Here is a 1009533-nt window from a genome sequence, read left to right on the forward strand (position 1 = left end):
CTACTAGCGCTGCTACTAGCGCCGAGTACTTTTTAAAACTTCCTGTTTTGCATTTGGGTTCGTTTTTCTGTTTCATTCTTCCCTGATTTTAGCCTGCCTGCTTGCTGCCAGCGCCCCCTTCTCCCCTTACCTGCACCTTAAAAACGGCATTTTCTGCCTGCCAAGCACCACCACTTTGGTGGGTCCGGGTCCTGGGGGTCATTTTGGGCGCCATCTTTGTTTGGGCTACTTCAGCCAGCGGCGGCCGCCATCTTGGAGCGGACTCGCACGCTCAGGCTTGATTGGAGCGCCTACTGAAGGCGGGCTCTAGCGTGGTGCTGGTTAGACCATCTACCACTTCGCCGCGCTCGCGCTGCTACTAGCGCCGAGTACTTTTTAAAACTTCCTGTTTTGCATTTGGGTTCGTTTTTCTGTTTCATTCTTCCCTGATTTTAGCCTGCCTGCTTGCTGCCAGCGCCCCCTTCTCCCCTTACCTGCACCTTAAAAACGGCATTTTCTGCCTGCCAAGCACCACCACTTTGGTGGGTCCGGGTCCTGGGGGTCATTTTGGGCGCCATATTTGTTTGGGCTACTTCAGCCAGCGGCGGCCGCCATCTTGGAGCGGACTCGCACGCTCAGGCTTGATTGGAGCGCCTACTTAAGGCGGGCTCTAGCGTGGTGCTGGTTAGACCATCTACCACTTCGCCGCGCTCGCGCTGCTACTAGCGCCGAGTACTTTTTAAAACTTCCTGTTTTGCATTTGGGTTCGTTTTTCTGTTTCATTCTTCCCTGATTTTAGCCTGCCTGCTTGCTGCCAGCGCCCCCTTCTCCCCTTACCTGCACCTTAAAAACGGCATTTTCTGCCTGCCAAGCACCACCACTTTGGTGGGTCCGGGTCCTGGGGGTCATTTTGGGCGCCATCTTTGTTTGGGCTACTTCAGCCAGCGGCGGCCGCCATCTTGGAGCGGACTCGCACGCTCAGGCTTGATTGGAGCGCCTACTTAAAGTCGCTCCCTCACGCGCAGCGTGACGCGCAGGTGGACGCCCTCGCTTAGCCTGAGTCGTGCCGGAGTCCTGCCCGTCTGCGCCCGTCAGCGTCCCGGAGGCGTCGGGGCGGCGGGGGACCCCGGTCCGGCAATACTCTGGCTGAGATGATTTGCTATTCCTCTGCGTCATTGCGGGACATGCGGGGCCATTCTAGCTCTTGCCGCTCCATTTTCCCGGGGCGGTTTAGGGGCAAACGACGCTGTCCGGGCTGTGGTTGGACGCCTTCCTGGATTTGTGCTACGGTTCCTCACCCGGCAACAGCTGGAGTGAAGCATCTTTGCCTGCTGCTGAACACGAGGTCGGTAGGGCGCCACGCCCTGCACATTTACGATCTTCTGGTCAGGGAAAATCCCCTGTGCTTGCTACTGACCGAAACTTGGCTGGGAGAGGCTTCCAATCCGGACGTCTTCTCAGCCATTCCTCCTGCGTACAATATCTTCCGGCAGGACAGAGTTAAGGGCAGGGGAGGGGGAGTGGCGGTTGTGGTGAAAAAGAGCGTCTCCTGCTCGGTGCTTCCCCTGAACTCCATTGGGAATGCCGAGTCGCTCGCCTTCACGCTCAGACTGTCCCCAGGTCAGGCCTTGAAGGGGTTGTTGGTTTATAGACCACCAGGCCCGGTGGGTTCCTTTTTGGAGGATCTGCAGACAGCCGTCTCTGAGCTGGCGCTGACCACACAGCATTGTGTTGTGGCCGGTGATTTCAACTTCCACCTTGACACGGCGGACGACCCTGTTGCGGCCAAATTGCTGGATGTAGCCGTACGCTATATAAAAGCTACTTAACATAACAACATAACATAACATAACAGCACACGTACAGCCATGTCTAGAAGTGGTACTTCCCCACTAGACACTGTAGGAAGGTGGCTACCTGACTATGGTTACCCCAGATTTGTTGCCTGTGTTTAGCTGGTTTTTTGACTTAGTTGACCTGGTTCCCTGCTAATCAGGGCCCCAGGCCATCTGCTCTCTCTGTAAAATGGATTCCATGTACCCTAGGTACATACCACAATTGAAAATGGACTCCTTGTCAGCCCCTGTATAATGCACTATAGGTGCCCAGGGCATAGGAGCCACCAAGGCCTACCAGGGGCTGCAGCATATCTTTTGCCACCCCTGGCTGGTTCTTAAATTTACAAAACTGGCTGATCACTCAGCTGGGGTAAGGTGGTGTAATCACCCCTTACTTAGATATAGTATACCTATATCTAAACCTATATCTGGACACATATAAACCTGTGAGCCACTCCTATGGAAGGCCTCATCAATCCTGGAGGCAGAGTGCGTGGTTTAATGTGAGATGGAGCTCTAGCATGAGCTGAGCCTGTCTGCAGCTGTCGGGAACAACTCCCTAAGCTGTTTCAGGATAATGCCATACCATATACTCTTAAGTGCCTTATAATCCTCGCGGTTATATAGCAACTCTGGTTTGGCTTTATCAAAACATGTTGTGTAAGGTGTTCTGGCGACGGGGATAGCATTCCACCCCTCTAGAGGGGTAAGACATGTTACTTTACTTAAATGCGGTTAATTTCTAAAAGGACCTTAGATCCACAAAATGGATGCCTCTGCCACAGACAAGAGTCTGACCCCCTGCAGCTGACCGAAACTCAGCCAAATGGGGCCTGGACAAAGGGTTTCCTGTCGCAGGGGGGTGTTACCACCCTCCAGACAGGAGATAGTGGATTGTAGCAGGGAGGTTTGAAAGAAACCAGACACTGCTTGGGGCGCACAAGGCTGCCCCTTGCATAATCCGGTCAAACCAGTTCTGGGGCACTCCAGCCCTCGTGCCAGGGCGGCCTGGATCAAAGGAAGGGGGTGTATCCACCCACTTCCTGGGTCCCACCCATAGGAGGGGACCTAGCAGGTAATCCAGCCCCCCAAATTAGTATAAGACTGGGAGCAGTGCCAATGCACTTTAGATTTCCTGATGAAACATAAGAAACGAAACTCTGGACCCTTCGACATCCTACTCAACGTAGAAGACTGAAGAATCTCCCTTGTGGTCAAGGAGTGACCACCCTGTGCAAACAGGCACCATCCAGCCATCGACATCTGCTTTGTCGCAGTTCCCGCCGGAACCCGAGCGACAGAGATCGACGAGATCAAGCTTGCCTGCCTTCCAACAGCCCGATCCACAGTCCCTGCAGAGCAGAGACCCGTGGAGGCGACCGGAAGCGTGGGGCACGCCATCTTTAATTGACCACGAGACGCTGACCGTGCAGCCCGTGAGTGACCCTCGAAGCTGTACACCGGGGTTTGAGAAGCCCCAACCCTGAGCCACTCTTGCACTGAAGTACAGCCCTCCACACTCGACGAGTGCTGCGTGGGGCCCTTCTGCTCCATTTGGCTCAACGCGTTGGCCCGGTCACTTGCCAGCCGGCTAGTGGCCCCTGTACTGACGAACTTTGAAATGCGACCTGCAAATCTGGTTGCTCCAGATCTGCACCAGCTCCCCTGAAAAGGAGCCCCCACTCTGACCCTCCTGGTTCGAGTGAGAAGCAATCTCCCGGTTCCGCATGGATTGCTCTTGCCAAGTGTTGTTTGCTCCAAACTTGAAGCCGACTGCGCCGACGGTGAGAGCCCTTGTGGGACAGATCGTGACCCGCTCCTGGACGTCGCAGATGCCCCAGAGCCCACGTGACAGCGGAGAGAAGCTCCTCGACGACCACCTGATTGCGCCCGACATTGCCTGGTTCCGTCCTGGTTCCACCCTGGTCACTGCTGAGTGACCCAGACTCTGTCCCCTCTGCTTTCAGGTACTTTTCGACTCGAGTCCACCCTTGGACTCCACCGGACACTTCTCTTTCACCCCGCCTGCAGCCCTTTCAGCTCCAAGCACCAAGAGCCTGCGTGACGAAACCCGACTCAACTTCGACCCTGTGCACCCGCTTCCTGTGGGTGAGGTAACTTTGCTCCGCCGGTGTTCCCACACTGGTACACATCTCTAGGGTCTGTGTCTTAAGTTTTGTTCCTCTAGGTTCAGCGGAAGTGTCCTTAAACTTTAACTTTACAACTTTTACGCACCATTGGTTAACATTGGTGCACGCGTGCGCTTTCCGCACTGCTCCCGAATCCCGTGGGCCTCTCCCGACTTCAGCATTGCTTGTCTCGACTGCTCCCAGCGATTCCCTAGGCCCTAGGCCTAACCACTGTTCGATTGGTATCTCTTATACCACTTGTTTAGTATATGGTTAGAGTGGCCCCCCGCCCTCATCCATAATTGTGCAACTTTGTATGTTTAAACTGTGCTTTTGATTTAACGCTTGTGCCCCTTTATTCATAAAGAATACTGGGGATTGTTTTTAGTAATAAATACATATATTTTTATAATATATACTTGTGTGGTGTCCTTTCATTTGATATTACAGGATTGTATGTGGTAAAACAGCTCGCTTAACACGACCTCTTAAGTTAAGCCTTTAGGCTGCTTAGTCCATGCTACCCCTAGGATAGCTTGTCTAACAAGGTTGACTTACAACCAGACACCATAAGGGATTGTTTGGTCTGATAACCGGTGGTTCCAGAATTGGAAACATCACCTATCAGGCCAACTTCTCACATTGGTGGCAGCGGTGGGATTTGAGCTTGCTGTTGTTTTACCATTGCAATCTTTTATCAAATTGAAAGATCACATCAAGTACCTCAAGGTACATATAAATCAAAAGCTTAGCATATTTAAGTTCTACTGAACTTAGTAGTTGTAGATTAAAGGGATTAGCACACCCTGACTACAACTCACTAGCAATGTACAGTAGGAAAACACTTAGTGTAGGTAAGTGCACCACTTACACCTCACTAGTAGTCATGTCTGACACAGGAAAAGCCTCAGGGTCTGCTCCTGTGACAGTTGACCTTACCAAGGCAACTTCCAGCTATGACAAATTAACCCGAAAGGACTTGATTGCCTTGTGCATATCAAGAGGGTTAAAAAGGGGCAGAAGTCCCACATGTCCTATCCTGATAGCCATTCTAGAACAGGATGACTTAGAGAAGGCGAATGAAGTTCCCTTAGAGTCAGGAGATGGAGTGAACCCCCCTGTAACTGATACCCCTCCAGAGGAAGGAGAAGAGGAGGAAGAAGAGGAGGAGGAGGACTCAGATGTAGAGGACCCAGAAGATCAGGATCAGAGGGGTAGCCAGGTCCTAGTTGCCAGGCTTAACCAGGCCAACTTAGACCTACTGGGAAATGGAGAGGGCCAGCACCTCCCCAGATCCCACCATATCATTCTCCCAGGCAACAGAAGAGTGAGATCTCCCTCAGGGGACTCTCATATTTCTAGTGCCTCAAGAGAATCTCAGAGAGGTATGACTGCCTCTCAGAAGATAGAGCATAGGTCCAGAATGAGGGCTGTCAAACTCCAAATAGAGAGGGAGGAGGTAGCCTTGGCTCAAGCTAGACTTGCCTTGGCAAGAGAGCAAAAATTGTGTGGCTTAGATGCCACTGGTGGCAGCAATATTCCTAAAGAGAAACCCAGGTCCTATGATAGTAGAAACCTGACAAAGATTGTGCCCCCCTACAAGGAAGAGGATGACATCCACAAGTGGATAACTGCTCTTGAGAGAGCCTGCATGGTACAGCAGGTTCCTGAGGAACAGTGGGCAGCAATCTTATGGTACTCCTTTTCAGAGAAAGGGAGAGATAAGCTCCTCACTGTTAGACATGAGGATGCAAACAATTACAAAGTCCTTGTAGGAAGGTGGCTACCTGACTATGGTTACCCCAGATTTTTTGCCTGTGTTTAGCTGGTTTTTTGACTTAGTTGACCTGGTTCCCTGCTAATCAGGGCCCCAGGCCATCTGCTATCTCTGTAAAATGGATTCCATGTACCCTAGGTACATACCACAATTGGAAATGGACTCCTTGTCAGCCCCTGTATAATGCACTATAGGTGCCCAGGGCATAGGGGCCACCAAGGCCTACCAGGGGCTGCAGCATATATTTTGCCACCCCTGGCTGGTTCTTAAATTGACACAACTGGCTGATCACTCAGCTGGGGTAATGTGGTGTAATCACCCCTTACTTAGATATAGCATACCTATATCTAAACCTATATCTGGACACATATAAACCTGTGAGCCACTCCTATGGAAGGCCTCATCAATCCTGGAGGCAGAGTGCGTGGTTTAATGTGAGATGGAGCTCTAGCATGAGCTGAGCCTGTCTGCAGCTGTCGGGAACAACTCCCTAAGCTGTTTCAGGATAATGCCATACCATATACTCTTAAGTGCATTATAATCCTTGCGGTTATATAGCAACTCTGGTTTGGCTTTATCAAAACATGTCGTGTAAGGTGTAATACGATTTGGAATACTATCCCCTCGCCAGTTCTGGCGATGGGGATAGCATTCCACCCCTCTAGAGGGGTAAGACATGTTACTTTACTTAAATGCGGTTAATTTCTAAAAGGACCTTAGATCCACAAAATGGATGCCTCTGCCACAGACAAGAGTCTGACCCCCTGAAGCTGACCGAAACTCAGCCAAATGGGGCCTGGACAAAGGGTTTCCTGTCGCAGGGGGGTGTTACCACCCTCCAGACAGGAGATAGTGGATTGTAGCAGGGAGGTCTGAAAGAAACCAGACACTGCCTGGGGCGCACAAGGCTGCCCCTTGTATAATCAGGCCAAACCGGTTCTGGGGCACTCCAGCCCTCATGCCAGGGCGGCCTGGATCAAAGGAAGGGGGTGTATCCACCCACTTCCTGGGTCCCACCCATAGGAGGGGACCTAGCAGGTAATCCAGCCCCCAAAATTAGTATAAGACTGGGAGCAGTGCCAATGCACTTCAGATTTCCTGATGAAACATAAGAAACGAAACTCTGGACCCTTCGACATCCTACTCAACGTAGAAGACTGAAGAATCTCCCTTGTGGTCAAGGAGTGACCACCCTGTGCAAACAGGCACCATCCAGCCATCGACGTCTGCTTTGTCGCAGTTCCTGCCGGAACTCAAGCGACAGAGATCGACGAGATCAAGCTTGCCTGCCTTCCAACAGCCCGATCCACAGTCCCTGCAGAGCTGAGACCCGTGGAGGCGACCAGAAGCGTGGGGCATGCCATCTTGAATTGACCACAAGATGCTGACCGTGCAGCCCACGAGTGACCCTCGAAGCTGTACACCGGGGTTTGAGAAGCCCCAACCCTGAGCCACTTTTGCACCGAAGTTCAGCCCTCCACACTCGACGAGTGCTGCGTGGGGCCCTTCTGCTCCATTTGGCTCAACAAGTTGGCCCGGTCACTTGCCAGCCGGCTAGTGGCCCCTGTACCGACGAACTTTGAAATTCGACCTGCAACTCTGGTTGCTCCAGATCTGCACCAGCTCCCCTGAAAAGGAGCCCCCACTCTGACCCTCCTGGTTCGAGTGAGAAGCAATCTCCCGGTTCCGCGTGGATTGCTCTTGCCAAGTGTTGTTTGCTCCAAACTTGAAGCCGACTGCGCCGACGGTGAGAGCCCTCGTGGGACAGATCGTGACCCGCTCCTGGACGTCGCAGATGCCCCAGAGCCCACGTGACAGCGGAGAGAAGCTCCTCGACGACCACCTGATTGCGCCCGACATTGCCTGGTTCCGTCCTGGTTCCACCCTGGTCACTGCTGAGTGACCCAGACTCTGTCCCCTCTGCTTTAAGGTACTTTTCGACTCGAGTCCACCCTTGGACTCCACCGGACACTTCTCTTTCACCCCGCCTGCAGCCCTTTCAGCTTCAAGCACCAAGAGCCTGCGTGACGAAACCCGACTCAACTTCGACCCTGTGCACCCGCTTCCTGTGGGTGAGGTAACTTTGCTCCGCCGGTGTTCCCACACTGGTACACATCTCTAGGGTCTGTGTCTTAAGTTTTGTTCCTCTAGGTTCAGCGGAAGTGTCCTTAAACTTTAACTCTACAACTTTTACGCACCATTGGTTAACATTGGTGCATGCGTGCGCTTTCCGCACTGCACCCGAATCCCGCGGGCTTTTCCCGACTTCAGCACTGCTTGTCCCGACTGCTCCCAGCGATTCCCTAGGCCCTAGGCCTAACCACTGTTCGATTGGTATCTCTTATACCACTTGTTTAGTATATGGTTTGAGTGGCCCCCCGCCCTCACCCATAATTGTCAACTTTGTATGTTTAAACTGTGCTTTTGATTTAACGCTTGTGCCCCTTTATTCATAAAGAATACTGGGGATTGTTTTTAGTAATAAATACATATATTTTTATAATATATACTTGTGTGGTGTCCTTTCATTTGATATTACAGGATTGTATGTGGTAAAACAGCTCGCTTAACACGACCTCTTAAGTTAAGCCTTTAGGCTGCTTAGTCCATGCTACCCCTAGGATAGCTTGTCTAATAAGGTTGACTTGCAACCAGACACCATAAGGGATTGTTTGGTCTGATAACCGGTGGTTCCAGAATTGGAAACATCACCTATCAGGCCAACTTCTCACAGTCCTGAAGAGTGTCCTAATAGATGGGTTTGGCTTAACCACTGAACAGTACAGGTTGAAGTTCAGAGACACCCAGAAGACACAGACTCAGGACTGGACTGATTTTGTTGATTGTGCAACTAAGGCTCTGGAGGGTTGGCTACATGGCAGCAAAGAACATGACTTTACAGGATTGTATAATTTGATTATGAGGGAGCAGATCCTAAGTAATTGTCAGAACCAGCTCTTACACCAGCACCTGGTGGACTCTGATCTGACCTCTCCCCAAGAATTGGGAAAGAAGGCAGACAAGTGGGTCAGAACCAGGATTAGGAATAAGAATCAGGACAGTAACCAGAAGAAGGAGTCTACCAAGCCTCAAGATAAGGGTGGGGATAAAAATAAAGAAAAGACTTCCACAGGGCCCCAAAACTCCAAGAATGGGGGTGGGTCCCAAGACACTTCTTCAACAGAGAAAAAGCCTTATTGTCATGTCTGTAAACAGGTTCAACAAGTTCAAAAGGGCTGTAGCCAACCCCCTTCTGTGGGACCTCTCTGTAAGCAAAGAGCAGGCAGGGTAAAAGAATGTCCCATTTCCGCCTGAGCTTCTCTGGTAATCCTTTTATCATGCCTTTTAGGGTCTTGTTAAATCTCTCCACAAGCCCATTGCATTGGGGATGATATGGGGTGGTAAACTTATAGTTTACTCCACATTCCTTCCACATTGCTTTCAGATAGCTAGACATAAAATTCGTGCCTCTATCTGATAGTACCTCCTTAGGAAAGCCCACTCTTGAGAAAACTGCAATGAGGGCCTTTGCCACCACAGGGGCTGTGGTGGTCCTTAGGGGAATAGCCTCTGGATACCTGGTGGCATGATCCACTACCACCAGTATGAATCTGTTCCCAGATGCTGTTTGGGGGTCCATTGGACCCACAATATCAATTCCAACTCTTTCAAAGGGAACTCCCACCACAGGTAGTGGTATTAGGGGGGCCTTTGTTGTGCCACCTGACTTACCACTGGCTTGGCAAGTGACACAGGAGCGACAAAACTCCTTGACATCCTCTGACATGTGAGGCCAGTGAAAGTGTGAAACAAGCCTGTCCCACGTCTTGTTCTGGCCTAAGTGTCCTGCAAGGGGAATATCATGGGCCAAGGTAAGGAGGAACCCCCTAAACTGCAGAGGTATAACCAACCTCCTGGTCATGCCAGGCTTGGGGGCTCTAGCCTCTGAGTAAAGGAGTCCATCATCCCAATACACAGTATGGGTACCTTGGGCATCCCCAGCAGCCTCAGCAGCAGCCTGCTGTCTGAGGGGTTCAAGGGAAGGGCAATCTAATTGAGCCTGCCTCAGGTCTGCCCTTGAGGGTCCCTCTGTCCCCAGAAACTCAACCTGGTCAGGTTCAAGCTCCTCAGAGACAGTCTCCTCTTGGACTGCAGAATCAGTTTCCTCTGAAACCTGATCCTCAACCTGGGGCAAGGTGGAAGGCTGAGCCTTTCCTCTCTTGCTCCTTCTCTTGGGTTGTGGCTGGTCTATTGTTTCAAGATCCACCACTGGTTCAGGAAGGCACTTCTTAGCCTGAGCCCTTGTCATGGCAAGGACATGCTCTGAAATCCCTAGCATTTCTGCATGAGTCCTGTACTCCACTTCTGACCATGCTGAGCTTTCAAGGTCATTGCCTAACAGACAGTCTACTGGTAGGTCTGCACTCACCACAACCTTCTTTAGGCCATCAACCCCTCCCCAGGAGAAGTTCACAACTGCCACACTATGGGAAGTAGTGGAGTTGCTTGCATTGGTTACTAGGTAGCTCTCACCTAGTACAATCTGTCCAGGGTCCACAAAGTCAGGTGTCACCATTGTGACACTGGCACATGTGTCCCTGTAAGCTTGAGCCAGTTTCTCATTAATTAAGGGAGTCTGTCTGTATTTGCCCAGGTTACTGGGGCTTACTGCAGTGGGCAACTCAATGTCCACATCATACAGGAGAACTGCCTGTGTAGCATTGCTTGTCCTGACTGCTCCCAGCGATTCCCTAGGCCCTAGGCCTAACCACTGCTCGAGTGGCATCTCTTATACCACTTGTTTAGTATATGGTTTGAGTGGCCACCCGCCCTCATCCATAATTGTGCAACTTGTATGTTTAAACAGTGCTTTTGATTTAACGCTTGTGCCCCTTTATTCATAAAGAATACTGGGGATTGTTTTTAGTAATAAACACATATATTTTTATAATATATACTTGTGTGGTGTCCTTTCATTTGATATTACAGGATTGTATGTGGTAAAACAGCTCGCTTAACACGACCTCTTAAGTTAAGCCTTTAGGCTGCTTAGTCCATGCTACCCCTAGGATAGCTTGTCTAATAAGGTTGACTTACAACCAGACACCATAAGGGATTGTTTGGTCTGATAATAGGTGGTTCCAGAATTGGAAACATCACTGTAGGAGAGTAGGGTCTGCTATCCTATGGTCACCCCAAATTTTTGCTTTTTGCTTCACTGGTTTTCGACTACTGAGGCTGTGGGCCTGCTGATCAGACCCCCAGCCTGCTGTTCTCTCACTAAATTAATGACACATGTGCTATAGGCACATACCAATTGGAAATGGACTCCTTGTCAGCCCCTGTAGAATGCACTATAGGTGCACAGGGCACAGGAGCCACTAAGGCCTACCAGGGGCTGCAGCATATCTTTTGCCACCCCTGGCTGGTTCTTAAATTGACACAACTGGCTGATCACTCAGCTGGGGTAAGGTGGTGTACACACCCCTTGCTTAGATATAGTATACCTATGTCTAAACCTATATCTGGACACATGTAAACCTGTGAGCCACTCCTATAGACAGGCCTCACCAATCCTGGAGGCTGGGTGCATGGTTTTTATGTGAGATGGAGCTCTAGCATGAGCTGAGCCTGTCTGCAGCCGTCGGGAACAAATCCCTAAGCTGTTTCAGGATAATGCCATACCATATACTATTAAGTGCCTTATAATCCTCGCGGTTATTTAGCAACTCTGGTTTGGCTTTATCAAAACATGTCGTGTAAGGTGTCATACGCTTTGGAATACCATCCCCTCGCCAGTTCTGGTGACGGGGATGGCATTCCACCCCTCTAGAGGGGTAAGACATGTTACTTCACTTTAATGCGGTTGATTTCTCCAAAGGCCTTAAGATCCACAAAATGGATGCCTCTGCCACAGACAAATGTCTGGACCCCTGGAGCTGACCGAAACCCAGTCAAGGGGGTCCTGGACAAAGGGTTTCCTGTCACAGGAGGGTGTCACCGCCCTCCAGACAGGAGATAGTGTATTGTAGCAGGGAGGTTTGAAAGAAACCAGACACTGCCTGGGGCGCACAAGGCTGCCCCTTGCATAATCCGGCCAAACCGGTTCTGGGGCACTCCAGCCCTCGTGCCAGGGCGGCCTGGATCAAAGGAAGGGGGTGTATCCACCCACTTCCTGGGTCCCACCCATAGGAGGGGACCTAGCAGGTAATCACGCCCACCAGATTCGAATAAGAGTGGGAGCAGTGCCAATGCACATCAGATTTCCTGGAAGAAACATTTGAAACGATATTCTGGACCCTTCGCCCTCCATCTCAACGTGGAAGCCCGAAGAATCTCCCTTGTGGTCAAGGAGTGACCACCCTGCAGCAGCAGGCACCATCCAGCCCTCGACGTCTACTTAGTTGCAGTTCCCGCCGGAACTCGAGCGACTGAGATCGACGAGATCAAGCCTGCCCAGCTTCTAACAGCCCGATCCACAGTCCCTGCAAAGCTGAGACCCGTGGAGGCGACCGGAAGCGTGGGGCACGCCATCTTGAAGTGACCACGAGACGCTGACCGTGCAGCCCACGAGTGACCCTCGAAGCTGTACACCGGGGTTTGAGAAGCCCCCACCCTGAGCTACTCCTGAGCCGAAGTTCAGCCCTCCACACTCGACGAGTGCTGCGTGGGGCCCTTTGGCACAATTTGGCTCAACGCGTTGGCCCGGTCACTTGCCAGCTGGCTTGTGGTCCCTGTGCCGACGAACTACCTAAGAAGACTCGTGAATCTGGTTGCTCCAGATCCACACCAGCTCCCCTGAAAAGGAGCCCCGACTCTGACCTTCCTGGTCCGAGTGAGAAGCAATCTTCCGATCCTGCGTGGATTGCTCTTACCAAGGCTTGTTTGCTCCAAACCTGAAGCCGACTGCACCGACGGTGAGAGCCTGCGTGGGACAGATCGTGACCTGCTCCTGGACGTCGCAGATGCCCCAGAGCCCACGTGACAGCGGAGAGAAGCTCCTCGACGACCACCTGATTGCGCCCGACATTGCCTGGTTCCGTCCTGGTTCCACCCTGGTCACTGCTGAGTGACCCAGACTCTGTCCCCTCTGCTTTCAGGTACTCTACAACTTGAGTCCACCCTTGGACTCCAACGGACACTTCGTCTTCACCCTGCCTGCAGCCCTTTCAGCTTCAAGCACCAAGAGCCTGCGTGTCAAAACCCGACGCCACTTCGACCCTGTGCACCCACTTCCTGTGGGTGAGGTAACTTTGCTCCGCCGGTGTTCCCACACTGGTGCACACCTCTAGGGTCTGTGTGTTAAGTTTTGTTCCTCTAGGTTCAGCGGAAGTGTCCTTAAACTTTAACTCTTTGACTTTTACGCACCATTGGTTAACATTGGTGCATGCGTGCGCTTTCCGCACATCTCCCGAGTCCCGAGGGCCATTCCCGACTTCAGCATTGCTTGTCCTGACTGCTCCCAGCGATTCCCTAGGCCCTAGGCCTAACCACTGTTCGAGTGGCCTCTCTTATACCACTTGTTTAGTATATGGTTTGAGTGGCCCCCCGCCCTCATCCATAATTGTGCAACTTGTATGTTTAAACAGTGCTTTTGATTTAACGCTTGTGCCCCTTTATTCATAAAGAATACTGGGGATTGTTTTTAGTAATAAACACATATATTTTTATAATATATACTTGTGTGGTGTCCTTTCATTTGGTATTACAGGATTGTATGTGGTAAAACAGCTCGCTTAACACGACCTCTTAAGTTAAGCCTTTAGGCTGCTTAGTCCATGCTACCCCTAGGATAGCTTGTCTAATAAGGTTGACTTACAACCAGACACCATAAGGGATTGTTTGGTCAGGTAGTAGGTGGTTCCAGAATTGGAAACATCCCCTACCAGGCCAACTTCTCACATTGGTGAGCAGCGGTGCGGATTTGAGCTTGCTGTTGTTTTACCATTGCAATCTTTATATCAAATTGAAAGATCACATCAAGTACCTCTAGGTACATATAAAATCAAAAGCTTAGCATATTAAGTTCTACTGAACTTAGTAGTTGTAGGTTGAAGGGAGTAGCACACCGCTGACTACAACTCACTAGCAAGGTCCAGTAGGAAAACACTTAGTGTAGGTAAGTGCACCACTTACACCTCACTAGTAACCATGTCTGACACAGGAAAGGCCTCAGGGTCTAGTCCTGTGACAGTTGACCCTACCCAGGCAACTTTTGGATATGACAAACTAACCCGCAGAGACTTGATTGCCTTGTGCAAAGCAAGAGGGTTAAAAAGGGGCAGAAGCCCCACCTGCCTAATCCTGGTAGAAATCCTAGAACAGGATGACTTAGAGAAGGCAAAAGCAGCTTCCCTAGATACAGGAACTGGAGGGAACCCCCCTGCAGTTGATCCCCTTGAAGAAGAGGATGATGATGACTTGGATGAGGACTCAGATGCTGAGGACTTAGGAGTACAGGATCAGGGTAGCCAGGTTCCAGTTGGTAGGCTTAGCCAGGCCAACTTGGACCTACTGGGGAATGGAGAGGGCCAGCACCTCCCCAGAACCCAACATATGATTCCCCCAGGCAACAGAAGAGTGAGATCTCCCTCAGGGGACTCTCATCTTTCTAGTGCCTCCAGGGAATCACAGAGAGGCATGAATGCTTCTCAAAAGTTAGAGCATAGGGCCAGAATGAGGGCTGTCAAACTCCAGATAGAGAGGGAGGAGGTAGCCTTGGCTCAAGCTAGACTTGCCTTGGCAAGAGAGCAGAAATTAAGTGGCTTAGATGTCACTGGTGGCAGCAATTTTCCAAGAGAAAAAGACAGGGCCTATGATAATAGAAACCTGACCAAAATTGTGCCCCCCTTTAAAGAAGGGGATGACATCCACAAATGGATGACTGCTCTTGAGAGAGCCTGCATGGTACAGCAGGTTCCTGAGAATCAGTGGGCTGCAATTTTGTGGTACTCCTTTTCTGAGAAAGGGAGGGACAGGCTCCTCACAGTTAGACCTGAGGATGCCAAAAACTACTCTGTTTTGAAGAGTGCTCTCATTGAAGGGTATGGCCTAACCACTGAGCAATACAGGTTGTTGTTCAGAGACACCCAGAAAGCACAGACTCAAGACTGGACTGATTTTGTGGAGTGTGCCACTAAGGCTTTGGAGGGTTGGTTACAGGGAAGTAAAGTTTCAGACTATACAGGATTGTACAATCTTATGATGAGAGAACAGATCCTTAATAACTGTACAAACCAGCTGTTGCATCAATACCTTATTGACTCTGATCTGACCTCTCCCCAAGAATTGGGAAAGAAGGCAGACAAATGGGTCAGAACAAGGATTAAGCAGAAACCCCAGAACCAAGGTGGTGACCAGAAGAAAACAGACCAGAAGGGTGGTAATCAGAATCAGAAAGATAAAGAAAAAGACCAGAAGTCTTCAGGCCCCCAAACTAATAGTAAGGAGGGTGGTTCCCAAACTGGTAACAAGAAGAAGAAGAATAAAGGTCCAAAGACACCTTGGTGCAATACCTGCAAATCAGTTTCACACTGGGGCAGTGAGTGCACCAAGGCAAATCCAGTTCCCACCACTACAGCTCCTAAAGCAACTGCAACCCCAAGTACAGTAAGCAGTGGTGGAACACAGTCCAAGGGTGTAGCTGGGTTGACCCTGGGTATTGAAGTAGGTTCTGGCCTAGTCAGAGTCCCTACACAGGCAGTTCTCCTGTATGATGTGGACATTGAGTTGCCCACTGCAGTAAGCCCCACTAACCTGGGCAAATACAGGCAGACTCCCTTAATAAATGAGAAACTGGCTCAAGCTTACAGGGACACATGTGCTAGTGTCACCATGGTGACCCCTGGCTTTGTGGACCCTGGACAGATTGTACTAGGAGAGAGCTACCTAGTAACCAATGCAAGCAACTCCACTACCTCCCATAGTGTGGCAGTTGTGAACTTCTCCTGGGGAGGGGTTGATGGCCTAAAGAAGGTTGTGGTGAGTGCAGACCTACCAGTAGACTGTCTGTTAGGCAATGACCTTGAAAGCTCAGCATGGTCAGAAGTGGAGTACAGGACTCATGCAGAAATGCTAGGGATTTCAGAGCATGTCCTTGCCATGACAAGGGCTCAGGCTAAGAAGTGCCTTCCTGAACCAGTGGTGGATCTTGAGACAATAGACCAGCCACAACCCAAGAGAAGGAGCAAGAGAGGAAAGGCCTCGCCTTCCACCTTGCCCCAGGTTGAGGATCAGGTTTCAGAGGAAACTGATTCTGCAGTCCAAGAGGAGACTGTCTCTGAGGAGCTTGAACCTGACCAGGTTGAGTTTCTGGGGACAGGGGGACCCTCAAGGGCAGACCTGAGGCAGGCTCAATTAGATTGCCCTTCCCTTGAACCCCTCAGACAGCAGGCTGCTGCTGGGGCTGCTGGGGATGCCCAAGGTACCCATACTGTGTATTGGGATGAGGGACTCCTTTACTCAGAGGCTAGAGCCCCCAAGCCTGGCATGACCAGGAGGTTGGTGATACCTCTGCAGTTTAGGGGATTCCTCCTTACCTTGGCCCATGATATTCCCCTTGCAGGACACTTAGGCCAGAACAAGACGTGGGACAGGCTTGTTCCACACTTTCACTGGCCTCACATGTCAGAGGATGTCAAGGAGTTTTGTCGCTCCTGTGTCACTTGCCAAGCCAGTGGTAAGTCAGGTGGCACAACAAAGGCCCCCCTAATACCACTACCTGTGGTGGGGGTCCCCTTTGAGAGAGTTGGAATTGATATTGTGGGTCCAATGGACCCCCAAACAGCATCTGGGAACAGATTCATACTGGTGGTAGTGGATCATGCCACCAGGTACCCAGAGGCTATTCCCCTAAGGACCACCACAGCACCTGTGGTGGCAAAAGCCCTCATTGCAGTTTTCTCAAGAGTGGGCTTTCCTAAGGAGGTACTATCAGATAGAGGGACAAATTTTATGTCCAGCTATCTAAAAGCAATGTGGAAGGAATGTGGAGTAAACTATAAGTTTACCACCCCATATCATCCACAATGCAATGGGCTTGTGGAGAGATTTAACAAGACCCTTAAAGGCATGATAAGAGGATTACCAGAGAAGCTCAGGCGGAAATGGGACATTCTTTTACCCTGCCTGCTCTTTGCTTACAGAGAGGTCCCACAGAAGGGGGTTGGCTACAGCCCTTTTGAACTTTTGTTTGGCCACCCTGTGAGAGGTCCATTGTGTTTGGTGAAGGAAGGATGGGAGTTACCTCTCAAAAAGCCCAAACTAGACATAGTGGACTATGTACTTGGTCTCCGCTCCAGGATGGCTGAGTACATGGAAAGAGCATCCAAAAACCTGGAGGCCAGCCAAGAATTGCAGAAAGCTTGGCATGACCAAAAGGCTGTACTGGTAGAGTTCCAACCAGGACAGAAGGTATGGGTACTGGAGCCAGTGGCTCCAGCAGCACTCCAAGACAAATGGAGTGGACCCTATCCTATTATTGAAAAGAAAGGGGAAGTCACCTACTTGGTAGACTTTGGAACACCCAGGAGCCCTCACAGGGTAATCCATGTGAATCGCTTGAAAGCATTTGTAGACAGGGAGGACATGAGCTTGCTCATGGCCACAGATGGGGAACAGGAGGAAGAGAGTGACCCTCTCCCAGACCTGCTTTCTCAGAACCCTGATGATGGTTCAGTTGATGGAGTAGCCTTGGCAGGCAGCCTCACTGACCAGCAACAGAGGGACTGCAGACAAGTTTTGCAGGCTCACAGGCAAATGTTTTCACTCACACCCAGCCAAACTGACTGGTGTACCCATGTTGTGGACACTGGTGACAGTCTGCCTGTCAAGAATAAGATCTACAGGCAACCTGATCATGTCAGGGATTGCATCAAGGCTGAGGTGCAAAAGATGTTGGAGCTTGGAGTGATTGAGCCATCAGAGAGCCCATGGGCCAGCCCAGTAGTCCTGGTGCCAAAACCTCATACCCAAGATGGTAAGAGAGAAATGAGGTTTTGCGTGGATTACAGGGGTCTCAATGCTGTCACTAGGACAGATGCTCACCCCATTCCAAGAGCAGATGAGCTCATTGACAGATTGGCTTCTGCCAAGTTTCTGAGCACATTTGATCTGACAGCTGGCTACTGGCAAATCAGACTAGCTGAGGAGTCAAAAGCCAAAACAGCATTCTCTACCCCTAGTGGACATTATCAGTTTGTGGTAATGCCCTTTGGTTTGAAGAATGCACCTGCCACTTTCCAAAGGTTGGTGAACCAAGTCCTTACTGGGTTGGATGACTTTTGTGCAGCTTATCTGGATGATATTGCTGTCTTTAGCTCCACCTGGGAGGATCACCTGATCCACCTGAAGAAAGTTTTGGAGGCCCTGCAAAAGGCAGGCCTAACTATCAAGGCCACAAAGTGCCAGATAGGGCAGAGTAAGGTTGTATACCTGGGCCACCTAGTAGGTGGAGGCCAGGTTCAGCCACTGGAAAGCAAAATCCAGGCCATACAGGACTGGGCTCCTCCAGTTACCCAGACACAAGTCAGAGCCTTCTTGGGCCTGACTGGGTATTACAGAAAGTTTGTGAAAAACTATGGGTCTATAGTGACACCATTAAATGACTTGACATCCAAGAAGATGCCAAAAAAGGTTCAGTGGACAGTTAGCTGTCAGAAGGCATTTGAAGACCTGAAGAAGGCCATGTGCTCTGCACCTATCCTAAAGAGTCCTGACTACTCCAAACAGTTCATTGTTCAGACAGATGCTTCTGAGTTGGGGGTGGGAGCTGTACTCTCACAACTTAATCAAGATGGTCAAGACCAGCCAATTGCTTTCATTAGCAGGAGGCTAACCCCAAGAGAAAAACGTTGGTCAGCCATTGAGAGGGAGGCCTTTGCTGTGGTTTGGGCATTAAAGAAGTTGAGGTCCTACTTGTTTGGAACTCACTTCCTGGTGCAGACAGACCATAAGCCCCTCTTATGGCTTAATCAGATGAAGGGTGAAAATCCCAAACTGCTCAGGTGGTCCATTTCCCTACAGGGGATGGACTTTACAGTGGAGCACCGCCCAGGGACTGACCATGGTAATGCAGATGGTCTCTCCAGGTACTTCCACTTAGAACATGAAGACTTATCTGGTCAAGGTTAGTTTAATGTCCCTGCGTTTGGGGGGGGGTTGTGTAGGAGAGTAGGGTCTGCTATCCTATGGTCACCCCAAATTTTTGCTTTTTGCTTCACTGGTTTTCGACTACTGAGGCTGTGGGCCTGCTGATCAGACCCCCAGCCTGCTGTTCTCTCACTAAATAAATGACACATGTGCTATAGGCACATACCAATTGGAAATGGACTCCTTGTCAGCCCCTGTAGAATGCACTATAGGTGCACAGGGCACAGGAGCCACTAAGGCCTACCAGGGGCTGCAGCATATCTTTTGCCACCCCTGGCTGGTTCTTAAATTGACACAACTGGCTGATCACTCAGCTGGGGTAAGGTGGTGTACACACCCCTTGCTTAGATATAGTATACCTATGTCTAAACCTATATCTGGACACATGTAAACCTGTGAGCCACTCCTTTAGACAGGCCTCACCAATCCTGGAGGCTGGGTGCATGGTTTTTATGTGAGATGGAGCTCTAGCATGAGCTGAGCCTGTCTGCAGCCGTCGGGAACAAATCCCTAAGCTGTTTCAGGATAATGCCATACCATATACTATTAAGTGCCTTATAATCCTCGCGGTTATTTAGCAACTCTGGTTTGGCTTTATCAAAACATGTCGTGTAAGGTGTCATACGCTTTGGAATACCATCCCCTCGCCAGTTCTGGCGACGGGGATGGCATTCCACCCCTCTAGAGGGGTAAGACATGTTACTTCACTTTAATGCGGTTGATTTCTCCAAAGGCCTTAAGATCCACAAAATGGATGCCTCTGCCACAGACAAATGTCTGGACCCCTGGAGCTAACCGAAACCCAGTCAAGGGGGTCCTGGACAAAGGGTTTCCTGTCACAGGAGGGTGTCACCGCCCTCCAGACAGGAGATAGTGTATTGTAGCAGGGAGGTTTGAAAGAAACCAGACACTGCCTGGGGCGCACAAGGCTGCCCCTTGCATAATCCGGCCAAACCGGTTCTGGGGCACTCCAGCCCTCGTGCCAGGGCGGCCTGGATCAAAGGAAGGGGGTGTATCCACCCACTTCCTGGGTCCCACGCATAGGAGGGGACCTAGCAGGTAATCACGCCCACCAGATTCGAATAAGAGTGGGAGCAGTGCCAATGCACATCAGATTTCCTGGAAGAAACATTTGAAACGATATTCTGGACCCTTCGCCCTCCATCTCAACGTGGAAGCCCGAAGAATCTCCCTTGTGGTCAAGGAGTGACCACCCTGCAGCAGCAGGCACCATCCAGCCCTCGACGTCTACTTAGTTGCAGTTCCCGCCGGAACTCGAGCGACTGAGATCGACGAGATCAAGCCTGCCCAGCTTCTAACAGCCCGATCCACAGTCTCTGCAAAGCTGAGACCCGTGGAGGCGACCGGAAGCGTGGGGCACGCCATCTTGAAGTGACCACGAGACGCTGACCGTGCATCCCACGAGTGACCCTCGAAGCTGTACACCGGGGTTTGAGAAGCCCCCACCCTGAGCTACTCCTGAGCCGAAGTTCAGCCCTCCACACTCGACGAGTGCTGCGTGGGGCCCTTTGGCACGATTTGGCTCAACGCGTTGGCCCGGTCACTTGCCAGCTGGCTTGTGGTCCCTGTGCCGACGAACTACCTAAGAAGACTCGTGAATCTGGTTGCTCCAGATCCACACCAGCTCCCCTGAAAAGGAGCCCCGACTCTGACCTTCCTGGTCCGAGTGAGAAGCAATCTTCCGATCCTGCGTGGATTTCTCTTACCAAGGCTTGTTTGCTCCAAACCTGAAGCCGACTGCACCGACGGTGAGAGCCTGCATGGGACAGATCGTGACCTGCTCCTGGACGTCGCAGATGCCCCAGAGCCCACGTGACAGCGGAGAGAAGCTCCTCGACGACCACCTGATTGCGCCCGACATTGCCTGGTTCCGTCCTGGTTCCACCCTGGTCACTGCTGAGTGACCCAGACTCTGTCCCCTCTGCTTTCAGGTACTCTACAACTTGAGTCCACCCTTGGACTCCACCGGACACTTCGTCTTCACCCTGCCTGCAGCCCTTTCAGCTTCAAGCACCAAGAGCCTGCGTGTCAAAACCCGACGCCACTTCGACCCTGTGCACCCACTTCCTGTGGGTGAGGTAACTTTGCTCCGCCGGTGTTCCCACACTGGTGCACACCTCTAGGGTCTGTGTGTTAAGTTTTGTTCCTCTAGGTTCAGCGGAAGTGTCCTTAAACTTTAACTCTTTGACTTTTACGCACCATTGGTTAACATTGGTGCATGCGTGCGCTTTCCGCACATCTCCCGAGTCCCGAGGGCCATTCCCGACTTCAGCATTGCTTGTCCTGACTGCTCCCAGCGATTCCCTAGGCCCTAGGCCTAACCACTGTTCGAGTGGCCTCTCTTATACCACTTGTTTAGTATATGGTTTGAGTGGCCCCCCGCCCTCATCCATAATTGTGCAACTTGTATGTTTAAACAGTGCTTTTGATTTAACGCTTGTGCCCCTTTATTCATAAAGAATACTGGGGATTGTTTTTAGTAATAAACACATATATTTTTATAATATATACTTGTGTGGTGTCCTTTCATTTGGTATTACAGGATTGTATGTGGTAAAACAGCTCGCTTAACACGACCTCTTAAGTTAAGCCTTTAGGCTGCTTAGTCCATGCTACCCCTAGGATAGCTTGTCTAATAAGGTTGACTTACAACCAGACACCATAAGGGATTGTTTGGTCAGGTAGTAGGTGGTTCCAGAATTGGAAACATCCCCTACCAGGCCAACTTCTCACAATCACCTATCAGGCCAACTTCTCACACACAGCCTGGGGGACCAAGAGCAACCAGGGGGACCAAGCACAGCCTGGGGGACCAAGCACAGCCTGGTGGACCAAGAGCAACCAGGGGGACTGTAGGAGAGTAGGGTCTGCTATCCTATGGTCACCCCAAATTTTTGCTTTTTGCTTCACTGGTTTTCGACTACTGAGGCTGTGGGCCTGCTGATCAGACCCCCAGCCTGCTGTTCTCTCACTAAATTAATGACACATGTGCTATAGGCACATACCAATTGGAAATGGACTCCTTGTCAGCCCCTGTAGAATGCACTATAGGTGCACAGGGCACAGGAGCCACTAAGGCCTACCAGGGGCTGCAGCATAACTTTTGCCACCCCTGGCTGGTTCTTAAATTGACACAACTGGCTGATCACTCAGCTGGGGTAAGGTGGTGTACACACCCCTTGCTTAGACATAGTATACCTATGTCTAAACCTATATCTGGACACATGTAAACCTGTGAGCCACTCCTATAGTCAGGCCTCACCAATCCTGGAGGCTGGGTGCATGGTTTTATGTGAGATGGAGCTCTAGCATGAGCTGAGCCTGTCTGCAGCCGTCGGGAACAAATCCCTAAGCTGTTTCAGGATAAGGCCATACCATATACTATTAAGTGCCTTATAATCCTCGCGGTTATTTAGCAACTTTGGTTTGGCTTTATCAAAACATGTCGTGTAAGGTGTCATACGCTTTGGAATACCATCCCCTCGCCAGTTCTGGCGACGGGGATGGCATTCCACCCCTCTAGAGGGGTAAGACATGTTACTTCACTTTAATGCGGTTGATTTCTCCAAAGGCCTTAAGATCCACAAAATGGATGCCTCTGCCACAGACAAATGTCTGGACCCCTGGAGCTGACCGAAACCCAGTCAAGGGGGTCCTGGACAAAGGGTTTCCTGTCACAGGAGGGTGTCACCGCCCTCCAGACAGGAGATAGTGTATTGTAGCAGGGAGGTTTGAAAGAAACCAGACACTGCCTGGGGCGCACAAGGCTGCCCCTTGCATAATCCGGCCAAAGCGGTTCTGGGGCACTCCAGCCCTCGTGCCAGGGCGGCCTGGATCAAAGGAAGGGGGTGTATCCACCCACTTCCTGGGTCCCACCCATAGGAGGGGACCTAGCAGGTAATCACGCCCACCAGATTCGAATAAGAGTGGGAGCAGTGCCAATGCACATCAGATTTCCTGGAAGAAACATTTGAAACGATATTCTGGACCCTTCGCCCTCCATCTCAACGTGGAAGCCCGAAGAATCTCCCTTGTGGTCAAGGAGTGACCACCCTGCAGCAGCAGGCACCATCCAGCCCTCGACGTCTACTTAGTTGCAGTTCCCGCCGGAACTCGAGCGACTGAGATTGACGAGATCAAGCCTGCCCAGCTTCTAACAGCCCGATCCACAGTCCATGCAAAGCTGAGACCCGTGGAGGCGACCGGAAGCGTGGGGCACGCCATCTTGAAGTGACCACGAGACGCTGACCGTGCAGCCCACGAGTGACCCTCGAAGCTGTACACCGGGGTTTGAGAAGCCCCCACCCTGAGCTACTCCTGAGCCGAAGTTCAGCCCTCCACACTCGACGAGTGCTGCGTGGGGCCCTTTGGCACGATTTGGCTCAACGCGTTGGCCCGGTCACTTGCCAGCTGGCTTGTGGTCCCTGTGCCGACGAACTACCGAAGAAGACTCGTGAATCTGGTTGCTCCAGATCCACACCAGCTCCCCTGAAAAGGAGCCCCGACTCTGACCTTCCTGGTCCGAGTGAGAAGCAATCTTCCGATCCTGCGTGGATTGCTCTTACCAAGGCTTGTTTGCTCCAAACCTGAAGCCGACTGCACCGACGGTGAGAGCCTGCGTGGGACAGATCGTGACCTGCTCCTGGACGTCGCAGATGCCCCAGAGCCCACGTGACAGCGGAGAGAAGCTCCTCGACGACCACCTGATTGCGCCCGACATTGCCTGGTTCCGTCCTGGTTCCACCCTGGTCACTGCTGAGTGACCCAGACTCTGTCCCCTCTGCTTTCAGGTACTCTACAACTTGAGTCCACCCTTGGACTCCACCGGACACTTCGTCTTCACCCTGCCTGCAGCCCTTTCAGCTTCAAGCACCAAGAGCCTGCGTGTCAAAACCCGACGCCACTTCGACCCTGTGCACCCACTTCCTGTGGGTGAGGTAACTTTGCTCCGCCGGTGTTCCCACACTGGTGCACACCTCTAGGGTCTGTGTGTTAAGTTTTGTTCCTCTAGGTTCAGCGGAAGTGTCCTTAAACTTTAACTCTTTGACTTTTACGCACCATTGGTTAACATTGGTGCATGCGTGCGCTTTCCGCACATCTCCCGAATCCCGAGGGCCATTCCCGACTTCAGCATTGCTTGTCCTGACTGCTCCCAGCGATTCCCTAGGCCCTAGGCCTAACCACTGTTCGAGTGGCCTCTCTTATACCACTTGTTTAGTATATGGTTTGAGTGGCCCCCTGCCCTCATCCATAATTGTGCAACTTGTATGTTTAAACAGTGCTTTTGATTTAACGCTTGTGCCCCTTTATTCATAAAGAATACTGGGGATTGTTTTTAGTAATAAACACATATATTTTTATAATATATACTTGTGTGGTGTCCTTTCATTTGGTATTACAGGATTGTATGTGGTAAAACAGCTCGCTTAACACGACCTCTTAAGTTAAGCCTTTAGGCTGCTTAGTCCATGCTACCCCTAGGATAGCTTGTCTAATAAGGTTGACTTACAACCAGACACCATAAGGGGATTGTTTGGTCAGGTAGTAGGTGGTTCCAGAATTGGAAACATCCCCTACCAGGCCAACTTCTCACATTGGTGAGCAGCGGTGCGGATTTGAGCTTGCTGTTGTTTTACCATTGCAATCTTTATATCAAATTGAAAGATCACATCAAGTACCTCTAGGTACATATAAAATCAAAAGCTTAGCATATTAAGTTCTACTGAACTTAGTAGTTGTAGGTTGAAGGGAGTAGCACACCCCTGACTACAACTCACTAGCAAGGTCCAGTAGGAAAACACTTAGTGTAGGTAAGTGCACCACTTACACCTCACTAGTAACCATGTCTGACACAGGAAAGGCCTCAGGGTCTAGTCCTGTGACAGTTGACCCTACCCAGGCAACTTTTGGATATGACAAACTAACCCGCAGAGACTTGATTGCCTTGTGCAAAGCAAGAGGGTTAAAAAGGGGCAGAAGCCCCACCTGCCTAACCCTGGTAGAAATCCTAGAACAGGATGACTTAGAGAAGGCTAAAGCAGCTTCCCTAGACACAGGAAATGGAGAGAACCCCCCTGTAGTTGATCCCCCTGAAGAGGAGGATGATGATGACTTGGATGAGGACTCAGATGTTGGGGACTTAGAAGTACAGGATCAGGGTAGCCAGGTTCCAGTTGGTAGGCTTAGCCAGGCCAACTTGGACCTACTGGGGAATGGGGAGGGCCAGCACCTCCCCAGAACCCAACATGTGATTCTCCCAGGCAACAGAAGAGTGAGATCTCCCTCAGGGGACTCTCATCTTTCTAGTGCCTCCAGAGAATCAGAGAGAGGCATGAGTGCTTCTCAGAAAGCTGAGCATAGGGCTAGAATGAGGGCTGTCAGACTCCAGATAGAGAGAGAGGAGGTAGCCCTGAGTCAAGCTAAGCTTACCTTAGCTCAAGCTAAACTTGCCTTGGCAAGAGAGCAGAAATTAAGTGGCTTAGATGTCACTGGTGGCAGCAATTTTCCAAGAGAAAAAGACAGGGCCTATGATAATAGAAACCTGACCAAAATTGTGCCCCCCTTTAAAGAAGGGGATGACATCCACAAATGGATGACTGCTCTTGAGAGAGCCTGCATGGTACAGCAGGTTCCTGAGAATCAGTGGGCTGCAATTTTGTGGTACTCCTTTTCTGAGAAAGGGAGGGGCAGGCTCCTCACAGTTAGACCTGAGGATGCCAAAAACTACTCTGTTTTGAAGAGTGCTCTCATTGAAGGGTATGGCCTAACCACTGAGCAATACAGGTTGTTGTTCAGAGACACCCAGAAAGCACAGACTCAAGACTGGACTGATTTTGTGGAGTGTGCCACTAAGGCTTTGGAGGGTTGGTTACAGGGAAGTAAAGTTTCAGACTATACAGGATTGTACAATCTTATGATGAGAGAACAGATCCTTAATAACTGTACAAACCAGCTGTTGCATCAATACCTTATTGACTCTGATCTGACCTCTCCCCAAGAATTGGGAAAGAAGGCAGACAAATGGGTCAGAACAAGGATTAAGCAGAAACCCCAGAACCAAGGTGGTGACCAGAAGAAAACAGACCAGAAGGGTGGTAATCAGAATCAGAAAGATAAAGAAAAAGACCAGAAGTCTTCAGGCCCCCAAACTAATAGTAAGGAGGGTGGTTCCCAAAATGGTAACAAGAAGAAGAAGAACAAAGGTCCAAAGACACCTTGGTGTAATACCTGCAAATCAGTTTCACACTGGGGCAGTGAGTGCACCAAGGCAAATCCAGTTCCCACCACTACAGCTCCTAAAGCAACTGCAACCCCAAGTACAGTAAGCAGTGGTGGAACACAGTCCAAGGGTGTAGCTGGGTTGACCCTGGGTATTGAAGTAGGATCTGGCCTAGTCAGAGTCCTTACACAGGCAGTTCTCCTGTATGATGTGGACATTGAGTTGCCCACTGCAGTAAGCCCCACTAACCTGGGCAAATACAGGCAGACTCCCTTAATAAATGAGAAACTGGCTCAAGCTTACAGGGACACATGTGCTAGTGTCACCATGGTGACCCCTGGCTTTGTGGACCCTGGACAGATTGTACTAGGAGAGAGCTACCTAGTAACCAATGCAAGCAACTCCACTACCTCCCATAGTGTGGCAGTTGTGAACTTCTCCTGGGGAGGGGTTGATGGCCTAAAGAAAGTTGTGGTGAGTGCAGACCTACCAGTAGACTGTCTGTTAGGCAATGACCTTGAAAGCTCAGCATGGTCAGAAGTGGAGTACAGGACTCATGCAGAAATGCTAGGGATTTCAGAGCATGTCCTTGCCATGACAAGGGCTCAGGCTAAGAAGTGCCTTCCTGAACCAGTGGTGGATCTTGAGACAATAGACCAGCCACAACCCACGAGAAGGAGCAAGAGAGGAAAGGCCTCGCCTTCCACCTTGCCCCAGGTTGAGGATCAGGTTTCAGAGGAAACTGATTCTGCAGTCCAAGAGGAGACTGTCTCTGAGGAGCTTGAACCTGACCAGGTTGAGTTTCTGGGGACAGGGGGACCCTCAAGGGCAGACCTGAGGCAGGCTCAATTAGATTGTCCTTCCCTTGAACCCCTCAGACAGCAGGCTGCTGCTGAGGCTGCTGGGGATGCCCAAGGTACCCATACTGTGTATTGGGATGAGGGACTCCTTTACTCAGAGGCTAGAGCCCCCAAGCCTGGCATGACCAGGAGGTTGGTGATACCTCTGCAGTTTAGGGGATTCCTCCTTACCTTGGCCCATGATATTCCCCTTGCAGGACACTTAGGCCAGAACAAGACGTGGGACAGGCTTGTTCCACACTTTCACTGGCCTCACATGTCAGAGGATGTCAAGGAGTTTTGTCGCTCCTGTGTCACTTGCCAAGCCAGTGGTAAGTCAGGTGGCACAACAAAGGCCCCCCTAATACCACTACCTGTGGTGGGGGTCCCCTTTGAGAGAGTTGGAATTGATATTGTGGGTCCAATGGACCCCCAAACAGCATCTGGGAACAGATTCATACTGGTGGTAGTGGATCATGCCACCAGGTACCCAGAGGCTATTCCCCTAAGGACCACCACAGCACCTGTGGTGGCAAAAGCCCTCATTGCAGTTTTCTCAAGAGTGGGCTTTCCTAAGGAGGTACTATCAGATAGAGGGACAAATTTTATGTCCAGCTATCTAAAAGCAATGTGGAAGGAATGTGGAGTAAACTATAAGTTTACCACCCCATATCATCCACAATGCAATGGGCTTGTGGAGAGATTTAACAAGACCCTTAAAGGCATGATAAAAGGATTACCAGAGAAGCTCAGGCGGAAATGGGACATTCTTTTACCCTGCCTGCTCTTTGCTTACAGAGAGGTCCCACAGAAGGGGGTTGGCTACAGCCCTTTTGAACTTTTGTTTGGCCACCCTGTGAGAGGTCCATTGTGTTTGGTGAAGGAAGGATGGGAGTTACCTCTCAAAAAGCCCAAACTAGACATAGTGGACTATGTACTTGGTCTCCGCTCCAGGATGGCTGAGTACATGGAAAGAGCATCCAAAAACCTGGAGGCCAGCCAAGAATTGCAGAAAGCTTGGCATGACCAAAAGGCTGTACTGGTAGAGTTCCAACCAGGACAGAAGGTATGGGTACTGGAGCCAGTGGCTCCAGCAGCACTCCAAGACAAATGGAGTGGACCCTATCCTATTATTGAGAAGAAAGGGGAAGTCACCTACTTGGTAGACTTTGGAACACCCAGGAGCCCTCACAGGGTAATCCATGTGAATCGCTTGAAAGCATTTGTAGACAGGGAGGACATGAGCTTGCTCATGGCCACAGATGGGGAACAGGAGGAAGAGAGTGACCCTCTCCCAGACCTGCTTTCCCAGAACCCTGATGATGGTTCAGTTGATGGAGTAGCCTTGGCAGGCAGCCTCACTGACCAGCAACAGAGGGACTGCAGACAAGTTTTGCAGGCTCACAGGCAAATGTTTTCACTCACACCCAGCCAAACTGACTGGTGTACCCATGTTGTGGACACTGGTGACAGTCTGCCTGTCAAGAATAAGATCTACAGGCAACCTGATCATGTCAGGGATTGCATCAAGGCTGAGGTGCAAAAGATGTTGGAGCTTGGAGTGATTGAGCCATCAGAGAGCCCATGGGCCAGCCCAGTAGTCCTGGTGCCAAAACCTCATACCCAAGATGGTAAGAGAGAAATGAGGTTTTGCGTGGATTACAGGGGTCTCAATGCTGTCACTAGGACAGATGCTCACCCCATTCCAAGAGCAGATGAGCTCATTGACAGATTGGCTTCTGCCAAGTTTCTGAGCACATTTGATCTGACAGCTGGCTACTGGCAAATCAGACTAGCTGAGGAGTCAAAGGCCAAGACAGCATTCTCTACCCCTAGTGGGCATTATCAGTTTGTGGTAATGCCCTTTGGTTTGAAGAATGCACCTGCCACTTTCCAAAGGTTGGTGAACCAAGTCCTTACTGGGTTGGATGACTTTTGTGCAGCTTATCTGGATGATATTGCTGTCTTTAGCTCCACCTGGGAGGATCACCTGATCCACCTGAAGAAAGTTTTGGAGGCCCTGCAAAAGGCAGGCCCAACTATCAAGGCCACAAAGTGCCAGATAGGGCAGAGTAAGGTTGTATACCTGGGCCACCTAGTAGGTGGAGGCCAGGTTCAGCCACTGGAAAGCAAAATCCAGGCCATACAGGACTGGGCTCCTCCAGTTACCCAGACACAAGTCAGAGCCTTCTTGGGCCTGACTGGGTATTACAGAAAGTTTGTGAAAAACTATGGGTCTATAGTGACACCATTAAATGACTTGACATCCAAGAAGATGCCAAAAAAGGTTCAGTGGACAGTTAGCTGTCAGAAGGCATTTGAAGACCTGAAGAAGGCCATGTGCTCTGCACCTATCCTAAAGAGTCCTGACTACTCCAAACAGTTCATTGTTCAGACAGATGCTTCTGAGTTGGGGGTGGGAGCTGTACTCTCACAACTTAATCAAGATGGTCAAGACCAGCCAATTGCTTTCATTAGCAGGAGGCTAACCCCAAGAGAAAAACGTTGGTCAGCCATTGAGAGGGAGGCCTTTGCTGTGGTTTGGGCATTAAAGAAGTTGAGGTCCTACTTGTTTGGAACTCACTTCCTGGTGCAAACAGACCATAAGCCCCTCTTATGGCTTAATCAGATGAAGGGTGAAAATCCCAAACTGCTCAGGTGGTCCATTTCCCTACAGGGGATGGACTTTACAGTGGAGCACCGCCCAGGGACTGACCATGGTAATGCAGATGGTCTCTCCAGGTACTTCCACTTAGAACATGAAGACTTATCTGGTCAAGGTTAGTTTAATGTCCCTGCGTTTGGGGGGGGGGTTGTGTAGGAGAGTAGGGTCTGCTATCCTATGGTCACCCCAAATTTTTGCTTTTTGCTTCACTGGTTTTCGACTACTGAGGCTGTGGGCCTGCTGATCAGACCCCCAGCCTGCTGTTCTCTCACTAAATTAATGACACATGTGCTATAGGCACATACCAATTGGAAATGGACTCCTTGTCAGCCCCTGTAGAATGCACTATAGGTGCACAGGGCACAGGAGCCACTAAGGCCTACCAGGGGCTGCAGCATAACTTTTGCCACCCCTGGCTGGTTCTTAAATTGACACAACTGGCTGATCACTCAGCTGGGGTAAGGTGGTGTACACACCCCTTGCTTAGACATAGTATACCTGTAGGAGAGTAGGGTCTGCTATCCTATGGTCACCCCAAATTTTTGCTTTTTGCTTCACTGGTTTTCGACTACTGAGGCTGTGGGCCTGCTGATCAGACCCCCAGCCTGCTGTTCTCTCACTAAATTAATGACACATGTGCTATAGGCACATACCAATTGGAAATGGACTCCTTGTCAGCCCCTGTAGAATGCACTATAGGTGCACAGGGCACAGGAGCCACTAAGGCCTACCAGGGGCTGCAGCATATCTTTTGCCACCCCTGGCTGGTTCTTAAATTGACACAACTGGCTGATCACTCAGCTGGGGTAAGGTGGTGTACACACCCCTTACTTAGATATAGTATACCTATGTCTAAACCTATATCTGGACACATGTAAACCTGTGAGCCACTCCTATAGTCAGGCCTCACCAATCCTGGAGGCTGGGTGCATGGTTTTATGTGAGATGGAGCTCTAGCATGAGCTGAGCCTGTCTGCAGCCGTCGGGAACAAATCCCTAAGCTGTTTCAGGATAATGCCATACCATATACTATTAAGTGCCTTATAATCCTCGCGGTTATTTAGCAACTTTGGTTTGGCTTTATCAAAACATGTCGTGTAAGGTGTCATACGCTTTGGAATACCATCCCCTCGCCAGTTCTGGCGACGGGGATGGCATTCCACCCCTCTAGAGGGGTAAGACATGTTACTTCACTTTAATGCGGTTGATTTCTCCAAAGGCCTTAAGATCCACAAAATGGATGCCTCTGCCACAGACAAATGTCTGGACCCCTGGAGCTGACCGAAACTCAGTCAAGGGGGTCCTGGACAAAGGGTTTCCTGTCACAGGAGGGTGTCACCGCCCTCCAGACAGGAGATAGTGTATTGTAGCAGGGATGTTTGAAAGAAACCAGACACTGCCTGGGGCGCACAAGGCTGCCCCTTGCATAATCCGGCCAAACCGGTTCTGGGGCACTCCAGCCCTCGTGCCAGGGCGGCCTGGATCAAAGGAAGGGGGTGTATCCACCCACTTCCTGGGTCCCACCCCTAGGAGGGGACCTAGCAGGTAATCACGCCCACCAGATTCGAATAAGAGTGGGAGCAGTGCCAATGCACATCAGATTTCCTGGAAGAAACATTTGAAACGATATTCTGGACCCTTCGCCCTCCATCTCAACGTGGAAGCCCGAAGAATCTCCCTTGTGGTCAAGGAGTGACCACCCTGCAGCAGCAGGCACCATCCAGCCCTCGACGTCTACTTAGTTGCAGTTCCCGCCGGAACTCGAGCGACTGAGATCGACGAGATCAAGCCTGCCCAGCTTCTAACAGCCCGATCCACAGTCCCTGCAAAGCTGAGACCCGTGGAGGCGACCGGAAGCGTGGGGCACGCCATCTTGAAGTGACCACGAGACGCTGACCGTGCAGCCCACGAGTGACCCTCGAAGCTGTACACCGGGGTTTGAGAAGCCCCCACCCTGAGCTACTCCTGAGCCGAAGTTCAGCCCTCCACACTCGACGAGTGCTGCGTGGGGCCCTTTGGCACGATTTGGCTCAACACGTTGGCCCGGTCACTTGCCAGCTAGCTTGTGGTCCCTGTGCCGACGAACTACCTACGAAGACTCGTGAATCTGGTTGCTCCAGATCCACACCAGCTCCCATGAAAAGGAGCCCCGACTCTGACCTTCCTGGTCCGAGTGAGAAGCAATCGTCCGATCCTGCGTGGATTGCTCTTACCAAGGCTTGTTTGCTCCAAACTTGAAGCCGACTGCACCGACGGTGAGAGCCTGCGTGGGACAGATCGTGACCTGCTCCTGGACGTCGCAGATGCCCCAGAGCCCACGTGATAGCGGAGAGAAGCTCCTCGACGACCACCTGATTGCGCCCGACATTGCCTGGTTCCGTCCTGGTTCCACCCTGGTCACTGCTGAGTGACCCAGACTCTGTCCCCTCTGCTTTCAGGTACTCTACAACTTGAGTCCACCCTTGGACTCCACCGGACACTTCGTCTTCACCCTGCCTGCAGCCCTTTCAGCTCCAAGCACCAAGAGCCTGCGTGTCAAAACCCGACGCCACTTCGACCCTGTGCACCCACTTCCTGTGGGTGAGGTAACTTTGCTCCGCCGGTGTTCCCACACTGGTGCACACCTCTAGGGTCTGTGTGTTAAGTTTTGTTCCTCTAGGTTCAGCGGAAGTGTCCTTAAACTTTAACTCTTTGACTTTTACGCACCATTGGTTAACATTGGTGCATGCGTGCGCTTTCCGCACATCTCCCGAATCCCGAGGGCCATTCCCGACTTCAGCATTGCTTGTCCTGACTGCTCCCAGCGATTCCCTAGGCCCTAGGCCTAACCACTGCTCGAGTGGCATCTCTTATACCACTTGTTTAGTATATGGTTTGAGTGGCCACCCGCCCTCATCCATAATTGTGCAACTTGTATGTTTAAACAGTGCTTTTGATTTAACGCTTGTGCCCCTTTATTCATAAAGAATACTGGGGATTGTTTTTAGTAATAAACACATATATTTTTATAATATATACTTGTGTGGTGTCCTTTCATTTGGTATTACAGGATTGTATGTGGTAAAACAGCTCGCTTAACACGACCTCTTAAGTTAAGCCTTTAGGCTGCTTAGTCCATGCTACCCCTAGGATAGCTTGTCTAATAAGGTTGACTTACAACCAGACACCATAAGGGATTGTTTGGTCAGGTAGTAGGTGGTTCCAGAATTGGAAACATCCCCTACCAGGCCAACTTCTCACATTGGTGAGCAGCGGTGCGGATTTGAGCTTGCTGTTGTTTTACCATTGCAATCTTTATATCAAATTGAAAGATCACATCAAGTACCTCTAGGTACATATAAAATCAAAAGCTTAGCATATTAAGTTCTACTGAACTTAGTAGTTGTAGGTTGAAGGGATTAGCACACCCTGACTACAACTAACTAGCAAGGTACAGTAGGAAAACACTTAGTGTAGGTAAGTGCACCACTTACACCTCACTAGTAACCATGTCTGACACAGGAAAAGCCTCAGGGTCTGCTCCTGTGACAGTTGACCCTACCCAGGCAACTTTTGGATATGACAAACTAACCCGCAGAGACTTGATTGCCTTGTGCAAAGCAAGAGGGTTAAAAAGGGGCAGAAGCCCCACCTGCCTAACCCTGGTAGAAATCCTAGAACAGGATGACTTAGAGAAGGCTAAAGCAGCTTCCCTAGACACAGGAAATGGAGAGAACCCCCCTGTAGTTGATCCCCCTGAAGAGGAGGATGATGATGACTTGGATGAGGACTCAGATGTTGGGGACTTAGAAGTACAGGATCAGGGTAGCCAGGTTCCAGTTGGTAGGCTTAGCCAGGCCAACTTGGACCTACTGGGGAATGGAGAGGGCCAGCACCTCCCCAGAACCCAACATGTGATTCTCCCAGGCAACAGAAGAGTGAGATCTCCCTCAGGGGACTCTCATCTTTCTAGTGCCTCCAGAGAATCAGAGAGAGGCATGAGTGCTTCTCAGAAAGCTGAGCATAGGGCTAGAATGAGGGCTGTCAGACTCCAGATAGAGAGAGAGGAGGTAGCCCTGAGTCAAGCTAAGCTTACCTTAGCTCAAGCTAAACTTGCCTTGGCAAGAGAGCAGAAATTAAGTGGCTTAGATGTCACTGGTGGCAGCAATTTTCCAAGAGAAAAAGACAGGGCCTATGATAATAGAAACCTGACCAAAATTGTGCCCCCCTTTAAAGAAGGGGATGACATCCACAAATGGATGACTGCTCTTGAGAGAGCCTGCATGGTACAGCAGGTTCCTGAGAATCAGTGGGCTGCAATTTTGTGGTACTCCTTTTCTGAGAAAGGGAGGGACAGGCTCCTCACAGTTAGACCTGAGGATGCCAAAAACTACTCTGTTTTGAAGAGTGCTCTCATTGAAGGGTATGGCCTAACCACTGAGCAATACAGGTTGTTGTTCAGAGACACCCAGAAAGCACAGACTCAAGACTGGACTGATTTTGTGGAGTGTGCCACTAAGGCTTTGGAGGGTTGGTTACAGGGAAGTAAAGTTTCAGACTATACAGGATTGTACAATCTTATGATGAGAGAACAGATCCTTAATAACTGTACAAACCAGCTGTTGCATCAATACCTTATTGACTCTGATCTGACCTCTCCCCAAGAATTGGGAAAGAAGGCAGACAAATGGGTCAGAACAAGGATTAAGCAGAAACCCCAGAACCAAGGTGGTGACCAGAAGAAAACAGACCAGAAGGGTGGTAATCAGAATCAGAAAGATAAAGAAAAAGACCAGAAGTCTTCAGGCCCCCAAACTAATAGTAAGGAGGGTGGTTCCCAAAATGGTAACAAGAAGAAGAAGAACAAAGGTCCAAAGACACCTTGGTGTAATACCTGCAAATCAGTTTCACACTGGGGCAGTAAGTGCACCAAGGCAAATCCAGTTCCCACCACTACAGCTCCTAAAGCAACTGCAACCCCAAGTACAGTAAGCAGTGGTGGAACACAGTCCAAGGGTGTAGCTGGGTTGACCCTGGGTATTGAAGTAGGATCTGGCCTAGTCAGAGTCCCTACACAGGCAGTTCTCCTGTATGATGTGGACATTGAGTTGCCCACTGCAGTAAGCCCCACTAACCTGGGCAAATACAGGCAGACTCCCTTAATAAATGAGAAACTGGCTCAAGCTTACAGGGACACATGTGCTAGTGTCACCATGGTGACCCCTGGCTTTGTGGACCCTGGACAAATTGTACTAGGAGAGAGCTACCTAGTAACCAATGCAAGCAACTCCACTACCTCCCATAGTGTGGCAGTTGTGAACTTCTCCTGGGGAGGGGTTGATGGCCTAAAGAAAGTTGTGGTGAGTGCAGACCTACCAGTAGACTGTCTGTTAGGCAATGACCTTGAAAGCTCAGCATGGTCAGAAGTGGAGTACAGGACTCATGCAGAAATGCTAGGGATTTCAGAGCATGTCCTTGCCATGACAAGGGCTCAGGCTAAGAAGTGCCTTCCTGAACCAGTGGTGGATCTTGAGACAATAGACCAGCCACAGCCCAAGAGAAGGAGCAAGAGAGGAAAGGCCTCGCCTTCCACCTTGCCCCAGGTTGAGGATCAGGTTTCAGAGGAAACTGATTCTGCAGTCCAAGAGGAGACTGTCTCTGAGGAGCTTGAACCTGACCAGGTTGAGTTTCTGGGGACAGGGGGACCCTCAAGGGCAGACCTGAGGCAGGCTCAATTAGATTGCCCTTCCCTTGAACCCCTCAGACAGCAGGCTGCTGCTGAGGCTGCTGGGGATGCCCAAGGTACCCATACTGTGTATTGGGATGAGGGACTCCTTTACTCAGAGGCTAGAGCCCCCAAGCCTGGCATGACCAGGAGGTTGGTGATACCTCTGCAGTTTAGGGGATTCCTCCTTACCTTGGCCCATGATATTCCCCTTGCAGGACACTTAGGCCAGAACAAGACGTGGGACAGGCTTGTTCCACACTTTCACTGGCCTCACATGTCAGAGGATGTCAAGGAGTTTTGTCGCTCCTGTGTCACTTGCCAAGCCAGTGGTAAGTCAGGTGGCACAACAAAGGCCCCCCTAATACCACTACCTGTGGTGGGGGTCCCCTTTGAGAGAGTTGGAATTGATATTGTGGGTCCAATGGACCCCCAAACAGCATCTGGGAACAGATTCATACTGGTGGTAGTGGATCATGCCACCAGGTACCCAGAGGCTATTCCCCTAAGGACCACCACAGCACCTGTGGTGGCAAAAGCCCTCATTGCAGTTTTCTCAAGAGTGGGCTTTCCTAAGGAGGTACTATCAGATAGAGGGACACATTTTATGTCCAGCTATCTAAAAGCAATGTGGAAGGAATGTGGAGTAAACTATAAGTTTACCACCCCATATCATCCACAATGCAATGGGCTTGTGGAGAGATTTAACAAGACCCTTAAAGGCATGATAAAAGGCTTACCAGAGAAGCTCAGGCGGAAATGGGACATTCTTTTACCCTGCCTGCTCTTTGCTTACAGAGAGGTCCCACAGAAGGGGGTTGGCTACAGCCCTTTTGAACTTTTGTTTGGCCACCCTGTGAGAGGTCCATTGTGTTTGGTGAAGGAAGGATGGGAGTTACCTCTCAAAAAGCCCAAACTAGACATAGTGGACTATGTACTTGGTCTCCGCTCCAGGATGGCTGAGTACATGGAAAGAGCATCCAAAAACCTGGAGGCCAGCCAAGAATTGCAGAAAGCTTGGCATGACCAAAAGGCTGTGCTGGTAGAGTTCCAACCAGGACAGAAGGTATGGGTACTGGAGCCAGTGGCTCCAGCAGCACTCCAAGACAAGTGGAGTGGACCCTATCCTATTATTGAGAAGAAAGGGGAAGTCACCTACTTGGTAGACTTTGGAACACCCAGGAGCCCTCACAGGGTAATCCATGTGAATCGCTTGAAAGCATTTGTAGACAGGGAGGACATGAGCTTGCTCATGGCCACAGATGGGGAACAGGAGGAAGAGAGTGACCCTCTCCCAGACCTGCTTTCTCAGAACCCTGATGATGGTTCAGTTGATGGAGTAGCCTTGGCAGGCAGCCTCACTGACCAGCAACAGAGGGACTGCAGACAAGTTTTGCAGGCTCACAGGCAAATGTTTTCACTCACACCCAGCCAAACTGACTGGTGTACCCATGTTGTGGACACTGGTGACAGTCTGCCTGTCAAGAATAAGATCTACAGGCAACCTGATCATGTCAGGGATTGCATCAGGGCTGAGGTGCAAAAGATGTTGGAGCTTGGAGTGATTGAGCCATCAGAGAGCCCATGGGCCAGCCCAGTAGTCCTGGTGCCAAAACCTCATACCCAAGATGGTAAGAGAGAAATGAGGTTTTGCGTGGATTACAGGGGTCTCAATGCTGTCACTAGGACAGATGCTCACCCCATTCCAAGAGCAGATGAGCTCATTGACAGATTGGCTTCTGCCAAGTTTCTGAGCACATTTGATCTGACAGCTGGCTACTGGCAAATCAGACTAGCTGAGGAGTCAAAAGCCAAGACAGCATTCTCTACCCCTAGTGGACATTATCAGTTTGTGGTAATGCCCTTTGGTTTAAAGAATGCACCTGCCACTTTCCAAAGGTTGGTGAACCAAGTCCTTACTGGGTTGGATGACTTTTGTGCAGCTTATCTGGATGATATTGCTGTCTTTAGCTCCACCTGGGAGGATCACCTGATCCACCTGAAGAAAGTTTTGGAGGCCCTGCAAAAGGCAGGCCTAACTATCAAGGCCACAAAGTGCCAGATAGGGCAGAGTAAGGTTGTATACCTGGGCCACCTAGTAGGTGGAGGCCAGGTTCAGCCACTGGAAAGCAAAATCCAGGCCATACAGGACTGGGCTCCTCCAGTTACCCAGACACAAGTCAGAGCCTTCTTGGGCCTGACTGGGTATTACAGAAAGTTTGTGAAAAACTATGGGTCTATAGTGACACCATTAAATGACTTGACATCCAAGAAGATGCCAAAAAAGGTTCAGTGGACAGTTAGCTGTCAGAAGGCATTTGAAGACCTGAAGAAGGCCATGTGCTCTGCACCTATCCTAAAGAGTCCTGACTACTCCAAACAGTTCATTGTTCAGACAGATGCTTCTGAGTTGGGGGTGGGAGCTGTACTCTCACAACTTAATCAAGATGGTCAAGACCAGCCAATTGCTTTCATTAGCAGGAGGCTAACCCCAAGAGAAAAACGTTGGTCAGCCATTGAGAGGGAGGCCTTTGCCGTGGTTTGGGCATTAAAGAAGTTGAGGTCCTACTTGTTTGGAACTCACTTCCTGGTGCAAACAGACCATAAGCCCCTCTTATGGCTTAATCAGATGAAGGGTGAAAATCCCAAACTGCTCAGGTGGTCCATTTCCCTACAGGGGATGGACTTTACAGTGGAGCACCGCCCAGGGACTGACCATGGTAATGCAGATGGTCTCTCCAGGTACTTCCACTTAGAACATGAAGACTTATCTGGTCAAGGTTAGTTTAATGTCCCTGCGTTTGGGGGGGGGGTTGTGTAGGAGAGTAGGGTCTGCTATCCTATGGTCACCCCAAATTTTTGCTTTTTGCTTCACTGGTTTTCGACTACTGAGGCTGTGGGCCTGCTGATCAGACCCCCAGCCTGCTGTTCTCTCACTAAATTAATGACACATGTGCTATAGGCACATACCAATTGGAAATGGACTCCTTGTCAGCCCCTGTAGAATGCACTATAGGTGCACAGGGCACAGGAGCCACTAAGGCCTACCAGGGGCTGCAGCATATCTTTTGCCACCCCTGGCTGGTTCTTAAATTGACACAACTGGCTGATCACTCAGCTGGGGTAAGGTGGTGTACACACCCCTTACTTAGATATAGTATACCTATGTCTAAACCTATATCTGGACACATGTAAACCTGTGAGCCACTCCTATAGTCAGGCCTCACCAATCCTGGAGGCTGGGTGCATGGTTTTATGTGAGATGGAGCTCTAGCATGAGCTGAGCCTGTCTGCAGCCGTCGGGAACAAATCCCTAAGCTGTTTCAGGATAATGCCATACCATATACTATTAAGTGCCTTATAATCCTCGCGGTTATTTAGCAACTTTGGTTTGGCTTTATCAAAACATGTCGTGTAAGGTGTCATACGCTTTGGAATACCATCCCCTCGCCAGTTCTGGCGACGGGGATGGCATTCCACCCCTCTAGAGGGGTAAGACATGTTACTTCACTTTAATGCGGTTGATTTCTCCAAAGGCCTTAAGATCCACAAAATGGATGCCTCTGCCACAGACAAATGTCTGGACCCCTGGAGCTGACCGAAACTCAGTCAAGGGGGTCCTGGACAAAGGGTTTCCTGTCACAGGAGGGTGTCACCGCCCTCCAGACAGGAGATAGTGTATTGTAGCAGGGATGTTTGAAAGAAACCAGACACTGCCTGGGGCGCACAAGGCTGCCCCTTGCATAATCCGGCCAAACCGGTTCTGGGGCACTCCAGCCCTCGTGCCAGGGCGGCCTGGATCAAAGGAAGGGGGTGTATCCACCCACTTCCTGGGTCCCACCCCTAGGAGGGGACCTAGCAGGTAATCACGCCCACCAGATTCGAATAAGAGTGGGAGCAGTGCCAATGCACATCAGATTTCCTGGAAGAAACATTTGAAACGATATTCTGGACCCTTCGCCCTCCATCTCAACGTGGAAGCCCGAAGAATCTCCCTTGTGGTCAAGGAGTGACCACCCTGCAGCAGCAGGCACCATCCAGCCCTCGACGTCTACTTAGTTGCAGTTCCCGCCGGAACTCGAGCGACTGAGATCGACGAGATCAAGCCTGCCCAGCTTCTAACAGCCTGTGAGAAGTTGGCCTGGTAGGGGATGTTTCCAATTCTGGAACCACCTACTACCTGACCAAACAATCCCCTTATGGTGTCTGGTTGTAAGTCAACCTTATTAGACAAGCTATCCTAGGGGTAGCATGGACTAAGCAGCCTAAAGGCTTAACTTAAGAGGTCGTGTTAAGCGAGCTGTTTTACCACATACAATCCTGTAATACCAAATGAAAGGACACCACACAAGTATATATTATAAAAATATATGTGTTTATTACTAAAAACAATCCCCAGTATTCTTTATGAATAAAGGGGCACAAGCGTTAAATCAAAAGCACTGTTTAAACATACAAGTTGCACAATTATGGATGAGGGCGGGGGGCCACTCAAACCATATACTAAACAAGTGGTATAAGAGAGGCCACTCGAACAGTGGTTAGGCCTAGGGCCTAGGGAATCGCTGGGAGCAGTCAGGACAAGCAATGCTGAAGTCGGGAATGGCCCTCGGGATTCGGGAGATGTGCGGAAAGCGCACGCATGCACCAATGTTAACCAATGGTGCGTAAAAGTCAAATAGTTAAAGTTTAAGGACACTTCCGCTGAACCTAGAGGAACAAAACTTAACACACAGACCCTAGAGGTGTGCACCAGTGTGGGAACACCGGCGGAGCAAAGTTACCTCACCCACAGGAAGTGGGTGCACAGGGTCGAAGTGGCGTCGGGTTTTGACACGCAGGCTCTTGGTGCTTGAAGCTGAAAGGGCTGCAGGCAGGGTGAAGACGAAGTGTCCGGTGGAGTCCAAGGGTGGACTCAAGTTGTAGAGTACCTGAAAGCAGAGGGGACAGAGTCTGGGTCACTCAGCAGTGACCAGGGTGGAACCAGGACGGAACCAGGCAATGTCGGGCGCAATCAGGTGGTCGTCGAGGCGCTTCTCTTCGCTGTCACGTGGGCTCTGGGGCATCTGCGACGTCCAGGAGCAGGTCACGATCTGTCCCACGCAGGCTCTCACCGTCGGTGCAGTCGGCTTCCGGTTTGGAGCAAACAAGCCTTGGTAAGAGCAATCCACGCGGGATTGGAAGATGGCGTCTCACTCGGACCAGGAAGGTCAGAGTCGGGGCTCCCTTTCAGGGGAGCTGGTGTGGATCTGGAGCAACCAGAATCACGAGTCTTCTTTTGTAGTTCGTCGGCACAGGGACCACAAGCCAGCTGGCAAGTGACCGGGCCAACGCGTTGAGCCAAATCGTGCCAAAGGGCCCCACGCAGCACTCGTCGAGTGTGGAGGGCTGAACTTCGGCTCAGGAGTAGCTCAGGGTGGGGGCTTCTCAAACCCCGGTGTACAGCTTCGAGGGTCACTCGTGGGCTGCACGGTCAGCGTCTCGTGGTCACTTCAAGATGGCGTGCCCCACGCTTCCGGTCGCCTCCACGGGTCTCAGCTTTGCAGGGACTGTGGATCGGGCTGTTAGAAGCTGGGCAGGCTTGATCTCGTCGATCTCAGTCGCTCGAGTTCCGGCGGGAACTGCAACTAAGTAGACGTCGAGGGCTGGATGGTGCCTGCTGCTGCAGGGTGGTCACTCCTTGACCACAAGGGAGATTCTTCGGGCTTCCACGTTGAGATGGAGGGCGAAGGGTCCAGAATATCGTTTCAAATGTTTCTTCCAGGAAATCTGATGTGCATGGGCACTGCTCCCACTCTTATTCGAATCTGGTGGGCGTGATTACCTGCTAGGTCCCCTCCTATGGGTGGGACCCAGGAAGTGGGTGGATACACCCCCTTCCTTTGATCCAGGCCGCCCTGGCACGAGGGCTGGAGTGCCCCAGAACCGGTTTGGCCGGATTATGCAAGGGGCAGCCTTGTGCGCCCCAGGCAGTGTCTGGTTTCTTTCAAACCTCCCTGCTACAATACACTATCTCCTGTCTGGAGGGCGGTGACACCCTCCTGTGACAGGAAACCCTTTGTCCAGGACCCCCTTGACTGGGTTTCGGTCAGCTCCAGGGGTCCAGACATTTGTCTGTGGCAGAGGCATCCATTTTGTGGATCTTAAGGTCTTTGGAGAAATCAACCGCATTAAAGCAAAGTAACATGTCTTACCCCTCTAGAGGGGTGGAATGCCATCCCCGTCGCCAGAACTGGCGAGGGGATGGTATTCCAAAGCGTATGACACCTTACACGACATGTTTTGATAAAGCCAAACCAAAGTTGCTAAATAACCGCGAGGATTATAAGGCACTTAATAGTATATGGTATGGCATTATCCTGAAACAGCTTAGGGATTTGTTCCCGACGGCTGCAGACAGGCTCAGCTCATGCTAGAGCTCCATCTCACATAAAAACCATGCACCCAGCCTCCAGGATTGGTGAGGCCTGTCTATAGGAGTGGCTCACAGGTTTACATGTGTCCAGATATAGGTTTAGACATAGGTATACTATATCTAAGCAAGGGGTGTGTACACCACCTTACCCCAGCTGAGTGATCAGCCAGTTGTGTCAATTTAAGAACCAGCCAGGGGTGGCAAAAGATATGCTGCAGCCCCTGGTAGGCCTTAGTGGCTCCTGTGCCCTGTGCACCTATAGTGCATTCTACAGGGGCTGACAAGGAGTCCATTTCCAATTGGTATGTACCTAGGGTACATGGAATCCATTTTACAGAGAGAGCAGATGGCCTGGGGCCCTGATTAGCAGGGAACCAGGTCAACTAAGTCAAAAAACCAGCTAAACACAGGCAAAAAATCTGGGGTAACCATAGTCAGGTAGCCACCTTCCTACATAACCCCCCCCCAAACGAAAGGAGATAAGGCTATCCTTGGCCAGGTAAGCCTATATTGCCTGAGTGGCCATATAAGGAAGTACCTGCACTAGCATGGGTACCCCCTGTCTCATGGTCCACTAAGCAGTCCCTCACCCTTTGGGTATTAGAGGGTCTCCACCATAGGGAATCACTACCTTGGGTGTGTTTATGCAAAGTTAAAGGCTGGTTTGGATATGGAGTATTGAAGTGAGGCTCTACTAATTTAGGGCTTAGCTTCCTCCAATTATCTTCCACCATGTGTGCCTTTCTTTCTTTAACTGAGTTGCACTGTGCTCTCAGGGTCAACCTCTGGCTACCTAAAGCTGGAGGCTGGGTCCCTCTGTTTGGCTTGCTGGAGGGACAGTTCAGGTTTGGGCCCTTTGGGTCCCAGGTTTGGCTGTGCCCAACAGAATCCATCTGGGGGAGGTCCCTAACTGTTTTTAAGGGGGCTCCCTCAGGAGTTTTTAAAGTTTTCACCTTACTAGGGCTACTAGTTTTGGTGCACCTAATCTTTTGATGGGGGTGCTTTATTTGACAGGGGGCCCTCTGGGTCTCACTGTCCTTCTTGTCCTCTGCAGCCCTGGGCTGGCTAAGGCAAGGGAGAGAGGGGCAGGTTACCTGCTCCAGACTGGGTCCCACCTGAGAAGGGTCCACTGACATCAGAGGTTCTGTCAGGCTAGGCCCAACCACCTCTGGGGCAGCTCCTTCATCAGGGGTAAGATCAGTTCCCTGAGGAGGCTGATCCTGTCCTAAAGTCTGGTGAGGGGGAGATTTCTCTTCCTCCTCCATGCTCTCAGTTTGTGTGGAGTTGTCCATCATTTCAGGTTTCACAACACACATGTCAGTTTGAGTTCGGGCTGTGGCCATCACAGCCCCACCAACCTTTTCAGGAGGAGACTCAGTTTGGGTTTCTGCTGTTATCATAACAGCTTTGCTATTCTGTTCAGGAAGAGCTTTTGCTAAAGATGGGGCAGAGAGTTTCTCAGCCCTACCAACCTTTTCAGGAAGGACATCTTGAATTGGGGCTGTAGCCATTACAGCCTTACTAACCTTTCCATTGGAATTTACCATTCTAGAATGGGTTTCCTGTTCAACCTCAGCCCAGGCTGAGATCTCCAAATCATTACCAAGTAGGCAGTCTACAGGCAAGTTTGGTGACACTGCCACTCTCTTTGGGCCAATGACACCTCCCCAGCTGAGACTTACTACTGCCATGGGATGATTTGTTTGGATGCCATCAATGTTTATTACCTGGTATGTGGCACCAGGTAAAAGTTGCTTAGAGGGGACTATGCCATCAGCCACCATGGTGATGCTAGCCCCTGTGTCTCTAAAAGCTTCAACTCTTAAACCATTGATGATGGGTTCTTGTCTATACTTGCTCAAAGTATTTGGGCAAGCAGAGAAGTTGGCAAACCCCATGCCAGCCTCATAAACAAGATCATTGGGTGATGGGGACCTGGATAGGCCAGGGTCCACCTGATTTCCAAAAGTAAACCCACCCAGATTCCTGGGTGTGCTTCCACTTCCTGGGGGATTACTGCTGACAGTAACAGGAGGTGTTGAAGCTGGCTTTGGAGGTATATTTTCTTTATTGTTATTCTTGGGACAACAGCTGTCTGTTTTGTAATGCCCCACCTGTTTACAGGGATAACAATAGGGTTTTTTCTCAGTTGAAGAAGTGTCTTGGGACCCACCCCCATCCTTGGAGTTTTGGGGCCCTGGGGAAGTCTTTTCTTTACTTTTATCCCCACCCTTATCTTGAGGCTTGGTAGACTCCTTCTTCTGGTTACTGTCCTGATTCTTAGGCCTAATCCTGGTTCTGACCCATTTGTCTGCCTTCTTTCCCAATTCTTGGGGAGAGGTCAGATCAGAGTCTACCAGGTGCTGGTGTAAGAGCTGGTTCTGACAATTACTTAGGATCTGCTCCCTCATAATCAAATTATACAATCCTGTAAAGTCATGTACTTTGCTGCCATGTAGCCAACCCTCCAGAGCCTTAGTAGCACAATCTACAAAATCAGTCCAGTCCTGAGTCTGTGTCTTCTGGGTGTCTCTGAACTTGAACCTGTACTGTTCAGTGGTTAAGCCAAACCCATCTATTAGGACACTCTTCAGGACTTTGTAATTGTTTGCATCCTCATGTCTGACAGTGAGGAGCTTATCTCTCCCTTTCTCTGAAAAGGAGTACCATAAGATTGCTGCCCACTGTTCCTCAGGAACCTGCTGTACCATGCAGGCTCTCTCAAGAGCAGTTATCCATTTGTGGATATCATCCCCTTCCTTGTAGGGGGGCACAATCTTTGTCAGGTTTCTACTATCATAGGACCTGGGTTTCTCTTTAGGAATATTGCTGCCACCAGTGGCATCTAAGCCACACAATTTTTGCTCTCTTGCCAAGGCAAGTCTAGCTTGAGCCAAGGCTACCTCCTCCCTCTCTATCTGGAGTTTGACAGCCCTCATTCTGGCCCTATGCTCTAACTTTTGAGAAGCATTCATGCCTCTCTGTGATTCCCTGGAGGCACTAGAAAGATGAGAGTCTCCTGAGGGAGATCTCACTCTTCTGTTGCCTGGGGGAATCATATGTTGGGTTCTGGGGAGGTGCTGGCCCTCTCCATTCCCCAGTAGGTCCAAGTTGGCCTGGCTAAGCCTACCAACTGGAACCTGGCTACCCTGATCCTGTACTTCTAAGTCCTCAACCTCTGAGTCCTCATCCAAGTCATCATCATCCTCCTCTTCAGGGGGATCAACTGCAGGGGGGTTCCCTCCAGTTCCTGTATCTAGGGAAGCTGCTTTTGCCTTCTCTAAGTCATCCTGTTCTAGGAGTTCTATCAGGATTAGGCAGGTGGGGCTTCTGCCCCTTTTTAACCCTCTTGCTTTGCACAAGACAATCAAGTCTCTGCGGGTTAGTTTGTCATATCCAGAAGTTGCCTGGGTAGGGTCAACTGTCACAGGACTAGACCCTGAGGCCTTTCCTGTGTCGGACATGGTTACTAGTGAGGTGTAAGTGGTGCACTTACCTACACTAAGTGTTTTCCTACTGGACCTTGCTAGTGAGTTGTAGTCAGGGGTGTGCTACTCCCTTCAACCTACAACTACTAAGTTCAGTAGAACTTAATATGCTAAGCTTTTGATTTTATATGTACCTAGAGGTACTTGATGTGATCTTTCAATTTGATATAAAGATTGCAATGGTAAAACAACAGCAAGCTCAAATCCGCACCGCTGCTCACCAATGTGAGAAGTTGGCCTGGTAGGGGATGTTTCCAATTCTGGAACCACCTACTACCTGACCAAACAATCCCCTTATGGTGTCTGGTTGTAAGTCAACCTTATTAGACAAGCTATCCTAGGGGTAGCATGGACTAAGCAGCCTAAAGGCTTAACTTAAGAGGTCGTGTTAAGCGAGCTGTTTTACCACATACAATCCTGTAATACCAAATGAAAGGACACCACACAAGTATATATTATAAAAATATATGTGTTTATTACTAAAAACAATCCCCAGTATTCTTTATGAATAAAGGGGCACAAGCGTTAAATCAAAAGCACTGTTTAAACATACAAGTTGCACAATTATGGATGAGGGCGGGGGGCCACTCAAACCATATACTAAACAAGTGGTATAAGAGAGGCCACTCGAACAGTGGTTAGGCCTAGGGCCTAGGGAATCGCTGGGAGCAGTCAGGACAAGCAATGCTGAAGTCGGGAATGGCCCTCGGGATTCGGGAGATGTGCGGAAAGCGCACGCATGCACCAATGTTAACCAATGGTGCGTAAAAGTCAAATAGTTAAAGTTTAAGGACACTTCCGCTGAACCTAGAGGAACAAAACTTAACACACAGACCCTAGAGGTGTGCACCAGTGTGGGAACACCGGCGGAGCAAAGTTACCTCACCCACAGGAAGTGGGTGCACAGGGTCGAAGTGGCGTCGGGTTTTGACACGCAGGCTCTTGGTGCTTGAAGCTGAAAGGGCTGCAGGCAGGGTGAAGACGAAGTGTCCGGTGGAGTCCAAGGGTGGACTCAAGTTGTAGAGTACCTGAAAGCAGAGGGGACAGAGTCTGGGTCACTCAGCAGTGACCAGGGTGGAACCAGGACGGAACCAGGCAATGTCGGGCGCAATCAGGTGGTCGTCGAGGCGCTTCTCTTCGCTGTCACGTGGGCTCTGGGGCATCTGCGACGTCCAGGAGCAGGTCACGATCTGTCCCACGCAGGCTCTCACCGTCGGTGCAGTCGGCTTCCGGTTTGGAGCAAACAAGCCTTGGTAAGAGCAATCCACGCGGGATTGGAAGATGGCGTCTCACTCGGACCAGGAAGGTCAGAGTCGGGGCTCCCTTTCAGGGGAGCTGGTGTGGATCTGGAGCAACCAGAATCACGAGTCTTCTTTTGTAGTTCGTCGGCACAGGGACCACAAGCCAGCTGGCAAGTGACCGGGCCAACGCGTTGAGCCAAATCGTGCCAAAGGGCCCCACGCAGCACTCGTCGAGTGTGGAGGGCTGAACTTCGGCTCAGGAGTAGCTCAGGGTGGGGGCTTCTCAAACCCCGGTGTACAGCTTCGAGGGTCACTCGTGGGCTGCACGGTCAGCGTCTCGTGGTCACTTCAAGATGGCGTGCCCCACGCTTCCGGTCGCCTCCACGGGTCTCAGCTTTGCAGGGACTGTGGATCGGGCTGTTAGAAGCTGGGCAGGCTTGATCTCGTCGATCTCAGTCGCTCGAGTTCCGGCGGGAACTGCAACTAAGTAGACGTCGAGGGCTGGATGGTGCCTGCTGCTGCAGGGTGGTCACTCCTTGACCACAAGGGAGATTCTTCGGGCTTCCACGTTGAGATGGAGGGCGAAGGGTCCAGAATATCATTTCAAATGTTTCTTCCAGGAAATCTGATGTGCATTGGCACTGCTCCCACTCTTATTCGAATCTGGTGGGCGTGATTACCTGCTAGGTCCCCTCCTATGGGTGGGACCCAGGAAGTGGGTGGATACACCCCCTTCCTTTGATCCAGGCCGCCCTGGCACGAGGGCTGGAGTGCCCCAGAACCGGTTTGGCCGGATTATGCAAGGGGCAGCCTTGTGCGCCCCAGGCAGTGTCTGGTTTCTTTCAAACCTCCCTGCTACAATACACTATCTCCTGTCTGGAGGGCGGTGACACCCTCCTGTGACAGGAAACCCTTTGTCCAGGACCCCCTTGACTGGGTTTCGGTCAGCTCCAGGGGTCCAGACATTTGTCTGTGGCAGAGGCATCCATTTTGTGGATCTTAAGGTCTTTGGAGAAATCAACCGCATTAAAGCAAAGTAACATGTCTTACCCCTCTAGAGGGGTGGAATGCCATCCCCGTCGCCAGAACTGGCGAGGGGATGGTATTCCAAAGCGTATGACACCTTACACGACATGTTTTGATAAAGCCAAACCAAAGTTGCTAAATAACCGCGAGGATTATAAGGCACTTAATAGTATATGGTATGGCATTATCCTGAAACAGCTTAGGGATTTGTTCCCGACGGCTGCAGACAGGCTCAGCTCATGCTAGAGCTCCATCTCACATAAAAACCATGCACCCAGCCTCCAGGATTGGTGAGGCCTGTCTATAGGAGTGGCTCACAGGTTTACATGTGTCCAGATATAGGTTTAGACATAGGTATACTATATCTAAGCAAGGGGTGTGTACACCACCTTACCCCAGCTGAGTGATCAGCCAGTTGTGTCAATTTAAGAACCAGCCAGGGGTGGCAAAAGATATGCTGCAGCCCCTGGTAGGCCTTAGTGGCTCCTGTGCCCTGTGCACCTATAGTGCATTCTACAGGGGCTGACAAGGAGTCCATTTCCAATTGGTATGTACCTAGGGTACATGGAATCCATTTTACAGAGAGAGCAGATGGCCTGGGGCCCTGATTAGCAGGGAACCAGGTCAACTAAGTCAAAAAACCAGCTAAACACAGGCAAAAAATCTGGGGTAACCATAGTCAGGTAGCCACCTTCCTACACAGCCCGATCCACAGTCCCTGCAAAGCTGAGACCCGTGGAGGCGACCGGAAGCGTGGGGCACGCCATCTTGAAGTGACCACGAGACGCTGACCGTGCAGCCCACGAGTGACCCTCGAAGCTGTACACCGGGGTTTGAGAAGCCCCCACCCTGAGCTACTCCTGAGCCGAAGTTCAGCCCTCCACACTCGACGAGTGCTGCGTGGGGCCCTTTGGCACGATTTGGCTCAACGCGTTGGCCCGGTCACTTGCCAGCTAGCTTGTGGTCCCTGTGCCGACGAACTACCTACGAAGACTCGTGAATCTGGTTGCTCCAGATCCACACCAGCTCCCCTGAAAAGGAGCCCCGACTCTGACCTTCCTGGTCCGAGTGAGAAGCAATCGTCCGATCCTGCGTGGATTGCTCTTACCAAGGCTTGTTTGCTCCAAACTTGAAGCCGACTGCACCGACGGTGAGAGCCTGCGTGGGACAGATCGTGACCTGCTCCTGGACGTCGCAGATGCCCCAGAGCCCACGTGATAGCGGAGAGAAGCTCCTCGACGACCACCTGATTGCGCCCGACATTGCCTGGTTCCGTCCTGGTTCCACCCTGGTCACTGCTGAGTGACCCAGACTCTGTCCCCTCTGCTTTCAGGTACTCTACAACTTGAGTCCACCCTTGGACTCCACCGGACACTTCGTCTTCACCCTGCCTGCAGCCCTTTCAGCTCCAAGCACCAAGAGCCTGCGTGTCAAAACCCGACGCCACTTCGACCCTGTGCACCCACTTCCTGTGGGTGAGGTAACTTTGCTCCGCCGGTGTTCCCACACTGGTGCACACCTCTAGGGTCTGTGTGTTAAGTTTTGTTCCTCTAGGTTCAGCGGAAGTGTCCTTAAACTTTAACTCTTTGACTTTTACGCACCATTGGTTAACATTGGTGCATGCGTGCGCTTTCCGCACATCTCCCGAATCCCGAGGGCCATTCCCGACTTCAGCATTGCTTGTCCTGACTGCTCCCAGCGATTCCCTAGGCCCTAGGCCTAACCACTGCTCGAGTGGCATCTCTTATACCACTTGTTTAGTATATGGTTTGAGTGGCCACCCGCCCTCATCCATAATTGTGCAACTTGTATGTTTAAACAGTGCTTTTGATTTAACGCTTGTGCCCCTTTATTCATAAAGAATACTGGGGATTGTTTTTAGTAATAAACACATATATTTTTATAATATATACTTGTGTGGTGTCCTTTCATTTGGTATTACAGGATTGTATGTGGTAAAACAGCTCGCTTAACACGACCTCTTAAGTTAAGCCTTTAGGCTGCTTAGTCCATGCTACCCCTAGGATAGCTTGTCTAATAAGGTTGACTTACAACCAGACACCATAAGGGATTGTTTGGTCAGGTAGTAGGTGGTTCCAGAATTGGAAACATCCCCTACCAGGCCAACTTCTCACAATACCTATGTCTAAACCTATATCTGGACACATGTAAACCTGTGAGCCACTCCTATAGTCAGGCCTCACCAATCCTGGAGGCTGGGTGCATGGTTTTATGTGAGATGGAGCTCTAGCATGAGCTGAGCCTGTCTGCAGCCGTCGGGAACAAATCCCTAAGCTGTTTCAGGATAAGGCCATACCATATACTATTAAGTGCCTTATAATCCTCGCGGTTATTTAGCAACTTTGGTTTGGCTTTATCAAAACATGTCGTGTAAGGTGTCATACGCTTTGGAATACCATCCCCTCGCCAGTTCTGGCGACGGGGATGGCATTCCACCCCTCTAGAGGGGTAAGACATGTTACTTCACTTTAATGCGGTTGATTTCTCCAAAGGCCTTAAGATCCACAAAATGGATGCCTCTGCCACAGACAAATGTCTGGACCCCTGGAGCTGACCGAAACCCAGTCAAGGGGGTCCTGGACAAAGGGTTTCCTGTCACAGGAGGGTGTCACCGCCCTCCAGACAGGAGATAGTGTATTGTAGCAGGGAGGTTTGAAAGAAACCAGACACTGCCTGGGGCGCACAAGGCTGCCCCTTGCATAATCCGGCCAAACCGGTTCTGGGGCACTCCAGCCCTCGTGCCAGGGCGGCCTGGATCAAAGGAAGGGGGTGTATCCACCCACTTCCTGGGTCCCACCCATAGGAGGGGACCTAGCAGGTAATCACGCCCACCAGATTCGAATAAGAGTGGGAGCAGTGCCAATGCACATCAGATTTCCTGGAAGAAACATTTGAAACGATATTCTGGACCCTTCGCCCTCCATCTCAACGTGGAAGCCCGAAGAATCTCCCTTGTGGTCAAGGAGTGACCACCCTGCAGCAGCAGGCACCATCCAGCCCTCGACGTCTACTTAGTTGCAGTTCCCGCCGGAACTCGAGCGACTGAGATCGACGAGATCAAGCCTGCCCAGCTTCTAACAGCCCGATCCACAGTCCATGCAAAGCTGAGACCCGTGGAGGCGACCGGAAGCGTGGGGCACGCCATCTTGAAGTGACCACGAGACGCTGACCGTGCAGCCCACGAGTGACCCTCGAAGCTGTACACCGGGGTTTGAGAAGCCCCCACCCTGAGCTACTCCTGAGCCGAAGTTCAGCCCTCCACACTCGACGAGTGCTGCGTGGGGCCCTTTGGCACGATTTGGCTCAACGCGTTGGCCCGGTCACTTGCCAGCTAGCTTGTGGTCCCTGTGCCGACGAACTACCTACGAAGACTCGTGAATCTGGTTGCTCCAGATCCACACCAGCTCCCCTGAAAAGGAGCCCCGACTCTGACCTTCCTGGTCCGAGTGAGAAGCAATCGTCCGATCCTGCGTGGATTGCTCTTACCAAGGCTTGTTTGCTCCAAACTTGAAGCCGACTGCACCGACGGTGAGAGCCTGCGTGGGACAGATCGTGACCTGCTCCTGGACGTCGCAGATGCCCCAGAGCCCACGTGATAGCGGAGAGAAGCTCCTCGACGACCACCTGATTGCGCCCGACATTGCCTGGTTCCGTCCTGGTTCCACCCTGGTCACTGCTGAGTGACCCAGACTCTGTCCCCTCTGCTTTCAGGTACTCTACAACTTGAGTCCACCCTTGGACTCCACCGGACACTTCGTCTTCACCCTGCCTGCAGCCCTTTCAGCTCCAAGCACCAAGAGCCTGCGTGTCAAAACCCGACGCCACTTCGACCCTGTGCACCCACTTCCTGTGGGTGAGGTAACTTTGCTCCGCCGGTGTTCCCACACTGGTGCACACCTCTAGGGTCTGTGTGTTAAGTTTTGTTCCTCTAGGTTCAGCGGAAGTGTCCTTAAACTTTAACTCTTTGACTTTTACGCACCATTGGTTAACATTGGTGCATGCGTGCGCTTTCCGCACATCTCCCGAATCCCGAGGGCCATTCCCGACTTCAGCATTGCTTGTCCTGACTGCTCCCAGCGATTCCCTAGGCCCTAGGCCTAACCACTGCTCGAGTGGCATCTCTTATACCACTTGTTTAGTATATGGTTTGAGTGGCCACCCGCCCTCATCCATAATTGTGCAACTTGTATGTTTAAACAGTGCTTTTGATTTAACGCTTGTGCCCCTTTATTCATAAAGAATACTGGGGATTGTTTTTAGTAATAAACACATATATTTTTATAATATATACTTGTGTGGTGTCCTTTCATTTGGTATTACAGGATTGTATGTGGTAAAACAGCTCGCTTAACACGACCTCTTAAGTTAAGCCTTTAGGCTGCTTAGTCCATGCTACCCCTAGGATAGCTTGTCTAATAAGGTTGACTTACAACCAGACACCATAAGGGATTGTTTGGTCAGGTAGTAGGTGGTTCCAGAATTGGAAACATCCCCTACCAGGCCAACTTCTCACAATACCTATGTCTAAACCTATATCTGGACACATGTAAACCTGTGAGCCACTCCTATAGTCAGGCCTCACCAATCCTGGAGGCTGGGTGCATGGTTTTATGTGAGATGGAGCTCTAGCATGAGCTGAGCCTGTCTGCAGCCGTCGGGAACAAATCCCTAAGCTGTTTCAGGATAAGGCCATACCATATACTATTAAGTGCCTTATAATCCTCGCGGTTATTTAGCAACTTTGGTTTGGCTTTATCAAAACATGTCGTGTAAGGTGTCATACGCTTTGGAATACCATCCCCTCGCCAGTTCTGGCGACGGGGATGGCATTCCACCCCTCTAGAGGGGTAAGACATGTTACTTCACTTTAATGCGGTTGATTTCTCCAAAGGCCTTAAGATCCACAAAATGGATGCCTCTGCCACAGACAAATGTCTGGACCCCTGGAGCTGACCGAAACCCAGTCAAGGGGGTCCTGGACAAAGGGTTTCCTGTCACAGGAGGGTGTCACCGCCCTCCAGACAGGAGATAGTGTATTGTAGCAGGGAGGTTTGAAAGAAACCAGACACTGCCTGGGGCGCACAAGGCTGCCCCTTGCATAATCCGGCCAAACCGGTTCTGGGGCACTCCAGCCCTCGTGCCAGGGCGGCCTGGATCAAAGGAAGGGGGTGTATCCACCCACTTCCTGGGTCCCACCCATAGGAGGGGACCTAGCAGGTAATCACGCCCACCAGATTCGAATAAGAGTGGGAGCAGTGCCAATGCACATCAGATTTCCTGGAAGAAACATTTGAAACGATATTCTGGACCCTTCGCCCTCCATCTCAACGTGGAAGCCCGAAGAATCTCCCTTGTGGTCAAGGAGTGACCACCCTGCAGCAGCAGGCACCATCCAGCCCTCGACGTCTACTTAGTTGCAGTTCCCGCCGGAACTCGAGCGACTGAGATCGACGAGATCAAGCCTGCCCAGCTTCTAACAGCCCGATCCACAGTCCATGCAAAGCTGAGACCCGTGGAGGCGACCGGAAGCGTGGGGCACGCCATCTTGAAGTGACCACGAGACGCTGACCGTGCAGCCCACGAGTGACCCTCGAAGCTGTACACCGGGGTTTGAGAAGCCCCCACCCTGAGCTACTCCTGAGCCGAAGTTCAGCCCTCCACACTCGACGAGTGCTGCGTGGGGCCCTTTGGCACGATTTGGCTCAACGCGTTGGCCCGGTCACTTGCCAGCTGGCTTGTGGTCCCTGTGCCGACGAACTACCGAAGAAGACTCGTGAATCTGGTTGCTCCAGATCCACACCAGCTCCCCTGAAAAGGAGCCCCGACTCTGACCTTCCTGGTCCGAGTGAGAAGCAATCTTCCGATCCTGCGTGGATTGCTCTTACCAAGGCTTGTTTGCTCCAAACCTGAAGCCGACTGCACCGACGGTGAGAGCCTGCGTGGGACAGATCGTGACCTGCTCCTGGACGTCGCAGATGCCCCAGAGCCCACGTGACAGCGGAGAGAAGCTCCTCGACGACCACCTGATTGCGCCCGACATTGCCTGGTTCCGTCCTGGTTCCACCCTGGTCACTGCTGAGTGACCCAGACTCTGTCCCCTCTGCTTTCAGGTACTCTACAACTTGAGTCCACCCTTGGACTCCACCGGACACTTCGTCTTCACCCTGCCTGCAGCCCTTTCAGCTTCAAGCACCAAGAGCCTGCGTGTCAAAACCCGACGCCACTTCGACCCTGTGCACCCACTTCCTGTGGGTGAGGTAACTTTGCTCCGCCGGTGTTCCCACACTGGTGCACACCTCTAGGGTCTGTGTGTTAAGTTTTGTTCCTCTAGGTTCAGCGGAAGTGTCCTTAAACTTTAACTCTTTGACTTTTACGCACCATTGGTTAACATTGGTGCATGCGTGCGCTTTCCGCACATCTCCCGAATCCCGAGGGCCATTCCCGACTTCAGCATTGCTTGTCCTGACTGCTCCCAGCGATTCCCTAGGCCCTAGGCCTAACCACTGTTCGAGTGGCCTCTCTTATACCACTTGTTTAGTATATGGTTTGAGTGGCCCCCTGCCCTCATCCATAATTGTGCAACTTGTATGTTTAAACAGTGCTTTTGATTTAACGCTTGTGCCCCTTTATTCATAAAGAATACTGGGGATTGTTTTTAGTAATAAACACATATATTTTTATAATATATACTTGTGTGGTGTCCTTTCATTTGGTATTACAGGATTGTATGTGGTAAAACAGCTCGCTTAACACGACCTCTTAAGTTAAGCCTTTAGGCTGCTTAGTCCATGCTACCCCTAGGATAGCTTGTCTAATAAGGTTGACTTACAACCAGACACCATAAGGGGATTGTTTGGTCAGGTAGTAGGTGGTTCCAGAATTGGAAACATCCCCTACCAGGCCAACTTCTCACAGGGACCAAGCACAGCCAGGGGTACCATGCACAGCCAGGGGGACCAAGAGCAACCAGGGGGACCAAGCACAGCCTGGGGGACCAAGCACAGCCCGGGGGACCAAGCACAGCCTGGGGGACCAAGCACAGCCTGAGGGACCAAGAGCAACCAGGGGGACCAAGCAGAGCCTGGGGGACCAAGCAGAGCCTGGGGGACAAAGCACAGCCTGGGGTACCAAGCACAGCCTGGGGGACCAAGAGCAACCAGGGGGACCAAGCACAGCCTGGGGGACCAAGCACAGCCGGGGGTACCAAGAGCAACCAGGGGGACCAAGCACAGCCAGGGGTACCAAGCACAGCCAGGGGGACCAAGAGCAACCAGGGGGACCAAGCACAGCCTGGGGGACCAAGAGCAACCAGGGGGACCAAGCACAGCCTGGGGGACCAAGCACAGCCTGGGGGACCAAGCACAGCCTGGGGGACCAAGCACAGCCTGGGGGACCAAGAGCAACTGGAGGGACCAAGCACAGCCTGGGGGACCAAGCACAGCCTGGGGGACTGTAGGAGAGTAGGGTCTGCTATCCTATGGTCACCCCAAATTTTTGCTTTTTGCTTCACTGGTTTTCGACTACTGAGGCTGTGGGCCTGCTGATCAGACCCCCAGCCTGCTGTTCTCTCACTAAATTAATGACACATGTGCTATAGGCACATACCAATTGGAAATGGACTCCTTGTCAGCCCCTGTAGAATGCACTATAGGTGCACAGGGCACAGGAGCCACTAAGGCCTACCAGGGGCTGCAGCATATCTTTTGCCACCCTGGCTGGTTCTTAAATTGACACAACTGGCTGATCACTCAGCTGGGGTAAGGTGGTGTACACACCCCTTGCTTAGATATAGTATACCTATGTCTAAACCTATATCTGGACACATGTAAACCTGTGAGCCACTCCTATAGACAGGCCTCACCAATCCTGGAGGCTGGGTGCATGGTTTTTATGTGAGATGGAGCTCTAGCATGAGCTGAGCCTGTCTGCAGCCGTCGGGAACAAATCCCTAAGCTGTTTCAGGATAATGCCATACCATATACTATTAAGTGCCTTATAATCCTCGCGGTTATTTAGCAACTCTGGTTTGGCTTTATCAAAACATGTCGTGTAAGGTGTCATACGCTTTGGAATACCATCCCCTCGCCAGTTCTGGCGACGGGGATGGCATTCCACCCCTCTAGAGGGGTAAGACATGTTACTTCACTTTAATGCGGTTGATTTCTCCAAAGGCCTTAAGATCCACAAAATGGATGCCTCTGCCACAGACAAATGTCTGGACCCCTGGAGCTGACCGAAACCCAGTCAAGGGGGTCCTGGACAAAGGGTTTCCTGTCACAGGAGGGTGTCACCGCCCTCCAGACAGGAGATAGTGTATTGTAGCAGGGAGGTTTGAAAGAAACCAGACACTGCCTGGGGCGCACAAGGCTGCCCCTTGCATAATCCGGCCAAACCGGTTCTGGGGCACTCCAGCCCTCGTGCCAGGGCGGCCTGGATCAAAGGAAGGGGGTGTATCCACCCACTTCCTGGGTCCCACCCATAGGAGGGGACCTAGCAGGTAATCACGCCCACCAGATTCGAATAAGAGTGGGAGCAGTGCCAATGCACATCAGATTTCCTGGAAGAAACATTTGAAACGATATTCTGGACCCTTCGCCCTCCATCTCAACGTGGAAGCCCGAAGAATCTCCCTTGTGGTCAAGGAGTGACCACCCTGCAGCAGCAGGCACCATCCAGCCCTCGACGTCTGTGAGAAGTTGGCCTGGTAGGGGATGTTTCCAATTCTGGAACCACCTACTACCTGACCAAACAATCCCCTTATGGTGTCTGGTTGTAAGTCAACCTTATTAGACAAGCTATCCTAGTGGTAGCATGGACTAAGCAGCCTAAAGGCTTAACTTAAGAGGTCGTGTTAAGCGAGCTGTTTTACCACATACAATCCTGTAATACCAAATGAAAGGACACCACACAAGTATATATTATAAAAATATATGTGTTTATTACTAAAAACAATCCCCAGTATTCTTTATGAATAAAGGGGCACAAGCGTTAAATCAAAAGCACTGTTTAAACATACAAAGTTGCACAATTATGGATGAGGGCAGGGGGCCACTCAAACCATATACTAAACAAGTGGTATAAGAGAGGCCACTCGAACAGTGGTTAGGCCTAGGGCCTAGGGAATCGCTGGGAGCAGTCAGGACAAGCAATGCTGAAGTCGGGAATGGCCCTCGGGATTCGGGAGATGTGCGGAAAGCGCACGCATGCACCAATGTTAACCAATGGTGCGTAAAAGTCAAATAGTTAAAGTTTAAGGACACTTCCGCTGAACCTAGAGGAACAAAACTTAACACACAGACCCTAGAGGTGTGCACCAGTGTGGGAACACCGGCGGAGCAAAGTTACCTCACCCACAGGAAGTGGGTGCACAGGGTCGAAGTGGCGTCGGGTTTTGACACGCAGGCTCTTGGTGCTTGAAGCTGAAAGGGCTGCAGGCAGGGTGAAGGCGAAGTGTCCGGTGGAGTCCAAGGGTGGACTCAAGTTGTAGAGTACCTGAAAGCAGAGGGGACAGAGTCTGGGTCACTCAGCAGTGACCAGGGTGGAACCAGGACGGAACCAGGCAATGTCGGGCGCAATCAGGTGGTCGTCGAGGCGCTTCTCTTCGCTGTCACGTGGGCTCTGGGGCATCTGCGACGTCCAGGAGCAGGTCACGATCTGTCCCACGCAGGCTCTCACCGTCGGTGCAGTCGGCTTCCGGTTTGGAGCAAACAAGCCTTGGTAAGAGCAATCCACGCGGGATTGGAAGATGGCGTCTTACTCGGACCAGGAAGGTCAGAGTCGGGGCTCCCTTTCAGGGGAGCTGGTGTGGATCTGGAGCAACCAGAATCACGAGTCTTCTTTTGTAGTTCGTCGGCACAGGGACCACAAGCCAGCTGGCAAGTGACCGGGCCAACGCGTTGAGCCAAATCGTGCCAAAGGGCCCCACGCAGCACTCGTCGAGTGTGGAGGGCTGAACTTCGGCTCAGGAGTAGCTCAGGGTGGGGGCTTCTCAAACCCCGGTGTACAGCTTCGAGGGTCACTCGTGGGCTGCACGGTCAGCGTCTCGTGGTCACTTCAAGATGGCGTGCCCCACGCTTCCGGTCGCCTCCACGGGTCTCAGCTTTGCAGGGACTGTGGATCGGGCTGTTAGAAGCTGGGCAGGCTTGATCTCGTCGATCTCAGTCGCTCGAGTTCCGGCGGGAACTGCAACTAAGTAGACGTCGAGGGCTGGATGGTGCCTGCTGCTGCAGGGTGGTCACTCCTTGACCACAAGGGAGATTCTTCGGGCTTCCACGTTGAGATGGAGGGCGAAGGGTCCAGAATATCGTTTCAAATGTTTCTTCCAGGAAATCTGATGTGCATTGGCACTGCTCCCACTCTTATTCGAATCTGGTGGGCGTGATTACCTGCTAGGTCCCCTCCTATGGGTGGGACCCAGGAAGTGGGTGGATACACCCCCTTCCTTTGATCCAGGCCGCCCTGGCACGAGGGCTGGAGTGCCCCAGAACCGGTTTGGCCGGATTATGCAAGGGGCAGCCTTGTGCGCCCCAGGCAGTGTCTGGTTTCTTTCAACCCTCCCTGCTACAATACACTATCTCCTGTCTGGAGGGCGGTGACACCCTCCTGTGACAGGAAACCCTTTGTCCAGGACCCCCTTGACTGGGTTTCGGTCAGCTCCAGGGGTCCAGACATTTGTCTGTGGCAGAGGCATCCATTTTGTGGATCTTAAGGCCTTTGGAGAAATCAACCGCATTAAAGTGAAGTAACATGTCTTACCCCTCTAGAGGGGTGGAATGCCATCCCCGTCGCCAGAACTGGCGAGGGGATGGTATTCCAAAGCGTATGACACCTTACACGACATGTTTTGATAAAGCCAAACCAGAGTTGCTAAATAACCGCGAGGATTATAAGGCACTTAATAGTATATGGTATGGCATTATCCTGAAACAGCTTAGGGATTTGTTCCCGACGGCTGCAGACAGGCTCAGCTCATGCTAGAGCTCCATCTCACATAAAAACCATGCACCCAGCCTCCAGGATTGGGGAGGCCTGTCTATAGGAGTGGCTCACAGGTTTACATGTGTCCAGATATAGGTTTAGACATAGGTATACTATATCTAAGCAAGGGGTGTGTACACCACCTTACCCCAGCTGAGTGATCAGCCAGTTGTGTCAATTTAAGAACCAGCCAGGGGTGGCAAAAGATATGCTGCAGCCCCTGGTAGGCCTTAGTGGCTCCTGTGCCCTGTGCACCTATAGTGCATTCTACAGGGGCTGACAAGGAGTCCATTTCCAATTGGTATGTACCTAGGGTACATGGAATCCATTTTACAGAGAGAGCAGATGGCCTGGGGCCCTGATTAGCAGGGAACCAGGTCAACTAAGTCAAAAAACCAGCTAAACACAGGCAAAAAATCTGGGGTAACCATAGTCAGGTAGCCACCTTCCTACATAACCCCCCCCCAAACGAAAGGAGATAAGGCTATCCTTGGCCAGGTAAGCCTATATTGCCTGAGTGGCCATATAAGGAAGTACCTGCACTAGCATGGGTACCCCCTGTCTCATGGTCCACTAAGCAGTCCCTCACCCTTTGGGTATTAGAGGGTCTCCACCATAGGGAATCACTACCTTGGGTGTGTTTATGCAAAGTTAAAGGCTGGTTTGGATATGGAGTATTGAAGTGAGGCTCTACTAATTTAGGGCTTAGCTTCCTCCAATTATCTTCCACCATGTGTGCCTTTCTTTCTTTAACTGAGTTGCACTGTGCTCTCAGGGTCAACCTCTGGCTACCTAAAGCTGGAGGCTGGGTCCCTCTGTTTGGCTTGCTGGAGGGACAGTTCAGGTTTGGGCCCTTTGGGTCCCAGGTTTGGCTGTGCCCAACAGAATCCATCTGGGGGAGGTCCCTAACTGTTTTTAAGGGGGCTCCCTCAGGAGTTTTTAAAGTTTTCACCTTACTAGGGCTACTAGTTTTGGTGCACCTAATCTTTTGATGGGGGTGCTTTATTTGACAGGGGGCCCTCTGGGTCTCACTGTCCTTCTTGTCCTCTGCAGCCCTGGGCTGGCTAAGGCAAGGGAGAGAGGGGCAGGTTACCTGCTCCAGACTGGGTCCCACCTGAGAAGGGTCCACTGACATCAGAGGTTCTGTCAGGCTAGGCCCAACCACCTCTGGGGCAGTTCCTTCATCAGGGGTAAGATCAGTTCCCTGAGGAGGCTGATCCTGTCCTAAAGTCTGGTGAGGGGGAGATTTCTCTTCCTCCTCCATGCTCTCAGTTTGTGTGGAGTTATCCATCATTTCAGGTTTCACAACACACGTGTCAGTTTGAGTTTGGGCTGTGGCCATCACAGCCCCACCAACCTTTTCAGGAGGAGACTCAGTTTGGGTTTCTGCTGTTATCATAACAGCTTTGCTATTCTGTTCAGGAAGAGCTTTTGCTAAAGATGGGGCAGGGAGTATCTCTGCCCTACCAACCTTTTCAGGAAGGACATCTTGAATTGGGGCTGTATCCATTACAGCCCCACTAACCTTTCCATTGGAATTTACCATTCTAGAATGGATTTCCTGTTCAACCCCAGCCCAGGCTGAGATCTCCAAATCATTACCAAGTAGGCAGTCTACAGGCAAGTTTGGTGACACTGCCACTCTCTTTGGGCCAATGACACCTCCCCAGCTGAGACTTACTACTGCCATGGGATGATTTGTTTGGATGCCATCAATGTTTATTACCTGGTATGTGGCACCAGGTAAAAGTTGCTTAGAGGGGACTATGCCATCAGCCACCATGGTGATGCTAGCCCCTGTGTCTCTAAAAGCTTCAACTCTTAAACCATTGATGATGGGTTCTTGTCTATACTTGCTCAAAGTATTTGGGCAAGCAGAGAAGTTGGCAAACCCCATGCCAGCCTCATAAACAAGATCATTGGGTGATGGGGACCTGGATAGGCCAGGGTCCACCTGATTTCCAAAAGTAAACCCACCCAGATTCCTGGGTGTGCTTCCACTTCCTGGGGGATTACTGCTGACAGTAACAGGAGGTGTTGAAGCTGGCTTTGGAGGTATATTTTCTTTATTGTTATTCTTGGGACAACAGCTGTCTGTTTTGTAATGCCCCACCTGTTTACAGGGATAACAATAGGGTTTTTTCTCAGTTGAAGAAGTGTCTTGGGACCCACCCCCATCCTTGGAGTTTTGGGGCCCTGGGGAAGTCTTTTCTTTACTTTTATCCCCACCCTTATCTTGAGGCTTGGTAGACTCCTTCTTCTGGTTACTGTCCTGATTCTTAGGCCTAATCCTGGTTCTGACCCATTTGTCTGCCTTCTTTCCCAATTCTTGGGGAGAGGTCAGATCAGAGTCGACCAGGTGCTGGTGTAAGAGCTGGTTCTGACAATTACTTAGGATCTGCTCCCTCATAATCAAATTATACAATCCTGTAAAGTCATGTACTTTGCTGCCATGTAGCCAACCCTCCAGAGCCTTAGTAGCACAATCTACAAAATCAGTCCAGTCCTGAGTCTGTGTCTTCTGGGTGTCTCTGAACTTCAACCTGTACTGTTCAGTGGTTAAGCCAAACCCATCTATCAGAACACTCTTCAGGACTTTGTAATTGTTTGCATCCTCATGTCTAACAGTGAGGAGCTTGTCTCTCCCTTTCTCTGAAAAGGAGTACCATAAGATCGCTGCCCACTGTTCCTCAGGAACCTGCTGTACCATGCAGGCTCTCTCAAGAGCAGTCATCCATTTGTGGATGTCATCCCCTTCCCTGTAGGGGGGCACAATCTTTGTCAGGTTTCTACTATCATAGGACCTGGGTTTCTCTTTAGGAATATTGCTGCCACCAGTGGCATCTAAGCCACACAACTTCTGCTCTCTTGCCAAGGCAAGTTTAGCTTGAGCCAAGGCTACCTCCTCCCTCTCTATCTGGAGTTTGACAGCCCTCATTCTGGCCCTATGTTCTAACTTTTGAGAAGCATTCATGCCTCTCTGTGATTCCCTGGAGGCACTAGAAAGATGAGAGTCTCCTGAGGGAGATCTCACTCTTCTGTTGCCTGGGGGAATCATATGTTGGGTTCTGGGGAGGTGCTGGCCCTCTCCATTCCCCAGTAGGTCCAAGTTGGCCTGGCTAAGCCTACCAACTGGAACCTGGCTACCCTGATCCTGTACTTCTAAGTCCTCAACTTCTGAGTCCTCATCCAAGTCATCATCATCCTCCTCTTCAGGGGGATCAACTGCAGGGGGGTTCATGTGAGAAGTTGGCCTGGTAGGGGATGTTTCCAATTCTGGAACCACCTACTACCTGACCAAACAATCCCCTTATGGTGTCTGGTTGTAAGTCAACCTTATTAGACAAGCTATCCTAGTGGTAGCATGGACTAAGCAGCCTAAAGGCTTAACTTAAGAGGTCGTGTTAAGCGAGCTGTTTTACCACATACAATCCTGTAATACCAAATGAAAGGACACCACACAAGTATATATTATAAAAATATATGTGTTTATTACTAAAAACAATCCCCAGTATTCTTTATGAATAAAGGGGCACAAGCGTTAAATCAAAAGCACTGTTTAAACATACAAAGTTGCACAATTATGGATGAGGGCAGGGGGCCACTCAAACCATATACTAAACAAGTGGTATAAGAGAGGCCACTCGAACAGTGGTTAGGCCTAGGGCCTAGGGAATCGCTGGGAGCAGTCAGGACAAGCAATGCTGAAGTCGGGAATGGCCCTCGGGATTCGGGAGATGTGCGGAAAGCGCACGCATGCACCAATGTTAACCAATGGTGCGTAAAAGTCAAATAGTTAAAGTTTAAGGACACTTCCGCTGAACCTAGAGGAACAAAACTTAACACACAGACCCTAGAGGTGTGCACCAGTGTGGGAACACCGGCGGAGCAAAGTTACCTCACCCACAGGAAGTGGGTGCACAGGGTCGAAGTGGCGTCGGGTTTTGACACGCAGGCTCTTGGTGCTTGAAGCTGAAAGGGCTGCAGGCAGGGTGAAGACGAAGTGTCCGGTGGAGTCCAAGGGTGGACTCAAGTTGTAGAGTACCTGAAAGCAGAGGGGACAGAGTCTGGGTCACTCAGCAGTGACCAGGGTGGAACCAGGACGGAACCAGGCAATGTCGGGCGCAATCAGGTGGTCGTCGAGGCGCTTCTCTTCGCTGTCACGTGGGCTCTGGGGCATCTGCGACGTCCAGGAGCAGGTCACGATCTGTCCCACGCAGGCTCTCACCGTCGGTGCAGTCGGCTTCCGGTTTGGAGCAAACAAGCCTTGGTAAGAGCAATCCACGCGGGATTGGAAGATGGCGTCTTACTCAGACCAGGAAGGTCAGAGTCGGGGCTCCCTTTCAGGGGAGCTGGTGTGGATCTGGAGCAACCAGAATCACGAGTCTTCTTTTGTAGTTCGTCGGCACAGGGACCACAAGCCAGCTGGCAAGTGACCGGGCCAACGCGTTGAGCCAAATCGTGCCAAAGGGCCCCACGCAGCACTCGTCGAGTGTGGAGGGCTGAACTTCGGCTCAGGAGTAGCTCAGGGTGGGGGCTTCTCAAACCCCGGTGTACAGCTTCGAGGGTCACTCGTGGGCTGCACGGTCAGCGTCTCGTGGTCACTTCAAGATGGCGTGCCCCACGCTTCCGGTCGCCTCCACGGGTCTCAGCTTTGCAGGGACTGTGGATCGGGCTGTTAGAAGCTGGGCAGGCTTGATCTCGTCGATCTCAGTCGCTCGAGTTCCGGCGGGAACTGCAACTAAGTAGACGTCGAGGGCTGGATGGTGCCTGCTGCTGCAGGGTGGTCACTCCTTGACCACAAGGGAGATTCTTCGGGCTTCCACGTTGAGATGGAGGGCGAAGGGTGCAGAATATCGTTTCAAATGTTTCTTCCAGGAAAATCTGAAGTGCATTGGCACTGCTCCCACTCTTATTCGAATCTGGTGGGCGTGATTACCTGCTAGGTCCCCTCCTATGGGTGGGACCCAGGAAGTGGGTGGATACACCCCCTTCCTTTGATCCAGGCCGCCCTGGCACGAGGGCTGGAGTGCCCCAGAACCGGTTTGGCCGGATTATGCAAGGGGCAGCCTTGTGCGCCCCAAGCAGTGTCTGGTTTCTTTCAAACCTCCCTGCTACAATACACTATCTCCTGTCTGGAGGGCGGTGACACCCTCCTGTGACAGGAAACCCTTTGTCCAGGACCCCCTTGACTGGGTTTCGGTCAGCTCCAGGGGTCCAGACAAAGGGTTTCCTGTCACAGGAGGGTGTCACCGCCCTCCAGACAGGAGATAGTGTATTGTAGCAGGGAGGTTTGAAAGAAACCAGACACTGCTTGGGGCGCACAAGGCTGCCCCTTGCATAATCCGGCCAAACCGGTTCTGGGGCACTCCAGCCCTCGTGCCAGGGCGGCCTGGATCAAAGGAAGGGGGTGTATCCACCCACTTCCTGGGTCCCACCCATAGGAGGGGACCTAGCAGGTAATCACGCCCACCAGATTCGAATAAGAGTGGGAGCAGTGCCAATGCACTTCAGATTTTCCTGGAAGAAACATTTGAAACGATATTCTGGACCCTTCGCCCTCCATCTCAACGTGGAAGCCCGAAGAATCTCCCTTGTGGTCAAGGAGTGACCACCCTGCAGCAGCAGGCACCATCCAGCCCTCGACGTCTACTTAGTTGCAGTTCCCGCCGGAACTCGAGCGACTGAGATCGACGAGATCAAGCCTGCCCAGCTTCTAACAGCCCGATCCACAGTCCCTGCAAAGCTGAGACCCGTGGAGGCGACCGGAAGCGTGGGGCACGCCATCTTGAAGTGACCACGAGACGCTGACCGTGCAGCCCACGAGTGACCCTCGAAGCTGTACACCGGGGTTTGAGAAGCCCCCACCCTGAGCTACTCCTGAGCCGAAGTTCAGCCCTCCACACTCGACGAGTGCTGCGTGGGGCCCTTTGGCACGATTTGGCTCAACGCGTTGGCCCGGTCACTTGCCAGCTGGCTTGTGGTCCCTGTGCCGACGAACTACAAAAGAAGACTCGTGATTCTGGTTGCTCCAGATCCACACCAGCTCCCCTGAAAGGGAGCCCCGACTCTGACCTTCCTGGTCCGAGTAAGACGCCATCTTCCAATCCCGCGTGGATTGCTCTTACCAAGGCTTGTTTGCTCCAAACCGGAAGCCGACTGCACCGACGGTGAGAGCCTGCGTGGGACAGATCGTGACCTGCTCCTGGACGTCGCAGATGCCCCAGAGCCCACGTGACAGCGAAGAGAAGCGCCTCGACGACCACCTGATTGCGCCCGACATTGCCTGGTTCCGTCCTGGTTCCACCCTGGTCACTGCTGAGTGACCCAGACTCTGTCCCCTCTGCTTTCAGGTACTCTACAACTTGAGTCCACCCTTGGACTCCACCGGACACTTCGTCTTCACCCTGCCTGCAGCCCTTTCAGCTTCAAGCACCAAGAGCCTGCGTGTCAAAACCCGACGCCACTTCGACCCTGTGCACCCACTTCCTGTGGGTGAGGTAACTTTGCTCCGCCGGTGTTCCCACACTGGTGCACACCTCTAGGGTCTGTGTGTTAAGTTTTGTTCCTCTAGGTTCAGCGGAAGTGTCCTTAAACTTTAACTATTTGACTTTTACGCACCATTGGTTAACATTGGTGCATGCGTGCGCTTTCCGCACATCTCCCGAATCCCGAGGGCCATTCCCGACTTCAGCATTGCTTGTCCTGACTGCTCCCAGCGATTCCCTAGGCCCTAGGCCTAACCACTGTTCGAGTGGCCTCTCTTATACCACTTGTTTAGTATATGGTTTGAGTGGCCCCCTGCCCTCATCCATAATTGTGCAACTTTGTATGTTTAAACAGTGCTTTTGATTTAACGCTTGTGCCCCTTTATTCATAAAGAATACTGGGGATTGTTTTTAGTAATAAACACATATATTTTTATAATATATACTTGTGTGGTGTCCTTTCATTTGGTATTACAGGATTGTATGTGGTAAAACAGCTCGCTTAACACGACCTCTTAAGTTAAGCCTTTAGGCTGCTTAGTCCATGCTACCACTAGGATAGCTTGTCTAATAAGGTTGACTTACAACCAGACACCATAAGGGGATTGTTTGGTCAGGTAGTAGGTGGTTCCAGAATTGGAAACATCCCCTACCAGGCCAACTTCTCACATTGGTGGCAGCGGGGGGATCCCACCGCTGCCACCAATGTGAGAAGTTGGCCTGGTAGGGGATGTTTCCAATTCTGGAACCACCTACTACCTGACCAAACAATCCCCTTATGGTGTCTGGTTGTAAGTCAACCTTATTAGACAAGCTATCCTAGTGGTAGCATGGACTAAGCAGCCTAAAGGCTTAACTTAAGAGGTCGTGTTAAGCGAGCTGTTTTACCACATACAATCCTGTAATACCAAATGAAAGGACACCACACAAGTATATATTATAAAAATATATGTGTTTATTACTAAAAACAATCCCCAGTATTCTTTATGAATAAAGGGGCACAAGCGTTAAATCAAAAGCACTGTTTAAACATACAAAGTTGCACAATTATGGATGAGGGCAGGGGGCCACTCAAACCATATACTAAACAAGTGGTATAAGAGAGGCCACTCGAACAGTGGTTAGGCCTAGGGCCTAGGGAATCGCTGGGAGCAGTCAGGACAAGCAATGCTGAAGTCGGGAATGGCCCTCGGGATTCGGGAGATGTGCGGAAAGCGCACGCATGCACCAATGTTAACCAATGGTGCGTAAAAGTCAAATAGTTAAAGTTTAAGGACACTTCCGCTGAACCTAGAGGAACAAAACTTAACACACAGACCCTAGAGGTGTGCACCAGTGTGGGAACACCGGCGGAGCAAAGTTACCTCACCCACAGGAAGTGGGTGCACAGGGTCGAAGTGGCGTCGGGTTTTGACACGCAGGCTCTTGGTGCTTGAAGCTGAAAGGGCTGCAGGCAGGGTGAAGGCGAAGTGTCCGGTGGAGTCCAAGGGTGGACTCAAGTTGTAGAGTACCTGAAAGCAGAGGGGACAGAGTCTGGGTCACTCAGCAGTGACCAGGGTGGAACCAGGACGGAACCAGGCAATGTCGGGCGCAATCAGGTGGTCGTCGAGGCGCTTCTCTTCGCTGTCACGTGGGCTCTGGGGCATCTGCGACGTCCAGGAGCAGGTCACGATCTGTCCCACGCAGGCTCTCACCGTCGGTGCAGTCGGCTTCCGGTTTGGAGCAAACAAGCCTTGGTAAGAGCAATCCACGCGGGATTGGAAGATGGCGTCTTACTCGGACCAGGAAGGTCAGAGTCGGGGCTCCCTTTCAGGGGAGCTGGTGTGGATCTGGAGCAACCAGAATCACGAGTCTTCTTTTGTAGTTCGTCGGCACAGGGACCACAAGCCAGCTGGCAAGTGACCGGGCCAACGCGTTGAGCCAAATCGTGCCAAAGGGCCCCACGCAGCACTCGTCGAGTGTGGAGGGCTGAACTTCGGCTCAGGAGTAGCTCAGGGTGGGGGCTTCTCAAACCCCGGTGTACAGCTTCGAGGGTCACTCGTGGGCTGCACGGTCAGCGTCTCGTGGTCACTTCAAGATGGCGTGCCCCACGCTTCCGGTCGCCTCCACGGGTCTCAGCTTTGCAGGGACTGTGGATCGGGCTGTTAGAAGCTGGGCAGGCTTGATCTCGTCGATCTCAGTCGCTCGAGTTCCGGCGGGAACTGCAACTAAGTAGACGTCGAGGGCTGGATGGTGCCTGCTGCTGCAGGGTGGTCACTCCTTGACCACAAGGGAGATTCTTCGGGCTTCCACGTTGAGATGGAGGGCGAAGGGTCCAGAATATCGTTTCAAATGTTTCTTCCAGGAAATCTGATGTGCATTGGCACTGCTCCCACTCTTATTCGAATCTGGTGGGCGTGATTACCTGCTAGGTCCCCTCCTATGGGTGGGACCCAGGAAGTGGGTGGATACACCCCCTTCCTTTGATCCAGGCCGCCCTGGCACGAGGGCTGGAGTGCCCCAGAACCGGTTTGGCCGGATTATGCAAGGGGCAGCCTTGTGCGCCCCAGGCAGTGTCTGGTTTCTTTCAACCCTCCCTGCTACAATACACTATCTCCTGTCTGGAGGGCGGTGACACCCTCCTGTGACAGGAAACCCTTTGTCCAGGACCCCCTTGACTGGGTTTCGGTCAGCTCCAGGGGTCCAGACATTTGTCTGTGGCAGAGGCATCCATTTTGTGGATCTTAAGGCCTTTGGAGAAATCAACCGCATTAAAGTGAAGTAACATGTCTTACCCCTCTAGAGGGGTGGAATGCCATCCCCGTCGCCAGAACTGGCGAGGGGATGGTATTCCAAAGCGTATGACACCTTACACGACATGTTTTGATAAAGCCAAACCAGAGTTGCTAAATAACCGCGAGGATTATAAGGCACTTAATAGTATATGGTATGGCATTATCCTGAAACAGCTTAGGGATTTGTTCCCGACGGCTGCAGACAGGCTCAGCTCATGCTAGAGCTCCATCTCACATAAAAACCATGCACCCAGCCTCCAGGATTGGGGAGGCCTGTCTATAGGAGTGGCTCACAGGTTTACATGTGTCCAGATATAGGTTTAGACATAGGTATACTATATCTAAGCAAGGGGTGTGTACACCACCTTACCCCAGCTGAGTGATCAGCCAGTTGTGTCAATTTAAGAACCAGCCAGGGGTGGCAAAAGATATGCTGCAGCCCCTGGTAGGCCTTAGTGGCTCCTGTGCCCTGTGCACCTATAGTGCATTCTACAGGGGCTGACAAGGAGTCCATTTCCAATTGGTATGTACCTAGGGTACATGGAATCCATTTTACAGAGAGAGCAGATGGCCTGGGGCCCTGATTAGCAGGGAACCAGGTCAACTAAGTCAAAAAACCAGCTAAACACAGGCAAAAAATCTGGGGTAACCATAGTCAGGTAGCCACCTTCCTACAACGTCTACTTAGTTGCAGTTCCCGCCGGAACTCGAGCGACTGAGATCGACGAGATCAAGCCTGCCCAGCTTCTAACAGCCCGATCCACAGTCCCTGCAAAGCTGAGACCCGTGGAGGCGACCGGAAGCGTGGGGCACGCCATCTTGAAGTGACCACGAGACGCTGACCGTGCAGCCCACGAGTGACCCTCGAAGCTGTACACCGGGGTTTGAGAAGCCCCCACCCTGAGCTACTCCTGAGCCGAAGTTCAGCCCTCCACACTCGACGAGTGCTGCGTGGGGCCCTTTGGCACGATTTGGCTCAACGCGTTGGCCCGGTCACTTGCCAGCTGGCTTGTGGTCCCTGTGCCGACGAACTACAAAAGAAGACTCGTGATTCTGGTTGCTCCAGATCCACACCAGCTCCCCTGAAAGGGAGCCCCGACTCTGACCTTCCTGGTCCGAGTAAGACGCCATCTTCCAATCCCGCGTGGATTGCTCTTACCAAGGCTTGTTTGCTCCAAACCGGAAGCCGACTGCACCGACGGTGAGAGCCTGCGTGGGACAGATCGTGACCTGCTCCTGGACGTCGCAGATGCCCCAGAGCCCACGTGACAGCGAAGAGAAGCGCCTCGACGACCACCTGATTGCGCCCGACATTGCCTGGTTCCGTCCTGGTTCCACCCTGGTCACTGCTGAGTGACCCAGACTCTGTCCCCTCTGCTTTCAGGTACTCTACAACTTGAGTCCACCCTTGGACTCCACCGGACACTTCGTCTTCACCCTGCCTGCAGCCCTTTCAGCTTCAAGCACCAAGAGCCTGCGTGTCAAAACCCGACGCCACTTCGACCCTGTGCACCCACTTCCTGTGGGTGAGGTAACTTTGCTCCGCCGGTGTTCCCACACTGGTGCACACCTCTAGGGTCTGTGTGTTAAGTTTTGTTCCTCTAGGTTCAGCGGAAGTGTCCTTAAACTTTAACTATTTGACTTTTACGCACCATTGGTTAACATTGGTGCATGCGTGCGCTTTCCGCACATCTCCCGAATCCCGAGGGCCATTCCCGACTTCAGCATTGCTTGTCCTGACTGCTCCCAGCGATTCCCTAGGCCCTAGGCCTAACCACTGTTCGAGTGGCCTCTCTTATACCACTTGTTTAGTATATGGTTTGAGTGGCCCCCTGCCCTCATCCATAATTGTGCAACTTTGTATGTTTAAACAGTGCTTTTGATTTAACGCTTGTGCCCCTTTATTCATAAAGAATACTGGGGATTGTTTTTAGTAATAAACACATATATTTTTATAATATATACTTGTGTGGTGTCCTTTCATTTGGTATTACAGGATTGTATGTGGTAAAACAGCTCGCTTAACACGACCTCTTAAGTTAAGCCTTTAGGCTGCTTAGTCCATGCTACCACTAGGATAGCTTGTCTAATAAGGTTGACTTACAACCAGACACCATAAGGGGATTGTTTGGTCAGGTAGTAGGTGGTTCCAGAATTGGAAACATCCCCTACCAGGCCAACTTCTCACATTGGTGAGCAGCGGTGCGGATTTGAGCTTGCTGTTGTTTTACCATTGCAATCTTTATATCAAATTGAAAGATCACATCAAGTACCTCTAGGTACATATAAAATCAAAAGCTTAGCATATTAAGTTCTACTGAACTTAGTAGTTGTAGGTTGAAGGGAGTAGCACACCCCTGACTACAACTCACTAGCAAGGTCCAGTAGGAAAACACTTAGTGTAGGTAAGTGCACCACTTACACCTCACTAGTAACCATGTCCGACACAGGAAAGGCCTCAGGGTCTAGTCCTGTGACAGTTGACCCTACCCAGGCAACTTCTGGATATGACAAACTAACCCGCAGAGACTTGATTGTCTTGTGCAAAGCAAGAGGGTTAAAAAGGGGCAGAAGCCCCACCTGCCTAATCCTGATAGGACTCCTAGAACAGGATGACTTAGAGAGGGCAAAAGCAGCTTCCCTAGATACAGGAACTGAAGGGAACCCCCCTGCAGTTGATCCCCCTGAAGAGGAGGATGATGATGACTTGGATGAGGACTCAGAAGTTGAGGACTTAGAAGTACAGGATCAGGGTAGCCAGGTTCCAGTTGGTAGGCTTAGCCAGGCCAACTTGGACCTACTGGGGAATGGAGAGGGCCAGCACCTCCCCAGAACCCAACATATGATTCCCCCAGGCAACAGAAGAGTGAGATCTCCCTCAGGAGACTCTCATCTTTCTAGTGCCTCCAGGGAATCACAGAGAGGCATGAATGCTTCTCAAAAGTTAGAGCATAGGGCCAGAATGAGGGCTGTCAAACTCCAGATAGAGAGGGAGGAGGTAGCCTTGGCTCAAGCTAGACTTGCCTTGGCAAGAGAGCAGAAATTAAGTGGCTTAGATGTCACTGGTGGCAGCAATTTTCCAAGAGAAAAAGACAGGGCCTATGATAATAGAAACCTGACCAAAATTGTGCCCCCCTTTAAAGAAGGGGATGACATCCACAAATGGATGACTGCTCTTGAGAGAGCCTGCATGGTACAGCAGGTTCCTGAGAACCAGTGGGCTGCAATTTTGTGGTACTCCTTTTCTGAGAAAGGGAGAGACAGGCTCCTCACAGTTAGACCTGAGGATGCCAAAAACTACTCTGTTTTGAAGAGTGCTCTCATTGAAGGGTATGGCCTAACCACTGAGCAATACAGGTTGTTGTTCAGAGACACCCAGAAAGCACAGACTCAAGACTGGACTGATTTTGTGGAGTGTGCCACTAAGGCTTTGGAGGGTTGGTTACAGGGAAGTAAAGTTTCAGACTATACAGGATTGTACAATCTTATGATGAGAGAACAGATCCTTAATAACTGTACAAACCAGCTGTTGCATCAATACCTTATTGACTCTGATCTGACCTCTCCCCGCGAATTGGGAAAGAAGGCAGACAAATGGGTCAGAACAAGGATTAAGCAGAAACCCCAGAACCAAGGTGGTGACCAGAAGAAAACAGACCAGAAGGGTGGTAATCAGAATCAGAAAGATAAAGAAAAAGACCAGAAGTCTTCAGGCCCCCAAACTAATAGTAAGGAGGGTGGTTCCCAAAATGGTAACAAGAAGAAGAAGAACAAAGGTCCAAAGACACCTTGGTGTAATACCTGCAAATCAGTTTCACACTGGGGCAGTGAGTGCACCAAGGCAAATCCAGTTCCCACCACTACAGCTCCTAAAGCAACTGCAACCCCAAGTACAGTAAGCAGTGGTGGAACACAGTCCAAGGGTGTAGCTGGGTTGACCCTGGGTATTGAAGTAGGATCTGGCCTAGTCAGAGTCCCTACACAGGCAGTTCTCCTGTATGATGTGGACATTGAGTTGCCCACTGCAGTAAGCCCCACTAACCTGGGCAAATACAGGCAGACTCCCTTAATAAATGAGAAACTGGCTCAAGCTTACAGGGACACATGTGCTAGTGTCACCATGGTGACCCCTGGCTTTGTGGACCCTGGACAGATTGTACTAGGAGAGAGCTACCTAGTAACCAATGCAAGCAACTCCACTACCTCCCATAGTGTGGCAGTTGTGAACTTCTCCTGGGGAGGGGTTGATGGCCTAAAGAAAGTTGTGGTGAGTGCAGACCTACCAGTAGACTGTCTGTTAGGCAATGACCTTGAAAGCTCAGCATGGTCAGAAGTGGAGTACAGGACTCATGCAGAAATGCTAGGGATTTCAGAGCATGTCCTTGCCATGACAAGGGCTCAGGCTAAGAAGTGCCTTCCTGAACCAGTGGTGGATCTTGAGACAATAGACCAGCCACAACCCAAGAGAAGGAGCAAGAGAGGAAAGGCCTCGCCTTCCACCTTGCCCCAGGTTGAGGATCAGGTTTCAGAGGAAACTGATTCTGCAGTCCAAGAGGAGACTGTCTCTGAGGAGCTTGAACCTGACCAGGTTGAGTTTCTGGGGACAGGGGGACCCTCAAGGGCAGACCTGAGGCAGGCTCAATTAGATTGCCCTTCCCTTGAACCCCTCAGACAGCAGGCTGCTGCTGAGGCTGCTGGGGATGCCCAAGGTACCCATACTTTGTATTGGGATGAGGGACTCCTTTACTCAGAGGCTAGAGCCCCCAAGCCTGGCATGACCAGGAGGTTGGTGATACCTCTGCAGTTTAGGGGATTCCTCCTTACCTTGGCCCATGATATTCCCCTTGCAGGACACTTAGGCCAGAACAAGACGTGGGACAGGCTTGTTCCACACTTTCACTGGCCTCACATGTCAGAGGATGTCAAGGAGTTTTGTCGCTCCTGTGTCACTTGCCAAGCCAGTGGTAAGTCAGGTGGCACAACAAAGGCCCCCCTAATACCACTACCTGTGGTGGGGGTCCCCTTTGAGAGAGTTGGAATTGATATTGTGGGTCCAATGGACCCCCAAACAGCATCTGGGAACAGATTCATACTGGTGGTAGTGGATCATGCCACCAGGTACCCAGAGGCTATTCCCCTAAGGACCACCACAGCACCTGTGGTGGCAAAAGCCCTCATTGCAGTTTTCTCAAGAGTGGGCTTTCCTAAGGAGGTACTATCAGATAGAGGGACAAATTTTATGTCCAGCTATCTAAAAGCAATGTGGAAGGAATGTGGAGTAAACTATAAGTTTACCACCCCATATCATCCACAATGCAATGGGCTTGTGGAGAGATTTAACAAGACCCTTAAAGGCATGATAAAGGGATTACCAGAGAAGCTCAGGCGGAAATGGGACATTCTTTTACCCTGCCTGCTCTTTGCTTACAGAGAGGTCCCACAGAAGGGGGTTGGCTACAGCCCTTTTGAACTTTTGTTTGGCCACCCTGTGAGAGGTCCATTGTGTTTGGTGAAGGAAGGATGGGAGTTACCTCTCAAAAAGCCCAAACTAGACATAGTGGACTATGTACTTGGTCTCCGCTCCAGGATGGCTGAGTACATGGAAAGAGCATCCAAAAACCTGGAGGCCAGCCAAGAATTGCAGAAAGCTTGGCATGACCAAAAGGCTGTACTGGTAGAGTTCCAACCAGGACAGAAGGTATGGGTACTGGAGCCAGTGGCTCCAGCAGCACTCCAAGACAAATGGAGTGGACCCTATCCTATTATTGAGAAGAAAGGGGAAGTCACCTACTTGGTAGACTTTGGAACACCCAGGAGCCCTCACAGGGTAATCCATGTGAATCGCTTGAAAGCATTTGTAGACAGGGAGGACATGAGCTTGCTCATGGCCACAGATGGGGAACAGGAGGAAGAGAGTGACCCTCTCCCAGACCTGCTTTCCCAGAACCCTGATGATGGTTCAGTTGATGGAGTAGCCTTGGCAGGCAGCCTCACTGACCAGCAACAGAGGGACTGCAGACAAGTTTTGCAGGCTCACAGGCAAATGTTTTCACTCACACCCAGCCAAACTGACTGGTGTACCCATGTTGTGGACACTGGTGACAGTCTGCCTGTCAAGAATAAGATCTACAGGCAACCTGATCATGTCAGGGATTGCATCAAGGCTGAGGTGCAAAAGATGTTGGAGCTTGGAGTGATTGAGCCATCAGAGAGCCCATGGGCCAGCCCAGTAGTCCTGGTGCCAAAACCTCATACCCAAGATGGTAAGAGAGAAATGAGGTTTTGCGTGGATTACAGGGGTCTCAATGCTGTCACTAGGACAGATGCTCACCCCATTCCAAGAGCAGATGAGCTCATTGACAGATTGGCTTCTGCCAAGTTTCTGAGCACATTTGATCTGACAGCTGGCTACTGGCAAATCAGACTAGCTGAGGAGTCAAAAGCCAAAACAGCATTCTCTACCCCTAGTGGACATTATCAGTTTGTGGTAATGCCCTTTGGTTTGAAGAATGCACCTGCCACTTTTCAAAGGTTGGTGAACCAAGTCCTTACTGGGTTGGATGACTTTTGTGCAGCTTATCTGGATGATATTGCTGTCTTTAGCTCCACCTGGGAGGATCACCTGATCCACCTGAAGAAAGTTTTGGAGGCCCTGCAAAAGGCAGGCCTAACTATCAAGGCCACAAAGTGCCAGATAGGGCAGAGTAAGGTTGTATACCTGGGCCACCTAGTAGGTGGAGGCCAGGTTCAGCCACTGGAAAGCAAAATCCAGGCCATACAGGACTGGGCTCCTCCAGTTACCCAGACACAAGTCAGAGCCTTCTTGGGCCTGACTGGGTATTACAGAAAGTTTGTGAAAAACTATGGGTCTATAGTGACACCATTAAATGACTTGACATCCAAGAAGATGCCAAAAAAGGTTCAGTGGACAGTTAGCTGTCAGAAGGCATTTGAAGACCTGAAGAAGGCCATGTGCTCTGCACCTATCCTAAAGAGTCCTGACTACTCCAAACAGTTCATTGTTCAGACAGATGCTTCTGAGTTGGGGGTGGGAGCTGTACTCTCACAACTTAATCAAGATGGTCAAGACCAGCCAATTGCTTTCATTAGCAGGAGGCTAACCCCAAGAGAAAAACGTTGGTCAGCCATTGAGAGGGAGGCCTTTGCTGTGGTTTGGGCATTAAAGAAGTTGAGGTCCTACTTGTTTGGAACTCACTTCCTGGTGCAAACAGACCATAAGCCCCTCTTATGGCTTAATCAGATGAAGGGTGAAAATCCCAAACTGCTCAGGTGGTCCATTTCCCTACAGGGGATGGTCTTTACAGTGGAGCACCGCCCAGGGACTGACCATGGTAATGCAGATGGTCTCTCCAGGTACTTCCACTTAGAACATGAAGACTTATCTGGTCAAGGTTAGTTTAATGTCCCTGCGTTTGGGGGGGGGTTGTGTAGGAGAGTAGGGTCTGCTATCCTATGGTCACCCCAAATTTTTGCTTTTTGCTTCACTGGTTTTCGACTACTGAGGCTGTGGGCCTGCTGATCAGACCCCCAGCCTGCTGTTCTCTCACTAAATTAATGACACATGTGCTATAGGCACATACCAATTGGAAATGGACTCCTTGTCAGCCCCTGTAGAATGCACTATAGGTGCACAGGGCACAGGAGCCACTAAGGCCTACCAGGGGCTGCAGCATATCTTTTGCCACCCCTGGCTGGTTCTTAAATTGACACAACTGGCTGATCACTCAGCTGGGGTAAGGTGGTGTACACACCCCTTGCTTAGATATAGTATACCTATGTCTAAACCTATATCTGGACACATGTAAACCTGTGAGCCACTCCTATAGACAGGCCTCACCAATCCTGGAGGCTGGGTGCATGGTTTTTATGTGAGATGGAGCTCTAGCATGAGCTGAGCCTGTCTGCAGCCGTCGGGAACAAATCCCTAAGCTGTTTCAGGATAATGCCATACCATATACTATTAAGTGCCTTATAATCCTCGCGGTTATTTAGCAACTCTGGTTTGGCTTTATCAAAACATGTCGTGTAAGGTGTCATACGCTTTGGAATACCATCCCCTCGCCAGTTCTGGCGACGGGGATGGCATTCCACCCCTCTAGAGGGGTAAGACATGTTACTTCACTTTAATGCGGTTGATTTCTCCAAAGGCCTTAAGATCCACAAAATGGATGCCTCTGCCACAGACAAATGTCTGGACCCCTGGAGCTGACCGAAACCCAGTCAAGGGGGTCCTGGACAAAGGGTTTCCTGTCACAGGAGGGTGTCACCGCCCTCCAGACAGGAGATAGTGTATTGTAGCAGGGAGGTTTGAAAGAAACCAGACACTGCCTGGGGCGCACAAGGCTGCCCCTTGCATAATCCGGCCAAACCGGTTCTGGGGCACTCCAGCCCTCGTGCCAGGGCGGCCTGGATCAAAGGAAGGGGGTGTATCCACCCACTTCCTGGGTCCCACCCATAGGAGGGGACCTAGCAGGTAATCACGCCCACCAGATTCGAATAAGAGTGGGAGCAGTGCCAATGCACATCAGATTTCCTGGAAGAAACATTTGAAACGATATTCTGGACCCTTCGCCCTCCATCTCAACGTGGAAGCCCGAAGAATCTCCCTTGTGGTCAAGGAGTGACCACCCTGCAGCAGCAGGCACCATCCAGCCCTCGACGTCTACTTAGTTGCAGTTCCCGCCGGAACTCGAGCGACTGAGATCGACGAGATCAAGCCTGCCCAGCTTCTAACAGCCCGATCCACAGTCCCTGCAAAGCTGAGACCCGTGGAGGCGACCGGAAGCGTGGGGCACGCCATCTTGAAGTGACCACGAGACGCTGACCGTGCAGCCCACGAGTGACCCTCGAAGCTGTACACCGGGGTTTGAGAAGCCCCCACCCTGAGCTACTCCTGAGCCGAAGTTCAGCCCTCCACACTCGACGAGTGCTGCGTGGGGCCCTTTGGCACGATTTGGCTCAACGCGTTGGCCCGGTCACTTGCCAGCTGGCTTGTGGTCCCTGTGCCGACGAACTACAAAAGAAGACTCGTGATTCTGGTTGCTCCAGATCCACACCAGCTCCCCTGAAAGGGAGCCCCGACTCTGACCTTCCTGGTCCGAGTAAGACGCCATCTTCCAATCCCGCGTGGATTGCTCTTACCAAGGCTTGTTTGCTCCAAACCGGAAGCCGACTGCACCGACGGTGAGAGCCTGCGTGGGACAGATCGTGACCTGCTCCTGGACGTCGCAGATGCCCCAGAGCCCACGTGACAGCGAAGAGAAGCGCCTCGACGACCACCTGATTGCGCCCGACATTGCCTGGTTCCGTCCTGGTTCCACCCTGGTCACTGCTGAGTGACCCAGACTCTGTCCCCTCTGCTTTCAGGTACTCTACAACTTGAGTCCACCCTTGGACTCCACCGGACACTTCGTCTTCACCCTGCCTGCAGCCCTTTCAGCTTCAAGCACCAAGAGCCTGCGTGTCAAAACCCGACGCCACTTCGACCCTGTGCACCCACTTCCTGTGGGTGAGGTAACTTTGCTCCGCCGGTGTTCCCACACTGGTGCACACCTCTAGGGTCTGTGTGTTAAGTTTTGTTCCTCTAGGTTCAGCGGAAGTGTCCTTAAACTTTAACTATTTGACTTTTACGCACCATTGGTTAACATTGGTGCATGCGTGCGCTTTCCGCACATCTCCCGAATCCCGAGGGCCATTCCCGACTTCAGCATTGCTTGTCCTGACTGCTCCCAGCGATTCCCTAGGCCCTAGGCCTAACCACTGTTCGAGTGGCCTCTCTTATACCACTTGTTTAGTATATGGTTTGAGTGGCCCCCTGCCCTCATCCATAATTGTGCAACTTTGTATGTTTAAACAGTGCTTTTGATTTAACGCTTGTGCCCCTTTATTCATAAAGAATACTGGGGATTGTTTTTAGTAATAAACACATATATTTTTATAATATATACTTGTGTGGTGTCCTTTCATTTGGTATTACAGGATTGTATGTGGTAAAACAGCTCGCTTAACACGACCTCTTAAGTTAAGCCTTTAGGCTGCTTAGTCCATGCTACCACTAGGATAGCTTGTCTAATAAGGTTGACTTACAACCAGACACCATAAGGGGATTGTTTGGTCAGGTAGTAGGTGGTTCCAGAATTGGAAACATCCCCTACCAGGCCAACTTCTCACAGGGACCAAGCACAGCCTGGGGACCAAGAACAGCCTGGGGGACCAAGCACAGCCTGGGGGACCAAGAGCAACCAGGAGGACCAAGCACAGCCTGGGGTACCAAGCACAGCCTGGGGGACCAAGCACAGCCTGGGGGGCCAAGAGCAACCAGGGGGACCAAGCACAGCCTGGGGGACCAAGCACAGCCTGGGGGACCAAGCACAGCATGGGGGACCAAGCACAGCCTGGGGGACCAAAAGCAACCAGGGGGACCAAGCACAGCCTGGGGGACCAAGCACAGCCAGGGGGACCAAGCACAGCCTAGGGGACCAAGAGCAACCAGGGGGACCAAGCACAGCCTGGGGGACCAAGCACAGCCTGGGGGACCAAGAGCAACCAGGGGGACCAAGCACAGCCTGGGGGACCAAGCACAGCCTGAAGGACCAAGAGCAACCAGGGGGACCAAGCAGAGCCTGGGGGACCAAGCAGAGCCTGGGGGTCCAAGCACAGCCTGGGGGACCTAGCACAGCCTGGGGGACCAAGAGCAACCAGGGGGACCAAGCACAGCCTGGGGGACCAAGCACAGCCTGGGGGACCAAGAGCAACCAGGGGGACCAAGCACAGCCAGGGGGACCAAGAGCAACCAGGGGGACCAAACACAGCCTGGGGGACCAAGCACAGGCTGGGGGACCAAGAGCAACCAGGGGGACCAAGCACTGCCGGGGTACCAAGCACAGCCTGGGGGACCAAGAGCAACCAGTGGGACCAAGCACAGCCTGGGGGACCAAGCACAGCCTGGGGGACCAAGCACAGCCTGGGGGACCAAGAGCAACCAGGGGGACCAAGCACAGCCTGGGGGACCAAGCACAGCCTGGGGGACCAAGAGCAACCAGGGGGACCAAGCACAGCCAGGGGTATCACGCACAGCCAGGGGGACCAAGAGCAACCAGGGGGACCAAGCACAGCCTGGGGGACCAAGCACAGCCTGGGGGACCAAGAGCAACAAGGGGGACCAAGCACAGCCTGGGGGACCAAGCACAGTCTGGGGGACCAAGCACAGCCTGGGGGACCAAGAGCAACCAGGGGGACCAAGCAGAGCCTGGGGGACCAAGCACAGCCTGGGGTACCAAGCACAGCCTGGGGGACTAAGAGCAACTAGGGGGACCAAGCACAGCCTGGGGGACCAAGCACAGCCTGGGGGACCAAGAGCAACCAGGGGGACCAAGCACAGCCAGGGGTACCAAGCACAGCCAGGGGGACCAAGAGCAACCAGGGGGACCAAGCACAGCCTGGGGACCAAGCACAGCCTGGGGGACCAAGCACAGCCTGGGGGACAAAGCACAGCCTGGGGGACCAAGAGCAACCAGGGGGACCAAGCACAGCCTGGGGGACCAAGCACAAGCCTGGGGGACCAAGAGCAACCAGGGGGACCAAGCACAGCCTGGGGGACCAAGCACAAGCCTGGGGGACCAAGAGCAACCAGGGGGACCAAGCACAGCCTGGGGGACCAAGCACAGCCTGGGGGACCAAGCACAGCCTGGGGGACCATGAGCAACCAGGGGGACCAAGCACAGCTGGGGGACCAAGCACAGCCTGGGGGACCAAGCACAGCCTGGGGGACCAGGAGCAACCATGGGGACCCAAGCACAGCCTGGGGGACCAAGAGCAACCAGGGGGACCAAGCACAGCCAGGGGTACCAAGCACAGCCTGGGGGACCAAAAGCAACCAGGGGGACCAAGCACAGCCTGGGGGACCAAGCACAGCCTGGGGGACCAAGCACAGCCTGGGGGACCAAGAGCAACCAGGGGGACCAAGCACAGCCTGGGGGACCAAGCACAGCCTGGTGGACCAAGAGCAACCAGGGGGACCAAGCACAGCCAGGGGTACCATGCACAGCCAGGGGGACCAAGAGCAACCAGGGGGACCAAGCACAGCCTGGGGGACCAAGCACAGCCCGGGGATCAAGCACAGCCTGGGGGACCAAGCACAGCCTGAGGGACCAAGAGCAACCATGGGGACCAAGCAGAGCCTGGGGGACCAAGCAGAGCCTGGGGTACCAAGCACAGCCTGGGGGACCAAGAGCAACCAGGGGGACCAAGCACAGCCTGGGGGACCAAGCACAGCCTGGGGGACCAAGAGCAACCGGAGGGACCAAGCACAGCCTGGGGGACCAAGCACAGCCTGGGGGACCAAGCACAGTCTGGGGGACCAAGAACAGCCTGGGGGACCAAGCACAGCCTGGGGGACCAAGAGCAACCAGGAGGACCAAGCACAGCCTGGGGTACCAAGCACAGCCTGGGGGACCAAGCACAGCCTGGGGGACCAAGCACAGCCTGGGGGACCAAGCACAGCCTGGGGGACCAAGCACAGCCTGGGGGACCAAGCACAGCATGGGGGACCAAGCACAGCCTGGGGGACCAAGAGCAACCAGGGGGACCAAGCACAGCCTGGGGGACCAAGCACAGCCTGGGGGACCAAGCACAGCCTGGGGGACCAAGAGCAACCAGGGGGACCAAGGACAGCCTGGGGGACAAAGCACAGCCTGGGGGACCAAGAGCAACCAGGGGGACCAAGCAGAGCCTGGGGGACCAAGCACAGCCTGAAGGACCAAGAGCAACCAGGGGGACCAAGCAGAGCCTGGGGGGCCAAGCAGAGCCTGGGGGACCAAGCACAGCCTGGGGGACCAAGCACAGCCTGGGGGACCAAGCACAGCCTGGGGGACCAAGAGCAACCAGGGGGACCAAGCACAGCCAGGGGGACCAAGAGCAACCAGGGGGACCAAGCACAGCCTGGGGGACCAAGCACAGCCTGGGGGACCAAGAGCAACCAGGGGGACCAAGCACAGCCTGGGGGACCAAGCACAGCCTGGGGGACCAAGAGCAACCAGGGGGACCAAGCACAGCCAGGGGTATCACGCACAGCCAGGGGGACCAAGAGCAACCAGGGGGACCAAGCACAGCCTGGGGGACCAAGCACAGCCTGGGGGACCAAGAGCAACCAGGGGGACCAAGCACAGCCTGGGGGACCAAGTACAGTCTGGGGGACCAAGCACAGTCTGGGGGACCAAGAGCAACCAGGGGGACCAAGCAGAGCCTGGGGGACCAAGCACAGCCTGGGGTACCAAGCACAGCCTGGGGGACTAAGAGCAACTAGGGGGACCAAGCACAGCCTGGGGGACCAAGCACAGCCTTGGGGACCAAGAGCAACCAGGGGGGCCAAGCACAGCCAGGGGTACCAAGCACAGCCAGGGGGACCAAGAGCAACCAGGGGGACCAAGCACAGCCTGGGGACCAAGCACAGCCTGGGGGACCAAGCACAGCCTTGGGGACCAAGAGCAACCAGGGGGACCAAGCACAGCCTGGGGGACCAAGCACAGCCTGGGGGACCAAGAGCAACCAGGGGGACCAAGCACAGCCTGGGGGAGCAAGCACAGCCTGTGGGACCAAGCACAGCCTGGGGGACCAAGAGCAACCAGGGGGACCAAGCACAGCCTGGGGGACCAAGCACAGCCTGGGGGACCAAGAGCAACCAGGGGGACCAAGCACAGCCTGGGGGACCAAGCACAGCCTGGGGGACCAAGAGCAACCAGGGGGACCAAGCACAGCCAGGGGGACCAAGCACAGCCAGGGGGACCAGGAGCAACCAGGGGGACCAAGCACAGCCTGGGGAACCAAGCACAGCCTGGGGGACCAAGCACAGCCTGGGGGGACCAAGAGCAACCAGGGGGTCCAAGCACAGCCTGGGGGACCAAGCACAGCCTGGGGGACCAAGAGCAACCAGGGGGACCAAGCACAGCCTGGGGGACCAAGCACAGCCTGGGGGACCAAGCACAGCCTGGGGGACCAAGAGCAACCAGGGGGGCCAAGCACAGCCTGGGGGACCAAGCACAGCCTGGGGGACCAAGAGCAACCAGGGGGAACAAGCACAGCCTGGGGGACCAAGCACAGCCTGGGGGACCAAGAGCAACCAGAGGGACCAAGCACAGCCTGGGGGACCAAGAGCAACCAGGGGGACCAAGCACAGCCAGGGGTACCAAGCACAGCCAGGAGGACCAAGAGCAACCAGGGGGACCAAGCACAGCCTGGGGGACCAAGCACAGCCTGGGGGACCAAGCACAGCCTGGAGGACCAAGAGCAACCAGGGGGTCCAAGCACAGCCTGGGGGACCAAGCACAGCCTGGGGGACCAAGAGCAACCAGGGGGACCAAGCACAGCCTGGGGGACCAAGCACAGCCTGGGGGACCAAGAGCAACCAGGGGGACCAAGCACAGCCTGGGGGACCAAGCACAGCCTGGGGGACCAAGAGCAACCAGGGGGACCAAGCACAGCCAGGGGGACCAAGAGCAACCAGGGGGACCAAGCACAGCCAGGGGGACCAAGAGCACCAGGGGGACCAAGCACAGCCTGGGGGACCAAGAGCAACCAGGGGGACCAAGCACAGCCTGGGGGACCAAGCACAGCCTGGGGACCAAGCACAGCCAGGTGTACCAAGCACAGCCAGGGGGACCAAGAGCAACCAGGGAGACCAAGCACAGCCTGGGGGACCAAGCACAGCCAGGGGGACCAAGAGGAACCAGGGAGACTAAGCATAGCCAGGGGGACCAAGAGCATCCAGGGGGACCAAGCACAGCCTGGGGGACCAAGCACAGCCTGGGGGACCAAGAGCAACCAGGGGGACCAAGCACAGCCAGGGGTACCAAGCACAGCCTGGGGGACCAAGAGCAACCAGGTGGACCAAGCACAGCCTGGGGGACCAAGCACAGCCTGGGGGACCAAGAGCAACCAGGGGGACCAAGCACAGCCTGGGGGACCAAGCACAGCCTGGGGGACTGTGAGAAGTTGGCCTGGTAGGGGATGTTTCCAATTCTGGAACCACCTACTACCTGACCAAACAATCCCCTTATGGTGTCTGGTTGTAAGTCAACCTTATTAGACAAGCTATCCTAGTGGTAGCATGGACTAAGCAGCCTAAAGGCTTAACTTAAGAGGTCGTGTTAAGCGAGCTGTTTTACCACATACAATCCTGTAATACCAAATGAAAGGACACCACACAAGTATATATTATAAAAATATATGTGTTTATTACTAAAAACAATCCCCAGTATTCTTTATGAATAAAGGGGCACAAGCGTTAAATCAAAAGCACTGTTTAAACATACAAGTTGCACAATTATGGATGAGGGCAGGGGGCCACTCAAACCATATACTAAACAAGTGGTATAAGAGAGGCCACTCGAACAGTGGTTAGGCCTAGGGCCTAGGGAATCGCTGGGAGCAGTCAGGACACGCAATGCTGAAGTCGGGAATGGCCCTCGGGATTCGGGAGATGTGCGGAAAGCGCACGCATGCACCAATGTTAACCAATGGTGCGTAAAAGTCAAATAGTTAAAGTTTAAGGACACTTCCGCTGAACCTAGAGGAACAAAACTTAACACACAGACCCTAGAGGTGTGCACCAGTGTGGGAACACCGGCGGAGCAAGGTTACCTCACCCACAGGAAGTGGGTGCACAGGGTCGAAGTGGCGTCGGGTTTTGACACGCAGGCTCTTGGTGCTTGAAGCTGAAAGGGCTGCAGGCAGGGTGAAGACGAAGTGTCCGGTGGAGTCCAAGGGTGGACTCAAGTTGTAGAGTACCTGAAAGCAGAGGGGACAGAGTCTGGGTCACTCAGCAGTGACCAGGGTTGAACCAGGACGGAACCAGGCAATGTCGGGCGCAATCAGGTGGTCGTCGAGGCGCTTCTCTTCGCTGTCACGTGGGCTCTGGGGCATCTGCGACGTCCAGGAGCAGGTCACGATCTGTCCCACGCAGGCTCTCACCGTCGGTGCAGTCGGCTTCCGGTTTGGAGCAAGCAAGCCTTGGTAAGAGCAATCCACGCGGGATTGGAAGATGGCGTCTCACTCGGACCAGGAAGGTCAGAGTCGGGGCTCCCTTTCAGGGGAGCTGGTGTGGATCTGGAGCAACCAGAATCACGAGTCTTCTTTTGTAGTTCGTCGGCACAGGGACCACAAGCCAGCTGGCAAGTGACCGGGCCAACGCGTTGAGCCAAATCGTGCCAAAGGGCCCCACGCAGCACTCGTCGATTGTGGAGGGCTGAACTTCGGCTCAGGAGTAGCTCAGGGTGGGGGCTTCTCAAACCCCGGTGTACAGCTTCGAGGGTCACTCGTGGGCTGCACGGTCAGCGTCTCGTGGTCACTTCAAGATGGCGTGCCCCACGCTTCCAGGCGCCTCCACGGGTCTCAGCTTTGCAGGGACTGTGGATCGGGCTGTTAGAAGCTGGGCAGGCTTGATCTCGTCGATCTCAGTCGCTCGAGTTCCGGCGGGAACTGCAACTAAGTAGACGTCGAGGGCTGGATGGTGCCTGCTGCTGCAGGGTGGTCACTCCTTGACCACAAGGGAGATTCTTCGGGCTTCCACGTTGAGATGGAGGGCGAAGGGTCCAGAATATCGTTTCAAATGTTTCTTCCAGGAAATCTGATGTGCATTGGCACTGCTCCCACTCTTATTCGAATCTGGTGGGCGTGATTACCTGCTAGGTCCCCTCCTATGGGTGGGACCCAGGAAGTGGGTGGATACACCCCCTTCCTTTGATCCAGGCCGCCCTGGCACGAGGGCTGGAGTGCCCCAGAACCGGTTTGGCCGGATTATGCAAGGGGCAGCCTTGTGCGCCCCAGGCAGTGTCTGGTTTCTTTCAAACCTCCCTGCTACAATACACTATCTCCTGTCTGGAGGGCGGTGACACCCTCCTGTGACAGGAAACCCTTTGTCCAGGACCCCCTTGACTGGGTTTCGGTCAGCTCCAGGGGTCCAGACATTTGTCTGTGGCAGAGGCATCCATTTTGTGGATCTTAAGGCCTTTGGAGAAATCAACCGCATTAAAGTAAAGTAACATGTCTTACCCCTCTAGAGGGGTGGAATGCCATCCCCGTCGCCAGAACTGGCGAGGGGATGGTATTCCAAAGCGTATGACACCTTACACGACATGTTTTGATAAAGCCAAACCAGAGTTGCTAAATAACCGCGAGGATTATAAGGCACTTAATAGTATATGGTATGGCATTATCCTGAAACAGCTTAGGGATTTGTTCCCGACGGCTGCAGACAGGCTCAGCTCATGCTAGAGCTCCATCTCACATAAAAACCAAGCACCCAGCCTCCAGGATTGGTGAGGCCTGTCTATAGGAGTGGCTCACAGGTTTACATGTGTCCAGATATAGGTTTAGACATAGGTATACTATATCTAAGCAAGGGGTGTGTACACCACCTTACCCCAGCTGAGTGATCAGCCAGTTGTGTCAATTTAAGAACCAGCCTGGGGTGGCAAAAGATATGCTGCAGCCCCTGGTAGGCCTTAGTGGCTCCTGTGCCCTGTGCACCTATAGTGCATTCTACAGGGGCTGACAAGGAGTCCATTTCCAATTGGTATGTGCCTATAGCACATGTGGCATTAATTTAGTGAGAGAACAGCAGGCTGGGGGTCTGATCAGCAGGCCCACAGCCTCAGTAGTCGAAAACCAGTGAAGCAAAAAGCAAAAATTTGGGGTGACCATAGGATAGCAGACCCTACTCTCCTACACAACCCCCCCCCAAACGCAGGGACATTAAACTAACCTTGACCAGATAAGTCTTCATGTTCTAAGTGGAAGTACCTGGAGAGACCATCTGCATTACCATGGTCAGTCCCTGGGCGGTGCTCCACTGTAAAGTCCATCCCCTGTAGGGAAATGGACCACCTGAGCAGTTTGGGATTTTCACCCTTCATCTGATTAAGCCATAAGAGGGGCTTATGGTCTGTTTGCACCAGGAAGTGAGTTCCAAACAAGTAGGACCTCAACTTCTTTAATGCCCAAACCACAGCAAAGGCCTCCCTCTCAATGGCTGACCAACGTTTTTCTCTTGGGGTTAGCCTCCTGCTAATGAAAGCAATTGGCTGGTCTTGACCATCTTGATTAAGTTGTGAGAGTACAGCTCCCACCCCCAACTCAGAAGCATCTGTCTGAACAATGAACTGTTTGGAGTAGTCAGGACTCTTTAGGATAGGTGCAGAGCACATGGCCTTCTTCAGGTCTTCAAATGCCTTCTGACAGCTAACTGTCCACTGAACCTTTTTTGGCATCTTCTTGGATGTCAAGTCATTTAATGGTGTCACTATAGACCCATAGTTTTTCACAAACTTTCTGTAATACCCAGTCAGGCCCAAGAAGGCTCTGACTTGTGTCTGGGTAACTGGAGGAGCCCAGTCCTGTATGGCCTGGATTTTGCTTTCCAGTGGCTGAACCTGGCCTCCACCTACTAGGTGGCCCAGGTATACAACCTTACTCTGCCCTATCTGGCACTTTGTGGCCTTGATAGTTAGGCCTGCCTTTTGCAGGGCCTCCAAAACTTTCTTCAGGTGGATCAGGTGATCCTCCCAGGTGGAGCTAAAGACAGCAATATCATCTAGATAAGCTGCACAAAAGTCATCCAACCCAGTAAGGACTTGGTTCACCAACCTTTGGAAAGTGGCAGGTGCATTCTTCAACCCAAAGGGCATTACCACAAACTGATAATGTCCACTAGGGGTAGAGAATGCTGTTTTGGCTTTTGACTCCTCAGCTAGTCTGATTTGCCAGTAGCCAGCTGTCAGATCAAATGTGCTCAGAAACTTGGCAGAAGCCAATCTGTCAATGAGCTCATCTGCTCTTGGAATGGGGTGAGCATCTGTCCTAGTGACAGCATTGAGACCCCTGTAATCCACGCAAAACCTCATTTCTCTCTTACCATCTTGGGTATGAGGTTTTGGCACCAGGACTACTGGGCTGGCCCATGGGCTCTCTGATGGCTCAATCACTCCAAGCTCCAACATCTTTTGCACCTCAGCCTTGATGCAATCCCTGACATGATCAGGTTGCCTGTAGATCTTATTCTTGACAGGCAGACTGTCACCAGTGTCCACAACATGGGTACACCAGTCAGTTTGGCTGGGTGTGAGTGAAAACATTTGCCTGTGAGCCTGCAAAACTTGTCTGCAGTCCCTCTGTTGCTGGTCAGTGAGGCTGCCTGCCAAGGCTACTCCATCAACTGAACCATCATCAGGGTTCTGGGAAAGCAGGTCTGGGAGAGGGTCACTCTCTTCCTCCTGTTCCCCATCTGTGGCCATGAGCAAGCTCATGTCCTCCCTGTCTACAAATGCTTTCAAGCGATTCACATGGATTACCCTGTGAGGGCTCCTGGGTGTTCCAAAGTCTACCAAGTAGGTGACTTCCCCTTTCTTCTCAATAATAGGATAGGGTCCACTCCATTTGTCTTGGAGTGCTGCTGGAGCCACTGGCTCCAGTACCCATACCTTCTGTCCTGGTTGGAACTCTACCAGCACAGCCTTTTGGTCATGCCAAGCTTTCTGCAATTCTTGGCTGGCCTCCAGGTTTTTGGATGCTCTTTCCATGTACTCAGCCATCCTGGAGCGGAGACCAAGTACATAGTCCACTATGTCTAGTTTGGGCTTTTTGAGAGGTAACTCCCATCCTTCCTTCACCAAACACAATGGACCTCTCACAGGGTGGCCAAACAAAAGTTCAAAAGGGCTGTAGCCAACCCCCTTCTGTGGGACCTCTCTGTAAGCAAAGAGCAGGCAGGGTAAAAGAATGTCCCATTTCCGCCTGAGCTTCTCTGGTAATCCCTTTATCATGCCTTTAAGGGTCTTGTTAAATCTCTCCACAAGCCCATTGCATTGTGGATGATATGGGGTGGTAAACTTATAGTTTACTCCACATTCCTTCCACATTGCTTTTAGATAGCTGGACATAAAATTTGTCCCTCTATCTGATAGTACCTCCTTAGGAAAGCCCACTCTTGAGAAAACTGCAATGAGGGCTTTTGCCACCACAGGTGCTGTGGTGGTCCTTAGGGGAATAGCCTCTGGGTACCTGGTGGCATGATCCACTACCACCAGTATGAATCTGTTCCCAGATGCTGTTTGGGGGTCCATTGGACCCACAATATCAATTCCAACTCTCTCAAAGGGGACCCCCACCACAGGTAGTGGTATTAGGGGGGCCTTTGTTGTGCCACCTGACTTACCACTGGCTTGGCAAGTGACACAGGAGCGACAAAACTCCTTGACATCCTCTGACATGTGAGGCCAGTGAAAGTGTGGAACAAGCCTGTCCCACGTCTTGTTCTGGCCTAAGTGTCCTGCAAGGGGAATATCATGGGCCAAGGTAAGGAGGAATCCCCTAAACTGCAAAGGTATCACCAACCTCCTGGTCATGCCAGGCTTGGGGGCTCTAGCCTCTGAGTAAAGGAGTCCCTCATCCCAATACACAGTATGGGTACCTTGGGCATCCCCAGCAGCCTCAGCAGCAGCCTGCTGTCTGAGGGGTTCAAGGGAAGGGCAATCTAATTGAGCCTGCCTCAGGTCTGCCCTTGAGGGTCCCCCTGTCCCCAGAAACTCAACCTGGTCAGGTTCAAGCTCCTCAGAGACAGTCTCCTCTTGGACTGCAGAATCAGTTTCCTCTGAAACCTGATCCTCAACCTGGGGCAAGGTGGAAGGCGAGGCCTTTTGTGAGAAGTTGGCCTGGTAGGGGATGTTTCCAATTCTGGAACCACCTACTACCTGACCAAACAATCCCCTTATGGTGTCTGGTTGTAAGTCAACCTTATTAGACAAGCTATCCTAGTGGTAGCATGGACTAAGCAGCCTAAAGGCTTAACTTAAGAGGTCGTGTTAAGCGAGCTGTTTTACCACATACAATCCTGTAATACCAAATGAAAGGACACCACACAAGTATATATTATAAAAATATATGTGTTTATTACTAAAAACAATCCCCAGTATTCTTTATGAATAAAGGGGCACAAGCGTTAAATCAAAAGCACTGTTTAAACATACAAAGTTGCACAATTATGGATGAGGGCAGGGGGCCACTCAAACCATATACTAAACAAGTGGTATAAGAGAGGCCACTCGAACAGTGGTTAGGCCTAGGGCCTAGGGAATCGCTGGGAGCAGTCAGGACAAGCAATGCTGAAGTCGGGAATGGCCCTCGGGATTCGGGAGATGTGCGGGAAGCGCACGCATGCACCAATGTTAACCAATGGTGCGTAAAAGTCAAATAGTTAAAGTTTAAGGACACTTCCGCTGAACCTAGAGGAACAAAACTTAACACACAGACCCTAGAGGTGTGCACCAGTGTGGGAACACCGGCGGAGCAAAGTTACCTCACCCACAGGAAGTGGGTGCACAGGGTCGAAGTGGCGTCGGGTTTTGACACGCAGGCTCTTGGTGCTTGGAGCTGAAAGGGCTGCAGGCAGGGTGAAGACGAAGTGTCCGGTGGAGTCCAAGGGTGGACTCAAGTTGTAGAGTACCTGAAAGCAGAGGGGACAGAGTCTGGGTCACTCAGCAGTGACCAGGGTGGAACCAGGACGGAACCAGGCAATGTCGGGCGCAATCAGGTGGTCGTCGAGGCGCTTCTCTTCGCTGTCACGTGGGCTCTGGGGCATCTGCGACGTCCAGGAGCAGGTCACGATCTGTCCCACGCAGGCTCTCACCGTCGGTGCAGTCGGCTTCCGGTTTGGAGCAAACAAGCCTTGGTAAGAGCAATCCACGCGGGATTGGAAGATGGCGTCTCACTCGGACCAGGAAGGTCAGAGTCGGGGCTCCCTTTCAGGGGAGCTGGTGTGGATCTGGAGCAACCAGAATCACGAGTCTTCTTTTGTAGTTCGTCGGCACAGGGACCACAAGCCAGCTGGCAAGTGACCGGGCCAACGCGTTGAGCCAAATCGTGCCAAAGGGCCCCACGCAGCACTCGTCGAGTGTGGAGGGCTGAACCTCGGCTCAGGAGTAGCTCAGGGTGGGGGCTTCTCAAACCCCGGTGTACAGCTTCGAGGGTCACTCGTGGGCTGCACGGTCAGCGTCTCGTGGTCACTTCAAGATGGCGTGCCCCACGCTTCCGGTCGCCTCCACGGGTCTCAGCTTTGCAGGGACTGTGGATCGGGCTGTTAGAAGCTGGGCAGGCTTGATCTCGTCGATCTCAGTCGCTCGAGTTCCGGCGGGAACTGCAACTAAGTAGACGTCGAGGGCTGGATGGTGCCTGCTGCTGCAGGGTGGTCACTCCTTGACCACAAGGGAGATTCTTCGGGCTTCCACGTTGAGATGGAGGGCGAAGGGTCCAGAATATCGTTTCAAATGTTTCTTCCAGGAAATCTGATGTGCATTGGCACTGCTCCCACTCTTATTCGAATCTGGTGGGCGTGATTACCTGCTAGGTCCCCTCCTATGGGTGGGACCCAGGAAGTGGGTGGATACACCCCCTTCCTTTGATCCAGGCCGCCCTGGCACGAGGGCTGGAGTGCCCCAGAACCGGTTTGGCCGGATTATGCAAGGGGCAGCCTTGTGCGCCCCAGGCAGTGTCTGGTTTCTTTCAAACCTCCCTGCTACAATACACTATCTCCTGTCTGGAGGGCGGTGACACCCTCCTGTGACAGGAAACCCTTTGTCCAGGACCCCCTTGACTGGGTTTCGGTCAGCTCCAGGGGTCCAGACATTTGTCTGTGGCAGAGGCATCCACTTTGTGGATCTTAAGGCCTTTGGAGAAATCAACCGCATTAAAGTGAAGTAACATGTCTTACCCCTCTAGAGGGGTGGAATGCCATCCCCGTCGCCAGAACTGGCGAGGGGATGGTATTCCAAAGCGTATGACACCTTACACGACATGTTTTGATAAAGCCAAACCAGAGTTGCTAAATAACCGCGAGGATTATAAGGCACTTAATAGTATATGGTATGGCATTATCCTGAAACAGCTTAGGGATTTGTTCCCGACGGCTGCAGACAGGCTCAGCTCATGCTAGAGCTCCATCTCACATAAAAACCATGCACCCAGCCTCCAGGATTGGTGAGGCCTGTCTATAGGAGTGGCTCACAGGTTTACATGTGTCCAGATATAGGTTTAGACATAGGTATACTATATCTAAGCAAGGGGTGTGTACACCACCTTACCCCAGCTGAGTGATCAGCCAGTTGTGTCAATTTAAGAACCAGCCAGGGGTGGCAAAAGATATGCTGCAGCCCCTGGCAGGCCTTAGTGGCTCCTGTGCCCTGTGCACCTATAGTGCATTCTACAGGGGCTGACAAGGAGTCCATTTCCAATTGTGGTATGTACCTAGGGTACATGGAATCCATTTTACAGAGAGAGCAGATGGCCTGGGGCCCTGATTAGCAGGGAACCAGGTCAACTAAGTCAAAAAACCAGCTAAACACAGGCAAAAAATCTGGGGTAACCATAGTCAGGTAGCCACCTTCCTACATAACCCCCCCCCAAACGAAAGGAGATAAGGCTATCCTTGGCCAGGTAAGCCTATATTGCCTGAGTGGCCATATAAGGAAGTACCTGCACTAGCATGGGTACCCCCTGTCTCATTGTAGGAAGGTGGCTACCTGACTATGGTTACCCCAGATTTTTTGCCTGTGTTTAGCTGGTTTTTTGACTTAGTTGACCTGGTTCCCTGCTAATCAGGGCCCCAGGCCATCTGCTCTCTCTGTAAAATGGATTCCATGTACCCTAGGTACATACCAATTGGAAATGGACTCCTTGTCAGCCCCTGTAGAATGCACTATAGGTGCACAGGGCACAGGAGCCACTAAGGCCTACCAGGGGCTGCAGCATATCTTTTGCCACCCCTGGCTGGTTCTTAAATTGACACAACTGGCTGATCACTCAGCTGGGGTAAGGTGGTGTACACACCCCTTGCTTAGATATAGTATACCTATGTCTAAACCTATATCTGGACACATGTAAACCTGTGAGCCACTCCTATAGACAGGCCTCACCAATCCTGGAGGCTGGGTGCATGGTTTTTATGTGAGATGGAGCTCTAGCATGAGCTGAGCCTGTCTGCAGCCGTCGGGAACAAATCCCTAAGCTGTTTCAGGATAATGCCATACCATATACTATTAAGTGCCTTATAATCCTCGCGGTTATTTAGCAACTCTGGTTTGGCTTTATCAAAACATGTCGTGTAAGGTGTCATACGCTTTGGAATACCATCCCCTCGCCAGTTCTGGCGACGGGGATGGCATTCCACCCCTCTAGAGGGGTAAGACATGTTACTTCACTTTAATGCGGTTGATTTCTCCAAAGGCCTTAAGATCCACAAAATGGATGCCTCTGCCACAGACAAATGTCTGGACCCCTGGAGCTGACCGAAACCCAGTCAAGGGGGTCCTGGACAAAGGGTTTCCTGTCACAGGAGGGTGTCACCGCCCTCCAGACAGGAGATAGTGTATTGTAGCAGGGAGGTTTGAAAGAAACCAGACACTGCCTGGGGCGCACAAGGCTGCCCCTTGCATAATCCGGCCAAACCGGTTCTGGGGCACTCCAGCCCTCGTGCCAGGGCGGCCTGGATCAAAGGAAGGGGGTGTATCCACCCACTTCCTGGGTCCCACCCATAGGAGGGGACCTAGCAGGTAATCACGCCCCCCAGATTGGAATAAGAGTGGGAGCAGTGCCAATGCACATCAGATTTCCTGGAAGAAACATTTGAAACGATATTCTGGACCCTTCGCCCTCCATCTCAACGTGGAAGCCCGAAGAATCTCCCTTGTGGTCAAGGAGTGACCACCCTGCAGCAGCAGGCACCATCCAGCCCTCGACGTCTACTTAGTTGCAGTTCCCGCCGGAACTCGAGCGACTGAGATCAACGAGATCAAGCCTGCCCAGCTTCTAACAGCCCGATCCACAGTCCCTGCAAAGCTGAGACCCGTGGAGGCGACCGGAAGCGTGGGGCACGCCATCTTGGAGTGACCACGAGACGCTGACCGTGCAGCCCACGAGTGACCCTCGAAGCTGTACACCGGGGTTTGAGAAGCCCCCACCCTGAGCTACTCCTGAGCCGAAGTTCAGCCCTCCACACTCGACGAGTGCTGCGTGGGGCCCTTTGGCACGATTTGGCTCAACGCGTTGGCCCGGTCACTTGCCAGCTGGCTTGTGGTCCCTGTGCCGACGAACTACAAAAGAAGACTCGTGATTCTGGTTGCTCCAGATCCACACCAGCTCCCCTGAAAGGGAGCCCCGACTCTGACCTTCCTGGTCCGAGTAAGACGCCATCTTCCAATCCCGCGTGGATTGCTCTTACCAAGGCTTGTTTGCTCCAAACCGGAAGCCGACTGCACCGACGGTGAGAGCCTGCGTGGGACAGATCGTGACCTGCTCCTGGACGTCGCAGATGCCCCAGAGCCCACGTGACAGCGAAGAGAAGCGCCTCGACGACCACCTGATTGCGCCCGACATTGCCTGGTTCCGTCCTGGTTCCACCCTGGTCACTGCTGAGTGACCCAGACTCTGTCCCCTCTGCTTTCAGGTACTCTACAACTTGAGTCCACCCTTGGACTCCACCGGACACTTCGTCTTCACCCTGCCTGCAGCCCTTTCAGCTTCAAGCACCAAGAGCCTGCGTGTCAAAACCCGACGCCACTTCGACCCTGTGCACCCACTTCCTGTGGGTGAGGTAACTTTGCTCCGCCGGTGTTCCCACACTGGTGCACACCTCTAGGGTCTGTGTGTTAAGTTTTGTTCCTCTAGGTTCAGCGGAAGTGTCCTTAAACTTTAACTATTTGACTTTTACGCACCATTGGTTAACATTGGTGCATGCGTGCGCTTTCCGCACATCTCCCGAATCCCGAGGGCCATTCCCGACTTCAGCATTGCTTGTCCTGACTGCTCCCAGCGATTCCCTAGGCCCTAGGCCTAACCACTGTTCGAGTGGCCTCTCTTATACCACTTGTTTAGTATATGGTTTGAGTGGCCCCCTGCCCTCATCCATAATTGTGCAACTTTGTATGTTTAAACAGTGCTTTTGATTTAACGCTTGTGCCCCTTTATTCATAAAGAATACTGGGGATTGTTTTTAGTAATAAACACATATATTTTTATAATATATACTTGTGTGGTGTCCTTTCATTTGGTATTACAGGATTGTATGTGGTAAAACAGCTCGCTTAACACGACCTCTTAAGTTAAGCCTTTAGGCTGCTTAGTCCATGCTACCCCTAGGATAGCTTGTCTAATAAGGTTGACTTACAACCAGACACCATAAGGGGATTGTTTGGTCAGGTAGTAGGTGGTTCCAGAATTGGAAACATCCCCTACCAGGCCAACTTCTCACATTGGTGAGCAGCGGTGCGGATTTGAGCTTGCTGTTGTTTTACCATTGCAATCTTTATATCAAATTGAAAGATCACATCAAGTACCTCTAGGTACATATAAAATCAAAAGCTTAGCATATTAAGTTCTACTGAACTTAGTAGTTGTAGGTTGAAGGGAGTAGCACACCCCTGACTACAACTCACTAGCAAGGTCCAGTAGGAAAACACTTAGTGTAGGTAAGTGCACCACTTACACCTCACTAGTAACCATGTCCGACACAGGAAAGGCCTCAGGGTCTAGTCCTGTGACAGTTGACCCTACCCAGGCAACTTCTGGATATGACAAACTAACCCGCAGAGACTTGATTGTCTTGTGCAAAGCAAGAGGGTTAAAAAGGGGCAGAAGCCCCACCTGCCTAATCCTGATAGGACTCCTAGAACAGGATGACTTAGAGAGGGCAAAAGCAGCTTCCCTAGATACAGGAACTGAAGGGAACCCCCCTGCAGTTGATCCCCCTGAAGAGGAGGATGATGATGACTTGGATGAGGACTCAGAAGTTGAGGACTTAGAAGTACAGGATCAGGGTAGCCAGGTTCCAGTTGGTAGGCTTAGCCAGGCCAACTTGGACCTACTGGGGAATGGAGAGGGCCAGCACCTCCCCAGAACCCAACATGTGATTCTCCCAGGCAACAGAAGAGTGAGATCTCCCTCAGGGGACTCTCATCTTTCTAGTGCCTCCAGAGAATCAGAGAGAGGCATGAGTGCTTCTCAGAAAGCTGAGCATAGGGCTAGAATGAGGGCTGTCAGACTCCAGATAGAGAGAGAGGAGGTAGCCCTGAGTCAAGCTAAGCTTACCTTAGCTCAAGCTAAACTTGCCTTGGCAAGAGAGCAGAAATTGTGTGGCTTAGATGCCACTGGTGGCAGCAATATTCCAAAAGAGAAACCCAGGTCCTATGATAGTAGAAACCTGACAAAGATTGTGCCCCCCTTCAAAGAAGGGGATGACATCCACAAATGGATGACTGCTCTTGAGAGAGCCTGCATGGTACAGCAGGTTCCTGAGGAACAGTGGGCAGCAATCTTATGGTACTCCTTTTCAGAGAAAGGGAGAGATAAGCTCCTCACTGTTAGACATGAGGATGCAAACAATTACAAAGTCCTGAAGAGTGTTCTGATAGATGGGTTTGGCTTAACCACTGAACAGTACAGGTTGAAGTTCAGAGATACCCAGAAGACACAGACTCAGGACTGGACTGATTTTGTAGATTGTGCTACTAAGGCTCTGGAGGGTTGGCTACATGGCAGCAAAGTACATGACTTTACAGGATTGTATAATTTGATTATGAGGGAGCAGATCCTAAGTAATTGTCAGAACCAGCTCTTACACCAGCACCTGGTAGACTCTGATCTGACCTCTCCCCAAGAATTGGGAAAGAAGGCAGACAAATGGGTCAGAACCAGGATTAGGCCTAAGAATCAGGACAGTAACCAGAAGAAGGAGTCTACCAAGCCTCAAGATAAGGGTGGGGATAAAAGTAAAGAAAAGACTTCCCCAGGGCCCCAAAACTCCAAGGATGGGGGTGGGTCCCAAGACACTTCTTCAACTGAGAAAAAACCCTATTGTTATCCCTGTAAACAGGTGGGGCATTACAAAACAGACAGCTGTTGTCCCAAGAATAACAATAAAGAAAATATACCTCCAAAGCCAGCTTCAACACCTCCTGTTACTGTCAGCAGTAATCCCCCAGGAAGTGGAAGCACACCCAGGAATCTGGGTGGGTTTACTTTTGGAAATCAGGCGGACCCTGGCCTATCCAGGTCCCCATCACCCAATGATCTTGTTTATGAGGCTGGCATGGGGTTTGCCAACTTCTCTGCTTGCCCAAATACTTTGAGCAAGTATAGACAAGAACCCATCATCAATGGTTTAAGAGTTGAAGCTTTTAGAGACACAGGGGCTAGCATCACCATGGTGGCTGATGGCATAGTCCCCTCTAAGCAACTTTTACCTGGTGCCACATACCAGGTAATAAACATTGATGGCATCCAAACAAATCATCCCATGGCAGTAGTAAGTCTCAGCTGGGGAGGTGTCACTGGCCCAAAGAGAGTGGCAGTGTCCCCAAACTTGCCTGTAGACTGTCTACTGGGTAATGATTTAGAAATCTCAGCCTGGGCTGGGGTTGAACAGGAAATCCATTCTAGAATGGTAAATTCCAATGGAAAGGTTAGTGGGGCTGTAATGGCTACAGCCCCAATTCAAGATGTCCTTCCTGAAAAGGTTGGTAGGGCGGAGATACTCCCTGCCCCATCTTTAGCAAAAGCTCTTCCTGAACAGAATAGCAAAGCTGTTATGATAACAGCAGAAACCCAAACTGAGTCTCCTCCTGAAAAGGTTGGTGGGGCTGTGATGGCCACAGCCCAAACTCAAACTGACATGTGTGTTGTGAAACCTGAAATGATGGATAACTCCACACAAACTGAGAGCATGGAGGAGGAAGAGAAATCTCCCCCTCACCAGACTTTAGGACAGGATCAGCCTCCTCAGGGAACTGATCTTACCCCTGATGAAGGAGCTGCCCCAGAGGTGGTTGGGCCTAGCCTGACAGAACCTCTGATGTCAGTGGACCCTTCTCAGGTGGGACCCAGTCTGGAGCAGGTAACCTGCCCCTCTCTACCTTGCCTTAGCCAGCCCAGGGCTGCAGAGGACAAGAAGGACAGTGAGACCCAGAGGGCCCCCTGTCAAATAAAGCACCCCCATCAAGAGATTAGGTGCACCAAAACTAGTAGCCCTAGTAAGGTGAAAACTTTAAAAACTCCTGAGGGAGCCCCCTTAAAAACAGTTAGGGACCTCCCACAGATGGATTCTGTTGGGCACAGCCAAACCTGGGACCCAAGGGGCCCAAACCTGAACTGTCCCTCCAGCAAGCCAAACAGAGGGACCCAGCCTCCAGCTTTAGGTAGCCAGAGGTTGACCCTGAGAGCACAGTGCAACTCAGTTAAAGAGAGAAAGGCACACATGGTGGAAGATAATTGGAGGAAGCTAAGCCCTAAATTAGTAGAGCCTCGCTTCAATACTCCATATCCAAACCAGCCTTTAACTTTGCATAAACACACCCAAGGTAGTGATTCCCTATGGTGGAGACCCTCTAATACCCAAAGGGTGAGGGACTGCTTAGTGGACCATGAGACAGGGGGTACCCATGCTAGTGCAGGTACTTCCTTATATGGCCACTCAGGCAATATAGGCTTACCTGGCCAAGGATAGCCTTATCTCCTTTCGTTTGGGGGGGGGTTATGTAGGAAGGTGGCTACCTGACTATGGTTACCCCAGATTTTTTGCCTGTGTTTAGCTGGTTTTTTGACTTAGTTGACCTGGTTCCCTGCTAATCAGGGCCCCAGGCCATCTGCTCTCTCTGTAAAATGGATTCCATGTACCCTAGGTACATACCAATTGGAAATGGACTCCTTGTCAGCCCCTGTAGAATGCACTATAGGTGCACAGGGCACAGGAGCCACTAAGGCCTACCAGGGGCTGCAGCATATCTTTTGCCACCCCTGGCTGGTTCTTAAATTGACACAACTGGCTGATCACTCAGCTGGGGTAAGGTGGTGTACACACCCCTTGCTTAGATATAGTATACCTATGTCTAAACCTATATCTGGACACATGTAAACCTGTGAGCCACTCCTATAGACAGGCCTCACCAATCCTGGAGGCTGGGTGCATGGTTTTTATGTGAGATGGAGCTCTAGCATGAGCTGAGCCTGTCTGCAGCCGTCGGGAACAAATCCCTAAGCTGTTTCAGGATAATGCCATACCATATACTATTAAGTGCCTTATAATCCTCGCGGTTATTTAGCAACTCTGGTTTGGCTTTATCAAAACATGTCGTGTAAGGTGTCATACGCTTTGGAATACCATCCCCTCGCCAGTTCTGGCGACGGGGATGGCATTCCACCCCTCTAGAGGGGTAAGACATGTTACTTCACTTTAATGCGGTTGATTTCTCCAAAGGCCTTAAGATCCACAAAATGGATGCCTCTGCCACAGACAAATGTCTGGACCCCTGGAGCTGACCGAAACCCAGTCAAGGGGGTCCTGGACAAAGGGTTTCCTGTCACAGGAGGGTGTCACCGCCCTCCAGACAGGAGATAGTGTATTGTAGCAGGGAGGTTTGAAAGAAACCAGACACTGCCTGGGGCGCACAAGGCTGCCCCTTGCATAATCCGGCCAAACCGGTTCTGGGGCACTCCAGCCCTCGTGCCAGGGCGGCCTGGATCAAAGGAAGGGGGTGTATCCACCCACTTCCTGGGTCCCACCCATAGGAGGGGACCTAGCAGGTAATCACGCCCCCCAGATTGGAATAAGAGTGGGAGCAGTGCCAATGCACATCAGATTTCCTGGAAGAAACATTTGAAACGATATTCTGGACCCTTCGCCCTCCATCTCAACGTGGAAGCCCGAAGAATCTCCCTTGTGGTCAAGGAGTGACCACCCTGCAGCAGCAGGCACCATCCAGCCCTCGACGTCTACTTAGTTGCAGTTCCCGCCGGAACTCGAGCGACTGAGATCAACGAGATCAAGCCTGCCCAGCTTCTAACAGCCCGATCCACAGTCCCTGCAAAGCTGAGACCCGTGGAGGCGACCGGAAGCGTGGGGCACGCCATCTTGGAGTGACCACGAGACGCTGACCGTGCAGCCCACGAGTGACCCTCGAAGCTGTACACCGGGGTTTGAGAAGCCCCCACCCTGAGCTACTCCTGAGCCGAAGTTCAGCCCTCCACACTCGACGAGTGCTGCGTGGGGCCCTTTGGCACGATTTGGCTCAACGCGTTGGCCCGGTCACTTGCCAGCTGGCTTGTGGTCCCTGTGCCGACGAACTACAAAAGAAGACTCGTGATTCTGGTTGCTCCAGATCCACACCAGCTCCCCTGAAAGGGAGCCCCGACTCTGACCTTCCTGGTCCGAGTAAGACGCCATCTTCCAATCCCGCGTGGATTGCTCTTACCAAGGCTTGTTTGCTCCAAACCGGAAGCCGACTGCACCGACGGTGAGAGCCTGCGTGGGACAGATCGTGACCTGCTCCTGGACGTCGCAGATGCCCCAGAGCCCACGTGACAGCGAAGAGAAGCGCCTCGACGACCACCTGATTGCGCCCGACATTGCCTGGTTCCGTCCTGGTTCCACCCTGGTCACTGCTGAGTGACCCAGACTCTGTCCCCTCTGCTTTCAGGTACTCTACAACTTGAGTCCACCCTTGGACTCCACCGGACACTTCGTCTTCACCCTGCCTGCAGCCCTTTCAGCTTCAAGCACCAAGAGCCTGCGTGTCAAAACCCGACGCCACTTCGACCCTGTGCACCCACTTCCTGTGGGTGAGGTAACTTTGCTCCGCCGGTGTTCCCACACTGGTGCACACCTCTAGGGTCTGTGTGTTAAGTTTTGTTCCTCTAGGTTCAGCGGAAGTGTCCTTAAACTTTAACTATTTGACTTTTACGCACCATTGGTTAACATTGGTGCATGCGTGCGCTTTCCGCACATCTCCCGAATCCCGAGGGCCATTCCCGACTTCAGCATTGCTTGTCCTGACTGCTCCCAGCGATTCCCTAGGCCCTAGGCCTAACCACTGTTCGAGTGGCCTCTCTTATACCACTTGTTTAGTATATGGTTTGAGTGGCCCCCTGCCCTCATCCATAATTGTGCAACTTTGTATGTTTAAACAGTGCTTTTGATTTAACGCTTGTGCCCCTTTATTCATAAAGAATACTGGGGATTGTTTTTAGTAATAAACACATATATTTTTATAATATATACTTGTGTGGTGTCCTTTCATTTGGTATTACAGGATTGTATGTGGTAAAACAGCTCGCTTAACACGACCTCTTAAGTTAAGCCTTTAGGCTGCTTAGTCCATGCTACCCCTAGGATAGCTTGTCTAATAAGGTTGACTTACAACCAGACACCATAAGGGGATTGTTTGGTCAGGTAGTAGGTGGTTCCAGAATTGGAAACATCCCCTACCAGGCCAACTTCTCACACTCATGGTCCACTAAGCAGTCCCTCACCCTTTGGGTATTAGAGGGTCTCCACCATAGGGAATCACTACCTTGGGTGTGTTTATGCAAAGTTAAAGGCTGGTTTGGATATGGAGTATTGAAGTGAGGCTCTACTAATTTAGGGCTTAGCTTCCTCCAATTATCTTCCACCATGTGTGCCTTTCTTTCTTTAACTGAGTTGCACTGTGCTCTCAGGGTCAACCTCTGGCTACCTAAAGCTGGAGGCTGGGTCCCTCTGTTTGGCTTGCTGGAGGGACAGTTCAGGTTTGGGCCCCTTGGGTCCCAGGTTTGGCTGTGCCCAACAGAATCCATCTGTGGGAGGTCCCTAACTGTTTTTAAGGGGGCTCCCTTAGGAGTTTTTAAAGTTTTCACCTTACTAGGGCTACTAGTTTTGGTGCACCTAATCTTTTGATGGGGGTGCTTTATTTGACAGGGGGCCCTCTGGGTCTCACTGTCCTTCTTGTCCTCTGCAGCCCTGGGCTGGCTAAGGCAAGGTAGAGAGGGGCAGGTTACCTGCTCCAGACTGGGTCCCACCTGAGAAGGGTCCACTGACATCAGAGGTTCTGTCAGGCTAGGCCCAACCACCTCTGGGGCAGTTCCTTCATCAGGGGTAAGATCAGTTCCCTGAGGAGGCTGATCCTGTCCTAAAGTCTGGTGAGGGGGAGATTTCTCTTCCTCCTCCATGCTCTCAGTTTGTGTGGAGTTATCCATCATTTCAGGTTTCACAACACACGTGTCAGTTTGAGTTTGGGCTGTGGCCATCACAGCCCCACCAACCTTTTCAGGAGGAGACTCAGTTTGGGTTTCTGCTGTTATCATAACAGCTTTGCTATTCTGTTCAGGAAGAGCTTTTGCTAAAGATGGGGCAGGGAGTATCTCCGCCCTACCAACCTTTTCAGGAAGGACATCTTGAATTGGGGCTGTAGCCATTACAGCCCCACTAACCTTTCCATTGGAATTTACCATTCTAGAATGGATTTCCTGTTCAACCCCAGCCCAGGCTGAGATTTCTAAATCATTACCCAGTAGACAGTCTACAGGCAAGTTTGGGGACACTGCCACTCTCTTTGGGCCAGTGACACCTCCCCAGCTGAGACTTACTACTGCCATGGGATGATTTGTTTGGATGCCATCAATGTTTATTACCTGGTATGTGGCACCAGGTAAAAGTTGCTTAGAGGGGACTATGCCATCAGCCACCATGGTGATGCTAGCCCCTGTGTCTCTAAAAGCTTCAACTCTTAAACCATTGATGATGGGTTCTTGTCTATACTTGCTCAAAGTATTTGGGCAAGCAGAGAAGTTGGCAAACCCCATGCCAGCCTCATAAACAAGATCATTGGGTGATGGGGACCTGGATAGGCCAGGGTCCACCTGATTTCCAAAAGTAAACCCACCCAGATTCCTGGGTGTGCTTCCACTTCCTGGGGGATTACTGCTGACAGTAACAGGAGGTGTTGAAGCTGGCTTTGGAGGTATATTTTCTTTATTGTTATTCTTGGGACAACAGCTGTCTGTTTTGTAATGCCCCACCTGTTTACAGGGATAACAATAGGGTTTTTTCTCAGTTGAAGAAGTGTCTTGGGACCCACCCCCATCCTTGGAGTTTTGGGGCCCTGGGGAAGTCTTTTCTTTACTTTTATCCCCACCCTTATCTTGAGGCTTGGTAGACTCCTTCTTCTGGTTACTGTCCTGATTCTTAGGCCTAATCCTGGTTCTGACCCATTTGTCTGCCTTCTTTCCCAATTCTTGGGGAGAGGTCAGATCAGAGTCTACCAGGTGCTGGTGTAAGAGCTGGTTCTGACAATTACTTAGGATCTGCTCCCTCATAATCAAATTATACAATCCTGTAAAGTCATGTACTTTGCTGCCATGTAGCCAACCCTCCAGAGCCTTAGTAGCACAATCTACAAAATCAGTCCAGTCCTGAGTCTGTGTCTTCTGGGTGTCTCTGAACTTGAACCTGTACTGTTCAGTGGTTAAGCCAAACCCATCTATCAGAACACTCTTCAGGACTTTGTAATTGTTTGCATCCTCATGTCTGACAGTGAGGAGCTTGTCCCTCCCTTTCTCTGAAAAGGAGTACCATAAGATTGCTGCCCACTGTTCCTCAGGAACCTGCTGTACCATGCAGGCTCTCTCAAGAGCAGTCATCCATTTGTGGATGTCATCCCCTTCTTTGAAGGGGGGCACAATCTTTGTCAGGTTTCTACTATCATAGGACCTGGGTTTCTCTTTAGGAATATTGCTGCCACCAGTGGCATCTAAGCCACACAATTTCTGCTCTCTTGCCAAGGCAAGTTTAGCTTGAGCTAAGGTAAGCTTAGCTTGACTCAGGGCTACCTCCTCTCTCTCTATCTGGAGTCTGACAGCCCTCATTCTAGCCCTATGCTCAGCTTTCTGAGAAGCACTCATGCCTCTCTCTGATTCTCTGGAGGCACTAGAAAGATGAGAGTCCCCTGAGGGAGATCTCACTCTTCTGTTGCCTGGGAGAATCACATGTTGGGTTCTGGGGAGGTGCTGGCCCTCTCCATTCCCCAGTAGGTCCAAGTTGGCCTGGCTAAGCCTACCAACTGGAACCTGGCTACCCTGATCCTGTACTTCTAAGTCCTCAACCTCTGAGTCCTCATCCAAGTCATCATCATCCTCCTCTTCAGGGGGATCAACTGCAGGGGGGTTCCCTTCAGTTCCTGTATCTAGGGAAGCTGCTTTTGCCCTCTCTAAGTCATCCTGTTCTAGGAGTTCTATCAGGGTTAGGCAGGTGGGGCTTCTGCCCCTTTTTAACCCTCTTGCTTTGCACAAGACAATCAAGTCTCTGCGGGTTAGTTTGTCATATCCAGAAGTTGCCTGGGTAGGGTCAACTGTCACAGGACTAGACCCTGAGGCCTTTCCTGTGTCGGACATGGTTACTAGTGAGGTGTAAGTGGTGCACTTACCTACACTAAGTGTTTTCCTACTGGACCTTGCTAGTGAGTTGTAGTCAGGGGTGTGCTACTCCCTTCAACCTACAACTACTAAGTTCAGTAGAACTTAATATGCTAAGCTTTTGATTTTATATGTACCTAGAGGTACTTGATGTGATCTTTCAATTTGATATAAAGATTGCAATGGTAAAACAACAGCAAGCTCAAATCCGCACCGCTGCTCACCAATGTGAGAAGTTGGCCTGGTAGGGGATGTTTCCAATTCTGGAACCACCTACTACCTGACCAAACAATCCCCTTATGGTGTCTGGTTGTAAGTCAACCTTATTAGACAAGCTATCCTAGTGGTAGCATGGACTAAGCAGCCTAAAGGCTTAACTTAAGAGATCGTGTTAAGCGAGCTGTTTTACCACATACAATCCTGTAATACCAAATGAAAGGACACCACACAAGTATATATTATAAAAATATATGTGTTTATTACTAAAAACAATCCCCAGTATTCTTTATGAATAAAGGGGCACAAGCGTTAAATCAAAAGCACTGTTTAAACATACAAAGTTGCACAATTATGGATGAGGGCAGGGGGCCACTCAAACCATATACTAAACAAGTGGTATAAGAGAGGCCACTCGAACAGTGGTTAGGCCTAGGGCCTAGGGAATCGCTGGGAGCAGTCAGGACAAGCAATGCTGAAGTCGGGAATGGCCCTCGGGATTCGGGAGATGTGCGGGAAGCGCACGCATGCACCAATGTTAACCAATGGTGCGTAAAAGTCAAATAGTTAAAGTTTAAGGACACTTCCGCTGAACCTAGAGGAACAAAACTTAACACACAGACCCTAGAGGTGTGCACCAGTGTGGGAACACCGGCGGAGCAAAGTTACCTCACCCACAGGAAGTGGGTGCACAGGGTCGAAGTGGCGTCGGGTTTTGACACGCAGGCTCTTGGTGCTTGGAGCTGAAAGGGCTGCAGGCAGGGTGAAGACGAAGTGTCCGGTGGAGTCCAAGGGTGGACTCAAGTTGTAGAGTACCTGAAAGCAGAGGGGACAGAGTCTGGGTCACTCAGCAGTGACCAGGGTGGAACCAGGACGGAACCAGGCAATGTCGGGCGCAATCAGGTGGTCGTCGAGGCGCTTCTCTTCGCTGTCACGTGGGCTCTGGGGCATCTGCGACGTCCAGGAGCAGGTCACGATCTGTCCCACGCAGGCTCTCACCGTCGGTGCAGTCGGCTTCCGGTTTGGAGCAAACAAGCCTTGGTAAGAGCAATCCACGCGGGATTGGAAGATGGCGTCTCACTCGGACCAGGAAGGTCAGAGTCGGGGCTCCCTTTCAGGGGAGCTGGTGTGGATCTGGAGCAACCAGAATCACGAGTCTTCTTTTGTAGTTCGTCGGCACAGGGACCACAAGCCAGCTGGCAAGTGACCGGGCCAACGCGTTGAGCCAAATCGTGCCAAAGGGCCCCACGCAGCACTCGTCGAGTGTGGAGGGCTGAACTTCGGCTCAGCAGTAGCTCAGGGTGGGGGCTTCTCAAACCCCGGTGTACAGCTTCGAGGGTCACTCGTGGGCTGCACGGTCAGCGTCTCGTGGTCACTTCAAGATGGCGTGCCCCACGCTTCCGGTCGCCTCCACGGGTCTCAGCTTTGCAGGGACTGTGGATCGGGCTGTTAGAAGCTGGGCAGGCTTGATCTCGTCGATCTCAGTCGCTCGAGTTCCGGCGGGAACTGCAACTAAGTAGACGTCGAGGGCTGGATGGTGCCTGCTGCTGCAGGGTGGTCACTCCTTGACCACAAGGGAGATTCTTCGGGCTTCCACGTTGAGATGGAGGGCGAAGGGTCCAGAATATCGTTTCAAATGTTTCTTCCAGGAAATCTGATGTGCATTGGCACTGCTCCCACTCTTATTCGAATCTGGTGGGCGTGATTACCTGCTAGGTCCCCTCCTATGGGTGGGACCCAGGAAGTGGGTGGATACACCCCCTTCCTTTGATCCAGGCCGCCCTGGCACGAGGGCTGGAGTGCCCCAGAACCGGTTTGGCCGGATTATGCAAGGGGCAGCCTTGTGCGCCCCAGGCAGTGTCTGGTTTCTTTCAAACCTCCCTGCTACAATACACTATCTCCTGTCTGGAGGGCGGTGACACCCTCCTGTGACAGGAAACCCTTTGTCCAGGACCCCCTTGACTGGGTTTCGGTCAGCTCCAGGGGTCCAGACATTTGTCTGTGGCAGAGGCATCCACTTTGTGGATCTTAAGGCCTTTGGAGAAATCAACCGCATTAAAGTGAAGTAACATGTCTTACCCCTCTAGAGGGGTGGAATGCCATCCCCGTCGCCAGAACTGGCGAGGGGATGGTATTCCAAAGCGTATGACACCTTACACGACATGTTTTGATAAAGCCAAACCAGAGTTGCTAAATAACCGCGAGGATTATAAGGCACTTAATAGTATATGGTATGGCATTATCCTGAAACAGCTTAGGGATTTGTTCCCGACGGCTGCAGACAGGCTCAGCTCATGCTAGAGCTCCATCTCACATAAAAACCATGCACCCAGCCTCCAGGATTGGTGAGGCCTGTCTATAGGAGTGGCTCACAGGTTTACATGTGTCCAGATATAGGTTTAGACATAGGTATACTATATCTAAGCAAGGGGTGTGTACACCACCTTACCCCAGCTGAGTGATCAGCCAGTTGTGTCAATTTAAGAACCAGCCAGGGGTGGCAAAAGATATGCTGCAGCCCCTGGCAGGCCTTAGTGGCTCCTGTGCCCTGTGCACCTATAGTGCATTCTACAGGGGCTGACAAGGAGTCCATTTCCAATTGTGGTATGTACCTAGGGTACATGGAATCCATTTTACAGAGAGAGCAGATGGCCTGGGGCCCTGATTAGCAGGGAACCAGGTCAACTAAGTCAAAAAACCAGCTAAACACAGGCAAAAAATCTGGGGTAACCATAGTCAGGTAGCCACCTTCCTACACCTTTCCTCTCTTGCTCCTTCTCTTGGGTTGTGGCTGGTCTATTGTCTCAAGATCCACCACTGGTTCAGGAAGGCACTTCTTAGCCTGAGCCCTTGTCATGGCAAGGACATGCTCTGAAATCCCTAGCATTTCTGCATGAGTCCTGTACTCCACTTCTGACCATGCTGAGCTTTCAAGGTCATTGCCTAACAGACAGTCTACTGGTAGGTCTGCACTCACCACAACTTTCTTTAGGCCATCAACCCCTCCCCAGGAGAAGTTCACAACTGCCACACTATGGGAGGTAGTGGAGTTGCTTGCATTGGTTACTAGGTAGCTCTCTCCTAGTACAATCTGTCCAGGGTCCACAAAGCCAGGGGTCACCATGGTGACACTAGCACATGTGTCCCTGTAAGCTTGAGCCAGTTTCTCATTTATTAAGGGAGTCTGCCTGTATTTGCCCAGGTTAGTGGGGCTTACTGCAGTGGGCAACTCAATGTCCACATCATACAGGAGAACTGCCTGTGTAGGGACTCTGACTAGGCCAGATCCTACTTCAATACCCAGGGTCAACCCAGCTACACCCTTGGACTGTGTTCCACCACTGCTTACTGTACTTGGGGTTGCAGTTGCTTTAGGAGCTGTAGTGGTGGGAACTGGATTTGCCTTGGTGCACTCACTGCCCCAGTGTGAAACTGATTTGCAGGTATTGCACCAAGGTGTCTTTGGACCTTTGTTCTTCTTCTTCTTGTTACCAGTTTGGGAACCACCCTCCTTACTATTAGTTTGGGGGCCTGAAGACTTCTGGTCTTTTTCTTTATCTTTCTGATTCTGATTACCACCCTTCTGGTCTGTTTTCTTCTGGTCACCACCTTGGTTCTGGGGTTTCTGCTTAATCCTTGTTCTGACCCATTTGTCTGCCTTCTTTCCCAATTCTTGGGGAGAGGTCAGATCAGAGTCAATAAGGTATTGATGCAACAGCTGGTTTGTACAGTTATTAAGGATCTGTTCTCTCATCATAAGATTGTACAATCCTGTATAGTCTGAAACTTTACTTCCCTGTAACCAACCCTCCAAAGCCTTAGTGGCACACTCCACAAAATCAGTCCAGTCTTGAGTCTGTGCTTTCTGGGTGTCTCTGAACAACAACCTGTATTGCTCAGTGGTTAGGCCATACCCTTCAATGAGAGCACTCTTCAAAACAGAGTAGTTTTTGGCATCCTCAGGTCTAACTGTGAGGAGCCTGTCTCTCCCTTTCTCAGAAAAGGAGTACCACAAAATTGCAGCCCACTGATTCTCAGGAACCTGCTGTACCATGCAGGCTCTCTCAAGAGCAGTCATCCATTTGTGGATGTCATCCCCTTCTTTAAAGGGGGGCACAATTTTGGTCAGGTTTCTATTATCATAGGCCCTGTCTTTTTCTCTTGGAAAATTGCTGCCACCAGTGACATCTAAGCCACTTAATTTCTGCTCTCTTGCCAAGGCAAGTTTAGCTTGAGCTAAGGTAAGCTTAGCTTGACTCAGGGCTACCTCCTCTCTCTCTATCTGGAGTCTGACAGCCCTCATTCTAGCCCTATGCTCAGCTTTCTGAGAAGCACTCATGCCTCTCTCTGATTCTCTGGAGGCACTAGAAAGATGAGAGTCCCCTGAGGGAGATCTCACTCTTCTGTTGCCTGGGAGAATCACATGTTGGGTTCTGGGGAGGTGCTGGCCCTCTCCATTCCCCAGTAGGTCCAAGTTGGCCTGGCTAAGTCTACCAACTGGAACCTGGCTACCCTGATCCTGTACTTGTGAGTCCCCACCATCTGAGTCCTCATCCAAGTCATCATCATCCTCCTCTTCAGGGGGATCAACTACAGGGGGGTTCCCTCCAGTTCCTGTATCTAGGGAAGCTGCTTTTGCCTTCTCTAAGTCATCCTGTTCTAGGATTTCTACCAGGATTAGGCAGGTGGGGCTTCTGCCCCTTTTTAACCCTCTTGCTTTGCACAAGGCAATCAAGTCTCTGCGGGTTAGTTTGTCATATCCAAAAGTTGCCTGGGTAGGGTCAACTGTCACAGGAGCAGACCCTGAGGCTTTTCCTGTGTCAGACATGGTTACTAGTGAGGTGTAAGTGGTGCACTTACCTACACTAAGTGTTTTCCTACTGGACCTTGCTAGTGAGTTGTAGTCAGGGGTGTGCTACTCCCTTCAACCTACAACTACTAAGTTCAGTAGAACTTAATATGCTAAGCTTTTGATTTTATATGTACCTAGAGGTACTTGATGTGATCTTTCAATTTGATATAAAGATTGCAATGGTAAAACAACAGCAAGCTCAAATCCGCACCGCTGCTCACCAATGTGAGAAGTTGGCCTGGTAGGGGATGTTTCCAATTCTGGAACCACCTACTACCTGACCAAACAATCCCCTTATGGTGTCTGGTTGTAAGTCAACCTTATTAGACAAGCTATCCTAGTGGTAGCATGGACTAAGCAGCCTAAAGGCTTAACTTAAGAGGTCGTGTTAAGCGAGCTGTTTTACCACATACAATCCTGTAATACCAAATGAAAGGACACCACACAAGTATATATTATAAAAATATATGTGTTTATTACTAAAAACAATCCCCAGTATTCTTTATGAATAAAGGGGCACAAGCGTTAAATCAAAAGCACTGTTTAAACATACAAGTTGCACAATTATGGATGAGGGCAGGGGGCCACTCAAACCATATACTAAACAAGTGGTATAAGAGAGGCCACTCGAACAGTGGTTAGGCCTAGGGCCTAGGGAATCGCTGGGAGCAGTCAGGACACGCAATGCTGAAGTCGGGAATGGCCCTCGGGATTCGGGAGCTGTGCGGAAAGCGCACGCATGCACCAATGTTAACCAATGGTGCGTAAAAGTCAAATAGTTAAAGTTTAAGGACACTTCCGCTGAACCTAGAGGAACAAAACTTAACACACAGACCCTAGAGGTGTGCACCAGTGTGGGAACACCGGCGGAGCAAGGTTACCTCACCCACAGGAAGTGGGTGCACAGGGTCGAAGTGGCGTCGGGTTTTGACACGCAGGCTCTTGGTGCTTGAAGCTGAAAGGGCTGCAGGCAGGGTGAAGACGAAGTGTCCGGTGGAGTCCAAGGGTGGACTCAAGTTGTAGAGTACCTGAAAGCAGAGGGGACAGAGTCTGGGTCACTCAGCAGTGACCAGGGTGGAACCAGGACGGAACCAGGCAATGTCGGGCGCAATCAGGTGGTCGTCGAGGCGCTTCTCTTCGCTGTCACGTGGGCTCTGGGGCATCTGCGACGTCCAGGAGCAGGTCACGATCTGTCCCACGCAGGCTCTCACCGTCGGTGCAGTCGGCTTCCGGTTTGGAGCAAACAAGCCTTGGTAAGAGCAATCCACACGGGATTGGAAGATGGCGTCTCACTCGGACCAGGAAGGTCAGAGTCGGGGCTCCCTTTCAGGGGAGCTGGTGTGGATCTGGAGCAACCAGAATCACGAGTCTTCTTTTGTAGTTCGTCGGCACAGGGACCACAAGCCAGCTGGCAAGTGACCGGGCCAACGCGTTGAGCCAAATCGTGCCAAAGGGCCCCACGCAGCACTCGTCGAGTGTGGAGGGCTGAACTTCGGCTCAGGAGTAGCTCAGGGTGGGGGCTTCTCAAACCCCGGTGTACAGCTTCGAGGGTCACTCGTGGGCTGCACGGTCAGCGTCTCGTGGTCACTTCAAGATGGCGTGCCCCACGCTTCCGGTCGCCTCCACTGGTCTCAGCTTTGCAGGGACTGTGGATCGGGCTGTTAGAAGCTGGGCAGGCTTGATCTCGTCGATCTCAGTCGCTCGAGTTCCGGCGGGAACTGCAACTAAGTAGATGTCGAGGGCTGGATGGTGCCTGCTGCTGCAGGGTGGTCACTCCTTGACCACAAGGGAGATTCTTCGGGCTTCCACGTTGAGATGGAGGGCGAAGGGTCCAGAATATCGTTTCAAATGTTTCTTCCAGGAAATCTGATGTGCATTGGCACTGCTCCCACTCTTATTCGAATCTGGTGGGCGTGATTACCTGCTAGGTCCCCTCCTATGGGTGGGACCCAGGAAGTGGGTGGATACACCCCCTTCCTTTGATCCAGGCCGCCCTGGCACGAGGGCTGGAGTGCCCCAGAACCGGTTTGGCCGGATTATGCAAGGGGCAGCCTTGTGCGCCCCAGGCAGTGTCTGGTTTCTTTCAAACCTCCCTGCTACAATACACTATCTCCTGTCTGGAGGGCGGTGACACCCTCCTGTGACAGGAAACCCTTTGTCCAGGACCCCCTTGACTGGGTTTCGGTCAGCTCCAGGGGTCCAGACATTTGTCTGTGGCAGAGGCATCCATTTTGTGGATCTTAAGGCCTTTGGAGAAATCAACCGCATTAAAGTAAAGTAACATGTCTTACCCCTCTAGAGGGGTGGAATGCCATCCCCGTCGCCAGAACTGGCGAGGGGATGGTATTCCAAAGCGTATGACACCTTACACGACATGTTTTGATAAAGCCAAACCAGAGTTGCTAAATAACCGCGAGGATTATAAGGCACTTAATAGTATATGGTATGGCATTATCCTGAAACAGCTTAGGGATTTGTTACCGACGGCTGCAGACAGGCTCAGCTCATGCTAGAGCTCCATCTCACATAAAAACCAAGCACCCAGCCTCCAGGATTGGTGAGGCCTGTCTATAGGAGTGGCTCACAGGTTTACATGTGTCCAGATATAGGTTTAGACATAGGTATACTATATCTAAGCAAGGGGTGTGTACACCACCTTACCCCAGCTGAGTGATCAGCCAGTTGTGTCAATTTAAGAACCAGCCAGGGGTGGCAAAAGATATGCTGCAGCCCCTGGTAGGCCTTAGTGGCTCCTGTGCCCTGTGCACCTATAGTGCATTCTACAGGGGCTGACAAGGAGTCCATTTCCAATTGGTATGTGCCTATAGCACATGTGGCATTAATTTAGTGAGAGAACAGCAGGCTGGGGGTCTGATCAGCAGGCCCACAGCCTCAGTAGTCGAAAACCAGTGAAGCAAAAAGCAAAAATTTGGGGTGACCATAGGATAGCAGACCCTACTCTCCTACAGGGACCAAACACAGCCTGGGGGACCAAGAGCAACCAGGGGGAGCAAGCACAGCCTGGGGGACCAAGCACAGCTTGGGGACCAAGAGCAACCAGGGGGACCAAGCACAGCCTGGGGGACCAAGCAGCCTGGGGGACCAAGCACAGCCAGGGGTACCAAGCACAGCCAGGGGGACCAAGAGCAACCAGGGGGACCAAGCACAGCCTGGGGGACCAAGCACAGCCTGGGGGACCAAGAGCAACCAGGGGGACCAAGCACAGCCTGGGGGACCAAGCACAGCCTGGGGGACTGTAGGAAGGTGGCTACCTGACTATGGTTACCCCAGATTTTTTGCCTGTGTTTAGCTGGTTTTTTGACTTAGTTGACCTGGTTCCCTGCTAATCAGGGCCCCAGGCCATCTGCTCTCTCTGTAAAATGGATTCCATGTACCCTAGTGTGAGAAGTTGGCCTGGTAGGGGATGTTTCCAATTCTGGAACCACCTACTACCTGACCAAACAATCCCCTTATGGTGTCTGGTTGTAAGTCAACCTTATTAGACAAGCTATCCTAGGGGTAGCATGGACTAAGCAGCCTAAAGGCTTAACTTAAGAGGTCGTGTTAAGCGAGCTGTTTTACCACATACAATCCTGTAATACCAAATGAAAGGACACCACACAAGTATATATTATAAAAATATATGTGTTTATTACTAAAAACAATCCCCAGTATTCTTTATGAATAAAGGGGCACAAGCGTTAAATCAAAAGCACTGTTTAAACATACAAGTTGCACAATTATGGATGAGGGCAGGGGGCCACTCAAACCATATACTAAACAAGTGGTATAAGAGAGGCCACTCGAACAGTGGTTAGGCCTAGGGCCTAGGGAATCGCTGGGAGCAGTCAGGACAAGCAATGCTGCAGTCGGGAATGGCCCTCGGGATTCGGGAGATGTGCGGAAAGCGCACGCATGCACCAATGTTAACCAATGGTGCGTAAAAGTCAAATAGTTAAAGTTTAAGGACACTTCCGCTGAACCTAGAGGAACAAAACTTAACACACAGACCCTAGAGGTGTGCACCAGTGTGGGAACACCGGCGGAGCAAAGTTACCTCACCCACAGGAAGTGGGTGCACAGGGTCGAAGTGGCGTCGGGTTTTGACACGCAGGCTCTTGGTGCTTGAAGCTGAAAGGGCTGCAGGCAGGGTGAAGACGAAGTGTCCGGTGGAGTCCAAGGGTGGACTCAAGTTGTAGAGTACCTGAAAGCAGAGGGGACAGAGTCTGGGTCACTCAGCAGTGACCAGGGTGGAACCAGGACGGAACCAGGCAATGTCGGGCGCAATCAGGTGGTCGTTGAGGCGCTTCTCTTCGCTGTCACGTGGGCTCTGGGGCATCTGCGACGTCCAGGAGCAGGTCACGATCTGTCCCACGCAGGCTCTCACCGTCGGTGCAGTCGGCTTCCGGTTTGGAGCAAACAAGCCTTGGTAAGAGCAATCCACGCGGGATTGGAAGATGGCGTCTCCCTCGGACCAGGAAGGTCAGAGTCGGGGCTCCCTTTCAGGGGAGCTGGTGTGGATCTGGAGCAACCAGAATCACGAGTCTTCTTTTGTAGTTCGTCGGCACAGGGACCACAAGCCAGCTGGCAAGTGACCGGGCCAACGCGTTGAGCCAAATCGTGCCAAAGGGCCCCACGCAGCACTCGTCGAGTGTGGAGGGCTGAACTTCGGCTCAGGAGTAGCTCAGGGTAGGGGCTTCTCAAACCCCGGTGTACAGCTTCGAGGGTCACTCGTGGGCTGCACGGTCAGCGTCTCGTGGTCACTTCAAGATGGCGTGCCCCACGCTTCCGGTCGCCTCCACGGGTCTCAGCTTTGCAGGGACTGTGGATCGGGCTGTTAGAAGCTGGGCAGGCTTGATCTCGTCGATCTCAGTCGCTCGAGTTCCGGCGGGAACTGCAACCAAGTAGACGTCGAGGGCTGGATGGTGCCTGCTGCTGCAGGGTGGTCACTCCTTGACCACAAGGGAGATTCTTCAGGCTTCCACGTTGAGATGGAGGGCGAAGGGTCCAGAATATCGTTTCAAATGTTTCTTCCAGGAAATCTGATGTGCATTGGCACTGCTCCCACTCTTATTCGAATCTGGTGGGCGTGATTACCTGCTAGGTCCCCTCCTATGGGTGGGACCCAGGAAGTGGGTGGATACACCCCCTTCCTTTGATCCAGGCCGCCCTGGCACGAGGGCTGGAGTGCCCCAGAACCGGTTTGGCCGGATTATGCAAGGGGCAGCCTTGTGCGCCCCAGGCAGTGTCTGGTTTCTTTCAAACCTCCCTGCTACAATACACTATCTCCTGTCTGGAGGGCGGTGACACCCTCCTGTGACAGGAAACCCTTTGTCCAGGACCCCCTTGACTGGGTTTCGGTCAGCTCCAGGGGTCCAGACATTTGTCTGTGGCAGAGGCATCCATTTTGTGGATCTTAAGGCCTTTGGAGAAATCAACCGCATTAAAGTGAAGTAACATGTCTTACCCCTCTAGAGGGGTGGAATGCCATCCCCGTCGCCAGAACTGGCGAGGGGATGGTATTCCAAAGCGTATGACACCTTACACGACATGTTTTGATAAAGCCAAACCAGAGTTGCTAAATAACCGCGAGGATTATAAGGCACTTAATAGTATATGGTATGGCATTATCCTGAAACAGCTTAGGGATTTGTTCCCGACGGCTGCAGACAGGCTCAGCTCATGCTAGAGCTCCATCTCACATAAAAACCATGCACCCAGCCTCCAGGATTGGTGAGGCCTGTCTATAGGAGTGGCTCACAGGTTTACATGTGTCCAGATATAGGTTTAGACATAGGTATACTATATCTAAGCAAGGGGTGTGTACACCACCTTACCCCAGCTGAGTGATCAGCCAGTTGTGTCAATTTAAGAACCAGCCAGGGGTGGCAAAAGATATGCTGCAGCCCCTGGTAGGCCTTAGTGGCTCCTGTGCCCTGTGCACCTATAGTGCATTCTACAGGGGCTGACAAGGAGTCCATTTCCAATTGGTATGTGCCTATAGCACATGTGTCATTAATTTAGTGAGAGAACAGCAGGCTGGGGGTCTGATCAGCAGGCCCACAGCCTCAGTAGTCGAAAACCAGTGAAGCAAAAAGCAAAAATTTGGGGTGACCATAGGATAGCAGACCCTACTCTCCTACACAACCCCCCCCCCAAACGCAGGGACATTAAACTAACCTTGACCAGATAAGTCTTCATGTTCTAAGTGGAAGTACCTGGAGAGACCATCTGCATTACCATGGTCAGTCCCTGGGCGGTGCTCCACTGTAAAGTCCATCCCCTGTAGGGAAATGGACCACCTGAGCAGTTTGGGATTTTCACCCTTCATCTGATTAAGCCATAAGAGGGGCTTATGGTCTGTTTGCACCAGGAAGTGAGTTCCAAACAAGTAGGACCTCAACTTCTTTAATGCCCAAACCACAGCAAAGGCCTCCCTCTCAATGGCTGACCAACGTTTTTCTCTTGGGGTTAGCCTCCTGCTAATGAAAGCAATTGGCTGGTCTTGACCATCTTGATTAAGTTGTGAGAGTACAGCTCCCACCCCCAACTCAGAAGCATCTGTCTGAACAATGAACTGTTTGGAGTAGTCAGGACTCTTTAGGATAGGTGCAGAGCACATGGCCTTCTTCAGGTCTTCAAATGCCTTCTGACAGCTAACTGTCCACTGAACCTTTTTTGGCATCTTCTTGGATGTCAAGTCATTTAATGGTGTCACTATAGACCCATAGTTTTTCACAAACTTTCTGTAATACCCAGTCAGGCCCAAGAAGGCTCTGACTTGTGTCTGGGTAACTGGAGGAGCCCAGTCCTGTATGGCCTGGATTTTGCTTTCCAGTGGCTGAACCTGGCCTCCACCTACTAGGTGGCCCAGGTATACAACCTTACTCTGCCCTATCTGGCACTTTGTGGCCTTGATAGTTAGGCCTGCCTTTTGCAGGGCCTCCAAAACTTTCTTCAGGTGGATCAGGTGATCCTCCCAGGTGGAGCTAAAGACAGCAATATCATCCAGATAAGCTGCACAAAAGTCATCCAACCCAGTAAGGACTTGGTTCACCAACCTTTGAAAAGTGGCAGGTGCATTCTTCAAACCAAAGGGCATTACCACAAACTGATAATGCCCACTAGGGGTAGAGAATGCTGTCTTGGCCTTTGACTCCTCAGCTAGTCTGATTTGCCAGTAGCCAGCTGTCAGATCAAATGTGCTCAGAAACTTGGCAGAAGCCAATCTGTCAATGAGCTCATCTGCTCTTGGAATGGGGTGAGCATCTGTCCTAGTGACAGCATTGAGACCCCTGTAATCCACGCAAAACCTCATTTCTCTCTTACCATCTTGGGTATGAGGTTTTGGCACCAGGACTACTGGGCTGGCCCATGGGCTCTCTGATGGCTCAATCACTCCAAGCTCCAACATCTTTTGCACCTCAGCCTTGATGCAATCCCTGACATGATCAGGTTGCCTGTAGATCTTATTCTTGACAGGCAGACTGTCACCAGTGTCCACAACATGGGTACACCAGTCAGTCTGGCTGGGTGTGAGTGAAAACAAATGCCTGTGGGCCTGCAAAACTTGTCTGCAGTCCATCTGTTGCTGGTCAGTGAGGCTGCCTGCCAAGGCTACTCCATCAACTGAACCATCATCAGGGTTCTGGGAAAGCAGGTCTGGGAGAGGGTCACTCTCTTCCTCCTGTTCCCCATCTGTGGCCATGAGCAAGCTCATGTCCTCCCTGTCTACAAATGCTTTCAAGCGATTCACATGGATTACCCTGTGAGGGCTCCTGGGTGTTCCAAAGTCTACCAAGTAGGTGACTTCCCCTTTCTTCTCAATAATAGGATAGGGTCCACTCCATTTGTCTTGGAGTGCTGCTGGAGCCACTGGCTCCAGTACCCATACCTTCTGTCCTGGTTGGAACTCTACCAGCACAGCCTTTTGGTCATGCCAAGCTTTCTGCAATTCTTGGCTGGCCTCCAGGTTTTTGGATGCTCTTTCCATGTACTCAGCCATCCTGGAGCGGAGACCAAGTACATAGTCCACTATGTCTAGTTTGGGCTTTTTGAGAGGTAACTCCCATCCTTCCTTCACCAAACACAATGGACCTCTCACAGGGTGGCCAAACAAAAGTTCAAAAGGGCTGTAGCCAACCCCCTTCTGTGGGACCTCTCTGTAAGCAAAGAGCAGGCAGGGTAAAAGAATGTCCCATTTCCGCCTGAGCTTCTCTGGTAATCCTTTTATCATGCCTTTAAGGGTCTTGTTAAATCTCTCCACAAGCCCATTGCATTGTGGATGATATGGGGTGGTAAACTTATAGTTTACTCCACATTCCTTCCACATTGCTTTTAGATAGCTGGACATAAAATTTGTCCCTCTATCTGATAGTACCTCCTTAGGAAAGCCCACTCTTGAGAAAACTGCAATGAGGGCCTTTGCCACCACAGGTGCTGTGGTGGTCCTTAGGGGAATAGCCTCTGGGTACCTGGTGGCATGATCCACTACCACCAGTATGAATCTGTTCCCAGATGCTGTTTGGGGGTCCATTGGACCCACAATATCAATTCCAACTCTCTCAAAGGGGACCCCCACCACAGGTAGTGGTATTAGGGGGGCCTTTGTTGTGCCACCTGACTTACCACTGGCTTGGCAAGTGACACAGGAGCGACAAAACTCCTTGACATCCTCTGACATGTGAGGCCAGTGAAAGTGTGGAACAAGCCTGTCCCACGTCTTGTTCTGGCCTAAGTGTCCTGCAAGGGGAATATCATGGGCCAAGGTAAGGAGGAATCCCCTAAACTGCAGAGGTATCACCAACCTCCTGGTCATGCCAGGCTTGGGGGCTCTAGCCTCTGAGTAAAGGAGTCCCTCATCCCAATACACAGTATGGGTACCTTGGGCATCCCCAGCAGCCTCAGCAGCAGCTTGCTGTCTGAGGGGTTCAAGGGAAGGGCAATCTAATTGAGCCTGCCTCAGGTCTGCCCTTGAGGGTCCCCCTGTCCCCAGAAACTCAACCTGGTCAGGTTCAAGCTCCTCAGAGACAGTCTCCTCTTGGACTGCAGAATCAGTTTCCTCTGAAACCTGATCCTCAACCTGGGGCAAGGTGGAAGGCGAGGCCTTTCCTCTCTTGCTCCTTCTCTTGGGTTGTGGCTGGTCTATTGTCTCAAGATCCACCACTGGTTCAGGAAGGCACTTCTTAGCCTGAGCCCTTGTCATGGCAAGGACATGCTCTGAAATCCCTAGCATTTCTGCATGAGTCCTGTACTCCACTTCTGACCATGCTGAGCTTTCAAGGTCATTGCCTAACAGACAGTCTACTGGTAGGTCTGCACTCACCACAACTTTCTTTAGGCCATCAACCCCTCCCCAGGAGAAGTTCACAACTGCCACACTATGGGAGGTAGTGGAGTTGCTTGCATTGGTTACTAGGTAGCTCTCTCCTAGTACAATCTGTCCAGGGTCCACAAAGCCAGGGGTCACCATGGTGACACTAGCACATGTGTCCCTGTAAGCTTGAGCCAGTTTCTCATTTATTAAGGGAGTCTGCCTGTATTTGCCCAGGTTAGTGGGGCTTACTGCAGTGGGCAACTCAATGTCCACATCATACAGGAGAACTGCCTGTGTAGGGACTCTGACTAGGCCAGATCCTACTTCAATACCCAGGGTCAACCCAGCTACACCCTTGGACTGTGTTCCACCACTGCTTACTGTACTTGGGGTTGCAGTTGCTTTAGGAGCTGTAGTGGTGGGAACTGGATTTGCCTTGGTGCACTCACTGCCCCAGTGTGAAACTGATTTGCAGGTATTACACCAAGGTGTCTTTGGACCTTTGTTCTTCTTCTTCTTGTTACCATTTTGGGAACCACCCTCCTTACTATTAGTTTGGGGGCCTGAAGACTTCTGGTCTTTTTCTTTATCTTTCTGATTCTGATTACCACCCTTCTGGTCTGTTTTCTTCTGGTCACCACCTTGGTTCTGGGGTTTCTGCTTAATCCTTGTTCTGACCCATTTGTCTGCCTTCTTTCCCAATTCTTGGGGAGAGGTCAGATCAGAGTCAATAAGGTATTGATGCAACAGCTGGTTTGTACAGTTATTAAGGATCTGTTCTCTCATCATAAGATTGTACAATCCTGTATAGTCTGAAACTTTACTTCCCTGTAACCAACCCTCCAAAGCCTTAGTGGCACACTCCACAAAATCAGTCCAGTCTTGAGTCTGTGCTTTCTGGGTGTCTCTGAACAACAACCTGTATTGCTCAGTGGTTAGGCCATACCCTTCAATGAGAGCACTCTTCAAAACAGAGTAGTTTTTGGCATCCTCAGGTCTAACTGTGAGGAGCCTGTCCCTCCCTTTCTCAGAAAAGGAGTACCACAAAATTGCAGCCCACTGATTCTCAGGAACCTGCTGTACCATGCAGGCTCTCTCAAGAGCAGTCATCCATTTGTGGATGTCATCCCCTTCTTTAAAGGGGGGCACAATTTTGGTCAGGTTTCTATTATCATAGGCCCTGTCTTTTTCTCTTGGAAAATTGCTGCCACCAGTGACATCTAAGCCACTTAATTTCTGCTCTCTTGCCAAGGCAAGTTTAGCTTGAGCTAAGGTAAGCTTAGCTTGACTCAGGGCTACCTCCTCTCTCTCTATCTGGAGTCTGACAGCCCTCATTCTAGCCCTATGCTCAGCTTTCTGAGAAGCACTCATGCCTCTCTCTGATTCTCTGGAGGCACTAGAAAGATGAGAGTCCCCTGAGGGAGATCTCACTCTTCTGTTGCCTGGGAGAATCACATGTTGGGTTCTGGGGAGGTGCTGGCCCTCTCCATTCCCCAGTAGGTCCAAGTTGGCCTGGCTAAGCCTACCAACTGGAACCTGGCTACCCTGATCCTGTACTTCTAAGTCCCCAGCATCTGAGTCCTCATCCAAGTCATCATCATCCTCCTCTTCAGGGGGATCAACTACAGGGGGGTTCTCTCCATTTCCTGTGTCTAGGGAAGCTGTTTTAGCCTTCTCTAAGTCATCCTGTTCTAGGATTTCTACCAGGGTTAGGCAGGTGGGGCTTCTGCCCCTTTTTAACCCTCTTGCTTTGCACAAGGCAATCAAGTCTCTGCGGGTTAGTTTGTCATATCCAAAAGTTGCCTGGGTAGGGTCAACTGTCACAGGACTAGACCCTGAGGCCTTTCCTGTGTCAGACATGGTTACTAGTGAGGTGTAAGTGGTGCACTTACCTACACTAAGTGTTTTCCTACTGGACCTTGCTAGTGAGTTGTAGTCAGGGGTGTGCTACTCCCTTCAACCTACAACTACTAAGTTCAGTAGAACTTAATATGCTAAGCTTTTGATTTTATATGTACATAGAGGTACTTGATGTGATCTTTCAATTTGATATAAAGATTGCAATGGTAAAACAACAGCAAGCTCAAATCCGCACCGCTGCTCACCAATGTGAGAAGTTGGCCTGGTAGGGGATGTTTCCAATTCTGGAACCACCTACTACCTGACCAAACAATCCCCTTATGGTGTCTGGTTGTAAGTCAACCTTATTAGACAAGCTATCCTAGGGGTAGCATGGACTAAGCAGCCTAAAGGCTTAACTTAAGAGGTCGTGTTAAGCGAGCTGTTTTACCACATACAATCCTGTAATACCAAATGAAAGGACACCACACAAGTATATATTATAAAAATATATGTGTTTATTACTAAAAACAATCCCCAGTATTCTTTATGAATAAAGGGGCACAAGCGTTAAATCAAAAGCACTGTTTAAACATACAAGTTGCACAATTATGGATGAGGGCAGGGGGCCACTCAAACCATATACTAAACAAGTGGTATAAGAGAGGCCACTCGAACAGTGGTTAGGCCTAGGGCCTAGGGAATCGCTGGGAGCAGTCAGGACAAGCAATGCTGCAGTCGGGAATGGCCCTCGGGATTCGGGAGATGTGCGGAAAGCGCACGCATGCACCAATGTTAACCAATGGTGCGTAAAAGTCAAATAGTTAAAGTTTAAGGACACTTCCGCTGAACCTAGAGGAACAAAACTTAACACACAGACCCTAGAGGTGTGCACCAGTGTGGGAACACCGGCGGAGCAAAGTTACCTCACCCACAGGAAGTGGGTGCACAGGGTCGAAGTGGCGTCGGGTTTTGACACGCAGGCTCTTGGTGCTTGAAGCTGAAAGGGCTGCAGGCAGGGTGAAGACGAAGTGTCCGGTGGAGTCCAAGGGTGGACTCAAGTTGTAGAGTACCTGAAAGCAGAGGGGACAGAGTCTGGGTCACTCAGCAGTGACCAGGGTGGAACCAGGACGGAACCAGGCAATGTCGGGCGCAATCAGGTGGTCGTCGAGGCGCTTCTCTTCGCTGTCACGTGGGCTCTGGGGCATCTGCGACGTCCAGGAGCAGGTCACGATCTGTCCCACGCAGGCTCTCACCGTCGGTGCAGTCGGCTTCCGGTTTGGAGCAAACAAGCCTTGGTAAGAGCAATCCACGCGGGATTGGAAGATGGCGTCTCCCTCGGACCAGGAAGGTCAGAGTCGGGGCTCCCTTTCAGGGGAGCTGGTGTGGATCTGGAGCAACCAGAATCACGAGTCTTCTTTTGTAGTTCGTCGGCACAGGGACCACAAGCCAGCTGGCAAGTGACCGGGCCAACGCGTTGAGCCAAATCGTGCCAAAGGGCCCCACGCAGCACTCGTCGAGTGTGGAGGGCTGAACTTCGGCTCAGGAGTAGCTCAGGGTGGGGGCTTCTCAAACCCCGGTGTACAGCTTCGAGGGTCACTCGTGGGCTGCACGGTCAGCGTCTCGTGGTCACTTCAAGATGGCGTGCCCCACGCTTCCGGTCGCCTCCACGGGTCTCAGCTTTGCAGGGACTGTGGATCGGGCTGTTAGAAGCTGGGCAGGCTTGATCTCGTCGATCTCAGTCGCTCGAGTTCCGGCGGGAACTGCAACCAAGTAGACGTCGAGGGCTGGATGGTGCCTGCTGCTGCAGGGTGGTCACTCCTTGACCACAAGGGAGATTCTTCGGGCTTCCACGTTGAGATGGAGGGCGAAGGGTCCAGAATATCGTTTCAAATGTTTCTTCCAGGAAATCTGATGTGCATTGGCACTGCTCCCACTCTTATTCGAATCTGGTGGGCGTGATTACCTGCTAGGTCCCCTCCTATGGGTGGGACCCAGGAAGTGGGTGGATACACCCCCTTCCTTTGATCCAGGCCGCCCTGGCACGAGGGCTGGAGTGCCCCAGAACCGGTTTGGCCGGATTATGCAAGGGGCAGCCTTGTGCGCCCCAGGCAGTGTCTGGTTTCTTTCAAACCTCCCTGCTACAATACACTATCTCCTGTCTGGAGGGCGGTGACACCCTCCTGTGACAGGAAACCCTTTGTCCAGGACCCCCTTGACTGGGTTTCGGTCAGCTCCAGGGGTCCAGACATTTGTCTGTGGCAGAGGCATCCATTTTGTGGATCTTAAGGCCTTTGGAGAAATCAACCGCATTAAAGTGAAGTAACATGTCTTACCCCTCTAGAGGGGTGGAATGCCATCCCCGTCGCCAGAACTGGCGAGGGGATGGTATTCCAAAGCGTATGACACCTTACACGACATGTTTTGATAAAGACAAACCAGAGTTGCTAAATAACCGCGAGGATTATAAGGCACTTAATAGTATATGGTATGGCATTATCCTGAAACAGCTTAGGGATTTGTTCCCGACGGCTGCAGACAGGCTCAGCTCATGCTAGAGCTCCATCTCACATAAAAACCATGCACCCAGCCTCCAGGATTGGTGAGGCCTGTCTATAGGAGTGGCTCACAGGTTTACATGTGTCCAGATATAGGTTTAGACATAGGTATACTATATCTAAGCAAGGGGTGTGTACACCACCTTACCCCAGCTGAGTGATCAGCCAGTTGTGTCAATTTAAGAACCAGCCAGGGGTGGCAAAAGATATGCTGCAGCCCCTGGTAGGCCTTAGTGGCTCCTGTGCCCTGTGCACCTATAGTGCATTCTACAGGGGCTGACAAGGAGTCCATTTCCAATTGGTATGTGCCTATAGCACATGTGTCATTAATTTAGTGAGAGAACAGCAGGCTGGGGGTCTGATCAGCAGGCCCACAGCCTCAGTAGTCGAAAACCAGTGAAGCAAAAAGCAAAAATTTGGGGTGACCATAGGATAGCAGACCCTACTCTCCTACACCTAGGTACATACCACAATTGGAAATGGACTCCTTGTCAGCCCCTGTATAATGCACTATAGGTGCCAAGGGCATAGGAGCCACCAAGGCCTACCAGGGGCTGCAGCATATCTTTTGCCACCCCTGGCTGGTTCTTAAATTGACACAACTGGCTGATCACTCAGCTGGGGTAAGGTGGTGTAACCACCCCTTACTTAGATATAGTATACCTATATCTAAACCTATATCTGGACACATATCAACCTGTGAGCCACTCCTATGGAAGGCCTAATGTGAGAAGTTGGCCTGATAGGTGATGTTTCCAATTCTGGAACCACCTATTATCAGACCAAACAATCCCTTATGGTGTCTGGTTGTAAGTCAACCTTATTAGACAAGCTATCCTAGGGGTAGCATGGACTAAGCAGCCTAAAGGCTTAACTTAAGAGGTCGTGTTAAGCGAGCTGTTTTACCACATACAATCCTGTAATATCAAATGAAAGGACACCACACAAGTATATATTATAAAAATATATGTGTTTATTACTAAAAACAATCCCCAGTATTCTTTATGAATAAAGGGGCACAAGCGTTAAATCAAAAGCACTGTTTAAACATACAAGTTGCACAATTATGGATGAGGGCGGGTGGCCACTCAAACCATATACTAAACAAGTGGTATAAGAGATGCCACTCGAGCAGTGGTTAGGCCTAGGGCCTAGGGAATCGCTGGGAGCAGTCAGGACAAGCAATGCTGAAGTCGGGAATGGCCCTCGGGCTTCGGCTGCACCAGTGCTGCTTCGGCTGCACTGGTGCAGCTTCTCAGACTTGAGGCGTTGCACCAGTGCAGCATAGAAAAGAAACTTTTTAATAAAAGGATTTAAAACTAATTCAAGATATACATTATCTAAGGAATGTTATAAAAACTCAGATATGGAGAATATTTTTCATTTTCGTCCATTTTTGACCGTTTTGGAGCACTTTGAAGCACTGATGCAGCTTTCGGATTTTTATGGTTATTTTGATCAGAGATGCTCCTAATGTGTTTAAAATTCATGTGGGATGTATCCAAGACACTGCCATCACACCTATATAGTTTTTAAATGATTTTGATGTATTAAAATTTTGACCTCCATAAGGGGGGAAAGGTTGAACTTTTACCCCGCTCGGAGTTCCATGACTTTCGTGACCTTGTCCCCCTGAAATTTAAAATTGCATTTTCAAAGTAATGTGTACAACTATTCATTCTGTGTCATTCATTGTGTGTTTAGCATGCTATTGGGCCACTGTAGCACTTGTTTTTTTTTCGTTTTTATGCATTTTTGACCGTTTTTGAACACTTTGATGCTCCAAATGGTCTTTGGACTTTTTGCTTCATGGAGATTTCAAAAGTGTTAGAAATTCATTTTGGAGGCACACAGAACAGTGCAAATGCAGTTACATAGCATTCAGGAGACTGCAATTACACCTATATAGTTTTTAAAAGATTTTGATGTAATAACATTTTTGACCTCCATGGGGAGGGCCCTTAAGCTGAACTTTTACCCAGCTCGGAGTTCCATGACCTTGTCCCCCTGAAATTGAAAATCGAATTTTCAAAGTGTTTAGTAAAACTGTTCATTCTGTGTCATTCATTATGTCTTTAGCCTGCTATTGGACCACTGCAGCACTATGTTTTGTTAATTTTAACCCAATGTTGACCTTTTTTGACCACTTTGATGCACCAGTGAAGTTTTTGGACTTAGTCATTTTTCACTTTATGGTGACTTCAAAAGTGTTAGAAATTCATTTTGTAAATACCTAGAACGGTGCAAATGCAGCCATATAGCATTCAGGGCACAACAATTACACCTATATAGTTTTTAAATGATTTTGATGCAATAACATTTTTGACCTCCATGGGGAGGGCACTCAAGCTAAACTTTTACCTAGCTCCGAGTTCCACGACCTCGGGTGGAAAAAGTGACTTTGCCCCCTTAAACCCAAAAACTTCAAAAAGTCACCCCTGGAGGCCAGAAATGGGTCTTAGACACTCTTGGTATGTCATCTGAGGTATACTATGGTGTTCTTGGGTCCAGAACTAGAAATGTGATGTGACTCTGATATCTAGGGCCTATAATGGAAAAAATGAATTTGACACCAAACACCTCAAAATGTCTGAAATAGGACTCAGACATGTACCTGGAGCCTGGAAATGAGCCCTAGACACTCTTGCTATATCACCTGAGATATAATATAGGGTCCTGGTGGCTACAGGGACCCAAAAACAGTCAGGTGGGTTGATACTGAAAATTAGCAAAAATCGTCCCAAAAATGTTTTTGACAAGATTTGCTAATTTTCCAAATAGCTCAGAATGGATATCAGAGACACTGTCTGAGTGCGCAAGATATGAATACACCTGTCAGAAAGGTCAGCTCTGATGCTTTCATGTGATATATATAACTTTGATATTATATAAAGTTTTTTTTCCGCTACCAACCAAGGGAAACACCTGATATCGTACCCGATTTTGAGAACATTGGGCTGGGTGGAAAAAGTCACTTTGCCCCCTTAAACCCAAAAACTTCAAAAGGTCACCCCTGGAGGCCAGAAATGGGTCTTAGACACTCTTGGTATGTCATCTGAGGTATACTATGGTCTTCTTGGGTCCAGAACTAGAAATCTGATGTGACTCTGATATCTAGGAGCTATAATGGAAAAAAATGAATTTGACACCAAACACCTCAAAATGTCACAAATAGGAGTCAGACATGTACCTGGAGGCTGGAAATGAGCCCTAGCCACTCTTGTTATATAATCTGAGATATATTATGGGGTCCTGGTGGCTACAGGGACCTGAAAACAGTCATGAGGGTTGATACCGAAAATTAGCAAAAATCGTCAAAAAAAGTTTTTTTGACAAGATTTGCTAATTTTCCAAATAGCTCAGAATGGATATCACAGTCACTTTGTGAGTACCCAGGACCTAAATATACTTGTAAGAAAGCTCAGATCTGATGCTTTCATTTGATCTATCTACCTTTGCTATTATCTGAAGTTTTTTTTTCAGCTTCCAGCCATGGGAAAAACCTGACATTGTACCCGATTTTGAGCACCTTAGGCTGGATGGAAGAAGTGACTTTGCCCCCTTAAACCCCAAAACTTCAAAAAGTCATCCCTGTAGGCCAGAAATGGGTCTTAGACACTCCTGGTATGTCATCTGAGGTATACTAAGGGGTCCTTAGGTCCAGAACTAGAAATTTGATGTGACTCTGAGCTCAATGTGATGTGACTCTGAGCTATATGGCCTATAATGGAAAAAATGAGTTTGACCCCAAACACCTCGAAATGTCACAAATAGGAGTCAGACATGTACCTGGAGGCTGGAAATGAGCCCTAGCCACTCTTGTTATATCATCTGAGATATATTATGGGGTCCTGGTGGCTACAGGGACCCGAAAACAGTCATGAGGGTTGATACCGAAAATTAGCAAAAATCGTCAAAAAAAGTTTTTTTGACAAGATTTGCTAATTTTCCAAATAGCTCAGAATGGATATCACAGTCACTTTGTGAGTACCCATGACCTAAATATACTTGTTAGAAAGCTCAGATCTGATGCTTTCATTTGATCTATCTACCTTTGCTATTATCTGAAGGTTTTTTTTCAGCTTCCAGCCAAGGGAAGAACCTGACATCGTACCCGATTTTGAGCAACGTAGCCTGGATGGAAGAAGTGACTATGCCCCCTTAAACCCCAAAACTTCAAAAAGTCATCCCTGGAGGCCAGAAATGGGTCTTAGACACTCCTGGTATGTCATCTGAGGTATACTAAGGGGTCCTTAGGTCCAGAACTAGAAATTTGATGTGACTCTGAGCTCAATGTGATGTGACTCTGAGCTCTATGGCCTATATTGGGAAAAATGAGTTTGATCCCAAACACCTCGAAATGTCACAAATAGGAGTCAGACATGTACCTGGAGGCTGGAAATGAGCCCTAGCCACTCTTGTTATATCATCTGAGATATATTATGGGGTCCTGGTGGCTACAGGGACCTGAAAACAGTCATACAAAGCAATTTGAATCCATACGAGGCAATTTTTAATTTGCGGCCATCTGGTCACCCTTTGAAATGGATAGGATATACTACAGAGGATGTAGTGCACTCTATTTCTTGAAGCATATGATGTACTGACTTAATTTCAATTGCAGTATGTAGCTAAGACATTTACAATTCATAGTGGTAACTCTCATGGTTGTGGCTTATAGGGACAAGGTACAAATCAAGTGTAACCTTCAGGTAAGTTTTTATTTTTCACTTTCATGTGTGTTGTAGAACACTTTATACTTTTGGCTATAATTCATAGTCTGTACATTATAGAGACATAATTTAAACAGCACTTTGTTCCTAGTGATGTGCATCTTACCCATGTGAATTATTATGTGTGTGGCGTATTGTAAAGTTGTCAAAATTTGAGGTTGAATGTATGACGTTTTTCAATACCGTCGCATGTACGAAAAAGTATGCCTTACATTTTGTCCCATACTTCTAAAACCATACAATCTGGATCCATAATTGGAAGTGCAGCATTAAGCTAACATGATGCCACTGTCCTGTGTTCATTTTCATGCATGTGGAAAGCTTCAAAGTGGTGTGAATCTTTCAGCGATTAAACACATATTTTTAAAAAAATTCCTCCAGCTTTTGCAAAATGTGTCACGTATGTTATGTCATCAGTCAAGATCCATATTAGATAGAGCTTGATTTCCAACTGCAACACATTCTATAACATAGCCTACTACAGTGTGCCATTTTATATGCATGTGGCTCACACACAAGGTGCATACAAAGCAATTTGAATCCATACGAGGCGATTTTTAATTTGCGGCCATCTGGTCACCCATTGAAATGGATAGGATATATTACATAGTATGTGGTGCACTATAAATCTTGAACCATATGAGGTACTGACCTAATTTCAATCACAGTATGTAGCTAAGACATCTACACTTTATAGTGGTAACTCTCATATTTGTGGCTTATAGGGACAAGGTACAAATCAAGTGTAATCTTCAGGAAAAGTTTTTATTTTTCACTTTCATGTGTGTTGAAGAACACTTTATGCTTTTGGCTACAAAATGTGAAGTTGAATGTATGATGTTTTTCAATAACGTCACATGTGTGAAAAAATATGCCTTACGTTGTGGCCCATAATTCTAAAACCATACAATCTGGATCCATAATTCTGAGTGCAGCATACAGTTACCATCATGCCACTGCCCTGTGGTCATTGTCATGCCTGTGCCATGCTTAGAAGTGGTGAGAATCATTCAGTGATTAAACGCATGTTTTATAAAATTTGCCTCCATTTTTTGCAAAATGAGTCACGTATATTGTGTCATCAGTCATGATCCATACTAGATAGAGCTTGATTTCCAACTGCAACACATTCTATAGCATACCCTACTACATTGTGTCATTTTAAATGCATGTGGCTTACACGTAAGGTACATACAACGCAATATGAATCCATACGACGCGATTTTCAATTTGCGGCCATCTGGTCGTCCCATTGAAATGGATAGGATATTATACATAGCAGAATGTGCCCTATAATTCTTGAAGCATATAAGTTAAAGACTTAATTTCAATTGCAGATTCTAGCTAAGATTCGTATGCATTATTGTACCAATTCTTATGCATGTGGCCCACATAGAAAGTGCACGAAATGGAAGTTGAATCCATACGAGGCGATTTTCGATTTCCGGCCATCTGGTCACCCAAATCTCAAAGATTATTGTTAATAATTCAGTGTGTTTTTATGCTATTTAGCTAATAATGCATGAACCTGTTTATTAACATGTGCATAATGAGATACCAAAGAGAAAATAATGAAAATGTATTGGTAAACCGTATTTTGGTAGACTTTAAAAAACCCCATTGAAAAACACATGCATCACCAATGCTGCTTTTTGCTTGTGCCTAAAACGAAAATGTGTTATTAAAAAGTGAATATAACACATAGAGATGTTTTTTCTTTTGTTTATGAAGCCTAATGTGAAGGCAGGTCACACCTATGTTTTACTTTGAAAAAATCTCTTTTCTAAAATTTACGGCGTTACCTTGTTTTTTAATACAGCTAAAAAAACAATTGTTAAAGTCGCTTATAAAAAAGTGATCGTAAATGCTATTTTGTTTTTTTTTTCAGCTTGAGGTTCAGTTTAATATGAGTCTTAATTTGATGTATCACTTGCCCTAGTAAACAATCCCCAAAGTCTATTTTTTTTCAATTTTCCCAAGCTCAATGTTAAACACATGCATCACCAATGATGCAAAAAGTGAAGTCAGAAATTTCAAACAGCAATAAAAAAGTGAGAAAAACAGATATTTGAAAAATTCCTTTTGTTTATGCGGCCTTATGTCCAAAGCCATCCAACAAGAGCATTTTTTTTTTATTCGGTCGATTTAAAAAAAATCTGCGAACTATTTTATTTCTCTCAAAAAAGTGCCAAAAAGTGACTTTTTGTGCAAAAAAGTGCCCGTACAATATTTTTTCATCTAATAAACTTTTTATGACTCAGAATACACTTAGGCTTCAGGTCAATGTGTTTTCGTTTGGGGGAGGGGCCCAGGGAAAAAAACACCTTTTTTTCTCGGATTGGTCAAAGGTCTGCTTCGGCTGCACCAGTGCTGCTTCGGCTGCACTGGTGCAGCTTCTCAGACTTGAGGCGTTGCACCAGTGCAGCATAGAAAATAAACTTTTTAATAAAAGGATTTAAAACTAATTCAAGATATACATTATCTAAGGAATGTTATAAAAACTCAGATATGGAGAATATTTTTCATTTTCGTCCATTTTTGACCGTTTTGGAGCACTTTGAAGCACTGATGCAGCTTTGGGATTTTTATGGTTATTTTGATCAGAGATGCTCCTAATGTGTTTAAAATTCATGTGGGATGTATCCAAGACACTGCCATCACACCTATATAGTTTTTAAATGATTTTGATGTATTAAAATTTTGACCTCCATAAGGGGGGAAAGGTTGAACTTTTACCCCGCTCGGAGTTCCATGACTTTCGTGACCTTGTCCCCCTGAAATTTAAAATTGCATTTTCAAAGTAATGTGTACAACTATTCATTCTGTGTCATTCATTGTGTGTTTAGCATGCTATTGGGCCACTGTAGCACTTGTTTTTTTTTCGTTTTTATGCATTTTTGACCGTTTTTGAACACTTTGATGCTCCAAATGGTCTTTGGACTTAGTCACTTTTTGCTTCATGGAGATTTCAAAAGTGTTAAAAAGTCACTTTGGAGGCACACAGGACAGTGCAAATGCACCTATATAGCAATCAGGACACTCCAATCACACCTATATGGTTTTTAAATGATTTTGATGAATTAAACATTTTGACCTCCATGAGGGGTGGAAAGTTTGAACTTTTACCCCGCTCGGAGTTCCATGACTTCTGTGACCTCGTCCCCCTGAAATTTAAAATAGCATTTTCCAAGTAATTTGTAAATATATTCATTCTGGGTCATTCATTGTGTGTTTAGCTTGCTATTGGGCCAGTGTAGCACTTTGTTTTTTTCATTTTTATGCATTTGTGACCGTTTTTAAACACTTTCATGCACCAATGATGTCTTTGTACTTCGTCATTTTTCACTTCATGGGGACTTCAAAAGTGTTAGAAATTCATTTTGGAGGCACACAGAACAGTGCAAATGCAGTTACATAGCATTCAGGAGACTGCAATTACACCTATATAGTTTTTAAAAGATTTTGATGTAATAACATTTTTGACCTCCATGGGGAGGGCCCTTAAGCTGAACTTTTACCCAGCTCGGAGTTCCATGACCTTGTCCCCCTGAAATTGAAAATCGAATTTTCAAAGTGTTTAGTAAAACTGTTCATTCTGTGTCATTCATTATGTCTTTAGCCTGCTATTGGACCACTGCAGCACTATGTTTTGTTAATTTTAACCCAATGTTGACCTTTTTTGACCACTTTGATGCACCAGTGAAGTTTTTGGACTTAGTCATTTTCACTTCATGGAGACTTCAAAAGTGTTAGAAATTCATTTTGTAAATACCTAGAACGGTGCAAATGCAGCCATATAGCATTCAGGGCACTACAATTACACCTATATAGTTTTTAAATGATTTTGATGCAATAACATTTTTGACCTCCATGGGGAGGGCACTCAAGCTAAACTTTTACCCAGCTCCGAGTTCCACGACCTCGGGTGGAAAAAGTGACTTTGCCCCCTTAAACCCCAAAACTTCAAAAAGTCACCCCTGGAGGCCAGAAACGGGTCTTAGACACTCTTGGTATGTCATCTGAGGTATACTATGGTGTTCTTGGGTCCAGAACTAGAAATGTGATGTGACTCTGATATCTAGGGCCTATAATGGAAAAAATGAATTTGACACCAAACACCTCAAAATGTCTGAAATAGGACTCAGACATGTACCTGGAGGCTGGAAATGAGCCCTAGACACTCTTGCTATATCACCTGAGATATAATATAGGGTCCTGGTGGCCACAGGGACCCAAAAACAGTCAGGTGGGTTGATACTGAAAATTAGCAAAAATCGTCCCAAAAATTTTTTTGACAAGATTTGCTAATTTTCCAAATAGCTCAGAATGGATATCAGAGACACTGTTTGAGTGCGCAAGATATGAATACACTTGTTAGAAAGGTCAGCTCTGATGCTTTCATGTGATATATATAACTTTGATATTATATAAAGTTTTTTTTCCGCTACCAACCAAGGGAAACACCTGATATCGTACCCGATTTTGAGAACATTGGGCTGGGTGGAAAAAGTCACTTTGCCCCCTTAAACCCAAAAACTTCAAAAAGTCACCCCTGGAGGCCAGAAATGGGTCTTAGACACTCTTGGTATGTCATCTGAGGTATACTATGGTCTTCTTGGGTCCAGAACTAGAAATCTGATGTGACTCTGATATCTAGGAGCTATAATGGAAAAAAATGAATTTGACACCAAACACCTCAAAATGTCACAAATAGGAGTCAGACATGTACCTGGAGGCTGGAAATGAGCCCTAGCCACTCTTGTTATATAATCTGAGATATATTATGGGGTCCTGGTGGCTACAGGGACCTGAAAACAGTCATGAGGGTTGATACCGAAAATTAGCAAAAATCGTCAAAAAAAGTTTTTTTGACAAGATTTGCTAATTTTCCAAATAGCTCAGAATGGATATCACAGTCACTTTGTGAGTACCCAGGACCTAAATATACTTGTTAGAAAGCTCAGATCTGATGCTTTCATTTGATCTATCTACCTTTGCTATTATCTGAAGTTTTTTTTTCAGCTTCCAGCCATGGGAAAAACCTGACATTGTACCCGATTTTGAGCACCTTAGGCTGGATGGAAGAAGTGACTTTGCCCCCTTAAACCCCAAAACTTCAAAAAGTCATCCCTGGAGGCCAGAAATGGGTCTTAGACACTCCTGGTATGTCATCTGAGGTATACTAAGGGGTCCTTAGGTCCAGAACTAGAAATTTGATTTGACTCTGAGCTCAATGTGATGTGACTCTGAGCTATATGGCCTATAATGGAAAAAATGAGTTTGACCCCAAACACCTCGAAATGTCACAAATAGGAGTCAGACATGTACCTGGAGGCTGGAAATGAGCCCTAGCCACTCTTGTTATATCATCTGAGATATATTATGGGGTCCTGGTGGCTACAGGGACCCGAAAACAGTCATGAGGGTTGATACCGAAAATTAGCAAAAATCGTCAAAAAAAGTTTTTTTGACAAGATTTGCTAATTTTCCAAATAGCTCAGAATGGATATCACAGTCACTTTGTGAGTACCCATGACCTAAATATACTTGTTAGAAAGCTCAGATCTGATGCTTTCATTTGATCTATCTACCTTTGCTATTATCTGAAGGTTTTTTTTCAGCTTCCAGCCAAGGGAAGAACCTGACATCGTACCCGATTTTGAGCAACGTAGCCTGGATGGAAGAAGTGACTATGCCCCCTTAAACCCCAAAACTTCAAAAAGTCATCCCAGGAGGCCAGAAGTCATCCCTGGACTGCGGCCTTATGTCCAAAGCCATCCAACAAGAGCATTTTTTTTTTAATTCGGTCGATTTAAAAAAAATCTGCGAACTATTTTATTTCTCTCAAAAAAGTGCCAAAAAGTGACTTTTTGTGCAAAAAAGTGCCCGTACAATATTTTTTCATCTAATAAACTTTTTATGACTCAGAATACACTTAGGCTTCAGGTCAATGTGTTTTCGTTTGGGGGAGGGGCCCAGGGAAAAAAAACACCTTTTTTTTCTCGGATTGGTCAAACCTCGTTTTTACTACCTTTAAAAAATATCAAAACCATAAACCAGGAGCCCTAATTATATTCTTGATACTGAGCGGCAGGCAGGCAACTAGAGCTACATTTCAGGGGGGGGGCTGTGAGAAGTTGGCCTGGTAGGGGATGTTTCCAATTCTGGAACCACCTACTACCTGACCAAACAATCCCCTTATGGTGTCTGGTTGTAAGTCAACCTTATTAGACAAGCTATCCTAGGGGTAGCATGGACTAAGCAGCCTAAAGGCTTAACTTAAGAGGTCGTGTTAAGCGAGCTGTTTTACCACATACAATCCTGTAATACCAAATGAAAGGACACCACACAAGTATATATTATAAAAATATATGTGTTTATTACTAAAACCAATCCCCAGTATTCTTTATGAATAAAGGGGCACAAGCGTTAAATCAAAAAGCACTGTTTAAACATACAAGTTGCACAATTATGGATGAGGGCGGGGGGCCACTCAAACCATATACTAAACAAGTGGTATAAGAGAGGCCACTCGAACAGTGGTTAGGCCTAGGGCCTAGGGAATCGCTGGGAGCAGTCAGGACAAGCAATGCTGAAGTCGGGAATGGCCCTCGGGATTCGGGAGATGTGCGGAAAGCGCACGCATGCACCAATGTTAACCAATGGTGCGTAAAAGTCAAATAGTTAAAGTTTAAGGACACTTCCGCTGAACCTAGAGGAACAAAACTTAACACACAGACCCTAGAGGTGTGCACCAGTGTGGGAACACCGGCGGAGCAAAGTTACCTCACCCACAGGAAGTGGGTGCACAGGGTCGAAGTGGCGTCGGGTTTTGACACGCAGGCTCTTGGTGCTTGAAGCTGAAAGGGCTGCAGGCAGGGTGAATACGAAGTGTCCGGTGGAGTCCAAGGGTGGACTCAAGTTGTAGAGTACCTGAAAGCAGAGGGGACAGAGTCTGGGTCACTCAGCAGTGACCAGGGTGGAACCAGGACGGAACCAGGCAATGTCGGGCGCAATCAGGTGGTCGTCGAGGCGCTTCTCTTCGCTGTCACGTGGGCTCTGGGGCATCTGCGATGTCCAGGAGCAGGTCACGATCTGTCCCACGCAGGCTCTCACCGTCGGTGCAGTCGGCTTCCGGTTTGGAGCAAACAAGCCTTGGTAAGAGCAATCCACGCGGGATTGGAAGATGGCGTCTCACTCGGACCAGGAAGGTCAGAGTCGGGGCTCCCTTTCAGGGGAGCTGGTGTGGATCTGGAGCAACCAGAATCACGAGTCTTCTTTTGTAGTTCGTCGGCACAGGGACCACAAGCCAGCTGGCAAGTGACCGGGCCAACGCGTTGAGCCAAATCGTGCCAAAGGGCCCCACGCAGCACTCGTCGAGTGTGGAGGGCTGAACTTCGGCTCAGGAGTAGCTCAGGGTGGGGGCTTCTCAAACCCCGGTGTACAGCTTCGAGGGTCACTCGTGGGCTGCACGGTCAGCGTCTCGTGGTCACTTCAAGATGGCGTGCCCCACGCTTCCGGTCGCCTCCACGGGTCTCAGCTTTGCAGGGACTGTGGATCGGGCTGTTAGAAGCTGGGCAGGCTTGATCTCGTCGATCTCAGTCGCTCGAGTTCCGGCAGGAACTGCAACTAAGTAGACGTCGAGGGCTGGATGGTGCCTGCTGCTGCAGGGTGGTCACTCCTTGACCACAAGGGAGATTCTTCGGGCTTCCACGTTGAGATGGAGGGCGAAGGGTCCAGAATATCGTTTCAAATGTTTCTTCCAGGAAATCTGATGTGCATTGGCACTGCTCCCACTCTTATTCGAATCTGGTGGGCGTGATTACCTGCTAGGTCCCCTCCTATGGGTGGGACCCAGGAAGTGGGTGGATACACCCCCTTCCTTTGATCCAGGCCGCCCTGGCACGAGGGCTGGAGTGCCCCAGAACCGGTTTGGCCGGATTATGCAAGGGGCAGCCTTGTGCGCCCCAGGCAGTGTCTGGTTTCTTTCAAACCTCCCTGCTACAATACACTATCTCCTGTCTGGAGGGCGGTGACACCCTCCTGTGACAGGAAACCCTTTGTCCAGGACCCCCTTGACTGGGTTTCGGTCCGCTCCAGGGGTCCAGACATTTGTCTGTGGCAGAGGCATCCATTTTGTGGATCTTAAGGCCTTTGGAGAAATCAACCGCATTAAAGTGAAGTAACATGTCTTACCCCTCTAGAGGGGTGGAATGCCATCCCCGTCGCCAGAACTGGCGAGGGGATGGTATTCCAAAGCGTATGACACCTTACACGACATGTTTTGATAAAGCCAAACCAAAGTTGCTAAATAACCGCGAGGATTATAAGGCACTTAATAGTATATGGTATGGCCTTATCCTGAAACAGCTTAGGGATTTGTTCCCGACGGCTGCAGACAGGCTCAGCTCATGCTAGAGCTCCATCTCACATAAAAACCATGCACCCAGCCTCCAGGATTGGTGAGGCCTGTCTATAGGAGTGGCTCACAGGTTTACATGTGTCCAGATATAGGTTTAGACATAGGTATACTATATCTAAGCAAGGGGTGTGTACACCACCTTACCCCAGCTGAGTGATCAGCCAGTTGTGTCAATTTAAGAACCAGCCAGGGGTGGCAAAAGATATGCTGCAGCCCCTGGCAGGCCTTAGTGGCTCCTGTGCCCTGTGCACCTATAGTGCATTCTACAGGGGCTGACAAGGAGTCCATTTCCAATTGGTATGTGCCTATAGCACATGTGTCATTAATTTAGTGAGAGAACAGCAGGCTGGGGGTCTGATCAGCAGGCCCACAGCCTCAGTAGTCGAAAACCAGTGAAGCAAAAAGCAAAAATTTGGGGTGACCATAGGATAGCAGACCCTACTCTCCTACAGGGGCTAATTCTTCCAACCATAGACAGAGTGACTGAAAGAAGGGGCGAAAACACAACAAAAGCCTCATTTACAAGTAAATGGTCTTTTAAAGACCTGTTAAGTCCTCGGGTGCGGCTGCAACGAGATGGTCACCAGCCCCCGAAGCTGTCTCTGCCCGGGCTGACAGACACGACGGGGGGGGGCTGAAGCCCCGTGAGCCCAATGGATGTTGCATAGACCCTAAACCTTATCTGCAGATGAACAGTACCACTCAGTGAGGGGTCCCGTTCATCTGCAGATAAGGTTTAGGGTCTATGAAATACTGCTGTTGTCTTGCGTACATTCTGAGTTCCATTGCAGGGGCCTCATTTATGAGAAATGACGCAACGCTGCGTGAAAGCAGCGATGCGTCACTTTTCAGTGCGCACTCCTTGCGACATTCCTGATGCGTCATATTTAATGTATGATGCATCATGTCGCAAGGAGTTACAGATACGTCAGTATTTCTGACGTATCTGTAAGCGCAAAAGTGAAGCATTGCTAGAGTGTGTCACAAAAGTGACGCAACTCCAGCAATGCGTCCTTTCACATGGGGCAAACCCCATGTGAAAGGGCCTGCGTCAGTCTTACGCCTGCTGTGAGGCAGGCTCAAGAATTTGACGCAACGGTGTCCTAAAAGTGACGCAGTGAAATCTCATAATTTCACTGCGTCACTTTTACGACCCTTCCTTGCGTCAATACACCACCCTTGCATACATATACCTGGCGCAGGTATAATGTGGCGCAGGGGTTTACAAAGAGACGATTCTACCTAGATGCGTCTCTTTGTAAATATGACTCAACAAGGCGCATTTTTTATGCCACTGGTGCGTCACAAAAAGTGACGCATCGGTGGCGTAAAAGTGAGGCATAGCCTTATAAATGAGACCCCAAGTACTTGCCTTCTCGTGGAGTCAAGTGAGCTGAAACCTTTGGCCAGACCAATTTTAAGATCTTCGAGAACAGTACTTGCCAGGAGCATCTTTGAATAATAAAACAACTTCTTTGAAGTCAGCCTTCTCATCCAGATTACCACATACCCTTTTGAGCGAGGATCGCTAAGACTAAAACACAACACGACTGTGTGAAACATTACGCGTTCCTTATTATTTTGTATTAATATGTCTATATCACAAAAGACGGGGACTGCGTAGCTGTGCCCTCAGCTGATAAAGTGACAAACTTGAACACTGTTTTTTTCTAAGACTTCAACCACAGACATTCAAAAGCAAATTATACATACACAGTGCAAGTTTATAAAATATTACAATTGATTGCGTTAATTGACTCGTTCACAAATAATGTCTTATTCAATCAGGTGAGGAGTTCTGATGGAGGGAGTATCATGCAACCCTTTCCCTACCCCTTATCCGAAATCCCACGTGTGCAGTACTGTCCCTGTGTTTCACAGTCTCTCTGCCTGAAGAGGAAGCTTCCATCTTTCCTTATGTCATTAAAGCTTGCAGGTTTAATGACGTTAGACTTCGCAAAGTATAAACTTGTATGTTTGCTTTTGAGGAAGACTTAGACCATGCAACACAGGAACATATTTTACAAAAGTTTGGATTGAATTCCATTATATCCGTTGGCAAGATGTCTAAAATCCCAAAAAATATATTAATATATTTTTACATCCTTGACTTCCGGTGATCAGTTACATCTGCTGACCAGTTTAATCACCAATGCCCCCAAATAAAATCTTAGATATTCTCTCTGCTTTAGTCGCTTCTGGACAGGTTCATTGAACATATTATTTTGTCAAACATTCTAGCCTCTAACATGTGTTTGGCAAGACTGCTTTGCATATGTGTGGTCTCTGTCTGGAATGGCATAGTGTGTGAAAAACAATGACCTGGAATGCAGTCTAAGCAAAGGCAAGAAACTGGAATTAATAATATCATTCCCTTCATCGTATTGTCCCTTTGAAGGTTTGACCTGTGCGTGTTTTGTAAAGAAGTCTTCCCTTTAAAAACTTAGGCCCCCATTTCTGAAAGTCTGTGGTGTGCAGAACACTTCGTGCTGGAACAGTTACTGCTGGTGGTAGCAAACTCCACTTGGCTTGTGAAATACATTAGCATCGTTTTGCTTTTTGTGTAATAATGAAATGGAGCAAACATATTTTTTTGTTTCAGTCCATGCTACAGCAAGATTGTTGCACAATTGCAAAAATGAACAAGCTGGCTCCGTGGAGCCGACAGGGGGAGGGAACAGGAGATGTGCATGCGTACAGAGTGCACATCTCCTGTCCGTACACGTGCACATCTCCTGTCCGCGGAATTCAAGCTTTATTTCAGCAAGTAGGAAGAATCTTGCACAGGCCACCAGCCCCATGATTGTGGCCAGTCAGAGTGCGTCACAATGTGAAACTAATCTCATAAATATTAATGAGGTAGGCAGGATTGGGACCTACTCCAAATTAGCATTTTGTGAACTAACCTATTAGTATGTAAACAAGATGATATAAATCAACACTGGTATCAAACTGCAAGCAGTTTTTACTGCCAGTGTTACTGCATCGCTGGCCCGTAGTCACATACTCTGTAGCACCTCTTTTTCGGATGAGTCCCCCCACTTCTTTTTTTAGGACTTGAGCCCTGGTGAAGGGTCTCAAAATCCAGCAATAAAGGGAATGTGTGAAGCTAATTTAATAGTGACAAAAAGTAATCCTGCTGAAATAAACAAAACAAGCATTGGCATAGCCAATAGGTCTTGCCTTTGGGAACTAATAAGTGTTAAGGCAGAGATATTGAGTTTGTGTTTGTTTTTAAGCTGTGTTGTGCAGAAGTCTGCAGTATGCTGAAATGTTATAATAAAGAAGTGTGAGAAGCATTTTTGTTACTTATGATGTATAATGTACAACAAAATGACGATGATAAAAAACTATTAATTAGAAGTAATGATTTGTGTTTTTTTATGTTTGAATGCTGGCACCTTGTATCTGCCTGTTCTAATCGTTGCCTTTTTATGGTGTTTATTGTTAAAGGTGTGGTAAATAAATAATTAATTACCGGTTCTATTTTTCGGGATACTCATACAAACAGATAGCTCAATAAATAAGAGTCAAGATTCGAGGTAGCTAGAGTGTACAGGCTTTAATCAGGCATAAAAGGACAGGAACAGGACAGCCTGCATGGGAATGGGATGGCAGGGCCCGACAGCTGCCGGGGGCAGGATCTGGGAATGATGCGCATAACTTTTAATAACAGAACATTAGTATATATAGTTAAACAAAATACATTGCATTCAATACAGTAGGCGTAGCAGTAGGCGGAGTTTGTAGCAGTCGCGAAAGATAAGGGCAAAATGAGGTAACAAGAAGGCGTGTACAGGGCGTATACACAGACATGTGATGTAAACGTAACAGAATATGTCATAAACGGGGCGGAAACATGGAGGGGGCTACCTGAGCAGCTGGGACCTCTAACCTAGTGGTGCGCGCAAACTGACAATGACGTGTTACCAGGGAGAACTGGGGGGCTATGACTTCTGCGCTAGAAGAGGAGACTAAAGTCTGGAGTGTCAGAGCGACATGTACCCAGGCATATCTAGTATCTGGTGTTTAGAGTACATGTTGATAGAATCCAAAAGTTATCAGAGTAAAGGCTAACAGACATTAAGACTGGTGCATGCATAATTCTACATGTAGTGCATGTGCGGGGAATATTCTATAAATATTAATACAGTATTTCTCTTACATGGAGACATAAAGGCTAGACCATGACGGAAACTATTGATGCGATTCAGTAGCTTAGGAATGCAGAGAAGGAGGGCTGGACTGATAACTAGAAACATAACATATTCTTGGCAGACTGGGAGGCAGAGCCAGGCCGAGCCGGGCACTGCGAGGCATGAAAGTAAGCTAAGAGTCAGGGATACAGGTGGGGGCTGTATCGCTCCTTGGAGAGGGTTCAGAAAACAGGAGCTGAATCTAAGTCCGGGCCCTTTTGAGGCCTAGAAACGGGGATAATTCAATGAATTAACGTGCACACTGTAAAACGTGGCAATGTAGCTTTACATAGGCCCGATATTCGTTGTATTCACGAAAACTGGAAACTGGCATACTAGAGATGGACACAACTATAATTGCGTCTTTAATCGATCATAGGGGAATACATGCATATCGATCATGCACATATAACATAACATAGGGAACACGTAGGCACATACAACATGGCAAAATTTACTTTTCCACATTCCCTCCTTGTGCCCTACGTTTCCATCAGGAAACATCTATATTCATGATACCATCTATCATTTCATACAGCATCATTTGCTCGTCTCGAATTGTCCTGGAACGGGACTTAGGACTAGGAATACAAGAGGTAGCACAAATGCCGCAAATCGCAGGGCCACATTGTATACAGAGGCAGCAACTGAATATGATCATTACTGCAATACCTAGGAATGACAATACTTTCCATCCCCAGGCAGATATGATACTCCAGAGCCAACCGGACCATGTCCAGGAGCCTGGATTCTGGTGTAACTGATGGGCACTTTTATGAAGTCTGGTTATAGCTGAATAAACAGACGGCGCGTTATTAGGAATGAAAATGCAGCAACTAGATCCGATGACTCTACATGCTCCTCCTCTATCGGCCAGTATGACGTCAAGAACGAGACGATTTTGGAGCACGACAAATCTCATAGCAGATTGCTCTTCGGTTAAGTTACCTAGAGCAGAAGTAGTCTCATTCACTACTGCTTCAAGGGTTCTGGTTAACCTACGGATTGACTTACTATTCTGGACAGGTCCTATAAAGAAAAAGAAACCTCTATTGAAATCTGTATACTGTTCTAGAGCAGTTTCAGTTTGATCGACAATTGGGGACTCAATCTCCCGTCTATTTCTGACGTGTACTAGATGTGTGTTTCTGTGATAATCAGATGGGGCTAGAAAAACTGGTGGCAGTAGGAAGGCAATATAACATGTTCCATCCCAATCGAGGGGCAGACGAACATATGCGGTCTGACCACAAACAAAATAAGAATGACGTGAAGCTTTGAAAATAGATTTCCCACTGTCACTATACTCGACAGTAGTAGTACAATCACTATGTCCTACATGTGCGGAACCATTCTTTCGGACACATAATTCGCCTTTGACTGGTAGTACTGAAATAGCAGGTAAGTCTGGAGTAGTATCAGACTGAACATTCAGGACCATAAAATTCGAAGAATAATTACCTAAATTGTAAACTTCATTTTCTAGATCTAACCCTGTTCTATGGGGGAGACCTTGCTTGTCTGGAAAACATGTTCTATTCAGAAGGGACACATCATTTGAAGATGACGTTAACATGGACCATGCTCCACACGAACCATTATGTGAAAACGGATAAGGAAAGAGTGGCAGAACTCCCTTCGGTGTCTGGAAAGGGGGGAGTCGACCACACACCCAACAATTAGTAGCATTGCTGGTCTGGTGTGAATAGTGCAACATTCTTACAAATGTGTTATTTCTCATAGCAAGACGATAGGATAACTCGTGAGGAGGCAGATCACTAAATGTGTGCTCTACTGTAGCATTAGAAAACTTATTTACATGAGAAATTGGAAAACATAAATGCAATGCATAACTTGTGCAGGTAACCATCAAACTTAGAAACAATAGAAAACTTAGAAAAACGATACATCGGATAGAGTTTTGACTAACTCTCTCACTATGGGGGTCTATCTCATACATGTCAGATACCTGTCTAACCGTTTCACCCGAGAGGGACTTAGACAATTAAACTGGCTGACTTATTTTACTAGACCGGAGCTTTAACTTATACTCCTGTTGCGGAGTTTTCTCTAACAGAGGAACTTTCAGTTCAGGATTCAGATCAATGTCTGGTTTCAGGCAGTCTTTCAGACAGTCTTTAGAAATGTCCTTTAAAAATGTCTTTTTCCGGACTCCATGGAACTTCTTGATATGGGACAGATGGACCCAACCCTTGCGGCCCTCCAACTTCACGGCCGTACGGGTGGTCAGAAGGACAAGTCGTGGCTCCTTCCAACGAGGCTCCAGCGGACTTGAACGATCAAAATTCCTTACAAGGACGAGGTCGCCTGGAATGACCTCATGCGGTTTCACTTCAGTATTGTCTGGGAATGTAGCGGCAACCTGTGAACGACAAGAGTGTAGGGCAGACATCAAGGAAGCTAGGTAATCTGTCAACATATTACTGGAAACATCTGTAATACTGCGGGGTCTAGGTGTACCCCACATGTTTGGGGGGCGGCCGAATACGACCTCATAAGGGGACAGACCTGATCTGGAGTGTGCGACCATTCGCATAAAGAATAAAGCAACTGGCAGGGCAACTAGCCAGTCTACACCTTTCTCTTTACATGTCTTGGCAATACGGATTTTCAGGGTCTGATTATGTCTCTCTACGAGACCGGCTGCTTCAGGATGGCGCACACAATGGAACTTCCACTGGTACCCTAACAAGAGGGAAACATGTTTCATTAACTCGGATGAGAATGGCTGGCCGTTATCAGAATACACGACCCTAGGGAGTCCATAACGGGGGAAGAATTCACGAACCAACTGCTTGGCAGTGGTCGCTGCTGTGTAATCTGGAACTGGATATGCTTCTGTCCACCTGGACAAAGCGCATACAACTACAAGGACATACTTGAAACCTCGACATCGCTCCATCTGAATATAATCCATCTGGAGGACTTCGAAAGGGTGGTCAGGAGGTTGGAATCCACCTTGTTCCACCGGGACACTTTTACCTGGATTGAATTGACAACATATCATACAAGTACGGACTTTCTGCTTGGCTGCAGCTCGTAAGTGCTTGTTAAACCAAAGGTTCTGAATACTGTCTAACATGGCTTTTTCTCCTAGGTGTGCTGGACTATGTGCGGTATTGATAATGACTTGAACCATAGAGTCGGGGAGAAACCATGTGGCTTTTCCCTTCGTCAACCATCCCTGATCTGTCTGGACCCCTCCTTGTTCGGACCATTTCTTGATTTCTTCAGGAGTAGCATGTAACTGTATGTCTATGACATCTTGTGTAGGGTCCTTAACTGTCATACAAGTAATCTGTTCTGGAGTGGATGTCTGTGTCTTGTTAACTGGAATGTCTGGTGTCTGAGCTGTAAGCTTGGCTGTTCGGTCTGCTAGATCATTACCTTGGGAAATGATGTCAGTAACTTTCGTATGTGCCTTGCACTTCATGATAGCGATAGCTGTCGGTAAATGTATTGCATCTAACAGAGCTTGAATGAGGAGACCATGCTGAATCTTGGTTCCATGAGAAGTCATGAAACCTCTCTCCTGCCAGAGCACTCCGAAGTCGTGTACAACTCCGAATGCGTAACGTGAATCTGTATATATGTTTACTTTCAGGTTCTTGGCACGTATGCAGGCTTGGGTCAGAGCAACTAGCTCTGCTGCTTGAGCAGACAGTGTGTCAATACGGTGTGTTTCAATAACTTCAGTGTCAGTAGTCACTGCATACGCGGCTACTAGTTCTCCTGTACTCGTTCTCATACATGAACCATCCACATAAAGTGTCAGGTCGGGATCAGGTAATGCAATGTCTGTCAGGTCTTGTCTTGGCTTAGTCATAGTGTTAATGACTTCCACACAGTCATGTGTGGCAGGATTTTAAGTAACTGACGGTAACAGAGTAGCAGGATTTAGAACGTTGCAGCGTCTGATTTCTATGTGTGGCTGGAACAGTGTCAGTTCATAACCTGTTAAACGTGCAATGGTCAAGTGCTGAGTCTGTGTTCGGTTTAAAAGAACTTCCACGGAGTGTGGAACTTGTACTGTCAGGGAGTGTCCTAATACTATGGAATCACTTTGTCTGATTGCTAGAGCTGTGGCTGCAACTGACTTGAGGCACGCAGGCAAAGTCTGGGCTACTGGATCTAATGTGCTCGAAAAAAAAGCACAAGGCTTGTACTGTCCGGCTTGATCTTGTGTGAGAACAGATAATGCAGTACCATCACGTTCTGTGACAAAAAGTGTAAAAGGCTTACTGTAGTTCGGTGTAGCTAGAACAGGTGCTTGGCATAAAGCTTTCTTTAACTCATTAAAACTAAGTGTATGTTCAGATGTCCAAGGGAGGACAGTCGATATGGCTGCCTCCTGTGTCGTTAACTGTATCAGTGGCTTTGCTAGAAATGCATACTGAGGAATCCATTGTCTGCAATAAGAAGTGAGGCCAATAAAAGCACGTACCTCCTTCTGTGTCTTGGGCTGTGGAAGACTCGCTATTAACTGGATACGGTCTGGTGTCAACTGCCTACCCCACTTGGACAGTAAGTGGCCTAAGTAGATCACTTGCTGGACACAGAATTGAAGCTTCGAAGGGGACACCTTGTGCCCCATCTCGGCTAGGAAATACAGAACTGTAAGTGACGCTCGCTCGCAGTCACGTTCAGAACGGGCTGTGATCAGTAGATCATCTACATACTGGAGCAGGGCAGTGTCAGTTGGCATGTGAATATTGTCTAGTTGTCTTTTAAGTGCTTGACTGTAAATACTAGGGCTTTCTGTGAAACCTTGAGGAGCTCGTGTGAATTTATAGCTCCTTCCATTTAAACAAAAACCGAAAAGGTACTGGCTGTCTGGATGAATCGGGACACTGAAAAATGCATTCTTGAGGTCTATAACAGTAAAAAATGTAGCTTCAGAATCAATAGCTGTCAATAGAGATGAAATATCTGGGACTACTGGATACTGGGGTATGATACATTTATTAAGTTCTCGAAGGTCAATCACTAATCGATATACTGGAGGTGCATTTGGATCAGTACGTTTCATGACTGGAATGATAGGATAATTACATACATTGGAGTCAGTTTCTACGACTACTCCTTGAGCAATGAGCTCGTCAATAATTTTGGATAAGGCTGCTACAGCCTCAGGTGGCAATCTGTACTGTCTGATCCGTGGCAAGACTATACCTTGCTTGAGGGTCACACGATGGGGTGTGATTCGCATAAAACCTACATCAGTTGGACCTTGCGCCCATAAATGCTGTGGAACATTGGACAATCTTGGATCAAAATCACGTAATACATAATGACCTTTAAAGTCTCTTAAAAACAATCATATTCCTTCTGGAGAGCAGCAAATAACTGCACCTAATTCTTTTAATGTTTTAATGCCTAACAAATTTTCTGGACATGACTTCGTAAGTAACAAATCAGTAGTTCGGGACAATGGACCAACTTCTAGAGTAACTGGCTTTGAAATCTCGTTAACAATAGGCTTTCCTGAAAATCCAAGGGAAACATTTCTAGAGCCTGAGAGCGGAGCCCCTGGAACCTCGTCATGACTGATAGTAGTCCTACTTGCCCCTGTATCAATCAAAAACTTTCTGTCTTTCCCCAATACTTGACTATGTACATAGGGACCCTCTTGATCTACAGGTATCTCGATGAGAGGCAAGCCTACCTCCCTCTCTAGGCTGTTTCATGAATACGGTTGATATTCTGGATACTCTGTCTGGGCATACTGGTACATCTGCTGTGTAACATGCTGTGTTGCAGCAATAGGCTGCGGTGCTGGAACTGTCTGTTGTGCATTCTGTGGTGTCTGGGAAGTCTGTGAAACTTGTTCTTGTCTAGGCGGACGTGGTCTTTCTTTAGTCTTACCAGTTGCTATGTTGTGTTTCAGAACTGCACACTCGTTTATAAAATGACCTGGTTGTTTACAATAATTGCATGTCCCTTTAACGGGAGCTGCAGGATGACTGGCTTGATTCGGACCCCTCTTCTGACTGTCTTGTGGAACAGATTGTGCAACTAGTACTTTCATTTTCGTGTCTTTCATACGTCTCCTTTCGTGTTCTTGCTCTTCCCTGATTCTATTCTGGTGATACTGGAGCATCTGTAACATTTGTGACGGGGTACTAGCTTGCCAGGTACTTTCGACTTTCAAAACTCGATTTTTAACTTGTGGGCTTGAATTCTCGACTAGTTTAGTAACAAAAAGATGAGGGTATGACTCGCTACCTGTCTTCAAACCACTGTTAATAATAAAACATTTTTCAAATCTAGAATAAAAATCACTAGTATCTTCATCCTGTTTCTGTTTACATGCTGAGATTGCATCCCAATCTTCCTTTTTCGTGGCTAATAACCTTGGCAAAACTTGTATCAATAACTCGGGCAATTCTTTACATTTGTCCCCAAGACCGGTACCTGGTACTCGTATTTTATCTTCAGCTTCTAGAGCTGTCCAATCAATCTTTTTCTCTCCCACCTCCCATTCCTTTTCCTTGAGTTTTTCATATACCCCTGCGGGCAACAGGACCTTTAACATTTTAATGATATCTGGATACGTGTATTCTCCCATACGGAGCATGTCTTTTAATTCTCGATGGAACCCTGCTGGATCTTTGTCGTGACAGGGAATTAATTTCTTCATCTCTAAGAGTTCCATCTATGTGATAGGGGTGTAAACAAATACTCGTTGCATTTCACCACCCGGTGTCCTAACTGGGTGTACTTCTCGTAACGGATGCTGTCTATCTATGTAAAATGGTTTACTTTCTGGAGGTGAGACGTGAACAAAATGCGGGTTCAGAAACGTTCTATATTTGTGGCGCTGTTCTAGAATGACACTACTTAAATCGGTACCTAAACCTTTCCATTTATACTGGAGTAACTCGTTCAGAATATCATGTAACGGATCTGGATCAGAATGTTGTCCTTCATATAGTGTAATGAGGTGCTGGATCATATACATACCCACCAGTCGTTGCTCGGCTGGGGGCAGTTTCAGAAACATTTGTGCCACTATTTCGTCTGGAAAAGTGGTAGAATCAGTAATCCATCGGACTGCTGATCGGGCTAGTTCTTGTTCATGCATGGTACTAAGTTCACTATAACCGATTCGTGATTTCAGAATGTGATCGGTAGCTTGAAATACTTGTTCTAGAGAATATTGTTCTGGTGCTGGAAGATGAAAGACTTTCTTGTGTTCTAGGCGTGAATGTCGGTCTGGAAATCTAGATTTACCTACATACGCTATTCTGGCAGTATTCTCGTCTTCTACTTCTTCAGTATCAGAGTTATCTTCTTTCTCGCTTACTTGTGCTGTTTTGCGTTTCTCGTGTAACCTTATTATTTCCTTACGAATTTTCTTGTACATACTGTCTATACTACTGAGTGTCTTGTGTCTTCCCTCGGCTATATGATCACTCCACTTTGTCAGGACTTTCATTTCGATTGGATCTTTGTCTGGATAATCTTGTTCCCTTATTAAACAATTGATTAGAAACTTTAATAGCATGAGCTGAGTCTCAGCTTTCCTTAGAGACATGATTTCGCCAATACTTTCTGGATCTTCTCCTGTACGGATGAAACGATATATTCTGTCTAGATCTTCTTTCATATTCGGTAGGGTGTCCAAATACTCGGTCACCCGTCTTGCGCGCAATGAATATATAACCATATTATCATCGCCTGGGACTGGATCATAACGGCATTCGGTGAGAGCTCGCCTGATATCTGCAACGGACTGATGTTTGGGCGTACGCTGTAACGCACGTTCATGTAACTCGACTAACGTTATACGTTTGTGTGGCGGCGGGGTACCCGGAGGACCTCCTCCCGCGGCCCCTAAACTGGAATCGTCGACTGATACTCTTCGTGCTGGCAGAGTGACCGATGTAGCGGGAACTTGTACTATGGACTGGACCGGGGGTACCGTAACAGGTGCTGTAACAGGTGCCCCGGTGGCTGGAGGAACAGGAATTACATTATTTACCGGAGCTGGCGGAGCAGGATTCGCATATTCTGGGACTGTGTCGTCCAAATAGGACGAGAGAAAAATATCAGCTGCGGTCGGTTTGTGACGTAGCTTAATCGGAACTAATGGCGGCGGAAAATTACATGGTGCTTCCGGGGTTGCTTTTGGCAAACCCTCGGCAAGAAGAGGATACATACCCTTAATGAGGGCATTTCTCTGTCTGTCTGACTGTTCGGCTTTAACTCGTTCACCTACTTCAATTAATTCCCTTTCTTGGGCTCTTTCTGAGGATTCTCTACTTAATTCAGACTTTATGATTTCTTTTTCTGTTCTTTTATGAGATTCTTTGCGCCATAACTCGATGGCGTCTCTCTGTGACTGTCTGGCTTTCTTTTTCCATAATGCTTCTTCTACTCGCATGATGCACTCGGCATCCCACGTACCTGATACGGGCCATCTATACTTTTCCTCTAATTCCTTGGTGTACTCCACCCATAAATCTAGATATAATATGGCACTTATGCCATGCTTTTGATACATAAAATGACCTGGACTGTCCCTAGGCGGGACAGGAACTGCTTCCTCGAGCAGACCTTTTCTAGTTTTTAACTGACGTAACTTTGAGAACAGAGGCATAACTAGGCTGGAGTCTGGACACAATACAATACACGATAAACACAATAATAACTGAAAAACGAATCATTCATACCACGACATTGAAAACACATGAAATAACATTTTGGACAGAATATTACCTGAAATACTGAAAACAGAATACATGAATTTCTCAAAAACAGAACTTACTGGAACAGAAACTTACTAGAATGACTAGATGCACTGCTAAAACAGTACGAAACTTACCGGTCCCATAAAGAGACACGTCAGGACCCGCATCCACCTAAGTGGACACTTCGTGTTGGATCTGTGTACCCAAACCCACGGACCAGAGGCAAATCAATTGACCCTGTCTAGATACTACCCCAGCAATGGTACTCACCGGGCAGCAAGAACGGAAGGCCTCGGACTGGACTGGACTGCTACGACGACGGACGGACGAACCTCGGACTTTAGTTACAGGTGGGCCTCCGGATACCTCGGACCTTGGACTCTCGGCTTGGGCTCTGGTCGGGACTCGCCGCGTTCCTCCACCACCTCGTCTGGACGCTGGACCGCAACCTCCGTCTCCTCCGTGGGCCTGAGGGATACTTGAAGCAGAAATATCTGCACGTGCACGGTATGGTTCCGTCACGGCTGCAGAGGATCAGGGGGCCTGCGTGGCTTCTCCGGCGCGTGGGGAAAGGGCAAGTCCCTATTCGGGCGCCATTATGTGGTAAATAAATAATTAATTACCGGTTCTATTTTTCGGGATACTCATACAAACAGATAGCTCAATAAATAAGAGTCAAGATTCGAGGTAGCTAGAGTGTACAGGCTTTAATCAGGCATAAAAGGACAGGAACAGGACAGCCTGCATGGGAATGGGATGGCAGGGCCCGACAGCTGCCGGGGGCAGGATCTGGGAATGATGCGCATAACTTTTAATAACAGAACATTAGTATATATAGTTAAACAAAATACATTGCATTCAATACAGTAGGCGTAGCAGTAGGCGGAGTTTGTAGCAGTCGCGAAAGATAAGGGCAAAATGAGGTAACAAGAAGGCGTGTACAGGGCGTATACACAGACATGTGATGTAAACGTAACAGAATATGTCATAAACGGGGCGGAAACATGGAGGGGGCTACCTGAGCAGCTGGGACCTCTAACCTAGTGGTGCGCGCAAACTGACAATGACGTGTTACCAGGGAGAACTGGGGGGCTATGACTTCTGCGCTAGAAGAGGAGACTAAAGTCTGGAGTGTCAGAGCGACATGTACCCAGGCATATCTAGTATCTGGTGTTTAGAGTACATGTTGATAGAATCCAAAAGTTATCAGAGTAAAGGCTAACAGACATTAAGACTGGTGCATGCATAATTCTACATGTAGTGCGTGTGCGGGGAATATTCTATAAATATTAATACAGTATTTCTCTTACATGGAGACATAAAGGCTAGACCATGACGGAAACTATTGATGCGATTCAGTAGCTTAGGAATGCAGAGAAGGAGGGCTGGACTGATAACTAGAAACATAACATATTCTTGGCAGACTGGGAGGCAGAGCCAGGCCGAGCCGGGCACTGCGAGGCATGAAAGTAAGCTAAGAGTCAGGGATACAGGTGGGGGCTGTATCGCTCCTTGGAGAGGGTTCAGAAAACAGGCGCTGAATCTAAGTCCGGGCCCTTTTGAGGCCTAGAAACGGGGATAATTCAATGAATTAACGTGCACACTGTAAAACGTGGCAACGTAGCTTTACATAGGCCCGATATTCGTTGTATTCACGAAAACTGGAAACTGGCATACTAGAGATGGACACAACTATAATTGCGTCTTTAATCGATCATAGGGGAATACATGCATATCGATCATGCACATATAACATAACATAGGGAACACGTAGGCACATACAACATGGCAAAATTTACTTTTCCACAAAGGGGTGGGTATAAATAACAGGAGAGTGAAGGTTACTTACTTTGTTATTGAGAGTGATAGATTTAGTGAGTTAATTAGTGGGAGATAGTTAGTGAGAGATTGAGAGAGTTAGTAAGAGTGATGAAATTAGTGAGAGAGTTAGTGAGAGTGAGAGAGTTAGCGAGTGAGTTAGTTAGTGAGAGAGAGTTATTGAGTTAGTGAGAGTGAGTGAGATTTAGTTAGTGAGAGTGAGAGAGTTAGCGAGTGAGTTATTGAGAGTGAGTTAGTTATGATCACCAATTATAAGTGAAATGGGAATGTCAGAATTTCATTGCTCCGGTTTACTCCACCCAGGAGTAAAGAAAAAACAACAACTCCACTAACCCATGTCATACACTAACTACAGACAGCCAGTAAAGCTGTACCGGGGCCACACCGGCGTGACGGTGAAGCACCCTCTACAGGGACAGGCTACAGACGGTAAATTCTCTACTCTGTCCACCCAACGGCAAGGACAGGATACAGCATCCAAGGCCGAGTCTACTCAGGACAGAGGTGAGGGACCCGAAGGCATGCACAAAATACAGCAATTTGTTAACATGCTTTGTAAGGTCCACCCCGGAGCAACAGGAGCTCCCCTAGCAGGGGTGGATAGCAGACCCTGCTCTGGGAGGAGTAAAGTTTAATAGATGACTGACTTGGAAGAGGGGTGCAGAGAAGGATCTGCATTATTCCAAGCCCCATCCAGCGAAGATGTAATGGCAAGAAGAGGAATTTGCCTTTCTGCCATTCAACAGACACCAGAGCTCAACGCCCTGGCAGTGGCGGGCAGGTAGGGGCAGTGCAAGGATTTCAGTGGTGCAGGCGCGTAGTGCAAACAGTATGCATGGGAGGGGTGGGCCAGGTGGATAGAAGGGACACCAGCAGGTAGCTACAAGGCCTTCAACACCCACTCCACTCAAAAACAGCCGGTGTGGAAGGAAAAAGCAGGATGCACCGCACAGCACACACGGACTACAACTCCCACTCCACTCAAAAGCAGCCGGTGTGGAAGGAAAAAGCAGGATGCACTGCACAGTACACACGGACTACAACTCCCCCTCTACTCAAAAGCAGCCGGTGTGGAAGGAAAAAGCAGGATGCACTGCACAGCACACACGGACTACAACTCCCACTCCACTCAAAAACAGCCGGTGTGGAAGGAAAAAGCAGGATGCACTGCACAGCACACACAGACTACAACTCCCACTCCACTGAAAAGCAGCGGGTGTGGAAGGACAAAGCAGGATGCACCGTACAATACACACAGACTACAACTCCCAATCCACTCAAAAAGAGCCGGTGTGGAAGGAAAAAGCAGGATGCACTGCACAGCACACACGGCCTACAACTCCCACTCCACTCAAAACAGCCAGTGGGGAAGGAAAAAGCAGGATGCACCGCACAGCACACACGGCCTACAACTCCCACTCCACTCAAAAACAGCCGGTGGGGAAGGAAAAAGCAGGATGCACCGTACAGCACGCACGGCCTACAACTCCCACTCCTTTCAAAAACAGCCAGTGTGAAAGGAAAAAGCAGGATGCACCGCACAGCACACATGGACTACAACTCCCACTCCACTCAAAAACAGCCGGTGTGGAAGGAAAAAGCAGGATGCACCGCACAGCAAACACGGACTACAACTCCAACTCCACTCAAAAACAGCCGGTGTGGAAGGAAAAAGCAGGATGCACCGCACAGCACACACGGACTACAACTCCACTGTACATGTCGAAGTGACCGGTCACCTGTGGACTGCGGCAGCGCAAGCAAGCAGCATCTCGCCAACCTCTTAAGACACAGCAGAAGCCTTTCATGATCGTGGCCTCCACATAGCATGCACCTCACCCGATGAACAGCGCCTAGACGCCGGCGTAGCACTTCATAAAGGTTATTATTGTAGCAGACGAGACAGCTCTCGTGGTCTCACTTCACCAGATGGTGAATAGTGAGACTAGTACAATATAAGGCAAGGGAGACACTTTTAGGCATGGCTGGTCCCAAACAGATACTCTTGATGTTGAGGTTCAGTCTGCTGCCGGTGCTCGCCAGGTAGAGAGCGAGAGGTGCAGGACGAGACATTCGTGTCACAGGTTCATGCAATCGTGGTCAAGTGGGGAAGCCAAGGTTACGATCACACCCTTCAGACATCATCTCATCAACATCGCCTTTTACTGATCACCTTGAATGATGTACATTTAGGGGTCACCTGGGGTGGGGATTACCATCCACAGTGCCCCCTGAGAGCCCCCCCATGCAGGCCGAAGCAACAAACTCTGAGTTCCAGAAACAAAGTGGGGACTATAGGAAAAGCGCCACCTCGAGTCTGCATACACATGCCACAGGCTGGCCAGCACAGACTTCATTGCACGTCTACAAATAACAAATCCCTCGATTCATGCCGCCCTTCGAGGCTCTAGCTTGCTGCAGGAGTTCTTACCAACAGTAGCTAATAACAAGATCAAGCAAGCATTTGCAAAACCAATGGTGCTAGTGTAGAAACTAAGGTCGGGGACAATTGGTATTTGCCCGGCGGTATCGCCTCTTTAACCCACGAAACATTAATCAATGAAGAGGCAGGCGCTGGAGACTGGAAGGCAGGAAACAAGGTTTATTCTCTCCGGAGGAGAACACGACAAATCAGACAGCAGGTATCGTCATGAGGTGCTCTAACTTATTTCTGAGGCCTGGCCCCTTATATACAGGTTTTTGTGGCTTTATTACAGTTTACATATTCATGGCAATGCTTTGATGTACGGAAAGACATTCCCGGAATCTCCCCTTCGGGCCCGTTCCCACACACATTTACAGTAGAAGTCCCCACCCCGGTCACAACAGGTGATGGTTATCGCGCAGCTGGATATTCCGCCGATTCATGGAGTGTGGGGGGTTCGATCGGATCTCGTGGGGTGGGGGCTCTGATCAACTCGGGGGTCCTTTGATGAGGGAAGCTTTCAACTGTACGGGGAGGGGCAAGGAATAGTATCGGCAGAGCTAGGTGTCGGCCTGGGAACAAGGAAGACAAACGGGCACAGGAAAAGGGGTTTTTTTTGTATCAAAGGGCCGGGGACTATGAAAAGAATGAAGGGAGGGGTCGCGCTGGGAACAGGATGGGGCTTTGAGGCAGAACTGCGCTGAAGAGGGGTTTATGACTCAAAGCATGTGCGAGCGAGGGGGGGTTGGTCAGCGTGCAGGCTTGGCGAGGGCGAAGGGCTATGTTGGGGGCCAGTGGCGTGCAAAAGGGATGGTCCTGATCGAGGCACCTAAAAAAATGGCGGGCGCGCACGACAAAAGTGTGGCATCAGGGGAAAAGGCAAGATGGCGCAGATAATGTTTACCAAACCGTACTAATTTTCCACAGTCCTCCCTTTAACATATTCAAGACATCTTGCTGATCTATTTCCTATTCAAGTCTATTATGGTGGGCATAAGAAAAAGCAGTAGGACCCCAGGTGAAGGAGTCGTAAACACTACATTTAAGATCTCTAGTTTTAGGAGGCGGGCCTATTGATAAACTTTGATAAACTTGTTAGCAGGAAAGTCATAGTAAGGTAATACAAAAAATGATTCTGTAGCGAGCAGTCAGTACATTGCATACAGGTTATTATATACAGGCTCCGTATATATTTGGTTGGAGCATAATCAATACAATGGTGGCTGGGAGAGAAACGAGACGTAGCAGAAATGATGATTGAGGGTGTCAATGTTCGAAGTTACTGAGTTCTCAGTCCTTTGTTGGCGCTGTGGAGCACCGGCGGTGGAGCTAAGGGTCCAGCTCTATTCTAGGTCCTGTGTTGCAGGGCACGACCTTTTCCTCGCGTTTCTGGTCGAAAAGGTCTTTTTCGCCCTGTGTCTTTCGGAGTCGATAGTCAAAAAGTTCAGGTGGAAGAAGAGTGTACAAATAGTCCATAGGGTAGGTCGGAGAAAAAGGGGGGTGGAGCAATGGCCAGGTCGGGAACAAACTAGGGGAACGAGAGATTTCAGGTAGGCGGGCTTATGACCGAGTTTAGGGAGCGGGGACCTTTCGGCACACATTTGAACATTGGACAGGGGCATCAGGTCAGCCCTCTCCTCTTGTTTTGTCGGAAATAGTGCCTCGTCCTGCAGCTCCGTTCTGTCGCGGTCTCGCCTTGGCCCATGCCGCAGACGTTCCATAGTCTGTAGTCAGGCCACGTGCTCCCACATCCGGTCCTTCTTTCCTCCGACAGCTGTACCCTTGAAGGAGTTTGAAAAGACAGTCTTTAGAGAATGGGCAGAGGAAGGTAATCACACAAGTCTATTTCTCTCCCAGCTCCAGGTAAATGACAATAGAAACGTCCGTTATATTAGGGTTCACAACTGACATATAAATGATCGATGGTGGGCCTGCTGGATTTACTATGACTTTCCTTCACAACTGTTTACTATAGTCACGACAGTTCATCTGATGGAGACCCACCTTCGTAATACAAGCCTGACAAAGCTATACCGTTCTCTAGGGGTTTATATTTACAAAAGGGTGTTGTGAGCTATCAACATGGTACTAATAGGTATCTCGCTGAGGGACGAACATAGGCTAAACATCTTTCATTTTATCAATGCATCCTGCCTTTTAACTAAACATTTTCGCTTTCGACAAGGTTCATTGTAATGGTTTTCTTCGCTTCGGTCTAATCTTTAACTTTGTAAAACATCATTCTGGTTCCTATGCAGCCTCTCGCGGCCTGATTACTAAATTAGAAAAGACAGGGGTCTCATGGGAAAATAACTAGGGACATAGAAAACTGTGATGGGGGGGCATCATCTTACTTTGGGTTATAAGGGTACTATCGGCAGAAGGCCACAGTTCAGTTGGTGAGCGTTCAGTGGCATTTCTCGAATTCCAAACTCTGAAATTTGCCTATCGAAAAAATCATTTCTAGGGACCACAGCTGGCCTGCGTTAGTCGCAAGTCGACCCATCTCTTACGATCGGGGGGTGAAGGATAGTTAAAAACTCTTATCGGGGGCAACTGAACGCAATACTGGGTGCGTCCTGGGAAGATGGGGAGGTTTCGATTACCTTTACGGTTTGGGTATTGCGACAATTCGGAACGGGGAAGGTCGCGTCATCTGAGGCATTTTATCTCATAATAGGAGCCGCTGACATGTAGTTCCCTCATTACGGGTCAGATTAGGTAACCTCAGTCGTCTTACCTGTCCTTTCCCTTATGGCCAATTCTCGGTTTCGTCAATTTAGCAGAAAGGAGAGGTAGTGACACGGTCTCATGGTGATTTTATTAAAGACAAGTTTTGTGCAAATACTGGCGGTATTTGGAGCCAATTGGGTGGTGCGCTAGGGGTGGCAGTCTGCCAATTTCGGAGCTAATCGCTCGGAAGAGTGGGAGTGTGAAGGAGAGAGAGAGCGAGAGAGAGAGAGAGAGAGAGAGAGAGAGAGAGAGAGAGAGAGAGAGAGAGAGAGAGAGAGAGAGTGCAACAGCAGGCTAAATAGTACACGTGCGACATGGAGAGTGGCAGTGTATTTAAGAAAGGCTATTTAGTGCATTACACAGCAAAGGACATTTACGGGTCTGCGTTAGAATCTTGAAAGCATGCAGTTTGAGGTGGACGAGCATTAGACAGGGTAGAGGGGACATGCTTTGAGAAAAAGGAAAACGGGTACCACTGTGTCGCACTTTCTTGCATTCTTGGTCCTTCGACCAGTTGAGTCAACGCTTCAGTCACACACACACATTCTCTCATAGTTTCGAATCATACGTGACATGGGTTCATTCGTGCAGCATGGGTTAAGGGTGATCATTTTTCATCAGATCATACTAAATTTATGGGCTCGTTTGCTACGTGAGTAGTTTGTGGGCGTGCTTAGGCGCCACCTTGCAGCGTTGGTCCGCTTCGCGTATCAGACGGGGCAAGGCTTCAGATCTTCGCCATACCTCGGTTGCGGCCCCTGATGTAACCTGTAGAGGGAGGGAAAAGAGGGGAAGGGAGGGGGACAACATTCGCGCATATCAAATACATGGATTCGAGAGTCCTTTACTTACCTCATACTCGTCTTTCCTCCTCGGGGTAGAATCCCTGGGGTATGGTTTCTGGAGTCGGGGGGGGCAGTGTGTCCTTATAGGTCGTGTGCAGGGAAACGTAAAAAGGAAACCAGAGGTACCTAGTGCGAGGTATCTAGTTAGTAGATGTATCTCACTATCGGGATCCTTAAATCTCCTTCAATGCTGTGACGTTCTAAGGTTCTTCAGTTCTTTGGTCAGCTCTGTTCCCTAATACCTTTGAGCGTCGTACTTTATAACATTTACATCGTTTTATTTTACCCTTCTTTTACATTCCATTATTTATACCGTTTCGTTTTACCCATCCTCAGAAGTCGAGGTCTTTTCTCCACGCGAGAGTTCATGAGTCAGTCGCGTACCTTGAAGGCAGAGTATCGTGTCGTAGATCCGATCCTTCCTCCGGGGCTGGGCAACCATCTTCTAATAACCTTAAAGAGAGAGCAGGGTAGGGTGCACAGAAAAGAACTCTCCCGCCGATCCCATATTTCAAATAAAGCATGCAATACCCGTTCATAATTTCGAAAACCTTTATTTTTGCAAAATCATAGTACGTGGATTTATGAGGGTGCAGTTGTATTTGGCCGGACACGGCAATGGCTAAAGTGCGTACAGTGGGGGGTGTTGTTTTGCAGCAATAAAAAACATTAGAAAGTTTTATCAATTCATTTGTAGCAAACTAAAACGTCTATCAACTGGCTGGGGGGGTTCGGGGGCATTTATTTCATAATTTAGAAGCATAGTCAGACTAGTTGCAATCAGATTTCCTACATGCATACCGTGTGCGTGCGTCATAAGCGAGGTTATACATCAGCTATATATATATAAAAAATATAATACATTGTACATTTGTAATCATCATTTTTAACGGGATCCTTTTTACATGTTCATCGAGTGAGCTCTCCTTTCTTCTTGTCAAGTGTACAAAGGATCATATACATGTCTCAGAACATCAAGTTTTTTTTTATTTAGCAAAAAGAAACACCACGAGGTGTTCGTAAGTTCCTATTGATACCGGCGCCATTTTGGGCGGGGCCGGGTCAGTCCGGAAGTAGCATCAGGAAAAAGTTTCCTACAACCGGCAGTTGGACCAGAGTCCTTTTCGGCAGTTCAAGAATTCATGCTAACAGAAGGAGTGGCAATGTCATGTTTATTTTGTTGGCGATCAAGGCAGTTGTCCCTTACCGGAAGCCTGCAGGGGCCGAGGGCTCCGCCGGGTACCTTTGCAGACTCTTCAAGGCTGTGGAGATGTTGTCGGAGGTGGGGGCTCGTGTCCCGGTGGGCAAGCGACCGAGTTACATTGCTGTTCAAAGTTACTCTAGCGGCCGAGACCCGCCTTCCAGTGGACCCAGACGCCATTTTGAGGCCCTGCAGCAGTCCCCTCTCATCGAGTCTGCAAGAGTGGAAGAGACCTTTCTGAGGACAAAATAGGGAGTGGAACTCTGTGTTGTGGAAGCGGGACATTCGGCTGGGGTGCGGCTGTGATGCCCCCGCCTGGGGGGGGCAAGGGAGACTCGTTCGCGCCGTCTCCTTCTCCCGGTGCACTCTAGGCCGTTCTCTTTCATGGGCATGCACGATGGTCTCTCCACACCCTGTGCTCCACAAGGCCCATGCCCAGTGCTACGGAGGTATGGCCACCTGCGGCGCACGTTCGGTGCTGCGCAAGTATCGGTGCAGTCATTGCATATTCGGTGCTCCGAAAATATGGGCACCGTTGCACGTTCGGTGCTGCGCAAGTACTGGGGCACCACCATGGTATGTTCGATTTAAAAAAAATCTGCAAACTATTTTATTTCTCTCAAAAAAGTGCCAAAAAGTGACTTTTTGTGCAAAAAAGTGCCCGTACAATATTTTTTCATCTAATAAACTTTTTATGACTCAGAATACACTTAGGCTTCAGGTCAATGTGTTTTCGTTTGGGGGAGGGGCCCAGGGAAAAAAACACCTTTTTTTTCTCGGATTGGTCAAAGGTCAGGCTACCAGCTTGACTCTTGTTGCACCAGTGCTCCTTCGGCTGCACCAGTGCTGCTTCGGCTGCACTGGTGCAGCTTCTCAGACTTGAGGCGTTGCACCAGTGCAGCATAGAAAAGAAACTTTTTAATAAAAGGATTTAAAACTAATTCAAGATATACATTATCTAAGGAATGTTATAAAAACTCAGATATGGAGAATATTTTTCATTTTCGTCCATTTTTGACCGTTTTGGAGCACTTTGAAGCACTGATGCAGCTTTGGGATTTTTATGGTTATTTTGATCAGAGATGCTCCTAATGTGTTTAAAATTCATGTGGGATGTATCCAAGACACTGCCATCACACCTATATAGTTTTTAAATGATTTTGATGTATTAAAATTTTGACCTCCATAAGGGGGGAAAGGTTGAACTTTTACCACGCTCAGAGTTCCATGACTTTCGTGACCTTGTCCCCCTGAAATTTAAAATTGCATTTTCAAAGTAATGTGTACAACTATTCATTCTGTGTCATTCATTGTGTGTTTAGCATGCTATTGGGCCACTGTAGCACTTGTTTTTTTTCGTTTTTATGCATTTTTGACCGTTTTTGAACACTTTGATGCTCCAAATGGTCTTTGGACTTAGTCACTTTTTGCTTCATGGAGATTTCAAAAGTGTTAGAAAGTCACTTTGGAGGCACACAGGACAGTGCAAATGCACCTATATAGCAATCAGGACACTCCAATCACACCTATATAGTTTTTAAATGATTTTGATGAATTAAACATTTTGACCTCCATGAGGGGTGGAAAGTTTGAACTTTTACCCCGCTCGGAGTTCCATGACTTCTGTGACCTCGTCCCCCTGAAATTTAAAATAGCATTTTCCAAGTAATTTGTAAATATATTCATTCTGGGTCATTCATTGTGTGTTTAGCTTGCTATTGGGCCAGTGTAGCACTTTGTTTTTATCATTTTTATGCATTTGTGACCGTTTTTAAACACTTTCATGCACCAATGATGTCTTTGTACTTCGTCATTTTTCACTTCATGGGGACTTCAAAAGTGTTAGAAATTCAATTTGGAGGCACACAGAACAGTGCAAATGCAGTTACATAGCATTCAGGACACTGCAATTACACCTATATAGTTTTTAAAAGATTTTGATGTAATAACATTTTTGACCTCCATGGGGAGGGCCCTTAAGCTGAACTTTTACCCAGCTCGGAGTTCCATGACCTTGTCCCCCTGAAATTGAAAATCGAATTTTCAAAGTGTTTAGTAAAACTGTTCATTCTGTGTCATTCATTATGTCTTTAGCCTGCTATTGGACCACTGCAGCACTATGTTTTGTTAATTTTAACCCAATGTTGACCTTTTTTGACCACTTTGATGCACCAGTGAAGTTTTTGGACTTAGTCATTTTTCACTTCATGGAGACTTCAAAAGTGTTAGAAATTCATTTTGTAAATACCTAGAACGGTGCAAATGCAGCCATATAGCATTCAGGGCACTACAATTACACCTATATAGTTTTTAAATGATTTTGATGCAATAACATTTTTGACCTCCATGGGGAGGGCACTCAAGCTAAACTTTTACCCAGCTCCGAGTTCCACGACCTCGGGTGGAAAAAGTGACTTTGCCCCCTTAAACCCAAAAACTTCAAAAAGTCACCCCTGGAGGCCAGAAATGGGTCTTAGACACTCTTGGTATGTCATCTGAGGTATACTATGGTGTTCTTGGGTCCAGAACTAGAAATGTGATGTGACTCTGATATCTAGGGCCTATAATGGAAAAAATGAATTTGACACCAAACACCTCAAAATGTCTGAAATAGGACTCAGACATGTACCTGGAGGCTGGAAATGAGCCCTAGACACTCTTGCTATATCACCTGAGATATAATATAGGGTCCTGGTGGCCACAGGGACCCAAAAACAGTCAGGTGGGTTGATACTGAAAATTAGCAAAAATCGTCCCAAAATTTTTTTTGACAAGATTTGCTAATTTTCCAAATAGCTCAGAATGGATATCAGAGACACTGTTTGAGTGCGCAAGATATGAATACACTTGTTAGAAAGGTCAGCTCTGATGCTTTCATGTGATATATATAACTTTGATATTATATAAAGTTTTTTTTCCGCTACCAACCAAGGGAAACACCTGATATCGTACCCGATTTTGAGAACATTGGGCTGGGTGGAAAAAGTCACTTTGCCCCCTTAAACCCAAAAACTTCAAAAAGTCACCCCTGGAGGCCAGAAATGGGTCTTAGACACTCTTGGTATGTCATCTGAGGTATACTATGGTCTTCTTGGGTCCAGAACTAGAAATCTGATGTGACTCTGATATCTAGGAGCTATAATGGAAAAAAATGAATTTGACACCAAACACCTCAAAATGTCACAAATAAGAGTCAGACATGTACCTGGAGGCTGGAAATGAGCCCTAGCCACTCTTGTTATATAATCTGAGATATATTATGGGGTCCTGGTGGCTACAGGGACCCGAAAACAGTCATGAGGGTTGATACCGAAAATTAGCAAAAATCGTCAAAAAAAAATGTTTTTTTGACAAGATTTGCTAATTTTCCAAATAGCTCAGAATGGATATCACAGTCACTTTGTGAGTACCCATGACCTAAATATACTTGTTAGAAAGCTCAGATCTGATGCTTTCATTTGATCTATCTACCTTTGCTATTATCTGAAGTTTTTTTTTCAGCTTCCAGCCAAGGGAAGAACCTGACATCGTACCCGATTTTGAGCAACGTAGCCTGGATGGAAGAAGTGACTATGCCCCCTTAAACCCCAAAACTTCAAAAAGTCATCCCTGGAGGCCAGAAATGGGTCTTAGACACTCCTGGTATGTCATCTGAGGTATACTAAGGGGTCCTTAGGTCCAGAACTAGAAATTTGATGTGACTCTGAGCTCAATGTGATGTGACTCTGAGCTCTATGGCCTATATTGGGAAAAATGAGTTTGATCCCAAACACCTCGAAATGTCACAAATAGGAGTCAGACATGTACCTGGAGGCTGGAAATGAGCCCTAGCCACTCTTGTTATATCATCTGAGATATATTATGGGGTCCTGGTGGCTACAGGGACCTGAAAACAGTCATACAAAGCAATTTGAATCCATACGAGGCAATTTTTAATTTGCGGCCATCTGGTCACCCTTTGAAATGGATAGGATATACTACAGAGGATGTAGTGCACTCTATTTCTTGAAGCATATGATGTACTGACTTAATTTCAATTGCAGTATGTAGCTAAGACATTTACAATTCATAGTGGTAACTCTCATGGTTGTGGCTTATAGGGACAAGGTACAAATCAAGTGTAACCTTCAGGTAAGTTTTTATTTTTCACTTTCATGTGTGTTGTAGAACACTTTATACTTTTGGCTATAATTCATAGTCTGTACATTATAGAGACATAATTTAAACAGCACTTTGTTCCTAGTGATGTGCATCTTACCCATGTGAATTATTATGTGTGTGGCGTATTGTAAAGTTGTCAAAATTTGAGGTTGAATGTATGACGTTTTTCAATACCGTCGCATGTACGAAAAAGTATGCCTTACATTTTGTCCCATACTTCTAAAACCATACAATCTGGATCCATAATTGGAAGTGCAGCATTAAGCTAACATGATGCCACTGTCCTGTGTTCATTTTCATGCATGTGGAAAGCTTCAAAGTGGTGTGAATCTTTCAGCGATTAAACACATATTTTTAAAAAAATTCCTCCAGCTTTTGCAAAATGTGTCACGTATGTTATGTCATCAGTCAAGATCCATATTAGATAGAGCTTGATTTCCAACTGCAACACATTCTATAACATAGCCTACTACAGTGTGCCATTTTATATGCATGTGGCTCACACACAAGGTGCATACAAAGCAATTTGAATCCATACGAGGCGATTTTTAATTTGCGGCCATCTGGTCACCCATTGAAATGGATAGGATATATTACATAGTATGTGGTGCACTATAAATCTTGAACCATATGAGGTACTGACCTAATTTCAATCACAGTATGTAGCTAAGACATCTACACTTTATAGTGGTAACTCTCATATTTGTGGCTTATAGGGACAAGGTACAAATCAAGTGTAATCTTCAGGAAAAGTTTTTATTTTTCACTTTCATGTGTGTTGAAGAACACTTTATGCTTTTGGCTACAAAATGTGAAGTTGAATGTATGATGTTTTTCAATAACGTCACATGTGTGAAAAAATATGCCTTACGTTGTGGCCCATAATTCTAAAACCATACAATCTGGATCCATAATTCTGAGTGCAGCATACAGTTACCATCATGCCACTGCCCTGTGGTCATTGTCATGCCTGTGCCATGCTTAGAAGTGGTGAGAATCATTCAGTGATTAAACGCATGTTTTATAAAATTTGCCTCCATTTTTTGCAAAATGAGTCACGTATATTGTGTCATCAGTCATGATCCATACTAGATAGAGCTTGATTTCCAACTGCAACACATTCTATAGCATACCCTACTACATTGTGTCATTTTAAATGCATGTGGCTTACACGTAAGGTACATACAACGCAATATGAATCCATACGACGCGATTTTCAATTTGCGGCCATCTGGTCGTCCCATTGAAATGGATAGGATATTATACATAGCAGAATGTGCCCTATAATTCTTGAAGCATATAAGTTAAAGACTTAATTTCAATTGCAGATTCTAGCTAAGATTCGTATGCATTATTGTACCAATTCTTATGCATGTGGCCCACATAGAAAGTGCACGAAATGGAAGTTGAATCCATAGGAGGCGATTTTCGATTTCCGGCCATCTGGTCACCCAAATCTCAAAGATTATTGTTAATAATTCAGTGTGTTTTTATGCTATTTAGCTAATAATGCATGAACCTGTTTATTAACATGTGCATAATGAGATACCAAAGAGAAAATAATGAAAATGTATTGGTAAACCGTATTTTGGTAGACTTTAAAAAACAGAGAAACAGAAGGTTAAGGGGGGGTCCGAGGGGAGAAATTATTATAGACCTACTGGTACCTAGTCCCCCAACTAGTCACTAAAACACACGGAAGGTACAGAAGGTCTGAGAAATATAGAGGGAGAGAAAAGAAAATAGCAAATCTCTCTATTGGGACCTAATAGTGTCCTCTTTTCATACCCAGACTACACTGTTGATCTGGAAAAAACCAAGAAAACAGAAAAAAGAAAAAAGAGAAGATACACAAAAAGAGGAAAAGAATACCCATCAGCCCACTCATAAGTGGAATCTCGTCATCTGGGTATGTGTTGGTAAATGGTGTCCTCTAGGATCTGCCTCAGAAACAATCCATAGGACTGCCTAGTGATGGACCCAGAACATTACACCAACAAATGACAGTATATGAGCGGGAGGGGCTAAGGTTGCAGTGCTCAAAGAAAAAGAAAAGGAAAAATGATCCAAGTGATTCTAAAAATACCTACAGTGATGTCATAAAACACTTTATTGGGGCTGACCATCAAAGTGGTATGGTTAAAAACAGTATGCTGATAGCATGTAAAGAATTGCTACCCACCAGTGTTGTTACTCGGTCAACATGTTTCAGCCTAAACGGCTTTCGTCAGGACCTATGGTGCTACTGCAACACTTACTTAAGTGATGTGAAGTAGAATCTACACCTGCTTTCCAAACTGAAAAGAGTGTATCTTCTCCTGCATAGACAAAATACAAAAAAGAAAGAAACAGAGACATGGACACATAATGTCAACAGAACAAGTGCAAAGACTACAAGCTCATGTTTCTATAGTCTGTATGATATGACTATGAACACTAGAAAGACACTCACCCTTATTGTGGGGAGAGAAAACCTCACCTCACCTGGCCACTGCTCAGGAAAAAAGGAGGCCACGCACTGGAAACAAACAGAACACTTTGAAAATTATAACCAGTGGTAGTAAAACAAAGTAAACAAACAAGAAACTGGATTCAAAACACATAAATCAGAGATACACATGGTGATACAATATGGCCAGACTGGTTTCTTATAGCATCAGGAAAGTCTACCACAAAGCCTCTCTGACTGCACTTGCTGATGGGTATTCTTTTCCTCTTTTTGTGTATCTTCTCTTTTTTCTTTTTTCTGTTTTCTTGGTTTTTTCCAGATCAACAGTGTAGTCTGGGTATGAAAAGAGGACACTATTAGGTCCCAATAGAGAGATTTGCTATTTTCTTTTCTCTCCCTCTATATTTCTCAGACTTTAAAAAACCCCATTGAAAAACACATGCATCACCAATGCTGCTTTTTGCTTGTGCCTAAAACGAAAATGTGTTATTAAAAAGTGAATATAACACATAGAGATGTTTTTTCTTTTGTTTATGAAGCCTAATGTGAAGGCAGGTCACACCTATGTTTTACTTTAAAAAAATCTCTTTTCTAAAATTTACGGCGTTACCTTGTTTTTTAATACAGCTAAAAAAACAATTGTTAAAGTCGCTTATAAAAAAGTGATCGTAAATGCTATTTTGTTGTTTTTTTCAGCTTGAGGTTCAGTTTAATATGAGTCTTAATTTGATGTATCACTTGCCCTAGTAAACAATCCCCAAAGTCTATTTTTTTTCAATTTTCCCAAGCTCAATGTTAAACACATGCATCACCAATGATGCAAAAAGTGAAGTCAGAAATTTCAAACAGCAATAAAAAAGTGAGAAAAACAGATATTTGAAAAATTCCTTTTGTTTATGCGGCCTTATGTCCAAAGCCATCCAACAAGAGCATTTTTTTTTTTTATTCGGTCGATTTAAAAAAAATCTGCGAACTATTTTATTTCTCTTGTGAGAAGTTGGCCTGGTAGGGGATGTTTCCAATTCTGGAACCACCTACTACCTGACCAAACAATCCCTTATGGTGTCTGGTTGTAAGTCAACCTTATTAGACAAGCTATCCTAGGGGTAGCATGGACTAAGCAGCCTAAAGGCTTAACTTAAGAGGTCGTGTTAAGCGAGCTGTTTTACCACATACAATCCTGTAATACCAAATGAAAGGACACCACACAAGTATATATTATAAAAATATATGTGTTTATTACTAAAAACAATCCCCAGTATTCTTTATGAATAAAGGGGCACAAGCGTTAAATCAAAAGCACTGTTTAAACATACAAGTTGCACAATTATGGATGAGGGCGGGTGGCCACTCAAACCATATACTAAACAAGTGGTATAAGAGATGCCACTCGAGCAGTGGTTAGGCCTAGGGCCTAGGGAATCGCTGGGAGCAGTCAGGACAAGCAATGCTGAAGTCGGGAATGGCCCTCGGGATTCGGGAGATGTGCGGAAAGCGCACGCATGCACCAATGTTAACCAATGGTGCGTAAAAGTCAAAGAGTTAAAGTTTAAGGACACTTCCGCTGAACCTAGAGGAACAAAACTTAACACACAGACCCTAGAGGTGTGCACCAGTGTGGGAACACCGGCGGAGCAAAGTTACCTCACCCACAGGAAGTGGGTGCACAGGGTCGAAGTGGCGTCGGGTTTTGACACGCAGGCTCTTGGTGCTTGAAGCTGAAAGGGCTGCAGGCAGGGTGAAGACGAAGTGTCCGGTGGAGTCCAAGGGTGGACTCAAGTTGTAGAGTACCTGAAAGCAGAGGGGACAGAGTCTGGGTCACTCAGCAGTGACCAGGGTGGAACCAGGACGGAACCAGGCAATGTCGGGCGCAATCAGGTGGTCGTCGAGGAGCTTCTCTCCGCTGTCACGTGGGCTCTGGGGCATCTGCGACGTCCAGGAGCAGGTCACGATCTGTCCCACGCAGGCTCTCACCGTCGGTGCAGTCGGCTTCAGGTTTGGAGCAAACAAGCCTTGGTAAGAGCAATCCACGCAGGATCGGAAGATGGCTTCTCACTCGGACCAGGAAGGTCAGAGTCGGGGCTCCTTTTCAGGGGAGCTGGTGTGGATCTGGAGCAACCAGAATCACAAGTCTTTTTAGGTAGTTCGTCGGCACAGGGACCACAAGCCAGCTGGCAAGTGACCGGGCCAACGCGTTGAGCCAAATCGTGCCAAAGGGCCCCACGCAGCACTCGTCGAGTGTGGAGGGCTGAACTTCGGCTCAGGAGTAGCTCAGGGTGAGGGCTTCTCAAACCCCGGTGTACAGCTTCGAGGGTCACTCGTGGGCTGCACGGTCAGCGTCTCGTGGTCACTTCAAGATGGCGTGCCCCACGCTTCCGGTCGCCTCCACGGGTCTCAGCTTTGCAGGGACTGTGGATCGGGCTGTTAGAAGCTGGGCAGGCTTGATCTCGTCAATCTCAGTCGCTCGAGTTCCGGCGGGAACTGCAACTAAGTAGACGTCGAGGGCTGGATGGTGCCTGCTGCTGCAGGGTGGTCACTCCTTGACCACAAGGGAGATTCTTCGGGCTTCCACGTTGAGATGGAGGGCGAAGGGTCCAGAATATCGTTTCAAATGTTTCTTCCAGGAAATCTGATGTGCATTGGCACTGCTCCCACTCTTATTCGAATCTGGTGGGCGTGATTACCTGCTAGGTCCCCTCCTATGGGTGGGACCCAGGAAGTGGGTGGATACACCCCCTTCCTTTGATCCAGGCCGCCCTGGCACGAGGGCTGGAGTGCCCCAGAACCGGTTTGGCCGGATTATGCAAGGGGCAGCCTTGTGCGCCCCAGGCAGTGTCTGGTTTCTTTCAAACCTCCCTGCTACAATACACTATCTCCTGTCTGAAGGGCGGTGACACCCTCCTGTGACAGGAAACCCTTTGTCCAGGATCCCCTTGACTGAGTTTCGGTCAGCTCCAGGGGTCCAGACATTTGTCTGTGGCAGAGGCATCCATTTTGTGGATCTTAAGGCCTTTGGAGAAATCAACCGCATTAAAGTGAAGTAACATGTCTTACCCCTCTAGAGGGGTGGAATGCCATCCCCGTCGCCAGAACTGGCGAGGGGATGGTATTCCAAAGCGTATGACACCTTACACGACATGTTTTGATAAAGCCAAACCAAAGTTGCTAAATAACCGCGAGGATTATAAGGCACTTAATAGTATATGGTATGGCATTATCCTGAAACAGCTTAGGGATTTGTTCCCGATGGCTGCAGACAGGCTCAGCTCATGCTAGAGCTCCATCTCACATAAAAACCATGCACCCAGCCTCCAGGATTGGGGAGGCCTGCCTATAGGAGTGGCTCACAGGTTTACATGTGTCCAGATATAGGTTTAGACATAGGTATACTATATCTAAGCAAGGGGTGTGTACACCACCTTACCCCAGCTGAGTGATCAGCCAGTTGTGTCAATTTAAGAACCAGCCAGGGGTGGCAAAAGATATGCTGCAGCCCCTGGTAGGCCTTAGTGGCTCCTGTGCCCTGTGCACCTATAGTGCATTCTACAGGGGCTGACAAGGAGTCCATTTCCAATTGGTATGTGCCTATAGCACATGTGTCATTAATTTAGTGAGAGAACAGCAGGCTGGGGGTCTGATCAGCAGGCCCACAGCCTCAGTAGTCGAAAACCAGTGAAGCAAAAAGCAAAAATTTGGGGTGACCATAGGATAGCAGACCCTACTCTCCTACATCTCTCAAAAAAAAAGGCCAAAAAGTGACTTTTTGTGCAAAAAAGTGCCCGTACAATATTTTTTCATCTAATAAACTTTTTATGACTCAGAATACACTTAGGCTTCAGGTCAATGTGTTTTCGTTTGGGGGAGGGGCCCAGGGAAAAAAACACCTTTTTTTTTCTCGGATTGGTCAAAGGTCAGGCTACCAGCTTGACTCTTGTTGCACCAGTGCTGCTTCGGCTGCACCAGTGCTGCTTCGGCTGCACTGGTGCAGCTTCTCAGACTTGAGGCGTTGCACCAGTGCAGCATAGAAAAGAAACTTTTTAATAAAAGGATTTAAAACTAATTCAAGATATACATTATCTAAGGAATGTTATAAAAACTCAGATATGGAGAATATTTTTCATTTTCGTCCATTTTTGACCGTTTTGGATCACTTTGAAGCACTGATGCAGCTTTGGGGTTTTTATGGTTATTTTGATCAGAGATGCTCCTAATGTGTTTAAAATTCATGTGGGATGTATCCAAGACACTGCCATCACACCTATATAGTTTTTAAATGATTTTGATGTATTAACATTTTGACCTCCATAAGGGGGGAAAGGTTGAACTTTTACCCCGCTCGGAGTTCCATGACTTTCGTGACCTTGTCCCCCTGAAATTTAAAATTGCATTTTCAAAGTAATGTGTACAACTATTCATTCTGTGTCATTCATTGTGTGTTTAGCATGCTATTGGGCCACTGTAGCACTTGTTTTTTTCGTTTTTATGCATTTTTGACCGTTTTTGAACACTTTGATGCTCCAAATGGTCTTTGGACTTAGTCACTTTTTGCTTCATGGAGACTTCAAAAGTGTTAGAAAGTCACTTTGGAGGCACACAGGACAGTGCAAATGCACCTATATAGCAATCAGGACACTCCAATCACACCTATATAGTTTTTAAATGATTTTGATGAATTAAAAATTTTGACCTCCATGAGGGGTGGAAAGTTTGAACTTTTACCCCGCTCGGAGTTCCATGACTTCTGTGACCTCGTCCCCCTGAAATTTAAAATAGCATTTTCCAAGTAATGTGTAAATATATTCATTCTGGGTCATTCATTGTGTGTTTAGCTTGCTATTGGGCCAGTGTAGCACTTAGTTTTTTTCATTTTTATGCATTTGTGACCGTTTTTAAACACTTTCATGCACCAATGATGTCTTTGTACTTGATCATTTTTCTCTTCATGGAGACTTCAAAAGTGTTAGAAATTCATTTTGGAGGCACACAGAACAGTGCAAATGCAGTTACATAGCATTCAGGACACTGCAATTACACCTATATAGTTTTTAAAAGATTTTGATGTAATAACATTTTTGACCTCCATGGGGAGGGCCCTTAAGCTGAACTTTTACCCAGCTCGGAGTTCCATGACTTCCATGACCTTGTCCCCCTGAAATTGAAAATCGAATTTTCAAAGTGTTTAGTAAAACTGTTCATTCTGTGTCATTCATTATGTCTTTAGCCTGCTATTGGACCACTGCAGCACTATGTTTTGTTAATTTTAACCCAATGTTGACCTTTTTTGACCACTTTGATGCACCAGTGAAGTTTTTGGACTTAGTCATTTTTCACTTCATGGAGACTTCAAAAGTGTTAGAAATTCATTTTGTAAATACCTAGAACGGTGCAAATGCAGCCATATAGCATTCAGGGCACTACAATTACACCTATATAGTTTTTAAATTATTTTGATGCAATAACATTTTTGACCTCCATGGGGAGGGCACTTAAGCTAAACTTTTACCCAGCTCCGAGTTCCACGACCTCGGGTGGAAAAAGTGACTTTGCCCCCTTAAACCCAAAAACTTCAAAAAGTCACCCCTGGAGGCCAGAAATGGGTCTTAGACACTCTTGGTATGTCATCTGAGGTATACTATTGTGTTCTTGGGTCCAGAACTAGAAATGTGATGTGACTCTGATATCTAGGGCCTATAATGGAAAAAATGAATTTGACACCAAACACCTCAAAATTTCTGAAATAGGACTCAGACATGTACCTGGAGGCTGGAAATGAGCCCTAGACACTCTTGCTATATCACCTGAGATATAATATAGGGTCCTGGTGGCCACAGGGACCCAAAAACAGTCAGGTGGGTTGATACTGAAAATTAGCAAAAATCGTCCCAAAAATTTTTTTGACAAGATTTGCTAATTTTCCAAATAGCTCAGAATGGATATCAGAGACACTGAGTGCGCAAGATATGAATACACTTGTTAGAAAGGTGAGCTCTGATGCTTTCATGTGATATATATAACTTTGATATTATATAAAGTTTTTTTTCCGCTACCAACCAAGGGAAACACCTGATATCGTACCCAGGTAGGAGAAGGAGGAAGATCCTTCTCCTACCTGGCCGCCAAGACCTGGAACTCACTCCCGACCAACCTGCGCCTGACCCAGGACCACCTCTCCATCAGGAAGAAGCTCAAGACCTGGCTGTTCGAGCAGTGGCGGCACCCCCCCCCCCCCCCACCCAGCGCCTTGAGACCCTACGGGTGAGTAGTGCGCTCTATAAATGACCTGATTGATTGATTGATTGATTGATTTTGAGAACATTGGGCTGGGTGGAAAAAGTCACTTTGCCCCCTTAAACCCAAAAACTTCAAAAAGTCACCCCTGGAGGCCAGAAATGGGTCTTAGACACTCTTGGTATGTCATCTGAGGTATACTATGGTCTTCTTGGGTCCAGAACTAGAAATCTGATGTGACTCTGATATCTAGGAGCTATAATGGAAAAAAATGAATTTGACACCAAACACCTCAAAATGTCACAAATAGGAGTCAGACATGTACCTGGAGGCTGGAAATGAGCCCTAGCCACTCTTGTTATATAATCTGAGATATATTATGGGGTCCTGGTGGCTACAGGGACCTGAAAACAGTCATGAGGGTTGATACCGAAAATTAGCAAAAATCGTCAAAAAAAGTTTTTTTGACAAGATTTGGTAATTTTCCAAATAGCTCAGAATGGATATCACAGTCACTTTGTGAGTACCCATGACCTAAATATACTTGTTAGAAAGCTCAGATCTGATGCTTTCATTTGATCTATCTACCTTTGCTATTATCTGAAGTTTTTTTTTCAGCTTCCAGCCAAGGGAAGAACCTGACATCGTACCCGATTTTGAGCAACGTAGCCTGGATGGAAGAAGTGACTATGCCCCCTTAAACCCCAAAACTTCAAAAAGTCATCCCTGGAGGCCAGAAATGGATCTTAGACACTCCTGGTATGTCATCTGAGGTATACTAAGGGGTCCTTAGGTCCAGAACTAGAAATTTGATGTGACTCTGAGCTCAATGTGATGTGACTCTGAGCTCTATGGCCTATATTGGGAAAAATGAGTTTGATCCCAAACACCTCGAAATGTCACAAATAGGAGTCAGACATGTACCTGGAGGCTGGAAATGAGCCCTAGCCACTCTTGTTATATCATCTGAGATATATTATGGGGTCCTGGTGGCTACAGGGACCCGAAAACAGTCATGAGGGTTGATACCGAAAATAAGCAAAAATCATCAAAAAAAGTTTGACAAGATTTGCTAATTTTCCAAATAGCTCAGAATGGATATCACAGTCACTTTGTGAGTACCCATGACCTAAATATACTTGTTAGAAAGCTCAGATCTGATGCTTTCATTTGATCTATCTACCTTTGCTATTATCTGAAGTTTTTTTTTCAGCTTCCAGCCAAGGGAAGAACCTGACATCGTACCCGATTTTGAGCAACGTAGCCTGGATGGAAGAAGTGACTATGCCCCCTTAAACCCCAAAACTTCAAAAAGTCATCCCTGGAGGCCAGAAATGGGTCTTAGACACTCCTGGTATGTCATCTGAGGTATACTAAGGGGTCCTTAGGTCCAGAACTAGAAATTTGATGTGACTCTGAGCTCAATGTGATGTGACTCTGAGCTCTATGGCCTATATTGGGAAAAATGAATTTGTTCCCAAACACCTCGAAATGTCACAAATAGGAGTCAGACATGTACCTGGAGGCTGGAAATGAGCCCTAGCCACTCTTGTTATATCATCTGAGATATATTATGGGGTCCTGGTGGCTACAGGGACCTGAAAACAGTCATACAAAGCAATTTGAATCCATACGAGGCAATTTTTAATTTGCGGCCATCTGGTCACCCTTTGAAATGGATAGGATATACTACAGAGGATGTAGTGCACTCTATTTCTTGAAGCATATGATGTACTGACTTAATTTCAATTGCAGTATGTAGCTAAGACATTTACAATTCATAGTGGTAACTCTCATGGTTGTGGCTTATAGGGACAAGGTACAAATCAAGTGTAACCTTCAGGTAAGTTTTTATTTTTCACTTTCATGTGTGTTGTAGAACACTTTATACTTTTGGCTATAATTCATAGTCTGTACATTATAGAGACATAATTTAAACAGCACTTTGTTCCTAGTGATGTGCATCTTACCCATGTGAATTATTATGTGTGTGGCGTATTGTAAAGTTGTCAAAATTTGAGGTTGAATGTATGACGTTTTTCAATACCGTCGCATGTACGAAAAAGTATGCCTTACATTTTGTCCCATACTTCTAAAACCATACAATCTGGATCCATAATTGGAAGTGCAGCATTAAGCTAACACGATGCCACTGTCCTGTGTTCATTTTCATGCATGTGGAAAGCTTCAAAGTGGTGTGAATCTTTCAGCGATTAAACACATATTTTTAAAAAAATTCCTCCAGCTTTTGCAAAATGTGTCACGTATGTTATGTCATCAGTCAAGATCCATATTAGATAGAGCTTGATTTCCAACTGCAACACATTCTATAACATAGCCTACTACAGTGTGCCATTTTATATGCATGTGGCTCACACACAAGGTGCATACAAAGCAGTTTGAATCCATACGAGGCGATTTTTAATTTGCGGCCATCTGGTCACCCATTGAAATGGATAGGATATATTACATAGTATGTGGTGCACTATAAATCTTGAACCATATGAGGTACTGACCTAATTTCAATCACAGTATGTAGCTAAGACATCTACACTTTATAGTGGTAACTCTCATATTTGTGGCTTATAGGGACAAGGTACAAATCAAGTGTAATCTTCAGGAAAAGTTTTTATTTTTCACTTTCATGTGTGTTGAAGAACACTTTATGCTTTTGGCTACAAAATGTGAAGTTGAATGTATGATGTTTTTCAATAACGTCACATGTGTGAAAAAATATGCCTTACGTTGTGGCCCATAATTCTAAAACCATACAATCTGGATCCATAATTCTGAGTGCAGCATACAGTTACCATCATGCCACTGCCCTGTGGTCATTGTCATGCCTGTGCCATGCTTAGAAGTGGTGAGAATCATTCAGTGATTAAACGCATGTTTTATAAAAATTTGCCTCCATTTTTTGCAAAATGAGTCACGTATATTGTGTCATCAGTCATGATCCATACTAGATAGAGCTTGATTTCCAACTGCAACACATTCTATAGCATACCCTACTACATTGTGTCATTTTAAATGCATGTGGCTTACACGTAAGGTACATACAACGCAATATGAATCCATACGACGCGATTTTCAATTTGCAGCCATCTGGTCGTCCCATTGAAATGGATAGGATATTATACATAGCAGAATGTGCCCTATAATTCTTGAAGCATATAAGTTAAAGACTTAATTTCAATTGCAGATTCTAGCTAAGATTCGTATGCATTATTGTACCAATTCTTATGCATGTGGCCCACATAGAAAGTGCACGAAATGGAAGTTGAATCCATAGGAGGCGATTTTCGATTTCCGGCCATCTGGTCACCCAAATCTCAAAGATTATTGTTAATAATTCAGTGTGTTTTTATGCTATTTAGCTAATAATGCATGAACCTGTTTATTAACATGTGCATAATTAGATACCAAAGAGAAAATAATGAAAATGTATTGGTAAACCGTATTTTGGTAGACTTTAAAAAACCCCATTGAAAAACACATGCATCACCAATGCTGCTTTTTGCTTGTGCCTAAAACGAAAATGTGTTATTAAAAAGTGAATATAACACATAGAGATGTTTTTTCTTTTGTTTATGAAGCCTAATGTGAAGGCAGGTCACACCTATGTTTTACTTTGAAAAAATCTCTTTTCTAAAATTTACGGCGTTACCTTGTTTTTTAATATAGCTAAAAAAACAATTGTTAAAGTTGCTTATAAAAAAGTGATCGTAAATGCTATTTTGTTTTTTTTTTCAGCTTGAGGTTCAGTTTAATATGAGTCTTAATTTGATGTATCACTTGCCCTAGTAAACAATCCCCAAAGTCTATTTTTTTTCAATTTTCCCAAGCTCAATGTTAAACACATGCATCACCAATGATGCAAAAAGTCAAGTCAGAAATTTCAAACAGCAATAAAAAAGTGAGAAAAACAGATATTTGAAAAATTCCTTTTGTTTATGCGGCCTTATGTCAAAGCCATCCAACAAGAGCATTTTTTTTTTATTCGGTCGATTTAAAAAAAATCTGCGAACTATTTTATTTCTCTCAAAAAAGTGCCAAAAAGTGACTTTTTGTGCAAAAAAGTGCCCGTACAATATTTTTTCATCTAATAAACTTTTTATGACTCAGAATACACTTAGGCTTCAGGTCAATGTGTTTTCGTTTGGGGGAGGGGCCCAGGGAAAAAAACACCTTTTTTTTTCTCGGATTGGTCAAAGGTCAGGCTACCAGCTTGACTCTTGTTGCACCAGTGCTGCTTCGGCTGCACCAGTGCTGCTTCGGCTGCACTGGTGCAGCTTCTCAGACTTGAGGCGTTGCACCAGTGCTCTTCAATCTGGAACACGGTGTTAAATCAACAAATCCGGATAGGAATCCCACGTCATTAGACGTTGTTACATCTAACAATCTCCGACACATTAAATGGACAACTTTGGTAGACAAACCTGGGGATATGCAGGCCTTAGAGGGGATAGTTACTGAAGAGGTAACCAGACTACAGACACTCATAAATGAAAAAAAATTTAAACAATTGATTGAAGAGTCACAGCCAAAGTTCTTTACTAATATACAGAAGCTGTTTTTAAAAAAAACTAAGCAGAGCAAGGGAGTTAGACTACCAATAAAAAGAGGATGGTATGACCATTCTTGTAGATTAGCGCGACAAAATCTCAGTGTAGCACTGAGATCTAAAATAGGAGTTTTAAAGGCTAGGGATGAATATAGAAAAACGCAAACAAAGGCAAAAAAATTGTGGGATGAAAATGTATGGTTAGATTTGAAGAAAGCATGTGCTGATAAACATCAGAAAGAGTTCTGGGCCATTTTAAAATGGGGCTCTGGGGGAGTAGCCGATTGTCCAAAAAATCATGTACCTAAGGAGGCTTGGGTGGACTTTTTTAAACCACAATATGCAGACAATTTGGCATCACTAACTGAACCCCTCCTAGTAAGGGTATTTTATACCCATGTACTATTTACATTGAAAGAGGTGAATGAGCCAATGGATGGAGTAACTAGAGGAAGGGCGCCAGGAATCGATGGAATACCAGCGGATGTGTTCTTATCGGACAGGGCTAACTGGTGTAAATACTTTGCATGGCTTGGTAATGCCATTGCACAAGGAGCAAAGATTCCAGCAACATGGAAAGGAGCGGAAATAATACCTGTTTACAAAAAAGGGGACAAGGCTTTACCAAGCAATTATAGGCCCATTAGCCTCATTGACTGTGCACAAAAACTAATGGGCAGGATGGTACAAAACAAAATACAAGCCGGGATAGACGATGAGGATATCCTCTCCCCGTATCAAGCTGGTTTCCGCCCTCTAACCAGCTCTGTCGACCAGGTATTCCATTTTTTAACTATGTACTGGAAAAATGTAACCTTGCTAAATGGCCCATTATTTGCTGTCTTCGTTGACCTTAAATCAGCGTTTGATTTAGTCCCCCGACAAAAGTTATGGATTGTCTTGCGGGATCTTGGAATAAGCCCCGAACTATTGACTTTGCTTGTAAGGATGCATGAGAACAACTACGCCCGGATTAGATGGGGTGCACAGGGAGATGTTACGGAACCCTTCCCTGTGGACAGAGGAGTGAGGCAGGGTTGCGTTCTGGCCCCCACTTTATTCTCCCTCTATATTAATGGCATAGTTGATTTTCTGAAGCAATTTCCAACAGATGCCCCATTACTAGATGGGGAGCGAGTTCAAGTGTTAATGTTTGCAGATGATACCTTGTTGGTCTCGCGAACCCCTAGCGGATTACAAAAGTTAATAATCGCTTTTGGTGACTTCTGCGGGTTCGGGGCCTGGAAATAAATACATCAAAGACTAAATTTATGAACTTGAACCCAGCAAAGAAATTCAAGGGGAAAATGAACTACAATGGGTCCTCACTGGAGGAAGTGAATGCTTTTACTTACCTAGGCATTTCCTTAAATGCCACCATGAATTGGAAATCCCACATGGACTCTGTGGTGCTAAAATTTAATCAGCTGGCAGGGGCAATAGCCCAAAAACATAAATCTTCATTTACAGGACCTATCCAGCCAATAATGGAGATTTACAGTATGAAAGTGTTGGGCGCCTGTCTTTATGGATCAGAATTATGGGGTTTCACCAATTTGAATCCATTAGTAGTTGCAGAAAATAAGTTTCTTCGCAGATTAATTGGTGTCCCCCAGAGCACCCCCTCGACCCCGCTTCAATATGATCTCGGGAGGAAAAAGATCGAGGATACGGTCAGACTGCGTCCCCTCCTATATTGGAGGCGTGTAAAAACTACTCCTGAACTGAGTCATTACGCAGCTGCCCTTTTGGATGTTGTTAATTCTGATAGGTTCCATAAAGTACTGTGGCTCAAAGAAGTAAGGAAATTACTCCAAAAATTGCACCTTGAGCACCTGTGGACAGCAGTAGACCCAAATGTTTTTCCATCCAAGATTTCATTGAAAAAAATGTATTGGGACATGATAAATAATACTGTACTGATTTCCAATCAATCATCCGTGCTGACATCCCAGTTTCTGGAATTTAAAACTGCTCCAAAATTTGAACAGTACTGGGATTTGATTGTTAAGCCTTTAGACAGGAAATTGTACTTTCAGCTTAGAATTGGCTCTCTGCCCCTTAATGCTTTTACGGCCAAATGGTCCCCCGGTAATGTAAATACTTGCTCTTACTGCAAAGCACATGTAGAGGACATCCCACATTTTTTGTTTGCTTGCCCATTATACGCTGCCCCAAGAAGTAGATGGCTAAAGCCGGTTTGCAGGAATTTGGGGACCAGGAAACATCTAGAGGCGCTAAGGATTTTGAAATCAAATTGTGCCCCCAATCTTGCAATTGCTGTAGCCAAATATATGGGGTGGGCCTGGCTAATACGCACGCGCACTTTAAAACTGTAAATAATTATCTACAATGACAAATTAATTCCCCTAAGATCTTGTGATGTGACTCGATTTTATAAATGTATAACTTTACTGAGTTATTCGTCAACAAAGTATAAAATTTAATATGTATTTTAATTGTTCTTAAAATTTCTAGAGTAGTATTTATTCTGTTTAGCTTAGGGATATATGCTTTTATGACAAATGTTGTCGAATAAAGTATTTAAACTGGAAAAACTGGTACTGCCTTTGTGCAGTTGGTTGATTTTTTAACTGGATTTTGTGAGGAGGAGAGTCCTCATCCCATCCAACATGGTTTTTATATAATACAGGAGCTTGGGCTACTGCCCACTTTCTTGCAAGTGTATATTTCTTATGTATTGGAATGTGATTTGAGAAGGCAGGCATAATCATTTCTTCGCCATGAGGGCACTCCCTGACAAACTCCGGTGGCCAGTCTTTTTCAGCTAAAAGGATGTCATAGCCTTTGGAGAGGTTATCCCAAAATAGACCCCTAATTTTCCTAGTCTTATCACCCTCTATACGTAATGGTTTTTCATATATTTTATGAGGTTTGCTAACTCTGGTGTCTGCAGTTTCCACCTGAATGTATTCATTCGTGTCCACTGTCTCCAGATGATTCATTAGGATCTTGCAAGCTATGCTCACTTCTGCTCCGCTGTCTAGCATTGTCTGAGCCCACTCTCCGTTTTTCAACTGTGTCCTCAGGATCCTCGGCATGTTTGATTATTTTAATGCTGTCTACCTTCTTTTTTGGAAATTGTAGTTTTTTACTTTGATGAGCAGGTTCCTTGTCTTTGGACTTGACGTGCTCTTCCCTGTGTTCTGACCGTTTTCTTCTTTCCGATTTCTGCGAGGAAGTCTGAAAAGATCGAGAGGGACGTGTATCAATATCTTGATATCTATCAGGTTTCTTTAAATTATCCCTATTTCTAAGGTTGTATATTTTTTCAGAGGGCTCCCTCTGGGGAGACCTGAGTCCTTGGTCCGGAGATCTTTCTCTCCGCCGAGGAGACTTTCCTCTGGACTGGAATCTTTTTTCTTTGGGAGTGGATTGTTTATTTCCATCCCAGCTCTTCTTTGGAGTGTTTAGATTATTTTTAATAAATATCTTTTCAGGATTTTCAGTTAGTTGGGGTTTTACAGGTTTCCCACCCAAACTATCTCTTCCTAGTTCTTCATAGGATTTTTCTATGATTCTGACAAGTTCAAATGGCTGTTCTGCTATATCTGTTTCTTTCAATTTCTGGCGGATCGCCACAGATGCTGCTTCTCCTTTTATGTTAGATAATAATAAAGCTGAGACCTGCTTGAAGTCTTTCAGTAATTTCATACCCAGAGTTAAAGCAGGTTCTGGACCGTATTCATTTTGAATCTGTCTTAGCACATCTGGTATTACCGCCATGGACGGAACACCATGTGTTTTTGTGTAAATGGAAGCAAAGACTGTGCCCCAAGTGTCACAGTCCTCCATATGTGGTACGATCCCCATTGGAAGGCAGATAGTCAGAATTCTGTGTTTCTCAGTAGGGGTAGTATCCGGAAATACTGCCTCTATTTGAGTGATTTTTTGTGCTAACCAGAATGGAATTTGTTCCCGTTTTGCGGGTACTTTACCCAGACATGACTGTATGTTCTGTGGTGTTATTTTATTTGTGTTCCCCTGATGAGGGGTCAGCTGTGGAATGTTAATAGCTGTTTGGACTGTTGAAGTCCGCATTACATATTGGACTAATTGTCTATGTATTTTAATCAGTTGTTTTAACTGTACCAAAAGTTCTGGTATTGACATTTTTTCAATGTCTGGATGTGGTGTGTAGCTGGCTAGAACCGGCCACGTTGCTCCTGGTCTACCTAGTGGACCGAGCCTGGTGATGTGATTATTATGTTTTAGGGCGCCTTTAAACCAGAGCAGGTGCTCTTGGTATTTTAATGGTATTTCCACCTCCTCGAAAGGAGCGTACTCTTCCGGTGGTTCCTCTATTTTGTAATAGTGGAACTCATGTGTGACAGCGTTTGCTGCTGGAAAGTTTATCCATGAATAGAATACCTCTGTCTGCCAATATTCATGTGCCTCTCTTACGAATATGACTGTACCACCTCTCGATGTCAGTCCATTTTCTATTAGTTTAATAGTTATGGTTTTTCTTATGCTGACCGGGATGAGTATTGCATCCGGGTCTTGCTGTAGGAGACTTGTGTCTTCCGCTAGGAGTTGAGCTGCTATTCTAGCTGTCTCCTTATCTCCTTCACCGTCTGACATTTTACTGACAGGAAGGTTTTTGTTGCAGATCAAGTTTTCAAGGAAACAAAGATTAGGTGCACAATATTTTGGAACACTGTATCCTTCAACGTTGAATAAACCAAAAACTATACATAGAAATCTCTTTCTACTAAGTTCCGGCGGATTTTAACCTTTGACCCACTCCAGACGTCTTTGGAGTATTTACGGGAAAAAGGGTCTGTGTGAAAAAGCACGACTGAGTTACTCTAACGTCTTGCGTTAGATTTATCGCCTTATCAAACGTTGGGCGCCATGTAGTGTAGTTCCTATAGTCCCAATAGGCTCTGTGCATTGGAATAATATATTCAGTAGTGTAGACGTAGGACTGAGGTTATCTAGGTCTTTACTGACTATATTAGACGTAAGTTTTTTGCCAGCTAGCTCAGAGTTCACTAGAAACTTTCTCGAATAAGCGAGGAGGAGTTTAACCTCCCTGGATAGACAAGAAGGGATTTAGTTTCTGACAACCATAAAACATGACAACTTTGCTCTCCCTGAAAAAGAGTATATCTCTAGAGTCGTGTGAAAACAAAAGACATCTATTTCACTCAGTCAAAGGTGCGTACTTAGTTTCACCAGATTGCAGAGAAAAAGAGAGACGGGCGTTTTCAATAAAAGGTGTTATTTATTGAGCAGTCTCTTTCCTCATACAAGAGAAATGAATTGCTACAATTGCAATACTTATAGTTAAGTAAAGTGCATACAGTAAAAGCAGGATTATGAAATAATACTGTAAAAGCATTGATATGGTTTCTTAGCCATATGATACTTTAAAATGGATGAAATAGATACATACATATATACATTGACTAATCGTACTCAACTGGTGCTTCTAACTACGCCTACCCCGGTGTACCTGACCTAAGCCTAATACATGGGAGGGAGTAAGTAAGTAGCAGTTTAAGTTAAGTTTGTTTTGCCAAGAATCTGACTCAAGAATTCTCTGTAAGGGTTTAGTCAGTTCAGTACCTGGGTATTAGAAGGCAGGAGGGCTGGTATCTCTCTCTCAGGACTCGGTATCCCAGTCACCCGCAAGGGTAGGCTGGAAACGCCGGAGGCTGGATTTCTCAGCAAGAGAAAAGACAGCGTCTTTCTCAGCGCGTCAAAAGGGAGGGCAGCGTCCGTGGCCTCTCGCATCAGCTGGGCTCTTCGGAAGTAGATAGCTGCTCTGCTCCAGGATTACCACTGTGTGTTTGCTTAAGGCAGCATCGGTATATTTATACCTGAAAGGTGCCGGGGTTTACGTAAGGATGGACATAAGACATCAATAAAGATGTCACTAAGAACTAGTCGTTCTTACAGTGCTTTACAGGAGTTCTCGGATGAAATCAAAACAATAGCAGCGGGAATTTCCCAGGTTGCTGGAGGCTTATATTTGTTTAAGAACTCGGTGTGCTTTCTAGGGGGCTGGAGGAATAGGCTTGCTTAATGTGACAGCATGCGCTATGACCGAATTATGAAAAAGGGTTTCTATGCCGTTGCAGGGATATTATTGATTTATAACCGGACAAGGGCAAAGAATAGAATATTGATTCAGGTACCTAGATAAAACACACTACAGTGTGGTTATGTGTGGATGTGGTTGTGTGTGTGTAGTTGTTTGTGTGGTTGTGTGTGTGGTTGTGGTTATGGGTGTGGTTGTATGTGTGTGAGTGTGGTTGGGTGTGAGATGTGGTTGTGTGTGTGGTTGTGTCTGTGTGGTTGTGTGTGTGTGGTTGTCGTTATGTAAGGTTGTGGGTGTGGTTATCTGTGGGTGTGGTTGTGTGTGGGTATGGTTTTGTGTGGGTGTGGTTGTGTGTGTGGTTGTGTGTGTGAGTGTGTGTGTGGTTGTGTGTGTGTGGTTGTGTGGTTGCGGGTGTGCGTGGTTGTGTGTTTGTGTGGCTGTGTGTGTGGGTATGTGGGTGTGTGTTGTGTGTTTATGTGTTGGTTGTGACAAAAGGTTAGGCAGGGAAGGGGGTTCGAACAGAGGAGGAGGGCTGCGTGGGAGTGAGTGGAGGAGCATGCTGTAAGGCTTACTGAGCCATGAAAGAAAGGAACAAGCTACTTAATGACCCGTGACTGAGGAGACAGATAGTGGCTGCAGCGTGTGCACGCTCGCCAGTCTGTAGCATTTTCAAAACTCACTTACTTAAGTCTCTCCGAGCAGCGCATGTGCGCTGACTCAGCGAGACCTTAAAACACACTGACATTTTTAATTGGACCATTCCAGTTTGGACCCAGCCATATGCAAATCAATCTTGACCCTGCACCCAATGGGAACAGTCCAGGCCGAACTGCCAGGCCAGGCCCTCCCTGAACTGGAAACAAGCATCCTAGGACCGGTTTCGGCCTTTCAGCCCTCATCAGCCAGGATAGCTTAACTCCAGTGGCATGGATAGTGTGGGACCCAGGTCTGGGTATACCTGGCCCACTCGAGGTGACAAATGCAAAACAAGCCTTGGCATAGCCAATAGGTGTCGCTTTTTGGACCTTATAACTATTTAGTTATGCAGCACAATATCCTTGGTGCAACAACATCAAGGTCCCAAAGGCGAGACCTATTGGCTATGCCAATGCTTGTTAATGTATGTTGAATATCTAATTAACTGTAGTACAATGTAAACAAGCATTGGTAAATGCATTAGGTTTCTCCTATCTGATTAGTAATTTTTTTAAGTTTTAGCCTGGTGAGCAGTTCTGCAATATAATTTAAAGGAACTTTGAAAAAGCGTTATGACTTGTTTGAGAAAGGCAAATAATGAAAGGTAACGTGTGCAGTTCTATGCAGGGAAGAACACTAGTTATCAGTGGTGTAAGTTACAAAGAAGAGACCACGAGCAGATGAATGTGAAACTACTAAGTGTCTGTATGTCTTGTGTGACGTAATTCATTTCTGGCAGGCTTCACTTTCCCAGATCATCGAGAGTGCACTATGGCGCTGCGGGGACTGTACGGATCCGATTTGAATGCACTTTCTTTTCCTAAGTCACAAATGTATGGAAACCACTATACAGCCCATTGCCCTGAATGTTTACTCTCAGTGTCCTGAAAATGCACCCATGCTAGTTACTCACCCTAGTTGCATAAGAGAAAAAAGCAACGACTATGGCTTCGTTGTGTAGAATATTGAAAATGCTTCACTTCTCGAATGATGAGACTGTGAAAGAACTATAAGGAGTCTCTTTGAATTGACATACATAGTGAAGCCTATGGACCAATGAACAGCCACAGTATACAATGGACAATAACACAAGCCAATGAAAAATATGGGTGGAGTGTGGGCAGAGCTTCAAGAATCTACCCTAATACAGTGTGCCTCACAGAGCAGCGCATGCGCTGCCCAAGCTAGACCTTAAAAGGGCATGACCTGGCCCACTACCAATGGGAGCAGGAGGGCTTTATTCCAAAGAAGAGTAATGGCCATCTCTTGGCCAAAACATTCCTCTTGCCTCTGCAAGAAAGGGGTGCCTCTTGTGTGTGCCACAACTTCTACAGAGTCCTGCAGAGCCATCCCTAGACATGGAATGCTTGAGCTGAGGAAAGGACACTGTTCGGGCTCGGAGGGTCACCCCATACCTCCCTTCCCAGTAGCAGTCACAGTTTTCATGGATACATCTAATCGACTCATTAGTGTCACCAATGTTTTCGCATCTTGCAATGCCTAGGTTATTTGCTCTTTCCAGATGGTGTGTTCCTGTAATTTTCTCATGCAATATATGACTCATTTGTAGTGCATACTGTGATGTGAGTCTGACTCATGTGTAGTGCATACTGTGATGTGGGTCACCTCCCAGTGTCTGGGTGAGTTCAGTTTGTGGGTTAGTGCTCACAACGAGACACAAATGGAGAGGTCCTGGGTTCAGGCTGAAGAAGGGGAAGGTTTCTCACAGTGCCTGTCAGTGGTTCATAAAGATTTTCCGAGTGCATGCTCATCCAATCCTTGGCCTCTGCAGAGCACACAGGCTTATGTTCACATGTGCCAACTGCACTTTCACTTTTACAAGAAAATGTGTGAATGATGTGCACAGAGTTGTTGAAATACTGAGAGCTCTGAAGGTGAGGTGAGAGAGTGAGAGTGTGAGAGACAGAGGAGAGAGGAGAGAGAGGGTGAGTGGTGGGGAGAGAGACAGAGAGAGAGAGGGTGAAAGAGAAAGAGGAGAGAGGGAGGGGAGAGAGATAGCGCAAGAGAGGGGCGAGAGAGGGGGAGGGGAGAGAGAGAGGAGAGAGAGAGAGAGAGAGAGAGAGAGAGAGAGAGGGAGACAGAGAGCGAGAGCGGGAGAGAGAGAGGGAGATGAGAGAGAAGGGAGAGAGGGTTGAGAGAGGAGGGAGAGAAAAAGGGAAGAAGGGAGAGAGTCCGATGAGTAAGCAGATCATGTGTCTGGGTGAGGACAACTCGTGTTTTTTACAGAGTAGACCGCTTGTTCATGCAAGGGTCCCTGTGTAATATATGGGATTTTTGTCTAATTCTGTTGTGGTAACAGTCAGTTCTAGAAGCCTGTTGGTTTTCCATACTTTGTGTTGGCGTGCACATTTGTGAAGCTGCAAATGTTGTGTGGCTGAGTAATGAACTTACATATGTAATTATGTTTGGCAGCTTCAGGAAGATCCCTTTTTGTACCATTCAGGATGTTGTGTGGGCTAATTATGTGGGGTGGTGAGCCAGATTTGTTGTTTTGTGGACCAGTTTTATGTTTTATGTTGTGGTGGTGGGCTAGTTTTGTGACTGTGTGTTGGCTGGTTTTGTGATGGGATGGGTCAGTTTTGTGAGGTGATGAGCCAGTTTTGTGGCTGTGTGGGGGAAGTTGTGTGGCTGTGTGGGGGTCAATGTTGTGGCGTGGTGGGTCAGTTTTGAGACCATGTGGCGGGCAGTTTTGTGGGGTGGTGGACCAGTTTTGTGGCTGTGTGTGGATAGGTTGTAGTGTGGGTCACATTTGTGGCTATGCGGTGACCATTTTTGTGGCGGTGTGTACTGGTGTTGTAAACATCCTTAATAAAGACTTGGGGGCAGTAGCAAGCAGCACTATGCAGGGGTGAATGCTGTCACCTCGTCACAAGCAGTGTGCATGGCCCAATCACAGTTTGTGTGTAGCAGTGCCGGGATGTGTACAATATTTGTAGAACATTACCAAACGCTGAAACTTTAGCACGGGTAAACACACCTGGTCATAAAAAGTCAAGAATTGCTCTATTTACCAAAGTGGGTCACTGTTTTTTCAAACCACCAAGTTCATAAATGTGGGCCACTTTTATTTTAATGCTGGGCATGTTTTGCCCCCAATCCGATCCTGACATGATGGTGGTGGTAGATGTGGTGGTGGTGGATATGGTGGTGGATGTGGTGGTGTTGGTGGTGGACATGGTAGTGGTGGATGCAGTGGTGGAGGATATGGATGTGGTGGTGGTGGACGTGGTGGTAGTGGACGTGATGATGGTGGACATGGTGGTGGTGGATGTGGTGGACATGGCGGTGGTGGACTTGGTGGTAGTGGTAGTGGTAGTAGTGGGGGTGGTAGACATGGTGGTGGTGGAGGGTGGTGGTAGTGGACGTGGTGGTGGTGGACATGGTGGTGGTGGACGTAGTGGTGGTAGATGTGGTGGTGGACGTGGTGGACATGGTAGTGGTGGACATGGTGGTAGTGGATGTGGTGGACATGGTGGTGGTGGATGTAGTGGTGGTGCATGTGGTGGTGGTGGAGGAGGTGGTGGACATGGTGGTGGATGTGGTGGACATGGTGGTGGTGGATGTGGTGGTGGTGGATGTGGTGGTGGACGTGGTGGTGATGGACGCGGTGGTGTTGGACGCAGTGGTGGTGGACGCGGTGGTGTATGATGCGGTGGTGTACGTGGTGGTGGTGGATGTGGTGGATGTGGGGGTGGTGGACCTGGTGGTGGTGGTGGTGGTAGTGGTGATGGTGGTGGACGTGGTGGTGGTGGAGGTGGAGAGTGGTGGTGGTGGATGCGGTGGTGGTGGACATGGTGGTGGTGGATATAGTGGTGGTGGATGTGGTGGTGGGTGTGGTGGTGGTGGACGTGGTGGTGGACATGGTGGACGTGGTGGTAGTGGACGTGGTGGTGATGGACGTGATGGTGATGGACATGGTGGTGGTGGTTGTGGTGGTGGTGGACGTGGTGATGGTGGTGGAAATGGTGGTGAATGTGGTGCACATGGTGGTGGTGGACATGGTGGTGGTGGATGTGGTGGTGGTGGTGGACGTGGTGTTGGTGGATGTGGTGGTGGTGGGGGATGTGGTGGTGGACGTGGTGGTGGTGAACGTGGTGGTGGTGGACATGGTGGTGGGTGACGCGTTAGTGGTGGACATGGTGGTGGTGGAGGTGCTGGTGGACGTGGTGGTGGGGGTGCTGGTGGACGTGGTGGTGGTGGATGTGGTGGTGGTAGTATTTGTGATGGTAGTGGTGGTGGTGGTAGTGGTAGTGGATGTGGTGTTGGTGGATGTGGTGGCAGTGGTGGACATGGTGGTGGACATGGTGGTGGTGGTGGATGTGGTGGTGGTGGTGGACATGCTTATTGGTGGACGTGGTGGGGGTGGTGGTGGACATGGTGGGGGTGGTGGTAGACGTGGTGGTGGATGTGGTGGTGGATGTATTGGTGGATGTGGTGATGGACGTGGTGGTGGATGTGGTGGTGGTGGATGTGCTGGTGGTGGACATGCTAGTGGTGGATGTGGGGGTGGTGGTGGACATGGTGGTGGTGGTTTACAGTGGTGGTGGTGGTGGACCTGGTGGTGGATGCAACAAGGGACAGAGGCTGGACCTGGCAGCTATTTTACCTTTCAAAAAAGAGGGTAAAAGAGGACAAAAGTTTGGCTGAGGGGGACATTATTTCGCAATAAAATAACAGTTATTTCAAAATGCAAACAAACTTTGCCAAGGCAAGGGAAACAAGGACATTGCAAGCTTTTCAAAGGACACAAATAAGGAGCTTTGCATCACCCCACCAGTATAAACAAGCCAAGCCACGAAAGCGAAAGTTAAAGTGATCGGACGGAGGCAGAGAGGAAAGCTATTTAATGACCCGTGACAAAGGAGACAGATGGCTATTCTGCGCGTGCATGCGCACGTGCACTCAAGCTTGTAGCCAGCCATGAAATCCTGGGTAGCACTTTCGAGATGCCCTTTACTATAAGTCGAGCAAACAGCGCATGCGCTTTTCTAGGCTTGACCTAAAAATGAAATGTGATGTGTTTTCACTAGAATAATAAGGCTAATTGTTGGTGTCTCATCAGTTGGTGATTTTTAGGTCTCGCCTAGGCAGCGTGCATGCGCTGTCTCTCCAAGATATCTAATAATCTATATGCTTGGATATACTCCGCCTATTGCGGGATAATTTCTCCCCGCTTGCCATTAGTTAACTTTCCCTTTTTAGGTCTTGCCTGAGCCAGCGCATGCATTGCTCTGTGAGATATTTTGTTAGGGCTTTTAAAAGTGCTGCCACACAGCCTAGCGCTTGCGTTCACGCGCGCAGCCACCAGCTTTCAGCGCCTTGGCCTCTCCTTCTTTCGTGCGCACTACTCGCGTGTTTTTTTTTGCACAAGTGCGCGCACAACTCCTGGGCTTGTTGCTCGCGCTTCTTGTTTTAATTATAATGTTGGTATGTGCTGTACTTAACATGCCTCCTGACGAGATCCCTGGCACTTAAGTTTTTAACAAATTATTCAATGGGTGTAATATCTTTTCACAAGCCCTGTCACCACCCACTGCACGCGTGTACATGTAGCACAGAATTTCCGGGAGCTATAATTACACCCTGAAGTCAAAATCCTTGCTATATATCAATTTTACGAGTGGACGATCCCATCCCACGCGGTGGAAACTCCGTGCGCAGCGAGTATTTCCTGTGCGACTGGCCATTCAGCGCTACTTGCATCTCGGAGTGTGCCAAATATTTACTACCAGATTTAACAGGACATGCTTCACCTCCTCTGCACCCCGGACAGGCCTCGCCTCCTCTGCTCCCCCTGGAGAAGGCATCTCCCCTGCACCCCTCAGGACAGGCCTCACCTCCTCTGCATCCCTAGACAGGCTTCACCTCCCCTGCACCCCTGGACAGACCTCCCCTCCTCTGCACCCCTGGACAGGCCTCTCCACCTCTGCACCTCTGGACGGGCCTCACCTACTCTGCACTCCTGGACAGGCCTCACCTGCACCTAACCCCATGGACAGGACATGCTTCACCACCTCTGAACCCCGGACAGGCCTCGCCTCCTCTGCTCCCCCTGGACAGGCATCTGCCCTGCACCCCTCAGGACAGGCCCCTCCTCCTCTGCACCCCTGGACAGGCTTCCCCTCTCCTACACCCCTGGACAGACCTCTCCTACTCTGCACCTCTGAATAGGCCTCTCCTCCTCTGCCCCCCTGGACAGGCCTCTCCTCCTCTGCACCGCCACGGAACAGGCCTCACCTCTTCTGCACCAGCTTCGCAGGCCTCATCACCTCTGCACCCAAGGACAGGCCTCACCTCCTCTCCTCCCCCTGGGGAGGCATCACCTCCTCTGCACTTCTTGACTTGCGTCACCTTCTTTGCAAACCCCCCCTGAAAAGGACATGCCTCACCTCCTTTGCACCCTTTGGACAAGCCTCACCTCCTCTGTACCCCCCTGGAAGGCCTCTCCTCCTCTGCACCCCTGGACAGGCCTCACCTCCTCTGCACCCCTGGACAGGCCTCTCCTCCTCTGCACCCCAGGACAGGCTTCACCTTCTCTGCTCCCCTGGACAGGCCTCACCTCCTCTATACCCCTGGAGAGGCCTCACCTCCTCTGCACCCCTGGACAGGCCTCGCCTCCTCTGCACCCCTGGACAGGCCACTCTTCCTCTGCACCCCTGGACAGGCCTCACCTCCTCTGCACCATTGGACAGACCTCACTTCCTCTGCACCCCTGGACAGGCCTCACCTCCTCTGCACCCCTGGACAGGCCTCACCTCATCTGCACACCCCAGGACAGGCCTCACCTCATCTGCACACCCCAGGACAGGCCTCACCTTCTCTCACCCCTGGACAGGCCTCTCCTCTGCATCCCTCAGGACAGGCATCACCTCTTCTGCTCCCCCCTGGACAAGCATCTCCTCTGCACCCCTCAGGACAGGCCTCATCACCTCTGCACACATGGACAGGCCTCACCTCCTCTCCTCCCCCTGGGGAGGCATCACCTCCTCTGCACCCAGGGACAGTCCTCACCTCCTCTGCACCCAGGGACAGGCCTCACTTGCTCTTAACCCCATGGACAGGACATGCTTCACCTCCTCTTCACCCCGGAAAGGACTCGCCTCCTCTGCTCCCCCTGGACAGGCATCTCCCCTGCACCCCTCAGGACAGGCCTCACCTCCTCTGCACCCCGGGACAGGCCTCTCCTCTGCACCCCCTAGACAGGCCTCACCTCCTCTGCACCCTTAGACAGGCCTCTACTCTGCACCCCCTGGACAGGCCTCACCTTCTCCGCTCTCCTGGACAGGCCTCACCTCCTCTGCTCCTCTGGACAGACATCACCTCTTCTGCACCCCTGGACAGGCCTCACATCCTCTGCACCCCTACACAAGCATCTCCACTGCTGCACCCCTGGACAGGCCTCACCCCCTCTGCTCCCCTGGACAGCCATCACATCCTCTATACCCCTCGACAGGTCTCTCCTCCTCTGCACCCCTGGACAGGTCTCACCTCCTCTGCACTCCTGGACAGGCTTCACCTCCTCTGCACTCCCGGACAGGCCTCACATCCTCTGCACCGCTAGACAGGCATCTCCACTGCTGCACCCCTGGACAGGCCTCACCCCCTCTGCTCCCCTGGACAGGCATCACCTCCTTTATACCACTGGACAGGTCTCACCTCCTCTATACCCCTGGACAGGCCTCACCTCTTCTGCACTCCCGGACAGGCCTCACATCCTCTGCACCCCTAGACAGGCATCTCCACTGCTGCACCCCTGGACAGGCCTCACCCCCTCTGCTCCCCTGGACAGGTCTCACCTCCTCTGCTCCCCCTGTACAGGAATCTCCCCTGCACCCCTCAGGACAGGCCTCACCTCCTCTATACCCCTGGGCAGGCCTCACCTCTCTATACCCCTGGACAGGCCTCACCTCCTCTGTACCCCTAGACAGGCCTCTACTCTGCACCCCCTGGACAGGCCTCACCTTCTCTGCTCTCTTGGACAGGCCTCACCTCCTCTGCTCCTCTGGACAGACCTCACCTCTTCTGCAACCATGGACAGGCCTCACATCCTATGCACCCCTAAACAGGCATCTCCTCTGCTGCACCCCTGGACAGGCCTCACCCCCTCTGCTCCCCTGGACAGGTCTCACCTCCTCTTTACCCCTGGACAGGCCTCACCTCCTCTATACCCCTGGGCAGGCCTCACCTCTCTATACCCCTGGACAGGCTTCACCTCCTCTATACGCCTGGACAGGCCTCACCTCCTCTGCACCCCCTGGACAGGCCTCACCTCCTCTGAACCCCTGGACAGGCCCCTAATCCTCTGCACCCCTGGACAGGCCTCAGTCCCCCTGCACCCCTGGACAGGCCTCACCTCCTCTGCACCCCTCTGGATATGCCTCACCTCCTCTGCACCCCTGGACAGGCCCCTCCTCTTCTGCACCCCTGGACAGGCCTCACCTCCTCTGCAAGCCTGGACAGGCCTCACCTCCTCAGCACCCCTGGACAGGCCCCTCCTCCCCTGCACCCCTGGACAGGCCTTACTCCCCCGCCTGCACCCCTGGGCAGGCCTCACCTCCTCTGCACCCCTGGACAGGCCCCTCCTCCTCTGCACCCCTGGACAAGCCTCTCCTCCTCTGCACCCCCTGGACAGGCCTCACCTCCTCTGACCCATGGACAAGCCTCACCTCCTCTGCACCCCTGGACAGGCCCCTCCTCCTCTGCACCCCTGGACAGGCCTCACCCCCCCCACCCCCTGCATCCCTGGACAGGCTTCACCTCCTCTACACCCCTGGACAGGCCTCACCTCCTCTGCACCCCTCTGGATATGCCTCAGCTCCTCTGTACCCCTGGACAGGCCCCTCCTCCTCTGCACCCCTGGACAGGCCTCACCCCCCCCCCTGCATCCCGGGACAGGCTTCACCTCCTCTGCACCCCTGGACAGTCCTCACCTCCCCTGCACCCCTCTGGATATGCCTCACCTCCTCTGCACCCCTGGACAGGCCTCGCCTTCTCTGCACCCCTGGACATGCCCCTCCTCCTCTGCACCCCTGGACAGGCCTCTCCTCCTCTGCACCCCCTGGACAGGCCTCACCTCCTCTGACCCCTGGACAGGCCTCACCTCCTCTGCACCCCTGGACATGCCTCACCTCCTCTGCACCCCTGGACAGGCCCCTCCTCCTCTACACTCCTGGACAGGCCTCACCTCCTCTGCACCCCTGGACAGGCCTCACCTCCCCTCACCCCTGGACAGGCCTCACCTCCTCTGCACCCCTGGACAGGCCTCACCTCCTCTGCACCCCTGGACAGGCCTCACCTCCTCTCCACCCCTGGACAGGCCCCTCCTCCTCTACACTCCTGGACAGGCCTCACCTCCTCCTCTGCACCCCTGGACAGGCCTCACCTCCTCTGACCCCTGGCCAGGGCTCTCCTCCTCTGCCCCTCCCCTGGACAGGTCTCACCTCCTCTGCAATCAGGCTCAGCAGGAGAAAGATCCATGTATTAATAAATTGCAGCCAAGTGAGTCGGCAGCTCTCCTACCTGAGCAGAAACCTGTCTAGGCTCTCTCCTCCTCCTGGTGGGGCAGATCTGGGGTCTGGGGGGGGGCAGATCTGGGGTCTGTGAGGGTCTGAAGATGAAGGTAACTGCCCACCAGACAGGGCTCGTTCCTCCTCTGCAGCAAGCTGGACACACCAGGAGAGACAGGAAGTGATGTCAACAACGCTGCTGGTGCTGTCTCTGCCGCCGCTGACCCGGAAGAGGAAACCCTTCTCTCTTCCATCCCATGTACAGCTCAGTGGTTTCATCAGCAGGCGAGGAGCGCCCTCTGGTGGCCGCTGACGGAACCACCGCCTCCAGGCTCACACAAAAAAGCATTGGTGCCTGTAAAGACCTGGGATTTCAGATGTGACAGATGCTAATGTTTTTAAGGGTCAGACAGTTCAAGTACAGGGCCTCACACTTTGCTGCTGTAAAAAAGTATTTATAGCTTCTCTTCAGATTGCATCTTCCAAACACTGACGTAAAGGACTTAAGAGTATTTACAGAAAGGTGACAACTGGAAGTGGCAGTCTGTATTTCAATGAATATATCTGTATTTTAAAGAATATATCAGAATATCAGTCAGTTTTCCAATTAAACTGGGCAGCCTATTTATTCTTTTAAATAATTTATTTGCAGTTTTTCAAATCCACAACGTGCTAGATAGCAAAGTAAAAAGAGGTAAATACCATGGAGTTTTAAACACCAGATCAGTGACAATGCGGCATAGGTCATGTGTCAAAGCGACAATTGATGGAACAGCTTATTTATAATTTTCCTGTGTCTGTGGCTTATTCCTTATATTTAATTCGGTTTTATATCCTCAAACAAGACTGAATTGTAGGTTCTAATTAGGTTTTGAGTTTCTGGTTTAAGAGCACAACTGTCTTCTAAAATATTAACCCCTTCGACGCTCATGACGAGCTGGGCTCGTCATGGCGTAGCCTCCTCGCACGCTCATGACGAGCCCAGCTCGTCACGTAAAGTGCGTTTCCGCAAAACCCAGCGTACGGGCGGAATTCCGCCCGCACGCATGCGGTTAAGATAGCAGCCTCTTCCAGGCTTTGTTGTTTTGTTTACAGTAACCACCATCCTCTCTCAACAAAGATTCACTGACAAAAAATAAAGCAATTTATCTTTGAAACAATTAATTCCTAAGATAGGGCAACCAAGTATGAACACAATTTGCATTGTATCATAAAAATGAGTGGGTGTTACTGGTCTGAGGAACAGCGGAGGGGCATTTCAATACTATAAAATATTCTACTCCTTCGCATAGGCCCCTATATCATAGTACACTCGTCATCAATACGCCATTGATTAGTGAGTGTGTCAACTCTTTTTAGCATTGTCATGCAAGCAGCCTTGAATGCCTCGACAGCAACATGAATTCAGACGTGCATACATCAGAGCCCTCAAGTCTCACTCTTCACGAGTGACACTAACACATTTGGAGGTCGGTCTCAAGTCTCACTCAAACCTGGCCCATTCTTTCAAACTATGGGGATTGACTAGAACTTCACACATGACTATTCATCACAGAGCAGACCCTGTGTCCCACATTTTGTTGGAAAAACCTTCCTCATATTTCACCATGAGTACTGCCCACAGTTCAGTAGAATGTTAAATTGAATGTCTATTTTAGTGAGACTTGGTTGTCAATCGTATCACTTTACATGTGTTCTCATCATGTCTATAAATTCAGTAATGTTTCTTCCTTTGGTACTGTCAAAGTCAAATGACAACACTGCCTGTGTCCTTGTTTAATACCTCATTTCTCTATTGATTTTTCATATACAATGAGCATATAACAGGTATGAAAGTTTATCAATTCAGCAGAGTCCAAGATACTGTGTAAACTAGAACTTGTCAGAAGACATTGATAACCGGAAAAACAATAAATAACATAACCCGTCCAGATAGAGGTGATGTAGCCCAGAAGATCAGGCAGATTATCAGGGAAGGAGGACAAAGGGGAACACGAGGGGAAGGGACGTGGGAACAGGAGAGAAAAGTCAGGGTGCCAGGCACCATGGTCACCCCCCAAAAAGCCAACTCCCACTACGAAGGCCGTAGCCAGAAAACTCTTACCATGGTGTGTTAAATCCTGGAATATTGACATTTTGTGAAGCAAGGTCAGACGGTCCATTAATTGCGGTGCCAGCCCTAGGTTGGTCATCAAGGTATCCCAAATGGAGCCGTAGCAGCACAAAGTGCTATACAGTCCGCGGGAAATGCAAAATGTCACAGGCAACTGCGCCACACCGTCTGCACCTCCAGCATGTGAAATAGTCTGCCGTATGTGCTTTATAGACACACTCCAACGTCCAGTGCCAGTGGTGTAGGGACTTGAAATAACTGAATTTCAACCTGACCTCCTGGAGGACACTGCCATGGTCTTTCCAAAGGTCATGCCCGTCCTGCTCAGACAGTAAGAGGCACAGCCTCTGCTCCCACAAACAGCATAAAGTGTGGGCAGTGGTGCTCAAAAAAAGGCTGTCCGCAGCTGTAACATACAATCCCACCATAGTGTCCTTGAATCCTTTCCACATCAGGATATAATGCAACATTGGGTCAGTCTCTAGATCGTAAGGGGGAGCACCCAGAATGTGTGGCAGGCTCTGCATGAGCTGTCGGTACTGTCAGTGATGCGATTGTGGCATCCCATAATCACGCATGAGAGTAGCAAAGGGGGTCAACTCACCGTCCCCTACTATATCATCCACAGAGCGTATCCTCCGGTCCTCCACTGTGTAATGAGACGTGAGACGTCAAATCACACTTGGCTCCAAGCAGCTCCTTGAGAAGAGCAGGTGTCAGCAATGGGTTATACGTCTGAGCCAGGTGAAACGTGAAGTCAGTCAACCAACGCTGTTATGTCTAACAGTGGCACTTATAGGCAGCCAAATCATTCATCAAATTGCCTCTCAGAGGCCTTCCTGCCCTCCCATAGCACCTATGCAGAGGAGATGGACCCAGCGGTCTCCTCCAAGTACTGGCTCAGATATTGGCACCACCTGTGCTTGTCTTCAGGGGCTTTATACCGTGCTGTATACATACGCCAAAGGGCCTGAGGGGTTTGCAACAGTCGAAGATTATGGTTGAGTAGCACAGGATCATGATCAGAGGTACTGTTTGGGAGGATCAAGGTATAAACGTTAACAATGGACGCAGGAGGTGAAAGTATGGTCCATGTCCCTCAGGTGCGTCAACCACCATGGATCCATCAATGCATGATCATCAATAATGTCAGAGAGGATGAAACGGTCTCGGGCTGCCTGGTCGTTTGGTTTCTGGACGTCTCAAGGTGCCATATTCCAGCACCCCCCCTCATGAATACCTTGGCTGTCCCAAAAAAGAGCAGGAGTTTGGTCAGCCACCGGGGCATAGATAGAGGCCACACACAAAGACTCATTGAGAATCGGAACCTTGGCAAAAATATATCCGCCCAGGGGGTCCGGCTATGTCCGGCAGTATGCAAACCCGCAGGGATTTGTGAAAACAGATGTCCAACCCACTCTCCCCCTGTTCCAAAGGAGTAGATGAGTGTGTAAGGGTAGTCTGAATCCTGCTAGCATGTGGTACCGTACTCATCCAAACCCTTCTGAGTTCATCATGTTCACTAGGTGACAGGTGTGTTTTCTGGAGCAATGCTACATCATGAGAGGATTTTCTGTCTCTTTTTAAAATAGGTCAGGCTGTTGAAATTAAGGGGCATATTTACAAGGAAGTGGTGGAGCACGGTGTTGCCTCCTTGGCTTAACGCCACGCTCTCCACTTCTGAAATGCAGGGCTACACCATATTAACAAGAATACGGTGCAGCCCTGCGTTTCTCCCTGTGATGGTGCTAAATTTAGCTGCCTAGCACCAATTCAGGCAGCCTTGCACCATAGTGCAAGGGTGCCTGCGATGAGGGGAACAGCCCTGAACAGTCCCACGCATCAGGGGTTAGACGCGATTCAATGTGGTGGTCCTCATTACCGTAATGAAATGCAAAGTCACACATTTCTGAGCTGTCAAGTGCTGGAGCGCTGTTAACATAATTAGAAGTCAAACTGAGCAAAGCTTGCAGCGCACATTTAGGGGTTCTGGTTTAGCTACATTCAGGCATGGCACTCCGATCCGTCACGTGAGACATCCTGTGATTCTGGGCAACTCATTCAATATCCCTGTGCCTACCAAAAGTGGATATGTGCATCTGTAACGCAACTGGGGCTCATATAAAGCACTATGATCCCCGATACCTTCGGGTCGAGTGCGAGCTTAATAAAACTCCCCAAAAAATGCAGGGGACATTCCTATTCCAACTCTAATGCTAACCCTATGAAGCACCCTACAACTTAAGGGCTCCTTACACAAAGACGGACGGTAATCCAAGTCACAGGGTTTCAAACCCACTACTTATTGAAGTAAGCCTAAAGGAGGTTCCCGCGGTGCCCGACCAAAAGAACAAGTGGAGGCCAAGTTGCGTGAAGTTTGGGTGGTTTCCTACGGTCAGCTCTAACTGCAGTGATTTAGGGAACACGACTCTTCCCCCTTCAAGCGTTTGATACCAGCCGCTGTACTAGTAGTGTATGAACTGTCTATAAATTATTTTAAAGGACTGTGCACCCCCCGGTCATAAGCACTTAATGCCCATGATCTTCCAGAACAAGGGCTGCCTGTCCCCTGTGGACACTCAGCATTTCTGGACAGGAACCGGTTACATTTCAGCTCCACGCGGGACCAAACTAGTCCTCGTGGATCTCTAGGACCAAACACTCTGGTCCTGTGATCGGGGTCGATCAGCAGCCCTAGGTTTGTTGTTTATGCCTAAAGTGCTCCCCCTCATGTCTGCTAAAGGTGGGTTTATGAGAGAGAGTGTATTGTTCACTCGCCATTCTTTTTTTGCAGAGTTTTATATAGCGCGAACTTGACCCGAATCAGGTATCAGAGCGCTTTACATAGCACCAGTCACGTTACATGTGGACACACATTCATTTTTGTTAGGCATAGGGAGATTAGGTGATTTGCCCAGAATTACAGGATGTTGGGCGTCGTTACCGAGACTCGAACCCAGATCCCCAGGTCTGAGGTTGAGCGCCCTAGCCGTTAGTCCAACTCCGGTCCCCCACACCCTCTCCATTCACCTACAGATGATGCGGGAGAGGGTGTAGAATAGGTTGGGTTTGACAGGTATGAGGAATGGCTGACCTTTTCCATGGAGCAGCACTGTTAGCTGATAAATGTACACACTCTTGCTAGCAGTACTAACACTGCCACACAGGGCTTGGCATCCCTTTCACCGTCACCATTCCTTTGTAAAGTTTACATGTTTCCATTACTACAATGTTTTACATCTCAAACCTTGATTTCCAAACCTGTGCTGAACATACTCAGCCAGCAGCCCATCTGGACATGGGAGGAGGGGGCCCGATCCAGTCACTTATTGCAATTGTGAGGATGATTAAGTGGTGATAAACAGGTTCGACATTGAAATCCATTGGCTTTGAGTCGCTGTGCCCTCCCCTTTAAGATTTGACTAACCAACAGTGTTACATCAGGCCCCTCACACCTCTCCCATGAGGAACACCCTAGACCAGTGGTCTTAAAACCTTTTAATGCCACGCTCCCAACTCCACAGCGATCGTCGGGCTCCCCTCAGAATTTTTCAAAATTATTCTATTCAATTGACAATGTTTAAATATGTCTAGACTCATTTAAACATTGCAGTTAAGTACTGTTTTAAGAATGCAATCAAACACATGATTGACAAACATACTATTCTGGTCAGGCAGGCTTTAATATAGCCTTATGGCGCACTGACGAGGGCATGCGTCTCAGGCCTGTAACAGGGTCAGGGCCTTTAACGACCGGTGTATCCAGAGGCAGAAGGGCTATAAGGCAATTAGAAGATTACACCCACTAAGGGTAGAATGTTCTAAATTAAAAAGAGAAAAACATGAAGACAAACATTGGGATGATGGTGCTCCGGACTTATACCAGCCATTACAAGCCCGGCGCTGCTTTAACGGAGCTCCCAACATTCCAATGTTCTAATAATGGGTACAAATACCCACAGTGTGTTTATTCGAAGTGGGGGTGGGGGTTTTGAAAAAAATTTGGAGTCCCGTCCCTTTTGACACATACTCCTAGCTAGGATATAAACAACAAAACAGCTTAAAACATAGCACTCTTAGCAATATAATGCTTCTTTTGACCAGAGCCTAGAGCCCCACCTGGGATCATCTCAGCACCACCTAGGAGGGCCCACCCCCCAGTTTGAGGCCTCCTGCCCAAGACATACATTTCAAGCATTCTCAGATCCTAACAAAAGTGGATGTGTGCATCTGTAACGCAACTGGGGCTCATATAAAGCACTATGATCCCCGATACCTTCGGGTCGAGTGCGAGGTTAATAAAACTCCCCCAAAAATGCAGGGGACATTCCTATTCCAACTCTAATGCTAACCCTATGAAGCACCCTACAACTTAAGGGCTCCTTACACAAAGACGGACGGTAATCCAAGTCACAGGGTTTCAAACCCACTACTTACTGAAGTAAGCCTAAAGGAGGTTCCCGCGGTGCCCGACCAAAAGAACAAGTGGAGGCCAAGTTGCGTGAAGTTTGGGCGGTTTCCTACGGTCAGCTCTAAATGCAGTGATTTAGGGAACATGACTCTTCCCCCTTCAAGCGTTTGATACCAGCCGCTGTACTAGTAGTGTATGAACTGTCTATAAATTATTTTAAGGGACTGTGCAACCCCCGGTCATAAGCACTTAATGCCCATGCTCTTCCAGAACAAGGGCTGCCTGTCCCCTGTGGACACTCAGCATTTCTGGACAGGAACCGGTTACATTTCAGCTCCACGCGGGACCAAACTAGTCCTCGTGGATCTCTAGGACCAAACACTCTGGTCCTGTGATCGGGGTCGATCAGCAGCCCTAGGTTTGTTGTTTATGCCTGAAGTGCTCCCCCCATGTCTGCTAAAGGTGGGTTTATGAGAGAGAGTGTATTGTTCACTCGCCATTCTTTTTTTGCAGAGTTTTATATAGCGCGAACTTGACCCGAATCAGGTATCAGAGCGCTTTACATAGCACCAGTCACGTTACATGTGGACACACATTCATTTTTGTTAGGCATAGGGAGATTAGGTGATTTGCCCAGAATTACAGGATGTTGGGCGTCGTTACCGAGACTCGAACCCAGATCCCCAGGTCTGAGGTTGAGCGCCCTAGCCGTTAGTCCAACTCCGGTCCCCCACACCCTCTCCATTCACCTACAGATGATGCGGGAGAGGGTGTAGAATAGGTTTGGTTTGCAGGTATGAGGAATGGCTGACCTTTTCCATGGAGCAGCACTGTTAGCTGATAAATGTACACACTCTTGCTAGCAGTACTAACACTGCCACACAGGGCTTGGCATCCCTTTCACCGTCACCATTCCTTTGTAAAGTTTACATGTTTCCATTACTACAATGTTTTACATCTCAAACCTTGATTTCCAAACCTGTGCTGAACATACTCAGCCAGCAGCCCATCTGGACATGGGAGGAGGGGGCCTGATCCAGTCACTTATTGCAATTGTGAGGATGATTAAGTGGTGATAAACAGGTTCGACATTGAAATCCATTGGCTTTGAGTCGCTGTGCCCTCCCCTTTAAGATTTGACTAACCAACAGTGTTACATCAGGCCCCTCACACCTCTCCCATGAGGAACACCCTAGACCAGTGGTCTTAAAACCTTTTAATGCCACGCTCCCAACTCCACAGCGATCGTCGGGCTCCCCTCAAAATTTTTCAAAATTATTCTATTCAATTAAAATGTTTAAATATGTCTAGACTCATTTAAACATTGCAGTTAAGTACTGTTTTAAGAATGCAATCAAACACATGATTGACAAACATACTATTCTGGTCAGGCAGGCTTTAATATAGCCTTATGGCGCACTGACGAGGGCATGCGTCTCAGGCCTGTAAGAGGGTCAGGGCCTTTAACGACCGGTGTATCCAGAGGCAGAAGGGCTATAAGGCAATTAGAAGATTACACCCACTAAGGGTAGAATGTTCTAAATTAAAAAGAGAAAAACATGAAGACAAACATTGGGATGATGGTGCTCCGGACTTATACCAGCCATTACAAGCCCGGCGCTGCTTTAACGGAGCTCCCAACATTCCAATGTTCTAATAATGGGTACAAATACCCACAGTGTGTTTATTCAAAGTGGGGGTGGGGGTTTTGAAAAAAATTTGGAGTCCCGTCCCTTTTGACACATACTCCTAGCTAGGATATAAACAACAAAACAGCTTAAAACATAGCACAGTTATCAATATAATGCTTCTTTTGACCAGAGCCTAGAGCCCCACCTGGGATCATCTCAGGACCCCCTAGGAGGGCCCACCCCCCAGTTGGAGGCCCACTGCCCTGGGCATACATTTCAAGCATTCTCAGATCCTAAAAAACAAATCACATAAGAGCTGACAGAATGTGAGTGAATGAATGAATCAAGATTTATTCAGGAATTAATTAATATTTCACGAAATTGATATAGCAATAGTACAGAAGAACAAGTAAACAACTGAAATGCAGTTTAACAACAACTAATCAATTCATAAGCACTGGTAGGAAACAAGGAACTGGTGGATCAAAGGATAAGATACGTCCAACGTCTAAAACTCATTAAAAGTTTGATTAAACATTCAAAAATACATAAACTGACTAAATAGATTCCATGGTTAATCATGCCGATAGTTAAATCAAACTTGCGGAAATAGGCTACCAGCAACATCCTCCAACTTATGGGTGATAGGAATTTTTAGGCTAATGAAGTCACTTTTTGACCTAAAACTCTATAGTTTGTAGTTGTGTCATACTGTTGGCCATTTACTACAGAACGTCCAGATCATCTGAGGTTAGGAGGAAAGTTAGAGTCTCACAGTAGCTTTCTTAAAAAAATAATTTTCATTTTAAGGGCTTTAATACAGTGAAAATGTATCTCAATACATAACTGTTGGCAAATTGCTGCTTTGTTATCATTTTATCCTCCCCTCCGGAGTCAACAACTAGGTGTTTCAGAAATGTATGACCTTTTTATTCTGTACACTGCAGTAAAAGCTAGGGACAGTTGTCGTGTTTATCAACCAAACTACCTTTTAAATTAGTTTGAGCATACCGAGTGCCCTCCGCCTAGATTGAGAAACCAGTTCTCGGTGAACACCCACCATGTCCTACAGGACAGGTAGCCAAGTTGATAGGGAGTCATCTTTCTTTACTTGAATATCATTGGTTCGCAAAGCCTTCCATACCAAAAGTGCCATGATGGATGGAACTCTGGCTCTGTGGCCGTGCTATGCTCTTTGTAGCATTTTACAGTAACTAAAGGTTTAATTTCCAAGTTCTGAAAGTGACCTCGTCCTAGTCTACCGGACATTGACCTTGTGTGCTAGCCTGTATCTCAAACCAGCTTTGTAGGTATATCAGCTAGCACCTGTTTTAAAGAGAACCAGGGGTAGAAAAAGGTTTATACAATCAAAAGAACCAAATACAATCAATTTCATATCACAATTTTTTGTGTCAAATGTTTTGGTTCTCTAAAATTTCAAAATGACTCGGCCTCACTAGTAATTATATTCAATTGTATGAATATTTAGATATGGTGTCCTGGCTTTAGAAGTACTGGAGTGAATATGTGCACAAAATGAGGACATTTTAACACAATTCCTTACACAGATTTGAGCTGGATAAACTGTGTGATGACAGCGATCCTTGTGCCAATCATCCACACTCGAGCTCATCTGGTAACAAAGTCAATCATCAGTACAGACTACTTACTTATCCCTATCGTGGCTCAGTCCAGGAGGGCTTTCAGTTCCATTTTAGTCAATTATACATTTAAAGTTAAGCTTCCGTAGGACTATGGAATGATTATTCCCCAGAGGAACCCACAGAATTCTCTTTTACAAGTTACATACGACAACAGTTCAAGCAGGTGCTGCTCAGTAACACCAGCGGAGGGCGCCATAGATTGCTTTTGCTCGAACTTTAGCACCGTATGTTCTTATAGGGGCTTTGAGGAACAGCCTTCCTTCCATACTATGGAAAAAGCTTGAAACAATCGGTTAGTCCTGGACACAGGAAGACCGACATTCTGGATATGATTGTGGCATAAAGATTTCGACAAAAAGCCAACCCTTAAATAACCATAGCTTTATAACTGTTCACCCTTACAAGGTGCTCACAGCTTTCTGAGAAACTCTTTGCACTTTGGCTCCTTTATTCCACGTCCATCACAGATACGGTGGTCTAGATATAACACAATCTAACACCCAGTATATAAAGTTGCACTAAATAAGACCCTTAAAAAAAGTCTCTTTGGAATATGACAAATCTATGTCTACATTCCTCTTGTAGCAGAATACTTACAAGTACTGAACATTTTATGACATTTTTATGAATTGTTAACAAGGGGAGTGCCAAGCCACAGACATATTTTTAACTTTCCTAAGAAATGATACATTGGTTGGACAAAAATGACCCAATTAAAAGAAGTGCATCCCAGGTCTTCATATCACAAGTAGCACTTCTCTTTCCATCAACACAGGAGAGCTAGTCCCATCTCAAAGAAACCTTGTCACTCATATGAATGCCGAAAGCAGAGCCATTCTGAGAGAAGTCACACTGTCGAGACAGGACCCCCTTCTAATGCCACCTCTAACAGACTCCAAGCTGACTGCAGTCACACTGTCGAGACAGGACCTCCTTCTAATGCCAACTCTGCCAGACTCCCTGCTGACAGCAGTCACACTGTCGAGACAGGACCTCCTTCTAATGCCACCTCTGCCAGACTCCCTGCTGACAGCGGTCACACTGTCGAGATAGGACCCCCCTCTAATGCCACCTCTGCCAGACTCCCTGCTTACAGCGGTCACACTGTCGAGATAGGACCTCCTTCTAATGCCACCTCTGCCAGACTCCCTGCTGACAGCAGTCACACTGTCGAGACAGGACCTCCTTCTAATGCCACCTCTGCCAGACTCCCTGCTGACAGCAGTCACACTGTCGAGATAGGACCCCCCTCTAATGCCACCTCTGCCAGACTCCCTGCTTACAGCGGTCACACTGTCGAGATAGGACCCCCCTCTAATGCCACCTCTGCCAGACTCCCTGCTTACAGCGGTCACACTGTCAAGATAGGACCCCCTTCTAATGCCACCTGTGCCAGACTACCTGCTGACAGCAGTCACACTGTCGAGACAGGACCCCCTTCAAATGTCACCTCTGCCAGACTACCTGCTGACAGCAGTCACACTGTCGAGACAGGACCCCCTCTAATGCCACCTCTGCCAGACTCTCTGCTGACAGAGCAGTCACACTGTTGAGAGAGGACCCCCTTCTAATGCCACCTGTGCCAGACTACCTGCTGACAGCAGTCACACTGTCGAGACAGGACCCCCTTCAAATGTCACCTCTGCCAGACTACCTGCTGACAGCAGTCACACTGTTGAGTGAGGACCCCCTTCTAATGCCACCTCTGCCAGACTACCTGCTGACAGCAGTCACACTGTCGAGACAGGACCCCCTTCAAATGTCACCTCTGCCAGACTACCTGCTGACAGCAGTCACACTGTCGAGACAGGACCCCCTTCTAATGCCACCTGTGCCAGACTCCCTGATGACAGCAGTCACACTGTTGAGACAGGTCCCCTTTTTGATGCCACCTGTGCCAGACTCCCTGCTGACAGGAGTCACACTATCGAGACAGGACCCCCTTCTAATGCCACCTCTGGCAGACTCCCTGCTGACAGCAGTCACTCTGCCGAGACAGGACCCCCTTCTAATGCCACCTCCGCCAGACTCCCTGCTGACAGCAGTCACACTGTCGAGACAGGACCCCTTCTAACGCCACCTCTGCCAGACTACCTGCTGAGGGCAGTCACACTGTCGAGACAGGACCCTTTCTAATGCCATCTGTGCCAGACTCCCTGATGACAGCAGTCACACTGTCGAGACATGACCCCCTTCTAATGCCACCTCTGCCAGACCACCTGCTGACAGCAGTCACACTGAGGAGACAGGACGCCCTTCTAATGCCACCTCTGCCAAACCACCTGCTGATAGCAGTCACACTGTCGAGACGGGACCCCCTTCTAATGCCACCTCTGCCAGACTCCCTGCTGACAGCAGTCACACTGTCGAGACAGACCCCCTTCTAATGCCACCTCTGCCAGACCACCTGCTGACAGCAGTCACACTGTCGAGACGGGACCCCCTTCTAATGCCACCTCTGCCAGACCACCTGCTGACAGCAGTCACACTGTCAAGACAGGACCCCTTCTAATGCCACCTCTGCCAGACCACCTGCTGACAGCAGTCACACTGTCCAGACAGGACCCCCATCTACTGCCAAATGTGCTAGACCTTCATTATTGATCCTGCACTCTTCTGAAGTGTGCTCGGCCTGGCTATCACACAGCTGCAGCTCTGAGACCTTCATTATTGATCCTGCACTCTTCTGAAGTGAAGACTCGTGCTCGGCCTGGCTATCACACAGCTGCAGCTCTGAGACCTTTATTATTGATCCTGCACTCTTCTGAAGTGAAGACTCGTGCTCGGCCTGGCTATCACACAGCTGCAGCTCTGAGACCTTCATTATTGATCCTGCACTCTTCTGAAGTGAAGACTCGTGCTCGGCCTGGCTATCACACAGCTGCAGCTATGCAACCTTCATTATTGATCCTGCACTCTTCTTAAGTGTGCTCGGCCTGGCTATCACACAGCTGCAGCTCTGAGACCTTCATTATTGATCCTGCACTCTTCTGAAGTGTGCTCGGCCTGGCTATCACACAGCTGCAGCTCTGTGACCTTCATTATTGACCCTGCACTCGTCTGAAGTGATACCTTGTGCTCCGCCTGGCTTTCACACAGCTGCAGCTCTGTGACCTTCATTATTGATCCCGCACCCTCCAGAAGTGTGCTCGGCCTGTCTATCACACGGCTGCAGCTCCGTGACCTTCATTATTGATCCTGCACTCTTCTAAAGTAAAGTACGCGTCCTGGCTATCACACAGCTGCAGCTCTGTGACCTTTATTATTCATCCTGCACTCTTCTAAAGTAAAGTACACGTCCTGGCTATCACACAGCTGCAGCTCTGCGACCTTCATTTTTGATCCTGCACTCTTCTGAAGTGAAGTACGCGGCCTGCTTATCACACAGCTGCAGTTCTGAGACCTTCATTACTGGCCCTGCACTCTTCTGAAGTGAAGTACTCGGCCTGGCTATCACACAGCTGCAGCTCTGCGACCTTCATTATTGATCCTGCACTCTTCTTAAGTGTGCTCGGCCTGGCTATCACACAGCTGCAGCTCTGTGACCTTCATTATTGATCCTGCACTCTTCTGAAGTGTTCTCAGCCTGGCTATCACACAGCTGCAGCTCTGCGACCTTCATTATTGATCTCACACTCTTCTGAAGTGTACTCGGCTAGGCTATCACACGGCTGCAGCTTTGTGACCTTCATTATTGATCCTGCACTCTTCTGAAGTGTACTCGGCCTGGCTATCTCACAGCTGCAGCTCTGAGACCTTCATTATTGATCCTGCTCTCTTCTGAAGTGTGCTCGGCCTGGCTATCTCACAGCTGCAGCTCTGAGACCTTCATTATTGATCCTGCTCTCTTCTGAAGTGTGCTCGGCCTGGCTATCACACAGCTGCAGCTCTGTGACCATCATTATTGATCCTGCACTCTTCTGAAGTGAAGTGCTCGGCCAGGCAATCACTCAGCTGCAGCTCTGAGACCATCATTATTGATCCTGCTCTCTTCTGAAGTGTGCTCGGCCTGGCTATCACACAGCTGCAGCTCTGTGACCATCATTATTGATCCTGCACTCTTCTGAAGTGAAGTGCTCGGCCAGGCTATCACACAGCTGCAGCTCTGTGACCATCATTATTGATCCTGCACTCTTCTGAAGTGAAGTGCTCGGCCAGGCAATCACTCAGCTGCAGCTCTGAGACCTTCATTATTGATCCTGCTCTCTTCTGAAGTGTGCTCGGCCTGGCTGTCACACAGCTGCAGCTCTGTGGCCTTCATTATTGATCCTGCACTCTTCTGAAGTGAAGCCTTGTGCTGGGCCTGGCTATCACACAGCTGCAGCTCTGAGACCTTCATTATTGATCCTGCACTCTTCTGAAGTGTGCTCGGCCTGGCTATCACACAGCTGCAGCTCTGCGACCTTCATTATTGATCCTGCTCTCTTCTGAAGTGTTCTCAGCATGGCTATCACACAGCTGCAGCTCTGTGACCTTCATTATTGATCCTGCTCTCTTCTGAAGTGTTCTCAGCATGGCTATCACACAGCTGCAGCTCTGTGACCTTCATTATTGATCCTGCACTTTTCTGAAGTGTGCTCGGCCTGGCTATCACACAGCTGCAGCTCTGTGACCTTCATTATTGATCCTGCATTCTTCTGAAGTGTGCTCAGCCTGGCTATCACACAGCTGCAGCTCTGTGACCTTCATTATTGATCCTGCACTTTTCTGAAGTGTGCTCGGCCTGGCTATCACACGGCTGCAGCTTTGTGACCTTCATTATTGATCCTGCACTCTTCTGAAGTGTACTCGGCCTGGCTATCACACAAGTGTGATGGAGTAGAGACCTGGAGAGACAATCTTCGCAATCAGTGTGATGGAGGGGAGACTCAGGCTATAAACCCAGAGTACTGTGGGAGAGAGAGTTGGAGAGGCCAAGCTCTTCACTCTGTTCGATGGCAGAGGGGTCCCTGGAGGCCAGGCCCAACTCTACATCCACTCTGAGAGTGACCAGGCTCTTTACCAGGAAGAAAAATTGTGACAGACAGAACTTAGTATTAGGAGATCATCACAGACACATAGGTTGTGTATGGGGAAGAAAGTCCCTTCACCAATGTCCATGTGACAGCTTGTACCTCATCTTATCATTCTGGCAGACCAAGAAAGTTTTCTTCTGCGTGCGATCAGAGTCACACATATCCTGACAAGTGCACAATATGATAATAGTGTGCTGTTCACCTGTAGCGTTTTAGACTCTGGAAGGTAGTTTGGGTCCACCCAAAGTAGAACTTTTGTTAAACATTAGTGACTATTAAACAACAGTGACTACTGTACCCATGACCAGGCCACAACACAGCTGATGGCTGCTGACAGTCATTTATAGCAGTGGGTACAAACCTTTGTACTTGAGCCACAGTGGGGAGACTGACAGATGACTTATAAATCTGTGTAGGATCTCATACATAGGTGCTTGCTAAGGTAACATGAGACGGTTGGGTCTCCCACTTAGATGTATGTAGCCTCTAAAGTTGTAGAGCGTTTTGAAGAGTTGGTGGTGATCAGAGTTGGTTGTCTCAGCTCTCCTTGAATGTCGTTCAGCACTGCTCGAGACTGCTCCTTAGATTTCCTACTCCCTCTCTACTGCTCGATACTGCTCCTTAGATTCCCTACTCCCTCTGTACTGCTCGATACTGTTCCTTAGATTCCCTACTCCCTCTGTACTGCTCGATATGTAAATGTAATGTAAATGTATTTGAGCTTTTAAAGCGCACTGCTACCCGTCCATAGGTCTCCTGGCGCTGTATAACTCTGGGGAACCCGTCCTGGCTTTCCCTGTGGGATGGTCCCTGCTGGGAGTCCCCAAGGTGGAGCCAGGCATCCCTGGAATTGATGGGGCCGTTGTGGAGATTAGGCAAGCTAATGCCCAGAGTTGCCGAGTGGAACCCCAGATTAGAGTAAGCACCGAAGCGAGAATTATCGAGTCCACTGACCCAGGTCCACGACCCTGCCGCGTCGGGAATTGAACCCTGGTCCCGGGCCAACTTCTGCTCTCGGGCGTGCCGCCTCTAACCAGCGATCCACACTACTCCACGATACTGCTCCTTAGATTCCCTACTCCCTCTGTACTGCTCAATGCTGCTACTTAGATTCCCTACTCCCTCTGTACTGCTCGATACTGTTCCTTAGATTCCCTACTCCCTCTGTACTGCTCGATACTGCTCCTTAGATTCCCTACTCCCTCTGTACTGCTCGACGCAGCACCTTGCATTCTATAATCCTTCAACACTGCTCAATGCTGCTTCTTGGATTCCCTACTCCAGCTGCTCTATTCAATGCCACTCCTTTTATTTCCTACTCCCTCTGCACTGCTCAATACCGCTCCTTGGATTCCCTACTCCCTCTGTACTGCTTGAGACTGCTCCTTAGATTCCCTACTCCCTCTGTACTGCTTGATACTGCTCCTTAGATTCCCTACTCCCTCTGTACTGCTCGATACTGTTCCTTAGATTCCCTACTCCCTCTGTACTGCTCGATACTGCTCCTTAGATTCCCTACTCCCTCTGTACTGCTCAATGCTGCTACTTAGATTCCCTACTCCCTCTGTACTGCTAGACACAGCACCTTGCATTCTATAATCCTTCAACACTGCTCGATACTGCTCCTTAGATTCCCTACTCCCTCTGTACTGCTCAATGCTGCTACTTAGATTCCCTACTCCCTCTGTACTGCTAGACGCAGCACCTTGCATTCTATAATCCTTCAACACTGCTCAATACCGCTCCTTGGATTCCCTACTCCCTCTGTACTGCTCGATACTGCTCCTTAGATTCCCTACTCCCTCTGTACTGCTCTACGCAGCTCCTTAGATTCCCTACTCCCTCTGTACTGTTCGAAGCTGCTCCGTGGATTCCCTACTCCCTCTGCACTACTCGATACTTCTCCTTAGAATCCATTCTCCCTCTGTACTACTCAATGCCCCTCCTTGGATACCCAACCCCCTGTTAGAATAGAAATGATTTTTTGTATGTATTGTTATATGTAAGTTAGCATTTGGTGCACCATTTTCTATTTGGACGCCATTTTGAATCATGACTGAAACTAATCCTTTGCTTTTTCCGAGAAATGACCGTTTCTGAGTTGTTTTTCTCCAGGGTTGAGTTTTTGCTTCACTAATGAATACCCTGTTCTTATTAACGCATACCTTTGCCACCAGATATAGGCCTTCTCCCACTTGTCTAGTGGCAGGGACGGGCAGAACGACCTTGAATAGCAGATAATGTGTGCCCGCTCTCAGAATGGACACTTACTTCTTGTATTTCGCTGTTTAGCTACATCTGCTTGGAAAATTCCATGATGGCCGTGCCTTCACTGGTTCTGAAATCTACATAATGTACCTTTATTCTTGCTGATGTCAGTCCCTCTGCAGCACTCCTAGTGACTGGGCAGACCGGGCTCCACTCTAAGTGTAATTTGAATAAACAGTTATTGGTGTGTATTCTCTAATGTCTGAGCGACTCTTCATTTTGTGTGGTAGGCTGAGAGGTGGTCATTAGTGACCCGGGTGACCCTAAACGGGTAACTTCCTTCACCCCTCTACGCTGCCTGATTACACTCCTTGGATTCCCCACTCACTCTACGCTGCTCAATGCTGCTCCTAGGATTCCATGCTCCCTCTGCGCTGCTCAATGCTGCTCCTAGGATTCCATGCTCCCTCTGCGCTGCTCGATGCCTTTCTTTTATTCCCCACTCCCTCTGCGCTGCTCGATGCTGCTCCCAGGATTCCATGCTTCCTCTGCACTGCTCACTGCTGCTCCTAGGATTCCCTGCTCCCTCTGCGCTGCTCGATGCCTTTCTTGGATTCGCTGGTGGTTCATGGGAAATGTAGTTCAGGCTGTTTTTTATTAAGATGTTCTTTGAATGCTGCTGGATTAATAAAGTGATGAAAGATATGCATAATCATCGACTCTTTGTCCTTAATAGACTCTAAACTTTCCTTTTCGTTAGCTAGAAATTGTTTACCTTACTGCAGTATCCTCAGTCGAAAGTGCTTTCAGTTTTCCACTTCAATTCCATCAAGGTGAATTTCAGCTGTGCCACACTTTTGGAATAATTTCAGAAAGTTAGTACTCTAGTTGCTCATTAGAACACTGAGGTACAGCTGCTGATCACCAGGGAGTCAACTGGCAGTCTGCTGCTGGCGTTGAAAGTGCATGTTTCAGTCTGCATGCCAAAACGTTTTAATGAAATAGAAGAAGATATTTGAGCACTCATTTAAAAGGATTTCTAATTTTGCTTTCTACAGCACTAACCATAATTTCTATGACAAATTGAACTGCCTCTTTTTGTTCCTTTTTTAAATGAAATGTTTTTAGGTTTATCAGTTTGATTCAATCAAGATGGCTTCAGGTGTGCCATAGTTTTATCATAAGGAACACTGTTAGCTCTCTAGTTGTTCTTTAGAACACTCTGGGAGGCTACAGTAGAACACTGGGTATCAGCTGACATTTGCTGCTCCTGCTGGAAGTACATGATTTACTGAAAATGTCAGACTTTATTGTCACATTGCTAAGAAAGACAGTGTGGATTTACAGGAAGCATGCTCTCATTTTAGCTTTTGGAGCACCTTCTATAACCCCGGCCAGAAAATCATGAAAAAACAGTTTTCTCTTAAACATGATTTATGAAATCTCATAAGCGGGTCAGCATTTTTCACAGGGTAAAATCAGCTTAGAACAGACAACAAATGATTTATATTGTAACAGTTAGCATCCTTTAATTTCACAGGGTAAAATCACCTTAAAACAGACCATTCCTAAATTAGTATGGTACCATCCACAAATAATTCATATTGTAACTGTTACCATCTTTTCATTTCAATTGGCTCCATGTCCAAGAGACCTGTAACGGCTGCCACAGCATGTTGTCCATGTATGGGGGGTTTCCTTTTGGTTGTGCCCACTCTGCCCCCTTACATATTTTATAGGTTGAGCATCAGCGCATGCGCTGTCTGCAAGACCTGCTGTAATCATTACAAGGAGTGTGATCCCACCTGGCTGCTTGCCATTGGTTACTCCTCCATCACTCTTCTTTTTTGGCTTCTGATTGGTTAGCATTCCTGTAACATCTCTTCCGGTTTTCTCTCAGGAGCACCGGCCAACTACAGTTTTGTTACGCTGTAGTTGTATATATGCTCCTTTGGGGACTACTGCTTTTATATCCACACCCGTATTACTTTTCTCCACACGGGCCCAGCGCTTCATGTTTCAGCAGGGCGCCCGTTTCTACTTATTTAGTTTATTGTTATGGTCCAGATGTTTCCTCCGTGCAAGGCAGTCATTCCTGTTCCTAATCTCATCAAATGGTAACTTGATGTTTCAGCGATAAATAACAGTGTTATATAAGCTAAACAAAGCCATTTTCCACAAGAAAACAGTTTGTTTGGGTGCTACCTGGCAACATTAAATTTGATTTTAGTGATAATAAAGCATTTTGGAAAATGTGCTTATTTGTTTTGTACTATTCTTAGTCACCACCTCTTCACAGGTCATAGAGGCTGGTGGTGCCAGTGTAGGATGGGAGAGGTGAGCAGGAGCCTGCTGCCAGTGCTGAAGCATTCACGGCACAGGGCTGTACGAAGCTGACCAAGACAAAGGCAGTGCAAAGCCAGCATTCTGGCATTTTCAGCACAAGTAAAGTATGAAAAGCAAAATGATAATCCATATGCCACGCCCAATATGCCCAATGGCAGTACTCCATAGTGTTCAAGCTTTCGATTATGAAGCTGCGTGAGCTTGGGTCGGCTGTCTCTTGACACAGACAGTGCAGCCATTTTGGAGCAAGCAAATCAATAGCAGCACACTGTCAGCCAAGGTGAGAATTAGAGGGAAGCCGCCAAAGACGCTGGAAAAAATAGAATGAAAAAATGCCGGTATCACACCAAATATAGTTTGGAATGAGGTCACAAGGCTCGAGCTAACAGTTTTAAAAAAGTGGGCCAGGCCTGTAGTGGTTGAGGCATTAAAGATAGTGTGGATTAAAGCACCAAAATGAAGTGGGAGATCCATATTTAAAAGCAAGTGTACTTCTGTACGCGTTTTAGTAACATGAAGAACAAATGTTTCATGAGAAGAAGTGAGAGCGACTTCTTTTTGAGACAATAAAGCTCTTATTCTGATCAACTTGTTGAACTCTGCTTTCAGGGGCGGAATGAAGGCCAAATCGAGATATCAAGCCTCCCTACTCGCTGTGAAACAGTGACAATGTACGGAATTCCAGCCAACATCCCGCAGCAAGCTTCATTATTTAAAAGCAAATAGCTACCGTTAGCTATTAGTGTGAATGTTGGTACGATAGCTGGCACAGGAATTCCATTCATGATGCAAGCTAAATTCGGAGCCTCCACATTATACGTGTCGTGCAATTAAGCATTCTTGCATACGAGTGAATGATCAGGTGTGGAAGTGCACTCCTCCCCTTTTAAGTAAACCTCTTAGCCATCCCTTTTGATTGAGTAAGTCTCACTTTCGAATTCGATTTGTAATTTAATTTAAAATAAAATGAGCTCGGGTTAGACCGATCAAAGTCAGTAAAATATGTGAATTTATTCAAAAGGGTATTTGAGCTGCCTTTTATGGGAATAGGACAATGTTCCCATTGGGTGTAATTTTTTTTTTGTAATTCTTTTTATTTGCAGGATATCATTGCAAAAACATCACAGTACAGTGCAGCTCAAGAAGGCACATATTCCAGGTATACTGTATTAGCTCCAATCACCTTTTCTTCTTTTCAAATTTCCACCCAACCCCAACTTTTCCCGCCCAACTCCCCCCACCCAGCATCCCTCCCCAGGCACATCAAAGTAAGCATATTGTGTCAACTATCCATGGTGGTAGAATCCGTATCCGTCTCTTAGTTTCTCCAAAGGTTTGTCGCAATGCCCTCTGTGTCCCATAAGCCACAACGCAGCCATGGCCAAATGTCTACTCTTTTCTTCTTTCGTGCACCTGTGTCTGTGTATGAGCTACTGTCCCTTGCCATACAGAAGCGCACGTGAGTCCAAGGAAACGTTATCCCCATGGCATTCTACCCATTTCAGTCATCCACAGACGCACTCCCGGTGGTAGAGTCCACTTCAGCCGTTTCAAAGGATATCATCACAGCATTCCACTCAAGAGATATAGGAACCCTTCTCAAGCCTTTGCGCTCTTCGGTCTGTAATGCCATACCCTCAGCCTTACCCCACCTCACTACTTCCGCTTTCCATACGTCTGGGTCAGGTGGCCTGCTCGATTTCCACCTCATGGTAATAGCACGCTTGGCCATTAGTAGTGCGAGGTCAATGAACCTCGTGACCACACTTCTTTTACGTTCAGCGGTCCCTAGTCCCAGCAAGCTAAAGGATATAGTGTTGTACTGTCTGGTGGGGGACACTCTGTGTAGTGCAGTGTGTATTGTACCCCAAAAATATCCCAATTTCGGGCAATCCCATAGCATGTGTATTAACCTTGCATCCGCCAGTCCACACTGAGGGCAGGAATCTGGCGCGGTGGGAAACATTAAATGCAGGCGGTGAGGCGTGAGGTACGCGCGGTGTAAGATCATAAGTTGTATAAATTTAAATTCTGGTTTCTCGAGACTCTCTTGGGGAATTTAAGAACACGCTCCCATTCCTTATCTTGAAACGCTCGGCCTGCATCCCTCCCCCACACTTCACGCAGCGGCTGCAGCGAAATCGCCCTCCCCGCACGAATACCACTCGCAATCCATTTCGTTAAATGGCTCCCTGAACCCATCAGGTATAGCATCGTGTGTAATGGGTTGACAAGTGGTTCGTCGCCTGCCGGTGCCCAATTCCGTGTGATGTAGCTGCGCACCCCTCCGTGGAGTAATAACATTCCCCCAGGCATGTGGTGTGCTGTGCAAAAGTCATCGAATGTCATCATCAATAAGCAATAATCGCGCCTCGGTTAGACCTCATTGGCTATGATACTGCCACTGCGCAAAGCTATCGAATGTCATCATGTGTCCATCATTGAAAAAATCGCCCACTTGCGACACCCCGGCATCCGTCCATGTGGTGAGCGCCCGTGTAGACAAAATTCCCGTCCCCAATGGGATCCCCAGTAATGGTATTGTGGGAGCGTAGGAGGAGGTGGGGGACGTGTATCGCACAGCTCTCCTCCAGCAGGAGATGGCCATCTTGAGTAAGGGAGGAGCTTGCCCACAGATCGCCGCGTTGGGCAGCAACAGTGTGTGGACGGCACCCCTTCTCCTGTCTTCTTCAGACATGCCTATTTCGTGCAGGTTGCGTCCCGCTAGCCAATAGGCCAGCCACTGTAATTGGCACACATAGTAATACGCCAGTAAGTCAGGAACTCCCATCCCTCCAGCCGCCGTGGGTAGCTGTAGCTTCGCCAAACTTATGCGGCGTCTGCCCCGTCCCCAGACCAGCTCCGTTAGTATGGTATTCAAGGTTCGAAATACCGCAGCTGGGACCATAAAGGGCAAGTTCGTAAAGTAGTAAAGGAACCTCGGGAGGACTACCATCTTAGAGACGGCCACCCTGCCCGCCACTGACAATGGTAGTGCGGTCCAAAATTGTACCTGCGACCTCAGTGCTGCCACAGCCCGACCCAGATTGCCCTCAAGCATATTTGTCGCCCCTCTGTAAATCTGTATCCCCAGATAGCGGAAAGTAGTCTCCGCCATTTGGAAGCTGTGAGGTGGGAAAAACAAGGGATCACTTGCCTCCAGAGCAGCAAAACAGTATCCATGGGATTTAGACTCGCTGATCGTAAGGCCCAAGAGTGCACTAAAGTCTTCAAAAAGCTCGGGGATGGGATCCAGTTCCCCCTTTAAATCCCTCAAGTAAAGGATGATGTCATCGGCGTATGCCGACACCACATGTGTTACACCTCCCCTCTTGATACCTCTGTGCCGTGCTTGAAGCCGGAGTTTACACAGGAGCGGTTCCAGTGCCATAATAAACAACAGCGGGGATAGTGGGCAACCTTGCCTCGTGCCCCTCGCTATAGCCAATTGAGGTGAGATACATCTGTTCGTGCGGACCCTAGCAGTGCGGCGGGTGTATAGTAATCGGATCCAAGCAATGAAGTCAGCCGGGACCCCGAACCGTTCCAACGCCGCAAACATATAATCCCAACGAAGGGAATCAAATGCCTGCCGCAGGTCCAACGATATACAGCCCTCAGTTGTCACGGGTGAATGCTCGTGAAGCATGAGTTGGCTAAGCCTCCGCAGGTTCATCGCCGTGCTTCTGCCAGTCACGAAACCACATTGGTCCGGGTGGATCAGGCCCGGGACATATTGCGCCAGTCTTGTCGCCAACACCTTGCTCAGTACCTTGTGATCGGTGTTCAACAAGGACAACGGTCTATAGTTAGCTAAACGTAAACTGTCCCTACCCGGCTTAGGCAATGAAACAATCAGGGCCTGCAGCGTAGACTGCGGTAACCCACCCGCTTTCTTCGCTACGTTGAACACCTCGTGTAGTCGCGGGGCCAGCAAATCTACATACGCCCCATAAAACTCAGCTGGGAGGCCATCGGTTCCCGGGGTCTTGTTCCTTGGGAGTGCTTTTATTGCCTGTCGTATTTCCGCGACCGATATAGGTCGTGCCAAGTCGTCACTCTGGGTCCTACCTAGGCGCGGCAGCTCGATTCCCGACATGAACTCTTCAAATGCCTCATCAGACATACTTCGATGTGGGCCGTACAACGACTCATAGTATTCACGAAAGGCAACGTTTACACCGAACTGTGTCGCCACCAGCCTCTCAGATTGATCCATAACCTCCAACACAGGAGTAGGGTCCGGGGCATCTCGCAATATCTGGGCCAATAGAGGTCCGGATTTGTCTGCGTGGGCATGTTGTCTACATGTATATTCCCTGTAATCCAGGACACGCAGTTCCTCCAACAGCTCGGCGTGTTGAATGTGTGCCTCCTGCAATGGCGTAAAAGGCAAGTTCGTGCCCGCAGCCTCCCTCTCCAGCATGGCCAGTCGGCCCTCCACATCACTAAGCTTCTCCATGACCATACGCCTTATACCTGTTCGTGTGTTCAATGCCTCCCCTCTTATATACACCTTGAAGGCATCCCACTCTATTTGGCGTGTACTAGCCGAGCCATCATTTATGTGTAAATGTTGTGCGATGTGTTCCGCCATGGTAGCTTTAAAAACGGTGTCCTCGAGCAGGTCCGGGGACATACGCCACGTCGGTATCGGCGTGGGTATCTTGCCCCATCTCAGCGTGACCTCAACTGGATTGTGGTCCGAGAAGGTCTTACCCATGTGTTCTGAGCCTACCATCTCCCCCAGTAATGTCATGTTGCAAAACATGTGGTCTATTCTCGTGTGTAGGCCATGGGGGGGGGGAAAGAAGGTATACTCTCTGTCCGTCAAATGCATGCATCTCCAAATATCTGCTAGCCCCCAACCCGCCGCCCACTGAGAAAGCGCTTCCGCCTGTCGCCTGCTTTCAGTAGCCTGCAGTGGCGGGTGGGACCTGTCCAGCGATATGTCCAGGACTGCATTAAAGTCCCCTCCAATAATCCACACATTCTCCGACCAGTCAGCTATCACTCTGTTAAGCGAGGTCAAGAAACCCCCCTGTCCCACATTCGGTGCATACACACAGCCAAGCACAACAGGGGAGCCATCCAACAATCCCCTGACAAGCACATACCGGCCCTCAGGGTCTAACCTCTCCTCCATCACCTTGAAGGGGACTGAGTTCCTAATCCATATCGCCGTTCCCCGGGAGAACACAGAATAAGTAGTAGCAAATAGTTGCCCCTTCCACTTCTTGAGCAGTTTCGCACCTTCATCCCTATTCAGATGTGTTTCCTGTAAGTATGCCACTGCAATACGTCTCCTATTCAGTTGCGCAAGCACCCTATACCTTTTATGGATTGAGCTCATACCTCTCACATTCCAGGTGCACATTTTGTATTCGCTAAGTGACCCCATGGCCGTTTGCGACAATTAGGTTCGGTGTATCCAACCATGTTACCAACTTCCCAGTAATTGCTGCCGTGTGTGCCCCAGTTACTAACAACCCCAAAACATCAAGGTCCCCATTCAAAGAACTATGAGGTCCAAACACTAGCACCCAACTGGGGTGACAAGCAAACAGTACCATTGCTGCGCCCTGGGGGTGTGGTCCCGCTCTCCCTCGCCTGGGCCTCGCCGGAGTCCTTACGGCGTGCCCCAGCGAGTGTCCGTAACCCCGGCCCCGGTTAGCCCGCCCAAGGTCTTTCATGCAGGCTATACATTACCAAGCGGTGTCTTCCGAAGTCCCGTTAAAGTTCATTCGCCTCTTGTGCAGTTATTTTCGGAAAAAGTTGCAGGCTGTCCGCAGAACCAGATACCTCCGTCCTGGCATCAGAGGCGCTATCTAGGACCACCGCGTCGCCCACGTTGTGTGCAGCCAGTGCGGCCTCCGTCAGCCGAGCCCTCTCCTGTGTCCCCCTCAGTCCCGTCAGGCCGTCTGGTCCGCTCGTTATCTCCACCTCCTTGTGTGCTGCACCCTCTTCAGGCCTCTCCTCCCTCCCGCGCGGCGGGTCGTCCCTCAGCTGTCCCTCCGCAAGAGGGTCTTGCGAGCTGGGCGGCGTCAGCGTCACCTCCATCCACTCCGCCGCCTCCTCAGCCGTGTCAAAGAAAAGTGATTTGTTGTTGTGAATTATTTTCAGGCGGGCTGGGAACAGTAAGGCATATTTCAGGTTCTTGTCCCGCAAGCGTCTCTTCACATGCAGGAACGTAGACCTGGCCCTTTGCACCGTGGGGGTGAAGTCTGGGTAAATCGAGATAGTCTTGTCCTCAAAGCGTATAGGCGCCTTCTCTCTTGCCACTCGCAGGACTATATCCCTATCCTTGTAGTTGAGCAGGCGAGCTATTAAAGGACGAGGTGCCGCACCCGGCCTTGGCGGTTTACCTGGTATCCTATGCGCCCTCTCCACGCTGTATAGGGGCGTAAGCACCTGCGGCCCTGCAAGGTTCCTCAACCAATCCTCTACGAACTGCGTCGGGTTCCTCCCCTCACTCCGCTCCGGAATTCCTAGTATTCGCACATTGTTGCGGCGCGCCCGCCCTTCCGCATCGTCCATCCTCGCCCATATTAGTTTCAGCTGCTTCTCCATGTTTTCCATTTTTGTGGAATGCTCCGTCTGTTGCGGGATCAGATCGTCCAGGGCCAGTTTATGTTCCGTGACCCTCTCCGCCAGCTTGTTGTGATCAGCGCGTAGTAGGGACATGCCAGTCGCCATTTGGTCCATGCGCGATTCCATCGCTTCCCTGGAAGCCCGTATCTCTGACAGGATAAGGTCCAGTTTGGCCTCCTGCGATGTCTGGCCCGTTGGAGGCACCATCTCTACATTAGACGAGGCCAGTGGATCTTCTGAGCCAGTAGACTGTTGCGTTAGATCAGCGCCCCTCTCAGGCATCTTGGCCCTGTTCCTGCCCATGTTTCTCAGCAACTGGATGGCGGCGTGTGCGCCCCCGGGGGGCAGCGTTCCAGCGGACAGCAGGTCGTGCCTCAGGCGTCCCACCTGCACCGTTCCCGACTCTTCTACCGCCTGTGTTCCGTGTGCTGGCGGAGTGGTGTGGTATCGACAAGTCGCTCACGTGGCGCGCCTTCGGTGATATTAAGCCTATAACAATAGGCCTGGCCTGCGTCCCAGTGGTGGTTGGTCACACCGCGCCCAGGCGAGAGTGGCACACAAGTACTGATCCCTTGTCCTGGCGCCGTCCGGGGCAAAATCGGCCGGCCACGCGCCTCCCCACCGGCACCTCAATGCACGTAATCGTGTGTGACCACTGCACTTCAATGGGGTCCACCCCTCACAAGCAGGAAAGCCAATGTCCCTCCGTCCGGCTCCCGGGGGGATCCCGTGGTGGCGTGTCCTCTCCTCCCACAGACCCTGCAGTGCTCCGCAGGTGCGATGAAAGCCTCCTCTACACCAGTCCCAATGTATGTCAGCGGTCGCAGCCGCTCGGCCTCCGGTACCGCTAGTATCAACCAGGTGGCGGGGGGGTGTTCTCCCAGACGCTATGTCTCAAAGACGGTCTCCAGGCAGTGAACAGCACGGCCGCCTCTCCGCCCCTCACCTCCGCAAGAACCGGGCCCTCCTCCAATGTCGTAGTGTCTTATCCGCTATGGCAGACCTGCCCCTTATGTGCGTCTAGGAACGTCCTGTTCTGCTTGCCCCGGCAGCTCCTCTAGTCCGCCATCATGGTTCACCGGCGTTAGTGCGCACCCCCGCATCGGCCCGCAGTCCTCACCTCCTGAACCGCCGTGAGCCGTCGGGGGGCTGTGAAAAGAGCGGGTCCCAGAAGTCGTGGCCTCCGCTATGCTCCGATGCTCCTCCGCTCGCCGTCTCCGACTAGGCACTTCCCAATCCGTCGCACAGCAGTCAAGGCCGTCGCCTCCCCGTCTCCACCAGGCTCTGCCCGGCAGGGCGGCTCCACGCTCTGCAAGTGTCTCTCCGGCTGATTGCGCAGGGAGTGCACTCCAAGTGTCCTGACAGGGTCCGAGGTAACAGCAGTGTCACCACCCCACCTCCGCCACCGATGTCCCGACAGCTCCGCCTATCGTCCGCTCAGTGTTTCCGGCAGGTCGCTCACTCTGCGGCCCCACAGTTCACTCGAGGCCGCGGCTTCTGGGCTGGTAGCAGGCCTCTTCCGCCTCGGGTGCTTCGGCGCCTGGTAAGTTGTTGTGCCTGGTGCTGGACCCCGACCAGGCTGCCCACCGACACCTCCGTCTCATGCAGACCCGGGCGGGTCGTCGGGGCCATCAGGGTAGCAGGATATTAAGCTTGTATTACCGGGCAGAGGACGGACCTAATTCAGCAAGCGTCCGCCATGCTCGGCTCTCGGCCACGCCCCTCCCATTGGGTGTAATTAACCACATTTCTAAATGTATTAGCATTATGCAGAAAGTGATAGCCATAGTGTTGGTAACAGAACAAGTCAGCGTAGTTTGCTGAATCTAAATATAAATCCTCAGCATGAAAGGTAGCATAATATTTCAAATCAGAAAAGAGAGATTCAATGGCTTGGACATCCCAATCATCAGATTGTATGTTTTGTTTCACAACATCTCCCATTGAAACACAAAGTACATTAGGAACATTAATCACCTCTGTGAGTCCATGAGTTTGAAATTTTACAGCATCTCATACAATAACATCTAGCACGGGCTAGGCTGTGATGTTGACAAAAGTCTTGTCTCTTTTCATGATGTGTGATGAGGAGTGTGGGGCCAAAGTTCCATCAATGAATCAGATTTTTGATCGTTCAGTTATATAGTGTCCATTTACCAGACGAAAAAATACCATCACAAATCCAATCGACATGAACAAAAAAATGGAGATGAGAACCAACCAGATGTAAGTCCAAGGGGGAACCAAAAAATTTCTTTTAAACCAAGTAACAAAAATAGAAAACTTCAATGGTACACTCGATGTTATAGTGTCAGAGTCAAAGGAAAAATGTGACTGGTCAGCTAGACTTGTTTACAGATCAGGCAATGACACATCCGTGGGATATGTATACTCAGTAACTTCATGTGGATCGCCAGCTGGCGAATTTAATAATGGATTAGTGACTGTGGGCATCTCTATAGCAAGGTCAGGGATGTTGGTGTCAGCAGAGGCCAAAACAGAATTTCTCAGCAGTACTGGACAAGAGACAGCAGGAGTCATACTAAGAAGAATCGGCCGCTCGTTGTAGTTTGACATTGTCAATGGAGTCGTACCTGTTTCCCTTGCGACTCGGAAGTGGTGGTAAAATGACTGTTCTTGTGCCCTGCATGCCAAGCACTGGAATGGGTGCATGATACGAGCGGCTGAACTCCTTCTTGTTCTCCACCTTCTCACAGACCAGGTCACTGACTCGGGGTAGCCAGCTAACTACAGGAATCTACCGGAATCTGTAGAGCAGCTTCAGCTCCATATGTGGAGGGCAAGTGTTCCTTTGCAAGACTGTCTCGAGTCTCTTGTAGGTTCTGTAACACAGCAGAATGATTATCTAAGTCAAAGGGTACGGCTGTCGCCGCCATGTCTAGACCATCAAGGTCCAGGACAAAAATGTTTATGCCAAAGAGCATTTCGTAAGGGGTCTGCCCACCCAGAGATCTTCTAGGAAGCTTATTTAGTGCACGTAGTACCTAAAACCCTAGCTGTCAAAGATTGCTTTAAGTCACGGTTCATTCACTCCACAACAGAATTGCCCTCAGGCTGGTATGGAGACAAAAATTTTACCTGCACCCCCAAAGACCCAATGGCTTTCTTGTACACCTTAGAGGTGAACGCTGGACCTGATCAGAATGGAAGGTGCCACATGCAAAAATTCCCACAAAGACATGCAAATCTGTGATGACAGTTCAAGCACCAGCACTCCTTTGTGGCCAAACGCAGAGAAAACGTGTGCATGAATCCACTGCAACTAAGATATATTTATAAGCAGTATCAGCAGAAAAAGGTCAGCAGTGATCTAAATAAACACAACCAAGTGGTCTATTAGATATGTACAGCTGAGTTTGTGGCGGCCGTGCAGCAGTTGAAGGTTTAATCTGCTGACATACATAACAAGAAAGGACATATTCACAAGTTTATTTATACAATTCACGCCGCCAGTAACGCTGCTGTAAGATCGAGACATACGCTGGAACGTCGGCATGAACCGAGGCTATGCCTTAGTGAGCGACTGTTATCAAGGGTAGCCTGCGGTCCGAGTCGGAAATCAGCCTGTCACCAACGTTGTTAATTCTCACATAGGGAACTTTATCAGGACTTAAATGATAAAAGTATTTAGAAGGGAAACCCTTAGGGTAATTATCACCGATCTCTGTAGCAGCTATAGCTGCCAAGATGTCATCATCATTCTTACTGTTGGACCTTGTAACTGCTGCTACTACATATGTTGCTACTGCGGTCTTTGCTGCTTCACCAGCAAGACTGTTGCCAACAGCGTGTACTCCTACATGCTGGTGACCAAGAGTATGAATTACATTTACGAGAGGCAGACGTTCTTTATTTCTGCGACTCAAACCCATAGTATCTTGTGCTTAATTGTGCCACCTTTGGAATCACAATAGTCATTCTGAGTCCAAAAGAATACATTTTTATTGAAGGACTGAACACAGTAATAAGAGTCACTCCCAATTAAAGTAGTCACACGAGGGTCAGCAAACTTCAATGCAAACACTAGAGCACAGTTTGAGAAAGGTGCGACAGGGCGAGCTTTGTTTTTTATAGTCTATTATGGAAAAATTCCAATCACACGATGGTTAATTTTTTGGTTTTAATAAAGGTGTTACTATATTCGTGATAGTACGTAGGAGAACAGCCAACACTTGTTTCACCCCTTACATGGCCATCCCGCCTGGGGCTTCCTCAGGGCTTTACGAATCAGGTTGAAGAAGTATATCTGGTCGTTCTTTTCTGTGGATAAATAGAGATTCCCTGATTTTGGTGTAATGCCGGCACGAGTCGTCTCGTGCGATTGGAATTTTTCCATAATAGACTATAAAAAACAAAGCTTGCCCTGACACACCTTTCTCAAACTTTGCTATAATAGGGGGTTAGGGGTTTCCCCATGCCGAGGGTAAGCTTGACAAAAAAGAGGGACCATTGCTCAATAAACGGCTAGTAAGGGACTCAGACCTTTTACCCCTCATTCTCACTAACCCAAGCACTAGAGCACGTAGCTCTGCCAACTGGGCGGTACAGTCACCTAATATCTGCGTGTGCACGACATCGGACTTCAATTCTCCATTCACCATGGTACCAGCCACGATTGGGCAGACCACTGAATAAGAATGCTTAGATCCTATCGCCGGTTGCGCCGAACCGTCAGTGTTATAGATACAATGCTAATTCTCAAGCGTGCGCATGAACAGAGGAGCAGTATGAACAAACTCATACTGTAAGAACTCCTGAGTTTGCAATGAGGGGTCAAAGATAAATGTGACATCCGGAGATGTCAACGAAGTTGCCCATTGTATCCGATTAGGATATAAAACTTTAGAATTTGGCACACTGGCTTTCATCACTGCTTCAAATGCAGTATAAGGTGTAACAACAAACATGTGTTTTCCTTGTGACTGCGCTCTCTCTTTTAGAATTGCCATATGTACAGCTGTCAAGACTTTCTCGACAGAAGAAAATCGCTTTTCAGCCGAAGTGTACAAGTGTGACTTGTAAGCGATAGGCACTGTGTCTCTTTCATTAAACGTCAAGTACATGAAACCCACGGCACCAGGCACAATTCTTATTACCAGGTTAGTGTGGTCATCATGAGTCAATAAGTACTTAGATTCAAGAAGATCTGTCTGCAAAAATTGCAGAATAGCTGAACGTTCAGGCAGCCAGCATGACTTGGTAAAAGTTGGTTGTATCAAAGCATAAAGAGGTTTGATACGCTGGGCATAATAGGGAATATAAGTACGCCCGAAATTCAAAAATCCCAGCAAGGATTGTAGTTTTTTCAGAGTTGTAGGAGACCATAAACATGCGCATTTCTCCAGGAAGTGAGGTGCAAGACCTCTACCTTCATTGTTGAGCCCAGGAACAACACTGTGAACTCCGCAATGTTTGACTTTGCAAAGATAAATTTATAACCGAAGTCCGCAAACATAACTATAATGCGGTCAAAGATGTGGCCATAATTCGTCGTCCATTAGATAAATATCATCAATGTACGAGTACGCATCAGGATCAATGCCATCTAAGAAAGAGACGACATGTGCAGCAAAGACACCTGGGCTGTTTTGATAGCCCATGGCCAATCTTTTAAATTGTTTTTGTTTGCCACCACAAGTGAACGCTGTCCATTGACTACTAACGGAGGCAGGTTATGACTAAAAATGCCATTTGAAATATCTCGTGTGACCTTAAATCTTTTTCGCATCAGACTGTTAACGAGAGCTGAGCTGAACTGTGGGTGTTCTGTACCGCACATGTACGACAATGTGAATTTAAATGTCGATAATCCAAAACCAGAAAACACAAGAATATGTCTACACCCAATTAATTTCCAAAAACCTATTTCAGATCATAGGAGAAACAAAAACTTATTGAGTTTGACCCGGTATTTTTATTTATACCTGTCTATTTCGGAAAAAAAAGTCATTCTTCTTTTGAAAGTTTCGCAAAAAAGGAAAAAACTGAACATTCAATACATTTAAATTGCAACATCTAACTATTTACAAACAAAATATTTACAATTCATATACACAATTACCATACATTCCACAAAAAATTCACTATACAAACACAAACAATTGACATTTTCAAAAAAGTTAATTTGTTTTTAGTTTTTTTTAGTTTTTAATCTTTATTTCGTTGACTTGCAACATAAAAGATACAGTAAAATATAACAAACTAAGTAACATTCACCACATATAGAACTTACAATTCATTGTAGTTGAGCACCCTGTTATAAATCTATGTTTCATCATATTTGATCATCTTTGGACACACAAGATTACAGTTTATGTTTGGCTCAGAAAATGAATAAATATATTAAAATGTTAAAAATCTAATAAAAAACATTAAATTGATTATAACAACCGAAAGTTTGAGAAGACACAATAGCTAGACACAATTCATGATTTACAGATTTCAGGATGACAGTTTTTCCTTAATTAAAATGTAAGGTTTAGTTTCCGTCTGATAAAATAAACGGACAACACAAATTTACTAATTCCGAACACAATTACTTGACTGGTGTCCGTACTTAGGATCCTACCAGCTTCCCTATGGGAGGTGGAACCAATATTCCGGCACAGAGGGACTATCCATCTTTCCCTTGCCTTAGCATAGCTAAGGCAGAAAAACAGTATGTGATAAATGTCCTCCCTTTGATTGTTGGTGCATAGACTGCAGTAATCGTTGTCTATTTTCCCCCATCTTTTCTCTGTTGCCTTGGACCTCAATGTACCATATCTGAATTTTATATACAGAGATTTGGCCAGTGGTGGCTCGATTTCATCAAAAAATTGTTCAAAGGATGCCTCATTTTTTACCATAAGGAATTTTTCTGTAAGAGGACCGTGCGTTCTTGTATACACGGAATCGTGACTCACATATGACCAAAAAGACAGTTTAAGAATTTTCTTAGAAGCTGGGTTTAAAGAACCAGGCTCGTTCCAAAAATGTATTAATCCGAGCTTCATTAACCAGGTTTTAACATGCTTAAACCAAAAGATTTTCCTGTCGCTATCGAGCTCAAGGACTTCTTTCAAGCCATTTTTATAATCAGATAGTTCAATAGTTGTCCATAGTCTAACCCACAACAGTACTGGTCTCAATATTGTGTGATGGTCTGTGTGTTTGATATTTAGATCAAGAAATAAGGGTACCAGTGGGGTATTCCTGGGAACTTTTAAGAGACCCCTAATGAATTTATTCTCAAGTGCTTCAAAGGTTTTCTTACACAGTGGCCCCCAGATTTCCGCCCCATACAGTGAGGCTGATTGAACCTTATATCTAAAAAGCTCTACTGCTGGGGTAACCGCCTTATTCACACTTTTGCTGTGTCTCTGCAATATTGGAAAACAATTTTGTTGAAACACCAGTTTTGATTTCTCTAGTTGTGGACCCCAACCCATTGAAGAATCTATCAGGACTCCCAGATATGTAAAACTGTGTTCGTAGTCTAATTTGTGTCCATTTAACATTAAATTCCTTTTAAAAGTTTTGTGCGGGTTTAGTGCCATATATTTGGTTTTTTTTATATTGATTTCTAGTCCTTTTGAGGTACAATACTGTTGGAATCTGTCTAGAAGGGTCTGTAGGCCGCGTGGTGTTTGCGAGATCAAAATTGTGTCATCCGCGAAAAGGAGGGACGCAACACGTTCCCCTCCCAATCGGGGCGCATCATTATCACAATTTTCCATGTAGGCTGCAATATCATTTACGTAAAGGGAGAAAAGTGTGGGTGCCAGTACGCATCCCTGTCGTACTCCCCTTTTTATCGGGATTGGGTCTGTGAGTTCCCCATTTGGGCCCCACCTGACCTTGGCATAATTCTCCAGATGCAAGCCCATCACAAGTTTTAGTAATTCGCCTGGCAGCCCTTGCCTATTCAAGGTTTTCCAGAGTAGATCACGAGGAATTAGGTCAAATGCTGCTCGCAGATCTACAAAGGTCACATATAAGTGACCTTTGCGGATGATAACGTATTTCCAATACAAGCAGCATAGCCTAAGTACCTGGTCTATTGTACCTGTTTTGTTCCTAAATCCCGCCTGGTATTTAAATAAAACTGACTCATCCTCCAACCATGAATTTATCCGATTTAAAATATGCCTAGCATAGATCTTCTGTGTTATGTCTAAAAGACTAATGGGGCGATAATTGGCTGGATCGCCACGATCCCCTTTTTTAAAAATGGTAATGATTTCTGCGCCATTCCATGTGTCCGGAATATGGTCGGTAGCTGCAACTATATTAAATAGATGATTCAGGTAGGGTGCCCAGACATCAATGTTAGACAAATAAAGATCGCCCGGGATTTTATCTAGGCCAGGTGCCTTCCCTTTCTTTACCATAGCAATCGCTATCTCTGTTTCATGTATACTGAATACTACCGGGTGGGCGTTTACTCGTGTAGTGACAGTGGGTACATCTGATGCAGCAACATCGATTGAAGATTTGGCTGCATATAGTGATGTAAAATGTTTGACCCAAGTATCCTCATCTAAGTAGACCTCCCTAGAACCTGACTGACGATTGTTTCCCTTAGCTGCTAATTCCCAAAATTGTCTCTGGTTCTTGTTTTTGGCGGCTGTTAGCATACTGAGCCATATTTCCTCATCCCAGGAGGATTTCGCTCTTACTATAATTTTGTTATAAGCCTTCCTTTTAACTCTAATTTCTAATGCACTTTCCCTTTTAACAGCATTAATCAGTGCAGTTTTGGCAAGGCGGCATTCCTTGTTGTACCAAGGTTTGCCGGTAGCTTTTACATTAGTCATACCTGCACCTTTTTTAGGGATTTTTGTAAGAAGTTCTAATAGTTTGCTGAAGAGGGATTTGTGCAGATTAATAAATTCTTTGGGGTCGCAGCTATAGGGGCAGTATGAGTTTAGGGTGTCTGCAAAGGTACTGTATATATTGGCCAATAAGTCCTCTTTATCCAGTACATAAGCCCATTTAACCGCCCTGCGATTGTTACTAAGGACAATGTTGTCTTTTATGGGTGAGGATGCTTGATTACGGCCTCCCTCCGTGGCTTCCATCCCCTTTAGCATGCTTTGTTGGAAGCTTGTTTCCAGGGGGAAGTGGTCACTTTCAAATCTCTCTTTGACTTTTAGGTCTTCTGTGAGTGGCCATAGATCTAGAGAGACTATGCCATAATCTAGTTTGCTTCCATAGTCACGTCTCTTAAAAGTCGGGGCTTTCGGGCTGTCGGATGGCATACGCCCGTTACATGCTCTCAGGCCATGAGATGTCAGCAACCTTGTGATCTGCAGAGCCAATGCAGTACCAGCCACCATTCTATTTTCATTCAGGGCTGGTATTCCATTGGCAGTATCCTCGTCTTCGAACAGATGCACTATATCTGTGATTGGTTCGACGTTACAGTTCAAATCCCCACATAAGATAATACTTGCACCAATTTTTTATGAATCCATAAGTAACTCTAGCTTCCCTATACATGTTGATTCCTTATGGGAAGACTGGGGGCTGTTATACACATTAAAAAGGTAAATCACCCTATTGTCTGCTGTGGTTACTTCCAGACCAAGTATGTCAGGAGAATCAGTGTTAAGCATTTTTATGCCTATTTTAATAGAAACACTGATCCATATTAACAGACCTCCAGATGCGCGACCTCTTATTGAAGGCACAGCCTCTATATGGTAAGTTTTATAACCAACCCTATGCGTCTGTACTGTGGCCCATGTTTCCTGTAATACACAGATATCAAAAGAGTTCATATATTCATTCCAAACGGGATCACATAGTTTTGCGCGCACCCCTGCTATATTCCATGAAACAAGTGTTAACAAGGGGGGACCCTCGTTGGAACCATGAGTCACTACAGGTGGCGCAACAGACTGACTACTATTGACTTCATCGTTACTTGAAACAACAGCGCGTAAGCCCATCATGGGACCACTTGTCCCCTTTCCTTCATTGTATCTCACTAGACATGCAGCATTTACATTTCCCCTGGCGTCATCACTACTTCCTTGCCTTATGGCTGGTGTAAACAATGGGGATCCCTCATTTATCCCAAAAGACACTACAGGAGGAACAACAGGCAAACTACTATTCACATCATCACTTGTTACACCTGTACATGGCACTATCTTTGAGTAACTGGTTCCTTTTTCTTCGTAAAGCCCCATTATACATGGGACACTTTCAATCCCCCCAACATCCTCAATTCTCTTTAAGCATCAATCACATTCCTCCAACCCACTAAATACGTCAAACCTGTTTGTTAACTCTAAGGGAGTAAATGGCACCAAGTGAGTCATGTTTTCATTTCCACCCAAATTACGGCTTGCCGGTATGGTATTCCACCCATGCATCACAGAAGGAGGAACTAATTGATGCATGTAAGCGGGGTTCATGGCAGCCTCCATGTTGGAAAAGCGGTTGGTGAAATGGATGTTGTTGGTTAAGTGTTGGGGGGGAAATACTGTAGACCTTGGGTAGAAATAAGTCAAGGGACGGGGTACAATACAATTATTTTCATTGCCGAAGGGCCAATTCAGAATGTATTGGACTGCTTTTCTATCCCTGAAATTTACAACTACAACATCACCCCCTATATCCTTTGTTCTTCCACCCAGCCAAGACAAGCGTCGAACATGGACTATTTCACCATTTACCTGGTTAATTTTCGGTCTATACAATGATAGCCAGTGCATTATTTTGTTTTTTAATTGAGAATAACCTTCCCGTTTACCACTTGACAATTCAGGACCCCGGTAAGTACAACCACATACGGTAGAGCTTCCGGCGGGAGTTCCATAGGTGGTCTCCTGTCCTGTCCCCCTCTTGCATGACTGTTCTCGTTCGCTTCTGATCTTGGGGGTCCGTTAGGGGGGATGCTTGATTCCCTTACCTGTATATTGGCTGGGATATCAGTATTACCGATTGGTGTTATATTTGGTCTACCCGTAGATATTGTTAACTGTTTTGGCTTGGGTTTGTTAGAAGGTTTGCTGACAGATGATAATACACCAGTATGCGAATGATTAGGGACAGCTGGAATAGCTACTATCTGATTGTTACCAATATTAGAGGTAGGAGGTATTACAACTACCGCATCTTTTAGGGGGGTGGGCTGTGGAATTAAGGTTTTTTGAGGATGTAGCGCTTGCAGAGGCCCTAATGACCCTAATGACCTGATAGAATTCCCAAGTAATGTCAGGTCCCCCTCTATTTTCCCCAGCCTTGATTCCATTCCCCTAAATCTTTCAGCTAAGGCAAGCATATAACTTCGGACAATCAGTTCTATATTATCCAAGAGAGTCTTAGGAGAGGCTGGTTGCAGACCTTCTTCCATTGGGGTATAGATGATGTCAGGTTCTATAGCCACTTGGGAAGATGGTATCACGAGTATTGGGGTAGTTGAAGCAGGCGCTATTGCATGCTTAGTAGCAGGTTCTCCCATGGTCGTGTAAGTAACTGGATTCACCTTCTTCCCAAAATCGGTGTAACTTAGTTTGGGCTTATTTGTGTCAGTTTTCTTCCGTCTCCTTTTGGCGGGTGGGGGTCCATGTATTTTATATGGCAATGATCTCATGTTTTTGCCTCTTACTACCTTGCCAGGCCTAATGGTAGGCGAGATCATAATGCTAGAAATTTTAGATGTACTAGGAAGGTCATGTGTCACGGTTGGTTGATCTGGTTGGATTTGCGTAGGTGACACAGCAGGGGCTAAACATTCTTTAAGTAATAGGGGCACGCTAGCAGTTGGTGATATATTGCCTGACAAACAAATGTTGAAATCATCATCCAAGGTGACAGACATGATCGGTTCAGACAGGGTCCTGTTTTTAATTCGTTCAATTGAACGGCGTCGATCTGCCCGCCGCTCAGCTAGCAACAGTTCTTTATCCCCTTCAGGAACAATTTTGGGAAAATAATCATCCAGGGTCCGGTTTAACATGCCCCCATTTTTGTCCAATCCGACAGTAGCAGTACTATTAACAGCTGTAGCCATAGCGCAAAAATAACTGTGGTAGAAACTATGGTAATGGATGGATCACTACTTACTCAGGCAAAGACCAAGATCTGGGGCCCAGCCCAGCCTCCTCTGGCCGATGAGGGCCGTAGAGGGCCCGCTCTTTGCCCGGTCTTCGCCCGCGCGCGTCCCGCGTTTGCGCGGGTGAGCGAGATTAAGTAGGAGGAGGAGCGAGCGGGAAGAGGCAGCAGGTGTGCGCGCTGGTCCGGCGCAATTACCTGTGGGCCTCGCAGTCCCGCTCGCGCTGTGGGAGTCCTCTGGTCACACCGGATTCCAAAAACCAGGAATGGAGCACGCCGGCTCCCGCTGATGCCCACAGTTAGCAAGGCGATTGGGTCACAAGAGTGAATGAATAGAGCACGCCGGCTCCCGCTAATGCCCACAATTAACAGAGCGATTAAGTTACTTGAGTGAAGGGCACGTCCCACTTTGCAGCAACGACTTCGAGCGGCACCCCAATCTGAATTCATAAAGAATGAAGAGACAAAGTCAAAAGGAAGGAGCACGTCCTAAAATAAGGATGACTTTTACAACCAGCCAGAGCTAGTTCAAACGCTTAGTGATATTGATTGCTCCCTCAGATGTGCCGACATGTTTCTAGTCCGAGGTAAACACTTCCCAGACTGTCATCAGGGCTTTGTCACTTTTCTGTGTAAAATGCAGAAAAACAATAAAGTTTTAATTATCTAGCTTGAAGCCTCTATTCTTTCTGGTATTGTACTAAATGATCTAAAATATGTACCTGTGTGTCTCTGATGTCCTGGCCTCTCACGGTATCGTCAGGCTCAGGGAAAACCTTTTTATGAATCTTTGTATTCAAGGAAGTGGCTCAAGCTGTGAAACAGGACATTTTATGTTGACTGCCTGTGATAGAAGGAAAAAGTCAGAGTTTCTCCACTCATTTATGTACACGAAGCGGGGAGGAGGAAGAAGATACAATCTTACTCATTCCTACCTTTGTTTCAGGGTCAGAGTCTTAATAGCGGCAAGTGGTTCGCCTGTGCTTCTGTTTTCAAAAGCAGGTTCTGATAAAAGAAATTGTAACAATATTGGACCCATAATCTTGTGTACCCACCAGTTTGCTATATAACGTACCTTTGTCAATGTGTGAGCAGGACGGGTGCTCTCTCTATTGCGCTTGACCGGTGGCCATCTTGGAAACGTCTGCACTTCAAACTCTTTTTTTATTAGGCTGGGGGTTATGGGACACGTAGTTTCTAGCAACTGAAGGGGCCGTTCCTAATACGTGTTTTGATGCAATTTGTAAATAAAGCGACATTTGTAGTCGGAATGAGTAAGACATCAGAGACCAACAGGTACATATTATAGATAGTTTAGTGCAATACCAGAAAGAATAGAGGCTTCAAGCTAGATAATTAAAACTTTATTGTTTTTCTGCATTTTACACAGAAAAGTGACAAAGCCCTGATGACTATCTGGGAACTGGTTTCCTCGGACTAGAAACGCGTCAGCACATCTGAGGGAGCAATCAATATCACTAAGTGTTTGAACTAGCTCTGGCTGGTTGTAAAAGTCATCCTTATTTTAGGACGTGCTCCTTCCTTTTGACTTTGTCTCTTCATTCTATATGAATTCAGATTAACTTCATTGAAAATTTCAATTGTTTGTGTTTGTATAGTGAATTTTTTGTGGAATGTATGATAATTGTGTATATGAATTGTAAATATTTTGTTTGTAAATAGTTAGACGTTGGAATTTAAATGTGTTGGATGTACAGTTTTCTCCTTTTTTGCGAAACGTTCAAAAGAAGAATGATTTTTTTTTCAAAATAGACAGGTATAAATGAAAATACTGGGTCAAACTCAATACATTTGTGTTTCTCCTATGATCTGAAATAAGTTTTTGGAAATTAATTGGGTGTAGACATATTCTTGTGTTTTCTAGTTTATTATGACCCAGTCTACCCCATACTCTACATTGACCTAACTCCTTTGTTTCACAAAGATAATCCAAAACCAGGCAGTACGACCCATCAGGTTTGGTAACAGTGAAATGAGGATTATTTATGGGTGACATACATGTCTCAATCACACCTTGATATTCTAATTGTTCAAGGATTTCCGCAACGGGGGCTTTAGCCAATCGCCGCATGGGATAGCGGGGTGGTGGCTGTGGCATAAACCGCAATGGAATCTCGTGTCTGGGAGAAAGTTTATCCCACCGACTTGAGTATGGTACAACACAGGTGCAAGCACCAGAGCACACTCTTCTGCAAAGTTCTGCGGACTGCTCCTTGGGCACGGTGTGCGGAAAGCTGGGGAGGGTGACCTCCTCCCCTCTTGGAGCGGCAAAAATGAAAAGCAGGGCCCAGTCTGACTCAACTAACCTAACAGAATGTCAGATGTAGAGGTCAGATGTTCCCAAAAAATCCCTTTTATTACACGTTGGATGTCACCTTCTATTAAAAGAACTATATCATATAGTCTGTCAGGGGGAGCCACCCTACTGGCAGCAGTTTCCATTGTGATAAAAGTGTCAGTTGCTGTCGCCTTCAGATATGGACGCAGTGCTTGCCGCACTATTGTAACCTCCGCTGCGCTGTCGAGCAGCGTTAATGCCCATGTCAGGATCCAAACCTGTGTTCTCACTATCCGTGGCATACCTTACGGTTAACGCAGCAACTTTCTTTTTCTGAAAATGAGGGCGTTAACGTGGCAAGTCTTCCTGCTTGCCTTTACCATCAGACGGGCGGGGCTGCTCACGTCCTTGTGGGGCACCTTGACCCCTGCCGTGTTCTCCTCCACCAGCTTGTGCGCGATGTTTCCTGTGAAGAACAAGGAGAACGTTGCTGAGGAACCTGTAATCTATCAGGAGCCCTAATTCTTGCGTGGTTGCACAAATCATAAATGCGCTCAGTAGACGCTGGTATCGGCGACGCCGGACGCGACCCCTGTTTCTATTGCTGCTTCCCCTGATTTTATTCTTCCAATTCTGTTTTGGAAAATTTGGATGATCCTCTTTAGTAGACTTTGCTATCTGAGTCTGCGGTTGAGTTGCGGTTTTAGCAAAAGGCTTAACACCCAAACTATTGCGGCCAATGGTCTTATAAGCCTCCGCAATAATTCAAGGTAACGCTCGGGTTTGTCAACGTCTTGGACAAGGCGCAAAGCATTCGACACCTGAAAGTTAACCGCATCTCCCTTTACATTACAAAAGATGAGATCAGCAACTACGTCAAACACTCCAACGAGCCTCATTCTCAACTCGACAGCCGCCTCCGCACTGTGCTCATCCGGAACATGCTTGATCACAGAGGGCAAGACATTTATAGACGGCGTGCAGAAACACTTCGCATATTCTGCTGCAAATACTTTACCCCAAATCTCACAATCTATTACCTCTGGCAATAGGTCTTTCTGCAAACTAATTGAGAGAATCCTGTGTTTTTCCACAGGAGTGTTATTAGGAAACACTGCTTCCAGTGGGTCAAATTTCTCGGCAAGCCAATAAGGCATATCGTACTTAGTTTGAGGGTGCTTGCCCATTACTAAATTAACCGTACTAACCATGACTGGACCAATCTACATCCCGGCCGGTCCAACTTGTTCCGCTGCAAGAAACATATTGAACTAAAGCCCTATGTACCCCAACAAAAGAGGTATAAAGTTGACACAAGTCATCAATCGGGGCATTGAGATAACGTGGATATGGTGTGAACCCGGCTAAGACTGGCCAAGTGGCCCCAGGAATTGACAAGGGACCTAACCGAACCGGAGTTACTGTGTGGGGCAGGGTGCCATTAAACCAAACACGATGCTGCCATGCCGAAATTGGAATCTCTTGTGTCCTATATGGAGTATAGTTCACAGGAATCGCAGTGTGAGTGTATGTATGAAACGTATCCTCATCCACATTTATTGCAGGAAACGTGACCCAATAGTAGAAAAGCTCAAAGGGGAACGCCGAATCAGCACTCACTACAAATATTACAGACATATCATCGTCTGGTACTCCAAACTGCGTCTGATGACGCCGGAGCGCTGCCCAACTATGCTGAGCTATGTCAATATCACCCATGAGGACATAGAGAAGAAAAACAATTTATATAAATTGCAGTACAACAAAGGGTAGTAATTCAAAATGTGTACCTTTTTATAAATCTTATGCTTGAATTAACCTATAACACATTCGTATAGGTAGGTTAATCCGTCACGCCTGTTAACCGGAAAAGGTGTTGAGGGTATTGGGGACAGATACGAGCACTAATCAAGACTTTGGGTGCCATGTTACGGGAATTCAGCTCATGCACAGAACTATGCGCAGGAAACCAGGACTTCAGTGTATTGTGGTGTACCAAAAATGCACCTCAGTGCCCAGAACCCCTATCCGACTAGCAACAGTGTCTCATTCATTCTCCGTACTAAAGTGAAGCTACCAATGAACAAGCGACTTTGGGACCTCTCAGGAATAGTGGGAATCAAGAACACTCTTTTGTTTTTATTCTCATAAATGTCCACAACGTGAGCAATCAGAGACACTGTATAGTTTAAAATGTTTATTTCAACTACGTGCTCTAAGATGCAGTATCTTTGCTAACATAAGTAAAAAGATGCATAAAATCAATACAATCAACATTGTTACAATTCCATAAAATACAAAGGGAGAAATCATATTATAATGGTCTATAGCGCCTTGTGTACCACCCTCCCCTTGATAGGAGCTAGGTATTATAATAATAGAAGATCTCTAGGTTAAAACCGGGAAACCCATACCTCCAAAGTCAGGTGAAGTGAATCACATCCCAGATCAGCACAGCTCTTTGTCGATTGAAAGGTTTTTTCCAAGTGCTAGACTCATGCATGCAGTGCAATATTAAAAGCACCTGAGTTTTAGAAATGAGCAGCTGTGTTTGTGTTGTGTCTAGAGCGTGGGCCGATCAACCTGCATCAACAGCATACATTGTTATTTTAACCTTGAACACTTTGTGTAGACTTGAGGTCGCAGTGTGAGTCTAGAGATATGAAAAACAGACCGTTCTCATGTGAAGGAAAAGCAAGCAGTTTGTCTTTATAAAAACAGAGATGTTGTGTCATGTGCAAAAGCAGCAAAATGGCGTTTTCACAACTAACTCACTTATGCTAATATAGCAATATGTGCAGGCAGAATCATTGTGATGTATTCCTATAGGTTCTGTATCGATCCCCCTATTCCTGACCCTATTCTGGTTAACAAGTTAACTAGCAGCCATCCCATGAGGCAGAAAACCCCCATGATGCAGGAACCGTTATCTGATAAAGCCACACTACGGCACAGGAACGTGTTATCTGATTAGGTCATAACGCTTGCCATCTAATTAGACAAGCGATATTCCTCCAGCCCCTGATAAGGCATACGGAGTTCTCAAAAAATCAAACCTATGACAGACCTGGGAAAAACCCTGCGGCCATTGTTTTGATTTCACAGAGAACTTCAGCAAAAGAATGTGCTAACGACCAGGTCGTATGACATCCTTATTGACGTATCTATGTCCATCCTTACGTCAATCTCGGCACCTTAAAGGTATAAATATTACCGATATTGCCCTATGCAAACACACGCGGTGGTGACGAGATCGGAGCAGCCAGACTTGCCGAAGCCCAGAGCAGAGCAGACCCCGCTGGCGCAGCCCCGCCTTCCTGACGCGCTGAGAACGAGAAGCTGCCTTTTCTCCTGCCGAGAAATCCAGCTCCTTGAGACCCTACGGGTGAGTAGTGCGCTCTAGAAATGTCTTGATTGATTGATTGATTGAGCTCTGGCGCTTCCGGGTAGCCCTCGCAGGCAGCCTGGAATATCGAGACCAGAGACGAGAGATACCATCCCTCATTCATCCTAGATTCCAGGTACAGAACTGAATAACCCCTTGCAGAGAATTCTTTAGTCAGTCACTTGGCAAAACAAACTTAACTTAAACTGTAACTTTCTATTCCCGCCCACGTATTAGGCTTAGGTCAGGTACACGGGGTAGGCGTAGTTAGAAACACCAGTTGAGTACGATTAGTCAAATGTATATGTGTATGTATTCATTTTATTCATTTTAAACCTTCATATGGCTCAGAAACCATATCAATGTTTTTACAGTATTATTTTATACTTCTGCTTTTAATGTATGCACTTTACTTAACCATAAGTATTGCAATAAAATCGATCCATTTCTCTTGTATGAGAAAAGAGACTGATCAATAAATAACATCTTTTATTGAACACGCCCGTCTCTTCCTTTTCTCTACAATCTGGTGAGACTAAGAATGCACGTACTGACTGAGTAAAATAAATTGCCTTTTGTTCACACGACTCTAGAGATACACTCTTGATTAGGGGAGAGCAAAGTTGTCATGTTCTATGGTTGTCAGAAACTAAATCCCTTCTTGTCTATCCAGGGAGGCTCAACTCCTCCTTGCCTATTCGAGAAAGTTTCTAGTGAACTCTGAGCTAGCTGGCAAACCCAAAACTTTAAGTCTAATATCGACAGTAGTAGACCTAGTTAACGTCTGGTCTAGGCCTATACTATTGAAGGTATTATTCCAATGCGCAGAGCCTATTGGGATAATAGGAACTACACTACATCATATTCATCCCTACACTTTCATAGGTGGCATGAACTGGAACACTTGGATGTTTTTCTTTGTAACTCTTCATTGCCAAATAAAAACTACCAGTGTTTCTTTTCTTTTATTCCTCATTGTGCTAGTCTCCCAGTGGATTTCCTGTTATATCACGTTGTTTTTTCTATGTGTACCGAAGTGAACAATCACTGGGAACAGACACTTTCAATATTCTACAAATCTTTGGTTTTCTTCATTTCTTCTAGTCGAGTCTTCATTCATCTGGTATTTGAATAACTAACATAATTATATACTTGTTCCTGTAATTCCTTCATCTCACAATAACTGCACTGTTCTGCCCCTGTCTATGTCCTCAGATGAGTCAATATTATTGTTAATGTTCTTAAGTTCTTTTTGAATTCACTGCATCTCTGGGATTATTTCTAAGTGAGTTAAATGAAGGTGTGTTTACGCTGAGGCTATGTAGGATCAGAAATTGACAAAAGCTCGTCACACTTTTAGAGCAATTGTAAGGTTTACCCCAGGTGTGTTTGCAATTGACAAAATCACTTCTGACATTCATTGCAATGCTCTTTTTTACTCTGTGTATGTTAGTTGATGTATCCGTAGGTTTAATAACTGACAGAAGATATTCACACATTCGCTGCACCTGAATGGATTTTTCTCTGTGAGCATTAACTGATGAATCCTTAGTGCGGAAGATGCACTAAAGGTACTTCTACACTCACTACAGTCGTACGGTATTTACAGAGTGAGTGCAAGCTGATGTCTACATAGGCTTGACAATTGACTACATTTGTTCACACATTTATTGCACTTGAAGGCTTTTCTTCTGCGTGTGTTCGCTGATGCCTGTTTAGGATTGATAATGGACTTCAGCTTTTCAAGCATTCATGGCATTTAAACGATTTGTTTCCCCTTTGTGAGCTCGCTGATGATTTCTTAATGCTGAAGAGTAAGTAAAACTACTTCCACATTCACTGCAATTGTATGGTTTTTCCCCTGTGTGTGTTCGCTGATGTCTCCGGAGGCTTGTTAACTGACTGAAGCTCTTTACACATTCACTGCAATGGTATGGTTTTTCCCCTGTGTGTGTTCGCTGATGTGTTTGGAGATGTGCTAACCGACTGAAGCTCTGCACACATTCACTGCAATGGTATGGTTTTTCCCCAGTGTGTATTCGCTGATGTCTCCGGAGGCCTGTTAACAGACTGAAGCTCTTTACACATTCACCGCACTGGTATGGTTTTTCCCCTGTGTGTGTTCGCTGATGTGATTGGAGTTCTGCTAACGTACTGAAACTCTTCACACATTCACTGCAATGGTATAGTTTTCCCCCTGTGTGTATTCTCTGATGTCTGTGGAGCTGTGAAATTTGATTGAAGCTCTTTACACATTCCTTACAATGGTATGGTTTTTCTCCCGTGTGTGTGCGCTGATGTGTATGGAGGCTTGATAATTGACTGAAGCTCTTCACACATTCACTGCAATGGTAAGGTTTTTCCCCTGTGTGTGTTCGCTGATGTGTTTGGAGTTTTGCTAACGTACTGAAACTCTTCACACATTCACTGCAATGGTATGGTTTTTCCCCAGTGTGTATTCGCTGATGTATCTGGAGGTTTGATAATTGACTGAAGCTCTTTACACATTCACTGCACTGGTATGGTTTTTCCCCTGTGTGTATTCTCTGATGTGTGCGGAGACATGTAATTTGACTGAAGCTCTTCACACATTCACTGCAATGGTATGGTTTTTCCCCTCTGTGTGTTCGCTGATGTGTTTGGAGTTTTGCTAGCGTACTGAAACTCTTCACACATCCCTTGCAATGGTATGATTTTTCCCCTGTGTGTATTCTCTGATGTGTTTGGAGTTCTGCTAACATACTGAAACTCTTCACACATTTCTTGCAATGATATGGTTTTTCCCCTGTGTGTATTTTCTGATGTCTATGGAGGTTTGATAATTGACTGAAACTCTTCACACATTTCTTGCAATGGTATGGTTTTTCCCCTGTGTGTATTTTCTGATGTCTATGGAGGTCTGATAGATGACTGAAGCTCTTTACACATTCAGTGCAATGGTATGGTTTTTCCCCTGTGTGTATTCTTTGATGTCTTTGGAGGAGTGATAACCAACTGAAGCTCTGCACACATTCATTGCAATGGTATGGTTTTTCCCCTGTGTGTATTTGCTGATGCTCTTTTATGGTTTCTAATTGGCTAAAGTTCTTGACATATTCAGTGGAATTGCACGATTTTTCTCCTGACCGTGTTTCCTGAAGGGTCAGCATAGTTCATAAACTACTTGCGTTATTTTCACATTCCCTGTATGCGTGTTATATTTTGGACGCGTGATTTCCGATTTAAAAATAAAAATACAAGACTCACTAAATACCTGCCACATTCATAATATCAGTAAGGCTTCCTTGAGGGTGATTGCATCTTTAGATTGGATAATGGCTTTGCATGCTTGCGGGTAAAGCCTAATCTTCCTTCCGGCAGGTGCAAATTGGGACAATACTCTGTACTTCAGAGAGGAGAACTCCGCTTTCCTTTAGCCTTCAGTGGTTAGGCTCCACTTCGTTGTGCTTTTCCCTGGTGCCTGAGGTTTGGCTAGAAAGAGTTAACAATACACCTAGAGCACTGAATGGTGGTCTGTTGCCAATTTAGATAGCGAAGCACTGCTCTAGCCATATCATGATGGTGAAGCGACTCGTAATGTGTACAGCTACTCCAAAGAGTGTCCCGCGGCAAAGCACAGGTCAGAAAAGAAAGTAAATCAGTTTGTTTCAAACATGGACAAAAAGCCAAGATTTCAACCTTTTTTAAACATTATCATGATACTAACAGCTCAAAGCTGAGGAGGGAGTTTGTTCCAAGCTATGGATCCCAAATAGACACAAGACCTTCCTCCAACTCTCATACCGGCCTCATGATCAAAGCTGGTGTTGGACGCTTGTTTATACAGCAGGTGGTTTGTCAGTTTTGTTGTCTTGGTTTTGTTGTGGTCATTTCTTCGTCTTGGGGTGTCGAGGTGCAGATCTCAGACTCGGACACTCACTGAATTGCCTTTGACTTCGTCTTCCTGGATCTGTCCTCTGCCTCTGATTGCACTGATGTTTTTGGAGCTCCTTATTTTTGATAATTTTTGCAGGTTTGATGTGTTATCTTCATTATTCATAATCAATCCTTGCATTTAAGGCTTATTCTCTGTTGGATGTAAAGAAATGTAATATTACTAAATGCAAATGTAATAGAATGTGAATACACAATATTTAACCAGCTGGATAAGACATCTCTTCTCTACCATATTTGAAATTTAGTGAGGAACATTTTACCATACATGGATATTTCATTAAAACTGTGGTTGAACATGTCACATTGTATTTACTTCTGAAAAGATAGTGATTTACCATTATTCACTGAGTAACTTACTAAAGAAAGGGCAGCCACAGAGCACTCGTGCTACAGGTAGAGTTTTAGGCAGATATACATGGACAAGATTTCATTTAAACAGAACAGATTGTGGAAAAAGAGAGGAATCAGGAAGCGCTGCCGTTAATTCAGTTTCAGGAAGTATCTACCTTAGGTAGCTCTTCAGGAAGTGTATAACAAAGGTAACTCTTCAGGAAGTGTATAGCAAAGGTAACTCTTCAGGAAGTATACATGACAAAGGTAACTCTTCAGGAATTATTTAACCAAGGTAACTCTTCAGGAAGTGTACAACAAAGGTAACTCTTCAGGAAGTGTATAACAAAGGTAACTCTTCAGGAATTATTTAACCAAGGTAACTCTTCAGGAAGTGTACAACAAAGGTAACTCTTCAGGAAGTATTTAACCAAGGTAACTCTTCAGGAAGTGAATAACAAAGGTAACTCTTCAGGAAGTGTATAGCAAAGGTAACTCTTCAGGAAGTATACATGACAAAGGTAACTCTTCAGGAATTATTTAAGCAAGGTAACTCTTCAGGAAGTGTATAACAAAGGTAACTCTTCAGGAATTATTTAACCAAGGTAACTCTTCAGGAAGTGTATAACAAAGGTAACTCTTCAGGAAGTGTATAGCAAAGGTAACTCTTCAGGAAGTATACATGACAAAGGTAACTCTTCAGGAATTATTTAACCAAGGTAACTCTTCAGGAAGTGTACAACAAAGGTAACTCTTCAGGAAGTGTATAACAAAGGTAACTCTTCAGGAATTATTTAATCAAGGTAACTCTTCAGGAAGTGTACAACAAAGGTAACTCTTCAGGAAGTATTTAACCAAGGTAACTCTTCAGGAAGTGAATAACAAAGGTAACTCTTCAGGAAGTGTATAGCAAAGGTAACTCTTCAGGAAGTATACATGACAAAGGTAGCTCTTTAGGAAGTATATATGACAAAGGTAACTCCAGACACCTTTTTCCACAATGCTTTCCTGTTCACACTGGATCAGTTCAAATGCCAACTCCCGCCTTTACCTTGCAGCTTATTAAGAGTCTTTCTATGAGTGCGACTGCCCTCATGATCGCCGTACTCACGGTTGCGGTCAAACTGCCACCATCCAGGCGGACTGACTGCCGTATTATGAGTGTGGTGGTGAGACCGCCCCCCCCCCACCAGGATCAAGGATCCCGCTGTGGAGGCGGTCTGCAAACACCCTGAATATGTTGGCAGTGCCGATGCCGTCATCGCCGAGCATATTACAGTCTGCATATCCACCGCCCTTTTCATGGCGGGGACTCTACCATGAAAAGGATAAAGGACATGCAGGTAAGGGGGCCCTCACAGGGCCCTGGCCGATTCTGCTCCTGGGGTTGCATGCAGGGGGCACATGCTGTGCCATCCCATGGAATGGCACCCTTGTTCCTGCACAGTGTGGCATGCATGACATGGTACAGGAACGTACTGCAGGCACTTTTAAGGTGGTGGTATGCTGTTAAGGCTCTCAAATGAGCCTAATACAGCCGCCGCGAGACCGCTGCTGCACCGCCCACCCACCATGGATTAGGTCATAATCCGGCGGCGGGCTCTCAATGGGCTTGGCAGTCTGCCTGGTACCTCCGCTGTGGTAGTCCCATTGGAAGACCGCCACACTCGTAATAAAGCCCTACGTCACCTTCAACACATTTTACAGCCCTCCGGGCTCAAGCATTTCTGGATCCTTCTAACCTGGAAGACTGGAGCATTATCCCGAGTTGAGGTGGATTTTCTATCAGCGTAATATATATCCATCTCCCTTGAACTATTGACTGATTCTGCCCTGAAAGACAACTTAAAAAATTAGTCTTTAGTTCTTCCTAAAGTAGATAAAGTTAAGATCCTGTTGTATTTCAATCAGCAGCTCCTTCCAGAGCTTTCTGTGAAACAGAATGAGGGGTTAATTCTAATGGCCCGTCTTTATATTGCGCACACAGATATGGCAAACAAACATTAAATCATGACATTTATTATTCAACGATATCAGTCATTTAATCCTTATATAGAATCCATCACAACCAATAAATTATCTGAAATATCAAGCATCCAACAGATGTGTGCATATTAATAATTGCTTTCAATGTTCCTGTTTTCCATGATATTTGACTTATTGTGGTCTGTCTGAAGGCCAGGATGCTACTTTGAAACTCAACAGGGCTTTGGTAGAGCGAAAGGGGATGTCGATTGTTCACAGGTGAAGTCACATTCCTCCATTCCCATATTTCTTTTATCCAGGTTTACCTCATTCCATGTCCTTCAGCTCCCCTACTCCCCTCGGTCTGTGTACTCACTCTTCAGGGTTCCTTGTTAGCTGTGGCAGGGGGGCACGCTTGAAGCATGCACACAGCAGATGGAGATAATGGCCTGATAGTGAAGAGGCCGTGGTTGTCAGTACACTGATCACAAGCTTCATTTAAGAAGCTCACCTGGGAGGTACTAACTGAGAAGGTGCACAGGAAGGGGCCTATTAGCTATAAACAGAGAGAGTGCACAGGTGGGTGCTAGTGAGGTATAAACAGATGAGGTACACATATAGGTGCTTATGAGGTATAAACAGATGAGGTGCACATATAGGTACCTGTGAGGTACAAACAGAGCAGGTGCACAGGAAGGTGCTAATGAGGTATAAGCAGAGGAAGTGAACAGGTAGGTGCTTCAGTGACTCTGGGACTATATCTGCTTCTAGACCCTCTTCCTATAACGCTGGCTCCTGCTCCTTTTACAACACTTGCTGCAGACAAGGGGCCTGATTTAGAGTTTATCCGACAGGTTATTGCCTCAAACATGACAGATCATGATCGCTTTATTACAATTGCCACAGAATATAATGCATTTTTAATAGGGTAGACAGGACACCTGCCTCATTTATGACAGAATAAACCATCCACCTGAATATAAATCGGGCCCTTGGCGGACATTGTGTCCAGTGTCTTCTCAGTGTTGGAAAGAATGCATTGCATCAACGGCACAGTATTATCTCACCACTGCTGTGACTCGCAGTCATAAGGCCATTATGAATGGCCTAAGATGTGTGCCAGAATGCCTGTGAATAGTTAAGCATGAGCGTTTAGGAGGGAGATGGGTCTGTATGATGAGCAGGACTAGGGGGTTTTCCAGGGCCTGTGAATAACCATCTTTACTGTCTCTATCTTGGTGTCAGTGGGCTTGTCTGTGTCCCCAGATGAGTTGTTTTGCAGCTTATCTTATTTATGCTCAAAGAGTTGGAGCTTTTAGGACTAAGCAGCTCTTTCAACAATGTTTGAAAACAAAACTAGTCAGATGATCGCCACCAGGTGTACATGTTTTGCATGTGTAGAATCACACACTAGTAAATGCAGCGCACGCATGCTTCACCTCGTCAGTTTGTGAATGAACCCTAACTTGTGAGTAAGTGAAAATTCACAGACGCCAATCTGACTCTTTCTGACACTTAGAGTTTCACTTCAACAAAATGCTGCAGTAACTCTCCATCCAGGGTAGGAAGAGAAATGGATCACCCTCTAAAAGTGGTGGCGAGTAGTGCTATACGGTACATTGCACCATTTATGCGAGAAAAACTGGGGAAATGGTACAAGGCACTGGGAAAATGGCATGTGATGACAATGTGGCATGACCTTCCCAATACACGTGCTTTTACACTTTTTTTGGGCTCTCTGTGTCCAGTTTATCAAGGCTCAGGGTCTAGTTTCAAGTCAAGAGATAGTGCAGGATTAGACTAATTATAATGTCATACATTCCAACAAATGCCTTTACCACGTATGCCTTTACCACGTAACACCTTTACCACGCAAGTCTTTACCATGCATATGCCTTAACCACGTAACACCTTTACCACGCAAGTCTTTACCATGCATATGCCTTGACCACGCATAATGATTTACAACAATGGCCCTGCCATAAACCACCTCAAAATGACTTTATCCAAAGGACGATCAGCCGTACTCTCACTCGGTGTGCCACGAATACGACAAATCATTGTCCAAGTGCTCACTACTGTTTTATTCATTCTATAATGCAGCAAAACCCAACACATGATGCCTACGCATTTCGGCTCACGCCTTCAACCGAGCAACCCAGTGTACCACAACCACAGTGTTATTAAAACAAACATCACATGAACACTACACATTTACGGTCTCCACCTAATCACCTATTACACGTTTAGTGATATACTGCTCCAATTCCCCTTCTAATTCCTCATTTCGCCCACATTGTCACACAGAAATGTTGGCAGTTTTCAGTGTTAAAGTAAAAAGATTCTCTATATTTCCAGATTTCATATTTATGGTGGGGCAGATATCTGCTTTTACCAGCCCCATTTGAACTAAAGAGATTATACGTAATGAGGCTTACACGCTGGCTGACCTCCAGACTGTCCTGGGGCTTGTCTTTATGGCTGCTCCACCTTCAATTCTCTGTGGTTCGCAAGTAACGTTCCCCAACGAACAGGGCTCTTAACACCTTAATATCTCGGTGGGATGGTGTACTTGCTTGCAGCACATACAGGAGATCACCATATCTAATTAAGTTGGCCAAACTTTATGACAAGGCCTAGAACACAAGCAAAGGTAATGCGCTGGGCAGCTTCCCGTACTTAGCTGTGTTCACATTCAGCCCTGTTAGGCACTGCCATGCTCCCCGATGGAACTTCCCGCCACTGACGGGCTGATAATCATTTCCAACTCTAAAGCAGATGTATTTCACGAATAGAACAATATCCAACGAGTCGTCACTCTTTCATACAGCATCCCTCTCGCAAATAACATTTGTTCTCCAGCAAGGCTAGGTTACAGCAGTAGCCAGTGTGTCAGGGGCTCTAGTCCAAGAAAGACATTCCCTCTTTGACCCATGTGAAACTGTGAAATACAGCAATAATTAGGAGTTCAGTGGGCCCTGGTGCCACTGCGCCTGCTGCGCAAATGGAAGCTACGCCTCTAGTTTGAAAGTAGGAATGGAGGAAAAACAATCCGTGTTTGGGATAAATGTCATTACATAGAAAATTGCGGGTGTGCTCATGTCATTTAATATGTTTTTTAAATTGTAAGGCAGGCTTGTGGAATACCTCATTAAAAGAGGCTTTCATTCTTCTACGGCAGAAAAGGGTGTACCTACAAAGAAATACACATACAAAGGTGGAGAAGTGTGGCTCACTGGTTAGAGGAGGCAGACCCTGATGCAGAGGTCGGACCCGGGACCAGGGTTCAATTCCCGATGCGGCAGGGTCTTGAGCTCAAAATATCCACGGACTCGATAATTCTCGCCTCAGTGCCTACTCGAATCATGGGTTCACACTCTGCAACTCTGGGCAATAGCTTGCTTAATCTCCACTAAGGCCCCAGTGCGATGGGATGCCTGGTCTTCACCTTGGGGATGCCCAGTAGGGGTTATCTCGCAGGGAAAGCCAGGACGGGTTCCCAAAGCAAGCGCTAAGAGACCTGTCGGTGATTTGGCGCTATATAAATCGAAATTAACATAACATAACATAACAAACACACACACAAAATATGAACACACAGATAAGTACCACTATACCGAATTCTGTGGAATTGATCAAAAACTCTGTGAATTCTGCTCCGCAACTCCATTCCATCTCACCACAATTAAGAAAACAGAATCCTCACATACCCTTGGGAAAACGACAAGTAACATTATCACATGCTAAAATGCATATAATCATCTAACAAAAGTGAAAATAAAAATACAGCAAGCAGTGAGAGACGTGATGATTCTGGGGTCCTTCCTAACCTAGGGAAAGGACCAAGAAGAATCCTTGAACACAAACAGCACACAATGCTGACATGATTTGGTGGTGGTCCCATCCTCCTAGGACCACCCCAAGCACAGGTATGGGCAAAAATACAATCCCAACCAAAGGCCCTGCAAAGCATTATGGGACGAAATTCTAGAGTGCAGTGATTATTATAGTATCCAATAGCAAAACCCTCCTCAGGGGTAGGCTCTCCGGCTCAGCTGAGAGCTAATACAATAATATTCACTAAACTCTAGAATCTTGCCCCAGAATGCGCCGCTTTCGGCAAGCAAGAGCATTTTTTTCTGCTCTCGCTTGCTAGAACTGGAACACAGTTTTCTGTGGCTTGGCCGGAGCGGTATAGCTCCCGCCAAGCCACAACAAACAGCTATGTCCCACGGGTGGCCAGGGAAATAGCAGGGGTCTGCCCTAGGGGTGCCCAGGGCCATTATTGGCTGAAGGTTCTTCATATTTTCCCCAGGGCTGCGGAGGGGCCATGTGACCCCCGCAATACATTTAACAAAAAAGAGGTGGCAGTCCCTCGGGGTGCAGGGGGGTCTGTGTGGCCCCCACACATCAATTAAAATTAGACCCCTGGAGAGGTGGTCCCTGGGTCTCCGGGAAGATCATGCAGGCCCCCCCTTCCAAATTGACAAAAGGCCGAGGGAGTTGGCATTCCCCGGGGTCGCAGGGGTTTTTTGTGCCCCCGCATTATTTAAAATTAAAGCCCTGAGAAGGTGGCAGCCCACAGGGTGGAGGAAGGGGGGTCCGCGCAACCCATGCTTTGTGTAAAGAGAAAGCCCCAGGGAGGTGGCGGACACCGGGGCACGTGGGGAGTCAAAGAGCCCCCCCAATTATAATTAAATAAGCACCGGGGAGGTGGTGATTCCTGGGCAGTGGAAGAGGCTGTACAGGGCTCGACAAATTCACTCGCCTGCTCGCATTTGCGAGGGAGAATTGATTAGGACAAGCTATTTTTAGGTCCCACTCTCCCTTTCTGGCGAGTAGGAAGACAAACTAACTTTTGTACTCTGTCTTTGAAAACGGAGCAAAAGTGCCAAGATAACATGATTTAAAGGCATTTTTATTGCTGACAAAGGGAATGAGCAATAAAGATGACTTTAAATCTTGTTATCTTGTCACTTTTGCTCTGTTTTCAGAGATGGAGGTCAAGTAGGTTAAAGTTAGGTCGAGGGGATTTTCCAAGGTACTAGATCTGCAGGACTAGTACAACTTTTCAGATTTTTCGAGCCCTGCTGTGCGAGCCTCTCCCACTTTCATTTTTAAAGAAGCCCCGGGTAGGTGATGGCCCCTAGGGCAATATTCAGCTTCATGGGGGGGACCTGTGTTCGCCTCACTCTATTATTTTTAGAAATGCCCTCAGGACCTGGCCCACTTGGGGCCAACACAGGAGACCACGCTAGGTTTAACAACAAAAAAGTTGGCAGGCATCGAATCCTGCCGAAATTATTTTTTTTTGCATGCTTTTTTTGGCCATGCAAGGTCTTTGTGGGACTCCCCCGAAGAGACCCAGTGGGGTCAGGGTGTTTCTACCCAACCCCCTTTTCTTTTTTTAATGGTTTTTTCTGTGAGTTGATTCAAACAGAGTCACAAGACGGCTTCCAACACTTCCTCGTTTGAAGTGTTGGTAGCCAATCAGATCAAGGTATGAGATTGGGAGGGGTTGCGGGTGCTCCGTGTCCCAAGGTATTTCTGTAAATAACTCTGCAACTACTGTACAGATTTAAAGAAATCACAAAAAGGCACTTCCCAGAATCAACATCCATTTTCCTGACAAATCTGGTGTCATTCTGTTAAGCAGGTCAGGGCTGTAGACATGCCAACATTTCCTATGGAAATTAACATGGGGAAAAAGCGTTTTGGGACCCCCCTTTTTTCTAAGACAGATCACCCCGAAAAAAGACAGCAGCTAAAGTGAGTTGCAAACTACTTTTAGAAATTTCACGAGTATTCGTCAAGTGACACCAAAGTTATTGGCAAATGAAAAAACGCTCTTCCTATGTAAACTACATCCTAACTAAAACTGATGTAGCTGATATTTTATGATACCAAAAGCCTTTTGCTTTAAGGCCTGTAGCTTTCTTTAATCTACTTAAAATTGACACCAGCAAGAATGCATAAAAGGTCACACGTTCCATATTCTGTGTCAGCCAGCTGCAACGTGCAAAGCAACACAAGGCTTTCCGAGAAATACGTGTGCCAGCTTCCAGCCAGCTATTGCAGAAACAGCACATTTCCTATCTGTGTCAACGTGACCTGACCGGTCACGTCCGTGCCATGCCCACATATACCAGAAACAGATATTTCACCTCTATGGAAATACCCCAAATCTGCTTTTGTTGATGACACGTGCCGATGACACGAGGGCAGCAACACCAGATCATAGACGTATTTCGGTCCTTAGAAGGTATCACACCAGAATTAGCCTTCACTGATTGGTCCAGCAGGACCTAGTCTGATCGGTGTTACGTATTTTGTGATGCCCATCCTCGAGGGCTTGTATCTATAAAATGTCTCTGCACTGTCATACCAATTGGGCACTCAGTAAGCTTTGCTGAGGTCTCCGTGCTGCATGTTTATTTTGCATTCTGATTGGGTTCCAAATAAATCTTGCAAACGTGTGTGCTGAGAGAGAATTATTTCTGTGTCATTTTATTATCCTTTATTATTTCAGCTTCAACATTTGGTGAAGAATGCGGTCCCATCACAACTGACTGGCTCCATTGACGGACACTGGTGCTTGGCCTCTTCTGCACCCTCTGAGAGAGGGGATTTGAGGTGATAACGTTCTGTTTATTTATCTCTCTCCGATCTCTCTGGTTGCTGGAGCGTCGATACCGGTGGATGCTCTCGTTGTTGCCTCTCTGTTGTCTTTGGGGTGATTCTGCTCTTTTCCCTCTCAGCACGCTTGTGTTGTTTCTGCCTCTTGTTCTTGGCTTCCTATGTCTGGGCCAGTGTGTTTATGTCCTGGGGATATTTACACTGCTTGTTTTCCCGACTCCATGTCTTTCATGGTCCCTTTTATGGTCACGTTCTTCGTTCTCCTGTTATTGGTTTTCATGGTCTATTTTTGCTTCTGCCATCACAAGGCCCAGGAAGTCAATACTGTTTAGCCATTTATCTCGCTTTCTGTAATATTGACTTTTCTTCGATTCTGCGCCACGGGCGTGTGTTCACCTTTGTCATTGCTGCCTACTGTCCGCTGCCTTTTCTCACGTACAATTTTTTTCTTGTCCTGGAGGGTCTGGCCCAGGTCTCAGACATTCCCTGGCTGGTGACGGCAAGTTCAGCAGGATTCCTGGCCGGCAGTAACTCTTTGCCACACTGACATTACTTATGCCAGATCCCCTGTTGCTCAGTGAACTAATAAGACTGATTTTTCATGACATTTCCTCTCCAACGCGTTTGGCACAAGTACCTGAGCAAGAATTAACAAATGTATGTTTTGACTTTCAACTTTCTGCCATTTTTGCTATGGAGGACACTGGTTCTAGCCTTATCCAAGACCTGGAACATTCCCCATTGTGCCGTTTTTGCAATAGAGAACATTGGTCCTAGACCTATCCGAGACATTGAATAGAACAGGAAAACAGTGGGTAAAATACCTGGCTCTAAGGGTTAGTTAGCATAGCGCCAAGAGGAAGAAGAACAAAATTAGGGCCTATTCACCAGCCCGAGTGGACCATTGAATAAACTTAGGGCTCCTTCACAAGAAGATTAAAAAGCATAGGGAAGGGACAGGTTTGTTCTGGAGCCATGCCATCCACTGAACCACACACATGTAACTGGAAAGCAGTGGTCCTTGCAATATTATTACCGGCACCAGCAATACTAGTGACAACGATGATTATAGTCTATTCTGCAGATCTTGAGATACCGCATCTTAATGGAAGAGTGGGAAATGAACCAACGAAATCCCCAAAGGATTATGAACTGAATATGACTGACTATGACCACAAAGAATGCTGAAATGGGGGTGGATGTGAATAAAGGGGATCAAGGAGGATTGTGGGAAACATATGAAGGAAATCAATACATTGAAATGCTAAAGCCATATGTAACAATTTTAAATATATCTGATTGCTATGTTTGCACACATCTGCCCACAGATGCCACACATAGTTTAAAGTACCACGTACAGCCAGTATCCAAGTATGTAGGCTGTGTCTTAATGCGCGACATGCTACTAAGCCAACACAGCATGTCTGTGTAGGTGTCGGTAGGTGTGACTGTATTTGAAGTACTGGCCCCTCCTAGCGATAGCAAGCAAGCAACAGACTCTCCTCTCATACCTAAAAGGGTCCCTTGCACAAATATGCAGCCGACTGGCTCAGGGTCATCAGGGATTGTTCGACTGTGAAGACAGGATAAACAGGATAAAAGGTATACAACCAGCAAAGACAGTTCAACAGATATATATGGGCACCAGCAGCTGTAACCACACCATGAGACTGACACGAGTCAGGAGCCGTGACAAGTCATCTCCAGGTCTGGTAGGTTACAGGGGCCTTTTCTTTGTCTGTGGCCCATGGGCATACTTCTATCTGCCTCCAGGATGGTATGCAAGTTGCTACCGAGCATCCATCATTCCGCAGATGACCCACTTCACCAAGTTAGTTCCAGCAGAAAAGCAAGTGTTGGCGCTGGTTAGGGCAGAGAGAACGGCAGCATGGGTAGACAACATATTAACAGGTTTTGGGGCGATGATCCCAGTGGTAGGCGGTGCCTATACCTCAGTAAGGATACACCAGTTATCCAGAATGATTGAGGATCTAGCGGACTCTACCACTGGCGCCTTAGGGAATATAACAGAAGAACTCACCTCCATGAGGACTGTAATAATCCAGAATAGGATTACTCTAGACATCATTCTGGCCAAAGAAGGCGGAGTCTGCAACATCATTCATCAATTACCTTCTCAGTGCTGCATATTCATAGATAACAGTGGGAATATAAATATAGCAATAGATAAGATCAAGGAAATTAGAGATGAGGCTCATGGTATACACACAGGGGGCCTGTGGGAAGACATGATGAACTGGTTTGCAGACTGGGGTTCTTGGATACTACAGGCCATTATAATAGTGGTAGCAGTCCTTTTGACACTATGCCTCCTGGTCAAAATCTGCCCGGCCTGTTGTACAGTCATTTCCAACTCCTGTGCCCGCTGCATATCCAGGGATGGTATTACATACCACCACACCCATCAGCATGAGGGACAAGAGATGATGAACAAAGCTGATTTCTGATTAGCATGTGATTTGGTATCAGATGTGGCGATGATGTAGCTGATATTTTATGATACCAAATGCCTTTTGCTTTAAGGCCTGTAGCTTTCTTTAATCTACTTAAAATTGACACCAGCAAGAATGCACAAAATGGTCACGCGTTTCATTTTCTGTGTCAGCCAGCTGCAACGTGCAAAGCAACGCAAGGCTTTCCGATAAATACGCGTGCCAGCTTCCAGCTAGCTATTGCAGAAACAGCACATTTCCTATCTGTGTCAACGTGACCTGACCGGTCACGCCCGTGCCATTCCCACATATATCAGAAACACATATTTCACCTCTATGGAAATATCCCAAATCTGCTTTTGCCGATGACACGTGGGCAGCAACACTAGATCGTAGACGTATTTCGGTCATTAGAAGGTATCACACCAGTATTAGCCTTCACTGATTGGTCCAGCAGGACATAGTCTGATCTGTGTTATGTATTTTGTGATGCCCATCCTCTAGGGCTTGTATCTATAAAATATCTCTGCACTGTCATACCAATTGGGCACTCAGTAAGCTTTGCTGAGGTCTCCGTGCTGCACGCTGATAGGGTTCCCAATAAATCTTGCAAACTTGTGTGCTGAGAGAGAATTGCTTCTACTACCTATTGGCAACCGCCTGTAGGTGATATATACACACACATCGGATATATATACTTGGCATTTTGTTGTAAAGGCATGCGTGGAAAAGGCATGCATGATAAATGGTGCATTGTAAATGCTATTTCACTCTATGTCCAGTTTATCAAGGCCTAGGGTTTAGTATCACATCAAGAGATAGTGCAGATTAGACTAATTAAGACCCCAATTGGTCTCATAGCGTCATGGTACTCAATGGGACATGGACCTAAACTGAGTCAATGCCGTCTACGGAGTCCACTTCAAAGGGCCTTTGCTACCAGTGTCTTGAAAGCTTCCAGTAGCACTTACGCTTCTTTTAGTGCTGAGGCAGTTTTGGTATTTGGTTCACCACCGAACAAAAGGCCTGACTAGTCCAGTTGAAACTTCAAATTTTAATTTGTAGAAAACTGTTGACTCAGTCGTCACCTTTGTACATTGACAGGGGTTCTTTTCAGAGCATAAAAATGTGGTGGACGCCCACATTCAATTTTGATGTCAATCCACCAAATGTTGTTTCAGAAAAACACACTGGGAGCTTTTTCACGGGAAGTATGGATCATTATTTTCTTTTCTGTCCATCGCTACCAGGTTTTACCTGGAGGTGACTAACAAAAACAAGCATTTGCAATGCAATAGGTCTCGCATTTTCAAGAGTTAGAGCTATGCGCATTGCAAATAGCAAAGTATTTTACCTAACTATAAAATGTGAGGTTTGGTTTGATTATGTGTTTTAAAAAATAATACATGTAAACTTGAGCTTATTTAAGGTAAAATAAAAAGTAAATGTTAAATGAAAATAGAATCAAAAGGTATTTAACTATTAAGCACATGTAAGATAAGGAACAAGTCCAAAGTGAATATATTATAATATGTTATCAGATGATCCTGTGCCAGTTACTTTGTCTTTACCGACCGCTGTTCTTCCTGTAAGATAGCGTTTGTGACCGGGAGGTAGGTGAGAAAAGCTCTTTGTGGCGAGCCCGGCAGGATAAAAAAAAAACATGGCCGCTAACTTCAATATGAAGCGGTGTGCAGAAAAGGAAGGCGTGGCCGCTACTACGAAAGAATGTGAAAAAGTGAATGAGAGGTGTGGCACACACAAGTCATATATCATAATTAACCACCACATGTTAAACATACCTACAGATGGTATATGCATGTATATATACTCAAATGTACACAATAAAATTAAACAAATGAATATATGTATGCACTCTACTAATCTATTATAGAATACCGGGAGGGCAAGGGTGATAAAGCGGGCATTCCTGTTCAGAACACTGCTGGCTGGTGACTGCCTGTCTGCATCCTTCTGTGTACCTGCTTCTACCTGGGGGTGAGGTGCCTGTTCTGCAGCACTAAACACACACTGTGTACCACACACACATCTGTGTTGCACAGTTTACTCCGTGTTCAACATTGCGTCGTTTGGGTTTCTTGTTATATATGCTTTTATTGTTTTAAGTTTTACTGGTATTATGACCTTCTGTCCTGCACAACACTTCTTTTAGCAAAGGAAATCCTAGGTTCGAGACAGGGAACATGAGAGCAAGTCCTCTCCCAGGGGCAGGGGAAGTAATCAAAAGAAGACAAACATCTGCACCCAATACACTTACTGCGTCCTCAGTAGGCACATAATATGGTGTTACTTTCACTATTAGATTAGTTTTGTACCAGTTTTTAACTGCACCGTGTTCTTCCCTTTTAAGGCGCTGCCTCGCATCTAAGTCAGTCCTAAATCAGTTTTTAAAAAACTGCATCGGTTTTGTTTGTTCTGCAAATGTCCTGTGTACCAGCATTAGTGGGCAGGAGGGCAGGATACCAACATGTAGCTTCAGCTGTAAACTGGAAGCTACGAGCAGCGGCGTGGGGAAGGAGCTATAATCCTAACCACGCCACACTACAACAAGCAGCGACAAATGGAATGCTGCCCGTTCACAAGCTGGTAAATGGAAGCTGCTGACGTAGGCGCGCCATGCCGACACACCATACGCGTGCACATGTCCTGTCCGGGCGCATGCATATCTCCTGTACCTCGACGACAATAGATCTTGCCAAGTGAGCAACAAATGCGCTGCATCGCTAGGCGAGACCTAAAAAGGACAGTACATCACCCACCCTAAATAAAGTGGGCAGTGTAATGCCCCTCCTTTGACGATACCTACTCTATTGGCTGTCAGAGGAAGCTTGAAACCCTTAAGGTCTGCCATCCAGGCAGTTTATTCTTTTGTGTTTGCAAAGGAGTACCCAAACTCTAAATCATGTCATAAAAGTCTAGTGGACTATGCTCTTGTTTGGGTAACACCCAGGATTCCAGCCCGGCCCCTGCACAGGAACAGTTCTGTTACCCTTCCGGGAGGAGCTTCAAATGAGCCAAGATGATAACCTTCAGGCCAGCCTAAACCTTCTAGAGCCGATGGCCACTTTAGACACTGTTGAACAATTACTTCTCGTTTTGAATGTCCTTCGGTGGGAGGCACCAAGGGCAGCTCTACAATCGTTCTGCTTCTTCAGCGTGGGCGTTCCAACACTGTTGTTCTTCTGCTCGTCTGCTCAGCAATGGTGGCAATAGTTTATGGAGGAACCCAATGGATGTGATATCTCACCCTTTCTCCGTAATCCGGATGTGGCACCACTGAGAGGTTAGTCCACTCCTTTGGTCTGAAAGTATTATCCTTTGATGGTGACAAACAGCTGATCCTTAGGCTGGACAGGGATTCTGACAATTCCATCAGCGGTCTGAGGGTGTGCTTGACAGCCATTTACTTCCTGATGACTACTAAATGTATAAATATGAATAGAGTTCAAACTGAAGTTCTTCTCATAGCTAGAGGACTCTCAACAGGAAAGCCAGAGCTTTGTCCCACACAAGCTGAGCCTGTATAGGTTAAAAACATTGGAAGTTCATTTGCCCGCGATGTCTGATTTCTTCCTCAAATTCAAAAACGTTTGGTCTTCTTGAGTTTTACAACAGGATTACTGGAATGATTCAACAAAACTACTAACCTCTCCTAACAGAGTTGAGGGGGTAAGAGCTTATTTTTCTCTTTTGGCTGGACTATCTACCTCAACTTGTGGAAGGCTGCACGGGGAAGACAGCTACACTTTCACAATATGCTGATCTGAATATGCTGAAAATGATAGAGTTAGAGTGCAGAACTATCATCATGTGCTTTCACTGCCGCCTTGATGAAAAACAGCGGTACAAAAGGGGGTGGTGATGGACGGAGCATCTGAATCAATCAAACATTCACACCCAGTCAAAAGATCTGGGTTTAATCCATCACCATTGATGAAAAACAGGTCAGCTTCAAACTCCTCTGTCTCATTCATCAGACGTCTTACAAAGTACAAAGGTGGTCCAACCTCCTGGCCTGACGTGTTAGTGCCCGCACACTACTCCTACATGACTTCTAAGACCCATCGCCTGGGTCCTAAATCACATTCCTCACTTCCAGAGGGCTAGATAGGGGTGGAAACCTTCAGTGAACTGAGGCATTACATATTGCCCTCGCTTACAGAGGGTTGGATGAGGGTGGAGGACCTTCAGTGACCTGAGGCATTACCTACTGCCCTCGCTTCCAGAGGGCTGGATGAGGGTGGAGGACCTTCAGTGAGTGCAGGTATCACAAACTGAAATTCTTCTTTTTGTTCCTCGACTCAACCCTTCCCTCAGTAAAGTCATAGTGGCTTCAGGAACGACTTGACAACATACTTATTCCGCTGATGTGATGTTCTGTTAGCTTGGACTTTGTCTGCCTGTTATAATCCTATCAGTCAATTCTTGGTCCCCCAGGCCCCTGACCACTGTGGCAAAGATACGCTCTGCTAGTAACGTGTTACTACAGCTCCAGGGCCCCGGATCAAGCTTCCTGTTGCTTTGCTTACTGTGGCCAGCTGGGCTTGAAGGATCGTGTGGTTTGTGGTTCACTCACTGCTTTGAGGCCACCGCCAGCTGGGTCTTCTGTTAGCTGTGCCTTGTGCAGATCTTCCTTCCAGGCAGGGGCTTCTTTCCTCAATGATCAGTTCAAAGGTCGGGTGCGGTACAACTGGTCTAGGTCAACTTCTTTATTGCAATTCTACTGGTCAAGTCACAGGTGTCAAGCTGTGAGATGAAGGACAATCTGGATTTTCTAAGCTCCGTGGAAAATTGAGACAGTTCTACCACATCCACCACATACTGCAAGACTCCAAGAGCTGAAGCTAGAAATACAATTCTAAGGATGAATTCAACTACTCTTACTAAACATCCCCTTGAAAATGGCAACTAGTGAACATACCCACTGTACCAGCACAGTGCAGAGAGCTTTTCAAGAACCTCGAGGTACATTGATCTTTTCTATCTGTTGTAACAGAAGATGGTGATCCTTGGTCACATCAATGCTCTTTGTACAAGGTCATACATTTTGCTATCAGAATCCAATTAATCTTGCCCAAACACACACCTTCAAGTCCATATTGCATGAAGCTGGGCGGTCTTAGTCCTCAGCAAGCCCTTTGTAAATTGCTGACATTTTCTTAGGCCTCCTGGACAGCTGTGCCAACACACAGACCAACTAAACACCCTCCGGGAGCTACCAATCGATCCACCAGCACTTGGTAGCCCAATCCAGACTCCAATCTTTAAAACCATCTACCAGCATCCAGAATCCAATCTTTCAACATTCTCTGTTACCATCTTTGGAACTGCCTGTCTCTGAGATTCGTGGAAGCTCCACGCGCAAAGTTAGTTCGTAAAATCACAATAGACTGGAAGACAAGAACAAATAATGACACACCGCACAGAACTGTATATTAATCAACCATTTTTTCATAACATGTACCATTGTCTTACTTCTGTTGTTTCAACATGGACGTGTTGCTGTCCTTCATTTAAAACTTCACTCACCAGTTTGTTTTACATCATACCTACCTAGCTGTTTACTATTTCTGACCTAAAGAAATCTCTGGAAGAAATGTTGTGCTGCCTTTTTCTACGTAAATAGTTAATGGATTACTGCTGCAGGAAGCGTGCACTAAGATACACTTTATTGGGACTAAAGGTACTTTGTTAGAAAAGCTGCAACTTCTAGAATAATAACATAACCAATGCAGAGCACACAGTGCAACAACACAGACCAGGTACTAGGAGAATCTGATGCAAATAATGCAATAATACAGGTCACACACAAGGAGAATCTAAAGCACAGGCCAGGCACTAGGATTGATGCAAACAATGCAATAACACAGGCCAGGCACTAGGAGAATGTGAAGCAAACAATGCAATAATACAGGCCAGGCACTAGGAGAATCTGATGTATACCATGCAGTAACACAGGTCATGCAGTAGGAGAATCTGATGCAAACAATGCAATCAATCAATCAGACATTTGTTAAGCACATTAGATACCCGGGAGGGGCTCAAGGCGCTGGGGGGGAGGGGCCGTTACTGATCGAACAGCCAGGTCTTCAGTATCCTCCTGAAGATCAGCAGGTCTTGGGTCTGTCGTAGGTTCAGTGGGAGGGTGTTCCATGTCTTGGCGGCGAGGTGGGAGAAGGATCTCCCTCTGGTGGTTGTTCTTCGGATGCGCGGGACGGTGGCGAATGAGAGGTCAGCGGAGCGTTGCTGGTGTTTGGGAGTGTAGAAGAAGAGCTGTCTGTTGAGGTGGGCTGGGCCGGTCTTGTTGAGTGCCGTGTGTGCGTGGATGAGAAGCTTGAAGGATATCCTCTCGTTGACAGGGAACCAGTGCAGGTTTCTCAGGTGGGGGGTGATGTGGCCGTGTCATGGTACATCGAGGATCAGTTGTGGCAGGCGTTTTGGATACGTTGTAGTCGATTGATGAGCTTGGTTGGGGTGCCCGCGTAGAGGGTGTTTCCGTAGTCAAGTCTGCTGCTGACGAGGGCCTGGGTGATTGTCTTTCTTGTATCTGTCGGGATCCATCTGTAGATCTTGCGGAGCATGCGGAGGGTGTTGAAGCAGGAGGAGGAGACGGCGTTGACTTGCTTGGTCATTGAGAGCATTGAGTCGAGGATGATTCCCAGGTTGCGTGTGTGGTCGGTGTGGGTCTGGGGTGATCCCAGTACCGTTGGCCACCAGGACTCGTCGCAGGCTGACAGGTTGGAGCCGAGGATGAGGACCTCTGTCTTTTCCGAGTTCAGCTTTAGATGGCTGTTCTTCATCCAGTCTGCCACGGCCTTCATTCCTTCATGGAGGTTGGCTTTGGCGGTGATGGGGTCCTTGGTGAGGGAGAGGATCAGTTGAGTGTTGTCGGCGTAGGAGATTATGTTGAGGTCGTACTGTCGGTCAATGTGTGCGAGCGGGGTCATGTAAATGTTGAACAGTGACGGGCTGAGGGAGGATCCCTGGGGTACGCCGCAGATGATCTCGGAGGCTTTGGAACAGAATGTGGGGAGGCGGATGCTCTGGGTTCTGCTGGAGAGGAAGGAGGTGGTCCATACCAGAACCTTGTCTCGAATCCCTGCGGTGTGGAGGCGTGCATGTAGTGTGCGGTGGCAGACGCTGTCAAAGGCGGCGGAGAGGTATATGAGGATGAGTGCCGCGATCTTCCCGTTGTTTAGCAGGGTCCTGATGTCTTCGGTGGCGGCGAAGAGGGCGGTCTTGGTGCTGTGGTTGCTGCGGAACCCTGACTGGGAAGGGTCCAGGATTCTGTTCCTTCGAGGTATCGGGTTAGCTGTCTGTAAATGATTTTCTCAAAGACCTTGGCCGGGAAGGGGAGCACAGAGATGGGCCGGACGTTCTTGAGGTCTCTTGGGTCTGCCTTGGGTTTTTTGAGTAGGGTGTTGATCTCGGCGTGTTTGCAGCTCTCTGGGATGGTCGCGGTCTCGAGGGAGAGATTGATGACGTTGCTCAGGTGAGGTGCGATGGAGCTGCTTGCTTTGTTGAAGACGTGGTACGGGACTGGGTCTGACGGAGAGCCGGAGTGGACTGTGCTCATGGTCATGATGGTGTCATCGACGCTCACGCTGGTCCAGGCTAGCAAGGGGACGTGTTCGATGGTGTGCGGAGTGTCTGTTGGGGCTGTCTGGGTGTTGAAGCTGTCGTGGATGTCTGCTATCTTGCGGTGGAAGGAGGTGGCGAGGGATTCGCACAGGGCTTGCGACAGCGGGATGTCGTTGGTGTTGGAGCTGGGGTTGGAGAGTTCCTTCAGGATATTGAAGAGCTCCTTGCTGTTGTGTGCATTGTTGTTGAGGCGGTCTTTGAAGGATGTCTTCTTGGCAGCCCTGATGAGGTGGTGGTGGTTGCCGACGGCTTCCTTGTGTGCTGAGTGGCTGTCTGGAGTTTGTTCACTGTGCCATTTCTTCTTTAGTTTCCGGCAGGCTTGCTTGGAGGCTAGGAGTTCTGGAGTGAACCAGCTGGCCCTCTTGCTGGTTTCTCTGTGGGGAGGTTACTTCAGCGGGCGAGGGTGTTGGCACAGTCCTCGATCCAGCGTCTGAGGTTGTGTGCAGCGGCATTGGTGTTGGAGGGTTTGGTGGGTGGGCTGAGAGTGAGGTTTGCATGTAGTTGGTCTTCGGTGATTTTGCTCCAGCGGCGGCGGGGGATCTGTTGGGTACGGTGGTGTGTGGTGGGTTTCTGGAAGGTGAAGTGGATGCAGCTTTGGTCGGTCCAGAGGTGTTCGGTGGTGTGGCTGACGGAGACGTGCGGTCTTGAGGAGAAGACGGGCTCGACCGTGTGGCCGGCGGAGTGGGTGGGCTTTGTGATGAGATGTCTCAGTCAGAGGTTGGTGAGGTAATCGATCAGGGTTGTGTAATTGTTGTCGTTGTTGTTCTCAAGGTGAAAGTTCAGGTCTCCAAGGAGGATGTAGTCGGTGGAGGTCAGGGGGTGCGTGCTGATGAAGTCGGCGATGGAGTCCCTGAACTGGGGGCAGGGTCCGGGGGCTGGGGGGTCAGTGCAATAACAAGGGTCAGGCACTAGGAGACTGTGATGCAAACAATGCTGTTAGAACCCGGAGTCTCTAATTGGCAACAGTATGGACCTTTGTCAAGTAGGGACCCTTTGTCTACATCAGGGCAAGGGAGTTGCATGCTGTAGATAACCCCTGCTCACCCGGTTGGTAGCTTGGCATGAGCAGACAGGCATATCTCAGATGCAGTGTGTTAAGCGTTTACTCAAAAATAGGTTCTTAGTTTCAAGTGTCTCTGGCAACAGATAATCCCAACAGGAGTTATCGTTTCAACGCACAAAAGAGTTCTCAGGGGACAGTCTGCCTGCGAGGAGCACAGCGTCGGGCCCGGAGTCACAACTAGACTCTCAAGGGACAGTACCATTAAGAAAACAAACAAAGGCTGTTCTCAGCGTCAGGGAGCTGTGAGGTCGTGTGGCATGTTGGTTGCGTCGGTTCCTTGCTTTGGGGGAAAGCGATGTGGCGGTACCCCAGCTGGGGATGCAGGCAGGAGGTGGCTTCGGTCCTTATGGGAGAGGAGGTGGCAATACGGCAGCGCTGGCGCAACAGGTCATTGCTGATGTCATTGAGTCAGTGAGTGCTTGCTCACTCTGGTCGATGATGGCGATCTCGGAGCCGGTTGCAGCCCAGCGGCAGGTGTTAGTCTACGGTGCGAGTCAGAGCAGCACTCACGGTCTCGTGGCAGATGGTGGCGAAGTTAGCTGGCTTGAGTTGCAGAGTTCCTCTGTAGTGGCTGAAACAGCACTTCCAGCTTTGCTCAAACAGAAGAGGTGAAGCTGTTGGTAGCCCTGCGCCTTCAAACACCTGCGCCTTCAAACAGGAGACTAGCACAACTCTAGCCCTCGGGGAATAATCGGCAGGATGATGAAAGTATCTTCCTTGGTCCTTTCTACCTCTCCTTGGCACGAGAGACACCACCACAGGCCAACCCACTACAGCGCTCTGGCAGAGGGGCAGTACAACTCCTCCTGTCTCCAGGTGATCTTCCTCGGCAGAGGGACGTCTTGTTCGTTCCAGAGTGATTCCAAAGATCTGGGGTCTGGGCCCCAGTATTTATACCCATAAATCCGTTGTTCTCTGAAGGCAGAGGGTATTTGCCTGGTCAAACCCAGTTTTTGGTGCATTCTACCAGTGTGTGTTTTCTTCCTTTGTCGGGGTAGGCCAGTGTCTTCAGACTCACTACAGGGAGTGGAGCCGATGTTGTGGGAGATGGCCCAGCTCTATGCAGATTTTATGAGAAAATAACACACCCAGGCAAAACAAAATACTGGCGCGGTTCAAGTAGCAAAAACATTTTTTTAGTAAGAGATAATCAGGCACAAAATTAGCATTTACGGATTTGGTTTAATAAAATTGATAAAAGATGTCATGAGGATAACTAAACAATAACAGTAAAAAATTCTTTCGTTAGAAATTCGATATATATAAATTGTTGTGTATACAGATATTTCCAATGATCTGAATGGAAGATGGTTTTCGTCTACGCGTTTCAACACATGGAAAGTGTCTTCCTCAGGACGCTACCATCTTGTAGCATATAAAGGTGCTTTAGGATGTTGAAAGAAAAAACAAGGGAGGTATAAATCCAGCCGAAAAGTCATGACAGCATGAGTTGCGGCGAATAAAGTAAAAAGTTGACGAAAACTCGATGGCTTGGTGGAAGTGATCTTGCGTTCCCAAACGGCAGGCACTGTACTGTGCAGGTGAATAAGGTCAGTGGATAGCTGTTGATTAAGAAGGCCGGGGCTTCAGAAATCCTCAGTTGCTGATATGGCATATGTAGTGCTTCATATATTGATGAAAAATCAGATGATAAAACCATAAAACCCAGGTTGGATACCTGTGGGCAGCTTAGCGTTGTAATTGCTGTAGCGGTGTGGCGTCTACTGCCTCGTGGAATAAAACGAATCTGATATGAGGCAGTGGAGGCCTCATATGTTATCGAGCCGATAAAAGCATAAAAATGCAATTTGGATATCTGTGGGAAGCTGAGCGTGGTGATAACCGCATCGGCGTGGCGTCTGCTGTCTTGTGAGATAAGTCGAAAATCTCTATGCAGACCCAGGTGCCTACTCCTCCCATCACTCTCAGGACTATCAGCCTAGTGCCGTCACGCCCAACCTCCTGGAGTCCCTCCAGCCCTGTCACTCGCAAACTCAGACACACAATACACACGCTAGCAGAAGCAGGCTGGATGGTCAGGCAAGAAAATACTGTCTTTCGAAAAGTGGTATTTCCAAACACAGAATGGTAAAACAAACTTTACTAAAAGAAGCATCTTATCATTCTGAGTTCAGGCATAATAAACTCGACTCTCTACCTGGTTCCCTGAGTCAGGTAGGATTATAGGATGCTATAACCAAACTGCTCATTCTGGCCTAAGGGGGAACAGGCTGCCTTACAATAGTGAAAAATGCGCTCTGGGTTGATTCAGTACCAGGTCATGCCTCACACTCCAGGGCATGATCAGCCTCCCACATACAACACACCCTGCCCGCAGGGCCTTCTGTAGGGGTGACCAACAGGCAGTAAAGGGAAGGTTCACAGACCGGCAAGTGGTTGCACTTATTGAGTCACACAGCAGCCCCAGGCTGCATACGGCGCTCTGCGGTGGCAGGCCCAAGTCATACTTTACGAGCTGCTCCGGCGAGTGGCACAATTGGTGCTGCAAGCCCACCAGCAGCATTTGATTTACAAGCCCTGGGCACCCCTGTGAACAATACTAAGGCCTGACAGGCCTGACAGTAAATCAAATACGGCAATCATGGAATCTCGAATTAAACACCATTTTAATCCAATGAGTACTTGCACTGCGGCACTGATTGGCAGTGGCGAGGTGCCCAAAGCGTCTAAACCAGCAAACATCAAAAACAGAGGAGGCAATCCATCAAAAAGTGGATGGGAGACCCACGCCATTGGTACTAGGTCCTACAAATGCAATAAGACAGGCCGTGTCATAGAAGAATCTGATGCAAACAATGCAATAACACAGGCCAAGCACTGGGAGAATTTCATGCGAACAATGCAAAAACAGAGACCAGGTACTGAGGAATCTGACACAAACAATGCCATAACACAGGCCAGGCACTACGAGAATCTGATGCAAACAATGCAATAACACAGTCCAGGCACCAGAAGAATCTGATGCAAACAATGCAATAACACAGGCCAGGCACCAGAAGAATCTGATGCAAACAATGCAATAACACAGGCCAAGCACTAGGAATGATGCAAACAATGCAGTAACACAGGCCAGGCACCAGAAGAATCTAATGCAAACAATGCAATAACACAGGCCAGGCACTAGGAGAATCTGATGCAACAATGCAATAACACAGGCCAGGCACCAGAAGAATCTGATGCATGCAATGCAATAACACAAGCCAGGCACTAGAAGAATCTGATGCAAACAATGCAATAACACAAGCCAGGCACTAGGAGAATCTGATGCAAACAATGAAATAACACAGGCCAGGCACCAGAAAAAAAACTGATGCATGTAATGCAATAACACAAGCCAGCACTAGGAGAATCTGATGCAAACAATGCAATAACGCAGGCCAAGCACGAGGAGAATCTGACACAAACAATACAATAACAAAGGCCAGGCGCTAGGAGAATCTGAGGGAAACAATGCAATAACACAGGCCAGGCACCAGAAGAATCTTATGCAAACAATGCAATAACACAGGCCAGGCGCTAGGAGAATCTGAGGGAAACAATGCAATAACATAGGCCAGGCACCAGAAGAATCTTATGCAAACAATGCAATAACACAAGCCAGGCACTAGTTGCCAGGGCTTGTGAATGCCAATACTGCTAGTGGGCCTGCAGCGCTGGTTGCGCCACCCACAGAAGCAGCCTTAAAATGTGTCTAGGGTCTGCCACTGCAGAACCTGCGTGCAGTCTGGTACTGTCATGCTGGCTGGGCAAATGCACACACTTGCCAGCCCCTAAACCTTCCCTTAACTTCATATTAGTCACCCCTATGGTAGGCCTGAGGGCAGGGTGCATTGTAAGTATAAGGTAGACCATGCCCTGATGTGTGTGGCATGTTCTAATAGTGAATTACTGCCAAATTCGTTTTTCACTATTGTAAGGCTACCAGTTCCCTCTAGGCCAGATGGGCTGCTGGAATTATTACACTCTATAATCCCAGCAGGCTCAGGGAACATGGTAGAAATTAATGTTTAGTATGCCTGAACTCAGAATAATAAAATACTTCTTTTAGTAAAGTTTATTTTAATATCCTGGGTTTGCAAATGCTACTTTTAGAAAGTTAGCATTTGCTGGCCTAACCATTTCAGCCCGCCTCTGCTTGGATGTGGATCTGACTGTCTGGTGTGTGTGAGTGACAGGGCTGGGAGTTGACAGGTAGTGAATAGCAGGATGACACCTTAGTGGGTGGTGGGAGTTTCCCCTGAATGATGCATCAGGCTGTGCTCTGCCTCCACAATGCTGGCTCCGCCCTCCTGGGGAGCGACTGATGACTCAGCCTGCACCTGGCCCAGGAAGGACCGAAGCTTGTCAACAAAGTGCTCAGGCTGCCCCTGTCCTCACAATGCCGGCTCCGCCCCCCTGGGGAGCGGCTGATGTGCCTGCCCTCACACTGCATGCAGAAGCCAGAAGTACCCACAACAAGTGCTCAGAGACTGGAGCAGTTATGCAGAGGCCCCCCTGGCCTGCTAGAACAAAAGAATCTGGGTATAAAAGTAGGAGCCCTGCTCCTTGTAAATTAGATCCTGTTTGTGCTACAGAAGAAACTCTGCCCGAAGAGAAGGACCTGGAAGAAGACTACAAGGAGGAGTGCTGTCTCTGGCCTGTGTCTGGTGCCTTGCTGCAGAAGGAGAGGAAAGAAAAGACTACAAGAGACTTTTGCTTTATTGAACTTTGTGCCAAACTCTGCTGAAAGATCTCCAAGGGCTTGCCTGTGAACTTGCCCCCTGACCAGCGCCCCAGGAACAGTGGGCGCTATCCCCCTGAAGAAAGCTATTGTGTGTGCTGCTTATCGCTGCAGCGCTGACTGAGGAGTCTGGGAGCGTTGTGCATCCCTGCCACGCTCCCCGTGATCCAGGGCATCGATATCCCCCCAAGCACCGTGACAGGGGCCCAAAGCGACAGCAAGAGCAACGTGAGGCCCAGCCGCCGCTGGCCCGAGCACCGTGACTGCCTCTGCCTGGGAGCCCCGAGAGCAACGTGAAGGAGGACGCGTCCGGTCCAAGCGCCCGAGTTGACTGCGCCTCGCGCCGTCAACCCCTCTGCAAAGACGGACTGCCGCCCTGTGATAACCCCCCTCTGGTCGGCATCCTGCCCGACAGCTCAGCTGTGAGCGCACAGCTGCAACCGGCACTTTGGCTGGGTACGTCCCGCACTTGGGGACCGTACTGCCACTTGCTGCCACCACACAGCCGCCGCCTTCAGGGTCGGAGCAAACTCCAAAGGAAGGACCCTGCCGCCACCAAGCACTGCCGCCCCGGGTGACCCGTGACCTGCCCGGCTGAGAGCCGCAGCGCGCATCGACCCCAGAGAAGCAACGCGACGTGGGACAGGCCCCCCCTTCCAGCCGTCCGCTCCACAAGAATCTTAAGGTACTGTGTCTTTGCCCCTCGCGGTGCGAGCGTCCTGCCAGCTGAGCTCGCACCGCGCTGTGTGACCTCGGGCGCCCCGGGAGCCTCGCAGCTGCTGTCTGCCTCACAGCGCGAGCCGCCCCTGAGACAGAGGCTCGCACTGCTCCTGGCCCCCGAGGCCCCGCCTGACGCTCCCTGTGGCCCGCGGCCCCCTCTCCTCGAGTCGAGCCCCGAAGGGTGACTCATTTCCAGAGCGGACCCGGTCGTGCCTTTCGCGGCTCACGCGGGAAGCGTGAGCTTTGGCAGGCCGGGCCCGATTTTCTCCGAGGAAGCGAGCGGAGACAGCGGAAAGCGCATTGAGGCGCTGTAAAGCACTGAACCTTTCCAAACCTGGGCAGAAGGCCCAAAAGAGTGCATTTGCTTAAGAACTGTGACTTTTTACCAAGAATAACTGGAACCTGCATTTTCAAAGTAATCCAAGACTGTATTTACAAGCCTGCTTTTAACGATATATAAAGAGAATACATTTTTACAAAATACAGTTTGGTGTCATTGTGTGGTGGGTTGGTGGTGATGGTATGATATTGCAAATGTTTAACCCTATGTGCCCCAGAGATTAGTCTAGACTGCTTGCGCCACACTACCTAGAGGGTAAGCAGAGGTTGTTCTTGAAGGTAACCCTTAGCCCTGACGAGGAAGAGAGGGTCGCTGCTTGTCGCCAGTGTTGCACTGCGCCAACCAGAGACTCCCCCTTCCAACATTGGACGCAGCGGTGAGGATCGCGAATTTACATTTGCAGTGTTCATACATTTACTATTGACCATTGCACAGTGATGACAGTCCAGTAACTAAGCCACAGACTTTTTTTTTATGTTTTACTGAGAGAATCCCCATTTGTTGTGAAGTCATGCCTGGATCAGCAGGAAGCATCATGGATTTTGGTAGAGCCCTGTCGCCAGAGGAGTTGACGGACAGGAAGGAGGCCAGAATACATGAAATGAAGTTGGCGGAGCTGAAATTGAATTGCCAACTGGAGTTAGAATCTAGGAAGTTAGCCCTGGAAGAAATGAAAATGGAGCTTGCGCATGACTTAAGAATGAGGAAACTTGACTTGGAGCTCGAGGGGCGTGAGGCCAGGAGGGCGTCAGCCCAGCAACAAGAAATGTGTGTAGCTCAGAGATTGAGCTTTGCTGAGTTGGAGGTGGAGTCCAGCTCAGATGGTGGCAGCAACATTAAGGTATCTAGTGCTGACAGCATAGCGCGCGCACCTAGAGGTATGGCACCTGACTTGGAGGGGGTTAACATACACCAGGAGGTTCAAGGGCATGAGGTAGCTCCAGTAGTGCGCAGCGTCCCTGAAGGGAATAGGGTTGCTGGCGTAGGAGTTCATGGTCCTAGTGGTGGGAGGGATTCCCCCATGGTTGAGGTCCTGGTGGGTGAGTGTAAGGACCGCCCAGAAGAGTGTGGGTTGTGTGACAGAGACAGTTCGCTACTGTCTGGCCAGTCTCAGAAGAATGGTGTGGAGTATGTGTGTGAGGCACTGGATGGAGAGGTGAAGGATGGTTTGGTTAACCCTGCTAGGGGGCTGTGTAATCCAATTGTGGAAGAGCATACTTTAAGTCCCAGTTTTCCAGAGCTATGCCAACACCTGTTTGAGAGTGAGTTCTCTGACCCCAGGGAGCTCACGTTGGAGGCAGACCTTGTGGTGGATTCCAGAGGTTCTGGAGAGGCATTGGGGTGTGATCCTGTGGGGAGTGGCTCAGGTATCTTCCAGCCCAGAGTGGTGGAAGTGGCGCAGAGTAGCCCAGCTAGGTCCTGTAGTAGTGAGAGGGGTGTAGGGCCTCACGTCCTGTCCTTAAGGGGAAGGAGTGAGAATAGGTTTTGTCCCGGTAGTGCCCAACCTCAGTCTCAGAGGCTGGATGGTTCTCTGAGGGAACACCAGGTGGGGAGCCTAGGCTGTCCGGATGAGTCACCCGCTGAGGGGGATCCCCCAGTGGCTAGAGAACGTGGAGGCTCTGTAAACAGGGCTCCAGTAGTTCTGGTGTCTGGCAGTACCGCTCCAGTTGGGAGGGTACAGAAGTCCAGAAAGAGGGGCGAGAGGGGGAAAGAGTCCCCAGTGGAAGAACCAGTGGGTCAGGGGCCAGCCAGCAGGGCTGCGTCCCCAGTGAATGACCAGGGGGACACCACTTCTGTCCTGGGGGATCTTCCCACACTGTCAGAGGGACAGGGGTTGGGAGATCTGCGCCAGGCAGACTGTCGCACGGCACATGAGCTATGTGCCACCCTCAGGGGGGGCAGGCGTGCCCCCCGGAAAGTCCTGGTGCGCCAGGCAAGTGTTCAACTGCAGGGTTGGGTCCCTGAGTTGGAGAGCCAGGTTCAGGTGTTGTCTGACCTGGAGGGTGGGACCACTGTAATCAGTGTCCTGACCCATGTCTCTTCTAGGGGTACCACTCCAGTTGGGAGTGGGCAGTACTCTGGAAGGGGGTGCAGAGGGAGGGAGTCCTTGCCTCTGACCCCGGTACAGTTTGAGGGTTTAGACCCTAGGTTTAAGGGCCAGGTGCAGGGTGTCCCCCCTGACCTGGTGCCCCAGTTGCAGGATAGCACCCCTGAACTGGTGGGCGAATTGTGCAGGTCACCTGCCACAGGTGCCCTGACAATTCTGGAAGGGGGTAACACTCCAGGTAGGAGGGTACAGAGCCCCGAGGTGGAGGACCGGGTATGGGAGAGCCCACCCCAGTCTTTGGTCCAGCCGCCAGGTACAGGCCTGGGGCTGGTGGGTCAGTGCCAGGATGTCATACCTACCCTGACAGGAGGGAGAGTGGACAAAGGGTGCCAAGCACCTGGGGCTACCGCCCCCCGCTCTCTGAGGCCACAGAGGTTTGAGAGCCCTGAGAGGCATGAGGCCTGGGTCTCAGCCCTGACTACTGTCAGTGGCCACTGTGATTTGATGTCTGTCTGTTGGGACACACCTGTGAGCAAGTTAAGGTTAGAGGCTGCACAGGTGGTGTCCACAGAGGAAGAGAAGGGTGCCCCATGGATTAGCTGGGTGGACCCTGAGAGTATGGACAGAGGATTTGAAATAGGTTCAGATTGGCATAGAACTGGAGTGTGCCCCTGCTGTTGCGGGCCAGGTCCATGTTCTATCGCCCTAAGCAGTGAAGCCCATCACAGTGGTGATTGGTCTACCCTGCGTTTTGGCTGGAAGGGGGTTGTGTTGGACCTGGGCCTCTTGGCAGGGTCATCCCTAAACTTTTTGCCTTCCTCCAATACTCTCTCTGACCTGTTTTTGTTGGTTTAATGACTCTGGGCACTTTGCCACTGCTGACCAGTGCCAAAGTGCATATGCTCTCCCTACTGTAAAGTGTACATATGATTGATGTCCATGATTGGTTCATTGGATTTACTGTTAGTCCCCAGTAAAGTGCACCAGGAGTGCCAGGGCTTGTGAATGCCAATACTGCTAGTGGGCCTGCAGCGCTGGTTGCGCCACCCACAGAAGCAGCCTTAAAATGTGTCTAGGGTCTGCCACTGCAGAACCTGCGTGCAGTCTGGTACTGTCATGCTGGCTGGGCAAGTGCACACACTTGCCAGCCCCTAAACCTTCCCTTAACTTCATATTAGTCACCCCTATGGTAGGCCTGAGGGCAGGGTGCATTGTAAGTGTAAGGTAGGACATGCTCTGGTGTGTGTGGCATGTTCTAATAGTGAATTACTGCCAAATTCGTTTTTCACTATTGTAAGGCTACCAGTTCCCCTCTAGGCCAGATGGGCTGCTGGAATTATTACACTCTATAATCCCAGCAGGCTCAGGGAACATGGTAGAAATTAATGTTTAGTATGCCTGAACTCAGAATAATAAAATACTTCTTTTAGTAAAGTTTATTTTAATATCCTGGGTTTGCAAATGCTACTTTTAGAAAGTTAGCATTTGCTGGCCTAACCATTTCAGCCCGCCTCTGCTTGGATGTGGATCTGACTGTCTGGTGTGTGTGAGTGACAGGGCTGGGAGTTGACAGGTAGTGAATAGCAGGATGACACCTTAGTGGGTGGTGGGAGTTTCCCCTGAATGATGCATCAGGCTGTGCTCTGCCTCCACAATGCTGGCTCCGCCCTCCTGGGGAGCGACTGATGACTCAGCCTGCACCTGGCCCAGGAAGGACCGAAGCTTGTCAACAAAGTGCTCAGGCTGCCCCTGTCCTCACAATGCCGGCTCCGCCCCCCTGGGGAGCGGCTGATGTGCCTGCCCTCACACTGCATGCAGAAGCCAGAAGTACCCACAACAAGTGCTCAGAGACTGGAGCAGTTATGCAGAGGCCCCCCTGGCCTGCTAGAACAAAAGAATCTGGGTATAAAAGTAGGAGCCCTGCTCCTTGTAAATTAGATCCTGTTTGTGCTACAGAAGAAACTCTGCCCGAAGAGAAGGACCTGGAAGAAGACTACAAGGAGGAGTGCTGTCTCTGGCCTGTGTCTGGTGCCTTGCTGCAGAAGGAGAGGAAAGAAAAGACTACAAGAGACTTTTGCTTTATTGAACTTTGTGCCAAACTCTGCTGAAAGATCTCCAAGGGCTTGCCTGTGAACTTGCCCCCTGACCAGCGCCCCAGGAACAGTGGGCGCTATCCCCCTGAAGAAAGCTACTGTGTGTGCTGCTTATCGCTGCAGCGCTGACTGAGGAGTCTGGGAGCGTTGTGCATCCCTGCCACGCTCCCCGTGATCCAGGGCATCGATATCCCCCCAAGCACCGTGACAGGGGCCCAAAGCGACAGCAAGAGCAACGTGAGGCCCAGCCGCCGCTGGCCCGAGCACCGTGACTGCCTCTGCCTGGGAGCCCCGAGAGCAACGTGAAGGAGGACCCGTCCGGTCCAAGCGCCCGAGTTGACTGCGCCTCGCGCCGTCAACCCCTCTGCAAAGACGGACTGCCGCCCTGTGATAACCCCCCTCTGGTCGGCATCCTGCCCGACAGCTCAGCTGTGAGCGCACAGCTGCAACCGGCACTTTGGCTGGGTACGTCTAGCACTTGGGGACCGTACTGCCACTTGCCGCCACCACACAGCCGCCGCCTTCAGGGTCGGAGCGAACTCCAAAGGAAGGACCCTGCCGCCACCAAGCACCGCCGCCCCGGGTGACCCGTGACCTGCCTGGCTGAGAGCCGCAGCGCGCATCTACCCCAGAGAAGCAACGCGACGTGGGACAGGCCCCCCCTTCCAGCCGTCCGCTCCACAAGAATCTTAAGGTACTGTGTCTTTGCCCCTCGCGGTGCGAGCGTCCTGCCAGCTGAGCTCGCACCGCGCTGTGTGACCTCAGGCGCCCCGGGAGCCTCGCAGCTGCTGTCAGCCTCACAGCGCGAGCCGCCCCTGAGACAGAGGCTCGCACTGCTCCTGGCCCCCGAGGCCCCGCCTGACGCTCCCTGTGGCCCGCGGCCCCCTCTCCTCGAGTCGAGCCCCGAAGGGTGACTCATTTCCAGAGCGGACCCGGTCGTGCCTTTCGCGGCTCACGCGGGAAGCGTGAGCTTTGGCAGGCCGGGCCCGATTTTCTCCGAGGAAGCGAGCGGAGGCAGCGGAAAGCGCATTGAGGCGCTGTAACGCACTGAACCTTTCCAAACCTGGGCAGAAGGCCCAAAAGAGTGCATTTGCTTAAGAACTGTGACTTTTTACCAAGAATAACTGGAACCTGCATTTTCAAAGTAATCCAAGACTGTATTTACAAGCCTGCTTTTAACGATATATAAAGAGAATATATTTTTACAAAATACAGTTTGGTGTCATTGTGTGGTGGGTTGGTGGTGATGGTATGATATTGCAAATGTTTAACCCTATGTGCCCCAGAGATTAGCCTAGACTGCTTGCGCCACACTACCTAGAGGGTAAGCAGAGGTTGTTCTTGAAGGTAACCCTTAGCCCTGACGAGGAAGAGAGGGTCGCTGCTTGTCGCCAGTGTTGCACTGCGCCAACCAGAGACTCCCCCTTCCAACAAGAGCCTTGTGTGCGTGGGTGAGGAGTCTAAATGTGATCCTCTTGTTGACGGGGAGCCAGTGCAGGTCTTTCAGATGGGGAGAGATGTGGCTGTGACGGGGGATGTCCAGGATGAGTCGTGCAGAGGCGTTCTGTATGCGCTGGAGTCTTTTCTGGAGTTTGGCTGTGGTTCCAGTGTAGAGGGTGTTCCCGTAGTCCAGTCGGCTGGTGACGAGGGCCTGGGTGACCGTCCTCCTGGTTTCGGTGGGGATACACCGGAAGATTTTTCGAAGCATGCGCAGGGTGTTGCAACAGGATGACGAGACGGCGTTGACTTGCTTGGTCATCTTGAGGGAGGAGTCCAAGAAGAAGCCCAGATTGCGTGCATGGTCCTTTGGCTTGGGGGCGGTGCCCAGGGCAGGGGGCCACCAGGAATCGTCCCAGGCAGAGGGGGATGGTCCCAGGATGAAGACTTCCGTCTTGTCTGAGTTCAGTTTCAGACGGCTGAGCTCCATCCATTCCGCGACGTCTTTCATTCCTTCCTGGAGGCTGGCTTTGGCGGTGGCGGGGTCGTTGGTGAGGGAGAGGATCAGCTGGGTGTCGTCAGCGTAGATGATGTTTAGGTTGTGTTGATGTGCGATGGCTGCGAGGGGGCTCATGTAGACGTTGAAGAGGGTGGGGCTGAGCGAGGATCCTTGCGGTACGCCGCAGATGACTTCGGTGGACGCGGATCGGAACGGGGGGAGGCGGACTCTCTGGGTTCTTCCGGCGAGGAACGAGATGATCCACTCCAAGGCCTTTCCTTGGATTCCGGTGTTGCTGAGGCGCTGTATTAGGGTGCGGTGGCACACAGTGTCGAAGGCTGCTGAGAGGTCCAGGAGGATGAGGGCAGCTGTTTCCCTATTGTCGAGCAAGGACCTGATGTCGTCGGTAGCTGCGATTAGGGCGGTCTCGGTGCTGTGGTTTGCTCGGAAACCGGACTGCAGAGGTCGAGGGATCCGTTTGTCTCGAGGAAGGCGGAGAGTTGTTTGTTGACGATCTTCTCGGTGACTTTGGCCGGAAACGGGAGGAGCGAGATGGGGCAAAAGTTCTTGAGGTCCGTGGGGTCCGCGGTGGGTTTCTTCAGGAGGGCGCTGAGCTCGGCATGTTTCCAGCTCTCCGGGAAGGTGGCGGATGCGAAGGAGCTGTTGATGATGTCCCGGAGTTGGGGTGCGAAGATGGAGTCGGCTTTCTTGAAGATGTGGTGTGGCCAGGGGTCGGTTGGGGAGCCGGAGTGGATGGTGTTAATCGTTCGGGTGGTATCTTCGGTGCTAACCGAGGTCCAGGTGCATAGGGTGGTGGTGGCGGGGGGCGATGGTTCGGTGGTAGGGTGCCTGGTCTGTGCGCCGAAGCTGTTTTGTATGTCGGCGATCTTGCGGTGAAAGAACGAGGCGAGTGAGTCGCAGAGGTCTTGCGATGGTTTAATGTTGTTGTTGCAGGTGCTGGGGTTGGATAGCTCTTTAACGATGCTGAAGAGTTCCTTGCTGTTGTGGGTGTTGTTGTCCAGTCGTTCTTTGAATGTTGTCCTTTTGGTGGTGCGGATCAGCTAGTGGTGGTTGCGGGTGGCGTACTTGAGGGCTGTTCTGTTGTCTGGTTGTGGCGCCAGGCTATCTCGAGGGTGCGGAAGGTTTTCTTGGAGTTTTTGAGGTCGTTGGTAAACCACAAGGCTTTCTTGCTGCCGGGTCTGCTGGGTGGGTTCTTCAATAGTGCGAGTTCATCGGCGCAGTTGGTAAGCCACTGTGCGAGGTTGCGGGCTGCTTCGTTGGGGTCCGTCGTGTTGGTGGGAGAGTTCTGGCTGAGGGAGGTGGTGAGCTGGTCAGTGGTGATCTTACGCCAGCTTCTGCGAGGAACCTATTGCGGGTGGTGGTGGGTCGTGGTTCTCCTGAAGTTGAAGTGGACGCAGCTGTGATCTGTCCAGAGTAGTCCGGTGGAATGGCTGAAGGAGATGTGCTTGCTGGAGGAGATGATGGGGTCAAGCGTGTGGCCGGCGTAGTGGGTGGGGGTGTTCACCAGTTGCTTGAGTCCGAGGTTGGTGAGGTTGTCCAGCAGGGCGGCGGTGTTGCTATCATTGTTGTTCTCCAGGTGGAAGTTGAGGTTCCCTAGGAGGATGTAGTCTGAGGAGGTTAGGGCGTGCGGGCTGACGAAGTCTGCGATGGCTTCGCTGAATTGTGTGCGTGGTCCCGGGGGTCTGTAGATGAGAGTGCCCCTGAGGGTGGTCTTGGGGTCGGTGTGTATCTGGAAGTGAAGGTGCTCGGCGGCAGTGAGGGTGTCGTCGGAGTTGGTTGTGATTTGGATGGTGTTTCTGTGGACGATGGCGATGCCTCCTCTGGTTTGGTTGACGCGGTCCCTCCGGGTGATTTTGTAGCCATCCGGGATGGCTATGGCGATGTCGGGGGCTGAGAAGGCGTTCATCCAGGTTTCTGTGAGGAAGGCAACGTCTGGTGATGTGTCCAGGAGGTTCCAGAGTTCCAGAGTTCGACTGTGTGCCTGTGGACGGAGCGGGTGTTGAGCAGGATGCACTTGAGGTGATTGTTGCTGGTAGCTGACTTGGCCGGTGCTGTTCAAGTTTGGAGGCAGGTGAATTTGCAGGCTTGGCAGGTGAAGGGTCCGTGGGTGCGTTTCGGGATGGCTCGGTAGCAGGCGGGGTTCCGGCCGGCGTTGAGTGTGTGGATGGTGGCGGCGTCGTAAGTCCGTCGGGTGGGCAGGCATCATTGAGGGCCAGGGGTCCTGGCGGTGGGCGTGGTCCAGGCGCAGACGGGCTTGCCTTTGGCATGCCTTCTGCGCGCGGCCGCCTTGCGGCCTCCATATGAGACGAAGTGGGAGGGAGGAGCAGCTGGGAGGCGGGAGCGGGGCGGCCAATGAGCAGGGGGTATAAAAGAAAAGGGGCGGGCCGCGGGGGAGCTGCGGCGGGAAGCGGGGAGCGGGGGGGCACACACAGAGTGCAGGGATACAACAGCAACTACGAAAAATACAGAAAAATGCAGAAGTCCTGAAAAAAAAGCACAATTCACAAGTGAGGGCAGCAGCAGAAAGGAGAAGGTAGCAGCAGGGGGACACCGAGGTCAGGGGCGAACCTGCGGCGCCAGGGTCAAAGACGCGGTCACAGCGGAGGAGCCGTGCGGCATGGGGGGTGGCCTGGGGTCAGGTTGTTGTGTTGTCCATTCGGATCAACACTGAAGCTCCTTGAATGAGGGTGCAAAAGGACTTCAGAGCCGGAAATATTGCTAGTAACTCCAAAAGGTTTATGTGCCAAGTTCATAGGTGGTTGTCCCATTTCCCCTTGACTGTGAGGGCTTGAAGATGACTTTCCCACCATTCGAGGGAGGCATCTGTCGTGAGGATGAAACTTGAAGTGTCCACTACAAACGAACTGCAGAGATGTTTGGTATGCAAGTCCACCATAGCAATGCTCTTCATATCTGAGACGTGATGTTGATGACATTGTCGAAGGACCCTGAGACTTGTTGCAATTGGTTGTCGAGTTCTCCAGTCGGAGTTCTATTTTGAGGCGACAGTTGGGAATTAGGGGAATACCGGAAGACAGCATCCCCAGAAGCGATTTGAACTGTCGAACAAAAACATACTTTTATGTGCACAGGAGAGTTGCCAGTTTGGAAATCTGCTGTTGTCTTTCATTGGAGACAAAAGCCCTTGTTTGCTGTGTGTCTATGATGGCCCCCAAGAAGGTCCTCACTTGAGAGGGGGTGAACTGAGACTTCTCCAGAGTGATGGAAAGACACAGAGACAGGCATGACTGAGTGTGTCTGCTTGCGACTGCGAACGACTAGGCCTTTATAAGGCAGTCGTCGCGGTAGCGAAATATTTGGACATCAGCTTGACCAAGATATGCTGCCACCGGTGCCAAGACTTTAGTGAACATTCAGGTGCAGAGCGAAGGCCAGATGGAAGGACTTGGAATTGGAAATCTCTGCCAGCTACTCTAAAGCGCAGGAAGTTTCTGTGTCTGGGTAGGATAGGGACATGAAAATAGGCATCTTGAAGGTCCAGTGTTGGCTTGTAATCCCCTTGACGCATTAATTGAAGCACTTCTAGGAGAGACAACATCCGGAAAGTTTGCTTCTTGAGGAACTTTTTGAGGGAACGAAGGTCTAGAATGGGGCGCCACTCCCCCGATTGTTCCTTGATTTGGAAGAATCTTGAATAGAAGCCTGCATCCCCTTGAAGATTCGGTACACTTTGATCGTTCCTTTCCTTAACATGAGATGGATTTGGCATATGAGTTCCATCAGACGGGCAGGAGGAGGACCTCTGGGGGGAGATTTTTGATGGAATTTCACAAATTCCAGATTGTAGTCTCTGGACACTATGTCCAAAACCCATCGATCTGTAGTTATTACAGACCAATTGGAGAAGAAATGGGAGATCCGCCCTCCAACTTTGGTCGGATTGATGGGAAGAGTGGTTGACAGTTGGCAGTTGGCAGTTGGCAGCGCTTTTTTGAGGAATCTCTACCTCAGCAGGAGGATTTCCCTCTGTACTGCTTGTAAGAGGCAGCCTGCAGCTGTCGAAACGACTGCTGTTGCAGGGAGGAGGAGTAACGCGGTTGGCCCGGATAGGGACGGTACTGCTGATATTGGTTGTAACATCCCCGAAAGGGAGAGGAGGAGCCACGACCCCTCGCACCCCCAAAGGGCTGCATTTTAAACTGTACAGTAGACACTTCACACTACACACGGACTCAAGAGGCCTGGAATTTAGACTTTGACATTCCAAAGGAAGATCAAGACTGGCAGCGGTCCTGTGAACTAACAAACATGGTTTCTAGTAATGCCCATTTTCGAATGATACATTATAAATTTCTGTGAAGAACCTACTTAACGCCACAAGACCACCACAAGACCTTTATCGAATGGTCGTGTCTTGCCCAGATATATGCCTGCGCTGCAACACTGTGGGGGCTGATTTCTTACATTAACGATGGCCCTGCGATGCAATACACTCCTTCTGGCAACAAGCTGTCGAAGAAATGGTGCATGCCATACAACTAAGTATTGATCCGACACCGAAATGCTTATTATTAAGCCTCATTAGATGCCAGAAGGGCGCAAGATAACCTATAAATTTGGTCAGTCGCCTATGGTACTGGCATGACGTAAAAATGCAATCACATGGCTGTCCCAGCATGCCCCAACGATTGCGCTCTGGCATAGAGATGCGCTCGACTGGGCCCTAGCTGAGGAGACACATATGCGCCTTAGTAGAAAGGATGACATATTTGAGGATACACTAAACACTTGCCGTGCTCATACAGATAATTCCTAGCTCCTGCTTCCTGAGTGACAACAGACACAGACTCTGGCTCTGAAACTGACGAGGCAAAACACTACGACAATGGGGAGGAGCAAGGAGGTGTCTCCACATGATAATTATAAGGTACATTCCCAATTAGGGGAATGGGACACTTATTGATCACCTGGAGAATCGGAAAGCAGATTAATGCATGTGTAATTATTGACTGCTTCTTGATTAACCTACTTACGTAGAATATATTGGTATTATATGTCTCTGTATACTCTGACTGCCAGGTTGCATGTTGTTAAAATTAAAACACAGTTCTAAAAAAAAAAACAAAGCCATTACATTGTGGGTGGTAGAGGGTAGTGAACCGGTAACTCACGCCACACTCCTTCGACATGTGTTTCAAGTAGCCAGTCATGAAGTTGGTACCTCTGTATGACACCACCTCCTTAGGGAAGCCCACCCTGGTAAAGATGCTAATGAGGGCCCTAGCCACTGCAGAGGCAGTGGTAGTCCAGAGGGGAATAGCCTCGGAATACCTGGAGGCATGATCTACTACCAACGGAACTGTTCCCTGATGCTGTAGGGGGTCAAGGGGACCAACAATGTCAACCATTGCCTTTTCAAAGAGAACGCCTACAACTGGAAGCGGGATTAAGAGGGCCTTTGGGTTCCCACCTGTCGTGCCACTGGCTTGACAGATGGGACAGGAGTTACAAATCTCCTTCACCTTCAGGTGCATCCCTGGCCTTTAGTTCTGGTCTGGTCAAGGTGTCCAGCTACGGGGATGCCACAACCAGGTCCTCTAGGAAAGATACAAACAAGTTTGCCCCACTGAAGGGAAGATAGCTTAACAGGAGCTTCTGAGAGTTACTTACCTTCAAGACTCTCATCCAGATATGCTTCGTGGCTGCTTTCACTGATCTTAAAGAAGATGTGGCTGCACAGACGCCAAACAATACGTCATATACAACTCTGACCCGAAGTTCTATCATGGAAAGCAGAGAAGAACAGTCCGTTCTTTGATAATCTTAAATAGTCTGGACAGAATAAGTTGTATATGTGGCTGCTGATAATGCACAAATGGAGGCGCAGGAACTCCCCCAAACGCCCGAGGCTCTACCACTCTCATAGTGGCACCAGGTTTGGGGTCTTTGCCCTCAGTGTAAAGGATTTCCTCCTCCCAATATGTCCTGTGGACACCACTGCCATCACCTCCTTCCTGTGCTGCAGCTTGCCGTCACAGGTTTTCAAGACTGGGACAGGTTTTCTGTCCCTGGCACAGATCTTCCCTAGAGGGTCGCCCCAGGGCCAAAAGCTCATCCTGGTAAAACGTCAGCTCCTGAGGCTCAGTTGTCTCTGAGGCTGAACCTTCTTCCTCCTGAGGAGAACGGTCTGGTGTCTGACTGGAAACTGGTTCTCCAGTTTTCCTGCCTTTTCTCTTGTAGGACTGGGCCATTATTCCAGACTTCAGCACCTCTTTTACACCCGGGCTCTGCTCTGTGCTATGGTTTTCCCACACACACCCAGTGAGAGGTTCCAAGCATTTCTGCATGGATCCTCAGTTCTGCCTCAGCCCAGGCTAAGGGTTCCAAATCATTGCCAAGAAAACAATCACCTAGTATGGATGAAGAGACTGCTACCTCTTCGTTGCCAGCAACTCCTCCTAAATCAACAGACACCCTCGCCTGCGGGATGGGTTTTGTCACATTTTCAGCATTGATGACTGGAAAGGTCCTCCCAGGCAGATACTGTTCTAAGGAAACTATCTGCTCAGTCACCATGGTGATGCTGGCACCAGTGTCTCTCAAGGCCTCCACCCTAACCCCATGTGCATGTTAGTGGGCCAGGCAGCTAAGGTGGCTAAGGCCACATCCCTACTTGAGTCGCCTAAGAGAGCTCATTGGCATGGCCATTGCTCTCCTGAGATCCTTTCTGGAGATTGGCAGCTGCAGGTACTGCAGGTGGACCAGAGGTATATTTCTTGTTTTTACAGCTAGAGTCTCAAGGAAAGTGCCCAAGTGACCTACTGCCATGGCACCAAGCCCATCTTAGGATCCCAGTCCTTACCCTGGTACCCACCCTTTGGCTGTCAAGAGTCTCTGGGCCCACTCCATTGAACAGGCTTTTGGGGCCCTGAAGTAGAATCTTTCTTTTTCGGGTTACCCCATTTCCCTAGGGTCGCTTTCTGGCCTCTTTCTTTTGGTCTCCCCCCACCTATATCTCAGACAGTCCCTATGGGCATCGCATACAGGGATGTGTGGCATGTCGACTCTTCATTTTTGCCTGCACCAAGACACACAGCTGCAGTGGCAGTATGTATGTATGTATGTATGTATGTATGTATGTATGTATGTATGTATGTATGTGTGTATGTATGTATGTGTGTATGTATGTATGTGTGTATGTATGTATGTATGTATGTATGTGTGTATGTATGTATGTATGTATGTGTGTATGTATGTATGTGTGTATGTATGTATGTATGTATGTATGTGTGTGTATGTATGAATGTATGTGCTTGGTGAGGGGTCCCTTAGGGTGGCATAATTTGTGCTGCAGCCTTTAGAGACCCTCTTAAACAGCAAGGCCCTTGGTACCAGAGGCATCTTTTACAAGGGACTTATATGTGAGCTAATGGGGTGACAATCGTGGAAACGACAGGTACACTTAAGGGAAGGAGATCGGGCTCAGGGGACCTGGTTGGCAGGGACCCTGTGCACGTCCAGTAAATACTACATTTTCCAGGTAAAAAGTGAAGGCTAACCATGTCCAAAACAGGCCCTTTCCTACATTGAGACATTTTTCCTAGGACAGCGGAAACTCTACAGCAGGTCTTGCTCACAGTCCTTATACTGTGACTGCCACTACTGAACATTAACCTTGAATTGTTAAAGCATGGCCAGGATCTGGACGGGAGCCAATGAACAGGAGGGCAACTCACCAGATAACAGAAGTCTTTTGTCTTCACACTCACTCAGAGAGAACAATGCCATCCCATGTATTGTAGGAGAAAGAGGCCACAACCCTCAGTGAAACACTCACCTCTCAGATGGGATTCGTTAATAAGAATGAAATGAACATAACAGGTCCCTGGGGACCCCACAGATACACCGTTCCTACCAGTACTATAAAAGCTTGGGGTCCCACAGGTAAACTTAACAGTGCTACAAAGGCTTAGGGGCCCTACAGGTAAACCTTTCCTAACCCAGTGCTACAAATGCTATGTGCTCAGTGCAGCAGGACTGAGCGCTCTAGGGGCGCAATTAAGTTGCTTGGCATTTATCTACCCTTAGCTAAGCCACGTGATAAAGGCAGTCGATCAGGATAATTCTCATCGATCAGAAGTAGCTCTCACTATCGAAAAGATGAAGACCCTGGTATAACACAAACACAGACTTGCGGTTAGGCTCTACCAGGACATGCAGTAAACTATTAATTTATGTATATGTAGGATTAGATTGCATTGCAAGTTAATTCTATGTCAGGACCGGAGGCTCTGATTATGCTTTTCTTTCTCCGCTTTAATCCAAAATCATAAACACAGCAGCCAGAAAAGCAATAAAAAGATTTTTTCTTGTAACATACAGAGAAAAAACGTCATTTGCTCTTATAAGAAAAAGTAAAACTCAGTCCATGAACATCAAATCCCATAAGTCCAAGAGGTAGCCTGCCACGTAGTCCTTCCTCACGGTCTCCAACTCCTAGAAAGCTCCACCACCTTACGCAGACTTTGTCTTTCTTCGCTGCTGCGCAGCTAGTTAAGTACCCTTTTTTGCTCTCTGTGCATTTGTGTGTTAACTGTGTTCTTTTCTTATTGCGGGGAGGGAACGTCGATGAAGGGATTCCGGAATACATTATATGTTTGGGGTTGACCTTCCCTTCACAGGTTCCCTCGATGTATGGCCGCGGGAGTGTTTCCTACTCCTTTCGCGGCAGTCCAGTTGCGGTGCTCTGCGGGGCCACCAGGGGGCACTCGCGCGTCTCGTTGCTCCCACAGCACGGCGTCTTCATAGAGGAGCCGCGCTGAGGGAGTAACGAGTCTGCCGGAGCCTGTCCCCAAGCCGCCAAACCGTTACGCCCTGCGGGGTCTGTATTTGTCACCCTTTCTGCAGCATTGACGCCCATTGGGGGTCCGTATTCTGGCATTGATTTGACCTCGCTGGCGGCGGAATGCGCAAGATTGGCCCAGGCCTACGGGGGCACCCCGGCTCCTGCACCCCTACCCACCCTGGGGGAGGATCCCCCACCACCCAAGAAGGTTTGTGGAGAAGGCTCCGTAGGGGAGGCACAGGGGGTGGACAAGGATGCCTTTGAACGCCTGAAAACAGCGTTTCTGGCCAAGTCTCTGGCATGCTGGACCCAGATGAAATCATACATCCACGGTCGGCGGCCTAGGCTCCTGGGGACAAGGTGGCCAAGTTTGTGGCAGGGGCCTCCGCAAGCCTCTGGAAAAGGAAGCTCGGGCGTCTTAGGGCGGAGTGTCCACGCCCCACGTAGGAGGGGAAGGTGGCACTGACTCCAGAGTTGGACGCTAAAATGACGACTTTCCTTGCAAAATACATTAAGGATCCGCGTAAGGAGATAGACCGTTCCTGGCGTTCGTGCAAGGATAAGCTCCTGGACGCCATTGGGCCAATGAAATTCTTTTTAGACATGGCGGAGGAGGCGAAGGCAACAGGATCAGTCATCTCACTTGATGTTTTGTCTAACTGGGCGCAGAGGGCGATAGCCTTTTTGGGTAATGCCAACTGCGCCCTGTCCACGGAGCGTCGGCGCTCCCTGCTTATCAAGTTGGATCCAAAGCTGGGTGACTTGGCGTCCTCGGAAGCAGGTGTTGTGAAGTATCTAGGACCCTAGTATTAATTTCCTGATTCATGCCCAAATATGGATCAACGCAATCCTAACATGGCGTTTCCTCTGCCACTAAGCCCCTAGAAAAGTACAACAGGCTCTGAAACAGAATCCGCCACTGAAGTCCCGGGGGAAATTACCCGTGCCTCCAGTATTGATTTGTACCCGACCCTTGGAGTGAGTTACGCACTTCATGCTTCTAGTGACGTTAATATGTCCACCCTTGACGTCAAACCAGGCAACTTTTTAGTATAAATATGCCCAGGTTTGCCTAGTCAGACACACGGTGGTTTGGAGCAGATTGACTGACTTCTCGCCCGACGCCCTGCTGTCTGAAAATCCTGAAGGAAGCCGACCCTCCCGTCCGAGGCACTGAGAAAGACGCTGTCTTTTCTCCAGCCGAGAAATCCAGCTCCAGTGTTCCCCTGCCGCCCTTGCGGGTTGCCGGGAGATCGAGTTCTGAGAGAGAGAGATACAAGCCCTCCCGCATTCTAAACAAGGTACGGAGCTGATTAGACTCTAAGAGAATTCTTGGTTTTAAACTTTTAGCAAAACGATTCAACTTAAGGTACTTCTCACTTACTTCATCCCTTATTAACTAACAAAAATGCGAGGCTCATTCCGGTAAATATAAGAGAAAATCTAACTTTAAAACTAATAAACAACGGATTACCAGCTACAGGTGGTACAGGTGTGTTTGTAATAGAGGCACATGAGTATCGACAGACAGAAGTATTCTATTCATGGATAAAATTCCCAGCAGCAGATACTATAACAAATGAGTTCCACTACTATGAACCAGGTGAAACTGTGGAAAAGTAAATCTTGCCATGTTCTGTGTCCCTACGTATCATCCATCATATGTTATGTGTGCATGACCAATATGCATATGTTATTCCCCATGTCTGATTAATGACGCAATTACAGTTGTGTCCACCTCTAGTATGCCAGTTTCCAGTCCTCGTGAATACTACGAATATCAGGCCTATGTAAAGCTACGTTGCCACGTTTCTCAGTGTGCACGTTATTCCATTATAAAGTCCCCGTTTCCAGGCCTCAACAGGGCCCGGACACTAGATTCAGCTCCTGTCTCCTGAAGCCTTGCTGAGGAGCGATCCAGCCCCCACCTGTATCCTCGACCTTTCACTTACTTCCTGCCTCGCAGTGCCCGGTGCAGCTTGGCTCTGCCTCTGAGTCTGCCAAGACTATGTTGTGATTCCAGCTATCAGTTCAGTCCTCCTTCTCTGCATTCCTAAGCTACTGAACTGCATCAATAGTTTCCGTCACTGTCTAGCCTATGCGGCTCCATGTTAAGAGAAATACTGTATTTAATGGTCATTTAGTATTCTTCATCACGCACTACATGTAGAATAATGCATGGTCCAGTCTTAGAGTCAGTTAGCTTTTCCCCTCATGACTTCTAGTTTATATCAACATGTTCCCTAAACATCAGATACCAGATAGGGTTTAGGTACATGTCGCTCCGACCCTCCAGACTTTAGTCTCTGCTCCTAGCACAGAGTTCATAGCCCCCAGCTTCTCCTCGTAACACGTCATTGCCCGTTTGCGCACCACCATCAGGTTAGAGGTCCCGGCTCCTTAGGTAGCCCCCTCCTATGTTTCCGCCCCATTCATGACATATTCTGTTACGTCTGCACCACATGTCTATGTACACGCCCAGTTACACCTTCTTTTTACTCTTATCTTTCGCGACTGCTACGCGTCACGCCTTCTGCTCCACCCACTGCTACGCCTACTGCAATGTAATGCTATGTGTTTGCGTTATGTATATATGCTCACGTATTGTTATTAAAAGGTTATCCTTCCCAGCGCGCTCATCCCAGATCCAGCCCCAGCAGCTGCTGGGCCCCTGTCGCCCTACTAGGCCCTGTCATCCTATTCCTATGCAGGTTGTCCTGTTCCTGTCCTTATGCTGTAATAAACCTGCAAAACTCCTACTACCTCGAATCTTGACTCTTATTTATTGAGCTATCTGTTATGATATATGTCTAGTCAAAAATAGGGTATTATTTATTTATTTACCACATAATGGCGCCCGAACAGGGACTTGCCCTTTCCCCACGCGTCGGTGAAGCCACGCCGACCCCCTGACCCTCTGCAGCCGTGACGGAACCATACCGTGCACCGGCAGATATTTCTGCTTCAAGTATCCCTCAGGCCCACGGAGGAGACGGAGGAGGCGGTCCAGCATCCAAACGAGACGGTGGAGGAACGCGGCGAGTCCCGACCAGAGCCCAAGCCAAGAGTCCAAGGTCCGAGGTATCCGGAGGCCCACCCGTAACTGAAGTCCGAAGTTCGTCGTCCGTCGTCGTAGCAGTCCAGTCCAGTCCGAGGCTTTCCGTTCTTGCTGCCCGGTGAGTACCATTACTGGGGTAGTATCTAGACAGGGTCAATCTAAATTGACTCTGGTCCGTGGGTTGGTGGTACCCAGACTCACAAACGAAGTGTTCACCTAGGTGGATACGGGTCTTGATGCGTCCCTTTATGGGACCGGTATGTTCCGTACTGTTTCAGCAGTGCATCCAGTAACTCTAGTCTGTTCCGTTCTCGAGAAATTCTTGTGTTTCTGTTCTCAGTATTCCAGGTAATATTCCGTCCGAACTGTTATGTTATGATGTTGTTCAATGTATTTCCAATGTCGTGGTATGCCTGAATTGTTCTCCCAATTGTTATTGTTCCTCGTGTATTGTATTGTGTTCCGATTCAAGTTTACAATGTCTCTCTTTTCGAGATTACGTCAGCTAAAAACTAGAAAAGGTTTGTTAGAAGAAGCAGTTCCTGTTCCGCCGAGGGACAGTCCAGGTCATTTTATGTATCAGAAACATGGCATAAGCGCCATATTGTATCTAGATTTATGGGTAGAGTATACCAAACAGTTAGAAGAGAAGTATAGATGGCCCGTATCGGGTACATGGGATGCCGAATGCATCATGCGAGTAGAAGAAGCATTATGGAAGAAGAAAGCCAGACAGTCACAGAAAGATGCCATCGAGTTATGGCGTAAAGAATCTCATAAAAGAACTGAAAAGGAAATCAGAAAGACAGAACTAAGTAGAGAATCCCAAGAACGAGCCCAAGAAAAAGAACTAATCGAGATAGGTGAACAAGTCAAAGCCGAACAGTCAGACAGACAGAGGCATGCCCTTATTAGGGGTATGTATCCTCTTCTTGCCGAAGGCTTGCCAAAAGCGACCCCAGAGGCATCCAGTAATTTCCCGCCACCATTAGTTCCGACCAAGCCACGTCACAAACAGACCGCAGCTGATATTTTTATTTCGTCCTATTTGGACGACACAGTCCCAGAATATGCAAATCCTGTTCGCGCTCCGCCAGTCCCTGTAAATCAGGCACTTCCCGCTCCTCCAGACACCGGAGTACCTGTTACGGTACCCCCGGTCCAGCCCGCCATACAAGTCCAGCCTACATTTCCATTTCCCACTCTGCCAGGACGAAGAGCCTCAGTAGACCTAGACTCTAGTTTAGGGGCCGCAGGGGGAGGTCCTCCTCAAACCCCGCCGCCACACAAGCGTTTAACGTTAGCCGAATTACATGCACAAGCGTCACAGCGTACGCCTAGACATCAGACTGTAGCAGAAATAAGAAAATCCCTTGCCGAATGCTGCTATGATCCAGTCCCAGGCGAGGATAATATGGTTTTATATTCATTCCGCGTAAGAAAGGTGGCCGAGTATCTAGTCACCTTACCGAATATGAAAGAAGATCTAGACAGAATATATCGTTTCATCCGTACAGGGGATGATCCAGAAAGTATTTGCGAGGCCATGTCTCAAAGGAAAGCCGAGATCCAGCTCATGATATTAAAGTTTCTGATAAATTGTCTAATAAGAGAACAAGATTACCCGTCTAAAGATCCTGCCGAAATAAAAATCCTGACAAGGTGGAGTGATAATATAGCCGAGGGTAAGCACAAGACCGTCGGTGCTATGGAGAGTATGTACAAGAAAATCCGTAGGGAAATAATAAAGATACACGAACAACGTAAAGCAGCACAAGTAAGCGAGAAAGAAAGTATCTCTGATACTGAAGAGGTAGAGGACGAGAATCCCGCCAGAATAGCGTATGTAGGAAAATCTAGATTTCCAGACCGCCATTTACGCCTAGAACACAAGTCTATTTTTCATCATCCAGCACCAGAACAAGGTTCTCTAGAACAAGTATTCCAAGCTACCGATCACATTCTGAAATCACGAATCGGTTATAGTGAGTTAAGTACCATGCATGAACAGGAACTAGCCCGATCAGCAGTCCGATGGATTACTGATTCTACCACTTTTCCAGACGAAATAGTGGCACAAATGTTTCTGAAAATGCCCCCAGCCGAGCAACGACTGGTGGGTATGTATATGATTCAGCACCTCATTACTTTGTATGAGGGTCAACACTCTGATCCAGGTCCGTTACATGATGTCCTGAACGAGTTACTCCAGTATAGATGGAAAGGTCTAGGTACCGATTTAATTAGTGTCATTCTAGAACAGCGTCACAAATATAGAACGTTTCTGAACCCGCATTTTGTTCATGCCTCACCCCCAGAAAGTAAATCATTCTACATAGACAGACAGAATCCGTTACGAGAAGTCCACCCAGTTAAAGGAACGGGTGGCGAAATGCAGCGAGTGTTTGTATACACTCCAATAACAAAGATGGAACTCCTCGAGATGAAGAAATTAATTCCCTGTCATGACAAAGATCCAGCAGGGTTCCATAGAGAATTAAAAGACATGCTCCGTATGGGAGAATACACTTACCCAGATATCATTAAAATGTTAAAGGTCCTGTTGCCCGCAGGGGTGTATGAAAAGCTAAAGGAAAAAGAATGGGAGGTGGGAGAGAAAAAGATCGATTGGGCAGTTCTAGAAGCTGAAGACAAGGCACGAGTACCAGGTACCGGTCTTGGAGATAAATGTAAAGAATTACCAGAATTATTAATACAAGTTTTACCTAGATTATTAACAACTAGAAAAGAAGACTGGGATGCAATCTCAGCCTGTAAACAGAAACAAGATGAAGATATTAGTGATTTTTATTCTAGATTTGAAAAATGTTTCAGTATCAACAGTGGTCTCAAGACAAGTAGTGAGTCATACCCTCACCTTTTCGTTACTAAATTAGTCGAGAATTCAAGTCCATCAATTAAAAACCGAGTTCTGAAAGTCGAAAGCACCTGGCAAGCAAATACTCCGTCCCAGATGCTCCAGATGCTCCAGTACCACCAGAATAGAATCAGAGAAGAGCAAGAACACGAAAGAAAACGTATGAAAGACACGAAAATGAAAGTACTAGTTGCACAATCTGTTCCTCAAGACAGTCAGAAGAGGGGTCCGAATCAAGCCAGTCATCCTGCAGCTCCCGTTAAAGGGAACTGCAATTATTGTAAACAGCCAGGTCATTTTATAAATGAGTGTGCAGTTCTGAAACACAACATAGCTACTGGTAAGACTAAAGAAAGACCACGTCCGCCTAGACAAGAACAAGTTTCACAGACTCCTCAGTCACAGAATACACCACAGACAGTTACAGCACCGCAGCCTATTGCTGCAACACAGCATGTTACATCGCAGATGTACCAGTATGCACAGTCTGAGTATCCAGAGTACCAGCCATATTCATGAAACAGCCTAGAGAGGGAGGTAGGCTTGCCTCTCATCGAGATACCTGTAGATCAAGAAGGTCCCTATGTTCACAGTCAAGTATTAGGGAAAGACAGAAAGTTTTTGATTGATACAGGGGCAAGTAGGACCACAATTAGTCATGCCGAGGTTCCAGGGGCTCCGCTCTCAGGCTCAAGAAATGTTTCCCTTGGATTTTCAGGAAAGCCGATCGTTAATGAGATTTCAAAGCCAGTCACTCTAGAAGTAGGTCCATTGTCCCGTACTACTGATCTGTTACTTACTAAGTCATGTCCAGAAAACCTATTAGGCATTAGGACACTGAAAGAGTTAGGTGCAGTTATTTGCTGCTCCCCAGAGGGAATACGTCTGTTCCTACGTGACTTTAAGGGTCACTATGTATTACGAGATTTTGATTCAAGACTGTCTAAAGTTCCGCAGTATTTATGGGCGCAAGGTCCAACTGATGTAGGTTACATGCAAATCACACCCCATCGTGTGACTCTCAAGCCAGGTGTAGTGTTACCCCGAATCAGGCAGTATAGATTGCCACCTGAGGCTGTAGCAGCCTTATCCAAAATTATAGACGAGCTCATGGCTCAAGGAGTAGTTGTAGAAACTGACTCCAATGTATGTAATTCTCCGATCATTCCAGTCATGAAACGTACTGATCCAAATGCACCCCCTGTATATCGATTAGTGATTGATTTACGGGAGCTTAACAAATGTATTATTCCGCAGTACCCAGTTGTCCCAGACATCTCTTCCCTATTAACAGCCATTGATTCCGAAGCCACGTTCTTCACTGTCATAGACCTCAAGAACGCATTTTTTAGTGTTCCTATTCATCCAGACAGCCAGTTTCTTTTCGGATTTTGTTTAAATGGAAGGAGCTATATGTTTACACGAGCTCCTCAAGGTTTCACAGAAAGCCCTAGTATTTACAGTCAAGCACTTAAGAGACAACTTGACAACATTCATATGCCAACTGACACTGCCCTGCTCCAGTATGTCGATGATCTACTGATCACAGCCCGTTCTGAACGTGACTGCGAGCGAGCGTCACTGACGGTTCTGTATTTCCTAGCCGAGATGGGGCACAAGGTGTCCCCTTCGAAGCTTCAATTCTGTGTCCAGCAAGTGGTATACTTAGGACACTTGCTGTCCAAGAGGGGTAGGCAGTTGACACCAGACCGTATCCAGTTGATAGCGAGTCTTCCCCAGCCCAGAACCCAGAAGGAGGTACGTGCCTTTATCGGCCTTACTTCTTATTGCCGACAATGGATTCCTCAGTATGCATTTCTAGCCAAGCCACTGATACAGTTAACGACACAGGAGGCAGCCGCATCGACTGTCCTCCCTTGGACATCTGAACATACACTTAGTTTCAACGAGTTAAAGAAAGCCCTATGCCAAGCTCCAGTTCTAGCGACACCGAACTACAGTAAGCCCTTTACACTTTTCGTTACTGAACGTGAAGGTACAGCATTATCTGTTCTTACCCAAGATCAAGCAGGACAATACAAGCCGTGTGCTTACTTTTCTAGCACACTAGATCCGGTCGCCCAGGCTTTGCCTGCGTGCCTCAAGTCAGTTGCAGCCACAGCCCTAGCTATCAGACAAAGTGATTCCATAGTTTTAGGACACTCTCTGACAGTACAAGTTCCACATTCCGTGGAAGTTCTTTTAAATCGAACACAAACTCAGCACTTGACAATTGCACGTTTAACAGGTTATGAATTGACACTGTTTCAGCCACACATAGAAATCAGACGCTGCAACATCCTGAATCCTGCTACACTGTTACCATCAGTTAATTCAAATCTAGCCACACATGACTGTGTGGAAGTAGTCAACATTACGACAAAGCCAAGACAAGACCTGACAGACATTCCATTACCAGATCCCGACCTGACACTTTATGTGGATGGTTCATGTATGAGGACTAGTACAGGAGATTTAGTTGCCGCGTATGCAGTGACTACTGACATTGAGGTTATTGAGACACACCGCATTGACACTCTGTCCGCTCAAGCAGCAGAGCTAGTTGCTCTGACACAAGCCTGTATACACGCCAAGAACCTGAAAGTTAATGTTTACACAGATTCACGCTACGCATTTGGAGTCGTACACGACTTCGGAGTGCTCTGGCAGGAGAGAGGTTTCATGACTTCTCATGGAACCAAGATTCAGCATGGTCGCCTCATTCAAGCTCTGTTAGATGCCATACATTTACCGACATCTATCGCTATCATGAAGTGCAAAGCACATACGAAAGTTACTGACATTATTTCCCAAGGTAATGATCTAGCAGATCGCACAGCCAAGCTTACAGCCCAGACTCCAGACATTCCAGTTAACAAGACACATACTCCAGATCCGATTACATGTATGACAGTTAAGGACCCTGCACAAGATGTCATAGATATCCAGTCACATGCTACTCCCGATGAAATCAAGAAATGGTCCGAACAAGGAGGGGTCCAGACAGATCAAGGATGGTTAACAAAGGGTAGAGCCACATGGTTTCTCCCCGACTCTATGGTTCAAGTCATCATTAATACCGCACATAGTCCAGCACATTTAGGAGAAAAAGCTATGTTAGACAGTATCCAGAACATTTGGTTCAACAAGCATTTACGAGCTGCAGCCAAGCAGAAAGTCCGTACCTGTATGATATGTTGTCAGTTTAATCCAGGTAAAAGTGTCCCGGTGGAACAAGGTGGATTCCAGCCTCCTGACCACCCTTTTGAAGTCCTCCAGATGGATTATATTCAGATGGAGCGATGTCGAGGTTTCAAGTATGTCCTTGTAGTAGTATGCGCTTTGTCCAGGTGGACAGAAGCATATCCAGTCCCAGATTACACAGCCGCGACCACTGCCAAGCAGTTGGTTCGTGAATTTTTCCCTCGATATGGACTCCCTAGAGTCGTATATTCTGATAACGGTCAGCCATTCTCATCTGAGTTGATGAAGCACGTTTCCCTGTTGTTAGGGTACCAGTGGAAGTTTCATTGTGTACGCCATCCTGAAGCAGCCGGTCTCGTTGAGAGACATAATCAGACTCTGAAAATCCGAATTGCTAAAATATGTAAAGACAAAGGTGTGGACTGGCTAGTAGCTCTGCCAGTCGCTTTGTTTTATATGCGCATGGTCGCACATTCCAGATCAGGTCTGTCCCCGTATGAGGTCGTATTCGGCCGCCCCCCTAACATGTGGGGTACTCCTAGACCCCGAAGTATTACTGATGTTTCATGTAATATGCTGACAGATTACCTAGCTTCCTTGATGTCTGCCCTCAACTCATGTCGTTCACAGGTTGCCGCCGCATTTCCAGACAATACCGAGGTGGCACCGCACGAAATCGTTCCAGGTTCGATGGTGATGGTCCGAAACTTTGACAGATCAAGTCCGCTGGAGCCTCGATGGAAAGAGCCCCGTCAGGTCCTCCTCACCACCCGTACAGCCGTGAAGTTGGAAGGACGCAAGGGATGGATACACCTTTCTCATGTTAAACTTTTTAATGGACTGAAACCCGCCTTAAAGAACATTTCCCAGGATATCAAGACCTGCCAAAATATTGTTTTAAAGGACTGTCCCGCAAAAGACATTGCTACAACCCCTCCCCTGTTAGAGAAAACTCCGCAGCAGGAGTATAAGCAAAAACTCCGGTCTAGTAAAATAAGTCAGTCAGTTTGATTGTCTAAGTCCTCCCCTAGGTGAAACGGTTAGACTGTTTCTGACATGTATAAAATAGACCCCCATAGTGAGAGAGTTAGTCAAAACTCAATTCAATGTATCGTTTTTCTAAGTTTCATATTATTCATCAGCATAATGATTTCCTGCACCAGTTACGCATTTTTCCTGTATTTTCCAGTTCCTCATGTAAAAAAGTCTGCTAATGTTACAGTAGAGCACACGTTTAGTGATCTGCCTCCTCACGAATATTCATACCGCCTCGCTATGCGTAATAACTCATTTATCCGTATGTTACATTACTCACACCAGACCAGCAATGCCACTAATTGTTGGGTGTGTGGTCGACTCCCCCCTTTCCAGACACCGAAGGGAGTTCTGCCACTCTTTCCTTATCCTTTTTCACATAATGGTTCGTGTGGAGCATGGTCCACGTTAACGTCATCCTTAACAGATATGTCTTTTCTTAACAGTACATGTTTCCCAGACAAGCAAGGTTTCCCCCACAGAACAGGTTTAGATCTAGAGAATGAAGTGTACAATTTAGGTAACTATTCTTCGAATTTCATGGTCCTGAATGTTCAGTCTGATACTACTCCAGACTCACCTGCTATTTCAGTACTACCAGTTAAAGGCGAATTATGTGTCCGAAATAAGGGTTCCGTACATGTAGGACATAGTGATTGTACTACTATTATCCAGTATAGTGACAGTGAGAAATCTATTTTTAAAGCTTCACGTCATTCTTATTTTGTTTGTGATCAAACCGCATATGTTCGTTTGCCCCTCGATTGGGAGGGAACCTGTTACATTGCCTTCCTACTGCCACCTGTTTTTCTAGCCCCACCTGATTATCATAGAAACACACATCTAGTACATACTAGACACAAGAGAAATCTCCCGATTGTCGATTATACTGAAACTGCTGCAGAGCAATTCATTGATATTGATAAAGGTGTGTTCCCTTATTTAGGTACAGTTGTAAATAGTAAGCTAATCCGTAGGTTAACAAGAACCCTTGAAGCAGTAGTAGATGAGACTGCCTCCGCTCTAGGTAACTTAACTGAAGAGCAATCCTTTATGAGAATTGTCGTGCTCCAGAATCGTCTCGTCCTTGACGTCATACTGGCCGATAGGGGCGGGGCCTGTAGAGTCATCGGATCTAGTTGCTGCATTTTCATTCCAAATAACGCGCCGTCTGTTTATTCAGCTATAACCAGACTCCATAAAATTGCCCATCTGATACACCAGAATCCAGGCACCTGGACATGGTCCGGTTGGTTCTGGAATATAATTTCCGCATGGGGATGGAAAGTCCTGTCCTTTCTAGGTATCGCAGTAGCGATCATATTCAGCTGCTGCCTCTGTATACAATGTGGCCCTGCGATTTGCGGCATTTGTGCTACCTCTTGTATTCCTAGTCCCAAGCCCCGTTCTAAATCCCGTTCCAAGACAATTCGAGACGAGCAAATGGTACTGTATGAAATGATAGATGGTATCATGAATATTGATGTTTCCTGATGGAAACGTAGTGACAAGGAGGGAATGTGGAAAAGTAAATCTTGCCATGTTCTGTGTCCCTACGTATCATCCATCATATGTTATGTGTGCATGACCAATATGCATATGTTATTCCCCATGTCTGATTAATGACGCAATTACAGTTGTGTCCACCTCTAGTATGCCAGTTTCCAGTCCTCGTGAATACTACGAATATCAGGCCTATGTAAAGCTACGTTGCCACGTTTCTCAGTGTGCACGTTATTCCATTATAAAGTCCCCGTTTCCAGGCCTCAACAGGGCCCGGACACTAGATTCAGCTCCTGTCTCCTGAAGCCTTGCTGAGGAGCGATCCAGCCCCCACCTGTATCCTCGACCTTTCACTTACTTCCTGCCTCGCAGTGCCCGGTGCAGCTTGGCTCTGCCTCTGAGTCTGCCAAGACTATGTTGTGATTCCAGCTATCAGTTCAGTCCTCCTTCTCTGCATTCCTAAGCTACTGAACTGCATCAATAGTTTCCGTCACTGTCTAGCCTATGCGGCTCCATGTTAAGAGAAATACTGTATTTAATGGTCATTTAGTATTCTTCTTCACGCACTACATGTAGAATAATGCATGGTCCAGTCTTAGAGTCAGTTAGCTTTTCCCCTCATGACTTCTAGTTTATATCAACATGTTCCCTAAACATCAGATACCAGATAGGGTTTAGGTACATGTCGCTCCGACCCTCCAGACTTTAGTCTCTGCTCCTAGCACAGAGTTCATAGCCCCCAGCTTCTCCTCGTAACACGTCATTGCCCGTTTGCGCACCACCATCAGGTTAGAGGTCCCGGCTCCTTAGGTAGCCCCCTCCTATGTTTCCGCCCCATTCATGACATATTCTGTTACGTCTGCACCACATGTCTATGTACACGCCCAGTTACACCTTCTTTTTACTCTTATCTTTCGCGACTGCTACGCGTCACGCCTTCTGCTCCACCCACTGCTACGCCTACTGCAATGTAATGCTATGTGTTTGCGTTATGTATATATGCTCACGTATTGTTATTAAAAGGTTATCCTTCCCAGCGCGCTCATCCCAGATCCAGCCCCAGCAGCTGCTGGGCCCCTGTCGCCCTACTAGGCCCTGTCATCCTATTCCTATGCAGGTTGTCCTGTTCCTGTCCTTATGCTGTAATAAACCTGCAAAACTCCTACTACCTCGAATCTTGACTCTTATTTATTGAGCTATCTGTTATGATATATGTCTAGTCAAAAATAGGGTATTATTTATTTATTTACCACAAAACTCCAGAGGAATATACTCCCTATGAGGAAATAGAAATTCCACTAACCTACCAACAGCACGAGCTGTGGTTTAATGGCGCCCTACAACACAGTAATCACATCAGTAGGCTCGGTCCACTTGGCAGACCAGGAGCAACGTGGCCAATATTAGCCGGTTACACACCCCATCCTGACAGGGAGAAAATGGGACATGATGAACTTTTGGCCCAGCTGAAAGAACTGATTAAAATACACAGACAATTAGTCCAATATGTCATGAGGACTCTAACAGTCCAACAGACAGTAAGAGTTCCCCAATACACCCCTCATCAGGCGAACACAAACAAAATAACACCACAGACTATACAGTCAGTAATTGGTAAATTACCAGCCAAACGAGAACAGATTCCATTTTGGTTGGCTCAAAAGATCACTCAAATAGAGGCAGTATTCCCAGATAGTACACCTAATGATAAACACAGGATTCTGACAATATGTTTACCAATGGGGATCGCACCACATGTGGAGGACTGTGACACTTGGGGTACAGTCTTTGCTTCAATCTATACAAAAACACATGGTGTTCCGTCTATTGCGGTAATAACAGACGTACTAAGACAGATTCAAAATTAATACGGTCCAGAGCCTGCTTTAAATCTAGGTATGAAATTACTGAAAGATTTTAAGCAGGTCTCAGGTATACTATTAGCCAATGTACGGGGAGAAGCAGCATCTGTGGCGATCCGCCAAAAATTAAGGGAAACACCTATCGAAGATCAGCCTTCTGAACTTGCCAGAATAATGGAAAAATGCTATGAAGAATTAGGTAGAGATAGTCTAGGTGGTAAACCACTGAAACCACAACTACCTGATAATGCAGGGAAACCCTTTATAAAAATTAATATAAATACTCCTAAAAAGAAATGGGAAGGTAACAAAGATACAAGCCCCAAGGAGAAACAGTTCAAAGTCAGAGGAAGGTCACCCCAGAGGAGAAATAGATCTCCAGAACGGGTAGATAGATCTCCCCAAAGGGAGCGCTCTGAGAAAAGATACAATCTTAGAAATAGAGATAATTTGAAAAAACCTGACAGATATCAAGATACTGATACACGTTCCTCTCGATCCTTTCAGACCATAAAGAAGAGCACGTGAAGTCCAAAGACAAGGAACCTGCTCTACCAAGTAAAAAATTAAAAATTTGAAAAAAAGAAGGTAGCAAGCCTGAGGGTGAAAGATGCCGAGGATTCTGAGGACACAACTCAAGAATGGAGAATGGGCTCTGACAATGCTAAAGTTTCCATTTGTAGTAGGCTTTCTAGCTTCCTTGAAAATATTCATATAGTCTGGTGGTAGTTGTAAATAACCAAACTCTATGACTTTAGGAGCCAAATCGCTAGGTTGAGTTCTCTGTGAATTGGATGTCTGATTTCTCAATGGCTCTGAGTGAGGAGACAAGGTGTCAGATGTAGCTTTTGATGTGGAACCACAGAGAGTTCCAAGGATGAGAGTAGCACGGTTGACGAGAACATGTGGGGGCTATTAAGATCAGAGAGGGACATTTGTCTGAGCTTCCGAACTAGTAATGGAATTAGCAGGAGAGGCGGAAAAGCATAAGCAAATATCCCTGACCAAATCATCCATAGGGCATTGCCTTCGGATGCTGGGTGTGGGAACCTGGATGCAGAGTTTGGGCATTTTGCGTTGTGCACTGTGGCAAACAGATCTATCTGTGGAAAACCTGTTTTGAACGTAGGGAAGAAGAACTTGGGGATGAAGTTCCCACTTGTGTATTTGCTACCTGTGTCTGTTGAGCAGGTCTGCAATCTGATGGTCTACTCCTGGGAGGTGTACTGCTAGGAGATAGATTTTCTGGCGAATCGCCCAATCCCAAATGCTTTGTGCAAGGTGCGACAGCTGGAGAGAGTGAGTCCCTCCCTATTTCTGTAGGTAGTACATTGCTGTCATGTTGTCCGTGCAAACTAAGAGTCTTGCCTACAAGTTGGGTGAGAAAAGCTGAGTGCTATGAACACTGCTAGAAGTTCCAGGTAGTTGATGTGGAGACGTTTGTGTTTGTCTGAACGCAGCCCCTGGACTTTGTAATGTTGAACATGGGCACCCCAACCGGTTACTGTGGAATCGGGTCTATGAAAGGCCGCCCTTTTGCTAAGTTTTGAGGGTTCCACCACTGCAGCGAGCGATGGTTGCCGCTGTCTACCAACACTAGGTCGGGGTCGCAAGAGCCTCCCACAATTTGTGAGCCCATTGGGAATGCCAGCCCTACCAGGGATGGTGGCCTGCTGGACTCAGCAGACCACCATGTCTGGGACTGCTTTTTAATGAAGCAGATTTTTTTTCCCTTTCTTTTTTTTAAATACAGCCCGTTTTTCTTAAAGGAAAACGGGATGCATTTTTTAAAAAATGAAACGTTTTCGGTGTCGGTAGTAAGGTACAGGGGTCACTACTGACTGGAGTTACTTAGCAGGATAATAGGTCTCAGGAAGTCAATACTGACTGAAGCTGGTTAGTATGATCACTAGTCCCAAGGTGCTACTAATGACTCAAGCTGGCCTAATGATAACAGGTCCCAGGGGGCAGTACTAACAGGAGCTGGCTAGTAGGCTTACATACAGGCCCAAGGGGCCACTACTGACTGGAGCTAGCTAAAAGAATAACAGGCCCAAGGGTGGTGGGGGTGCGAGGGGTGCGAGTGGCACCAGTGACCAGAGTTGGCTAGAAGCATTGACAACCGTTGGTATTGATTAGTGCAGGATTATAGGTCACACGTGGCACTGCTGAATACAGCTGGATAGCAGCAGTGGTGGCCTCTAGGAAGAAGGAATTGAGAAAGCATAACTGGATATAATAATAATAATAATACTGATGCTTGTAAAGCGCAAACAGCTACCTCACAAGGAGGTGTCCCGGCGCTAGTAGAGAGCTTACAGCTTGAGACAGAAACTAGGTCGAATGCTTAGGTTTCTTGCATGAAAAGCCAGGTCTTCAGGAGTTTCTTAAAACTTGCTTCTGTCGAGGTGGATTGAATGGCCAGAGGCAGGGCGTTCCAAAGTTTAGCCGTACCGGCAGAAAAGGATCTGCCCCCAAGTCTGGCCTTCCTAACTCTAGGTATAGTTAGCTGAAGCAAGGAGTTGGAACGTAAATGTCTATCCTGATGGTAGCGGGTGAGTCTGAGTTTTAAATAATTAGGACAGGTGCCTTTTAATGCTCTAAACGCCAGGGTAAGAACTTTAAATTTAATTCTGCTCGCCACTGGGAGCCAGTGCAGTTCGCGCAGGTGCGGAGAGACATGATGTTTAAAAGGAATCGATTTTATGAGTCTCGCAGCCGCATTCTGCACGATCTGCAGGCGCTGCACCAGATACTTGGGAAGACCAAGGTAGAGGCCGTTCGAGTAGTCCAGTCTAGAGGTAACTGTTGCGTGGACTACCGTTTTGCGGCACTCAGCAGGTAGGAGAAACAGAAATTTGCGAAGGTTCCTGAGTTTGTGAAGGCAACCTGTGGAGACCTGCTGAACATGCGAGGAGAAAGAGAGGTTTACGTCCCATTTTACTCCCAAGTTCTTCGCATTGGTTCCAGGGACTGGAGCTGGTCCCATTTCGGGGGTCACCATAGGTCTGGAGAAGGACGCGTATTTTTTCCAAAGAATAACACTTCCGTTTTGGATGCATTCAGCTTAAGTTTGTTAGTGTTCATCCAGTTGGCTATGTCTTGAAGGCAGCCCTTAATTTTGCTGAAAGCAACCTCAGATACTTCATCAAAGGGAAAAACCAATTGAGTATCATCGGCATATGAGATTGCCTTGACCCCCCATTTGGTGATCAAGGTAAAGAGTGGGGCGAAGTAGATATTAAAAAGTAACGGGCTGAGTGCAGACCCCTGGGGGACACCACACCAGAGACGTTTTGGTTTGGAGGAAAAAGTGCCCAATGCAACTTTCTGGGAGCGATCTGTTAAGTAGGATTGAAGCCAGTTCAGTGCTTTATCCTCCAGACCTGTGTCTCTTAACCTTAACATCAATCTTCCATGGTCCACTGAATCAAATGCGGCCGATAGATCCAGGAGCACCAGCATAGCTGATGCCCCTGCGTCTAAAGACCATCTGATTGACTCAGCGACCTCAATAAGGGCCGTCTCGGTGCTGAAGCCAGTCCTGAAACCCGACTGTGTTTCATGAAGGATTCCGTTTTTCTCTATAAAACTGTTCAGTTGGCGTTGAATCAGTTTCTCGAGCATTTTTCCGGGGGCTGCTAGCAGGCAAATGGGGCGCAGATTGGTCAAGTCGTCAGGGGCATGTTTCCAGCAGTCAGGGAATGTGCCAGTTTCAATGGATGTGTTCCAGATATGAAGGAGAGGTGCAACAATAGCTGACGACATCATTTTCCAGAGTTTTGGTGGGCAGGGGTCGTCTGGACCTCCAGATTTGCATTTATTTAGCTCACTCATGGCCTCATCACGGGAGATGTGATGGAATTGGGCTAAGGGAGGAGGGGGCGAATCTTTTATGTCAAAGTCCGCCATTATAGTGGGCGTGGGGTTTGAAAAGGTCTCATAGACCTGGATAATTTTTTTATCAAAAAAATCCGAGATGTCTTCGCAAAGTCTCTCTGATGGGGTTATCTCAGTGTCAATGGCTCTTGGTTTAAAAAAGGATTGAACAATCTTAAAGACTTCTTTACTAGATTGCTCAGCTTGTTGAATGGAGGTGGGAAAGAATAATTTTTTGGCTCTTTTTATAGATTGGTGTAAACCTCGTAGGGCTTTTTTGTAGCAGTTTTTTGCTGCTTCACAATAGTTTGCCCTCCAAAGGCGCTCCAACTTTTTACAATTACTTTTTTTCTCCATCAATTCTGCAGAAAACCAAGGGGCGGTAGGGGATTCTCTGCGAGACGTTGCAGTTTTGGCAGGGGCGATGGATTCCACTGTGTTGCCTATCCAGCGGTTTAGCAGCACTGCATCGAAATTCACCTCCGATGTCAGTGTGGGGCGGGTAGCAGCAAGAGCAGAACATAGGGTGTCAGCAGATAGTAATAGCTCGCTTAATCTTTCCGACGGCCCCCCAGCGCCTAGAGACCCTTACGGGTGATTGTGCGCTTTACAAATGTGGACTTTACTTTAGTTTATCCCAATTTCTACGTATGTAGGAACGTTTGCCTGTTTTCTGGGAATAGGAAGGAAGGGAGATAGAGAAGGGAATTAAAAAATGGTCCGTCCATACCAGGGGTATGGGAGGAAGGGTAGTAGAATCCAACACGTTGGAGAAAATTAGGTCCAATATATGGCCGGCACGGTGCGTGGGCACTGGTTTCTTTAACACCGATAATTGGTTACACATGAATGCCACAACGTGCATTGATATATTACATTACCAAATTACAATATTCTTATATTAATTTGTTGTGACTGTTCACCTTAATATGCCTGCAAAGTTACATGATTCTATTAGGGCACAGAACCATTTTATTTAGTGATGTCCATCTGCACACTTTCCTGCATCTTTTAGTAAATTGAATATTGACAAACAGAAGTGTTATTTCCAGAAACAGTGAATTCTGCAGCTTCTCTGTGTATCTTTTATCTGCACCTCACGGACTCCTCACATTCCTCTCAAGAGAAGATCCTGCCTCCTACTCATTAGTGTTGTGTCAGTAACTGCTTCTATCACGTGTTCATGTTTCATTGACTTGTATTAGGAGAAAAGTGTATAAAAATACATTGTAGCATTACATACTCCAACTTGCTTTAGGGTGGATGGTCTCGTCCATTGCAAAGACAATTGTCACTTGTTAGTTTGCTTGGCCTTTTGCTATTTTTGCATTAAATGTATGATAGATTTGTTGGCCTCCCAGTGTGTTGTGTTTTATTTTACATATCATAAGAGATGACGAGGAAAATGACAGTCCGGTATACACATACTTCATATAAATCAACTCACAGTATACTGTTCTGGAGGTTCAGTCCTACAGACATTATCTCTAACTGAACACCCTAGGAAGCATGTGCTTTTCAAACCAGTTGCCCTCTGATGGGGCGTCCTCGCTATTGGATAAGTCAGTATGTCCTGAATTTTAGGAGGGTTACTGTATCTAGTGCACCCTGTTAGACAGTGCTCACCTGTGGCAGTAAGATGTTAATAGGCACCTTATCACCTATGCACGGTGCAGGGTTTTGAGTTACAGAGCTCCTCACGCTGTGGAGAAGATTAGGTCACATTTACCCATTTTCGCATATTTGGTCCTTATGAAATGCCAACAGATTGCTCCATGACTATACATGGCATGAAAAAGGCTGACCTGATGTATAGACCCCAGCTTACCAGCAGGTCCACAGGTGATCGACACTTTCACACAGTGATAGGGGCCATTAGTTCCTCAATTTCTCTGCCACTGTTTTTAATCTCAACATGGACTAGGATGATCACATTAAGTATATTCAGACTTTCAACAATCTCACATCTTATGACACAACATCCTCTGTCATACTATGCTCATCCGGAGTACTTATTAAAAGATCTCCGACGAAGTGGCCTCTTGTGGTGCCCGCCAGGCATTGTAGCGCCGGCCTGCTGAGGAGTATAGCCCAATGATGAAGCATGTCACCTTTAGGTGAGTGAACGCAACTTGTCTTAAAAGCACATGCTTCCTAGGGTGTCTGCGTTCAGTTACAGCTAATGACTCTGGGACTGAACCTCCGGAACAGTATACTGTGATTTGATTGCGTTTTATTTTAACAAATGTACATAGCAGATATTGGCCCTTCCTTGTTTCACAAAAACGATCCGATACCTGCCTCGGAGCGCACTTCTTACAGACGAGAATGGGGTTATCATGTTGCTGCTACAAGCTCCTTACCTGTGCGAGTTATCGGGAACGATGCAGGATGCAGACCCAAACCAGCCACACATGGAGATCAATGACAAATACTGAAGAATTAACTGAGCTTCCAAGCTGGTGACCATTACTTAATTGACCCTGAAAATAAAAGACACGTTTTAGTATTCTGGTGACTCATGACCATAAAAAACAAAGGTTATAAATTCAATATTGTGTCAAACACTTAAAAAATGGAACTGGATGTGCTGAATCGTATGTTGCCCCAGGTCATGCGTGACACCTTCCACCACTATTGCTTATGGGACTTGTAGTTTTGTTTTTCTCATTAAAAGGATGGGCTCTAAAGTCCCAGTGTTCTAAGCGATGTTAGTTCAAATCAGAGGCCTGAGTGAGGGAGAAGCATGGCACTGCTCTGCTTAGCAGTGAGATGAATGATAGTTCCCCAGCCCTTCCATTCTTTGATCGACGGAGGCTCGTCGGCCATTCATATTTCTTTGAAACGAGAAAGATACTTTTATTGCAGATTGTGTCACTGAAGAGATAAAACCCTTGGGCTTGTTTAATCAACTATAGACAAACATGAACTATCAAGAACATGAGTTTCTGGAAAACTATCAAGCACCCAATCAGAATCAGCCGCCCTTCACACCCAGCAATTCTTGAGGCTTTGGAGAGAATGAATTGCACGTGGTATAAGAAGAACAATACATCGACTCAAAGCTCACTTCTCAGGGATGTACTGGAATGCCAGCCTCATGGCACACTTAGCCAGATCTTCACCTCCTCCTCCTCAAACTGTTGACCAGCTATCAGGGCAAATGAGCCTGCAGCAAAGCATCGCTGGCTTGGTTCCACACCGCACCAGGCAAGGTGGTCAACTCCATGCTCCTCCAAGTCAGCAAGCACTCTGGTCGAGCCAGTCCTAACCCCACATGAATGTTCCCCATCACAACTATTTTAATGGTACTAAGTTATGTTTCTGCTAAATGTAGGAGTCAAAAAGTGAAAGATTTTACTAGGAAGTGCTGAAAGAGAAATCATGACGTTTTTCAATATTTCTGAGTCTGCCACAGTACACAGGAGCATTATTTCTCTATAGCAAAAATTCATGTATGTGCCCTGTAGAAAGTACGTTTGAATGAAACATGGAATGCATTGCAGCCAAAAATCCATGCAACAACTTAGAGTGCAAGATAACTTGTGTTATTATTCCAGCAGAACGAAATGCCATTCCTAATGTGTACATCATTTTAAAGACAAACCTAGAACAATGTATGGTCAGTGTTGTTCTTCTGCCTGTTAAAAGACAATCTCCATTAATGTATCAGGAAATAAATACTATGAGAAATCCTACTCTATGGAGAGTGCTGCCTGCCACTATATTGCAGGTTACTTCCAACATAATCTTATGTATACATACATAGTCCAGGGTGCTGCCAGCTATCGGGTCTGCACAGAGCAGACTGGGCCACTCAGGAAGGAGGTAAGCTCTACATTTCATCTTAATCCCATAGGTTACATTCACAGCCTGATGGGTCTGGAGAACTTTATCCTCGCTCTAACTGCGCCGAGCAGATGGACTGAGCCCAACATAGTCTGTGTTGTGTGTTGGGTGATGCCTGGCATCTTATTTTCATTGGCGGGAGGATGAAGCTCTGATAGGAGCTACTACAAGTAGAGCAGAGGAACAGGACCACAGATCGCCACAGAGCGACAACTGCCCAGAAGCTGAAGAAAGAACTCTGGAACAGCAAACCTCCTACACCCTGGAGATTTTCCAGGATAAGCAAATGATGGTAATGAAATGCAAACTGCAGCATTAAGGTCACACACTACAACATCTTTCCCTTTAAACCGAAGTTAACAGCCTACAAGCAAAAAACTAAACAAAAAGCAACAAAACTAGAAAATGCATTTCCAAATGCTGCAAAAGAGAAACAGTTAATACAAATGAACAATATTAAACTTTGTTGGTACCTTAGTAATGTGCTTACTTCTTGGCTTCACTCCATCTGCAGCAATAACGCTCTGAAAGGAGAAATTACTGCTGTGAGTCTCAGAGTCTTCAGTATTACTGGTCTCAGTCACGAAGACTGTGGTGTCGGAAGATAACTTTCTCTTATTTGGCTTTATAGTTCCACCAGTCACGCCATCGCTTTTAGCAGATATGCTACTGTCAGCAGCATCATAACTTCAGGCAGATCAGCAAAGTGGATATCACCAATCACATTGGGTGAACAGACTCGTCACTGCTACATACATCCACTCTGGTCTCAAATTTGCTTGATGCTGTCAAAATGCAAAGAGCTGCAATATATTCTTCACACTTTCCTGACTACTTTGTTTTAAAAAGTTGTGACATTCAAGCGTGATTCTTGGTTCACCTGCAAGCTCAATATTTTTAGAGGTTCTATTGCCACACAATACTATTCCCATATTCCAGTTTGTCCACAGGGTGCTTCAAGCCTGGTAGGTTATCACCTGCCTGTTTTGCAGATAATTTTAGATAGTTTCTGTAAGAAACTGAAATATTATTTGCCGTAGATGAGGCACAATCAGAACCGTTGTCAGAGTGAACTTTCAAAGCCATTCAATTAACCTAGGATCAACCCCCTGGTGCCTAAGCACGGAACAGGCAGGCTTAACTTAAGGTAATATGTAAAATATTTATGCAGAAACCAAAAAAGTAAAAGTCAAAATGCAAAACAATAAAAAACCCAAACCGAAATAGAAAAATAAAGTAAAGTATATTGAACAAAATGACACTAAAATGACAAAATCCAATAAGGGGAATGAGATATGAACTGTAACGCCAACTAGGTTTCAGGGGTAAAGTTGGCACAAACAAGCAAAGTCTTAATCTTAATTTGATCATAGGGAAGTACACTATTGCACAGCACTCCCCACTTTACTTAGCTCTTATGGACCTGTCCTCAGCTTTCGATTTTGTCAATAGGTCCCGTCTATGGTCCATCCTTTTAGAATATGGACTGGATGAGGCCCTTGTTCATTTTTTGGCCTATCTCCATAGGGACCTGAAAGCGTGGGTCAGGATTGTTGGTGGGGGAGAGGTTTCCACTTACATCAGTGTAGACAGAGTGGTCACACAGGGGTGTGTTCTGACCCCTTTTCTATTTATCATATATATAAACAATTTACATAAATCACTGATCACACTAACTAATGATGTTACCAGAATTCAAGGCAAACCTCTCCCAGTGCTTTTATACACAGATGATGTGGTTTTAATTGGTCGCACACCAAATGCACTACGCACTTTAGTTTGAGGTTTCACAGATTTTATGTCCAGCCTAGATTTATGCACAAAATTTAATACATCTTTTATAATGCCTTGTGGGCCAAGGAAATGTCCTTTAAATTTGATCTCTGTGGGCGACCAAAAATTAACTTGCACTGCTACTTTACCATATCTGGGAATGTTCTTCGCTGCGAACGGCACCTGGTGTGAACACTTGGCATATTGTAAAAGTAAGTTCTCAAGGGCTTTTAACTCAAACCTCAGTCTCCTCCGCCCTAACAGATGGGGAACAATTCCAGCCCTTTTAAAGATTTTTAAGATCCTGTGAGTACCAATAGCTACCTATGGGGCAGAGGTATGGAGCGTTGCCAAATGCTCTTGCGTCCAATCAGAGGAAAATAGATTTTGTAGAAAACTCTTAGGCGCTCCAATCTCCACCCCTTTATATATATGTCAAGGTGAACTGAAATTAGGATACATTGAAGACATCATAAGGGCCCGCCCTGCACTATTTTGGCTATCCATAATGAAAAATCCCGAGGCTTCTCTCACAAGGGACATAATAGATGGTAGTCTTCGCTGTGAGAAAGGGATGGATATTCCATGGCTTCCTGGGGTAGTCAAGAGTCTGGAAAGCGTTAACCTTAGTAGACTGTTTGCCAATTCGAACACAGCTGTAACAATGGACAAAAAAGTTTTAAAGACAGCACTGTACGCACTTTATAGCGCGGAAAGACTAGAAAGGGAATTGAATAATCAAACTTTTGCAAAATGTATATCCATTGCGTATCCTGAGCATTGTCTACCAAGTTATATTGCACTACCCATGTCTCAATGGGAGAGAGGCCACCTATTCCGTCTAAGAGCTGGGACAGTAAGATATTTGCTTTGTTTTCCCTATAGTTATAACGCAAAACGTGACTCCCTGCCATGTCCATGTGATGGTCACAGCGGTCAAACACTTTTACTCTTTTTATTCTTTAGTAGATACTATATGAAATATGCATAATGGTTGCTAATTCCGTATTTAAAAAAAATGTCACCTATTGATTTAACAGACGCTCTTGACTGCAAATTTAAATTGGACAATGTTGAATTGATCTTGCGCATTGGCAACTTTTTGAAAGTAGCTACGGGTGCACGGAAATCTATGTGCGATCTATGAAGTCAATCGTATTGTACTATTCACAATATGCCTAGGTTTACTGTATTTTGCTACATTATGGATTGGAGATTGCTATCTATTTATTTTTTTATTGGTTTTTATCCTGTACGTTTGTTACTTTTATGGATATGTTGCTATCCGAATAAAGTCTTCTGGATTAGGAACGGATTGGCTACTTTCAGTCCTCTCACTCTTGAATGGGATTAGAAGGGTTTCTTTAAGTTGGCTGCTGCTTATGGCTTTCCCTGACAGTGCTCTGTGGATAACTCATGTTCCTGCAGTTAGCAGATAATTAATTTCCAAGTTTGGGGGCTCTCCGAGAGGCACAGTGACAAGAGAAGGCTCACAACTTTTTGTGTATTAAGTTTATGTGCAGGTCAGTAGTGTAACAAAACGTAAGCCCTCACCCCCACTCCCCCCCTGCAAAAAACATGGACGCCTTTCTTCCCCCAGACTGTCAGGACCTCTCAGGCCAGAATGAATTAAATGAAGGGTGTTAAGTATTCATATTGTAACCTGGAATTGCATATCGTTTTGTATTATCATGCTTCACATTCTGATCATGGCAAAGTGCAATATTGTTCTAAACCTTCTCTGTCTAAATAATATAGCAATGTAACTTGCTTTTTATGCGCATACTTTCATTCACTGTTCTGGGCAAAAGCAGCTTGTTCTGCTAATCCTTCCCTAACTTTCCAGAAGTGTCGGAGCAGACAGGCTAGTGGAGTCATTCTTGGTTACTGAGGGATTCAGTTACATTTTTGCAACATTTCTTCAGTGAGTCTGTTTATTCTTAAATGCATTGTGACAAGAGGCTCAGATAAGATGTTTATGTATTTGTAAAGTGCATAGCCCAAACTTTGCTGCCCCCGGGAAAATATGAGTAGCTGTGATCTAGATCACCAAAAGGCAGGAGTAGTTAGACACGAGGACTAAACAGAAGCATGCATCTCTAAAAGGCACAAACAGGAACCAATGAAAACAAGCCTTGGCATTAAGCATGGGCGGATTTTGCGTATCGGCAATCCGCGGATTTGCGGATTTGCGTATTTCGAAAATACGCAAAATACGCGGATCCTAGCGTTTTTTTTTTTTTTTTGTGTTCGCACGGGTTTCTGCACGTTCGCGAGGGTTTTATTGTACAAAGCGCTCGCGAACGGGCAGAAACCCGTGCGAACACAGATGCATAGGCCTCTATCCAGCATCACAGCTGATTTTCGACGGTAGATTTGGGAAGAAGGCACATCTGCCCAGCCTTGACAATGCTCACGATTGTTTTTGGGCTGATGAATGAGTCACTGAATTTAAGCTTCAACTAGGGCACATGCTTTATTGATATCTGTAAGTGCTTCCTGTTGAGGTTTAATTTTTGTGACAGGACAACCGTGCCAGAATGAACCCTGCCCTTCATATTTATTCAAGAAGACGCCACCGGTGTGTGTTACTATGCAATGGCGCCGAAGGGCGCAGGGGTCCCTTGAGTGAGCTGTCCATCATAGTGGGTAAATGGCGGGAAGACGGTGCCCACCGCAAGTGTGTGGGCGGGGCCAAACGGGCGGGCTCCCATGCGAGTGCACATGCCTCTTGTGTGTATAAAAGGTCCGAGACCGATCAGACCAGCAGATGAAGATACAGAACCTCCTGTCACAGGAACAGCACGGGGATTGCGCTCGTGAAAGGCAAGGATGCAAAGGCCTCTATCCAGCATCTCAGCTGATTTTCGATGGTAGATTTGGGAAGAAGGCACATCTGCCCAGCCTCCACGACGCTCACGATTGTTTCTGGGCTGATGAATGAGTCACTGCATTTGAGCTTCAACTAGTTCCAGCGACCATGTGTGTGTTACTATGCAATCGCGCCGAAGGGCGCAGGGGTCACTGTCTATTTTACAATGGCGCCAGCAAGCTGCCAGCGCCGTTGTAAAATAGTTACTAAGTTAGCTTGCACAGGAAGCATTTAGATAAAATAAAGCAGGTGCTGCTTTATTTTATCTAAGTGCTTCCTGTGCAAGCTAACTTTGTAACTATTTTACAACGGCGCTGGCAGCTTGCTGGCGCCATTGTATACACGAGTTTGAACCCGTTACGTCGCGGATTTTTTTTTCCGGATTTTGTGGGAAATCCGCAAAATACGCGGATTGCGGATTTCCCAAAAATCCGCAAATCCGCGGGCGTAGCGGATTTTACGCCCACGCTTACTTGGCATAGCCAATAGGTCTCGCCTTTGGGACCTTATACGTGTTTAGCCATGCAACAGTTGATGTTGTTGCACCAAGGATATTGTGCTGGATAACTAAACACTTATAAGGTCCCAAAGGTATGACCTAGTGACTATGCCAAAGCTTGCTTAACTGATGGGCATTGGCTGACCGCTACCTGGTTACTGAGGCCCTAGTGAGGTTGAGACATATTTGGGGGAGTTTTAGCCAAATCAGATTCTACTGTGCATGCCCAAGCCTAGGTAGCAATGAAGCGCAGTTGGTAGTGCTGACTATGAGTGTGTTCTTTCACTGTGGGGAGAGAAGTTGGCCTAACGGCTAGGGCGCTCGACCTCAGACCTGGGGATCTTGGTTCGAGTCTTGGTAACGACGCCAAACATCCTGTGATTCTGGGCAAATCACTTAATCTCCCCGTGCCTAACAAAAATGAATGTGTGTCCACATGTAACGTAACTGGTGCTATGTAAAGCGATCTGATACCCGATTTGGGTCAAATTTGCGCTATATAAAACTCTGCAAATTTTTTTTTTTTTTAAACCAAAAAAAAACTGTGCTACTTTCAATTGACGGGGCTGCCCCCGTTTACTCTGGTGAAAGCCAAAAACGGAATTCAAGTGATCTTCTCATCACACAGACTTTTCAGGTGAAAAAAATGACAACGTTTGCTGAGGCCCTTCAAAATAGTTACCCTACTACACCAATGAGAGTCAATGAACATTTTTTATACAAAATAATCATGTCTAATGATCGATGCAGACAACAAAAAATAAAAAAATGAATGCTGTGACAGCATGCTTTAGACCCAACCAGCACCAGACAATTGTTCTCAGGTAATGCGGTGAGAATCTGGAACTCACTTCCTCCTTTGCCCCGTGCCATCACCTCCATCCAGATCTTCAAAGCGGACCTCAAATCTCTTCTATTCCAAAGACACTTTCAGAACTAATTCTCTCCTTCAGACCCCGCCAGGAAGTTCTTTACTCATTGTAATTTGTCATATATATGTATATTTTTGTTTGTACATTCTGTGGTGGCTGTGTTTGTTATTGTGTTCCTTTTGCCTGCATTGTTTTGATTCTATGGCCTGCTACCTTTGTTTGTTCCTTTCCTGTAACAGTTCTCTCATGTAACGTAATTGGTTCTATTGTACAGCGCTCTGACACCTTTGGGTAAAATCAGTGCTTTATAAAAAAGCATCAAATAAAATAAATAAATAAATAAATGACCTCACCGGGTTTAATACGGGTGCTGTGGTCCCTGCTGTGGGTCGGGCCTCCTCCGCTGGCCCTGCGGAGCCTGAGGCCAGGACTGAACTATGAGCGCGGGTTAAAACAGGGCCTGTTCATGGATAACTGCGCATGCGCTGGGGATAGACACTGCTTCCCACAGCGCGGGTTAAAGAGGCCTTGGATTAACTATGCATGCGCTGAGGACAGACACTGCCTCCCGCTGTGGAGCGCGAGTTAAGGAAGGCCTTGAATTAACAACTGCGCATGCGCTGAGGACAGACACTGCCTCCCACCGCGGAGCGAGAGTTAAGGAAGGCCTTGAATTTTTTCTTCAAAGAATTTGGTCTGTGTTTGGATTATCTCCCTATGATATTTTCTAATAGCTGCCTTATATTGACTTTTGATGGCGGGATCATAGTTTTTTCTCCACAACCTTTCCATTCTTTTACATGATTTTTTTGTCAGAATTAATTGCTCATTGAACCATGGGGCTTTAATCCTAACATCAAGTTTAAGTTGTCTGATTTTCTGTGTGTGTGTGGCTGCAACTTTGTTGAGCCAGTCAGCCCAAATCTTGTTGTCCTCTTCTACGTCATCTGTCAGGCTTGGTGCTTGGTCCTCTAAATCAATCCTTACGTTGTCAGGTAGGGATTTGGGGTATTTATTCTTAATCCAGGTTACTTTGTGACTGGTGTGTCGAGCCTGTGGATTTTCCAGTGTAAACGGGAGGAAATAATGATCCGACCATGGCATTGGTATAGGGGTCCCTACTTTTAGCTTAGAGTCATTTGAAACAAGCATTGGCATAGCCAATCAGTCTTGCCTTTGGGACCTTATAAGTGTTTAGCCATGCACAAGTTAATGCTGTTGCACCAAGGATATTGTGCTGCTTAACTAAATATTTATACGGTTCCAAAAGCGAGACCTATTGGCTGTGCCAATGCTTGTTTAGTGTTGCACTGGTGCTTCCTTTGGTACAGTGCTATACACCGTATTTTAAAATAGGGTTAATACATATAATCAAATAAACGTTGCCTGTGCAAGATTGTTTCCTACTGTTTTTGTAGTGTTGCTCTGGTAGTACGAGTCAACACTAACTGTTTATTGCTCATTTTAAACTAATAAAGAGATTGAATTACAGGAGTCTGAGACTCTGAAAATGCATCTCTGCCACGGACAAGACCTCTCTGGTTGTTTACTCGGAAGCAGGAGCAAATCTTGCAACAATACCTGAACTCCCGACAGTCATCTTCAAAAGTCTGAGTATAAAAAAAGCTTGCAAAAACTATTTTCTTTACAGGTGCTTGTTGTTGTCCTAGATATTTATGTATGCATGCGTATCTGCGGTGGGTGTCCTTAAGTGGCATTTTGTTAACTATTCAAAAGTGTACTCAAAGCGAGCTCTGGCTGATGCTTGCGCATCCACGGAGCCATCGTTGAATGAACAGGTTTTGATTAAGTAAAGCACATTCAAATATTCTCCCCGTAGGTGTGCGTGCATCACTGGTAGGAGCGATCTTTGATGAGATTTGTTAAAGCAAGTGCTATTTGAAGATGCAAGGAGTGCATGCGTGCACTTGCGGCACGTTAAAATGTCAGTGTGCGTGTGCGCCCAGTCGGCTCTTTTTGGAAGCACATACTCGTGCTTGTGGCGCACCACTGCTTAATAACAATGTATCTGCCCAGGCAGCTTGTGCAGTCTCGTGCCTGGCTCCAGGCAGGCTGCATTGTAATTATCTCCTGTAGCGCCCGCAGCTAAATTGACACACAGTGCGCTGCCAATTACCGGGGGCAGGGCCTACCCTCAGCAGTCGTTGCTCCTGGCTGTCACTCACACTGCGGCACTGTGGGGGGGAGGGGGCGGGATAATTATCCAGATGTGTCCGCCGTAGTCCCTGTGGTTGCTCCTGCTGTGGAATATCCAGATGTGACATGCTTTCTGCCTCGGCTCCCTCACGTCCTGGGACACAGGAGGAAGTAAGTGAGGTTGGTCAGAAGTGGCCGGGGACTCGAATCTGAGGCGAGTGAATCCTGCAGGGTCTGCGCATATTTGTTTTCAATGGTAGGTGACCGTAGAGCCTGAGGAGGAATGTACCGTTTTTTTGGGCCGGTGGCTGTATTACGTTCAAAATAAGGTTGACTTGTTCTGACAGCTTGTAAGTGAACGCAGTGCATGGTCTCGTACGTTTTTTGCAAACTGCATTAGGGCCAAGCATGGCAGTTATTGTGTTTTTTTGCAGGTGTAGAAAGTATTGTTGCTTTTTATATTAGTATGTTACGGCGTTGTGATCGGTTGCACGTTGTTGGTAGTGTCTCACAGAGAGCAGTTAATAAAAGCAGATTCGCTGCGTTTTCCTAATAGGCTTTGACCATATTTAATCGCACTTACATGTCTATCAGTTAGCCTCAAAGATCCCCGTTTTTTTCGTTGCACTCTTCCACTTCTCGGAACTAATGAGCATCACCGGGATCTAGATGGGAGAGGGAGCAGTTGTGGCTCATTTGCTGCCACATTCACAGCGGTAGTTGTTGACCCAAGCTCTGACTTTGGTCAACCACCACAGCTGTTCAACGTGGCTGCTTAGAAAATAAACACACTGCACCCAAATACCTTAACTGTAAAGTAGTGTTTAAGACGTTTTTCATCTGTGACGCACACTTGCTCTAATATATATGATTACGAATTTAGCTTTAAGAGTTTACCCACAGGTGTGTATGTATGATTGTGTGTATATCTACCTCCTACTGGCGGTCGCAAATAAGTTAACTGTGTAGCTTCGGTGAGCCGGACCATTACACTGTGGCTGCTCACTTTACTGGTGTGACATTTTAAAGTAATACTGCCTGCCGTGCTGTGATCGCTGTGTGTGTGTCGCAGCCTATCATGAGGCTTGCCCAGAAATCAGGCTTCCATGCCACTACTGACTGCGTCGGCCAGAGTCCTAAAGTCAGCGGACTAATTAATTTATGGTAGAGGCCCGACACAGCTGAGCTCTGTGTTAAGGCCTCTCACATCCTGTTGTATAGTCCTGTGATTCTGCTTTCTAAGCACAAGTCCTTGCTCTTGTTTGCTGGTAATTCTTAGCGGATCCATGTGAGTCCTGCTTTCTAGATGTCCGCATTTTATTGTTTTCTAGTGGTGATGTTGAGGCTGGTATTAGTAGTTACTTCACAAGCCTTATATTAATACTGCTTACAGCATTCGCCTATGAATAAGGTTGCCCCTGCAGTGGCAGGCCACTCCACTCTGTTGTTCACCCCACTCCAAGTGACCTGTCATGTACAACAAACACCACCCGATAAAAGTGTTTTGTTTTATACTCCTTGTTTCACCATGCTCCTTATCTTTTATTTTGGCATTTTTTCAGCCTTTTTATCCTTATTCGCCTTATGTGCCATCCAAAATTCACAAGTCTATTATATGATCAGCATTGTACAAGAGAAGCAATTAAATAGCAATACAATAAAACTCATGCTTCCTATCACTTTTATGAAATATGTAAGTAAAGAAGACTCGGTGTCTAGAACAGGAGAATGGTCACGGTCTTCAGTGCTATGTCATGTGAAGTGATGCCCGTCCTCTTATCATAGCAGCCAAGCTGATGTGTGACATTTTGATAAATTCATTATAACTATAAAGTAAAGTAAAGTCCACATTTGTAAAGCGCACAATCACCCGTAAGGGTCTCTAGGCGCTGGGGGCCGTCGGGAAGATTAAGCGAGCTATTGCCCAGAGTCACATGGTGCTGGGCTAACCTGCCGCCGGAGCCGGGGATCGAACCGTGGTCCCCAGATTCCAGCGTCAGTCGCCCTGGCCTCTTCCATGAGTTACCCACGCAGGCGTTTCTTTCTCATTGCTCAAATAGGTCTAATTTCTGATATTTATACGCTTCCCTCGTCCTCATTGCTTGATTTTTTTGCTCGCAAGAAAGTGTCACTCATAGTTGTTGAAATGTCACTCATAATTATCCTGAAGTTATGAAAATGTCACTCACAGCAATCTGACACCTTGGCAGCTCTGCTCCTCATCACAGGCTTTTCAGGCGAAACAAATGTCACCGTTTGCTGGGGCCTTGACAAGAGCGACCCAACTCCAGCAGTGAGGGCCAATGAGCATCGTTGAGACAAAATAATCATCCAGCGATGCAACAACAACAACAACAAGCAGCAGACACTCTTTGTATCTCATGGCTGTTATGTTGTGCATTTACCTTTAAGTTACATGCCTCGTGGTAGGAATGCTATGAGGTAAGAGAGAACGTGGAATGTGCATCTTGAGAGTGGGCAGCAGTTGTGGAGTTGTAAGGCTGTTGGATAGCTGCTCCCTGGCGCTCACCTGTTATTCTTAATAACTAATAAATATATACATATTTACATATATCGGCCTCATCATTACAATTGGCGACGTTGGGACGTTCTGAAGTTGGACCCAGGATTTTTAGACAACTTGGAGCAGCATCGTTAACGATTTCGGAATCGCTGTGAAAGACTTTGGAAATTGCCGGCTGCTCTCATTTACTGGAACACAGATGCAATTTTGCATGACTCAATAGTTGCGAGTCCTTCTTCTACTGAAGAGAAGGGAAGTGCTATTTCTGTTAATCCCAATGTGGTTGAACATAACATTGGTAAAAGAATTCCTATTTTGCCTTGTAGATTCAAGGACTATGTTATGAATTAGTTTTATTGTTCATGCTTATGTTTTCTCTTTATCGTTTTCTTTCATTGTTTTTTTTTCCTTTTGTTATTTTTTTTTTTTTTATATTTTATGGAAGGGGGGGATGTGTTATGTTGTGCATTTACCTTTAAGTTACATGCCTCGTGGTAGGAATGCTATGAGGTAAGAGAGAACGTGGAATGTGCATCTTGAGAGTGGGCAGCAGTTGTGGAGTTGTAAGGCTGTTGGATGGCCGCTCCCTGGCGCTCACCTGTTATTCTTAATAACTAATAAATATATACATATTTACATATATCGGCCTCATCATTACAATGGCCTCACCTGGGGTTCAATGTGGGTCTTGTGCTCCCTGCTGTGGGTCGGGCCTCTCCTGGGTAGTTTGGGTGCTGAGGGCCCTGCTGAGCCTGAGGCCAGGACTGAACCATGAGCGCAGGGTTAAAAGGAGGCCTGTTCATGGACAACTGCGCATGCGCTGAGGATAGACACCGCTTCCCGCAGTGCAGATTAAAGAGACAGTGGATTAACTGCGCATGCGCCTAGGACAGACACTGCCTCCCGCCGCGGAACGGGGGTTAAAGAGGGCCTGATGGATGAACAACTGCGCGTGCGCGGAGGACAGATAGCATGTAGGAAAAATGTCTTTCTTTCATTCACAGCACAGTAAAGGGGACACAATGAATGAGAGACAACAGCTGCCTCGCGCCAGGGAGCACGAGGCGCCTCGCGCCACAGCACCCGCGGAGATGTGTTCAAGTACAAAGCTCCTCGGTTCGACTCCTCTATGCTGGGGGAAGTGTCTCTCCTCTGCGCAGGCGCAGTGAGACCGAGCGTCCTCTGTTTAGGGCAGTTCACAGTCCATACCTCGCGCAAGGACCTAACTCGGCGCCAGGAAGTAGTGTCTTCACTTCGCACATGCGCAGCTGTGACACGCGGGTCTGGTGTGATGGATGTTTAGTTCGCGCGTGAGATGGTGGCTCGTGGGGAATAACACACCGGGCCCCACACACTCCTCACAGGCATTCGGGCCCCCGGTGCACCCTCCCCCCAGGCCCTGCAGCCCCCACTGACCGGAGCACAAGTAGAGGTGAGGGAGGCCTCTGACCCCGCGCACTGCATGTAACATCCAACGAAGAGCATCAATGCAGCTGCACCAGCAGGGGGCGCTGCACTGGGGGCGGTGGAAGCTGAAGGGACCCCTGCAGGGTCTGTGTGTGACCTCGAGGATGCACTGGAGATAAAGAGCATCAATGCAGCTGCACCAGCAGGGGGCGCTGCACTGGGGGCGGTGGAAGCTGAAGGGGATCCCTGCAGGGTCTGTGTGTGACCTGGAGGATGCACTGGAGATAAAGAGCATCAATGCAGCTGCACCAGCAGGGGGCGCTGCACTGAGGGAGGTGGAAGCTGAAGGGATCTCTGCAGGGTCTGTGTGTGACCTCGAGGATGCACTGGAGATAAAGAGCATCAATGCAGCTGCACCAGCAGGGGGCGCTGCACTGAGGGAGGTGGAAGCTGAAGGGATCTCTGCAGGGTCTGTGTGTGACCTCAAGGATGCACTGGGGATAAAGAGCATCAATGCAGCTGCACCAGCAGGGGGCGCTGCACTGAGGGAGGTGGAAGCTGAAGGGATCCCTGCAGGGTCTGTGTGTGACCCTTGTTGATGCACTGGAGATAAAGAGCATCAATGCAGCTGCACCAGCAGGGGGCGCTGCACTGGGGGCGGTGGAAGCTGAAGGGATCCCTGCAGGGTCTGTGTGTGACCTCGAGGATGCACTGGAGATAAAGAGCATCAATGCAGCCGCACCAGCAGGGGGAGCTGCACTGAGGGAGGTGGAAGCTGAAGGGATCCCTGCAGGGTCTGTGTGTGACCTGGAGGATGCACTGGAGATAAAGAGCATCAATGCAGCTGCACCAGCAGGGGGCGCTGCACTGGGGGCGGTGGAAGCTGAAGGGATCTCTGCAGGGTCTGTGTGTGACCTCAAGGATGCACTGGAGATAAAGAGCATCAATGCAGCGGCACCAGCAGGGTGCGCTGCACTGGGGGCGGTGGAAGCTGAAGGGATCCCTGCAGGGTCTGTGTGTGACCTCAAGGATGCACTGGGGATAAAGAGCATCAATGCAGCTGCACCAGCAGGGGGAGCTGCACTGGGGGCGGTGGAAGCTGAGGGGGATCCCTGCAGGGTCTGTGTGTGACCTCGAGGATGCACTGGAGATAAAGAGCATCAATGCAGCTGCACCAGCAGGGGGCGCTGCACTGGGGGCGGTGGAAGCTGAAGGGATCCCTGCAGGGTCTGTGTGTGACCTCGAGGATGCACTGGAGATAAAGAGCATCAATGCAGCGGCACCAGCAGGGTGCGCTGCACTGGGGGCGGTGGAAGCTGAAGGGATCCCTGCAGGGTCTGTGTGTGACCCTTGTTGATGCACTGGAGATAAAGAGCATCAATGCAGCTGCACCAGCAGGGGGCGCTGCACTGGGGGCGGTGGAAGCTGAAGGGATCCCTGCAGGGTCTGTGTGTGACCTGGAGGATGCACTGGAGATAAAGAGCATCAATGCAGCTGCACCAGCAGGGGGCGCTGCACTGGGGGCGGTGGAAGCTGAAGGGATCCCTGCAGGGTCTGTGTGTGACCTCGAGGATGCACTGGAGATAAAGAGCATCAATGCAGCTGCACCAGCAGGGGGCGCTGCACTGGGGGCGGTGGAAGCTGAAGGGATCCCTGCAGGGTCTGTGTGTGACCTCGAGGATGCACTGGAGATAAAGAGCATCAATGCAGCGGCACCAGCAGGGGGAGCTGCACTGAGGGAGGTGGAAGCTGGAGGGATCCCTGCAGGGTCTGTGTGTGACCTCGAGGATGCACTGGAGATAAAGAGCATCAATGCAGCTGCACCAGCAGGGGGCGCTGCACTGGGGGCGGTGGAAGCTGAAGGGATCCCTGCAGGGTCTGTGTGTGACCTCGAGGATGCACTGGAGATAAAGAGCATCAATGCAGCTGCACCAGCAGGGGGCGCTGCACTGGGGGCGGTGGAAGCTGAAGGGATCTCTGCAGGGTCTGTGTGTGACCTCAAGGATGCACTGGAGATAAAGAGCATCAATGCAGCGGCACCAGCAGGGTGCGCTGCACTGGGGGCGGTGGAAGCTGAAGGGATCCCTGCAGGGTCTGTGTGTGACCCTTGTTGATGCACTGGAGATAAAGAGCATCAATGCAGCTGCACCAGCAGGGGGCGCTGCACTGGGGGCGGTGGAAGCTGAAGGGATCCCTGCAGGGTCTGTGTGTGACCTCGAGGATGCACTGGAGATAAAGAGCATCAATGCAGCTGCACCAGCAGGGGGCGCTGCACTGGGGGCGGTGGAAGCTGAAGGGATCCCTGCAGGGTCTGTGTGTGACCTCGAGGATGCACTGGAGATAAAGAGCATCAATGCAGCGGCACCAGCAGGGGGAGCTGCACTGAGGGAGGTGGAAGCTGGAGGGATCCCTGCAGGGTCTGTGTGTGACCTCGAGGATGCACTGGAGATAAAGAGCATCAATGCAGCTGCACCAGCAGGGGGCGCTGCACTGGGGGCGGTGGAAGCTGAAGGGATCCCTGCAGGGTCTGTGTGTGACCTCGAGGATGCACTGGAGATAAAGAGCATCAATGCAGCTGCACCAGCAGGGGGCGCTGCACTGGGGGCGGTGGAAGCTGAAGGGATCCCTGCAGGGTCTGTGTGTGACCCTTGTTGATGCACTGGAGATAAAGAGCATCAATGCAGCTGCACCAGCAGGGGGCGCTGCACTGGGGGCGGTGGAAGCTGAAGGGATCCCTGCAGGGTCTGTGTGTGACCTCGAGGATGCACTGGAGATAAAGAGCATCAATGCAGCTGCACCAGCAGGGGGCGCTGCACTGGGGGAGGTGGAAGCTGAAGGGATCCCTGCAGGGTCTGTGTGTGACCTCGAGGATGCACTGGAGATAAAGAGCATCAATGCAGCTGCACCAGCAGGGGGCGCTGCACTGGGGGCGGTGGAAGCTGAAGGGATCCCTGCAGGGTCTGTGTGTGACCTCGAGGATGCACTGGAGATAAAGAGCATCAATGCAGCTGCACCAGCAGGGGGAGCTGCACTGGGGGCGGTGGAAGCTGAAGGGATCTCTGCAGGGTCTGTGTGTGACCTCAAGGATGCACTGGAGATAAAGAGCATCAATGCAGCTGCACCAGCAGGGGGCGCTGCACTGGGGGCGGTGGAAGCTGAAGGGATCTCTGCAGGGTCTGTGTGTGACCTCAAGGATGCACTGGAGATAAAGAGCATCAATGCAGCTGCACCAGCAGGGGGCGCTGCACTGAGGGCGGTGGAAGCTGAAGGGATCCCTGGAGGGTCTGTGTGTGACCTGGAGGATGCACTGGAGATAAAGAGCATCAATGCAGCTGCACCAGCAGGGGGAGCTGCACTGAGGGAGGTGGAAGCTGAAGGGATCCCTGCAGGGTCTGTGTGTGACCTGGAGGATGCACTGGAGATAAAGAGCATCAATGCAGCTGCACCAGCAGGGGGCGCTGCACTGGGGGCGGTGGAAGCTGAAGGGATCCCTGCAGGGTCTGTGTGTGACCTCGAGGATGCACTGGAGATAAAGAGCATCAATGCAGCTGCACCAGCAGGGGGAGCTGCACTCGGGGCGGTGGAAGCTGAAGGGATCCCTGCAGGGTCTGTGTGTGACCTGGAGGATGCACTGGAGATAAAGAGCATCAATGCAGCTGCACCAGCAGGGGGCGCTGCACTGGGGGCGGTGGAAGCTGAAGGGATCTCTGCAGGGTCTGTGTGTGACCTCAAGGATGCACTGGAGATAAAGAGCATCAATGCAGCGGCACCAGCAGGGTGCGCTGCACTGGGGGCGGTGGAAGCTGAAGGGATCCCTGCAGGGTCTGTGTGTGACCCTTGTTGATGCACTGGAGATAAAGAGCATCAATGCAGCTGCACCAGCAGGGGGCGCTGCACTGGGGGCGGTGGAAGCTGAAGGGGATCCCTGCAGGGTCTGTGTGTGACCTCGAGGATGCACTGGAGATAAAGAGCATCAATGCAGCTGCACCAGCAGGGGGCGCTGCACTGGGGGCGGTGGAAGCTGAAGGGATCCCTGCAGGGTCTGTGTGTGACCTCGAGGATGCACTGGAGATAAAGAGCATCAATGCAGCTGCACCAGCAGGGGGCGCTGCACTGGGGGCGGTGGAAGCTGAAGGGATCCCTGCAGGGTCTGTGTGTGACCCTTGTTGATGCACTGGAGATAAAGAGCATCAATGCAGCTGCACCAGCAGGGGGCGCTGCACTGGGGGCGGTGGAAGCTGAAGGGATCCCTGCAGGGTCTGTGTGTGACCTCGAGGATGCACTGGAGATAAAGAGCATCAATGCAGCTGCACCAGCAGGGGGCGCTGCACTGGGGGAGGTGGAAGCTGAAGGGATCCCTGCAGGGTCTGTGTGTGACCTCGAGGATGCACTGGAGATAAAGAGCATCAATGCAGCTGCACCAGCAGGGGGCGCTGCACTGGGGGCGGTGGAAGCTGAAGGGATCCCTGCAGGGTCTGTGTGTGACCTCGAGGATGCACTGGAGATAAAGAGCATCAATGCAGCTGCACCAGCAGGGGGAGCTGCACTGGGGGCGGTGGAAGCTGAAGGGATCTCTGCAGGGTCTGTGTGTGACCTCAAGGATGCACTGGAGATAAAGAGCATCAATGCAGCTGCACCAGCAGGGGGCGCTGCACTGGGGGCGGTGGAAGCTGAAGGGATCTCTGCAGGGTCTGTGTGTGACCTCAAGGATGCACTGGAGATAAAGAGCATCAATGCAGCTGCACCAGCAGGGGGCGCTGCACTGAGGGCGGTGGAAGCTGAAGGGATCCCTGGAGGGTCTGTGTGTGACCTGGAGGATGCACTGGAGATAAAGAGCATCAATGCAGCTGCACCAGCAGGGGGAGCTGCACTGAGGGAGGTGGAAGCTGAAGGGATCCCTGCAGGGTCTGTGTGTGACCTGGAGGATGCACTGGAGATAAAGAGCATCAATGCAGCTGCACCAGCAGGGGGCGCTGCACTGGGGGCGGTGGAAGCTGAAGGGATCCCTGCAGGGTCTGTGTGTGACCTCGAGGATGCACTGGAGATAAAGAGCATCAATGCAGCTGCACCAGCAGGGGGAGCTGCACTCGGGGCGGTGGAAGCTGAAGGGATCCCTGCAGGGTCTGTGTGTGACCTGGAGGATGCACTGGAGATAAAGAGCATCAATGCAGCTGCACCAGCAGGGGGCGCTGCACTGGGGGCGGTGGAAGCTGAAGGGATCCCTGCAGGGTCTGTGTGTGACCTCGAGGATGCACTGGAGATAAAGAGCATCAATGCAGCTGCACCAGCAGGGGGAGCTGCACTGGGGGCGGTGGAAGCTGAAGGGATCCCTGCAGGGTCTGTGTGTGACCTGGAGGATGCACTGGAGATAAAGAGCATCAATGCAGCTGCACCAGCAGGGGGCGCTGCACTGGGGGCGGTGGAAGCTGAAGGGATCCCTGCAGGGTCTGTGTGTGACCCTTGTTGATGCACTGGAGATAAAGAGCATCAATGCAGCTGCACCAGCAGGGGGCGCTGCACTGGGGGCGGTGGAAGCTGAAGGGATCCCTGCAGGGTCTGTGTGTGACCTGGAGGATGCACTGGAGATAAAGAGCATCAATGCAGCTGCACCAGCAGGGGGCGCTGCACTGGGGGCGGTGGAAGCTGAAGGGATCCCTGCAGGGTCTGTGTGTGACCTGGAGGATGCACTGGAGATAAAGAGCATCAATGCAGCTGCACCAGCAGGGGGCGCTGCACTGGGGGCGGTGGAAGCTGAAGGGATCCCTGCAGGGTCTGTGTGTGACCTCGAGGATGCACTGGAGATAAAGAGCATCAATGCAGCTGCACCAGCAGGGGGCGCTGCACTGGGGGCGGTGGAAGCTGAAGGGATCCCTGCAGGGTCTGTGTGTGACCCTTGTTGATGCACTGGAGATAAAGAGCATCAATGCAGCTGCACCAGCAGGGGGCGCTGCACTGGGGGCGGTGGAAGCTGAAGGGATCCCTGCAGGGTCTGTGTGTGACCTCGAGGATGCACTGGAGATAAAGAGCATCAATGCAGCTGCACCAGCAGGGGGCGCTGCACTGGGGGCGGTGGAAGCTGAAGGGATCCCTGCAGGGTCTGTGCGTGACCCTTGTTGATGCATTGGAGATAAAGAGCATCAATGCAGCTGCACCAGCAGGGGGCGCTGCACTGAGGGAGGTGGAAGCTGAAGGGATCCCTGCAGGGTCTGTGTGTGACCCTTGTTGATGCACTGGAGATAAAGAGCATCAATGCAGCTGCACCAGCAGGGGGCGCTGCACTGGGGGCGGTGGAAGCTGAAGGGATCCCTGCAGGGTCTGTGTGTGACCTGGAGGATGCACTGGAGATAAAGAGCATCAATGCAGCTGCACCAGCAGGGGGCGCTGCACTGGGGGCGGTGGAAGCTGAAGGGATCCCTGCAGGGTCTGTGTGTGACCTCGAGGATGCACTGGAGATAAAGAGCATCAATGCAGCTGCACCAGCAGGGGGCGCTGCACTGGGGGCGGTGGAAGCTGAAGGGATCCCTGCAGGGTCTGTGTGTGACCCTTGTTGATGCACTGGAGATAAAGAGCATCAATGCAGCTGCACCAGCAGGGGGCGCTGCACTGGGGGCGGTGGAAGCTGAAGGGATCCCTGCAGGGTCTGTGTGTGACCTCGAGGATGCACTGGAGATAAAGAGCATCAATGCAGCTGCACCAGCAGGGGGCGCTGCACTGGGGGCGGTGGAAGCTGAAGGGATCCCTGCAGGGTCTGTGCGTGACCCTTGTTGATGCATTGGAGATAAAGAGCATCAATGCAGCTGCACCAGCAGGGGGCGCTGCACTGAGGGAGGTGGAAGCTGAAGGGATCCCTGCAGGGTCTGTGTGTGACCCTTGTTGATGCACTGGAGATAAAGAGCATCAATGCAGCTGCACCAGCAGGGGGCGCTGCACTGGGGGCGGTGGAAGCTGAAGGGATCCCTGCAGGGTCTGTGTGTGACCTCGAGGATGCACTGGAGATAAAGAGCATCAATGCAGCTGCACCAGCAGGGGGCGCTGCACTGAGGGCGGTGGAAGCTGAAGGGATCCCTGCAGGGTCTGTGTGTGACCCTTGTTGATGCACTGGAGATAAAGAGCATCAATGCAGCTGCACCAGCAGGGGGCGCTGCACTGGGGGCGGTGGAAGCTGAAGGGATCCCTGCAGGGTCTGTGTGTGACCTCGAGGATGCACTGGAGATAAAGAGCATCAATGCAGCTGCACCAGCAGGGGGAGCTGCACTGGGGGCGGTGGAAGCTGAAGGGATCCCTGCAGGGTCTGTGTGTGACCTGGAGGATGCACTGGAGATAAAGAGCATCAATGCAGCTGCACCAGCAGGGGGCGCTGCACTGGGGGCGGTGGAAGCTGAGGGGGATCCCTGCAGGGTCTGTGTGTGACCTCGAGGATGCATTGGAGATAAAGAGCATCAATGCAGCTGCACCAGCAGGGGGCGCTGCACTGGGGGCGGTGGAAGCTGAAGGGATCCCTGCAGGGTCTGTGTGTGACCTCGAGGATGCACTGGAGATAAAGAGCATCAATGCAGTGGCACCAGCAGGGGGCGCTGCACTGGGGACGGTGGAAGCTGAAGGGATCCCTGCAGGGTCTGTGTGTGACCTCGAGGATGCACTGGAGATAAAGAGCATCAATGCAGCTGCACCAGCAGGGGGAGCTGCACTGGGGGCGGTGGAAGCTGAAGGGATCCCTGCAGGGTCTGTGTGTGACCTCGAGGATGCACTGGAGATAAAGAGCATCAATGCAGCTGCACCAGCAGGGGGCGCTGCACTGGGGGCGGTGGAAGCTGAAGGGATCCCTGCAGGGTCTGTGTGTGACCTCGAGGATGCACTGGAGATAAAGAGCATCAATGCAGCTGCACCAGCAGGGGGCGCTGCACTGGGGGAGGTGGAAGCTGAAGGGATCCCTGCAGGGTGTGTGTGTGACCTGGAGGATGCACTGGAGATAAAGAGCATCAATGCAGCGGCACCAGCAGGGGGCGCTGCACTGAGGGCGGTGGAAGCTGAAGGGATCCCTGCAGGGTCTGTGTGTGACCTCGAGGATGCACTGGAGATAAAGAGCATCAATGCAGCGGCACCAGCAGAGGGTGCTGCACTGGGGGCGGTGGAAGCTGAAGGGATCCCTGCAGGGTCTGTGTGTGACCGGGAGGATGCACTGGAGATAAAGAGCATCAATGCAGCGGCACCAGCAGAGGGTGCTGCACTGGGGGCGGTGGAAGCTGAAGGGGATCCCTGGAGGGTCTGTGTGTGACCTGGAGGATGCACTGGAGATAAAGAGCATCAATGCAGCCGCACCAGCAGGGGGCGCTGCACTCGGGGCGGTGGAAGCTGAAGGGATCCCTGCAGGGTCTGTGTGTGACCTCGAGGATGCACTGGAGATAAAGAGCATCAATGCAGCTGCACCAGCAGGGGGCGCTGCACTGGGGGCGGTGGAAGCTGAAGGGATCCCTGCAGGGTCTGTGTGTGACCTGGAGGATGCACTGGAGATAAAGAGCATCAATGCAGCCGCACCAGCAGGGGGCGCTGCACTCGGGGCGGTGGAAGCTGAAGGGATCCCTGCAGGGTCTGTGTGTGACCTGGAGGATGCACTGGAGATAAAGAGCATCAATGCAGCCGCACCAGCAGGGGGCGCTGCACTCGGGGCGGTGGAAGCTGAAGGGATCCCTGCAGGGTCTGTGTGTGACCTCGAGGATGCACTGGAGATAAAGAGCATCAATGCAGCTGCACCAGCAGGGGGCGCTGCACTGGGGGCGGTGGAAGCTGAAGGGATCCCTGCAGGGTCTGTGTGTGACCTCGAGGATGCACTGGAGATAAAGAGCATCAATGCAGCTGCACCAGCAGAGGGTGCTGCACTGGGGGCGGTGGAAGCTGAAGGGATCCCTGCAGGGTCTGTGTGTGACCTGGAGGATGCACTGGAGATAAAGAGCATCAATGCAGCTGCACCAGCAGGGGGAGCTGCACTGAGGGAGGTGGAAGCTGAAGGGATCCCTGCAGGGTCTGTGTGTGACCTGGAGGATGCACTGGAGATAAAGAGCATCAATGCAGCTGCACCAGCAGGGGGCGCTGCACTGGGGGCGGTGGAAGCTGAAGGGATCCCTGCAGGGTCTGTGTGTGACCTCGAGGATGCACTGGAGATAAAGAGCATCAATGCAGCGGCACCAGCAGAGGGTGCTGCACTGGGGGCGGTGGAAGCTGAAGGGGATCCCTGGAGGGTCTGTGTGTGACCTGGAGGATGCACTGGAGATAAAGAGCATCAATGCAGCCGCACCAGCAGGGGGCGCTGCACTCGGGGCGGTGGAAGCTGAAGGGATCCCTGCAGGGTCTGTGTGTGACCTCGAGGATGCACTGGAGATAAAGAGCATCAATGCAGCTGCACCAGCAGGGGGCGCTGCACTGGGGGCGGTGGAAGCTGAAGGGATCCCTGCAGGGTCTGTGTGTGACCTGGAGGATGCACTGGAGATAAAGAGCATCAATGCAGCCGCACCAGCAGGGGGCGCTGCACTCGGGGCGGTGGAAGCTGAAGGGATCCCTGCAGGGTCTGTGTGTGACCTGGAGGATGCACTGGAGATAAAGAGCATCAATGCAGCCGCACCAGCAGGGGGCGCTGCACTCGGGGCGGTGGAAGCTGAAGGGATCCCTGCAGGGTCTGTGTGTGACCTCGAGGATGCACTGGAGATAAAGAGCATCAATGCAGCTGCACCAGCAGGGGGCGCTGCACTGGGGGCGGTGGAAGCTGAAGGGATCCCTGCAGGGTCTGTGTGTGACCTCGAGGATGCACTGGAGATAAAGAGCATCAATGCAGCTGCACCAGCAGAGGGTGCTGCACTGGGGGCGGTGGAAGCTGAAGGGATCCCTGCAGGGTCTGTGTGTGACCTCGAGGATGCACTGGAGATAAAGAGCATCAATGCAGCTGCACCAGCAGGGGGCGCTGCACTGGGGGCGGTGGAAGCTGAAGGGATCCCTGCAGGGTCTGTGTGTGACCTCGAGGATGCACTGGAGATAAAGAGCATCAATGCAGCTGCACCAGCAGGGGGCGCTGCACTGAGGGCGGTGGAAGCTGAAGGGATCCCTGCAGGGTCTGTGTGTGACCTCGAGGATGCACTGGAGATAAAGAGCATCAATGCAGCTGCACCAGCAGGGGGCGCTGCACTCGGGGCGGTGGAAGCTGAAGGGATCCCTGCAGGGTCTGTGTGTGACCTGGAGGATGCACTGGAGATAAAGAGCATCAATGCAGCTGCACCAGCAGGGGGCGCTGCACTGAGGGCGGTGAAGCTGAAGGGATCCCTGCAGGGTCTGTGTGTGACCTCGAGGATGCACTGGAGATAAAGAGCATCAATGCAGCTGCACCAGCAGGGGGCGCTGCACTGGGGGCGGTGGAAGCTGAAGGGATCCCTGCAGGGTCTGTGTGTGACCTCAAGGATGCACTGGGGATAAAGAGCATCAATGCAGCTGCACCAGCAGGGGGCGCTGCACTCTGGGAGGTGGAAGCTGAAGGGATCCCTGCAGGGTCTGTGTGTGACCTCGAGGATGCACTGGAGATAAAGAGCATCAATGCAGCTGCACCAGCAGGGGGCGCTGCACTGAGGGAGGTGGAAGCTGAAGGGATCCCTGCAGGGTCTGTGTGTGACCTCGAGGATGCACTGGAGATAAAGAGCATCAATGCAGCTGCACCAGCAGGGGGAGCTGCACTGGGGGCGGTGGAAGCTGAAGGGATCCCTGCAGGGTCTGTGTGTGACCTGGAGGATGCACTGGAGATAAAGAGCATCAATGCAGCTGCACCAGCAGGGGGCGCTGCACTGGGGGCGGTGGAAGCTGAAGGGATCCCTGCAGGGTCTGTGTGTGACCTCGAGGATGCACTGGAGATAAAGAGCATCAATGCAGCTGCACCAGCAGGGGGAGCTGCACTGAGGGAGGTGGAAGCTGAAGGGATCCCTGCAGGGTCTGTGTGTGACCTAGAGGATGCACTGGAGATAAAGAGCATCAATGCAGCTGCACCAGCAGGGGGCGCTGCACTGGGGGCGGTGGAAGCTGAAGGGATCCCTGCAGGGTCTGTGTGTGACCTCGAGGATGCACTGGAGATAAAGAGCATCAATGCAGCTGCACCAGCAGGGGGCGCTGCACTGGGGGCGGTGGAAGCTGAAGGGATCCCTGCAGGGTCTGTGTGTGACCTCGAGGATGCACTGGAGATAAAGAGCATCAATGCAGCTGCACCAGCAGGGGGCGCTGCACTGAGGGAGGTGGAAGCTGAAGGGATCCCTGCAGGGTCTGTGTGTGACCTCGAGGATGCACTGGAGATAAAGAGCATCAATGCAGCTGCACCAGCAGGGGGCGCTGCACTGGGGGCGGTGGAAGCTGAAGGGATCCCTGCAGGGTCTGTGTGTGACCTGGAGGATGCACTGGAGATAAAGAGCATCAATGCAGCTGCACCAGCAGGGGGCGCTGCACTGAGGGAGGTGGAAGCTGAAGGGATCCCTGCAGGGTCTGTGTGTGACCTGGAGGATGCACTGGAGATAAAGAGCATCAATGCAGCTGCACCAGCAGGGGGCGCTGCACTGGGGGCGGTGTAAGCTGAAGGGATCCCTGCAGGGTCTGTGTGTGACCTGGAGGATGCACTGGAGATAAAGAGCATCAATGCAGCTGCACCAGCAGGGGGCGCTGCACTGGGGGAGGTGGAAGCTGAAGGGATCCCTGCAGGGTCTGTGTGTGACCTCGAGGATGCACTGGAGATAAAGAGCATCAATGCAGCTGCACCAGCAGGGGGAGCTGCACTGGGGGCGGTGGAAGCTGAAGGGATCCCTGCAGGGTCTGTGTGTGACCTTGAGGATGCACTGGAGATAAAGAGCATCAATGCAGCTGCACCAGCAGGGGGAGCTGCACTGGGGGCGGTGGAAGCTGAAGGGATCCCTGCAGGGTCTGTGTGTGACCTTGAGGATGCACTGGAGATAAAGAGCATCAATGCAGCTGCACCAGCAGGGGGCGCTGCACTGGGGGAGGTGGAAGCTGAAGGGATCCCTGCAGGGTCTGTGTGTGACCTCGAGGATGCACTGGAGATAAAGAGCATCAATGCAGCTGCACCAGCAGGGGGAGCTGCACTGGGGGCGGTGGAAGCTGAAGGGATCCCTGCAGGGTCTGTGTGTGACCTTGAGGATGCACTGGAGATAAAGAGCATCAATGCAGCTGCACCAGCAGGGGGCGCTGCACTCTGGGAGGTGGAAGCTGAAGGGATCCCTGCAGGGTCTGTGTGTGACCTCGAGGATGCACTGGAGATAAAGAGCATCAATGCAGCTGCACCAGCAGGGGGAGCTGCACTGGGGGAGGTGGAAGCTGAGGGGGATCCCTGCAGGGTCTGTGTGTGACCTGGAGGTTGCACTGGAGATAAAGAGCATCAATGCAGCTGCACCAGCAGGGGGCGCTGCACTGAGGGAGGTGGAAGCTGAAGGGATCCCTGCAGGGTCTGTGTGTGACCTCGAGGATGCACTGGAGATAAAGAGCATCAATGCAGCGGCACCAGCAGGGGGAGCTGCACTGAGGGAGGTGGAAGCTGAAGGGATCCCTGCAGGGTCTGTGTGTGACCTCGAGGATGCACTGGAGATAAAGAGCATCAATGCAGCTGCACCAGCAGGGGGAGCTGCACTGAGGGAGGTGGAAGCTGAAGGGATCCCTGCAGGGTCTGTGTGTGACCTCGAGGATGCACTGGAGATAAAGAGCATCAATGCAGCTGCACCAGCAGGGGGCGCTGCACTGGGGGCGGTGGAAGCTGAAGGGGATCCCTGCAGGGTCTGTGTGTGACCTGGAGGATGCACTGGAGATAAAGAGCATCAATGCAGCTGCACCAGCAGGGGGCGCTGCACTGAGGGAGGTGGAAGCTGAAGGGGTCACTGCAGGGTCTGTGTGTGACCCTTGTTGATGCACTGGAGATAAAGAGCATCAATGCAGCGGCACCAGCAGGGGGCGCTGCACTGGGGGCGGTGGAAGCTGAAGGGATCACTGCAGGGTCTGTGTGTGACCCTTGTTGATGCACTGGAGATAAAGAGCATCAATGCAGCGGCACCAGCAGAGGGTGCTGCACTGGGGGCGGTGGAAGCTGAAGGGGATCCCTGGAGGGTCTGTGTGTGACCTGGAGGATGCACTGGAGATAAAGAGCATCAATGCAGCTGCACCAGCAGGGGGCGCTGCACTGGGGGAGGTGGAAGCTGAAGGGATCCCTGCAGGGTCTGTGTGTGACCTGGAGGATGCACTGGAGATAAAGAGCATCAATGCAGCTGCACCAGCAGGGGGCGCTGCACTGGGGGCGGTGGAAGCTGAGGGGGATCCCTGCAGGGTCTGTGTGTGACCTCGAGGATGCACTGGAGATAAAGAGCATCAATGCAGCTGCACCAGCAGGGGGCGCTGCACTGGGGGCGGTGGAAGCTGAAGGGATCCCTGCAGGGTCTGTGTTTGACCCTTGTTGATGCACTGGAGATAAAGAGCATCAATGCAGCTGCACCAGCAGGGGGCGCTGCACTGGGGGCGGTGGAAGCTGAAGGGATCCCTGCAGGGTCTGTGTTTGACCCTTGTTGATGCACTGGAGATAAAGAGCATCAATGCAGCTGCACCAGCAGGGGGCGCTGCACTGGGGGCGGTGGAAGCTGAAGGGATCCCTGCAGGGTCTGTGTGTGACCTCGAGGATGCACTGGAGATAAAGAGCATCAATGCAGCTGCACCAGCAGGGGGCGCTGCACTGGGGGCGGTGGAAGCTGAAGGGATCCCTGCAGGGTCTGTGTGTGACCTCGAGGATGCACTGGAGATAAAGAGCATCAATGCAGCTGCACCAGCAGGGGGCGCTGCACTGGGGGCGGTGGAAGCTGAAGGGATCCCTGCAGGGTCTGTGTGTGACCTCGAGGATGCACTGGAGATAAAGAGCATCAATGCAGCTGCACCAGCAGAGGGTGCTGCACTGGGGGCGGTGGAAGCTGAAGGGATCCCTGCAGGGTCTGTGTGTGACCTGGAGGATGCACTGGAGATAAAGAGCATCAATGCAGCTGCACCAGCAGGGGGCGCTGCACTGAGGGAGGTGGAAGCTGAAGGGATCCCTGCAGGGTCTGTGTGTGACCGGGAGGATGCACTGGAGATAAAGAGCATCAATGCAGCTGCACCAGCAGGGGGCGCTGCACTGGGGGCGGTGGAAGCTGAAGGGATCCCTGCAGGGTCTGTGTGTGACCCTTGTTGATGCACTGGAGATAAAGAGCATCAATGCAGCTGCACCAGCAGGGGGCGCTGCACTGGGGGCGGTGGAAGCTGAAGGGATCCCTGCAGGGTCTGTGTGTGACCTGGAGGATGCACTGGAGATAAAGAGCATCAATGCAGCTGCACCAGCAGGGGGCGCTGCACTGGGGGCGGTGGAAGCTGAAGGGATCCCTGCAGGGTCTGTGTGTGACCTCGAGGATGCACTGGAGATAAAGAGCATCAATGCAGCTGCACCAGCAGGGGGCGCTGCACTGGGGGCGGTGGAAGCTGAAGGGATCCCTGCAGGGTCTGTTTGTGACCTGGAGGATGCACTGGAGATAAAGAGCATCAATGCAGCTGCACCAGCAGGGGGCGCTGCACTGAGGGCGGTGGAAGCTGAAGGGATCCCTGCAGGGTCTGTGTGTGACCTCGAGGATGCACTGGAGATAAAGAGCATCAATGCAGCTGCACCAGCAGGGGGAGCTGCACTCGGGGCGGTGGAAGCTGAAGGGATCCCTGCAGGGTCTGTGTGTGACCTCAAGGATGCACTGGAGATAAAGAGCATCAATGCAGCGGCACCAGCAGGGGGCGCTGCACTGAGGGCGGTGGAAGCTGAAGGGATCCCTGCAGGGTCTGTGTGTGACCTCGAGGATGCACTGGAGATAAAGAGCATCAATGCAGCTGCACCAGCAGGGGGCGCTGCACTGGGGGCGGTGGAAGCTGAAGGGATCCCTGCAGGGTCTGTGTGTGACCTCGAGGATGCACTGGAGATAAAGAGCATCAATGCAGCTGCACCAGCAGGGGGCGCTGCACTGAGGGAGGTGGAAGCTGAAGGGATCCCTGCAGGGTCTGTGTGTGACCTCGAGGATGCACTGGAGATAAAGAGCATCAATGCAGCTGCACCAGCAGGGGGCGCTGCACTGAGGGAGGTGGAAGCTGAAGGGGTCACTGCAGGGTCTGTGTGTGACCCTTGTTGATGCACTGGAGATAAAGAGCATCAATGCAGCTGCACCAGCAGGGGGCGCTGCACTGGGGGCGGTGGAAGCTGAAGGGATCCCTGCAGGGTCTGTGTGTGACCTCGAGGATGCACTGGAGATAAAGAGCATCAATGCAGCGGCACCAGCAGGGGGAGCTGCACTGGGGGCGGTGGAAGCTGAAGGGATCCCTGCAGGGTCTGTGTGTGACCTCGAGGATGCACTGGAGATAAAGAGCATCAATGCAGCTGCACCAGCAGGGGGCGCTGCACTGGGGGCGGTGGAAGCTGAAGGGATCCCTGCAGGGTCTGTGTGTGACCTAGAGGATGCACTGGAGATAAAGAGCATCAATGCAGCTGCACCAGCAGGGGGCGCTGCACTGGGGGCGGTGGAAGCTGAAGGGGATCCCTGCAGGGTCTGTGTGTGACCTGGAGGATGCACTGGAGATAAAGAGCATCAATGCAGCTGCACCAGCAGGGGGCGCTGCACTGAGGGCGGTGGAAGCTGAAGGGATCCCTGCAGGGTCTGTGTGTGACCTCGAGGATGCACTGGAGATAAAGAGCATCAATGCAGCTGCACCAGCAGGGGGCGCTGCACTGGGGGCGGTGGAAGCTGAAGGGATCCCTGCAGGGTCTGTGTGTGACCTCAAGGATGCACTGGGGATAAAGAGCATCAATGCAGCTGCACCAGCAGGGGGCGCTGCACTCTGGGAGGTGGAAGCTGAAGGGATCCCTGCAGGGTCTGTGTGTGACCTCGAGGATGCACTGGAGATAAAGAGCATCAATGCAGCTGCACCAGCAGGGGGCGCTGCACTGGGGGCGGTGGAAGCTGAAGGGATCCCTGCAGGGTCTGTGTGTGACCTCGAGGATGCACTGGAGATAAAGAGCATCAATGCAGCTGCACCAGCAGGGGGAGCTGCACTGGGGGCGGTGGAAGCTGAAGGGATCCCTGCAGGGTCTGTGTGTGACCTCGAGGATGCACTGGAGATAAAGAGCATCAATGCAGCTGCACCAGCAGGGGGCGCTGCACTGAGGGCGGTGGAAGCTGAAGGGATCCCTGCAGGGTCTGTGTGTGACCTCGAGGATGCACTGGAGATAAAGAGCATCAATGCAGCTGCACCAGCAGGGGGAGCTGCACTGGGGGCGGTGGAAGCTGAAGGGATCCCTGCAGGGTCTGTGTGTGACCTCGAGGATGCATTGGAGCTCAGAAGCATGGATTGAAGCGCTGTGAAGCCCTGGCCTCTGCAGCACTATGGACATGCATGCCATTATTACAAATAGAATAACACAGAGTGTAAGAGAGGCCACCACAGAAATGTGCACAAATAACCAAGGACTATTTAGGATTTGGCAAGGGTATAACAGCACCCTCCCTACCAACAGAGTGGAATGGGCCCCTTGGGTCCCAGCCCTCAAAGTGCCACCATAGCAAATGTATGCATGTGGGATGGTGTCTGCTGTGTTAAATGTATGCATGTGGGATGGTGTCTGCTGTGTTAAATGTATGCATGTGGGATGGTGTCTGCTGTGTTAAATGTATGCATCGGGATGGTGTCTGCTGTGTCAAATGTATGCATGTGGGATGGTGTCTGCTGTGTCAAATGTATGCATGTGGGATGGTGTCTGCTGTGTTAAATGTATGCATGTGGGATGGTGTCTGGTGCGTTAAATGTATGCATGTGGGATAGTGTCTGCTGTGTCAAATGTATGCATGTGGGATGGTGTCTGCTGTGTTAAATGTATGCATGTGGGATGGTGTCTGCTGTGTTAAATGTATGCATGTGGGATGGTGTCTGCTGTGTTAAATGTATACATTGGGATGGTGTCTGCTGTGTTAAATGTATGCATGTGGGATGGTGTCTGCTGTGTTAAATGTATGCATGTGGGATGGTGTCTGTTGTGTGAAATGTATGCATGTGGCATGGTGTCTGCTGTGTTAAATGTATGCATGTGGGATGGTGTCTGCTGTGTCAAATGTATGCATGTGGGATGGTGTCTGCTGCGTTAAATGTATGCATGTGGGATGGTGTCTGCTCTGTCAAATGTATGCATGTGGGATGGTGTCTGCTGTGTTAAATGTATGCATCGGGGTGGTGTCTGCTGTGTTAAATGTATGCATGTGGGATGGTGTCTGCTGTGTTAAATGTATGCATCGGGGTGGTGTCTGCTGTGTTAAATGTATGCATGTGGGATGGTGTCTGCTCTGTCAAATGTATGCATGTGGGATGGTGTCTGCTGTGTTAAATGTATGCATGTGGGATGGTGCCTGCTGTGTCAAATGTATGCATGTGGGATGGTGTCTGCTGCGTTAAATGTATGCATGTGGGATGGTGTCTGCTGTGTTAAATGTATGCATGTGGGATGGTGTCTGCTCTGTCAAATGTATGCATGTGGGATGGTGTCTGCTGTGTTAAATGTATGCATGTGGGATGGTGCCTGCTGTGTCAAATGTATGCATGTGGGATGGTGTCTGCTGTGTTAAATGTATGCATGTGGGATGGTGCCTGCTGTGTCAAATGTATGCATGTGGGAAGGTGTCTGCTGTGTTAAATGTATGCATGTGGGATGGTGTCTGCTGTGTTAAATGTATGCATGTGGGATGGTGCCTGCTGTGTCAAATGTATGCATGTGGGATGGTGTCTGCTGTGTTAAATGTATGCATGTTTGATGGTGTCTGCTCTGTCAAATGTATGCATGTGGGATGGTGTCTGCTGTGTCAAATGTATGCATGTGATGTATGCATGTGGGATGGTGTCTGCTGTGTCAAATGTATGCATGTGATGTATGCATCGGGATGGTGTCTGCTGTGTTAAATGTATGCATGTGGGATGGTGTCTGCTGTGTCAAATGTATGCATGTGGGATGGTGTCTGCTGTGTTAAATGTATGCATGTGGGATGGTGTCTGCTGCGTTAAATGTATGCATGTGGGATGGTGTCTGCTGTGTTAAATGTATGCATGTGGGATGGTGTCTGCTGTGTCAAATGTATGCATGTGGGATGGTGTCTGCTGTGTTAAATGTATGAATGTGGGATGGTGTCTGCTGCGTTAAATGTATGCATGTGGGATGGTGTCTGCTGTGTTAAATGTATGCATGTGGGATGGTGTCTGCTCTGTCAAATGTATGCATGTGGGATGGTGTCTGCTGTGTTAAATGTATGCATGTGGGATGGTGTCTGCTGTGTTAAATGTATGCATGTGGGATGGTGTCTGCTGTGTTAAATGTATGCATGTGGGATGGTGTCTGCTGTGTCAAATGTATGCATGTGGGATGGTGTCTGCTGTGTTAAATGTATGCATGTGGGATGGTGTCTGCTGCGTTAAATGTATGCATGTGGGATGGTGTCTGCTGTGTCAAATGTATGCATGTGGGATGGTGTCTGCTGTGTTAAATGTATGCATGTGGGTTGGTGTCTGCCTTGGGATGGTGTCTGCTGTGTCAAATGTATGCATGTGGGGTGGTGTCTGCTGTGTCAAATGTATGCATGTGGGATGGTGTCTGCTGTGTTAAATGTATGCATGTGGGATGGTGTCTGCTGTGTTAAATGTATACATTGGGATGGTGTCTGCTGTGTTAAATGTATGCATGTGGGATGGTGTCTGCTGCGTTAAATGTATGCATGTGGGATGGTGTCTGCTGTGTTAAATGTATGCATGTGGGATGGTGTCTGCTCTGTCAAATGTATGCATGTGGGATGGTGTCTGCTGTGTCAAATGTATGCATGTGATGTATGCATGTGGGATGGTGTCTGCTGTGTTAAATGTATGCATGTGGGATGGTGTCTGCTGTGTTAAATGTATGCATGTGGGATGGTGTCTGCTGTGTTAAATGTATGCATGTGGGATGGTGTCTGCTGTGTTAAATGTATGCATGTGGGATGGTGTCTGCTCTGTCAAATGTATGCATGTGGGATGGTGTCTGCTGTGTCAAATGTATGCATGTGATGTAAGCATGTGGGATGGTGTCTGCTGTGTTAAATGTATGCATGTGGGATGGTGTCTGCTGTGTCAAATGTATGCATGTGGGATGGTGTCTGCTGTGTTAAATGTATGCATGTGGGATGGTGTCTGCTGCGTTAAATGTATGCATGTGGGATGGTGTCTGCTCTGTCAAATGTATGCATGTGGGATGGTGTCTGCTGTGTCAAATGTATGCATGTGATGTATGCATGTGGGATGGTGTCTGCTGTGTTAAATGTATGCGTGTGGGTTGGTGTCTGCCTTGGGATGGTGTCTGCTGTGTCAAATGTGTGCATGTGGGGTGGTGTCTGCTGTGTTAAATGTATGCATGTGGGATGGTGTCTGCTGTGTTAAATGTATGCATGTGGGATGGTGTCTGCTCTGTCAAATGTATGCATGTGGGATGGTGTCTGCTGTGTCAAATGTATGCATGTGATGTAAGCATGTGGGATGGTGTCTGCTGTGTTAAATGTATGCATGTGGGATGGTGTCTGCTGTGTCAAATGTATGCATGTGGGATGGTGTCTGCTGTGTTAAATGTATGCATGTGGGATGGTGTCTGCTGCGTTAAATGTATGCATGTGGGATGGTGTCTGCTCTGTCAAATGTATGCATGTGGGATGGTGTCTGCTGTGTCAAATGTATGCATGTGATGTATGCATGTGGGATGGTGTCTGCTGTGTTAAATGTATGCATGTGGGTTGGTGTCTGCCTTGGGATGGTGTCTGCTGTGTCAAATGTATGCATGTGGGGTGGTGTCTGCTGTGTCAAATGTATGCATGTGGGATGGTGTCTGCTGTGTTAAATGTATGCATGTGGGATGGTGTCTGCTGTGTTAAATGTATACATTGGGATGGTGTCTGCTGTGTTAAATGTATGCATGTGGGATGGTGTCTGCTGCGTTAAATGTATGCATGTGGGATGGTGTCTGCTGTGTTAAATGTATGCATGTGGGATGGTGTCTGCTCTGTCAAATGTATGCATGTGGGATGGTGTCTGCTGTGTCAAATGTATGCATGTGATGTATGCATGTGGGATGGTGTCTGCTGTGTTAAATGTATGCATGTGGGATGGTGTCTGCTGTGTTAAATGTATGCATGTGGGATGGTGTCTGCTGTGTCAAATGTATGCATGTGGGATGGTGTCTGCTGTGTTAAATGTATGCATGTGGGATGGTGTCTGCTGCGTTAAATGTATGCATGTGGGATGGTGTCTGCTCTGTCAAATGTATGCATGTGGGATGGTGTCTGCTGTGTCAAATGTATGCATGTGATGTATGCATGTGGGATGGTGTCTGCTGTGTTAAATGTATGCATGTGGGTTGGTGTCTGCCTTGTGATGGTGTCTGCTGTGTCAAATGTATGCATGTGGGGTGGTGTCTGCTGTGTCAAATGTATGCATGTGGGATGGTGTCTGCTGTGTTAAATGTATGCATGTGGGATGGTGTCTGCTGTGTTAAATGTATACATTGGGATGGTGTCTGCTGTGTTAAATGTATGCATGTGGGATGGTGTCTGCTGCGTTAAATGTATGCATGTGGGATGGTGTCTGCTGTGTTAAATGTATGCATGTGGGATGGTGTCTGCTCTGTCAAATGTATGCATGTGGGATGGTGTCTGCTGTGTCAAATGTATGCATGTGATGTATGCATGTGTGATGGTGTCTGCTGTGTTAAATGTATGCATGTGGGATGGTGTCTGCTGTGTTAAATGTATGCATGTGGGATGGTGTCTGCTGTGTTAAATGTATGCATGTGGGATGGTGTCTGCTCTGTCAAATGTATGCATGTGGGATGGTGTCTGCTGTGTCAAATGTATGCATGTGATGTAAGCATGTGGGATGGTGTCTGCTGTGTTAAATGTATGCATGTGGGATGGTGTCTGCTGTGTCAAATGTATGCATGTGGGATGGTGTCTGCTGTGTTAAATGTATGCATGTGGGATGGTGTCTGCTGTGTTAAATGTATGCATGTGGGATGGTGTCTGCTGTGTCAAATGTATGCATGTGGGATGGTGTCTGCTGGGTCGAATGTATGCATGTGGGATGGTGTCTGCTGGGTTAAATGTATGCATGTGGGATGGTGTCTGCTGTGTTAAATGTATGCATGTGGGATGGTGCCTGCTGTGTCAAATGTATGCATGTGGGATGGTGTCTGCTGTGGTAAATGTATGCATGTGGGATGGTGCCTGCTGTGTCAAATGTATGCATGTGGGATGGTGTCTGCTGTGTTAAATGTATGCATGTGGGATGGTGTCTGCTGTGTTAAATGTATGCATGTGGGATGGTGCCTGCTGTGTCAAATGTATGCATGTGGGATGGTGTCTGCTGTGTTAAATGTATGCATGTGGGATGGTGTCTGCTCTGTCAAATGTATGCATGTGGGATGGTGTCTGCTGTGTCAAATGTATGCATGTGATGTATGCATGTGGGATGGTGTCTGCTGTGTCAAATGTATGCATGTGATGTATGCATCGGGATGGTGTCTGCTGTGTTAAATGTATGCATGTGGGATGGTGTCTGCTGTGTCAAATGTATGCATGTGGGATGGTGTCTGCTGTGTTAAATGTATGCATGTGGGATGGTGTCTGCTGTGTTAAATGTATGCATGTGGGATGGTGTCTGCTGTGTCAAATGTATGCATGTGGGATGGTGTCTGCTGTGTTAAATGTATGCATGTGGGATGGTGTCTGCAGTGTCAAATGTATGCATGTGAGATAGTGTCTGTTGTGTGAAATGTATGCATTTGGGATGGTGTATCTTGTGTGAAATGTATGCATGTGGGATGGTGTCTGCTGTGTTAAATGTATGCATGTGGGATGGTGTCTGCTGTGTTAAATGTATGCATGTGTCAAATGCATGCATGTTGGATGGTGTCTGCTGTGTTAAATGTATGCATGTGGGATGGTGTCTGCTGTGTCAAATGTATGCATCTGGGATTGTGTCTGCTATGTTAAATGTATGCATGTGGGATGGTGTCTGCTCTGTTAAATGTATGCATGTGGGATGGTGTCTGCTGTGTCAAATGTATGCATGTGGGATGGTGTCTGCTGCGTTAAATGTATGCATGTGGGATGGTGTCTGCTGTGTTAAATGTATGCATGTGGGATGGTGTCTGCTGTGTTAAATGTATGCATGTGGGATGGTGTCTGCTGTGCCAAATGTATGCATCTGGGATTGTGTCTGCTGTGTCAAATGTATGCATGTGGGATGGTGTCTGCTCTGTTAAATGTATGCATGTGTCAAATGTATGCATGTGGGGTGGCGTCTGCTGCGTCAAATGTATGCATATGGGATGCTGTCTGCTGTGTCAAATGTATGCATGTGGGATGGTGTCTGCTGTGTCAAATGTATGCATGTGGGATGGTGTCATGTGGGATGGTGTCTGCTGTGTCAAATGTATGCATGTGGGATGGTGTCTGCTGTGTTAAATGTATGCATGTGGGATGGTGTCTGCTGTGTTAAATGTATGCATTGGGATGGTGTCTGCTGTGTCAAATGTATGCATGTGGGATGGTGTCTGCTGTGTTAAATGTATGCATGTGGGGTGGTGTCTGCTGTGTCAAATGTATGCATGTGGGATGGAGTCTGCTGTGTCAAATGTATGCATGTGGGATGGTGTCATGTGGGATGGTGTCTGCTGTGTCAAATGTATGCATGTGGGATGGTGTCTGCTGTGTTAAATGTATGCATGTGGGATGGTGTCTGCTGTGTCAAATGTATGCATGTGGGATGGTGTCATGTGGGATGGTGTCTGCTGTGTCAAATGTATGCATGTGGGATGGTGTCTGCTGCGTTAAATGTATGCATGTGGGATGGTGTCATGTGGGATGGTGTCTGCTGTGTCAAATGTATGCATTTGAGATGGTGTCTGCTGTGTTAAATGTATGCATGTGGGATGGTGTCTGCTGTGTCAAATGTATGCATGTGGGATGGTGTCATGTGGGATGGTGTCTGCTGTGTCAAATGTATGCATTTGAGATGGTGTCTGCTGTGTTAAATGTATGCATGTGGGATGGTGTCTGCTGTGTCAAATGTATGCATGTGGGATGGTGTCTGCTGTGTTAAATGTATGCATGTGGGATGGTGTCTGCTGTGTCAAATGTATGCATTTGGGATGGTGTCTGCTGTGTTAAATGTATGCATTTGGGGTGGTGTCTGCTGTGTCAAATGTATACATGTGGGATGGTGTCTCCTGTGTCAAATGTATGCACGTGGGATGGTGTCTCCTGTGTTAAATGTATGCATGTGGGATGGTGTCTGCTGATGGTGTGTGCTGTGTTAAATGTATGCATGTGGGATAGTGTCTGCTGTGTCAAATGTATGCATGTGGGATGGTGTCTGCTGTGTTAAATGTATGCATGTGGGATGGTGTCTGCTGTGTCAAATGTATGCACGTGGGATGGTGTCTCCTGTGTTAAATGTATGCATGTGGGATGGTGTCTGCTGGGTCGAATGTATGCACGTGGGATGGTGTCTGCTGTGTCAAATGTATGCACGTGGGATGGTGTCTCCTGTGTTAAATGTATGCATGTGGGATGGTGTCTGCTGATGGTGTGTGCTGTGTTAAATGTATGCATGTGGGATAGTGTCTGCTGTGTCAAATGTATGCATGTGGGATGGTGTCTGCTGTGTTAAATGTATGCATGTGGGATGGTGTAGGAGAGTAGGGTCTGCTATCCTATGGTCACCCCAAATTTTTGCTTTTTGCTTCACTGGTTTTCGACTACTGAGGCTGTGGGCCTGCTGATCAGACCCCCAGCCTGCTGTTCTCTCACTAAATTACTGACACATGTGCTATAGGCACATACCAATTGGAAATGGATTCCATGTACCCTAGGTACATACCCCAATTGGAAATGGACTCCTTGTCAGCCCCTGTATAATGCACTATAGGTGCACAGGGCATAGGGGCCACTAAGGCCTACCAGGGGCTGCAGCATATCTTTTGCCACCCCTGGCTGGTTCTTAAATTGACACAACTGGCTGATCACTCAGCTGGGGTAAGGTGGTGTACACACCCCTTGCTTAGATATAGTATACCTATGTCTAAACCTATATCTGGACACATGTAAACCTGTGAGCCACTCCTATAGTCAGGCCTCATCAATCCTGGAGGCTGAGTGCGTGGTTTTATGTGAGATGGAGCTCTAGCATGAGCTGAGCCTGTCTGCAGCTGTCGGGAACAACTCCCTAAGCTGTTTCAGGATAATGCCATACCATATACTCTTAAGTGCCTTATAATCCTCGCGGTTAAATAGCAACTTTGGTTTGGCTTTATCAAAACATGTCGTGTAAGGTGTCATACGATTTGGAATACTATCCCCTCGCCAGTTCTGGTGACGGGGATGGCATTCCACCCCTCTAGAGGGGTAAGACATGTTACTTTACTTTAATGCGGTTGATTTCTCCAAAGGCCTTAAGATCCACAAAATGGATGCCTCTGCCACAGACAAATGTCTGGACCCCTGCAGTTGACTGAAACTCAACCAAATGGGTCCTGGACAAAGGGTTTCCTGTCACAGGAGGGTGTCACCGCCCTCCAGACAGGAGATAGTGTATTGTAGCAGGGAGGTTTGAAAGAAACCAGACACTGCTTGGGGCGCACAAGGCTGCCCCTTGCATAATCCGGCCAAACCGGTTCTGGGGCACTCCAGCCCTCGTGCCAGGGCGGCCTGGATCGAAGGAAGGGGGTGTATCCACCCACTTCCTGGGTCCCACCCATAGGAGGGGACCTAGCAGGTAATCACGCCCACCAGATTCGAATAAGAGTGGGAGCAGTGCCAATGCACATCAGATTTCCTGGAAGAAACATTAGAAACAAAACTCTGGACCCTTCGCCCTCCATCTCAACGTGGAAGCCCGAAGAATCTCCCTTGTGGTCAAGGAGTGGCCACCCTGCAGCAGCAGGCACCATCCAGCCCTCGACGTCTACTTAGTTGCAGTTCCCGCCGGAACTCGAGCGACTGAGATCGACGAGATCAAGCCTGCCTGCCTTCTAACAGCCCGATCCACAGTCCCTGCAAAGCTGAGACCCGTGGAGGCGACCGGAAGCGTGGGGCACGCCATCTTGAATTGACCACGAGACGCTGACCGTGCAGCCCACGAGTGATCCTCGAAGCTGTGCACCGGGGTTTGAGAAGCCCCCACCCTGAGCTGCTCCTGAGCCGAAGTTCAGCCCTCCACACTCGACGAGTGCTGCGTGGGGCCCTTTGGCTCTATTTGGCTCAACGCGTTGGCCCGGTCACTTGCCAGCTGGCTAGTGGTCCCTGTGCCGACGAACTACCTAAGAAGACTCGTGAATCTGGTTGCTCCAGATCCACACCAGCTCCCCTGAAAAGGAGCCCCGACTCTGACCTTCCTGGTCCGAGTGAGAAGCAATCTTCCGATCCCGCGTGGATTGCTCTTGCCAAGGCTTGTTTGCTCCAATCTTGAAGCCGACTGCACCGACGGTGAGAGCCTGCGTGGGACAGATCGTGACCTGCTCCTGGACGTCGCAGATGCCCCAGAGCCCACGTGACAGCGGAGAGAAGCTCCTCGATGACCACCTGATTGCGCCCGACATTGCCTGGTCCCGTCCTGGTTCCACCCTGGTCACTGCTGAGTGACCCAGACTCTGTCCCCTCTGCTTTCAGGTACTCTACAACTTGAGTCCACCCTTGGGCTCCATCGGACACTTCATCTTTAACCCGCCTGCAGCCCTTTCAGCTTCAAGCACCAAGAGCCTGCGAGTCAAAACCCAACGCCACTTCGACCCTGTGCACCCACTTCCTGTGGGTGAGGTAACTTTGCTCCGCCGGTGTTCCCACACTGGTGCACACCTCTAGGGTCTGTGTGTTAAGTTTTGTTCCTCTAGGTTCAGCGGAAGTGTCCTTTAACTTTAACTTTACAACTTTTACGCACCATTGGTTAACATTGGTGCGTGCGTGCGCTTTCCGCACATCTCCCGAATCCCGAGGGCCATTCCCGACTTCAGCATTGCCTGTCCTGACTGCTCCCAGCGATTCCCTAGGCCCTAGGCCTAACCACTGCTCGAGTGGCCTTTCTTATACCACTTGTTTAGTATATGGTTTGAGTGGCCCCCTGCCCTCATCCATAATTGTGCAACTTTGTGTGTTTAAACAGTGCTTTTGATTTAACGCTTGTGCCCCTTTATTCATAAAGAATACTGGGGATTGTTTTTAGTAATAAACACATATATTTTTATAATATATACTTGTGTGGTGTCCTTTCATTTGGTATTACAGGATTGTATGTGGTAAAACAGCTCGCTTAACACGACCTCTTAAGTTAAGCCTTTAGGCTGCTTAGTCCATGCTACCCCTAGGATAGCTTGTCTAATAAGGTTGACTTACAACCAGACACCATAAGGGATTGTTTGGTCAGGTAGTAGGTGGTTCCAGAATTGGAAACATCCCCTACCAGGCCAACTTCTCACATTGGTGAGCAGCGGTGCGGATTTGAGCTTGCTGTTGTTTTACCATTGCAATCTTTATATCAAATTGAAAGATCACATCAAGTACCTCTAGGTACATATAAATCAAAAGCTTAGCATATTAAGTTCTACTGAACTTAGTAGTTGTAGATTAAAGGGATTAGCACACCCTGACTACAACTCACTAGCAAGGTACAGTAGGAAAACACTTAGTGTAGGTAAGTGCACCACTTACACCTCACTAGTAACCATGTCTGACACAGGAAAAGCCTCAGGGTCTACTCCTGTGACAGTTGACCTTACCCAGGCAACTTTTGGATATGACAAGTTAACCCGCAGAGACTTGATTGCCTTGTGCAAAGCAAGAGGGGTAAAAAGGGGCCGAAGCCCCACCTGCCTAATCCTGGTAGAAATCCTAGAACAGGATGACTTAGAAAAGGCGAAGCAAGCTTCCCTAGACACAGGAAATGGAGGGAACCCCCCTGTAACTGATCCCCCTGAAGAGGAGGATGATGATGACTTAGATGAGGACTCAGATGTTGAGGACTTAGAAGTACAGGATCAGGGTAGCCAGGTTCCAGTTGGTAGGCTTAGCCAGGCCAACTTGGACCTACTGGGGAATGGAGAGGGCCAGCACCTCCCCAGAACCCAACATGTGATTCTCCCAGGCAACAGAAGAGTGAGATCTCCCTCAGGGGACTCTCATATTTCTAGTGCCTCCAGAGAATCAGAGAGAGGCATGACTGCTTCTCAGAAAGCTGAGCATAGGGCTAGAATGAGGGCTGTCAAACTCCAGATAGAGAGAGAGGAGGTAGCCCTGAGTCAAGCTAGACTCACCTTAGCTCAAGCTAAACTTGCCTTGGCAAGAGAGCAGAAATTAAGTGGCTTAGATGTCACTGGTGGCAGCAATTTTCCAAGAGAAAAAGACAGGGCCTATGACAATAGAAACCTGACCAAAATTGTGCCCCCCTTTAAAGAAGGGGATGACATCCACAAATGGATGACTGCTCTTGAGAGAGCCTGCATGGTACAGCAGGTTCCTGAGGATCAGTGGGCTGCAATTTTGTTGTACTCCTTTTCTGAGAAAGGGAGAGACAGGCTCCTCACAGTTAGACCTGAGGATGCCAAAAACTACTCTGTTTTGAAGAGTGCTCTTATTGAAGGGTTTGGCCTAACCACTGAGCAATACAGGTTGTTGTTCAGAGACACCCAAAAAGCACAGACTCAAGACTGGACTGATTTCGTTGAGTGTGCCACTAAGGCTTTGGAGGGTTGGTTGCAGGGAAGTAAAGTTTCAGACTATACAGGATTGTACAATCTTATAATGAGAGAACAGATCCTTAATAACTGTACAAACCAGCTGTTGCATCAATACCTTATTGACTCTGATCTGACCTCTCCCCAAGAATTGGGAAAGAAGGCAGACAAATGGGTCAGAACAAGGATTAAGCAGAAACCCCAGAACCAAGGTGGTGACCAGAAGAAAACAGACCAGAAGGGTGGTAATCAGAATCAGAAAGATAAAGAAAAAGACCAGAAGTCTTCAGGCCCCCAAACTAATAGTAAGGAGGGTGGTTCCCAAAATGGTAACAAGAAGAAGAAGAACAAAGGTCCAAAGACACCTTGGTGTAATACCTGCAAATCAGTTTCACACTGGGGCAGTGAGTGCACCAAGGCAAATCCAGTTCCCACCACTACAGCTCCTAAAGCAACTGCAACCCCAAGTACAGTAAGCAGTGGTGGAACACAGTCCAAGGGTGTAGCTGGGTTGACCCTGGGTATTGAAGTAGGATCTGGCCTAGTCAGAATCCCTACACAGGCAGTTCTCCTGTATGATGTGGACATTGAGTTGCCCACTGCAGTAAGCCCCACTAACCTGGGCAGATACAGGCAGACTCCCTTAATAAATGAGAAACTGGCTCAAGCTTACAGGGACACATGTGCTAGTGTCACCATGGTGACCCCTGGCTTTGTGGACCCTGGACAGATTGTACTAGGAGAGAGCTACCTAGTAACCAATGCAAGCAACTCCACTACTTCCCATAGTGTGGCAGTTGTGAACTTCTCCTGGGGAGGGGTTGATGGCCTAAAGAAAGTTGTGGTGAGTGCAGACCTACCAGTAGACTGTCTGTTAGGCAATGACCTTGAAAGCTCAGCATGGTCAGAAGTGGAGTGCAGGACTCATGCAGAAATGCTAGGGATTTCAGAGCATGTCCTTGCCATGACAAGGGCTCAGGCTAAGAAGTGCCTTCCTGAACCAGTGGTGGATCTTGAAACAATAGACCAGCCACAACCCAAGAGAAGGAGCAAGAGAGGAAAGGCCCAACCTTCCACCTTGCCCCAGGTTGAGGATCAGGTTTCAGAGGAAACTGATTCTGCAGTCCAAGAGGAGACTGTCTCTGAGGAGCTTGAACCTGATCAGGTTGAGTTTCTGGGGACAGGGGGACCCTCAAGGGCAGACCTGAGGCAGGCTCAATTAGATTGCCCTTCCCTTGAACCCCTCAGACAGCAGGCTGCTGCTGAGGCTGCTGGGGATGCCCAAGGTACCCATACTGTGTATTGGGATGAGGGACTCCTTTACTCAGAGGCTAGAGCCCCCAAGCCTGGCATGACCAGGAGGTTGGTTATACCTCTGCAGTTTAGGGGATTCCTCCTTACCTTGGCCCATGATATTCCCCTTGCAGGACACTTAGGCCAGAACAAGACGTGGGACAGGCTTGTTCCACACTTTCACTGGCCTCACATGTCAGAGGATGTCAAGGAGTTTTGTCGCTCCTGTGTCACTTGCCAAGCCAGTGGTAAGTCAGGTGGCACAACAAAGGCCCCCCTAATACCACTACCAGTGGTGGGGGTCCCCTTTGAGAGAGTTGGAATTGATATTGTGGGTCCAATGGACCCCCAAACAGCATCTGGGAACAGATTCATACTGGTGGTAGTGGATCATGCCACCAGGTATCCAGAGGCTATTCCCCTAAGGACCACCACAGCACCTGTGGTGGCAAAGGCCCTCATTGCAGTTTTCTCAAGAGTGGGCTTTCCTAAGGAGGTACTATCAGATAGAGGCACGAATTTTATGTCTAGCTATCTGAAAGCAATGTGGAAGGAATGTGGAGTAAACTATAAGTTTACCACCCCATATCATCCACAGTGCAATGGGCTTGTGGAGAGATTTAACAAGACCCTTAAAGGCATGATAAAAGGATTACCAGAGAAGCTCAGGCGGAAATGGGACATTCTTTTACCCTGCCTGCTCTTTGCTTACAGAGAGGTCCCACAGAAGGGGGTTGGCTACAGCCCTTTTGAACTTTTGTTTGGCCACCCTGTGAGGGGTCCATTGTGTTTGGTGAAGGAAGGATGGGAGTTACCTCTCAAAAAGCCCAAACTAGACATAGTGGACTATGTACTTGGTCTCCGCTCCAGGATGGCTGAGTACATGGAAAGAGCATCCAAAAACCTGGAGGCCAGCCAAGAGTTACAGAAAGCTTGGCATGACCAAAAGGCTGTGCTGGTAGAGTTCCAACCAGGACAGAAGGTATGGGTACTGGAGCCAGTGGCTCCAGCAGCACTCCAAGACAAATGGAGTGGACCCTATCCTATTATTGAGAAGAAGGGGGAAGTCACCTACTTGGTAGACTTTGGAACACCCAGGAGCCCTCACAGGGTAATCCATGTGAATCGCTGGAAAGCATTTGTGGACAGGGAGGACATGAGCTTGCTCATGGCCACAGATGGGGAACAGGAGGAAGAGAGTGACCCTCTCCCAGACCTGCTTTCTCAGAACCCTGATGATGGTTCAGTTGATGGAGTAGCCTTGGCAGGCAGCCTCACTGACCAGCAACAGATGGACTGCAGACAAGTTTTGCAGGCCCACAGGCATTTGTTTTCACTCACACCCAGCCAGACTGACTGGTGTACCCATGTTGTGGACACTGGTGACAGTCTGCCTGTCAAGAATAAGATCTACAGGCAACCTGACCATGTCAGAGACTGCATCAAGGCTGAGGTGCAAAAGATGTTAGAGCTTGGAGTGATTGAGCCATCAGAGAGCCCATGGGCCAGCCCAGTAGTCCTGGTGCCAAAACCTCATACCCAAGATGGAAAGAGAGAAATGAGGTTTTGCGTGGATTACAGGGGTCTCAATGCTGTCACTAGGACAGATGCTCACCCCATTCCAAGAGCAGATGAGCTCATTGACAGATTGGCTTCTGCCAAGTTTCTGAGCACATTCGATCTGACAGCTGGCTACTGGCAAATCAGACTAGCTGAGGAGTCAAAGGCCAAGACAGCATTCTCTACCCCTAGTGGACATTATCAGTTTGTGGTAATGCCCTTTGGTTTGAAGAATGCACCTGCCACTTTCCAAAGGTTGGTGAACCAAGTCCTTACTGGGTTGGATGACTTTTGTGCAGCTTATCTGGATGATATTGCTGTCTTTAGCTCCACCTGGGAGGATCACCTGATCCACCTGAAGAGAGTTTTGGAGGCCCTGCAAAAGGCAGGCCTAACTATCAAGGCCACTAAGTGCCAGATAGGGCAGAGTAAGGTTGTATACCTGGGCCACCTAGTTGGTGGAGGCCAGGTTCAGCCACTGGAGAGCAAAATCCAGGCCATACAGGACTGGGCTCCTCCAGTTACCCAGACACAAGTCAGAGCCTTCTTGGGCCTGACTGGGTATTACAGGAAGTTTGTGAAAAACTATGGGTCTATAGTGACACCATTAAATGACTTGACATCCAAGAAGATGCCAAAAAAGGTTCAGTGGACAGTTAGCTGTCAGAAGGCATTTGAAGACCTGAAGAAGGCCATGTGCTCTGCACCTATCCTAAAGAGTCCTGACTACTCCAAACAGTTCATTGTACAGACAGATGCTTCTGAGTTGGGGGTGGGAGCTGTGCTCTCACAACTTAATCAAGATGGTCAAGACCAGCCTATTGCTTTCATTAGCAGGAGGCTGACCCCAAGAGAAAAACGTTGGTCAGCCATTGAGAGGGAGGCCTTTGCTGTGGTTTGGGCATTAAAGAAGTTGAGGTCCTACTTGTTTGGAACTCACTTCCTGGTGCAAACAGACCATAAGCCCCTCTTGTGGCTTAATCAGATGAAGGGTGAAAATCCCAAACTGCTCAGGTGGTCCATTTCCCTACAGGGGATGGACTTTACAGTGGAGCACCGCCCAGGGACTGACCATGGTAATGCAGATGGTCTCTCCCGGTACTTCCACTTAGAACATGAAGACTTATCTGGTCAAGGTTAGTTTAATGTCCCTGCGTTTGGGGGGGGTTGTGTAGGAGAGTAGGGTCTGCTATCCTATGGTCACCCCAAATTTTTGCTTTTTGCTTCACTGGTTTTCGACTACTGAGGCTGTGGGCCTGCTGATCAGACCCCCAGCCTGCTTTTCTCTCACTAAATTACTGACACATGTGCTATAGGCACATACCAATTGGAAATGGACTCCTTGTCAGCCCCTGTATAATGCACTATAGGTGCACAGGGCATAGGAGCCACTAAGGCCTACCAGGGGCTGCAGCATATCTTTTGCCACCCCTGGCTGGTTCTTAAATTGACACAACTGGCTGATCACTCAGCTGGGGTAAGGTGGTGTACACACCCCTTGCTTAGATATAGTATACCTATGTCTAAACCTATATCTGGACACATGTAAACCTGTGAGCCACTCCTATAGTCAGGCCTCATCAATCCTGGAGGCTGAGTGCGTGGTTTTATGTGAGATGGAGCTCTAGCATGAGCTGAGCCTGTCTGCAGCCATCGGGAACAAATCCCTAAGCTGTTTCAGGATAATGCCATACCATATACTATTAAGTGCCTTATAATCCTCGCGGTTATTTAGCAACTTTGGTTTGGCTTTATCAAAACATGTCGTGTAAGGTGTCATACGATTTGGAATACCATCCCCTCGTCAGTTCTGGCGACGGGGATGGCATTCCACCCCTCTAGAGGGGTAAGACATGTTACTTTACTTTAATGCGGTTGATTTCTCCAAAGGCCTTAAGATCCACAAAATGGATGCCTCTGCCACAGACAAATGTCTGGACCCCTGCAGTTGACTGAAACTCAACCAAATGGGTCCTGGACAAAGGGTTTCCTGTCACAGGAGGGTGTCACCGCCCTCCAGACAGGAGATAGTGTATTGTAGCAGGGAGGTTTGAAAGAAACCAGACACTGCTTGGGGCGCACAAGGCTGCCCCTTGCATAATCCGGCCAAACCGGTTCTGGGGCACTCCAGCCCTCGTGCCAGGGCGGCCTGGATCGAAGGAAGGGGGTGTATCCACCCACTTCCTGGGTCCCACCCATAGGAGGGGACCTAGCAGGTAATCACGCCCACCAGATTCGAATAAGAGTGGGAGCAGTGCCAATGCACATAAGATTTCCTGGAAGAAACATTAGAAACGAAACTCTGGACCCTTCGCCCTCCATCTCAACGTGGAAGCCCGAAGAATCTCCCTTGTGGTCAAGGAGTGACCACCCTGCAGCAGCAGGCACCATCCAGCCCTCGACGTCTACTTAGTTGCAGTTCCCGCCGGAACTCGAGCGACTGAGATCGACGAGATCAAGCCTGCCTGCCTTCTAACAGCCCGATCCACAGTCCCTGCAAAGCTGAGACCCGTGGAGGCGACCGGAAGCGCGGGGCACGCCATCTTGAATTGACCACGAGACGCTGACCGTGCAGCCCACGAGTGATCCTCGAAGCTGTGCACCGGGGTTTGAGAAGCCCCTACCCTGAGCTGCTCCTGAGCCGAAGTTCAGCCCTCCACACTCGACGAGTGCTGCGTGGGGCCCTTGGGCTCTATTTGGCTCAACGCGTTGGCCCGGTCACTTGCCAGCTGGCTAGTGGTCCCTGTGCCGACGAACTACCTAAGAAGACTCGTGAATCTGGTTGCTCCAGATCCACACCAGCTCCCCTGAAAAGGAGCCCCGACTCTGACCTTCCTGGTCTGAGTGAGAAGCAATCTTCCGATCCCGCGTGGATTGCTCTTGCCAAGGCTTGTTTGCTACAATCTTGAAGCCGACTGCACCGACGGTGAGAGCCTGCGTGGGACAGATCGTGACCTGCTCCTGGACGTCGCAGATGCCCCAGAGCCCACGTGACAGCGGAGAGAAGCTCCTCGACGACCACCTGATTGCGCCCGACATTGCCTGGTCCCGTCCTGGTTCCACCCTGGTCACTGCTGAGTGACCCAGACTCTGTCCCCTCTGCTTTCAGGTACTCTACAACTTGAGTCCACCCTTGGGCTCCATCGGACACTTCATCTTTAACCCGCCTGCAGCCCTTTCAGCTTCAAGCACCAAGAGCCTGCGAGTCAAAACCCGACGCCACTTCGACCCTGTGCACCCACTTCCTGTGGGTGAGGTAACTTTGCTCCGCCGGTGTTCCCACACTGGTGCACACCTCTAGGGTCTGTGTGTTAAGTTTTGTTCCTCTAGGTTCAGCGGAAGTGTCCTTTAACTTTAACTTTACAACTTTTACGCACCATTGGTTAACATTGGTGCGTGCGTGCGCTTTCCGCACATCTCCCGAATCCCGAGGGCCATTCCCGACTTCAGCATTGCCTGTCCTGACTGCTCCCAGCGATTCCCTAGGCCCTAGGCCTAACCACTGTTCGAGTGGCCTCTCTTATACCACTTGTTTAGTATATGGTTTGAGTGGCCCCCTGCCCTCATCCATAATTGTGCAACTTTGTATGTTTAAACAGTGCTTTTGATTTAACGCTTGTGCCCCTTTATTCATAAAGAATACTGGGGATTGTTTTTAGTAATAAACACATATATTTTTATAATATATACTTGTGTGGTGTCCTTTCATTTGGTATTACAGGATTGTATGTGGTAAAACAGCTCGCTTAACACGACCTCTTAAGTTAAGCCTTTAGGCTGCTTAGTCCATGCTACCCCTAGGATAGCTTGTCTAATAAGGTTGACTTACAACCAGACACCATAAGGGATTGTTTGGTCAGGTAGTAGGTGGTTCCAGAATTGGAAACATCCCCTACCAGGCCAACTTCTCACAGATGGTGTCTCCTGTGTCAAATGTATGCACGTGGGATGGTGTCTGCTGTGTCAAATGTATGCATGTGGGATGGTGTCTGCTGTGTCAAATGTATGCACGTGGGATGGTGTCTCCTGTGTTAAATGTATGCATTGGGATGGTGTCTGCTGTGTCAAATGTATGCACGTGGGATGGTGTCTCCTGTGTTAAATGTATGCATGTGGGATGGTGTCTGCTGATGGTGTGTGCTGTGTTAAATGTATGCATGTGGGATAGTGTCTGCTGTGTCAAATGTATGCATTTGAGATGGTGTCTGCTGTGTCAAATGTAAGCATGTGGGATGGTGTCTGCTGTGTTAAATGTATGCATGTGGGATGGTGTCTGCTGTGTTAAATGTATGCATGTGGGATGGTGTCTGCTGTGTTAAATGTATGCATGTGGGATGGTGTCCGCTGTGTTAAATGTATGCATGTGGGATGGTGTCTGCTGTGTTAAATGTATGCATCTGGGATGGTGTCTGCTGTGTTAAATGTATGCATGTGGGATGGTGTCTGCTGTGTCAAATGTATGCATGCGGGATGGTGTCTGCTGTGTCAAATGTATGCATGTGGGATGGTGTCTGCTGTGTTAAATGTTCAGCATGTTCTTTAGTCAGTCCCCGAACAGAAATGAAAAACAAAGTTAGGTTGTCATTCAGTTTGGCCGGTCTCGGAGAGGCCTGATTTATGGTATAACCTCCAAATTGCACTTGCTGTGCTATGAACTTTGTTTTTTAGGCTAGCATGCTGTCATGAATGATCAAATCAATTATATCTTCTGAGCAGCTGCAGTGCCTGCTTGCCTTAAGTTACTGAGAGCTGCAGTCACGCAGTCTGTCTCTGGTTAGTGCCCTTCCATTTCTGGTGCTTTGTAGTAGTTTTAAGATCTTTGTAGAGTGTCCCATTACTCAAATGAGTGTCATTTCTGATTTTTATACGTTTCCCTCATCTTTATCGTGTGATTTTGCTCATGGTAAAGTGTCACTCATAGATGTTCAAATGTCACTCATAATTACAATGAACTTATGAAAATGTCACACATTAGAATCTGAAACCTTGACAGCTATGAAATAGTGAAATAAGAATTAACTTGCAATGCAAACTAATCCTTCATATGCATAAATTAATAGTTTACTACTTGTCCTGGTAGAGCCTAACCGCATGTCTGCGTGTGTGTTATACCAGGGTCTCACCTATTCAATAGTTAGAGCTACTTCGGATCGAAGAGAATCAGATCGAAAAGAATCATCCTAATCTACTACCTATATTATGTGGCTTAGCTAAGGGTAGATAAATGCCAAGCAACTTAATTTCTGCCCTAGAGCGCCCAGTCCTGCTGCAGTAAGTACATAGCATTTGTAGCACAGGGTTGGGAAAGGTTTACCTGTAGGGCCCCTAAGCCTTTGTAGCTCTGTTAGAAACCTGCGTTTGGAGTGGTGGGAAGAGTAGCACCTGGGTCTGAATAGGGCTGTAACTGCCTTCCACAATGCTGGCTCCACCTTCTGTGGTGCGTCTGATGACCCTGGCCCACACTGACAAAGGAAGAAGTTGTGCACTGGCGGAGGGCACCCAGAACTGGTTTTGGCTGGACACAGGCACCCTCTGCCTTCAGAGGACAAAGGATTTTACAGTATAAATATTAGGGCCCAGACCCCAGAACTTTGGATCACTTCTGGGAATCAAGACAAACCTTTGCCAAGGAGAAGAACCAAGGAAGCTGAAGGAGAAGTGTTGTTGGGGTTGGCCTGCAGTGGTTACTTTATTGCCAAGGAAAGGAGAAAATGAACTTTATGTGTACTTTTACTATCTTGAAGAAGATCTCCAAGGGCTTGATGCTTGAAGCTGAGCTTGCCTCCTGTTCTGAAGTCTCAGGGACACAAAGACTTCACCACCAGCTCCTCTTGAATTTCCTTGCTGGTAATTCTACTTGCCGAGAGGTGCCTACTGTTGTTTAGGCCCTCTGAGAAGACTGCGTGTTGCTTGGAGCTGGAAGCGCGACGTAACAAAGAGAATCGTGTCGCCCCCACAGCAGTTGCCGTCGCATCGCCGAAGAAGCATGCCGCCACCACGGCTGTTCGCCGTCACATCACAGACGAAGCTTGTCGCATCACCGGAGAAGCGCTTTGTCACCGTCGAATCACCGGAGAAGCGTGTTGCAGGGCCTGTCGCTGGTCAGAAGTTACTGAGTTCGCCGTCGGGCGTGCACACATCGCATCCAACGTTGTTGCATCACATGAAGGACGCCATTTTATTGCACCGGATTGTCGCGTTGCATCGTCACCGGGCCGCAGTAAGAAACGACGCATCAACTCCCCACATAGTAAGCAAGCGAACTCCCCTGCTCAGTATTAAGGAACCAACGCATCCACCCCCCTGAGTGTAAGGAACGGTGCATCATCTTCCCTGCGATCCTTTTGCTTGTTTTGCGTGACGCATCTAAGGTACTTTGAGAGTAAAGTGTCGCAGTTAGCATCTACATTGAATTAAGCTATTTCTACCATTTTAAAGTCTATTTTTGATTACAGTATTGTGGATTTTTGTTGTTTGGTCTTTAAATCTATTAAGTCTATTAAAGGTTACTTATTTTTCCTTACTGGTGTAGTGTCCATTTGTTGTGTTTTCACTGTATATCCTGTATGTGTTTACACATGCTTTACACACTGCCTCTGCGATAAGCCTGTCTTCCCGTGCCAAGCTACCAAGTGGGTGAGCAGAGGTAATGTTAGAAGTGTAGCCCCTTACCCAGACTGGAAACAAGGGTCCCTATTTGGTCAAAGGTACCTACCTCTGCCAACTAGAGATCCCCATTTCTAACATTGGTGGTCAGCGCTGAGGATTTAGACTTGCATTTGTGACTCATATACAGTGATTGATGTACACTACTAGTGAGTGCAGACCATAACACAACCACATACTTTTTGGTAGAATTTTCCTTGGAACTTCTTTTTGAGAACTACCAACTGTTTTTCACCATGAGCAAAGCAGCATCCATTGCATCTGTTGACATTGATTTTGAAGACGTGTCTTACCTCAAAGCTGCTTGCTGGAAATTTAAAGTCTGTATGAAAGGCCTCACCAAGAAAGAGGTATACCAGAAGGCGCTGAAGGCCTCGGTTAAATGTAGGAATGCCACTGAGCGTCCTGAAGAGCCTAGGGAGGAGGTAGAGAATTTAGATGGGCAGCTAGAGGGCCCAGTGTGCCTGGATGGAAGGAAAGTGCCTTCCAGAGGAGGCAGCAGTGTTTCTTCAAAGGACCTGTCCCCAAGAGAGTTGGAGGACTAGGAGAGAGATAGAGTACATAAGATGGAGCTGGCCAAGCTCAAAATAGACGGGTTGATGGAGTTGGAGGAGGAACAAAGAATGCATTTGGAGCATGCGAGAATGTTGAGGGAATTGGAATTGAAAGCTAAGACTTTAGAAATTTCTCCATTTGGTGGCAGCGCACCGTCCATGCCTGTAGAAACGAGTGTTTATTCCCAAGGACGTCATTAAGGAGTTTCATAGGAATGAAGATATTGGGCAATGGTTTAAGGCCTATGAGGTAGCTATGACATCCTGAGAAGGATTGGGGAGCATTGTTGTGGGGACGGTTTCTCAGTGATGGGCGGGATACCTTATTGGATTTGCCTTCTGAAGATCAGACTTCTTATGTGAACATAAAAGAAGCCTTAATATCCTGGTATGGTTTGACCCCGTAGCTTTATAGACAAAGGTTTAGGAATTGTAAGAAACTGGAGTCTAGCACTTGGGTAGAATATGTTTCTTTCTTTGGCAGAGCATTGGATTGTTTGGTGTAGGGTAGCAAAGTGAATGATTTTGAAGCGCTCTATAATTTGATTGCATGGGAGCACTGGTCCAATAATTGTTTTCCAGAGCTACGCCAGCACCTTATTGATAGCAAGCTGACTAACCCTCGGAAGCTTGCTAAGGGAGCGGACTGCTGGTTGAGTACCCAGGTTATGTGGGAGACTTCGCCAAAGGTGGGCAGGGTCCCCAGCAGAATCAATCAATCAATCAATCAATCATTTGTAAAGCGCACTACATACCCTCGAGCGTCTCAAGGCGCTGGGGGGGGCTGCTACTGATCGAACAGCCAGGTCTTGAGTATCCTTCTAAAGGTCAGCAGGTCTTCGGTCTGTCGTAGGCTCAGTGAGAGGGTGTTTCATGTCTTGGCAGCAAGGTGGGAGAAGGATCTCCCACCGGTGGTTGTTCTTCGGATGCGCGGGACATTGGCGAGTGACAGGTCGGCGGAGCGGAGCTGGCGGTTGGGGATGTAGAAGGAGAGCCGTCTGTTGAGGTAGGCTGGGCCGGTCTTGTGGAGTGCCTTATGTGCGTGGGTAAGGAGCTTGAAGGATATCCTCTTGTTGACGGGGAGCCAGTGCAGGTTTCTCAGGTGGGGGTGATGTGGCCGTGGCATGGTACGTTGAGGATCAGTCGTGCAGAGGCATTTTGGATGCATCGTAGTCGTTTGATGAGCTTGGTCGGGGCTCCCGCGTAGAAGATGTTTCCGTAGTCGAGTCTGCTGCTAACGAGGGCCTGGGTGACTGTCTTTCTTGTATCTGTCGGGGTCCATCAGTAGATCTTGCGGAGCATGCGGAGGGTGTTGAAGCAGGAGGAGGAGACGGCTTTGACTTGCTTAGTCATGAGAGCTTGAGTTGAGGACGATCCCCAGGTTGCTTGCGTGGTCGGTGGGTGTCGGGGCAGCCCCCAGTGCCGTCGGCCACCAGCAGTCGTCCCGCGCTGAAGGGTTGGAGCCGAGGACGAGGACCTCCGTCTTGTCCGAGTTCAGCTTCAGATGGCTTTTCTTCATCCACTCGGCAACGGCCTTCATTCCTTCTTGGAGGTTGGCTTTGGCGGTGGCGGAGTCCTTGGTGAGGGAGAGGATCAGCTGAGTGTCGTCGGTGTAGGAGATTATGTTGCGGTCAGGCTACGTAAATGTTGAACAGCGTCGGGCTGAGGGAGGATCCCTAGGGTACGCCGCAGATGATCTTGGAGGCTTTGGAACGGAATGGGGGGAGGCGGACGCTCTGGGTTCTGTTGGAGAAGAAGGAGGTGGTCCAATCCAGAGCCTTGTCTCGGATCCCTGCGGCGGGAAGGCGTTCGTGTAGTGTGCAGTGGCAGATGGTGTCAGAAGAGTGTGGGGGACAAGGGTAAACAGAGGAAGTTCCAGAAAGGGCCCCAAAGTAATACCAAAGAGAACCAAGGGATGGGTGCTCAACCTCCACCTGAGAAGAAGTCAGAGACCTGATAGGAAAACATGTTCATAGGGGACCCCTGAAATGTTTTAAGTGTGGTGAAGAGGGCCACCGTTTCTATGATCCCCAGTGCCCCCAGAGAGATAAGACAGCGCCCACCGGTGCACCGCCCAGCAGATGGCTAGTGTAGCCCTGGGTGAGGAGATGGGCGCCCAAGGTGGGTGGGGTGCCGCAGAGATGTCCCCAGTCTCTTTAGGAGACTGTGAGGTGGTCCCTAGGACCCAGTTGCCTGATAACACTAAAATGTTCAGGCAGAGGGTGACCATCAATGGCTATAGAGTGGAGGCTCTTAGAGACACCGGAGCCAGTGTGACAGCTGTCAGTTGTCGGCTGGTGTCAGGGGACCTGCTTGAGCTGACCCATTGGCAGCAGGAAGGGGGACCCTCCATGGAAGAGTTCTGCGAGGAGCAGAAAAAGTACCCTTCTCTTGCGGGTTTGCAGCAACAGGCTGCAAACCAGGCAGCAGATTATCAGTCTGGATCACATTGGATCTACTGGGAGAAAAGTTTCCTGTATAGTGAGCCTAAGGTTGCTGAGCCTGGGTCAGCCGGTGTGCTGGTCGCACCCGTGCGCTTCTTCCTACTGGGTTTGCCAATGCCCCCACCCTAATTAAAATTTGCCCAAAAAATCCCTGGCGTCTACTGGGCTTTTTGCCCCCCCGGGGAGGGGGGCAGATTGGGTGCTACTGCACCATCTGCCCCCCCCGGGGGTCAGGAAGGCTGTATGTTCTGCGGGGGAGGGAGTGTGGGCTTGGGCATGCCCGTTTTAGAAGCCCTCACCCTAATTCAAATTTGCCCTAAAAAAATCCCTGGCGTCTAGTGGGCTTTTTGCCCCCCAGGGGGGTAAAAAGACTAAATGACACCCAAAAAATTTGGGGGGAGCAAAAGCCCTTGCCCAAGGGGCCCCTCCCTGGTGTCTAGTGGGTGGATCCCTGCTGGGGGATCACCTTCCTGGGGCGATCCCCAAGCAGAGATTCTCCCCTTTCCAATGATACATCTCCCGTCTTTCTACGTGCCCAGGGGGCTGAGATAGCCCCCTGAGCACATAGAAAGTGAAACTGAAATGAGCCTAAAGGCTCATTTCAGTTTCGGTTTCTGTGCAATAACGACAGCGCGACATGCATGCTGATCGTCATGGCACAGAAACCAGGGAGGGGGCCTCAGGAGCTGGGGAAGCTCTACCCCAGCTCCCAAGGGATGTATGACATTACAACCCATGCTTTTACATCGCATGCTTTTACAACGCGGTTTTTACAACGCATACCATTACAACGCATAGTGCTTTTAGGCGCTGGATAGTGAATTGTTTAATTTACTATTCCAACTCCAGTCCCCGTGGATAGCAGGGAAGGTGTTGGATATTACATTAAACCCATTCCCTATCCTAGAGCGCCCCCCAGCGCAATGCGTTGTAATGGTTTGCATTGTAAAAGTTGCGTTGTAAAGGCACTGCGTGGTAAAAGTTGTGTTGTAAAGGTTGTTTACCGCTCCCAAGGTCACAGGGGAATAATAGAAATCTCTCAGCTGTCTGCAGCAGAGGGATTTCGTGCCCCTGGCCTCATGACGAAATGGTTCCGTCATGAGCACAGGGACACCGATGCTCATGACTGAACCATTCCGTCATGAGCATCGAAGGGGTTAAGTAGCAGGCAGAAAAGAACCAATGCACCACCAACGAGCAAGCACATGGGGAAACCCACCAAAGTCACTGGAAAAAATAGAATGCATAAAAGCAGGTATAACACCAAATATAGTCTGAAATGAGGACACCAGGCCGGATCCCACAAGTTTGAAAAATTAGCCAGTCATTCGGTGTCAGACGCATTAGATATTTGTTTTGGACACTTCCTTTCTTTTTTCTATTTTCTTTGAGAATCAGGTGACTACCGATGATGAGACAGGGGCTTGTCTGGAAATTACATACCAGTTACCCCGTTGGTGGTGTTTCTGTGAGGTGTCATTTGTTTCTCACACATTTTTTCTAAGCAGAATTCAGTCCAACACTGGTGGTGTGGACCTCTGACATTGACCTAGATAGGTCATAGTACTTGTTGTTCTGTGTCTCTGTCAAGGAGGATAGGCTCTCTTTTTTATGTTAATTTCGGCGGAGTACAGTGCAGTGTCCCCTCATAAATTGTAGAGGACAGTAATAGGTAACAGTACATATTGAATGTCCTTGTTCTAGTCACTGATATGTTTTGACGTCCGTGGACTGGGTCTTTTGTTGTAGGACTAAGTTTGAGTGGAGGGCGACCCTGTCCTTTTTCCGTCTGAGCTCCAATTGAGAATTTGAGCGTTTTTCATATACACAAGTTTCTGTTTATCTGTCAGATTAAATGGTAAAAAATAAGACAGAATCATTCAAATATTCCCATGGAACTTTTCCATTCTTCAACATTTTCAATGTCCAACCAAACTGCATTACAGACCGTAATTGATTTTGACCATGGTATAGCACAGATACATCATTTTGATCGATGTCAATCACAGATGAAATAATTGTATCCAGTGTATAAATCCAAAAAGACAAAGTGTTAATGCTATAATCAAACACATCAAGAAATTTGCATAAATTATCCTGATCACATTTTTTTCTTCTATTTTTTGTCCTCGGTGCAAAAGGTGAGATGGAGGAAGACAGCTATCCCTCTTTTCGGAACTTTACCAGCTAGGGAATTTTCTCGCCTCATCTGGTAAATGGAAGAGCTTCTCATCTTGAGGTAAGTTTGTGTCTTACGATCTACAAATTCACCGGTAAAGTCCACCATGGTATCAATCCCAGAACTTGTTTATTGCATTATGTGTAATCCTTGGACAGCCCTTCCTACCCTACCTCTACTCTCCGTCTTGGAGTTTGTTCCTGTCCCATATCTAACAGAATTTTGTTAGGTTACTTCCTCCTCTGCTTAAGTCCAGTTTCTTAATCTTACACACTGAGGTCAGCAAGTCCTTTAATGTCGGGGGGGTTGCAAGTATCTACTTTATACATATCTCCCGTCTGGCGAGAAGAATTAGTACAAACAATAGTTTATTTTGCTTTTCTTTTAAACAAGGTACAGCCCGGTATCACTCATAGTTCCAAAAATAGTTATATCTGTGCTTACCTCGATGTCTTGTCCCAAGACGTCACTTATAACATTACCCACGTTGGACCAGAATAGATGGAGTTGAGGGCACTGCCGAAACATATGGATGTAGTTTGCAGTTTTTTCTCCACACTTTGGGCATCTTGTCACCACTTACTTGTTTATCTTTGTCAGCCTTTCTGGCGACCAGTATGCCCTTTGTAGTGTAAAAAGATGTTTTTTCCTAAGAGGTGCAGATTTTATTACACGCCATAATGTAGAAAAGGATACTTGCATAGATGTTGTAAGTCCTGTGATGGCAGGTCTTTCTTCCATAACTCTAGTGGTAGAGTAAGATCTTCTCCTGCTTGGATCATAAGTCGATACCATTTTGATACTTCCTTTCGCACTGGATCACTTTGTAGTTCTTCCTCTAGCTCCATATTCTCATCCTGATATTTCTCCATGCCTTTTGCCCAGCTTGTCAGTTGGTAATACTTGAATCTTTGAAGTTCCCACCCGTACTCGTTAGTAGAGACTCCCAGCTTGTCAAAGCTCCTGCTTGTATCAGCTGTCCCCACTTTGCTATAACTGCGTTCTTTATGGGGACTGCCAGAACGTCTTTCAGACATTCTGGGATACCTGGGGATTCCCAGATAGGTGCAAAGGTACTATAGTATGGAATTTTTAGTACTTGCTTAACCTGGTACCAGAGTTAAAGGCTGCACCTAAAACTTTCAGCTTGATTTTTTTTTAAGTACTTTGGGTGGCCAAATTTGTATAGACAGAAGTCCCCTTCCACTATCACTTTGTAATACGGGGCATAGAGAGAATGTTCCTTGAGTATTCTTGATATTCTTGAACTGGAAAACCCTGTAGTAATATAGAAGGTCAGGGCTAGCGATACCTCCTTCATCTTCTCTCCTATGTAGTTTTTTCAGGCGATTCTTACTCTTTTCTAGGCTCATATGAAACCGTTTAGTTCACCTTGTATCTTTTTGATCCACTGCAGTTTAAATTCTAGAGGGATAGTATTAAAAATAAAAGAGAATTTGGGTAGGATTGCCATCTTAATTGCGTTGGATCTTCCCATGAAAGACAATGGTAAACCACTCCAGGTTCTTAGCAGCTTACTTGTCAAATCAAATTCAAAGACTTTATTTGGTTATATTACATAAATAACCATGAAAGTACATATAATCATAACATATATATCATTCATATTAGTTACAGATTTAATACAAATAAACAAAAAGCAAATAGTTAAACATCATAGGGTCAATTCAGTTAAAAATGTAAATAACTATAGTTTTCCATAGATAAAAAACGTTGTTAAGAAACGCCGAGACAGATGCTACCGTAAATATATCATCAAGCTTCTGAAATAATAAAAAGGCAGGTCGACACTGTCTTAGGTTCATACACCTTAATATAGGGATAATCCATCTTCTCCGTGGCGATGAATAAAATTTGCAAAAGAATAAAATATGTATGTCAGATTGAGTAGACATATCATCGCAGGGACATTTGCTAATACATCGTGACCAGTCATTAGTAACAGGAAAGCATAATAATCTAAATAAGATCCCAAATCTAAATCGAATCAATAGGAACCTTACGTTATCTTTCATCTGCAGGGTTAGATAAGGTTGAATAGCCTGAGATGTTAATATCAGCTGATGAGCAGTCACCAATTTTTTGGTGAATTCAATATTCTCCCTGCAGTTCTCTAAGTAAGTAATGCATAATTTTTTAAGTACTTTTCTCGGGACCTCAATCATTGATAGGGGGTCATCATAGTAGTCAAGATGATCTATGTTAACAAGAAATGACTTAACATATCTCAACCACTTCACCTGATTAACACAATCTAATTTCAGGGCGTCCCTTAGGATTAAAAGGTTGAAATGGCATTCATCCGTTGTCCATACCCTGTGCCACAAGAGAGCGGGCTGTACTTTGATGACATCTTCTAAATATGTCAGGCCCAGTTCAGTGTGGCAATTATGGGTGGACATCCTCTCTGGGATGGATAAAAGGTACCTCAAGAATCCATTCTCCGTTAGCTGTAAGGTTGAGACATTAGCATCCCCCCAGATTCCTGCCCCATAAGTTGCAACCGCAACACAACTTGCATTATATATGCACAAGAGCTCCTTGACTGGTTTCTTCCCCATCTTTTTACTGAATAATTTAAGGGCCATTATTGACTTGGCAAACAATAGATTTCTACTTTTCACTGCGCTACCCCACTGGCCTGTACTATCAAACAGTATTCCCAGATATGGGAAAGTTGAAGTGTAGTCCAATGATTTTGAGCCAATAAACATAGATCTTCTTTTCTGATTAGCTCCTCTACCGCAGTTCATACAAAACGTTTTGGCACTGTTAACCTTCAGGTCCAAGTTAGTCATAAAGGTGGTGAATGATGAAATCATTTTTTGCATGGCTACGGGGGTCCTTGCCATTAGGACGGCATCGTCTGCATAAATAAGTGCAGGAATGTAACGATTTGATGCCGTAGGCATATCTTGGCACTCCTGTAGCAAGGTTTTCTCTAAGTCATTAATATAGATATTAAATAAAAAAGGGGCAAGGACACAGCCTTGCCTCACTCCCCTTGCAATGTTGAACATTCTGGTACATTCCCCTCCTTTACCGTATCTAATCGTGGCCCTGGCACCAATATATAGCTCTCTCAGAAATTGAATAATGTTGTCCTCGACACCCACCCGGACTAAAATTGACCACAATTTGCTGTGAGTTACACAGCCAAAGGCGGATGTCACATCCACAAAGGTTAAAAACAGCCTGCCTCCCTTGGCCTTAGTGTATTTCTCAAGGAGGATGGAAAGGTTAAGACATTGGTCTATAGTCCCAACTCCCTTTCTGAAGCCATATTGCAAGTCGCTAATAACCTTGTGTTCCTCTGCCCATAGGTGCAGTCTATTTAAGATAACCCTACCAATAATTTTGATGGTTGAATCGAGCAGGGATATTGGGCGGTAGCACACACAACTAGCCCTGTCGCCCTTTTTAAAGATGGGTACTATAATCGACTCGTACCAAGTACTGACAAGTCCCACCGAGCTGGCAGCATTTTAAGTTTTAGTAAGCAATGGCGCCCAAAAAGATATGTTATGTTTAAAAATATCCACCGGGACGCCATCCGGACCGGGTGCCTTACCCCCCTGACTTAGATTAATGGCCTTAATTACTTCTTCTAAGGTGAAGTTCAACACCTCTTTGCTACTGGGCACACTAAGCGAGTCCGTCTCAATCGACTCCCTTTGTAAGTCCACAGAGACTATCGGGGTGCTATAAAGGGTTTCAAAATGGCACACCCAGTCGTCTTCAGTGATAGCAATCTCCATCCGTGCCATAGTGTTATCCTTAAAATATTGTGCATTGACTGCCTTCCAAAAGGCTGCCATATCTTTCATTTGAGAAGCTTCAATTAATGCCCCCCATGCCTTCATCTTCAGCGTGTCCCTCCTCTTTTTTATCACAGTTTTATATGCTTTACAAAGCTCCCTAATCTGCTTCTGCTCTCTAGCGGAATTACTCAAAGCCTGTTTTAATTTGGAATATGCCTTAGTGCGTGCGGAATCAAACCAGCCACTATTTTTACCTTTTTGGTTCTTTACTTCCACCCATAAGCTATTCTTTATACATGTAGTTATTTGCCTGAAACTATTAATTGTTTCAGTGTCATCAGCATCCAAATCCAAACAAACACTGAAACACAGTTTACAGGCCTTAATTAGATTGCACAAGAATTCCTCGGGTACAACCTTAGTCCATTTTAAGGCATATCCATTCTGTTTTGAGATATCAATGTCTCTCGAGTTCCATCTGGATGTATCATCAATAATGGGGGCGGCACATGGGTCTACTATTTCCACCCTAATGGGAAAATGATCACTTAAGGGAGTTTCCAGCAAGCTGTAATTGGAAACACTGTCACCATAACAGGTAGAGATCAAGATATAATCAATTGTCGAAGATAGCCCTCTACCCATGAAAGTTGCCGAGAAGGGTACCTCTGGCTGGCACTGTTTGTTTGCAAAACTTAAGTAATTCATAAACAGGATTTTGTTTAATGTGTCCCCCGCTACTGTGTGTTCAAAGTGAGCCAGTGTAGCCTCCCTGTCAACCATTAGACCACAATTTCCATTTACACCTCTACTGCAAAGGGCACAATTGAAATCACCCCCCCCAGATAACAGCGAATTCTTTACTTTCATTACAGGTTAGTCTGTTGAGTTCAGATCTCAGGGCTTTAAAGACTTCAAGAATATCTGCCGATGGAATATTATTGTATAAATTTACAATCAAAATACAGAAAGTTTTATTCATGTGCAGTCCTACTATATGATAAAAACGATTGTTATAAAAAATCTCCAGACTTTTACATTTAAAACAATTTGAAACATAAGTACTGAGCCCCCCTTTGGCTCTATACCATGTGTTGATTCTATGGCTGGGGAAAATATAGTTTTAAAACCATTTAAATGATACGCTTACTTGACCCATGTTTCTTGTAAGCATATGACGTTGTGATCGTTGGTCAGTTTGACACAGAGTGGGTTATCTAATTTAGCCCTCAGTCCGGCGATGTTCCAGAAGATAATCGACCATTTATCCTTTATATTAAATGTAAATGTACATGTATGTGTCTTGTAAAGCGCACTGCTGCCCTGAGGCGTTGTGGCGCTGTAGACCGCTGGGGAACCCGTCCTGGCTATCCCTGTGAGATGGTCCCTAATGGGTATCTCCAAGGTGAAACCAGGCATCCCCGGCGAATGTGGGGGGCCGTTGTAGAGATGAGGCAAGCTAATGCCCAGAGTTGCCGAGTGTGATCCCTGGTTAGAGTAGGCACCGAGGCGAGAATTATCGAGTCCGCTGACCCTGGTCCACGACCCTGCCGCGTCGGGAATTGAACCCTGGTACCGGGCCGTTCTCTGCTTCCGGGTCTGCCGCCTCTAACCAGTTACTTACTATAAGTAACGTCAGGGGAATTCATTACCTTTCCCATGTCACAACCCACTATCACCTCACTCACATTTAAATCCAACAGGATAATCTTAGCTATCATATCAGTATGTACAGGCTCATTGATATCATTGTTTGAACACGAATAGTCAGGAGGGTCCAAGCTCACCTTGTTAGCCACAAATAGAGGGTGTGAGAGGTTTACAGTGCCAATAGGGGTTACCTTCTCCCCCATTAGTCAATCCACCCCCCCAAGCCCGGACAGGGGTTCAAAATAATTACTAGTTGGAACGTTAAATTGATCCCCTGCCGGACTTACTTGTCTCTTTCACTTTAATCTCGAAGTTTACTTGCGCAATTTTGTCAATGTTTTTTAGTATCTCTATTCCCAGATACTTAATTCTACTCTTTACTAAGGGAGATGGTAGAGGGGTATTACAGTCCATGATTTCCGTTTTTTGGTGGTTGATTTGGTACCCTGAAACCTCTCCAAATTCATTTTGCAGGTTTGTAATATTAGGTAAGGATACCTTCAGGTCACCAGTAAACACCATTAAGTCATCTTCATATAATGCCACTTTCTTTTCCCATCCGTAAAAGTTAAACGGGGTTATTCCTTGTGTAGATCTTATGGCGTTAGCCAAGGGCTCAATATATAGGTTGATTAAAAAAGTCGAAAGTGGACAACTTTGGTTAGTGCCTCTTCTGATTTTTATTTCTTTAGTAACGCTGCCATTTATCAGAATTTTTGCCACTGGGGATGTGTATATGTTTATTACTGCTTTTAAAGAATTCTCTCCTAAGCCAAATTGTGTTATTACTTTGCAAAGAAACATCCAGTTTACTCGGTCAAAGGCCTTCGCGGCATCAAAAGTAAGAATTGTGAGAGGAATATTCTCTTGAGTGGCAATGTCAATAGTGTCAATCAATTTGTGTGTACTGCCATGCAGCTGTCTCCCCTTAATGAATCCTTTCTGGTCTCCATGGCTCAAATTGCTTGTAGTATGACCTAATATTGTTGCCAAGATCTGCGTGTACATTTTATAATCCTTGTTTAGGAGGGATATAGGTCTGTTTGATTCACACTTCAAAGGGTCTTCAAAGGGTCTTTTCCTGGCTTTGGGATTAGAGTAATAGTGGCATCATTCCAGGAATTTGAAAGAGTAAACCCTTTGAGAAAGATCTTGTTTAGCAGAATAACCAAAATGGGGCCCAGTATTTCTTTTAACCCCTTAGCGCGGCGCTAATTCCGCCGTGGTGCTGGAGGGTTTTAGGGTGAGAGCGCGCTGCCATGCTCGTGACGGAACTACGCCGCCATGATTCACGGGCGAGCTGTGCTCATGCTGGCGTGGTTCCATCACGACTCCGCCCACTCACTAATTCACCCGCACAGGCGGGGATTCAGTGACATGTGGGTGAAGCGGCCGCAGCATGGCAGAACCACGCCGTCATGAGCAAACGCCGCCCGTGGCTCATGAAGGTGTGGTTCCATCATGAGCAGGGAAGGGGTTAAGACCATATGTAACTCGTTTGGTAGTGGATCTGGGCGCGCTGCCTTCCCTCTTTTTAGTTTTTTCAACACCTCAATCATTTTTTCTGTGGTTATTTTTGAGTTGAGTGTTTCCCTATCTTCTGCTTCTAAATTAGGGACACCCGACTTGCTCAGGTAGGAGTCAACTTGTTTGTTAGACCCCTCCAGAACCTCATTATATAGAGATAGAAAAAAATCAGTGCACACCTTCTCGATCCCTGAGTCATCTACTTCCTGTTTACCCAGATTATCTCTTTGTATTGCTACAACCTTATTTCTATTTTGATTAGTTTTAATTTTCCATGCTAGGAGTTTCCCAATGACTTCCGCATATTCGTAGTTCAATAGCTTACCATTGTTTCCTAATTGTTTCATCTAGTATATTAGTCAAATCATTTTTTTTTCTCATGTAAATCTTCTATTTTTTCCTGATCTTGTATAGACAGCGCTACCTCAAGTTTTCTTTGTTGGTCTAGAATTCTGGCTTTTAGTTGGCAAATTTTGTGTCTAACCATCTTATTCCTTAAAGCAGCCAAACCAATTAAAGCCCCCCTAATCACTGCTTTATAGGCATCCCAGACTTTTGTTTAGGGGTTTGGCTGTTAATATTAATTTTAAAGTATTCTTCGGTTATTGATTTCAGCTTGTCCATGAGCTGCTGATCTAGAAAAAGGGTGCATCTACAGTCCATCTGGATGTTACCTTGGATTTCCCTGTTTTTATTGCCATGTAGACCAGGGAATGGTCAGATAAATGTAAGGGTATATGCTCAACCTTTTTAACACTATTATTTAAGATTTTATCTACTAGGAAAAAGTCAATCCTCTGTGCATGACCTTACTCTTTAGGTCGTGCAGGCGCTGCTCGCCTTGGCGAGAGCTATAGTTGTTGTTTTTCTGTCTGTGTTCTTTGCAAGCTGGGTTTGTGTTCACCCTGTCTCCTTTAGGCCCTGCCCACCCTGACTGGAGATTCTGCTCACGCACGGCATCAATGCAACACAGGACCTTCAGGCAGTCTCCTAACACAGTCCGCCCTCACGCCCGCAGCCTGCCCAGGCCGCCGCACATTCACCGCTGTGTCCCACATGTGCAGCCAAGTCCTCCGGCAGTGCAACAGGTCTGCCGCCAAAGCCCTGGAGCAGCGCTTCCGCCGCGTCTTTTTCGGCGTGCCTGCCCGGACATGGCATGTGAACGCGCCTGGACTCCTCTTTGCCGTCTCTTCTTTGCCCTGCCTGCACGTGCCTGGACAGGGCATGTGCATGTGCCTGGACTCCTCTTTGCCGTCTCCTCTTTGCCGTGCCTGCATGCGCCCGGACAGGGCATGTGCACGCGCCTGGACTCCTCTTTGTCTCCTCATGTTTGCTTTGCCGGCTCGGCACGCTTTCACTTTTTCTTCTCAGGAGGCATTAGCCCAACACAGTGGCTTAAAAGGCAGCAGCGCGAGAGGCCATCCTTTTTGTTCTATTTAGAAAAATTGTTTTCCATGCAGCAAATCCGCCTGTTTGGAACCTTGCCACTGCATGCCACTTAAAACCACCATCAGCCAAATGATAGCACAACATAAACCGCATTAATCCCGGAAATCGACTTCAGCTGCGGCGCCAGGAAGACATTTAAACCCGGACAAAACCATTACAAACACCGATATAGTTCCTGTAGTGGCCAAGTTGGTGGAGCTGTAGGTCCTGAGCTGTGATAAAGTAAGTAGGGAAACGGGGGACACCGCTGCCAATCCCAAATCTGCGGGACTTGCACTGGTGACTACCACATGGTCACATCCCTCTCTCCACCCCCCCTTTAATCATTACCTTTTAATCATAACTAGAGTGAGACTGTAAGCCGGACCCACCCCAGGGGCTCATGGAGTCAGACTATTTGAACATAAGTGTAAGCCTTTTTGTTTTCCATGTTTCATGAGCACTAAAGTCACCAATTGACCACATTGACATTTTTAAAGTGATAGCACGGTACCCATAATTCCAAAACGGCAACTCAGTATCACATGCCGACACGTACCGCATTATTCCGACTAAAGGCACGACGATACTAAGTTACGTTGAAATTTACAGTGCCTTATTGTATTTCTTACTCTTGACGTATGTGTGTCTTTCTATGTTTGTCCATTTTTTACCTTTGCAGGTAAAACTCTAGAGGAAACCATCCTCTTACACTTCTCGCACCTTAGTGTGTGCGTCACATAGCAGCCTGTACACACTCTGTAGACTCCTGTTTTAATTCACAAACTCAAATAATGGTCCTGATGAAAGCCAGTTTTACCACAAGGCCTGTCGGAAACTAGTTGACCACATAGCACATTTCCGTATCGCCATCGGACTAGGACGTTATCCCTCGCAGTCTGGAAGCGCTCTCGCCTATAAACCATCCTGGGATCTTCCCCTTTTTTGAGCCTACCTTTCATCTCGGGGAGGATGCTGTGAAGCCCTCTCGACGATCCTGTCCACCCTATATTCCAGACGCGGTCGCAACTAATTATTATCTATCAGTGTGTGATCCTTTGAAATACGAAGCTTGAATTTAAAGAATAACAATCCTATCGTTGAACGCCACCTCAGTTACTCAAAGGAAAGAAAATAGGAGCCTCTCCTCAATCGAATAGAAACCCCTTTCTCTTCTTTTCTTAACAAGACTTGGAAAATGTGCAAGTTGTGAACCCTTAACTCAACCGAACCTCCTTGACCTCAGCATGTTTGTTCCCCTCCTTGGCGGTATCTGCTTGCCCTGACGAAGGTGCCATACACCGAAACGCGCGTCGGCGTGATTCTTTAGAACGGCAGTATTTGAGCCCCTGAGGACAACTTCCTTCCATCTAATCTGCAATCGTATTTTTGTACCCCTGTCCATGCAACTATAATTTCATTCTTTAGTTGCAGGCCATGCTATACTTATTTAATTGAATTGTGTTAAATGCTTGTGAGTTTGATTGATCCCCTGATGGTATGAGTGTTTGTTCAGTTTTTAGAACTTCCCTGGCGTCAGTGGAACATTGATTATTATGAATTTATCTTTGTCTTTTTAATGTGATATGAAAAATTCATATGTTTCATCTATTGAATTCCATTATGTACACACCGAATGCTTTGTAGAAATGTCGTATTCTATAAAAACAAATAAATATATATTTTCTTAACAAATCATGGACTGACATATACCTGTTTGATGTCTTTGACTCTGATACATATTTAATATTGCTCCATAAAAACAGTTTTGGATCCCTTAGAGGACCTTTAGTTATCTATCTTGGCAGGGGTTTGCTCTTTCTATTCACACTGCATGTGGGAGCCCATGATTACCTCCAAATCACATCCATAGCATTGCTTTTAAATACTGCGAAGAGACCACAAATAAAAAAACCCTGTGGACCGTGGGATCATTTGGACAGTTTTTTATTCCACACTCCCAACACCATCACAGCACACTCACCTAACACAGTCCACTCCGCTGTAAACACGTCCCAGCACACCCGAGGCACATTCGGTGCCCTTGGTGTGGCCCGATGATGAAGCATGCCACCAACTAGGTTGGTGGGTGAAGGCCTTCATATAAAACAAAATGTAATTTTCCCAGCCGCTTGTGAGCCCCCTGTAAGCGATCTTAGCAGCGGCTCTCCATGACCAGTGCAGCTCTTTAGCTGCTGCCCACACTCAATTCAATTTATTTGAATATGATTTGGAACTCGATTGAGATCCACATATACTGCCCACACTCCGTACTCTGTGTGCGCGCATTCCCACAATTTCTCCTCGAGTCATAAGGTCTGTCCTTCTGATAGTGGCCAATTCATGTTGTTTCCTCGCCTAGAGACAGACGGCACACACGACCGGACTGTTCAGCCGGCTACCATGTACTCCACCTCGAAAATTATCAATCACAATCCTATCCTGATCAAGTTGTCGTAAGCAGAAAGCAGCTTCCATTTGGGACAATTTACTAAATTCATTATATGCAAATTGTTTCTTACGAGAGGATTTTGGCCCTATTTAAAAGAGACAAATATTGTTTGACAGATGACAATGTGGAGTTTCCCAATCACTGCAGGCATAATTTACTAAAGATCTGCGCAGTCGTTGGACATTTAGCGTGAAGTCCAGGAAGAAGCGAATTGTGGCGTTTTCCAACTGCAAATCTCCGGACACTCGCGATGCCTGCAGAATGGCATCCCGATCCCTATAGTTCAGGATCCGGGCGATAATGGTGCGTGGAGGGGCCCAGGCTTGGGCCTCCCCCCAACGCGCGGTGAGCCCTCTCCACCAAAAAGAAGTTAGATAGGCGCTTCGGCTTAAGATGTTTAAGGATCAGGTCCTCCACGAAGCAGTCTGTGGACGGGTCCTCCCTTCCCTCCGGGACCCCCACGATGCAGATATTGTTACGTCCTGCCCGACCTTCTTGATCTACCAGGTGAGCCACAATGTCAGTTTGATTTTTGGTAAGTTTGGCGGCCTGCTCCTCGAGTCGCTTCGTTTTGGACTGTAGGCTCCCAATGCCGCTTTCCGCCTCCGCTACCTTGTCTGACATTTTCCTAAAGTCTGCGCGGAGTAGGTTGACTTCCTCAGTGACCGAGTCCAACTTGGGTTCCATAGTGCTGCGCATCTCCTTTATGGCCATCATAATGTCTCTGAGCGAGGGGTCAGGCCTGTCATCCTCTGCCCCGCTTTGCTGGCTCCCACCTTGGTGGCCCTCCTCATTGCCCATGGCGACAGTGTATTTGTCAATGTGGATTATTTGGCCTTGTGCTGTCAGCCTGTTGCGTCCCATGACTAAAGCTGTGCCTCAGTAGTCTAATCCATCCACTGGTCCCCCGGCAAGGAATCCCCTCTCTCGTGGGCCTCCCAGACTCCCCTGCCGATCGCGGTGTCCTCAAGCCTCTTGTTGCATGGCCGGTGCCCAGTTCGTGTTGGGCTCCTAGGTCGGGTAGAGGCCTCTTGTCCCGCGTCTGGCTCCAAGTTCAGATAATAGCCGAGCAGCCCGCAATGCTCTCCAGCTGCCTCTAGGGGCTCACTTTCACGTTTGTGCAGACTTAAGTGCAATTCTGGCCCAGTCGCAGCCGGGGTCCCCCGGTGTCACGGTGTGCGCCACTTTTTTGCCCTTCCGCTGTGGCGCCTCCCCCGCACTCTGGTCCGCCAACTACAATGCGGTCTTCCACTGAGCCCTGTGTTGCTGTTTCTGTCTGGTCCGATATGTGCAGTACGGGGTCCCATGGCCGCCCGCTGGTAAGGCCACGGCCGACCCTACGGTCCTCACCAAGCGCTGGATGCAACCCTGCACCACTATCAGGGCTCACCACTGTTTAGGGTAGGGCCAGATTTAATCAAGGCTCCAAGTCTGAGCAGCGCTGCCCGTACACCACTTACTCCTGGCTGGGGGGGCATCAACACCAGGCCTTCAACTCGCTGGGTCCGTGTGTGCAACGGCCTCAGCTAATGCTGTCACTTTAGGACCCGAGGCCGAAGGCTGTTTTTTCCCCAGTCTCTCTGCGGCGCCAACTGACACTACCTACAGTTGGACCTCAGCTCCGCCCACTAGGCCTGCCATGGCGCTCATGCCTCTGCTGTGCCTGGCTCATCTCGGTCTCACTTCGTCGCAGGCCCGCTGCCGAGCCCCAAGTTACACAGCGGGCCGTAACTGACAGGGCGACTCAAGCCCCCAGGATACGGGGTTTTCCTCTGGGACAGCCGTAGCCAATGCCCCCCCCCCCGTCCGCAGCACTCCTAGGCGGCAGTGGCTCCGCACCTCAGCCGCCCGCCATCAGCTCCCCAGGCCTTGATGCCAGTCGCGGCCGTTTAGCAGCTGCGCTCTGCGGCGGCGGGCACCATCTTCTCACTTCAGGATGTACAACCTGAGCCACGCTCAATGGCAGGAAAACACTTGCGCTCGGCTCCTGTCTTCCCCAACCACTGTCCGACAATATTCCTCAGCAACACGAGCCAGTAGATGTCCTCAGCACTCCTCAGTGGCAGTAGCTCCGCACCACAGCTTCCCGCCAGCAGCTCCCCAGGCCAGCCACCAGTCACGGTCCTTTAGCAGCGGCGCTCTGAGGCAGCGGGCGCCATTTTCTTACTTCAGGATGTTCAGCCTGGGCCACCGATCAACGGCTGGAAAACACTCCTGACGTCTCCAACTGCTGTCCGCCAACTCTCCTCCGCCACACGAGCCGGTAGGTGTCCTTTCTATGTCGGATAATATCGGATTGCTGGTGTTTTGCTGTGATCTGCTAGCGCAGCTTTCCTAGTATGCGGTCATCTTCCTTGGCTGCAGGCCACGCCCCGCGTAATTCTTTTTTTGATTGCCGAGTGCAGTGAATGCTGTCCAGTTACAGCTTTCAGGAGTCAAATTGTGACTATAAAATCCATTGAAAATATCCAGTGTTGTTTGCGAACTATGTTATTCACTAACGCAGAGCTTTGTGTGTTCTGTCCTTCAAACATACGAGTGTTCCTGTTTAAATGTCAATAATCCAAAACTATATGATATGAACCATCCGGTTTCGATATTAGAAAAAAAGGATTAACTTCCGGATGCTTTCGTGTCATGCTTGATCCGGTATCGTTGGGGCTGTGGCATAGATTGTAAATGGATTTCATGTTCTGGTGAATCCTTATCCCAGCCTACTTGATTACGATAAACAGCCGGCACAAGGGCTAACGCCCATTCCGCTGCATAAGTTTGTTTAGCCCCGTCCGAAACATAACATGAAAAACTGGGGAGTATTATATCCTCACCTCCAGCACAAGCTAAGACAAATGGTGGAGGCTAATCAGCCTCCACCAACAAAATATCATAACAAGATATAAGGTTGTCCCAAAAGACTGCCTTAATCTTGCATTTTATATCGCCTTCAATTTGGGGGCCTATCTCATAAAGCCTATCAGGGGGTGAAACTTGTGTGTCTGCCGTTTCCACTGTTATTCACGTGTCAGTTGCTTTCTCCTCCAGACATTGGTGGAGGGCCTCCCCCACCATGGTAACTTCCGCCGCTCTGTCTAGGAGTGTTACCACCCATGCCCAATCGAGAAGCAGGGTTCTCACCGTCAGAGACAATGGGGCTCGATACGGAAGTTGTCCCTCTTATTTGGTTTTTATGTCAAAGGGGCACTGCGGATCACGTTGCTGTGGCATGGTGTAGCCTTGTCTGTGATCTTGTCGCTCTCCGCCACCAAATTGTTGATCCGATGTTTCCTGAAAGGAACGAGGAGAACGAGGATCAGAAACCTGAAACCGCTCAGGTTTTTTAATAGTAGAGCGGTCACGCAAATCATATCCACGCTCAGAAGTTGTAGGCGGCTAGGAACCCGCACGTGAACCAGCACGTGATCCTTGCTTCTGTTGTATGTTGCCACTGATTTTTATTCCAAGCCTTTTTGGGAAAGACCGGACGTCCCTCCTTCTCAGAGGAGGCGTATTTTGAAGAGGCTGCGTATAAGGTCGAACTCCCAAACTATTGTGGGCCAATGATTTATACACATCCACAATAATAAGCGCCAACTCCTGTTGCTTGTTTACGTTAGCCACAGCCGACAGGCGTTGACGTACTTGTAAGCTAACTCCCTCACCTTTGAATTTAGCAAGAATCATATTAGAGACTACAGGGAATTTACCCCCTAATCTCATCCCTAATCCCGGGGCTGACCCAGTCCATGCTCATCTTGAAACTTCTTTAGAACGGTCGGTAAAACTGTCGTGGATGGGGTACCAAAGTACAGCGAATAAACTGCAGCAAACATTGTCCCCCAGGTGGTGCAATCCGTTAGATCTGGAGCTATACCTTTCAGTAAACGTTTTTAAAAAAAAATGTCTTTATTGAATTTTACAAGAAAAAACAGCAATATGGGTTAACAAGTCCCCTTCCCCGCCCGCCCATAACCGTTGTTAACTTCCGTATAAACACCGTTAGTGCGTCATGTTCAATAAAGAGAAAGAGTATACACAGCCGTTCAGCCAACATCCCAAATTCGGGCTATTAAAGATTTTGTCTCTAAGGGGCATTTCACATGTCAGCCTGCACAGTACAAAGGGATCCCTCTGAGTCCCGTCCCCCTCGCTCCAGAAAGAAAACACTCCCATAGTCTATTCGTGTGCGGGTTCAACAACACTCTCCTTGCTCGACAAATAAGTGTGGTACAAACCCCAGAAATTCTTGGGCCTACTAGTGGGGGGTTGCAGTTCACTGTAGTTTTCTGACTGTGTGCAGCAATAAAGCATGTCATGCGCCCAGCGTTTCAGAGTAGGCAGCGGGCCCCTCATCCAGCAGTTGGCCAGAACTCGGCGGGCCATCAGCAGGCCCATGTCCACTAGGCGTCCAATTGCTCTAGACAGTTAGTTAAGTGTACCCTAGCAAGGCTAGTAAAGGGCTGGGCGCAATGTCTACCTCCGTCAGCCTACTTATGTCTGCGAATATCTTTTCCCAAAAGTCCCAAACACCGGGACACTGCCAGGTAAGGTGCAAAAAGTCAGCCTCCGGGGCACTGCATCTCTCGCAGCGGGCAGAGTCCCTCAACCCATATCTGCAGAGTCGAGTCGGTGTGTAGTATACTCGGTTCAAAAATTTGAAGTGGATCAGCCGATGTCGTATATTAAGGAAACTTTCTTAGTGATATTGCAGCAGTATCGCCACGTGTCATCGTCTAATACAGTGTCCAAGTCAGTCTGTCATGACAATCGTGCCTTAGTGTAGGGGTATCGGGTGTCTGTCTGCATCAGTCTGTATAAACTGGACAGTAGCATCCTGGGTGATGTGGTTTTAATTACATGTGTGAGCTCAGGGACCTCCGGCGGCTCCGCCATATCACTACCCAATAGGTCGCCCAGGGCACTGCGCACTCTGTGGAATTGGAATCGTGTCAGTAGAGGGGGCATTGCACTGTCTCCCAGTGCCTGCTCCCAGGTTTTAGCCATTCCGTCAGCGAACAGATCGCCCGCCGTATGAATGTTCAGTTTATGTAAGGCAGCAATTACTCCCTTTTCCATGAGCGGAGGCAGCTATCTGGCCCAGTCCACCGGCATTACCGGTGAGTACAGGAGCGCACCGCTCTGCATCTGTAACAGACTGTGCCATGCATGGTTAGTGGCTGTCAATGAGTCTAAGACACCCGTTCTGCGATCCAGTGGCCGAAAAATCGTGTGAGGGAGTGCCTCAGGGTCGGCAAAGAGGGTCTCCATGCGCACATGCGGGATGTCGCTGTCTCCATGGAGCCACGTTTGCAGATGTGACGCTTGGGCTACACGGTAGTATTCCTCAAAGTCAGGGGCGCCAAGCCCTCCCATGGAGTACGGCATGGTAAGCGTCGTCCATCGAACGTGGGGTTGTCCGCCCGCCCAGGCCAGCTTTATAAGTTGTTGCTGCAGCCTTGCGAAGAACGACCTGGGAAGGACAATAGATAGGGTCGTAAACAGGAACAAAAAGCGGGGGAGCACAACCATTTTCATTATGGATATGCGCCCCATTAATGACAACGGAAGCTTGCTCCAATTTATAACGTCGTCCTCCAGTTTGCTAAAGGCCGTGCCATAGTTGGCTCTAAAGAGGATTTCTGCATCGGTATGCAGCTGTATCCCTAAATAGCGGACCGCGTCTGTGGTCCATTGGAGGGGATATTCCATTGTCGCTGGTTGCGTAATTGGCGTGAGTGGAAAGGTCAGCAACTTGGCCCAGTTGACCTTCAGGCCAGAGAGCGCCCCAAAGCGGACCACTTCCCTAAGGACTGACGATAGATTGGTATCAGGGTCACGCACATATAGCAGGATATCATCTGCGTACATTGAAACTATGATCTTGTTCCCCGGGAACCCTATGCCCTCATTCCTATGGTATTCTCGCAGGGCGCATGCCAGCGGCTCCGCCACCAGAGCATAAAGGAGAGGCGAGAGGGGGCATCCCTGCCTAGTCCCTCTGCTAATAGGAAAGGAGTCCGTAACCAAGTCTCCCATGCGTAGCCGCGCCCTCGGTTCATGGTATAGCGCCCCTAGCATTTGAAGGAACGGCTGCCCCAGGCCCATACGCTGCAGTACTGTGCGCATGAAGGGCCACTCTACAGAGTCAAAGGCCTTCTCCATATCTAGGAAGACGGCCAGCGCTTTTCTGTCAGGCCTCATATGTTGGATCACCCCTAAAACCGTTCTAATGTTGTAGACCAGGTTTCTGGTAGGGATAAATCCAGCCTGGTCCGGGGCTACCAGTATGCCAGCAAGGAGCGCCAACTGGGTGGCCAGCACCATAGCAAAGAGTTTGGTGTCAACATTTAGAAGCGACAAGGGTCGATATGAACTGCACTCATCATGCGGTTTCCCTGGCTTCAAAATAGTAACCAGAAGTGCCTCCCTCATTGATTGCGGCATACTGCCCTCTACGCAAATGTCATCAAATAGTGTCGATAGGTGTGGGAGCAGTTGGTCCCTAAATGTTTTATAGAAGGCGGCAGTGAGACCGTCAGCACCCGGGGCACTGCCCGATCTCATGCCAGCCAGGGCGTCTAGTATTTCATCCTTATCTATAGGTTGCATGAGGAATTCCCTGTTAGAGTCGGACAGGACGGGGAGGTCGATGTGACCTAGGTAGTCCTGGATTTCCTCTTCCATATCGCCAGTTTTAGAGGAGTAGAGGTCGGAGTAATATCTTCTAAAGACCTCGGCTATGTCCCTCTCGTCTGTGGTCGGTTCTCCCTCTGGGGTGTTAACTGCCGTGACGTGCTGGCGCCGTCGCGCTCCCCTCATGAGGTTTGCCAGTACCGCACTTGGCCGCTCTCCCTCGCCAAATACCCCAGCAGTGGAGTACTTGCTCATGTGTTTGACCTCCCTGTCTGCTTCCTCATGGTACTCCGCAAGAAGGGATTTAATCTCCTCCCCCACAGGGTCTTCCGCAGGGTCACATTGCCTGCGCTCCAACCGACCCAGGTGTTTCTCAAGGTCCGCTAGTCTACTCCGAATGGATTTAAGTATGCCCGAGTGCTTTGACATCGCAACACCTCGGATATAGACCTTGAAGGCCTCCCACACCACCTGGAAGCTGTCTACAGAGCCCATGTTGTGTTAAAAAATGTATCTATGGCCTCAGCAAGCTCTCCCCTAAACACCGGGTCAAGAAGGGAATTAGGCGGAAATCGGCAAGTAAATGGTGGTACAGATTTACCTGGAATACTCAATTCCAGCAAAACAGGTGAGTGATCGGACAATGTTCTGGGCAAAACCCTGCAATCTTTTACCCGGCCTATGTGGGAGGAGGAAGCAAGCCAGTAGTCAATCCTGGTGTGGATGTTATGAAATGCAGTGTAGGCAGGAGTTATTGGGTTGAGATCATTTTCCTTTGATGTCCCGAGACCTGTCCTAGAATGGCTGTACAAACCGGTCCAAGTAAACCTTTTTGTACTTGACTCTCAAGTTAGTGAGGGCGAGCAGTCACAGAATTCTCAGCTTTGTAATGTTGGCTGCTCGAACTCAGAGCTCAACAACAAACCAACAGCCTCAATAGAATGAATAACCAGCACACTGCTTATCTTGCTAAGAAAAATTACTTTACTCACTCAGTTGCACCCAATACTAGATTAATCAGAAACAAGTCAATGTCTATGGCCTGTTAAGTTGGCAGGTGCTACTCTTACTCATGTCTATCCCTCTCCTCCTATTATCAGGTTCCTTCTCCCGGTTCTGATCCCCTCTTCTCTAGTGGCTTTTAGGAGTAGCATGAATATAGTACGGGTGCAGTTCATTCACCCCAATGCGCATGTGCTCTTAGTCCTAAGTGTTTATCCCCTTCACAGGATGATTCAGTTCTTTCAGGGTAACTTTCCAACTGCCCAACACTCGAAGGGCATACCTGCACACTCGAGAGAGCAGTGGCTCACTAGCAGTTTTTTTTTAAGCTCTTTTGTCCTGGGTGCATGGTTGCATTCAATCAGGCACTCACTCACCCTTTTCGTTGCAGTTGCCTGAAGATCAGCTGGCCTGTCGGTAAGAGCAGGCCCTCTGGACCTTCCCCTATCAGCAATTGAGCCCACACTGTGGCCGGCTGGACCACAGGTGTAACCTCAGGCAGGGTTTTCGACACTTGGGCAATTCTAACAGGTCGTATTATTGTATGTTTCCCCAGTTAGAAAAAAGAACAGTATAAGTCTTGGCTGCTTCTGCTGCAGCCAATCTTGTGCAGCTTGTCAGTCAAATTTTTCAGGCTGCAAAAAAATGGTATCCTATTTTTCTGCACCCGGTAAATCCAGGTGCAGAAAAACCTCACAACTGATAATCAGGTGGAATGAAATGAACACATGAAAGTACGCCTTAATTTTATTGCACTTGATTCGTAATCAGGGCCACAGTTGAGGGATAGGTCTAGGCATAGGCCTCGGAACACACAGTAGATCAGTGTAAAGATGGGGCTATCAATCAAAATCCCGGATACCAGATAGAAGTAGTGGGTTACTCAGGGCATTGAAAACGCCTGTTGTCCATGGAGGGAAATTCACGTCCCAGAAATCTACATTACAAATGAATTAATAGTATTTCTATACATCTGTTTTGTGCTAGCCCATATGACTTTAAAACTTCACAGGGTACATGTAACCTTTGTGAACTAATTAAAATTGTGAAAATTCTAAAAATCCTCTCAGGTTACCATTCTACTCTTTGCTGTGTCGGGAAAACTAGCTCAAATTTTTCAAAATTCTACATTGATTTGGCTTGTGAATTATATTTTTGCAAATCTACATGTATTAACTATTTTATTTTAATACTACAGGTGATTGAAATTATGAACGAAGAAAGCAAGATTTAGCAACAGGCAACTGAAGGTCAATACCATGAGAAGAATCATTTTGAAAAATTAAGGACATCCAGCATTCTGAGTTTGAAACCGTTTTCAAAATCTAGGGGTGGTGAGGAACCTTTAGCTGATAAAAGTACAGTTCCTGTAAGTGAATTTTCCAACTTTGTGTTTCATTAACCCAGAGCAGTACCATATCCGAGCACACAGCATCAGAAATAATGTGGAAAGACCAGTCACTTCAGCATCCTCATCTGAAATATTACCAGAAAGACAAATTGCCTCAGCATGACAGAATAATGTTCATCTAAAGACTCATCTAATTCCCGAGAGGAAGCACATGCTGGTTACAAGAAAGTTATAACAAAAGGTTTCTTCTGCAGACCATCAAAGAAAAGACTCTGAAAGAAGACTCTGAAGCTTACACGTCCAACAGCCAAAAGCACAGAGATTCAAAATCACCCTTGCTCAACAACCAGTTTTAACTAGTGGCGCAACTTTGAGACTTTCTGCCTCTGAATATAACACCTCGACCAACTCTCCTCACTTTATCTAAACCCTTAAAAATTCGCCACTTTATTTTGTTCAAGACCATCACAAATTTATGTTTCCTTTTTATTCTGTACTGTTCTGTAATTCTATGTAAATTGCCTCAACATTATCTGTTGTGCAGGAGTGATGTGTAAAACTGTTAAATATAAAACGAATTAGGTGAACACCGTGGTGCAATATCTAATGTATATCGATCCCCATCATCTGAACGAGAAACTTGGCACCAAACATAGGAAGGTTAACAGGAACTGATGTTCTGCGACTGATGATCACAATACTACTGTGCATGTTCTAACGTCCTTAGTTACCACCATTATGTCAGTGCAAAAAGGTACTTAACATTGAATCAGTAAATATCTGATTAATACTGTATCACTGCTTTGCTAAGAACCTAACAAATTAATGTGAGAAAAACTTCAGTTACAAAATAGGTTGCTGCCGGACAGGCCATAACCTAAAGCCCAATATACTCCGTGTAAAACATTAAGGCTGGTGTTATAGGACTGCTTCCAGATATATTTTGCTCATTTCAAGTGTTAAGAAGATTACCTACAATTTCTTTTAAAGATTAATGCTGAACATTATTTTAAAAAGCCCGGACTCTAGAATCTGGTTCACTCTTACCATTGCATATAAGCAAGAGAAAACCAAACTTGAAGCATTAACTCTAGAAATAAATATTATAAAAACATTGTCTGCGAGAACTAAATCGGTGTTCACACCAGCTTTGCTCATCGCACAATAACAAAAACAAGGGAAAAAAGATATAAGTGGCAAAAAAGAATTAGCTGAAAATTTCACCTCACTGACCATGTGAAAATGCACACTAGGGAAAAACTCTCTCAGTGCTCCGAATGCCCAAAAAGTTTCAGACGTAAATCTTATCTCACTGAGCATTTGAGAATCCACACTGGGGAAAAACCTTATCAGTGCTCTGAATGCCAGCGAAGGTTTTATATCAAACAGAGTCTTTTCCGGCATGCAATAATCCACTCTAGGGAAAAACCGTATCAGTGCTCTGAATGCCAAAAGAATTTCAAACGTAATTTTCTTCTAACTGCACATCTGAGAATCCATACTGGGGAAAAACCTTATCAGTGCTCTGAATGCCAGCAAAGGTTTCGTACTAAACAGAGTCTTTCTCGACATGCAGTATCCCACACTGGGGAAAAACCTTATCAGTGCTCTGAATGCCAGAAGTGTTTTAGTGAAAAAAGAAGTCTCATCCTGCATACAAGAACCCACACTGGGGAAAAACCTTATCAGTGCTCTGAATGCCAGAAATATTTCCGTGACCAAAGTGGTCTCACTCAGCATACAAGGACCCACACTGGGGAAAAACCTTTTCAGTGCTCTGAATGCCAGAAATGTTTCAGTGGCAAAAGTAGACTCACTAAACATACAAGAATCCACACCGGGGAAAAACCTTACCAGTGCTCTGAATGCCAGAAATGTTTCAGTGAAAAAGGCACTCTTATTCAGCATACAAGAACCCACACTGGGGAAAAACCTTATCAGTGCTATGAATGCCAAAAATATTTCAGTACCCAAAGCAGTCTCGGTCAACACACAAGAACCCACGCTCGGAAAAAACCTTATCAATGCTCTGAATGCCAGAAATGCTTCAGTGGAAAAAAAAGTTTCACTCAACATGCAAGAACCCACACTGGCTAAACAGCCATAAGTGCTCTGAATGCCAGAAATGTTTCCGTGTCCAAAGAAGTTTCACTCAGCCTACAGGACCCCAAACTGGGGAAAAAACCTCATCAGTGCTCTGACTGCCATAAATGTTTCAGTGACAAAAGCAGTCTCACTCAGCATACAAGATCTGGGGAAAAACCATACGAGTGGTCTGAATGCCAGAAATATTTCAATGACCAAAGCGGTCTCACTAAACATACAAGAACCCACACTGGGGAGAAACCTTATCAGTGCTTTTAATGCCAAAAACGTTTTAGCTCTGAATCTCTTACTGAACATGTGAGAATCCACACTGGGGAAAAACCTTATCATTGCTCTGAAAGACAGACAAGATTGAGAGTTGAGATTGTTACAAGCACCATAAGCAAACGCACACGATCAGAAATGATCATCAGTGCTCTGAATGCCAGAAAAGCTTCAATTTTAAACACAATCTCACTCTACATGAGCAGACGCACACAGGGAAAAGTGAATTACAGAAATAACTCTCTAACCAGGAGAGCCTCTATTCTGGGGACTGGCAGAAAAGATTCATTCAGAAAAGGTATCTCATTCTTCATCAGAGACTTCACAGTGGGGAAAAACGTTTTCATTGCTCCTAATGCCAGAAAAGCTTCTATCTATCTATCTGAAAGCCATTCTTATGTAACATGAGCGAATCCACACTGGGGATAATCCTTATGAGTCCTAGAAATACAAGTAAACTTGTGGTTACAAATTACTTCTCACTTGACATGAACAAACTCACACAGGGAAAAAGTCTGATGGATGTTCTGAATGTCAGATAAGGTTTAGTTTCAAATACAGTCTCATTCCACGTGAGAGAATTTCCTCTGGATTAAAGCCTTATACATACTCTGAATGCCAGAACAGTTTCAGCCAGAAAGTCAGTCTCACTAAAAATGCATCCAAACCAGGTGAATAGGAACCCGGATCCTGAGTTGCAGAACAGCTTTTAACTTAACCTCACTTTACATAAAGAGCGAAAATTGTAGTTGCAATAGGATTAATCAAAAAAATCTTGCAGGATAACTTCGGCTGCCCACCTGCAACCTCCGGAGAAATATCAGGGTTTGAAAAATTAACTAAGTGCCACAAAATCCGTAATTTAAGTATCGGACAGTTACAATTCTCTCAAGGTCTCTACTCAACTCAGAATTGTTAATGCTTGAAAAAAATCAACAAATGTATTAAATGTTTTCAACCCCAATGGTTTCTGCTCACCCTTGTTTGTTAACATATGACTAAAATATATATTTTGGGTGCAGTGTTTTGTACACTTGTTAACATTATTAAATATAGAATTTTCTTCATAAGATACAACAGTACTCAATCAATCAATCAAATATTTGTAGAGCGCGCTAATCACCCGTGAGGGTCTCAAGGCACTGAGGGGGTTGGGGTGCAGCTACTGCTCGAACAGCCAGGTCTTGAGGAGCATCTTAAAGGTCAGCAGGTCCTGGGTCTATCGCAGCTGTATAGTGAGGGTATTCCACATCTTGGCCACGAGGTAGGAAAAGGATCTGCTGCAGGTGGAGGACCTGTGGAATGCATGGGACGGCAGCCAGGGCGAGGTCGGTGGAGTTCAACTGGCGATTCGGTGTGTAGAAGGTGAGACGCTTGGTGAGGTATGCTGGTCCGGTGTTGTGGAGTGCTTTATGAGCGTGAGAGAAGAGCTTGAATGTGATCCTCTAGTTGACGGGGAGCAAGTGCAGGTCTCTCAGGTGGGCAGTGATGTGGTTTTGGCGGGGTATGTCGAGGATGAGGCGTGCGGAAGCGTTCCGTATGTGTTGGAGTCTCTTCTGGAGTTTGGCCGTGGTTCCCGCGTAGAGGGTGTTGCCGTAGTCCAGTTTGCTGCTGACCAGGGCCTGGGTGACCGTCCTCCTGGTTTCGGTGGGGATCCATCTGTAGATCTTGCGGAGCAAGCGAAAAGTGTTGAAGCAGGAGGAGAAGACGGCGTTCATTTGCAGGGACATTGAGATCGATGAGTCCAGGTTGCGTGCGCGACTTGTGGATGTGGGTGCGGTTCCTAGTGCGGCTGGCCACCAAGAGTCGTCCCGGGCAGAGGGGGTGGATCCAAGAATGAGGACTTATGTCATGTCCGAGTTAAGTTACAGGTGGTTGGTCTGCATCAAGGTTGCGACTGTCTTCATTCCTTCGTGGAGGTTGGTTTTGGCAGTGGCAGGGTTATTGGTGAGAGAGAGGATCAGTTGAGTGTCATTGGCGTAAGAGACGATGTTGAGGTAGTGCGAGCGGACTATGTTGGTGAGTGGAGCATTGTAGACATTGAAGAGGGTGGGGCTGAGGGATGATCCTTGGGGTACGCCGCAGATGATCTTGGTGGCTTCGGAGCGGAAGGGCAGTAGGCGGACCCTCTGGGTTCTGTTGGTGAGGAAGGAGGTCATCCAGCCCAGGGTTTTGTCGCGTAGTCTGGCTTTGCATAGGGTGTGGTGGCAGACGGTGTCGAAGGCGGCCGAGAGGTCCAGGAGGATGAGGGCCGCGGTTTTGCCGTGGTCCAGTATGGTCCTGATGTCGTCTGTGGCAGCGATGAGGGCGGTTTCGGTGCTGTGGTTGCTGCGAAAGCCACATTGGGACTGGTCCAGGATGTTTTTCTTCTCAAGGAATTGGGTCAGTTGCTTGTTGACGATCTTTTCGATGACCTTTGCCGGGAAAGGGAGGAGGGAGATGTGCCGGAAGTTCTTGAAGTCCTTTGGGTCCGCTGTGGGTTTCTTGAGTAGGGCGTTGATCTCGCATTGCTTCCAGGTTTCGGGGAAGGTGGCGGTCTCGAAGGAGCTGTTGATGATGTTCCGAAGTTGGGGGCGATGATGCAGCCTGCTTTGTTGAAGATGTGGTGAGGGCAGGGGTTGGTAGGTGAGGCGGAGTGGATGGTGTTCATGGTCTTGATGGTATCCTTGTCTTTGAAGAGGGTCCAGGAGAGCAGGTGGTTGGTGAGGCTGGGGGGCGTTCGTTCTGCAGTGTTGGCGTCTGTTGGGGAGGTCTGGGTATTGAAGCTGTCGTGGATGTCTGCTATCTTGCGGTGAAAGAAGGTGGCTAGGGAGTCGCAGAGGTCTTGAGACGGCGGGATGTTGTTGGAGTTGGAGCTGGGGTTGGAGAGCTCCTTCACGATGTTGAAGAGCTCTTTGCTGTTGTGTGAGTTGTTGCCGATGCGTTCCTTGAAGGCGGCCTTTTTGGTGGCTCAAGTGAGTGAGTGGTGCTTGCAGATGGCGTTCTTAAGGGCTGTGTGGTTTTCCAGTGTCTTTTCTCGAATCTTTGGCAAGTCCGCTTAGTTTCCTGGAGGTCGGTGGTGAACCAGCTGGCCTTTTTATTGGTGTGTCTGTTGGAGGGTTTTTTGATCGGGCGAGAGTTTCGGCGCAGTCATCGATCCATTTCCTGAGGTTGCTGACGGCTGTGTCCGTGGTGTTTGTCGGTGGGTCCTGAGCGAGTGTGGTGATGAGCTGGTCTTCTGTGACCTTGTTCCAGTTGCGGTAGGGGATCTTTGGCGGGTGGTGGTGTGGGTTTCTTGAAGGTGAAGTGGATGCAGCTGTCGTTGGTCCAGTGGAGATCGGTGGTGTGGCTGTAGGTGATGTGGTTGCCGGCTGAGAGGATGGGGTTGAGGGTGTGACCAGGGGTGTGGGTAGGGGTCCGAGGTTGGCGAGGTTCTCAAACAGAGCGGAGGAGTTGCTGTCGTCGGCATTCTCGAGGTGGAAGTTCAGGTCACCGAGGAGGATGTAGTCTGCGGACGCGAGGGCGTGCGTGCTGACTATGTCGGAGATGGCGTGCTGACTATGTCGGAGATGGCGTCGATGAACTGTGGCCCGGGGTCTGTAGACGAGTGTTCCTCTGAGGGTGGTGTTGGGGTCTGTGTGGATCTGAAAGTGTAGGTGTTCGGCGGCGCCGAGGTGTCTGGGGTGCACGTCGAGACTCTGAGGGTACTTCTGTAGACAATGGCGATTCAAACAAATTACGTTTGATAACGCTCTTTCTGGTGGATACTCCTTTACCTGAAGATTCCTCACCTGATGAATATTCGCCAGGAGCCAGACTGAATCCTGAAAGTTGAAAGCAGTATTTCTGCACCTTAATAGATGACTTTGTGCAGCTCAGTGCCGACGTCCTTCTGCTCCAGAAGTGACGATTGGAGCCACATATAAGTACTACCCATGAGAATAAACACCGGGGTCAGAGGGTTTCATTATCTCACTGGCCTGTATCACATATGCAGGCCCTGGGCAGATGTTAATTCACCATTTGTATCATGAGTAGAATTCAGACGAGGCCTTTTCCTTTCTAATAACTCAAATTGTATTCTCAGCAGCAAGTTTATACATACATTTGTGAGTGATGCAGGTGTGGTGCTCAAGGTGCAAGTGATATGATAGAAGAATCTGATGCACATATAAACAGAAACAGGGCTGAAAATTACTTTTGTACAATACAAGTTAAGCAAAGCTGATTCTTAGAAGTAATAGTTCATGTGAAACAGTCCCTGTATAGTTGATGTTTCAACCATTCCAGTTAATCAGTTAATTATCATGGTCTCATCAGTACAGTAGATTGCCATCTCTCCCGTATACTGCTCACACTGTATTCATTGCTCCTCAGTACGGGATATTCTGTATCACAGGCCAGCATTCCCAGGAGGAAGTCAAACTCAACAAAGCGGTTCCAGTGCCCCGTTCGCTTGACCAAACACCTGAAGCCATTGAATATTCTGCTTGCTGTTAAACAAGTTCGAGTCTGATACGTCCTGATGAGATCCTCGTAATTGACTATGTTGTCCGGGAGAAGCTGCACCAGCCCTCCTTTGATGGTGGGCAGGAATGCCATGAGCACCGAGCAAAATGTTTGCAACTCCCTACAGATTGATGTGGAGTCAGGCTTCTGCCTGTGACGAGGGTCTTCTAATCGGCACCTCTCCTGCATGGCCTTCCCAACCCAGAAGTTATGCATCTGCATCCACTGTTAAATCTGGGTGGAGTAAGGAGAGGAGTCTGTCGCTGGCACAATCTCAGTTGCTGGACAAAATGTTAGATTCTGAATACAACAGGGGGCTCTGTGTCAGGAAGGACACAATAAAGAGGTTTTGCGGCTGCGCCGCTGTAGCAGCAGGTGACTCAGTGGAGTGTTTTCCCTGTTGTCGTGGACATTGTCTTTGTGCGCCATGTCCATGAAAGAACTAGGATGCCTGTTGGGTTTGCAGTGGGGTCTGGCATTGGCAGAGTTGAAAAACCCTACTGTATCCACTGAGGTGACAACATATTTGATGAAATTGCTTGGCGGAGGCAAACAGGTCCAAGAAATGTGCTGTGGCTCTGCTTTCTTTAAATCTGTCTAGGGCTTAGTCCTCTTTCTTGTTTAAAAGACACAGCCATTGAACGGCAGGTCCATTAAGGATGCTTGGATGTCTTCAGAGAATCCTATATACCTCATCCAGTTGATGCACTGAAGTGCCCCACTCGTGCCTATCGCCTTACCCAAGCAGTCAACCATGTCCAAGCCACAACGAATTATACATTTTGCAGCAACACATCCATCTCGAATGGTTTTTATTAGGGACAACGGCAACGTTTGGGCCAATGTAACCCACGGGGCATGATTATATTAGGAAGCATAGTCATTCAGACCCTCTAGGATTTGGTGACTTACTTAAGAAATCTCTAAATTACCCATTTTTTTTTTATCAAGCCTGCACTTTCTACAAAAATGCCTGTGAATGCAACCTCCTCCTTGTATTGGTCAAGGGCTCAACACTGGGCCAATAGGGGTCCCAGCAGCAGTCAGGTGAGGTGTCCTCGCCTTCTGTTTTGTATTCTTTTGGAGGGCCGCAGACACCACCACCTGCCGCCAGACTGGTGGACCTTCCTGGCTGCACCCTGGACTCATCTGTAGCTGGAGGATAGAAAAGACTGCACGTCTGAAACCGGGGCACCGAAAAGATGATTACTTAGGTTTTCCCAGCCTGATGCAGCAGTGCGCATCTGTATCCTGCAACTTGTCTGTGCTTCTATTTCCTGGTCCGGGGCCTCAGGTGACCTGGGTGTGAAAATAGAAGGGAGCATGGGCTTAAGCAAGGGGGGAAAATATGATCAAAATCGGGCTCACCTGGCCTATGGTGGTAAAAAAAACAATTGTGCCTAGAGGGCAGCTCTCAGGGCCAGTAAATTAATGCAGGGGCCTATTTCCGACGAGCTCACGGCAGGCACAGGGGGCTAATAATTTTTTGAATGAGCCAACTGCTCATGGGGAACGAGGCTGGCCCAATGGGGAGATATTTTACTTAAGGTTGTGCCTACCCAAAGTTTCAGTGCTCCCACCACCCCTCAAAAAAGCCAGGTTGAGTCATAGGCACGAGGCCCTTTGGTGGCTCCCGCTCACCCCTTTTTGTAGAGTGTTGGAGGGTAGAATCTGGTGGTTGAGGAGCTCTTGGGCTGTCTGGTAACTGCAATACACACATGCTGCTGCAAGGCTCCAGTCACTTCTGTACACTTCTGGGGACATAGTGCATAAGTTAAAACTCAGAACCTTGTGGGCTGCAGTCATCTGTCTGTCCTATCTATTTTAAACGGGAAACATCCTTTACAACGCAACGTTTACCACGCAGTGCCTTTACGACGCAACTTTTACAACGCAAACCATTACACTGCGTTGCGCTGGGGGGCGCTCTAGGATATGGAATGTGTTTAATGTACTATCCAACACCTTCCCTACTATCCACGGGGACTGGAGTTGGAATAGTAAATTAAACAATTCACTATCCAGCGCCTAAAAGCATTATGCGTTTTAATGGTATGCGTTGTAAAAACAGCATTGCAAAAGCATGCAATGTAAAAGCATGCGTTGTAATGTCATACATCCATTTTAAACAATACTTCAAAGTATAAAAATGGGTCTCCTTTCCAGTAGTAGCCCAGCAGAAACTTGCCAATTTGCATTGGAGTTCTGTATTTTATTGTGTTTCCAAATATTTAATTTTGGGGGGATTTAAGTGAGTACAAATAATAACGTTTTATGAAGGCGGTGGGGGGGAGGTTGATTGTGATTTTGAGCCCTTGCATTCATGCTTCATCCTTTTTACATTTTGAGTTCTTATGCACACACAGCATTCCTGATTAAACTGTATACTGTTTTGGGTGGTTTTAAATGTTTTCCATTCTTTGGCACCACCCGAGTTGCATAGTGCTTGTTTCAGTATTTATTTCCCGTTTTTGTTGAGGTTGATTTTGGTACGAAGTCAGAGTTCTTTAGACACTTCTACTCTGTCATTTTTCTAATCACGTTGAGTTACCATACAACAGACTTTGTATTTGAAATTCATCTTCCCCTGAGGCATTGTCACCTGATCGTATTCAGTTTTTTCCCCTATCAACGGACTTGTATGCTAATGTATTTAAGCTTGACTTGTCCTAATTTGCTTCAAAAGGTTTTGGGTTTCCCTTTCTTTGTAGGTGGTTGATCTTGCCCTTTTTCCCCTTTCTAAGCGTTCATGCACCATTCATTTGAAAAAATGTAAAGTTTCCATTGTGATTTCATTTCTGCTGCTTATTACATTTTTTTTTAGTTGCACATAATGTAGAGCAGACCTGGTTGCTTTTTTTGAAATAAGTTTTGTCATACATTTCTTTATGTTGTCGTTCTTTTCTGATTCCATTGGTTCTTTCTTTGAGTATGTGACGTAAGAATATATTTACTAGATAGTCCAGTGACACCCTCATACATCCCTTACCCCTCTGTGCCCACAGACTACTCAAACTTGCCTCGAGGGTTCAAAAAACATGTGTGCATCTAACTGCAGTGGAAGTCTGCCGTCCTCTATGTATTTTAACTCGACAATTAACCTGCATTTTTTGGCTGCTATGAAAAAATTGTGTAAATTGGTGGTGCTTAGATTTTAAAAACAGCTTTTGGGCCTGCCAGCTACTGAGAAATATAAAGGTATGTAAAGCCTTACACCAGTTCATCTTTGGAATTTTATTTTAGTACATCAGCCATATTACAAAAATGTTAAGTTTCATATAATACATCAAGAGGGAGAGAGCTTTGTGTCTCATGTTTTACAGAATGAAAATGGTCATCTCTGGCTTTACCCCAGTTTTAAAAAAAGAATTAACATCCGATCAATGGCAAATATTATTTTAAGCAAAAGCTGCACTTTTTGGGGAAATGAGATACAGAAATAACTAAGAATGTAGTTGCTCATTTCACTTGTCTTCCTAATATACAAGTTTTTGACTACAGGAGGGGACAAGCAAATTAGCATTTTGAAAGCAGTGCGCTGCTGGTTGTTGTGGTGGCCCTCATATTGTGTGAATGACATGGTGTACTCTGTTGTAGTCTCTGTGGGAAGCTCTTGGAGTGCGGTAGAGGTTGTAAAAAGAGGTTGTACCCCAGCAATAAATATAAAAATGTACTTGCGTCAACTTCTCATGTTCAAACGTAAATGGACACGGCCTGCGGTTGCGATCTGTGCAAGCAAATATTTTTGTATTTCATGCAAAAGTACTTGCAGCTTTTTTAATGTTCTCATTTTACATTGCTTGTTAAACATTATGTACCTTTTATATTCTGTGTGACTGTTTTTACTGATGCTTCCAGAAATCTCATGAGTTTCCATAATACATAATTTACACAATAACACCTGTTTACATCCATTTTAAGCGTATTTGAGTTTTTTATTGACCTAATAACTCAGCCGAGACAGATAATTGGTGCTATTCATTTGTGCTCAGGTCGTAGTGTGAGTGTAACTGTTTCAGTCATTTGCCAGCTAAAATCCAAAATGAACGATTAATGTCACTTTCTAAAGTCAACATACTTGGGTTTATATATTAAACAACTTTCCACCAATAAGAAATAACTTAGGGCCAGATGTAGGTGGCTAAATACCGGTCGGTAACGCCAAAATTCGTTACATTTCTGCGTTACCGACCGGTGTTTAGCCATGTGCGATATAGGTGACGTTAAACCTACAAGGATAATAATGAATGGCAAAATAGTGATTCCTTATTTAGCTCTTCAATCAATCAGTCATTTGTTAAGTGCATTACATACCCGCGAGGGTCTCAAGGCGCTGGGGAGGAGGTGGGGGCCCCTACTGATCGAACAGCATGTCTTGGGTCTGTCGTAGGCTCAGTGGGAGGGTGTTCCATGTCTTGGCGGCGGGGTGGAAGAAGCATTTCCCGCCGGTGGTTGTTCTTCGGATGAATGAGACTGTGGCGAGTAAGAGGTCGGCGGAGCATAGCTGGCAGTTGGGGGTGTAGAACGAGAACCTTCTGTTGAGGTAGGCTGGGCCGGTCTTGTGAAGTGCCTTGTGTGCGTGGATGAGGAGCTTGAAGGATATCCTCTTGTTGACGGGGAGCCAGTGCAGGTTTTTCAGGTGGGGGGTGATGTGGCCGTGGCGTGGCACGTCGAGGATCTGTCGTGCCGAAGCGTTTTGGATGCGTTGTAGTCGTTTGATGAGCTTGGTCGGGACTCCCACGTAGAGGGCATTCCCGTAGTCGAGTCTGTTGCTGACGAGGGCCTGGGTGACCGTCTTTCTTGTATCTGTCGGGATCCATCTGTAGATCTTGCGGAGTATGCAGAGGGTGTTGAAGCAGGAGGAGGAGACGGCGTTGACTTGCTTGGTCATTGAGAGCGTTGAGTCAAGGATGATTACCAGGATGCGTGCGTGGTCGGTGGGTGCCGGGGCTGCCCCCAGTGCTGTCCACCACCAGGAGTCGTCCCAGGCTGAAGGGTTGGAGCCGAGGATGAGGACCTCCGTCTTGCCCGAGTTCAGCTTCAGACGGCTGATCTTCATTCATCCAGTCGTCGATGGCCTTCATTCCTTCATGGAGGTTGGCTCTGGCGGTGATTGGGGTCCTTGGTGAGGGAGAGGATCAGTTGAGTGTTGTCGGCGTAGGAGATTATGTTAACCCCTTCCCTGCGGGGCACATTCCCCCACTGTGCTGGGGGCAGTGGGGGCGCACACAGCGCCCCCGTGCTCATGACAAGCTCAGCTCGTCATGCAGCACGGTGGTCATGTGTTCATGACGAGCTCGGATCGTGATGACCACACCCGTTTCTTTAGAACCCTCGCACAGCAGGGGAATTAGCCGAGCATGTGAGCGTTCTAATGGTCATGACGAGCTCAGCTCGTCATGAGCACACAAGCACCGTGGCTCATGACGAGCTCAGCTCGTCATGAGCGTCGAAGGAGTTAAGGTCGTGCTGTCAGGCCACGTGTGCGAGCGGGCCATGTAAATGTTGAACAGAGTCGGGCTGAGGGAGGATCCCTGGGGTACGCCCCAGATGATCTCGGAGGCTTTGGAACGGAATGGGGGGAGGCGGACGCTGTGGGTTCTGCCGGATAGGAAGGAGGTGGTCCAATCCAGAGCCTTGTCTCGGATCCCTGTGGCATGAAGGCGTGCGCGTAGTGTGCAGTGGCAGATGGTGTCGAAGGCGGCAGAGAGGTCTAGGAGGATGAGTGCTGCGGTCTCGCCGTTGTCCAGCAGGGTCCTGATGTCGTCGGTGGCGGCGATGAGGGCGGTCTCGGTGCTGTGGTTGCTGCGGAACCCTGACTGGAAAGGGTCCAGGATTCTGTTCTCTTCGAGGTATCGGGTTAGCTGTCTCTTAACGATTTTCTCGATGACCTTGGCTGGGAAGGGAAGCGGAGAGATGGGTCGGAAGTTCTTGAGGTCTCTTGGGTCTGCCATGGGTTTTTTGAGTAGGGCGTTGATCTCGGCGTGTTTCCAGCTCTCTGGGAAGGTCGCGGTCTCAAGGGAGAGATTGATGAAATTGTCTGTTGTGGCTGTCTGGGTGTTGAAGCTGTCGTGGATGTCTGCTATCTTGTGGTGGAAGAAGGTGGCGAGGGAGTCGCAAAGGGCTTGCGACGGCGGGTTGTCGGTGTTGGAGCTGGGGTTGGAGAGTTCCTTCACGATGGTGAAGAGCTCCTTGTGTCGTGTGCGTTGTTGTCGAGGCGGTCTTTGATGGAGATCTTCTTGGCAACCCTGATGAGGTGTGGTGGTTGCGGATGGCGTCCTTTTGTGCTGCGTGGCTGTCCGGAGTTTGTTCACTGTGACATTTCTTCTCTAGTTTGCGGCAGGCTTGCTTGGAATCTAAGAGTTCTAGGGTGAACCAGCTGGCCCTCTTGCTGGTGCCTCTGTGGCGGGGTTTCTTCAGCGGGGCGAGGGTGTTGGCGCATTCCTCGATCCAGCATCTGAGGTTGTGGGCAGTGACGTCGGTGTTGGAGGGTTCGCTGGGTGGGCTGAGAGCGAGGTTTGCATGTAGTTGGTCTTCGGTGAATTTGCTCCAGCGGCGCCGGGGGATCTGTTGGGTGCGGTGGTGTGTGGTGGGTTTCTGGAAGGTGAAGTGGATGCAGCGGTGGTCGGTCCAGAGGAGTTCGGTGGTGTGGCTGACAGAGATGTGCGGGCTTGAGAAGACGGGGATCGAGCGTTTGGCCGGCTGAGTGGGTGGGCGTTGTGACGAGTTGCCTCAGTCGGAGGTTGGCGAGGTTGGCGATCAGGGTTGTGGAGTTGCTGTCATTGTTGTTCTCAAGGTGAAAGTTCATGTCTCCGAGGAGGATGTAGTTGGTGGAGGTCAGGGCGTGTGTGCTGATGAAGTCGGCGATGGAGTCGCTGAACTGGTGGCGGGGTCCGGGGGGTCGGTAGACGAGGGTGCCTCTGAGGGTGGAGTTGGGGTCTGTGCGGATCTGGAAATGCATGTGTTCGGCGGTGCTGAGCTCGTCGTCGGTGGTAGTCGAGACCCTGATGCTGTTCTTGTGGACGATGGCGATTCCTCCTCCGACTCCATTGGTGTGGTCTCTGCCGGTGATCTTGTAGCCGTCTGGGATGGCTATGGCGATGTCGGGTGCAGAACAGTTGTTCAACCAGGTCTCTGTCAGGAAGGTGACATCCGGGGATGTTGTGTTGAGCAGGTCCCTAAGCTCGACGGCGTGTTTGCATGCGGAGCGGGTGTTCAGTTGTATGCATCGGAGGTGGTTGAGGTCTTTCTTAGCGGGTGGTTCGTCGGCTCTGTGGCTGGTGTAGCTGCAGTTCCGGCAGGTGAAACGATCGTGTGTGCGTTTCAAGGCGGCCTTGAAGCAGTTGTGGGTCCATCCGGGGTTGAGAGCGTGCAGAGTGCTGGTGTCATAGTGGCAGCGGTCGTCATGGTGGGTGCGGGGGCCAGGGGTTCTGGCGATGGGCCTAGTCCAGGCGCGGATGGGCGCAGACAGGGTTACCACGTGCCAGCAGCGTGACCGCAGAGCGGCCCGCATGTACGGGGAGGTGGGAATGAGGAGCAGCTGGGAGGCGGGGGGCGGGGGCAGCAAATTGGCAGTCAGGGGGTAGAGTCTCAGGGGACGCAGCGGCGGGGACGGTGAGGGGCGTCAAAGGAAACAGAAGGCAAAAGGGCACAACAATTGAGGGGGAAACGAGTGGCACAGAGGGCAGAAAGGTCACAATAAGGGCAAAAAGGTCACAAGAATACAGGGGCAACAAGTAGCACAGAAGGCAAAAAGGTCACAAGAATGGCAAAAAGGTCACAAAAAACAGGGGGAAATGTGTAGCACAGAAGGCAGAAAGGTCACAAAAAACGGGGGGAAACGAGTGGCACAGAGGCAGAGAGGTCCCAGGAAAGGGCAGAAGGTAAAAAAAGCAGGAGGAAACGAGTGGCAGAGAGACACGGGGGCCGCGAAGGGAGCAGAAGGAAAAACCGGGCAGAGAGACACTGGGGCAGCGAGGGGACCAGAAGGGAAACCGGGCAGAGAGACACGGGGACAGCAAGGGGAACAGAGGGAGAGAACGGGCACAGACCACGTACAGGCAGCGGGGGGACAGACAACACAGATACAACAATGAAAATACAGTCACTACAACGGGAGCAATGAAAGAGAATACAGGCAATACAATGGAGGATGAGCAAACCTACGGACTACCACTGTCCACCAGGGATGAGGCGCAGGTGGTAGCCTGCGGGTGGTGGAGGGCCTCGAACTTCCTCAGCAGCGGCAGCTGGGGCAGGGAGGAATGGGCGGTGCTGTGCGGAGGGGGAGCGACCAACCTGGTGGGGTCAAGGGTCGCTCTCCTCACCGCGCAGCAGACGGCCTATTTGGGGAGGTGGGAGGGAGGAGCAGCTGGGAGGCGGGAGGTGGGGCAGCGAATGGGCAGTCAGGGGAGCGGGGACGCAGCAGCGAGGGGCGACAAAGAAAACAGAAGGCAAAAGGGTACAACAATTGAGGGGAAAACGAGTGGCACAGAGCCAGAAAGGTCCCAGGAAAGGGCAGGAAAGGTCACAAAGAACAGGGGAAACGAGTGGCACAGATGCACAAAGGTCACAAGAAAGGGCAGAAAGGTCACAAAAATGGTGGGAAACGAGTTGCACAGAGGCACAAAGGTCACAAGAAAGGTCACAAAAAACGGGGGGAAACGAGTGGCACAGAGGCAAAAAGGTCCCAAGGAAGGGCAGAAAGGTCACGAAAAATGGGGGGAAACGAGTGGCACAGAGGGCACAAAGGTCAAAAGAAAGGGCAGAAATGTCACAGAAATGCAGGAGCAGCTAAGTAACAGAAGGCAAAAACTGGGCAGAGAGACAAGGGGACAGCAAGGGGAGCAGAAGGGAAACCAGGCAGAGAGACACCGGGGAAGCAAGGGGTACAGAGGGAGAGAACGGGCACAGACCACGTACAGGCAGTAGGGGAGACAGACAACAGCAGTCACAGACACAACAATGAAAATGCCGTCACTACAACGGGAGCAAGGAAAGAGAATACAGGCAATACATTGGAGGATGAGAAAACCTACGGCCTACCACTGGCCACCAGGGATGAGGCGCAGGTGGTAGCCTGCGGGTGGAGGAGGGCCTTGAACTTCCTCAGCAGAGGCAGCTGGGGCAGGGAGGCGCAGGCGGTGCTGTGCGGAGGGGGAGCGACCTACCTGGTGGGGTCAAGGATTGCTCATGCATTTAAGGAATCGGAAATACCGATTCCTTAAATGCAATGTATGTAGCACTAAAAACACTGCACCTCAGCCTTGAGGAATCGCTATTTACCACCAACTTCAAGTTGGTGGTAAGTAGCGATTTCCTTACAAAAAGCACTTTTTTGCTTTTTTTAATGTGACATGTGGCACACATCCATGCTCTTAGGGCATATATGTGCGCTACATGTGCACACATCCACATTTCAGGGGCGCAACAAGGTGTCCTTTAGACACCCTGGCACCCCTGAAATACCTCCCGCTATTAACAATTCGGAAATACAGACTCGCTAATAGTGAATCTCTTCCCAATCATTCCTATGTGCCTCCTAGCCCATAGGAATTAATGGCTAGATATTCCTTAATAATAAATCGGAATTACTGATTCGTTATAAATAAACATTCATTAATATTGAAACAGCAGCCAATAGGTGTCTGATGTATTATTAATCATTTGCAAACCAGCATGTGCAAGTTGCGCACTGACTGGATTGCATACAGGTTAGCACTTTTCAGTGAGACCTATGTAGAAAAAGCTCATATTTGTGGAGGTTGCAAAAGCACCTGCTAAATCGTGGGTAGGTGGGTTGCTTTTTCTGACTATGTAAGATTTGCTGAAAATACAGAGAAGGTGGCATACTAGGAACAGCACTACAGCATCCCTGCATTCACTTTGTCAAATTAAAATATTTTTAATTTTAGAGGCACCCATATCCATTAAAAAGTCAGAAAAAAAGTTTTCCCGTTTTGGAAGACATCAGAGAACTTTGCTTTGGCCAACCAAACCAACCTTCTATCCTCTCCTTTCTCTAAGGCATCAAGCATGGTTCCCAAAGAGGAAACTGCCCACATCAAGAGATTTGCAAAAGAGATACCACCTCAACTCTTGTATCCGGATATGATAAATTGTTTGCAATCGCCATTGTGGTCAAATACCTTTGATGTGTCTTCGCAGCTCGCAGTTAAGCAGGCGGTGCTCCTTCGGTCACCCTCCTAATTGCACTGTGCAACGAATTACAGACACCTTTTTGTGAGTTTGACTATTCTCGAAATTTGTGGTCGCAAAATTCACACTCTTGAGATTATGCTACTTTTTATTTGACTGTGTACGAGGTGTAAGGTAAGCTCAATACATAATCATTTGTTATCACATGGACACTTTCAGGTGGCACTTCGCATGTTGAGCGACCAATTTAAACGAGAATCTGTACAGCTGAACTGTGAGTGGCATGTGGGTAAGGCTATAGGACCAGATGTATGAAGCCTTTTTGTACTCACAAACAGGCCGATTCGCAGAATCAGCCCATTTGAGAACGGAAAAAGCCCTTTTCCTATGAATGAAAGGCTTCGGCATTCGCAATCTAGGTAATCTTTATTTTTTGTGACTACCCAAATTGCGAATGCAAATCGGGAATCGCAATTTGCGAATCCCTATTGCACATGAGAGAAGCCTTTCCTCAATGCGAACTGTACATTTAGGAAACGCTAATTACCATCAACTTCTAGTCGATGGAACCATGTGTGAATGTTGAAAAATGCCAAATAAATGCATTTTGTCAAAGTGCAATGATGTGCACACATGCCCGTAAGGCATGTGACCCCTTTAGATGTGCACTATTTACATTTTGGGGATGCTTCAGGAGGGCCTTAGGCCACCGGGCACCCTTGGATTTTCATTCGCTAATTTGCAGTTACCAATTTGGTAATTGCAAATTAGAAAATGCAATACCATTAATTCCTAAGGGCCTGTAGGCCCATTGGAATGAATGGAGTCATGTTATCTAATGGCGATTTGTTATTTACCAAATCGCTATTAGGTGATAATACGGAATCGCGAAATAATATGCGATTCCAATATAGTGATTCGGTAAAAATCGCTATTTTAGAATCGCAAAATTCTAGGCACATACATCTGGCCCCTAAACTCCTACCCCATCATTGTAGTTTAAGCACAGCACACTGCTTATAATATTGTGATGTAGGGAAAACACTCTGTACTAAGAAAATGCATTAAAAATAATGGAACGTTGATAATCCTATTTAAAACCTTCTCATACCAGGTTTTTCCAGAAGAGAAGTTCATTCCACCAGATGCGATAAGGTCTGAAACAAACAAGAGGGAATATATTAAACCAGGAGACTTGTTTTTCAATATTCCCAGCCTCCCCTTGTGACAAATTGTTGTCTCAAGATCTATCTCTTCTTTTTTTAACAGTATTTGGAATAACGTAAATCAAACTAAACACTTTAAGTAAGTGTGTGATGGAAAAACAGGACTGTAACCCAACAATGCAATACATTTTACACGTGGGGAAGGGACATCCCGTCTCAGAGTGCACTCACTGAAAAATGATGTAGAATATTATTGACTGAGAAACAATTAGACTTGTGCTGTGGAGTTAGGACTCCTACTTTACCACATTGCTTGATCATGGTCCAAACCATGTGCTTTCTATGTTTTTGTCCATTTAAATGCCTAAATGTGTTAGAGGTGGACAAGCCACAGAAGGCTTGAATTATAAGCATGGCTCTGGCTCAGCATAAGGGTTTTTGTATCCTTGAGCACAAAACAAGCCAAGCTTTTGTATGTCTTCTGCCTGCCACCTGGGGTCACACCTTGTTCACTAAGAATTAAAGACAAAGAAAGGTTCGATGTAAAATGAGAGAGAAATAGATACCCATTTAGTGGCTGATTAGCACAATGTCAAATGAGAAAACTTGGGTTCATTACAAGCTACCCCACTTGACAAAATCATGTGATCCTCTGCCAGTCTTCTATTTCACCTTGCCTTCTTTTCCTTTAATATAATATATGAGAGCATCTTGAAATATGAGATCAAGATGTGCGTTGAACAAAAACTTTTCTTGTCTTTGAGTTAATGTTCACTTGCACTCATTATTGGACCTTCATGAATTAAGTTGTATTTCAAAACAAAAAGGTATTGAGGTGAATTAATGAATGAACTACATAAGAAACTGATGAACTACATCCACCTTGAATAGAATGCTGTTAGTTTTGAGAATACTTGGGTGAACCCTCAAAATCTGAGGATCCATGGCCTAATTGAGCCATTGTGGGAGCAATTCCTGAAGGTTGTAATTTCTAAGTATTTATTAGTGAACCCTCAAAGGTTAAAATTCGGACACTTTTAGCTGCAGGTTTCTAACCTTTTGAATTTTCCCCAGCAGCAGAGAAGACTTGGAAAATCTTCAGCAGTACCCCTGCGTGCCTGTAGGTGGTACCGTGCAGTTCTGTGCCAACGTTGTTCCACTCCTGAAGTGTCATAATAGTAAGGAGTAGGTGAGTGGCCCCTTAACTGTGTCCATGAAGTTGTTTATCAAAACATTTGAATATAGCACTCTTTCTTTATTAATCCATAACTAGACCTATGAACCAGACTGAGGGCCTTATTACGATCTTGGCAGATGGGTTACTCCGTCACAACCGTGACAGATATCCAGTCCTCCAAATTACAATTCCATAGGATATAATGGAATTGTGATTTGGTGAACGGGATATGCTTCACGTTTGTGACGGATTAGCCCATCTGCCAAGATCGTAATCAGGCCCTGAGTGCGTGTGAGGGGTAATGAGAGTGCCTGTGAGTAACCGTGCAATACACAGACTTTCTATCCTTAAGAGTCTTACAAAGATCCATTGAATACACTGCAAGATGGAAAGACTCTACATACCCTGCATTATTTCTCCCTTAAATCAAATATGTACTTTATAACAATCACTACAAAAACATGTTTTGTAAATACTGGGAAAACATAGTTTTGGAAAACCCTGAGAAACGCCACTGAAATCCATAATATATAAACACTGTAAACATGAGAGACAAGGCGGATTTGTTAATTGTTGGGCAAGGTGATTTGATTTAATTAACTACCTCATTTGGAATGTTCTGTTCGTGAAATTTCTTAGTAATTTATTGTAAAACTCTACCATGCCAAGGAATGACCGTAGTTTATCTTTGTTGGTTCGAACGGCTAGGTTTATGCTAGAGTTCATCCAGGTCATCCTTTGGTTCAGTGCCTTTCCTGGAGATCTTGTGCCCCACATGAGTTATTTATTCACATGCAAATTTGAACTTGGCTGCTTTAACTGTGAGTCCAAATCTTTCACATTTCTCTAGTATTTTCACAGCCCTCTCATCGTGTTCTGTTTTGGTTGCCCCACGTACCAATACATCTTCTTCGTAATAGATACTCCTGTAATGTCTTTGAGCATTGATGACATTGCTCTCTGGAACACTGATGCTGCACATACCAGCCCAAAAGGCATAGGTTTGAACCTGTAAGCGCCTATGGGTGTGATTAAGGCAGTGAGGTCTTGCGACTCAGGGTGCAACCTTATTTGGTAATAGGCTGATGACAAATTGAGGGTTGAAAAACAGTTGTCTCCCATTAAGGCTGTGAACATTTCATAAATCGTGGGTAGGGGAAATCTTTCACACACTACTTCCTTGTTCAGTGCTTTTAAATATACGCACAATCTCACCTTGCTGTCAGCTTTCGTGCTCCCACAATGGGAGTTAACCACTCTGTGGCTTCGACTGGCTCAATGACATTCTGTTCACATAATTTCTCCAATTCGAGTTCTCACCAAATCTTTTTACTTTCACTGGTAGTCTACAGGCCTTGGATACAACACAGGTTGCATTAGGTTTTAACTTAATTTTGTGGATGCATGATTTGAGGCATCCTAATTTTCTGCTAAATACTTCTGGACACGTGTACAAAGCAGTTTTCTTTGATCACTTGAACTTGGATTTGTAGTGAGGCATTAGGAACAAGAACTACACCTAAGATTTTCTGGACTGGCCATCCTAAAATGTTGTCACCTTTCTCAGACAAGTATACTTTGCTTAGGGTTTTCTTTCCACAGTTCCGAATATTTCCCAAAAAGTAGCCTTTAATGATGTGTTAGCCTCCACATCCACCAGGTTGTATGTCCATGTTATTGAACTGGGCTCTATCTTTGAACTTGTATCTGAATACTGGTCAGAAATAAGGGTTAGTCTGGAGCAAGAATCAAACATTTCATCTACAATATCCTTGGGACTACCTTCCCCTGACTCATTCATTTGCAAGGCTATTTCATCACATATTTCAGATTCTTTGGGACTTTTTTAACTTTCCTTATTTTGTACCTTCAATATGCAACAAAATACCCCTTCTTGCCACAACCCTTAGACACAGCCTTCCATTCTGGGCATTCTCTCCAGTTAGCCAAATGGCCTGTTATACCACACCTGAAGCACTGCTCTTTGAAGCTCTGGTCATTTGTTTTAATTATTTCCTTCTCTTTCATAACATGTACCTCCCCCTTATTTTCAAGTGAACTGCTTTTGTTCTCAACTTTTGCTTTTACACTGGACAACATATATTCTACTTGCTTTAAAACCATTAACACGTCATTAAAGGGGGGTCATCCTTGAACCGTAATTCTTCATGTATCTTAGCTATGCTACAATTGAACAAAAACTGGTCACAGATGCGTTCATCTAATGAAACACCAACACGTACTCATCACTGCTAGTATTCTTAGATCAGAAACAAATTCTTCTGTACTCTCACCCTCTTTCTGACTTCTTTTACCGAAATGATATCTATCCAGGTTGGTGCTTATTTGTGGCAAACAATGTTTTCCAGTTTTTTACACATATTTCATAAGCATGTTAAACTTCTGCCTCATGCTCAGATCTGATAGGTATGCTAATAATGCTATTTTCCTGTCAGTATTCACATTCGGACCACACACAGTGAGATAATTATCGAACACAGTTTTCCATTTACTCCATAATGTTGGGGGTTCGTCTGGCATGTTGATATAGAATGGAGGGGGTGTGATGTTTTGCTTTTTTTTAAAAATATTTTTATTCAAAACATTTTTACAACGTTTATTCCCCTAACTCCTCCCCCCCTGCACAGGACATGAATAAAGCAAAAAACATACAATCAAATTTCGTTTTTTCCACGACATTTCTATATCTCAGGTTACAATAATTCAGCCTGGCAAATTATACTGGGTAAGCTAGAGCATCAATCAAAACAAAACAGCTGGAGAAAACCTGTGAAGGGCAAACAACTAAACATAACACCATGGATACAGCTTGATTAATATTCCTGATTTTCATTACACACCCACCTTAAGACCCTATGGAAGTTCTATGTTTCCTGCCATCCTATTCTTCCAATCTGCTATTGGTTTCCAGATCTGCAGACCAAGGGATCTGCCCTGCTTCCCTTTTATGGCGTATAACGCTTTTTCCATGTTGTATATATATAAAAGCCTGGCCAACCATTGCTGCATAGTGGGGGGGGAGCTTATCTCGCCATGCTGAAGCTATGCATAGACGAAATACTGCCATGGCTACAAACAAAAAGTTCTCAATCTGCGATTGCTCTCCAGTCCCGTCCAGTCCCATTAATATTACTTCGGGTGTCATCATTAACTTACAATTCAGCGATCTATCTAAAAACCTTTCGATTTCTTTTATCAAAGGAGCCAGGTTGGGGCATTCGCCAAACATGTGGACTATGTCTCCCTCCTGGCTGTCGCATCTTGGGCATGTTATCCCTTGTGTGCCCCCCCACTGTGCAATTCTGGCTGGGGTGTGGTATAGCTTGTACAAGGTCTTATAATGCTGGGCTTGCAATAAAGAAGAGCGGAGAACCTCCTGTCTCATCTGCAATGACTTCTCGAAGATCCCCTCCGTAATTCCTAGCGCATCCATCCATTTTGCTTCAAATTTACCCAAGTCATCTCCCCTGTGTGCTATAAGTTCGGCATAGAACCTTTTTATCGTACAGCCGTGTCCCCCTTCTATTACTTGTAATATTGTATTATCTCCAAATCCTAGAGGTCCTCCTCTCTTTCCAGCCAATATGCTTCTTATCTGTAAATACTTAAAAAACGTCCTTGTACTGACCCCAAATTTTCTCTGTATCTCTGAGAATTGGCACACTCCTAGCGGGCCTATCAAATCCCCCATTCTTTTCACTCTTAACCGTCCCCATTCCTTGAAAACAGTATCAGCAAAGATCTCTGAGGGTAATGTGGGGTCGTTCCCTAACCTAGTATATGCATGGTATCTACCCAGTCCAAAGCTCTTTTTAAACGCCTTCCACACCTTATAGGCTGCCTCCAGGGTCTTGAATCTGGTCCTCTTAAAGTAGCTCGGTTCAGTGTATCTCAGGAACGCATTCTGTGCCTCCTCACCTAAAATCAAACCGAATATCTCTGACGAACCGGTATAGAATTCTCCTTCCATCTCGGCCCCGCCAATGAGGCCCGTTATTTGCTGCAGCACTGCTGCCCAGTGATAGAGTCTCAGATCCGGTAGTGCCCACCCCCCCTCTCTCTTGGTAGTGCCATAAATTTTAGTGCCCTTCTTGTTTTACCCTGTGACCAAATAAACCGGTTTATTATGAGCTCTATTCTACTAAACAAAAGTGGGCTGAAAAATAGAGGTATAGTTCTAAATATATATAGAAATTTCGGGAGGAGGTTCATTTTGATAAAGTTTACTCTGCCAACTATGGACATGAGCAGATTATGTACCCTATCCAAATCCTTCTTCGCTTTTGCGATGATAGGAGAAGTATTTAAGTCCACTAAATTGCCCAGGTCAGCAGTGATAGTTATTCCTAAGTAAACCCCCTCAGCCACCACCCGTGAATCTATGCATGTTGTGTATGTATTCTTTATAATTTGTGTCTTAGTTTTATTTAGTGCGTAACCCGCGACCCGCCCAAATTGCTCCGCCTCCTGTTCTATTTTACTGATGGCCTCTGCTGGTGAGGGTGTGATAATCGCAATATCATCTGCGTATGCTAGTACCTTAATCAGTCCCATCTTAGTGTCTAGCGGCCTAATTCCATCATTTAGCTCCAATTTCTTAATTAATGGGTCTATGTACAGTGCAAAGAGCAGGGGTGAACATGGGCACCCCTGCCGTGTGCCCCGTGTAATTCTAAATGGGGTAGTGCGGCTTGCATTCACCCTTACACACGCCGTTGGTCCTACATACAATGATTGTATCGATTTTATGAATACTTCACCGATTCTCCCTTTCCTCAGCACTGCCCACAAAAATTCCCACGCCACGCGGTCAAAAGCCTTTTCGGCGTCTAATAACATAGCTGCCATAGGTTTCTCCTCTGCCCCTTTTATGTCAAATAGCGTGATCATTTTTCTAACATGGAGTGTAGTTCCTCTATGTGGGATAAAGCCATGCTGATTAATACTTACTAATTGCTCTATTACCCTAGCAAGTCTGTTCGCTAATGTTTTAGAGAAGATTTTTAGGTCAGCATTAATTAGTGTAATCGGGCGGTATGATCCGGGCTCTGTGGGGGGTTTCCCTTTTTTAAGGATTACAACAATATCTGCCCCTGCCCAGCTGGCTGGTATAGAATGCCCCGCCTGTGCCTCCCTAAGTGTCCTGACTATCTCTGAAATAATTGATGCAAAAAACACTTTGTAAAATTCCCCGGGTATCAGATCCGGCCCGGCAGCCTTGCCGGAAGGCAGACTGAGCATAGCCTCCTTAATTTCTTCTGCCTCTAAGCAGGTCTCGAGAGAGTCCCTATCTATCTCCTGTAGGGTTTTAATTGGTAGGTCTTGCAGGTATCTCTGAATATCGGCAGGATCCCTGTCCTGCTCCTCCTCATAGAGCTTGCTGTAGAACTCCCTAAAGACCTCGAGGATACCTTCCCTATCTGAAACCATATTACCCCCGCTGTCTCTTATCTCTTTAATTTCACCTTTTGCCATCCTCTGTCTCGTGCGTGTTGCGAGTGTCCGCCCTACCCTTTCGCTGTATCCATAGCATTGCTCTCTCTTAGCATTATAAATCTTAGCTGATTTTTTTGCTATGCTCTCTTCTGCTTCCGCTTTAGCCATCATGGTCTCCATTAGATATTGTTCCAGCTCCCGCCCCTCAGTAATAGCCTGTTCAAGTCTCTGCTCTGCTTTCAACAGATCGCTGTTTACACGATCTACCTTGACTTTCTCCTTTTTCTGATTGGCTAGGCTAAAGCTCAGTGTTTCACCTCGCACCCCGGCTTTAAAGGTATCCCAATCATTTCCTGGATTAGTACTCCCTCTGTTGATGTCCCAGAAGCCCTTTATCCAAACGTGCATGTGTGTAATATAGTCTATATCCGTCAGGAGTTCTCTTTCAAATGTCCATGATTTAACCTGTCTTTTAAGCCCACTACCCGTTATTGTCAATAATAGGGGGTTGTGATCAGACAGAATACGGGGTAACCTTGCTATCGTGAGGGTATTTGAGGGTAACCTGGAGGTGAAGAAGTAATCTAGACGGACGCACTTCCTATGGGGGGCCGAGTAATAAGTAAAGCCCTCCTCGCCCGCTTTAAGCTCTTCCCAAACATCCATAAAGGCGTTGTTGCTGGCCATACTTCGGATTGCTCTACACACCCTCTTTTTCCTTCCTTGGTATAGGCCCCTATTACTCAATCCTAAACCTGATGCCCCGTCGATGTTGAAATCTCCTGCGAGAATCACTTTTGGTGCCCAAGTAGCCAGTTCTATATCTAGGAACTCGAATACTTCAGGGTCATCCTCCGTTGACCCATAGACGGACCCTAAAGTAATCCAGACTTCTCCAATCAGACACTCAATCAGGGCCCACCTGCCCCAAGGATCTTCTAATTTCTTCCTAGTGCTAACGTTAAGTAGTTTAGTTAGAATGACCACTCCCCTGACCTTTGCCCCATGTTTTGAATATGCCAGCAAGCGCAGCCCCAGTGGTGTGATGTTTTGCATTGTGAATAATGATAAGTAAAGAGCCACGGGAAGTAATGTACAGGCTCATACCGTAGGCTGTTACAGGTGACAATAAGCACATTTGAAAGTACTTTACAATTCTTAGTGAGGTGTCCACTCCGAGTCACTAGAGCTATAGTGTGTGAATTATGTTCCTTGCCGTGCGCTCCACTGTAATCAGATGAAGACACCAAAAGGTGGAATGAAACGATTAGGATAGTGTGTGGATCACTAAAAGTGGCTTGAATTAAGTACTGTTCCGGAACGCATGAGCTACTATAGTGTGAGAATCACTGTGGGATCCACTGTGCTTTGAAGAAAGTTTACCCAGTGGGCGGATCACTGAAAAATATTTGTATCAACGTCCAGAATAATCCTGCAATTCACACAAGGTTCCAGTAGATTGTGCAATCACCTTTTAAAATATATTTCTAAAGGCTGTGACGAGTTCCACAGACAGACCGTGGGGTCTCTAGTCATCCCCAGGGTTTGAGACACCGTCACGATCCGGTCTGTGCTGACCTCCTGTCACTCTCCTATGACTCCTATGTTAGCTATCCCCGACGTTTTGCCCGGGATGCACTAGGAGAGGTTTTGGCGATGGTGGGAGGGAGGCTGTAAGCGCATAGGTTGCTTGTTAAACACCCAGGGGATAATCCCATTTCATGGATTACAGACAGATTATGGCCTGGTGGAGGCAGACTGCATCCAGTGCTTACAAATACAACACTGGGTGATGCAACTGTCTATCTAACCCTATGCAGAGTGCCCCCTTACGCCCTTTGAGAAATGGTTTTCTTCAATACAACGATCCCGGCGTGAACCATTCTGGTGCTTCCCAACCCTGCCACGTACCCTCTACGCTCGTTGAGCGGGAGATAGATGGCCCTGGCCTTAGGGACAGCTCACCAGGTCATACCTTTCGCATGCGATTCCGACAGGGTCCCCGACTACACAGCCTGGTTGCTTAAACTATGGTACATTTTGGGTATGGAAAAGCTATCCTTCACCATAGAATCGAAAAATGGCTCCTACCCTGACCTATTGGCACCAAACTGATGCGCCTGTTCCCCTCGGCACAGACATCGGAGGGAACAGCACCGCTTTGAGGACTATACAACAACACATGCCTACTCCGGTCCTTATAACGATCCATCGTATCGAAGGTGTAGGCCCTTATGGTTACCTTTGGAAGCAGCATTGGGGATAGAAGTTCTGTGGGATGTTTTCTGAGTTATGATTCTGATTGTGACTTGATGACTCTGCTGGCCCCAGGGTTGTAGTTGGACAGTCATGTACTTGACTGATTTACTTTTGCTATAAACAATAAACAGAATTGATCCATAAACGTGTCTCTGGCCTCCCATTGTTGAGCTTGTGTGTGCAGTTTTAAACTGTCATGTCAAACTGGCAAAATTAACCTTTTGAAATGGCCCAAACCTTCCTTTTTAATAACTATGTCATCCCAGGGAAGGCTTTAGACAGCCTAAGCCATTATAAACTAATGGAGTAACCCAAGGTACTCCATTAGGTAGGCCACAGGACATGGGTACTGTATGGCACATGCAACAATATGGTCCACTGGCAAATTATGTACAAGATAGTGTATAATATTGAATAACGTAATGTCGTCATGGCGGAAGTGAAATAAAAAAAGACCATACAGGGAATAGTCAACTCAATTCAATTTATATTTTTCATTTCCAAAAATTCCCTAATAAATGCATACATATGTTTAAGAAAATCACATCACAGTTGCTCCAAAAAGGTACATAGAAAAAGTGATCATAGAGGTGCTCATGTGCAGGGTGACGTAAAGAAGAGAAAGAATCATTCATCCAAAAGGTTTAATTTTACAGTTTGAAAAACGGCTAACGTGCTTCAACTAAGCCACTGTAATACGCCTGTTTGAAAACACAGTTATCCATCAAAAATTATAAACCATTGCTATGATTCGGTGGTCATTGAATCCTGGATGCATATAACCGGAGATATGGATTTTAGAAGAAAATATAAATCACTGCAATTCACTTCTGTAAAAACATTATCACTGCGGTCAATGGGAAAAAGAACTAGTGACAATTGGTCATTTGCAGGTCGTGTTATCGGAATCCAGGGGGAGTTAAGGTGATGCGGGTCTCAAACCAAGCCACAACAACCCCTTCTCAGAGCCCCTGCATGTCTACTCTTCCTATTGCTGTAAGAATTGGCCCCCGTCCCCCTCCCCAACTGTTGCACCTCTGGCCTCTGACCTGTGACTCCAGACACTCTCAGTCGACCATGGCTTGGTCAAAGCAAGTTAATTTAAAATTACTTTTCTATGACCACGTTTACAAACAATGCCGTTGGTGAAGTAGTAGATGTAGTGGAAGGTACAATACAATACACTGGATCATGTGAAAGTTGCTAAGTTGTTACAAACATGATTGTTCGCCATCACAGACTACTACTGCAGGGCTGAACTACAATCCAAATCTGTGCAATTCAGTAGCTGGTCTTTAAAAGACCATTTTGCGTTAACAAGGCTTTGTTTTTTTTGACCCCCTCTTAGAGCCCCTGCATGTCTACTCTTCCTATTGCTGGAAGAATTAGCCCCCACTCCCCTCCCCAACTGTTGCGCCTCTGGCCTCTGACCTCTGACTCCAGACACTCGCAGCCGAGCCCCCAGCAACTGGAGCTGCAGCAGCCGGGGCTGAGACACACGACTTGCGAAGGTGAAGTGGTGGGGTGAAGTGCGCGCCCCCCTGAAGGGATGCTGCGCCCCCCAGGGGGCGCGCCCCACAGTTTGAAGATCTATGGTTTAGGGTCATATGAAGCAAAAACTTCAGGAGTCCAATCAGCTGAGAACACAGGTGGGTCATTCGTTTTGCTAGACTGTCTTACATTCTCACCAGAAAAATCTTAATTTCATTATTATGGATCAATACGGTTTAATCAATCTTGATCATTATTTCTCTGATCTCACTGAATGTGAACCCGTAGATAGCACTCAAGAATGGCTTTAAAACTTAATTTGCTTTTTCAAAGAGTGCAAACTTAATTGAAGGCTGGCGGATATGTTGCTGCTGGGAGCTCATTGTGCATCCATATTTTCTAATGTATGCACACTTGCAGTTCGGGTGGGCACACAAATCTACTGTAAATACATTCACATCTCTGTTTAGATCAGCTACTCAGCTGAAAACTTCATCTTGGAACAAACTAGCTGCAGATAAAAACATGTTTGCCCTTTGAGACTCGCATATTCTGTACTTTGTTCTTTTGTTGATTCCTTCGGTCCTTGTTCTGGCTAAACCACAGATAACTGGAAAGACGCGAGGAATGCTGTATCGATAGGAGCAGGGAGGCCAACTCGGTATCACAAGTGGGAGGCCAACCCCCAAGAGATCACGGCGACAATTAATAAGTTTGCGGCTACATCGTGTTTGCCATTTATCAAATTTGGCCTAAACACATCAAGCACAAATAAAGATATTGGTGGCTCCTATCATACTAGCTCGAATCCGAGTTTTTCTCGGCGAAGATTAATGAACCCATAACGCATAGAGATTGAATTTATTCTTCATCTCATCATCCAATTAGCTACAAGATTGATCCAAGTCAGAGGAATTTTAATAACCTCAGATTAATGAAGGCGTTACTCATAGAGATTGAACTTACTCTACATCTCATCATTGAATAAACTACGAGACTGATTCAAGTCAGAGGAATTCTAATAACCTCAGAACTGGTCCTGAAGAAGGTTTTTTATCCAAATCCCCAACCGAAACGCTTGGTCCACCCTTGTTCTGTTGAACATTTTAATGATTGATCTGTGATGTTTTTATAAACTGTTTCTGAATGTATTTATAATAAGTATTGATTTTGCCAGTGATAACTAAAACGATAACATTGTTAAATAAATGTTGTACTTTGCACAATCTATCTCCTTTTCTCTTATCATCACTTTTTATTGTGTTTTTTATTATTTTATTATGCTCTCTTGTATCAATATGTATATTGTATATATTGCTAGCTAGTAAGCTAGCACACCTCTATCCCTTTGAAACTGTAAATGCTATATATACTAATATAGGTAACAACAAGTGTGAGATTGGTATTGTTTAGAACAACAGGGTACTAGGATTCAATAGAGATCAATTTGTGACTTATGTAGGGACCTCGCCACAAATTTTTTTAAACCACAGATAACACATTGAAGATCCTCTACTTTTTGATCAGTCGTTGGATGTGGATGCGGGGTAGCAATGGATCTTCTAAGTGGATGGGCATTAGATTCGGTTGACGTCGCTTTCTTAGAAGGCTCGGATTCTTGTGATTCACTGGTTTCGGCTATTTGTTTCCCACTTTTTCCAGGCTTTTTTCCATTGTATACACCTTGTAGCACTTGTTGTTACAATGATAAAATATTTTAAACTCTTCACCCATCAGTTTCAATCTTGTGTGAACTTCGTCTTGCCGTATTTCTGCAGCATCTCAAACTCTTCTGTCCATCTGCAGATGATGTTAGCTTTTCTTTCCGATTAGTTTGGCATAAGACACATTTTACTTTGTTGAAGGAGTCCTCAGATCTTGTAGTGAGCAACACTCTGCCAGGAGGTAAAGACCTTCTGCTACCACCTGCTTCGCTCATGTTTACGAATTTGAATCAACGGAAAACCTGAAACAAAAACAATATTATAATAAATTACCAATATGATGGTAAAACACATCATTGTGGAGCCATCATTTTGGTAAATGCGGAAAGGTTGCTCTGAGGAGTTATTTTTCTGTCTCTATAAGACTACTTGACCCCAAAACGTATGTTTGACACCAAAATAAATTATATAGGTTTCATGGTTCCTGAAATATTTGAGCATCACTGCAACACATCCGCCATTGTTTAAAATGTCCAGATAAATTTGGCTGGATTAGCAATGTCTAGTTAAATTACTTCTTTAAATACAAAAACACAAATCAAAAATTAATATCTTTGGACAACAATTATTTTACAGAGGTATATCAAGGGGCCAGGACTAACTGCTGTGGTCGGTTGAAGATGCTACATGGTTCCCTCTTGCTCCAGCATTGAATAAAAATGTTGGAACCGGACTGGTCACCAACATGCCTTGGTAGCGGTAAGGTTAGGAAGATGATGCTTTGACGTCTGAAGAACCGCAGGGAAATGGTAGCTGCCTAAAACTTGCGGGAGGTCAGGACTATATTTCCCAAAATGCCCTGTACCATCTACTTTTGGGCAATCCCGCGAAGGACCCCCTAGCCAAAGATTCTTTGGTTCCGGGATGTTAATTGTATCTGTGGTTGCCGGGGACTAGCACCACTAGTCCAAGGCAGGCTGTAGGTGTTTTTGGCTCTTAAAGGGGTCCTCCTGTCTGGGGAGCAAGGCTTTAGTACAGGACGAGTCATATTTGTGCAGTTTTGTGAGCGTTGTCACAGGTGCAGAGTATCGTGCCTTTGGTTTGTGCAGCTCCTTTTGTCATAAACTCTGGTTTCTTGTTTGACCTTCTTTACATTCTTAACAGATCTGAGGTTCTGGTGTCAAGGGTGTCCCATAGATGCTAAATTAAGGGCATCAGGGGTGCGGGTGCTAGCGGTCAATTGGCTACTTACACCAGCAGCTAATCTGACCCTGAGGAGACCACATCCGGGGGTGTCCCCTTTTCTACCCAGAAGCCTCTATCCTGCCACTTCTAAAAATGTCAGGAACTTTCCTTGGCTGCACAGACTAGGTAGCCCACCATCGGGGTGTGGCTAGACTTCAGGGGTGTATGCCTCTTGACTAATTAATTTTCCCGCCTGCCCGGGCGCAAATGTGCCAGGGGGTGGCGTGGGTGGCTTGCCCCTTTGGAAGTTAGCCTGCATGCATATCAGTGGTGGCGCATGCTTTGAAGATCATCATCTTGATGTGGCACTTCACTAGCCATCCTGTCGGGGTGGGATGTGTCACCTCCTTCTCAGCTCAACCTTTGTTTCTGGCTCCTGAGTGTATTCACACCTCCTGGCAGGAGGTCAGATTCCTGTCTTGGCTGTAGCAGCTGCACGCTGCCAGTCCGAACACAGGAAATGCTGGGGCACCCAGGTGGGCAAACACTAAGGTGCATTCCACATCAAACCCGAGCAGGCACATCGTTTGATACCAAACATGATCATATTCAGTGGTGCTTGATTGGACCTTGCAACCTTGAGTCTGCCCTGGTGCCAGCCCATTTTATTCTATGGACTGCTGACTATTTGTAGTAGTCCTTAATGGAAAGGGCTACTATCGGGACATATAAACTTGCATATATATGTCCACACCTTTAATATACTGCACCCTGCCTCTTGGGCGAGGAGGCCTACCTTAGGGGGTACTGACATATATTCAAGATAGTGCTTTGACTTTGCGACTCGTTGTGAGTGCAAAGTTGAGTTGGATCAGTTTTCACAGTTTCTGCAGTCTGTAATTGAGGCCTGCGGTCATCTATTTACTCTGGTCACTCAGGAGGACACAAATAGTGCATCAGGCCCTGGTGACCCCTTTAATACCTTTGCCCTGAATACTCTTGGTACCACTTTATTAGGGACTTATAAGGGGGTTAATGTCCTTGTAGTTGTCAGTACCAATTTGCTTCATCATGTTTACGGAGAAAGCCCTGGCACTGGGGCCTGGAAAGCTGGCTCCAGTGCACTTTCAGAGTCATAACCTTCAGCATTGGAGCAAAACGTGTGTGGTTGACCCTAGGAAAAGGGCACTTTCTTACATGACCCCCTCATCCCCAGGCATAAGGTGATGAGCAACTAATCTATTCCCTTGTAAGGACATGGAAAGGCCGAATGGTATGTATACCACTGTGAAGTCCATACCCTTTTAGGGAAAAGAACCACCTCAGAAATTTGGGGGCCTTTTGGCATCCTGTGTTCCAGCTGACCTTCTTAGTCTGATTTTTGGAGGTAACTACAGTGAGTGGTGCCACAATGGTCTCATACCCCTTCACAAACCTCCTGTAGTACCCAGTAAGGCCAAGGAACTTGTGTCTGGGTCTTGGAAGCCTCCCACTCCGCAATGATCTGGATCTTGGGTTGGAAAGGTTGCACTTGGCCTCCACCTACAAGGTGACCCACGTAGACTACAGAAATCTGCCCTATTTGGCACTTACTGGCCTTTTCAAACTTCCCTGAGGTGGACCAGGTGATCCTTCCAGGATGAAGCTAAATACAGCAATATCATCCATATAAGCTGCACCAGTTGTCCAGTTCTGAAAGAACTTGATTCATCAACCCTTGGAAAGTGGCAGGCAATTTTACAATCCAAATGTTATTATCTTAAATTGAAAACAGTCCTCAGGTGTCGAAAATGCTGACCTCGCTTTTCCTCCTTGGGTGAGTGCAATCTACCAGTACCCTGATGTTAAATCAAAAGTACTTAAGAAGTTGGCTGAACCCAGTCGAACAATTTGCTTAGACTTTTATATAGCGCAAACTAAACCCAAAGATATAAGGTATCAGAGCGCTTTATATAGCACCAGTTTCATTACTCAAGGACACGTTCATTTTAGTTAGGCATGGGGAGATTAACAGCCAGATTCATCAAGCGAAAGGCGCTCGCAAAAGGGCCAGATTCTGAGAATCTGGCCCTTTGCGAGTGCAATTTTTGCATTTGGGATTCATCATCCCAAATACAAAAATCGCTAATAAAGAATTCGCAAATTTGCGAGGATTAGCATTTAAGGAATCTCTATTAGAGATTCCTTAAATGCTATTCATGAAACATTTAAAAATTGCGAATTCGCAATTTAGGACAGCTATTTACCACGAAGTCAAACCTTGTGGTAAATAGCGAAAACTTAGAAAAATGCATTTAAATGCATTTTTCTAAGTTGCATGTTACACACACACATGTCCTTTGGACATGTGTGTGCACAACATCAGTGTAAATTCACATTTCAGGGGTGCTACAGGGTGTCCTTTGGACACCCCTGCACCCTTGAAATCGCATCCTTATTTGCGATTAGCAATTTGCTAATCGCAAATAAGGAATAACTCCCCATTCATTCCTATGGGCCTTTAGGAATGAATGGGGAGTTATTCCTTATTTGCGATTAGCAATTTGCTAATCGCAAATAAGGAATGTGTAGGAATCGCAATTTATTTAGTGATTCCTACATGAATCCCGTTTTGCAAGTCCTTAATAGCGATTCCTTAATAATCGCTATTAAGGACTCGCAAAACGGCACTATGATGAATCTAGCAGTATGTGATTTGCCCAGAATCACAAGATGTTGAGCGTCGTTGCCGAGACTCAAACTCGGGTCCCCAGCTTCAACGTCGACCGCTATAGCAGTAAGACTGGGTAGTGCCCAGTACACTTGTACAGGAGGACCCGGGGAGCCACCGTCTCAAACATCCACCCCCACTGTCCTGGTTGGTACTCAACCAGTGCTGACCTTTGGTCATACCAGGACTTGAGAAGCTCTCGGATGGCCTCCAGAGTCTTGCTTACACTATTTATGTATTCAGCCATACGTGAACGCAGGCTAAGTGCATAGTTCACTATGTCTTGCTTGAACTTTTTGAGATGTTTCTATCAGCCTTCCCTCACTAGACTCAAGTTTCAAATGTATTGATTCAGCTATACAGTAAAGCCATACGATAATTCAAACCAATGGTATGATGTTAGGTTAAATGATGACAGAAGAGCACTAAGAACAATTGAATGTCAATGGAGAGCAGCACCTTCCTCCCTCCACCTCAAATTACTCAGAAGCACGAGAAACGCCTATTACAGGAAAATCAGACGCTCAAAAATCGACTTCATCCGCAATCAATTGAACCAATCCAAGAATCCCCCAAAAGACTGTTTGAAATCATCAAAGCGCAATCTAAGGGTGTCTCCCACTCACCTCAATTCAATTCAGAAACACTCCCCAACTGTGAGGCATTCGCATCATATTTCACAACAAAATCGGAAAGCGTAAAGACAGACCTCTTGAAGGACCTATCAGCCCTCACCAACCCTCACATGTTCGCCTCAGGGACCCCCTGCAGGAACGCGCATAGTTGTTCCGCAAAGCTCAACCCCAAAATACAGACTGATCCTCCTTCAACCTCTACTGCGAAGAAACTATTCTAAAAACGCTTACAGCCTTAAATCTCTCCAATCACTTCGCTGACCCACTCCCAGATTCCCTCCTAAAAGACTTAATTCCGACATTAGTGCCTCTATGGACCAGGATTATAAACATCTCTCTGCTTCAAGGATCCATCCCAGATATCCTCAAAGCTGGTCAGGTCTCCCCCATTTTAAAGAAACCTTCAGCTGACCTAAATAACTATTGCCCTATATGCAACATCCCTACCCTGGCCAAACTACCAGAAAAATGCGTTCACATGCAATGTACCAACCACATTGATCACTTCAATCTGCTCGACAAATTCCAATCTGGCTTTCGATCAGGGTACAGTACCGAATCGCCCTGACAAACATAATAGATGATGCCTTAAAAATACTGGACCTAAACAAAGCATGTTTACTAATCCTACTGGCCCTATCTTCCACCTTCGACACCGTCAAACACAACAGTCTATTTGCCCGCAGGCACTGTGGATAAATTCCTTGCCAATCTGTCGCCCAAGGCGATGTCAGATAAAGTGCACGACCTACTGGAGCTTCCATTGACAGCCGAAGAGCTGGGCACGGCCCTCGGAGAGCTCAATTCTGGAAAGGCTCCCGGGCCCAATGGATTCCAGAGCGAATTTTTTAGATGCTATAATACGCAGCTGGCCGCCACTTTCGAGCCGTGGTGGAGGATCCCCGGGAAAAGGGCGTATTCCCACCGGATTAGAGGTATGCGGAGGTAGTGGTGTTTCTGAAGCCCGGCTGGCCGCCGGAACAGCAGGCCTCATGCCATCCCATTTCCCTCCTCCCTAAGATTTTGGCCTAGGCATTGGCCAATCGCCTTCTGCCTCACATATCGACACGTATACACCCCGATCAGGCAGCGTTCATGCCCCAGAGGGCAACTAGACATAATATACGGCGAGCACACATCGCAGTGGCAGCAGTTCAGCAGACCGGAGAGCGGGCGGCGCTCCTGTTGGCCGACATGGACAGGGCGTTCGACTCCCTGAGCTGGGTATATTTATTTGCATTATTACGCTGACTAAATCTGTGGGCCCTGTTTCTTTCTTATTTAATGCTCCTCTATACAGACTTAACGGCAACAGTGCGGGTGGCGGGTGTGGCCTCTTCCACCTTCTAGATCCAGAGGGGTACACGGCAGGGGGGCCCTTTGTCTCCTTATTTATTCACGCTGGCTATGGAGCCCATAGCGGCGTCGGTTCGAATGGATGCACAGGTCCGGGGTTTTGAGTGGACCTCAGATGTATCTGACAGGATCGCGTTATACGCGGACGATGCCGTGTTTTTCCTTACGGCCTTAGACAAAACGGGACCGCGACTCTTAGAGATCATGCAGATCTTTAGAGAAATCTCGGGAGTCTATATGAACCCCCGCAAATCTACATTGTGGGTTCTGGGAGACCATCCGAAGCTGGGCTCTTGGGTGAACACACTCCTGCTGGCTAGTGGGTGGGCTGAAATATTTGGGGTATTCCTGTCAGACATGCCGGACGTCTCCTGGGAGCGGAATCTGATACCAGTGTGGGAGCGAGTACGCACGGACCTTAAGACCTGGGCACGTATGCCATTGACTCTATACGGCAGGTCAGCGACCATTAAGATTTTGGCACTTCCTCGGCTGTTGTACCAGCTGCAGAATCACCCGTACCCGATCCAGCCCAGATGGTTCCGGCTGGTGAACTCTGTGCTGGGGCAGTTTATGTGGGAGAGGGGTAAGGTACGTGTGGCCCTGAGAACGTGTTTCCTATCCCCATACTGTGGGGAGCTCGCGTCCTCGGACATCCTCACATACTATCAGGCCTCGCATCTACTAGTCCTCAATGAGTGGTGGTACAGTGACAGGAGGGACCTGGTGTACACACTGGAACGACTGCTCATTGGGTCGCATACACTGCATAGTATCTTGTATTTGGCACCGTTACGCAGCAAATTGCCGTTGGCTACACCGGTGGTTTTCTGGATATGGAGGCAGGCGCTGCGCCACATGGGTTGATGGAATACCTTGACAGGGGAGAACTCCTTGTGGAATAATGGACGCCTGCCAGAGCTGGTGGCCTTTCAGGGCCTCCGGGGATTGGACGATATTGGTATTTTGACTCTAGGGGATGTTTTGAGAGGCACTCAAGTCTTTTCAGGACCGGCAGAGGGACTTCTCTATGCCCTGGACACAATTCTATAAATATCTCCAGCTTTGTCATGTCCTGTCCCCTTCCCTAGAGGGGCTGGAATCCCTTCCTGAATTCAGTCCACTGGAGGCAAAACATTTTATGGGTGACCTGGAGACAAAAATGATCTCTCAGATACATCAATCCCTAGCCATACACTGCTCCAACTCCCTTCAGTAGCTGCAAAGGGATTGGGAGGCAGATGTGACTAAACAAAGAAATTGATGGTATGATGCAAATAGACATACAAGATATATATTTGGATTATCCTAAATCATAAATGTCTTCAGCTAATGGTAAAAGGGTCGTCTGTTGGCAGCGATCGGGGTTAGCATTTAGCTGTAGCCATCTTGTTTCTGGCAGCCATCTTGTCTGCCTTGTGCTCACCATGTGCTCTGTCCTTCCTTGCTGTCGTTTGCCCTGGTACTCTGCTTATAGACAGACTATATTTAGCCTTTGCTACTCTGCACATGCTCAGTTGAGCTTGTAGCTGCCCATGCATCTGATCCTAGTCTGTAACTGTCAGGTTGGTTCTACCAGAATCAGCAACTGCTAGCTCCTTCCTCCTGTTGACTGTGCATTTCTGTATGACCATTTATGTATGTGAACTCTCCTCTGTGAGCTTGTACGGCCTTCTTTTGAGCCCCTGTGTGGGTATAAAAGACCCTACTCCTTGTTGTGTGAATGTAGTTCCATCTCTTGAGGTTAATAAAAGTACTTTCTTTTATATTTCAGTTTCCGTGCCAACTTCTATTCTATTGGACTGAGGACTTGTGCAGAGAAGGGCGAACTTCTAGCACTGGTAGGCCTAGCTGAGGCCCACCCCGACAACAGGCCCGGCTCGGGGGGGTGGGGGGGGGAGAGGGGGAGGGCAGAGATCCACTCCCTCCCATCAGGCCAATCCTAGGCACCGTCCGTCTTTGCGGGGGCTCCTCAGCCACTCCCTATCCGCGCTCGGGCCGCTTGGAGTCAGGCGGGTCCAGTAGCTTTCCGATGGCTGCCGCTGTCGCCCAAGTATGGGTGCCTCACAATGGCGGGTTTGCGATCAGGGCCCAGGGGTTGGAGTGGAGCGGCTCTCCCACCACTGCCCTCACCACCCCCGAACAGCTCCCCACTCGCCAGCTGGCTCCTCTCGGCCTCTGCCAGGTATACGCCCTCGTGAGCGGTGCCAACAACCCCCCAGCTCTGCTGTAAACACTTAAAAATAGAAGCGGGTGTGCATCTCACTGCATGCTCAGCGAGACCACACCCCTCGATGGTATTTTTAAATATGATGGTGACTCCACTTCCATGCTTGTTCTGATGGTCGTGCATGGTGAGCTTGTAACCCTTGGGAATGGCTGTAGTGATATTGGTGGAAAGGTTGGGTTTCAGCTATGTTTCCGTGAGGAAGAGCAGATCTGGAGCAAAGTTGTGGAGTAGGTTCCATATCTCCGTAGTATGTGTCAACAATCACAACAATGCCTGCTTACCTGGAAGCCCACAATGCTTGATTTGTGGAGAAGTTATCGACCAACTACCTCGTACCCTACCTTACTGCCTGTGATGTGAAATGTAGCACGAGGGAGGTTCAGTAGGGCTCAGGGAAGTGGGCCTGATGGAGGACGATGTTGATGCCATCACGTAATTTTCGACCTGTAAGGGAAAGGGAAGGTACCCTAAATTCTATGGGTTCTCTCTTTGTTCGGCCCCCACCCACGGTATAGCCTGATGGTCAAACTCCCTGATACACCTACCTGTGATCAACTGCCTTAATGCAAGATGTGGTTGGATGTGATGCAGTGTGTCGTCTGTGGTTCTCCCTATGGAAGCAGGAGGCTTGGTCAGCCGTGATCGAGACCTATTCTGTAAGGTAACCACAATCACATTACACTACTCCTACTGGGTAGGGACCCCAACTATGTTACACAGGTACGTATAACATACAATACACCCTCTCACTCAGCCAAGGTACGTAGAGGAGCCTGTCAATTCAGGTAGGTGATACCAGGTGTTGGTAGGAAGTAACCATACAGGTAAGTAACAATTGTAGTTGCTGTAAAGCGTTCTCATCCTGTACGCTTCACAAGGTTTAATATTCCCATGAGTTCACAATTACTATTCCCACAAAAAACTATTCTGGAATCACTCAAATTGGTTATATGAATCACTCTAAAAAACAAATGTCCAATTAACCATACTTGCGTTGGGTACCTGTAGCTGTATGAGCGCTGTACTCACTGTACTGTTTTTCTCCTTGTTTACAGCAATCTGAGCACCAGAATCAGAACACCAGAGAAGGAAGGGATGAAGAAGACCCTAGGGGATCGTAGTCTCTCAGAGGTTTCCCAGCACTCAGGCAAGACTGCCCAGAGGAGCATAAGAGAACGCTGACAAGCGTGAGGAATCCTGAAGGGAAAGCGCCTTCTTAAAGTCTGGCATGGCATTGAATACCAAAGCCATGTCCAACATTGCCTTTGGACGTCGTTGACATGCCGCAAGATCTCTGCGGCGTTTACATGCATCAGATGCTATCAAATATACAGGAAGGCCACAACATGGCTGGCTGGCAGGGCGGAATGCCACTGTTCATGTGCACCATTGCTGAGCCCAAAGCTGATGTGAGCAGCATAACATGTTAATGTGCACCATTTGCTGAGCCTGATGTGATAACAAGCCCTGGTACCTAGCATACGTAAAACAAACATCAACAGTTTTGCATGTCACATAACTAACATGTGTAATCAAGCATAATCACAACACTATACCTAATTCTGACAAATGGTAGTGCTGTTGCACGGGATGGGGCAGATTGTACAGGGGAAACCAGGACCACGGAGTTCTTTCCTGAGTGTGTTCTGGAGGGGTTCATGGTTGTGTGGGTGGAGTCCGTAAGGTTGTATGAGTGGGTGAGTGGAGTCTGTCGTGGTTGTGTGATCGGAATATGGGTGTTAGAAATTGGATTTTTGGTAGGCTAGGGCATGTGCCAAAGCCAGTCATAAACCACCACTCTAGTCAGGATAAGGGAGTTACACTCCCAAAATAACCCCTGCTCACCCCCTTGGTAGCTTGGCACGAGCAGCCAGGCTTATCTTAGAGGCAGTGTGTAAACTATTTGCACATAACCAAGAGTAATACAGTGTAAGTACTACAAAAAGACACCACACCAGTTTACAAAAATATCCAATATTTTTATATATTTAAGACAAGACCAAAAACGATAATAATCCACAATACAGTGCTTAAAAATCTTCAATTATCAAAATAGGCTTGGAAAATAGTTCCTTGATGCCGACAGCTCCGCCCGGGTCTATCAGGGCGTCGTGAGCAAACAAATCCAAACAGTTCTAATTGACCGCGGCGTTGCAGGCCAGCGACAGTGTCGGGAAGACCCACAAACAGTACCTTTTAGAAATGCAGGGTGTCGGCGACCTCTCGTTAAGCTTCCGAAAGCTGGGCACCCTCAGGCGTCGGTTCCGAAGGTCGGTGCAGGAGTTGGCGGGTCCCTCGAAGTCACACTGCATTGTCTCCCCTCCTTTTGTGACTCCGGCTGACCCTAATCAGGCGTCTAATAAATACCATGATTGGCTCTTGGACGCACTTAAACAGTCAGTCCCCACTAAGAGAATTTCCCCTAATCGTTCTACCAGATCGGCTGCATGGTTCTCAGAGGAACTTAGACTGCAGAGACAGCATTGTAGGAATCTTGAGAGACATTGGCGAAAACACTATAATTCTCATGACAAACAGAGCTATAAAGCTGCTATAGCCATATACAAGCGTGCCATAATCTCACATAAAAGGGACTATTATCTATCTCAGATAGAGCTCGCACAAAATAGCTCTAGAAAACTGTTCCAAATAGTAAACACCTTATCCACTCCTCCCTCTGTCTCTGCAACTGAACCATCCCAAGACCTCTGTAACTCCCTATCCGAGTACTTTACCAATAAAGTCACCAACATTTATGCGACTTTTTCCTCATTAACTGGTCCCACAGGCTCTGATCCTTCACTTACTTCGACTCCGGATACGGGTCCTACCCTTTCTGTGTTTCATCGTGTTTTCCCAGAGACCATCATTAAATACATAGCAACCACTACCTCGGGCTCCCCGCTTGACCCGTGCCCTCCATCGGTATTTAATTTACTCAGTGGACTTATTACACCCCCGCTCACTGAGATTTTTAACTCTATGTTCTTTACGGGTGAGTACCCTCAGATCTGGAAAAAAACAATAATTAAACCTTTGTTAAAAAAAACGTCACTGGATCCGGCAGAACTAGCGAGCTACAGACCTATAGCTTGCCTCCCTTTCCCAGCAAAAATTGTTGAATCACTCATGAACCGCCAACTTTCAGACTTTATTGATCAGCACCACTTGCTGGATGATACGCAATTTGGATTCAGAAGGGGCCATGGGACAGAAACAGCACTGATAAAGGCGACTGATGAGATCAGAACTATTCTAGATCATAATGGGGCGGCTGCACTCATATTGCTCGATCTCTCCGCCGCCTTTGACACGGTCGATCACTCCATCTTGATCGACCGTGTCTCAGCTCTGGGGGTCAACGATCTAGCCAGAGACCTCATTTCTTCTTTTCTGTCAAATCGCTCTCAATCTGTGAAACCTGGTAGTTTTTACTCGCCCACATCTACACTACCTTGTGGAGTGCCCCAGGGATCCTCGCTAAGTCCGACACTATTTAACATCTATGTGTCGGACTTGGCGAGGGTCATAAAAACCTACGGGTTAAATCTGACTACTTACGCAGATGACACCCAATTGGTGTTGGCGGTCCATAAAAATGGCCAGGCAGTTGCATCAAGATTCCAGGAGGCTATGCTAGCCATAGGCTCCTAGATGCTGATGAACTGCCTAAAACTAAATTCGGATAAGACTGAGGTGATGACCTTTGGCAACCTGTCCCCTGCTTGGTCTGACATCTGGTGGCCTATTGACTTTGGCCCCCCACCAGCACCGGTTGCCAAGGTCAGGAACCTGGGGGTTTTATTCGACACCAAGTTAACATTTATCCATCATGTTAACACGGTGACTTCAGCTGCTTTTTTCACCCTCAGAAAAATTAAAAAATTACTTCCCTACTTACCTCCAGCTGCAGGAAAAACTCTGATATCCACCTTAATTTTTTCTAAGTTGGACTATTGCAATGCCCTCTTGCTAAATGCTCAACAACAGGTGGTGGATAAATTGCAAGCAGTCCAGAATGCGGCATCTAGGGCTCTTCTGTCCATTCCCAAATATCAATCTATTTCGGCGGCCATACGTAGACTGCACTGGCTTAGAGTCAGAAGCCGCATAAAATTCAAGGCCCTCTGTATTGCTTATAAGGCTATTCATAATGTAGGTCCTCAATTCCTAATAAATGCCTTCAGGATTTACACCCCCAGCAGGTCTCTCCGTTCGGCATCCAGTTTCCTCCTTCCTCTACCTCGCACCAGAACAGTTGCCTGGGGGGATAGACGTTTCTTGGTAGTCACGGCGAGGCTATGGAACACGCTCCCCCTCTACATCAAAACCAATCCATCTCTTTTAATTTTCAGAAGACAGCTTAAGACATGGTTATTTGTCCAGTAATTTCCCCTTTAGTCATTTCAGTCAATGTATAATCTTCTGCGCCGAGACACCTTCGGGTATTTGTGCGCAATACAAATTTAATAAACATAAACATAAACATAAACACACGCGTTGCAGATCGAACTCCTCTCTGTTGGAGGCAGGAGCGCTGGTGTCGGCAGGCGTTGGGTGCTGTGGTGCAAAATGCAGTGGTGCGGCGTGCGGTACCCTCAGGCCGCGGTGCGAGCAGCAGCTCAGTGGCGGCGTCAGATTACGTCATCAGTAAGACCAGGGTCGTGATGTGAAGTGAATGCGGTGCTGGCAGGTCGCGGTGCAAGCAGCGTCGTCGTCGTTGCTGAAGCGCTGTCGTTGGTTGACGAACTGGAGTCGCTGGCGCCGGCGTTGGTAGACCAATGCTGTGGTGTGAGTTGAGGGTGGTACGTCATGTAACTTTACAAGCGGTGCCCGTGAACCAGGATGCAAGAAGCGGCATAGATTTTGGCATGAAGTGGCGGCGGCAGGGATACCCATGCGTCGTCGTGAAGTGAGGCAGTGCGGGGTGCGGTGCCCACAGATTGAGGTGCGAGCAGCGGCTCGGTGGCAGCGTCAGCAGGTGTCATCGGTGAGACCAGCATCACGGTGCGGCGTTGCCCTCTGTGGTGCCTTCAGGACACGGAGTCAGCAGCGACGTCGTAGACTGCATCAGGTTGCTTTTTCTTCTGTTGCATCACAAAATACACAAACCCCAGTGCTGAGGGCAGAAGAACTTGGGGGCATATTATCAAGAACGGGCGTTATATTATCGCCGCTTTTATCGGCAGGAAACTGCCGATAAAGCATCGATAATGTGCTTGATAATATGCTCTATGAATTCCAATCGAAGCCCATGTTAGATGTCTTCACATCTAACATGAGCTTCGATTGGAATTCATAGAGCATATTATCAAGCACATTATCGCCGTTTTACCGGCAGTTTCCTGCCGATAAAAGCGGCGATAATGTAACGCCCGTTCTTGATAATATGCCCCTTGAAGTCTTTGCTGTTCCTGAAACTTCTTGAACAGGGGGGCAAGCTCTACCTCAAGCCCTTGTAGAAACTCACAAAAGTAGATTGCAGAAAGTTCAGTCCAGTCCTTTCACTTTCCAAGTCAGAAGCAGCCACTGCAGGCCAACACAGAAAAGTGGTAGTTCGTCCTCACAGCTTCTCCAGCTCTTCTTCATGGCAGTCTTCTTGGTCCAAAAGAGTTATGGAGTTCAGGGGTCTGGGCCCCAATATTTATATTCCAAAATCATTTGAAGAGAGTGTCTGTGCCCAGCCAGAACCAGTTCTGCCTTCTCTGGTGTGACTTTCTGGCAGGAGGTGGACACGGCATGGTCAGAGGCAGACCAGGGCCTTTGAGGTGCAAGGAAAATCTCCTCCCCCTTCCCCAATTGCAGGCTAGGACTATTAAGCCTTTTCCTGACCTACCTAGACTATCTGGAACCACTCCTGCTCCCCAGCCTTCTGTCAACAAAAACCCAGACAGGCAATCACATTCCATTAGAGGTAGACGGGATGACTGAGCAAGAAAATACCTACTTTCTAAAAGTGGTATTTTCAAACAAAGATTGTAAAAATCACCTTTACTAAAAGATGCATCTTTAGATTCGAAGTTCAGTCAAACTAAACTTCATTTTCCTTCCTAGTTCCAGTTATGTTTATAAGATGTTATAAACAAACTTCTCTTCTGTCGTATGGGGGACAGGTAGCCTTGTAATAGTGAAACACGAAAATGACAGTAATTCACTATTAGGCCATGCCACACACCCGGGCATGTTCAACCTTTCACATGCACTGCACCCTGTCCACAGGGGTACCTTGGGCCTACCTTAAGGGGGCCAGACATGTAAGAAAAGGGAAGTGAGGGATTGGCAAGGGTGTGCACTGGCCAAGTTGACATGGCAGGTACAAACTGCGCTCAGACTCTGCAATAGTGGGTCTGAATTACCTTTTCAGGGCTTGTGGTGTATTTACTATGGGTACTGTATCGATCCCCCTATTTCTGATCCTTGTCTGGTTAATAATTAACTAGCAGCCATTCAACGGCACAGAAGCCCGTTATCTGATTAGCCATACCACGGCACAGAAGCCCGTTATCTGATTAGGTCATAGCGCATGCCATCTCATTAGGCAAGCACTATTTCTCCAGCCCCCTAATAGGCATACGGAGTTCTCAAAACAAATCAAACCTACAGCGACCTGGGAAATCCCCGCAGCCATTGTTTTGATTTCACCGAGAACTTCAGTAAAGAATGTGCGAACGACCAGTTCGTATGACATCCTTATTGACGTATTTATGTCCATCCTTACGTCAATCTCGGCACCTTTCAGGTATAAATAATACCGACATTGCCTTAAGCAAACACACGCGGTGGTGACGAGATTGGAGCAGCGAGACTTGCCGAGGAGCCCAGCTGACAGCGACGCCCACAGACGCTGCCCCTCCTTTCTGATGCGCTGAGAGAGAGAGGCTGCCTTTTCTCCTGCCGAGAAATCCAGCTCCGGCGCTTCCAGCCGCCCTTGCAGGCAGCCAGGATATCAAGCCCTGAGATAGAGATACCAGACCTCCAACCTTCTAAATCCCAGGTACAGAACTGAATAACCCCTTGCAGAGAATTCTTGAAGCAGACCCTTGGCAAAGCAAACTTAACTTAAACTGCTACTTATCTACTCCCGCCCACGTATTAGGCTTAGGTCAGGTACACTGGGGTAGGCGTAGTTAGAAGCACCAGTTGAGTACGATTAGTCAATGTATATATGTATGTATCTATTTTATCCATTTTAAAGTATCATATGAATAAGAAACCATATCAATGCTTTTACAGTATTATTTTATAATTCTGTTTTTACAGTATGCACTTTACTTAACTATAAGTATTGCAATAATAGCGATTCATTTCTCTTGAACGAGAAAAGAGACTGATCAATAAATGACATCTTTTATTGAACACGCCCGTCTCTTCCTTTTCTCTACAATCTGGTGAAACTAAGAATGCACTGAACTGACTGAGTAAAATAAGTTGTCTTTTGTTTTCACACGACTCTAGAGATACACTCTTGATTAGGGGAGAGCAAAGTTGTCATGTTCTATGGTTGTCAGAAACTAAATCCCTTCTTGTCTATCCAGGGAGGTTAAACTCCTCCTTGTCTATTCGAGAAAGTTTCTAGTGAACTCTGAGCTAGCTGGCAAACATTAAACTTTAAGTCTACTATCGTCAGTAGAAGACCTAGTTAACCTCTGTCCTACGTCTATACTATTGAAGATATTATTCCAATGCGCAGAGCCTATTGGGATAATAGGAACTACACTACAGGCTACTCACATGGGTGGCACAATAAGTGCTGCAGACCCACTAGTGGAATTTGATTCACAGGCCTGGTCACACTCAGTGCACTTTACTAGGGACTAACAAGTAAATCAAATATCCAATCAGGGAAACACCAATCCATAACACAATTTACCACAGGAGCACTTGCACGTTACCACTGATCAGCAGTGAAAAAAGTGCACAGAAACACTATGCCAGCAAAAACAGAGTCAAACATGCCAAAAGATGCCTAACAGAAGTCTAACATATATCCCCTCCAGCTGAAGGTAGGGAGAACTACCCACCCTCCTGGGAGTTTTCTTCACTAAGGTGGAAGAATCTGTACAGACCATGTGCATTGGCGTGTTTTGTGCCAGGACATTGTTCCACTGTAAAGTCCATTCCCTGTAGGGAGATGAACCACCTCAGCAGTCTTGGATTCTCACCCCTCATTTGCATCAACCATCTGAGGGACCGGTGGTCTGTCTGAACTTGGAAGTGAGTCCCAAACTGGTATGGTCTCAGCTTGTTCAGTGCCCAGACCACAGTGAAAGCTTCCCTTTCTATGGCACTCCACCTCTCTTCCCTCGGGAGTAGCCTCTGCTAAGGAAGACTACAGGCTGGTCTCGGCCCTCTTTGTTCAGTTGTGAGAGCACCGCTCCCACTTCATGCTCTGAAGCGTCAGTCTGCACAACAAATTCCTTGGAGAAGTCGGGTGCTTTGAGCACGGGTGCCGTGCACATGGCGGCCTTCAGGGCATCAAAAGCCTCTGGCAGGACTTAGTCCAGTTCATGTTCTTGGGCTGCTTCCTGGAAGTCAGCTCTGTTAAGTGGGAACAATGGTGCCATACCCCTTAACAAACCTCCTGTAGTACCCGGTGAGTCCTAAGAAGGCCCTCACCTCTGTCTGAGTCTTGGGGGGCACCCAAGCCAGAAGGGTGTCAATCTTGGATTGTAGGGGCGCCACCTGGCCGCGTCCTACCTGGTGTCCCAAGTAAACTACAGAACCATGCCTGATCTGGCATTTACTGGCCTTGATCGTGAGGCCTGCCCTCTGCAGCGCCTTTAACACTTCACAGAGGTGCTGCAAGTGTTCTTCCTAGCTGGAACAGAACACTGCAATGCCATCCAGGTAGGCGGCACTGAAATCCTCCAGCATAGCCAACACCTGGTTGGCCAACCTCTGAAAGGTGGCAGGGGCATTCTTTAAAGTTAAGGGCATCACCCGGAACTGGTAATGTCCTTCTGGGGTTGAAAATGCTGACCTCTCCTTGGCCCCATCGGTTAAGGCAATCTGCTAGTACCCAGACATTAAATCGAACGTGCTGAAGAACTGGGCAGCTCCCAACCGTTCAATGTGCTCATCAGCTCTGGGGATGGGGGTGTGTCAGTCCGGGTGATGGCATTGAGCCCCCGGTAGAACACACAAAAGCACAGTTCTGGAGTGGCACCGGGTGTAGCAGCCTTTGGGACCAAGACCACTGGGCTGACCCAAGGACTGTTGCAAGGCTCAATCCCCCTAACGGCAACATCTTTGAGACCTCCTCTTTAATGCTGGCTTTGACCCGGTCAGTCAACCTGTAAATCTTGTGCTTCACAGGAGGGCTGTCACTGGTGTCCACGTCATGGGTACACCAGTGAGTAACACCTGCGGTCAGGGAGAATAGAGGGGAAAACTGGCCCAACAACTGGTGACAGTCGATCTGCTGCTCTGGAGTCAGTGTAAGGGAGAGGATCACAACTTCCACTGACCCATCGTGCTCCTTGGTAGGCAGGAGGTCAGGTACTGTCAAGTACCCCACAAGTCTTACATTCTGCTTGTGAAGTAATCTCACAGAAACGACATGAGCTACCGCCACCATTCCCACCTTACCCCAGCAGAGGCGTGTACACTAACTTGGATGGCGATGGGATCGGGGAAGGAAGGTAGAGATGATGAAGAAGGTGTCCAGAAGACCAGTTAAAGGACCTCCCGCTGTCCAGGGAATGTCGGGTGAAGCACCGTCTGGTTTAGGGAAGAGAAGGGGAATCTCTGTTACTATGGACACATACAAATCCCCCACTCTTAATACACATATACACATGCGGAATAGGTAATCACCTTGTAATGGAAGCACCATTAAGTAAGGAAGTCATCAACAGAAACAGAAATGATGTAGCGCTCCTGCGCATGCATAGAGGAACCAAGATTTCTAACCCATGAGTAGGAAAGGCAAATGTACTGAATCTCTATGGACAAGAGCTCCTGTGCATGAAAGGAAGATGCTAGCGTCCCAGCCCGATGATGTGCAAACAAAACAAAGCGCTCCAGTGCGGTAATGAAAAAACAAAACAAGTGCTCCAGCGCGGTAACGGACAAAACAAAGTCTCCGTAAAATGGATCACTAGTTCCTCTTGTTGTAACACAGTTTGGAACAACCCAGTACACCCGCACTAGATTGTAAGCAAGGCTAGAAAAGACAGGTTGTGCTACCACAGGGGAACAGGAGCAGGGTCAGTCTAGAAACAGAGGCAGCGCTCCTGCGCATACTGGGGATACCCAAACTGGTTCGGGCATCCGATGTCGGCAAAGGCGTTAATCCGAACTGGTGGGAACTGCAGCAGTTATGCAGTTTCCCCCGGATGCGCTGAATGCCGTGGCGGTGACTTCTGGTATCATAAACTAGACCGCAGACCTCATGTACGTCGGAAGTGAGGCAATCTTGCTTCTGCATCGTTTCGAGGAGCACACACACTGCAGTCAATTGGGGAGCACAAAAACCCCACCAGGACAATGACAGGGAGAGGTTCACCTCTCGAAGTGGTGCTTGAGGAGGTTCATGTGGAGGACCCTCAAAGTGTTCCTTGGAGCCCGCAAATCCACCAGGTAGGTGACATCACTTTTGCGCTCCACCACCTCAAATGGCCCAGTCCACTTGTCCTGCAAGCCACAAGGATCCACTAGGGCCATGACTCACACTTTTTGCCCAGGTTGAAATTCGACCAGAGTGGCATTCTGGTCATACCACTTCCTCATTTCTTCCTGGTCTTCTTCTAGGTTCAACTGAGTGAGTTTCCTGAAGCCTACAGTTTGGTTTCTGAAGACCAGCATATAACTTAACACTTCCTGGGGAGTTTTCCTGGGAGCTGCCTCCCAGCCTTCCTTTACCAAACTCAGAGGTCCTCTCACATGGTGACCATCCAGAAGCTCAAAGGGACTGAACCCAAGAGACTTCTGTGGTACCTCCCTGTATGCCAAGAGAAGACACGGCAAGCGGATGTCCCACTAACGCCTCATGGGTTCTGTTAGACCCTTAATCATGCCCTTCAATGTCTGGTTGAATCTCTCCACCAGACTGTTAACTTGAGGGTGGTGAACTTATAGGTTACACCATACTCTTTCCGCAGGGATGTCATATACTTGGATATGAAATTGGTCCGCCTGTCAGAAACCACCTCTCTGAGTAACCCCACTCGGGAAAAGATCCCCATTAACGCCCGGCCCACTGCTGGCGCCGTCGTTGTCCCGGGTACCGGGTAGCGTGGTCCACCAAGACGAGGATGTACCTGTTGCCCATGGCTGTCTTGGTGTCTAGTGGCCCCACAATGTCCATCCCTACCCTTTCAAAGGGTGTTGCAACCACTGGAAAAGGTTGGAGAGGAGCTTTGACCTTCCTCCCACTCTTACCACTTACCTGGCAAGTTTGACAAGACCTGCAATGTCCATTTGACTGCCTTCACATTTGGGGCCAGAAGAAGTGGGTGAAAAGCCTGTCAAAGGTCTTGTCCTGCCCCAAATGTCCTGCCAAAGGCAAAGTCATGAGCCAGACCCAGTAGGAAGGTCCTGAAGTGCTAGGGCACCACCAGCACACAGGCTGACCCAGGGTCAGTGACCTTAGGCTCACTGTACAGGAGATTATTCTCCCAGTAGATTCTAATATGATCCGGACTGATCACCAGCTGCCGGGTCTGCAGCCTGCCGCTGCAGACTTTCTAGAGAAGGGCACTCTTTCTGCTCCCTGACGAATTCCTCCCTGGTGGGACCCCCTTCTTGCTGCCAATCTTTCAGCTCACAGATGTACCCCAGTTCGGCTACCTGCTCCCCTGTAGGCACCGGGGCATTTCCCTCAAGGTCCGCCTCCTCTCGGTCCGTGGGCACGTCAGGGGCTGGTTTCCCAAACCCCTTGCCCTTTCTCGTGGCAGGGACTTGGGCAACATTGTCAGGCTCCAAGTCCTCTTGATCACCCTTTCTGGCCGCCATCGACTGAGTAGACACACATGCCCACTCTGGCAACCCAAGCATTTATAAGTGAGACCTGAGCTCAACATCCTTCCATAAGGACTGCTCCAGTTCATTACCTAGCAGACAATCTACAGGCATGGAAGGGCTCAAAACCAATATAATCAACAAAACAAACCGGGGGTCTAAAGGCCAATATTATGGCGGGCTACCCTTAACTTCACAATGGTAAGCCAAGTTACCAAGAAAGCCCAAGAAAAAAGAACTCATAGAAGGAAGAGAACGCTAAAGTGATAAGTGGTAAGATCCAAGCTCACAATCTGGATTGCCATCAACTTAACCTCATTATCAGTATTATCATTTGGTCATCCAGCTAGAGAGATGGTATGTCTCTTGATCATCGAGACGTACTACCATTCCAACAATCGTAAGCTGGATCATGCCCACAGTCACTTTGAGACGACAAATGAACAACTGAGTTCTTTTTTCTTGGGCTTTCTTGGTAACTTGGGTACTAACTTACCATTGTGAAGTTAAGGGTAGCCTGCCACAATATTGGCCTTTAGGCCTTCGGTTCGTTTTGTTGGTTATATGTGTTATTTCGGGATGTGAGCCTGAGCTGGTCTCTAAAATTTCCCTATGACCCTTCCTCTCCCTGTATTGTTGTAGTAGGGCTCACAACCACCCTCAAGGGATCTGAGACCCCCCACTCAAAGGGAACCTGCGCCACCAAACACTGGCGTTCTGAATCGTCCATCGCAATTACTTGGTGGAATGCCCCTGCGACTACCTGCTTCTCAGAGACCAGGTGACACCGGACTGAGGTCACACTGGCTCCAGTATCTCTGAGATCCTCTACCCTTTTCCCTTTGATGGTCACCCAGGTGCTATTTTTCTTTGTGTTAGGGGGCACCGGGTTGTCAGGGACCAGCTCACTGTCCCCAGTGCGACAGGGGTCATTTCTGCGTGGCCCCCACCCTCCTGAGGGTACTTCTCTATCGTGTAGTTCCTATAGGTCCTATACAGGATCTGCACGTTTGGATAACATAAGCTGTGGGCTTGGTGGCAGGCTGGCTCTGAGCACCCCCGCTGTGTATTTTAACCTGATTCATATTAGCTAGCTCACAGTGCCACTAGAATCTTCTCTTATTGGGGAGAGATTAGTTTCTGGTAACCTTAGAACATGACAACCCTAATTCCTCAGACTCGTGGAAACAATATACTAGTTTTCACTCAGTCACTCGTGCTTGTGCACTCGGTCTCAGAGAGATACACAGAAGAAACGGTCTGGGCGTTTCAATAATCAATCAATCAGTGACACTTATAGAGCGCGCTACATACCCATAGGGTCTCAAGGCGCTGGGGGGGGGGGGGGGGGGGGGGTGCTGCTACTGCTCGAACAGCCAGGTCTTCAGCTTCTTCCTGAAGGAGAGGTGGTCTTGGGTCAGGCGCAGGTCGGGAGGGAGGGAGTTCCAGGTCTTGGCGGCCAGGTAGGAGAAGGACCTTCCTCCTGTAGTCGCTCTTCGGATGCGGGGGACGGCGGCGAGGGCGTGGTTGGCTGATCGGAGGTGGCGTTTGGGAGCGTAGAAGTTGACTCGGCTGTTGAGGTAGCTCGGGCCTTGGTCGTGTAGGGCTTTGTGTGCGTGGGTGAGGAGGCGGAAGGTGATTCTTTTGTTGACGGGGAGCCAGTGAAGGTCTCTCAGATGTCCGGAGATGTGGCTGGTTCGTGGGATGTCGAGGATGAGTCTGACTGAGGCGTTCTGGATCCGCTGGAGTCTCTTCTGGAGCTTGGCGGTGGTGCCGGCGTAGAGGGCGTTGCCGTAGTCCAGTCGGCTGGTGACGAGGGCCTGGGTGACGGTCTTCCTGGTCTCGGTGGGGATCCACCAGAAGATCTTCCGTAGCATGCGTAGGATGTTGAAGCACGCTGAGGAGACGTTGTTGACTTGCCTGGTCATGGAGAGGGAGGAGTCCAGGATGAAGCCCAGGTTGCGTGCATGGTCTGTCGGTTTGGGTGCGGTGCCCAGGGCGGGGGGCCACCAGGAGTCGTCCCAGGCGGAGGGCGAGGAGCCCAGGATGAGGACCTCCGTCTTGTCCGAGTTCAGTTTCAGGCGGCTGGTCGTCATCCACTCGGCTACCTCTTTCATCCCTTCGTGCAGGTTGGCTCTGGCGGCGGCGGGGTCGTTGGTCAGGGAGAGGATCAGCTGGGTGTCGTCGGCATAGGAGATTATGCTAAGGTTGTGCTTGCGTACGATGGCCGCGAGGGGGCTCATGTAGACGTTGAAGAGGGTGGGGCTCAGAGATGATCCTTGGGGGACGCCGCAGATGACTTCGGAGGCCTCTGATTTGTACGGTGGTAGGCGGACTCTCTGTGTTCTTCCGTCGAGGAAGGAGATGATCCATTCCAGCGCCTTGTCCTGGATTCCGATGTTGCTGAGGCGCCGTACTAGGGTGCGGTGGCAGACCGTGTCGAATGCCGCGGAGAGGTCTAGGAGGATGAGGGCCGCTGTTTCTCCGTTGTCCATCAGGGCTCGGATGTCATCGGTGGCGGCGATGAGGGCGGTCTCGGTGCTGTGGTTGGCTCGGAAGCCGGACTGTGAGGGGTCGAGGGATCCGTTCGTCTCGAGGAAGGCGGCCATCTGCTTGTTGACGGTCTTCTCGATGACTTTGGCTGGAAACGGGAGAAGCGAGATGGGGCGGTAATTCTTGAGGTCGGTGGGGTCCGCTGTTGGTTTCTTGAGTAGAGCGCTGAGTTCGGCGTGTTTCCAGCTCTCAGGGAAGATGGTGGTGTCGAAGGATGTGTTGATGATGTCTCGCAGGTGGGGTGCGATGACAGTGTCGGCTTTGTTGAAGACGTGGTGAGGGCAGGGGTCGGTCGGTGATCCGGAGTGGATGGAGTTCATCGTGCGGATGGTGTCTTCGGTGCTGATCGGGGTCCAGGCGTGGAGGGTGGTGGTGGGGGGTGGTTGTTCGGTCATGGTGTGCGTTGGTTGGTTGTTGAAGCTGCTGTGTATGTCCGTGATCTTGTTGTGGAAGAATGCAGCGAGGGAGTTGCAGAGGTCTTGCGAAGGGGTGATGTCGTTGTTTCCTGCGCTGGGGTTGGAAAGCTCTTTCACGATGTTGAAGAGTTCCTTGCAGTTGTGTGCGTTGTTGTCCAGCCGGTCCTTGAATGCAGTTTTCTTGGCGGTGCGGATCAGCTGGTGGTGTTTCCGGGTGGCAAGTTTGTAGGAGGTCCTGTTGTCCGGTGTCGGTTCCCTTTTCCAGACTTTCTCGAGGGCTCGGCAGTTCTTCTTGGAGCTCTTGAGTTCGTCGGTGAACCATGGTGCCTTCTTGCTGCCGGGTCTGCTAGGCGGGGCCCTCAGTGGGGCGAGTTCGTCCGCGCAGTTGCTGATCCACTTCGTGAGGTTGTCGGCGGCCTGGCTGGGGTTCGCTGTGCTGGCAGGAGGGTGCTGGCTCAGGGAGGTGGCGAGCTGGTCTGCTGTGATCTTGTTCCAGCTTCTGCGGGCGGCCTGTTGCTGGTGTTGGTGGGTCGTCGTTCTCTTGAAGGTGAAGTGGACGCAGCTGTGGTCCGTCCATTGAAGCTCTGTGGTGTGGCTGAAGTCGATGTCTGTGCTGGATGAGAAGACGGCGTCGAGTGTGTGTCCGGCGAGGTGGGTGGGGGTGGACACCAGTTGCTTGAGTCCAAGATTGGCGAGGTTGTCGAGCAGGGTGCTGGTGTTGCGGTCGTTGTTGTTCTCCAGGTGGAAGTTGAGGTCTCCCAGGAGGATGTAGTCAGCGGAGGGGAGGGCATGCGGGCTGACGAAGTCGGCGATGTCCTCGCTGAATTGCGTGCGTGGTCCAGGGGGTCGGTAGATCAGGGTGCCTCTGAGGGTGGTGTTCGGGTTGGTGTGGATCTGGAAGTGCAGGTGTTCGGCGCTGGTCAGGGTGTTGTCGGTGCTGGTCGTGAGACGGATGGTGCTCCTGTGGATGATGGCGATGCCTCCTCCCATTTGGTTGGCGTTTCGGTCCCTCCGGACGATCTTGTAGCCCTCCGGGATGGCGATGGCGATGTCGGGAGCTGAAGAGGCGTTCATCCAGGTCTCCGTGAGGAAGGCAACGTCAGGGGCTGTGGTGTCGAGCAGGTTCCAGAGCTCGATGGCGTGTCTGTGGACGGAGCGGGTGTTGAGCAGGATGCACTTGAGGTGGGTGCTGCTGGTGTTCTGCTTGGCTGGTGCTGGTGCGAGGCAGGTCCGGATGCAGGAGAACTTGCAGGCGTGGCAGCTGAAGGCTCCGTGGGTGTGCTTCGGAGTGGCTCGGTAGCATCCTGGGGTTCGGCCGGCGTTGAGTGCGAGGAGTTCCGTGGCGTTGTAGGTTCGTCGGGTCGGCTTCCGTCGGTGGGGTCCAGGGGTCCTGGCGCTGGGCGCGGTCCAGGCGCGGACGGGCGCAGACGGGCTTACCTTTGGCGCGCCTTCGGCGCACAATCGGCGCGCCCGCTGCGCGTCAACGCTGCGCGTTCGCACGGTCTCCATTTAAGGCGAAGTGCGCGGGTGGGCGGAGCAGCTGGGAGGCGGGAGCGGGGAGGGTTACAGAAGAGAAAAAAGGGGCGGGGACAAGCGGCGGTTGCGGGAAGGGAGGGCGGAGGGCGGCGAGTAGGCGGACAACGAGGGAGGAGAGCCAAAACACGCGGGCAAAATGAAATTAAGCGAAGTTACACTAAAACAGGCACAAATAAACGACAAAACACGGGAAAAAGAGAAGTTAGACGGAGATAGCAATACAGGCACAAATGATCGACAAAAACACGGGAAAAAGAGAAGTTAGACGGAGATAGCAATACAGGCACAAATGATCGACAAAAACACGGGAAAAAGAGAAGTTAGACGGAGATAGCAATACAGGCACAAATGATCGACAAAAACACGGGAAAAAGAGAAGTTAGACGGAGATAGCAATACAGGCACAAATGATCGACAAAACAAGGGAAAGCAATCCCTGCAGCGGGGGCAGCCGGCAACCGGCAGACGAGGCAGCAGCGAGGCAGAGGGTAGGCAGGGGGCACACGCAGCAGCTGGTGGCCGTGCGGCGCGGCGCGGGGGTGTCCCACAAGTGGGTCACACTCACCTGCGTCGCACGGTCTCCATTTAAGGCCAAGTGCGCGGGTGGGCGGAGCAGCTGGGAGGCGGGAGCGGGGAGGGTTACAGAAGAGAAAAAAGGGGCGGGGACAAGCGGCGGTGGCGGGAAGGGAGGGCGGAGGGCGGCGAGTAGGCGGACAACGAGGGAGGAGAGCCAAAACACGCGGGCAAAATGAAATTAAGCGAAGTTACACTAAAACAGGCACAAATAAACGACAAAACACGGGAAAAAGAGAAGTTAGACGGAGATAGCAATACAGGCACAAATGATCGACAAAAACACGGGAAAAAGAGAAGTTAGACGGAGATAGCAATACAGGCACAAATGATCGACAAAACAAGGGAAAGCAATCCCTGCAGCGGGGGCAGCCGGCAACCGGCAGACGAGGCAGCAGCGAGGCAGAGGGTAGGCAGGGGGCACACGCAGCAGCTGGTGGCCGTGCGGCGCGGGGGTGTCCCACAAGGGATAAATAAGAATTTATTGAACAGTTGTTCTCCTTGTGTACCATTTATGTGCTGCGGTAACTGTTCAACAGTAACAGAGATCAGCAGTACAGAGAATATAAAAGGATAGTACAATTCTACCATTTTGCAATAGTAATGAACACATACACAAATGTAAAAAGAAAGCGCGTACTCCTACGATGCCTGTCTAGATGTACCTAAGTGTACCTAGATTGTAAGTAAGTGTAAGAGCCAAGAATCCCCCTAGGCTTTAGTCGAACCCCATTAACTTAGTAAAGACCCTGTCCTGGTCTCGCGTTGGACACCTCGCAAGGGATGCACTGGACCCCGTAAAATATAGCCCTGCTTTTCCCTCTCCTTTGTTTACTACCTCTTAATATTTACATGGTTAGACCGCTGTCAGCTGGAGTGACTGCATGCAGGAGCCTCAGTGTCTCTGGTCAGCATGTTGGCCTGGAAGTCTCGGTTCCCTCTGCCTAAGGCTAGCAAGGGGTGCTATATTTATACCAAAAAGTATAGAGTCCCTTTGTTTTAGGTTAGCCATTGTTGGGTATGAAGAGGACGTCGGGAATGAACCAGTTACATATTAGGAAGGTAGTATGAAGGGTGGTGTGTACCCGGGGGGCATGGCCACGGAGACGACCAAGATGGCTGCCTCTGACTGAAGCTCTGCCGGCCGGGTTCCCGTGCACGCATTTAAATATGTAATTGGGCACATTTGAACCTGCCAGAGTCCGCCATCCTGCAGCGGGCCCGACCGGGTACATATTGTCACCTTTACAGCTTTGGTGGACGTTTAGGAACGGAGACCCGGCGGAGGGGACCGAGGGCCTAGCACCCTCTTGGAAGACCTCCCTGACTGCCCCTGGCTGGTGGTAAGCGCTGCGCTCGTCGTGTCACTGCCGCTCGCTGCACCCGCTCGCGGTGTTGGGTTCGCCCCCCCTTGCGCCCGGCTGCTCCCCAGTCTGGGCCCTGCAGCGCCGGGTCCTGGAGATGCGCTAATGGCTCTCGGGCCTACGGCACGGTCATGATCCGGGGCCCTGGGCTGCGGCCCTGTCCGGGGGGGTTTCGGGGGCTGGGCCGGGCGTTCCGGGGGCCGCGGGGGTGGTTGTGGGCAGCGGCGGGCGTCGGGGGTGCCGGTGCCCCCCCAGCATAGTGGTGGCCCCGCCCAGGTGTCTTGCTGTCCCTATTGTCGCCGGATTGTCTCCCCTCACGCATTGCCGATGGTGACGAACAGGCTAATTTTCCTATGGGCACTTTTCTTGACTTCACCACGGACTCGTTTAGGCAAATATCCTGCTGATACTTCACAGATGACCTGTGAGTAGGATCGGTCTGGTCCTCAGCCGTCCTTACAACACCTCCTTGATTTGCTTGACCACGAACCTGCTTGTGTACCTGCGGAGCCATTTTGGTGCGTCGGCCATTTTCTCGCCTCATCCCCACAAGCTTTCCTTGTGCGCAGTGTGCTGCGGGCGTCTCCAGACCTATTGTGAGGGGTGCTTGTGACATCAGTTCTGATCTCTTACTCCGACCTCCTGAGGCCCATGCGTGGTTGTATAGACAGTTGAGGACTTGCCCACTAATTGGGCGGCGGCGGCGCTACTTCCAGCGCTGGTTTTGGGCCCTTTCCGGTGCCCCAGAGTCCTTTCACTCGGTCACGTTGATGTCTACAACCATTCGCCTCCCCCCCTGTCTTTCATCATGGGGAAGAAGGACCCTAACCAGCGCAAGCTCAACTTCAATAAAACGTCCCTCCCCACCACTGACGCTCCATCGGGTTCCTCATCAAGTGCCTTGAAGTCTACGGACCACAACGGCGCTACCTCCTTGGTCACCACCATGATGACGGAGATGAGAGAAGGATTCAAGTCATTAGATGGCCGTTTGATAGCCTTGAACAAAAATTGGCAGACATGAGCTCCAAGGTCCAGGCCCATGACCGTCGGCTGGACGTGGTGGAGTCTAGGGTATCGGACATTGAAGATGGCTCAGCGAAATCATTGAAACGCTTGGAGCGTGTCGAAAAGATCCTCAAGGAGGTGGCTGTAAAGAACAAGGACCTTGAAGCGCGTAGTCGCCGAAACAACATTTGCATCCTTGGCTTGGCGGAGACGACATCAACTGGGCGGATGGACCTTTTCGTAGAACATCTATTAATCGAACTGTTTGGCAGGGAGGTATTCACGCAGGGATTCGTGGTGGAGAGGGCCCACAGATCCTTAGGCCCTAGGCCTCGACCTGGACAGCCTCCTCGCCCTATTATCGCTAGGGTCATGAATTTCCGTGACCGCGACTCTACCCTCAAAGCTGCACGTGAAAAGGGTGAGATCCAGTGGCAGGGTAACACCTTGTCCTTTTTTCCGGACTTTACTTTTCTGGTCCAGGAGGCGCGCCGGAAGGACAATGGGGTCAAGGCGGCACTTCGAAACTTGGGCCTCAAGTATGGTATGTTATACCCAGCATGATTAAAGGTGGACGTGGCCGGTCGATTCCAGATTTTCGAGACACGCGCGGAAGCTCAGGAATTCTGGCAACACTACAAGAAACAGGGGTCTGGCGCAGCTTCCGCTGCTGGTTCGCTATCTCCAGTTTATGGCGACTCGCAGCACAGTGTGGAACTTTTCACGGAACCAGGGACTGGCTGACGATTCAGTACTATATATCCTTTTTGCCTCTTTCTAGTCATTGCCTGATTGGATAATATGTTTGGTATTTGCATATTGTGGTGCACGATTATGCCCGCCCGGCGCAGCGTTGCTGCCCCCCATGGCGGATGCCTTTGTATCTTTGGTTCTTGTTTTTTTTTGGGTTTTGTGTTTTCTTTTCCTTTTAGGTCAACGACGAGTTCTATATTTTGTATGATTGTTAGATTGAAATGGGAGTGCCTCTGTAGGTTTGCATCGAGGCTGGGTGGTGGGTGGGGGGAGGGGTTTGTTTTGTTTTTTATCATTGACAATGGTTGCAGCTCGCATTGTACGTCGGAGTGGAAGTGGAATGGCACGCACCTTAGTACATTTGATTTATGGTTTCCCAGATGGCCAAGTTAGGTCTTCAGAGTGGCCCTTCTGGACTATCTTTGATGTCCTGGAATGTTAGGGGGCTGAATGACACCAGGAAACGCAGGCAGGTCCTCAACTACATCGCTACACATGGGATTGATATTGTTTTTTTGCAAGAAACGCACTTGGCTCCCGCTGATTCATCGTCACTCGCCAGAAGTTGAGGCACCCATCGGTTCTTCTCGCACTACAGTAGATACTCAATAGGAGTAGCCATTCTCATACATAAGCGTGTGCCATTTGCTTTGTCCTCTAGAATAGCGGACAGAGAGGGCCGTTATTTGATTGTCACGGGCTCTCTTTGGGGTATAAGGTCACTCTGGTGGGGATCTATGGCCCCAATATCGACATCCCTTCCTTCTTTCAAGACCTCCAAGTGACGCTCCTTACGCTTGACCCTGGCTTATTGATCATTGGGGGGGGATTTTAACTTATTGCTGAACCCGACGAAGGATAGTACTTCTTCCTCCCCTGATGCAAAAGCTAAGTCACGTTCCATTTTGCTCGACCAGAATTGATTATTGGCTTATCTCCCCGGGTGTCGCAGGATGGGTTGAGGACTTTATTACCCTCCCGCGCACGTCATCGGACCATTCCCCGATTATCCTGAAGCTGAGGATTCCTCGGTTGGGTGGGTATGACAGACAGTGGCGTTTCCCAGGGAAGGCATTGACTGACCCGGTTTTCACAGAGGATGTTAGACAGGCAATAGAGGAATACTTCGATTCAAACACGGTGTCTGTGGAGTCTTGGGCAGTTCTGTGGGAGGGGTTCAATGTGACTATACTTGGAGTCTGCATTGCCTAACATGTGGGCGCCTTGAGGGATATTAGATCCACTTTGTCCCGCATTGAAAAGGACATCTCGCCCCTAGATGACGATTTATTATGCAACCCATCAAGGGCAGTTGAGGCCAAGCGCTTGTCGTTGTTGATGGAGTTTAAAGAGGAGGCTGATAGAGAGCTGCGGTTTCTAAACAACCAGTACACAGAAAGACAGTATGGGGAGGGTGATAGGCCGGGCAGGTTACTGGCACAACTCCTCCGCCCCCCTCACTAGTCGTCTTACATCACAGAAATCATTGACCAGCAAGGAGAGACGTTCCACTCCACACCGGACATATGCAATACCTTTTTATCCTATTACAAGTGTCTCTACACATCCACTTTGTCTAGGGATCGGGAGGACCAGGGTGCGTAACTAAACGAGATTGCTATGGTGTACCTTGAGAAGCACATGCAGGAGTTTTTGGCCGTACCCATCACTCAGGATAGCATAATTGAAGCCGTTGAGGCACTAAGGGGCTCTTCGGCCCCTGGCCTAGACGGCTTTTCGGGCAAATCTACAAGGCCTACAAAGCAGAGTGGAAGTGGAATGGCACGCACCTTAGTACATTTGATTTATGGTTTCCCAGATGGCCAAGTTAGGTCTTCAGAGCGGCCCCTCTGGACTATCTTTGATGTCCTGGAATGTTAGGGGGCTGAATGACACCAGGAAACGCAGGCAGGTCCTCAACTACATCGCTACACATGGGATTGATATTGATTTTTTGCAAGAAACGCACTTGGCTCCCGCTGATTCATCGTCACTCGCCAGAAGTTGAGGCACCCATCGGTTCTTCTCGCACTACAGTAGATACTCAATAGGAGTAGCCATTCTCATACATAAGCGTGTGCCATTTGCTTTGTCCTCTAGTATAGCGGACAGAGAGGGCCGTTATTTGATTGTCACGGGCTCTCTCTTGGGGTATAAGGTCACTCTGGTGGGGATCTATGGCCCCAATATCGACATCCCTTCCTTCTTTCAAGACCTCCAAGTGACGCTCCTTACGCTTGACCCTGGCTTATTGATCAGTGGGGGGGGATTTTAACTTATTGCTGAACCCGACGAAGGATAGTACTTCTTCCTCCCCTGATGCAAAAGCTAAGTCACGTTCCATTTTGCTCGACCAGAATTGATTATTGGCTTATCTCCCCGGGTGTCACAGGATGGGTTGAGGACTTTATTACCCTCCCACGCACGTCATCGGACCATTCCCCGATTATCCTGAAGCTGAGGATTCCTCGGTTGGGTGGGTATGACAGACAGTGGCGTTTCCCAGGGAAGGCATTGACTGACCCGGTTTTCACAGAGGATGTTAGACAGGCAATAGAGGAATACTTCGATTTAAACATGGGGTCTGTGGAGTCTTGGGCAGTTCTGTGGGAGGGGTTCAATGTGACTATACTTGGAGTCTGCATTGCCAAACATGTGGGCGCCTTGAGGGATATTAGATCCACTTTGTCCCGCATTGAAAAGGACATCTCGCCCCTAGATGACGATTTATTATGCAACCCATCAAGGGCAGTTGAGGCCAAGCGCTTGTCGTTGTTGATGGAGTTTAAAGAGGAGGCTGATAGAGAGCAGCGGTTTCTAAACAACCAGTACACAGAAAGACAGTATGGGGAGGGTGATAGGCCGGGCAGGTTACTGGCACAACTCCTCCGCCCCCCTCACTAGTCGTCTTACATCACAGAAATCATTGACCAGCAAGGAGAGACGTTCCACTCCACACCGGACATATGCAATGCCTTTTTATCCTATTACAAGTGTCTCTACACATCCACTTTGTCTAGGGATCGGGAGGACCAGGGTGCGTACCTAAACAAGATTGCTATGGTGTACCTTGAGAAGCACATGCAGGAGTTTTTGGCCTTACCCATCACTCAGGATAGCATAATTGAAGCCGTTGAGGCACTAAGGGGCTCTTCGGCCCCTGGCCTAGACGGCTTTACAAAGCAGAGTTGGTTCCCCGATTGGTGGAAGTGTATTTGGAGGCACTCGAGATGGGCTGCTTGCCGCCCACGTTCAGAGAAGCAGTCATAATTCTCCTTCCCAAGCCAGGTAGAGACGCCACTTTGTGTAGTTTATATAGACCTCTCTCTCTCTCAAATCTGGATTATAAAATTTTGGCTAAGGTCATCGCCATTCGACTATCTTTGCTAATGGAGTCCATAATATCCCCCGCACAGTCTGGCTTTGTCCCACACCGCTCCACTTCTTTGAATTTGAGGACCTTGTTCTCAGTCCTGCATCGTATAGACCCATCCACTCCAGCTGCCGCAATCCTACTCGATGCTGAGAAGGCATTTGATTAATTGGAATGGCCCTTCTTTCTTTCCATTATGAGGCGCATGGGTCTGCCGGACTGCTTTGTTTCCACAGTTGCATTATTGTACACCGTGCCCACTGCCAGGCTGCGACTCAATGGTACCATCACTGAACAGTTCTCCTTGTCACGTGGCACGCGTCATGGATGCCCGTTATCTCCACTGCTTTTCATATTGGCAATGGACCCCTTGGTCCGTCACTTCCAGGAAAAGCACCTGCACCGTGGGCTCCAATTCCATACTGGTCCTCTTTTGATTTCATTATATGCGGATGACACTGTGAGAAGTTGGCCTGGTAGGGGATGTTTCCAATTCTGGAACCACCTACTACCTGACCAAACAATCCCTTATGGTGTCTGGTTGTAAGTCAACCTTATTAGACAAGCTATCCTAGGGGTAGCATGGACTAAGCAGCCTAAAGGCTTAACTTAAGAGGTCGTGTTAAGCGAGCTGTTTTACCACATACAATCCTGTAATACCAAATGAAAGGACACCACACAAGTATATATTATAAAAATATATGTGTTTATTACTAAAAACAATCCCCAGTATTCTTTATGAATAAAGGGGCACAAGCGTTAAATCAAAAGCACTGTTTAAACATACAAGTTGCACAATTATGGATGAGGGCGGGTGGCCACTCAAACCATATACTAAACAAGTGGTATAAGAGAGGCCACTCGAACAGTGGTTAGGCCTAGGGCCTAGGGAATCGCTGGGAGCAGTCAGGACAAGCAATGCTGAAGTCGGGAATGGCCCTCGGGATTCGGGAGATGTGCGGAAAGCGCACGCATGCACCAATGTTAACCAATGGTGCGTAAAAGTCATAGAGTTAAAGTTTAAGGACACTTCCGCTGAACCTAGAGGAACAAAACAGAGGTGTGCACCAGTGTGGGAACACCGGTGGAGCAAAGTTACCTCACCCACAGGAAGTGGGTGCACAGGGTCGAAGTGGCGTCGGGTTTTGACACGCCGGCTCTTGGTGCTTGAAGCTGAAAGGGCTGCAGGCGGGTTAAAGATGAAGTGTCCGGTGGAGTCCAAGGGTGGACTCAAGTTGTAGAGTACCTGAAAGCAGAGGGGACAGAGTCTGGGTCACTCAGCAGTGACCAGGGTGGAACCAGGACGGAACCAGGCAATGTCGGGCGCAATCAGGTGGTCGTCGAGGAGCTTCTCTCCGCTGTCACGTGGGCTCTGGGGCATCTGCGACGTCCAAGAGCAGGTCACGATCTGTCCCACGCAGGCTCTCACCGTCGGTGCAGTCGGCTTCAAGTTTGGAGCAAACAAGCCTTGGTAAGAGCAATCCACGCGGGATCGGAAGATTGCTTCTCACTCAGACCAGGAAGGTCAGAGTCGGGGCTCCTTTTCAGGGGAGCTGGTGTGGATCTGGAGCAACCAGATTCACGAGTCTTCTTAGGTAGTTCGTCGGCACAGGGACCACTAGCCAGCTGGCAAGTGACCGGGCCAACGCGTTGAGCCAAATAGAGCCAAAGGGCCCCACGCAGCACTCGTCGAGTGTGGAGGGCTGAACTTCGGCTCAGGAGCAGCTCAGGGTGGGGGCTTCTCAAACCCCGGTGCACAGCTTCGAGGGTCACTCGTGGGCTGCACGGTCAGCGTCTCGTGGTCAATTCAAGATGGCGTGCCCCACGCTTCCGGTCGCCTCCACGGGTCTCAGCTCTGCAGGGACTGTGGATCGGGCTGTTGGAAGGCAGGCAAGCTTGATCTCGTCGATCTCAGTCGCTCGAGTTCCGGCGGGAACTGCAACTAAGTAGACGTCGAGGGCTGGATGGTGCCTGCTGCTGCAGGGTGGTCACTCCTTGACCACAAGGGAGATTCTTCGGGCTTCCACGTTGAGATGGAGGTCCAAGGGTCCAGAGTTTCGTTTCTAATGTTTCTTCCAGGAAATCTGATGTGCATTGGCACTGCTCCCACTCTTATTCGAATCTGGGGGGTGTGATTACCTGCTAGGTCCCCTCCTATGGGTGGGACCCAGGAAGTGGGTGGATACACCCCCTTCCTTTGATCCAGGCCGCCCTGGCACGAGGGCTGGAGTGCCCCAGAACCGGTTTGGCCGGATTATGCAAGGGGCAGCCTTGTGCGCCCCAGGCAGTGTCTGGTTTCTTTCAAACCTCCCTGCTACAATCCACTATCTCCTGTCTGGAGGGCGGTGACACCCTCCTGTGACAGGAAACCCTTTGTCCAGGACCCATTTGGTCGAGTTTCGGTCAACTGCAGGGGTCCAGACATTTGTCTGTGGCAGAGGCATCCATTTTGTGGATCTTAAGGTCTTTGGAGAAATTAACCGCATTTAGTAAAGGAACATGTCTTACCCCTCTAGAGGGGTGGAATGCCATCCCCGTCGCCAGAACTGGCGAGGGGATGGTATTCCAAATCGTATGACACCTTACACGACATGTTTTGATAAAGCCAAACCAAAGTTGCTATTTAACCGCGAGGATTATAAGGCACTTTAGAGTATATGGTATGGCATTATCCTGAAACAGCCTAGGGAGTTGTTCCCGACAGCTGCAGACAGGCTCAGCTCATGCTGGAGCTCCATCTCACATAAAACCACGCACCCTGCCTCCAGGATTGATGAGGCCTTCCATAGGAGTGGCTCACAGGTTTACATGTGTCCAGATATAGGTTTAGATATAGGTATACTATACCTAAGCAAGGGGTGATTACACCACCTTACCCCAGCTGAGTGATCAGCCAGTTGTGTCAATTTAAGAACCAGCCAGGGGTGGCAAAAGATATGCTGCAGCCCCTGGTAGGCCTTGGTGGCCCCTATGCCCTGGGCACCTATAGTGCATTATACAGGGGCTGACAAGGAGTCCATTTCCAATTGGTATGTGCCTATAGCACATGTGTCATTAATTTAGTGAGAGAACAGCAGGCTGGGGGTCTGATTAGCAGGCCCACAGCCTCAGTAGTCGAAAACCAGTGAAGCAAAAAGCAAAAATTTGGGGTGACCATAGGATAGCAGACCCTACTCTCCTACACAACCCCCCCCCCAAACGCAGGGACATTAAACTAACCTTGACCAGATAAGTCTTCATGTTCTAAGTGGAAGTACCTGGAGAGACCATCTGCATTACCATGGTCAGTCCCTGGGCGGTGCTCCACTGTAAAGTCCATCCCCTGTAGGGAAATGGACCACCTGAGCAGTTTGGGATTTTCACCCTTCATCTGATTAAGCCATAAGAGGGGCTTATGGTCTGTCTGCACCAGGAAGTGAGTTCCAAACAAGTAGGACCTCAACTTCTTTAATGCCCAAACCACAGCAAAGGCCTCCCTCTCAATGGCTGACCAACGTTTCTCTCTGGGAGTCAGCCTCCTGCTAATGAAAGCAATAGGCTGGTCTTGACCATCTTGATTAAGTTGTGAGAGCACAGCTCCCACCCCCAACTCAGAAGCATCTGTCTGAACAATGAACTGTTTGGAGTAGTCAGGACTCTTCAGGATAGGTGCAGAGCACATGGCCTTCTTCAGGTCATCAAATGCCTTCTGACAGCTAACTGTCCACTGAACCTTTTTTGGCATCTTCTTGGATGTCAAGTCATTTAATGGTGTCACTATAGACCCATAGTTTTTCACAAACTTTCTGTAATACCCAGTCAGGCCCAAGAAGGCTCTGACTTGTGTCTGGGTAACTGGAGGAGCCCAGTCCTGTATGGCCTGGATTTTGCTTTCCAGTGGCTGAACCTGGCCTCCACCTACTAGGTGGCCCAGGTATACAACCTTACTCTGCCCTATCTGGCACTTAGTGGCCTTGATAGTTAGGCCTGCCTTTTGCAGGGCCTCCAAAACTTTCTTCAGGTGGATCAGGTGATCCTCCCAGGTGGAGCTAAAGACAGCAATATCATCTAGATAAGCTGCACAAAAGTCATCCAACCCAGTAAGGACTTGGTTCACCAACCTTTGGAAAGTGGCAGGTGCATTCTTCAAACCAAAGGGCATTACCACAAACTGATAATGTCCACTAGGGGTAGAGAATGCTGTCTTGGCCTTTGACTCCTCAGCTAGTCTGATTTGCCAGTAGCCAGCTGTCAGATCAAATGTGCTCAGAAACTTGGCAGAAGCCAATCTGTCAATGAGCTCATCTGCTCTTGGAATGGGGTGAGCATCTGTCCTAGTGACAGCATTGAGACCCCTGTAATCCACGCAAAACCTAATTTCTCTCTTTCCATCTTGGGTATGAGGTTTTGGCACCAGGACTACTGGGCTGGCCCATGGGCTCTCTGATGGCTCAATCACTCCAAGCTCCAACATCTTTTGCACCTCAGCCTTGATGCAATCCCTGACATGATCAGGTTGCCTGTAGATCTTATTCTTGACAGGCAGACTGTCACCAGTGTCCACAACATGGGTACACCAGTCAGTCTGGCTGGGTGTGAGTGAAAACAAATGCCTGTGGGCCTGCAAAACTTGTCTGCAGTCCCTCTGTTGCTGGTCAGTGAGGCTGCCTGCCAAGGCTACTCCATCAACTGAACCATCATCAGGGTTCTGAGAAAGCAGGTCTGGGAGAGGGTCACTCTCTTCCTCCTGTTCCCCATCTGTGGCCATGAGCAAGCTCATGTCCTCCCTGTCCACAAATGCTTTCAAGCGATTCACATGGATTACCATGTGAGGGCTCCTGGGTGTTCCAAAGTCTACCAAGTAGGTGACTTCCCCTTTCTTCTCAATAATAGGATAGGGTCCACTCCATTTGTCTTGGAGTGCTGCTGGAGCCACTGGCTCCAGTACCCATACCTTCTGTCCTGGTTGGAACTCTACCAGCACAGCCTTTTGGTCATGCCAAGCTTTCTGTAATTCTTTGCTGGCCTCCAGGTTTTTGGATGCTCTTTCCATGTACTCAGCCATCCTGGAGCGGAGACCAAGTACATAGTCCACTATGTCTAGTTTGGGCTTTTTGAGAGGTAACTCCCATCCTTCCTTCACCAAACACAATGGACCCCTCACAGGGTGGCCAAACAAAAGTTCAAAAGGGCTGTAGCCAACCCCCTTCTGTGGGACCTCTCTGTAAGCAAAGAGCAGGCAGGGTAAAAGAATGTCCCATTTCCGCCTGAGCTTCTCTGGTAATCCTTTTATCATGCCTTTAAGGGTCTTGTTAAATCTCTCCACAAGCCCATTGCATTGTGGATGATATGGGGTGGTAAACTTATAGTTTACTCCACATTCCTTCCACATTGCTTTCAGATAGCTGGACATAAAATTCGTCCCTCTATCTGATAGTACCTCCTTAGGAAAGCCCACTCTTGAGAAAACTGCAATGAGGGCTTTTGCCACCACAGGGGCTGTGGTGGTCCTCAGGGGAATAGCCTCTGGATACCTGGTGGCATGATCCACTACCACCAGTATGAATCTGTTCCCAGATGCTGTTTGGGGGTCCATTGGACCCACAATATCAATTCCAACTCTTTCAAAGGGGACCCCCACCACAGGTAGTGGTATTAGGGGGGCCTTTGTTGTGCCACCTGACTTACTACTGGCTTGGCAAGTGACACAGGAGCGACAAAACTCCTTGACATCCTCTGACATGTGAGGCCAGTGAAAGTGTGAAACAAGCCTGTCCCACGTCTTGTTCTGGCCTAAGGGTCCTGCAAGGGGAATATCATGGGCCAAGGTAAGAAGGAACCCCCTAAACTGCAGAGGTATGACCAACCTCCTGGTCATGCCAGGCTTGGGGTCTCTAGCCTCTGAGTAAAGGAGTCCATCATCCCAATACACAGTATGGGTACCTTGGGCATCCCCAGCAGCCTCAGCAGCAGCCTGCTGTCTGAGGGGTTCAAGGGAAGGGCAATCTAATTGAGCCTGCCTCAGGTCTGCCCTTGAGGGTCCCCCTGTCCCCAGAAACTCAACCTGGTCAGGTTCAAGCTCCTCAGAGACAGTCTCCTCTTGGACTGCAGAATCAGTTTCCTCTGAAACTTGATCCTGAACCTGGGGCAAGGTGGAAGGCTGAGCCTTTCCTCTCTTGCTCCTTCTCTTGGGTTGTGGCTGGTCTATTGTTTCAAGATCCACCACTGGTTCAGGAAGGCACTTCTTAGCCTGAGCCCTTGTCATGGCAAGGACATGCTCTGAAATCCCTAGCATTTCTGCATGAGTCCTGTACTCCACTTATGACCATGCTGAGCTTTCAAGGTCATTGCCTAACAGACAGTCTACTGGTAGGTCTGCACTCACCACAACCTTCTTTAGGCCATCAACCCCTCCCCAGGAGAAGTTCACAACTGCCACACTATGGGAGGTAGTGGAGTTGCTGGCGTTGGTTACTAGGTAGCTCTCTCCTAGTACTATCTGTCCAGGGTCCACAAAGTCAGGTGTCACCATGGTGACACTGGCACATGTGTCCCTGTATGCTTGAGCCAGTTTCTCATTAATTAAGGGAGTCTGCCTGTATTTGCCCAGGTTAGTGGGGCTTACTGCAGTGGGCAACTCAATGTCCACATCATACAGGAGAACTGCCTGTGTAGGGATTCTGACTAGGCCAGATCCTACTTCAATACCCAGGGTCAACCCAGCTACACCCTTGGACTGTGTTCCACCACTGCTTACTGTACTTGGGGTTGCAGTTGCTTTAGGAGCTGTAGTGGTGGGAACTGGATTTGCCTTGGTGCATTCACTGCCCCAGTGTGAAACTGATTTGCAGGTATTACACCAAGGTGTCTTTGGACCTTTGTTCTTCTTCTTCTTGTTACCATTTTGGGAACCACCCTCCTTACTATTAGTTTGGGGGCCTGAAGACTTCTGGTCTTTTTCTTTATCTTTCTGATTCTGGTTACCACCCTTCTGGTCTGTTTTCTTCTGGTCACCACCTTGGTTCTGGGGTTTCTGCTTAATCCTTGTTCTGACCCATTTGTCTGCCTTCTTTCCCAATTCTTGGGGAGAGGTCAGATCAGAGTCAATAAGGTATTGATGCAACAGCTGGTTTGTGCAGTTATTAAGGATCTGTTCTCTCATCATAAGATTGTACAATCCTGTATAGTCTGAAACTTTACTTCCCTGCAACCAACCCTCCAAAGCCTTAGTGGCACACTCCACAAAATCAGTCCAGTCTTGAGTCTGTGCTTTTTGGGTGTCTCTGAACAACAACCTGTATTGCTCAGTGGTTAGGCCATACCCTTCAATAAGAGCACTCTTCAAAACAGAGTAGTTTTTGGCATCCTCAGGTCTAACTGTGAGGAGCCTGTCTCTCCCTTTCTCAGAAAAGGAGTACCACAAAATTGCAGCCCACTGATTCTCAGGAACCTGCTGTACCATGCAGGCTCTCTCAAGAGCAGTCATCCATTTGTGGATGTCATCCCCTTCTTTAAAGGGGGGCACAATTTTGGTCAGGTTTCTATTGTCATAGGCCCTGTCTTTTTCTCTTGGAAAATTGCTGCCACCAGTGACATCTAAGCCACTTAATTTCTGCTCTCTTGCCAAGGCAAGTCTAGCTTGAGCCAAGGCTACCTCCTCCCTCTCTATCTGGAGTTTGACAGCCCTCATTCTGGCCCTATGCTCTAGCTTTTGAGAAGCACTCATGCCTCTCTGTGATTCTCTGGAGGCACTAGAAACATGAGAGTCCCCTGAGGGAGATCTCACTCTTCTGTTGCCTGGGAGAATAACATGTTGGGTTCTGGGGAGGTGCTGGCCCTCTCCATTCCCCAGTAGGTCCAAGTTGGCCTGGCTAAGCCTGGCAACTGGAACCTGGCTACCCTGATCCTGTACTTCTAAGTCCTCAACATCTGAGTCCTCATCTAAGTCATCATCATCTTCCTCCTCCTGAGGGAGATCAGTTTCAGGGGGGTTCCCTCCATTTCCTGTGTCTAGGGAAGCTGCTTTTGCCTTCTCCAAGTCATCCTGTTCTAGGATTTCTACCAGGATGAGGCAGGTGGGGCTTCTGCCCCTTTTTAACCCTCTTGCTTTGCACAAGGCAATCAAGTCTCTGCGGGTTAGTTTGTCATATCCAAAAGTTGCCTGGGTAGGGTCAACTGTCACAGGAGTAGACCCTGAGGCCTTTCCTGTGTCGGACATGGTTACTAGTGAGGTGTAAGTGGTGCACTTACCTACACTAAGTGTTTTCCTACTGTACCTTGCTAGTGAGTTGTAGTCAGGGTGTGCTAATCCCTTCAACCTACAACTACTAAGTTCAGTAGAACTTAATATGCTAAGCTTTTGATTTTATATGTACCTAGAGGTACTTGATGTGATCTTTCAATTTGATATAAAGATTGCAATGGTAAAACAACAGCAAGCTCAAATCCGCACCGCTGCTCACCAATGTGAGAAGTTGGCCTGGTAGGGGATGTTTCCAATTCTGGAACCACCTACTACCTGACCAAACAATCCCTTATGGTGTCTGGTTGTAAGTCAACCTTATTAGACAAGCTATCCTAGGGGTAGCATGGACTAAGCAGCCTAAAGGCTTAACTTAAGAGGTCGTGTTAAGCGAGCTGTTTTACCACATACAATCCTGTAATACCAAATGAAAGGACACCACACAAGTATATATTATAAAAATATATGTGTTTATTACTAAAAACAATCCCCAGTATTCTTTATGAATAAAGGGGCACAAGCGTTAAATCAAAAGCACTGTTTAAACATACAAGTTGCACAATTATGGATGAGGGCGGGTGGCCACTCAAACCATATACTAAACAAGTGGTATAAGAGAGGCCACTCGAACAGTGGTTAGGCCTAGGGCCTAGGGAATCGCTGGGAGCAGTCAGGACAAGCAATGCTGAAGTCGGGAATGGCCCTCGGGATTCGGGAGATGTGCGGAAAGCGCACGCATGCACCAATGTTAACCAATGGTGCGTAAAAGTCATAGAGTTAAAGTTTAAGGACACTTCCGCTCAACCTAGAGGAACAAAACTTAACACACAGACCCTAGAGGTGTGCACCAGTGTGGGAACACCGGCGGAGCAAAGTTACCTCACCCACAGGAAGTGGGTGCACAGGGTCGAAGTGGCGTCGGGTTTTGACACGCCGGCTCTTGGTGCTTGAAGCTGAAAGGGCTGCAGGCGGGTTAAAGATGAAGTGTCCGGTGGAGTCCAAGGGTGGACTCAAGTTGTAGAGTACCTGAAAGCAGAGGGGACAGAGTCTGGGTCACTCAGCAGTGACCAGGGTGGAACCAGGACGGAACCAGGCAATGTCGGGCGCAATCAGGTGGTCGTCGAGGAGCTTCTCTCCGCTGTCACGTGGGCTCTGGGGCATCTGCGATGTCCAGGAGCAGGTCACGATCTGTCCCACGCAGGCTCTCACCGTCGGTGCAGTCGGCTTCAAGTTTGGAGCAAACAAGCCTTGGTAAGAGCAATCCACGCGGGATCGAAGATTGCTTCTCACTCAGACCAGGAAGGTCAGAGTCGGGGCTCCTTTTCAGGGGAGCTGGTGTGGATCTGGAGCAACCAGATTCACGAGTCTTCTTAGGTAGTTCGTCGGCACAGGGACCACTAGCCAGCTGGGAAGTGACCGGGCCAACGCGTTGAGCCAAATAGAGCCAAAGGGCCCCACGCAGCACTCGTCGAGTGTGCAGGGCTGAACTTCGGCTCAGGAGCAGCTCAGGGTGGGGGCTTCTCAAACCCCGGTGCACAGCTTCGAGGGTCACTCGTGGGCTGCACGGTCAGCGTCTCGTGGTCAATTCAAGATGGCGTGCCCCACGCTTCCGGTCGCCTCCACGGGTCTCAGCTCTGCAGGGACTGTGGATCGGGCTGTTGGAAGGCAGGCAAGCTTGATCTCGTCGATCTCAGTCGCTCGAGTTCCGGCGGGAACTGCAACTAAGTAGACGTCGAGGGCTGGATGGTGCCTGCTGCTGCAGGGTGGTCACTCCTTGACCACAAGGGAGATTCTTCGGGCTTCCACGTTGAGATGGAGGTCCAAGGGTCCAGAGTTTCGTTTCTAATGTTTCTTCCAGGAAATCTGATGTGCATTGGCACTGCTCCCACTCTTATTCGAATCTGGGGGGTGTGATTACCTGCTAGGTCCCCTCCTATGGGTGGGACCCAGGAAGTGGGTGGATACACCCCCTTCCTTTGATCCAGGCCGCCCTGGCACGAGGGCTGGAGTGCCCCAGAACCGGTTTGGCCGGATTATGCAAGGGGCAGCCTTGTGCGCCCCAGGCAGTGTCTGGTTTCTTTAAAACCTCCCTGCTACAATCCACTATCTCCTGTCTGGAGGGCGGTGACACCCTCCTGTGACAGGAAACCCTTTGTCCAGGACCCATTTGGTCGAGTTTCGGTCAACTGCAGGGGTCCAGACATTTGTCTGTGGCAGAGGCATCCATTTTGTGGATCTTAAGGTCTTTGGAGAAATTAACCGCATTTAGTAAAGGAACATGTCTTACCCCTCTAGAGGGGTGGAATGCCATCCCCGTCGCCAGAACTGGCGAGGGGATGGTATTCCAAATCGTATGACACCTTACACGACATGTTTTGATAAAGCCAAACCAAAGTTGCTATTTAACCGCGAGGATTATAAGGCACTTTAGAGTATATGGTATGGCATTATCCTGAAACAGCCTAGGGAGTTGTTCCCGACAGCTGCAGACAGGCTCAGCTCATGCTAGAGCTCCATCTCACATAAAACCACGCACCCTGCCTCCAGGATTGATGAGGCCTTCCATAGGAGTGGCTCACAGGTTTACATGTGTCCAGATATAGGTTTAGATATAGGTATACTATACCTAAGCAAGGGGTGATTACACCACCTTACCCCAGCTGAGTGATCAGCCAGTTGTGTCAATTTAAGAACCAGCCAGGGGTGGCAAAAGATATGCTGCAGCCCCTGGTAGGCCTTGGTGGCCCCTATGCCCTGGGCACCTATAGTGCATTATACAGGGGCTGACAAGGAGTCCATTTCCAATTGGTATGTGCCTATAGCACATGTGTCATTAATTTAGTGAGAGAACAGCAGGCTGGGGGTCTGATTAGCAGGCCCACAGCCTCAGTAGTCGAAAACCAGTGAAGCAAAAAGCAAAAATTTGGGGTGACCATAGGATAGCAGACCCTACTCTCCTACAGACACGATTCTGTACGTTAGAATGCCCCATGTCAATTTAGAACCTCTTCTTTTGGAAATAACCCCCTTCAGCAAATTTTCTGGTCTCTGCATCAATTGTCAACAAGTCACTCATTTTTCCACTCACCCCGTGTACCAAGGAGTGGAATTGCCCGTTCCCCCTGAAATGGTGCCAAGAATCTGTCAAATATCTGGGAGTACATGTCCATTTGGACACTATGACCATCATCAGATTAAATGATGGCAGTGCGATGGATTTTTTGGAGGGCCAGAATTAAACGATGGATCCGCCTCCCGCTGTCTATGGCGGGGAGGATTGCTATAATTAAAATGATTGTGCTTCCTCGTTTTTGATACCTTTTCAACAACATCCCGATCCCTCTCACCAAGATTTTTTTTCCCAGTTACGCTCAATGCTCCTGCGGTTAGTATGGGGTGACAGAAACCCTCAGGAGTCCTGGCGAGTGCTTACCCTCCCCTACGAAAGGGGCGGCTTGGGCGTCCCTGATTTTTATTTATATTTTTTAGTTGCACAATGTTCGTTTGCATATTTTTGGTTCCACCCGGATGCCCGCATATTATATATAAAACCTGAGGCAGATTTGGTCCTCCCTAGCTCTCTTTCCTCCTTGCTTCCTAAGGGGTTCACTCGTGACCCGCAAGATATACAAACTGTTTCATCTACTGTTGGGCATGGGATAGGGTGCGAAGACTGCTGGGCCTAGACCAACTGTATTCTCCTGCTCTTCCTCTTCCCAATGCACATTGGCTACCTATCACCGGGGAGACTGTGGTCAAACACATCCTGGCCAAATTTAATATTTGCACTATTGGCGATCTCTTCCCAGAGGGTCATGCTTTCTCCACATCTGAAGATCCACGATTTTCTGATCGCTCCTTCATAGACTCTTTTATTTTGACCAGACTGCGATCCATGATGAGAGCCGTGTTTCCCACATTCCCATTCGTGCCTGAAGACGCCCCCCCTCTCACACTTATCATCCAACATCCGCTAGGCACACACCTTGTCTCTAAATTATACAAAATGTGTAGCGCATCACTTCCCACTTTAGACACCAAGGTTCACTCTGCTTGGGAGGAGGACTTGGGTAACCCCATATCGGACGACCAATGGACACAAAGCCGCAAGGCTACTAGAGAGCTGTCTATTAACAGCAGGCAGAAACTCATCCACTTCAAATTTCTCCGAAGATTATATCACACCCCAGCATTATCTCACAAAATTGACCCTATTCGCCCCAATCAGTGTCCCAAATGCAGGCCCCCCCAGGCTGACTTTGCCCACCTGTCCTGGACCTGTCCTCTCTTACACGAATATTGGTCTCAGGTGCACCATGCATGTGGTGATATGCTGGGACTTGACCTGATCCCCACCCCGGAAATAGCTTTGTTGGGATATGTCGCCAACTTCCCACGTTCAGTTCGCAAGCTTGCAGCATTGGGATTCCTGCTAGCAAAAAGAGAGGTTGCATTGCTTTGGTGTGCTAAGAGACCCCCAAGTTTGAAGTCCTGACTTCGGAGCATGGCTTTCTGTAACGTCAATTGCGTGGAGTACTCAACCTTGGTTCCTGCTCCTTCCCGCCCTGTTGATATCCGGGGACCCTACCGCTCTTACATTGCTAAGATCACGGCTGATCAACAGTCACAGTTGGATAGTCACATAGTCCCGATGGGAGTGGGTTGAGACGCTGTATTTGTTTATATTTACATTTGTATATTTATTTATCATGACTGGATTGGTGTTCAGCCCCTTGACTCAACTTGTGGGCTTGGTCACGACATTTGTACGTATGTGCCTGTTTCAATGTTGAGGCTTTCCCTTTCATATTTTGTTGCATCATAACCCTTTGTCAATTTTTAGTTTACATTTGTGCAATGTTATTGTTCATCATTGTAGACTCTGCCGAATGTTCTTTGTTTTGTACTGTTTGGACACAATGCTGCATTACATTATGTGATTTATGTGCCTCCATTCTTCCTTCGATGGTATGTTTATGCTGTAATATGTATTTCATGATACATTCTCACCTTTTTTTTCTTTTCTTGTTTTTGGAAAATTATAAATAAAGTTTAAAAAAAAAAGTGGTGTGTACCCCCTGCCGGGATTCTAAGTAGTGAAGGGGGGTGTATAGCCCTTGCCTGGTTTTTAAGTAGACGAGTACCTCGAAGATGCTATGAGAGGCCTATTGTTTGGGAAAAAACCTACTTCTGCACCCACGCCGCAGACTTGATAAGTCTCAGCCCTCAGAGCCCGTTACTGTGGAGTATAGGGAGCTACGGTAGGTGAAAAGCTCTGACTGAGTTCGTTTATAGAATCTAAAACTCTTACAAGCATTTAGAAGGCCATGCTTTCTCTAGTGATAGTGTCAATTTAGTAGGGAATGTTCCAATTGTAATCCAAGTCTGAAAATAGACGGAAATGCTGGATGTTATCCCAGCACACGAGCCTATTGTAGATTAAATGTCCTGGCCGGGAGACTCAACATCAAATTCAAAGTCCCCCGAGTCCCCAAAGTCACTCGCTGTAGGTGATGGAAATTGTAATATTCCACACAGTATGTCAATGAAGCACAGATGGTGTTCAGTACTGCCCATAGTTATTATATCGGCAGCTAGCGATGCAGCAGCTACCTGAGTTTCCACGGGGCTTGTTGTAGCACTGGTAGTGGTGTCAGCGCAAGTGTTGGAGGCGGTGCTGATCTCATCTGAAATGAAAGGAAAATAGTTATTTATAGAGCGCACAGCTACTCACACAGAGTGTCCCGGCGCTGAGGACCACCAAAATTAAAGGCAACAAGAGCTCATCTGTACTGAAAGTCCCCTGTGGATCTTCAAGGAATGCCGTTGTCAGGATGGGAATACGCTGAGGACATAGATGAGCATGGGACCACAATGGTTCCAGCCTGGAGTTTAAGTCCACTGGCGTCTCCGTTTCAAGTGTCAGACAGATGTCCAACATGTCTTTTTCCCTGCAAAACCGGCATCGAAGGACAGGTATGATGCAATCCATCCATATTGGTCTAAACAATAAAAAACAGGAAGCACTCAGTTCTCGCAGGCGTGATACGCCCAGAAGTTGTACCATGTGTTCACGGTATTTACGCTCCAGAAGTCCTTTCGCCATTTCGTTGGTGAGTTGGGCGATGATCAGGATTCTAGCTATTTTTTTTTTTTTTCATTTTTATATAGCGCGAACTAGACCCGAACCGAATCAGGTATAAGAGCACTTTACATATCACCAATTACGTTACATGAGGACACACATTAATTTTAGGCACGGGGAGATTAAGTGATTTGCCCAGAATCACAGGAGGTTTGGAAGGTGCTTAGAAATCCGGACCCTATGATCTTAAAAAGGTGTATAATACCACTTGTATTAGACATGTTAAAGATACGACCCACCATTTCTACGAAATGAATGGGAAAGTTTGTATGTATGAGTGCCTGTATATCGGTCGAAGTACTTGCGATTTGAAGATCACAGGTCTAGCGAGTGGAGGTTAAGGGTACAGTTTGCTGTAAAAGCATGGCTTTCAGTCTGCTCAAAGTATCAAATTGTATAAAAGAAACATTCAGCGAAGGACATAATGGTGCCTCCCTGAATGCACTTGTTGGGGGAAACAATACTTGTATACAGCAAGTAACCCTGCAGTTCGCGGTGACCAGATAGGCAATGCCCGCAAGCATGCCACAGCAACCTTGATCATTCACCATTAAGTAACTCCCATTCGAGAGCAGATCGAAAACAGAAGTGATCACGGCCGCTGGAGTCCCTTTCATGTGGCAAGACAGATTTGCTACTGAACCGTTACAAGCTGCATGCAATGAAATGTCCTGGCCCATGAGAGAACTGCTTAAAGCGTTCTTGCAGATTGTACCATTAAGAAACACTTCTCTATCCCTACTCCGGCATCAAAATCTGTATGATAATTCCCAGGATTCCTTAATGTATTCTTTACCCAATTTTTCATAATTGCCTACCTGCCTTTGCTCAAGGCAATACAGAAACTAAAAAGTAGTGACTGGTAGAGTGATATGACTCTGGATTAGCAACTCTGTAGATGGTGATCCTGCCACAGTAAATGGCAGCCTTTTCAGTTTTTCAATACGTAGCATTGTATATTTAGTTCCCCTTTGTGACAATCTGTTTATCTGTTAGATTGTATTCAGAAAACAGAGACATAATGTTTATATAACACCAAGGCATACAGCCTGTATGCAAAGATTGAAGCGTCCATGTCAATGACACAATAGAACGTAACTGAGATTGCCCACGTTGTAACATGACTAAATCTTGCTCCAGTGTGTAAATAGCAGAAGATACAATGTTGCCCAATGAATAAATCCTGGAGGTCAAAGTTGTTTACCCATTGTCTACCACAGCTAATGCCTTCTCTAAATTAATACGGTCTATCTCCTGTATTCTCTCTGCGACCTCTTGTTGTGAGATTTTCAAAATTTAATTGTAGGCAGCGTAAATGCCAGCATATATGAAACATTTTTGTTTTTTTTTCAAAATTGTCTTTATTGAGGTTTTTGCATATTCACAAAAATCAAGCAGGATAATACATTTTCCATAGGCCTTCGGATAGCGCTTACAAGTGGCTAGTTATAAAGTACAGAGTCTTTCACGAAATACGTCATTTTCTTCGTAGCAATCAAACTACATGTATCATCTGCAAACCTGTACATGGTCTTTGTCAAATTGAATGATGAGCATATTCGGAGTACACTTTTTAACATTTCTACAAATCATTTATAGGTTCACACTTCGGCAGAGTATCTCTGAGAAGGCGCAGATGAGCAAGAAGATGTCTCTGTTTTGTTTCACGGTCAAAATAAACTGCGTTCCATCATGCAGTTTACATGGACTTTGCAAACGTTAAAGGCTGGTAGAGTGCCTTGGGACTACATGAATACTTTGTCCTTATTTACACCATTTAATTTCACTGAAAAGCAACAGTTTATGTTAATGAATTTTGCAACGTTTTCTATATTACATATTGAAAAGTAAGAACCTTTACCATTTTCTGTGGCTGAATTCAATTCTGCTGTGTGACTCATCCATGGGTCAATACGCTCCCTTTCCCTCTGTTCAAGTTCGAAGCTTGCATGAAATATTATGCTATAGGCAGGTATGAACCATTAGGCAGTGCTTATCTCCATGAAGCTTGGTCGCTGCAGTTTACCTATAGGTGCCTGTGGGAGAGTAAAGAGGTTTATTTGAATGGTCAAGATTGCACTACAACACCTGATCAGTCATTAGTGTGTAGGCACATCGAATTACATGGCTCATGTAATCAAAATGAAACGAATTTGGCCTGTGTTTTGAAAGGCACACCTACACCTGCTATTACACCGACATTTACATTACTGGCAAACGGAAGTTATTTAATGTTAAATAATCAAGAGTGTTGTGGGATGCTCCGTGGAATTCCTTCTTTAGTTACAGTTTCCCAGAGAGTAATTTGTTGCAAAATCTCCTGTTTCCTCCTCTACTTGGGTAGCTGGATGTTTCCATCTGGCCGTCGATTCCGACCTTGAAAGCAGAGTTCAACAAGATGAGTCGAATACTGGCTCTTTTGTCTCAGAAAGAAGTCCCTTTTACATCTGCTCGTGAAACATTTGTCCTTCACGTGGCAAACACCCGCACAGAGGTGCATGCATTATTAAATACAGTCCTCCCACTACATTTTGGGGAGTTAATTCACACTATCTTTAATGCATCCTCGACTGCAGGCCTGGCTCACTTCTTTAAAGTTGTTAGTAGTGGCCTTGTAACTTCCTTTCAAACTATATTTGGCGTGTTCCCGGCATTTTTTCCTTCGATTTTTTCCAGCCTTTCTGGAGGCTTTCCCTTAATGCTCACTTTAGTCGGCGGTGTGCTTCTGTTGATTTGTTTATTTAAAAATGGATGCACAATCTATACCACGAGACAACATGTCCCGGCTGTTGCTTCTCCGCAACCGGATGCTTAGCTATTATGGAGCGCTGCCTCTGGCTGCATTGAGTGCGGCTTATGGATTATCGTTTTGATTCTCCTTTTTAACACACGTGCAGCCTGTCTTTCACTGCCAGAGCTGAGATTTCTACTGGGCCCTGGATTTGTGTCTCTGCAGCATGGTGTCTCCCAATGTGGATTATGATCAACTGATGAGCCCCTTAGTTGCTCATGAATTGTTTTGTTCTGGCGGCAGGATTATGGCCTATGCAGCGATACATGGAATGTTTTTGCAGCAGCGCACAACTTCTTGGCACGCAGTTACATTGAGGAAGACCAGAGTTGTCCCCTGATAGTGCAAGAGGCTCCGGTCATTGAGGAACATGTATGTTCATTCCCATTATTGAATTGGATGGCTGAAATGTTTTCGGATGAGAACAATGAATTTCTGTTGGAAGCTGTTGAAACTTATTGCGCTTACACGCTGTTGGAGTGATACAGTTTTGCTTTTTTCTCTCCATCTTCACCGCTGAGGTTGTGTGTTGAACAGCGATGTTCTTACTTTATAAAAAATGTTGCCCCTCACCTGCCGTGATTGTCCACATCGGAGGTGAATAATGACTTGTTGTATTAGTTCATAATTCGGAGTTCTCTCGAAATGTATTTCCATTGAACTTGATTCTGCCTCTCGGACTTGAACTCTGCATTCTTAAATTGCCCACGTTCTCATACGTGCTCTGATCAAGGGAGGGTGTAGTGGGGATGAGCTTTGTATTCACACAGTGTTAAGTTAGTATAAGCTTATTAGAAGTTTAAACACCATTTTACTTTCCTGCTCTGCTTTGCACATGGCACGCACTGGCGCTATTGTTTAGAGAAAGCTAAGTATTTTGCTTCACATGAGAATAACTTGTTTTCTACACATGTACACTGTTTCATCGGTTTAGTCTGCACAGTGAGTGCCGTGCTAGTCAAGGTTATCTTGGACACTGTGTCTGTCATTCGGAATGATCAGCACACGTTCTAGACATAACACACATGCAGCTGGGGCCACCTCTGATACTGGTGCGTTTAATAATGCACTGTTCGGGCACAATAACACATACTTGGAGAACATTTACATGCTGAGCGCTTGTGCAGAACTCAATGTGATCCACTTCTGCTAAACACCAGAGGTATGGGCTGCCCATGTAATCCCATGAGACCTTCTGCGGTTATAAATTAACTTACTAGCAAGGGAGGGTGAAATATAGGTATATTTTAAACCTGTTTCCATTTAGCATTTTAACATGCTTTCTCCCTTTGTATTTTATGGAATAGTAACTATGCTGACAATATTGTTTCTTATAATATGTTTGCTTGTATTAGCTTAGATGCTGCGCTTGAGAACACGGCGTTGGAAATAAACCTTTCAAACTTGCTCGTGTCTCATTTACTCCCTGTTTTGTACTGTATGAGAGTGTAATGAAAGAGTGATCTTGTTTTCCACAACCTCTGAGGTATCCTAAGTCGCATGTTCTGGGTTGACTAATCATTGGTGTTTTTGCTATAGGACGAACATCCAATGAGTCACTGTTGCTAGTCTGGTAGGCGATCTGGGTACTAAGGTGAGTGTTGGTACACCCTAATTCACTGAGGTCCCAAGTCTCCGTGCATAGTTCTGTTCATAGCACCTCCTTATTGCTCTTCTGCTCTGGGGCATCCATATTTCCCCCTTAGTAGCTCCGCGGGCTCATCCCCTCCTACACAGCACAGTTCACTTTTTTGTGCTATAACGTTAAATAAACTAGAGTAACTCTGGAGCTGAAGATAGCAGGCAGCATATCCTCGTGAACAGCCAGTCAGTCAGTCTCCAACCACGCGAGCTGGGCCTGCAAAGCAGCAGGTAGACGAAGGTTCTATCTGAAGCGGGTTGGAGCGCAGCGAAGTGCACAACCTCGAGGGATCATGCAGCCATCCACAATGGAGTAGATACAGAGAAGGGGCCGGCAACCCACACAAATTCACACGCTCAAGTCTCCCAGCAGGATGACTAGGCTGAGCCGAGGGCTAGTAAGAACCTCATGGTAATTTGCTAGTAAGGACCTCATGGTAATTTGCGAAAAATCAGAAAAATGCATTTTTGTGCTTTTTTCACACTGTCATGTTGTGCACACACATGCCCTTAGGGCATGTGTGTGTACAACATATTTGCATGGATTGATTTCAGGGGTGCAACAGGGTGTCCTTTGGACACCCCTGCACCCTTGAAATCGCAATCTCAATTTGCGATTAGCTAATTGCGAATCGCAAATTGAGATTGTCTTCCCATTCATTCCTAATCAATGGGAAGGGATTCCTTAATTGCGATTCGCAAATTGTGAATCGCAATTAAGGAATAATAAGGATTCGCAAAATAAATTGTGAGTTTTTGATGCATTGCCGTTTGCGATTCCTTAATTGCGATTCCTTAATTTTCGCAATTAAGGAATCGCAAACGGCAACAATGATGCATGTACCTGCAAGTCTTTTACCAATGCTTTTTGGTTTGGAGTGTAGTGGGTGTATTAAGAGAGACAGAGCTGCATCACGGCCTAGAGGACTTAGAATGAGGAATTACAGACCGGACCAATCAAGCAGCTAACACCACTGTCTAGAGGACTAAGAATGAGGAATTACCACTGTCACCAGAGAGACAGCTGCAGCACGGCCTAGAGGACTAAGAATGAGGAATTACCTGTGTGACTGAAGACACAGCTTCAGCACTGTCGAGAGCAGTGGTTCCCAAACTTTTGACTCCTGAGGACCCCCACTGAATCACTACTGGAAGCTGGGGACCCCCAAGCAATTTGTACAATTGAAATTTCAAAAAATTAAAACAGTAATCACCGCACTAAAATGCATAGACACACATTAGTAACCCTTCCACACGTCTAGGTTGCTGCCTGATGAAGCCGGCCAGAAGGCTCGATGGACGATACTGAGTGAAAGCTGGAGAACATAAGAGCGCAGTGACTCTGTGTGCTTAATCTAATGGCCTGGCGCCTAATGAAAAGCAGCCTGTAAATATGACAGCTACTGGCTCTATTCTAAAGCGAGGCCGTGCTAATCAGATGATGTCACGTGCACCCACATTGGGAATCAGACTCAATGCCCAGCTGCCACTCTTGTTGAAAAGTAACCAAGAGGGGAAGGATGGAACAAGAGTTTCACGCTTGCTTGTAGCAAATTCACAGCAAGTGCAGCAACGTGTTTGAATCCTTTCAATTTCAAAAGAAGCTACAAAACAGGTCAGGGACATCTTAGATCAACTTGAATATCAGGGGCTGATTGAAACATGCACCTCGTCAATGAACAATCCTTTGTTTCCTGCCTCCACACCAGACAATACATATCGTCTAGTTTTGGATTACAGACATCTAAACTCTTGTTGTAAAACTTTTGCAATACAAAAATCACACAGTGCAGCATTAATGAATAACATTGTGCGTAAAAAATATAAAACCACATTAGATATTTCAAACGGTTTCTTCTGTCAAAACATTGCACCAGAAAGTAGGTATTTGACCGCAGGAGTCACAGTCCACACAATGTACATGCTTTGTTCCCCCTACTTCCAACCTTACATGTACCCCTAATCACCTGCCCAAACCTCACCCTGCTGATGCCAATGTGGTCCTCCATCATCCCACAGACCATATTTTTGGCCCCTTTGAAAGTGCCCATACAATAAAAATGCTGCAGTTGTAAATACATATCAACTACCATTTGTTGTGTTTGAAACATTTTATTGAATAATAAAACCTAAAAAAGATAAGCTGATTATTAAAGCAAAACAAAACATCAGTTGCCATACACATCAGAGACAAAAGTAGTACATAAAAATCAACATACTGTAACACAGCAAAGTTATGTAGAGCACAATTCCTAATTTCGGGCAATCTTTAAAGTTCAACAATAGAAACGTTCATAAAGAACAGGAAAGGAAACAAAGAAGGTGGGATACAGTGATTTCATTAATGTAATGCTTCCTACATATAGAAAAACAAATACTAAATATTTTCCTTAAGCAATAAAGTCCTCACATTAAAATACTAAGAGATATATATTGAACAATTAACATTTCATATGTAATTAGAATTCAATTTGAATATTTTAACCTCCTCAGGTTGACTCATGATTACAACCTGAATGCTTTCTGGAAAAGAACCACCTCATGGGGTTCAAAATCACATATTTTCCAACAATAGGATTCAAATGATAAACTTGAATTTCAATTCAATTTATTGATTTAGGCCATTTTGGAGATCAACAATTTTAAATATATACAAAGTCCATACACTTTTGTAAAATTGTCTCCTAAACTTGAATTCAATCAAATTTTTGATTAAACACTTCCCATTCCAGCAAGCATCACAAGACCACTTGTTGTTATCTTCCCAATTAGTGATAATGTTTCGGTTGGCAACAACAATAAAAATGCTTAGAATTTTACCTCCGACAGCAAAAACATGCCATTTCTGAATCATGGTGCACAATAAAATGTAGGAACAGAAGGGCATCTTTTGGTGTAGCATTCGTTAAGGTTTGACCAGGCTTGAAACTAGAATTCCTGAACTTTTGGATTTAAATGTCATATTTTAAAAGAGTTCAAACAGACCCAGCACGAGCTCCGCGAAAAATAGAAGATGAGTGAATTGTACTTAGAGAAAATGTGCTGATAAGTAATCTATTGATGTAAAATACAGTGGTCAGGCAATGCTTGTGGATCTAATCTATTCAGATTTTAACTCCAAAGTTTGTTCAATAAATTGACTGAGCATAACACTTGAAGGTCCATCTCTCAGAACAGTTCCATTACAGTTTTAGTTGCAATAACACTAAAAAAGATCAATGATAAATAGATTTTCAAAGCCATGGGTGGAATTGATCCTTGGTCTAAATCTAGATTATTGTCTGCAACAGAAACCAGTACAAACAGATCAAATCTAAAAGGATTGAATATGTTTATTATAGTGGTTTACAGTAAACCCAGAAGACACACATTGTTCCTGAAACTCAGAAAATGTATCTAAAGATTATGATTACATCCTATTTTATGTCCAGAGACTGCTTTATCTGCTTTCCTGTTTAAGTAACAACATTTGCAAATATATTTAACAAAACATTAAAGCTGGATGTCAGCAATTCTGTCTTTAAGTATTGTGTAAGAGTTATGTGTGATGGTTTTTATTTGATCTCAAGCAACACTAACACTAAATAGGTGCATGCACCGGTTACCATTCAACTAACATTATTAGCAAACTTAATTTGGAGGGAATTGAGAAAAATGGCCTCATGTTTTATTGTTAAAAAAATCCACTGGTTCAGTAATTCACAGAGTTTGCAAATGCTAAACCCCTTTTTGAAATGCACTAAGCTCATTTAACAATTCATAATTTGGAAGGGGAATGTTAATAGTTTCCCTTCTGAATATTTAATACATTGTTAAGGTATGTATTGAGCTTTGAAACCATATGTGGACTGAAAAACAGTAACAGGAGGTAGTAACCCAAGGGGACATTTGTGAATCTGAAAGTAAAATGGGGTGCATTAAAAATGCCTTTATTTAAAGGCAGTCACAGACAAAGTAGTGTGTTGACTCGACAAGCAACCACTTTTTACCAAATGGATTATTAGTACATGAACCTCAGTAGTTCCTGGTTTCTCCTAGATCATTTAGCTTTCTCACTAAAACAAGCACAATATTGATTTGAGAGAGGTGGTTATTTTAGTCATACGCACTGGGGTTAGTTTAGAAAGGACCAATATAGAACTTCCTTAATCTCTAGAAATAATACTTCTAAAAGTTTATGTTCAATAATTTCTGATAATTTACTAATAAATATATCAGATAAAGATCCCCTAATTTCTTATTCCTTCTGGTATCAAAAATCTGCTAGAATTAACAGACTTCTCTTCTAGGTAAATCCAGGTATGAGAAGGTATTAAATGCGATTATCAACTTTCTGTTATTTTAACACATTTTCTCAGTGCACAGAGTATTTTCCCTACATAGATCACAACATTTCATGCAATGGTCTGTGCTTGAACATACGATGAAGGGGTAAACATGGATTTCTACCACAATCAAGAAACCCTTGGGTCTCTGAGGATTACTGTTGCAAATGAAGACCTAGTTAAGATGAAATATCCCTTTAAAAGGACGATTTCCCTCACCCGCCATAGTTGGCATGCTTCCTTATTGGGAATCTCCTGGCACCGTGATACAACCCCCTCACCGAGAGGAAGGAGTTCAGGCATATTTTGTGATAGAGAAAAGTACACTAAATACCAAAATGATGAGCTCAGGGTAGTGGGGGCAGCAGAGTGAAAGCTAAAACTTGCTAAATGGTATGTGGTTTCCATTATTTGTACGCCCCTGCGCCAGGATTAAAAACAGGGAACTGTGGGAGAAATATATATGCACTGTTAGAGTCAATAAGAGGTCAACATGTTTCAGCCTATTAACCCTCCAAAGAGGTGTTTGCGGCATTCTTCAGGACTTAATCAAAACTTCTGCTGCTCAATGTACTCAATCAATAACAAGCATTGTCATAGCCAATAGGTCTCGCCTTTGGGACCTATAAGTGTTTAGCCATGTAGATCCAGTAACAATTTGAAATAATTTCTATTAAAAAAAGAAGACTATAAACTAACCAAGCTAGACGTGACTTTATAACTGATTAATTGAACATTTCTGGAGGTTTAGTATATATAAACAACTCCTTTTTTCTAAGGTGTGTCATAAAATTGATGCTCTAAATTTTGGTAAGAGTACACAATGTCAAAAAATTCAATACTGCTTTTATATCAATTTACTTTTGAAAGCTTGAAGTGAAAGACCATTCTAAGTGGCATTTGCTTACGAGTAGGCGCTAATGACTATTTCCGGATGACAATCTCATTAGCATTTTTTGAATAAGATGTGTTAAAAGTATGGCTAGGGAAAATGGCTATTTTGGCCAAAGGCTCCCTTTTCTATATGCATGCTAGTTTTAATTTGTAAACAGAATCACAATTTTTTATGTGGTACACTGTAATGTTAGATGAATCTGTTTTACCCTTCTGATAAGCAAGGGATGACGATGAACCGTTTTTTCGTCCCTGGTTTTAAATGGATTCAGGTTGGAACAGACGAGGTGTTGGTTGACTTTACCTCAGAAAATGGTTGCTTCCCGCACGCTGCTTTCATGCGACTTAAATCCCTTCAGTCGAAGAGGCGGCAGCATGCCTGCATATATGGCCAGATCAGTACTTGGCTGTTTCAGTTCTCCAGTGGGGCTAGAATAGAAGCTGTTAAGGGCAGGGGCTTAGCTTCCCATTGGTGCAGCAGGTGCAGTGGCACCAGGTCCCAGATGCCTTAAAGGCCCACTGAACACTGATAACTGCTGTTTGTCACAGTTCAAACAGAGGCCTGAGGGGCCCACAGAACAATGATTATTGCTGTTTTCCACAGTCCAAATAAACGGCAGAGGTCACATTTCCTTTCTTGCCTTGGGGCCCAGGGCACACTGGCTAGGCCACTGGTTAAGGATGCAGTGGGGAAGAAGTGGCGAGACAGGTGGATTATCTAAACAGCTCGATGATGACTTCATGCCTGGGTATTAAAGTATTCATTACAATTAAAGACTTAAGCAGGAATAGATATCATAATATAGGAAGGCCTATGTACAAATGCAGCTCGATTAGCAGCTGACTTTAACTTCTCCCTTATCACCTCTCCTAATTTACAGTTTTATATTAGATGCAGACATAAATCGTGACCTATAAATATGGTATCTATCTTTAGGTTCAAATGACCCATCTTTTCCATATGCAAGTATCAGACAGATCGGATACGCCTAATGGCTTTAAACTTGATAAAGCCACATTAATGATTATGGTTGGTGGCACCTAGTATAGATGCCAACTCTCAGCGCACAACCTTGATAGAAACCGATGAGTTTCTTAAATGAATAATTCCATGTTGTAGTCAAGATTAAATCAAATTCATCATTGATCATCCATGTTTAATTTCACATGTATAATTTGTTTCAAATCAATGAGATAAACATTCCATGCATGTATCCGATATCACAGAGTATGAATGCACGTTGTTTCCCAATGCATTTCGGATACTCGATCCTTCATCAGGGGAATCCTAAAAGCAAAATAAATGAACTCAGTATGATCCTCGACGGTGGAATAGTGTGTACAAACATTTCAATGCCAAAAGATAAATTAAAGCAGATGATGGCTGTAAAAGAAGCCTAGTTGAAAAAGTGCGCGAAAACGTGAATGAAGCAGTGACGAAAAGACACCAGAAACCAGCGTGTTCATGCATTAAAAAAATGACAAATGAAAGATAAATGCTTAGGAATGAGAGTGCTCGGGAAGCATAATGTGTATATAAATAGCTACTCGCAAATGTGCTAACGTCATGCAAAAACATAAGTAACGAGTCAAAATCACCCCAGAGTGAAAGAGCTGAGTTAGCCCAACTAGCGTGAGCGTTAAACCGCTTAAACATGCACTTACGGAAAACTGCAGGCAAGAACGCGCGTCCTGCCGTTTGCGCTCTTCGCCATCAGCTGAGAAGCGTGGTGTTTGGTAAAGGCGGAAGTATAACGAAGATGCCAGGTAAACATAAAAAAAGGACCAAAGGTGTGGCGGCCATGTTAAAGTGGTCAAATAAGACGCTAGTCTCAAAAGATAGCGGATTCGTGAGAAAACATATCGACATACCCATAATTAATCAAAAAGATGTGAAAAAGCACAAACCATTAGATATCAAATAGATATCAAATAGATATAAACAAATGAATAACACAATATAAATAACAATTAGTTCATAGGTGAATGATAAGTATCACATCAGTTAAAGCATATTGCTTATTGTCGATGAACTGTCCAGAGCACTGGAAGAACTCAATAGAGACATCCAATTATGTAAACAAGAACTAAATGACATGCTGCCCAAGGAGGAATGGTCCAAGATATTGGAAGATATAACAATTCAACTTGACAAACATACCAGGGAAATCAATGAACGCAAAATACGTAAGTATCGCAGAGATACTATAGACTACAAGTTAGGCGAGGTATACTCTTGGGCAGAGGTTTACGCGAGGAGACGTCAAAATAAACCACCAAGGTCTAACACCGCTACAGAGACTTCATCCTCAGAGGACGACACACGACCTCGACCACAACCTACCAATCGACAAACACCTTCAACCAGTGCAGAATCCTCCACCCTCTCTACGGTTCCTTTTTTAGGAGAAGGCCCGGGAGAAAACGACGACCCAGGAGGAGCAAAGTCAAAAGAAAGGGAGAAAGAAAGGGAGAAGGAGAAGGAGAGAGAATTGAGAAGCACCACACTGAACCAGAGGGTGGACAAACCAAAGAAGAAGACAACTTAGTTATTAACATATCATCCTATAGGTTATCTGAGCAAGAGATCAATGTACTACAGAAGGGTACCTCATTTATACCAACCAGCCATACCAACGAGTTAGAACTCGAGGTTAGTTTGTTCAAATTTATGCGTAGTTTACGTTTAAGACATTTCTTTGACAATGTTTTACCTCCTCAAGACACCAACCGAGAAGACCAATTGAGAGGACTACGTGCCAAGAGCACATTCATGGCACCCATCAGCCATAAATCACTTGACATTTTTGAAAATCTGGTCAGAAATGACATTAGCAAAATCAATTTCTCCAAAAGGACGAGACACACCAACTTAACAAAAAAGGAATATTCATTGTTGATCAATTTGGCTAACAGGAAGGAAATCACATACCAAACTGCTGACAAAGGGGGTGCATTGGTACTTATGGACACTTCATTTTACAATGAACAAGTTCAGTTACATTTGTCTGATACCAACACTTATGGTCCCATCCACTACAATCCTACGAAGCAATATGGAGAAGTCTTGATCCACATACTGACTACTGCTGAAGAACATGGAATTATAGACAGCAAAACCAAGAAGTTTTTGACACCTGTTAATTCCAGCACTCCTAGCATTTATATGCTACCGAAAGTCCACAAGAGCATCACGCAACCTCCATTCAGACCCATTGTGTCTACACGAGGCAGTATCCATGAGAACACAGGCAAATTCATCGATCGTTACCTTCAACCTCTCATTCAGCAATCCCGGACCTATGTCAGGGATACCACACATTTCCTACAGAAGATCATTGACATTCGATTTGAGGAAGACACCACCATTTATCTTTGTTCTATTGATGTCAAATCGCTATACACAAGCATTCCGCATGATCTAGGGATGGAAGCAATGGAGAACATTTTGCTACAATCTGATCTGTCTAGCGAGCTTCAAATTTTCTTGATGCAACTGATGCACTTCACACTCTACCAGAGTTATTTCTCTTGGGGAAATCAATGCTATGCACAATTGTCCGGGACCTCCATGGGCAATTGCGCTGCTCCAGTCTACGCAAATGCATTTATGAGATACTTCGAGGAGACTCATATCTTGAATCAGACACCTTGGGCACAACATGCCATGTCGTTCTTGAGATATATAGATGACATTTTCGTACTATGGAAAGGTGACCATGAATCCTTAACGAAAGCGTTAGAAGATCTAAATCACATCAGCGATCGAATACAATTCACTCATGAAATCAGCTTGAACACCATTACATTTCTTGACGTACGAATTACAAGAATGCGAGATCACCTGGAGACGGACCTATACAGGAAAGATACTGATAAGAATAACACTCTTCATTATCACTCATATCATCAAAGATCACTCAAAAACCATCTTCCATATTCACAACTATTACGGGTAAAAAGGATTGCATCTGACAGTTGTAAATACGAAGAACAAGCCTCTGAGATGTTGAAACGATTTGCCAAAAGGGGATACCCTGAACCTATTTTGACCCACGCCAAAGAACGATGTGACAAAATCAAACGAGAGGAAGCGTTAGCTACTCAAAAAAAGAGCCAAAATACAAGACCTGTCATCGTATCCAAATTTTCAGAGGCATCAAGAGCTTACAAATCTTCTATCCTAAAACATTGGGCAATTGTTAGCAAAGAACAAGACTTTAATGGCATCTTTAGCGAACAACCCTTGTTTGCTTACAAAAGGGGCAACAACTTAAAGGAACTCATAAAAAACCCAAAAACCATACAAAATGTCAACTACAAGGGCAACCAACCTTGTTTGAATTGTCAGAATTGTAATAACCTGATCAAGGGCCCTACATTGAAACATCCCATGAAAGGGACAGATGTGAAACTCAGATTGAACGCCACCTGTGACACTGAAAATGTCATATACATTATCAAATGTCCGTGCGGACTGATGTATACTGGAAAAACTACACGCAAGCTCAAAGTAAGAATCAACGAGCACAAGAGCAATATAAGGACAGCGAATATCAAATCCAATCTAGCAGTACACTTCAAAGAACACAGACACAACATCAGTCAATTGAGGTTCGCTGCAGTAGAAGTGGTGAATAGGCGAGACGACAGAGACAACAACAATTTCCTGTTACAACGTGAAAATCACTGGATCAAATTTCTTCAGACCATGAAACCATCTGGTCTGAATGATCGGATGGAGTTTCAATGTTATTTGTAGTGCAACTGCTTTAACTGATGTGATACTTATCATTCACCTATGAACTAATTGTTATTTATATTGTGTTATTCATTTGTTTATATCTATTTGATATCTAATGGTTTGTGCTTTTTCACATCTTTTTGATTAATTATGGGTATGTCGATATGTTTTCTCACGAATCCGCTATCTTTTGAGACTAGCGTCTTATTTGACCACTTTAACATGGCCGCCACACCTTTGGTCCTTTTTTTATGTTTACCTGGCATCTTCGTTATACTTCCGCCTTTACCAAACACCACGCTTCTCAGCTGATGGCGAAGAGCGCAAACGGCAGGACGCGCGTTCTTGCCTGCAGTTTTCCGTAAGTGCATGTTTAAGCGGTTTAACGCTCACGCTAGTTGGGCTAACTCAGCTCTTTCACTCTGGGGTGATTTTGACTCGTTACTTATGTTTTTGCATGACGTTAGCACATTTGCGAGTAGCTATTTATATACACATTATGCTTCCCGAGCACTCTCATTCCTAAGCATTTATCTTTCATTTGTCATTTTTTTAATGCATGAACACGCTGGTTTCTGGTGTCTTTTCGTCACTGCTTCATTCACGTTTTCGCGCACTTTTTCAACTAGGCTTCTTTTACAGCCATCATCTGCTTTAATTTATCTTTTGGCATTGAAATGTTTGTACACACTATTCCACCGTCGAGGATCATACTGAGTTCATTTATTTTGCTTTTAGGATTCCCCTGATGAAGGATCGAGTATCCGAAATGCATTGGGAAACAACGTGCATTCATACTCTGTGATATCGGATACATGCATGGAATGTTTATCTCATTGATTTGAAACAAATTATACATGTGAAATTAAACATGGATGATCAATGATGAATTTGATTTAATCTTGACTACAACATGGAATTATTCATTTAAGAAACTCATCGGTTTCTATCAAGGTTGTGCGCTGAGAGTTGGCATCTATACTAGGTGCCACCAACCATAATCATTTTTCCACACCTTCTTGTCGGGGGGTGATATCTCCGCAGCACACCACAGTATATCAAATCTGATACATCGAGGAGTGCGTGACCCACACCTTTCTCTTCTTCAAAGCCACATTAATCACTGGTCTTGAAATACAAATGGCAGCATTAGGCACGCAGAGGTGTATTCTACGTAATCTCATTATGTTCAGGGTACGGGAGAGTATTTAGGGCATAAAGCACTTTGACAAAAACATTTCTGCCACCATAGAAATTCAATCTTCCTTGTCCTACCCTAGTATACAAGTAGTACCACATTCTTTGTATACCTGAATTAAATAGGCACACAAAATAGTACCGTATTTAAAGGCCCAATTCAGAATTACATGGAAGGTTCACTGTCCCAGACAACACAACGGTGCAGTTTTCAGTGGGTGCTTTCATCCCACACAGGGGGGAGCACACCAGATTATGCTGGAAAAAAAAAGTGGTGCCCCAACGTAGGCGCAGTTGTAAACCACCAGTCTGCTTACATAGTAAAGCATCTGGCAGCTATTAAGTGAGGTGGCACGTTTCCCCTGCAGGTGGTTGGAGTCTGTCACCATCCTGTCAGGTGGGGGTATACAATCAGTGCGCCTCCTGACTGCTTGTTTGCCTTTTTGCCTGTGTCAATAATACAGTGGAGTCCTTGGAGGAGTAGTCAATTTGTATTCATGAAAGACACTTGTGTTTCTCGGATGTGTAATCCCCAGATCATGCCTGAACTGTTCCCCAATGGGCTATTTGTATATCGTATTGAATTGTATGTTCTTATGAGGACTGTTAATAATAATAAAAAAGATTTAGTGAGTGTTTATTGCCCTCTATGTCACTCTACTTCTAAGCATCTAATACAGCCTGTACAGTGCTTACTGTCATCTGCTCACTAACATTATGCTTATTATGCTTAATATAAATAGTGCACAATTTGGCGTTTGTGTCTGCCTACAACGTGGACCTGATACAAATAGCAGTACCTACAAGGTGGATGGTACAATTCAACAAGAGTCTAAGATACTCCAGCACAGATGACTTTGCATCAACATTACGGGGCATCAGTCTTGATGGCAAGCCAACTTAAAACTTATCAGTATTGTATACATTATTATCAGAGACTATACTTGCCTCTTGGATACAACTTTACAACGGAATTTTATTAATTTGTGTACAGTTGTGTGTATACAATAAAACAGCCTACCCAACATAATTGATCTGTCTATTCATCTTGTTGGGATCTGGAGTAGCATGCTACTCGCCGAAAAGCACTTTAACACTTCATCAGGGGTAGCAAGCGCTATATAAATGCAAAACCTTCCCTCTTCTATCCCCCCCACAATCTTTTTTAACCCAACTAACAGACCAACATGTCCAGCTCTCATATACATTTTATATTTCCCTGTACTAATTCACCACTAATCATTTTTGGATCCTAGAGTAGTGTGCTACTCGTCAAAAAAGCGCTTCAAAGTTCGTATGGGGTAGTAAGTGTTATGTAGATCTAAATACATTACAATAACTGTTTACATCGGGCTGCACTAACACGAGGATAGAAGTAGAGTGCGGATTAGAGTTTATCTATCCAGAACAAAGCATAATACAGAAAGTGTGTGAACAGTCTATATGTTGTGCACCTGGCAGAGAAAAACACAGCAGAGGTGGGAAGAAGGTAGGTAATCTGATGGTCAGACCTATGTGGAAAGAGGCTATCACTTTGGGCAGAAAAGAGGGCTTACACTTTGTTTGGATGGACAGCAAGAAAGGGAGGTCTGGAAGATAAGCCTGAAGCTCACTCATCCTGCAAGCAGAGGTGATGGCAAGCAAAAAACTAGTCTTCTAAGGAGGCGAAGAGGACAATTATGTAGGCGCTCAAAGGGAGCACACATAAGATAAGTGAGGCCAACTCCCACTAGGGTATTACGAAAGGAGAAGGAGGAAAGAGATGAGTAATGCACTTCAGAAATCTGTTAACAATAGGATCGAAGGCCATGCTCAAGAGCTCGGGGTACCAGACTTGGGACTGATCGCGTTTGATCTTCTTCAGCAATCTTGGCAGAAGTGGTACAGGAGGCCGCAACTCCACTCGCAACGAAAAGGGTCGCCGAGCGAGAGCCGCTTTGGAAACTCTAATACGCAGAACTGCTGACATTGAGCGTTCTCGTCGGTGGCGAATAGATCTAACCAAGGCTCTCCCCACTACCGAAAGAGCCCTAGCATGACCTTCGAGTGAAGATGCCATTTGTGATCCATCATGCACTGGCGGCTGAGTTTGTCCGTTCTTGCGTTCAGTGAACCTGTTAGGTGTTGAACCACCAGAGATATGCCCTGATGTTCCAGCCATGTCCAAAGGCGAAGAGCCTCTTGACATACGGTCCACGACCCCACCCTGCCCTGTTTGTTGCAGTAACACATGGCGGTGGTTTTGTCCGTGAACACCTGCACCACTCTTGCTTTGACAGAAAGAAGGAATGCCTTCAGTGCAAGACGAATCGCCCGGAGCTCCAGAGGGTTGATGTGGTGCCTGGACACCGCCAGAGGCCAGAGGTCTTTGATCTTCACCATTCCCATATGGCTGCCCCAACCCAGGAGTGACGCATCCGTCACTACTGTGAACTCAGGTTGGGGAAGGGATGGGATCGGCTGTTGACCCAATCCTGGTTCGTGGACCACCACTGCAACTGACTTGCAGTCCCCTCTGAAATCTGAACGTCATCGGAAAGATTCCCCTGGTGCTGCGCCCACTGGAACTTCAGGTCCCACTGCAGAGCACGTATATGCCATCTGGCATGATGCACCAGCAGGATGCAGGAGGCCATGAGGCCCAGCAGTCTCAGGGTCATTCTCACCGAACACCGGGATGGAGGCTGAAACATCGGTATCATAGCCCGCATATACTGGACTTGCTGCTAGGGAGGATAGACCCAAAACTGTGCTGTATCCAGAACCGCTCCGATGAAAAGGAGCTTATGGGAGGGAATCAGGTGCGACTTCAGCACGTTAACTGAGAACCCCAGCAAATGCAGGAAGTCCGTCGTAGTCTGGAGGGTGGAGGTGGGAGCCTTCAACAGCCAGTCGTCGAGATAGGGGAAGACTGGAACCCCTGATCTGTGCAGATGAGCTGCGACCACCGCCATCACTTTCGTGAACACCCGGGGGAGGGGGGCTGGTAAGGTCAAAGGGGAGCGTGGTAAACTGAAAATGCGTGTGGCCTTCCGTGAACCGTAGGTAATGCCGGTGGGCAGGCAAGACGGGGATGTGAAAGTAAGTGTCCTGCAAGTCCAACGCTACCATCAAATCTCCAGGGTTGAAGGCAGACAAGACCTGAGCCAAGGTTAACAACTTGAACTTCTCCTTTCAGAGGAAGCGGTTGATGTTCCTGAGGACTAAGATAGGATGCAGGCCTTTGTCCTTATTCGGTACCAAGAAGTAGTGGGAGTAGCAACCCTGACCTAATTCTGGCACAGGGACGTGTTTGATAGCTCCCTTGGCAAAGAGATCCATAACTTCCTGGAAGAGAAGGGCCAAATGATCCTCCGACATGGGATGAAATCACCACAAACGGCATGACCAATACGCACTCCGCTGCTTGCGGAACTCCGCGTAGACGCCAGAGTTTTTTGTCACTTTGCAGAGTTCCTCACTGAGGAACTCCGCATATGCTTAATCTTATCATTAATAAATAGATATCAGTCATATGTTAAGAAACAAGGGTGAGTAGAAACCTTTTGGGTGGAGTAAAATTTAAGACATTATTATTGTGATTTTTGGGCAATTAGTTGATTTTTGCAAGCACTAACACTTCTCTGTGTAAAGTAAAGACCTTGAGAGTTTTGTAACTTTCAGATACTCAAATTGTGGATTCTGTTGCAATTAAAAATATTTCCAGGCCTGAAATTTCTTTGGAGGTTGCATGCGGGCAGCCTAAGTTATCCTGCAAGAGTTTCTTGATGAATTCTATTGCAACTACAAGATGTGCTCTCTCATGTAAAGTCAGGTTGTGAGAAGCTTTTCTGCAACTCAAGCTACACCTTACTTTTCACCTGGTGTGGATGCATTTCTCATATTTAGTGATATCTCCTTTCTGAGTATAACGGTTCTGGCTTTCCCCTCCTGTATATGGCTTTAGTCCAGTGTGAATTCCCTCATGTGAAATGACATTGTATTCAAGACTAAACCTTATCTGACATTTGAGCATTTTAAAATATTTTTTATTTATATTTTTTTACATTCAGAACACACATAAGGCTTTTTTCCCCTGTGTGAGTTCGCTCATGTCAAGTGAGAAGTAATTTGTACCCAAAACTTTGCTTGCATTTCGAGCACTCATAAGGTTTTTCCCAGAGTGGGATCTCTCATGAAGCATAACACTGTCTTTCAGATTCAACCTTTTTTGGCATAAGGATTTTCTCTAGTGTGGAGTTTCTCATGGTGAGATAGCGTTTTTTTCTGCAGCTTTTCTGCCATTCAGAGCACTCATCAGTATGGAGTCGCTTATGGTTAGTGAGGCTGTGCCAATCAAATAGGAATTTCTGGCATTCACAGAAATTGGTAATGTTTTCCCCCTGTGTGCGTCTGCTCATGTAGAGTGAGATTGAGTTTAAAATGTATGCTTTTCTGGCATTCGGAGAACTGATTATTTTGATGGTGTGTTTTCTTATGGCACTTGTAACCATCTCTACCTCTGAATCTTTTCTGACATTTAGAGCACTGATCATTTTATTCACCAGTGTGGATTCTCATATGTTCAGTGAGATGAGATTTTTGTCTGAAACATTTTTGGCATTCGGAGCACTGATAAGGTTTTTCCCCAGTGTGGGTTCTTATATGCTTAGTGAGACGGCTTTTTACACTAAAACATACCTGGCATTCAGAGCACTGATAAGGTTTTTCCCCAGTGTGGATTCTTATATGCTCAGTGAGACTGCTTTTTTGACTGAAACATATCTGGCATTCAGGGCACTGATAAGGTTTTACCCCAGTGTGGATTCTTATATGCTGAGTGAGATGGCTTATTTGACTGAAACATATCTGGCATTCAGGGCACTGATAAGGTTTTTCCCCAGTGTGGATTCTTATATGCTGAGTGAGATGGCTTTTTTCACTGAAACATTTGTCGCATTCAGTGCACCGATAACGTTTTACCCAAGTGTGGGTCCGTGTATGTTTAGTGAGTCTCATTTTGTCACTGAAACATCTCTGGCATTCAGAGCACTGATAAGGTTTTTCCCCAGTGTGGAATCTCACATGTGCAGTTAGAAGTGATTTAAGTTTGAAATGTTTTGGGCATTCAGAGCACTGGTAAGGTTTTTCCCCAGAGTGGATTCTCATATGTTCAGTGAGATGAGATTTTTGGTTGAAATTTTTTGGGCATTCAGAGCACTGATAACGTTTTTCCCCAGAGTGGGTTAATTCATGTCGATATAGACTCAGTTTGATACTAAACCTTTTCTGACATTCAGAGCACTGATAAGGTTTTTCCCCAGTGTGGATTCTCATATGCTCAGTGAGATAAGATTTACGGCTGAAAGTTTTTTGGCATACTTTGCACTGAGAGTGGTTTTCCCCTGTGTGCATTCTGTCAAATTCGGTGAGATAAGATTTATGGCTGTATCTTGGTAACTTTTTTCCCTAACTTCGGTTATTTTGCCTCGATTTTAGAGTCGGGCTTGTTTAGATAATGTTCAGCACTTATCTCTAAAAGAAATTGTGTGTAATCTTCTCAACACTTGAATTGAGCAAAAAATGTCGTGAAGCAGTCCTGTAACACCTGTTGAAATTTTTCTAACAGATAATAGTCTTTAAGTAATAGCCTCTCCGGCAGCAACTTAATTTGTGACTGAAGTTTTTCTCAAATCTATTTGTATAGGTTCTTAGCAATGCAGTAATAAGGTGTTAGTCTGATATTTAATGATTAAACTGATAAGTACCTTTTTGCACTGGTATAATGGCAGTAACTGAGGGCGTTAGAGCGTGCAGAGTACTATTGTGGATGATTAGTCGCAGAACATCAGTTCCTTCTATCCTTTCTATGTTTGGGGTAAGGTTAAGGTTTGTAGTTCTGAGGATGAGTATTTATTTACATTAGATATAGCGCAACGGTGCTCCTTTAATCCATTTTTATATTTAACAGTTTTACATATCATTCCTGCACAACAGATAATGTTGAGGCGATTTACATAGAATTACAGAACAGTACACAATAAAAAGGAAACAATCTGAGATGGTCATTAACACAATAAAGTGGTGAATTCTTAAGGTTTTCGCCAGAGTGAGCAGAGTGGGTCGAGGTCCCGAGGCAGATAGTCTCAAACTTGCGTAACTGGTTAAAAACGGTTGTTGAACAAAGGTGTTTTTCCAATCTTTTGGTTGTTAACGTGTCAGCTTCGGAGTCTTCTTTCAGCGTCTTTTCTTTGATGGTATCCAGAAGAAACCTTTTATTGTAACTTTCTTTTATGCAGTGTGTGCTTCCTCTCTAGAATTACAAGATGCTTTAGATGAACGTTATTCTGTCATGCTGAGGCAATTTGTCTTTCTGATAATATTTCAGATAAGGATGCTGAAGCGGTCTTTCTACATTATTTCTGATGCTGTGTTCACAGATATGACTTTGCTCTGGGTTAATGAAATGCAAAATTAGAGACTTCACTTACAGGTATAGTACTTTCCTCGCCACACTTAGATTTTTGGAAATTGTTTAAACGTAGAATGCTGGATGTCCTTCAGTTTTTCAAAATAATCCTTCTTATGCCACTGACATTCAGTTGCTTAGTGCTAAATCTTGCTTTCTTCGTCCGTAATTTCAATCACCTATAGTATTAAAATTAAATAGTTAATACATGTACATTTCCAAAAATATAATTTACAAGCCAAATCAATGCAGAATTTTGAAAATGTTGAGCTGTTTTTCAGACAGTGCAGAGTGTAGAATGGTAGCATGAGAGTACTTGGATGTTGGAGTGAGGTTTTGTAGAATTTTCAACATTTTATTAAGCTCACAAAGGATACATGTACCCTATGGAGTTGCAACATAGAATCCCAAAGGCAGATATGAAAGTCATATGGACTGGCACCAAACAGATATTAAAAACATATACACTATTAATTAATTTGTAATGCAGATTTCTGGGAAGGGAATGACTCCTCCACGGGCAACAGGCGTTTTCCCCTGCCCTGAGTTACCACCTACTTGTATCTGGTTTCCTGACTTTTGAGTTTTGGCCTCTGCCTCAAGCAAATCTATTGGGCGTTGTGAGGATTATGCCTAGACCTATCCCTCAACTATGGTCCAGAGTGTGAATCAAGGGCAATGAAATTAAGGCGTACTTTCATGTGTTCATTTTATTCCACCTGATCATTAGTTGTTAGGTTTTTCTGCACCTGGATTTACTGGGTGCAGAAAACCAGGACACAATCTTTTTCTAGACAGAAACCTTAGACTGAAAAGACGCATAAGACTCTGGGTGCAGCAGAAGCAGCCAAGACATATGCTGTTTTTGTTTCACTAACTGGGGGAAACACACAATTCTTCCCTCTGTTGGTGTTCACAGTTGTTGTCGGCCTGTGATTCGGTGTTGAGTGCAGAGCGTATCGATTAGAGCCGAGGAGGATTTGACGAGCAAGCGGATCGGAGTCTGGGACGACTGCCAGGGTTTGTTTTGTGACCGGTTCCCGCTTCACCCGTGTCTTGTTATACGGGCGCTTTAAGTTCTACGGATCTGCGATGGAGGCAGGAACGGCCGCTGCCAGCACCGTGGTGCTAAGGCGCTGCTAGTGCTGCTCGTGCGGCGGCTGCTGCAGAGCACAGAGGAGCCTTGGCCTGCCACCTGATATATGTCAAAAATGTGTTGATTATTTGGTTTTTTTCCACAGTCCACAGGCAAAAATTACATCATCACTTGGTCCTATGCAGGGGATCAGAAAGCCTCAACAGAATTATAACAGGTGGACAAAGTGCATTGATCAATGTAAATCAGCTCCTCCTCTTATTAGATAAGCCAAATGAAAGATACAGCTTCTAAGTGCCCCGGAGCTTAGAGAGAGAGATAAAAAAGAAAAAAAAGAAGATGATGCAACTTTGCTAAGCCAGCAGATAGGTCTAAAGAAAACTCAACGGCCTTCTGTAACGGTAATTTCTCCAGGTTGCTCCACCAAGGTGTTGTATGCGGAATAGCCAAAAAGCGTGGACAAACTCATCCTAATTTGGGATAAGTAATTATGAATCTAACAAGGAACAAAGAAAAAAAACTAATAAAAAACCACTTCCCGGCGTGGCTACCGGCCGAGAAAGATAGCCGCGTTCTAGCATAGCTCTGTGACTGCAGGGCACCTTCCCCGACAATCCGCACAATAATCCTGACTTCAGCAGGCGCTGCTACGGCTGTATAAAAACGGGAGATCTTCTGGTTCCCGGTGAAGCAATCCACTACTCCAGACTCCTAAACCTCAAGCGGCTACGAGACAGTGCAACCAGGGCCTAACAGCACTACGGAAGCCGGGGACTAAAGTTTCACGGCGGCCCGGCATACAGATGACCCGACAAGAACTGCTCCTATACACAGAATAAAGGCGGCGAAAACCAAAACGGACGCGGCTGCGCGCACAGGACATCCTCGGACTACAAGGTACTGGTGACTGCTGGAGGAGGCAGAGAGGGGGCTCTGAGTGAAAACCCGACGTTACCGGGCAGGGACTGTGGACTGGGGACGCCGCAGTACGGCGGCACATCAATAAATGGGGGAAATGTCTGACCACATTTGCCTGTCGTATTGGCCTAGAATAGCAAGAGAATTAGCCGCCCGGAAAGTAGTTGCCGCCATGGTGGAAAACTTCTTTCCAATGGAATCAAGGTGTCTGCCATCTTGATCAGGAGGAGCAGATAATGGAGACGAGGGATTCCTGGCACGACCTTGTGCTGCCTGGGAGATAACCAAATCTGGCTTTGGTTGACCAATAAGACAGACTGGGAATCATCCGGGGCCTTGTACTTCATATCCAGGCGTAGCAGGACTGCAGGAATGGAAGCAGGGTTTTCATGACCTTCAAACCGTCCTGCCAGATTAAGTCAATGATCGGGATAGCCCAAACCTGTTTCCGTGGCTGATCTTTGGAATCATACAAGAAACAGTCGTATTCCTTGGTGACTCTAGGAAGTTGGAATCTCTTGGACTCCCTGTCCATTAACATGAAACCCACCTATGTCAGCTGACGGAGAGTCAACAGGAATTGGAGTGGTAGGTGACTGAGTCTGAATTTGATAATTGTCCCACTCAGTAAGGAGGGCTCTATCATCCAACTCCCCATTTTATCTGTCATCATCAGTGGTGTGTGCGTCCTCCGGGTGATGAGACATCGATGCCACCGGAGAAACCGGAGGTGGCGGCTCGATGATCAATGAAGGCAGAGGAAGATGCGTCTGTAGGACAGATCAGGCCGACTCCGAGGGAGGAAATCAGCGGTAGTAGTCATCAAGCATATGTTGCAAATTAGAGATGAGAGACATGGGCATCTGCACTGTTGGATTCTCAAGTGGTGGTTGAGTATTAGGCTTAGGGTAATATTCATATCCTTGGTCATCATCAATATCTTGGCATTTGATAAGAAGCTCCAAAGGAGTACGAGCAGCACGGAACCTGTCATCCTCTTCCGAATCCTCCTTATCAACCCCATAGTCAAAAAGCTCCACAGGAAGATTTGGAGATGGTTGAATTGGCAATAGATCCAAAGAAGAATTCCTACGTTGAAGTAGGGAAACATCCGTCGTTCCTGAAGGCGGCAAAAGTGTTGCTGAAGAATTCAAGGGGATTAGAGACATCAAAGCTGAAGGTGGAACCAAGGATGCCGCTGACAACTCAGCAGTCGACGACGAAGTAACGTAAGGGAAGGCTTCTGTGCTGTCATTGAGGCAACCGTCGACGAGGCATCTGTTGACGAAGCAGGTAGAGCCTTGAGAGCCATCGACCGTCTCGTCGGCGAGGAGGCATCCGTCGGCGACTTACTGGAGACATACCTCTTTTTCGTCGACAACGAAGTGAGGGAGGTGGCAGACGGGCGAGGCTTCACTGACACCATGACAAACATCAACTGAGAGGACGCCGACAGCATAATCATTGTAGGTTGAGGAGAAGAGAAGGTAGAAGTCGTTGTCGTAGCAGTGGCAACGGAAGTCTTCATCGACGACGAGAGACCCATTTTTTTTAGGCAAATGTGTCTCAGGAAGAGACTTAGATGCCTGAGTTCTCTTCCAGGGGTTATCTTCTAGGGGTATCCTGATCAAAGTCATAAGCAATGAATATTCCCGCCCACGTGCGGGGACCCTGGAAATAATATAAAAATATATATGTAAATCCCATATAACTAGCTCCTCATATATGTATGCACATATATCATTTTTTCTCACACCAATGCAGGCCCAAAACTGAGGCTAAACAATGTAATTACTCATACATGTACTGAATTAGCAAGGAAATAAAAAACACATTAGGTCAAATGGCCCTTGAACTCTGTGGTTTAATGAGCAAAATACTCATAAATCATGAAAATTGCTAATAAATAGACATTGTTAGCCCATAGGCTGCATTGTAAAGCAAAAGCATCGAAAATTAAACCATTTTCAACAAATAAAACTGGCACCGTGCCTTTAAGGCAGCCATGACCCCTGGCTTCCCATCATGCCTCAGGGGTGACAGTGAGGTCAGTTGTTCTTTGCATAACCCTGAAGACAGGGCTCAACAATGAATTAGAAACACATAGTCATATCTCATTTGCCTGGGGAGGCGGCTGGGTTGCTTATGACTTTGATGAGGATACCCCTGGAAGAGAACTAGGATTACAGGGAAGTAACTTATCCTTCTCTTCCAGGGGATCCTCATCAATAGTCATAAGCACTGACTAGAATAGCAAGCCCAACCAACCACCAGCAGGCAAATGAGAAGAAACATGACCCAACCAAAACAATTGTAACAGCCAAGCTAGCTGTTAAACAGATTCCGCAAGGCCTACTTGGGTACCTGCTCTAGCGTCTGAATCTAGACAATAATGCCTGGTAAATGTATGGACGGACCTTCAGGTGGAGAAGTGTGGCTCAATGGTTAGAGCAGGCAGACCTCGATGCAGAGCTCTGGCCAGGGACCAGGGTTCGATTCCTGCCTCGGCGGGTCTCGGGCTCATTAATTCCCCTGACCGGATATTCTCGCCTCAGTGCCTATTCTGATCATGGGTCCCAGGCTGCAACTCTGGGCAATAGCTTGCTTAGTCTCCACAACGGCCCCCACAACGCAAGGGATGCCTGGTCTGCAACATGGGGGTGCCCAGGAGTGGACACTTCACAGGGAAAGCCAGGAAGGGTTCCTTTGCGGTATTCGTACAAGCACCGGGAAACCCACAGCGGGTAGCTGTGCACTATACAAGCACAAAAACATTTACATTTACATATACATTTCAGGTCGCTGCCTTACAAATCTCAGACATAGGCAAATTATTAAGAAAAGCCGCAGTAGCCGCTTTCCCTCTGGTAGAATGCGCCTTGGGAGAAAAACACCCAGGGTCTTCTCCGCCAACTGATAAGCCAGCTTAATACAAGAAACTATCCACCTTGAGATAGAACGTTTCGAGGCTGCATAACCTGGTCTGATCGACCCATAGTTGACAAATAACTAATCAGACTTACGTATAGTTTTGGACTTATCAAGGTCAAATTTCAGAACTCTTTTCAGGTCCAAAGAATGCAATGCCCTCTCAGCTGGTGTGGAGGGATTGGGAAAAAAAGGTGGGTAGAGAGATGGTCTGGTTTACATGAAAATTTTACACCACCTTAGGTAGAAAAGAAGGATGTGTTCTCAACACTACCCTATTCAGACGGAGCACTGTGTAAGGCTCTTTGGCACAGAGACCTTGAATTTCGCTCACCCTGCGAGCCGACGTGATTGCTACCAAAAAAGCAGCCTTCCACGAAATATGCTGCAAAGTTGCTTTATAAATGGGTTCAAAAGGTGGACCCAACAATTTTGATAGCACCAGGTTCACCTCCCTGGGGGGTGACGGAGGGTGCACTGGGGGATAAACCTTTTCGAACTCCTGCAGAAAATCCTTCACAGCTTGCAACTGGAAGAAAAGAAGGTTGGGAAGGTGATCGCCTATAAGCTGTTATCGCAGCCAAATGCACTTTAATAGAATTAAACTTCAACCCAGCTTTAACCAGATACAATAAGTCGTTCTGCATACACCACATATAGAAGCGCTTCCACTTGCATGCATAAGAATGTCTTGTGGAAGGACGCCGTGCCTCTTTTAATATGGACATGCAGTCTTGCAGAAGTCCTAGGTGGCCGTATTGTATGACCTCAGGAGCCATGCTGCCAAGCTCAGTGACGGAAGGTTGGGATGATGAATCCTCCCTTTCATCTTGGATAGCAGGTCGGGCCTGCATGGCAGCTTCCTTTGCGGGCTCACTGACAGATGGAGAAAGTCCGTGTACCACCATTGTCTCGGCCAATCGGGGCGATGAGGCTCATTGCTGTGTACGAGTTCGTCAGCTTGCTCCCCACCTTCGGGATCAGCGGAAGGAGTGGAAAGACGTACACAAATTCACCTGATCAGTTTATCAAAAGGGCATTCCCTTTCGACCCTGGGCGGTAGAATCTTGAGGTGAAGTCTCGGCATTTGGTGTTTTCGTCGTCCGCGAAGCGATCTATGGTGGGACGACCCCAAGACTGGAAGATGTCTTCGACAACCTTGTCGTTAAGAACCCAGTCTTCTCTGTCTTCGAAATGCCGGCTTAGAGCGTTCGCCGTCACATTCTGTTCTCCTGGGAGGTGGACTGCTGTGATTGATAGATTGCGAGCCAGGAGCCAATGCCAAATGTTTTGGGCCTCCAGCTAAAGAGCCCGTGAGCGTGTACCTCCCTGCTTGTTCAGGTAGTACATTGTGATGGTGGGGTCCGTCTGTACTAACACGGACGAGTCCTGAATCGAGGGAAGGAACGCTTTGAGGGCGAAGTGGACTGCCCTCAACTCCAGCATGTTGATGTGGTAAGTACGCTCTTTGAGGGACCACAGACCTTGCATTTGGAGATGACCCATGTGTGCTCCCCATCCTTGCAAAGATGCATCTGTGATTAACGTCTGGGCAGGAGGAGTTTGATGGAACAGAATTCCGACCTGCATATTTTTCTTCTTTGCCCACCAAGGAATGGATGCCCGCGCTGCGTCTGACAGTGTGATTTTGTCATCCCAGCATGCTGACTGTTGGTCCCACTTGTCCTCCAGATCCTGCTGAAGAGGACGTATTCGTAGTCTGGCATTCGGGACCAGGAAAATGCAGGATGCCATCGACCCTAGCAGGGAGGCAATCCTTCGCACCTTTAGGTCCTTGCTGCGAAGCACCAGTTGACACTTCTGAACTATGGAACACTGTCTCTTCTCCGAAGGAAACACTTTTCCTACCTCGGAGTCTAGCAGAGCTCCTAGGAAATGTATCTTCTGAGTAGGCTGTGAGATTGGCTTGTTGAAGTTCACATGCAGAGCCAACCGGTGGCAGAGGTCGATGCAGCTCAGAAATTGATTTCTTACACTGTCTGGGGAAGGACCTTTCAACGGCCAGTCATCCAGGTATGGGTACACGAAGACATCCCTGCGGCGTAGAGCGGCCTCTACCACTGCGACACACTTTGTGAACACTCGAGGTGCTGACTTCAACCCGAACGGGATGACTTTGAACTGGAAGTGAGAGGTCCCCAACCGGAACCGAAGCAATCTTCTGTGATTGTGAGCGATCGGCACATGAAAATATGCATCTTGTAGGTCCAGCGAACACATCCAATCTCCTCTCGTGAGATGCGGATATATTTGATGAAGCGCCAACATGCAAAACCTCTCTTTCTTGACATACAGATTGAGTGTTCTCAAGTCTAGAATGGGTCTGTATTCTGCTTTCTGGCCCTTTTTCCTGACTAGAAAATATCAAGAATACACTCCTTTCCCCCTTTGAGAGATTGGCACCCTCTCGATGGCCGACTTTTCGAGAAGGATAGCCACTTCTTTTTTCAGAAGTTTCAGCTGATGACTTGATGTTGGCATTGGAGGAACGGGTGTAGGCCGTTGTTGGAAATTAAGACAGTATCCATTCTGAAGTGTAGCTAACACCCAGCGATCTTTTGCAATGGTATGCCACTCTTCCATATGATGCGCGATGCTTCCCCTCACTGGAGTGGTTAACGGCGCTGGGGGAAGGTAGGACTAATGGCTTGGATTGGGCTTTGTTGGAATTGTTGCCCTGGCGCTGATTTCCACCACCTCTGGAATTACGCCTGCCTCTATATTGAGACTTCTGCTGCCCCTGTTGGTCCTGACCCTTCTGCCACTGAGGGGTTTGAACCCTCTGCTTGGAAGAGACTTTACTGTAGGGACGAAACCTCCTCTGAAACTCTTTTTTCTTTTCAATCCCCACAGCTTTAAGAGGGTCTAATTATGCTTTTATCCGCTGCATCTCTTCATCGGTACCTGCCCCAAACAACAATGTTCCTGAAAAAGGCAAGTTCAAGATCCGGGATTGAGCTTCTGGTTTCAATGCAGTAAGACGTAGCCAGGAAGACTTTCTTGCACACACTCCGAGGGCATAGCCATGCGCTGAGAGGGTCGCACCTTCCGCTGCAGCGCTGATGATTTGGTTGGAGACTTGGCAGCCCTCCAAGAGAATCTCCTCAAAGTCCTTTCGTCCTCTTGCGGAAGTTTCTCGATGAACCGCTGCAGAGAATCCCACAGGGACCTATCATAGCGGCACAAAAGCGCTATCACATTGGATACTTTCAGGAGTGAGGTGTTGCAGACTCTTCTTCCACATGAATCCTGCGACTTGCTCTCCCCTAACATTAGGTACTGTGGAGGAGGAAGCTACAGCATGAGATTTTTTCACCACTGCGATGATGACCGAGTCTGGTGGCCGAACGCCTCTGAGGAAGAGTGGATCCTCCTCTGGCAAGCGATATTTCTTGAGAATCCTCACTGGAGCGGCCTTTATTGTCGCTGGCGTGAGGAACACCACCATAACCGGTTCTATAATCCCCGGAACCAAGGGTAGCAGAGGTTTGGGCGCAGACCTATGATGCAAAGTCTCAAAAATAACTGAGGTTTTGGTCTGGTGCGTTGTCATGGGAACACACAGCTTAAGAGCCCCTCTGCCCAAGATGTCTTGAAAGGTAAAGATGTCATCCACGGGATATATTCTGGATGGAGGACTGTCCGTCAAGGTCTGAGAATAATCCCTATGAGATCGAGTAGGGGAAGAGGAAGAAGTGGGAGATCTGCGTTCCCTTCTTCTGCTCCTAGACCTGGACCTCCGTCTGCTGGAGCACACCGGGGTGCGCGATTGTTCTCTGGGCCTGGACACTGGTTTGTCTCGAGCTGCTGCCAGCCTGGCTGCTGTTTCCTTGTCTGGCGCCCTGTGATGGAGAGGCCTGTACCATCTTGGTGACAACCTGATGGAGGGCAAATTCTGAGTATCTCTCCTCACAGGCAAACTTGTTGGTGGGGGTGATCTGCTCTGTTCATGCAGCGAACCATCAGGAGAATGCCTGGACCTCTCACTGTTGGAGGAATATATCACTACATCTGGAGATCTATTCCGGTGAGAAGAGTGAGAGCCAGAAGAAGATGATGAAAGGCTCACTGGAGGCAAATTCTCTCTGGAAAGGCTTCTAGACCGGGATCTTGAGCAACTCCGTGATGCCTCATCCGCTGGACCCGTCTTCCTTTTAGCAGGAAGACTCCTGCTCCCAGGAGAATGCTCAGTAGACCTAGAGTGTCTCCCTGAGGTCGTCTCTCCCTCTGCCGCCAACGCCGACGGTGGAGATCTCTGCTGCGACGGCTGTCTGTGACCTGGCGACGGAGATGGTAAACTTGACATCGTAGCTTTCTGGGTCGACGTGGACCTGGGCAGGACCGGCCTCGACACCGATGATGGAAGCTGCTCCGAGGCTAGTTGAACCTCTCCTTGCGGAGATCTATGGCTCGACGTCGAACGCCTCTGGGATTCAGATGGAGAGACTTGCCTCGACGTCAGACTTCGGTGTTGAGAAGTCGAAGACATACGACTCGACGTCGAGAGTCGATGCTTTGACGACGACGGAGGATGCTGCGACGTCGAGCGCCGGTGGTGCGGCATCGACGGAGACTGCCTCGAAGTCGAGTGCCGGTGATGATCCGTCGACCAAGTGTGTCTCGACGTTGAGCGTCGGTGGTGAGGTGACGACGGAGTGTGTCTCGACGTTGAGCGCCGGTGGTGAGGTGACGACGGAGTGTGTCTCGATGTCAAGCACCGGTGGTGAGACGCCAGAGTGTGCCTCGACGGCGAACACTTATGACTAGGCGTCAACGGAGGAAGCTTCGCCGTTGAAGGCCTATGATGCTGCGTCGACGGTTGACGTCAGCGGAGGTACCTTGGATCTCGACGCGGAGGTCTTCATCGTTGAAGGAAGATGACTCGTCTTCGACGTCGTCTTCGTCGCCGCTGGAAGCTTCGACACTGATCCTGACGCCGAAAGTGAACAAGTCGGGACTTCTCTCGACGTCGATCGCGTCCTTCATTTTTTCTGTCTCTCAGGAGGCCTACCTCTTTCAGAGAGGCCATAGATCCTTATCCTCTCTCTATCCTTGAGGGTTCTCCTAGAAAGATTCTTGCAGTGTTCACAAGGGTCTGCAGAGTGTGTCTCACAGAGACAGAGGATACACACAGGTCCTGGCCTTCTTCTTCCCACAGGAAGGGCAGGTGTCAAGAATAGAAGGCATTTTGACAAAAATATTCTTTTTTTGAAAGTCAAAAAAGGCAGCACAAACACTCTAAGCTTAAAAGACGTCAAGTGAAAGTAAAAATTGAGGAAAATCCATAGTATTTTTTGACAGAAAGTCAAAAAAGGGAGGAGCTGTTAAACCAGGGTCCTGACTGAAGGAGCTGGAAAGAACAACTGTCCTAACTGTCACCCCTGAGGCACGATGGGAAGCCAGGGGTCATAGCTGCTTTAACGGCACGGTGCCAGTTTTATTTGTTGAAAATGGTTTCATTTTCTATGCTTTTGCTTTAACAATGCAGCCTATGGGCTAACAATGTCTATTTATTAGCAATTTTCATGATTTATGAGTATTTTGCTACTGAAAACACAGAGTTCAAGGGCCATTTGACCTAATATGTTTTTTATTTGCTTGATAATTTAGTACATGTATGAGTAATTACATTGTTTAACCTCAGTTTTGGGGCAGCATTGGTGTGAGAAAAAATTATATATGTGCATACATATATGTCGAGCTAGTTATATGTGATTTACATATATATTTTTATAATATTTCCGGGGTCCCCGCATGTGGGCGGGAATATTCAGTGCTTATGACTATTGATCAGGATCCCCTGGAAGAGAACTTGGGTTGTATGGGTTGAACCTGGCCTCTACTCACAAGGTGACCCAAGTATGCAACCTTTCCCTGCCCTATCTTGCACTTGCATGCCTTGATAACGAGGCCTGCACTTCTCAGAGCCTCCAGTACTTTCCTAAGGTGGATCAGGTGATCCTGCCAGGTAGAGCTAAAAACAGCAATATTGTGTAGATATGCTGCACTCAAGGATTCCAATTCAGCAAGGGCTTAGTTCACCAACCTTTGAAAAGTGGCAGGTGCATTTTTCAAACCAAAGGGCATTACAGTGAACTGATAATACCCATCTAGGGTTGAAAATGCAGATATTTATTTTGCTCCTGGAGTCAGACCTATATGCCAGTACTCTGAAGTGAGATCAAATGTACTCAAATACTTGGCTGCTCCCAACCTGTCAATAAGTTAATCTGCCCATGGAATTTGGTATGCATTGCTTTTGGTCACAGCATTCACGCCCCAATAGTCCACACAAAACCTCATTTCTTTCTTACCATCCTGGTTATGAGGCTTGGGGATTAAGACAACTGGGCAGGTCCAGGGGCTCTCAGAAGGCTTTAGAACTCCCAATTCCAGCATCATGCTTACTTCAGCTTTGATGCTCTCTTTCACATGTTCAGTCTGCCTGTATATTTTATTCTCGACAGGTAGGCTTTCATCAGCGTCTACATCATGGGTACACCAGCGAGTCTGGCGGGAGGTCAAAAAGAAGAGCCCAGCAAACTGATTTAGGACTTGTCTGCAATCAGTCTCCTGATGGGCTGGTAGGGTGTCTGACAAGACTGCACCTTCCACTGACCCATCTTTTGGATTGCTGTACAGGTCAGGGACAGGTTCACTCTTTGCTTCCTGATCCTCATCTGTAACCACGAGCATGGTCACATCTGCCATGTCATAGTAGGGTGTGAGTCGGTTGACATGGATGACACTATCGGGGTTCCTGTCAGAGCCAGGGTCTACCAGGTATGTGACCGCCCCTTTTCGTTCTAGGGTAGGGTAGGGTCCACTCCACTTACCTTGCAGAGTCCTAGGGGCCACAGCCCCAAAACCCACAGCATCTGCCCTGGCTGGAACTCAACCATAGCAGCCTTTTAGCATTTCCAGAGCTTCTGGAGCTCTAGGCTGTCCTCAATGTTTTTGCTTGCTTTTTCCACGTACTCATACATCCTGGAGCAAAAGCCAAGCACAGAGTCCACTATATCTGCTAAGGTTCAACAAGAGGTTTCTCCAATCCCTCCTTCACAAGGCACAGTGGTCCCGACAGGAAACCCAAACAGAAGCTAAAATAAGGAGGACCCCACTCCCTTCTAAGGCCCTTCCCAATAGGCAAAAAGCAGGATTGTAAGTAAGACATCCAATCTTATTTTGAGTTTTTCAGGAAGTCCACCGATCATGCCCTTAATGGTCTTGTTAAATCTTTCAACAAGGCCATTACACATAGCAGAGTGGCTTTGGCCACACTGACCAGGACTTATGCAGCGGGGGATTGGAGGTCCCACATTTCGACCCCTAATATTATGCCGTTCAATTGCAACACGCAGCTCGATCGCTCCCTAGTTGGGAAATGCGGCTCTTGGCGTGAATGGTGGACGCAGGTTGTCTTCCAGAGCTGTTAATAGAGGAATCAGGTACACCGAGAGATACTCCATATATTGTGCGACAGGCGGCCAGAGTATGGCAATGGTTTGTAGTGAGAGTACTTAAGCGCGCACCATTCCATAGGGAGCTCCCAATCTGGATATTAAAACCAATCAGGCAGATAGCACTCAGTATGTCCTTCAAGGCATGGAGGGAGGGAGATGCGAGCAATAGGGTGAATTGTACCCAGATGAGACTTATCGCCTTAAACATGCCCGCAAAGAGTTTTGTCTAAGCCAGGGGCAATTTTTACAACATGTGATGCTTGGCAGACGTAACTAAGCACACCTGGCCATGCTTTGCGACCGCTCCACTGCATACTCAAACCCTGGAGACACTGCTAACCTATGGTGCGTGTAGACACCTAATTATTCATCTTTACAGTACAATGCGATCAGATACAGTAGGCACTACACACGGGTCCGAGAGGCCTGGAATTTAGACTTTGACATTCCAATGGAAGATCAAGACTGGTAGCGGGCCTGTGAACTGACACGCATGGTTTCCAGTAATGCACATTTTCGACTGATACATTATAATTTTCTGCAAAGAACCTCTTAACGTCACAAGGCCTTCATCGAATGGTCGGGTCTTGCCCAGATATATACTTGCGCTGCAACACTGTGGGGGCTGATTTCTTACATTAACCATGGTCCTGCGATGCAATACACTCCTTCTGGCAACTAGATGTAAAAGAAATGGTGCATGTCACGCAACTAAGTATTGAGCTGACACCCAAATGCTGTTTATTAGGCCACTTTAGTTGTCAGAAAGGGCGCATGATAACCTATACATTTGGTCAGTCGCCTATGGTACTGGCATGACATAAAATTGCAATCACATGGCTGCCCCAGCATGCCCCAACGATTGCGCTCTGGCACAGAGATGGGCCTCTTCTTCTACGGCAGACGCTTCTATCTCGTCTTGGTCAGATTCTTCCCCCGAAAGTATGTCCCGAAGGCACATCTTGGGACTCCAGATAGATTTCGAGCTCGGAATCGGACTCTGGAATCGAGAAAGCCTCTTCTTCTACGGAGGACGCTTCTATCTCTTCTTGGTCAGATTCTTCTGCAAAGATATCCAAGAGTGTGTTAAATACTTTGACGCTTCCTCTCTCGTCATCGTGTCTGATGATCGGGTAGAGTCCTCTTGGACCGAAACGACTTACAAGCGTCGCAGTCTTCCTCCTTGTGCTCTGGAGAGAGGCATAAGTTACAAACTTGATGTAGGTCATGCGAGGGTACTTGGCGTGGCACCCAGGACAGAAATGGAATGGAGTCCATTCCATTTGCAGATGGCTGGCCGTATGTAGCAAGGCCCAACGATTGCCCACAAGGTTTTCTATCCAAAATGGAGAGTTTGTCGATCGATTTGAAACGCAGAGAACAGGGAAAGCGTACCTAATCAATATCGTTGAGGGTAGAGTGGACTGCGCACTGAGAGGAACCAGAGTAGCGGTTTCGGAGCGCAGCAATACACATACAAACCAGTTTGGGGTAAAAAACAACAATGGAGTCAATGCCCATGCCTATGCCCACTATAACCGAAAGGAGGAGTCACCTTAGCTCGTGACTGGAAAGACTTCTTCGAAGAAAAACAACTTGCAAACATCCGGACCCAACACAAGATGGCACCAAATCAACGCAGTCTCCTCAACCTGCTTCTACACCCTCCGCATGCTCCGCAAGATCTATAGATGGATCCCTACAGACACACGGAAAACCGTCACCCACGCCCTCATCAGCAGCAGACTCGACTACGGAAACGACCTCTACGCCGGAGCCCCGTCCAAGCTCATCAGCAGACTTCAAAGAATACAGAACGCCTCGGCACGCCTAGTCCTCGACGTTCCCCGCCGAGACCACATCACCCCCCACCTGAGAGACTTGCACTGGCTCCCTTTCAACAAAAGAATTACCTTCAAACTCCTGACCCACGCACACAAAGCACTCCACAACACCGGACCAGAATACCTCAACAGACGACTGTCATTCTACATACCCAACAGAGAACTCTCACTGGCCACCGTCCCACGCATCCACAGAACCACCTCCGGGAGAAGATCCTTCTCCCACCTAGCCACCAAGACATGGAACGCCCTCCCTCTACCCCTACACCAGACAGAAGACCCACAGACCTTCAGGAGTCTACTTAAGACCTGGCTCTTTGACCGCTAGCTGCAGCCAACCTCCCCCAGCGCCTTGAGACCCTCGCGGGTGTGTAGTGCGCTCTAGAAATTTTCTGATGATTGATTGAAGATGGCAGGAGTATGCAAAGCATGTGCATCTACAGCATACATGCCTCGAACAGAGGATTAATGGCCCCAAATCTCTGCCGTGGTATCTGGTCATGTTGTTGCTGAGTGTGCCATGTGATGTGACAGGCTATAGTGCTTGGTGTGATTTGGTCATTTTTGACAAGGTGGAGTGCTGAATGGTTAGGCAATTTTTGATTTTATTTGTTTTTGGGATCATGTGATATAGTGCGGTACCTACCGTATGATGTAAATAAATTACATTGCTAATATACAACAAAGATGTGGGGTGAGTGTTATTAGGGCCGAAGCCTTGCTGATTATATGCAGAATAACAGGTCTGGGAGGTCACTACTGACTAGAGCAGGTTAGCAGCTGCACAGGCCTTGGGCATTGATCCTATTGAGGATAATATGTGACGGGCACTGGTGACTGGAGCTGGCTAGCAACAACGCTAGCCTCTGGTATTCATTACAGGCAGGGTAACAATGCATGTCAATATTGACTGGACCTGGTTGGCAAAGGAGATGACCTCTGGTTTTGAATATTTGCAGGATCTAAGGAACAGGGGTCACTACTGACTGGAGTTACCTAGCTAGATAATAGCTCTCAGGGGGGCAATACTGACTGAAGTTGGTTAGTATGATCACTAGTCCCAAGGTGCTACTAATGACTCAAGTTGGCTAGAATGTTAACAGGTCCCAGGGGCCAGTACTAACAGGAGCTAACTAGTAGGCTTACATACAGGTTCAAGGGGCCACTACTGACTGGAGCTGGCTAGTAGGCTTACATACAGGCCCAAGGGGCCACTATTGACTGGAGCTGGCTAAAGGAATAAGAGGCCCAAGGGTGGGGGGGGTGCGAGGGACTCCAGTGACCGGGGTTGGCTAGAAGCATTGACAACCTTTGGTATTGATTAAGTGCAGGATTCCAGGTCACAGGAGGCACTGCTGAATATGGCTGGATAGCAGCAGTGGTGGCCTCTAGGAAGAAGGAATTGAGAAAGCATAACTGGATATACTGGTTTCTTTAATACCGATAATTGTTTACACATCATACACATCAATGCCACAACGTGAATTGATAATTACATTACCAAATTACAATATTCTTATATTAATTTGATGTGACTGTTCGCCTTAATATGCCTGCAAAGTTACATGATTCTATTAGGGCTCAGGACCATTTTATTTAGTGATGTGCATCTGCACACTTTCCTGTATCTTGTAGTAAATTGAATATTGACAAACAGAAGTGTTATTTCCAGAAACAGTGAATTCTGCAGCTTGTCTGTGTATCTTTTATCTGCACCTCACGGACTCCTCACATTCACCTGGAGAGAAGATCCTGCCTCCTACTCATTAGTGTCGTTTCAGTAACTGTTTCTATCACGTGTTCATGTTTCATTGACTTGTATTAGGAGAAAAGTGTATAAAAATACATTGTGTAGCATTAGCATTATATACTTCAACTTGCTTTAGGGTGGATGCTCTCGTCCATTGCAAAGACAATTGTCACTTGTTAGTTTGCTTGGCCTTTTGCTATTTTTGCATTAAATGTATGATAGATTTGTTGGCCTCACGGTGTGTTGCGTTTTATTTTACATAGCACAAGAGATGCTGAGGAAAATGTCAGTCCAGTATACACATTCTTCATATAAATCAACTCACAGTATACTGTTCTGGAGGTTCAGTCCCACAGACATTATCTCTACCTGAACGCAGGCACCCTAGGAAGCATGTACTTTTCAAACCAATTGCCCTCTGATGCGGCGTCCTCGCTATTGGATAAGTCAATATGTCCTGAATTTTAGGAGGGTTACCGTATCCAGTGCACTCTGTTAAACAGTGCTCACCTGTGGTAGTAAGAAGTTAATAGGCACCTTATCACCTATGCACGGTGCAGGGCTTTGAGTTACAGAGCTCCTCACGTTGTGGAGAAGATTAGGTCACATTTACCCATTTTCCCATACTTGGTCCTGATGAAATGCCAACAGATTGCTCCATGACTACACAAGGCATGAAAAACGTTGACGCTCATTTGTCTCCTGCGCGGCACGTACTATTGAGTGTGCGGGGCCATTACGGAACCGCTCCGTCATCAGCACATCTCACCCGAGGCTGGTGACGGAGCGCTTCCGTCACCAGCGTGTGAGCGCTGCGCGGCCCCCCCGCCCCCGTAGCGCTGCAGCGGAATAGCCGCCGCAGCGAAGGGGTTAACTATATTGTGGCAACTGGTCGATAGTTGATCTTATATTCAGACTTCACCAATCTCACATCTTATGACGCAACATCCTCTGTCCTACTATGCTCATCCGGCGTACTTAATAAAAGATGTGAGACAAAGTGCGCTCTTGTGCTGCCCGCCAGGCATTGTAGCGACGGCCTGGTGAGGAGTATAGCCCAATGAGGAAGCATGTCACCTTCAGGTGAGTGAACGCAACTTGTCTTAAAAGCACATGCTTCCTACGGTGTCTGCGTTCAGTTACAAATAATGTCGCTGGGACTGAACCTCCAAAAACAGTATACAGTGATTTGTCTGTTTTATGTTGCTGCTACAAGCTCCTTACCTGTGCAAGTTATCTGGATAGATGCAGGGGGCAGACCCAAACCAGCCACACGTGGAGATCAATGACAAATACTGAAGATTTAACAGAGCTTCCAAGCTGGTGACCATTACTTAATTGACCCTGAAAATAAAAGACACATTTTTAGTATTCTGGTGACTCATGACCATAAAAAACAAAGGTTATAAATTCAATATTGTCTCAAATACTTAAAAAATGGAACTGGATGTGCTGAATCTGATGTTGCCCCCAGGTCATGCGTGACAGACACCTTCCACCACTATTGCTTATGGGACTTGTAGTTTTGTTTTTCTCATTAAAAGGATGGGTTCTAAAGTCCCAGTGTTCTAAGTGATGTTAGTTAAAAACAGAGGCCTGAGTGAGGGTGAAGCATGACACTGCTCTGTTTAGCAGTGAGATGAATGACAGTGCCCCAGCCCTTCCCTTCTTTGACCTACAGAGGCTCGTCGGCCATTCATATTTATTTGCAACAGCAAATAATCTTTTATTGCAACTTGTGTCACTGAAGAGATAAAATCCATGGAAGTGTTTAATTAACTACTGACAAACATGAACAATCAAGAACATGAGTTTCTGGAAAACTATCAAGCACCCAATCAGAATCAGCCGCCCTTCACACCCAGGAATTCTTGAGGCTTTGGAGAGGATGAATTGCACGTGGTATAAGAGGAACACTACATCGACTCAAAGCTCATTTCTCAGGGATGTACTGAACTGCCAGCCTCATGGCACACTTAGCCAGCTCTTCACCTCCTCCTCCTTAAACTGTTGACCAGCTATCAGGGCAAATGAGTCTGCAGCAAAGCCTCGCTGGCTTGGTTCCACACCGGACCAGGCAAGGTGATCAACTCCATACTCCTCCGAGTCAGCAAGCACTCTGGTCGAGCCAGTCCTAACCCCACATGAATGTTCCCTATCACAACTATTTTAATGGTACTAGGTTATGTTTCTGCCAAATGATTGAGTCAAAAATTGAAAGGTTTGACTATGAAGTGCTGAAAGTGAAATCATGAAGTTTTTCAATATTTCTGAGTCTGCCACAGTACACAGGACCATTATTTATCTACAGCAGCAAATCATGCATGTGCCCTGTAGAAAGCACATTTGAATGAAACATGGAAGGCATTGCAGCCAACATCATAGCAACATCATAGCAGAGTGAAAGATAACTTGTGTTATTATTCCAGCAGAACGAAATGCCATTCCTAATGTGTACGTCATTTTAAAGACAAACCCAGAAAAATGTACGGTCAGTGTTGTTCTTCTGCCAGTTAAAAGACAATCTCCATTAATGTGTCAGGAAATAAAATACTATGAGAAATCCTACTTGTTGGCAGGGTGCTGTCTGCCACTATATTGCAGGTTACTTCCAACGTAATCTGATTTACACATACATACTCCAGGGTGCTGCCAGCTATCGGGTCTGCACACAGCAGTCTGGAGCCACTCAGGAAGGAGGTAAGCTCTTCATTTCATCTTAAGCCCTTAGGTTACATTCACAGCCTGATAGACCCGGAGAACTTTATCCACGCTCTTACTGCGTCAAGCAGATAGACGTAGCACATCATAGTCTGTGTTGTGTGCTGGGTGATGCCTGGCATCTTATTATCGTTGGCGGGAGGATGGATGAAGCTCTGATAAGAGCTACTACAAGAAGAGCAGAGAAACAGGACCAGAGATCGCCACAGAGCGACAACTGTCCAGAAGCTGAAGAAAGAACTCTGAAACAGCAAACCTCCTGCACCCTGGAGATTTTCCAGGATAAGCAAATGATGGTAATGAAATGCAAACTGCAGCATTAAGGTCACACACTACAACATCTTTCCCTTTAAACCAAAGGTAACAGCCTACAAGAAAAAACTAAACAAAAGCAACAAAACTAGAAAATGCATTTCCAAATGCTGCAAAAGAGAAACAGTTAATACAATTGAAAAATATTAAACTTTGTTGGTACCTTAGTAATGTGCTTACTTCTGGGCTTCACTCCATCTGCAGCGATAACGCTCTGAAAGGAGAAATTACTGCTGTGAGTCTCAGAGTCTTCAGTATTCCTGGTCTCAGTCACGAAGACTGTGGTGTTGGAAGATAACTTTCTCTTATTTCGCTTTATAGTTCCAACAGTCACGCCATTGCTTTTAGCAGACACGCTACTGTCGGCAGCATCACAACTTCAGGCAGACCAGCAATGCGGATCTCACCACTCACATTGGGTAAATATTAATAAGCACGGTCTCGGCTTACCAAGCAGGACAAAAGAATCGGGTCTCATAACCATACCCAGAGCCACAGCTAGCTCTGCCGCCACTTGAGTACACCCAAACACCTCAGCACTTAAGCACCAGCCCCAGGGGAGACCATCTGTGAAGTCCTTGTTAACTGGCACCACTCCTGGGTCAGCACAAGCAGCATCATGGACAACGTCTAACACTGCTGCCACAAACATTCATGAAAATCCAAATCCTCGTCACCCAAACTACCCAAAAATGGCTTTCTAGATAAGCAGCCAGCCCTGTAGTTTCTGTCTCTGTTTACTAATTTGATGCCAAAGATGTAATTTTAAAAACAGCCTTAGCAGCCTTACAGGGGCCTGACTGGCATCATTAAGGGTTCAAAGCAAAGGGCTGTGGTCTGTGAACTTTAAAAGATGCATGCCCCCAGACCTCTTCTGGACAATAAAACTGGCAAAACAATTCAGAAGAATTGGTGACAGCATAAATCATGTAAGAGTTCAGTAAGCTCACTCTGTACCCTCAGAAAAACAGAGCACACTCTATGAATGAGAGGTACTGCCTGAGCTTTAAGTTTGATACAATGCTCAAACCATTCACTGCTCCCACTCGGTAAACATCAGGAGAATGTAGTAAAGTATTATTAAGGTCATTTGCATCAAAATCTACATTCGATACAGGCATGTCACTCAACACCGCTGGATTATCAGGAACCGGCCTCATAGCGAAACCAACTTAGTCTGATTCTGCCATTCCATCCCTTACCTTCCATTGATAGATATACATTTTTGAGTGAATCTTTTTACCCAATCATTCCAGCAGACTAACAAAGTAATCCAGCATATATCGATATCCTGCTCACCTAAGGTGTGGGGATTTATACTGGAGCTGGCCAGCTGTTTCTCACATCTCTAGTTTTATCAAAGGCTACATCACACAAAATCTTGATGGGTAGTCCTGAATCCGCCATTCCATTTAACAGCACCGCACCAGCATGAATGATACACAAGGGACACATTACCTGTCGCATGAAGGTGGAACGAACTATGGAATCAATGGCTAAAACTAAGTTATTCCCTCTGGGGACATTCTTCCTCATTAACATCAATTGTGCAGCAGTAGTGCATACACTCATACTGCTTGAAAATGCCCCAACACTGCAACACTGTCCTTGATCCGGGCATTTCCCATTACTTCCCACGTGTGCCTTAAACCCACACCTGTAACTGAATTGCTTTTTTCTCCCCTGAGGCGGAAGCCGGGGGCTCTTTATGCTATCCCTGTTGCCCACGGGCATTTAATAAATTGATTAGCTGAAATATTTTTAAAACATTATAAATATTTTAATCGCTCATTTTTATCAACACTCATCCCTGACCCCTCGGTGGGAGAATTACGTCGTACCGAGGCCCCTCGCAGCCGTTCCTTGACCGGTACAGCCGATTCAGGTGCTGACGCCGGAAGGCTAGGAGGGGGGACGCCATCTTGGTGGGAGGAATAGGGTAGCGGTCCAGCAGTAGGACGCTTCCCGCCCGCCCAGGTTACTTAAGGGGCGTCTTGTCGTGTTGGCTTAAAATTGCTTTTTTTCTCCCCTGAGGCGGAAGCCGGGGGCTCTTTATGCTATCCCTGTTGCCCACTGGCATTTAATAAATTGATTTGCTGAAAATATTTTTAAAACATATTTTAATCGCTCATTTTTATCAGCACTCATCCCTGACCCCTCGTGGGAGAATTACGTCGTACCGAGGCCCCTCGCAGCTGTTCCTTGACCGGTACAGCCGATTCAGGTGCTGACGCCGGAAGGCTAGGAGGGGGGACGCCATCTTGGTGGGAGGAATAGGGTAGCGGTCCAGCAGTAGGACGCTTCCCGTCCGCCCAGGTTACTTAAGGGCCGTCTTGTCGTGTTGGCTTAAAATTGCTTTTTTTCTCCCCTGAGGCGGAAGCCGAGGGCTCTTTATGCTATCCCTGTTGCCCACTGGCATTTAATAAATTGATTTGCTGAAAATATTTTTAAAACATTATATTTTAATCGCTCATTTTTATCAGCACTCATCCCTGACCCCTCGTGGGAGAATTACGTCGTACCGAGGCCCCTCGCAGCTGTTCTTTGACCGGTACAGCCGATTCAGGTGCTGACGCCGGAAGGCTAGGAGGGGGGACGCCATCTTGGTGGGAGGAATAGGGTAGCGGTCCAGCAGTAGGACGCCTCCCGCCCGCCCAGGTTACTTAAGGGCCGTCTTGTCGTGTTGGCTTAGAATTGCTTTTTTTCTCCCACGCGGCGGAAGCTGGGGGCACTTTATGCTATCCCTGTTGCCCACGGGCATTTAATAAATTGATTTGCTGAAAATATTTTTAAAACATTATAAATATTTTAATCGCTCATTTTTATCAGCACTCATCCCTGACCCCTCGGTGGGAGAATTACGTCGTACCCAGGCCCCTCGCAGCCGTTCCTTGACCGGTACAGCCGATTTAGGTGCTGACGCCAGAAGGCTAGGAGGGGGGACGCCATCTTGGTGGGAGGAATAGGGTAGCGGTCCAGCAGTAGGACGCTTCACGCCCTCCTCCACTGAGGATAAAAGAATGACGCTTCCCCGACCGCGCAGCGGGCGGGCACAGCGGGCACGCCAGCGGCGCGCCAAAGGCAAGCCCGTCTGCGCCCGTCCGCACCTGAACCGGGCTTAGGACCAACCCCCTTCATCGCAGCCATCAAAACCCAGGTATTATAGCGCGGAATCCCTTCACAGTATGAGGCCTTTAGGACCTGGTTGCTGTTCGAACCCTTTTTATGCCCCAGAGCTACCAGCGTTTTGTTCAAGGTCTAAAGAGATCCTTAAACCGATGCAGCCTCAGGAAGCGAAGCAGGACTATTGCATGCTATTGTTGAACTGTAGATCCCTTCCGAAACACAAGATAGAACTCGCCCTTCTGTTGGAAGAACGTATGCCAGATGCAGTCTTTCTCACAGAGACATGGCTTACGACGGACTCTGACCCCGATATAGCGACAGCCCTTCCCCCGGGTTTTCAAATTACGCGGCGGGATCGCCCCGAGGGGGGAGGAGGAGACCTAGCCATTATATATAAAGAACAATATCACTGTCGAGTCATCCCTGAATAAATTCCAGACTGCGAGAGTCTAGCGTTCAGTCTGGAATTTTCCCCTAACAACTGTTTTTCTGGTACTGTTGTATATCGCCCCCCCGGGACCCTCTAAACAGTTCCACAGCCACCTTCCGACCGTCCTAGCAGAACGAGCCAGAATCGCCTCTAACTTTACTTTGCTAGGGAACCTTAATTTTCATTTTGATGTCGCCCTGGACCATACTGCTATGTCACTTATAGATGATCTAGCGGCATTACAGCTAGTCCAACGAGTAAAGGCTCCCACCCATATTAAAGGCCACTTGCTGGACCCTGTGTTTAGTAATTGCACAGAGATCGCGGTGGGACTGCAAATTCCCCTCCCTTGGACCGACCATCTATTGGTGCCTCTCACCTGGACTATACCCAAGGCAGTACCTTCTAGATCTATCGTAAGGAGGGCTAGAAGCTGGGCCAAACTACCAGTCGAATTATGGACCAGTAGACTTGAGATGGGCCAGCCCTCCTACAATGAGGATCCATGTGTAGCCAACCAGGAATTTATAGACTGGATTGCACAGTCCATCGATGCCACTCTACCCCTTAGCAAAATTACATTGAAACGTTCTCAAAAAACTGCCCCCTGGTACTCAGAGCTCCTTAGGGATAAGAAACGCCAATGTAGGAAAATGGAAAGACGCTGGCGTTTAGGCTACGCACTGGACGATAAAGTCCAATATAGAGAGGCAATTAAAATCTATTAAGCTGAGGTCAAATCTGCGCAATCTATATACTTCGCTGATAAAGTAAAGTAAAGTCCACATTTGTAAAGCGCACAATCACCCGTAAGGGTCTCTAGGCGCTGGGGGGCCGTCGGGAAGATTAAGCGAGCTATTGCCCAGAGTCACATGGTGCTGGGCTAACCTGCCGCCGGGGATCAAACCGTGGTCCCCAGATTCCAGCGTCAGTCGCCCTGGCCGCGGCGCCACAATAAAATTATACAAGCTAAGTCCAAGCCAAGGAGATCTTCCAAATAGTGAAGAAGTTGACCAAACTTCCCTCCCCTATCATGTACTTGGACAAATCCACAACCCACTGCAATAACTTGGCAGATTTCTTTTCTCAGAAAGTCACTCAAATCTATTATTTTTTCCCCTCTATAGCACCACGGCCCATAGCCCAGGACCAGACAATCTGGGAGGATATGCCATCCCAATCTCTTATTACACTAGATCACTTTCCGCCACTAGACCCTGAATCTTTAGCTTCCATAGCCAGCAAAGTAAAATCCGGATCTCCATGTGATCCAGCACCCCCAGAAATCATGATGCTGCCACCTCAGGTTATTTTGCCGACCATCTTGAACCTTCTAAATGCCTCCATTACTTCCTGTATCGTGCCGCCTGCCTGTAAGCGGGCCATGGTGCGTGCTCTGCTAAAAAAACTTAATCTGGACCCCGCTGACTTCAGTAGTTATCGTCCTATCTCTCTGCTCCCTTGGGTAAGCAAAGTTCTTGAGAGGCACATCAACGTCCATCTGGTGCATTTCCTTGAGAACAACCAACTTTTAGATGCTATCCAGACGGGCTTTAGATCCAGACATGGGACAGAGACCGCCCTGCTGGCAGTCACTGAGGCAACCAGAAAGATCTTGGATCAGGGAGGGTCAGTGGCAGTGATCCTCCTTGATCTAAGCGCGGCATTCGACACGGTCAGCCATGACATCTTGCTGGGACGCCTGTCGAGTGTCGGAATAGTTGGCGGAGCATGGCTATGGTTCAAATCCTTTTTGAGTGATAGGTCTTTCCAAATTTTTGATGGGGAATCCGTATCCTCAAGCAGGCCACTGAAGTGTGGAGTCCCGCAGGATTCCTCTTTAAGCCCTGCGCTTTTTAACATCTACATGAGACCACTGGCTGAGGTTGTTCGTCCGTTTGGCATCAAGATCATCTCCTATGCGGACGACACTCAGCTAGTGGTCTCCTTGGCGCAGGAGCAGTGCTTGCCATCCCCAGGTGGTCTGGCAAAATGCTTAGAGGAGGTAAAGGGACTTCCTCTCTCCTTAAGCTGAATGGGGACAAAACGGAGCTGATGCTCCTGGGTCCCACTAACCTTACTTCTGTTAACCCCTTGTGGCCCTCATGTCTTGGTACCCCCCCCAATACCCAAGGACAATATAAAAAGCCTTGGGGTTTGGCTAGACAAGACCCTTTCTTTTAACACTCAGGCCACAAAACGTGCGGCTACTTGCTTCGGCCTCCTAAGGATGCTGAAGAAAGTTCTTCCTCTTCTGCCGGTGGAGGCAAAGCAGGTAGCCATTCAGGGTTTGATTCAGTCCTGCTTGGATTCTAACAACGTCCTCTATCTTGGCCTTCCGGAATATACACTGCGCAAGCTCAAGATTGTGCAAAATTGTGCGGCTCGCACCGTGCTCCAGCTGCCGCGCAGGCTGTCAGCCAAACCTGGTCTGCACAGCCTGCACTGGCTTCCAGTGCGACAAAGAATCGCCTTTAAGGCGATGTGTATATTCCACCAAGCTTTTTGGGACACGGGACCGGCCATTACTCGGGACCTAGCAACACAGTTTCATCCTAGCAGAATCCTTCGTTCTAGCCAGGCATGTAAGGCTATAGTCCCCAGAATAAAAAAGGCAAGAGCTGGCGGCAGGAGGTTTATTTACAACGCCGCCAAGCTGTGGAATTCACTCCCGTTTCAACTCAAGTCCAATACAAACCTTTCCACCTTTCGGAAACAGCTGAAGACTTTTCTGTTTAATGCTCCTTTCTAACTCTTTTTTTCTGCCTTTTAAGCAATTTTACAGCTGGTCGCTAGCGCTTGGACGCCCCAGGGCAGCAACCGCGCTTTATAAGTTGACATTTCATTTAATTTCATTCATTCGTAACAACTGCCATGATGAGCTTTCTCAGCCCAATTCCTTTGTGTCCGGTCTCTGGAGTTCACAGAACAACCCAGAGCAGTCCCAAGAATGAGACTCACTGGTGAAGCGCTCTCCTCAAAGGTCAATGTTCTAGATGGAAGCGTGTAGCGCTCTATGCTTTTAGGAATGTTCACCTCTCGGGGAGAGTTGGGTTCCTGCAGCTCAGTAATCTCTCCTGCAAATTCTTAGATAAACCGTTAAACACAAACTCGTCTCTGCTACATACATCCAATCTGTTCTCAAATTTGCTTGGGGCTGTCAAAATGCAAAGAGCTGCAATATATTTGTTTTAAAAAGTTGTGACGTTCAAGCGTGAAGCTTGGTTTATCTCTAAACTGAATTTTGTAGAGGTTCTGTTCCCACATGATACTCGTCCCATATTCCAAGTGCTTCAACCCTGGTAGGTTATCAACTGCCTATTTGCAGATAATTTCTAAAAACTCTGCTAGTTTCTGCAAGAAATTGAATTATTATTTGTGGTGAAAGAGATAAAATCACAACCCCTGTCATAGTGAATTCTCAACGCCATTAAAAGTAACCTGGAGTCAACCCCCTGGTACCTAAGGCACAGAACAGGCAGGCTTAACATAGGACAATATGTAAAATATGTATGCAGAAACCAAAACAGTAAAAGTCAAAATGCAAAACAATAAAAATAAAAACACAAAATAGAAAAATAATGTAAAATGTAATGAACAAAATAACACTAAAATGACAAAACCCAATAAGCGGAATCTGAGATATGAAATGTAACGCTTCAAATAGCGATAGTGCCAAGAATCACAAGGTGCCAATCATACTCCATTGTTGCGGAAGACCTAGGCATAAATTGATGGTGACCACGATGGAAGTCAGGTCGGATACACCAACCAGGTTCGTGCTGGTCAAAGGTTTTACTTTTTGACTTTAGTCCTTTAAGTCTTCTTCCATAATAGGAGTGCACTTCTATAGCCTCCCAGGACCTCAGGGGAAGCACGTAGAGCCTCATATGGGCTCAGTCAAGGACCAACAGCCGGGACCAGTCCAGTCCATGCCACTGGTCAGCTGGACAGTTGCAGCAAAGGCCTTTTTAGTGTTCTGTATCCTTGTAGGTTGAACACTACACAGCACATGGGCACATCTATTGTTAGTGCAGCAGGCACAGTGGCACCAGGGCTGAAGAAGGGGTAGGAGCTCACTGAAGCCTACCCTATGCCCACACAGGAGCAGCAATCATTAGTGAAGCGGGTGCAGGGAAGCTCACCAAGGTGCTATTTCCGTAATCAGATGTAGGATAGATATATAGGCAATCACCCGGCATACCCGACGAGACTACACGCTAGTACTTATCAAAGGCAATAATCCTTTCAAGATTTTATCTGACTGGAAGCGATGGCGATTACCAGCTTATTGATATTGCATCTCTTAACCCCTTCCATGCTCATGAAGAGCTGAGCTCGTCATGAGTTGCGCCGCTCGCATGCTCATGATGAGCTCTGCTCGTCATGTAACGCGGCTTTTAGAAAAAAGCCGCACAGGGTAAAAATAACCGCCGCACGCATGCGGTTAATAAGAATAAGCGACTTGGTGTTCCTCAATAAGACTATTTCAATATGGATCTAAGGCATTAAATCAATCATGAATGTACCAAACTGATGCTACGTTGATTGCCTATATATGAATACTACATCTGATTACATGCTTAGGTGAAAGAACATGGACAGTGGCCCTCTACTTCAGAGGCAATCATCAGTTCTATGCCCCTTTGAACTCAGTTGGATACCTCTATCTACTCTCTCCTGAGACACTGAACTGACCCACGGGGAACTCTTCTCCTCATCTGTGCAGCAGCTAACCGTAACTTGTTCACAGATACATCCCAGGTGGCAGACAGTACCACCATGGCAAACAAAAGGGATCTGGCTCAGTACACCCCTTGGATCAGACTTTTGTTCCCAACCCATGGTAAACTCTGTGAATTAAGACAGCAACCAACAGAGGCCCCTGACAGCTGTCAGCTGGCAAAAACATCGAAGACAAACTGGTACGTGCTAATACACAGGTGAAGAGACCAAAGGTTTCATACAGACCATTCTAGCACTACCTCACATTAAAGGACACCACCAATGTGGACATTGCATCTCATGCTTGAGTACCATCGAAGGAGATACATTTGAATACAGAGGCAAAGGTATCATACATGAAGAATTCACAAATTACAATAGTACCAACGTAATATATTGTGTAATATGCCTATGACTGGTTGCATACGTAGGTAAAACAACTCAGGCAGTAAAAAAGAGGATCACTCAACACAGATCAAGAATTAAATGCAAAGTCCATAATGCACCCATGGTACGACATTGCGAAGAAATAAAATAAAGACATGGGACACAAGACATAAAATGGACAGTCCTAAAACACGTGAAAGAATGTTGCACTGATTACTATCGTGCTTCGAAGCAAAAACTATCCTACGTCTGGGCACAACCGACTATGGACTCAATGAGAAGAGCGAAATAATGCATTGCATATGAGGAGCCAACTACATAACACACAGCACAATATGCAGTAACATTCGAACTGATAGTTTTTCACTAGGTCCTGATGAATCGCCACTGATCCTCCAGACTATGAGGCAACAAACATGTCGACCCCTCAGGAGTAGAGCGCAGTTATCCCGAACCATTAATTCAGATAGTCGCCACTCTTCCTTTTAACCAGGTGGTGAGCCAACCTGAATAAAAGTCAGTCTTTGGACTACCCAACCTGTTTGAATCACTTACCATTACATCTCATCTACACATTATAGGTCACTTACCTCCACTGCACCAAACGGCAAAGAACAAAAGATCTCTGCCAAAGAGCCCCTCTTTGGGTGCCCGTCAGGTATTGCAGCGCCGACCCAACGAGGAGCAGGCCCAAATGATGGAGCATGGCACCTAGCTGTCTGGGGGTGTGAGGGCCCTAGTTCCGAAAGGAGGAATTCCCCTCCCGACGATTATTTTAGGACTGCCATTTCTCCTTGTGACAATACACATTGTTGATCTCTCTTTACTTCTCTTGACCCACCTAAGGAACTGCGTCCCCTCTTCTCTCGTGTTGGCCTGGGCATGTATGCTGGACCTTCCAAAAGCCCTTCTGTCCCCCTCTTGTTGAATAACATAAGGGGATTGCCTCCCTACTGTCAATGTTTGTCTAGAACCTTCCTCTGTGCCCTCTGTCGATGCTGCTCTCCCGCCCGCTCTTAACATTCCTTGCATCGCACCCTCGACGCGCGCACCCCCCTCCTTGCGCCTCACTCTCCCAGCCCCCACCGCCCCTGTCCTTGCGCCTCACTCTCCCAGCCCCCCTCCTTGCGCCTCACTCTCCCAGCCCCCCTCCTTGCGCCTCACTCTCCCAGCCCCGCGCTGCCGCCCGCCTGCTGCCCCCGCCTCACCTCTCCTCGCACTCTGTCGACGCCCGCCCCCCCTCGACTCCCTCCTCTGTGCCCGACAAGACGTTCAAAGCTCGTATGAGAGATGGAGCAGACTTCTATTTTAAGGAGAACGGGCGGTCTGTTGAATCAGCTTGCGTGCTATAGGATGAATTCAAAACCAACAATAGCTCCAATATTGCCAACCTATTTCAATAGTGATCCTTACTTGTCACTCGAATAACTGAAAACAAAACAGTAACTCGCGGGAAAAGCTTTTTCCAGAATTAATCAAATGAGTTTTAATAATTTTATATAGAGATAACCAAATCAATGATTACACATTTTTCTGTTTTTTGAGCAACACAATACTTATTATACAAATTTCACAAAACCACATCACATATAAATATACAAAATCATCCGACGTAACAACTTTCACTCAAAACATTCATACACAATGACACATGACTATATACAACTTTACAACAATATTTACAATTTCCTGATCAAATTAAATGTTAGCACTGGAAAAATACAAATACAGACGTTTGTATGATTTTTAATTCAATTCGATTATCCTAGTGCTTGGTGGGGTGGGTCTACGCGTTTCGATAACCCCTAAATGTGGGGAAATCTCGTCAGGACCAAGTGCCTGTAAATGAAGGACAAGAAATGAATCAAACTGGGAGAAACCCGGGGGCTGTCACAACAGTGGGGATGGGAAAAGCAATCCTACCTCTTGGGTGCTCTGGTATCCTTTCAAGGGGATGTAACTGGAAAAACGAAAATAAAGCGACTATTTAGACTCTAGTTTTAATGGGAAATGTACTAAGTGAATTCACAGATGCATACGTGTTTACTTACATTTCTAAGCTACCGGAGTCGATTGGAAGTTATGGAAGTGGAAATCTGTGGAAATTAAGTGAGAAAGGGGGGGTAAGTGCGGGACGGTGGGCGTCAGCATTGGATGTTGAACAGCGAGAGAGCCGACTTACTTGAAAGGCGTTTGGCTTTGGCCGAGGGTGAAGTCCGGGCTCCGGGCGGCCGGGGGGTCCGCTGACCCCCAATTGCCTGCCGATTACAGGTCTGACTCCTCCACCAGAGACACTGAGGTCGGTTGCACGAGGTTTGATACGACTGTTTCCCAGTCAAATTCACCGTCGTCATGACGACCATTATGAGAGACTACACCTCCCAGAATCCATGGAACCAGGAAGTGGACAAAAACACCAAGACGCGAGAACTCCATTATTGTGCAGCCAAAGCCGGTTCCCGCATTGACTGAGAGAAGCGAGACAGCGCAGACACCCGGATTCAATCAGCGGTACCTCAATCTAAAGGTAATCCATTAGCGCGATTAATACCTTGACTGAGAAGGCACACAAGGCGCCGACTGAGATCTCACGTAGGTCTCCGCTTGCATTTTAGATCAAACCTCAGCGGACCCCCCGGCCGCCCGGAGCCCGAAATTGTAAATATTGTTGTAAAGTTGTATATAGTCATGTGTCATTGTGTATGAATGTTTTGAGTGAAAGTTGTTACGTCGGATGATTTTGTATATTTATATGTGATGTGGTTTTGTGAAATTTGTATAATAAGTATTGTGTTGCTCAAAAAACAGAAAAATGTGTAATCATTGATTTGGTTATCTCTATATAAAATTATTAAAACTCATTTGATTAATTCTGGAAAAAGCTTTTCCCGCGAGTTACTGTTTTGTTTTCAGTTATTCGAGTGACAAGTAAGGATCACTATTGAAATAGGTTGGCAATATTGGAGCTATTGTTGGTTTATAATTAGTATTGAGGCTTGTCCTTATTGCCATTGAGCCCAGACCCTGTCTTGGTAATGATAGGATGAATTCAAGCCAGTGATCCTTGAGGACACTGACAACAAGGGGACGGAAATACTGGGAGAGACTTCCTGAAAGACCTGATCCTGCCAATGCTAACGAATGAGGACCGAGACGCACTAGACCAAGACCTGACTGTAGACTAAATAAATAAAACTATAGTAACCGTGCAAACAGGGCACGCGACGGGGCCTAATGAGCTCCCCATAGAATTATATAAAAGCATGATGGATAAAAGCAGGGAGTGCCTCCAGAGGAGGTTTCAGACTGCCTGAAAATAAGGGTGTCTCCCAGAGGACCAAAGAATGTCTGAGGTGGTGTTCATCCCAAAAAACGATGAAGCAGCAACTGAGTGTGGGTCTTATAGACCTCTCTCCCTGCTTAATTTTGAGACTAAGGTCCTTGCGTAGGCCCTGGCGATCTGCCTGCGGACAGTAATTGCAACAGTGGATCATCCTGATCAATCTGGCTTTATGCCACACCAGGGAACGCGCTTATATCTCCGACACATTAATGGCATACCACATGCAACAGGGGGTTCCTTTGCTGAACCAGTGGCGCTGCTGTCAAGCTCTTGTATGTGGCCCCTCTAGCGCGCATGCGCGCCAATAAAACAGTCTCCCGAGTCTTTGCCGTCCGACAGGGATGTTCCTTATCTCCTATGTTCTTCTCACGTGCGTAGGTTCGCCAGGACCTCTCATAAGGGGTATTCCAGTTGATCATGAGTGGCATAAGAGAATCTCCCCCTACGCTGACGTTTTGCTGTAGGACATGTAATCAGCCTTCTCGAGTGAATGAATCCTACACATTTTTCACATATTTAGAGATTATTCAGGATATAAGATCAACTGGAAGAAGTCCTTAACATTCCTGCTGGTGGCAGGGACCCTGCGGCTGCACGCTAGGTGCACAGTTCGGGTGACACTACATGGCTTTAAATATTTGGGCGTGTTTATTACAAGAGAGCCACAGGCAGGAACATACTTCCGAAATTAGACCAGCTTTGCCCCACACTTGCGGGCACTCCCGCTTTCCTTACTGGGCCGGGTGGTCCTATTTAAAGTGATCACCCTCCAGGGTCTCCTGTACATCGTGAAAAAAACGTCCTTTAAGATCCCACCAAACATTTTCTTTCAATGGGTAGACCGAGAACTTTGGCTCCTGTTGTGGGATGGTGGCACTTCGTGCTGAGTAAGGTGCACAGGAGAATTTATTAAGGTGGACTGGTGGTCCGGAGCATTCACAAGTACTACTGGGCCACGCAGCTGATGGCAGTCAACAACTGGGTTTTTGTGGACCGTGAGGATCCAGCTTACCGGGTAGATAGATTGACCATGGGCAAGAGAGGTTACCCCACCCTGGTGCTGTATCGAAGAAAGTATGAGTGCACCATATCTACTCATACCCAAACATTGGTAAGGGTGTGGAGAGAGGCTACAAAGTGTTTAGGCTGGGAAGGTAAGCTGGCTGAAATTATTCCACTGTATGGTGGTGATCTCTTAAGTGCAGTGGGAGGATTTCAGGGCTTCACAAAATGGGGATTGATTAGCTTAGAGCAGCCGGGCGATGTGTGGAGGGGACAGGCGCTTGTGCCCTTCACGATCCTACAACAAAAGTATGAATTAGGTGACTAAAAAAGGTTCTGACATTTGCAGGTGGGTCACGCTCTGCAAGGTCACGTCTGCGAAGGGGGGAAGTTGCCGGATGCATCCCCACTGGAGGACCAGCTGCTAAATAATCCCCTGATCGAAAGAACAATCTCAACCAAATATAGGAAGTTGATCTACAATTCTCTGGATCCCTTGGGGAGGTTTCAGGCGACCATTCACCAACTTTTGTTATTTTCAGGAACAAGCTTCCAAAGCTGGAGTTTGTTTTTAAAAACCAATAACTAATGACCCTCACACCCCTGGAACTTTCTCCCTGATTAATATACTCCCAGGAAGTGGGATTCATTTAAAAACAAATTCTCATCACCACTGCCAGGTATTCCCTGGTCGTCCTGAATAAGAGAAAAAAACCTCAGACAGCCTGTTACAGGCGACCAGGTGTCTCTTGCCTGTGACTTCTGAGGAAGTAATGGTGCACAGTTAACAGCAGCAACATTGCAAAGTGTCAAGAGCCTGATTTAGAATTCGCTGGCCGGGTTACTCAGACATAAACGTGACGGATATCCTGGCCGCCGTATTACAAGCACCACTGAAGATAATATGTGGGAGCCTCATTTCTTTCTATCGTACTTTCTAGGTCCCTTGTTTTTATTATCTTTATTTCACTTTTTTTTCTCTCTTATTTCTTTTTCTGTTTCTCTCTATTCCTGGCTTATCTTTCATTAATTTCTTAATTTAAGAAGGCTTAGCTTCCTAAAGCATTTTATTCATTCATTTGCATTTCTTCTTTCCTGTCATGGGGATGACTGCACAGATATCCTTACAAGAAGGATCTTTTGAATTCTGCATGAACCTATTTACTAATGGTCCTAGTTGAAGGTGTCATTAAGAAGTTAAATATATGTTTCTGATGTGAGGTAGGGTGGGTATGTGTGAGAATGTGTATCAGAGAGAGAGAGAGTGTGTGTGTGTCTGTGTCTGTCTGTCTATGTCTGTGTGTGTGAGTACTTGAGCGTGGGGAGTCGGCTCTCACTATACTATACCAAAAAGAGGTTTTGGGCCAGATGTAGGTCGCCAATTACCGGTCGGTAACGGCCGATTTCGGTTGTTAATTGGTTTTCGAGATGTAGGGGCCATTATTTCACAGAATCGGTAAATTTACCAAAACGGTAAATTTACTGAATCTGTAAAATACCGAATCGGTAATTTTACCGATTCGGTAAAACCCAGATGTAAGTAGCACTGTTTACAGTGCCACAGGCCTTCAGAATTCGGTATTTTACCACCCAATCCAATTGGGTGGTAAAATACCGAATTCAGGTGTGCATGCACATCTGTGCATGCACACCTGTTCCATGTGACACACAGACATGCCCTTAGGGCATGTGTGTGTGCCACATGGCACACATGCCTGTATTTGGGGTGCTAGAGGGTGTCAAAGTGACACTCCCTGCACCCTTGCTGGAATCGGTATTTACCGAATCTGTAAATACCGATTCGGTAATGCCCATTGATTCCTATGGGCTTCAATGCCCATAGGAATCAATGGGCATTACCGAATCGGTATTTACAGAATCGGTAAATACAGATTCTTAACGATTCGGTATTTACCCATTCTGAAATACCTACATCCCCCCCCCCCCTATTTTACCACTTCTTAAATACCGAATCGGTATGATTCGGTATTTAAGAAGTGGTAAAATAAAATTACCTTCATCTGGCCCATAGTGTGCAGAGAGTCCAGTGGATCCCCAGAGATTTTACAGAGACTAAAGTAGATAATACTAATGCTCTTTTGTGGTAGTGTGGGGGAGCAGTTAGACGTATACGAGGGTAGTTTTAAGCATTTGTTGTACACACAGTGGCAATAAATGACACAAACTGTTGTACACACAGTGGAAATACATGACACACAATCAATGAATAAATCTGAGACCAATTTATAAAATGACACTTGGTTAGATTTATTTTGCGGAACCACAGAATTTCATCTTGAGTAAATAAGTTTTGCTATAGAAATTCTGGTCAATATAAAAAGTGGACAATTAGTGCAATTTTCAGACTTTGCAATGTTAACCTATGGGGTGAAGAAAATATTCAACAAACGTATAGCCAACATCTACTTACAAGGCCATTCTTAATAAGTTAAGGTCAGTATTGGACAAGGTTCACTTCAGAACCAACAGTGCACCACCAGCGGCACGTGGGCGCCCGGGTGCAGGTGCAAGTTCAAGGTTGGAAACCCAATACAAATGAAGGGGGTCTGGGGCAATCGGACAGAGGCTCCTTACAAGTAGGTAACAGCGGCTTAGGGGAACTAGGTGGTCAGGAACTGAAGTTCAGGGACTGGGGATGCCACCTGAAAACTTGATTTAAGGGCGATACAAGAAAGTGACAAGTAGTGTCCAATGGGCCCTTTGCCTGGGTGTCTAGGTCCTCTAACATGCCCACCTTGTGTGAGAGGAGGACACAGTCCTAGCCATAACTGAACATGACCCACCATCTTCAAGATGGTGGGCACTGAAAAGTGTACTTGACCTAGCCTCCAGCACCCGAGGGCTGGAGTTGACAGAGGGGGGGCACATCTCCTATTCTATCAAAGGTTTCCCACCTGTCCTGCCGCCAAAAAGGGGGTGAGGACGCGACGGAGGCCCGCTCCTTCGAACAGGAGAGGCTGGGGTCGCATTACAAAGGGGGCAAGACCTTTGAAGCTCCCCACCACGGATGGCTCTTCCTGTGCACGGGGAGAAGTGAACACCTCCACCCAGGAAAGGCATTGTTCTCAGCCACAGAGTGCGCAGGCGCTCTCCCCTGACTTGGGAACTGGGGATACGGGTTTGAGTCTCTGCTTCAGTGCAACATTCTGTGATTCTGGGCAAATCACGTTATCACCCCGTGACCATAGACAGCATCTAGAAATCATCACAGGTGATGAGCCGCAATATATAAATCTGTGAATTTTAACTCACTGCCCGAGATATGTGTAAGACATCCCTAGAGCAGTGTTCATGGGAATGGCACAAAGTTGCCAGGTCGGCTCTTCAGTTTTGTCAGTAGATGACGCAGTCTGAATTTAATAATTGTCCCACTCAGTAAGGAGGGATCTATCACCCACTACCCTTCTTCACTGTCATCGTCAGTTGTGTGTGTGTCCTCAGGGAGATGAGACATCGATGCCGCCGGAGGTGGCGGCCTGATGATCGATGAAGGCAGAGGAAGAGGCATCTGTGGGACAGATGAGGCCGACTCCCAGGGAGGAAATCGGCGGTAGTAGTCATCAAGCACATGTTGCAAATTAGAGATGAGAGACATGGGCATCTGCACAGTTGGATCACAAGTGGTGGTTGAGTATTAGGCTCAGGGTAATAATCATATCCTTGGTCATCATCAATATCTTGTCATTTGATGAGAAGCTCAGAAGGAGTACAAGCAGCACGGAACCGGTCATTCTCTTCCGAAACCTCCTCATTAGCCCCATAGTCAAAAAGCTCCACAGAAAGATTTGGAGATGGTTGAATCGGCAATAGATCCAAAGAAGAGTTCCTACGTTGAAGTAAGGAAACATCCGACGTTCCTGAAGGTGGCAAAAGTGTTGCTGAAGATTTCAAGGGGACTAGAGACATCAAAGCTGAAGGTGGAACTAAGGATGCCGCCACCGACTCAGCGGTTGACGACGAAGAGAGGGGTTGAAGTTCCGTAAGGAAAAGCTTCTGTGCTGTCGACGAGGCAACCGTCGACGAAGCAGGTGGAGCCTTGAGAGCCATCGACCGTCTCGTCGGCGAGAAGGCATCCGTCGACGACTGACCGGAGACAGACCTCTTTTTTGTCGATGACGAAGTGAGGGAGGTGGCAGACGAGCGAGGCTTCACCGACACCATGACAAACGTCGACAGAGAGGACGCCGACAACATAATCGTTGTACGTTGAGGAGAAGAGAAGGTGGAAGTTGTCGTTGTAGCAGTGGCGACGGAAATCATCGTCGTCGAGGAACCCATTTTTTAGGCAAATTTGTCTCAGGAAGAGACTTAGACGCCTGAGACTTAGATCTCGGAGGTGTAGAGGGCATGAGAAGTCACTTAGAAGGAACAGGAGCCCTTTTTGAGGAAGAAGTCTGGCCTTCATGAGTAGAGGTGTGGTCTTTCTTGAGCAGCTTAGCCTTAGCAGATACCATCTCCGTCTCACAAGCCCTCTTCTTAGAGATGACAGTCCTGAGAGAGGAATCACTCTCAACATCTGATATACTTAGTCTTGAGTTTCTGTAACCACAGAAGTTGACCTCCCTCTCTGTCTCTTAAAGTCTTTTGAGGAAAAGTCCTGCAGATTTTACAATCTCTCACCTGATGTTCAGGGTGGAGGAAGTAGATACACTTTTTGTGGGGGTCTTCGGAATGAAGCCAGAATTTCCCACAAGACTCACAGTGTCTGATGAGTGACCATTTTGTAGTAGACAAAGCAGTTAAGATATTCTGAAGAGTTTCTGAAGGGAAAAGGTAGAGTTAGTGAGCAGAGCTCAGGGAGACTCCCTTCACACGACGTGCAGTAGAAAATCTGAGAGCCTGAGCCTCTGAGGAGAAGGTTCCAGAGGGTGCTGTTGCCTGATTGGCTGGAGTTTGTACCATATCTAATGACTTGGACAAGTTATTAAAGTGACATGTTTTTTCCTATTAACGTCCATTTTACAATACTTCCTATTGCTCTTTTAGCTGTGCTTTCGGTATGTTATTGCTATATTGCTCTTCTATGTCCCGTGGGAATCCCACTTCAATGACGGGGAATGATTCAAGCATGTGAATCTATGAAAGATTCCCCATCATTGGAGAACAGCAGATTTCTCACTACTGAAGCTCTTACCTAAGTTGCTTTTGCCTTAGTCATCTCTCACATTGACTACACTAACTCTTTACTTTGGCATTCCGGCATATCAATCTAAAAAACTGCAACTAGTGCCGAACCAGGCTGCTAAATTAATCTATTGCCAGGCAAGAATGCAGTATGTCACCCATCTTATGAAAAAGTTACATTGGTTTCTGGTAGTCGAACGCGGTGCATTCAAGTTGGAATGCCTCTTCTTTAAAGCGCCCCATGGCAACTGCCCAGTCTCTGTATCTACTCAGGTACAGAGACATATCCGCATTCAGGATCTTAGGTCTTCCCTTTTGAATCCCCTAGCTACTCCGTCCTTTAAACGCTAGAAATTGGGGGGGACTAAGATTTACGGTCCTGGCCACTCAATTTCGGAATTCTCTCCCTCAGGACATTAGATCGATGATATCATATCCTCAATTTTGCAAACTCTTAAAGACCTGGCTCTTTCGCCAGGCTTATGAATGATTCACTTAGCGGCAGGATTCCCTTGTCCGCAGCACCCTGAAACCTTGTGGTGTGTGCGCGCTTTATAAGTATTTTTAACATAACGTAACATTTAACATCGTCTAAATGGGACAACCTGGAAAGTCCATCTGCATTGGCAGTCTCAGGTCTCTGTTTCACTTCAAAGTCTATTCCCTGTAGGGAGATGGACTACTTTAGCCATTTGGGATTTTCACCTTTCATTTGTATTAACCATCGGAGAGGCCTGTGGAAGGTTTTAATTTGGAAGTGAGAGCCATGCAGGTTTGACCTAAACTTCTCAAGGGACCAAACCACAGCAAAGGCACCCATCTAAATGGCACTTCAACGCTGATCCCTGGGGATTGGCCTTCTACTGATGAAAGCCAGTGGCTGATTTTGACCTTGCGGTACAAAAGGGGATGGTGATGGATGGAGCATCTGAACCAATCAAACACTCACACCCAGTCAACAGATCTGGGTTTAATCCATCACCGTTCTTTAGCCCACTTTGCCACCCCAGTTCAGACATGGCCATATGCAAATCAGTCTGAACCTGTGCCTCATGGGAACAGTCCAGCCCGAACTGCCAAGCCATGCCTTCCCTGGACCGGAATCAAGCTTCCTAGGACCGGTTTCTGGCATTCCAGCCGTCTTCAGCCAGGCTTGCTTGAATCCAGTGGCAAAGTGAGCAAGGGACTCAATCAACGTCTGAGCATACCGTGCCAACTTATGGCGAACAAAGCGGTACAAAAGGGGGTGGTGATGGACGGAGCATCTGAACCAATCAAACACTCACACCCAATCAACAGATCTGGGTTTAATGCATCACCGTTCTTTAGCCCACTCTGCCACCCCAGTTCAGACATGGCCATATGCAAATCAGTCTGACCCTGTGCCTCATGGGAACAGTCCATAGTCTGATAGGAGCTACTACAAGAAGAGCAGAGAAACAGGACCACAGATCGCCACAAATGATGGTAATGAAATGCAAACTGCAGCATTAAGGTCACACACTACAACATCATTCCCTTTAAACAAAAGGTAACAGCCTACAAGAAAAAACGAAACAAAAAGCAACAAAACTAGAAAATGCATTTCCAAATGCTGCAAAAGTGAAACAGTTAATACAAGTGAAAAATATTAAACTTTGTTGGTACCTTAGTAATGTGCTTACTTCTGGGCTTCACTCCATCTGCAGCAATAACGCTCTGAAAGGAGAAATTACTGCTGTGAGTCTCGGAGTCTTCAGTATTACTGGTCTCAGTCACGAAGACTGTGGTGTCGGAAGATAACTTTCTTTTATTTGGCTTTATAGTTCCACCAGTCACGCCATCGCTTTTAGCAGACACGCTGCTGTCGGCAGCATCATAACTTCAGGCAGACCTGCAATGTGGACCTCACCACTCACATTGGGTGAATATTCAACAAGCATGGTCTCAGCTTCCCCAGTAGAACTAAAGAATCGGGTCTCATATCCATACCCAGAGCCACAGCTAGCTCTGCCGCCACTTGAGCACACCCAAACACCTCAGTGCTTAAGCACCAGTCCCAGGGGAGACCATCTGTGAAGTCCTTGTGAACTGGCACCACTCCTGGGTCAGCACAAGCAGCATCATGGACAGTGTCTAACACCGCTGCCACAAACATTCATGAACATCCAAATCCTCGTGACCAAACTACCCAAAAATGGCTTTCTAGATAAGCAGCCAGCCCTGTAGTTTCTGTCTCTGTGTACTAATTTGATGCCAAATATGTAATTTTAAAAACAGCCCTAGCAACCTTACAGGGGCCTTACTGACACCATTAAGGGTTCAAACCAAAGGGCTGTGGTCGGTGAACTTTAAAAGATGCATGCCCCCAGACCTCTTCTGGACAATAAAAACTGATGAAACCATTCAGAGGAATTGGTATCATAAATCATGTAAGAGTTCAGTAAGCTTACTCCGTAACCTCAGAAAAACATAGCGCACTCTATGAATGAGCGGTACTGCCTGAGCTTTAAGTTTGATACAATGCTCAACCCATTCACTGCACCCACTCGGGAAACATCAGGAGAATGTAGTAAAGTATTCTTAATGTCATTGGCATCAAAATCTACATTCGATACAGGCATGTCACTCAACACCGCTGGATTATCAGGAACCGGCCTCATAGCGAAACCAACTTAGTCTGATTCTGCCATTCCATCCCTTACCTTCCATTGATAGATACATACATTTTTGAGTGAATCTTTTTACCCAATCATTCCAGCAGACTAACAAAGTAATCCAGTATATATCGATATCCTGCTCACCTAAGGTGTGGGGATTTATACTGGAGCTGGCCAGCTGTTTCTCACGGCTCTAGTTTTATCAAAGGCTACATCACACAAAATCTTGATGGGTAGTCCTGAATCCGCCATTCCATTTAACAGCACCGCACCAGCATGAATGATAAACAAGGGACACATTACCTGTCGCATGAAGGTGGAACGAACTATGGAATCAATGGCTAAAATGAAGTTATTCCCTCTGGGGACATTCTTCCTCATTAACATCAATTGTGCAGACTTTTACAGTAGTGCATACACTCATACTGCTTGAAAATGCCCCAACACTGCAACACTGTCCTTGATCCGGGCATTTCCCATTGCTTCCCACGTGTGCCTTAAACCCACACCTGTAACTGAATTGCTTTTTTCTCCCCTGAGGCGGAAGCCGGGGGCTCTTTATACTATCCCTGTTGGGCATTTAATAAATTGATTAGCTGAAAATATTTTTAAAACATTATAAATATTTTAATCACTCATTTTTATCAACACTCATCCCTGACCCCTCGGTGGGAGAATTACGTCGTACCGAGGCCCCTCGCAGCCGTTCCTTGACCGGTACAGCCGATTCAGGTGCTGACGCCGGAAGGCTAGGAGGGGGGACGCCATCTTGGTGGGAGGAATAGGGTAGCGGTCCAGCAGTAGGACGCTTCCCGCCCGCCCAGGTTACTTAAGGGCCGTCTTGTCGTGTTGGCTTAAAATTGCTTTTTTTCCTCCCCTGAGGCAGAAGCCGGGGGCTCTTTATGCTATCCCTGTTGCCCACTGGCATTTAATAAATTGATTTGCTGAAAATATTTTTAAAACATTATATTTTACTCGCTCATTTTTATCAGCACTCATCCCTGACCCCTCGTGGGAGAATTACGTCGTACCGAGGCCCCTCGCAGCCGTTCCTTGACCGGTACAGCCGATTCAGGTGCTGACGCCGGAAGGCTAGGAGGGGGGACGCCATCTCGGTGGGAGGAATAGGGTAGCGGTCCAGCAGTAGGACGCTTCCCGCCCGCCCAGGTTACTTAAGGGCCGTCTTGTCGTGTTGGCTTAGAATTGCTTTTTTTCTCCCCTGAGGCGGAAGCCGGGGGCTCTTTATGCTATCCCTGTTGCCCACGGGCATTTAATAAATTGATTTGCTGAAAATATTTTTAAAACATTATAAATATTTTAATCGCTCATTTTTATCAACACTCATCCCTGACCCCTCGGTGGGAGAATTACGTCGTACCCAGGCCCCTCGCAGCCGTTCCTTGACCGGTACGGCCGATTCAGGTGCTGACACCGGAAGGCTAGGAGGGGGGACGCCATCTTGGTGGGAGGTATAGGGTAGCGATGCAGCAGTAGGACACTTCCCGCCTGCCCAGGTTACTTAAGGGCCGTCATGTCGTGTTGGCTTAGAATTGCTTTTTTTCTCCCCTGAGGCAGAAGCCGGGTGCTCTTTATGCTATCCCTGTTGCCCACGGGCATTTAATACATTGATTTGCTGAAAATATTTGTAAAACATTATAATTATTTTAATCGCTCATTTTTATAAGCACTCATCCCTGACCCCTCGGTGGGAGAATTACATCGTACAGAGGCCCCTCGCAGACGTTCCTTGACCGGTACAGCCGATTCAGACTTTTACAGTAGTGCATACACTCATACTGCTTGAAAATGCCCCAACACTGCAACACAGTTCCTTGATCCGGGCATTTCCCATTGCTTCCCACGTGTGCCTTAAACCCACACCTGTAACTGAATTGCTTTTTTCTCCCCTGAGGCGGAAGCCGGGGGCTCTTTATACTATCCCTGTTGGGCATTTAATAAATTGATTAGCTGAAAATATTTTTAAAACATTATAAATATTTTAATCGCTCATTTTTATCAACACTCATCCCTGACCCCTCGGTGGGAGAATTACGTTGTACCGAGGCCCCTCGCAGCCGTTCCTTGACCGGTACAGCCGATTCAGGTGCTGACGCCGGAAGGCTAGGAGGGGGGACGCCATCTTGGTGGGAGGAATAGGGTAGCGGTCCAGCAGTAGGACGCTTCCCGCCCGCCCAGGTTACTTAAGGGCCGTCTTGTCGTGCTGGCTTAAAAATGCTTTTTTTCCTCCCCTGAGGCAGAAGCCGGGGGCTCTTTATGCTATCCCTGTTGCCCACTGGCATTTAATAAATTGATTTGCTGAAAATATTTTTAAAACATTATATTTTACTCGCTCATTTTTATCAGCACTCATCCCTGACCCCTCGTGGGAGAATTACGTCGTACCGAGGCCCCTCGCAGCCGTTACTTGACCGGTACAGCCGATTCAGGTGCTGACGCCGGAAGGCTAGGAGGGGGGACGCCATCTCGGTGGGAGGAATAGGGTAGCGGTCCAGCAGTAGGACGCTTCCCGCCCGCCCAGGTTACTTAAGGGCCGTCTTGTCGTGTTGGCTTAGAATTGCTTTTTTTCTCCCCTGAGGCGGAAGCCGAGGGCTCTTTATGCTATCCCTGTTGCCCACGGGCATTTAATAAATTGATTTGCTGAAAATATTTTTAAAACATTATAAATATTTTAATCGCTCATTTTTATCAACACTCATCCCTGACCCCTCGGTGGGAGAATTACGTCGTACCCAGGCCCCTCGCAGCCGTTCCTTGACCGGTACGGCCGATTCAGGTGCTGACGCCGGAAGGCTAGGAGGGGGGACGCCATCTTGGTGGGAGGAATAGGGTAGCGATGCAGCAGTAGGACACTTCCCGCCTGCCCAGGTTACTTAAGGGCCGTCTTGTCGTGTTGGCTTAGAATTGCTTTTTTTCTCCCCTGAGGCAGAAGCCGGGGGCTCTTTATGCTATCCGTGTTGCCCACGGGCATTTAATACATTGATTTGCTGAAAATATTTGTAAAACATTATAAATATTTTAATTGCTCATTTTTATCAGCACTCATCCCTGACCCCTCGGTGGGAGAATTACATCGTACAGAGGCCCCTCGCAGCCGTTCCTTGACCGGTACAGCCGATTCAGGTGCTGACGCCGGAAGGCTAGGAGGGGGGACGCCATCTTGGTGGGAGGAATAGGGTAGCGGTCCAGCAGTAGGACGCTTCCCGCCCGCCCAGGTTACTTAAGGGCCGTCTTGTCGTGTTGGCTTAGAATTGCTTTTTTTCTCCCCTGAGGCGGAAGCCGGGGGCTCTTTATGCTATCCCTGTTGCCCACGGGCATTTAATAAATTGATTTGCTGAAAATATTTTTAAAACATTATAAATATTTTATTCGCTCATTTTTATCAGCACTCATCCCTGACCCCTCGGTGGGAGAATTACGTCGTACCGAGGCCCCTCGCAGACGTTCCTTGACCGGTACAGCCGATTTAGGTGCTGACGCCAGAAGGCTAGGAGGGGGGACGCCATCTTGGTGGGAGGAATAGGGTAGCGGTCCAGCAGTAGGACGCTTCACGCCCTCCTCCACTGAGGATAAAAGAATGATGCTTCCCCGACCGCGCAGCGGGCGGGCACAGCGGGCACGCCAGCGGCGCGCCAAAGGCAAGCCCGCCTGCGCCCATCCGCACCTGGACCGGGCTTAGGGCCAACCCCCTTCATCGCAGCCATCAAAACCCAGGTATTATAGCGCGGAATCCCTTCACAGTATGAGGCCTTTAGGACCTGGTTGCTGTTCGAACCCTTTTTATGCCCCAGAGCTACCAGCGTTTTGTTCAAGGTCTAAAGAGATCCTTAAACCGATGCAGCCTCAGGAAGCGAAGCAGGACTATTGCATGCTATTGTTGAACTGTAGATCCCTTCCGAAACACAAGATAGAACTCGCCCTTCTGTTGGAAGAACGTATGCCAGATGCAGTCTTTCTCACAGAGACATGGCTTACGACGGACTCTGACCCCGATATAGCGACAGCCCTTCCCCTGGGTTTTCAAATTACGTGGCGGGATCGCCCCGAGGGGAGAGGAGGAGGCCTAGCCATTATATATAAAGAACAATATCACTGTTGAGTCATCCCTGAATAAATTCCAGACTGCGAGAGTCTAGCGTTCAGTCTGGAATTTTCCCCTAACAACTGCTTTTCCGGTACTTTTGTATATCGCCCCCGGGACCCTCTAAACAGTTCCACAGCCACCTTCCGACCGTCCTAGCAGAACGAGCCAGAATCGCCTCTAACTTTACTTTGCTAGGGGACCTTAATTTTCATTTTGATGTCGCCCTAGACCATACTGCTATGTCACTTATAGATGATCTAGCGGCATTACAGCTAGTCCAACGAGTAAAGGCTCCCACCCATATTAAAGGCCACTTGCTGGACCCTGTGTTTAGTAATTGCACAGAGATCGCGGTGGGACTGCCAATTCCCCTCCCTTGGACCGACCATCTATTGGTGCCTCGCACCTGGACTATACCCAAGGCAGTACCTTCTAGATCTATCGTAAGGAGGGCTAGAAGCTGGGCCAAACTACCAGTCGAATTATGGACCAGTAGACTTGAGATGGGCCAGCCCTCCTACAATGAGGAGCCATGTGTAGCCAACCAGGAATTTAAAGACTGGATTGCACAGTCCATCGATGCCACTCTACCCCTAAATTATACAAGCTAAGTCCAAGCCCAAGGAGATCTTCCAAATAGTGAAGAAGTTGACCAAACTTCCCTCCCCTATCATGTACTTGGACAAATCCACAGCCCACTGCAATAACTTGGCAGATTTCTTTTCTCAGAAAGTCACTCAAATCTATTATTTTTTCCCCTCTATAGCACCACGGCCCATAGCCCAGGACCAGACAATCTGGGAGGATATGCCATCCCAATCTCTTATTACGCTAGATCACTTTCCGCCACTAGACCCTGAATCTTTAGCTTCCATAGCCAGCAAAGTAAAATCCGGATCTCCATGTGATCCAGTACCCCCAGAAATCATGATGCTGGCACCTCAGGTTATTTTGCCGACCATCTTGAACCTTCTAAATGCCTCCATTACTTCCTGTATCGTGCCGCCTGCCTGGAAGCGGGCCATGGTGCGTGCTCTGCTAAAAAAACTTAATCTGGACCCCGGTGACTTCAGTAGTTATCGTCCTATCTCTCTGCTCCCTTGGGTAAGCAAAGTTCTCGAGAGGCACATCAACGTCCATCTGGTGCATTTCCTTGAGAACAACCAACTTTTAGATGCTACCCAGACAGGCTTTAGACCCAGACATGGGACAGAGACCGCCCTGCTGGCAGTCACTGAGGCAACCAGAAAGATCTTGGATCAGGGGGGGTCAGTGGCAGTGATCCTCCTTGATCTAAGCGCGGCATTCGACACGGTCAGCCATGACATGTTGCTGGGAAGCCTGTCGAGTGTCGGAATAGTTGTCGGAGCATGGCTATGGTTCAAATCCTTTTTGAGTGATAGTTCTTTCCAAATTTTTGATGGGGACTCCGTATCCTCAAGCAGGCCACTGAAGTGTGGAGTCCCGCAGGGTTCCTCTTTAAGCCCTGCGCTTTTTAACACCTACATGAGACCACTGGCTGAGGTTGTTCGTCCGTTTGGCATCAAGATTATCTCCTATGCGGACGACACTCAGCTAGTGGTCTCCTTGGCGCAGGAGCAGTGCTTGCCATCCCCAGGTGGTTGGCAAAATGCTTAGAGGAGGTAAAGGGACTTCCTCTCTCCTTAAGCTGAATGGGGACAAAACGGAGCTGATGCTCCTGGGTTCCACTAACCTTACTTCTGTCAACCCCTTGTGGCCCTCATGTCTTGGTACCCCCCCAATACCCAAGGACAATATAAAAAGCCTTGGGGTTTGGCTAGACAAGACCCTTTCTTTTAACACTCAGGCCACAAAACGTGCGGCTACTTGCTTCGGCCTCCTAAGGATGCTGAAGAAAGTTCTTCCTCTTCTGCCGGTGGAGGCAAAGCAGGTAGCCATTCAGGGTTTGATTCAGTCCAGCTTGGATTCTAACAACGTCCTCTATCTTGGCCTTCCGGAATATACACTGCGCAAGCTCAAGATTGTGCAAAATTGTGCAGCTCGCACCGTGCTCCAGCTGCCGCGCAGGCTGTCAGCCAAACCTGGTCTGCACAGCCTGCACTGGCTTCCAGTGCGACAAAGAATCGCCTTTAAGGCGATGTGTATATTCCACCAAGCTTTTTGGGACACGGGACCGGCCATTGCTCGGGACCTAGCAACACAGTTTCATCCTAGCAGAATCCTTCGTTCTAGCCAGGCATGTAAGGCTATAGTCCCCAGAATAAAAAAGGCAAGAGCTGGCGGCAGGATGTTTATTTACAACGCCGCCAAGCTGTGGAATTCACTCCCGTTTCAACTCAAGTCCAATACAAACCTTTCCACCTTTCGGAAACAGCTGAAGACTTTTCTGTTTAATGCTCCTTTCTAACTCTTTTTTTCTGCCTTTTAAGCAATTTTACAGCTGGTCGCTAGCGCTTGGACGCCCCAGGGCAGCAACCGCGCTTTATAAGTTGACATTTCATTTAATTTCATTCATTCGTAACAACTGCCATGATGAGCTTTCTCAGCCCAATTCCTTTGTGTCCGGTCTCTGGAGTTCACAGAACAACCCAGAGCAGTCCCAAGAATGAGACTCACTGGTGAAGCGCTCTCCTCAAAGGTCAATGTTCTAGATGGAAGCGTGTAGCGCTCTATGCTTTTAGGAATGTTCCCCTCTCGGGGAGAGTTGGGTTCCTGCAGCTCAGTAATCTCTCCTGCAAATTCTTGGATAAACAGTTAAACACAAACTCGTCTCTGCTACATACATCCAATCTGTTCTCAAATTTGCTTGGGGCTGTCAAAATGCAAAGAGCTGCAATATATTTGTTTTAAAAAGTTGTGACGTTCAAGCGTGAAGCTTGGTTTATCTCTAAACTGAATTTTGTAGAGGTTCTGTTCCCGCACGATACTCGTCCCATATTCCAAGTGCTTCCACCCTGGTAGGTTATCAACTGCCTATTTGCAGATAATTTCTAAAAACTCTGCTAGTTTCTGCAAGAAATTGAATTATTATTTGTGGTGAAAGAGGAAAAATCCTAACCCCTGTCAGAGTGAATTCTCAACGCCATTAAAAGTAACCTGGAGTCAAACCCTGGTACCTAAGGCACGGAACAGGCAGGCTTAACATAGGACAATATGTAAAATATGTATGCAGAAACCAAAACAGTAAAAGTCAAAATGCAAAACAATAAAAATAAAAAAACGAAATAGAAAAATAATGTAAAATGTAATGAACAAAATAACACTAAAATGACAAAACCCAATAAGCGGAATCTTAGATATGAAATTTAACGCTTCAAGTAGCGATAGTGCCAAGAATCACAAGGTGCCTATGATACTCTATTGTTGCGGAAGACCTAGGCATAAATTGATGGTGACCACGATGGAAGTCAGGTCGGATACACCAACCAGGTTCGTGCTGGTCAAAGATTTTACTTTTTGACTTTAGTCCTTTAAGTCTTGTTCCATAATAGGAGTGCACTTCTATAGCCACCCAGGACCTCAGGGGAAGCACGTAGAGCCTCATATGGGCTCAGTCAAGGACCAACAGCCGGGACCAGTCCAGTCCATGCCACTGGTCAGCTGCAGCAAAGGCCTTTTTAGCGTTCTGTATCCTTGTAGGTTGAACACTACACAGCACATGGGCACATCTATTGTTAGTGCAGCAGGCACAGTGGCACCAGGGCTGAAGAAGGGGTAAGAGCTCACTGAAGCCTACCCTATGCCCACACAGGAGCAGCAATCATTAGTGAAGCAGGTGCAGGGAAGCTCGCCAAGGTGCTATTTCCGTAATCAGATGTAGGATAGATATATAGGCAATCACCGTTGCATGCAAGGCCGTCTGTCTATCAGATCGGATAGACGGCCTTGCATAACCGATGAGACTACACGCAAGTACTTATCAAAGGCAATAATCCTTTCAAGATTGTATCTGACTGGATGCGATGGTGATTACTAGCTTATTGATATTGCATCTCTTAATAAGAATAAGCGACTTGGTGTTCTTCAATAAGACTATTTCAATATGGATCGAAGGCATTAAATCAATCATGAATGTACCAAACTGATGCTACGTTGAATGCCTATGTATCAATACTACATCTGAATATTAGCTAATAGAACGTGGACAGTGGCCCTCTACTTCAGAGGCACTCATCAGTTCTGTGCCCCTTTGAACTCAGTTGGATACCTCTATCTACACTCTCCTGAGACACTGAACTGACCCACTGGGAACTCTTCTCCTCATCTGTGCAGCAGCTAACGTAACTTGTTCATAGATACATCTCAGGTGGCAGACAGTACCGCCATGGCAAACAAAAGTGATCTGGCTCATTACATCCCTCGGATCAGACTTTTGTTCCCAACCCAAGGTAAACTCTGTGAATTAAGACAGCAACCAACAGAGGCCCCTGACAGCTGTCAGCTGGCTAAAACATCAAAGACAAACTGGTACGTGCCAATACATAGGTGAAGAGACCAAAGGTTTCCATACAGACCATGCTAGCACTACCTCACATTAAAGGACACCACCGATGTGGAAATTGCATCTCATGCTTGAGTACCATCGAAGGAGATAAATTTGAATACAGAGGCAAAGGTATCATACATGAAGAATTCACAAATTGCAATAGTACCAACGTAATATATTGTGTAATATGCCCATGCCAGCTTGCATACGTAGGTAAAACAACTCAGGCAGTAAAAAAGAGGATCGCTCAACACAGATCAAGAATTAAATGCTAAGTCCAGAATGCACCCGTGGTACAACATTGCGAAGAAAAAAAGACATGGGACACAAGACATAAAATGGACAGTCCTAAAACACGTAAAACAATGTTGCACTTATTCCATACTATCGCGCTTCGAAGCAAAAACTATACTACGTCTGGGCACAACCGACAATGGACTCAATGAGAAGAGCGAAATAATGCATTGCATATGAGGAGCCAACTACATAACACACAGCACAATATGCATGTAACATACGAACTGATAGTTTTTCACTAGGTCCTGATGAATCGCCACTGATCCTCCAGACTATGAGGCAACAAACATGTCGACCCCTCAGGAGTAGAGCGCAGTTATCCCGAACCATTAATTCAGAGTCGCCACTCTTCCTTTTAACCAGGTGGGGAGCCAACCTGAATAAAAGTCATTCTTTGGACTACCCAACCTGTTTTAATCACTTTCCATTACATCTCATCGACACTTTTTAGGTCCCTTACCTCCACTGCACCAAACGGCATAGAACAAAAGATCTCTGCCAAAGAGCCCCGGTTTGGGGTCCCGTCAGGTCTTGCAGCGCCGACCCAACGAGGAGCAGGCCCAAATGATGAAGCATGGCACCTAGCTGGCTGGGGGTGTAAGGGCCCTAGTTCCGAAAGGAGGAATTCCCCTCCCGACGATTATTTTAGGACTGCCATTTCTCTTTGTGACAATACACATTGTTGACCTCTCTTTACTTCTCTTGATCCACCTAATCAATCAATCATTCACTTGTAAGCGCACGACATACATAGCAGACGGTAAATATCACGCCCATGGAGCGTGGAAGCGGGGCTTACGCGCCGTGCAGCGGGGCCTTGTTTATGGTTCTCACGGGCTGGATGTGGCAGAACGGCCGGAGTGCGCGAGGCCCAAACAAACACCAGGAATCAGACACCAGGATCACCTGGGATCACAAACCACCCACGGGGACGGGATTATATGAAACTATTTGACTATGGCGATGGCAGGGTCTCTCTTTTGTTATTCATAAATAAAAACAAACATATTTTTTTTTTTAAAAATAAAAGCCAATAAAAATATTATTTAAACCTCACACACATGGCTGGGCGCTTTGAGGTCTCCTTCCCTCTCCTTGTTCACCGCTCAGTGGGGGCTGCAGGGCCTGGGGGAGAGGTGGGGCACCGGGGGCTCGGCTGTGAGAAGGGAGCCGGTGTGTTATTCCCCCTCCGAGTGACGCGCAATCTCACGACGCTGCACGAGCCACCATCGCGCACGAAAAAAACATGGCGTCTAAGACCGCGCGTCTCAGCTGCGCATGTGCGGGGCGAAGACACTACGTCCTATCGCCGAGTTAGGACCTGGCACGGGATACAGACTGTGAACTGCCCTGGACAGAGGGCGCTCAGCCTCACTGCGCCTGCGCAGAGGAGAGACACCAAATTCCCATAGAGAAGCTTTGCACAGAAATACATCTCAGCGCGTGCTCCGCTGCGGGAGACAGCTGTTGTATCTCATTCATTTTTGTCCCTGCGCGGCCCCCGTCCCACCTGTCCTGGCCCTGAGCTGTGGCCCCTTCCTGCGCTCCGTGCTGTCGGGGCCGGCGCTGTGAACGAAATAAAGAAAACTTTCTTGCACCGACTCCCGGAGTTACATTGTAGTAACAGCGTGTCTGTCCTCCGCGCATGCGCAGTTGTTCATCCATAGGGCCGTCTTTCACCGGGTCCCGCTGTAGGAGGCAGTGTCTATCCCCAGCGCATGCGCAGTTGTTCATCCATGAGGCCGTCTTTCACCGGGTCCCGCTGTAGGAGGCAGTGTCTATCCCCAGCGCATGCGTAGTTGTCCATGATCAGGCCCTCTCTACCCCGCGCCCATGGTTCAGCCCTGGCCTCGCGCTCAGCAGGGCCTACAGCACCCACAGGAAACCCCAGGTGAGGGAATGACATACAAAGATGGGCTTCTTGAAGTGCGTTTCTCCGTTTCACTCTACAGTCATACAATGTTGCACAGGCGGGGTGGCGAGCTCTTCCAAGCCACGTTGAGTGGGCACCTTTCAGTACAATGAGGTATTGCCTAACGAGATGTTCATGACATACCCAGTAATTGAAATCCTGGGTGGGGAGGGGTTAGCTGAGAGAAGCAATACTGTGACAGATCTATCCTATGTAGCCTGCTCCGGTTCTTGAGAGGACAGGAGAGTCTCTCCCCTTGCTGAGCTATCCACAGCCACTGCACATTTCCTACACATCTCTGTCAGGCATCCGGTCAACAACCCTACGCCACATCTCCCCCCCCCCCACTACAATGTCTGCGGGTGGAGCCCACGCAGGAATATGCAGTGAATGGCGTAGCAAATTTGCCATAAGCAAGTAGGAAATTGGAACCCTTTCGGTCCACAGTTTGGGCGGTGAAGTGCAGCTATAGTGGGGTACAGTGGGGCCCTAAGACTCCGGTGCCACTGCACCTGCTGCACCACCGATAGCTGTTCCTCTGGTTAATATTTAGTACCACCGCCATGATTTTCTAAACTTTGTTTGCAGTACATATATAAATATTATCTTTACATTTCTATGGTATGAAAGTCTCATAGCACCCTTTGCAATGTAAATGGTCTAGCCCCTTAACAATCACTCAGTGGTTTAATTCATAGTTAATGATGGAACACATCATAACTAGTCTGTGGTACGCGGACGTGCCTGTGAGGGAAAGGAGGGAGAATGAGAGGCAGATTGCTGGTGGCAATGAGGCAAACAAGGGGAGGTGGAAGGACTGTCAGACTGCCCAAGAAAGAGGTAATGAGAGAAAGGTCAAATGTGAAATGCATGGAATAATAGAAAAATATTGCATTTATGTAAGGACAGCATCTGTTCTATTAACCAGCATCAGGTAATTTTTCACCCGAGGAGTTCTGTCTATATTTTAAATTTGAAAGTGCTTGTACTCTATCCTAAAGTGTTTTTATTGCAGAACTGAGAAGCACAGGTACTCTCCTTTTCAAATTACTCAGTACCGGACCACTTAAAGCACTGATAAAGCCACAACAAATCGCTAGTTTAAGTGAGCGCATGTGTGCATTGTCAATTTAAATGAATGTGGATACATACTAGCTGTAGCATTGTCTTTTACTTGTGGCAAAAATAAATGTGGCTAAATACAGAACCAATGCCCCAAAAATAAATATGGATAAATACAGACGGAAATGGCAAAAAAAAAAATACCATAAAACCGGGAGCCCTACTTATAAGTGTTTAGCCACGCAACAGTTGATGTGGTTGCACCAAGGATATTGTGCTGCATAACTGAATACTTAGAAGGTCCCAAAAGCGAGACCTATTGGCTATGCCAATGCTTGTTCTTGTAGGCTGTTACCTTTGGTTTGAGGGGAAAGATGTTGTGGTGTGTGACCTTAATGCTGCAGTTTGCATTTCATTACCATCATTTGCTTACCCTGGAGAATCTCCAGGGTGCCGGAGGTTTGCTGTTTCAGAGTTCTTTCTTCAGCTTCTGGGCAGTGTTGCTCTGGGGCGATCTGTGGTCCTGTTTCTCTGCTCTTCTTATAGTAGCTCCTATCAGAGCTTCATCCTCCCGCCAACGATAATAAGATGCCAGGCATCACCCAGCACACAACACAGACTATGTTGAGCTACGTCTATCTGCTCGGCGCAGTTAGAGCGAGGATAAAGTTATCCGGATCTATCAGGCTTGACTGTAACCTAAGGGCTTAAGATGAAATGAAGAACATACCTCCTTCCTGAGTGGCTCCAGTCTGCTGTGTGCAGACCCGATAGCTGGCAGCACCCTGGAGTATGTATTTATAAATCAGAATATGTTGGAAGTAACCTGCAATATAGTGGCAGACAGCACCCAGCCATAGAGTAGGATTTCGCATAGTGTTTTATTTCCTGGCACATTAATGGTGATAGTCTTTTAACTGGCAGAAGAACAACACTAACCATACATTTTCCTGGGTTTGTCTTTAAAATGATGTACACATTAGGAATGGCATTTCGTTCTGCTGGAATAATAACACAAGTTATCTTGCACTCTGCTATGATGTTGCATAGATTGTTGGCTGCAATGCATTCCATGTTTCATTCAAACATGCTTTCTACAGGGCACATACATGATTTGCTGCTGTAGAGAAATAATGCTCCTGTGTACTGTGGCAGACTCAGAAATATTGAAAAACTTCATGATTTCTCTTTCAGCACTTCCTAGTAAAATCTTTCACTTTTTGACTCAATCATTTGGCAGAAACATAACTTACTACCATTAAAATAGTTGTAATGGGGAACATTCATGTGGGGTTAGGACTGGCTCGACCAGAGTGCTTGCTGACTTGGAGGAGTATGGAGTTGACCACCTTGCCTGGTCCGGTGTGGAACCAAGCCAGCGAGGCTTTGCTGCAGGCTCATTTGCCCTGATAGCTGGTCAACAGTTTGAGGAGGAGGAGGTGAAGAGCTGGCTAAGTGTGCCATGAGGCTGGCATTTCAGTACATCCCTGAGAAGAGAGCTTTGAGTCGATGTAGTGTTCCTCTTATACCACGTGCAATTCATCCTCTCCAAAGCCTCAAGAATTCCTGGGTGTGACGGGCAGCTGATTCTGATTGGGTGCTTGATAGTTTTCCAGAAACTCATGTTCTTGATTGTTCATGTTTGTCAGTAGTCAATTAAACACGCCCAGGGGTTTTATCTCTTCAGTTGACAGAACCTGCAATAAAAGTTTCTTTCCCATTGCAAGAAAATATGAACGGCTGACGAGCCTCGTGTCTGTCAAAGAATGGAAGGGCTGGGGAACTGTCAGTCATCTCACTGCTAAGCAGAGCAGTGTCATGCTTCACCCTCACTCAGGCCTCTGATTTTAACTAACATCGCTTAGAACACTGGGACTTTAGAGCCCATCCTTTTAATGAGAAAAACAAAACTACAAGTCCCATAAGCAATAGTGGTGGGAGGTGTCGCACGTGACCTGGGGCATCATCGATTCAGCACATCCAGTTCCATTTTTTAAGTATTTGACATAATATTGAATTTATAACCTTTGTTTTGATGGTCATGAGTCACCAGAATACTAAAAACGTGTTTTTTATTTTCAGGGTCAATTAAGTAATGGTCACCAGCTTGGAAGCTCTGTTCATTCTTCAGTATTTGTCATTGATCTCCACGTGTGGCTGGTTTGGGTCTGCCCCCTGCATCGTTCCCGATAACTCGCACAGGTAAGGAGCTTGTAGCAGCAACATGATAACCCCATTGTCGTCAGTAAGAAGTGCGCTCCGAGGCAGGTATCCGATCATTTTTGTGAAACAAACAAGCGCCAATATCTTCTATGTACATTTTTTAAATAAAACACAATCAAATCACAGTATACTGTTCCGGAGGTTCAGTCCCAGAGTCATTATCTGTAACTGAACGCAGACACCCTAGGAAGCATGTGCTTTTAAGGCAAGTTGCGTTCACTCACCTGATGGTGACATGCTTCATCATTGGGCTATACTCCTCACCAGGCAGACGCTACAATGCCTGGCGGGCACCACCAGAGGGCACTTTGTTGGCGATCCTTTATTAAGTACGCCGGATGAGTATAGTAGGACAGAGGATGTTGTCATAACATGTGAGATTGGTGAAAGTGTGAATATAAGATCAACTATCGACCAGTTGCCGCAATATAGTTAATGTGATCTTCCTGGTCCATGTTGAGATTAAAAACAGTGACAGAGAAATTGAGCAACTAATGGCCCCTATCACTGTGTGAAAGTGTCGATCACCTATGGACCTGCTGGTAAGCTGGGGTCTATACTTCAGGTTAACTTTTTTCATGCCTTGTGTAGTCATGGAGCAATCTGTTGGCATTTCATCAGGACCAAATATGGGAAAATGGGTAAATGTGACCTAATCTTCTCCACAGCGAGGGGAAGTCTGTAACTCAAAGCCCTGCACCGGTCATAGGTGATAAGGTGCCTATTAACATCTTACTACCACAGGTGAGCGCTGCCTAACAGAGGGCACTAGATACGGTAACCCTTCTAAAATTCAAGACATACTGACTTATCCAATAGCGAGGACGCCGCATCAGAGGGCATCTGGTTTGAAAAGCACATGCTTCCTAGGGTGTTCAGTTAGACATAATGTCTGTGGGACTGAACCTCCAGAACAGTATACTGTGAGTTGATTTATATGAAGAATGTGTATACTGGACTGTCATGTTCCTCAGCATCTCCTGTGCTATGTAAAATAAAACACAACACACCGGGAGGCCAACACATCTATCATACATTTAATGCAAAAATAGCAAAAGGCCAAGCAAACAAGTGATAATTGTCTTTGCAATGGACGAGAGCATCCACCCTAAAGCAAGTTGAAGTATATAATGCTAATGCTACACAATGCATTTTTATACACTTTTCTCCTAATACAAATCAATGAAACATGAACACGTGATAGAAACAGTTACTGAAACAACACTAATGAGTAGGAGGCAGGATCTTCTCTCGAGAGGAATGTGAGGAGTCTGTGAGGTGCAGAATCCTTGAGGTGCAGATAAAAGATACACAATCTGCAGAATTCACTGTTTCTGGAAATAACACTTTTGTTTGTCAATATTCAATTTACTACAGCATGCAGGAAAGTGTGCAGATGGACTTCACTAAATAAAATGGTTCTGAGCCCTAATAGAATTGTGTAACTTTGCAGGCATATTAAGGCGAACAGTCACATCAAATTATTATAAGAATATTGTAATTTGGTGATGTAATATATCAATGCAAGTTGTGACAGTGATGTGTAAACAATTATCGGTATTAAAGAAACCAGTATGTCCAGTTATGCTTTCTCTATTCCTTCTTCCTAGAGGCCACCACTGCTGCTAGCCAGCTGTATTCAGCAGTGCCACCTGTGACCTATAATCCTGCACTTAATCAATACCAAAGGTTGTCAATGCTTCGAGCCAACTCCGGTCACTGGTGCCACTCGCACCCCCACCATCCTTGGGCCTGTTATTCTTTTAGCCAGCTCCAGTCAGTAGTGGCCCCTTGGGCCTGTATGTAAGCCTACTAGCCAGCTCCTGTTAGTACTGGCCCCTGGGACCTGTTATCATTCTAGCCAACTTGAGTCATTAGTAGCACCTTGGGACTAGTGATCATACTAACCAGCATCAGGCAGTATTGGCTCCCTGAGACCTATTATCCTGCTAAGTAACTCCAGTCAGTAGTGACCCCTGTACCTTAAATCCTACAAATATTCAAAACCAGAGGTCAACTCTACTGCCAACCAGTTCCAGTCAATATTGACATGCATTGTTAGCCTGCTTGTCATGAATAGCAGAGGCTAGCGTTTGTTGCTAACCAGCTTCAGTCAGTATTGGCTCCCTGAGACCTATTATCCTGCTAAGTAACTCCAGTCAGTAGTGACCCCTGTACCTTAAATCCTGCTAATATTCAAAACCAGAGGTCAACTCTACTGTCAACCAGTTCCAGTCAATATTGACATGTATTGTTACCCTGCTTGTAATGAATACCAGAGGCCAGCATTGTTGCTAGCCAGCTCCAGTCACCAGTGGCCCGTCACATATTATCCTCAATAGGATCAATGCCCAAGGCCTGTGCAGCCGCTAAACTGCCCCAGTCAGTAGTGACCTCCCAGACCTGTTATTCTGCATATAATCAGCAAGGCTTCGGCCCTAAATACACTCACCCCCACATCCTTACCATATAATAGCAGTGTAATTTATTTACTTACATCATACGGTAGGTACCGCACTATATCACACAATCCCAAAAACAAAGAAAATTAAAAATCCCCTAACCATTCAGCACTCCACCTTATCAAAAATGGCTAAATCACACCAAGCACTATAGCTTGCCACATCACATGACACACTCAGCCACAACATGACAAGATACCACGGCAGGGATTTGGGGCCATTAATCCTATGTTCGAGGAATGTGTGCTGTAGATGCACATGCTTTGCATACTCCTGCCATCTTGTCTTGGGTCCGCATGTTTGCAAGTTGTTTTTCTTTGAAGAAGTCTTTCCAGTCATGAGGTAAGGTGATGACTCCTTTCGGTGATAGTGCACATGGGCATTGACTCCATTGTTAGATTGTTTTTTACCCCCAACGGGTTTGGATGTGTATTGCTGCGCTCCGAAACCATTTCTTTGGGTTCCCCTCGGTGCGCAGTCCACTCTACCCTTGACAGTATTGTTTCAGTAGGCATTTCTTTGTTCTCCGCATTTCAGATTGAGCGACAAACTCTCCATTATCGATAGAAAACCTTGTGGGCAACCGTTGGGCTACGTAGGGCCAGCCTTCTAAAAATGGAACGGGCTCCATTTCATTTCTTTCCTTGGTACCACGCCAAGTACCCTTGAACTGACCTACATCAAGTTTGTGATTTATGCCTCTCTCCGGAGCACAAGGAGGAAGACTGCGACGCCTGTAAGTTGTTTCGGTCCAAGAGGACTCTACCCGATCATCAGGCTCGATGATGAGAGAGGCAGAGCCAAAGCATTCAACACACTCTGGATATCTTTGCAGAACAATCTGACCTAGAAGAGATAGAAGCGTCCTCCGTTGAAGAAGAGGCCCTCTCGATTCCAGAGTCCGATTCCGAGCTCAAAATCTATCTGGAGTCCCAAGATGTGCCTTTTGGACATGGTGCCGTGAGTACCGAAGACCCCTTGCTCCCTAAATCCTCTTCTAAAACACATAAGGCTACAGCACCACCTCTGCCTTCTGGCCAAAGTCGGCACTGAGACAATATTTCCAACGTCACGTCCCTCGGCTCGGCACCAAAACAAACCGTCAAGCCTTCCAGCTCCGGATCGAGTCAGAAGAAATTACCTTCGGATCCGAAATCATCAGGCTCCAGGACAAATCTGGTTTGGAGCCGAAACCCTCCGCTTCGAAACACCATCTCGCTTCTGAGCTGAAACATTCTAAAGACTAGCCGAAATCCGAGGACAATGTTCTCGAGCCTCCAGAACCAATTTTAGACGTTCTTAAGGCCAAATTGGATCCCAAACAAAAGAACATTTTAATTAATCCTGATACTGGACATAAATCCAGCGAACCACAAGCATCCTGGAGAGGACACTTCTGATAAGATTCCCTTAAAGAAGAAGGACATGGCTACTAGCCATGTTTATCCTGCCCCACAACCCTCCCCACCGCCACCTTCTTCTCCACAGGTAATAATTGAAGAGCCCTTATGTTAGAAGGCGACCTCAGGGGAGCCAGGAAGTGTACCCGGGCACCCTAGGATCTACCCTCAAAGTATCGTAGCCGAGCACTGGCGAGAGACTCCTCAGGAGGAAGAGCCTTGAATCTAGGATCGTACACGCTGCACAAGCACCACACGACAAAGAGGCACCACACTGTAGATGCTTAAGAACAGATCTTTATCAAAAATATCGGAGGATCTTTATGATCAGGCAGGTTGTAATATATACAAGGGAGCACGAGGGCTCAAGAGTCTTGGTAGGGAAAAGGGTAGCGGGACAGTCTTTGTAGATCAGGGTCACCTGCAGGTGCGTATCCGGCGCACAGCTCACAATCCTCGAGCCGGGGGATACGGTACGGTCTTTGGGGTCCAGCCGAACCGAGAGTATCGTAGGAGCCGCGAGTCACTCAGCAGGGCTCAAGCCAAAAGGGTCGGAGTTCTTACGAGTTCAGGGGAGCCGCGAGTCACTCAGCAGGGCTCAGGTGTTCCAAGGTTGCAAGGGAGCCGCAAGTCACTCAGCAGGGCTCAAGCACGATGTCGGCGGTCTTACGATCTTTAAGGAGCCGCGAGTCACTCAGCAGGGCTCAGGTGTTCCAGGGTTGCAAGAGAGCCGCGAGTCACTCAGCAGGGTTCAGAGGTGTCGGCAGAAGTCCTTCTCTACCTGGGGAGCCGTGACCACGTCAGCAGGGCTCTCGTCGTTCCAGAGTCGAATCTGCCAGATAGGCCCAGAGCACCCCTGGTTATAGTCCACCTCCGCTTTGATGTCCGGAGTCTGTCCAGCAGGGGTCGTGACACCTGGGGGTTGCTGGTTGGGGTTCCCTGCCATGTCGTCCTTTGATCCTTTCAGGACCGGTTCGGAAGGAGTCCCAGACACACAGCAGTCGTGGAGCCAGGCATCAGGGAGGCCGGAGGGGCGATCGAAACCCATCTCCCAGGGGGAGGTCGAAGGTGTGAGAGATACTGCTCCTCCCTCTCTCACTCGATGGAGCGCGTTGTTTTCTAGACTGGGTGGCGCCGCTAGGCCGGGGTCGGGCTGGGGCTGGGCGGCCATCTTAGGTGCTCGAGAGTGGGCACACGGGCCTTGTGGTGCTGGGGAAAATGGAGGGCACGGACGGGGATGTCCGGGTTTGTGTATGCGTGTGCCCTAAAGGGAAGGGTCGGCTAGGCCGTGTAATTCGGGGTGTGAGGGATGTGCACGAATCAGGGTTTGTGCTGGGGTCTGGAGGGCCACGCTAGGCGGCCGGGTCTAACACGCGTCCCCCCCCAGCTGAAAGCCGGAGAGAACTACCCATCCTCTTGGGGGTTCTCTTCGCTGAGGCGGAAAAACCTAGAGAGGCCGTCAGCGTTGGCGTGGTCTGTACCTGGGCGATGTTCCACGGTGAAATCCATCCCCTGGAGGGAGATTGACCATCGCAGTACTTGGGACAGTACTGCTCCAATCCCGTGCTCGGAGGCATCGGTCTGTACCACGAACTCCTGGGAGTAGTCGGGGGCTTGGAGCACTGGGGCGGTGCACATGGCCCTTTTCAGGGTGTCGAATGCCTGTTGGCAGGTGGGGGTCCATTGTGCACGCTTGGGGTGCTTTTTGGAGGTGAGTTCGGTGAGGGAGCCTACAAAGCTGCCGTACCCTCGGATAAATCTCCGGTAGTAGCCGGTGAGGCCCAGGAAGGCTCGGACCTCGGTTTGTGTGGTTGGTGGTTCCCAGGCTAAGATGGCGTTGATCTTAGACTGCAGAGGGCCGACCTGCCCGCTTCCGACCTGGTGCCCCAGGTAGACCACCGAACCTTGCCCAATTTGACATTTACTCGCTTTCACTGTGAGGCCTGCCTGGCGCAGAGCCATCAACACCTTCCGGAGGTGCTGGAGGTGCTCACTCCATTCGGTACTGAAAACCGCGATATCGTCCAGATATGCGGCGCTGAACTCTTCCAGCCTGGCCAGGACTCTATTCACCAGTCGCCGGAAAGTGGTTGGGGCATTTTTCATACCGAAGGGCATTACGCGAAAGCGATAGTGCCCATCCGGGGTGGAGAAGGCGGACCGCTCCTTGGCTCCCTCTGTGAGCGCAATTTGCCAGTATCCGCAGGTCAAATCAAATGTGCTAAGGAAACGAGTAGCCCCGAGACGGTCAATGAGCTCGTCTGCTCGGGGAATGGGGTGAGCGTCCGCTCGGGTGACTTCATTGAGGCCCCGGTAGTCCACGCAGAATCGCAGTTCTGGGGCTACACCGGGGGCGGCTGCTTTCGGGACCAGCACCACGGGGCTGGCCCAGGGGCTGTCTGAGGGTTCGATCACCCCCAAGGTCAACATCTTCGAGACCTCGGCCTGGATGCAGGACCGGACTCGATCAGGGACTCGGTAGGCTCTGTGCTTCACCGGCGGGCTGTCTCCGGTGTCCACATCGTGGACACACCAGTCGGTGACGTTGGGGACAAGAGAGAATAAATCAGAGAACTGCCCCAGGAGCTGGCGGCAGTCCTCGCGCTGTTGGGGCGTGAGGGATGGAGAGAGGTTCACTCCTTCCACTGAGCCATCCTTCTCCTTGGTACACAGGAGGTTAGGGAGAGGATCGGACTCCTCTTCCACCCCGTCGTCTGTGGCCAACAAAAAGCTCAACTCCGTCCGCACGAAGTGAGGCTTGAGGCGGTTCACATGCAGGACCCGAAGGGGGTCTTGTGGGGATTGGACGTCCACCAAGTATGTGACCTGGCTCTTTCTTTGGATGATTTTGAAGGGACCTGTCCACTTGTCCTGGAGGGCGCACGGTTTTACTGGGGCCATGACCCATACCTGCTGGCCCGGCTGGAACTCGACCAGAGTGGCATTCTGGTCGTACCAGCGCTTCATCTCTTCCTGGCTCGCCTCCAGGTTGGCTTTGGCCAGCTCTCGGAACTTCCTCGTTTGGTTCCGGAGGGCCAGGATGTAGCGGAACACATCTTGGGGGGGTCTCCGGGCGCCGTCTCCCAGCCTTCCTTGACCAGGCTGAGGGGCCCCCGGACGGGATGACCGTACAACAACTCGAACGGGCTGAACCCCAAGGACTTCTGGGGAACCTCCAGGTAGGCAAACAAGAGGCAGGGGAGCAAGACGTCCCACTTACGCCGGAGGGGCTCTTCGAGTCCCGCGATCATCCCCTTCAGGGTCCGGTTAAACCGTTCGACTAGGCCATTTCCTTGGGGGTGATACGGTGTGGTAAATTTATAAGAAACTCCACACTGTTGCCACAGAGATGTCATGTATCTTGAGATGAAGTTCGTCCCGCGATCGCTCACGACTTCGCGGGGAAAACCTACCTGGGAAAAGATTCCCATCAACGCCCGGCCCACCACGGGGGTCGTGACGGTGCGTAGGGATATGGCCTCAGGGTATCGGGTGGCATGGTCCACCAGGACGAGGATGAATCGGTGACCTTGCGAGGTCGGGGGATCCAGGGGTCCCACAATGTCGATCCCGACCCGTTCGAAAGGAGTACTGACAACCGGAAAGGGTTGGAGGGGAGCCTTGCGCTTACCTCCACTTTTCCCACTATCCTGGCACGTGGGGCAGGACTTGCAGTGGGCCTCTACATTGCTCTTCATTTTGGGCCAGAAAAAATGGGTCACTAGGCGACTGTACGTTTTGTCTTGGCCCAAGTGACCTGCGAGGGGGACATCATGGGCCAAGCCCAGGAGGAAGTCGCGGAAGCGTAGGGGTACCACCAGCACCCGGGCTGATCCTAGTTCCACGGACTTCTGCTCGCTGTATAGGAGGTCATTCTCCCAGTATAGTCGATGGGTTCCAGATTGGTCGCCCGTGGCTTGGGCCTCTGCTTGCTGCCGGGGTCCGACCAGGGAAGGACAGGTAGCCTGTTCACGGCAGAACTCCTCTCGGGAGGGGCCCCCCTCGTGGCGCCACTGGGCAGATCGCCTAACTCGGTGACCTATGCGGGGTCAGAAGGTAGGGGTTCGTCGGTGGGGACAGATTCTCCTCGTGGGGAGACATCTGGGACCTCGACGGGGTCGATCCTGTTCTCTTCGGGTGGAGAGTCCTCGACTTCCCCGGGAGGGGGTAGTGGGCCGGTCATCGATCGGGTGGTGGCGCACACCCACTCGGGGAGACCCATCATCCCTAGGTGGGTCCGGCACTCGACGTGCTGCCAGGGGGAACTCTCCAAGTCATTCCCCAGGAGGCAGTCAACCGGCTGGGCGGTTCGCACTGCTACCTTCAATTTGCCCACTACTCCTTCCCACTCGAAGGGTACCAGGGCCACTCGACATAGGCTCTCAACATTATCTGCGGAAATCACCGGGCAAAAGACATGGGGAAGGATCGGATCCTCCCGGACTAAATGGCTGAGGACACTTGTGATACTCGCCCCGGTGTCGCGAATGGCTTCGGCCTGCTGGCCATTGATCGTGACAAGCTGCCTGTACTTTTTCGTGTTGGGGGGTAGGGGGTTCCCAGGGACCATCTCTCTATCTCCTAGGGACACTAAGGCCATGGCGACGGGCTCCTGCTCCCATTCTTCGATTTCCTCGATCTCCTCCCCTAGGGCGACATTGGCCATCTGTCGGGCTGGGGGCGCTGCAGCGGGGACGCGCGGGGCCATGGGGCACTCGGGGCACTGGCGTAATGGCCAGGCTTCTGGCAGCGAAAACAGGTAATGGTCACCAGGTGCCCTCGTCTAACCTGGGGACCGGATACAGCTGGCGGGGGTGCCGGGAAGTTCGGGGGTTGGCTCTTGGGCGGATTCTCGCTGTCCCCCTTGGTTTCCTCCCCCTCTCTGGCGCTGGGGACCCTGACTAGAGCGGGAGTGTTCTCCTATGGGGCCCCGGGAGACCCGGGTATTCACCCAGCGATCTGCCTCGACAGCCAGCTTCCTCGGATCCGTGAGCTTGCTGTCGAGCAGGTGCTGGCGTAGTTCTACAAAACAGTTCGTAGCCAGGTGTTCCCACAACATGAGGTCGGTTAGTTCTTCCAGGGTGGTTACCTTGCTGCCCTTGATCCACCCATCAAATGCACGGCTGAAAAAGTTTACGTATTCCACCCAGGTGGTGCCGAGAATCTTTGTGCTGTCCCGGAACCGCTGGCGGTACATTTCTGGGGTGAGGCCGTACCTTGTGAGGAGGGCCTCCTTCATGTGGCTGTAAGAGGTTTGCATGGAGGATGGCAGGTCGAGCAGGGTGTCCCTACCCTCACTCAGAAATCTGCCCCACAACCCGGCCCCCCAATCCTTCTGCGGGACTCGGTTGGAGGTCATGGCGACCTTGTAGGCCTTGAACCATTGCTGGATATCATCGTTTTTGTAGTATTCTTTGACGACATCCTTGGGGATGTGGACCTTCCGTTCCACCGGGGGGGCGGCCTCTCCGGATCGCGGGGGTCGGGACTCTTCTCTCCGGGCCTTGAGTTCAAGTTCCTTCAAGCTCCGTTCGTGCTCCAGTTGGAGTCTCCGTCCTTCATGCTCCCGTTGGAGCTTCTTCTCCTCGAGTTCTCCTTGAACCCGTAACTGCTCTACGGCTAGCTTCTTTTCAGCTAGTTTGAGTTTGCCTTCGATTTTTAATCTTGCCAGTTCCATTTCGTGATGGCGACTTCTTTCTCGATCTGCCAGTTCTTCTGGGGATAGGCCCCCGTCTGGTACGAAGCTCCGTACCGGGGTGCTGCTGCTCTCTCTTTGTGGGAGTTCGGCTTCATCGTGCAGCCCCGTCGCTCCTCCTGTGCGGGGTGCTCCGGAGTCCACCCAAGCCTTTAGCGCCTTTTGCATGTCTTCTTTAGTCTTGAGACCGGTGGTAGCGATTTTTAATTCTTTGCAGAATTCTTTCAGTTCTTTGTGTGTGTACTCTTCCAATTTTTCTACCTGGAATACAGTACGCGCATCGGTTTCTGTGAGGCTCATGGTGGTTTCTTCTGTCGTCTCTGTCGGTAGTGTGTCAGCCGTTATGGTACGATCTCTAGATTATGGGTTGTAATCCTTTCGCTGCCACCAATGTTAGAAGGTGACCTCAGGGGAACCAGGAAGTGTACCCGGTCACCCTAGGATCCACCCTCAAATGTATCCTAGCCGAGTACTGGCGAGAGACTCCTCAGGAGGAAGAGCCTTGAATTTAGGATCGTACACGCTGCACAAGCACCACACGACAAAGAGACACCACACTGTAGATTCTTAAGAACAGATCTTTATCAAAAATATCGGAGGATCTTTATGATCAGGCAGGTTGTAATATATACAAGGGAGCACGAGGGCTCAAGAGTCTTGGTAGGGAAAAGGATAGCGGGACAGTCTTTGTAGATCAGGGTCACCTGCAGGTGCGTATCCGGCGCACAGCTCACAATCCTCGAGCCGGGGGATACGGTACGGTCTTTGGGGTCCAGCCGGACCGAGAGTATCGTAGGAGCCGCGAGTCACTCAGCAGGGCTCAAGCCAAAAGGGTCGGAGTTCTTACGAGTTCAGGGGAGCCGCGAGTCACTCAGCAGGGCTCAGGTGTTCCAAGGTTGCAAGGGAGCCGCGAGTCACTCAGCAGGGCTCAAGCACGATGTCGGAGGTCTTACGATCTTTAAGGAGCCGCGAGTCACTCAGCAGGGCTCAGGTGTTCCAGGGTTGCAAGGGAGCCGCGAGTCACTCAGCAGGGCTCAGAGGTGCCGGCAGAAGTCCTTCTCTACCAGGGGAGCCGCAACCACGTCAGCAGGGCTCTCGTCGTTCCAGAGTCGAATCTGCCAGATAGGCCCAGAGCACCCCTGGTTATAGTCCACCTCCGCTTTGATGTCCGGAGTCTGTCCAGCAGGGGTCTTGATACCTGGGGGTTGCTGGTTGGGGTTTCCTGCCATGTCGTCCTTTGATCCTTTCAGGACCGGTTCGGGAGGAGTCCCAGAAACACAGCAGGCGTGGAGCCAGCCCTCAGGGAGGCCGGAGGGGCGATTGAAACCCATCTACCAGGGGGAGGTCGAAGGTGTGAGAGATACTGCTCCTCCCTCTCTCACTCGATGGAGCGCGTTGTTTTCTAGACTGGGTGGCGCCGCTAGGCCGGGGTCGCGCTGGGGCTGGGCGGCCATCTTAGGTGCTTGAGAGTGGGCACACGGGCCTCGTGGTGGTGGGGAAAATGGAGGGCACGGACGGGGATGTCCGGGTTCGTGTATACGTGTGCCCTAAAGGGAAGGGTCGGCTAGGCCGTGTAACTCGGGGTGTGAGGGATGTGCACGGATCAGGGTTTGTGCTGGGGTCTGGATGGCCACGCTAGGCGGCCGGGTCTAACACCTTACACTTAACACCTAAGGGATCTCCACATCCAGATGTGGACAAGGTGGTGATGATACTCATTTGCCTGCACACCCATGGAATGATTACACCATTGACCTCCAGTAGACAATGAGCCAGACCTTTACCCAGCAAAGCCATCACCACCAGATGAGCAGAGTATCATGGGAGTACCATTACATAAAGAAACATTAGAGGAGGACTTTCTATTTGAAACACTTGAGTCTACTACGCACAGGTCAAGTCAAACACTCCCTATGCTTGAAGGCATGATGAGGCATGCAGATGATATCTTTAACCCCTCCCACGCTGGTGACGGAACCGCTCCGTCACTCCCCTCAGGTGGGCTGTGCTGGTGACGGAGCGCTTCCGTCACGGCCCGCTCGCCGTGCCTGCGCGGCGCAGATTTCGTGCCTGCGCAGCGCGTTCTATTGAGCGGGCGGGGCCGTGACAGAACCGTTCCGTCACAAGCGCAGCCCACCCGAGGGCCGTGACGGAGCGGTTCCGTCAGCAGCGTCGGACTGCCGCGCGGCCCCCCCGCCCTCTATCGCTGCGGCGGAATAGCCGCTGCAGCGAAAGGGTTAAAGACCCTGTTAGAGCAGGTATTATAACTCCAAGGTTAGATAAAAAAATATCAACCCTCACCATCAGATCCTGTGTTTATTAAGGGACAATTATCGCTTGACTCTCTACAACGCTCGCAAAAGAGCTAACCCCCAAACCTGTGGGGATCCACCTCCCCCAGATAAAGAATCCAAACTTACAGATGCCTCGGGGAAATGAGTAGCTGTTCAAGCCTCTAACCATTGACGCATCGCAAACATACAAGGCCTACTAGCTAGGTACGACAGGGCTCACTTGGATGAGATGGAGCAACTGCTCCAATATCTCGGGCGATCAATACCAGCATTCTCCTCAGAAGGCGTGCATGGCTTAGGATCTCAGCTAGGGAGATCAATTCCAGCATTCTCCTTAGAAGGCGAGCATGGCTTAGGGTCTCAGCTCGGGAGATCAATACCAGAATTCTCCTTAGAAGGCGTGCATGGCTTAGGGTCTCAGCTCGGGAGATCAATACCAGCATTCTCCTCAGAAGGCGTGCATGACTTATGATCTCAGCTAGGGAGATCAATTCCAGCATTCTCCTCAGAAGGCGTGCATGGCTTAGGATCTCAGCTCGGGAGATCAATTCCAGCATTCTCCTTAGAAGGCGTGCATGGCTTAGGGTCTCATCTCGGGAGATCAATACCAGCATTCTCCTTAGAAGGCGTGCATGGCTTAGGGTCTCAGCTCGGGAGATCAATACCAGCATTCTCCTCAGAAGGCGTGCATGGCTTAGGGTCTCAGCTCGGGAGATCAATACCAGCATTCTCCTCAGAAGACGTGCAAGGCTTAGGATCTCAGCTCGGGAGATCAATACCAGCATTCTCCTTAGAAGGCGTGCATGGCTTAGGATCTCAGCTTGGGAGATCAATACCAGCATTCTCCTTAGAAGGCGTGCATGGCTTAGGATCTCAGCTTGGGAGATCAATACCAGCATTCTCCTCAGAAGGCGTGCATGGCTTAGGATCTCAGCTCGGGTGATCAATACCAGCATTCTCCTCAGAAGACGTGCAAAGCTTAGGATCTCAGCTCAGGCGATCAATACCAGCATTCTCCTTAGAAGGCGTGCATGGCTTAGGATCTCAGCTTGGGAGATCAATACCAGCATTCTCCTCAGAAGGCGTGCATGGCTTAGGATCTCAGCTAGGGAGATCAATTCCAGCATTCTCCTTAGAAGGCGTGCAAGGCTTAGGATCTCAGCTCAGGCGATCAATACCAGCATTCTCCTTAGAAGGCGTGCATGGCTTAGGATCTCAGCTCGGGAGATCAATACCAGCATTCTCCTCAGAAGGCGTGCATGGCTTAGGATCTCAGCTCGGGAGATTAATACCAGCATTCTCCTCAGAAGGCGTGCATGGCTTAGAATCTCAGCTCGGGAGATCAATGCCAGCATTCTCCTTAGAATGCGTGCATTGCTTAGGATGTCAGCTAGGGAGATCAATACCAGCATTCTCCTCAGAAGGTGTGCATGGCTTAGGATCTCAGCTCGGGAGATCAATTACAGCATTCTCCTTAGAAGGCTTGCATGGCTTAGGATCTCAGCTCGGGAGATCAATACCAGCATTCTCCTTAGAAGGCGTGCATGGCTTAGGATCTCAGCTTGGGAGATCAATACCAGCATTCTCCTTAGAAGGCGTGCATGGCTTAGGATCTCAGCTAGGGAGATCAATTCCAGCATTCTCCTCAGAAGGCGTGCATGGCTTAGGGTCTCAGCTCAGGAGATCAATACCAGCATTCTCCTTGGAAGGCGTGCATGGCTTAGGATCTCAGCTTGGGAGATCAATACCAGCATTCTCCTCAGAAGGCGTGCATGGCTTAGGATCTCAGCTCGGGAGATCAATACCAGCATTCTCCTCAGAAGACGTGCAAGGCTTAGGATCTCAGCTCGGGAGATCAATACCAGCATTCTCCTTTGAAGGCGTGCATGGCTTAGGATCTCAGCTTGGGAGATCAATACCAGCATTCTCCTTAGAAGGCGTGCATGGCTTAGGATCTCAGCTTGGGAGATCAATACCAGCATTCTCCTCAGAAGGCGTGCATGGCTTAGGATCTCAGCTCGGGAGATCAATACCAGCATTCTCCTCAGAAGACGTGCAAGGCTTAGGATCTCAGCTCAGGCGATCAATACCAGCATTCTCCTTAGAAGGCGTGCATGGCTTAGGATCTCAGCTTGGGAGATCAATACCAGCATTCTCCTCAGAAGGCGTGCATGGCTTAGGATCTCAGCTCGGGAGATCAATTCCAGCATTCTCCTTAGAAGGCGTGCAAGGCTTAGGATCTCAGCTCAGGCGATCAATACCAGCATTCTCCTTAGAAGGCGTGCATGGCTTAGGATCTCAGCTCGGGAGATCAATACCAGCATTCTCCTCAGAAGGCGTGCATGGCTTAGGATCTCAGCTCGGGAGATTAATACCAGCATTCTCCTTAGAAGGCGTGCATGGCTTAGGGTCTCAGCTAAGGAGATCAATACCAGCATTCTCCTCAGAAGGTGTGCATGGCTTAGGATCTCAGCTCGGGAGATCAATTCCAGCATTCTTCTCAGAAGGCGTGCATGGCTTAGGATCTCAGATAGGGAAATCAATTCCAGCATTCTCCTCAGAAGGCGTGCATGGCTTAGGATCTCAGCTCGGGAGATCAATACCAGCATTCTCCTTAGAAGGCGTGCATGGCTTAGGGTCTCAGCTCGGGAGATCAATACCAGCATTCTCATCAGAAGGCGTGTATGGCTTAGGTTCTCAGCTCTGGAGATCAATACCAGCATTCTCATCAGAAGGCGTGTATGGCTTAGGTTCTCAGCTCTGGAGATCAATACCAGCATTCTCATCAGAAGGCGTGTATGGCTTAGGTTCTCAGCTCGGGAGATCAATACCAGCATTCTCCTTAGAAGGCGTGCATGGCTTAGGATCTCAGCTCGGGAGATCAATACCAGCATTCTCATCAGAAGGCGTGCATGGCTTAGGATCTCAGCTCGGGAGATCAATACCAGCATTCTCCTCAGAAGGCGTGCATGGCTTAGGATCTCTGCTCGGGAGATCATTACCAACATTCTCCTCAGAAGGCGTGCATGGCTTAGGGTCTCAGCTCGGGAGATCAATTCCAGCATTCTCCTCCGAAGGCGTGCATGGCTTAGGGTCTCAGCTAGGGAGGTCAATACCAGCATTCTCCTCCCAAGGCGTGCATGGCTTAGGGTCTCAGCTCGGGAGATCAATACCAGCATTCTCCTTAGAAGGCGTGCATGGCTTAGGATCTCAGCTCAGGAGATCAATACCAGCATTCTCCTTAGAAGGCGTGCATGGCTTAGGGTCTCAGCTCGGGAGATCAATACCAGCATTCTCCTCAGAAGGCGTGCATGGCTTAGGATCTCAGCTAGGGAGATCAATTCCAGCATTCTCCTTAGAAGGCGTGCATGGTTTGGGATCTCAGCTCGGGAGATCAAGTCCAGCATTCTCCTCAGAAGGCGTGCATGGCTTAGGGTCTCAGCACGGGAGATCAATACCAGCATTCTCCTTAGAAGGCGTGCATGGCTTAGGATCTCAGCTCAGGAGATCAATACCAGCTTTCTCCTCAGAAGGCGTGCATGGCTTAGGATCTCAGCTCAGGAGATCAATACCAGCATTCTCCTCAGAAGGCGTGCATGGCTTAGGGTCTCAGCTCAGGAGATCAATACCAGCATTCTCCTTAGAAGGCGTGCATGGCTTAGGGTCTCGGCTCAGGAGATCAATACCAGCATTCTCCTTAGAAGGCGTGCATGGCTTAGGATCTCGGCTCGGGAGATCAATACCAGCATTCTCATTAGAAGGCGTGCATGGCTTAGGATCTCAGCTCGGGAGATCAATACCAGCATTCTCCTCAGAAGGCGTGCATGGCTTAGGATCTCAGCTCGGGAGATCAATACCAGCATTCTCCTCAGAATGCATGCATGCCTTAGGATCTCAGCTCGGGAGATCAATACCAGCATTCTCCTCAGAATGCATGCATGCCTTAGGATCTCAGCTCGGGAGATCAATACCAGCATTCTCCTCAGAAGGCGTGCATGGCTTAGGATCTCAGCTCGGGAGATCAATACCAGCATTCTCCTTAGAAGGCGTGCAAGGCTTAGGATCTCAGCTCAGGCGATCAATACCAGCATTCTCCTTAGAAGGCGTGCATGGCTTAGGATCTCAGCTCGGGAGATCAATACCAGCATTCTCCTCAGAAGGCGTGCATGGCTTAGGATCTCAGCTCGGGAGATTAATACCAGCATTCTCCTTAGAAGGCGTGCATGGCTTAGGGTCTCAGCTAAGGAGATCAATACCAGCATTCTCCTCAGAAGGTGTGCATGGCTTAGGATCTCAGCTCGGGAGATCAATTCCAGCATTCTTCTCAGAAGGCGTGCATGGCTTAGGATCTCAGATAGGGAAATCAATTCCAGCATTCTCCTCAGAAGGCGTGCATGGCTTAGGATCTCAGCTCGGGAGATCAATACCAGCATTCTCCTTAGAAGGCGTGCATGGCTTAGGGTCTCAGCTCGGGAGATCAATACCAGCATTCTCATCAGAAGGCGTGTATGGCTTAGGGTCTCAGCTCGGGAGATCAATTCCAGCATTCTCCTCCGAAGGCGTGCATGGCTTAGGGTCTCAGCTAGGGAGGTCAATACCAGCATTCTCCTCCCAAGGCGTGCATGTCTTAGGGTCTCAGCTCGGGAGATCAATTCCAGCATTCTCCTTAGAAGGCTTGTATGGCTTAGGATCTCAGCTCGGGAGATCAATACCAGCATTCTCCTTAGAAGGCGTGCATGGCTTAGGGTCTCAGCTCGGGAGATCAATACCAGCATTCTCCTTAGAAGGCGTGCATGGCTTAGGATCTCAGCTAGGGAGATCAATACCAGCATTCTCCTCAGAAGGCGTGCATGGCTTAGGATCTCAGCTAGGGAGATCAATTCCAGCATTCTCCTTAGAAGGCGTGCATGGTTTAGGATCTCAGCTCGGGAGATCAAGTCCAGCATTCTCCTCAGAAGGCGTGCATGGCTTAGGGTCTCAGCACGGGAGATCAATACCAGCATTCTCCTTAGAAGGCGTGCATGGCTTAGGGTCTCAGCTCAGGAGATCAATACCAGCATTCTCCTTAGAAGGCGTGCATGGCTTAGGGTCTCAGCTCAGGAGATCAATACCAGCATTCTCCTTAGAATGCGTGCATGGCTTAGGATCTCGGCTCGGGAGATCAATACCAGCATTCTCATTAGAAGGCGTGCATGGCTTAGGATCTCAGCTCGGGAGATCAATACCAGCATTCTCCTCAGAAGGCGTGCAGGGCTTAGGATCTCAGCCCGGGAGATCAATACCAGCATTCTCCTCAGAATGCATGCATGCCTTAGGATCTCAGCTCGGGAGATCAATACCAGCATTCTCCTCAGAAGGCGTGCATGGCTTAGGATCTCAGCTAGGGAGATCAATACCAGCATTCTCCTCAGAATGCATGCATGCCTTAGGATCTCAGCTCGGGAGATCAATACCAGCATTCTCCTCAGAAGGCGTGCATGGCTTAGGATCTCAGCTAGGGAGATCAATACCAGCATTCTCCTCAGAATGCATGCATGCCTTAGGATCTCAGCTCGGGAGATCAATACCAGCATTCTCCTCAGATGGCATGCATGGCTTAGGATCTCAGCTCAGGAGATCAATACCAGCATTCTGCACAGAAGGCGTGCATGGCTTAGGATCTCAGCACGGGAGATCAATACGAGCATTCTCCTCAGAAGGAGTGCATGGCTTAGGGTCTCAGCTCAGGAGATCAATACCAGCATTCTCCTCAGAAGCCGTGCATGGCTTAGGATCTCAGCTAGGGAGATCAATACCAGCATTCTCCTCAGAAGGTGTGCATGGCTTAGGATCTCAGCTCGGGAGATCAATACCAGCATTCTCATTAGAAGGCGTGCATGGCTTAGGATCTCAGCTCGGTAGATCAATACCAGCATTCTCCTCATAAGGCGTGCAAGGCTTAGGATCTCAGCTCGGGAGATCAATACCAGCATTCTCCTTAGAAGGCATGCATGGCTTAGGATCTCAGCTAGGGAGATCAATACCAGCATTCTCCTTAGAAGGCGTGCATGGCTTAGGATCTCAGCTAGGGAGATCAATACCAGCATTCTCCTTAGAAGGCGTGCATGGCTTAGGATCTCAGCTTGGGAGATCAATACCAGCATTCTCCTTAGAAGGCGTGCATGGCTTAGGATCTCAGCTTGGGAGATCAATACCAGCATTCTCCTCAGAAGGCGTGCATGGCTTAGGATCTCAGCTCGGGAGATCAATACCAGCATTCTCCTCAGAAGACGTGCAAGGCTTAGGATCTCAGCTCAGGCGATCAATACCAGCATTCTCCTTAGAAGGCGTGCATGGCTTAGGATCTCAGCTTGGGAGATCAATACCAGCATTCTCCTCAGAAGGCGTGCATGGCTTAGGATCTCAGCTAGGGAGATCAATTCCAGCATTCTCCTCAGAAGGCGTGCATGGCTTAGGGTCTCCGCTAGGGAGATCAATACCAGCATTCCCCTTAGAAGGCATGCATAGCTTAGGATCTCAGCTCGGGAGATCAATACCAGCATTCTCATCAGAAGGCATGCATGGCTTAGGATCTCAGCTAGGGAGATCAATTCCAGCATTCTCCTTAGAAGGCGTGCATGGCTTAGGATCTCAGGGTTTAAGCCTGAGGTTCAACAATCCATTGTGAACACTCCCTTTGACAAAGAACACCTGTTTGGTCCTGTAGTTGACCAAGCCTTAGAAAAGAAGGAAAAGGACACTGAAGTAGCAAAATCCATTGGACCACGCCAGTCCCCATCCAATAGAGGCTCCTTTCAACGCTCGTTTTACATAGCTGGGTCCAAAACAACATCCTCAGACTCAAATGCTTCCTCTTACAAAGGTAACATCCAATCCTTTTCCTCAAGAGGTTTCTACAGAGGAGGATATAGAGGAAACAATTCCAAAGGCAGACCCCTGTTCAAGAAGCCCTCAGCGTCCCAACCGACCTCAGAAACTACCGACCCATCTCCCTCCTCCCCTTCGTGACCAAAGTCACAGAGAAGATCGTCCATGCCTAGCTAACAAAATTCATCGAAGAAAACTCCATCTCGACCTCTCCCAATCCAGATTCCCAAGCAACTACAGCACCGAGATCGCTCTCCTCACTGCCATAGACAACATCCACACCCTGCTCGACCAAGGGCACACTGCTGCTCTGATCCTACTCGATCTCTCTGCGGCATTCAACACCGTCTCCCAAAGTCTTCATGCATCTGCTGGCAATGATGGCATCCTGCATTTCATTCGTACCTCATGCAAGGCTTCCCATGTGTCCTCTGCAACAATGTCTAGCGAGTCAGTGGAATCAATCACAGGGGGCCAGATGTACAACGTGATTTTGCATACGCAAATGGGTTTGCGAACCCGCTTGCACATGCAAAATCACTGTTGGCCATATACAATTCCAAAATAGCGAGTCGCAGTTTATTTTCGACTCGCTATTTAGGAAATGTCAGAGGGACGGTCGGAAGCAGAAGTGAGGAGGCCGTATGAGGTCAATATTGGAAGGGGTTTATTTGGGATTGTAACAAAAGTGGATAAAAGTAACCGTCTTGGCAGTCCCAAAATGTAGCAAACAAAGAGGAGTTGAGGTAGCTTCTTCAAGGTCCAGAGGGCTCCCTGGTAGGTTGGTCTTCTACATGGCCCAGAAGCCTATTACGGGCTTCTACAGTTGTATCTCCGGGAGTGTCTCAAAACAAAAACAAGAGAGAATTCGGTTAAGATTCCCCTGTTTTATTCTTTTCAGGATACCATCACCAAAATGAACCATGTGAGTGGGAAAGAGCTATGACTGAGGGAAAACGGCGGTTGTGTGGGTACTCGAGGTAAGGCTTCTAGGTAGAGCAGGCAGTATAGTGCACGGGAAGAGTCGGACAGAGCGTGATTCAGGCATTAAGATCACCCATTGACCCTTGGTTGCACACATACACCACTGCGTCTATCCAATGCCACCCGCCGCCCTTAACACACTCCCTTCTCCCTCCCTAAGCCCTTTTCCCCAACACGTACCGCTAGGAGCCACAACTCTCCTGAGTTGTGGCGGCGGGCGCGACTTTCAGAATCCACCACTCTTCGGTCCACGTTTCCGCGTCGTCGTCTCCAGGACCCCAGGCTCCGGCGTCGTGGGCTGCGAAGTCTTCCCGGTCCGCTGCTTGGGTGTCGGCTTGGTTGCTGGGCTAGTCTTCGGCCCGGCTTACTACGTCTGCTCCTAGGCTGTCCGACGGCGCACCTTCTGAAGCGTCTTCCCCATTTTACAGCCAGTCGTGACCTCTTTCTTCTCTCGGATTGGTTGGCTGAGGTTTCGTTCCCGCCTCCTACGTGAGTGAGCGCTTCCGCTTCCGGGTAACTTCCTGGGTTCTGCGGAAGGGAAGAATCAGCAGTTAACAGGAGTGGAGCTGATTCTTCTTCGTACCAATAAGGAGTCCAGGCTGGCTTTTGATGGTCGCTGCACATATTGTTAGAGGTATGTCCGGGGTCTACCTCACAGGAATTGTGAGTCGCAATTAGGAAGGGGAATTCCCTTCCTAATTGCGTCCTCAATGCTATGTGTGAATGTTTGTGACCACAATTGCAGTCGCAAAACACTTGCAAATGACCACCCTCTTCAAGAGGGTGGTAATGCAGTCGCAATTTCAAAGGGGTCCCCAGGCTACCCCTTCCACTTTGTGACTGTGTCTAAAAATATTTTTTAAGGGCCAGCAGTGGTCCCAGGGACCACTGCCCTTAAAGAATGAAATTTTTTAAATGCATCCTGTTTTCCTTTAAGAAAAGTGGGCTGCATTTAAAAAAAAAAAAAGAAAGAAAAAAAAAGCTGCTTCATTAGAAAGCAGTCCCAGACATGGTGGTCTGCTGAGCAGGCCACCATCCCTAGTAGGGCTGGTATTCCCAATGGGTTTACAAATTGTGGGAGGCTCATTAATATTAATGAGCCTCGCAATTTGCGACCCCGACCTAGTGTTGGTAGACAGTGGCAACCATCGCTCGCTGCAGTGGTGGAAACCTCAAAACTTAGCAAAAGGGCAGCCTTTCATAGACCCGATTCCACAGTAACCGGTTGGGGTGCCCATCTTCAACTTTACAAAGTCCAGTGGCTGCGGTCAGACAAACACAAACGTCTCCACATCAACTACATGGAACTTCTAGCAGTGTTCTTAACACTCAGCTTTTCTCACGCAACTTGTAGGCAAGACTGTCTTAGTTCGCACGGACAACATGACAGCAATGTACTACCTGCAGGAATAGGGAGGGACTCACTCTCTCCAGCTGTCGCACCTTGCACAAAGCATTTGGGATTGGGCGATTCGCCAGAAAATCTATCTCCTAGCAGAACACCTCCCAGGAGTAGACCATCAGATTGCAGACCTGCTCCGCAGACGCAGGCAGCAAATACACGAGTGGGAACTTCATCCCCATGCTCTTCTTCCCTACGTTCAAAACTTACATTTTCCACAGATAGATCTGTTTTCCACAGTGCACAGCGCAAAATGCCCAAACTCTGCATCCGGGTTCCCACACCCAGCATCCGAAGGCAATGCCCTATGGATGATTTGGTCAGGGATATTTGCTTACGCTTTTCCGCCTCTCCTGCTAATTCCATTACTAGTTCGGAAGCTCAGACAAATGTCCCTCACTGATCTTAATATGTTCTCGTCAACCTTGGTACTCTCATCCTTAGAACTACATCATCAAAAGCTACATCTCACACCTTGTCTCCTCACTCAGAGCCATTGGGAAATCAGACATCCAATTCCCAGAGAACTCAACCTAGCGATTTGGCTCCTGAAGTCATAGAGTTTGGTTATTTACAACTACAACCAGACTGTATGAATATTCTCAAGGAAGCTAGAAAGCCTACTACCAGAGCATGTTATGCAGCAAATGGAAACTTTTTGTTGCCTATTGTAAAACAATATCAATCGTCTTGATGCGTTTGTGCAGAACATCATTTGTTAACTGTTGTATTTACAGTAATGTGGATTCACTTACACATCCATTTGATGCATACTTGCAAATTATACAAAACCTATCTCTCTTCAGAGTACCAGTGATTAAAGCCTTCATGGAAGGATTAAATAGGGTTATACCGCCAAGTATTCACCCTGCTCCAGAGTGGAACTTAAACAGTACTTACAAGGCTAATGGGCCCGCCTTTTGAACCAATGCACAAATGTCCGTAGAGTTCATGAACTTCAGGCATTACCTATACAAGAGCCTTTCTTTCAACTTCACAAAGATAGAGTGGTACGACGTACCAATCCTAAATTTCTCCTTAAAGTAGTTTCTGCTTAGGGGTAATTCGTGTGCAATATCAAATTAAAATAACATAACATTAGCATTTTCATTATTAATTGAACTATCGTAATTCTTATATAGAATTTATGTGCTGCAATGATAATAGAGCAAAAGACACACAATTGATGGACGGAATGCAGAACAAATCAAAACATTCACCCCCAGTCAAGGGATCTGGGTTAAATCCATCATTATTTTGCTCACCATGCCATCCCAGTTTAGACCTGGCCATATGCAAATCAGTCTTGACCCTGTGCCTCATGGGAACAGTCCAGTCCGAACTGCAATGATAATAGAAGCAGATAAAAGTAATTAGCAAAATAAGCACATTGAACAGAATAAATAGTTCCACCATCTTTCTAAAACAATGTAAAAACGGTATATAGCGTTTTCCTACTATGCTTTCCCGTGTGTGTGTGTCTGTGTGTGTGTCTGTGTATCTGTCTCCCATTCCCTGTAGGGAAAGTATGTAGCTCCCCGTTGTAGAAGAGTCGGTCAAGAGGGAGCACACTGCATTGAATAGTTTCTTGGTATGCACTATTTATTAGTATTACAGGAAATCACAATGATTGATTGTCTCCGTTATATTCTTCTTTCCCACAGGGTCTTCCTCTTCAGTCCCTTAGGTGTGCCTCGGCCGCCGTCGTCCCTCGGACAGAAGGAAAAGACTCTGGTAAGTGTTTTTGCTTTATGGTTTAGTCAAGGGAGGACGCGAGGGATAAATAATAGCTATGCATAAATGTGAAGGGAGGGTGTAGAGGTTGGAGCAACCAAAAGAAAAAGAGTAGCCGATGATTTCTGCTCTTGTCTTTGTTTCCGTCTCACTTATTTACTTTTCCCTGGGTCCCTTTCACCCCTCAGCCTCCCCTCCTGTCCCTCTCTTACTCAGCCCCTTTCCAAGAACCCCGTAGACGCCCACGCACCTGGAAGAGCCACGTCCCTCCGGGGCCATGGCGTGGTGACTCCGCGTCCTTCAGTGAGGTCTGGTAATCTGCTTCGGCTTTCCCTCCTCCGCCAGGTTCGGGTGTTCTGCTCGCCGACAAGCTGTGACCTCCCCTGGGCTCCGGTTCTCTCTCTTGTAAGGCTGTCAGTTCTTCTCTGTCTTTCCGGTCTTCCCCCGCTGGTTTCTCCGCCTCGCGTTCCCATACCGTGTGTAGCTGGACCAACTACTGACCAACCTGACGCGCTCTCCGTCCCCGCCTTCTTCAAGTGTGTATCCCCTGATGTCCGTCCTCAGCTCCGGCTTAAAGGGGCCGCCTGCCGATTCCCCTCTCTGCACTTCTTGATGACAGCAAATCGGACAACTGGTTAAAGGGGACTGTGAATATAGGAGGGGAGAAATATATGAAGGGATGGCATGGCACTCCTTATCCTCTATCCCATCGTCTACCACAAGGGCTACCTGACACACCCCACCGCCAGACGCACCCAAAAATAGCTTATCCTAAAAACCCACCTCCCAAAAACAAGATACCAAACAAAAGGAAAATCTTAGGAGCTTCAGGTGATGTCCCTAGTGTCTTATTATTGGTGTTTGTTTAGGTTTACAGGAGTCCAGATGTTACATAGCAAACCTTGTCTATGCATGCCGTGTATTTTTCATTAATTATTGTCGTATTTATGAAATCCACTCATCGCGTGCCAGAAAGTAGATGTATTTGGCTACATTTGTTTATATAGCTCCAGATTAGATCTAGTCTGTGTCTCCTGCTCCACAGCTTGTTCCCGTAAAAGTGCATCAATGTCTCCTTCCCTTGGAAGCAAATCCACCTGTATTCCAGTTTAAGCATATTTATTCTCATAGAATCACTTTCAAAATCCACTGTTCCCCAAGTAAATTCAAATTCAGTCTGCCCAATTCATTTTGGGGGTTCTCCCTTCATCAGGGTATGCATGTGAGGAATCTATGTTGTATGTTGTGTGCGGAAAATAGTGACATAAGAATGAACTTGCATTGCAATCTAATCCTACATATACATAAATTAATAGTTTACTGCATGTCCTGGTAGAGCCTAACCGCATGTCTGCGTTTGTGTTATACCAGGGTCTTTGCCTTTTCAATAGTGAGAGCTACTTCTGATCGAGGAGAATCATCCTGATCTACTGCCTTTATCACGTGGCTTAGCTAAGGGTAGATGAATGCCAAGCAACTTAATTGCGCCCCTAGAACGCCCAGTCCTGCTGCAATGAGCACATATCATTTGTAGCACTGGATTAGGAAAGGTTTACCTGTAGGGCCCCTAAGTCTTTGTAGCACTGTTAGGTTTACCTGCGGGACCCCAAGCCTTTATGGTACTGGTAGGAACGGTGTATCTGTGGGGTCCCCAGGGATGCGTTATGTTCATTTTATTCTTATTAACGAATCCCATCTGAGAGGTGAGTGTTTCACTGAGGGTTGTGGCCTCTTTCTCCTACAATACATGGGATGGCATTGTTCTCTCTGAGTGAGTGTGAAGACAGAAGACTTCTATTATCTGGTGAGTTGCCCTCCTGTTCATTGGCTCCTGTTCAGATCCTGGCCCTGCTTTAACAATTCAAGATTAATGTTCAATAGTGGCAGTCACAGTATAAGGACTGTGAGCAAGGCCTGCTGTAGAGTTTTCGCTGTCCTAGGAAAAATGTCTCAATGTAGGAAAGGGCCTGTTTTGGACATGGTTAGCCTTCACTTTTTACCTGGAAAATGATATAGTATTTACTGGAAGTGCACAGGGTCCCTGCCAACCAGGTCCCCTGAGCCAGATCTCCTTCCCTAAAGTGTACCTGTCGTTTCCACGGTTGTCACCCCATTAGCTCACTTATAAGTCCCTGGTAAAAGATACCTCTGGTACCAAGGGCCTTGTTGTTAAAGAGGGTCTCTAAAAGCTGCAGCCCAAATTATGACACCCTTAGGGACGCCTCGCCAAGCACATACTGCCACTGCAGCTGTGTGTCTTGGTGTAGACAAAAATGAAGAGTCGACGTGGCACACATCCCTGTATGCGATGCCCATAGGGACTGTCTGAGATGTAGATAAGACACCCTTCTAGCAGGCCTTATAGTGCACGCTGCTTTAGGGATATCTCCTGTGAGGGCATATCTGCATGAGCAGATATGCCCCTGCAATATCCTTGTCGATTCCGGGATATTGCAAGTGACCAGGGAAACTCTATAGCAAGTACGTTGGCTGGACACTTGTCATTATGAGTTCCACTGCTCCATGAAGGTTTCACTGAAATATGGGATATTTGCTACCAAACATCTCAGCTTAATAAACCTGTGCCGATTGCAGTGTCCAATTTATTAAAAATTGCACACAGAGTGCCCCTTAGAGGTGTCCCCGAAGATCTACCAATCCTTAGTGTGGTCATCGACTGGCCTGAGCCAGCCTGCTACCACCAGACAGTATCCTGTCCTCTTGGGGAGAGTGCCTGTGCACTCTGATGTCGAGAACAATGCCTTTCCTGTGTGGAGGTGCTCACACCTCCCCCTGGTCAGGCAGAGCCATATGTGGCAACGATTTTCAAAGGCCTTGCCGCCTTAGTAATGCGACCCCAGCCTCTCCTGTTAGAGGGAGCAAGCGATCTTCCTGTCCTCACCCCCTTTTAGGCGCAAGGACAGGTGGGAAACCTTAGATAGAACAGGAGGTGCGCCCCGCGCTCCCTCTGTCAACTCCACCCCTCAAGTGCTGGAGGCGAGGTGAAGTACACTTTGTAGTTCCCACTATCTTGAAGATGATGGGACTTATCCAATCAGGGCTAGGACTGTGTCCCCTTCCCACAGGAGGTGGGCATGATAGAGGGTGTAGACACCCCAGGAAAGGGGCCAGTTAGCCTCTACCTGTCACTGCCTTGTAACACCCTTAAATCAAGATTTTAGGTGGCATCCCCAGACCCTGAATTTCAGTTCTTGGCGACCTAAGAATAGCCGGGCACTGCGGCCTTCTCTGCTGGTGAGGATCTGTGGAGAACTATGGACTTGCAGCCCAGCGACCTCCAGAACCTTGGGAGGACTACCTGCCTTCAATAAAGGGCAATCTAGTTTTGTGTAGTGGGATTTGGCCAGGGAGTGTCAGGACAAGCCAAGCTATGTTACTCACTCTATATTGGCAGACTTTGTGTTTTTGGTTTAATCACTCTCACTAATGTGCCCCGTATTTTCGGTGTCAACACTATCGATTGAGCACTAGTTCAATAAAAAGAGTTTTACAAAGTACCTGTGTCTTGGCAAGATAAGCAGTGTGCAGGTCATTTATTCAATCCAGTCTGTTGTTGAGCTCTGAGTTCAAGCTGCCCTTTAATGTAAACAGGGTAATTGATTTGGCAGTATCAGTATCTGCAGTTAAATTAGACAAAAATGAGTTCTAAATGCCACCTGCCTGGCATCCTGAATGGCCTCCACCCAATCGCCATCGCGAAGCTTGCCTAGATCCCTCTCCCTCACAGCTCTCTGCGTCCCCAAGGGATCCAGAGAATTGTAGATCAACTTCCTATACATGGTTGAGATTGCTTTTTCGTCCGGGATTAGTTAGCAGCAGGTCCTCCAGTAGGGATGCATCAGGCAACCCCCCCTTCCCGGATGTGACTTTGCAGAGCGTGGCCACCTGCAAATGTCAGAACTGTTTTTAGTCGCCTAATTTATACTTTTGTTGTAGGATCGTGAAGGACACAAGCGCCTGTCCCCTCCACACATCGCCCGGCCGTTCTAAGCTAATCAATCCCCATTTTATGAAGCCCTGCAATCCTCCCACTGCACTTAAGAGATCACCATCTTACACTGGAGTCATTTCAGTCAGCTTACCTTCCCAGCCTAAATACTTGGTAGCCTCTTTCCACACCCTTACCAATGTTTGGGTATGAGTAGGTAGGGTGCACTCATACTTTCTTCGATACAGCAGCACCGGGGTGGGGTAACCTCTCTTGCCCATGGCCAATCTATCTACCCGGTAAGCAGGATCCTCACAGTCCGCAATAAACCCAGTTGTTGACTGCCACCAGCTTCGTGGCCCAGTAATACTTGTGAATACTCCGGACTGCCAGTCCACCTTAATAAACTCCCCTCTGCACCTTACTCAGCGTGACGTGCCGCCATCCCACAACAGAAGCTGAAGTTCTCAGACTACCTTTTGAAAAAAAATGTCTGGTGGGATCTTAAAGGACATTTTTTGCACAATGTACAGGAGACCCTGGAGCGTCATCACTTCAAATAGGGCCACCTGGCCTAGTAAGGAGATTGTCCGCAAGTGTGGGGCATCCCAGCGAAGACTGTCTAATTTCGGGAGTATGTTCCTGCCTGTGCTCTCTTGTAATGAACACAACCAAATATTTAAAGCCATGTAGTGCCACTCTAACTGGGCACCTAGACTGCAGCCGCAGGGTCCCTGCCACCAGCAGGAATATTAAGGACTTCTTCCAGTTGATATTATATCCTGATCAACTGGAATACCCCATATGAGAGGTCGTGGTGAACCCAAACAAGTGTGAAGAGCATAGGAGACAAGGAACATCCCTGTCGGACGGCAAAGACTCGGTAGACTGTATTATTGACGCCCATGCGCGCTAGATGGGCCACAAACAAGAGCTTAACAGCAGCGCCACTGGTTCAGCAAAGGAATCCCCTATTGCATATGGTACTCCATTAAGGTGTCGGAGATTTAAGCGCGTTCCCTGGTGTGGTATAAAGCCCGGTTGATCAGGATGACCACTGTTACAATTACTGTCCGCAGGCAGATCGCCAGGGCGTTTGCAAGGACCTTAATCACAATATTAAGCGGGGAGATAAGTCTATAAGACCCACACTCAGTTGCCGGTTTGTCCTTTTTGGGATGACCGCCACCTCAGACGTTCTTTGGTCCTCCGGGAGACACCCTTATTTTCATATACTCTGGAGGTACTCCCTGATTTTATCTATCATGCTTTTATATAATTCTAACGGGAGCTCATCAGGTCCAGTCGCTTGCCCTGTTTCCAAGGTTCCTAATGTCTAATTTATTTAGTCTACTGTCAGGTCTTGGTCTAGTGCCTCTAGGTCCTTATTTGTTAGCATTGGCAGGGTCAGGTCTTTCAGGAAGTCTCTCCCAGTGTTTCCGTCCCCTTGTTGTCTGTGTCCTCAAGGATCCAGTTCCGTCCTTTGTCTTGTCTCTCTAACCATGTAAGCAACTCATTGGCTTTATCACCGACATCATAGAGACAGTGCTGGGTAGCCAGCGCATGAGTGCCCGCTATTTTCCATTAGTGCTCTTAATGTGTGCTGCTTCAGTTGATGGTGTAATGGGAGAGAAACTGATTCCCCACTTGCCAAGCGAACCTCCAGGAAAGCACATTCCTTGTCCTGAGCCTCGCACTTCAATTTACGTTCCTTCGACATTCTCCCAATCAAGGCTTGTGTCTGGCCTCAAATCACTGCCTTGAATTCACCCTATAGCACGCAAACTGATTCAACAGGCCACCCATTCTCCTTAAAATAGAATTCTGCTCTATCTCTCATACAAGCTTTGAACGTCTTGTCTTTTAAATATCACGGATCAACCCTTGGGGGTAGCATGAAGGCCACAACCGGACCATCGAGGTGCACCTCCATCAGCGAATGGTCTGAGATTCCCCCTGCTATGTGTGCAGCGGTGCTAAAATCAACTTTATGGCCAGTCTGGGTGAAAGGATGATGCAGGCATGCCAGACTACAATGTGCTGCAGACAGGTGCGTCTGGTTCTGATACCCTCTTCTCCTCTAAGGGCATTTAGGAGTATCATGAATATAGTATAGGTGCAGTTCTGTCACTCCAGTCACCCCAATGCGTATATGCTCTGTCGTAAGTGTCTTATCCTTCCACAGGATGAGTTAGTCTTGTCTGGGTCTCTTTCCTGTTTCCCGGCACTTGAATGGCACGCCTGGGCACTCGAGAGAGCAATGACCCACCAGCAGACTATTGTGGAGCGCTTTTATCCTGGATGTAAGGCTGCATACAGTAGGGCACCCACTCTGTCTTTTCTTTGCAGTTGCCTGAAGATCAGCAGTCCCAAGGTAGCAGTCACACCTGGCCTGTTGGTAAGTGCAGCTCCTGTGGATGCCCGGCCGTCAGCAATTGAGCCCACACTGTGGCCGGCTGGACCACAGGCGTAAGCTCAGACATGGTGTTCGAACCTGGAGTAGTTGTAGTCCCTTATGGGCCTCTGACACAGAGTAGTAGGAAATTCAGCAGCTTAGAGCCCAACACAGGCTCTCCAGGAAGTCAGTAGATTCAGACCCTGTTGTGTTAGGAATTTGGCAAATGCAACCATGAACGGGGTGTTGGCAGCTCACAATCGTCCTACTGGGCCTCAACAATCACGTTGTCGTAGAGTTTTATTTTCTGCCTTGAACTGCTGGGAGAGTCTTGGCAAGGCGGGGTCCCTCAGACTAGCTGGTCCTGCTGAATGGCTTTCCGGCCCGCCCTACAAATGCCGAGGATGTGTCGGACCTTGCTTCTTCCAGGACAGCCTTGTCCTCCTGCTGGATAGTCAAACTCCCTTCCCTTTCATACCAGACAGGCAGGCTTCTAGGCAGACTTCTAGGCTCTTCAGGACAGGTACACAGCTTCTCCATTAAGTAATTCAGCCTGCAGGTGATGTCCCTTCAACTTAGATAAACTGTCAGGCTGACACCATCCCTGGTGTCACAGCAGGCACCTGGGTACTTTGTAGAGCACATTATTCCTTGGTAACAGAGGACTTCAAACTGGGGTATTAATGAGGGATAGATGGTCCCACTTGCATACACAACTGGCAGGCAGGAGATGCGGTTTACTCTGTCGCACTCTCACATTTCATTTATGCTATGCACACCAACACCCTAAACACACACTTGATGATAGTGCAAAGTCTGGGCACAGGCATAGAAATGGAGCATTACATGGGTGTGTCAGTAGGACGCCACTCCACTGACCATGATGCAAAGATCGCATCAGGCTATTGATCCTTACAACAGGGTGCATTGCCACCACCGCTCTAGCTGTTAAACCCATGACAGTCCTCTGACTTAAATAAGGGCACACTTGGTGTGACCCTCCAGGTCGCAGGACCGGTCCAAGACCTCTCATAGTCCCTTGTTAGAAGTTGCACAGTACTGGAGTGGCAGAAAAATCTCATGTAATTGTTTTTTTTTTACTTTGTGGTACATTTACCCCAGTAACGTGCAGTCACAAGTTTGACGCCATGGACAGGGGAGTTGCCACGAGGCACAGATTCTTCTGCCTGTCAAACCACATGCCATTCACTATTTCATAGTGTTTTTCTGCTTTTGTTTACCACTAGTTTTAGGCAGATGGTAGATAAATGCATGTGATTGGTTGGGGGGCGATGGGTGAATCAGGGGAGGGAAGGGTAAAGAAATGTCTAACAAGGGGAAGAATTGTGTGTTTCCCATAGTTTGTAAAACAAAACAGCATAAGTCTTGACTGCTTCTGCTGCACCCAGAGTCTTGTGCGTCTTTTCAGTCTAATTTTCCTGTCTGGAAAAAAATCGTGTCCTGTTTTTCTGCACCCGGTACATCCAGGTGCAGAAAACCCAACAACTGGTAATCAGGTGGAATAAAATGAGCACATGAAAGTACTCCTTAATTTCATTGCTCTTGATTCATACTCTGGACTATAGTTGAGGGATCTGTCTAGGCATAGTCCTCTCAGCACACAATAGATTTGCTTGAGGCAGAGGCCAAAACTACTCAAAAGTCAGGACACCAGATACAAGTAGGTGGTACCTCAGGGCAGGGGGAAACGCCTGTTGTCCATGGAGGGGAAATTCCCGTCCCAGAAATCTACATTAAAAATTAATAAATAGAGGAGGAGCTACGCGGGCATCCAAGATGGTCGCGTGAGCACAGAGCTCCCCGGACCCGTGCCGCCCCTCATGATTATCCAGGCTTCATCCTGACTTCATCGACGGGCCTTTGTTCGCTAATCCTAGCTGATCGTCGAACTCTTTGAAAATTCGAAATTGGACTTCGGGGTCCACTTTTACTCCGTTTCTACATTCTGAGGCCCACCCCGAGACGGACCGGGGGTTCGGGTTTGGAACAGGCCGTGGAGCAGTCGATCAACAACGGCCACCAGGGTCCCCACAGGGTCGGCCCCTCCTGAGTTTCGGTTTCGGTTTCCTGGCTCGACTGGCAGGGGCGCGGCTTCTTCTTATTCACGACTGGCCCGTTGCTCTCTCTCCTGTGTGGGGTTCCCTGGCCGCCTGCACCCGGCTCTGTCTACTTTTGTTTGCAAAGTCTGGACTTGGTCTTACTGATTCTTTGGACATTTCCACCCGGCCATTTTCACAAGGTCGCAGGGACCCCTTCGGGGTCCCTTTTCCAAGATGGCCACTGGCCTGCCTCTCGAGAAGCGGAAGACTAAGGCGCCTCAACGGGGCGGTCAGCAGCAGACAACACCATGGATCACTACGCACATGCCAAGGGATCGCCCGGTGCTGTGAGCCGTGTCTCGGACACTTCTAAGACCCTCCTCCCAGAGGCCTCGGACCCGTCATTGTAGGATGTTATGGGAGCCATTGCCGCCATGCAGGCCTCTATGGTGCAACAATATGAGGCCTTGGTGACCAAGATCGACACGATGGCCATCGATATCACGCTGATTACAGCGGATCTTTCGAAAACTAACGAAAGAGTGGAATCGTTGAGGCTGAAAACTTCTAGTTTGGTCACCGATGTCTCGGATGCCCAAGCGGAACTTGGTAACCTTCGGTCCTCACACGACCTCATGGCTCGCCGTCTTGAGGATTACGAAAATAGGGCCCGCCGCAACAATGTACGCCTTATTGGTGTTCCGGAGGGTTCCGAGACCGAAGGGGCTGATCTCCTGGTTGAAGACCTGATATCCAACCACTTGGCCCCCGGGGGACTTAGTAAATTCTTTGCGGTGGAACGTGCTCATCGTGTTCCCAGCGGGAAGGCTAAGCTGGTTCCCCTCCGAGGCCCATCATCGCGAGGCTGTTCCATTTTCGTGATCGGGACGCAGTGCTGCAATCTTCCCGGGACAAAGGACCGGTGAAATTTGAGAATGCCTCCATTTCCTTTTACCCTGACTATTCGCCTCTTGTCCAGAAGCAGAGACTTGGATTTCAAGGTGTCAAGAGGCGGTTACGAGACTTGGGCTTGAAGTACTCCTTACTGTTTCCTACCAGGCTGAGGATTGTGTATCGGGAACGTACTTTCTTTTTTGACCGCCCTAGTGATGTCAGTGACTGGCTTGATACTCTGCCTGAGGGTCGGGATCGCTCCGGATACCGTGGCGGCGCTGATGGAGGTGTGGCCGAGTGATGACCTCGTCGGTGGACCCCGTCGTCTGGACTTTTGTCTGCTGTATCAGCTGAGTTTGTCCTTGGAACTTATTGGACCTTGATCGGCCCGGGGGTGGCGGGGCGTGAACAGGGACTCTTCCTCCTCCTGGGTTCTTAGCGTAGTTTAGTTTAACTATGGGGCGACAGGCACACTGCAAGTTGGGGTGGCTTCTTAGTCTTATGCAGGGGTGCAGGGTGGGGGGTTTGTCATGGGTGAGTTTAGGGGTGGGGGGTGTTTGTGTGTTTTTGTTTCTTCACGAGGCGTCGTATTGATTCTTGTGTTCTATGTGGGTCTTGCTCCTTTCACGCATTGGGGATGGGGGCGGTGAGTTGAGACTTTTATCCTGGAACGTCAATGGTTTGGGAGATAGGATTAAACGGGGTATTGTTTTGAGGTACCTTAGGCGGCATTCCCCCGATATAGTCCTCTTGCAAGAGACCCATCTGATAGGTAACGCTTGTCAGGCTCTTAACCGACGTGGTTACCGCCTAGTGGCCCACGCGGGGTTTACTTCTGGGTCAAGGGGGGCTGGCATCCTTCTTAGGTCTTCCCTCCCTTTTGCTGTTGACGAGATCAAGCTTGATGATAGGGGGCGCTACGCCATGCTCACTGGGAGGTGGGAGGGGAAGACCTTGTCCATACTTTCGGTCTATGTTCCCCCTGGCCTACAGACCTTAACCTTCGCTGACTTGTGTGGTGTCTTTTTGGGTCTTCCTGAAGGGCTTCTAATCATGGGGGGGGGGACTTTAATTCTGTTGTCTCTGGCGCTTTGGACCGACATCCACCTAGAGACCTGCCTATGGCGCACATGTGGCTTAGCGACTTGTTAGAGACCTTCGGGCTTGTTGATGCTTGGAGGTTGCTGCACCCCACGCAGTTACAATACACTTTCCACTCTGGGGCCCATGGCAGTTTGTCCAGGCTTGACTATTTTTTATTGCCCGCAGTTCAGTCCACCGCTATCAGGGAACTTCGTCTGCTTCCTAGGGGAATCTCGGATCACTCCCCATTGTGGCTCCGCTTTGAGGTTGGTGTGGGGATTGAGGGTAGAGTGGCTCCGATTAACCCGTGGTATCTTCATGACCCCCTGATTCGTTCCAGCCTTGTTACAGCCATTGAGAATTACTTTGACGAAAATGTGGGGTCTGTCTCATTGTCTATCTCGTTGTGGGAGGCCTTTAAAACTGTGATCCGTGGGCAGTCCTTATCCCTGATTGCTGCTGCGAAGAAGGCTTCTGCTGGAGAGGTGGTGCGGGTGGAATCCGAGATTGCTGCCTTGGAGGATGATCTCAGTCTTGGTGTAACTAGCGTAAAGTTGCACTCCCTTGCTTTGAAACAGGCGGAATACAAGGCTCTTGTTACGGATGCAGCGAAAGTGATGTACAGGGAGCAGCAGGGGCGATTGGATGACGTTGGTGATAAAGCGGGCAAGTTGTTGGCTTGGTTGGATAAGAAGGAGAGAGTGAATCGTGTTGTACCAGTGTTGGAGAGACTTGATGGTGAGTGTGTCACGGACCCTGTTGGGATCGTTCAGTGCTTTGCGGACCACTTTGGGACTGTGTACACCTCAGTCTATGATCGAGACGAGGAAGACTCTCGTTTATTGTTACGGGATATCGCTTTGCCTCGCCTTTCTGATTTAGATAGGGACCTCCTGGATTCCCCGTTCACTGTGGATGAAATCGCAGTGGCGATCCGTTCACTTCGTTCGGGTAAGGCGCTGGGCCCCAATGGTTTGCCTATCGAGCTGTACAAGCTACAGCCCGACAAAATTGCGCTTCATTTAAGGGACATGTTTCTAGAGGCCTGGGAGTCGGGCTCCCTTCCTTTGGACCAACGGCTTGCCACCATTGTTGTTATTCCTAAAGAGGGTAAGCCTCGGGACCGCTGTACCTCCTACAGGCCTATCTCTTTGCTCAACGCCGAACCCAAGATATTGGCAAAGACACTGGCTAACAGATTGGTCACTGTGATCGGAGACCTGATCCATCCGGATCAGTCCGGCTTTATCCCGCATCGCAACACTGCTTTAAACCTGCGTAGACTACACGGAGTTCTCGCGAGAGTTGGGGCGCTTACGGAACCAGCCATTTTGGTCTCTCTAGACGCTACCATGGCCTTCGACATGATCGAATGGCCCTACCTGTGGGCGGCCCTCTCGAAATTCGGGTTTGGGCCGGGCTTCATAGCCTGGGTGAAGCTCCTTTATGAGACTCCCCTAGCCCAGGTAGTGGTTAACGGACGAGTCTCTAGCGTCTTTGAGCTTGGACGGGGTACCCGGCAGGGCTGTCCGTTGTCTCCATTGCTCTTTGCTCTCGCTCTTGAACCGTTGGCGGAATGGCTCCGTTGGGAACCGTCCATGCGGGACATTCGATGGTCCCCTGATTTCGAGGATCGCGTCTCCTTGTACGCAGACGATATCCTCCTATATCTTACGTCGCCGCAGAAATCCCTCAATGTGCTTTTTGACGTGCTTGCTTCCTTCGGCAAGAACGCCGGTCTCGTGATCAATTGGGCTAAATCCTGCGTCTACGTTTTGGCAGGAGATCTTCCTCCGTTGCCGCGTAGATTTCCAATCCCGGTGGCGAGGACCGGTTTTAAGTACTTGGGGATTTATATTTCCTTGGATCCCGTAATGCTCTATGATCTTAATCTGTTGCCCCCTCTTCAGCGACTTAAACTTGATGTAGCTCGCTGGCGTAGGTTGCCACTGTCGCCCCTTGGCAGAGCGGCGCTCTTTAAAATGATGTCTTTGCCCCGTTTTTTGTACGCGCTACAGAACTCCTTCGATCCTATTCCCTCCAGCTACTTCCGTGAAGTGGAAAATTTGCAGAGACAGCTTGTCTGGGACGGACCTGCTCGTATCGCCCTCTCCAAGCTCACGCTTCCATGGTTTGATGGTGGCATAGCCCTCCCAGACATCAGACGTTATTACTGGGCGTCCCAGCTCAGCGCAATCAACCATGCGACCTACGCTCCGGGCCCGGCCCCGGCTTTTTCCATGGATAGGCTTATCCTTCCGGGAGGGTCTTTCAGTAGAGCACTGTACTCTGGGGTCCGCCGTGGAGCACTGACCGGTCCCACTAAGATCGCTGTGAGAGTGTGGCGCGATGCGACTGCGGCCTTGGGCTGCAGTGGTAGATTTACTCGAGCCACCCCCCTGTACGATTCGGAATGCTTGGGTTCTCTGTGGCGGACGAAAGGGTTTGATAAATGGGACATGATTGACATTAGCAAGGTTGGTGACTTGTGGTCGAAGGGGACAGTCAAGTCCTTCGACGCGCTGCGTCTGGAGTATGACCTGGGCGGCACTGAATTCTTCCGGTACGCTCAGGTCCGTCATGCTTTGTTGTCGGTGTTCCTAGTGGGCACCGATATTCCTGAATCCTCCCCGTTGGAAGACCGCATCCTGGATGGACATGTACCCGACAGTACGATCTCCTTAATTTATAAAAAGCTTATTAATAACAGAGCTGATCTACTAATTCGCCTTAGAGACGCATGGTGCTCTGACGGCTTGGAGTTAGATGACAAGGACTGGCAGTCGGCTTTGTCTTCGCCTAAAGAGGTCGCTATCCCTGCCCGACTGCGATTTGTCCAATTGAAGATACTGCACAGAGTGTATGTCACGGGGCCCGGTTTGGTTCGTATGGGATTTTCTGTGGATGGGTTGTGCAAGCGTGGCTGTGGTATGACTGGCACCTTTCTCCATATATTGTGGGAATGCCCGGAGATGGTACGACACTGGGCCAGAGTACATGATGTCATGAGGAATGTTACGGGTGTGTCCCTGCTGCCCGAAGCCAGGCGTTGTCTGCTCAATGTTTGGGAGCCTACTGACTACAATTCCGCACAAACTAGGTGGGCGGCCCTTGGTAACATGGTCGCCAAAAGGGACATTGCTCAGCTTTGGGGTTCACATAGGCCGCCTACCCTTTCCACGTGAAAGGAGAACATGGATTGGTGCATGTTTCGAGAGAAGACTGTATACCTATCCCGGGGACGTCCCAGCCAATGGGGTCGTATCTGGAATGCATATCGGGGTAATATCTGTACTCCCCCACACGATTTGTCTACCGAAGTGCCTTTGTCCCCCTAACCTGACGTTCACCTGTTATCCCCGATACATTTGCTGTTTGTCTCCTCGCCTGCCCCTCTTCATGTTTTCATCGATTGTCATATGTTGATTTCTTGAGCTCCGCCCACATGGACCCATGATGATGTGCTATTTATATTTTTTGCCTTGTGAAGTTTTGTTGTTCTTGTATGTCTGTTATTTTCAATAAAAACTTTAAAAAATAATAATAATAAATAGTATCCTTTTTTAAATATCTGTTTGGTGCCAGTGCATATGACTTTAATTTCTGCCTTTGGGATTCTATGTTACAAGTCCATAGGGTGCATGTATCCTTTGTGAGCTTAATAAAATGTTGAAAATTCTATAAATCCTCACTCCTACATCCAAGTACTCCCAGGCTACCATTCTACACTCTGCACTGTCTGAAAAACAGCTCAACATTTTCAAAATTCTGCAACTCTGCATTGATTTGGCTTGTAAATTATATTTTGGGAAATTTTCATGTATTAACTATTTAATTTTAATACTATAGGTGATTGAAATTACTGACGAAGAAAGCAAGATTTAGCACCAGGCAACTGAAGTCAGTGCCATAAGAAGGATTATTTTTGAAAAACTGAAGGACATCCAGCATTCTACGTTTAAACAATTTCCAAAATCTAGGTGTGGCGAGGAAGTGGGAGCTCAGGAAAGTACTATACTGTAAGTGAAGTCTCTAATTTAGTATTTCGTTAACCCAGAGCAAAGCCATTTCTGTGCACAGAATAATGTGCACATAAAACATCATGTAATTCCAGAGAGGAAGCACACACTGCATAAAAGAAAGTTATAACAAAAAGTTTCTCCTGCAAACCATCAAAGAAAAGACGCTGAGAGAAGACTCCGAAGCTGACACGTTAACACCCAAAAGATTGGAAAATCACCTTTGTTCAACAACCGTTTTTAACCAGTTACGCAAGTTTGAGACTATCTGCCTCTGGGTAGAAAACCGCGACCCACTCTGCTCACTCTGGCGAAAACCTTAAAAATTCACCACTTTATTGTGTTCATAACCATCTCAGATTGTTTCCTTTTTATTGTGTACTGTTCTGTAATTCTATGTAAATCGCCTCAACATTATCTGCTGTGCATGAATGATATGTAAAACTGTTAAAGATAAAAATCGAATAAATGAGCACAGTTGCGCTATAGGTAATGTAAATAAATCCTCATCTTCAGAACTACAAATCTTAACCTTACACCAAACATAGAAAGGGTAAAAGGAACTGATGTTCTGGGACTAATGATCCACAATAGTACTGTGCACGTTCTAACGCCTTCAGTTACTGCCGTTACGTCAGTGCAAAAAGGTACTTATCAGTTTAATCATTAAATATCAGACTAACACCTTATCACTGCATTGCTAAGAACCTATACGAATAGATTCGAGAAAAACTTCAGTCACAAAATAAGTTGCTGCTGGATAGGCTATAACCTAAAGACTATTATCTACTAAAAACATTTCGACATGTGTTACAGGGCTGCTTCCAGACATATTTTGCTCAATTCAAGTGTTAAGAAGATTACACACAATTTCTTTTAGAGATAAATGCTAAACATTATCTAAACAAGCCCAACTCTAAAATTGGGTTCACTCTTACCGTGGCATATAAGCAAGAGAAAACTAAACATAGAGATATTAACTCTAGGAATACACCTTATAAAAACACGACCTGTGAGAACAAATTCAGTGTTCAAAAACGCCTCAATCAAGGTAAAATAACCTAAGTTGGGGAAAAAAGTTACATATGCCAAAAAAGATACAGCCATAAATCTGATCTCACAGAATTTGACAGAATGAACACTGGGGAAAACCACTTTCAGTGCAATGTATGCCCAAAAAGTTTCAGGCGTAAATCTTATCTCACTGAACATATGAAAATCCACACTGGGGAAAACCACTCTCCGTGCAAAGTATGACAAAAAAGTTTCAGGCGTAAATCTTATCTTACTAAGCATATGAGAATGCACACTGGGGAAAAACCTTATCAGTGCTCTGAATGCCAGAAAAGGTTTAGTATCAAACCGAGTCTATATCTACATGCATTAACCCACTCTGGGGAAAAACCTTACCAGTGCGCTGAATGCCAAAAAAGTTTCGGCCGTAAATCGAAACTCACTGAACATATGAGAATCCACTCTGGGGAAAAACCTTATCAGTGCTCTGAATGCCAGAAAAGGTTTTGTAACAAACCGAGCCTATCTCGCCATGCATTAACCCACTCTGTGGAAAAACCTTATCCGTGTGCTCAATGCCAGAAATGTTTCAGTGACAAAAGAGGACTTACTATACATACAAGGACCCACACTGGGGAAAAACCTTACCAGTGCTCTGAATGCCAGAAAAGGTTTTGTAACAAACCGAGCCTATCTCGACATGCATTAACCCACTCTGTGGAAAAACCTTATCAGTGCTCTGAATGCCAGAAATGTTTCAGTGACCAAAGGAGTCTCACTCGGCATATAAGAACCCACATTGGGGAAAAATCTTTTCAGTGCTCTGAATGCCAGAAATGTTTCAGTGACCAAAGCAGTCTCACTCGGCATATAAGAACCCACACTGGAGAGAAACCTTATCAGTGCTCTGAATGCCAGAAATGTTTCAGTTACAAAATCAGACTCACTGAACATACAAAAGTCCACACTGGGGAAAACCCTTATCAGTGTTCTGAATGCCCAAAACATTTCAAACGTAAATCACTTCTAACTGCACATTTGAGAATCCACACTGGGGAAAAACCTTATCAGTGCTCTGAATGCCCAAAACATTTCAACCGTAAATCTATTCTAACTGAACATTTGAGATTCCACACTGGGGAAAAACCTTATCAGTGCTCTGAATGCCAGAAAAGGTTTAGTTTCAAAGCCACTCTATATCAACATGCATTTACCCACTCTGTGGAAAAACCTTATCAGTGCTCTGAATGCCAGCAATGTTTCAGTACAAAAAGTAGTCTCACACGGCACATAAGAATCCACACTGGGGAAAACCGTTATCAGTGCTCTGAATGCCAGAAATGTTTCAGTGAAAAACGCTCTCTCACACGGCACATAAGAATCCACACTGGGGAAAACCGTTATCAGTGCTCTGAATGCCAGAAATGTTTCAGTGAAAAACGCTCTCTCACGCAGCATATAAAAACCGACACAGGGGAACAACCTTATCAGTGCTCTGAATGTCAGAAATGTTTCATAAACAAATGCAGTCTCACTAAGCATATAAGAATCCACACTGGGGAAAAACCTTATCAGTGCTCTGAATGCCCAAAAGATTTCAGACTTAAATCACTTCTAACTGCACATGTGAGATTTCACACTGGGGAAAAACCTTATCAGTGCTCTGAATGCCAGAAATGTTTCTGTGACAAAATAAGACTCACTCAACATACAAGAATCCACACTGGGGAAAAACCTTATCAGTGCTCTGAATGCCACAAATGTTTCAGTGAAAAAATCAATCTCACTCAGCATATAAGAATCCACACTGGGGAAAAACCTTATCAGTGCTCTGAATGCCAGAAATGTTTCAGTGTAAAAAGCAGTCTCACTCAGCATATAATAATCCACACTGGGGAAAAACCTTATCAGTGCTCCGAATGCCAGAAATGTTTCAGTGACAAAGGCAGTCTCACTTACCATATAAGAATCCACACTGGAGAAAAGCCTTATCAGTGCTCCGAATGCCGAAAATGTTTCAGCCAAAAATCTCATCTCACTGAACATGTGAGAATCCACACTAGAGAAAAAAAATTATCAGTGCTCTAAATGTCAGAAAAGATTCAGAGGAAGAGATGGTTAGAAGCGCCATAAGAAAACACACCATCAAAATAATTCAGTGCTCCAAGTGCCAGAAAAGCATCAATTTTAAACGCAATCTCACTCTACATGAGCAGACGCACACAGGGGAAAAACATTACCAATGCGGTGAATGCCAGAAATTCCTATTTGATTGGCACAGCCTCACTAACCAAAAGCGACTCCATACTGATGAAAAACCTTATGAGTGCTCTGAATGCCAGATAAGCTGCAGAGAAAAACGCTATCTCACCATGAGAAACTCCACACTAGAGAAAATCCTTATGCCTTAAAAGCTTGTATCTGAAAGACTGTTCTGCTTCATGAGAGATCCCACTCTGGGGAAAAACCTTAGGAGTGCTCGAAATGCAAGCAACGTTTTGGTTACAAATTACTTCTCACTTGACATGAGCGAACTCACACGGGGGAATAAAGCCTTATGTGTGTTATGAATGTCAGATAAGGTTTAGTCTTGAATACAATGTCATTTCACATGAGAGAATTCACACTGGACTAAAGCCATATACAGAAGGGGAAAGCCAGAAACGTTATACTCAGAAAGGAGATCTCGCTAAACATGAGAAATGCATCCACATGAGGTGAAAAGTAAGGCGTATCTTGAGTTGCAGAAAAGCTTCTAACAACCTGACTTTACATGAGAGAGCACATATTGTAGTTGCAATAGAATTCATCAAGAAACTCTTGCAGGATAACTTAGGCTGCCCGCATGAAACCTCCAAAGAAATTTCAGGCCTGGAAATATTTTTAATTGCAACAGAATCCACAATTTGAATATCTGAAAGTTACAAAACTCTCAAGGTCTTTACTTTACACAGAGAAGTGTTAGTGCTTGCAAAAATCAAATAATTGCCAAAAAAATCACAATAATAATGCCTTACATTTTACTCCACCCAAAAGGTTTCTACTTACCATTGATTCTTAACATATGACTGATATCTATATTTTCATGATAAGATTAAGCCTATGCAGAGTTCCTCAATGAGGAACTCCGCACAGTGAAAAAAAAAGTCTGGCGGTCTACGCGTAGTTCCGCGAGCAGCGGAGTACGTAAGGGTCATGCTGTTTGTGGTGATTTTGATCTCCTGGTGTTTGTCCCGCCCTGTAAAAATAATCGCGAATGGCACCATGTTCAGCGCAAGAGGGTGCAGCTGCTTCTACTCGAGCAGCAGCTTTGTCAATTCGAAGTAAGTTTTCTCAACGCGAGTGCTTGTGACCTGCCGCGACCACTCACATTGAGAAATCCGACGACCCACTTTGAGAAATCCCCCCAGGAGGTTGATTTTGCTCGCCAACTAGACCATGGCGAGCGCGAGCAAGGAAAAATCTCATTAGGAGGTGGATTTTCCCCGCTCTGGCACATGACGTTGAAGAGCGCAAGCGTCGAAAAAAACCTTGCTATGCTCCATGGAGCGGAGTTTTTAGGAACTATGCGAGCTCCGCGGAGTACGGAAAACTCCGCGAGCAGAGTTCACCACCCAGAATGAGATAATATACAACAGCAGGAAAACATAACCAACCAGTTACTTGCCTTCGATAACGCTCTTTCTGGTGGGTACTCCTTTACCTGAAGATTCCTTACCGTGTGAATAATCCCCACACGCCAGACTGGATCCTCAAACTTTAAAGCACTCCTGCTGCACACAGTGGGAGACATCATGCAGCTCAGTGTCGACATCATTCTGCTCCAGAAGTAACAAGCGTAGACGCATAGAAGCACTTCCCATGCGCACAGTGAACAACTAAGAGGTCTATGAGTTCATTATCTCACAGGTCTGTATCACATATGCAGTCCCTGGGCAGATATTAATTCACCATTTTGATCATGATTAGAATTCAGATGAGGCCTTTTCATTTCCAAAAATTCTAATTGTATTCTCAGCAGCAAGGGTATATATAAATCGTTGAGTGATGACTGCGCAGTGCTCAAGATGAAAGTGATATGATGATAAAACAGTCCGATCCACATTTTGTTCACAGAAACAGGGCTGTAAATTGCTTTTGTACAATGCAAGTTAAGCAAAGGTGATTCTTAGAAGACATCATTTATATGAAATAGTCTCTGTTTAGTCAATGTTTCAACCCTTCCAGTTAATTACTGTGGACTCATCAGGACGTTAGATCACCGTCTCTCCCATATGCTTCTCACACTATATTCAATACAATCCAGTAAGGATTCTTCTGTATTTCGGGGCAGCGTACCTGGGAGCCAGTGAATCCTGGGCTCGCTGTCAAACACGTTCAAGTATGACATTTCCTGATTAGACCACTGTCATTGACTGTCTTGTCTGTGAGAAACTGCACCCACCCTCCTGTGATGGTGGGCAGGAAGACCTTCACCGCCAAGTGAAATGCTCCCAACTCCAACAGCTTGATGTGGAGTTTGGTCTCTGCCGGTGATGAGGGTTCCCTAATCTCTATCTCCCATATGGCCTTCCCATCCCAGACGTGATACATCCGTCACCACTGTTAAGTCTGGGTGGAATAGGGAGAGGGGTCTGCCACTGGCATAATCTAATTCACTGGAGAAAATGTTGGATGCTGCCTACAATAGGGCGAGTCGGTGTCTGGAAGGACAGGAAGAGGTTTTGCAGCTGTGCCAGCTGTAGCAGCAGGTCACTCAGTGGCATGATGTCCTGGACGTTGCCTTTGTGTGCCATGGCCATGAAAGAACTGGGAGACCTGCTGTGTTTGCAGCAGGGTCTGGCGCTGGCAGTGTTGCAAAACCCTACTGTAGCCAAAAGGGGACGAGATTTGTGATGAAATTGCGTGGCGGAGGCAGACAGACCCAAGGAATCTGTGTGGGGCCTAGTCCGCTTTCTTGCTTAAAAGGTGAGAGCCATCGAATAGCTTGTCCATTAACGATGCTTGGGTATCTTTAGAGAAGCATATAGATCTAATCCAGGCAATGCACCGAAGTTCCACACTCATGTCAATCGCCTGACCAAAGCAATTGGCTGTGTCCAAGTCACAACATAGTACAAACTTTGCTGCAACACATCTATCCTGAATAGCTTGTGTTCGTCGGCAGAGTTTAGGCCACTGTTTCCCACACGGCATGAATATATTTGGGAGCATTGTCATTCAGACCCTCCTGGATATAGCGATGTGCAAAAAAAAATCGCCAGTTTTGTAACAAGCCTGCACTTTTCATAAAAATGCCAGTGAATGCTACCTCGTCCTTGCATTGAGCCAGCGCTCGCCAATGGGCCAATAAAAGGCCTGCCTGCTATTTTGCATTCATCAATTATTTTATTTTGGGGATATTAAGTGTTTACAACAGGGGTCTTCAACCTTTTCTGAAGTGAGAGCCACTTCTGATCAGTGAAAGTCTTGAGCTACTTAAGGCTAATGATCTTGCACATTGTTACCAGACAGTTTGTCAAGTAGGGCCTTTTAGATTGAAGACTAACCATCTGTCTGCGCCTTCCGCGCCATGGTACTCCTATGATCTCAAGAAATGTAAAAGAAAATGTAGGCACCAACAGCAATGTTGGAGGAAGAGTTACAGCCTGTTGTTCAACACAGTTAAATCACTTTCATCCTTTGGTTATAAAAACTTAGCAACTCCCAGCCGAAAAGCTGTGATGAACTAACCGAATTCTATTTTCCAAAGTAAATAAAATATTCCTGAATTTTAAGATAAAACCAGATAATCTTCAGGGACAGATACAGTGGAGTAACGTACGGTGAATAAACTAACTTTCCATTTCCTGGTAATGAGTACATTCACCCCACTTTCTGAAGAGAAAGTCTCTAATCTTATCAACACTATGAAATTTGGAGCCCTGCAGATTCTTACCCTCCATTCAGTAGTTTCAGCTACCATTTCTGCTCATCTCACTTTGTTATTAAAATGGTGCTCAAGTCTGGCTTGTTTCCAGATGCTTGGAAAAAGGTTTTCCAGATGCTTGGAAAAAGGCATTGATTTTGCCACTTCTAAAGACTCTTTCCCTCGATCCCTCAGATGGAAAGAACTACAGATCCAAATTGGTCCTTCCACTTCCTGCTAACATTTTAGAAAAGGACATGAATCAGGTAATCACCACCTTCTTTGAAAATATCCTGCTCGACATGAGTTCAGACCCTACTACTGTATAGAGTCGACCTTATCGGCAGTAACTGAAAAGATCAGATCCATTGTGGATAGAGGAGATTAATGCAGGCTTGATCCTATTGGTTCTAACAGAACTCCACCAAGCATTCCAAGTAGGAGATGTCGTCTGGCGCCATGCTCTTCAAATCTCCCTCCTAGCCAGCAAAATTAAGTAAAACACCAGTTTTTGTTGGGGCCCTATCGGGTCTGAAGCTCCCCCCAGTGCAGGAGTAAAACCAAATAGTATAAGAGTTGGGCTTACCTCAACGATGCGACCCAGGGCTCTAGAGATAGTCTTACCCACATTTGTCAAAAATTCTTGTATCTTGAAACAGGACGCGAATACATGGACATCATCTGCATTCTGAAGGCCGCATCTCATACAGCTGGCTTCTCCACCTCCCTTTATCTTGGATAACTTAAGGGGAGACCAATAGATTCTATGGAGTGTAAAAAAGTTTTTTTTTCTCAGTGCAGCAGATTTAATCAGGGGGTAAAGAGTATCTAGAGATACTTGCCATAAAGTTTCCAACTCCTCGCTCGGCAAGTAGTTCTCCCAGATTCTGTATAGTTGATCCATCTTTCTGTCTGTAGCTGCCAAAAGATGGTTATACCATTGCGCCCCCTTTTTTTTTCCTAGGAACTAGATCCTGTAGTACGCTTTCCATACTGCTATCCTCTATAAGTGGCCAGCTTTGCTTCCTACAGCAGGACGAGAGCTGATAAAACTTGAACCTGGACAAAGTACAGTTAGTAATATGGTTCCAGTATTCCCAGGAATGGCATTTGTCACCCAGTACAATGTCTCTCCAATATACAACTCCTGCCTCTTTTAGTGGGTAAGCAAGAGAGTCCAAAATACACTCCGCTGTACCAGGATATCCCAAACTGGTGCCCAATCACTATAATAGGATAGTCCTAAACAATTTCGAAAGTCCGATCTCGACCTAGCCGCCGAACGCATAGTCTTTAAACACATTTTTTTTCAAGAATTTACGAGAATCGAACTTGTTCATGAAACCTAGCTCCTCTTCCCCTACTAACATGGCTTTAAACATGCAGCCTATCAGCGAACTGTCCGGAGAGAACAATAGCATTCTACAGCTCTTTAGTTGATAAGCCCAACAGTACAGCTGGAAGCCTAGTAGGGCCACCCCCTCGCTGGAGTTTGCGCCTTAATTTCTTCCAGGATAACCAGATCGCTTTACTTGCCCAGATAAAGGAAGATATCTTGCCTTGGATTTTTTTTCAGAACAGAATTTTATTGAGCTGTTAAAAAATTACATAAGACATACAGTGTTCCGAAACCCCGGAAAGACTGTGAGCATGAGATCAACAATCACATTGCAGGGGGCGTGGCCAAGACGGCGAACATGGCGGACGTAGCCTAACCGAGCTCCGTCCCGCCAGCCGCATATCCTGCCTGCATCCTACGTCGCCCCGACTGCACTGCGCCCAAAAACCTGGTGGCAGACGGCGGATCCGACGGCGACGCCTCGGCAGTGACTCCGGTGTCCCGGCGGTCTGCGGCTGGGGAGATACAGCCGCCGGGAGTCCTGACGGCGAAGGGGCCTGCCTCCGCACCACGGCCGGGACCTCGATTTTGGGCTGATCCGCCCGGAAGTGTGTGGCAGCCGGGGCGCGCCGGCCGGAAGGTGGCGCTCCAGTGAAAGTACAGTGGCGGAGAGGCGGCCGGGACTGATCGAGCCCCGCTGCCGCCTGGACACTTGCTGCGGTGGCGGCAACACCAGCTGGGGAGGACGAAGTCGGCGCCCGTTCTCCAGCGGAGGTGGGGTAAGGAGAGGAGACTGGGTGTAAGGCCTAGTGGGGGAGGGGACGCCCTGGGACTGTGCCGGGCCCCATTCGGCGGCGGGATCGGGCCGCGGGGCTCTGAGACACTGGAACGCTAGGGGGGTGGCGGCCCTGCCGACCCCCTACTCGTCCCCCCCTCCCCCCTCCATATTCGGACTGTGACCCTGCTGGACTCTTCCTGGGGGCTGGATTACTGCTACACCCCTGCTCGGTGGCCGCCTCGGGCCGCGGTGGGGGGGAAGTGACCTGGACAGACCCCCGCAGTCTACTGGCACGATCCTGGGCATACAAGCGGCCCCCCAAATTGCTTTGATACTACAACCGAGAGGTGGGGCACGGGTGTTGGACTGATTGCTGCGGGCCCGCAGCGGAGTGAACGGTCCTGATACCGCGTGGCACCATCCCCAGCCACTGCACGTATAGCGCCTTGCGGGAGCTCCACGGGGGTGTGCTCCATCTCCGAAGGTTCACGGCGGTCAGGGAGACGTTCATTATCAGAGGCCGTGCACGAAGTGAGGAGCGCATTAGACTGCTGGTCCCTCGTGGTCGAAACCATCACTCTATCCGAGCCATGACGAGAGGGGGCAACAGCGGCAATGCTTCAAAGCAGGGCCCAATGGACAAGTTTGCAGGACCCAGTGGGAATGCCGGAGCATCTGGGGGTCCCCAAAGCGCGGGACCCGACAACGCGGCGCTGATGGCGGCGATCACGCAGTCGAGGGACATGTTGGACGCGAAGATCGGGGCGGTCGGAGCCGACGTGACCTTGCTCCGGCAGGACCTACGCAATGCGGTGGCCCGCATCACCGAAACGGAATCCAGGATCACGGAGGTCGAGGATGATGTGGCCGTCCTCAAGAAGAAAGTTGCCGCCATGGAGGGGATTCAGAAGGGACTTGCGCTGCGGGTGGAAGATGCGGAAGGGAGGGCCAGAAGGAACAACCTGCGCTTCGTTGGCTTCCCGGAGGACTGTGAGAAAGGAAATATGGAGGCCTTCCTGACCCAATGGCTTGAGGGATGGCTCCCCCCAGACACCCTGTCGCGCTGTTTTGTGGTAGAGCGGGCGCACCGAGCACTCCTTCCAAAACCACCTCTTGGCGCTCGCCCCCGCTCGGTGATTGCCAAATTGCTCAACTACCACGACAGGGACGTTATCCTGCGACAGGCCCGCGCCCAGGACCCTCTCATGTTTGAGAACCACAAAATCCTTGTGTTCCCGGACTACACAAAGCTGGTCCAACAGCAGAGGCAGTCGTTCACCGCGGCAAAAGCACGTTTACGTGAGCTCAAAATTCCCTATGCTCTACTCTTCCCGGCCCGCCTCCGCGTGGTCTTCCAGTCCCGCACCCAGTTCTTCAACTCTCCGGAGGAAGTATTTGAATGGACGGACGAGACTGTGCGTGTCAAGGTGAACACCCCCCCCAGGCGGAACTCGGACTCGTCGACCACCGGGAGACCTCCGAAACCACCCAGAAGGTCACGCAGCAGAAGCAACTGGAGGGCGCGCTCCCAGAAACGCCCTCCTCCCCGCGACGAGTCGGCCGAGGCTCCGGAGGAGACAGACTCTTCCCCATCGAAATCCTGACGCCCTTCTCTTCACACTGACTCCGGCGATGGATCTACAGGACTATTGAGGTGCTTGGCTGTATAGTATAGGCCAGGCGCTGCTCTCGGACGTGCCACTCATTGATGGACTACACAATTTCATACTCATGGGTGGACAGTGGGTCGGGTGACTCCTCTCCAAGGGCGGGCCTACTCCCGGAGTTCGTTCCCACGTGTTAAGTGGGAGGTTGTTAGATACCTTGTGGGTAGTTGGGTGGGATCCATTGGTGTAGTGGGTCTTGGATCTCCCGTTGGAGGTCTGTGATTGCCTGCACCGCGACAGGTACTTCAATGTTTCTGAGGTATGGGGTGGGGGGTTGGAGAGGGGGTCGTTGGTACAGTTTGGGGCAGGGGAAGGGGTGCAGGGGGGGGAACCGTGGTTTTGGGAGTTCGGGAAACATGGGGGGGGGAGTTGGATCTAGCTCTAGCACGGTGTTTGCGGGAACCTGGGGGCGATTGCATAGGTGCGTGTGGTCTTGGTGGCCCGATACTCTAGAGATTTGGGTGATTGATGGAGGCTGATGTACAGGGTGCGAGCCCCCCGCATGCTACGATACGCGTCCTAAGTTGGAACGTGAGAGGTATGCTTGACAAAATCAAACGTAGTGCGGTTCTGCGGTTGGGGAAGACTGAAAAAGCGGATGTATTGTTACTTCAAGAGACGCACCTCATGGGTACAAAAGTTCTTAGTCTGCGGAGGTATGGCTATGACCAAGTGTTTCATGCTGGGTTCACGAGAGGGTCCAGGGGAGTTGCGATCCTGATACACCGCAGGGTCCCTTACACACATGATACACAGTGGCTGGATGTGCATGGACGGTACGTGTTTGTTAAGGGGAAGCTGGGCGGTGAGCCTGTGGTCTTTGGCAGTGTGTATGCTCCACCCCCACTACAAGACGCTCTGATTGAACGACTGTTTGATATCTGGACTGGCATCCCGCTTGTGTTGACGATTGTGGGTGGAGACTGGAACGACGTGATGGACGGAAGGCTGGATCGCTGTAGACCCGGGGGAGGCCAGTTGACAGATGCCACTACACGCCTGAGTAGGATGGTGCAGGGGATGGGGTGGATTGACACCTGGCGACACTACCATGCGCGTATCCGCGAATATACCTTTGTATCTGCAGTCCACAAATCCTTCTCCCGTCTGGACTACCTGTTTATCCCACAGCCCTGGATAGGGAGGGTTGTTTCTACCTTCATACTTCCTAGGGGTCTGTCGGACCACTCCCCGACCGCGCTGACGTTGAGTCTGGGTGCGCAGCGGCAGCCGTTTCGTTGGCGACTCTCCACGTGGCACCTGCAGCGCGACGACTACCGATCACACATGAGGGAGGCGATAGCACATTACTGGATAGAGAATGAGGACCCGAGCATTGATGCCGTGACCTTGTGGGAGGCCCTGAAACCTGTGCTCCGGGGTGTGGACATTGCGTGGTGCGCCGCGAATCGCAGGGCCCGTACTTTGGCCCTGGCGGACGCGGCGGACCAGGTGCGTGCCCAGGAGGCGACCTGCCTGACAGGGGAGAGCGACGACGCGGGAACTGTGTTGCTGCACCTCCAGCGCTCTTATACCTCCCTATTGCTTGATGAAGCCAGACAGAACTGGCTAGCTACACAGAGTCGAATCTATCAATGGGGGGACAAATCTAGTACGATGCTTTATAGGCTATGTCGAGACACCTACCAGGCCCAGCCCTTGCCGGGACTCTGTGATGCTGCCGGAACTCCTATATCAGCTCCTGAGGTCTTGGCCCAAACGTTTGCCCAATACTACGAGGCGCAATATGCCCCCCAGGACTCCCTCCCAGCAGAGGAGATCGATAGATTCCTTGCGGACCTGGCTGGTCCCCTACCTAAGGAATTTGGGTTTTAGAACTGTTGCCCCCGCTTATAGAGTCCTCAAAACAGATCTAGCACCCCCTACTGTGTTTGCAATGGCTAAATTTTTGACTGCAATGTGGCGAACCCGGACCTTAATCATCAAGAATGCTAAGGCTATATGAAATATCTCTACATTTCCCCACTAACCCTCTGGTATTATAAATGTTTTAGTAATTAGTTTTAATCCTGAGTGTTTTATAATTACAAATGTTTTATGATGTAAATCACTTGTACATCTTTTATGGTCTTTCTATGACCGAAATAAAGATTCAAAAAAAAAAAAAAAAAAAAAAGAATGGGTTTTCCCCAGTGTGTGTTCTCTGATGCTGTTTTAGGTCTGACAATCGAATAAACCTCTTCTCACATTCACTGCACTGGTATTAATTTTCCCCGGTGTGTGTTTTCTGATGCTGGTTTAGGTGTGATGATTGACAAAAGCTCTTCACACATTCACTGCACTTAAATGGTTTTTCCCCTGTGTGTGTTTGCTGATGAATCCTTAATGTTGCTGAATTACTAAAACTTTTTCCACATTCACTGCACTTAAATGGTTTCTCCCCTGTGTGTGTTCTCAGATGTTTCCTTAATGCTGATGAATCACTAAAACTTCTTCCACATTCACTGCACTGGAATGGTTTTTCTCCAGTGTGTGTTCCCTGATGCTGTTTTAGGTGTGATATTTGATTAAACCTCTTCACACATTCAGTGGAATTATATGATTTTTCTCCAGTGTGTGTTCTCTGATGCTCTTTTAGGTGTGATAATCGACTAAAGCTCTTCAAACATTGACTGCACTTGAATGGTTTTTCCCCTGTGTGTATTCGCTGATGAATCCTTAATGTTGAAGATTCACTAAAACTACTTTCACATTCACTGCACTGGAATCGTTTTCCCCCTGTGTGTGTTCTCTGATGCCGTTTTAGTCCTGATAAATATATAAAGCTCTTCCCACATTCATTGCAATTGAATGGTTGTTCCCCTGTGTGTGTTCGCAGATGTTTCCTTAATGTTGATGAATCACTAAAACTTCTTTCACATTCACTGCACTGGAATGGTTTTTCCCCAGTGTGTGTTCGCTGATGCAGTTTTAGGTGTGATAATCGATTAAAGCTCTTCACACATTCAGTGCAATGATATGGTTTTTCCCCTGTGTGTGTTCGTTGATGTCTTTTTAGGCCTGATAACTGAATAAAGCTCTTTACACATTCAGTGCATTTGAATAGTTTTTTCCCTGTGTGTGCTTGCTGATGGGGTTTTAATATTGATGACAAACTAAAGCCCTCACTGCATGTGCCTAAGACTTCTCTCTTGGTTAGCGTCTCTGGTATATACGTGTTTACATCCCTTGACTGTGCTTCCTGAAAGGCCAACATGACTGATAAAGCACTTGTGTTATTCTTGCATTCCCTGTATGAGTCGTATTTTGCACGTTTGTTTTCCAATTAAAGAATAAAGTGCAATGGTCACCAACTACTTTCCAATCTCATAACGTGTGTAAGGCTTCTTCGTGGGCGATTGTGTCTTTAGACTGGATAATGGTTCTGCATGCTTCCTTGTCCTTCTGGTCGGTGCACACTGGGACAGTGCTCTGTATTTTAGACAGCAGAACCCTTATTTCTTTTAACCTTCACTTGTCTGACTCCACTCCGTTGTGCTTTTCAATGGTTGCTGTGGATTGGCCTGAAACAGTTTGCAATGCACCTTTAGCACAGAATGGTGACTTGGTATTATTTAAGGAAGCAGAGCACTGTTGTAACCACCTCATACCGACCTCATGATCAAAGCTGTTATTGGACATGTTTACACAAGAGGAGGTTTATAAGTGTTGTCTTCATTTTCTGGAGGTTATTTCTTCGTTTTGAAGCATGGAGGTGCACAGCTGAGACTCGTGGAATAACTGAATTTCTCGTGTCCCTTGTCCCTTCTTTCAGGATGTCTCAGTTTATGTTCGGGTCCGGCTGGCTCTGACGGCACTTATGTTTTCCTTAATACTGGAACTCAATATTTCAGACTTCGTCTTTGCAGATTTACAGTGTTATCTTCCTTATTTTGAAATATTTCGTACAATCAAAGATTGTTTTCTGTCAGATGTAAAAAGATTTCAAATTACTTAAAGGGAAAAATAACGGAATGTGCACACACAATTTTTTATAGATTGTATAGATATCTCTTGATTACCATTTTTGAAACTTATGAAGGCATATTTAACCATACACAGAAATTTACATAAATGTTTCTTTGACTATGTCACATCTTACTTATTTCAGCAAAGTTGTTCATGTGTAAGTTAGTAAAAAGAAGGGTGCTCGCATAGCACTCATACACTAGTTACAGCTTTAAGTAGAGGCATATGGTCAAGGTTTTGTAAAACAAGAACAGCTCTTTGAGTAAGAGATGTGAGATGGATCAGGAAGACTTGAGACCGAAGGGTGGACATCAGAGTGTTGTGTCATGAATCAAATATTGCTGCTCGCAGAGGTGCCTGGCTTCATCCACTACACCCACAATATGCAGTAGAGCAGCAGTTTAATGATTGTATTTACTTTGTGGTTTTACTTCTCTCACATATATTTTTAAGTTTGTCGGTATTATCCACCTGGGTGGGAGTTTCCCAGCTGGACGAGGAGTGGCGGCCCACTAGTTGACATCTGTGTTGCGTCAGCATAGCAAGAGCACAGATGGTACGCCAAAGCCAAGCCTGTTAGCACCCTTTCACCCCTGGACAATGCTCAGCACCCGAAACACTCTCTTAAAAACATCTCTTAAGTCAAACTGCTCTGTTCATATATCCTACACCTCTGCTGCCCTCCATACAAGGTAGGGCCTGTTCTCAAATGTATTCACCTGTACCTCACATGCATAGCCCTGCTTTCAACATTCCATTTCCAGCACAAAACCTGCGAACAATATTTTCCAACCACGTAATTCCCATGACTTTTCATAGGTCTCTCCTCCTACTCACGCTTTTCAACATCACCTGTACAGATCACTGTGGCCACCTTTAATGGTACAATCCTGAGGTGCGCTCATTCTTCCCACAAGATGGAGAATGCACCACAACAGGGCACGCTGCACATAAGATAAAGATAAAGTGCCTTCTGCGACTCTCACACATGCCTGGCAATGACACAGTCCCTACACAGCTTTCACAAATGGCCACAAACCTAGCACTGCTTTTCAAATACACACAAAATGCCATAGGCACAGTGTGAAATGCACCGCCAAATGATCCAAAGCGTGCTGCATGCCACCAAGGTTCTTTACTATCTCAACTGCGTTATGCAGCAGTAAAGTTTGTTGTCACCAAAGTGTCCTTCCTTTGAAAAAGGTGCTATGCATGTGGTATTTGTACAGCACAAACCTAACCTAAAGCAGCTGAGCTCACTACCGGTCCAAGGCAGGGACAGAGTAAACGAGTGATGGGTGAGGCGGCGGGATAGTAGATTGTTACTGCATTTTGATCGAAGAGCCTGAAACTAGCAGCGTGTGTGATAATTCCTCAGGAGCTTTCCCTCTATGACATGTAGAGCGGGTGCAGGCCCAGATCAGACAGAAATAAAACATTTATAGCTCAGTAATATTCAGAGATATAGAAGCGGAAAGTAGGATGCTGGCTTCCAATAACACAGCACTGAGCACTCCACCTCAGCCAATCTTTAACGATTGTTTGAAGAACAGAGCAACAGGAAGGTGTTTTAAATGCCGACCATCGACCTTTCACCAGCTGCACACGGGGGACTGCAATGGCTAGATGAACGCTGTGCTCCCGCAACCGCTCAAGTCATGCATACAGGCGCTACAACATGTTAGCCAAGTGTCCTGGAACCCCCGATTCCAATTCACTCAATGAAACTACACACATTACAGTTAACTCTACCCCCACCGTATCAAGAGTGCGTTTCCTGATTTGACACCAGAGTGTCCGTGCTGTAAACTGTCTGATGCTGGCTTCTAACATATGGTTGGGAGTGCCCACCACTACAGGTGTCATGGCTTGAGGTTACAGCCACCATAGCAGAACTCACAGACCATACACTGTCAACTACCCCTGAATCCTGCCTGCTAGGCCTTCACCCTAAAGCAAAGGAGGGCAAACACTTACACAGGTTCATAGACCTTGCATACATACTTTTCAAGTGACGAATAGCAATGTCTTGGAAAGCGGCCTCTGTGCCGGACACTAAGAGGTGGCTGCATACTCTCCTGCACTGTGCACTAGCAGAGGATAACACACTACACATGCTACTCTCTAGAGGAGTGGGGAGAATGGGTGGAGGTGTGGGAAAGTAGGATCTACTTTCATGGCTACCCCCACTTTTTGCTGGTGTCATACAGTTTTTCTGACTAATCTGACTGAGATCCTGCTAATCAGGACCCCAGTCACTGGGCTTCCTCCCTATATTGGCTATGGTGAGTACCTTGGTACATTCCTAATTGGTTGCTGGTGTACCCTTGTACGTCCCTAGTATATGGTACTAGGTACCTAGGGTCAAGGAACTCCAGGGGACCCCCATGGGCTGCATGATGTGTTATGCCACCCATAAGGGACCCTCCAAACTCTGACTACATTGCAGCCTGTGTGAGTTAGTGCATGTACAATTGTACCCAAGTATGATGTATACCCTCCTGTTCATGTGATCTCTGGTCCCCTGTGGACAGTGGGGCCGGGAGCCGCGCTGGCAGATTGCGTGGATTAGACATTATGTTGATCTACACTTAAGTGTTCCCGGCAGCCTCCTCCTTACATCCTACTTCCTTATAATGTATTGTTTTATTGACGCACTGTCTGCTATTAGGATTGGCATGTTTCATAGTCCTCACCATCCTCCTTGCCCTGTGGTCACCCTTTACCTTAGCCCCCTCGCTGCCAGGCCTTTTGTCCCCCTGTGCCACTCCCTTTTTTGGTTATTTGGGGGGGGGTTGCGCTTAGGCACCCGTACCTTTTTGTCCACATAAATTAGCGTCCTTTTCTTTTAACATCCTGAGGATTTTAAAGGCACCCAGGGTTTGTGGATTACCCTGTAGGGGAGAGAGAAATTAGGCAAAATACAGCAAAAAAACCTTTCATGGGAAAAAAGTGCTGCAGAAGCCAGCGTCAGTTTTTTTCCCTGCAAATGGTATCAACAAAGGGTCTATGGTGTTAAAATCACCATCTTCCCAGCTTTCAGAAACAGGCAGACATTTGTCAGAAAAACAACATTTTCTACACAGTTTTGGCATTTTACTAGGAAATAGCCTATTTTGCTATTTTTGGTGCTTTCAACCTCCTTCCAGTTAGTGGGTGGGTGTGAGTGTTTGATTGGTTCAGATGCTCCGTCCATCACCACCCCCTTTTGTACCACTTTGTTCACCAGAAGTTGGCAGGGTATGCTAAGATGTGAGTCCCTTGCTCACTTTGCCACTGGATTCAAGCAAGCCAGGTTGAAGACGGCTGAAATGCCAGAAACCAGTCTCCGGAAGCTTGTTTCCGGTCCAGGGAAGGTATGGCTTGGCAGTTCGGGCAGGACTTTTCCCATGAGGCACAGGGTCAGACTGATTTGCATATGGCCATGTCTGAACTGGGGTGGCAGAGTGGGCTAAAGAACGGTGATGGATTAAACCCAGATCTGTTGACTGGGTGTGAGTGTTTGATTGGTTCAGATGCTCCGTCCATCACCACCCCCTTTTGTACCACTTTTTTCGCCATAAGTTGGCAGGATATGCTCAGACGTGAGTCCCTTGCTCTCTTTGCCACTGGATTCAAGCAAGCCGGGCTGAAGACGGCTGAAATGCCAGAAACCGGTCCTCGGAAGCTTGTTTCCGGTCCAGGGAAGGCATATCTTGGCAGTTCGGGCTGGACTGTTCCCATGAGGCACAGGGTCAGACTGATTTGCATATGGCCATGTCTGAACTGGGGTGGCAGAGAGGGCTAAAGAACGGTGATGGATTAAACCCAGATCTGTTGACTGGGTGTGAGTGTTTGATTGGTTCAGATGCTCAGTCCATCACCACCCCCTTTTGTACCACATTGTTCGCCATAAGTTGGCAGGGTATGCTCAGACGTAAGTCCCTTGCTCACTTTGCCACTGGATTCAAGCAAGCCGGGCTGAAGATCGCTGAAATGCCACAAACCGGTCCTCAGAAGCTTGTTTCCGGTCCAGGGAAGGCATGGCTTGGCAGTTCGGGCTGGACTGTTCCCATGAGGCACAGGGTCCGACTGATTTGAATATGGCCATGTCTGAACTGGGGTGGCAGAGTGGGCTAAAGAACGGTGATGGATTAAACCCATATCTGTTGACTGGGTGTGAGTGTTTGATTGGTTCAGATGCTCCGTCCATCACCACCCTCTTTTGTACCACTTTGTTCGCCATAAGTTGGCAGGGTATGCTCAGACATGAGTCCCTTGCTCACTTTGCCACTGGATTCAAGCAAGCCGGGCTGAAGATGGCTGAAATTCCAGATACCGGTCCTCGGAAGTTTGTTTCCGGTCCAGGGAAGGCATGGCTTGGCAGTTCGGGCTGGACTGTTCCCATGAGGCACACGGTCAGACTGATTTACATATGGCCATGTCTGAACTGGGGTGGCAGAGTGGGCTAAAGAACGGTGATGGATTAAACCCAGATCTGTTGACTGAGTGTGAGTGTTTGATTGGTTCAGATGCTCCGTCCAACATCAACCCCATTTTGTACCACTTTGTTTGCCATAAGTTGGCAGGCTATGCTCAGACGTGAGTCCCTTGCTCACTTTGCCACTGGATTCAAGCAAGCCAGGCTGAAGACGGCTGAAATGCCAGAAACCGGTCCTCGGAAGCTTGTTTCCGGTCCTGGGAAGGTATGGCTTGGCAGTTCGGGCTGGATTGTTCCCATGAGGCACAGGGTCAGACTGATTTGCATATGGCCATGTCTGAACTGGGGTGGCAGAGTGGGCTAAAGAACGGTGATGGATTAAACCCAGATCTGTTGACTGGGTGTGAGTGTTTGATACGTTCAGATGCTCTGTCCATCACCACCCCCTTTTGTACAACTTTGTTCGCCATAGGTTGGCAGGGTATGCTCAGACGTGAGTCCCTTGCTCACTTGCCACTGGATTCAAGCAAGCCGGGCTGAAGACGGCTGAAATGCTAGAAACCGGTCCTCGGAAGCTTGTTTCCGGTCCAGGGAAGGCATGGCTTGGCAGTTCGGGCTGGACTGTTCCCATGAGGCACAGGGTCAGACTGATTTGCATATGGCCATGTCTGAACTGGGGTGGCAGTGTGGGCTAAAGAACGGTGATGGATTAAACCCAGATCTGTTGACTGGGTGTGAGTGTTTGATTGGGTCAGATGCTCCGTCCATCACCACCCTCTTTTGTACCACTTTGTTCGCCATAAGTTGGCAGGGTATGCTCAGACGTGAGTCCCTTGCTCACTTTGCCACTGGATTCAAGCAAGCCGAGCTGAAGACGGCTGAAATGCCAGAAACCGGTCCTCGGAAGCTTGTTTCCGGTCCAGGGAAGGCGTGGCTTGGCAGTTCGGGCTGGACTGTTCCCATGAGGCACAGGGTCAGACTGATTTACATATGGCCATGTCTGAACTGGGGTGGCAGAGTGGGCTAAAGAACAGTGATGGATTAAACCCAGATCTGTTGACTGAGTGTGAGTGTTTGATTGGTTCAGATGCTCCGTCCAACTACAACCCCATTTTGTACCACTTTGTTCGCCATAAGTTGGCAGGGTATGCTCAGACGTGAGTCCCTTGCTCACTTTGCCACTGGATTCAAGGAAGCCGGGCTGAAGATGGCTGAAATGCCAGAAACCGGTCCTCGGAAGCTTGTTTCCGGTCCAGGGAAGGTATGGCTTGGCAGTTCAGACTGGACTGTTCCCATGAGGCACAGGGTCAGACTGATTTGCATATGGCCATGTCTGAACTGGGGTGGCAGAGTGGGCTAAAGAACGGTGATGGATTAAACCCAGATCTGTTGACTGGGTACGAGTGTTTGATTGGTTCAGATGCTCCGTCCATCACCACCCCTTTTATACGACTTCCAATAACACAGCAGTGAGCACTCCACCTCAGTCAATTTTTAATGATTGTTTGAAGAACAGAGCAACAGGAAGGTGTTTCAAATGCCGACAATCAACCTTTCACCAGCTGCACACGGGGGACAGCATTGGCTAGATGAACTCTGTGCTCCCACAACCGCTCAAGTCATGCATACAGGCGCTACAACATGTTAGCCAAGGGTCCTGGAACCATCGATTCCAATTCACTCAATTTAACTAAACACATTACAGTTAACTCTCCCCCCACCGTATCAACAGCGTGTTTCCTGATTTGACACCAGAGTGTCCGTGCCGTAAACTGGCTGATGCTGGTTTCTAACATTTGGTGTGGGAGTGCCCACCACTACAGGTGTCATGGCTTGAGGTTACAGCCACCATAGCAGAACTTGCAGATCATACACTGTCAACTACCCCTGAATCCTGCTTGCTAGGCCTTCACCCTAAAGCAAAGGGGGGCAAACACTTACACAGGTTCACAGACCTTGCATACGTACTTTTCAAGTGACGAATAGCAATGTTTTGGAAAGCCAAGCACCATCCATGCACACCACCAGCCAAGCACCATCCATGCACACCACCAGCCAAGCTCCAGCCAAACACCATCCATGCACACCACCAGCCAAGCTCCTGCCAAGCACCATCCATGCACACCACCAGCCAAGCGCCATCCATGCACACCACCAGCCAAGCACCAACCATGCACACCACCAGCCAAGCGCCATCCATGCACACCACCAGTCAAGCACCATCCATGCACACCACCAGCCAAGCACCATCCATGCACACCACCAGCCAAGCACCATTCATTCACACCACCAGCCAAGCACCATCCATGCACACCACCAGCCAAGGACCATCCATGCACACCACCAACCATGCGCCATCCATGCACACCACCAGCCAAGCACCATCCATGCACACCACCAGCCAAGCGCCATCCATGCACACCACCAGCCAAGCACCATCCATGCACACCACCAGCCAAGCGCCATCCATGCACACCACCAGCCAAGCACCATCCAGGCACACCACCAGCCAAGCGCCATCCATGCACACTACCAGCCAAGTACCATCCATGCACACCACCAGCCAAGCGCCATCCATGCATACCACCAGCCAAGCACCATCCATGCACACCACCAGCCAAGCGTCATCCATGCACCCCACCAGCCAAGCACCACCCATGCACACCACCAGCCAAGCACCATCCATGCACACCACCAGCCAAGCGCCATCCATGCATACCACCAGCCAAGTACCATCCATGCACACCACCAGCCAAGCGCCATCCATGCATACCACCAGCCAAGCACCATCCATGCACACCACCAGCCAAGCGTCATCCATGCACCCCACCAGCCAAGCACCATCCATGCACACCACCAGCCAAGCGCCATCCATGCATACCACCAGCCAAGCACCATCCATGCACACCACCAGCCAAGCGTCATCCATGCACCCCACCAGCCAAGCACCACCCATGCACACCACCAGCCAAGCACCATCCAAGCACCATCCATGCACACCACCAGCCAAGCGCCATCCATGCATACCACCAGCCAAGCACCATCCATGCACACCACCAGCCAAGCGCCATCCATGCACACTACCAGCCAAGCACCATCCATGCACACCACCAGCCAAGCGCCATCCATGCATACCACCAGCCAAGCACCATCCATGCACACCACCAGCCAAGCACCATCCATGCGGACCACCAGCCAAGGACCATCCATGCACACCACCAACCAAGCACCATCCATGCACACCACCAGTCAAGCACCATCCATGCACACCACCAACCAAGGACCATCCATGCACACCACCAACCAAGCGCCATCCATGCACACCACCAGCCAAGCACCATCCATGCACACCACCAACCAAGGACCATCCATGCACACCACCAACCAAGCACCATCCATGCACACCACCAGCCAAGCACCATCCATGCATACCACCAGCCAAGCACCATCCATGCACACCACCAGCCAAGCGGCATCCATGCATACCACCAGCCAAGCACCATCCATGCACACCACTACCGAAGGACCCTCCATGCACACCACCAACCAAGGACCATCCATACACACCACCAACCAAGCACCATCCATGCACACCACCAGCCAAGCACCATCCATGCACACCACCAACCAAGGACCATCCATGCACACCACAAACCAAGCACCATCCATGCACACCACCAGCCAAGCACCATCCATGCACACCACCAACCAAGCGCCATCTATGCACACCACCAGCCAAGCGGCATCCATGCACACCACCAGCCAAGCGGCATCCATGCATACCACCAGCCAAGCGCCATCCATGCACACCACCAGCCAAGCACCATCCATGCACGCCACCAGCCAAGGACCATCCATGCACACCATCAGCCAAGCACCATCCATGCACACCACCAACCAATGACCATCCATACACACCACCAACCAAGCGCCACCCATGCCCATCACCAGCCAAGAACCATCCATGTACCGCCAGCAACACAACATCCATGAACATCACCAGCCAAGCGCCATCCATGCACACCACCAGCCAAGCACCATCCACGTACATCACCAGCCAAGCGCCATCCATGCACACCACCAGCCAAGCACCATCCACGTACATCACCAGCCAAGCACCATCCATGCACATCACCAGCCAAGAACCATCCATGTACCGCCAGCAACACAACATCCACGCACATCACCAGCCAAGCGACAGCACACACACAAATCACAAGACATGGTCCAGCCATGCAGACCGATAGCCAAACAACAGTCCACGCACACTGCCAGCCAAGCACTAGCCAACACACACTGCCACCTAAGCACAGGCCACACACATCACCAGCAAAATGCAGGTTCACACACAGTCAGCCAAATGCCAGTTAAAACGGACCATCAGCCGCACTCCAGTTCACACACACAGAAGCTAGTGTCTTTTCTGCAGATTAGCCTAAAAATATCACTGATTTGCCCCCAAGAGGGTGGTGGTGGGGGAGGGGGGGGGCAGAAGCAGAAAAAATGTGTTCACAAACAGGGGACCAACCCTGCCTAAGCCCATAAACATTTCTCTAGTTCGTAGTGGGCTTTCTGCCATCCAGGGAGCAGATCAGGGGCTATTGCCCCTTTGGGGGAGTGGGCATTTGCATCACAGCCATCTTTTATTACAAAAAATCCTGGTGTCTAATAAGCTTACTGCCTCCGGGGGGAAATCTAGGGCAATTACCCCCATCTGCCCCCTCAAGGCAGGCAGAAAGACAGTTTTTTTTTTTGTTTGGAGGTGGGGTCATTGGCACACATATTGAAAACAACAAATCCCTGGGGCCTAGTGGGCTTTCTGCCACCCTGGGGGCAGATCGGGGGTTATTACCCTCAATTGAACCTGAGGAGGGGCAGAAAGACTTCCATTTTTATACTTGAATGGGGGCATGGCTTTGCCCATTGTGGGTAGCTCCAATCCCATTTTTTCAATAAAAATGAAATCCCTTGTGTACGTTTATCCTGCTTTCCCTCTCCTCGTATTAACTTTGACACTCTACTGTTCTCTGGTATTCCTGTTGTGACGGCGGTCCGAATGGATGTAATCAACGTGAAGAATCATGGTGATCTGTGTGTGCTGGAAGGGGTTTTCGTGATGGATCGTGAGGGTTTGGGCTGAACTTGATCAGGCATCGAGGCAATGTTTCCCTTTGTTTTTGCTGGGTTGTATCTGTGGGAGCGGGGCCGGCTGTACGTTTGATTAGCCTGGTTACTGTTTTTCTAATGTGTCTCGACGGGGTTTGCTATTTCTGTGGAGCCGGGGTCGGACGGGATGTTCTCTCTTTCTTTGTTTGCGGCTCCCCTACAGATTATCTCTTGATTTGCTGCGATTTGCCTTTCTGACGGTAGGGGGTGTCTGCTTTTGGTGGGGGGATGGGAGTCTGGGAGCTCGTATCGTACTGTAACATTCTCCTCCTCCACCTTTTTCCCCATCCTTGGGGTGTAGTTTAGGGGGCGACAGGCACACTGCTAGTGGGGTTAGGTCGTAGCCATAAGCAGGGGTGTAGGGTGGTGGGTGGTGTTTTTTTTTTTCCTTTGTTATTTTCTATGACCTTTCTATTTCCCTTTTCCCTCTCCGCAAGAGCTGTAGCATATTCTCCTGTTTTTCCTAGCGTATCTGGGTGTCACGTGTATGCATCGTATATCCTGTATTTCTGGTGGGTGGATGAGGTGGGGGGATGCCTGCAGTCATGGACATTTAACTGCTTTGCTCCAGCTTTTTGCTGGTATTGATTTTTCTTCCGCTCATGATTGTATGGTGTTTCGTTGCTTCGTTCGCTCATCCACAGCTGCGCTGTGTTTCGTTTGGTGGCGCCCGATATGTGTATTATTTCTCTTGTGTTAAAATAATAAAAATACATGCAAAAAAAAAAGGAAATCCCTGGTGTCTAGTGGACTCACCCCACCCCTCCCCTGGGGGGCAGATCAGTGGTAATAACCCCTTTCTGCCCCAGGGAGAGACAGAAAGCCTGTCCCTTTTGTTTTGGGGTGTAGAGATAATAGCAAGCCCATTCTGGGAAGACCCCACTTCTCTTTCAGAGAGGAGAAAAAAATCCCTGGCATCTAATGGGCTTTCTGCCCCCCTGGGGGGGCTGATTGTAGGTAACCTACCTCCCAGGGGGGCAGGCGGACTGTCCCTGTTGTGTTTGGGGTGGGGGCATAGACATGCCCATTTTGGGCAGCCCCCACCGCTCCATTATTAAAAAATAAAAAATAAAAATTCCTGGTGCCTAGTGCCTTTCTGTCCCCCAGGGTGAGGGGAGCAGAAAGACTGATCATTTTCCGACAGCTGGGGGCAGTATAATGCCCATTTAGGGCAGCCCCTACCCCTAAGTTAAAAAAAAAGCCCTCCTGTGGCGATCCCCAAGCAGAGATCTACTAGATTCTCCAATGATACCTCTCCTGTCTGACTACGTGCTCGGTGGACTGAGATAGCCCCAGGAGCATGTAGGCAGTGAAAGTGAAAGTGAAATGAACCTATCAGCTTATTTCACTTTCACTGTAGTGGCGTCAGCACGCCATGCACGCTGCTCGTCAGTACACTGAAAGAAAAGTGCCTCGGGCAGCTGGGTAAGCTCTTCACCTGCTCCCAAGGCTGGAGAAAAAAAAGGAAATTCCTGTGCTGTTTGCAGCAGAGGGATTTCAAAATAGTGGGCCTTGGACGTAACGGTTACATTTGGCACCGGAACGCCACAACCTTGGACGTTACCAGTACGTCCAAAGAATGGAAGGGGTTAGTAGATCTTGCTCTGACACTGATGTAACTGGCAATGCTTCCCAACCAGGATGTGTTCTACATATGCCACACATATTATGTAAATGATGATCCCTGCAACCTGTATCGCTCAAAGAGTTTCCTCTTTGTTGATGTTTTACAAGAATAAAAAATGCAATCAAATATTTATGAGATAATGAGATGCAAACATACCTCCAGCCGGCACATCCTGGGACTAGACTGCTGGAAAGAGATCGATGGGAAGGTTTGTAGGTGAGCAAAACACTGAAACATGACCCGAAAGAGCAAATTCAAAAAAAATGTTAGGAGAAGATAGATGGAAATTAGAAATGACAAAAGGGACAAGCAAGAGAAGTAAATAAACTCACTAGCCCTATAATTTTTTACAGAGCATAAAAATAAGTAAAAAATGTTTTAAAAGTTTGGATAACACTGAAAAACCCAACAATTTAGAAAATGAAAACAGAAAAGCCAATGAATCTTGTTTTCAATGCGCATTTTTAGAGAAGAAGACTTGTTGCATGCATAGGAGGAATAAATATGAGATCTAGTGTGTCATGACGGTGCACCAGGTGTGGTTTTCTGTAGTCAGGCATTCCAATGGGCTCTGGGAAGAGCAGTCTTTTTATAACTGTGTTTAACGTGAATGCTGATAAAGCTAGGAATGAAATGCATAATAGTCTAGATTTCTGAATCTTTAAACTTAGGAACATCTCAATTCTGAGCATGCATACAACACATAATGTGAAGTGCGCAATTGGATTTGAACAAACAGATGGCAGACAAGAAAAGAAGTGGAGAAGAGCTGAAGGGAAAGGGAGAGAAAGAAGCACATTGGTCGTGGCATTCTTTCTGTTAACCTTAGAACCTCTCACATTCAGCATATACTGCTCTCAAGACATTTGGCAAACTGAAATTATAGCCGGCGACCCGAAAATTAAGCTGTATGTGGACAACATATTCCTCACTTTACCCTCTCCAGAACGTTCGCTGCCAGCACCGACGTTCACCATATCAGACTTTACAGCACTTTCCAGGTACAAAATGAAATGTAACAAAAGTGAAGTCTTACCCTTGATGGTCAATACAACGAGGGAAGCCCTCCGTGCACATCCATTTTGGGAAATCGCCACCAAGATGAAATATTACGAGTATTGATTACTACCAATTTTCCAATGATGATCAAAGACAATATGACTGCACTGACTTATCAAATGCACAGGGATTTCACTAAATGGATCAAACTGCAATTGTCGCTGTGTGGACGAGTCCAAACTATGAACATGGTGGTAGCCCAAGGTTTAACTATATTTTCAAACAGTGGGCCTGTGTTTTTGGAAAAAGACTCAGTTGAAGTTTGGAGTCATAGATTGGAAAATACCAATACCTGCACAGAACCTACTTTCATTCAGGTCTTAAAACTAATAGCCACTTTATAGCGTGTAGAAAAGCTTATCCAACAAACACCATCCCAAGTGAAAATGATATACTTTGATAAAAAATAGACATCTATATTTAGACAGGTAGAGCAGGTAAGCACACCAGAAAAATTGAAAGTGATAACAAAAATTTATTAAAATACCTCCCACTAGGGGTTACATTCTAAAATAAAAACAATAAAAACCATAAAAAGGTCAAAGTACAAAGGGTCGACGCTGCGTTTCGGTGCAATTTCCAAGTATGTACACCTTCTTCAGGACAACTTTGACAGTTTCATAAATAATCTACAAATTAAAAACATAATTTTAGATACAATTCTTTGTAACACTTTATCATATTTACAACATTTCTATGAAATTACTGGTGCTACTAGGGATATAACATTTTGCGCTACCTGTTGTCCTAAGGATGAGATTTTAAACAAACTCCATTCAGTGATATTATCTTAAACCATCAGCGTTCTTTCTCTAATGTCTTTGGGTCTTCGCCTCCCCGCCTTTATCAAAAATTGAATTTCAGTTAGGCAAAATCTGTATTAGCCACCAGATCTCTCAGATTCAATTTAGACGGTTGTATCACTCCTTTATACAACCGTCTAAATTGAATCTGAGAGATCTGGTGGCTCCTCCGGGGTTCTTTACCGTGCACCTTTACTGATATCAGGTAATATGTAAGGCATATAATAAATTGAAACAAAGGGTAAAGAGCTAAGAAGGTTAATTAAAATTAAAATTATTTTTATTATTTTATTTCCTTACCAAAGCCATTGAGCAAGAGTGAAGGCACTGACGACCTTTATTGAACAGTGGAAGTCTCTCTTAAGATAGAAAAGAGAAAATTAACAGGTACAGATTTTGCCTAACTGAAATTCAATTTTTGATAAAGGCGGGGAGGCGAAGACCCAAAGACATTAGAGAAAGAACGCTGATGGTTTAAGATAATATCACTGAATGGAGTTTGTTTAAAATCTCATCCTTAGGACAACAGGTAGCGCAAAATGTTATATCCCTAGTAGCACCAGTAATTTCATAGAAATGTTGTAAATATGATAAAGTGTTACAAAGAATTGTATCTAAAATTATGTTTTTAATTTGTAGATTATTTATGAAACTGTCAAAGTTGTCCTGAAGAAGGTGTACATACTTGGAAATTGCACCGAAACGCAGCGTCGACCCTTTGTACTTTGACCTTTTTATGGTTTTTATTGTTTTTATTTTAGAATGTAACCCCTAGTGGGAGGTATTTTAATAAATTTTTGTTATCACTTTCAATTTTTCTGGTGTGCTTACCTGCTCTACCTGTCTAAATATAGATGTCTATTTTTTATCATAGTATATCATTTTCACTTGGGATGGTGTTTGTTGGATAAGCTTTTCTACACGCTATAAAGTGGCTATTAGTTTTAAGACCTGAATGAAAGTAGGTTCTGTGCAGGTATTGGTATTTTCCAATCTATGACTCCAAACTTCAACTGAGTCTTTTTCCAAAAACACAGGCCCACTGTTTTTAAATGTAGTATAATCCCCCAACCTGTGTGCAAAGTAAACCAGGGGAACCTTCCGCTTTATTTTTGATGTTAACTATATTTTCAGCATGCTGCCTATACTGGTCCTGGCATCCGAACTATGCCTAACAGACGCAGCCATTACAACATACTTCCGGCAAGGTGAGACATGCGGACTGGCCATGTCCAAACTCCAAGCCGCTACTTCAGGTGAACTGAGACTTCCAAAGATGTAAATATATCATATGGCGCATCAGCTCTCACAGGAAGCATATCATTCTGCCACAGATCTGGAATGCACCAATTGAGTACGACTGAAACAACAACGGTGGGTGGGCACAGGGACAGCAGGTGGTATATCTGCATCATCCCTCACAGATACCTCAAACAGAACTGCTTTGTGGGCCCATTGCTGCAGAAGCGAAGAAGGGGAGAAATCTTTGCCACCACGTACTCCGCCTTTGGTGGAGGTGCTAGTCTGTATCCTTCCTTCCCCATTTCTCTCACAGATCGAGATCATTGACCCAGAAGGTCACTATGTGATATTAGCAGTCAAACTGGATGGTAAAGACATAGCCTTAGTAAACAGTTATGTCCCCAATGTGGGCCAAACTATCATTCCTATTCTCCCAAACTTTCTTGTCACCCAAATACATCATTACTCTATTTTACTTGGAGGAGATTTTAACTGCATGGCTGGTGTCACTTTAGATAGATTACACCCCCACTGCCCACATCCCCACTACATAAAACTGCCCACGCATTTCGATGTTGGATTAACAATTGAAGATTTGTTGATACCTTGAGACCCTAACTCCAGAGGGCGGCTTCGACTCTTATTACTTGGGTACGCACAAGCTATCAGTACACTTAAATACTTTCTTATGCTCGGCTAGCGTACATACGAGAGCTAGAAGGGTCAAATGTCTGGTGAAAAATACTGTGACCACCACCCGTTATTACGGATTCTGGTCTGATCGTTGTCCAGACCCCTGTAGGAGAGTAGGGTCAGCTATCATATGGTCACCCCAATTTTTGCTTTTTGCTTCACTGGTTTTTGACTTAATGTGGATGTGGGCCTGCTAATCAGACCCCCAGCCTGCTGTTCTCTCTCTAAATTCACAGACATGTACTATAGGTACATAACCCATTTGGTACTGGACACCTTGTCAGCCCCTATCCAGTGCACTATAGGTGCCAAGGGCATAGGTGCATCCAAGGCCTAACAGGGGCTGCAGCATATCTTTTGCCACCCCTGGCTGGTACTTAAATCGACACAGCTGGCTGTTCCCACAGCTGGGGCAAGGTGGTGTACTCACCCCTTGCTTAGATGTAGTATACCTATGTCTAAACCTATATCTGGACACATCTATACCTATAAGTCACTCCTATGGCAGGCCTTTACAGTCCTGGAGGCAGAGTGCTTGGTTTTATGTGAGATGGTGCTCTAGCATGAGCTGAGCCTGACTGCAGTGTTGGGACCAATTCCTTAATGCTGTTCCAGTGATACTGCCATACCATATACTCTTAAGTGCATTATAATCCTTACGGTTATTGCAACTCTGGTTTGGCTTTATCAAAACATGTTGTGTTTGGTGTTATACACATTGGAATACTATCCCCTTGCCAGTCCTGGTAATGGGGATAGCATGCCACCCTTCTAGAGGGAGAAGACATGTACTTTACAGAAAACACGGTTAATCCTAACCAGAGCCCCAGCATCACAAAATGGATGCTGCTGCCACAGACACATGTCTGACCTCCTGCTGCTGACCGAAACTTGGCAGAGGACGCCTGGACAAAGGGTTTCCTGTCACAGGGAGGTGTCACACCACCCCAGACAGGAGATAGTGGATTGTAGCAGGGAGGTTTGAATGACACTGCCTGGGGCGCACAAGGTGTCCCTGGGCAGATTCCAGTCAAACCGGTTCTGGGGCCATCCAGCCCCAGTCCTGGCGCGAAACTGGACAAAGGGAAGGGGGTGTAACCACCCCCTCCCCAGGTCCCACCCATAGGAGGGACCTAGCAGGTAGTCCAGCCCCCAGATTTGGAATATAGGTGGGAACAGTGCCAATGCACATCAGATTATCCTGACTGAAACTTATGAAACGAAACTCTGGACCCTTCGACATCCCACTCCTCGTGGAAGACTGAAGAATCTCCTTTGTGGTCAAGGAGTGACCACCCTGTGCAAACAGGCACCATCCAGCACCTCGACGTTTGCTTTGTTGGAACTCGAGCGACAGAGATCGACAAGACCCAGCGTGCCTGCCTTCTAACAGCCCGATCCACAGTCCTGGGCATTCATATTTACTACAACTTGGCCGATCTTGAGCAATCTTCAACTGGCAATGATTTTTGCAGACTTCCTCTATCCGTCGCAGGCAGGGTCATACTGCAAAGATGGTTTTCTTTCCCAGTCTCTTTCATTACTTTGCAGCTCGCCCTATTTGGCTCACAAAATCCATCTTTTGGGAGATTAACAGCCTATTGATATACCTCATATAAGGCACATGACACCGTAGACTGGCATTAACCAAACTATGGCTCCCCACTGATGGAGGTGGGTTAGCGGTGTCTGACTTGGAGCTTTATTGTCTGGCGGCGCACCTGAAATGGCCAGCTTACTGAAGACATTGTTGATGGGGGAGGGGGCGTGATAGTGAGTGGCGTACACTTTCTCTCCACTAGTACCATGCTATGGGCCAGATTAATTAGCCCTAACGCTCAAACAGGCGTTAAATATTCTGGTCTCTTGCTGGATACCCTGCAATTTCAATGGGCCCGGGTCTCGCAGCGAACACAAATGATGGTTCTGTATGCGAAGTACCTTACACGGTCGGCATTACTACAACCCCTCGCATGAGGGATATTGGGCTGGGTTGCGGGAGAGAAAGGGTAGGAAAATGCTATGGAACTAGTAACAGGTGGAAAACTAAGGAGCTTTGTGAAACTCGAAAACAAATATAAGTAAAGTATAAGTAAACAAATATACTCTACCCTCCCACCAGTATTTACTGTATGGGGCAGTGGCAGCAAACATGTGGAGGCCATAGGGGAGGACAGGTAAGAACCCCCGAAACAGAGGGGAGAAACCATGTGGAAGTAACTCCAATCCACAAGGTGGGGGGGGCGGGGTGGGGTAGAGTTCTGAGAAGGTCCTGAAGAGCCAGTTACACAGGTGTAGAAGCCCCAGCGGATCCTTGCATCTGTAACACTATTCAAACCATCACATAAGAAATTCCATAACAGAACACAACATGACCAATGTCTGTACACTGCAGTATTACATCATTTAACAATAAACAGTAAAGGCATCCTATCTGCAGAGGCTACACATCTTCTCCCCTTTTTAACACCACACACAGACACACACACACACACACACACACATAGAACCACAGAGACAAAACCACACACAAATCAGGACAATAATTCAACCCAGAGAACCACAGAAAGCAATACCCAAAGTAAATATAAAAAACTAACCAGATGCCACTCAACATGTAAGAGGAGAGTGTCTTTTAGGTACTTTGATAACACGAGAACTCCTTCTTAACCAAGAACTCTGCAGCATTCCCTGCAACAGACACTTGTTTGTCACTTACATGTTTTTTCACTTTCATTATCACATTTTCCATTTCTAGCAACTCTTGCCATATTGCACCATTGCCCATTCGAAACACGAACAGCAATGCCTCTAACCTTGATGACTCTAACAGGATCTCAAAATTTCGAAGATGCCTTTCTTAACAAAATGGTGTCTTCCTGATACGTGCCAAATCACCCATTTCGAATTTGACCTCCTGGACATATTTTTCCTTACACCTTACGTCCCTCTGACACCGAGCACAACTGTTTGTCTCTCAATTTCCCGGCATCATCACTTGCTGTAGACATTCATCACAGCCTTGGCCCATCATTTCCATCTTCAGGACATCTCTTTCCTCCCCCTCATGAGTGTAAAAGCTGCTTTACCAGAGATCAAATGAGGGAAACCTAGGGGACATCTCTTTTCTCCCCACCATGAGTTTAAAAGGTGCTTTACCAGAGATCGAATGAGGTGTAGATCTATAAGCCCACCCTAAATCGCTGGTTGTTACTTCACAGTCAACTCTGGATGTCACCGCGCTCTGGATACACTCCACTAGAAACCTGTTGAATCTCTCCACTTTTAGTTAGCCTGAGGGTGGTACAATGGCGTGCATAAATGTTTCACTCCACATTTGCCTAAAAACTGTCATGGTGGAAGAAGTAAATTGAAATCCATTGTCAGTGAGCAGCACCTCGGGAGTCTCTTCTTTTGCAAACACTTCACAACCAAAAGGAATCACAGAGTTTGTGTTGGGTTCGGCTATACCACGTACTTTCACCCACCTGGAAAGATGATCCATCATGACAATAAAGTGTCTCATATTTAATTTAATTTAATTTAATTGCGGGTTTATATAGCGCTAGGAATCGACTCCCGGAGGAGTATCTCCGCGCTTCGACCGCTGGGGAACCCGTCCTGGCTCACCCTGAGAGATGGTCCCTGATGGGTATCTCTAAGGTGCGACCAAGCATCCCCGGCGGTCTGGGGGGGCCGTTGTGAAGATGAGGCAAGCTGATGCCCAGAGTTGCCGAGTGTGGTTTCTGACTAGAGTAGGCACCGAGGCGAGAATTATCGAGTCCACTGACCCTGGTCCACGACCCTGCCGCGTCGGGAATCGAACCCTGGTCCCGGGCCGTTCTCTGCTTATGGGTCTGCCGCCTCTAACCAGTGAGCCACACTTCTCCACTGGAAGGTAATACATGAAAAGGGTCGGAAAAAAAATCAACCACAACTCTCTGCCACACCTTACCAGGACATGAAACAGGCACAGCAGTAGGCACAGAGGTCACCAAATGTTTCTCACTCAAACAGCATGGCGCACAATTTCTCACTAATCGTTCTACCTCCACATCCACTCCAGGCCACCAGAAATCATTTCTTATCCTGCACTCAGTGACACTCAGTAGTATTCTTGCATCTTGTTTATATGTTATACATGCTTTCTCCACTACTAGTCCAGCTTGTAGAATGCTGCAGCTATGATGCGCAAGAGAATGTTGGGATTCTGTGGGATGAGGTCTTCAGTTGACATTGGGCTGAGCATCATGCTGGATGCTCCTGGTGGAGTCAGATCACCAACATTCTGATAGATACATCACATGAACATTCCATTGGTGGTAGAGAAGGATTGCATTGAGAATATCAGGATACAACACACTCATACCCAGATGGCCTACATGAACTGTATCCAAAATCTTTTGGTGGAAACATCCTGGGGGAATTAACTTATCACCTCTTACCAACAATCCTCCTTCCAAAGATAACTCATCCGCCACCTTGCAATAAGATTGCAAAGAAGTCTCCAAAGTTTTTCCCTCAGCCCCCCAAATTTCCCAAAATTCATGACCTTGTTCAATACAGTATCCTCCCTCAACCGAACACACGATACCATTATATCGGAACAAATGACCAAATCTTCAACTTATGCAATGATACATGCCTCAATTTCTTCCTACAAATCTACTGAACACAAATCTAATGGTAACCAAGACAGAAAGTCCACTCTAATGTTCTTTCATCCTGCAATTTGAATCACACTAAAATTCCAATAATTTGATAGATAATCTGGCTGAGGATCTTAATTTGGATTCTAGACAAAATAGCAACGAGTGGTCTGTGATCGGTCCTCAAGCTAAATTTTCTTTTCAAGAGATATGGCTTACACTTGCCGACACTCCAAACGCATTCCAACATATCACTTTCTATTACAGAATATTGTGTTTCCAAATCTTTCATGCTTCTGGAAGCAAACCCTTCCGTCCCATCCATTACTTGTAGCAAAAAAACTCAATGCCATATTGTAGGAAACTGGATATATATACTACACAAAAATGAGGTCTAGTGTGTATAGAGACCAAGTGAACCCAGAGGTAGGCAGAGGTTAAAGTTAGATAGAACCTTACTCTCTAATTGTGGTAGCATGGTCGAGCAGTGAGGCAGTATCAGGGGACAGTGTTAAGCATTTGATGTACACACTCAGTCAGCAAATGACAAATAAACACAGCATGGGTATGCATTAAATATTTTTCAGTAATAAGTTACTGGATATAGGCCAGTTTTAAAATGCAATAGAAATTGTACTTTGTTTGATTTACAGGGTATGCAGAAGGATGCAACAGTTAGCAAATACAGAACATTGAAATGAATATGCTTTTTCAGTAATTTTCACTGCCTGTAGGGAGATGGACCACCTCAACGTTTTAGGATTTTCTCCTTTTATTTGCATTAGCCATCTGAGAGGACTGTGATCAGTTTGAACTAGGAAGTGAGTACCAAACAAGAATGGTCTCCACTTCTTCAGGGACCAAACCACAGCAAAGGCCTCCCTCTCAAAGGCACTCCAACGCTGCTCCATGGGGAGACGCCTTCTGCTTATAAAAGCAACAGGTTGGTCTTGGCCTTCATCATTGGTCTGGGATAGGACCGCTCCTGTCCCTGGCTCAGAGGCATCAGTCTGCACTATGAATTGCTTGACATAATCTGGAGCCTTCAGAATTGGTGCTGAGCACATTGCTTCTTTCAGGGCGCCGAAAGACTTTTGACAACTAACTGTCCAGTTTACCTTTATGGGCATTTTCTTGGAGGTGAGTTCTGTGAGGGGAGACACAACGGACCCATATCCCTTCACAACCCTCCTGCATTACCCAGTCAAGCCAAGGAATGCCCTGACTTGGGCCTGGGTTATTGGAGATGCCCAGTCCAGGATTACCTGGCTTCTGGGCTGTAAGGGTTGTACCTGGCCTCCACCAACAAGGTGGCCCAACTACACCACAGTGCCCTGCCCTAGCTGGCATTTGGATGCCTTGATGGTTAGGCCTGCAGTTTGCAGGGCTTTTAAAACCTTCCCAAGGTGGATCAGGTGGTCCTGCCAGGTGGAACTAAAGACAGCAATATCATCAATATAAGCTGCACTAAAGGACTCCGACCCAGTCAGGACTTGATTCACCAACCTCTGGAAGGTTCCAGGGGCATTTTTTAAACCAAAGGGCATAACAGATTTCTCCTAGTGCTAATAGTGCTCTAACAGTGTAGCAGAAAAGCAGTGAGGTACGCACACATTACTAATTGATCAGGACAAATCTCAGTAGTGTTAAAATATTTTTCAAAGTGTATTAAACAGCAGTTCAGAATGCACAATCCATTGTGCACATATTTCTCATACAGCAGCGTTGTGTGTACAGATTCCAGAGTACAGTAAACATCACTGAAGTGTACACAGATTTCTCCTCGAGTAGCGTCCCATTATTTCTCAAGGTGTAGCAAACAGTAGTGCAGTGTGCACATATATATCATTGTGCAGTAAACAGCAGCATGCAATGCTTTATCATAATCAATTACAAGTAATGAAGTGTGTACACAGAGCATAGTAAAAAGCAGTGCAGTGTGCACAGATTTGTCAGTACAACAAAAAGCAGTGAAGCCCATATATTGACGTCACACAGAAAAAACAGGGTGGTGTGAACAGATTACTCAGTGTAGTAAATGCAGTACAGTGTGCACAGATCCCTCACATTGTAGTATGATGCAGTGCAGCGTGCACAGATCCCTCATATTGTAGTAAGATGCAGTACAGCATGCACAGATTTCTTATAGTGCAGTAAGATGCAGAACAGTGTGCACAGATCCCTCATATTGTAGTATGATGGAGTGCAGCGTGCACAGATTTCTTATAGTGCAGTAAGATGCAGTGCTGTGTGCACAGATTCTTCGCATTGCAGTATGATGCAGTGCAGCGTGCACAGATTTCTTATAGTGCAGTAAGATGCAGTGCTGTGTGCACAGATTCTTCACATTGCAGTATGATGCAGTGCAGCGTGCTCATATTTCGTAAAGTGTAGTAAAAGCAGTGTGCACAGATTTCTCAATGCAGGAAAAAGCAGCGCAGCATGCACAGGTGTCTCCCAGTGCAGTAGGATGCGGTGTAGAATGCATGGATAGTGCAGTACAGATCAGTGCAGCGGCACTGATTCCTCACAGTGCAGTAGTATGTAGAGCAGCATGCACAGATTCCTCAAACTGCAGTAAGATGCAGTACTGTGCACAGATTCCTCATAGTGCAGTAAAATGCGGTGCAACAGTGCAAGCATCCCCTCTTTAACACAAATGATGCCAATAAACACCCCTAGGGCCGGAAGGAAAGCCCCCCAGGGCACCCAGATAGAAGAGCCCAGCTCAGCCCCAGGGGCCCCTGATAGAAGAGCCCAGCTCAGCCCCAGAGGCCCCCAGATAGAAGAGCCCAGCTCAGCCCCAGGGCCCCCGGCTAAAGAGCCCAGCTCAGCCCCAGGGTCCCGGATAAAAGAGCCCAGCTCAGCCCCAGGGGCCCCGGATAGAAGAGCCCAGCTCAGCCCCAGGGGCCCTCGGATAAAAGAGCCCAGCTCAGCCCCAGAGGCCCCCGGATAGAAGAGCCCAGCTCAGCCGCCCAGGGGCCCCGGATAGAAGAGCCCAGCTCAGCCCCAGGGGCCCGCGGATAAAAGAGCCCAGGTCAGCCCCAGTGGCCCCCGGATAGAAGAGCCCAGCTCAGCCCCAGGGGCCCGTGGATAGAAGAGCCCAGCTCAGCCCCCCAGGGGCCCCCAGGATAGAAGAGCCCTGCTCAGGCCCAGGGGCCCCGGATAGAAGAGCCCAGCTCAGCTCCTGCAGAGATTCCCCCCAGCATTATTCAGTCTATTTCTTCAAACTCAGCAGAAGGTGCTGACAATCTCCTACCTGAGCAGAGACCTGTGCAGACGTGTCCAGGCTCTCTCCTCCTCCTGGGGGGCTGATGGGGGGGGAGATCTGGACTCTGAGTGGGGACAGGGGCAGATCTGGGGTCTGAGGGGGGTCTGTGGGGGTCTGAAGATGAAGGTATCTGCCCACCATACAGACAGGGCTCCTTCCTCCTCTGCAGCAGGCTGCACACACCAGGAGAAGGAAGAAGTGATGTCACCCCCGCTGCTGGTGCTGTCTCTGCCGCCACTGACCTGGAAGAGGAAACCCTTCTCTCTTTCATCCAATGACCAGCTTAGTGGTTTCATCCACAGGCGAGGAGCGCCCTCTGGGGGCCGCTGACGGAACCGCCGCCTCCAGGCTCCAGCAGTGAATACATTTCACACAAACAAGCATTTATACCTGTAAAGACCTGGGGTTTCAGATGTCACAGACGTGAATGCTTTTAAGGGTCAGACAGTTCAAGTACAGGCCTCACACTTGGTTGCTGCTGAAAAAAGGTATTTGTAGCTTCACTTCAGATGAGCATCTTCCAAACACTGATGTAAAGGACTTAAGAGTATTTACAGAAAGGTGTCAACTGGAAGTGACAGTCTGTATTTCAATGAATATATCTGTATTTCAATGAATATATCTGTATTTCAATGAATATATCAGTATTTCAATGAATATATAAGTATTTTGGTTAGTTTTGCAATTAAACTGGATAGCGTATTAGTTTTTTAAAATTATTTATTTGCAGTTTTTTTCAAATCCACAGCGTGGTACATAGGAAAGTAAACAGAGAAAAATACCATGGAGTTTTAAACACCAGATCAGTGACAATGCAGCATAGGTCATGTGTCAAAGCGACAATTAAAGAACATAGCTGCCAAGGTTTCATATTGCTATGTGTGACATTTTCATAATTTCAGTTTGATTATGAGTGACATTTCAATGACAATGAGTTACACTTTTCTCGCGAGAAAAAATCAAGCAATGAAGACGAGGGGAACATATTTAATTAAATAAAATTTGAGCAACAAAAAAATCTTTAAACTGCTGCGAAGCACTTGAAACTCATTAAGCCTCACTGAGGCGCAGAGAAGTCTAAGGCATAGCCAACAGCTAGTGCGCTGTAGTGTTAATAATTTTATAAATGGGACTCCCTCAACATTTACACAGTTGTTTCGATGTATTTCAAGGAATGGCTTGTTCAACTCGAGGCAGCTCAGCAAGAATTAGTAAATATACAAAATAAACTACCTGTTCTATTTTCCATCCACATGCTCCAATAATTGGTGAATTTTTGCTGCACTTTAGTTTAGCTAGCATTCATGTACCACACGTATACATCCGGGTACGAGCTGCCTCACACACATGGGCACTACCTTCGAGAGACCCCTACCAGCCTCTTGAGAGCGCTGAAATTAATTTCCCCAAGTAAAGCACAATTTTGCTGTTGGCTCACCAGGATAAAGTCAAGTGAAAACTAAGGGGGGGGGGACAGACTGGAGCAGTAGCACGCACCCCAGGCATTTTGGTCGAGGCAGCCTCAGGCTCTTTGAAGCACACACTTAGAGGCTCATTAGGATGGCGGGAGGATCGCCACCTCCGGGACTTGGAATCGTCTGCCGTATGTGCTTTATAGATCCACTCCGGCATCCAGTGTAGGAACCTGAAATAACTGAATTTCAACCTGACCTCCTGGACAAAACTTCCATGGTCTTTCCAAAGGTCGTGCCTGTCCTGCTCAGACAGTGAGAGGCACAGCCTCTGCTCCCACAAACAGCATCAATTGTAGGCAGTGGTGCTCGAAAAAAGGCTGTCCACAGCTGTAACATACAATCCCACCATGGTGTCCATAGATCCTTTCCACATCAGGATATAATGCAACATTGGGGCAGTATCAAGATCATAAGGGGGAGAACCCAGCATGTGTCGCAGGCTATGCAGGAGCTGTCTGTACTGTCAGTGATGCAATTGTAGCAGCCCATAATCACGCATGAGAGTAGCAAAGGGGGCCAACTCACCGTCCCCTACTATATCGTCAACAGAGCGTATCCCTCTGGTCTTCCACTGTGTAATCAGAGTTCAGATCATACTTTGTTCCAAGCAGCTCCTTGAGAAGAGCAGGGATCAGCAATGCGCTATACGTCTGAGCCAGGTGAAGCGGGAGGTCAGTCAACCACCACTGTTATGCCTCACAGTAGCAGCTAAATTGTTCATCGAATTACCTCTCAAGGACCTTCCTGCCCTCTCACAGCACCTGTGCATAGGAGAAGGACCTAACGTTTTCCTCCAAGTTAGGGGAGAGGAGTTGGCCTAACGGCTAGGGCGGTCGACCTCGAACCTAGGGAAATGGGTAGTCTCGGCAATGACGCTGAACATCCTGTGATTCTGGGTAAATCGCTTAATCTCCCCGTGCCTAACAAAAATGAATGTGTCCTAATGTAACGCAACTGGTGCTATGTAATTCGCTCTGATACCCTATTCGGGTCAAGTTTGCACTATATAAAACTCTATTAAAAAAAAGAGTACTGGCTCAGATATTGGCACCATCTGTGCTTGTCTTTGTCGTGATTTCAAATAGGTTACACTAACCTGTTCAGCCAGGTACAGCGGGAGCGATGAATGTGGCTAGTTGTCCCTATAATCTAGTGGTATCACAACCTGTGAGAATATAAATAAACTCTACCAAGCGTAACAACACCAGGGAAGGGGAAAAAAGGGACAAAGGAAACAATAAAGTCGCAGCAGCCAAATAATCTGATAGGTGCCGTTGGATACGTGTATGAAGAAGGAACATCAATGGTATCAGACTGGATTTCCTGGAGAAGGAGAGAGAAAGGGGAAATCACACACACATACAGAACCACTTAACCACTTGGCTGCTAAGGGGTGTGCATGTAGGTCCATTGACTTTCCATTGAAATCAATGGGCCCTACATGACGAGTTACCCTTGTCATTAGCACTGAAGGGGTTAACCAGATCAATATACTATGTGTGTACAGTCACTTACAACATTATGCTGCCACGTGCTCTCCATGGAAAACAGAAAAAGAGAAAAAGAAATCATAAAAGAAAAAAGCTCTATTCCTTCCAACAGCAGCACTTGCGTTGTCCTGAAGTATGTGCCACTCATTAATTCATAGAGCATATATATCATCACAAAAAGTCCTCTCAGTCTGGCATCAATTAAGGATAATTATCGACCATAGTGATTTCATCACACGTTAGCACTCCTGCAGTCCTGTGCTATCGTTTATCGAGTTTGTCAGAAAATGCCAGAATAATAATATGTCTGTTCTCCTGTACACAGTTTGTATTCTATTCATACAGATGACTCCGGAGTAACTGATACTTACTTACTATGTCCAAACAAGGATTGAACATGACACAGGGTTATAACTCCACCCTTCACAAACAACTCACAATCCTTTGCTTAACTTGAGCCTTCAATAGTCGCAGAGCATTTCCATAGTCATAGAGCAACAGCTCTATCACGGTGTTCGATAACTAGGTCGTGCCACAGGCGCCTTACCTCCTCTGGCAAGGAAACAAAGTCTTCAGCTGATACTAATGTACCATGCCGCGCTCCTTCCCAATCCCAGCGCGTTCAGTGCACGATCGGGGAAAGCACCGTACAAACCTCCACAAAACGAAACAAATGCTCCTGACTTGCTGGCAACAGGAAAACAGTAAAAAACGGCTAGGAAATCACTGCGGCGGCTTCACTGGACTTGCGGTGCTTCCTGCTGGAACTGACTCCACAGTTCAGGTGACAAGCACCGGATGACGAAACAGGAAGAGTACAAAAAGGAAAGTAGGTAACAGAGAGGTAGGACATCGCCCCTAAGCATTCTGGGCCATGTAGTTCAACTTAATATCACAGCCATTCCTCACATACAGGACCTTCACGAGTGAGATGTGACAGAACCCCCTCTCCATGACCGACGTCCCGGCGGTCCACTAGGCTTCCCAGGGAAACGAGAGTGGAAACGCCGCAGTAGGGCAGGACACCGCAAATTGGTACGCGGCTCCCAAGATCGGTCTTCAAGGCCATACCCTTTCCAATCTACTAGGTACAGTATCCTCCCTCTCACATGCTTGGAATCTAAGAGGGCCCTCACTATGTACTCATCTTCCCCCTCTACTACCACTGGTGAGGGTCTAGACGGTAATCTAGTGTGTGGACTGCAAGGTTTTAGGAGGGAGACATGGAATACAGGGTGAATATGCCAAGTCGCAGGCAGAGTAAGTTTCATAGCCACAGGATTACCAATGCTATGAATTAGGTAAGGTCCTACAAATGTAGGCTTCAGTCTAGTGTTTCTTTTGAACCTTAAATGTTTTGTGTCCAACCACACCCTATCTCCTACTTTATACAAAGGTTCGGGTGTTCTCTTCTTATCTGCCTGACACTTATCCCTGTCTCTGGATGTCTCTAGATGTTGTGTAGCCTCCTGTAACATTTCCTTCAAATGGGCGTGATGTTCCTGTATGGATGGATGCATAGAGGTAACAGGCTGCTCAAATGGCATCATATTAGGATGATATCCATGGAGACAGTAGAAGGGAGAGCATCCTAAGGAGGAATGATTCGCATTATTGTACGCGAATTCAGCCGTCCAAAGAAGCATACTCCATTCCTCACTGTGTTGTAAGGTGAAACATCGAAGGTACTGTTCTAATGTTTGATTTAGCCTCTCTGTTTTGCCATCAGTCTGAGGGTGATAACTAGTTGACAACCTAGCATCAATTTTCATTGGCATGCACAGTGCTTTCCAAAATCTAGAGGTGAATTGAGTACCCCTGTCAGTGATTAAAACGGAAGGAAGACCATGTAGTCTAACTACCTGCTGCAAAAAGGTCGTGGCCAACTCTCCAGATGATGGTAATTTGGGTAATGCTATAAAATGCCCCATTTTAGTCAGGTGGTCTATGACTACTAAAATGGTATCATACCCTAAACTAGGGGGCATTTCCACGATGAAGTCCATGGAGACAGTGTGCCATGGCGCTGGAGGAATCGGTATGGGCCTTAATAAACCACTAGAAGGCTGATGCCTAGCCTTGGACTGAGCACAGACAGTACAGCCTTGAATATAGGTCTCTGTATCTTTTCTCATTGTGGCCCACCAGAAGTACCTAGACAGAGTTTGCAGTGTCTTTTCTTGTCCCAGGTGGCCCCCCCAAGGGAGAATCATGAGTCCATTGTAGCACCTTATGTTGCAGAGACACATGAGGAATATACAGCTTCTTGTCATGGAACAACAGAGCGCTCACCTTGGACCTCAGCAGTGGAACACCATCCAACCACTCCTGTTCGTTCAATGTCTTGTAGTGATCCTTCACCTCATCCAAGAACTCGTCGACTGTCGTCACAGCGGGAATTACCGATGGAAAAGATGCATTTTGTAATATGCTAGGAGCTTCTTCCATTGAGACCATGCTGCTCTCCACCCCACCAGGAGGTCTGGACAAGGCATCTGCTTTACCGTTCTGGGGTCCTGATCTGAATTTAATTACGAAATCGAAATCTGCAAAGAACAGAGACCAACGAAGTTGTCTAGGCATCAGGGCCCTGGCGCTCTTTAGGAACAGTAGGTTACGATGGTCGATTTAAATCTCCACTGTGTGTCTTGCCCCCATCAGATGATGCAACCATTCTTCGCAGACCCTTTTTATCTCTAACAACTCCTTATCCGTGATGCTGTAATTAATTTAACATGGTGACAACTTCTTAGAAAAGTAAGCAACGGGGTGTACTTGGCCTGTGTCAGGATTCCTCTGAGACAAGATACCACCTAAGGCATAGTGAGAAGCGTCTGTCTCCACAATGAAAGGTTGACTAGGATCAGGATGCCTCAGAATAGGTGCACTGGTAAAACACTCCTTCAATTGCTGGAAAGCTTGTTCCGCCTCTGTTGACCATTTAAACGGAACTCCTTTTCTAAGTAGAAGTGTCATAGGCTGAATGGTTTTCGAAAAATCCTTAATGAACCTACGATAGAAATTCGAAAAGTCTAAAAAGCTCTGGAGGCTCTTCACACTTGAAGGAGATTCCCACTGTACGATGGCATCAGTTTTCTTTTTGTCCATACAGAGACCTCCAGGTCCTATAACATACCCCAGGAACTCAACTTCTTTAGTGTGAACAAGACACTTCTCCAATTTGGCAAACAAGCAGTGCTTCCGTAGTCTTTCCAGTACTGCTGCTACGTGTTGCACATGCTTATCCACAGAAACGGAATAGATCAAAATATCGTCTATATAGACAATGCAACACACGTCCAGTAACCCTCTCAGTACATCATCCATAAAGTATTGGAATGCTTCGGGGGCATTGCATAGATGGAAGGGCATTACCCGGTATTCAAACAACCCATACTTGGTGCGGAATGCCGTCTTCCATTCATCCCCCGCCGCATCCGTACCAGGTGGTAAGCCCCCCTCAGGTCCAATTTAGTGAAGATGGTGGATCCCTTCAGCTGATCGAGTAAAACTGGAATTAATGGCAACGGATACCTGTTCTTTCTGGTAATACTGTTGATGGATCTGTAATTGATGCATGAGCGTAGGCCTCCCTCCCGTTTAGGGATAAAGAAAAGAGGCGACGACGCAGGAGAGGAGGAAGGACGGATGAACCCTGAACTCAACAATGTCTGCAGATAACTTTGTAGATAAGTGTTTTCAGCCTCTGAAAGGGCATAAATCTGACTGCAGGGTATAGATGCTCCGGGTTCCAAATCTATGACACAATCATATGCCCTGTGGGGAGGCAATTTACCCACTTCTTGCTCATCGAATACCCCTCTATACTCCAGGTACTCCTTAGGTATGGTGCTGACTAGACACACGGACGGTGTGCTGCAACTAGAGGCCAGGAAAGCCGCAGGTTTGTCCAGTATCTGGATGGAAGGACTTCCTTCGTGATTGCAATGTTCCGCACAAAAGGAGGAATTCAATTCAATGGTACGAGCCGCCCATTTCACTAGAGGATCATGTAATGTGAGCCAAGGCATTCCTAAAATGAGCTTGAAGTTGGGGGCATCAATGAGGTCGAATTGTATGACTTCGTAATGTGTCAACCCGACTTGCATGGTCATCTTTTGAGTGTGATAACACACGGGTCCGGAAGTCAAGGCAGTTCCATCTACCGCCTTAACAGGCTCAGGTTTGAGCTTTCTGACGCACTGGATACCTAATTCGTAGGCGTACTTTTGATCCATAAAATTTCCAGTAGCGCCGGAATCCAATAATGCATGAACTTGAACAGGTCCTGTAGCTGGAATTTCCAAGGACACGCACACATTCATATGTGCTACAGCAGATTGTATAGTGTTGGCCAGGGTAGGGAAGACCTCAGTAACATCCAGCAGCAAACAAGGGGTCTCCTTCTTGTTTGCGCTTGTTAGTTTTCCGAATGGTCTGCCAAGTGTTCAACTACAGACGCCTTTTGTAATCCAGGAGGGCTTTTATACGGAGGACGGACCCGAGACTTGCAGTCTTTAATAAAGTGACCTGCTTTGCCACAATACATACATAACCGCAACGTACGTCTGCGATTTCTTTCCTCAGTGTTCAAAGGCCCTCTTATTCCGCCCACCTGCATGGGTTTGGCTCCATCCGGACCCGAAGAACGCTCTTCTGTGGCTGGCTTGGCTCTAGAAAATAGAAACCGAGTGTCAGACCTTTGTTTATCGTCTTTTCTATCCAGGAGACGATGATCTAATTGGACCGTCAGATCTATTAATTCTTCACATGTAGAGGGCATGTTCACCACCTGGGCCAATACGTCTTTCAGTTCGCCCCTCAGTCCTTGATAGAACATTGACGTTCTCTTCTCCACTGGCCATTCCGTTTCAATTACCAACCGGTTAAATGTGGTGATATAAGTCAATAGATCCTGTGAACCCTGCTTGAGTGTAATGAGCTCCCTATCTAGGGACAACTGGTGTGCCTTTCGATCAAAGAGCTTACGCATTTCCTCACAAGAATTGTGAAAGTTGTGTATGACAGGATCATTCTTCTCTATCAAAGGAAAGGTCCAGCTAGCCGCATTCCCTCCCAGATAAGACATAACGAAAGCTGTCTTTGCTTGGTCATCAGGGAATACCGCAGGTTTGCACATAAAGTGCAGTTTGCACTGCCCCAAAAATATACCAAACTTCTTTGGATCACCAAAGTACCGCTCAGGAGGGGCGAAAGGGAGCTGTAGGGGTTGTATCACCTGAATAGAGGAATGCCCAGACCCTCCCATGGGTGCCGGTGTTGTAGTGTGAGTAACCTGAGGTGGTAAAGTTCAGTCCCTAATATAAGAAGACCCTCGCGTACCTAAAGGACCACCCCAAGAGAGACCTGCCACCTCTCTTCTCATAGTACCTAACTCGTTCTTTAATTCCAGATTTTCTCCCCTAAAGGCATCTACCTCCATACGCAAGGCTGTCAGAGTTTCTAGTACCGAAGTGAGGACCGTGTTTGTATCCATTGCTCAGGCTGTACAGTACCGTGGGCTTGTCACTCTGTCGTGATTTCAAATAGGTTACACTAACCTGTTCAGCCGGGTACAGCGAGAGCGATGAATGTGGCTAGTTCTCCCTATCCTCTAGTGGTGTCACAACCTGTGAGAATATAAATAAACTCTACCAAGCGTAACAACACCAGGGAAGGGGAAAAAAGGGACAAAGGAAACAATAAAGTCGCAGCAGCCAAATAATCTGATAGGTGCCTTTGGATACGTGTATGATGAAGGAACCTCAATGGTATCAGACTGGATTTCCTGGAGAAGGAGGGAGAAAGGGGAAATCACACACACATACAGAACCACTTAACCAGATCAATATACTATGTGGGTACAGTCACTTACAACATTATGCTGCCACGTGCTCTCCATGGAAAACAGAAAAAAGAGAAAAATAAATCATAAAAGAAAAAAGCTCTATTCCTTCCAAACAGCAGCACTTGCTTTGTCCTGAAGTATGTGCCACTCATTAATTCATAGAGCATATATATCATCACAAAAAGTCCTCTCAGTCTGGCATCAATTAAGGATAATTATCGACCATAGTGATTTCATCACACGTTAGCACTCCTGCAGTCCTGTGCTATCGTTTATCGAGTTTGTCAGAAAATGCCAGAATAATAATATGTCTGTTCTCCTGTACACAGTTTGTATTCTATTCATACAGCTGACTCCGGAGTAACTGATACTTTCACAATGTCCAAACAAGGATTGAACGTGACACAGGGTTATAACTCCACCCTTCACAAACAACTCACAATCCTTTGCTTAACTTGAGCCTTCAATAGTCGCAGAGCATTTCCATAGTCATAGAGCAACAGCTCTATCACGGTGTTCGATAACTAGGTCCCGCCACAGGCGCCTTACCTCCTCTTGCAAGGAAACAAAGTCTTCAGCTGATACTAATGTACCATGCCGCGCTCCTTCCCAATCCCAGCGCGTTCAGTGCGCGATCGGGGAAAGCGCCGTACAAACCTCCACAAAACGAAACAAATGCTCCTGACTTGCTGGCAACAGGAAAACAGTAAAAAACAGGTAGGAAATCACCGCGGCGGCTTCACTGGACTTGCGGTGCTTCCTGCTGAAACTGACTCCATAGTTCAGGTGAAAAGCACCGGATGATGAAACAGGAAGAGTACAAAAAGGAAAGTAGGTAACAGAGAGGTAGGACATCGCCCCTAAGCATTCTGGGCCATGTAGTTCAACTTAATATCACAGCCATTCCTCACATACAGGACCTTCACGAGTTAGATGTGACAGTCTTCAGGGGCTTTATTATTATTTTGAATTTGTATATCAGCTCACAGCTACCCAAGAGGGTTTCCGCAGTCTATTGGCTGAAAAGCCATGTTTTCAAGGATGTGCGAAATGAAACAAGATTAGGTTGCAGACGGAGGGGCAACGGCAGGGTGTTCCATGGGGTGGGGCCCAAGTAGGCAAAAGAGCGCCCACCCATGCGAGAAAGTTTGACTTTTGGGATTCGACATTTTTCTTGGGTGGAGGATCAAAGACTACGGGAGGGAACATAAGGGCAAACTAAAAGTTGCAAATAGCTGGGCGACTGTGAGTGCTTAATGCGGAACATGTAGGTTAGGGCTTTGAATTTGACCCGCTTTTCCACAGGCAGCCAGTGGAGGTCAACCAGCAGTCCGGCTGTGGGAGTATATTTGGGAGCGCGGCAGAGTAGTCTAGCTGCAGAGTTTTGAACTCGCTGTAGTTTTCGTATTACCTCTTTGTTAACGCCCAGGTAGAGTATGTTCCCATAGTCCAGCCTAGAGGTGACAAGGGCCTGCACTACGGTACGCTGGGCATGAGATGGGAGCATCCACACAATCCTACTCAACCATTTCAAAATGGTTAAACATGTGGCAGCAACCTTGGTGGCTTGCTGTCGCATGGAGAGAGAGTCATCCACATTGAAGCCCAGGTTACGTACATAGGTGGACGGCTGAGGAAGTGGACCCATCTCAGGCGGCCAATGTTGGGGGGCCCCAGAAGTCTCGATCTTTACCCAGGAGCAGGACCACAGTCTTATCGCCATTGAGCTTTAAAAAATTGGCATTCATCCAGGTCGCAACTTTACAGAGGCCGGATCTAAGAGCAGAGGGCTGGGTGGTGTTACCTGCTGAAAGAGAGAAGGTAATCTGGGTATCGTCGGCGTAGGAAAAAAGCGACAGACCGGACTCCTCTACCATAGCCGCCAGTGGTTTAACATAAATGTTAAATAGTAGAGGGCTGAGAATTTAACCCTGGGGGACTCCGTGAGGAGAGGGACGAGGCTTTGATTTTGATGTGGTGGAAAAGACCTGGAATGTGCGGCCAGTGAGAAAAGAGCTAAGCCACTTTAAGGCTGCCCCGGTGATACCCGACGATTCAAGGGCCTTTATGAGTACGGTATGATAAACCGTATCAAAGGCCGCACTAAGGTCAAGTAGTATCAAGGCCATGGTTTCTCCTGCGTCAATCTTATGACGCAGCATTTCTGTCACTCCAAGGAGAGTGGACTCTGTACAATAGCCAGACCGGAAACCGGACTGGGAAGGGTGTAGGAGCCCATTTGTTTCAATGAACTTAGATAAATGTCCTTTGATATGTCTCTCCAAGATCTTAGAGAGAGAAGGCAGAAGTGAAATAGGACGGAAATTGGAAGGAAGAGAGGGGTCTGCATTAGCCTTTTTTAATAATGGGACGGCAATAGCATGTTTCCAGTCAGGGGAAACAGTTGAGTTCGTAAGAGATGAGTTGAGAAACTGAAGAATATGGTCAAGAGAAGGTGATTCAATTTGTCGCAAAACTGTAATAGGCAATAGATCACAAGGAGAGCCAGATTTGGTTTTGCTGAGATGTTGAATGAAAGATTCCATGTCCAGAAGTGGCCAGGAGTCAAGATTAATCGTTGTCTGTGTTGAAACAGAGCGATTATCAGGCGCTAAGGAAGAGCAGATAGCGGACTACGCAAAGGAAGGGACAGGAGGGGTGGCAGTGCTAGCCAGGGCCGAATATATAGTGTCTACTTTTTTAAGAAAGAATTGAGCAAGCTCTTTGCATTGTGTGGTATTGAGAATAGGAGGTGGTGGCAGGGTGGTAGCGCCCGATAGATCCTTGACAATGTTGAATAGGGTTTTATCACAATTATTCGCCTGCATAATAGACAAGGAGACATAGTTAGCGTGTGCAGCCCTGCAGTGGGAATGGTAAGAACGCTTAATGGTAAGACGGTGATTATTTAGCTTCTTGGTCGAAGGTGGGAGGCAGATATCAAGGGTAGTCTATATCCAGTTGCGGAACGCTAACAAATCCAAAGTAAGATTATATAGGGCTTAGGGGCATTATTAGACAGCAATAAATTAAACTTAGTCATGTCCAGGTTTTTCCAATTCCTAAAGGGCATAGCCATGGGGCTGCTATTTGTGGGTGCAAGGTGGGGGCCAACTACATTAAAGCCCACTAAAAAGTGATCAGTCCAACTAAGTGGAATGGCCACCGGGTAATGTAAAGAAGGCAAATTGGAGAGAATAGGGTCAAGGAGATGGCCAGCTTTGTGTGTAGGCCCCCAGTTTTGAAGTAAAATGTTCAAAGCTGCTAGATCGGAAACCAAGGTATTACCAGTAGTGCAATTGGGATCCTCTAGATGGAGGTGGAGATCACCAATGATTGTGAAATTAGCTGAGTGTAACAAAAGCGGGGCGACAAAGTCAGGGAAATTAGAAGCCCATGAACCAACAGGGCTTGGAGGGCGATACACTAGTAGCCCAAACAGGGTGAACGGTGGTGTCAGAGTTAGTTTAAAAGTTGCAGCTTCACAATCAGGAATTGATAGTTCATCAAATTTGCAGCACAGATTAAAAAAAAAAATTATAGCAATTCCTCCGCCCACCCTGTCTCCTCTATCTTTTCTTACAATCACATAGTTCGGGGGCAGGGCTCTGGCCACATCAGGTCCCGAATAACTGTTTAGCCATGTCTCCGTTAAAAAGATGGCATCGGGTTGGAGATCCACCAAGAGATCAAAGATGTCTGCCTGTTGTTTGGGGAGGGATCGACAATTAATGCTAAAACAAAGAAAAATATTTGGGGGAGCTGGCTTACATTTCTTGGTAATTGGGTAGGCATGCAGGCAGAAGTGCTGGGTGTAGTGGTGTGACTGAAGTCAGTGGGGGGTGGGGGGGTTTAAGAAGAAAGTTACAGCCTGGACAGACTGAGGTGTTGGTGTTAGCATCCCAACAGACGCACATTGATCGGGGGTAAGTGCGAAGGTTGCGTAGCTGAGTGGAGGAAAACTTGATTTTGGTGTTGTTTTGAGGGTTACCAGGGGCAGGGATTTGGGCCCCAGGTCCCGGCCTGGTGCAGACGGGCGCAGACGGGCTTGCATTTGGCGCGCCCCCGACCCGCGCCGCTGCGCGGGTCGGGGTCGCTCTAGTTCCATAGGCTGTTTTTAATGAGCCCGCCAGGGCAGGGGACGCAAGCACTAGAGCGTCCCTTGCCTAAGATGACGGCAGCAAATGGCACAACCCGGAAGTGGGTAAAAAATTAGCGTGCAAAGTTTCCCCTTGGCCTCCCTCCACTCAAACAGTCCGCTCTTGACTGCGGTGGACTGGGGGGCAGAGGAAAAAGTGCACGATGCCACACCAGTACGAGGCAGCAAAAATTAAAGTCCCTCAAGTACACACAGGTAAAATATAAAAATTTCAAAGGCAATATTTCCCACAGTTTTTTAAAAGGTAACAAATCACAGAGGCATTCAAAATTAAAAGGATGCAGAGTGCAAAATGGTAGTCAGCAACAGAAGCAACTCGCAATTCTAACTGTTCAAGTTATACCAAGCTGTATGCATACGCCAATGGGCCTGAGGGGTTTGCAACCGTCAAAGTTTATGGTCGAGTTCTAGAAGATCATGATCAGAGGTACTGTTTGGGAGGATCAAGGCGTAAACGTTTACAATGGACGCAGGAGTTGAAAGTATAGTCTGCGTCCCTCAGGTGCGCCAACCACCATGGATCCATCAAGGCACGATCATCAATAATGTCAGAGAGGATGAACCGGTCTCGGGGCTGCCTGGTCATATGGTTTCTGGACTTGTCAAGGTGCCATATTCCAGCACCCCCCTCATGAATATCCTGGCTGTCCCAAAGGAGAGCATGAGTTTGGTCAGCCGCCCAGCCATAGATAGAGCCCACACACAAAGACTCATTGAACATCTGAACCTTGTAAACAAAAAGGATACTGAGTTCCCCGGGGATCAAAAGGAGGTATGGGAGAGTGGAGACAAAACTAAACTATAGTCAGGGAACTGGGTGTTCCCTTGTTGGAACTAAGGGACCTCACACACCCAGGAATCTAGGTGTCATGCTTCATCATTGGTCCCCTGCTCCTCGTCAGACTGGCGCTGCAATGTCTGACGGGCGCCGTAGGCGCTCTTTGTTGGAGATCTTTTGTTCCAGCCAATAGTTTGTATGCGTGTGAGGGGTCTGGTGGTGGTGTAGTCGTGAAGGGAAAGTGAGGTTTAAAAGGAGGTGAGTCAGTCCACAAGGGATTTTATTCGGGTGGCTGACTCCCTTATTAAAAGGGTGGGAGGGGAGAAAGAAACTGTTTAATTGACAGCGGACTGACTCAACCCTCTAAAAGGTCGACATGTTTCATGCCTGTCTGGCAATTCTTCAGGACCTCAAAACAGATATACTACACAGTGAAAAAATAAAGTAAAAAGTTAAAAGGATACAACCTCACTGGGTCAATCAGGGAGCAAGCCAACAGGTCCTACTCTAAGGGGGAACCTGGAAGAAATATATACAGGAATACCACTTTAACATTAGGTGGATACAATTCCTATTAAACCTAGGATCCGAAAAAGTGCTCCATAACCCATACAACAATGGTCTATGAGGTCTAAATACCAATTACACAGTGATAGGCATGGTTGAATTAGCATGTCCATTCATTGAAAATATGGCAGTGTAATAAAGGATTAAACCAATCACAATAAAATGAAAATGAATAAACAGAAGAAGAGGTTATCACAACAATCACTAATGTTTGACTGGTTTAGAGCTTACCCTACAATATAACCCTGGAGGGCCCCGCAGTCTGTTCCCGTGGGGCTGTTCGAGTAGGTAAATACCTGTGACAGGAAGAACAAATACAGGAACCCATAGGGTTTATTTATAGTTGGGGAATGGCGTGGTTAAGTGCAGCCAGGCCAGGTTGGTAACCGGACACTGGGCCTGACTGCAAGGACTGTGATTGAGTGAAGGGGAGGACCCGGGAGAGCCATCTCAAACCCCCCTCTCTTTCTCTCGACTTGTCGGCCTGCCCTGCCAGTGGGTGGCCAAACACGAAATGCAACAGCAGGCCATGGAGGACGGCCCGCCCCGCCTCCGCGTTCGGGGCCGGTTGGGTCCGGACCGGTTGTCCCCGCCCGCACCCCGTCACAGAGGCCCGAGAGGGCCATGCCCCCATCGGTCCTAATGTCTGCCGTCCCTGCCGGGCACCCGACCGCCAGGTATATATCCAATGGTCACAGAGCGGGGAGAGACCCGTGATAATGCTCTCACCGGTAAGGCCAATCACGCAAGCACCATGTCCACTGCATGACTCTCCACAAAGGTACACAAACACGCTCTTACCTTGGCATCGAACAGCAAAGGTGGAAAGACCTACCCCCCACGCACGGCGCTCCGACCGGTAGCGCGAAACAGCTGGTCCCGTCCCGGCGGGATCGGCAGGGTTATATGCTGTTTAACCGCGACTTTGCCGCGTCGCGCTCTATTCTGTTTATTAATTTTCATTTTATTGTGATTGGTTTAATCCTTTATTACACTGCCATATTTTCAATGAATGGACATGCTAATTCAACCATGCCTATCACTGTGTAATTGGGATTTAGACCTCATAGACCATTGTTGTATGGGTTATGGAGCACTTTTTCGGATCCTAGGTTTAATAGGAATTGTATCCACCTAATGTTAAAGTGGTATTCCTGTATATATTTCTTCCAGGTTCCCCCTTAGAGTAGGCCCTGTTGGCTTGCTCCCTGATTGACCCAGTGAGGTTGTATCCTTTTAACTTTTTACTTTATTTTTTCACTGTGTAGTATATCTGTTTTGAGGTCCTGAAGAATTGCCAGACAGGCATGAAACATGTCGACCTTTTAGAGGGTTGAGTCAGTCCGCTGTCAATTAAACAGTTTCTTTCTCCCCTCCCACCCTTTTAATAAGGGAGTCAGCCACCCGAATAAAATCCCTTGTGGACTGACTCACCTCCTTTTAAACCTCACTTTCCCTTCACGACTACACCACCACCAGACCCCTCACACGCATACAAACTATTGGCTGGAACAAAAGATCTCCAACAAAGAGCGCCTACGGCGCCCGTCAGACATTGCAGCGCCAGTCTGACGAGGAGCAGGAGACCAATGATGAAGCATGACACCTAGATTCCTGGGTGTGTGAGGTCCCTTAGTTCCAACAAGGGAACACCCAGTTCCCTGACTATAGTTTAGTTTTGTCTCCACTCTCCCATACCTCCTTTTGATCCCCGGGGAACTCAGTATCCTTTTTGTTTACAAGTTATCTGGACATATACTCTGGACCCCGTAAAAAACTGTCCACACTGGTTCCTTCCTTTGTATTAAACATCTGAACCTTGGCAAAAATATATCTGTCCAGGGGGGTCCCGCCATGTCCGCAGTATGCAAACCCCCTGGGATTTGTGAAATAAGATGTCCAACCCACTCTGCCCCTGTTCCAAAGGGGTAGATGGGTGTGTAAGGGTAGTCAGGATCCTGCTGGCATGTAGTACCGTACTCATCCAAACCCTTCTGAATGTATCATGATCAATAGGTGACAGGTGTGTGTCCTGGAGCAATGCTACATCAAGGCGGTGCATCTTCTGAAATGAGAGGATTTTCTGTCTCTTGATAAAATAGGTCAGGCTGTTGTCATTAAGGGGCATATTTACAAGGAAGTGGTGGAGCACGGCGTTGGCCTCCTTGGCTTAACGTCACGCTCTCCACTTCTGAAATGCAGGACTACACCGTATTTACAAGAATCCGGTGCAGCCCTGCATTTCTCCCTGTGCTGGTGCTAAATTTAGCTGCCTAGCGCCAATGCAGGCAGCCTTGCACCATACTGCAACGGTGCCTGCTTTGAGGGGAGCAGGCCTGCCAAGTACCACGCATCAGGGGTTAGAGTAACACATTTCAATGTGGTGGTCCGCATCACCGTATTGAAATGCAAAGACACACATTTTGCTTTTAGTTGTTTCCTAAAGGTGCTGTATATGGAAATTTTGTTTCGGGACAGCAGTAGTTTATTCCAGTATCTTGGGGCCAGATACGAAAAAGCTTTTCCACCAGTCTGACTCAAACGTATACGAGGAACCTGTAGAAGGCCTGGAGTACTGGATCTGAGATTTCTGTTCGGTGTGTGAAAGGTGAGTTTCTTTTGTAGATAGTAAGGGCCTCTGCCATTCAGCGCATTGTAAGTGAGACAACAGATTTTGAAAAAGGATCTCTTCCTTACAGGTAACCAATGCAGCTCTCTCAGCAAGGGAGCAGAAGGGGAGCCAGCAGGGGCGTTCAGTAACATTCTGGCCGCCGTGTTCTGAATCACTTGTAATTTAGTAAGCAGGGTCTCTCCCACTTCCGCCAACAGAGCATTACCATAGTCTAATTGGCTGATGACCACGGCTTGAACTAAGGTTCTGCGGTGATTAGTAGGCAAGTAGGGAAGAATTTTGCAGAGTAAACGCATACTATAGTAGCAGGAGCTAGTAGTGGCAGCAATGGGGTCTTTCATGGTTAATTTAATGACTGATCTAATTTTAGGCCTAGATTTTTAACGCATATTTTAGGAACAGGAGCTGGTCCCAATTGTGAGGGCCACCATTCATCAGACCAGCTAGCTGAGGCTTTCCCCGTTAGCATGACCTCGGTTTTTCCAGTATTTAACTGGAGGCAGTTCTGTGTCATCCAGCTAGAGATTAGAAGCATTCAGCTGGAGAACCGCAATTTCTCTGCTTCTATCTTTGGGCCAATAGTAAATATAAGCTGAGTATCATCAGCATATGAAATTATCTCAAAACCTAGCTGTTCTACAAATTTTTCTAACAGATATGGCCCTAGCATGATAGTTTGTGTTCTGTCTGACAAAGTTCTGCAACCACTTTAAGGCTGCCCCTTGAATGCCACAGGAAGCTAGCCTCTCCGCGAGCCTTAAATGTGAGATGGTATTAAAAGCCGCTGAGAGATCTAAAAGGATCAGTACTACCGATCCTCCAATGTCTATTTTCTGTCTGAGCGAGTCAGTTACAGCGAGCATGGCAGTCTCGGTACTGAAGCCCGGTTGAAACCCGGATTGTGATTGATCCAGAATTTCCTTGGACTCCAGGCATAGACTTAGTTGCTTGTTAATTATACTTTCCAGCAGCTTGCCCAATAAGGGTACCAAAGGAATAGGGCGGTAGTTGCTTAGTTCTCGGGGATCCGCAGTTGGCTTCTTCAATATTGCTTCCTTCCATGTTATTGGAATGGTACCTGATTGTATTGAATAATTATTGATATTTAGAATTGCTGACACGCAACGAGTGGCTAATAGGGCCACTGTCTTTGGAGGACAAAGATCTTGGGGTGAGCCAGATTTTGAGAAGGAGAGAGCATTGGAAACTTCCTCAAGCGTGGTTAACTCGAAACAATCTAAGGTGCTAGCTGCCATTTTTTCTAAGCCCTCTGTTCTAGTAGTGGCTTCAAGGTCTTGAGAGGTGATCGATGAAAAGTTAGCATAAATATCAATTATCTTTTCTTGAAAATAGATTGCTAACTAATTACAAAAATCTTGTGTTTCCATAGGCAATTGTCAACAGACATGAAGAGATACAAAGTCTTTTACTATATTAAAAAGGGCCTTTGGGACGTTAGTGGCACGTTCAATTTGGTTAATAATAAATAGACGTCTGGCTGATTTTAAATTCAGATTACAGCTAGAAAGGGATTGTTTAAACCGTAGTTTGTTTCTGCGGGTCTTTACTAACTCGCCAAAGTCTCTCCAATCTCTTGCATTTGGAATTTTCAATCTTTAGCTCTGAAGTGCACCAGGTGGCTGATGGTGGACATTGGGGAGAATCCAAAACTGTCACAAAGGCGGTATTAAATTCTTCCAACGTCGTAGGAGCATCCTTATCCTTCTTTAATGATTCCAGGTAAAAATCCTCATTAAAGGCTTCTACAGAAAGATTTCGCCAAGGTCTTGGGCCACTTGTTTTTTCCCTGCACTTAAGTCTGAGCTCTTAGGGCATGGCTGTTGGATAGAGAACTTAATCATTGAATGATCTGTCCAAGTGAGAGAGTCTGGGAGGTTACAGGTTAGATGATCAATATTAGAAAAGATTAGGTCTCGCGAGTGGCCAGCTGGATGAGTTGGCCCTGTAACTCTTTGGGTGAGTACAATCATGTCAAGAGTAGAGAGGAGTTTATTAACCTCAGGGTTCATATCATTTTCACCATGAAAATTAAAATCCCACAACAAAAGAAATGTATTTGAGGAGAGAACATGCATAGCAATTAGATCTATCAGTTGGTCCGTGAAATTGGTCTTAGTTCCTGGGGGACGGTATATTGGTGCACTGTTCCAACTATCTGTTGGTGACGTAATAATCTTGAAAATTCCCAGTTCTATACTTTCATGCATGGCACTCAGATCCGTCACGTGAGTCATCCTGTGATTCTGGGCAAATCATTCAATATCTCCGTGCCTAACAAAAATGAATGTGTCCATCTGTAAAGCAACTGGGGCTCATATAAAGCACTATGATCCCCGATACCTCTGGGTCAAGTGCGAGCTTAATGAAACTCCGAAAAAAATGCAGGGGACATTCCTATTCCGACTCTAATGCTAACCCTATGAAGCACCCTACAACTTTAGGGCTACTTATACAAAGACGGACTGTAATCCAAGTCACAGAGTTTCAAACCCACTACTTCCTGAAGTAAGCCTAAAGGAGGTTCTGGCGGTGCCGTACCGAAAGAACCAGTGGAGGCCAAGTTGCGTGAAGTTTGGGTGGTTTCCTAGGGTCAGCTCAAACTGCAGCGGTTTAGGGAACGCAACTCTTCCCCCTTCAAGAGTTTGACATCAGCCGCTGTCCTAGTGGTTTATGTACTGTCTAATTATTTTAAGGGGCTGAGCAACCCCTGGTCATAAGCAGTGAATACCCATGCTCCTCCAGAACAAGGGCTGTCTGTCCCCTGTCAACACTCAGCATTTCTGTAAGGAACCAGTTATGTTTCAGCCCCACACAGGACCAAACTAGTCTTCGTGGATCTCTAGGACCAAACACTCTGGTCCTGTGATTGGGTCGATCAGCAGCCCTAGTTTTGTTGTTTTTGCCTGAAGTGCTCACCCCATGTCTGCTAAAGGTGGGTTTATGAGAGAGAGTTTACTGTTCACTGGCCAGCCGCCTACAGGTGCTGCTGGAGAGGGTCTAGAATAGGTTGGGTTTGCAGGTAAGATGAGGGACGGCTGACCTTTCCCACGGAGCGGCGCTGTTAGCAGATAAATGTACACACTCTTGCTGGCAGTACTAACAGTGGCACACAGGGCTTGGCATCACCATCATCGTTCCTTTGTAAAGCGTACATGTATCTATTACTTTCATGTTTTACATCTCAAACCTTGATTTCCAAACCTGTGCTGAATATACTCAGCCAGCAGCCCATCTGGACATGGTTGGAGGGGGCCTGATCCAGTCACTTATTTCGATTGTGAGGATGATTAAGTGGTGATAAACAGGTTCGACATTGAAATCCATCGGCTTTGAGTCTCTGTGTCCTTCCCTTTAAGATTTCACTAATCAACAGTGTTACATCAGGCCCCTCACACATCTCCGATGAGGAACACCCTAGACCAGTGGTCTTAAAACCTTTTAATGCCACGCCCCCAACCCCACAGCGATCGTCGGGCACCCCTCAGAATTTTTCACAATTATTCTATTCAATTGACAATGTTTAAATATGTCTAGACTTATTTAAACATTGCAGTTAAGTACTGTTTTAAGAATGCAATCAAATACGTGATTGGCAAACATACTATTCTGGTCAGGCAGGCTTTAATATAGCCTTATGGCCCGCTGACGAGGGCCTGCGTCTTGGGCCTGTAACGGGTTCAGGGCCTTTAACGACCAGTTTATCCAGAGGCAGAAGTGTAGAATATTCTAAATTAAAAAGAGAAAAAACATGAAGACAAACATTGGAATGTCGGAGCTCCGGACTTATGCCAGCAATTACAAGCCATTTAAGGGCTTTAATACAGTGAAAATGTATCTCAATACATAACTGATTGCAAATTGCCGCTTTGTTATCATTTTATCCTCCCCTCCGGAGTCAGCAACTAGGTGTTTCAGAAATGTATGACCTTTTTATTCTGTACACTGCAGTAAAAGCTAGGGATAGCTGTCTTGTTCATCAACCAAACTACCTTTTAAATTAGTTTGAGCATCCCGAGTGCCCTCCGCCAGGCTTGAGAAGCCAGTTCTCGGTGAACACCCACCATGTCATACAGGACAGGTAGCCAAGTCGATAGGGAATCATCTTTCTTTACTTGAATATCATTGGTTCACAAATCCTTCCATACCAAAAGTGCCACGGTGGACGGAAGTCTGGCTCTGTGGATGTGCTATTCTCTTTCTGGCATTTTACGGTAACTAAAGGTTTCATTTCCAAGTTCTGAAAGTGACCTCGTCCTAGTCTACCGGACATTGACCTAGTGTGCTAGCTTTATAGGCTGATCGGCTAGCACCTGTTTTAAAGAGAACCAGGGGCAGAAAAAGGTTTATGCAATCAAAAGAACAAAATACAATAAATTTCATATCACCATTTTTTGTGTCAATTGTTTTGGTTCTCTTAAATTTCCAAATGACTCGGCCTCACTAGTATTTATATTCCATTGTATGAATATTTAGATATGGTGTCCTTGTTTTAGAAGTACTGGAGTGAATATGTGCACAAAATGAGGAAATTTTAACACAATTCCTTTTTTTTAAACCTTTTTTATTAATAACACGAGAGGCAAAAAACAAGAATAATATCAATATTAACATCACAATGAGAGCATTAAAAAATGTAGCAGAAAGAATAAACAGATAATTTCATAAAGCCGAACACAAAATATAAATTAGAGACAGGCATGGCGGTGAAGAATTTTCCCCTAAATATTCTGAGACAGAAGACATGTATAACTTGTTCAGATTTTAAATGACGTTACCCCAGATTTTTTCAAATTTTCTTAGAGACCGGACACCCCTGAGTTTAGCCAAAGCAAATTCCATAGAGTGAATCTCGTTGACTAGAGACCACCACTCCATAATATGGGGAGGTTTAGAAGAAATCCAGGCACAAGCTATTATTAATTTAGCACAGGATAACAAGGCCTGCTGGGGGAGAGTGACACAATGGACATCTAATAGTACCATTGACGCCAAGAGTAAAGGTGGTCTTTTCAGTTTCAATTTCAATACTTTGTCCAAAGCAGACCGGAACTCAGATAAAACTGGGCAAGAAAATAACATATGTTCTAGATCGGCTGCTTCTAGATTACATTTTGGACATTTAGTACGGTCGCTGAAAAGAATGTTATATGACCATTTGGGAATCCTTTCTGGAGTGTGATACAGCATGCATGATGTTTTAAATTGCTGTAGTCGTAAGCTTGAGGAATGAACCAAATTGTTAAGATTAGAAAAAGAAAAGGCAATTTGATTCGAAGTTATGTTAAATTCTAGCTTAGAGCTCCATTTCTCAGCTAATTTGGAACAATCACCGCTCTTATAGGTATTGAAGCACCGATATCCTTCACTGATTAAAGATTTAGTTTTGAGTGAATAGAGACAGTTCCAAATAACGGAGTTTAAACTTTCACACATTTTCATCTTTCGAACAAAAAAAATCATAAATCTGAATATACTTGAATCTCATTGAATCCGTCAATTTGTATACATTTTTCAGTGCCTCAAAACCCAAAAAGCTGTGAGAGCCATAAAGATCATCCATTATTTTAATGCCATGGTTGGACCATATATTTGTCAATCCGTCATTAAAAATCTCAGGAAGGCCTGGATTTCCCCATAATCGCAATTTAGAGTGGAAGAAAGAGACTTTACAGAATGACATAATATTAAACCAGATTTTCGCAATATCTTTAGAGGTCTTAAATTTGACCCTTTTGTAATAATTGGGGTCATTGAGTTTTAGCAGAAACATTTTGGAATCAGAATTTCACATAATAATATGAAAATAAAGTTGGGTGTCAAAATTGAGCAGAGAGCGTAACCGACCCTGGAAGCTAGCCCAATAATATAGTTTGAAATCAGGAAAATTGAGTCCACCGCTATCCAAAGAGCCCTTTAGTAACGTCAGAGATCTACGGAGCTTCCTATATCCCCAGATAAAGGCACTGAATATCCCATCAAGTTTTTTAAAGAAGCAATTACTAAGTGGTTACGGTATAGAGCAAAATAAATAGAGAAATTTAGGAAGCACTTTCATTTTGATCAAATTGATTCTGCTGATGATGTTTAAGGGAAGCTTATGCCATTTTTTTAAAGACAGTGGTAGACTTCAACAGAGCGTCGTAATTTATTGTAATGACCTCATTGATTTTCGCTGAAATTTTAACTCCTAGATAGGTGGCTATACTGCAGATTCCGGAGACTGACGCCGATGATTGAAGATTGACGACTATTTGCTTCTTGTTTATATTCAATTTGTATCCTGGAACATCTCCAAATCTGCTAGCCTCAGTTTTTATCTTTTCTAATGCTTCTACGACATCGGTAGAATAAATAGCAATATCGTCCGCATAGGCAGTAATTTCCAGTGAGTGCAGACCATATCTAAACGGTATTATTCGAGGCTGAGTCTGGAGAGCAGAAAGGAATGGTTCCATCGACAGAGCGAAAAGCAGGGGTGATAAAGGACACCCCTGTCGAGTGCCTCAAAAGATGGAAAAGATGGAAGAGGTCAGCCCAGCATAGCCGATACGCGCCGTGGGATTGTCATATAGCGCTCGTATCCATTTGACAATTCCATACACAGATTTGAGCTGGATAAACTGTGTGATGACAACGATCCTTGTGCCAATCATCCACACTCGAGCTCATTAGGTAAAAAAGACAACCATCAGAACAGACTACTTACTTATCCCTATCTAGGCTCAGTCCAGGAGGGCTTTCAGTTCCATTATAGTCAATTATACATTTAAAGTTAAGCTTTCAAAGGACTATGGAATTATTATTCCCCAGAGGAACCCACAGAATTCTCTTTTACAAGTTACATACGAGAACAGCTCAAGCAGGTGCTGCTCAGTAGCACCAGTGGAGGGCTTGTGCTCGAACTTTAGATCTGTATGTTCTTACAGGGGCTTTAAGGAACAACCCTTCTCCCATACTAAGAAAAAGCTTAAAACACTCGGTTAGTCCTGGACACAGGAAGACCAACATTCTGGATATGATTGTGGCATAACGATTTCAACAAAAAGCCAACCCATAAATAATCTTAGCTTTATAACTGTTCACCCTTTGAAGGTGCTCACAGCTTTCTGAGAAACTCTTTGTACTTTGGCCTCCTTATTCCACGTCCATCACAGACACCGTTGTTCTAGATATAACACAATCTAACACCCAGTATATAAAGTTGCACTAAATAAGAACCTAAAAAAAGTCTCTTTGGAATATGACAAATCTATGTCTACATCCCTCTTGTAGCAGAATACATAGAAGTACTGAAAATGTTATGGCATTTATATGGATTATTAACAAGGGGAGTGCCAAGACACACACATTTTTAGCTTTCCATAGAAATAATACACTGGTTGGACAAAAATGACTGAATTAAAAGAAGTGCATCCCAGGTCTTCATATCACAAGTAGCACTTTTCTCTCCATCAACACAGGAGAGCTAGTCCCATCTCAAAGAAACCTTGTCAGTCATGTGAACGCCGAAAGCAGAGCCATTCTGAGAACAGTCACTTTGTCGAAACAGGACCCCCTTATAATGCCAACTCTAACAGACTCCCTGCTGAGGGCAGTCACACTGTCGAGACAAGACCCCCTTCTAATGCCACCTCTGGCAGACTCCCTGCTGACAGCAGTCACACTGTCGAGACAGGACCCCCTTCTAATGCCACCTCTGCCAGATTCCCTGGTGACAGCAGTCACACTGTCGAGACAGGACCCCCTTCTAATGCCACCTCTAACAGACTCTCTGCTGACAGCAGTCACACTGTCGAGACAGGACCCGCTTCTAATGCCACCTCTGCCAGACTCCCTGATGACAGCAGTCACACTGTTGAGACAGGACCCCCTTCTAATGCCACCTCTGCCAGACTCCCTGCTGACAGCAGTCACACTGTTGAGACAGGACCCCTTCTAATGCCACCTCTGCCAGACTCCCTGCTGACAGCAGTCACACTGTCGAGACGTGAACCCCTTCTAATGCCACCTCTGCCAGACTCCATGCTGACAGCAGTCACACTGTCGAGACAGGACCCCTTCTAATGCCACCTTTGCCAGACTCCCTGCCGACAGCAGTCACACTGTTGAGACAGGACCCCTTCTAATGCAACCTCTGGCAGACTGCCTGCTGACAGCAGTCACACTGTCAAGACAGGATCCCCTTCTAATACCAACTGTGCCAGACTCCCTGCTGACAGCAGTCACACTGTCAAGACAGGACCCCCTTCTAACGCCATCTCTGCCAGACTCCCTGCTGACAGCAGTCACACTGTCGAGACAGGACCCCCTTCTACGGCCACCTGTGCCAGACTCCATGCTGACAGCAGTCACACTGTCGAGACAGGACCCCCTTCTAATGCCACCTGTGCCAGACTCCATGCTGACAGCAGTCACACTGTCGAGACAAGACCCCCTTCTAATGCCACCTCTGGCAGACTCCCTGCTGACAGCAGTCACACTGTTGAGACAGGACCCCCTTCTACGGCCACCTGTGCCAGACTCCATGCTGACAGCAGTCACACTGTCGAGACAGGACCCCCTTCTACGGCCACCTGTGCCAGACTCCATGCTGACAGCAGTCACACTGTCGAGACAAGACCCCCTTCTAATGCCACCTCTGGCAGACTCCCTGCTGACAGCAGTCACACTGTCGAGACAGGACCCCCTTCTAATGCCACCTGTGCCAGACTCCATGCTGACAGCAGTCACACTGTTGAGACAGGACCCCCTTCTACTGCCACCTCTATCAGACTCCCTAGTGAGTGTCTTGAGTTTAGGGGAGCAATCTCATTTCTTTACAATTAGCAGTCAAATGCCAAAATCCAAATCATTTTTTTAATTCTATTACATATCAAAAAACATACATTTCTTTTTAACATGTAAAAGCTAGTAATTATTGTGTACATTTTACAGCATCATGATTGGTTCTAGCTATATATTACTTATGTGCAATCAATCTTTTTTATTTCATATCTTTTGTGGAACAATCCTTTCAAAATTTGACTATCAAACCGTGGGAGTCTCGATGACTTTTGTTAATGAGCCCGTACTGTTCTGCAGAAAACTCTTGGGCTCAACCTGACTATCACACAACATGCGGCTCATTGATATTTATAAATGATTCCTCACTCTCCTGAAGAGAAGCCGCGTGCTCACCCTGGCTATCACACAGCATGTGGTCGGAGAGTTTCATTATTAATCTGTATCTGCTGAACAGACACTGTGTGCTCAGCCTGGCTATCACACAGCTGCAGCTCTGAGACCTTCATTATTGATCCTGCACTCTTCTGAAGTGTGCTTGTCCTGGCTATCACTCAGCTGCAGCTCTGTGACCTTCATTATTGATCCTGCACTCTTCTGAAGTGTGCTCGGCCTGGCTATCACACAGCTGCAGCTCTGAGACCTTCATTATTGATCCTGCACTCTTCTGAAGTGAAGCTGTGTGTTCGGCCTGGCTATCACTCAGCTGCAGCTCTGCGACCTTCATTATTGATCCTGCACTCTTCTGAAGTGAGCTCGGCCTGGCTATCACACAGCTGCAGCTCTGCGACATTCATTATTGATCCTGCACTCTTCTGAAGTGAAGTATTCGGCATGGCTATCACACAGCTGTAGCTCTGTCCCCTTTATTAATGATCCTGCACTCTTCTGAAGTGAAGTGCTCGGCCTGGCTATCACACAGCTGGAGCTCTGTGACCTTCATTATTGATCCTGCTCTCTTCTGAAGTGTGCTCGGCCTGGCTATCACACAGCAGCAGCTCCGTGACCTTCATTATTGATCCTGCACTCTTCTGAAGTGTGCTTGGCCTGGCTATCACACTGTTGCAGCTCTACGACCTTCATTATTGATCCTGCACTCTTCTGAACTGTGCTCGGCCTGGCTATCACACACCTGCAGCTCTTTGACCTTCATTATTGATCCTGCACTCTTCTGAAGTGTGCTCGGCCTGGCTATCATACTGCTGCAGCTCTGCGACCTTCGTTATTGATCCTGCACTCTTCTGAAGTGTGCTCGGCCTGGCTATCACACTCCTGCAGCTCTTTGATCTTCATTATTGATCCTGCACTCTTCTGAAGTGTGCTCGGCGTGGCTATCTCACAGCTGCAGCTCTGCGACCTTCATTATTGATCCTGCACTCTTCTGAAGTGTGCTCGGCCAGGCTATCACACAGCTGCAGCTCTGCGACCTTCATTATTGATCCTGCACTCTTCTGAAGTGTGCTCGGCCTGGCTATCACACAGCTGCAGCTCTGCGACCTTCATTATTGATCCTGCACTCTTCTGAAGTGTGCTCGGCCTGGCTATCACTCAGCTGCAGCTCTGTGACCTTCATTATTGATCCTGCACTCTTCTGAAGTGTGCTCGGCCTGGCTATCACACAGCTGCAGCTCTGCGACCTTCATTATTGATCCTGCACTCTTCTGAAGTGTGCTCGGCCTAGTTATCACACAGCTGCAGCTCTGCGACCTTCATTATTGATCCTGCACTCTTCTGAAGTGTGCTCGGCCTGGCTATCACACAGCTGCAGCTCTGAGACCTTCATTATTGATCCTGCACTCTCCTGAAGTGTGCTCGGCCTGGCTATCACACACCTGCAGCTCTTTGATCTTCATTATTGATCCTGCACTCTTCTGAAGTGTGCTCGGCCTGGCTATCATACTGCTGCAGCTCTGCGACCTTCGTTATTGATCCTGCACTCTTCTGAAGTGTGCTCGGCCTGGCTATCACACAGCTGCAGCTCTGCGACCTTCATTATTGATCCTGCACTCTTCTGAAGTGTGCTCGGCCTGGCTATCACACAGCTGCAGCTCTGAGACCTTCATTATTGATCCTGCACTCTCCTGAAGTGTGCTCGGCCTGGCTATCACACAGCTGCTGCTCCCTTATTGATCCTACACTCTTCTGAAGTGTGCTCGGCCTGGCTATCACACAGCTGCAGCTCTGAGACCTTCATTATTGATCCTGCACTCTCCTGAAGTGTGCTCGGCCTGGCTATCACACAGCTGCTGCTCCCTTATTGATCCTACACTCTTCTGACGTGTGCTCGGCCTGGCTATCACACAGCTGCTGTTCTAGCTTTCAGAAACCTGTCAATAACCAAGGGCCTGATTTAGATCTCGGCAACGGTGATGAATATCCTGTCCGCCGAAATATTAATCCATTGGATATAATGGAATTCATATTTTGGCGGATGGAATATCTGTCACCGTTGTGATGGAGTAACCCGTCCGTCGAGATCTAAATCAGGCCTTAAATGTTTCAACTTCTCTGTCTCCTCGGATTTGATTGATTAATGATGGAAATGATCATCATTTGTTCTACATCAGATCTTTAGAGGTAAATGCCATGCACTGCGAGGGTTAACCCAGAGAGCTGCAGCTCACATTTTCCTGCTTTCACTTCTGCTTTTCTACACAGTCCTCTGGCCGCTGTCACAGAATCATTGATGATGCATAAAACGACCAAAACCACAGCCCGCTCTGAAGAATCTTCATTTTGTGCTTGTTCAATTGTTTTGAGTGTGTTGGGTTTATAAGTTTTATCACTAATCTCCAGAATTAGCTGAAAATACCCTTGTTGGTCCAAGCATTGTTCATGGTGTTGATTTTACAGGCAGCATGGTCAGGTGTGCTTGGATTTCTTTCGTTAAAACTCTCTCACAGAATAAAAACCAACAATGTTTCTTTACTTTTAGTCCACTTTGTGCTAGTCTCCCAATGGGTTTCCGGATATTTCATGTTTTTTCTAGCTGTAGGGAAATAAACAATAGCAGAGAATAGACACTTTTATAATTTTTCAAATATATGTATTTTTCTTCTTTCCTACTAGTTCAGTCTTCTATCTCCTGCTTTTTATCAGCTAGTATTTGAATGTCCCGTATGCTTGTAATTTTATCAGTTTCTATAATTCCTTCATCTTACAATAACTGCACTTTTTTGCTTCAGTGCACACCTACAGATGGGTGAGTATTATTGATGATGTAATTAAATTATTACTAAAATCACTCAGCTCTATGTTTATTTCTATGTGGGTTCAGTGATGGTGGTGTGCTCGCTGATGTCTTTGTAGGTTTGAAGATTAACTGAGGCTCTTCACACATTCACTGCACTGGAATGGTTTTTCTCCTGTTTATGTTTGCTGATGTTTATGTAGGTCTGATAAGCGACAAAATCTCTTCACACAATCAGTGCACTGGAATGGTTTTCCCCAGTGTGTGTTTTCTGATGCCGCTTTAGGTATGATAATTTACAAAAGCTCTTCAGACATTCACTGCAATGATATGGTTTTTCCCCTGAGCGTGTTTGTTGATGAAACATTCATCCTGCAGAGGAAATAAAACTACTTCCGCATTCACTGCAATTATATGTTTTTTTCCCCTGTGTGTGTTCTCTGATTTTTTTTAGGTGTGATTATTGACTAAAACTCTTCAGACAGTCACTGCAATGATATGGTTTTTCCCCTGTGTGTGTTCGATGATGTTGTTTTAGGTTTGCAGATTGACTAAAGCTCTTCCCACATTTACTGCACTTGCATGACTTTTCCCCAGGTGTGTTCTCTGATGGTGTTTAAGGTCTGATAATTGAATAAACCTCTTCACACATTCACTGCAATGGTATGGTTTTCCCCCAGTGTGTGTTCTCTGATGCTGTCTTAGGCTTGGTAAATATATACAGCTCTTCCCACAACCGCTGCACTTTAATGGTTTTTCCCTGTGTGTGTGTTCGCTGATGATTCCTTAATGTTACTGAATTCCTAAAACTACGACCACATTCACTGCAATGATATGGTTTTTCCCTTGTGCGTGTTTGTTGATGATACATTAATCCTGAAGAGGAACTGAAACTACTACTGCATTCACTACAATCATATGGTTTTTCCCCTGTGTGTGTTCTCAGATGAATTTTTAGGACTGATAATTGACTAAAGCTCTTCAGACATTCACTGCAATGATATGTTTTTTCTTCAGTGTGTTCTCTGATGGAGTTTTAGGTGTGATAAATATATAAAGCTCTTTCCACATTCATTGCACTTTAAATGGGTTTCCCGAGCGTGTGTTTTCTGATGCTACTTTAGGTGTGATAATTGACTAAAGCTCTTCAGACATTCATTGCAATGATATGGTTTTTTGTCAGTGTGTGTTCGATGATGTTGTTTTAGGTGTGCAGATTGACTAAAGCTCTTCCCACATTTACTGCACTTGAATGGCTTTTCCCCTGTGTGTGTTAGCTGATGACGTCTGAGGTTAGATGATTCCGTAAAACTACTTCCACATTCACTGCAATGGTATGGTTTTTCCCCAGTGTGCGTTCGCTGATGTTTCCTTAATGTTGAAGATTCACTAAAGCTACTGCCACATTCACTGCAGTGGTATGGTTTTTCCCCTGTGTGATTTCTCTGATGGTATTTTAAGCCTGCTAATTGACTAAAGCTCTTCACACATTCACTGCACTTAAATGGTTTTTCCCCTGTGTGTGTTCTCTGATGAATTTTTAGAGCTGATAATTGACTAAAACTCTTGAGACATTCACTGCACTTAAATGGTTTTTCTCCAGTGTGTGTTCTCTGATGGAGTTTTAGGAGTGATGATAGAAAAAAGCTCTTCATACATTCACTGCACTTGTATGGTTTTTCCCCTGTGTGTGTTCGCTGATGTTTCCTTAATGTTGAAAATTCACTAAAGCTACTTCCACATTCACTGCAATGATATGGTTTTTCCCCTGTGTGTGTTCTCTGATGAATTTTAAGAACTGATAATTGACTAAAGCTCTTGAGACATTCACTGCAATGATATGGTTTTTCTCCAGTGTGTGTTCTCTGATGGAGTTTTAGGAGTGATGATAGAAAAAAGCTCTTGAGACATTCACTGCACTTGTATGGTTTTTCCCCTGTGTGAATTCGCTGATGGTATTTTAAGCCTGCTAATTGACTAAAGCTCTTCACACATTCACTGCACTTAAATGGTTTTTCCCCTGTTTGTGTTCGCTGATGAATCCTTAATGTCGAAGATTCACTAAAGCTACTTCCACATTCACTGCAATGATATGGTTTTTCCCCTGTGTGTGTTCTCTGATGAATTTTTAGAGCTGATAATTGACTAAAGCTCTTGAGACATTCACTGCAAAGGTATGGTTTTTCCCCTGTGTGTGTTCGCTGATGAATCCTTAATGTTGAAGATTCACTAAAGCTGCTTCCACATTCACTGCAATGATATTGTTTTTCTCCAGTGTGTGTTCTCTGATGGAGTTTTAGGAGTGATGATAGAAAAAAGCTCTTCATACATTCACTGCACTTGTATGGTTTTTCTCCAGTGTGTGTTTGCTGATGATTCCTTAAAGTTGAAGATTCACTAAAGCTACTTCCACATTCACTGCAATCGTATGGTTTTTCCCCGGTGTGTGTTTTCTGATGCTGTTTTAGGTGTGATGATTGACAAAAGCTCTTCACACATTCACTGCACTTGTATGGTTTTTCACCTGTGTGTGTTCGCTGATGATTCCTTAATGTTGCCGATTTCCTAAAACTACTTCCACTTTCACTGCAATGATATGGTTTTTCCCCTGAGTGTGTTTTTTGATGATACATTAATCCTGAAGAGGAAATAAAACTACTTCCACATTCACTGCAAGTATATGTTTTTTCCTTCTTGGTTAGTGTCCCTGAGTCGGGTATGCATTTTTCTACATCTCTTGACTGTGCTGTCTGAAGGGCCAACATGACCGATAAAGCACTTGTGTTATTTTCACACTCCATGTAGGTGTGTGGTATTTTGCTCGTTTGCTTACTGAATAAACTTGAAAGTGCAAAGGTCACCAAATACTCGCCACACTCATAACACGTGTAAGGCTTCTTTGTGGTTGATTGTGTCTTTAGAAAGGATAATGGTTCTGCAAGCTTGCGAGTAAAGATCCATCGTCCTTCTGGTCGGTGGACACTGGGACAGTACTCTGTGTTTTATATAGCAGAACCCCCATTTCTCTTAACTTTCAGTTAACTGTGCTTTTCGCTGGTTGCTATGGAATGGCCTAAAAGAGTTTACAATACACCTCCAGCACTGAATGGTGGTCTGATATCACTTTAGGAAGCAGAGCACTGCTGTAACCACCTCATGATTAGAGCTGGTATTGGACATGTTTACACAAGAAGTGGTTGATCAGTGTTGCCTTAATTTTCTAGAGGTCATTTCTTCATCATGAGGCACGGAGGTGACAGCTGAGACTCGTACAATCACCGAATTGCCCCTGACGGTACTTCAAAGATCTGTCAGTTTATGTTCAGGTTCGGCTGCCTCTGTCTGCACTTATGTTTTCCTGAATACTGGAACTCAATGTTTCAGGCTTTGCTTTTGCAGATTTACAGTATTATCTTCATTATTCTTAAGCATTGTGTGTAATCAAGGATTGTTTTCTGTCGGATGTAAAGAAATTTAAATTACTTAAATGGAAAATACTGGATTGTGCATATACAATTTTTAATTGATTGTAAAAGCATCGCATTTATTACTATTGTTGAAACTAATGAAGACATATTTAAGACATATTTAATCATACAGAGATATTTACATAAAAAATCCTTTGAACATGCCACAATCTTATTTATTTCAGCAAAGGTGTTCATAGAGTAACTTAGCAAAAAAAGTGTGCTCGCATAGCAGTCATATACTAGTTACAGCTTTAGGTCGATGCATATGCTCAAGGTTTTGTTAAAGCAAGAACAGCTCTTGGAGAAAGAGGCGGATCAGGAAGACTCAAGACAGCACGGTGGACATCAGAATGTTGTGCCGTACATCAAATCATATTGTTCATGGAGGTGACTGGTTTCATTCACTACTAACTTTTTTCAGGAGGATTCCCCTCGCTGTTTTCTCGAGGCCTGATTAAGGGGGCCTTTTGTGCGCTGATTGTGTTTGGGACCCATGTGGCATAAAGGGGCTCTATCTGGCCCTTTTAGGCCCTGCATCATGTATCGACCCTCTCCCCATATAACGTTCCTGCCCAATCTAAAATGGCGCTGCCTCTAGAAATCTAGATATTGACATAGGACTCAGCATGTCCTTCTTATGGACATGAAAGAAGGACTATCATGTTCTATAGCTTATAAATATTTCCAAGGTGGCAGCCATCTTAGAATGATGTTGTTTACTAATTCTGCTGAGATTTCCAGATTGGCTTGGTCTATCGAATTTCCAGGTTCATCCTAGGCCACTGTTCACCTCATCCCCCCTATCCCTCTAATCAGGATTCTATCTTCCTAATTGCAAAATCTAGTTTGACCTAATGTATTTCAACTTCCCTTTTTTATATTCGCAGCTGGGCACTCTCTTCAGGATTTGCTGATTTCCACCTAGAAATCGCATGCAAGTAACGCTGGGAAGCCCAAAACAGAAAGAGTATCTTCTTCAGTCTTGACATCTTCTGTCATGATGCTGCTGTTTAATGGGCTTTCTTTGAAGAACGGAGTCATGGAACTTTCCTCCAGCCACCCCATGATTTGATCCATCCCTTCCTTCCTTCATCTGACCATACCCCTTCTCCTCAACTCCCCTCGGCTTCCCCCCACGTGAGCATGTAGTACTCCGGTCCCTCCCCTCTTTCCACTCTGGAAATTTGGTGTCTTTAGCCACGGATTCCCTTTCTCGAAGATCACTGGACTCCAAACTGGTTCCAGACGGCTGTAATTCCTACACTATCATATACCTCCCCTAAACTACCTTAAAGCGTTTTCAAGAACTTCAAACACAGGCTTCTCAAATTTCACCCAGAAACCCTTATTTCCAACTTCTATGTCTGCACGAATAAAGGAGCTACCATAAGTGACCTTATCTTTTACACTAAAAGACCAGCGCAATGAAGGAAAGCCCTTTGCTATCTGCTCCGGATCACTGCATCCACTATCGTTTTCCGAGCAGAGGCAACCGTCTACATTTATAATAATTGGATTATCCTCATCCAAGTATCTGAATGCAACCTAGAATTACTTGATGAAATTTTCCTCTCAAACTCTCTGTAGGTTTCCTCCCTGACCCAAGCTCATCCTAGCCCTTTAGTCATCCCACGGGTACCTCGTTCTCTACCCTCTCCTAACCCCACTACTTGTATTGCTCCACCCCTTTCCCCTCCTCCCTATCCACCTCCATCAGATTACCCAACAGCATTCATTTACCATTACCCTTGCAGCTTGTTTCAACCGGAATTTTTCGTCATAATAACCTGAGCCCTCATCACACCCCTAGAGCAGCGACCACTGAAATACACTGACTCGATACTAACACCTTCACCTCATCTTTGGCCCTTACCTCTGAACATGCCCCCGCTGTCAGCACTGATGCATCTGTGATACCCTTTCTGGACCAAACCATGACACTTGCTGTGAGAAGTTGGCCTGGCATATGCTGTCCACTATTCTAGTGGGCACCTTGCACCAGTCCAAATGACCCTTATTGATGGTAGGTTTAAAGACAACCTATATAGAAAGCTATCCAACTTCCGGTCAAAAGAAAATGCCCTGGGTTTATTCAGAACTGCTACACCTGGAATTGATGACACACCTATGTAATGCTCCATTTCTCTGCCTGTGCCCAGACTTTGCACTAACATCATGTGCGTGCTTAGGGTGTTGGTGTGCGTAGCATAAAAGCAATGTAAGAGTGCAACAGAGTAAACTGCATCTCCTGCCTGCCAGTTGTGTATACAAGTGGGACCATCTATCCCTCTTTTATACCCTAGTTCAAAGTCCTCTGTTACCTATGAATAATGTGCTCTACAAAGTACCCAGGTGCCTGCTGTGTCACCAGGGATGGTGTCAGCCTGACAGTCTATAGAAGTTGAAGGGACATCACCTGCAGGCTGAATTACTTAATGGAGAAGCTGTGTACCTGTCCTGAAGAGCCTAGAAGTCTGCCTAGAAGCCTGCCTGTCTGGTAAGAAAGGGAAATGACTTTGACTATCCAGCAGGAGGACAAGGCTGTCCTGGAAGAAGCAAGGTCCGACACATCCTCATTATTTGTAGGGCGGGACGGAAAGCCATCCAGCAGGACCAGCTAGTCTGAGGGACCCCCTCCCTCCGCCAAGACTCTCCCAACAGTTCAAGGGAGAAAATAAAACTCTACCACAACGTGATTGTTGAGGCCCAGTTGGACGATTGTGTGCTGCCAACTGCCTGTTCAAGGTTGCATTTGCCAAATTCCTAACACACCAGGGTCTGAATCTACTGGCTTCCTGGAGAGCCTGTGTTGGGCTTTTAGCTGCTGAATTTCTGACTACTCTGTGTCAGAGGCCCATGAGGGACTACAACTACTCCAGTGTCGAACACTCTGCTTACGCCTGTGGTCCAGCCGGCCACAGTGTGGGCTTAATTGCTGACGGTCGGGCCTCCAGAGGGGCTGCACTTACCGACAGGCCAGGTGTGACTGCTACCTTGGGACTACTGATCTTCAGGCAAAGGCAAAGAAAAGACAGAGTGGGTGCCCTACTGTATGCAGCCTTACATCCAGGACAAAAGCTCTTCACAAAAGCCTGCTGGTGGGTCACTGCTCTCTCGAGTGTTCGGGCGTGCCATTCAAGTGCCGGGAAACAGGAAAGAGACCCAGACAAGACTGACTCATCCTGTGGAAGGATAAAACGCTTACAACAGAGCTGCGTTCTGTGCTTGATGCCGGTCGGACGGCGGCACTACTGCTACTGCTATTAGATCTTAGTGCCGCGTTCGACACGGTCTCGCACAGGATTTTGCTTCAGCGACTTGAGGAAGTGGGTGTCACGGGCTCCGCCCTATGCTGGTTTCGATCTTTTCTTGCTGAAAGGTCATTCCAGGTTGCGATTCCGAGCGGCAAGTCTAAATCCTATCCGTTAGACCTGGGGGGTCCCACAGGGTTCATCGTTGAGTCCCACTCTATTTAATCTTTACGTGAGGCCGCTGGCTGCGGTCGTCAAGCAATGGGGCTTGACGATGGTTTCATACACAGATGACACGCAGCTGGCGGTCATGTTGAGTGGGGACTCAGACATGGAGGCACCCAAGTTCTGTGACGGTTTACGGGCAGTGGCTAACTGGATGAACTCCAACTGTCTCCAGTTAAATACCAAGAAGACTGCGGTTATGGTGGTCGGCAAGCAGGCGGCGCTGTGGGGTGACAAGTGGTGGCCCCCCGAACTTGGTATGACCCCCTCTCCAGCATCGGAGATAAAAAATCTAGGGGTTTGGCTTGACCCGTCCCTCGGCTTCATCTGTCATACCAAGAAGGTGGCGGCTTCGTGCTATGGCATCATTAGAGGACTAAGACCTATCCTTAAATTTTGTGATGCATCCACCGGACAACTGGTGGTTCAAGCATCAGTGCTGTCCCGGCTGGATTATGCCAGCTCACTTTTGGCTGGGATTAATCAGTCTGAACTCACCCGGCTGCAGCGAGTTCAAAATGCTGCAGCCAGAGTGGTGATAGGTCTGCCAAGGCGGTGCTCGGTCTCCAAATCTTTGCACTCTCTCCACTGGCACCCCGTACACCAGAGGATCAAATTTAAGGTCCTCTGCCTTGCGTTTAAAATCCTCAAGGGTACGTCTCCCCAAATTTTGGAGAATCTGCTGATACCGTATGTTCCCCCGCGAACCCTCAGATCTCTGGGTCAGAATCTGGCAGTGGTTCCGCGCTTCAGACTGAGTAGAGCTGGTGGCCGCTCTTTTCGAGAGAAATTCTAAGTTGCATTTTGGTGTCATGTAATTTTTTGATGATTTAGTATTCATGTCTGTAATTTTTGGACCTATTGTGCACACAAATGTTTGTTTTTGTATTTGACTTGGCTGTTTTACGACAGTGTTTTCTTTTTGGACGACATGTTTCCTTGAATTTTGCAATTTGAATGTAAAACTAATTAAATATTCTGCTAAATATTTAGCCTGGCCACGCAGTACTTATGGGCTGTGGGGGTTTGAATTAGGATTCAAAAGTTTCCTGGCAAGCCACTTTGTTCTGTTTCTCCAAGTATTGAGGTCCAGGCTTGCCAGTTGTTAGGACCCTAACCTTCTTGTGTACACGCAGGCTAAATAAATAAGCAGCGGGACCTGATGAGCTCCCGTTAGAATTATATAAAATCATGATGAATAAAATCAGGGAGTACCTCCAGAGTATGTTTCAGACTGCCTGAAAATAAGGGTGTCTCCCGGAGGACCAAAGAACGTCTGAGGTGGCGGTCATCCCAAAAAGGACGAACCAGCAACTGAGTGTGGGTCTTATAGACTTATCTCCCCGCTTAATATTGATACTAAGGTACTTGCGAACGCCCTGGCGATCTGCCTCCGCACAGTAATTGCAACAGTGGTTCATCCTGATCAATCGGGCTTTATACCACACCAGGGAACGCGCTTAAATCTCCGACACCTTAACGGAGTACCATATGCAATAGGAGATTCCTTTGCTGAACCAGTGGCGCTGCTGTTAAGCTCTCGTATGTGGCTCCTCTAGCGCGCATGCGTGTCAATAATACAGTCTACCGAGTGTTTGCCATCTGACAGGGATGTTCCTTGTCTCCTATGCTCTTCGCACATGTTTGGGTTCACCAGGACCTCTCATATGGGGTACTCCTGTTGATCAGGATATAATATCAACTGGAAGAAGTCCTTAATATTCCTGCTGGTGGCAGGGACCCTGCGGCTGCACTCTAGGTGCACAGTTAGGGTGGCACTACATGGCTTTAAATATTTGGTTGTGGTCATTACAAGAGAGCACAGGCAGGAACATACTCCCGAAATTAGACCGTCTTCGCTGGGATGCCCCACACTTGCGGGCGCTCCCACTCTCCTTACTGGGCCGGGTGGCCCTATTTAAAGTGATGACCCTCCAGGGTCTCCTGTACATTGTACAAAAAATGTCCTTTAAGATCCCACCAGACATTTTTTTTCAAAAGGTAGTCTGAGAACTTCGGCTCCTGCTGTGGGATGGCGGCACGTCACGCTGAGTAAGTTGCAGAGGGGAGTTGATTAAGATGGACTGGCGGTCCGGAGTATTCACAAGTATTACTGGGCCTCGCAGCTGGTGGCAGTCAACAACTGGGTTTTTGCAGACTGTGAGGATCCTGCTTACCGGGTAGATAGATTGGCCATGGGCAAGAGAGGTTACCCCACCCAGGTGCTGTATCGAAGAAAGTATGAGTGCACCCTACCTACTCATACCCAAACATTGGTAGGGGTGTGAAAAGAGGCTACTAAGTATTTAGGCTGAGAAGGTAAGCTGACTGAAATTACTCCACTGTAAGATGGTGATCTCGTAAGTGCAGTGGGAGGATTGCAGGGCTTCATAAAATGGGGATTGATTAGCTTAGAACGGCCGGGCGATGTGTGGAGGGGACAGGCACTTGTGTCCTTCATGATCCTACAACAAAAGTATGAATTAGGTGACTAAAAACGGTTCTGACACTTGCAGGTGGGTCACGCTCTGCAAAGTCACATCCGGGGAGGGGGGCAGTTGCCTGATGCATCCCTACTGGAGGACCAGCTACTAATTGATCATCTGACCAAAAAAGTAATCTCAACAATCTATAGGAAGTTGAACTACAATTCTCTGGATGCCTTGGGGATGCGGAGAGCTGTGCGGGAGAGGGATCTAGGAAAGCTTGGCGATGGCGATTGTGTGGAGGCCATTCAGGGTGTCAGGGAGTTGGCAATTAGAACTCATTTTTGTCTAATTTAACTGCAGATACTGATACTGCCAAATCAATTACCCTGTTTACATTAAAGGGCAGCATGAACTCAGAGCTCAACAACAGACTCAATTGAATAAATGACCAGCACACTGCTTATCTTGCCAAGACACAGGTACTTTGTAAAACTCTTTTTATTGAACGAATGCTCAATCGATAGTGTTGACACCGAACATACGGTGCACATTAGTGAGAGTGATTAGACTAAAAACACAAAGTCTGCAAATATAGAGTGAGTAACATAGCTTGGCTTGTCCTGACACTCCCTGGCCAAATCCCACTACATAAAACTAGATTGCCCTTTATTGAAGGCAGGTAGTCCTCCAAAGGTTCTGGAGGTCGTTGGGCCTGCAAGACGAGTTTACTTTTGATTCAGGTTCATCAAGGGATGCAGACAGGCCAGTAGGACTGGGACCAAGTCCATAGTTCTCTACAGAGCCTCACCAGCAGAGAAGGCCGCGGTGCCCGGCTCTTCTTAGGTCGCCAAGAACTGAAATTCAGGGTCTGGGGATGCCACCTAAAATCTTGATTTAAGGGTGTTACAAGGGAGTGACAGGTAGAGGCTAATGGGCCCCTTTCCTGGGGTGTCTATACCATCTATCATGCCCACCTCCAGTGCGAAGGGGACACAGTCCTAGCCCTGATTGGATAAGTCCCACCATCTTCAAGATAGTGGGCACTACAAAGTGTACTTCACTTCGCCTCTAGCACCTGAGGGGTGGAGTTGACAGAGGGAGCGGGGGTTGCACCTCCTGCTCTATCTAAGGTTTCCCACCTGTCCTTGCACCTAAAAGGGGGTGAGGACAGGAAGATCAATTGCTCCCTCTAACAGGAGAGGCTGGGGTCGCATTACCAAGGCGGCAAGGCCTTTGAAAATTCCTGCCACAGATGGCTCTGCCTGACCAGGGGGAGGTGCGAGCACCTCCACCCAGGAAAGGCATTGTTATCGACCTCGAAGTGCACAGGCACTCTACCCATGTGGACAGAACACTGTCTGGTGGTAGCAGGCTGGCTCAGGCCAGTCGGTGCCCACACTAAGGATTGGTAGATCTTAGGGGACCCCTCTAAGGGGCACTCTGTGTGCAATTTTTTATAAATCGGACACTGCAATCAATGCAGGTTTAATATGCTGAGATGTTTGCTATCAAATATCCCATATTTCAGAGCAACGCACTTACTACAGAGCTTCCCTGGTCACTTGCAATATCCAGGAATCGACAAGGATATTGCTGGGGCATATCTGCTCATGCAGTCTGGACATCGTTAACGTTAATAGAACTTCAAACATGGGAGGTGGGAGACCCACCACATTAAGAAGGAGTCCCCTGTCCTCCTAACTCTAAATAAGGCACTTGCTCAGCATTGGAAGCGTCTATTTTAAGGCTAGCTCTGAGTAGCTGATAGTTACCAGTGGTCGGCAAAATGTTATACAAGCTGCAAAGTTACACAGATCTCGGTTGAAACCCTTAGTACAAACAGAGAGTGGAGGTAATAAAGAAACTGCACGGGCAGGGGGCAGGATTGAAATGAAATGAAAAAGGCTTTTATATAGCACCTGGCTACCCAGAGGCAGAACTAAAGGGGGTGGGGGGGAGGGCCTTAGGGGAAGAGCCAGGTCTTCAGCTGTTTCCGGAAAGCCAGGTGGTTCAATTCTTTCCGGAGAGAGAGTGGTAAGGAATTCCAAAGCTTGGCCGAATTGTATGAGAAGAGGCAACCACCTGATCTGGCCCTCATTATTCTAGGAACCTCTGCCAGGTGGAGCTCGTCAGAGCGAAGTCTTCTGGAGGCCTTGTAAGGTCTAACCAGGGCCCTGATGAGGGGTGGACCGTTTCCCTTCAGAGATTTATGGGCGACGCATAGAGCGTTAAAGCGGATTCTCTCCTGTACCGGGATTGGTATGTTACTGACCAAACTCACTGGAGAAAAGAGAGGATTAAAAAATAGGATCTACCATATGGGATGGACCAAACAACAAGTGATTTAGATATGCATTTGACATAATCAGTAAACAGAACTAGATGAGCTGACAACCTGCACATGCCAGGGTGAAAACAGAATCATGTGTAGGCTACTGCACATGCAGCAAATTAATATGGCCTACGCCAGACCATTATAAAATTCTATATTCATTCTACTGACCTCCCGACAAATTTAACAAGAAAATCTTGTCACTAACATAAACGCACTAAACACACAGTCTCTAGCTGCTGCTAATATCAAGTGCCCATACTTTCAAGATATCATCTGATCACTAAGCCCACTCATCATTCACTCCACACTCTCTACCACTAACCTTACTTCGTACTTTCCTCTAAGATCACGACTTTGGGGAGCACCCCGCTACTTCACTTACTGCCCCTCATCTCTCTTTTATCTCTTTGCTGAACACTCTCACATTAATTCTTTTTTTTTCACCTTGAGAACCCATTGCAATTCTCAAATCAGCCAATCCATCTTGCACAACATCTGGCCTCTTCATGGGCGTGAATGTTAAACACCTTATTAAATACATTTCTCGGCTGAACCTCACTACTAAATCTCTCCATCTTAACTAATATCTATTCACTGCTTCAAAACTGCTATTGTTTTATCCCTTCTCAAAATCTTACTTGTGACGGTTTGTCACATGGCTCAGTTATGCCCAGGGAGAAACGCTGCCATTTTAACATGATGACTTTTGACGCATTTGCATCTGTGAAAGTGAAGGATTAGTTTCCATGAAACTACTTTGCTTACGAATTCCACTTCGTAAGAACACTATCACTACACCTTGACCAACTCATAAGGTCTGAACATACATTGTGCAGATGAGACGGTTTGTTATTCGTCCATGAGGCGAAGCAGCTATCAATAGATCATGAACAAGGGCGGCCTGACTAAGGTCTCGGCCTGGAAACAAGAATGCTTTTTGCTATCAATAAACAAGCATTTCTGGGTTGGGGCAGAGGAGCACTTGCTGTCATTGTAAGGTCACTCCCTGCTAAAACCTCAACTCAGCTGCTTGCCAATCACTCTGCGAGGAGGGATGTATAACCTGTGAGCAAAACGGGTGTCAGGAAGGCCCTGTAGTAGACGATGGGTTAGAGGATAAAGAGTGCCATGCCATCCCTTCATATCCCCTCCTATATTCACAGTCCCCTGTTACCAGTTGGCCGTTTTGCTGCCAGCATGAAGTGGAGAGAAGGGAATCGGCAGGATGTTGTAATTTAGCAGCAATTAAATTGAGCGTTAGCAAAAGACATCTTAGTTAATGTAGTTATCTTGACATTTAGCGGCATCCATTTTGGATTCACGGCAGCCATTTTGTCTGCCACAAGTTGCCTCGTGTCGACCATGTGCGTTGTACTACCTTTCTGCTCATGGCCTTTGAATCTGCCCGGCAACAGGCTAATAATAGCATCTCTGTGTTTTGCCGCTGACCGTTAGGGTCCGAATCTGTTAATGGTTAGCCTTAGATTGAAATATGTTAGCCTAGACCCCAAGACTGTTAGCTCCTCCCACTGATCGATTGTGCTTCTCGATATTACCTTGTATGGACATAAAATGTGCTCTTATAATTTGTACCGCCTTCTTCTGAGCCCCTGTGTAGGTATAAATAAGCCATGCGTTCAGTAGCCCTTTGTGCTACTTCTCGCAGTGCCGAAGGTTACTGTCTGAATTTAAGCACCACCTCATGAGGTGTAATAAACTTTATGTTTTGCATTTCCAGTTTCCGTGCCAACTTTTTCCTTTTGGGTCTGAGGACTTCGTGCGCAGAAGGGCGAACCCCTTGCACTAGCGGGTCTGGCTGAGGCCTGCACGACAAATTGGCGCCCGGCACGTGGGGCTCATCGACGACTCGGATGCCCGAAGGATTAGTCGTGACGAAGGTTCGGAACTTCGCTTTGGACGCGATCGCTGCCAGAGAAGACCCGAGTCTTGGCACCCGAGGTGGTTCTTCCCTACTTTCCGAGCCGACCATCCAGGTGGCGCCGGTCTTCGACTGAGATCTCTTCTGCTGGTCTGCCGTGCAGTGACCGTTTGGTCGAATTTAGAACTTGGCAGTTGGAATCTGGACAGCCTATGATTGGTAAGAGCCGTTTTGCGGCGCCTTTTGTAGCTTTTGGATGCCCTTGTATGGTAAGGTAGTCTTGGGAACACTTACCGTGGCATATTTGTATTTGGGAATAGACTTGTCTACTTTGGATTTTGTTTGACTTTTGATTTGAATATGGGAATATATGTGTTGCAACTCATATAGGCAGGCCATGCGAGGACTTTTCCTCCACTTTGATTTGTATAGCGCAACGTACTAAAAAAGTACCTAAAGCGCTCTTTCCATATAGTAGTGTATATCTTGCACTATTCTTGAGCATGCCTGTTTCGCGCAGTTCGAAAGTTGTGCTGCTTGTTTGATGGTACGAGTTTACGACTTGAGGAATCGCAGCCGGCTCCCCCAGAGGGGACACCTAATAGAGATATGTATGTGAAGTTTGGTCTTTCTGCCATAATGTACAGCAAGTTGTGGCACAAATAAACGAGAAAGGATCCTGAATTACGTTGGCCACTGCATGGGTCATTTGATGCGCGAAAAGTTGAGTATGTGGAAGGATGTCTGTTTGAGCGAAAGTCTAGACGGGATATGTTCGAGAGTTTGCGAATGTGGGAGAAAGAAGTACGACAGCAAGAGAAGCGTGAGCAAGCGTTGATTGAAAAGGAACAGCGAAAGACTGTGTATGAGAAAGTGCTGGTATTGAGAAAGAAAGAAGCGAAAGAATTACAGGAGCGGGAGGAAAAAGAACGTAGGTTACAGATATCTGGCCAATATCCTGTCCGTCAGCCTCTCTATCCTGTCCTTAATAAACCACAAGATGATTTTTGTTATTAGACCGACCTCCACCCCCGTATGCCGCTCCGTCCGCTCCGTAAGGAGACGACGAGGACTCTGGTTCGGATCAACGAAAATCGCGGGACACTCGATCCACGTTGACTACTGCACGCGCGACCGGACTTCGGCAAGCTGCTCGTTTGGCATTACGTAACACTGAATCTGCTCCTGAACTTTTGAATATTATGACAGATTGGTCGGAAAAAGAACAGTTATATTTTCTTACAACATATGCTGATGAAGTTGTAGAAAAGTTTCGAAAATACTCTACAGTCTTAGAACCTAATGATATCGCAAGTGATCGCAAACAGTTACGTGATGGTTCTTTTGTTTTTTCCCAGGTAAACGACACGGTTAGACGACTGATTAAATTACGAAACGAGGCGTGCCACCTACAGGAGCAGAATAATATTGCGGACAACGTTCCCCTGTCCAATCCGCCTGGAGAGTCACAGTCCTCCCTCTTCGAGACAGATAAGATAAAACCTGCTGACATGAGACCTATGCAGGAAGCCGCGCCCTTGTATGTTCCTCCTAAGGGAACGGGTGATAGTGATGACAAAAGTTCGGTTGATTCTAAGGGATCTTTCATTCATAATTGGGTGTACAATCCTTGGAAGAGAGCAGATGTAATGGCGCTTAAAACAGCATTACTTGATCCGCGTAACAATCCAGCCGCCTTTTATGAGGAAGTCGAAGGCGCTTTAAATTCTTGTACTATGACCTTATGCGATATAGATTTGTTTTTCGGTTTAATTTTGCCCCCTGACATGTGGAGGACTGTTCGTGAAAATTGATGACCGTGCTATTTTCGGTGCTGAATGGAAAGATTTAGAACGTTTAGATGCGGACATAGAGCCCGCCCAAAAACCACATCGGTTAATATTAGATCTTCCTGCAGCCATTTTGACTAAACTTAAAATGATTATCCCCCCTAAAAAGATCGATTGGACTGTTTTAGCATCGTGTAAACAAAAGATAGATGAATCGGTTTCTGATTTCTTTACTCGCTTCGAGGAAGCTTTTCATGATTTTAGTGGCCAGTCTTTAACAGATGATACCGGTAGGCATTTGTTTGTTGATAAATATGTTACGAATCTGTTACCAGGGATAGCCAGCCTTCTAAAAGCTAGCGAAAGTTCTTGGACTACGTCCTCTCCGGCCTCTGTTTTGACGATGGCTCAGTATTATGAGCTCAACGTGGGGACACTGGTGAAGTACCCCACCAATGGCACTATCGCTGCTGCATCTGCAAACTTTTTGATCCTTAATCATCCATTTTATCGTTTTAAATCATTTTTAGTCCATCTTGTAATTTCACTCGTTTAAACCATTATCACTAAACATGCAAGGAAATGCCAATTTTCATCTGTTTCTCATATTCATGATGGGCCATCCGAACCTCTTCAATCAAGAATACGTATTAGAGGATATTTCATCAAGAGCAGTTTATTGAAAAAACCCAATGCATTTCGGGCCTCCATGGGCCCTTCGTCAGGGGTAACTGTAAAATCAATTAAGCAAATATTAATGTAACACGCACCGTTATGTTCACATTCACGTAATTCTAAGATTTACTGTATAAAATCACAATAATAATGCTTTTTTATGTCTAGCTAAACACTAATAAACAACCTGTGAATGTTAACCAACATTGATACATATATTTACGTCATTTAAAATCAGGCAAGTATTGGTTTTCTTTCTGGCATAATCACCTAATCGCTTGCGCACTCGTGTAATACCCGTCATATGAACTCACCCCTCTCTGCATTTCCAGTTTCCGTGCCAACTTTTTCCTTTTGGGTCTGAGGACTTCGTGCGCAGAAGGGCGAACCCCTTGCACTAGCAGGTCTGGCTGAGGCCTGCACGACAAGGAGGCCCCTTTAAGCCAGAGATGAGGACAGACTTCAGACGATACATGATTCAAGAAGGCGGGGCGGAGAGACGGTCAGGTAGGTCAGTAGTTGGTCCAGCTACACACAGCAAGGGAGCGCGAGGCAGAGAAACCAGCGGTGAAGACTGGAAAGACGGAGAAGACCTAACAACCTTCCGAGAGAGAGAACCAATGCCCAGGGGAGGTCACAGCTTGTCCGCGAACAGAACACCCGAACCTAGCGGAGGAGGGAAAGCTGAAGCAGAAGGAAACCAGACCTCAATGAAGGACGCGTAGTCACTACGCCACGAATTGGAGGGACGTGGCTCTTCCAGGTGCGTGGGCGTCTACGGGGCTTTTGGAAACGGGCTGAGTCAAAGAGGGAGGGGAAGCTGAGGGGTGAAAGGGACCCAGGGAAAAGGAAATAAGTGAGACGGAAAAGAAAGACCAGAGCAGAAATCATTGGCTACTCTTTTTCTTTTTTGTTACTCCAACCTCTACCCCCTTCCTTCACATTTATGCATAGCTATTATTTATCCTTCACATCCTCCCTTGACTAAACCATAAAGCAAAAACACTTACCTGAGCCTTTTCCTTCTGTCCGAGGGACGACGGCAGTCGAGGCTCACCTAAGGGACTGAAGTGGAAGACCCTGTGGGAAAGAAGAATATAAAAGAGACAATCAATCATTGTGATTTCCTGTAATACTAAAAAAAACGTGCATACTAAGAAATTATTCAATGCAGACAGCTCCTTCTTGACCGACTCTTCTACATACTTGGTGTAGAATGTGGGCATAATTCCATTAGTCCGAGATGATGAAAGGCCTAATACAACAACTAATTCATGGTCAAGAAAAATTGGAATAGGCCAGAGAGACAGATGACGACGGCCCAAGCGGACAGGGAAATGTTCAAGGCTTCGCTCACCCAGCAGGTTGAATGCATACATAAGGTTGCTGGCAGTCAAACGCACTAAACCACGAATCAACAGAGCCACCAAGGGGTACATGCAGGGCCCCCTAACATATCCCTCTAGAAATATCAACCGGGAGAGGACCCAGATGCCTTCCTTACGAATTTCGAAAGGGCTGCCCAGGCTGTGGATGGCCGGGGGGGAAGTGGCCTTTCTTTTTAGCACTGCTATTCACAGGGGAGGCCCAGGATGGGTACCAAGTGGCCAACCCCACAGGAAACACTCCTTACAAGGACATTAAGACTGTCATATTGGACCATTTGGGAATGAATTCCTAAGCATATCGGTCAAGTTTCAGAAAGGAACGAGGTAACCCTGGAGATACACCAAAGACAATATTTTTAAAGTTAAAGGCGACTGCGGATAAATGGTTAAGACCCACAGAGAACAGCAAGGAACAAATATTGGTGGTCATTTATCTGGAGCAGTTTCTTGAGGCCTTACCAACACCCACCCAGAGGTGGCTATGTCAACAGCCGTATCTCTCTGTGGATCAAGCTGTGGAGATGGCAATGTCCTTTGCTCCGGCCCAACCAAAGACACTAGCTTTTGAACCTGATAGGTCCTCACGGTATGCCACAGGATGCATGCAAAATGAGAAGAAAACCGGGCCACCCCAGGAGCCTCAGAAAGGCAAGCCCTCTAGAGGTGATGCCGCTTCATTCCAGGGACCCCAATGCTACGAGTGTGGATATATAGCCAGGACCTGTCCCCCAAAAAAGTCAACGGAAGAACCGATGGATGTCAGTTGTATACCCAAAACCATCCTATATACAGAATCAATCAATCAATCAATCAATCAAGGCATTTATAAAGCGCACTACTCACCCGGAGGGTTTCAAGGCGCTTGGGGGGGGGGGGGGGGCGCTGCTACTGCTCGAACAGCCAGGTCTTGAGCTTCTTCCTGAAGGAGAGGTGGTCTCGGGTCAAGCGAAGAAATGGGTTCTGGCTTCTACGTAAGTCTTACACTCAATGGAAAAAACGTGACAGTCTTAAAGGATTCGGGTTGTAGGCAGTTCGTCGTACAGAGCACACTGGTGAAAGACTTTCAGATCTGCCCGGAGCAGTGCTTAATTTGTAAAATATTAGGTGCAGGTGCTCACATTTTTTTAGGAGGCCACACCCACCTCCTGCCCCGCCCTTTCCTCAGTGGCCCCACCCATTTCATGTATTCATTTCATGCTCCACCCAAACCCATAAGCCTCAACACATCAGAGCTGCCTCCTCACCTCTTGAGTTCCGCAAGAAGCTGAAACCCTGGCTCTTCACATAAGTACCTTCGGGGGCCTCACACCTACACACCTGTCCAAGCGCATGGATACCCTCATGAGTGATTAATGCACCATGCAAATCAATAAAACATAACATAATAATATTATATGGGAACGAGACTGCAGTGCGCCTGGTTCTGTGTATAACCGAAGGTTGAGTTGTGTGGGAAGATTGTTTGATGGATAAGTGACCGCCAACCTACCACCAAGGAGTCTTCAGCGGTGATGGAGGTTGGCGTGGCTGCCAGGATGTAAACACAAAACCTGCTGTGTACCTTTCTTGAAACACGCTAACAATTAGCAAATATTAAAGCCAAGATATGGCACCAATGATTTTATGGATGAAATATTAACTTATATACTCAGTTTCTTAAAGATATATATTTTTTTAAGTGCTGAGTTGCGGTCTTAGTGATTACAAAAAGCTAGTGATTATGATTATGTGTGTCAAGCCAGGTGTGAAGTCACGCCTAAGTGTTTATTTATTGAAATGGCCAGAATGTCAACTTAGTTTTTGCCTAATACGCACAAACTGTACTCCGTCCTTTTCATTTTGTTTTGCCAATACATTGTGAATTTTTCAAATGAACATAGCTGGTAAGGTTTAAAAAAAATCAACGTCTGTGAGATTAACTTTTTTTCTCTGGCCATGATTGGTCATTCTTCTGTTCTTGTGTCCAAATTACGCAGTTTGGTACTGATGCAATAGAGTTTTCCACTAATATGTCTGTATATTGCCCACAGTGTAATCAATATCTTTTGAACCTGTTAACCATCTCACCTTCAGGAGTCACCTCAAGACCTGGTTATTCGAGCAGTAGCAGCAACCCCCTCCCTTCAGCACCTTGATACCCTCACGGGTGAGTAACGCGCTCTACAAATGTATTGATTGATTGATTGACCATTGCAAACTTCAATTTTCACACATCATTCAGTAAATAGCTGTTTTTGCATATCAGGCAGAAGTGCAAATGTCGGTGCCAAATGGTACAGCAGCAGAGCAAAGTGTATGACTCCTGACCATGGCAAACAGAAGTGGGACACAGAGGTTGAGTAGCGTGATCAGGGTACTATCTCTTTGGAATGGGAAGCCAAGATTTGATTTTAGAACATTTTGTTCCAATAGCGTAGCCAGGGTGTCATGGGCCCTAGTGCAAAGCAGAAAATGCCCCAACCCACACCCCACTCCTAGCTGCTGTTTGGATTGTAAACAACAGCAGTAGGCCAACTGAATGAGCCTCAGTGCTACTGGACCTGCTGCATCAATGGAAACAACGTTGCTGGTTAATTCAAAACCAATAAAAGTAGTCCTAAGATCAGTCCCTGCAAGTAAAATCCTAAATAAATACTCTGTTAGGTCCTTTGATAAAGCTGAGACACATACATCCCTCCGTGTCACCACAACAGAGTCATAACTCTGTACCAGCTCCTCGCTGAGGAGTCACTGGACCGAGGAGGTAAGAGTGTGATTGAGAGGGGTGCGCTGTGCCTGTGTGGAGCTTGTTCCAGAGTGTAACGCTGCTCTCTGTGGGATGCACATTCCTGTGGTGGCCATGGTGGTGTGTTAATAATGCTCGTCATTGCAGCATGAATGACTGGCCGTGCACTCATGGCACTGTCCTGTGAAGCCCGGGTCCTGCAGCGCCCCCGTGTGCACAGAGTATAAGCGATAGTGAAATGGAGACTGGAGTCCCCGGCACGCGACGTTTGCCTCCGCCAGCGCCAAACACCATCTCTGACAGAGCGCGCACCACATTGGGCCTAAGGGCCAACTGCCCCTTCGGAGAATGACTGGAATGACTAGCTGGGGGTGGCGGTTAGAAACGCTGGGCTTGGACTGGTCTGTGTGCGCCTTTTTCCTTTTATAAAATTCAGAAACAGATCTTTCGGGGGAATACCAGGCTCTTGGAAGAGACAACTTCATTATTAGTTAAGATCTGGCAAGAGGACTTTTTTTCCCTTTTGCTCAAGAAAACACACCCCCCTAGCTCCCCAGCACTTTTTCCATCCCTGCCTCTTTGCAACATTTTTTCCTAATGCGTATACAAAATATGGCATTTGACTTTCTGCTAATCACAGTTGTTTATATTCCTACCATAAATAAGCCCCAGCAGCAATCTGCACTTTTGTTAGCAAAGAAGTTTCAATGTGTCACCTTGGGAAAAACTGAAAATGTATTTAACATGGACCCTATTTTACAAGGAAGACTGATCATCAGATATTTTTTTGTTTTTAGGGTGTATCCATTTCTGGTACTAACATTACTTGTCTTAAATCTTTCACCTCCAACTGATCTGACCTTTTACCCAGTGCTCTCTTGCCAGAAGTTTTTAGGGGATTCCCAACGGTTCCCTCTGCCACTTCCTCTGCTTGCTCCACGTCCTCTCATCAAACTCAACTATTCCTTCTCTTTTCCATGGGATTTCTTCGTGGCCAGACCCGGGGGATTGGATGGGGAGAAGCGACCAGCTCTCACGCTGCCAGGAGTGCCCCGGAAGTCGATTTGTGCCTGTTCCATCTGCATTGAGGCCTGCCCTATCCCTGCAGAGCCTTAAAGCTGCCTCCAACCACAGCCCCCCTCACCGCTTCATTACTTTCTCTGCAGCTGACCGACTCCGATCGAGCCTCAAACAATGAACGAAGCTTCACCATGAAAAAGTCAGCACCTGCAACACTCCTCAGGCTTTGGAGCATACCCATGACTCTCAATTCTATACACCCGGCCCTGAGAAATAGGTGCTTGTGCTTAGCACCTGAAAGCACCGGCACAAGTTAAGCACTGGCACGGAGAAAAAGGCACTCATCCGCTGCGTTCATGGAGACATCAGAACCTATCCAATAGCCGAAATCCCCATCAAGTTACCCAATGACAGTACTCTACTGGTCAGGGTAGGAGTATTGGACAACCTACCCGAACAACTCAGTTTGGACACAGACTATCCAGAATTCGTCTCGTTGCTCAAAAGCACACTGAGGGAGACTCCTACACCCCCTTGTACGCTGCTCACACAAGCCCCTTGGCTTTCGGACCGGTCATTTCAGTATGCCCAATTCAAAGACCCCACCCGCCAGAATGCCTGCCAACAAGCGCAGAACCCAGTGATACCGTCCTCAATCCCCTCATTCATCCTCAAAAAACAATTTAACATACAGGATAGGAAAACAAGACGATCCCCCACAGTTAGTGGTTCTCAAGAGATTTCGCTATCAAATATTAATTTTTGCCCAGTCACACATTCTATCAGGTCACAGTGTGCCTGAAAAAACAACCCAGACTGTGTTGAGATATTTTTTATTGGCCAGGGATATTCGCCAATGTAGATAAATACTGCAGGGAGTGTGAAATATGTCAGAAGAAGGACCCCAAAACCCACCTTACAACCTCTACCAATCATTGATAACCCCTTTGAGAGGATAAGTATGGATTTACTGGGTCCTCTCCCAAAATCGAAAAAATTATATATCTATATACTGGTTATTGTCGATTACGCAACTCGATACCCAGAAGCATTTCCCCTACGAACACCAAGCACGAAAAAAACATCAGTGAAAAGTTACTAAAACTGTTTTCGAGGGTAGGATTTCCCACAGAGATTTTGACAGACCAGGGTACCCCCTTTGTTTCTCGTTTAATGAAACAAGTCTGTAAAACCTTGAAAATTACCCAAATAAGAACATCGGCTTATCACCCTCAGACAGAGGGTCTGTGCAAGCGATATAACGCCACCTTCAAGCTAACCATGAAGAAAATGCTAAACACCAAAGGGAATGAATGGGACATGTTGTTGCCTCTCGCCCTCTTTGTTATTTGAAGCCAGGTTCAGAGAAGCTTGGGTTGTTCTCCCTTTGTACTTCTTTACGGGAGACAGCCACAAACCTTGCTAGAAATGACAAGAGAAGACTGTGAACAAGAGAAACAAGAAGACACACAACACCCTCTAGAATACACCCAAAGCCTAAGAAACCGCATACAGAAACGGTGAGATTTTGCTCACGACAACCTAGAAAAAGCTCTATGAAGCTAGCAGATGTCTTGCAATAAAGGAAAGAGGTGACAGCAGTTACAAGTCCATGACTAGGTGCTCCTACTCCTACCTTCCTCTATACACCAAAAAAGGGCAGAATTGAAGGGACCATATGTAGTTGTTGAAAGGATAGGCCTCACTACTTACCGGTTACGCTTTTCCTCAACCAAAACCCAGATATAAAACATAAATCTACTAAAGAAATTGTTGGGACCCCATCCCAAAGACACCCATTACGTTTTGTCTGACTAAAAACCCATTCCTTCAACATTGACTCAATTGCTCATAAACGAACATCTAACAGAGGAACAAAAAGTGTCTCTTCAGACCCTCTTAGAGTCCTTCTCCTCGATCTTTTCCGACCTCCCGGGAAAAACAACAATTGTCGAGCATGCCATTGTTACCCCACCAAATGAAGTAATAAAACAACGCCCCTACAGAATACCATTCGCTAGGCGGGTCGCGGTTCCTGCCGCAATAGAGAGTATGTTACAACTAGGAGTCATAAAACCTTCCAGCAGTAACTGGTCCTCCCCCATTGTCATAGTTCTGAACCGGATGTTCCATCTGTTTTTGTATAGACTTCCGATCAGTCAATGCCATCTCGAAATTTAAAGTCGTCTCCACGCCACGGCCCCGGAGGGACTTTGCTCTTCCAGGTACATGGGCGTCTACGGGGCTTTTGGAAAGGGGCTGAGTCAGAGAGGGACGGGCGAAGAGGCAGAGGGGTGAAAGGGACCCAGGGTAAAGGAAATAAGTGAGACGGAAAAGAAAGACAAAAGCAGAAATCATCGGCTACTCTTTTTCTTTTGGTTACTCCAACCTCTAGCCCCTCCCTTCACATTTATGCATAGCTATTACTTATTCCTCACATCCTCCCTTGACTAAACCATAAAGCAAAAACACTTACCTGAGCCTTTTCCTTCTGTCCAAGGGATGAAGGCGGCCAAGGCTCACCTAAGGGACTAAAGTGGAAGACCCTGTGGGAAAGAAGAATACAAAAGAGACAATCAATCATTGTGATTTCCTGCAATACTAATAAAAAGTGTTTACCAAGAAATTATTCAATGCAGTGTGCTCCTTCTCGACCGACTCTTCTACAATGGGGAGCATCCAAACTCTCCCTCCAGGGAATGGGAGACAGAGACAAACACACACACACACACACACACACCCACACACAGGTAGGCATTGAAGGAAAACGCCTGATACAGTTTTTATATGCTGGCATATGTACATTGTTTTAGAAAGATGGTGGAACTATTTATTTTGTTCAATGTGCTTATACTGCTAATTACTTTTATCACCTGTTTCCTCACCGGCAGAACCCAGAGAGTCCGCCTCCCCCTTTCCGATCCAAAGCCACCGCGATCACCTGCGGCGCACCCCAAGGATCATCACTCAGCCCTACCCTTTTCAATATCTACATGGCACCGCTCGCCAACATCATCCGAGCACACTACCTCAACATCATCTCGTACACTAACGATACCCAGTGGATCCTCTCCCTCACCAAGGACCTGGCCACCACCAAATCCAAACTCCAAAAGGGAATGAAGGCTGTTGCAGACTGGATGAAGACTAGCCAGCGGAAACTGAACTCGGACAAGACAGGAGGTCCTAATCCTCAGATCCACCCACTCCGCATGAGACGACTCCTGGTGGCCGGCTATGCTGGGAGCTGCCCTGATACCCGCTGTGAGAAGTTGGCCTGATAGGTGATGTTTCCAATTCTGGAACCACCGGTTATCAGACCAAACAATCCCTTATGGTGTCTGGTTGTAAGTCAACCTTGTTAGACAAGCTATCCTAGGGGTAGCATGGACTAAGCAGCCTAAAGGCTTAACTTAAGAGGTCGTGTTAAGCGAGCTGTTTTACCACATACAATCCTGTAATATCAAATGAAAGGACACCACACAAGTATATATTATAAAAAATTTAATTTAATTTTAATTTAAAAAAGAACTTATAAAGCGCACGTACACTGAGTCAGTTTCATGGCGCTGGTGAGGTCCCTAAAGAAAAAAAAAATATATAAAAGAGCTAGAGATGATAGGATAGCTAAGTGCCAAAAGCCTGCTGGAATAAAAATGTTTTTAGTGACCTCCGGAACTCCATGTAGGAGGAAGAGAGTCTTAAGGACAGTGGGAGGCCATTCCAGAAGGTGGGAGCGAGCACAGCAAACTTCTGCCCTCCTGCCCGCTTCTTTTTGAACCGGGGCGTTGTTAGTAAGGCTAAGCTAGAGGAGCGGAGGTCTCTAGAAGGGACATAGAGAGAAATAGCCGAATTAATGAAGGCTGGGGCTGTACCCGCTCGTGCTTGAAAAGTCAAACACCCCAACTTAAACCTGGCTCGTTCTTTTATAGGGAGCCAATGTAAGCTCTTGAGTAGGGGAGTCGAGTGATGGGACTTAGACAGGCCAAAAACCAGGCGGGCCGCCTGGTTTTGTATTAACTGTAGGCGCTGCAAGGCATATGCAGGGGCTCCATTGTAAATGATGTTTCCATAGTCAATCTTTGACAGGACCATGGCCATCAGAATTAGCTTTAGAGCAGAAGTGGAAAAAAACCTGGCAATTTTCCGGATGAGTCGAAGTGTAAAGAAACAAGAAGAAACCACCGAATGAATGTGTGAATGAAGGGTTAATTGGTTGTTGAGAATGATCCCAAGGGTTTTAACTGAACAAGAAGGGGAAGGAGGGGGTCCAAGTGAGGAGGGCCAGAAAGAAGAGGACCAGGGATTGGCAGCGCCGCCCGTCGCCACAAGTTCCGTTTTATCCGGATTAAGTTTTAACTGGTTGGTGTTCATCCAGTCTCGGATAAATAGCATGACGGACTGGAAACTGCCAACCCCTGAGGGGGAGGAAAGGTCAAAAATAAGTTGGAGATCATCTGCATAGTTATATACAGTGACCTCCATATTCTGTAAAGCAAAAACCAGGGGGAAAATGTAAAGATTAAAAAGTAAAGGGGAGAGAGCAGAACCCTGAGGAACACCACAGGTGACAGTACGTGGAGAGGCCGAGAAGGTGCCGAGATGGACTGTCTGATTACGATCCTTCAGGAACGACTCGACCCAGGCAAATGCAAGCCCCCCGATCCCCGCCGCCCTGACCCGTGACAACAAGATGTTATGGTCCACGGTGTCAAAGGCGGCGGAGAGGTCCAAAAGGACCAGAATCTTGGGGGTGTTTGCGTCGAGTCCTTCCCTAAGTTGGTCCATGACCGAAATCACCACCTTCTCGGTGGAGTGTCGAGGTCGGAAACCAGCTTGACATGGGGCCAGGTAATTACTGTCCTCAACAAAGGTGCTCAGGATTTGAGACACATGCGTCTCCGCCACCTTGCCCAAGTAGGGAAGCAGGGATATGGGGCGATAGTTGACCAGGGAGGCAGGGTCAGCCCCAGGTTTCTTTAAAATGGGGATGATGGTAGCCGATTTAAAAGCAGTAGGGACAAGACCTAGGATGAAGGTATTGTTTAAAACGGTGAGAGCGGGGACAGGACAGGCCAAGAACACCTGGGCCAATATACGGGCCGGGCACGTATCAGAAGGAGACCCCGATTTTACACGCTTAAGTAGCGGGGAGAGGGACTCACTGGTTAATATCGGAATAGAAGTCAGGCACTGGGTGTTCTGTGGCGGAGAGCAATCTGGTAAAGAGTTAGATGCAGGAGGAATGCGAGCTTTTATTTGCGCAACTTTCTCAATAAAAAACTCGTTCAGTGAATTGCACAGTGACTGAGAAGGTATAATCGAAGGTGAAGGCCTATCTGATAGGGCTAACTCGTGGACTGTAGCAAAGATTTCACGTGGCTGGCAATCTGCTTGCAGAATGCGTTGGGAGAAGTAGTCTTTCTTGGCCGCTAAGATAGCTTTTTTGTATTCTGCTAGCAGGGTAGTGTAGTGATTTTTGCTAGTAGGGCAATATTTCAGCCTCCAAGCCCGTTCAGCTTGGCGAACAGTTAGCTTAAATGCATTAAGGGCAGGGGTGAACCACTTGTTAGCATGATGGTGGTGATTTATAGTAACCTTCTTTAACGGGGCCTTTTTATCCCGAAGGTGGATTATCCAGCTGTCTAAGGTGGCCAGCTGTTGTTGGGGGGAAATGTCAATAAGATCAGGGCAGGTGGCAGTTAGGGCCTCACAGAAAGCGGGGGTATCCACACGATTCCAGCTTCAAACCCACAGGGTTTTAGAGCCACGGGGGACATTTTGAGCGCGGAGGTCCAAAGAAAAGGACAATAAGTAATGATCGGACCACACGCAAGGAGCAATGGACAAGTTAGTAGTAGGTAGATTAAGAGTCCATACTTGGTCTAAGGTATGGCCCCGGACGTGCGTTGGGGCACGAACATGCTGGACAAAATTCAAACTAAGTAATAAGGAGGTGAAATCCTTAGATATGGGGTCTTCTGAGGGGTCGTTGGGCCAGAAATTAAAATCACCAAGTACAACAACAGAAGTATTATTAACTACAAGAGGGGCTAGTAGCTCTTGAAAAGCAGAAATAAACTGGGAGTGGGTATGAGGGGGTCGATATACTAGTACGCAGGTCACAGGGGACTTAGGTACAGTAGAGCGTGCAATCAGGCAGTCCGTTGTAGGTAAGGAGGGGGATGCTAATATTTGAAACCGGAGGTTGTTGCGAAAAATTAGGGCAACCCCACCACCGGTTTTGCCATCCGGTCGATCAGCTCGTAAGATGGAATAAGAGTGGGGAAGTGCCGCCAAAACACTAGGTTGAGAGTCAGGACGGTACCATGTCTCGGTTAAACATAGTATGTCGGGGCTGTCGCTATCGAGGAGATTGAAAATCTCCTGCTGGTGCGCGACTGCCGATCTAGTGTTTAGTAGGGTGACGGAAATGCCTGAGTGCGTGGAAGTGCCAGGGAATGGGGATAAAGGGTTGGGTATCTCCGGTGTAGGGGGGGAACGAGCAATACCCAGGGCCGAGATGTGAGAGGCGGTAGTAGTGTCTATGGGGTAGGTTTTACACAGAGATGATAGATACCTGGATGAATAGCCAATGGAGGATCGGGAATGAAGGCAGGCCCCGGGTCCCGTGCGGTCACGGACGGGCACAGACGGGCTTGCCTTTGGCGCGCCTTCGGCGCGCTGCCGGCGCGCCCGCTGCGCCCGTCCGCTGCGCTCCCGGAAGCACATTGCCTTATGTGCCCTGTCCCACCCGAGCACTGGACCGCTAACTCCGGCCAGGCTCGTGGAACTCCCCCTCCTAAGATGGCGGCCGCCCTCTACTCTCTCGGCACCGAGGCCGGTGAGTGTCAGCAAGGGAAGACCGTGAGGAGTATGGAAGCGCCGGGGCCTTGGACAACAAAAAGGGTTAGTGCAGCAAACAAGCAGTAATGCAATATAACAGGTTTAAAAAAATTGTTGGTTTTAAAAATTATCGGCAAGCGGCACAATTAGCATCACAATTATCCTTCAGCTCTCAGGGAAGTATCTCTCCCTGCAGGGGACCTCAAGCGCGCCCCAAGCTCTGCCACCGCTTGAAGAACGCAGCGACCCCCTGTCTGGCTGGCCCTTATGTGCCCTGTCCCACCCGAGCACTGGACCGCTAACTCCGGCCAGGCTCGTGGAACTCCCCCTCCTAAGATGGCGGCCGCCCTCTACTCTCTCGGCACCGAGGCCGGTGAGTGTCAGCAAGGGAAGACCGTGAGGAGTATGGAAGCGCCGGGGCCCTGGACAACAAAAAGGGTTAGTGCAGCAAACAAGCAGTAATGCAATATAACAGGTTTAAAAAAATTGTTGGTTTTAAAAATTATCGGCAAGCGGCACAATTAGCATCACAATTATCCTTCAGCTCTCAGGGAAGTATCTCTCCCTGCAGGGGACCTCAAGCGCGCCCCAAGCTCTGCCACCGCTTGAAGAACGCAGCGACCCCCTGTCTGGCTGGCCCTTATGTGCCCTGTCCCACCCGAGCACTGGACCGCTAACTCCGGCCAGGCTCGTGGAACTCCCCCTCCTAAGATGGCGGCCGCCCTCTACTCTCTCGGCACCGAGGCCGGTGAGTGTCAGCAAGGGAAGACCGTGAGGAGTATGGAAGCGCCGGGGCCCTGGACAACAAAAAGGGTTAGTGCAGCAAACAAGCAGTAATGCAATATAACAGGTTTAAAAAAATTGTTGGTTTTAAAAATTATCGGCAAGCGGCACAATTAGCATCACAATTATCCTTCAGCTCTCAGGGAAGTATCTCTCCCTGCAGGGGACCTCAAGCGCGCCCCAAGCTCTGCCACCGCTTGAAGAACGCAGCGACCCCCTGTCTGGCTGGCCCTTATGTGCCCTGTCCCACCCGAGCACTGGACCGCTAACTCCGGCCAGGCTCGTGGAACTCCCCCTCCTAAGATGGCGGCCGCCCTCTACTCTCTCGGCACCGAGGCCGGTGAGTGTCAGCAAGGGAAGACCGTGAGGAGTATGGAAGCGCCGGGCCCTGGACAACAAAAAGGGTTAGTGCAGCAAACAAGCAGTAATGCAATATAACAGGTTTAAAAAAATTGTTGGTTTTAAAAATTATCGGCAAGCGGCACAATTAGCATCACAATTATCCTTCAGCTCTCAGGGAAGTATCTCTCCCTGCAGGGGACCTCAAGCGCGCCCCAAGCTCTGCCACCGCTTGAAGAACGCAGCGACCCCCTGTCTGGCTGGCCCTTATGTGCCCTGTCCCACCCGAGCACTGGACCGCTAACTCCGGCCAGGCTCGTGGAACTCCCCCTCCTAAGATGGCGGCCGCCCTCTACTCTCTCGGCACCGAGGCCGGTGAGTGTCAGCAAGGGAAGACCGTGAGGAGTATGGAAGCGCCGGGCCCTGGACAACAAAAAGGGTTAGTGCAGCAAACAAGCAGTAATGCAATATAACAGGTTTAAAAAAATTGTTGGTTTTAAAAATTATCGGCAAGCGGCACAATTAGCATCACAATTATCCTTCAGCTCTCAGGGAAGTATCTCTCCCTGCAGGGGACCTCAAGCGCGCCCCAAGCTCTGCCACCGCTTGAAGAACGCAGCGACCCCCTGTCTGGCTGGCCCTTATGTGCCCTGTCCCACCCGAGCACTGGACCGCTAACTCCGGCCAGGCTCGTGGAACTCCCCCTCCTAAGATGGCGGCCGCCCTCTACTCTCTCGGCACCGAGGCCGGTGAGTGTCAGCAAGGGAAGACCGTGAGGAGTATGGAAGCGCCGGGGCCCTGGACAACAAAAAGGGTTAGTGCAGCAAACAAGCAGTAATGCAATATAACAGGTTTAAAAAAATTGTTGGTTTTAAAAATTATCGGCAAGCGGCACAATTAGCATCACAATTATCCTTCAGCTCTCAGGGAAGTATCTCTCCCTGCAGGGGACCTCAAGCGCGCCCCAAGCTCTGCCACCGCTTGAAGAACGCAGCGACCCCCTGTCTGGCTGGCCCTTATGTGCCCTGTCCCACCCGAGCACTGGACCGCTAACTCCGGCCAGGCTCGTGGAACTCCCCCTCCTAAGATGGCGGCCGCCCTCTACTCTCTCGGCACCGAGGCCGGTGAGTGTCAGCAAGGGAAGACCGTGAGGAGTATGGAAGCGCCGGGGCCCTGGACAACAAAAAGGGTTAGTGCAGCAAACAAGCAGTAATGCAATATAACAGGTTTAAAAAAATTGTTGGTTTTAAAAATTATCGGCAAGCGGCACAATTAGCATCACAATTATCCTTCAGCTCTCAGGGAAGTATCTCTCCCTGCAGGGGACCTCAAGCGCGCCCCAAGCTCTGCCACCGCTTGAAGAACGCAGCGACCCCCTGTCTGGCTGGCCCTTATGTGCCCTGTCCCACCCGAGCACTGGACCGCTAACTCCGGCCAGGCTCGTGGAACTCCCCCTCCTAAGATGGCGGCCGCCCTCTACTCTCTCGGCACCGAGGCCGGTGAGTGTCAGCAAGGGAAGACCGTGAGGAGTATGGAAGCGCCGGGGCCCTGGACAACAAAAAGGGTTAGTGCAGCAAACAAGCAGTAATGCAATATAACAGGTTTAAAAAAATTGTTGGTTTTAAAAATTATCGGCAAGCGGCACAATTAGCATCACAATTATCCTTCAGCTCTCAGGGAAGTATCTCTCCCTGCAGGGGACCTCAAGCGCGCCCCAAGCTCTGCCACCGCTTGAAGAACGCAGCGACCCCCTGTCTGGCTGGCCCTTATGTGCCCTGTCCCACCCGAGCACTGGACCGCTAACTCCGGCCAGGCTCGTGGAACTCCCCCTCCTAAGATGGCGGCCGCCCTCTACTCTCTCGGCACCGAGGCCGGTGAGTGTCAGCAAGGGAAGACCGTGAGGAGTATGGAAGCGCCGGGCCCTGGACAACAAAAAGGGTTAGTGCAGCAAACAAGCAGTAATGCAATATAACAGGTTTAAAAAAATTGTTGGTTTTAAAAATTATCGGCAAGCGGCACAATTAGCATCACAATTATCCTTCAGCTCTCAGGGAAGTATCTCTCCCTGCAGGGGACCTCAAGCGCGCCCCAAGCTCTGCCACCGCTTGAAGAACGCAGCGACCCCCTGTCTGGCTGGCCCTTATGTGCCCTGTCCCACCCGAGCACTGGACCGCTAACTCCGGCCAGGCTCGTGGAACTCCCCCTCCTAAGATGGCGGCCGCCCTCTACTCTCTCGGCACCGAGGCCGGTGAGTGTCAGCAAGGGAAGACCGTGAGGAGTATGGAAGCGCCGGGCCCTGGACAACAAAAAGGGTTAGTGCAGCAAACAAGCAGTAATGCAATATAACAGGTTTAAAAAAATTGTTGGTTTTAAAAATTATCGGCAAGCGGCACAATTAGCATCACAATTATCCTTCAGCTCTCAGGGAAGTATCTCTCCCTGCAGGGGACCTCAAGCGCGCCCCAAGCTCTGCCACCGCTTGAAGAACGCAGCGACCCCCTGTCTGGCTGGCCCTTATGTGCCCTGTCCCACCCGAGCACTGGACCGCTAACTCCGGCCAGGCTCGTGGAACTCCCCCTCCTAAGATGGCGGCCGCCCTCTACTCTCTCGGCACCGAGGCCGGTGAGTGTCAGCAAGGGAAGACCGTGAGGAGTATGGAAGCGCCGGGGCCCTGGACAACAAAAAGGGTTAGTGCAGCAAACAAGCAGTAATGCAATATAACAGGTTTAAAAAAATTGTTGGTTTTAAAAATTATCGGCAAGCGGCACAATTAGCATCACAATTATCCTTCAGCTCTCAGGGAAGTATCTCTCCCTGCAGGGGACCTCAAGCGCGCCCCAAGCTCTGCCACCGCTTGAAGAACGCAGCGACCCCCTGTCTGGCTGGCCCTTATGTGCCCTGTCCCACCCGAGCACTGGACCGCTAACTCCGGCCAGGCTCGTGGAACTCCCCCTCCTAAGATGGCGGCCGCCCTCTACTCTCTCGGCACCGAGGCCGGTGAGTGTCAGCAAGGGAAGACCGTGAGGAGTATGGAAGCGCCGGGGCCCTGGACAACAAAAAGGGTTAGTGCAGCAAACAAGCAGTAATGCAATATAACAGGTTTAAAAAAATTGTTGGTTTTAAAAATTATCGGCAAGTGGCACAATTAGCATCACAATTATCCTTCAGCTCTCAGGGAAGTATCTCTCCCTGCAGGGGACCTCAAGCGCGCCCCAAGCTCTGCCACCGCTTGAAGAACGCAGCGACCCCCTGTCTGGCTGGCCCTTATGTGCCCTGTCCCACCCGAGCACTGGACCGCTAACTCCGGCCAGGCTCGTGGAACTCCCCCTCCTAAGATGGCGGCCGCCCTCTACTCTCTCGGCACCGAGGCCGGTGAGTGTCAGCAAGGGAAGACCGTGAGGAGTATGGAAGCGCCGGGGCCCTGGACAACAAAAAGGGTTAGTGCAGCAAACAAGCAGTAATGCAATATAACAGGTTTAAAAAAATTGTTGGTTTTAAAAATTATCGGCAAGCGGCACAATTAGCATCACAATTATCCTTCAGCTCTCAGGGAAGTATCTCTCCCTGCAGGGGACCTCAAGCGCGCCCCAAGCTCTGCCACCGCTTGAAGAACGCAGCGACCCCCTGTCTGGCTGGCCCTTATGTGCCCTGTCCCACCCGAGCACTGGACCGCTAACTCCGGCCAGGCTCGTGGAACTCCCCCTCCTAAGATGGCGGCCGCCCTCTACTCTCTCGGCACCGAGGCCGGTGAGTGTCAGCAAGGGAAGACCGTGAGGAGTATGGAAGCGCCGGGGCCCTGGACAACAAAAAGGGTTAGTGCAGCAAACAAGCAGTAATGCAATATAACAGGTTTAAAAAAATATATGTATTTATTACTAAAAACAATCCCCAGTATTCTTTATGAATAAAGGGGCACAAGCGTTAAATCAAAAGCACAGTTTAAACATACAAAGTTGCACAATTATGGATGAGGGCGGGGGGCCACTCAAACCATATACTAAACAAGTGGTATAAGAGATACCAATCGAACAGTGGTTAGGCCTAGGGCCTAGGGAATCGCTGGGAGCAGTTGGGACAAGCAATGCTGAAGTCGGGAGAGGCCCACGGGATTCGGGTGCAGTGCGGAAAGCGCACGCATGCACCAATGTTAACCTATGGTGCGTAAAAGTTGTAAAGTTAAAGTTTAAGGACACTTCCGCTGAACCTAGAGGAACAAAACTTAAGACACAGACCCTAGAGATGTGTACCAGTGTGGAAACACCGGCGGAGCAAAGTTAACTCACCCACAGGAAGCGGGTGCACAGGGTCGAAGTTGAGTCGGGTTTCGTCACGCAGGCTCTTGGTGCTTGAAGCTGAAAGGGCTGCAGGCGGGGTGAAAGAGAAGTGTCCGGTGGAGTCCAAGGGTGGACTCGAGTCGAAAAGTACCTGAAAGCAGAGGGGACAGAGTCTGGGTCACTCAGCAGTGACCAGGGTGGAACCAGGACGGAACCAGGCAATGTCGGACGCAATCAGGTGGTCGTCGAGGAGCTTCTCTCCGCTGTCCCGTGGGCTCTGGGGCATCTACGACGTCCAGGAGCGGGTCACGATCTGTCCCACGCAGGCTCTTGCCGTCGGCGCTGTCGGCTTCAAGATTGGAGCAAACAACACTTGGCAAAAGCAATCCACGCGGAACCGGGAGATTGTTTCTCACTCGAACCAGGAGGGTCAGAGTGGGGGCTCCTTTTCAGGGGAGCTGGTGCAGATCTGGAGCAACCAGATTCGCAGGTCGAATTTCAAGTTTCCTCGGCACAGGGGCCACTAGCCGGCTGGCAAGTGACCGGGCCAACGCGTTGAGCCAAAAGAAGCAGAAGGGCCCCACGCAGCACTCGTCGAGTGTGGAGGGCTGAACTTCCGTGCAAGTGTGGCTCAGGGTTGGGGCTTCTCAAACCCCGGTGTACAGCTTCGAGGGTCACTCGTGGGCTGCACGGTCAGCGTCTCGTGGTCTTTCCAAGATGGCGTGCCCCACGCTTCCGGTCGCCTCCACGGGTCTCAGCTCTGCAGGGACTGTGGATCGGGCTGTTGGAAGGCAGGCAAGCTTGATCTCGTCGATCTCTGTCGCTCGAGTTCCGGCGGGAACTGCAACAAAGCAGACGTCGAAGGCTGGATGGTGCCTGTTTGCACAGGGTGGTCACTCCTTGACCACAAGGGAGATTCTTCAGTCTTCTACGTTGAGTAGGATGTCGAAGGGTCCAGAGTTTCGTTTCTTATGTTTCATCAGGATAATCTGAAGTGCATTGGCACTGCTCCCAGTCTTATACTAATTTTGGGGGCTGGATTACCTGCTAGGTCCCCTCCTATGGGTGGGACCCAGGAAGTGGGTGGATACACCCCCTTCCTTTGATCCAGGCCGCCCTGGCACGAGGGCTGGAGTGCCCCAGAACCGGTTTGGCCGGATTATGCAAGGGGCAGCCTCGTGCGCCCCAAGCAGTGTCTGGTTTCTTTCAAACCTCCCCGCTACAATCCACTATCTCCTGTCTGAGGGGGTGTAGCACCTCCCTGCGACAGGAAACCCTTTGTCCAGGCCCCATTTGGCTGAGTTTCGGTCAGCTTCAGGGGGTCAGACTCGTGTCTGTGGCAGAGGCATCCAATTTGTGGATCCAAGGTCCTTTTAGAAATTAACCGCATTTAAGTAAAGTAACATGTCTTACCCCTCTAGAGGGGTGGAATGCTATCCCCGTCACCAGAACTGGCGAGGGGATAGTATTCCAAATCGTATGACACCTTACACGACATGTTTCGATAAAGCCAAACCAAAGTTGCTATATAACCGCGAGGATTATAATGCACTTAAGAGTATATGGTATGGCATTATCCTGAAACAGCTTAGGGAGTTGTTCCCGACAGCTGCAGACAGGCTCAGCTCATGCTAGAGCTCCATCTCACATTAAACCACGCACTCTGCCTCCAGGATTGATGAGGCCTTCCATAGGAGTGGCTCACAGGTTAATATGTGTCCAGATATAGGTTTAGATATAGGTATACTATATCTAAGTAAGGGGTGATTACACCACCTTACCCCAGCTGAGTGATCAGCCAGTTGTGTCAATTTAAGAACCAGCCAGGGGTGGCAAAAGATATGCTGCAGCCCCTGGTAGGCCTTGGTGGCCCCTATGCCCTGGGCACCTATAGTGCATTATACAGGGGCTGACAAGGAGTCCATTTCCAATTGTGGTATGTGCCTATAGCACATGTATCATTAATTTAGTGAGAGAACAGCAGGCTGGGGGTCTGATCAGCAGGCCCACAGCCTCAGTAGTCGAAAACCAGTGAAGCAAAAAGCAAAAATTTGGGGTGACCATAGGATAGCAGACCCTACTCTCCTACACAACCCCCCCCCCCCCCCCCCAAACGCAGGGACATTAAACTAACCTTGACCAGATAAGTCTTCATGTTCTAAGTGGAAGTACCTGGAGAGACCATCTGCATTACCATGGTCAGTCCCTGGGCGGGGCTCCACTGTAAAGTCCATCCCCTGTAGGGAAATGGACCACCTGAGCAGTTTGGGATTTTCACCCTTCATCTGATTGAGCCACAAGAGGGGCTTATGGTCTGTCTGAACTAGGAAGTGAGTTCCAAACAAGTAGGACCTCAACTTCTTCAGGGCCCAAACCACAGCAAAGGCCTCCCTCTCAATGGCTGACCAACGTTTCTCCCTGGGGGTCAGCCTTCTGCTAATAAAAGCAATGGGCTGGTCTTGACCATCTTGATTAAGTTGTGAGAGCACAGCTCCCACCCCCAACTCAGAAGCATCTGTCTGTACAATGAACTGTTTGGAGTAGTCAGGACTCTTCAGGATAGGTGCAGAGCACATGGCCTTCTTCAGGTCATCAAATGCCTTTTGACAGCTAACTGTCCACTGAACCTTTTTTGGCATCTTCTTGGATGTCAAGTCATTTAATGGTGTCACTATAGACCCATAGTTTTTCACAAGCTTTCTGTAATACCCAGTCAGGCCCAAGAAGGCTCTGACTTGTGTCTGGGTAACTGGAGGAGCCCAGTCCTGTATGGTCTGGATTTTGCTCTCCAGTGGTTGAACCTGACCCCCACCTACTAGGTGGCCCAGGTACACAACCTTACTCTGCCCTATCTGGCACTTAGTAGCCTTGATAGTTAGGCCTGCCTTTTGCAGAGCCTCCAAAACCTTCTTCAGGTGGATCAGGTGATCCTCCCAGGTGGAGCTAAAGACAGCAATATCATCTAGATATGCTGCACAAAAGTCATCCAACCCAGCAAGGACTTGGTTCACCAACCTTTGGAAAGTGGCAGGTGCATTCTTCAAACCAAAGGGCATTACCACAAACTGATAATGTCCACTAGGGGTAGAGAATGCTGTTTTGGCTTTTGACTCCTCAGCTAGTCTGATTTGCCAGTAGCCAGCTGTCAAATCAAATGTGCTCAGAAACTTGGCAGAAGCCAATCTGTCAATGAGCTCATCTGCTCTTGGAATGGGGTGAGCATCTGTCCTAGTGACAGCATTGAGACCCTTGTAGTCCACGCAAAATCTCATTTCTCTCTTTCCATCTTGGGTATGAGGTTTTGGCACAAGGACTACTGGGCTGGCCCATGGGCTCTCTGATGGCTCAATCACTTCAAGCTCCAACATCTTTTGCACCTCAGCCTTGATGCAATCCCTGGCATGGTCAGGTTGCCTGTAGATCTTATTCTTCACAGGTGGACTGTCACCAGTGTCCACCACATGGGTGCACCAGTCAGTCTGGCTGGGTGTGAGTGAAAACAAATGCCTGTGGGCCTGCAAAACCTGTCTGCAGTCCATCTGTTGCTGGCCAGTGAGGCTGCCTGCCAAGGCTACTCCATCAACTGAACCATCATCAGGGTTCTGAGAAAGCAGGTCTGGGAGAGGGTCACTCTCTTCCTCCTGATCCCCATCTGTGGCCATGAGCAAGCTCATGTCCTCCCTGTCCACAAATGCTTTCAAACGATTCACATGGATTACCCTGTGAGGGCTCCTAGGGGTTCCCAAGTCAACCAGATAGGTGACTTCTCCCTTTTTCTCAATGATAGGATAGGGTCCACTCCATTTGTCCTGGAGTGCTGCTGGGGCCACTGGCTCCAGTACCCACACCTTCTGTCCTGGTTGGAACTCTACCAGTACAGCCTTTTGGTCATGCCAAGCTTTTTGTAATTCTTGGCTGGCCTCCAGGTTTTTGGATGCTCTCTCCATGTATTCAGCCATCCTGGAGCGGAGACCAAGTACATAGTCCACAACGTCTAGTTTGGGCTTTTTGAGAGGTAACTCCCATCCTTCCTTCACCAAACACAATGGACCCCTCACAGGGTGGCCAAACAAAAGTTCAAAAGGGCTGTAGCCAACCCCCTTCTGTGGGACCTCTCTGTAAGCAAAGAGCAAGCAGGGTAAAAGAATGTCCCATTTCCGCCTAAGCTTCTCTGGTAATCCTTTTATCATTCCCTTCAGGGTCTTGTTGAATCTCTCCACAAGCACATTGCACTGTGGGTGATAGGGTGTGGTAAACTTGTAGTTTACTCCACACTCCTTGTAAATGTAAATGTATTGCGACTTATATAGCGCACGTATCACAAGAAGGCATCAAGGCGCTTGCTTAGGGAACCCGTCCTGGTATTCCCCTGTGAGATACCCCGGCAGGGTATTCACAAGGTGAAAGCCAGGCATCCCGCCGCGAGGGGCCGTAGTGGAGATTAAGCAAGCTATTGCCCAGAGTTGCAGAGTGTGACCCCGTGAGTCGAGTAGGCACCGGAGCGAGAATTGTCGAGTCCATGGAATTTTTGAGCCCGAGACCCGCCGAGGCGGGGAATCGAACCCTGGTCCACGGCCGATCTCAGCTTCCGGGTCTGCCGCCTCTAACCACTCAGCCACGCTTCTCCTTCCACATTGCCTTCAGATAGCTAGACATAAAGTTTGTGCCTCTATCTGATAGTACCTCCTTTGGAAAGCCCACTCTTGAGAAAACTGCAATGAGGGCTTATGCCACCACAGGTGCTGTGGTGGTCCTCAGGGGAATAGCCTCTGGATACCTGGTGGCATGATCCACTACCACCAGTATAAATCTGTTCCCAGATGCTGTTTGAGGATCCATGGGACCCACAATATCTATTCCAACTCTTTCAAAGGGTACCCCCACCACAGGTAGTGGTATGAGGGGGGCCTTTGTTGTGCCACCTGACTTACCACTGGCTTGGCAAGTGACACAGGAGCGACAAAACTCCTTGACATTTTCTGACATATGAGGCCAGTGAAAGTGTGAAACAAGCCTGTCCCACGTCTTGTTCTGGCCTAAGTGTCCTGCAAGGGGAATATCATGGGCCAAGGTAAGGAGGAAGCCCCTAAACTTCAGAGGTATAACCAACCTCCTGGCTGTACCAGGCTTGGGGTCTCTAGCCTCTGAGTAAAGGAGTCCATCATCCCAATACACAGTATGGGTACCTTGGGCATCCCCAGCAGCCTCAGCAGCAGCCTGCTGTCTGAGGGGTTCAAGGGAAGGGCAATCTAATTGAGCCTGCCTCATGTCTGCCCTTGAGGGTCCCCCTGTCCCCAGAAACTCAACCTGGTCAGGTTCAAGTTCCTCAGAGACAGTCTCCTCTTGGACTGCAGAATCAGTTTCCTCTGAAACTTGATCCTCAACCTGGGGCAAGGTGGAAGGCTCAGCCTTTCCTCTCTTGCTCCTTCTCTTGGGTTGTGGTTGGTCTATTGTTCCAAGATCCACCACTGGTTCAGGAAGGCACTTCTTAGCCTGAGACCTTGTCACTGCAAGGACATGAGCTGAAATCCCTAGCATTTCTGCATGAGTCCTGTACTCCACTTCTGACCAAACTGAGCTTTCAAGATCATTGCCTAACAGACAGTCTACTGGGAGGTCTGCACTCACAACAACTTTCTTTAGGCCATCTACCCCTCCCCAGGAGAAGTTCACAACTGCCACACTATGGGAAGTAGTGGAGTTGCTTGCATTGGTCACTAGGTAACTTTCACCTAGTACAATCTGTCCAGGGCCCACAAAGTCAGGTGTCACCATTGTGACACTGGCACATGTGTCCCTGTAGGCCTGAGCCAGTTTCTCATTAATTAAAGGCATCTGCCTATATTTGCCCAGGTTACTGGGACTCACTGTAGTGGACAAAGCTAGGTCCACATCATATAGGAGAACTGCCTGAGTAGGGATTCTGACTAGGCCAGATCCTACTTCAGTACCCAGGGTCAACCCTACTACACCCTTTGGCTGTGTTCCACCACTGCTGACTGTACTAGGGGGTGCAGTTGCTTTAGGAGCTGCAGTGGTGGGGACTGGATTTGTCTTGGTGCATTCACTGCCCCAGTGTGAAACTGATTTGCAGTTATTACACCAAGGCTTCTTTGGGCCATTATTCTTCTTTTTCTTGTTTCCATTTTGGGAACCACCCTCCTTACTATTAGTTTGGGGGCCTGAAGACTTCTGGTCTTTTTCTTTATCTTTCTGATTTCCACCCTTCTGGTCTGTTTTCTTCTGTTCACCACCTTGGTTCTGGGGTTTCTGCTTAATCCTTGTTCTGACCCATTTGTCTGCCTTCTTTCCCAATTCTTTGGGAGAGGTCAGATCAGAGTCAATAAGGTATTGATGCAACAGCTGGTTTGTACAGTTATTAAGGATCTGTTCTCTCATGATAAGATTGTACAATCCTGTATAGTCTGAAACTTTACTTCCCTGCAACCAACCCTCCAGAGCCTTAGTGGCACAATCTACGAAATCAGTCCAGTCTTGAGTCTTTGCTTTTTGGGTGTCTCTGAACAACAACCTGTATTGCTCAGTGGTTAGGCCAAACCCTTCAATAAGAGCACTCTTCAAGACAGAGTAGTTTTTGGCATCCTCAGGTCTAACTGTGAGGAGCCTGTCCCTCCCTTTCTCAGAAAAGGAGTACCATAAAATTGCAGCCCACTGATCCTGAGGAACCTGCTGTACCATGCAGGCTCTCTCAAGAGCAGTCATCCATTTGTGGATGTCATCCCCTTCCTTGTAGGGGGCCACAATTTTTGTCAGGTTTCTATTATCATAGCTCCTGTCTTTTTCTCTAGGAATATTGCTGCCACCAGTGGCATCTAAGCCACACAATTTCTGCTCTCTTGCCAAGGCAAGTCTAGCTTGAGCCAAGGCTACCTCCTCCCTCTCTATTTGGAGTTTGACAGCCCTCATTCTGGCCCTATGCTCTATCTTCTGAGAGGCAGTCATACCTCTCTGAGATTCTCTTGAGGCACTAGAAATGTGAGAGTCCCCTGAGGGAGATCTCACTCTTCTGTTGCCTGGGAGAATGATATGGTGGGATCTGGGGAGGTGCTGGCCCTCTCCATTTCCCAGTAGGTCTAAGTTGGCCTGGTTAAGCCTGGCAAATAGGACCTGGCTACCCCTCTGATCCTGATTCTCTGGGTCCTCTACATCGGAGTCCTCCTCCTCCTCCTCCTCTTCCTCCTCTTCTCCTTCTTCCTCTGGAGGGGTATCAGTTACAGGGGGTTCACTCCATCTCCTGACTTTAAGGGAACTGCATTCGCCTTCTCTAAGTCATCCTGTTCTAGAATGGCTATCAGGATAGGACTGGTGGGACTTCTGCCCCTTTTTAACCCTCTTGAGATGCACAAGGCAATCAAGTCCTTTCGGGTTAATTTGTCATAGCTGGAAGTTGCCTCTGTAAGGTCAACTGTCACAGGAGCAGACCCTGAGGCTTTTCCTGTGTCAGACATGACTCTACTGTGGTGTAAGTGATGCACCTACCTACACGAAGTGTTTCCCTACTGTACCTTGCTAGTGAGTTGTAGTCAGGGTGTGCTAATCCCTTTAATCTACAACGACTAAGTTCAGTAGAACTTAAGTATGCTAAGCTTTTGATTTTATATGTACCTAGAGGTACTTGATGTGATCTTTCAATTTGATAAAAGATTGCAATGGTAAAACAACAGCAAGCTCAAATCCGCACCGCTGCTCACCAATGTGAGAAGTTGGCCTGATAGGTGATGTTTCCAATTCTGGAACCACCGGTTATCAGACCAAACAATCCCTTATGGTGTCTGGTTGTAAGTCAACCTTGTTAGACAAGCTATCCTAGGGGTAGCATGGACTAAGCAGCCTAAAGGCTTAACTTAAGAGGTCGTGTTAAGCGAGCTGTTTTACCACATACAATCCTGTAATATCAAATGAAAGGACACCACACAAGTATATATTATAAAAAATATATGTATTTATTACTAAAAACAATCCCCAGTATTCTTTATGAATAAAGGGGCACAAGCGTTAAATCAAAAGCACAGTTTAAACATACAAAGTTGCACAATTATGGATGAGGGCGGGGGGCCACTCAAACCATATACTAAACAAGTGGTATAAGAGATACCAATCGAACAGTGGTTAGGCCTAGGGCCTAGGGAATTGCTGGGAGCAGTCGGGACAAGCAATGCTGAAGTCGGGAGAGGCCCACGGGATTCGGGTGCAGTGCGGAAAGCACGCATGCACCAATGTTAACCAATGGTGCGTAAAAGCTGTAAAGTTAAAGTTTAAGGACACTTCCGCTGAACCTAGAGGAACAAAACTTAAGACACAGACCCTAGAGATGTGTACCAGTGTGGGAACACCGGCGGAGCAAAGTTACCTCACCCACAGGAAGCGGGTGCACAGGGTCGAAGTTGAGTTGGGTTTCGTCACGCAGGCTCTTGGTGCTTGAAGCTGAAAGGGCTGCAGGCGGGGTGAAAGAGAAGTGTCCGGTGGAGTCCAAGGGTGGACTCGAGTCGAAAAGTACCTGAAAGCAGAGGGGACAGAGTCTGGGTCACTCAGCAGTGACCAGGGTGGAACCAGGACGGAACCAGGCAATGTCGGGCGCAATCAGGTGGTCGTCGAGGAGCTTCTCTCCGCTGTCCCGTGGGCTCTGGGGCATCTACGATGTCCAGGAGCGGGTCACGATCTGTCCCACGCAGGCTCTCGCCGTCGGCGCTGTCGGCTTCAAGATTGGAGCAAACAACACTTGGCAAAAGCAATCCACGCGGAACCGGGAGATTGTTTCTCACTCGAACCAGGAGGGTCAGAGTGGGGGCTCCTTTTCAGGGGAGCTGGTGCAGATCTGGAGCAACCAGATTCGCAGGTCGAATTTCAAGTTTCGTCGGCAAAGGGGCCACTAGCCGGCTGGCAAGTGACCGGGCCAACGCGTTGAGCCAAAAGAAGCAGAAGGGCCCCACGCAGCACTCGTCGAGTGTGGAGGGCTGAACTTCGGTGCAAGTGTGGCTCAGGGTTGGGGCTTCTCAAACCCTGGTGTACAGCTTCGAGGGTCACTCGTGGGCTGCACGGTCAGCGTCTCGTGGTCTTTCAAAGATGGCGTGCCCCACGCTTCCGGTCGCCTCCACGGGTCTCAGCTCTGCAGGGACTGTGGATCGGGCTGTTGGAAGGCAGGCAAGCTTGATCTCGTCGATCTCTGTCGCTCGAGTTCCGGCGGGAACTGCAACAAAGCAGACGTCGAAGGCTGGATGGTGCCTGTTTGCCCAGGGTGGTCACTCCTTGACCACAAGGGAGATTCTTCAGTCTTCTACGTTGAGTAGGATGTCGAAGGGTCCAGAGTTTCGTTTCTTATGTTTCATCAGGATAATCTGAAGTGCATTGGCACTGCTCCCAGTCTTATACTAATTTTGGGGGCTGGATTACCTGCTAGGTCCCCTCCTATGGGTGGGACCCAGGAAGTGGGTGGATACACCCCCTTCCTTTGATCCAGGCCGCCCTGGCACGAGGGCTGGAGTGCCCCAGAACCGGTTTGGCCGGATTATGCAAGGGGCAGCCTTGTGCGCCCCAAGCAGTGTCTGGTTTCTTTCAAACCTCCCCGCTACAATCCACTATCTCCTGTCTGAGGGGGTGTAGCACCTCCCTGCAACAGGAAACCCTTTGTCCAGGCCCCATTTGGCTGAGTTTCGGTCAGCTTCAGGGGGTCAGACTCGTGTCTGTGGCAGAGGCATCCATTTTGTGGATCCAAGGTCCTTTTAGAAATTAACCGCATTTAAGTAAAGTAACATGTCTTACCCCTCTAGAGGGGTGGAATGCTATCCCCGTCGCCAGAACTGGCGAGGGGATAGTATTCCAACTCGTATGACACCTTACACGACATGTTTTGATAAAGCCAAACCAAAGTTGCTATATAACCGCGAGGATTATAATGCACTTAAGAGTATATGGTATGGCATTATCCTGAAACAGCTTAGGGAGTTGTTCCCGACAGCTGCAGACAGGCTCAGCTCATGCTAGAGCTCCATCTCACATTAAACCACGCACTCTGCCTCCAGGATTGATGAGGCCTTCCATAGGAGTGGCTCACAGGTTAATATGTGTCCAGATATAGGTTTAGATATAGGTATACTATATCTAAGTAAGGGGTGATTACACCACCTTACCCCAGCTGAGTGATCAGCCAGTTGTGTCAATTTAAGAACCAGCCAGGGGTGGCAAAAGATATGCTGCAGCCCCTGGTAGGCCTTGGTGGCGCCTATGCCCTGGGCACCTATAGTGCATTATACAGGGGCTGACAAGGAGTCCATTTCCAATTGTGGTATGTGCCTATAGCACATGTATCATTAATTTAGTGAGAGAACAGCAGGCTGGGGGTCTGATCAGCAGGCCCACAGCCTCAGTAGTCGAAAACCAGTGAAGCAAAAAGCAAAAATTTGGGGTGACCATAGGATAGCAGACCCTACTCTCCTACACACCACCAACATCACAGGCAACCTGGGGTTCATTGTGGACTCCACGCCGTCTATGGCCCAGCAAGTTAATGCTGTTTCCTCTTCCTGCTTCAACACCCTCCGCATGCTCTGAAAGATCTACAGACGGATCCCCACCAAAACCAGAAGGACGGTCACCCAAGCAATCGTGAGCAGCTAGCTGGACTATGGCAATGCCCTCTAAGCAGGAACCACGGCCACACTCCAGAAGAGACTGCAATGCCTACAAAACGCCTCTGCACGCCTCATCATGGTACTCCCTTGCAACAGCCACATCAACACCCACCTGAGAAACCTGCACTGGCTCCCGGTCAACAAGAGGATCACCTTCAAGCTCCTCACCCACTGTACAGCAGCACTCTGCAGCACCACTGTACAGCACCATTCTGCAGCACCACTCTGCAGCACCACTCTACAGTACCCCTTTACAGCACCAATCTAAACCACCACTCTGCAGCACCACTCTGCAGCACCACTCTACAGCACCAATCTAAACCACCACTCTGCAGGACCACTGTACAGCACCACACTGCAGCACCACCCTGCAGCACCACTCTACAGTACCCCTTTACAACACCAATATAAACCACCACTCTGCAGCACCCCTCTGCAGCACCACTGTACAGCACCACTGTGCAGTACCACTCTACAGCACCACTCTACAGCACCACTCTACAGCAACACTGTGGTTGGGTGTGGTTGGGTGTGGTTGTGTGTGTGGTTGTGTGTGTGTGTGGTTGTGTTTGTATTGGTGGTTATGTGTGTGGTTGTGTGTGGTTGGGTGTGATTGTGTGTGGGTATGGTTGGGTGTGGGTGGTTGTGTGTGGATGTGGTTGTATGTGGTTGTGTGTGTGTATTTGTGGTTGCGTGTGGGTGTGGTTGAGTGTGTGGTTGGGTGTGGGTGTGGTTGGGTGTGTTTGTGTGTGTGTGGTTGTGGGTGTGGGTGTGTGTGGCTGTGGTTGTGTGTGTGTGTGGTTGTGTGTGTGCATGGTTGTGATTGTGTAAGGTTGTTGGTGTTGTAGTGTAGTTCCTGTAGTCCCAATAGGCTCTGTGCTTTGGAATAATATATTCAGTAGTGTAGACGTAGGACTGAGGTTATCTAGGTCTTTACTGACTATATTAGACTTAAGTTTTTTGCCAGCTAGCTCAGAGTTCACTAGAAACTTTCTCGAATAAGCGAGGAGGAGTTTAACATCCCTGGATAGACAAGAAGGGATTTAGTTTCTGACAACCATAAAACATGACAACTTTGCTCTCCCTGAATAAGAGTATATCTCTAGAGTCGTGTGAAAACAAAAGACAGCTATTTCACTCAGTCAAAGGTGCGTACTTAGTTTCACCAGATTGCAGAGAAAAAGAGAGACAGGCGTTTTCAATAAAAGGTGTTATTTATTGAGCAGTCTCTTTCCTCATACAAGAGAAATTAATTGCTACAATTGCAATACTTATAGTTAAGTAAAGTGCATACAGTAAAAGCAGGATTATGAAATAATACCGTAAAAGCATTGATATGGTTTCTTAGCCATATGATACTTTAAAATGGATAAAATAGATACATACATATATACATTGACTAATCGTACTCAACTGGTGCTTCTAACTACGCCTACCCCGGTGTACCTGACCTAAGCCTAATACATGGGAGGGAGTAAGTAAGTAGCAGTTTAAGTTAAGTTTGTTTTGCCAAGAATCTGACTCAAGAATTCTCTGTAAGGGTTTAGTCAGTTCAGTACCTGGGTATTAGAAGGCAGGAGGGCTGGTATCTCTCTCTCAGAACTCGGTATCCCAGTCACCCGCAAGGGTAGGCTGGAAACGCCGGAGGCTGGATTTCTCGGCAAGAGAAAAGACAGCGTCTTTCTCAGCGCGTCAAAAGGGAGGGGCAGCGTCCGTGGGCTCTCGCATTAGCTGGGCTCTTCGGAAGTAGATAGCTGCTCTGCTCCAGGATTACCACCGTGTGTTTGCTTAAGGCAGCATCGGTATATTTATACCTGAAAGGTGCCGGGGTTGACGTAAGGATGGACATAAGACGTCAATAAAGATGTCACTAAGAACTGGTCGTTCTTACAGTGTTTACAGGAGTTCTCGGACGAAATCAAAACAATAGCAGCGGGGATTTCCCAGGTTGCTGGAGGCTTGGATTTGTTTAAGAACTCGGTGTGCTTTCTAGGGGGCTGGAGGAATAGGCTTGCTTAATGTGACAGCATGCGCTATGACCGAATTATGGAAAAGGGTTTCTATGTCGTTGCAGGGATATTATTGATTTATAACCGGACAAGGGCAAAGAATAGAATATTGATTCAGGTACCTAGATAAAACACACTACACCCACTCCACGAATTCCTGTCCATAATCGTGGAGAAGTGTGGCTCAATGGTTAGAGCAGGCAGACCTTGATGCAGAGCTCTGGCCAGGGACCTGGGTTCGATTCCCACCTCGGCGGGTCTCCGGCTCATTAATTCCCCTGACTGGATATTCTCGCCTCAGTGCCTGTTCAGATCATGGGTCCCACGCTACAACTCTGGGCAATAGCTTGGTTAGTCTCCACAACGGCCCCAAAAGCGCTGGGATGCCTGGCTGCACCTGGGGGGTGCCCAGGAGTGGACATTTCCCAGGAAAGCCAGGAAGGGTTCCTAAGCAGTATACGGACAGCGCCGGGACACCTCCGGTGGAGATAGCTGTGCGCTTTAGAAATTCCGACATTTACATTACTAAACTAAGCAATGGTAAACATATCTAACGTTGCATGTGTATACCGATCCACCCCAAAATACATTATTTTGCATCTGAAATGGTATATGTGAAATACACGAAAACGAGTATAGGTACTGTATGCTTTCAAGCAGTGTAATCATTCAAAAAAATGCACATATATATCAGCATGAATGATTTGCGAAAATTACACATGAAATGGCTCTTAATACAGAAAAGAAAAGTGCGAGACCATTCCATCACATATAAATACAGTTATTTGTAAATATGCTAGAGGCTGAGGTAATATATTGTCTCTAGAGTTCCTAAAAATAGAAGCTCTGTTCTCTAAGAATAGTTCTACTTTAAGCAGAGGATGAGTGCCTAAAAAAGTAAATATTTTGGAATCGGGGAAAAATAGTTTTGTTTTTCAAGGGAGCTTTTTGTTTTTCAAAGCTGAAGGCCAATTCAGAGTTCAGGGAACGCTGAGTGCTCATTTGCTTAAGAGTTTATTCTTTCTGTTCGGGGGAGAACATCATTTCAGACAGACTTTCAAAAAAGCAGTTTACCGCTTCAGGTGAAAGTTCGACCAAGTTGGAAAATGCCGCAACTGTGCAATCATGAGCATGATTGCTATCATCGATGACAGGATCAGCAGTGCTCACAGAGGGTCCTACCTGGTTGATGCTGCTCTCATCTTGCACTTCACTACCCCTCAATCGCAGTGGTGAAGTCTCAACGAATGCCGTCATCAGGATTGGTAACCGCTGGAGACAACACGATGCATGAGCCTTTACTGGGTTCAGCAAAGTATCTGTATCCAATGATACTTCTGATTGTAGTGTAAGACAGATGTCTAACACGCATTCTTCTCCACACAGCATACATCTTAACACAGGTAAGATACAGTTTTTCCAGATGGTTCTGAATGAAATAAACCAGGTCATATTCAGATCTCTTAGCCGGGCTAATCCAAGGACTTTAGTTATGCGGTCCCGATAGCGTATAGCTAGGATCGTTTCTTCCATTGTTGCTGGAGTCTTGTCTGTGACGTGGCTCGCCATAACGAAGCAGCAGTATCAAAAATAAAATGCCTGCTACGAGTCCCAACAGGAGTGGAAGGCTGCCAAAGAGTGAATGGACAAAATTAGGAAAGATGCCCAGGACTGCTCTGAAAGGTGTCAACAGTCCCGAAAACATTGACTTAAATACACTCGCGATACCATTCGTATCAGAAATGTTTAAGATTTCATTTAGCATTTCTGCGAAGTGTAGGGGGCAATTTGTTGATAAAAGGTTATGAATCTCTGCCGTTGTCCTTGCAACTTGGAGATCAAATGTTTCTTTTGATGACGTCAAGTGCACTGGCGTCTGTAGAAGAACAGACTTCATTCTGCTTAAAGTATCAATTCGAATAGAAGAGATTTTCAGACTGGGCCAAATTTTTTACTCCCTGTCTGGAGTGTCGTTGGGATACAATACTTGCTCACAGCAAGTGACCCTGGACGTTACGCTTACCAGATACGCTTTTCCTGGCACCAAGCCACAACATCTGTGGTCCACTATTAGAATGTAGCTCCCGTTTGAAAGCCGTCCAAAGAATGGCTCTATTCGAGTTGTAGGTGTGTCAAGCTGGTGACATGAAAGGTTATTTGAAGTCCCCTCACAGGTCCCATGCAAATTTATTCCCTGACACAGAAGTATACCACTTAGTGATTTTTCACAATTATCACCACTAAGAAATACATTCTGCCCTTTTTCACTATAACATGTGTGTGTGTAAGGTAATTTCCATGATGACTTGATGTAACCTTTACCCAACCTTTCATACTGGCCTGCCTGTATATACTGTTGGCAGTATAGAAATTGGAAAGTTGTTATCGGAATAGTTATTATCCCGTGTATTATCCATTCAATGACAGGTCGTTCTGACATTGTCAATGGTAATCTCTCAAGTTTTTCAATGCTCAGAATTGTATATTCTGCTCCCTTTTGTGCCAAGCTGATTTGTATATCAATAAGGTTAAAGATAAAGAACAGTGACGTTGTGTTGATTAAACACCAAGGCACGTAGCCTGAACGCAGATTTTGTAACGTCCAGCCAAGCTGTACAATAGAAAGCAATTGGGACTGACCATGTTGTAACATTAGCATGTCCTGTTCTATTATATCGATTGCAGATGATACAATACTGTCCAGTGAATATATTCTGGAAGACAGAGTCATTAACCCATTGTCCACAACAGAAAGTGATTTTTCCAAATTAATACGGTCAATTTCCCGTATTTTCTCTGCTGTTTTAATTTGAGTTACTTTCCAAGCTTCGTTATAAGCTGCATATATAGAGGCCGCTATGAAACGTTTTTGACGCGGTTTGCGTGGTCCCATAATGAAATCACGCAAGTCAGCACCTTTTTTAAGCAAAGTTAAGTGTTGCTTAATTTCTGCCAGTGTGGATGTATGTAGCCATTCAAGGCATAGTTTACCTACGCTGTATGTTGTTACAATCCCTGGATGTTGTCGCTAGGAGTATCTAGGGTCTGGCCTGGTCAATTTGAACCCCTGTATTTTGTTCAGGAATCTATCGTGACAGTTATTTGTGTCTGTGGGCCAGATCAACCATTTATTCCAATCAGGATGTGTTCTGTTTTGGTTAAAAATATGGGATACGTCTATCTCAACATCTGTAGTGCTATTACTATCAGGTGATGGCTTTGGAATAGACGGCTTGTTTAAGTCTTTAATTTTGGCTAGGCCAAGACAGGTTGTTTGTTGAATTGTGTCATTCAAAAATATAATTTGTTCTGGGATCATGCAGGCTCTGAATAATGATTCTATACCTCGGACTTGCCAGTCTTTAGTACCCCAGATTGTTTTTGTTTCAATGTTATTATTCCAAAAATCAAAACCAAATGTATTCATTTTTTCATAAAACGATTCTGAATAGATTAATTTTGTATTTTTTAGCATAGTTTTCATTCCTGTCTTATTTAACAGTTTGAAATAAAATGTTTCTGCTTCACTTGTGTTAAACCCTGAGAAGTATGGAAATTTCTCATAGAATGTTTTTGAACTACCTTTTGGTGGAGTTGCACAATGTTCCCATTGATTATACTTTAAAACATTTCTAGGCTGAGCAGATTTATGCAAATAATGGTTACCATAGTGGTTGTAGCAGTACATCTGATCATAATTTGATGAACCCTGTAAATAATCATGTTCTGTAAATTTTGCTGACATAACTAAGTCTGACATCATATCATTAATACTTTCAAAGTCCCAATCATCAGAGAATGTACTCGGTTTTACAAAGTCACTTAATGAAACCTTAAATTGATGAGGATACTTCAAGAGTTCGACCGGGCCATATATATCGTAATCTGTTTTGTCCCATGCTACCCCACCGGGTAATGGATTGGCTGTGAAGTTTACTGAAGAAAGTTCTCGTTTCTCGATGTGTGAAGACTTGTGTGGCTTTAGGACCAGGTTGATGTTCTGGCTTGCTGTGTCCATTGTAACATATTTTCCCTCAATGAAGTGTTCCAAGCATAGTACCATGATGAGCCAAAGCAGGAGGAAAAGTACACCTAGCACCACCCAAAATTCAATCCATGGGGAAATCAGATAGGTCTCCTTTAGTTGATGAAAGAGTTTTTTAGTTTTGTCTTTAAAAGTTGTTGTTGATGTTGGCTGTTCCTCAGGTTCGCTCGGATCCTCGGAAAAGTCATCGAAGTTGATGAAGTAGCCTGACGCAGTTCTGTCAATTAATGGAATTGCTTCTGGATTTTTCCTTGTTTTATTGGCATAGTCTGTCGCTACGTCGTTGTAAACAGGTGTTTCTTGACGAATTGTTGTAATTTGAGTTTCAAGAGGCATAAGTTCCATGGCTTTGTTGCATAGTCCTTGTTGATTCACTGTAGGTTTATCAAATGTGATTAGTCTCTCAGTTTGAACCTCTTGATTTGTAGCAAACTTTGGTGTTCTGCTACTTCTTGGGAGTCCACTTGGCCTACTACTTATTATTGGCCACATGATTGTGGTTTAACCAGGTCGATGGATACAACTCGGTTCTCCTTTTTACCAGCAAGGGGCGTTAGTACAACTGATCTTGTTCCGTTGACAGCTAAGACAGGTACTGCTTTTCTGTAAGAAGGCCCAAATTCCTTCTTCACCGCGATTTTCTCTCTGACCAGATCTCCAATCTTTGGAATCCAGACAGGCCTTGCTGGGACAGGTGGTTTCTCTTCAGTGGCTGTTGGCTGTTGTTTCAACTTTATGTTGCTCAGGTCTTTTCTTGTTTCATTTAAGTCCTGTAAAATAGCCAAACGATCTTTGATATCAAAGCATTTTCTTTCTACCACTGAAGTTTGACTATCGAGGTCCTGGATATGCATTATAGTCCCGAACAATAGTTTGTACGGACTGAAACCTTTTAGAGAATTTCTTGGCAGATTATTAAGACTACGTTGGACACTTATTAAATGTTTGACCCACCCAACCCCCGAACCTAATACCTTAGCCGTTATAGATTGCTTTATGTCTCGGTTTTTTCTTTCCACCATCCCATTTCCCTCAGGAAGGAAGTGATAAGATTCCCGCAATGCAATGCCTATGCTGGTCATGGCCTCCTTATAAGCTCGAGAGCTAAAAGCAGGACCCTGATCAGAGTGTAGCATGCCAATTGCGTCTATGCCGCTGTAGACTCGCAAATCTTTTTATAACAGTTCAGACGTCAGCCGAGAGCTGGGGTCTACATTTTAAGTGAAACTAGTCTGAAATGATATTATTAATGGAACGCATTTTTTATGGGAATTTATGTGATCTCTAAAAGAAGGGCATTGGTAGTGCTCCGGGCATTTCGCCACTGTGGTCTCTGTTGTAGTTTTTACAGTAAAATGCAAATTTGTTGTTTTGTAGGCTCATTCCCGGCCACCAGTATATTGATTGTAATTCTTTCAGAGACTCCTTAATCTTAAGGTGTCTTAGACCCTCACCCATATGTGCGTCTGCCACTAATAAGTTTCTCCTGTTCGTGTTTGGAATCACTCTATCCCCCACTCCAGGGATTTGAGAAAAAGGAACGAGTTTCCATCGATTACGTATGTATAATTGAGTGGATAGTTGACAGGTAGTGCTGAACAGTCGCCTTTTGATGACGTTTTTACCGCCAGCATCGTTTCCCCGTCTACATATTTTCCTGAACGCTTTTTTGTAGCTACGGAAGTCGACTTAGTTGCTTCCGCTGTGGCTGTCTCAGCCAATGAATTCCCTGGAACATGAACGCCATCACGTTCATGACTCAATGAATGTATCACGTGAGTCTTTGGTAGTTCTTTCTTTAAAAGAACTACTTGTTACCAAAGCGATTTTTGCTTTATTGTGGCACCTGTGTCATCTTTGTAACCATTTTCAACCCATTTCTGCAAGTCGTTATTGTATGATTTGACGCAGTAATATGAATCGCACACTATTAGTGTCGGGAATTCGCGATCCGCATTATCTAGCGCCATTTTTAACGCTATTATTTCAGTTTGCTTATCTGAATTATTTTCTACAGAGTGTGATTTTGTTACCAGCGGTCTCAATTTACCTCAGCGCCACACGTATTTAACAATCTCGCATGTTGCGTTATAGGCTTGTTTTCCCCAAACTGATGTCCGTCTGTATATATTACACAGGCGTACTGTTGTATGGGCCGAATGTTGATTGGCAGAGGATATTCTCTTTCATATTCTAGATTTTTTTATTTTTTCATTTCCGGGTCAAAATAGTATTTCACTTTGCCTGTAGCAAGAGAATGTTCCCATTGTATCCATTTTGGATTTAATGCCACAGTAGGTAAATTACATGGGCTTGTTAATGCCTCGAAGGCTGATTCTGCTGTTCTAACAGTAATCTGTCTGCCGTTAGCTAGGTCTTTTTCTTTTGCTACAGCTGTTTGAACCGCATGAACAATGTTTTCCTTAATGCTGAATGTTTTTTCAGCTTCTGTGTACAAATGTGATTTGTATGCTATTGGTACTGTTTCTCCCTCATTAGAGGTTAGGTATGTGAATCCGCATCTTCCTGGGATGACTCGGATTACAAGGTTGCGAGTGTTGTCGCGTGTTTGCAATTTTGTTTTAGCTAACATGTCTGTTTGCAATGATCTCAAAATTTCTGTGTGTTTTTGAGTCCAATTGATTGTTTTAAGATCTGGTTTTATTAGTTCATAGAGAGGTTTAACCCTTTCTGCATAATTTAGAATGTAAGTTCTTCCGAAATTCAGGAAACCTAGAATTGATTGTAAGTTCTTCAGCGTTCTTGGTGCTTGGATTACAGCACATTTCTCTAAGAAATTGTCTGCCAGGCTTTTGCCTTCACTTGATAATTGATATCCTAAAAACAGGACAGTTAGATGGGCAATTCGTGACTTTTTAAAGTTGAATTTGTAACCCTCTGCTGCGAACCCAAGTATTATGGTGTTCACTCTTTTCAAGTGAGTATCCAAGTCATCATCTGTTAGATAGATGTCATCGACATAAGATAATGCCTCATCATCATACATTTGTAGTAACTCTGTTACTCTTGCTGAGAATAATCCTGGGCTGTTCTTGAACCCCTGTGGGAGTCGACAGAATTTTTCCGCGAGCCCATTATTGAGAAAGCGGTCAAATACCTGCTTTCAGGTGCTATATTTTGACAAAAGAATCCATTAGAGATGTCTAATGTTGTTTTGTATTTTTTGCGCACAATGTTATTCATTAGTGCTGCACTATGTGAGTTTTGTACTGCAAAAGTTTTGCAACATGAGTTAAGGTGTCTGTAGTCCAAAACTAGACGATATGAATCGTCTGGCTTTGAGACAGGAAACAAAGGGTTATTCATTTGTGAGGTGCATGTTTCAATCACCCCCTGGTATTCAAGTTGATCTAAGATCTCCCTGACCTGTTTTTTAGCTTCTTGCTTAATTGGGTACTGCCTGGTTAATAGACTTGGGGTACTCTTGCAAAAAACATTAGACCAAACATCGAAAAACCCTCTGCTACAATCACCTAGAGTTGATCCAAAAACTACCCAAATTGCTCCTGGGTCGGACTCACTTGCAAATACTCCCCGAAATATCACGAGGAGACCAGCGCAAGGGGGGGGGGATTTGAGAGACCCAGATCCAGATATTAATAATGGGGACTTTGCAGGGCCGAGCTTTAGAGGTATTAAAGAAGATGATAACTCAGAGAGGGGGCCCGTTGAATTAATTGTGGAAGCCTCCCCATTAATATTGGTCCTAGCAAATGTCCCTCGACTGGAACCAGGGCAAGTAGAGAACATTCCTTCTTTGATAAACAAATCACTCCATTGGCTATCAAAGAACATGGCTTTCAAACCGGGTGGCAGGGATCAGCTGGCACAGGAAGTAGTTAAAGCTAGAAGAGTCGCATGGATTGGGGGTGGCAGTAAAAAACTTAAGGGGGATTGTGTGGTGCTACACTTCTCTGACCCAGAAGTTTTGCCAAATAATCTAGCTAATATATACCCCCCTCAGCGTAGATCCACTGATATAGTGCCACTAACGTTGGATTTCTTTTATATAAAAAAAGGTAACACGCTAAACCCAACAATGCTGAAAACAAAGTGGAACCCTGTACTTAGAAAAGCCAAAATTCTAGAAAATAGGAATAATTGGGGTATCTCGACCGATAATAGGTTCTCGGCCCTTTCGGGTCTAAGCCAGTGTGATTGACTGGAAGAATCGTGGAGCATAGGAAAATTTAAGGTTGTAGAGGTTACCCACAGATCCAATAACACTCTAACGAAACCAGAAATAGATTGTTGTGAGGGCAAGATTCCTGACCTTAGAGATTATACTTCTAGCTTAGTAGTGAATAGCCCTCCAGCTATTCATACCATTACCAACAACGAGGAAATTATTCCTCTATCCCCCTTGCTCCCCTTTAACCAGAGCATATTTTTACATGAGGGGAATACTGTGTGGAAAGGTAGTACTAAGTTCATTTCATGGAACATAGCGGGTATCCACCACAAACTAGAGACTCCGGAATGGTGCGAGTTCATTGACCATCATGATGTCATCATGCTACAGGAAACATGGTCAGTGGCACCAGTCTTTCGGCAGGGTTTTCTAAATTTTTATGTACCTGCGAAAAAGAATACTAAGGGACGGCCGTCTGGGGGTCTTATTATATGGATACGCCAATCATTGCAATGCACCATCAAGCAGAGTCGTATTGTTAATAGTGACCTACTTCTTATAGTGCTCACCTGGGCTGATGGTTATAATCTGGCAATATATAACATCTATGCCAGGGGAACCCAAGGGGGCACAGCTTCTGAGGTGATAGGAGCATTAGATAATGACTTAGAGACTCTACCAACGCAGCATACTATCCTGGTGGGGGGAGACCTGAATACAACATTTGAACCCCTGGGATGCGAGGATAATGACCTGGCACAAGAGGAGGATACTAAATGGGGAATCCCCCAATTAGACCTCCCGATGGTAAAAAAATGGACAGAAGTGGCAATACAGGCTAAAAGTTTATGCCTATCCAGAGGACTGAGGGCAGTAAATGGCCGAACCTCCTCTGATTTACAGGGTAAACACACCTTTGACAATTTAAGATCAAGTAGTAGGATAGATTATATTCTTATAGATGTCAGAGGTTGGCATAAAGTGGTCGATATGCAGGTGATTCCAAGATTGGAGAGCGATCACAATCCTTTCTGCCTGCTCTTCAATCTGGAACACGGTGTTAAATCAACAAATCCGGATAGGAATCCCACGTCATTAGACGTTGTTACATCTAACAATCTCCGACACATTAAATGGACAACTTTGGTAGACAAACCTGGGGATATGCAGGCCTTAGAGGGGATAGTTACTGAAGAGGTAACCAGACTACAGACACTCATAAATGAAAAAAAATTTAAACAATTGATTGAAGAGTCACAGCCAAAGTTCTTTACTAATATACAGAAGCTGTTTTTTTAAAAAACTAAGCAGAGCAAGGGAGTTAGACTACCAATAAAAAGAGGATGGTATGACCATTCTTGTAGATTAGCGCGACAAAATCTCAGTGTAGCACTGAGATCTAAAATAGGAGTTTTAAAGGCTAGGGATGAATATAGAAAAACGCAAACAAAGGCAAAAAAATTGTGGGATGAAAATGTATGGTTAGATTTGAAGAAAGCATGTGCTGATAAACATCAGAAAGAGTTCTGGGCCATTTTAAAATGGGGCTCTGGGGGAGTAGCCGATTGTCCAAAAAATCATGTACCTAAGGAGGCTTGGGTGGACTTTTTTAAACCACAATATGCAGACAATTTGGCATCACTAACTGTGCCCCTCCTAGTAAGGGTATTTTATACCCATGTACTATTTACATTGAAAGACGTGAATGAGCCAATGGATGGAGTAACTAGAGGAAGGGCGCCAGGAATCGATGGAATACCGGCGGATGTGTTCTTATCGGACAGGGCTAACTGGTGTAAATACTTTGCATGGCTTGGTAATGCCATTGCACAAGGAGCAAAGATTCCAGCAACATGGAAAGGAGCGGAAATAATACCTGTTTACAAAAAAGGGGACAAGGCTTTACCAAGCAATTATAGGCCCATTAGCCTCATTGACTGTGCACAAAAACTAATGGGCAGGATGGTACAAAACAAAATACAAGCCGGGATAGACGATGAGGATATCCTCTCCCCGTATCAAGCTGGTTTCCGCCCTCTAACCAGCTCTGTCGACCAGGTATTCCATTTTTTAACTATGTACTGGAAAAATGTAACCTTGCTAAATGGCCCATTATTTGCTGTCTTCGTTGACCTTAAATCAGCGTTTGATTTAGTCCCCCGACAAAAGTTATGGATTGTCTTGCGGGATCTTGGAATAAGCCCCGAACTATTGACTTTGCTTGTAAGGATGCATGAGAACAACTACGCCCGGATTAGATGGGGTGCACAGGGAGATGTTACGGAACCCTTCCCTGTGGACAGAGGAGTGAGGCAGGGTTGCGTTCTGGCCCCCACTTTATTCTCCCTCTATATTAATGGCATAGTTGATTTTCTGAAGCAATTTCCAACAGATGCCCCATTACTAGATGGGGAGCGAGTTCAAGTGTTAATGTTTGCAGATGATACCTTGTTGGTCTCGCGAACCCCTAGCGGATTACAAAAGTTAATAATCGCTTTTGGTGACTTCTGCGGGTTCGGGGCCTGGAAATAAATACATCAAAGACTAAATTTATGAACTTGAACCCAGCAAAGAAATTCAAGGGGAAAATGAACTACAATGGGTCCTCACTGGAGGAAGTGAATGCTTTTACTTACCTAGGCATTTCCTTAAATGCCACCATGAATTGGAAATCCCACATGGACTCTGTGGTGCTAAAATTTAATCAGCTGGCAGGGGCAATAGCCCAAAAACATAAATCTTCATTTACAAGACCTATCCAGCCAATAATGGAGATTTACAGTATGAAAGTGTTGGGCGCCTGTCTTTATGGATCAGAATTATGGGGTTTCACCAATTTGAATCCATTAGTAGTTGCAGAAAATAAGTTTCTTCGCAGATTAATTGGTGTCCCCCAGAGCACCCCCTCGACCCCGCTTCAATATGATCTCGGGAGGAAAAAGATCGAGGATACGGTCAGACTGCGTCCCCTCCTATATTGGAGGCGTGTAAAAACTACTCCTGAACTGAGTCATTACGCAGCTGCCCTTTTGGATGTTGTTAATTCTGATAGGTTCCATAAAGTACTGTGGCTCAAAGAAGTAAGGAAATTACTCCAAAAATTGCACCTTGAGCACCTGTGGACTGCAGTAGACCCACATGTTTTTCCATCCAAGATTTCATTGAAAAAAATGTATTGGGACATGATAAATAATACTGTACTGATTTCCAATCAATCATCCGTGCTGACATCCCAGTTTCTGGAATTTAAAACTGCTCCAAAATTTGAACAGTACTGGGATTTGATTGTTAAGCCTTTAGACAGGAAATTGTACTTTCAGCTTAGAATTGGCTCTCTGCCCCTTAATGCTTTTACGGCCAAATGGTCCCCCGGTAATGTAAATACTTGCTCTTACTGCAAAGCACATGTAGAGGACATCCCACATTTTTTGTTTGCTTGCCCATTATACGCTGCCCCAAGAAGTAGATGGCTAAAGCCGGTTTGCAGGAATTTGGGGACCAGGAAACATCTAGAGGCGCTAAGGATTTTGAAATCAAATTGTGCCCCCAATCTTGCAATTGCTGTAGCCAAATATATGGGGTGGGCCTGGCTAATACGCACGCGCACTTTAAAACTGTAAATAATTATCTACAATGACAAATTAATTCCCCTAAGATCTTGTGATGTGACTCGATTTTATAAATGTATAACTTTACTGAGTTATTCGTCAACAAAGTATAAAATTTAATATGTATTTTAATTGTTCTTAAAATTTCTAGAGTAGTATTTATTCTGTTTAGCTTAGGGATATATGCTTTTATGACAAATGTTGTCGAATAAAGTATTTAAACTGGAAAAACTGGTACTGCCTTTGTGCAGTTGGTTGATTTTTTAACTGGATTTTGTGAGGAGGAGAGTCCTCATCCCATCCAACATGGTTTTTATATAATACAGGAGCTTGGGCTACTGCCCACTTTCTTGCAAGTGTATATTTCTTATGTATTGGAATGTGATTTGAGAAGGCAGGCATAATCATTTCTTCGCCATGAGGGCACTCCCTGACAAACTCCGGTGGCCAGTCTTTTTCAGCTAAAAGGATGTCATAGCCTTTGGAGAGGTTATCCCAAAATAGACCCCTAATTTTCCTAGTCTTATCACCCTCTATACGTAATGGTTTTTCATATATTTTATGAGGTTTGCTAACTCTGGTGTCTGCAGTTTCCACCTGAATGTATTCATTCGTGTCCACTGTCTCCAGATGATTCATTAGGATCTTGCAAGCTATGCTCACTTCTGCTCCGCTGTCTAGCATTGTCTGAGCCCACTCTCCGTTTTTCAACTGTGTCCTCAGGATCCTCGGCATGTTTGATTATTTTAATGCTGTCTACCTTCTTTTTTGGAAATTGTAGTTTTTTACTTTGATGAGCAGGTTCCTTGTCTTTGGACTTGACGTGCTCTTCCCTGTGTTCTGACCGTTTTCTTCTTTCCGATTTCTGCGAGGAAGTCTGAAAAGATCGAGAGGGACGTGTATCAATATCTTGATATCTATCAGGTTTCTTTAAATTATCCCTATTTCTAAGGTTGTATATTTTTTCAGAGGGCTCCCTCTGGGGAGACCTGAGTCCTTGGTCCGGAGATCTTTCTCTCCGCCGAGGAGACTTTCCTCTGGACTGGAATCTTTTTACTTTGGGAGTGGATTGTTTATTTCCATCCCAGCTCTTCTTTGGAGTGTTTAGATTATTTTTAATAAATATCTTTTCAGGATTTTCAGTTAGTTGGGGTTTTACAGGTTTCCCACCCAAACTATCTCTTCCTAGTTCTTCATAGGATTTTTCTATGATTCTGACAAGTTCAAATGGCTGTTCTGCTATATCTGTTTCTTTCAATTTCTGGCGGATCGCCACAGATGCTGCTTCTCCTTTTATGTTAGATAATAATAAAGCTGAGACCTGCTTGAAGTCTTTCAGTAATTTCATACCCAGATTTAAAGCAGGTTCTGGACCGTATTCATTTTGAATCTGTCTTAGCACATCTGGTATTACCGCCATGGACGGAACACCATGTGTTTTTGTGTAAATGGAAGCAAAGACTGTGCCCCAAGTGTCACAGTCCTCCATATGTGGTACGATCCCCATTGGAAGGCAGATAGTCAGAATTCTGTGTTTCTCAGTAGGGGTAGTATCCGGAAATACTGCCTCTATTTGAGTGATTTTTTGTGCTAACCAGAATGGAATTTGTTCCCGTTTTGCGGGTACTTTACCCAGACATGACTGTATGTTCTGTGGTGTTATTTTATTTGTGTTCCCCTGATGAGGGGTCAGCTGTGGAATGTTAATAGCTGTTTGGACTGTTGAAGTCCGCATTACATATTGGACTAATTGTCTATGTATTTTAATCAGTTGTTTTAACTGTACCAAAAGTTCTGGTATTGACATTTTTTCAATGTCTGGATGTGGTGTGTAGCTGGCTAGAACCGGCCACGTTGCTCCTGGTCTACCTAGTGGACCGAGCCTGGTGATGTGATTATTATGTTTTAGGGCGCCTTTAAACCAGAGCAGGTGCTCTTGGTATTTTAATGGTATTTCCACCTCCTCGAAAGGAGCGTACTCTTCCGGTGGTTCCTCTATTTTGTAATAGTGGAACTCATGTGTGACAGCGTTTGCTGCTGGAAAGTTTATCCATGAATAGAATACCTCTGTCTGCCGATATTCATGTGCCTCTATTACGAATATGACTGTACCACCTCTCGATGTCAGTCCATTTTCTATTAGTTTAATAGTTATGGTTTTTCTTATGCTGACCGGGATGAGTATTGCATCCGGGTCTTGCTGTAGGAGACTTGTGTCTTCCGCTAGGAGTTGAGCTGCTATTCTAGCTGTCTCCCTATCTCCTTCACCGTCTGACATTTTACTGACAGGAAGGTTTTTGTTGCAGATCAAGTTTTCAAGGAAACAAAGATTAGGTGCACAATATTTTGGAACACTGTATCCTTCAACGTTGAATAAACCAAAAACTATACATAGAAATCTCTTTCTACTAAGTTCCGGCGGATTTTAACCTTTGACCCACTCCAGACGTCTTTGGAGTATTTACGGGAAAAAGGGTCTGTGTGAAAAAGCACGACTGAGTTACTCTAACGTCTTGCGTTAGATTTATCGCCTTATCAAACGTTGGGCGCCATGTAGTGTAGTTCCTATAGTCCCAATAGGCTCTGTGCATTGGAATAATATATTCAGTAGTGTAGACGTAGGACTGAGGTTATCTAGGTCTTTACTGACTATATTAGACGTACGTTTTTTGCCAGCTAGCTCAGAGTTCACTAGAAACTTTCTCGAATAAGCGAGGAGGAGTTTAACCTCCCTGGATAGACAAGAAGGGATTTAGTTTCTGACAACCATAAAACATGACAACTTTGCTCTCCCTGAAAAAGAGTATATCTCTAGAGTCGTGTGAAAACAAAAGACAGCTATTTCACTCAGTCAAAGGTGCGTACTTAGTTTCACCAGATTGCAGAGAAAAAGAGAGACGGGCGTTTTCAATAAAAGGTGTTATTTATTGAGCAGTCTCTTTCCTCATACAAGAGAAATGAACTGCTACAATTGCAATACTTATAGTTAAGTAAAGTGCATACAGTAAAAGCAGGATTATGAAATAATACTGTAAAAGCATTGATATGGTTTCTTAGCCATATGATACTTTAAAATGGATGAAATAGATACATACATATATACATTGACTAATCGTACTCAACTGGTGCTTCTAACTACGCCTACCCCGGTGTACCTGACCTAAGCCTAATACATGGGAGGGAGTAAGTAAGTAGCAGTTTAAGTTAAGTTTGTTTTGCCTAGAATCTGACTCAAGAATTCTCTGTAAGGGTTTAGTCAGTTCAGTACCTGGGTATTAGAAGGCAGGAGGGCTGGTATCTCTCTCTCAGGACTCGGTATCCCAGTCACCCGCAAGGGTAGGCTGGAAACGCCGGAGGCTGGATTTCTCAGCAAGAGAAAAGACAGCGTCTTTCTCAGCGCGTCAAAAGGGAGGGCAGCGTCCGTGGCCTCTCGCATCAGCTGGGCTCTTCGGAAGTAGATAGCTGCTCTGCTCCAGGATTACCACTGTGTGTTTGCTTAAGGCAGCATCGGTATATTTATACCTGAAAGGTGCCGGGGTTGACGTAAGGATGGACATAAGACATCAATAAAGATGTCACTAAGAACTAGTCGTTCTTACAGTGCTTTACAGGAGTTCTCGGATGAAATCAAAACAATAGCAGCGGGAATTTCCCAGGTTGCTGGAGGCTTGGATTTGTTTAAGAACTCGGTGTGCTTTCTAGGGGGCTGGAGGAATAGGCTTGCTTAATGTGACAGCATGCGCTATGACCGAATTATGAAAAAGGGTTTCTATGCCGTTGCAGGGATATTATTGATTTATAACCGGACAAGGGCAAAGAATAGAATATTGATTCAGGTACCTAGATAAAACACACTACAGTGTGGTTATGTGTGGATGTGGTTGTGTGTGTGTAGTTGTTTGTGTGGTTGTGTGTGTGGTTGTGGTTATGGGTGTGGTTGTATGTGTGTGAGTGTGGTTGGGTGTGAGATGTGGTTGTGTGTGTGGTTGTGTCTGTGTGGTTGTGTGTGTGTGGTTGTCGTTATGTAAGGTTGTGGGTGTGGTTATCTGTGGGTGTGGTTGTGTGTGGGTATGGTTTTGTGTGGGTGTGGTTGTGTGTGTGGTTGTGTGTGTGAGTGTGTGTGTGGTTGTGTGTGTGTGGTTGTGTGGTTGCGGGTGTGCGTGGTTGTGTGTTTGTGTGGCTGTGTGTGTGGGTATGTGGGTGTGTGTTGTGTGTTTATGTGTTGGTTGTGACAAAAGGTTAGGCAGGGAAGGGGGTTCGAACAGAGGAGGAGGGCTGCGTGGGAGTGAGTGGAGGAGCATGCTGTAAGGCTTACTGAGCCATGAAAGAAAGGAACAAGCTACTTAATGACCCGTGACTGAGGAGACAGATAGTGGCTGCAGCGTGTGCACGCTCGCCAGTCTGTAGCATTTTCAAAACTCACTTACTTAAGTCTCTCCGAGCAGCGCATGTGCGCTGACTCAGCGAGACCTTAAAACACACTGACATTTTTAATTGGACCATTCCAGTTTGGACCCAGCCATATGCAAATCAATCTTGACCCTGCACCCAATGGGAACAGTCCAGGCCGAACTGCCAGGCCAGGCCCTCCCTGAACTGGAAACAAGCATCCTAGGACCGGTTTCGGCCTTTCAGCCCTCATCAGCCAGGATAGCTTAACTCCAGTGGCATGGATAGTGTGGGACCCAGGTCTGGGTATACCTGGCCCACTCGAGGTGACAAATGCAAAACAAGCCTTGGCATAGCCAATAGGTGTCGCTTTTTGGACCTTATAACTATTTAGTTATGCAGCACAATATCCTTGGTGCAACAACATCAAGGTCCCAAAGGCGAGACCTATTGGCTATGCCAATGCTTGTTAATGTATGTTGAATATCTAATTAACTGTAGTACAATGTAAACAAGCATTGGTAAATGCATTAGGTTTCTCCTATCTGATTAGTAATTTTTTTAAGTTTTAGCCTGGTGAGCAGTTCTGCAATATAATTTAAAGGAACTTTGAAAAAGCGTTATGACTTGTTTGAGAAAGGCAAATAATGAAAGGTAACGTGTGCAGTTCTATGCAGGGAAGAACACTAGTTATCAGTGGTGTAAGTTACAAAGAAGAGACCACGAGCAGATGAATGTGAAACTACTAAGTGTCTGTATGTCTTGTGTGACGTAATTCATTTCTGGCAGGCTTCACTTTCCCAGATCATCGAGAGTGCACTATGGCGCTGCGGGGACTGTACGGATCCGATTTGAATGCACTTTCTTTTCCTAAGTCACAAATGTATGGAAACCACTATACAGCCCATTGCCCTGAATGTTTACTCTCAGTGTCCTGAAAATGCACCCATGCTAGTTACTCACCCTAGTTGCATAAGATAAAAAAAGCAACGACTATGGCTTCGTTGTGTAGAATATTGAAAATGCTTCACTTCTCGAATGATGAGACTGTGAAAGAACTATAAGGAGTCTCTTTGAATTGACATACATAGTGAAGCCTATGGACCAATGAACAGCCACAGTATACAATGGACAATAACCCAAGCCAATGAAAAATATGGGTGGAGAGTGGGCGGAGCTTCAAGAACCTACCCTAATACAGTGTGCCTCACAGAGCAGCGCATGCGCTGCCCAAGCTAGACCTAAAAAGGGCATGACCTGGCCCACTACCAATGGGAGCAGGAGGGCTTTATTCCAAAGAAGAGTAATGGCCATCTCTTGGCCAAAACATTCCTCTTGCCTCTGCAAGAAAGGGGTGCCTCTTGTGTTTGCCACAACTTCTACAGAGTCCTGCAGAGCCATCCCTAGACATGGAATGCTTGAGCTGAGGAAAGGACACTGTTCGGGCTCGGAGGGTCACCCCATACCTCCCTTCCCTGTAGCAGTCACAGTTTTCATGGATACATCTAATCGACTCATTAGTGTCACCAATGTTTTCGCATCTTGCAATGCCTAGGTTATTTGCTCTTTCCAGATGGTGTGTTCCTGTAATTTTCTCATGCAATATATGACTCATTTGTAGTGCATACTGTGATGTGAGTCTGACTCATGTGTAGTGCATACTGTGATGTGGGTCACCTCCCAGTGTCTGGGTGAGTTCAGTTTGTGGGTTAGTGCTCACAACGAGACACAAATGGAGAGGTCCGGTGTTCAGGCTGAAGAAGGGGAAGGTTTCTCACAGTGCCTGTCAGTGGTTCATAAAGATTTTCCGAGTGCATGCTCATCCAATCCTTGGCCTCTGCAGAGCACACAGGCTTATGTTCACATGTGCCAACTGCACTTTCCCTTTTACAAGAAAATGTGTGAATGATGTGCACAGAGTTGTTGAAATACTGAGAGCTCTGAAGGTGAGGTGAGAGAGTGAGAGTGTGAGAGACAGAGGAGAGAGGAGAGAGAGGGTGAGTGGTGGGGAGAGAGACAGAGAGAGAGAGGGTGAAAGAGAAAGAGGAGAGAGGGAGGGGAGAGAGATAGCGCAAGAGAGGGGCGAGAGAGGGGGAGGGGAGAGAGAGAGGAGAGAGAGAGAGAGAGAGAGAGAGAGAGAGGGAGAGAGACAGAGAGCGAGAGCGGGAGAGAGAGAGGGAGATGAGAGAGAAGGGAGAGAGGGTTGAGAGAGGAGGGAGAGAAAAAGGGAAGAAGGGAGAGAGTCCGATGAGTAAGCAGATCATGTGTCTGGGTGAGGACAACTCGTGTTTTTTACAGAGTAGATCGCTTGTTCATGCAAGGGTCCCTGTAGGAAGGTGGCTACCTGACTATGGTTACCCCAGATTTTTTGCCTGTGTTTAGCTGGTTTTTTGACTTAGTTGACCTGGTTCCCTGCTAATCAGGGCCCCAGGCCATCTGCTCTCTCTGTAAAATGGATTCCATGTACCCTAGGTACATACCACAATTGGAAATGGACTCCTTGTCAGCCCCTGTATAATGCACTATAGGTGCCCAGGGCATAGGGGCCACCAAGGCCTACCAGGGGCTGCAGCATATCTTTTGCCACCTCTGGCTGGTTCTTAAATTGACACAACTGGCTGATCACTCAGCTGGGGTAAGGTGGTGTAATCACCCCTTGCTTAGATGTAGTATACCTATATCTAAACCTATATCTGGACACATATTAACCTGTGAGCCACTCCTATGGAAAGCCTCATCAATCCTGGAGGCAGAGTGCGTGGTTTTATGTGAGATGGAGCTCTAGCATGAGCTGAGCCTGTCTGCAGCTGTCGGGAACAACTCCCTAAGCTGTTTCAGGATAATGCCATACCATATACTCTTAAGTGCCTTATAATCCTCGCGGTTAAATAGCAACTTTGGTTTGGCTTTATCAAAACATGTCGTGTAAGGTGTCATACGATTTGGAATACTATCCCCTCGCCAGTTCTGGCGACGGGGATAGCATTCCACCCCTCTAGAGGGGTAAGACATGTTACTTCACTTAAATGCGGTTAATTTCTCCAAAGACCTTAAGATCCACAAAATGGATGCCTCTGCCACAGACAAATGTCTGGACCCCTGCAGTTGACCGAAACTCAGCAGATGGGGCCTGGACAAAGGGTTTCCTGTCACAGGAGGGTGTCACCACCCTCCAGACAGGAGATAGTGGATTGTAGCAGGGAGGTTTGAAAGAAACCAGACACTGCCTGGGGCGCACAAGGCTGCCCCTTGCATAATCCGGCCAAACCGGTTCTGGGGCACTCCAGCCCTCGTGCCAGGGCGGTCTGGATCAAAGGAAAGGGGTGTATCCACCCCCTTCCTGGGTCCCACCCATAGGGGGGGACCTAGCAGGTAATCACGCCCCCCAGATTGGAATAAGAGTGGGATCAGTGCCAATGCACATCAGATTTCCTGGAAGAAACATTAGAAACGAAACTCTGGACCCTTGGACCTCCATCTCAACGTGGAAGCCCGAAGAATCTCCCTTGTGGTCAAGGAGTGACCACCCTGCAGCAGCAGGCACCATCCAGCCCTCGACGTCTACTTAGTTGCAGTTCCCGCCGGAACTCGAGTGACTGAGATCGACGAGATCAAGCTTGCCTGCCTTCCAACAGCCCGATCCACAGTTCCTGCAGAGCTGAGACCCGTGGAGGCGACCGGAAGCGTGGGGCACGCCATCTTGAATTGACCACGAGACGCTGACCGTGCAGCCCACGAGTGACCCTCGAAGCTGTGCACCGGGGTTTGAGAAGCCCCCACCCTGAGCTGCTCCTGAGCCGAAGTTCAGCCCTCCACACTCGACGAGTGCTGCGTGGGGCCCTTTGGCTCTATTTGGCTCAACGCGTTGGCCCGGTCACTTGCCAGCTGGCTAGTGGTCCCTGTGCCGAAGAACTACCTAAGAAGACTCGTGAATCTGGTTGCTCCAGATCCACACCAGCTCCCCTGAAAAGGAGCCCCGACTCTGACCTTCCTGGTCCGAGTGAGAAGCAATCTTCCGATCCCGCGTGGATTGCTCTTGCCAAGGCTTGTTTGCTCCAAACTTGAAGCCGACTGCACCGACGGTGAGAGCCTGCGTGGGACAGATCGTGACCTGCTCCTGGACGTCACAGATGCCCCAGAGCCCACGTGACAGCGGAGAGAAGCTCCTCGACGACCACCTGATTGCGCCCGACATTGCCTGGTTCCGTCCTGGTTCCACCCTGGTCACTGCTGAGTGACCCAGACTCTGTCCCCTCTGCTTTCAGGTACTCTACAACTTGAGTCCACCCTTGGACTCCACCGGACACTTCATCTTTAACCCGCCTGCAGCCCTTTCAGCTTCAAGCACCAAGAGCCTGCGTGTCAAAACCAGACGCCACTTCGACCCTGTGCACCCACTTCCTGTGGGTGAGGTAACTTTGCTCCGCCGGTGTTCCCACACTGGTGCACACCTCTAGGGTCTGTGTGTTAAGTTTTGTTCCTCTAGGTCCAGCGGAAGTGTCCTTAAACTTTAACTCTATGACTTTTACGCACCATTGGTTAACATTGGTGCATGCGTGCGCTTTCCGCACATCTCCCGAATCCCGAGGGCCATTCCCGACTTCAGCATTGCTTGTCCTGACTGCTCCCAGCGATTCCCTAGGCCCTAGGCCTAACCACTGTTCGAGTGGCCTCTCTTATACCACTTGTTTAGTATATGGTTTGAGTGGCCACCCGCCCTCATCCATAATTGTGCAACTTGTATGTTTAAACAGTGCTTTTGATTTAACGCTTGTGCCCCTTTATTCATAAAGAATACTGGGGATTGTTTTTAGTAATAAACACATATATTTTTATAATATATACTTGTGTGGTGTCCTTTCATTTGGTATTACAGGATTGTATGTGGTAAAACAGCTCGCTTAACACGACCTCTTAAGTTAAGCCTTTAGGCTGCTTAGTCCATGCTACCCCTAGGATAGCTTGTCTAATAAGGTTGACTTACAACCAGACACCATAAGGGATTGTTTGGTCAGGTAGTAGGTGGTTCCAGAATTGGAAACATCCCCTACCAGGCCAACTTCTCACATTGGTGAGCAGCGGTGCGGATTTGAGCTTGCTGTTGTTTTACCATTGCAATCTTTATATCAAATTGAAAGATCACATCAAGTACCTCTAGGTACATATAAATCAAAAGCTTAGCATATTAAGTTCTACTGAACTTAGTAGTTGTAGATAAAAGGGATTAGCACACCCTGACTACAACTCACTAGCAAGGTACAGTAGGAAAACACTTAGTGTAGGTAAGTGCACCACTTACACCTCACTAGTAACCATGTCTGACACAGGAAAAGCCTCAGGGTCTAATCCTGTGACAGTTGACCCTACCTAGGCAACTTTTGGATATGACAAGTTAACCCGTAGAGACTTGATTGCCTTGTGCAAAGCAAGAGGGTTAAAAAGGGGCAGAAGCCCCACCTGCCTAATCCTGGTAGAAATCCTAGAACAGGATGACTTAGAGAAGGCAAAGGAAGCTTCCCTAGACACAGGAAATGGAGGGAACCCCCCTGAAACTGATCCCCCTCAGGAGGAGGAGGATGATGATGACTTAGATGAGGACTCAGACATTGAGGACTTAGGAGTTCAGGATCAGGGTAGCCAGGTTCCAGTTGCCAGGCTTAGCCAGGCCAACTTGGACCTACTGGGGAATGGAGAGGGCCAGCACCTCCCCAGGACCCAACATGTTATTCTCCCAGGCAACAGAAGAGTGAGATCTCCCTCAGGGGACTCTCATGTTTCTAGTGCCTCCAGAGAATCACAGAGAGGCATGAGTGCTTCTCAAAAGCTAGAGCATAGGGCCAGAATGAGGGCTGTCAAACTCCAGATAGAGAGGGAGGAGGTAGCCTTGGCTCAAGCTAGACTTGCCTTGGCAAGAGAGCAGAAATTAAATGGCTTAGATGTCACTGGTGGCAGCAATATTCCTAAAGAGAAACCCAGGTCCTATGATAGTAGAAACCTGACAAAGATTGTGCCCCCCTACAAGGAAGGGGATGACATCCACAAGTGGATAACTGCTCTTGAGAGAGCCTGCATGGTACAGCAGGTTCCTGAGGAACAGTGGGCAGCAATCTTATGGTACTCCTTTTCAGAGAAAGGGAGAGATAAGCTCCTCACTGTCAGACATGAGGATGCAAACAATTACAAAGTCCTGAAGAGTGTTCTGATAGATGGGTTTGGCTTAACCACTGAACAGTACAGGTTGAAGTTCAGAGACACCCAGAAGACACAGACTCAGGACTGGACTGATTTTGTTGATTGTGCAACTAAGGCTCTGGAGGGTTGGCTACATGGCAGCAAAGTACATGACTTTACAGGATTGTATAATTTGATTATGAGGGAGCAGATCCTAAGTAATTGTCAGAACCAGCTCTTACACCAGCACCTGGTGGACTCTGATCTGACCTCTCCCCAAGAATTGGGAAAGAAGGCAGACAAGTGGGTCAGAACCAGGATTAGGCCTAAGAATCAGGACAGTAACCAGAAGAAGGAGTCTACCAAGCCTCAAGGTAAGGGTGGGGATAAAAATAAAGAAAAGACTTCCCCAGGGCCCCAAAACTCCAAGAATGGGGGTGGGTCCCAAGACACTTCTTCAACTGAGAAAAAGCCTTATTGTTATGCCTGTAAACAGGTGGGGCATTACAAAACAGACAACTGTTGTCCCAAGAATAACAATAAAGAAAATATACCTCCAAAGCCAGCTTCAACACCTCCTGTTACTGTCAGCAGTACTCCCCCAGGAAGTGGAAGCACACCCAGGAATCTGGGTGGGTTTACTGTTGGAGCTCAGGTGGACCCTGGCCTATCCAGGTCCCCATCACCCAATGATCTTGTTTATGAGACTGGCATGGGGTTTGCCAACTTCTCTGCTTGCCCAAATACTTTGAGCAAGTATAGACAAGAACCCATCATCAATGGTTTGAAAGTTGAAGCTTTTAGAGACACAGGGGCTAGCATCACCATGGTGGCTGATGGCATAGTCCCCTCTAAGCAACTTTTACCTGGTGCCACATACCAGGTTACAAACATTGATGGAATCCAAACAAATCATCCCATGGCAGTAGTAAGTCTCAGCTGGGGAGGTGTCATTGGCCCAAAGAGAGTGGCAGTGTCACCAAACTTGCCTGTAGACTGCCTACTTGGTAATGATTTGGAAATCTCAGCCTGGGCTGAGGTTGAACAGGAAACCCATTCTAGAATGGTGAATTCCAATGGAAAGGTTAGTGGGGCTGTAATGGCTACAGCCCCAATTCAAGATGTCCTTCCTGAAAAGGTTGGTAGGGCTGAGAAACTCTCTGCCCCATCTTTAGCAAAAGCTCTTCCTGAACAGAATAGCAAAGCTGTTATGATAACAGCAGAAACCCAAACTGAGTCTCCTCCTGAAAAGGTTGGTGGGGCTGTGATGGCCACAGCCCAAACTCAAACTGATATGTGTGTTGTGAAGCCTGAAATGATGGATAACTCCACACAAACTGAGAGCATGGAGGAGGAAGAGAAATCTCCCCCTCACCAGACTTTAGGACAGGATCAGCCTCCTCAGGGAACTGATCTTACCCCTGATGAAGGAACTGCCCCAGAGGTTGTTAGGCCTGGCCTGACAGAGCCTCTGATGGCGGTGGACCCTTCTCAGGTGGGACCCAGTCTGGAGCAGGTAACCTGCCCCTCTCTCCCTTGCCTTAGCCAGCCCAGGGCTGCAGAGGACAAGAAGGACAGTGAGACCCAGAGGGACCCCTGTCAAATAAAGCACCCCCATCAACAGATTAGGTGCACCAAAACTAGTAGCCCTAGTGAGGTGAAAACTTTAAAAACTCCTGAGGGAGCCCCCTTAAAAACAGTTAGGGACCTCCCACAGATGGATTCTGTTGGGCACAGCCAAACCTGGGACCCAAAGGGCCCAAACCTGAACTGTCCCTCCAGCAAGCCAAACAGAGGGACCCAGCCTCCAGCTTTAGGTAGCCAGAGGTTGACCCTGAGAGCACAGTGCAACTCAGTTAAAGAAAGAAAGGCACACATGGTGGAAGATAATTGGAGGAAGCCAAGCCCTAACTTAGTAGAGCCTCACTTCAATACTCCATATCCAAACCAGCCTTTAACTTTGCATAAACACACCCAAGGTAGTAATTCCCTATGGTGGAGACCCTCTAATACCCAAAGGGTGAGGGACTGCTTAGTGGACCATGAGACAGGGGGTACCCCTGCTAGTGCAGGTACTTCCTTATATGGCCACTCAGGCAATATAGGCTTACCTGGCCAAGGATAGCCTTATCTCCTTTCGTTTGGGGGGGGGTTATGTAGGAAGGTGGCTACCTGACTATGGTTACCCCAGATTTTTTGCCTGTGTTTAGCTGGTTTATTGACTTAGTTGACCTGGTTCCCTGCTAATCAGGGCCCCAGGCCATCTGCTCTCTCTGTAAAATGGATTCCATGTACCCTAGGTACATACCACAATTGGAAATGGACTCCTTGTCAGCCCCTGTATAATGCACTATAGGTGCCCAGGGCATAGGGGCCACCAAGGCCTACCAGGGGCTGCAGCATATCTTTTGCCACCTCTGGCTGGTTCTTAAATTGACACAACTGGCTGATCACTCAGCTGGGGTAAGGTGGTGTAATCACCCCTTGCTTAGATGTAGTATACCTATATCTAAACCTATATCTGGACACATATTAACCTGTGAGCCACTCCTATGGAAGGCCTCATCAATCCTGGAGGCAGAGTGCGTGGTTTTATGTGAGATGGAGCTCTAGCATGAGCTGAGCCTGTCTGCAGCTGTCGGGAACAACTCCCTAAGCTGTTTCAGGATAATGCCATACCATATACTCTTAAGTGCCTTATAATCCTCGCGGTTAAATAGCAACTTTGGTTTGGCTTTATCAAAACATGTCGTGTAAGGTGTCATACGATTTGGAATACTATCCCCTCGCCAGTTCTGGCGACGGGGATAGCATTCCACCCCTCTAGAGGGGTAAGACATGTTACTTCACTTAAATGCGGTTAATTTCTCCAAAGACCTTAAGATCCACAAAATGGATGCCTCTGCCACAGACAAATGTCTGGACCCCTGCAGTTGACCGAAACTCAGCAGATGGGGCCTGGACAAAGGGTTTCCTGTCACAGGAGGGTGTCACCACCCTCCAGACAGGAGATAGTGGATTGTAGCAGGGAGGTTTGAAAGAAACCAGACACTGCCTGGGGCGCACAAGGCTGCCCCTTGCATAATCCGGCCAAACCGGTTCTGGGGCACTCCAGCCCTCGTGCCAGGGCGGCCTGGATCAAAGGAAAGGGGTGTATCCACCCCCTTCCTGGGTCCCACCCATAGGGGGGGACCTAGCAGGTAATCACGCCCCCCAGATTGGAATAAGAGTGGGAGCAGTGCCAATGCACATCAGATTTCCTGGAAGAAACATTAGAAACGAAACTCTGGACCCTTGGACCTCCATCTCAACGTGGAAGCCCGAAGAATCTCCCTTGTGGTCAAGGAGTGACCACCCTGCAGCAGCAGGCACCATCCAGCCCTCGACGTCAACTTAGTTGCAGTTCCCGCCGGAACTCGAGTGACTGAGATCGACGAGATCAAGCTTGCCTGCCTTCCAACAGCCCGATCCACAGTTCCTGCAGAGCTGAGACCCGTGGAGGCGACCGGAAGCGTGGGGCATGCCATCTTGAATTGACCACGAGACGCTGACCGTGCAGCCCACGAGTGACCCTCGAAGCTGTGCACCGGGGTTTGAGAAGCCCCCACCCTGAGCTGCTCCTGAGCCGAAGTTCAGCCCTCCACACTCGACGAGTGCTGCGTGGGGCCCTTTGGCTCTATTTGGCTCAACGCGTTGGCCTGGTCACTTGCCAGCTGGCTAGTGGTCCCTGTGCCGACGAACTACCTAAGAAGACTCGTGAATCTGGTTGCTCCAAATCCACACCAGCTCCCCTGAAAAGGAGCCCCGACTCTGACCTTCCTGGTCCGAGTGAGAAGCAATCTTCCGATCCCGCGTGGATTGCTCTTGCCAAGGCTTGTTTGCTCCAAACTTGAAGCCGACTGCACCGACGGTGAGAGCCTGCGTGGGACAGATCGTGACCTGCTCCTGGACGTCGCAGATGCCCCAGAGCCCACGTGACAGCGGAGAGAAGCTCCTCGACGACCACCTGATTGCGCCCGACATTGCCTGGTTCCGTCCTGGTTCCACCCTGGTCACTGCTGAGTGACCCAGACTCTGTCCCCTCTGCTTTCAGGTACTCTACAACTTGAGTCCACCCTTGGACTCCACCGGACACTTCATCTTTAACCCGCCTGCAGCCCTTTCAGCTTCAAGCACCAAGAGCCTGCGTGTCAAAACCCGACGCCACTTCGACCCTGTGCACCCACTTCCTGTGGGTGAGGTAACTTTGCTCCGCCGGTGTTCCCACACTGGTGCACACCTCTAGGGTCTGTGTGTTAAGTTTTGTTCCTCTAGGTCCAGCGGAAGTGTCCTTAAACTTTAACTCTATGACTTTTACGCACCATTGGTTAACATTGGTGCATGCGTGCGCTTTCCGCACATCTCCCGAATCCCGAGGGCCATTCCCGACTTCAGCATTGCTTGTCCTGACTGCTCCCAGCGATTCCCTAGGCCCTAGGCCTAACCACTGTTCGAGTGGCCTCTCTTATACCACTTGTTTAGTATATGGTTTGAGTGGCCACCCGCCCTCATCCATAATTGTGCAACTTGTATGTTTAAACAGTGCTTTTGATTTAACGCTTGTGCCCCTTTATTCATAAAGAATACTGGGGATTGTTTTTAGTAATAAACACATATATTTTTATAATATATACTTGTGTGGTGTCCTTTCATTTGGTATTACAGGATTGTATGTGGTAAAACAGCTCGCTTAACACGACCTCTTAAGTTAAGCCTTTAGGCTGCTTAGTCCATGCTACCCCTAGGATAGCTTGTCTAATAAGGTTGACTTACAACCAGACACCATAAGGGATTGTTTGGTCAGGTAGTAGGTGGTTCCAGAATTGGAAACATCCCCTACCAGGCCAACTTCTCACAGTCCCTGTGTAATATATGGGATTTTTGTCTAATTCTGTTGTGGTAACAGTCAGTTCTAGAAGCCTGTTGGTTTTCCATACTTTGTGTTGGCGTGCACATTTGTGAAGCTGCAAATGTTGTGTGGCTGAGTAATGAACTTACATATGTAATTATGTTTGGCAGCTTCAGGAAGATCCCTTTTTGTACCATTCAGGATGTTGTGTGGGCTAATTATGTGGGGTGGTGAGCCAGATTTGTTGTTTTGTGGACCAGTTTTATGTTTTATGTTGTGGTGGTGGGCTAGTTTTGTGACTGTGTGTTGGCTGGTTTTGTGATGGGATGGGTCAGTTTTGTGAGGTGATGAGCCAGTTTTGTGGCTGTGTGGGGGAAGTTGTGTGGCTGTGTGGGGGTCAATGTTGTGGCGTGGTGGGTCAGTTTTGAGACCATGTGGCGGGCAGTTTTGTGGGGTGGTGGACCAGTTTTGTGGCTGTGTGTGGATAGGTTGTAGTGTGGGTCACATTTGTGGCTATGCGGTGACCATTTTTGTGGCGGTGTGTACTGGTGTTGTAAACATCCTTAATAAAGACTTGGGGGCAGTAGCAAGCAGCACTATGCAGGGGTGAATGCTGTCACCTCGTCACAAGCAGTGTGCATGGCCCAATCACAGTTTGTGTGTAGCAGTGCCGGGATGTGTACAATATTTGTAGAACATTACCAAACGCTGAAACTTTAGCACGGGTAAACACACCTGGTCATAAAAAGTCAAGAATTGCTCTATTTACCAAAGTGGGTCACTGTTTTTTCAAACCACCAAGTTCATAAATGTGGGCCACTTTTATTTTAATGCTGGGCATGTTTTGCCCCCAATCCGATCCTGACATGATGGTGGTGGTAGATGTGGTGGTGGTGGATATGGTGGTGGATGTGGTGGTGTTGGTGGTGGACATGGTAGTGGTGGATGTAGTGGTGGAGGATATGGATGTGGTGGTGGTGGACGTGGTGGTAGTGGACGTGATGATGGTGGACATGGTGGTGGTGGATGTGGTGGACATGGCGGTGGTGGACTTGGTGGTAGTGGTAGTGGTAGTAGTGGGGGTGGGGGTGGTAGACATGGTGGTGGTGGAGGGTGGTGGTAGTGGACGTGGTGGTGGTGGACATGGTGGTGGTGGACGTAGTGGTGGTAAATGTGGTGGTGGACGTGGTGGACATGGTAGTGGTGGACATGGTGGTAGTGGATGTGGTGGACATGGTGGTGGTGGATGTAGTGGTGGTGCATGTGGTGGTGGTGGAGGAGGTGGTGGACATGGTGGTGGATGTGGTGGACATGGTGGTGGTGGATGTGGTGGTGGTGGATGTGGTGGTGGATGTGGTGGTGATGGACGCGGTGGTGTTGGACGCAGTGGTGGTGGACGCGGTGGTGTATGATGCGGTGGTGTACGTGGTGGTGGTGGATGTGGTGGATGTGGGGGTGGTGGACCTGGTGGTGGTGGTGGTGGTAGTGGTGATGGTGGTGGACGTGGTGGTGGTGGAGGTGGAGAGTGGTGGTGGTGGATGCGGTGGTGGTGGACATGGTGGTGGTGGATATAGTGGTGGTGGATGTGGTGGTGGGTGTGGTGGTGGTGGACGTGGTGGTGGACATGGTGGACGTGGTGGTAGTGGACGTGGTGGTGATGGACGTGATGGTGATGGACATGGTGGTGGTGGTTGTGGTGGTGGTGGACGTGGTGATGGTGGTGGAAATGGTGGTGAATGTGGTGCACATGGTGGTGGTGGACATGGTGGTGGTGGATGTGGTGGTGGTGGTGGACGTGGTGTTGGTGGATGTGGTGGTGGTGGGGGATGTGGTGGTGGACGTGGTGGTGGTGAACGTAGTGGTGGTGGACATGGTGGTGGGTGACGTGTTAGTGGTGGACATGGTGGTGGTGGAGGTGCTGGTGGACGTGGTGGTGGGGGTGCTGGTGGACGTGGTGGTGGTGGATGTGGTGGTGGTAGTATTTGTGATGGTAGTGGTGGTGGTGGTAGTGGTAGTGGATGTGGTGTTGGTGGATGTGGTGGCAGTGGTGGACATGGTGGTGGACATGGTGGTGGTGGTGGATGTGGTGGTGGTGGTGGACATGCTAGTGGTGGACGTGGTGGGGGTGGTGTTGGACATGGTGGGGGTGGTGGTAGACGTGGTGGTGGATGTGGTGGTGGATGTATTGGTGGATGTGGTGATGGACGTGGTGGTGGACGTGGTGGTGGTGGATGTGCTGGTGGTGGACGTGCTAGTGGTGGATGTGGGGGTGGTGGTGGACATGGTGGTGGTGGTTTACAGTGGTGGTGGTGGTGGACCTGGTGGTGGATGCAACAAGGGACAGAGGCTGGACCTGGCAGCTATTTTACCTTTCAAAAAAGAGGGTAAAAGAGGACAAAAGTTTGGCTGAGGGGGACATTATTTCGCAATAAAATAACAGTTATTTCAAAATGCAAACAAACTTTGCCAAGGCAAGGGAAACAAGGACATTGCAAGCTTTTCAAAGGACACAAATAAGGAGCTTTGCATCACCCCACCAGTATAAACAAGCCAAGCCACGAAAGCGAAAGTTAAAGTGATCGGACGGAGGCAGAGAGGAAAGCTATTTAATGACCCGTGACAAAGGAGACAGATGGCTATTCTGCGCGTGCATGCGCACGTGCACTCAAGCTTGTAGCCAGCCATGAAATCCTGGGTAGCACTTTCGAGATGCCCTTTACTATAAGTCGAGCAAACAGCGCATGCGCTTTTCTAGGCTTGACCTAAAAATGAAATGTGATGTGTTTTCACTAGAATAATAAGGCTAATTGTTGGTGTCTCATCAGTTGGTGATTTGTAGGTCTCGCCTAGGCAGCGTGCATGCGCTGTCTCTCCAAGATATCTAATAATCTATATGCTTGGATATACTCCGCCTATTGCGGGATAATTTCTCCCGGCTTGCCATTAGTTAACTTTCCCTTTTTAGGTCTTGCCTGAGCCAGCGCATGCGTTGCTCTGTGAGATATTTTGTTAGGGCTTTTAAAAGTGCTGCCACACAGCCTAGCGCTTGCGTTCACGCGCGCAGCCACCAGCTTTCAGCGCCCTGGCCTCTCCTTCTTTCGTGCGCACTACTCGCGTGTTTTTTTTTGCACAAGTGCGCGCACAACTCCTGGGCTTGTTGCTCGCGCTTCTTGTTTTAATTATAATGTTGGTATGTGCTGTACTTAACATGCCTCCTGACGAGATCCCTGGCACTTAAGTTTTTAACAAATTATTCAATGGGTGTAATATCTTTTCACAAGCCCTGTCACCACCCACTGCACGCGTGTACATGTAGCACAGAATTTCCGGGAGCTATAATTACACCCTGAAGTCAAAATCCTTGCTATATATCAATTTTACGAGTGGACGATCCCATCCCACGCGGTGGAAACTCCGTGCGCAGCGAGTATTTCCTGTGCGACTGGCCATTCAGCGCTACTTGCATCTCGGAGTGTGCCAAATATTTACTACCAGATTTAACAGGACATGCTTCACCTCCTCTGCACCCCGGACAGGCCTCGCCTCCTCTGCTCCCCCTGGAGAAGGCATCTCCCCTGCACCCCTCAGGACAGGCCTCACCTCCTCTGCATCCCTAGACAGGCTTCACCTCCCCTGCACCCCTGGACAGACCTCTCCTCCTCTGCACCCCTGGACAGGCCTCTCCACCTCTGCACCTCTGGACGGGCCTCACCTACTCTGCACTCCTGGACAGGCCTCACCTGCACCTAACCCCATGGACAGGACATGCTTCACCACCTCTGAACCCCGGACAGGCCTCGCCTCCTCTGCTCCCCCTGGACAGGCATCTGCCCTGCACCCCTCAGGACAGGCCCCTCCTCCTCTGCACCCCTGGACAGGCTTCCCCTCTCCTACACCCCTGGACAGACCTCTCCTACTCTGCACCTCTGAATAGGCCTCTCCTCCTCTGCCCCCCTGGACAGGCCTCTCCTCCTCTGCACCGCCACGGAACAGGCCTCACCTCTTCTGCACCAGCTTCGCAGGCCTCATCACCTCTGCACCCAAGGACAGGCCTCACCTCCTCTCCTCCCCCTGGGGAGGCATCACCTCCTCTGCACTTCTTGACTTGCGTCACCTTCTTTGCAAACCCCCCCTGAAAAGGACATGCCTCACCTCCTTTGCACCCTTTGGACAAGCCTCACCTCCTCTGTACCCCCCTGGAAGGCCTCTCCTCCTCTGCACCCCTGGACAGGCCTCACCTCCTCTGCACCCCTGGACAGGCCTCTCCTCCTCTGCACCCCAGGACAGGCTTCACCTTCTCTGCTCCCCTGGACAGGCCTCACCTCCTCTATACCCCTGGAGAGGCCTCACCTCCTCTGCACCCCTGGACAGGCCTCGCCTCCTCTGCACCCCTGGACAGGCCACTCTTCCTCTGCACCCCTGGACAGGCCTCACCTCCTCTGCACCATTGGACAGACCTCACTTCCTCTGCACCCCTGGACAGGCCTCACCTCCTCTGCACCCCTGGACAGGCCTCACCTCATCTGCACACCCCAGGACAGGCCTCACCTCATCTGCACACCCCAGGACAGGCCTCACCTTCTCTCACCCCTGGACAGGCCTCTCCTCTGCATCCCTCAGGACAGGCATCACCTCTTCTGCTCCCCCCTTGACAAGCATCTCCTCTGCACCCCTCAGGACAGGCCTCATCACCTCTGCACACATGGACAGGCCTCACCTCCTCTCCTCCCCCTGGGGAGGCATCACCTCCTCTGCACCCAGGGACAGTGTCCTCACCTCCTCTGCACCCAGGGACAGGCCTCACTTGCTCTTAACCCCATGGACAGGACATGCTTCACCTCCTCTTCACCCCGGAAAGGACTCGCCTCCTCTGCTCCCCCTGGACAGGCATCTCCCCTGCACCCCTCAGGACAGGCCTCACCTCCTCTGCACCCCGGGACAGGCCTCTCCTCTGCACCCCCTAGACAGGCCTCACCTCCTCTGCACCCTTAGACAGGCCTCTACTCTGCACCCCCTGGACAGGCCTCACCTTCTCCGCTCTCCTGGACAGGCCTCACCTCCTCTGCTCCTCTGGACAGACATCACCTCTTCTGCACCCCTGGACAGGCCTCACATCCTCTGCACCCCTAGACAAGCATCTCCACTGCTGCACCCCTGGACAGGCCTCACCCCCTCTGCTCCCCTGGACAGCCATCACATCCTCTATACCCCTCGACAGGTCTCTCCTCCTCTGCACCCCTGGACAGGTCTCACCTCCTCTGCACTCCTGGACAGGCTTCACCTCCTCTGCACTCCCGGACAGGCCTCACATCCTCTGCACCGCTAGACAGGCATCTCCACTGCTGCACCCCTGGACAGGCCTCACCCCCTCTGCTCCCCTGGACAGGCATCACCTCCTCTATACCACTGGACAGGTCTCACCTCCTCTATACCCCTGGACAGGCCTCACCTCCTCTGCACTCCCGGACAGGCCTCACATCCTCTGCACCCCTAGACAGGCATCTCCACTGCTGCACCCCTGGACAGGCCTCACCCCCTCTGCTCCCCTGGACAGGTCTCACCTCCTCTGCTCCCCCTGGACAGGAATCTCCCCTGCACCCCTCAGGACAGGCCTCACCTCCTCTATACCCCTGGGCAGGCCTCACCTCTCTATACCCCTGGACAGGCCTCACCTCCTCTGCACCCCTAGACAGGCCTCTACTCTGCACCCCCTGGACAGGCCTCACCTTCTCTGCTCTCTTGGACAGGCCTCACCTCCTCTGCTCCTCTGGACAGACCTCACCTCTTCTGCACCCATGGACAGGCCTCACATCCTATGCACCCCTAAACAGGCATCTCCTCTGCTGCACCCCTGGACAGGCCTCACCCCCTCTGCTCCCCTGGACAGGTCTCACCTCCTCTTTACCCCTGGACAGGCCTCACCTCCTGTATACCCCTGGGCAGGCCTCACCTCTCTATACCCCTGGACAGGCTTCACCTCCTCTATACGCCTGGACAGGCCTCACCTCCTCTGCACCCCCTGGACAGGCCTCACCTCCTCTGAACCCCTGGACAGGCCCCTAATCCTCTGCACCCCTGGACAGGCCTCAGTCCCCCTGCACCCCTGGACAGGCCTCACCTCCTCTGCACCCCTCTGGATATGCCTCACCTCCTCTGCACCCCTGGACAGGCCCCTCCTCTTCTGCACCCCTGGACAGGCCTCACCTCCTCTGCAAGCCTGGACAGGCCTCACCTCCTCAGCACCCCTGGACAGGCCCCTCCTCCCCTGCACCCCTGGACAGGCCTTACTCCCCCGCCTGCACCCCTGGGCAGGCCTCACCTCCTCTGCACCCCTGGACAGGCCCCTCCTCCTCTGCACCCCTGGACAAGCCTCTCCTCCTCTGCACCCCCTGGACAGGCCTCACCTCCTCTGACCCATGGACAGGCCCCTCCTCCTCTGCACCCCTGGACAGGCCTCACCTCCTCTGCACCCCTGGACAGGCCTCACCTCCTCTGCACCCCTGGACTGGCCCCTCCTCCTCTGCACCCCTGGACAGGCCTCACCCCCCCACCCTCTGCATCCCTGGACAGGCTTCACCTCCTCTACACCCCTGGACAGGCCTCACCTCCTCTGCACCCCTCTGGATATGCCTCAGCTCCTCTGTACCCCTGGACAGGCCCCTCCTCCTCTGCACCCCTGGACAGGCCTCACCCCCCCCCTGCATCCCTGGACAGGCTTCACCTCCTCTGCACCCCTGGACAGTCCTCACCTCCCCTGCACCCCTCTGGATATGCCTCACCTCCTCTGCACCCCTGGACAGGCCTCGCCTTCTCTGCACCCCTGGACATGCCCCTCCTCCTCTGCACCCCTGGACAGGCCTCTCCTCCTCTGCACCCCTGGACAGGCCTCGCCTCCTCTGCCCCCTGGACAGGTCTCGCCTCCTCTGACCCCTGGACAGGCCTCACCTCCTCTGCACCCCTGGACAGGCCTCACCTCCTCTGAACCCCCTGGACAGGCCTCACCTCCTCTGACCCCTGGACAGGCCTCACCTCCTCTGCACCCCTGGACAGGCCTCACCTCCTCTGCACCCCTGGACAGGCCCCTCCTCCTCTACACTCCTGGACAGGCCTCACCTCCTCTGCACCCCTGGACAGGCCTCACCTCCTCTGCACCCCTGGACAGGCGTCACCTCCTCTCCACCCCTGGACAGGCCTCTCCTCCTCTGCACCCCTGGACAGACGTCACCTCCTCTGACCCCTGGCCAGGGCTCACCTCCTCTGCCCCTCCTCTGGACAGGCCTCTCCTCCTCTGTACCCCTGGACAGGTCTCACCTCTTCTGCACCCCTCTAGACAGGCCTCACCTCCTCTGCAATCAGGCTCAGCAGGAGAAAGATCCATGTATTAATAAATTGCAGCCAAGTGAGTTGGCAGCTCTCCTACCTGAGCAGAAACCTGTCTAGGCTCTCTCCTCCTCCTGGTGGGGCAGATCTGGGGTCTGGGGGGGGGGGCAGATCTGGGGTCTGTGAGGGTCTGAAGATGAAGGTATCTGCCCACCAGACAGGGCTCGTTCCTCCTCTGCAGCAAGCTGGACACACCAGGAGAGACAGGAAGTGATGTCAACAACGCTGCTGGTGCTGTCTCTGCCGCCGCTGACCCGGAAGAGGAAACCCTTCTCTCTTCCATCCCATGTACAGCTCAGTGGTTTCATCAGCAGGCGAGGAGCGCCCTCTGGTGGCCGCTGTCGGAACCACCGCCTCCAGGCTCACACAAAAAAGCATTGGTGCCTGTAAAGACCTGGGATTTCAGATGTGACAGATGCTAATGTTTTTAAGGGTCAGACAGTTCAAGTACAGGGCCTCACACTTGGCTGCTGTAAAAAAGTATTTATAGCTTCTCTTCAGATTGCATCTTCCAAACACTGACGTAAAGGACTTAAGAGTATTTACAGAAAGGTGACAACTGGAAGTGGCAGTCTGTATTTCAATGAATATATCTGTATTTTAAAGAATATATCAGAATATCAGTCAGTTTTCCAATTAAACTGGGCAGCCTATTTATTCTTTTAAATAATTTATTTGCAGTTTTTCAAATCCACAACGTGCTAGATAGCAAAGTAAAAAGAGGTAAATACCATGGAGTTTTAAACACCAGATCAGTGACAATGCGGCATAGGTCATGTGTCAAAGCGACAATTGATGGAACAGCTTATTTATAATTTTCCTGTGTCTGTGGCTTATTCCTTATATTTAATTCGGTTTTATATCCTCAAACAAGACTGAATTGTAGGTTCTAATTAGGTTTTGAGTTTCTGGTTTAAGAGCACAACTGTCTTCTAAAATATTAAGATAGCAGCCTCTTCCAGGCTTTGTTGTTTTGTTTACAGTAACCACCATCCTCTCTCAACAAAGATTCACTGACAAAAAATAAAGCAATTTATCTTTGAAACAATTAATTCCTAAGATAGGGCAACCAAGTATGAACACAATTTGCATTGTATCATAAAAATGAGTGGGTGTTACTGGTCTGAGGAACAGCGGAGGGGCATTTCAATACTATAAAATATTCTACTCCTTCGCATAGGCCCCTATATCATAGTACACTCGTCATCAATACGCCATTGATTAGTGAGTGTGTCAACTCTTTTTAGCATTGTCATGCAAGCAGCCTTGAATGCCTCGACAGCAACATGAATTCAGACGTGCATACATCAGAGCCCTCAAGTCTCACTCTTCACGAGTGACACTAACACATTTGGAGGTCGGTCTCAAGTCTCACTCAAACCTGGCCCATTCTTTCAAACTATGGGGATTGACTAGAACTTCACACATGACTATTCATCACACAGCAGACCCTGTGTCCCACATTTTGTTGGAAAAACCTTCCTCATATTTCACCATGAGTACTGCCCACAGTTCAGTAGAATGTTAAATTGAATGTCTATTTTAGTGAGACTTGGTTGTCAATCGTATCACTTTACATGTGTTCTCATCATGTCTATAAATTCAGTAATGTTTCTTCCTTTGGTACTGTCAAAGTCAAATGACAACACTGCCTGTGTCCTTGTTTAATACCTCATTTCTCTATTGATTTTTCATATACAATGAGCATATAACAGGTATGAAAGTTTATCAATTCAGCAGAGTCCAAGATACTGTGTAAACTAGAACTTGTCAGAAGACATTGATAACCGGAAAAACAATAAATAACATAACCCGTCCAGATAGAGGTGATGTAGCCCAGAAGATCAGGCAGATTATCAGGGAAGGAGGACAAAGGGGAACACGAGGGGAAGGGACGTAGGAACAGGAGAGAAAAGTCAGGGTGCCAGGCACCATGGTCACCCCCCAAAAAGCCAACTCCCACTACGAAGGCCGTAGCCAGAAAACTCTTACCATGGTGTGTTAAATCCTGGAATATTGACATTTTGTGAAGCAAGGTCAGACGGTCCATTAATTGCGGTGCCAGCCCTAGGTTGGTCATCAAGGTATCCCAAATGGAGCCGTAGCAGCACAAAGTGCTATACAGTCCGCAGGAAATGCAAAATGTCACAGGCAACTGCGCCACACCGTCTGCACCTCCAGCATGTGAAATAGTCTGCCGTATGTGCTTTATAGACACACTCCAACGTCCAGTGCCAGTGGTGTAGGGACTTGAAATAACTGAATTTCAACCTGACCTCCTGGAGGACACTGCCATGGTCTTTCCAAAGGTCATGCCCGTCCTGCTCAGACAGTAAGAGGCACAGCCTCTGCTCCCACAAACAGCATAAAGTGTGGGCAGTGGTGCTCAAAAAAAGGCTGTCCGCAGCTGTAACATACAATCCCACCATAGTGTCCTTGAATCCTTTCCACATCAGGATATAATGCAACATTGGGTCAGTCTCTAGATCGTAAGGGGGAGCACCCAGAATGTGTGGCAGGCTCTGCATGAGCTGTCGGTACTGTCAGTGATGCGATTGTGGCATCCCATAATCACGCATGAGAGTAGCAAAGGGGGTCAACTCACCGTCCCCTACTATATCATCCACAGAGCGTATCCTCCGGTCCTCCACTGTGTAATGAGACGTGAGACGTCAAATCACACTTGGCTCCAAGCAGCTCCTTGAGAAGAGCAGGTGTCAGCAATGGGTTATACGTCTGAGCCAGGTGAAACGTGAAGTCAGTCAACCAACGCTGTTATGTCTCACAGTGGCACTTATAGGCAGCCAAATCATTCATCAAATTGCCTCTCAGAGGCCTTCCTGCCCTCCCATAGCACCTATGCAGAGGAGATGGACCCAGCGGTCTCCTCCAAGTACTGGCTCAGATATTGGCACCACCTGTGCTTGTCTTCAGGGGCTTTATACCGTGCTGTATACATACGCCAAAGGGCCTGAGGGGTTTGCAACAGTCGAAGATTATGGTCGAGTAGCACAGGATCATGATCAGAGGTACTGTTTGGGAGGATCAAGGTATAAACGTTAACAATGGACGCAGGAGGTGAAAGTATAGTCCATGTCCCTCAGGTGCATCAACCACCATGGATCCATCAATGCATGATCATCAATAATGTCAGAGAGGATGAAACGGTCTCGGGCTGCCTGGTCGTTTGGTTTCTGGACGTCTCAAGGTGCCATATTCCAGCACCCCCCCTCATGAATACCTTGGCTGTCCCAAAAAAGAGCAGGAGTTTGGTCAGCCGCCGGGGCATAGATAGAGGCCACACACAAAGACTCATTGAGAATCGGAACCTTGGCAAAAATATATCCGCCCAGGGGGTCCGGCTATGTCCGGCAGTATGCAAACCCGCAGGGATTTGTGAAAACAGATGTCCAACCCACTCTCCCCCTGTTCCAAAGGAGTAGATGAGTGTGTAAGGGTAGTCTGAATCCTGCTAGCATGTGGTACCGTACTCATCCAAACCCTTCTGAGTTCATCATGTTCACTAGGTGACAGGTGTGTTTTCTGGAGCAATGCTACATCATGAGAGGATTTTCTGTCTCTTTTTAAAATAGGTCAGGCTGTTGAAATTAAGGGGCATATTTACAAGGAAGTGGTGGAGCACGGTGTTGCCTCCTTGGCTTAACGCCACGCTCTCCACTTCTGAAATGCAGGGCTACACCATATTAACAAGAATACGGTGCAGCCCTGCGTTTCTCCCTGTGATGGTGCTAAATTTAGCTGCCTAGCACCAATTCAGGCAGCCTTGCACCATAGTGCAAGGGTGCCTGCGATGAGGGGAACAGCCCTGAACAGTCCCACGCATCAGGGGTTAGACTAACGCGATTCAATGTGGTGGTCCTCATTACCGTAATGAAATGCAAAGTCACACATTTTTATAGCTTTCTGAGCTGTCAAGTGCTGGAGTGCTGTTAACATAATTAGAAGTCAAACTGAGCAAAGCTTGCAGCGCACATTTAGGGGTTCTGGTTTAGCTACATTCAGGCATGGCACTCCGATCCGTCACGTGAGACATCCTGTGATTCTGGGCAACTCATTCAATATCCCTGTGCCTACCAAAAGTGGATATGTGCATCTGTAACGCAACTGGGGCTCATATAAAGCACTATGATCCCCGATACCTTCGGGTCGAGTGCGAGCTTAATAAAACTCCCCAAAAAATGCAGGGGACATTCCTATTCCAACTCTAATGCTAACCCTATGAAGCACCCTACAACTTAAGGGCTCCTTACACAAAGACGGACGGTAATCCAAGTCACAGGGTTTCAAACCCACTACTTACTGAAGTAAGCCTAAAGGAGGTTCCCGCGGTGCCTGACCAAAAGAACAAGTGGAGGCCAAGTTGCGTGAAGTTTGGGTGGTTTCCTACGGTCAGCTCTAACTGCAGTGATTTAGGGAACGCGACTCTTCCCCCTTCAAGCGTTTGATACCAGCCGCTGTACTAGTAGTGTATGAACTGTCTATAAATTATTTTAAGGGGCTGAGCAACCCCCGGTCATAAGCGCTTAATGCCCATGCTCTTCCAGAACAAGGGCTGCCTGTCCCGTGTGGACACTCAGCATTTCTGGACAGGAACCGGTTACATTTCAGCTCCACGCGGGACCAAACTAGTCCTCGTGGATCTCTAGGACCAAACACTCTGGTCCTGTGATCGGGGTCGATCAGCAGCCCTAGTTTTGTTGTTTATGCCTGAAGTGCTTCCCCCCATGTCTGCTAACGGTGGGTTTATGAGAGAGAGTTTACTGTTCACTGGCCAGCCGCCCACAGGTGCTGCTAGAGAGGGTCTACAATAGGGTGGGTTTGCAGGTATGATGAGGGACGGCTGACCTTTCCCACGGAGCGGCGCTGTTAGCAGATAAATGTACACACTCTTGCTGGCAGTACTAACAGTGGCACACAGGGCTTGGCATCACCATCATCGTTCCTTTGTAAAGCGTACATGTATCTATTACTTTCATGTTTTACATCTCAAACCTTGATTTCCAAACCTGTGCTGAATATACTCAGCCAGCAGCCCTTCTGGACATGGTTGGAGGGGGCCTGATCCAGTCACTTATTTCGATTGTGAGGATGATTAAGTGGTGATAAACAGGTTCGACATTGAAATCCATCGGCTTTGAGTCTCTGTGTCCTTCCCTTTAAGATTTCACTAATCAACAGTGTTACAACAGGCCCCTCACACATCTCCGATGAGGAACACCCTAGACCAGTGGTCTTAAAACCTTTCAATGCCACGCCCCCAACCCCACAGCGATCGTCGGGCACCCCTCAGAATTTTTCACAATTATTCTATTCAATTGACAATGTTTAAATATGTCTAGACTTATTTAAACATTGCAGTTAAGTACTGTTTTAAGACTGCAATCAAATACGTGATTGGCAAACATACTATTCTGGTCAGGCAGGCTTTAATATAGCCTTATGGCCCGCTGACGAGGGCCTGCGTCTTGGGCCTGTAACGAGTTCAGGGCCTTTAACGACTGGTATATCCAGAGGCAGAAGGGCTATAAGGCAATTAGAAGATTCCACCCACTAAGTGTAGAATATTCTAAATTAAAAAGAGAAAAAACATGAAGACAAACATTGGAATGTTGGAGCTCCGGACTTATACCAGCAATTACAAGCCATTTAAGGGCTTTCATACAGTGAACATGTATCCCAATACATAAATGATGGCAAATTGCTGCTTTGTTATCATTTTATCCTCCCCTCCGGTGTCAGCAACTAGGTGTTTCAGAAATGTATGACCTTTTTATTCTGTACACTGCAGTGAAAGCTAGGGACAGCTGTCTTGTTCATATACTAAACTACCTTTTAAATTAGTTCGAGCATCCCAGTGCCCTCCGCCTAGTTTGAGAAACCAGTTCTCGGTGAACACCCACCATGTCATACATGACAGGTAGCCAAGTGGATAGGGAGTCATCTTTCTTTACTTGAATATCACTGGTTCACAAAGCCTTCCATACCAAAAGTGCCGTGGTGGACGGAAGTCTGGCTCTGTGGATGTGCTATTCTCTTTCAGGCATTTTACTGTAACTAAAGGTTTCATTTCCAAGTTCTGAAAGTGACCTCGTCCTAGACTACCGGACATTGACCTAGTGTGTTAGCTTTATAGGTATATCAGCTAGCACCTGTTTTAAAGAGAACCATGGGCAGAAAAAGGTTTACACAATCAAAAGAACCAAATACAATCATTTTCATATCACAATTCTCTGTGTAAAATGCTTTGGTTCTCTAAAATTTCCAAATGACTCAGCCTCACTCTAGTAATTATATTCAATTGTATGAATTTTTAGATATGGTGTCCTGGCTTTAGAAGTACTGGAGTGAATATGTGCCCAAAATGAGGACATTTTAACACAATTCCATACACAGATTTGAGCTGGATAAACTGTGTAATGACAGTGATCCTTGTGCCAATCATCCACACTCGAGGTCATCAGGTAACAAAGACAATTGTCAGCACAGACTAATTGCGTATCCCTATCTTGGCTCAGTCCACGAGGGATTTAAGTTCCATTCCAGTCAATTATACATTTAAAGTTAAGCTTCCATAGGACTATGGAATTATTATTCCCCAGAGGAACCAACAGAATTTTCTTTTACAAGTTACTTACGACAACAGCTCAAGCAGGTGCTGCTCAGTAACTCCAGCGGAGGGCTCCATAGATTGATTTTGCTCGAATTTTAGCACTGTATGTTCTCTCTTTTTTTTAAAATTCTTTTTATTGTAAAGAACATAACACAGCAATACTGTGAACAACAGCAGTACACCCAGAGTACCAGAGACTTCAGCAGGAATTACAACACATACATGTATAATGAACAGGCTATACCACACATTTTATCTAATAATTTGACAGAGGTGTCGCGTCAGGCACGACCATACATTAGCAGATACGAGTTACTCACTCACAGAAGAATGTTCAAGATCACTTTCAGGTGGTGGGAGAGCAAGAAATCGCACGAGTGGACCCCAAATGTCCCTGGGTCCAGACATTACAGGCAATTCTTCAGCATACATTGCCAAGGTTTCTTTACAGTAAGCTAAGTATTTCACCCAGCAGTCTATTTTCGGTGGAGCCCCTCTGTCCCACGTGAAAAGGACATGGCGTTTGGCCAACAATAGAGCAATTCTGACAAATCTGCCTACAAACCCCCCTGATGTGAGGAATGTAGTGCAACAGACAGAGCAGGGGTGTGCAAGGTAACCGCAGACCCATCATGGTGCGCAAATGACTCAGAACGTCCTGCCAGTATTGATTGACCAGATTGCAACTCTAGGCCAAATGCATGAAATCTGCACCAGGAAGTTTACAGCGCTTGCAGCCATCTGTGTCCCTGAGGCCGATTTTATATAACTTTGCGGGAGTGTGGTATGTCTGGTGTATAAATTTAAAGTGGATGATCCGCAAGTTACCGTTGGGGGTAAGTCGGCCCTTCAGTTGGCATATTTTCTCCCACTCCTTCCCAGAGATATGAGAATCCAGGACCGTATTCCATTTGTGTACGCTTTAGTCCGCCCCCCTGCATGTCTCCTCCTGCACCGCCCTGTAGAGTTTAGTTACTAATTTCTTTCTCGTAGGTAGTACTAGGATCAGCTGCAGGGCCTTTAGTGCCGGTGGCTCCACAGGGAAATCAGGGTAGTGGTCTCGTATGGCCCGCTTAAGGCGGAAACAAGTGAATTGAAAGAGAGGAGATGGGTTCTGTATGTAATATAAGTCGCTATCAGCCATGTAGTGGCCTTCCGGATATAGATCCCCCATATGAGTGATGCCTACTTCCCAGAGGGACCGTAAAGGACCCGCCTCCTGCGTAACTGACAATGCTGCATGAGAAGCCATTGGGCCAATCGCCTGCCACGCTGCTATTGTGGTGTCGATCGTGTTAATTTCTGCTTTGGGAGTGTGCCTGTTTGCATATGTTAGTACGCTCCCTAGGGGGGTGGGATAGGCATCTCTCATCTTCCACTGCTACATGAGGTGTAAAGGCGTGCAGTCTGACCCTGTAATACGCATACTGCTCTTGGGCACAGAGGTAGTATACATAGAAATCTGGTGCCGCGAAACCACCCTTATCATATGGCAGAGTCATTGTTAGCCAGCTAACCCTCGGTTGTCCCGAGCCCCAGACCAGACGCAACAGCAACGATCTCAGTGTTTTGAAGTATTGTTGAGTCAGTTTGATGGGTATATTGGCAAACAAATAGAGGAAGCGGGGGAGCACCACCAACTTGATCACGGTGACACGATCAGTCAGGGAGAGGGGCAGGCGTGTCCACCTATCCACTTGTTGTTCCAAAGTATCGTGTGCGCGGCCGTAGTTTTCCCTGACCACAATCTCAGGGTCCTGGAGTACCCACACCCCCAAATACTTGACCGGCTCAGTCGTCCACTCTAGCGGTTACTCCAAGGATGGACGGGACGTGACCACCGTAAGCGGTATGATAACCGACTTATCCCAGTTAATCGTGAGGCTGGAGAATAGGCCAAACTTTATATATTCACAAAGGACAGGGGACAAGTATTGTTGGGGTTCTCTTACAAACAGGACCATGTCGTCGGCGTACATCGATATGCCAACCAGCCGATGTTTCAAATTAAGTGCTACTGCTCTATGGGTCTGGCAGATTTTACATGCTAACGGTTCGAGGACGAGAGCAAAGAGAAGGGGGGAGAGGGGACAGCCCTGCCGAGTGCCCCTTTGGATCTGTAGTGGCTCAGAGGTGTGGCCGCCGACACGCACCCTAGCAGTTGTGTCCGTATATAAAATCTTAATCCACTGCAGGATGACACTGGGAAACCCCATCCTTCGGAGTACGTGGAACATATATCCCCACTCTATGGAGTCGAAAGACTTGGCCGCATCCAAGAGGACAGCGGTGGCCGGCAAGTCAGGATTGAGGACATGGAACATGGAGAAGATGGTGTGCAGATTGTGGGAGGTAGATCTATCTGGTATAAAACCGGACTGATCCGGGAGCACAAGGACGGGCATCAGAGGCTGTATTTTGGTAGCTAATATTTTCGCCAGTATTTTTGCATCTATATTAATTAGCGAGAGGGGGCGATACGAGTCGACTGAGGCGGGAGGTTTGTCCTTTTTGAGGAGTGTGACGATATGAGCCTGCCTCAAGGAGGGGGGGGGAAGCACCCAGTGTTGTGTGCTTCAGCATTCATTTCTAGAAGATGGGGCACCAGAATGTCCACGTATGCCTTGTAAAATTCTGCTGTTAGACCATCCGGTCCAGGGGCCTTACTGTTTGGGAGAGAAAGAATGGCATCTTTAACATCGGTTTCATCAATGGGAAGGGACAGGTACTTTCTGTGTACATCTGACAGCCACGCACAAGCAATGTCCGACAGATACTCCGTCATGACATCTTCCTCTGTGCCACCCCGCGTGGTGTATAATGCCTCATAGTATTTCCTGAACTACTCAGTCATTGCCTGTGGAGAGAAGTGCTCCGTGCCGCCGCTATCTACAATTTTTTCTACATGCTGGTGTTGCTCCCGAAACAGCAGCTTGGTAGCATGGACTTTCCCTGGTCTGCAATCCTCCCCATATGCCCTAGCCACATGCCTCCCACCCCTGTAGCATGCCTCCGTCTCTGCTAATTCATCGTATTCCTTGAGCCCTTCCCTGATGCTGGCCAGAAGCGTGTTAGATGGCGCTGCACAATACACTTTTTCAAGCTTCCCTAGTTCTGCTTCCTTTTTGTCAATTTGCCCCCTTATGTCCTTCAGTATGCCCGCTGAGGTGCCCATGCAGACCCCCCTGATTGGCACTTTAAATGCATCCCATAGTGATGACTATCAACTGACCCAGTGTTCTCAGCAAAATAACACACAATGGCAGTCCTAATTGTGTCTGCAAAGATGGGATCCAGAAGTGCCTCTGCCCGGAAGCGCCACGTGAACGGACGGGGGGGTTAGTGGGAATGCGCAGCCGTACCATTACAGGGTTGTGATCCGACAGCGTGCGGGGCAGTATATGTATGTGCGTGACCCAGTTGTGTGCACCTTCATCTAGTAGCCAATAGTCCAATCTGGACCAACTATTGTGGGCAGGTGTGATATGCGTACCCTCCAAAGCATACTCATTTCGCAGTCTCCAGACATCAACCAGCCCCATTTCTGACATGGCGTCACGTATACATTGGGCGACCTTAAGTGTGCAGGCCCCTGCCGGGTTCGACTTGTCTACCAATGGGTTGAGGTGTGTGTTTAGGTCCCCTCCCCAGACCACCGCTGTCTCAGGCCACGAGCGCAGAACAGTAAGCATCTGAATAAAGGGAGTAGGATCATCCACTACCGGACTGTACATATTAATAATGGTGAGGTCCGTCATCCCCAGTCTGCGCTGCACCATCGCACATCGCCCCTCAGCATCTGTATGCATACGCGTGGGGCGGAAGTTAACACCCTTCTGAACCAGGATGAGCACACCACGTGCGTAGGACGAGTAGGAAGAGGCCAATCTGAACCCCGACCACCTGCTTGCAACCTTGGAGTCAGTGTATTTAGTTAAGTGAGTCTCCTGAAGTAATGCGATCTGTATCCTCTGTCTATCCAGATACGACAACACTTGTCTAATCTTTTTCGCCGTGTTGAGGCCACGGACATTCGATATCATGCACTGATATTCTTCACCCATTATCCAAACTAGAGTAGACAAGTATAGAATGATCATGCAATCTGCAACACCCTCTAAAGCGCATCATCATATACCAATGCGCATGTCTCAAGCTGCTGCATCTCCTGACGTACTCTGTACCCCCCCGACCCCCCCCACCCACTTCAGCAACCCAATCTCGCCGAAGCCCGAACCCTGCAACATCCCCAGATTAAAACACAAAGTAATGATAGTGGGGAACACCCAATTGGGGGACGCAGAGGCGCTCTACATTCCCTATGGCATGGCAAAGGGAGGGGCCGCCTTAGGTGCATACCCACCCAACATAGCATTACAATCAAAGTACAAAAGACAAATATCTTTAAAGCTCATGCATCAAATAGTAACTGGGCTCTATCCCTAGTCATTATAAGCTCAGTCTACAATGTTTCTCGTAGGGCACCAGGAGGCAAGGCCACATAGCCCCCATGTATTTTTGACTGAACACTAAGCATTGTGGGCTGAAAAGAATGGATCTATGGCATCTCCAGGCCCAACAGTATGTGTCCATACTACAGGCAACAATGACAATGTCACTGCATCAGGTTGCCACAAGCAAGCAGAACAACAACCTGAAACAAACCCGTCCCCCAGGCCAACAGGACAAACACAGTAGGCATGGCAATCAAAAGAATTACAATCATATGGCAAAACTAGGCATCGCCTTTGTTATTTGTCCACATCTGATGTGCGCTCCGATGCCCGCTTCTTTCTGCAAAGTTGCTTGGCGTGATCCATGGCGAGCTTAGGATTCGTGAAAATCTTGACGTCCCGGTCCACCGCTATGCGCAACCGAGCAGGATACAACATGGCGTACGGAACCTGTTCCTTCATGAGAAGTTGTTTGACTCCCTGGAATTCTTTCCTGGCCGCCTGCACTGTGGCCGTAAAATCTGGAAAGAAGGACAGTGTGTTGCCCTGATGATTGATGGCGCCCTTCTGGCGGGTGATTCGCAAGACAGTGTCTCGGTCCCTGAAGTTCAACAGCCTCGCGATGATGGGCCGGGGTGGAGCCCCCGGCTTTGGGCGTGGTGCCAGGGACCTGTGCTCACGTTCAATGGCAAACATGGGGGAGAAGCATTCAGGCCCACAGATTACTTTAAGTAGTGACTCCACAAAGTCCTCGAGACGACCCACATTCGTAGATTCCGGCAGGCCCAAAATGCGCACATTATTGCGCCTCGAGCGTGCTTCAATGTCATCGTTCTTAGCCTGTATGACCGCCATTAACTGTATGATATCGTTGGTTTTAAACGCCACTTGCTGTAGACCATCCTCAGTGTCCAAAATTCTTTGTTCAGCTTCGCCAAGCCTCGCTGCCTGTTTGTCCAGCTTTGCGGACATGTGATCCATTTGGCCGCTCAAGGCCTCTATCTTCCGATCGATAGATTGGAGGCTAGCCTGTATGGCAGAGAGTGTCTTCTCCAAGGAGGATGGGGCCTGAGAAGCAGATTCTAGCTCAGAGTCAGAAGCCGCGTTCTGCTGTGCCCTGCCACCTTTCCGCAATTCGAACGCGAGCTTCGGATGATTCTTCTCCGACTTACCCATAATCTCACGTTGTGCGCAACCAGGGGTATCAGCTAAGGTCCACTATGTGCCCACCTCCGCCCCACTGCACGGGTCAAGTGCTCGAAGGGAGCCCTCTCGTGATATTTATATATTCCCACTCCCTGCAGAAGCAGAGTGGTGCCGGGGTATGTTGTGCCCCGAATAGCGACCCGCGAGCGCAATGGCGGCAATATATTCTGGGCAAGTGTGGTTGGGGTGGATGTGCCTCCCGTTAGCGGCAGAGTGCAAGCGTGCAAACTCCAAGTGCTAAAATGGCCGCTGTGCAAGGGAGGACTGCCAAAAGGACGAGGTGGAAAGGCAGCGAGTCCGAGACCTCAGCTCTGTATGTCCACCTTGAGCTGCATATCAACCGATATATCTGTAGCACCTGTGAGATCTCAAAACGAGCTCCTCTCCTGCCCCATCCTTTATGCCCAAAAACGTGAAGGCCGGAGCGGCCCAGTGCAGCTCACCCAGTCCGGAGCTCCTTCTGCAGCTGATGAAAGGATCAGGGATAGAGGGCCGCCGGGTGCACACAACCCGCACCAGATGAGGGACGCGATGAGGCAGCCAAGCCGTGCCGCCGACTGTAGCATTCAGGCCTCGGGCCCACTCCGGCGGAGCAGGCCGACGGCAGTGCTTATACTAAGCCCCGCTCCTCCCGCAGCAGCCTCCGGGCTCACTCCGGCCGCCGCGGGGTTAAGGTCGCGGAGCAGCTGCACTTGCAGCCCCAGCCCGGCTCCAGTCCTGCAGCCCTCACAGTCTGCTCCTCGCTCCGCGGGGCACTATCGTGAGCACGAGCAGGAGCACAGCTAGAGGTGCAGCGGGTCCCTCTCACCGGGCACCGGCCCCCCGCGCAAGTCAGCTTTCTCCGGGGCAGCAGCAAAGACGTCCGCCCCAGACTCGTGGACGCTCTCCCGCCCAGCGCCAGCAGCAGATTTTGGCACCGTCCGGGTCAGGAAACGATCTCTGCGGAGTTGTCGGGTTGTTGGGCCCACGGTGCTCAGGATTGCTGAAGGATATTCAAGGCGGCGTGCGGAGCAGCACAACTAGGCAGCCATCTTGCCTCACGCCAGGCCACGCCCCCAAGCACCATATGTTCTTACAGGGGTTTTGAGGAACAGCCTTCCTTCCATACTATGAAAAAGCTTAAAACACTCGGTTAGTCCTAGGCATAGGAAGACCGACATTCTGGATATGATTGTGGCATAAACATGTCGACAAAAAAGCCAACCCTTAAATAACCTTAGCTTTATAACTGTTCACTCTTCAAGGTGCTCACAGCTTTCTGAGAAACTCCTTGTACTTGGCTCCTTTATTCCACGTCCATCACAGATACCGTTGTTAAAGATGTAACATAATCTTACACCCAGTATAAAAAGTTGCACTAAATAAGAACCTTAAAAAAAAGTCTCTTTGGAATACGACAAATCTATGTTTACATCCATTTTGTAGCAGAATACATACAAGTACTGAACATTTTATTGCATTTTTATGGATTATTAACAAGGGGAGTGCAAAGCCACAGACATATTTTTAGCTTTCCTAAGAAATGATACATTGGTTGGACAAAAATGACTGAATTAAAAGAAGTGAAGCTCAGGTTTTCGTATCACAAGTAGCAGTTCTCTCTCCATCAACACAGGAAAGCTAGTCCCATCTCAAAGAAACATTGTCAGTCATGTGAACGCCGAAAGCAGAGCCATTCTAAGAGCAGTCACACTGTTGAGACAGGACCCCCTTCTAATGCCACCTCTGCCAGACTCCCTGCTGACAGCAGTCACACCTTCGAGACAGGCCGCCCTTCTAATGCCACCTGTGCCAGACTCCCTGCTGACAGCAGTCACACTGTCAAGATAGGACCCCCCTCTAAGGCCACCTCTGTCAGACTCCCTGCTGACAGCAGTCACACTGTCAAGACAGGCCCCCCTTCTAATACCACCTCTGCCAGACTACCTGCTGACAGCAGTCACACTGTCGAGACAGGGCCCTCTTCTAATGCCACCTCTGCCAGACTACCAGCTGACAGCAGTCAAACTGTCAAGATAGGACCCCCCCTCTAATGCCACCTCTGCCAGACTCCCTGCTGACAGCAGTCACACTGTCGAGACAGGACCCCCTTCTAATGCCACCTCTGCCAGACTACCTGCTGACAGCAGTCACACTGTCGAGGCAGGACCCCTTCTAATGCCACATATGCCAGACTCCCTGCTGACAGCAGTCACACTGTTGAGACAGGACCCCCTTCTAATGCCACCTCTGGCAGACTCCCTGCTGACAGCAGTCACACTGTCAAGACAGGATCCCTTCTAATGCCACCTGTGCTAGACTCCCTGCTGACAGCAGTCACACTGTCGAGACAGGACCCCCTTCTAACGCCATCTCTGCCAGACTCCCTGCTGACTGCAGTCACACTGTCGAGACAGGATCCCCTTCTAACGCCATCTCTGCCAGACTCCCTGCTGACTGCAGTCACACTGTCGAGACAGGACCCCTTTCCACTGCCACCTCTATGAGACTCCCCGCTGACAGCACATATTATCTTGAGTTTAGGGGAGCAATCTCATTTCTTTACAATCAGCAGTCAAATGCCAAAATCCAAATCATTTTTTTATTCTATTACATATAAAAAAACATGTATTTCTTTTTAACATGTAAAAGCTAGTAATTATTGTGTACATTTTATAGCATCGTGATTGGTTCTAGCTATATATTATTTTGTGCAATCAATCTTTTTTTTTTAATTTCTTTTGTGGAACAATCATTTCAAAATTTGGCTCCATTAGCCATCTAGAAATTGTCGTCCAAGAATGTAAAATTGTGATTTTGCCTGGCTATCAAACAGTGTGACTTTTGTTAATGAGCCCGTACTGTTGTGCTCAACCTGACTATCACACAACATGCGGCTCATTGACATTTATAAATGATTCTTCACTCTCCTGAAGAGAAGCCGTGTGCTCACCCTGGCTATCACACAGCATGTGGGTCGGAGAGTTTCATTATTAATTTGTATCTGCTGAACAGACACCTTGTGCTCGGCCTAGCAATCACACGGCTGCAGCTCCGTGGCCTTCATTATTGATCGTGAATTCTTCTGAATTGAGGTACGCAGCCTGGCTATCACACAGCTGCAGCTCCGTGACCTTCATTATTGATCCTGCACTCTTCTGAAGTGAGGTACGCGGCCTGAGTATCACACAGCTGCAGCTCCGTGACCTTTATTATTGATCCTGCACTCTTCTGAAGTGAGGTACGAAGCCTGGGTATCACACAGCTGCAGCTCCGTGACCTTCATTATTGATGCTGCACTCTTCTGAAGTGTGCTCAGCCTGGGTATTACACAGCTGCAGATCTAGCTTTCAGAAACCTGTTAATAACCAAGGGCCTGATTTAGATCTCGGCGGACGGGTTACTCGATCACAACGGTGATGAATATCCCATCCGCCTAAATATTAATCCAATTGGATATAATGGAATTCATATTTTGGCGAATGGAATATCTGTCACAATTGTGATGGAGTAACCCGTCTGCCGAGATCTAAATCAGGCCTTAAATGTTTCAACTTCTCTGTCTCCTCGGATTTGATTGATTGATGATGGAAATGATCATCATTTGTTCCACATCAGAGCTTCAGTGGTAAATGTCAGCATTGCAAGGGTTAACCCGGAGTGCTGCAGCTCACATTTTCCTGATTTCACTTCTGCTTTTCTACACAGTTCTCTGGCCACTGTCACAGAACCATTAATGATGCATAAAATGTTCAAAACCAGAGACAGCTCTGAAGAATCTTCATTTTGTGCTTGTTAAATTGTTTTGAGTGTGTTGGGTTTATATGTTTTATCACTAATCTCCAAAATTAGCTGAAAATACCCTTGTTAGTCCAAGCATTGTTCATGGTGTTGATTTTACAGGCAGCATGGTCTGGTGTGCTTGGATTTCTTTTGTTATAACTGTCTCACAGAATAAAAACCAACAATGTTTCTTTACTTTTAGTCAACTTTGTGCTAGTCTCCTAATGGGTTTCCTGATATTTCATGTTTTTCCTAGCTGTAGCTAAATAAACAATAGCAGAGAATAGACTCTTTTATAATTTTTCAAATATATGTATTTTTCTTCTTTCCTACTAGTTCAGTCTTCTATCCCCTGCTTTTTATCAGCTGGTATTTGAATGTCCTGTATTCTTGTAATTTTATCAGTTTCTATAATTCCTTCATCTCACAATAACTGCACTTTTTTCCTTCAGTGTACGCCCACGGATGGGTCAGTATTATTGATGATGTAATTAAATTATTACAAAATTCACTCAGCTCTACGTTTATTTCTATGTGGGTTCAGTGATGGGGGTGTGCTCGCTGAAGTATTTGTAGGTTTGAAGACTGACTGAAGCTCTTCACACATTCACTGCACTGGAATGGTTTTTCCCCTGTGTGTGTTCTCTGATGCCATTTTAGGCTTGGTAAATATATAAAGCTCTTCCCACAATCGCTGCACTTGAATGGTTTTTCCCATGTGTGTGTTCGCTGATGATTCCTTAATGTTACTGAATTCCTAAAACTACTTCCACATTCACTGCAATGATATGTTTTTCCCCTGTGTGTGTTGGTTGATGAACCTTTAATTTTGATGAGTCACTAAAACTACTTCCACCTTCACTGCAATGATATGGTTTCTCCCCTGTGTGTGTTATCTGATGAATTTTTAGGACTGATAATTGACTAAGGCTCGTCAGACATTCACTGCAATGATATGGTTTTTCTCCAGTGTGTTCTCTGATGGAGTTTTAGGTCTGATAAATATGTAAAGCTCTGCCCACATTCATTGCACTTTAATGGGGTTTCCCCAGTGTGTGTTCTCTGATGCTTTTTTAGGTGGGATGATTGACTAAACCTTTTCATACATTCACTGCAATGGTAGGGTTTTTCCCCTGTGTGTGTTTTCTGATGCTGTTTTAGGTGTGATGATTTACAAAAGCTCTTCACACATTCACTGCACGTGTATGGTTTTTCCCCTGTGTGATTTCTCTGATGGTATTTTAAGCCTGCTAATTGACTAAAGCTCTTCACACATTCACTGCACTTAAATGGTTTTTCCCCTGTGTGTGTTCGCTGATGATTCCTTAATGTTGTCGAACTCCTAAAACTACTTCCACATTCACTGCAATGGTATGGTTTTTCTCCAGTGTGTGTTTGTTGATGAACCTTTAATTTTGATGAGTCACTAAAACTACTTCCACATTCTCTGCAATGATATGGTTTTTCCTCAGTGTGTGTTCTCTGATGAATTTTTAGGACTGATAATTGACTAAAGCTCTTCAGACATTCACTGCAATGATATGTTTTTTCTCCAGTGTGTGTTCTCTGATGGAGTTTTAGGTGTGATAAATATATAAAGCACTTCCCACATTCATTGCACTTTAATGGGGTTTCCCCAGTGTGTGTTAACTGATGCTGTTTTAGGTGGGATAATTGACTAAACCTTTTCATACATTCACTGCAATGGTATGGTTTTTCCCCAGTGTGTGTTTTCTGATGTTGTTTTAGGTGTGATGAGTGACAAAAGCTCTTCACACATTCACTGCACTTGTATGGTTTTTCCCCTGTGTGATTTCTCTGATGGTATTTTAAGCCTGCTAATCGACTAAAGCTCTTCACACATTCACTGCACCTAAATGGTTTTTCCCCTGTGTGTGTACGCTGATGATTCCTTAATGTTGCCGAACTCCTAAAACTACTTCCACATTCACTGCAATGGTATGGTTTTTCTCCAGTGTGTGTTTGTTGATGAACCTTTAATTTTGATGAGTCACTAAAACTACTTCCACATTCACTGCAATGATATGGTTTTTCCCCAGTGTGTGTTCTCTGATGAATTTTTAGGATTGATAATTGACTAAAGCTCTTCAGACATTCACTGCAATGATATGTTTTTTCTCCGGTGTGTGTTCTCTGATGGAGTTTTAGGTGTGATAAATATATAAAGCCCTTCCCACATTCATTGCACTGTAATGGGGTTTCCCCGGTGTGTGTTAACTGATGCTGTTTTAGGTGAGATAATTGACTAAACCTTTTCATACATTCACTGCAATGGTATGGTTTTTGCCCAGTGTGTGTTTTCTGATGTTGTTTTAGGTGTGATGATTGACAAAAGCTCTTCACACATTCACTGCACTTGTATGGTTTTTCCTCTGTGTGATTTCTCTGATGGTATTTTAAGCCTGCTAATCGACTAAAGCTCTTCATACATTCACTGCACTTAAATGGTTTTTCCCCTGTGTGTGTTCGCTGATGAATCCTTAATGTTGAAGATTCACTAAAGCTACTTCCACATTCACTGCAATGGTATGGTTTTTCCCCAGTGTGTGTTTTCTGATGCTGTTTTAGGTGTGATGATTGACGAAAGCTCTTCACACATTCACTGCACTTGTATGGTTTTTCCCCTGTGTGATTTCTCTGATGGTATTTTAATTCTGTTAATCGACTAAAGCTCTTCACACATTCACTGCACTTAAATGGTTTTTCCCCTGTGTGTGTTCGCTGATGATTCCTTAATGTTGATGAATTCCTAAAACTACTTGCACATTCACTGCAATGATATGGTTTTTCCCCTGTGTGTGTTTTTTGATGATACATTAATCCTGAAGAGGAAATAAAACTACTTCCACATTCAGTGCAAGTGTATGTTTTTTCTTTCTTGGTTAGTGTCTCTGAGTTGGGTATGTATTTTTCTACATCTCTTGACTGTGCTTTCTGAAGGGCCAACATGACCGATAAAGCACTTGTGTTATTCTCACACTCCATGTATGTGTGTGGTATTTAGCACGTTTGCTTTCCGAACAAACTTTAAAGTGCAAAGGTCACCAAATACTCGCCACACTCATAACATGTGCAAGGCTTCTTTGTGGGTGATTGTGTCTTTAGAAAGGATAACGGTTCTGCAAGCTTGCGAGTAAAGATCCATCGTCCTTCTGGTCGGTGCACACTGGGACAGTACTCTGTGTTTTATATAGCAGAACCCCCATTTCTTTTAACTTTCAATTAACTGTGCTTTTCGCTGGTTGCTATGGAATGGCCTGAAAGAGTTTACAATACACCTCTAGCACTGAATGGTGGTCTGATGTCACTCTAGGAAGCAGAGCACTGCTGTAAACACCTCATGATCAGAGCTCGTATTAGACATGTTTACAAAAGAAGTGGTTGATCAGTGTTGCCTTAATTTTCTAGAGGTCATTTCTTCATCTTGAGGCACGGAGGTGCACCGCTGAGACTCGTAGAACCACCGAATTGTCCTTGACGGTACTCCCAAAATCTGTCAGTTTATGTTCAGGTACGGCAGCCTGCCGGCACTTATGTTTTCCTGAATACTGGAACTCAATGTTTCAGACTTTGCTTTTGCAGAATTACAGCATTATCTTCATTATTCTTAAGCATTTTGTGCAATCAAGGATTGTTTTCTGTCGGTTGTAAAGAGATTTAAATTACTTAAATGGAAAATACTGGAATGTGCATATACAATTTTAAATTGATTGTAAAAGCATCTTATTTATTACTATTGTTGAAAATAATGAAGACATATTTAATCATACAGAGATATTTACATAAAAATTCCTTTGAACATGCCACAATCTTATTTATTTCAGCAAAGGTGTTCATAGAGTAACTTAGCAAAAAAAGGGCGCTCGCATAGCAGTCATATACTAGTTACAGCTTTAGGTCGATGCATATGGTCAAGATTTTGTTAAAACAAGAACAGCTCTTGGAGTATGCGATGGATCAGGAAGACTCAAAGGCAGCAAGGTGGAAATCAGGATGTTGTGCCATACATCAAATCTTATTGTTCATGGAGGTGACTGGTTTCATTCACTACTAACTCTTTTTTCAGGAGGATTCCCTTCGCTCTAGTCTCAAAGCCTGATTACGGGGGCCTTTTGTGCGCTGAGTGTGTTTGGGGCCCATGTGGCGTAAAGGGGCTCTATCTGGCACCTGTAGGCCCTGCATCATGTATCGACCCTCTCCCCATATAACGTTCCTGCCCAATCTAAAATGGCTCAAAAAGGGGGTGGTGATGGACAGAGTATCTGAATTAAGCAGAACACTCCTACCCAGTCAACAGATCAGGGCTTGATCCATCACTGTTTTTTTAGCTCACTGCACCATCCCAGCTCAGAACCTGGCTACATGCAAATTAGTCTGTCCCTGGCCCAGTGCATCATGGCAACAGGGCAGACCAACCAGGCCAGAAACCGGTCCCCGGAAGCTTTTCTCCTTTCCAGTGAAGAATTGGCTTGGTAGTTTGGTCTGCCCTGTTCCCATGAGGCATGGGATCAGACTAATTTGCATATAGCCAGGTTCTGAACTGGGGTGATGCAGTGAGCTAAAAAACGGTGATGGATCAAGCCCTGATCTGTAGACTGGGTAGGAGTGTTCTGCTTAATTCAGATACTCTGTCCATCACCACCCCCTTTTTGAATCGTTTTAGCCACCACAAGTGTGGAAGGGTATGCTCTGACATGAGTCCCTTGCTCACTGCACCATCAGGATTCAAGCAAGCCGGGCCGAAGATGGCTGTAATGCCAGAAACCGGTCCCCGGAAGCTTGTTTCCTTTCCAGTAAAGAATTGGCTTGGTAGTTTGGTCTGCCCTGTTCCCATGAGGCATGGGGTCAGACTAATTTGCATATAGCCAGGTTTGTACTGGGGTGATGCAGTGAGCTAAAAAACGGTGATGGATCAAGCCCTGATCTGTAGACTGGGTAGGAGTGTTCTGCTAAATTCAGATACTCTGTCCATCTTCACCCCCTTTTTGAATCGTTTTAGGCACCACAAGTGTGGAAGGGTATGCTCAGACATGAGTCCCTTGCTCACTGCACCATCAGGATTCAAGCAAGCCGGGCCGACGACGGCTGTAATGCCAGAAACCGGTCCCCGGAAACTTGTCTCCTTTCCAGTGAAGAATTGGCTTGGTAGTTTGGTCTGCCCTGTTCCCATGAGGCATGGGGTCAGACTAATTTGCATATAGCCAGGTTCTGAACTGGGGTGATGCAGTGAGCTAAAAAACGGTGATGGATCAAGCCCTGATCTGTAGACTGGGTAGGAGTGTTCTGCTTAATTCAGATACTCTGTCCATCACCACCCCCTTTTTGAATCAATCTAAAATGGCGGCACCTCTAGAAAGCTACATATTGACATAGGACATAGCATGTGCTTCTTATGGATGTGAGAAGTTGGCCTGATATATGATGTTCACTAGTTCTAGTGACCACCTTGTATCAGTCCAAACAACCCTTATGGTGATTGGTTGTATGTCAACCTTCTAGACCAGCTATCCTAATGGTAGCGTGGAAAAGGCAGTCTTAGGCTAAACTCTTTTGGCATGTGAAACCGGCTGTATTACCATATGTAACCCCTTGAACACCAAGTGAAAGGACACCACACAGGATATATATTGAAAATATATATGTATTTATTACTACAATAGTCCCCTGAACTCTTTATGAGCACAGGAGCAAAACACGTTAAACAAGTTACTTGATAAAATATACAAAAGTTGCACAGTTATGGATAGGCCAGGTGGCCCGCTAAACCATATATTAAGTAAGTAGTATAAGAACCATGAATTGAACAGTGGTAAGGCCTAGGGCCTTGGGAATCGCTGGGGCTACGCTGTGATAACGTTAGTTAGGAACTAGGAGGCCCACGAGATCTGGTTGCAGTGTCTAAAGCAACACACGTAAACTCATTGAAAGCAATGGGTGCGTAAAAGTTACAACGTTAAAGATTGGGAGTCTTCCGGATGGCCTAGAAATTAGTCCCTTAAAACTAGGACACTAGGAGTGTCAGCCTACATGGGAGCACCGGAGTGCCAGCGTTACCTCACCCACAGGAAGCGGGTGCAGTGGTGCCAAAGTGTCTCGGGTTTCTTGGAGCAGTTCAATGAGGTCTGGAGATGAAGATGCTGCAGGCGACCAGACAAGAAGAGTTCTGGTGTATCCAAGGGTGGATCGGAGTTGGTGAAGACCTGAAAGCAGAGGGGACAGTGTTCAAGTCACTAGCCAGTGAATGGCGTGGAACCAGGAAGGAACCAGACGATGTCGAGTTGCAAACAGGTGAAGATAGAAGCTTGTCTCTTCAGCCACGTGGACACGAGGACGTCGACGACAACCAGGAGCCAGGCACAAGCTGTCCCACGAAGGATCTTGTTGTCGGAGGAGTCGGCTTCAGGATTGGAGCAAACAAGCCTTGGCAATTTCAAACCAAGCAGGAACGATGTTTGGCTTCTTACTCAGACCAGCAAGGTCTGAGGGGCTACTTCTTTTTACAGGAGCAGGGGCCAGTCTGGAGCAACCAGACCAGTGGTGGATTTCCAAAGTTAGGTCGCCAAAATGGCTACCAGCCAACGGGCCAGTAACCGAGATGACACGTCGAGCAGGCAAAAGCAAACGGGCCCCACACAGAACTCGTGGAGGATGCAGGGCTTGTCTTTTGTGCATAGGCTGCTCGGGGCAGGGGCTTCTCAAACCCCAAAGCACAGCATTGAGGAGGCCTCGGGTGCTGCGCAGTCAGCTTGTCGTGGACTTTTCAAGAGGTACGGTCCCACGTCTCTCGTCGCCTCCACGGGACTCTGGTTTGCAGGGACTGTGGATCGGGCTTTTAGATGTCTGGGAGTCTGGTTCTTGTCAGGCTCTGGCCTCGGGCTCCGGCGGGAGACGGCAGCAAATCAAGTCGTTGATCGCTGGATGGGGCCTGTGTTCACAGGGTGGTCACTCCTTGGCCACAAGGGAGATTCTTCAGTCTTCTGAGCAGCAGAACGTCGAAGTCTAGAGTTTCTTCTTCTTTAAGTCGAGTTTCAAGATAATCTAAAGTCTTGGGACTCAGCTCCTACCTTTATTCCAAATCAAGGGGCTGGATTACCTACTAGGTCTGGTTACACCCCCTTTTCTTTGTTCAGTTTCGCGCCAGAGCTGGGGCTGGAGTGCCCCAGCACCGTTTTAAACTGGGGTATGCACAGGGACACCTTGTGTGCCCCAGGCATGTCTGATTCTATTCAGCCCTCCCTAACCCACTACACAAAATCCTGTCTGGGGTGGTGCTAGCACCTCCGAAGGCAGGAAACCCTTTGTCCAAGCCTCCCTCGCTGGAAGGACTCCCAGCAGCAGGAGGTCAGACTTGTGTCTGTGGTGGCAGCATCCATTTTGTGATGCTGAGGCTCTGTTTAACTTTAACCGGGGTTCAGGTTCTGTACATGTCGTGTCCCTCTAGAAGGGTGGAATGCTACCCCCGTCGCCAGAATTGGTGAGGGGGTAGTATTCCAAATCGTATGACACCTTACTCAACATGTTTGGATAATGTCAAACCAGAGTTAGCATTTAACCGCGAGGTTCATAATGCACTTAAGAGTATATGGTATGACGCTATCATGAAACAGCTAAAGGACATGGTTCCGAAAGCTGCAGACATGCTCAGATCATGCTAGAGTACCATCTCACACATAACCAAGCACTCTGCCTCCAGGATTGTTAAGGCCTGCCATAGGAGTGACTTATAGGTTACTGTGTCCATATATATGTTAGATATAGAAATATTATACCTAATGCAAAGGGTGATTACACGACCTTGCCCCACCTGAGTGATCAGCCAGTTGTGTCAAATAGTAAGGCCAGGCCAGGGGTGGCACAATACGTGCTGCAGCCCCTGGTAGGCCTTGGATGTACCCTTGCCCTGGGTACCTAGGGTACACTGTACAGGGGCTCACAAGGTGATCCATGTTCCACTTGGTAATGCCCCTAAAGTGCATTGGCATTAATTTAGAGAGAGAACAGCCGGCTGTGGGTCTGATTGGCAGGCCCACAGCCACATTAAGTCAAAAACCAGTGAAGCAAAAAGCAAAAATGTGGGCGACCATAGGATAGCAGACCCTACTCTCCTACACAACCCCCCCCCCAAACGCAGGGACAATAGACTAACCTTGACCAGTTGTGTCTTCTTGTTCTAAGTGGAAGCACCTGGAGAGACCATCTGCATTACCATGGTCAGTCCCTGGCCGGTGCTCCACTGTAAAGTCCATCCCCTGTAGGGAAATGGACCACCTGAGCAGTTTAGGATTTTCTCCCTTCATCCGATTTAGCCAAAAGAGGGGCTTATGGTCGATCTGAATATTGAAGTGAGTTCCAAATAAGTATGGTCTCAACTTCTTCAGGGCCCACACCACAGCAAAGGCCTCCCTCTCAATGGCTGACCAACGTTTCTCTCTAGGGGTCAGCCTTCTGCTAATGAAAGCAATGGGCTGGTCTTGACCATCTACATTAAGTTGTGAAAGCACAGCTCCCACCCCCAACTCAGAAGCATCTGTTTGGACAATGAACATTGTGGAGTAGTCAGGACTCTTTAAGATAGGTGCAGAGCACATGGCCTTCTTCAGGTCATCGAATGCCTTTTGACAGCTAACTGTCCACTGAACCTTCTTGGGCATTTTCTTAGAAGTAAGATCATTAAGAGGTGCCACAATGGACCCATAGTTCTTGACAAACTTTCTGTAGTACCCAGTCAGGACTAAGAAAGCTCTGACCTGAGTCTGGGTAGTTGGAGGAGCCCAGTCCTGAATGGTCTGGATCTTACTCTCCAGTGGTTGAACCTGACCCCCATCTACAAGGCCGCCCAGGTACACAACCTTACTCTGCCCTATCTGGCACTTGGTTGCCTTGATAGTCAGGCCTGCCTTTTGCAGGGCCTCCAAAACTTTCTTCAGGTGGATCAAGTGATCCTCCCAGGTGGAGCTAAAGACAGCTATATCATCTAGATATGCTGCACAAAAGTCATCCAACCCAGTAAGGACTTGGTTCACCAACCTTTGGAAAGTGGCAGGTGCATTCTTCAAACCAAAGGGCATCACCACAAATTGGTAATGACCTCCAGGGGTAGAGAATGCTGTTTTGGCTTTGGATTCCTCAGCTAGTCTGCTTTGCCAATAGCCAGCTGTCAAATCAAAGGTGTTCAAAAACTTGGCAGAAGCCAATCTGTCAATGAGCTTATCTGCCCTTGGAATTGGATGAGCTTCCGTCTTAATGACTGCATTGAGACCTCTGTAGTCCACACAGAACCTCATTTCTCTCTTTCCATCTTGGGTGTGAGGTTTTGGCACAAGGGCTACTGGGCTGGCCCATGGGCTCTCAGATGGCTCAATTACACCTAATTCCAGCATTTTCTGCACCTCAGTCTTTATACAGTCCCTGACGTGGTCAGGTTGCCTGTAAATCTTGTTCTTTGCAGGCAGACTGTCACCAGTGTCCATCACATGGGTACACCAGTTAATCTGACTAGGTGTCAATGAAAGCATATGTCTAAAAGACTGTAAAACGTGTCTGCAGTTTTGTTGCTGATGGTCAGTGAGGCTGCCAGCTAAGGCCACACCATCAACTGAGCCATCATCAGGGTTCTGGGATAACAGGTCTGGGAGAGGGTCCCTCTCTTCCTCCTGGTCCCCATCTGTAGCCATGAGCAAGCCCATGTCTGCCCTGTCAACATATGCCTTGAGTCTGTTGACATGGAGCACCCTGTGGGGGCTCCTGTGAGTGCCTAGGTTCACCAAGTAGGTAACCTCTCCCTTTTTCTCAACAACTGTGTGGGGTCCAGACCATTTATCTTGGAGGGCTGCTGGGGCCACTGGCTCCAACCCCCACACCTTCTGTCCTGGCTGGTACTCAATAAAGAAAGCCTTTTGGTCATGCCAGGCTTTCTGAAGTTGCTGGCTAACCTCAAGGTTTTTAGTGGTCTTCTTCATGTAGTGAGAACTAAAAGATGATGGGACCCGCACAGCTGAGAGTGTAATCCAAAGGTTAAACGGGTAAAGTTCTGTTGTGTGCTCAGAGAAGATCGCTGTCTGGCCTAACAGAGAGAAATCCACTGGAACTATTACATTGCCTACCCCTGAGTCGGGGAAAGCGTCTCCAAGCACAACGTTGGGGTGACCCTGAGGGTCTTATTCCATAAATGAAGTTAATCCAAACACACGACTGTGTTGTTCAAACTTTCGCAGTTTATTAAACGCATTGTAAGTTCATGGCTTAATCGTCAATCACTGGATAGTTGATATTCAATATATATTAATCAATGAATGATTGCATAGTTATAACAAATCCCGATGCATTTCGGGCCCCGCCCTTCTTCAGGGGATAGCTCTACAAACAAAAAAATGAAAGAATCACGGTTTCAGTACATGATCATCGATCGTGGTCTCAAATGGGTAAATTAACAAGTGCTCGCAGAGAGGGTGTGAAATTAAGGGATTAAAGTTAAGAGTGACAAAGATATTCAAAAGATACTCAAACACGTGTGAAGCCGGTATGTGGGGGATAACAAACGCAATGACCCGTGCCAACGGTGATAAAGTACGTATTGCAAGACGCTAAGCGTTTTAACCTGTGCTTAAGTGCAATCGTGTGGCCTAGAGCGCAGTGCTCGTGATATTAAACAAAGATCATCGTGCCTTGTTCTCATGCTCCCGGGCGCATGCCCTTAATAGCGATAATGGTGACAACAAGATTAAAAAGTGCTCAAAGTTTCAGTCCCTGCAAGGGTACTCACGTTGATACAACTACGCATAGACTCCGCGGAGTTCCAAGCCGATAGTGGTGGGTCGAACGCCCAGTGTAAAAGCAGTGTTCGTGTGTGAAGAAAGGTAGACATAGAAAAAAGACTGTGTGATCGGCATGCGGTGAACCGAAGTGAGTGAATATGCGCGCCATCTTGGAATGTGTCAAAATCATGCGGAAGGTGCAGTAAAACCACAGACAGGGGATAAATGATATCTCCAGGGTGCAAAATGAAGCAGTGAAAGATATAAAGCAATGTGATCATGAACAAAAAAATACAATCACAGGTAACATAGAAATTCCATCCGATCGTTCAGACCATGCGGTAACATGGTGGGCAGAAACTTTGAGCACTTTTTAATCTTGTTGTCACCATTATCGCTATTAAGGGCATGCGCCCGGGAGCATGAGAACAAGGCACGATGATCTTTGTTTAATATCACGAGCACTGCGCTCTAGGCCACACGATTGCACTTAAGCACAGGTTAAAACGCTTAGCGTCTTGCAATACGTACTTTATCACTGTTGGCACGGGTCATTGCGTTTGTTATCCCCCACATACCGGCTTCACACGTGTTTGAGTATCTTTTGAATATCTTTGTCACTCTTAACTTTAATCCCTTAATTTCACACCCTCTCTGCGAGCACTTGTTAATTTACCCTTTTGAGACCACGATCGATGATCATGTACTGAAACCGTGATTCTTTCATTTTTTTGTTTGTAGAGCTATCCCCTGAAGAAGGGCGGGGCCCGAAATGCATCGGGATTTGTTATAACTATGCAATCATTCATTGATTAATATATATTGAATATCAACTATCCAGTGATTGACGATTAAGCCATGAACTTACAATGCGTTTAATAAACTGCGAAAGTTTGAACAACACAGTCGTGTGTTTGGATTAACTTCATTTATGGAATAAGACCCTCAGGGTCACCCCAACGTTGTGCTTGGAGACGCTTTCCCCGACTCAGGGGTAGGCAATGTAATAGTTCCAGTGGATTTCTCTCTGTTAGGCCAGACAGCGATCTTCTCTGAGCACACAACAGAACTTTACCCGTTTAACCTTTGGATTACACTCTCAGCTGTGCGGGTCCCATCATCTTTTAGTTCTCACTACCTTCTGACCCAGGAACTCGGCACGCTATCCCTTTTCATCATGAATTTCGATTCGGTCTCTGGTATGACCGACCAAAAGGCGAGCACATTCGCCTTCACCGCTGAAGATGCTGATAAGATCTATGGCATGATCCAGGATGAGATTACCTCCACTGCCAGCACCCGCAGTGTCGAGAGCAACATCAAACAGCTACTCTACTTACTCAAGAAAGAATCAAACCAAAAAGTACACGCTAGTACCTTGATACGGTACCATCGGGCGCAAAGGATCCCTCGGGGCCTAAGGGTCCCCCTCAAGCCTTTATTGTGTAAAAATAACGTTAAATTTGTTGAGCGTTGGTATTCTATCCTCAATAAGTGTTCCCTCGACTTGATCCTCCTGATCGTCGAAGAGCTGTCTAAAACATTGGAAGAGTTATCCCAAGAAATAAAAAGCGCAGGAACGAGCTGGACAATGCCATGTCCGGAGAAGAACTAACCAAAATGTTGGAGGACATCACCACCCAACTTGACAAGCATACACGCGAAACACAGGAAAGAAAACTTCGGAAATTCAAACGAGACACCATAGACTATAAACTCGGCGAGGTGTACACCTGGGCAGAGGTGTACGCCCGCCGAAGACCCAACAAACCATACAATCCTTTCTCCGGGAATGAAACATCATCCTCTGAAGATGAGAACCGACAAAGACAAACCCGTACTACACCTAACACTGAATCCCAAACACCAAGCACATCGGTTCAACCTGCGGTTCATTTTTTAGAACCGGGCCAGGACCCACAATCCGATCCCGGAGGGGCAAGACCCACCGTGGAAACAGAAAAAGAACAAACGCCACCGACTACCAAGAGCAAGAAACCCTACAAGAGAAGGTGAAAACGGATGGAAATTTAGTTATTAACATCTCCTCAACATCACTTTCCCCTGAGAAAATTGAAACTCTCCAGAAGGGACAATCCTTTGTCCCCACAACCAGAACCAACACCCTTGAACTGGAAGTCAGCATGTTCAAATTGATACGCAATATCCGACTACGGCATTACTTTCAGAATGTCTGCCCTATGCCATCACAGACAGATGATATGCTTAAAGGACTTCGTCCCCACAGTACTTTTATGGCTCCCTCCAGCCACAAGATCATAGATTCATTTGAAAATTTGGTTAAACAGGAAATCACCAAATTACCATTCCAACAACCAGTAAAACATGGGAACTTGACTAAGAAGGAGAGAAACATTTTACAAAAATTGGCTAACGATCCCACCATCACCTGCCAGAATGCCGACAAGGGCGGCGCCTTGGTAATCATGGACACCAACTTCTATGAGGAACAAATAGAGGTTCACATTAGGGACACTAACGTTTACGATGCTCTCCCAGGGGACCCCACCATTGAGTACACTAAGAACTTGATTCAAATCATCACCCAGGCATTTAATAATGGCACTATTGATGATAAAACCAGACGATACTTGACACCGAACAACCCGAAACCTCCTGTGCTACATATGTTACCCAAGATCCACAAGCACCCTACTAAGCTCCCATTCCGTCCCATTGTATCCACCAAGGGAAGTATACATGAAAACACCGGCAAATTCCTGGACAAGTACTTCCAACCTTTTGTCTTGAAAACCAAATCACACGTACGTGACACTACGGACTTTCTTCAGAAACTTGAATCCACCATGGATGAATTGAAGGACACTGAACTGATTATGTGCACAGTAGATGTCTGTGCACTGTATACCTCCATCCCTCATGATTGGGGCATTGAAGCCGTGGAACATGTCCTAATGACATCAGACCTAGATCAGGATTTGAAAGTATTTTTGATGGAACTGACTATGTTCACCCTCTACCATAGCTACTTCTCTGTACACGACAAATGGATGCACCAACTAAACGGCACGGGAAATTGCGCAGCTCCTTGCTACGCGAATATTTTCATGAAGCAGTTCGAGGAAACACATATCTTGAGTCAACCCCAGTGGCAAGAACATGGCAAATTATATCTACGTTACATTGATGACATTTTCCTACTATGGGGTGGTCCAGTTGAGACTCTGGTTGAATTCCTTATGACTTGGAATAACATCAATGATAGAATCCAATTTACATGGGATTATCATGAGAGCCATGTACATTATCTGGACGTGGAAATACACAGAGAGACAGGCCAATGGTCTACGAGTTTATTTCGTAAACCCATCGATCGCAACTCAACTCTGCACTACACCAGCTTTCATCCTTGGAATTTAAAGAACAATCTACCTTTTGCTCAACTTCTACGTGTAAAACGTATTGTTTCCAAAGAACAAGAAAGCAAACAAGAGATGAGAAACTTGTTGGAAAAACTGAAAGCACGAGGGTATCCACCACCGATCCTTGACATGGCCATGGAGAGAAGTCAAAAAATCAACAGGAATACACTTCTCCTACCTAAACCCAAGGTTCAATCTAACCGCATGGTTGTGGTTTCCAAATAATCAGTCATTTCAAAAACTTTCCAACACATCATCCGTAAACACTGGCCGATTTTAACCATGGAACCAGATTTCCAAGGGCTCTTCAATCAGCCACCCATGTTTGCCTTCACCAGAGGCCGTAATCTGAAAGAGATTCTAACCAAAGTCAAAGAACCTGTCACTCACATCACGTACGCTGGACTGAAACCTTGTTACAATTGCAGTAATTGCAACAACTGCATCCTTGGCAACATAACCAACCACCCACTGAAAGGGCATCCCATTAAATTGCGGGTAAATGCCACATGCAACAGCAGCAATGTTATTTACTTACTCAAATGCCCTTGTGGCAAATGTTACATTGATCACACCGAAAGAAAGATACGTGTTCGTATCCTCGAACATAAGAGCAACATCAGGACCAACAACTTGAAATCCAGTGTAGCTACACACTTCTATGAGAACAGACACAACGTCGCTCAACTTAAGTTCCAGGTACTGGAGCAAGTAAAGGTGACTACGAACAATAAGAACACCCTGTTAAAGCGTGAAAACTTCTGGATCCGCTTTATGTCCACCATGGTACCGCATGGTCTGAACGATCGGATGGAATTTCTATGTTACCTGTGATTGTATTTTTTTGTTCATGATCACATTGCTTTATATCTTTCACTGCTTCATTTTGCACCCCGGAGATATCATTTATCCCCTGTCTGTGGTTTTACTGCACCTTCCGCATGATTTTGACACATTCCAAGATGGCGCGCATATTCACTCACTTCGGTTCACCGCATGCCGATCACACAGTCTTTTTTCTATGTCTACCTTTCTTCACACACGAACACTGCTTTTACACTGGGCGTTCGACCCACCACTATCGGCTTGGAACTCCGCGGAGTCTATGCGTAGTTGTATCAACGTGAGTACCCTTGCAGGGACTGAAACTTTGAGCACTTTTTAATCTTGTTGTCACCATTATCGCTATTAAGGGCATGCGCCCGGGAGCATGAGAACAAGGCACGATGATCTTTGTTTAATATCACGAGCACTGCGCTCTAGCCACACGATTGCACTTAAGCACAGGTTAAAACGCTTAGCGTCTTGCAATACGTACTTTATCACTGTTGGCACGGGTCATTGCGTTTGTTATCCCCCACATACCGGCTTCACACGTGTTTGAGTATCTTTTGAATATCTTTGTCACTCTTAACTTTAATCCCTTAATTTCACACCCTCTCTGCGAGCACTTGTTAATTTACCCATTTGAGACCACGATCGATGATCATGTACTGAAACCGTGATTCTTTCATTTTTTTGTTTGTAGAGCTATCCCCTGAAGAAGGGCGGGGCCCGAAATGCATCGGGATTTGTTATAACTATGCAATCATTCATTGATTAATATATATTGAATATCAACTATCCAGTGATTGACGATTAAGCCATGAACTTACAATGCGTTTAATAAACTGCGAAAGTTTGAACAACACAGTCGTGTGTTTGGATTAACTTCATTTATGGAATAAGACCCTCAGGGTCACCCCAACGTTGTGCTTGGAGACGCTTTCCCCGACTCAGGGGTAGGCAATGTAATAGTCTTCTTCATGTACTCAGCCATCCTGGAGCGGAGACCAAGTACATAGTCCACTATGTCCTGTTTAGGTTGTTTGAGAGGTAACTCCCATCCTTCCTACACTAGACATAGGGGTCCCCTTACAGGATGCCCAAACAGAAGCTCAAAAGGGCTGTAGCCAACCCCCTTCTGTGGAACCTCTCTGTAAGCAACCAGAAGGCAGGGTAGAAGGATGTCCCATCTTCGCCTAAGCTGTTCAGGTAACCCTTTGATCATACCCTTCATGGTTTTGTTGAATCTTTCAACACGTCCATTACTCTGTGGATGATAGGGAGTAGTGAATTTGTAGTTTACACCACACTCCTTCCACATTGCAGTCAAGTATCCTGACATGAAGATGGCACCTCTGTCAGATACAACCTCCTTTGGAAAGCCCACTCTTGAGAATACTCCCAGGAGGGCTCTTGCCACAACAGGTGCTGTTGTGGTGCTTAGTGGAATAGCCTCTGGATACCTGGTGGCATGATCCACTACCACCAGTATAAATCTGTGCCCAGATGCTGTGGGAGGATTCATTGGTCCAACAATATCAATTCCCACTCTTTCAAAGTGTACCCCCACCACAGGTAGTGGTATCAGGGGGGGCCTTTGTTGTGCCACCTGCTTTGCCACTGGCTTGGCAGGTTACACAGGAGCGACAAAACTCCTTAGTATCTTCAGACATGTGGGGCCAGTGAAAGTGAGGGACAAGCCTGTCCCAAGTCTTGTTCGGGCCCAGTTGTCCTGCTAAGGGAATATCATGGGCTAAGGTAAGAAGGAAACCCCTGAATGACTGAGGTATAACCAACCTCCTGAAAGCACCAGGCTTGGGGTCTCTACCCTCAGAATAAAGGAGTTCTTCAGCCCAGTACACCTTGTGGGTACCTGTAGCATTCCCAGCAGCCTCAGCAGCAGCTTGCTGTCTGAGGGGTTCAAGAGAGGAACAGTCTAACTGTGCCTGCCTCAAGTCTGCCCTTGAAGGTCCCCCTGTCCCAAGAAACTCAACCTGGTCAGGTTCAAGCTCTTCTGGGACAGTTCCTTCAATGGTCTCACAATCAGCTTCCTGGGAAGGCTGATCATCACTTGTAGGTAGGAGGGAAGGCACTGCCTTAACCCTACTGCTCTTTCTCTTGGTAGGCACTTGGTCCATTGTTCCAGGATCCAAGACCTGTTGTTCAGCGAGGCACTGCTTGGCCTGTGACCTGGTCACAGCAAGGACATGTGATGAAATCCCTAACATCTCAGCATGAGTCCTGTACTCCACTTCTGACCATTGTGAGGACTCAAGGTCATTGCCCAACAGACATTCAACAGGGAGATCTGCACTAACCACAACTCTTTTGAGGCCAGTTACCCCTCCCCTGGAGAAATTAACAACAGCCACACTATGTGTAGTAGTGACATTGCTAGCGTTGATCACCAGGTAATTATCACCCAGTACAATCTGTCCAGGGTCCACAAAGGCTGGTGTCACCATAGTGAAAGTGGCACAGGTGTCCCTGTAGGCTTGAGCCACTTTGTCATTTATTAAAGGTGTCTGTCTGTACTTGCCCAGATTAGTGGGGCTCACAGTAGTGGTCATGGCTATGTCCACATCACAGATCAAGACAGCATGTGTGGGGGTTCTGACTAGGCTAGAATCCACCTCAGTACCCAGGGTTAACCCTACTACACCCTTGGCTTGGGAACTACCACTGCTTACTGTACTAGGGGGTGCAGGTGCCTCAGGGGCTGCAGTGGTAGGGGCTCCAGTTTTCCTACAGTCACTGGTCCAGTGACTAGTGTTCTTACAAGTAGAACACCATGGTTTTCTTTGGCCATCTTTCTTCTGCTTCTTGGAAGTTTGGGACCCCCCCTCCATGGTTTGTTGGGGCCCTGTAGAAGACTTTTGGTCTTTTGCTTTCTGCTCCCCACCCTTCTGGTCTGCTTTCTTTTGATCACCACCTTGGACCTGGTTTTTCTGCTTAACCCTGGTTCTGATTGAAATCCTTTATTCGGCATTACAACAACACCATAAAAGTACAGATTAAAAAATTCATAATAACATTTCATTAATAGATCAGATAAAATGGTGAGTACTATTTACAACATCATAAGGCTACTCCCCACCCCTGAGTACGCACAGTTTCATCTGTCAACGAGAGATCTTAGTCTAAAAGCACATCTTAAAAAATTAGTGACACAAAATAAAATCAGGGGCTCTCTGGCTTCTTTTAAAAAAACAAGGGCATGTCTTGCCGATCTTAACTTAGCCTTCTTAAATAAATGTATTAAAAAATGGCGCCTAGGTATCCGATAAAAGGGGCATAAAAGCACAAAGTGAAGGGTGTCCTGCGGAGATCTATGATCGCAGCCGCAGGGCCCCTTTGCCTCAACTGTATGCGTAAAGCCGTCTGGTTTAGCTAGGAGGTGATGGAACAAATTAAACCTAAACCGCGTGAGCAAGAACCTATCTTGTGAGTTATAGATTAGGGAAAGATAAGGTTCCATGGCCTGATACGGTTGCATCTCCCTGTAAATCACAACCGAATATTTATCTTTTTCCATGGCTTCACGGGTCATTTCGTTGTGGTTGCGCAACTTCTCCTTTGTCCTCGCAAGATCGCATGAAGTGATGCACCTTGGTTGTGTGAATAGATGCCCAAATCCTATGCTCTCAGCGGACTCTTTCACGTACTTCAACCAGGGGATGGTCATTCCCCTGTCTCTGCCTATACAGTCTGCAATTATCAGCTTTGTCAAATTTGCCTCCTGGTTCAGCCAAATTTTTATCCAAGCCAGGAGGGGTTTATTCCTTGCCCTGTCCATCAGATACAGACAGCCTAATTCTTCATGGACAATTGATGACGGAACACATTGGGGGACTTTCAGGAGCCTCCTGAAGTGCTTATTTTCCAGTGTCTGTAAACTGCTTGAGTCAGACATGCCCCAAAGTTCAGCACCATACAAGGTTTTAGCCATTGTAATCGCGTTATAGAGTGTCAGCATTTGGTCCGGGGCCCAACGGCCCAGTCTGCGGCCGAACTGCATGACCGCCCCTACGCTTGCAGCTAGCCTGTTTCCATGTTCCTCAATCAGGGGTTTAAAATTAAGATTTCTGTCAAATAGTATTCCTAAGTATGAGAAGGTCTGCACCTTGGCCAGGCCAGTTGTACCTATAGTGTACTTAAATTGTTTGACCTTTCGTTTAGGGCCCAAGTCCATGATGTAAGATTTTTTCAGGTTGGCAGATAGGTCCAGCCCAGCCATAAACTCGACAAACCCGTTAATCAGACGCTGCAGTCCCCTTGGCGTGCGCGCCAAGAGCACCGCATCGTCTGCATAGAGCAGTAGTGGTATGGGTCTAGTTCCAATTCTGGGCGTATCTACTTTTAGGTTTAGCAGAAAACTTTCAAGCCCGTTAATATAGATGGAGAACAGGAAGGGAGCGAGTATGCACCCTTGCCTAACCCCACTCGTACATTTAAAGGCCTCCGTCTGGTCACCCTCCAGGTTATACCTCCCTTTTGCTGTGGTGTTGTAATGCAACCTTCTGAGAATATGGATAAGGCCAGGGTCGATCCCCAGATCAGCAAGTATTGCCCACAGTTTTGGTCTGTTCACGCAATCGAACGCTGAGGCCAAGTCCATAAAGGCTAGGTATACGTTCTCCTGGCTGGCTACAGTATATTTTGCAACCAGGAGGTACAAATTCAAACATTGGTCCGTTGTAGACCTCCCAGCCCTGAAGCCATATTGCACCTCAGTGAGTATAGAGTTCTCCTCTTCCCAGCCCATCATACGATTTAGGATTGCTCTACCCATGACTTTAGCTGTAACGTCAATCAATGAGATGGGCCTATAGCAACCTGGACTGTCCCTATTGCCCTTTTTAAAGATTGGAACAATTACCGTGGTTGACCAAGAGCGGGGAAGGCCCACAGCTATTGCCTCGTTTATCACCCTTGTTACCAACGGGGCCCATAGGTCAATACTGCTCAAAAAGAGATCAGGCGGTATCCCATCAGGGCCCGGGGCTTTATTTCGGGTTAGACCCTTTATACCTGCTTCTATCTCTTTTAGGGAGAACTCGACTCCCCCTACTAGTATCTCTCTACAGTCAACGTGGTCTTCTGCTGCCTGAGTTCCCCTGTTGTACAGCACACTAAAGTGTTTAACCCACTGATCAGGTAGTACATTTGATGCTATGTTGGGGTTCTTGTTGTCTTGGAAGCAAGGTCTATTGATTATTGCCCAGAACCTCGAGGAATCTCTAGACTCTGCTGCCTCGCGCAGGTCTTCCCATGTTTCTGTTTGGAGAGCTCGTTTACGCCGTCTGACTTCCATTTTATAGTGTGCTCTACATAGGGTCACCTTTGCTGTATCCCTCGGCTTGGTTTTTAGGGCTTCTCTCAGTTTACTCTGGGCAGAGGAGCATCCTCTGTCAAACCATCTGGGCTTATTATTGGTCTCCATCCTTTTCCCTGGGGCTTGCGTTAAACTGGCCACCAGACGACCCAACTCCTCGAATGACTCTACCACCAGGGTCCCCTTAATCTCCCAATCAAGGCATACCTCCAGTTGCTTCCTCCCTTCCGTAACTAGTGATTTATAAAAACTTTCGGGATTGAGCCTAGCCCATTTCAATCTTCTGCCTTGGTCTGTGACTCTTTCCATCATGTCTGGATTTGTCCCCCTTCTTCTTTTATTTGATTTTGACAGGGCCAATGACATTACCAGGGGATTGTGGTCACTGAAACCACTGCAATCAATAGCAAAACTTAAAATGCTACGTTTTAGGTGAGAAGAGACTGCTATAAAATCAATGAAAGTACTACATCCTCTACCTTTGAAGGTTGGGTTGATACCACCTTCTTTGTTTAGGGGTAATAGGTCCATTAGGTACGCCAGATTCATTTTCCCTATTAAGGAATTCAATTTAGTGCCCTGCGCTGTGTGTTCCAGGTGAGCGCCCTCCTTAATGCTACAGGAGTACCATTTTTCTGTAAGAGGTATTAAGTGCGGGCAGAGGTGACAATTGTAATCTCCTGCAATTAAAACTGATGGTGCTGGAGTGTCTGTCATTTGCTCTATCTCCCGCCCTAGTCGAGCCTCTAACTCATCCCCCTTACATCCCCCTGCATTATAAAAGTTAACAATTACTAAATTAAGTTCCCGGGTCTTGAACTGGACTGCCAGCATGCAATCTGATTTCCAGTTTAGGTCCCTCCAGGTCCCCTCCAACGCTAAACTTGCCCACAAAAGCAATCCCACTTTAGCACGACCCGACCTCGACCCAACTGCTGGGGTTCCAAACAATTTATACCCCGTGAGGTTAAATCTGGTCGGGTCAGTTTCCCATGTTTCCTGAAGGCAAATTACGTTAAATTTAGTTATGTAATCTGTCCATTCCTTCATTGGGAATTTGGCTGCCAACCCCGCCACTTTCCATGACAAAAGATCAAACTTGTTCCACTTGTTTTCTAACATACTGGGGGGTCCTGTGCTTAAACACACTGGCAAGACCTTTTTAGTTACATTGGGACCTATGTCTTCCCCTGACCCTCTTGGTTGTCAGTCACAGTCTTCCAACCCAGACAGACCCTCAAATCTATTATATAATGCTACATTCTGCGTGTGGTGCCAGGTTACGTCCTCCCTTCTAGTATGGTTACCCCCTGTACGATTTTGTTGCGGTGCGTAAAAGAAATTTAGGGAGAGTGGGTAGATTCTAGATCCAGGGTTCTGATTGACCCTGTTACATATAAAGTCAGCGCATCTTATGTCCCTAAAGTTGACAATCACCCCCCAAAGATTTCGTGCCACTTCCCACCCAGTTCACTCTTCTAACATGTATTATTTCTCCTTGAATGTCTCTGGGTAGTGGGCGATTGATGTTCAGCCAATGCATGCATTTATTCTTCAGATCCCAATAGGTTTCCCTTGTTCCTAATTCTAACTTGGGTACTCCTGAGAGTACCACCACATAGGGGGCTGAGTGTGGTGGCAAATTAACAGTTTTTTGATTTTGCACCTTCCAATGCGTCGAGGGAATTTCCCTGGGCTGGGGATTTGCTAGTGGTTGTGATTTGGCTATATCGCCCAATGTGTTCAAATTTGCCCCTGGCAGTTGGGGGGTCTTAGATGATTTGCTGAAAGATGAGGGTAAAGTACGGGTGGGGACCACTGCAGGGTTTGTTCTAGAACACAAGCTATCTTTAGGTGGGGCATTGGGGGTGGGCGTCAGGGGGTATACAACGGTAACCACGCATTTTTTACAACGCGGTACCGTTACCACGCTACTTTTACCACTCAAGTCGTTACCACGACTTGCGCTGGGGGGCGCTCCAGGATAGTAAATAGTTTAATTTACTATCCAACTCCTTTCCCTAGAGTCCACGGGGACTGGAGTTGGAATAGTAAATTAAAAAATTTACTATCCAGCGCCCCTCCACGCAAGTCGTTGTAACGACTTGCGTGGTAAAAGTAGCGTTGTAACGGTACGCGTTGTAAAAGTACGCGTGGTACCATCATATATCCGCGTCAGGGTCTTCGAGGTCACTGCAGAGTTGGGCCCCTCTGTCACCTGCTGTTTGCCCTTTTCCCCTCTGCTCTGGGTGCCCCTAATCTGTGGAGAGGATAATAAAAGTTCGAGGCACAGCAATCTACTCTCAATCCGATCTAATCTGTCGTGTAGTGGCAGGGTAATTTTTTTAACAATATATTCCAGCCTTCTCCAAAAAGGGTTCTCACAATCTGCTAAAGCGTTTTCCCCTTTGTCTGCTGTTAGACTTACTTCTGCATTTTGTGTTAGTGATGTAATTAGTTCTCGGGAAGGTTGAGTTGTTACACTTTCTTTTGGGGCAACTTCCTTGTTTTTTCTGCTACCTTTTCCCCCTCCCCCTGTGGGTTGGGCCCCTGCCTGCTTTCCTTTTGTAGTTTGGGCATGCAATTTCCTGGGTTCTGCTGTTTTAACACCCGTAGCTGACCTAGTTTTAATTTTTGGAGAGGGTAACCTTTTCGTGAGGTCAACTAGGCTGAGTCTGGCTTCTGGGCTAACTTCAGAAGGTACTGTTGCTTCCTTCCAGTTTAGATCTATGCTCCCTCATGCCTCCCCCCTACCAGTCCCTAAATCTCTGCTTCTATCCTCGAGGTGAGCCGGCGACCTTGCCTGTGCTATGCTGCCCAGTGAAGAGCGCTTATCTAACAGGGGGGTCTAGTGATAGTCTCTTTTCCGTTAACTCAATGTCCTTGGCAAGTGCGCTTGAGACTCTGATCAGGAAATTGTCCAAGGTGCCCATCAATGTCCCTCCATTTGTTTTCCCGCACTGACCTCCTGGCTGAGGCGATGAGGCCATGATCACAGATTGGACTTGGCACTGTCCGCAAGTTTCAAACCGCTCAAATTCGAAAATTACAGTCCAAATCCGAATATAATACAAAGACTCACCACCCTTATAGGTCAGTCAGAGATAAGGGGGGTGGCCCGTCCCGTCCTTGACCGGTCTCGAACGGGCTAAAACGGGCCCTCCCTTGGCCCGGGCTTCGCCCGGCGTCCCGCGAGGCGGGGCTTCCAGGGATTATATGCGCCTCCTGGCGCGGATTGATGCTGTCACGAGTCCTGCCGGTGCCGCAAGGGCTGATGGGGTTTGTTGTCCCCACCTGCACTCCTCACTGCGGCCTCACCAGCAAGGTGGCAGTAGCTGGTCGGGCGGCGGGAGGCAGGAGTACAGCTCCCGTAGTATGGCGGCGCTGGTCACGGAAACAAAAGTCTAAAGGTAGGCTGGCAGCAATGTCCTCGGCGATCTAGTAATGCTCTCCCACGCTCTGCCGGGCTTCCAGGGATTATATGCGCCTCCTGGCGCGGATTGATGCTGTCACGGGTCCCGCCGGTGCCGCAAGGGCTGATGGGGTTTGTTGTCCCCACCTGCACTCCTCACTGCGGCCTCACCAGCAAGGTGGCAGTAGCTGGTCGGGCGGCGGGAGGCAGGAGTACAGCTCCGGTAGTATGGCGGCGCTGGTCACGGAAACAAAAGTCTAAAGGTAGGCTGGCAGCAATGTCCTCGGCGATCTAGTAATGCTCTCCCACGCTCTGCCGGGCTTCCAGGGATTATATGCGCCTCCTGGCGCGGATTGATGCTGTCACGGGTCCCGCCGGTGCCGCAAGGGCTGATGGGGTTTGTTGTCCCCACCTGCACTCCTCACTGCGGCCTCACCAGCAAGGTGGCAGTAGCTGGTCGGGCGGCGGGACGCAGGAGTACAGCTCCGGTAGTATGGCGGCGCTGGTCACGGAAACAAAAGTCTAAAGGTAGGCTGGCAGCAATGTCCTCGGCGATCTAGTAATGCTCTCCCACGCTCTGCCGGGCTTCCAGGGATTATATGCGCCTCCTGGCGCGGATTGATGCTGTCACGGGTCCCGCCGGTGCCGCAAGGGCTGATGGGGTTTGTTGTCCCCACCTGCACTCCTCACTGCGGCCTCACCAGCAAGGTGGAAGTAGCTGGTCGGGCGGCGGGAGGCAGGAGTACAGCTCCGGTAGTATGGCGGCGCTGGTCACGGAAACAAAAGTCTAAAGGTAGGCTGGCAGCAATGTCCTCGGCGATCTAGTAATGCTCTCCCATGCTCTGCCGGGCTTCCAGGGATTATATGCGCCTCCTGGCGCAGATTGATGCTGTCACGGGTCACGCCGGTGCCGCAAGGGCTGATGGGGTTTGTTGTCCCCACCTGCACTCCTCACTGCGGCCTCACCAGCAAGGTGGCAGTAGCTGGTCGGGCGGCGGGAGGCAGGAGTACAGCTCCGGTAGTATGGCGGCGCTGGTCACGGAAACAAAAGTCTAAAGGTAGGCTGGCAGCAATGTCCTCGGCGATCTAGTAATGCTCTCCCTGGTCCAGTGACTAGTCAAGTCAAGTCAAGTCAAAAGAATTTATATAGCGCACTACATACCCATAGGGTCCAAGGCGCTTAGGGAGGGGAGGAGGATTACTTGTCAAATATCCATGTTTTAAGTTGCTTTCTGAATGCTAGGTGGTTCTGGGTAAGGCGAAGGTGAGTGGGGAGTGAGTTCCATGTTTTAGCTGCCAGGTATGAGAAGGATCTGCCTCCCATGGTGGTCTTGTTGATGCGAGGTACAGTGGCGAGGGCTTGGTTGGAAGAACGTAGTTGGCGGGGGGGGGTGTAGAAGGACAGTCGTGAGTTGAGGCATTCTGGTCCGATGTCGTAGAGTGATTTGTGTGCGTGGGTTAGCAGTCGGAAAGTGATCCTCTTATTGACGGGTATCCAGTGGAGGTCTTTCAGGTGACCGGAGATGTGTTTGTTACGCGGGATGTCTAATATGATCCTGGCTGAGGCGTTTTGGATTCGTTGGAGTTTCTTCTGGAGTTTAGCGGTGGTACCTGCGTAGAGGGTGTTTCCGTAGTCCAGTCGGCTCGTGACCAGAGCATGGGTGACTGTTTTTCTGGTTTCGGTGGGGATCCAGCGAAATGTTTTTTTGAGCATGCGAAGAATGTTGAAGCAGGATGAGGATACGGCGCTTACTTGTCTGTTCATTGAGAGTGAAGAATCCAGGATAACGCCTAGGTTCCGTGCGTGGTCTGTCGGGATGGGTGCTTTTCCAAGGGCTTCCGGCCACCAAGAGTCGTCCCATGCAGAGGGGGATGTACCTAAGATGAGGACTTCTGTTTTATCTGAGTTGAGTTTCAGACGGCTGTGTTTTATCCATTCGGCAACTTCTTTCATTCCTTCGTGTAGGTTGGTTTTGGCGGTGCTGGGGTCGTTGGTGAGAGAAAGGATCAGTTGGGTGTCATCCGCGTAGGAGATGATGTTGAGGTTGTGTTGGCGAGCGATGGCCGCAAGGGGGCTCATGTATACGTTGAAGAGGGTGGGACTGAGTGAGGATCCTTGTGGTACGCCACAGATGACTTCAGTGGCTTCGGACTTGAATGGTGGAAGGCGGACTTTCTGGGTTCTTCCGGTGAGGAACGAGGTGATCCATTCAAGTGCTTTTCCTTGTATCCCGATGTTTCTGAGGCGTTGTAAAAGGGTGCTGTGGCAGACTGTGTCGAAAGCTGCGGAGAGGTCGAGGAGGATGAGGGCGACTGTGTCTCCGTTGTCCAGTAGAGTTCGAATGTCGTCTGTTGCTGCGATTAGGGCGGTTTCAGTGCTGTGTTTTGCTCGGAAGCCAGATTGTGAGGAGTCGAGGGATTTGTTGGCTTCGAGGAAAGCGGCGAGCTGATTGTTGACAGCTTTCTCGATGACTTTGGCCGGAAAAGGAAGGAGCGAGATGGGGCGGTAATTTTTGAGTTCGGTGGGGTCCGCTGTGGGTTTTTTCAGAAGGGCGGTGAGTTCAGCGTGTTTCCAGCTTTCCGGGAAGGTGGCGGAGTTGAAGGAGCAGTTGATGACGTCTCGGAGGTGCGGTGCTATGACGGAGTCTGCTTTGTTGAAGATGTGGTGAGGACATGGGTCAGTGGGGGATCCAGAATGGATGGAGTTCATCAGGCGGATGGTGTCCTTAGTGGAGATTGGGTTCCAGTCGTTAAGGGTGTTCAAGGGGGGAGAATGTTCAACATATGGTTGGGTGGGTTGGTCTCCGGGTTGGTTGTCGAAGCTGTTGTGGATGTTTGCAATTTTGTTGTGGAAAAATGAGGCTAGGGAGTCGCAGAGGGCTTGAGAGGGGGTGATGTCGTTGGAGTTGGCTGAGGGATTAGTAAATTCCTTGACGATGTTGAAGAGTTCCTTGCTGTTGTGGACGTTGTTGTCTAGTCGATTCTTGAATGCTGTTTTCTTGGCCTTTCGGATTAGTTGGTGGTGTGAGCGGGTTGCGTTTTTGAAGGCGTCCTTGGTGCTAGTGGTTGGGTCTTTTTTCCAGGCCTTTTCAAGGGAGCGGCAGAGTTTCTTGGACTTCTTAAGATCATCGTTGAACCAGGAGGCCTTCTTGCTGCCAGGTTTGCGTTGACGTTTTTTCAGTGGTGCTAAGGTGTCGGCGGTGTTGGATAACCAAAGGGTGAGGTTGGCGGCGGCTTGGTCTGGGTTAGAAGAGTGGGCTGGGGTGTTTAGAAGGAGCGATGAGGAGATCTGGTCGATGGTGATTTTGTTCCAGTTTCTTTGCAGGGTTGGTTGGGGGTTGGTGATGGGTCTCGGCTTGTTGTAGGTGAAGTGAACGCAGCTGTGGTCAGTCCAGAGGAGATCTGTAGTATGGCTGAAGGAGATATGATTGCTAGAGGTGAAGATAGGGTCGAGAGTGTGACCTGCGATGTGGGTGGGGGAAGTGACCAGTTGTTTAAGTCCGAGGTTGGCGAGGTTGTCCAAGAGGGTGGTGGTGTTGCGGTCGTTGTTTTTTTCAAGGTGAAAGTTGAGGTCTCCCAGAAGGATGTAATCTTTGGAGGGGAGCGCGTGTGGGGTGATGAAGTCCGTGATATCTTCACTGAATTTTGCGCGGGGTCCTGGTGGTCTGTAGAGGAGTGTGCCTCTGAGTGTGGTCTTGGGGTCGATGTGGATCTGGAAGTGAAGGTGTTCAGAGTTGGCGAGGTTGACGTCAGAGCTAGTTGAGATGTGGATTGATTTTTTATGGACGATAGCGATTCCTCCTCCTGTGTGTCCGGTACGGTCCTTGCGTGTGATCTTATAATCTTCAGGGATGGCAATGGTGATGTCTGGGGCGGAGGAAGCGTTCATCCATGTTTCTGTTAGGAAGGCGACGTCAGGAGAGATGGTGTCCAGTAGATTCCATAAGTCAACGGCGTGTTTGTGGACCGATCGGGTGTTGAGAAGGATGCATTGTTGGTGATTGGGGTCGGAAGTCTGTGGTGTGGTCGTAGCGGGGATGTTGTTGGTGCCGATGAGTTTGCAGGAGTAGCAAGAGAAAGGTCCATGGGTGTGTCCAGGAGCGGCTTGGACGCAGTTGGGGGCGCGACCGGGGTTGAGGGCTAGGAGGGTGGTGGCATCGTAGGTAATGCGGGGGGGTTGGGCAGCGCGAGGGGCAGGGGGTCTGGCGCTGGGCGCGGTCCAGGCGCGGACGGGCGTAGACGGGCTTACCTTTGGCGCACCTTCGGCGCGGCTGGGGCGCGGTCGCTGCGCGTGGACGCTGCGCGTTGATGCAGTGGGCATATATGGATGGTGGAGGGGGAGGGGCGAGGGCGTCTCAGCTGGGAGGCGGGGCGGGTCCACGAGGACGATAACAACAAACAAACAAAATGGAGGCGGAGGGGGGAGCACAGACGCGCAAACCGAGTACAAAGTACACTTTCAATGACAAATGTGCAAATGCAGCTAAAGCGGCGAGCAGCAGGCTAAACGCAGGCAATATGAAATTGGCAGAACTAATTCAAGCAAAGGAAATGCAAGTCGCTAAGCAGCCCAACGATACCAGATGCCTGCAGGGGACACTGGGAGCGACCACTCTGCTCGAGTGAGAGGAGCGAGTCACGGCGCCTTTAGGTAGGAGAGCGCTGTTGTATTCAGTGGGAGGGCGTCTCAGCTGGGAGGCGGGGCGGGTCCACGAGGACGATAACAACAAACAAACAAAATGGAGGCGGAGGGGGGAGCACAGACGCACAAACCGAGTACAAAGTACACTTTCAATGACAAATGTGCAAATGCAGCTAAAGCGGCGAGCAGCAGGCTAAACGCAGGCAATATGAAATTGGCAGAACTAATTCAAGCAAAGGAAATGCAAGTCGCTAAGCAGCCCAACGATACCAGATGCCTGCAGGGGACACTGGGAGCGACCACTCTGCTCGAGTGAGAGGAGCGAGTCACGGCGCCTTTAGGTAGGAGAGCGCTGTTGTATTCAGTGGGAGGGCGTCTCAGCTGGGAGGCGGGGCGGGTCCACGAGGACGATAACAACAAACAAACAAAATGGAGGCGGAGGGGGGAGCACAGACGCGCAAACCGAGTACAAAGTACACTTTCAATGACAAATGTGCAAATGCAGCTAAAGCGGCGAGCAGCAGGCTAAACGCAGGCAATATGAAATTGGCAGAACTAATTCAAGCAAAGGAAATGCAAGTCGCTAAGCAGCCCAACGATACCAGATGCCTGCAGGGGACACTGGGAGCGACCACTCTGCTCGAGTGAGAGGAGCGAGTCACGGCGCCTTTAGGTAGGAGAGCGCTGTTGTATTCAGTGGGAGGGCGTCTCAGCTGGGAGGCGGGGCGGGTCCACGAGGACGATAACAACAAACAAACAAAATGGAGGCGGAGGGGGGAGCACAGACGCGCAAACCGAGTACAAAGTACACTTTCAATGACAAATGTGCAAATGCAGCTAAAGCGGCGAGCAGCAGGCTAAACGCAGGCAATATGAAATTGGCAGAACTAATTCAAGCAAAGGAAATGCAAGTCGCTAAGCAGCCCAACGATACCAGATGCCTGCAGGGGACACTGGGAGCGACCACTCTGCTCGAGTGAGAGGAGCGAGTCACGGCGCCTTTAGGTAGGAGAGCGCTGTTGTATTCAGTGGGAGGGCGTCTCAGCTGGGAGGCGGGGCGGGTCCACGAGGACGATAACAACAAACAAACAAAATGGAGGCGGAGGGGGGAGCACAGACGCGCAAACCGAGTACAAAGTACACTTTCAATGACAAATGTGCAAATGCAGCTAAAGCGGCGAGCAGCAGGCTAAACGCAGGCAATATGAAATTGGCAGAACTAATTCAAGCAAAGGAAATGCAAGTCGCTAAGCAGCCCAACGATACCAGATGCCTGCAGGGGACACTGGGAGCGACCACTCTGCTCGAGTGAGAGGAGCGAGTCACGGCGCCTTTAGGTAGGAGAGCGCTGTTGTATTCAGTGGGAGGGCGTCTCAGCTGGGAGGCGGGGCGGGTCCACGAGGACGATAACAACAAACAAACAAAATGGAGGCGGAGGGGGGAGCACAGACGCGCAAACCGAGTACAAAGTACACTTTCAATGACAAATGTGCAAATGCAGCTAAAGCGGCGAGCAGCAGGCTAAACGCAGGCAATATGAAATTGGCAGAACTAATTCAAGCAAAGGAAATGCAAGTCGCTAAGCAGCCCAACGATACCAGATGCCTGCAGGGGACACTGGGAGCGACCACTCTGCTCGAGTGAGAGGAGCGAGTCACGGCGCCTTTAGGTAGGAGAGCGCTGTTGTATTCAGTGGGAGGGCGTCTCAGCTGGGAGGCGGGGCGGGTCCACGAGGACGATAACAACAAACAAACAAAATGGAGGCGGAGGGGGGAGCACAGACGCGCAAACCGAGTACAAAGTACACTTTCAATGACAAATGTGCAAATGCAGCTAAAGCGGCGAGCAGCAGGCTAAACGCAGGCAATATGAAATTGGCAGAACTAATTCAAGCAAAGGAAATGCAAGTCGCTAAGCAGCCCAACGATACCAGATGCCTGCAGGGGACACTGGGAGCGACCACTCTGCTCGAGTGAGAGGAGCGAGTCACGGCGCCTTTAGGTAGGAGAGCGCTGTTGTATTCAGTGGGAGGGCGTCTCAGCTGGGAGGCGGGGCGGGTCCACGAGGACGATAACAACAAACAAACAAAATGGAGGCGGAGGGGGGAGCACAGACGCGCAAACCGAGTACAAAGTACACTTTCAATGACAAATGTGCAAATGCAGCTAAAGCGGCGAGCAGCAGGCTAAACGCAGGCAATATGAAATTGGCAGAACTAATTCAAGCAAAGGAAATGCAAGTCGCTAAGCAGCCCAACGATACCAGATGCCTGCAGGGGACACTGGGAGCGACCACTCTGCTCGAGTGAGAGGAGCGAGTCACGGCGCCTTTAGGTAGGAGAGCGCTGTTGTATTCAGTGGGAGGGCGTCTCAGCTGGGAGGCGGGGCGGGTCCACGAGGACGATAACAACAAACAAACAAAATGGAGGCGGAGGGGGGAGCACAGACGCGCAAACCGAGTACAAAGTACACTTTCAATGACAAATGTGCAAATGCAGCTAAAGCGGCGAGCAGCAGGCTAAACCCAGGCAATATGAAATTGGCAGAACTAATTCAAGCAAAGGAAATGCAAGTCGCTAAGCAGCCCAACGATACCAGATGCCTGCAGGGGACACTGGGAGCGACCACTCTGCTCGAGTGAGAGGAGCGAGTCACGGCGCCTTTATGTAGGAGAGCGCTGTTGTATTCAGTGGGAGGGCGTCTCAGCTGGGAGGCGGGGCGGGTCCACGAGGACGATAACAACAAACAAACAAAATGGAGGCGGAGGGGGGAGCACAGACGCGCAAACCGAGTACAAAGTACACTTTCAATGACAAATGTGCAAATGCAGCTAAAGCGGCGAGCAGCAGGCTAAACGCAGGCAATATTAAATTGGCAGAAATAATTCAAGCAAAGGAAATGCAAGTCGCTAAGCAGCCCAACGATACCAGATGCCTGCAGGGGACACTGGGAGCGACCACTCTGCTCGAGTGAGAGGAGCGAGTCACGGCGCCTTTAGGTAGGAGAGCGCTGTTGTATTCAGTGGGAGGGCGTCTCAGCTGGGAGGCGGGGCGGGTCCACGAGGACGATAACAACAAACAAACAAAATGGAGGCGGAGGGGGGAGCACAGACGCGCAAACCGAGTACAAAGTACACTTTCAATGACAAATGTGCAAATGCAGCTAAAGCGGCGAGCAGCAGGCTAAACCCAGGCAATATGAAATTGGCAGAACTAATTCAAGCAAAGGAAATGCAAGTCGCTAAGCAGCCCAACGATACCAGATGCCTGCAGGGGACACTGGGAGCGACCACTCTGCTCGAGTGAGAGGAGCGAGTCACGGCGCCTTTAGGTAGGAGAGCGCTGTTGTATTCAGTGGGAGGGCGTCTCAGCTGGGAGGCGGGGCGGGTCCACGAGGACGATAACAACAAACAAACAAAATGGAGGCGGAGGGGGGAGCACAGACGCGCAAACCGAGTACAAAGTACACTTTCAATGACAAATGTGCAAATGCAGCTAAAGCGGCGAGCAGCAGGCTAAACGCAGGCAATATGAAATTGGCAGAACTAATTCAAGCAAAGGAAATGCAAGTCGCTAAGCAGCCCAACGATACCAGATGCCTGCAGGGGACACTGGGAGCGACCACTCTGCTCGAGTGAGAGGAGCGAGTCACGGCGCCTTTAGGTAGGAGAGCGCTGTTGTATTCAGTGGGAGGGCATCTCAGCTGGGAGGCGGGGCGGGTCCACGAGGACGATAACAACAAACAAACAAAATGGAGGCGGAGGGGGGAGCACAGACGCGCAAACCGAGTACAAAGTACACTTTCAATGACAAATGTGCAAATGCAGCTAAAGCGGCGAGCAGCAGGCTAAACGCAGGCAATATGAAATTGGCAGAAATAATTCAAGCAAAGGAAATGCAAGTCGCTAAGCAGCCCAACGATACCAGATGCCTGCAGGGGACACTGGGAGTGACCACTCTGCTCGAGTGAGAGGAGCGAGTCACTAGTGTTCTTACAAGTAGAACACCATGGTTTTCTTTGGCCATCTTTCTTCTTCTTCTTGGAAGTTTGGGACCCCCCCTCCATGGTTTGTTTGGGCCCTGTAGAAGACTTCTGGTCTTTTGGTTTCTGCTCCCCACCCTTCTGGTCTGCTTTCTTTTGATCACCACCTTGGACCTGGTTTTTCTGCTTAACCCTGGTTCTAACCCATTTGTCTGCCTTCTTACCCAATTCTTGGGGAGAGGACAGATCTGAGTCAATCAGGTGTTGATGCAACTGCTGGTTCTCTCATTAAAAGATTGTACAATCCTGTATAGTCAGTGACTTTACTTCCCAGTAACCAGCCCTCCAGAGCCTTAGTGGCACAATCAACAAAATCAGTCCAGTCCTGAGTCTGTGTCTTCTGGGTATCTCTGAACATTAACCTGTACTGTTCAGTGGTTAAGCCAAGCCCATCAATCAGAGCACTCTTCAGGACAGAGTAGTTGTTAGCATCCCCATCACTAACTGTGAGGAGCTTGTCTCTACCTTTCTCTTCAAAGGAGAGCCACAAGATTGCTGCCCACTTACTCTGGGGTACCTGCTGTACTTGGCAGGCCCTCTCCAAAGCAGTTATCCACTTTTGGATGTCATCCCCTATCTTGTAGGGGGGCACAATCTTACTCAGGTTTCTATTGTCATAGGACTTGTCTTTATCCTTAGGGATATTGCTGCCACCAGTGGAATCTAATCCACTCTCTCTATGCTCTCTAGCACGAGCAAGCTTCTCCTTAGTTAAGGCAACTTCTATTTCTTGCCTCTCAATTCTAAGTTGAGCCTCTCTCATCTTGGCCTCATGCACTTTCCTCTGACGGGAAGTCATCCTCCTCTGAGTAGGCACCTGAGGGCCATTAGATGTATTGGAGTGATTGGATTCACCTGAGTGATTCCTGTTCCTCCTATACCCCTGGTTAAGTCCACTTGGGGGCCTGAATGGGGCTGTCCCATTCTCAGCTCCAAGGTGTCTTAGGTTAGCCTGGCTAAGCCTCCTGACTTGGACCTGGCTATGACCTTCTTCTTCAGAATCCTCCTTCCCCTGATCTGAATCATCATCAACAATAACTGGGGGATCCCTGGCATCATCTGTTGGAGTCATGACCTCTTCATCATCCCCTGTAGGGGCTGGTTCAGAGGTTTTCAGAGCTTCAGACTCTTCTAAAAGCTCTAGGAGGTGCTGAGTGGTAGGGGTAGACCCTTGTTTCAGCTTCCTGGTAGAACACAAGTTCCTCAACTCCTGAAAACTGAGGATAGCAAATCTGGATGGTGCCTTGGGTAGGTCACTCTCCACAGTTGGAAGTCCACTGGATCCTTCTGCACCAGCCATTTGCTCTAGTGAGGTGGATATGTTGCAATCTACCTACTCTAAGTGTTCTTCCGACTGAACCCTCTCTAGTAGTTGTAGTCAGGGTGTGCTAAGCCCTATCCTCTACAACACTAAGTTCAGTAGAACTTAAATATACTATCCTTGTTTTTACATGTACCTATAGGTACCTGTATGATCTTTCAAAAGGTATTGCAAAGATTACAATGGAAAAACAACAGCAAGCTCAAATCCCAACTGCTGCTCACCAATGTGAGAAGTTGGCCTGATATATGATGTTCACTAGTTCTAGTGACCACCTTGTATCAGTCCAAACAACCCTTATGGTGATTGGTTGTATGTCAACCTTCTAGACCAGCTATCCTAATGGTAGCGTGGAAAAGGCAGTCTTAGGCTAAACTCTTTTGGCATGTGAAACCGGCTGTATTACCATATGTAACCCCTTGAACACCAAGTGAAAGGACACCGCACAGGATATACATTGAAAATATATATGTATTTATTACTACAATAGTCGCCTGAACTCTTTATGAGCACAGGAGCAAAACACGTTAAACAAGTTACTTGATAAAATATACAAAAGTTGCACAGTTATGGATAGGCCAGGTGGCCCGCTAAACCATATATTAAGTAAGTGGTATAAGAACCACGAATCGAACAGTGGTAAGGACTAGGGCCTTGGGAATCGCTGGGGCTACGCTGTGATAATGTTAGTTAGGAACTAGGAGGCCCACGGGATCTGGTTGCAGTGTCTAAAGCAACACGCGTACACTCATTGAAAGCAATGGGTGCGTAAAAGTTACAAAGTTAAAGATTGGGAGTCTTCTGGATGACCTAGAACTTAGTCCCTTAAAACTAGGACACTAGGAGTGTCAGCCAACACGGGAGCACCGGAGTGCCAGCGTTACCTCACCCACAGGAAGCGGGTGCAGTGGTGCCAAAGTGTGTCGGGTTTCTTGGAGCAGTTCAATGGAGCCTGGAGATGAAGATGCTGCAGGCTACCAGACGAGAAGAGTTCCGGTGGATCGGAGTTGGTGAATCCCTGAAAGCAGAGGGGACAGTGTTCAAGTCACTTGCCAGTGACCGGCGTGGAACCAGGAAGGAACCAGGCGATGTTGAGTTGCAAACAGGTGAAGATAGTAGCTTGTCTCTTCAGCAACGTGGACACAAGGACGTCGACGACAACCAGGAGCCAGGCATGAGCTGTCCTACGAAGGATCTTGTTGTCGGCAGAGTCGGCTTCAGGATTGAAGTAAACAAGCCTTGGCAATTTCAAACCAAGAAGGAACGATGTTTGGCTTCTTACTCAGACCAGCAAGGTCTGAGGGGCTACTTCTTTTTACAGAAGCAGGGGCCTGTCTGGAGCAACCAGACCAGCAGTGGATTTCCAAAGTTAGGTCGCCAAAATGGCTACCAGCCAACGGGCCAGTAACTGGGATGACGCGTCGAGCAGGCAAAAGCAAAAGGGCCCCACGCAGAACTCGTGGAGGATGCAGGGCTTGTCTTTGGTGCAAAGGCTGCTCGGGCAGGGGCTTCTCAAACCCCAAAGCACAGCATTGAGGAGGCCTCGGGTGCTGCGCAGTCAGCTTGTCATGGACTTTTCAAGAGGTCCGTCGCACGTCTCTCGGCGCCTCCATGGGTCTCTGGTTTGCAGGGACTGTGGATCGAACTGTTGAATGTCTGGGAGTCAGGTTCTTGTCAGTCTCTGGGCTCGGGCTCCGTCGGGCGGCGGCAGCAAAGCACGTCGTTGATCGCTGGATGGTGCCTGTGTTCACAGGGTGGTCACTCCTTGGCCACAAGGGAGATACTTCAGTCTTCTGAGCAGCAGAACGTCGAAGTCCAGAGTTTCTTCTTCTTTAAGTCGAGTTTCAGGATAATCTAAAGTCTTGGTACTCAGCTCCTACCTTTATTCCAAATCAAGGGGCTGGATTACCTACTAGGTCCCTCCTATGGGTGGGACCAGGAAGGGGGGGCGGTTACACCCCCTTTCCTTTGTTCAGTTTCGCGCCAGAGCTGGGGCTGGAGTGCCCCAGCACCGGTTAGAACTGGGGTATGCATGGGGACACCTTGTGTGCCCCAGGCATGTCTAATTCTATTCAGCCCTCCCTAACCCACTACACAAAATCCTGTCTGGGGTGGTGCTAGCACCTCCCAAGGCAGGAAACCCTTTGTCCAAACCTCCCTCGCTGGAAGGACTCCCAGCAGCAGGAGGTCAGACTTGTGTCTGTGGTGGCAGCATCCATTTTATGATGCTGAGGCTCTGTTTAACTTTAACCGGGGTTCAGGTTCTGTACATGTTGTGTCCCTCTAGAAGGGTGGAATGCTACCCCCGTCGCCAGAATTGGCGAGGGGGTAGTATTCCAAATCGTATGCCACCTTACTCGACATGTTTGGATAATGTCAAACCAGAGTTAGCATTTAACAGCGAGGTTCATAATGCACTTAAGAGTATATGGTATGACGCTATCATGAAACAGCTAAAGGACATGGTTCCGAAAGCTGCAGACAGGCTCAGCTCATGCTAGAGCATCATCTCACACATAACCAAGCACTCTGCCTCCAGGATTGTTAAGGCCTGCCATAGGAGTGATTTATAGGTTACTGTGTGTCCATATATATGTAAGATATAGAAATACTATACCAAAAGCAAAGGGTGATGACACCACCTTGCCCCAGCTGAGTGATCAGCCAGTTGTGTCAAATAGTAAGGCCAGGCAATGGGGTGGCACAATACGTGCTGCAGCCCCTGGTAGGCCTTGGATGCACCTATGTCCTGGGTTCCTAGGGTACACTGTACAGGGGCTCACAAGGTGATCCATGTTCCAATTGGTAATGAACCTAAAGTGCATTGGCATTAATTTAGAGAGAGAACAGCAGGCTGTGGGTCTGATTGGCAAGCCCACAGCCACATTAAGTCAAAAACCAGTGAAGCAAAAAGCAAAAATTGGGGTGACCATAGGATAGCAGACCCTACTCTCCTACAATGGACATGAAAGAAGGACTATAGCTTCTAAGTAGTTCCAAGGTGGCGGCAATCTTAGAATGATGTTGTTTACTAATTCTGCTTAGATTTTCGGACTGGCTCGGTCTATCGAATTTCCAAGTTCATCCTAGGCCACTGTTCATCTCATCCCCCCATCCCTCTGTGGAAAAGTAAATTTTGCCATGTTCTGTGTCCCTACGCCTCATCCATCATATGTTATGTGTGCATGACCAATATGCATATGTTATTCCCCATGCCTGATTAATGACGCAATTACAGTTGTGTCCACCTCTGATATGTCAGTTTCCAGTCCTCGTGAATAATACGAATATCAGGCCTATGTAAAGTTATGTTACCACGTTTCCCAGTGTGCACGTTATTCCATTATAAAGTCCCCGTTTCCAGGCCTCAAAAGGGCCCGGACATCAGATTCAGCTCCTGTCTCCTGAACGCCTCGCTGAGGAGCGATACAGCCCCCACCTGTATCCTCGACCTTTCACTTACTTCCTGCCTCGCAGTGCCCGGTGCAGCTTGGCTCTGCCTCTGAGTCTGCCAAAAGTATGTTATAGTTCCAGTTATCAGTTCAGTCCTCCTCTTCTGCATTCCTAAGCTACTGAACTGCATCAAAAGTTTCCGTCATTGTCTAGCCTTCTCGTCTCCATGTTAGAGAAATACTGTATTAATGGTCATTTAATATTCTTCATCACGCACTACATGTAGAATAATGTATGGTCCAGTCTCAGAATCGAGTTAGTTTCTCCCCTCATGACTTGTAGTTTATATCAACATGTTCCCTAAACATCAGATACCAGATAGGGTTTAGGTACATGTCGCTCCGACCCTCCAGACTCTAGTCTCTGCTCCTAGCACAGAGTTCATAGCCCCCAGCTTCTCCTAGTAACACGTCATTGCCAGTTTTCGCGCACCATTAGGTTAGAGGTCCCGGCTCCTTAGGTAGCCCCCTCCAAAGTTTCCGCCCATTCATGACATATTCTGTTACATTTACATCACATGTCTATGTATACTCCCAGTTACACCTCTTTTTACTGTTATCTTTCGCGACTGCTACGCGTCACGCCTTCTGCTCCACCCACTGCTACGCCTACTGCAATGTAATACTATGTGTTTGCGCTATGTATATAAGTCAATGTTTTGTTATTAAAAGCTAGCGCGCTCATCCCAGACCAAGCCCCAGCAGCTGCTGGGTCATCCTATGCAGGTTGTCCTGATCCTGTCCTTATGCTGTAATAAACCTGCAGAAACTCCTACTACCTCGATTCTTGACTCTTATTTTATTGAGCTATCTGTTATTCGTTCATTCATCCAAAAATAGATCCGGTATTATTTATTTATATACCACATAATGGCGCCCGAATAGGGACTTGCCCTTTCCCCACGCGTCGGTGAAGCCACGCCGACCCCCTGACCCTCTGCAGTCGTGACGGAACTCTTCTGCGCAGTGGCAGATATTTCTGCTCAAGTATCCCTCAGGCCCACGGAGGAGACGGAGGAGGCGGTCCAGCATCCAAACGAGACGGTGGAGGAACGCGGCGAGTCCCGACCAGAGCCCAAGCCGAGAGTCCAAGGTCCGAGGTATCCGGAGGCCCACCCGTAACTGAAGTCCGAAGTCCGAAGTTCGTCGTCGTAGCAGTCCAGTCCCGTTCGAGGCCTTCCGTTCCGTGCTGCCCGGTGAGTACCATTGCTGGGGTAGTATCTAGACAGGACCAATCTAAATTGACTCCTGGTCCGTGGGTTGGTGGTGCCCAGACTCACAAACGAAGTGTTCACCTAGGTGGATACGGGTCTTGATGCGTCCCTTTATGGGACCGGTATGTTCCGTACTGTTACAGCAGTGCATCCAGTAACTCTAGTCTGTTCTGTTCTCGAGAAAATCTGTTCTGTTTCTGTTTTCAGTATTTTCAGGTAGTATTCTGTCCGAACTGTTATGTTATGATGTTGTTCAATGTATTTCCAATATCGTGGTATGCCTGAATTGTTTTCCCAATTGTTATTGTTCTTCGTGTATTGTATTGTGGTCCGATTCAAGTTTACAATGCCGCTCTTTTCCAAGTTACGACAGTTAAAAACTAGAAAGGGTCTGTTAGAGGAAGCGGTTCCTGTCCCGCCTAGGGACAGTCCAGGTCATTTTATGTATCAGAAACATGGCATAAGCGCCATAATGTATCTAGATTTATGGGTAGAGTATACCAAACAGTTAGAAGAAAAGTATAGATGGCCCGTATCGGGTACATGGGATGCCGAATGTATCATGCGAGTAGAAGAAGCATTATGGAAAAAGAAAGCCAGACAGTCACAGAAAGATGCCATCGAGTTATGGCGTAAGGAAGCTCATAGAAGAACTGAGAAAGAAGTCAGAAAGTCAGAGTTAAGTAGAGAATCCCAGGAACGAGCCCAAGAAAGAGAATTAATCGAGATAGGTGAACAAGTCAAAACCGAACAGTCAGACAGACAGAGGCATGCCCTCATTAAGGGTATGTATCCTCTTCTTGCCGAAGGTGTGCCAAAAGCGACCCCAGAGGCATCCAGTAATTTCCCGCCACTATTAGTTCCGACCAAGCTACGTCACAAACAGACTGCAGCTGATATTTTTATTTCGTCCTATTTGGACGACACAGTCCCCGAATATGCAAATCCTGTTCGCGCTCCGCCAGTCCCTGTAAATCAGGCACTTCCTGCTCCTCCAGACACCGGGGTGCCCTTAACAGCTCCCCCGGCCCAGTCCGCCATACAAGTACAATTACCGACCCTGCCAGGACGAAGAATGTCAGTCGACGATTCTAGTCTAGGGGCCGCAGGGGGAGGTCTTCCTCAAACCCCGCCGCCACACAAGCGTTTATCAGCACTCGAATTACATGCTCAAGCATCACAGCGTACTCCTAAAAGTAATAAGTCTGTCACAGAAATCAGACAAGCCCTTAACGAATGTGTCTATGACGCAGTCCCAGGCGAGTATAATATGGTTTTATATTCCGTACGTGTAAGGAGGGTGACCGAGTATCTAGTCACCTTACCGAATATGAAAGAAGATCTAGACAGAATATATCGTTTCATCCGTACAGGGGATGATCCAGAAAGTATTGGCGAGATTATGTCCCAAAGGAAAGCCGAGATTCAGCTCATGATATTAAAATTCCTGATCAATTGTCTAATAAGAGAACAAGATTACCCGTCTAAAGATCCCGCCGAAATGAGAATCCTGACAAGGTGGAGTGATAATATAGCCGAGGGTAAGCACAAGACCGTCGGTGCCATGGAGAGTATGTACAAGAAAATTCGTAAAGAAATAATAAGGTTACACGACCAGCGTAAAGCAGCACAAGTAAGCGAGAAAGAAAGTATCCCTGATCCTGAAGAGGAAGACGAGAATCCCGCCAGAATAGCATATGTAGGAAAATCTAGATTTCCAGATCGCCATTTACGCCTAGAACACAAGTCTATTTTTCATCATACAGCGCCAGAACTAGGTTCTCTAGAACAAGTATTTCAAGCTACCGATCACATTCTGAAATCACGAATCGGTTACAGTGAATTAAGTACCATGCATGAACAAGAACTAGCCCGATCAGCAGTCCGATGGATTACTGATTCTACCACTTTTCCAGACGAAATAGTGGCACAAATGTTTCTGAAACTGCCCCCAGCCGAGCAACGACTGGTGGGTATGTATATGATCCAGCACCTCATTACTCTGTATGAGGGTCAACATTCTGACCCAGGCCCGTTACACGATGTCCTGAACGAGTTACTCCAGTATAGATGGAGAGGTCTAGGTACCGATTTAATAAGTGTCATTCTAGAACAGCGTCACAAATATAGAACGTTCCTGAACCCACATTTTGTTCATGTCTCACCCCCAGAAAGTAAATCATTCTACATAGACAGACAGAATCCGTTACGAGAAGTCCACCCAGTCCAAGGGGCGGGTGGCGTAATGCAACGAGTGTTTGTATACACTCCGATTTCAAAGATGGAACTTCTTGAAATGAAGAAATTAATTCCCTGTCATGACAAAGATCCAGCAGGGTTCCATAGAGAATTAAAAGACATGCTCCGTATGGGAGAATACACTTACCCAGACATTATTAAAATGTTAAAGGTCCTGTTACCCGCAGGGGTGTATGAAAAGTTAAAAGAAAAAGAATGGGAGGTGGGAGAGAAAAAGATCGATTGGGCAGCTCTAGAAGCTGAAGACAAGGCACGAGTACCAGGTACCGGTCTTGGAGATAAATGTAAAGAATTACCAGAATTATTGATTCAAGTTTTACCCAGATTATTGACAACGAGAAAAGAAGACTGGGATGCAATCTCAGCCTGTAAACAGAAACAAGATGAAGATATTAGTGATTTTTATTCTAGATTTGAGAAATGTTTCAGTATCAACAGTGGTCTCAAGACAAGTAGTGAGTCATACCCTCATCTTTTCGTTACTAAATTAGTCGAGAATTCAAGTCCACAAATTAAAAATCGAGTCTTGAAAGTCGAAAGCACCTGGCAAGCAAATACTCCGTCCCAGATGCTCCAGATGCTCCAGTACCACCAGAATAGAATCAGGGAAGAGCAAGAACACGAAAGAAAACGTATGAAAGACACGAAAATGAAAGTGCTAGTTGCACAATCTGTTCCTCAAGACAGTCAGAAGAGGGGTCCGAATCAAGCTAGTCATCCTGCAGCTCCCGTTAAAGGGAACTGCAATTATTGTAAACAGCCAGGTCATTTTATAAACGAGTGTGCAGTTCTGAAACACAACATAGCTACTGGTAAAACTAAAGAAAGACCACGTCCGCCTAGACAAGAACAAGTTTCACAGATTCCTCAGCCACAGAATGCACAACAGACAGTTACAGTACCGCAGCCTATTGCTGCAACACAGCATGTCACATCACAGATGTACCAGTATGCGCAGTCTGAGTATCCAGAGTACCAGTCATATTCATGAAACAGCCTAGAGAGGGAGGTAGGCTTGCCTCTCATCGAGATACCTGTAGATCAAGAAGGTCCCTATGTTCACAGTCAAGTATTAGGGAAAGACAGAAAGTTTTTGATCGATACAGGGGCAAGTAGGACCACAATTAATCATGCCGAAGTTCCAGGGGCTCCGCTCTCAGGCTCAAGAAATGTTTCCCTTGGATTTTCAGGAAAGCCAATAGTTAATGAGATATCTAAGCCAGTTACTCTAGAAGTAGGTCCATTGTCCCGTACTACTGATCTGTTACTTACTAAGTCATGTCCAGAAAATCTGTTAGGCATTAAAACACTGAAAGAATTAGGTGCAGTTATTTGCTGTTCCCCAGAAGGAATACGTCTGTTCCTACGTGACTTTAAGGGTCACTATGTATTACGAGATTTTGATTCAAGATTGTCTAATGTTCCACAGCATTTATGGGCGCAAGGTCCAACTGATGTAGGTTACATGCAAATCACACCCCATCGTGTGACTCTCAAGCCAGGTGTAGTGTTACCCCGAATCAGACAGTACAGATTGCCACCTGAGGCTGTAGCAGCCTTATCCAAAATTATTGACGAGCTCATGGCTCAAGGAGTAGTTGTAGAAACTGACTCCAATGTATGCAATTCCCCGATCATTCCAGTCATGAAACGTACTGATCCGAATGCACCCCCAGTATATCGATTAGTGATTGATTTACGAGAGCTTAACAAATGTATTATTCCTCAGTACCCAGTTGTCCCAGACATCTCTTCCCTGTTAACAGCCATTGATTCCGAAGCCACGTTCTTCACTGTTATAGACCTTAAGAATGCATTTTTTAGTGTTCCAATTCATCCAGACAGCCAGTTTCTTTTCGGATTTTGTTTAAATGGAAGGAGCTATATGTTCACACGCGCTCCTCAAGGTTTCACAGAAAGTCCTAGTATTTACAGTCAGGCACTCAAGAGACAACTAGACAACATTCACATGCCAACTGACACTGCCCTGCTCCAGTATGTTGACGATCTACTGATCACAGCCCGTTCTGAACGTGACTGCGAGCGAGCGTCACTGACAGTCCTGTATTTTCTAGCCGAGATGGGGCACAAGGTGTCACCTTCGAAGCTTCAATTCTGTGTCCAGCAAGTGGTATACTTAGGACACTTGCTGTCCAAGAGGGGTAGGCAGTTGACACCCGACCGTATCCAGTTAATAGCGAGTCTTCCCCAGCCCAGAACCCAGAAGGAGGTACGTGCCTTTATCGGCCTTACTTCTTATTGTAGACAATGGATTCCCCAGTATGCATTTCTAGCCAAGCCACTGATACAGTTAACGACACAGGAGGCAGCCGTATCGACTGTCCTCCCTTGGACATCTGAACATACACTTAGTTTCAACGAGTTAAAGAAAGCCCTATGTCAAGCTCCAGTTCTAGCTACACCGAACTACAGTAAGCCTTTTACACTTTTTGTTCCTGAACGCGAAGGTACAGCATTATCTGTTCTCACACAAGATCAAGCAGGACAATACAAGCCCTGTGCTTATTTTTCTAGCACATTAGATCCAGTCGCCCAGGCGTTGCCTGCGTGCCTCAAGTCAGTTGCAGCCACAGCACTAGCTATCAGACAAAGTGATTCCATAGTTTTAGGACATTCCCTGACAGTACAAGTTCCACATTCAGTAGAAGTTCTTTTAAACCGAACACAAACTCAGCACTTGACAATTGCACGTTTAACAGGTTATGAATTGACACTGTTCCAGCCACACATAGAAATTAGACGCTGCAACGTTCTGAATCCCGCTACACTGTTACCATCAGTTAATTCAAATCCAGACCCACATGATTGTGTGGAAGTAGTTAACATTACGACAAAGCCAAGACAAGACCTGACAGATATTCCGTTACCAGATCCTGACCTGACACTTTATGTAGATGGTTCATGTATGAGAACTAGTACAGGAGAACTAGTCGCCGCGTATGCAGTGACTACTGACACCGAAGTTATTGAAACACACCGTATTGATACCCTGTCCGCTCAAGCAGCAGAGCTAGTCGCTCTGACACAAGCCTGTATACATGCCAAGAACCTGAAAGTTAATGTTTACACAGATTCACGTTACGCATTCGGAGTTGTACACGACTTCGGAGTGCTCTGGCAGGAGAGAGGTTTCATGACTTCTCATGGAACCAAGATTCAGCATGGTCTCCTTATTCAAGCCCTGTTAGATGCCATACATTTACCGACATCCATTGCTATTATGAAATGCAAAGCACATACGAAAGTTACTGACATTATTTCCCAAGGTAACGATCTAGCAGACCGCACAGCCAAGCTTACAGCACAGACTCCAGACATTCCAGTTAATCAGACACATACTCCAGATCCGATTACATGCATGACAGTTAAGGACCCTACACAAGATGTCATAGATATCCAGTTACATGCTACTCCCGATGAAATCAAGAAATGGTCTGAACAAGGAGGGGTCCAGACAGATCAAGGATGGTTAACGAAGGGTAGAGCCACATGGTTTCTCCCCGATTCTATGGTTCAAGTCATTATCAACACCGCACATAGTCCAGCCCATTTAGGAGAAAAAGCTATGTTAGACAGTATCCAGAACATTTGGTTCAACAAGCATTTACGAGCTGCAGCCAAGCAGAAAGTCCGCACCTGTATGATATGTTGTCAGTTTAATCCAGGTAAAAGTGTCCCGGTGGAACAAGGTGGTTTCCAGCCCCCTGACCACCCTTTTGAGGTCCTCCAGATGGATTATATTCAGATGGAGCGATGTCGAGGTTTCAAGTATGTCCTTGTAGTTGTATGCGCTTTGTCCAGGTGGACAGAAGCATATCCAGTCCCAGATTACACAGCCGCGACCACTGCCAAGCAGTTGGTTCGTGAATTTTTCCCTAGATATGGACTCCCTAGAGTCGTATATTCTGATAACGGCCAGCCATTCTCATCTGAACTCATGAAGCACGTTTCCCTTTTGTTAGGGTACCAGTGGAAGTTTCATTGTGTACGCCATCCTGAAGCAGCCGGTCTCGTAGAGAGACATAATCAGACTCTGAAAATCCGCATTGCAAAAGTTTGTAAGGACAAAGGTGTAGACTGGCTAGTAGCTCTGCCAGTCGCTTTATTTTATATGCGCATGGTCGCACATTCCAGATCAGGTCTGTCCCCGTATGAGGTCGTATTCGGCCGCCCCCCTAACATGTGGGGCACTCCTAGACCCCGAAGTATTACCGATGTTTCATGTAATATGCTGACAGATTACCTAGCTTCCTTGATGTCTGCCCTCAACTCATGTCGTTCACAGGTTGCTGCCGCCTTTCCAGACAATACCGAGGTGGCACCGCACGAGATCGTTCCAGGCTCCCTTGTGATGGTCCGGAATTTCGACAGATCAAGTCCGCTGGAACCACGTTGGAAGGAGCCACGTCAGGTCCTCTTGGCCACCCGTACCGCCGTCAAGTTGGAAGGCAGAAAGGGATGGGTCCACCTTTCTCATGTTAAACTTTTCAAAGGATTGAAACCAGTTTCTAAAAACATTTCCAAGGATTCCCAAGATTCGAAAGACTGTCAAGACATTGCTCTTAAGGACTGTCCCGCACAAGACATTATTACAACCCCTCCCTTGTTAGAGAAAACTCCGCAACAGGAGTATAAGTTAAAGCTCAGGTCTAGTAAAATAAGTCAGTCAGTTTGATTGTATAAGTCCTCCCCTAGGTGAAACGGTTAGATTGTTTCTGACATGTATAAAATAGACCCCCAGAGTGAGAGAGTCAGTCGAAGTTCACTTCAATGTATCGTTTTTCTAAGTTTCATATTATTCATCAGCATTTTGATTTCCTGCACCAGCTATGCGTTCTATCTGTATTTACCAGTTCCTCATGCTAATATGTCTGCTAATGCTACAGTAGAGCACACGTTTAGTGATCTGCCTCCTCACGAATATTCATACCGCCTCGCTATGCGCAACAACACATTTATCCGTATGTTACATTATTCACACCAGACCAGCAATGCCACTAATTGTTGGGTGTGTGGTCGACTCCCCCCTTTTCAGACACCGAAGGGAGTTCTGCCACTCTTTCCTTATCCATTCTCACACAATGGTTCGTGTGGAGCATGGTCCACGTTAACGTCATCCTCAACAGATATGTCTTTTCTTAACAATACATGTTTTCCAGACAAGCAAGGTTTCCCCCACAGAACAGGTTTAGATCTAGAAAATGAAGTTTATAATTTAGGTAATTATTCGTCGAATTTCATGGTCCTGAATGTTCAGTCTGATACTACTCCAGACTTACCTGCTATTTCAGTACTACCTGTCAAAGGCGAATTATGTGTCCGTAGTTATGGTTCTGTACATATAGGTCATAGTGAATGTACTACTGTTATCCAGTATAGTGACAGTGGGAAATCTGTTTTCAAAGCTTCACGTCATTCTTATTTTATTTGTGGTCAGACCGCATATGTCCGTCTGCCCCTCGATTGGGAGGGAACCTGTTACATTGCCTTCCTACTGCCACCTGTTTTTCTAGCCCCATCTGATTATCACAGAAACACACATCTAGTACACATTAGACATAGAAGGGAGTCCCCAATTGTCGATTATACTGAAACTACTCTAGAACAGTATACAGATTTCAATAAAGGTTTCTTCTTCTTTGTAGGACCTGTCCAGAATAGTAAACTGATCCGTAGGTTAACAAGAACCCTTGAAGCTGTAGTAAATGAGACTGCCTCTGCTCTAGGTAACTTAACCGAAGAACAATCTGCTATGAGATTTGTCGTTTTGCAAAATCGTCTCGTCCTTGACGTCATACTGGCCGATAGGGGCGGGGCCTGTAGAGTCATCGGATCTAGTTGCTGCATTTTCATTCCAAATAACGCGCCGTCTGTTTATTCAGCTATAACCAGACTTCATAAAATTGCCCATCTGTTACATCAAGATCCAGGCACCTGGACATGGTCCGGTTGGTTCTGGAATATAATTTCCGCATGGGGATGGAAAGTCCTGTCCTTTCTAGGTATTGCAGTAGCGATTATATTTAGCTGCTGCCTCTGTATACAATGTGGCCCTGCGATTTGCAGCATGTGTGCTACCTCTTGTATTCCTAGTCCCAAGCCCCGTTCTAAATCTCGTTCCAAGACAATTCGAGACGAGCAAATGGTACTGTATGAAATGATAGATGGTATCATGAAAATTGATGTTTCCTGATGGAAACGTAGTGACAAGGAGGGAATGTGGAAAAGTAAATTTTGCCATGTTCTGTGTCCCTACGCCTCATCCATCATATGTTATGTGTGCATGACCAATATGCATATGTTATTCCCCATGCCTGATTAATGACGCAATTACAGTTGTGTCCACCTCTGATATGTCAGTTTCCAGTCCTCGTGAATAATACGAATATCAGGCCTATGTAAAGTTATGTTACCACGTTTCCCAGTGTGCACGTTATTCCATTATAAAGTCCCCGTTTCCAGGCCTCAAAAGGGCCCGGACATCAGATTCAGCTCCTGTCTCCTGAACGCCTCGCTGAGGAGCGATACAGCCCCCACCTGTATCCTCGACCTTTCACTTACTTCCTGCCTCGCAGTGCCCGGTGCAGCTTGGCTCTGCCTCTGAGTCTGCCAAAAGTATGTTATAGTTCCAGTTATCAGTTCAGTCCTCCTCTTCTGCATTCCTAAGCTACTGAACTGCATCAAAAGTTTCCGTCATTGTCTAGCCTTCTCGTCTCCATGTTAGAGAAATACTGTATTAATGGTCATTTAATATTCTTCATCACGCACTACATGTAGAATAATGTATGGTCCAGTCTCAGAATCGAGTTAGTTTCTCCCCTCATGACTTGTAGTTTATATCAACATGTTCCCTAAACATCAGATACCAGATAGGGTTTAGGTACATGTCGCTCCGACCCTCCAGACTCTAGTCTCTGCTCCTAGCACAGAGTTCATAGCCCCCAGCTTCTCCTAGTAACACGTCATTGCCAGTTTTCGCGCACCATTAGGTTAGAGGTCCCGGCTCCTTAGGTAGCCCCCTCCAAAGTTTCCGCCCATTCATGACATATTCTGTTACATTTACATCACATGTCTATGTATACTCCCAGTTACACCTCTTTTTACTGTTATCTTTCGCGACTGCTACGCGTCACGCCTTCTGCTCCACCCACTGCTACGCCTACTGCAATGTAATACTATGTGTTTGCGCTATGTATATAAGTCAATGTTTTGTTATTAAAAGCTAGCGCGCTCATCCCAGACCAAGCCCCAGCAGCTGCTGGGTCATCCTATGCAGGTTGTCCTGATCCTGTCCTTATGCTGTAATAAACCTGCAGAAACTCCTACTACCTCGAATCTTGACTCTTATTTTATTGAGCTATCTGTTATTCGTTCATTCATCCAAAAATAGATCCGGTATTATTTATTTATATACCACACCTCTAATCAGGATTCTATCTTCCTATTTGCAAAATCTAGTTTGACCTAATGTATTTCAACTTCCCTTCTTTATATTCTCAGCTGGGCCCTCTCTTCAGGATTTGCTGATTGCTCAAACTCTCTGTGATGAAGTAGGTTTCCTCCCTGACCCAGGCTCATCCTAGCCCTTTAGTCATCCCACGGATACCTCGTTCTGTACCCTCCCCCTCTCCCCACTACTTGTATTGCTCCACCCCGTTCCCTTCCTCCCTATCCACCTTCATCAGATTACCCAACAGCATTCATTTACCATTACCCTTGCAGCTTGTTTCAACCAACATTTTTCGTCATAATAGCCAGAGCCCGCATCACACCCCTAGAGCAGCGACCACTGAAATACCCTGACTCGATACTAACACCGTCGCCTCATCTCTGCCCCTGACCTCTGAACATGCCCCCGCTCTCAGCACTGATGCATCTGTAACACCCTTTCTGGACCAAACCATGACACTTGTTGTGAGAAGTTGGCCTGCCATATGCTGTCCACTATTCTAGTGGGTACCTTGCACCAGTCGAAATGACCCTTATTGATGGTAGATTTAAAGACAACCTATATAGAAAGCTATCCTAGTGGTAGCTGTGGAGAGCAGCCTTCAGGCTAAGTCTTGAAGGAATGTAAGGCAGCTTGTTTTACCAGTCTATAATCTCATGAATGACCAAATGAAAGGAGAACCACAGCAGGTATATATATAACATATATATATTTATTCTAAACACTTCTCTCTAGTCTCTTTATGAGGCTAGAGGCAAAAGGACATTCAGTAAACTTATTTAGCACACAGTAAATTAGCACAATATACGTTGAGCCCTAGTGGCGTACCAAACCATATATTAAGAAAGTGGTATAAGAACCACGACTGACATAGATACAAGGTCTAGAGCATGTTGCAGTTCCAGGATATATGTTGCAGAGTTTCGTCCAGGTGTAATCTGAAAGTCCTAAGGACTGGGGTCCCATACTTATACTAAGTTAGGGGGTTGGACATACTCTGGGGCCCCACCTATGGGAGGATGCAGGGAGGGGGGTGGCTACACCCCTTTCCCTTTGTCCAGTTTCGCGCCAGAGCAGGGGCTGTGTCCCTGCAACCGGTTTGAACTGGGATATGCACAGGGAAACCAAGTGTGCCTCCAGTACTTTCTGAAAAGCATTCTATGAATGAACCCACCCAGCCCCAATATACTAAAGCCTGCCTGGGAGGTGGTTACACCTCCCTGGGACAGGACACCTATTGTCTAGGCCTCCCCTGCCCAAGTTTCATCCAGCAGCAGGAGGTCAGACCCGTGTCTGTGGCTGCAGCATCCATTTTGTGATGCTGGGGCTCTTTTACACTATTACCGGTTAGGTTAGTGTGTACATGTCTCTCCCTCTAGAAGGGTGAAATTCTACCCCTGCCGCCAGGACTGGCGGGCGGGGGTAGGATTCCTAAGTGTTTGACACCAAACACGACATGTTTCCATGGAGCCATTCCAAAGTTAGCATTTACCGCAAGGTTATAATGCACTTAAGAGTATATGGTCTGGCTGCATCACAGAACAGCTTCAGAGTATAGATTCCGAAAGCTGCAGAGGGGTCCTGCTCATGCATGGGCACCCTCTCACACAAAACCAAGAACTCTGCCTTCAGAATTGATAAGGCCTGCCATAGGAGTGACTTATAGGTTTATATGTGTCAGTGTTTAAAGGTAGATATAGGTAACCTATATCTTAGTAAAGGGTACATGCACCACCTTCCCCAGGCTGCAGTAGCAGACCTGTGGTGCCATTTTAGAAGCCTTCCCAGGGGTGACATAATACATGCTTCAGCCCCTGGTAGGCCTCTGGGGTACCTATTGTGAGAAGTTGGCCTGATATATGCTGTCCACTATTCTAGTGGGCACCTTGTATCAGTCCGAACAACCCTTAAGGTGATTGGTTGTAAGTCAACCTTATAGACCTGCTATCCTAGTGGGGGCGTGGCTGAGCACGCAACGATGGCGGACGTGCCAGGGTAGAGCTCCGTAAGAAGCTCCCCTACCGCAGGCTATTTCTCCGCAACATTTATCCGATTTGGCTTGGAATCGTCAGCGGGAGAGTCCGAAACACCCGACTCTCGGCTGTTGTAATTTGAGGACATTTGCCCCAAGCGAACTGCCCCGGCGGTGTGTGGCCCTGGGCGGCGCGCGGAGACACCTGAGGCCGGGGACTTTGCTGACCTACCGGGCCCTGCGGAGACAAACGGTGACCCAGGAGCGTCGTCGGGCCCTGACCGCCCCCTCTACTGGCATCAGGGAGCGGTGGTGAAGCTATGGGGGGCAGGGTGGCATTGGCCCCCCCCTGCTGACTGCCGCGTGGGAAAGAAAACGGCTGGAGATCCTCGGCTACAGCTTGCTGTGGCGTAGTGGCCATTAGACCTTGCCTGCCGTGCGCTGCGGAGGGTACTGAGGCGCGCTGCCCTTGTCTGTCGGGAGCAGCGTTCGACCGCTTACCTTGGACGACCCCGCTGAGCTGTGACCGCGCCACCCTCGACTAGGGCTGCTTCCGGTGGGTGTTGGCGGATAACTGCAGCCGGGGACGCTGCCTACCTGCTGGGCGATGTGGCGGTGAGGCGCGGAGGGGGTTGCTGCTCCCTGGGGTGACACGACCAGGGCCCTGCTGAATCCGACACCCAGCGGTGGGTGTCTGCGCTGTCCCCCCTGCCGTGGCACGGACCCGAGCCGCCTGTGCCTCAAGCTGGGAGAGGTGCGACGAGGGAGATGCCATGCCTGACTCCCCCCTCTATCTACTGAATGAGAGGAATTGGTCCTGGGCCTCCGTGTGCTCCAATGGCATAAATTACGACTCGATTGAGGGGGAGAAGCTGTGATCCTCTATGAGCCTTGCCCTGTCACCTACCCATCCCCGCTGCTGATGCACTTGTGAGACACTGCATCCTACGTACTCGGCCTTGGACCCAGGTAAACATTGGAGGATCGCCCGGTCGGGGGGAAGTGGACGCGGCCTCCGGGTCACACCCGCTATGCTGGGGAGTCGGAGTGACGGAGACGGACCCCAATGCTGCTGTGGCGCTGCTGTGCTCCTGGCCCATACACACTGTGATCCCCCGCACAGTTGAAGTGCACACACATCCATATGCGAGAGAGGCTGCGAGATACATGGAGGGACTAATCTATGGACCGCGACAGGGGAGGATAACAGGTGTGACTCGCTGGCAGATCTCGTTAATGCACCACAGGCGCTTCCTGTAACGGCGCAGAGAGGTGCAACTGATGGATACGACCACTCTGCTTGGACTACACCCCTTGCTGCGCTACATCTCTGCATAAGACATTTGCTTGCAGACCGGCTGCATCATTGACTTCTCCTTACACCTGAGACCTGCCGCGTCGAATTGTGATCGTTACTCCCATCTGCGCTGACCGTCCCCACACTAAGCGTACCAGCGGCGTTCGGCGGAACGCCGTGGCCCTGGGTTCCTTGAGGTTGGCCTGCGGTGCCCCACTAGTGGGCCTCTCTTTGAAGGCGGCATAGGGAGATCCCCTGGAACACACCCTTAACCAAACACTCTGAAGCCTCCCATGTCTGTGGGACTTAAAACGAGAGCTGTGACAGGCGGCGCACAGGTGAAGGGGAAAATGGCGAAACAGACTGAAATGGACCAAACCACCTCTAAGCTGGACACCATGTTGGCGGCTATGGAGAGACTGGAGGAATCAATGCAGCTGACCCGCACCTCTTTAGGGACTAAAATTGATAGCGTTACCATAGATATGATGCACCTCCGAGCTGACCACAAAAAACTCTCTGAGCGAACGACGACACTGGAGACTGCAGTGACAGAGCTGTCTCCCAAAATCACCCAGATGGACAAACACGTTCAAGACCTCCTTAACAGGGTGGAATTTCTGGATGATCGTGCGGAGGATGCGGAAGGTCGCGCGAGATGGAACAACATTCGCATAGTGGGCCTGCCGGAGAGATGGGAACCGAGAGAAGCACCGGAGCATATGGAGCGTTGGCTTAGAGACATTCTTCCGGAAGGTACCCTCTCGCAGCACTTTGTTGTGGAGCGCGCCCACCTTGTGCCAACCCGACCTCCCCCTGAGGGCTCAAACCCAAGGCCCATGCTCATCCACGTGTTGAACTATCGCGATCGTGACACTATTCTGCGTGAGATTAGAAAATTACCAGATGTCTGGATCGACAATGCAACCATCATCTTCTTTCCAGACTACACAATACAGGTGCAGCGTCAACGACACTCCTTTCTGGGAGTGAAACAACGACTCCGCCGCCTAGCTCTCAAATATTCATTGCTATTACCTGCACGCTTACGAGTCGTGTCTCAAGACAAGACACACTTTTTCAATACCCCGGAGGCCGTCGAGACTTGGCTTGACTCGGGTATTGACACGGAGCCTGGTGGAATGACCCCGAGGATGCGCCGCGGCGGGGGAGCCCGACGACGCAGACGCAGGAGACCCTCAACGACGAGCTCAGTGCGTCAGGAAACGAATGTGGGCCCTACCCCTGAACACCGGCATTAAGAGCAACAGGAGGCTATCCGCAGAGTGGCAGAGATCAGTGGTTCGTTGATGGAAATCCCTGCCCCGGGAGCTAGCCCTGAGGGTCAGGTGAGTGATGACGAATACATATGCGGATTGCCAGATTCCCAAGTGTCAACGAATCTTCCAGATGTTATGCCACAGATGGCTGATTTGCTCCACTGACTTTACCACAGTATCACTGACCACCGGTAAGAGCAACGAAAATGTCCACCTGCGGCCTCTACGCACCTGCACTACTGGTGGGCAGGGGAGCTGCTGGTGGTGCTTTGCAGGTACTGTGGCGAAGAATGAGCTCGAGAACTGTGGATCTGGGCACCGAACCTACCATTGGTGCCCTGCTATGAGCAGTCCTACTACTGATGAGTCCAGAGTTTCGGCGGGGGGGCGGACGTGCCCTCCCAATGGTAAGTGCTTGCCCGTGACCCACCCAGCATGGTTGCCGGTCGTCTATCTCTCAGCCTCCTTGAACACTCTGCCCCAGCCAACGGGAACTCTTGCTGATGATGGGCTATAGGACAATAACTGCCTGTGTTGGGGGGAGTACACCCACACCCTAACTGCATGAACCCTTTGTACAATCAATACAAACACTCAGTGAACCCCTTGAACTTAAGAACAGTTAGTGCTCACTAGAGCATTTGAATGACGGCATGTTCCGCAGTCGACCTTTTGGCGTTGTAGTTCTGTTTTCCATAGTTATGGGCCTGGTGCTTCTTTCTCTTCCTTCTGATGTGTGCTGGCGAGGTGGTGGGATTGTATGGTTCAAGCGCTATGCAATTTATGTCAATCTGATCTGTTGTGCTACTGGTCGTGGTGCTACGGGTGGGGGGTGGAACTGGGAGGTAGGGCAGAGATGTCGAAATGTCTGCAATTAAATTGTGCACCTGGAACGTCCATGGTATGCATACCCCCTCGCGCCGTTACCAGGTATACTCATATCTCAAGCGACACCAGGTGCAGGTAGCACTGTTACAAGAGACACACTTGACCGACACAGAGGCACATACTCTACGCCGCCGGTGGAGGGGGCAATTATATGCCACAGGTTTCTCAGCATACGCGTGCGGGGCTCTGATATGGATTCGTCCGGGAGTCCCCTTTGCACTCGCACACAGCAGCATAGATGATGAGGGCAGATATGTGTTGCTTCAGGGGAGACTAGATGGGCAACACATAGTCATAGCCTCTGTTTACGCTCCCAACATTGACCAAGGGTGTTTCCTTACACGATTATCGACAGCGATAGCGTGCCACTTTTGCTTGGCGGGGGCTATAATTGTGTCCTTGATGTCACACTAGACAGGTCATTCCCCCCTCTGGCGAACGTGACGATGCATGGTACATCGAGAGCGTTCGCTGATTGGGCGACGCAATGGGATCTCTTTGACGCCTGGCGCAGTCGCAATCCCAACATGAGGACTTATTCGTATTACTCGGGTGCCCATGCGTTACATGTCAGACTTGACAGATTCATGTTGACCAGTGACCTACTACCCCTTGTCACCGACCCCTGCTATTTGGGCCGCACCCACTCCGATCACAAACCTCACACTCTTGACTTTGCCTGGGAACGCCCACACCCACCGATCCCCACGTGGCGACTCCAGCCGGATGTCTTATTAGATGCCCCTTTCCGGGAATTGCTTTCGTCTTGCATATTACGATATTTTGAGGATAACACTGACACTGCATCCACCCCACAAGTTGAGTGGGATGCATTTAAAGTGGTCACGAGAGGACACTGTCTGGGCGCGCAGGCGGGACTGAGGCGCCAGATAGACAGAGATTTGACACGGGTAGAATCTGAGCTACTGGCAGATGAGCGCGAAGCAGTGGAGGGAGATGATACGTGATTAGTGGAAACCCGTGGGAAGCATGCAAAACTTCTAGATAGATTAAAGAACTTAAACTATGCTGCACATTCGGCACGTACGCACCACGCTGGGGATAAACCTGGCAGGCTATTGACTTGGTTGATAAGGAAAGACTCCCAGACACTACCGGTATTATCGATCCGGACCACACATGGTGCTGTGGTTCACACACAGAGGGCTATACATGAGGCCTTTACGGGTCACTAGGAAAGTTTGTACCGTTCCCGTTTGCGAGCCATTAGCGATGATATCGCTGGGTACTTGTCGGACCTCCCAATTCCGACGATCACCAATGCACAGTGTGAGGAGCTGGGTGCACCACTCACAGCGGAGGAACTTCAAACTGTTATATTCTCTCTCTCCAACGGTAAATCCCCAGGCCCCGATGGACTGCCGGCGGAGTTTTATAAGGCATACTCTACCATCCTCATCACTGAACTCTTACGGGTGGGGTGTACGCGGCAGCGATACAGGATGCTGCCCTCCCTCTATCTCTGAATGAAGCGAATGTGATATCGCTTTTGAAGCCAGGCAGAGACGCACTGAACATGGGGTCCTACAGGCCACTTGCCCTTCTTAACACAGACTATAAGATTCTAGCATCTGCACTGGCCCAGAGATTGGCGCCTCTGGTCCCTACACTAGTGCACGCAGACCAAAACAGATTTTTCCCACCCGCAGCACACCTTACAATATCAGGCGGCTGTTTCGTGTGCAAAGCCTAGCCGTATCCCGGAGGCCCCGCTCAGGGTGCGTGATTCTTGATCTCGAGAAAGCGTTTGATTCGGTAGAATGGCCCTACCTCGTGCTAGTGTTGGAAAAATTTGGTCTAGGTGCAGCCTACCTCCGTATGGTGGAACTCCTTTACTCTGATCCCGTGGTGCGTGTGCGAACGGGAAGGCTTTTCTCTGACCCGGTCCGTGTTCGCAGGGGCACCAGACGAGGGTGTCCCCTCTCCCCCTTAATTTTTGCACTCATGATGGAACCGTTGGCGGCGCAACTGCGTGCTTCTGGAGAGAACTGGGGCATCCCCTTAGCTGATGGGATACGCTCAGTATCACTATATGCTGATGATCTAGTGATTTATGTTAAAGATCTAACCCGCTTTCCATGCGCACTCACTGACATATTCAGCACCTTTGGTGATGTGTCGGGACTTCGTGTTAATCGGGCGAAATCAGGTGTATACTCTTTCGCTGCAAACACCCCAGAGTGCGAGATTACGGTGATGGGTGAACGGCTCCTTTGGTATCCAATGGTTTTTCGGTACCTGGGAATCCAAATTTATCGTGAACCCGTCGACCTGTTAGAAGGCAATCTCACTAGAACAATATCGTCACTTACAGCTCAAGTATCGTTTTGGAATTCTCTTCCGCTGAATGTACCCAGCCGCATCACACTGGCGAAGGCGGTCGCTCTGCCTAGGCTACTGTATTTCCCGGCCCGCATCTTCCGCGAACTGGAAACTCTAACCAGGCGACTGATCTGGAACACGGGAAGTCCCAGAGTTGCGTTGCAAACCCTATATGCTGCGACGGAGAGTGGTGGGCTGTCGGTACCTAACCACGAGCTTTACTACCTGGCAGCGCAGTTACAATGGGTTACCTACTGGCTGAGTGGGAAGATTTTGGGGGATACGGCCTCGGAAGAAGCAGTCATGACGGTCCCACAGATACATGCACTATTTCATCCCTTGACGAAGATCCACTCTCCGGCCCAATCACATCTCGCGGTGGCGAGAAAGTGCGACATGAGGAGCTTAAAGCTTACAGCAGCAATTAAACCATATGCGCCCAATCTACCGCTACTAGGTACGCCTTGGGAGGGTGGTGCGCTCACGTCAACAGTAGTAGACAGCTGGGAGGCAGTCGGTTTGGAAGGTCTAGGCGACCTGTTTGCGGATGGTGCGCTGCTCTCTTTCGCGACACTAGCGGACAACATGGGACTACCAGCCGCCCAGTTCCTGACTCATGCAAAACTCCTACATACACTGATGCAGGCCTGGGGACCACTAGCAGAGGAGCCACCGACACACCTGCTCATTACATTTTTACATGTGATGGGAAATGGCTCTCACATAATACACTGGCTCGCTCAAGCACTGCACACGCACACACAGTTCTCCCCTCAGCGCCTGTGAGATAAATGGACAGCTGACAGAGGCCGGGATTGGACTGACAGAGAGTGGGTATGGATACTAGCTGGGACACTGAATATACCGAGCAATGCACGCTTCAAGATCATACACTAATATATTGTGCACCGGGCGTACCTGTCCCCAGATAAGATTAATCGATACTTTGGGCTTACTACATCAGCGTGTCCCAGATGTGGGCATGTGGACGCGCAGTTCCTACATGTCCTCTGGGCATGCCCTTCGCTGCACAACTACTGGACTGCAGTGTCAGATGCCTTGGCAAAAGCGACGGGGGGGAGCTTACCTTTTAAATGGGAAGCTTGCCTATTGGGCTTGTTTAAAAGGACGAAACAGACGAAAGTCCAGGCGAGATTCTGGGATCTAGGGCTGATCACAGCAAAGCGTCTCATTACTAGGCGCTGGAAACATAGTGTACCCCCCCAAGCAATACACTGGCGTAACTCATTGGACAACTGGGCGAGGGCGGAGAGTGTGGCGCTACATAGAGAGGAGACGGCGGGGCTCCGTATGTACCCCATAGCTCTGGACTGGGATAACACCTTGGCGACTTACCACCAGGTGTGCCTGCAGAATGGCATTGTGTGAACACTTGTACCTCTCTTTCCATACTCACTGCTAAGTCTCTCCTCCCCCCTTTCCCCCTCCCCCCCTAATCCCCCCCTCTCGGAGAGGTCTCCCCCCCCTTTCCCCCCTTACCCCCCCCTCTTGGCACATGCGCGACGGCTCTTGCACCTTGACACTTCCATCTGCCGTGGGGCAGTGTGGACCTGCTCCCTGCCCACCTCGAGCACATCACACATACACACACATTTGTTGTTAGACACCACCCACTCTTCCGTTCACTGTACCTTTTAGATTGTTCTCTATATTTGATTGATTTGAAATGTAGCTTTGGATATGTGTTGCACTGTTGATGAGTCCACTTCCTCTAGTATTGCTGCTTTAGCATAACCTGCGCTCCAATTAGACAAGTCTCTGATGTGCAATCAGGAAACAGATCTTGCTTTCTCCGACATAGAGCACTGTCACTATTGATTATTACTCTTTCACGTATATGTCTGTCTTTAATGAACCTGCCACGCTGTTTCACTTATGTTGCCTTTATCTTGATCCTTGCTACTAGGCTCTTATATGTATAAGGATGACCGCAATGATCTGTGACGAATAATTTGCACTACAGCATAGTGTATCATTTACGTTTACATATGTGTAATGTTGTGCGATGACAAAACTGCAATAAACATACTCAAAAAAAAAATAGACCTGCTATCCTATTGGTAGCATGGACAGAGCAGTCTTAGGCTAAAATACTCTTGAGGGCGTGTAAAGCCAGCTGTTTTACCATATGTAACCCCTTGAATACCAAATGAAACGACGCCACACAGGATATATATAAAATATAGCCGCTAACTCGCCCAAAGAAATTTTTAAAATAGCAAAATCTTTAATTTCTCCTGCCCCTGAGCGTTTGTCATCAGTGGGCGCTCAATCCCGTTGCAATAACCTGGCCACCTACTTCTTTCAGAAGATCAAGACTATTTATTCCTCATTCACTTGTGGTAATGACGTTGGGGCATCTACCAACATCACTGAGCCTGTCCCTACTGCACTTTGCACGTTGGACAAATTTCCTTTCTTAGACTCTATTACACTAGATAAAATGATCTCCAAAGTTACTTCGGGATCCCCTAATGACCCAGCACCTCCGCGGATTCTTATCAAGGCCCTGGATGTTATCCGTCCGGTCATCCTGGATGTGCTCAATGCTTCCATCACTACTAACTCTGTCCCTGCCCCTTGGAAGTGTGCGATGGTCAAGGCCCTATTAAAAATGCCCTCTCTGGACCAGAATAACTTGGCCAACTTCCGCCCAATCTCCTTACTCCCCTGGATGAGCAAACTGCTTGAGAGGCACGTTAACACCATCTTAGTAGACTACTTGGAATCAAGTGGTCTGCTATGTGCCTCTCAGACAGGGTTCCGCCCCCAGCACGGAACCGAAACTGCCCTTATAGCGGTGAAGGAGGAAACCCGAGCCGTGCTGGACCGGGGAGGAAAGGCAGCCATCATCTTACTCGATCTCAGCACCGCGTTCGACACAGTTAACCATACCACTTTATTACATCGTCTAATGGGTTTGGGTGTGTCGGGCGCGGCACTGGAGTGGCTGTCCTCCTTCCTGGATGAGCGTTCCTTCCAGGTGTTTGAGGATGAGACAGTCTCCCCCAAACATCCTCTTAGCTGTGGGGTGCCTCAGGGCTCCTCCCTGAGCCCCACGCTCTTTAACGTTTACATGCAACCTCTAGCAGGGATAGTCCAACCCTTTGGTGTGTGTATTGTCACCTACGTGGACGATACCCAACTGGTGGTCTCTCTTGACCACACGGAAGGATCATCCAACACCTTAGGTCCCTGTCTGGAGGCTGTTGCTAAGTGGATGCAACTCTCGTGTCTCAAACTTAACGGAGAGAAGACGGAGATTATGCTTCTGGGCAACTCCCCGCTGACCCCTTTGGCCTCCATTTGGCCCACCTGCGTCAGTGCTCCCCCCCCCTAAACCTCAGATAAAGAGCCTTGGCATCTGGCTCGATAAAGCGCTCGACTTCTCGGTCCAAGCCACCAAAACAGCTGCTACGTGTGTAGGGCTTATGAAGATGCTCCGCAAAGTGCTCCCTTTGATTCCTCTCCAGGCGAGGAGGGTCATGGTTCAGGCCCTGATCCTCTCTCGCCTGGACTATGGAAATGCTTTATATCTAGGAGCCCCGGCAGCAGTGACCCATAGGCTTCAGGTCACACAAAACTGTGCCGCTCGATTACTGTACAACATCCCTCGGTGGCAGTCAGTCAAGTATGCCTTAAAAGATCTTCACTGGCTTCCAGTTGCGGCAAGAGCTCAGTTTAAGGCCATGTGCATTGTGCACAAATCTTTCCATCAAACCGGCCCTGCCATCTTGTTCCCCTTAGTTGCGCCCTATGTCCCCTCCAGAGCCCTTCGCTCCGGATCATTGCATCTAGCGACCACAATAAAAAATCAACAAAGCACGGTGGGGTGGTCGCTCTTTCACCCATACGGCTGCAAGGCTCTGGAACTCCCTTCCCTTCGCCCTGAGGGGGAACCCAAATAGTATGGCTTTCAGGAAAGCGCTGAAAACACACTTGTACGCAAAAACATGTTAATTCTCCCGGTAGCTCGTTTTAGCAATTAGTGTAAGCGCTGCGAGGCCTTCGGGTAGTTGGCGCTATATAAATATAATTTTTAATTTCATTTCATTTCGTTACCTCACCCATGGACGGCGGGTGCATAGGTGTGAAGATGTGTCTGGTTTCGTCTTTGAATCCTATGGAGACCTGGAGAAAGATGCTGCAGGCGACCAGGAGGAAGATGTCCGGGTGGATCGAAGGGTGGAGAGGATGAAGAGGACCTGAAAGCAGAGGGTGCAAAGTCTGGGTCCCTAGCCAGTGACCGGGTGGAACAAGGAGGGAACCAGACGACGTCGAGGAGCAATCAGGTGCTGTTGTGAAGCTTGTCTCTGCAGCCACGGGGACCAGGAGGCGTCGAAGATGACCAGGAGCTGGATACGGACAGTCCCATGAAGGATCTCGCTGATGGAGGAGTCGACTTCCTGATTGGAGTCAACAAACCTTGGCAAAGTCAACCCACGCAGGATTCACAGATGTCTTCTGTTGCAGACCAGCAAGGTCTAAGGGGCTTCACCTTTGCAGGGAAGCAGGGGCCAGTCTGGAGCAACCAGACCAGCAATGAAAATCAAAAGGATTGTCGTCACAGAGGCTACTAGCCAGCGGGCCAGCAACCGGACAATGCGTCGATCAGAACACAAGCAGAAGGGCCCCACGCAGAACTCGTGGTCTGTGGAGGGCTGATCTTCAGTGCAGGTGATGCTCGGGATGGGTGCTTCTCAAACCCCAGTGCACAACTTCGAGGGTGCCTCAGAAGCTGCGCAGGTAGCAAGTTGCAGGCTTTTCAAGATGTCCGGTCCCACGTGTCTCGTCGCCTCCAAGGATCTCAGCTTTGCTGCAGACATGAAGAGAGGGTCAGAGAGGTCTGGAAGTCTGGGTCTTGTCAGGCTCTGTGCTCGGGTTCCGGCGGAAACGTCGACAAAGCAAGCCGTTGATTTGCTGGATGGTGCCTGGTTGCCCAGGGTGGTCACTCCTTGGCCACAAGGGAGATTCTTCAGTCTTCAGCTTCAGCAGAATGTCAAAGGTCCAGAGTTTCGTTTCAAGTTTCAGTTCAGGATACAATCTAAAGTCTCCTGGCTTAGCTCCTACCTTTATACTACTAAAAGGAGCTGGATTACCTACTAGGTCCCTCCTGTGGGTGGGACCAGGAAGGGGGGTGGTTACACTCCCTTTCCTTTGTCCAGGTTTGTGCCAGAGCTGGGGCTGGAGTGCCCCAGCAACCGGTTTGAACTGGGGTATGCGTGGAGCACCTTGTGTGCTCCAGGCAGTGTCTCATTCTATTCAGCCCTCCCTGTCCTAATACACAAAGTCCTGTCTGGGGTGGTGCTCGCACATCTCCAGGCAGGAAACCTATTGTCCAAGCCTCCCTCGCGGGAAGGACTCCCGGCAGCAGAAGGTTAGACTTGTGTCTGTGGCAGCAGCGTCCATCTTGTAACGCTGAGGCTCTGGTTAACTTTAACCGGGTACAGTAACTTTAACATGTCTTCTCCCTCTAGAAGGGTGGAATGCTACCCCCGTCACCAGAATTGGTGAGGGGGTAGTATTCCAAAGCGTATGACACCTTACACGACATGTTTCAATAAAGCCAAACCAAAGTTAGCATTAACCGCGTGGATTATAATGCACTTAAGAGTATATGGTATGGCGATATCATAGAACAGCTGTAAGGACATGGTTCTGAAATCTGCAGACAGGCTCAGCTCATGCTAGAGCACCATCTCACACATAACCAAGCACTCTGCCTCCAGGATTGTTAAGGCCTGCCATAGGAGTGACTTATAGGTTACCAGGTGTCTATATATAAGGTAGGTATAGGGATACTATACCTAAGCAAGGGGTGATTACACAACCTTGCCCCAGCTGAGTGATCAGCCAGTTATGTCTATTTGGGTGGCCAGACAGGGGTGGCATAATACATGCTGCAGCCCCAAGTAGGCCTTGGAGGCACCTATGCCCTGAGTACCTAGGGTACACTTCTACAGGGGCTGATAAGGTGAACCAATTCCCAATTGTGTATGTACCTATAGTACATGGTGCAAATTTAGAGAGAGTGCATCTGGGCAGTGGGTCTGATTAGCAGGCCCACAGCCACATCTAAGTCGAAAACCAGTAAAGCAAAGCAAAAAGTGGGGGTGACCATAGGAAGCAGACCCTCCTACACAACCCCGTCCCCAAACGTAGGGACATTAGACTAACCATGACCAGTTAAGTCTTCATGTTCTAAGTGGAAATATCTGGAGAGTCCATCTGGATTGGCATGGTCAGTCCCAGGTCTATGTTCCACTGTAAAGTCTATCCCCTGTAGGGAAATGGACCACCTAAGCAGTTTGGGATTTTCACCCTTCATCTGATTTAGCCATAGGAGGGGCTAAAGGGGGGGTCCCAAAACGTGTTTTCCCCATGTTAATTTCCATAGGGCGGTCTGTCGCACTTTTAGCTCGAACGGCTGAATGGATTTTCACCAAACTTGGCAAAATTGTAGGGACTGGTAGCCCGATGTGCCTTTGCTATGTCTCAAGATATGTGCTCCAGAGGATTTTGAGTAATTTAGGTTAAAAAAAATTATATATCTAGAGCCGCGCCCCGGTACGCGTACCGGGGAGCGCTCCGGGCGCGCCACGCGACTTGCGCACGGCAAGCTGATTGGTTCTCGGGTGTCTGTAAACATTCGAAACTGTCCGCAGCGGCCGCCATCTTGTGTCTCGGTAGGATTGAGACACAAGAGGTAGCAAAAATCAAAGGGGGAAATGAGCAAAAGGGGGTAGGGTACACCCCCCCCTGACCCCCTAGGTTTGATGTGGGGGCCATAAAAGGGTCCCGCAGGACAAACATTTTTTTTTATTTTTTTCCGATTTTCGCGGGGGGAGCACCCGGTACGCGCACCGGGGAGCGTACCGGGGAGCGTACTTTGGTGAAAAATAGTGAAAATAAAAGTGTAAAATAATCATTTTGAGTGATTACAGGTAGGGTAGCTCTGAAAAGAGCTTTTGGGTTCTGTGGCTGTTTTAGGTACCTACAAGTACGTCCCACACACACCCACACGCACACAAGCCCACACCCCCAAACCCACACACTCCTCACACCCACCTCACACACCCACACTCCCACCTACACCCAAACACCCCACACACCCACACCCACACACACACCTTAAACATCCACATCCCCACCCACACCCACATACCCCACACACCTATACACCTCATCCCCCCAGACACACACACATACTTACACACCTCACAGACACACCCCGCACATCCCCCACACACACCTCCCCCACCCTCACACATGGGGAAAACTCAGTGAAACACTAAAATAATAATTTAAAGTGCTTAGAGGTAGGGTATCTCTGAATAGAGTTGTTGTGTTGTGTGGGTGATTTAAGTACCAACATGTAGGTACCAATGCAGAGTCTTAAATTCAATGTACACCGTTTCCTCTGTAGATAATTTGCATGTTGTTATAGAAGTTATTGTGGTATATGGAATCCATACCATAGTCTGTCAGGAAAGCAGAAAGAACATGGAGGCAGGAGATGAAAAAGAGATGTCAAATACACATTGGAGATAATATAGTGGGAGAAAGGAAGTATCTATGAGCAAAATTACTATGTAAAACAAAAAAGTTGCACAGTATACTATAAGTCTGACTTTACATTATAATCAATTTGGTACTAGTTTAAGAATTACATATAAAAATGAATAATGTCTCAAACAATTTTAGAATTATTAAATATACATTTATTTTTGAGATTCATTTTCCAAATTAAATATAACGTCTAACATTTGACTGTCTCCGAAATTTCCTCTTTTTGAGTGAACATAACTTCCAACATTTGACTGTCAGAAACGTCCTCATATTGAATTAACAAATCCACAGATTCTACACATTGTAGAAGTTCATGGTCCCGTGATTCCTCCATGAATTCCAAGTCATTGGGTTCAATGATTTCTTCATTGTTCATCTCTAGGACAATTTCAAAGGAAACGTTTTGTTCTCCTTCCATTTTTGTGCTGAAATTTGCATAAAAAATAAAAATCAGTAGAAATATGGCACTGTTGGGTTTAAGTTCAGACAGGTAGTTTTGATTTTTTAACAGTGAAGTTAACTTTGGGCAGTGTATGGTAACAGGCAGGAAGTAGAAATATAAAAAAGTGCCTGTGAAGAAACGTAAGTAAATTCATAATTATAGCAGAGAAGCCTAAGTCAATCCATAAATATAACAGAGGAGCCTATCTCTATCTATAACTATAGCAGAGGGACAGTAAATAACTATCAGAAAACGTTTTTACAAATTAACTTAAAGTGCCCCTTACAAATTATCAACTTACTTTACAGAGAGGTGAAGAAGACAAAATGCGAAAATCCTTTCAAGATGTACCTCAGGTAGTTGTAGTCAAAATGGCCGTGTTTCCCTCTCATTTTTCATTTATATTCATGTACATAACCAATCAAATGTCAGGAAAAAAAAGTAGAAAATGAAAGTAACATTTTAATTGGTTGTAAATTCTAACACTTCAGATGTGTTTTTGTGAAGTAATTTACCTCAGGGTATTTAGAGAGGTCTACAGGCTAAATGGCTCAATGGAATTTCATCGAATTTGGGAAAATGGTAGGGATTGGTATGTAGTATGAGCTATTCTATATTTGGTGAAAGTGTCTCCAGTGGTTTTTATGTAAATTAACTTTTAACATTTTTTTAGAGCGCTTCCCGGTGCGAGCCCCGGTACGCGTACCGGCAGCGCTATGGCAGTCCTCCATTTTGTTTTTGGTAGATTTAAGACAGAAAATGGAGGACAAACAACATTGGGAATGAGTATAAGGGGGCACGGTAGGCACTCCCTGACCCCCTAGGTTTTCTGAGGGGGTTTTAGGAGGCCAATATAGGGTAAAAAAAAAAAAAAAATTCGCGGGGTGAGCGCCCGGTACGCGCACCGGGAAGCGTACCGGGGAGCGTACTATGGTGAAAAATAGTGAAAAAAGTTAGAAAAAGATAATCATTTGGAGTGATCAGAGATAGGGTAGCCCTGAAAAGGGCTTTTGGGTTCTGTGGCTGATTTAGGTACCTACAAGTAGGTACCAATGCACAGTCTTAAATTCAGGAGGAATATTCTATTCCCCTCATCTGAAAAGTGCACACCATCTCCCCTGTAGATATCTTGCATGTTGTAACGCAAGTTATTATTGTATATTGAACCCATTCCATAGTCTCTCATGTAAGCAGAAACAGATTTATTCACATGTTTCCATGCTTTCTCAAATTGTGGACAAAATTGATTGGACCACTTCCATTTCTGTCTTTGGCATATATTGGAATATACCAAGGCAGTTTGAGGAAAAAGTGCCATCAATTGATCAAAGGCGTCCTTTAAAAGCATTTCCAGACCTACCCCAGTCAAAGTGCCCAAGTCATTTCCTCCACAGTGCACAATTAAAAGGTCAGGGTGTGGCAAATGCAAAAAGGTTTTCACCAATGGTATCAATTGGTGACATTTCAATCCTCTCTGGCCAATCCATTTAATCTTCACATTTGGTAAGTCAAGGTTGTGAACATTTCTGGTAGCTGCATACCTTTGAGCCCAGTGGATATAGCTATGTCCAATAATCCAGACAGAATACATGGTGAGAGGAGATTCTGATGCAGTCAGATGAAGTGTGGAAAAGAAATGGCAGTTGGAACAATAGGAGTTTGCAAAAAAAAACCTGTGGAGTTTCAGTGCTCTTGATTGGTAGAATGAGATAGTTGAAAACTGAAAGTTAGGGTGCATGGTTGTGTTCTGTGTAAGAAGTAATTTGAATGGTTAAAAAAAAGTCATTTAAAGAAACCTTGCACCAGAAAAGCTGGTGTATTCGCAGGTCAAACATCCTTGCTGAGGTGATTTGCAACATTGTAGAATACACTTTTAACCCTGGGAGCTCAGTGAGGAGGGAGTTGCTATGGTAACAGGTAGAAAGGGCTGAGGGGGGGAAGGGTGTTGGTTTGAAAATACAGAGGGAAGAGTTTTGATTGGTTACCATGAGCAATATGTGTGTAGAATTATAGGTTTTCTGTGCCTTTATGGTTTGCAGTGCTTGGAGAACATACATTTTGCTCTGCTAAAGAAATATTGGTGTGTGTATCTGACACTGTTCTGAATCTCCTAAAATATTTGTAAAGGTGAGTTATGATTCATTTAATATACATAGAGACTTGTATACTCTATGGAGAAGATTTGGAAGCAAATTGTGGTTTTTTAATGTTGCTTTGTGTCATGCTTTTTGATAATGCTTGGTAAAACGTTTTTACTGCATAGAGTAATTGTATTTTGTAAAATTGTGAAGTTTTAGTAGTGACATGGAATGCTTCTACATAGGACCTGTGCTGTGTTTTTTAAATGTGATGTCAAAAACGATTTTGGAAAAAATGAATGGCTTTTACATTTTTTTAAAGGAATAAAGAATGTGTGCATGTTTAAAGTAATTCATTTGACTCTTTACAATGATGTTGCCTGTGTTAACTCAGTGTAGGAAGCATATTGAGTTTGTTTGCATAGAGGAATTGTATTTTGTAAAATTGCGAAGCTCCATGTGAAAGCTTTTGCCTCAGTCTTATCCCTACTGTGAGGCAGATGGTTGTACATAGGATCTGTGCTGTGTTTCCTAAATGTGATGTCAAAAACGATTTTGGAGAAAATGAATGGTTTTTACATTTTTGAGTATAATGTGACGCAGAGGTTTAAAAAGTGACGCATCTACCTACATGCGTCACTTTTTAAATATGGGGCAAAAAGGTACATGTTTGGGCTTTCCTGGGGAGCGTAGGTGGTGAGGCTTGTATCTAAGAGTGCAGTGGACTAGGCTTCATGAAGCCTATCCCCGTCTGCATTCTTAGACACAGGTGTCAATTTGACTCTTTACAATGATGTTACCTGTGTTAAGTCAGTGTAGGCAGCATATTGAGTTTGTTTGCATAGAGGAATTGTATTTTGTAAAATTGTGAAGCTCCATGTGAAAGCGTTTGCCTCAGTCTTATCCCTGCTGACGCATCTACCTACATGCGTCACTTTTTAAATATGGTGCAACAAGGCACATGTTTTATGACGCCAATGCGTCACAAAAAGTGACGCATCAGTAGTGCAAAACTGACGCATGGCTTTATAAATGAGGATCAATTGTGTCATCTGTGTTACCTGAGATTAGGAAATAGATTGTGTAGATGAGGTGAGACATGTCCAGAGGGACAGAGGAGGAGAGGTTTATGATCAAGACTGTAGTGGGAGAGAGGCCTTTCTCGGGAAGCATAGGTGGTGAAGCCTGTGTATAAGAGTGCAGTGGACTTAGACATAGGTCTCATCTTCTTTGTACTTGTGGACAGAGCTGTCTTCCACTATACTCTTCAATACAGGCCTCACCTTTTGTGCACCCCTGGAGAATCCTCACCTGATCTGTAACCCTGTATAGATTGTTTGCTTTTTGTCATTGCTTTGTTGTTTGGTAATAGTGGTCTATAATGTGCTATTTTTTTCTTTAACACAGATTGAAATCCAGATTGGAAGAGTAAACAAAAATGCCCACAAGGGAAAGGAAAAGAAAAGAATGTAACCGCCAAAAATCAAAAACAACAATGGAATTACAGCACTCTTCCACAACAAATACTTCAAAAAACAGGAACTAAGCTCCTGGTAAGACAACTAAGTCTTTTATTCGGAACATATGTACTTTAAAAAAAAAAAATGGACAGTATGTAGAAAAAGAGAATGACAGAGTAAATTTGAAAAGGAAGGAGAGAACCTCAAAGAATCCTACAACTGGAGCAGGAGAGAATAATATGTATAGGAATAGAAGGCAGAATCAGTTTAGAGACATTCGTAAACGAATGTTTCGCAATAGGGTGGTTTTAAATGTGTTAAAAAACATTAGGAAAGGTAAACAGAGAGCTGCTTTTTATAAGAAAAAGAAAAGTGTAGAGAAGATTGTTGATCAGGCTTTTGAAGTTAAGAAAAAATTATTTATTTTAGTAATCAATAGAATTAGGACACTTAACAAGACAATTGATGTTTTCAAATCAAACATTAGATGGAAAAGAGTAATTAGTCGGACTAATTTTTGTAAAGTTTTTTCGGGAGAATGGATGCACAATTCAAGTTGTGAGCCATTTTTTAATGAGGAGAGTTACTTCCAGGATAATGATTTAGTGCATGCAGTTGACACCAGTGGTCGAGCGTATGAAGTGAAAGACGGTTGTCCGAGTGAAAAAGAGAAACTTGTGCCTAGAGAACTAGAAGAGGTGTTAACTGATGAAGTTTTAGGGAGACGTACTAAGGGTCCAGTGTACACTTGGAAGTGTAGTAGTATTTGTAGTGTGCGACAGGAATCAATTGATTTGTTTTGTAATTTCTTACGTACATATAGTAAGAAAAGTCTAAAGCAGAAAGTGAAGTTGTTGCAAGACTTAGATCCTTGCAGAGTGAGAGAAATCACAGGTTTGCAAGGCCATTCACTGGCTTGTCTTTCTAGAAAAGTCTGTCAGAGTGTTTTTCATCATTTTAGGATGTTAGCAGTGCATCATACCAAAATGAGGAAATTTGTGAGAATGTTGTATTATGTAAAAAGTCCAGCACTTAAGCTTAAACAATTAAACAGTGCTCTTTTGCATGGAACTGAATTAGATGTGAAGAAGATTTGTGAAGAAATTGAGATTTGTTATTTTGGTGAAAAAGAGGACAGTGTAGAAATTGAGACAGCAATTCAAGGTAATGTGGAAGACAATGTACAGATTTCAAATACAGAAAAGTTTGAGCAGGAAATTAGCAGGTTTAAGGTGAAATCAAGTGAAAGGCCGAAATGTTACTTGTGTGTGTTGTCGACGAAGTCATTATAAGCATCAAACTAGATTAGTTGATTTATATGTAAATAGTGAAAAGATGAATAATTATGAGTGGAAAGATTTTGCAACTTATTTGTGGGTGGAGAATTGTTTTGATTTGAGTTCTGATCAGCATATTTGTAAATATTGTTATGAAAAATTAAATCAAAACAGAATGCCTGCTAGAGCTGTTCATAATAATCTGGAGTTGGTAGACATTCCCCGTGAATTGATGGATTTAAATACATATGAGTCTATTTTGATTCAATGTGTCCATCCTTTTCAGGCAATTGTTCGCATGGAGCCTAAGATAGGGAAATTGCCTCCTACAGATTTGCAGAGAGGATTAAAGGGAAGAGTTGTTTATTTGCCCCTAGATTTAAAAAAAATATATTGATACAATTGGTATAGAAAAAGTAGAAGAGGAACCTTTAGTTATTCTAGTTAATGGGGTTCCAACAAAGAGTAAACAATTCTGGCAAGATTTAGTGGATGTTAGGAAAGTCAAAAAGGCAACGCTGTATTTAGTCAAAAACAATAAGTATTACAAAGATGTATGTGTTGCAGCAGAGGAAACAGCTGCAGATGAAGACAGTGATTGTTCAGGCGGCCAAATTGAAAAAGTTGGTGTGTCAAAAGTGAAGAAATATATGAACATTATACTGTTCATCCTTTGCATTCCAAAGAAGTAATGGGAAATGCAATTGAATTGTTTCAAATGAAAGCAGCAAAAGGAAGTCCCATTAGTGTATGGGAAGAAAGTTTGGAAGCTTGTTGTTTTCCACAGCTATTTCCAACAGGTCGAGGTGGACGATATGACGATCGACCACTTCAAATTCCTGCATCTGAATATCGAACTGTAAGATTATATGCTGAAGATGCAAGGTTTCGTCAATGCATTCCCTATTTGTTTCATTTACTGTATGAAAGTGACTTGTCTGGGCTTTCTTATGCAAAAAAACATATACTGAAAAGTGGAACACATCTGCAAAATGTTTCGGCGAGGGACTTTATGGAGAAAGTGAATCTGCAAGATAATATTTTAGAATCTCATCTAATCAATCTCATGGCATGTCAGCGTGGTACAAACGAGTATTGGTACCGTCACCATGGGGAATTGAAATGTATGCTAAGAAACTTAGGAACTAGTACATGGTTCCTCACTCTTAGCTGTGCCGAGTATGCATGGGAGGACTTACTTCAATTTCTACGAGAGGCAAATGCAAATATACAAAATATAGAATTCAAAACACCTGGAGAACTGTGTTCTTTGGATCCAGTGAATGTATGCAGATATTTCAATCATAGATTTGAAGCTATGAAGTCTTTTATTACCAACAAAAAAAATCCTCCCCTTGGAGAGGTTTTGGATTTCTTTTGGAGAAAGGAGTATCAAGCGAGAGGTGCTACTCACATACATATGTTGTTATGGATTAAAGATGCACCCAAATTTGGAACAGATTCGGATGAGACAGTGATGAGCTTCATTGAAGAGTATTCAACATGTGCTGTTCCAAAAACTACCGAAGAAAACAATTTAAGGGAACAAGTTTTACGCTTTCAATCCCATCGTTGTGGAAAGTACTGTTGTCGAAAATTCAGAAACAAGGACAAGTTCTACACAAAATGTCGTTTCGGCTTTCCACGACCAGTGATTTCTAAAGGAAGAGTAAATAATTTGATGTCTTCTCTGCGACATACTGTGACGAGAAAATCACCAAAAAATACATACAATTTCAAAAGAAACGAAGAGTCCAAGTACATCAACGACTACAATCCAGTGATTTTGTCCATGTGGAATGCTAACATGGATATTCAATTCGTTGCTGACAACTCTATTGCTGTGGCTCGATATGTGACGTCTTACATCACAAAAAAAGAAAAGACAGAACTGAAGGAAATGTGGGAGGACATTTCACATGAAAAGAGCCTAAGCAAGAAATTATACAGTTACAGTCTGAAGATGTTGTCGCATCGAGAAATTGGAGCATATGAATGTTCTGATCGATTGTCGTCAGCAAGTCTCTATGCGAAATCTAGAACCATCATTTGGGTAAGTCTAGTTCTTGCTGCAACACCAAACCGAGTTTTGAAATCTGTACAAGAGATAGAGTATTTGGCGGAGAAAGAACCAGAAAGTACAGATATTTTGAAGATAAACATGTTGGATACATACTATCCAAATAGAAGTCCTCATCTTGAGAACGCTTGTCACTATGAAGTTCTGCAAAGATATATTTATAAGAGGAACATCAGAGAAGATATCAATAATGGAATATATGGAATCATTGGATGTGAACGATGTCTAGAGAAACAGAAAAAAGGTCATTTGATTAATCATCGAAAATTGAGTTGTGAAAATCCAGACAAAAGAGAATTTTACTATTTGGCTCTTTTGCAACTCTTTAAACCATGGCGAGAAGAAGAGGAACTACTTGGAGATTTTCTCTGTTATGAAGACTCTTTTAATGCTACGAAGGATACCATAGAATGTCCTGTTTTTCCAAATTATCTGCAAATGTTGAATGAAGAAATAGAGCAAGAATCAACAATTGCTGCAGAGATTGCGAGAGACAGTTCTCAAGGCAGTCAGAGTTCTGCTTCATTGAGTCAGGATCCACTAGGAGGACCAATTATCCAAAATGAAGCTGCCACTGCCATGGATGAAGTGGAAAGAGCTATGGAGCAAGCTCAAGAGGATGTAATTAATTTAGAAGATTTGGTGAAACAATTAAACCTTGAGCAGAAACAGATATATGACGAAGTCACAGAACAGGTTGAACATGGATTGAGTCATGAGAAGAAAGAGTGCTCATGTACATCATTTAAGCATGTCCGACTGTACGTGAGTGGAGAAGCAGGAACTGGAAAAAGTTTTCTGATTAAAGCAATTGCATCTTATCTGCAGAAAAGGACTGAATCACCGCTGTCTTGTGTTGTTACCGCTCTAACTGGGCTGGCAGCACATAATATTAAAGGGATTTCTTTACATCGTTTACTGAACAAATTGCAATATCACAAGCTATCTGGAGATGTGTGTTCCGAAGTTTCAAGAGTCCTGAAGAAAATGAAACTTCTTATCATTGATGAAGTAAGCATGGTGTCAAATATAATGCTTGCTTTTGTGCATTTGAGAATGCAAGAAATTCTTAGAACAGACTATGATGTTTTATTTGGAGGAAAACATATTATTGTTTTTGGAGATCTTCTGCAGTTGACTCCACTGAAAGGACAACCTGTGTTCAAAATGCTCACGCATGAAGATACCAGGAAGTGCCTAGGAAGCATTGGAAACGTTAATATATGGTTAAACTTCAAATATGCAGAACTGCTTCAAAATATGCGGCAGGCAAAGGATGAAGATTATAAAAATATTTTACAAGATGTAAGAGTAGGAAAAATAAGTCAGCAAGGGAAAGAAGCTTTACATGGACGGTTAATTTCAAATTTGTACCCAAATGAAAACATTCTTCCAGAGAATATTTTTAAGAAAATTAACGAGACGAAATCTGCCATATGTTTGATGCCAACTCTGAAAGAATGTTCCATTTGCAACAAAATGTTAAATTTAGAAAATGAAGAGATAGTGAAACTGGAAGCTACAGATAAAATAGAGCATATGGGAGCAACAATTGTTTTGTCTGAAAATTTGAAATTAAAATTGGATTCATTAGAGAAGAGTATATCTAAAACTGCTGGTTTTGAAAAGACTCTGAATGTGTGTTTGAATTGTCGTGTCATTTTGAGAAGGAATTTGAATGTTGAAAGAGGTCTGGTAAATGGAGCAATGGGTCATGTTGTTGGTTTTGTGAATTACAAAAATAGAGATGGAATTGAAATTTTAAAAATTTAATTTGATGTCATTGATGAAATAGAACAAATTTGTCGTTGTTCAGCTAGATTTTTGCTCGTGAAAGACTTATATGTTCGCCAAAAACAGTTTCCTATTTGTTTGGCATATGCAGTGACAATTCATAAATCTCAAGGTTTAAGTGTAGATAGTGCTTTGGTGAACATTGGAAGTTCTGTGTTTAAAGAGGGTATGGCATATGTGGCATTATCATGAGTCAGAACTTTATCAGGATTGTACTTGATTGATTGTGATGAAACAAAGATTTGTGCAGATCTAGATTGTGTTAAAGAATACAATAGGTTAAGAAGAGAGTATGCTCCACATTTGCCTCAATATCCTCTGATTGAAAAACGTGTGGTAGGCCTAAAAAGAATAAATGAGAGTAATTGCAGTGAGGTAGTAGCAAAAAGACAAAAAGCAGATGAAACTGTAATTGTAAGCAGAAGAAAAAAGGATTCTGTTGAGGATGTTGTTGGATTTCAGTTTGAAAACAGTTCTGGTGTCAACTGCTATGCTAATGTAGTAGTTAATGTTGTTTTTTTTCTTCAAAATTTACAAAAACAGATTGTCGAAAATCAGGAACAAACATTGTGCTGTTTATTGAATTCTGTGTTAGAGAAATGTAGTAGTGATAGAGGAAAAATAGAAAGTGTTTCAGAAATTAGGAATCTTGTAGACATATGTTCAGGTCAAAATCAATTTTCACAGATAATTCAGCAGGATTGTCAGGAATTTTTAATGTATATGTTTGATGTATTGGAAGATGAAGGAGTAGATATAAAAAATCTTTTTAACCTTTCTTATCAATGGCAACATGACTGTGATAACTGTGCTTCATCAAGTACTACTACAATAGACTCTGAAAGATTTATATATTTGACTTTACCAGACTGCAAATCTGTGCCTTTTAATAATCTAGTTAAAGCAGCTGATCACAATATGGTGTGTACCCAATGCAAGTCTACAATGATGTCCACATTATTTCTACAAAGTTATGGTCACTATGTCATTTTAATGTTCCAACGATGTAGACCTGATGGAACTAAATTGACAACTTCTATTAAAAATTTCGTGGCATCTCAGTTATCGATATCAGGAAGAACCTTTGCAACTGTAGCTATTATTTTTCATGATGGTCCTTCTACAACATCAGGGCATTACACATGCTATTTAAAAACTTCTAAAGGTTGGACCCAATGTAACGACACTCATTTGACTTTCAAACAACGTTTGCCTTTTGGCTTTATAAATTCATACCGAGTGTTTTTACAGCCAAAATTTAGGTGAAAGTAATTGGCTACTGAAGACGGGAGCAGTTAATAAAGGTGATTTTGCTGTTTAAAACTATATTCTGAGTAAAAGTGATCCAGGCAATATAAAAAGTTGACTTGTCATATAGGTATTGTAAGTGGATCTCATAGTATTTGATGTTAGTATGTTACAAAATGATGAACATGAGTGAGTCAGAGATGGTTTTACAAATACTTAAATATTGTGAAAATGTTGTAGAGCCTTTCTTTCACAACATCGGGAAAAAGTTAATTTCAGAGTGCCTTAGAATTAATTTGTACATATACTCATACATCTGACACTATTTGGCCAAATGGAAAGGTGCAGGAATGAGTAAAGAGTAATGACTGAAAAAAGGAGTATATGAAAATATTGAAAATATTTCAGATGTTCTTGGAGCTTTTCTTCTAGAAAGTCGATTAAATGGATTTTTAAGTGAACAGCAAAGTACTTTCCAACGAGAAAAGGACCTCCATGATACAGTATTTGGCCTCAAGGAAAAGTAAGTCAATCTAACTTTAGCGTACATTTGTCATTTGTCAGTATTTAAGGCTTTTTTGAAAACACAATCTTTTAGATTGTGTTTTTTTTCCCGCTGTCATTTGATGAGTAATTTGAACTCACTGTTTTAAGTGAAATTCAATATATTCTGAGAACAGCAAAAATAAACTTTGTAACATGTTGTACAAGTTATTTTATACTTTGGATTGTGTAAATTAAATTGTATTCCCATTCTCTGACACTTATTTTCCTTTTTCCATCCTCTTTCAGCTCTTTTTAGTCACTTATAATGTCTTTCTCTCACTCTCTGTAACCCCCGTTCCCTTACTCCACTTCTTTGACAACCCCTCATTCTCATTTCAACTGTGTGTATCCCGTCTCTCCGTTGCAGAACTTTTCAGCTTTCAGTCTCTCTGCTTTACTTCTCTTTTCCGTATTTTCCTCCTTTGCTCTTTTAGTAATTCCTGTTTACTCACTCAGCAGTATTATTGCACTCTATCACTCTAAATTACCCACTCTCCCTAGCTTATCTTTGTTTGCTCCTTACTTTTGACCTCTTCTTCCTATTTTTCGTTCACTACTTCTATGTCCTCAGTGTCTCACTCTACTTGTGTTATTTTCACTTGTGTTTATCTACCTTCTATCACTTCTTTTAACAACAACTTCACTGCTCCTCTCTCATCGTTCTTTATCCCATTTCTTTTACTCTGGTTCCATTACTATCCCTCATTTCCTTTCTTTCAATGTCCTTCTCTTTACTTTCATCACCAAATTATTTTTTCTCAGTCCCACTGTTTTAGTCGTCTTCTCCTCTCTTTCCTTCTTTTTGCTCACTTACTCATTTCCTTTTCTCACTTATTGTACTCCACCTCACTCAGTTTTTCTCTTAGTGTGTCTACCTTATAACTTCCTCAGTCCATTTTCCTCAATCGTTGTATATTATCCTGTCTCCCTTCATCCTTTCACTCTATGACTGTTCTTCATTTACTCTCAGTTATCTTCTATTTCTCATTCTTCTAAATGCATCCTTAATTAGACTGTTTTCTGTCTCAGTCATTATCTTTTTACTTACTTCTGTTTCCTGATTTAGTTTTGCTAACTCACATTGTTTTAGTATCTTTCTTACATTCAGTTCATTTCTCTGTTCTTCTCTCTCTTTTTGTCAGTGAATCTATATGCCTTACTCTTTGTAATTTCCTCTTCTTCTATTTCTTTTTCTCTCTTTTTGTCCTTCTACCCTGTTTTATTTCCCTTTCTGTGTTCTTCACTCTAACTTCATTTCTAAATAGAGTGTTATGATTTTTAACCTCTTCATTTGTATCTTTTAATTTAAAATACATATTTTACTAATTATAACATATTTTTTCTTCTCTCTTTCACAGATACAAAGTGTAGTTAAAAAAATTAATTAAAGTTGTATTTATTATATGGTAAGTATGACTAAAAAAATGTAGTTTGTCATCACCCTTTTGTTTAAGCTCACTAACATTTTCTCAATCTACCACACTCCTGTGTCTTTACTCTGCTTCCCTCACTTATTCTTATTCTACATGTTTACTCCCCTTTTCCGATTTCCTCTTCTCATATTCACCTTCTTTCAATCCCTTTTCTTTACTTCACTTATCCTCTAATCCCTTCCTTTACTTCTTCACTCATTCTCTTTTTCTTAATTATTTACCTTACTCCTACACATACACCTCATCCCCTTTCCAACACATACACACACCTGTAACATACACCCCACACACACCACACACATACCTCATACACAGAAAAATCCTCCCACACACACTCCTCAAACACACACACACATTCCATACAAACACATACATCGCACATATTTACACCCACAGTCAATCAATCAATCAATCAAGTCATTTATATAGCGCACTACTCACCCGTAGGGTCTCAAGGCGCTGGGAGGGGGGGGGGTGCCGTTACTGCTCGAACAGCCAGGTCTTGAGCTTCTTCCTGAAGGAGAGGTGGTCTTGGGTCCGGCGCAGGTCGGACGGGAGTGAGTTCCAGGTCTTGGCAGCCAGGTGGGAGAAGGACCTTCCTCCTGTTGTCGCTCTTCGGATGCGGGGGACGGCGGCGAGGGCGTGGCTGGTTGATCTGAGGAGGCGCGTGGGAGTGTAGAAGTTGATCCTGTTGTTGAGGTAGCTCGGGCCTTGGTCGTGTAGGGCTTTGTGCGCGTGGGTGAGGAGGCGGAAGGTGATTCTCTTGTTGACCGGGAGCCAGTGCAGGTCTCTCAGGTGTCCGGTGATGTGGCTGCGTCGGGGGATGTCGAGGATGAGTCTGGCCGCGGCGTTCTGGATCCGCTGGAGTCTTTTCTGGAGCTTGGCGGTGGTTCCGGCGTAGAGGGCGTTGCCGTAGTCCAGTCGGCTGGTGACGAGGGCCTGGGTGACCGTCTTCCTCGTCTCGGTGGGGATCCACCGGAAGATCTTCCGTAGCATGCGCAGGATGTTGAAGCATGACGAGGAGACGGCGTTGACTTGTCTGGTCATGGAGAGGGAGGAGTCCAGGATGAAGCCCAGGTTGCGTGCGTGGTCCGTTGGTTTGGGTGCGGTGCCCAGGGCGGGGGGCCACCAGGAGTCGTCCCAGGCGGAGGGCGAGGAGCCCAGGATGAGGACCTCCGTCTTGTCTGAGTTCAGTTTTAGGCGGCTGGTCGTCATCCATTCGGCTACCTCTCTCATCCCTTCGTGCAGGTTGGCTCTGGCGGCGTCGGGGTCGTTGGTCAGGGAGAGGATCAGCTGGGTGTCATCGGCGTAGGAGATGATGTTCAGGTTGTGTTGGCGTGCGATGGTCGCGAGGGGGCTCATGTAGACGTTGAAGAGGGTTGGGCTCAGCGAGGATCCTTGGGGTACGCCGCAGATGACTTTGGTGGCCTCTGACTTGTACGGTGGTAGACGGACTCTCTGTGTTCTTCCGTCGAGGAAGGAGGTGATCCATTCCAGTGCCTTGTCCTGGATTCCGATGTTGCCGAGGCGCTGTACTAGGGTGCGGTGGCAGACAGTGTCGAAAGCCGCGGAGAGGTCCAGGAGGATGAGGGCCGCTGTTTCTCCGTTGTCCATCAGAGATCGTATGTCATTGGTGGCAGCGATGAGGGCGGTCTCGGTGCTGTGGTTCGCTCGGAAGCCAGACTGTGAGGGGTCGAGGGATCCATTCGTCTCGAGGAAGGCGGCCAGTTGTTTGTTGACGGTCTTCTCGATGACTTTGGCCGGGAACGGGAGGAGCGAGATGGGACGGTAGTTCTTGAGGTCGGAGGGGTCTGCTGTGGGTTTCTTGAGAAGGGCGCTGAGTTCGGCGTGCTTCCAGCTCTCAGGGAAGGTGGCGGTGTTGAAGGAGGTGTTGATGATGTCTCGCAGGTGGGGTGCGATGACAGCGTCGGCCTTGTTGAAGACGTGGTGAGGGCAGGGGTCGGTCGGAGATCCGGAGTGGATGGAGTTCATTGTGCGGATGGTGTCTTCGGTGCTGATCGGAGTCCAGGTGCGGAGGGTGGTGGTGGGTGGCGTTGTTGCGGTTGTGGCTTCCGTTGGTTGGTTGCTGAAGCTGTTGTGTATGTCCGCGATCTTGTTGTGGAAGTAGGACGCGAGGGAGTTGCAGAGGTCTTGCGACGGGGTGATGTCGTTGTTTGCGGCGTTGGGGTTGGAGAGCTCTTTCACGATGTTGAAGAGTTCCTTGCAGTTGTGTGCGTTGTTGTCCAGCCGGTCCTTGTATGTATTTTTCTTGGTGGCGCGGATCAGTTGGTGGTGTTTCCGGGTGGCGTGCTTGAGGGTGGTCATGTTGTCCGTGGTTGGTTCCCTTCTCCAGACTTTCTCGAGGGCTCGACAGTTCTTCTTGGAACTCTTGAGTTCGTCGGTGAACCATGGTGTTCTTCTGCTGCAGGGTCCGCTGGGTGGGGTTCTCAGAGGGGCGAGTTCGTCTGCGCAGTTGTTGATCCACGTCGTGAGGTTGTCGGCGGCCTGGCTGGGGTTCGCTGAGCTGGTGGGAGGGTGCTGGCTCAGGGAAGCGGTGAGCTGGTCGGCTGTGATCTTGTTCCAGCTTCTTCGGGCAGCCTGTTGCTGGTGATGGTGGATCGTCGTTCTTTTGAAGGTGAAGTGGACGCAGCTGTGGTCCATCCAGTGGAGTCCTGTTGCGTGGCTGAAGGTGACGTCTTTGCTGGATGAGAAGACGGCGTCGAGTGTGTGTCCGGCGAGGTGGGTGGGGGAGGTCACCAGTTGCTTGAGTCCGAGGTTGGCGAGGTTGTCGAGCAGGCTGATGGTGTTGCGGTCGCTGTTGTTCTCCAGGTGGAAGTTGAGGTCCCCCAGGAGGATGTAGTCGGCGGAGGGGAGGGCATGCGGGCTGACGAAGTCGGTGATGTCCTCGCTGAATCGTGTGCGTGGTCCCGGGGGTCGGTAGATCAGGGTGCCTCTGAGGGTGGTCTTCGGGTCGGTGTGGATCTGGAAATGCAGGTGTTCAGCGGTGGTTAGGGTGTCGTCGGTGTTGGTCGTGATGCGGATGGTGTCTCTGTGGATGATGGCAATGCCTCCTCCCGTCAGGTTGGCGGTGCGGTCCCTCCGGATGATCTTGTAGCCCTCCGGGATGGCGATGGCGATGTCTGGGGCTGAGGAGGCGTTCATCCAGGTCTCGGTGAGGAAGGCAACGTCAGGGGCGGTGGTGTCGAGGAGGTTCCAGAGTTCTACGGCGTGTCTGTGGACGGAGCGGGTGTTGAGCAGGAAGCACTTGAGGTGGTTGCTGCTGATGTTCGGCTTGGCGAGTGCTGGTGCAGGGTGAGTCCGGATGCAGGAGAACTCGCAGGCGTGGCAGCTGAAGGGTCCGTGAGTGTGCTTCGGGGCGGCTTGGTGACATCCTGGGGTGCGGCCGGCGTTGAGTGCGAGGAGGTCCGCGGCGTTGTAGGTTCGTCGGGTCGGCTTCCGTCGGTGGGGACCACCCACTCCTCACACATATTTCACACACCCTCACCTCCACCCACACCGAAACACCCCACACAGCCACATCCACAGACACACCTTACACACCCACACTGCGACCTACACCCACTGACTCCCTATAAGTCACACACACTGCATTACTTATCTTTTTTTGCTGTTTTACTCAAGCCCATTCAGGTACTGTTTCCTTTACTCTCTTTGTCCTTTCTCTTTGTCACTCCACATGTGTTTTCGTAATTCAATTTTTCTTCCTCTTTCACCCCTCTTTACTTATACTACCTGGTCTTTACTCACTTTCCCTCATTGTTCTTTATTTATCATGATTCAGCCACTACCCTTCATTCTCCATTTTTTACTGTCTTTTCTTTTTCTTTTAACAGCCAATCACAGTATCACACTATCTCTACTTTAGTGTTCTTCCTCTCTCTTCCTTTCTTTCGCTCCTTTAGTCATTTTACTTTTTTCACTTTCATCCAATTACACCTTCTCTATTTTTTACTATGTAATAAACAATCCCTCTGTGGTCATCTTGTATTTCTTTTTCTCTTAACATAACTCTGTTTGTGTCCTTTCCTCATGCTAACTGCTTCATTAATTTTTTTTATTTTTTTTTGCTGGGGCGCGCCCCGGTACGCGTACCCTAAGGACATTGCGCTTACCCGTGCGTTCACCGGTACGCGCCCCGGGGTAAAAAAAATAAAAATAAATTGACATAATTATACAATATAAAATTCGCTTTAAAATTTATTATTTTTTATAACTATAAAGATTTGCTATTAAAAAAACTTTGAAATTCACTGAAAAAACCATAGGTTTCACACCAGTTATAGTTAGGAATTAGCATCTAAAAAACCTATTAAATTCACTGAAAAAACCATAGGTTTCACACCAGTTATAGTTAGCTGGAAATTTTACTCGCATAAAACCATTGAAATTCTCACTTTATAGTTAGTTGGACTCACTATAACTTGCGCGTGCAATGCACTGCTGATGACGTCACATATTACATCACTCATGACATGGTCAGTGACATCACTCATGACATCACTGATGAGACCATCCTTGTGACAGAGTGACAGACCTCCTTTCACGGTAATGTAACCCTGGAAACACATATTCCAAAATAGAAACTAACATTTTCAAAAAAATGGAGATACCCATACCAGTTACAACAACCAATTCAATAATTATACCATGTATATACACATCCACTCATTGACCAACAGTTCTATATAGTCACTCATACATATACTCACTCATCATATGTAGTGATACACCTATACATCCTGTTACACACCGCCAGTCATCCAAAAGATACTCTCACACATACTCACACATGCAAATAAACTATTGAACATCTATTTATTTGCATATACAGCTATACACACACTACCACCTTACTTTTAAGGAAACTTACACATACTTACTCTCTTAAACAATCACTTATAGAAACACATACTAATTTAAATAGGAACTCTTACAATCTCTTACTCTCACATATACTCACTTATATACAACAATATTCACATATACTAGATTTAAACTTATGTAGTTACTGATAAAGAAACTAGTGAGACACTCATTCACTCAGTAACATACACATATACACAGTCATCCACCCATACAGTCCTGCAAATATGCTGTCTTCAAAACACATACAAAGAGAGAGTCAGTCATTCATGCATCTATGTGCTAAGTAATACCCCCACCAAACCATACAAACACTCATACTGATACTAAGAAAAACATCTAATAATCCATATACAAACACATGTAGCTACTCACCAACCCATGCAGCCACTTATACACAAAGTGAAACACTAATACATATATTTAAATATTTAAACATTAGTCTCTAATATATGTATTCACTAAGATACACTTAATAAACCAGTTAACCAATCAATTTTTTTTTTAAAAACCATCCATGTAAACACTTATTTAAACATTTATTCTTCCATCAACTTTTATATATACATATATAACACATATTTATTTTTTAAAAAGAGACACATTCACTGGATGGTGTCATCAGTGATGTCATGAGTGATGTCACTGACCATGTCATGAGTGATGTAATATGTGACGTCATCAGCAGTGCATTGCACGCGCAAGTTATAGTGAGTCCAACTAACTATAACGTGGGAATTTCAATGGTTTTATGCGAGTGAAATTTCCAGCTAACTATAACTGGTGTGAAACCTATCGTTTTTTCAGTGAATTTAATAGGTTTTTTAAATGCTAATTCCTAACTATAACTGGTGTGAAACCTATGGTTTTTTTTGTGAATATATATATATATATATATATATATATATATATATATATATATATATATATATATATACACCAATTTCTCTCCCAAGCCTTGGAAAAGAATGTGACCATGCTCCGGGGGACTAGAAAAGCCGCTTTATTTGAATAGAATTGCGCAAGCATTGAAAGGAAATTGCTGAAACGCTTGGCAGACGCGTTTCGTCCTTAGAATGGACTCTTCAGTGCCTGTTTCAGTTTGTTCTCCTTTGAGGGGCCCTTTGCTGTAAAGTTTTATCTTGCTGTGACCACTCCCAGTCACGTGGTTACGCCCCTATATATATATATATATATATATATATATATATATATATATATATATATATGTATATATATGTATATATATGTATATAAGCCCTACATGGCCCTTGCCCCTCCTATCTTAAGCACAGATTTGCTTTTTACCAGCCGACCCGCCAGCTGCGATCTGCCTCCCTCAGACATGTGGTTATTCCCAGATTCAAGAAAGTTCGACTGGGGGGGCAGTCTCTGACGGTTCGTGCAGCTCAGCTGTGGAACAACCTACCTGAGGCCTTAAGACACTCATCAAATCTTGCTAGCTTTAAAAAATTGCTAAAAACTCACTTATTTATGCAGACTATGTAAGCTTTCCCTTGCTCTAGCTGACACCATGACCTTTTCATCGCGCCAGGACAGTTTCGACTAACAGCGCGCGCTATAAATAAACATATAACATAACATATATATATGTGTGTGAGAGAGAATTGTTATAGTTAAGCACCTGTAGGACTATGGAATTACTAACCTGCAGACTTGCAAAAAAAAAATCCCTTTTAAAGGTAACATATGGCAACAGCTTAAGCAGGTCATACTCAGTGTGCCAGTAGAGTAGCTCCATAGATTGCCTTTGCTAGACTTTTAGCACTGTACGTACCTATAGGGGCTCAGAAGAACTGCCTTGAATATTATGAGAAAAAAGGTAATCGCTGAGTTAGACTGGGACATAGTTAGAGCAACATTATGGATATTACCTTTGCAGGAGCATTTAAAAAAAATCAAAACCTCAAATAAGAATAACTAACATCAAATACCCATAACTTTATAACTGCTGACCCTTCACCCTTACATGGTGATTGTAGTGTTATAACAAACTTTTTGTACTAGCCTCCTCCATTCCACAATAATTCCTATCAATAATTTTGCTATCATGCACAGAATCTGTTTTATGACCACTTAGGATTTGGTTTAATGATCCTCTGTAAATAAGAAACTCATAACAAATATTTATACAATTAATCTAACCGCAAATCGTTTACATAGTCAGCGATTGGCCAAGATCCAGCTCGATGATAAACACCTCTGTGAAGTGCCACTATGATGGCTTAATTTACGGATGCATGCCATGATGAACATAAGCATCACTTCTTCCGCGTCAGGGCTTGGGTGGTAAATGCCGTGCACTGCAAGCATTAACCCTGAGAGTCACAGCTCTCATTCCGATTCTTTCACTTATTCCGCGTCAGGGCTTTGGTCGTAAAAGTTGTGCAATGCAAGGATAACCCTGAGAGTCACAGCTCACATTCTGCTACTTTTACTTCTTCCGTGTCAGGACTTGGGTGGTAAATGTCGTGCACTGCAAGCAGTAACGGGGAGAGTCGCAGCTCCCATTCTGCTCCTCTCACTTCTTCTGCATCGGGGTTTGGGTGGTAATTGTCGTGCACTGCAAGAATTAACCCTGAGAGTAACAGATCCCATTCTGTTCCTTTCACTTCTTCCGCATCAGGGCTTGGGTGGTAAATGTCCTGCACTGCAAGCATTAACCCTGAGAGTAACAGCTCACATTCTGCTCCTTTCCCTTCTTCCGGGTCAGAGCTTGGGTGGTAAATGTTATACACTGCAAGAATTAACCCTGAGAGCTACCGCTCACATTCAGCTCCTTTCACTTCTCTGCTTCTGAACACTGTTTTCTGACCACTGTCACTGATTCATCACTGTTGTATGAAACGACCAAACACCACAATCAGCTGTGAATATTCAGAGGTGTGCTTATTAAATTAGTTCTTCCTGCAGGGACTCAGTCAGAGTGTGTTTAGTGTATAGGTTTTAGCACTAATCCTTCCAGTTACCTGAAAATACCCTTCTTAGCCAAAGCATTGTTCCCAGTGCTGCTTTTACAGGTAGCATGAACAGGAACCATTGGATGTTTTTCTTTTTAACTCTACTTCATCAAATAATTGCTCTTAAATGGTTTTTCCCCTGTGTGTGTTTGCTGATGGCTTTGTAGGTTTAATAATAGCCTAAAACTACTTCCATATTCACTGTTCTTGTATGTTTTTTCCCTTGTGATTTTTTTGCTGATGTCTTCGGAGATTTGATACTTGACTAAAGCTCTTCCCACATTCATTACACTTGAATGGTTTTTCCCCTGTGTGTGTTCGTTGATGAGCCATGAGATTTGAGGAATCACTAAATCTACTTCCACATTTACTGCAATGGTATGGTTTTTCCCCAGTGTGTATTCGCTGATGTTTTTGGAGGTCTGCTAACCGACTGAAGCTCTTCACACATTCACCGCAATGGTATGGTTTCTCCCCTGTGTGTGTTCGCTGATGTCTTCGGAGGACTGCTAACTGACTGAAGCTCTTCACACATTCATTGCAATGGTATGGCTTTTCCCCTGTGTGCGTTCGCTGATGTGTTTGGAGGTGTGAAAACCGACTGAAGCTTTTCACACATTCACTGCAATGGTATGGTTTTTCCCCTGTGTGTGTTCGCTGATGTCTTCGGAGGTCTGCTAACTGACTGAAGCTCTTCACACATTCATTGCAATGGTATGGCTTTTCCCCTGTGTGTATTCGCTGATGTCTTCGGAGGTCTGCTAACTGCCTGAATCTCTTCATACATTCATTGCAATGGTATGGCTTTTCCCCTGTGTGTGTTCGCTGATGTGTTTGGAGGAGTGATAACCGACTGAAGCTCTTCACACATTCACCACAATGGTATGGTTTTTCCCCTGTGTGTCTTCGCTGATGTGTTTGGAGGTCTGTTAACCGACTGAAGCTCTTCACACATTCACTGCAATGGTATGGTTTTTCCCCTGTGTGTGTTCGCTGATGTGTTTGGAGGAGTGATAACCGACTGAAGCTCTTCACACATTCACCACAATGGTATGGTTTTTCGCCTGTGTGTGTTCGCTGATGTCTTCGGAGGTCTGTTAACCAACTGAAGCTCTTCACACATTCACTGCAATGGTATGGTTTTTCCCTTGTGTGTGTCCGCTGATGTGTTTGGAGGAGTGATAACCGACTGAAGCTCTTCACACATTCACTGCAATGGTATGGTTTTTCCCCTGTGTGTGTTCGCTGATGTCTTCGGAGGTCTGTTAACCGACGGAATCGCTTCACACATTCACTGCAATCGTATGGTTTTTCCCCTGTATGTGTTTTCTGATGTATTTGGAGATTTGATAATTGACTGAAGCTATTTACACATTCAGTGCATTGGTATGGCTTTTCCCCTGTGTGTGTTTGCTGATGTCTATGTAGGATTGATGATTGACTAAAGCTCTTCACACATTCAGTGCAATGGTATGGTTTTTCCCCTGTGTGTGTTCTCTGATGATCTTTTAGGATTATTAACTGATTAAAGTTCTTCACACATTCAGTGCAATTGCACAATTTTTCTCCTGTGTGTGTTTGCTGATGGTGCTTTAGTAGTGATGACAAACTAAAGCTTTCGATGCATGTGTATGATTCTTTTTTCTTGCTTAGTGTTTTTGGGATGGATATATATTTGTCTACATCACATGACCGTGTTTCCTGAAGGGCCAACATGGTTGATAAGCTACTTGCGTTATTCTCACATTCCCTGTATGTCTGTGGTGTTTTGGATGCTTGATTTCTGATTGAACAATAAAATACAAGACTCACTAAATACCTATCACATTCATAGTAAAAGTAAGGCGCCTTTCTGGGTGATTGCGTCCTTACATTGGATGACGGCTTTGCGTGCTTGTGGGTAAAGATTTGTCTTCCTTCTGGTCGGTGCAAATTGGGACAATACTCTGTGCTTTAGAGAGCAGAACCCCTCTTTTCTTTAGCCTTCAGTTCTTTGGTTCCACTTCGTTGTGCTTCTCCCTGGTTCCTGTGCTTTGGCTAGAAAGAGTTAACAATACACTGAGAGCACTGTAATGCAACTTGTAATGTTTACAGCTACTCCGAAGAGTGTCCCTGGGCCGAGAACAGGTCTGAAGAGAAAGTAAATCTGGTTGTTTCAAACATGGACAAATAGCCAGGTTTTCAATCTTTTTTTAAACATTGTCATGCTACTAACAGCGCAAAGCTCAAGAGGGAGTTTTTCCAAGCTATGGATTCCAAATAGACACAAGACCTTCCTCCAACTTTCATACCGACCTCATGTTCGAAACAGGTGTTGGACGCTTGCTTATACAGCAGGTGGTTTGTCAGTGTTGTTGCCTTAATTCTGTCGAGGGCATTTCTTCTTCTTGTGGTGTGGAAGAGTAGAGCTCAAACTTGTATTCACTGAATTGCCTTTGACTGTTTCTTCCTGGATCTGTCCTCTGTCTCTGATTTCACTGATATTTTCTGAGCTCCTTATTTTTGACTATTTTTGATGATTTGCTGTGTTATCTTCATTATTCATAATCAATCCGGGCATTTAGGCTTATTTTCTGTTGGATGTAAAGAAATTAAAAATTACTAAATGCAAATGTAATGGAATGTGAATACACAATATTCTGGGTGTAGAAGAAAGACATCTCTGCTTTACCATATCTGAAACTTAACAAGGAATATTTCACCATACATGGATATTTCACTGAAAGTTCTGTTGAGCAGGTCACAGCTTATTTACTCATAAAAAGCCAGTGATTTACCATTGTTCACAGAGTAACTTACTAAAGAAAGGGAAGCCACTGAGCCCTCACATGCTACAAATACAGTTTTAGCTAGATACACATGGAGATTTAGCTAGATACTCATTTAAACAAGAACAGATTGTGAAAAAGAGAGGAAGCACAAAGCATTGCAGTTAGGTCAATTTCATGAAGTATCTACCAAAGGGTCCTCAGGACTGTCTTACTCGTGGTGGCGGTCTGACTGACACCACGCTGGCGGTCTGACTGCCATAATATGAGTGTGGTGGTGGAACCGCAACGAGACCTCCACCTCCACCTGAATCAAGTATCCTGCATCCGCGGTGGTCTGCAAATGGCCTGAATATACGTGCGGTACATATGCTGGCCCTGCTGAGCCTATTACAATCTGCATATCCACTGCCCGTTTCATGGTGGGGACACCACCTTGAAAAGGGCAGTAGACATGCAGGTAAATGGGCCCTAGCAGGGCCTCCTGACAAGTCTGAGCCTAGGGTTGCATGCAGGGTGCACATGTTGTACCTCTCTGGAACTGCACCCTCGTTCCTGCATGGTGTGGCAGGCAAAACATGGTGCATGCCATACAGTGCAGGAACGTGCTGCAGGCACTCTCAGGGCGGTGGTATGCTGTTTAGGATCTCCTATGGACCTAACACAGCCGCTGCCATGAGACTGCAGCTGCACCACCCGCCCTGGATTAATGTCATAATCCGGCGGGCGGGCTCAACAAGGGCTTGGCGATCTTCCTGGGAACACCATGGAGGTGGTCCCATTGGAACACCGCCAAACTCGTAATAAGGTCTTAAGTCACCTTCAACACTTTCCACAGCCCTCCTGGTTCAAGCATTTCTGGATCCTTCTAACTTGGAAAACTGAAGCATTATCCTGAGATGAGGTGGATTTTCTATCGGCATAATATATATCAATCGCCCTTAAACTAGTGTCTGATTCTGAACTGATTGACAACTTAAACAAGCATTGGCATAGCCAATAGGTCTCGCCCACGGCACCTATTAAGTGTTTAGCCATGCAGGAGAATAGGGTTTGGGGGAGTGGGTGGGTTTGCTTAGACTGGGCACTAATCTTTGAAGCTACTGTATGTGGAGTTGTTCTGTTGCAACACAAATCAACTACAAACAGAACCAAGCATATCCACACACACGTACAAGCATACACACTCATGCAAGTAGGCAGTGAAGAGGGAGCATGCGGGCACCTGATCTGCCAACCAGAGTCTGTCCCCAGCTCCTTGTGCTGCCCAAGCAGAGCCCCCCCGCACACTGCACCAGATGCCTTAGGCACGTCTCTTTTATTATCCGGAGTGACTAAATCGATGATATCATGGCTACTGTGACAGTAAGCACTGTGGCACTGTTAATTGTAATGTTACTGATGCTAAATAATAAATAACGTTTTTTTTAAAAGCACGTCTCTTTAAACAAAAAAACAAACCAAAAAAGTTACAAAAAGAAAAATATTTTCAAAAAGGTGCCAACTTGGTAGACAATGTAGGTCCTCAGGCAGTGTGTCTTTTTGCCGGGTTTAACATAATTCCAGCTGCGTCCAAAGGTTTGAGGGTGAAGGGCAGGGGGGTGCTGGACATGGCAATCTGGACTTTAGTGAGAGGTGGGGGTTGATGTGATGAGAAAGACAAGAATTGGCAAGATTTTGTTCCAGCTCGACATTTAAAAAAAAAAAAAAATGTCGCAAATTGCTAAACTGGCAACCAGTGTCCATGGCGGGGAGAGATCGCCATGCTAGGCATATATTGGCTTTTACAGCAACAGTGAAAATCTCGTGCTGAAACAAAGAGGCCCGGTCTCGATCAAGGGAAGAAAGAGAGAGATGGGTCCTGCAGAAGAGTTGGCGATTTTTGACATCTTTTTTCCCAGTCCTTCCCCTCCCCCCTCCTGCTCCTCACCGGATCCGTTACCCCAACACTGATGCCCCTCGTGTATTGGCTTAGCAGACAAGCATTGGCAAAGCCAATAGGTCCCGCCTTTTGGCTTTGCCAATGCTTTTTGCTGACTCTGTTTAGCCTTTTAACAAACAGTGGTGTGCCGTGGGGGGAAAGGGTGGGGTAGCACCTCACGGGCCACCGCAAGTGGGTGGAAACAAAAACAAAAGGACAATGCGAGGAGGGTGTAGTGTAGTTCCTATATTCCCAATAGGCTCTGCGCATTGGAATAATATAAACAGCAGTGTAGACGTAGGACTGAGGTCGACTAGGTCTCTACTGACTATATTAGACTTAAGGTTTGCCAGCTAGCTCAGAGGTCACTAGAAACTTTCTCGAATAAACGAGGAGGAGTTTAACCTCCCTGGATAGACAAGAAGGGATTAGCTTCTGACAACCATAAAACATGACAACTTTGCTCTCCTAGAATAAGAGTGTATCTCTAGAGTTGTGTGAAAACAATAGACAGCTATTTCACTCAGTCAAATGTGCGTACTTAGTTTCACCAGATTGCAGAGAAAAGAGAGACGGGCGTTTTCAATAAAAGGTGTTATTTATTGAGCAGTCTTCTTCCTCATGCAAGAGAAATGAATTGCCACAATTACAATACTCATAGTAAAGTAAAGTGCGTACAGTAAAAGGAGGATTATAAAATAATACTGGAAAAAAAGCATTGATATGGTTTCTTAGCCATATGATACTTTAAAATGGATAAAATATATACATACATATATACATTGACTAATCGTACTCAACTGGTGCTTCTAAATACGCCTGCCCCGGTGTACCTGACCTAAGCCTAATACGTGGGAAGGAGTAAGTAAGTAGCAGTTTAAGTTAAGTTTGTTTTGCCAAGAATCTGACTCAAGAATTCTCTTTTAAGGGTTTAGTCAGCTCCGTACCTGGGTAAATAGAAAGCAGGAGGTCTTGTATCTCTCTCTCAGGACTCGATATCCCAGTAACCCGCGAAGGTATCTGGAAACACCGGAGCTGGATTTCTCGGCAGGAGAAAAGACAGCGTCTCTCTCAGTGCGTCAAAGAGGAGGGGCAGCGTCCGTGGGCTCTCGCATCAGCTGGGCTCTCGAGCAAGTAGATAGCTGCTCTGCTCCAAAACCACCACTGTGTCTTTGCTTAAGGCAACGCTGGTATATTTATACCTGAAAGGTGCTGGGTTTGACGTAAGGTTGGACATAAGACGTCAATAAAGATGTCACTAAGAACTGGCCGTTCTTACAGTGCTTTACAGGAGTTCTAGGACGAAATCAAAACAAAAGCAAGGGGGATTTCCCAGGTTGCTGGAGGTTTGGTTTTGTTTAGAGACCTCGTTGTGCTTTCTAGGGGGCCGGGGAAGTAGCCTTGCTCAATGTGACAGCATGTGCTACGACTGAATTATGGATATGATTACTATGCCGTTGTATGGATATTATTGATTATAACCGGACAAGGGCATAACATAGAAATATCGATTCAGGTTCCTTGATAAAAAACACTACAAGGGCAGGAGCATGTTTAACACAGACAAAGGAGGGGGGCGGGAGCAAAGGTTATGCGAACAGCAGGGGGCGGTGGGAGCCTGGTGAACATGGACAATGGAAGGGGGAGGGGTGTTACCTCATGGGTTGCCGCAAGTGGGTAGGGGGAGGGACAAAGGGAATGCGGATAACGGGAGCATTGTGAACATGGACAATGGGTGGGAGGCGGGAGCAAAGCAACAGGAAAGTAAACGAGCATGGCCGGTAAAGTGTGTTTAATTAGTAACCTGATCCATGACGAGGAATGCAGCTGCCACCCAGCGCTCCAGTGCTCGCTCCCGAGAGCAAAAAATCGCCGGAGTGATCCTTTGGAGAATAGGTTGGACATGCACCTGCCTTTGGCCATTTAGGTGCTTTCGTTATTGAAAGACACACGCAAAGGCCAATCCAATGTGTGGGAGGAGTCAGACCCACACGGAGAAGTTTAGAGTGCTCACAAGAAGCCTCCCATAGTGCAGCACAAAGAGCACTGCACAAGGCTCGACATAAAAAGTAAGACTTTAGTTCTTCCTACAGTATTTCAAGTTAAGATCCTGTTGTAGTTCAATCAGCAGCTCCTTCCACGATTTTCGGTAAAATAGAATGAGGGATTTATTGCAATTGCCTGTCTTTATATTGTGCACACTGATAAAGCAAACAAATATGAATTCACGAAATGTATTATTCAACTATATCAGTCATTTATTCCTTTTAGAGAATCCATCACAACCAATAATTTAACTGCAACAAAAGCAATGCAAGCACCATCCAAGCTAAGAGGCGATTGTAGCACCGTTGTGAGTGGATGAATGTCTTTTTCAAATCACTACACGCGCCGCCGCTACCCTTGGCCCGGATTGCACCTGTTGTGTGAAAGCACTGGATAATGCTTGCGCGATACAGTATCTTGCAGGGACTGAAGAATGCATGGCTCAGCAGTCTGTCTGCAAAAACCCTGAAGATGCATGCATGATTCAGCAATCAGAGCACAAATATATCTGAAGGATGCATGGCTCAGCAGTCTGTCTGCAACAACCCTAAAGAGGCATTCATGACTCAGCAATCAGAGCACAAATAGATCTAAAGAATGCATTGCTCAGCGGTATGACAGCAAAAACCCTTAAGAGGCATGCATGACCCTGTAATCAGAGCACAAATAGATCTGAAGAATGCATGGCTCAGCAGTATGTCTGCAAAAACCCTTAAGAGGCATGCATGATTCAGCAATCAGAGCACAAATATATCTGAAGAATGCATGGCTCAGCAGTCTGGCTGCAACAACCCTAAAGAGGCATGCATGACACAGCAATCAGATAACAGATATATCTGAAGGATGCATGGCTCAGCAGTCTGTCTGCAAAAACCCCTAAGAGGCATTCATGACTCAGCAATCAGAGCACAAATAGATCTGAAGAATGCATTGCTCAGCAGTGTGTCTGCAAAAACCCTTAAGAGGCATGCATGACTGCAATCGGAGCACAAATATATCTGAAGAATGCATGGCTCAGCAGTCTGTTTGCAAAAACCCTTAAAAGGCATTCATGACTCAGCAATCAGAGCACAAATAGATCTGAAGAATGCATTGCTCAGCAGTATGTCTGCAAAAACCCTTAAGAGGCGTGCATGACCCTGCAATCAGAGCACAAATAGATCTGAAGAATGCATGGGTCTGCAGTATGTCTGCAAAAACCCTCAAGAGGCATGCATGACTGCAATCAGAGCACAAATAGATCTGAAGAATGCATGGCTCAGCAGCCTGTCTGCAACAATCCTTAAGAGGCATGCATGATTCAGCAATCAGAGCACAAATATATCTGAAGGATGCATGGCTCAGCATTCTGTCTGCAAAAACCCTAAAGAGGCATGCATGACCCTGCAATCAGAGCACAAATAGATCTGAAGAATGCATGGCTCAGCAGTCTGTCTGCAAAAACCCTAAAAAGGCATGCATGACTCAGCAATCAGAGCACACATATATCTGAAGGATGCATGGCTCAGCAGCCTGTCTGCAAAAACCCTTAAGAGGCATGCATGACTCAGCAATCAGAGAACACATATATCTGAAGGATGGATGGCTCAGCAGACTGTCTGCAACAACCCTTAAGACGCATGCATGACTCAGCAATCAGAGCACAAATAGATCTGAAGAATACATGGCTCAGCAGTCTGTCTGCAAAAACCCTAAAAAGGCATGCATGACTCAGCAATCAGAGCACAAATATATCTGAAGGATGCATGGCTCAGCAGACTGCCTGCAACAACCCTTAAGAGGCATGCATGACTCAGCAATCAGAGCACAAATATATCTGAACAATGCACGGCTCAGCAGTCTGTCTGAAAAAACCCTTAAGAGGAATGCAAGACTCAGCAATCAGAGCAGAAATAAATCTGAAGAATGCATGGCTCAGCAGTGTGCACTATCACACTGTTGCGACGCATGCAGGCAGGAGGACTCTAGCATCACAAATATACTCTATGTAGGAAGAATAAGAGGCGATTTCTGTCCGTGCATGCACACACTTATGCTGGGCAAAGGACGTGCACGGCTTGTCTGTGTGCACACAACTGCGCTGTAGAGGATACAAACATAGCAAGCATAGCTCAACAGTCTTGTGCACAACTGCACTGTACTGGATCCATGCAAGATGTACGTGGGGGTGTGGTTTGTGTGTGTGTGACTATCACATGGGTTGAAAGCAGGATGGCGCAACAGTGTGCACAATTGTACTGTGTTGTAGTATGCACAACTGACCTGTACAGCAAACCAGGTAAGAGTTAACAGTGTGCAGAACTGCACCATACAGAAGCATGTAAGGTGTAACTGTTTCTACAGCAGTCTATATAAAGCATGTATGGTACTAAAGTGTGTGTAAAATTGTACTGTGTAAAAAGAAAGCATGGCTCAGCAGTATGCAAAAATTATTTTCACACTAAGCATTTAAGACCTAACACTATGCACAACTGCACCTTACACGAAGCTTGCAAGGCAAGAGAGATTGCTGCATGGTTGGCTATAGGATGCATTGAGGGCACAGCTCAGCAGTGTGCACAACTGCACAGTATCATAAGAATACCTGGTTAAGAAAGGCGCAGCACAGGGTGTGCACAATTGTGCCATATAGAAATTATTTGTGGCTCATCAGTGTGGGCACAACTGAAATGAAGATGAAGCACGCGTGGTTCAGCAGTGTGCACAACTACCCAATATACGAAGCATGTTTGGCTAAGCAGTGATTGCCCCATTACAGTGCGTAGAAGTATGCAAGTTCAGCCGTGAGCGTCTGACTGGAAGCATGCAATGCTCAGCAGAGGGGTTACAATAGTGGTGTTTAGGGATGCATGGCTCGCCATGGTGCTAAATTGCACTCAAGGAACCATGTATTGCTCAGAAGTGTGTACTACAGCAAAGTACAGTGAGCATGCAAGGTACTGCAGTGTGCACAAGGGTACAGTAAATGAAATGAGCTTGACTTTTAAAACAAATAATCAAACAAATATTGAGAGAACACACGGTTTAGTAATGCATGCATGATTAAGTAGCTACTGCTAGTTATAGCAGAAATGTCACAGCCAACCGTGTGTGACTACCCAGATCATATATGCATAGGAAACATGCACTGCTCAGTACTTTTTTTCGTTCCTGTGTGTCTCAGCACAAAGATTGGGTGTGGGATGCTAACCTCTGTGTTTGTAGGTTGTGCATGCACCGCTACGTGGCCCACGTTGTCAGTTTGGTTGCTAGAAAGCGTACACTGCTCTCCTGTCATTTCGCTGACCCTGTCCACGCAGGGATTTACTTTGCACTCGGACAGCGGATCTAACAGAGCAGAGAAGTCACTGCAAGCCCAAGTGCCCTGTTTATGCTCTGCCACAAGCACATGCAGACCCGGATGCAAAGTGCAACAATTACCTGGGGGCTCCCATGAAGCTCAGCATGTAGAGGGGGCCCAGGGGCTGAAGCATGGCTGAAGCATGGCTGAAGCGGGGCTGTCTGCTGATCAAGGAGGAGAGCTCTGCAAGGTGCTGCCGTGAGACGATCATGCTGCTAAATCTTTTTCTTTTTAATTACTTAAAAACGAATCAATGGATTTGCATCAAATTACAAAAAGAGATATTTCTGGACCAAGCTCTAGCTTGCTGCCAAATTTGGAGTAATTCTGTTCAGCGGTCCGGCCTGTAGTCATGTCTAAAAACCCCTATGGGAAATTGCATGGGGAAAAGGCATTTTGGGACCAACCTTTTTCTCGACCTCTACCAGCGAATGACCTCAAAGCTCTCCAGACAGTAGCTGAATTGAATGGTAAACTAGCTTTAAAACTTATGTAGACTCATCAAATGGGGCCAAAGTTATTAGCAAAACAAAAAAAGGTCCTAACTATAACTACCTACTGGTGACAGCTAGTGTTATTTGTGTGTATATATATATATATATATATATATATATATATATATATTGCCGCTCCGATATCCTTTAACTCCAAAAGAAATCCGGCACTCACAGGAGAAGTTTCTAGGTTTGTTTAATGACAGCAAACAAACACTAAGCAGACAAACGCGTTTCGGTTTCCTTCGTCAGTGTCTACTACTGACACGAAGGAGGCAGGTTTAAAAACAATTCGTCATTTCAAGCATGTTCATAGAAAGGAGACTTAAGTAAAACCCTGTGAGCAAAGTTATACCATTGTCTATTACATTCTGATACTATTGTAAAGACGACATATAGTAATTTTATACATTTTAAATTACAATTCGCTTATTTACATTTATAACGATTGATTCGAAGACCTAATTAATCACATGATTAATGTGCCTTTTATTTCATTACTACGTCGTTTTTATAGGTGTGTTATAAAGCCGTGGATCGGCATTTCTCACAGGGTTATTCCAAATTATCACATTGTCAGGCAAAACTCTCCTCCTCTTACTTTCCTAAGTGAGATGATAATTCTTCATTTTTATTAAGACCTGTCGGGGCCTTGGTTTGTAGATCGATTATATAACGGGACTCCAACCGTCTTAGTCTCCGTAGTCTATCCCCACCCCTTGGGTCCACAGGTACACAGTCTAGTGCAAAATACTGTAGTAATTCTCTTTTACTTTTGTGTCTAATAGCAAAGTGTTTCGCTACGGGATAATTGAAATCCTTATTTACAATAGCTCGTTGGTGCTCAAGTATTCTGAGTTTCACATTTTTGACTGTACTGCCTATATATTTCAGTCCACATGGACATATTAGGCAGTACACAGCATGGGTGGTTTGACATGTGAGAAATTTTGAAATTCTTTTCTTATCATTCACCCCTGGTATCTCATATGTGGTTACTTTTCTGCTGTTCTCACATGCCTTACACTTCCCGCAGGGGAAGAAGCCTGGCATATCTCTTATTCTCCCTGTTGTGTCTATCTTGTCGCGCAAATGGCTGTGTACAATTTTGTCCTTTATTGATCTCCCTTTCCTGAAGGTAATTAGGGGTGAGATTGGGATATCCTTCCCTATGATTTGGTCAGTTTTAAGGATATGCCAGCTTCTCTTAAGTATTTTTCTCAGGTGGTTTGAGTCTTCTGAGAAGGTAGTAATCAGCCTGAATTTCCCTCCATGTTTGTCTTGATCCCTTTCTCTTTCTTTCAGTAGCTCTTCTCGAGGAATTCTCTCTACCTTTTTAAAGGTTTTTTCTAAGAGATTTTCGTTATATCCTCTAGATTTAAATCTACTTATGCTGTCTTGGGCTGCTTTTACTTAAGTCTCCTTTCTATGAACATGCTTGAAATGACGAATTGTTTTTAAACCTGCCTCCTTCGTGTCAGTAGTAGACACTGACGAAGGAAACCGAAACGCGTTTGTCTGCTTAGTGTTTGTTTGCTGTCATTAAACAAACCTAGAAACTTCTCCTGTGAGTGCCGGATTTCTTTTGGACACAGGCACCCGCCCACGAGTGCCCCGGTTCCTTGACGCAACAGAGCGGCATATATATATATATATATATGTATATATATATATGTATATATATATATATATATATATATATATATATATATATATATATATATATATATATATATTACCTACTGGCGGTCGCCAGTAGGTATATATAGTTATGATTTTTTCCTATGGGATTTTTCAAAATTCTATGTTGAATAACTTTGGCGTTGATGGACGGAATTGGCTGAAACGTTCCTGAAAATGGCACATTTACTCTCCGGTCCTTCCCTGAAAGTTTGGGGGGGATACGTCAAGCACGGGCCGAGATAAAAGGGGGGTCCCAAAACGTGTTTTCCCCATGTTAATTTCCATAGGGCGGTTGGCCTCACTTTTAGCCCGAACGGCTGAATGGATTTTCACCAAACTTGGCAAAATTGTAGGGACTGGTAGCCCGATGTGCCTTTGCTATGTCTCAAGATATGTGCTACAGTGGTTTTTACGAAAATTAACTTTGAAAAAACATATATTGGGCTACATTGGGCTATATATATATGTTAGAGCCCAAATGTAGCCTAATGTAGCCCAATGTAGCCCAATGTAGCCCAAAGATGGCCACCAGAGACAAAAAAAAACAAATGTAGCCCAAATATCAGCCAGATGTAGCCCAACTATAGCCCAATGACAGAATGTCCCAGAGTGTTCTAAAGAACAACTAGAGCGCTAACAGTCTTACTTATGACAAAAGTATGGCACACCTGAAGTCATCTTGATTGGAATAAAGTGTTAACACTTAAAACATTTAATTTGCAAAGGAACAAAATGAGGGGGTTCATTTTGCCATTGAAATTATGATTAGTGCTGAAGAAAGAAAAATTAGGGCACATTTTGAGTGACTTCTCAAATCCTCTTATATTTCATTAAAAAAATTCTGATATGCAGTCTCCCAAGATGGCCACCAGAGACAAAAGAGCCCAAATGTAGCCCAAATGTAGCCCAATGTAGCCCAATGTAGCCCAAAGATGGCCACCAGAGACAAAAAAAAACAAATGTAGCCCAAATATCAGCCAGATGTAGCCCAACTACAGCCCAATGACAGAATGTCCCAGAGTGTTCTAAAGAACAACTAGAGCGCTAACAGTCTTACTTATGACAAAAGTATGGCACACCTGAAGTCATCTTGATTGGAATACATTTATTTTGAAAAGGAACAAAATGAGGGGTTTCATTTTGCCATAGAAATTTTATATATATATATATATATATATTCACAGAAAAAAACCATAGGTTTGAGACCATATATAGTTAGGTATTTGCATTTACAAAACCTTGAAAATTCAATGAAAAAACCATAGGTTTGAGACCATATATAGTTAGGTGAATATTTTAATCATACAAAACCAATGAAATTCCCATATATAGTTAGTTGCATTAACTATATATTTCGCGCACCCGCAATCCACTGCTGATGATGTCACATATTACATCATTCATGACATGGTCAGTGACATCACTGATGAAATCACTGATGACATTTCAAATGACATCACTGATGACATCACTGATGACATCACTGATGACATCATCCAGTGACTGTGTGTTTCTGTAAAGTTTAAATATGTTTTACATATTGAAGAATGAGTGGATGTATAAGTGTCTGGATGAAGGATTTAGTAGGTGCGTGACTGACTGTATGAGTGAGTGAATAAATGTGTCGTACTAAATGCATGGGTTAGTGACTAAACTGTCTGAATGTGTGCATCAGTATGTCTGTTGTGGTGTAAACTGCTGCATGTGTTGATCATTAGCTATACGAGAGGCTATATGTGTTATTGATTGGTTGCCCAAGTATTTGTATGGGAGATTGAGTGTGTGTGGGGGTGGCTGGGAGGTGTGTGACTCTGTGCATAGATGTGTGAGCAGTTGATTCACTAGGTGTATGAGTTCAAGAGTGCATGTGGAAACAGCTACATGGGCGGTTGACTGTGTGCATGAGTGTATTGATGAGTGAATGGATATCTCAATGCTACATGTCATAGTAAGTACATATGTAAAACACAGTACATGTGAGAGTTGGCATATATAAATAACTGTGCATGAGAGCCAGTGAATGTGTGAGTGGCTGTATGGATCATTGTGAACTTGTATCAGGGATTGTATAAGAGAGTAAATATGTGTTAGTATATGTTTGAATAAGTAAGGTGTGTATAACTGTATAGTTTAGGAAATGGAGGTGAGATTGATTCTTTGCATGACTGACTAGGTGTGTGAGTAACTCCATGGATGAGTGACAGTGTGTGAGTGTCTGTATACACTGAGTGTATCTAAGGTTATATTAGAGTCTGAAGAGGTTCATCGTATTAGCACATGAATGATGTCATCAGTGATGTGATCAATGATCTCAAATGAGATGTGATCAGTGATGTCATCAGTGATGTCATCAGTGATGTCATCAGTGATGTCATTTGAGATGTCATCAGTGATGTCATTTGAGATGTCATCAGTGATGTCATCAGTGATGTCACTGACCATATGACCAGATATATATATATATCATTTGAGATGTCATCAGTGATGTCATCAGTGATGTCATTTGAGATGTCATCAGTGATGTCATCAGTGATGTCACTGACCATGTCATGAATGATGTAATATGTGACATCATCAGCAGTGGATTGCGGATGCGCGAAATATATAGTTAGTGCAACTAACTATATATGGGAATTTCATTGGTTTTGTATGATTAAAATATTCACCTAACTATATATGGTCTCAAACCTATGGTTTTTTTCATTGAATATATATATATATATATATATATATATATATATATATATATATATATATATATATCACCAGAACATCCTCATTGCAGAAGAAATCAGCCGCACACCAGCAACGGAGCTTGCATTTCTTTAATCAAACCGGCGGTCCACCTGACATGTTTCGTTCTCACTCGAACTTTTTCAAAGGTATGCCGTCACTTCTAATTGTTGTGAAACCACATTGCTTGTGCTAATTTATTTAAAGTTTTGTCCCCGCCTCTTCCTTGGCGCGCTATGAATTGTGGTCTTAGTGGTTCACATTTGCCAAAGTTTATCAACCCTCCATTGGGTAACATAATTGAAGTTAACTTTAAACCCGGTTACTCTAAATGCAAAGTCTGTTGCGCCCCGCGCAGCCCATTTTCGAGGCTGACTCAGGGTCCATACCAAAGGCAGTCTTTGGCGCTCACCAGCCTCCCCTACTCCGCTACCACGAAATCCACACCTGGGTTCAATGCGGGAAGGCAACGGCACTCTGTCTGGAGGTGCGTCGCCAGTAGGTATATATAGTTAGGATTTTTTCTCTATGGGATTTTTGACAATTCTATGTCTAATAACTTTGGCGTTTGTGGACGGAATTGGCTGAAATTTTCAGGAAAATGGAACATTTTGTTTCTGAGCAGCCCCTGCATTTGGGGGGGTTCGTCAAGGGGGGGCCGAGAAAAAAGGGGGGTCCCAAAACGCATTTTTCCCATGTTAATTTCCATAGGGCGGTTGGCCTCACTTTTAGCCCGAACGGCTGAATGGATTTGCACGAAACTTGGCAAAATTGTAGGGACTGGTAGCCCGATGTGCCTTTGCTAGGTCTCAATATATGTGCTCCAGTGGATTTTGAGAAATTAACGTTCAAAAAAATATATATATCTGTGACAGCGTCCCGGGTAGCGCTCCGTTTTGCGTACTTTTCGCGTTACGGAGCTTTGCGAAGCGAAGCTGATTGGCTCTCCGGTATCTGTAAACATTCCAAACAGTCCGTAGTGGCCGCCATCTTGTCTCTCGGTAGGATCGAGAGACAAGAGGAGGCCAAAGCAAAGGGGCAAATGACCATAAGGGGGCATAGTAGATCCTCCCTGACCCCCTAGGTTTGATGTGGAGGCTTTAAAAGAGCCCCGCGGGGCAAAAAAAAAAAAAAAAAAATCGAACGGCTGAATGGATTTGCATGAAACTTGGCAAAATTGTAGGGACCGGTAGCCCGATGTGCCTTTGCTGGGTCTCAATATATGTGCTCCAGTGGATTTTGAGAAATTAACGTTTAAAAAAAGATATATATCTGTGACAGCGTCCCGGGTAGCGCTCCGTTTCGCGTACTTTTCGCGTTACGGAGCTTTGCGAAGCGAAGCTGATTGGCTCTCTGGTGTCTGTAAACATTCCAAACAGTACGGAGCGGCCGCCATCTTGTCTCTCGGTAGGATTGAGAGACAAGAGGAGGCCAAAGCGAAGGGGCAAATGATCATAAGGGGGCATAGTAGATCCTCCCTGACCCCCTAGGTTTGATGTGGAGACTTTAAGAGGGCTCCGCGGGGCAAAAAAAAAAAAAAAATTGTTTTTTTTTGGTGGGGTGCGCCCGGTTCGCGTAACGGGAAGCGGACTGGGGAGCGTACTACAAGGAAACAAGAATGATTGACTTTTAACTTATTGTATGTTTATAGACTTTTTTTTTCTTTTTTTTCTGCTGAGTGACGTCTCGGCCTATCTCCACGGGATGCAGTCCCTACCATCTCGGCGTTTAAGCCGAGGGGGACCGGTAGTGTGGGAGAGATAACGTCTGTTAACGTTCGATTCGAAGGAAATCAGGAAGTGTTGATAAACATTGTCTGCGCCATCTTGCCTTTTTTCAAATGCCACACTTTTGTCGTGCACGGCAGCCATTTTAGATGCCTTGACCAGACCCACTCTCTGCACGCTGTCGATCCTTAGCATGGCTCCCCACCCTCGCAAGCATCTCCCCCAGGCACTGGTCACCCCCGCTCTCTGTCTTATGCATGGGCAATAAACCTCCCCCCATCTGCGCTGCTCTTCCCTGAGAATCACACCCTGTGCCCGCCCGACACCTCCCTTTCGCCCTATTCACTACCGCACCCTCTGAAACTCCTCTTCCTCTGTGTCCGATTGTCCAGGCCGGTCCCAGGCTATCACCTAGCCCTGCAGATGTAGTTTATGGCCCCAGCTGTAAAGAAACACCCCTCTTCAAAGGAGTTACAGTAGATCAAGGCCCCCACCCGATGAGATCCGTCACACCACACGCGTTCCTACTATCTGAAAACCATCCTGTATTGTGATTGGGGAGGGGACCGAGCCTGAAGCGGAAGATTCGAGGGATGCCTCTTTGTACATCAAAGTTTTTACAATTATGTGTCACATTAAAAATATATAGCACTCCAACAAAGTAGTAGGATTATAAAACTTTAATAACTTATAAATATATACAACGCAACAAAAACAGTAAAAACATTTAAACATTTTTAGGAAAAAAGAAGCAACAATGGTCAGTAGCTGTGTTTTGTGCGAATAGTCCCAAGGCAGCACAACGTGCTGAGTTCTGGACGGCACCCAGGTGATGATGCCTGGGTGCCGCACTGGTTTTGGGTATCCTACAATGCAGCTCCGAAAAACGGCGTGGGGCGTCCCGGGGGGTGGCCTCGTCAGTAGCGGTCTGTTGTGCGAATAGTCCCAAGGCAGCAGAACGCGCTGAGATGTGGATGGCACCCAGGTGATGTCCAGTAAGTTGCCGCACTGGTTTTGGTATCCTACAATGCTGCTCCGAATAACGGCGTGGGGCGTCCCGGGGGGTGGCTCGTCAGTAGCGGTCTGTTGTGCGAATAGTCCCAAGGCAGCAGAACGCGCTGAGATGTGGATGGCACCCAGGTGATGTCAAGTAAGTTGCCGCACTGGTTTTGGTATCCTACAATGCTGCTCCGAATAACGGCGTGGGGCGCCCCGGGGGGGGGTGTGAGGCGGCGTGAACGGGCCTCCCCAGGTGGAGGCTCGTCTGCTGTAGTGGAGCGCCCCTTTACCGTTTCAGTTGCCATTCCGCCCGCTTTTGGTACACTGTGCCAAAATCCGCCATTCAGCTGAGTTGCTCCCGCTCTTGCGGTGCAGCCATAGGCGGCTGCCACAGGACTCTCAAAATGGCGGCCGGCTCTTCAGATTTGGGCGTGGTCCACTAAAATGGCCCTGCGACACCTTGGAACTCGGACGCTTGTCTGCTAGGGCTTGGGCTCCATTCTCGAAAGCGTCCCCTCAAAAATAATGTTCGAAAGTAATAAAAAGCGTAATTTTTAGGTCATATGACCAAGCCTTTCATCATTAGAATAAGAAAAGTAAATGAACCAGTGAAAAGTTTTATTAACAAGTCACATGACCTGTTATGCTTACGTTACGCGCTGCGCGCCGCGCCCCGGATCGCTTCCGGGAAGCTGCGCTTCGCGCACCGGAGCACTTCCGGATGCGCTAACGCGGCGCGTCATATGACGCATTACGCGACAACGCAGGTCCAGAATATAGTCAAAATGTCTCCACCAACCAGCGGTCGGAACACAACCCCTTTCAGCAGGCTAAATAGTTCTGTTAAATGACAACAGAAGGGACAGGCAACAAGAACCATCAGTCAAAGAGGGGAGGGCAAGTTCTTCTCTACCGGGTCACGTTGGGGCGCTACCGGAACTGATCGAATTGGTAGTCTACAGTGTTTCTGGATGTTTCAGACTGAAGCTGGCGTCAGCATGAGAGCACCACCATCTCGTAGCTCCGTCGTGGCCATTCCACGAGCAATCATGGCAGCCGCTCCCCACCAGAAGCCTGCGGGAGTCGGGGGCCCCCAAGACTTTTGTAGAATCTTCAAGGCTAAGGGGACGCTTTCGAGAATGGAGCCCAAGCCCTAGCAGACAAGCGTCCGAGTTCCAAGGTGTCGCAGGGCCATTTTAGTGGACCACGCCCAAATCTGAAGAGCCGGCCGCCATTTTGAGAGTCCTGTGGCAGCCGCCTATCGCTGCACCGCAAGAGCGGGAGCAACTCAACCACATGGTGAGCGAGACGCTGTAGTCGAAAGAGCGGGCGGTAAACAGCTGAATAGCGGAAGAGGCACAGTGTAGCAAAAGCGGGCGGAATGTCAACTGAAACGGTAAAGGGGCGCCCCACTACAGCGTGTCTTTAGGTGAAACGGATTGTGGGACAAGGTCAAGAATGGAAGAGTCACTAAAAGGCAAAAAGTTCCGCTTGACCCCGGGAGCCGGCCACCTATGTCGGGGGCGATCTCAGGCCACACCAGGGCAACACGACTTGGGGAGGGGTCGGAGCCAAGCGCCCCCTCCGAGTCCGCGCCATCACACCGTCCCTCGGGGGCCTCCGTCAAGCGGTTCAGGGTGGCACCGCATCACATTGTTTTCAAATGCAGTCACGTCCTCAAACAGCCCCCACTTACATTGAGAATAGTGAAGCTGTAGCAAGTGCAAATAAGCTTCAGACAGTGTTACAAGCACTCCTCAAAACTTTGAACTATCAGAGTGCATGAGTTTCATGCTCGATCGATTGAGCTAGCCGGATCGGGCACCAAAAAGTATAAAATAGTTATGTAAATAGTTATTTAATAAAATGTTTTACCCTGTTACTTTGCTGGTGTGTTGTATATATTTGTAATATTTGCATAGAGTTTATCGCTATTTTGGGCGGGGTGGGTGGCGGAGCCGAGCTGTCTTGCAGCCATCATGGTGTGGAGCTCAGTTCATCTCACTAGTTTCGTATTACTCATGAGGGGTTGTTCCTAATGTTTCTATTTTAGCGAGGTCAAAAAGAGATCCCATTAGTGGCCTACTGATTTTGCTCGATTCCTTTTGTTTTTTTACACGATTTTTCACTATCTGCAAAGACTAAACAGAGTATTGCGACTCTGTGCTTGTTTGTAAATAGAGAATGAACCAAAGAGAACCAATTCTAAAACAGTAAATGCTTGGATAACAATCAATCAAATGGAGAGAGAAGCAGGCACGACGGATTACAACGGGGGCAAAGGCCTGCGTTAACTACCGTTCGCTATCTGCAAAGAGAGAGTACTCCTAATAGAAATGAGGGGGAGGGGGGGGCAGCATTCAAAGCAGATCAGTGTGCATAAACACGAAAATGTTTTTACTTACCATGTACTTGACATTCGACAGCTTATGATATTTGCTATTAAAAAACCATTGAAATTCACTGAAAAAACCATAGGTTAGAGACCATATATAGTTAGGAATTAGCATTTAAAAAACCTTGAAAATTCACTGAAAAAACCATAGGTTATAGACCATATATAGTTAGGAATTAGCATTTAAAAAACCTTATTTTACTCACACAAAAACATTGAAATTCCATATATAGTTAGTTGCACTAACTATATATCGCGCACCCGCAATTCACTGCTGATGATGTCACATATTACATCAATATATATATATATATATATATATATATATATATATATATATATATATATATTCCTGTTCACAGCGCGCAGCCACTGCTACGCAAAGGCACTCTTCTTCGATAGGAAGTAGATCACTCCAGTCACTCTTTGCTCTTTCCAAATCAGTTTATTATTTCAATTGCTGCATAGTGAATAGGGGCAAAGGAAAAAACCCAACGCGTTTCGGCGAAACACTCACGGGTAGTTCCAGTGAGTGTGCACAAACATTAAATAAAGTTACATGTGACAAATAATAAAAATAAACAGAGGACTCAAGCCCACTTTTTCGCGGCCATCTTTGAGTGGTGTAAATGTTATAATTCTAACATCTGACCAGCTAAATCATTTCATCAATTTGAGTACTTATATTAATCTCCATAATAATCTTAGTAGGTAGATAGGGAGTTATTTACAAGACACCCGAAGACTTTCCAAGTCCCGACTTCCATGTCTATTTACAGTATAACAAAACATATAGTGACTGAATTTATACCACGATTTGACTCGTATCCTCTAGACGAGTCCTGCAAAAGAACATATACCATGCTCAGCATAACCACCTTCTTGCAACCGAATTAACACTTCCCTAGTGGGCAACGTTCCAATTAATGACATTCCTACATGTTTTATACAGTCACAAAACATATTGCCGGGATTATGTTGTACATTCCCAAGTGAGATTTCCAAAATAAAGTCCAGAAAATATAATATTCCATTCTCATTGCCCCAGTGGGGTTCTTTTCCGGTGAAACGCTACACTCCCATGTCCTAAAAATAAGAGAAAAGGAAGGGGCCGATCAGCAAAGAATAGTAATATGTGCTACTATGTACCACATCTGACCTTTAGAGGGTCCTGAGTCTTCAATAATAGTGAATTAAAATCAAATGTGTGACATAAAATCAAAACAGTTTAAAATGTATAGCGAAGCACATTAGTTAACCTAGGGCATATGTACATCATGACAACTGACAATATATACGTGTGTCATATCAAAAATAAAGCAAATTCTATACACCAACTCATTTGATCATCAATTCAGATATCCTTGTATCATAATTACATAATTCTGAGTCAATCACCTAAGTGCCATTTCATTTCTTCCTCAGAATTAAGGCCTCTAAGTATTAGGGTGTCCAGCTCAAGAATGTATCTGTTCTCCATTTGTCTCAGCTTCCGAATCTTATCATTTCCTCTGTTCATATTAGGCAGTTTGTCAATTACGAAGAACTTGAGCAGATTTCTGTTGCTCCTGTGAAGTTCTTCGAAGTGACGAGCAACCGGTGAGGTTTGATCTTTGTTATCAATCGCTCTCATGTGTTCGAGGACACGTTTCTTCGCTGGGAACATTGTGCTCCCAATGTACTTCCTAGAACACGGGCACACCAAAACAGACACACAGTACTCGGATAGGCATGTCAAATGCTTACTGATCGTCTTCTCTACAGCTTCCACAGGAAAAAAGCCTTTTTTGACATTATTGCTATACTTGCATGCTTTGCATTTCATGCAAGTATAGAAGCCTTGAATGTCACTACTTCTTGCTGTACTGGTGCTCACCTCATTCTTGCTTAGTTTATCTTTAAGTGAATGGCCTTCCTGTAGGTCATATTTGGATTATCACCCAAGGCCTCCAACAAAGTGGGTTCGGTCTTGAGGACATTCCAATGGCGTTTGAGACTGCTCTGTACCTGCCAAGATCTGGAGTGGAAGGTGGATATAAATCTTATCACATCATCTTTTGCTGCTTTTGATTTATTGTCAGCAACCAACAGTGAGGAGTGGCTGATTTTGCTGGCTTTGCTCAATGCTGCTTCTATGATAGAGGATTGGTATCCCCTCTCAATGAAACGTTCTTTCATGCACTCACTCTCAATCAAAAAGTCCTGATCCGTGCTGCAGTTTCTCCAAGCCCGGAGGAACTCACCAAAAGGAATGCTCCGGATGAGGGCTTTGGAATGTCCACTCTCCCCGTGCAGCAGTGTGTTACCGCAGTTTCCTTGCGATATAGTCTGGTGGTTAACTTATCTCCAGATGCTTTAACAACTAAATCAAGGAATATCATATTGTGAGTATTCATCTGGCCCTCAAAGGTAAGGTTAAGATCATTCTTGTTGAGGTCAGCGATGAAGCCCTCAGCATCAGTCTGTGAACCCTCCCAGATGATAAACAAGTCATCAATATACCGCAGCCACAATCTCACGTGGCTGCGGTACAACGGGTGGGTCATCTCTACTTGCTGCTCCCAGCCTGCCATGAATAGATTGGCAAAACTGGGAGCAAAACAAGTTCCCATCGCTGTACCCTGTCGCTGTCTATAATGCACACCATTAAAGACAAAAAAGTTTTGCTCCAAACAAAACCTCATCATTTGAACGATCATCTCAGTATGACTAAGATACGAGATAGATCGGGTACTCAGGAATTTGCGACAAGCCTTGATACCATCTTGGTGTCTAATAGATGTATAAAGGCTACAAACATCAAGTGTGATAAGTATGTAATTGTCATGCCACACAAAATCTGTCAGCTTATTGATAAAATCCCTGCTATCCTTGAGATGGGAAGGTATTTTCTCAACAAAAGGGCGAAGAAAAAAATCAATATATCTCGACGTGTTCTCCAACAGAGAACCTATCCAAGACACAATAGGCCTGCCCGGGGGATTGGTGGCATTCTTATGTAGCTTGGGCAGTAGATACAACACTGCTACTATGGGGTTGTGGTTTAAGAGAAATGCATATTCATTCCATTCTATAATGCCTCTTAGGCGCCAATCATTTAACATCTCACAATAAGTACTATTGCATTTTTCAATTGTCTGTAGGGAAGAGACTTCATAACAATCCGTAACATTCAATTGTCTCATACCCTCTCTGATGTAATCCTCTACATCCATTAAAACCACATTCCCCCCCTTGTCCGACTGGCGGATGACAATTGTGGAGTCATTCTCTAATGACTTCACGGCTAATCTTTCTGATTTGCTCAAATTGTCATTCGACCAACATTTCTTTTTGGCCAAGTCTTTAAAGTCATTGATGACCAGTGATTCGAAAGTATCGATACTACAAGCAGGCAACGTAGGATTGAAGATGGATTTGGGCTTAAAAGAGTTGGGACATCTAAGGTCTGTTATAAATCCAACGGCACTGCATCATTTGGAGTATTCACCGGTGTACCGAACTACAAGTCCTTCATTGCCATTAATGTTTCAACCTCTTCAATGGTCTCACATGCTGGTTCGGTGCTTGTGACACCTATAGTAGCATTTTTGACCTTAAGTTTATTCCATTTGTACAATCTCAATTTTCTTGTAAACTTGAACAGGTCTATACGTTCCTGGGAGTAATTAAAATTGGCGGTGGGGCAAAAGGAGAGACCATATTGCAATACATCATGTTCTATATTAGAAAGTATATGAGAGGATAAATTTACCACATTCCGCCGATTCATTTTCATCATATTTTCTTCTGACCCCGTGTTTCCACTCCCACTGGGGTTGTTATGTTTCCGCTTACCCCAGCCACCCCTCCTGACTGACTGCTGGCTTTTGGCGTTCCTCCTCCAAGATTTCCTCTTCCTCTGCCTCTTCCTTTGTATCCTCTTGTTTGTCCCCGCCCTCTGTCTGCCAATTCTGTTGTTGGGATGTCTGGTTCATCATTTTGAATTCCTCCCAAAAATTTGAAGCCTTGCTTGTACTTTTAGCTGCTTGTACTTGGCCATCTTCAGATACATCACTTTCTGCTGCTTCTTCCTCAGATATCGCCACCGCACTCACTGTGTCAATATTTGCTTGCACGCCCTTTCTCTTGATATTATCATATTTGCGGCTGAAGGTGAAGATTCGACCTCCCTGATAGTCGATTTTGTCTCTGAGGAATTTTCTTTCTTTCTTGGCCACGATTTCATCCTCATGTTTGATCATTTTTTTATTTCCTCCAATTTCTTGGTAACATTTTCGATTGTATCTTCCTTCATTAATTTGTCCTTCAGTTCCGAGATCTGTTTCAACAGTATCAGTCTGTCTTTCCATGCATGTTTGATTAAAATAGAAAGCATTCTATTAGAGCAATCCATCAAGTTTTCTGCCCATTCTCCAGCCAGCTCTATATCGGGCTCTTCATGCGAAGGGGCAATCAAAATTCTCAATCCCCTTGGGATTCTTTTCTCCTCTTGATATTTTTCGAGGGTGATTGCCTCCCACCACCGTGATATCTCCTTCCTGATTAATTTCTCCAGTTTCTGATATTTATTTAGAATCAATGTCCCAGATGAGAACGATTCTGTGCTGGCAGAGCCACTTGCGGTTTGCACAAACATGGATTGTGCCCTCAGTCTTCTACGTGCTTCTGAATCATCATCCATTGCTCAAATTCACAGGGGTCACTCCCCTCCTGCATGCACTAGTTTATTTAGATTTTGGATTTGCGCAATGCCTTGTTCGTAATGAGTGATCGCTATCAAAGACCCACGCTCCCTGACCCCAGCATGTAACTCCGCTGGGAATCGGGCATGGGTATATATACATATACATACATTGCGTGTATTTTTTCATACACAGGGGGTCCGGCGACACGTAGAAGGGATCTAACCTGCAGTGACTAAGGTGCGTTAGGTATTTACACCTACGCCACGCAGTATACGGAATACACATGGCGAATGAAATGTTAAAGGAGAGCGAAGCATCGACTCTTATAATATTTAAATCGAAGTCAGCTGTGAGAGGAGACTGCGCCGCCGATGTAAGGGAGGAATTACACTGGCAAAAATGAGGAAAAAGGAAGTCAGTCGATTGTGGGAAGCCACATCGCTTCAAAATTACTTGGATGTAAACAGGATAACGAGAGGCCTGAGAAACTTTAAAATCCCCACATTGGAAAATCCTAGACCTGATCTACTGAAGGATTGGACAGAAAATACTAATGCATGCTCGAATACCATGCTCAGAATCCTGATCAAGAGTACTTGTTAGAGACTCCAAATACCAGACGCCCCAGCGGGCGGGAGAACACGCCCAGAAGGGCAGGACTCTTTAAATAAACACAGCTGTTCTCTTCCAGTTTGCTGTTCTTTTCTTTGCGATGGCTTGTGAACAAGAAGTGAAATTTGAAACGCGTAAAGCCTGCAAATCTTTGATGCCAGCCACAATGTGAGATACCTGGGGTTCTCACTGCATGGACTGGCTTTCCGGGAGGCGCTTCCATTAAGGGCAACCTTGTTTTTGGAATATATATATATATATATAGACATATCAAAAACACCAATTTGCGGCGTGCTTGAGCCTCTTAAAGCGGCGGGCACTCGGCGGGGTCGCCAACCCCTAAAATCACTCCACACTCCTGGTACACATGTTCCTTCTCCGAGGATGAAAAGAACCAGAGCTGAGGCCCAAATAGTGCTCAGTGCAATAATCTTAATGGCGTACAAGAAAAAAATACACCCTACGCATTTCGAAGTACTCGGACTTCTTGCTCACGGGTGAGGTGGAATCCGAAGCCATTCTATTTAAAGATACAGTGTTATTTTACAACGTGCATGTGATCAATAAAGTTACATTGTTACCAATTCAGTCCGACTTGAAACAATAAAATTATGACTTGATGTATACAGTGCAGTCACATAATTAAATGGAATAATGTTCTAAATTGATCCAATTAAATTGCAATACGTTATTCAAAAATGAAAAACAACCCAAAGTATTTTGGGCATGATTTTCACTGCATGGAGTGTCTGACACATCTCAAGACGAACCCCGACCCACGAGGAAGAGGCACCTTTTTGTCAGGGCATTGGACATAAAGCGTGAAGCTTCCTTTTAAGGTGCCCTCCGGCTGCTGAAAAATGACATGGACCGAGTTTGCATTGGAAGGGCCTCCAGGAGGGGCCCGCCCGAACTTTGTGGATGGACATTTTGCGCAGCTAGTGTTTGCCGAGGATTTCCCCTCAGCGCAACAGACTTGAGGCAATGATTTTGGGAAAATGGAAAGCTACTTGAAAATCGAGTGGTCGTGGAATTTAAACTATACAAAATGTCCTTTTGAAAGCATGACTTGCACTTGGAACATTTGTATTGATTGAGATTTCGCCAATACCGGCAGTGAAATCCAGTTTAAACTGAAAGGGCAGCAAAGGAGCATTCTGGGTGAAGTAGTCCCTTACATTCAATTTGACTATGAAACAGCAGGGGGAACATTTATAATTGTACCATTGTGGGGGTTACTTTAAACCTTGTGCATTTTGAAGTACTTTCTTCTGCTACATTGTTTGGAAAAAACGTGAAAGAAATACCTTAAAGACTGTCCCTTTAATTGGAAGGAATGGACTGAAGTCCCTTTTCACTGTCCTTAGAGTTACGTTGATTTAAAACCTAACGAACCCACGGACAAGTAGCTATTGGCATCTGATGAAAAGTTGTTAAACTTGAAACGCGTTATGCCTGTTTTGCTCTAAATAAAAAGAACTTCTCTCAAGCTCTGCTGGTGTGGTTCATGCAGCGTGATGGATTGCGCACGTCTTTGGTGGATGTAAGAGAGATGTCTGACACATCTCAAGACGAACACCGACCCATGAGGAATATATATATAACATGATATATATATGTATGTCGAAAACAGTACTCATATGTTATTGCATTTAATGTACATCGTCAATGCAAAGTATGATTTAGAGTGTTCCTTGCAGGTGATTAATAATCATGCAGAGACTTGTCCATCCAGTACTTAATAATATGATTACACAATGTTTAATGAAATTATTAACCTCAGGCACTCATGTAAATTGGCATTGACATATTTATATCGCACTGTGATGTCATTTCGTTTAGTTATTATTTAGCCATTACAAGATGGCGCTTATGGTTTGGACATTTAGTCCGTTTTCTATGTTTTGCATTTATGTGCTTCCGCCTCACCGACGCCAGTTGACACTGACAAAGGCAGAAGCTGAAACGCGTTTGTCCATTTTTGTGCCATAAATCTGAATAGATTTAATCTACTGTGTGTGCTGGTTTGGCCAATTTCTTGACCTTGGAGCAGGATATATATATATATATCTATACTACTCTTATAAAGAGAGAACATGCACCTTTGAGCCAGGTAAACGCGGGAACCACAGCACCAATCCACACACCCGATACATTGTTGAAATTGTCAGGGTGTGCAGAAGGACATAGGCTATAAAAAAAAAAAACGTACATTTAAAAATATAACTTTTTTTAAAAAGTAGTGCCCGGAAAGTAGCGCCGGCCGCGACGCTGCTCTGGCCGCGACGTAGCGCTGGCCGGGACGTGCGTGATGACGATGAGGAGGAGTGGCGGACATGGAGCTGCGGTGAAGTGAGGAGCGCGGGCGCGTCATGGCGAAGAGGAGCGGAGCGGCAGCTCAGGTAAAGTAAAGCTTGAAATCAGGGCGGGAGGGAGTCAGGGCAGGAGGGAGTCGGGGCGGGAGGGGAGCGGGAGGAAGTCGGGGCGGGAGGGGAGCGATTGTGCACAGAGGGACAGGCGGGAGGAGTGGGGGCGGGAGGGAGTCGGGACGGGAGGGGGTCGGGGAGGGAGCGGGTGTGCTGCCCCCAGCCCCTTTCTGCCCCAGGCAACGCTGGGGCGGGCTGCTAGTATATATATATATATATATATATATATATATATATATATATATATATATATATATATATATATATATATATATATATATATATATATATATATATATATACATACATTGCGCGCATTTTCTCATACACAGGGGGTCCGGCTACACGTAGAAGGGATCTAACCTGCAGTGACTAAGGTGCGTTAGGTATTTACACCTACGCCACGCAGTATACGGAATACACATGGCGAATGAAATGTTAAAGGAGAGCGAATCATCGGCTCTTATAATCTTTATATCGAAGTCAGCTGTGAGAGGAGACAGCGCCGCCGATGTAAGTGATGCCTATGGCACAACCGGCACTTTGAAACAACGAGGAATTACACTGGAAAAAATGAGGAAAAAGGAAGTCAGTCGATTGTGGGAAGCCACATCACTTCAAAATTACCTGGATGTAAACAGGATAACGAGAGGCCTGAGAAACTTTATAATCCCACATTGGCAAATCCTAGACCTGAGCTACTGAAGGATTGGACAGAAAATACCAATCCAATCAAGAGTGCATGAATAGAGCATACGGAACTAACAACTAAAATCAAGGGCATAATGGATGAATTTGAGAATGATATAGATCAGGAAGCTGTTAAGAAAATACTTAAGCCAATTGAAGACGCCTCAAGACCCATGAAAATGACATATAAGAGCGCAAACAACGCAAGTTCCTTCGGGATGAACAGGATTAGGCAGCAGGAAGTATTCTGACATTTGCCAAAAAAAGTGATGAAGCCCACCAACAAATTGCTAAAGATAGAACAGTGGGAGCAATGGAGTAGAGAGTATCAGAATAAGGCATGGAAGAGAGCTCTGAACCCGGATCATTGGAAGACCTGAGAAACAAGATGGCACCAAAGATTTCATTTGTGATGCTACAAAAAGAAAACAAACACTAATTTCAGGCAAAACAAAGAGGCAGAGGAAGGGGCACAAAAGTGAAAGCCAGAGAAGAAGGCAATGTAGGCAAACAAACAAACAGTGGAATGGGAATACTGGGCCAGCAAGGAAAGAACAAGTTATGGCAGTACAATCGTAGGAAGTAACGGTAATAAACCTCTATAAAACACAATTCTCACATGAGGACATTGAGACTCTTAAACTTGGACTATCCTTTTGTCCTACATGACAAGTAAATTATGCACAATTAAGGATTGATTTATTTAAGTTTGTTTGGAAGTTGAAATTGTACAAAATGCATGCATTACGTCCAAACAGGGAAATAATTGATGTGACAACAACAACCACATCTCCCCAGACTGCCCTTACAATAAGAGACCATGCGATATTACAAACACTACACAATTTAGAAGGATTGGAAGAGACCACAATCATATCTAGTAATTCCAATGACTCTCTAGATCCCACTAATATTGACTATATTAACAACATTCTTGGTATCGAAACAGGGGGAACTGAGGCAACGAATTTAAAATGCCATCTAGATCCATACCCCAACTACCCCAAGACAATAATGACGTATTCTCAGACACAGTTGCAGAGAAAATTTAAACTAAGTAGAGAATACTTGAAACAGAGTAACTTGAACAAGAGACAATGGAACACATTAACTGAGTTAAAGAAAGATCAGACAGTAGTAATTAAACCCTCTGACAAGGGGGGCAACATAGTGATAATGTGTAGAGAGAACTATGTAAAAGAGGGACTCAGACAGGTGAGGAATAGCACCTGTTACAGTAGAACTGACAGGGAATATTTACAAAATGTGATTACACACTATAAAGAAAGAATACTGGAGAAGCATGAACACCAACTACTCAGTTGGGATGAACTACAGTTCCTATAAAATGAAACACCTACTATCCTCACACTCTACCAGTTACCAAAGGTGCACAAGGAGGCACTAAACCCACCAGTTTGTCCTATTGTTTCCTCAAATAGTATTTTTGAGAATACTTCAATATATGTAGATCATTTTCTGGCGCCATATGCATAGAATTTGGATTACTACATCAGAGATACGCAAGACTTCATCCAAAAATCCAATAATCTGTGTTGGGACAAGGAATGTTGGCTAGAGTGCTTAGACGTGGAAAGTCTGTACACTGTTATTAGGCATCAAGATGGAATGAATGCCTGCAAATACTTTCTCAGAATGAGAATTGCTAAGGTACTACAACACACACAGATAATCATGGAAATTATCGAAACTTGTCTAAAGGAGAATATTTTCCTCTTTGCAAATGCATTCTATAAGCAAATACAAGGAACAGCCATGGGGACATGCTTCGCTCCCAGCTATTCTAATCTTTTGGTGGGCTGGTGGGAGGAGCACGTCCTATGGTATCAAGATCAGAATAGATTTATTGATCAAATCAGTGTGTGGCTCAGGTATATTGATGACGTCTTCCTTGTTTGGGAGGGGGCGAGGAAGACCTTAAAAACGTTTTATCTGTCATCAATAACAACATAATTCTGAGATTCACCATGAATTACAGCCAGGAAACAGTGGATTACCCTGATATCAAAGTTTCACTCATAAATGGCACACTCCAGACTGATCTCTATAGGAAGAACACTGCTGGCAACTCGATCCTCCTTTCGGATCTATCATCCACCAAGCTACTGCTGGAGTATCCCCTATAGCAAGTTTCTCAGAGCCAAAAGAAACAATAGCACCAATTAAGGCTATAGGAGAACCAAACAGGACAGATTGCCTTAGTGCCAGAAAGTATCCTATGAAAAGCCTTATAAAAGCTAGCATAAGGGCTGATGAAAAATTGAGAGATTGACTTTTACAAGTAAACCAGACATATCAAGGGAAACTGACAAAGAACCGATACGATTTATCACCAAGTTTACATGTCAGACAAACAACTTATGCAAGATCACAAAGAGTAGATGGGTAATACTAACACATGATACCACCTTGAGAACGAAGATAGGCAAATACACCAAACATCACTCTTAAGAGAAATCTTTCCATAAAAGACATGTTGGTACACAATCATCTCACAAGTAACAGACAAACTTGGTTGCAACAGAGTCGAGGTTTCAGAAAAAGCGGTAACTGCAAGGCGTGCAAATTCAGCCCTAACGTCTATGAGATTACCCTAGACATGATTAGGAAGAAACACTGTATCACTAAACCAATCACATGCGAAACAAACTATGTACTATATGTAATCATCTGCCCATGTGACAGATGAAATATAGGGTTGACTACCTTTCCCATGCAAAAGCGTATACTCGAACATTGGCATGCCATCACAAATGCAGACATGAGCTACAGCACGACACTTCAAGGAACACCGTGATGGAGACTGGACCAAAGCCAGATTGTTTGGCATTGTTACCGTTGTGACACACCCTAGGGGTGGCAACAGAACTACTGCAGTACGCATAATGGAATCTAGGTACACATTAGAAGCAGGAAGTCTCGCTCCACATGGTATGAACCAGGACGAAGAACTTTACACACACTTGTAAATTAGAAGCTCCTATGTGTAACTAATTTTTCTTTTCTTTTGATGATATTTCTAATTTTCACAAATGTATATATTTCTTTCTGTAGACATATCACATTCATCATCGATATTATTTTCTCCTCTTATAATGGTTTTCCAAGATGAAACACAAAGAAGGCTGTACTAAGGTTGCACTTACGTTACGCTAGTATACTAAATTGTTCTTTTTCTCTCTAATAGACATTTGGGAGCTTGCATGCACATCTGCTGGTAGCGTTAAGGAGACTATAGAAGGCGAACCCCATGTGGCAACACCTTTTTTTATTCACTGAGGTGGAAGTAAGATTTAGTTTCATTTGGATATTATACTCTTAAGCACAGCAGCTTTTAATTGTCAGTTTTGAATTAGGGCACTAGACCCTAACAAGAAATTTTGCATCAAAATAAAAATATAATTCAGAAACGACCCAAACATAGGTGAACAACTGTCATAGAAACTGTACTATACCTAATATATGGTGGCTAAAGTCAATATTATTGGTAACACTTAGTTTACTAAATATCAGCTTTTTTCCGTCATTGATAAAGTTTTTGTTGACAAAAAGTTGAGGAGGAATCACAGAATGTGAAGTATTTTGTTTATGTTTACTTGAACGCCTTTTTCCACGTTGTATAAATGCAATGAACATAGAGAAAAACCTGTTATGTGAAAAACTTTGTCAGATCGTAACGCGCCAGTTTCATTTGCCAAATAAATACCAGTGATAAAATATTACTGCGTTGGTGTGGCTGTTTTCTCAGGAGTGATAGGCAAGGCATAATACATGTGGTTTATACATATATATATTACCTACTGGCGGTCGCCAGTAGGTATATATAGTTAGGATTTTTTCTCTATGGGATTTTTGAAAATTCTATGTCTAATAACTTTGGCGTTTGTGGACGGAATTGGCTGAAATTTTCAGGAAAATGGCACATTTTGTTTCTGAGCAGCCCTTGAAAATTTGGGGGGGGGTTTGTCAAGGGGGGGCCGAGAAAAAAGGGGGGTCCCAAAACGTGTTTTTAACATTGAGTTTTCCATAGGGCGGTTGGCCTCACTTTTAGCCCGAACGGCTGAATGGATTTGCATGAAACTTGGCAAAATTGTAGGGACTGGTAGCCCGATGTGCCTTTTGTAGGTCTCAATATATGTGCTACAGTGGATTTTGAGAAATTAACGTTTAAAAAAATATATATATCTGTAACAGCGGACCGGGCAGCGCTCCAGGACGCGTACTTTTCGCGCAACGGAGCTTTGTGAAGCGAAGCTGATTGGTTCTCCGGCGTCTGTCAACATTCCAAACAGTCCGTAGCGGCCGCCATCTTGTCTCTCGGTAGGATCGAGAGACAAGAGGAGGCAAAAGCGAAGGGGCAAATGACCATAAGGGGGAATAGTAGATCCTCGCTGACCCCCTAGGTTTGATGTGGAGGTTTTAAAAGGGCCCCGCGGGGCAAAAAAAAATAAAAATAATAATAATCGAACGGCTGAATGGATTTGCACGAAACTTGGTAAAATATTAGGGACTGGTAGCCCGATGTGTGCTCCAGTGGATTTTGAGAAATTAACGTTCAAAAAAAGATATATATCTGTAACAGCGCTCCGCTTCGCGTAACGGAGGTTTGCGACGCTGATTGGTCATTCTGTCACTGGGCTATAGTTGGGCTACATCTGGCTGATATTTGGGCTACATTTGTTTTTTTTCGTCTCTGGCGGCCATCTTTGGGCTACATTGGGCTACATTGGGCTTCATTGGGCTACATTGGGCTACATTTGGGTTCCAACATATATATAGGCCAATGTAGCCCAATATATATTTTTCAAAGTAAATTTTCGTAAAAACCACTGGAGCATATATCTTGAGACATAGCAAAGGCACATCGGGCTACCAGTCCCTACAATTTTGCCAAGTTTCGTGCAAATCCATTCAGCCGTTCGAGCTAAAAGTGAGTCCAACCGCCCTATGGAAATGAAGGAAATGAATGGGTAATTTGTAATTAGCAAATAGCTCATCGCAAACTAGGAATGGTAAAGAATCGCTATTTATTCCTTAAAGTTCGCTATTTAGGAAATGCAAAAAACTTTGATGATACATATGGCGGTTCATCTCTAACAAGATAAGAAGCATAGGGATAGATTTATGATGACTGGCGCATCACCAGGGATGTGTTAGTCATTCTGTGCCGCTGTTCCGTCACCTATGGTGTGCTGCATTTACAATGCGGCGCATCATGGGGCAAAAACAGCACAGATGCGTGATGTATCTGTGCCGTAAAGGTGGCGCATTGCTGGAGTTGTATCGCAAGTGTGATGAAGCTCCAGCAAGGGTCGGGGGTGCCCCTGTCGCAGGGTTTCTGTTCTCACACAGAACTGTGGACAGAGGATTGGAACCTCGGCGAATTAGGGTGTCCCAAAACTCACCTTAGTAATCAAAAACCCCTTAGCAAGCTAGGTACAGTGTCACATTGGATATAACAAACTCTCAATGTTTAGACAATCCAGAATATGAACTTATAGTACCTCAGGATACGTGGAACTCATGAACAGTCGGTCGTTATATATTTCTTAGAAACCAGAACATGGAGTTAAGAAGAACACATGTGTATTTGAAATGTTTATTTACTAATGCCGTCTTCTCAGGCGTAGTATCTTAGATAATACAAGTACACATATTATCAGTAGCAAAATTACCAGCATAGTTACTAGTACATAAAAAGCGAATGGTGACAGTATGTTAACATGCTGTAAATGAATAAGAGTTAGCAACACTTATAAGCAGCCGCGGGCCGTGGAGGGAGTTACGGTGGGGCAGGGAGGCGGGGAGTGGGAGGGGCAGGGTGGAGAGGGCTCCACCCTGCTTCTCCCCCTCCCCGCCTCCCTGCCTCACCGTAACTCCCTCCACGGCCCGCGGCTGCTTATATCTCACCCTCCCTAATACACATATTATATTATTTGCTAAGAAGGTCTCTTTGTGTTGGTTTAGGGCGTGCCCATACTTTAGTGTCTTAGATTTGAAGGAATCACATCAGCATACACCAGCTCTCTCTTCATGTGAACCGCATCAAGTGTTGTGTATGTGTGTTCGGCAAAGCAATATAAAACCCGCCTCATGCCCAGAATTGGCAGAAGTTGCACTTATGTTATGAGTATGAAGTCGTGGAGATCAGACCTCATAACAATTCTGTATCGTGTTGTTCTTGAAACTTTAGCACTCGCTGTACAGATATAGTTTAACAAGCAAAGCAGATAGTAGAGCAATAACATAATATTCTCATGTAAACCACGATGAACTACTAGGTTGAAAGCTAAAGCAACAACTAAGTGTCGTGTGCAGAAGTTGCAAAAAAGGAAAAATGGCGTTTAAACCGGTAATGAGCCCATGCTAACTTAACACGGTGTAAAGATATCCAGGATCTACATGACACCTCCCCATGATCCGGAAACGAACTGAATAAGATAATAGAAGTGCCATCTCATGAGAGCAGATTGCAAGTTTATATGTGGACGGTCCGCAAGGTAAAGCATTAAAAACTAGGAAAATTTAATGCTAAAGAAAAATAAAACAGCCAAGTACTTTATCGAGTCTTAAGCCAATAGGCAAGGTAAATAATAAAAACTTGACAAATAAGTCAATGAATTGTCAATGAAATGCTACTACTCAGCATATCAAACATGAAAAAGGTCTATGACATAACTGTGTATGCAAAATAAGCTACAACAGCCTCCAATAGGAAGTCACCGTCTTCATCCGAAAACAGTTCAGCCATCCAATTTAAAAGCGGAAAAGAACATACGTGCTCTCCCAGCACCGGATCCTCTATCACCGTCAGAGGACAGCTCGGTGGGTTTTCAAGAAAGCTCTGTTCCAAGAAAGACTGTGTTGCCGCCAGTAAATTCATGTCATTTGAGATGTCATCAGTGATGTCATCAGTGATGTCACTGACCATGTCATGAATGATGTAATATGTGACATCATCAGCAGTGGATTGCGGGTGCGCGATATATAGTTAGTGCAACTAACTATATATGGAATTTCAATGGTTTTGTGTGAGTAAAATAAGGTTTTGTAAATGCTAATTCCTAACTATATATGGTCTATAACCTATGGTTTTTTCAGTGAATTTTCAAGGTTTTGTAAATGCTAATTCCTAACTATATATGGTCTATAACCTATGGTTTTTTCAGTGAATATATATATATATATATATATATATATATTCATTGAAAAAACTACAGGTTACAGGGACGTTAGAGTTAGGCTCAGATTTAACTCGTACAAAACATAGAAATTCAGCTGGAACAGTTACCCAAGCTAACTATAACTTATGTCTCTGCAATGCACTGCTTATGACCTCACATATTGCATCACTCATGACAAGGTCAGTGCCATCGCTAATGACAACATCCACAGAACCACTCACACACCCACTCCTACCCCATAGAACCTCTCATACACCCAATCCCAACCCCACCTAACCCCTCACATACCCATTCACAGACCCATACCAGCACTCACACAACCAATGACTCATCCAAAGAGCCACTCACAAATCCACTCACTCACACAGCCACTTACACACCCACTAAGTCACCCTTACAGCCACTCATGCGCCCCCTCACTCACCAATACAACCACTCGCATATACATAGACAGACACACACCCACTCCTACCCCATTGAACCTCTCATAGACCCAATCCCAACCCCACATAACCCCTCACATACCCATTCACAGACCCATACCAGCACTCACACAACCAGTGACTCATCCAAAGAGCCACTCACAAATCCACTCACTCACACAGCCACTTACACACCCACTAAGTCACCCATACAGCCACTCATGCATCCACTCACTCACCAATACAACCACTCACATTAACATACAGACAGATACTTACACACCCACCCCTACCCCATAGAACCTCTCATACACCCAATCCCAACCCCACATAACCCCTCACATACCCATTCACAGACCCTTACCAGCACTCACACAATCAGTGACTCATCCAAAGAGCCACTCACAAATCCACTCACGCAGATAAATACAGCGCATTCCTGTCCTTTCCCCATCACGGAGTGCAGCTAGGTGGCTTGCTGAGCTGCGCTGTGTGCCCCTAAGTGTAGTTAAGGAAGCGCAGTATGGACAGATTTATCACACTGAAGAGTAAAGAGCGGTGCAGCGCGCTCAGATTTTCTCTTTTTTAAACGCCCCTCGGACTGCAGTAAAAAGTGATTCCGTTTGCAGACCACAGATGGGCTCTAAACACCCTGCACAGAATAGTCAAAGGCAGAGGAGTCTGCACAGATTTCTTCTTTTATTTTAAATCCCCCTCACAGTGTAATAAAAAGCAGTGCAGTGTGTGCACATTAGCTTTCCTGTCAACAGCCCTCATAGAGCAAGGAAAAGCAATGCAATATACAGATGTTCTCGGTTCTCAGAGATTATTAGTAAGCTGAGCACAAATTTCTCACAAAGTAGCAAAAAGCAGTGCCGTTTTCACAGACATCTTCTTCAAAGTGCAGTAAAAAAGCAGAGCAATGTGCACCGATTTCTCACAGTGCAGGGGGCACAGACTACTCATAGTGCAGTACAATGCATGGCCGCATGCACAGATCGCTCATCGTGCAAATAGCCGTGCAGCATGCACTGATTCCACACAGTGCAGTACGATGCATGGCAGCATGCACAGATCGCTCATAGTGCAAATAGCCGTGCAGCATGCACTGATTCCACACAGTGCAGTACGATGCAGGGCAGTGTGCACAGATTTCTCATAGTGCAGTAAAAAGTAGTGCAGTGTGATAGATTTCTCATAGTGGAGTAAGATGCAGAGCAGTGTGACAGGTTTCTCATAGTGCAGTAAGATGCAATGCAGTGTGACGGGTTTATTGTAGTGCAGTACAATGCATGGCAGTATGCAGAGATCGCTCATAGTGCAAATAGCCGTGCAGCATGCACTGATTCCACACAGTGCAGTACGATGCAGGGCAGTGTGCACAGATTTCTCATAGTGCAGTAAAAAGTAGTGCAGTGTGACAGGTTTCTCATAGTGCAGTAAGATACAGTGCAGTGTGACAGGTTTCTTATAGTGCAGTAAGATGCAGTGCAGTGTGCACAGATTTCTCATAGTGCAGTAAGATGCAGTGCAGTGTGACAGATTTCTCATAGTGCAGTAAGATGCAGTGCAGTGTGCATAAATTCACCCTTAAACACACATAAGGACCACAAAAGTTCCCAGGGCCGGAAGGAAAGCCCCTTCACCCTCCCAGAGGTCCCCAGGTAGAAGAACCCAGCTCAGTCCACCCCCTTCAGTGATGTCTCGTAGTGGGGTAAGACGAAGTGCAGTGACACCGATTCCTTATAGTGCAGCAAGGTGCAGTGCAGTGTGCACAGATTTCACACAGTGGAGTTAGATACAGTGCAGTGCACTGACATAGACTGGTCATAGTGCAATAAGATGCAGTGCACTGCACAGACTCCTCATAATGCAGTCAGATACAGTGCAGTGTGCATAGATTTCACACAGTGCAGTTAGATACAGTACAGTGCACTGACATAGACTTGTCATAGTGCAATAAGATGCAGTGCACTGCACAGACTCCTCATAATGCAATCAGATGCAGTGCAGTGTGCACAGATTTCTCACAGTGCAGTAAATAGCATTGCGGTACTCCAAATTTCTCATAGTGCTGTAAGGTGCACTGTGGTGTGCACAGATTCCTCATAGTGCAGTAAGAGGCGGTGAAGCGTTCACAGGTTTCTCAGAGTGTACTACGTTACAGTGCAGTGTGAACAGACTTCTCAGAGTGGAATAAGACGCAGCACAGTGTGCACAGATTTCTCATAGAACACTAAACTGCAGTGCAGTGTGCATAGATTACTCATTGCAGTACAATGCAGTGCAGTGTGCACAGATGTCTCACAGTGCAGTGGCACAGACTTCTCGTAATGCTGTAAGATGCAGTGACGTGTGCACAGATTTCTTATAGTAGTAAGATGCAGTGTGCACATATTTCTCACTGTAGTAAGATGCAGTGCAGTGCGCATATAATGCTCACAGTACAGTAAGAAACAATGCAGTGTGCATAGATTATTCATAGTGCAGTAAGATGCAGTGCAGCATGTACAGACTGCTCATAGTGCAGTATATACAGTGCAGCGTGCAGAGATTTCTCACAGTGTTGTATGATGCAGGGCTGCGTGGATAGATTTCTCACATTACATTAAGATGCAGTGTAGAGTGCAAAGATTCTTCACAGTGTTGTAAAGATGCAGTGCAGTAGCACATATTCCTCATGCAGTAAAATGCAGTGCAGCATGCAGTGATTTCCATTGTGCAGAGGGAGGTTGTACAGAGATTACTCATAGTGCCGTCAGATGCAGTGCAGCGTGCACAGATTCCTCATAGTGCAGTAAGATTCAGTGCAGTGACAGTTTCCTCACAGTGCAGTATGATGCAGTGCACAGATCCCCTCTTCAACAAAAAATGATGCCCACAAACACCCCCAGGGCAGGAATGAAAGCCCCCCAGGGCCCCCGGATAGAAGAGCCCAGCTCAGCCCCCGAAGCCCCCGGATAGAAGAGCCCAGCTCAGCCCCCGAGGCCCCCGGATAAAAGAGCCCAGCTCAGCCCCAGGGGCCCCAGGATAGAAGAACCCAGCTCAGCCCCAGGGGCCCCAGATAGAAGGGCCCAGCTCAGCCCCAGGGGCCCTGGATAGAAGAGCCCAGTTCGGCCCCAGGAGCCCCCGATAGAAGAGCCCAGCTCAGCCCCAGGGGCCCCCGGAGAGAAGAGCCCAGCTCAGCCCCCGAGGCCCCCGGATAGAAGAGCCCAGCTCAGTCCCAGGGGCCCCAGATAGAAGGGCCCAGCTCAGCCCCAGGGGCCCTGGATAGAAGAGCCCAGTTCGGCCCCAGGAGCCCCCGATAGAAGAGCCCAGCTCAGCCCCAGGGGCCCCCGGATGGAAGATCTCAGCTCAGCCCCAGGGCCCCTGGATAGAAGAGCCCAGCTCAGCCGCAGAGGCCCCCGGATAGAAGAACCCAGCTCAGCCCCTGCGGCCCCAGATAGAAGAGCTCAGCTCAGTCCCAGAGGCCCACGGATAGAAGAGCCCAGCTCAGCCCAAGGGGCCCCAGATTAAAAAGAGCCCCGATCAACCCCAGAGCCCCCCGGATAGAAGAGCCCAGCTCAGCCCCAGGGGCCCCTGAATAGAAGAGCCCAGCTCAACCCCAGGGGCCCCGGATAGAAGAGCCCAGCTCAACCCCAGGGGCCCTGGATAGAAGAGCCCAGATCAGCCCCAGGGGCTCCGGATAGAAGAGCCCATCTCAGCACCAGGGGCCCCCGGATAGAAGAGCCCAGCTCATCCCCAGGGGCCCCCAGATAGAAGAGCCCAGCTCTGCCCCAGGGGCCCCCAGATAGAAGACCCCAGCTCAGCCACAGGACCCCCTGATAGAAGAGCCCAGCTTAGCCCCAGGGCCCCCCGGATAGAAGAGCCCAGCTCAGTCTCAGGGCCCCCAGATAGAAGAGCCCAGCTCAGCCCAGGGCCCCCGGATTGAAAAGCCCAGCTCAGCCCCAGGGGCCCCGGATAAAAGAGCCCCGCTCAGCCCCAGGGGCCCCGGATTGAAAAACCCAGCTCAGCCCCAGGGGCCACAGGATAGAAGAGTCCAGTTCAGCCCCAAGGGCCCCCGGATAGAAGAGGCCAGCTCAGCCCCAGGGCCCCCGATAGAAAAGCCCAGCTCAGTCCCAGGGGCCCCAGAAATAAGAGCCCAGCTCAGCCCCAGAGGCCCCAGGATAGAAGAGCCCAGCTCAGCAACAGGGCCCCCAGATATAAGAGCCCAGCTTAGCCCCAGGGGCCCGCGGATAGAAGAGCCCAGCTCAGCCCCAATGGCCCCCGGATAATAGAGCCCCGCTCAGCCCCAGGGGCCCCAGATAGAAAAGCCCTGCTCAGCCCCTGAGGCCCCCGGATAGAAGGGCCCAGCTCAGCTCCAGGGGCCCCTGGATAGAAGGGCCCAGCTCAGCCCCAGGGGCCCCCGGATAGAAGAGCCCAGCTCAACCCAAGGGACCCCCAGATAGAAGAGCCCAGCTCTGCCCCAGGGGCCCCAGATAGAAGACCCCAGCTCAGCCACAGGACCCCCTGATAGAAGAGCCCAGCTTAGCCCCAGGGCCCCCCGGATAGAAGAGCCCAGCTCAGCCTCAGGGCCCCCAGATAGAAGAGCCCAGCTCAACCCAGGGCCCCCGGATTGAAAAGCCCAGCTCAGCCCCAGGGGCCCCGGATAAAAGAGCCCCGCTCAGCCCCAGGGGCCCCGGATTGAAAAACCCAGCTCAGCCCCAGGGGCCACAGGATAGAATAGTCCAGTTCAGCCCCAAGGGCCCCCGGATAGAAGAGGCCAGCTCAGCCCCACGGCCCCCGATAGAAAAGCCCAGCTCAGTCCCAGGGGCCCCAGAAATAAGAGCCCAGCTCAGCCCCAGAGGCCCCAGGATAGAAGAGCCCAGCTCAGCAACAGGGCCCCCAGATATAAGAGCCCAGCTCAGCCCCAGGGGCCCGCAGATAGAAGAGCCCAGCTCAGCCCCAATGGCCCCCGGATAAAAAAGCCCCGCTCAGCCCCAGGGGCCCCAGATAGAAAAGCCCTGCTCAGCCCCTGAGGCCCCCGGATAGAATGGCCCAGCTCAGCTCCAGGGGCCCCTGGATAGAAGGGCCCAGCTCAGCCCCAGGGGCCCCCGGATAGAAGAGCCCAGCTCAACTCAAGGGACCCCGGATAGAAGAGCCCATCTCAGCCCCGGGGTCCCCTGATAGAAGAGCCCAGCTCAGCCCCCGGGCCCCCAAATAGAAGAGCCCAGCTCAGCCCCAGGGGCCCCCGGATAGAAGGGCCCAGCTCAGCCCCAGGGGCCCCCGGATAAAAGAGCCCAGCTCAGCCCGGCTCCTGCAGAGATTCCCTCCAGGATTATTCAGTCTATTTCTACAAACACAGCAGAAGGTGCTGACCATCTCCTACCTGAGCAGAGACCTGTGCAGACATGTCCAGGCTCTCTCCTCCTCCTGGGGTCTGGGGGTGGGAGGTGCAGATCTGGGGTCTGAGAGGGGTCTGCAGATGGAGGTAACTGCACAGACAGACAATCGTTCCTTCCTCCTCTGCTGCAGGCTGCAAACACCAGGAGAGGCCGGAAGTGATGTCACCGCAGCTGCTGGTGCTGTCTCTGCCGCCGCTGACCCGGAAGAGGAAACCCTTATCCCTTTCATCCAATGTGCAGCTCAGTGGGTTTCATCAGCCGGCGAGGAGCGCCCTCTGGTGGCCGCTGACGGAACCGCCGCCTCCAGTCTTTAGGAGTGAATTGGAAATAGCCTGAATTTCATTAATTATATGTAAGAAACTGCTAGAATTAAACTGGACAATATTTTCAATTTTTCCTGTTTCTGTGGGTAATTTTTTATATTTGGTAGGAATGTGTGTATTCAAACAACTTTCCGACTCTGCACCAAATTAAGTTTTACATTTGTTTGCTTTGTTTACCCGCTCACTCCCTTCAAAGGTTCACTTATAAAATAAACAAACAAGTAGATTACAGTCTCAATAACTTCATAAGACAGAACAATCAGATTTGACTGTCACTGATTTCTCCCTCAGTGGATGGTGTCATGACAATGAGTGAACAGTCCACAGATTCCTCACAGTGCAGTAAGATACACCACAGTGCACAGATCCCTCACAGTGCAGCAAGATGCACCACAGTGCACAGATCCCTCACACAGCAGCAAGATGCACCACAGTGCACAGATCCCTCACAGTGCAGCAAGATGCACCACAGTGCACAGATCCCTCACAGTGCAGTAAGATGGAACACAGTGCACAGATCCCTCGCAGTGCAGTAAGATACACCACAGTGCACAGATCCCTCACAGTGCAGCAAGATGCACCACAGTGCACAGATCCCTCACAGTGCAGCAAGATGCACCACAGTGCACAGATCCCTCACAGAGCAGCAAGATGCACCACAGTGCACAGATCCCTCACAGTGCAGCAAGATGCACCACAGTGCACAGATACCTCACAGTGCAGCAAGATCCACCACAGTGCACAGATCCCTCACAGAGCAGCAAGATGCACCACAGTGCACAGATACCTCACAGTGCAGCACGATGCGCCACAGTGCACAGATCCTTCACAGTGCAGCAAGATGCACCACAGTGCACAGATCCCTCACAGTGCAGCAAGATGCACCACAGTGCACAGATACCTCACAATGCAGCAAGATGCACCACAGTGCACAGATCCCTCACAGGGCAGCAAGATGCATCACAGTGCACAGATCACTCACAGTGCACAGATCCCTCACAGTGCAGCAAGATGCACCACAGTGCACATATCCCTCACAGTGCAGTAAGATGCACCACAGTGCACAGATACCTCACAGTGCAGCAAGATGCACCACAGTGCACAGATCCCTCACAGTGCAGCAAGATGCACCACAGTGCACAGATCCCTCACAGTGCAGCAAGATCCACCACAGTGCACAGATCCCTCACAGAGCAGCAAGATGCACCACAGTGCACAGATACCTCACAGTGCAGCACGATGCGCCACAGTGCACAGATCCTTCACAGTGCAGCAAGATGCACCACAGTGCACAGATCCCTCACAGTGCAGCAAGATGCACCACAGTGCACAGATACCTCACAATGCAGCAAGATGCACCACAGTGCACAGATCCCTCACAGGGCAGCAAGATGCATCACAGTGCACAGATCACTCACAGTGCACAGATCCCTCACAGTGCAGCAAGATGCACCACAGTGCACATATCCCTCACAGTGCAGTAAGATGCACCACAGTGCACAGATCCCTCACAGTGCAGCAAGATGCACCACAGTGCACAGATCCCTCACAGTGCAGCAAGATGCACCACAGTGCACAGATCCCTCACAGTGCAGCAAGATGCACCACAGTGCACAGATCCCTCACAGTGCAGTAAGATGGAACACAGTGCACAGACCCCTCACAGTGCAACAAGATGCACCACAGTGCACAGATCCCTCACAGTGCAGCAAGATGCACCACAGTGCACAGATCCCCACAGTGCAGCAAGATGCACCACAGTGCACAGATCCCTCACAGTGCAGCAAGATGCACCACAGTGCACAGATCCCTCACAGTTCAGCAAGATGCACCACCGTGCACAGATCCCTCACAGTGCAATATGCACCACAGTGCACAGATTCCTCACAATGCAGCAAGATGCACCACAGTGCACAGATCCCTCACAGGGCAGCAAGATGCATCACAGTGCACAGATCACTCACAGTGCACAGATCCCTCACAGTTCAGCAAGATGCACCACAGTGCACAGATCCCTCACAGTGCAGCAAGATGCACCACAGTGCACAGATACCTCACAGTGCAGCAAGATGCACCACAGTGCACAGATCCCCACAGTGCAGCAAGATGCACCACAGTGCACAGATCCCTCACAGTGCAGCAAGATGCACCACAGTGCACAGATCCCCACAGTGCAGCAAGATGCACCACAGTGCACAGATCCCCACAGTGCAGCAAGATGCACCACAGTGCAGAGATCCCTCACAGTGCAGCAAGATGCACCACAGTGCACAGATCCCTCGCAGTGCAGTAAGATGCACCACAGTGCACAGATCCCTCACAGTGCAGCAAGATGCATCACAGTACACAGACCCCTCACAGTGCAGCAAGATGCACCACAGTGCACAGATCCCTCACAGTGCAGCGAGGTGCAGTGCAGTGCACAGATTTCCCACAGTGCAGAAAGATGCATCACAGTGCACAGATCCTCACAGAGCAGCAAGATGCACCACAGTGCACAGATCCCTCTTAGTGCAGCAAGATGCACCACAGTGCACAGATCCCTCACAGGGCAGCAAGATGCACCACAGTGCACAGATGCACCACAGTGCACAGATCCCTCACAGTGCAGCAAGATGCACCACAGTGCACAGATCCCTCACAGTGCAGCAAGATGCACCACAGTGCACAGATCCCTCACAGTGCAGCAAGATGTAGTGCAGTGCACATATTTCCCACAGTGCAGCAAGATGCACCACAGTGCACAGATTCCTTGCAGTGCATTAAGATGCAGTGCACAGATCCCCTCTTTAACACACATGATTCCCACAAACACCCCCAGGGCCAGAAGGACAGCCCCCCAGGGCCCCCGGATAGAAGAGCCCAGCTCAGCCCCAGGGGCCCCCGGATAGAAGAGCCCAGGTCAGCCCTAGGGGCCACAGATAGAAGAGCCAAACTCAGCCCCAGGGGCCCTGGATAGAAGAGCCCAGCTCAGCCCCAGGGGCCCCGGATAGAAGAGACCAGTTCAGCCCCCAGAGGCCCCCGGTTAGAAGAGCCCAGCACACCCAGGGGCCCCGGATAGAAGAGCCCAGCTCAGCCCCAGGGGCCCCAGATAGAAGAGCCCAGCTGTGCTACCCAGCGGCCCGGATAGAAGAGCCCAGCTCAGCCCCAGTGCCCCCGGATAGAAGGGCACAGCTCAGCCCCTGGGGCCCCTGGATAGAAGGACCCAGCTCAGCCCAGGGGGCCCCCGGATAGAAGAGCCCAGCTCAGCCCGGGGGGCCCCCGGATTGAAGAGTCCAGCTCAGCCCCAGGGGCCCCCGGATAAAAGAGTCCAGTTCAGCCCCAGGGCCTCGGATAGAAGAGTCCAGCTCAGCCCTAGGGGTCCCCGGATAGAAGGCCCCAGCTCAGTCCCAGAAGCCCCCGGATAGAAGAACCCAGCTCTGCCCCAGGGGTCCCCGGATAGAAGAGCCCAGCTCAGCACCATGGGCCCCAGAAAGAAGAGCCCAACTCAGCCCCCCCCCCGGGCCGGTGGATAGAAGAGCCCAGCTCAGCCCCAGGGGCCCCCGGAGAGAAGAGCCCTGCTCAGCCACAGGACCCCCGGATAGAAGAGCCCAGCTCAGCCCCAGGGGTCCCCGGATAGAACAGCCCAGCTCAGCACCAGGGGCCCCAGATAGAAGAGCCCAGCTCAGCACCTGGTGCCCCAGATAGAAGAGCCCAGCTCAGCACCAGGGGCCCCAGATAAAAGAGCCCATCCCAGCCCCCCCTTGGGCCCATGGATAGAAGAGCCCAGCTCCGCCCCAGGGGCCCCAAGATAGAAGAGCCCAGCTCAGCTCTAGGGGCCCCCGGATAGAAGAGCGCAGCTCAACCCCAGGGGCCCCTGGATAGAGGAACCCAGCTGCGCCCCAGGGGCCCCCAGATAGAAGAGCCCAGCTCAGGCCCAGAGGCCCCCGGATAGAAGAGCCCAGCTCAGCCCCGAGGGCCCCCGGATAGAAGAGCCCAGCTCAGCCCCAAAGGGCCCCCGGATAGAAGAGCCCAGCTCAGCCCCAGGGGCCCCTGGATATAGGAGCCCAGCTCAGCACCAGGGGCCCCGGATAGAAGAGCACAGCTCAGCCCCAGGGGCACCTGGATAGAAGAGCCCAGCTCAGCTCCAGGGGCCCCCAGAAAGATATGCCCAGCTCAGCCCCAGGGGCCCCTGGATAGAGGAGCCCCACTTAGCCCCAGGGGCCCCGGATAGAAGAGCACAGCTCAGCCCCAGGGGCCCCTGGATAGAGGAGCCCAGCTCAGCCCCAGGGGCCCCGGATAGAAGAGCCCAGCTCAGCACCAGGGGCCCCTGGATAGAGGAGCCCAGCTCAGCCCCAGGGGCCCGGATAGAAGAGCCCAGCACAGCACCAGGGGCCCCGGATAGAAGAGCCCAGCCCCCCAAAAGCCCCCGGCCAGAAGAGCCCAGCTCAGCCTCTAGGGCCTCAGGATAGAAGAGCCCAGCTCAGCCCCAGGGCCCCCGATAGAAGAGCCCAGCTCAGCCCCAGGGGACGCAGATAGAAGGGCCCAGCGCAGCCCCAGGGGACCCCAGATAGTAGAGCCCAGCTCAGTACCAAGGGCTCCCAGATAGAAGAGTATAGCTCAGCCCCAGGGGCCCCCAGATAGAAGAGCCCAGTTCAGCCCCAAGGGCCCCCGGATAGAAGAGTATAGCTCAGCCCCACGGGCCCCCCGGATAGAAGAGCCCAGGGGTCCTGGATAGAAGAGCCCAGCTCCGGATAGAAGAGTCCAGCCCTCCCCAGGGGCCCCCAGAGAGAATAGACCAGCTCAGCCCCAGGGGCCCTGGATAGAAGAGCCCAGCACAGCCCCCCTGAGACCCACGGATAGAAGAGCCCAGCTCAGCCCCACAGGCCCCTGGATAGAAGAGCCCAGCTCAGCCCAAGGGGCCCCGGATAGAAGAGCCCAGCTCAGCCCCAGGATAAAAGAGCCCAGCTCAGCCCCCAAGGGGCCCCCGGATAGCAGAGCCCAGCTCAGCCCCAGGGGCACCGGATAGAGGAGCCCAGCTCAGCCCCAGGACCCCCGGATAGAAGAGTCCAGCTCAGCCCAGGGCCCCCGGATAGAAGAGCCCTGCTCAGCCCCAGGACCCCCGGATAGAAGAGTCCAGCTCAGCCCAGGGCCCCCGGATAGAAGAGCCCAGTTCAGCCCAAGGGCCCGCGGATAGAAGAGCCCAGCTCAGCCCCAGGGACACCGGATAAAAGAGCCCAGGTCAGCCCCAGGGTTCCCCAGGATAAAAGAGCCCAGCTCAGCCCCGGGGCCCCGGATAGAAGAGCCCAGCTCAGCCCCAGGGCCCAGGGGCCCCGGATAGAAGAGCCCTCCTTAGCCCCAGGACCCCCGGATAGAAGAGTCCAGCTCAGCCCAGGGCCCCCGGATAGAAGAGCCCAGTTCAGCCCAAGGGTCAGCGGATCGAAGAGCCCAGCTCAGCCCCAGGGACACTGGATAGAAGAGCCCAGGTCAGCACCAGGGGCCCCTGGATAGAGGAGCCCAGCTCAGCCCCAGGGGCCCGGATAGAAGAGCCCAGCACAGCACCAGGGGCCCCGGATAGAAGAGCCCAGCCCCCCAAAAGCCCCCGGATAGAAGAGCCCAGCTCAGCCCCAGGATAAAAGAGCCCAGCTCAGCCCCCAAGGGGCCCCCGGATAGCAGAGCCCAGCTCAGCCCCAGGGGCACCGGATAGAGGAGCCCAGCTCAGCCCCAGGACCCCCGGATAGAAGAGTCCAGCTCAGCCCAGGGCCCCCGGATAGAAGAGCCCTGCTCAGCCCCAGGACCCCCGGATAGAAGAGTCCAGCTCAGCCCAGGGCCCCCGGATAGAAAAGCCCAGTTCAGCCCAAGGGCCCGCGGATAGAAGAGCCCAGCTCAGCCCCAGGGACACCGGATAAAAGAGCCCAGGTCAGCCCCAGGGTTCCCCAGGATAAAAGAGCCCAGCTCAGCCCCGGGGCCCCGGATAGAAGAGCCCAGCTCAGCCCCAGGGCCCAGGGGCCCCGGATAGAAGAGCCCTCCTTAGCCCCAGGACCCCCGGATAGAAGAGTCCAGCTCAGCCCAGGGCCCCCGGATAGAAGAGCCCAGTTCAGCCCAAGGGTCAGCGGATCGAAGAGCCCAGCTCAGCCCCAGGGACACTGGATAGAAGAGCCCAGGTCAGCACCAGGGGCCCCTGGATAGAGGAGCCCAGCTCAGCCCCAGGGGCCCGGATAGAAGAGCCCAGCACAGCACCAGGGGCCCCGGATAGAAGAGCCCAGCCCCCCAAAAGCCCCCGGCTAGAAGAGCCCAGCTCAGCCCCTAGGGCCTCAGGATAGAAGAGCCCAGCTCAGCCGCAGGGGCCCCCGATAGAAGAGCCCAGCTCAGCCCCAGGGGACGCAGATAGAAGGGCCCAGCGCAGCCGCAGGGGCCCTCAGATAGTAGAGCCCAGCTCAGTCCCAAGGGCTCCCAGATAGAAGAGTATAGCTCAGCCCCAGGGGCCCCCAGATAGAAGAGCCCAGTTCAGCCCCAAGGGCCCCCGGATAGAAGAGTATAGCTCAGCCCCACGGGCCCCCCAGATAGAAGAGCCCAGGGGTCCTGGATAGAAGAGCCCAGCTCCGGATAGAAGAGTCCAGCCCTCCCCAGGGGCCCCCAGAGAGAATAGACCAGCTCAGCCCCAGGGGCCCTGGATAGAAGAGCCCAGCACAGCCCCCTGAGACCCACGGATAGAAGAGCCGAGCTCAGCCCCACAGGCCCCTGGATAGAAGAGCCCAGCTCAGCCGAAGGGGCCCCGGATAGAAGAGCCCAGCTCAGCCCCAGGATAAGAGAGCCCAGCTCAGCCCCCAAGGGGCCCCCGGATAGCAGAGCCCAGCTCAGCCCCAGGGGCACCGGATAGAGGAGCCCAGCTCAGCCCCAGGGGCACCGGATAGAGGAGCCCAGCTCAGCCCCAGGGGCCGCGGATAGAAGAGCCCTGCTCAGCCCCAGGACCCCCGGATAGAAGAGTCCAGCTCAGCCCAGGGCCCCCGGATAGAAGAGCCCAGTTCAGCCCAAGGGCCCGCGGATAGAGGAGCCCAGCTCAGCCCCAGGGACACCGGATAAAAGAGCCCAGGTCAGCCCCAGGGTTCCCCAGGATAAAAGAGCCCAGCTCAGCCCCGGGCCCCGGATAGAAGAGCCCAGCTCAGCCCCAGGGGCCCTGGATAGAAGAGCCCTCCTCAGCCCCAGGACCCCCGGATAGAAGAGTCCAGCTCAGCCCAGGGCCCCCGGATAGAAGAGCCCAGTTCAGCCCAAGGGCCAGCGGATAAAAGAGCCCAGCTCAGCCCCAGGGACACCGGATAGAAGAGCCCAGGTCAGCCCCAGGGTTCCCCGGATAGAAGAGCCCAGCTCAGCCCCAGGGGCCCCGGATAGAAGAGCCCTGCTCAGCCCCCCCCAGGGTCCCCCAGATAGAAGAGCCCAGCTCTGCCCCAGGGCCCCCGTATAGAAGAGCCCTGCTCAGCCCCAGGGGCCCCAGATAGAAGAGCCGAGCTCAGCCCCAGGAATCTCCGGATAGAAGAGCCCAGCGCAGCTCCAGGGCCCCAGGATAGAAGAGCCCAGCTCAGCCCCAGGGGCCCCGGATAGAAGAGCCCTGCTCAGCCCCCCCAGGGTCCCCCAGATAGAAGAGCCCAGCTCAGCCCCAGGGCCCCCGGATAGAAGAGCCCTGCTCAGCCCCAGGGGCCCCAGATAGAAGAGCCGAGCTCAGCCCCAGGAATCTCCGGATAGAAGAGCCCAGCGCAGCTCCAGGGCCCCAGGATAGAAGAGCCCAGCTCAGCCCCAGGGGCCCGGATAGAAGAGCCCTGCTCAGCCCCCCCGGGGTCCCCCAGATAGAAGAGCCCAGCTCAGCCTCAGGGGCCCCGGATAGAAGAGCCCAGCTCAGCCCCAGGGGCCCTGGATAGAAGGGCCCAGCTCAGCCCGGCTCCTGCAGAGATTCCCCCCAGGATTATTCAGCCTATTTCTACAAACACAGCAGAAGGTGCTGACAATCTCCTACCTGAGCAGAGACCTGTGCAGACATGTCCAGGCTCTCTCCTCCTCCTAGGGCTGGGGGGCAGATCTGGGGTCTGGTGGTGGTAAATTTGGGCTTTGAGGGCGGTCTGCAGTTGAAGGTAACTGCACAGACAGACAGGGCTCCTTCCTCCTCTGCAGCAGGCTGCAAACACCAGGAGAGGCCAGAAGTGTTGTCACCGCAGCTGCAGGTGCTGTCTCTGCCGCCGATGACCCGGAAGAGGAAACCCTTCTCCCTTTCAGCCAATGTGCGGCTCAGTGGGTTTCATTAGCAGACGAGGAGCGCCCTCAGGTGGCCGCTGACAGAACCGCCGCCTCCAGTCTTTAAGAGTGAATTGGAAATAGCCTGAATTTCATTAATTATATGCAAATGTAAGAAACTGCTACAATTAAACTGGACAATGTTTTCTATTTTTCCTGTTTCTGTGCGTAATTTTTTATATTTGGTAGGACTGTCTGTATTCAAACAACTTTCTAACTCTGCACCAAATTAAGTTTTAAGCTCAGCCCCTAGGGCCCCCGGACAGAAGAGCCCAGCTCAGCCCCCAAGGGCCCCGGATAGAAGAGCCCAGCTTAGCCCCAGGGGCCCATGGATAGAGGAGCCCATCTACACCCCAGGGGCCCCTAGATAGAAGAGCCCAGCTCAGCCACAGAGGCCACCGGATAGAAGAGCCCAGCTCAGCCCCTAGGGCCCCCGGATAGAAGAGCCCAGCTCAGCCCCAAAGGGCCCCCGTATAGAAGAGCCCAGTTCATCCCCAGGGGCTCCTGGATAGAGGAGCCCAGCTCAGCCCCCGGGGGCCCCGGATAGAAGAGCACAGCTCAGCCCCAGGGGCCCCTATGTAAAGGAGCCCAGCTCAGCCCTAGGGCCCACAGATAGAAGAGCCAAGCTCAGCCTCAGGGGCACCCGGATAGAAGAGCCCTGCTCAGCCCTAGGGCCCCCGGATAGAAGAGCCCAGCTCAGCCCCAGGGGCCCCAGATAGAAGAGCCCAGCTCAGTCCCAGGGGCCCCTGGATAGAAGAGCCCAGCTCAGCCCCAGGGGCACAGGATAGAAGAGCCCAGCTCAGCACCAGAGAACCCCGGGATAGAAGAGGCCAGCTCAGCCCCAGGGTCCCCGGATAGAAGAGCCCAGCTCAGCCCCAGGACCACCGGATGGAAGAGCCCAGCTCAGCCGCACAGGCCTCCGGTTAGAAGAGCCCAGCTCAGCTCCAGGGACCCCGGATAGAAAAGCCCTACTCAGCCCCAGGGGCTCCAGATAGAAGAGCCCAGCTCAGCCCCAGGGGGCCCCGGATAGAAGAGCCCAGCTCAGCCCCAGGGCCCCTGGATAGAAGAGCACAGCTCAGCTCCAGGGACCCCGGATAGAAAAGCCCAACTCAGCCCCAGGGGCTCCAGATAGAAGAGCCCAACTCAGCCCCAGGGGCCCCCGGATAGAAGAGCCCAGCTCAGCCCCAGAGGCCCTGGATAGAAGAGCCCAGTAAGAGTTTCTTACATCAGCCTCAGGGCCCCGGGATAGAAGAGCCCAGCTCAGCCCCTGGGGCCCCAGATAGAAGGGCCCAGCTCAGCCCTAGGGGCCACAGATAGAAGAGCCCAGCTCAGCCCGGCTCCTGCAGAGATTCCCTCCGGGATTATTCAGTCTATTTCTACAAACACAGCAGAAGGTGCTGACAATCTCCTACCTGAGTGGAGACCTGTGCAGACATGTCCAGGCTCTCTCCTCTGGGATCTGAGGGTGGTAAATCTGGGGTTTGAGGGGGGTCTGCAGATGAAGATAACTTCACAAACAGACAGGGCTCCTTCCTTCTCTGCTGCAGGCTGCAAACACCAGGAGAGGCCGGAAGTGATGTCACCCCCGCTGCTGGTGCTGTCTCTGCCGCCGCTGACCCGGAAGAGGAAACCCTTCTCCCTTTTTATCCAATGTGCAGCTCAGTGGGTTTCATCAGCAGGCGATGAGCGCCCTCTGGTGGCCGCAGACGGAACCGCCGCCTCCTTCAGTCTTCAAGAGTGAATTGGAAGTGACAGCCTGAATTTCATTAAATACATAAAAATTTAAGAAAACTGCTAGAATTAAACTAGACAACGTTTTTTTGTTTTTCTATTTTTCCTGTTTCTGTGGGTAATTCTTTATATTTGATAGGGCTGTGTGTATTCAAACAACTTTCCAACGATTTGCCCCAAACTAAGTTTTGCATTTCTCTGCATTTTTTACCCACTCACTCCCCCCAAAGTTTCACTTATAAAACAAAATAAAGTAAATTGCCGTCTCAATACATTCATGAGACAGAACAATCGGGTTTGACGCTCGCATATTTCTCCCTCAGTGGATGGTGTCATGACAATGAGTGAACGTTGCCAGGTCTGAGGATGAGAGGGTATTCCAGCATTAACTAATGTCAGACTCCTTCATACAGGCTCTTATTAGAGTTACCACCTTTGGTCATGTTTTAAGAATATGCATCGGCCCGGATATTATTCTTCAATAAGACTTTGAATAAAAGTGTTTGTATTCATTTTTAACATGGGTTTGTTGTCTTTATTTACTTGAACTCTCAGTCAGGATTCATTAAGGCAGCTCTAGAACACATTTTAAAGTGATTTCTGCTTATATTCGATATTTTAAGTTTGCACTGATTAGAGGAAAAATGCCAGCTTTAAGTAATCTTCCTACTTTTGTACTGGCCGGGACAAGAAAATACTGACCATGCCATTCCTATAAAAGACTGGTCAGGTGATAACCCTCTCTCATAGCTTGAGTCACTCCTCGTTCACGCACCATCAATGTGCGGTTGAAGGAGGACTTCGTAGCACCGTCAGGCAAGTTGCATTTGTTGCCTGGGCAGTGACATCAGATGCGACATGCACACATCAGAGCCTTCAAGTCTCACTCATCATGAGTGACACTCACACATTTAGAGGTTGTGCTGAAGTCTCCCTCACACCTAGCTGAATCTTATCACTGGGAGACGGGAGAGGGTCCTAGTACTCCATATGTGACTTTGCTCGCACTTCTACTGTGTGCAGAGTAGCCGCTTACAACTAAAGAGGGAGACACTATTCACTTCATAGAGTTCAGCAAACCCACTGTCCTACATTTTGATATCACTACAATTTCAATATTTCACCTTTGTGGCTGCACAGATTATACATTCGGGCTAACGTTGATTTGGATGTCTGTGTTAATGATTTGTATGTCACCTGTGTACTCATCATTCCTATAATTTCACTATTGTCTCTTCCTCTGACATTATCGAAGTCAAATGTTATGTGACATCACTTCCTGTGAGGTCATCCATAGGATAGTTTGTTTTGGCTCCTAAGAGTCTCAAAGTCTTGAGCTCTCTGAAGCTCATACATGAGTGCTCATCTGGAGTAAGGGGGAGGAGCATGCTCTTAGCTCAGAGATGAAAGCGCCTGGAAGTGGTGCAGGCGCTACCCTGACATGTTCCTGCCAAGCTTTGCTATCAGCATGCACACCAGAAGAGTGCTGATCTCTGCAAAAAGATATGACATGTTTGTTTCAATTTAATTGCACTTCATGTCAGTGTTGTTCAACTCTACAATGGTCACAAAGTGGTTCCCCCCTTGAGTTCCCACGAGTACCTTCAGTCTCTTAACTTTCACACTGTGCAGTTTCTGCAATGACATTGTCCTTGGAAGAGCAGACTGTCTTTTCTGAGAGAGAAGTCAAACTTATGCTTCCTGGAGAAAGTGGTTAAAGGCGCTGTCTATGTTTCTGCTGAATCTTGGATTTGACTAAAGTGAGTCAAATCCTGTGCCGAGGTGGGTTCACTCAGAGAAGCCCAACAAAATGTACATTGGCGCTGTATGAATCTGGCTTTGTATATGGTATGGCCACTAGGTGGTCATTCCATGCACAGAGATCAGGGGTTCCCCAAAAGTGTACAGGGCTCAATGTAAAACCAAAGTGCTCTATTAGTGGAGTGCGGGCGAGCAGCCTTAGGCCTCACACAGCGAAGTGGAAGACATTTATTGCACAACATTGACCAATAATGGACACACGGCTCAATAAGGAGATCCAAACCACTTTTGGAAAAATATACATTGTTTGTATTTTATTTTAAGACCAAGATCTTTGCAAAAAGGTAAGTACGTTTGTAAATAAAAATACTTTCGCTTTTAAAAGTTGGCATTTAGAATATGTTTGAAGCAGTTCAATGTTCCCTCTGGTGAAAACAATAATGCAGTTTAACAGGTAAGTTCCACACTTACAAATCCAGTATTCGGGCCCAAAGGTCAGCAAGGAGCACGGGTTAGGTGAGTACCACAACTGCACCACGAACAGCACAGGGGCGGCTGAGTGCAGAGGTCAGAGTCAAAGTTCGACCCAATGCTTTTCAATAGAGACGGGGGTGCCTGAAGCCACACTGCTTGCAGGTAAGTGGATCAGTTGCAGAGGCTAAGCTTTGGGGGTTAGCACAAGCACAGGGGGGGCCCCAAGCAGCACCAAGCATACACCACCAGGGGCAGAGGGGCAGCTGAATGCTAAATCAGCGCTCAGTGCCCAATGCTTTTGAATGGAGTTTGGAGCTTTTGACAAACAGGATGCAGGCATCTCACTGGAGGTTGCAAGAGGGAGACCAACTACAGGAGAGGTAAGTAGAGAGGCAGGGTGTGGTAGGGGCAAAATTGGTTCAGCTCACCAAGGCCCAGGGGCTTCGGGTGCAGGGGTGCCTTTCAACTTCCAAGTCTTCTTACCTGAGTCAGTCACGGTCCGTCAGAGCCTCTGGATTCTGTCTGCAGGCATCGTCATGGAGGTCAGGAGCGGTCAGCGAACACTGGATTTGAGGTCTAAATCACCACGGAGACTTCACTGGGCAGGTGGGACACTCAGACTCGGGCCATGGGCGTCGGATGCAGGGATTGCGGTTCTAGCTGGATCCAGAGCCCTTGGAGTTGTTTTTTTCTCGACAGATCCACTCTCCACAGGAGATTGGAGTCTTCTTCAAAGGCAGCAGTCCACCCAGGGTTTTCAGAGCTCACCGGCTGCAAGACAGGTTGCAGGTTCGCAGAAGCTGGAGACAGGCTAGTAGGGATGGGGCCAAGACAGTCTCCGTATTCAGTCTTCTCTGCAGGGATGTCTTCTTTCTTCTTAAGACATCGCAGATCCAATTTCCAGGACTGGTAGAGCCACCTAAAAACAAAATTTAGGGGCATTTTAGGGGAGTAGCAGGTAGGGCCAATTGGCACCTTGCCTGGGTTGACTACACCATCTATTATGCCACCCTCCTGTGGGAGTGTGCATAGACCTAACCCTGATTGGCGGGTCTACCCATCTTCAAGATGGTGAGGACTGAAAGATGTGCTTCACCCCGCCTCCCCCACCTGAGTGATGGATTGGCAGAGGTGGGCACATCTCTTATTCTCATAAGTTTTCCCACATGAAGTGAAGGTGTAAACCAGAGGCTGCCATCTTCTGTTAGCAGCAGAGGCACAGGATGCATATTACAAAGGCTGCAGTCCTTTGAAGCTTCCCCTTTGAGCACCGGCCCATCCTGGGGGAGGAGGTGTGACACGTTGGCCCAGGATGTGCATTCTTTCTGGTCCATGAGAGAAGGGGCTCTCCACCCAGGAGTCCAGAAACATGTCTGGTGGTGGCTAAATGCCTACAGCCGGTCAGAAACCACACCAGGAATGGTAGGTTTTCAGGGGGCACCACTGAGTTGCCCTCTGAGTACATGGTATAATAAATCTCACAGTGGCATTGGTGTGGATATATTGAAAGGAGTAGTTTGGTACCAAACACCCCTGTGTTCAGGGAAGCAATCATGGTGCTGTGGAAATCGAGCTGTCGAGTTTCCAGCCCATGTACTCTGTTTGGCTTCACTGGCACTTACAATATTAAATAATGGACTCTAATATTGTAGGGGCGTATCTGCTCATGCAGATATGTCCTCACCTGTGGTATAGCATACCCTGCATTAGGGCTGTGAGATCGGCTAGAGCGGTGACCTACCTATACCTTCAGGCAGTGTTGTCTGGCACGGCACCCAGGTAGAGTGCCATGTCAACCTTGTTGTTTTCGCTCTCACAGGGGCATGCATGCTGCAAGGGCAGTGGCATGGTCCCACTGAGGAGGGTACGAGGGGACCCTATTCAGCTCCCAGGCCCTGGGTACCCAGGGTACCATTTACTAGGGACTTACAGGGCGCAGACATAGCAATTGTGGATATGTTTTGGGAAAAAGCACTGGCACAGGAGACCCTGTGCACTACAATTGAAACCACATCAAAACCAGGCATCAAAAAACAGGGTATAACCATGTCAAACGAGGCACTTTCTCACAGATGCTCTTAGTGTTACAAATGGGCGTGACGGATAGGACCTCTGCTCCACTGGGCTGGGTCAAGATATTTCCTTTGAAATGCTTTCAGCTGACACATCCGGGGGATTGAAAGGGCGTCTGATGAAATATCTTCATCCCGCAAAGAACACTACATAAACCGAGGCGGCATCAAAGAATCTAGCACACCTTAAGTCATTGGGGGTAGAAGTTGCTCCTGCTGTAGACCGTCTTCACCATACCCAGGGTTTGGGGGTAATAACACGCATGTGGCAACAGAGACCATTATGAAAGAACTGACTTCATGTTCAGCTTTTCTGCATAATACAAAACCCCTGAAAATAAAAGAAAAGGGACTCTTCATTCAAAGTGCATCAATCCTTTTACTTGCTTGTTTCTATTTTCACTTTTTGCCATTGAGTTTCACATGTGATTATTACATATTATTTTGGGTGACTGATATTTCTAGGATAGAAATATAGGGTGGGGGTGTTAGGGGGACGGATTTTAATTTAGAACACCCCCCTGATATACTGCTACTTCAAGAGACTCATTTACTAGGTACAAAGTGTGTGTTCTTGGGTAGGACTGTGCTTCTTTTGTTTAAAAAAAAATTGTTAACAAAATGTTAATGAATGTAAAATATCATTTTCTGCTATAACAAATACAATAAATGCCATACTTTTAATCAACAGAACCTCTAGTATTTGATCACTTTACCTCTTGTTTTACTACTTAGTTAACTCTGGAACCTTGATATTCGTCCTACAATTTTGTGAAATCATATCACTTAAATTTACTAGTTCATATGTGTAAATTTGTTACTGTGTGGGGTGCCTCATACCTGATCATACTCCCAGCTGTATCATAAATTAAGTCTTGATAGTAGGACTGCCCACAACAGTCTGACCTATCACCTACAACCAGGAAAAGGGAAACCTTCTTTTTTTATTGGTTCTTGGGTAGGATGTATACACCCATGTCAATCATCCAGGATTTACTCAGTGGTCCACAGGGGTCGCCATTCTCCATTTGCCTCTGTAGGTCCTTCCCATTTTCAGTACAGATAGTTCATGTAGACGACAAAGGTAAACATGTCATTCTCTCCAGTGGGTTCTCCGATCATTCACCAGTCCTATAAACCTCCTGACATCGACACTGGGAGTTGAAGGGTAAATGGTGTTTGAATATTAGATGATACTCTTGTGAAACATCTGCGGGATAAGATCATAGATTATTTTTACATTATTGCGGGTTCAGTCTCCTCAGCAGTTACAGCTTGGGAAGCATTCAAGGTAGTGACTAGAGGAAATACCATGGGTCAAGTTAGGCATAAGCTCGAAAATTGGAAGAGGGAGAATACTGACCTAGAAGACCAAATTATTCAGGTAGAAAAGAGGGAGGTGAATCCAAACCATACCAAAGCAGCTCAACTCCTTTAACATCCACGAACCACACTAAAGCAGAAGATTGATATTACTGGATGGACAGGTTAGTTATATTCACATAGTATGAAGTGTGTGACCAGGCTGGGAATTTTTGTACTGGCTTCCAAACAAAGGCCATATGTCAAGAATTGTCCCTTTGATTGTATCCACTGAGGGTCAAGTACAGATATTACAGAGGCATTCACCCATTACTACGAAGTATTCTATTTTTGTGTAAATCCCCCTCCTGCTAAACTTCAAAATCCCATCATAAGAGATCTTTCAGTGTGGGCACTGTCAAGGGAGGACCCGGGTCCCAAGGGGTGTACTATTACATTTTTCAAGAAATGTGCCTTTCTGGTTATTCTGCATTTAAAGTTGATGTTTCAAAGAGTCTTTGTGAATTGCATGCTTTCTGACTTCTTGTGAGGGGGGTTATTTCAGTTGCTCCGAAGCCGCATAAGTGCCCACAACTCGGTGCCTTCTATAATTCAATTTCAGTAATTAATAATATCGAAACTAAAGCCTGTACAAACGTAATAGCCTTGAGATTACATAATGTCGTCCGAACACTACTGCATGATGATCAAAATGGCTTTAAGCCTAATAAGAGCGCTCATAATTGTCTCCGGAACCTCCACATTATACTCTCACATATGCACGATTTCCACAGCCCAACTGCCCTACTTTTGCTATATGTATAGAAGACTTTTGACATGGTACATTGGCTTTTATGCTAATTGTACTATATAATGGATTTTGGGCCTTGTTTCATTTGTTTTTGAGAGCAGATCGACCTCAGAGATGCTCGGGAACCCACCTCCTGTGTTGCAGAAATCTGCGGAGTGCTCAGGAGCTCGGGAGATGCAAACCAGTCAGATGCTTTTAGGTGCCTGCTGATGCAGGGGGGTAACTCCTTTACTCCAAGGGAGTTTCTTCTATCTTCCAGCGAAGTGTAGACCATTGAAGTACTTGGTTTCTGCTTGCAGAGTTTAGTCCAGGTAAAATCCAAAGTCCTGTAGTCAGGTTTCCCACTTTATACCCAGGGAAGGCATTGAACTAACTCTAGGGACCCTCCTAGGGGAGGGTAAGGACAGAGGGGTGGCTACACCCATGTCCTTTGTCCAGTTTCACACCAGTGCAGGAGCAAATGGCTCCTGCAACCGGTTTGAGCTGGACTATGCACAGGGACACCAAATGTGCCCCCAGTGCAGACTTTCTGGCACTCTAAGAGTGCATCCACTCAGCCCCAATACACTAAGGTCTCTCTGGGAGGTGGTCACACCGCCCGTGACAGGAAACCTATTGTCAGGCTTGGCTCCGCAGCAGGAGGGCAGACTTGTGTTTGTGCCTGGCATCATCTATTTTGTGATGCCCAGGTCGAAAAAGCTGGTATCGGGTGTACCGGTGTTTCACATAAGTCCCTCTAGAAGGGAGGAATCATGCCTTCCCGCGGGAGGTAGGATTCCAAGGTGTTTGACACCAAACACAACATGTTTCTAAGCAGCCGTTTTAAAGTACGCTGCCTAGCGCATCTTCCGCTCCTCATCAGCTAAGCTGGTAAGAGTGTCTAGATTTAAAAGAGCTAAATCAGGAGGAAGGGCCTTTAGTATTGCAGCGGCACTGGCCTGGAATAAACTCCCAACTGAACTCAGGCAGATGGAGAACTTGCTGCAGCTCAGGAAGAAGTTGAAGACATGGCTCTATCCCACCAAAAGTAGTAAGTACGTTCTGTGAATACCAAAAGTAGTAAGTTTAGGATTTTGTCTTAAGTTAGTTCTGTGAATCGAGCCCACAGGATTAAAGCGCTTTCCTCTCTTAAAAGATTTGGATCAATCTAACAGATGTGGTTAGGACACGTGTGTGGTCCATAATCAGCAAGAAAGGTAATTTAGCAATTCACCTTTAACTGGTCCTTAAAAACTCCCAGAATTAAGTTCGTTCTGTGAATCGGGCCCTGTGTCACTCTTCTGTCAGAAATGTGAGTCCCTAAATAGGGTGACAACCTGATTAAGTAATATATGAAAAATCTAGACCTATATGTTCTTCCATCTGCAAGTTTGGCTTGCCCCGAGACAGTTGCCTCCATGAAATCCTCCCTGAAATCCTGAAATCAGCTTTGCTGTTTGTTAACCACATTTTGAACAAACTGCTGAACGCCTCACAGAAGTCTGCTGTTTGTTCTGAAGGGGTGAAAACAGTCCCTCCAGGTACCACTGTTAACAAAACTAATGCTGACCCCAAAACTCTTAGCAAATTCAGACCTATTTCAATTCTTCCCACAGTAGCCAAAATGCTGGAAAAGGTGGCTAATAGACAGCTTTCCCTTTTTATGGAATCAAACTCCCTTTTCCATGAAACGCAGTGTACAGGGTACAGTACAGAGTTGGCCTTACTGGAGATCTCTGAAATTATCAAGTCTAATCTGGTTCAGGGTGCATCGGCTACGGTTGTAGAATTGGATTCGTCATCAGCGTTTGACACGGTCTCGTATTCTAGCCTACAGCTGTTGAAGATTAGAACTCAAGGGAAAGCTCTGTCCTGGCTTAAATCATATCTTGAGGACAGATCTAAGGCTGTTTTCCTTGCTCCTTTTACTTCGGGTCCAAAGACCCTTAAATATGGATTCCCCTAGCAGGCTTCTCAGTTGCTGTAGCCCTGCTCTGTGAACAGGAGGACAGCTACCTGCCCCTTGGAGTCTCTTGGTTTTGGCTGGCCTCTGGAAACAGCAGGTACAGTCCCTTTCCTTCGCCTGCCACCAGGTTCAGTATGTGCACCCCATTTTAGTGCAGTCTCTCTTTGTCGTTTCCACGGTGCAGCACGGCAGTCCTTCTTCGGTCCTTCCTTCAGTCCAGATGAGATCTGGGTGCCAGGTGGGCTCTATTTATGTACAGAAAAGTGCCCTCAGGGTATGGTGCAGCTTGTAGCCATTGGGCTACCAGGTACCCTCTTTCCTGATAACCACTTATTGGGAAGTGTGGCATGTGGGCATCCCAGGATTCCGCATGCTCCAAAGATAGCAGAACCCCCTCTCTCAGTCTCCAAAGCTCTCTAGCCCCAAATCCAGAGGAGTGGCTAATGAGGGGGCTACATGTCCTGAAAAATTACAACCGTTTTCCCCTCTCCTTCCGGGTGTCAGCTATTCTGCCTAAACAATCGAGCTGCCCCTCTGCCAAGTGTTCCCCTTTGCTCTTCAAAGGCAGCTTCAGCTTTGAAGGTCACATTTTGGGTCAAATCCCGCATGGCTTCCTGTAGGAGGGAGGTAACACCTCTCTCCAGTGCAGGACCCTATTGTCTCCTTTCTTGGAAGTCGTTAACATGGCTCCCCGGGAGGGCAGAAAACTGTCTCAGACGCAAGCTAACTGCTAAAGGCATAGCAGACAGAAGGTTACAAAGTGGCAACTTTAGACTTGTTGTACACTGTAAATTATTACATTTATTTAAGCTTCAGAATCAAGTGGGGCTTAATGCAAGAGTTGTTTGATACTTTGTTGTATCAACTTTGGTTACACCATTCAGGATTTAGCACAGCTGAGGTGTCAGCATGTAACCCTGTACTCGCCAATGGGGCGGCCAAGTCTTTCCACAATAAAAACAACAGTTGCAGATTTTTCCTTGAAGAACGTGTAAAATATGCTGCGCCCTGCCTTAGGGCTCGATAGACCTGCTATAGGGGTAACTTACGCATGTTTCACGGGCACACTTGACTTTGCCATGGCTTTAAATGGGAACATCGGGCAAGCAGTTTGAAACTGCTCTTCCAGTCTGCAGTGAGTAGCTGGGAGACTCCTTTGACATTTATCACACCCAGGGTGGTGCAACCAGTGCTGCAGTACTTGGGGTGACCTTCTAACTTACATGCCCTGTTACCAGTGTACCACATACAAGGGACTGATGGGTAAGGTAGCCGATACCAAGTGGGTAAAGCCAATGTAACGTACAAGTTTTGAGGTCACGGCACTGACGCGGAGGTCTGGCTAGCAGGCCTCAGTTCTCTCTTAGAGTCTAAAAACCATCGGTCAAAAAATCCTGGGGGTGACCATACAAAAAGCTGCCTTCCTTATACTATTCAAGGGGTTTCATCCATTGGTCTGTTGTTGTGTCATTCACATTTTGCTTCAGCATCGGGCAGTGGGTCAGCCCACTCCAGCCATTGGCTTGCTTTACTGCGAGTGATTAATTTTACCTCTTGTCATCTGATTCAGAGATGCAAGAATGTCCTTCTCATGCCATGAGCTTTGCGCACCCATGCGTCTAGAGATGTAAGGGTGCGTTAAGTGGCATGTGCATGTTGTGAGGTGTTAGAGGGAGTGTGCTGCAGCCAGTATGGCACTTGACAGGAGATCAGCATACCAGGTGTATTCAGTTGTACTCCCATCACTGCCTGCAGGAGGAGGACCTACGCAGGGGCTTAGTGCAGACATGTGTGCCTTGCTGCAGACAGGTAAAAGCTGTGTTCTGGTACTATGTAGCAGTTCTTTTCACCTCTCAAGATCTTGATGCTGCCCCCTTCTTAAAGTCTGCCAAGCTTTGCAAGGTGCCAAGCGGACACTTAACAAAGGCAAGTGCACCATTCGAAGAAGCTCTCTTAAATTCTTCTCGGCTGATGCCATGAGTGTTGTCACTCTATCCGTGAGAGTGAGTTAGAGAGCAAAACTGACAGCCAACACGTCGTTCACCCCTTACACGGCCATCCAGCCTGGGGCTTCATCAGGGCATATTATAGGGTATTGGGAAAGTAGATTGTCTGGATCATTAGGGTCCTTTTGGGTGCTCTAAATGGCGGGCGTAAATGCCGCAGTAGTGTTGTCTCCATTCGTCGATCTCGCAGGATAGCTAAGAATTATTCATGCTCCCAGATCGGTCCTTTACAAGAACATACTTTATATTTCGCTATGTTTCCCCTCATTTGCTTCTTTATTGCACCTTGAACCCTCCACCCATTGCTCATAAACTTTTTCAGGTGGCTTCTCCTAAGCTCAACCCTAGCTGACTCTTTTCTATGTTTGTTTAACCTGCGGGAGGAGGCCACGACCCTCCTGAATAGTGGTGGGGCTCAAACCCAATATTGGGGGTCCCTGCTCTGTGTACTCCAGCTCCTCTGCTCCAGCTGTACCTGCAAAAAGAACTATTGATGGGCAGAATGCAGAACAATGTCATACATTCACCCCAGTACAGAGATCTGGGTCCTAAATCCTTTGTTTTTTTGGTCACCATGCCATTCCAGTTTGGACCCAGCCATATGCAAATCAGTCTTGACCCTTCACCCAATGGGAACAGTCCAGCGCGAACTGCCAAGCTAGATCCTCCCTAGACTGGAAACAGGCATCCTAGAACCGGTTTCGGGTTTCACCCCTCTTCAGCCAGGATAGCTTGATTCCTGTGGCATGGAGAGCACGGGACTCACGTCTGGGGTTTTCAGACCCGTAATTAGTGGGTCAAGATTTTGCGGGGCTAGTAATTCAAGATACGGAGCCACTCAGGATTGCACGTGTAAGAATTCCAGGGAGGTTACTGCTGTGAGTGGAATACAGTCCTTGTTAATGAGGGACAAGCATGGTTATGGAAACAGATCAACGCAAACAGAAGTGGAAGCCAGGAGACGTCATTAAGTGTGACAGGGAACCCAGAGAAGTGAGGATTTGAACTCAGTGTGACAGGTCCGACAACCAGGGGCTCATTTATGGGATTTTGGCATAGGGCAGTGCAGCAAGGCAATACGGTGCATTCATGTCTTTTCTTCCTGCACTGGCGCCGTTTTGGCAGCCCAGCCCCAACGCAAGGGTACCTCCGCTGCACGCAAGGTTGTTTTTGTGCAGGGGCACTTTCCTGAACACAAACAATGCTAAGAGGTGTTTTTCTCTTTGTATGTCTCCTGCAGAATGTCTTTTCAGTACGCCTCACCTTAGGAGGCGCACACACTTGGCAGCTCCCCAGGTTTACATGATTTTGTTAATCTGGGGCAGTGTCAAATTCTGTGCGTGTTACGTGGGAAAACCCACCGCAACAACCAAAAAAAGCCTCTCGGGCACAGATTAAGGCGGCATAGTGATCTGCACTGCATTGCGTTACTCATGATTTCTGATGTCACTTAAAACTACGCAGGGAGGCTTTGTGTGGCTTCTTAAGTCGATTGAGAGCACTGCGTCATGCATGTACCCCGTTACGTGGTGCAAAAGTGACGCAGGGCTCTCATAAACAAGCCTGTGAGAGAGAACAGGCCCTGCACCAAATGCGACAGCTGCTGCACACACCCAGTGGCACATGAGAGATGCCAGGCTCTGAGCCCTGTGAGAGAGAACAGGCCCTGCACCAAATGCGACAGCTGCTGCACACACCCAGTGGCACATGAGAGATGCCAGGCTCCGAGCCCTGTGTGGAAAGAAGAGGCCAGGCTCTACATGAAGCATGTCTGGGACAAGACAAACTGCACACGCCCGGTGGCACATGAGAGATGCCAGGCTCTGAGCCCTGTGTGGAAAGAAGAGGCGGGCTCTACATGAAGTATGTCAGGGACGAGACAGACTGCACACGCCCAGTGGCACATGAGAGATGCCAGGCTCCGAGCCCTGTGTGGAAAGAAGAGGCCGGGCTCCAAATGTGACAGCTGCTGCACATGCCCAGTGGCACATGAGAGACGCCAGGCTCCGAGCCCTGTGTGGAAAGAAGAGGCCGGGCTTCAAATGTGACAGCGGCTGCATACGCCCAGTGGCACATGAGAGATGCCAGGCTCTGAGCCCTGTGTGGAAAGAAGAGGCCGGGCTCCAAATGTGACAGCGGCTGCACACACCCAGTGGCACATGAGAGATGCCAGGCCCTGAGCCCTGTGGGGAAAGAAGAGGCCGGGCTCCAAATGTGACAGCGGCTGCATACGCCCAGTGGCACATGAGAGATGCCAGGCTCTGAGCCCTGTGTGGAAAGAAGAGGCCGGGCTCCAAATGTGACAGCGGCTGCACACGCCCAGTGGCACATGAGAGATGCCAGGCTCTGAGCCCTGTGTGGAAAGAAGAGGCCGGGCTCTACATGTGACAGCGGCTGCACACGCCCAGTTGCACATGAGAGATGCCAGGCTCTGAGACCGGTGTAGAAAGAAGAGGCCGGGCTCTACATGAAGTATGTAAGGGACAAGACGGACTGCACACGCCCAGTGGCACATGAGAGATGCCAGGCTCTGAGACCGGTGTAGAAAGAAGAGGCCGGGCTCTACATGAAGTATGTCAGGGACAAGACAAACTGCATTCAGGGCATGACTTCGGAGACCCAAGGAGGACAGACTCTTTACTAAGTGTGACAGAGGACAGTCCAAGGGTTTGCTTGAAGTTAACCAAAGAGGGAGTGAGAAAGGTTAGGTAACAGAGTGCCAATGAATACTCAAAAAATACACAAAAACTCAACACCTTATATATAGGTAAGAATGAACATGAATGCTGTTTCTGTTCCACATTAGTACAATCATATTGCACGATGTGTAAATAATCAATACCACACTTGTCACCTCTGAGACTGCAAAAAGGTTTTTCTTTAATCAATCTCAAAACAATCCACATTTTCAATTAAGGTTGTACATCTGTGTACATAAATATCTATCACAGCACTCAAAAAGGAGCTTCAAAATTAAATCTCACACAAAAAGACAAAAACTCTTCTTTGAGTACAAGACATTATACATTGTTTACATTTGTCCTGTGAAGTCAGGCAACAATGGACAATTTAAAAAACGTCAATCCACGTTTTGACGGACATCTTCAATTTACATCTCCACCTTGTTCAGGACCAAGGTTTAGATACATCTATATTGTATACCATCTTTTCCAATTTGCTCAGCCCGAGCCTTGTCGATACTTCCTTGAGGGAAGATCGTTCTCATATCTGCTGCATACTGAGATGATTTTAGATATGATACACATTTGACTAATAAACAATTTCTTCATTTTCAATAAAATACTGTACAGACAAACCCAGGGAACGGTGATGGGAACTTGCTTTGCCCTCAGCTTTGCTGGGTTGTACCTGGGCTGATGGGAGAAGCAAGTTGTCAGTAACATCAGACACTTTGAAGACCACGTCGTCCTCTGGGTCAGATACATAGATGACATCTTTTTTATCTGGAAGGGTACCCAGAATCAAGCTTACGAATTTGTCAACATACTCAATGATAAGTCCCTAAACCTATCATTTAGTAGCAACATCAACAAAACTACCATTGAGTTTCCAGTTCTGAAATTGGAGGAGGTAGGAAAAGAAACAGCAGGCAATAGTCTACTGCACACGGACAGCTGCCGCTCTATCTTTCTAATCCAAAGCATCCCTTACGGAGAGCTATTACATTCGAAAAAAAACTGTAGCACTGACTAGGGATTTCAGAAAGAAAAGGTGCATATGATGCAAAGATTTGCTGAGAGAGGGTATGCTAAGAAAACCATTAGACAAGCCAGTAAGAAGGTTGAAAAACTCAAACATAATGAATTGCTAGTACCAAAGAAAAAGACAGATGAGGATAAGGACAAGCAAAATAGATTCATTCCATCTTTTAACAACCACGCCTGGCAGGTGAAACATAGTTTAAGAAAATACTGGGAAGTTTTAAAAACAGACCCAGATTTAGTAAAACCTGTTGGAGACAAGCCAGCCATCACTTTCAAAAAAGTGAGATTCCTAAAAGACATGTTGAGTCACTGTTTACTTAATCTGGAAAGGGATAAGACTGACATCAAAGGATTTTTCAGTTGTAGAAAATGCAAGGCATATAAGTTTAGTGATAATTGCAAGACCATTAAACTATCCGAAAAACTAGCAGCACACAAAATCCTAAAACATTTTACTTGCAATACAGAATTTGCAATATATGCTCTCAAATGTCCGTGCAATTAATTCTATATCAGGAGTACTGTCCATGAGGCCAAAAAAGAGTATTAGAACATATGCAAGCTATTCACAATGAAGATCAACAATACCCCATTGCCAGACATTTGAAAAACTTCCCTAACCAGATTTGTAACCTGCTGAAATCCAGTGTGCTTGATAGTGTTCCAATTCGAGGATGGGGCGGCAACAGAATATTAGAACTAAGAAGATTAGAATCAAAATTGATTATCAGGTACAACACCCTTCATCCGACAGGCCTTAACCTTGATGAAGAACTAGCGGTACATCTTGGTTAATCATTACTGACAGAAGGATTGAAATAGTTATTAGGTGGACATCTTTTTTATTTGAAATATGTAGATACATATTTGATTTTAATCACTATCTTTTGTCTATTTGTTGCAGTATACATGAAGATATCGTTGAGACGCAGGAGAGCTATAATATCTAACTAAAGTTGCACAGTGGGAATTTTATTTTCTTATTGTTCATTACTATTATTGTTGTATGGCAAGGCACAGTCAAAGCCACCAGCCATGAGACAGAATTTGGTACAACGTGCAATAGTAAAGTGTGAACAGTGTGGAGTGCTGCAAGCGAGGTGCACCCCAACAATAACTAATGGAATTCCTACTCCCTCTGCGCTGCTCGATGCAGCTCATTGGATCCCCTACACCCTCTGCCCTGCTCGATGCCACTCCTTGGATTTTCTACTCGAGCAGCTCTTTGGATTCCCTACTCCCTCTGCACTACTCCATGCCCCTCCTTGGATACCCAACCCCCTGTTACAATAGAAATGATTTTGTTTATGTATTATTATATGTAAGTTAGCATTTGTGGCCATTTTCTACTTGGGCACCATTTTGAAGAATCATGATTGAAACTAATTCTTTGCTATTTCTGAGAAATGTCCTTTTCTGAGTTGCATTGCTCCAGGGTTGAGTTTTGCTTCACTAATCAATCAATCAATCAGGACACTTGTGAAGCGCACTTCATACCCGTGAGGGTCTCAAGGCGCTGGGGGGGGGAGTTGCTACTGATTAAATAACCACGTCTTGAGTAGTCTTCTGAAGGCCAGTGGGTCTTGGGTCTGCCGGAGGTTGGTGGGGAGGGTGTTCCAGGTCTTGGCTGCGAGGTGGGAGAAGGATCTGCCTCCGCTGTCATTCTTCAGATGCGGGAGACCGTGGCGTGGGCGAGGTCGGCAGAGCGGTGCTTGCGGGTGGGGGTGTAGAAGCTGAGTCGTCTGTTGAGGTGCGCAGGGCCGGTGTCGTGGAGGGCTTTGTGTGCATGGATGAGGAGCTGCTCTTATTAGCGCATACCTTTCACACCATATAGAGGCCTTCTCCCACTTGTCTAGTGGCAGGGACGGGCAGAACGACCTTGAATAGCAGATAATGTGTGCCCGCTCTCAGAATTGAAACTTACTTCTTGTATTTCACTGTTTAGCTACATCTGCTTGGAAAATTCAATGATGGGCGTGCCTTCATTGGTTCTGAAATGTACATAATGTATCTTTATGCTGGATGATGTCAGTCCTTCTGCAGCACTCCTAGCGACTGGGCAGACCAGGCTCCGCTCTGAGTGTACTTTGAATAAACAGTTATTGGTTTGTATTCTCTAATGTCTGACCGACTCTTCATTTTGTGTTCAAGGCTTGAGGTGCTAAACGGGTAAATTCCTTCACCCCTCTGCGCTGCTTGATTACAGTCCTTGGATTTCCCACTCCCTCTGCGCTGCTCAATGCTGCTCCTAGGATTCCCTGCTTCCTCTGCGCAGCTCGATGCATTTCTTGGATTCGCTTATGGTTAATGGAAAATGTAGTAAATGCTGTTTTTCATTAAGATGTTCTTTGAATGCTGCTGGATTAATAAAGTGATTAAAAATATGAATATTTGTTGCCTCTTTGTCCTTAATAGAATCGAAACTTTGCTTTTCTTTAGCTAGCAAATGTATAACTTACTGAGGTATCCTCAGTAGAAAGTACTTTCAGTTTTCCACTTCAATTCCATCAAGGTGAATTTCAGCTGTGCCACACTTTTGGAATAATTTCAGAAAGTTAGTACTCTAGTTGCTCATTAGAACACTGTGGTACAGCTGCTGATCACCAGGGAGTTAACTGGCAATCTGCTGCTGGCGTTGAAAGTGCATGTTTCAGTCTGCATGCCAAAACGTTTTAATGAAATAGAAGAAGATATTTGAGAACTCATTTAAAAGGTTTTCTAATTTTGCTTTCTACGGCACTAACCATAATGTCTATTACAAAATGGACTGCCTCTTTTTGTTCCTTTTTAAATGAAATATTTTTAGGTTTATCAGTTTGATTCAATCAAGATGGCTTCAGGTGTGCCATAGTTTTGTCATAAGGAACTGTTATCATCTTTTCATTTCAATTGGCTCCATGTCCAAGAGTCCTGTAACGGCTGCCACGGCATGGTGTCCATGTTGTGGCCAGCCTGTATAGGGGAGTTCCTTTTGGGTGTGCCCACTCTGTCCCTTAAATATTTTATAGGTTGAGCATCAGCACATGCACTGTCTGCAAGACCTGCTGTAATCTTTACAAGGAGTGTGATCCCACCTGGCTTCTTGCCATTGGTTTACTCCTCCATCATTCTTCTTTGATGGCTTCTGATTGGTTGGCACTCCTGTAACATCACTTGCGGTTTTCTCTCAGGAGGACCGGCCAACTACAGTTTGGTTACGCTGTAGTTGTATATATGCTCCTTTGGGGACTACTGCTTTTATATCCACACCGTATTACTTTTCTCCACACGGGCCCAGCGCTTCATGTTTCAGCAGGGCACCCGTTTCTACTTATTTAGTTTATTGTTATGGTCCAGATGTTTCCTCCGTGCAAGGCAGTCATTCCTGTTCCTAATCTCATCAAACGGTAACTTGATGTTTCAGCGATAAATAACAGTGTTATATAAGCTAAACAAAGCCATTTTCCACAAGAAAACAGTTTGTTTGGGTGCTACCTGGCAACATTAAATTTGATTTTAGTGATAATAAAGCATTTTGGAAAATGTGCTTATTTGTTTTGTACTATTCTTAGTCACCACCTCTTCACAGGACATAGAGGCTGGTGGTGCCAGTGTAGGATGGGAGAGGTGAGCAGGAGCCTGCTGCCAGTGCTGAAGCATTCACGGCACAGGGCTGTACGAAGCTGACCAAGACAAAGGCAGCGCAAAGCCAGCATTCTGGCATTTTCAGCACAAGTAAAGTATGAAAAGCGAAATGATAATCCATATACCACGCCCAATATGCCCAATGGCAGTACTCCATAGTGTTCAAGCTTTCGATTATGAAGCTGCGTGAGCTTGGGTCGGCTGTCTCTTGACACAGACAGTGCAGCCATTTTGGAGCAAGCAAATCAATAGCAGCACACTGTCAGCCAAGGTGAGAATTAGAGGGAAGCCGCCAAAGACGCTGGAAAAAATAGTATGAAAAAATGCCGGTATCACACCAAATATAGTTTGGAATGAGGTCACAAGGCTGGAGCTAACAGTTTTAAAAAAGTGGGCCAGGCCTGTAGTGGTTGAGGCATTAAAGATAGTGTGGATTAAAGCACCAAAATGAAGTGGGAGATCCATATTTAAAAGCAAGTGTACTTCTGTACGCGTTTTAGTAACATGAAGAACAAATGTTTCATGAGAAGAAGTGAGAGCGACTTCTTTTTGAGACAATAAAGCTCTTATTCTGATCAACTTGTTGAACTCTGCTTTCAGGGGCGGAATGAAAGGCCAAATCGAGATATCAAGCCTCCCTACTCGCTGTGAAACAGTGACAATGTACGGAATTCCAGCCAACATCCCGCAGCAAGCTTCATTATTTAAAAGCAAATAGCTACCGTTAGCTATTAGTGTGAATGTTGGTACGATAGCTGGCACAGGAATTCCATTCATAATGCAAGCTAAATTCGGAGCCTCCACATTATACGTGTCGTGCAATTAAGCATTCTTGCATACGAGTGAATGATCAGGTGTGGAAGTGCACTCCTCCCCTTTTAAGTAAACCTCTTAGCCATCCCTTTTGATTGAGTAAGTCTCACTTTCTAATTCGATTTGTAATTTAATTTAAAATAAAATGAGCTCGGGTTAGACCGATCAAAGTCAGTAAAATATGTGAATTTATTCAAAAGGGTATTTGAGCTGCCTTTTATGGGAATAGGACAATGTTCCCATTGGGTGTCATTTTTTTTTAAAATTCTTTTTATTTGCAGGATATCATTGCAAAAACATCACAGTACAGTTCAGCTCAAGAAGGCACACATTCCAGGTATACTGTATTAGCTCCAATCACCTTTTCTTCTTTTCAAATTTCCACCCAACCCCAACTTTTCCCGCCCAACTCCCCCCACCCAGCATCCCTCCCCAGGCACATCAAAGTAAGCATATTGTGTCAACTATCCATGGTGGTACAATCCGAATCCGTCTCTTAGTTTCTCCAAAGGTTTGTCGCAATGCCCTCTGTGTCCCATAAGCCACAACGCAGCCATGGCCAAATGTCTACTCTTTTCTTCTTTCGTGCACCTGTGTCTGTGTATGAGCTACTGTCCCTTGCCATACAGAAGCGCACGTGAGTCCAAGGAAACGTTATTCCCATGGCATTCTACCCATTTCAGTCATCCACAGACGCACTCCCGGTGGTAGAGTCCACTTCAGCCGTTTCAAAGGATATCATCACAGCATTCCACTCAAGAGATATAGGAACCCTTCTCAAGCCTTTGCGCTCTTCGGTCTGTAATGCCATACCCTCAGCCTTACCCCACCTCACTACTTCTGCTTTCCATACGTCTGGATCAGGTGGCCTGCTCGATTTCCACCTCATGGTAATAGCACGCTTGGCCATTAGTAGTGCGAGGTCAATGAACCTCGTGACCACACTTCTTTTACGTTCAGCGGTCCCTAGTCCCAGCAAGCTAAAGGATATAGTGTTGTACTGTCTGGTGGGGGACACTCTGTGTAGTGCAGTGTGTATTGTAGCCCAAAAATATCCCAATTTCGGGCAATCCCATAGCATGTGTATTAACCTTGCATCCGCCAGTCCACACCGAGGGCAGGAATCTGGCGCGGTGGGAAACATTAAATGCAGGCGGTGAGGCGTGAGGTACGCGCGGTGTAAGATCATAAGTTGTATAAATTTAAATTTGGGTTTCTCGAGACTCTCTTGGGGAATTTAAGAACATGCTCCCATTCCTTATCTTGAAACGCTCGGCCTGCATCCCTCCCCCACACTTCACGCAGCGGCTGCAGCGAAATCGCCCTCCCCGCACGAATACCACTCGCAATCCATTTCGTTAAATGGCTCCCTGAACCCATCAGGTATAGCATCGTGTGTAATGGGTTGACAAGTGGTTCGTCGCCTGCCGGTGCCCAATTCCGTGTGATGTAGCCGCGCACCCCTCCGTGGAGTAAGAACATTCCCCCAGGCGTGTGGTGTGCTGTGCAAAAGTCATTGAATGTCATCATCAATAAGCAATAATCGCGCCTCGGTTAGACCTCATTGGCTATGATACTGCCACTGCGCAAAGCTATCGAATGTCATCATGTGTCCATCATTGAAAAAATCGCCCACTTGCGACACCCCGGCATCCGTCCATGTGGTGAGCGCCCGTGTAGACAAAATTCCCGTCCCCAATGGGATCCCCAGTAATGGTATTGTGGGAGCGTAGGAGGAGGTGGGGGACGTGTATCGCACAGCTCTCCTCCAGCAGGAGATGGCCATCTTGAGTAAGGGAGGAGCTTGCCCACAGATCGCCGCGTTGGGCAGCAACAGTGTGTGGACGGCACCCCTTCTCCTGTCTTCTTCAGACATGCCTATTTCGTGCAGGTTGCGTCCCGCTAGCCAATAGCCAGCCACTGTAATTGGCACGCATAGTAATACGCCAGTAAGTCAGGAACTCCCATCCCTCCAGCCGCCGTGGGTAGCTGTAGCTTCGCCAAACTTATGCGGCGTGTGCCCCGTCCCCAGACCAGCTCCGTTAGTATGGTATTCAAGGTTCGAAATACCGCAGCTGGGACCATAAAGGGCAAGTTCGTAAAGTAGTAAAGGAGCCTCGGGAGGACTACCATCTTAGAGACGGCCACCCTGCCCGCCACTGACAATGGTAGTGCGGTCCACAGCCCGACCCAGATTGCCCTCAAGCATATTTGTCGCCCCTCTGTAAATCTGTATCCCCAGATAGCGGAAAGTAGTCTCCGCCATTTGGAAGCTGTGAGGTGGGAAAAACAAGGGATCACTTGCCTCCAGAGCAGCAAAACAGTATCCATGGGATTTAGACTCGCTGATCGTAAGGCCCGAGAGTGCACTAAAGTCTTCAAAAAGCTCGGGGATGGGATCCAGTCCCCCCTTTAAGTCCCTCAAGTAAAGGATGATGTCATTGGCGTATGCCGACACCACATGTGTTACACCTCCCCTCTTGATACCTCTGTACCGTGCTTGAAGCCGGAGTTTACACAGGAGCGGTTCCAGTGCCATAATAAACAACAGCGGGGATAGTGGGCAACCTTGCCTCGTGCCCCTCGCTATAGCCAATTGAGGTGAGATACATCTGTTCGTGCGGACCCTAGCAGTGGGGCGGGTGTATAGTAATCGGATCCAAGCAATGAAGTCAGCCGGGACCCCGAACCGTTCCAACGCCGCAAACATATAATCCCAACAAAGGGAATCAAATGCCTGCCGCAGGTCCAACGATATACAGCCCTCAGTTGTCACGGGTGAATGCTCGTGAAGCATGAGTTGGCTAAGCCTCCGCAGGTTCATCGCCGTGCTTCTGCCAGGCACGAAACCACATTGGTCCGGGTGGATCAGGCCCGGGACATATTGCGCCAGTCTTGTCGCCAACACCTTGCTCAGTACCTTGTGATCGGTGTTCAACAAGGACAACGGTCTATAGTTAGCTAAACGTAAACTGTCCCTACCCGGCTTAGGCAATGAAACAATCAGGGCCTGCAGCGTAGACTGCGGTAACCCACCCGCTTTCTTCGCTTCGTTGAACACCTCGTGTAGTCGCGGGGCCAGCAAATCTACATACGCCCCATAAAACTCAGCCGGGAGGCCATCGGTTCCCGGGGTCTTGTTCCTTGGGAGTGCTTTTATTGCCTGTCGTATTTCCGCGACCGATATAGGTCGTGCCAAGTCGTCACTCTGGGTCCTACCTAGGCGCGGCAGCTCGATTCCCGACATGAACTCTTCAAATGCCTCATCAGACATACTTCGATGTGGGCCGTACAACGACTCATAGTATTCACAAAAGGCAACGTTTACACCGAACTGTGTCGCCACCAGCCTCCCAGATTGATCCATAACCTCCAACACAGGAGTAGGGTCCGGGGCATCTCGCAATATCCGGGCCAATAGAGGTCCGGATTTGTCTGCGTGGGCATGTTGTCTACATGTATATTCCCTGTAATCCAGGACACGCAGTTCCTCCAACAGCTCGGCGTGTTGAATGTGTGCCTCCTGCAATGGCGTAAAAGGCAAGTTCGTGCCCGCAGCCTCCCTCTCCAGCATGGCCAGACGGCCCTCCACATCACTAAGCTTCTCCATGACCATACGCCTCATACCTGTTCGTGTGTTCAATGCCTCCCCTCTTATATACACCTTGAAGGCATCCCACTCTATTTGGCGTGTACTAGCCGAGCCATCATTTATGTGTAAATGTTGTGCGATGTGTTCCGCCATGGTAGCTTTAAAAACGGTGTCCTCGAGCAGGTCCGGGGACATACGCCACGTCGGTATCGGCGTGGGTATCTTGCCCCATCTCAGCGTGACCTCGACTGGATTGTGGTCCGAGAAGGTCTTACCCATGTGTTCTGAGCCTACCATCTCCCCCAGTAATGTCATGTTGCAAAACATGTGGTCTATTCTCGTGTGTAGGCCATGGGGGGGGGGGGAAAGAAGGTATACTCTCTGTCCGTCAAATGCATGCATCTCCAAATATCTGCTAGCCCCTGTGAGAAGTTGGCCTGATGTGCAGTGCTCACTATTCTAGTGATCACTATATATCAGTCCAAACAACCCTTATTGATGATTGGTTGTAAGTCAACCTTATAGACCAGCTATCCTAGTAGCATGGATACGAGCAGTCTAAGGCTAAGACTCTAGAGGGCGTGTTAAGCCAGCTGTTTTACCATCACATTACCCCTTGAACACCCAGTGAAAGGACACCACACAAGTTGTTATGAAAATAAACAGTGTATTTATTTATAACAAGACTACCCTGGCTCTTTATGAGACAGGGAGCTAAGCACACAACAAAACTCTTACGAAAATACTTTTAAGTTAGCACGTTACACAAATGCCCGAGGGGCACGAAAAACCATATACTTTCAAAGTGGAATGCGAATTACTAGCAGGTAAGTAACGATTCTCAGAGGCTTTGGGATCGCTAGGACTGGACTACTGAACCTTTAGATTACTAGCAGGAGGCCTAGGGAACTCGGGTGCAGAGTGTGCACTCTCACGCGGGATGCGGGACAAAGTCTATGGAAGCTAGAACTCACAAAGTTAGTGTTCACGGGCGAACCCGACCTGGTAGGGAGAAAACGACAGTGGATCCTGACCCTTGGATAGTGAGGCTATGCTGGGACACCGGAGTGCCGAAGTTACCTAGCCCAGGGGCTGCAGCTGCATAGGTCTGAAAAGACGTCGGGGATCTCGTTGCCGGACCAGGAGCCTGGAAGGAAGAAGTTGCTGGCAGGCGACCAGTGACGAAAAGTTCGATGGATCCAAGCCTGGATCAAGGAAGAAGAAAACCTGAAAGCAGAGGGGACCAAGTTCTTGAATCACTAGCCAGTGATTAAGTGGGCACCAGGATGGCACCGGGCGAAGTCACCGCAGTCAGGTGAGTGGGCACTGCTGGGCTCTGCAGTCTCTCGGACCAGGAGGCGTTGTCGGCGACCAGGATGGAGGTGCGAGCTGTCCCACGAAGGATGAAGTCGTTGGCGTCGAAGTTACCCAGGATTGGGCAACAAGCCTTGGCTAATTCAAGCCCACGCGGTGGACTCAAAATGGCGTCTTGAGTGGACCAGGAGGGTCCAGGGTGCTCCTCTTCTGGAAGGGAGCAAGGGCCAGTCTGGAGCAACCAGACCAGCAGCAGAAATGTCGTCGGGCGTCGTCAGGAAGGCCACAAGCCAACGGGCTAGTAGCCAAACAACGCGGTGAGCAGCGGAAAGCAGAAGGGCCCCACGCAGATCGTGGAGATGCTGGGGGGCTGCACTTCGGAGCTGGAGCTGCTCAGAGTCGGGGCTTCTCGGACCCCAAAGCACTCACCAGTAGATTACTCGGCGGGCTTGCTGGAAAGAAGTCGTGCAGTCTTGCAGATGGCCGGTCCCTTGAGGTCTCGTCGCACCCACGGTTCTCAGCTGGGCTGTAGAGGTGGGTAGAGGTCAGAGGTGCCAGGGAAGCCGGTTCTCGTCGAGCTGGGCAGTCGGATTCCGGAGGAAGGACTTACAGCAGACCGCCGTGTTCTTGGATGGTGCCTGCGGATGCAGGGTGACTACTCCTTAGTCACAAGGGAGAAATCTTAGGAAGAAGTCTTGAGTTCCTTTCGCAGAAAGTAGTTTCAGGATTCAAAGATGATCTGATTTGGAAGGGGGCCAGTCTCTACCTTTATCCTGTAAAAAGGGGCTGGCACGCGACTAAGTCCTGCCCTATGGGTGGGACTAGGAGGGGGGTGGTTACACCCACTTCCTTGGCGGGCTTTTCCCCAGCACAGGGTCTGGAGTGACCCTGGAACTGGTTCAAGCCGGCCTATGCACAGTGAGCACCGGGGTGCTACTTGCAGTCACCTTCCTCTAAAGCCCTGCCTACCTACAATACACAAAACCCTGTCTGGGACGGTGCTGGCACCGCCCCTGGCAGGAAACCCTTTGTCCTTATCTCTTGCTCTGGGAGGACTCCCAGCAGCAGGAGGGCAGACTTGTGTCTCGGTGGCAGCATCCATTTTGTGGATGCTAAGGCTCTGTCTGACTTTTAACCGGGTTATAGGTTACATGCATGTCGTGTCCCTCTAGAAGGGTGGAATGCTAACCCCGTCGCCAGAATTGGCGAGGGGTTAGTATTCCAATTCGTATGACACCTTACTCGACATGTTTTGATAAAGCGATACCAGAGTTGGCACTTAACCGCGAGGATTATAATGCACTTAAGAGTATATGGTATGCGATATCATGGAAACGGCTAAGGGATAGATCCCGAAAGCCGCAGACAGGCTCAGCTCATGCCAGAGCACCATCTCACACGATTCCAAGCACTCTGCCTTCAGGATTGTTAAGGCCTGCCATAGGAGTGACTGATAGGAGATCTGTGTGTCCATTTTAGGGTTAGATATAGGTATACTATATCTAAAGCAAAGGGTGATTACACCACCTTGCCCCAGCTGTCAAGCAGCCAGTTGTGTCAGATTTGGATGGCCAGCCAGGGGTGGCATAATACATGCTGCAGCCCCTGGTAGGCCCTGGGTACACCTATGCCCTGGGTACCTAGGGTACACTGTACAGGGACTGATAAGGTGGCTCAGTATCCAATGTAGATATGTACCTAAGGTACATGGAATCCATTTTACAGAGAGAGCAGTGGGCCTGAGGTCCTGAACAGCAGGGCCTCAGGTCAACTAAGTCAGAAAACCAGCAAAACACCAGGCAAAAAGTTGGGGGCAACCATAGTCAGGGGTCAACCTTCCTACATAACCCCCCCCCCAAACGAAAGGAGATAAGGCTATCCTTGTCCAGGTAAGCCTATATTGCCTAAGTGGCCATTTAAGGAAGTACCAGCACTGGCATGGTTACCCCCTATGTCATGGTCCACTAAGCAATCCCTCACCCTAAGGGTGTCTGAGGGTCTCCACCATAGGGAATCTCTACCCGTGGTGTGTTTTGTCAAAGAAAAAGGCTGGTGCTGAAATGGAGTACTGAAGTGAGGCTCCACTAATTTTGGGCTCAGCTTCCTCCAATCATTTTCCACCATATAGGCCTTTCTTTCCAAGACTGAGTTGTTTTGGGCTCTCAGGGTCAACCTCTGGCTACCTACAGCTGGAGGTTGGGTCCCTCTGTTTGGCTTACTGGAGGGACAGGTCAGGTCTGGGGCCCTCAGGTCCCAAGTTTGGCTGTGCCCAACAGTGTCCATCTGTGGGAGGTCCCTAACTAATTTTAAGGGGGATCCCTCAGGAGTATGTTTTATTTTCACTTGGCTAGGACTACTAGCTTCAGTGCCCTTAATCTGCTGATTGGGAAATTCTTTTGGACAGGGGGCCCTTTGGGGTCCAACACTGGCCTCCCTGACCTCTACAGCCCTGGGCTGACTGAGGCAGGGTAGAGAGGGGCAGGTTACCTGCTCCAGACTGGGTCCCACCTTGGAAGGGTCCACTGACATCAGGGGTTCTGCCAGGCTAGGCCTGACTACCTCTGTGGCAGTTTCTTCACAAGGGGTCAGATCAGTTCCCTGAGGAGGCTGATCCTTTCCTAAAGTCTGGTGGGAGGGAGATTTCTCTTCCTCCTCAATACTCTCTGTCTGAGTGGAGTGATCCATAGTTTCAGGCTTCACAACACTGTCATCTGTCTGAGTTTGAGCTGTGGCCATCACAACTCTCCCAACCTTTTCAGGAGGGGGCTCAGTTTGGGTGTGGGCTGTTACCATGACAGCCTTGACAACCTGTTCTGGGAAGGAAGTTGTCTGAGATTGGGTTGTGACTGGCACAACCCTCCTGACCTGTTCAGGGAGGATACCTTGGACTGGGGCTGTGGCTACCACTGCCCCACTAACCTTACCATGGATGTTTACCATTCTAGAATGGGTTTCTTGCTCTACTTCAGCCCAGGCTGAGAGCTCTAAATCATTCCCCAGTAGGCAATCTACAGGCAAGTTTGGTGACACTGCCACTCTCTTGTGGCCAGTGACACCTCCCCAGCTGAGATTGACCACTGCCATGGGATGATCTCTCTGTACTCCATCAATATTGGTCACCTGGTATGTGGCACCAGGTAAAAGTTGCCTTGAGGGGACTAGACTCTCAGTCACCATTGTGATGCTAGCCCCTGTGTCTCTATAGGCCTCAACTTTTATACCATTGATGAGGGGCTCCTGTCTGTACTTGCCCAAAGTGTTGGGACAAGTTGTGAAGTTGGCAAACCCCATGCCAGTCTCACAGACAAGAGTATCTAAGTTTGGGGACCTGGTTAGGCCAGAGTCCCCAGGAACTCCCAAAGTAAATGCACCCAAATTCTTGGGGGCACTCCCACCACCTGGGGGATTACTACTAGTAGTAACAGGAGGTTTGGGAATGTTACTTGGGGGTATGTTTTCCTTATTGTTATTCTTTGGGCAACTGCTGTCAGTTTTTAAATGACCCACCTGTTTACAGGGATAACAATAAGGTTTCTTCTGGTTGTTGGAAGGATTTTGGGACCCACCCCCCTCAGAGGATTTTTGGGGCCCTGATGTGGTTTGATCTGGAGATTTATTCCCACCCTTCTCTTGAGGCTTGGTTGATTCCTTTTTCTGGTCACCACCTTGGTTCTTGGGCCTAATCCTGGTTCTGACCCATTTGTCTGCCCTCTTACCCAATTCTTGTGGAGAGGTCAGATCAGAATCTACCAGGTGCTGGTGTAATAACTGGTTCTGACAATTATTTAAGACTTGCTCTCTCATAATTAGATTATACAATCCCTTGAAATCAGTAACCTTACTACCCAGTAGCCAGCCTTCCAAAGCCTTAGTGGCACAATCAACAAAGTCTGACCAGTCCTGAGACTGAGTTTTCTGGGTGTCTCTGAACAGCAACCTGTACTGCTCAGTGGTTAAACCAAACCCATCAACCAGTGCATTTTTCAGGACCTGGTAATTGTTAGCATCCTCCACTCTTGTAGTGAGGAGCTTATCTCTACCTTTACCATCAAAGGAGAGCCACAGTATAGCTGCCCACTGACTCTGGGGAATGCCCTGCACAGTGCAGGCCCTCTCCAGAGCAGCCATCCATTTCTGGATGTCATCCCCTTGCTTAAAGGGGGGCACTATTTTAGTCAGGTGTTTAGTATCTAAACCCTTCTCTCTATCTCTTGGGAGATTGCTGCCACCAGTGGGAGCTAACCCACACATCTTCTGCTCTCTAGCAAATGCAAGCTTTTCTTTGGCCAGGGCAACTTCTTCCCTTTCAATCCTCAGTCTAGCTTGTCTCATCCTTGCTTCATGCTCTCTTCTCTGAGGGGAAGTCAATCTCCTCTGGGGAGAGTTCCTTCTCCCCTGAGAAGAGGCATTAGAGTGCAGAGATCTAATGGAGTCCCTAGAAAGAGATCTATCTCTCCTAACTCCAAGGTTAGGCCTTATTAGGGTCAGTACTGGGGGTCCCCCAGATCCTAGCCCAAGTAAGTCTAAGTTGGTCCTAGTTAGCCTTCTGACTACCTCAAGACCCTTGTCTACCTCATCCCCAGAGAGTACCTCCTGATCCTCCTCCTCAACTGCTGAATCAGTGTTGGGGAGGTCTGGATCCCCAGAGGTTCCCTCTAAGGCTGGCATGCTCTCATGTAACTGAGAGAGCTTTCTGGCATCATATGTCTCTAAGAGACCTATCAGAAAGGGAATGGTGGGGTTAGACCCCTGCTTCAGTTTCCTGGAGACACAGAGTTGCCTCATCTCCTGAAAATTGAGAGCTGCATATCTTGAAGTGACCTGTGGAGGGTCAACACTGACCAGGGGAGTCTCAGTAGAGTCCCCCTGAGTCGACATGCTTTTCTAGTGAGGTGTAAGTGGTGCACTTACCTACACTATATGTTTGCCTACTGATCCCTTGCTAGAGTTGTAGTTTAGGGTGTGCTAGGCCCTAGGAGCTACAACAGCTGGTTCAGTAGAACTCAGAGTATTCTAAGCTAAGTTATATGTACCTTTAGTACTTATGTGATCTTTCACAAGATATTCTTAGGGCATGTGTGGTAAAACAACAGCAAGCTCAAATCCCAACCGCTGCTCACCAATGTGAGAAGTTGGCCTGATGTGCAGTGCTCACTATTCTAGTGATCACTATATATCAGTCCAAACAACCCTTATTGATGATTGGTTGTAAGTCAACCTTATAGACCAGCTATCCTAGTAGCATGGATACGAGCAGTCTAAGGCTAAGACTCTAGAGGGCGTGTTAAGCCAGCTGTTTTACCATCACATTACCCCTTGAACACCCAGTGAAAGGACACCACACAAGTTGTTATGAAAATAAACAGTGTATTTATTTATAACAAGACTACCCTGGCTCTTTATGAGACAGGGAGCTAAGCACACAACAAAACTCTTACGAAAATACTTTTAAGTTAGCACGTTACACAAATGCCCGAGGGGCACGAAAAACCATATACTTTCAAAGTGGAATGCGAATTACTAGCAGGTAAGTAACGATTCTCAGAGGCTTTGGGATCGCTAGGACTGGACTACTGAACCTTTAGATTACTAGCAGGAGGCCTAGGGAACTCGGGTGCAGAGTGTGCACTCTCACGCGGGATGCGGGACAAAGTCTATGGAAGCTAGAACTCACAAAGTTAGTGTTCACGGGCGAACCCGACCTGGTAGGGAGAAAACGACAGTGGATCCTGACCCTTGGATAGTGAGGCTATGCTGGGACACCGGAGTGCCGAAGTTACCTAGCCCAGGGGCTGCAGCTGCATAGGTCTGAAAAGACGTCGGGGATCTCGTTGCCGGACCAGGAGCCTGGAAGGAAGAAGTTGCTGGCAGGCGACCAGTGACGAAAAGTTCGATGGATCCAAGCCTGGATCAAGGAAGAAGAAAACCTGAAAGCAGAGGGGACCAAGTTCTTGAATCACTAGCCAGTGATTAAGTGGGCACCAGGATGGCACCGGGCGAAGTCACCGCAGTCAGGTGAGTGGGCACTGCTGGGCTCTGCAGTCTCTCGGACCAGGAGGCGTTGTCGGCGACCAGGATGGAGGTGCGAGCTGTCCCATGAAGGATGAAGTCGTTGGCGTCGAAGTTACCCAGGATTGGGCAACAAGCCTTGGCTAATTCAAGCCCACGCGGTGGACTCAAAATGGCGTCTTGAGTGGACCAGGAGGGTCCAGGGTGCTCCTCTTCTGGAAGGGAGCAAGGGCCAGTCTGGAGCAACCAGACCAGCAGCAGAAATGTCGTCGGGCGTCGTCAGGAAGGCCACAAGCCAACGGGCTAGTAGCCAAACAACGCGGTGAGCAGCGGAAAGCAGAAGGGCCCCACGCAGATCGTGGAGATGCTGGGGGGCTGCACTTCGGAGCTGGAGCTGCTCAGAGTCGGGGCTTCTCGGACCCCAAAGCACTCACCAGTAGATTACTCGGCGGGCTTGCTGGAAAGAAGTCGTGCAGTCTTGCAGATGGCCGGTCCCTTGAGGTCTCGTCGCACCCACGGTTCTCAGCTGGGCTGTAGAGGTGGGTAGAGGTCAGAGGTGCCAGGGAAGCCGGTTCTCGTCGAGCTGGGCAGTCGGATTCCGGAGGAAGGACTTACAGCAGACCGCCGTGTTCTTGGATGGTGCCTGCGGATGCAGGGTGACTACTCCTTAGTCACAAGGGAGAAATCTTAGGAAGAAGTCTTGAGTTCCTTTCGCAGAAAGTAGTTTCAGGATTCAAAGATGATCTGATTTGGAAGGGGGCCAGTCTCTACCTTTATCCTGTAAAAAGGGGCTGGCACGCGACTAAGTCCTGCCCTATGGGTGGGACTAGGAGGGGGGTGGTTACACCCACTTCCTTGGCGGGCTTTTCCCCAGCACAGGGTCTGGAGTGACCCTGGAACTGGTTCAAGCCGGCCTATGCACAGTGAGCACCGGGGTGCTACTTGCAGTCACCTTCCTCTAAAGCCCTGCCTACCTACAATACACAAAACCCTGTCTGGGACGGTGCTGGCACCGCCCCTGGCAGGAAACCCTTTGTCCTTATCTCTTGCTCTGGGAGGACTCCCAGCAGCAGGAGGGCAGACTTGTGTCTCGGTGGCAGCATCCATTTTGTGGATGCTAAGGCTCTGTCTGACTTTTAACCGGGTTATAGGTTACATGCATGTCGTGTCCCTCTAGAAGGGTGGAATGCTAACCCCGTCGCCAGAATTGGCGAGGGGTTAGTATTCCAATTCGTATGACACCTTACTCGACATGTTTTGATAAAGCGATACCAGAGTTGGCACTTAACCGCGAGGATTATAATGCACTTAAGAGTATATGGTATGCGATATCATGGAAACGGCTAAGGGATAGATCCCGAAAGCCGCAGACAGGCTCAGCTCATGCCAGAGCACCATCTCACACGATTCCAAGCACTCTGCCTTCAGGATTGTTAAGGCCTGCCATAGGAGTGACTGATAGGAGATCTGTGTGTCCATTTTAGGGTTAGATATAGGTATACTATATCTAAAGCAAAGGGTGATTACACCACCTTGCCCCAGCTGTCAAGCAGCCAGTTGTGTCAGATTTGGATGGCCAGCCAGGGGTGGCATAATACATGCTGCAGCCCCTGGTAGGCCCTGGGTACACCTATGCCCTGGGTACCTAGGGTACACTGTACAGGGACTGATAAGGTGGCTCAGTATCCAATGTAGATATGTACCTAAGGTACATGGAATCCATTTTACAGAGAGAGCAGTGGGCCTGAGGTCCTGAACAGCAGGGCCTCAGGTCAACTAAGTCAGAAAACCAGCAAAACACCAGGCAAAAAGTTGGGGGCAACCATAGTCAGGGGTCAACCTTCCTACAGCCCCCAACCCGCCGCCCACTGAGAAAGCGCTTCCGCCTGTCGCCTGCTTTCAGTAGCCTGCAGTGGCGGGTGGGACCTGTCCAGCGATATGTCCAGGACTGCATTAAAGTCCCCTCCAATAATCCACACATTCTCCGACCAGTCAGCTATCACTCTGTTAAGCGAGGTCAAGAAACCCCCCTGTCCCACATTCGGTGCATACACACAGCCAAGCACAACAGGGGAGCCATCCAACAATCCCCTGACAAGCACATACCGGCCCTCAGGGTCTAACCTCTCCTCCATCACCTTGAAGGGGACTGAGTTCCTAATCCATATCGCCGCTCCCCGGGAGAACACAGAATAAGTAGTAGCAAATAGTTGCCCCTTCCACTTCTTGAGCAGTTTCGCACCTTCATCCCTATTCAGATGTGTTTCCTGTAAGTATGCCACTGCAATACGTCTCCTATTCAGTTGCGCAAGCACCCTATACCTTTTATGGATTGAGCTCATACCTCTCACATTCCAGGTGCACATTTTGTATTCGCTAAGTGACCCCATGGCCGTTTGCGACAATTAGGTTCAGTGTATCCAACCATGTTACCAACTTCCCAGTAATTGCTGCCGTGTGTGCCCCAGTTACTAACAACCCCAAAACATCAAGGTCCCCATTCAAAGAACTATGAGGTCCAAACACTAGCACCCAACTGGGGTGACAAGCAAACAGTACCATTGCTGCGCCCTGGGGGTGTGGTCCCGCTCTCCCTCGCCTGGGCCTCGCCGGAGTCCTTACGGCATGCCCCAGCGAGTGTCCGTACCCCCGACCCCGGTTAGCCCGCCCAAGGTCTTTCATGCAGGCTATACATTACCAAGCGGTGTCTTCCGAAGTCCCGTTAAAGTTCATTCGCCTCTTGTGCAGTTATTTTCGGAAAAAGTTGCAGGCTGTCCGCAGAACCAGATACCTCCGTCCTGGCATCAGAGGCGCTATCTAGGACCACCGCGTCGCCCACGTTGTGTGCAGCCAGTGCGGCCTCCGTCAGCCGAGCCCTCTCCTGTGTCCCCCTCAGTCCCGTCAGGCCGTCTGGTCCGCTCGTTATCTCCACCTCCTCGTGTGCTGCACCCTCTTCAGGCCTCTCCTCCCTCCCGCGCGGCGGGTCGTCCCTCAGCTGTCCCTCCGCAAGAGGGTCTTGCGAGCTGGGCGGCGTCAGCGTCACCTCCATCCACTCCGCCGCCTCCTCAGCCGTGTCAAAGAAAAGTGATTTGTTGTTGTGAATTATTTTCAGGCGGGCTGGGAACAGTAAGGCATATTTCAGGTTCTTGTCCCGCAAGCGTCTCTTCACATGCAGGAACGTAGACCTGGCCCTTTGCACCTGGGGGTGAAGTCTGGGTAAATCGAGATAGTCTTGTCCTCAAAGCGTATAGGCGCCTTCTCTCTTGCCACTCGCAGGACTATATCCCTATCCTTGTAGTTGAGCAGGCGAGCTATTAAAGGACGAGGTGCCGCACCCGGCCTTGGCGGTTTACTTGGTATCCTATGCGCCCTCTCCACGCTGTATAGGGGCGTAAGCACCTGCGGCCCTGCAAGGTTCCTCAACCAATCCTCTACGAACTGCGTCGGGTTCCTCCCCTCACTCCGCTCCGGAATTCCTAGTATTCGCACATTGTTGCGGCGCGCCCGCCCTTCCGCATCGTCCATCCTCGCCCATATTAGTTTCAGCTGCTTCTCCATGTTTTCCATTTTCGTGGAATGCTCCGTCTGTTGCGGGATCAGATCGTCCAGGGCCAGTTTATGTTCCGTGACCCTCTCCGCCAGCTTGTTGTGATCAGCGCGTAGTAGGGACATGCCAGTCGCCATTTGGTCCATGCGCGTTTCCATCGCTTCCCTGGAAGCCCGTATCTCTGACAGGATAAGGTCCAGTTTGGCCTCCTGCGATGTCTGGCCCGTTGGAGGCACCATCTCTACATTAGACGAGGCCAGTGGATCTTCTGAGCCAGTAGACTGTTGCGTTAGATCAGCGCCCCTCTCAGGCATCTTGGCCCTGTTCCTGACCATGTTTCTCAGCAACTGGATGGCGGCGTGTGCGCCCCCGGGGGGCAGCGTTCCAGCGGACAGCAGGTCGTGCCTCAGGCGTCCCACCTGCACCGTTCCCGACTCTTCTACCGCCAGTGTTCCGTGTGCTGGCGGAGTGGTGTGGTATCGACAAGTCGCTCACGTGGCGCGCCTACGGTGGTATTAAGCCTATAACAATAGGCCTGGCCTGCGTCCCAGTGGTGGTTGGTCGCACCGCGGCCAGGCGAGAGTGGCACACAAGTACTGATCCCTTGTCCTGGCGCCGTCCGGGGCAAAATCGGCCGGCCACGCGCCTCCCCACCGGCACCTCAATGCACGTAATCGTGTGTGACCACTGCACTTCAATGGGGTCCACCCCTCACAAGCAGGAAAGCCAATGTCCCTCCGTCCGGCTCCCCGGGGGATCCCGTGGTGGCGTGTCCTCTCCTCCCACAGACCCTGCAGTGCTCCGCAGGTGCGATGAAAGCCTCCTCTACTCCACCAGTCCCAATGTATGTCAGCGGTCGCAGCCGCTCGGCCTCCGGTACCGCTAGTATCAACCAGGTGGCGGGGGGGTGTTCTCCCAGACGCTATGTCTCAAAGCCGGTCTCCAGGCAGTGAACAGCACGGCCGCCTCTCCGCCCCTCACCTCCGCAAGAACCGGGCCCTCCTCCAACGTCGTAGTGTCTTATCCTCTATGGCAGACCTGCCCCTTATGTGCGTCTAGGAACGTCCTGTTCTGCTTGCCCCGGCAGCTCCTCTAGTCCGCCATCATGGTTCACCGGCGTTAGTGCGCACCCCCGCATCGGCCCGCAGTCCTCACCTCCTGAACCGCCGTGAGCCGTCGGGGAGCTGTGAAAAGAGCGGGTCCCAGAAGTCGTGGCCTCCGCTATGCTCCGATGCTCCTCCGCTCGCCGTCTCCGACTAGGCACTTCCCAATCCGTCGCACAGCAGTCAAGGCCGTCGCCTCCCCGTCTCCACCAGGCTCTGCCCGGCAGGGCGGCTCCGCGCTCTGCAAGTGTCTCTCCGGCTGATTGCGCAGGGAGTGCACTCCAAGTGTCCTGACAGGGTCCGGGGTAAAAGCAGTGTCACCACCCCACCTCTGCCGCCGATGTCCCGACAGCTCCGCCTATCGTCCGCTCAGTGTTTCCGGCAGGTCGCTCACTCTGCGGCCCCACAGTTCACTCGAGGCCGCGGCTTCTGGGCTGGTAGCAGGCCTCTTCCGCCTCGGGTGCTTCGGCGCCTTGTAAGTTGTTGTGCCGGGTGCTGGACCCTGACCAGGCTGCCCACCGACACCTCCGTCTCATGCAGACCCGGGCGGGTCGTCGGGGCCATCAGGGTAGCAGGATATTAAGCTTGTATTACCGGGCAGAGGACGGAGCTAATTCAGCAAGCGTCCGCCATGCTCGGCTCTCGGCCACGCCCCTCCCATTGGGTGTAATTAACCACATTTCTAAATGTATTAGCATTATGCAGAAAGTGATAGCCATAGTGTTGGTAACAGAACAAGTCAGCGTAGTTTGCTGAATCTAAATATAAATCCTCAGCATGAAAGGTAGCATAATATTTCAAATCAGAAAAGAGAGATTCAATGGCTTGGACATCCCAATCATCAGATTGTATGTTTTGTTTCACAACATCTCCCATTGAAACACAAAGTACATTAGGAACATTAATCACCTCTGTGGGTCCATGAGTTTGAAATTTTACAGCATCTCATACAATAACATCTAGCACGGGCTAGGCTGTGATGTTGACAAAAGTCTGGTCTCTTTTCATGATGTGTGATGAGGAGTGTGGGGCCAAAGTTCCATCAATGAATCAGATTTTTGATCGTTCAGTTATATAGTGTCCATTTACCAGACGAAAAAATACCATCACAAATCCAATCGACATGAACAAAAAAATGGAGATGAGAACCAACCAGATGTAAGTCCAAGGGGGAACCAAAAAATGTATTTTAAACCAAGTAACAAAAATAGAAAACTTCAATGGTACACTCGATGTTATAGAGTCAGAGTCAAAGGAAAAATGTGACTGGTCAGCTAGACTTGTTTACACATCAGGCAATGACACATCCGTGGGATATGTATACTCAGTAACTTCATGTGGATCGCCAGCTGGCGAATTTAATAATGGATTAGTGACTGTGGGCATCTCTATAGCAAGGTCAGGGATGTTGGTGTCAGCAGAGGCCAAAACAGAATTTCTCAGCAGTACTGGACAAGAGACAGCAGGAGTCATACTAAGAAGAATCGGCCGCTCGTTGTAGTTTGACATTGTCAATGGAGTCGTACCTGTTTCCCTTGCGAATCGGAAGTGGTGGTAAAATGACTGTTCTTGTGCCCTGCATGCCAAGCACTGGAATGGGTGCATGATACGAGCGGCTGAACTCCTTCTTGTTCTCCACCTTCTCACAGACCAGGTCACTGACTCGGGGTAGCCAGCTAACTACAGGAATCTACCGGAATCTGTAGAGCAGCTTCAGCTCCATATGTGGAGGGCAAGTGTTCCTTTGCAAGACTGTCTCGAGTCTCTTGTAGGTTCTGTAACACAGCAGAATGATTATCTAAGTCATAGGGTACGGCTGTCGCCGCCATGTCTAGACCATCAAGGTCCAGGACAAACATTTTTATGCCAAAGAGCATTTCGTAAGGGGTCTGCCCACCCAGAGATCTTCTAGGAAGCTTATTTAGTGCACGTAGTACCTAAAACCCTAGCTGTCAAAGATCGCTTTAAGTCACGGTTCATTCACTCCACAACAGAATTGCCCTCAGGCTGGTATGGAGACAAAAATTTTACCTGCACCCCCAAAGACCCCATGGCTTTCTTGTACACCTTAGAGGTGAACGCTGGACCTGATCAGAATGGAAGGTGCCACATACAAAAATTCCCACAAAGACATGCAAATCTGTGATGACAGTTCGAGCATCAGCACTCCTTTGTGGCCAAACGCAGAGAAAACGTGTGCATGAATCCACTGCAACTAAGATATATTTATACGCAGTATCAGCAGAAAAAGGTCAGCAGTGATCTAAATAAACACAACCAAGTGGTCTATTAGATATGTACAGCTGAGTTTGTGGCGGCCGTGCAGCAGTTGAAGGTTTAATCTGCTGACATACATAACAAGACATATTCACAAGTTTATTTACACAATCCACGCCGCCAGTAACGCTGCTGTAAGATCGAGACATACGCTGAAACGTCAGCATGAACCGAGGCTATGCCTTAGTGAGCGACTGTTATCAAGGGTAGCCTGCGGTCCGAGTCGGAAATCAGCCTGTCACCAACGTTGTTAATTCTCACATAGGGAACTTTATCAGGACTTAAATGATAAAAGTATTTAGAAGGGAAACCCTTAGGGTAATTATCACCGATCTCTGTAGCAGCTATAGCTGCCAAGATGTCATCATCATTCTTACTGTTGGACCTTGTAACTGCTGCTACTACATATGTTGCGACTGCGGTCTTTGCTGCTTCACCAGCAAGACTGTTGCCAACAGCGTGTACTCCTACATGCTGGTGACCAAGGGTATGAATTACATTTACGAGAGGCAGACGTTCTTTATTTCTGCGACTCAAACCCATAGTATCTTGTGCTTAATTGTGCCACCTTTGGAATCACGATAGTCATTCTGAGTCCAAAAGAATACATTTTCATTGAAGGACTGAACACAGTAATAAGAGTCACTCCCAATTAAAGTAGTCACACGAGGGTCAGCAAACTTCAATGCAAACACTAGAGCTTAGTTTGAGAAAGGTGTGACAGGGCAAGCTTTGTTTTTTATAGTCTATTATGGAAAAATTCCAATCACACGATGATTAATTTTTTGGTTTTAATAAAGGTGTTACTATATTCGTGATAGTATGTAGGAGAACAGCCAACACTTGTTTCACCCCTTACATGGCCATCCGGCCTGGGGCTTCCTCAGGGCTTTACGAATCAGGTTGAAGAAGTATATCTGGTCGTTCTTTTCTGTGGATAAATAGAGATTCCCTGATTTTGGTGTAATGCTGGTACGAGTCGTCTCGTGCGATTGGAATTTTTCCATAATAGACTATAAAAAACAAAGCTTGCCCTGACACACCTTTCTCAAACTTTGCTATAATAGGGGGTTAGGGGTTTCCCCATGCCGAGGGTAAGCTTGACAAAAAAGAGGGACCATTGCTCAATAAACGGCTAGTAAGGGACTCAGACCTTTTACCCCTCATTCTCACTAACCCAAGCACTAGAGCACGTAGCTCTGCCAACTGGGCGGTACAGTCACCTAATATCTGCGTGTGCACGACATCGGACTTGAATTCTCCATTCACCATGGTACCAGCCACGATTGGGCAGACCACTGAATAAGAATGCTTAGATCCTATCGCCGGTTGCGCCGAACCGTCAGTGTTATAGATACAATGCTAATTCTCAAGCGTGCGCATGAACAGAGGAGCAGTATGAACAAACTCATACTGTAAGAACTCCTGAGTTTGCAATGAGGGGTCAAAGATAAATGTGACATCCGGAGATGTCAACGAAGTTGCCCATTGTATCCGATTAGGATATAAAACTTTAGAATTTGGCACACTGGCTTTCATCACTGCTTCAAATGCAGTGTAAGGTGTAACAACAAACATGTGTTTTCCTTGTGACTGCGCTCTCTCTTGTAGAATTGCCATATGTACAGCTGTCAAGACTTTCTCGACAGAAGAAAATCGCTTTTCAGCCGAAGTGTACAAGTGTGACTTGTAAGCGATAGGCACTGTGTCTCTTTCATTAAACGTCAAGTACATGAAACCCACGGCACCAGGCACAATTCTTATTACCAGGTTAGTGTGGTCATCATGAGTCAATAAGTACTTAGATTCAAGAATTGCAGAATAGCTGAACGTTCAGGCAGCCAGCATGACTTGGTAAAAGTTGGTTGTATCAAAGCATAAAGAGGTTTGATACGCTGGGCATAATAGGGAATATAAGTACGCCCGAAATTCAAAAATCCCAGCAAGGATTGTAGTTTTTTCAGAGTTGTAGGAGACCATAAACATGCGCATTTCTCCAGGAAGTGAGGTGCAAGACCTCTACCTTCATTGTTGAGCCCAGGAACAACACTGTGAACTCCGCAATGTTTGACTTTGCAAAGATAAATGTATAACCGAAGTCCGCAAACATAACTATAATGCGGTCAAAGATGTGGCCATAATTCGTCGTCCATTAGATAAATATCATCAATGTACGAGTACGCATCAGGATCAATGCCATCTAAGAAAGAGACGACACGTGCAGCAAAGACACCTGGGCTGTTTTTATAGCCCATGGCCAATCTTTTAAATTGTTTTTGTTTGCCGCCACAAGTGAACGCTGTCCATTGACTACTAACGGAGAACAGGTTATGACTAAAAATGCCATTTGAAATATCTCGTGTGACCTTAAATCTTTTTCGCATCAGACTGTTAATGAGAGCTGAGCTGAACTGTGGGTGTTCTGTACCGCACATGTACGACAATGTGAATTTAAATGTCGATAATCCAAAACCAGAAAACACAAGAATATGTCTACACCCAATTAATTTCCAAAAACCTATTTCAGATCATAGGAGAAACAAAAACTTATTGAGTTTGACCCGGTATTTTTATTTATACCTGTCTATTTCGGAAAAAAAAGTCATTCTTCTTTTGAAAGTTTCGCAAAAAAGGAAAAAACTGAACATTCAATACATTTAAATTGCAACATCTAACTATTTACAAACAAAATATTTACAATTCATATACACAATTACCATACATTCCACAAAAAATTCACTATACAAACACAAACAATTGAAATTTTCAAAAAAGTTAATCTGAATTCATAAAGAATGAAGAGACAAAGTCAAAAGGAAGGAGCACGTCCTAAAATAAGGATGACTTTTACAACCAGCCAGAGCTAGTTCAAACGCTTAGTGATATTGATTGCTCCCTCAGATGTGCCGACATGTTTCTAGTCCAAGGTAAACACTTCCCAGACTGTCATCAGGGCTTTGTCACTTTTCTGTGTAAAATGCAGAAAAACAATAAAGTTTTAATTATCTAGCTTGAAGCCTCTATTCTTTCTGGTATTGTACTAAATGATCTAAAATATGTACCTGTGTGTCTCTGATGTCCTGGCCTCTCACGGTATCGTCAGGCTCAGGGAAAACCTTTTTATGAATCTTTGTATTCAAGGAAGTGGCTCAAGCTGTGAAACAGGACATTTTATGTTGACTGCCTGTGATAGAAGGAAAAAGTCAGAGTTTCTCCACTCATTTATGTACACGAAGCGGGGAGGAGGAAGAAGATACAATCTTACTCATTCCTACCTTTGTTTCAGGGTCAGAGTCTTAATAGCGGCAAGTGGTTCGCCTGTGCTTCTGTTTTCAAAAGCAGGTTCTGATAAAAGAAATTGTAACAATATTGGACCCATAATCTTGTGTACCCACCAGTTTGCTATATAACGTACCTTTGTCAATGTGTGAGCAGGACGGGTGCTCTCTCTATTGCGCTTGACCGGTGGCCATCTTGGAAACGTCTGCACTTCAAACTCTTTTTTTATTAGGCTGGGGGTTATGGGACACGTAGTTTCTAGCAACTGAAGGGGCCGTTCCTAATACGTGTTTTGATGCAATTTGTAAATAAAGCGACATTTGTAGTCGGAATGAGTAAGACATCAGAGACCAACAGGTACATATTATAGATAGTTTAGTGCAATACCAGAAAGAATAGAGGCTTCAAGCTAGATAATTAAAACTTTATTGTTTTTCTGCATTTTACACAGAAAAGTGACAAAGCCCTGATGACTATCTGGGAACTGGTTTCCTCGGACTAGAAACGCGTCAGCACATCTGAGGGAGCAATCAATATCACTAAGTGTTTGAACTAGCTCTGGCTGGTTGTAAAAGTCATCCTTATTTTAGGACGTGCTCCTTCCTTTTGACTTTGTCTCTTCATTCTATATGAATTCAGATTAACTTCATTGAAAATTTCAATTGTTTGTGTTTGTATAGTGAATTTTTTGTGGAATGTATGATAATTGTGTATATGAATTGTAAATATTTTGTTTGTAAATAGTTAGACGTTGGAATTTAAATGTGTTGGATGTACAGTTTTCTCCTTTTTTGCGAAACGTTCAAAAGAAGAATGATTTTTTTTCCAAAATAGACAGGTATAAATGAAAATACTGGGTCAAACTCAATACATTTGTGTTTCTCCTATGATCTGAAATAAGTTTTTGGAAATTAATTGGGTGTAGACATATTCTTGTGTTTTCTAGTTTATTATGACCCAGTCTACCCCATACTCTACATTGACCTAACTCCTTTGTTTCACAAAGATAATCCAAAACCAGGCAGTACGACCCATCAGGTTTGGTAACAGTGAAATGAGGATTATTTATGGGTGACACACATGTCTCAAATACACCTTGATATTCTAATTGTTCAAGGATTTCCGCAACGGGGGCTTTAGCCAATCACCGCATGAGATAGCGGGGTGGTGGCTGTGGCATAAACCGCAATGGAATCTCGTGTCTGGGAGAAATTTTATCCCACCGACTTGAGTATGGTACAACACAGGTGCAAGCACCAGAGCACACTCTTCTGCAAAGTTCTGCGGACTGCTCCTTGGGCACGGTGTGCGGAAAGCTGGGGAGGGTGACCTCCTCCCCTCTTGGAGCGGCAAAAATGAAAAGCAGGGCCCAGTCTGACTCAACTAACCTAACAGAATGTCAGATGTTCCCAAAAAATCCCTTTTATTACACGTTGGATGTCACCTTCTATTAAAAGAACTATATCATATAGTCTGTCAGGGGGAGCCACCCTACTGGCAGCAGTTTCCATTGTGATAAAAGTGTCAGTTGCTGTCGCCTTCAGATATGGACGCAGTGCTTGCCGCACTATTGTAACCTCCGCTGCGCTGTCGAGCAGCGTTAATGCCCATGTCAGGATCCAAACCTGTGTTCTCACTATCCGTGGCATACCTTACGGTTAACGCAGCAACTTTCTTTTTCTGAAAATGAGGGCGTTAACGTGGCAAGTCTTCCTGCTTGCCTTTACCATCAGACGGGCGGGGCTGCTCACGTCCTTGTGGGGCACCTTGACCCCTGCCGTGTTCTCCTCCACCAGCTTGTGCGCGATGTTTCCTGTGAAGAACAAGGAGAACGTTGCTGAGGAACCTGTAATCTATCAGGAGCCCTAATTCTTGCGTGGTTGCACAAATCATAAATGCGCTCAGTAGACGCTGGTATCGGCGACGCCGGACGCGACCCCTGTTTCTATTGCTGCTTCCCCTGATTTTATTCTTCCAATTCTGTTTTGGAAAATTTGGATGATCCTCTTTAGTAGACTTTGCTATCTGAGTCTGCGGTTGAGTTGCGGTTTTAGCAAAAGGCTTAACACCCAAACTATTGCGGCCAATGGTCTTATAAGCCTCCGCAATAATTCAAGGTAACGCTCGGGTTTGTCAACGTCTTGGACAAGGCGCAAAGCATTCGACACCTGAAAGTTAACCGCATCTCCCTTTACATTACAAAAGATGAGATCAGCAACTACGTCAAACACTCCAACGAGCCTCATTCTCAACTCGACAGCCGCCTCCGCACTGTGCTCATCCGGAACATGCTTGATCACAGAGGGCAAGACATTTATAGACGGCGTGCAGAAACACTTCGCATATTCTGCTGCAAATACTTTACCCCAAATCTCACAATCTATTACCTCTGGCAATAGGTCTTTCTGCAAACTAATTGAGAGAATCCTGTGTTTTTCCACAGGAGTGTTATTAGGAAACACTGCTTCCAGTGGGTCAAATTTCTCGGCAAGCCAATAAGGCATATCGTACTTAGTTTGAGGGTGCTTGCCCATTACTAAATTAACCGTACTAACCATGACTGGACCAATCTACATCCCGGCCGGTCCAACTTGTTCCGCTGCAAGAAACATATTGAACTAAAGCCCTATGTACCCCAACAAAAGAGGTATAAAGTTGACACAAGTCATCAATCGGGGCATTGAGATAACGTGGATATGGTGTGAACCCGGCTAAGACTGGCCAAGTGGCCCCAGGAATTGACAAGGGACCTAACCGAACCGGAGTTACTGTGTGGGGCAGGGTGCCATTAAACCAAACACGATGCTGCCATGCCGAAATTGGAATCTCTTGTGTCCTATATGGAGTATAGTTCACAGGAATCGCAGTGTGAGTGTATGTATGAAACGTATCCTCATCCACATTTATTGCAGGAAACGTGACCCAATAGTAGAAAAGCTCAAAGGGGAACGCCGAATCAGCACTCACTACAAATATTACAGACATATCATCGTCTGGTACTCCAAACTGCGTCTGATGACGCCGGAGCGCTGCCCAACTATGCTGAGCTATGTCAATATCACCCATGAGGACATAGAGAAGAAAAACAATTTATATAAATTGCAGTACAACAAATGGTAGTAATTCAAAATGTGTACCTTTTTATAAATCTTATGCTTGAATTAACCTATAACACATTCGTATAGGTAGGTTAATCCGTCATGCCTGTTAACCGGAAAAGGTGTTGAGGGTATTGGGGACAGATACGAGCACTAATCAAGACTTTGGGTGCCATGTTACGGGAATTCAGCTCATGCACAGAACTATGCGCAGGAAACCAGGACTTCAGTGTATTGTGGTGTACCAAAAATGCACCTCAGTGCCCAGAACCCCTATCCGACTAGCAACAGTGTCTCATTCATTCTCCGTACTAAAGTGAAGCTACCAATGAACAAGCGACTTTGGGACCTCTCAGGAATAGTGGGAATCAAGAACACTCTTTTGTTTTTATTCTCATAAATGTCCACAACGTGAGCAATCAGAGACACTGTATAGTTTAAAATGTTTATTTCAACTACGTGCTCTAAGATGCAGTATCTTTGCTAACATAAGTAAAAAGATGCATAAAATCAATACAATCAACATTGTTACAATTCCATAAAATACAAAGGGAGAAATCATATTATAATGGTCTATAGCGCCTTGTGTACCACCCTCCCCTTGATAGGAGCTAGGTATTATAATAATAGAAGATCTCTAGGTTAAAACCGGGAAACCCATACCTCCAAAGTCAGGTGAAGTGAATCACATCCCAGATCAGCACAGCTCTTTGTCGATTGAAAGGTTTTTTCCAAGTGCTAGACTCATGCATGCAGTGCAATATTAAAAGCACCTGAGTTTTAGAAATGAGCAGCTGTGTTTGTGTTGTGTCTAGAGCGTGGGCCGATCAACCTGCATCAACAGCATACATTGTTATTTTAACCTTGAACACTTTGTGTAGACTTGAGGTCGCAGTGTGAGTCTAGAGATATGAAAAACAGACCGTTCTCATGTGAAGGAAAAGCAAGCAGTTTGTCTTTATAAAAACAGAGATGTTGTGTCATGTGCAAAAGCAGCAAAATGGCGTTTTCACAACTAACTCACTTATGCTAATATAGCAATATGTGCAGGCAGAATCATTGTGATGTATTCCTATAGGTTCTGTATCGATCCCCCTATTCCTGACCCTATTCTGGTTAACAAGTTAACTAGCAGCCATCCCATGAGGCAGAAAACCCCCATGATGCAGGAACCGTTATCTGATAAAGCCACACTACGGCACAGGAACGTGTTTTCTGATTAGGTCATAACGCTTGCCATCTAATTAGACAAGCGATATTCCTCCAGCCCCTGATAAGGAATACGGAGTTCTCAAAACAAATCAAACCTATGACAGACCTGGGAAAAACCCTGCGGCCATTGTTTTGATTTCACCGAGAACTTCAGCAAAAGAATGTGCTAACGACCAGGTCGTATGACATCCTTATTGACGTATCTATGTCCATCCTTACGTCAATCTCGGCACCTTAAAGGTATAAATATTACCGATATTGCCCTATGCAAACACACGCGGTGGTGACGAGATCGGAGCAGCCAGACTTGCCGAAGCCCAGAGCAGAGCAGACCCCGCTGGCGCAGCCCCGCCTTCCTGACGCGCTGAGAACGATAAGCTGCCTTTTCTCCTGCCGAGAAATCCAGCTCCTTGAGACCCTACGGGTGAGTAGTGCGCTCTAGAAATGTCTTGATTGATTGATTGATTGAGCTCTGGCGCTTCCAGGTAGCCCTCGCAGGCAGCCTGGAATATCGAGACCAGAGACGAGAGATACCATCCCTCATTCATCCTAGATTCCAGGTACAGAACTGAATAACCCCTTGCAGAGAATTCTTTAGTCAGTCACTTGGCAAAACAAACTTAACTTAAACTGTAACTTTCTATTCCCGCCCACGTATTAGGCTTAGGTCAGGTACACGGGGTAGGCGTAGTTAGAAACACCAGTTGAGTACGATTAGTCAAATGTATATGTGTATGTATTCATTTTATTCATTTTAAACCTTCATATGGCTCAGAAACCATATCAATGTTTTTACAGTATTATTTTATACTTCTGCTTTTAATGTATGCACTTTACTTAACCATAAGTATTGCAATAATATCGATCCATTTCTCTTGTATGAGAAAAGAGACTGATCAATAAATAACATCTTTTATTGAACACGCCCGTCTCTTCCTTTTCTCTACAATCTGGTGAGACTAAGAATGCACGTACTGACTGAGTAAAATAAATTGCCTTTTGTTCACACGACTCTAGAGATACACTCTTGATTAGGGGAGAACAAAGTTGTCATGTTCTATGGTTGTCAGAAACTAAATCCCTTCTTGTCTATCCAGGGAGGTTCAACTCCTCCTTGCCTATTCGAGAAAGTTTCTACTGAACTCTGAGCTAGCTGGCAAACCCAAAACTTTAAGTCTAATATCGACAGTAGTAGACCTAGTTAACGTCTGGTCTAGGCCTATACTATTGAAGGTATTATTCCAATGCGCAGAGCCTATTGGGATAATAGGAACTACACTACATCATATTCATCCCTACACTTTCATAGGTGGCATGAACTGGAACACTTGGATGTTTTTCTTTGTAACTCTTCATTGCCAAATAAAAACTACCAGTGTTTCTTTTCTTTTATTCCTCATTGTGCTAGTCTCCCAGTGGATTTCCTGTTATATCACGTTGTTTTTTCTATGTGTACCGAAGTGAACAATCACTGGGAACAGACACTTTCAATATTCTACAAATCTTTGGTTTTCTTCATTTCTTCTAGTCGAGTCTTCATTCATCTGGTATTTGAATAACTAACATAATTATATACTTGTTCCTGTAATTCCTTCATCTCACAATAACTGCACTGTTCTGCCCCTGTCTATGTCCTCAGATGAGTCAATATTATTGTTAATGTTCTTAAGTTCTTTTTGAATTCACTGCATCTCTGGGATTATTTCTAAGTGAGTTAAATGAAGGTGTGTTTACGCTGAGGCTATGTAGGATCAGAAATTGACAAAAGCTCGTCACACTTTTAGAGCAATTGTAAGGTTTACCCCAGGTGTGTTTGCAATTGACAAAATCACTTCTGACATTCATTGCAATGCTCTTTTTTACTCTGTGTATGTTAGTTGATGTATCCGTAGGTTTAATAACTGACAGAAGATATTCACACATTCGCTGCACCTGAATGGATTTTTCTCTGTGAGCATTAACTGATGAATCCTTAGTGCGGAAGATGCACTAAAGGTACTTCTACACTCACTACAGTCGTACGGTATTTACAGAGTGAGTGCAAGCTGATGTCTACATAGGCTTGACAATTGACTACATTTGTTCACACATTTATTGCACTTGAAGGCTTTTCTTCTGCGTGTGTTCGCTGATGCCTGTTTAGGATTGATAATGGACTTCAGCTTTTCAAGCTTTCATGGCATTTAAACGATTTGTTTCCCCTTTGTGAGCTCGCTGATGATTTCTTAATGCTGAAGAGTAAGTAAAACTACTTCCACATTCACTGCAATTGTATGGTTTTTCCCCTGTGTGTGTTCGCTGATGTCTCCGGAGGCTTGTTAACTGACTGAAGCTCTTTACACATTCACTGCAATGGTATGGTTTTTCCCCTGTGTGTGTTCGCTGATGTGTTTGGAGATGTGCTAACCGACTGAAGCTCTGCACACATTCACTGCAATGGTATGGTTTTTCCCCAGTGTGTATTCGCTGATGTCTCCGGAGGCCTGTTAACAGACTGAAGCTCTTTACACATTCACCGCACTGGTATGGTTTTTCCCCTGTGTGTGTTCGCTGATGTGATTGGAGTTCTGCTAACGTACTGAAACTCTTCACACATTCACTGCAATGGTATAGTTTTCCCCCTGTGTGTATTCTCTGATGTCTGTGGAGCTGTGAAATTTGATTGAAGCTCTTTACACATTCCTTACAATGGTATGGTTTTTCTCCCGTGTGTGTGCGCTGATGTGTATGGAGGCTTGATAATTGACTGAAGCTCTTTACACATTCCTTACAATGGTATGGTTTTTCTCCCGTGTGTGTGCGCTGATGTGTATGGAGGCTTGATAATTGAATGAAGCTCTTCACACATTCACTGCAATGGTATGGTTTTTCCCCAGTGTGTATTCGCTGATGTATCTGGAGGTTTGATAATTGACTGAAGCTCTTTACACATTCACTGCACTGGTATGGTTTTTCCCCTGTGTGTATTCTCTGATGTGTGCGGAGACATGTAATTTGACTGAAGCTCTTCACACATTCACTGCAATGGTATGGTTTTTCCCCTCTGTGTGTTCGCTGATGTGTTTGGAGTTTTGCTAGCGTACTGAAACTCTTCACACATCCCTTGCAATGGTATGGTTTTTCCCCTGTGTGTATTCTCTGATGTGTTTGGAGTTCTGCTAACATACTGAAACTCTTCACACATTTCTTGCAATGATATGGTTTTTCCCCTGTGTGTATTTTCTGATGTCTATGGAGGTTTGATAATTGACTGAAACTCTTCACACATTTCTTGCAATGGTATGGTTTTTCCCCTGTGTGTATTTTCTGATGTCTATGGAGGTCTGATAGATGACTGAAGCTCTTTACACATTCAGTGCAATGGTATGGTTTTTCCCCTGTGTGTATTCTTTGATGTCTTTGGAGGAGTGATAACCAACTGAAGCTCTGCACACATTCATTGCAATGGTATGGTTTTTCCCCTGTGTGTATTTGCTGATGCTCTTTTATGGTTTCTAATTGGCTAAAGTTCTTGACATATTCAGTGGAATTGCACGATTTTTCTCCTGACCGTGTTTCCTGAAGGGTCAGCATAGTTCATAAACTACTTGCGTTATTTTCACATTCCCTGTATGCGTGTTATATTTTGGACGCGTGATTTCCGATTTAAAAATAAAAATACAAGACTCACTAAATACCTGCCACATTCATAATATCAGTAAGGCTTCCTTGAGGGTGATTGCATCTTTAGATTGGATAATGGCTTTGCATGCTTGCGGGTAAAGCCTAATCTTCCTTCCGGTAGGTGCAAATTGGGACAATACTCTGTACTTCAGAGAGGAGAACTCCGCTTTCCTTTAGCCTTCAGTGGTTAGGCTCCACTTCGTTGTGCTTTTCCCTGGTGCCTGAGGTTTGGCTAGAAAGAGTTAACAATACACCTAGAGCACTGAATGGTGGTCTGTTGCCAATTTAGATAGCGAAGCACTGCTCTAGCCATATCATGATGGTGAAGCGACTCGTAATGTGTACAGCTACTCCAAAGAGTGTCCCGCGGCAAAGCACAGGTCAGAAAAGAAAGTAAATCAGTTTGTTTCAAACATGGACAAAAAGCCAAGATTTCAACCTTTTTTAAACATTATCATGATACTAACAGCTCAAAGCTGAGGAGGGAGTTTGTTCCAAGCTATGGATCCCAAATAGACACAAGACCTTCCTCCAACTCTCATACCGGCCTCATGATCAAAGCTGGTGTTGGACGCTTGTTTATACAGCAGGTGGTTTGTCAGTTTTGTTGTCTTGGTTTTGTTGTGGTCATTTCTTCGTCTTGGGGTGTCGAGGTGCAGATCTCAGACTCGGACACTCACTGAATTGCCTTTGACTTCGTCTTCCTGGATCTGTCCTCTGCCTCTGATTGCACTGATGTTTTTGGAGCTCCTTATTTTTGATAATTTTTGCAGGTTTGATGTGTTATCTTCATTATTCATAATCAATCCTTGCATTTAAGGCTTATTCTCTGTTGGATGTAAAGAAATGTAATATTACTAAATGCAAATGTAATAGAATGTGAATACACAATATTTAACCAGCTGGATAAGACATCTCTTCTCTACCATATTTGAAATTTAGTGAGGAACATTTTACCATACATGGATATTTCATTAAAACTGTGGTTGAACATGTCACATTGTATTTACTTCTGAAAAGATAGTGATTTACCATTATTCACTGAGTAACTTACTAAAGAAAGGGCAGCCACAGAGCACTCGTGCTACAGGTAGAGTTTTAGGCAGATATACATGGACAAGATTTCATTTAAACAGAACAGATTGTGGAAAAAGAGAGGAATCAGGAAGCGCTGCCGTTAATTCAGTTTCAGGAAGTATCTACCTTAGGTAGCTCTTCAGGAAGTGTATAACAAAGGTAACTCTTCAGGAAGTGTATAGCAAAGGTAACTCTTCAGGAAGTATACATGACAAAGGTAACTCTTCAGGAATTATTTAACCAAGGTAACTCTTCAGGAAGTGTACAACAAAGGTAACTCTTCAGGAAGTGTATAACAAAGGTAACTCTTCAGGAATTATTTAACCAAGGTAACTCTTCAGGAAGTGTACAACAAAGGTAACTCTTCAGGAAGTATTTAACCAAGGTAACTCTTCAGGAAGTGAATAACAAAGGTAACTCTTCAGGAAGTGTATAGCAAAGGTAACTCTTCAGGAAGTATACATGACAAAGGTAACTCTTCAGGAATTATTTAACCAAGGTAACTCTTCAGGAAGTGTATAACAAAGGTAACTCTTCAGGAATTATTTAACCAAGGTAATTCTTCAGGAAGTGTATAACAAAGGTAACTCTTCAGGAAGTGTATAGCAAAGGTAACTCTTCAGGAAGTATACATGACAAAGGTAACTCTTCAGGAATTATTTAACCAAGGTAACTCTTCAGGAAGTGTACAACAAAGGTAACTCTTCAGGAAGTGTATAACAAAGGTAACTCTTCAGGAATTATTTAATCAAGGTAACTCTTCAGGAAGTGTACAACAAAGGTAACTCTTCAGGAAGTATTTAACCAAGGTAACTCTTCAGGAAGTGAATAACAAAGGTAACTCTTCAGGAAGTGTATAGCAAAGGTAACTCTTCAGGAAGTATACATGACAAAGGTAGCTCTTTAGGAAGTATATATGACAAAGGTAACTCCAGATACCTTTTTCCACAATGCTTTCCTGTTCACACTGGATCAGTTCAAATGCCAACTCCCGCCTTTACCTTGCAGCTTATTAAGAGTCTTTCTATGAGTGCGACTGCCCTCATGATCGCCGTACTCACGGTTGCGGTCAAACTGCCACCATCCAGGCGGACTGACCGCCGTATTATGAGTGTGGTGGTGAGACCGCCCCCCCCCCCACCAGGATCAAGGATCCCGCTGTGGAGGCGGTCTGCAAACACCCTGAATATGTTGGCAGTGCCGATGCCGTCATCGCCGAGCATATTACAGTCTGCATATCCACCGCCCTTTTCATGGCGGGGACTCTACCATGAAAAGGATAAAGGACATGCAGGTAAGGGGGCCCTCACAGGGCCCTGGCCGATTCTGCTCCTGGGGTTGCATGCAGGGGGCACATGCTGTGCCATCCCATGGAATGGCACCCTTGTTCCTGCACAGTGTGGCATGCATGACATGGTACAGGAACGTACTGCAGGCACTTTTAAGGTGGTGGTATGCTGTTAAGGCTCTCAAATGAGCCTAATACAGCCGCCGCGAGACCGCTGCTGCACCGCCCACCCACCATGGATTAGGTCATAATCCGGCGGCGGGCTCTCAATGGGCTTGGCAGTCTGCCTGGTACCTCCGCTGTGGTAGTCCCATTGGAAGACCGCCACACTCGTAATAAAGCCCTACGTCACCTTCAACACATTTTACAGCCCTCCGGGCTCAAGCATTTCTGGATCCTTCTAACCTGGAAGACTGGAGCATTATCCCGAGTTGAGGTGGATTTTCTATCAGCGTAATATATATCCATCTCCCTTGAACTATTGACTGATTCTGCCCTGAAAGACAACTTAAAAAATTAGTCTTTAGTTCTTCCTAAAGTAGATAAAGTTAAGATCCTGTTGTATTTCAATCAGCAGCTCCTTCCAGAGCTTTCTGTGAAACAGAATGAGGGGTTAATTCTAATGGCCCGTCTTTATATTGCGCACACAGATATGGCAAACAAACATTAAATCATGACATTTATTATTCAACGATATCAGTCATTTAATCCTTATATAGAATCCATCACAACCAATAAATTATCTGAAATATCAAGCATCCAACAGATGTGTGCATATTAATAATTGCTTTCCATGTTCCTGTTTTCCATGATATTTGACTTATTGTGGTCTGTCTGAAGGCCAGGATGCTACTTTGGAACTCAACAGGGCTTTGGTAGAGCGAAAGGGGATGTCGATTGTTCACAGGTGAAGTCACATTCCTCCATTCCCATATTTCTTTTATCCAGGTTTACCTCATTCCATGTCCTTCAGCTCCCCTACTCCCCTCGGTCTGTGTACTCACTCTTCAGGGTTCCTTGTTAGCTGTAGCAGGGGGGCACGCTTGAAGCATGCACACAGCAGATGGAGATAATGGCCTGATAGTGAAGAGGCCGTGGTTGTCAGTACACTGATCACAAGCTTCATTTAAGAAGCTCACCTGGGAGGTACTAACTGAGAAGGTGCACAGGAAGGGGCCTATTAGCTATAAACAGAGAGAGTGCACAGGTGGGTGCTAGTGAGGTATAAACAGATGAGGTACACATATAGGTGCTTATGAGGTATAAACAGATGAGGTGCACATATAGGTACCTATGAGGTACAAACAGAGCAGGTGCACAGGAAGGTGCTAATGAGGTATAAACAGAGGAAGTGAACAGGTAGGTGCTTCAGTGACTCTGGGACTATATCTGCTTCTAGACCCTCTTCCTATAACGCTGGCTCCTGCTCCTTTTACAACACTTGCTGCAGACAAGGGGCCTGATTTAGAGTTTATCCGACAGGTTATTGCCTCAAACATGACAGATCATGATCGCTTTATTACAATTGCCACAGAATATAATGCATTTTTAATAGGGTAGACAGGACACCTGCCTCATTTATGACAGAATAAACCATCCACCTGAATATAAATCGGGCCCTTGGCGGACATTGTGTCCAGTGTCTTCTCAGTGTTGGAAAGAATGCATTGCATCAACGGCACAGTATTATCTCACCACTGCTGTGACTCGCAGTCATAAGGCCATTATGAATGGCCTAAGATGTGTGCCAGAATGCCTGTCAGGGCTCGACAAATGCACTCGCCCGCTCGCATTTGCGAGGGAGAATTGATGAGGACAAGCTATTTTTAGGTCCTAGTTGCCATTTCTGGCGAGTAGGAAGACAAACTAACTTTTGTCCTCTGTCTTTGAAAACGGAGCAAAAGTGACAAGATAACAAGATTTAAAGGCATTTGTATTGCTCCCAAAGGAAATGAGCAATAAAGATGCCTTTAAATCTTGTTAACTTGTCACTTTTGCTCCTGTTTTCAGAGACGGAGGTCAAGTAGGTTGCCGTTGGGTCAAGGGAATTTTCCAAGGTACTAGACCTGCAGGACTAGTACAATTTTTCGGATTTATCGAGCCCTGCCTGTGAATAGTTAAGCATGAGCGTTTAGGAGGGAGATGGGTCTGTATGATGAGCAGGACTAGGGGGTTTTCCAGGGCCTGTGAATAACCATCTTTACTGTCTCTATCTTGGTGTCAGTGGGCTTGTCTGTGTCCCCAGATGAGTTGTTTTGCAGCTTATCTTATTTATGCTCAAAGAGTTGGAGCTTTTAGGACTAAGCAGCTCTTTCAACAATGTTTGAAAACAAAACTAGTCAGATGATCGCCACCAGGTGTACATGTTTTGCATGTGTAGAATCACACACTAGTAAATGCAGCGCACGCATGCTTCACCTCGTCAGTTTGTGAATGAACCCTAACTTGTGAGTAAGTGAAAATTCACAGACGCCAATCTGACTCTTTCTGACACTTAGAGTTTCACTTCAACAAAATGCTGCAGTAACTCTCCATCCAGGGTAGGCAGAGAAATGGATCACCCTCTAAAAGTGGTGGCGAGTAGTGCTATACGGTACATTGCACCATTTATGCGAGAAAAACTGGGGAAATGGTACAAGGCACTGGGAAAATGGCATGTGATGACAATGTGGCATGACCTTCCCAATACACGTGCTTTTACACTTTTTTTGGGCTCTCTGTGTCCAGTTTATCAAGGCTCAGGGTCTAGTTTCAAGTCAAGAGATAGTGCAGGATTAGACTAATTATAATGTCATACATTCCAACAAATGCCTTTACCACGTATGCCTTTACCACGTAACACCTTTACCACGCAAGTCTTTACCATGCATATGCCTTAACCACGTAACACCTTTACCACGCAAGTCTTTACCATGCATATGCCTTGACCACGCATAATGATTTACAACAATGGCCCTGCCATAAACCACCTCAAAATGACTTTATCCAAAGGACGATCAGCCGTACTCTCACTCGGTGTGCCACGAAGACGACAAATCATTGTCCAAGTGCTCACTACTGTTTTATTCATTCTATAATGCAGCAAAACCCAACACATGATGCCTACGCATTTCGGCTCACGCCTTCAACCGAGCAACCCAGTGTACCACAACCACAGTGTTATTAAAACAAACATCACATGAACACTACACATTTACGGTCTCCACCTAATCACCTATTACACGTTTAGTGATATACTGCTCCAATTCCCCTTCTAATTCCTCATTTCGCCCACATTGTCACACAGAAATGTTGGCAGTTTTCAGTGTTAAAGTAAAAAGATTCTCTATATTTCCAGATTTCATATTTATGGTGGGGCAGATATCTGCTTTTACCAGCCCCATTTGAACTAAAGAGATTATACGTAATGAGGCTTACACGCTGGCTGACCTCCAGACTGTCCTGGGGCTTGTCTTTATGGCTGCTCCACCTTCAATTCTCTGTGGTTCGCAAGTAACGTTCCCCAACGAACAGGGCTCTTAACACCTTAATATCTCGGTGGGATGGTGTACTTGCTTGCAGCACATACAGGAGATCACCATATCTAATTAAGTTGGCCAAACTTTATGACAAGGCCTAGAACACAAGCAAAGGTAATGCGCTGGGCAGCTTCCCGTACTTAGCTGTGTTCACATTCAGCCCTGTTAGGCACTGCCATGCTCCCCGATGGAACTTCCCGCCACTGACGGGCTGATAATCATTTCCAACTCTAAAGCAGATGTATTTCACGAATAGAACAATATCCAACGAGTCGTCACTCTTTCATACAGCATCCCTCTCGCAAATAACATTTGTTCTCCAGCAAGGCTAGGTTACAGCAGTAGCCAGTGTGTCAGGGGCTCTAGTCCAAGAAAGACATTCCCTCTTTGACCCATGTGAAACTGTGAAATACAGCAATAATTAGGAGTTCAGTGGGCCCTGGTGCCACTGCGCCTGCTGCGCAAATGGAAGCTACGCCTCTAGTTTGAAAGTAGGAATGGAGGAAAAACAATCCGTGTTTGGGATAAATGTCATTACATAGAAAATTGCGGGTGTGCTCATGTCATTTAATATGTTTTTTAAATTGTAAGGCAGGCTTGTGGAATACCTCATTAAAAGAGGCTTTCATTCTTCTACGGCAGAAAAGGGTGTACCTACAAAGAAATACACATACAAAGGTGGAGAAGTGTGGCTCACTGGTTAGAGGAGGCAGACCCTGATGCAGAGGTCGGACCCGGGACCAGGGTTCAATTCCCGATGCGGCAGGGTCTTGAGCTCAAAATATCCACGGACTCGATAATTCTCGCCTCAGTGCCTACTCGAATCATGGGTTCACACTCTGCAACTCTGGGCAATAGCTTGCTTAATCTCCACTAAGGCCCCAGTGCGATGGGATGCCTGGTCTTCACCTTGGGGATGCCCAGTAGGGGTTATCTCGCAGGGAAAGCCAGGACGGGTTCCCGAAGCAAGCGCTAAGAGACCTGTCGGTGATTTGGCGCTATATAAATCGAAATTAACATAACATAACATAACAAACACACACACAAAATATGAACACACAGATAAGTACCACTATACCGAATTCTGTGGAATTGATCAAAAACTCTGTGAATTCTGCTCCGGAACTCCATTCCATCTCACCACAATTAAGAAAACAGAATCCTCACATACCCTTGGGAAAACGACAAGTAACATTATCACATGCTAAAATGCATATAATCATCTAACAAAAGTGAAAATAAAAATACAGCAAGCAGTGAGAGACGTGATGATTCTGGGGTCCTTCCTAACCTAGGGAAAGGACCAAGAAGAATCCTTGAACACAAACAGCACACAATGCTGACATGATTTGGTGGTGGTCCCATCCTCCTAGGACCACCCCAAGCACAGGTATGGGCAAAAATACAATCCCAACCAAAGGCCCTGCAAAGCATTATGGGACGAAATTCTAGAGTGCAGTGATTATTATAGTATCCAATAGCAAAACCCTCCTCAGGGGTAGGCTCTCCGGCTCAGCTGAGAGCTAATACAATAATATTCACTAAACTCTAGAATCTTGCCCCAGAATGCGCCGCTTTCGGCAAGCAAGAGCATTTTTTTCTGCTCTCGCTTGCTAGAACTGGAACACAGTTTTCTGTGGCTTGGCCGGAGCGGTATAGCTCCCGCCAAGCCACAACAAACAGCTATGTCCCACGGGTGGCCAGGGAAATAGCAGGGGTCTGCCCTAGGGGTGCCCAGGGCCATTATTGGCTGAAGGTTCTTCATATTTTCCCCAGGGCTGCGGAGGGGCCATGTGACCCCCGCAATACATTTAACAAAAAAGAGGTGGCAGTCCCTAGGGGTGCAGGGGGGTCTGTGTGGCCCCCACACATCAATTAAAATTAGACCCCTGGAGAGGTGGTCCCTGGGTCTCCGGGAAGATCATGCAGGCCCCCCCTTCCAAATTGACAAAAGGCCGAGGGAGTTGGCATTCCCCGGGGTCGCAGGGGTTTTTTGTGCCCCCGCATTATTTAAAATTAAAGCCCTGAGAAGGTGGCAGCCCACAGGGTGGAGGAAGGGGGGTCCGCGCAACCCATGCTTTGTGTAAAGAGAAAGCCCCAGGGAGGTGGCGGACACCGGGGCACGTGGGGAGTCAAAGAGCCCCCCCAATTATAATTAAATAAGCACCGGGGAGGTGGTGATTCCTGGGCAGTGGAAGAGGCTGTACAGGGCTCGACAAATTCACTCGCCTGCTCGCATTTGCGAGGGAGAATTGATTAGGACAAGCTATTTTTAGGTCCCACTCTCCCTTTCTGGCGAGTAGGAAGACAAACTAACTTTTGTACTCTGTCTTTGAAAACGGAGCAAAAGTGCCAAGATAACATGATTTAAAGGCATTTTTATTGCTGACAAAGGGAATGAGCAATAAAGATGACTTTAAATCTTGTTATCTTGTCACTTTTGCTCTGTTTTCAGAGATGGAGGTCAAGTAGGTTAAAGTTAGGTCGAGGGGATTTTCCAAGGTACTAGATCTGCAGGACTAGTACAACTTTTCAGATTTTTCGAGCCCTGCTGTGCGAGCCTCTCCCACTTTCATTTTTAAAGAAGCCCCGGGTAGGTGATGGCCCCTAGGGCAATATTCAGCTTCATGGGGGGGACCTGTGTTCGCCTCACTCTATTATTTTTAGAAATGCCCTCAGGACCTGGCCCACTTGGGGCCAACACAGGAGACCACGCTAGGTTTAACAACAAAAAAGTTGGCAGGCATCGAATCCTGCCGAAATTATTTTTTTTATGCTTTTTTTGGCCATGCGAGGTCTTTGTGGGACTCCCCCGAAGAGACCCAGTGGGGTCAGGGTGTTTCTACCCAACCCCCTTTTCTATTTTTAATGGTTTTTTCTGTGAGTTGATTCAAACAGAGTCACAAGACGGCTTCCAACACTTCCTCGTTTGAAGTGTTGGTAGCCAATCAGATCAAGGTATGAGATTGGGAGGGGTTGCGGGTGCTCCGTGTCCCAAGGTATTTCTGTAAATAACTCTGCAACTACTGTACAGATTTAAAGAAATCACAAAAAGGCACTTCCCAGAATCAACATCCATTTTCCTGACAAATCTGGTGTCATTCTGTTAAGCAGGTCAGGGCTGTAGACATGCCAACATTTCCTATGGGAATTAACATGGGGAAAAAGCGTTTTGGGACCCCCCTTTTTTCTAAGACAGATCACCCCGAAAAAAGACAGCAGCTAAAGTGAGTTGCAAACTACTTTTAGAAATTTCACGAGTATTCGTCAAATGACACCAAAGTTATTGGCAAATGAAAAAACGCTCTTCCTATGTAAACTACATCCTAACTAAAACTGATGTAGCTGATATTTTATGATACCAAAAGCCTTTTGCTTTAAGGCCTGTAGCTTTCTTTAATCTACTTAAAATTGACACCAGCAAGAATGCATAAAAGGTCACACGTTCCATATTCTGTGTCAGCCAGCTGCAACGTGCAAAGCAACACAAGGCTTTCTGAGAAATACGTGTGCCAGCTTCCAGCCAGCTATTGCAGAAACAGCACATTTCCTATCTGTGTCAACGTGACCTGACCGGTCACGTCCGTGCCATGCCCACATATACCAGAAACAGATATTTCACCTCTATGGAAATACCCCAAATCTGCTTTTGTTGATGACACGTGCCGATGACACGAGGGCAGCAACACCAGATCATAGACGTATTTCGGTCCTTAGAAGGTATCACACCAGAATTAGCCTTCACTGATTGGTCCAGCAGGACCTAGTCTGATCGGTGTTACGTATTTTGTGATGCCCATCCTCGAGGGCTTGTATCTATAAAATGTCTCTGCACTGTCATACCAATTGGGCACTCAGTAAGCTTTGCTGAGGTCTCCGTGCTGCATGTTTATTTTGCATTCTGATTGGGTTCCAAATAAATCTTGCAAACGTGTGTGCTGAGAGAGAATTATTTCTGTGTCATTTTATTATCCTTTATTATTTCAGCTTCAACATTTGGTGAAGAATGCGGTCCCATCACAACTGACTGGCTCCATTGACGGACACTGGTGCTTGGCCTCTTCTGCACCCTCTGAGAGAGGGGATTTGAGGTGATAACGTTCTGTTTATTTATCTCTCTCCGATCTCTCTGGTTGCTGGAGCGTCGATACCGGTGGATGCTCTCGTTGTTGCCTCTCTGTTGTCTTTGGGGTGATTCTGCTCTTTTCCCTCTCAGCACGCTTGTGTTGTTTCTGCCTCTTGTTCTTGGCTTCCTATGTCTGCGCCAGTGTGTTTATGTCCTGGGGATATTTACACTGCTTGTTTTCCCGACTCCATGTCTTTCATGGTCCCTTTTATGGTCACGTTCTTCGTTCTCCTGTTATTGGTTCTCATGGTCTATTTTTGCTTCTGCCATCACAAGGCCCAGGAAGTCAATACTGTTTAGCCATTTATCTCGCTTTCTGTAATATTGACTTTTCTTCGATTCTGCGCCACGGGCGTGTGTTCACCTTTGTCATTGCTGCCTACTGTCCGCTGCCTTTTCTCACGTACAATTTTTTTCTTGTCCTGGAGGGTCTGGCCCAGGTCTCAGACATTCCCTGGCTGGTGACGGCAAGTTTCAGCAGGATTCCTGGCCGGCAGTAACTCTTTGCCACACTGACATTACTTATGCCAGATCCCCTGTTGCTCAGTGAACTAATAAGACTGATTTTTCATGACATTTCCTCTCCAACGCGTTTGGCACAAGTACCTGAGCAAGAATTAACAAATGTACGTTTTGACTTTCAACTTTCTGCCATTTTTGCTATGGAGGACACTGGTTCTAGCCTTATCCAAGACCTGGAACATTCCCCATTGTGCCGTTTTTGCAATAGAGAACATTGGTCCTAGACCTATCCGAGACATTGAATAGAACAGGAAAACAGTGGGTAAAATACCTGGCTCTAAGGGTTAGTTAGCATAGCGCCAAGAGGAAGAAGAACAAAATTAGGGCCTATTCACCAGCCCGAGTGGACCATTGAATAAACTTAGGGCTCCTTCACAAGAAGATTAAAAAGCATAGGGAAGGGACAGGTTTGTTCTGGAGCCATGCCATCCACTGAACCACACACATGTAACTGGAAAGCAGTGGTCCTTGCAATATTATTACCGGCACCAGCAATACTAGTGACAACGATGATTATAGTCTATTCTGCAGATCTTGAGATACCGCATCTTAATGGAAGAGTGGGAAATGAACCAACGAAATCCCCAAAGGATTATGAACTGAATATGACTGACTATGACCACAAAGAATGCTGAAATGGGGGTGGATGTGAATAAAGGGGATCAAGGAGGATTGTGGGAAACATATGAAGGAAATCAATACATTGAAATGCTAAAGCCATATGTAACAATTTTAAATATATCTGATTGCTATGTTTGCACACATCTGCCCACAGATGCCACACATAGTTTAAAGTACCACGTACAGCCAGTATCCAAGTATGTAGGCTGTGTCTTAATGCGCGACATGCTACTAAGCCAACACAGCATGTCTGTGTAGGTGTCGGTAGGTGTGACTGTATTTGAAGTACTGGCCCCTCCTAGCGATAGCAAGCAAGCAACAGACTCTCCTCTCATACCTAAAAGGGTCCCTTGCACAAATATGCAGCCGACTGGCTCAGGGTCATCAGGGATTGTTCGACTGTGAAGACAGGATAAACAGGACAAAAGGTATACAACCAGCAAAGACAGTTCAACAGATATATATGGGCACCAGCAGCTGTAACCACACCATGAGACTGACACGAGTCAGGAGCCGTGACAAGTCATCTCCAGGTCTGGTAGGTTACAGGGGCCTTTTCTTTGTCTGTGGCCCATGGGCATACTTCTATCTGCCTCCAGGATGGTATGCAAGTTGCTACCGAGCATCCATCATTCCGCAGATGACCCACTTCACCAAGTTAGTTCCAGCAGAAAAGCAAGTGTTGGCGCTGGTTAGGGCAGAGAGAACGGCAGCATGGGTAGACAACATATTAACAGGTTTTGGGGCGATGATCCCAGTGGTAGGCGGTGCCTATACCTCAGTAAGGATACACCAGTTATCCAGAATGATTGAGGATCTAGCGGACTCTACCACTGGCGCCTTAGGGAATATAACAGAAGAACTCACCTCCATGAGGACCGTAATAATCCAGAATAGGATTACTCTAGACATCATTCTGGCCAAAGAAGGCGGAGTCTGCAACATCATTCATCAATTACCTTCTCAGTGCTGCATATTCATAGATAACAGTGGGAATATAAATATAGCAATAGATAAGATCAAGGAAATTAGAGATGAGGCTCATGGTATACACACAGGGGGCCTGTGGGAAGACATGACGAACTGGTTTGCAGACTGGGGTTCTTGGATACTACAGGCCATTATAATAGTGGTAGCAGTCCTTTTGACACTATGCCTCCTGGTCAAAATCTGCCCGGCCTGTTGTACAGTCATTTCCAACTCCTGTGCCCGCTGCATATCCAGGGATGGTATTACATACCACCACACTCATCAGCATGAGGGACAAGAGATGATGAACAAAGCTGATTTCTGATTAGCATGTGATTTGGTATCAGATGTGGCGATGATGTAGCTGATATTTTATGATACCAAATGCCTTTTGCTTTAAGGCCTGTAGCTTTCTTTAATCTACTTAAAATTGACACCAGCAAGAATGCACAAAATGGTCACGCGTTTCATTTTCTGTGTCAGCCAGCTGTAACGTGCAAAGCAACGCAAGGCTTTCCGATAAATACGCGTGCCAGCTTCCAGCTAGCTATTGCAGAAACAGCACATTTCCTATCTGTGTCAACGTGACCTGACCGGTCACGCCCGTGCCATTCCCACATATATCAGAAACACATATTTCACCTCTATGGAAATATCCCAAATCTGCTTTTGCCGATGACACGTGGGCAGCAACACTAGATCGTAGACGTATTTGGGTCATTAGAAGGTATCACACCAGTATTAGCCTTCACTGATTGGTCCAGCAGGACATAGTCTGATCTGTGTTATGTATTTTGTGATGCCCATCCTCTAGGGCTTGTATCTATAAAATATCTCTGCACTGTCATACCAATTGGGCACTCAGTAAGCTTTGCTGAGGTCTCCGTGCTGCACGCTGATAGGGTTCCCAATAAATCTTGCAAACTTGTGTGCTGAGAGAGAATTGCTTCTACTACCTATTGGCAACCGCCTGTAGGTGATATATACACACACATCGGATATATATACTTGGCATTTTGTTGTAAAGGCATGCGTGGAAAAGGCATGCATGATAAATGGTGCATTGTAAATGCTATTTCACTCTATGTCCAGTTTATCAAGGCCTAGGGTTTAGTATCACATCAAGAGATAGTGCAGATTAGACTAATTAAGACCCCAATTGGTCTCATAGCGTCATGGTACTCAATGGGACATGGACCTAAACTGAGTCAATGCCGTCTACGGAGTCCACTTCAAAGGGCCTTTGCTACCAGTGTCTTGAAAGCTTCCAGTAGCACTTACGCTTCTTTTAGTGCTGAGGCAGTTTTGGTATTTGGTTCACCACCGAACAAAAGGCCTGACTAGTCCAGTTGAAACTTCAAATTTAAATTGGTAGAAAACTGTTGACTCAGTCGTCACCTTTGTACATTGACAGGGGTTCTTTTCAGAGCATAAAAATGTGGTGGACGCCCACATTCAATTTTGATGTCAATCCACCAAATGTTGTTTCAGAAAAACACACTGGGAGCTTTTTCACGGGAAGTATGGATCATTATTTTCTTTTCTGTCCATCGCTACCAGGTTTTACCTGGAGGTGACTAACAAAAACAAGCATTTGCAATGCAATAGGTCTCGCATTTTCAAGAGTTAGAGCTATGCGCATTGCAAATAGCAAAGTATTTTACCTAACTATAAAATGTGAGGTTTGGTTTGATTATGTGTTTTAAAAAATAATACATGTAAACTTGAGCTTATTTAAGGTAAAATAAAAAGTAAATGTTAAATGAAAATAGAATCAAAAGGTATTTAACTATTAAGCACATGTAAGATAAGGAACAAGTCCAAAGTGAATATATTATAATATGTTATCAGATGATCCTGTGCCAGTTACTTTGTCTTTACCGACCGCTGTTCTTCCTGTAAGATAGCGTTTGTGACCGGGAGGTAGGTGAGAAAAGCTCTTTGTGGCGAGCCCGGCAGGATAAAAAAAAAACATGGCCGCTAACTTCAATATGAAGCGGTGTGCAGAAAAGGAAGGCGTGGCCGCTACTACGAAAGAATGTGAAAAAGTGAATGAGAGGTGTGGCACACACAAGTCATATATCATAATTAACCACCACATGTTAAACATACCTACAGATGGTATATGCATGTATATATACTCAAATGTACACAATAAAATTAAACAAATGAATATATGTATGCACTCTACTAATCTATTATAGAATACCGGGAGGGCAAGGGTGATAAAGCGGGCATTCCTGTTCAGAACACTGCTGGCTGGTGACTGCCTGTCTGCATCCTTCTGTGTACCTGCTTCTACCTGGGGGTGAGGTGCCTGTTCTGCAGCACTAAACACACACTGTGTACCACACACACATCTGTGTTGCACAGTTTACTCCGTGTTCAACATTGCGTCGTTTGGGTTTCTTGTTATATATGCTTTTATTGTTTTAAGTTTTACTGGTATTATGACCTTCTGTCCTGCACAACACTTCTTTTAGCAAAGGAAATCCTAGGTTCGAGACAGGGAACATGAGAGCAAGTCCTCTCCCAGGGGCAGGGGAAGTAATCAAAAGAAGACAAACATCTGCACCCAATACACTTACTGCGTCCTCAGTAGGCACATAATATGGTGTTACTTTCACTATTAGATTAGTTTTGTACCAGTTTTTAACTGCACCGTGTTCTTCCCTTTTAAGGCGCTGCCTCGCATCTAAGTCAGTCCTAAATCAGTTTTTAAAAAACTGCATCGGTTTTGTTTGTTCTGCAAATGTCCTGTGTACCAGCATTAGTGGGCAGGAGGGCAGGATACCAACATGTAGCTTCAGCTGTAAACTGGAAGCTACGAGCAGCGGCGTGGGGAAGGAGCTATAATCCTAACCACGCCACACTACAACAAGCAGCGACAAATGGAATGCTGCCCGTTCACAAGCTGGTAAATGGAAGCAGCTGACGTAGGCGCGCCATGCCGACACACCATACGCGTGCACATGTCCTGTCCGGGCGCATGCATATCTCCTGTACCTCGACGACAATAGATCTTGCCAAGTGAGCAACAAATGCGCTGCATCGCTAGGCGAGACCTAAAAAGGACAGTACATCACCCACCCTAAATAAAGTGGGCAGTGTAATGCCCCTCCTTTGACGATCCCTACTCTATTGGCTGTCAGAGGAAGCTTGAAACCCTTAAGGTCTGCCATCCAGGCAGTTTATTCTTTTGTGTTTGCAAAGGAGTACCCAAACTCTAAATCATGTCATAAAAGTCTAGTGGACTATGCTCTTGTTTGGGTAACACCCAGGATTCCAGCCCGGCCCCTGCACAGGAACAGTTCTGTTACCCTTCCGGGAGGAGCTTCAAATGAGCCAAGATGATAACCTTCAGGCCGGCCTAAACCTTCTAGAGCCGATGGCCACTTTAGACACTGTTGAACAATTACTTCTCGTTTTGAATGTCCTTCGGTGGGAGGCACCAAGGGCAGCTCTACAATCGTTCTGCTTCTTCAGCGTGGGCGTTCCAACACTGTTGTTCTTCTGCTCGTCTGCTCAGCAATGGTGGCAATAGTTTATGGAGGAACCCAATGGATGTGATATCTCACCCTTTCTCCGTAATCCGGATGTGGCACCACTGAGAGGTTAGTCCACTCCTTTGGTCTGAAAGTATTATCCTTTGATGGTGACAAACAGCTGATCCTTAGGCTGGACAGGGATTCTGACAATTCCATCAGCGGTCTGAGGGTGTGCTTGACAGCCATTTACTTCCTGATGACTACTAAATGTATAAATATGAATAGAGTTCAAACTGAAGTTCTTCTCATAGCTAGAGGACTCTCAACAGGAAAGCCAGAGCTTTGTCCCACACAAGCTGAGCCTGAATAGGTTAAAAACATTGGAAGTTCATTTGCCCGCGATGTCTGATTTCTTCCTCAAATTCAAAAACGTTTGGTCTTCTTGAGTTTTACAACAGGATTACTGGAATGATTCAACAAAACTACTAACCTCTCATAACAGAGTTGAGGGGGTAAGAGCTTATTTTTCTCTTTTGGCTGGACTATCTACCTCAACTTGTGGAAGGCTGCACGGGGAAGACAGCTACACTTTCACAATATGCTGATCTGAATATGCTGAAAATGATAGAGTTAGAGTGCAGAACTATCATCATGTGCTTTCACTGCCGCCTTGATGAAAAACAACGGTACAAAAGGGGGTGGTGATGGACGGAGCATCTGAATCAATCAAACATTCACACCCAGTCAAAAGATCTGGGTTTAATCCATCACCGTTGATGAAAAACAGGTCAGCTTCAAACTCCTCTGTCTCATTCATCAGACGTCTTACAAAGTACAAAGGTGGTCCAACCTCCTGGCCTGACGTGTTAGTGCCCGCACACTACTCCTACATGACTTCTAAGACCCATCGCCTGGGTCCTAAATCACATTCCTCACTTCCAGAGGGCTAGATAGGGGTGGAAACCTTCAGTGAACTGAGGCATTACATATTGCCCTCGCTTACAGAGGGTTGGATGAGGGTGGAGGACCTTCAGTGACCTGAGGCATTACCTACTGCCCTCGCTTCCAGAGGGCTGGATGAGGGTGGAGGACCTTCAGTGAGTGCAGGTATCACAAACTGAAATTCTTCTTTTTGTTCCTCGACTCAACCCTTCCCTCAGTAAAGTCATAGTGGCTTCAGGAACGACTTGACAACATACTTATTCTGCTGATGTGATGTTCTGTTAGCTTGGACTTTGTCTGCCTGTTATAATCCTATCAGTCAATTCTTGGTCCCCCAGGCCCCTGACCACTGTGGCAAAGATACGCTCTGCTGGTAACGTGTTACTACAGCTCCAGGGCCCCGGATCAAGCTTCCTGTTGCTTTGCTTACTGTGGCCAGCTGGGCTTGAAGGATCGTGTGGTTTGTGGTTCACTCACTGCTTTGAGGCCACCGCCAGCTGGGTCTTCTGTCAGCGGTGCCTTGTGCAGATCTTCCTTCCAGGCAGGGGCTTCTTTCCTCAATGATCAGTTCAAAGGTCGGGTGCGGTACAACTGGTCTAGGTCAACTTCTTTATTGCAATTCTACTGGTCAAGTCACAGGTGTCAAGCTGTGAGATGAAGGACAATCTGGGTTTTCTAAGCTCCGTGGAAAATTGAGACAGTTCTACCGCATCCACCACATACTGCAAGACTCCAAGAGCTGAAGCTAGAAATACAATTCCAAGGATGAATTCAACTACTCTTACTAAACATCCCTTTGAAAATGGCAACTAGTGAACATACCCACTGTACCAGCACAGTGCAGAGAGCTTTTCAAGAACCTCGAGGTACATTGATCTTTTCTATCTGTTGTAACAGAAGATGGTGATCCTTGGTCACATCAATGCTCTTTGTACAAGGTCATACATTTTGCTATCAGAATCCAATTAATCTTGCCCAAACACACACCTTCAAGTCCATATTGCATGAAGCTGGGCGGTCTTAGTCCTCAGCAAGCCCTTTGTAAATTGCTGACATTTTCTTAGGCCTCCTGGACAGCTGTGCCAACACACAGACCAACTAAACACCCTCCGGGAGCTACCAATCGATCCACCAGCACTTGGTAGCCCAATCCAGACTCCAATCTTTAAAACCATCTACCAGCATCCAGAATCCAATCTTTCAACATTCTCTGTTACCATCTTTGGAACTGCCTGTCTCTGAGATTCGTGGAAGCTCCACGCGCAAAGTTAGTTCGTAAAATCACAATAGACTGGAAGACAAGAACAAATAATGACACACCGCACAGAACTGTATATTAATCAACCATTTTTTCATAACATGTACCATTGTCTTACTTCTGTTGTTTCAACATGGACGTGTTGCTGTCCTTCATCTAAAACTTCACTCACCAGTTTGTTTTACATCATACCTACCTAGCTGTTTACTATTTCTGACCTAAAGAAATCTCTGGAAGAAATGTTGTGCTGCCTTTTTCTACGTAAATAGTTAATGGATTACTGCTGCAGGAAGCGTGCACTAAGATACACTTTATTGGGACTAAAGGTACTTTGTTAGAAAAGCTGCAACTTCTAGAATAATAACATAACCAATGCAGAGCACACAGTGCAACAACACAGACCAGGTACTAGGAGAATCTGATGCAAATAATGCAATAATACAGGTCACACACAAGGAGAATCTAAAGCACAGGCCAGGCACTAGGATTGATGCAAACAATGCAATAACACAGGCCAGGCACTAGGAGAATGTGAAGCAAACAATGCAATAATACAGGCCAGGCACTAGGAGAATCTGATGTATACCATGCAGTAACACAGGTCATGCAGTAGGAGAATCTGATGCAAACAATGCAATCAATCAATCAGACATTTGTTAAGCACATTAGATACCCGGGAGGGGCTCAAGGCGCTGGGGGGGAGGGGCCGTTACTGATCGAACAGCCAGGTCTTCAGTATCCTCCTGAAGATCAGCAGGTCTTGGGTCTGTCGTAGGTTCAGTGGGAGGGTGTTCCATGTCTTGGCGGCGAGGTGGGAGAAGGATCTCCCTCTGGTGGTTGTTCTTCGGATGCGCGGGACGGTGGCGAATGAGAGGTCAGCGGAGCGTTGCTGGTGTTTGGGAGTGTAGAAGAAGAGCTGTCTGTTGAGGTGGGCTGGGCCGGTCTTGTTGAGTGCCGTGTGTGCGTGGATGAGAAGCTTGAAGGTTATCCTCTCGTTGACAGGGAACCAGTGCAGGTTTCTCAGGTGGGGGGTGATGTGGCCGTGTCATGGTACATCGAGGATCAGTTGTGGCAGGCGTTTTGGATACGTTGTAGTCGATTGATGAGCTTGGTTGGGGTGCCCGCGTAGAGGGTGTTTCCGTAGTCAAGTCTGCTGCTGACGAGGGCCTGGGTGATTGTCTTTCTTGTATCTGTCGGGATCCATCTGTAGATCTTGCGGAGCATGCGGAGGGTGTTGAAGCAGGAGGAGGAGACGGCGTTGACTTGCTTGGTCATTGAGAGCATTGAGTCGAGGATGATTCCCAGGTTGCGTGTGTGGTCGGTGTGGGTCTGGGGTGATCCCAGTACCGTTGGCCACCAGGACTCGTCGCAGGCTGACAGGTTGGAGCCGAGGATGAGGACCTCTGTCTTTTCCGAGTTCAGCTTTAGATGGCTGTTCTTCATCCAGTCTGCCACGGCCTTCATTCCTTCATGGAGGTTGGCTTTGGCGGTGATGGGGTCCTTGGTGAGGGAGAGGATCAGTTGAGTGTTGTCGGCGTAGGAGATTATGTTGAGGTCGTACTGTCGGTCAATGTGTGCGAGCGGGGTCATGTAAATGTTGAACAGTGACGGGCTGAGGGAGGATCCCTGGGGTACGCCGCAGATGATCTCGGAGGCTTTGGAACAGAATGTGGGGAGGCGGATGCTCTGGGTTCTGCTGGAGAGGAAGGAGGTGGTCCATACCAGAACCTTGTCTCGAATCCCTGCGGTGTGGAGGCGTGCATGTAGTGTGCGGTGGCAGACGCTGTCAAAGGCGGCGGAGAGGTATATGAGGATGAGTGCCGCGATCTTCCCGTTGTTTAGCAGGGTCCTGATGTCTTCGGTGGCGGCGAAGAGGGCGGTCTTGGTGCTGTGGTTGCTGCGGAACCCTGACTGGGAAGGGTCCAGGATTCTGTTCCTTCGAGGTATCGGGTTAGCTGTCTGTAAATGATTTTCTCAAAGACCTTGGCCGGGAAGGGGAGCACAGAGATGGGCCGGACGTTCTTCAGGTCTCTTGGGTCTGCCTTGGGTTTTTTGAGTAGGGTGTTGATCTCGGCGTGTTTGCAGCTCTCTGGGATGGTCGCGGTCTCGAGGGAGAGATTGATGACGTTGCTCAGGTGAGGTGCGATGGAGCTGCTTGCTTTGTTGAAGACGTGGTACGGGACTGGGTCTGACGGAGAGCCGGAGTGGACTGTGCTCATGGTCATGATGGTGTCATCGACGCTCACGCTGGTCCAGGCTAGCAAGGGGACGTGTTCGATGGTGTGCGGAGTGTCTGTTGGGGCTGTCTGGGTGTTGAAGCTGTCGTGGATGTCTGCTATCTTGCGGTGGAAGGAGGTGGCGAGGGATTCGCACAGGGCTTGCGACAGCGGGATGTCGTTGGTGTTGGAGCTGGGGTTGGAGAGTTCCTTCAGGATATTGAAGAGCTCCTTGCTGTTGTGTGCATTGTTGTTGAGGCGGTCTTTGAAGGATGTCTTCTTGGCAGCCCTGATGAGGTGGTGGTGGTTGCCGACGGCTTCCTTGTGTGCTGAGTGGCTGTCTGGAGTTTGTTCACTGTGCCATTTCTTCTTTAGTTTCCGGCAGGCTTGCTTGGAGGCTAGGAGTTCTGGAGTGAACCAGCTGGCCCTCTTGCTGGTTTCTCTGTGGGGAGGTTACTTCAGCGGGCGAGGGTGTTGGCACAGTCCTCGATCCAGCGTCTGAGGTTGTGTGCAGCGGCATTGGTGTTGGAGGGTTTGGTGGGTGGGCTGAGAGTGAGGTTTGCATGTAGTTGGTCTTCGGTGATTTTGCTCCAGCGGCGGCGGGGGATCTGTTGGGTACGGTGGTGTGTGGTGGGTTTCTGGAAGGTGAAGTGGATGCAGCTTTGGTCGGTCCAGAGGTGTTCGGTGGTGTGGCTGACGGAGACGTGCGGTCTTGAGGAGAAGACGGGCTCGACCGTGTGGCCGGCGGAGTGGGTGGGCTTTGTGATGAGATGTCTCAGTCAGAGGTTGGTGAGGTAATCGATCAGGGTTGTGTAATTGTTGTCGTTGTTGTTCTCAAGGTGAAAGTTCAGGTCTCCAAGGAGGATGTAGTCGGTGGAGGTCAGGGGGTGCGTGCTGATGAAGTCGGCGATGGAGTCCCTGAACTGGGGGCAGGGTCCGGGGGCTGGGGGGTCAGTGCAATAACAAGGGTCAGGCACTAGGAGACTGTGATGCAAACAATGCTGTTAGAACCCGGAGTCTCTAATTGGCAACAGTATGGACCTTTGTCAAGTAGGGACCCTTTGTCTACATCAGGGCAAGGGAGTTACATGCTGTAGATAACCCCTGCTCACCCGGTTGGTAGCTTGGCATGAGCAGACAGGCATATCTCAGATGCAGTGTGTTAAGCGTTTACTCAAAAATAGGTTCTTAGTTTCAAGTGTCTCTGGCAACAGATAATCCCAACAGGAGTTATCGTTTCAACGCACAAAAGAGTTCTCAGGGGACAGTCTGCCTGCGAGGAGCACAGCGTCGGGCCCGGAGTCACAACTAGACTCTCAAGGGACAGTACCATTAAGAAAACAAACAAAGGCTGTTCTCAGCGTCAGGGAGCTGTGAGGTCGTGTGGCATGTTGGTTGCGTCGGTTCCTTGCTTTGGGGGAAAGCGATGTGGCGGTACCCCAGCTGGGGATGCAGGCAGGAGGTGGCTTCGGTCCTTATGGGAGAGGAGGTGGCGATACGGCAGCGCTGGCGCAACAGGTCATTGCTGATGTCATTGAGTCAGTGAGTGCTTGCTTACTCTGGTCGATGATGGCGATCTCGGAGCCGGTTGCAGCCCAGCGGCAGGTGTTGGTCTACGGTGCGAGTCAGAGCAGCACTCACGGTCTCGTGGCAGATGGTGGCGAAGTTAGCTGGCTTGAGTTGCAGAGTTCCTCTGTAGTGGCTGAAACAGCACTTCCAGCTTTGCTCAAACAGAAGAGGTGAAGCTGTTGGTAGCCCTGCGCCTTCAAACACCTGCGCCTTCAAACAGGAGACTAGCACAACTCTAGCCCTCGGGGAATAATCGGCAGGATGATGAAAGTATCTTCCTTGGTCCTTTCTACCTCTCCTTGGCACGAGAGACACCACCACAGGCCAACCCACTACAGCGCTCTGGCAGAGGGGCAGTATAACTCCTCCTGTCTCCAGGTGATCTTCCTCGGCAGAGGGACGTCTTGTTCGTTCCAGAGTGATTCCAAAGATCTGGGGTCTGGGCCCCAGTATTTATACCCATAAATCCGTTGTTCTCTGAAGGCAGAGGGTATTTGCCTGGTCAAACCCAGTTTTTGGTGCATTCTACCAGTGTGTGTTTTCTTCCTTTGTCGGGGTAGGCCAGTGTCTTCAGACTCACTACAGGGAGTGGAGCCGATGTTGTGGGAGATGGCCCAGCTCTATGCAGATTTTATGAGAAAATAACACACCCAGGCAAAACAAAATACTGGCGCGGTTCAAGTAGCAAAAACATTTTTTTAGTAAGAGATAATCAGGCACAAAATTAGCATTTACGGATTTGGTTTAATAAAATTGATAAAAGATGTCATGAGGATAACTAAACAATAACAGTAAAAAATTCTTTCGTTAGAAATTCGATATATATAAATTGTTGTGTATACAGATATTTCCAATGATCTGAATGGAAGATGGTTTTCGTCTACGCGTTTCAACACATGGAAAGTGTCTTCCTCAGGACGCTACCATCTTGTAGCATATAAAGGTGCTTTAGGATGTTGAAAGAAAAAACAAGGGAGGTATAAATCCTGCCGAAAAGTCATGACAGCATGAGTTGCGGCGAATAAAGTAAAAAGTTGACGAAAACTCGATGGCTTGGTGGAAGTGATCTTGCGTTCCCAAACGGCAGGCACTGTACTGTGCAGGTGAATAAGGTCAGTGGATAGCTGTTGATTAAGAAGGCCGGGGCTTCAGAAATCCTCAGTTGCTGATATGGCATATGTAGTGCTTCATATATTGATGAAAAATCAGATGATAAAACCATAAAAACCCAGGTTGGATACCTGTGGGCAGCTTAGCGTTGTAATTGCTGTAGCGGTGTGGTGTCTACTGCCTCGTGGAATAAAACGAATCTGATATGAGGCAGTGGAGGCCTCATATGTTATCGAGCCGATAAAAGCATAAAAATGCAATTTGGATATCTGTGGGAAGCTGAGCGTGGTGATAACCGCATCGGCGTGGCGTCTGCTGTCTTGTGAGATAAGTCGAAAATCTCTATGCAGACCCAGGTGCCTACTCCTCCCATCACTCTCAGGACTATCAGCCTAGTGCCGTCACGCCCAACCTCCTGGAGTCCCTCCAGCCCTGTCACTCGCAAACTCAGACACACAATACACACGCTAGCAGAAGCAGGCTGGATGGTCAGGCAAGAAAATACTGTCTTTCGAAAAGTGGTATTTCCAAACACAGAATGGTAAAACAAACTTTACTAAAAGAAGCATCTTATCATTCTGAGTTCAGGCATAATAAACTCGACTCTCTACCTGGTTCCCTGAGTCAGGTAGGATTATAGGATGCTATAACCAAACTGCTCATTCTGGCCTAAGGGGGAACAGGCTGCCTTACAATAGTGAAAAATGCGCTCTGGGTTGATTCAGTACCAGGTCATGCCTCACACTCCAGGGCATGATCAGCCTCCCACATACAACACACCCTGCCCGCAGGGCCTTCTGTAGGGGTGACCAACAGGCAGTAAAGGGAAGGTTCACAGACCGGCAAGTGGTTGCACTTATTGAGTCACACAGCAGCCCCAGGCTGCATACGGCGCTCTGCGGTGGCAGGCCCAAGTCATACTTTACGAGCTGCTCCGGCGAGTGGCACAATTGGTGCTGCAAGCCCACCAGCAGCATTTGATTTACAAGCCCTGGGCACCCCTGTGAACAATACTAAGGCCTGACAGGCCTGACAGTAAATCAAATACGGCAATCATGGAATCTCGAATTAAACACCATTTTAATCCAATGAGTACTTGCACTGCGGCACTGATTGGCAGTGGCGAGGTGCCCAAAGCGTCTAAACCAGCAAACATCAAAAACAGAGGAGGCAATCCATCAAAAAGTGGATGGGAGACCCACGCCATTGGTACTAGGTCCTACAAATGCAATAAGACAGGCCGTGTCATAGAAGAATCTGATGCAAACAATGCAATAACACAGGCCAAGCACTGGGAGAATTTCATGCGAACAATGCAAAAACAGAGACCAGGTACTGAGGAATCTGACACAAACAATGCCATAACACAGGCCAGGCACTACGAGAATCTGATGCAAACAATGCAATAACACAGTCCAGGCACCAGAAGAATCTGATGCAAACAATGCAATAACACAGGCCAGGCACCAGAAGAATCTGATGCAAACAATGCAATAACACAGGCCAAGCACTAGGAATGATGCAAACAATGCAGTAACACAGGCCAGGCACCAGAAGAACCTAATGCAAACAATGCAATAACACAGGCCAGGCACTAGGAGAATCTGATGCAACAATGCAATAACACAGGCCAGGCACCAGAAGAATCTGATGCATGCAATGCAATAACACAAGCCAGGCACTAGAAGAATCTGATGCAAACAATGCAATAACACAAGCCAGGCACTAGGAGAATCTGATGCAAACAATGAAATAACACAGGCCAGGCACCAGAAAAATCTGATGCATGTAATGCAATAACACAAGCCAGGCACTAGGAGAATCTGATGCAAACAATGCAATAACGCAGGCCAAGCACGAGGAGAATCTGACACAAACAATGCAATAACAAAGGCCAGGCGCTAGGAGAATCTGAGGGAAACAATGCAATAACACAGGCCAGGCACCAGAAGAATCTTATGCAAACAATGCAATAACACAGGCCAGGCGCTAGGAGAATCTGAGGGAAACAATGCAATAACATAGGCCAGGCACCAGAAGAATCTTATGCAAACAATGCAATAACACAAGCCAGGCACTAGTTGCCAGGGCTTGTGAATGCCAATACTGCTAGTGGGCCTGCAGCGCTGGTTGCGCCACCCACAGAAGCAGCCTTAAAATGTGTCTAGGGTCTGCCACTGCAGAACCTGCGTGCAGTCTGGTACTGTCATGCTGGCTGGGCAAATGCACACACTTGCCAGCCCCTAAACCTTCCCTTAACTTCATATTAGTCACCCCTATGGTAGGCCTGAGGGCAGGGTGCATTGTAAGTATAAGGTAGACCATGCCCTGATGTGTGTGGCATGTTCTAATAGTGAATTACTGCCAAATTCGTTTTTCACTATTGTAAGGCTACCAGTTCCCTCTAGGCCAGATGGGCTGCTGGAATTATTACACTCTATAATCCCAGCAGGCTCAGGGAACATGGTAGAAATTAATGTTTAGTATGCCTGAACTCAGAATAATAAAATACTTCTTTTAGTAAAGTTTATTTTAATATCCTGGGTTTGCAAATGCTACTTTTAGAAAGTTAGCATTTGCTGGCCTAACCATTTCAGCCCGCCTCTGCTTGGATGTGGATCTGACTGTCTGGTGTGTGTGAGTGACAGGGCTGGGAGTTGACAGGTAGTGAATAGCAGGATGACACCTTAGTGGGTGGTGGGAGTTTCCCCTGAATGATGCATCAGGCTGTGCTCTGCCTCCACAATGCTGGCTCCGCCCTCCTGGGGAGCGACTGATGACTCAGCCTGCACCTGGCCCAGGAAGGACCGAAGCTTGTCAACAAAGTGCTCAGGCTGCCCCTGTCCTCACAATGCCGGCTCCGCCCCCCTGGGGAGCGGCTGATGTGCCTGCCCTCACACTGCATGCAGAAGCCAGAAGTACCCACAACAAGTGCTCAGAGACTGGAGCAGTTATGCAGAGGCCCCCCTGGCCTGCTAGAACAAAAGAATCTTGGTATAAAAGTAGGAGCCCTGCTCCTTGTAAATTAGATCCTGTTTGTGCTACAGAAGAAACTCTGCCCGAAGAGAAGGACCTGGAAGAAGACTTCAAGGAGGAGTGCTGTCTCTGGCCTGTGTCTGGTGCCTTGCTTCAGAAGGAGAGGAAAGAAAAGACTACAAGAGACTTTTGCTTTATTGAACTTTGTGCCAAACTCTGCTGAAAGATCTCCAAGGGCTTGCCTGTGAACTTGCCCCCTGACCAGCGCCCCAGGAACAGTGGGCGCTATCCCCCTGAAGAAAGCTATTGTGTGTGCTGCTTATCGCTGCAGCGCTGACTGAGGAGTCTGGGAGCGTTGTGCATCCCTGCCACGCTCCCCGTGATCCAGGGCATCGATATCCCCCCAAGCACCGTGACAGGGGCCCAAAGCGACAGCAAGAGCAACGTGAGGCCCAGCCGCCGCTGGCCCGAGCACCGTGACTGCCTCTGCCTGGGAGCCCCGAGAGCAACGTGAAGGAGGACGCGTCCGGTCCAAGCGCCCGAGTTGACTGCGCCTCGCGCCGTCAACCCCTCTGCAAAGACGGACTGCCGCCCTGTGATAACCCCCCTCTGGTCGGCATCCTGCCCGACAGCTCAGCTGTGAGCGCACAGCTGCAACCGGCACTTTGGCTGGGTACGTCCCGCACTTGGGGACCGTACTGCCACTTGCCGCCACCACACAGCCGCCGCCTTCAGGGTCGGAGCAAACTCCAAAGGAAGGACCCTGCCGCCACCAAGCACTGCCGCCCCGGGTGACCCGTGACCTGCCCGGCTGAGAGCCGCAGCGCGCATCGACCCCAGAGAAGCAACGCGACGTGGGACAGGCCCCCCCTTCCAGCCGTCCGCTCCACAAGAATCTTAAGGTACTGTGTCTTTGCCCCTCGCGGTGCGAGCGTCCTGCCAGCTGAGCTCGCACCGCGCTGTGTGACCTCGGGCGCCCCGGGAGCCTCGCAGCTGCTGTCTGCCTCACAGCGCGAGCCGCCCCTGAGACAGAGGCTCACACTGCTCCTGGCCCCCGAGGCCCCGCCTGACGCTCCCTGTGGCCCGCGGCCCCCTCTCCTCGAGTCGAGCCCCGAAGGGTGACTCATTTCCAGAGCGGACCCGGTCGTGCCTTTTGCGGCTCACGCGGGAAGCGTGAGCTTTGGCAGGCCGGGCCCGATTTTCTCCGAGGAAGCGAGCGGAGACAGCGGAAAGCGCATTGAGGCGCTGTAAAGCACTGAACCTTTCCAAACCTGGGCAGAAGGCCCAAAAGAGTGCATTTGCTTAAGAACTGTGACTTTTTACCAAGAATAACTGGAACCTGCATTTTCAAAGTAATCCAAGACTGTATTTACAAGCCTGCTTTTAACGATATATAAAGAGAATATATTTTTACAAAATACAGTTTGGTGTCATTGTGTGGTGGGTTGGTGGTGATGGTATGATATTGCAAATGTTTAACCCTATGTGCCCCAGAGATTAGCCTAGACTGCTTGCGCCACACTACCTAGAGGGTAAGCAGAGGTTGTTCTTGAAGGTAACCCTTAGCCCTGACGAGGAAGAGAGGGTCGCTGCTTGTCGCCAGTGTTGCACTGCGCCAACCAGAGACTCCCCCTTCCAACATTGGACGCAGCGGTGAGGATCGCGAATTTACATTTGCAGTGTTCATACATTTACTATTGACCATTGCACAGTGATGACAGTCCAGTAACTAAGCCACAGACTTTTTTTTTATGTTTTACTGAGAGAATCCCCATTTGTTGTGAAGTCATGCCTGGATCAGCAGGAAGCATCATGGATTTTGGTAGAGCCCTGTCGCCAGAGGAGTTGACGGACAGGAAGGAGGCCAGAATACATGAAATGAAGTTGGCGGAGCTGAAATTGAATTGCCAACTGGAGTTAGAATCTAGGAAGTTAGCCCTGGAAGAAATGAAAATGGAGCTTGCGCATGACTTAAGAATGAGGAAACTTGACTTGGAGCTCGAGGGGCGTGAGGCCAGGAGGGCGTCAGCCCAGCAACAAGAAATGTGTGTAGCTCAGAGATTGAGCTTTGCTGAGTTGGAGGTGGAGTCCAGCTCAGATGGTGGCAGCAACATTAAGGTATCTAGTGCTGACAGCATAGCGCGCGCACCTAGAGGCATGGCACCTGACTTGGAGGGGGTTAACATACACCAGGAGGTTCAAGGGCATGAGGTAGCTCCAGTAGTGCGCAGCGTCCCTGAAGGGAATAGGGTTGCTGGCGTAGGAGTTCATGGTCCTAGTGGTGGGAGGGATTCCCCCATGGTTGAGGTCCTGGTGGGTGAGTGTAAGGACCGCCCAGAAGAGTGTGGGTTGTGTGACAGAGACAGTTCGCTACTGTCTGGCCAGTCTCAGAAGAATGGTGTGGAGTATGTGTGTGAGGCACTGGATGGAGAGGTGAAGGATGGTTTGGTTAACCCTGCTAGGGGGCTGTGTAATCCAATTGTGGAAGAGCATACTTTAAGTCCCAGTTTTCCAGAGCTATGCCAACACCTGTTTGAGAGTGAGTTCTCTGACCCCAGGGAGCTCACGTTGGAGGCAGACCTTGTGGTGGATTCCAGAGGTTCTGGAGAGGCATTGGGGTGTGATCCTGTGGGGAGTGGCTCAGGTATCTTCCAGCCCAGAGTGGTGGAAGTGGCGCAGAGTAGCCCAGCTAGGTCCTGTAGTAGTGAGAGGGGTGTAGGGCCTCACGTCCTGTCCTTAAGGGGAAGGAGTGAGAATAGGTTTTGTCCCGGTAGTGCCCAACCTCAGTCTCAGAGCCTGGATGGTTCTCTGAGGGAACACCAGGTGGGGAGCCTAGGCTGTCCGGATGAGTCACCCGCTGAGGGGGATCCCCCAGTGGCTAGAGAACGTGGAGGCTCTGTAAACAGGGCTCCAGTAGTTCTGGTGTCTGGCAGTACCGCTCCAGTTGGGAGGGTACAGAAGTCCAGAAAGAGGGGCGAGAGGGGGAAAGAGTCCCCAGTGGAAGAACCAGTGGGTCAGGGGGCAGCCAGCAGGGCTGCGTCCCCAGTGAATGACCAGGGGGACACCACTTCTGTCCTGGGGGATCTTCCCACACTGTCAGAGGGACAGGGGTTGGGAGATCTGCGCCAGGCAGACTGTCGCACGGCACATGAGCTATGTGCCACCCTCAGGGGGGGCAGGCGTGCCCCCCGGAAAGTCCTGGTGCGCCAGGCAAGTGTTCAACTGCAGGGTTGGGTCCCTGAGTTGGAGAGCCAGGTTCAGGTGTTGTCTGACCTGGAGGGTGGGACCACTGTAATCAGTGTCCTGACCCATGTCTCTTCTAGGGGTACCACTCCAGTTGGGAGTGGGCAGTACTCTGGAAGGGGGTGCAGAGGGAGGGAGTCCTTGCCTCTGACCCCGGTACAGTTTGAGGGTTTAGACCCTAGGTTTAAGGGCCAGGTGCAGGGTGTCCCCCCTGACCTGGTGCCCCAGTTGCAGGATAGCACCCCTGAACTGGTGGGCGAATTGTGCAGGTCACCTGCCACAGGTGCCCTGACAATTCTGGAAGGGGGTAACACTCCAGGTAGGAGGGTACAGAGCCCCGAGGTGGAGGACCGGGTGTGGGAGAGCCCACCCCAGTCTTTGGTCCAGCCGCCAGGTACAGGCCTGGGGCTGGTGGGTCAGTGCCAGGATGTCATACCTGACCTGACAGGAGGGAGAGTGGACAAAGGGTGCCAAGCACCTGGGGCTACCGCCCCCGCTCTCTGAGGCCACAGAGGTTTGAGAGCCCTGAGAGGCATGAGGCCTGGGTCTCAGCCCTGACTACTGTCAGTGGCCACTGTGATTTGATGTCTGTCTGTTGGGACACACCTGTGAGCAAGTTAAGGTTAGAGGCTGCACAGGTGGTGTCCACAGAGGAAGAGAAGGGTGCCCCATGGATTAGCTGGGTGGACCCTGAGAGTATGGACAGAGGATTTGAAATAGGTTCAGATTGGCATAGAACTGGAGTGTGCCCCTGCTGTTGCGGGCCAGGTCCATGTTCTATCGCCCTAAGCAGTGAAGCCCATCACAGTGGTGATTGGTCTACCCTGCGTTTTGGCTGGAAGGGGGTTGTGTTGGACCTGGGCCTCTTGGCAGGGTCATCCCTAAACTTTTTGCCTTCCTCCAATACTCTCTCTGACCTGTTTTTGTTGGTTTAATGACTCTGGGCACTTTGCCACTGCTGACCAGTGCCAAAGTGCATATGCTCTCCCTACTGTAAAGTGTACATATGATTGATGTCCATGATTGGTTCATTGGATTTACTGTTAGTCCCCAGTAAAGTGCACCAGGAGTGCCAGGGCTTGTGAATGCCAATACTGCTAGTGGGCCTGCAGCGCTGGTTGCGCCACCCACAGAAGCAGCCTTAAAATGTGTCTAGGGTCTGCCACTGCAGAACCTGCGTGCAGTCTGGTACTGTCATGCTGGCTGGGCAAGTGCACACACTTGCCAGCCCCTAAACCTTCCCTTAACTTCATATTAGTCACCCCTATGGTAGGCCTGAGGGCAGGGTGCATTGTAAGTGTAAGGTAGGACATGCTCTGGTGTGTGTGGCATGTTCTAATAGTGAATTACTGCCAAATTCGTTTTTCACTATTGTAAGGCTACCAGTTCCCCTCTAGGCCAGATGGGCTGCTGGAATTATTACACTCTATAATCCCAGCAGGCTCAGGGAACATGGTAGAAATTAATGTTTAGTATGCCTGAACTCAGAATAATAAAATACTTCTTTTAGTAAAGTTTATTTTAATATCCTGGGTTTGCAAATGCTACTTTTAGAAAGTTAGCATTTGCTGGCCTAACCATTTCAGCCCGCCTCTGCTTGGATGTGGATCTGACTGTCTGGTGTGTGTGAGTGACAGGGCTGGGAGTTGACAGGTAGTGAATAGCAGGATGACACCTTAGTGGGTGGTGGGAGTTTCCCCTGAATGATGCATCAGGCTGTGCTCTGCCTCCACAATGCTGGCTCCGCCCTCCTGGGGAGCGACTGATGACTCAGCCTGCACCTGGCCCAGGAAGGACCGAAGCTTGTCAACAAAGTGCTCAGGCTGCCCCTGTCCTCACAATGCCGGCTCCGCCCCCCTGGGGAGCGGCTGATGTGCCTGCCCTCACACTGCATGCAGAAGCCAGAAGTACCCACAACAAGTGCTCAGAGACTGGAGCAGTTATGCAGAGGCCCCCCTGGCCTGCTAGAACAAAAGAATCTGGGTATAAAAGTAGGAGCCCTGCTCCTTGTAAATTAGATCCTGTTTGTGCTACAGAAGAAACTCTGCCCGAAGAGAAGGACCTGGAAGAAGACTACAAGGAGGAGTGCTGTCTCTGGCCTGTGTCTGGTGCCTTGCTGCAGAAGGAGAGGAAAGAAAAGACTACAAGAGACTTTTGCTTTATTGAACTTTGTGCCAAACTCTGCTGAAAGATCTCCAAGGGCTTGCCTGTGAACTTGCCCCCTGACCAGCGCCCCAGGAACAGTGGGCGCTATCCCCCTGAAGAAAGCTACTGTGTGTGCTGCTTATCGCTGCAGCGCTGACTGAGGAGTCTGGGAGCGTTGTGCATCCCTGCCACGCTCCCCGTGATCCAGGGCATCGATATCCCCCCAAGCACCGTGACAGGGGCCCAAAGCGACAGCAAGAGCAACGTGAGGCCCAGCCGCCGCTGGCCCGAGCACCGTGACTGCCTCTGCCTGGGAGCCCCGAGAGCAACGTGAAGGAGGACCCGTCCGGTCCAAGCGCCCGAGTTGACTGCGCCTCGCGCCGTCAACCCCTCTGCAAAGACGGACTGCCGCCCTGTGATAACCCCCCTCTGGTCGGCATCCTGCCCGACAGCTCAGCTGTGAGCGCACAGCTGCAACCGGCACTTTGGCTGGGTACGTCTAGCACTTGGGGACCGTACTGCCACTTGCCGCCACCACACAGCCGCCGCCTTCAGGGTCGGAGCGAACTCCAAAGGAAGGACCCTGCCGCCACCAAGCACCGCCGCCCCGGGTGACCCGTGACCTGCCCGGCTGAGAGCCGCAGCGCGCATCGACCCCAGAGAAGCAACGCGACGTGGGACAGGCCCCCCCTTCCAGCCGTCCGCTCCACAAGAATCTTAAGGTACTGTGTCTTTGCCCCTCGCGGTGCGAGCGTCCTGCCAGCTGAGCTCGCACCGCGCTGTGTGACCTCAGGCGCCCCGGGAGCCTCGCAGCTGCTGTCTGCCTCACAGCGCGAGCCGCCCCTGAGACAGAGGCTCGCACTGCTCCTGGCCCCCCGAGGCCCCGCCTGACGCTCCCTGTGGCCCGCGGCCCCCTCTCCTCGAGTGGAGCCCCGAAGGTTGACTCATTTCCAGAGCGGACCCGGTCGTGCCTTTCGCGGCTCACGCGGGAAGCGTGAGCTTTGGCAGGCCGGGCCCGATTATCTCCGAGGAAGCGAGCGGAGGCAGCGGAAAGCGCATTGAGGCGCTGTAAAGCACTGAACCTTTCCAAACCTGGGCAGAAGGCCCAAAAGAGTGCATTTGCTTAAGAACTGTGACTTTTTACCAAGAATAACTGGAACCTGCATTTTCAAAGTAATCCAAGACTGTATTTACAAGCCTGCTTTTAACGATATATAAAGAGAATATATTTTTACAAAATACAGTTTGGTGTCATTGTGTGGTGGGTTGGTGGTGATGGTATGATATTGCAAATGTTTAACCCTATGTGCCCCAGAGATTAGCCTAGACTGCTTGCGCCACACTACCTAGAGGGTAAGCAGAGGTTGTTCTTGAAGGTAACCCTTAGCCCTGACGAGGAAGAGAGGGTCGCTGCTTGTCGCCAGTGTTGCACTGCGCCAACCAGAGACTCCCCCTTCCAACAAGAGCCTTGTGTGCGTGGGTGAGGAGTCTAAATGTGATCCTCTTGTTGACGGGGAGCCAGTGCAGGTCTTTCAGATGGGGAGAGATGTGGCTGTGACGGGGGATGTCCAGGATGAGTCGTGCAGAGGCGTTCTGTATGCGCTGGAGTCTTTTCTGGAGTTTGGCTGTGGTTCCAGCGTAGAGGGTGTTCCCGTAGTCCAGTCGGCTGGTGACGAGGGCCTGGGTGACCGTCCTCCTGGTTTCGGTGGGGATACACCGGAAGATTTTTCGAAGCATGCGCAGGGTGTTGCAACAGGATGACGAGACGGCGTTGACTTGCTTGGTCATCTTGAGGGAGGAGTCCAAGAAGAAGCCCAGATTGCGTGCATGGTCCTTTGGCTTGGGGGCGGTGCCCAGGGCAGGGGGCCACCAGGAATCGTCCCAGGCAGAGGGGGATGGTCCCAGGATGAAGACTTCCGTCTTGTCTGAGTTCAGTTTCAGACGGCTGAGCTCCATCCATTCCGCGACGTCTTTCATTCCTTCCTGGAGGCTGGCTTTGGCGGTGGCGGGGTCGTTGGTGAGGGAGAGGATCAGCTGGGTGTCGTCAGCGTAGATGATGTTTAGGTTGTGTTGATGTGCGATGGCTGCGAGGGGGCTCATGTAGACGTTGAAGAGGGTGGGGCTGAGCGAGGATCCTTGCGGTACGCCGCAGATGACTTCGGTGGACGCGGATCGGAATGGGGGGAGGCGGACTCTCTGGGTTCTTCCGGCGAGGAACGAGATGATCCACTCCAAGGCCTTTCCTTGGATTCCGGTGTTGCTGAGGCGCTGTATTAGGGTGCGGTGGCACACAGTGTCGAAGGCTGCTGAGAGGTCCAGGAGGATGAGGGCAGCTGTTTCCCTATTGTCGAGCAAGGACCTGATGTCGTCGGTAGCTGCGATTAGGGCGGTCTCGGTGCTGTGGTTTGCTCGGAAACCGGACTGCGAGAGGTCGAGGGATCCGTTTGTCTCGAGGAAGGCGGAGAGTTGTTTGTTGACGATCTTCTCGATGACTTTGGCCGGAAACGGGAGGAGCGAGATGGGGCGAAAGTTCTTGAGGTCCGTGGGGTCCGCGGTGGGTTTCTTCAGGAGGGCGCTGAGCTCGGCATGTTTCCAGCTCTCCGGGAAGGTGGCGGATGCGAAGGAGCTGTTGATGATGTCCCGGAGTTGGGGTGCGAAGATGGAGTCGGCTTTCTTGAAGATGTGGTGTGGCCAGGGGTCGGTTGGGGAGCCGGAGTGGATGGTGTTAATCGTTCGGGTGGTATCTTCGGTGCTAACCGAGGTCCAGGTGCATAGGGTGGTGGTGGCGGGGGGCGATGGTTCGGTGGTAGGGTGCCTGGTCTGTGCGCCAAAGCTGTTTTGTATGTCGGCGATCTTGCGGTGAAAGAACGAGGCGAGTGAGTCGCAGAGGTCTTGCGATGGTTTAATGTTGTTGTTGCAGGTGCTGGGGTTGGATAGCTCTTTAACGATGCTGAAGAGTTCCTTGCTGTTGTGGGTGTTGTTGTCCAGTCGTTCTTTTTTTTTTTTTTTTTAAAACCTTTATTTGAGCAAGCAAGAAGGTACAAGGATGGGCCTACAACCACACGGGCCAGCCGCTAAAAAGGAGTAGACACATATCATATATGCCCGCAGAGGTAACAGTCAATCAACAATGCAATACTCCACATTATATACAGGACAAAAACAGGTTTTATATATATGAAAGAACAAACATACAAAAAGGCGAGAGTGTATCACTGAAGGTCAGCCCAAGGGACGCAAGGGGGGGACAGCAACGGAAGTGCAGTAGCAAAATTCTAAGCACTAAGGAGTTCGGAGGGGGGGGGGGGGGAGGGGCGCAGAGATCAGGAAGAAGAAGGGGGGAGAGCCGGAGATACCAGCTCAGTCCCTATATGAAGATTCCGGGAACGCTAGCCTAAGGAGACAGGGTAATCTCGATAGTGTCCACAAGGGGAGGAGTACAAATGTCGCCACGGTATTCATTCCATTGACCCCACACCTTCACCCATGCCCTGGGTCTGCCCCTGGCCACATAGACAGTTTTCTCACGGAACATGGACCAATCCATGTTATCCTCCCATTGCGAGAGGGCAGGGGGCCTGGAGGCCCCCCAGAGTTGCGCAATATCTCGCTTCGCAATCATATAGCCCAGGGTGGCCCATCTAGTCTGTGCCACCGAACAGTCAGTGGGCTCCCAAACATTCAAAAGACAGCGACGAGGTTCCGGACGCAAGGATATCCCTGTCACCACAGTCATCAGATCAAGCACAGCCACCCAATAAGCAGCCACCATCGGGCACTCCCAAAGAATATGCAGGAAAGTAGCACGCAAACCACATCCACGCTTACACAGTCCATCGGAGGAAAAGCCCATCACCATCAGTCGCGGTCCCGTCACGTACACCCGATGAAGGATCTTCAATTGGACCAGACGGAGTCGAGCCGGTATAGCCACCTCCTTCGGAGAGGAGAGGGCCGATTGCCAATCCTCATCATCAAGTTCCAACCCATCTCCCACCCACTGTTCCCGAAGTCGGGCCAATAAGTCAGTCCGATTGTTAATCAACTTTTTATAGATCAGGGAGATAGTGCTATCAGGAAGATGTTCGTCAAGGATACGGTCTTCAAGTGGGGAAGAGTCAGGCGGAATCTCACCAGGAGCAAATACCGAAACCAAAGCGTGCCTGACCTGTAAATAACGAAAGAATTCCCGACCACTCAGGCCGTAGTCAGCCTGGAGGGCCTGAAACGGGCGCACAGAACCCTTAGAGTATACATCCCCCACTTTAGAGATCCCAATCAAGTCCCAACGGTCAAAACCCTTGGAAGACCAAAGACCGCCCAGACGTTCTGAAGCATAAAGCGGCGTCGCCAACGTCAAGCGATCCTCCCAGCCCAGGCTCACATTCGCGGCACGCCACACCGTCAAAGCAGTCAAAGTAGGTCCCACAAGATGGCGCCCAGCGGAGCGAGAATAGAGCACTCTGTTAAAGTCACCTCCCGGAAGCTGAAGTTTATCCATCTCAAACGCCGGATTACGACCCGGCGAGAACATAGCGTGATTAATAGCGGACAGATGGGAAGCCCAGTAGTATCTCTTAATATCGGGGAGCGCCATGCCCCCATCGTACCACGGGATGGAAAGTTTCGCGAGAGCAATGCGCGGTCGCCCATCCCAAATAAGTTGCCTCTGAAGGCTCTCAATCTCCCGAAAATAGGTCTTAGGGATAGGATCATAATAATTCTGGAGAGCGTAGAGAAACCGCGGTAGTGACATCATCTTAAACAGGGCCGCCCGACCCAGTGGAGACAGGGGAAGTTTGCGCCAACGGGCAACGTCCAAACGGAGCCTAAGCAACGGGGGAAGGAGATTACGATCAAAACGAAGGGACGGGTCCAAGGTAACAAAAACCCCCAAGTATTTGAAACCATCCCGGACCACCTGAAGAGGAAGTCTACTCGGCAACGGAGGCAAGATACCAGATAAAACGTATACACAGGACTTAGACCAGTTGATGACGAGGCCTGAGTTAGCGCCAAAGGACGCAAGAACGTCAAATAAAACAGATAAAGACTTGCGAGGGGAAGTAAGATACAAGAGGATGTCGTCCGCATAAAGCGAGACGCGGTCTTCGAAATCCGGGGCCCAACGAATCCCTTTAAGGGACGGTTCCCAACGGAGCCAGGCCGCCAACGGTTCAAGAGCGAGCGCGAACAACAGAGGGGACAAGGGGCAACCCTGACGGGTACCCCTGCCCAAGGAGAAGGGGGCCGACACTCTACCGTTCACTACAACTTGCGCCAGAGGTTCCGCGTACAACAGTCTAACCCAGCTAATAAACTCGCACCCGAATCCAAATTTCTCAAGAGTCGCCCATAAATAGGGCCACTCCACAGTGTCAAAGGCCATGGAGGCATCCAGGGACGCCAAAATGGCCGGTTCAGTCAAAAGCCCCGCCCTCGCCAGCGCGCCGTGGAGGCGACGTAAATTCAGAGCAGTGTTGCGATGCGGGATAAAGCCAGATTGATCCGGATGGACCAACTCCCCGAGAACCGAAAGGAGACGGGTCGCCAAAAGTTTAGCCAACACCTTAGGTTCAACATTTAATAGGGATATGGGCCTATACGAGGAACAGAGGTCACGCGGTTTACCCTCTTTGGGAATGATGACGATTGTCGCCAGACGCTGATCATAAGGAAGTATGTTCCGCTCACGAGATTCTAGAAACATGGCGCGAAGATACGGCGCCACCTTATCGGGGCGTAACTTGTACAACTCAATAGGCAAACCGTTCGGGCCCAACGCTTTGCCCGAACGGAGCGATCGAACTGCATTGGCTATCTCATCATTCGTAAAAGGGGAGTCCAAAGCAATACGGTCCAAGTCGGTGACACAGGGCAAAGTGATATCACGCAGAAGAAGGCGGGAGTCGGTAACATCCCTCACAGACACGGGAGCATATACCACACGGAAATATTCCGCAAAACGATCAACAATGGCGGTCGGATCAATCACATTCTCACCACTCGCAGACTGAATCACGGGCACCACACGATTAACTCTTTCTTTCTTGTCCAACCACGCTAGGAGTTTGCCCGCCTTGTCACCCACATCGTACAATCTGCCCTGCTGCTCACGAAACATCACCTTTGCAGCGTCAGTGACCAGAGATTTATATGCAAACTGTTTTAGACCCAGGGCATGGAGTTTCTCAGGCGTGACACCAGATTCCAACTCGTCCTCCAAAGCAGAGATCTCCCCCTCAAGGTCCACCACCTCCCTCCTCCCAGCCCTCTTAGCTTCAACAATCAAGGAAAGGGCCTGTCCACGAATCACAGTTTTAAAGGCTTCCCACAGGGACACAGCCGAAGAGACCGACCCCTCGTTTTCCAGGAAATATGCATCCATGGACTTGAGCAAGAGGGTACGAGTCTCAGGGGAGGAAAGATACCAAGGGTTAATGGGAGCCACTCGGCCCGCCGCCTCTACCCCAACCTCGAAACGAAGCCAGAGCGGCGAGTGATCAGAAATACCCCTCGGCAAATGTAAAATCTCACGAACCGCCGACGATTGGGCTGCGGGCATCAGGAAATAATCCAGCCGAGACAGACTGCCATGAGCCCCAGAATGGAAGGTGTATTGGAGCTGAGTAGGATGCAACAGTCGCCAGCAGTCCACAAGGCCAAAGGTATCTAAAAACCCACCCAACCACTGCTGAGCCTGCGGGGTATCCCTAGGGGGATGGCGATCGTGAAGGCCGGAAAGCACCGAATTAAAATCACCGGCCAGAAAGAGAGTACTATCAGGGAGATCTAACAAAACACGGCCCAAGTCAGTAAAAGTAGAGGCCTGCAAACCCGGGGGAACATAAACATTGAAGAGAGATAGGGTGCGGCCTTCATACCTACCCACCAGGACAGTATATCTCCCACGGTCATCATGAATCACCTCATCGATCGCCAGGGGGAGGGAGGTTCGAACAAGAATACCCACACCCCTAGATCCGGAGGTAAACCCCGAGTGCGCCACAAGGCGGTAGCCCCATCTATTCATTGCATAACAAACATTACCAATCAAATGGGTTTCTTGCATGAAAACAATGTCCGGTGACAAACGTCGTATACATTTTAAGACCACACTGCGCTTAATACGATCTCCCAGGCCATTAACGTTCCAGGAAAGAAATTTCAACCCTCTACCCCCCATCCCAGCCGCCCGAGCCAAGACCCCTCGTCCATGAGCTAGACATCAGAAACAGCAGCAAACACAGAAGCAACTCGCCTTGAAAACAACACACAGAAAAGAAAAAACTTCCCAACCCCCCTCCCCCAAACTGAAGAGAAACACCCCCCACCCTGCACCCCTGCAAAAAGCTAAAGAGCCACCCCAACCTGCAGTGTGCCTGTCGCCCAAGAACCCCTATTCTACACAAAGACCCCGGAGGAGGAAAGGTCTCCGTTCCACCCTCCCCCCGACCTCAGCAAGAACAAAAATAACAAACGAAAGACAGAATGATCACAATGTAGAGGGACGCCGGCCAACACTCCTGAGAATGTATTCAAAATAAGACATAAGAGCCGAACAGTTAGATCTCCACACCACCTTCGGCACCACCAGGGTGAGCGGCGGAGTCAGTCTCAGGAGGACGGTCAGGCAATGAGTCCAGCCAGTCATTAACAGCATCTGGCCGATCAAAGAAAAGGGTACGCTCATTGTATTCGACCCGAAGTCTGGTGGGAAAGAGCATGGCGTAACGTAGGCCCCGATCCCGAAGACGTTTCTTGGCACCACGAAACTCCATACGTTGTCTCTGAACCTGTTGGGAAAAGTCCGGGTAAAAGTTCACCGTAGCATTCTCAAAGGCCACCGGGCCCTTCACCCGCGAGGCCTGCAGGATAGCGTCCCGGTCTCTATAATGAAAAAGCTTCGCTACAATGGGTCTCGGCGGGGCTCCCGGCTTGACTTTGCCCCCTGGAACACGATGTGCGCGTTCCACCGTGAAAAATTTTGTGAGACCAGAAGGGGCCAGATGGTTCAAGACCAGATCCTCAACCAGGAGGTCCACCGAGTGGGGTTCAGGGTTCTCCGGTACACCAACCAGGCGAACATTGCAGCGACGCGCCCTATTTTCAAAATCCTCCAGGCGACGGGTCATGAAGTCGTTCCCCCGACGGAGATTTCCAATCTCTGTCTGGAGCTCCGAGACGTCATTCGTAAGGCTAGAAGATTTAATATCCAATGATTGTACCCTCTCATTCGTCTTGCCGAGATCAGCACGAATCAGATTCACCTCAATAGCCACGGTGTCAAGTTTATGGGCCAAGGCCTCGTACTGTAGGCCGATGGATTCCCTCACACCCGAGATGGCGCCCATGATATCCTGTAGGGAGGGCTCCGCCGACTCTTCCAAAACTCGTTCGGACGCTATACTGGAACCAGGCAGGGCAGCTCCGGGGGACCCCTTAGAATGGGTATAACGGTCCATGACATTTGATTGAACTGGAGCTCCGCGCAGAGGTGTTTTCGTCTTGCGCGTCTCTCTGTCCCCTCTGCCCGCCATTTTGAAGATGCGTCACAGGACAAGCCACCAGGTTCGACGGGCCCGACACTCAATGTACAGGATCAAAAGTACATGAAAAAGGGGGCACAACTCGGGTAGAGGTCGCCAAACCAGCAAATAGGTCACATGAAAGCCCAACAGCCGATCTGCCTCCAAGTCTCAGTCGCAACACGACATCCACACCCGTGGCCCAAGTCGGAACGGAATCGAAACCGAAACTTAGGAAGGGGGGACCCACAAGGCCAGATCTCCTGCCGTTGTTGTTCAATTGCAGGACGGCTACAGAACCGCACCCCGTCCCGGGCGCACCTCAAGGGCGGAGCCCAAAAGTTCAGAGCACCATATCTCAGGAATACGAGATCCAAATCAATTTCTGAAAAGTGCCAGGGTAATCAGCCAAACGTCCCCCACACAAATTCTTGCAAGAAATCAGGATTCAGCCAGGATAAAATGCCGGGAGCGGCGAGGGTCCGGAGAGCGCTGTGCTCAAGCGGCCATCTCGGATGCCCGCCAAGCTCCTCCCCCCCAGTCGTTCTTTGAATGTTGTCCTTTTGGTGGTGCGGATCAGCTAGTGGTGTTTGCGGGTGGCGTACTTGAGGGCTGTCATGTTTTCTGTTGTCTGGTTGTGGCGCCAGGCTATCTCGAGGGTGCGGAAGGTTTTCTTGGAGTTTTTGAGGTCGTTGGTAAACCACAAGGCTTTCTTGCTGCCGGGTCTGCTGGGTGGGTTCTTCAATAGTGCGAGTTCATCGGCGCAGTTGGTAAGCCACTGTGCGAGGTTGCGGGCTGCTTCGTTGGGGTCCGTCGTGTTGGTGGGAGAGTTCTGGCTGAGGGAGGTGGTGAGCTGGTCAGTGGTGATCTTACGCCAGCTTCTGCGAGGAACCTATTGCGGGTGGTGGTGGGTCGTGGTTCTCCTGAAGTTGAAGTGGACGCAGCTGTGATCTGTCCAGAGTAGTCCGGTGGAATGGCTGAAGGAGATGTGCTTGCTGGAGGAGAAGATGGGGTCAAGCGTGTGGCCGGCGTAGTGGGTGGGGGTGTTCACCAGTTGCTTGAGTCCGAGGTTGGTGAGGTTGTCCAGCAGGGCGGCGGTGTTGCTATCATTGTTGTTCTCCAGGTGGAAGTTGAGGTTCCCTAGGAGGATGTAGTCTGAGGAGGTTAGGGCGTGCGGGCTGACGAAGTCTGCGATGGCTTCGCTGAATTGTGTGCGTGGTCCCGGGGGTCTGTAGATGAGAGTGCCCCTGAGGGTGGTCTTGGGGTCGGTGTGTATCTGGAAGTGAAGGTGCTCGGCGGCAGTGAGGGTGTCGTCGGAGTTGGTCGTGATTTGGATGGTGTTTCTGTGGACGATGGCGATGCCTCCTCTGGTTTGGTTGGCGCGGTCCCTCCGGGTGATTTTGTAGCCATCCGGGATGGCTATGGCGATGTCGGGGGCTGAGAAGGCGTTCATCCAGGTTTCTGTGAGGAAGGCAACGTCTGGTGATGTGTCCAGGAGGTTCCAGAGTTCCAGAGTTCGACTGTGTGCCTGTGGACGGAGCGGGTGTTGAGCAGGATGCACTTGAGGTGATTGTTGCTGGTAGCTGACTTGGCCGGTGCTGTTCAAGTTTGGAGGCAGGTGAATTTGCAGGCTTGGCAGGTGAAGGGTCCGTGGGTGCGTTTCGGGATGGCTCGGTAGCAGGCGGGGTTCCGGCCGGCGTTGAGTGTGTGGATGGTGGCGGCGTCGTAAGTCCGTCGGGTGGGCAGGCATCATTGAGGGCCAGGGGTCCTGGCGGTGGGCGTGGTCCAGGCGCAGACGGGCTTGCCTTTGGCATGCCTTCTGCGCGCGGCCGCCTTGCGGCCTCCATATGAGACGAAGTGGGAGGGAGGAGCAGCTGGAAGGCGGGAGCGGGGCGGCCAATGAGCAGGGGGTATAAAAGAAAAGGGGCGGGCCGCGGGGGAGCTGCGGCGGGAAGCGGGGAGCGGGGGGGCACACACAGAGTGCAGGGATACAACAGCAACTACGAAAAATACAGAAAAATGCAGAAGTCCTGAAAAAAAAGCACAATTCACAAGTGAGGGCAGCAGCAGAAAGGAGAAGGTAGCAGCAGGGGGACACCGAGGTCAGGGGCGAACCTGCGGCGCCAGGGCCAAAGACGCGGTCACAGCGGAGGAGCCGTGCGGCATGGGGGGTGGCCTGGGGTCAGGTTGTTGTGTTGTCCATTCGGATCAACACTGAAGCTCCTTGAATGAGGGTGCAAAAGGACTTCAGAGCCGGAAATATTGCTAGTAACTCCAAAAGGTTTATGTGCCAAGTTCATAGGTGGTTGTCCCATTTCCCCTTGACTGTGAGGGCTTGAAGATGACTTTCCCACCATTCGAGGGAGGCATCTGTCGTGAGGATGAAACTTGAAGTGTCCACTACAAACGAACTGCAGAGATGTTTGGTATGCAAGTCCACCATAGCAATGCTCTTCATATCTGAGACGTGATGTTGATGACATTGTCGAAGGACCCTGAGACTTGTTGCAATTGGTTGTCGAGTTCTCCAGTCGGAGTTCTATTTTGAGGCGACAGTTGGGAATTAGGGGAATACCGGAAGACAGCATCCCCAGAAGCGATTTGAACTGTCGAACAAAAACATACTTTTATGTGCACAGGAGAGTTGCCAGTTTGGAAATCTGCTGTTGTCTTTCATTGGAGACAAAAGCCCTTGTTTGCTGTGTGTCTATGATGGCCCCCAAGAAGGTCCTCACTTGAGAGGGGGTGAACTGAGACTTCTCCAGAGTGATGGAAAGACACAGAGACAGGCATGACTGAGTGTGTCTGCTTGCGACTGCGAACGACTAGGCCTTTATAAGGCAGTCGTCGAGGTAGCGAAATATTTGGACATCAGCTTGACCAAGATATGCTGCCACCGGTACCAAGACTTTAGTGAACATTCAGGTGCAGAGCGAAGGCCAGATGGAAGGACTTGGAATTGGAAATCTCTGCCAGCTACTCTAAAGCGCAGGAAGTTTCTGTGTCTGGGTAGGATAGGGACATGAAAATAGGCATCTTGAAGGTCCAGTGTTGGCTTGTAATCCACTTGACGCATTAATTGAAGCACTTCTAGGAGAGACAACATCCGGAAAGTTTGCTTCTTGAGGAACTTTTTGAGGGAACGAAGGTCTAGAATGGGGCGCCACTCCCCCGATTGTTCCTTGATTTGGAAGAATCTTGAATAGAAGCCTGCATCCCCTTGAAGATTCAGTACACTTTGATCGTTCCTTTCCTTAACATGAGATGGATTTGGCATATGAGTTCCATCAGACGGGCAGGAGGAGGACCTCTGGGGGGAGATTTTTGATGGAATTTCACAAATTCCAGATTGTAGTCTCTGGACACTATGTCCAAAACCCATCGATCTGTAGTTATTACAGACCAATTGGAGAAGAAATGGGAGATCCGCCCTCCAACTTTGGTCGGATTGATGGGAAGAGCGGTTGACAGTTGGCAGTTGGCAGCGCTTTTTTGAGGAATCTCTACCTCAGCAGGAGGATTTCCCTCTGTACTGCTTGTAAGAGGCAGCCTGCAGCTGTCGAAACGACTGCTGTTGCAGGGAGGAGGAGTAACGCGGTTGGCCCGGATAGGGACGGTACTGCTGGTATTGGTTGTAACATCCCCGAAAGGGAGAGGAGGAGCCACGACCCCTCGCACCCCCAAAGGGCTGCATTTTAAACTGTACAGTAGACACTTCACACTACACACGGACTCAAGAGGCCTGGAATTTAGACTTTGACATTCCAAAGGAAGATCAAGACTGGCAGCGGTCCTGTGAACTAACAAACATGGTTTCTAGTAATGCCCATTTTCGAATGATACATTATAAATTTCTGTGAAGAACCTACTTAACGCCACAAGACCACCACAAGACCTTTATCGAATGGTCGTGTCTTGCCCAGATATATGCCTGCGCTGCAACACTGTGGGGGCTGATTTCTTACATTAACGATGGCCCTGCGATGCAATACACTCCTTCTGGCAACAAGCTGTCGAAGAAATGGTGCATGCCACACAACTAAGTATTGATCCGACACCGAAATGCTTATTATTAAGCCTCATTAGATGCCAGAAGGGCGCAAGATAACCTATAAATTTGGTCAGTCGCCTATGGTACTGGCATGACGTAAAAATGCAATCACATGGCTGTCCCAGCATGCCCCAACGATTGCGCTCTGGCATAGAGATGCGCTCGACTGGGCCCTAGCTGAGGAGACACATATGCGCCTTAGTAGAAAGGATGACATATTTGAGGATACACTAAACACTTGCCGTGCTCATACAGATAATTCCTAGCTCCTGCTTCCTGAGTGACAACAGACACAGACTCTGGCTCTGAAACTGACGAGGCAAAACACTACGACAATGGGGAGGACCAAGGAGGTGTCTCCACATGATAATTATAAGGTACATTCCCAATTAGGGGAATGGGACACTTATTGATCACCTGGAGAATCGGAAAGCAGATTAATGCATGTGTAATTATTGACTGCTTCTTGATTAACCTACTTACGTAGAATATATTGGTATTATATGTCTCTGTATACTCTGACTGCCAGGTTGCATGTTGTTAAAATTAAAACACAGTTCTAAAAAAAAAACCAAAGCCATTACATTGTGGGTGGTAGAGGGTAGTGAACCGGTAACTCACGCCACACTCCTTCGACATGTGTTTCAAGTAGCCAGTCATGAAGTTGGTACCTCTGTATGACACCACCTCCTTAGGGAAGCCCACCCTGGTAAAGATGCTAATGAGGGCCCTAGCCACTGCAGAGGCAGTGGTAGTCCAGAGGGGAATAGCCTCGGAATACCTGGAGGCATGATCTACTACCAACGGAACTGTTCCCTGATGCTGTAGGGGGTCAAGGGGACCAACAATGTCAACCATTGCCTTTTCAAAGAGAACGCCTACAACTGGAAGCGGGATTAAGAGGGCCTTTGGGTTCCCACCTGTCATGCCACTGGCTTGACAGATGGGACAGGAGTTACAAATCTCCTTCACCTTCAGGTGCATCCCTGGCCTTTAGTTCTGGTCTGGTCAAGGTGTCCAGCTACGGGGATGCCACAACCAGGTCCTCTAGGAAAGATACAAACAAGTTTGCCCCACTGAAGGGAAGATAGCTTAACAGGAGCTTCTGAGAGTTACTTACCTTCAAGACTCTCATCCAGATATGCTTCGTGGCTGCTTTCACTGATCTTAAAGAAGATGTGGCTGCACAGACGCCAAACAATACGTCATATACAACTCTGACCCGAAGTTCTATCATGGAAAGCAGAGAAGAACAGTCCGTTCTTTGATAATCTTAAATAGTCTGGACAGAATAAGTTGTATATGTGGCTGCTGATAATGCACAAATGGAGGCGCAGGAACTCCCCCAAACGCCCGAGGCTCTACCACTCTCATAGTGGCACCAGGTTTGGGGTCTTTGCCCTCAGTGTAAAGGATTTCCTCCTCCCAATATGTCCTGTGGACACCACTGCCATCACCTCCTTCCTGTGCTGCAGCTTGCCGTCACAGGTTTTCAAGACTGGGACAGGTTTTCTGTCCCTGGCACAGATCTTCCCTAGAGGGTCGCCCCAGGGCCAAAAGCTCATCCTGGTAAAACGTCAGCTCCTGAGGCTCAGTTGTCTCTGAGGCTGAACCTTCTTCCTCCTGAGGAGAACGGTCTGGTGTCTGACTGGAAACTGGTTTTCCTGCCTTTTCTCTTGGAGGACTGGGCCATTATTCCAGACTTCAGCACCTCTTTTACACCCGGGCTCTGCTCTGTGCTATGGTTTTCCCACACACACCCAGTGAGAGGTTCCAAGCATTTCTGCATGGATCCTCAGTTCTGCCTCAGCCCAGGCTAAGGGTTCCAAATCATTGCCAAGAAAACAATCAACTAGTATGGATGAAGAGACGGCTACCTCTTCGTTGCCAGCAACTCCTCCTAAATCAACAGACACCCTCGCCTGCGGGATGGGTTTTGTCACATTTTCAGCATTGATGACTGGAAAGGTCCTCCCAGGCAGATACTGTTCTAAGGAAACTATCTGCTCAGTCACCATGGTGATGCTGGCACCAGTGTCTCTCAAGGCCTCCACCCTAACCCCATGTGCATGTTAGTGGGCCAGGCAGCTAAGGTGGCTAAGGCCAAATCCCTACTCGAGTCGGCTAAGAGAGCTCATTGGCATGGCCATTGCTCTCTGAGATCCTTTCTGGAGATTGGCAGCTGCAGGTACTGCAGGTGGACCAGAGGTATCGTTTTTGTTTTTACAGCTAGAGTCTCAAGGAAAGTGCCCAAGTGACCTACTGCCATGGCACCAAGCCCATCTTAGGATCCCAGTCCTTACCCTGGTACCCACCCTTTGGCTGTCAAGAGTCTCTGGGCCCACTCCATTGAACAGGTTTTTGGGGCCCTGAAGTAGAATCTTTCTTTTTCGGGTTACCCCATTTCCCTAGGGTCGCTTTCTGGCCTCTTTCTTTTGGTCTCCCCCCACCTATATCTCAGACAGTCCCTATGGGCATCGCATACAGGGATGTGTGCCACGTCGACTCTTCATTTTTGTCTGCACCAAGACACACAGCTGCAGTGGCAGTATGTATGTATGTATGTATGTATGTATGTATGTATGTATGTATGTATGTATGTATGTGTGTGTGTGTATGTATGTATGTATGTATGTGTGTATGTATGTATGTATGTATGTGTGTATGTATGTATGTATGTATGTATGTGTGTGTGTGTATGTATGTATGTATGTGCTTGGTGAGGGGTCCCTTAGGGAGGCATAATTTGTGCTGCAGTCTTTAGAGACCCTCTTAAACAACAAGGCCCTTGGTACCAGAGGTATATTTTACAAGGGGCTTATAAGTGAGGTAATGGGGTGACAACCGTGGAAACGACAGGTACACTTAAGGGAAGGAGATCGGGCTCAGGGGACCTGGTTGGCAGGGACCCTGTGTACGTCCAGTAAATACTACATTTTCCAGGTAAAAAGTGAAGGCTAACCATGTCCAAAACAGGCCCTTTCCTACATTGAGACATTTTTCCTAGGACAGCGAAAACTCTACAGCAGGTCTTGCTCACAGTCCTTATACTGTGACTGCCACTACTGAACATTAATCTTGAATTGTTAAAGCAGGGCCAGGATCTGGACAGGAGCCAATGAACAGGAGGGCAACTCACCAGATAATAGAAGTCTTCTGTCTTCACACTCACTCAGAGAGAACAATGCCATCCCATGTATTGCAGGACAAAGAGCCCAGAACCCTCAGTGAAACACTCACCTCTCAGATGTGATTCGTTAATAAGAATAAAATGAACATAACGGGACCCTGGGGACCCCACAGATACACCGTTCCTACCAGTACTATAAATGCTTGGGGTCCCGCAGGTAAACCTAACAGTGCTACAAAGGCTTAGGGTCCTACAGGTAAACCTTTCCTAACCCAGTGCTACAAATGCTATGTGCTCACTGCAGCGGGACTGGGCGCTCTAGGGGCGCAATTAAGCTGCTTGGCATTCATCTACCCTTAGCTAAGCCACGTAATATCGGCTGTAGATCAGGATGATTCTCCTCGATCAGAAGTAGCTCTCACTATCGAAAAGATGAAGACCCTGGTATAACACAAACACAGACTTGCGGTTAGGCTCTACCAGGACATGCAGTAAACTATTAATTTATGTATCTGTAGGATTAGATTGCATTGCAAGTTAATTCTATGTCAGGACCGGAGGCTCTGATTATGCTTTTCTTTCTCCGCTTTAATCCAAAATCATAAACACAGCAGCCAGAAAAGCAATAAAAAGATTTTTTCTTGTAACATACAGAGAAAAAACGTCATTTGCTCTTATAAGAAAAAGTAAAACTCAGTCCATGAACATCAAATCCCATAAGTCCAAGAGATAGCCTGCCACGTAGTCCTTCCTCACGGTCTCCAACTCCTAGAAAGCTCCACCACCTTACGCAGACTTCGTCTTTCTTCGCTGCTGCGCAGCTAGTTAAGTACCCTTTTTTGCTCTCTGTGCATTTGTGTGTTAACTGTGTTCTTTTCTTATTGCGGGGAGGGAACGTCGATGAAGGGATTCCAGAATACATTATATGTTTGGGGTTGACCTTCCCTTCACAGGTTCCCTCGATGTATGGCCGCGGGAGTGTTTCCTACTCCTTTCGCGGCAGTCCAGTTGCGGTGCTCTGCGGGGCCACCAGGGGGCACTCGCGCGTCTCGTTGCTCCCACAGCACGGCGTCTTCATAGAGGAGCCGCGCTGAGGGAGTAACGAGTCTGCCGGAGCCTGTCCCCAAGCCGCCAAACCGTTACGCCCTGCGGGGTCTGTATTTGTCACCCTTTCTGCAGCATTGACGCCCATTGGGGGTCCGTATTCTGGCATTGATTTGACCTCGCTGGCGGCGGAATGCGCAAGATTGGCCCAGGCCTACGGGGGCACCCCGGCTCCTGCACCCCTACCCACCCTGGGGGAGGATCCCCCACCACCCAAGAAGGTTTGTGGAGAAGGCTCCGTAGGGGAGGCACAGGGGGTGGACAAGGATGCCTTTGAACGCCTGAAAACAGCGTTTCTGGCCAAGTCTCTGGCATGCTGGACCCAGATGAAATCATACATCCACGGTCGGCGGCCTAGGCTCCTGGGGACAAGGTGGCCAAGTTTGTGGCGGGGGCCTCCGCAAGCCTCTGGAAAAGGAAGCTCGGGCGTCTTAGGGCGGAGTGTCCACGCCCCACGTAGGAGGGGAAGGTGGCACTGACTCCAGAGTTGGACGCTAAAATGACGACTTTCCTTGCAAAATACATTAAGGATCCGCGTAAGGAGATAGACCGTTCCTGGCGTTCGTGCAAGGATAAGCTCCTGGACGCCATTGGGCCAATGAAATTCTTTTTAGACATGGCGGAGGAGGCGAAGGCAACAGGATCAGTCATCTCACTTGATGTTTTGTCTAACTGGGCGCAGAGGGCGATAGCCTTTTTGGGTAATGCCAACTGCGCCCTGTCCACGGAGCGTCGGCGCTCCCTGCTTATCAAGTTGGATCCAAAGCTGGGTGACTTGGCGTCCTCGGAATCAGGTGTTGTGAAGTATCTAGGACCCTAGTATTAATTTCCTGATTCATGCCCAAATATGGATCAACGCAATCCTAACATGGCGTTTCCTCTGCAACTAAGCCCCTAGAAAAGTACAACAGGCTCTGAAACAGAATCCGCCACTGAAGTCCCGGGGGAAATTACCCGTGCCTCCAGTATTGATTTGTACCCGACCCTTGGAGTGAGTTACGCACTTCATGCTTCTAGTGACGTTAATATGTCCACCCTTGACGTCAAACCAGGCAACTTTTTAGTATAAATATGCCCAGGTTTGCCTAGTCAGACACACGGTGGTTTGGAGCAGATTGACTGACTTCTCGCCCGACGCCCTGCTGTCTGAAAATCCTGAAGGAAGCCGACCCTCCCGTCCGAGGCACTGAGAAAGACGCTGTCTTTTCTCCAGCCGAGAAATCCAGCTCCAGTGTTCCCCTGCCGCCCTTGCGGGTTGCCGGGAGATCGAGTTCTGAGAGAGAGAGATACAAGCCCTCCCACATTCTAAACAAGGTACGGAGCTGATTAGACTCTAAGAGAATTCTTGGTTTTAAACTTTTAGCAAAACGATTCAACTTAAGGTACTTCTCACTTACTTCATCCCTTATTAACTAACAAAAATGCGAGGCTCATTCCGGTAAATATAAGAGAAAATCTAACTTTAAAACTAATAAACAACGGATTACCAGCTACAGGTGGTACAGGTGTGTTTGTAATAGAGGCACATGAGTATCGACAGACAGAAGTATTCTATTCATGGATAAAATTCCCAGCAGCAGATACTATAACAAATGAGTTCCACTACTATGAACCAGGTGAAACTCCAGAGGAATATACTCCCTATGAGGAAATAGAAATTCCACTAACCTACCAACAGCACGAGCTGTGGTTTAATGGCGCCCTACAACACAGTAATCACATCAGTAGGCTCGGTCCACTTGGCAGACCAGGAGCAACGTGGTCAATATTAGCCGGTTACACACCCCATCCTGACAGGGAGAAAATGGGACATGATGAACTTTTGGCCCAGCTGAAAGAACTGATTAAAATACACAGACAATTAGTCCAATATGTCATGAGGACTCTAACAGTCCAACAGACAGTAAGAGTTCCCCAATACACCCCTCACCAGGCGAACACAAACAAAATAACACCACAGACTATACAGTCAGTAATTGGTAAATTACCAGCCAAACGAGAACAGATTCCATTTTGGTTGGCTCAAAAGATCACTCAAATAGAGGCAGTATTCCCAGATAGTACACCTAATGATAAACACAGGATTCTGACAATATGTTTACCAATGGGGATCGCACCACATGTGGAGGACTGTGCCACTTGGGGTACAGTCTTTGCTTCAATCTATACAAAAACACATGGTGTTCCGTCTATTGCGGTAATAACAGACGTACTAAGACAGATTCAAAATTAATACGGTCCAGAGCCTGCTTTAAATCTAGGTATGAAATTACTGAAAGATTTTAAGCAGGTCTCAGGTATACTATTAGCCAATGTACGGGGAGAAGCAGCATCTGTGGCGATCCGCCAAAAATTAAGGGAAACACCTATCGAAGATCAGCCTTCTGAACTTGCCAGAATAATGGAAAAATGCTATGAAGAATTAGGTAGAGATAGTCTAGGTGGTAAACCACTGAAACCACAACTACCTGATAATGCAGGGAAACCCTTTATAAAAATTAATATAAATACTCCTAAAAAGAAATGGGAAGGTAACAAAGATACAAGCCCCAAGGAGAAACAGTTCAAAGTCAGAGGAAGGTCACCCCAGAGGAGAAATAGATCTCCAGAACGGGTAGATAGATCTCCCCAAAGGGAGCGCTCTGAGAAAAGATACAATCTTAGAAATAGAGATAATTTGAAAAAACCTGACAGATATCAAGATACTGATACACGTTCCTCTCGATCCTTTCAGACCATAAAGAAGAGCACGTGAAGTCCAAAGACAAGGAACCTGCTCTACCAAGTAAAAAATTAAAAATTTGAAAAAAAGAAGGTAGCAAGCCTGAGGGTGAAAGATGCCGAGGATTCTGAGGACACAACTCAAGAACGGAGAATGGGCTCTGACAATGCTAAAGTTTCCATTTGTAGTAGGCTTTCTAGCTTCCTTGAAAATATTCATATAGTCTGGTGGTAGTTGTAAATAACCAAACTCTATGACTTTAGGAGCCAAATCGCTAGGTTGAGTTCTCTGTGAATTGGATGTCTGATTTCTCAATGGCTCTGAGTGAGGAGACAAGGTGTGAGATGTAGCTTTTGATGTGGAACCACAGAGAGTTCCAAGGATGAGAGTAGCACGGTTGACGAGAACATGTGGGGGCTATTAAGATCAGAGAGGGACATTTGTCTGAGCTTCCGAACTAGTAATGGAATTAGCAGGAGAGGCGGAAAAGCGTAAGCAAATATCCCTGACCAAACCATCCATAGGGCATTGCCTTCGGATGCTGGGTGTGGGAACCTGGATGCAGAGTTTGGGCATTTTGCGTTGTGCACTGTGGCAAACAGATCTATCTGTGGAAAACCTGTTTTGAACGTAGGGAAGAAGAACTTGGGGATGAAGTTCCCACTCGTGTATTTGCTACCTGTGTCTGTTGAGCAGGTCTGCAATCTGATGGTCTACTCCTGGGAGGTGTACTGCTAGGAGATAGATTTTCTGGCGAATCGCCAAATCCCAAATGCTTTGTGCAAGGTGCGACAGCTGGAGAGAGTGAGTCCCTCCCTATTTCTGTAGGTAGTTCATTGCTGTCATGTTGTCCGTGCAAACTAAGAGTCTTGCCTACAAGTTGGGTGAGAAAAGCTGAGTGCTATGAACACTGCTAGAAGTTCCAGGTAGTTGATGTGGAGACGTTTGTGTTTGTCTGAACGCAGCCCCTGGACTTTGTAATGTTGAACATGGGCACCCCAACCGGTTACTGTGGAATCGGGTCTATAAAAGGCCGCCCTTTTGCTAAGTTTTGAGGGTTCCACCACTGCAGCGAGCGATGGTTGCCGCTGTCTACCAACACTAGGTCGGGGTCGCAAATTGCGAGGCTCATTAGTATTAATGAGCCTCCCACAATTTGTGAGCCCATTGGGAATGCCAGCCCTACCAGGGATGGTGGCCTGCTGGGCTCAGCAGACCACCATGTCTGGGACTGCTTTTTAATGAAGCAGATTTTTTTTCCCTTTCTTTTTTTTAAATGCAGCCCGTTTTTCTTAAAGGAAAACGGGATGCATTTTTAAAAAAATGAAACGTTTTCGGTGTCGGTAGTAAGGTACAGGGGTCACTACTGACTGGAGTTACTTAGCAGGATAATAGGTCTCAGGAAGTCAATACTGACTGAAGCTGGTTAGTATGATCACTAGTCCCAAGGTGCTACTAATGACTCAAGCTGGCTAGAATGATAACAGGTCCCAGGGGGCAGTACTAACAGGAGCTGGCTAGTAGGCTTACATACAGGCCCCAGGGGCCACTACTGACTGAAGCTGGCTAGTAGGCTTACATACAGGTCCAAGGGGCCACTACTGACTGGAGCTGGCTAGTAGGCTTACATACAGGCCCAAGGGGCCACTACTGACTGGAGCTGGCTAGTAGGCTTACATACAGGTCCCAGGGGCCAGTACTAACAGGAGCTGGCTAGTAGGCTTACATACAGGTCCAAGGGGCCACTACTGACTGGAGCTGGCTAGTAGGCGTACATACAGGCCCAAGGGGCCACTACTGACTGGAGCTAGCTAAAAGAATAACAGGCCCAAGGGTGGTGGGGGTGCGAGGGGTGCGAGTGGCACCAGTGACCAGAGTTGGCTAGAAGCATTGACAACCGTTGGTATTGATTAGTGCAGGATTATAGGTCACACGTGGCACTGCTGAATACAGCTGGATAGCAGCAGTGGTGGCCTCTAGGAAGAAGGAATTGAGAAAGCATAACTGGATATAATAATAATAATAATACTGATGCTTGTAAAGCGCAAACAGCTACCTCACAAGGAGGTGTCCCGGCGCTAGTAGAGAGCTTACAGCTTGAGACAGAAACTAGGTCGAATGCTTAGGTTTCTTGCATGAAAAGCCAGGTCTTCAGGAGTTTCTTAAAACTTGCTTCTGTCGAGGTGGATTGAATGGCCAGAGGCAGGGCGTTCCAAAGTTTAGCCGTACCGGCAGAAAAGGATCTGCCCCCAAGTCTGGCCTTCCTAACTCTAGGTATAGTTAGCTGAAGCAAGGAGTTGGAACGTAAATGTCTATCCTGATGGTAGCGGGTGAGTCTGAGTTTTAAATAATTAGGACAGGTGCCTTTTAATGCTCTAAACGCCAGGGTAAGAACTTTAAATTTAATTCTGCTCGCCACTGGGAGCCAGTGCAGTTCGCGCAGGTGCGGAGAGACATGATGTTTAAAAGGAATCGATTTTATGAGTCTCGCAGCCGCATTCTGCACGATCTGCAGGCGCTGCACCAGATACTTGGGAAGACCAAGGTAGAGGCCGTTCGAGTAGTCCAGTCTAGAGGTAACTGTTGCGTGGACTACCGTTTTGCGGCACTTAGCAGGTAGGAGAGACAGAAATTTGCGAAGGTTCCTGAGTTTGTGAAGGCAACCTGTGGAGACCTGCTGAACATGCGAGGAGAAAGAGAGGTTTACGTCCCATTTTACTCCCAAGTTCTTCGCATTGGTTCCAGGGACTGGAGCTGGTCCCATTTCGGGGGTCCACCATAGGTCTGAGAAGGACGCGTATTTTTTCCAAAGAATAACACTTCCGTTTTGGATGCATTCAGCTTAAGTTTGTTAGTGTTCATCCAGTTGGCTATGTCTTGAAGGCAGCCCTTAATTTTGCTGAAAGCAACCTCAGATACTTCATCAAAGGGAAAAACCAATTGAGTATCATCGGCATATGAGATTGCCTTGACCCCCCATTTGGTGATCAAGGTAAAGAGTGGGGCCAAGTAGATATTAAAAAGTAACGGGCTGAGTGCAGACCCCTGGGGGACACCACACCAGAGACGTTTTGGTTTGGAGGAAAAAGTGCCCAATGCAACTTTCTGGGAGCGATCTGTTAAGTAGGATTGAAGCCAGTTCAGTGCTTTATCCTCCAGACCTGTGTCTCTTAACCTTAACATCAATCTTCCATGGTCCACTGAATCAAATGCGGCCGATAGATCCAGGAGCACCAGCATAGCTGATGCCCCTGCGTCTAAAGACCATCTGATTGACTCAGCGAACTCAATAAGGGCCGTCTCGGTGCTGAAGCCAGTCCTGAAACCCGACTGTGTTTCATGAAGGATTCCGTTTTTCTCTATAAAACTGTTCAGTTGGCGTTGAATCAGTTTCTCGAGCATTTTTCCGGGGGCTGCTAGCAGGCAAATGGGGCGCAGATTGGTCAAGTCGTCAGGGGCACCATTGGGCTTTTTTTTTAGAGGGAGGAGGGTGGCATGTTTCCAGCAGTCAGGGAACGTGCCAGTTTCAATGGATGTGTTCCAGATATGAAGGAGAGGTGCAACAATAGCTGACAACATCATTTTCCAGAGTTTTGGTGGGCAAGGGCGTCTGGACCTCCAGATTTGCATTTATTTAGCTCACTCATGGCCTCATCACGGGAGATGTGATGGAATTGGGCTAAGGGAGGAGGGGGCGAATCTTTTATGTCAAAGTCCGCCATTACAGTGGGCGTGGGGTTTGAAAAGGTCTCATAGACCTGGATAATTTTTTTATCAAAAAAATCCGAGATGTCTTCGCAAAGTCTCTCTGATGGGGTTATCTCAGTGTCAATCGCTCTTGGTTTAAAAAAGGATTGAACAATCTTAAAGACTTCTTTACTAGATTGCTCAGCTTGTTGAATGGAGGTTGCAAAGAACCATTTTTTGGCTCTTTTTATAGATTGGTGTAAACCTCGTAGGGCTTTTTTGTAGCAGTTTTTTGCTGCTTCACAATAGTTTGCCCTCCAAAGGCGCTCCAACTTTTTACAATTACTTTTTTTCTCCATCAATTCTGCAGAAAACCAAGGGGCGGTAGAGGATTCTCTGCGAGAGGTTGCAGTTTTGGCAGGGGCGATGGATTCCACTGTGTTGCCTATCCAGCGGTTTAGCAGCACTGCATCGAAATTCACCTCCGATGTCAGTGTGGGGCGGGTAGCAGCAAGAGCAGAACATAGGGTGTCAGCAGATAGTTTATCCAAATTTCTACGTATGTAGGAACGTTTGCCTGTTTTCTGGGAATAGGAAGGAAGGGAGATAGAGAAGGGAATAAAAAAATGGTCCGTCCATACCAGGGGTAAGGGAGGAAGGGTAGTAGAATCCAACACGTTGGAGAAAATTAGGTCCAATATATGGCCGGCACGGTGCGTGGGTACTGGTTTCTTTAACACCGATAATTGGTTACACATGAATGCCACAACGTGCATTGATATATTACATTACCAAATTACAATATTCTTATATTAATTTGTTGTGACTGTTCGCCTTAATATGCCTGCAAAGTTACATGATTCAATTAGGGCACAGAACCATTTTATTTAGTGTTGTCCATCTGCACACTTTCCTGCATCTTGTAGTAAATTGAATATTGACAAACAGAAGTGTTATTTCCAGAAACAGTGAATTCTGCAGCTTCTCTGTGTATCTTTTATCTGCACCTCACGGACTCCTCACATTCCTCTCAAGAGAAGATCCTGCCTCCTACTCATTAGTGTTGTGTCAGTAACTGCTTCTATCACGTGTTCATGTTTCATTGACTTGTATTAGGAGAAAAGTGTATAAAAATACATTGTAGCATTACATACTCCAACTTGCTTTAGGGTGGATGGTCTCGTCCATTGCAAAGACAATTGTCACTTGTTAGTTTGCTTGGCCTTTTGCTATTTTTGCATTAAATGTATGATAGATTTGTTGGCCTCCCAGTGTGTTGTGTTTTATTTTACATATCATAAGAGATGACGAGGAAAATGACAGTCCGGTATACACATACTTCATATAAATCAACTCACAGTATACTGTTCTGGAGGTTCAGTCCTACAGACATTATCTCTAACTGAACACCCTAGGAAGCATGTGCTTTTCAAACCAGTTGCCCTCTGATGGGGCGTCCTCGCTATTGGATAAGTCAGTATGTCCTGAATTTTAGGAGGGTTACTGTATCTAGTGCACCCTGTTAGACAGCGCTCACCTGTGGCAGTAAGATGTTAATAGGCACCTTATCACCTATGCACAGTGCAGGGTTTTGAGTTACAGAGCTCCTCACGCTGTGGAGAAGATTAGGTCACATTTACCCATTTTCGCATATTTGGTCCCGATGAAATGCCAACAGATTGCTCCATGACTATACATGGCATGAAAAAGGCTGACCTGATGTATAGACCCCAGCTTACCAGCAGGTCCATAGGTGATCGACACTTTCACACAGTGATACGGGCCATTAGTTCCTCAATTTCTCTGCCACTGTTTTTAATCTCAACATGGACTAGGATGATCACATTAACTATATTCAGACTTTCAACAATCTCACATCTTATGACACAACATCCTCTGTCATACTATGCTCATCCGGAGTACTTATTAAAAGATCTCCGACGAAGTGGCCTCTTGTGGTGCCCGCCAGGCATTGTAGCGCCGGCCTGGTGAGGAGTATAGCCCAATGATGAAGCATGTCACCTTTAGGTGAGTGAACGCAACTTGGCTTAAAAGCACATGCTTCCTAGGGTGTCTGCGTTCAGTTACAGCTAATGACTCTGGGACTGAACCTCCGGAACAGTATACTGTGATTTGATTGCGTTTTATTTTAACAAATGTACATAGCAGATATTGGCCCTTCCTTGTTTCACAAAAACGATCCGATACCTGCCTCGGAGCGCACTTCTTACAGACGAGAATGGGGTTATCATGTTGCTGCTACAAGCTCCTTACCTGTGCGAGTTATCGGGAACGATGCAGGATGCAGACCCAAACCAGCCACACATGGAGATCAATGACAAATACTGAAGAATTAACTGAGCTTCCAAGCTGGTGACCATTACTTAATTGACCCTGAAAATAAAAGACACGTTTTAGTATTCTGGTGACTCATGACCATAAAAAACAAAGGTTATAAATTCAATATTGTGTCAAATACTTAAAAAATGGAACTGGATGTGCTGAATCGTATGTTGCCCCAGGTCATGCGTGACACCTTCCACCACTATTGCTTATGGGACTTGTAGTTTTGTTTTTCTCATTAAAAGGATGGGCTCTAAAGTCCCAGTGTTCTAAGCGATGTTAGTTCAAATCAGAGGCCTGAGTGAGGGCGAAGCATGGCACTGCTCTGCTTAGCAGTGAGATGAATGATAGTTCCCCAGCCCTTCCATTCTTTGATCGACGGAGGCTCGTCGGCCATTCATATTTCTTTGAAACGAGAAAGAAACTTTTATTGCAGATTGTGTCACTGAAGAGATAAAACCCTTGGGCGTGTTTAATCAACTATAGACAAACATGAACTATCAAGAACATGAGTTTCTGGAAAACTATCAAGCACCCAATCAGAATCAGCCGCCCTTCACACCCAGCAATTCTTGAGGCTTTGGAGAGGGTGAATTGCACGTGGTATAAGAGGAACACTACATGACTCAAAGCTCACTTCTCAGGGATGTACTGAACTGCCAGCCTCATGGCACACTTAGCCAGCTCTTCACCTCCTCCTCCTCAAACTGTTGACCAGCTATCAGGGCAAATGAGCCTGCAGCAAAGCATCGCTGGCTTGGTTCCACACCGGACCAGGCAAGGTGGTCAACTCCATACTCCTCCAAGTCAGCAAGCACTCTGGTCGAGCCAGTCCTAACCCCACATGAATGTTCCCCATCACAACTATTTTAATGGTACAAAGTTATGTTTCTGCTAAATAATTGAGTCAAAAAGTGAAAGATTTTACTAGGAAATGATGAAAGAGAAATCATGAAGTTTTTCAATATTTCTGAGTCTGCCACAGTACACAGGAGCATTATTTCTCTACAGCAGCAAATCATGTATGTGCCCTGTAGAAAGCACGTTTGAATGAAACATGGAAGGCATTGCACCCAAAAATCCATGCAACAACATAGAGTACAAGATAACTTGTGTTATTATTGCAGCAGAACGAAATGCGATTCCTAATGTGTACGTCATTTTAAAGACAAACCCAGAAAAATGTATGGTCAGTGTTGTTCTTCTGCCTGTTAAAAGACAATCTCCATTAATGTGTCAGGAAATAAAATACAATGAGAAATCCTACTCTATGGCAGGGTGCTGCCTGCCACTATATTGCAGGTTACTTCCAACATAATCTGATTTATACATACATACTCCAGGGTGCTGCCAGCTATCGGGTCTGCACACAGCAGTCTGGAGCCACTCAGGAAGGAGGTAAGCTCTTCATTTCATCTTAAGCCCTTAGGTTACATTCACAGCCTGATGGGTCCGGAGAACTTTATCAGCGCTCTAACTGCGCCGAACAGATAGACGTAGCCCATCATAGTCTGTGTTGTGTGTGGGTGATGCCTGGCATCTTATTATCGTTGGCGGGAGGATGAAGCTCTGATAGGAGCTATTACAAGGAGAGCAGAAAAACAGGACCACAGATCACCACAGAGCGACAACTGCCCAGAAGCTGAAGAAAGAACTCTGGAACAACAAACCTCCTGCACCCTTGAGATTCTCCAGGATAAGCAAATGATGGTAATGAAATGCAAACTGCAGCATTAAGGTCACACACTACAACATCTTTCCCTTTAAACCGAAGATAACAGCCTACAATAAAAAACTACAAAACTAGAAAAAGCATTTCCAAATGCTGCAAAAGAGAAACTGTTAATACAAATGAACAATATTAAACTTTGTTGGTACCTTAGTAATGCAATTACTTCTTGGCTTCACTCCATCTGCAGCAATAACGCTCTGAAAGGAGAAATTACTGCTGTGAGTCTCAGAGTCTTCAGTCTTACTGGTCTCAGTCACGAAGGCTGTGGTGTCGGAAGATAACTTTCTCTTATTTGGCTTCATAGATCCACCAGTCACGCCATCGCTATTAGCAGACACGCCACTGTCAGCAGCATCATAACTTCAGGCAGACCAGCAAAGCGGATCTCACCACCCACATTGGGTGAACAGACTCGTCTCTGTGACATGCATCCACTCTGTTCTCAAATTTGCTTGGGGCTGCCAAAATGCAAAGAGCTGCAATATATTCGCCACACTTTCCTGACTACCTTGTTTTAAAAAGTTGTGACATTCAAGCGTGATTCTTGGTTCATCTCCAAGCTGAATTTTTTTAGAGGTTCTATTGCCACACAATACTATTCCCATATTCCAGTTTGTCCACAGGGTGCTTCAAGCCTGGTAGGTTGTCTCCTGACTGTTTTGCAGATAATTTCAGATAGTTTCTGTAAGAAACTGAATTATTATTTACGGTAGATGAGGAACAATCACAACCGTTGTCAGATTGAACTTTCAACGCCATTCAATTAACCTAGGATCAACCCCCTGGTACCTAAGCACGGAACAGGCAGGCTTAACTTAAGGTAATATGTCAAATATTTATGCAGAAACCAAAAAAGTAAAAGTCAAAATGCAAAACAATAAAAAACCCAAAACAAAATAGAAAAAAAAAGTACAATGTATTGAACAAAATGACACTAAAGTGACAAAGTCCAATAAGGGGAATGAAATATGAACTGTAACGCTGTAAGAATCACAAGGTGCCAATGGATGAGGGGCCCGGGCATGGATTAGTCTCTCTGGAGCTGACTGCCAAGTCTGAGTGAACTTGTTCTCCCAGTTCAGCAGGAAGTCACTATACCGGAGAAAGAGCTTTAAGTGGAATGAAAAACCTTGTGATGGCTCCCAGAGGGACGTGGTCGATGTAATGAAGGGCGTGGCTTAAAAACCCAAACTGAAAATCCATATATAACAAGTAACATTACATCTACTACAAGCCAGGACTATTGCCTTTGTCAATGGTTGTTAGTTGCATAAGATAAATATGCAACAGCGATGGCTTCAAAGCTAGAGGGGGGCTGCTAAGGGTGAGAGAGGGCTGCGAGAGGTGAGAGAACTGTAGCTGGTGTGAGAGCGGCGCTGCAAGGGTGTAATGGGTGCTGCGAGAGTGTGATGGGCACTGCGAGGGTGTGATGGGCACTGCGAGGGTGTGATGGGCGCTGCAAGGGTGTAATGGGTGCTGCGAGGGTGTGATGGGCGCTGCGAGGGTGTGATGGGCGCTGCGAGGGTGTGATGGGCGCTGCGAGGATGTGAGAGGTGCTGTGGGGTGGTGAGAGGATGCTGTGAGGGGTGCTGCTGGGGATGAGAGTGGCGCTACTAAGGGTGAAAGGGGCTCTGCTAGAGGTGAGAAAGAACTCCAGGTGGTGTGAAAGCTGCACTGCTTGAGCGAGAGAGGGCCTGGTGGGGGTAACAGATGTGCTGAAGAGGGAGCGAAAGGGCACTGTAGTAGACAAGCAGTAATTCAGGGGTTAGAAGGGTAACACAGGGTTCGGGGACGGGGGCTGCGGGTGGTAAGGGATGCCCTGCAAGGGGGGGAGAGGGGACATTGCTGATGGGAGAAGGACACTGATGTGTACCTGGGAGCTGTGCACGAGAGGGGATCGTTGCAGACTTCATCGAGGGCAATGAAGAGGGTGAGGCTGGGGGCACTACCACAGTGAGGAGTGCCATGGCAGTGGCTAACAACAACAAAAGGATGGAGCAGATAGTGTGATATGTGTGTAAACGGGCGCTCCTCTGGTGTGAGATTGGATGCCCCACGGAGGGAGGCCGATCAGCGCGTCACTGGTTGAAGGTGTAACTCGGGGAGTGATCAGAGGTGCGCGTCGGTAGTGAGCTGTCACAGTGAGATCTTGAAAGGAGTGAGTTTGTATGGGGGGGGGAAGTCCCTGTCTACCGGGACTGTGTGTGCATGCGTGTGGTTGAGGTGTGAATAAGGCGCAGGCTGCAAGAAGTCACTGTGGAGAGAGTGGATGTGTGCACGGGTGATAGTGAGTGTATGGAATCACCGTGTGAAAGTTGCATCCGTGCAGGTGGTGAGGAAGCAAGGAGAGGGTGAACCAGTGTGTGTAATGACTGTCTGCTGGAGGGCTGTGTGCAGCGATGAAGGGCTGCTCGTTGAAGGTGTGTGCAGCGTGATTGTGAGGGGACTGTGAGTGCAGGTAGTGTCTGAGAACAACTGTCTGCCAGCAGTGCGTGATACGTCACCGATGCCCTGAAAATGCGCTGGCAGTACATTCATCGCTGTGACACCCCTCATGGAAAGTGCGTGCAAGGCGCGTGTCTTCAGAGAAATGTGTGCACCGGGAACCATTGTGCAGACGTTATATCAGAGGGAGTGTATCAGTGAGATTGTGCATAGAGCGGCTTCTTGCAGAAAGTCACTACAACAAAGTGTGTGCAGGGGGAGTGCGTGTATGGGGGTCACCAGCTAGGAAGTCACCACAGCCGATTAGGAAGTCATTGCAAGAAAAGTGTGTGCAAAGGGGGTCACCAGCTAGGTAGCCACTAGCTACTGCAGGGAGAGTGCGTGCATGGTGAATACCAGCTAGGAAGTCACCGTAAGGAAAGTGTGTGCAAGGTAAGTGCGTGCATGGGGGGTCACTGGCTAGGAAGTTATTGCAACAAAAGTGTGTGCAGGGTGAAGGCATGCATGGGGGTCACCAGCTAGGAAGTCGCTTTAAGGAAAGTGTTTGCAGGGTGAGTGCAGGCATGCGGGTCACCAGCTAGGAAGTCGCATTAAGGAAAGTGTGTGCAGGATGAGTGCATGAATGGGGGGGTTACTGGCTTGAAAGTTATGTGGCCTACACTGTCAGCCACTCGAAAGGGTGTTCTGTTCTGTATTATTACATGTGTGGTATACGAGACTCCGAGTAGGATTGCATGCCATGAGTCAGCAGGGGGCAGTTATTCCGCAGCTGTTAACTCCTGCCGCTCATGATTATTCTAAGGTATGGGTAATCCACACGCACAGGGGTGTAATCACTCAGAAAAACACAGCAGGCCGCACACGATGAATACCACTTTAATTTGACAAGTCCCAAAGACAGCTCTGTGATCAAGAACAGAGAATGGTGAGTGTGTGCGTGCTTACGTGCGTGTGTGGGGATTGCCCTAGAGTAAAATGTCAATGTCTGTGTTCCCTCACAGATTTTTTGTAATTTTCGCCAATACTGCGCTTAAGGACCCTAGTCTGCGAAGATATCTGCTTGTGGGTTATTATGTTAACATTTTAAATGCTGCACCTTTTAATTTGTTCCGATAGGAAAAGATCATTAACCCACACCTGCTTTGATAATGGGAAGGAAAGCATTTTTTAAGGGAACTTGCGAGAAAGTAGCTCTTTTTCGAGGAAATATTGTTTGTTTGTGGCCGATTGCTGTGTTCAACTTGTACATTTGGGAAAAACCTGATCTATGAAAAGGCCAATATTCGTGATGGCCATAAAACTTAAATCTGGTAGTAAACATCTGGCACACTCCGAGATGCAAGTAACACTGAACGGCCTGTCCCAAACAAAATACTGGCTGCGCACGGAGTTTGCAACGGGTGGGACGGGATCGTCCACGGGTAAAATCGATATAAAGCAAGGATTTTGACTTCAGCGTGTATTTATAGCTCCTGGGAATTCTGTGCTACATGTCCACCACCACCATGTCCACCACGTCCACCCCCACCACGTCCACCACCACATCTACCAAAACCACGTCCACCACCACCATGTCCACCACCACCATGTCCACCACCATCACCACCATCACCACGTCCACCACCACCACCAGGTCCACATCAACCACTACCATGGCCAACACCACCACATCCACTACCACCACCACATCCACTACCACCACCACATGCACCACCACATCCACCACCACCACATCCACCACCACCATGTCCACCACCACCACGTCCACTACCACCACGTCCACCACCACCACTACGTCCATCAACACCACATCTGCTCTGAAGGTTTCTTGCAGGCGCGCAGAGCGGGCATGGCGCAAAGCCTATTCCAGTTCTAAGAAAGTCTTATATCAGGCAACAGTGAAGGTGTATCATCGGGCGGTGTGTAGAACTCGTGCCGCTTTTTATGCGACACAATTCAGGAACAGTTCGAACCCGGCAAAGGCTATCTTTAAGGTATTGAAAGACCTCACTGCCAAAAAAGTTACAACATCACACCAGAGCTCTGTGGAGCACTGTGAAAAGTTGGCAGAGTTTTTCCTGGAAAAGGTGAATGCCATCTACCGAGCCTTTCCTGTGGTCGTTCCCTCGGCGATTACATCTTCTAAGCCACTACCATCTGAGGGACTATGTTCTCTACCTTTGTTAAACTCTGATAGCCTAGGCACTTTGGCCCGCAGAGTGAAGTCTGGGTCCCCTGAGGATCCACTTTGCCCTGAAGTGTTCAAGGACCTTGCGGCACATGACATCTCTCCGCTTTGTTCCTTGGTCAATGCGTCACTTACATCTGGCGTAGTTCCACTGAAGTGGAAGCGAGCCATGGTTCGTCCGATCCTGAAGAAACCTAGCCTGGATGGGAGCAAGCCGGAGAGCTATCGGCCTATTTCACTCTTGCCGTGGCCGGCTAAGGTGATGGAGGCACACGTAAATGCCGCTCTCTCGGAACATCTCCGTCGAGCTGATATACTCGACGCCACGCAGAATGGGTTCAGGGCAGGTCATAGCACGGAGACGGCTCTGCTTTACATGGTGGAGCACCTTCGCTCCGTGCTTGACGCGGGACAAACGGCAGCGCTGGTGCTATTAGATCTAAGCGCTGCCTTTGACACCGTCTCGCACCCTATCCTTCTGCAGCGTTTAGAGGAGGCTGGTGTTACCGGCACTGCTCTCGACTGGTTCCGGTCGTTTTTAACCAACCGGGCCTTTAGCGTGACCGTCCTACCTTATCAGTCAAAATTCCATCCGTTGAACCTGGGCGTCCCCCAAGGCTCCTCGCTGAGTCCTACGCTGTTCAATCTGTACGTAAGGCCGCTGGCTGAGGTTGTCAAACAATGGGGTATGACCATGGTGTCATATGCCGATGACACCCAGCTAGCGGTCACGATCAGCGGGGATGCTGAAGTCGACGCTCCTAGGTTTCAACAAGGACTGAGGGCGGTCGCTAGCTGGATGACGCTCAATTGTCTCCAGCTAAACGCTAGTAAGACCGAGGTGATGGTATTTGGTAGGCAACCGGAACTGTGGGGAGAGAGATGGTGGCCGGAGGAGTTGGGTCCTGCTCCCATCCCAGTCGCCGAGCTTAAGAACCTCGGGGTCTGGTTGGACCCTTCCCTTACGTTTGCATGCCACACTAAACGCACGGCTGCTTGTTGCTTCGGCATCTTGCGTGGGCTCCGTCCTGTGCTAAAGTTCTTCGATGCCCCCACTCGGCAACTCATGATCCAAGCTACCGTCATCTCCAGGCTGGATTATGCTAGTTCTTTGCTGGCCGGGTTGAACGTAGCTGAGATCGGGCGCCTGCAACGGATCCAGAATGCAGCAGCGAGAGCGGTGGTAGGCCTTCCAAGATTCTGTCCTACCTCCAGCACCATACGAGCGCTGCATTGGCTCCCGGTGGCGCAGCGGATTCAGTTTAAGGTCCTCTGCGTCGCCTATAAGATCTTGAAGGGGTCCCCGGCAACGATCCTTACGACCCTCATGGCCAACTACATCCCAGCACGACCCTTAAGATCGGCAGACCTCGAATTGGCCGTGGTACCGCGCTTTAAGCGAGGCAGGGCCGGTGGACGCTCATTTCGAGTGCGGGCCGCTGCTTTGTGGAACTCCTTACCCCCGGCAATTCGCGCTATGAGCGATTTGCTTTCTTTTCGTCGCGCCGTGAAAACATTTTTATTCCCTTAGTTATTTTGCTTGTGCTGTTTTTATTTAGTTGTGTTGTGTAGCTGCCTTGTCGGGCGCCAGGACGCTCCTTAGCTGGAGCATCTGTGCGCCTAATAAAAATCACATAACATAACATAACATAACACCCCGTCCACCACCATGTCCACCACCACCACCGCATCCACCACCACGTCCATCACCACCACCACATCCACCACCATGTCCACCACCACCACTACCTCGTGCACCACCACCACATACACCACGTTCACCACCACCATGTCCACTATCACCACCACGACACTCACCTGCACCACCACCCCGTCCACCAGCACCAAACCCACCACCACCACGTCCACCACCACCACTACCACCACCACATCCACCACCACCACGTCCACCACCATCTCATCCACTACCACCACATCCACTACCACCACCACGTACACCACTACCACATCCACCACCACGTCCACTACTACCACGTCCACCACCACCACGTCCACTACCATCACGTCCACCACCACCACGTCCACCACTACTACGTCCACCACCACCATGTCCATCACCACCACGTCCACCATCACTACGTCCACCACCACCACGTCCACCACCACCGCGTCCACCACCACCACATCTGCCACCACCATGTCCACCATCACCATGTCCACCACATCCACCACCACAATGTCCACCACCATGTCCACCACCACCACGTCCACCACAACCACTAACACACAACACCACGTCCACCACCACGTCCACCACCATCACGTCCACCACCATAACATCCACCACCACCACATCCACCACCACGTCCACAACCAACACATCCACCACCACCTCCACCACGTCCACCACCACCATGTCCACCACCACCACCACGGTCACCACGAGGCCACCACCAAGTCTACCACCACCACGTCCACCACCACCACGCCCACCACCACCCCATCCACATCCACCACCATGTCCACCACCAGGTCCACCATCACGTCCACCCCCACATCAACCACCACCACGTCCACCACCGCGTCCACCACCACTGTGTCCAACACCACCGCGTCCATCACCACCTCGTCAATCACCACCATGTCCACCACCAACAAGTCTACATCCACCATGTCCACCACAATGATCACCACCACCAGCATATCCACCACCACCACGTCCACCACAACCAAGTCTACCACCACCACGTCCACCACCACCACCATGTCCACCACCTTAATTTCCTATGCAATGAATAACGTTAACATATTTTTCAGTGGCGCATATGCAGAAAAGTCCTCTTCCTGTTGGAAATTAAGAGAAACTTAACCCCTCACCCAAACAATACATTTACGAAAAAAAATGGACTGAATGAGAGCCGTGGCCTGCGGCCTTTGTGCTACAGTAATATTACACCTGGCGGCCAAGAAACCAAGCGCGTAGAAGCCCTGAGAGCACGGCCGCCGCGCTGCAGATGCACGCACCGCAGCGGCCATCTGTGGGTACTGCCCCGGTAGCTCGCGTGGTTTAATGTAACAGGCCATTGGCTTTGAATAGATCCCACGGGCTTCCCAGGGGTGGGATACACTTACAGGGGCAGATTTAATCTTCCATGAAAAATCCGTGGGATGCCAGTGGATCATGGGACAAACAGTATATGTCCATCTTCACTATTGACCCAGTAATGCACACCAGAACCGGAGTCCTCAACGACAACTGTGGCAATCAAACCCCACACACAGGTATCTAGGTCATCAATAGGATTGCTTCTGTTGTGGGGTGGGAAGGGGGAATTCCATAAATCTAATGCCATTTGAATATAATTGAATTGGAGACTTTACTATAAGGACAATAATACTTCAAGGAAGTAAGCGGCCACTGAGGCATTGATGCACACACATGTTTATTTGTTGACAGGAAAATACACTATGCAAAATGTTTCAGTAACTGACAGCTTTTGGTTAATCCTGGGCAGAATCATTCAAATTCAAACTTTGTTGACAACGAATTAGAAATTTATGGTTGTGCGTACAGCGCCGTAGGCCATAAGGGCCCACACAAAAGCTTCAAATTTAAGTTTTCTAATGTTACTAAAAAGACCATGGGACTGAAGATAACAAGCATTTGCAATGTAACAGGTAGCGCATTTACACGAGTTTAAGCTTTTGGGATTGTAAATGAGAAAGCATTTTATTTATGTTTTGAAACCCAAAACATAAATAAAAGGCATTGTCATTTACAATGCCAATAGCTCAAACTTGCGTAAATGTGAGACCAATTTCATTACAAATGCTTGTTCCAGTTTGTTTTGTGTCCAAACACCCATTTGGTAGCAAGTAGCAGGTATACCCCAACTGCCTGGTTTTTAGTAAACATCAAATGAATTGCTAGTGGGCTGCCAACTATCAGGGTCGCATTGAGATAGAGAATATTTACGGGCACCAAACTAAAAATGCTCACCATTAGTGAATAGCTGAAGAAGTGGCATCTATAAGCTAACAGTAATGCACAGCTATCATGCAAAAGGAAAATAATAATAGACTACTGCATAGAATATCTGTGCAATGCAGTAAAAAATGTACATAGATATGCCAGTCAGATTCAGAGAGGACTATATTCATTCTATATCATGCATTACAATATTTTAGCTTTCTCCCACTGGAAACTTGCTCTGCCCAATAAAAGTTAATGTTAACATGTTCCCCCACGTTTCATTAAAACTCTCCCACATTGTTGTACCAAAATACATTTAAGCCTTCTTTATTCATGTACATGAGGGTATACGCTGCTCATGTGTGTGCTTATATTACGTGAATGGCGGTTCATTACCATTAAAGAGAGGTATAATAACCTTGCAATGTCCCTCTCTGTGACATTACTGCACACTGACATTTGACACAGCAGACACCATCCCACATGCATACATACGACCCAGCAGACACCATCCCGCATGCATACATTCGACACAGCAGACACCATCCCACATGTATACATTTGCTACAGTGGCACTTTCAGGGCTGGGACCCAAGGGCCCCCTTCTACTCTGTGGGTAGGGAGGGTGTTGTCATACCCTTGCCCTTAACATCCGTAGATACCTATATCTAGGTTGGCAGCCGGCAGCTTTTGTGTTTTTTACAAAGACTGTATACGGTCTTTTCTGACCCACATTGGTCCCTTGCCCACTCGGGCCAATCCATAACGTGCGGCATATCAGGTTGGAGACACGTGTAGACGTCGCTTGCGCGGGTAAGTTTAAAACTCAGCATCACGATAGGGAGACCTGTTTTATTTATTTCAATGGTATGATTTTACTGTAATGAGAGTTAAGGTTTGAAGATACTATATCCAAGCGACAATATAAATGTGTTTAGAGTGGCAGCCGGTAACCTTTGTGTTTGGTAAAGACTGTATTCAGTCTTTTCTCACCCACATTGGTCCCTTGGCCACTTGGGCCAAACCGTAGCATTTCGGGCATTAACAATTGCCTATACTAATTTCTAGTATGTCTACTAAGCGATATTTGACCGAGGGTTGAATTTAATTCAGCCGCAAAATAACATATAGATATAGAGGCTCTCAGTTCCTTTTTCCCTCTAGTTCAGCGTTGATAGGGACACTTCGATTGTTTTCTCGGTATTGGTAATGACTGTATGATATACTCAGGCCAAACTAAGAAACCCAAAAACATAGTTTATTAACATCGACTACAGTGTGATATCTTTGGGTAGTCATAGATCAGTGCGTCACTTTGTATCAATCAGTTGGATGCTGAGGATACGTAAAGAGTGGTCTCGCATTTTGTTTATATTGTAGTGGTCCATGATATCAGAACAAGGGACAACAGCCATCCATCGACTGTAGAAGCATCTCTGATAAGGGACTGATTTTTAAGCGGACACAGGTAATGAGTATAGGCTCAGACATATCAATATTGAGTAAACCATGCTTTTCGGTCAACCACATAGTTACCCCTTGATTTACCTTTGTAATGTGCAGTGTACCGCAGACAGAGAATATAGGAATAAAAGGTCATCACCTGTGGACTGACTGTCAAGCGTATACAGGAAGAAGCATCTCCGATAAGGGACTGATTTTTAAGCGGACACAGGTAATGAGTATAGGCTCCTAGATATCAATATTGAGTACACCATGCTTTTCGGTCAATATATATTTCGGAGAATATATTGATAAAAGGTCATCACCTGTGGACCGATAGTAATGTGTATGGACTCTTAGATACAAATATTAAGAAAGTGAAGTATTGTGTGTTTATCTCCATAGTTATCTTCTTGTCTATCCTTTGTGTGTGTAGCTTCCACTTTCACCAAGGCCTTCAACATTAGGATCACTCGCGCTAGGCTCAGGTGCTTTTTGTGGCAAATATGTCTTGTCACATATAGTGATCTATGTGAACAGGAAAGGCAGAGCTTTGCTCTTAAAATAGAAAATGCAGAAGAGAGATCATTAAACATAAAGTGTCCAAGTGTCCATCTCTCTTTCCAGACCCCTGGATCATTCTAGAACCAGGTCTCTTTGTACTTTCTAACAGTCATTGTTTCTTAGCGATCGAGATAAAAAACCCTGAGAGTTTCTTAACAAGGTTGACTATTAGGTATAAATAAATAAATAAATATAAAAGCAAAATCGAGCAGCTTTGTAAGCTAAATACCAGATATTCTGTCTCATAAAACAGAACCCCTCAGATCCCAGTCCCTCCTGCTCTTCATTAAACGTGTGGACCTGCGGGGTCAGAGGCCTCCCTCCCCTCTGCTCGTGCTCCGGTCAGTGGGAGCTGCGGGGGCTCCCCGGGGGCACCGGCCGCCTGTGAGGAGTGGGGTCCGGTGTGTTATTCCCCCAAGAGTGACGCGCGCGCTCACGCCGCTGCACGAGCCACCATCGCGCGCGAGAACAAAACATGGCGTCTCACGGCTGCGCACGCGCAGAACCGCGCGTTACAGCTGCGCACGTGCGGGGCGAAGACCCTACTTCCCATCACCGAGTGAGGACCTTGCCAGCCCTGCCAAGTGTCACACATCCGGTGTGACACTAACGCATTTTAAGTTTCATTACCGCATTACCGCATGTGAAAGGATTGTCACGCAAATCAGCGTATTTAAAAGCTGAGTGAATTACCAGTATTTGAGGATGTCACTAGCCTGAGGGACTGTCAAGCCTGATTTAAACTGAGAGGCTGTGGCAGCGCGCATCCCGTGGCTTATGCGCGCTGCTCCAGCAGGCTGTATCTTGGTTGAATCACTGCCGCTCCTCGGGTGTTACTGGCTGATGTCATCGTGCGGGGACGTCACTGACTCACTGTGGAAGCGCGCACAGTTTATTTTGGGCGCTCGATGCGGCTTGATAGTTTGTGGGCTGAACGGAATGATGTTTATGGTTAAAGGGAGCACTAATTATAATTGCGGTACCGTCCGCCAGCTTGCATCGGCTCGAGCACAATGTGCAAATTGTTATTTCCGCCCCCCATTGAATCATGCAATATTTTACTGCAGCCGACTGAAAGAAGTCGGTGACACTGGGGCCGCCTGGACAGACTGGAGGTGGAGGGCCCTTCCTCTGTCAGGTCAGTGAAACTTTGCTATCACCTCATGTTCGAATGGTCGACTCGTGGACAGTGGGAGAGAGAGCCTGTGTGCGCTAAGTTAAGATACTGACTTGAGCCCCCACCCACACGTGCAGCTCTTCCGCCGTATCTCGGTTATCTCTCCTTGGTGAAGCTTTGGGAGAGGCCGCAGGGCTCTAAAGCGACTGGAAAGGTTTTTTTTTACTGCTTGGTAAAGGAGCCCCCCCACCGACCCCCTCATTGGGCCTCCTCGTTTGTTCAAAGCGTCACTCTCTTCCTCACTAGTAGAGGAAAAGAGATAAGAGGCAGCACATGAAGGCCACAGCGGATCTTTCACATATTCAGAAACTCAGTCTGCCCGGGTCAGGGCAGCTAGCACAGCAAAGCATACCCCACTCCTTTACCGAACCAATATTTATTAGAGCTTCTTATGAAGTAGAATACACTGTGCCGTGCTTATTCACGACGTCCAAGTAAATGCCACTGATTACTTTCGATTTATTGGGGCATCTTAAACTGCAGAGAACTTTAACCATTTAAACTCATGAACACAGACAGTGCAAACATACCTGACAGCTTACCCAGTTCTGTGTGTAAAGTGTGGATCATCTCAATCAGGTGCCTACCACTCCATTTTAGACTTATTCTGAGTTTGCCTGTGCCCCTGTCACTCACACAGTATGTCTCTGCTTTGGTTTTCAGTTGCATTACAGCTCAGGTTACTGGTGGCTGTTGAGTGAAGCCTGCAAGTCATTAAGCTGATTATAATTACATTTTGAACCACTTCCAAGCTGCTTTATCTAATTTCTGCAATTTTAGCTAGTCTGATCAATGGAAGTCGTTTATATTTCTTACTTTTTGCAGCAGTTAACTTAGTTTCTCGTTCCTCAAATGTGTGCAATTTCTGAATTATTGTTTCCCTCCTCCTCTTCATTGCTTAACTTGGCTCACGAGACAGTGTCACTCATAGTCATTGAAATGTCACTCATAATTACTCTTAAAATATTAAAATGTCACACATAGCAATCTGAAACCTTGGCAGCTATGCCTTGCACGGAGTGCAGCCTATGACCTGTCCTAGATAGGGGACGCCCAGCCTCAGTGCGCATGCGCAGAGCAAAGACACACCCGCTCCAAAGAGAAGCTCTGCCCTGACATACCTCTCACCCTGTGCTGTGGCGCGAGGCGCCTCGTGCTCCGCGGCGGGGGGCAGCTGTTGCTTCTCACTCGTTGTATCCCCGCGCGGACACCGTCATTGTTGGGCTTCTTTGTGTCCCTGCGAGGACCCCGTCCCACCGGTGCTGGCTCAGAGGTGTGGCCCTTCCCTGCGCTCCGTGCTGTCGGGGCCTGTGCTGCGCTCCGTGCTGTGAATCTCTCTTGCAACGACTTCTGGAGTTGGATTGCCCCAACAGCGGCGTCTGTCCTCGGCGCACGCGCAGTTAATCCAAGGCCTCTTTAATCCACGCTATAGAAAGCAGTGTCTATCTCCAGCGCATGCGCAGTTAATCCATGGCCTCTTTGCAGTGTCTGTCCCCAGCGCATGCGCAGTTGTCAACGAACAGCCTCGTCTCCCCGCGCTCATAGTTCAGGCCGGGCGTTACACAAAGACCTTACAAAGCTTAACACGACCCACAGCAGGGAGCCCAGGCCCCCACAGCAGGGAGCCAGACCCCCACAGCAGGGAGCCAGACCCCCACAGCAGGGAGCCAGACCCCACAGCAGGGAGCCAGACCCCCACAGCAGGGAGCCCAGGCCCCACAGCAGGGAGCCCAGGACCCAGAGCAGGGAGCCAGACCCCCACAGCAGGGAGCCCAGGCCCCACAGCAGGGAGCCCAGGACCCACAGCAGGGAGCCAGACCCCCACAGCAGGGAGCCAGACCCCCACAGCAGGGAGCCCAGGACCCACAGCAGGGAGCCCAGGCCCCACAGCAGGGAGCCAGACCCCCACAGCAGGGAGCCAGACCCCCACAGCAGGGAGCCCAGGCCCCACAGCAGGGAGCCCAGGACCCACAGCAGGGAGCCCAGGCCCCCACAGCAGGGAGCCAGACCCCCACAGCAGGGAGCCAGACCCCCACAGCAGGGAGCCAGACCCCACAGCAGGGAGCCAGACCCCCACAGCAGGGAGCCCAGGCCCCACAGCAGGGAGCCCAGGACCCAGAGCAGGGAGCCAGACCCCCACAGCAGGGAGCCCAGGCCCCACAGCAGGGAGCCCAGGACCCACAGCAGGGAGCCAGACCCCCACAGCAGGGAGCCAGACCCCCACAGCAGGGAGCCCAGGACCCACAGCAGGGAGCCCAGGCCCCACAGCAGGGAGCCAGACCCCCACAGCAGGGAGCCAGACCCCCACAGCAGGGAGCCAGACCCCACAGCAGGGAGCCCAGGCCCCACAGCAGGGAGCCAGACCCCCACAGCAGGGAGCCCAGGCCCCACAGCAGGGAGCCCAGGACCCACAGCAGGGAGCCAGACCCCCACAGCAGGGAGCCAGACCCCCACAGCAGGGAGCCCAGGCCCCACAGCAGGGAGCCAGACCCCCACAGCAGGGAGCCCAGGCCCCACAGCAGGGAGCCAGACCCCCACAGCAGGGAGCCCAGGCCCCACAGCAGGGAGCCCAGGACCCACAGCAGGGAGCCAGACCCCCACAGCAGGGAGCCAGACCCCCACAGCAGGGAGCCCAGGACCCACAGCAGGGAGCCAGACCCCCACAGCAGGGAGCCAGACCCCCACAGCAGGGAGCCAGACCCCACAGCAGGGAGCCAGACCCCCACAGCAGGGAGCCCAGGCCCCACAGCAGGGAGCCCAGGACCCAGAGCAGGGAGCCAGACCCCCACAGCAGGGAGCCCAGGCCCCACAGCAGGGAGCCCAGGACCCACAGCAGGGAGCCAGACCCCCACAGCAGGGAGCCAGACCCCCACAGCAGGGAGCCCAGGACCCACAGCAGGGAGCCCAGGCCCCACAGCAGGGAGCCAGACCCCCACAGCAGGGAGCCAGACCCCCACAGCAGGGAGCCCAGGCCCCACAGCAGGGAGCCCAGGACCCACAGCAGGGAGCCCAGGCCCCCACAGCAGGGAGCCAGACCCCCACAGCAGGGAGCCAGACCCCCACAGCAGGGAGCCAGACCCCACAGCAGGGAGCCAGACCCCCACAGCAGGGAGCCCAGGCCCCACAGCAGGGAGCCCAGGACCCAGAGCAGGGAGCCAGACCCCCACAGCAGGGAGCCCAGGCCCCACAGCAGGGAGCCCAGGACCCACAGCAGGGAGCCAGACCCCCACAGCAGGGAGCCAGACCCCCACAGCAGGGAGCCCAGGACCCACAGCAGGGAGCCCAGGCCCCACAGCAGGGAGCCAGACCCCCACAGCAGGGAGCCAGACCCCCACAGCAGGGAGCCAGACCCCACAGCAGGGAGCCCAGGCCCCACAGCAGGGAGCCAGACCCCCACAGCAGGGAGCCCAGGCCCCACAGCAGGGAGCCCAGGACCCACAGCAGGGAGCCAGACCCCCACAGCAGGGAGCCAGACCCCCACAGCAGGGAGCCCAGGCCCCACAGCAGGGAGCCAGACCCCCACAGCAGGGAGCCCAGGCCCCACAGCAGGGAGCCAGACCCCCACAGCAGGGAGCCCAGGCCCCACAGCAGGGAGCCCAGGACCCACAGCAGGGAGCCAGACCCCCACAGCAGGGAGCCAGACCCCCACAGCAGGGAGCCCAGGACCCACAGCAGGGAGCCCAGGCCCCACAGCAGGGAGCCAGACCCCCACAGCAGGGAGCCAGACCCCCACAGCAGGGAGCCAGACCCCACAGCAGGGAGCCCAGGCCCCACAGCAGGGAGCCCAGGACCCACAGCAGGGAGCCCAGGACCCACAGCAGGGAGCCAGACCCCCACAGCAGGGAGCCAGACCCCCACAGCAGGGAGCCAGACCCCACAGCAGGGAGCCAGACCCCCACAGCAGGGAGCCCAGGCCCCACAGCAGGGAGCCCAGGACCCAGAGCAGGGAGCCAGACCCCCACAGCAGGGAGCCCAGGCCCCACAGCAGGGAGCCCAGGACCCACAGCAGGGAGCCAGACCCCCACAGCAGGGAGCCAGACCCCCACAGCAGGGAGCCCAGGACCCACAGCAGGGAGCCCAGGCCCCACAGCAGGGAGCCAGACCCCCACAGCAGGGAGCCAGACCCCCACAGCAGGGAGCCCAGGCCCCACAGCAGGGAGCCCAGGACCCACAGCAGGGAGCCCAGGCCCCCACAGCAGGGAGCCAGACCCCCACAGCAGGGAGCCAGACCCCCACAGCAGGGAGCCAGACCCCACAGCAGGGAGCCAGACCCCCACAGCAGGGAGCCCAGGCCCCACAGCAGGGAGCCCAGGACCCAGAGCAGGGAGCCAGACCCCCACAGCAGGGAGCCCAGGCCCCACAGCAGGGAGCCCAGGACCCACAGCAGGGAGCCAGACCCCCACAGCAGGGAGCCAGACCCCCACAGCAGGGAGCCCAGGACCCACAGCAGGGAGCCCAGGCCCCACAGCAGGGAGCCAGACCCCCACAGCAGGGAGCCAGACCCCCACAGCAGGGAGCCAGACCCCACAGCAGGGAGCCCAGGCCCCACAGCAGGGAGCCAGACCCCCACAGCAGGGAGCCCAGGCCCCACAGCAGGGAGCCCAGGACCCACAGCAGGGAGCCAGACCCCCACAGCAGGGAGCCAGACCCCCACAGCAGGGAGCCCAGGCCCCACAGCAGGGAGCCAGACCCCCACAGCAGGGAGCCCAGGCCCCACAGCAGGGAGCCAGACCCCCACAGCAGGGAGCCCAGGCCCCACAGCAGGGAGCCCAGGACCCACAGCAGGGAGCCAGACCCCCACAGCAGGGAGCCAGACCCCCACAGCAGGGAGCCCAGGACCCACAGCAGGGAGCCCAGGCCCCACAGCAGGGAGCCAGACCCCCACAGCAGGGAGCCAGACCCCCACAGCAGGGAGCCAGACCCCACAGCAGGGAGCCCAGGCCCCACAGCAGGGAGCCCAGGACCCACAGCAGGGAGCCCAGGACCCACAGCAGGGAGCCCAGGACCCACAGCAGGGAGCCCAGGCCCCCACAGCAGGGAGCCAGACCCCCACAGCAGGGAGCCAGACCCCCACAGCAGGGAGCCAGACCCCCACAGCAGGGAGCCAGACCCCCACAGCAGGGAGCCAGACCCCACAGCAGGGAGCCCAGGACCCACAGCAGGGAGCCCAGGACCCACAGCAAGGAGCCAGACCCCACAGCAGGGAGCCCAGGACCCACAGCAGGGAGCCCAGGCCCCCACAGCAGGGAGCCAGACCCCCACAGCAGGGAGCCAGACCCCCACAGCAGGGAGCCAGACCCCCACAGCAGGGAGCCAGACCCCCACAGCAGGGAGCCAGACCCCCACAGCAGGGAGCCAGACCCCCACAGCAGGGAGCCCAGGCCCCACAGCAGGGAGCCCAGGCCCCACAGCAGGGAGCCAGACCCCCACAGCAGGGAGCCCAGGACCCACAGCAGGGAGCCCAGGTGAGGCCCGACCCCAGGAGGGACCAGAGCACCACATTGAACCCCAGGTGAGGCCATAAGGTACAAAGAGTGTCTGCTGCTGGAGGGTCTCGAGCCTGCTGCCCGGGCTTCATCTGTTGTTGTTGTTGCATCGATCGGTGATTATTTTGTATCAATGCTCATTGGCCCTCACTGCTGGAGTTGGGTCGCTCTTTTGAAGGCCCCAGCAAACGGTGACAAGTCTGTGATGAGAAGATCGACTTGAATCCCGTTTGTGGCTTTCACTGGAGTAAAGGGAGGGCCGCCCCGCCAATCGAAAGTGAAAGAACGCACTCCCAGGCAGCACCGACTGCGCCTCATTGCACCTGGGCCTGCACAGCATCAACTGATGAGGCTAAAACTCCCCAAATATGACTCAACCTCACCAGGGCCTCAGTGACCAGGCAGCACCGACTGCGCCTCATTGCACCTGGGCCTGCACAGCATCAACTGATGAGGCTAAAACTCCCCAAATATGACTCAACCTCACCAGGGCCTCAGTAACCAGGCAGCACCGACTGCGCCTCATTGTACCTGGGCCTGCACAGCATTACTGATGAGGCTAAAACTCCCCCAAATATGTCTCAACCTCACTAGGGCCTCAGCAACCAGGCAGCGGTCAGCCAATGCCCATCAGGTAAACAAGCATTGACATCGCCAGTAGGTCTCGCCTCTGGGACCTTATACGTGTTTAGTTATCCATTACAATATTCTTGGTGTAATAACATCAACTGTTGCATGGCGAAACACGTATAAGGTCCCAAAGGTGCGACCTATTGGCTATGCCAATGCTTCTTTTCATTGGTTCCTGTTTGTGCCTTTTAGAGATGCAAGCTTCTGTTTCGTCCTCGTGTCTAACTACTTCCGCCTTTTGTTGATCTAGATCACGGGTACTCACAAACATTTTCTCGGGGCCGCAAAGTTTGGTCTATGGTGTGACCGAGGGCCGCCCTGATGCCAGCGGGGTGTAAAGCCGGGGTAGGAAAACAAAGCATGTATATCTAGTGGCTGCCTTTAAGAATGAAGGTGTTCCTAAAGTTAAAGGCCTAGTTACTTCCTTTTCCTAACTGCAATTAACCTTTAAATAAGTGTTTGCTGTATATGTATGTTTCTTGTTCATGTTAGTTCTGACTCGAGCAGTGCTGCTGCTGCCCAGGGGTCCGCAAGTAAAGACCTGAAGGGCTTTTTGCGGCCCCCGGGCCGTACTTTGAGTATCACTGATCTAGATCCTCCCGGCGACCACCCCAGCTACATGTGTATTGCCATGTTCTTCGAAAAGGGGTCGCAGTTGAGCAGACAGGCTTGTCAAGTCTTCAAGGAAGTGTGAGTGTGACGAGGCTGGTGTATTTATTCACCACTTAACTAATCAGTCTCCTGTCCCTCCGTCCTCACGTGAGCCACAATTTGTGACACATTTGCTATTTTAAGGATTGTAATAACATCACTTTTGTATATTTAAGTCCATACAGATACTGAAAACAGCAAACCACAAGTACAAAAATGAAAAGTACAGGGGGCACGAGCCCTAAACAAAACAAAAAATAGGTTTTAGAGGGGCAGGGTTTGCAAATTAGCATAGGCAGTGTGCAGTAATGTCACAGAGAGGGACATTGCAAGTCTAATATGCCTCTCTTTAATGGTAATGAACTGTGATTCATGTAATATAAGCACGCACATGAGCAGCGTATACCCTCATGTACATGAATAAAGAAGGCTTAAATGTATTTTGGTACAACAATGTGGGGGAGTTTTAATGAAACGGGGAACATGTTAACATTGACTTTCATTGGGCAAAGCAAGTTTCCAGTGGGAGAAAGCTAAAATATTGTAATGCATGATATAGAATGAATATAGTCCTCTCTGAATCTGACTTGCATATCTATGCATTGCACAGATATTCTACGCAGTAGTCTATTATTATTTTCCTTTTGCATGATAGCTGTGCATTACAGTTAGCTTATAGATGCCACTTCTTCAGCTATTCACTAATGGTGAGCATTATTATTTTGGTATAAGAAGCATTGCTCTCGCAACCACAATACAGTGTAAAACATACAAAACAGTAATGACAATCACATTGAGACGTAGGGAAGCTACGTGGATCATGCGTTTGCAATGCGTGGAACACGGGCTTAACTACGACCCAGAGCTTCAATTCTTCTTGGGGAACTAAACACCCACCGTTCAAATAATCTGTGTTTACATGAACCACGTGCTATTTTACCTTACATACTTTGTCTACATACATGAAATCGTTTAGACTGAAATAAGAACTGTATGGACGACTTCATTTTAAGAAATGTATATACAATTGGTCTATAGTGGGAGTCACAATTCTAGCTCAGTTTGCTTGAATATTACTGTACCGTGTGACTCTAATGTGCTTGATTACCAATGTCATTCTTTTCTTATTCGTTATGTATAAAGATAGTAAGTGCGAAACTGTATCTTAAAGTCTGCCACTATGACATGAAGTCTCACACAATATATAATAAGACTTATCGCAATTTGTACATTAAGGATGTCTTGTCACCAGTCACCGCGTAATTTTTTGTTCACTTGTGGGTGCACCAATCGGGATTTTCAATCAAACTTAGCTGTATCCACGTATATGAGAAACTAACCCACGCTGCAGCTCTAAGTTTGCACTGCGAGGAACGTTTAATTAAAAACTTATTTTTTGTACTTTTGGCCGCTAGATTACTATTCGAACCTAGATAGTATACTACCATGAATAGATCTACCATTATGAGAGGTCTCTCTCACAATCTAAACTAGTCGTGAACCATTACACAGTGCAAATATGCGAATCTACTTATTGCCCTTTTTTTTGTCCTGATTTCCCTTTTTTATCCAGAACAGGAATCCTTTAAATTAGGGAACGCACGTATACAATCTTACAATTCTATACGAATTCATTCTATCTTTTCCATACTCCACTCATATTTTCAACAGAAACTCAACTCATTAATGGAGGGGAATCCGCCTCTACCCGATTATGCCTCAATAATGAATGGTGACCACGTACTTTCTCACACCTAAGATGGTGGCTCACGCTTGAGCATAGTATTCGTATGGCACATTCTAGTCGTTAATGGACTAAGACTATATGAGTCTTTCCGGTTTCCGGTCACGTGTCCGTCCTTGGAACACGGCGACCGGGAACACACAGATGAGGGATACCGAACCACAGGTAAGACCACGGCACTCTGTGAACTTGCCTTCGCCGATGCGTAGCCCGTTACTCTTGTGGACTTCTCACTCCCTTTTCCGTTTTTTTGTGTTTTGTTTATTTTAGTTCGCTAAACCTACAGAGATAACGGAACTAATAACCAGCCCTTATTTTAACAATTGGATCCCCTCCCAGTATAGTCTGACACTCACACGTGTCTAGGTATGTACACTATGGACCAGCATTGGATCATATTTTGTATACAGTTATACTGAATTTTATTACCAATTCGTTTCTACTTCCATTTTACTTACAGTGTTATTTCTTCTCCTTTTTCCATGCAGTCTCATTTTTGTACTAACGAGCCTCATTGAGCGCCCACGTTAGAGGAGCAGTCTCACTTATAGCTCTAAACCCGGAACTAGGGTTCTCTGGATGTTAAAGATATTGAACACCCGTCAACTTACACACAGGGTAAGCCACAGTTAGCAATACTTTGCACGGCACCCTGCAATTACAACCACTTGCCCGCTCTTAGTGTTTCTCCCGTTCTTTACCCTTGTGATACATAGATCCTTCTTTCAACTACACTCACGTTTCGCATCGACCCATAGATGCCTGGGTCTATTTACCAGGTATGCGACAATTGGTATTAGTGGTTGCATCTGACTTGCATGAGCTATTTGACTTTCTGTGTTTAGACCCACTTTAATACTGAGCACGACATACTCACCTTTGTGCTTATCAAATGGAGCAAAAAACACTTTTGCACCCTGATCCTTTTCAAATGCGGGATCTTCGTGAGCATGAGAAAACAGGTCACGCGATTCCTTTTAATTAAACTATAAAAAAAACATATATTTTATGGTTTTTTTTGTTTTCCCTCACGCATGCCTTGCACCATCGTCACTATAATGGAAATGTGGATGTGCACGGTTTTTTATTCACAAAAACGGACACTAGGCACATAACAACCCGTGGATGGAAACTCACTTTCACAACCATGCACTTCTCTATCACTGAACATTGTACAAGATGTGTTATAAGTGGAATATACTATACACATGTTGTTTTTATTTTTATCAGCCCTGAAGAGTCGTGTCGACTCCACTTTTGAACACGACGAAACACGTGTCGGCTGAATGTGGATCCAATAAAACGTCTTTTGAAAAAGAATAAGAACATAAAGATCTGCTGTTGTTTGCTACCTTATTGTCATTACTGTTTTGTATGTTTTACACTGTATTGTGGTTGCGAGAGCAATGCTTCTTATAGTTTGTGAAAGTCTTTCTGATTTTCTTGGAACGGTTTAGGGTTACTCCGTTCGCTCCTTACGCACCACGCCCTAGACATTATTTCCCTACGGAGTGTAACGTAAATTCTAGGTAGAGCGCCTATCTATCTGAAACTGCCACAAACCCTATTAGCTGTTTCATTTTTATTTTGGTGCCCGTAAATATTCTCTATCTCAGTGCGACCCTGATAGTTGGCAGCCCACTAGCGATTCATTTGATGTTTACTCAATACCAGGCAGTCGGGGTAAACCTGCTACTTGCTACCAAATGGGTGTTTGGACACACAACAAACTGGAACAAGCATTTGCAATGCAATTGGTCTCACATTCACGCAAGTTTGAGCTATTGGCATTGTAAATGACAATGCCTTTTATTTATGTTTTGGGTTTCAAAACATAAATAAAATGCTTTGTCATTTACAATCCCAATAGCTTAAACTTGTGTAAATGCGCTACCTGTTGCATTGCAAATGCTTGTTATCTTCAGTCTCATGGTCTTTTTAGTAACATTAGAAAACTTAAATTTGAAGCTTTTGTGTGGGCTCTTATGGCCTAGGGCGCTGTACACACAACCATACATTTCTAATTCGTTGTCAACAAAGTTTGAATTTGAATGATTCTGCCCAGGTTTAACCAAAAGTTGTCAGTTACTGAAGCATTTTGCATAGTGTATTTTCCTGTCAACAAATAAACATGTATGTGGCATAAATGCCTCAGTGGCCGCTTACTTCTTTGAAGTACTGTTGTCCTTATAGTAAAGTCCCCAATTTAATTATATTCAAATGGCATTAGATTTATAGAATTCCCCCTTCCCACCCCACAACAGAACCAATCATATGGATTACCTAGATACCTGTGTGTGTGGTTTGATTGCCACAGTTGTCCTTGAGGACTCCGGTTCTGGTGTGCATTACTGGGTCAAAGGTGAAGATGGACATATACTGTTTGAAGAAGTTATGTCCAGTGGTCCTTTTGGCAGCGGCAATAAACCACTCGCGCCTCTTTGTCACATGCTCCACTGGCATCCCATTGATTTTTCATGGAAGATTAAATCTGCCCCTGTAAGTGTATCCCGCCCCTGGGATCTATTCAAAGCCAATGGCCTGTTACATTAAACCACGCGAGCTACCGGGGCAGAACCCACAGATGGCCGCCGCGGTGCGTGCATCTGCGGCGCGGCGGCCGTGCTCTCAGGGCTTCTATGCGCTTGGTTTCTTGGCCTCCAGGTGTAATATTACTGTAGCACCAAGGCCGCAGGCCACGGCTCTCATTCAGTCCATTTTTTTCGTAAATGTATTGTTTGGGTGAGGGGTTACGTTTCTCTTAATTTCCAACAGGAAGAGGACTTTTCTGCAGATGCGCCACTGAAAAATCTGTTAACGTTATTCATTGCATAGGAAATTAGGGTGGTGGACATGGTGATGGTGGATGCGGTGGTGGTGGACATGGTGGTGGTGGTGGATGTGGTGGTGGACAAAGTGGTGGTGGTAGACTTGGTGGTGGTGGATATGCTGGTGGTGGGGGTGGTGGTGGATATTGTGGTGGACGTGGTGGTGATTGACGAGGTGGTGATGGACACGGTGGTGTTGGACACAGTGGTGGTGGACGTGGTGGTGGTGAATGTGGGGGTGGACGTGGTGGTGGTGGACATGGTTGATGTGGTGGTGATGGACGTGGTGGTGGTAGACGTGGTGGTGGCCTCGTGGTGAACGTGATGGTGGTGGTGGACGTGGTGGTGGAGGTGGTGGTTGTGGACGTGGTGGTGGTGGATGTGGTGGTGGTGGATGTGGTTGTTGTGGACGTGGTGGATGTTATGGTGGTGGACGTGATGGTGGTGGATGTAGTGGTGGACGTGGTGGTGGACATGGTGTTGTTAGTGGATGTGGTGGTGGACGTGGTGGTGGTGGTGGACGGGGTGGTGGTGGATGCAGTGGTGGTGGACGTAGTGGTGATGGACGTGGTGGTGGACATGGTAGTGGTGGACGTGGTGGTGGTGGACGTGGTGGTGGTGGATGTGGTAGTGGTGGATGTGGTGGTGGACGTGGTGGTGGTAGTGGATGTGGTGGTAGTGGACGTGATGAAGGACGTGGTGGTGGTGGTGGTGGTAGTGATGGACGTGGTGGTGGTGGGTGTGGTGCTGGTGGACATGGTGGTGGTGAACGTGGTGGATGTGGTGGTGGTGCACGAGGTGGTGGTGGAAATGGTGGTGGTGGATGTGGTGGTGGTGATGGACGTAGTGGATGCGGTGGTGGTGGTGGTGGTGGATGGGGTGTTGGTGGATGTGGTGGTGGTGGACATGGTGGTGGACGTGGTGATGGTGGTGGACATGGTGGTGGTGGTGGACATGGTGGTGGTGGATGTGGTGGACGTGGTGATGGTGGTGGACATGGTGGTGGTGGACATGGTGGTGGACATGGTGGTGGTGGAGATGGTGGTGGTGGACATGGTGGGGGTGGACGATGTGGACGTGGTGGTGATGGATGTGGTGGTGATGGGCATGGTGGTGGTTGTGGACGTGGTGGTGGTGGTGGATGTGGTGGTGGTGATGGACGCAGTGGTTTTGAACGCAGTGGTGTTGAACGCGGTGGTGGTGGATGCGGTGGTGGATGTGGTGGTGGACGTAGATGTGGTGGATGTGGTGGTGGTAGACGTGGTGGTAGTCTCGTGGTGGTGATGATGGACATGGTGGTGGTGGACATGGTGGTATTGGTGGATGTGGTGGACATTGTGGTGGTGGATTTGGTGGTGGTGGATGTGGTGGTGGTGGTGGACAAGGAGCCTCGTATACCACACATATAATAATACAGAACAGAGCACCCTTTCGACTGGATGGCAGTGTAGGCCACATAACTTTCAAGCCAGTAACCCCCCCATGCATGCACTCATCCTGCACACACTTTCCTTAAAGCGACTACCTAGCTGGTGACCCGCATGCATGCACTCACCCTGCAAACACTTTCCTTAAAGCGACTACCTAGCTGGTGACCCCCATGCATGCCTTCACCCTGCACACACTTTTGTTGCAATAACTTCCTAGCCAGTGACCCCCCATGCATGCACTTACCTTGCACACACTTTCCTTGCGGTGACTTCCTAGCTGGTATTCACCATGCACACACTCACCCTGCACGCACTCTCCCTGCAGTGGCTAGTGGCTACCTAGCTGGTGACCCCCTTTGCACACACTTTTCTTGCAGTGACTTCCTAATCGGCTGTGGTGACTTCCTAAATGGTGACCCCCCCATACACGCACTCCCCCTGCACACACTTTGTTGTAGTGACTTTCTGCAAGAAGCCTCTCTATGCACAATCTTACTGACACACTCCCTCTGAAATAACGTCTGCACAATGGTTCCCGGTGCACACATTTCTCTGAAGACACGCGCCTTGCACGCACTTTCCATGAGGGGTGTCACAGCGATATATATACCGCCAGCGCGTTTTCAGGGCATCGGTGACGTATCACGCACTGCTGGCAGACAGTTGTTCTCAGACACTACCTGCACTCACAGTCCCCTCACAATCACGCTACACACACCTTCAACGAGCAGCCCTTCATCGCTGCACACAGCCCTCCAGCAGACAGTCATTACACACACTGGTTCACCCTCTCCTTGCTTCCTCACCACCTGCACAGATGCAACCTTCACACGGTGATTCCATACACTCACTATCACCAGTGCACACATCCACTCTCCCCACAGTGACTTCTTGCAGTGTGCGCCCTATTCACACCTCAACCACACGCGTGCACACACAGTCCCGGTAGACAGGGACTTCCCCTCCCATACAAACTCACTCCTTTCAAGATCTCACTGTGACTGCTCACTACCAGACGCGCACCTCTGATCACTCCCTGAGTTACACCTTCAACCAGTGACGCGCTGCCCGGCCTCCCTCCGGGGGGCATCCAATCTCACACCAGAGGGGCACCCGTTTACACACTTATCACACTATCTGCTCCATCCTTTTGTTGTTGTTAGCCACTGCCATGGCACTCCGCTCTGTGGTAGTGCCCCCAGCCTCACCCTCTTCAATGCCCTCGATGAAGTCTGCAGCGATCCCCTCTCGTGCACAGCTCCCAGGTACACGTCAGTGTCCTTCTCCCACCAGCAATGTCCCCTCTCCCCCCTTGCAGGGCATCCCTTGCCCCCTGCAGCCCCCGTCCCTGAACCCTGTGTTACACTTCTAACCCCCGAATTACTGCTTGTCTACTACAGTGCCCTTTCGCTCCCTCTTCAGCACATCTGTTACCCCCACCAGGCCCTCTCTCGCTCAAGCAGTGCAGCTTTCACACCACCTGGAGTTCTTTCTCACCTCTAGCAGAGCCCCTCTCACCCTCAGTAGCGCCACTCTCATCCCCAGCAGCACCCCTCACAGCGTCCTCTCACCACCCCACAGCGCCTCTCACATCCTCGCAGCACCCATCTCACCCTTGCAGCGCCCATCACACCCTTGCAGCGCCCATCACACCCTCGCAGCGCCCATCACACCCTCGCAGCGCCCATCACACCCTCGCAGCACCCATTACACCCTTGCAGCACTGCTCTCACACCAGCTACAGTTCTCTCACCTCTCGCAGCCCCCTCTCACCCTTAGCAGCCCCCTCAAGCTTTGAAGCCATCGCTGTTGCATATTTATCTTATGCAACTAACAACCATTGACAAAGCCAATAGTCCTGGCTTGTAGTAGATGTAATGTTACTTGTTGTATATGGATGGAATGGCGAAGCAGCAAAATACCAGTGTGGCGACACACTATGCCGAGCATGGATTTTCAGTTTGGGTTTTTAAGCCACGCCCTTCATTACATCGACCACTTCCCTCTGGGAGCCATCACAAGGTTTTTCATTCCACTTACAGCCCTTTCTCCGGTATAGTGACTTCCTGCTGAACTGGGAGAACAAGTTCACTCAGACTTGGCAGTCAGCTCCAGAGAGACTAATCCATGCCCGGGCCCCTCATCCATTGGCACCTTGTGATTCTTACAGCGTTACAGTTTATATCTCATTCCCCTTATTGGATTTTGTCATTTTAGTGTCATTTTATTCAATACATTTTACCTTTTTTTTTCTATTTTGGTTCGGGTTTTTTATTGTTTTGCATTTTGACTTTTACTTTTTTGGTTTCTGCATAAATATTTGACATATTACCTTAAGTTAAGCCTGCCTGTTCCGTGCTTAGGTACCAGGGGGTTGATCCTAGGTTAATTGAATGGCTTTGAAAGTTCATTCTGACAACGGTTGTGATTGTTCCTCATCTACCGTAAATATTAATTCAGTTTCTTACAGAAACTATCTGAAATTATCTGCAAAACAGGCAGGAGACAACCTACCAGGCTTGAAGCACCCTGTGGACAAACTGGAATATGGGAATAGTATTGTGTGGCAATAGAACCTCTAAAAAAATTCAGCTTGGTGATGAACCAAGAATCACGCTTGAATGTCACAACTTTTTAAAACAAGGTAGTCAGGAAAGTGTGGCGAATATATTGCAGCTCTTTGCATTTTGGCAGCCCCAAGCAAATTTGAGAACAGAGTGGATGTATATAGCAGAGGCGAGTCTGTTCACCAATGTGAGTGGTGAGATCCGCTTTGCTGGTCTGCCTGAAGGTATGATGCTGCTGACAGTGGCCTGTCTGCTAATAGCGATGGCGTGACTGGTGGATCTATGAAGCCAAATAAGAGAAAATTATCTTCCGACACCACAGTCTTCGTGACTGAGACCAGTAATACTGAAGACTCTGAGACTCACAGCAGTAATTTCTCCTTTCAGAGCGTTATTGCTGCAGATGGAGTGAAGCCAAGAAGTAAGCACATTACTAAGGTACCAACAAAGTTTAATATTGTTCATTTGTATTAACAGTTTCTCTTTTGCAGCTTTTGGAAATGCATTTTCTAGTTTTGTTGCTTTTTGGTTAGTTTTTTATTGTAGGCTGTTATCTTCGGTTTAAAGGGAAATATGTTGTAGTGTGTGACTGTGGCGTGGGATCTAAGACCAGTTCGGGGTAGGTAAGGTTTTATTTTGGAAAACATATTTTTATGGCGGGTTGTCAAGGTGTCTCTCTGAAAAGCTCTGGGGTCCGTGATGGCGTCTGGTTATGGTCTTGTTTCCAGATGGTTAGGAAGCAGACTTCAGGGGATGTTCCGTTCTTCCTAACTCCTCGTTGGACTCCGCCAGGGAAAAGAAACAGGTACAGATCATCAGGATATGTACCCTATCTGGACTCTCCCACAGGGAACCGGGCAAGTGCAGGGGACACCCGTGCTAAGATGCTAAACACTTTATTAAACGTGCGAGGGTGCAGAGGCGTGATTACTGGTGAGGAGGGGTATATTTACTCGGTGAGGACAAAGAAAGGTTGGGCAGATATTCTGGCACACATGCGGCTACGGTTTAGAAGAACCCCGTCTTCCTACCCAGCCCGCCAAACGCTGCTGTACCTGTTGTAGCCACACTCCTCCCTCGGGAGTGTGGCACGGCGATTCACGGATCCGGTGGCCTCCTGGCTTACTCCTGTCGTCCTCGGGTTCGCCTCCAAAAGCTCCGTTCTCTGCTCCTCCGGGCCGCTCTCCCACTCTCGATCCTTGGTCGGTGACGTCACACACCAGGACATCTTCTTCCGCGTTTTTACCCACTAGGAATCCTGCATCGTCATCAGGGGGTGGAGCTGCGTACTCGTGTGTCCTCCAGTTAAAGGGGCCGACATCCAATTCGTCGGCTAGATCCCAGGAACAGGCTTCTCCCCTGTTCCAGTCATGCTGATAATGAGGCAGAGAGGGGGAGGACGTCAGTTCACTACGCCACCACTCAACATTATCCGGTTCTTTTCCTCCCGTCCCCTGCCCAGTGTTACAGTGACCTTAATGCTGCAATTTGCATTTCATTACCATCATTTGCTTACTCTGGAGAATCTCCAGGGTGTAGGAGGTTTGCTGTTCCAGAGTTCTTTCTTCAGCTTCTGGGCAGTTATCACTCTGTGGCGATCTGTGGTCCTGTTTCTCTGCTCTTCTTGTAGTAGCTCTTATCAGAGCTTCATCCATCCGCCAACGATAATAAGATGCCAGGCATCACCCAGCACACAACACAGACTATGTTGGGCTATGTCGGCGCAGTTAGAGCGAGTATAAAGTTCTCCGGACCCATCAGGCTGTGAATGTACCCTAAGGGCTTAAGATGAAATGAAGAGCTTACCTCCTTCCTGAGTGGCTCCAGACTGCTGTGTGCAGACCCGATAGCTGGCAGTACCCTGGAGTATGTATGAATAAATCAGATTATGTTGGAAGTAACCTGCAATATAGTGGCAGGCAGCACCCTGCCATAGAGTAGGATTTCTCATAGTGTTTTAATTACTGACACATTAATGGAGATTGTCTTTTAACAGGCAGAAGAACAACACTGACCGTACATTTTTCTGGGTTTGTCTTTAAAATGACGTACACATTAGGAATGGCATTTCGTTCTGCTGGAATAATAACACAAGTTATCTTGCACTCTATGTTGTTGCATGAATTGTAGGCTGCAATAAATTCCATGTTTCATTCAAACAAGCTTTCTACAGGGCACATACATGATTTGCTGCTGTAGAGAAATAATGCTCCTGTGTACTGTGGCAGACTCAGAAATATTGAAAAACTTCATGTTTTCTCTTTCAGTACTACCTAGTAAAATCTTTCACTTTTTGACTCCTACATTTAGCAGAAACATAACTTAGCACCATTAAAATAGTTGTGATGGGGAACATTCATGTGGGGTTAGGACTGGCTCGACCAGAGAGCATGCTGACTTGGAGGAGTATGGAGTTGACCACATTGCCTGGTCCGGGGTGGAACCAAGCCAGCGATGCTTTGCTGCAGGCTCATTTGCCCTGATAGCTGGTCAACAGTTTGAGGAGGAGGAGGTGAAGAGCTGGCTAAGTGTGCCATGAGGCTTGCATTTCAGTACATCCCTGAGAAGTGAGCTTTGATTCGATGTAGTGTTCCTCTTATACCACGTGCAATTACTTCTCTCCAAAGCCTCAAGAATTCCTGGGTGTGAAGGGCGGCTGATTCTGATTGGGTGCTTGATAGTTTTCCAGAAACTCAAGTTCTTGATTGTTCATGTTTGTCAGTAGTTAATGAAACACGCCCAGGGGTTTTATCTCTTCAGTTGACAGAAGCTGCAATAAAAGTTTCTTTGTCGTTGCAAGAAAATATGAATGGCCGACGAGCCTCTGTCTGTCAAAGAATGGAAGGGCTGAGGAACTGTCATTCATCTCACTGCTAAGCAGAGCAGTGTCATGCTTCACCCTCACTCAGGCCTCTGATTTTAACTAACATCGCTTAGAACACTGGGACTTTAGAACCCATCCGTTTAATGAGAAAAACAAAACTACAAGTCCCATAAGCAATAGTGGTGGAAGGTGTCACGCATGACCTGGGGCAACATCGATTCAGCACATCCAGTTTCATTTTTTAAGTATTTGACATAATATTGAATTTATAACCTTTGTTTTAATGATCTTGAGTCACCAGAATACTAAAAACTTCTTTTATTTTCAGGGTCAATTAAGTAATGGTCACCAGCTTGGAAGCTCTGTTCATTCTTCAGTATTTGTCATTGATCTCCACGTGTGGCTGGTTTGGTTCTGCCCCCTGCATCGTTCCCGATAACTCGCTCAGGTAAGGAGCTTGTAACAGCAACATGATAACCCCATACTCGTCTGTAAGAAGTGCGCTCTGAGGCAGGTATCCGATCATTTTTGTGAAACAAGCAAGCGCCAATATCTGCTATGTACATTTGTTAAAATAAAACACAATCAAATCACAGTATACTGTTCCGGAGGTTCTGTCCCAGCGACATTATCTGTAACTGAACGCAGACACCCAAGGAAGCATGTGCTTTTAAGACCAGTTGCATTCACTCACCTGAAGGTGACATGCTTCATTATTGGGCTATACTCCTCACCAGGCCGGCGCTACAATGCCTGGCGGGCACCACCAGAGGGCACTTTGTTGGAGATCTTATATTAAGTATGCCGGATGAGCATAGTAGGACAGAGGATGTTGTGTCATAAGATGTGAGATTGGTGAAGTCTGAATAAAAGATCAACTATTGACCAGTTGCCGCAATATAGTTAATGTGATCATCCTGGTCCATGTTGAGATTAAAAACAGTGGCAGAGAAACTGAGGAACTAATGGCCCCTATCACGGTGTGAAAGTGTCGATCACCTATGAACCTGCTGGTAAGCTGGGGTCTATACTTCAGGTCAACGTTTTTAATGCCTTCTGTAGTCATGGAGCCATCTGTTGCCATTTAATCAGGACCAAATATGAGAAAATGGGTAAATGTGACCTAATCTTCTCCACAGTATGAGGAGCTCTGTAACTCAAAGCCCTGCACCGTGCATAGGTGATAAGGTGCATATTAACATCTTACTACCACAGGTGAGCGCTGTCTAACAGAGTGCACTAGATACGGTAACCCTCCTAAAATTCAGGACATATTGACTTATCCAATAGCGAGGACGCCGCATCAGAGGGCAACTGGTTTGAAAAGCACATGCTTCCGAGGGTGTTCAGTTAGAGATAATGTCTGTGGGACTGAACCTCCAGAACAGTATACTGTGAGTTGATTTATATGAAGAATGCATATCCTGGACTGTCATTTTCCTCAACATTCCTCATCAGGCACTAGTCACCTCACACCTTGACTACGCCAATGGCCTGTACACTAGCTTGTCTGTAGGGCTCTGTCATCGCCTCCAGACGGTTCAGAATGCTGCGGTGCGACTGGTCAGCGGTATCCCCCTACGTGAGCATATAGCGCCTCACCGTCATGAACTCCATTGGCTACCGGTCCAAAAAAGGGCAGAATTCAAAGCTCTGATCCTAGCTCATCGTGCCTTGCGAGGCAAGGGCTCTGCCTATCTTGCCACGTGCCTGATTCCCTATAACAACTCCAGGACCCTACGCTCCTCTTCAAAAAACTTCCTCACTGTTCCTAGATTTAGGAAATCTCGTTCCGGTGGAAAATCTTTCCCCGTACTGACGGCAGCTCTCTGGAATAAATTACCCAATGCCATCCGGTTGATCGAGGAGGAACAACCCTTCCGGAGAGCCATAAAAACCCACCTGTTCTGTTGATTGTTATTTTTTAACATCCTTCTATGCAGTAGGAAGTTACACAGAAGCGCTGGGACACCCCGTTGGGGTAGCTGTGCGCGATACCAAAATACACTAAATAAATAAATAAATCTCTTGTGCTATGTAAAATAAAACACAACACACCGGGAGGCCAACACATCTATCATACATTTAATGCAAAAATAGCAAAAGGCCAAGCAAACTACCAAATGACAATTGTCTTTGCAATGGACGAGAGCATCCACCCTAAAGCAAGTTGAAGTATATAATGCTAATGCTACACAATGTATTTTTATACACGTTTCTGAAGTACTGGGTTTTTAAGAACCCAGCGGTGCCAGGGGACACACCCAAAGAGTTCGAGTTCTCCTGTCTCAGACTACAGAAACGCAGAGACTTCTTGGTGACTTCAAAGATCAAATTTATTGGCTGCAGCCAGTAACAGGTATCCTAGAAGTACAACACGGTGTATATTCTCAGGAGACTGCTCAACCTTACAAAACCAGCCTTCCCCTTTTATACAAAATATTATGCTTCAGGCAAACATTCCTTATTTTACAGTTGACCATTCACATATTTCTTCGACAAAGAAAAGCAGAATCATGATGACAAGCTCATTTTCAGTTTGTTCAACCCACAATCAATTACCCGGCAAGGCCCAACACTTTTCATCAGATAATCGGCTGGACCCCTAACAAAAACGGGCACCTCCTCCTCGTAAAACAGGTCATAAAGAAAAGAACAGAGACAGGTGTGAGTAAGATTAGACATAGTTGTGTGCAATGAAGGGTTTATGGCATGCTGCGCCTTGGTTCCTAATCTCGATCGGCCACTGGGAAAGGAACTGGCCAAACAGGTTTGGCTTCGGGCAATGGAGTCAGCTTGCCCAGGTCACACAGAAGTCAGCAAAAGTGTACGTGTCCCTAAGACTCGTTTTGGCCTTAGTCATCGGCCTATGTGAGGGCAACCACAAAATGGCTGCCGTACTCAAAATGGAACCTGAGGGTTCAGAACGGAATCTCTGATTTTATGGTGATCTTGTCACTCGAATACGCCGAAAATACTCGTATATATCATACTCGTCATTTTCGGTCTGCTGATACCAAAATCGTCATGCTACGATGATGTTTATAACATGGGTCCAGAATTCACGGAACCACATTACTCCTAATACAAGTCAATGAAACATGAACACGTGATAGAAACAGTTACTGAAACAACACTAATGAGTAGGAGGCAGGATCTTCTCTCGAGAGGAATGTGAGGAGTCCGTGAGGTGCAGATAAAAGATACACAGACAAGCTGCAGAATTCACTGTTTCTGGAAATAACACTTCTGTTTGTCAATATTCGATTTACTACAAGATTTTATTTATTTATTTATTTAAGAAGCTTATAAAGCGCGCAGCTACCCCTAAGACGGGGGTGTCCCGGCGCTGGTAGATTAACAGCTAAAAGAGTGAGTAGTGAGTTAAAGAGAGGTAAACAACCAGGTTTTAAGTTTACGTCGGAACAGAGGTTCGGTCTCAGTAAACCGCAGGTCAAGAGGAAGACTGTTCCACAGTTTGGCCGTAATTACACCAAAGGCTCTGCCTCCGCACCTGGAACGGCAAAATCGAGGAACTACCAAGAGGCGGAGGCTATTGGATCTCAACGTTCTGATAGATTGAGAGAGTTTGAGTCTTTTTTGCAAGTAGACCGGACCAGAGCTGTTGAGCGCGCGGAAGGCAAAAACAAGAACCTTGAACTGGATGCGGTGGGAAATAGGAAGCCAGTGGAGTTTATTCCGGTATGAAGTTATTGAGTGACGAAACGGAATATTTCCAATCAGCCTTGCAGCAGCGTTTTGTACCATTTGTAGACGATCTGTAAGGTACCGGGGAGCGCTGGCATAGAGACTATTCGCATAGTCTAAATGCGACGTGATCAGAGCGTGAACAACGGTTTTACGACAGTCTATTGGCAAGTAAGGAAAAATTTTCCTAATCATGCGGAGTTTGACAAAACAAGCCGAAGAGACTTTATTGATCTGGGCTTTGCAGGATAGATCAGTGTCAAACTGAAAACCAAGATTGCGTACTGTCAGGGCAGAAGTAGGGGGGGATTCAAGACAGGTGGCCACCACAAGGAGCTGGAGAGTGTTGTTTTTTGATTAAAAAACAAGACCTCAGTTTTGTCAGTATTCAGAACAAGGTGATTAGTGGCCATCCAGGAGCAGATGTTACTGAGACAGTTCCGAAAATTGGAGAAATTAGCATCAGAGTGCTCTTGGAATGAAAATACTAGCTGAGTATCGTCAGCGTAGGAGATCACTCTGACCCCCCAGGATTCGACCTCCCGTGCCAGAGGGCCTAAATAAACATTAAAGAATAAGGGGCTTAGGGCAGAGCCCTGAGGTACTCCACACAGGAGAGGTTTGCCCTCAGATTCAAAGGGACGGAGAAAGACCTTCTGAGTCCGGTCAGTGATGAATGATCTAATCCAAGTTAAAACCTTACCGCCTATTCCCAACTGCCTTAGGCGGTTAAGAAGAATTTCATGGGATATAGTGTCGAAAGCGGCGGACAGGTCGAGGAGAACCAACATGGCCTCCTCACCCCTGTCCGCACACTCCCGGATGGTCTCTGACACCTCAAGAAGAGCGGTCTCAGTACTGTAGCCGGTCCTAAAGCCCGACTGCGAGTCGTGGAGCAACTGCTCGGTTTCCAAGTATTTAGCCAGTTGGTACTGAGCCGTCTTTTCCAAGATCTTAGCTGGCTTAGGCAAGAGGGGAATCGGACGATAATTACAAAGTTGTGATGGATCAGCATCTGTTTTTTTCAGGATGGGAACCAGCATAGCCTGTTTCCATACCAGAGGGAAAAGACCCGAATTTAATGAAGAATTCCAAATGGAAAGAAGAGGGTTAATCAGGATAGGGGTAAGATTGCCCATTACCTTAGCAGGGACTGGATCTAGGGGAGACCCGGATTTGCCTTGGATAAATAATTTGGTGGCCAGCTCAAGAGTTAGCTCTTCAAAGGAAAATAAGCCTGTCTGAGGCACAATATCCCTCAGTGGAGGGGAGGGTAGAACAGGTTCGAAAGGTGTGATTAATTTAGTGATTTTTTCCTGAAAAAAATCAGAGAGGTCATCACAAAGCGCCTGACTAGGGGTGCACAAAGTAGTCAAGGCAGGAGGGCTGACAAAATCCTTCACAATTTTAAAGAGGGTTTTGGAAGAGTTCTCAGCGTTTTTAATTGACTGTGAGAAGTAACCTCTCATCGTGGTGCATTTTAGTTTTTGGAATTTATTCAGCGCCAGCTTGTAAATAGCTTTGGAGTCGGCATCGTAAGTCTGACGCCATTTACGCTCCAATTGTTTACACCGGGTGTTTTCCTCACGTAACGCAGGGGAAAACCAAGGGGCCGAGGGTCTAGTTCGTGAAGAAGTAATGACGTTAGCAGGGGAGATAGTATCAATAGCGGCCAACACGGCAGCGTTATATTTAACAACTTCTTCGTTAGGGTCCCTAGTTGAATCGAATTGATAGGAAAAGCAGGGATCGATGGCATCGCAGGTGATTTTGTGCCATTTTCTCCCCGTCTCTCAATTCAAAGTAGAATGAGGGGGCGGGATGGGGACAGACAGGTCAAACGGAAGAAGGAAATGGTCCGACCAGGTAAGGGGCAGGGAGGGAAGGGATGAGATGCCTGGGTGATTAGAGAATATAAGATCGAGAGTGTGACCGGCAGTATGGGTAGGGCCTTTAACTAATTGGGGCAGAGTTAGTCGAAGTAGAGTCTCCGTAAGGTGAGATGCTTGAGCGCAAGCGGGATTATCACCATGTAAATTGAAATCTCCTAGTATCGTAAAATACGCATGTCTGAGGGAAAGATCAGCGATCGTGTGCAAGAGGAAAGTAAGTGAGGTAGCAGAGGCATTAGGGGGATTGTAGACCAAGATACCCGCCATAGTAATAATGGAAGAGTCCAGGATCGTGAAGTACATGGCTTCTATAAGCCCAAGATTCGGAAGTTTTTTTAACAGTAACCTGGAAATGAGATTTCAAGATTATGGCAAGGCCGCCACCTGTTTTGTTGTTCTCACGGTTGATACCCACCAGACGGTAGCCCGGGGGGGGGGTAGCCAGGTGAATATCAGGTTGAGACGAGTCTTTGATCCACGTTTCGGTAAGGAATAGAATATCCCAAGTCAAGGTGACAATGGATAACCAAATATCAGTGGCGTGCCGAGGGAGGGAGCGACAATTGACTAACGCTGCTTTTATCGAGCTGGGGAGCGGCGAGGAAAAGAGGACTCTATAGGGGAGGCACGACATTTGGAAGGGGAAGTAATCATGAAATCACAGTGACTACATTTAAAAGGCAGGTCAACCGGGTTGAAAAGACAGCATAGGTCGGGAGGGGAACAGGTACCTTGTCTTAAATTGAGGAGCTGATTGCGCGACCAGTGGATATTTGAAGTCAGAGTGGCAGGGGGTCTGGCGCTGGGCGCGGGTCCGGCGCGGACGGGCGCGCCATCGGCGCGGACGGGATGTCCGTCTTCTAATATCCAGTCTGGAGGAGGGAGGGAGGCGTCCAAGAGCTGTAACGCTACCCTGCCTCCCCCCAAGATGGCGACCTTGCCCTCAGCGACCGGTGTCAGCCCTGCACTGAAATGGCTGCACCGAAAATGAGACCCCCGCTGCCCAAGCCCTAGAACGATGTAACTCTCGTCCAAGGAGTCGGCCGGGTGGGTGAGTAACAGGAAATTAAAACAGCGTCAATTAAAATATTTACATTTCTTAAAATAAACAATCGCGGTATTTCCTGCAATGTCAGCGAGTGAGGACGGATAGGAAGAATGCCCCCGGCTTCCGCCTCAGGGGAAAGTAAATAGCAATAGATACGGTAGGTACCGCACTATTTCACACGCTCCCAATAGCAATAGATGCAGGAAAGTGTGCAGATGGACTTCACAAAATGAAAGGGTTCTGGGCCCTAATAGAATCATGTAACTTTGCAGGCATATTAAGGCGAACAGACACGCCAAATTAATATAAGAATATTGTAATTTGGTAATGTAATATATCAATGCACGTTGTGACAGTGATGTGTATGATGTGTAAACAATTATCGGTATTAAAGAAACCAGTCTATCCAGTTATGCTTTCTCAATTCCTTCTTCTTGGAAGCCACCACTGCTGCTATCCAGCTGTATTCAGCAGTGCCACCTGTGACCTATAATCCTGCATTTAATCAATACCAAAGGTTGTCAATGCTTCGAGCCAACTCCGGTCACTGGTGCCACTCGCACCCCCACCACCCTTGGGCCTGTTATTCTTTTAGCCAGCTCCAGTCAGTAGTGGCCCCTTGGGCCTGTATGTAAGCCTACTAGCCAGCTCCTGTTAGTACTGGCCCCTGGGACCTGTTATCATTCTAGCCAACTTGAGTCATTAGTAGCACCTTGGGACTAGTGATCATACTAACCAGCTTCAGTCAGTATTGGCTCCCTGAGACCTATTATCCTGCTAAGTAACTCCAGTCAGTAGTGACCCTTTGTACCTTAAATCCTGCAAATATTCAAAACCAGAGGTCAATTCTACTGCCAACCAGTTCCAGTCAATATTGACATGTATTGTTACCCGGCTTGTAATGAATAACAGAGGTCAGCGTTGTTGCTAGCCAGCTCCAGTCACCAGTGCCCGTCACATATTATCCTCAAGAGGATCAATGCCCAAGACCTGTGCAGCTGCTAACCTGCTCTAGTCAGTAGTGACCTCCCAGACCTGTTATTCTGCATATAATCAGCAAGGCTTCGGCCATAATAATACTCACCCCACGTCCTTATGGTATATTAGCAATGTAATTTATTTACATAATACGGTAGTTACCGCACTATATCACACGATCCCAAAAACAAAGAAAATCAAAATTTGCCTAACTGTTCAGCACTGTTAAAAAATGACCAAATCACACCAAGCACTATAGCCTGCCACATCACATGGCACACTCAGCCACAACATGACAAGATACCACGGCAGGGATTTGGGGCCATTAATCCTCTGTTCGAGGCTTGTGTGCTGTAGATGCACATGCTTTGCATACTCCTGCCATCTTGTGTTCGGTCCGGATGTTTGCAAGTTGTTTTTCTTTGAAGAAGGCTTTACAATCACGAGGTAAGGTAACTCCACCTTTCGGTGATAGTGCGCATGGGCATCGACTCCATTGTTAGATTGTTTTTTACCCCAAATGGGTTCGAATGTGTATTGCTGCGCTCCGAAACTGCTCTTTGGGTTCCCCGCAGTCCACTATACCCTCAACGGTATTGTGTCAGTAACCTTTTCCCTGTTCTACGCATTTCAAACAGGTCGACAAACTCTCCATTTTCGATAGAAAACCTCGTGGGCAACCGTCGGGCCTTGCTGCGTAGGGCCAGCCATCTGCAAATGGAATGGACTTCATTCCATTTCTGTCCTGGGTGCCACACCAAGTACCCTCGCACCGACCTACATCAAGTTTGTAAGGAGGAAGACTGCGGCGCTTGTAAGTCGTTTCGGTCCAAGAGGACTCTACCCGATCATCAGGCTCGGTGACGAGAGAGGAAGCGTCAAAGCATTCAACACACTCTGGATATCTTCTGGGAAGAAGCGTCCGCCATAGAAGAAGAGGCCCATCTCTATGCCAGAGCTCAATCGTTGGGGCATGCTGGGGCAGCCATGTGATTGCAATTCTACGTCATGCCAGTTCCATAGGCGACTGACCAAATGTATAGGTTATCTAGCGCCCTTCTGGCATCTAAAGAGGCCTAATAAACAGCATTTGGGTGTCAGCTCAATACTTAGTTGTGTGGCATGCACCATTTCTTCGACAGCTAGTTGCCAGAAGGAGTGTATTTCATCGCAGGACCCTGGTTAATGTAAGAAATCAGACCCCACAGTGTTGCAGCGCAAGCATATATCTGGGCAAGACCTGACCATTCGATGAAGGTGTTGTGGCGTTAAGTAGGTTCTTTGAAGAAAATTATAATGTATCAGTCGAAAATGGGCATTAGTAGAAACCATGCATATTAGTTCGTAGCCCGCTGCCAGTCTTGATCTTCCATTGGAATGTCGGGCCCGTGTGTAGTGCCTACTGTATCTGATCGCATTGTTCTGTAAAGATGCATAATTAGGTGTCCACACGCTCCATATGTTAGCAGTATCTCAAGGGTTTCAGTATGCGGAGGACCTGTCGGATAGCATGGCCAGGTGTGCTTAGTGTTGTCTGCCAAGCCCGCATGTTGTAAAAATTGCCCCTGGCTTAGACCAAACTCATCTGGGTTCAATTCACCCTATTGCTTGCATCCCCTTCCCTCCATGCCTGGAAGGACATACTGAGTGCTATCTGCCTGATTGGTTTTAATATCCAAATTGGTAGCTCCCTATGTCATGGTGCGCGCTTAAGTACTCTCACTACAAACCATTGCCATCTGTCGCACAATATATGGAGTATCTCTCGGTGTACCTGATTCCTCCATTAACAGCTCTGGAAGACAACCCGCCGCGTCCACCATTCCCACCAAGAGCCACATTTCCCAACTAGGGACTGTGTTGAGCCATCGAGCTGCGTGTTGCAATTGAACGGCATAATATTAGGGGTCCAAATGTGGGACCTCCAATCCCCCGCTGCATACGTCCTGGTCAGTGTGGCCAAAGCCACTCTGCTATGTAATGGCCTTGTTGAAAGATTTAACAAGACCATGAAGGGCATGATCATTAGACTTCCTGAAAAACTCAAAAGAAGATTGGATGTCTTACTTCCATGCCTGCTTTTTGCCTATTGGGAAGGGTCACAGAAGGGAGTGGGGTCCTCCTTATTTTAGCTTCTGTTTGGGATTTCCTGTCGGGACCACTGTGCCTTGTGAGGGAGGGATTGGAGAAACCTCATGTTGAACCTTAGCAAGATATAGTGAACTATGTGCTTGGCGTTTGCTGCAGGATGTATGAGTACGTGGAAAAAGCAAGCGAAAACATTGCGGCCAGCCTAGCTCCAGAAGTTCTGGTGATGCCCAAAGGCTGCTATGATTGAGTTCCATCCAGGGCAGATGCTGTGGGTTTTGGGGCCTGTGGTTCCTTGGGCTCGGCAAGGTAAGTGGAGTGGACCCTACCCAATCCTAGAAAGAAAAGGGGCGGTCACCTACCTGGTAGACCCTGGCTCTGACAGGAATCATAAGAGGGTCATCCATGTCAACCGCCTTACACCCTACTATGACATGGCAGATGTGACCATGCTCATGGTTACAGATGAGGATCAGGAAGCAAAGAGAGAACCTGTCCCTGACCTGTCCAACAATCCAAAAGATGGGTCTGTGGAAGGTGTGGTCTTGTCAGACAACCTACCTGCCCATCAGGAGACTGATTACAGGAAAGTCCTGAATCAGTTTGCTGAGCTCTTCTTTTTGACCTCTCGACAGACTGGCTGTGTATCCATGATGTAGATGCTGAAGAAAGACTACCTGTCGAATAAAATATACAGGCAGACTGAACATGTGAAAGAGAGCATCAAAGCT

At 48.0% G+C, this 1009533-nt stretch overlaps 6 protein-coding genes, 1 long non-coding RNA gene and 2 pseudogenes across 9 annotated transcripts; 2 read left to right on the forward strand and 7 right to left on the reverse strand.

Annotated features, from left to right (window-relative positions):
• Window positions 1-212283: 212283 nt before the first annotated feature.
• LOC144806470 (U4 spliceosomal RNA) lies at window positions 212284-212415 on the reverse strand (annotated as a pseudogene).
• Window positions 212416-233150: 20735 nt separating this feature from the next.
• On the reverse strand, window positions 233151-601916 carry LOC144806462 (uncharacterized). Of its 2 annotated transcripts, none has more exons than XM_078672821.1 (2): window positions 601867-601916; window positions 233151-238411 (listed from the first exon to the last, which is right to left on the reverse strand). In XM_078672821.1, exon 2 carries the CDS (start codon window positions 237490-237492, stop codon window positions 236086-236088), a length of 1407 nt encoding a protein of 468 aa, XP_078528947.1. In that variant the 5' UTR covers window positions 237493-238411; window positions 601867-601916; the 3' UTR covers window positions 233151-236085. The 2 variants fall into 2 exon arrangements, with proteins under 2 accessions (XP_078528947.1, XP_078528946.1); XM_078672820.1 differs by lacking the exon at window positions 601867-601916 and adding an exon at window positions 298875-298994.
• Window positions 470796-969376, reverse strand: LOC144806464 (uncharacterized). 2 transcript variants are annotated; one of them, XM_078672824.1, is made up of 6 exons: window positions 969324-969376; window positions 511980-512030; window positions 492338-492388; window positions 490366-490485; window positions 473144-473300; window positions 470796-472965 (listed from the first exon to the last, which is right to left on the reverse strand). In XM_078672824.1, the coding sequence occupies exon 6, from the start codon at window positions 472065-472067 to the stop codon at window positions 471210-471212; it is 858 nt and encodes a 285-aa protein (XP_078528950.1). In that variant the 5' UTR covers window positions 472068-472965; window positions 473144-473300; window positions 490366-490485; window positions 492338-492388; window positions 511980-512030; window positions 969324-969376; the 3' UTR covers window positions 470796-471209. The 2 variants fall into 2 exon arrangements, with proteins under 2 accessions (XP_078528950.1, XP_078528949.1); XM_078672823.1 differs by lacking the exon at window positions 969324-969376 and adding an exon at window positions 523372-523487 and having other exon boundaries at window positions 470796-473300; window positions 511980-512076.
• LOC144806467 (uncharacterized) lies at window positions 523639-564246 on the forward strand. The gene is made up of 4 exons (XR_013605811.1): window positions 523639-523729; window positions 526895-527014; window positions 549804-549873; window positions 564104-564246. It is a non-coding gene; the product is annotated as an uncharacterized LOC144806467 (long non-coding RNA).
• LOC144806468 (uncharacterized) lies at window positions 565431-571524 on the forward strand. Its single transcript, XM_078672826.1, has 2 exons — window positions 565431-566777; window positions 571308-571524. The coding sequence occupies exons 1-2, from the start codon at window positions 565570-565572 to the stop codon at window positions 571522-571524; spliced, it is 1425 nt and encodes a 474-aa protein (XP_078528952.1). The 5' UTR covers window positions 565431-565569.
• On the reverse strand, window positions 576816-578897 carry LOC144806463 (uncharacterized). The gene has a single exon (XM_078672822.1). It carries the CDS (start codon window positions 578194-578196, stop codon window positions 577204-577206), a length of 993 nt encoding a protein of 330 aa, XP_078528948.1. The 5' UTR covers window positions 578197-578897; the 3' UTR covers window positions 576816-577203.
• LOC144806466 (uncharacterized) lies at window positions 629996-852881 on the reverse strand. The gene is made up of 7 exons (XM_078672825.1): window positions 852854-852881; window positions 811598-813909; window positions 788999-789015; window positions 729833-730345; window positions 729410-729607; window positions 728616-728989; window positions 629996-633427 (listed from the first exon to the last, which is right to left on the reverse strand). The coding sequence occupies exons 2-7, from the start codon at window positions 813050-813052 to the stop codon at window positions 631935-631937; spliced, it is 4050 nt and encodes a 1349-aa protein (XP_078528951.1). The 5' UTR covers window positions 813053-813909; window positions 852854-852881; the 3' UTR covers window positions 629996-631934.
• Window positions 883247-883312, reverse strand: LOC144806471 (U4 spliceosomal RNA; annotated as a pseudogene).
• On the reverse strand, window positions 909316-967488 carry LOC144806469 (uncharacterized). Its single transcript, XM_078672827.1, has 2 exons — window positions 967377-967488; window positions 909316-911641 (listed from the first exon to the last, which is right to left on the reverse strand). The coding sequence occupies exon 2, from the start codon at window positions 910720-910722 to the stop codon at window positions 909316-909318; it is 1407 nt and encodes a 468-aa protein (XP_078528953.1). The 5' UTR covers window positions 910723-911641; window positions 967377-967488.
• Window positions 969377-1009533: the final 40157 nt, after the last annotated feature.

This window comes from Lissotriton helveticus (genome assembly GCF_964261635.1).
Source record: "Lissotriton helveticus chromosome 1_1 unlocalized genomic scaffold, aLisHel1.1 SUPER_1_unloc_77, whole genome shotgun sequence".
Lineage (NCBI taxonomy): Eukaryota > Metazoa > Chordata > Amphibia > Caudata > Salamandridae > Lissotriton > Lissotriton helveticus.

Excerpts from the sequence above, each read along its gene's own strand:
- LOC144806462 (XM_078672821.1), bottom strand. The coding sequence starts at position 237,492 with ATGCTGACCCTTCAGGAAACACGGTCAGGAGAAAAATCGTGCAATTCC.
- LOC144806464 (XM_078672824.1), bottom strand. The coding sequence starts at position 472,067 with ATGCACACAGGGGAAAACCACTCTCAGTGCAAAGTATGCCAAAAAACT.
- LOC144806468 (XM_078672826.1), top strand. The coding sequence starts at position 565,570 with ATGAGAATGCACACTGGGGAAAAACCTTATCAGTGCTCTGAATGCCAG. Across the intron at positions 566,778-571,307 it reads ACAGGGGAACAACCTTATCA|ATGCTTGGAAAAAGGTTTTC; the intron begins GTGCTCTGAATG and ends GCTTGTTTCCAG.
- LOC144806463 (XM_078672822.1), bottom strand. The coding sequence starts at position 578,196 with ATGTTGGCCTTTCAGGAAGCACAGTCAAGGGATGTAAACACGTATATA.
- LOC144806466 (XM_078672825.1), bottom strand. The coding sequence starts at position 813,052 with ATGTTGGCCCTTCAGGAAACACGGTCATGTGATGTAGACAAATATATA. Across the intron at positions 729,608-729,832 it reads TCTCACCTAAAACAGCATCA|TGACTCATCAAAATTAAAGG; the intron begins GTTAACACACAC and ends AAGTAGTTTTAG. Across the intron at positions 728,990-729,409 it reads GGCTTAAAATACCATCAGAG|AACACACACTGGAGAAAAAC; the intron begins AAATCACACAGG and ends GGTTCATCAACA.
- LOC144806469 (XM_078672827.1), bottom strand. The coding sequence starts at position 910,722 with ATGCTGACCCTTCAGGAAACACGGTCAGGAGAAAAATCGTGCAATTCC.